Below are 1,153,433 nucleotides of genomic sequence, written 5' to 3'. Positions count from 1 at the left end.
GGCTATCAATACCACATACACTCACTTTCAGTGTCTGCACATTCCGACATGCTCCACCTGACAGGATGAACTCCCTGTACTCCAGGTCTAAGGCCAAGTCCCTCTCATTGCTAGATCCTCTCTCCTACTCAAAGTAATCCTTTCTCTCCCAAGTCATTTTCTTCACACATCAATCATTCCCACCACTATACAATATGCTGTTATTCTTCCCATCTTAAAATCCTTCTCTTGAACAGCTTTTCTCACCAACTACTGCCATGATTCTCTGCTCCCATTCACAGCAAATCTAGAGTTATCTGTACTCATTGACTTAATACCTCTTCTCCCAATTTCTTTCTGTAAACCTAGTTCAATTGGGCTTTAAGCCCCACCACACCACAGAAGTTATCTCACTAAATAAATCTGGTGGTCAGTTCTCAGTCTGTCCTCATCTTAAGTGACATTGGGAATGACACAGTTGCACAAATTCTCCTGTCTATTTTGTACCTACCATTTATGCTTCTTATTCCCTGTACTTCCCCCCCATCATCCCTAGTCCTCTACATTGATAACCTTCCATGTGATCTCTATTTCTGTGAATATGTTCCTGTTATAGTTTATACTTGGTTTGTTTTTGTAGGTTTGGCCATTGATTATTATGAGTTTGTTGTCATTTTACTGTTTGTATTTTTTATCTTCTTTTTCTTAGATAAGTCCCTTTAACATTTCACATAATAAGGGATTAGTGATGATGAACTCCTTTAATTTGACCATATCTGGAAATCATTTTATCTGTCCTTCCATTCTAAAAGATAGCTTTTCTGGATAGAGTAATCTTGGATGTAGGTCATTAACTTTCATAATTTGGAATACTTCTTTCTAGCCCCTTCTTGGCTGTAAAGTTTCTTTTGAGAAATCAGCTAGTAGTCTTATGGCAACTCCTTTGTAGGTAACTGTCTCCTTTTCTCTTGCTGCTTTTAAGAATCTCTTCTCTTTCATCTTGGGTAATGTAATTATGATGTTTCTAAATGTGTGCGTCATTGGGTCCAACTCTTTTGGTACTCTTTGAGCTTCCTGGGCTTTCTTGAAGTCTATTTCCTTTGACAAATTTTCCCTCATTATTTTTCAAATTAGTTTTTAATTTCTTCCTCTTCCTCTTCTCCTTTTGGCACTCCAATGATTCAAATGTTGGAATGTTTAAAGTTGTCCCAGACGTTCCTAACCCTCTCCTCATTTTTCTGAATTCTTGTTTCTTCATTCTGTTCTGGTTGAATATTTATTTATTTTTTCCTTCTGTCTCAAACCATTCATTTGAATCCTGATTTCCTTCCCTTCACTGTTGGTTCCCTGTACATTTTCCTTTATTTCACTTTTCATGGCCTTCACTTTTTCCTGTATTTTGTGACTGACTACACTCAACTCTCAACCAGTCCTGTAAGCAGCCCAATTTTACCAGTGTTTTGAACTGTGCATCTGGTAGATTGACTATCTCTTCATCACTTAGTTGTATTTTTCCCCGGAGCTTTGATCTGTTGTTTCATTTGGGCCATTTTTTTTTTTTTTTGGTCTGAGCACACTGGATACTAGTAAGGGGAGGAGACTTAGGTATTCACCAGGGCAGAGCAAACCATACCACTTCACTGTGTTGCTGTATGTGGGGAAGGGGTCCAAGAAGGAACAATGTCACTTGCTCAGCTCTTCACCAGCTTTAGTCACTTCTTTCAGTAACCACAAGCAAATTGGGCCCTTCTGGTTCTGATTCCCAGGTGGGTGGGTTTGTATACATTCTAGGACCCTGTGTATCTCTCCAACAAACTCTCGTGTGAGGCTGGGAGTTTCTCCTGCCACCTCAACTGCTGAAGGTTTTTTCAGTTAGAGGTTTTGAGGCTTTATTTTTCTGCACTGGAACCCTGAGTTGCACAGTCTGTCCAACCCTCCCCTCCCTTGCCCTATTGTTCTTTCTGGTTTACCCACATGCAAATGTGGGACCACCCAGTCTGCCAGCCTCCACATCACCTGGTCTGTAGCCACTGCCTTGCCACTAGTCCTCTCCACCTGGACTGACCATCTCTGCCCCTCCTACTGAAACATTCAGGTCTGCCTGAATGTTTCTTCTTTAACTCTTTGGTCATCAGACTTCCATACAGTTTGATTTTCTAACAGTTTTGGTTATTTTTTGTTTGTAAATTTGTTGTCCTTTTGGTTGTGTGAGGAGGCAAAGTGTATGATGATTCTTTTTTCTGATTCCACCGCTTTTCCCCAGCTTTCTATGTTACCATGTCCTGGGTGGTACCCTTGGTCCTATTATCTTTTCTCTGTATACTCATATTACTTCACCCATCTATATAACTCTCAGCCCATTCCTCTACTCTTAGGCCTCATATATGCAACTGTAAAACTTCTGAAGACGTCCACTAGGCCATCTAATAGATACCTCAAACTTAACATAATCAAGCTAAACTCCTGATCTTACCTCACAAAATCTGCTCCATTGGCAGCCTTCTCCATCTCAGGTGATAGCATCTCCATAATTCCAGTTGCTTAAGCCAAAATGCTTGTAGACTGCCTGGTTTCTCTCTGTCTTTCACACCCCACATAAAACCCACAAGCACATCCTGTAGCTCTACTACTATGATGTAGCTAGAATCTATTACTACTTCCAGCCACCTTCACTCCCTACCACTTAATTAGAACTCTTATCTACTTCAGAGATCTCCCAACAGATCTCTTTGCTTTTACTCTTATCCTCTAAAATATCTGTATTCAGCACTAAAACAATTCCCTAGAAACTTACCACTCTGCTCAAAACCCTGAGTAACTGCAAAGGTACTTAGTGTGTCTAAAAGGTACTACCTAATCTGTGCTCTCCATCACCTCTGTGCCCTCATCTTCTTTCTCTCAACTCACTCTGCTTCAACTATTCTGGCCTCCTTCTTGGTCAGTTCTCATATTCTCCAGACACACTTCCTCTTAGGGATTTTTGTATAGATTGTTTCTCCTGTAGTATATTTCTCCCTGTAGGTATCCCCATGTATTTCTCTACATATACCTTCACCTCACTTAAGTCTTTGCCCAAACTGGAATATTTTTAATAAGGCCTGCCTCGAAAATATAGATATCAACACTTTACCCCACCAGCATCCATTTTTCCTTTTTCCCTGTTTTATTCTGTAGCATTTATCACCTTTCAATTTACCACATAATAATGTACTTATTTATTATATTGTATATTTGAATTACACTCTGCTTACTAGAATTTAGAATCTTTGAGAGCATCTCTGAGTACATTTTGTTCTGTTATGTATCACATGTGCCTAAAACAGTTTGTCATATAACAAGCACTTGATGAATTTTGCTGAGTTAATGAATATGAATGTGTTGAAGAACTGAAAGATATGGGTTTAAAATGAGACAATGTCTATGGAAAGAAGAGATATAAGATATTAAGAAGGTAAAATTAAAAGAGCTCTTTGATTGAATTCAGGGGTATGAGGAAGGAGTAAATGATGATGGGAATTTAAAAGAAATGAGAATTTAATTTGGTAACTGGATATGAGACACCAAGGTAGAGGGGACTATTTCAAGGTTTTTTCTTTCTTAATTGAAATAGAGTGCACATACAATACAACTGACTCTTTTGAAGCATACAATTCAGTAGATTTTAGTATATTTACAAAATTGTGTAGGCATTACAACTACCTAATTCCAGAACATTTTATTTGTTGCACTAGGGAACCACATGCCCATTGGCAGTCATTCCCCATTCTTTCTTACTTGGGGCCCCAGACAACAACTAATACACCTTCTGTCTTTATGAATTTCATTGCTGTGGATAGTTAATATAAATGGAATCATGTAGCCTTTGTGTCTGGATTCTTTTACTTAGCATAGTGTTTTCAAAGTTTATCTGTACTATAGTATATATCAGTATTTCATTAGTTTTTATGGCTGAATAATATCCCATTGACTGGATATAACATATTTTTGTTTATCCATTTATCAGCTGATGCACATTTAGGTTATTTCCACTTTTTGACTACTACAAAAAATGCTGCTATGACCGTTTGTGTACAAGTTTTTATGTAAGTATATGTTTTCAATTATCTTAGGTATATATAACTGGAAACAGCATTGTTGGGTCATAGGATATCTGTATGTGTGACTTTTTAAGAATGTCAGTTGATTTTAAGTAGAGTGATCATATGTCTTGGTTTGCCAAGGGGAATTCCAGTCTATATCTGTTATCACAATGAAGTTACAAATAGTGCCCCCTTATCAGGACATGAAATTATTTGATCTCTGTAGTTGTTTCTGGAGCTGAAGATGAAAATCAGCATTGTAGACAACAATTAGAAGCTGCAGGCAAATTGCATGGCAGAAGATAGTCATCCAAACATTCCATAAAATGTGAAGAGATGGGGTAGCAAAAATATATGACATTTGAACATTTTAAAGTTAAAGGAAGAACAGGAGCCTATAAAGGTGTTGCAGTGGATCTCTAGAGTGTTTGGGAGGAAAGCCATGGAGCACTGTTATCTCAAACTCAGGGGGGAAGAAGTACCAGCAAGGGAAAGGGGACAACAGTATCCATGGCTGCAAAGAGATTTAAACAAGTAAGGCTTGGGACTTGTCAATGAGATAGCATTAGTGACTCTGGCAAGAGCAACTTTGGCAAAATTGTAGGAGAAGTCCCAGGCAACAGTAAACAGAGTAAGCATGAGGGCTGGAAAAAGGAGCTGTGGAGATAATTCAGTGTGGGTGTCTTTTTCAAGAAGCATGGTTGTGAAGAGGAGAGGTATTATTGGTTAATAGGAAGGAAGGTGTATGTTTTGATTTGGGTTATTGTGTTCAGGTTTTTTTTTCTTTTTCTTTCTTTTTTTTGAAGATCTAAAGGATTTAAATAGGTTCAGAGAAGTGGTTGAAAATGACAAGGAGAGAAAGGAGATAACCAGAGAAGTGTGTCTGCTTAAGCTAGGCAGGCAGGTAACAGGCAGGAGGGCCAAGGTGGGTAAAGCAGTTTAGATGAGACAGGAAACCCCTTCTACCCTGAAGTGTGGATTGTGACAAAGGCAGGGGCTTTAGGGTTAGTCTGGGGAGTGTTAAGAACATAGTGAGTAGAGGGAGATTAACAATTGAGGAAACTGTTTACTGTGTGTAAGGCAGAGCGAGTCTTGAGGGAAATAGTGAAGGAATGAGAAACAAAAGGCTGATGAGGAAAGTTTTAGCTTATTTATAGCATCAGGAGCCCAACAGAGGTTGAAGGTTCTGAATTAATAGCACTCAGAGCATCTTCCAATAGCAGACTGAGAGAGACAGAGAGAAACTACAGCTGAGCTGGTACAGAGCTGGATTTCTGCAAGTTGGGCAGTTCATATGTTAAGGAGAAAAGGAGATAGAAAGAGCTGGAATGATTGAATGTGAGTCACACTATGTGTGTTGAACAGGAAATAATTATTTTAAAGTTTGCAAAGTTTTTTTTTCCCCCCAGTCAGTTGAACTTCAGCATATTAAGAGAAGGCAAAAAAGTAAAACATAAGAAAGGCACAACAGAGAGCCCAGTGTCTTTCTTGTGCAGGTTGTTCAATTTTACTGATCTCGGAATAAATAAATAAAAAGCATTTTTAGATGTTTCCCTAACACTGAACTATGAATAGTTATAAGACGTCATAAATATCAATTTATGTTGCAATCTGCTCACAGAGGAAAGGGAACTTTTGCTGCAATAAAATTAAATTGACCAAACATTGATATCTAGCAGAATTTTTTGTTTATTTATGCTGTATGGCTGAGGTTTCAGATTTTTATTTACTCTTCACTATAAGTATTTTATTTTTATGATCGATACAGTTGCACTCATCACTAGCTTCACATGGCCAGTTAGATTGAACAGTATTTTCCATTTGCCTTTCATTGTTAAACTTTTGATGGTTAATTTTAATAACCTATACCAGGTATGAACAGTTTTTGATACTTATGATTTATATGGTGTGTCAGTTTTCTGAAACTGTTTCTGAGTTCTTCATACCAATATCAAAAGACAGTATGATAAAGAAAAAAACTGGTATTCCAAAAATGAGGTTATGCCTGAACTTTCCTAAAATGTTAATTAAAATAAAAGTGTTTTTTTTTTCAAAAGTTAGTTCAGCCCCGCCACCCAGCAGATGAATGGAATAACTGAAGGAACTAAATAAAGCCTTTTTGTTATCAGTCATAAAATAAACACATTTCACATCATGATCTTGTTCTAGTTGAAGCTATGCTCTTTCCCACCTCTTTGTCCATACGAATCCCACTTATTCTAAGCAATTGGTCATTTTCAGTTCTGCTTTTCTGAGGGCCTTTCAATAGGATGTACAGATTCATATTATTTCTGATCTATTCTATGCTATTCTGTGCTATTGTTTACACAGATCTGTAAGATCTGATCCCAGAATTCTTTTTTAACTTTTTTTATATTTATTTTTTAATATATTTTATTGATTATGCTATTACAGTTGTCCCATTTCCCCCCTTTTATGCCCCTGCATCCTCGCACCAGCATTCCCCCTCTTAGTTCACTCCAAACTCAAAGGGTAAAATGTTAATTCCATGTGTCAGACTGGGCCACAGGGAACCCCAGTATTTGGTCAAATATTATTATTCTGAGTATGTTTGTGAGGGTGTTTGTGGATGAGATTGATATTTGACTCTCCTGAGTCTCCAGTTGTTGACTGCACATCTTGGGACTTCTCAGCCTTAAAATTACATGAGCCAATTTCTTGTTGTGTATGTGTGTATACATTTATCCTATTTGTTGTTTCTCCAAAGAACTCTAATACACTGCGTATCTCATTAAGCTCTTTGCTGTCTTAGGCCCTCCTATAGGGTTCTCTATGCTGGGAAGTTCCTTTCTCCAGATCTGTCCATGGCCACCACTTTCTCATCATTTGAGTCTCTGGTCAAGTGTTACCTTTTCCTGGAACTGAGACTATTATGCTAAGTGAAATAAACCAGTCGGTGGAAGACAAATACTGTATGATCTCACATATAGAAGGAATCCAATGAACAAAATAAACTAATGAGCAAAAGAGGACCAGAGGCATAGAATCATAGAACAGACTGGCAGCGGTAGGAGGGCAGTAGAGAGGTGGGGACTGTTTGCAAGAAGGTGAAAAGATTAGTCAAAGAACATATATGAAGGACCCGTAGACAGTTACCCATTACCCACTGTCCATGGTCAATGGTGTAGAGATTGACTATGGAAGTGAAAGGGTGGACTTGGCAGAGGTGGACAAAGGGGAAAAATTGGGACAATGGTAAAAATATAAACAATAAAACATGAAAAATAATTTATTACTGTGTGATTTTTGACTATTTTTGAGTTTAATTTTTTCAGTTGATCATGTTGTGTAAGCAAATTATAGATTAATGGCTCCTATGATTTATCATGAGTATTTCAAATACTTTCCCAATGTGCCTTTTGTCTTTAAATTGGTATATGACACAGACGTTTTCACTTCTATGTCAAGTTTATTGATAATTCTTCTGGATGTGATTTCTTCTATTGCTTTTATCCATAGATTTTTTTTATTTTTAGTTCAGTTAATTATTGCTATTCTTTTCCCCCTGGTATTCATAGGATTTTATTATTTACCTTAAATCCTAATCCACCTGGAAATTTTTTGTTTGTTGGGCATACAGTGGGGATTTTTTTTTGTTGGACAACCCCTTGTCTAACCAAGCATTATTGTTCATTCATGCTATCAGCCTCCATATTCTAAATGCTCCATAGGCAAGTATTTGTCAATGGGCTGTTGACTTTGTTCTGGTCTGATTTATTGGTTAAGTAGTAAACTGACACTCTTGAATTATTTATCATTATATTTTTATGACAAGCAAAATGAGTTTCTCATTATTACTCTTTTTTTTAAAATATAACATTGGCTATCATTACTTGTTTATTTACTCAGATGAAATCTAGACTATTTAAGTTATAACAATTCAAACTTAACTTATGATTTTTGTTGAAATTACATTAAATACACAAGTTAAGTTTGGTTGAATTTTATATTTTTTCAATTTTAGTCTTACATAACAGAGTTAAGAATCTGTGTTCTCCATTTATTTCAAGATTTAGTTTAGGCTCTTCAGTAAATATTTCTAGTTTTCTTTACAAATATTTTGATGTTTCCAAGCTAGGTTTTCATAGTGTAGTGGTTATCACGTTCGCCTAACAAATATTTTGATATTTCCATTAAAGTTGTAACTAAATATTGTATATTTAATTTCAGTTTTTGTTTAGATAGCATAGATATTATTATACTCTTTCCAAGGCAGTAAATATTGCTCATGTGTTTTTTCAGTTTATCTCATATTCGGAGAAGAGTTGAGGGGAAACAAATAATTTAGGAAGTGAGTAGAAGAAAATATGCAAGAGACAGGAGACAGCATGCAGGTAAGAAGCCATCTCCAAACAGATACAGAGTTTATAAACCCTCATGTTGTTTATTTTGGTTCCCATTATATATGACTTTATACTTTTAGACAGTCATACCTTTGATATACACAAGAGTTTTTATAAAAATTCACATTATTGTTATTATCCAAGAGTAGTTCATTATATATTTTAGTAGATAAATGAGCAAAGATAAGAGTTGCTAATGGTTGTGCAATATCAGAGCAGAAATAATGCAGGTATGTTAGAGAAGAGGCTCACGCCAATCCTGATGAATATTATCTCTCTCCTAACCATAGTTGAGAGGTAGTTTGTATCCAAAACCAACCAGCCAGAAAAATAATTGTCAAAAATACAAACTAGAACACCAAAGTGAGAAATATAGTAATTAGTCTCTGAGTAAAAATGTTGAACAGAGGCCATAACCATTAAAACATGGAAGGCTAGGTCCACTTCAAGACACATCATCATTAAAATGGCAAAATTCCAAGACAAAGAGAGAATCTTAAAGGCAGCAAGGGAGAAAAAAGAAATAGCATACGAGGGAGCCCCAATAAGTTTAGCCACTGACTTCTCAATGGAAACACTCCAAGCAAGAAGAGAATGGCAAGAAATATTCCAAGTAATGAGAACCAGAGGCCTACAACCAAGGCTACTTTAACCAGCAAGGCTCTCAATCAAGATAGAAGGGCAAATAAAGAGCTTCCAAGACAAAAGAAGTCTAAAAGAATTTGCTGCCACCAAGCCAGCTCTACAAGAAATACTAAAAGGTCTGCTTTAAGGAAAGGAAGGAAAAGAGACAGACAGAGAGGAACACAGGTACAAAAATGGCAATGAATAAGTACCTATCAATAATAACCTTAAATGTAAATGGATTAAATGCTCCAATCAAAAGACACAGAATAGCTCAATGGATAAGAAAGCATGACCCACACATATGCTGCCTACAAGAGACCCACCTCAGGACAAAAGACCATCACAGACTAAAAGTGAAAGGCTGGAAACAAATTTTCCAAGCAAATGGACAAGAAAAAAAAAGCTGGGGTAGCAATTCTATTATCAGACAATATAGACTTCAAAAAAAGAGCCATAAAGAGTGACCCAGAAGGTCACTTCATAATACTCAAGGGAAGAATCCACAAGAAGACATTAGCAACATAAATATATATGCACCCAATATAGGAGCACCAAAATATATAAGGAAAATCTTAGAGGAATTCAAGAAAGATATAGACAGCAACACAATTATAGTGGGGGATTTTAACACCCCACTATCAAAAATGGACAGATCTTCCAAACAAAATATCAACAAAGACATTGCAGCATTAAACAACACCCTTGATGAAATGGACCTAACTGATATATACAGAGCTCTTCACCCCAAAGAAGCTAAATACACATTCCTTTCAAGTGCACATGGAACATTCTCAAAGATAGACCACATGATAGGGCACAAAACAAGCCTCAACAAATTCAAGAAAATTGAAATCATACCAAGCATCTTTTCTGACCACAAGGGACTGAAACTGGAAACCAACCCCAAAGGAAAAAACCCAAAACACCCAAAATCATGGAGACTGAATGGTATGCTATTAAACAATGAATGGGTCAAGAATGAAATTAGGGAAGAAATCAAAAAGTTTCTGGAAACAAATGAAAATGATCTCACAACAACCATAAACTTATGGGACACAGTGAAGGCAGTCCTGAGAGGGAAGTTTATAGCAATACAGGCCTACCTAAAGAAGATAGAAACATTTCAAACAAACAACCTAACCAGATGCCTGCAAGAACTCGAGGAACAACAACAAAAACAGCCCAAAGCAAGTAGAAGGAAGGAAATAACTAAGATCAGAGCAGAACTAAATGACATAGAGACTAAAAGTACAATTCTAAGGATCAATGAATCCAGGAGTTTGTTCTTTGAAAAGATAAACAAAAGAGACAAGCCTTCAAGTAGGCTCATCAAGAAAAGAAGGGAACGGACACAAATAAACACAATCAGAAATGAAAGAGGAGAGATTACAACTGATATCACAGAAATAGAAAGGATTGTAAGAAATTACTATGAAGTACTGTATGCCAAGAAATTTGAGAACCTAGGGGAAATGGACACATTTCTAGAAAAATATAATCTCCCAAAATTCAATGAAAAAGAAGTAGAAAACCTGAGTAGACCAATAACACCAAAAGAAATTAAAGCAGTAATCAAAAAACTCCCATCACACAAAAGCCCCGGACCAGATGGGTTCACAGGAGAATTCTACAAATCATTTAAGGAAGAGCTAACCCCCATTCTTCACAGACTATTCCAAAAAATCCAAAAGGATGAAAAACTCCCAAACTCCTTTTATGAAGCCAGCATCATCCTAATTCCAAAACCAGATAGAGACAAAACAAAGAAAGAAAACTTCAGGCCAATATCACTGATGAACATAGACGCTAAAATCCTCAACAAAAAAATATTGACAAATCGCATCCAACAATATATCCAAAAGATTATACACCATGACCAAGTGGGATTCATCCCAGGAATGCAAGGATGGTTCAACATTCGCAAATCAGTAAATATAATTCATCACATAAACAAAAGCAAAGACAAAAACCACATGATCATATCAATAGATGCAGAAAAAGCTTTTGATAAGGTAGAGCACCCATTTATGATAAAAACACTCAGCAAAGTGGGAATAGAGGGAGCATTCCTCAATATAATAAAGGCCATTTATGAGAGACCTACAGCCAATATCATACTCAATGGGCAAAAACTAAAAGCTTTTCCACTAAGATCAGGAACAAGACAAGGATGTCCACTTTCACCACTTCTATTCAATATAGTTTTGGAAGTTTTGGCCACAGCGATCAGGCAGGAAAAGGAAATAAAAGGCATCCAAATAGGAAAGGAGGAAGCAAAACTGTCACTGTTTGTAGATGACATGATAGCATACCTGGAAAATCCTATAGACTCTACCCAAAAACTGCTCGAACTAATTAATGAATTTGGCAAAACAGCAGGATACAAAGTCAATATCCAGGAATCAAAGGCATTTTTGTATACTAACAATGAATCAGCAGAAGCAGAAATCAAGGAAAAAAATCCCATTCTGTATAGCAAAAAGAAAAATAAAATATCTGGGAATAAACCTAACCAAGGAGGTAAAAGACCTGTATGCAAAAAACTATACAGCACTGAAGAAAGAAATCAGGGAAGACATAAACAAATGGAAACATATATCTTGTTCATGGATTGGAAGAATTAACATGATCAAAATGTCCATACTAACCAAAGCAATTTACAGGTTCAATGCAATACCTATTAAAGTACCAATGGCATATTTCATAGACATCGAACAAACACTTCAAAAATTTATATGGAATCATAAACGAGTCCGAATAGCAGCTGCTCTTTTGAGAAAGAAGAACAAAGTAGGAGGGATCACAATACCTGATATCAAACTGTGTTACAAGGCCACTGTAATCAAAACAGCCTGGTACTGGCATAAAAACAGGCACATAGACCAATGGAACAGAACAGAGAGCCCAGAAATCAACCAAACCCTCTACAGTCAATTAATATTCGACAAAGGGGGCAGTAACATAAAATGGAGTAAAGATAGCCTCTTCAACAAATGGTATTGGGAGAACTGGACAGCTATGTGCAAAAAAAAAAATGAAACTTGAGCACAAACTTACACCATACACCAAAATAAATTCAAGGTGGGTAAAAGACTTAAATATAAGCCGTGACACCATTAAAGTCCTAGAGGAGAACATTGGCAGGAAAATCTCAGATATTTCATGCAGCAACTTCTTTACTGATATGTCTCCTAGAGCAAGGAATGTAAAGGAAAGAATAAACAAATGGGATCTCATCAGAATAAAAAGCTTCTGCATGGCTAAAGAAAACAGTATTAAATTAGAAAGACAACCAACTGTATGGGAAAACATATTTGCCAATGATACCTCAGACAAAGGTTTAATCTCCAAAATATACAAAGAACTTACACGACTCCACTCTAGGAAGACATCTAACCCAATTAAAAAATGGGAAAAGGACTTGAACAGACACTTCTCCGAAGAGGACATACAGAATATCCAGAGACACATGAAGAGATGCTCAATATCGTTAGCTATCAGAGAGATGCAAATTAAAACCACAATGAGATACCACTTTACACCAGTCAGGATGGCTATCATAAACAAAGCAACAAACAACAAATGTTGGAGAGGTTGTGGGGAAAAGGGGTCCTTAGTTCACTGTCGGTGGGATTGCAGACTGGTACAACCATTATGGAAAACAGTATGGAATTTTCTCAGAAAAATAAAAATTGACCTGCCTTTTGACCCAGCAATTCCACTGCTAGGATTATATCACAAGAATCCTAAAACATCAATTTCAAAGAACCTATGCACCACAATGTTCATAGCAGCACAATTTACAATAGCCAAGGGTTGGAAGCAACCTAGGTGCCCTTCGGTAAATGAATGGATCAAAAAATTGTGGTACATATACACAATGGAATTCTATGCAGCAGAGAGACAGAAGGAGCTACTACCCTTTGCAACAACATGGATGGAACTGGAAAGCATTATTCAGAGTGAAGTAGGCCAGGCATTGAAAGACAAATACCATATGATCTCACCTTTGACAGGAAGCTAAACAACAAAACAAACAAGCAAACAGAATAAAAACAAAGACACTGAAATAGAGAACAAGTGGGCAGTGACCAGAGGGGAGAGGGAAGAAAATTTAAGGGGAAAAATGGGGAGGGATTTTGAGGAACAAGTATGAAAGACACAGGGATGAGGACTGGGGGGTGGGGAATGGGAGGGAGGTGGGGAGACGGGGCAGGGGGCCTGGGATGGGAGAAATAGACAAAAAACTGTACTTGAAAAATAACTAAATAAAATTTTAAAAAAACATGGAAGGCTCAAATCAAGATAGTAAGGCAATTTCAGAAGAATCCAATGAACAGTGAAAGGACAACAAAGTCACAAGTATCAACAACCAAACCTAAAATAACAACAACAAAAAACCTAAACAAATAACTAGAACAGGAATACAGTCATAGAAATGAAGATTACAGGGAGGATTTTTAGCAGAGTGGGAGAGAGGGGAGAATGGGGAAAAAGTTACAGGAAATAAGAGCGTAAATGGTAGGTACAAAATAGATAGGGGAAGGTTAAGAATAGTATGGGAAATGGAGAACCAAAGAAATTATATTGTATGACCCATGGACATGAACTAAGGAGGGTGCAGAATGCTGGTGCGAGCAGGGTGCAGGGCAGAGAGGGGTAAAGGGGGGAAAATGGGATGACTGTAATAACATAATCAATAAAATATACTTAAAAAAAGGGAAAAAATCTCCCAGAAGTGCACAAAGAAGAAGAAGAGGGGGAAGGAGAGGAGGAGGAGGAGGAGAAGAAGAAGAATCTAAGATAGAGAAAGCAGGTGATAAGGTGGTATAAATGTTTATGCTCCAGTCAGGTTAATTGACTGTAGAGACTTGGGTTTATTTGGGGGCTCTCTGTTTTGTTTCATTTGTCTAAATGCCTGTTTTTATGTCGGTACCAGGCTGTTTTGTTTACAGTGGCCTTGTAATACAGTTTGGTATTAGGTATTGTGATCCCTCCTTCTTTCTCAAAATTGCAGCTGCTATTTGGTATCGTTTATGGTTTCATATACATTTTTGAAGTGTTTGTTCTATGTCTGCGAAGTATGTCATTGGTACTTTAACAGGTATTGCATTGAATCTGTAAATTGCTTTGGGTAGTATATGACAAAGGGGGCAGCAACACAAAATGGACTAAAAATAGCCTCTTCAACAAATGGTGTTGAAGAGGGAGAACTGGAAGCTATGTGCAAAATCACAAAACTCAAGCACCAACTTACACCATACACAAAAATAAATTCAAGGTGGATAAAAGACTTAAATATAAGTTGTGACACCATTCAAGTCTTAGAGGAGAACATTGGCAGGAAAATCTCAGATATTTCACACAGCAACATTTTTACTGATATGTCCCCTAGGGCAAGGGACATAAAGGAAAGAGTAAACAAATGGGATCTCATCAAAATAAAGAAGCTTCTGCATGGCTAAAGAAAACAGTATGAAGAGAAAAAGAAACCAACTGTATGGGAAAACATATTTGCCAATGATACCTCAGGCAAAGGTTTAATCTTCAAAATATACAAAGAACTTACACGAATCCACTCTAAGAAGACAAGCAACTCAATTAAAAAGTGGACAAGGGACTTGAACAGACATTTCCCCAAGGAGGACATATAGAAGATTTAGAGACACGTGAAAAGATCGCTAGCTATCAGAGAGATGCAAATTAAAACCACAATGAGATACCACTTTAGACTGGTCAGAATGGCTATCATAAAGCAACAAACAACAGGTGTTGGAGAGGTTGTGGGGAAAAGGGGACTCTAATTCATTGTTAGTGGGATTGCAGACTGGTACAACCTCTGTGGAAAACAGTATGGAATTTTCTCAGAAAACTAAAAATTAATATGCCTTTTGACCCAGCAATTCCACTGCTAGGATTATATACTAAGAACTCTAAAGCACCAATCCAAAAGAACCTATGCACCCCAATGTTCATAGCAGCACAATTTACAATAGCCAAGTGCTGGAAGCAACCAACCTAGTTGCCCATCAGTAAATGAATGGATCCAAAAACTATGGTACATATACACAATGGAATTCTATGCAGCAGAATGAAAGAAGAAGCTCCTACCCTTTGCAACAGCATGGATGGAACTGGAAAGCATTATGCTGAGTGAAATAAGCCAGGTGTTGAAAGACAAATACCATATGATCTCACCTTTAACAGGAAGCTAAACAACAAAACAAACAAGCAAGCAGAATAAAAACAGACACTGAAATAGAGAACAGATGGACAGTCACCAGAGGTGTGAGGGGAGGAAATTTCAGGGGAAAAGGGGAAGGATTCATAGGAACAAGTATAAAGGACACATGGACAAAAACTAACTGGGGTGGAAATGGGAGGGAGGTGGGGAGCACTTAGGGGGGTGGGCTGGGATGGGAGTAAAAGATAGAAAACTGTACTTGAACAACAATTAAATTAAAAAAAATTTTAAATGTTTATGCTTCAGTCAGGTTAAAAAAAAAGGAAAGAAAAAAAGTACTATATTGATAATAACACCATTTCCAGAAAGAAGAACAGTACTTAGGTATTTGAAATCTTTAATAAAAATAGTATGATTTTTAGTTTTCCAAATCTTGGCTCAAAAGGTAGTCTTGGCTACCCAAGTCACCTTATTTCTTTCAACATCCTAAATATGTTTAAAGCAGAGCAAGGTGCTTACCATGGACTATTAGTGAGTATCACAAAAACACTGGAACTCAAGTCAGAAGAACAAAGAGGATAAAGTAGCCAAAAATGGAGTTGAGAACAGTGTGCCAACCTTACTTCCTGTAGCTTACAAGTTTTCCAATGTTGGTTGAATGAAATGAGGGATTAGAGATTCTGAAAATCTGCCTTGTTACCATATGATATTCTATAAATACCACTTCACATTCAAATTGTATGTCGTAGTCTAAAAAGTGTTTCCAAAACCACAAAAAGATGATCTCCTAGATCTTCCTCAGAATTTGAGGACTAGTCTGGGAAATTATAAATAACTCAGTTTTGTAAGCCATGAATACAAATCTGTGAGAAATGTTAGGACTTATCAAAGTAACAAAGCTAGTGAGGTGCAGAGATCCTGAATGCAGTCCTGACAGCCCATCTAATTCCCTCTCCACAGCCTGTCTCCATTTTTGCTGCTCTTTCAGGGCTTGTTCTCAAACTTCGCTACACCTTGAAATTATCTGGAAAGCATTTAGGAATGCTGACATCTGGTATTCCTACCAGTTAAATTTGAATTTAAGTGGTATGACATGGAGCCTAGACTTTGGGACTTCTGAAAGCACTGAGATTTTTCTAATAGAGTAAATCTTGAGAGCTACTGCCACCAGACCCATGAATTAACACTCTACTGCCAAGTGCTTTATTCAAAAAGGTAGCTGTACTTTATAAAATGTGTCATAATTTACAATAATTTAGTCCAGATCATATGATGCTTCATTAACTCACAAATGTAGGTAAGGATCGTTGTCTCCATTTTATAGATGAGACCAATGTAGCCTCGAACAGTGAATTGCCTAAGGTCACAGGGCTAGTACTTGAAAAAGCTTATATTTGAGCTAGTAGGTTCAGTTTACAACCCATGTAGTTTCTACCAAATTGCTGTGAGTCCAGAGCTCCTAACAGCAATATCGCAACCAGTGAAATCCTTCCCAGCTATTGCCCAAAGAGTGTAAGTAGGAAGTGAGCCAGTAACCTTTACTTCAGCTTGTCTTTCAGGAATGGCACTGCAGCTAATTCTGGGTTGCTGAGTTCACTCTTACTGTTTTAATTCGGTCTAGAACAACTACTGAAGTTGTTAGTTCAGACTAAATCTCAGAAGCCACCTTCACAATAGACAGCAACAAATCAAAAACCCAAACCAATAAATAGTGCCTGAGATCTAATTTTCCATGGATTGAAGGAGAGAAATTTGACCAATTTGCAGATGAACAAGTCAGACAAGTTTTCCTCAGGAGGCAGAAGGTGATTAACTACAGATAAATATCTTTCTTTATTCTGTGCCTTGTCCCACATATGATTTGATATGGCTAACTAGAAAAGTGCACATCTAATCCTATTAACCAAGCATTGTTCAAGATGGCCCCAGCACTTCCTGAGAAATTTCCTCAAGAGACTTTGTTTTTGTGAAATGACGTACTTTCCTTTCTGTAGTGGATTCAGTATTTCTCAATACATTTCAAAGTATAAATAGCAAACCAGTTCTGCAAATGCCCATCTGGTTGCCTAATCTCCTTTTTTTTGAACAGAGAAAAAAAACTGCCTTTGACTTGAGAGAAAACATGGAATAGAATGGAGGCTTCATTCTAGATATGATCACATTAACTCATTAAACCATACACCAAAGTCATTTCATCACAAGGAAGGTCCCTGCCCATAATCCAATACCTTTCCCAGACCCCTCCAGCCTGATATTCTCTGTTATAACTTAGATCTCTTCCTTCAAAACATTTATAAAACTGTCTCTCATTAGGATGTAATACCAAGGGAACAAGTAACTATGTTTGAGCCATGGTTGGATCTATGCTTCTCCAATACTTCTCATAGTTTCTGAAACTCAATATAGGTTAAATTATTAAATGGAATGGACTGTTATGGGGTGTTCATAACTATGTTCCAGAAAAGCTGTCCTGCTTTTCCATTATAAGCCAGAGAAATGTTCTTCTCCCTTCTTTTTATTCCTCACTTTGCACAGCAGGAAGAATGTGTTTCATGTCAGACAATTCTGGATACATGGGCAGCCACCAGGGATGCATGCAGCAGTGGGAAATACAAAGCCGCTCTTTCTATCTTAAGAATGAGGAGAGAGGTTTTCTCTTGTGAAACTTTATCAGGCTGGGAGGCAAAAATTAGAATGATTATTCCTGTTTTTTTTTATTTTAATGTAAGAAACTTGGTTTCCTAAGAAGCAAAATGTGCAAAAAGTTGTGGAAAGAGCACTAGATTTGTTGTAATAAAATCCTTAAAATAGCAGAGCTGGAACTATTTTAGAGGCCAACACAGCCAATGATTTTCCCCTCATTGTATATTAGAATCCCCAGCAGAGACAGAACTGTGTCTGGATGCCAGGGCCCCACTTCCAGGATTTAAGATTCAATTGGTCTCTGTGGTATTTTGTCATTACATTTATCCTCAAAGTTCCTGGGTGATTTACCTGTGCAGCCAGGTTTGAGAATGATAAATATGAACCAAAGGTGTAAGATACACCTGCCACTTTGTTTGGCTGCTTATCATCTGAACCCAGGCCTTGTGCTTAGGGAATTCCCAGCCTCATGAGTTGGGGTACACTTTAAATTATTCTTTGCATGCAAGATGAAATCATTATTGCTGTTACTGTCAGCATGAGGTCTTAAATCAGTCGGTGAGTTTGCTTCCTAGGTATAAATGAACTAAACTAGCATATTCAATAGGGAAAAAAAGCTGGTTCTTGTCACAGGACAATGTATAGTCTTATGCCATAGGTATGTGATTAAATTCTGAGATGATACTGAAAACTTGGATAATCTTTACACTTCAGGGCCTATAGTCTTTCAATGATGAACTTGTTTCTAGTGTATTATTTATAGAGAGATCTAGCAGCAATAAAATTGATAAAGGAAATTATCCCTTATATTTTCATTTACATCAACTTGTGTATTTATAATTTCATACAACTATCAATCAAAGAACAAATTTTATGAAGCACCTGCAAAGGATAAGACCATATGACTCTGTGGTTATGTAAAGATGCCTTGGCATGGGTGTTAGAGCTCTGATTATTGGCCTGAAGTGTTTGGATGCTGCTCAGTAATGAAGGTGCCACTGGTAGCACTGGAGAAGGTTCATAGGATATCAGCAGTGTCTTTTATAAGAAGTAAAGATTAATTGAATATTAACAGTATAGAATTAGAAGGGTGAAATATAATAAAAATTCCCTTTCAAAAGGGTAAATTGAGAGAATGACATTTCCATAGAAAAGATAGATCCAGCTGGGTGTTTTAGATGAATATTTTGAAAATGTACAAGTCTTCAAATATGGTCAGAATGAAAAGAGGAACAAAGAGTACAGGATATTACAGACTTGTATCCACTTTTAACAACCACTGCCACCTGGTGGCTTGTGACCCTGTTTCCACTGAAGAAAGAAAACCCTGTTAATTCTTTTTTTTAGTTTATTTTTTATTGCTGTTCAAGTACAGTTGTCTCCATTTTCCCACCACCACCCCTCCCACCCCAGCCATAACCACTTCCCACATTCGATTCCATCCCCCCTTGGCTCTGTCCATGTGTCTTTCATACATGTTCTTGAAGACCCTCCCCCCACTTCCCCGCTTATCCCCTCACACCTCCCCTCCAGAATAAGCCAGGTGGTGAAAGACAAATACCATATGACCTCACCTATAAGTGGAACCTAATCAACAAAACAAATAAGCAAATAAAACTAGAGACATTGGGAAAAAAACTGACCCTGTTGATTCTTGATTCTGCAGGCTTAATCAGGGTTGAAAGCAAAATAGAACAAACACTGATGTGGTATACCAGAAATCTGTTTTTGAAGCACAGAAGTTAAGAAACATATAACATTGTGCAACATCATAACATGTCTAGTTCATAAATATCCTCTAGCAATAACTATATATACTTTAATGAATTCTCATGAAACTCACAGCCAAAGCTGGAATCCAGCAAGATTTCTGCTAGCAGTAAGTATGGGTTAAAACTGCACATCTCATCCCATGTATTTGAATTACCTTTTCCACTTCTTTTTGCTTCAATAAGCCTCATCTCTCTCTTGAATTACTGAGTAATACAAGACATAGGAAACACAGTAGTTAAGGAACAAGGAAGTAATAGGCAGGCAGGCAGTGAGAAAGCCCATGAAAATGAGCACCCCAAACATTCCAAGGAATAAGCTGGCAGTTGTATATTTCTGAAGTAACATCATGATATAGGTGAAAAGCTGATGCTGATCCTTGTTCTGAGAGGGCCACCATTCCATCTCCCATAACTTCTAATCATATCCCATGAACAACAGCATAAACATCGGGTCATTTTAAGATTTCTCGATACCTTTCTTAATGCCTCTTGTTGCTTAGAAATTCCACTTGAACACTTCTTTCAGAAACTCCTCCTTCGAAAGTTCCTCATACTGAAAGGCTTCCAAAACTCTCCCCAAAGACATTTCCTTTTGTGCCACCACAAATCCCATTTTGTTTTCATTTTACTATATTCTAATCAATTCCTCATTATACTCTCATCAGAACAATGTGCATTGTTATTTGTCTAAATATAGATCAGTGTCACTGTACGTTGGCCTTCTTTGGATCAGATACTTTGTCTCTCAATTCTGTATTCAAGATATCCTTTTGATTGACAGCTGCTATATAATTCCTCTCTCTTGCTTCCCAGGAAGATAATTCTGTGAAGAAGTTAGTAAGCATGTGCTAGACCTAGATACCAGGTTCTACTAGGGTTAGGTAATAAAAAGAGATTTTATGTAATGTAAACATCTGCATGCTTGCAACACCCATGGACCTTGAGCTTCTAAATGGTTTTTTAGGGCCCTCCTAACTTAGGATGTATGGGTAGAGTTTGCCAACAAGTAGGTTTTAACATGCAGGTTGATCAAAAGTTTAGCTTTCTTACCAAGGATTCCTTTAGTGACAATATGTAGACCTAGTTTCTGTGGTTCTTCCATTTTTCTAGAAAGGACTCCTTCACTCTTACTCAGAGGTATGTCTCCCAACTGCCAGTCAGTGCTCTGGAGGCAAGGCAAGAGAGGATGTCCAGGAAACTTAAGGTTAAATATGCAGAACACAGAGGAAACAGAGGTCATCCGAGGAAAAGAAGGAAGATTAAAAAGTAAAATAATACTATTACTAACAATACCAAATAGATTAAAGAAGGTGTTATATCCATAGGACTAGGGTGTTACAAGAAAAGCAATAAAAAAATACAACAGCTAAGATAAATACAATAGAAAGCTTAAGAGATAAAATTAAGGGTAGCTGCTCAAAATAGACTAAAAAGGAAAAAAAGTGGGAAAAGGAAGCAAAAGAAGAACCAGATAAATAACATGATGGAGAAGATCTGATGGAAGGGGGCCATGAGCCATGGAATTCAGGCAGTCTCCAGAAACTGGAAAAGACAGGAAAATGGATTCTCCCCTCAATCCTCCAGAAAGGAAGGCAGCCCAGTGAGATGCATTTTGCACTTCTGGACTCCAGAACGAAAACATCATTAATCCATGTTGTTTTAAATCCCTATATCGGAGTGACCTGGGTGGCCCCACCCTGGTGAACACCTAAGGCTCCACTCCTCATACATAACAGGCACGAACAGATCAAAACATGGCTCAAGAACAACTCAGAGCCCCAGAGCCGATAAATCTAAGCGATGAAGAAATAGCCAAACTTTCAGATGCACAGTTCAAAACACTGGTGATCAGGATGCTCACAGAACTGGTTGATTTTAGTCACAAATTAGAGGAACATATGAAGGCTAAACTAATTGAAATGAATGGAAATGCACAGGAAACCAATAGTAATGAAAAGGAAACTAGGACTCAAATCAAAGGAGTAGACCAGAAGGAGGAAAAAAAAATGACCAAACAGAAAAGGATGAAGAAACAAGAATTCAAAAAAAAGAAGAGAGGCTTAGAAACCTTCAGGACATCTTTAAACATTCCAACATCCGAATTATAGGGGTACCAGAGGGGAAGAGAAACAGCCACCAGTGGAAAACTTATTTGAACAAATAATAAAGGAGAATTTCCCCAATCTGGCAGAGGAAATAGACTTCCAGGAAGTCCAGGAAGCTCAAAGAGTCCCAAAGAAGTTGGACCCAAGGAGGAACACACCAAGGCACATCATCATTACATTAGCCAAGATTAAAATGAAGGAGAGAATCCTAGAAGCAGCAAGAGCTAAGGGGACAGTCACCTACAAAGGAGTTCCCATCAGACTGTCAGTGGATTTCTCAAAAGAGACCTTGCAGGCAAGAAGGGGCTGGAAAGAAGTATTCCAAGTCATGAAATCCAAAGACCTACATCCAAGATTGATCTATCCAGTAAAGCTTTCATTTAGAATGGAAAGACAGATAAAGTGCTTCTCAGATAAGATCAAATTCAAGGAGTTCATCATTACCAAGCCCTTATTATATGAAATGTTAAAGGGACTTACCTAAGAAAAAGAAGATAAAAAAGATGAACAGTGAAAGGACAGCAAACTCAGTTATTAAGAACCACACCTAAAACAAAAGCAAACTAAGAGGACAGCTAGATCAGGAGCAGAACCATAGAAATGAAGATCACATGGAGGGTTAGCAACAGGGGAGTGGGAGAAGGAGAAGGGGGGAGAAGGTACAGAAAATAAGTAGCATAGACAGTAGGTAGAAAATAGATAGGGGGAGTGCAAGAATAGTAGGGGAAATACAGAATCTAAAGAACTTGAGACATGTGGTTATAAACTAAAGGGGAGAAGGGGGAGTGGGTGTGCAGGGTGGAGAGGAATGAAGGGGGGAAATAGAACAACTGTAATGGCATAATCAATAAAATATATTTAAAAAATAAATCCCTGTATTGTAGCAGTTTGTTAAATCAGGAATAGAAAACTAAAAAGGCCACATCACATTAATTATTTACTCTTTTTTTTTTGTCATTGCAGGGTATTTACTGTAGTCCTGGTATACTTGTCCCAAATCCCTGATCCACAGGAATCTGCCTTTCCTACAATACATGGTCTCTGTTTTGCTAGAACACCCAGCTGCCTCTATTCACCATAATTGGAATAGTTTTAACTCCTTGTTGGCTTTGAGCCCCAGGCTGCAGAGCATCACTGAATTAATTTAGACTCTAGCTGTCCTCACTCACACCCACTCCTAGCCCCTGCTGAAGGCAGCATTGACAAGGACACTAAACCTCCTGAGATTCTTCAGTGTCATCACATGGACAAAGAGGGTTTCATGTTATGTCTTCTTTTCCCTCTTCAGAGCTCAAATGCACTTCTGTGGCAATTTTCAACACAGATGAATCTTAGTTTTTGATCAAACTCTCCATGCACAGTTTTTAAACAAAAATGCCATCACTTTCCCAGCTCATCTCCAACTAAACCCTTGATGCCAGTCAGAAAAAATCATCCCTCTGGGGCCAGATCTTGCCAATACACAAATAGCTATTAAGTGAGGGTGTTCGTTTAGAGGTGCAAAGGAACTCAACACTGCTTAAAATGGATCCTTAGTCAGAGATCTAAGGGGAAAAGAGTAAGAGGGTCTATCAAGAACATAAATCACAAGTGAGAGAGCCCAAAGCTGACTACAGAGTGTAGAGGGCTGTTAGTTTTGGGGGAAACACAAGGAGGAATGGGAGATACACTGCAGAGGCAGCATTCTTCAAGAGGTCAAGCTCATTTGAGTTATGAATCTAAATCATATGAGTAACTAACTGACTTGATTGAAATCTGCCCCAACTAACCCTTTCCCTTGGACCTAAGACTAAAATCTAATTCTACTCAGCATGAAAGGAGGCCTGGTGGCATTTAATATCCACAATTTCTCTCTGATCTCTTTTACAGAGTACTTGGAGTAGTGCCTGCAAATAAATGTAAAGAAAAAAAAAAACAAAACACAAAACTCGTAACCAGGATTTGGTATCAGGTGGGAAAACCTCTTTTGAAGAGACAAACACATTTTCAGGAATAAAGAACAGACTTTCCTGTTCCCTATGACTCTCCAAGTTTGTTTTCATTAAAATGGGTATTTCCAAGGCTTTGTGCAGGGCTCGCATGTCCATGAAAGAACTGCCTCACCTGTAACAAAGCTATAATTGTCTTCTCCTGCTCCTGAACTCAGCACTTGGCTGTTCGTGATTAACGGTGAACCTCAGGAGCATAGCATTTCCAAACTGTGTGCTCCTAAACAATATTTCAGTGAACACAGTGTCACCTACATTGGTATTGCTGCTCCATGCTGTTAAGAACTTCAAATTACAATTCTATTCATTTCCTTTGGCACATCTATATAGAACTTGTAATGCAATAAGCCATTTTATTAGCTTTGTTGAGGACAAAGATATAAGATAGAGTCAATGCCTTAAGGCAGCTAGGGTGATACCCAGAGACAATGTAGAGTGTGTGGCCATTGGAGTTAAGAATACAAACCCCAAACTGCTCTCCTCTACACTAAGCCTTCTATTTTTACTATGAATAAATTTAATAATTTTAGTTGCCAAATAGCAGATTCAAGAAATATTTGGGCAATACTATTGGATCCTGTGGTTGGATGGTTAACCCTCATAATAACCTTATAAGAAAAATGATATACTTTCCATTTATATATAACCTGCATTTCCCAAGTTTTAATGATACTGTCATAAAAAGTTCTAATAATTGGCTCTATACCATATTTTACTTGCTTTTGCCAAAACTCACCAGTGAAATGTTAACAGTGGATGTGGCATTAGACCTCAGTTCTCGAGTTTATTTAAGAAAGACTTGAAACCAAGAACTAATATAAGGTGTTTATTTAGTAAGTCACAGAGGTAGAAGAAATGAGCCAGCTGGGCTGTGTGGACTCTGGAAACAAGTTACAGAGGTAGAAGAAGGGCCCTTGGAACTTAGGAGAAAGAAAGCAAAGGTATGCACCTGAGAAATAAGGTGAGGTGTGTTCCAGAGAGAGCGAGAGATAGTGCACACTGTGTCCCTTGTCTTAAGGGTTTTCATCTGTTGTTTAAAGGAAGAAATTTAGAGTAAGTCTCAGGGGAGAATCTCAATAGAATATTCATTAGCTTTCTAGTTGTGTCATTTTTAGCACCATGATCTCTACTTAGTGGTCATCGCTGAGGTAGGGGGTCATTAGTCATTGCAACTGATCCTGACATCAGCCATGGCATAACCTCATCTCATTTTGCTGGTTTTCTGGGCCTGGAGCTGAAACACAACTGAGGCCTAAATGTTATCTTTAGTTTGACCAAAACTCTGTCTCTGAGGTCAACAGACCTGAGGCTTTGTTCCCCAGATTACTTGATGTGGGTCAGATCTCATCATCCTGAGGGCTTACTACTTAAGGAAGTGATTGTGCAAGGGCTTGTATGATAGTCTTATGAGGCTATTCTCTGCCCCCACCACTTGTTCGTCTTCTAAAGGAGTCTAAACCACATGACTAGTAACAAACCAGGGAAGGAAGGGTTGCCCTGGGAGTGAGGTTCTAGCCTAGAATATTTATTGTCCCAGTTTTGCCCACTTCTAGGCACACAGGACTTTCCACCCTAGTGACATTCTGCACCTGGCCTATCATTCCTCCTCTGCTCATGCCTGTCTAACTGCCTACTCTATAAGAAGGACTTCCAGGAGTCTAGTATTTCTAGACTAACAAATCATCTAGTCTAACAAATGGAATCAATATGGTCCACTAATAGTGGGCTCACATCACTGGCCTAGCAAAGCCTACACTATAGTTGGGATTCCCTACTCTGCAAAGATGAGAAAATGTGGGCTCTGTGAACCACTGAGTTACTAAGAGCACCAACACATAAAAGGCAGATCTAGATTTTAGTTTACACTCTGACTTCAAGTACAGTGTCTTCTCTCTGTTAGATCTAATCAATCTCTCGTCTAAATATAAAAATTATCATGTTATCCCACTTGTGTATGTAACTACATACTTTCACAGTTATACAGACTATTTTCCTCTAGCAGATAAGCTGGAAATGCAAAAATTGAGTGCCAGTCTTGAAAAGAAGATCCAGGCAGAGAAGTCAGGGCCTGAAAAATGCCTTGTGGGAACAGAGAACAGCACAGTGAACCACAGGGACTCAGTATGCAGGCCTGAGGAGGGGACAGTGCCAAGCACAGGCCTCACTATCCATCTGGGCTGAGCAGAGTTCAGATGATATATCATGTACTTAATATCTGTAACCTCTAGTAATTAGACCACAGACTTAATCACTCTGCAGATGTCCATGTACATATTAATCTATTGCCTTTTCTATGCTAAGCACATATACTACTGTTTGGTGACTTTTGTCTACTTATAGTCTAATCAAGAAGCCCTTGAGGTCCTTTGGCACATTGTTTCTTGCTTCCTGTACTCTCTACTACCTTGCTTATAAGTTATGATCAATAGATTCTGTTGTCTGAAATTCCAAAGGAAATGGAATTCCAACCATTATTAACCAAATGGATCTTTCCAAAATTGAGCCAGTACCCTTCCTCAAGATGCAAATACCATGTACCTTATTACAAGGATTAACTCTACAGTCACTGATGTAGTAACTTTAGGCTTCTCTTTCCCCTCTTTGGACATCAGGGAACTGCACTTTATTTTTTTATGTGTTTCAGGATTAAGGAAGCCAAACCCTTAACTTAATGCAGAGAGTGCTCATCTACTACAGCTAAAATATCTCTTCTTGGAAGGCTGTGACTTCAGAAAGGTCAGCACTTGCCCTTTTCTAAAGCAGTGAATATTTCATCTCCCTTACTCAAGACGAGTATTGAGTCACATATTATTCCTGCCTGATGCTCGGTCTGTTCACTCATAGCTCCTTTTTCCTCTCATTTTCAAGGAGTGCTTCAGATTGCACAGGAATCCTAACTGTACCATCCATTTTACTCTTGACATTTCTATGAGATTCAAGTACCCAAGGAGAATTCTGTTTCTCTGTGTTTACTAACTGAATTGGTGTGGACAGAAGGGCATACCACATACCATTTGCAGGAACGTTTCTTATGATCAGTAATTTTAAAGCAATACACCTCCTCAGGCTCTTAAATATGTCATCCCAGGAGCTGCTGCTCCCTTTTCACATCTCCTTCATCATCCATGTGTCAGATATGCCTTAGGCCTGCTGGCATCTGCTGTTTGCCAGTGGGGTCCTCTCTGCCCCCAACTCCCTGGTAAAGCCTTCTGAGGAATGAACTATGGAAAACACAGGAGCCCATAGGGAATACAGTTCAAATTTTTTTTGTTCCCAGCTTAGCAAAAATAGATAGTCAAGTAACTGATGGTTAAGTTATTGTGGGCTCTGTTTATAAGCATAGTGTATAAAAATTAAGAACAACTCTTCTGCCCCTGTGGTTTCTAAAGTGCTTTGGACAGCTCAAACTGGTGAATTGTTTTTAATTATAGATTTTAGACAGAGAGAGGAACAGAGAAGGCTATAGAGAGAGAAACATCGATTTGTTGTTCCACTTATTTATGCGTTCATTTGTTGCTTCTTGTATATACCACACATAACCGGGGATGAAACCAGCAACCTTGGCATATCGGGATGATGCTCTAATAAACTTTGATACCTGGCCAGTGTCTAACCAGTGAATTTTTGAGAGATAACTGTGAACTTGACATTTTATATAATTCTTATGATATTTTAATGGATAAGACAGGGACAAGCCAAGGACATAGACTTATTGGGGGACAAAAACGTAACAAGAGCACATTATGGTTAGAACAATGGGAATGATGGTAGTGCTGTTTACCAACAGGGTAGAGAAGAGAGTCACTTAATACAGCCTAAGAGAATATGGTAATAGGAGACCAAGAAAGTCTCTGGAGAGAGGAGGCACCTAATTGAGGATTAAAGATTGAATAGTTAGGATCTTTTAAAAAGGGAGGAGATTGGTATAAAGGAGAAAAAAAGAGTTCTTAATTCGGTTGTCCTCTAGCTCCCATGTATTTTTAGCACATCCTAGGAAATTTGTAACTCCTTCAGAATTCATTACACCTGGCAAATTCTGTGGGACTCTGCTCCTTATAATTTCTATGCATTTGCTTAATTAAGACACTGTGATAGACTGGGCAGACATTTCCTGGCAATTAATAATCAGTTGGAGGAGCTTAAGTCTTGAAGCAAAGCTGTGAAAATATGCACTTATATTTATATAAAAAGTAGTCAAATTGTTCCCTTTTCATGTCTTGATCAGCCAGAAGTTGAAAAGGCACATTGTTGTAGTTGACAAGGGGCATTTACAGTTTTGGTTCTTTTCCTAATCATTAAAAGCCATCTACAAATAAACAGGAAGAGAGAAGCACACACTTTGAGGTTGCTGGTTTCTCTTTTGCATTAGGTATTTAGAATTCAATTTAATTTTGGAGAATTTTCCTAACAGTAACAGCTAGTTAAACTGGAATTAGTTACTTAGAGAGATATGTGATGCAATCATTTCAAAGTCCTTTACAAACATCTTTATTTACTCAAGACAGGTTTGGCAGTTTTGCCTAGAGATGGTGGTACAGGCAAAATGAGTCTAGTAATCGTCTTATGAAACATTTTCAATTGCCCTGGCCAAGTAGCTCAGTTGGATGGAGTGTCATCCCAATGTGCTGAAATTGTGGGTTTAATACATGGTCACGGCACATACACAAATAGGCCAATGAATGTATAATTGAGTGGAACAACAAACCGATATTTCTCTCTCTCCTTCTTTCACTCTAAAAAGAAATACATTTTAAAAATTAAATGTTTTGGATTCATCAAGTGAGATTGTGATAGTTGAATTGTGCACAGAGATGGCCATATAGTATGGATTATTTAACTATGCTGAATTAATAGATTTCAGGCTTTGTACCAAGTGTTACCCATCTGTGACTATCATGAGACTTTGCTTTAGAAATACTTTTTCATTTAATATCTCATATGGATGGACTGATTTATTTCCTTAAACCCCATTCCACCATTTGGACTGAACCAGGAGACAGAAGTCTTAGAGGAAGTTAGAAATAAGGAAGACAATCTCTTCAGACAAGAGGGAAAAGTAAAAAACAAAACAAAACAGAAAACTTACCCCTTAAAAAAACAATAAATTTAATAAAAATGAAAAAAACCCTACCTCTTTCTGCCATGAGAGATCATGGAAGAAGGAAAAAGATACGAGTGAACTAAAGGTTATTATTCCCACTACCCCACCTAGGACCAGAGATATAGGTATGGGGTAGCCTACAAATATCAAAAGAGTATTTTATTTTCCAGGTCAGACTGTGAGGGGACTGCAGGACCCTAAGACAGTCCATACTGAAACAGAAGTTAGGTCCAATATGTCACCGAAGCAGTTTTACAGGGGAGACTGAAGGATAGGTTAGGATGCATGAGCCCAAGATATAGGTTTTGGCTCCTCATTCCCTGTACTTGGTATGACAGGAAACCAAAAGTTATTATGATCCCCAGAGGGAATGTGGAAGTGTTGAGAAAGGAGTGCACAAACTTTTCAGAGCCTTGGAGTAAGAATGAATAAAGTGAGAGTAGAACAGGAGAACACATGAATGCCTGGAACTATAGACTACAGAGATGGGTGCTAAACTTGTACTCACTCCAAAACAGGCAGAACTAGTTGTAGCTCAGCAATTATCAGTATACAAAGAGGTAGACCAACCTGTCCATAGTGGGGCATGGAGGGCATCAGGGAACCCTGCATGATTGGAGCCTTCTCTCCCCTCTACTGCAAGGACAGAGTAAACTCCCTCAGATGCCTGGCAACATCCCAGGGAAGATAAAGAGAAGGGGATAGAGTCTGAAAGTCTGAGCAGCATCTAAAATGGACTGTGTTACCTAAATGACTTTCAATTGGTGGACCAGACCACACAATTCCTTCACTATCAACTGAGTGAGAGTTTATAAAGATTAGACCAGCTAAACACTGAGAACACTGAGAAGCTACACTTTTTCACCTGTATTTGACTATGACATGATTATATGTATTTGCAACCATATTTGCATATGTGTTTTCTTGTTAAATTCCCTGAACAGCACTGTAAGTTGGTATCATTATTTTTCAAATGATGAAACACTCAGAAAGGTTAAATAACTTACCCATAGCTTCATAGCTACAAGTGTAATGTAAATTAGAGGTAGATTAGTCTGAAACCAAAAGCCATGATCTTTTGTGTTACCCCAGACATAACACATAATTTCCTTTTTCCCCCTTGAATGTGAAAACACATTCTTTTTGTGTTTTAAATAAAAAAATATATATAATAGATGGTGGGGATTCAATGTTCCTGTTTTCTTCGTGGACTATTACTGGGACCTGAGAGAAGGTATGAAAGGATAAGAATTGCCTTCTAGTAGATCTGAAGGTCACCTGGTATATCTGGGTGATGAGTGCAGGCAGTGCCCCCACAAATGACGGGGTTAAAGGCTGAATGGTACATCTTTAAAGTGATTTGTTGGAGAAGTGAAGAAACACAGAAATACGGATTGCTCAAGATGTCGCAAGCAGCATGTCATGTTAGTTTAATTAGGAGAGGAGAGGATGGAGCTGAACAATTCAATGCAACAGACATTATTAACCTCCTCCTACATACGTGGCACACTGTGATAATAAGATGATGCACTGATCATAACAGGGTATAATAGGATATACTTGCAAACCAGTGTATTGAATCTGCTTCTCACCCCCCATTATTAAAACAGCTTATTTCTTGTTCTAATTTTTGTAAAACTGAAGGAAAAATCTGTACCTGTGCAAGGGAGAGATAGCAGAGAACTCCCAGGAAGGATTGAGTCACCTAATAAATTTGCAGCCTCGTTTCACCTTGTCACAATCTTGCTCTTTATACTGCAGTATCTGTGGCCTCTATCACACATTATGCTTCTCTTATTTTCTTTATACTCTTCTTATTCAGTTCAGCTGTGTTTGTTGGCTCTTATGCAACCTACACAAGAGGAATTCTTGCACTCTTCTGGCTCAAACATAAATTGAAAAACAGCAAATTTGGCAGTGGCCCACTGGGCACATTTTAGTGCACTCATATGTCAAGGAACAAAGAGGCCAACCCATGTTTACTGACAACATAAAGACAAAAGCACTCCAGGGTTATGGAAAAGAATTACTTTGAAAAGATTGTGTGGAAAACAACAAATGGGAATGGAATTTTATTGTTTTCAGGGAAAAAAACAAATTGAAAATTTATTATTACCCAAGGACATTTTGTTTTTCATTCCTTTTAGAGAGAGATGAAGAGAGAGAGAAAAAAAAAGAGAGAAACATCTAAGTGGGAGCAGAACATAGATAGGTTGCCTTCTCATACACATCCCAACTGGGGATCGAACTTTGGTCCCGGTGGTAACAGAACCTGCAACCTGGGTATGTGCCTTCACTGGGAATTGAACTGGTGACCTTTTCAGTCTATGGGATGACTCTCCAACCAACTAAGCCACATGCGCTAAGGGAAAAATTAAAAATTTTAGACTATTACACCAGATTGCTGGGGTAAAAATTTGCCTTCCTTTGTGCCTTTTAGAGAAGAACAAAAAATACTGAGTTTAATTCTACTAGGAGAACTAATTGGGAGGGAAAGTATGTTCCCAGGAATTTTTCACAAAGGGATGAATGGCACACTCAGCTCAGCCTGCCTCTAGGCTAGACCAGCTTGCTTCCTTGGCTGGCAGGTCAGAATGATCACCTCATCTCAGTGGCTCTGGGAGATCCTCCACACACTTGACCAAATGATATCTTATGTTGACACTGGCACCCTGAAAGGACCCCAGTGGCCCAGAGTAGTTGCACTGGGGCTTTGGTTCTAGGCAGATAAACCTGTCCAAACCATAGAATGCTTAAGGCTTGCATGGAATAGCTTGGAAAGATAGTAGAGAGGGAGAATGGAAGAGATATCTGTGTTTTGCCACTGCTCTTTTCCTAGGGTCTTATTCTCATTCTTTTTCTATCCATTCCCATGATGACAAGAAACATGAAGCACACACAGCTACTTCTCTTGTATACACAAAGATACTTTACACAAATCTGGTGACTCTGCATGAGCAATATGAGGGTTTCAAGACTTTTCAGATTAAAAGTGGATGAAGCTGTTCACTCACTGCACATACTTCCTGAGACTGATGATATACATTGGCTTTTCGCTCATTCTCTAGATCTAAAACATAAGCTGTATATTGCCTTACACCCCCCCTCATTATATGGACACATAGCCCAGGCATTTCCTGAGTCACATAACTCCATAGGCAAGAGCAAGTGGGGGAATTGTGGGAAAAGAACTTGAAAGTAACATGAGATAGAGAACACTCTGGAAGATCTAGAAAAGCTAAGAAAAGGTACACTTTTTCTTTTCTGTTCTTTTTTCTTTTACCATGTCTAGGAGCACAAACATCTATAATAATGGTTGGATAGTTATTCACTGAACCCATTTCTTTTACCCTGGGCACACTCCAGATAATGTTTCCCAATCTCCCCTGCAGTTATGTGACACATGCCTGCAACCAGCCAGTGGGACAGGAGCACAAGTGATGCCTGTTTTTGGCTCTTTACCCTCCTATGCAAAATCCTCTTTCTCTACCCTGTTGCTTCTGGATGTTAACACTCAGGGGAACACTGGAAGCTTTGCAGAGAAGATAGTTGGATCTTCTTCCAGGCTGGATCTCTGAAAGACTGTGTGTGTCATTGTCATGGACTGAATTGTGCCCCACCCAAAGTTTATATTTTGAAGACTTAACCTCCAATGTAACTATATTTAGACATAGGATCTTTAAGGAAGTAATTAAGGATAAATGAAGTTGTGAGTGTGGTGCTGTAGTTCAATAGGACTGGTGTTCTTATAAGAAGAGAAGGGGACCCTAGAGCTCGCTCTTTCTCTCTTTGTACTAGCACAGAGAAAAGGCCATGTGAGACACAGCATGAAAGCAGTCATCTGTAAACCAGAGAGGCCACACCAAAAACCAATCTCTTGGACACCTTGATCTAGGACCCCCAGCCTCCAGAACTGTGAGCAAATCACAATCTGTTATTTAGGCCACTACTCTGTGGTGTTTTGTTATGGTAGCTGGAGATGACAAGTGCACACATAGATGCTACTGTCAACCCCACTCCTGCTGTGGATTGGATCTTACATGATAAAAAATAAAATCTCTTTTTTTGTTAAGCTATTGAGATTTTAGGTTTTATCTCTTACAATAGCTAGTGTCTACTTTTCTAATGCAAAGATGCAATGTCCAAAGCAGAGCTAATCAAGTTTGTAATAACACTTTTCTCAAAAAGTATAGGCTAGACTTTATGCAAATTTTGCTTCAGTGCAAATGATTCCTTAGAGTCAGCTTCACAGATTATTTTTGAAAATAAATTTTAAAAAAGCTATCACCTCTTTATTCATTTATTATTGTTTTGTTTATAGTGTATAACAGGATGATTTAATGTATATACACACTGTGAAATAATGAACATGATCAAGTTAATTAACACATCCACCACCTCACACAGTTACCATTTGTCTTTTTTGTGATGAATACACTTGAGACCTGCTCTCCAAGCAAATTTTGAGTACATCACACAGTAATGTTAATGATAGACACCATCATGCTGGACATTTGATCCCCAGAAACTTTCACCTTATAAGTGAAGGATATTTGTTCAAAATCTCTCCATATCCACCCACCATCGATCGATAACCACCATTTGACTCTCTGGTTTTATGAGCTTGACTTTTTTAGATTCCTTATATAAGTGAGATCATACAGTATTTGTCTTTTTGTGTCTGGCTTATTTCACTTAGCATAAAGTCTTCTGGATTCATTCATGTTGCCACAAATGACAGGATTTCCTTCTTTCTTAAGGCTGAATCGAATTCCATTGTAAGTATATATCATATTTTGCCATATACAATGTGTTCCCCTGTGTAACACACTTCCACATTTTTGGCCCAAACTTTCAGGAAAAAATCTTTTGTTTTAATTTTTAAAAATATTTTATTTATTTATATTTAGAGGGGGAGGGAAGGAGAGAGGGAGAGAAACATCAATGTATGGTTGCCTCTCATGTGTCCCCAACTAGGAACTGGCCTGCAACCCAGGCATGTGACCCGACTGGGAATAGAACCACAATCCTCTGGTTCACAGGCCTGCACTCAATCCACTGAGCTACACCAGCCAGGGCTTTAGTTTCATTTTTAACTCAATTATTTATTTATACTTAGATACTTGGTTTTTGTATTAGAAATAAATTTTAGCATGTATTTTTGAACATATTATTTTACAAAAAAATTTATGTAACAAATAATTATAAAACACAAGAATAGATACAAGGCAGGTAATTCAGGTACTACTTATGTATAATGCTCATCCTTATTTTTCCCTCAACTAAGATTCTGTTATATGTATGCATGTATTTATGTATATGTCATTATATGTATGTATACACACATATACATATACAATTTTCTTTATCCATTCAGTTGTCAACAAACTAAAGTCGTGTCCATTCTTGGCTATTGTAGGTAATGCTGCAGTAAACATAGGAGTGCAGCTATCACTTCAAGAGACTGATTTCATTTCCTTTGGATATATACCTAGAGTTGACATTGCTGGATCTCATGGCAGTTTTTTTTCTTACCTTACTGAAAAATAACTCAAATGAAGGAAATCATATGCATTAGTCACTCCCAGGTGCTGCACTAAAAATGTATGTCCAGAAGTCTTTAACTTTGAGAAGAGTTATAAAAGCTGTGCCTCTTTTTCTTCTTTCTTACTTCATTCTATTTCCTAGGGTCAATCCATTTGTCAAAACTAAGAACAGAAGAACAGCATAAGAACAGAAGAACAGCATAAGAAAATCACTTTCTATCATCCTACCAACTATATAAATGAATTAAATAATTATTAAGTTTTAGTCAGCCAATGTACTATCTGAACTTAGATTATAAACCACTGTTTCATAATGCCAGGCAAAAAAAAAGGTACTCAGTAACTGGTTTTGTTTGTTTGTTTGTTTGTTTGTTTATTCAATAGATACATGGTGTGTGCCCTTCTTGAGCTCAAGAAGGGGAGTGATCAAACAAACAGGTTAATATTTTGCATGGCCCTGAGGCTAGGCAATAATGGGTTGAGTTCCTAATTCTGCCATTTCCTAACTGTGAGACGCTGATCAATTCACTTAACCTCCTTGATCTTCATTTTTCTTCTGTGTAAAAATGATGATCTTCATAATATACAACTTCTCTAAAATGAAGTTTAAGAGACTGCATGCCTTCTAGTAACAGTCCAAGCATTTGTCCCAGGGCCTCAATTCAAGTAGCTGATGGTTTATCTATGAGGTTCCAAGGTGTAATTCTAGAGATAGAAATTCTTAAAAATAGCTGTCTGGAAAGGTAGATCCAAAACTGGTCTCCCAAAGGGAACCTGCAGAATCTTTCTCTCTCAGTCTACATTTGGCTTTATAGAGTGATGAGGTATCAAGGCGAAATCCTATAAAACTGAAGGCTGTTTGTACCTATATTATCATTTTATTCAGAACCTAAAGGAAATGACTAATGATATTTACATTTAGAAATTGCTTCAGTATAATTTTTATTAATTATTAAATTAGTATTTGAATAATTTATCTAAGTTCTGCATATAAAAGAAGCAAAGGGCTATCCTTGTTGTACAGCCAGACAGTTGATGATGAGGTAGCTTTCAGAGGAATCTCGTAGAATACAAGGTCCCAACTAAATTACCAAAAATTCAGTTGGAATGTTGTATTTGCTTTTGTTAGAAGGCTGATTTCCCACTTATGAAGTTTATATTCAATACAGTGTTAATATACAGAATTCACCAAACTATCTCTCTATGGAATCGGCATCCTACTTAAGTCGATACCCTGTACTATGCTAAATATACCCTCCCCCCCCACATTAGTTTCCACAGGCTTCTGTAACAAAGTAGAAAAACTCCAGGTGGCTTAAAACAACAAAACTTTGTTCTCTCATAGTTGTGGTTAGAAGTTCAAAATGAAGGTGTTGGCAGGGCCACACTTCCTCCAGGGGCTCTGGGGGAGAATTCCTCCTTGCCTCAGTTTCTGGTGGTTCCATGGCAACATAACTCCAGTCTTTGCCTGCATCTTCACATGGCCTTCTTTCCTGTATCTCTGTGCCTTTTCCTTGTTTTATAAGGACACCTATCATTGGATCTATGGTCCGCTCTAAATCCAGGATGATTGCATCTCAAGATCCTTTTGTATGTCCTAGTTACATCTGCAAAGACTATTTTCAAATAAGATCACATTCTGATGTTCATGTTACACACAAAGTTTGAAGGACATGATTCAACCCGCTATAACTCCTTTCTTCTTAACTAATTTCTATTTAGGATTAAGGATGCCTACAGTTTATTTAGCAACAATAACATTAATTGTGAATTACTGAGTTTCTCATTAGAAAAGGAAATATGGCCATTAACAGCTGACAGAAAGTGTAGTTCAATAAAAATCCTACCTCATTCCCCATGTTAGGGAGAAAAAAATGAGACATGGAGACAGGAAATATACTTTGTGGGTCCATTTTTCTATTCCTTCTATATGTTTCAATCTCTACTTTGAGCTTTGTTCATATCTTATATTTAAACTTTAGTTTAAATGAATGCTTTATTGCTTTCAGTTTACTATTATTTTTTAGCCCCACTGATTTGTGTGGATGTATGTATAATTTTATATTTTTCTGAAGAGGAAAAATATTAAAATTTTAAAAGTTAGGTCAACAAAATGACTCCATTAAATGTCTCTATATATACAGGCACAGAGCTAATGAATAAGAATGATGAAGAATAAAGGTTGTTCCTGCTTTCAAGAGCTCAAAGTCTACAAAAGAGCCTATAAACTTGCAGCAAAACAAATAAACACAGACTGTGGAGAAAGTTTTGCTCTACAAGGTCTTTCCTTTTCACCAGTTGTGAAAGATCTGGGGGTAATTGGAATTTAGTAAAAGAAAATAAATGCAAGAGAATCATTGCTGCTGCACCTGAGAGCCACCATGACTGCCTGGCAGCACGGGAGACAAGGGTCCCCTTTCACAGTAGACTCTGGACACAAAGAGCCTTGTCTGACCTTTGCTCCCTAAACTGCCCTCAACATATACCATATGATCTCACCTTTAACAGGAAGCTAAACAACAAAACAGACAAGCAAGCAGAAAAAAAAAAAGACACTGAAATAGAGAACAAGGGGACAGAGACCAGAGGGGAGAAGGAAGGGAAGTTAAGGGGAAAAGGGGGGAGGGATTTGGAGGAACAAATAGGAAGGACACAGGGACGAGAACTAAGGGGGGTGGAAATGGGAGGGAGGTGGGGAGCAAGGGGCGGGGGAGGCTGGGATGGGAGAAATAGACAAAAAACTGTACTTGAAAAATAACTTAATAAAATTAATTTTAAAAAAATAAATAAATAAATTTCATCCCCTTATGAATCTGCACTTTTGGAGAGAAGTCTCCTCAGCTTAAGGGTATCTCTATGTAAAAGAAATGAGATTCTTCATAACTTTACACATATTCTTTTCTTTTTGTCACCTCATCATTAGAGCTTCTGGTTTTTTTTTGGTTGTTTTTACAATAATGCTGATATTTTCTTTTTTAAAAGATTTTATTTATTTATCTTCAGAGGGGAAGGGAAGGAGAGAGGGAGAGAAATATCAGTGTATGGTTGCCTCTTGTGCATCCCCTGCTGGGAACTGGCCTGCAACCCAGGCTTGTGCCCTGACTGGAAATTGAACCTTGATCCTCTGATTTGCAGGCCCACATTCAATCCACTGAGCTACACCAGCCAGCGCAGAGCTTCTGTTTTTCTTGGCCCTTCAGAATCAGTGTTTTGCCAGCATGCAGATGCCTCATGGTGTTGGGTTCTTCCCACAAACCACACCGATCATGTCTCCTGTGTGTTGGATATTCTGTGATTCTCCACATAAATGGACACTGCCGAACAGAGAGCTGCTTTGTCTATCCAAAGGACTTAGCTTGTTCAGTTTTAATTTTTGCTTTGCTATGTTAGAGCCCCATGTGTCAAATCTCAGATGCATCAGAGGAATTGTCTTTCCTACCTATGCCTTTAATTGCAATTTATTCCTGTTATTATTTTACAGTCAACTTCTTAAGCTTCTTAATTTTATGATGTACTTTTGTACATCATTTGGAGAAAGAGACAGTGTATCATAGAAATGAAGTGAGAAGGGAACTAACTTTAGCACTCTAGATCAAGTTTGTTTATAGTTAGGCCTTTGTTTGTTCACCTTCCAAACTCTATATGGTTTTGGTCCCAGGATCCCTGGACAACATGTTGTTATGCACTTACATAGATGAATTATACTTCAGTGAATCTGATGCTAGAGCAAGTTCTATGTTAAAGAATTAAAATATGATAGCTGCGGACCACTGAGGGTGCCTCTCATGACCCTTGTTCCTGTTACTGACCTTCCTCAGGAGATAAAATTTCATTGAGACCAATTTTCTACTAGACCTCTATTTTCATCCACATACACAAAAAACAGGGCCAATAATTTTATTCTCTTATGCATTAACTAGAAATTCACTGTAAGAATAGTACAAGGAGAGGGGCTGAACATAAAACTGCAAAACTTATCCTTTGGATGGACTTATGAAGGGCCTATTTCCTCACAGACGTGATAGACTGAGTATGCAAATTATCAAAGAACACTGGATTCACCTACCAACGTGAGTGGTAGGTGGGGAGGGAAATTCTGTTTTATTCCCTTTTGCTCTTTACCATACACCCACTTTGACTGTAGGAGCCAAAATCTATGTCTGCCTGGTCCATAATGTTTAGTAGAGGATAGTCAGACAAGACAAATGACAATGGGATATTTCTTCTAGCTAGAGTTTATGTATCTGTCAAAAGGAGAGAAATTGTTACTTCAGGATCCAGACTTTGAAGGTAGACAAACTAGAGTTTCATTTTTAATCCTAACCTCTCTAAATTGTGTGATATTCAGCAAATTTCTGAAAATGATGGAGATTTGGTTCTGTCAGCTATAAAGTAGGAATAATCATTTTGCCAGCAAGTACCAGGTTCCTGCTGGGAACAGTTGGCATCTAAAAAGAGTAACTACTTAAAACTCAACAATAAGAAAACAAACGACCTGATTAAACAATACTTGAAAGATCTTAACAGACAAGCCAACAAAGAAGATATGCAGATAGCAAACAAGCATATGAAAAGTTGCTCTGCATCATGTGTCAGGAGGGAAATGCAAATTAAAACAAAAAGATAACCACTACACACCTATTAGAATGGCCAAAACCTGGAACACTGACAACATCAAAAAGACTAAGTTTTGCTGGTGAAAATGTGGAGCAACAGAAACTCTTATACATTTCTGGTGGGAATACAAAACGGTAAAGCCACGTTGGAAGACAATTTGGTGGTTTCTTACAAAAACTAAACATATTCTTACCAAACAATACAGCAATGGCATTTTTTGGTATTTTCCCAAATTAGTTTAAAACATTTGTCCACATGAAACCCTGCACAAGGATGTTCATAGCAGCCCCTTCATAACTGTTAAAACTTGGAAGCAACCAAGATGTCTTTCAGTAGGTAAATGAATAACAATATTATGGCATATCCAGTAAAATATTATTCACTGCTAATAATGAGCAATCAAGTTATGAGAAGACATGGAGGAAACTTAACTGCATATTACTAAGTGAATGAAGCCAATATTAATAGTCTACATAATATATGATTCCAACTATATGACATTCTGGAAAAGGTAAAACTATGGAGATATTCTAAAAGATCAGCAGTAGCCAGGGGCAGGGGGTGGAGGGAAGGGTGGATAGGCAGGGGACAGTGGACGTTAGGGCAGTGAAACTACTCTGCATGATACTATAATGATGGTTCTCTTTTCCTTTTCTTTCAACTTGCATTACAAACTGTGGTAAAGAATGCACTTGTTTTTGTTCTCAGTGTCTAAAGAATGATGATCAAGTTATTTTCTAGTTAAATATAGACTTCAGTGATTAACTATTTAAGACAAGGTTATTTTGTCTAATAGTAAAGTTCCTTTAAAATATGGCCATAATTTATGGGCATGAAATGACACAATATAAAAATTGTGAAGGTAAATTATAATCCAGTCACATTCGATGACTAGCTTTTCTTCATCACTGTGCACTTTCCTGTCCTTGTTGATATTACACCCTTTTCCAGCTTCCCATCTTCTTTCCTCTCTGTTTTTACTAAAATCTTACCTTCATATTCACAAGCACTATTCCTTTAAGAAATTTATAGTGGTTTTCCTAAACTTCACTTTATCTTTTCATTGTTAAACCATTATATTACTCTCAAGGCTCTTAACAAACTGAATCTTATATTTTAGATGCTAAAATTACTGTCTTTCATAATGGATTATGAGTTCTTTAAGGACAAAGAATATTGCTACAACTTTGTATTCTTCAGAGAAGATTTGAATGACCCCTTATATATAGCAGGCACTTGATAAGTGTATGTTGTAATAGATGGACACCTGGAACAGTATCAGAAACATAAATTTCATTATTTTCTCTATCACATTCGGGTGACTTACAAAATAACACTGCTCAGCTCTTTCATCTACACAATGAGATAAGATGAATTCAGTGGTCCCTCCTGGCCCTTTATTAATTCCATAATTTCATTTAGAAGACAGAGGATTAAATTTGTAAGTGGCAATTTTATAATTCTGTCCTATAATTTCTATTTGGGGAAAACTAAAGTTCCATGATGTTACTACTGCTGATTTCTCAAGAGCTTCCATGGGGCTAAAATTCACCCACACCTTAGAAAGAAATGGAAATGCTTCACAATCCTCACTGCACTTTCTTTTTTATGCCTTTACCTTGGTAATCACCCATTTTACACCTAAGAACCCCTCATTTTATAAACACTTTCAAAGCATAGCAAGAAATAAAAAGTTATAACATATTACATTCTATAAAGACAAATATAACTCCTAATGCATACACCAAGAATTAATTACATAAATGCTAGCATGTCAATTATTACAGTAAAATATTTATTTATATAATACATGTGATATGATGGGTGCTATTGGAGTGGCTTTGGCATTTTTATTACAATTTATTTTATGAAAGTAGATAAAAAATGAAATGTCTGCTGTAAGCTGTCACATAAAAATAGATAAATACAAAAGCAAGCATAAGAATATTCAGCAGGGATTTTGAGCCTGAACAATCAACTTTCAGGCAAATCTTATGTGGTTCATAATTTTAGCCCTTTATTATGCAAAGCTTCCAATTCAATTTTCCAATGCAAAGAAATGTTTGGCTTGATTATCAAGTTATATTTACTGTTCTGGGGATCTACTAAAGATGCACTGTCTTGAAAGGGCCTGTTCAAATTACCTCTGAGCACACTTTTAGATCCTCAGTGGTAAGCAAAAGTTGGCAGAGTAAAGTGTATTGTTCTTAACTACCATAAGCATGTGAGACTGTAGAAAAACTCAAGCAAATGATGATTCATTTGCAGAGCCAGACAAATGATTTCCAAATCAACACATTCAAAGAAAGTTGCTGACTCTACTCAAATCGCCACATGTTGCCACTTTTTTTCACGTGTCTTGGTAGAAAAATCTCTAATAGAACATCTCTCACCCATTTGAACAAAGTATTATTTTGAATCCCTATCTGCAGAAAAATAAGCATCTCAGGAGACCCATTGACAAACTCGAAGGTGAGAGGTTGAAGTGCCAAGTTCGAGAAGTTGAGACAGCACTAAATTATGGATCTGTATTCCCCCTCTACCTCCTCCTTCTTTTTCTCCTTCATCCTCTTTCTTCTCCCTCCCTCTCTCTCTCTCTCTTTCTCTTTCTGTTGAGAGAGTTGTTTGTATTTGCTAAATTAAATCCCCCTCTCCCTCTCTTGTTCTCTGTGTAATGTACTCTGTTCAGGCTGTTGTTTCCATCTCTTCACCAAAACAGTTGTTAGTCAACATCACCAATGACCTCCAACCTATAGAAGCCTATGTTTCCATCTCAGTCCTTATCTAGTTTGATACAGCAGCATGAAACCTAACTAATTACTCCCTATTTCTTGCTCTTCTTGTCTTCCAGGAGTTTGCACTCCTAGTTTTCATTCCCTCACTAGCTCCTCTTTTTCAAGGTCCTTTGCTGATCTCTCTTCTTCTTTCCTACAAATTACCTTGACACTCATCTTAACCTGTACTACCTATACTCACTGCCTTCATGAGTTCATACAGTGTTGTGATGATTCTGTAATGTGTAACTTTAGTGTAGACCTCTCCACTTAGATACAGAATCAGAGATCCAGTTGTCTACTCTCAGTCTTCACTTGGATATTCAGTTATCTCAAACTCAGCATGTCTAAAACCAGACTCGTGATACTCCCATCACCCTTACCAAGCCTGATTCTGTGTAGACTATCCCAACTTGGTTTGTGGTAACATCATCCTTCTAGTCAGGACTGGAACTAGAACAAAATAAGAGAATCTCTTAGGCATACAATGTAAGACATTCTCGCACATAATTCAAGAGCCGACCATGATTTTGCATGACCCTGAGAATGAGTGCCTCTTTAAATGTTGTGCCTTCAGCACCTCATTTACCTCACCCTGTCCCACCCTGCTTCCCATTTCTGAAGCCAGAAACCTCAGCATTATCATTTATACCTCTGTTTCTCTCACTTCCATCTCCAACCTATGAGGAAATCCTATTGGCTTCACCTTTGCAAAGAGAAAGTAGTCCTGAGGCTGCTCTTCAGGGGAAAGTCTCCTTGAGGGATTTGCAGTGGATGGATTTAAGAAGTCTTGTAGCAGCCGCCAGAAGAAATAGCTGGCCCAAAGCATGTGCAATGGAGTAGTGTGTCCTGGTTGCTATGGCCTTGGGCCTTGTAGCTGTTGGATTTGGGCCCCAGGTTCTTGCACCAGAAGCCTACATTGCTGCCCCTGAGTCCTTCAGCATTCCTGAAAGTCTATATGGATTTGTAGCCCTTGTATATGCAGTTTGCTCCCCTCGTCTGGCCTCTGCAGTCCCTACCATGTACAGACTTTGGGCCAAAACCTGCCCACCAGACCTCTGGGGCAAGTAAGTGGGTGGGTGGGGGAAGTGTCCATGACTATTGGAGTTGGCACGATAGGTGTGTGAGCTGGACTCCTTATTTGTAAGATTGGGCCGAGGGGCTTCTAGCGCCAGAGTAACCCAGGTGTTTCTTATTTCAAGACTCCCTTGCCACTATGGAGATCCTTAGAGATCACGCTTCCTCTGGAATACTGGTTGAGTCTTCAGTGATTCAGTCCTGAATCTGCCATTCCCAAGGCCACCCCTGATGCTCAATGCATCCTAGCCCATCCTTTCCCTGTTCTCCAGCAAGACCCACACTTACTCCTGCCACACACCTGAAGTCGTGTAGAGCACCCTTCAGGCTCCAGCTGTGCCAATTTGCTTTCCTGAGAAACCCAACCAGACCAGACCCTGAACAGAGCTCAAGGCTTTTCCCCCCTTCCAAAATACAATTATTTTTGGTATGTTTCCTTCCAGGCATTTTTAAGATTTGTTTCTCCTTCCCCTTGAAATTAGGCCTATGTGACTAATTCTAGGCAATAGATTATAGCTGGATACGTTTGCTATTTCTAATTTGCACATTTGTCAGTTGAAGTGCTTTAGAAACTTCTTCCCCTACTTCCACCACTGGATATGCTTTAGATGGTAGAACTTTCATCAGCCTGAGCCCTAAAATAAGGATAATACAGAATAAATCCCTCACAGGTATGTATTGGCCATGTAGTATAGAAATAAAGTTTGGTGTTCAAAACCACTGATATTTCAGAATTTGTTACCATAGCATGGTATAACCTGTCTAGATTAATATGACCAGATTACCTCTAGCTTGAAAGCAAGATGGTTAAATAACAAATTGTATATAATAGAATAAATAATTAAAAATAATATCTAAACTTGTGAAATATTCTAATTTTGAGAAACATGCTTTCAACTACTTAGAGGGAACACAAATATGCATACACACACACACATGTGCGTACATACCTGATATGTCTACAAGGCTTCATTCCAGAAAAAGCAAATAGTCTTTGCTGTGGATTTGATTAGATAATTCCAGTGATGTTTATCATTACACATCTACATGGTATGAGCTTTATCATGCTGTGCCTTCCTGGTCACCATTATCAGTACTTAGCCATTGGCCACGCATTGATCTTTAGGGATAAGGCAGAATGAAGATTAGTGAGTATAAAATGGGAGTATGGAAGTATTTGGTCCAATTATTAAAGAAATAGTTACTGATGTCAAAAACAAATGCATAATTTTTTAAAAGATTTTATTTATTTTTAGAGAGAGGGGAAGGGAGGGAGAAAAAGAGGGAGAGAAGCATCAGTGTGTGGTTGCCTCTCACATGCCCCACACTGGGGACCTGGTCTGCAATCCAGTCACGCACCCCGACTTGGAATCAAACCAGCTGCCCCTTGGTTCACAGGCCCATTCTCAGTCCACTGAGCCATACCAACCAAGGCAAAAAGGCATAATAAAAAAATTTAAATATTATGCTTTTACTAAAGAGAAGAAGTGCAAAGTCTGAGGTTATTTCACAAAGGAGGGTGGATGCGTTGTTTTGAGGGCATTTCCCCCCTGCACCTAGCAGTGACATACAGGTGTACCTCAAAGATTTTATGGGTTTCATCCCAGACCACTGAAATAAAGCAAGTAGTCATTTTTTTTTTTTTGCTGGCAAAGGGTGTTGCCTTCAATTTTTATAAAAAATAAAACATTTGTGAGGTGCAATAAAATGAGTCATGCTTGTGTTTAGATACAAGTAAAAGCAACTGCATAAAGCTTGATTACTGTTCTCTGTGTTAAGCAGGTTAGAGACTGAGGGCAGAAACATCATCTGCTCTGCACATGCACTTGATGCGTTCAAAGCACAGGCCCATCTGTCCAGGTGCCTTAATTACACTCTCCCATATTCAAAACAAATGATTTTCCAGACAAATCATGAGTATCATCTCCTCTCTAGAGCTATCCTGATTCTTTCTAGCAAAATTAGTTGCCCAGTTATCTTTATCTGCTAATGATATTAGATACATAATTATAGCACACACCAGGCTGTCTACTTTATTCACATGTCTATCCCTGACCAAACTGTAAGCTTTTTCAAGGGCAAAAACTTCATCTTTATTATTTGTGTCTCTTTCAAGGCCATTTCTTGGTTCCCACTGATAATATGGGGAAAGTTGAGGGTAAAAGGAAAGAGGAATGATTAAAGGGAAAATAGAAAAAAAGAAAGCAAATAAGCAAGGCTACAAAGAAGGAAGGAAAGGAATCTGCACTTGTAGGCCTTTGGTCATAGGTCTCCATGGATCAACACAGGCTTCAGCACAAGCAGAACAGGACAAGTGAGAGAGGCTTTCTTTGAATCAGGGCTGCCACAGTCCTCACACCGAACAATGCAGTAAATAGTGGATTATTTCTACGATATTCTGCCTCTTCTCACCAGCCACCCTAGTTCAATGTGTGAGACTGTTGCCTGTTATGTCAGTGACTTCAGAGCCAATAAAAGCTAAGTCAATAAATTATATAATTTGTAATATAATAAATTTTATAGTTCAATGGGATAGATTAGTTTGATAGGTTATTCTAGTTTTATATAGTTTACCCTTTAGCAATGTGGGGGTTATGGTTGCTGAGTCACCATGTAGTTGAAAATCTGCATATAACTTTTGACTCCCCAAAAACTTTAGTAATAGCCTACTGTTGACAGGAAGACTTACTAATAATATGAACAGTAAATTAACACATATTTTTATGTTATATGTATTGCATATTCTGTTATTACAATAAAATATGCTAAAGAACAGAAAATTGTAAGGAAGAGAAAATGCATTTTACAGTACTTTACATATTTATTGAAAAAACTTGCATATGAGAAAACCCATGTAATTTAAACTTATGTTATTCAAGGGTCAACTATATAAGGAACTCAACCACTTTATACCAGATGATAAGTTGATTGATATATTCCATCAATGGATGCATAAGAGAGGCTCCCTTAAGGTGGAGTACAGCATGTTGCTAGGCTCCAGGAGTGCCTCAAGCTTCTGTGTGATTAGCCAGCATGTCTGTGCTGTACTTCTTTGGTCAGTTAGTTCCTCAATTTCTAAAGAACAGTGATGTTTTTGAGAAAAAAATTAAAAAGCTAAGTATTTTACATTTTGTGCTCCTGCTCATTAAAATCTTTGTGGACATCATCAATAAATCAACAAACAACAAGTGCTGGCAAGGTTGTAGAGAAAAGGGAACCCTAGTGCACTGTTGGTGGGAATGCAGACTGGTGTAGCCCCTGTACAAAACGGTATGGAATTTCCTCAAAAAATTAAAGATGGAACTGTCTTTTGGTCCAATGGTCCCACTGCTGGAACTATACCCTGAGAATCCTGAAACACCAATTTAAAAGAACCTATGCACCCCAATGTTTATAGCAGCCAACTGTTGGAAATAGCCTGAGTGCCCCTCAGTAAGTGAGTGGATAAAAATGCCACAGTACATTTACACAATGGAATAATACACAGCAAAAAGACAGAAGGAACTCCTACCTTTTGTGAAAGCATAGATGGAACTGGAGAATATTATGCTAGGTGAAATAAGCCAGGTAGAGAAAGACAAATACCATATGATCTCACCTATAGATGGAACCTAATCAACCAAACAAACAAATAAGCAAAAATAGACTCAGAGACTTAGAAATAAAGAACAAAATGACAATGACCAGAGAGAAGGAGGGAGGGGGATGATGGGGAAAAGAAGTAAAAGGGGCAAGCAAAGGAACACAAACACAGGACTCATGGGCATGGACAATGATGAGGGGATTGACTATGGGAGTTGGGGGAATGGGGTAGAGGTGAGGAAAGGGGAAAAAGTTTGGACAACTGTAACTGAACAACAATAAATGAGAAAATAAAATAAAAGATACTGCCTAGAAAAAAGGCCTTTGTGGACTTAAAGGACTGAAACTCTTAAGTTTAAAATATATTACAAAAACAAAGACACTGAAATAGAGAACAAGGGGACAGTGACCAGAGGGGAGAGGGAAGGGAATTTAAGGGGAAAAAAGGGGAGGGATTTGGAGGAACAAATAGGAAGGACACAGGGATGAGAACTAAGGGAGGTGGAAATGGGAGGGAAGTGAGGAGCACAGGGTGGGGGGGGTTGGGATGGGAGAAATAGACAAAAAATTGTACTTGAAAAATAACTAAATAAAAAATTTTAAAAATATTACAAAAAGGAAAAGGTTGGAATCTTGTGAGTTATTAAATTGAGAGTTGATTATGATTTTAATGTTTACATTCTTTGATTCAATAATATTATTTTCAAAACATTTATGCTACAGAATCACTAAATTGTCCACAAAGGGGTAAAAATATGTGGCAAAATAATTTGTAGCATTGTGAAATTCAAAACAATGCAAATGTTTTTAAAGTATATTTAATTGATAATGGCATTACAGTTGTTCCTTTTTTTAAAAGATTTTTATTTATTTATTTTTATAGAGAAAGAAGGGAGGAAGAACAAGAGGGACGGAAACATCAATGTATGATTGCTTCTCACGTGGCCCCCATGGAGACCTGGCCTGCAACCCAGGCATGAGCCCTGACTGGGAATCTAATTGGCGACTCCTTAGTTCACAGCCCACACTCAATCCACTGAGCTACACCATCCAGAGCTATAGTTGTTCCATTTTTTTCTCCTTTTTATCCTCCTCCACCCTGCACCACAGCTGTTGCCAGCATTCTCCCCCCTTAGTTCATGTCCATGAGTCATACATCTAAGTCCTTTGGCTTCTCCATTTCCTATACTGTTCTTAACCTTCCCACCCCATTTATTTTGTGTCCACCAATTATATTTCTTATTTCATGTGCCCTTTTCCCCATTCTCCCATCTCTCTCTCCCCACTGGTAACCATCCGTATCATCTCTATTTCTCTGATTCTGTTTCTGTTTTTGTTGTTTGCTTAGTGTATATTTGTTTTTGTTCTTTTTATTAAGGTTCACTTGTTCACAGTTGTGTTTGCTGTAATTTTACTGTTCATAGTTTTAATCTTTTTTCTTAGATAAGTCCTTTTAACATTTCATATAATAAGGGCTTGGTGATGATGAATTCCTTGAACTTGACCTTATCTGGGAAGCACTTTACCTGCCCTTCCATTCTAAATGAGAGCTTTGCTGGATAGAGTAATCTTGGATGTAGGTCCTTACTCTCCATGACTTTGAATACATCTTCCAGCCCCTTCTTGCCTGCAAGGTTTCTTTGGAGAACTTGGCTGATAGTCTTATGGGAACTTCTTTGTAGGTAACTGTCTCCTTTTCTCTTGTGGCTTTTAAGATTCTCTCCTTATCTTTAATTTTGATGTAATTTAATTATGATGTGTCTTGGTGTGTTTCTTCTTGGATCCAACTTCTTTGGGACTCTCTGAGCTTCCTGGATTTGAACATCAAGTTCCTTCACTAGACTGAGGAAATTCTCCTTTGTTATATTTGTTCAAATAAGTTTTCAATTTCTTGCTCTTCCATTTCCTCCTCTGGTACCCCTATGATTTGGATGTTGGAACATTTAAAATTGTCCCAGAGGTTCCTAAGCCTCTCCCCATTTTTTTTGAATTCTTGTTTCTTCATTCTATTCTGGTTGAATGTTTATTTCTTTCTTCTGTTCCAAATTATTGATCTGAGTTCTGGTTTCCTTCCCTTTGCTGTTGGTTCCCTGTATATACATAAAACTATATTTAATGGAGAGTATATAGCAGGTTTAAAAAAGGATTATTTTAAATAAACAAAAATAAAAGAGATTCTATGATCTATATTCAGTGAAAAAAGTTTCAGGACCATATGCATATATCATTCTATTTTACAAAACAAATAAGAATAAAATCAAAAGCAGTGTTCACACACACACATACGCTAGTACACTTTTGTGAATTAAAGGTGTCACTTATTGATGTTTACACCTGAATTGTCAGCATGATTCAGGAGTGTCTAGAGGAAACCAGGATATATACCCTACCTTAATATATTAGAGATATATTAAAGTTTATTTTAACAGTAAACCTGCACTACTTTATAATAATAAAACTTAATTTTCCATACTTAAAAGAAGTGTTTTCCAAGAAGAACATTGAGTTAATCTTATAGTTAGGTCTCAAATCTGGTACCCGAAGTTGTCTTAGAAGTAGCTCCCTTTGTTCCAATACCCTTAGGTTAATCTGTCTTCTTTAGAACATGCTCACAGTATTTTAAATTTATGTTTCACCAGGACATTCTTTTTTCCCATTCTCTTATTGTCAGAACACATTGTTAATCATACCTGACAATCTGACCATTGCAAAGATCCTAAGCTTGTCAATTTCATCTTTTATCACCCACGTATCCATAGCAACAGACTTATGGTACTATATAGTCTTTATTTTTTATTCTTTGAGGCTTTCCAAAGATAAATTTTAGTGTCTATTTAGATAGATAATGGGTGACCACTGTATTTTCTTGGTTACATTGCTAATGAGGCCAAGGTAAAGGCCTTTACTGAATATCTACATCATCTTGGTGATCAGTCCTATTTTTATTATAAGTTGCAAGGCACATTCATATGGCAGTCTTTCAATGAAGCTATTGGTCACAAAGACTGGAAAAGAAAGGGCAATGATAGGGATTAATACAAAACCATTTCTCTAACAAAACACATAATTTAAGACATATGCATTATGAAAGTTGGACCAGGGATATTATCTTCATATTAAAGGCTAACATATATTTATTAAGGACAGAAATGTAAAGAAAAGAAATAACTGGATGATATAATTGTTTCATATTTATTATTAGAAATATTATGTGAAATGCAGAGAAGAACAACTGAGTGGATTAAAATATGTCATACAAGATAAGGAATATGAAAAATTTAAAACTTAATTTTTTCCATTAATTTTATACTTTTTTACACCAAATTCCACACTTAATTGAGTGAATATTTTGGCAAGGATATGGACTCAGAGAGACATTCTTGCTGCCATTGTTTCAATCTGTGATACAGGTAGTGTGGGGTTTGCATGCTGTACTGGTCACACACTCTCTCTTTCAACAAACATCCACTGAACAGGAAATCAGACTTCTGGCACTGGGCTATATTTCAAAAGGAGTCAAAGGTTGTGAAGTTTGCTTTTAAGTTTAAAAATAATAAAAGTTGTATATAAAAATGCATCGTGATAATCAAACATATAAGATAATATCATTGTAAAATTTGATCCAAAAATCATCAGCTTAAGTTTTTTTCTATTCTGAAGTTAGAATATGTTTAACAGCTAATGATCAGGAAAATGACAGAGTAGAAAGGACCAGAAATTGGTCTCTTCATGCAGAAAATTGTACTGGTATTGATAGGATCTGTCTAATGTAACTTTTTGAACTCTAGAGTCTATTGAAGTCTTACAACAAACATGGAATACTTCAATAGTAAATTGCAGCTAATTATGGTCAATTTTAGCTCTTAATACAGTAGTATCTATCCATCTCCATGCACAGCCATGTAGCAGCCAGTGGTAAACAATATTCTTGAAGCAGCTTTCCCATAGCTGGTAGGAGCAACTGTAAACCAAAAGGACCCTTTTCTCCAAAAATCATGGATCAACACTATGATCACTGATTGTGGCATTTGATCTCATAGACAAAGAGGCAAGCACCTGTTGTTTTGATATGTACTGCATTGTTGCAAGTCTCTTCCTCTCCCAGTGAATTGACTTCCAGGTCATTTAAAGGACTAATACCCTAGTCTCACTTCATTTTTCTATGTTTTCTCCTTTTGTGAGCCACATATTAATCACTAGGTTATTCAGAAACAACTTTTATACTGGGAATGCTAGGAAGTGACCATGCATATCCAAGAAAAGGCTCAGAAAAGGAAATACTTTAGAGCCCAGATTGGTCCTCAGCCAGAGACAACCTACAAAAGTAGAGAAACAAAGAACAATAACAATAAAAAAAGGGCAGACATTGGAAGGGGGAAATATGATGTCCCAAGCTACCACAGTATTAGATTCAAACAGTCAGTTTTCAACAGAAAAAAAAATCACTAAGCACACAAAGAAATAGACAAATATGGTCCATTCCATGGGGAAAAAGTAAATAAAAACTGTCCCTGAATAAAGACCTCATGGCAGATACTAGACCAAGACTTTAAAACAGTGTCTTAAAAATATTGAAAGATCTAAAGGAACATGTAGAGAAAAAATGTAAGAACAAAATGGAAATATCAGTGTCTTAAAAATACTGAAAGTTCTAAAGGAACATGTGGAGGAAAAGTGTAAGAACAAAATGGAAATATCAGTTAAGAGATAGAAAATCTAAAAAGAGCCCCCCCCAAAAGACTAAAAAGAACAATAACTGAAATGATAAATTCACTATAACAGGTCCTTGAATAACACTTTGTTCAACATCATTTTGTTATAACATTAATGAGATGCCATAGGGACTTAACTCTTGTTTTGTTATATGGCATTATAGTTAAAGTTGCAATACCTACCTACAACATTGAGGACTTGATACAGAGGGAGACAAAGTCAGATTTGAGCAGACAAAAAGAAAGGATCAGTGAATTTGAAGATAGGGCTATGGAAATTTCTGAGTCTGAGGAACAGAAGGAAAAAAGATTGAAGTGAAAGTTCTAGGGGACCTGTGGAACAATGTCAAACAGACCAACATATACATTGTCGAATTGGGTTGAAGAGAAGAAGAGCAAGAGAAAGAAAAGAGAGAATATTTGAAGAAAGAATGGTTGAAAACTTCCCAAATTTGATGAAAATCATGAATATAAACATAAAAAAAAACTTGAAGAATTCCAAGTAAGATGAACTCAAAGATATACATACTGAAACATTATGATCAAGCTTTGGAAAGACAAAGAACAAATCTTGAAAGCAAGATAACAGAAGCAAATCATCACATACAAGGAATCCTCAATAAGATTGAAGCAAATTTCTTATCAGAAACTTTGGAGGCCAGAAGGTAGTGAGGTAGTATAGTCAAAGTGCTAAAATGAAAAGTCTGTCAACCAGGAACCCTATATTTTTAAAAACTCTTTAAAAGCAAAGGAGGAAGTAAGACAAAACACATAAACAAAATTTGAGGGAGTTTATTGCCACTAGACTCAAGATTCTCCCTGCAAGAAACACTCAAGTCATTTCTGCAGAGTGAAATGGGATGATACTAGACTGTAACTCACAGCTCTATGAAGAAATAAAGATCTTGATAAAGGTAAAATAAAGAATTGAATAAAGCTAGTATTGTGATTGGACATTAACTTATGACTGGACTTTTTTATTTTTTGCAAGATTTAAGAAACTGGTACATTAAAAAACAATTATTAGTCTAAAAAGTGGTATTAGTATGACTTTGGTTTGTAACCCCAATTTTGCTTTGTACCTAATTTAAGAGATTTATGAATTCAAAAGAATTATTGGTTTATGTTTGTGGACACACAATGTATAAAGATGTAATTTGGGGGGCATCAACAATCAAAAGGATTAAGAAGAGTGATAAAAAAAACAGAATTTTTTGTTACTGAAGTTAAATTGGTATAAATTCAAATTAAATTGTTATTACATTCAGATATTAAATATAATTTCTTGGTAACCACAAATGTAACTATAGAATATATACAAAAATAAATGAGAATAGAAGTTAAATATTTCACTATAAAAATAAACTAAGTATGAAAGAAAAGAATAATGTAGGAAATGAAGGACAAAAAGCTATAGGGCAGAGAGATAGCAAATAAAAATGACATAAGAAGTTCTCCTTTATTAATAATGACTTTAAATGTAATTGGATTAAACTCTGCAATTGAAAGGGATTGAAAGAATGAATAAAAATACATTGTCTAATTATATGCTGTATGCGAGAGTCCCTTTAGATCTAGAGACACAAGTAGACTGAAAACAAAAGGTTGGAAAAAGACAATCCATGACTAGTAACCAAAAGAGAACAGGCATACCTATACTAATAGCAGACAAAATGGACTTAAAATTGAAAAGATTACAAGAGACAAAGAAACACATTATAATTAATAAAATATTAAACAGAGAAAGAAGATATACAACTATAAACAGTTACATATTAATGATAGATCACCAAAATATATGAAGCAAAAACTGACAGAATTGAAAAAAAGAAATGGGTCTGTAATAATAGCCCACTAGCAATAATGGATACTTCAGTACCCTATTCACAATAATGGTAGGGCAATCAGACATTATATCCACATAGGACTTAAGCAACACCCTGCTAGATCTAACAGAACACTCTACCCAACAACAGCATGAACGTTTTTCTCTAGTGCGTGTGGGACAAATTCTAGGAAAGACTGTATGGTAGGCTACAAATTAAGTCTCAGTAGATTTTAAAAGAGTAGTATTATACAAAGTATTTTCTCTAATTGCCAGAATAAAGCTAGAAATAAACAACAGAAAAAAACTAAAATGTTTATAAAATTGTAGAAAGTAAACAACATAGCCTTAAACAACAAATGGATTAAAGAAGAAATTATAATGACAATCAGAAAATGCTATGGACAAGTGAAAATGAAAATACAACATACTAAAACCTTTGGGATGTGAAAAATATTGTGCTAAAGAGAAAAATTATGGCTATAAATGTTTATATCATAAAACAAGAAAGATCTCAAATAAACAATCTAATTTCACAACTTACAAAACTAGAAAAAGGTGAACAAACTAAACCCAAAGTGAACAGAAAAAGGATAAAGATTAGAGAAAAGAGGATGCCGGGAAGATGGTAATGTAGTGGGACGGAGCTGATTCTAGCTCCTGTACTCATGGGTGAAAATCCTGGCAAATCTATAGAGAAACAGCACAATAAACCATTGGCTACCAAGCATTTATGAAATAAAAAGACCAGAGATTGTGACCAACACTGAAACACCAGACAGCGGCAGAGTCAGCTACTGGAGCTTGGACACACGCGGCCCCTGTGCTGCCGCCATAGCAACAGGCCTGGGAGCCAGGGAGACAGGTACGGAAGCTGGGACACTCCAAACCCCTGTGACAGTCCTGGGAGACAGAGGAATCAGCTACGGAGCTGGGATATTCTCAGCCCCTGTGCCGTTGCCATAGAGAGGGGCCTGGGCACCAAGGAGTCAGCTACCGGAGCCAGACACTCCAAACCCCTGAGATGGGCCTGGGCATCAGAGGAGTTAGCCACAGGAGGCGGGACATTCTTGGCCCCTGAGCCGCTACTGTAGTAACAGGCCTGGGCACTGAAGGAGTCAGCTACTAGAGCTGCTCGAGGACCAGTGTGAGAGTAGGTGGAGATGGAGAACATCAAGAAACTTGAAGGAGTCTGCACCACTGAACTTCACAGGTATCATACCACAGAAGTTCACACCATAAACCCAGGGTGTCAGAACAGATAAATTTTAGAAATTGAGACTATCAAGAAGAGTCTCAAATAATGGGAAGACAAAGAAACAATCCCCAAATAAAAGAAAAAGCAGAAACTTCAGAAAGAATGTTAGATGAAATAGAGGCTAATCAACTATCAGATAGTGAATTCAAAGCACTGGTTATTATGAAGTTCAAAGAGCTCACAATGAGCTATCAGAAACTACAGGGGAACTACAATCATCTCTCTGCAAACTACATCAACATGAAAAAGGAAATAGAAAATATCAGCAAGAGACAAGAGGAAATGAAGAATACAATTTCCAAATTGAAGAACACAGTAGAAAGTTTCAAAAGTAGGATAGATAAAGCAGAGGATAGGATTAGTGAGTTGGAGGACAAGGTAGAAAGCATCTCACAGAAAGAGCAAGAAAATGAAAAGAGGCTTAGAAAGAATGAAGAGGGATTAAGAGAAATGCAAGACAATATGAAATGTAATAATATCCGAATAATAGGGATACCAGAAGGAGAAGAAAAAGAACAAGCGATAGAAAACGTATTTGAATGAGTAATGAGAGAAAATTTCTCTAATTTGATGAGAGAAAAAGTCACACAAATCCAGGAATCACAGAGTCCCAATCAAGAGGAACCCAAGGAGGCCCACTTCAAGACACATCATCGAAATGGCAAAATTCCAAGACAAAGAGAGAATCTTAAAGGGAGAGACATGAAGTAACATACAAGGGAGCCCCAATAAGGTTAGCTACTGACTTCTAAATGGAAACACTCCAAGCAAGAAGAGAATGGCAAGAAATATATTCCAAGCAATGAGAACCAGAGGCCTACAACCAAGGCTACTTTAACCAGCAAGGCTCTCAATCAAGATAGAAGGACAAATAAAGAGCTTCCAAGACAAAAGAAGTCTAAAAAAATTTGCTGCCACCAAGCCAGCTCTACAAGAAATACTAAAAGGACTGCTTTAAAGGAAGGAAGGAAGGAAAAGAGGGAGACAGAGAGGAACACAGGTACAAAAATGGCAATGAATAAGTACCTATCAATAATAACCTTAAACGTAAATGGATTAAATGCTCCAATCAAAAGATACAGAATAGCTCAAAGGATAAGAAAGCATGACCCACACATATGCTGCCTACAAGAGACCCACCTCAGGACAAAAGACCATCACAGACTAAAAGTAAAAGGCTGGAAACAAATTTTCCAAGCAAACGGACAAGAAAAAAACTGGGGTAGCAATTCTCATATCGGGCAAAATAGACTTCAAAAAAAAAGGCCATAAAGAGAGATCCAGAAGGTCACTTCATTATACTCAAGGGAAGAATCCACCAAGAAGACATTAACATTGTAAACATATATGCACCAAACATAGGGGCACCCAAATATATAAAGAAACTCTTAGAGGACTTCAAGAAAGATATTGAAAGCAACACAATTATAGTAGGGGATTTTAACACCCCACTATCAAAAATGGACAAATCTTCCAAACAAAATATCAACAAAGATATTGTGGCATTAAACAGCACCCTAGATGAAATGGACTTAACTGATATATATATATATATATATATATAGAGCCCTTCATCCCTAAGAAGCCAAATACACATTCTTTTCAAATGCACATGGAACATTTTCAAAGATAGACCACATGATAGGACACAAAACGAGCCTCAGAAAATTCAAGAAAATTGAAATCATACCAAGCATCTTCTCTGACCACAAGGGACTGAAATTGAAAACCAACCCCAAAGGAAAAAAACCCAAAGCACCCAAAATCATAGAGACTGAATGGTATGCTATTAAACAACGAATGGGTCAAGAATGAAATTAGGGAAAAAATAAGAACGTTTCTGGAAATAAAGAAAATTATCTCACAACAACCCAAAACTTATGGGACACAGCGAAGACAATCCTGAGAGGGAAGTTTATAGCAATACAGGCCTACCTAAAGAAGATAGAAACATTTCAAACAAACAACCTAACCCTGTGCCTGCAAGAACTCGAGGAACAACAACAAAGACAGCCCAGAGCAAGCAGAAGGAAGGAAATAACCAAGATTAGAGCAGAACTTAATGACATAGAGACTAAAAGCACAATTCTAAGGATCAATGAATCCAGGAGTTGGTTCTTTGAGAAGATAAACAAAATAGACAAGCCTTTAAGTAGGCTCATCAAGAAAAGAAGAGAGAGGACACAAATAAACACAATCAGAAATGAAAGAGGAGAAATTACAACTGATACCACAGAAATAGAAGGGATTGTAAGAAAGTACCATGAAGTACTGTATGCCAAGAAATTTGAGAACATAGGGGAAATGGACACATTTCTAGAAAAATACAATCTTCCAAAACTCAGTGAAAAAGAAGCAGAAAATCTAAATACACCAATAATAGCAAAAGAAATTGAAGCAGTAATCAAAAAATTCCCATCACACAAAAGCCCTGGACCAGATGGTTTCACAGAATTCTACAAAGCATTTAAGGAAGAGCTAACCCCTATTCTCTACAGATTATTCCAAAAAATCCAGAAGGATGGAAATCTCCCAAATTCTTTTTATGAAGCCAGCATCATCTTAATTCCAAAACCAGATAGAGACACAACAAAGAAAGAAAACTTCAGGCCAATATCACTGATGAACATAGACACTAAAATCCTCAACAAAATATTGGCAAATCGCATCCAACAATATATCAAAAAGATCATACACCAAGACCAAGTGGGATTAATCCCAGGTATGCAAGGATGGTTCAATATTCGCAAATCAGTAAATGTAATACATCACATAAACAAAAGCAAAGACAAAAACTACATGATCATATCAATAGATGCAGAAAAAGCTTTTGATAAGGTACAGCACCCATTTATGATAAAAACACTCAGCAAAGTGGGAATACAGGGAGCATTTCTCAATATAATAAAGGCCATATATGACAGACCTACAGCAAATATCATACTCAATGGGAAAAAATTAAAAGCTTTTCCACTAAGATCAGGAACAAGACAAGGATGTCCACTTTCACCACTTCTATTCAATATACTTTTGGAATTTTTAGCCACAGCAATCAGGCAAGAAAAGGAAATAAAAGGCATCCAAATAGGAAAGGAGGAAGCAAAACTGTCACTGTTTGTAGATGACATGATAGTGTACATGGAAAATCCTATAGACTCTAACCAAAAACTGCTCGAACTAATTAATGAATTTGGCAAAACAGCTGGTTACAAAGTCAATATCTGGAAATCAAAGGCATTTTTGTATACCAACAGTGAATCAGCAGAAGCAGAAATTAAGGAAAAAATCCCATTTGATATAGCAAAAACAAAAATAAAATATCTGGGAATAAACCTAACTAAGGAGGTAAAAAACCTGTATGCAGAGAACTACACAGCCCTGAAGAAAGAAATCAGGGAAGACACAAACAAATGAAAACATATACCTTGTTCATGGATTGGAAGAATTAACATCATCAAAATGTCCATACTACCCAAAGCAATATAAACATTCAATGCAATACCTATTAAAGTACCAATGGCATATTTTACAGACATAGAACAAACACTTCAAAAATTTATATGGAACCATAAATGACCCCTAATAGCAGCTGCTCTTTTGAGAAAGAAGAACAAAGTAGGAGGGATCACAATACCTGATATCAAACTGTGTTACAAGGCCACTGTAATCAAAACAGCCTGGTACTGGCATAAAAACAGGCACATAGACCAATGGAACAGAACAGAGAGCCCAGAAATCAACCCAACTCTCTACAGTCAATTAATATTTGACAAAGGGGGCAGTAACATAAAATGGAGTAAAGATAGCCTCTTCAACAAATGTTGCTGGGAGAACTGAACAGCTATGTGCAAAAAAATGAAACTTGAGCAGCAACTTATACCATATACCAAAATAAATTCAAGATGGATAAAAGACTTAAATATAAGCTGTGACACCATTAAAGTCCTAGAGGAGAACATTGGCAAGAAAATCTCAGATATTTCACGCAGCAACTTTTTTTACTGATATGTCCCTAGAGCAAGAAATATAAAGGAAAGAATAAACAAATGGGATCTCATCAAAATAAAAAGCTTCTGCATGGCTAAAGAAAGCAGTATTAAATTAGCAGGAGAGCCAACTGTATGGGAAAACATATTTGCCAATGATACCTCAGACAAAGGTTTAATCTCCAAAATATACAAAGAACTTACACGACTCCACTCTAAGAAGACACCCAACCCAATTAAAAAATGGGAAAAGGACTTGAACAGACACTTCTCCAAGGAGGACATACAGAACATCCAGAGACACATGAAGAGATGCTCAATATTGTTAGCTATCAGAGAGATGCAAATTAAAACCACAATGAGATACCAGTTTACACCAGTCAGAGTGGCTATCATAAACAAAGCAACCAACAACAAATGTTGGAAAGGTTGTGGGGAAAAGGGATCCTTAGTTCACTGTTGGTGGGATTGCAGACTGGTACAACCATTATGGAAAACAGTATGGAATTTTCTCAGAAAAATAAAAATCAACCTGCCTTTTGACCCAACAATTCCACTGCTGGGATTATATCCTAAGAATCCTAAAACATCATTATCAAAGAACCTATGCACCCCAATGTTCATAGCAGCACAATTTACAATAGCCAAGAGTTGGAATCAACCTAGGTGCCCATCGGTAAATGAATGGATAAAAAAATTGTGGTACATATACACAATGGAATTCTATGCAGCAGAGAGAAAGAAGGAGCTACTGTCCTTTTCAACAACATGGATGGAACTGGAAAGCATTATGCTGAGTGAAATAGGCCAGGTGTTGAAAGACAAATACCATATGATCTCATCTTTAATAGGAAGCTAAACAACAAAACAAACGAGCAAGCAGAAAAAAAAAAACAAAGACACTGAAATAGAGAAGAAGGGGACAGTGACCAGAGGGGAGAGGGAAGGGAAGTTAAGGGGAAAAAGGAGGAGGGATTTGGAGGAAGGAATAGGAAGGACACAGGGACGAGAACTAAGGGGGGTGGAAATGGGAGGGAGGTGGGGAGCAAGGGGCGGGGGAGGCTGAGATGGGAGAAATATACAAAAAAAACTGTACTTGAAAAATAACTAAATAAAATTTAAAAAATAAAAAAATAAAATGAAAAAAAGATTAGAGAAGAGATAAATAACAGTGAAACACAGAGAAAATTAGTGAAACCAAAAGTTGGTTCTTCAAAAACAATTAACAAAATTGATTTAGCTATATAGACTAATAAAAATGGCTCAAATTAACTAAAACACAAAATAAAATGGAAGACATTACTACTGATTCTACAGAAATCAAAATAATTTTAAGAGTATTATGAATAATTATACACTAATAAATTAGATAGCCTGGTGATTTTCAACCTTTTTTCTCTCTAGGCATACATAAACTAATTATTAAAATTCAACAAAATATATTCTATATTTTGCCAATATAACAAAAATAGGTACAAATTTTGATTCATTGCACTAAACTGCTATTGTTGTGTTTGCTATTGTAATTTTTTAAATTTGGAAATCTAAGGGAATGAGGTCATTGTAGCAGGACAGTTGAAAAAATTGCTGGGATAATTTAGATGAAAAAGGCAAAACATTAAGTACTAAAGCAGGAAGAAAAAAATTGTTAATAGATCTATAATCAGTAAAAGCTAATCAGTAATCAAACATCTCCCCTGAAAGAAAGCTGTATACCAGTTGACTTCACTGGTGAATTCTACCCTAAAAAGCTAATACCAAGCCTTCTCAAACATTTCCAAAAAACTGAAGAGGAAGAAATACTTCTTAACTCATTGTATGAGTTCAGTAACACCCTAAAACCAAAGTCAGACAAAGACAATACAAGAAAGGAAAGTTACAGATCTAAATTCAGCAGAATATTAAAGGGATTATATGCCAAGACCAGGTGAAATTATTCCTGAACACAAGATAGTTCAACATTTGAAAGTCAAAGTAATATAACACCTTGGGCCCTCCCCCCCAAATTGAAAACAATGCAATACTCTTTCATGATAAAAACACCCCCAAACTAGGAATAGAAGAAAGTTACCTTAATATAATAAAAGCTCCATATGAAAAACTCCAGTGAACATTATTCATAGTCAGTGGTGAAGACTGAAAACTTTCCCTCAAAGATCCAGAACAATGTAAGGATGTCGGCATTCAATACTTCTATTTGACATAGTAATGGAAGTTCTAGCCAGAGCAATTAGATAATAAAAAGAAATAAAAGCACCCAAACACTACAAAAATTGTTAGAACTAATAAGTGAATTAAATAAAATGGGAGGATACTGTCAATACACAAAATCATTGCATTTCTATATATTAACAATGAACAATAGGAAAGGGAACAATACATATAGTTTAACTAACAAAAGCACCAAAAAGAATAAAGTATGTAGGAATTAACCAAGGAGGTAAGAAACTTGTGCAATGAAAACTAAAAACATTGTTGAATAAAATTAAAGAAGATATAGGTATACAAAAGCACAACATGTTCATAGATTGGTAGACTTAATACTGTTAAAATGTCAATACTACCCAAAAGCAATCTACAGTTTTAATGTAAATCCCATCAAAACCCCAAATGACATTTATAGAAATGGAAAATTCATCCTGAAATTTATGTGAACTAGTATGAATGATGAATAGCCAAAATAGTTTGCAAAAAAAACCCCAAAACTGGAAGATTTATACAGCTGATTTCAAACTTACCACAAAGTTTCATTAATTAAAATAGTGTGGCACTGTCACAAACTCAGACATATAGATTAATGGAATAGAATATAGATCCCAGAAATAATTGCTTATGTGTATGATCAAATGATTTTTGACAAGAGTGTAAAAATCATTCAAGTGGAAAGGTCAGTCTTTTCAATAAACCAGGCAGAAAAAATGGATAACCACGATGAAAAGAACCTTTATGTAACACCATATAAAAAATTATGTCAAAATAGATAGAAGAATTTAATGTAAGACCTAAAGCAATAAAATCCTTAGATGAAAAAAATAGCAAAAATGATTTATAATATTGGATTTGGTGATGATTTGTTGGATATGAAGCTATAGGCACAATTAACAAAAGAAAAAAGCTAATTGGACTTAAAAATTTTTAATTTTGTTTATCAAAATACACTATTTAGAGTAAAAAAGCAACTCACACAATAAGAGGAAATATTTGCAGTGAGGATTAGTATCCATAATATATAGAAAACTACTAAAATACAGCAACAAAAATAACCTGATTCAAAAATGGACACAGAATTTGAATAGAATATTTCTCCAATCAAAATAAACAAATGGCCAGTAAGCACACAAACAAAAAAGATGCTCAACATCATTAATAACAAAAGAAATGCAAATCAAGACTATAATGAGATTATACCCATTAGGATAACTACTATCAAAAAACAGTCAGTGAGATGCTTTGATGAGAATATGGAGAAATTGGAACCTTTGTGCACAATAGATAAGAATGTAAAATAATATGGTTACTCTGGAAAACAGTATACCAGTTCCTCAAATAATTAAGAATTACCATGTGATCCAACAGTTCTACTTCTGGGTATATAATACCCCCCCAAAGTTGAAAACAGGTTATTAAGGAGGTATTTGTGCACACATGTTTATAGCAGCATTATTCACAATACAGGAAATGTGGAAGAAACCTAACTCTCCATTGCTTATCCCTGAATGGATAAGCAAAATATGATTATAGATACATAAATAAAATATTATATATAAACATATATTGTATTTACATATATAACATATGTATATATTATATATAACATATACTATGTGTGTATACATATACACACGATGAAATGTTAATCAGCCTTAAGAAAAGAAGGAAATTCTTCAATATATATTAAGGACCTTATGCTAAGTGAAATAAGCCAATTAGAAAAAAAGATAAATACTGTTTGATTCCACTTAGAGAAGTCAAAATCATAGAGATAAAAAGTAGAATGGTGATTGCTCAGACTAGGTTTTGGAATAATGGGCGCTTGTTTAGTGGGTTCAGAGTTTCAGTTTAAGAAAAATGAGAAAGTTATAGAGATAGATGGTGGTGATGTTTGCAAAACATTATGAATGTGTTTAATACTACTGAACTGTACATTTCATTAAAAAAATTTTTTAAATGGGATTTCTGGCCAAGGTGGAGGAGGCATGGGTAGACACCCTTTGTCTCCTTGCACAGCCAAAAGAACAACAATAAATTTAAAAACTAAAAAAAAAAAAAAACCAATCCCAGAACTGACAGAAAATCTAACTATATAGAAGTCTCACAACCAAGGAGTAAAAGAAGAAACATGTATCCAGATTAGTAGGAGGAGCAGAGAGATGTGCAGCGGGTGGAAAGGACTGGCAGCAAGGCCATGGCAGGCAAAGCGTGTGGACCCACATTTGCATGCAGATAAACTAGAAGGAACAACTGGGGAGCAAGACAAACCAGGCAACCCAGGTTTCCAGTGCAGGGAAATAAAGCCTTAAAACCTCTGACTGAAAAAATCTGTGATGGTTGAGGCAGTGAGAGAAATTCCTAGCCTCACAGGAGAGTTTGTTGGAGAGACTCACAGGGTCCTACAAGTTACACAAAACCACACAGCCAAAAATTAGCACCAGAAGGGTGCAATTTGCTTGTAGGTAGTGGCAGAAGTGACTGAAAGTGAGCAGAGAGCTGAACAAGTGTCATTGTTCCCTCTTGGAACCCTCCCTCACATATAGCACCACAACACAGCAATGTGGGTTGCCCTATCCTGGCAAATACCTGAGGCTCTGCCCTTCTAATTAGGGGCCCCTACCCCCTAATACATAACTGGCATGCCAAGACAAAAATGGCTCAAATGAAAGAACAGATCAAAACTCCAGAAAAAAATACAACTAAGCAATGAAGAGATAGCCAACCTATCAGATGCACAGTTCAAAACACTGGTAAACAGGATGCTCACAGAATTGGTTGAATATGGTCACAAAATAGAGGAAAAGGTGAAGGCTATGAAAAGTGAAATAAAGAAAAATTTACAAGGAACCAATAGTGATGGGGAGGAAACCAATTAATGCTTTAGATGAGAAGGAAGAAATAAACAGTCAACCAGAACAGAATGAAGAAACAAGAATTCAAAAAAAATGAGGAGAGGCTTAGGAACCTCTGGGACAACTTTAAACATTACAACATCCAAATCATAGGGGTGCCAGAGGAGAAGAGGAAGAGCAAGAAACTGACAATCTATTTGAAAAAACAATGAAGGACAATTTCCCCAATCTGGTAAAGGAAATAGGCTTCCAGGAAGTTCAGAGAGTCCCAATGGTGTTTGACCCAAGGAGGAACACATCGAGGCACATAATAATTACATTAGCCAAGATTAAAGAAGAGAGAATCTTAAAAGCATCAAGAGAAAAGGAGAGAGTTCCTACAAAGGGTTCCTATAAGACTGTCAGATGATTTCTTAAAAGAAACCTTGCAGGCAAGAAGGGTCTGGAAAGAAATATTCCAAGTCATGAAAGGCAAGGACCTACATCCAAGATTACTTTATCTAGCAAAGCTTTCATTTAGAATGGAAGGTCAACTGCTGAAGGATCTCCTACCCTTTGCCACAGCATGGATTGGAACTGGAAAGCATTATGCTGAGTAAAATAAGCCAGGCATTGAAAGACAAATACCATATGATCTCACCTTTAACAGGAAGCTAAACAACAAAACAAACAAGCAAGCAAAATAAAAACAATGACACTGAAATAGAGAACAGGGGGACAGTGATCAGAGGGGAGAGGGGAGGAAATTTCAGGGGGAAAGGGGGAAGGATTTACAGGAACTAGTATAAAGGACACATGGACAACAAGTAAGGGGGTGGAAATGGGAGGGAGATGGGGAGCACGGGGGGGTGGGCTAGGATGGGAGTAAAAGATAGAAAACTATACTTGAAAAATAATTAAATTAAAAAAAAAAAGTCCCCTTGATAACCACACACACACAAAAAGAATGGAAGGTCAGGTAAAGTTCTTCCCAGATAAGGCCAAGTTAAAGGAATTCATCATCACCAAGCCCTTATTACATAAAATGTTAAAGGGACTTATCTAAGAAAAATATAAAAAATATGAACAGTGAAATGATGATAAACTCACAGCTATCAACAACCAAACCTAAAATAAAAAATAAAAATAACAAAAACTAAGCAAACTAGAACAGGAACCAAGTCATAGAAATGGAGATCACGTGGAGGGTTATCAGTGAGGGAGGGGAAAGGGGAAAGGTATAGGGAATAAGTAGAATAAATGTTAGGTAGAATATAGACTGGGGGTGGTTAAGAATTATATAGGAAATTGAGAAGCCCAAGAACTTAAATGGATGTGAACTAAAAGTGGGGGGATGTGGGTCAGAGGGGGTGTGCAGAGTAGAGGGGAATCAAGGGGGGAAAGTGGGACAACTGTAATAGCATAATCAATTAAATATATTTTAAAAATTTAATGCTAAATTTTGTTATATGTATTTTAGCATAATAAAAATTGAAATAAAGGCACTAATGGACAACATCGTTTTATGTTTCAGTGGACAAACAGCATCTTTTAATAAGTAAATATTTTGTATATATCTAAGTTTTCTTCATTATTTTCAAAACATTTATTTTAATTTTGATGAAAATATCTCCAAAATGTTTAATAATTTATCTTTGAACAGGAGAATTTGCATATAACTAAGGATCATCACTGGAAATCATCAGCATTGGATCCATGCTTTTAATATGTGATCCTCATTGGGTTTTTGAGGTATAATACCTGTCCCTGAATCAAAGGACCCCAAACTGCTTTATAGTTGTTGATTTTGCTACCAATACTGTTTCCTTCTTCATTCCATTTTATATCTGAGTGCATCAAATTCTAAATTTTTATTACCAACTGTAACATCAGAAGAATCAAATGTTACCAAGATAAGTAATCATCAAAGAAAGAGTAAATGATAAGTTTTTGCCAGAGGGTGGATGGATAAACTTACTGTATAGATGGCCAGAGTTCTCAATCTCCAGCAGGCCTCAGTATCATCTGGAGGGCTTTCTGCATCGGTGGGACCTGAGAAATCACATTTCTAACAATTTCTCAGCTCATATTGCTGGTCTACGAACTGCAAAATGAGAACTTCTATGGCAGAGCAAAGTGGGATAGGAATAGTTTAAAATATCAGTAAGACTGGCGTTTTAGGAAATGTTGGAAATATCTAGACATCTACAAGTAGAAAAACAGTAATGTTTCCTTTTCCCACTACATATTGAACATTACACTTATGGAGCTTGTAATGCAAAGATGAAGAGTTGCTGAAAAAAAAATCCAGGAGTATAATTTATAATGTGATAGATTAGAGTTATATGTGAGTTCACTAAGAGATTTTCAGAAGATATATTACATCCACCATCCAAATACATAAACCAATACCATATATATAAACATGATCTCCAAAATGCATCTCATGTTGCTTCTGTAATAGGCTGGCCTGGAAAAACCAGTGGCTTGCCCCTGTGTGGCATTCCTAATGTCTCTACATTCTAATTGGTTGCCACTAAAGTGCTTTGCGAACAGATTTTGTTCTCAGTGCACAACACTGAAAAGAAAACCACTTTGCAAATCCAGTGATTTCATGGACCACTAGGCTCTCTATATTCTCTATTACCCAGTTTATCTTTTGTTCATTTAATGCATTGCAAACAACATTGAATTCGTTTGTTGGACAATTAGGTAAGATATTAAACTAAGGATGTACATATAAATATGTCAAATAATTATTTTAAGAATACATCTCTAAGGAGTAACTGGAGAACACACTTTGTGAAGGCCTTTTCTCCTGTTCTCTAATAGTTCAACATATCCCAAGTTTTATAAATAATACACCTTTTTCTAAAGTGTAAGCAGCAACATAATTTTCTATAATGAATGTTTAAAAATTCATTTCCAAGGAAATCTGCCCTTGTAAACATCCTGGAATATGTCAGGAAATTACACTGGTATTTGTTAGAATGAACATCCCAAATCAAATTCACTATTGCAAATATTAGCCCAGGCCTGGTTTCTAGTCTCTCTAAGTCCCTTTCTTCCTGAGCTGTGGCAATCGAATGACCTCCTGCAGTTTCGCAATGCCTCAACATTCAGCGCTAATCTTGAAATGTTGCTGGGGACTTTTATATGGCTACATGTCTGGAAGTTGTGGTTTAACCCTGTTTCCTTTGGTTCTGCTTTAATGTCCTACTGTAGTTCTGATAAATGGACCTCAGTGTGTTCCAAGCTTTAGCTTGATCCCTCTTCCTGAGCTCCTATTTAGCTATCTGCCATTTCCCCTCTCTCAAAGTGTGCCCAGTCCCAGAACATGGCCATTAGCTTGGACCCTTCTCTGTAATGACAGATACCCTTCATCCCAATTAGCTGCCCTTCCTGTGATTATCTCATATTCTACCCATCTGTTGGGATAGGCCAACATTTCATTTTAACTCTTTGTTGGCATCTATTTTCCTAGAGTATAACTTGCTATCATCATTGTGTTGGACATGCTGCTCTGGTCTCTATTCACATTTGTGATGGGATTCACTCACCCAGAGCCTATTCAGTGATTGAGTACTTTTCCAAATCCCAGCCCTTTCTCACCTGAGCTGTATGATAATACATTATGTAACTGGACTTACCTGGTTTGTTCATTTGGAAAACGCTGGATACCTGGAGGTATACTGGCCACTGGGGAGATGGACATGAACAAGACAAAGTTTCTCTTCAAGAAACTCACTCTGGATGACAGAAAAAAAAACCCAATTGAAATATAATTTTTTAACAGTAGGTTCTCATCACAGGTCAGACAGTTGTACTTCCATAAACAATCATTTTACTAACATTTGCTCAAAACCTACTGTATGCCAGGCATTTTATTAATACACTGGGACTGGATCTAGAGGTTCCCTCTGGAAATTGGGAGTGAAATCCAGACATTCACCTTGGCCGGGAGCCTCCAGGCCTCAGACCTCCCAGACACAAATGGTATGACTTCCAGCCAAAAAGTAAAAATAAAAATAAAAAAAGTTGGAGACCTTTATAATAGATTGACTTTGAACCTGGGTCATGCCCCCTCAATCTCCAGATGATCTACCTTTAACCCTGATTACTATAGAATGGGGTCGGGGAGGTGTAAGTTCAGTCACTTTGTTGTCAAATCTGCTTTCTTTCTAGAACCTGTGAATCAAGTATCAGCCTGTTTCCTTTCACCCTCTTCATTAGCCAGAGTTGGATATCTTTCAAAGCGTTTCAAATTAACTGTATGCTTGTTGGAACAGGTAGAAAGGACCCTGAGGTAATTGTACTGTAACTTTCAGAAGTCAGCATTCATCCCTGAGTAGCAAAGTTGCCTTAATTTTCTGTTTCTGGTGGAAATGACCATCAAGATGTCCCTAATACCTCCTAACCCACTGACAAACGAGCAGTCACTGGAACTCCCTGAGTGAACAGCAACTGCCCGAGGACAGCCAAAGCTCTCTTGGGGCTGAGTGGTTAAGGCTGCCCATGGCCTTCTGACGGTGGAGTGCTGTCTGGCCCCCAGACAGACAGGGCGAGGATTCCTCAGGACAACCAGGGAAGTACATGCCGGACTGCCCTGGTGCCTGCTCTAACTCCAGAACTAGTAGACATTTGCCAAGCCCTTTGGTTTCTGTACCCCAATTCTAAAGCAGGCCTGGCCCACTGGGGGATAATTCTGAAACAAACCTGCAAATAACTTCCCTACTCATCCATGTTTTTGAAGTTTTTTGAGGATTCTGAAGAGAAGAGAGAAGTGTTTGGCTTAGAGCGGGCAGGAAAGCCAAGGTGAGGGAAGGACTCGGGGGCGGGGCCACGAGAGTAGGGCACCCCAGAGACTTGCAGCAGCTAGGACTAAAGCTATGACCCCAGACACAAGCAGCCATCCTAAGTGCTAATTTCAGTTGTGCTTTTGAGATCATGGAAATACAAAATCAGTTACTTAACTTCTTTGACATCAGTATACTCATCTACAAAACATACGCATTCTACCTCACAGCATTCTTCCCCGAGTCTAATAAGAAAAATCATGTTAAAGTATAAGAATATCTTAAGGAGTTATGTATTGTTAGGGTAGATGGTAGGTTATCTCTTTCCCACTTGCTTATTTCCTAAGAAGCTTTTATAAACTTTCAGTTATTTTTCTATCCTCTCTTATTTATGAGCATGCATGTCTTATTTAAGGTTTAAAATGTCATTTTAAACTTAATATGGTATTTCAAAATTCTAACTGTATCCCTTATTTTTTCACAATATTTTTGCTGGAAAAATTGTTCTTAAAATAACAAAAAAAGAACTGTTCATAAAATTGCAATATGATCAAGGCCAACCAGAAATAAATGCTCACGGGCCACCAGGACAAGTGTGTCCTGCAATATGGATGACTTCCCAGCATATCATAATAGTACCTTAAAGCTGTTATAAATTGTTCCATAAACTTATATTTAGAGACCTTTAAAAATGCAGATTATTGGCCTGAGAAACCATCGTGTCTCCAAAGGAACATTGGCAGGCTGTCGTGCAAGCCTGCATTCGAGCTATTTGCCCATTATGATCTTAGTGAGTTCTTGACCAGATGGACTTGAACAGCTGCCACCCATGCCCGGGAAGTCCCTTTACTTGAGAAGGCAAAACAGCTCATTTGTTTGTGATGCCTTACTGAAAGGACACAAGGGCGATTTTCTACGTTGTGAATTACTTCTATCAGAGCAACATTTTCCCTGAAACACCATAGCTCTTTGTACTATTTAGAAACAAACAAAAAATATGCACAAACATTTTTTCAGGAGTCTTATATAATTTGTACCCAGAAGGGACAAGTTCCTTTCCAGATTAAGTTTTTAAAAATGTTCTTTTGTTGCCATTATGTTCAAGCTGACATGGAAGGTTATAACTGAAAGAACCCCCTCTGAAATAACAATGACTTACATTTGTGTAGCATTTCATACTTTTCAAAGTGCTTTCAGACACATTATTTCAACTGATCCTCAAAACAATTCAAGGAGGCAGGGAAAGCAGCTGCTTTTATTCATTGCTTTATAGATAAAGAAATATATTTGCTACACAAATACTATCTGATTATCTACTAACTCCATTGTGTTATACAAAAGGTATTATAGAGGAACAAATAACAAGTATTCCTAAAACAGGAATCTATTTTGTAGATAAGACATAAAACCACAAAGCTAGATGATACAAAAAATGTACAATATAGTTTAAAAGATGACCAAAGGCTAAAGACAATACATGGTTAAAATATTAGAGGTACTTACAAGGTATTAGAGGTACTTACGAGGTACCTGAGCTAACCGTGTTCCCGAGGATTCAGGGGCACTTTTCAAAGCAGATGGCACCTGGAACCCACATGCCTGGAAGGAGCCCTAGAATTTGTGGAATCTGTGAGATTATTTACTCCTCAGTGTCACAATCTTGTGTTCCCATAACCTTAGAATATAAAAGATTTTGACATTCACCTAATTTATCCTGATACTCAGTGCTGGAACTATTTCTATGACACCCTGGACAAAAATGTTGGAACAGCTTCAGTTTTTAGGAAATTCTATCTTGTATAAAGTTGCAGTCTCTATCTCTATAATTCCACCCCTTGCTGACTAGAGCAACACAACAATAATCTATTTTCTTTTTATGTGGAAAGCCTTTAATATCTCTGTAGACAACTATCACATCCATCTTTAATCTTTCTTTTCATTTAACCTTTTAACTACTCTAAGTACTGACATTATTATTATACTGCTGGACCCCTGTTTTATTTGTAGAAATTATCTGTAACTCTTGCCATCCAAGACTGATAGTGTTGTAGGTATACAGAGTTAAAGAAGAGTCTTACTTCCTGGGCTCTAAATACTTTAGAGTTCAATTCAGTTTCAGCATGTAAGGAAAATACTTCTAGGATGAACATTTGTCTCATGTAATAATAACTAGTAACTATCATGTAAAAGCTGCTTAGTTGATATGCCTGGGATCATTTATGAATGCTTTCCTAAGGAACAAAGCGTACTTCCATTGCATTGCTTTATTCCCTTTGAAAGTTTTTCTATTCTTATTTCTCCATGGTCTATGCAAAGCCACCCAAATGATGCCTGCTTAAGGAATTAAATCCATAGCTCCAATACAACAATGATCTTTTGTATTTTATTTCTCATGTTTAACTGGGAAAATAAAAATTAATGGCTCACATAAATTAACAAGCCAATACTGACCTCTGGTGTATAGTAAAGAAATTGCTTACTGGATTAACCAATGGATGGTTGGGAAAAGTTTTGTTTGAATGTAAAAACATTCAAAGCAAAGAAGTTTTTTGAATTATAATTACAAATGTAGGAATTGTGGAATGTAAAACTAATGAACTGAATAGAGAATTTCTGTATGCTAGTCCCTTGTGGTATATAGGTAAGTAAAGAGGAAAAGAGAACTATCGACACTAGAGCACCCCATTAAATGATGATTTGTACCCAGTTTGGTCAGCTTTGACACCACTCTGAACACTGTGAGTTAGATGATCTACCCTTCTACTCTTGACTCCATGTGAACTGGATTTTTTCCAAAGGCCTGTTGTGAATTTGTCTTAGTTTCCTCCTGAGATGCCTGCTATGTCCCAAAATGCCTCCCCACTTAACTTCAGACACAAAGTCCTAAAGTCATCATATTTTCTCTTTTTTCATTTTCCTGGAAATTTCCAAAGCTATACTATATGCTGGGATATACTTACTTTATAACTTAAAAGCCTAACATTTGTTAGGTGGTTCTTACTAAGATCACTCATTTTCCTTTCTGTTTCCAGTATGTCCTTCCCTTGCACTCCGTGCTCAAGCCAAATTACCTCTCTCCCTCTCCCGACTTGGCCCCCACTGGGAGGGGCCTCTGTGGAGTGCACATCCAGGGCTGCAAGCTGAGTTTGTTACCCTGCAGGCAGAGGGATCAGCCTCGCAGTTTCAGGCCTCACCTGCTACCAGCAACTCTTGCTGACCTACCCTCTCCTGTATCAGTGCTCACAGGATCTTAGAAACTCACTTGTTGAGGAATGTCACTGGCCAGCAGCCAATGGACCCAGGTTCTAGTTTAATCCTGGCACTGCCACTGACTTGCTAGGAGACCTTCTTCAACTCAGTTCAGCTCTTGGACTGCAGGTTTCTATTTCCTAATCTGTAAAGGGGGTGATAGGACTAAGTGATAACCAACATCATTTGTGGTGCTGTCATCTATGATTCTTAAATCTGGACCCAGGAAGCTGCCCTGGAACCCTGGGTTCTTCACTGCCCACAATGCTCCCTCAATTCTTTTGTCCGCCCGGCCTCCAGTTCATTTAGGTGTTTCTATTATGTTCTTTTTTTAAAAATATATTTTATTGATTATGCCATTACAGCTGTCCCACTCCTCCCCTTCATTTCCCCTCCACCCTGCATACCCTCTCCCACCCACATTCCTCCCCTTTAGTTCAACTAAAAGTGAAGCATGGAGTTGAAGCCACAGTAGAGTGAGAAGGGTGACTACAAAGGGGTAGCGGTGTAGAATGTCAGAGTCTTGTATGGGGTGTGACGATGAGAAAGTAGAAGTTTAGTAATGGCTATACAACCAATGCTGAGAGTTTGTTGTGAATTAATAGGAGAGATCTGTTTTGTAAGAACTATAACCCCAAATATTATAGCTATCAGGCAACTTACTCTCAAATGAATCAAGAAAAAAATGTCTCTGTATTGTACTTACAATATTTCTCTAAGTTTGAAATTATTTCAAAACTTAATTTTTTTAAATTTAAAAGGTGGAAGTGGATAAAAAACTTCAACCATACCAATAAGGGAAAGAATGTGGAGAAACTGGAACATTAATTCATTGCTGTTAAGAGTATAAATGAGTACACTATTTTGAAACTTTAGTTGTCTCTTCTAAAAACGTATATGTACTTTCTAAACAACCAAATTCATTCTACAATATCCAGAAAGTATCCATCCATGTACTGTGAAAAATAGAGATAGTTACTGAAGAAGATACAAGAAAGACTGTCATAGGACAATGACTCCTCAGTCTCTTTCAGGGTAGGCACACTGGGACTTCATACAGTTCTCCAGCATGTCTTCCTCTGTTCAAAACACTTTACAAAATCCTTTGTGGAATTGCCATCCTGCCCCTATTGTATTTCCTTGAATATCATTGACACTTTGAAATCTCTTCCCTTTCTTAGGTGGTTTTAGTTTTGGGAAAAGCCAGAAGTCACAGGGTGCCAAATTGGGCTGTAGAGGGACTGAGTCACTTTGGTGATTTGATGTTTCACCAAAAAAACTCTGCATGAGACATGATGCATGAGCAGGTCATTGTCATGATGAAGTTGCCAGTCATGGATTGCCCATATGTGTGGCCTTCTGAATCAACTGAATAGTTTCCATGGAGCAATGTTCAATCTTAAAGCAAAATTTGATGTAGATAGGCTGCTCTACTTGCTCAGTCATTTTGAATGCAAAGGCACCTATGTCCCCGACTGACTAGTACAGGGAAGTCATCATTGTTCATGCATGTGCCTTTCAGGCCCCTCTCCTGGGCTGCCAGTTTACATCAGTGTCTCATAGACCATTCTCATTATATTAACAATGGCTGGACTTTAAACATTTTTAATTTTATTTATTTATTTTTTACAGAGAGGGGAAGGGAAGGAGAAAGAGAGGGAGAGAAATATCAATGTGTGGTTGCCTCTTGCATGCCCCATGCTGGAGAACTGGCTCACAAGCCAGTCAAGTGCCTTGACTGGGAATTGAGCCCACGACCCTTTGGTTCACAGTCCAGCTCTCAACCCACTGACCCACATCAGCCAGGATTGGCTGGACTGTTTTAAGACAGTCCTTGTTATATACAAGCAAACTTTGCTTATAAAGCAAAGTTTACAAAGTTTGAATATTTGAGAGAAACCACTAGAATATATTCATATAAGGCATTTCTTTAAATGCAATGAATATGGTACACCAAGTGAAAGATAGTGAAGGCAGGCACTGCAGATATGAACGACATCCCATGTGCAAGCTCCAGAGGTCTTTCCTTACTCACACACACAGGCTATATGTTGTCTCCAGCTTGAGCCGCCTGAAATTTGTTTTAGGAATCGTGCATTAAGGCACAGGTGGCAAACACAAGGCCTGCGGGCTGAATCTGGACTTCCACCTTGTTTTATCTGGCCTGGCAGTTTGTTTCTACCCAGAGGCAATGCCAAGCTCTTGTTTAACTGTTAAGCAGTAGTTACATTTATACAGTCCCAAAATTACATTTAGCCCTTTAAAGGCAACCATGAGGCTTATGTGGCCCTTGCGAAAATGAGTTTGACACCCCTGCTTTAAGGAGAGTTCAAAGAGAAATCCAAAGCATTTCCGCCAAGATGGAGGCGTAGGTTGAAGCACTGCACCTTCCCGCACCTTCCCACACAACCAAGTTTAAATATAACAAAGTTTTAGCAACAAAAAATGCAGCCAAAACACAGAAAATTGAACTATACAGAAGTCTGACAACAATGAACACTTCAGCCAAACCAGTAAGAGGGGCGGAGCCAGTAGCAGAGTGGGGTTGGGCATGAAAGATCCACCGAACCAACCAGGGTGCATGACCCAGGTGCACCAGCAGCCGTGGGCGGATCCCAGGTGTGGAGAAGTGGGCGGACCCACTGAGGGTGTTAGGTGTTGGACCCATTGAGAGCTCAAGGCGGTGAACCCACTGAGGGCTGATCCAGGTCACACATACGAGCGCAGATAAACCAGTGAAGGAGCTAGCAGTGAGATGGACTGCGCAGGCCCCAGTGGCAGGAAGTGGCAGAGGGAACCACCATTGTCCCTCTCTGACCATGCCCCCACATACAGCGTCACAAACCAGCAACCTGGGTGGCCCCACCCTGGTGAACACCTAAGGCTCCGCTCCTCAGCTCCTCATATGTAACAGGCACCAACAGATCAAAACATGGCTCAAGAACAACTCAGAGCCCCAGAGCCAATAAATCTAAGTGAACAAGAAATTGCCAAACTTTCAGATGCACAGTTCAAAACACTGGTGATCAGGATACTCACAGAACTGGCTGATTTTAGTCACAAATTAGAGGAACATATGAAGGCTAAACTAATTGAAATGAAGGGACATACACAGGAAACCAATAGTAATGGAAAGGAAACTGGGACTCAAATCAAAGTAGTGGACCAGAAAGAGGAAAAAAATGACCAAACAGAAAAGGATGAAGAAACAAGAATTCAAAAAAAGGAGGAGAGGTTTAGGAACCTTCAGGACATCTTTAAACGTTCCAACATTTGAATTATAGGGGTACCAGAAGGGGAAGAGGAACAGCCACCAGTGGAAAAATTATTTGAACAAATAATAAAAGAGAACTTCCCCATTCTGGCAGAGGAAATAGACTTCTGGGAAATCCAGGAAGCTCAGAGAGTCCCAAAGAAGCTGGACCCAAGAAGGAACACACCAAGACACATCATCATTACATTAGCCAAGATTAAAATGAAGGAGAGAATCCTAGAAGCAGCAAGAGCTAAGGGGACATTCACCTACAAAGGAGTTCCCATCAGACTATCAGCTGATTTCTCAAAAGACACCTTACAGGCAAGAAGGGGCTGGAAAGAAGTATTCCTAGTCATGAAATCCAAAGACCTACAACCAAGATTGCTCTACCCAGCAAAGTTTTCATTTAGAATGGAAGGACAGATAAAGTGCTTCTCAGATAAGATCAAATTCAAGGAGTTCATCATCACGAAGCCCTTAATATATGAAATGTTAAAGGGACTTACCTAAGAAAAAGAAGATAAAAAAGATGAACAGTGAAAGGACAGCAAACTCACAGTTAGTAACAACCACACCTAAAACAAAAGCAAACTAAGAGGACAGCTAGATCAGGAGCAGAAACATAGAAATGAAGATCACATGAAGGGTTAGCAACAGGGGAGTGGGAGAAGAAGAAGGGGGGAGAAGGTACAGAAAATAAGTAGCATAGATGGTACGTAGAAAATAGATAAGGGGGAGGGCAAGAATAGTAGGGGAAATACAGAATCTAAAGAACTTGAGACAGGTGGTCATAAACTAAAGGGGGAAATGGTGGGGGAGGGGGTGTATAGGATTGGGGGGGAATGAAGGGGGAAATAGAACAACTGTAATGGCATAATTATAAAATATATTAAAAATAATAGAAAATAAAAGGAAAAAAGATTATTAAAAAAAAGAAATCCGCAGCAAGCGTTTTGTATCGACTTAACCATGCATTTAAGCTAGACTGTCAAACCAATTGCAAACCATTGGTAAAAGAAAAACAAACAAAAATCCCTAGGTTTCAGGTCACCAGGTCATATTTCTTGTCCTTAAATTTTATGTTAGACATCTACTATTTTGGCCAAGAGTTACAATTTAGATTGTAACCAGGTTTTCCCAGAGATTGTCTGGCTTCAAATCCATACATATTATCATTTAAAAAAAGAATGAGACTATTTAAAGCATAAGATTCATTATAAGCAAAAATGGAAAAGAATACAAATATTCATCAGGAGGAGAAAAGAAACTGTCATCTATTTGCACATGGAATACTATGGAATAATGAATACATATGCATTACTGCTTTGTTTTTTTTAAACTTTTTTATTGATTATGCCATTACATTTGTTCTATTCCCCCTCTCCATTCCCCTCCACCCTGCACACCCCTCCCCCACCATTTCCGCCTTTAGTTCATGAACACGTCTCAAATTCTTTAGATTCTTTATTTCCCCTACTATTCTTACCCTCCCCCCTATCTATTTTCTATCTACTGTCTATGCTACTTATTTTCTGTACCTTCTCCCCTCTCCTCCTCCTCCCACTCTCCTGTTGCTAACCCTTCATGTGATCTTCATTTCTATGGTTCCGCTCCTGATCTAGCTGTCCTCTTAGTTTGCTTTTGTTTTAGGTGTGGTTGTTACTAACTGTGAGTTTGCTGTCCTTTCACTGTTCATCTTTTTATCTTCTTTTTCTTAGGTAAGTCCCTTTAACATTTCATATAATAAGGGCTTGGTGATGATGAACTCCTTGAATTTGATCTTATCTGAGAAGCACTTTATCTGTCCTTCCATTCTAAATGAAAACTTTGCTGGGTAGAGCAATCTTGGTTGTAGGTCTTTGGTTTTCATGACTTGGAATACCTCTTTCCAGCCCCTTCTTGCCTGTAAGGTGTCTTTTGAGAAATCAGCTGACAGTCTGATGGGAACTCCTTTGTAGGTGACTGTCCCCTTAGCTCTTGCTGCTTCTAGGATTCTCTCCTTCATTTTAATCTTGGCTAATGTAATGATGATGTGTCTTGGTGTGTTCCTTCTTGGGTCCAACTTCTTTGGGACTCTCTGAGCTTCCTGGATTTCCTGGAAGTCTATTTCCTCTGCCAGAATGGGGAAGTTCTCTTTTATTATTTGTTCAAATAAGGTTTCCACTTGTGACTCTTCCCCTTCTGGTACCCCTATAATTCAAATGTTGGAACGTTTAAAGATGTCCTGGAGGTTCCTAAGCTTCTCATTTTTCTGAATTCTTATTTCTTCATTCTTTTCTGTTTGATCATTTTTTTCTTCCTTCTGGTCCACTCCCTTGATTTGAGTCCCAATCTCCTTTCCATTACTATTGGTTTCCTTTGTATTACCATTCATTTCAATTAGTTTAGCTTCCATATGTTTCTCTAATTTGTGACTAAAATCAACCAGTTCTGTAAGGATTCTGATAACCAGTGTTTCGAACTGTGCATCTGAAAGACTGGCTATTTCTTCATCACTTAGATCGATCGGTTCTGGGGCTCTGAGTTGTCTTAGAGCCATTTTTGGTCTATTCTTCGTGCCATTAAGTAAACGGAGCGAAGCCTTAGTTGTTTGCCAGGACGGGGCGACCCAGGTCGCTGGTTTGTGACGCTGTGTGTGGGGGCGTGGTCAGAGAGGGAGCAATGGCGGTCCTCTCTGCTAGCCCAGTCTGTCCAGTCACACCACTCGCCCCGGGCCTGTTTATCCGATCGGAATTGTGCGAGCCTGCTGCCCCGTGCAGGCTCCCCTCCTCACTGGTTTATCCCCACGCAGATGCGCAACCTACCGCAAACAGCCCACCGCGCCTCTTCCCTATGTGCTCCAGTAGCTAGCCCGCGACCTGCGCCTTCGGCTGCTTGCGCACCACCGGTTCGGGGATTTTTTTCTTGCCAACCTGCTCCGCTGCTGGCTTTGCTCCTCTTACCGGTTTAGCTGAGCATTTTGTTGTCTTCGGACTCCGTATTGTCGGTTTTCTGTGTGGCTTGGTTGTGTTTATTGTTGTTAAAAATAGTTGTTCTTAGATTTGGTTGTGCACAGAGGCAAGGTGGTTCCACCTACACCTCCATCTTGGCGGAAGTCCTCCTGCATTACTGCTTTGTGAAACAGCATACATGTATATTACAAATAATGTACTTAGTGAAGATATCTGATGGAAAAAATAGGTATTGATAATTCTATTTACATGTAGTTCATTATTCAGGCAAACCAATCTTTGTTTGAGAAACCACGATAACAGTCGCCTTTCAAAAAGAGGAAAGGAGTAATTGATAGTGAACATGAAACAGATAAGACTTGTTTTGATAGATGATTAAATGCCTGTGTTTACTTTGAAAAAATTCATCAAGCTTAAACTTTGTCCTTATTTGTACATATTTGATATTTAAATAAAAGTACTTTTCTTTTAAAAAATATTTGAATTGATTAAGCTGTTACAGTTTTCCCATTTCCCCCTTTATTTCTCTCCCCACTGCACACCCCCTCCCACCCACATTCACCCCCTCCTTAGTTCATGTCCATGGGTAGTACATATAAGTTCTTTGGTTTCTACATCTCATACACTATTAACCTCCCCCTGTCTATTTTCTACCTTCCATTTATGCTGCTTATTCCCTGTACATTTTCCCCCACTCCCCCCTTCCTTTTCCTGCTGATAAACCTCCATGTGATCCCCATTTCTGTAATTCTGTCCCTGTTCTACTGGTTTGCTTAGTTTGTTTTCATTTTTGTTTTGTTTTTGTTTTTGTTTTAGGTTCAGTTGTTGATAGTAGTGAGTTTATTGTTACCTTACTGTTCATATTTTGGATTTTCTTTTTTTCTTAGATAAGTCCTTTTAACATTTCATATAATAAGGGCTTGATGAAGATGAATTCCTTTAATAGACTTTATCTGGGAAGCACTTAATCTGCTCTTCCATCCTAAATCATAGCTTTGCTGGATAGAGTAATCTTAGATGTATGTCCTTGCACTTCATGACTTGGAGCACTTTTTTCTAGCCCCTTCTTGCCTGTAAGGTTTCTTTTTAGAAATTAGCTGATAGTTTTATGGGAACTCCTTTGTAGGTAACTCTCTCCTTTTCTCTTGCTGACTTTAAGATTCTCTCCTAATCTTTAATCTTATGATAATATGCATTGATGTGTGCTTCCTTGGGTCCAACTTCTTTGAGACTCTCCCAGTTTCCTGGACTTCCCAGAAGTCTGTTTCCTTTGTTAAGTCAGGGAAGTTCTCCATTACAAGAAATTAAAATATGTTTTCAGTTGTTTGCTCCTCCTCTTCTCCTTCTGGCACCCCTATGATTTGGAACGTTTAAAGTTACCCTGGAGGTTTCCGAGTCTCTCCTCATTTTTTGGAATTCTTGTTTCTTCATTCTGTTCTGGTTGATTGTTTATTTCTTCCTTGTGATCTAAATTGTTGATCTGAGTTTGGATTTCCTTCCCTTCACTGTCGATTTCCTGTATATTTTCCTTTATTTCACTCTTCATAGCCTTCACCTTTTCCTCTATTTTGTGACCATACTCAACCATTTATGTGAGCATCCTGATTACCAGTGTTTTGAACTGTGCGTCTGATAGATTGGCTATCTCTTCATCACTTAGTTGTATTTCGTTTAGAGCTTTAATCTGTCCTTTCATCTGGGCAATTTTTTCGTCTGTGCTCACCTGTTATATAGTAAGGGGTAGAGCCTCAGATACTTGCCAGGGTGGGACAACCCACGTGGCTGTATTGTGGCACTATGCGGGGGTGAACATCCGAAAGGGAACAATGCCATTTGTTCGGCTCTCTGCCAGCTTTCAGTCACTTTAGCCATGACCCACAAGCAAATTGGGCCCTTCTGGTGCTGATTCCTGGGTGGGTGGATTTGTGTACATTCTAGGACCCCGTGGGTCTCTCCAATGAATTCTCCTGTGAGGTTGGGAATTTCTCCCACCACCACAACCCCCACAGATTTTTTCAATCAGAGGTTTTGAGGCTTTATTTTCCTGTACTGGAACCCTGGGTTGCTTGGTCTGCCTCACCCCCCAGTTGATCCTCCCAGTTTATCCACACACAAATGTGGGACTGCCTGATCTGCCAGCCACCACTTCGCCTGGTTTGCCAGCTTCCACCTTGCCCACCCCAGTCCTCTGGCTGCTGCCTTGCTGCAAGTCCTGTCTGCTCAGCTGCTCATCTCCATCCCCCTACTGGTCTGGATGAATGTTTCTTCTTTAACATCTTGTTTGTTGGACTTCCATACAGTTTGATTTGCTGTCATTCTGGTTTTGTTTTTTTTTTTAATTTATTGTTGTCCTTCTTTTGGTTGTGCAAGGAGGCACAGTGTATCTACATACATCTCCATCTTGGCCGGAAGTCCTTAGTACTTTTATTTCTTTAAGTATATTTTGTGATTATGCTATTATAGTTGTTCAGGTCTTTCCCCCTCTGTCCCCTGCTACACAACACTCCCTGCTTCCTCAGGCAATTACCACACCATTGTTCACATTAATGGGTCATGCATGTATGTTCTTTGGCTACTGTATTTCCTATGCTGTACTTTACATTCTGTGACTATTCTGTAACTACCAATTTGTACTTCTTAATCTCTTCACCTTTTTCACCTATTCCCCTGACCTCCCTTTTCATCTGACAACCATCAGAAAATTCTGTGTCTATGATTCTCTCTCTGTTCTGTTTATTTTTTGTTTCTTTTTAGATTCAAGTGTTAATATGTATTTATTGCTAGTTTATTGTTCACATTTTTATCATCTTCTTAATGAAAACCCTTTAACATTTCATATAATATTGTTTTGCTGATGATGAACCTGTTTATGATTTTGTTTTGTTTTTGGTTTGGAAAGCTCTTTACCTAGCCTTTGATTTTAAATGATAGATTTCCTGAGTAGAGTAATCTTGGTTGTGGGTCCTTGCTTCTCATCACTTTGAACATTTCTTGCCAGTTTCTTCTAGCCTGAAGAGTTTCTTTTGAGAATCAGCTAACAGTCTTATGAGAGCTCCCTTGTAGGTAAAACTAACTGCTATTCTCTTGATGCTTTTAAGCATCTCTATTTGTCTTCAGTCTTTGGCATATTAATTACAGTGTGTCTTGGTGTGGGCATCTTTGGATTCATCTCTGTCTGTGGCATGTCTATTTCCTTCACCAAATTAGGAAAGGTTTCTGTTATTATTTTTTCAAATACATTTCCAATGTCTTGCTTTTTCTTTTTCTCCTTTTGGCACCCTAATGATAAGAATGTTGGAATGCTTGAAGTTGTCCTAGAGACTGTTTAGACTATTCTCATTAGCTTGGATTCTTTTTTCTTTTTGCTGTTCTGATTGGTTGTTTTTTGCTTTCTTATATTCCAAATCAATTGATTTGATTCTTGGCTTTATGAACTCTACTGTTGAACTCCTGAAAATTTTCTTCATTTTAATTAGTGTATCCTTCATTTCTGACTGGATTTTTTAATGCTATTCAGATGCTAAGCTCCTTGGGCATCCTTGAAACCTGTATTTTGAATTCTACACCTAGTAAGTTGCTTGTCTCCAATATGTTTAGCTTTTTATACCTGGAGTTTTGTTCTGTTCTTTCACTTGGGCAATATTTATTTGCCTACCTGATTTGTCAGACATCCTGTGTTTATTTCTATGTATTGCACAGAGCTACTGTGTCTCCCAGGCTTGGGAGAGTGGCCAATTGCACAGCCTCCCCTATTACCCATGCTGGGCATTAAGGTATATCCACCATGTGGACTGTGTACACCCTCCTGTTGTAGTGAGCCTTGATTGCTCTTGGAAGTCCAAGGCCAGCCATTTACTATGTTTTCTCCAGAGTTACACAGCATAAGCTACAAAGTGATCTGTAGATGGCTGTTACTTGTGCTGGTTTGAAGGTGTCCAGGTGGGTCAAGCTGTGAACCAAGGCTGGCTGCTGCTAGTGCCAGGCCAGGGGCAACTTACAGCAAGAGGTACAGTGCTCACTGAAGACAGATGATGCTTGTTTGAGAGAATTTAGAAAAATCTGAAGCATGGATCAAGGCAAGCCGTTGTATAGAAAAGCCACTGGAAAAAGCTTAGACCAAAAATTTGGATGGGGCAGAGCATCAGGGAATCACCAGGGTGAGGCAAACTGTGTGAGCTAGGTTGATGGAGTCTTGGATATGGTGTCTGCCTTCTTGCTCTGTGGTTCTATGTGAAAAAGCTCAGAAAAGGACCCATGACCTTTGTCAGCACTTCTCTCTGAGACAAAGCTGACCCCAGCTTCTGCCCTGATACCAGATGATTCAGTTCCTTCCCATATGTCTCTGATGCCTTTCAATCTGCTGTCCCCATGTTGGAGTTCAGAGGGAGTGAGTTCAAGTAACTCTAGGTGTGGGCCCTTTAAGAGGAATTATCTGAGACTCCAGCAATTTGTCTTCCACAGGGCCAATCCCCACTAGTTTTCATAGCCAGATATTGTGGAGAACGTGGTGTGGAGCTAGGATCTCTAGCTCCTCAGATATTCCTCCTGACTTTTGTCTGGCTTGTGTGAGTATAGTACCAGTGTGTTGTACACCTTCACCCCTCCTACCTGTCTTGATGTGGTTTCTTCTTTAATTCTGAAGTTATAGGACTTCCATCAGCTCAATTTCTGATATTTCTGAATGATGGTTCTATAGCTTAGTTGTAATTTTAATGTGGTTGTGCAAGGAAGTAAGCCCTATTTAACTGTGCCACTATCTTGAATGGAAGTCCTCCAATAAAAGTACTTTAAGAACATTTTAAATAGTGCACACACACCACATGGGTGTGCACATGCAATACAAATTTTCAAAAGCTATTTGTGCTTTTAGGATGTTTTAAAAATAATTTATAGTTCTTTTTCTATCATTTCTTTAAGTGTTTATTTCTCCTTATTTTCTCTTTATATCCCTTGGTGACTTATTTAGGTGGATATTATAATTTATGCATTTAATTTCCTTATTATTTAGTTTTTCTTGACATTTATCATCTTTTTATGTATTTTAAAATTCATTTTGGAGTAGTTCACTGAGGTTAATCCTCTAGATTGTGAATTAACTACAAAGGCATAATACACTCATTCATAGAATACTAGGCAGCTATTTTTTTTTAATGAGACTGATATTTTGTCCTATAGTATACAGGTGCTATAATGTACGGGAATTTTTTTTGCTCTTTTAAATGAAAAACAATACAATTTACATAGTATGATACTTTAATTAAAAATATCTCTGCATGTGTATGGTCTGTGTTTCTTGGACATTGCTAGAAACATACTATATTAATTGGGAACATGGGGTTATAGGTAACAGGTGAATCATTAACTCATCAATAGTGGCTTAAGCAACATATATGTATACACACACACACAAGACATCAGAAAATGACAGCTATCTGATTTTCTGCAGCAGTTCAAGTGTCATTAAACACACAGCTTTTCTCTAGCTTTCTTCTCTGCTGTCCCTAGCGTGTTTGATATTCATCCTGTATAAATCTTCAAGTTCAAGATTACTACCACAACTCTAATAATTATTTCTTTAAACAATAAAGCCAAAGAAATTAAAAAAACACCTCTTTTTGCTGCCTCTCTTTTTTATCAGAGATCAAAACCCTCTCATAAGCTCCCTCCACAGCATACTTTCTAATATGTATGATTAGCTACAAAAGGATCATATTTTATCCCTAAATCAATGGCAAGCAAAGAAGAACTAAATCGACATTTGTATTAATCAGCTTTTATTAGAATTCTGTAGCTGAAAAAACACAGTGATATGTTAACACATATACTTTTATTATTTCTGGCTTATGCATCTGTGGATTAGTAATAACAGTTCTACCTCAGACCAGTGTGAGGCTCAGGTGTATTTTATGAGTTCCTCATTCCTGGAAGGTTGAAGGACAGAGGCTATATGATTTTCATAATTTAGGAAAGGAGTGCAAGAGGAGAAGCAGAAACACATGATGCTTCTTAACAGTTCTGTTTAAAATAGTCACTCTCCATTTTGCCCACACTCCATTGGTAAACCAATCATATAGCCTAGCCTAAGTTTATGAGACAGGGAAACATTTTCTTCCTTATTCAAGCAGGCAAGGGTGGTGAGGGAACAAAAAATTATAAAAAAATAATATAATTTCTCACATTTATGGCTTAGACCAATCTTGATCCATCCCCTTGAATTAGAAGAGGAGTCCATGTTTTGTGAACTTATTGCTACATGCACAAAATATGATTATAAACTAAGGAAATAAGGGGTAGAGACAATCAACATTATCAAGGTTCACATCAACATCATAACAAGTACAGCAGAGCCACAGAAGAGAGAGTGGGATAGGCAAGGACTATGGTGATGCAAAAATAAAATAGTTCTGTGTTGATTTAATATTTTTTTCACTTTTTGAATTTTATTTATGTATTTTTAGAGAGGGGGAAGGAAAGGAGAGGAACATCAATGTGTGGTCTCCTCTCATGTGCCTCCTGCTGGGGACCTGGACCACAACCCAGGTGTGTGCCCTGACTGGTAATTGAATTGGTGACCCTTTATTTCACAAATCAGCACTCAATCCACTGAGCCACACTAGCCAGGGCTTGGTTTCTTACTATTTAAGCAAATTAATTAGAAACCTCCTCTAACTGAGAAAATGTACCCAGTTGGAAAGGCAACTCAAATATTGATGAAAATAGCACTGATTTACTTAATGACTAAGCATTTTAATTCAATAATTTGCAAAGAGACTCTACCTTCCAGAAACCATTCTGCCATATTTCAAAAAGGCTGAAATTCATGTATTGATATGTAAAGTATTAACTTTACAATATGTTCAACAACTCCCTGGCACCTTGGATGAATACATTCCAATGGCCTTACCTGAAGGACAGCAATATTTATACTGTATTAATTGTGCCCCATCCACTGGCACAAACTGTTCATTTATGTCACTGTTATGGGTAAGTGATGCAGGAGGAGAAACACAGCTAATTTGTGAAATTGGACAATACATTAAATCTGTCTTGGTATTTAAGCCACCATAAGTACCATGCTTAATTGGGTTTATGAAATGAGATCTTGTTCAGGGCAAGGATCAGTATGGAAGAGAAGCTATAATGAATGCTAAATTAAATGCCTAAGTCAAAGCTGAACTGTTACATGCACAAGTCAGTGACTTCAGAACTATGACTTCCAAGTGAATCAAAAATTGACCTCTGTGTGTGATATCAAATGGTATTAATTTTTAAAGCCTAATCTGACTTCTTTCCAATTATATGCCCCAAAACCATAACTGGAAGAGCTCTCTCTCTCTCTCTCTCTCTCTCTGTGTGTGTGTTTGCAGTTCCTAACGGTTTTTTCCCTGTAGTACTAAGTTAATAGATGGCTTTAAAGGTAAAATTATGAGAAATGAAAGAGTTTATATAATTATTAATATCTGGGTCTTAGGATCTTTAAATTATGGCATGTATAAACTAAATATACAAAATCCACCTTTCCTGGTTTTGTGGAACTTCTAGATGTGGAAATAAAATCCACATTGCATGTGGGAGTGCCCTACCAGGCACAGTTTTCAGAAAGGGAATTCAAAGGACTATTTTGATTTGTAGACCAGACTGTATGTGCCAGGAATATAAGAATAAATTAGGTGCTTTCTCAGAGAATTGCCTCTTCTAAATAAACAAAGCCTTTTGCACTGACCCAGGAATATCAGTTGCAGCTGAAAGACTAATTATACCAATATTATAATGGACACATTTACAACAATACAAAAGAATATAGTTTTCCTGTCTTCAAAGTTAGATGCCATTTAAATGAAATCATATTTATTTATCTAGATTGCCTTTAATGTTTTCTTTTGAACTTCTAAGGGAACTGAACGAATTTTTAAAGAGGCAGTTTGATAATCCATTATTTTTATTTTTTTAAATATACGTAAAAACTCCTCTACAAATGAATTCAAAAACCAAAATTCTCCCTTGCTAATTTGATTTGAAAGGAAATTAGAACAAATATTTATGAGCAGAATGCTTTCAATTAATATCTAATTAAGTGTGCAAATGTAGAATATAACTCAATATGCAATTAGATGACTGACCATACCAGAAATCTAATTTCACACTTAAGTTGCCAACCACACCCCTGTCTTGGGCTATTGACCCACATCACTTGTGACTACAAGGTTGGACATTACCTCCAGAGGAAGCAATTCTGTACACTTGTGTTATTGCAGTGATTCTATAATCAACTGATAGTGTCTGCCTTTAGATAGTAGTCAGATGCAACATGAATAAAGAAGCTTCCTTCTTGCCTTCCTTCTTATTTTCCAGCAAGCATCTTATTTGATTTTAAGTAAGTGATGAAAATCTTAGTAACTCGTGAAAGACCTCTTTTATTCCTTTGTACTTAGTAACTCTTTTCTATTCAGTAACTCTTTAAAAGAAAGTTAATAATCAAAATATTAAATGTAAAAAAGTACTGAACTTTGAATATTTTAGAAATTATTTGGTATTATGTTTTAAGTGGTCTTTAAGTTCTAGATACAAATGTCTGGAATCTGGACTTTGCTGTTGGTGTTTACATGTCCTTTGGAACATCCTAGAGACAATGAATTTTATTGCCCTAAGAGTAAGAAGGGGGGTGATTAGCAAGGTTTATAACTGATATATGAAATCTATCTGGAAAAAAAGGCCAGTCGTTAATAATATAACAAGAATGGTTTTTGTGACATTGATATAACCTGGCAGCCAAGGGGCATAGACCATAATGCACATTCATGAACAATGATGGCTTCACTGTACTTGTCAGTGGAGGTGGTAGATGCCATTGAGTGAGCATGTGTACTGTATGGCTGTTGCATTCAAAATGACTGAGTGAGTAGAGCAATGAGTCTGCATCAAATTTTGCATTAAGCCTGAACATTCCTCTGCAGAAACTGTTCTGAGGATTCAGGAGGCTTTCTGGGATAATGCAGTGAGTGCAAACACGAATAAAAGTGTGGCACAAACACTTCAAAGAAAGTCAATAATCTGTTGAATATGATCCATGTTCTAGAAGGGCTGCAACAAGCAGAACACCTGAGAATGTTTGAACGTGTATGGACTGTAATCATCAAAGATCAGTGACTGAGAGTGTGAGTACTAGAAGTTGATCTGGGGATTCCAAAAACTACTGTGTCTGAGAATTTGACTCAGGATCTTGACATAAAATATGTCCTGGCAAAATTCATTCCGTGGCTTCCACTACCACAGCAGAAGAAAAATTGTGCTACAGTTGCTAATGACTTGATTCAAACCCCTACTAATGAACCAGGTTTCCTCAAGAAGGTCAAAATCAGAGATGAATTGAAAGGCTATGGCTATGATCCAGAAATGAAGGCCCAGTCATCTTAATGGAAGTTGCCTGATTCTCCAGCCCAGAGAAGGTGTGGCAAAAGTGCAGCGAATTTCCAGCAAGATCAAGACCAGGTTAACTGTGTTTTTTTATTGGGAACGTATTGTCCAGGCCAAAAAATTAATAAGGAGTACTACCTCAATGTTCTTCACTGGTTGAGAGATGCAATATGAGGAAAATGGATGCAACTATGGGCAACTGGTGATTGGCAGGTTCATCACCACAACATGCCCATTCATGCATCACATCTTAAGTGGAGATTTTTAGTGAAAGAACAAATCACCAAGGTGACTTATATCACCTAAATTCTATATTTGGTGCCCTCAGACTTCAGGCTTTTGTAGAAACTAACATCACCTTTGAAAGGGAAGAGATTTCAGACTATCAATAAGATTCAGGGAATGACAACGGAACAGCTGATGGCAATTCCAACAAAGGATTTTGCAAAGTGTTTGAACAGTAGAAGAGAAACCAGGAAAACTGTGTGAGGTCCCAAAGTGTCTACTCTGAAGGGGACTGAGGCATCACTGTCCTCTGTACAATGTTTGTTGTATCTTGTATCTTTTTCAATAAATGTCTCTCTTTGCCATAATATCTGGATGGATACTTTCTGGACAGATCTCATATATCAGTGTTGATCTAAAATTTGAGTAGATTTCCAACACATACTTAAAATAATTTACATTCCAAGAATTGGCTAGAGTCAGTATATACCCTCCAAATCATATATTGTCTTAAGTTTCTGAAATTTGAAAATTTGTGAACTGTAAAAAAGTGGGCCATTGGGGAAGGAGAAGAGTTAACAAAAGTGAGAGTGTTTGTTGAATGTATACCATGTGCCAGGCAGTGTGCTAGAAATTCTATTATAGTTTGTCTGTGTGTTTCAGTTACTAACATTTCATCTCTCAACTCCATACATTCATATCTTTTTCTATGGTGCTGTGTCTGGAAATCTGCAAGCTCTTTCCCAAAGGTGGCATACTTTTTCCACAGAGCATCATGGGAATGTCTTGGAGCAAAGATACCTCTCTAGCCTGAATATAGCCATTAGTATTTCAGGTCATTAATTAGATGTTTTCCTCTTCCAATAACTTTTGAAAATGCAAATGTTCATCAGCGAGGACATCAGTCACCTTTTGGATCACTGAATTATCACAGATTGTCAGATATTTTTCTTCAACAATAGTGGTTACTTTGTCACAAAGGCAGAATAGAGATCTTGGGGTGATAGGAAAAAAACAGGTGTAGAAAAAAGATTGACAGCATGAGAGCTTATTGATCTTTTAGTTGTGTATTATTTTGACCCTAGGGATATTGAGAAATGACTCAGTTTCCCTTTTTTTGTGGTTCTTCAATCTAATTGTAATCTGACCTCTGGGGGCTGAATATAAGAAGAACACTAAAAAATGGGCAAAGATACCCTATGTTAACAATTATTAACTAGAAAACCTCAAACAGTGGTTCTCAACCCTAGCTAATACCTAGGTCCTGTGCCCAGAGATTTAAAAAAGAAAATCCTGAGATGATTCTGACATTCTAGTGAAGATGGAGAGTCACTGCTCCAAAGAGTGAATCAAATGAACATTTACCATGTGCCAACAGGATTTATGATTTAGGAAGACCTAGCACAAAGAGAAAAGGAGAAAAGTTCAGTAATCTCCAACTTTGCCAGTCAGCATCCCATTTTATGTCCATGCTTTTCCTTACTTCCAACCCCATCTTTGCCCCAAGCCACATGTGCTTCCTGCTGTTTCAGGAAGCTATCAGTTAAGTGACAATTCCATTGCATATCTAAATATGTAATAGATATTAGAAAATAAGACCTATCAGAAAGCCCTATTTTTAGTGAGCAGGTGAAGAGGAGCATGTTTTGCTAGAGAACTCTGTGAGTGATGCAAAAATTCCCCAGAAATTGCTCACTTTTTCAATAGTTGGTTTTCTGTGATGTAAACTGAAATATGAATAAAGGACAAAAAGTTAAAGACTTTTCTTAGGAGCCGAGTACCAGCTTGTAGAAGGCAACCAGGAAAGTCTGCAAGTCTCCAGGAGAAGGAGTGAGGGTGGGAGGCGGGGAGGGTGGGACAAGGGAAAGTGGTGGCAGGAAAATGGAGATATTTGTACTTGAACAATAATAAAAATAAATATATTGTGATTCTTTTTGAAGATTCAGTTTCTTTGATGGACCTAAAATCTCTGCACCTTTTGTGGCTTTTTCCCACTTTCTACCTACAATTGTTGGGTTAGCTTGAGTTTAACTATAGCTTGAGGGGAAGGTTTAGAAGAATCAGACTAATGTGCATTTACTGAGACACTGCCCTGGAACCAAACCCCAGGTAAATGCTTGGGGTTTGGTTACAAATTCCCAGCTGATGCTCTTATTCTATCTGAAGACCACACTTTAAGGACCACTGCCCCTAGGGCTGAAAAAAGAAATCAGACATCAGCAATTGTCCTTAATCATCTTCTTACAGAGATCTATTAGAAATATAGTTTGTCACATATATGACAAAGTAAGGATACTTTCAGGTAACATATTATTCAAATAAAATATAGTGCAATGCATTCTAGAAGTCCTGAGATATATGTCTGGTTAAATACTAGTGTGGTAGAAGAGGTTAGAGATGACAAATATAATACAAAGACCTTGGGCTACAGAGGTAGAGGAGGCCTGTGGAACTGAGTTTATTAAAGAACATACAACAGTGAAGAAATTTACTGAATATTTGGGCCTGAACAGCAAAGCTATGGGATTTTTAAAAATTGAATTTATTGGGGTGCCATTGGTTAATAAAATTATGTAGGCTTCAAGTGTATAATTCTGTGATACATTCATTGTCTGTATGTTGTATTGTGTGTTCACCACCCAAAGACAAGCTTCTTTTGTCACCATTTAACCTCCTTTACCCTATTCTATCTCTTCCAGCCTCTTTCCCCCTGGCCCTTCCTTCCTTCCTTCCTTCCTTCCTTCCTTCCTTCCTTCCTTCCTTCCTTCCTTCCTTCCTTCCTTCCTTCCTTCCTTCCTTCCTTCCTTCCTTCCTTTCTTTCTTTCTTTCTTTTCTTTCTTCTAATCCCTTCACCTTTTTTACCTATCCTCCCCAACAGCTGTCAATCTGTTCTCTGTATCTATGAGTCTGTTTCTATTTATTTTTTTTATTTTGTCCATTAGAGTTTTAAATGCTATAAACCCTGGCATTTAAAAGAAACCGTGGACAGCCATGGTTCTTATGCTAATTAAGCACCTAAGACTCACCTTTCAGATAGGGCTGAGGTCTGTGCAGGAGATCTGTAAACTAGTTCCCTTGTTTGGTGATGAGTCTTCAATTCTGATATGTGGAATCGCTCAAAGTTTCTAGTGGTTCATCAACTTCTGCTGGTAAAGCAGAAGTTCTAGGACACATTGTAATAAAACATGGCAACTAATTTTTTTGTCTTTTGGGAAAGTGCATCTGTAAGTGAAAATTTTTCTTTTTACAGAAAAGAATAACTGGCAGGACCATCCAGAGACGTGTCTCAAAAGCATTGCTGGATAGGGGTTGGCCAGAGGTGTTAGTGACAGAAAAAGTATCCCTGAAGTTGAAGATGGCAGAACACTTGGAGAATTTTTGAGCAGATTAGGTTGGCTTCAGGGAAGGAACCACATGGTCTAACAGGAGAAATAAAGACATTTATGCATCTGTGCAGCATTTAATAGGTGTGACCATAAGGGAGCAAATATAATTCCTCCAAAATGACAATTATATTCCCTGTGGGTTGTGGCCTTCATTGTAGATACCTGAAATGTAAAATGTTTAGAATTATGTTCAAAATATATATATATATTTATTTTTGACACTATTATGTCTCCTTTCCCCACCATTCCCCCCTCCCCTCACCTGTCTACCCCAACCATCAATGCATTATTGTCTGTATCTATGGGCTATGCATATATGCATATATGTTTTTTGGTTTATCATTTCCAGTCCCCCCCACTGCCCTTTTCTCTGAAAGCTATCCGTCTATTCCAGGTATTCTTGCCTCTGGTTCTATTTCATTCATCAGTTTCTTTTGTTCATTAGATTGCACATATGAGTGAGATAATATGGTATGTATCTTTCTCTGACTGGCTTATTTTACTTAGCATAACTTTTGAGACACCTAAGAAACTATAACTTTTACTTTGCTACATGTGTGTGGGTGCACACACATATTAAGAGTCAGAAAATTTTCCCAGCTATATTCATATAACCATATACTGCATTTTTCCCAATCTTAATCTCTATGACTACATTAGTCTCTTACTCTATATGACTTTGTCTGCTTTCAGATGGCATATATAGTCTCAAATGATCATTGAAGAGATTCAGAAAATCTCTGATAGGCTCTGAGGAAAATTATTTGAAAATATCAACAAGTGTAATACTAGTAACAGCAACAGCATCATCATGGCAAACTTTGGAGAGGCAACATTTATTTAAATTCTGGTGTGTTTGATAAAGAAAACAAACCTTAATAAAGAAATTTCAAGCCTGTATATTTACATCACTGTAAAATATTTATAGGTGTTCATAAATGAGAAGAAATTAGACCCAAAGCATGCATGGGCATCCAATATGGATACACTATGTAATCAAGGTCAGTATAACTTCTCAGACCATTCTGCTGGGTTAGCCAATATACAAAAGCCAATTTACCACAGAGATTTTTTAATTTAGCAGAATTAATTTTTATATTAATTAAACAGCCTAAGATTTTTTTCTTTCATTTGAAAACTCAGAGAGAAAATCTATTTGTATAAATAAAAAAATAAAAGGCAAAATAACCATTTTTTTCTTTTAGTCATAGTGAAGCTAGGATTTTCTAATGGATTCTACACTCACAGAGATCTCCACGTCCTGATGCTTCAGGTTATGGTAAGGGTACCACGAAAGGCGCTGCATATGGATGATGGTTTTAGGCTCCCTTTAACTTTCATTGTGTGCCCAACAGTTCGGGTAAAAACAGATGGAAGTGGGGAGAATTTCTAAGCAACTGATTTGAACAAGGTGCTGTTCAAGGTACAGTTTTGTGGGCCTGAGAAGGATAATGGAGAAAGGGAAGAATTTAGGTGATTGTCAGAGAAAAATAAAGAAGAGAAGCTATGTCTGGATTCCCTGTCCTGTGTCACTAATCTATCCCTGTCTTATACAAATACAATAAGAAATTAATTATAATATTTTAATAACTGTTTAATCATCATGGTCTTTTTCTTGGCTATTTTCTGGTAATGGTAATCATCTTTAATATAAATTTAAAAATCAGTTTCTCCAATTAAAAAAGAGTTATTGAGTTTCTGGTTGGAATTCCATTAAATTTATATATTAATTCAGGAGAATGAACAATGCCCTGAAATTAAACTTTCCCCTCAAAGAGTGTGTTCCTTTCAGATTTCATTTTACACACTTCAATCAACTTTATAATTTTCTTCATATAGATCAGTGATTCTTAAATTCAGTGCCTCACTGGAATAAGTTACAAGCTTTAAAAATGCTAGTGCATAGAGTTCATAACTGGAAATTCTGACTTGTTTTGTCTGAGGACATCAGAATAATTTAAAGATCCTCAAGTAATTTTAATATAAAGCTAAGGTTGAGAATTACACATATGTATATTGTGCCATTCACGATAAATTTATTCTTAAGTATTTTATGCTTTTTTGGACCCTTTTCCAATAATATATTCTTAATCACCTTTCCCATCTCAAATGGGGTGTAGTCCATTTGGGTTTTTCACTTCTTAATTTGGCCATGTGTGCTTTGTTAGGAACTCATTCATTACTTACTCTAGGCAGAAATACATATTCCTGAATGTATTTCTGCCTAGAGTAAATTTCTGAGTTTTCAAATGTATTTCTATAGAGTTCTAAATTATCTTTTATTATTATTGTTATTATTATTATCATCATCATCATTTTGCATTTGAATCTCCTTATGTAATTTTTTTTAGGTTTTCTTCATTCTCTTTAGCAATTATATTTTATGGGTACATATGATGGTTGTTACACCTGATCTTCCTTCCTATTGCTGCTGACCCTACTTTTCTTAGTCCTCTCATTGGAACACATTTCTAATTATTGGAAAAATACAGATGGTGCAAAGGCAGCTTTGTCCCTAAGAGGCCCCCACAGACACACCTGGAGGAAGCCTCTTGGCTCTTTCTATTCTTAATACTCTATTTACTGCGAGTGCACAAAATCCACTGCTTACCATTTGACTTTTTCAATTTTGTGGGTGGGAATCAGGAAATCCAGTCCCCTATAGGAGAACTGTGTTGCCATTCTCCCAGATATGGACTCAGATCTTTGAAAGCCAAGCTCTCCCCTAGAAAAGTCAACTTCTTGTCAATGTTCATCCCTGGGCTCAATAGTATTCTCTTATTCTTTGGTCTCTTGAACCAAAAAACACAAAAGGAGAAATGCCCACATCTGTGCTGTCACTTGAAGACTTTATAGAGGCTCAGGTGGCCCAATCCCTTCCTGCTGGGGTGAAGAGGAAGCTAGTTGTATTTAGGAGGCAATATTCCCTACAATGGTAGAACAAGAGATCACTTAGTTTCATTGAATCTCTGAACTTTCCTGCATTTGGTATACACTCAACGTCACCCTCCCCTTGTCCAAACTCGTATCACAAAGATATTTTCCTAAATGTATAGATGCGTCTAGTTGTCTTCATACACTTATTTGGCTAGTATTGGATAAGAAGAGAAGAAAAAATTATGCTTGAGAAGTATATATTAGAAAAAATACACCTTAATGGGCATAGAATGGGTACACATAAAATCTATTGTATATTAACTGTAAATATACTGCATAAAATTTGTTCCTTTAAAAACTTCCTTTCATTGTTGATAGAAATAAATTTCCCATGCCAAGCAGAGTGTCTCATAGTTATTCTTATTATTGAAGAGACATCATAAGGTTAATTGGGGAGCTCATATAAATAACCATTTTATTGACTTAAACTTATTTTGGTAGTTATAATCTATAATAATAGAAGGTGAAACAGTCATATGTAAATTATGTTTTTGGTGGTTGCATGAATTTCTGATCTTGTATTAGATTTCCCAGGTCAACTAAAAACAAAACCCAAGGTAAAAAATGGGGGCAGGGAGTAGAAGCATAATATTCTCCTAATTTTATTCTAATATTTCAGCTTTAGCTATAGACAAGAGGATTTCTGCATCTCTTCCAGCTCAAGGAATATGAAGAAAACTAATCTGGTCTCATTCTATCTTCACATTGAATAGTCTTCTATTTTGTGAGACTTGATTTTTATGCCTGAAAGACACTGGATCATGTTACTAGTGGAAAAGGTATCTAGGTCCCCCAGAAGAAAACAGGCTTCTCTTAGTTTTTTTTTAAATCTAGTTTCTTTACCTTTACTCTGTCTGGACCAAGACACAGCATGCACTTACACTTATGGCCCCATACTGCCTGCAATTAGGGGGGAAATTCCAATGTTTTGCAACTTTTCTGCCTGAGTTTTGATGGGCAAGTAATATCAGCTGTGCCTCCCACAGTCACTTGTTTTTAGTCTTATGTCTCATTTTGACCTCATTTTCCAGAAGTATTTCCAAGTAAGCTGTGACAGAAAAGCCTATCTGATGGGAATTTTTAGATCTCTACTGATGCCACTAATACGCTAGATCTTCATATGGAAACTCAAGTTCGTTTTCCACATATAACCATGTGAAGGAAAGGATAGGTGGCTCAATGCCATTCCCAGTTTCAACAATTTGCGGAATTACCTCCATTGTTAAACTGGCTAATGACTAACTTTTTAATAGAGCTATTTTTCCAATTACATTTAACACTAATTATTGTCTTTACATATAGATAAGCTTAGACTTCATGCTTTAAACTCAGTGGTAACAATTTCTAAAATTTTATACTGTCTCCATGGCTGAAGTCATCTACAAAAAACCCCTGAATTTTCAAAGATCACAAAGGGCACTAATTCCATTCAGGACAGCTCAACCCTCATGACCTTAGCTTCCAAAGCCCCTGCCTTCTAATATCATCACACTGGACATGAGGACTCAACATATAAATTTTGGGGAAACACACACATTCAGTCCATAGCAACAGTTAACACTATTGATGTTCTCATAGATATCCTGAATCCCCTCTGCTCTTTCTGTGAACCTCTACCAGTGCTTTGTACTTTGCTTCAGAGAGCCGCACCTGAGATTCTCTTTGGGGACCTCTGCAGAGAGCAGGGGGAGCTAGAGAGATGAGGTCCCTCTTTGGAGCTCATCTCTCCAAGCACCAGTCCTGCAGTGGCTGACATTCAGTCTCAAGCATCTGAAAATCCAGCCCTCTGGCCTCCACTTGGAAGAGGCCAGAGCTGGATTTTGGATGAAATCACAATCTTACTTGTCTTCTCTCTTTCCTATCCTGCTCTCTCACTCCTTCCCTGTTTTCCTCTGATCTCGCTCTCTTAGTAAAGTACTTCTACCTGAAGCCTTACCTCAAGGTCTTCTTGAGGAGAACCTGACCTTAGACAACATGTATCAAAGGGCCTTACAATAAAATAGAAGAATAACTTTTATAATAAGAATATGAGCAGAGCCCATCATGGCAAAGACTGTACAGATTACTTCTTAAACCAACAGTAGCTCAGAGCTCTTTAATGATTTCTCAGAAATATTTGGGAATAATTAGAGATGGGAAATAACTCTCATGAGACTTGAAACAAAAATCAGTGAAAGTGGACTTATTACAATGATTCCATTTCCACTTACAGGTTGCTGAGGTCTAAGGAAATGAGAACTTCATGTTAAGTGGATAACCTGACACTGGCTCAGCATGGTGTCATGGTTAAGAAATGCTCAGCATTTCTTCCTTCCTTCCTCAGTGAAGGAAGGCAGCAACTGGTTCTACATCTAAATTTGGAATGCAACACCAGAAATCTGGTATATGTAAGTTTGGAATGCAGTGCCAGAAGGTATTTCCTTCACAGGTTTTCCACAGAAGCTCAAATATATTTGTAGGAATTTACTGAATTAAAGATCGAGTTTTGTCTAGGAATAGGCAATGGAGAATAGAAAAGATAGATCTGGAAAGAGCCAGAGGTGGAAGAAGACTTCTGCAGTCTTGCAAAAAGTCAACTAAAATGTTATAAGTGATTACATTATTAACAGAAGAAATAGAGATAAATTTGTGTTTAATTTGCTGTAATTGTCTTTATTCTCTAAATGTCCACAATTACATATATTAATTTTATAATCTAAAAAGTGAATTACATTTTGATTACTTTATCACTTTTTACTTATATTTAGAAATAAAATTTAAATTTCCATTATTAGGGAATTGTTAGTAATTATGAACATTTATATAAGGACATTTGTGCAATCATTAAAATAATGTTTACAAAGTGTTTTAGATGAGATTGAAAGATATGAGGTAAATAACAAAGACAAGATTTAAAACTATATACTATTTGATGTCCTCTGCAGTAATGTGTATAGAAAATATACTGAAAAAAATTACATTGCACTAAGAATTAATTTTCACTAGATTATTAGGTTATAAAATTTTCTTATTTTTTAAATTTTCCAAACATTCTGTACTGAATATTTACAATCATATGAGAGTCAACTTAGTAAAATTTGGAGCTATGTGCTTAGATAGTTCTAGGTCTGAAATGCTAACAACCTGAGGTGGTACTTCTTCACAGGTCTGAGAGTAATCAGTTCTATCTAAAACATTTGAACTAATTTATGCCCTTAAATGGATTCCATTTTTCTCTGCTACACTTCCCCATTTTCCTCTAAGCATCTGTCTTACTTTGAATGCCTGCCACTGCTTTGTCTCAGGAAAGCTTAAATTTATTTCCAGCAGATTCCCTCACATTCACATGACAAATACACATCTGCTTGTGTGTGTTTCTTTTTTCTCACATCTCACTGAGAGTGTGCTTGCATTTTTCTGATGATTTATGGAAAAGTAAATATAGTTTTCAGTGCTATTCACCCCATGTAAATTTCTAATGATCCCAAATGTGAGGGTGTGTATGACAACGATGCCTTGGTAAAAAGCCAGCTGCTCTTTTCATTTGAGCAATAGTTTGATATTATTCAACTCACTAAGTGAGTTTGTTTGTTTCAGCAGCTGTTGACTTTATCTGCCTCTCAATGGATGGAAAAAAAGAGAAAAAAGGAAATGCTTCCCTCTATATGCCTTGCCTGGCTACCTTTGGCAGGGCTCTTTACTAGGTGGCAGACTTATCTATCTATTATTACAATCTGGAACATTTGGAGCTAGAAAGGTCTAATAGATTATAACTTTCAAGCATCCTCTTTGTGAAGTAATTTTACATTGCATACATTATGGTAAGTATAATTAACCACTTTTGTCAGGTAAGAAAATTGAGGCTCAAGTTCATTAAGTAGCTCAACTATGGTCACAAATATTATGGAGTGAGAATTTGAGCCACTCATTTTCTTCTCTCACAGAACTGTGAGGTCCAGTAAACTTATTCAACTTAAGGTCTGATAACAGATGTGGGCCATAAAACAAATCTCTTGCAAGGCTTGAAGACTGTACAATTGGTTACAGTCTCAGCAAAGTTGCTACTGCACTCTAGCAAGAGGATGTAGGCCTAGAGGATTCAGGATGTAGACCTAGAACCTGGACCACAGGATCCCTTCAGCAGGCCTAGAGGATTCAGGGATCCTGTGGTCCAAGTTCTCAAGGGTATCTATTGATGTGATCTGATTCCAAGTCTCAAGGTTTCATTCTTCCTTATCAAAGCCATGACTGCTGCCTAGGACACTTGCTTAGACTGCAAACTCAGCTTCTCTTTAGGCCCACAGCTCTCATAGTTGGTCCTGGGACTGGACTTCAGCATGGTCCATCTCTGGCAGTAGACTGTCTGTTTAAAGTCTGTGAAGGGATTCCCAGACTTTCTGACCATTCCTGAAGTTGACCAACCTGAACCTGTCATTGTGTTTGCAGCCTATTTTGGAACCCATCCAGTCTTTGTAATTACCATTCATTCTCTCTGTACCTCTCAAAATCCAAAGTAAACTGCACAATCTAGAATATCCCCTTCTGTCAGTTTCCTACGGCTGCCATTATGAAGTACCACAAACCTGATGGTTTAGAACACCAGAAATTTACTGTCTCACAGTTCTGGAGGCCAGAAGTTTAAAACCAAGGTCTCAGCAGGGCTGCTTCTGAGAGCTGTGAGGGAGAATCTCTTCTCTGCCTCTCACAGCTTCTGGGAGCTTCAGGTGTTCTTTGTCCTCCCTTCCCTTTTTCTCCTGTATGTGTGTCTGTCTGTGTCCAAACTTCTCCTTTTCATAAGGACATCAGTTATATTGCACTAGGGCCCACCCTAATGACCACCTCTTAACTCAATCTTCATAAAGATCCTATTTCCAAATAAGATCACATTTACAGGTCCTGAGGTTAGGGCTTCAACCTATCTTTGGGGGACACATTTCAACCCATTAAATCATTTTAATTGACCACAGGTAAAAGCTTAGGGATTGCAATACTCTAACATGCCGGGGGCTCTCAAGGCCCCACAACCACCTGTTGTAATAAGGTCTTTTTTTTTTGCCATTCAGCTGGTGACATAACTCTGGACCTGCATCCATAGAATCTGGTTTCATGAGCCACCCCTGCACTCTTGGTACCAAATACATTATGTAGGCTTCCTGGGAGCAGGTCCTGAAACACAGCTTCATGAGCAAGGGGTTTCCTAAGGGCCAGGAGAAGCACGTAAAGGAGGAGAATGTAGAGCAATTTTAGACAACTCCTCAGGCTTAGCCTGACTCTTGGGAGGCTTTAGACTATACATTATTAGGTTGGCCACAAAGCTCATTTGGTTTTTCTGTCAGATGGCTCTAGAAGCACTTAGCTGTCTTCATTCAAAAATAATTTTATTAGATTGTATGTTAACAGCTGTCATATCAGCATGCATTAAAAATTATCAAATTTGTGAATTTTTGTATAGCCATTTTAATAGTGGTGATAGAAGAAAATATACATTTGTGGCATAGTATGCTTTGTTATTTCAAGAAAGATAAAAATGCAACTGAAATACAAAAAGATATTTGTGCAGTGTACAGAGAGGATGCTGTGACTGATGGAACATGTCAAATATGGTTTGCTAAGTTTTGTGCTGGAGATTTCTTGTTGGACGATGCTCCACAGTCAGGTGGACCAGTTGAAGTTGATAGAGATCAAATCGAGACATTAATTGAGGACAATCAATGTTATACCACACAGGAGATAGCTGACATACTCAAAATATCCAAATCAATAAAGTTATAAGTGAAAATGAAAAACGTGTCTTCTATTTTACAGAAAAAAACTGATATGAAGTTTTTGTCCAACCCAATTGATCAGATTTTGCCCCACTTTGAGGCAAAGGAACCAGGCTCTCAGACTCTTACAATAGTCCGTCTAGATTACATGCTGTCTCAGAGAGACATAGGCTATCTCCTTGTGGGGTTGAACTGGCTGTTGCCAGCCCTTTGAAGTGGCTACAGGTGATGCAAGACATGTGGAATAGAGCACAGAAACTAAAGACCATGCACATATATAGCTGGTGAAGAGGACTAGAGTGGATGGGGATGGGGAGAGCAGGGGCAGAGTTGACTGCACACTTCTTCCTGCTTGTGTGTGAAACTTACTGCAGCTTCCACACATGAATGTTATAGGTAAAACAAGGTTACTTTGGAACGCTGAAGGGAGGACCAGGAATGCCTAATGCTAGGACACAGCCTGTCCTGGGAGCAGGGTGTCATGGTATATGAGGGGAGGTGCCTGGTGGAGGTCATTCTCAGATTGGTGGCAGCTACAAAGGCAAGTCGGAGGTAGCTCTACTGTGGCCTGGGGAATGGCAGGAACCAATGCTTCAGGGTCCACACAAGAGAGCAGCAGCCTTTGGTCCTGGCTGATACCTTGTTTAAGAGATTCCTCTAGAAACTTCCAGAGACAAAAACAAGATAAGCAACTGTGGAGTGGTACTGAAAGTCTTGTGGTAATAAGTCTGTGTGTACAGCCAGATGAGTTAATGCTTATTATTTTAACATGTCACGCTTCTTTATTTTAATGCTGGACAGGTATAGCCATTTTTGTGAAGGACAAAATTATTTTATTTTCTCCACAATGGTGCAGAAAATGCACAGAATTAATTAGGAAGACCTAGTGGAGGGAAAGTAATATGAAGAAATAGATTAAGCTGAAAATAATAATTAAAATAAATCAGAGAGGGGAAGAAAGAATATAGAATTTACTTGAAGGCAGGTAGATTAGAGATATACGAGGAAAAAGATGGCATAAATGCTGCCTTTGAAGTGGGAAGTATGCAGGAAGGGAAAAAAGAACTGTCAAAATGCACCCTGCCAAAGACCTCGGTACTCCCTCAAAAAGAGGTCTTGGGAGTATACATTAAATATATTTGAGGAAACTGAGGTTCCAAGGGATTAATTGATTTTTCTCAAAATTACACTTCTGAGGATTTTGCAGCTAAAAAAAAAGTGAAAAAAAACCTAATAGAAATTATAACTGAGAAACAGGTGAAACTCTTTTTTTCCTAAAAGAATATTCTATGGCTAATTCTACGTGTAGGTTCTTATAACCATAACTCCAAATTGTGCTCAACAGTGACTCACTACCACATTTGCATTCTTATAAGAAAGGCTTGTAAATTAAGTTTCTTAATATGATTTCTCTGATATATTTGGCCAACATTAGCACACAATTGCCAAGTAAGTTGCTTAGGCAAATTAGCATTAATTTTGCTACATCTGAGTAAATGTCTCTCCCTTAGCTGACTTTTCTATATTTGCTGTATTTGTTGGAATGTGTCTTATGTTTTGTAGCACTTTCATCACTTGTATCCTGCTAGGACAGATTTGTGACCACTGGTAGGAAGCTTTTTCCAGAGAAACATTCAGATATGAAGCAGCTGGCTTCTGGGCTGGTAACTTCCAGACTTGGGTTTGGGATTGCTCCAAGCTGCTGAATAAAATTTGTAATTTTTTTTACATGTATGAAGTTAACATCCTCAGAGTCAAATCTAATATGCTCCAAATATAATGCTCAAACCACAGAAAACAGAGCCAGCTAGGTCAAGACTGTGCTTGACCTTCTAGTGCTATTTATGGAGCTCACTGGAAATCTTGTCTCACTGGACGAGGATGCCCTCTCATGGCCAATTATTCCACTAATTCAGTAACAATGAAGGTCACAGGCTTTGCAGAAACTGCAGATCAGGCCAAAAGTAGTAACCCTTTCACTATCTCTTCACATTCCAATTGCTAGAGCGGCTAACCTTACACTTGAACTTAAGGAAGATTGTGGTGTTCTTGCTGCTTTATCCTCACCTTTTTTCGTTGCTTTTTCGAGAGAAAGAAGGCTGATGCCTTCTATACACACCCAGACCAGGAATCATGGGCATTCGGACTGGAAATCGAACCTGGAATCTTAGGCCCTGGGAGCCTTCGCCCTGACCAGGAATCGAACCCACAACTTTTGGTTATGGGATGATGCTCTAACTAAGCCACATGAGCCAGGGCTGATTGTGTTTTTTGTAAAAGTGTTTCTATTTGAGGAATAGTTTTCATTCTATTTTGACAAAGTAGCACTGGAAAAAGACTTAGAAATTCTTGCCTTGAAACGTTATCCAAAATATTGCTTCTAAAGCTGACCATTGCTCTCCTGTGAGCACGACCTTCACTTCGTGACAAGGGGGACACTGAAGCTCCTGCTCTGTAAGAGCCAAGCTTGGCTCATCTTTTAATGCGAGCTCTTCCTTCTCAGAGTGGATTTTAAAGTATAAATGTTGATCAAATCATAACCACTTCTCCAAGTTTCACTCCCCTGTGTGCTGTTTCTAAACAAGAGAAGTTATTTTATAATTTATTCATATTTCAAGGTGTTAGAATATAGAAAAAATTAAACCACCACAATCTCACCTCCCACAGGCCTATATTTTAATGTACCATATGTTCTTTTATTCCTTTTACATGCATATATGTATATGCCTATAATACATTGAAATTTTATGATTGTATATAATACATGCTGTATAGTATATAATTATATATACCATAAATTGTTTCACTATTTGTAGGTTTTTTGATAACAGATCAATTATTACTCAAGAGAATTATATTCAGAGAATATACTATAACTATTAAAAGCTTAATAACAAAAATCTGGACTAAAGTGGATCTGGCATGTGCTCACATCCAGTTTCTTTCTCCTGGAAGCAAATGAGGTTAATAAAATGTAACTTGTTTACCATTGTTTCTGTGACCCTACAATGAGGAAGGAGAGAATTTTACACCTGAAAAACCCGAGACTTCGCTGGCTCATGTAGAATATTGTCACAGCGTTCATGCTGCCTGGACCTCTCCAGGGCGCTCTCCTCCTGTTTGCCTGGTGGAACCTGATGCACATACACTGATGCCCTGGTGAAGCTAACTGTCTTTACTCAAATCCCACTGTGGTTTTGCTTGTAGCTAGCCAGCCATGTCTATAATTCACACAATGGATATGAAGGTCTATTCTGGCCAACTAGGCAGCGTCTGGCAATTTGGGAGCCACAGGACAGTCCAAGTCTCTGAAATCACTCTACGCACTGGGGGCAGTCCCCTCCTCAGAGCTGGCTGGTTCTTTAGGGGAGCCCCACAAAGCACAAGGCAGGGCTGTTCTGTATCTATTCTCTCTTCAAGTCAGCGATGGCAGTACCATACACACATCTTTCCAGGGCAGTATGTAAGTGTGATGGAATGTTGGCATCGGTCACAAAGATAAAGATAGATCACCTTGAACAAAGGGGGTTTGGACTTCCAATGAGCAGCAAAAATTATAGGAATTTCCCACTACTTGGCACCCTGACTGTCAGCTGGGGATGGGGAGTCTGTACTTAAGAACTGGGGAGCTTGAGGGCTTCTGTTTCCAGACTCACTGCTTCCAGAGAGGAGTTTGCTGCCTTCACATGGCCTCGGCCCTCTGCCAGGTCCTTGATGACGTGTCCCAGGAGGCAGAAACTTGAGCAGAGTGCAGAGAAGCTGGGTAGATGATTGGGGTAGATTGCTTCTTATATTTCATTCTAATCTACATTATTACTCAGCTCAAGTCACTGTCTTTATATATAGAGATACATATATGTGTGTGTGTGTGTATATAAATACACACACTCACATATATAATTTTTAACTGAAAAGAAAAATTTTTCCTCTTTTTATTTTTGTACCTGCAATTATCATGAACAATCTGGTTGCTATTTGTTAGTCACCTTTGGATTACCTTAAATCTACTCACATGTTGTTGTCATTGTTCCACATTTGGCAGGCATACACCAATGTATGTTGTTCTGAAATATGCTGTGGGTATTTAATGTCAGATACTGTTATTGTGTTTCTTCTCAGCTTTGGTCCATAGCATGAGACCTCTTCCCAAAGCACGTGTAAAAATGATCATTTTCAGTGTGGCCCAAAGTGTTATCTTCCCTTCTTTTCATTCCTGGAGAAAATTCTATTTTATCCTCCCTCAAGAATATTGTAATTACTGTGGATGAAAGAAAGACTAAATGATGCTAAATTTGCCGAGTGCAAATTCCTTAAAATTTCACAGGTAAAGTTGCCACAAAAACATCTTCTTCAAATGGTTTTCACCACTGCTTTAGTGAAAGAATTAACTGAAGACTTGCTGTCTGATATGAAATTATACTATTCTCAGAACATCTTTTCTTCTGTGGTAAAAATTTATAACCCTTAGGTCCCAATTGGTTTTCCTATCTGTTATCCCTAAGATATTTTTAAGCTAATAAGAATTTCCTTACCTGGTCCCATTTTCCTATTAAGATCTTTAATTGTTCTCATTTACTGGAACAAGTTTAAAAGTTGAACGCACGTGAGGGAAACATTAAGGAACTACCACACACTCATCATTGTATTATAACCAAACACTCACTTTTTTAGCACTTACCAATCGCCAAGCATTGTACTAGGTGCATTACATTCCTTCCTCATTTATTCCTCGTAACAGTCTATGCGCTAAGAATGATGAGATTTTGCTGGTGGGGAAAATCAGATTTAGAAAGCTTATTTATTTTTCCAATATCACTGTCCTGAATGTGGTGACCTCTGAGAATTCGGTTCTGGCTGCCTTCACACCCTGAGAGCTTCATCATCCCCCTCACTGCCTCAACGCATTCCCTGTCAACCTGGGGACAACGTACTGGACTCACGGTCGCCTTCTCTTTGTGGCTGTGTGGCCTTCGGTTTGTCTTCCATATTTATGCCGAACCACTCTGGACTGCCTTGCTTTCCGAATACTGACAGTCCTCCAACTCCACATTTTCTCCAGATAATTCCACCCAATGTCATAGCTTTAACTATTAACCAAATGCTGATGGTTCTCTAATTAACAATCAAGCCGTGGCTTCTCCTCAAATTCCAGCTTTAGAGTCGTAACTGCAAAATTAGTACCTTCACTAGGATGTCTCATAGACACCTAGATGTTATGTCCAGACAGAAAAATTAATTTCTCCTAGTCACAAATCTGATGTTTCCCCTCACTTCCAATGTTAGTAGAAATATCTCAGATCACCCAGTTGCTTAGGCCCCAAATTTAGGAGTCAGCCTAGATTCACTATTTCTCACATCCAGTTCATTAGTCAAGTCTGTAGTCTCTTTTCCATAATAAACCCTAAATTGAGTTCTAATGTTTTGTGTAGCTACCAAGCCAGACTACATTTCCATTATCTCACTCCCAAATGACAAGGATAACTTCCGACTTGTCTCTTCACCTCCATTATTATTTCTTTTCCACCCCAATACGAGGCTATTCTCTGAACAGAAGCCACACTTATTTTTCTGAAAACATCAGGTCATATTGTTTTCTGCTCAGATTTTTTTTAGTTTCAAAGATTTTTTTATTTACTTTTAGAGAGAGGGGAAGGGAGGGAAAAAGAGAAGGAGATAAACTTTGACAAGTGAGAGTAACATCGAGGCAACTGGGGACCCAGCCCGCAACCCAAGCATGTGCCCTCAATGGGGAATTAAACCCGTGAACCTTGGGTTTTCAGGCCAGTGCTCAATCCACTGAGCAACAGCAGCCAGTGATTTCTGCTCAGATTTTACAATGGACTTTCATCATGTGAATAACAAATCCAGAGTCTTCGCCAGGATCCACCATGCACCAGGTAGTCCAGGTCCTGGTTATCTTTTGGATTTACCGCATACCACTTTTCCTTCACTCTCTCACATTTGCACTACTTTTCTTGCTGTCTATTGGACTCGCCTAGCTCTGGCAGCCTTTCGGCTTCTGATTGGCTATTTTCTGTTCCCCCAGGTGTTGGTATCTGTCTTTTGTCATTTCTTTCACCTGTGAGCCCTCTCTCTATGATGCTCTCCCACCACACACTCATCAGTCACTCTCACTTCAACCAGATTTTATTTTTTCCTGATAGCCCCTACTACAACCTAACCCCATAACATATATTTTTTTCTGAACTTATTTACTCTCAGTTTTCCTTGTGATAATGGAAAATCCACAGGGGTAGAGATTTGGCCTCCTTCATTCATCCTTCTATCCCAAATGTTTTAAAGTGTGTTTGGCGTAGAGTAAGTATTTTTAAAAAATGGCAAATAAAAGTATTTAAAAATGTTTCCCTAAGTTAAGCTTTTATGTCTTCTAATCTTGAATAATGCCGAGTGCAACTGTCTTTTCTTTAAGATTTGCCAGAAATGCAGGTTGTTCCATCCTGTTAGAAAATATGCTTATAGCTGGGGAAGTATGGCAGGGCATGGGAGGCTGGAGCTGACCATGGCCTCAGTCTATGCTTCGAACATCAGTGTACCAGCCACGTGGGGAGGCCCCCTACCCTTCACACTGCCACCTCCGATTACACTGCCCACATTTTTCTTCTACATCCTTATGTCCTACTTCATGAAATATATTTCTTTTACAGCTTAGTTTTTTTCTCTTCTTTCTTCCTGTTGAATGCTTATTTATACCTCAAAATTCAGTTAAACTCTACCCTTACCAGGACTCATGTTGTAATATTTTCTTATTTTCAAATATATGGCTGCTTATTTGCAAATTTCCTATGAGATTTATTATATCATTGTAATTTGTTTATTGAATTCTCTGGACTTGATGGGGTATAAGCAAATAGTAGCTGCTTGTTTTATCTACTAACTTCCACATTCTCCTTCTTTCATCTTTTTTCCACACCTGGAGGTTAGGAAAACTGTTCACAGGGTCTAGTGTTAAATGTAGTCTTCCCTGACCCACTAAATCTCCCAGGTGGGTACCTGAGAGAAACAGTTGTACAATTATGTTCACAGCAGTTTTATTCATAAAAGTCAGGTCCTGGAAACAACACGTTCACCCACAGCGCGATAGATTAAAAAAGGGTGACACATTTACACAATTAAAGTCTACACAACAGAAAAAATGCAGCACCGCTATAACATCCCAGGTGACAGCCATAGACCTGATAGTGAGCCAAAGAAGGTTAAACACAAAGGATTTCACACTGTATAATTCCACTTATGTAAAGTTCAAGAAGAGTTAACCATCTAAGTGAAAGAGGCCAGGAGAGTAGTTACTACTCAGAAGCTCTGCCAGATGATTACATATATAGAGAGAGACATAAAAAGTTATCTAGCCATACACTCAGAGTTGTATACTTGATGTGAAAAATTTCTTCAAAAGAAAATAATAAAAGCCACTCTAGGCTAGTATGAGAATACATTTCCAACTCTCTGTTCCTGCCCCCCAACCCCAGGCTTGACCCAATGTTCCTCAGACTTGAAGACGGGTAGAAAGAGGCACCTGAAGTTTTCTTCTCTCTTTCTTTTACGTCATCCTCACCCACTCGCTTGTTGACCACTTGAAGGTCAGGCCCAGGAGTGAGGAGGATTTGCAGAAAAATCCAAGTATTTCTTGGTTGGGGCTTGTGTGATAGACATAGCAGTCCTGCCTCTTTATCATTGGGATGAGTAGGCATAGTGGCTGGGACCTTGGAAATTAAAACAAGACACATTCACAGGAGAGGAGAAAACAGGGTTTGTGCTCGCAGAGTGAACACAGGAGAGGGAGACACGGGGATAAGTAAGTCCAGGGGGTGGTCAGAGCTTGGGTTTATATACCTAACTCAGTAGATGATGGGGAAAAGGAGAAAGGCCACTTATGGGAAAACAATGACCTTTGGGGGGGATAAAAGGCTTTCAGGAGAAAACAGAGGAAATAAAATTTGTGATAGTGTTTGTCTATGTAGGAGCCAGTGGTCTTTCCATCTCCTGCAGGGCCATAAAACTCCTCTGGAGAAGGAGTTAGGAGTAGGTTTCATTCGTGCGCTCCCTTCTAGCAGTAGGTCTGTCCTAACGAGGAGTTTATGGCTGTCCTGTTTCCCAAAGCCACTGTTTTAGTCAGGTAATAGGAGCTCCAAGAAAACTTTTCAATTTTTATCTTTTTTTGCATCTGCTGAATCTCAAATTTCTTCAGCTTAAAATGACCTTTTTTAACAAAGTGGGATATTTTGAGGTGTCATGTTCTGATCTGCTGTTGCCTATTCTTTTGGGATGGCCTGCTGTGGAGGTCACCTCTCACTGCACCTTTTCTTAGCAGGAGCAGAGCGCCCCCTAGTGGACACTGAGAGGCACCTCACCCTGGCAGGGCAACCCCTCTGGCATTAGGTTCTTCAGGGTGACTCTATATTTCTGCTACCTCCCATGAAATGAACTTCTCTCACATGCAAACTTTTGCCACTCCGTTTGTCTTTCTAAACTCTGGAATTACAGACTGCTCCTATTATGTGGTTCTCTTTGCTCTGCAATGCAAAATACTTCAGCCAGCTTCCCCCAGGGAGGTTTTCTGACTGTATCTGGTTACTATCCCTCAGACTCCAGGGGTTTCTGTCAGGCTCTGTTAGCTGGTGTTCGGGTGAAGCTTTCACTGGTCTTGAGGTCGGGGGAGGTAGTTTGATGGGAGGGAAAAGAGTGCAATTTGCTAACAATTCTCATCAAGGAAACCTCATCAATCTCCTCTCCTCAGTCTTCTGGCCTCCTCTTTATAGACACTCTTATTTGGGGGTACACAATGAGCTAAGGTTTGCAGAACCGGCTTGGGGACCACCTACCAGGGAAGCCTATTAGATGCTCTGACCTCTTCACCTTTCACCCGTTGTCCTTACTGTTGAATCCTAGGAAAATAGCACAGACCATTGAAAAATGCACTTAATATTTGTTATAAAATATATTTTGATCTATTTATTTTAGGCATAACTACTTTCCCCCTATATTATCCACAGATTAAAAATATAAAGTGTATTTCTTTGTATCCAAAGTGTCTACCTCTTGTCTGATAAGCCTGACTCTTAACCAAGATTGCTAGTAAAAAAATGCATGAGAGTTATATTCATTTAGGACCAACGTGCTAGTCCTCTAAATTTATTATACTTTATTTTTTTTTTTTTTTTTTTTTTTTCTTGAGTTTCTTTGGTTTTTTCTTGTCTCTTTTTTTTTTTTTTTTTTTTGTTCTGGGCAAAGCATCTTTTTTTTCCGTTTTCATAATGGTTGTCACATTCATAAAAGTGCACTCTGAGTACCTTTGACTCTGTAAGGATATGCTACAATTGCTAATAAAACAGAAATCTCAGTGACTTAAACACAAAAGGCTTACATTTCACAGGATCTACACATCCACTGTAGACTGGCAAGGGAGTTTTTCCTTGCCATCACAGTGATGAGGGGTTCCAGGCTGATGGAAGTTTTATTTCTACAAGATTCTATGACCATAGACATAGGAAAAAAGGGGGGGAATGTGAACCACATACTGGTTTTTCAAGATTCTGCTCAGAAAACTCATGCTAATTCCCCTCACATTTCACTGACCAAAACAAGTTGCTGGGTGAAGACAGATGTCAACGAGATGGAGAAGTCTAATCCTCTCTCAGAGAAAGGCAATGAAGATCTGTGAACAATAAATACTTCAAGTTAGCACACAAGGGTACTTCACAAACCAGAGTTAACCATGATCTATATGGATTATATGTGACTCTGGTCCTTCTGTTATAAAAGATGATTGTATTTCATATCTATGGATTGCTATATTCCAGTCACTGCTTCAAACATTTAAATACCGTATAAAAATTAATCATTATAATAGGCCTATGAATTTAGTACTACTATTATCAGAATTTTAAAATGAGGAAATAGAATTTCCAACCAGTTAGGTAACTTTCCCAAAACCACACAGCTAGAGGAAGAGTGAGTCACTCTCAACAAGTCTAGTCACAGAGACTTCAACCTTAATCGTTACCTATCCGTCTGAAACAAACCACATAATTTCCACATGTAATTTGATATGTATCTGGACACACATTAGATGTACATAAATGTATGAAGTGTATGCTTCTTTTACATTTAGAACATTATAAAATGTAGCAATACCTTTCCTGGAATTCTGTCTTCATTTGGACCCCACTTGTCTGAGTACTGTGGACGTGGTGCATGTACTTCCAATCTTATTTGGCACATTTTCATAGCAAAGGTATCCATAAGCATGAATTGTTTTGTGTTTTGTGTTTACATAAATGACAACATATTTGCCATTGCTTCATATACTAAATATTATGTTTTTGAACTATATCCTTAGTTCATACATACAGAGCAGTTCATTTGTTTTAAATTCACTTGACTTACTTTCTAGTCACATGTTATAGTTACTGGATCATATACTTGATTTCTCAAAGGTAAAAAAATCATTTTTTCATTTTGCTTTAAAATTTCTTTCCTCTAAAAAAGTTAGGGTGTATATACATATACTCTGTGCTTTCATTTTGTTTAAATTGTTGCAAATTGTGTGTTAAAATTATTCCTTAAGAATTCCTTTTGCTTTTCATATTGCAATACTATGCTATAATATGCATAAATGTTTATAAAAATACAAATATTCATAATAAGGCCTTTTATCCAATTTAATTATTTGGGCATTAAGTTCTTTCTCATTCACTCTTTTTTTGGTGCATATCTGTTCCCATTCCTTCTTCCGGCCTATAAAAGCAGGCCAAGTTATAAGAATAATGCTTTATGAGAATATGTGAAGCCAAAAGAGTTGTATGGATGTGAGTAGCCGCTTTTTTTCCACTACAAGCAAAGCTACAATGTTACAATGAGAGTTTATTATGAAGGAATTGAATAAGGGGAGTTCATTAGGAGACTGCATACTTAAATGGTATTCTTTTAAGAGAGATAATAATACATCCACCTTTATATTGAACAACTCGAAAAAAGGGAAGCCCTGTAATATTTATAGCTTGAAGTTCTCTTTCTTTTTTATTACCCCTTTGTATTTAATTTTCTCATATCACGTTAAAAATTTGAGTCTTATAAATAACATACTCTAAGTCTCCGACCCAACACAAAATGGATTCTTGTGGCGTCAACTGCAGACCTCTGTCCCCTGTGTCTGAGGATGGACCACTGAAACTACTAGGCTGGAGTTCCAGCTCCCACTGGCTGCAAAATATGACAGACCTCATTGCCTGCTTCATTTGGAACACCTACATTTTTTTAAAATAAAGACTTTTCAAAATAATTATGACTTCGTAATTTTTCGAAGACAGACTATCCCTACACAAAGTCTCTTACTTTGAATGCACAAGAGCATTATGTTTCTGGTAATAACACGGTTTCTGTCAGATTGTCTGAATCTTCATTTAAACACTTGGGTCGCAGAAGATAAGAGGATGGAAATATTTAGATTATAATAATGTGAGGTCAGATGACAAATTCATTTTTTGTGATTAGTAGAGAATGAGACTTGGTTGGGGGAAGCATCACGGCGTTGTACTGAAGCTGTCCTCTCCGCACTGGTTGTTAGGCACCGAACTACCTGCATCGTGGCCTGTCTTCTGTAAGATCAGGGCTGGCAGTGGCTGGCACCCCTCCCCCATTCCAAGCACACCTACATACCCACACCCAAACACAGAGCGCTGCATCCCACAGTCAGGGCACGCTGGAAGTGCCCACCCTGGCTGGCATTGTGTGCCAGCACTGGAAGGCTCCTCTCAGGAGGACTGGAAAGATTAATGTTTACATCTCGTCTATTGTCCTTGTCACCGAGCCCCTACCTTCCGAACTTGGCAGCATTAGCTTCTGCTGGGTTTTATACCTACCTAACTTTGACTTTCTCCGTGGTGTCTTAACTGTTGGTTAGCTTCCCTCATTCTGATCTCACTTATTACATTTTCCAGAGTCCACAGAATTTCTGGCATGTAGCTGGCACTCATCCTCTATTTCTAATGTGGTATAATTAGGTCCTTATGATTTGGGGGTAGTTGAAAGGATCGTGGGGAGAGTAGTTAAGTGTGCAAGACCAGTTTTCCCTGCTACGCTGAAATACATCACTTCATTAATTTAGATGTTTAATAGCCATGTTAACCTTTTCATGAATATTTCTATATAATAGTTAGAGGCCTATTGGACTAAGGAAAAATAGACCTGTTTATAAGTTGCTGTATGACCTTACAAAAGCTACTTAGTCAATCTTAGCTGCATGCTTCTTTTCTGAAATATGAGATGAAAAAAGTTGATTTCTAAAGTTCCTCTCACCTCTCTTACTTCATGACTCTGGTTTTTAACAGTGCACTTCACTGAAGCATTTCACCAGGACTGCATTTTTGCAGGTTGACTTTATGTGTTAACCCTCACGTTTATATAGAAATTTATTCCTAAATGAAAAGAAAGTGTCATGCCCTCCAAAATTTGAGCAGACTTCAACAATAAAAAGCAACCTTTGTGTGCCCACTTTGCTTATCTATCACATGGTAATTGTTCATTTACAGTCTTTTACGCTGTAGAAATTTTAAGGACCACTTCTCCTGGATGTTCCTGATGAAAAAATGTTATGCTCCATTACTCAGCACTTAGAACTAATGGCTGTTAGTTTAGATTGTTGTCAGCCAGCTCTCACTTTTATCTCCAGAACACTTGTGATGGCAAAGGGCACTTTTTGAGATCTTTTGAAAGATCAGGGTCAGGAAATGTCAGGTTCATAAAATCCTTGTTTCCTGACAATTTTCCAACAAAATACTTAGTGGCAATTCCAGCTGATAGGAAGGGAAATGCTTGTTGTGAAGCACTATCTCACTAAAGAAATAGCAAACAAGACTACTGCCCATAAAAGGGGGTAGTACTTGTTCTCCTAACAGTCAAGTTCACTCCTGGCTTCGTGCCACGATAAGTCACACATAATGTTCAGGTGCAGAAAATGTTCTTTTACATTGATATACAAGATCAATTATAGGAACTAAATTGACCAAATAATTTTTTCAAGCATCTTAATTATCTTATGTTTAAAGTAGTTTTTAAGACTGTGGTTTGAGATAGCACTGACTACTGGCAAGGACCATCAGTGTTACCTGAACAGCCTCCTGACCAGTCTTTACCCATCAGATGGTAAATCCTTCTGATATAGCATGACCAGTGGGTGCCTGGCCCTGGTTGACCATGTCTCACTTCAAAGAAATCTCTATTATTGACCTAGACATTTCCATTTTTGAGCTAGATTTTTTAAAGTTAGGTTTACTCATTTCTTCTTGGTTCTACCAATTGGTCCTGATTTTTGACTTATACCCTCATCCCCAAACTTATCCCCTTATTTTTCATTCCTATATCTGCATGGAGAAAGGAATGGTTTTCCTCTTTCATTTGTGCATGAAATCATCTAAGTCAATTAATGTGTATATATATATATATATATATATATATGCATAAACATGCACATGCACACACACGTTATATATATATATATATATATATATATATATATATATATATATATACGTGTGTGTGCATGTGCATGTTTGCATATTTCATACTCATCTCCATGCCACACACTAGGTCAGATTACTGATCAAAGGAAAAATTGTGGCAGCCCTTGGAGAATTTACTGGCTAGGAGAAACATGGACTAATGAACTGTTCATTTCATTATATGGTCAGTGTTTTAAATCTTTGTATGCAAATTTTGGGAAGTAACTTTGCATCTAATAATCTTATATGTATTTGACCCTCTCCATCCCCCCAAATTAGTAACTTCAACAATATATTACATTTGTGTGGTACTTGAAATATTGCATTGTATCTGTAGTACTCAATAAATAATAATTACAAACTTTGTTTCTAACAATTGAGAGTGTCATTCCAATAGTAGTTTAATGTGTATTGTTATTTTGACTTTATTTATAAGTCTGAGGAGACTGAGAGTCATCTAAGTGACTCATTCAAAGTCAGAACAACTGAGTTGATATAACACCTGGTTCTCCAACTCTGAAGTTTCTGCTGAGTATCAGCCATGGGAAAAAAGCCTTTACTTTTTCATAAGTAAGAGGCATTCTTCACTTTTGAATCCATCCTATAAAATGTTAGTAAACAGCACAAATGGCAAGCAGCCCCAACAGTAAAATGGACATATAGAAAGGATTTGTATACATGAGTCTTTTAAGAAAAGTGGTTTTAACTCGTGTTCAAATAATAGTGATACGGTGATTAGAAACACAGCATTGAGATTTTAGATCTAAATAATTTTAAATATTTTATAAGAAACAAAGACATTTCATTAAATAGCCCTGAGAGAAGTATTGAGGTCATCTACATCTACTATTCCAGTGGACTTCAATCTTCAATGACTCAGTTAAGCTACTATAAATAAACTGCAAAGATAGCTATAAAATAAACCCCTCCAAATCACAAAGTTTTGGACTTCATACCTCTCAGAATTTTCTCTCGAATGATATCTAATAAATATCATCATCGTAAACATTGTTAATCAATGTCAGAAGAAGCAGGGCTGAGTCACTTGTCCCTGAGACATTCTACTGTGCACCGCTCTTCAACAATTTCTTTCTGTTAGTGCATACATGTGACCAAGAAGATGTTTAAAAAAGATATATAGCTTTACAAGCTGTTTTTCTGCTATGGAAACATTTAAGCCTCAATAATAAAGAAATTTAAGTTTTTCCTTCTTAGACAGAAATTATCAATACAGACAGAATTTATATTTAATTGTAACCCTGAATCATTATTTCTAGTTAATTTCAATTTACAAAACATATTAAACACACACATTAAATGAGCACATAAAATGAGCGAAGTTCAAGATTTACGACCTATGTTTTCTACTAAGATTTTTATGGTTTCAAGTCTTTTATTCCATTTTGAATTTATCCTTGTGTGAGGCATAAGAAGGTGGTATAATTTCATTTCTCTGCATGTATTTGTCTAATTTTCCCAACATCATTTATTGAATAAACTATCTTTAGCCCATTGTATGTGCTTGCTTCCTCTGTCAAATATTAATTGACTCTAAAGGTGTGGGTTTATTTCTGGGCTCTCTATTCTCTTCCATTGATCTATGTGTCTGTTTTTATGCCAGTGCCATGCTATTCTGATTACTATGGCCTTATAGTATAGTTTATATTAGGTAGCATGATTCCTCCTAGTTTGTTGTTTTTTCCTCAGGATCACTGTTGCTATCTGAGGCCTTTTGTGGCTCCATATAATTTTTTGAAATATTTGTTTTAGTTCTACAAAACACAACATTTTACCTTGATAAGAATTGCATTGAGTTTCTATAGATTGCTATAGAATCTATGGGTAGTATGGATTTTTTAAAATGTTTTATTTATTTATTTATTTTTAGAGAGAGGGGAAGGGAAGGAGAAAGAGTGGGAGAGAAACACCAATGTGTGGTTACCTTTCATGTGTCTTCTACTGGAGACCTGGCCTGCAACCCAGGCATGTGCCCTGACTGGGAACTGAACCGGCGACCCTTTGCTTCACAGGCCCATGCTCAATCCACTGAGCTACACCATCTAGGGTGGATATTTTGATGATGTAAATTCTTCCTATCCATGAACATGGTATGTGTTTCCATTTATTTGTATCTTCTTCAATTTCTTTCTTCAGTATCTTATTATTTTCTGAGTACAAGTCTTTTGCATCCTTGGTTAGATTTATTTCTAGGTATTTTATTCTTTTTGAAGCAGTTGTGGGTGGGATTGTTTTCTTAATTTCCCTTTTTGATAGTTCACTATTGGCATATAAAAATACAACTGATTTCTGGATATTAATCTTGTATCCTGCTACTTTGCTGAATTCATCAGTTCTAGTAGTTTCTTGGTGGGACCTTTAGGGTTCTTTATGTACTGTAACATGTCATCTACAAATAAAAACAGATTTACATCTTCCTTTTCAATGTGGATGTCTTTTATTTCTTATTCATGTCTAATTGCTATGGCTAGGACTTCTAGTAATATGTTGAATAATAGAGGTGAAAGTGGACATCCCTGTCTTGTTCCTGATCTTAAGGGTAACATTTGTAGTTTTTGCCCATTGAGTATGATGCTGTCAGTGAGTTTGTCATATATCACCTTTATTATGGTTATGTATGTTCCCTCTATTACTACTGGGCAGAGAGATTTTATCATAAATGGGTGCTAGATTTTATCAAATGCCTTTTCTGCCTCTATTGATATGATCATGTGGTTTTTATCCTTCATTTTGTTCATGTGGTGAATCACATTTATTAATTTGCAAATGTCATACCAATCTTGCATTCCTGGAATAAATCCCAATTCATCATGGTAGATAATCTTTTTGATGTATTACTGTATTTGGTTTGCTACCATTTTGTTGAGGATTTTAGCATCTATGTTCATCAGTGATATTGCCTCTTAATATTTATTTCTATGTATTAGGTAGATCTGCAAGGAGTCAGGTGCAGACCTATGTTGGATGCTGCCTGTGACCAGCCCTGAGCAACCTTTTTGGAGCTCTCAGCAATCCACAGCTTTTGTCTCCCTCTGCTGGGCCTGTTTGTGTGCAGAAAGAACCAGGCTGTACACCAACACCAGCTTTTACCAACACTGGGCCCAGGGGAGGGTCAGCTAATGCCTCAGAGTTCCCAGATAACTGCCTCTACCTGGAGATTTTCCTTTACTCTTAAACACTGAAATTGCCTCCAGTTGTATTCCTTTGCAGGGCTTAAGATCAACAGGGTGGGGTCAGAGGGATTCCTGTGGGTAGGGCTACTGCTTCCACCCAGGATGATGCCACATGGAGGGGAATGCTCTGCCTGAGAAAGATGGCTTCTGCAGTACGGGAATGATTCAGCACAGGGATCCTGGTGGCTGACCCTTCAGCTTTCTCCCCACAGCCACCAACTCCAGATTCTCCTCATGTGTCCCTAGTGTGCTCTGTCCAGGGAAACTGACCCCAAATGAAATTCTGTGCATTGGCCCTTTAAGAATCTCTGTGTGTCTCTAGCCATCTTTTCCCAGCAGACAGAAACACCATTGCTTTTCGCAAATAGGTATTTGAGTTTCTTTCTTGGTTCTGGTGCTACAGGCTGGGGAGCCTAGCTTGGGGTTTAGACTCCATGCTTCTCAGAGGGAACCCCCCGGGCCACTGAAATATCCCTCCAGGACTTCAGCTGCCGTCTGCAGGAACCAGCTGCCCTTGCGCAGCTCTGCACTCCCTACCAAGCTGTATTGTGGTGAAGTGGTGTCTTCCGTAAGTCCTTGATTATAAAGCTTCTCTCCAGCTAGTGTTTAGTTGGTTTTTTTAAGGTGATTTTTACATAACTAAGTCATAATTCCAGTTTCATCCTGGGAGGGGGTGAGTGTGGATTCCACCTACTCTGCCGACATCTGGAATTCTAACCATGCTGTTTTTCATCATGGCTGTAGTAGTTTACATTCCCATCAGCAGTGAATGAGGGTTCCTTTTTTCTCCACAATCTCCCCAACACTTGTTATTACCTGTCTTGTAATCTTGTAATCTTGTAATGATAATAATCATTCTAACAGGCATGAGATAGTATCTCATTGTAGATTTGATTAACATTTTCCTAATAGCCAGTGATGTTGACATTTTATCATATATCAGTTGGCCATTTGTATGTCTTCTTCAGAGAAGTGTCTATTCTGGCTCTCTGCCCATGCATTAATTGGATTGTTTGGTGTTGAGTTGTATGAATTCTTTATGTATTTTGGATATTAACACATGTCAGAGTTGCTGTTTGCAAATATCTTCTCTCATTATGTTGGTTCCTTTTTTGTTGTTGTTGTTGTGCAGAAGCTTTTTAGTTCGATATAGTCCCATTCATTTAGTTTTGCTTTTATTTCCCTTGCCTTTGGGGTCAAATCCATAAAAACTTCTCTATAATCAAGGTCAAATTTAGTATCTATGATTTCTTCTAGGTAACTTAGTATTCAGATCTTATATTTAAGTCTTTGATCCACTTTGAACCATTGCACTCTGTTGTTTTGTTTTTCCATAGCACTTATTACTAACTATATATTTTACATATTTACCCTACTTAGTGTTTTCTCTCACACCAGAAAATAAGTTTGATTAAGACAGATATTCTATCTGCTCCATATCTGCCTCCCCCACTCCTGGTACAGTGTCTGTTGCATTGTAAGGATCCCATAAATCCATGTTACAGAAGCCAGTGTATGGATATTACCACTGGGTTCAGGGAGAACTTTCTCATTGACCAATATATTAATGTGTGCTAGAACTCTGATTCTACTTAAATTGTTGATGATAAAATAGACTTATTCATTTATTGTCATTGTGGCATAACATTAACCAAGTTAAATTCATTGTTTGGTACCTTCCTGTGCTCAACACCATTAATTGACCATTTTGAATACAGATTTGCTTTCCTTATGGAGGGCATTGAAGTTTCTATTGGAATTCCCACCATTTCAGAATGACAAATTTCTTCTTTTTTTGTTCAGTGTGGATAGCCAATCTATGCAGGGAGGAAGACAATGAATGAATTTATGTGGATCCAGATATTCTGAGAAAATTGTGCAATACACAACTCATCAGAAATGTGAAATACAGTATAGAGAAAAGTAAAAATTCTCCTTTGTTATGTCTTAAATTTAAAGTGTTCATCTTAACATGTAATACTAGATTTAATGTTCATGTGCTTAACTTATCAAAGCCCTCAACAACTGTTACCTCATATTATTTTTGTAACTTGTGTACCACTAAGTGCGTACCTGTACTCCTTTGTCATACCACTGACTGTGGGCCTGTCTCCTCCAGGGGCTCTAGTGCCTTAAAGGGAGGGATTATTTCTTCATTTTCATGCCATGAAATTAAATATCCATATATATTTTTTAAAGTCATAAAATACATACTTTAGATTTAAGACAGATGATAGATAGATAGATAGATAGATAGATAGATAGATAGATAGATAGATGATAGATAATATCTACAGAGTAGTTAGTAACTGATTACTTCTTGGACTTGGAATTCGTGGATCAATTCTTTCTTTGCAGTTCTAGAAACCAAAAGAGGCCTACTTTCTGATTCTATTCTGTTTTATACAAACTTGACAGTAAGATGGATAAACCTATTCAATTAAAAATTATTGATGCAGAGGTTGTACAAGTCATGGTCCATTCCAGTTCACCAATCACAAGATCTTACTGAAGATCTAAAAGGTCTTAGCACAATATTAAGTAATTAGAATATGTTTTTGATGTTACACATTTTCTACGCCTTCAAGGAATATACAGTTTTTTAATTCTTTGACAAATGGACCACTCTGCCCTGAATCAGAGGCCTACCTGTCAATGCAAAAATTTACACCTTTGTGTAGAAAGGCTTTTATACCTTTTGCTTGGTTTAATATTGCTTCATAGTACTAAAATTCAATTCATTCTGCTAATATACCTAGTGTTAACTCCTTTGCCTTGAGGATTTTATAAAAATGCTAGTTTAAATTATTGCCACATAGAGACACAAGCACGTTAAGATGTGGATTTTTCCAACCCAAATTTTGTTATTAAAATTCCATGAAGTCTCTTCAAAAGCCTACCAGTCATCTTAAACACTGTTCACTGCTGTGAGCTTCTTAGGAAGAAAGCCAATGGGACATTGCTGAATTTTTCCTGAGGCATGCCATTGAAAAAATTATGAAGACATGTACAAGCAAGGTCATTCAAGGGCAAATCTATTCTTATTTTCAACATTTGTTTCAATAACCACAGACTGCTCCATAGGTCATATCACTGATTGGAGATTTTATCCTCCCTGCCGTATGTACTTGGTAGGCTGCCACCAACTAAATTTGTATCATAATGAAGACCAAGGGTTTATTTAAGATCCATGTAATAGCCTCCTCTTAAAAACATGTGGGAAGGTTTTTAAAGAAATGGTCATATCTTTGAGTCCTCATTTCAGATTACTGACCAGATGTGCTTGATTCCACAAGCTAATGAAACACCACGGTTGCTTGCTATTTCCCTGCCTGACTTCATTTTCCTTGACCCTCCCTCCCTCCATTCTTTTCCACCTCCACATATAATTAAGGGTAGAGGTAATTGTGTTATACACAGATTTGTGTTATGGGTTGTGGCATGTTAACATGAGTTTTAATGTTTAGAGGTTTCAAATTAATACTTGATTTCACTACAAATAGTTTTTCTTAAACCTTTTAGTTCATGTAACACTTTTTAATTTATAGTACTTAAATACAAATGAGAGCAATCTCTTTTATTTTATTTAAAAATGAATGATTGATTAACTCAAGCAGATGATGTCCCCTAACCAGTGGTTCCCACTTAGAAAGTACATTCTCTTAAGCATATTAAATTGAATTTATAAATTTAATATATTTTATTTTTAAAACATAAAAAATATTAATCTAATAAGTAAATTGATTAAAGTTGAGAACTGAGTTCCCATAAATATTTCAATTCATTTCTCAAACTTAATCATAATTTCTCATAGCTGAATACCACAAAACTAATGAAATAATTTTGAACATGATATGTACTTTAAATATATACAAATTATTCTAAATTTAATGTAAAATATTAATGCTCTGGGTTTCATTATTACATATATACATCCTTATCTGCCTGCCCAGAGCTCCTGAAATTTCCCAAAGAACTAATTTCATTTAAGTCTTCTTCATAACATCTTAGTAGGCTGACAAACACTGGAGTCTGAGAAAAGTGCTTATTAGTTTCAGCTTGAGATGGGGACATGAATTCTACTGAGATGACTTTACTAAAGTCTTTCTTATAGTCACTAGGTCAGCAGGTAAAGGTCCCTGCCTTTCACCTGGAATTTGGTTTTGCATTCTCTGCCCTTAGGCAATTTTCCGAATCTCCTTTATGTTTTTGTAATGTTAGTTGACAAAACATTGCCCCCATCCACAAGTTCTTGAATTTTCTATCATCTGTCTCAGTAGCAATAGCTCTGTTATTTAGTGATGTCCTATTGACTTTGGCAGCCCTTTTACACTTTTCTGGTTTTCAGTTGCCCACAAATGTGTAGACTGACTACTTTACTGAATAACTATTTAAAGCATAATTTTTTGAAAGTAAAGAAGTCATATTATCTATTTGATACAGATAATTCCAAAATATATTCATTCACTTAGTATTTTGCTTCATCATGATTCATTTGGACACTGACTGGCAGCTACTCCTGTGCTTCCAAATTTTTCTAATCATAAATTGTAGACATCAGTAAATCATTGTTTTGAGATCTCTAAATGGAGAATTTTATATAAGGGCTAGAAAATCCCACTATCACATATACATTTAAGATGCCTCCAATTTGAGGAGTTAACTCCAATCAGAGTTAACTGCAATGTCACAAAAGCAGTTAATTATTTCCTAATGGATTATGTTAAATATTGTTACATATATCAGGTGTATAGGTTCAAAGTCATACTAGCTGCATGTTTGTATGTGACTAATGTTAAGTCGTAATGTCTAAGCCAACCGTTTGGTTTTAGAATGTGTTCTGTAAGGGTGTGTGATATTTGATACATGCAACCTAGGCTGTAGTTTTTTTGACTGTGACTTTTGCAGTGTTAAAAAGAGTCTGTTTGTATTTCTCAGATGAGCCACAACCTCCACAGGGTAATGGAACATATAACTTTGCTAACATCCTAGAGCTAAGTCACTGGATATAGTCACATTATTGTTCCTGCAAAGAACAGAGAGATTGATGTTCTAAGACCTCTCATTATCTTCCCTGGAAGTAAAAAAATGCAATTAATTCCAGGGAAGATAACATATTGTTTGGGGCATAATAAATATGGTGGTACACACTTCATATACAGATACATATCAAGAAATTCCACCAAGTAAGATTTTAAGGCAAAGAGTCATAAGTCATATGTACTTCTTTTATGTAGGTTTGTAAGAGACCAAAAATTTGGAAATACTTGGCTTAAAAACAGTGAAGCTATAGTTCCTTAGACCTAAATGCTTTCCATGATAAGTAAAAAGATAACAGTAGACATCAGGTGACATTTAGGTTTATCCTGAGTGTTTCTAAAGACAATGCGGAAATTAATAAATCTTGATTCATTTGTGTGTTGCCATTAAGGATACTGTTGAAAAAAATAGAACCAGAAAATAAGAATATCCCATAGAAGCCTATCTACAGTTTGTGACTAATTTTGTAAAAAAAAAATCTTTTCATTGATTACAATAAGGCAGCTTAAACAAAGAAAAAATATGCAATTCTGAAAGATAAATTTATCATCTAAGACAATGTTGGCTAATGTTATTGTGAAAATTAACCAACCAGCTAGATCTAGACAGCTGGCGAAGGCAGCAGTCATGTTACCCATTGTTAACCATTAAGGCTTAAAATAACTCTGAAATCTTTGAACAACAGTACATATGGGATATCTTCCTTTTCAGAGGCATATACAATGCTAACATAATTAAAAACAAACACCTCACAAAAGTTAATCTGTTTGTGGTTTCAGAGAGTGAGAGATATGTATAACTTAAAAATGAACAAGATAACAGTTATTGTTTGTGCAAAAATATAAACTTCAATTTAGAAAATGCCTTTAAAAATATGTATTAAACAAGTAAATATGTTTATTTTTAAAAAAAATACAGGAAAAGGGCAAGTTGCTTAATTCCACTGCACAGAAAGAATTCTTGTGTAGTGTTTGGTGTAGATCTCTACAAGCTTTCTTTTTTCCTATGGAGGGAAAGGAAGTGGATATTGTCAAGTGACAGGTTCCACAGCAGTTGCAGAATTGGAGAGAATGAGAGAAGAGGGAAAATTGATTGTTGTAGCATAGTTGTGAAGGATGAATTTAATAAACTTTAATATTCTTTGATACCCATAGATTTTATATTTGTTTTAATTAATTTGACCTTTGGACATATTTCTCTAAATTCAAATCCATTCAGAATTTATATTTCATGTAACCTCTAGATTTATCTAGGTTACAGTCATATCTTAATTTTATTCCACAACAACATATTGTGAAAACATTTCTTTGTCAATACATATATTTTTACAATATCTTATAGCTGACTTTTATAAACATTTTATTAACTAAACTCTTAAAATATAGATATAATTTTCTTCTTTATCCTCTTATATGATGTGTTAGATAAATGTATTTAAAATTAATGCCTAATAGTAGAAACAGATGAATTTTGTAGATTTTATGTTTTTTTTTAGGATTAATGCCTAATAGTAGACATATAGGAGTTAAGGATATTAGACTAATTCCACCCATCTGCCCCTTCCCTCTCCCAAGTGACCATTAAAATGATTATAGATAAATTTTGAAAAGCATAAACCCTAACACTGAGATTAAATAAAAAGAATCATTGGTGGACCTATAGTTTCAATAAATGCTGGAATACAGATAGCATAATGGATAATACGAAAAGAGAGAAAGTAAGCAAGAATAAGATATAATGCAGGAAGGAGCATATCTGACAGGCAGGTCTCAGAAATACTTGGTTTTCAGTTAGCATATCAGAGATCCATCAGAAAGAAGACACAAAGGAGGGGATTGATTAAAAGTCTACTGAGTTTTTTCTCTGTATCTCCTTCCCACACACTAGTAATGCAGCATTCACTTCCATGAAAAATCTGCAGAGCTCTTTCCTAAAGAAATAAAATTTTCTACTTGGGAATTATGAGTATCAGGATGAGTGTTGGCACTATTCTCTTGCTGGCATGTACATTACATGTATATTACGCACAGCTTAGAGTCATATCTCTGTCCTTTTAGGCTAGAGTGAAGCCTGAAATTTATGCACATACAGCCTTTCTGGTTTTCCTTCACTAGGTGGAAAACCTCTCAGTCAACAGAACTCACAGATACAAAAGAAGAGGAAACCACAGCAACTTCCTAGGAAAATCAACCAGAAGCGAAGATAACTCTCTATATGAAGTTTACTAAAATATAATAAACAACACACTTTTAAGTTTAAAATCCACTACTAACCTTCTCTCCATCTCTTTTGTAAGTCTAGACAATCAATAAAACAAAAAGATAAGGCCCTGATTGTTAGTGTTTGCCAATTTCTGTGGTATAAATGCTCCCATCACTGGGAATTTTGAACTATCAGTGTACAGTATTTGAACACAGAGTCTGGAAGAGATTCACAGAAGTTTACCCTTATATACTATTTATAGTATAGAAATATTAAATATAAGTAATCTCAAGAGTATCAATAATAAATATTTTTTTAAAAAAGGAAAAAACTTTACCTTTTCAAACAGCATGGATGAATGGACTAAAGAACATTATGCCAAGTGAAATAGGCCAGTCAGAGAACAGCAAATACCATATGATTTCACTTACATGTGGAATCTAATGAATAAACTGAACTAACAAGCAACAAAGAGATAGATTCATAGATAGACAGTGGGATGAGAGCTATTGGAGGGGGGGCATTTAGGGGTGGAGGATGGAGCAAAAAGGAAAAGGGAGTCATAGACATGGACACCAGTGTGGTGACTGCAGAGGGGGAGGAGTATAAGAGGGTTACTGGTAATGGGAAAAGGTACAGTAAAATTTTTAAATAGAAAGAAAGAAAATCATCAAGAAAGCAGAATAAAAACAAAGACACTGAAATAGAGAACAAGGGGACAGTGACCAGAGGGGAGAGGGGAGGGAATTTAAGGGGGAAAAAGGGGGGGGGATTTGGAGGAACAAGTATGAAGAACACAAGGACGAGAACTAAGGGGGGTGGAAATGGGAAGGAGGTGGGGAGCACGGGGCGGGGTGGGCTGGGATGGGAGAAATAGAAAACTGTACTTGAAAAATAACTAAATAAAAAAAAAGCAAAACTAAGGTAAAATAATTAAGAAATGATGAGCATTTAATACCTAGCTTTGTTTTTAATACATTTCACTTAAATTTAAATTTATCTATTTGTTTTAAATATAGTTCACGTAAATGTATTTAATTTAATGTTTAATAGCAATCATGTTTAAAACCAGCTCACAAAATTACCAACAATTTAACAGTTGGCTTTGGTGAGGAATTGCAAGCCAAATCCCACACACACCACTGCATCTCAAGGACTTTGTTCCCACTGATACCTCTTCCAGGATTGTTCTTCTCCCATTATTTTTAATACATTGTTTAACTTCCACTTCTTAATAAGATCTATTCTGATCATACTATTTAATAGTGCAGTTTGACCCCACCCCCTTCTTTGGATGCTCTGTGCTACTTACTGTAGCGCACGAATTTTTCCTATGTAATTTCTCACCTCAAATATACTATATTATTTATTGATAGATTCACTCTTTTATACCATCTAAAACATAAGCTTAATGGGGCAGGAATCTTTGTCCATATTTTCGGTATTGTAGCCAGTGATATAAAACGAAGATTCCACTTATAGTTTCAACTCCTATTACTTATTTAGTGACTGTTTAAAAATCCCAAACACTCCCTTTGCCACTTTCATCAATCTTCCTGTCTGTCCTTAATTCTGCTTGTCAGTGTGCATTGTCTTTTCTGTCCAAACAAGTAGTTAAAATTTTAAAATTCAAGCAAATCATTTTTTACAAACTCGATTGAGCAAAAACATGGATTATTTGAGTACATTCAAATAACTGTTCTTGAAGAGATTATATGTCACACGGCTCTCTGAGTATGTCAATACAATCTATGCTTCATAGATAACAGTTAATATTAATACAATCGTAATATATAACTATAGTCTGATTTATTACCCAAATGAGAGGCAATTGATTATTCTTATGTACAGAATTACTCTCATCAAAGTTCCTTATCACTTAACTAGATATGTTCAGAGCTTATGAATATGCATTGATAATTCAACCAGGTTCTGAGTTTAAATTAGAGCTAATATATTCATGAACTAAAACCTTATAGTGTGAGTAGAAGAGGTGTGTGAGTTCTATCTTCTGATTATTAAGAAGATTGTTTTATTCATAACTGTTAATTCTTACCTATTTACCATACAGCTTAATGAGCTTTAGTCAGAAAGAAACAATTGATTTAAAAACAACTTTAAATATCTTTGAAGATTAAAAATTTGTGTGAATTCCTTATGTTTTTCTATACACAGGATTTGCTATCAGCAAATATAGAAGATTTTACTTCTTTTCGGTCTGGACGCATTTTCTTTCTTTTCTTTTTTTGTCTATAACAAATAATACAATGTTAAGTAGAAATGGCATGAAGGACATCTTATAATGTTTCCAATCTTAGAAGAAAGCTTTCAGTCTTTCACTATTAAATATGATTATGGATGTAGGGTTCTCATAAGTGCCCTGTGTCAGATCGAATGCATTTTCTTCTATTGCTAGGTTGTTGAGTTATTTTTTATTATTATTATGAAAGATAGTTGGATTTTTGTCCCATGCTTTACAGTATCTGTTGAAATGATCATGTCCTTTTTTTCTCTGATCCTATTAATATATTAAATTAATTTTCACAGCTCTGCATATATTTTGCATATTTAGAACAAACTCCACTTGGTCAGAGTGTGTAATTCTTTTTGTATATTAATAGGCTTATTTGTTAGTATTTTGTGGAGGATTTTTTGTCTTTATTCATAAGAGCTATTGGTCTTTTTTCCCCTTTGTACTGTCTTTGTGTTATAAATGTAGTGGTGACCTCATAAAAATATTACATCTTTTTTTATATTATTCGGAAGTGTTTGTAAAGCATTCTTCTTTAAACATTTAATTCTTCAAATATTTGGTAGAATTCACCAATGAAGTCATTGGGTCCTTCCCTTGTGAAAAGTTTTTTTTTTAATTTATTTAATTATTGTTCACGTAGTTTTCTGTCTTTTACTCCCATCCCCAGCCCACCCCCGTAAGTGCTCCCCACCTCCCTCCCATTTCCACCCCTGTTAGTTTTTGTCCATGTGTCCTTTATACTTGTTCCTATGAATCCTTTCCCTTTTCCCCTGAAATTCCCTCCCCTCGCCCCTCTGTTCACTGTCCACTTGTTCTCTATTTCGGTGTCTTTGGTTATATTTGGCTTGCTTATTTGTTTTGTTGTTTAGCTTCCTGTTAAAGGTGAGATCATATGGTATTTGTCTTTCATTGCCTAGCTTATTTCACTCAGCATAATGCTTTCCAGTTCCATCCATGCTTTTGCAAATGGTAGGAGCTCCTTCTCTCTTTCTGCTGCATAGAATTCCATTGTGTAAATGTACCATGTTTTTTTGATCCATTCATTTACTGATGGGTACCTAGGTTGCTTCCAACTCTTGGCTATTGTAAATTGTGCTGCTATGAACATTGGGGTGCATAGGTTCTTTTGGATTGGTGTTTCAGGGTTCTTAGTATATAATCCTAGCAGTGGAATTGCTGGGTCAAAAGGCAGGTCCATTTTTAGTTTTCTTAGAAAATTCCATACTGCTTTCCATAGTGGTTGTACCAGTCTGCCATCCCACCAACAGTGAACTAGGGTCCCCTTTTCCCCACAACCTCTCCAACATTTGTTGTTTGTTGCTTTGTTTATGGTGGCCACTCTGACTGGTGTAAAGTGGTATCTCATTGTGGTTTTAATTTACATATTTCTGATGGCTAGCAATACTGAGCATCTTTTCATGTGTCTCTGGATCCTCTGTATGTCCTCCTTGGAGAAGTACCTGTTCAAGTCCTTTGCCCACTTTTTAATTGGGTTACTTGTCTTCTTAGAGTGGAGCTTTGTAAGTTCTTTGTATATTTAGGGGATTAAACCCTTGTTTGAGGTATCATTGGCAAATATGTTTTTCCATACAGTTGGTTGTCTTTTTAATTTAATACTGTTTTCTTTAGCCATGCAGAAGCATTTGTTTATTCTTTCCTTTATATTCCTTGCTATAGGGGACATATTAGTAAAAATGTTGCTGCATAAAATATCTGAGATTTTCCTGCCAATGTTCTCCTCTAGGACTTTAATGGTGTCATGGCTTATATTTAAGTCTTTTATCCACCTTGAATTTATTTTGGTGTATGGTGTAAGTCTATGCTCAAGTTTCATTTTTTTTGCATGTAGCTGTCCAGTTCTCCCAACACCATTTGTTGAAGAGGCTATTTTTACTTCATTTTATGTTACTGCTCCCTTTGTCGAATATTAATTGCCTGTAGAGACTTGAGTTTATTTCTGGGCTCTCTGTTCTGTTCCATTAGTCTATGTGCCTGTTTTTATGCCAGTACCAGGCTGTTTTGATTAAAGTGGCCTTGTAATACAGTTTGATATCAGGTATTGTGATCTCTCCTGCTTTGTTCTTCTTTCTCAAAATTGCAGCGGCTATTCAGGGTCACTTATGGTTCCATATAAATTCTTGAAGTGACTGTTCTATGTCTGTGAAATATGCCTTTGGTACTTTAATAGGTATTGCATTGAATCTGTAAATTGCTTTGGGTTGTATGGACATTTTGATAATGTTAATTCTTCCAATCCATGAACAAGGTATATGTTTCCATTTGTTTGTGTCTTCCCTGATTTCTTTCTTCAGTGCTGTGTAGTTTTCTGCATACAGGTCTTTTACCTCCTTGGTTAGGTTTATTCCCAGATATTTTATTTTTGTTTTTGCTACATCAAATGGGATTTTTTTCTTTATTTCTCTTTCTGCTGTTTCATTGTTAGTGTACAAAAATGCCTTTGATTTCTGGATATTGACTTTGTATCCTGCTGTTTTGCCAAATTCATTTATTAGGTTCAGCAGTTCTTGGGTAGAGTCTATAGGATTTTCCATGTACACTATCATGTCATCTGCAAACAATGAGAGTTTTATTTTCTTCTTTCCAATTTTGATGCCTTTTATTTCCTTTTCTTGTCTGATTGCTATGGCTAAAACTTCCAATACTATATTTAATAGAAGTGGTAAAAGTGGACAACCTTGTCTCGTTCCTGATTAGTGGAAAAGATTTTAGTTTTTGCCCGTTGAGTATGATGTTGGCTGTAGGTCCCTCATATATGACCTTTATTATTTTGAGAAATGCTCCCTCTATTTCCACTTTGCTGAGTGTTTTTATCATAAATGGGTGCTGTACCTTATCAAAAGATTTTTTTCACATCTATTGATATAATTGTGTGATTTTTGTCTTTGCTTTTGTTTACGTGATGTATTACATTTATTGATTTGTGAATATTGAACCATCCTTGCATCCCTGGGATGAATCCCACTTGGTCATGGTGTACGATCTTTTTAATGTATTGTCAGATGAGGTTTGCCAATATTTTCATGAGGATTTATGTGCCTGTGTTCATGAGCGATATTAGCCTGAAGTTTTTCTCTTTGTTGTGTCTTTATCTGGTTTTGGGATTAGGATGATGCTGGCTTCATAAAAAGAGTTTGGGAGTCTTCCATCATTCTGAATTTTTTGGAATAGTCTGTGAAGAATAAGGGTTAGCTCTTCCTTAAATGTTTTGTAGAATTCTCCTGTGAAACCATCCAGTTTAGGGCATTTGTGTGTTGGGAGATTTTCTATTACTGCTTTAATTTTGTCTGCTGTTATTGGTCTTTTTAGGCTTTCTGCTTCTTCTTTATTGAGTTTTGGAAAATTATATTTTTCTAGAAATGTGTCCATTTCCCCTAGGTTTTCAAATTTCTTGGCATAGAGCTCTTCATAGTAATTTCTTACAATCCCTTCTATTTCTGTGGTATCAGTTGTAATCTTTCCTCTTTCATTTCTGATTGCGTTTATTTGGATCTTCTCTTTTCTTTTCTTTTCTTGATGACCCTACTTAAAGGCGTGTCTATTTTGCTTATCTTTAAAAAAACAGCTCCTGTATTTATTGATTCTTAGAATTGTGCTTTTAGTCTCTATGTCATTTAATTCTGCTCTGATCTTGGTTATTTCCATCCTTCTACTTGCTCTGGCTGTCTTTGTTGTTGTTCCTCAAGTTCTTGTAGGCATAGAGTTAGGTAGTTTGTTTGAAATGTTTCTATCTTTTTAATGTATATCTGTATTGCTATGAAGTTCCCTCTCATGACTGCCTTTGCTGTGTCCCACAAGTTTTGGGTTGTTGTGAGTTCATTTTCATTTGTTTCCAAAAACTTTTCTTCCCCAATTTCATTCTTGACACTTTTGTTGTTTAATAGCATGCTATTCAATATCCATGATTTTGAGTGTTTAGGGTTTTTTTTCTTTGGGGTTGGTTTCTAGTTTCAGTCCCTTGTGGTTGGAGAAAATGCTTGGTATGATATCAATTTTCTTGAATTTGTGAAAGCTTGTTTTATGTCCTATCATGTGGTCTATCTTTGAAAATGTTCCATGCACATTTGAAAAGAATGTGTATTAGCTTCTTTGGTGTGAAGGGATATATATATATATATACACACACACACACACATATATATATATATATATATATATATATATATATATATATATATATAATCACTTAAGTCTATATTTCACTTAGGGCATTGTTCAATGCCACAATACCTTTGTTGATATTTAGTATGGAAGACCTGTCCATTTTTGACAGTTGGGTGTTAATAATTGTGTTGCTGTCAATATTTTTCTTGAAGTCCTCTAAGAGTTTCTTTATGTTTGGGTGCTCCTATGTTGGGTGCATATATATTTACAATGTTTACATCTTCTTGGTGGATTCTTCCTTTGAGTATTATGAAGTGACCTTCTGGGTCTCTCTTTATGGCCCTTTTTCTAAAGTGTATTTAGTGTGATATGAGTATTGCTACCTTGGCTTTTTTTCCCTGTTCGTTTTCTTGGAAAATTTGTTTCAAGCCCTTCACTTTTAGTGTGTGTGGGTCTTTTGTCCTGAGGTGGGTCTCTTGTAGGCAGCATATGTGTGGGTCATGCTTTCTTATCCATTCAGCTATTCTATGTCTTTTGATTAGAGCATTTAATCCATTTATGTTTAAGGTTATTATTGATAGGTACTTATTCATTGCCTTTTTTGTACCTGTGTTCCTCTCTCTTTACCTTCCTTTCTCTCTCTTTACCTTCCTTTCCTTAAAGCAATCCTTTTAGTATTTCTTGTAGAGCTGGTTTGGTGAAGGCATATTCTTTTAGACTTCTTTTTTTCTGGGAAGCTCTTTATTTGGCCTTCTATCTTGACTGAGAGGCTTGCTGGGTAAAGTAGCCTTGGTTGCAGGCCTCTGGTTCTCATTGCGTGGCATATTTCTTGCCATTCTCTTCTTGCTTGGAGTGCTTCCATTGAGAAGTCAGCAGCTAACCTTATTGGGGCTCCCTTATATGTTACTTCCTTTTTCTCCCTTACTACTTTTAAGATTCTTTTTGTCTTGAAATTTTGCCATTTTAAAGATGATGTATCTTGAAGTAGGTCTCTTGATTGGGACTCTCTGTGATTCCTAGATTTGTGTGGCTTTTTCTCTCATCAAATTAGGAAAGTTTTCCCTTGTTACTTTTTCAAATAGGTTTTCTGTCCCTGTTCTTCTTCTTTTCCTTCTGGTATCACTATTATTTGATTGTTATTATGTTTCATATTGTCCTACATTTCTCTTAATCCCTCTTCATTCTTTCTGAACCTGTTTTCCTTTTCTTGCTTCTTGGTGTTTTTTTTTTTCTATCTTGTCCTCCAGCTCACCGATCCAATTTTCTGCTTCATCTATCCTGCTTTTGATTTCTTCTACAGTGTTCTTCAGGTCAGAAATTGTATTCTTCATTTCCTCTTGGCCCTTGCTGATAGTTTCTATTTCCTTTTTCATGTTGATATAGTTTTTAGTAAGTTCATTGTAGTTCCCCTGTTGTTTTTGGTAGCTCATTTATGAGCTCTTTGAACTTCCAGATAACCAGTGCTTTGAATTCAATATCTGATAGTTGACTTGCCTCTATTTCATCTAACATTCTTTTTGAGGCTTCCTCCTTTCCTTTCATTTGGGGATTGTTTTTTTTTTCCCATTGTTTGTGAGGCTCTTCTTGTTAGATTCAATTCAGCTTCTTAAATTGATTTGTTCTGGCTTCTTGGGTTTATTATGTAGTTTTCTGTGGTATAATACCTGTGAATTTTGGTGGTGTAGTTTCCTTGATCTCCCAAGCTCACTTTTCTTGGGCTGTTGTTTAAGTTGGCTCTGTGTTTGTCTTTGGTTTTTGTTTGATTTTGGGTTTTTCTTTTATGGGTCCTTCCCACCAGCTGGTTAACTGATGGTCCCTCTGTCCACCACCTGTTTTAATTTGTTTTACTGATGAGGGCAGGTTGTGTTGAAGCTAGTTCTTCCATGTCTACAAGGTATTGAGGGTTCTCTTTCGCTCTTGTTCACTTGCTCTTGATTGTACTGGGCAGGTTTCTCCACTATTTATTTGTATTTTCAGATAGGTCTTGGATTGAGATTTGTGTGGTTTCTACTCCCTCCTTCACCTTCTTCTGTTGTTATCTGTTGGTTGTTCCTTTGTTGTTGGGTTTCCTCTTCCAGTGGGCATGCTGGTGTTCTCCACTTCCACCTACTCCTTTTTTTTTTTGTGATCAGTTGAAGGTGGAGGCAAATGGTTTATGACAGCAGAAGAGTATTCTATAATATTTACAGCCACAGCTGGTAGAGAAGAAATAGGAAGACTTTAGGCTATGTACCGTGTTAACTGTGATCTTCAATCCAACTAGCCATTTTTAAGAAAGAATGGACAGAAAATAAGACTCTTCTTGGGGAGGGAAGGCTTGTGAGTTTGACCTAAAAAGCAGTGAGGTTGTGGGAGGTCAGATTCTGAGGTAAGGTGAGAGCAAAGGATAATAAATAGGTGTAGTGTGTGAGCAAATAGAGTTAACCACTACAGTAATAGGGTTCAGGAAACTGTGATTTGTGCTAAGATTTGGGAGATGTGTTGTGAAGTATTTACAGTTGTATAGAACAGCTATTATTTACAATAATATTAGAGCAACAATCATATGACAGACTCTATGTGATCTGGGTAACATGAATAGGGGGTATCGAACTTTGAATAGTGTGCTAGAGGAACACAAGTGACATGAAGTATAGAAAATTAGCAATACACTGTGAGGGAGAGAACAGGGGAAACCTGTCAAATGATACAATATAACCTGCCAAGGCAAAGAAACCTATAAAGAAAGAAGAGGAATACAAAGATATTATTAAAATATAAAAGAAGTGAGAATAATGAAAAATAATAGTATAGGTATGCAGCAACTTGTGGCTTCTCTGCTGTAGCAAAGTGAAATTTGTCTCTGTCTCTACATTTGGAATGCCCCCTCTTTGGGTCCAACTCTGGTCTTTTCACAGTTCCAAGTTCTTTGTGTCATTTATGGGTAAAAGAAAAAAAAAGGCAGGAGAAGGGAGGAAAAAGCAATAAGTTTGGAAAGAAAGGAAGAAGGAATAAAACAGGAAAGAAGAAAAGAGAGGGAAAATGGTATTGAAGATAAAACAAAATAAAATTTAAAAGATAAAGATTACTTAAAAAAAACACCTCTTGTTGGTTTAAAACTGGCCACACCACTTTTTCTGGTCTCGATGGCTGCAGCAGGCTGAGGGGCAATTGCTGTGGTATTTCTGTGAGCACTCTCCCAAGAGCTAACCTGTCACCTCTCCCCAGTGCCCCACAAAGGGGATCTAGGTCCTCCTCAGAGCACTCTTTACCCTGAGGGTCCTCACTGTGGGCTGGGGTGAGGGGGAGCGGGCTGGCCAGGCTGCCTGGGTCCTGCAGGTTCCAGCGCGGACCCTTCCCAGTTCTGTGGGGGGAGTCTAGGCCTTCTGCCCAACCTCGGGATCGCTGCCAGGCTGGGTGGGGAGCAGGCCAAGCACTGTCATAGGAGAATCCTTTAGTTTACTTTCCAGAAAAATTTCTCCTTAAGAAAGCCTTCTGCTCAGCACAGCCCAATGCCCCAGCCAGACCAATGACTTCCGGAGTCAGAGCCTGCGCTTACGAGTTGCCACTGTGCCTCTCAATTCTCCTGAGCTGATGACCACAGACTCCACAGGTCATCATTGCCCTTTGTTCTTATCACCCTCTCTGCAACCTCAAGCAAAAAGGTCTCTCCTCAGTGTTGGCCAACCTTGCTTGACCAGGGAGGGAGGGACCTGATGACCCGGCTCTCTCCCAAGGACCCTGCGGCAGGCCCAGGGCTCCCAAAGAGTCTGCAGTAGACCCGCCAGCCACAGGTCATGGGCCGAGACTGTTGCTGCTCCTGTCTCCACTCTGGTCCCTGAGACCCCACTGCCCTGCAGCTGTGTCCTTACTGTCTGGATTTTAGTGTCCGCTACAATTTCTGGTCTTTTATTTTCACATATGCTGGGGAACTGTTGGCTGTTTGTACTGTTCCTCCCTAGATCAGCCAGGATTTTCTCCCAGGTGTGTGTGTGGCGGGGGTGGGGGGGGGGTGTGGGGGGGTGGAATCCTCTCAGTCCTACTCCTGCACCAACTTCCCCTCTCCTCAAAAGTTTTTGATTAGAAATTTAAACTCTACTTGTTTTAGGTCTGTTGAGGCTTTCTCTTGTTTCTGGAGTCAGTCTTAGTAGGTTGCATCTTTTTAGGAATTCATACCCTTCATCGAAGTTATCTAATTTGTTGATATGCAAGTGTTCATACTGTTTACTTACAATTCTTTTTATTTCTGTATGACTGGCAAATAGTGGTTCCTCTTTCATTCTGGAGTTTAGTAATTTGAACTTTCTCCTTTATTAACCTTGGTCAGTCTAGCTAAAAGGTTTGTAAATTTTGTTTATGTTTGTAAAGAACCAATATTTGGCTTTATTGATATTCTGTACTGATTTAGTTTTCTGTTTTCTCTACATGCTAGCCTTTTCATGTCCTGCTTCCTTTTAGTCAGTTTGCTCTTTGTCTCTTCACTTTCTTAAATAAAAGGTTATTGGCTTGTAACTTTTTTGTCTTTAATGATGTGTTTATGACATAAATTTTTCTCTGAGCACTGCTTTGACCACATCTCATTTGATATGTTGCATCTTCATTTTCATTCATTTTGAAATATTGTCTTTTTAAATTTTTTTCATTTATTCGTTATGAAATATTTTCATTCATTTTTTAATTATTTATTCTTTTTTTTTGACTCAATTACTTAGCAGTATGTTGTGAATTTACCAAATATTCTTCTTTTATTCCTTTCTAATTTTGTTACATTTTGGTCAGAGGGCACACTTTGTACTATTTCAATTTTATTAAATTTATTGATACTTGCTTTAGATCAATATAGGATCTATTCTGGAGAATGATGCACATAAATTTGAGAAGAATGTATATTGTGCTGTTGTTTGATGAAGTGTCCTACAGATGTCTTATTCCTAGCTAGATAATAGTGGTGGTCAATTTAATTTCCTTTTGGATCTTCTCTGCCGACTTGTTCTATCTATTATAAAAAGTGAAATATTGAAGTTTCTATTCTATTTATTTATTTATTTTATAACTGTTCAAGTACAGTTGTCTGCACTTTCCCCTCAGCACTCCCCCCACCCCAGCCATCCCCACTCCCTCCCCTGATCCCACCCTCCTTGGTTTTGTCCATGTGTCCTTCATAGTTGTTCCTAAAAACTGTTCCCCCCTGCTATCCCCTCCCACCTCCCCTCTGGTTACTGTCAGATTGTTCTTAATTTCAATGTCTCTGGTTATATTTTGCTTGCTTGTTTGTTTGGTTGATTCTCCAACTATTATTGTTAAATTGGCTATTCTTTCAAATATATTCACTATTTTTCTTCATATAATTTAGGGCTCTTTTGTCAAACTCATATATACTTATAATTGTTATGTCTTACTGAATTTTTCCTTTTATCTTTATAAAATATCCTTCTTGCCCTGGCCAGTGTGGGTTAGTTGGTTGGGCATTCACCTCTAACCAAAAGATTGTAGGTTAAATTCCTGGTCAAGGAACATACTTAGGTTGTGGGTTTGATTCCTGGTCTGGGCACATATGATCCTGGGTTGGGGTGCTTTCAAAAGGAAAACAATTGATTTTTCTCTCTCATATTGATGTTTCTTTATCTCCCTTCCTCTCTCCCTAAAAGAAATGAAAAAAAAATCCTTCAGGTGAGGATTAAAAAATTAAAATAAAATAAATAAAAAATAAAATATCCTTTTTTGTGTTTAATAATTTTGCCTTAAAATCGATTTTGTCTGATCTTAGTATAGCACTATAGCTATCTTTTATTTACTGTTTGCATGGTATATCTTTTTTCTTTCAAACTGCTTATATTTTTTAATATAAAGTGTGCCTCTTATAGATAATGTAGAGTTGTATCAGATTTTTCTATCCATATCAATGTTTTTTTAAATATTTTATTTATTTTTAGACAGAGGAGAGGGGATGGAGAAAGAGTGGGACAGAAACTTCAACGTGCGGTTGCCTCTCATGTGTACCTTAATGGTAACCTGGCCTGAAACCCAGGCATGTGCCCTGACTGGGAATCGAACCAGCAACTGTTTTCTTCACAGGCCCTTGCTCAATCCGCTGAGCTACACCGGCCAGGCCTCAATATGTGGGGTTTTTTTCCGCATTTTTTTTTTTTAATATATTTTATTGATTATGCCATTACAGTTGTTCTATTTCCCCTCCTCCCTGCACACCCCCTCCCCCACCATTCCCCCCTTTAGTTTAGTTCCCACGTGTCTCAAGTTCTTTAGATTCTATATTTCCCATACTATTCTTGCCCCCCCTATCTATTTTCTACCTACCATCTATGCTACTTATTTTCTGTACCTTCTCCCCCCTTCTCCTTCTCCCACTCCCCTGTTGCTAACTCTCCATGTGATCTTCATTTCTATGTTTCTGCTCCTGATCTAGCTGTCCTCTTAGTTTGCTTTTGTTTTAGGTGTGGTTGTTAATAACTGTGAGTTTGCTGTACTTTCACTGTTCATCTTTTTAATCTTCTTTTTCTTAGGTAAGTCCCTTTAACATTTCATATAATAAGGGCTTGGTTATGATGAACTCCTTGAATTTGATCTTATCTGAGAAGCACTTTATCTGCCCTTCCATTCTAAATGAAAGCTTTGTTGGATAGATCAATCTTGGATGTAGGTCTTTGGATTTCATGAGTTGGAATACTTCTTTCCAGCCCCTTCTTGCCTGTAAGGTCTCTTTTGAAAAATCTGCTGACAGTCTGATGGGAACTCCTTTGTAGGTGACTGTCCCCTTAGCTCTTTCTGCTTCTAGGATTCTCTCCTTCATTTTAATCTTGGCTAATGTAATGATGACGTGTCTTGGTGTGTTCCTTCTTGGGTCCAACTTCTTTGGGACTCTCTGAGCTTCCTGGATTTCCTGGAAGTCTATTTCCTCTGCCAGAATGGGGAAAAGTTCTCTTTTATTATTTGTTCAAATAAGGTTTCCACTTGTGACTCTTCCCCTTCTGGTACTCCTATAATTCGAATGTTGGAACGTTTAAAGATGTCCTGGAGGTTCCTAAGCTTCTCCTCATTTTTCTGAATTCTTATTTCTTCATTCTTTTCTGTTTGGTCATTTTTTTCTTCTTTCTGGTCCACTCCTTTCATTCGAGTCCCAGTTTCCTTTTCATTACTATTGGTTTCCTGTGCACTTCCATTCATTCCAATTAGTTTAGCCTTCATGTGTTCCTCTAATTTGTGACTAAAATCAACCAGTTCTGTGAGCATCCTGATCACCAGTGTTTTGAACTGTGCATCTGAAAGTTTGCCTATTTCTTCATCACTTAGATTTATTGGCTCTGGGGCTCTGAGTTGTTCTTGAGCCACGTTTTGATCCGTTCATGCCTATTATGCATGAGGAGCTGAGGAGCGGAGCCTTAGGTGTTCGCCAAGGCGGGGCCACCCAGGTGGCTGGTTTGTGACGCTGTATGTGGGGGCAAGGTCAGAGAGGGACAATGGCGGTACCCTTTGCCTCTTCCCGCCACTGGGGCCTGCACAGCCTGTCTCACCGCTCGCTCCTTCACCAGTTTATCTGTGCATGAATGTGTGACCATGGTCAGCCCTCAGTGGGTCTGCCCGCTACTCCACACCTGGGATCTGACCATGGCTGCCGGCACGACTGGGTCATGTGCCTGGGTCAGTCCGGTCTGGTCTGATGGATCTTTCCTTCCTGGCCCCACTCTGCTGCTGGCTCTGCCCCTCTTACTGGTTTGGCTGAAGGGGTCGTTGTTGTCAGACTTCCATTATTTCAATTTTCTGTGGTTTGGCTGTGTTTTTGTTGCTAAAACTTTGTTGTTTATAAACTTGGTTGTGTGAGGAGGCACAGTGCTTCCACCTATGCCTCAATCTTGGCAGAAATCAACCTCGATATGTGTTTTAATTGGAGTATTTAATTAACATACAATGTAACTCATAATGTAAGATTTACATTTAGTCAATTTTGTATGTTTTCTCTAGGTTTAATGTCTTTCATTTCCTCCATTACTTCTTTATTATGTATTAAATAGACATGTTCTAGAGTACTATTTTAATTCTCTTGATATTTATTTATATATATATGTGTATATAAATACATATATTGTTTATTTTCATAAGAGTGACACTGGGAATTATAATTGATACTTTAATTTGTAACCATCTATTTTGAATTAAAAACTACTGAGTTTCAATAGGATACAACAGTTTTGCCCTTCTATGGCTTCCTACTCTCCCCCATCTTTGTGTTGTTACTGTCACACGATTTACATCTTTATGGATTGTCTACCCATCAATGCAGATTTATAATAAGCACTTTATGCAGTTGCCTTTTAAATAAAATAGAAAAGTGTTACAAAGAAAAAATATAACTATCTTTATATTTATTTATACAGTTAAGTTCACTAGTGCTCTATTTTTATGAGGCTCCATTTACTGCTAATATTCTTTGATGTGAGCCTAAAGAAATTCCTTTTGTATTTCTTATTGCTAGGTTTGCTGATGACAAACTTTTTTAGGTTTTATTTATTTGGGAAAGTCTTATTTTTTTTCTCCATTTTAAAGGATAATTTCACTGGGCATAAATTTTTTGATTGACAGTTTTTTTTCTCTCAGTACTTTGAATATGTCATGCCACTGCCTTCTATCTCCCCTTTGTTTTTGATGAGAAATTAGTTGTTTATGTTATTGAAGATCTGTTGTATAAGATGTGTTGATTCTTTCTTGCTGATTTCCACATCCCCTGTATTAGTTTTTGACAGTTTTTAATATGTCTAGATGTAGATCTCATTTATCCTACTTGGCATTTGTTAACCTTGTTTGAGATGTAAATTCACCTAATTTGGAAAATTTTCAGCCATTAGGTCATTAAATATTCTTTCTGTCCTTTCTCTCAACTCCTTTTTGTAGTTTCATTATGCACATACTGGTGTTCTGGGTTGCACCCTAAGGTCTCTGAGTCTCTGTGTATTTACTCCATTTATTTTTATTCTTGTCTTCATACTGAACAGTCTTAACTGACCTATCTCAATTTGAGTTTAGTTTGCTCTTTGTCTATTTACTTTCTTAAATAAAATATTGGTTTGCATTCTTTCTTCTGCCTGCCAGATCTGTTATTGAGACCCTCTAGGGAATTATTCGTTTTAGTTGTACTTTTCTTTTTCCATTTTTTATCCCTTTAAAATTTTTTACTGTTGTGCAATTACATTCGTCTCCATTCTCCCTTAGTTGTACTTTTCAACTCCAGAATTTCTATTTTGTTCCCTTTCACAGTTTTTACCTATAGATATTCTCTATTTGTTGTGACATTGTTCTCATACTTCCTTTTATTCTTTAGATATGATTTTCTTTATTTCTTTGAACATATTTAAATCAATTGATTTAAAATAGTTGTCTATTATGTCACATGTCTGGATTCCTCAGAAATAGTTTCTATTTGTTGATTTCCCCCTATTTTTGGGTATCAGTGTCTTGTTTCTTTGCATGTCTCATAACCCTTTTTTTTATAGTGAACATTTTAAATAGTATAATTTGGCTGGTCTGGAAATCAGATTCTCTCCCCTCTCCAGGGTTTAATGTTGTTGCTTTTTGTTTGGGGTGTTACTTGTTTAGTCACTTTTCTGAATCCATACTGTGAAGTATGTACTATTTGTTGTTTATGGCACTTAAGTCCCTGCTCTTTTAGCTTAGTTGTTGGCTAATGATTGGGTAGAGATTTTCTTAAATATCTGGAATCGATATGTCTCACAACCTTTGAAAAGTGATTTTGTGTATGTGTTCAGTCATGCCTTTAACACCAAGACAAGGAATTCATAACTCTACTTTAATACTTGTACAAAACCTCAAGTTCATTCAGAAGTGAGAGGCTAGGGCCTTCTCCTGTCTTTCCTGAGCAGGTGCACAGCACTGGGCATGAGCATGTTTTTTCCAAATTTCTAAGAATATATCAGAGCTTTTTAAAGACCCTGTAGACTTCTTATTCTCCAGCTTTGCATTTATAGCTTTAAAGTTAGCCTCTTATTTCCATTACTTCATACAGTTTAAAGTTAAATAATCATCTTTTAATGCTTTCAACAAATACCTTTTGCAAAGAGGCTGTTCATGTTGGGTGAGGTATGAGTCAGGTAAGCCTTGTGAGTGTTGTCTTCCAGAACCACCAGAATGAAATAATGACAATTCTCTTGGAAAAGGGCTTTCAAGTAGCTTCAACCCACTCTGTCCTTCTAGCAATTGCCAGGCTTTTATTTTCCACTGTGATTTCAGTCTGTTTGTTTTCTACATTATAGCAAATCTGGAATTGGTGGGATGGGATTGAAATAGAGCAGGTAAAAAAGCATAAAGCACTATTTTTTTTTGACATTCTGCCATTTTTCTTTAACAAATACTTTAATTAGCTTCACCTTAGTTACTTTTCAGAGTTGTGAAAAAAATTGATCCTGGTGATCTTTGACAGTTTTCTCATTAAGATTATAGAAATAAAAATATTTGGAGGTTGCTACTCTACCATTTTTATTGACACTACCCCTAACTTTTTTCCTTTTTAGTTTTCTTATTTTTAATTTTATTTTTATTAAAATATAATTGAAATTTCATAGTATGAGTTTTAGATGTACAACATAGTTATTAAACATTTATTTATCTTATGATGTAATCACCATGATAAATCTAGTAAAATCTTTTAAATGTAATTAGTAATGGTCTGTCCACTACAGTAATAAATACTTTTATAATAGTCAACTGTATAAGCTTCACAAAATGAAGGATCAAATTTTTATTATGAAATAGGAGGAATGTCATAATAATATATGTCCTATGACTGGATTTTTCTAGCAAAAGTCATTGCAGCAATAGTAATTTTCTGAGGCATTTGGGAAGGAATCAGCTTGTCCTGGGTGATCTCATGGCACAGACAAGAGCAGCCAGCCCAAGAGTTTATATACCCCAGTAAAAAGAGGCTTTTTAAGCAAAGGCTCCAGAGCAGTTCTGAGACTAACACACAGCAATTGGATTTGGAAAAGAGCAGAGGTGATGTTTGCTAAAGGAAAATCATGCTTAGATAAAAAGCCAATAGTCATACACCAGAGCTTTTAGACTGATCTGTCAACACAGCTTTACCCACTTTGGAAAGGTCATATTAAAGTAGGAAGGCGAAACTGTAACTATTACAAAGGATTCTAATTCTGGAATGTCCTGAGGGGCTGGTCCTGTATTTGAGATAACAGATAAATTTGGTAATTTTCTTTTATACTCCTATGAAAAACACAAGGATGCTCAAAAGGGTAATTCTACATTGTAATAATTTTTCAAATCCTATATTTGAGAAGTCTAGTTTAGGATTAAATTCAGAATTCACCTATGCATTCTATCATTACAGTATATTTTAACCATCTAGTTATTGTTTTAATATGGATGTAATGTGAAAGTAAGGTAAAAATGATTGGTATGCTTTATTGTTTCAAAAGATTCCAAAATGATGCAATTTGACCAATATTTAATAGAAAATTCCTTGAAAATCAATCTAAATTTACCAGTAGAAAATATCAAGCATGTATTTTATTTTATTATGAAGTATACATATAGAAAAATCTACACGGCATATGTAAATTCTAACAAATAATTACTTATGCCGTATCTTGCATAAGATACGGCATAAGATATTTTAAACTAGATATCTTATCTTGCATAAGATATTTTATCTTGCAATAAAATATTGGGTTGACCAAAATATTGGGTTGGGTTCATTTGGGTCTTTTTCTGTAAGATGATTCTAATAGTGATACAGGGTGCGGCCGGGGCGGGGTGGCAAAAAAAGATTTGGAATGGTGTCCAGAATTCAAAGTGTATAGGAATATTGGAGAGACATATGAGATGTCCTCACCACCCCCCCAGGGGGAAGGGATGAATGGAGCAGGGCCGTTGAGAGCTGTTTTGCATAGCAACAGTTTTGCAGCTAACCTCTGGAATGATTATTTAACATATCTATAACCTTTAACTGGTTTCATAGATATGTTAAATGTCTGTGGCCAAGTTTTGAGCCAGGGAGAAGGGAGTGGCTCGGGACTCAGGATGGAACTAGAGGCTGTGCCCCTGAGTGGGAGCACCTGTGTGAGAGCTTGGAAAAGATGGGCTCCAGGACATGAAGGGATAACTGACCAGGTGAAAGGGGAAAACCATGCTTTGCCAGAATGGAGATCCCTGCAGCCAGGTGAAGAAGAAAAACAATGCGCTTTTGGTGGAGTGTGAACCCCTGCAGCTTTGGTAGAAGAGGCCCACGCGGCTTTGGGGTGCCCCCTTTGGCCACGGGGCCTGAAAAGCAACAGAGACTTTGACTGGAACTGGGTACAAAGGACTCTTGCCAGTGGACCATGAGAGGGTACCACAGTACTTTGGATTAACTAGAGATCCTGCCTGACATAGCTGATGGTGCCAGCGGGTGACGAGCACAGCTGAAACCCAGACGTGTGCTCTTTTCCTGATTTATAGTACCTGGAGTTGGGACAGTGGGAGAAGGGAGCGCTGTGTGGGTGTAGGTGTATACCCTAAAGGACTTTGATATTTTAGTGGAGGCGTTAGGCCTGAATAGCATTAAATAAACATTTTGTTTCCTTTTCACAAATCTCTGGCATTGAGAGATGTCTTTCCAATTGGTGGTGGACAGAAGAGCCCAGTAGATATTAGTATACGGTCCTTGGGAGGGGCCCCCTGTTGTGTAGCAGTTTTTGGCATCCCTAGGTGAGCCAAATACTGCCCCCCCTCCCTTGGACCTGTTGTTTTGGTAACAATAGCATTAAGTTGCTATTTAATTTCATTTGAAACAATTTTGTTAGATTGTATTGTGATAGCTGTCATATCAGCATGCATTAAAAAAGCTTATCAAAATTGGTGAATTTTTGTGCAGCCATTTCAATATTGAAAATGGAAGAAAATACATAACATTTCTGGCATATTTTTGTTGAGGCGACCACTTTCGAGAGGTCCCCTCGGTGCCACAGACACGCGTGAGTGAATAAATATGGCCGAGACATGCTGGATCTGTTTGGGGATGGAGGAGTAGGCTGTGGCCAGTTTCTCTGGGGAGAAAGAGGCCAGCAGCAGCCAGTTTCTCTGAGGAGAAAAAGGCCTCGAGCGCCTTTCTCCATAGCCTTTTATTGGGTTGTAATACACAGGAATACAGGGCAGCAAGGATCAAATGGTAGATAACATTGCAAAGAGGTCTGAGGGCTTACTGTGAGTCAGAGTTGCAGAAACTTTGGGAGACATACTCATTTCCTCTCGGACCCTTATCATATGAATGAAAGCACTCTTAGCAGAGCAGATTTCACAGGTTAATCAGCAAGTCTTTGTGATGCCAGATTTTCCCCCAGGGCACACTGGCCAGGCAAGGAGCTGCACCTCTTCCCAACAGGTATTCAGGCTTAAGGGAATTAGAGCCAGGAAGTGCTTCTCTCAGAGTACGTGGGGACTCAGGCTTTGACAAAGCTGGGGGGCGAGAGTCCATTGCTCTCTGTTGCAGCCCCCGAGTCCTTCCACGAAGGCCTCCCAGGTGATCAAGTCTGACTTAGGTTGCCCCCTGCTGTGAGGGGTCTTACCCGTCATTGACTTCCGACCAAGCTCTGGGGGCAGGGAGAGATACTGTGGCAGTATTTGCTAGCAGAGACAGGCTTTGTCTCCTGTGACTGGCATTCCAGAGGTCATCTCTCACCCTTAGCTACAAGGGGTAGAGTTACAATTCCTAAAACGAGGCAGAGCGGTCTACAACATATTTTGCTTTATTATTTCAAGAAAGTTAAAACTAGAACTGAAGTGAAAAAAATTGTGCAGTGTATGGAGAAGGTGTGACTGATGTGACTGATGCTGTGACTGATTAAACATGTCAAAAGTGGTTTGTGAAGTTTCATGCTGGAGATTTCTCACTGGACAATGCTCCACCATTGCATAGACCAATTGAAGTTGATAGCAAACAAATGAAGACTTTAATGGAGGACAATAAACATTTTACCACATGGGAGGTAGCTGACATACTCAAATATCCAAATCAATAAAGTTATTAGTAAAAATGAAAAATGTGTCTTTTATTTTATAGAAAAAAACCATATGGACTTTTTGGTCAACGCAATACAATTATTACAACTGTGGTGATGCTGCTTCTGCTAAATATGCAAATCATATCAAACTGATGAGTGGGAGTCTTTCAAGCAACTTTTAAAGTAGCCATTTTGTTTTGTAATACAAACTAAGATATCCAGACTTACCTAACATTTTTCCTGTTTTGGGTGTAAAATAAGCCAATAGTTCTGATTGTTCTTAGTAAGAATACACATAAATACCATGTAAGGGTGCTAGTTGTGTCTGCTGCCACTTGGTGTGCGGTTTCTCCCTGGAATGAATGGTTCATGAACTGAGCTACAAGTAGCACCACCCACACACATATACATTTTTAAAACTCAGTTCACTCTGATATTTTCAAATCAATTTTAACATTGTTTGTATCTTTTTTATTCACCGAATGATTTTATTTCTAATAGTATTAACAAATTTGCTTGTTTGCTTTATTCTATAACACAGGATATTCAAATATTCAAATATTTTTAATATTACATATATTACTATTAGCAATAACACTATTACAGTCTTGCACTGCATATTGATGTTTTGGTCAGTGTTAGACCAAATGTATTGTGGTGGTCCCCAAGAAATAATGGAGCTGAAAAATCTGTCATCTGCTGTCATTGCATAATGTCACACAGCACAGTGCTATTCAAGTATTTCTGGTGATGCAGGTATGGAAAAACACACTGTGCTACCAGTTGTATAAAGGTGTACCATATACAGTTATGCATAGTGCATAATACTTGATAATAACAAATGATTATTACTGGTTAATGTATTTGCTGTACAGCAGGTCCTTAAATAACATATAATTTTCTGATTTCATTGATAAGATGCATAGGAACTTAATTTTTGCTTATATCAATTAGCCTATATGGTAAAATTGGTATCATTATACATTGTTTACTTAAAGTCACGGAATTTAGGAATAATGTTAAGTGAGCACTTACTGTATTATTCTTTTCATCACTATTTTAGAGTGTACTCTTTCTACATATAAAAAATTTTTCTCTGCATGGCCTCCAAGGAATAAGTGCCCCCTGGAGCACCTACCCCAGCAAGAGGAAGAGAAGCCCTCAGCTGCTGGGGAGTCTGTGCCCCAAGTGAATCCTCCAACACACCGAGAACATCCTGACCTCCACAATCTCCATCCCAGACGCCTTGAAGAAATGGGGATGCTTAGTGAGCGCTGTCTTGTCACATACCATCAATAAAGTTCACTGGACCCAGCCAAAAATAAAAAATGGTTTCTATAAAACAGTAAGCTGTTACACCGGCAGCAAGATCATACATCCTCGTATTTATCGAGTCTGTTGATTGCATCATTTTCTCTTGCACGTGACTTAGTCTTGTGTTGTTTTGTACAGTAACATGTTTGAAAGGTTTGGAGCCTAGGAGTAATTAAAGCTATGTCACATAGTATGGACGTATAGTAGGCTATACAATCAAGGTTTGTGTAAGTGCACTCTATTAGGTTCACATAGCAACAAAATCTCCAAACCACACATTTCCTGGGGTATATCCCCTACATTAAACACATGTGACTGTAAATGAACTTTCAAATTTCTTCGCAATTTTTTTTTCCAGATTTTCACTTTCATTTGCTGTATTGTGAACTCTCTTCTCCCACTTTTTTAGAAAAATAAACATTTAATATTAGAACCGTTTTATATTATGAAAAAATTACAAAGATAGCACAGAGTTCCCATGTCCCCCAAACCTAAACTTTCTTAATAACATTTACATTGTTATGACACATTTGTTCCAACTAATATATTAACTAAAGCCTGTAGTATTTTTTCTGACTTCCTTAGTCTTTCACCTGTTGTAAAAATGAAATTGGAGTGTAGTGTTTATTTATTTACTTATTTGTGTGTAATCTTTATCAGGTTTAGATATGAGAATTTGGAATAATTTAAGCAGCTTTGTTATGATTTTGACTATGAAGCTTTCATAGAATTCAATAAAATCTTTAGGACCTGGTGCTTTTTCAGCAGGACTTCTTTGTTATTAGTTTGCCTAAAACTTTTAGGGAATTACACTCATTTGATTTTTATCTCTATTAAGGTCAGTTTTAGAAATTTACATTTTTACAAAATTATTTGATAAATCTAGATTCAGTTATTTGCATAGAGTTAGGCAAAATAGAATACTATAATTCTTCAAAGTTGTTTATTTCAGTGGTTATTTACCTTGCCACTATTTATTTTATGACTTTACACTGTTAGCCAGTTTTTAAAATCTCTTTTGCTTATTTAAAAACTAGACTATTTATCAATTATTTCTCTGTTTTATTATTTTCTGTTTTCTTTTTTATTATTATTTTTATTTTTTTATTATTATTTTTTAATATTAAATTTTATTTAGTTACTTTTCAAGTACATTTTTTTTATCTATTTATTCTTTATTGGTTATTTCCTTTTGTTCAGAATAGAATTTTGTTGTTTTTTAAAAATTTTTAGGAGACTGACTTCATTTGTTATTTTTATTGACATAGGTATTTAAGACTTTTTCTTACATAATTGCTTTAATTATATCTCATATGTAGTATTTCATTACTTTAGGAATTCTAAAATTTGATTGGCTTGATTTTTCACCCAAATATTGTTTTATATGCAGTTACTAAAATTCCAGTAAGTCCATTCCTCTTTGTTACTTGCTTTATATTGTGCTGAAATCAGACAATGTCAATTTGTTATGCCCACTTGTAAAAAATTGGGTTTAATTTACTCCTAGTAAATGGTCAATATTCATGGCCATTCTATTTCTTCTCACATATCCAATACTGTCTGTATAGTCATGTTTGATACAGTAATATAACTGATCATTATTATATCCTCTTTTATGTCAGACCTCTTATCTGTGATTTTTTTATCTAGTTTAATACTTGCTGACCTGAATTATTGTTTTCAGATATCAAAATCCGAGCCCCTATTTATCACTGTTTGCATGTACTAATATACTTGCCTATCTCTTATTTTATACCCTTCTGAACCACTTTTGTTTAGGTTTAACTCTTATATAACATAGAGTTGGAACTTGTTTTTTGAGCCATCTGAAATTATTTTCTATTAATAGAAGTTAGAGGTTAGACCCAGTTATACTTACTTGACTGATATTTTGGTCTCAGCTCTATGATTTAAAAAAATAATATTAATTCCCTTTTTTTTCTCTCTATGTACTCTTTTCTGACTTTACCTCCATTCAGATAGCTGTATGAATATATATCTTTGGGCACATAGGATAGACTATGCATTTTTTGTTTTAGTTGTATTTTTATATAATTTCTTTAGTTTTCTTTTTTATTAGGACTTTTACTAGTTTGTCAGAATTAAGTATATTTGACTTTCCCATACTATACGTATATGGCATTCAAAGACTTTACTGTTCTCTTTTTCTCTCACATTCCAGTTTTAAGAGTTATGCTTTTTTTCTTTTTATTAAAGTTATTGGGGTGGCATTGGTTAATAAGATTATATAATTTTCAAGTATACATTTCTAAAATACTGGGTGTTCATATTGCATTTGGTGCTCATCACCCAAAATAAAATAACCCCCATCACCATGTATTTGACACCCATTACCCTTTACTACTCTCCCTGCCCCCTCTCCATCATGTTGTTGTCTGTGTCTATGAGTTTTTGTATGTTTGTTTATTTGTTGCTTTCAGTTTTATATTCCACATATGAGTGAAATCATGTAGTGGTTAACTGTGGTGGACTTCTGCCCGCAGAGCCTGCCTGTTGTGACTGAAAGAGAACAAATGCACGGGAAACAGCAATCCTGTGGAGAAAAAGGGAACCGCATGGCTACTCTTTCAAGGGGAGAGCGCCCCAACCCTTGCCTAGACAGGCTTTTATTGTTTTTCTTGGGTTTTACATCAAAGAAGGATTTATTATCTATTATATAGAATATTATTGTCTACATTTTAGGTACAATCAAGGGAATGAAAATAACATGCAGAGGGGAATGACAATGAACTGATTAGCTCTGTCTTTGGGAAAGTTTATACAGGTTTTGGATATTACCTTGAAGATAGACAACACACATTTGTTGTTTTAGACCAGGATGAGGGAGTTTTAGCAAGAGTAAGCCATAACAGTCTGTAAGTATTTTCTAGGCCTGATTCCTACAGGCAAACTCAGTTTGAAGGTCTGGCTCCTGCCCACCACTTTGCCGCTATAGGTTTTCCATACAGAGCTGAGTCACATTTGCCAGAAAAAAACAAACCGTTCTCCTATAGTTCACTTTTTCTGTTTGACTTACTTCCCTTAGCATAATATTCTCAAGTTTCATCTATGTTGTTGCAAATGGAAGAATTTCATCTTTTTTTATGGCTGAGTTGGAATCCGTTGTATGGACATACCACATCTTTATTCGATTATCTGTCAAATGACACTTCAGTTGTTTCCCTGACTTGGCCACCATGAATAATGCTGCAGTGAACACAGGGGTGCATATATCTGTATGAATAAACAGTTTCCACTTTGGGGGGGTAGATGCCCAGAAGAGATATTGCTGCATCATATGGTAACTCTATTCTTAAATTTTGGAGGAAACGCCATGCTGTTTTCCATGGTGGCTAGGCCAGTTTACATTCCCAGCAGCAGTGACTGAGGATTCCTTTTTCTCACAGTCTCCCTAGCACTTGTTGTTAACTGTCTTGTTGATAAGAGCCAATATCTCAGGTGTGAGATGTTATCTCACTGCAGTTTCAATTTTTATTTCCCTAATAGCTAGTGAGGTTGAGCATCTTTTTATATGTCTGTTAACCACTTGTATGTCTTCTGGGGAGAAGTGTTTGTTACAGGTCCTTTGCCCATGATTTAACTGGATTGTTGGTTTGTGTTGAGTTGTATGAGTTCTTTATATATTTTGGATATTAACCCCTGTTGGAGCTGTTGTTTGCAAATATCTTCTCCCTTTGGTTGGTTGCCTTTTTGTTTTGTCCATAGTTTCTTTTGCCGTGTAGAAGCTTTTTAGCTTGATATAGTCCCATTCATTTATTTTTGCCTTTACTTCCCTTGCCTTTGGGGTCAAATTCACAAAGTCTTCTGTAAGACCAATATCCATAAGTTTACTATTTATGTTTTCTTCGATGTAATTTATTGTTTCAGGTCTTACATTTAGGTATTTGATCCATTTTCAGTTAATTTTTTGCATATGGGGATGAACAGCAGTTCAGTTTAATTCTTTTGCATGTAGCTTTCCAATTTTTCCAGCACCATTTATAACAGGTTTCTTTTCTCTGTTGTATGTTTTTGGATTCTTCATTGAAAATTATGTGTTGTTTCTCTTTTTTTGTACAAGAATATAACATTTGCATTTCTCCTCTATCTTTACCCACTTTTGAGTTAGATATAAAATTAAATATTTGGTGCCTTTTACCAATGACTTGTCAGTTTCTTCAATCATCTTTTAAATGAAAAATCTTTATCTACTAGTAACTTTCATAAAAAGAATGCCTGAGAGAATATTCACATATTCTTAAGGATTTGTAACTATTTTAGTCCTATATCCTGACACCGCAAAGAGAATTGAACTGAGTATAAAATCTTTAGATGGTAATTTTTATTTAGTTTTTTTTAAATAGTTCTCCATTGTAGTATTTTTTTCATGGTTTTATGATCAGCCTAATTTCAACATAGTTTTTTACTATTTATTTTTGAGTATGCTTTTTTTCTGAAGCCCACAGAATTTTTGTTTATCTTAAAAGTCCAATAACTGAACTAGGAAATGTCCAGGAGTTGATAATTCGGGTTTTCTATCAGGAATGTTTTCTTGAATTATGGTCTTTAAATGTTGGTTCTCTATTTTGTTTTTCTTTTTCATAGACTCCGATTATACATATGATAAAATCTTCTTTGACCCTTTATCACTCTTACTGAACCATTATAATTTTTAAAATTTATTTTGGTTTTATTTTCTTTGCTATTTTTATTCCTATTATCTATAGCACTCCTATTGAACTTCCAGTTGTACTTATTTCCCTTGAGCTTCTTGTAACCTTTTTTTCCTGAGATTACCTTGTTTATTTATTTATCTACTTATTTATTCTAGTCTCAGCTCTTATTTCACATATTTTCTGATTCTGGTTCTGACTTTTCAAATTTATGATTTGTGGCATTTTCACTTGTTCTATGGGTTGTTACAAATGGTCATATCGTGGGACCCTCTCTTTAATTGCTTCCTACATTTTTTTGTCATTTAATCAAGGGAAACCCTTTTCCATGTTTCCTGCCCTATTTCTCAAGACCCAGAAGCAGCTTTCCCCAGGCTGTCTCCTTTAATCCTTCACATACTCCCACTATTTTTCTTCCCATTTTACTCCCCAGTAGTCAGTGCTCTGATATGCCAAGATTAAGTCCCATCCTCAGGTTTATCTTTTCACTGAATTTCTTTCCTTATGAGGGTCAATCCTAACTGATGTACCTCTATTCTTCTATGTGAACCCTATGCATCACTTGTCTTCTGTGCAAGTAACACCTGACTTGCCACAAATGCATGCAATTCTGCATCCAACTCTGATGGCCTCTCCTTTGTTCACCCACTTAGAGATAACTTGAAATTCTAGCATTCTCTCTCTTCTAGCTATTTGTAATTATGCACTCTAGGATATTTTATTTGTTATTTATAGTTAGCCTGTATGATATTTTTGATGGTATATGGGTAAGACTTGAAATTAGGGGGCCATTTTTTTTCAGAATCCTTCTTCATGAGAAGGTTCTAAGTTAATGAGAATATTTAGTTTAGTTATTCTGTTTACTATATTAAATTGTGAATTGGTGATTAACTTGAGTTAATACTATGATAATGATGATGATAACAAGAAAATAGAGACTTATTTTTAAACTTTACACAGTGCTTTAAGGCATTTTTTTCAATTCTTTCTGTTCATATTTTTAAGTAGGTATTTAAAAAGGCTGAGAGCTAATGCTATAATCATGATTCTCAAACTTCAGATAAAGTCAGTAGAATCAATGATATACTCTATGATCTAACTTAATATGGTCCATTAGGTGTGTTAAACAGCACATTACAGCTTGTCAGAGAAAATTTAAAAAGAAGAAAAAGTAAGCCATGATAGCCAGGGAAAAATTCTAACTTTTTAACAATTTTTTGATGTTGTAATTGAATTGCCATTTCATCTAATTTCAATACACTTGGTTGAATAGATAATTTATCATGTTTTTGACTCTTCTCAGTTTCTCCCTCACTACTATTTTACAAGATGTTGACATCTAGAAATATTGGTGAGTGCATCTTTAATTATTACTCCAAAGTTATCATGGCATTTATGTGGTTAAGATGTAATTCAACTGCCTTTTCAACAAAAATCATGTATCTCAGATTTAAGAAATATAGGTTAAGAGTGGATGTCATCAATTAAAACATCCTGCCATCTCCTGTGAAGACAGGTACATCCAGTAAAAGAGATCAGCTTATTTCTCTCTGTCACTACATGGACATGCACTATTTATTTTAAATATTTTGTCTGAGGGGAGTTAGTAATCCAAAACTTCGAGGCATATAATACATATCAAAGGGAATTATATTTAAAATATGCATTCAAATTTTCTCTGAAACCTATGCAAAGTATTAGATGTCAGCCATATCTCAGTTCAGTGAGGCATAATTAGTTTGCATCCATTGATACTTGGATATAAAGAATATTGTATTTGGTCTCTATTTCAAAAAATAAAAATTGAAGGAATCCAGTTAGAGTTTTCTCACCTTTTACAATTAATGTTTAAAGTCTAAAAGGTATCTGGATGTACAGAGAATTATAAGGAAAGAATTTACTAAATTGAAATCTATTCCTGAGAAAGCTACTGACTGTTGACCAAGGTTGTATTTTCTTCACCCCTGGCTAATTGCAACATGATTGGGAAAGTTGTTCCTCTGTGTTTCTTTATTCAACCCAGTGGTTTTAACCAGAAAAGTATATTACAATTACCTATGAAGGTTTAAAGAATATATATGGAAAATCAGAAAAAGTTTGGAAAGCAATATCACTATCAGAATACAAATCATGCAGGCCCTGGAACCTAGTAGTTATATTTCTATAAATTTGCATGACAGATATACATGCAGAAGCACACAAGTATATTTGTAGGAAAGTATCTAGAAACTAAAAATGAAATAGTTATTAATAAAAGATTGGTTGAATGCGTGATGGTATAAATATATTAAGAAATGCACTGTTAGTGGGAATGCAGACTGATGCAGCCACTGTAGAAAATAGTGTGGAACTCCCTTAAAAAACTAAAGGTAGAATTGCTTTTTGATCCAGCAATCCCACTGCTGGGATTATACCCTAAGAATCCTGAAACACCAGTTCAAAAGACCTGTGCATCCAAATGTTCATAGCAGGGCAATTTGCAATAGCCACATGCTGAAAACAGCCTAAATGTTCATCAGTAAATGAGTGGATCAAACACACTGAAATTTACATTTACACACTGAAATACTACACAGAAGAAAGAAAGAATAAATTCCTTCCCTTTGGGACAGCATGGATGGAACTGGAGAGCATTATGGTAAATGAAATAAGCCAGGTGGTGAAAGACAAACACTGTATGATCTCATCTATAAGTGGAACCTAATCAACAAAACAAACAAGTGAGAGACATGGAAATAAAGAAAAAACTGACAATAACCAGAGGGGAGGGAGGAGGGAGATAAGATGGGAAATAAGGGGAAGGGTTGTCAGTGAACATGTTCAAAGGACTCATGGACAAAGACAACAGGGAGGGGAGGATTGAAAGTGGGAGGTGGGGGTGGATAGGGTAGGGGAGAGCAATGCTGGGAAAATGGGGACAACTGTAATTGAACAAAAAGAAAAAGAAAAAAAGAAATACAATGAAGCTTTCAGTAAGGAGAAAGAACAATGTAAAATATGTTTTCAATTTGTTTTGTGATAAAACAAGTTGCAAATCAACATACATGCTATAATGCCATTTATGTAAATATTTATGTATGTAAATATATGCATACGTATGTATGAACACACATATAATTACAATATATGGAGTATACATATTAAATAGTAGCAGAATAGGAAGATGAGTTCAGAAGATTTATTTTGTATCTCATATGTTATACTACTATAAAATGAAGACATATACTACTCTCTAATATCAATAACAATATTTAATGCAAAAGCTTGAACTCAACACCCAGAGGTTCTATTCTGGTTCAACAACCTGCGGTAGAGCCCAAGTGCTTCTACAGTTTTGGAAATCCACAGCTGATTTTTATGCATACTACCCTTATTTTCTGAACACCAACTACTTGATGGCAACCCCACTAGCACTCTCTGTCAGAAACAGACATAACACGCACACATGAAGCTCACAGTCTGAAGAAGTACATTATTCAATATATTTTCAGTAACAAATCTACCCCAAAATGTTTATGATTTACAACACTAAGAAGCTACAACCATCTGTAGGTCAGCTCTGGGACCCAGGTTGAAGGAGCAACAGCTATCTAGGATCTACTGTTCTCATGACAGATGTCAGAAGTCTAAGTGAAAACAGGCAGATACAGACAATATCTCAAAGCACCTGCTCTGTTTCACCCAGATTAAAAACCAAAGTTTCCTCTAACAAGACCCTACATAATTTGTTCACCAGGTATGTTACTATCTGTGTATCTCCCCTCTACTCCTTCTGCTATGTTTATTCTGGCTATTCTTCAAGAACTCCAGACATGTCCATTCCTGCAGCTCTGAAGTTGCTATTTCTTCTACTTGAGGTAATCACTCATTATCTGCAAAGGTAATTCACATTGAGAGAATATTTTATTCTCTGTTATTTAACATTAACTGTTGTATACCTATTTAAAGTTGCTTAGAATATTTGAATTTATAATAGAATGGACACTTTTTAAAAAAGGATTTTATTTATTTATTTATTTATTTATTTATTTATTTATTTATTTATTTATTTATTTATAGAGAGAGAGGGGACAGGAAAAAGAAAGAGAGGAAGAGAAACATCAATAAGTGATTGCTTCTTGCATGCCCCCTACTGGGGACTTGGCCCACAACCTAGGCATGTGCCCTAACTGGGAATCAAGCCAGCAACCCTTTGGTTCTCAGGCTGGTACTAAATCCACTGATCCACACCTGCCAGGGCTAGAATGGGTGCTTTTCAAAACTTAATCAACAAGATGAAATAATTTTCAAAATTTCATTTACTCAAATCCAAGGAAAATTACATTCACATAGTATTGTCCTGACCAATATTTAGTATTCCTGAAGAGTAGTTATTGGTTTATTCTACAAACATCATTTGAATTTCAAAACTAGCAAAGTCTTGCTGCCCAAAAAACAAAAACAAAAAAACTCTTGTCAAGTACAACTACGGCTTACATATTATCTTCTTCATTACAGGGAATAATGGGACAGCTGAAAATTGTTTCAGCTTCATGATAAAGGAGGAAGAATCACTTTATGGTTTTCAATTATACTAGATAAAACAGACATGTGAATTCTTTCTGAAATATTCTACATTTTGTAGAGCCTTTGCTTACATCTTGTAAACACATTTCCATTATAGTTGAATACTTAAGTGCACCTCATTTTGCATATTATTTCCCATGATATTTACATTACAATAGCAAAGAAGATACAACCAGAATAGCTTGGCGATGTCCCAGATATCAGTTAATTTTAACAGCACAGGTACTTTATTGGTGGTAGCCATTCTGGCAGGTGTGTAGTCTAGCTCATTGTGGTTTTAATTATCATCTCTGTGATGATTATGACATCGAACATCTTTTCATATGTCTGTTGGCCACCTGAATGTCCACTTTGGAGAAGTCTCTTCTCACAGCCTTTGCCCAGATTGGATTGTTTGTCTTACTCGTGTTGATCTGTATAGATTTTTATACATTTTGGAAATTGAACCCTTATAAGATGTATCATTGGCAAATATATTCTTGCGTACAGTGGGTTTTCTTTTCATTTTTTTGATGGCTTCACTAGCCGTGCAGAAGCTTTTAATTTTAAAAAAAATATTTTATTGTTTATGCTATTACAGTTGCCCCAATTTTCCCCCTTTGCCACCTCCCTTTTCCACAGTCAATCCCCACATTGGTGTCTATGTCCATGAGTCTTTCATACATGTTCTTTGATTAATCCCTTCACCTTCTTTTCAATTTGATATACTTCCATTAGTTTATTTTTTCCTTTGTTTCCCATGCTCCAGGAAATAATTGGCAAAAATATTGCTACACAAGATATCAGAAATTTTACTACCTATGTTTTCTTCTAGTATTTTTATGGTTTTGCAATGTATATTTAAGTCTTTTATCCATTTTGAGTTTATTCTTGTGTATGGTATAAGTTGGTGGACTAGTTTCATCTTTTGCCTGTACCTATCCAATTTTCCAAACACCATTTATTGAAGAAACTGTCTTTACGCCATGGTCAACAAAAAGCAAGTGTTGGTGAGTATTTGAAGAAAAGAGAATCCTAGTGCACTGTTGGTGGGAATGTAGACTGGTGCAGCCACTGTGAAAAACAGTATGGAATTTCCTGAAAAAAATTAAAAATATAACTGCCTTTTGACCCAGTGATCCCACTTCTGGGAACATATCCTAAGAATCCTGACACACCAGTTCAAAACAATATATACACCCCTGTGTCCATAGCAGCGCTATTTACAATAGCCAAGATCTAGAAACTGCCTAAGTAGCCATCAGTAGATGAGTAGATAAAAAAGCTGTGGTACATTTATACAATGGAATACTACACAGTAGAAAAAAAAAAGAAACTCTTACCTTTTGCTGTATCATGGATGGACCTGGAGACTATTATGCCAAGTGAATTAAGCCAGTCAGTAAAAGACAAGTACAATATGATCTCACTTATATGTGGAACCTAATGAACAAAATAGAAACAGAAACACAGTTACATGGAACAGACTGACAGCTGTTGGAGGAGAGGTGGAGGGGCACTGGAAGAAAGAAGGTGAGGGGATTAGCCAAAGAACATATATGCATACCCATGTACATGGGTGATGGTATGATGATGGCCTGAGGGTGGGTAGTAGGATGGGAAAAGGGGAAAAAAGTGGGGATAACTATAATGGTATAAACAATAAAAAAAACTTAAAAAAGGCACTGATACCTTAAAATTAAATAGGTAATAGCATCGGTCATTGATTATCCCCTCAACCCTTTTCATCCTATTCCTGCATCACTTGCCCTTTGGATATGGCTTGTCAGGGAGGGGGAGAAATCCCTCCCTCTGTGCTTCTTTAGTTCTTATGACTAGACTAACAATAAAATAAAATTGACATAAGACTTGATTAACAGGAGAAACCCAACTTAATACATGTGCATGGAAGAATCACAATATGATGCTTAGATTAGACAATGAAACTCAAAGAAATGAAGCTCAAACTCAACACTTTTAATACTTTTTAGACAAAAAAAAACCCCAATAAATTTGTTGGAAATTGACAGGACAAAGAAGGTTAGTGCTCATTAGAAAAACATCTAAGCAAAGCCTGGGCTTAGGTAGTAAATTAGCAAATGCATTACAAGCTTTACTACATAGGTTTTTTTTTTACCATGGGAGTAATAACTCTTGTGAGAAGGTTGTCACTTAGCCCTCAGGAGCAGGGAGGGCAACTATCGTGGAGATTTATGCCCTGATTTTAGGGAGACAGAGGAGAGTCAGAGAGCTCCTCCAGAGAAGAGCTCCTGCTGCTTCTCAAGCGATTTATCGTGCTTTTAAATAATCAGTCTGCCATTGTGAAATATCTTGGGGCATCCTGTCCTGGGCCATGAGAAGCCAAAAGAGGGCACTGGCAAAAGTCCACAGGTAGAAGTGAAACCGGAAAAGCCAGTGTTTATGCTGCCTGTCACCTACCAGAACCAATAAGCAGAGACAGGTAGTGAATCTTTTGGGGCACTTTATTCAGATGGCCGGTGATCTGAGAAGACAGCAGGTTAAGTACCCACAGACCATCTTAAATTCCATTATAAACCAACCCTTTTTATAAGGAGAAAGAAAGTGTAGGTATGGGGGTAGGAATTCAGGGGAGAAGTTAATCAGATGAAAGCTACAGCATTCATTTGCTGTCCTGGGTGGTGGGCATCTCTCTCTGGAGTACAGTGTCTTGGGTACATCTTGATTGCTTGCACTCCTCCTGAACACAAAGGTGGAGGAACTGTTTATGGTCTAGTGGAGTCAGGGTGGATCATACCTTCAGTTCCTGAAACAATAGCTTTTAGGGACTTCCGCCAAAATAGAGGCATAGGTGGAAGCACTGCACCTTCTCACACAACTAAGTTTAAAAACAACAAAGTTTTAGCAATAAAAATGCAGCCAAACCACCGAAAATTGAACTACACAAAAGTCTGACAACAACGAACACTTCAGCTAAACAGCTAAGGGGGCAGAGCCAGCAGCAGAGTGGGGTTGAGAAGGAAAGATCCACTGGACCGACCTGTGTGAGCGACCAAGGTGCTCCAGCAGCTGTGGGCGGACCCAGGTGTGGAGAAGCGGGCGGACCCACTGAGGACTGATCACGGTCACACATTCTCGTGCAGATAAACTAGTGAAGTAGCTAGCAGTGACACGGACCATGCAGGCCCCAGCGGCAGGAAGCGGCAGAGGGAACCGCCATTGTCCCTCTCTGACCCTGCCCCCACATACAGCGTCACAAACCAGTGACCTGGGTGGCCCCTCTCTGACCACGCCCCCACATACAGGATCACAAACCAGAGACCTGGGTGGCCCCGCCCTGGTGAACACCTAAGGCTCTGCTCCTCATACATTAACAGACACAAACAGATCAAAACATGTCTCAAGAACAACTCAGAGCCCCAGAGCCAATAAATCTAAGCAATGAAGAAATAGGCAAACTTTCAGATGCACAGTTCAAAACACTGGTGATCAGGATGCTCACAGAACTGGTTGATTTTAGTCACATATTAGAAGAACATATGAAGGCTAAACTAATTGGAATGAATGGAAATACACAGGAAACCAATAGTAATGGGAAGGAAACTGGGATTCAAATCAAAGGAGTGGACCAGAAGGAAGAAAAAATGACCAAACAGAAAAGGATGAAGAAACAAGAATTCAGAAAAATGAAGAGAGGCTTAGAAACCTTCAGGACATCTTTAAACGTTCCAATATCCTAATTATAGGGGTACCAGAAGGGGAAGAGGAACAGCCACCAGTGGAAAAATTATTTGAACAACTAATAAAGGAGAACTTCCCCAATCTGCCAAAGGCAATAGACTTCCAGGAAATCCAGGAAGCTCAGAGAGTCCCAAAGAAGTTGGACCCAAGAAGGAACACACCAAGGCACATCATAATTATATTAGCCAAGATTAAAATGAAGGAGAGAATCCTATAAGCAGCAAGAGCTAAGGGGACAGTCACCTACAAAGGAGTTCCCATCAGACTGTCAGCGGATTTCTCAAAAGAGACCTTACAGGCAAGAAGGGGCTGGAAAGAAGTATTCCAAGTCATGAAATCCAAAGATCTACATCCAAGATTGCTCTATCCAGCAAAGCTTTCATTTAGAATGGAAGGGCAGATAAAGTGCTTCTCAGATAAGATCAGATTCAAGGAGTTCATCATCACCAAGCCCTTATTATATGAAATGTTAAAGGGACTTACCTAAGAAAAAGAAGATAAAAAAGATGAACTAAGAAGACAGCTAGATCAGGGACAGAACCATAGAAATGAAGATCACATGGAGGGTTAGCAATAGGGGAGTGGGAGAAGAAGTGGGGAGAAGGTACAGAAAATAAGTAGCATAGATGGTAGGTAGAAAATAGATAGGGGGAGGGCAAAATAGTATGGGAAATATAGAATCTAAAGAACTTGAGACACCTGGTCATAAACTAAAGGGGGGGAATGGTGTGGGAGGGGGCATGCAGAGTGGAGGGGAATTAAGGGAGGAAATAAAACAACTGTAATGGCATAATTAAAAAATATATTTAAAAAACAATAGCTTTTACATGCATTAATTACTAAGCTTATTAGCTATTACCTTAACTAAAATTTTCCAACTCTTGAGTCCCTCATCAGAAGGAGAAAAGTTCTGCCTCCTCAGGGTGCCTCTCACAGTTCAGGGATAGCTGCTCTCTTCCTCCCACGACCAAAGCTCCTGGGCGAACCCTCTCTTACAGCTGCTTCACAAATTCTGGCACTGCTTATCCTTTCCTTTCAGGCCTTAAAGTGGTATTTGCTCCATACCATTGTAGTTGTATTCCTCTGTGCCTCACCTTTTCTTGTGACCTCCTTAACTTGGCCTGCAGCTTTCTAAGTGGTCCCCACATTAAACTCTCACAATGATCCTGCACACTATATATCTTGTTTTCTCTCTAGTGAGTCTCTTGACTCACACAGTCATTACCATGCCCTGCATCCTACAGAAGATGTAAAATAAAATTATAAATGAGAATAAGTTATCATTTTCCAACTAGAAGTCTCTTTTAAATCATACAAATGAGATTAAATTAACCTCACCTCTATTTCATGGACACTTGTCCCCCGTGTTCTTCTAAAACCTGGGCTGACCTCGGTCTTGCTAATCCTCCTTTTCAGTCTAGGTCCCCAACACTTTGTCCCCCCAAAGCCGATGGAACCTGATGTCCATTGAGAGAAACCATGTGTCTTACCTGCTTGCTTTTCTTTTTTTTGCATATTTGGATGATAGCTTTTCAAAAAATTATTTTGTACAGGTAAAAGATTTTTGCTATGGTTATTTAAAAAATGTAGGCTCCCTTTCTCATGACATGAGTAATACATGAATATATTATTATTTCACAATAATATGAAAATGTTATTTCAAGAGTAGAATGTACTAAACCTTCCTGTTACCTTCCAATCTTACTTTAGTCTCCAAAAACAACTGCTCGTGGACAATCATCTAATATGCATATTATTTTTGTTTTTAACATCAATAGAATCATATTTATAATTATGTGACATGTATGCTACATTTATGATATATCTCATATATATATGTTATATAAAGGCATCTGTCGTTTTATTGCTATGTGTCATACATTATCATATAAAAGGCATAATCTCCATACATAGTTTATTTACAGATGCCTTTGGTCTCTCTCCACATCTGTACATGTTAGTACAATTTGTAAGTGCTGCATAACACTCCACAGAATTAACATATTTCATACTACACAAACATGGTGATAATAATCAACTGTCTCATACATATTCAATTGAACACTTTCTTTGGGGTAGTTCTAGGTAAGTAGGTTTCTGAGTCAAAAATTATGTTCTTTAAAAATTCTTGATAGATAACTATCAAAGTGCCACACCCATTTAGCAGTCGTGCCCGATTACCCCTCACCCGGAGACCACACTGATCCACTTTCTGTCCTTGTAGATTTTCCTCTACCAGATAATAGAAGCACACATTTAGCACAGTACTTTTAAGGTTCATCTGTTGTAGCCTGTGTCAATATTTCATCCTTTTTTACTGCCAAATAATATTCTATTTTGTTGATATACCGCCTATTTATTTATTGGTTGGTTGGTGAAAATTTTAGTAGTTTTAACTTTTTGACTGTTTTAAATAGTGCTCCTATGACCATCCATATATGAGTTTTTATCTAGACACATGTTTACACTTCTTATGAGTTTATAGCAGGGAACTTGCTGGATAACATGGTAACTCATGTTTTGAAGGACTAAGAGCTATGCCAAGAATAATCAACAATAAATTTGGCTTTACTTGTGTTGGTGGCATTTATGTCACCAATAGATATTAAGTCTATAAGGTAGGTAAAGTTTTATAAAGATCATAATAAGTATTTTGTCTGTAAAGTTAATCAAGAGCTATTATAATTTGCTCAAAACATCAATGGACTAGTCCAAAAATATTCATAGAAACTATAAAGAGAAAACTGAAAAAATAAAATCTATGTTTTGGTCCAGGTAAAATGATTCTTAGAAATATTTAGAGCTTAAATTTCAAAGCATTATAGATGTTAAAAATCATCATTGCAAATATCTTTATTTTACACTGAGGAAATAAAGTAATTATTGTTCATATATGATAGAATTAGGGAAAAAGTTGGGTTTTATATTACTAACCCCATTTGTTATTGTGAGGACCATAAGATTTTATGTTGTATACCTGTTTTGCTTTTAGGGGGTTGTCGGCTCAAAATTAATATGTATCTCTTTGGTGGAAAATAGATGTTTTGGGAGTACACAAAGTCTTTTCAAGAAAGACTTACCTCTTTGGTATTGGATAAAGTGCTATTATGTACATACAATAGACGACCTTTTGATAACAATAAACTGATCTTTGATTTTTATGTAGAAATTTTAGTTTATGGCTATGTTAAAATTCATCTTCAATATAATAGAGTTTCTATATATTAATTAGTATGATAAATACTTTTAAATATTTAACTTATTTTTTAACAAGTTATGCTGCAAAAATATAGTTTGTTCATATTTGCAGTAGAAACCAAATAAATGCTCAGAGTGGGAAATGACTTATTTACATTCAAATGATAAGCAGCTGCAATTTCAACTCCTGTCTCCTAATTCCACATTTAGATTTTAATATCACAGCAACAAAGATAGGAAGATATAACGAAAATTTACTTTATAGATTAATTACCGGTAACGAGTGACTTTCAGTGAACTGTGAATGCTTCACAAGCATGTTATTTAAACCTACTGTACCTCCATAGGTTGCCTGGGGAGATTTCTGGTGTGGTGAGTCCTGTAAGACGTGGTGCCTCTAGGAGGTACTGGCTAGGGTCTTCTAACGATACTTCCTAGGGCTTTCCAGAGAGCTCCTAGGGTTGTTTCCTTTCATCATCACCTTCTCTGAGGGCTGTGAACACTCCTAGGTATGTAATTTATGATTTAAAAAATGCTTTAAATGAAAACTATGACCTCCATTGCTGTGTCATAACTAGTCATTCAATGATTTTCTTTAAAGTTACTAACAATTAATATTTAAAATTTCATGTTGAAAGCCCTCAGGCCTCTAACCTTCATCTAAAATATGTTTTTTTAAATAAACGCTATCAACAAAAGGCATTAAAAGTGATGACTTCTAAGTTCTATAATTCTAGTTTTATAAATTCGCTATCTTCTGGATATTTTAATTATATTTTTATTTCCTATTCTTTTGTATTAACTACTTTCTTTGGTTGTCCTTCCTCCCTTCCTACCTCCCTTCCCTCTTTCCTTCCATGTTTCTTTCTTTCCTTTGTATTTCATATTTATTTTTTCTTTTGTATTTATAATGTCAACTTTTCTTGCATGCCTACAGATTCTTGGTTTTCTATTCATATTTAAGGAGAAGGCAGTGAAAAGTTGATAGGGCTTTGGCTTACATAAATGGGGATTGTCAATTTGTAGGACTAACTAAGGGAGAACTAGATAAACCATCTCATTAGGGAAATTTTATTTTATTTTTCAGAGGTGCACATCTTTTTATTTATTTATTTTAATTATTTTTTAAAATATATTTTATTGATTATGCCATTACTGTTGTTCTATTTCCCCCCTTCATTCCCCTCCACCCTGCACACCCCTCCCCCACCATTCCCCCCTTTAGTTTATGACCATGTGTCTCAAGTTCTTTAGACACTATATTTTCCATACTATTCTTGCCCTCCCCCTATCTATTTTCTATCTACCGTCTATGCTACTTATTTTCTGTACCTTCTCCCCCCTTCTCCTTCTCCCACTCCCCTGTTGCTAACCCTCCATGTGATCTTCATTTCTATGTTTCTGCTCCTGGTCTAGCTGTCCTCTTAGTTTGCTTTTGTTTTAGGTGTGGTTGTTAATAACTGTGAGTTTGCTGTCCTTTCAATGTTCATCTTTTTTATCTTCTTTTTCTTAGGTAAGTCCCTTTAACATTTCATATAATAAAGGCTTGGTGATGATAAACTCCTTGAATCTGATCTTATCTGAGAAGCACTTTATCTGCCCTTCCATTCTAAATGAAAGCTTTGCTGGATAGAGCAATCTTGGATGTAAGTCTTTGGATTTCATGACTTGGAATACTTCTTTCTAGCCCCTTCTTGCCTGTAAGGTCTCTTTTGAGAAATCCGCTGACAGTCTGATGGGAACTCCTTTGTAGGTGACTGTCCCCTTATCTCTTGCTGCTTCTAGGATTCTCTCCTTCATTTTAATCTTGGCTAAAGTAATTATGATGTGCCTTGGTGTGTTCCTTCTTGAGTCCAGCTTCTTTGGGACTCTCTGAGCTTCCTGGATTTCCTGGAAGTCTATTGCCTTTGGCAGATTGGGGAAGTTCTCCTTTATAAGTTGTTCAAATAATTTTTCCACTGGTGGCTGTTCCTCTTCCCCTTCTGGTACCCCTATAATTCAGATGTTAGAGCATTTAAAGATGTCCTGAAGGTTTCTAAGCCTCTCTTCAATTTTTTGAATTCTTGTTTCTTCATCCTTTTCTGTTTGGTCATTTTTTCCCTCTTTCTGGTCCACTCCTTTGATTTGAGTCCCAGTTTCCTTCCCATTACTATTGGTTTTCTGTGCATTTCCGTTTATTTCAATTAGTTTAGCTAGTTTAGCTAAAGGAGCTAGTTTAGCTCCTTCATATGTTTGTGACTAAAATCAACCAGTTCTGTGAGCATCCTGATCACCAGTGTTTTGAACTGTGCATCTGAAAGTTTGGCTATTTCTTCATCACTTAGATTTATTGGCTCTGGGGCTCTGAGTTAGGGAAATTTTAAATAATTGCAGTTGGATATCTTTGAGGCAGGGCATCAGTGCCCACAGTGGTTGAGCTATTTCACAAAATGGTATGTTTTAGTTACCGCTGTGTATTCCGACCTTTGACAAAAGAGAAGATAAACATGTAATCAAGCCACCAGTTAGGAATACATCATTTAACACCTATTAACATCATTTTGGGAATTGCTAGACTCAATAGATACAATGACACAATGACTCAGACTTTGGTCTGAATGAGCATACTGTTTTGTCATTAAACCCAAACTTATTTTATTACTGGAAAATAGCCTGTTACGTGGTTTTTACTCATTCTCTTAGTGGTAGTATTGCTCTCTTTGTATCCCATCTTTGCACACCAGAAGCTGCCCTTGGATACGCATCTTTCTGCTGAGATTCAGTTTAGTATTTATTCAGCGTCTGCCCCTCATTTCCATTTATCCTAGAGCTGCCCTTTGCCTGGACTTCTAAAAGCTCTTTTAACACATAAATCATATTCGTTATTAATGTGTCCACACTTAAAGAAAGATAGCATATGTGCTCTAGAGCCAGATAGAACCAGATTCAAATTCTGACTTTGTCACTTACAATCTGAAAGAAGTACAGAACTTACCCTCTCTAACCTGCTGTTTCCTCTTCTACAAAGTTGACACAATCATATTTCTTACCATAAAGGATTCTGAGAAAGGTTACATGAGATTAAAAAGGTAAAACACTTCAACCAGCGTTGACACATAGTGAGTAACTGAAGTGTTATCTATCATTATTTTTTATTTTATTGTCTGTCAATTTTTAAATATTATATTTGGTCAGCCAAAAAGTTTGTGTGTTTTTTCTGTTAAAGACACATTTTTCATCTTCACCAATACGTATATTGATTTGGATATTTTGAGTATGTTGGCTATGTCTCTTGTGGTATAGCATTGATTATTCTCAATTAATGTCTCAATTTGATTGCTATCAACTTCAACTGGTCTTCTCAACCATGGAGCATTGTTCAGCAAAAAATCTACAGCACAAAACTTCACAAACCACTGTTCATATGTTTGATCAGTCACAGCACCTTCTCCATACACTACATAAATCTTTTAATTTCCATTTCAGTTGCATTTCCATCATTCTTGAAATAATATAGCATAATATGCCAAAAATGTTGCTTATTTTCTTCCATCTTCAATATTAAAATGACTATACAAAATTCACCAATTTTAAGGGTTTTTAAAAACTGCATGTAAATATGACAGTTGTCACAATACAACCTAACAACATGATTTTGAATGACGTTAAAGACAATTAAGTGCTACTAGAGCCATCTTACAGGGGAAAAAAAAGAACTATTTGGCCAACCCAATATTAAGCCAACATTGTCAACACATAAAATATATATTATAGTTATTTCTTTCAATTATGTTATCTTTTGCATAGCAAAGCACTTCTAGACTCTTAATGACAATTAACCGCTTCCAGCTTTCTGTTGCATTTTTAACCACTTTCAATCCACACCTCACTTATAATCTAAAAATCAAAGATTTCTATAATATCTTTTTGCATGGAAATCTCATACTGAGAAACCTTGATTTTTCTCCAAGTTACCTAGATAATACAGATGAGATGCCTTAGCTGATATTGAAGGTACTATCCTGACTCATCTCTATTTACTTTTGATTTTCCATCCATGCTCCATTATTTCTGTTCATTTCAGCAAAATTCATCTGCTTATTAACTGCAAGTATACCATTATATATATCTGTTCTCATTCTTTTTCTGATGAAATAATCTAAATGTTTCCTTGAATTCCCAATTCCAGTTTTCATCCCAACCTGAAGTGTGAAATTTTATGTTTTTTTTACATTTATACCTGTTACATAGTACTTTTATTAACCTTTTTTACAAATATGACAAATATCTAAACTTAAAATCAGGTACCAGATATAGTTCACCATTATCAGTATGCAAATAGTAAATAAGGAGAAAAGAACTATTTGTAATAGAGTGTTTATAAAAATTCACTCCTATGATACAGACATTCCAGTTGGCAAAATCTAGAGTGAAGAACAGCCCAAAATTCAGAAAGTGTTATGCATACAGATGTTCATAATATTTGTTTACAATTGTAAAAATCTCAAAATCACCTAAATGTCCCAGTACAATGAGGTCATTAAAAACATTATAGCACATTCACTGGTGAAGAAGCACATACTATTAAAAATTAGGTTATAATCTGCCTGAAAAACATACAGAAATACTTCTTGCATTCCTTACCATTTATCAAGCACTTACTCTATGCCAGAATTGGGTTAAGAGGTTATGCAAATCCATTAATTTCATTCTATATATATATCACCTGATGAAGTTTCTATTCCTGCAGTTTTCTGTTAATCTATTTACAGCAAGGTTCAGCTCCCATGTCATTGCCAAAGTAGGTGACCTGTAGTTATATATTCTGTTGTTATGGGTTCTAGCTTTCTCTAAGGGCAATCTCCCATTTTCAGAGCAAGTGATCTTCATAATGGCTAGAAACTAATACAGCATGGGCAGTGACCAGTCAGAACAATGCCACAGCCACTAGGAGTGAACACCTGCATAGCTAAACAATAAGAACAATAAGACCATAGCTGTGCATAGTGGGTGAATGCCTGCCCTGGCAACTGGGGATTAAAAAGTTATTTGTGTTAATCTATCCTCTTTCAGTCACACTTTACAAGCTGACTCAGAACTATTAGTCTTAAGAATCAACTTGTACTTGCATGAATGGCTGAGCAAAGTTTAGACACTCCTTGAACGCACTAAAAGCAGTTTCTCACAAAATCCCAATAACCAAGATAAGTAGGGCTTCCAACAAGTTACATTGGGAAATCTGTGCAGAGTTCTTAATGAAGTGGCACAGATAATTACGGACTTCTAATTAACTACATAATTGCTTTGAATTAGTAAATATCTCAGCTTGGATAGCTTTTACTCAGTTTTGTGGTTGACAAAATGCATTCTCTTCAACTTTCTTGCTATTATTCTTTCAGTGTAATTTAACAATCTCTTTGTACTGGTGACCTTTTCTAAGAGTCATTCAATTATTGTTAATCCTTAGCTCTTGTTTTTAATCATCAAAAAAATAATGACTAGCAGCAATAAGCACCTTAGCCTAGAACTGGGTCCCTGTAAGTTATTGAACACTGAGTCATGTGATGTGGAGCCTAATTTAGCCTCTGTCTCACATAGATGAGAAACCGTGCCAGGCATCTATTACCAGTAAAAGGAAAGTGTTAGTTAACATTTTATGGTACATTTTTGGTTTTGCTACATGTTAATTCATTTCTTCTCATCATCACCTCCTCATTATAGGAGACAGAAGAACATTGTAAAAGGACCATTGAGTTCCACCTTTAATTCAAGATAATGAAGGGAAAAGCATTAAGAATTTACTTCAAAACAATCATTTTTATTTACTGGACTTATTCACAGAAGCTTGACATAAAGACCCATCGATCTCTTTCTGTTGGTTGTAGAAATAAATAATAATGGAGTAGAAACAAAATTTTAATTCAACGTATTGACAGAAACTAAGAAATTTTGTCATGAGTAACACATGCCGTGTGATCTAAATCATCACATAGTTCTGTCTTGATCTTATGGGTGGAGAAAACATTCCACTGTCTCCCGTTTTCTCCCACTAGTTACTGTCAACAATTACTGCATCCATTTGCTTATCTACTCTTTTATTGTTTTATTTAACAAACTTTTATTTATCTTCTGGGTGATCAAATTTAGAACAAAGGGGAAAGGAGAATCCGTGACCCATTACAAATGCTCTTGATGAAAATCTATCTGATGAACAGTCCAAAATTGAACCCTTTCTGGGTCTCTGTCTGCAACCTAAATGGGAGGGTAAGGAGGTGAACAAAGTTGCAAAGGGGGCAAAGATAAACTGTGTCTGAGGAGACTGGTCAGTTGAATAAAAATTAGGAGTCAGGTAAGTATGTTTAAGACTTTTGTTAACATACATGTGGCTGCTGTGTTCTCATCTGACACAGGGAAAATCAAAGAGGTTAGAGATACCAGGGGACCACCAGCCCTCCTCTCTACTCTCTGTGAGTGTGGACCAGTCCTTTGATTTCTTCAGGCCTCAGTTTACCAGTGATTAATTCTACCCCCCCCTTACAGTGTGGTTAATAAATGATGCATATATATTTCTTAGTAGAGTGCTTACCATTAGATAGTATGTACATATAGCCAAGCAGTCCAATCTAAGTTCTGAATTGAACTAGTTGCATCCTTACGAAAGTTAAATTATACACAATTTTAGTTTTCAAAAAGTTCCCAATGAAGCAGAGAGGAACAAAATATGGTGAGTTCTTGGGCAAACGCTTTCCAGTATGACTCTGACATTTCCCACTAACTCCCGGGCTCCACTCAAACGTGGTGTTGTTACCTCCACGTGGACTGAGCTGTCTTGTTACACTGGCCTTGGCACTTACAGTGAGCTGAGGACAGAAGACTCCTTGAATATAAAGCTCCATGAATTTCTCTGAGGAAGTAGTTTGGCACACTTCCAGCCATGCCATAGAGCATTCTTTCCAAAGAATAATTTCCCACAATCTGTAATTGGCCCTGTGGCCCAATCCATGACACCTCCCCACCAAGCCAGTCTCAGCTTTAGCTGTGTAAACTCAGAGGGTGGCTGGGTTTGTCCAGGTGCCTCCAATGTCTCCATGCTAAAGTCCCTGGGGAGTGATGAAAGCCTAAGTGTGTGCAAACTCGACAGCTGTGGTCATGATGCAGATTCTAGCTTCTCCAGTCCTCATGTGATCCTCCATCTCCCGGGGTCTATAGAGATGCCATCAGGAGCGGAGCTGTAGCCACATCCAAAATGTAGTGACCCTTCTCAGTGCTGCACCTACATGGGAGGGTTGGCAGAAACCCAGGAAAGACTGGTTGTGCCCAAATCTTCCCTGTTGGTTCCAGGCATGTCTAATCAGCCTCTCCCTCCTCCACGTCTAACAGACCTGGGGGAAGTATCCTGTTGTCTGATCTTGCTGGGAACCAGCGAGACCATAGGGTAAAGTACAACGCAGAGCTTTGATGTCTTTTCTATGTTTTTAATGTACAAAATTGCATTTAATACTTAACAGTTTCTATATTTAAGGAATTCATCCATTATAGCCATAAAAGAGTACCACAAATCAGAATTTTTTACAAACATTGCAGAAAATACATTCTCAATGAACATGTTCCTAAATAATTTGTTATTGGAGCAAGATTTAGGCCTGCCTAAAAGCATACTTTTTATCATAACTTTTTTTATATATAATTTTATTTAGTTATTTTTCAAGTACAGTTTTTTGTTTATTTCTTTCATCCCAGCCCCACCCCCGCCCTGTGCTCCCACCTCCCTCCCATTTCCACTCCCCTTAGTTCTCGTCCCTGTGTCCTTCATATTTGTTCCTCCAAATCCCTCCCCCCTTTTCCCCCTTAAATTCCCTTCCCTCTTCCCTCTGGTCACTGTCCCCTTGTCCTCTATTTCAGTGTCTGTTTTTATTCTGCTTGCTTGTTTATTTTGTTGTTTAGCTTCCTGTTAAAGGTGAGATCATATGGTATTTGTCTTTCAATGCCTGGCCTATTTCACTCAGCATAATGCTTTCCAGTTCGATCCAAGCTGTTGCAAAGGGTAGGAGCTCCTTCTTTCTCTCTGCAGCATAGAATTCCATTGTGTATATGTACCACAATTTTTTGATCGATTTTTTATCATAACTTAAGTACGTTTTTTATGGGTAGCTCATAACCAATAAACTTTTGTCATTCATTATTTCAGAACTCCCACTTAAGAATAAATTTTAGTACTCTAAAAAGTTTTTTAAAACGTTTTAATTTCATTGCAAAACATTTCTTCTTAGAGTTAAAATAGGTTTCAGTATAACTTGATGGTATATATATATGTGCGTGTGTGTGTATATGTATATACATACGTATGTTAGCAATACACACACATGCACACCTGTGACATTATTGCCCTCAATTAGCTTTAGGAAACAAGTTAGAATGACTGTCTTTTTACGTATACTTTAATGCAATGTGTAAACAGTCACTTAGGCATTGACATATAGGTATGCATGTTTCAGAATATGGAAAAAAAGCAAAGGATAAAGGAAACCTATTTTTTCTTTCCTGTGTTGTCTTCAAACGCACCTACAGCTAAGGGTGTCTGACCAAGCAAATTCTGTCTGTACCAAAGGCACAGTGGGGGCCTTCCCTACCCATTTCAGAAGAGGATCATCACAGTAAGTCATGTTTGTGCCTCTAATTTCACATGTGAGATTTTGTCTCATCCACAGGACATTAGCTTGGCAAGGACAGACACTGTCCTGTCCTTGCCCCCACATCCAAGGCAGTTTTCAGTCAGATGTGTAATTAACCTCCCTTTAAAGATTGAATGGAAAAATTCTCTTTCTCAGAACTTGTTTCTTTGGATAATCTGAGGTCCTCATAGACTCGTGTGCTCTGCTAAGTGTTCTGTGGACACTTTTATTTCAGCTTTAGAATGGTAACTATGAGGAAGGTATTATGCCCGTTTTAAGAGTGAAGAAACTGAGCTTAGAAATGTTAAGTAATATACTCAAGCCTTCACTAAGGATGAATCTGGAATTTAAAGGTAAATTGGTCTGAATCTACACTCTTATCTATTAAGTGTGACTAGCAAAGTGAAGGTAGAATCTCACAGGATTGTGTCCTCATGCATGCTCACAAGGCTTCTTGCAGTTTGCAAAGGTGGGGGGAGGAGGAGAGGAAAAGGAGTGAACAGGGGCTGGCTGTGCCTGTGCCACCACGACCCAGCATGTACCTCTCCAGTCCAGGCCTCCCTTCTCTGGGATGCTGAGGGAACAGAATAATGTCCCCCCACCAGATGTGCATGCCTTAATCCTTAGAACTTTCAATACATGACATTATGTGGCAAAGGGGGTACCAAAGTAGCAGATGGGCCCTGGCTGGTGTGGCTCAGTGGACTGAGTGCCAGCCAGTAAACCAAAAGGTCACTGATTCAATTCCCTGCCATGGTACATGCCTGGGTTGCAGGCCAGGTCCCTGGTCGGGGGCACATGACAGGCAACCACATACTGATGTTTCTCTCCCTCTTTTTTCCCTCTTTTCCACTCTCTCTAAAAATAAATAAATAAAATATTTAAAAAATAAAGTAGCAGATGGGATTAAGGTTACTAATTAACTGCCTTTAAAATGCAGATATTGGATAGTACCCTAGTTTATCACAGTGGGTGCACTGTTATCACAAGTTTCCTTTAAAGTAGAAAGGGAGATAAACAAGGGAGAACCAGAGCAATGGCAGTACTGGTAGGCCTGGGACCAGCATTGCTGGTTTTAACAGTAGGAGAGGAGGCCCAAGACTGCAGGCAGTCTCTAGAAGCTGGAATAGGGTAGAAAGTGGATTCTTCCCTGGAGCAGCCAGAAGGAACGCAGAACTGTTGACATCTTGGTTTTAGCCTATCAAGACCCATTAAAGATTTCCAATTTCCACAAACAGTAAGGCAATAAATTGTGGGGGCGACTTCTTTCGAGAGTCCCCCCAGTACCACAAACACGAGTGAATGAATAAATATATGGCTGAGACAAGACGAGATTTGTTTGGGGAGGAGGAGTGGGCTGTGGCCAGTTTCTCTGAGGAAAAAAAGGCCCCAAGCGCCTTTCTCCATAGCCTTTTATTGGGTTGTAATACACAGGAATACAGGGCAGCAAGGATCAAACAGTAGATAACATTACAAAGAAATCTGAGTCAGTGTCTGTCAGGAAGAGAGTTGCAGAAACTTTGGGAGACAAACTCATTTCCTCTCAGACCCTTATCATATGAATGAAAGCACTCTTAGCAGAGCAGATTTCACAGGTTTATCAGCAAGTCTTTGTGATGCCAGATTTTCCCCCAGGACACACTCTAACAAGGCAAGGAGCTACACCTCTCCCCAACAGGTATTCAGGCTTAAGAGGATTAGAGCCAGGAAGCAGCTTCTCCCAGAGAACAAGGGGACTCGGGTTTTGACAAAGCTGGGGGGTGGGGGGGGGCGAGAGTCCACAGCTCTTTGTTGCAGCCCTCCCCCCCCACGGAGTCCTTCCATGAAGGCCTCCTAAGTGATCAAGTCCGGCTTAGGTTGCCCCCTGCTGTGAGGGGTCTTACCTGTCATTGACTTCCAATCAAGCTTTGGGGGCTGGGAGAGGAATTGAGGCAGCATTTGCTACCAGAGACAAGCTTTGTCTCCTGTGGCTGGCATTCCAGAGGTCGTCTCTCGCCCTTAGCCTCAAGGGGTAGAGATACAATTCCTAAAATCAGGGAGAGAGATCTACAACAATAAATGTGTTTTTTAAGGCACTGAATTTGTGGTACTTTTAAGGCACTAAATTTGTGGTAATTTGTTACAGCACCAATAGGAGACTGATACTAATAGGTGCTGTAGAAGCTTCAGAACGTGTATTTTATACTGGGGGGATTCAAAGCTGTTCCTTCCCTCCCCATGTTTACACAGAGCTATTCAGCGTTGAATTACTAAGGTGTACTAAGGTGCGGCCTCTCTCTGGCTGTCAGCTCACACTCCTGTGCCCTGGGTTTAGTACCAGAATCACCTCTGCCATGAACTTAACGTAGAAGATATCTTTGATGGGACAGAAGTTTTAGATATGAATGATTAAAAGCAAACCCATTAGTAATTTTTGTCTGAATTTCTCCCTAAAATTTTTGTCAAATTAGACACTGCCAATGGGGCACAGTGTCACTAGGGGGAGTTAGGAGAGCACGTTTGTACTTGTGCTTTTAACTACTGCACATCTGTAGTCACAGTTCAAGTGCTCAAGGTGGTCTAGGTCTTCAACTTCTCTGCTACACACAAGATGACCAGGTGGGGTATACATGTGTGGGACAGGCACACAGAAGGATTATAAATGAGTATATGTTGGCAGGAACAAAAAGTTGATATGGGTTTTGATAAGCTTACTGTTTTAAAAGAAAATTTTAATGCCAATTAATTACCAATACCCCAAATTTTGATTCCAGAAATGTTACCTGATGCTATCAGTTATCTTTCCACTAGATGGCAGTATTGTGTAAGCTAAAAGAAAATCAGGCTCGTCTGCCCAGGGCTTGTCTTACTGCGGGTAAAAGGATGTTTGGTTGCTACTTAAAGAGAAGAGGAAAATCAACTACGTCAAAACAATCAACTTAGAGGGGTAGGGATATTTAAGACTGATTCTAGGGCAATGGAGTCCTAGAAAGAGCATGGACTTTGCGGTCTCGGCGCCTATAATTCCCAACTGTGAGTTACTGCCAAATTGTTTACCATCTTAGAGCCTCAATTTCCACCTTTGTACAATGCATGTATTAATATCTTTTCACAGAGCTATTATAAAAATAAAATAAAGTAATAGAGATTAAAGTCCTAGGACATATGGCCAATCAACGTTTAACAGTTCGTTCTGTCCTGCTCGTGGGGAAAATATAAAGTCTATTTAAAATTTTACACCTTAAGCTCATATAATCTCTAGGTATGACTGTGGTAAAAAAGAAGGGCCTTGAAAAGTAGGGAGAAATTCTTCATTATTTGCCCCACTTTTTTGGGGCTAACACTTTCCAAAAAGAAATGTCATCACCCTCACTATGCCCTCAAAAGCAGGTGCTCCCTTTCCTGTGGTTCCTTTACAGCTGAAGTCAATCTGCTGGGAGTTCTGCAGTGCTAGACAGCCATTCACAGCCTTGACGGAGGCAGGAGACCCCGTGAGACTCCAGTGCTCAGCATTTCTTGCTTCCTACACCTGCAGCAGGCTGGCCTGTATTGTGTGGCTACAGAAGGATGTTGCCCAGGGGCGGAATTTGATGATGTAGTGAGTTGAAAGGTGACCCCCCAAAGATAGGTCCACCTGCAACCTGTGACTATGACCTTATTCAGAAATAGGGTCTTCATAAGTATTCTGAGATGAATCATTCTGGATTATCCAAGTGGGCTCCAAATTCAATGACAAGAGTCCTTAGAAGGACAGAGGGAGATCTGAGTCAGGAGCAGAAGGCCATGTGGGATGGAGGCAGAGAAGGAGCTGATGCGGCCACAAACCGAGGAACACCCAGAGTCGCCATGAGCTGGGAGAGGAGGGTGTGGATTTCTCAGAGTTGTTGGAGGCAGTGTGGTTCTGTCAACACGTCGACTGCAGACCCTGGTCTTCACAATCGTAAGAGAAAATAAATTTCTGCTGTCGCAAGCCACCAAGATTCCGGTAATTTTGTTACTACAACCCAGTGGAACTAGTGCAGATTTATATCAAGAAAATTTCTGTCCTCAAATATATTTCTAGCATTGCTAAAAATTTCGTTATTAGCAAATTTATTTATGTGGTTTAAATTATAGCCTCTTAAAATTAAATGCATAAGGTCCTTGGGAAAGGTAATATATTTCAGAGAATTAATTTTTCAAATCATGTCTTCTGAATGCATGGCTTGGATTTGTAGAAAAGCACTGGGTATGTATTTGGAAGGAAGTAATTCTAAAGCTGTGAAGCGATTTAGCTTTAAAAGACTAGCTTGACTGACTTGCAAAGTAAAGTGTCTTGTGTTTGGGCTGGTTATTCCTCATTATTTCAATGATCCTCAAGGAAAAAAGCTATGATTTGGAGAAATCTCAAGCAATACTGCCATCAAAGAGGATGCCACTCGACTAATTTGCCAGGAGGTAAGGTGTCTGGGAGGCCAGTGAAACCTCCCCTAAACTAGCACCTTCCCCTCTCACACCATGATGCAGGCACCTAGAGTCCTAGAAGTCCGTGCCCAAATAGCCTAAGCCATTTTCCAAGGCTATGCAGCCTTCTCTTCCAGGTCTAACCTCCCTAGTGCAGATCACACTAACAGTCAGTGTGCACACACCTGTGCTCGGGGTGGTTCATGTAAGAGGCCTTTCTCAGCACACAATGGAGCAAGAAGTGGAGAGAAGAGGCTCCCTGGGGCCCAGGACACATCTCTTTTGGCACCACATTTGGGCAAGAGTTTTGAAAATACTAAATTCAAATATGGCCTTCCTGGTCTTTATCAAGATATATTTGTCAAGTTAGAAGGATCAAACATATTTTATTAAACAGTTAGCTTGATACAAAAATTAAATATTTAGATGAATGAACATGGACCTGCATTTATACCCTTTCCCTGTGCCCAGCAGAAGCTGGGGGGTGGCTCTGAGCCTGAGACACACAGCACTTTAGTAGCACTTTTTACGGACTACAACAGCAGTCCATAAAAGGTAGAGCATAAAAACAGAACCACAGTGCGGAAGTGCTAAGGGAGGAAAAACAGGGAAGGGAATTGGTAGTAAAACCTAAGAACTGCATCATCAAACGTGTAGATGGTTACGTGGTGGAAAGCAAACACAGGCTGCACCAGTTCTTAGCTGTTTGACTTTAGAAAAGATACTTAAAGTCTTTGAACACCAATTTCTTCAAATATAAATTTGAAATGAATAAACCTATGCCAGAGAGTTACAATGAGAATTCAGAAAGGAGTAAACGGAAGTCATTGCTTTGAGTGAGGGTATGTGTTGTCCTGTGATGGCCACTGACAATTTCATGATACGGAGGCTTAAAAACAGGGTGCAACTCAGCATGGGGTGTATAGCACTGGAATGTACACCTTACTCAAAACATCAAGTGTCTCAGGAGAAGAGTCAAAACTGTTACCCAAAACTGAGTTTTGCATGGACATTTTCCTATGTATGGTGAGGGTGAGCTGCCTGAGAGAACACTGAGAAGACAATGACTTATCAGCCAGCCCATTCTGAGCCCAGAGTCATAAATGTGAGTCTGAAATGGGATTTTCATGTGGATTAGCTCAGATCAGATATTTCTCTGATGTGATACAGAGGGAGAGCTATTATTATTTTTTAATAATAGGGTTCTTTCTAATTCATGAGAAAGGTAGATTATTAAAAATAAAACTATATGTAGCCTATTAAAAGGCAATTTGAGAATAATTATGTATAGTAAAATGAAAGTTATCAATAGCACACTCTAAAACTTCATTCTCTCTTTACTGATATCTGGTGGGTCCCCAGTCACCTGGGAATGCTGATGGGAATGGCTTTTGTTTTGGTTCTGCTCAGAGTCCCTTACTCCTTTCTCTTCCCAGAATTTAATTTTCTTTGTAGGCTGCATCTCCCTGGGTCCTTCCCATGTGGCTGGAATGAAGGCTTCCTTGTATCATGATCTTTACTGTAATTGCAGAAATTTTTCCTTTCTACAGCCATAGCCACTAAAAGATTCAGGTTTTAAGTCACAAAGTCTTTACCAGGTCTTCCTAAGGGGGAACCTTTCCTCCACTAGAGTCTGCAAAGTGCTTGCTGTGGATTATTCAATGTCCAGGGAGGAATGGCCTCTCTTTCTGCTCTCCTGGGTCAGCACCCACATTCTGTCTTGGCCTTGTGGTACTTGCTCTGTCTACCCACTTGATTCCATGTTGTTCTTAAAGCAGTGGCAATGAGTTGCATATTAAGATTCATTGGAATTTTTTCTTTCTGTATTTAAAAAGAAACTTTTCAATTTGATCATCACCATTAAGCAGAAACATAAATGCCATTTTATTTCTTGTGTAACACCATTAAACATCCCTCTTGGCTGCAGCCATTTAAATTTTATGATTTTTACTATTTCTTACCCAGTAGTCATTTGGCTGCTGAAGCACCCAGAACAGGGTGAGAAAAGGAGCAGAGAATAGCTGATATTATGTCACTAGGCAAGAATGCTATAGCTTAGTGGTAACTGACAACTTCTGTTTAAAATTTTACACACCATCCAGTAAGATTTTTCTTAGGAGCTTCTCAATAGCTTGATGAAAGTGGAAAGCTGAAAGATGTAGCTAATATACTACAAGTCAGAACCAGGGGTCAGTAATATCTTTACACAGAAATGATGAGCAAAAACCAACAATGTTAAGCCCAGAATGAATAAATGCAAACTTCTGCACTGACACTGGAGAACGTGCCCATTTGGTGCAGTATGAGAGATGTGTCTCAGCAGGGGGTGCTTGCCACAGGCTCGGTCTTCACAGCAGCATTAGAGGCGGATGGGGCCTTCAACACACTTCATCTCTGGCCTTTACTGTCCTGTCTAGCTTCAAATGTGATGACGTTTTCTCCCAACTCACTCCCTTCACACAGGTAATAGCAGAGTTAGATGTTAGCTCAATGTAAGAAAGGATTTCCTAACAGAGCTGTCCAAAAATAGAATGGACTATCTCCAGAAGCAGCCAGTCCCCCCAGCAATAACAGGGGCTCCAGCTGAGGCTTAATAACCTTTTGTAGGGTAATTGGAAAGGGGATTGAAACAGTGTAACTAAGAAAATTGACTTTGGAATAGAAAAATGTTCAAAGGCTCTCTCTAAATAGAGGCATTATTTTGGGCAGAACAGTGGTTTCTGGAGCCCGGTGGCCTGGTTTCCAATGTGGATCTGCCAGTGACTAGCTGTGTGACCTTGGCTTGTCTTCAAAGCTCTCCTGGCCTGAACTGTCTCCTCCATAAAAGTGGTAACAATAGAACCTTTCTTACAAACACCATCTTCAGCACTGTGTGAGGATTAAGCAAATAAACATATGTAAAACTCTTAGAACAATACCTGGCATATAGTAAGCATTTATAAATGTTAATAATAATATATTTAACTCCTCAAACTTACGTTTTCTCTTTGGGAGACTAAAGATAGTATTTACGTCTTAAATTTCCTTTGAAAAGGAAATGAAGTATGGTTAACATAATGTTTAACACATTAAACAGTTATGATTATTAGTGACAAGATGTTTTGTAGTATATAATATCTAACACTTCTTAAACCTGAGGTTCTTTGATTACATAACTCTTCAATGGCCAGAACTCTGAGGAATTTCCCCAGAATGTTCTGTGGCGGTAGATGCCTATAACTTGTATATGGTAACAAAACTTTTCATTAGTCCATCCAGTTTGATACATTGATGATAAAGTAGGGGTGGGGGATGTGGGAGAAACAAATAAAACAAAAACTTGAAGATAGTAATCCTCATTCCCAATATTCCATAAAGCAACCTAAGGACAATTGGGTACCAAAATGGAGATAACAAAGAACACTGCACTGGAATCATATCCTTTCTGATAAGCAATATATTTGTTAGTCCTCATTATCATTTTAATTGGGTTTTGAAAATGTGCATTTTCCAGGTTGAAGAATGGAAATTGATTTCAAAATCCCTGAACAATTTTTCAAGTATATTCTAAAATCTCTGAACTCCTCTCCGGTCCAATCACCCGGAGTGAACTGTCGGTATCAAGATGCATGAGGGTTGTGTTTCTCCATGACTGTGATTTTTAATGTGTTTCTTGACACTGTGAATTGAAAGCCCATTTTTAACTTTTTTTATCCTGGTACTAAAATGTTAGAACCAAGACACCTATTCTCAAACTTTCAATGCTCCTATGAATTGGAATTGGGCTCTCCCTTCGGCTGCTTTTATTTTTACTTTCTAATTCATTTATGCCTCTGTGTAACAGACACTAACTTGTCTGCATGCAATGTGTCTTCACAAAGACATACAGGGAGAATAAGGTCTCACCCCGGATTTTTAGGGTAATATATTGTAGTTGGGGTGGGGGAAGGAGAAGGAAGTTAGAAATAAGTCTACAAAATAGTTCATTATTAGCACAAATAGTTGGCAGTTTACAAAGTGGACCCAACAGTACTCTGTGGTTAAGAGATGGCTCTGGACGGATGTGGGGGAGTTATTCCTAAATGGTGTTGCCCCCGCTCATGAGCAAATGCTGGCTCCTGACATCTACGCTCTGTGACGATGGCAGAATAACCTCACTGAGCCTCTGCTTCCTCATCTATAGAATGTGTGTAATGCTGCCTGCCTCCTCCCTTGCTGGCTGTGAGAACCAAGGGCAGTGAGTGTATCGATGATGTCTGCCATACAAAAACAATGAATAACTGTGAGCTCGTTATCTTTATCTTGGCGTATGATGGAGCTAGGGTTCAAAAGAATAAATAGAATGCAGAGGCACAGACAAGGACTTGAATCTGAATATGTATGACACCCTGAGAGGAAGAGGAGGACCAAGAAAAGTTCCATGGTGACAGCAGTTAGTGGATGGCCCAGAAGGAAGGGTCAAACTAGTTGTATTTTTTTTATACAAGCAGGAGTGGATCTATTTTTTAAGAATTGAAACATATAATTGGGTATTTCCATTAGAGTTTTCATACAACATTAGCTACAAAATGAGTGTTTATTTCAAGTGAGGAAATAATTACAACACATTAAAATTTTTTAAGGCTGACAGATTCCAAAAACATTACAAAATTTAGGAAAACAGTACCATGTGATTGGGAACCAAGAGGGATAGATGCCCAGTGAACTGAGCAAAAATGTCTTCTCAACTAAAATTACTGTTATGCAGATCCAAAGTCAAGGCAGCAAGATGTGGCAGCCCTAACTGATTTGGGCTAAACATCACACTTTTGCCGAGTTTACAATAGCACATCACGACACAGATGTGATGCTGGCTTTGCTGTTGGTGAGTGGCCTTCAGTGTTAACCTTTGTTTTTGTGGCAAATCTCCCTTCATATAAAGGCAATGGGAAAACCACTGAGGTTACGTCACTGAAACTCTTGCTTTGGGAAGATGAACTGGGTGTTGTCATAGTGGGAAAAGCAATGGAACGTGGTGAGCCCAACATCAAAAAAGCGAGACATCAGAGAGGGTATCAACACATTAAGTGACTGACAATGACAGAGAGGGGGATTCCAAAGTGACAGAAACACTGACCTCATGACACTAAGAATATACAGGGTGGGGCAAATGTAGGTTTATAGTTATTCATATGGAAAGTGATACAACAGTTAACAAAAATATAAGAATAAATTACGTGTTTTACATACTCACAACTGTAACACTACTTTTGCCCAACCCTGTATACAGTAGAAGCTTTAACAAGGAAACAGCTGCTGTCTGTAAGTCTGTTTATTTCACACTAGCCATGGACATCAGAAGGTAAATGCATCAAGTGGTCTGAAAGAAAGTGTCCCTTGCAGCCTGACAGACCACATCAAACACAGAAATAGAATTAATAGTTGCTCTGGGATTCATGGTGCTTAGGAATCAGGAAAAGACTGGGTCCGTCCTATAGCAGCACTGTCACCTGGGTCCAGGGGTTCCCAACTTAACCTAGACCCTCACAGCATATAGAGGGTAAATTGTCCTTGGTTATTCTGGGAGCCCTCTGCAAGTCCCCAGTGGGATCTGTAGGATTGTTGGATGAACCACATTACCTAAAACTCTCCTTAAATCTAATCCTGAATCCCAATCCCAGCCATGATGGAGGAATGGAAGCAGATACACGGCAAGTGAGAGGGTATTTGTCTGTGATGCCTGTGCCCAGCTGGCCCATGCAGGAGTCATATTCTATCTTTAGTCAGCAAGTGGACTTGATCCACCATCCTCCTGGACACTAACTAACTGGGGGAATGATTCCAGCTACTTGGCAGCAAACTTACTTTCTTATTTGATCATCTCATTCACTAACAGGCAAGGATTGTCATTCAGTTCATAGATGACCCAATAGACTCCAAGGGTCTATTGCTATTTTTGCAAGGCTACATGGCTATGAAGCAAGTACCAAGCCTATAATAGTTATTATAGTTATAGGTCATAGTTATAGTAATAGTAATAGTTATAGGTAACATAGTATTTTGGTATAATAGTTTAACCATGTTAACTCATTTAATCATCACCCCAACCCTATAAGGTACTGCTGTTTTTACCATCTGCAGTTCACGGGTGAGGCAAGCGAGGCACATTGAGGTAGCTGGTCTGAGGTGACAAATTTGAGCAAAGGCAATTAAGTTCTAGAAGCTAGGATACTTACCATGTGCTATTCCAACTCCAAAATTTCAAACTATGACTTCTGACTCCACCCACAGTCATCCTCCTTGAGCTACGCCACCATCCCAGCCTTCGCTCACAGCCAGATCTTGTTCACATACAGAGGACAGATCTTTTCCAATGGCAATAGAAGTAAGAAGAGGAAGAGGCACACTGGGGTAAGGGGACCAGACCAACACTGGAAATTCAAAGCGGAGAGCTGTGATTGTCCCTGAGGAACAGAAGCCTTTAGGGACTTGTCCTAGGAATGTAGCGTTGAGAGTTAGCAGCAGGAGGTAATAGAGCTGTGAGATAGGCTCTACTTGTGTATAATTAAGTGATTAAAATAATGATAGCTTTGAGTCATTGAGCACTTTATAATTTCCAAAACACTTTTACATATACTATTACATTTAATCACCTGTAATATTTTTAAATTTAAGCATACTTAACCTGTTGCATGTCACAAAAATGTTTATGCTAGAGATAAAAGAGCAAGATGATATAGGAAGGCGAGCAACCTGGAATTTGTTGAATTCATGCTGTGTATTTAGAAATGTATGAGATGTGTATGATGTTATCTTATTTAATCCAAAAACAAATTTTTAGAGTAAATCACATCCTAACCCTAAAGATAGGGAAATGTCACACAGCTCACCCATCTTCAAGCCAACTTCTCCCAGCTCTAATGATGGAGCTTGTTTTCCTAGGCAACACTGCAACATACCCTTTTTGCAAAGTCTTCCCACATGTACGAGGCTCTGGTCTGTCATCCAGTAGATGACATTGCCCAAATATATATTTTTAGCTTTCATGCATTATAGTATTCCATTAATAAGTTCTGTTCTGGATGCATCACTCACACATCCATACAAAATAAATGGGAAGGAGATTACAACATCTGCATCAACACATCTCCCCACAACCACCAAACTCCTCCCGCTCTGAGCCAGCTCACCTGGCCTCAGCTATCCTGCACAGGAATAGCCTTTACCCCCACACACGCTGCTACTTCTCATACACTAAGACTTGCTGAAGGGTGGATTTTCTCTGCTTCTCTATTTTTCTTGTATCCTTTACTGTGGTCTAGCAGGAAGTCATCTGCTTTAATGCTGATACCTGCTGTGACCAAGCCTGACTGTTGACCCATTTGGCTGAGAGATTTTGGGGTCAGGAAGGCCATTTAAACAAGCATGACATTATACTAGATACTGACATAAAAAGCCCACCATGCCATGTGAACAAATGTGTTTGCTGGATCGAGTCTTCCAGAAGTGGGCTCCGGGCTACATGTTCAGAGTTACTTTCCAAGCATCTAGCATGAGGGGTCCCAGTTAGGAGCAGCATGGTTTGTGGTGAATATTGTGTTGAGATCCTCCCCTGTTCTTTGTTTACCTTTTAATTTTGAACCATGTTTTCTAAAACGTTTGAGACTCGGGTTCTCCACGTATAAAACTGAAGAATATCACTTTCCTCAGTGTTATTACATGAATTATTGAATGTGAAATATTTGTTACCTATGGAATACTCAAGGGGGCTACTGCCACTGTTAATAAATATTTTTATCACTAAGAGTTATAAGAATATGGTTTTTGAAGATTTATGAACCTTTTCAAAATGTTACTGTACTTGCTTAGGGAGCTAAGTGTGATACAGACCAATGGTTCCCAAACTTTGCTGTCTATGAGAAGCACCCAAGGAGCTTTTCAAAATTCGATGACAGTACTGTCCTAGTTTAATCAGAATATCTGGGTGTGGGAACTAGGCATCCGTAGTTTTCAAAGATCCCCAAGTGATTGCAGTCTGCAGCCAAGTTTGCTGACCACTGAGACAGGGTTGCTTTCCGTTGTTCTTACACCTGTTTCAAAGACTACACTCTGCACACTCGCCTTTGGCGACCCACCCAGGAGGGGCAGTGACTCCCGCTTCACTGCTGTGGTCTGCCTTCCTCTGCTTGATACATGCACTTCACCCTTGGAAGCTTGCTGAGCCTTCTTCAGTAAAACGGTAAAAGCAGAAGAATGTGGGCTATTAAGCAGGGAAGTTAGAGAGTCCCCAAATTCAGAAAAATAGGGGCTGAAGGATTTAGGCCTCTGGCGCTCCAGGATGATAAGGGCAGTTATTCAAATCCTAAGCAGTCCCTCTCTGGAACCAGAGCCGTTTCAATTATGCAGGATCTCCTCAGGATAATTCACTTCCACTCCTGCTCCTGCTAATGTGCTAAAATGGATTTCAACGAAAGCTTACAATGCCCCTTCTCAAAGGACTTCATGAACAGGAGAGATTAAAGGTGCCAAGAGGGTATTCTTATGAAGACTCTGCGAGATAGAGCTGGGTGCCAGTTAAAGGTAAGGACAGATTTTAATCAGCAGCACCTATGCCAATAAAGAGTCCAGTGTGAACTGACTCAGCTTTAGTTTATGACTGGGTATTTAAAAGGAGGATGAGGGCATGAGTAGGCAAGGGTGAGCAGGGGCTCAGAGTCAGGGAAGTGAAAAACTGCAAGTAGTTGGAAAAAGATTGGTCCATATGAAATTCATCTGAGTTTGCTAACTGGATTTTCAAAGTTCAGCTCCTCCCCCCACCCCCCACACAGACATGGGGATGCAGGGGCGCTGTTTTTAGGGGGTCACTAGAGCAAACAACAAATTCTTTAGGCAGCCTTGAGTTTTCTCAGGCTGGCACTTTAAGGGAAGCTAGGGTCATCCTGGGGATGTGGTCTTATTAAGGTGTTAGAACCATGTTAGTGTTGGTCAAGTCTTTTTAAAATCTTTTTATTCAAGTCTTTACAGGCCTAGTTGAGGACTAGTGGAGAAGAGGGCTCAGCAAAGCCTGGCTAGCTACCTTTTGGTCAAGGGGAGAGTCTCCAACAAGACAGAGGATTGGGGAACCTTGTTCACAGTCTTTCCTTTCCCCTGGTGTCAGCAGGTGACTTTCTGCCATTTGGTAGGATTGAGGCTAAATTCACATCTCTGCAGCTTGTGCTGTGTGGCCCTCAGCAAAGCAAGTAGCACAGGCCCGACTCATAATGAAAGCATTGACATCGGGACCTCCTCTTGTTGACCACTGACTCAGACCCCTTGTTCTTCAGTGTCCTCTCTTCTCCCTCTTATCAAATATGTGGTTCTACTTGGCCTCTCTGCTAGTTAAAGAAACCCTCACAGAAGTGGTAGTCGTGGCCTTCAGGGCCTCAGAAGATTCTGCTGCCCTGAGGCTGAGGAAGCTGCAGTGCTGCCATAACAGCATGAGTCATCCAGCCCTTCTGGACTCCAATTTCACGGAAGGGTTTTGTTTTGTTTGTGCTGATAATGAAGAACACTGAGTCAGATTATCCTCCAAACCACTACTACACAGACAGATAGGAAAAGCTGTCAGTCATTTCGCAGGCTGCAGCCTGGTCAGTGCAGGTACCATTCTCCTGAAACTGGCATGACGGGGAAGCGTGTTTGTGCTTAGATTAGACTCACTGACTCAGCTGGTGATGTGGTAGCTCCACTGCTCACCAGCTGAGTGACTTTGGACATTGCTTCTCTGTGTATCTGCTTCTAATCTATAAATGGGATTAATACACTTGTGATAATTATATAATTAAGATGTTGAAAGCACTTAAAACAGTTCCTGATATACAATGAGAACTTTTCAGTATTTGACATTGTTATCTCAGTTTCCTACCATCTTCCACTCTCGTCCACCTCTGGCAGCAACTTCTACTGCCTATTATGAATTTTTGTTGAAACATCCTTCCTTATTTTCTGTGACTCAGACCCACTTCTATCTTCTGATTTCACTCCTCTCCATATTCTTGTTTCTTTTTATTTCTCACTATCCACTCAAGTTAGGCTATCCCAGTATTTTGTTCATGGTAATCTTTCTCTTGATCTTTATGTGTTTCCTTAAAACAATTTGCATTTTTCCTGCAGTGCCTTCTCCCACGACAAGATAGATGACTCAGTACCTCACCTCCTGCCTTCAGAGGAAATCTGGCCTTTTGGTTGGAACCTGTGTGTTGATTCAGCGGTTGGTCAGCTTTCATGTCAGACAGACTCTGTTTGGGTTCGGCTGGATGAATGATATAATTAGTAAATCACTCAATTTCTCTAAGTCTTAGTTTTTACCCCTGTAAAATGTAGATAATAATAACAGTTTCTACTTCACAGAATAATTATAAGCATTAAATGAATATTTTATATCAAATACATGGAAGAGTGCCTGACACATAAAATGTGTTCTAGCTAAGTATTTTGACTTCTCAAATCCAATGTACTGAAAACTCCGATTAATGCCAACTTCCCACAAAAGCCAGCTCCTGTTCTATATTTCTTATTCCCGTTGATGGTACTATCATGTTCTTAGTCGCTTGTTTCTGTGAGTTAAGTTATCCTTGGCTCTTTTCTCTCCTTCACTCCACATCTCATGAGTCAGCACATTCTGTTGACATTATTTATTCAGGTTCTTGCTAACATCTGTCTTCCCTTCCACCATTTTTGTTGTCACAGCTCTGCGTCTTTTTCAGTTTAACAGAGTAGTTTGCTGAATAATCCCTTTGGTTTTGGAGCTTCACTACTATATTGCTACTAGCAAAATGATGGTCACAGACGATGATCACAGAATAGGGTGTGTGTATATGTGTGTATTTAAAAATTCAACATTGAATACCCTCACTTTTTCTAGTATGTCACAAGTCTGTCATTTCCTTTGCTTTTTATTCTGTTTGACACCTGAAGCTATTAAAAATTATTATCTATAACCTCTGTTAACCCTGTTAATGCCAGTCCTTTGATAGCATAATGGGAAGAATTGCCCCAAAGTGCCTCTAGAAGCTAACTGGCTCATGGGACCTCCATCAGAATTAAATTCTGAAGTCGCCTCTTCCTTCCACAGACAATAGTGCAACATCTTATGGATCCCAAGGTCTCTAAATTCTGGCTCTCTGCCTTTCCCAGATGCTTCCTATCCATAGCTTGAACCCCACATAGTCAGATAGCTCGGCTGGTTAGAGCATCTTCCTGATACACCAAAGTTGCTGGTTTGATCCCCTGTCAGGTGCATACAAGAAGCAACCAGTGAATGCATAAATAAATGGAAAAACAAATCGATGTTTCTCTCTCATTAAAAAATTAAGTAGTTTGCACTCCAAATTCAGACTCATGTGACTAAGAAATATGTACATTCATTCACTGTGATGCATAATTTTAATTAATGTGTAACTTGGCTGGCCAATGGGTGCCCAGATTAAACATTATTTCTGGGTATGTCCCCATGGGTATCTCCTGATGAGGTTAGCATTTGAATCCTGCACTCAAATCTTGTAAAGCAGACTGTGTGATACCCATGCACATTGGGGAGGGCAATGTGCTGAGGACCTAAATAGAGCACAAAGAAAGAGAAATGAATCCAACTCTCTTTGCTTCCTTCTTACCTGCCTGAGTCTTCTCCTGCCCTTGGACTGTGGGTTATACCGTCAGCTCCTCTAGTTCACAGGTCTTCAGGCCTGGACTGGAACTATGCCACCAGCCTCCCTGGGCCTCCAGCCAGCAGATGATAGACCATGAGACCTCTCAGCCTCCATAAGTACATGAGCTAATTTTTAATGATAAATCTCTCCATATATGTGTATATTATTGGTTCTGTTTCTCTGGCCAACATATTTTCCATACTTTCCTTGTAAAAAGCAAAAGGAGAAGTGGACAGTCAACTATGGCTTAGGTACTTGTCAACCTGGGCAATTTGCCTTGAGAGCAACACACTTCTCTGTGGAATGATAGAGAAATCAGGGCTCCCATGACTTCTTTTTCCCTTGCTTACCTTTGATCTAGGTAAACCTGCCTAATAAAGCCAGGTCTCTAATTCACACCATATGAAGTAGTCAACTTTGTACCTTACTTACCCTGGTGTGTTACAGATGGGGACTCAGAAGTTACCTTACTAAAACAGCTTGTCAGCCTGACCTGTAAAGCTCTTTATAGCCCCATGACCGATTTTCCTTTCCAGATTTTTCTTCCATTAGCCCTTCCAGTTGATCTTTATGTACCCTGAGGGACTCACCCTTTTAAATTTACTACCTTGTGGTTGCTGCCTCTACCCTTTGTTACTTTTCATCTCACCCCTACCTCCTCCTGTGGAAACCCTCCTCATCTTCCACCACCTATTTAAAGTCTCCTTCTCTAGGAAAGCTTCCTTTGCAATTTAGATGACTTTTCTTCCCCTTGATGTTCTTTTCAGACCATCTTTATGTCACATAACTCATACAGCATTGGATTGCAAATATTTGGACACACTTTTTTTAATCTGCTCTCCTTCAGAAATAAAATTATTACTCATCAATGTATGCCCCATAGTTAGCACACCCAGATCTGCTTGAACTATTCAGTAAATGTGTGGTAAGCTAAGACTTCCGTGACATGACGTACGTGAAGAAAAAGATGAAATGTTTGTGGCTTTTAAAACTAACACACAGTATTTTGTTTTTGTTTTTTTACTTTAAAGGCTCACAAAGCCAATCACTTATTGAATGCAAACTATAATTACCACCTTTCCCTGCCATTCTGACTCACTGGAGATATGTTTTCCAAGTTTTTTAGTTTTTGAAATGAGTTTTTTTGGTTGTTGTCTTTTGTTTAGCTACACGTAGTGAATAGCCCCGATAGTTTCATTTGATTGTGTATGGGCCGTGGAACCTCGTTTCCTAGGCAGCCCTCTTATCAATAAACCAGCTGTTTTCTGTATGTGGAACACACACCTACTTTAGTGTTTTACAGTCTCTTATGTTCAAATATATTTCAAAAATGAGGGAATAGTCGAGATGAAGTCTGAATGATAAAATGTCTTTCACCTTATGTAAAACAGGGCTTTATCAACAGAGTGTAAAACTTCTGGATATAATGTCAAACAATCTAGGTGCTTGACACAAGCCATACATCCTCCAAGTATTTGCCTTTTGCCTTTTTCTCCCATAAAATATTTGGTATTTTTTCAAATAAATGATTTAATCTGTGATTTATAAACTGATGTTTGTCTAGCCTAAAATAAGGATGAAAGGAAAGCAAAGCTGTCTGTATCCATATTCTAACAGCTGTTTTTATTGACCAGATTAAGTTGACATAAAGTGACTAAAAATTTACCTTTCAATCAAGAGTAACAGAAACCGACTTTACCTTGTATGGACTGAATGTCTGTGCTCCCCTCAAATTCATATGTTTCAGCCCTTAATGCTCAATGTGAGGTAATGGCAGGTGGAGCCTTTGGGAGATAATTAGGTTTAAATGAGGTCACCGATTTCAAGCTTCCACGATGCAATTAGTGTCCTTATAAAAAAAAAAAAAACAATGGCCAGAGCTATCTCCATCTTGCTTTCTACCACACAAAGACACAGCAAAAAGGCAGCAGCCTTCTGCAAGCCAGAAAGAGTGGCCTCACCAACAACCGAATCTGTCAGCAGTTGACCTTGCACATTCCATCCTCCCGAGCTGTAAGAAATGAATGTCTGTTGTTTAATCCCCCCAGTCTATGGTATTTTTGTTATAGCAGTCCAACCTGATTAAGACATCCTCCTGATTAAAACAATTAAAAAACAAGACAAAATATGCAAAGCAATAGTTTTCATGTATTAAACAACAGTAATCAATGTGTATAACAGTGATTCTTCAGACAAAGGAAACAAACAAGATGAACCCCATGATTGTCCCTACTAACTACAATTTTGAAGTAACACTGTAAGGAGAGCACCCATAAAGAGAGCCTGGTAATCTATCTGAATTGTGGAGAACAATTGGGATTTTAGGAAACCAAGGAAATTAGAATTTGTGGGGCAGAATACAAGAGACAACAGAGCTTCACAAAGAGAGAGTTCCAAAGATTTTCAGGGAGTTCTGCTTTCAGCCTTTAGCAGAGTACTGATCAGTGCACATAAACAAACTACCAAAACCTAGCAAAGAACCATAAAAAAGAGGCAAGAAGAATAATGCAAAGAGCTCATACCAGGCCAAGAACAGTTTGTATTTCCATCAGCCAAAGTGGAAATATCTCCTAATATATGTGCACAAAATGGTCAAAAGGATACTACCTGATAAGTGGGATAAATTAGCTTCCAAATAAAGGCTGCTCTATCCAAAACCAACAAATTTTAAATTTACCGTATTTTTCAGACCATAAGATACACCTAGGTTTCAGATGAAAAAAATAGAAAGAAATTTTTGAAGCAAAAAATGTGGTCATATATTTACTAACATAAATGACATAATATTTCACTGATATAAACGTAAATAGAACTCAACAGCAGCATTAACAACCATTATTCCTCCTGAGTGCGGGGTGGGGGGCAGTGTGTCTTACAGTCTGAAAAATATGGTAATCCTCTAAAAGATAAACCAAGTGATTTAACTGCATCTCAGAACAAAGTTCCAAAATAGTTAATGGAATTAAAAACAAACAAACAAACAAATGCCAGCACCCACCAACACAGAATTTACAATATCGGGCACACACTGATAGTGTCACATATACCCTAACTCACTGGGGAAGGCAGGAGCTGTTTTTTGAATGAATGGGGAGAATGTTGTGTGAGCTGTCCTTTTCTAACATTTTATTTAGTGAGGAGGATACAGTAGGAGAGCACTAAACCAGCTTAACCCACCTTCACTGTCTCTCACAGTCTGTGAGCATCAATGTTTTAGCCTTGATTTGATATTGAAAAACACTAATATTTATATCTGTTTCACTGTCTCTGAAAAAGTCAGAAGGGAAAATATATGTATTTATAATCAGTGGTTGGATTTTGGTGAAAGGCAGGGACACAGAATAAACCACTGTTTCTGTCCCCAATAAAATACACTTAATTTTTTTCCCTTTAAATAGGATTTTTCTGAATTGTAAAATGCAAACAAATAAGATCTACTATTTATTGTGTTATTTCCTCATTTTAAAAAACAATAAAATGCAAACAACTCACAATGTTTAATATCCATTTTAAGCCATTCATGCAGATGATTTGGAGACAAACACATCCAGAGTTGGTTCTACCATTTATTATTCCTATAACTGCGCAATTTCAACTACCTGAGCCCCTATGTATACATTAACAAAATGGAGATAGCAACACCTCCTAGGATTGTTGTACATATTAAATTAGGTCACGAAAATAAAGAATTTCTGTCACTCAGCTCTTGGTACTAGTAAGTGATCAATAAATATTACCCCTCTTTTCTTCCCTTCCTATAATATTATTGCCTAAATATCTTAGTATAAGGTAGAATTTCAATCTAGTAATGATCAGATTCATGCCTTTACTCAGAGTTTGGAAAAATAAATTTGTTTTCTTCCTGATCAAAATGGCAGGCTGAGACACATACATTTAAAAATATCTTTGAAATTATTCTATACAGGTACAAATGAAATAACTTATTCTTAGCACCACAAATGGGAAGAATACCTCTGTGAATCAGATATTTTGGGAAAGTGGATGAGACATTAACATATGAGGCAGGATACGGGAAAAAGGCCAAAAGAGGCCACATAAGAACTAGGAGCTATGCCTCCTGACAGAACCCTGGAAAGATTTCAGGCTCAGAATCATTAGGCAGAAAAGCAAAAAGGTTGTGGGATAATAATCTGAATGATTCATTTTGAACTGTCCGTATAAAAGCATAGTCAATTGACTCTTTCGATTCAAACACACCTTTATACACCAAAAATCAGAAAGCAGTGGAGTTTGCCTCCCGAACTAAAAGCTGAAAATTGTTTCCCAGAGATTTTGAAAGAACTCTCCATGTAAGACTGGATTCCTAAAAAGAGTATGCATACTTAAGAGTTACGCACTTCTCTCTCAGTAGAGGGGAAGACAGTTTGCTTGCATACACCCACCTGTGCAGCATGAAAGAAAACTGACAGCCAGCTTGTCCTGCCCAGTCTCCCAGGACTTGTGGTCGGCCCTTCAATTTTAGGGAGGGGTTTTTGTCTGCTTGTTTCCTGTTTGGTGGTAAGAACCAGATTCTCAGAAGAAGCTCAGACCAACTATCCACTCATTTGTGGTCGTCTACCTCATTAGTTACTAATAAATATAGTAGAAAATAAAAGACAACTAGGCATTTTAGGAAAACAAATGGCCTGATATAGGAGTGCCAAAATGACAAGTAGAGCAGGATAGTATGGGGTATGAGTTTCCTCCCCCCTTTTAAAAAATCCTCCATGGAGGACTTTTTAAATTTTCATTCCTTTAAAGGGAGTGGAGGGGAGAAAGGAAGGGAGAGAGAGAGACATCGAAGCAAAAGAGAATTATTGATTGGTTGCCTCCAGCACAAGCCTACACCAGGACTGGACCTGCACCCCAGGTATGTGCCCTGACTATGAATTGAATCCAAAACCTTTCAGTTATGGGAAAATGCTCCCACCAAATGAGCCTCACTGGCTGAGGCTGAATTTCCTTCTCTTTTTTAGGTGTAAAGTTCATGGATCAAAAATATTGGCCCAGGTATTTACATTTTTTGGTAAAGTATTTAGAAGAACTAAATAGTATTTAAAAATACTATTTAAATAGTATTTAAAATAATATGTCTCAAAATTTAGAATAAAGGGAAATACTTAGGACACGGTAGAATAAATGAACTGAATTTTTACTCTTCCATAGCTGAATGAAAGAGAACTATCCTAAGTTGATAAATCAAGCAATGGAGTCATATCCATATTATTAAAACACTTTTAATCACCAGATATCTGAACACATAAGTAGTTAAAAGTGGTTACTTGTGGGATAACTAGGAATGGCAGTTACAATAAATTTTGTCTTTTTCATTGAATTTTTTACCATTATGTATATATGTGTACATATTATTTTTATAAGTTTTGATCAAAGTATAGCAAATGTGTTGCAATTTAGATAATTTAAAGTCAAAGTTCTTAAAAGTTATCATAATATTTACATGGCAAAATTATCTGAGGAATAAATGAGATACTGAAATGGCAAATGATTAGCACATAGTAAATATATATACACAAAATTATATTGAATGTACTTATTTTCTCAGTTTATATGTCTTAACCTAGTTTTTTTGTTCCATTATGCAATTTGTTTTTTATGTTTTATTTTTTTTATTGTTGTTCAAGTACACTTGTCTCCACTTTCTCCCCACCACTCCCACCCACCCCAGCTATCCCCACCCCCGATCCTTGATCCTACCCTCCTTTGGTTTTGTCCATGTGTCCTTTATACATGTTCCTAAAAGCTCTTCCCCCTTTTTCCCACATTGTCTCCTCCCATCTCCCCTCTGGTTATTGTCAATTTGTTCTTAATTTCAATGTCTCTGTTTATATTTTGCTTGCTTATTTTGTTGATAAGGTTCCACTTATAGGTGAGATCATATGATATTTGTCTTTCACTGCCTGGCTTATTTCACTCAGCATAATGCTCTCCAGAACCATCCATGTTGTTGCAAAGGGTAGGAGCTCCTTCTTCCTTTCTGATGTATAGTTTTCCATTGTGTAAATGTACCATAGTTTTTTGATCCATTCATTTACTGATGGGCACTTAGGTTGCTGGTAACACTTGGCTATTGTAAACTGTACTGCTATGAACATTGGGGTGCATAGGTTCTTTTGGATTGGTGTCTCAGGATTCTTAGGGTATAATCCCAGCAGTGGAATTGCTGGGCCAGAAGGCAGTTTAATTTTTAGTTTTCTGAGGAAATTCTAAACTGTTTTCCACAGTGGCTGCACAAGTCTGCATTCCCACCAACAGTACACTAGGATTCCCTTTTCTACATCAACCTAGTTTTTTGATAGCCTTACCTGCTTATTACAATACAATTTACTTCCTCACAGGCCCTGGAGGAAATTATACTGCTTTTGAATATCATGTCTATAGTCATTTTTTGAAGCAATCAACAAGCTGATGTCCCATTTAACTAGAATATTCTTTTTATCAAATATTTTTATATGGTACTTAACCATGTGATAATATTTGGAGAACCTATCATGCACCAGGCATCATTCTAGGGACTAGAGATGGTGCCCATTTACCCAGACCAGCTACCAAGGGCCTGCTGCCTTCGACGTGCTTATAGGCCATTAGGCAGGAGGCAATATCAGGACATTGCGGTCATTTTGAGGACGAAAATAAATTAAGACATTTTAACAATGCAAGAAAAGATTTTCAAAGCCAGCCAAGTAGAGTCTGAGAGGTGTCCCAGAGTATGTGATGTCTGAGTTGCTCTTGAATGGCTAGAAGTTGGTGGTCAAAATAGAGTGAAGAATGGGGTGCAGGTTTCTAGGCCAAGGAGTACCACGTGCGAGTCATGGAGACAAAAAACGAGGTGCGGTTGTAGGGTAAAATTAAGTAGTGTGTGTGCCTCATTTACAAGCTTTATGTGAGACACTGGCTGAGGATTCAGCCAGAGACAGAATTAGTGCAATCTGGGAAGAGTTTATTCTGGAATATTGTTCTGGAGCTGTTGGTTCTTGAAATAGTAACTAGATCTTATGAACCAGAGTAATCACTCCCTACTCAAGCCTTTCAATTCAGAGTCTTATTCAGGTTGTCTTCCACTCATTCAAAATGTCGTATATTTGTTTTTTCCTCAGTAAGACTCTATGTTCCAGGAGAGAGAGACTGTGGGTTCTTTGTTCTTCCATAGATGTTAGCACATTCTTGGTACACAGTGGTACTAAATATATACTTGTTGCATTAAAATGTTTAAGTATATATATATATTAGATAAAATATAATAAATATTTAAATCTAATTCTTAGAATCTCAGCTAAATGGATAAACACAGTATCATTGTAGGTGTATTTATTTCTTCCATATGAAATTGTGCACATCTGATTTTAGCATATTTTCTTTTTGAGGTCACTGAGATTGAATGAGAAATGTAAATGAAATGCTATACTACTCTCTCAATTTATGTTTATAATCAAGACTTCCTCAAAGTTTAAAATGGAAATGTTTTCTTTCATTAGAACATACCTACATATTTAAGAGTAACATTCAAGAATAAAATGAATGTTAAAAATAGCATTTTTTTTCTTGTCAGTCCAAACTAACAAAGCATCATGGCATTTTCAGCAAAGTCTAGATTCTCATTTTCAAATGAGGTCTTGATTTATCCTCTAAATTCTGTGCTATGTATCAGCCAGACACCTCATTAGAACCTGGGTTTATTAAAGTTGAGGAAATAGCAACTCCTAGCCTTGCTTCTGAAGTGTGCACTATCTATAACAAAGCCAACAAATACAACTGGAATAGCTATACAGTGAAACAATAACTAATTAGTGAGATTCATTATAATGAAATAAAAGAAGCTAGAAAATACAACATGAACACTATAAGGACAGAATATTTTGTATATAATCACATAGGAACTCTGAGAAAATGTCATACTAGTTTTAAATAATGTAAAGCATTGAGTTTCCCATAAGAGAAAAAAATAAATAATCTTTATCACTTTTTATTTAATTAACTCTTTTTATGCTATGGTAAACTAAACCATTGGTTATTTCATTATGCAACATCATCTCCCTCTGTGTCCTCCTTTCTCCTGTGTAGACTGTATGTGTCACACATAATAAGTGTTCAGTTAATGTTGCTTGTTATCGTTTCTTGAGACAAAAGATGGGAAATACATGGCAGGATAAATTCTGTTTTAAGTTTTTAAAGTTTACCTCTCTGTTGCCACATTATTTATTCTTCTCAGGGCTACTTTGCATCCACATCTCTTACCTTTTCAAGTACCACATCATGATCATGTGGTTTTGTAAGTTGAATTACACTAAGCCCCTGATTATCCCCACTACAAACAGTTTCCTTCTCACTTTTCTTTGAAGTCACATAACTAGGCATTCCTTGCAGTTATAAATCTTTGAATCTCAACCAGACTGCCATTTCTGCATTTTTCTACTCAAGTCTCTCCCATTTTCTTTAATCCTCCAACACCTACCTCTGTGGGACTCACAGTAGAAAATCTGTCTGGTCTTCTATAGCTTGGAGTAAACAGATGCTAAAAGAAGCAAAGTATTTCAACTTTTTGTTGTGAAAAACCTCAAATCTTCTTGCTCCTAAACACATTCATTCTGCCTAACCTCCTGTCAAGATGAAATCAAAGGAGATTGGCCTCTCCTCCAGTCTAAGGCCAATCTTCCTGGTACTCCTGATACAGGGTGCAGCCAAGAGGGGGCCCCCAAAAGGGATTTGGAATGGGGTCCAGAACTCAAGGTGTCTAGGAAATATTGGAGAGACACATAAGATGTCCTCCCCCCTCCCCACCACAGGTGTGAGTTGGGGGAAGGCACACATGGAGCAGGAACATGCAGGGCTGTTTTGTACAGCCACAGCCTTGTAGCTAATCTATGGCATGGACATTTAACATATATATCTATAGCCTTTGGCAGGTCACTTGGATACGTTAAATAGCTGTGGCCATGCTTGGAGCCAGGGTGGGTGGAAGTCACTTCCCTCCAAGATGTAACTGGGGTGCAGGTCCCCCGAGTTACAGCCCCTGTATGGAAGCTTGGAGAAGATTGGCTCCATGACATGGGGCCATACCTGCCCAGACTCATGATGACAGCCCAGTAAACTTGGAATAATATAGGCATGCTGGCAGGTGTAACTGATTGTAGGAGGAGTCAGAAATGGGGATACAGAGGAAGATGGGTGTGGGGATTTAAACCCAGACACAGCAGCCATTGAGAGAGAGCCACATGCTTTTGGCAGAGTGCAGACCCCCTGTTGGCTTTTCCAGGAAAAGAGATCCACGTAGTTTGGCCAGAGTGCAGACCCCCACAGCTCTAGTGGAGGAAAGAAGAGACTTTGCCTGGAAAATGGGTACAAAGAACTCTTGCCAGTAGACCATGAGAAGGTGCCACATGACTTTGGATTAATGAGAGATCCTGCCTGGAGGGCAACGCACCTGATAGTGGCAGGAACCTGGATCCTGAACCTCTGCTTTGTTTCCTGATTTATGGTGCCCTGAATTAGGGCAGGGGGAGAAGGAAGCACTGTGAGCCTATATGGGTATCCTAAAGGACTTTGATATTTTAATGAAGATGTTAGGTCCTACTTTATAAGTCTGTATAGCACTAAATAAACTTTTCCTTTCTTTTTCACAAATCTCTGGCATTGAGAGAAGTTTTTCAATTGGCAACAGACAGTCGAGCTCAATAGGGGGTCCTGATGGTATTAGTATACTGTCCTTGGGGGGACCCCTGCTTGTTCTGTAACACTCCGATGCTGTCTCAAAATTCAGATTCTTATGATTACCTTCTTCCTGTTTCTTCAACCTTTCTCTACCGACTTGCACGTACTAGCTTTTCAATACTGTATACTCCAGACTTCCCTTTTTAAAAACCAACAAAAACTCCTACTTTTGTTTTTAGCTACTACATTCTCTTCTTAAGTTTTCTGGTTGTTTTAGTTCTTTAAACTTTGTTTATGCTTTGACCCATGGTAAACTCGCTTACCCTGTCCCATGTGTTTCTCCTACTTTAGGATGTCACCAATAACTTTGTCATACAATTTAATCAGACTCCTCAGTTCTCTTTAGCTTTAATCCTCACAAACAGCATGTTATACTTTGACACATTTCAGAAAACGAATGAAAAGCAGGTCTGACTGCTTTTCCTTTGAAAGGCTTCCTTGTAAGTTTGGCCCTCGGGAGGCACCTGGGAACTTGGATTTCAGGGTTCCTACTATTCCAGAACTAATAACAGGTTTCCTATTACTAAACTGCCTGTGCAAACAACAGGGTTTATGCTTAATTTAACTCTTGCTTCCTTCAGTGAGTCTGGAATTTTGACACATGCCAGACAGAAGTTGCCTATATGACCAGCTCCCCTACCCCACTCCACCCCCTATAAAAACTGCCCACTGAGTCTCTCATGAGCTTCCCTAATTGGCAACATTTTACTTATGTTGTCACAACTTGCTGCTGGAGGGATTGAGTGTGTCTTGTGTGGTTCCCCCTAGGAGAGGACACTTGAAATTTGTGCCTAGTTCCCTTTTCTCTTTGCTGATTTTGTCGTGTATGCTCTCACTATAACCAATCATAGCCGTGAGTACAGCTAAATCCTGAATCTCACTAGTCTTTCTAGACAATCATGGAACCTAGGGATGGTCTTGGGGACTCTAACACAGACTCCCACTCCTTTTTAAAAGCTCTTTCCACCTCTGGCCACACATTTTCCTGGTTTTCTTCCTGCCTTTCTCTCCGTAATTTATTTTTTAGATGCCCTTTTCTCTCTCTGTCCATGAAATGTTAATGTACAATGGGTTTTTTCTCTTGGTGATATTTCATACATTACGGCATCTCCAGTGACAGTTTTTCCTGCTAAACATTTCTTGACACTAGCCAGCATTATTTGCTCCAAGGCACAATTATGATCCTAATACTTGTGCGTTTCCATTTTTTTGTTTTATTTTTTATATTGATTTTAATTGTTGTTCAAGTACAGTTTTCTGCTTTTTACCCCTATCCCTGCCCACCCCGCGGCCCTCCCCACCTTCCTCCCATTCCCAGCCCCCCTTGTTTTTGTCCATGTGTCCTTCATACTTGTTCCTACAAATGCTTTCCCTTTTCCCCTGAAATTTCCTCCCTTCTCCCCTCCAGTCACTGTCAGCCAGTTCTCAATTTCAGTGTCTTTGGTTGTATTTTGCTTGTTTGTTTGTTTTGTTTATTAGATTCCTGTTAAAGGTGTCCATTTCTGTTCTTGATCTATAATCTCATTATGAATTGAATTGTGTTACCCAACAGTTTATAGGTCGACGTCCTAATCTCCAATGTGACTTGACTGCATTTGGAGATAGGACTTTATGGAGATATCTAAGGGTAAATGAAGTCATAAGGGTGGAGCTCTACATCCAATGAGACTAATGTCCTTGTAAGACGGGAGACACCATACCTCTCTGTCTGTCTGTCTGCCTGTCTCTCTGCATATTCACAAGGAAGGGTCATGTGAGGACACAGTGAGAAGATGATCATCTCCAAGCCAGAAAGGAGGAGAAGGTGTTAATCCTGCTGACACCTTGATCTTAGACACCTGGCCTTCAGAAATGTGAAAAAACAGATATCTGTTTAAGCACCCTAGTCTGTAGCATATTATTATGGCAGCCGAAGCTGACTATTGCAAATCTATTCTCCATACAGCAATTGGAATAATCCTTAAAAATCTAAAGCATAGAAATGTAACATTAGGACATGTTATTTTCTGCTTAAACTTTTAATGGTTTAAGTTATTCAAATGTAATCCAAACTCCTTACTATTGCCTACAAAGTTATGAATAATAAACCTTCAACTTCACTTTGGATTGTTCTCCCTTTCCTTTGATGACCCAACTTCTGGGCCATCTTTAATTTTCTGCAGTGTCTCAAGATATTTTCTTCCCGGGCCTTTACACATACTGTTCCTTTGCCTGAAATCTTAATCCATTTTTCACATGGCTTCCTTCTCCTTCTTCATTTGTCACCATGAATTACACTTCCTTGGAAAAATCTCTACATGACTGAATGTGGCTGTGCTAGTTAGTGTCTGTTATTCTCTGTGACTGTAAGAAGATTGTTTTCTTCACTGTATTGATAAGCTGTATTACATGTTTGTTTCTTCATTTTTTTATTGTCCACTCTTTCAACTTCTGTATAAATTCACAAAGATAGCAACCATGTGTACTTTATTCTCTAATATAAAGGTAATCCCTGCTATAGTGTTTGCCAAATAATAAGCACTTAATAAATACCTGTTAAACAAGCATAGGCATGGATAGATGTATGCATGGGTGATTAGGTTGATAGCTATCATAAAGAAAGTTCCAACACCAAATCTAAATTCATAATTTATAAGACACTCCACGAGCTGACTCCTTGTGGGTAATGGGCACCTGAGCAAAAATAACCTTATTATGAGAATAATAATTTGATCCTAGAGACATAAACTGAGTCGATACATCTCTTTTAGTAACTACTTATGCTATTTACTGTGCTAGCTCCATCTGTCCCTAGTCTGTCCTCACTGCACCATTATGTTCAAACCATGATGGACATATTGTATTTCCTTCAGGGGCCAACGCTCCCTTTCTTTTGCCTTATTCTGTTCTTGCAGCCCCAAATACTCTCTGCAGACACTTTTATTTGGCTAATCCTATTTGTTTCTGTGATCTGGGTTAAACATCAATTTGGAAAGGAAGGCCTTCTCTGCCCCTAGATTAGTCAGGCCTCCTGCTGTAACTTCCCCTAGCTGCCTGAAATTCTCCAACATAACTCTCTCCTTACAATTTCATTATTACTTGTCTTGACTGTTTTCCTTCCCATTAGACTGGCAGTTCAGTGGCATTGCATGATGCACTGTGTACCACTGGATCTCTGGGAGCTAGCACAGTGTTGAGCTAGCTGTGGGATTACACTGGTAATCTCTAAATCAGCAAAGTCTGATTCCAGTTACAGGGCGTTCTGCCTCAACCATCCATCCGCTCACTGGTGGTTGTAAATATGAAGACTCTACTTATCTAATTAACTTCAGAACTGAAAGACTTAAATTGTGCCTTAGAATTGTGTCACAATGTTTTCAGACAGTACCAGGCTACCTGACTTTTTAACCTTCATTCAATCCCTCCTTAAATCAATGGTTCTCCTTAAGAGGCCATGATTCTCTAATGACCAAGAGGTTTACCAATGCTTAAGTGAGCCCGAAACAAAATAATCTCAATTATGCTAAGTGTCTTTAATTTCTCAGCTCTTTATATAGGATTTAAATATGCTAAGTGTTTTCTTGAGAAAGCAGGCTTCTGCAGGCTCTGGAATTTTGTGAATGATTTCAGTGTTAAATCAGATGGGTTGTTATCCTTGTCCAAGGACAAACATTCTACTAGTAAACCAAAAGTGTTTGGGGGCTGGCTGATGGATAGCACCATTCAGGAGTGTGAGCTTAGAGGCAGAGACCTTAGTTACTGGGCCCTAGTGGGCTAGGTCCACCCTCAAGACATTAGCTGTTTCATTGGGTGATCTGTGTGAGTTGGCCAAGTTCCATACATGAAAAGACTGTTTCCTGTCCTATAATATGTATCCTTGTCTTTGACACTGACACACATTCCTCACACTTCATGGCAGCTTTACCTTCTTCTACTTACTTGTCTTCCACCTATCTCACCTGTCCTTCAAGGTCCTGTTTTGACATAGAAACTGGAATACACTCTAGCAATTCTTTGTTCTTCATTTCCTAGCTAAAGTCACTCTTCTAATCCTTTTATTAAACCTCCTAATTTCATGTGTGGTTGAGTCATTTTTGTACTCTGACTAGCAGATGATTTATCAGCTCACCTTATTTATCTTTATAATAGATCAAATGATGCAAGGAAGAGTAATGCAGCCTGAAGCAGCTTGAACAAACAATAAAATTGGGAGCACTTATTGGCTTAGGAAACTATAAAGAGTATTTGGACTTGAGGTAAGAGCTGTAAAAACAAAGGACTCACCTTATAGACAAATACTAGGATTGAAATCCCATTAATGTTTTTTTTTATCCTCACTTTGAGGATAAAAAAAAAATTTTTCTGTAGATAGATAGAAGACACTTTCCTATGGTTCCAGATTCCAGTTTATTAACCCGAGTGCAAAGTTAGCTTCATTCTCTTAGTATTGGCATATCAAAAAAATGAAAATAAAATAAATAAAAAACTAAATGTCAACAAAAACACTAGTATCTACCTCTTGGATCAATCACTTATTCAGTGAGAAGGGATATAATAATCGGCCAGACTTGGGACATGTGCCCATTCCTACATCCTGAGGAAAGTAGACGATTAAGGGTGGATGGGTTAGGAATACGATCAGGGCATGATCTTCCTACCCCTGCCCCTCATTTGTTTTTTACACAATAACCTCAATTTGGATCTAATCCTTTTATCCACTCCTATACTGAATTTGTTTTTTTTTAATGGTTTTAAACAGGAAGTATAAACATATTGCATTGGTAACATATATTTTTCAAAGACACTTAGAAATATAGGATTGAAAAGAACTTCAATTTTTCATTCACTATAGAAATATGTGTTGCCTTTTCTCTGCACCTTGGAATTCACTTCCATAAAAGGGAAACTGATACAATTTTTGGCCCCTATGTAAATCAACACCCCTAAGGGTGTTGAATTTTGCCCTAAAATATTGAGAGGGTGCCTTTCCTTCGAGTGCTCTTAACTCTTTGGTTAATCCATAACCAAAAGAGTTAAGACTAAGAGAAAAGATTTGCTGTTGTTTGACACATGAGCCACAGTTAATTATGCAACTTCTTTCCTGCATAAGTAACTGGGCTTAGGGCAGGAACATGAGGCTTCACTGTCCAGTGAGCAATCATTCTCAAACCAGAAATCCAGATCTGCTTTTCAAAGGGAATCAACCCAATCATTTATTTACTCATTCATTTATTCACTGAATAAATATTACTTAAACATGCCAAGTACTGTTATACTTTGGGAAAATCAATAAACTAATGTCCTTAGATCTAGAGCACTTTTTAATCAAGGGGAAGAAATAGGTATATAAATTTTCATTCTAATTTAATGTTTACAGTACTGTTAGGAGATGTATGAATAGAATATTATAATAGCACAGAAGAATTCCCTGTAGGTGCCTAGAGGGACCAGAATACTCCAGTTATCTATCTCCTGGAAGATTGCAGAAAGAGTAAGTGAAGGACTATTTAGAACTATTAGCTCAAAACTAAATCTTGAAATAAATAAGGCAAGATTTTCTTTAGTTTGAAAGAGTCCAATAATAATGTATCCTGATATCTAATGATTAGGATGACTGTTAAATGTATATTCAAGCTGAGAAAGTTTTGCAGGTCAAAGAAGGCTCTTTTCAAAATTACTCAAAGACAGCAAACTTGTCTTGGGATATCTTTCCTCAGATGTTGACTTGGAGACAAGAATTTGAAAACAAGTCATATTTGTGGGGAAGTTATCCTAGAGAGCAGCAGTGGGTGAGTGAAGAACTAGTACAAGAATGTGAGAGAAGCCAATAATAGACATGAGTCAAGCCGGTTACCGCTGTAGTCAACTGGAGTTCAATCTCACTGAGAAACTCTGAAAATCAGTCAATACTGCAGAGTTATCACCTAAGCAGAAAGGAAGCTGAGCTCTCTCCCATTGTCTGAGGCCCTCTCCCAGAGGCATAAAAAATTACACACTTCTTACCTGTCTCTCTTATGAGTCAAGAAAAAGCCCTTATACAGTCTCAAGCAATTGCACTGGGAAAACTTAGACATGAACTTGAATGTGACCACAAAGTAGAAACCAATAGCCTCTGCTATAAGGTATTAACTAAGACTATCATGACAAACAGACATATCATGTCCCTGCAGATTAGGTGTATGTGTTTTTCCATCTCTCCTTGAGCTGACTGTGAATCTGAAGAGTACAAAACAATTAAATTTTAGGGAAGCAAATAAGATTTCCATTATTAGACTTCTGCTAAGATCTTCTTCTAATATCTTGCTTATACAATTCCACAATTACATAAAAGCTCACTAAATTGCTCTATTCCTTCATTCAATTACATTTCCTCCATCTGTACTTGCTTGTGAAATCTCTCTTAATTACCAAGCACACATTTAATTAAGCACCTTTTTAGTCACTTAGCATGAAGTTGTTGAAGTTGTAAGAATGAGAGTCAGTCATGTGAGACGAATAGCAAAAAGCATAATAGACCCTCCTGTTTGGAACTAGGGTAATAAAATGAATGTCTAGCACATCAAATATTCTGAGGAACAAGTTCTACTTTATTGTTTTGCAAAATGGCTTTTGAGTCATCATTAATACTCTCAGTAATTAATGAATACCAGATGGAATATGAAACAGGGCCACATCCATCAAGAAGTGTTTTCTCAGAGTTAAATGAGACGGCTTGAAAAGTTTTCAGCTCCTTTAGTTTTAGTTCAAGAAACATTTTGAACACACTTTGGAGGAAACCTGGATGCATGCCTTGATCTTTCTGATACCTAAATATGAAATACAGCACCTTCTTTCCACTCATCTATTTTTATACAGTATTCTGTGATCTGACCTCAAAGGTTTTTGAGCAATTTTCCTGCTTCCCCACTAGGTAGAAAGAAGAATTTTGAAAATCTAAACAATGGGTAGAGAGAGGAAGAAAGCGATCCATGTCATGCCATGTGGGTATGTCACGAAATGAATGAGTTAGCAGTTACTCCATGAGTCTCTGCTTGGGAGGCAGGGTGTATATTAATAGATCAAGCATATCATCAGTAATTAGTACTCTAAATAGTAATATAAACAGAGGTTCTGAGGTTTTCTAAGGCTCTGAAGGACAGGGAGTCAGAGTCAAGACCTAAGGGACTTCCATATGCAGGAAGATGATTAAAGATCAGGTATTGTCAGATAGGTGATGTAATGATTGTGTTCTGTGATATAAGAATGGAAAGATTATTTGTTCTTTAGATTTTTCTATAACTTTCCTTGTAACAGAAACTTGGGAGTTCTCAAATGGAATGGAATAACTCTGTTGCGAACTGTCCTGCCTGGTTTCAGAAGCTGTAATCCCCCATGGCTAGGGCTGAGTAAAAAGATCTTGGGACCATAAGCTACTTACAAGACAAAGCTTATCTTCCTTCTGTGGGTGCTGCCTCTGCCCCTTTTTATTTCACCCTGCTCGGCCCCAGGCAAGTGACTGATCAGTCAATGACAGGTAAGATTTCTCAAGGCAGGGATGACCTAAGACAGGCACAGTCATGAATGGGCCCTCAGAGAAGCCCTTGGGGGCTATAGAAAAAGGGGGTAATGGACCCTTGCCCCTTGGTTTTGACATAGCCTGAGTCCTCATTCTGTCTGCTAGAAGTCTCCTAATCTTTTGGCTGCCTTACTTCCCCTCGCTTGACTTAAGCCTGAAACAATGCTGGAGGGCAATGTAGCCCTGGGCAGGAATGGTGGTTCCCCAGGATCATCAAGCCTAAGAAAGAATACAAAATCTCCTGTGAAACTTGCTTTGCTAAGAATGCCCTCAATTTTCTGATAAGGGTCCAAGCATGAAACAATTTTATTTCCCAAAATTTTATATCCCTTTAGCTAACTGACCCTGACTCAGAATAAGCTGTCATAGTTCTTTGTATGTTATCTATTGTTTGATCATTACTGCCTCACAATGACTAATGAGCTTTACCTATATACCCTGTATTTCTGTGCAAATTGATCCCAATAAAAGCCCATTGAAGAAAAGGCTCCTGGCCCTTCTCCTTTGAGAGATCAGCTACCTTTCCTCCCCAAGCAGGTCATGTGTTGGTGGACTTATTCTCATCCACGGCAGATGGAAGGGCTCTGCAGGTGGAGCCCCCCACATAACTCCTTAGTATAGCAATGAAAATTTTATTGGTAAAGTAGTTTCTGAAGTAGCTAGTGGAAAAGAGATGAAGGTCAGTCAGAGGTCATGGTCAGAGATGTAAAAGGGAGGATGGGCTATAATATAGGGAAGATCTCCTTGGAATTAAATAACACATAAATGTATATGAATACCTCAGTTGATTAAACTCCAGGTCTTGAGTTTGATTCTTACCCAAACCAGTTAGAAATAGCCATTTTACAAGTAGAAATGAGCCAGTTTCTACTATTTGAAACTGATGACATATTGAGCCCTTGTCTTAGTTGACCTTATTATGTTCACTTCAAATCTGTGATCCTGGTCATGTAGTTCCCATTAACTGGATCACTATTACCCATTACCTTTGCCCTTTAATTCATCTACCTGTTGGGTCTACCTACAGTAAACCTAAGTCTGGCCTTCTCTAGCGAGGTTTTCTTTACCTAACTCATGACTAAAATATAGTCTGTTCTATAATGCTATTATTTCACATGCATAGCTTTATATTTCCAACTAGACTATAGGTTCCTCCAGTCATGACTGTTACTTATACTTCCATATACCCATAACACTGAACACTAACATGGATTCATGGACTGTTTGAGCAAGAATAGAGATTCAATTTAAAATCCACGGTTTAAGGATGAGGTAACTGAGACTCAAAAAAAGAAAAGACCTCGTCCAATGCCTTTTAAGTGTTAATTACAATGTCAAAAAGGGAATATAAAATTTCTGACCCAAGTCTAATGTTTTGCTATTATATCAGAGAGCCTGCAAGATCTGATGGGCAATGAGACACATTTAATTACTTTAAAGTCCTAGAAATTACTGTGGGTATTCTCCAAAAGACAAGGATCAGACCCACCGGTTTTTTGTGTGTGTTGGGGGGGAGACGAGCCCTTTAAAAGTTTGAAAATTGAAGTGTTTTCTTCCAAAGAACATTTAACCTGTTTTGGTTTGAGCAGAGAGCTTTGGTTTTTCTCATCATTGTCTCTGCACTTTGGTTCTGTCTAATAATCAACAAGAAGAAGGGTTAATGTTATTTCAAGTAAATCAGTTCATCTAACTTGAGACCATCTTTTTGCCTTTCCTATAAGTTAGGAAGTCTATAGATTTGGTAACAAGTGCCAAGTGAAAAAGTTCTAGCTATGACTTGAGACTTCATCAAAAACCTGCCTGTCCCTTCTAGCTATAGATCACTCATCATTTTCCCAGCAGCATAGGAACTTTCTTCCAAAGAAAAAGGAACAAACACACTGTAAGAGAAGAAAGAGAAATGTGAGACAAAAACATGAAATGACACAAAACACCAGTGAAGACTCCCTTTTGCAAAGTCTGCAGACACAGGTGTGAGCTGCTGAAAATACACAACACCTGGACTTCTTAAAATCTGACAGCAAAGATTAACTTGAAGGAGTCTTATAGGGACAGTACACCTTAAGCATAGGGATAGAAGCTGCTTGAAAGTAGCAACAGTGGGGCTTGCATGAGTGCTGTGAAATTAACAGTCAGCATATATTTTTCTTGAATTCTGAACAAATAGCAGAGCATTAATCTTGGGAAAGCTTGACCAGGTAATTCTAGACTCAGAAACTTGAAGTGCTTCTAGTCAATTTCTTGATTTTAGAATTTGTTTTGGACTACTTTTCCTTTCTGCTGGTCTAGGAAGTTGTCAATCCTGCCTTAAATCACTCTCTCACTTTTGTCTTTTCAAATGCATTCACAGAGTTGGGTTTCTGAAACTTTAAAAATTAACTCACATAGGAAAGAAAACACTAAGTAAAAATTACATATTTTAAAAATTATAAAATTGAGATTATACTTGACAACTAAAAGAAGTGGGAAAACAATTTATGTTTCTATCTCTCTCTAAAAACCACTCCATAATTTTCTTCCTATTATGATGAACCAAAATAATTCCCAGAACCAAAGATAAAAAATTCATGTCCTATATGGTGCTGATTCATAAAATAATTTATTACTGAAATATATTTATGAGTATATGCCCATTTAGCATTGACTTAAACACAGTTCATTACAAGTTAAAACTGATTTATTTTTCCAAGCCTTGAATGTCATTAAACATTTAAAGTTAATGTGAGTTAATGTTTCAATTCAAGGCCAGGAGTAGGGTGAAGTGAGCGAGGGTCCTAGAAGCTGACACTGCACTTGCATGACTCTCTGGTGAGTGCTTTCTTAAATTTACACCTGAGGAGTTTCACTGGCCTTGTTTTACTTCAAGCCCTAGTTGCAAATGGTGCCCTACACTCTTCTCCAATAATTGATCTGCCGTATTTTCTTGAACTGACTATCGTGGTGTTGTCTGCCTTGATATAGCCTCTCTCATCATCTCTTTGTGTTCCACTTAACAGTTTAGACCTATAAGTGTCTGATTAAATGTATGCAAAGAATAGGAATGAAAAAAGACACAAAAGAAAATGTCATATTAAAAATTAAAATGCCAACTATATCATGAATAAAAGAAATGGAGGGAACCATACTGAAATAACAGAAAGGAGTTGCTATTGGAGGAAGTGTTCCAAATTATGAATTGTGGTATAAATTTTTCTGCCTCGGAAAATGGAGCAACCATGATTTGAAGTGTAGCTGAAGCAAAAAATATACTGTGTGTGGTAGCATATTCTAACTTCAGGAGATGTGAAGTAAACAGAAGAAAAATGGCCGGTTTATGGAACTGACAACCATCTTGTCAGAGACTAACCTATAAAAACTTAATAAACCTATGATTCAACTATGTCTAGAGCTCAACATTTTGTGAGTATCTACCTTGTTCTATCACAGTTTATCTCCAATTCTCACGATCACCTGTTTTACAGATAAAGTTACAGAGTGATTAGGGAGATTGCTGGCGCCCATCTAGCTAGCAACTGTCAGAACCTGCAGTGTTACATGATTGTGAGATGTAAAAACAAAGTAATTTCTATAATTTAAAAAGCCACAATTATGTGATAATCCATTACTATATGCTGTGATTAGCCCTATGACTTGGGCAATATTTAAGCATGTCACCCTCAATCCAGGTCACTAGACTCTATTGTGTGTATTCTCGCTGGATTTCTCAGTAGAATACACTATACTACACTACACAGACACGCCCATAGACACACAAACACTTGCACACAGATTCAAACAAAACACATTTTCTCATCTTAGTGTGCAGAATTAAAGATCAGCTCGCTCCTTTTAAGTTATACACTTGGAAATAATTAGGTTCCTAATTGTGTCACAACCCTTTGAGCCCAGAGAGGTTCACTTGGGATTTAGGCAGATGGAGGAAAATGCACCCAGCTCTGGGAAGGCTTGACATACCTTTATCCTAAGGTGGGGTGATCCACACACCCTGCAAGCCACGTGTTGCACAGTGGGAAGCCCCCAATCCCTCATATGCTGAAAGTACACAAAGATGGCAGGGTGCCAAAACATTGTATATAACGCAGTGTGACTCTGTGCATGTGGACCCACTCAAGGCTATGGAAATAGGGTTTATCAGACCCTGTCTCAAGGCTGTGGGAACATTGCTGATCTCAGTTGCCCAGACATCTGAGTGAGGGAGCCTGACTGATGCCATTCACCCTACACCATCTTCAAGTTTATCTAGAATAATGTTACAAATGCAAGTACACCAAGCAATTTTACAAAGGCTATAATTCTAATAAATATAATCTTTATTTTTTTAAATATAATCTTTATTTTTAAACTTAATATTCTCATTCAAATCTTTACATTATTTGTTACACTATAAAAATATATTGCTTTTCTTAAAGTTTTCCAGCCAAAACATTCTTAACTATAAGTTCACTTCTCAGTTTATTTATTTGGAAGCTCTTTTTTTCTGTTTTTATTTTTTTATTGTTGGTCAATTATAGTTGTTCTCATTTTAATCCCATTACTCTTCCCTGCCCTATCCACCCCCCATCTCCCAAATTCAGCCCTCCCCCCATTTGTCTTTGTCCATGTGTCCTTTATACACGTTCCTTGATTTGACTCTTCCCCTTCTTTCCCCCGTTATCACCCTCTTCCCTCCCCTCTGGTCACTGTCACTTTGTTTTCTATTTCCATATCTCTGGTTCTGTTTTGCTCACTTATTTGTTTTGTTGATTAGGTTCCACTTATAGGTGAGACTATATGGTGCTTTTCTTTCACTGCCTAGCTTATTTCATTCAGCATAATGCTCTCCAGATCCATCCATGCTACAGTGAAGGGTAGGAGCTCCCTTCTTTCTGCTGCATAGTAGTCCATAATGTAAATGCACCACAGTTTTTTTTTTATCCACTCATTTACTGATGGGACCTTGGGCTGTTTCCAACACTTGGATATTGTAAGTAACACTGCCATGGACATTGTGGTGCATAGATTCTTTTGAATTGGTGTTTCAGGGATCTCAGGGTATAATCTCAGCAATGGAATTGTTGTGTCAAAAGATAGTTCCAATTTTAGTTTTCTGAGGAAATTTCATAGGGCTTTCCACAGTGGCTGCACCAGTCTGCATTCTCACCAACAGTGTGCTAGCGTTCCCTTTTCTCCACAACCTCGCCAGCATGTTTTGTTTGTTGATTTGTGATGGCCATTCTGACTGCTGTGAGTTGTAGCTCATTGTGGTTTTTATTTGCATTTCTCTGATGGCTAGTGATGCTGAGCATCCTTTCATAGGTCTATGAGCCCTCTGTCCTCCTTGGAGAAGTGTCTGTTCAGGTCATTTTACTATCTTTTTTTTTTAGATTTTATTCATTTATTTTTAGAGGGGAAGGGGAGAAGAGAAACATCAATGTTTGGTTGCTTCTGGTGCATCCCCTGCTGGGAACTGGCCCCTGGTGGGAACTGGCCTGAAACCTAGGCATGTGCCCTGACTGGGAATCAAACTGCGATCATCTGCTTCGAAGGCCTGCACTCAATCTACTGAGCTACACCAGCCAGGGCCATTTTCCCATTTTTTAAATGGATTATTTGTCTTCCTGGTGTGGAGTCATGTGACTTCATTATATATTTTGGAGATCAAACCCTTGTCTGAGATATCATTGGCAAATATATTTTCCCATATGATTGGTTCCCTTTTAATTTTGCTAATGTTTTCTTTAGCCATGAAGAAGCTTTCCTTTTTATTTTAATTAATTAATTATTTATTTATCTTTAGAGGGGAAGGGGAGGAGAGAGGGAGAGAAATATCAATGTATGGTTGCCCCTCGTGCATCCCTGATGGGAACTGGCTTGCAACCCAGGCATGTGCCCTGACTGGGAATCAAACCTTGATCATTTGGTTCTCAGGCCTGCGCTCAATCCACTGAGCTACACCAGCCAGAGCAAGAAACTTTCTTTTTGATGAAGTTCCATTTGTTTATTCTTTCCTTTGTGTCCCTTGCTCTAGGGGACATATCAGTGAAAATATTGCTGTGTGGGATATCCAAAATTTTCCTGCTTATTTTTTCCTCTAGGAGTTTTATAGTGTCACGACTTATATTTAAGTCTTTTATCCATCTTGAGTTTATTTTTGTGTATGGTGTAAGTTGGTGCTCAAGTTTTACTTTTTTGTATATAGCTGTCCAGATGGGAGCAACAGCACTTGTTGAAGAGGTTATTTTTACTCCATTTTATGCTTCTGTCCCCTTTGTCAAATATTAATTGGCCACAGAGGCTTCGGTCTATTTCTGGGCTCTTCATTCCGTTTCATTGATCTGTGTGTGTGTTCCTATACTAGGACAAGACTCTTTTAATTACAGTGGCATTTTAATACAGTTTGATATCAGTTATTGTGATTCCTCCTACTTTGTTTTTCTTTCTCAAAATTACTGCAGCTATTTGGGGTCATTTATGGCTTCATATAAATTTGAGATATGTTTGTTCTATATCTAGAAAACATGCCTGGCATTTTAATAAGAATTGTGTTGAATCTATAAATTGCTTTGGGTAGTATGGATATTCTGATGTTACTTCTTCCAATCCATGATACAGTATATGCTTATATTTATTTGTGTCTTCCTTAATTTCTTTCTTGACTGTTGTGCAGTTTTCTGAATACAGGTCTTTTACCACCTTCATTAAGTTTATTTCCAGGTACTTTATTTTTCTTGTTGCTATATCAAATTTTTTCCTGATTTCTGTTTCTGGTATTTTGTTGTTGGTGTACAAAAATGCCTTTGATTTCTGAGTGCTGACTTTGTATCCAGCTGTTTTGCCAAATTCACTTATTAGGTCAAGTAGTTTTTTGGTGAAGTTTGTCAGTTTTTTTATGTACACTAGTATGTAATCTGCAAACAGTGACAGTTTAACTTTCTCCTTTCAAATTTAGATGTCTTTTATTTCTTTTTCTTGTCTGATTGCTATGTCTAGAACTTACCATACTGTGTTGAATAGAAGGGGTGAAAGCAGACACCCTTGTCTTGTTCCCAATCTTAGCAGTAAAGTTTTTAGGTTTTGCCTGTTGAGTGTGATGTTGGCTGTAGGCTTTTCATATATGGCCTTTATTTAGTTGAGGTATGCTCCCTCTACTCCTATTTTGCTGAGGTTTTTTTAAAATCATAAATGGGTGCTGTACCTTATCAAATGCCTTTTCCACATCTGTCAATATTATAAGGTGATTTTGTTTTTCATTTTGATTATGTGATGTATTACGTTTATTGATTTCTGAACATTGTACCATCTTTGTCTTCCTGGGATGAATCCCACTTATATTGGCCTGTAGTTTTCTCTCTTTGTTGTGTCTTTATCTGATTTTGAGATTAGAATAATGCTGGCCTCATAAAAAAGTTTGGCAGTCTTCCCTCTTCTTGAATTTTTTGGAATAGTCTCAGAAAAATAAGGGTTAGCTCTTCCTTAAATGTTTTGTAAAATACTTCTGTGAAGCTGTCCACTCTAGGGCTTTTGTGTGCCAGGAGTTTTTTAATGAATGCTTCAATTTCACTAGCTGTTATAGGCCTGTACAGGCTTCCTGCTTCTCCTTCATTCAGTTTTGGAAGATTACATGTTTCTAGAAATTAGAAATTTAACCCAGGTTTTCAAATTCCTTGGCATAGTGTTGTTTGTAGCAATTTCATTCAATCCTTTAGTAATTTCTGTGGTATTAGTTGTAATTTCTCCTCTTTCATTTCTGATATTATTTATTTGGGCCCTCCCTCTTTTTTCTTTGATGAGTGTGGTTAAAGGTTTGTTGATTTTGTTTATCTTTTGAAAGAACCAGCTCCTGAATTTATTGATCCCTTGAATTGTTCTTTTAGTCTCTATGTCATTTAATTCTGCTCTGCTCTTGGTTATTTGTTTCTTTCTACTCACTCTGGGCTTTGTTTGTTGTTGGTCCTCCATTGCTTATAGGGTTAGGTTGTTTATTTGAAATGTTTCTATCTTTTTTTTTTTTTTTTTTTTTTTTTACATAGGCCTGTATTGCTATGAACTTCACTTGCAGGACAGCCTTTGTTGTGTCTCATAGGTTTTGGTCTGTTGTATGATCACTTTCATTTGTTTTTAGAAACTTTTCAATTTTTTTAATTGATCTCACTATTAACCCATTCATTGTTTAATAGCATGCTGTCCAGTCTCCATGAATGTGAATGTTTTCAATTTTTTTCCTTCAGGTTGGTGTCTAGTTTCAGGCCATTGTTGTCTGAGAAAATGCTTGATATGATTTCAACTTTCTTGAATTTGTTGAGGCTTGTTTTGTGTCCTATCATGTGGTCTATCTTTGAAAATATTCCATGTGCATTTAAAAAGAGTTTGTGTTTTGCTTCTTTGGAATGAAAGGTTAGGTATCTATAAGTTAAGTCAATTTGATCTGACGTGTCATTCAGTGCCACAATGTCCTTGTTGATATTTTGTTTGGAAGATCTATTCATTGTTGACAGTGTGGTGTTAAAATTCCCTAGTATAAATGTGCTGCTGTCTATATCTTTCTTGAAGTCCTCCAAGATTTTCCTCATGTATTTGGGTGTTCCTATATTGGGTGTACATAGGTTTACAATATTTGTGTCTTCATGATGGATTTTTCCCTTTAATGTTATGAACTGTCCTTCTGTGTTCCTTTTTATGGCCTTTGTTTTATCTGATATAAGTATTGCTACCCTGGCTTTTTTTCATGTCCATTTGTTGAAATGTTCTTTCCAACCATTTACTTTCAATCTGCGTAGGTCTTCTGTTCTGTGGTGGGTCTGTCACAGGCAGCACAGGGTCATGTTTTTCTATTCAGCTACCCTATGTCTTTTGATTGGAGCCTTTAATAATTTACATTTAAAGTTATTATCCATAGGTAGCTATTCATTGCCATTTTTCCCCTCTGTACCTGTGTTCCTCTCTCTCCCTCTTTTTCTTCATCTTCTTAAAGCAGTCCCTTTAGCATATCTTGCAGTGCTGGTTTGATGGTGGTGCATTCTTTTAGCTTTCTTTTTTCTGAAAACTCCATATTTTGCTTTCCATTTTAAATGAGAATGTTGCCAGGTAGAATTGTCTTGGTTGCAGGCTTTTGCTTTCATCACTTGGAATATTTCTTGCCAATTCCTTTTGACTTGGAGTGTTTCTTTTGAGAAATCAGCTGCTAGCCTTATCAGAATGCCCTTGTATGCTACTTCCCATTTCTCCCTTGCTGCCTTTAAGATTCCCTCTTTGTCTTTGAATTTTGCCATTTTAATGATGATATGTCTTATAGTGGGCCTCTTTAGGTTTATCTTGATAGGGATCCTCTGTGCATTCTGGACTTGAATGACATTTTTTCTCAGCATTAAGGGAAGTTTTCCATCATTACTTTTCCAGACAGGTTTACTATCCCTTGCTCCTCTTCTTCTCCTGTGGCATCCTTGTTATATGGATATTATTATATTTCATGTTGCCCTGAAGTTCTCTTAACCCCTCTTTGTTTTGTTTTTTTAGTCTTTTTTTTCTTTTCTTGCTCTTTCTGGGAGTTTTGTTCTACCTTATCCTCCAGCTCTGTTTCACTTAGCCTGCTTTTGATTCCTTCTACTGTGCTCTTCAGTTCAGAAATTGTATTCTTCATTTTCTCCTGACTTGTTGATAGTTTCTATATTCCATTTTATGCTAATATAGTTCTCTGTAAGTCTCTTTCATCTTCCCTGTAGTTTTTGGTAATTCTCACTAAGCTCATTGAGCTTCCTTATAACCAGAGATTCCTTATTGTTTGGAACTCAATATCAATATCTGATCAAACTATCAATATCTGATAGTTTACTTGCCTCTATCCCATTTAGCACTCTGTGAGAATTCCTCCTTTCCTTCTGATTGGGGATTGTTTCTTTGCCTTCCCATTTTTTGGGAAACTCTTCTTGTTTGTGTCTGCTTCTTAAATTGTTCTGTTTTGACTCCCTGTCTTTGTGGTGTGAACTTCTATAGTAAGACACCTGTGTGATTCACTGGTGTAGTCTCCTGAACTTGATTCTTTGGGGACACCCTTTATGCAGTTTATGTTGACTTTCTGGATGTAATTGGGTTTTGATTTTTCTTTGATGGGTCCTTCCCTCCAGTTGGTTGACTGAGGGTCACTCTACCCACCATGTCTGTATGCTGTCAGCAGGTATTTTCAGAACAAAGCCACAAAGCCCAGGAAATAAGCCCACACCTGTAGAAATAATTCCTCCCCACAATCCCACTACTAACACCAAATGAACCATATTAATAAGGTTGTAAAGAGATTAAGACTATTATAAAAAAGGAGAGCAAATATGAGAGGACCTACTGAAAGAAAAATAATTTTGAGAGGGTAGAAGGAGGAGCACTAATAAGAGTAGGGAACCAGAGCAATGTGAGAGGAAGTAAAATTTATACCATAAATAAAAAAGGGAATGAAACAGGTGGAATGGAGTAAGAAGGGAAGCATATAGTGTTAGGTTTAAATATAAATTAAAAAAATAAAGTGAGAGAAAGAAAAATGGAAAAAGGTAAATAAATAATTTTAAAAATAGGAACCAAATTGAAGAGAAAGCTCCAACAGCATTATCAACAACAAATGAGCTAAAATTAATATAGGTGGGGTGGAAATGAGAGTTGAGGGAAGAAAGAAAGGAAAGCTTAAGAGATTTCTAGAGGAAAGTGAGGTGATTTTGAAATGATAGAGGAAGAGGAAATGCTAAGAATGAGGAATGAAAACCAGGCTAAAATGGGGAACAGTTAAAATTTCAGACAGGGAAAAAAATTTAAAGGGCAAGATGAAAGACAGGAAAAAAGAAAGAAACAGGCTAAGACAGGGCACAATTAAATTTGAGATGTTAAAAAAGAGTAGGAGGGGAACAGTAAAATTTGAGATACAAAATACAAAATTAGTGAAGATCTAGATATAAAATTTGAAAAAGGCAACAACAACTGCCCTGTCCACAACCAATGAACAAAGATTGCTAACAGTGGAGAGAAGATGCAGGTATTTTAAGAGCAGGAAAAAGAATGTGTGATGACCATCGACAAGAACATTGTTTTCGAGAGGCTGGACAGGGGAGAAATAGTAAAAATGCAGAATGAAAACAAGTTGTAGCAACAGAGAAGACAAAATTTAAAACAAAATAATAAGAGGAAAGAAGGAGGTAAAATGGGATAGACAATAAAGAAGTTAAAAATAAAAGGGAGAGGCAAAATATGTGAACTGAAATAAACTACAGTATAAAATCTAGTGACTCAATATGCACAAATTTGAAGGATAAGAAATGAATGTTAAAAAACTATGCAGGACAGAAAATATCACAAATCATGGAGAAGACCATGATGGATTTTATCTCAGTAGCATCTAGTATTTACCACTGTTTTTTTTTTTTTTCTTTCTGGGTCCACATCTGGTGATATCAGATGGTGCCCCAGTCAGACCTTGGGCAGCCTGTTGGAGATAATCAGGGATCCACTGTCTGTGGCTGACTCCTTCAGTTGTTAGTCTAGTTACTTTGCAATCAGCAGTCAGGCTTAAGCACCACAGAGTTGGGGCAGGGTCCTCCTGGGTTCAGGGCTATTGTTTCCCCTCAGGTTGCTGCTTCTTATAGAGAAGTGGACTGCCAGAGCACAAAGGCTGTTGCAGTATGGAGTTGACCCAGCACCAGGATCCTAGCAGGTACTCTGTCAGTTCTCTCCCCAGTGCCTCTGTACTCATTCTCTCCTTAATTGTCCCTAGTCCATCCACTATGCCCCCAACACCTTTGCAGGAGCGCAGGGTAACTGGCTGCAAGTGACAATTTATGCATCGGTCCTTTAAATGGCTCTTTGTGTCCCCAGCAGTCAGTCTCTAGAAGAGAGGAACCCTGCTGCTTTTCACAGTTGGATACTATCTGTGTACATTTTGGTCTCTAGTACTCTAGGCTGGGTATCCTAGCTTAGGGTTTGGAACCCATTTTTAAGGGGAATCCATCCGCCCACTTAAACATCCCTCTGGACCTTACCTGCTTGCTGCCTGTGGGCACACAGCCAGCCCTCTCATGTCTCCACCACACTCCTTACCAGTCATGTCATGCTAAAGCAGATTCTTCTGTCTGTCCAGGGTTATAAGGCCTCTCTACCACTATTGTTCAGTTGTTTTATTCCAGGTGATTTCTCCACAATTTAGTTGTTATTCCAGATCAGTCATGGGAGGAGGTTAGCGTGACTGCCACTCACTCCCCCAGCACTGTGGCTATCTTCTATTGGGAAGTTCTTTATATTTTTTTTGTTTCAATTCTTTCTTTTCTTTTTTATTTAATTATTTTTCAACTACAGTATTCTGTCTTTTACTCCCATCCCAGCCCACCCCCCGCCCATTTCTACCCCCCTTAGTTGTTGTCCATGTGTCCTTTATACTAGTTCCTGTAAATCCTTCCCACTTTTCCCCTGAAATTCCCTCCCCCTTCCCCTTTGGTCACTGTCCCCCTGTTCTCTATTTCAGTGTCATTGTTTTTATTTTGCTTGCTTGTTTGTTTTGTTGTTTAGCTTCCTGTTAAAGGTGAGATCATATGGTATTTGTCTTTCACCACCTGGCTTATTTCACTCAGCATAATGCTTTCCAGTTTTATCCAGGCTGTTGCAAAGGGTAGGAGCTCCTTCTTTCTTTCTGCTGCATAGAATTCCATTGTGTATATGTACCATAGTTTTTTGATCCATTCATTTACTGACGGGCACCTAGGTTGCTTCCAGATCTTGGCTATTGTAAATTGTGCTGCTATGAACATTGGGGTGCATAGGTTCTTTTGGACTGGTTTTTCAGGGTTCCTAGGATATAGTCCCAGCAATGGAATTGCTGGGTCATAAGGCAGGTCAATTTTTATTTTTCTGAGAAAATTCCATACTGTTTTCCATAATGGTTGTACTAGTCTACATTCTCACCAACAGTGAACTAGGGGCCCCTTTTCCCCACAACCTCTCCAACATTTGTTGTTTGTTGCTTTGTTTATGGTGGCCACTCTGACTGGTGTAAAGTGATATCTCATTGTGGTTTTAATTTGCATCTCTCTGATAGCTAGCGATATTGAGCAACTTTTCATGTGTCTCTGGATCCTCTGTATGTCCTCCTTGGAGATGACATGATAGTGTACATGAAAAAACCTATAGACTCTACTCAAAAACTGCTCAAACTAATAAATGAATTTGGTAAAACAGCAGGTTACAAAATCAATATTCAGAAATCAAAGGCATTTTTATATACTAACAATAAGTCAGCAGAAGCAGAAATCAAGAAAAAAATACCATTTGTATAGCAAAAACAAAAATAAAATATCTGGGAATAAACCTAACCAAGGAGGTAAAAGACCTGTATGCAGAAAACCACACAACACGGAAGAAAGAAATCAAGGAAGACACAAACAAATGGAAACATATACCATGTTTATGGATTGGAAGAATTAACATCATCAAAATGTCCATACTACCCAAAGTAATTTACAGATTCAATGCAATACCTATTAAAGTACCAATGGCATATTTCACAGACATAGAACAAACACTTCAAAAATGTATATGGAACCATAAATGAGCCCGAATAGCAGCTGCTATTTTGAGAAAGAAGAACAAAGTAGGAAGAATCATAATACCTGATATCAAATTGTATTACAAGGCCACTGTAATCAAAACAGCATGGTACTGGCATAAAAACAGACACATAGACCAATGGAACAGAACAGAGAGCCCAGAAATAAACCCAACTCTCTACAGTCAATTAATATTCGACAAAGGGGACAGTAACATCAAATGGACTAAAAAGAGCCTCTTCAACAAATGGTGTTGGGAGAACTGGACAGCTACGTGCAAAAAAAAGAAACTTGAGCACAGACTTACACCATACACCAAAATAAATTCAAGGTGGATAAAAGACTTAAATGTAAGCCATGACACCATTAAAGTCCTAGAGGAGAACATCGGCAAGAAAATCTGCCGATTTTTCACCCAGCAACTTTTTTACTGATATGTCCCCTAGGGCAAGGAATAAAAAGGAAAGAATAAACAAATGGGATCTCATCAAAATAAAAAGCTTCTGCATGGCTAAAGAAAATAGTATTAAAATAAAAAGACAACCAACTGTATGGGAAAACATAATTGCCAATGACACCTCAGACAAGGGTTTAATCTCCAAAATATGCAAAGAATTTACACGATTCCACTCTAAGACAATTAACTCAATTAAAAAATGGGAAGTTCTTAATCATGGTTTTTGGTATATAAAGTAAATGCTTTTCACAATAATCATTAATTCTTGAAGGATTTTATTTGGCAGTATCATTTTTTTCCTTAGATATAGAATTTCCCAGTGAAAGCTTCTGGGCCTGGTACTTTCTTTTTGAAGGTTTATTAATTATTGATTCACTTTCTTTGCACATGACTACTCAAGATCATCTATTTCTCCTTGTGTGAGTTTTGGTAGGTTGTACCTTTGAAGGAATTGGCCCATTTCATCATAAGTATCAAATTCATGGGTATAGACTTTTAATAATATTTCTTTATTTTTCTTTCAATGTTAATGAGATTAATAGTAATTGTCCTTTCTTTTCTGACAGTAGTAACTTATGTCTTCTCTCCTTAGCTAACCTGGCTAGAGGTTAATCAATTTACAATTTTTTTTAAACCAACTTTTGGTTTTGTTGATTTTCTCTATTAATTTTCTGTTATCAATTTTGTTGATTTCTGGTCCATTTTTTACCATTTCTTATCTTCTGTTTTGCTTCAGGTTTGTACTGTACTTTTTTCTCTAACTTCTTCAGGTAGAAGCTTAGATTATTAATTTTAGATCTTTCCTCTTTGCTAACATGTTCATTCAATGCAATAAATTTCTTCTAAGCATTGCTTTTCTTGCAGCTTACAAATTTTGATAATTTTCATCTGAGATATTTTAAAATATTTTCATAATACTTTTTCTTTCAATGAAAGAAAAAATATGTCACATGCCATTTTACAATATGTTGTTTAATCTTTAAATATTTTGGTATTTACAGCTCTCTTGTTAAATTTCTAGTTTAATTTCACTGTGGTCTGAGAACATAATTTATATGATTTATATATTTTTAAACTTGTTTAGATCTGATTTATGACCCAAAATGTGGTCTATTTTGGTGAATATTCCACATGAGCTTGAGAAGAATGTATATTATGCTATAATTGGGCGAAGTATTCTTTAAATTCCAGTTATAAATAATTAATTGATGATACTGTTCATTTTAACACCATCCTCACTGAGTTTCTGCCAGCTCAATCTGTCAAACTACTGATAGAAGGATGTCTTCCTCTTATGACACCAGCCACTCTGCTTCAGCATGACCTCATCTGAACTGAGGCCATCTGCAATGATCCTATATCCATAGAAGATCATATTCTCAGGATATAGGATGAGGACCTCAACATAGCTTTCTCTTTTGAATAGGGATTGGAGATTACAAATCAACCCACAATAGCATCATTCGTAAGCCATCCCCATCTAGTGGGTGGTAGGCCATGGAGCCTGGTGTTTAAAAGCAGAGGCCAAGCCCCAGAGAGGGCAGTTTCAAATCCCAGCCTTCTTATGGCTATAAAAACCTGGGCTGGCACCCAAACTCTTCCTCTGCCAAAGTGGAGGTAAACATGAGTACCAACCAGGTCATTACGAAAACAAAACAACCTGTAAAGTGCCCAGCATGGTGCATGGTGCCGGGTCCATAGGTGTTTAAATGAACTGTATCAAGCAGCCAAGTAGAGATGAGTGAATGATCAGCTGTCGGATAAAAACTCCACTGTACCATGAAGACACATCTGTTGAGTCAGCAGGCATAGCAATGACCGCCCAAACGCCCTGCAATCAAAAGGGTGACTTTGAAATCTACCATCTCATCAAAGGAACTATTTTCCTTTGATCCCTTTTCCCTTCCATGGAAAAAGTTACACTTCAAGGCCAAGTGGACCGTAGGTCAAGAGCCCCACCTGCCTGTTGAGGAGTGTGGACCTTGCAGAGTGAATGTGCAGAGGCTCTGAAAGCTCTTTGGTAGAGGAACAGAGGAGCAAGACTAGAGGCCGACCCAATGGTAACTGCAGTGATCACTGCAGTGAACCCTGTAAGAGGTGGCTGCAGTGGCTCTGACCTGTGGTGGTGGTAGTAGGGTGAGATTCAGCAAGTGACATTGGCAGGACTTGCCTAGTCCTAGATGCCCCGAGGGGCCAGCTGCTCTGTTGTGAGAGGAAAGCACCAGCCTGGGATTTGTGTCACGTAATCAGCTCTGGCACAGCTCTCTGCCTCCACAACAGACCCCCAACAAGAATATGGCTCTGTCTGTAGGCCAGTGAGTCCCCCATTCATCCTGGTAGCAGATACACGGTAGGACAATGTTTCGTGATGAATGCCTCTGACTTCTGGCTGATGGCAGAAGGAAGGAGATTCCAGCAGCACAGTGACAATCCCAGTCCTCGTAGGAGGATACGGGGCATCGTATCACTATCTGTTTGGATATTTTCCTTTGTCACCAAGCAGCCAGTGCCTGTGGTTGAGATGATGTCTTTATTCACTGCCCAGGGAGATACACACTTGAATCCTTAAACTCAGGTGTGATAAGCCCATGGCTTCTTCATTTTTTCCATGGTTAAATTTTTGTTTTGGGGACACTTAGTCTTGATTAACTCAGAAGTCTTGTCCTCTTTCCCCAGGAACACACAAGTGTGGCAGGTGGGGCTTTGTAGGGTGTGAGGGGGGGCGGTCAGACCCAGGCCTCAGGAGCTTCTTTGGTCCACTCCAATCAACATCTGACACCCCTGAGAAACCCTTTGGTCCAGGGCTTGGGCCATCAGCTCCACAGGCTGTGCTAACCCATCCACAGTCTTCTCTGCTTGGATACTGACCTGCTTCCTCCCCCCTCACAAACCCAGGGATCATTCTATGTTTCCTGATGTAGAGCCCAACCCTCCCTCCCCCAAACCCTAGGGCTGACTGGATGAGGTCTCTCATGGTTTTCCACCACCACCAGGTATGCAGAGGTCAGCCTGGAGCTCCCACACCAGGCTGAACCACTGGGATCTCTGGGGAGCTCAGCACACAGCCTCCACCTGGGCAGGGGGAGCAGTCTGGCCCTTCTGGCTTTCTGGTGGCCATGTAGTGCCTGGGGCTCTGTCACCCCCTTCCTATGGCTCCCTCACTTTGGGATTATGAGAGGTGGGCGCAGGGCCCCTTCTCAATGACCCACCAGTGTCTTGGAATGTCTGCAAGGGAGCCATTACAATGATAACACATAGAGGGGAGGGCAGGACAGTGAGGAGCTCGTGGAGTAATGGATGGGGCTCCAGGGCCCTGAGGGGCTGGGATGGAGCACTGGAGCCAGTGTAGGCGGTGGCATCAGAAGTAACATGTGAGGCAGGAAATGTGACAGGACAGCTGTCATAGGTGGCTTGATGGGGTTCAGGCTTTCTGGGGCATTTTCCTGGGGACATAGTAGCACCAAGAGAAGACAAGGAGTTGCCAGATTTGTGAGGTGAGTCCACTAAGACTCCAGACCCCCAGATTCTTTAGCCCCAGCTGTCAGGCTCATTGAAGTCCTAGGAAAATTTATTCAGTCACATGTGGGAGGGTGTGGGTTTGCTCCTTTCCATTTCCAGTGCTGGGGAATTTCCACCATTGTCCTGGGAAGTCTCCTCAGTTCCTTCCTGAGATCCAGAGAGCAGGGAACGTTACTGCCTGAGTGACAAGTGACCACACAGAGGGATTTCCTCCTGGACTGTGGTCACTGGTCCTTCCTCTGGGCTGGGGCAGGGAGCCAGGAGTACAGGGGTGGGCTTAAGGCTTGTGCCTGGCTCACTGTGCCCTAGCACACAGCCCTGGGAGGACTCAGCTCCCCAGGCTCTTGCTTCTGGAGCAACACTGGCTGCCCCTGTTGCCCTGGCCCCCCTCAGCCAGGGATGCCCAGAAACAAACTGGACTGTCCTTGTTCATTCCAGGGGATTCCTGAGCCCAGACGTCTTCCAGGCACCCAAGCTCAGGGACCAGCTGAGCCCCTTGACCCTCCCATGGAGGAGCTACTGGAAGAGGGTGGATGTGCCCTGGAAGGAGGGGCCACTCCAGAGCACCAGCCAGCCCCGCTCTCAGGCAGCCTCCCCAGGCAGCAAGTGGCCAGGATGCAGCCCCAGCCCAGTGACTGAGGCTGTAGGAAGGACGTGCTCTGGCTCTGGGCCAGGCACTGCCTCCCACAGTCTCCATCAAGACCTTGGTTTGCTTATCCCTACAGTGGGCCCTTCAGGTCACTCTCTCTAGAATTCTCTGCTCCTGAGGTCACAAAGACACACTCTGAGGGAGCAGAGGTAGACAACTGAGATTCTAGAACCCCACGCCTGGGTCAGACTCTCATTCTCTGCATTGGCAGCGATGAAGAAGAAACGTGTCTCTTTTGTTCCTGTTCCCAGACCATGCTCTCGAACTCCTTGTTCCTCTGCCTCTTCCCTCGAACCTGTTTCCCTCTCCCCCTGCCCTCCGCAGGCCCCCGCTTCTGGGCTTTGGCCTGTCCCTCCCTCTGCCCCCGCGCCTGACCAAACCAATGTCCCATATCTCATCATTGGGCCTGCTCCCCTCCTGCCAGCCCGAAAGGCCATCAGCCTCTGCGGGTCCTCTTGTGTCCCTTTTACCCCCTGCCCTGTCAAAGCCCCTTCCTCTGCTTCCCTCTCTCATGCCCATGTGGTCTCCAACACTGCTAGTCAGTGTCCTCTCCTCCAGAATCCCCCTCCTGGTCCTTTTCTGACCTCTGGCCCCCTGGGCAAAGGGGTCACAGGCCTTTCCCCAACCCCCGCCTCGTCACCACTTCCCTCCATCTACCCTCCCTTGGGCCATCCGGCAAACTTCCCCAGGGGCCAGGAGTCCCAGCCACAGGAGACTGCTCAAAGATTCAGGTGTCAGACACCTGCTGTGCTCAGGGAACGGAATACGGTGGGAATTGGCCACAGGTAATCCTGGTGAGACCCCCAGAAACCCAGAAAGCCCTTCTCCCCCCACCATCTCCGCAGTGAGTTCTCAGGCATGTGGGTGTCTAGCCCATGTCACTGGGTGGGTGCCCCTTCTGGGAATTGGTGGAGGAACGATGGTGCCCTGTGCCTGGTGTATACCCCACTTCCCAAACCAGCCTCCCTGGGATAGAGTGACTAGGTTCCCTCTGGCAGAACAAGGACTGTCTGGGCTGGGGGTGGGGGGAGGGGACCGTGGCAGTGGGAAGAGAGGTGAAACCCTGCTGTAAAGTATTGGGGCCTAGAGGCTGGGGGAGGTCGGGAACCCGACTGGGGCAAAGTACCCTGTTCACTGTGGTCCTGGACACTCAGAGGGCAGTTGCTGAGCTCTGCAGTTGAGCCGGCCCTCAGCTTCACTGGGTCAGGACCATGTTCCTGCAGCCTCCCTGAGGTCTGCCATAGGCCTCTGGGAGATGTGGGAGAATGTTGCTCCTGGAGGTGAAGGCTGTCTCCCAAGGCCCCTCTGAGACCCTTCGGGACCTCACTTCCCACACCATCCTTCTCCCCCTTCCCTGCAGGGCCCAGGACAGCCAGGGCTACTCCCATTTCCCTTCTCTGACACCAGCAAAAAGAACCCTGACTGGCCAGAACTTGAGGAACCCACATTCCAACTCTTCTGTGGACCCAGCTGATCTAAGCAGCTTGAGAGTGGATGGCCAAAAATTGGCAGGTTTCCCCCGTGGCTCTAGGAAGGTGAGTCTGGGTAGTGCTCACTGAATGTGGGGAGAGGGATCCCTAGAAACTCTGAAACCACACAGGCTGCCTGCCCCTCAAAGGGGACCTACCCTGGGCTGCCTGTCCTGACCACAGCTTACTGTGCTCAGGGTCCAGAATGATGCTCTTTTTTGGCCTCTGTAGCCTCCTCAGTTTTGATCACCACGTTTGGGCCGGGTGAGGTCAGGCACTGAAGACACACCCTGTGACTGGCACCCCTTCACCAGGAAGCACAGTGTTTGCAGGCCAGGGAAGCCGGACTCCTCCTGCCCATGGCCTCCAGTTTGCAAAAGATCATCAGGTGAATGCGGCCTGCCAGGACCTCAACCTTGAGCTCTGCTTTCTAATGCCAAGAGCAGATGGGGAGCCAGGCAGAGCTTGAGGACCTGCTCCAAAGGACTGACTCTTTCTCAGCAGTTAGACCCTTCCTCCATCTGTCCATTTTCTGGGGGTATAGGTCCCACTGGGAGTGGAGCCTCTACAAAGCACTGGTTTACATACAGGCCAAAAGCCAGGCAAGAACCTGCTGCTGGAGGCTCCAGTAACCCCAGGCTCAGGACAGCAGGATTTGAGGGTGGGAGGACTGGCTGGCTCTGGGGTTGCCCCCCAGCAGCAGTCCAGGTGCTGTGGAGTCAGGGGAAGAGTCATGGCCTGATCCTCCTCCCAGAAGAATGATCACTTCTCCTACTCCTGCACCTGATCCCCAAATTCCTTCTGTCCATTGTCTCTCTCAACACACACACAGCAGTCCTCCAAATCACATGTGGGTCACCTTGGTCCACATGAGACCACATACTGCTTTGCATATCTGGTCCCTCTGCATTCTTGATGAGGTAAATGGGCACTTTTGGGGTTGTGCTACTGCCAAAGACCCACAGATACTTGTGCTTTGGGGTCAACAAGCCCTTCAGTCTCCTGCTGTCTCCAGTGAAGGAGACACTGGAGCCTGTGGAGCTAGCAGTACGAGGTCCAGACTCCTGCAGCCTGGGGGAGGGAGCCAGGCACCCTTTCAGGACCACAGAGGTAGAGAGCTTCTATGAACATATCCCAGACCACACCCACCTTTTTGGGTTTGGAAATTCCTGGGAAATATCTGGGGCTCCAAATAGCTTCACCCCTTAATCCCTTGTTTTTGGTTCATAACCTGAGGTTCCCCCAGACACCAGTATCTCAGACAGGATGGACCAAGGACAGAGGTGTGTCATATCTACACAAAAAACCCATGACCCAGCTCCTTGGGTTATGTGCCAGGAGCCTTGTCCCCTAGAGCTCCTCAGCCCCCAACCCAGGGCAAAGGAAAGATGGGGTTCTTAGAGGCTCATCCCAGGTTCCAGGGCTCCCAGGCAATTGGGAAACTTGGGGAAGAAGCTTGTGGGGAGGGGTCATAGTTGCTAGTCCCCTCGCTCTCCATTTGCAAACTTGCCCTCTCAAGAGATGCATCTGACCTCCAACTGGGGAGGTGGGAGCCACTTTCCTTTCCAAGTGCTACTTAGGGACAACGTTTTATGAGCTCTGAAGATCCACCAGACCCTTCTGCCAACAATAGAAGCTGTTTACCTGCGACCCATAAGAGGTGCCGCTGGAGTCAAAGTTCCCAAGAACACGTGATCAGAATTGGAGGCTTTATTTCTCACCCAGAAGGATGTCCTGCAATTTCCTGAGGGAAATGAAAGGGAGGCAAAGTCATGAGACCTCAGGGAGAGCTCCAGGCTGCCCCAGGGCCAAGGAAGAAGGGCAGCGCTGTGAGGGCCCAGAGCCCCCTGGAGCCCTTCTGCTAGGGGACTTCCATGTTGCCCAGAGCTGGTAGGATGGAGCCTAAAGAGGGCCAAGGATCTCCCCTGACTCTCCTCTTCACCCAGGCTCCCAGCACCAGTCAGCCTGCCCTTGTCTTTCCTCCAAATGGTAGAAAATAGTTGTTAAAACCATTTCACAGAAGCACGGATAGAAGCCCAGGGTATGTGGGACTGACTCAATCATTTTTGGTAACCTGGTTACAGAAAGATAATTTTGATTGTTGTTATTAATGTGTTTTATAATGAATAAACAGTGTCAAATGCTCTTTTGTAAAGATAATTGATTCCATCTGAAGCCCATCCTGACAGCTTCACTTCCTCAAGCAGCAGCTCAGAAGGCCCTGGCCTGAGCTTCTACACAACCCACCCGACCATCAGTATGAGGATGACAAACCAAACTTTAGAGCACTCACACATCTGGTGATCCTTGGTGCATTTTCCCTATTCTGTGTGGTGAACCAACATCATCTGTGCTGCATAGTTTACAGATCTTGAGAAATTAGCATTAATGTTGTTCTAGATGAGGCCTCTGTCATGTGCTTGTTCTTCCTGAATCAGCCAGGGCAAGATTTTTTTCAGTGGCTTACATTTTTATCTCAAATCCATGAAACAGATAGTTGCTAATTATTATATACTATATAATATTTTTAAAGATTTTATTTATTTATCTTTAGAGAGGAAGGGAAGGAGAGAAATATCAATGTATGGTTGCCTCTCATGCGTCCCCTGCTGGGAACTGGCCTGCAACCCAGGCATGTGCCCTGACTGGGATATATACTATATTTTTATGCAATGTTAAATCATAAGGCCCAAACTAAAACAAGGGCCATCTTATTCAGGAGAACCAATTTAAACTTTGTTAAATTTGTGTTTAATTTGTTAACACGTGTTTACAATGTGTGGATAAATTTAGGAGACTAGGGAGACCAAAGGAAGACTAGGGCACCATTTTTTGGCAAGGCGATCCAGCTCAGTGTGGACTCAAGAGTCGCCACTTCTGATCCTTTACATGGAAGCTAAGAGGAACCATCATAAATATGGTCTCCTTGCCACATAGCCTCCAGCCAGACCACCAATAAGCCCCTGAGTTCGCCAACACCTATTTTCTGTGTTTGATTACAACAACCTTAATGTGTTGGAAGTGGGCAAAGCCCACTTTTGGTCAAAAGCCTGAGATATCCCGTCATTTGTTCTGATGTCGCCATTTGGTCTCATGAGACCACCTAAGGCTTCCATTCTCCTGTAAGTCAGGTGAGCCTGTGTTTCTTCACAGCAAAGTTGGTGATCCAGGGACTCACAGGTGTGGGAGAGGAATCCTGGTGTTCACTAAGCATGAGGTGAGCTGAATATTTGCAAAATGAATGAGCAAACAAACAAAAAACCTCAAAGAAGCTGACTTTTCCAGCATATGGCCCACTCACTCACAATGTACATGGGAGTACAGAAAAAACAAAGGTGATATTAACTTGGGGGAGGGGTGTGAAATACTTAAGACAGGTGACCTTTAAGACTTTTTAATGTTCAGTATATGTGTGGTGAAGGTGACCTGGCCCAGACCTGGGACATCCAGGCCCCCTGAGAAAATCACATCAGTGGGGGAATCACCCTCCCTGGACCAGCCCCACAAGGGAAAATTTTCAGCCAGCACCTGTTGTCTAGGGTCTTAGTGGCACAGAGACCAAACCTTGGGGCTGGGGACCCCAGTGTCAGAGCCTGAGACCCGTGAGGGTAAGAATGACCACTCCCTGTACATGGAAGACACTCAGAGGAATGCCATTTTCCATGATGGCCAAGAAGCGAATCAAGATTCTCCATCCCTCTGCTTTAAGCTTCTCACAAATTCCCAGAAAAACCAAGGCACCAACCAAGGAGTTTATGCACAGAGGTCCAAGATAATTTTCCTTACTGCTGGTGGATGATTTTAGTTATGGTTAGTTTTCAGGCTTGGCAGCCAAGCACAGGTCAATAGCATTCACTCAGTAATGTAGGTTTACTCTCATGTTAGCTTCACACCATGTAAAGCACCACCAAAGTTTGGTAGTGGAGGACTTCCACCTAGTGCATCAGGGGAGGCTGAACAGATGAGGGGGAATTTGGAGGGACCTCCCTTAAAGGATGGATGGCACTGAGATGGAGGAGGACGGGGCAGGGAGGTGAAGGTGTGCCCCACAGGCACCTGTGGGCGGCTGAGCCTGGAAACCAAAGGTGAGTGTCCCAGAACAGAATGGACTTCTGGGATGAAGCTGTAAATCTGAAGTGTATCCAAAACTTTATGTCAAAAGTCCACTGGCCAAATTTTTTTTTAAAGATTTTATTTATTTATCTTTAGAGGGGAAGGGAAGGAGAGAGGGAGAGAAACATCAATGTATGGTTGCCTTTTGTGCGTCCCCTGCTGGGAACTGACCTGCAGGGAACCAGCCTGCAACCCAGGCATTTGCCCTGACTGGGAATCGAACCGCAATTGTCTGGTTCGCAGGCCCGCGCTCAATCCACTGAGCTACACCAGCCAGGGCTCACTGGCCAAATTTTAAAAGTCAGGTTTTGGAAGAGATTATTATTTCTTGGTCCTCTTAATTGTGTGATTTCTTCCATGCTCACTCTGCTGAACATTTGCCAGACTAAGTTTTCCACTGAGGACAATGGATGTTTTTCTCTGAGGTAGGGGCAGAATGTTTTGGGGACACTGGGGCTACCCAAGACCATCACATTTACCCCTACCTCTCCAAAGTGTCCCAGTTTGGACAATGCATTATAACTATCATTCTAATTATCATGGCTTATTATTTATTTTTATAATTGTAGTAAAATTTACTATTTTAACCAGATATACAGTTTGGTGACATTAAATATATCCTCACTGTTGTGCCACCATCACTACCATCCATCTCCAGAACTCTCTCCATCTTGCAAGACTGAACCTCTGTGCTCACTGGGTATCAATGCCCTACCCAACCGCCAGCTCCTGGCAACCCCCACTCTACTCCCTGTCTCCCTCTGCTCTAGGTCTCTCATGTGTCTGTGATCAGTCACACAGCCTTTGTCTTTTTCTTACTGACCTTTTTCATTTAGCATAACATTTTTCAGATTCATATTATAGCACATGCCAGTTTCCTTCCTGTTTAAGGCAGGGTAATATTTTACTGTGTATGTGTATAAATTCCATGTTGTTTATCCATCCACCTGTAGATGGACACTCAGTTGTTCCCAGCTGTTGTGAACACGTGTTGTGTCTCTGCTTTCAATTCCTTTCAGTCCAGGAAGTGGAATTGCTGGGTCATGTGGTCATTCTCTCTTTAATTCTTTGAGGAACTTCCATACTGTCTCTGTAAGTGGCCACCCCATTTCACATTCCCATCAGAAGAGAATAAGAGTTCCAATCTCTCCACATGCTCTCCAGTACCTGCTTTAAAAAATAATAATAGTCATTTTCATGCATGTGAAGTGGAATCTCACTGTGGTTTTGACTGCATTTCCCTAATGAGTATGACGTTGAACATCTTTTCAGGTGCTTAATGTCCATCTGTATCTCTTTGGAGAAATGTTTATTCAAGTACATTGCTTGTTTTTTAATCAGAATGTTTATTTATTTTGTTTTTAGTTTTTGTTTTAGGAGTCCTGTATGTATTCTGGATACTAATCTCATGAAATATGTCATGGATTTTGTTTTACATTATTCTACAACTTTTGTTTCTTTTAAAATTTAGAGATATATAGAGTCCCCCAGTTGGGTTTTCACTTAAATAACTCCATCTGCATGATTGAATTGTATCACTAAAAATTAGATACTGCCTATCTTTCAGCCTCCCAAGGCCGGGGAGGTTCACTCTCTGGGGTTTGGGCAGATGGGAGAAAATTCATGGAGCCATGGGAGGGCATCCACGCACACCACGGGCCACGTGTCATGCAGCAGGAATCACCATGTCCCTTATATATTAAGTGCACACAAAGCCAGCAGGGTGTCAAAACACTGTGTAACAAAGTGTGATTCTGTGCATGACGGTCCACTCAAGGCTACAGGAATAGGTTTATTGGACCTTGTCTGAAGGCTGTGGGAACACTGCTGGTCTTAGTTGTCCAGACGTCTGGGTAAGAGAGCCTGACTGACTCTGTTTACCCTACACCTATAAACTTTTAGGAAAGCAAATGTCTCAGTTGAACTAGAAATTAAAGCAATGTTACATGTGTTCAAGAAGATAAAGTTTATCATAGCTTTATGAATCTTACTTATCAATAAGAGATTTTTATTTGCATTTTCTGTTCATGTATTTGGAGAGGAGCTGCTATATCTTGTGCTTACAGGAAGTGAAAAATAATAATTCTCTCTTTCGTAAAGACAGAAAACATGTGTCTGACCCCATAGTGATGAAGAGGTTTATTTTCTAAGGTGCTTCTTTCTGATTTGGGGGATAAATTTGAATGACTCCACCTGTTCTCATATGTCATTATTTGTGTTAGAAAGCTCAGTGTGCATGTGGGGGGTGGGACTGATATTTGTTAAACATCTTATATGTGACCAACCTTCTGTTTAGCACTTTATGTCATTTTTTCATTGTGTACTCACAAAGTTTGATGATTCTCTATATTTTTTGGAACTCTTCTGGTTAGAGGTGACAAAAATCCAACTTAAAATGGCTTAACCCAAAAAGTGGTTTATTAAACAGCCCCATCCTACCACAAATACAGCACTTGGGTAGCTGCAGGTACAGGTGAAGCGAGAGGCTCAGACACTATCATCAGGATACAACACTACTCTCCAGCTCTGAGGTCTACATGGTGTTGCTCTGGCTAAGTTCTCCAACAGCCTCTCAAATACTATCAGCAGCTCTAGTCTTATATCTGTTCTCATTAGCCTGTTAGAAAGTAAATTCACCTCTCAGAGTTACTTCACTGCATTCTAGGATTGGGTTCAACTAGATCACTGTGAGTCACATGACCAGCTTTGAGCTAGAAATAGTGACAAGAAAAATTTGGTGCTTGACTGCCCACATCTGCATTCTATTTCCTGTTTAGTACTGTGTCCAGAGAAACTCTATCTGAAACACATGGGCTTACTTTTGGGGAAAGGTGGTTTCCTGGGTAAAAATCAGGACTTATCAGAGAATGGGATGGGGGCAGACTGGGGTGGGGTGGAGTGGGTGGGAGGATAAGCATCAAGTAGCTGGATAAAATAGAGGATTCTTATTTAAATTTTACTTTCACATAGTTAATGAATTTTTTTTACTATAAGTATGTCCAAACTATTGCATAAATTTTAGTACAAATATGTCCCATGCAATATTTGGAATATATTTGCATCAAGAAATTATTCATTATTGAGATTCAAATTTAAGTGGGTGTCCTCTATTTTTTATTTGCTAAGTCTGGCAACCTTAATAAACAGAAACAGCAAAGGTTCATTATAGAGGTCCTATTATTTACATTTTTTACATGAGACTATCTTAGTTCAGAAAGCCTGCATATCAAGTTTAATTGTATAGATTAAATATGTTGACAAGATATAAACCCATGTCTATTTGATTTAAAAAACCCTATTTACTCTACTTTCAATCTTCCTCATTTCATGCCTCTTAAAATAAAATGTTCCAAGTGTTCACTGGAAATAAAGACCTAACCATGGCTTTCAACTTAATAGTGCTCAGCTGGCATAAATCAACATGACCTCCTGACTCGTCAACACTAACCTCAGCAGGATCAGCAAACAGTTGCAGCTACTAGTAATTTGAATACTTCAACTTAGTCAATTTTCTTTAAAATATAGATTTTCCCACCAGTGTCCTTCTTAATTCACCTGGCTAATTGAGACCAATATTCAAAAGTGTACAGAAAGACAATCTGGGAAGGGATGCAGAGAGTAACTCCATCACACACAGTTTACCAATAAAGAAATACAAGTGTGGTTTGGTAGTGCCTTGCAACAGAGTGTTTATTTGTTTGTTTGTTTGTTTATTTCTCTATCTATCTATTTATTTATTATTTTAATTGTTGGTCAAGTACAGTTTTCTGCCTTTTACTCTCATCCCAGCCAACCCCGCTAAGTGCTCCCCACCTCCCTCCCATTTCCACCCCTGTTAGTTTTTGTCCATATGTCCTTTATACTTGTTCCTATGAATCCTTCCCCTTTTCTTCTGAAAATCCCTCACCTCTCCCCTCTGGTCACTGTCCACCTGTTCTCTATTTCACTGTCTTTGGTTATATTTTGCTTGCTTGTTTGTTTTGTTGTTTAGCTTCCTGTTAAAGGTGACATCATATGGTATTTGTCTTTCACTGACTAGCTTATTTCACTCAGCATAATGCTTTCCAATTCCATCCATGCTGTTGCAAAGGGTAGGAGCTCCTTCTTTCTTTCTACTGCATAGAATTCCATTGTGTAAATGTACCATAGTTTTTTGCAGTAGCTTTTTAAAATTTATTTATTTTTATTGATTATGCCATTACAGTTGTTCTATTCCCCCCTTCACTCCCCTCCACCCTACCCCCTCATCCCCACCATTACCCCCCCTTTAGTTTATGACCATGTGTCTCAAGTTCTTTAGGTTCTGTATTTCCCATACTATTCTTGCCTCCCATCTATTTTCTATCTATTGTCTATGCTACTTATTTTCTGTACCTTCTCCCCCCTTCTCCTCCTCCCACTCCCCTGTTGCTAACCCTCCATGAGATCTTTATTTCTATGTTTCCGCTCCTGATCTAGCTGTCCTTTTAGTTTGCTTTTGTTTTAGGTGTGGTTGTTAATAACTGTGAGTTTGCTGTCATTTCACTGTTCATGTTTTTTCTAACTTCTTTTTCTTAAATAAGTCCCTTTAGCATTTCATATACTAAGGGCTTGATGATGATGAACTCCTTGAATTTGATCTTATCTGAGAAGCACTTTATCTGTCCTTCCATTCTACATGAAAGTTTTGCTGGATAGAGCAATCTTGGTTGTAGGTCTTTGGATTTCATGATTTGGAATATCTCTTTCCAGCCCCTTCTTGCCTGTAAGGTCTCTTTTGAGAAATCTGCTGACAGTCTGATGGGGACTCCTTTGTAGGTAACTGTCTGTTTAGCTATTGCTGCTTCTAGGATTCTCTCCTTCATTTTAATCTTGGCTAATATAATGATGATGTGCCTTGGTGTGTTTCTTCTTGGGTCCAACTTCTTTGGGACTCTCTGAGCTTCCTGGATTTCCTGGAAGTCTATTTCCTTTGCCAGATTGGGGAAATTCTCATTTATTATTTGTTCAAATAAGTTTTCCACTGGTGGCTGTTCCTTTCCCCCTCCTGGTATCCCTATAATTCGGATGTTGGAACGTTTGAGGATGTCCTGGAGGTTCCTAAGACTCTCCTCATTTCTTTGAATTCTTGCTTCTTCACTCTTTTCTGTTTGGCCATTATTTTGCTTTCTTCTGGTCCACTCCATTGATTTGAGACCCAGTTTCCTCTTCATCACTATTGATTTCCTGTGTAATTCCATTCATTTCAATTAGTTTCACCTTCATATGTATATCTAATTTGTGGCTATAATCAATCAGTTCTGTGAGGACCCTGATCACCAGTGTTTTAAACTGTGCATCTGAGAGTTGTGCTATTTCTTCATTGCTTAGATTTATAGGCTCTGGGGCTTTGAAATCTTCTTGAGCCATTTTTGTTCTGTTCATGCCCGTTAAGTACCAGGAGGGGAGCCTTGGACTCCCAGGTCGCTGGGTTGTGATGCTGTATGTGGGGGCGTCATCAGAGCAGGGAAATGGCGACCTCCTCTGCTGTTTCTTGCCGCTTGGTGAGGAGCAGAGCCTCAGGTGGTTCACCAGGGCAGGGCCACTTAGGTCGCTGGGTTATGACGCTGTATGTGGAGGTGGGGTCAGAGCGGGAAAATGGTGGGGCCCTCTGCTGCCGCTCGTCACTGGGGCCTGCTGGGTTCCGTCCAATTGCCCACTCCCTCGCTTGTCTATCCATGCACGGATGCAAGACCACAGTCAACCCGCAGCCCTGCTCCCTTGTTGTTTCCCCGAGGTTGCTCGCTGATGTGCCCACCAGGTCCAACCCTGCTCCTGGATTCCGCACGCCTGAGTCCGTCTGACCGAGTTTTCCTGTGCAACCTGGCTCCTCCAGCTGCTGGTTTCGCCCCTCTTACCGGTCAGGCTGAAGAATTTGTTGTTATCAGACTTCCGAAAAGTTCAATTTTCTGTGTTCTGGCTGTGTTTTCTGTTGCTAATATTTAGTTGTCTCTAAACTTGGTTGGGTTGTGTGAGGAAGCACGGCATGCCTCCATCTTGGCGGAACTAAATGTACCATAGTTTTTTGATCCATTCATTTACTGATGGGTACCTAGGTTGCTTCCAGCACTTGGCTATTGTAAATTGTGCTGCTATGAACATTGAGGTGCATAGATTCTTTTGGATTGGTATTTCAGGGTTCTTAGGATATAATCCTAGCAGTGGAGTTGCTGGGTCAAAAGGCAGGTCCATTTTTAGTTTTCTTAGAAAATTCCATACTGCTTTCCATAGTGTTGTACCAATCTGCAATCCCACCAACAGTGAACTAGGGTCCCCTTTTCCCCACAACCTCTCCAACATTTGTTGTTTGTTGCTTTGTTTATGATAGCCATTCTGACTGGTGTAAAGTGGTATCTCACTGTGGTTTTAATTTGCATCTCTGTGATAGCTAGTGATACTGAACATCTTTTCATGTGTCTCTGGATCCTCTGTATGTCCTCCTTGGAGAAGTGTCTGTTCAAGTACTTTGCCCATTTTTTTAATTGGGTTGCTTGTCTTTTTGGAGTGGAGTCATGTGAGTTCTTTATATATTTTGGAGATTAAACCCTTGTCTGAGGTATCATTGGCAAATGCGTTTTCCCATACAGTTGGTTGTCTTTTTATTTTAATACTGTTTTCTTTAGCTATGCAGAAGCTTTTTATTTTGATGAAATCCCATTTGCTCATTTTTTTTCTTTATGTTCCTTTCTCTAGGGGACATATGAGTGAAAATGTTGCTGCATGAAATATCTGGGATTTTCCTGCCTATGTTCTTCTCTAGGACTTTAATGGTGTCATGGTTTATACTTAAGTCTTTTATACACCTTGAATTTATTTTGGTGTATGGTGTAAGTTGGTACTCCAGTGATGCACACCCTGGCATGTGGGGTCTGAGACATTGTGGTTGGGAGAGAAACATTCACACGAACTACTGAGTCCTGTGGAGGAAAAGGGACAGCATGGCTTTTCCTCTCCAGGGGAGCAAAAGCCATGGCCCTTGCTGTGACTAGCCTTTATTGGGTTCCTCAGCATATTACATGATGGTCCTCATTTACTATGCACAGGTTGTTTTAGGTGGTTACCTTTTACAGGAAACAAAGGAGCCAATGCTGCTAATCACATTACAGGGATATTTGCAGATGAAAAGGGGAAAGTAGTTGAACCAGTTACACTCCATACTGAGGTGTTATATCATAGATTTTAGGAAGGTATAGTAAGCACTTGCTATCTCAATTCAGGGTGAGGGAGTTCTAGCATAAGGAAGACTTGAAGCCCTGGCTGGTGTAGCTCAGTGGATTGAGCCCAGGCCTGCGAACAAGACAATCGCTGTTCAATTCCCAGTCAGGGCACATGCCTGGGTTGCAGGCTGGTTCCCTGCAGGCCAGTTCCCAGCAGGGGACGCATGAAAGGCAACGATACATTGATGTTTCTCTCCCTCTCTCCTTCCCTTCCCCTATAAACATAAATAAATAAAATCTTTAAAAAAAAACAGGGAGACTTGAAGTGGTCTAGGCACATTGCAGGCCTTATTCCCCATGGAAGAACATATTCTTGGTCATGGGTCCCATGCATCTCTGAGTGGTAGCTGGGCCCACGCCATGCAGAATGGGCTCCTACACTCCAGTTTTGTTTTGTTTTTTTAGGTGACTCTCCAGTTCTCCCAACACCATTTGTTGAGAGGCTATTTTTACTTCATTTTATGTCGCTGCCCCCTTTGCCAAATATTAATTGACCATAAAGACTTGGGTTTATTTCTGGGCTCTCTGTTCTATTCCATCAGTCTATGTGCCTCTTCTTATGCCAGTACCAGGCTGTTTTGATTACAGCCACCTTGTAATATAGTTTGGGATCAGATATTGTGATCCCTCCTACTTTGCTCTTCTTTCTCAAAATTGCAGCAGCTATTCGGAGTCATTTATTGTTTTGTATAAATTTTTAAAGTGTTTGTTCTATGTCTGTGAAATATGCCATTGGTGTTTTAATAGGTGTTGCACTGAATTTGTAAATTGCTTTGGGTAGTATGGATATTTTGATGATGTTAATTTTTCCAATTTATGAACATGGTATATGTTTCCATTTGTTTGTGTCTTCCCTGATTTCTTTCTTCAGTGTTGTGTAGTTTCTGAGTACAGGCCTTTTACCTCCTTGGTTAGATTTATTCCTAGGTATTTTACTTTTCTTGTTGCTATATCAAATGGGATTTTTTTTCTTTATTTCTGCTTCTGCTGTTTTATTGTTGACAAATAAAAATGCCTTTGATTTCTGGATATTGACTTTGTATCCCACTGTTTTGCCAAATTCATTTAGTAGGTCTATCAGTTTTTTTTTGCAGCATCTATTGGATTTTCTATGTACACTATCATGTCATCTGCAAACAATAACAGTTTTGGTTCCTCCTTTCTGATTTGGATGCCTTTTATTTTCTTTTCTTGTCTGATCACTGTGGCTAAAACTTCCACTACTATGTGGAATAGAAGTGGTGAAAGTGGACAACCTTGTCTTGTTCCTGATCTTAGTGGAAAAGATTTTAGTTTTCGCCCATTGAGTATGATGTTGGTTGTAGGTCTCTCTTGTATGGCCTTTATTATGTTGAGGAATGCTCCGTCTATTCCCACTTTGCTGAGTGTTTTTATCATAAATGGGTGCTGTACCTTATCAAATGCTTTTAACGCATCTATTAATATGATCATGTGATTTTTGTCTTTGCTTTCATTTATGTGATGTATTACATTTATTGATTTGAGAATATTGTACCTTCCATGCATCCCTGGGGTGAATTCCACTTGGTCATGGCATATCATTTTTTTAATGTATTGTTGGATGCGGTTTACCAATATTTTGTTGAGGATTTTGGCATCTATGTTCATCGGCAATATTGGCCTGAAGTTTTCTTTCTTTGTTGTGTCCTTATCTGGTTTTGGAATTAGGATGATACTGGCTTCATAAAAAGAGTTTAGGAGTCTTTCATCACTTTGGATTTTTTGGAATAGTCTGTGAAGGATAGGGGTTAACTGCTCTTTAAATGTTTTGTAGAATTCTCCTGTGAAACCATCCAGTCCAGGGCTTTTGTGTGTTGGGAGTTTTTTGATTACTGCTTCAATTTCATCTGCTGTTATTGGTCTGTTCAGGTTTTCTGCTTCTTCTTCATTGAGTTTTGGGAGATTATATTTTTTCTAGAAATTTGCGCATTTCACCTAGGTTTTCAAATTTCTTGGCATATGGTTTTTCATAGTAATTTCTTACAATCCTTTGTATTTCTGTGGTATCCATTGTAATCTCTCCTCTTTCATTTGTGATTGTGTTTATTTGGATCCTCTCTCTTTTTTTCTTGATGAGCCTGCTTAAAAGCATGTTGATTTTGTTTATATTTTCAAAGAACCAACTTCTGGATTCATTGATCCTTAGAATTGTGCTTTTAGTCTCTATGTCATTTAATTCTGCTATGGGCTTGGTTATTGCTTTCCTTCTGCTTGCTCTGGGCTATCTTTGTTGTTATTCCTCCAGTTCTTGTAGGCATAGGGTTAGGTTGTTTATTTGAAATGTTTCTATCCCTTTTAATGTAGGCCTGTATTGCTATGAACATCCCTCTCAATACTGCCATTGCTGTGTCCCATAAATTTTGGGTTGCTGTGAGTTCATTTTCATTTGTTCCCAGAAACTTTTTGATTTTTTCCCTAATTTCATTCTTGACCCATTCATTGTTTAATAGCATGCTATTCAATCTTCATGATTTTGAGTGTTTTGGGTTTTTTCCCTTGGGGTTGGTTTTTAGTTTCAGTCCCTTGTGGTTTAACAAAATACTTAATATGACATCAATTTTCTTGAATTTCTTGAGGCTTGTTTTGTGTCCTATCATGTGGTCTATCTTTGAAAATATTCCACGTGCATGTGAAAAGAATGTGTATTTAGCTTCTTTGAGATGAAGGGTTCTCTATATATCAGTTAAGTCCATTTCATCTAGGGCATTGTTCAATGCCACAATATCTTTGTTGATATTTTGTTTGGAAGATCTGTCCATTTTTGACAGTGGGGTGTTAAAATCCCCTACTATACCTAACTGTGTTGCTGTCAATATCTTTCCTGAAGTCTTCCAAGAGTTTCTTTATATATTTGGGTGCTCCTATGTTTGGTGCATATATATTTACAATGTTTATATCTTCTTGGTGGATTTTTCCCTTGAGTTTTATAAAGTGACCTTCTGGGTCTCTTTTTATGGCCCTTTGTTGAAGTCTATTTTGTCTGATGTGAGCATTGCTACCCCAGCTTTTATTTTCCCTCTCCATTTTCTTGAAAAATTTGTTTCAAGCCCTTTACTTTTAGTGTGTGTAGGTCTTTTGTCCTGAGGTGGGTCTCTTGTAGACAGCATATGTATGGGTCATGCTTTTTTATCCATTCACCAATTCTTTTCTTTAAAAAATATATTTTATTGATTATGCCATTATGGTTGTTCTATTCCCCCCCTTCATTCCCCTGCACCCTGCACACCCCTCTCCCACTATTCCCCCCTTTAGTTCATGACCACATGTCTCAAGTTCTTTAGATTCTATATTTCCTATATTTTCTTGCCCTCCCCCTATCTATTTTCTACCTACTATCTATGCTACTTATTTTCTGTACCTTCTCCCCCTTCTCCTTCTCCCACTTCCCTGTTGCTAACTCTCCATGTGATCTTCATTTATATGGTTCACTCCTGGTCTAGCTGTCCTCTTAGTTTGCTTTTGTTCTAGGTGTGGTTGTTAATAACTGTGAGTTTGCTATTATTTCACTATTTATATGTTTTATCTTCTTTTTCTTAGATAAGTTCCTTTAGCATTTTATATAATAAGGGCTTGGTGATGATGAACTCCTTGAATTTGATCTTATCTGAGAAGCACTTTATCTGTCCTTCCATTCTACATGAAAGTTTTGCTGGATAGAGCAATCTTGGATGTAGGTCTTTGGATTTCATGATTTGGAATATCTCTTTCCAGCCCCTTCTTGCCTGTAAGGTCTCTTTTGAGAAATCAGCTGACAGTCTGATAGGCACTCCTTTGTAGGTGACTGTCCCCTTAACTCTTGTTTGTTCTAGGATTCTCTCCTTCATTTTAATCTTGGCTAATGTAATGATGATGTGCCTTGGTATGTTCCTCCTTGGGTCCAACTTCTTTGGGACTGTCTGAGCTTCTTGGATTTCCTGGAAGTCCATTTCCTTTGCCAGATTGGGGTAGTTCTCCTTTATTATTTGTTCAAATAAGTTTTCCACTTGTTGCTGTTCCTCTTAGCCTTCTGGTACCCCTATAATTTGGATGTTAGAATGTTTAAAGATGTCTTGGAAGTTTCTAAGCCTCTCCTCATTATTTTGAATTCTTGTTTCTTTATATTTTTCTGTTTGGTCGTTTTTTTCTTCCTTCTGGTTCACTCCCTTGATTTGAGTCCCAGTTTCCTTTCCATCACTATTGGTTTCCTTCATTTCAATTAGTTTAGCCTTTATATGTTCCTCTAATTTGTGACTAAAATCAACCAGTTCTGTTAGCCTACTGATCATTAGTGTTTTGAACTGTGTATCTGAAAGTTTATCTCTTTCTTGTTTGCTTAGAATTATTGGCTCTGGGGCTTTGAGCTGTTGTTGAGCCATGTTTTGGTCTGTTTGTGCCTATTATATATGAGGAGCGGAGCCTTAGGTGTTCACCAGGGTGGGGCCACCCAGGTCACTGGGTTGTGATGTTGTATGTGGGGGCAGGATCAAAGGGGGGCAATAGCAGTCTCCTTTGCTGCTTCCCACTGCTGGGGCCTGTGTGGTCAGTCTCATTCCTGGCTTCTTCACCTGGTTTATATGCATGCGCAAATGTGTGACCAAGATCAGCCTGTTGCTTTGCGCCCTCAGTGGGTCCGCCAGCTGGTACTCCACACCTGGGATCTGCCCACAGCTGCCTGGGTGCCTGGGTGGCACACCTGGGTCGGTCAGGTGGATATTTCCTGCCTGACCCTTCTCTGCTGCCATTCAGCAATTCTATGTCTTTTGATTGAAGCATTTAATCCATTTACGTTTAAGGTTATTATTGATAGGTACTTTTTCATGATCATTTTTGTACCTGTATTCCTCTATCTCTCTCTCTTTTCCTTCCTTTCCTTCGAGCAGTTCCTTTAGCATGTCTTGCAGAGCTGGTTTGGTGAAGGTGTATACTTTTAGACTTCTTTTGTCTGGAAAGGTCCTTATTTGGCTTTCTTTCTTGATTTTACCCAGTCTTGCTGGGTAAAGTAGCCTTGGTTGTAGTCCTTTGGTTCTCATTACTTGGAATGTTTCTTGCCATTCTCTTCTGGCTTTGAGGGTTTTCATTGAGAAGTCAATTGCTCACCTTATTGGGGCTCCCTTGTATGTAATGCCCTGTTTCTCCCTTGCTGCCTTTAAGATTCATTCTTTGTCTTAGAATTTGGCATTTTAATGATGATGTTTCTTGAAGTGGGCCTCTTTGGGTTCCTCTTGACTGGGACCCTCTGTATTTCCTGAATTTGTGTGACTTTTTCTCTCATAAAATTAGGGAAGTTCTCAGCTCTGGCTGGTGTAGCTCAGTGGATTGAGTGCGGGCCTGCAAACCACTTGATCGTGGTTTGATTCCCACTTGGGGCACATGCCTGTGTTGCAGGCCAGTTCCCGGCAGGGGATTCACGAGAGGCAACCATACATTGATATTTCTCTCCTTCTCTCCTTCCCTTCCTCTCTAAAAATAAATAAATAAAATCTAATTTAAAAAATTAGTGAAGTTTCCCATCAGTACTTTTTCAAATAGGTTTTCTATCCCTTGGACTTCTTCTTCTGGCATCCCTATTATACAAAGATTATTATGTTTCATATTGTCCTACATTTCTCTTAATCCCTCTTGATTCTTTCTGTGCCTGTTTTCCTTTTCTTGCTTCTTCTGGGTGTTTTTTTCCTACCTTGTCCTTCAGCTCACCTATCCAATCTTCTGCTTCATTGATCCTGGTTTTGTTTCCTTCTACTGTGTTTTTAAGTTTAAAAATTGTATTCTTCTTTTCCTCTTGGCCCTTGTTGATAGTTTCTATTTCTTTTTTCATGTTGACATAGTTTGCAGTGAGTTCATTATCGTTTCCCTGTAGTTTCTGGTAATGCAATGTGAGCTCATTGAGCTTCCTGATAACTATTGCTTTGAACTCAATATCTGGTTGTTGCCTCTAGTTCATTTAGCATTCCTTCTGAAGATTCCTCCTTTCCTTTCTTTGGGGATTATTTCTTTGTCTTCCCATTGTTTGTGAGACTCTTCTTGTTAACTTCAGCTTCTTAAATTGATCTGTTTTGACTCCCTGAGTTTATGGTGTGAACTTCCGTGATAGAATACCTGTAAGATTCAGTGGTTCAGTCTCCTTGATCTCCTGAGCTCACTGGTCTTGGGCTGTAGTTTAAGTTGGCTCTATGTTCGTCTGTGGGTTTGGGTTGTTGTTGAGTCTTTCTTTGGTGGATCCTTCCGACCAGCTGGCTAACTGAAGGTCACTCTGTCCACCACCTCTTGTATTTTGTTGTGCTGGTCTGGGCAGATTGTATTGAAGCTGGTTCTTCTGTGTGTACAATGTTTTGAGAATTTCTCTTGCTCTTGTTCAGATGTTTGTTCTGGGTAATTTCTCCGTTTAGTTGTATTTCCAGATAGGTCGTGGATTGAGATTAGTGTGGCTTCCATTCCCTTCTTCACCTTCTTCTGTTGTTATCTGTTGGTGGTTCATTGTTGGGTTTCCTCTTTCAGTGAGTATCCTAGTGTTCACAGCTTCCACCTACTCTTTTTTTGTGATCAATTGGAGGGGGGAGGCAAAATGGTTTAAGACAGCAAGAGAGTATTCTATGTTATTTACAGTAGCAGCTGGTAGAGAAGAGATAGGAGATCATTTGTCTAGGTATAGTGTTAACCGTAATATTCCAACCAACTAGCCACTTTTTAGAAAAGATGAAAAGAAGATAAAGACTCTTGTTAGGGAGGGATGAATTTTGAGTTGGATCCAGAAGGCAGTGAGATTGTGGGAGGTCAGATTCTGAGGTAAGGTGAGAGTAGAAGATAGTAAATAGATATAGTGTGTGAAAAAATAGAGTTAACCACTACAGTAATAGAGTTCAGGAAACTGTGAAGTGGGCTAAGATCTGGGAGAGTGTTGTGTAGTATTTACAGTCATATGGAACAGCTATTATTTACAATAATATTAGGGCAACAATGATATGACAGAATCTATGTGATCTGGATAACAAGAGTAGGAAGTATAGGACCTTGAATAGTGTGCTAATGGAACACAAGTGAACACAGTAAATTAGCAATACACTGTGAAAGAGAGCAGGGGAAACTTGTCAGACAATACAATTCAACCAGCCATGCAAAGAAGGTTAAACAGAAGGAAGAGGAATACAAAAATATTATTCAAATAAAAGATGTGAGAATAATGAAAAAATAATAATACAAATATGCAATAACTTGCAGGTTCTCTGTAATAGCAAAATGAAATTTGTCTTATTGTCTGAGCTGTTATGACGCTCCCTCTTTGGTTCATCTCTGGTTTTTTCACAGTTCCAGGTTTTGTGTTTTTTTTTGTCTCACTTGTGGGTATTTAAAAAAAAGGAGGAGGGAAGGAAGAAGAGATAAAATGGGAAAGAAAGGGAGACAGAATAAAACAAGAGAGAAGGAAAGAGGGGAAAAAGGAATTGATAGATAAAAAATAATAAAAATAAAAAACTAAAGAATTACTTAAACAAACAAACAAAAAAGCCTCTTGCTGGTTTCAAGCTGGCTGAACTGTTTTTCCCAGTCTTCCTGGCTGCAGCAGGCTGAGAGGTGATTGGTTTTGCTTTTCTCCCTTCCTGATCCACAATCAGTCAGCCTCAGGAGCAGTCTCCCCAAAGGTAGCAGGTCACATCTTCCCGCTGGCTTTGGTGTGGGATCCAGACCTTCTGCAGAGAGCACTTTCCTTGGGGTTACGGGTGTGGGCTCAGGTCCTTCCTTGGAGCGCATTCTCTCCAGGTTGACAGGGTGCACGCTCGTCCAGATCTCCTTTGGTCTCTCACTTTTATGTGTGCACCCTTCTCAGGGCTACAGGAGTGCATGGAGGGCCTTGTACGCCACTTGGGAGCACTGCCCACTGGGTGGGTAGGAGGTCAGAGTGGCTGCTGCAGGAGAATTCCCCAGTGTCTCTTTTTTCACTTTTTCTTTTTGAGAAATTCCTCCTGCTCAAGCCTGCTGCTCCATACAGTGGCCTGGCCTCTCACATGCCCAATTCTCCAGCCAGACCAGTGACTATTAAAGTCAGGCCCTTTCACAGCCCAATTCTCAACTCTCCCCAGCCAGTGTCCACAGACTCCATGTGTGCTCACAGCTCCTGTGTGTTTGCCACTTAGTCCTTATTCTCTTCTCTGCAACTGCAAGCAACCAGGTCTCTCCCAGTGCTGCTCAAACCTTGTTTGTCTGGGGAGAGAGCAGTTGACCCAGCTCTCTCCCAAGAACCCTGTAGCAAGAACCTGGGGCTGCAGCTGCCCTGGTCCCATGCTGGTCCCTGGGCCCTATTGTCCTGAAGTACTCTCCTTACCATCTGGTTTTTCAATGTCCGCTACAATTTTTGGTCTCCTATCTTCATATATGCTGGGGTACTGTTGGCTGTTTGCTGTTTCTCTGCAAACCAGCCAGGTTTTTCTCCCATGTGCAGGGGGAAGTGGAATCCAGTCCCTGCTACCTCACCACCATCTATCTCCTCCCATGTAGTCATTCTGAACCAGAGCGTTTGTAGGAGAACCGACAGCTTGGGCTCACTGGAAGGAGCAGGAAGTTAAAAACCTAGCAGAAGATTTAAAGAGAACAAAATTCTTGTTACATTGGCTTTAAGTACATAAAGCAAACAGCAGTTTTAGACTTAGTGCTATTACACTTTTTTTTAATCTGCTTTGCTGTCATTTCAAAAAAAAATGTGACTGGCTCCATTTCATTTCTTGTTACAGTGTATTTGTAATTTACCACCTCACAAAAATTAATATCTTAAGGATAACTGGACCTTCTCTTTCAATTACCAACCTTCTCACTCTGATTACAAAATTCCCTCTACAGACAAAGTACAAAGAATTAAGAGCATAGATAACAAAAGAGCCAAGAGCATTCCTGCTTACCTGAGTTTATCAGCTCATTACAATGGATTAGCCCCAATCACTCACAGACAGATGGTTTTGAAGAAATCAAAACAAACAGTCCATTCAGACAAAATAAGATGAAATAATAAAATCAATAGCTGGATTTAGTTATTGGGTCATTCTGTTCAGTCCAACCCTGTTGCCTGAATAATCCAACACAACCAAAATGATATACCTAGTAACCATGACAACACTTATTTAACACTTCCAATGATGAAGACTATAAATACTCATATTAGCTTATTTAAAATTTATGACAATCACACCAGGTAGATTTTATCTTCACATTTTGCATTTTAGAAGACTATGGTTGCAAGATAAGTAATTGAGCTTATTCAGTGACATAACTGGATTTTAGCACAAATCTATTCTGTTTCAAAATCCATGCCATTAGCCACTGCATCATACTTGCCTCTGTAGGCTGCAAAACTAACATAAAACCAAGGTTCGAAAACAACTTTAAAAATTTTGAAAGCATATTTATTTGCACATTGGCAACTCATTAAAATAACTGAAGCAGATGACCTCTAAGATTTCTTTCAGGAAAATAATCACCTAGGGCCTAACACCTCCTCAGGATACCAGTCAAAGTCTTAGTTGCAATCTGGTGCCCATGGCTGCTCTTGGGGCCCAACCTAGGATTTCCTTTCCTGATCAGCTCCTGAAGGTCCCTGCCAAATTCCCCTGGCCTGGAATGTGCATTGCAGCTCTCATGTGGAGAATCTCGTGTGGCTCTTTGTGGCTAGGATCCCTGGGAAGAGGAGGTAAGACACTTCAACAAACACCACATCCTGGGCCCTGGATTTTCAGTTGCTGCTCCTCTCTGAAACATCCCTCTTTATTTCTAGTCATGATGATCCAGCAACCAGCCAATTTAAATAAACTACTATTTTTCAAGATATGATAATTAAGGAACTATCCAGACATATTTTTTGTGGTAAAAGCTATATAAGGGATGGTATTCATTTTTCTTGATGCCCCACAATTCCCAGTGTGTGAATAGCAGTACCACTTAGCTGGTCAGTCCACCCATCTTAATGGGTTCATCAGGTACCCAATTACCTATGGCTGTGGGATTTAGGGGTTGTTTGAGTGAAAAACAATCAAATGAAATGAGCCATCTGACTGAGGACTCGTCACGTTTAACTCCAGGACTGATCAGCTTTGTGCTCAGTGCTACCACTCAGATTAGCTGTGTAAGCATTTTCATAAGGACGATAAGGAGATATCTCCCAGAGGGTTGAATCTAATATTTAACCCAGTGGGATGAATCTAATACTTGGAATCTCTAGTTCCAAGTGATGAATTCAGAAAATTACATAAGGAGAAACACAGTTTTTCATACTTCAAATAATACTTTATACGTTGATGTCATTTTATGTATATACAAAGCCAACCTTGGCCTCGTGGACCTTGGATGAAGGAACTGAGTCCATGGACCCCTTTTATAATATTGACTGCTGCTAAAGCAAAGGATTTTGGTAGAAAAAGCCATTTAATATCTTCAAGACTGCTTATTAAGTTGTAGATACTTTCTAGAATCTTGTTCAGATTGCTATGCTTTTGTGATTCTATAAACTCTAGTCAAAGTGCAATCTCTGTACTGGGAAGCATATGAGTACTTACTGGTCTTAATCAGTCCCAGCTGCTGCACCAGACTACGATGGCTGGAAGGGTGAGGCCCAATTCCTGGTTTGTAGAAGGCTGCCGTCTTCTCCTGAACATCTCGAGGGGGGCCAGGATGGGAATTTTGTGCCTCTTCTTTTTTGGAACATATTGCTCCTATCATGAGGGCTTTAATTATCTCCTGAAGGCCTTACTTCCAAATGCCTTCACATTGCATATTAGGCCTTAATTTTTTCTGGGTGGGGGGGCACAAACATTAAGTCTATAACAGTATTTTTTTGTCTCAACATCACTATCATTATATTCATTAAAAGTATTAAAGAAAAGTTTTTAAGTGTCTGCTTATGTTCCTCCACCAGCAAGAATTCCACAGAGAGGGAGCTCTCCTGGGTAATTCTTAAACAGACAATGGTAATACATGCTCTAACCTTTCAAACAACTCTTCTGGCTAAGCATTATTAATTCCTCTTTGCAGGTAAAAAAAATAAAGCTTAGTGAAATTTATAACTTATGTGAGGTTAAAAAAAAACTGGTTAGTTAAGGCAGCAAGATCTCACTCCAAACAATCAGATTCCCCTTCTGTTCATTGGCATGAACAGAAAACTAGCCTTCTTTCTGTATTATAGCTAATTGGAGTAAACTGGACAGAGAAATGCAAGGGATGAAGACATATTGTGGCAATCCTCCAGTGAAATATAGCAGAATCTTAGGGATTGATTGCCATGCAGCCAGACCTAGTTTCAAATTCTGTTCCTGCATCATTAGCTTTGTGATGTAGGTTATCTATCATATGTTTCAGATATTTAGACATCTGGGTCCTTGCTGACCCTGAAGAGACTGTCTTTCCCAGGTTTAGCCAATTCCTAGAGATAGTAAAGGACTCACCTAAGAGTGTATGTTTCTTCTGCAAACCAACCAATCCAGAACCTATATGTGGGGGCAACTTTCCTTGCAAGTCCCCCTGTGTGCCATGGATGAGAGTAAATATGACTGAGACATGATGCGATCTGCCTGGGGAGGAGAGGTGGCCAGTTTCTCAGGGGAAACAAAGGCCAGGAGCAGCCAGGTTCTCTGAGGGGAAAAAAGGCCTCGAGCCCCTTCCTCCAGGGGCTTTTATTGGGTTGTAATACATAGAAATACAGGGCAGCAAGGATCAAACATTAGATAGTCTGAGTCTGAGTTCCTCAGGAAGAGAGTTTTGGAGTTTCCTGCTCAAACTCTTTATTTATTTATTTTTTAAATTTTTTTATTGATTATGCTGTTACAGTTGTTCTATTCCCCCCTTCATTCCCCTCCACCCTACCCCCCGTCCCCACCATTACCCCCCTTTAGTTTATGACCATGTGTCTCATTTCCTTTAGAGTCTATATTTCCCATGCTATTCTTGCCCCCCCATCTATTTTCTATCTACTGTCTATGCTACTTATTTTCTGTACCTTCTCCCCCCTTCTCCTCCTCCCACTCCCCTGTTGCTAACCCTCCTTGAGATCTTCATTTCTATGTTTCCACTCCTGATCTAGCTGTCCTTTTAGTTTGCTTTCGTTTTAGGTGTGGTTGTTAATAACTGTGAGTTTGTTGTCCTTTCACTGTTCATGTTTCTTTAACTTCTTTTTCTTAGATAAGTCCCTTAACAAATGAATGAAAGCACTCTTAGCAGAGCAGATTTCACAGGTTTATCAGAAAGTCTTTGTGATGCCAGATTTTTCCCTGGGACACACTCTGGCAAGGCAAGGAACTGCACCCCTACCCACCAGGTATTCAGGCTTAAGGGGATTAGAGCCAGGAAGCACTTCTCCCAGAGTACACGGGGACTCTGGCTATGTCAAAGCTGGGGGGAGAGAGTCCATTGCTCTTTATTGCAGCCCCTGGAGTCCTTCCATGATGGCCTCCCAAGTGGTCGTGTCTGGCCTAGGTTGACCCCCGCTATGAGGGGTCTTACCCATCAAGGTCTTCCAACCATGTTTTGGGGGCAGGGAGGAAACTGAGGAAGCATTTGCTACCAGAGATGAGCTTTGTCTCCTGTGGCTCGTATTCCATAGAGGTCACTCGTTCATCCTTAGCCACAGGGGTAGAGTTACAATTCCTAGAACCAGGCAGAGCGGTCCACAACACCCATATCCTTAACAACCTTCTGTATAGGATGCTTACACACCAGGCCATGCTCCTTCTGCCCTAATTACCCAGGTCCAGGTGCCAGATAAGTAGGGGTAGACCCTAGAACCACCTGAAATTGTTCTAACTAGCCAATGCTATACCTCCCTACCATGTTTCATGGTAAGGAAACATGTTCCCTCCCCTGGAAGCCACAATAAAACCTCTTGCCCACATTTTCTTTCCTCCTCATCTGCTTGATCAACTCTTCCATGTGTGGCCTTGTGTGATGCTGAGTGGTGTGATGTATCTCCTCTTGGGAACTGTGAGCAACAAACTCTCTTTTCAATTGTAGTCATCTCCTGATCTGTTAGTTTCACCATAATTGAATAATAAAATCTACATTTTAAAACACATTGGGAAATTGATTTAACTTCTCTGAGCCTAATTTTCTTTTCTATAAAATTGCTGATCATAAGTTTCAACATGAGAAAATGCATGAAATGCACAGCATAGGGCCAGGATTGTGGTTAAAATGCAACAACTGATAATATTGTTGATCTCCCTCATCAGATAATTATTATCACACAGTGTGCTTCTGGAAAACACAGGCCAAATCTGATTCACCTCAGCATCTCTGGTGGCTGGCAGAGGGTAGGCATTCAACAAAACGCTTGTTGAATTTCAAGTGTTAGGGCATTTATGTTTCCGAGTTTTCTATGACTGATGTGAAAAAGCTACTTGAGTGAACCTGCCTTTATCATCAGGGTGCTTTAAATTATCAACACCTGTGCAGGATGACTGAGCAAAACCTGCATTTCTTGCATATATGTAATTTAACCTATTTATTTTCTAGGTGATTATGTGAACATAATAAGCATTTACATACAAAAAATAAACAAGTCTTCCATGTGATGCTTCCTCAATCCTGCCTTCTAAACTTTTAAGAATTTGAAGCTTGGGATTCATTCTTTGGCGGAAAAAATACATTTTCTTTTAAAAATGAAATAAATGCTCTTTCCTCATAACACAGTATCTGTTGGGTACAAATTATTGCCACATTAAGTGGAAACAGCATGCATCCTTTATAAAGAAGAATTTAAAATTACTCTTTATTTTTTTATTCTAATTGTGTATTCCAGAGGCATATTATAGCACAGAACCCTGGGGGGTGAAACAGAGCCATTCTCATGAAGCTTTGGACTCAGATGACAATTAGTGAGGAATGAGATGATCTAAGTTTCTGTCCCATGTGTGCAGGCTCTGATCTACCTCCAACACGATTTCTCTGTGTGTGCTGGGGAAATGTTACTCTGTGCACCAAGCAGAAAGGGTTGTTATTAAGAGCAGATGCTGTCATGTCTAGGCAATATTTTCTCAAACTAAAATTCTCTCTCGTAATTCCAAAGTTTGTAGTAACTGTGAGGGAACAGAAGGAATATAAGAGAGAAGAAATGTGGTTCTGTAAGAATTTCTACCACGAGCACTGCTTCTGACTGACAAACGTGTCCCATGGTAATGGCCGAATGCCCAGGGATGGCCGCCTCACCTCAGTTTTGCCTCTCTCACCCTCTCTGTGTTGATGTAGAACAGTTTAAGAACGAACTTCAGTTTTCCACTTCCAGGTCATAGTCTTCATTTTTTCTCCCCCTTGGTAGTTTGTTTTTTCATTTGCATTGCAAAATCTATCTATCAAGAAAATTTGGACCAATATCAAGAACACATGCCTTCTTAATAATTTGTGTTTTTATGTGCTTACAAACTCATAGCTGTTACTTGGCTAAAATTGCTTGGCCTGAAAAAACATAATCCGTAATATTTAAATCCTCATTGATTGTGTGCTTGTGCCAAATTCATTGCACTCATTATCTATAATTCTTTTTTTTTAAGATTTATTTATCTATAGAGGGGAAGGGAAGGAGAGAGGGAAAGAGGGAGAGAAATATCAATGTATGGTTGCCTCTCATGTGCTCCCCACTGGGAACTGGACCACAACCCAGGCATGTGACCTGACTGGAAATCAAACCGCAATCCCTTGGTTTGAAGGCCCGAGTTCAATCCACTGAGCCTCACCAGCCAGGGCCACTATCTATAATTGTTACAAAAAATTATCTAGGCTATACTCTGGTTTCTCTTCAGATTGTATAAACCTTTCACCTTTTACAAAAATTCTCTAGGCTAGACATGTGACTGGAAATAGGACCAGCCTGAAGCTGGTCTGCCTCAGGCCTGCTGGTCATGTGTGGGTTCTTGACTTTGTGCAGGAAAGATTTCGCAATACAAGTCCAGGTGATTTTGAGAGTGCGCTTATTAAAGCTGGAGGCAGTGAAACAAGGAAGGGCCTAGAATGGAAGTAACAGGAGAGAGCCCAGGCAGGGTTACTTTGGCTCCCTAGACATGTTCTGGGAAAGAAGTGAGCCAAGGCAGAGCTGCTGTCCGCTTACTGGAGAGTCAGAGAAAATGGGGCCTTAAAGACAGGGGTCAGCCTGGGATGAGCTGCCACTGCCCATTGTTCCCCTAGTTGCAAGGCTTGTGGAGACCCTTAGAGTTTAAGAGAAAGAAAATTCAACTTGAATGGGTGTGGGCAAAGGGGGGCTTGTGCTGGCTTCTGTGACTTGAGGGGTTTTATCTGCTTTCCAAAGGTGGGGATTTTAGGCAAAGTTTTAGGGGAGATCTCAATAGGTAATTAGTTTTTCCAGATGTGCCCTTCAGGGTCATGATATCCATTGATTGGTCAATGCCAGGGCATTGTCACAGCAGCTGCTTCTGGCATCCCCTGGCTGGTTTTGCTATTTTTCTGAGCCTAGTGCTAAAACAGCTGAGGCCTAGAAGGTCAGGGGAAGGTCTTAACTGAATGACCAGCAATATACCAGAGGAGGAAAGCCAACCCTGGGGTAAAGTCCAGCACCAGTTTTGCCTGTTGCTAGGCACCTGTGGCTTTCTGCCCTGATTGACCTTCTATACCTGGCTATAAATTGCTTGACCAGTTTGTTCAGCTCTCTGTCTCAGTTTCTCTGTTCCACTTGCCAGGGGATGTTCTTATCTTCTTACTGTCCTGCCTCAGACATACTCATTTCACAAATGTGGAAGGTTAAATCTGGCGGCAACATCATTCAGATATAAGTAGTGGCATAGGGACTCTACAGTCCATGTATTCTTCTCCTTCCTCTTGTGTTTCACATTGCTATTCATTTTCAGTGAATTGCCAGAGTTTTAAAAAGCATTTATTTAATTTTATATTATAGACATGCACACTATTTCTATTCTTTATCATATTAAAAAACAAAGGGTAGATTTTTCTGGTTGAGTCACATTTGTCTGTTTTCACAGCATTTCTGAGCACAGATGTTCTTTTAGTCCTTGTTCGAAACTGGATGTCTGATTTTATGCTTTTTCCCTTTCCTGTGAAAGCATTTCCGGTGAGGAGTCCCAGGCACCACCAGACCCCCTCCTGATGTCAAGTTCCCCAAAGCTGAGCTAGGATGGCAGATGTTACTGATTTCCTGACAATTGGGATTAGGGGGCTTTTGCATGAGGCGTTGAATTTAGAATTGAGCATTCTTTTATTCATCAAGCACTACTGGGCTATTGATAATACTTGGGGCCCAGGCTTTTAATCAGTGGATGTTTGGATGTTTGTTCTGTCTTGCTAAGGTGATTTCTTCAGCTTAGCATATAAAACAGTAAGAATTATCAAACAGAAAGTTGCTTCAATGCCAGCAAAACAAGCACTGGGATACAAGCTAAATTCAAAAAGTTTAATAATGAGCATTACCCACTAAGGAATCATCAGGGGGATAAACTGGAATTTGGAGGAGAGAAAGGTCCACCCTTCAGGAACCACAAATTAAAGGGCAGCCAGCCTCTAGGGGAGCTCCCTTTATCAACACCTCACATTAACCAACCACAGTTGTGGCTGTATTCTTAGAGCAGATGATTATTATTTTTTCCCCAGACTTATCATAAACAGTTAATGTTGAGGAATTGGAAACCTCAGAACTAATGTCCTTCTGGGGACTCTGCTGTTTAGTTGTGACAGCGGACTCTGCCATGCTGTACACACCTTTCAGATTAACATGAGGGTTTTACTTGTTCAGGACTTGGCTCCCGTTATTGTTCTGATATTTCTGTTGCTATTGGAAACATTAACAACATTTTGTTGTATTGGGAAACATTTTTAAAAAGATTGGTGTGGGAAAGAGAAAACGGAAATGCAGCAGACTGCAGAAGAGGAGGGGCAGTTTGTGCAATGCAGCTTTTCTAGGGTTAGAACTGTGATAGGCAGTTAGACAGACGTGAGCAGACCAAGAGGATGGGCCAGGTACAGAAGGTCATGGGGTGGAAAGCCCCAGGTGCCTAGCAACAGGAAAAGCTGGGAAAACAAGGACGTAGTCCCCAGGGTAAACTTTCCTCCCCTAGTGTATCACTGGTCATTTAGTTTGGACCCCCTGACCTTTTCTCTTTAGAGATAACATCTAGGCCTCAGTTTTATTTCAGCTCCAGGCCCAGAAAAGCAGCAAAACCAGATGGACGATGCCATGGCAGATATCAGGACCAACTGCAGTGACTAATGACCCCCTACCCTGCTGCTCACCAGTCAGTAGAGACCATGGCCCTGAAAGGACATACTTGGAAAGCTGATAGATATTCTATTGAGATTCTCCCCCTGGGACTTCTAAAATCTCCACCCTTAAAAGCCCTAAAGACAGAGAATGCAGCTCACTCTTTCCCTCCTGGGAATAGCCCTGCACTTTTCCCCACCTCTCTTCCCCCAGGTGTATTACCATTACCTTCCTCTCTCCTAAACTCCAAAGGCCCTTCTTGTGCCTCTATAACTTGTTTCCTGAACCCATTTCTTCTACAGCTCACTTCTCCTACCTCTGTGACTTTCCAAGTAAACTTGCTCTTATAGTTTGAGTCTTGGCTCTGAACTCCTTCCTAGCCAGAACTCAAGTACTGAGGTTGCTAAACTGAGATCCAGTCTGACCTCACCTGTCTAACACCTGGTGCTGCTGTTCTCATGGCCACCAACAGAATAGAGGGAAGCCAAAGTTACCCAGGCACATCTCTTGTTGGATATGAGTGATATCAAAATGCCATAAACATAGAATATCTCTTTATTTCATTCTTTGATTTTATTTATTAATTTTATAATTTTTTCTTATATAGATCTATATAGATCTTATACATATTTTGTTAGATTTGTGTCTAAGTATTTCACTTTTGAGAGAGCTGTAAATGGTATTGTGTCTTTAATTTCAGATTCCAATTATTCATTGTTGGTTGGTAGGAAAACAATTGACTTTTGTGTATTATCTTTGTATCTTGCAATATTGGTGTAATATCTTATTGGTTCTGGAAGTGTTTGGTCAGTTCTTTCAGATTTTCTCCTTAAACGGTTATGACATCCATGAATAAGGACAGTTACTTTTTTCTTTTTCAATCTGTTTGTCTTATTTTCTTTCCTTGTCTTATTGTACTTGTCTATCACTTCCAGGACAATATTGAAAGGATTGGTGAGAAAGGACATCCTTGTCTTACTCCTGTCCTTAATGGGGACACTTTTAGTTTATCACCATTAATTATGATGTTAGCCATAGATTTTTGAAGATGTTCTTTATCAAATTGGTGAAGTTCCCATTTATTCCAAGTTTGCTGAGAGTTTTTATCATTAATGAGTGTGGAATGCTTTTTCTTCATCTATTGAATTGATATGCAATGTTATTATTAATTGACCTCCATATATTGTATATTTTGTAGTTAATATGTTGATAGCTAATCTGCCTCTGACTGATTTTCTCTTTCTGTCTCATGGTTAGGCTAAGCAAATTAACTTGAGCTAATGTGAAGTTGGACTTCTGTAAAAACTGCCTATTTCCAGTTACTTTTAAGTATGTAGCTCTCAGGGCCTTCTAGTGTGTGGCCCATTGGAACTGACTGCAACTAGAAATCTGGAATATTTACCAAGACTCTTTTTCCATGATGTTTCCTGATATCTAATATTTGTTCATTGCTGTGGAATAGGCCAAATCCCTTTTAAATATTTCTACTTTGGCCCAGATTCTCAGTCTCTGTGCCATAACTTTCAATTAGCAATGTCTGAAGTGGAAACATGGCACAAATATAGGCCTCACCTCTTTGGAATTTCTTTTACTCTATGCCTGGGATGTCAATCTCATTTTCACCAGGGGCCACATCAGCCTCATGGTTGCCTTCAAAGGGCCAAATGTAATTTCAACTCCTTATCAGTTAAGGAGTAGTTACATTTATACAGTCCTAAAGTTATTTTGGCCCTTTGAAGGCAGCCACGAGGCTGATGTGGCCCCCACTGAAAATGAGTTTGATACCCCTGCTCTATGCTTCTAGCTCTACACTCAAGTTTTTGCTTTATTTCCAGTGAATTTAAATTTAATATATATTTAATAATATATCTATTCATTCGTTTATTAATCATGATATTGTAGTTGTCCCAATTTTTTCTCCCCTTTATCCCCCTCTACCCTGCAGCTCCCCTATCCTCCAGCAATTCCCCCTAGTTCATGTCCATGGGTTGTATATATAAGTTTTTTTGCCTTCTTTGTTTCCTGTACTCTTAGCCTCCCCCTATCTATTTTATGCCTACCAATCATGCTTCTTATTTGCTGTACCTTTCTCCCCATTTTCCCCATCCCCACTGATAACCCTCCACATGATCTTCATTTCTGTGATTCTCTTCCTGTTCTAGTTGTTGGCTTTATTTTTGTTTTTGTTTTTTAGAATTGATGTTGATAGTTGTGAATTTATTGTCATTTTACTGTTTATAGTTTTTGATCTTATATTTCTTAGGTAAATCCTTTTAACACTTCATGTAATAAGGGCTTGGTAATGGTGAACTCCTTTAACTTTACCTTATCTGGACAAATAATGGAGGAAAACTTTCCTGATCTGGCAAAGGAAAACATTTCCAGGAAGTCCCGAGTGTCCCAAAGAAATTGGAGCCAAGGAGGAATACATCAAGGCACATCATCATTAAGTTACCCAATATTAAAGATAAGGAGAGAATCTTAAAAGCAGCAAGAAGAAAGGAGAGACCTACCTACAAAAGAGTGTCCATAAAACTATTAGCTGATTTCTCCTTTTTCTTGTTATTTATTGAAGGAGGGTTGATCTCAATTGTTTGTCCACCAATGACAGAAGGGGAATCTTTGTTTTCTTTGCTCTTGAATCACATTTTAGCTGGGTCACTTTTTGGGGGACTTTGTTTTTTCCTCAGAACTCTGAGGTCATTACCTGCCAGAGACTGCTTTGTGTGGTTTCAGAGATAGCAGCCCCAGGAGAGCAGGCTCTGAAAGGGGCTAATAAGTCTCCCTGGAAAACCAGGTAAAAACGTAGGTGGCAAGCATGACTCAACTCTGACACTGAGGGTTGCTATGGAAATCAGGCCCGAAATGTATATTTTATCCTTTGATGCTTGTTCTGCTTTGTTTTCTATAACCCTGGTGACTACAAACTGGATGTTTAAGTTCAAGGCATAAGGAGTAAACTCCTCATCTCATAAAACACATCTTAAAGAACCTCTGGCACCAGCATGACTAACGGACCCTGACCTGTGACAAATCTGTATCCTTTCCAATATTGTCTATAGATAATACCTGTATTTGTGTGACTATAGCCTCTTTGACATTGACTGATGAACTATGAATGCATGCTGCATACACCTACACATACCATTCCCCATAAAAGCCATGTGGGAGAAGGACTTGGGGTGTTCTTCATTAGAGGGTATTGCCACCCCCTTTCTGCCAGAACAGCAAGACTGTCTGGGATAACTTATTTCTCATCTGTGGCGGATGGGAGGATTCTGTGGGCTGGAGTTCCTTCCACAACCGCCGTTGTGTCTGACATTGAATAATGCTTAGAGAGCTGTCGATCTCATCTTGACAATGATTTAAGTCTTCCACCTTAAAAATAAACTTTATCTGTTCCTGACCTCTTACAGAGGTATGAGGTAAACTGGGGTATGTTTTCATAAAAACCTTTTAGGATAAAGTTTTTTTAAAAAGAACACCCAGAGATTCTACTTCTGGGAATTTATCTGGAGAAACCTGAAATACTAATTCTGAAAAACATAAGCAGCCCTATGTTCACTGAAGCATTATTTACAGTCACCAAGATATGGAAGCAGCCCAAGTGTCCATCAGTAGATGAGTGGATAAAACAACTATGGGACATTTACACAACAGAATACTTCTTAGCCATAAAAAAGAAGAAAATTTTACCCTTCGTGACAACTGGTTGGACCTGGAGAACATTATGCTAAATGAAATAAGCCAGTCAGAGAAAGACAATAGCATATGACTTCATTCACATATGGAATCTAATGAGCAAACTGAACTAACAAGCAAAATAGAAACAGACTTGTAGAGAGAGAGCAGGCTGGCAGCTCTGGTAGGGGTGGGGGCTTACAGGTGGAGAGGTTTAGCTGAAAAGAGAAAGGACTCATGGACATGGATGCCAGTGTGGAGATTGCAGTGGGGAGGGAGTTGAGGGGTGATAAATGGTAATGGAAAAAATGCAATAAAAAGTTAAAATGAATAAATATGGTAAAATGAAAACACCTTTATTATCATAGGTTAGAAAAATAGCCTTTAAATGTACGTGTATGGTAAATAGTGATCTTTTGATAAGAAAATTTATTTTTTGTAATATTTGGAAATTAGAAATTTTCTTGTGTTGTATTTTAAATGTTTCCTTTTTAAATTTTTATTTTTAGTGTTTTCTACCCATTAACATTTTGGTGTATTGTCTGTTGAATTTTTCTTTTACCTTTTTTTTGGGTATTTACTGTGTTTATATCATGTTTTTATCTATCAGTAATTTGAAAAACAGAAATGTTTATTCTAGTATTTTCTCTTTTTAACTTACTTAATTCCATAATAATTTTTTTTGGTTTCTAGGTAACATTGTAGTTCCCTTTTTATATACACTTTTGTAATTTAATACATTGTTTTTGATTTCTTGCTGCCATAAGATTTTATAATATGAAACAATTGATAGAATTTACTTCTAATTCTTGAATTATAGTTTCATCTATCTTTGGCTTTTCTGCTTGTTTCATGCACAGTGCATTTGTTAAGGTAATGCTGGTTGTCATAATAATTTTTAATTTATAATGTTTCCTAAGTGAAAGAAGTTTATCTCATATATAGATGTTCCTGAGAGTGGCAGCTCTCTGCCAAGTTTATTTTCCAAGAATCCAGGCTCTATCTTGAGGCTCTACCATTTTATTTTTCTTAAATTTGTTTTGCATAATTAATTATATATAGTTGTTCAAGTACAGTTGTCTCCATTTTCATCCCAGCATGCCCCCCCACCCCACTCATCTGTGCCTCCCACTCACAAACCCACCCCTTTTGGCTTTGTCCATGTGTCCTTTATACTTGTTCTTTGATGGTCCTTCCCCTATTATCCCCCATTATCCCTCTCCCCCTTCCTCTCTAGTTACTGTCAATTTGCTCTTTATTTCAGTGTCTCTGGTTGTATTTTGCTTGCTTGTTTGTTTTGTTGATTAGGTTCCATTTATAGGTGAGATCATATGGTATTTCTCTTTCACCACCTGGGTTACTTCACTTAGCATAATGCTTTCCAGTTCCATTCATGCTGTAGTGAAGGGTAGGGGCTCCTTCTTTCTTTCTGCTGCATAGTATTCCATCGTGCAAATGTACCACAGTTTTTTTGATCCATTCATTTACTGATGGGCACTTATTTTGCTTCCAGCACTTGGCTATTGTAAATTGTGCTGCTATGAATGTTAGCATGCACTGTACTCTGTAACACAATGGATAGTACATTGGACTTCTACCATTTTTAACACATAGCTTTCAAAGTCAAAAGATTTGTCTGTATCAAGCTAGTAAAAGGCAAACAACCATATTGTATTTTATGTGGAATGTGGATTTTTTTAAAGGGCCATTTCTTTCTTCCTTTTCTCCCTGTTCTTCCTTTCCTATTACATCCTCCATTTCCTCCCTCCCTCCCTTCCTTTCTCCCTTCCTCCCTCTCTCCTTTCCTTCCTTCCTTTTTTTCCTTCCTTCCTTCCTTCCTTTGTTCCTTCCTTCCCTCCTATTGGCCTAATTGCTAATATGGCTTTCTTTTCTATTTTGTTTCTTTTTGGGAGTCTCAATGTACACAATTCTATTTGACATGATAAATTTTGGTTAACTTTAAGACTCTCTCCCCAGAAGTGTATTTTTGCTTTTTTTTTGTTGTTGTTCTTTTTTACCATGAGCTGCAGTGAGAACTGGATACTTTGTATTAACTCAATTTTTCTACAGCCTGGGGATTGGCAAAGAAATAGATAAAATTCAGCTGAGTTGATGTGTTTTCTTAGTTAGAATAGTTCAAATCTATTTTCTCTCCTGAGACTTTTATAATGGGGATAATGAAGTAACAGCATTTATTCCTCCTTGCGGTGGCTAAGGTGAGCTTATTACAACATTTCAATAGGAACGGATCAGAGGTGTCACAGGTGGGCACAGGTAACCAGGTTATTGGTGATCAGGACAAAGAATTGAACCAAACACCTAGGGTTTACAGCAGAGAACCTGGAAGCAGACCAACTCCAAGCACAGATTGACCTCTTGAGCTGAAGGGCTTCTATTCTTATAGGGTGGATCATTCCTGGCTACTTTTGGTGGGCTTTTACTGTGCATGTACAAGTAATTGTATTACTTTAAAGCTACTCTTCATGTGGTCCCCTATGATTTTCCCTGATTGGCCAGCAGGGAAGAGGGTCCCATAATGTTACTGAATGGATCCCCCTTCTCCTGGGGTCCCTCTGTACTAGGTTTACCTTGCCCAACACCAGAGAATTATAGCTCTCCATGTTAGAGATTGGTGAAAAGGAGAGGAATTATTTACTCAAGTTATACAGACTTAAGAGTAATGACTCAATGTCTTCATTAAAATCCCAAAGTCCCTTAAAACACCCACAAACACACACAGTCCTTCCTTCCCTCTTTGCCCAGTCTGGGGTACTGTATCTCAGGAAAAGGAATAGAAAGTCCATGGCTCAGGTAGCCCTTGTTCTTCCCAGTAATCCATGCTTGGTTGGTAGGCTTCCCTCAGTTCCCGGCACCACCAGCTGTGGCACCAGGATCTCCAGGTCTTAATCCAAACCCAAGTGGCACCTTCTCATGGCCCACCAGCAAGAGTCCTTTCACCCCTTTCCTTCCTACAGTGTCTCTGATGCATTTCTTCGAAACTGCTAAGAAAAAGCTCTGCATTTTACTTTCCAGCTTCCTAAGCTTTGTGGCAAAGGAAGACCCAAACCTGCATGGTTCTCCCCTACCAAAGCCATGTGGCAATTCTCTGCTAAAGCTGTATGACAATTCTTATCATGGCTGCTGTGCCTGGGTTTAAATCCCAGCACTAATCTTTCTCTGAAGCCCCATTTCTAACTCCTCCGACAATCAGCTACACTTGTCAGCACTACCGTATTTTCCAGTTTTTTACTATGGGCCGCCATAGTAAGTCCAAGCAGGCATGGCCCCATGGCATGGAGCCAATCATCTCCAAGCTCTTATGCAGGCTCTATAAGCAGGGGGAGTTGCCTGCCAGTTACCTATTGGGTGGAAGTCACTCCCATCCCCCTGGCTCAAAGCCTGGCCACAGCTATTTAATATATCTATGAAACCAGTTAAAGGTTATAGATGTGTTAAATGACTGTTCTAGAGGTTATCTGCAAAACTGTTGCTATGCAAAACAACTCAATGGCCCTGGTCCATGTGTCCCATCCCCTAGCTCAGACTTGTGGAAATGAGGACATCCCATATTTTTATTATTTCCTGGACACTCTGAGTTCTGGACCCAACTATAAATCCTTCTTTGGGGGGCCCCCTGGCTGCACACTCTTACAGAGGAATTAGTTTTCCCAGGGTCATTGCACTTAATCAGCTGGGGAAGGGTGGAAGGCACTACTCCCTTGGCAACACATATTAAACTCTAGCTCATATTTTTGTCTGCATTAGATAGCTCTCGAGCCCTTACATCTCTCCGAGAAGGTCAGTTCCCTGCTTCATCTTTTTTCAGTTTCCTGTTATAGGCATTTATAGTATTTTATCACAACCCAGAATTAAAGTGTTCTCAATTATTCAAGTTATTCTGTTATTATATAGTCACATGAAGCAAAATAAGCATTACCTTATGTTCCCCAAATAAACAGGGCAGCAGATAATAAGTTCCTGAAGATAACAAGCTACCTTATTTAAAAAAATAAATGAATAAATGATGAACTTACATCCCTAAAATAGAAAAAGTGATTTCTAAACTGTATACCCTCTAGTTGGATATTTTAGTTATTTCTTTTGGTCAAAGTCATGTACAAAACTCAGGTTTTCCTTAATGAAAATATTGCTTTGAATTAACTGAATCAAACCCTAAGTTAAGTGAGAATTTATTACCTCAAAATCCTCCTTTTGGCAAGCAAATCATATTTAAAGATAAGACATTTATAGCCTAATTCAATTTATTAATAAAGGCAGCTATCATGTTCTCAGATAGAAAAAGAATTATGTAAACAATGCTACTTCTTGATCACATGAGATGATTAAGCTTAAAAATGCTTTAGTAGTTGTAATGGACAGTGAAAACTTTGATAAAATATCCTAATAAAGCCTTCAGCCCTACAATTTCAGATACAGTCTTTATACTCTTCAACATTTTATCCCCATATCTAATACAGTCTCTTGACCAAAGAGCAAAAAAATGAAATGATAAATACGACCACTTTCCTGAAAAAAAAGGGGGATAATGTGGTAGATGTTCAAGTTTAGTCAATTCCCAAAACACCACTTCCAAATAGAAGTCCATATGTAAAGGACACTATACAAACTACTATTTTTTCCAATGAAACTTGAAGTTTTTGAGTTTTCTTAATAAATTCAGGCCATTTAAAAATCCCCCAAAATATGCATCACATTGAAATTCTACGAAGTTCTAAGCAGCGACATTCTTTTTTTTTCCTTAGCTCAGCTGCTAATTACTGTAAAATTTTGACAAGTAGTTCACACATTCCAAATTCTGTGTTCTGCTCCTCACAGACTCCCCAGACCCTTTAATCATCTCGGCGCTGGCAGCTGTGTCAGCACGGAACACAGGAGCACAGCACAGCCAATGAGGCGCTGCCCGGTGCTGCTTTCTTTCAAGCCTAGAGTGGCAGGCAGGATACAAAGCATAAGCTTGGATGTCTTTTTTCAAACACCTATTGAAGTTTAATGAAAGGGGAAGGTTTTCATTTAGCTGAAGAATCAGAGAAACAAAAAAAGTTTGAGACACTTTACTTTCAGAGGAGTCAGGAAATAGCAACTTTGAAATGAAAGGGTGTTTAGGGTTTTGAATACATGGTCAGATATCAAATCTCTACAAAAATTTGTGTAAGATTACCAAGAGGGAGAACAATATGGTGCTTTTTATTTCTCAGCACTTCATAGTTTATTCATGCAATATTTATAATTTTGTGAATATTTTTATTCATCTTCAGTGAGCTAATCATGTAAGAAATTGTCCAATCATTCATTCCTTCATTCAGCAAACTAGTGTAGAATCACTTTACTAGATACAGGCTGGATATCAGGAAAAAGTACAGAGTTTGATGCCTACTTCATTCTATACAGTAAAATAAATCATACTAAAATATTTATGTAGCATTGCTTAAAAAAACATACAAAATACTCAGCTTAAATGTTTATACCTTGCATTTTGAATTGTGGGAGCAGATCAAAATAGCTAAGTAGAAAATAGATTTCAAGTTTTTCCAGGTTTTCCAGAGGCAGGCTGGCAGAAGGAAGGTGGAGTGTGTAAATTGTGTTTGCATTCTGGCTCTGCTTCTTTCACCTGGGCAAACTTGGCCAAAATTTCACTCCACATATTTCACTTTCATCATCCTGAAATATGAACAGTAATAATGCTTATGTGGTTCTTGTAAGGATTACATCAAGTTAAATAAAATACACAAAGAATTTAGTGCATTGCCTATCTCATTAAAAGTGGTATGTAAGTGGAAGCTATTACTACTTAAGATATGTCATTTAAATGTTTGGTAAAAGTCAGCCATGAAGCCATCTGTTCTTGGCTTTTCCTTGGTAGTTTTTTCATTACTAATTGAACCTGGTTTTTTAATTGTTAATTGAATCTAGTTACTTATTATAGATTTACTTATACTGTCTATTATTTCTTGCATGAGTTTTGGGGGCTTGTCGTTTTTTAGAAGATGTGTACATTTCATCTTAGTTATTTAATATATTAATATACAACTCTTCTTTGTATCCTTTTATAATCATTTCTGATTCTGTAAGATCAGTCATGTCTCCTCATTCGTTTCTAATTCTAGTAATCTGAGTCCTCTATTCCCTACCCCAATTCCCCTCCTTGGTCAATCTAGCTAGAGGTTTGTGAATTTTGTTGATCTTTTCACAGAGCTGGTGTTGGTTTTATCAATTTTCTATATTATTTTGTTGTCTACTTCATTAATAAATACTCTAATCTTTATTATTTACTTCTTTCTGCTTGGTTTTGGTTTAGACTTCTCCTTATTTCTAAGTTGCTAAAGTGGAGGGTTAAGTTACTGAGATGTATCTTATTTTTTAAACATGATTTCTCTCTTAAGAACTGATTTAGTTGCCTCCCATAAGTGTCACTATGTTGTATCTTCATTTTCATTAGTCTCTGTTGGGAACCGGTCTGCCTGGTTTCAGGAGTTGTAACTGCCCCCCATGGCTAAGGTTGAGTGAGCGACCTCCAGACTGTGAGACACTAAGGGGATGGAGCTTATCTCTGGCAGCAGCACTGCTTCTTCTTCATCCCCTGCCCCCAACACTTGGTCGGTTAGTCAGAGACCGGTATGTATACACACATGTATGTAAACTAAACATAAAGAGGGGGATACAAGGTTATATTTATGTTTAAGTATCATGCTCAATTATTATTAAGTATCAAGTTCAATCACTAAAGATATGCATTAAAATTTATAGAGATATTTTTATGAATATAAAAGCTGAACACGTAAGTGATATGAAGGTAGGACAAAAACCCAGAAAGCAGAGATATTAACAACACAGTTACTGGAATATGAGTGTATTTAATGTTTGAAATAACCCCTGGAATTGGCAGAAACAAAAGGATTTCTGACATCCTGAGCTACACCAGTGCTCAGGAACATTCCCAGAGCTTCCAGCAGTATGAGTGAGCTCCAGACTCTCAATCCCTACAGGCTTCTGTTACAAGTTCCATATTCCCTGAATTTAAACTCGAATGGGCCCATCTTGGATCAGGATCCTAAGTGGGTTAACTGACTATGGCTGTGAAGGCAGGATGGTGATGTTTAACTCACCTGAACAGATGGCACTCACTCCAGTGTAGTTCTCAGAGAAGGAAAAATAGATGTGAGCTGGGAAGACACACCAAGATGTGCCAATTAAATGAGATGTCTTATTTACATTTATTTTCATCTTTTACACTCAGAGCATTTGTTATTTATTTTGCTGAAATTATCGTCTTGCATGTATCAGAGAAAGACTGTCTGGATTTATCTAGTCCCAGGAAGTCGTTTCTCTTCAGTTGCTCTAAAGGTGATCACTGTTTTTCTTTTTTAAACACTTATTTGAAGAGCCCTCCAGATCCGTTAAATAAGAAAGTACAGTGATCACTCACCTATCGCAGGAGGTACATTCCAGAGACCCCCATGATAGGTGAAAATCCACGAAGTAGTGGCGTTATATTTATTTTATTATTTATATATTTTAAGGCTTTATAAACCCTTCCCATACTCCTATAAACCTTTCCCACTCTCTTATAAACACTTTATATACTCTTAAACACTTTCTACACTCTTAAACCTACGTAATTTTAACAACATACAAAATTCTATATGGTACTCACCAGTGAAGTATACAGTTGTCCCTCGCTATATCGCGGTTAACTTATTGAGACTTCACTGTATTGTGGGTTACCGGCAATACAGTGAAGCCGCAATAAGTGAATCGTGTTTTAGCGAGGGACGACTGTAAACTAAAAGTGAGGGTTTTCACACTGTCTATTAATTAGTCTTCTAGCATTAAACCAATAACCAGTTCTATGCTTATATTCAATAAACCTGGGTAAGCTTCCCATAATCATTAAATAGGTTATGTGAGATTACCTTTTTAAAAAGTTACATATATGGCAATTGATTGATTTTTCTCTCAATTACCTGGATTTATTCAAAGAAATTGTTGAGTTTGTATTTATTTGCCAATAATTTTATAACATTAAACCAAGGGTTTATAAATTAGGAATAAAATAAGCTCAAACCTTGGTTCTGGTTCTTTAACAATTAGATAATTGTCTTAATTTCCTTAACCACTTTAAATCTCATTTGAGTCATATATGCTAGGAAAATAAGGTTTCCTATGATTTGTTTATATAAAATATATTTTTAAATGTATTTTTCAGTTAAAGTTGACAGTTTCAGGCATACAGCATCATGATTAGACATTAATATACCTTATGAAGTACTCACCCCAATAATTCTAGTATCCATCTGACATCACACATAGTTATTACAATATTATTTTAAAAAATATTTTATTTATTTGTTTTTAGAGAGAGTGGAAGGGAAGGAGAAAGAGAGGGAGAGAAACATCAATGTGTGGTTGCCTCTCATGTGTCCCCTACTGGGGACCTGGCCTGCAACCCAGGCACGTGCCCTGACTGGGAACTGAAACAGCAACCCTTTGCATCACAAGCCCGTGCTCAATCCACTGAGCTACACCAGCCAGGGCTATTAAAATATTATTGACTGTATTCTCTATACTATAGTTAATATCCTCTTGACTACTATTGTAAGTATCAATCTGTGCTTTTTTTTTAACTTTCTATAAGTTAATTTGAACTGAACTGGCACCATGTGCCAGTGAGCAAGATCTCAAATACTCCCTCAATTTGCACTTCTTAAATCCCTTTCAACTTTTCCTTCCATTCCCTCCAACCCCCCTCTCATCTGGCAACCATCAATTTTCTCTCTGTATCACTAAATTTGTTTGTTTAGTTTGTTCATTTATTTTGTTTCTAAGATTCCACATATAGCCCTGGCTGGTGTGGCTCAGTGGAATGAGTACTGGCCTTCCAACCCAAGGGTAGTGGGTTCAATTCCCAGTCAGGGCTCATGTGCCTGGGTTGCAGGCCAGGTCCCCAGTAGGGGGCATGTGAGAGGCAACAACACATTGATGTTTCTCTCTTCTTTCTCCCTCCCTTCCCCTCTTTCTAAGATTAAATAAATAAAATCTTTTAAAAAAAGATTTCACATGTAAGTGAAATCATACAGTATTTGTCTTTCTCTGTCTGACTTATTTCACTTGGCATAATGCACTTTAGGTCCATCCATGTTGTCCCAAATGGCAAGATTTTATTATTTTTTATGGTTAGGTATTATTTCTCAGCCACAATTTTTATTATGTTCATCTATATCAAACTAGGTTACTTCCATATCTTGATTATAGAATGCTGAAATAAAACACAGGGGTGCATATATATCCTTTGAATTAGTGTTTGCATTTTCCTTATAAATATGGAAAAATACATATTTTCCAGATAAATATACAGAAGTGAAATTGCTGCAGCATCAGGTAGTTCTATTTTTTTAATCTTTTGAGAAACCTCAATGCTGTTTTTTATAGTGGCTGCACCAAGCTGCAATCCCATCAACAGTGCAGGAGTGTTCCCCTTTCTCCATGTCATCTGCAACACTTATTTGTTGACTTCAAGAAGATAACCATTCTGACAGGCATGAAGTTTGTTTATATATGTGTATGTGTGTGTATCTATCTATCTATCTATCTATCTATCTATCTATCTACAATGTTTTGATTTACATTTCTCAGATAATTAATGATGTTGACCATGTTTTTGTATGGCTATTGGCCATCTGTATGCTGTCTTTGGAGAAATTTCTATTCAGGTCCTCTGCTAGTTTTTAAATCAGATTTTGGGAGGGTTCTAAATTGTATTAGTTCCTTATGTATTTTGAATATGAATGCTTTTTAGAACCCTTTATATTATTGGCTAATATATTTCAAATATATTCAGTAGATTGTCTGTTTTTGTTTTTTGTTTTGGGGTGTGGTTTTTTTTTTGATGATTCCCTTCACCGTTCAGAAATATTTCAATTGATACAGTCCCATTTGTTTATATTTTTTATTCTGTTTCTTTTGTCTGAGGATGTATTTCCCAAAAAATCTTGCTAAGAGTGATGTCAAAGGGTTTAATGCTTATGTTTTATTATGGGAGTTTAATGGTTTCATGTCTTGCGCTTAAGTCTCTATTTTGAGTTTGTTGTATATAGTGTGAACGAGTTTTATTTTTTGCATGTGTCTTTTCAGTTTTCCCAAAACATTTATTGAGGAAAATACCTTAACCCCATTGTATATTCTTGCCTCATTTATCATAGATTGTTTGACTATGTGGTTGTCAGCCTATTTTTGGGGTCACTACTCTTTTGCAATGATCTATGTGTCTGCTTTTATGCTAGTACCATGCTGTTTTAATTGCTATAGGTTAGTAGTATAATTGGATATTAGATAGTGTGGTACCTTCAACTCTCTTTTTCTTAAGATTTTTTAGGCTATTCAAAGTATATTGTGCTTCCACATACATTTAGGACTAGTTTTTCCAGTTCTGTGAAAGTGTTTTGATATTTTGATGGGGATTACATTAAACCTGTAGATTGATTTTGGTAGTATACACATTTTAATAACATTAATTCTTCCTGAAATAAGTATAGTATATACTTCCATTTAATTTTATATTTTTATTTTCTTTCTTCAATGTCTTTTTTCCAAGTGAGGGTCTCTTACCTCCTTAATTAAATTTATTTCTAGGTTTGTTTTGTTTTGTTTTGTTTTGAATCAATTTTAGATGAGATTTTTTGCAGTATTTTTTCTTGACTAATTGTAGACGGAATTTTTTTTTTAAGATTTTATTTATTTATCTTTAGAGGGGAAGGGAAGGAGAGAGGGAGGGAAACATCAATGTATGGCTGCCTCTAGTGCGTCCCCTGCTGGGAACTGGCTTGCAGGGAACTGGCCTGCAACCCAGGCATGTGCCCTGACTGGGAATCGAACTGCGATTGTCTGGTTTGCAGGCCCTCGCTCAATTCACTGAGCTACACCAGCCAGGGCTGTAGACGGAATTTTTTTAAAAATTCTTTTTCTCATAGTTCATTATTGGTATATAGAAATAAATCTGTTTCTGAATACTAATTGTGTATACTGCTACATTTCTAAATTTATTTGAGTTCTAACTTTTTTTGTTGTTTACATCTTTAGTATTTTGTATATATAGTATCTTGTCATCTGAGAATAAGAACAGTTTTTCTATTTCATTTTCTATCTGAATGCTTTTTTCCTTTTTCTTGTCTAATTTCTGTGGATAGGATGTGCAATACTATATTGAATAGATGCGAAAGTGGAAGTGGATATCCTTGTCCTATTGCTGATTTTAAGGAAGACACTTTTAGCTTTTCACTGTTGAGTACAGTGGACACTGTGGGTTAGTCATGTGTGGCCTTTATTACGTTGATGTATGTTTTGTCTATCCTCACTTTACTTAGTTTTTATCATAAATGGATGCTGGATTTTAATAAATGTTTTTCCTGAGTCCGTTGACACAATCATATGATTTAGGTGACATATCACATGAATTAGTTTGCAGGTATTGAATCAATCTTTTATTCCAGGATAAAATTTCACTTAATGTTGGTGTATGATATTATCAATGTACTGCTGAATTGGACTGCTAATATTCTGTTGAATATTTTTGCATCTGTGTTCATCAGGGGCTTTTTGTGTGTGTTATGTGTTTTGGTACCAGTGTAAATGCTGAATTCATGAAATGATTTTGGGAGCTTCCCTTTCTCTTCAGTGTTTTGGAATAGTTTGAAAAGGATAGGTATTAATTGTTGAATGTTTGGTAAAATTTCCTCATGAAGCCATCTGATCTAGAAAATTTGTTTGTTGGGAGTTTTTTAAATACTTATTCAATTTTGTTAGCCTCCATGTGTTTGTGTGTTTTTCAGTTTTCTTGTATTGATTTCGAGTATCATATCATTGTGATTAGAGAAAATGCTTGATATGATTTTAATTTTCTAAAATTGCTGAGACTTGTTGTGTCTTAACATTTTTTTTTACCTAGAAAATGTTTCATTGTGTACTTGAAAAGAATGTATATTCTACTACCTTTGTGTGAATTGTACTGAGAATATCAATCAAATATATTTGGCCTAATGTGTCATTTAAGGTCACTGTTTCTAGTTGACTTTCTGTTCGGATGACCTACCCTTAATCATAACTGGGTGTTAAAGTTCCATTACATTTGTGTCTTACTGTGAGTCTCTCTGTCTGTCAATATTTGCTAGATATTTGGATGCTCTTACATTGGGTATACATATAAGTGTTTATAAGAGTTATAGTGTCTTGTTGAATTGACACTTTATCACTAAGAAATGCCCTTGTTGTTTCTTCTTACAGCTTTTATTTTAAAGTCTCTTTTGTTTGATAATAAGTATTGCTACCCCAGCTTTCTTAAATTTCCATTTGCAAGAAATATCTTTTTTCATCCCTTTACTTTCGTAATGTGTGTGTGTCTTTTAATTTCAAATGGGTGTCCTGTTGGCATCATATGTGTGGGCCTTGCATTTTTATCTGTTTAGCCACCCTATGTCTATTAATTGGAGCATTTAATCCATTTACACATAAGGATGTAGTTATTGCCATATTAACAATTGTTTTCTGGTTGTTTTTGTAGTTCTTATGTATTTCTTATTTTCTTGATCTTTTCTCTTGTGTATCCATGATTTTCTTTAGTGTTTTTCTTGCACTCCTTTCTTTTTATATTTGTTTATCTCTTACAGATTTTTGGTTTGTTGTTACCATGTGCCTTATATATTCCAAGCTATGTTTATAGCAGTCTATTTCAAGTTGATGGTCACTTTAGTTTGAACATATTCTAAAATCACTACATTCTTTTCTCACCCCTCCACATTTATGTTTTTTCACTACTTTTTACTTTTAAGTATGTGTTTGTGTTCACCCATTAATTTATCATTGTACTTATATACAATCTTCCTACTTTTGCCTTTTAACCTTTGTACTAGCTTTATATTTGTGTAGCCCATGCCTTAACTACGTTTGCCTATGTTAGTAAGGTTTGTTTTTTTTCTTATTCCTATGTTTTATCTTTATAAAGAAGTCCCTTTAACATTTCTAGTAATACTGGTGTAGTGGTAATGAACTATTTTAGTGGGGGTTTTTTTGGTCTGGGAAATGCTCTCTCTTTCTATTCTAAATGATAGCCATATGGGTTGGAGCAATCTTGTTTGTAGATATTGACTTCCATCACTTTAACTTTTTGTTTCAATCCCTTTGGGCCTACAAAATTTTTGTTGAGAAATGTGCTGACAGTCTTGTGGGAGCTCCCATGTATGTAACTGACTGCTTTTCTTTGCTACTTTTAAGAGTATCTATTTATCTTTAACCTTTGGCATTTCATTTATTTTAAAATTTGATTTAATTTGATTAATTCATTTAAAATTTTTTCTCTTGTTTTTTATTTACAGTTAATACTCAATATTATTTTGTATTAGTTTTAGGGATATAGTATAGTGGGTAGGCAATCATACACTTTACAAATTGTTCCCCACAATATTTCAAGTACCTACCCGGCACCATACATAGTTATTAAACATTATTGACTATATTCCCTATATTCTACTTTACATCCCCATGACCACTTTGCAACTACCAATTTGTACTTCTTAATCCTTTCACCTGTTTTACTCAGTTCCCCAATGCCCCTCCCCTGTGACTATCAAGTCTGTTTTCTATAACTATGTGTCAGTTTCTATTTTGTTTGTTTTTATGTTCTTTAGATTCTATATATAAGTAAAATCATATGATTTGTCTTTCTCTCACTGACTTATTTTATTTGCCATAATACTCTTTAGATCATCCATGCTGTCACAAATGGTAAGATTTTATTCTTTCTTCTGACTAAGATTCTATTGTATATATGTACCACATCTTTTTTATCCATTAGTCTATTGGTGGGCACTCGGGTTGCTTCCATATCTTGGCTATTGCAAATAATGATTCAATGAACAGTGAATGTATTCTTTCAAATTTGATTATGATGTATCTTGAAGTGGACCTCTTTGGGTCCATTTTTTTGGGGGGGGACTCTGCACTTTCTGTATTATATGTCTATTCTCTCTACTGGGTTAGGGAAGTTTTCAGTCATTTTCTTCTTAAACTAGGTTTTTAATACCTTGCTCTCTTTTTTTTTCTGCTAACCCTATTATGTTGGTTCATTTGATATTACCCAAGACATCCCTTTGAACTATACTCATTAAAAATATTTTCTCTTTATGTTCTGATTGGGTGTTTTCTGCTACTTTGTCTTCCAGATTTCTGTTAAGTCCTTTGCTATATCTAATCTGTTGTTGGTTTCTTCTAATTAATACTTATTTTCTATTATTATATTTTTATTTCTTACTGTTTCTTTCTTATGATTTATATATCCTTTTCTATGTTTTCTCCTTGTTGAATTATTATGGACTTCATCCATTATTCCATAAGTTCACTGAGTGAACCAGTGTTTTGAACACTTTCTCTGGTAGATTAGTTGTCTCCATTTTGTTCAGTTTTTTTTTTTCCTGGAGTTTTGTTTCATTCTTTCTTTATGGACATTTTTCTCTGTCTTCTCATTTTTTATGAATCCCTGTATTTAATTCTATGTATTAGGTAGAATTTGATCTTGATTGAGTGTTATTATGTACAAGGTGTCCTGTGGGGCCCACTGATGCAGCCTCCCTGGTCACCTAGGGTGGATGTTCCAACAGTGTCCCTCTATGGGTTTTGTGCCCTCCTGTTATAATTGAGCCTTGATTACTGTTGGTAAATCTGTAGGTAGAGTTGTCCCTCAGGATGACTGGCTCTGACTAAGATGGACAAGTTGTTGTCCTGGGGCTGACCCCACAGAGTGATAATCACTTAAGTCAGTCTCTGGTGCCAGCCAAATTTGGCCTGCAGGTATGTTGTTTGTGGAACTGGTTATGTGGTACTCTGGTGTGGTCTAAAGCCAGCCATGAGGTGTGTTGATTTTAGAGCCTCTTGGATGGGGCTCAAGTTGAGCTGCCAAGTTAAGCTGCCAGTTGTGCCAGTGTTAGACATCTTGACTGGAGCTGTAAAGTAATCTGCAGTTGGTTACCTCTTGCACTGGGTTTGAAGGCACTTGGGAGAGGCTACACTGCAAATCAAGGTTGGCTCCTACTTGTGTTGAGTTTGAGACCCATTGGTGATCACCATGACATAAGATAAGGATTGTTGCCACTTTGCTGGCCTTGTAGATTCTTAGTTTAAGTTATGTTCCAGGTTAAGACTAGCCATCGATTACACCAGGCTTGCAGTTACCTTATAGGAATTACAATGCAAGTTGAGATTGGTCACCACTTGTGTTGGTCTTGGGGCAACTTAGCAACAGCTAGAAAGCATGTTGATACTGGTTGCTGCTTGTTTGGGGTTCATGGGCCTTTGAAAGATTTAGGGGAAAGTATGCATTGGAAGGGTCTGGGTCACAGGAAATCACCAGGATTGAGTGCATGGTGCTAGCCTGGTTAATGGAGACTCAGAGTTGGTGCCCATGAAATACTGGATGAGTGAGAGAAGAATTCAAGAAAGATACAATGGTGTCTGCCAGTGCTCCATCCCCAGAGAGTGGGTCTGACCCATACCCGTCCAGCCTTCTCCATGAAGTTAGGTACTTAGTTCCTCCCTCATATGTCCTTGGTGCTTCTAGAGCTGTTGTGCCTATGCTGGAGCTCCGAGTGTGAGTGAATTTTTAGATTGAGCTAGTTTGTGTGCAGGTCCTTTGAAACCTGTAGCACCTCAGTCTCTAGAAGCCCTTTTCTTTGTTGAACTCAATCCTTGCTGTTTTTCACAGCCAGATGTCATGGGGACTCCTCTTCCTTGCAGTGAAGTCCTAGGTTGAGGAGAAAGGTATGGTGCTAGGACCCCTCATTCCTCAATGGTGACCTCTGCAGCTGAGATTTTTCATTGCCAACCCATGGTTTTGGGATCTTATTTGTGTCTCTGTATCTCCTACCAATCTCTACATCCTTAGTTATAGGAATCCTGATCAGCTAGTATTCAGGTGGTTATTAATGATGGTTTTTCTATTTAGTTTATAATTTTTAAGTAGTCTCAGAAAAGGCCAGTGTAGAGTTTACTTACTCTGCCATCTTGACCAGAAGTATGAGGCATATTGATAATAAAAACACTAGGTATAATATCACACATAGTGGTTGCTTCATAAATGGTTTCTAATCTTATAAGGAGTTTTTACTATAAGGTATGAGAACAAACAAAGAGAGGAGTGCTGACACATTGCTAAACATGATGGATTTTCACTGAATCTTTGCCTAAGAAGAGGGAAGGGGAGATGAATAGAGAGACAATGTATTGGGTAATGGTAGAAAACACCACAAAGGCAAGGATAGAAAATCTTGCAAAAAACAAAAGAACAAGAGGGAAATCTTAAATAGCTATGTTCAGAAGTCATATGTATCTATAAATGTATGGAATCTGTGGTGTGTTCTATTTAACAATGTGTTCTTTGTTAATTTTACCCACCTTTATGGTAATAGATAACCTTTTATATTGTGCTTCTATTGTCCCTATGTCAGACATCTCTGATCAAATTTGGCTGCAGTATAAACCTTTTACATCTCAGTGACTTCAGCAGAATTCGTTTTTGTTGTGTTGCATGTCCATCATGGAGTAAATGCAATTTATCTTTATTCTGGGACACAGGACGAAGGAACACCCTTATTCGGAATGTTTCCAGTCCCATGGCAGAAGAAAAAGGAAATAGTGAAAGAAAGACACTATGGCTCTAAAAGTTTCTACTCATCAGTGGCACACATAATTTCTGCTCATAATTTATTGGCCAAAACTAGTTATGCTTAAGACTGAAACTAATAAAGTAGAGTGCATAATCTTCACACAAGAAAGGGTAGAGGTTATTTTGTATCATAATGTAACATAGGCTCTATCCTTTCTTCATTTTGAAAAAAAATCTTATGGATTAAATAAGTACTAAAATATTACTAAGAAAATAAATGCATATTTTACTCTGATTTTAATTAGTGGTACATCCCAGTATTTTTTTATCGTCAAGTATAATGTAAACAAATTAAGAGCTCTCTCAAGTTTCTAGCTTACACATCCAGATATGTAAAGGGTTGAATGTTGCCATTATTATGCTATCAAAATATTATCTTTAGCTTACATGGATTCATGTATTACCAATATTTGAATAACTATTGAAACCGAATTCTTAGGAGAATTTCTAAAGTCTAAAATATGTAAGAATTAGGTAAAGAATTAACTTTTAAAGGCAACTGAGAGAAGTAGGTTTGTCAGCTTGGCAAGATCACTGCTGACATCTACTGGATGGAAAATTAAGTCAAAATGAATTAGCTTAGAGAGCTGTTCTGATTGACATGTGTTACATTCAGAAAGAGTTTGCAGAACTGCCTATTAATTTTTTTGGCCACCCAATTATACTTGGAAATAATTGTTTTATGGTGTTATGATGACAGCTATGGCAGACTATTTAATAGTAACATTTTATTGAAAAATTTGACTAATCCCTCTGTCAGTATATATTAAGCATCTACCACATGCCAAGTGTTGTGACATGATAGGAAATGAAATCTTACAGCTTCCAATATTAAGGTTATTTATTGTACCCAAAACTATATTAACTGCTTATATGTAAGTTTCACCTTATCTTATTGTCAAGAATTCTGAAGGTTCTGGTATTTTTTGCTTTTCTTGTAATCTAACAAGTTAGCCTGCCAATTACACTGATGTTGGTAGATTACCTGAGACTCCTTCAGTCAGAAAAGGAATGTTTATTACGCAGAGTAATGGCATGAGCTAGGGTAGCTAGAGTAGTTGCGTGTTTTCACAGAGTGCCTCCAAGTCCCAGTTCCCACACAGCTTTGTGAAGAGGAACAGAAAGCCCCTACACATGCTGTTGGTTGTGTTAGAGAAGAGGACCACTGTGGCTAGAACCCCGATATTTTATAACAAGCAATAAACATGGTCTTTGCTCCACAGGGAAATATTATCTTCATTGTATTTGACAGTAGGAATATTTGTCTTTTGCTCTGGAGGGAAACACTATCTCTGTGTTCCAAGGCTGTTCTTCTCTATACAAATATCCTTAAAATGATAGTAAAAAAATAAAGGAAAGTAACTACTTTCCTTACAGTGATAAACAAAACACAAGAATATCAATCCCTAGAAAATTATATCCCAATAGTATCTGCCCTACACTGCTACTCTGTCTTGACATCTGGTGAATTTCACCATGAGTATGCCACTCAGTTGGCCACTCTCATTAATCTGAACTACATGGGCTGGGACTAGGTCCCTCAATTGGTTTCATATATTATTTATAAGACCACCATCACTAGGACTCTAAGCAGCAGGAGAACAAGCTGCAGTATTGACCATTCGCTCCAGCTGGACCCAACTGGCTGAATAAATTCCATAAATATCAGTGTCTACCATAGACATCATACTATTTTCTTTTGAAATTTCTGCATTGACCTTTGTACTTGGTCCAAAACTTCAATCCAGGTACAACTAGATGTATCAATGATCATACAAACTCTGTCCTATACCATAGGGAGAAGTCTAGGACAATTTTATCATGTGTTACAACTGTAGCCATTGAGCTGTGGCTGATCTGAATACATTCCAGAACTGAGGAAATATTATTGATCATGTCAGGGAAGTTAGGGGATAATTTCATACCACCTTTTCTGATTGGATGGCTCCCATTGTAGGAGTGACTACCCATAGTGTATACATAAATAACAAGTCATTATTATCTCTCCAGGAATCTCTTCTGAATAACTTTGTGTGAACAAAGTTACTGGGGAGGTTTCCACAGTCATAGGATGGCTACATGAGCCTAGTGGTCATGTTTTCTTAAATACTTTAAAGATCCTACATTGGTCAGGGCCATAGGCTGACAAGGCTTTCTAACATACTCTCCTGCCTGGCCACTGGACCTTAGGGTCCCCAGTTCAGTTGAAACAATTGAGTGAAATCTTTTTTGGGGGGAACTGCTTCAGGGAAGTCTGTCCAACCTGTTCTGTTTGTTTACACCAGCAGTTGGGCAGAATTAGCCTCCCCCATGAGGCTGAGCAAGGACTATAAGAATGGGGCTACGGAAGACACCCAAATGTGTTAACAATGTTCTATCTGGGAGGTGCAGGAGATGCTTTTTCCAGTACAGTTCTCAGCATGGTTAAGAGTGATGATTATATCATTGATAAAGGGTAGGGGATGGTACACCAAATAGTCAGTTTAATTTAAAGAACTTACATCATTTTTTTAGAGCAAAATAAGAATATTTTCCTTTGAGAAAAGGGTTTTAGGGGTGATTCTGAAAAACGAAGATGATTAATCTACCTCCTTCTCTCCATCCTTTCTGATGTCTGAGATGTTCCTCTCCCTGGTGCCAGGATGTTGTTCTCTCTGCTGCCACAAATACAATGCACCTCTTTTCAGTATCAGTAACTTTGCCTTTTTTTTTTGCCATCACTCCCTATTCACACCTAGATTTTTTTTTTTTACAAAAAGATCATACCTTTTACAAAAGGTATGAGAAAAAAACACATTTTTATAAATCTTATAGAAGTATGTTAAGTTCCCCAATTTGGCTTGGATAGGTCACTATACAGGGACTCAGTCAACAGTACAGTCATTCAGAAGAAAATAAAGATTTCCCCCCAAGTGATAGTTGTCAGGTTTAATGTAAAGCCAAGACAGCTGTCCCAGGCAGCTTGGCTGTGTTCTTAAATATGTGCAATCCATTTGACAAAGTGAGGCTTGACGGGCCTTCCACGCCTTGTTAATTAATGAATCTAGACTGATCCACACAAAAATGGAAATATCGGCCTGGAGATTCATGAAGCCTCCATGAGTCCAGAGTTCAGTATCAACAGGAACCCAAGAGCAAGCCAATAATTGCTTTTCCACAGAGGGAGTGTTCCTGGTAGCCATGTAAAGGAGGCAGCAAGTCCAAACCAGAGGGGTGCCTTCAAATGGAGGCTTCTCTCTTTGCAAGGGGATCTAATCTGCAAAACCATGAGTCACAGAGATTTTTAGTTTAAAGAGTCATTAGAGAAATCCAAGCAAGATGAACACAATAAAAATCATACCTAGGCACAACGTAGCCAATCTACTGAAATCATGAGATTAAATAGAAAGTTTTTAAGGCAGTAAGAGAAAAAAGTTATATGTAGGTTAATAACAATAAGATACTAGACAACTTCTTGTCAGAAACAATAATGGTCTGAAGAAAATGGAATGGCTTTTTAAAATTACTAAAAGGAAACATTCTATATCTAGAAAAACTATCCTTCAAAAAAGGGTATCCTTCACATTTTTAGGTGAAGAAAAAAGTGGAGAGTTCATCTCAAGCATCTTGCATTGCAAGAAATGCTAAAGAAAATCCTTCATTCTGATGGAAGATGATAGCAGATGATAACTTTTCTCCACATGGCCAGAAGCAAAGATCACTGGAAATGGTAATATAGAACACTAAATATAATTTTTCTCAATATTTTATAACTGACATATATTTAAAGCAAAATTTTAATACTATAACACATGTGTGTAATGTATGTAAATATGAATATATGCCAGTAGCACAAAAGGCAATGTGGTAAATGGAAACATTCTATTATTGCAAAGTGTTCATTATCACCAAGCCCTTATTACATGAAATGTTAAAGGGACTTATCTAAGAAAAAGAAGTTAAAGAAACATGAACAGTGAAAGGACAACAAACTCACAGTTATTAACAACCACACCTAAAAGAAAAGCAAACTAAAAGGACAGCTAGATCAGGAGTGGAAACATAGAAAAGAAGATCTCAAGGAGGGTTAGCAACAGGGGAGTGGGAGGAGGAGATGGGGGGAGAAGGTACAGAAAATAAGTAGCATAGACAGTAGATAGAAATTTTATGGGGGGGGCAAGAATAGCATGGGAAATATAGAATCTAAAGGACATGAGACACATGGTCATAAACTAAAGGGGGGGTAATGGTGGGGATGGGGGGTAAGGTGGAGGGGAATGAAGGAGGGAATAGAACAACTGTAACAGCATAATCAATAAAAAATTTTTTTAAAAGTGTCTATAATTTAAACAAATAAATAATTTTCACTAGAATATGAGAATTTCCAATTTATATTGGGATCCCTAGAACAAACACCAAAGAAAATAATGCAAGGAAGTACAAAAAAAGCCAAACAAAAAAACCAAACAAGGAATCAAAATAGAATTGTAAAAATATTTGTTTAACCTAAAAGCAGAACTGAACGAGGGAACAGAGTAACAAAACAAAACAAAACAAACAAACAAAAAAACCCAGATGAACCAAATATAAAACAAATACCAAATGCAGATTTAATATATATTAATATAAAAAGACCATAAACTCCAATTAAAAGGCAGATTATCAGACTGTATAAAAAAGTAAGGCTCAATTACTTCTCATGGAGATGTGTTTTTAACATAAAGTTAGAGTAATTTGGTACTTAATATTCTCTTCAAAACCAGACATGCTATCTTAGGTGACTAACTTTAAGCCTTGAATTAGCCTGTAAATATTTACAGATAAAAAGTGTAGAGACTGAGTGATGTCATACTGGAATTTATTGTTGCTATTATTACTTTTATTATTATCACAATAGTGCAGTTTTAATTCCTAAAAAAAAGTGAAAATCTGAAAGACATTTTAAAAGGAGAAAAAGATGGAGTTGGTAACAAATTGGATAGGAAATGGGATGAAAGTGTAAAAAATGACTTAGAACTTATTATAGAGCATTTTGAAATTAACATTCTACTGAGCAACCCATTTTTGTTGATTCAGTGGTTGTCATTAAGGACACAAATATAATTTTGTGTTTGATTTCCTTTTTTTTCCCAGTTGGCCTCAGTTAGTGACAAATGAGTTCCAGATTGGGGGAAGAGTCTTAAATTGTGAGAAATGGCAGAACTCAAGAAATTCATGAGAGAAGAGTAATTGAGTTTCTAACTAATTTTCTCCATAAAGTTATTTTTTTTAGCTAAATTTCCCCTTCTGGCACTATCAAAATGTTCAGCTATTTTTTTCTCCTTCTTAATCTTACTAGTTCTTACATGTGATGTTATATGTAATAGAAAAGCTTCTCTTGCTGAGGGAGTACAACTACAGATACATAATTAAGTTATAGTGCAAAGAACCCAGTGTCTCTGCCATCTCAACTCAATATACAGAAATAGGCAGGTTACCACATTATGAGAATCCAGAGTAAATTCCACACACATTCAACTTGCATCTCCAAATTATGAATAAATGATACCTAAATTAAAGCTGCTTTGTTTTTTCCATGAAACAAAATGTTCATCTTTAAAATCACTCTAGAAATCTGCCTGGAGGGTTGGATTGATTGGAGAGCAGGTTGTGTTCATTACCATCATTTTTTGTTTTGTTCTTTGTTTGTTTTAGCCAAGTCTCATGGGAATGTTTTCTGAACATATTTCCTTTTAATGTCTATGATACTCCTATGTCTAGATTAGCTTTATAAGCTCACAGCAGAACAAGAATTAGCCTCAGGGGGATAACATCCCTGAAAAAAGACATTAATAATCCAAATAAATTCCAACTGTCCTAAGGAGATAAGATATGAAGAAATGTATAGAAGGCTGACTATAGATTGAAAAAGAGACATCAAATACATAAGAGACTATTCTAGGAATGAAACTACCTACTGTTCTCCATTTGAATACACACCATTTTAGACAGTGTAGTGATTTACTAGGGCAAACACTGCAAGGTTGCTTAGAGTTACTGTATTTTTTGAAAGTACATATTCATAAGTCTCAAAACTACGTTGCATTATGGAGTTAGTTGAGAAAGCATCATGTAAAGTAATTCTACAATTATCTTTTTTTTTTTCCTAACCCCAAGGAGATGGTCTAGGCTAAAGCAAAGGGACTTCATGTTCACTGCTAAATATAAAGTATTTTGGAAAGCAACTTTGTTTCCAGAGAGTTAAAAAGCACAGTCTTGAATAAAATATGTATTTTGAATAGTTACTGATTCTGTTTCTCAGGCTGTATAGTTCTTCATTTGAGTAGAGTCTTCGGGAATCATTAAGACTATATTCTGTGCATGTAGCTGCTTACCTGTTTAATTCATTCAAGGTACCAGAATCTTGACTCTAACTTTATTAGATGGTTTTCATTCATCCCATAAGAAAACATTAAAAGATCTTTGCTTAGGGAATATGTCAGATGACAAAAGGAGGGCAGTAAGAGCTATATAACATTTTAGTTAAACACATATTATAATGAACTTTAATTCAGTGGCTTTTGATGTCTATTTTTGATTCTGATGACCACAAAGATGATAAAAAATCATTCCTCCAGTGTGATAAGGTACTAGTTCTGATCTTCTCTGGGCTCTCTTTGGGTGTACTCTGATCTCTGTTGCGTTCTTTGGGTCCCAGTGACTTCCTTTGTTTCTACTTTTGCCTATGAGAGAGGGCCTTTATCAATTGCTTTCACAGAAAGTGTATTTTAATTCCACAGGTTCTGTTCAATGCTAGCTTCTTGTTTTCATATTATCAGAGAAGGGGGAAAGGAGTATTTGGATATGAGAACAATGAGGATCAGTTGTATTTGGGGTGTTGGAGAAAAGTATCAATTCCTTCAAAACTTAGTTTCTCATTCAATAAGGCAAAAAGATGAAGACGCTGTCCACTTAAAGATTTGAAGATGTAGGAAGTATATTTACCATTGAACAAAGAGCACATTGGTAAGGTTTGTTAGCAGAGTCATGTGAGAGCGGCCAGAGACATAAGAGTATGAGACAGAAGACAACTTGGGATACCAGGAAAGTTCCATATCTGGGGTTGTGTGGGCATGAACTCTCTCAGGCATCTGGAAAGCCTCAGCTATGCAAAAAGTTTTGTTATGATTGAGATTGTTTGCAGTTCTGAGAAAGCTCTATTCTTAGTGAGCATATCAGAAACTAAGTAAGTTGTATACCAGAGATAATATCAAATTAAAAGGAAACCTGAAGCTGTTGTGCTTAATTAAAGTTATAAACCCCATAAAAAATAAAAAGAAATGGCTGTGGACTCTTCAGGCCTCTCCCTGAGGTAGCGGCTTCACTCTGTCATCTGTCCCCTCTCTGGGAGATCCCTATCATCCCAGGTACCATTAAGATGGGGAGGCCATTTGAAAACCACTTCAATAGGAAAAGTAATTTTCTGCCCAGAGACTTTATAGAAAATGTTTTGCAGTCTAGTTAAGCTAATGTAATATGGTTGTTCTCAATTATGAAGTTCTATTTTGGTTGATCCTAGGAAGTCTCCAGGTAGTTGAGAACTATAGTTATCTCCCGTATAGTCTGTCTACCAGGTAGTAGGATACAAAGAAAACAAATTCTGCTATACACATCAAGGCTATTATCAAGCACAAAAATAAGCACAAAAATAATCATAGAACATGTTCAGTTATATTGATGTAATCCCAGCTCTCTGTCCATTTCATTGTTTCAACAGCATATTACCTGATCACTGGGGGAAAATGTGACATCATTCTACAGGTAGCATTGACTTCATGTTATAAGTCAGGGCAAATGTCAACATTTTCTGATAGGTGCTTGTGATGGTTAATTTTATGTATCAACTTCATTAGGGTGCTCAGATATTTTGTCGGTCATTATCCTGAGTGTTTTTGGTCAGTTTAACATTTACATCAATAGACTCAATTAAGCAGACTGCTCTCCCTAATGTGGGTGGGCCTCATTACATCAGTTGAAAACCAGACTAGAACAAAAAGGCTGACCTTTGCCCATATAAGAGGGAATTCCTTTTAACTGCCTCTGAGCAGAGACGTTGGTTTTATCCTGACTTCAGACACAAATTGAAATGTCAGTTCTTCTTGGGTCTCAGGCCTGCTGGCCTTCGGATGAGAACTTATAGCTCTGGCTCTCCTGGGTTTCCAGCTTGCTCCCTGCAGGTCTCAGAGCTTGTGGGGACTCTGTGGTTGCTTTAGCCAATTCCTCATAATAATTATATATTATAACCTTTTCTTGGTCCTGCTTTTCTGGAGAATTCTAATACAGTGGTAAAATACAGGTCTAATTTCAGAATCCTAAATTTAAGACAATTTGTAGGTACTGTAGAATCCTAAATTCAACCCAATTTGTAGGGTTGAAGGTACTGAGTTTCCCAATTTTTACTTTGCTTTTACAAAGGTGCTGGAGCAGGTCATGTTGCTGTGAACAGTAACTCCCCTCCGCACCTTCCTGACATGCCGTGCAGTTCGCTGATGAAAATACATTTTATTATCCAGTGTGCTAACTTCTAAGGATTCTGTTGATAGAAAATAAAGACAACTTAAGCCTTTGAACTGGAGGCTTACAGGACTACAGGCTGGTATATCCCCAGTAGAGGAACTCACTCCTGCCTCTAGATTATCGATTATGAAGAACGCATTCAGAAATAGCCTATACTGACATATTTTTAAATCAAGTACAGACAATAATATAGCAAAACACGCCACTTACTGCAGGTACATTAGCAGTAAAACCCTTTCTATGTAAGCCAGTAATCTCTCAACAGCAGGAACTTGAGGTCTGTTTCATTATTCTATGTCCTATATTATGGGGCTACCTGAGAAAGATGGCATTTTACATTTTGTATAAGACCAAAACTTCAGATTCAGGCTCTATTATCAACACTTGGAAGAGAATTTAGAAGCAGGTGTCTTTGGAACACCCCCTTACAGGCTTCTATTCAGAATCCCAGCTCACAAGCATTTCTGATGATACACATTGATCCCCAAAGTATAAATGCATTTTGTGACATTCCATGAAAGGAAATTACATGGCTCTTGGGTTCTTTTGAATATGTAAATTAACAGACACAAAACACATTCACCCCATATTATCCCAGCCTGTCAGCTGGATAGCTCTTTCTTGAAAATTATCCCAAGAACTAAACACTCGCCTTCATATTCATATTTATTCCTTTGGGTAAAAAATATATATAATTCTCAGGCTCTTTCATTGTTTAAAAAAGTACCACAGAGCACTGGACTGGTGTCCATTGCCTCATAAAACCCTTAGATATGGATATGATCATCTAGGGACTAAAATATCTTCCCTTTTGGTAATAGCCTTTATATTTTTTTGTTATTATCTATTGGCTGGAGAGAGAAAAAAATATTGATTTGTTGCTCCACTTATTTATACATTCATTGGTTGATTTTTGTACGTGCCCTGACTGGATTTTTATATGTGTCCCCACAACCTCAGCATGCAGGGACAACCAACTGAGCTGTGTGTCCAGGGCCTGGCCTTTGAATTCTAATATAGCCACTGAGGGTCCTCTTCCAATGTTGTCTCAGTTTAGCAATGCCATCAAAGCACATAGCTTGATTATTGCTAACCACTTGTTAACTGCGTTGGTCTTTAGCCTCCAATGTAGTGGTCAATTTAAATTCCAAATTTGGGAAAAATACTGCTTCCAGACAAAGGCCATATCCAAATGAAGCATCTCCCTTATCCATTTGGCATTCAACACAAGACAGCAACAAATTAAGGGCACTTTCCAGTCTAACCAGAGTGCTTGGGGGGATGCTGCCCCTGTGTCTTCCCCGACTCCCATGGGGCTCTCAGGAAGCTTCAGCTCTATTTTGAATTTAATGACAACTTAATCCTTAATCACAGCTCATTATTTGGACAAAAATTTGGGCCATTTCACCTGAATACAATCTGAAATGGAAGCATTGGGCACCTGGTTCCCAGGCTAAGTCAACTAATGAACAAAAATAGTTTTCATTCTTTTATAGCAGGCCAATTAGCTTAAAGCAAAGCAATCAGTTATTTGACTAAAATACCCTGTCATCTGATTAAATTTAGTGGCCTGTTTATGTAAAACAAGTAACCTAGAGATAAATTAACCCGGAATCCCTTCTAGTATATTGGAATCTATCAGTAATCTCTATGGCCTAATTGAATAGATTGCTGTAGCACTTTCTAGATTGGATGAGACAGCGTGAGAGGAAGCACAGTGGTTTTATGACTACTTTGCCCTTGCCCCCTCCTTCTTCAATCCAGAGTGACTTTGGAAGCACCCGTGGAGTCCAGAGAGACTACTACAGGCTGTGAATGCAAGACAATTTTGTTTTGGCAAGTTTGGGTTTTGCCCCTGGGGCCTGAATGCTTTAGAGGGTAGAGAGGAAAAGGACAACACCTAGAGACTCCTTTAGATGCATTTTCTGCCTCTAAATGCACCTAAAATGAGATTTCTGGGGAGGGGGGGGATGGTGACAACATTGGAAGTTTATGTGGGTAGCAGGAAAGAAATTAGAGGCAGAAGACAAAGAACACAATGACCTGGGGTGACTAGGCATCACTCCACTCACGTCCCCAAATGATGTGGCTGAAGTGGTTAGGAGAGATTAGACACAGACGAGAACAGCAGGGTGAAGTGCCTGCTGAATAATCAGATCAGTAGCTGCCTGTGCACTGTGATAAGAAAATGCAAATTCGACAGGGTTGAGAGGGGGAATAATGCACTGTGTCTTCAACTGACAAGTTCTGATTGTCCTGTAGGCCTGGAAAGGCTCAGCCTTCCAAGGGAAACACTTCTAAAAATACCAAGTGCAAACCTCAGGCCTCTCAGGCTGCTCACAAATCCATGCACCCTTTCAGTAGCGCTCATTTAGAGGAGCACTCACCCCTCGCAGCACTCCACTGGTGTTAAAGTGACTGAGGAGGAGCTGAACAAATGGGCATACAACAGGCTGAATTTCAAGGTCAGCATTTTGGAAGTCATAGTTAAGATGGAATTGTTTTTTTCTTAAAGCAGTATTGGTAACTGTTCAGAAGAGAATTCTGGAGTTATATCATGTAGTTTCACACTCTAACTCAGCCATCCACTCTGTGACCCCACATAACTTTATTTCTCTTCCCTGGTTTACTCACCTTATAAAATGAGGGGATAAAACTAATGTTTCTGAGAGTATAAAATGTATGGTAGGTATGTGGGGATCAGACTAGTGCTTGGCACAGCCTGATTCACTAACACATTTTTGTTATGATTTCTGTGGCTCCCATATTCTGGTTCGTGCCTCGGCTGTAAGGAAAGCCTTTAAAGTTCTGTGCTTTCTCTTGATGATGAGAACGTACATGGTGACATGGTCCTTTTCTTTCTGTGTGCCTTTTCAAATGGGGGATTTGGGTGGTGATTATAGGAAGATGACAGAGACCTCCGGGGAATGGTGGCACCCACAGAAATCTATTCACAGGAGACTGACGGGCTCCCACACAGGCAGGACTGGGGACTAGTGCTCTCTTTACCTTCTTTTACTTCCATATTTAACTGAGGCAACAAAGCTTCTTAATGTCCACTCCTGGCATTTTAATCACATACACGCAGCAAGTTTCAGGTGTCACAACAGGATAACTTGGTGGTGCTGTTCCCAGAAATTTGTTGGAAAATCCATTTTGAAGGAAAGAGGCCAAGTACCTCACACAACTAAACTGTTACAGGTATTGTGAGGGGTCAAAATCTTTCGCTAAATTAATGAAGTACCAGTCTTTCACCTACAACTTACGTCTCTCTGTCAGTTCATTTTACTTTCTTGCCCATTTTCCCTTCAGAATGCAGGGCTGTTGGAACTGAACTTCATTTCTTTTTGTTGAGGCACCTGCTTTATATTCATTCACTGGGAGGCATTTTTATGTCAGAAAAACCACATTTGCTGTCGTGAAATGACCCTAAGGTAATAAACCATGAATTATATTTAAAACCTGGAAAAGGACTTTGAAGTTATAAATAAGTTATAAAATAATTTGCAGGCACTGTTATTTCTCCACCAGATTTACCTAAAGAGGCTATTTTATGACAAGATGGATTTGTTACTTAAATCATTGTAAAGATGGCAAATGGCTAGCACAATTTTTATTTACTTTTAAATTTAAAAAAACCTGGAGGTATAAGGTGTGGAGAAAAGCTCTGATATCAAGTTAACTGAAGAACTAGAAAATAATTTTTAAATGAGCAAGCATTTTCATGGCTTCACATTATATTTCATGTAATTGTGAGAGGTGGGAAATTGGATTTAAATATGGCATATGGAATAAAATATTTAACCTTCATGTCTATGCACACATACTGACATTGCATATTAGTAAATATCTGCTGTGAAAATCATTGGGATCAAAGATGTACTAAGAGGGCTTTTTTTCCCCACAAGCAACAGGTGTTCTTATATTTTGTAATAAAACCTCTCTAAAGAACACTGATCAGTACATCTCATGTATGTGTATATACATGTGTATAAGTTTATATATGCATATATGTATGTATGTATAGATCTGTGTACCTACACATATATCCAGTTCATCAAACCCACTAATAATTTCATTTGCCTCCTCTGCATATTGTTTAAAATTTTAGTAACTCAGGTATTTGGGATGGTGATAGAGAGTAAATAACTGATTTTTCAGAGTTGTAATGATTCTTTTTAAATGCATAAAGTGGATGAATAGATTAAAGAAGAAATCGAGATGAAGAAAAGTTAAGAGAAGGAAAAAAGCAAAGGAAAAAGGTAGGATAAGAAGGGAGCTTCCAGGATGTTGAAGTAAAAGAATGGGAAATTAGGAAAAGAGACTGATCAAATCATTGTTATATACCTGAAACAAATATAATATAATGGGGTAGGTTAATTATACTTAAATAAAAAAAATGAAGAAAAAAGAAACTAATATGTCCCCTAGAGCAAGAAATATAAAGAAAAGAATAAACAAATGGGACTTCATTAGAATAAAAAGCTTAGGCATGGCTAATGAAAACATCAGCAAAATGAAAAGAGAACCAACCATATGGGAAGATACATTTGCCAGTGATACCTTGGACAAGGGTTTTATCTTCAAAATATATGAAGAACTCACATGACTCCACTCCAGAAAGACAAAAAATCCAATTTAAAACTGGAGAAAGGATTTGAACAGATATTTCTCCCAGAAGGACCCACAAAGGGCACAGAGACATACGAAAGGATACTCAGCATCACTAGCCATCAGAGAGATGCAAATTAAAACCACAATGAGATACTACTTCACACCAGTCAGAATGGCTATCATAAACAAAGCAACAAACAAGTGTGGAGAAAAGGGAACCCTGGTGCACTGTTGGTGGCAATGCAAACTGGTATAGCCACTGTTGAAAACAGTATGAAATTTCCTCAAAAAACTAGATGGAACTGCCTTTTGAGCCAGCAATTTCACTGCTGGGATTATACCCTAAGAACCCTGAAACACCAATTCAAAAGAGTCTATGTACCTCACAGTTCATAGCAGCACAATTTACAATGGCCAAGTGCTGAAAGCAACCTAACTGCCCATCAGTAAATGAGTGGATCAAAAAACTGTGGTACATTTACACAATGGAGTACTACACAACCAAAAGAAAGAAGGAGCTCCTACCCTTTGTGACAGCATGGATGGTTCTGAAGAGTATTATGCTTAGTGAAATAAGCCAGGCAATGAAAGACAAATACCACATAATCTCACCTATAAGTGGAACCTAATCAATAAAACAAAAAAAGTGAGCAAAATTGAACCAGAGACATGGAAATAGAGAACAAACTCACAGTGACCAGAGGGGAGGGAGGAGCAGGAAAACAGGGGAAAGAAAGGGGAGGGTTGTCAAGGAACATGTGTAAAGGATGCATGAACAAAGGCAAAGGGAGGGAGGATTGAGGATGGGAGGTGGGGGTGGGCGGGGTAGGCGAAAGTGGTGGTGAAAAAATAGAGACAACTGTACTTGAACAACATCAACAACAACAACAAAAAAAGGAAAGGACAAGGAGGTACAATCTCTCAATTATGCATGAGTAAGAGACTCAGAAATAGTTTTTTATTAGTATCTTCATTAATGGATGGGAGAAAAAGAAGAAAATAAAATGATGACAGCTTTTCTCACGATTGAAGAGAATGGGAAAATGAGATCTTGTCAACCCTCAACTAAACATACAGAAAATAGGCTCGAAAACAGTTTTTAAAAATGATCATCTTATATTCCACCTCCTAAAATATACATAATTTGCTTCCTTTTTAAAAAAATTTTAAAAGATTTTATTTATTTGTCTTTAGAGGAGAAGGGAAGGAGAGAAGGAGAGAAACATCAATGTATGGTTGCCTCTCATGCATCCCCCTCCGGGAACTGGCCTGCAACACAAGCATGTGCCCTGAGTAGGAATCGGACCACGATTCTTTGGTTCGCAGGCCTGCACTCAATCCACTGAGCTACACCAGCCAGGGCTACTTCCTTTTTATTTGTTTATATTTCCCTATAGTTAGGGGTTGAATTTTCTGCCTAACTTTATATAACTTAAAAGAAATTGGGAATTTATAGTCCACTCACACAATGAGAAGTCTGAGAACAGGTATTTGCAGGCATTAGCCCTGTTGCTAAAAGATCTCCAAGTCCAGGTGTCTGGGTTTCTCTTAGCTTTTCATTACTGGTCTTCAGATGGCCTCACCAGTGCCAGCTCTCATTCTCACACCAGGCAGAAAGAAAGGAGACAGCAAATGGTAAAAGGGCATGAACCTGCTGAGTCTACTCCCATTGAAGCAGCTTTTCAGGAAGCTCTGTCAATTGTATTTACATCTGCTTGACCGGGAGTGTATCACTTGGCCTTCACCTTTGGATGGAGGGACACCTTGATGCAGGGTTTGGTTCAGTTTGGTTTTTAAAGCTGAGCCATTTGCTGTTCACCGTGAAATTGGGATTCAGTAAAGAAAAAGAGAATGAATAGTATGTAGGCAGTTCCTTTTGAATTACATAAATTAAATACACTGAGGTTAATACAATGGATCTAACTGAACTTTTTCTTTGCTGATGATAAAAGTATTAAATTTTCCAGTAAATGCCTGTCTTAAAGTTATTCATTCTAACACATAACTGTTTACTAATGATGACATATTCTTTTTGTATACTCCAAATAATCACTAAGAAAAGTTGAAAAATGGACTTCAGTGAAAATAAACTTTTTCCATGAATAAAATCAGCTTAATATGAAAATACTTTAATTAGTGGTATGTATGTCCATAAACCTCTAGAAATACTTAGGAGTCATCTGTAAGCAAAATTCCTTATTTTTAAAAATAATCACAATAATGTTTGGCAGTTTATTAAGGTATATTATTATTATATAAATTAAGATTAGCATGGCTGCATAAGAGAAAATTAAAAATAACAGATAAGCACATAAAAAGTAGGTACTCCTACTTACCATTTTATAACAAAAGCTCTCTCCATAGAACACTGATCAGTATGTGCATGTGTTTATGCATATGTATGTGTATGTATATATATATGTGTATGCATACATATAGTGTGTGTATATCTCTATCTATACAGATATACACACACACACACACACATCTGATGACTTGACAAATTACTCAGCCACCTAACTTCTAGTTTTATGTTCAAATATCTTTACCACTGCATCTTTTCTATTTTCAAGTTCACTACATGGACAAAGATGGTTTCTGGGGTTTAAGCCATTTTCACTTTAATCAGGCAATAAGAAAGTAGAAGGAGAAAACAGTGAGGCTTGGGAATTAAGTTGACTCCCCTTAAGCAATTTTCCTGAAAGTCCCATACAACACTCCCACATATATCTTATGGGCAGTAATGTATTCACCCCACAACACTTTTTTGAAAGGAAGGCTGTAAAAAGTATTGGAAAGTTGATTATATTGTGACTCTAAATAAAGATTGAGTTCTGTTTTTATGGAAGAAATAGAGAGTGGATATTGGGCGGCAATTTGCAGTATCTGCCACAGTGAGTTAAAACCATTCTACTTCAGCAGTTATCAGGGTTCTTGACACACAGTCAATAAATAGCAAAGTGGCTACCCAGCTCAATTCATGATTACAAATCACAGCTTCATGGCACATAAAATACGACAATACCAATGAAGACAAATGGTTTGGATTGCTTATTGTAACATGTAGATCTTTTCAGCCTGTGCCCTTGTCTTGTGCTCATGTTCAGGCTAGGTTTAGCATTTGGTAAAATCCCTGCCCCAATCCTAATATCCAGCCTTGAAAGATTTGTTGAATAATGCAGATGACAGTGAAACTTTGCATGGGTGAAGAGGTGATCACTGCACATATAACAAAAAATGTCCCTACATGAAACTTTAAATCACTTGGTCTTTCTCCATGGGTTTCTCCCTCTGGTAGCCTCATCTCTCCTCTCTTCCAGCTTCTCCTTCAGAAGCTTCCCCTGCCTTCTGTTTGGGCAAAACTCTGAATCAAATTTGCAAAGCTTTCATCTCTCATCACAGTACCACCCTCAGTGTGCCCAGAAGTCATTCAGATGAAGACCACTTAGTGTCCCTTAATTAATCTCACCCATTGAACCTTGCCTATTATATGTTAAAGAGATATTAAATGTTCACTATTAAATCTAACAAGATTCTGGATTCTTAGTAGAATACAAATGCATACGAGGCATTCTCATGGAGCTCCAGAAGGTTGAGCTCTATTAGAATGTAGTATGTAAACTCCATGAGATTAGACTTGTTCTGCTTGTTTACTAGTGAGTGCTATGACCATCAGCACACAAAGTCACTGGCAAGTCTCACCTTTATTTCTGTTAGGGCCCAACATACTTTTTTCTCTGCAGCTAAGTATTCTCTCCTTTGTGGCTTCTTTCAACAAATGCCATTCTGGAGTCTTTTGTTCTCATTTTTTCTGATTTCTGTTAATGATCATTAGAAATATAAATTTTTCTAATTTATTTCTGCTAAGTAGCAGAAAGTGTGCTCCCCATTACTAGAAATAACTAACATTATCTTACCTTTCTGTGAAGCAAGGATAGTACTAGTGTATTTATGGGTATTATTTCTTTCCATCCTCTAAACAATTCTATGAGCTAAGTATCTTAAGCAGGAGGTAACTAAAGTATTTGGAGAAGAAAGGGGCCTAGAATACTCTGATAGAAAGTTTGTAGTATTTTCACTTATTCAGGTAAAATAAAGCCATACATTATGTTTCATAATTTATTAGATTACTTTTTTCTATTTTGACAATTTTATTATAGTTTTAATGGTTAAAATACTTCCTACCCAGCAATCCCTGGCCTGCCTCTGAGAGATTGAGAGCAAGGTCCCTGGCCCTGTTCTTTGGCCACCCATACCTTACTTAGGATAATTAACATACTTGTGAATTGTAGGTGAAGGAACTGAAGCTTAGAGACATGAAATAATTTGCCTAAGGTTAGGTAACTTGTAGCAGGACAGGGATTTAAAGTAAGAACTGATCTATTATGAAGTTCATTTTCCTAGTTATTATGCTACTGAGTCTTTTAGGTTCTTAATATTACTAGAGGCTTTCCCATAAATAAAGAATAAAAACTCTTTTGGATCAAACCATGAATGACCAAATTATTCATTAAAAAGAGTGTGCTGGTAAATGTTTTAGAACTAATCTTGCTCTCTCTCTCCCTCTCTCTCTCTTTCTCTCTCTCTCTCTCTCTCTCTCTCACACACACACACACACACACACACCACAAGAAACAGCTCTAACTTTTACCTTTTGTAGATTTCTGTGATATAAATATTCCCTCCATTGCTTATGTCAAGCAACCAATGTGACAGAATTGAAAGAGGAGCTGAGAAAAGACGTGAGCAAAAGGCTCTCTTAGCCAGAACGAGTCAGCACATCACTATGATAATTAGTAACAATATCAGAGCTCTGCATTAACAATTAATTAGATAATCTACCAATCTATGTACTAAGTAAGGCAGTATGCTTTGTGAGGCAGACAGATTTTTCAGCCAGGTCAATCAGAATTGAATCCTGGCCATACTGCTAAATAGCTGTATGACTATGTGATTGTGGACGACCTATAATCTCTGAGCCTCAGTTGCCTTATCTCTTACATAGAGATAACATCACCTATTGAAAGAGATTAGCTGGATATTTAATGTAAAAACATGGAAACAGCCTGGAACAGGGTGTTAAGTGTATTTAGTTCCCTACATAGTATCACATTTATTTTCATTCATGTCAAGCATTTATTAACTAATGAACATAAAAGAACAATTTTATTGGTTTTGTAAAGTATATTTTTTGTTTCCTGAATTACAAAAAGCCATTTTATTTTACCTTTTATTTTCCAAATTTTCAAAGAGATTTTAGTATAAGAAATACTTTCATTTCCTTTACCATCACTATTACAGGTAACATATCAACAAGCAAACTCACACAAACTAGTGACTATTACCTTGGTCTCAGTATTAGGGAGACAATAGGGGGTGGCAGGGTCTGCTCCATTTAAATACAGCAGCAATTACAGAGCTTCTGTCAGTTCCTAAGAGACAACATTCAGTCTCAGTATTGCCAGATCATTCCATTTTCCTGAATCTGTTTGTGAAACTTCCTAATTTTTATTTATTTTCATTTTATAACTGGAAGTTTGTACCTTTTCACTACTTTCAACCATTTTGCCCACTCATCATCCCACATTTCTGGCAATTTGTTTTCTGTATCTATGAGTTTGTTGTTTGATGGTTTTAGATTCCACATTTAAGTAAGATCACATGGTATTTTTTTGTTTGACTTATTTTATTTAGCATTATACCCCTGAAGTTCATCCATGTTGTTGCAAATGTTAGGATTTCCTTCATTATATAGGCAAATTTTATATACACACACATATATATAAATATAAATATATATATACATATATATATAATCACATTTTATTTATCCATTGATGCATAGTTAGCTTAACTTGATTACATGTCTTGGCTATTATAAATGATGCTGCATTGAACATGGTGCATATAACTTTTTGAGTTAGTGTTTTAGTTTTCTTCAGATAAATACCTAAAGTGGAATTGCTACATCATGTGGTAGTTGTAATGTTATTTTTTGAAAAACTTCCATCCATAATGTTTTCCATAGTGGCTGCACCAATTTATATTCCCATCAACAGTGAACAAGGGTTCTTTTTTTTTCTACACACTTCCCAATGCTTATGTCTCAAACGTTTTTATAATAGCTATTCTAACAGATGTGAGGTTATATCTTCCTTGTGACTTTTAAATTTGTTTTCTTTTATAACTACTGATGTTGAGCACCTATCATATATCTGCTGGCCATCTGTGTGCCCTTTTTTTGAAAAGTGTTTGTTCAGATCCTCTGCCCAATTTTTAATTAGATTGTGTTTTTTTCTATTGGGTGTATGAGTTATTTATATATTTTGGATATTAACCCTGTATCAGATATAATTTACAAATATTTTTTTCCATTTTTGTAGGTTGTCTTTTCATTTTGTTAATGGTTTCCTTTGCTGTCCAGAAGCTTTTCAGTTTGATGTAGACCTACTTGTTCATTTTTGCTTTTACTGCTAGTGCTTTTAGTATTAAATCAAAAAATCAGCACCAAGAATAATGTAAAGGAGCTTGCATATTTTATTCTAGAAGTTTTATGGTTTCAGGTTTCACCTTCAAGTTTTCCAATCATTTTGACTGATTTTTGTATATGGTTCAGTTCTATTCTAATATTAAAATATCTTCTTTTAAAATACTATAAAACCACTGCTGGATCTGTTACCAGTTTGCAACTTCTGAATTAATAGGTGAGGTGGTCTTTGGTAGCAGAAAATATGGGGAGAGGAGTCTGAACAAGGTATAGAGGCAGGAATGATGAAGACAGGAGCACGCCTCAAGCAGAGTAGGGAGCGAGTCTGCCACTGTTGCAGAGAAGCACTCTGCAGTTGCTTGGATCAGTACCATTGGGAGTAATTAAGCTTGGATCAGTACCATTGGGAGTAATTAAGCATGGTCTAAAATTCTAAGAAATGATGTTTTCCCATGCAAAATGCACACTTTTAAATTATGCAGTGACATAATCAATCTGAGAGTAGTGGAAGATAAATCTGAGAACGAGAAGACGTGCATGAAAGTGTCTGGAGAGCCTTGGTTTGCACCTGGCTCACCACTTTGTAAGTCTGTTATTATGGAGAAGATGTTTCATCTCTCTAGGTCTCATGATAAATACTGTGGGAGGGTTTAATAAATTACTGATTATAAAGTGTTTAGGAAGTACATAGTAGTACATAGGAAATATTTAAAACAATGTTAAATATGATTATGTGTTTAAATAAAGGAAATAAATGGCAGAAACATTGTTTAAAGAGGTCTCTATAAAATGCAGGTGCAAATTTTTCAATGGAAGATTCAAAGGCATCTGATGGCCTTCAAAAGAGAAGAAAAGGGAAGTGTAAAAGTAAAGACTAAGATTTTTCTTTAACTTGGCTAATAAGAAAAATATCCTACCTTAACAAAAATAAGGAATTGTAAAATGAGGAATCTTGTTATCAGGGAAATATGAATTCAACTTTAAAATATTAGTAGAATTGAGATAAAAATGAAATGAAATGTGCTGTCAGCAGTTGAATATGTAGGACAAGAGGTAGACTGCAATTTAAATACAGCACCTTTACTGAATGGTGAATGATGTGCAACACCTCATGATTAATGCTATAGAGGACAAATTGTGAAACAATCCAGGCCCTTCATTAAACAACATTCAGTTCAGTTAACATGGAAAACCAGAATAAAGACACAAATACCAGGTAAACACTGAAAAAAAATGCTGGCAATTTGTAGTCTTGGATGCTTATAGGAGAGAAGATCGAGAATTGGGTTAGTTTGGCTGCAGTATGGAGATTCTTTGGTTGTACACATTGTTGAACCAGAAAGAGTAGTTAGGGGCCATTAGAGAGGGTCTTACTGTCAGGATGAGGACTTTTATGCATAAGGTGAAGAGTGTGTACTGAGCATTTTGGCAGTGCAGTAGTACAAGGGATCTCTGCTTTTGACATATATGTATATCAAAATATATCTATGTATATCAAAATATATCTATGTATATATATGTATTTCAATATATATGATTGAAGAGATGAAGGAAAATAACTACACGCAGTACAATTTGTATGATTTACACTGACTTTGAAGCTGGTGAGCCTCAAGGAGGAGAATAGAAGTGCCTTTAAAAGAAGCAGCTAAGTTGCACAAAACAGCTGGTGCCCGGGAAAACATCTATAATTCAGGAAAGAGACTGGGTTTTAAATTGCAAATTTGACAAACACCTAGAAATTATTGTTGGAACCAGAAAGTAAATGGGATTGTCAAAGGAACAAATTCACAAGAAAGATTCTGTGTTAGAGCCTTGGGTGATACCTACATGGAAAGAATGTGAGGAAGAAAAACTTTAGTAAAAAAAACAGAGAAAAAAGTAGAGAAGACCTAAGGCTATCTGCATCCTGTCCTGGAAAACAATGACACAGAATGCTGGGCAGCAGAGAGCCAAAGTCAGGATTGGGAATGGGTTTGGGGGCCTCCTTTGCTCTTCTCCTTCAAAGAAAGCCAGGTCTGTGGAAAAGGATGTGTGCCCACTGAGCTTGGTTCCACAGTGTAGGGGGCAGAATAGAAACAGCCAGAAGAAATTCAGAAGTCCAGAGTATTCCAAATTACAACTGAACATGCAGTTGATTTTTTTAGAAATTTATCTACATGATATATGCTTATATAACTTGTTTAGATGTTTCAAAACGAGCTTACTTTTTTACAGAAATGTCTGGCTTTACGTAGGCATATCTTGATAATGCAACTCCATTGCACTAAGAAAACCATTCTGTAGTTCAAGATGTATTAGCCTTGGCACTACTGACATTTAGGACTGGATATTTTGTTGTGCAGGACTGTCCTACGACTTGTAGGATGTTTAGTGGTATCCCTAGCCTCTATCCACTACATGCCAGTAGCATTTTTCAACAGGACAAAAATGTTTTTAGGTATCAAGTAGCCATTGGAAGACAATATTTCCCCCTTCCCAGGCACTGGGAACCACTACTAAAGTTCAATATTAGCCAGAGTAAGGTTTTTTCCTCTCTCTTTTTCTTTTCTTCCTGCAAGGAGAAAGAAAGCATGTCTATGTAATGAAGTTGTTGGAGTGATGAAATTATAGTTATGAGATTTGTAATATAAAGGAATGACGTAAATAAATACACATAGATTCACAGAGAGAAATAGAAAGTTATGTTTTTCAAGTATCTAATGAGTAGAAAAGGCTGAAGTTATAAAACCAAAAAATAAATTAAGCATTGTGTCTAAAAAGATATGCCAGAGGATGGTATTCTCATTTAGTGGCAAATACAATTAAACAGACATTTAGTTTGAAGCAAATAAAGTCCTCCATATATCGGGTGGCATCTTTACACTGATATAAATTGCAGTGAGAAGCAATTTGTATAAATCACTATTATTCCAGAGAGAGAAATATGTAGACCAAGCAAATCTAATGTGACAGATGTTATAAATGTCATCATTTTAGTTTTTCATTTCAATTCCAGCAGTTTATAGACTTCCTCCACTGATTATATTAAAAAGAGGATTAGAGTTTTTTTCTATCAGAAAAGACAACAGCCTTGTCACAAAGCAAATTTGTTCACCCAGGGTAAGCTTCTTTACCTTCCTGAGGATAAAATGGGCTCCATAATATAGTTTCAAAACAAAATACCTTGGATTAGGAACAGACTTAGAATCTATCTGAAATCACAGATTAAGAAAAAACAAAAACAATGTCATTGGTATGTAAACAGTTTTATACAAGTCTATGCAAAATAATGACTTTCATATTTTTTCATATCACTACATATTGAAATGCATAATACACAGTACAGGGCCATATAAATGGTTCAAAAGGTCTGAATTCTCATAAACAGAGACCACAAGAGCAGTCTTTCTGCAGAAGCTGGCAAATACCTTTAATTCCTTTAAAACAATGAATGATGTAGAGCAAGCAAAACTTATCTGTCTGTGTATGTATGTCTGTAAGGATATTTCATGAGAAATAGTATTTCCACTTAAAAGCTAGGTCTTTCCTAAAATAATATACTACTATCTATTGGAGATGAGTTGATTATGCAATCTTAATGTCAAAATACAAACTTTATTTTGAGATCCATTTCAGAATCATAAGTTGAATACTTATCATTCAACATACATAAATATGTATGTAAATACATACTAATTTTATGTATGAGATCTCTTATATACACATGTATAAACACAAATTAAAGATTACTCTTTGAAAGGGCAGACACCCATGAAATGGGTGTTCTGGACTTTACTAAATGCTGTGGCCTAAATTCTCCCCTGGTTCATATGTTGATGCTGTGACTGTATTTAGTGATAAAACCCACAAGGAGGTAGTGAAGTTTAAATGAGGACATAAGGACAAGGCTCTAAATTAATATGACTAGTGTCCTTAATCAAGGAAGAGACGTGTGGGATGCATGTGCTCAGAGAACAGGCCGTGTGAAGACACATTGAGCAGATGGCCACCTGTAAGCCAAGCAGAAAAGCCTTAGAAAAAACCGTATTTGTCACTACCTTGGTCTTAAGACTTCCAGCCTCCAGAACTGTGAGAAAATAAATTTGTTTTTATGCCACTTAGTTTGTGATTATGACAGCCTGAGCAGATAAATACACAGAGGAGGTTGTCTATGCCCGAATTTATCCAAACCTGATCGCTATCACTGCTACCATCTCTTAAACGTATAAGAACATAGAGAATTTGAAAGATTCTGCCTTTGTAAATACCTCCAAAATTCCCTAGGAATACATATGTTTCTATCCACAAATGAGAATTTGGTAAGATTTGCTGTTCTTTACTCGAAGAATAATAATGCATATGGGCTTGTCATAAAAGGACTCTATAAACCATTGGTTTTAATTACTTGCCTTAAAAAGTTAGGCTACTGCTGTCTTGCTCATTGTTCCACCAGGACAGTCTTAGAAAATCTGAAGGGCTACTATCTTGAAGGACTAGCCTGGAATATTCATTGCTGCTATCAGATTCCAGATGTCATTTCTACCGAAAGGAATAGTGTTGTTACCGAAACCTCAGTGTTAGTTTCTGAGAACAGATCTAAAAGCAGCATGGACAAAGTGCCTGCCAATATGGAGTTAGTGATCCAGTGAGAGAAACAGAAGTTAATTACCATATTTTTCAGACTATAAGACACACATTTCTCCACTGCAAATTTGGGAGGAATAATGGTTGTTAATGCTGCTGTTGAGTTCTGTTTACATTTACGTTGGTGAAATATTATGTTATTTATGTTTTAAATATATTACCACATTTTTTGTTTCAAAATTTATTTCTATTTCCCTCCTCTAAAACCTAGGTGCATCTTATGGTCTGAAAAAGTATGCTATCTTGTGATTAAAACTAGAGAATTTTGGCTTCCAGACAAGATGTCAGTGTAGGCAGGCATGGCTTGCCTCTTCGCATAACCACATCAAAATGAAAACTAGAAAATAGAACCACCACCACTCAGAAACATCAGAAATTGAGTTGAATGGAAGTCTGACAACTACAGAATTAAAGAAACCACATCCATCCAGACTGGTAGAGAGGTGTGGACCTGGAACAGGCTGGCCCCACACTCACATAGGTAAACATTTGGGAGGGAATCGCTGGAGCAAGGAGTCCCAGACCCACACCAGGCCCCCCAGCCCAGGTTTCCAGCACTAGGGAGATAAGCCCCCACAACTTCTGGCTGAGAAAACCAGCAGGGACTAAGTTGGTGGATGAGGCTGCTGGAGGTCTAAGTAGTTCCTCTTAAAAAATCCACACATGGATTTATCAAATGAGACTCACTCTGAGCTCCAGCACCAGGGTAGCAGCTTGAAGGATACCAGCAGTATACAGGGAGATAATGAAATGTCTGTCAGGGTGAGCAGAAACCATTGTCCCTCTGCTGAGCCCTTCCCTTACAGAGCCAGTAGGCTGGTGCCAGATTTGAGACACTCTATCAACCTAGTTAACACTGTGTGACCCACCTTGGAGATCCAAAGAGGCTCTACTCCACACAAATTATGGGCCCATACAAGCTTCTTTTTCATAAGAATGGCTAGTTGTAACTCTTAAAAATGATCAAACAGCCCTGGCTGGTGTAGTTCTGTGGAATGAGTGCGGACCTGTGAACCAAAGGATCGCAGTTCGATTCCCAGTCGGGGCACATGCCTGGGCTGCAGGCCAGTTCCCAGTGGGGGACACATGAGAGGCAACCATACCTTGATATTTCTCTCCCTCTCACCTTCCCTTACAAAGATAAAGCAATAAAATCTTTAAAAAAAATAAAAAATAAAAATGATCAAACAAACAGCCGGCTTCAGTGAGCCCTAGTGGCAACCAGATTAAACTCACAGCTTGGCTTCACCTGGGATCTCCAAGTCCAGCACAAGCAGCAGCCATCTCAGATTGCTTTACAGTTCAGACAGGGTGCCTCAGGCAAAACACAAGCTGGGGCTGACCTTGGCCTATACTGCTTGGAAACCCCATGGCCAACCCACCCAGTGGGCAGCTGCAGACCATGTCAGAGCACCACCATCCTGCCCCTGCACAACCGATCCTCCATGGAGGGTGGAGGTTTATGACCAGTGGTCATAACCAGTCCTTGCAGCTGACCGGCCTAGATAAATCACTCCCATTTATCTGCCAACAGCAACCAAGGCTCAACTACAAGAGGAGAGTATACTCAGCCCATACAAAGGGCTCACCTCCAGTACCCAGCTTTGGTGACAGAGAAGGCTGTGTTCTGTAGGGATAGGACACCTACTACATTAGGCCAAACTACCAAGACGCAGAGTCAAGGCAGCCCTACCTAATAAACAGAAAACAAAACAGGGAGGTTGTCAATATGAGAAAACAAAGAAACGTGGCCCAAATGAAAAAAAAATAATAAAAACAAAAATTTCAGAAAAACAGCTAAACAAAATGGAGATAAGCAATCTATCAGATGCAGAGTTCAACACACTGGTTATAAGGATGCTCAAGGAATTTAGTAAGGACCTCAGCAGCATAAAAAGACTCGGTAAGAAATGAAGGATATACTAATTGAAATAAAGAACACTTTACCGGGAAACAACAGTAGAATGGATGAAGCTGAGAATCAAATCAATGATTTGGAACATGAGCAACCAAAAAATCCACACAGAATAACAAGAAGAAAAAACAAAAAAAATGAAGATAATATAAACAACCTCTGGTACTAATTTAAGAGGTCCAACATTCACCTCTGAGGGGTACCAGAAGAAGCGAAAAAGCAAGAAATTGGAAATCTATCTGAAAAAGATAGTGAAAGAAAACTTCCCCAATTTGGTAAAGAAAGTAGACCTGCAAGTCCAGGAAATGCAGAGGTGCCCAATTGTGATGGATACAAAGAAGCCCACTCCAAGACCAAAGATTAAAGGTAAAGAGAGACTCTTAAAAGCAAGAGAAAAGAAGTAAGTTACCAGAAGATTGCCAGATGGGAGTGGGGAGAGGGAGAATAGGTGAAAAGTTGAGGGGGTGAAGAAGTAGAAATAGGTAGTTACAGAATAGCTAAGGCGATGTAAAGTACAGTATATGGATTGGAGTAGCCAAAGAACGTACACACATGACTCATGGGCATGAACAATGATGAGGGGATTGCCTGAGGGAGTGGAGGCTGCTGGTTGGCTGAAGGCAAAGAGGAGAAATCAGGATAACTGTAATAGCATAAGCTTTAAAGTATAAATAAAAATAAGTAATAAATTAAATGGAAGATTTTTTTATATATCTGAAGTATCTAACCTAATCCTGGAGGTTGGAGAAAGTTTCTCTGAAGAAGCCACTTTAAGGCTGAGGCAAGAATGAGTATAAGTCAACTACTTGAAGAGCTAACCAATGAAGAACATTTGAGAGAACCCGAGAAAGCACAGAGGTGAAGGAACCCAGACAACAGAATGCCTATATGGCTATACTGAGTATGCACAGCGGGGCTACATAGGCAAGTGGGAGAAAAGGATGGTAAGAATACAGGCTAAGGGAAGACATGAGAAAACCTGATACAACATGATGTTTTCAAACCGCATTTTGTATCTGACAGAAAGAAAAAAGAAAAATCTACTTTGTAATGCTTCCAGGTGATTAATTTTATTACAGCAAATAATTATAAAACTAATTACCTCGAAGTGATAATTTAATGTGTATTGGCAGTAATTGAGTGGTCAAGTGAGATTAATTAAATCATATGAGAATATTTCTTTGGAGCTTGTGCGGAACCTGCCTGTATTGGATCTCTTGCATGAAATGTACGTCTGTGGGAACCCATTCAGTTGTTTGAAATGGAGCTAGAAAGTGTGTTCAAAAATATGTTAAACTGACTCCTGAGAAAAGTCTTCACTTGCACAGGAGAGAATTGGATTGTCTCTTAGTTTGTTGCAGCCCCAGAGGTCAGCTGCCTGAAGAATTGCCACTCCTGAAGCAAACTCTGCCAAACCAGAGCTGCCCTGAGTTTGAGAGTTGATATTGCTGGGACCAGAACTGCACGTTCCTAACACATGCTGTACCTCTAGGGCAGGGGTATCAAACTTATTTTCACCGAGGGCCACATCAGCCTCACGGTTGCCTTCAAAGGGCTGGAATAATTTTAGGACTGTATAAATGTAACTAGTCCTTAACTTTTAAGGAGTTGAAATTAAATGTGGCCCTTTGAAAGCAACCATGAGGCTGAATTGGCCCCCAGTGAAAATGAGTTTGACACCCCTGCTCTAGGAGAATGGTAAGAGTGTGTGTTCTCTCTGCTTGCTTAGTCTTAGCTGTAAGAATTAAAACTATGCCCTGGCCAGGTGTCTCAGTTGATTGGAGCATCATCCCACACACCAACAGTTTGTAGGTTTGATTCCAGGTCAGGGCAAATACCTAGGTTGGGGGTTTGTTCCCTGGATGTTGCATATATGGGAGACAACTGAAGAATGTCTCTCTCTCCACCCCCCTTTCTCTCCCTCTCGCCATCTCTCCCCTTCTCTCTGTCTAAAATTAATATACATATTCTAAAAAATTATATCTTTGATGACAGGTCCACTAATAAGTATATCCCCAGTTTACATTATTATTACAGAAAGATTCCTGCTTACTTTTCAAATAATTTTGAGTCGAAGTGACTTTTCAAAGTGTTAAACAGCTGGTACTTCAGCCACAATCTATTATAACCCAGCCTGATAATTTCAGCAACTGAGTCTTCAATGTAAATTGGTCGACATTGCTTTTAGCCTATAATTTATATCTAAGGTGCTTATTATCGTCTAACCCAGAGTTACTGAAATTGTTTAAGATAGAAAAGAGATACCTTTCAAAAGGAAAACTGTGCATTTAGGTATGGCTTTCAAAATATCCACCAAGTAATCACTGGATTCATAAAAAAAAATAATTGGTGAAATGAGAGTTTATTTGTTTTAAGTATGTATCATGGTTGAGCTACTTGGTAGTTCCTATAGTAAAGATTTAAACATTGTAGGTAAAAGTTTTGGTTTGCCCCAACTTTATTCTCACTTATTTCCCTCTTAACTCTGCACTAAACTTTAAATAAATAAATAAATAAAGTGGCTCCTGGGCCATGTGCATTGCGCAGTCTTCAACAGTTGATTAGCAAGCACTGACTGTAAAACGTGTGCTAGGGGCTGACTGGGTGTCAGGGGTAAGAAGAAGCTGAATAAGAAACACTTTTGTCTCTAAGGGAGATATTACTTAATGGAAGAGAGAGAAAGACAGCTCAGTAAATTTAATTCCAACTATGAGCTGACAGGTGCTAAAAGTAAAGAATGAGGAGTGACATTAGACTAAGACTTTAGTGCTAGTTGGTGAAAAAAAAAGAACAATTTTTAGAACAATTTTTAATAAAGTTAAATATACTGAAAAAATTAAAAAGTAGATTAAGTATATATAATAATATCAAACAGTAATTTTATTATAAAATATTTGCCCCCAAAGAAAGAATACTAAAATATTCATAAAAGAGATAAAAACAGTGCATTTATCTTTTCAAATTAATGTTTCAGATTTATTCATACACAGGTCCAGCAAAAATAATGCCCCTTTTTCATTATAAAATATTTTCTCACTTATATGTGGACTTTATTTATTTATTTATTTATTATTTTTTTTTATTTTATAACTTTTTTTTGTTTTTTTTTTATTTTTTTTTTTTTTTGTTCAGTTATTTTTTTTTATTTTTTTTTAATAAAATTTATATCCTTAATTTCTTTTTTTCTTGGGGTGTTTTTTTTTTTTTTTTTGTGTTTTTTTTTTGGGTTGGCCATTTTATGATGTTGAGCATTTATTCATATGTCTATTGGCCATCTGTATGTCCTCTTTGGAGGTGTGTTTATTCAGGATCTCTGCATTTTTAAATTAAATTGTTTGTTTTTGTCGAGGTGAGTTATATGAATTCTCAATAAATTTTGGATATTAACCCCTCATCAGATGCATCATTAAAGAATATCTTCTCACTTTTAGTAGGTTGTCTTTATGTTGTGTTGATTGTTTTCCTTGTTGTGCAAAAAACTTAGTTTGAGGCAATCTCTTTTTTTCTGTTTGATTGTTTGTTTGTTTCACCTCCTTGAGGAGTGAAAAAGTCCAGCCATTGCTAATATAATGAGAACAGTTTTTGCAGCACCGATGTAACCTGGCAGCCAAGTAGAGTGGACTGGAATGCACATGCATGAACAATAATGACTTCACTGTACTAGTCAGTGGGGGCAGTAGATGCTGCTGAGTGGCACGTGTACTCTGTGGCCATCATATTCAAAATGACTGAGCAAGTAAAGCAACAAATCTGCATCAGATTTTGCATTAAGCTTGAACATTCTTCCATGGAAACTCTCTGAGTGATTCAGAAGGCTTTTGGGGACAATGTGATGAGTGCAGCATAAATAAAAGTGTGGTGCAAATGTTTCAAAGATGATCAAGAATCTGTTCAAAATGATCCATCCATATTCTGGAAGGCCTGCATTAAGCAGAACATCTGAGTGTTGAACATGTATGGGCTGCAATCAACAAAGATCAGTGACTGACAGCACAAAAACTAAAAGCTGATCTGGGGGGTTCCAAAAACTTCTGTGTCTGAGATCCTCACACAGGATCTTGGAATGAAACATGTCATGGCAAAATTTGTTCCATGTCTTCTGCTACCAGAGCAAAAGAAACATCATACTGCAGTTGCTAACAACTTGATTCAGACTGCTACCAGTGAACCATGTTTCTTCGATTAGGCCATAACTGGGGATGAATAGTAGATCTACAGCTATGACCTAGAAGCAAAGGCCGAGTGTCCCAAACGAAGTGGCCTGGTTCCCTATGCCCGCAGAGGTTGAAGCAAAGTTGCAGCAAGATCAAGACTGTGTTAATTGCGTTTTTTGATTGGGAAGGTGTTGTCCATCATGAGTTGGACAAATAGTTGGTAAGAATACTACCTCGATGTTTTCCATTGGTTGAGAGATGCAATACAATGAAACCGGCTGCTGCTCTGGGTAACTGGTGATTGGCAGCTTCATCAGGACAAAGCATCCGCTTATACATTGTGTTTCCTATAGTTTTTGGACAAAACATCAAATCACTCAGGTGACTCAGACTCCCCACACTCCAGATTTGGCACCCTGCAGCTTCTGGCTGTTCCCAGAAATAAAACCACCTCTGAAAGAGAAGAGATTTCAGACTGTCAATGATATTCAAGAAAATATGCCTGGGCAGCTGATGGAGATTCCAACAAAGGATTTTGCAGAGTGTTTTGAACAGTGGAAGAGATGCTGGGGGAATTCTGTGGTGTCCCACAGTTCCTGCTTTGAACGGGGCTGAGTTTTCATTGTCCTATGTACAATGTTTCTTGTATCTTATATCTTCAATAACTATCTCTATTTTTCATATTACATGGTGGATACCTTCTGGGCAGACACCATATATCAGAAAAAATCTAGCTAAGAGAAATGTCAGAGATTTTAATGCCTATGTCTTCCTCTCAGAATTTAATGGTTTTGAATGTTATATTTAAGTCTTTAATCCCTATTGAGTTTATTCTTGTATATAATATAAAAAGGCATTATTTACAATAGTCAAGATATGGAAGCAACCCAAGTGCCCATCAATAGCTGAGTAGATTAAAAAATTGTGGCACAATATACAATATACAATATACAATTAGTCATAAAAAGGATAAAACCAGCCCTGGCTGGTGTAGCTCAGTGGATTGAGCGTGGGCCTGCGAACCACAGGATCGCAGTTTGATTCCCAGTCACGGCACATGCCTGGGTTGCAGGCCGGTTCCCTGCAGGCCGGTTCCCAGCAGGGGACGCACAAAAGGCAACCATACATTGATGTTTCTCTCCCTCTCTCCTTCCCTCCCCCCTTCCCCTCTAGAGATAAATAAATAATAAAATATTTTTTAAAAAAAGGATAAAACCTCATGTTTTGTGACAGCATGGGTAAATCTGGAGGATATTATGCTAAGTGAAATAAGTCAGACAGAAAAAGACAAATACACTGTTTCACTTCAATGTGGACTCTAAGGAGCAAAATAAACAACCAAAGAAAACAGAAACAGACTCATAGATGTGGAGAACAAACTGATGGTTGCCAGAAGTGAGGAGAGTTGGATCTGGGTAAAAAATTTGAAGAGATTAAGCAATACAAAATGATAATTACAAACCAGTTATGGTATTATAATGTGCAACATAAGGAATATAGTCAATAATACTGTAATAACTGTGTATGGTGCCAGATGGGTGTTTAAATTATTGGGGAGGTCACCTTGTAAGTTATATAATTGCGTAATCATGATGCTGTAGACCTGAGACTAATATAAAATAATATTGAATGTCAATGGTAATAGAAAATAATATAAATAATTTTAAAAAAGAAAAGAGTGAAGTCCTATGTATATCCATTAGCTATTGAAGTAAACTTATATTGAGTGTTTCATATCAGATGTGGCTGAATGAAAATAAATTCTCATTGGAATTAGTAAATAAGTGTTTCAATGATAAAAAGTAAACTAATTCCATCATGAAACATTTATATATACATAAACATTTATACATAAATATATGACACATGCACTTAAATAGTATGAAAAAATAGATTTTTTTGTATTAGCTAGTTGAGTTTTTTCAATTACTTTATTGTTGTTTAATTAGTTGTCTGCATTTTCTCCCCGCCCCTCCCCCACACCCCCTCTAAACCCACATCCACCCTTGCTTCCACCCTCCCCCTTGGTTTTGTCCATGTGTCCTTTATAGTAGTTCCTGAAAACCCTTTTCTCCACTGTCCATTCCCTCTTCCCCTTTGGCTATTGTTACATTGTTCTTGAATTCAATGACTCTGGCTTGCTTTTTTGCTTGCTTTTTTCTTTTGTTGATTATGTTGCAATTACTGGTGAGATTATATGGTGTTTGATCTCACCACCTGGCTTATTTCGCTTAGTATAATGCTCTCCAGTTCCATCCATGTTGTTGTAAAGGCTAGAATCTCATTCTTTCTCTCTGCTGCATAGAATTTCATTGTGTAAATGTACCATAGTTTCTTGATCCACTCATTTCCTGATGGGCACTTAGGTTGCTTGTAGCACTTGGCTATTGTAAACTGTGCTGCTATGAAAATTGGAGTGCATAGGTTCTTTTGGATTGGTGTTTCAGGGCTCTTAGGATATAATCCCACCAGTGGAACAGCTGGGTCAAAAGGCAGTTCCATTGTTAGTTTTCTGAGGAAATTCCATACTCTTTTCCACAGGGTTGCTCCAATCTCCATTCACACCAACAGTGCACTAGGGTTCTCTTTTCTCCACATCCTTCCCAACACTTGTTTGTTGATTTGTTTATGTTAGCCATTCTGACTGGCGTGGGTTGGTATCTCACTGTGGTTTTAATTTACATATCTCTGATACACAAAAATAAATTCAAGGTGGGTAAAAGACTAAAATATATATTGTAGCACCATAAAAGTCCTGGAGAAAAACATTGGCAGGAAAATCTCAGACATTCCATGCAGCAATATTTTCATGGATATGTCTCCTAAAGCAAGGGACATAAAGGAAAGAATAAGCAAATGGGACCTTATCAGATTAAAAAGCTTCTGCATGGCTAAAGAAAATAGCAGTAAAATGAAAAGAGAACCAACTACTTGGGAAAACATATTTCCTAATGATACCTTGGACAAGGGTTTGAACTCCAAAATATATAAAAAACTCACATGACTCCACTCCAGAAAGACAAAAAAAATAATAATAATTTGTGGGGGGCTCCACCCGAAGACCCACCCCCCCAGCCTCCACAGATGAGAATAAGTCTACCAAGACATGATCTGCTTAGGGAGGAAATGTGGCCCATTTCTCAAAGGAGAGGGCCAAGAGCCTTTTCCTCAATGGGCTTTTATTGGGTTTGTTTTGCACAGGAATACAGGTAAAGCTCATTAATCATTGTCAGGCAGTAAGGATCAAACAATAGATAACATACAAAGAACTCTGATGGCCTATTTTGAGTCAGGGTCACATAGATAAAGAGCCATAAAATTTTGAGGAACAAACTCACTTCTTGCTTGGACTCTCATCAATTAATTGAGAGCATTCTAAACAAAGCAGGTTTCACAGGATTTTACATATTCTTTCTTAGGTCTGACCACCCTAAGGAACCCACCCATTCAAGCACAGGGTGGCACCCACCACTAGAATTGTTTCAGGTTTAAGGCATTGTTTCAGGCCTAAGTCAGGCAGGGGAAGTAAGGCAGCCAAGAGATTAGGAGACTTCTCACAGACAGAATGAGGACTCAGGCTATGTCAAAGCCGAAGGGTGAGGGTCCATCACCCCCTTTTGCTGTAGCCCCCCAAGTCCTTCACCATGATCATGCCTGTCTTAGGTTGTTCCCTGCTTGGGGAATCTTGCCCATCATTGGCTAACCAATCAAGCATTGGGGGCCAGGCAGGATGAAGTAAAAGGAGCAGAAGGGGCACTCCAGCCAGGGAGATAAGCTTTGTCTCCTTAGTGGCTTGTGGTCTGAAGGTCTCTCACTCAGCCTTAGCCATGGAGGGGTTACAACTTCTGAAACCAGGCAGGGTGGTTCCCAACACCAATTAAAAAATGGGCAAAAGACTTGAACAAGACACTTCTTCAAGGAGGAAGTATAGTCCTTTGGTTCACAGGCCCACGCTCAATCCACTGAGCTACATCAGCCAGGGGTAATTATTGAAGATATTTTTTCACACTATATTACATAGTCATCTTTGATATAAATCAAGTGACTATATATGTAATGAGTCTTTTTCTGCATTCTCTCTTTTATTTCTCTGATTTATTAATCTGTCAACAACATCACATGGCCTTAATTGGTATAGCTTTATAATGAATTTTGATATCTGCTAATAAAATTTTTCCAACTTTGTGTTTCTTCTACAGATTGGTCTTGTTTATTCTTGACCCATTGCAGTCTCATACATATTTAAAAACCAGCTTATAAAATTATACACACACATCATATTCTGAAATTTTCTTTAATTCATAGATAAATTTAGAGGTAACTGTCATCTTACACTTCTGAATATTGTAATTTATAAAGCTCCATTTAATTAGCCAGGCCACTTCTGACTTCTCTCCAAAAAGTTTTATCATTTTTCTGTGTGTATTTCTTATACAATTTTTAGTTCCTTTGATTTTTTTTATTATTCTTTTTAAAAAATATTACAGCAGTTTCTTTTAAAGATTCTATTTATTTATTTTTAGAGAGAGGGTATGGGAGGGAGAAAGGAAGAGAGAGAAACATCAATGTGTGGTTGCCTGTCACGTGCCCCCTATTGGCCTACAACCCAGGCATGTGCCCTGACTGGGAATCAAACAGGCGACCCTTTGCTACAGGCTGGCACTCAATCCACTGAACCACACCAACCATGACTGATTTTTTTGTCATTCTTGATACTAATATAAGTGGTTTAATTTTTTTAAATATTTTATTTCTTTATTTTTAGAGAAAGGGGAAGGGAAGGAGAAAGAGTGGGAGAGATACATCAATGTGTGGTTGCCTCTCAATGTATCCCCTATTGGGGACCTGGCCTGCAACCCAGGCATGTGCCCTGACTGGGAATTGAACCAGTGACCCTTTGCTTCACAGGCCCATGCTCAATCCACTGAGCTACACCAGCCAGGGCTAATGGTTTAATTTTTAAGAAAACAAGAGTTTAGAATTTAATCTGTTATTAGATAGGAATATATACTTATTTACATATTGACTTGGAGTCTAGAGACTTTGTTACATTCATTTTTTAAATGCTATTTTAATAATTTAAATTTTCTGTAAACACACTGATGTTATATTTAAAATATGACAATCCTTTCAAACCATATGCATTACTTTTCTTGCATTTGTTATAGGGAAGACTTTTCATGATGTACAATGTTGCATGCAGGTGGTGATTGTGGAGGACATCTTTATTTTGTTTTTAAACTCTTGAGGTAAACCAAATATTTTACTATTAAGTAGGATTTTTCTTATATGTGTATTTTTATATTGCTTTTAAGTTGAGTTGGAATTTACAAACAGTGAAGTACACAAATATTAAGTGTTCTGCATAATCAATGGTTACATATGTACATACTTTGGGAACCACCAGTGGATCAAAATATGTGCAGGATATTCCAACTATCTCAGAAGCATAATATGTACCCTACTCCCACTTCTACCAGTGCCTCTCGCTTAGTGGTTAAACCCAATTGGAGTTAAATGGGTAAGGAAGCTCATTGATAAAATTCATAAATTATTTTCTGGAGGATAAAGCATGGTAGGAAAATGGGAAGATTAAATAAATTTGCAGGGGTAAAAGATAAATATTCAGTCTTTTTCCTCCTCAGAATTAACTTTTGCCTTTTGTTCTGTTGAAAAACATTAGTCCCCATGCCAAGTCCCACCAGCTACTATATTATTCTAAAATTATATTAATTCATGACCCAGCTGGTATAGCTCAGTGGATTGAGCACTGGCCTGTGAATCAAAAGGTCACTGGTTCAATTCACAGACAGGGCTGATGCCTGGGTTGCTGGCCAGGTCCTTGGTTGGGGGGTGCATGAAAGACAACTGATCAATGTTTGTCTCGCACATCAGTGTTTTTTTCTCCCTCCCTTCCCCTCTCTCTAAAAATAAATAAATGAAATCTAAAAAAATAATAAAATAAAATTATATCAATTCAGTTGTATGTTCCCCCTGAAATATAAAATACTGTTTTTTTTCTCTTAGTATAAGACAGCAGTAAAAAAAATGGGAGAAAAATTAATTAACATAAATTATGTATATTGAAGTTTTGATATCTGTTAAATTATAGGTGGTCAAAGAAGAAAATTAATAGCTGTGTTTTTTTATTTAATTTTTTTCATTTAATTATTGTTCAAGTACAGTTTTCTGTCTCTTACTCCCATCCCAGTCCATCCGACCCAGTGCTTCCCACCTCCCTTCCATTTCCACCCCTATTAGTTTTTGTCCATGTGTCCTTCTTCCTGTTAACATTAGGAAAAAACATAAGCCTTAAAACTTACATAGTTTTTAAAGTCACCAAATGGCTACAGAAACAAAAAAGTCTAAATAAAATAATTTAGGGATGGGTGGGATGGAGGAAAGTGGAGGCAGGGAAATGGAGATAACTGTACTTAAACAACAATAAAAAAATAATTTTAGGGAAATATTAGCCCTTCAGAGATGAACAGAGACTGGTAACATTCTTTGTTTCTTAATGCAGTTGCTTATTCTAAAGAAATAACTGGGTTGAAAAATAAGACCATTTTAAGGAGAGGGACCTTAAGAAGAAAAGAAGAGATCAACTGAGAGTGTTGCCCCTGCAAATTGGCTGTCATGGATGTTGGCAAATTCTCCACATAAGGAAGTTGGGTGACTTTAAAACTGAAGGCTGACTGGACGATGAAGAGAAGTTGCTTAATTTTTCTTTGGTTAAACTTTGAAGCCCTACTGGAGGGTGGGGCCTATCACACTGTGGAGAACCAAAGCACAAATCACTGTTTAAAATGAAGAATAAGCCCCTAATTACATAACAAAGAATGTATTATCCACTTGAGTTTCTACTGCTATTTTATTACAGTACAAGAAATCTAGAAGACTTGCAAAGTACCAGGAAAATGTGACCCATAATAAATTATAAGTTAAAAAGTCAAAAGAAGCAGAACCATCGATAACGCAAATGCAGAAATTAGTAGGCTAAAAATAAGTATTATAAATAAGAGATTTTGAGGAAAACTAACTCACTGGATGAAACTAAAAAACTGAAATTCTATAGCTAAATAATATAATATTTGAAGTAAATAACTCATTTGATTGGCTGAAAAACAGACTAGACACAGAAGCAAAAAATATTAACTTCTAAAAGAGTCATTTGAAATCCCAACTCATAGAGAATGAATTACTTCTCCCCTCACTTCTTTGTTCTACTTGGGCCCTTAATTGATTGGATGATGCGCACCTACACTGGTGAGGGTAAATCCCTTTACCCAGTCTGCTGAGTCAAATGCTAACCACTGCCAGGAACATCCTGACATACACACCTCAAAATGACGTTTTGCCAATTATGTAGGTCTGCTTTAGTCTAGTCAAGTTGACACATAAAATTAATTATCACAACAAATATTGTGGTAGAAATTGTATATCCATATGAAGAAAAAGTTTACAAAATTAACTACCATTGACACCTCCCTACCATACTCCTTACACCAAAAGTAATGCAAAATAAACATGAATGTCAAAGATAATATTTTTAAAGCTTCTTACATTAAACAGAGAATTCTTCTGGAGTAGGGAAATATTTGTTAACTAGGATAGATAAGGCACTACCATAAAAAATTAAAAACGAGACTTAAAATTAAAATCTTCTACACACCAAAAATGTAAAGGCAAGGAAATAAAAACACAAACCACAGACACAGAGTGTATTCATTAAACATATATCCAGCAAAGAATTTATATCCAGAATATATTTATTTATTTAAATTTTTAAAAGATTTTATTTATTTATCTTTAGATGGGAAGGGAAGGAGAGAGGGAGAAAAATATCAATGTGTGGTTGCCTCTCGTGGGTCTCCTGCTGTGAACTGGCCTGCAACCTAGGTATGTGCCCTGACTGGGAGTTGAACTGTGATCCTTTGGTTCACAGGCCCATGCTCAATCCACTGAGTTACTCCAGCCAGGGCTCCAGAACATATTTTAAAAACCTACAAATCAATGATAGATGGCAACTTTATTTCTGTGTGGTCAATAAGCATGCAAAAAGGTTCTCAAGGCCATGACAACACAAACTACATCCAAAATGGGATTTTAAAATTAAAAACAAATACTTAATACATATACCAGATCAGTGAAAAACTCCAACAATTCATGAGGATGTAGAGCATCTGAAACTTATGTATTGAGAGTCTAAAATTGTACAACCACTTTGGAAAATTGCTAGTTTCTAATAAAGTTAACCTTGCTTTCATTATATAAATCAGCACTTTTCCATATAAGATTATGCATGATTTGTATAAGAATAGTTATTAAGATTTAATTTATGAAAACACCTCATGAGAAACAACTGACATTTTAACTAATAATAGATTAGATAAAGAGTCTGAGGGCCCCAAGACCTCCAAGCCCACTAATCTTGAGCTGCAATGAATATATGCAACTTTGTGGGTTCATTGGCAAAATCTTAAGAGGAATCTATTCTACTCTGAATGTGTGTGTCCCACCAAAATTCAAATATTGAAACCTAATCTCCAGTGTGAGGGACTTGGAGGTGGGGGCTTTGGAGATTGATTAGATCATGAGGGTGGAGCCCACATGAAAGGAATTAGTGTCCCTTGTAAAAGAGTGCTCTCCTGTCCTGTAATGTTGAGGTTAAAGTGAAAAGACAGCTGTCTAGGATGTGGGCTCTAACCAGATCCAGTATCTACTAGTGCCTTTATCTTGGACTCCCCAGAACTCTTAAGTTCTTACACTTCCCCAAACCGTAAGAAGTAAATTTCAGTTGCTTATAAGTTATGTGGTCTGTGGTATTGTGTTCTAGCAGCCAGAACAGACTAAGCCATGCTCTTACACTTTGATTTTAGAACTTGTTCATGGGGAAGAACATTACTAGTTAAAGACAACTTAAAGGGGTTTACTGCATCCTTCACTAATGCTCCTGACCTTGAAAATGTCAATCTCCTAAATGTTGCCATCCATAAATACTTACAATGTTCAATCCAGCCAGCTTCTTACTGGTTATGGGAACATGTGGTAAGAATGCTAAATTTAGTGAGCTTATTTTCATACTTCATGTGTCATAAAATGTGTCTTCTAGTTCAAGGTGACTTTGTGTGGAATACCTGACAAATTATAATATTTTCTGTTAACCCATTAATGGAGGTGCTAGAAGAGGTATGGCAAAGCAATCTGACCCCAGAATATATTTCTGTCTCTGTGAGATCAACTTGTTTCCTCTGTGATGAAGGGTCCAATGTAAACAATCAGCCATCTGGTAGCTAGTTGGTTTCCTTGGAAATTGGTTTCTCTTATCAGCAGGGTTTGTTGTCAATAATGATATGTAGTTAAGCTTAGGTGAAAGAAAGAAAGGGCTACTGAGCTATGTATAACTTCCACAAATATCATCAGGGCCTCATTGTATCTGAGCCCACTGAGAAAATACCAAAGTGCCTGGGGAAAGATGCAGACCGACATCCAATAATCCATCTTGTGCATCGTATTATTGAGAGTACCCTGGTATCCTCTAGTGAGCATTTTTGTAGAACATAAATATCATTATATTCTGTGTCGGGATATTCATCAACTTAAATCACTCTCGAGTCTTGTCACCAGTATCCCAATTTCATTCTTTTTAAGTCCTTAACTTACCAGCCAGCATAAAGAATCACCTGTGAATCGGTGTCAGTCTTTATCGTGAGTCATCTCTATCTCACGTAAGGTGAACAACCAACCCACTGGGAAGATACCCCATAACCACTGTCTTTTTCTCCATTTCTTCCTGGTTATAAAATACTGGGCCTATTCATTCATAATCCAGATTTTTTATTTCTCCTTTTGCATTAATTGGTCTTATAGCACTTTCAGTGATGCTGTACGTAGGATGAAGAAGAGGCAGTGAAGCAGCAAGAGTAGGCACTGAAATTGGAACCACTTTGTGTCTTTTCCACATGCATTCTGGACCTGCTAGTGCTGGATTGCCTGTTATTTCCACTTTGAATTACAGTGGCCACTGAAAATGTTCCAATTTTATGATTTGGCAAATTATATAACAAGTGCATAACAGGAAATTTAGATTGCAGAGATACCGGCTGCCCCGTAGTCACACATTCAGTTTTCCCTCGTGCCCACTAGCAAGCCAGGAGCTGTGTTTCAAGTGGAGTATAGTTGTCAGATGAAAAGAGCAAAGGTTGTGTGACCCCTCCCCAAAGTCCTCAGAGTCTGCATTGTGCTGCTGCAATGGGGGAGGGGGGGTTAGATGTTTCATTCGGTTTCTCTCCAGCACATGTATGTCCCAAACAGTGTGTCTGTGGGCCATACATCCCAAGGGACAGGGTAGCTTGCACTGAAGCCTCTACTTGCTGCAGTCATTTTGCTTCAAGGTCCCAGTAGAAATCAGGGGGCTTCCAGTTAACCCAGCAAACACCATGAAACAACATGCCTGAATAAATTATAGTTACCCCTACACCTAGGATATCATCTCTACTGGGTCCCTTCAGTGGGGAGCAGGGCAAAGAATAGCAGTTCCTTTTTTACTTCATAAAAGATATCCCAACATGCTACAAATTGGTGGGTTCAGAAACACTGACATGGCAGACCCCTGAATGTGTGTGAGTCTTTATTGCTCACCTCTTGGTTCATGTGTTACTTCCCACCTTTAGATATAATAAGGACAATGTTATCAATATGATGAACCAGCGTAATTTTTTTTACACTACCAGGAAAATCAAGGTCCCTTTGGAATACATTATGGACAGAGAGCAGAAAGCTTAATATAGTCTGTTGACAAGATCATAATCGTATACTATTGTTCCTAATATGTTAAGAAAAATGACTTCTAATTTTGCTCATAGAAAAAATTAAAAACAATGAAGTTAATATTTGTATACTAGGTGCCAAGGGCTGTGTTGTTTTGCTCCAGAAATGTAGCTATCATTGACACCACTATCTAAGTTTGTGCTGATGTATACTGGAAGACAACTGCGTTTTGCACTGTTCACACAAGAGGAAAGGAAATGAAATGCCCTCATTCTACAAATTAGAAGGTCATATTTTGAGAACCATTGATCTTGAATGCCCCACTGGTTGCCTGAATCAATTGGCTAGGGTTTTCAAATTATAATCTTCAGACTAAGAAATCCCTATCACTTAGAAACTTAGATATACAAATAGGTCTCCAGAAGTAACCTATTAAGGCAGCACTTTGGGGGTGGTGCTCAGCAACCTGTGTTTTAACAAGTCATCCTGGTGATGCTGGTATATGATATGGTTTGTAAAGCACTGTTCTCTTTACTTACTATACCTGTCTCAAGTCTGAATTCTTGGGTAGAATACATCACGATAGGATATGTGTGAGTTTTCTCTGGACTCATTCTGAGGTGGATTGAAATAAGTGGTTTATCCATCATCTGACTTCTGTAAGTCCTCTCTTTGACTTGTGAAATATAAGTCATGTTTTCAGTACCTAGGCATTAGTAGTAGTGAATAGCCAGTACCAAATTACATCCAGAAGCTCTGCATGTTTCCATTTTTGTAGTTCACAAAGATGATGGGAAATGGCCACAGGTAGTTTTGGGGAGGTATTGAGGCATGATTTACACTATACTGCATGGTTACATTGTATTGTTTCATTCTTTATGAAGAGACACTAGATCCATGAACTAGCTTAGTTAGGTCTTAGTATTGTATGACTACTATGGGGAGCCAGATCTTTGGCACCAGACTGAGGAATTTTTTTCCTGTATATAAAACAGTGCCTTAATAAACTTTCAATCTATTTCATTTCTAGGGAACTTATAATCAATTAGCAATCACCAAAGATCCCTATGGGTCAAAATACTGTAATTATCACCCTATCCCTGTGAATAATTGTCACAATTGTGCTGAATTTTAGTTGCTGTTTTTAAGCACAACAACCAGATCTTTTCTGTGTAGGGTGTTATAGTTTTTATTATAAATAGGGAACCCAGTTCCACTGCTGAATCCTCCACCATTATCTCTGACCTACAGAAGTCAACCAACACAGAACTTACCATGGAAGCTGGCATGCTCTTAAGAATGCATTTCTCTTTTAAATTTTTTCTTTGTTTTATTGAGGTATAATTGACTTACAGCACTGGTTGATTTTAAGTTGTACAGCAAAACGACTTACATATATTACAAAATGATTACCACAATAAGTTTAGTTAACATACATCTCATGCATCTCAAATAAAACAGTATTTTATGTGATTAGAACTTTTGGGGTTTATTATCTTATCAACTTTCTATAGGGAACCTATCCATGTTGGATGGCAAATGGAGCCCAGCCCTATCAGAAAACCTACAGGCGTGAATTGGCACACAGGAAGCAAAACCCATGGATTGGTTTTCCCGTGGGGAATCAGGCCTGCATTATACCTAGGCTGCTTTGAGGCTTGCTTTGCTAAAACTCCCTCACCCTGAATTGTGGTGGCAAATGCTTACTGCATATTTCTAAAGTAACTTCCTAAAATCTGTGCTAAATCCCCCAATAATGGAGTGTAACCAGTTCAACCACTTTTCCCCTTGATCTGTAACATCCTTCTCTTTGCAGTAATTAGCAACATTCTTTCTTTTGTTATCTGTAAAAAGTAATCACCTACAGTGAACCTGTGCATAGTAAATGAGGACCATCCCTGATGTAATGTACCGAGAAAAGCAATAAAAGCCTGTTCACGCAGCGGTCGGGGCTTTCTCTCTCACAGAGCAGCCGTGACATCCCTTTCTCCACAGGACTCCTGCAGTCTGTGTGAATTTGTTCGTCACAGCCACAACATGCAGACCCATTGGGCCAGAGTCCGTATCAGTTTTCAAATCTATTATACAGTAGTATTAACTAGACTCTTCATGTTGTACTAACCTTATAACCGAAAGTTTGTACCTTTGCCTGTCTTCATCCAATTCTCCTACTCCTTATTGTAGTTAACCACAAATATGATCTTTTCCTATGAGTTTGGTGGTTTTGTTGTTTGTTTAAGATTCCACATATAAGAGAGATTATATAATATTATTTTTCCTTTGTCTTATTTTACTTAGTATAATGCTCTCAAGATCCATCCATGTTGTTGCACATGGCAAGAATTTCTTCTTTTAGGTACTTAATAATATCCTATTGTGTGTCTGTTTTTATCTATACACCAAAATATTTTATCCATTCATCTGGTGATGGACATATGTCTTAGATTATAAATAATACTGCTATGAACATTGGGGTACAGATATCTCTTTTTTTTCAGTTTAACATCTATTTTGTATAGCTATGTCTGCCTTTTTGGTTGCCATATATTTTTTCTACTCTTCTTCACATGTGTTTTTTTTCTTAATTTTATTCTCGTTTATTCTGTTACAGTCGTCCCAGTTTTTTCCACTTTGCCCTCCTTCGTCCCATCCCATCCCCTGCTCCCACAGTTCATCCCCACCCTGCTGTCCATGTCTGTAGGTCATTCATGCACATTCCTTGACTACTCCCTTCTTCTTTCAACCATTCCTCCTCATCTTCTTTTCTCTGGCACCTGTCAGTCTGTTCCATGTTTCCATGTCCCTGATTCTGTTTTGCTCACTAGTTTCTCTTGTTCATTAGATGCTTCTTATAGGTGAGATCATATGGTATTTGTCTTTTAACAACTGGCTTATTTCACTTATCATAATGCTCTCCAGTACCATTCATGCTATTGCAAAGGGTGGGGATTTCTTCTGCTTTCTGCTGCATAGTATTCCACTGCATACATGAACCACAGTTTTTTAATCCCTTCACCTAGTGATGGGCACTTAGGTTGTTTTGAATACTTGGCTATTGTAAATTATGCTGCTATAAACATCAGGGTTCATACGTTCTTTTGAACTGGTGTTTTGGGATCCTTAGGGTATTTTCTCAGCAGTGGAATTGCTAGGCTATACGATAGTTTCATTTTTTTATTTTTTGAGGAAAAAATAAAACAGTGAGGAAATTCCACACTGTTTTCCACAGTGGCTGCACCAATCTGCACACCCACCACCAGTGCACTAGGGTTACTTTTCTCCACACCCTTGCCACCACTTGTTGTTTGTTGATTTGTTTATGATGGCCATTCTGACTGGTGTAAAGTTGCATTTCACTGTGATTTTAATTTGCATCTCTCTGATGGCTAGTGATGATGAGCATCCTTCCATAGGTCTATGAGTCCTCTGCATATCCTCCTTGGAGAAGTGTCTGTCCAGGTTCTTTGTCCATTTTTTTCTTTTTTCTTTTTAAATACATTTTACTGATTATGCTACTATGGTTGTCCCATTTCCCCCCTTTATTCCCCTCTTCCCTGCACATCCTCTAGCACCCACATTCCCTGCCTTTAGTTCATGTCCATGGGGCATAAATATAAGTTCTTTGGCTTCTATATTTTCTATACTATTCTTAATCTCCTCCTGTCTATTTTCTACCTACAATTTATGCTACTTATTCTATGTACCTTTTTCCCCTCACCCCCTTCCACTCCCCTGATGATAATCCTCCGTGTGATCTCCATTTCTTCCTCCTTGGGTCCAAGTTCTTTGGGACTCTCTGGGCTTTATGGACTTCCTAGAAGTTTATTTCCTTTGCCAAATTGGGCAAATTCTTTTTCATTATTTTTTTAAAATAAATTTTCAATTTCTTGCTCTTCCTCTTCTCCTTCTGGCACCCTTGTGATTTGGATCTTGGAACATTTAAAGATGGGAGTTCCTAAGCCTTTCCTCATTTTTTTGAATTTTTGTTTCTTCATTCTGTTCTGGTTTAATGTTTATTCCTTCCTTTTGCTCCAAACCATTGATTTGAATCTCAGTTTCCATCCCATCACTGTTGGTTCTCTGTTCATTTTCCTTTATTTCAATTTTCATAGCCTTGACTTTTTACTCTATTTTGCGACCATATTCAACCAATTCTGTGGGCATCCTGATTACTAGTGTTTTGAACTATTCATCTGATAGGTTGGCTATCTTTTCCTTGCTTAGTTATATATATTTTTTGAGCTTTAATATATTCTTTCATTTGTGACATTTTTTGTCTCGGTGCACCTGTTACATAGTAAAGGGTGGAGCCTTACATGTTCACTAGGTCAGGGCAATCTACATTGTTGTGTTGTGACACTGTCTGTGGGAGAGGGGTCTGAGAGGGAACAATGCCACTTGCTCTACTCTCTGCTGGTTTTCAGTCACTTCCCCTGATACCCACAATCAAATTGGGCCCTTCTGGTGCTGATTCCTGGGTGGGTGGGTTTGTGTACATTCTAGGACCCTGTGGGTCTCTCCAACAAACTCTCCTGTGAGTCTTGGAGTTTCTCCCACTGCCACCTCAAACCTCACAGGTATTTTTAGTGAGATGGTTTGAGGCCTCTTTTCCCAAACTGTAACCCTGAGTTGCATGGTCTTTCTCTTTCCCCAGTTGTTCCTCCCAGTTTATCTGCACATGAATGTGGGACTGCCCAATCCACAAGATACTGCCTTCCTTGCCTTGGGTCCTCTCTACCCTGGCTGCTCAACCTACAGGTCTGGATGAATGCTTCTTCTTTAACTCCCTGGTTGTCAGACTTCCATACAGTTTGATTTTCTGTCAGTTCTGGTTGTTTTTTATTTTTAAATTAGTTATTGTCCTTCTTTTGGTTGTACAAGGAGGCACAGTGTGTCTACCTATGCCTCCATCTTGTCCAGAAGTTCCTTTGCCCATTTTTAAATTGTATTGTTTGTTTTCCTGATGCTGAGTCATGTGAGTTTTTTATATATTTTGGAGATCAAACCCTTGTCCAATGTATCATTGGAAAATATGTTCTTCCATACAATCAGTTCCATTTTCATTTTGATGATCACTTATTTAGCTATGCAGAAGATTTTTAATTTGCTGTAGTCCAATTCGTTTATTTTTTCTTTATTTCCCTTGCCGTAGGAAGTATATCATCAAAAATATTGCTATGTGTGATATCTGGAATTTTACTGCCTATATTCCCTCTAGGACTTTTATGGTACCATGACTTATATTTAAGTATTTTTTAAAAATCAGTTTTGAGTTTATTCTGGTATATGGTATAAATTGGTGGTCTAGTTTCTTTTTTTTTTTTTTTTGCATGTACCATTCTAGTTCTCCCAATGACATTTATTAAAGAGGCTATTTTCACTCCATTGTATGTTCATGCCCTTTGTCAAATATTAATTGACCAAAGAGATGTGGGTTTATTCCTGGGCTCTCTATTCTGTTCCATTGTTCTATGTGTCTGTTTTTATGTCAGGCTTTCTTTTTTATGATAGTGGTCTTCTAGTATAGTTTGATATCAGGTATTGTGATCCCTCCAACTTTGTCCTTCTGTCTCAGAATTGTGTGGTTATTTGGGGTCATTTTTGCTTCTATATAGATTTTTGAAGTATTTGTTCTAGACCTTTGAAATATACCATTAATATTTTAATAGGCATGGTGTTGAATCTATAGGTTTGCTTTGGGTATTACAGGCATTGTAAAGATGTTGATTCTTCCAAACCATGGACAGATCATATGCTTCCATTTATTTGTATCTTCCTCAATTTCTTTCTTCAGTATTCTAGATTTTTCTGAGTACAAGTCTTTTACCTCATTGGTTAAGTTTATTCCTAGATACTTAATTTTTTTTGTTACCATCATAAAGAAAATCCTTTTTCTTAGTTTCTGTTTCTGATGGTTGGTCGTCAGTGTACAAAAATGCCATTGATTTCTGAATATTGACTTTGTATCTTGCTACTTCACTGAATTCGCTTATTAGGTCAAGAGGTTTTTTGGTGGAGCCTATAAGGTTTTCCATGTAGACTATTATGTCTTCTGTAAATAATGACAGTTTTACTTCCTCATTTCCAATTTGGATGCCATTTATTTCTTCTCTCTTGTCTAATCACTGTCACTAGAACTTCCAGGAATATGTTGAATAAGAATGGTGAGAGCTGACAACATTGTCTTGTGCCTAACTTTAAGGGAAATTCTTTTAGTTTTTGCCCGTTGAGTATATATAATGTTGGCAGTAGGTTTTTCATATATGACCTTCATTATGTTGAGTTGTACTTCCTCTATTCCCACTTTGCTGAGCATTTTTTTATCATAAATGGGTGCTAGATTTTATCAAATGCTTTTTCTGGATCTATTGATATGACCATGTGACTTTTGTCTTTCATTTTGCTTCTGTGATATATCACATTTATTGGCTTGCAAATATTCTACCATCCTTGCATTCCTGGAAGAATAAATTCCACTTGAACATAGTACATGATCTTTCTAATGTATCAATGTACCCAGTTTGATAGTATGTTGTTGAGGATTTTTGCATTTATGTTCATCAGCGATGTTGGTCTGTAATTTTCTTTCTTTGTTGTGTCTTTACCTCATTTTAGGATTATAATTATACTAGACTTTTAAAAAGAGTTTGGGAATCTTCCCTCTTAAATTTCTGGAAGAGTTTGTAAAGGATCAGTGTTAGTTCTCTGAATGTTTGGTAAAATTAGCCTGTGAAGCCATGTGGTCCAGGACTTTTTTATGTCAGTAGTTTTTTGTTTACTGTTTCAATTTTACTAGTTGTTATCCATCTATTCAGGTTTTCTCCTTCTTCCCAATTCAGTTTCAGAAAATTGTATGTTTCTAGAAATTTAACCATTTTCCCCAGATTGTATGATTTCTTCACATATAGTTAGTTGTTTCTAGTAATTTCTTATAATTTTTTTGTATTTCTGTGGTGTCAGTTATTACCTCTCCATTTTCATTTCTTATTTTATTTATTCAGGTTCTCTCTCTCTCTCTCTCATCTGGTTAACAGTTTCTCAATTTTGTTTATCTTTTCAAACAACCAACTCCTGGATTCACTGATCATTTGAATTTTTTTAGTCTCTTTGCCACTTAATTATGCTCTGATCTTGATTATTTCTTTCCTTCTGTTGCTCTGGCCTTTGTTTGTTGTTATTCTTCTAGCTCTTTCAGAAATAGGTTTCGGTTGTTTATTTGAGATTTTTCTATCTTTTTAGGTAGGCCTGTATTGCTAGGAAGTTCCCTCTCAGGACTGCCTTCCCTGTGTCCCATAGATTTGGGGTTGTTATGTTTTTTCATTTGTTTCCAGATACTTGATTTCTTTCTTTATCTCATTGTTAACCCATTCATTATTTAATAACCTGCTATTCAGCTTCCATAAGTTTGAATATTTTTGAGTTTTCTCTTGAGGTTGACTTCTAGTTTCAAGCTATTTTGATCTAAGTAGGTGCTTGATATGATTTCAATTTTCTTGAATATTTTAAAGCTTGTTTTAGTCTTGCCATGTGGTCTATCTTTGAGAGTGATCCACATGCATTTGAGAGTAATGTGTGTTTTGCTTCTTTGTGCTGAAATGTTCTATAAATGTCAGTTAAGTCCATTTGATATAGAATATTGTTCAAGCTGCAAGATTTTTGTTGATTTTTTATTTGGAAGATCTATCCATTGTTAACAGCAGGATGTTAAAATTTCCTACAATGACTGTATTTCTGTCTATCTCCTTCTTAAAGTTCTTCAAGATTTTCTTTGTATATTTAGGTGTACCTATATTGGGTGCATACATGTTTACTAGTGTTATATCATCTTGTTGGATCTCTCCCTTAAGTATTACGAAGTAACCTTCTTTGTCTCTTGTTATTGCCTTTGTTTTGAAGTTTATTTTGTCTGATATAAGTATTGGTACTCCAGCTTTCTTTTTTTATGTCTATTTGTGTGGAATATTTCTTCCCATTCCATCACTTTTAGTCTGTGTATATCTTTAGTTCTGAGGTGGGTCTCTTGTAAAAAACATGATCCAGCATATATGTGAGTCATGTTTTCTTATCCATTCAGCTATCCTGTGTCTTGTGATTGGAGCATTTTATCCATTTATAATTAAGGTTATTATTGATAGGTACTTATTCATTGCCATTTTTTCTTTGTACCTGTGTTCCTCTTTCTCTCTCTCCATATATATATATATATATTTTTTAATCAACTGGTCCTACAAGCCTACAGAAAACAAGTAGTGATGGTAGTTGATCCCGAGGAAAGATTGGATCTACTGTGATGCAATTTTCTAAAGTTTTTGTGTAGGAAAATGGCTAATTTCCCTAAAAAAGGTAAGAGGTGCACTTTTGTTGGCAAAGAAATTCCAGGGGTGTTTGGTGATTTAAAGTTTACAAGATTATTTCTGTGTCCTCAAATGCCAAGTCCCATTTTTTATGGCCCCACTACTTCCAGACCATTGGCCTTATTTTAGTGTTAGATACATGCACAAATTACAATCAAGCCTTGGATTTAAGTCTCACCCATAACTGTCCTAAGAACCCAACTGCCATACAAATAGTTTGCACCCATGTTCTGAGTTGTTATTCAGGGCCTTTAATTTTTCTTTTGCTGGTTTATGCTTTCTTGCATTATTACAATCACTTTTGTCATCATGCGAATGACATGCCACAGTAATCTCCCAATGTCTTGCTCTGGTTCACTCTGTAAGATTTTACCACCAGTGTTAGTCTGGTTAATTGTGAATCTAGTGAATGCCATCAATACAGGGCAAGAAAGTAACTTGTGCTCTCCATAAAAATTGAGCAATGCAATGCTAGAGTCCCATTTCCTGAGGTAACTCTGGTACAAATTACTTTATCACTCTGGGTTTAAGCAGGAAAGAAGTGGCCTACTTAAACAATTGATTTGAGTTTAATAAAAGTATTTTTAAATAAATGAGCAGGATTAAGTGGAATTTACAGCCATAGCCCAGTATCCCTCTCATGCCAAAGGGGCAAAGGAAGAGACATAGAGGGAGTAGGTACTAGAAGCCAGGAAGACAACCTCTAATTGTACAAGAGAGAAACTTGACAGAAGATCTAGCCTTTATTAGAGGAATGTAATCAATTTATGGCAATTCAGAGGGAGGCAGTTGGTTGAACAAATACTCTGTATGTTCTGATTGCCTGCCACTACCTCTCATTGGATGATGCCCACCAGAATTCAGAGTTCAAGGGAACCCATCAAAGTAGTCTATAAATTCAGTCTTTAAGAGTTGGTGAAGAGTCAAGAGTGGGTCTGGGGAAGAAAAAATGTAAACATATAGCACATATCCCATTTAAGTTTTCTTTATTGCCCCTAATAAAATGTCATCCTACAGAAAAGTTATATACATCCTTTCTTGAGTTTACTCACTGTGATTTTTTTTGGAGGGGGGTATTATTTCAAGTGACATTTTTATTGCATTTCTAACTATTTGTTTTTGGTATAAAGAATTGCACTGGATATCAATATTTTAATTTTCTACCTGACTAACTTACTAAACTGTCTTATTAATTTTAATAGTTTATAAATGCTTTTGCAGTATTTATTGAGACAACTTTTCACCTGTAAATAATTTGTTTTTTTCATCTTTCACAATCTTTATAAATGCTGCCTCCCCACCCCACACCTTTTTGTTTGTTTTTGTTTTTCACTGCCTTTTTTATCAGGTCTTTGTTCAAAGTAAATTTTCCAACATAATTTGGTCTTTATGAAATAAACAGATATAAGTTTATTCGACAGGTTTCTTTCCTTCTTAATGGGTTTCTTTTCTGCTGACTTCTTTTCAGCAGCTGGATTCTTGGTGGCTGTTGTCTATACTCCAACCAAAGGCTTATTCTTTTCTTCTCTGCAACGGACTTCCTGCCTGGACCCCCATTCTCACTTGATTTGGTTTCACCTGATGCTGATTTGGTTTCTCACCTTGATTTGGTTTCACCACGATGCTGTTGCTTTATCCACCTGAAGTTTGGACTATTGATCTGGCAAAAATGGCATTACAGCCTATGGTCTTTTCATTATGTTCAGCTTCAACATGATTTCAGCATTTTCAGGGAATTCTTTTTTAGAACTCTGCAGTTAATCTTGTTGCATGGTGGTTGAAGGGCTCTTTACATCTCTGGTCTTTTCCAAATTCTGCTAAGGTCTGAACTGAGCACCTTGTGCATGGAGAAATTGCAGCTACTATGAGAGAGACAGTTTTATGCCAAGTGCCATAAAAATCATCTAACTGACAAAGGGCACTTCTAGTCCAAGTGCAGTAATGTCCCACATGCCCACTAGGAGTAAGTTTCAAAATGTTCAATTTGCCACACTTGTCTTCATCATAGAAGATGCTGGGTCCCTTGCACTGGACATAATGACAGCTTCTTGTTTGGCCTTTGCCAACCAACTCTCATTTGCTGAAAGGCAGTAACCTTTTTATTACATCAGGCCTTACATTTCTAAAAAAGCTAGACAGTTTTCTTAATCTTTTCATGCTTTTCAACTTTATCTTTAACCACAAAAGGAAGTTCAGGAACTTCCTCTATACAATGACCTTTAGATATAATCTACCATGGTAAGGCCAAGGCACCCAGGGCAGAGAAGATACCATATGCTTCCATGTAGTGTTCACTCCATGGGGCCAACAGTGCCAGGTTTTGGTTGGCGAAAACATGTGGCCACCACAACACATATTTCCAAAAACACCTTGTCGAGAACATGAGTACCCACCATCTCAAACTCTGGGAATTTAAACTCCAGCTCTATCAGTACCCCAGGACTCAGCACTGATTTGCTGACACACTTATTCACTGATGGCATAGGGCTCTTGTTTAACCCAAGCTGGTGAACTGTTGTGAGCAAAGTTCACAATAGCTAGTCAAATCGGAGCCCTGAACATAACAGGCAAAATGACCTTTTTGTCAGATGACCCTATTTTGGTATATGAGTTAATGAGCACCCACCATCATAGGGAGAGGAGAAGGCCCACCTCCTCTCAAACATGAGGTGCCAATAGGAAATGCTATCCCCATCTTATTGAGCTGGGTAAACTTTCTAAATATATGACATTATAAACAAATGGTGATATCAGGATCCCCTGGTTTATATTTTTGTTAAACATAAGTATTTTAAAATTTTGTTACTGTTTATTAAGAATTCTTTACGTTTTTAAAATATTTTCAGGTTTTTCAGTTATCCATTAAGGCATAATAACTTACTTTAAAAATTTGTGACTCAAAACAACAGCAAACATATATTATCTATAGATAAAGAATGTGAGAGCAGTGTCGGTATGATTCTGGCTTGGGATCTCTCATGAAGTTATAGACAAATGTCATCCAGGGATGCAGTAAGTTGTAGTGATCTCAAGGACTGGAGTGGAAATACCAGCTTCCAAAATTGCTAATACATAAGGTTTGCAAGTTGGTCCTTTGTGGGTGGAGGCTTCAGATCCTTTCTTCATAGACTTACCTTTCAGATTTCTTGAGTGTCCTCATGACGTAGTAGCTGACTTCCCTTAGAATGAGCAACCCAAGAGACTGTAAGGAAGATACTAAAATATTTCTATTACAGCATTAAAGATCACAAGCTGTTATTTCCACATTATCTTATTGGGTTCACAGATCAGCCCAATACTGTGTGGGAGGGAGTTACATAAGTGCATGAATACCAGGAGGTAAGGAACATTGGGGGACATTTGGGAGGCTAACTACTACTATCAAGTTAGTATTTTTCTTCTAGTTCTTAAATTAAGATTTTTTGTTATGAATTGTTCTATCAAATTATCTTTCAGTATTTATTGAGATGATTAAGACAGTTTCTTGCTTCATTACTTTGGCTTATCATTAGATAATCAATCTTATATTCTTTGATGTATCTCCAAATAGTTATAATATATTTTGCTAGATAAAATCTGTTAATATATTCTTTGGAATAACACTTACTAAATTGACTAATGGTTTTCATAACCCATGCCATCTTTTATTGTTTTGGTATCAATGGTATGCTAACATTGGTGCGGAAAGTTTTGTCTCTTCTAACACTTCTGTATAAATGTTCGTGATCACTATTTGGAATTACTTTTGGAATGTTTGCCATAACTTACTAACAGAACTACTGTGTTAGTTCTTTCTTCTATAGGAATATATTTAATTATCAATTGGATATCTTAAATATTAAAAAATCTGTCCAGGTGTTCCATTTCTTTTTGAGTTTTATTTTTTTCTGGAAGTTTTATGTAATATGTAAATTTTATTTTTGGGAAGTTGATCATATTATTTCTATTATTTTTCATGCACTATACCATGCAATCTGTCCACTTTTTAATTCTATATATTCTTTATTTGTAACTCTTTTTCTGTTAATCAGCCTTTCCAGAAGATTCTCTTATTTGTAGTAACTTTAAAAAAACCAACCAAAGTGAACTAACAAGCAACCTAGAGACCAACTCAAAGAGAGCAAAATGACAGCTAAGCAGGAGGCAGGTTAGAGAGAGTAGAGTGATCAAGCAAAAAAGAAAAAGGACTCATGGACATGGACTAGAATGTGGTGATTGCAGGGAAAAGAGATGTAAGGGAGTTAAATTGTAATGAAAAAATACACTAAAAATTTGAAAAAATAAACCCCAAACTTTTACACTGTTTGTACCCTAATTTATTTTCTTTCAAAAATTTTCAAATGTATATGCCATTTTGTCTTGTAATTTATATTTACAATTGTGATCATACATGTTTTTTCTATGCATGGCAACACACATATTTGTCAGAAAACTTGGGTGCTGGTTGTGGAAGAACAAGCAAGGTCATCCTGGTCTGAGGGAGGGTGAGCTTGTAGGCAATTGAACCCATAATGCTGGATGGCTATTTGGGGACAGGGACAACCATAGAACCAGAATGAACAATAATCCCAAAAAATCTCTCAAAATTTGGGAACTGGATACAAACACTAGATGAAGGATAAGTGAGCTAGTGAGCATGTTCTGCAATGACTGCTCAAAGCCCAGAGGCTTTTTGACAAACTGTGTATATGGGATAATCATTGCTCGCTATGTGTATTGGACTGACATAAAAGGGTAGCCACTTTAGGACACAGCAGGTTTTATCTCTTGAGATGCAAGCCTGTGGTTTACTAGTGACCAGGAGAGTAAAAGAGTCTGAAGATAATTTTCAGTTCAAACGAAAAACAAAACAAAACCTAATCCTTTGTGCTAATGTAAACCCATCAACCATGGGATGGTGATAGTTATGAAGAAAATCTGTCAAATGAAGTGATTATGAGGTCTCGGTGAACATCAGCATGACAATATTTGATGAAAACCACATTTCTATTGCATCAAAACATCCAAATTTATTTTAAAAGCATGATTTTCTTTAACTTTTAAATATATTATTAGTACATGTCACTTTACAACATGTAGCAACATGCCTTGTGCTTCTGACTTGTGCTTCTGAATTCAGTATGACTGAATGACTTCCTTTAAATACATACAGTAATGTGGCCTTGTTCACTAGCTCCCTGGAACGGTGTGCTTTAATTAACATATGCATTACACAAATATCTACTCATCTTAGTTTTCTGTAAAAAGAGGATTAAAATTTGTTCTACCTAAGAAGCAAGATCAACACATTTAGAGGCTCGGTGCAGATTTTAACATTTCAGAGGTTCAATTGTCATAACTGGTTTAACTAACAATGCTATAATGTACATTTCAGAATACTGCCAGAAAGGAAAACCAATTTTGTGTTTGAACTGAATTCAAATAACTCGAGCACAGTATATCTGTACTACACATATTCCTGCTAAGGATTTCTACAAATTCGTTGCAAAGTCTTAAACTTGCTTGAAAAGAAGCATGGGGTTTTTCAGTTTTCTTAAGCTCAATTTTTTTTTCTTATAGATTTATGGAAAAAGTTTGTATCCTTAAAAGTGACTAATGTAGATGCGCTATTTTTTAGTTTCTGTCTAGGTGTAATTTTTAAAACTTTAAACTTTAATTACAAGTTTACTCAGTTTACTCATTTTTGGAGGAAGACATGGACTAAATGAATTGGTTCTGGTGTATAATACCCACGGTCAGATTAATCAATGGAAACATTCACTTAGACAACTTTGGGAAAATGGCAACCCCCATTGTGCAATGGAGCACCATGGAGCTGGGTCATCCCTGCCTTGAAGCCTCCAGGAGGACTGTGAATATTTCTTATCTTTTGTTCTCAAGGGAACAGGAAGGAGAACTTGAAACTTTTCACTAGCTCATCTCTTTCTCTCCCCTTCCCTCCTTAAACTTCCCCCATTAATGGTACCTTTTCCATTTGTCTGGAGGTGATTAGCCTCATTGGCTTGTCCCACCCCGTTGTTCTATCCAAGGGAAGATACCATACAGAGCCATTGTTTATCTCATTTTGTTACAGATGAAAGAATCTGAACAGTAATTCTTAGGATTCCTTCATGGCAGCCTCATGTCCATGCTTGACATCAGGAACAAATCTGTAGGAAGATCTTCATTTACTTTATGATAACCAGCCATTCTAAATATTAGAAGACAAGATTGCAGGTCAGAGCCTATCTGTTGGTGAAAGATTAATTTGTTAAGTAGTTGTAGGCATAATCTAGTGAATTCATTACAATTTACTGATGAAATAATCATCTTTTAAAGAACCTGACCTCATTTGTGAATAGATAATAATAATTCATTTCTTGCCCAAGTGAGTTGCAAAATATTAACTCTTGAGTGGTTTCAGATCTATTCTTGTTAGTTTTAAATTTTGGTTCCTCAAAGAAATGCTTACAAATACACACAGCACATGCACACACATACATGTGCATATATATGTCCACACACATATACACAGTCTCATACAATTTTACCATAAGAAACACAACTTTCATTAGTTGCTTTTTATGGCAGTGGCTTTGGATCCTTTCAACTAATGATGCAATAACCAGAACTAAAGCTTTCTCTCCTTTTTTTACTTTCATTTTTTCCATTTCTTTGTAACTTTTCCCCACCTCCTCTCTGCTAATCCAGTTGTATGTTCCCTGTTTACCATTTTGTAATATATGAATATGGTTACGTTAGATAGGTGTTAATGAGAGGTGTTTTGATAAAAGGTCAGGTTATAGAAGACTTGGTGGGGAATCCTGATCACTCTATTTTAAAGAAATGCTCTGTAAAATAATATCTGTACGGAATACATTTACTGGAGGTGAGTGGCTATACACACACAGAAAGCCCTTTGACTGCTCCCCTTGTACTTTCAAACATGGAGCAAATCAATAGTGTTTGATACAGAGGTATTTGGAGATTTGAGAAACAAATTAAAGCTGCATGTTTAGGAACAAAAACAACAAAAAAATGAGGCTCACATGGTTATTTAGCCCTGAAATGGCAAGCCTGCAGAAAAAGACATGGAGACCTGAAACCCCACGGTGGTTGTGGTCCTTCTGAAACACAGACATAATTTGCTGTGTATCAAAGGTCTCTTTTGGATTACATTCACCAGTTATTACATTTACAAGGAAAGTACAGCGAAATGCAGCATCTGTCAAATGTGATATGAACTATTAGTGTGAAGTAGTTTCTATTTCAACATTAGATTGCACTATTTTGTGATGAAGTCACAGTGTTTAAAGCTGAGTTTTCATTGATTGTTGTGAACAAAATGAATGATGAATAAACATCAACATGGAATAGGAAATGGGGGCAGAAGCATGTCATGTGAACCCAAGGTGGAAGAAGGTCTGAGAGCACAACTCCACTTAACATGCTATTGTGGTTATTTAAAATTAAAATAATTTATATGTATTATTTTAATGTTGCTAAGTTAAGCATAAATTATTAAGTTGTTTGATTTGAACTACTTCTTAAATGGAAGGGTTAGGTACTTTTTCTGACTAGTGAGCACCATGAAAAAACGACTTAGACACTAAGGGTCCTACAAACCAAGAGTCTTGAAACCTCTCAATTACATAATTCTGTTGTTTCACCGTTTGTTTTAATCTGTTGATTTTTCTTTGAGAATAATCAAGAAAGACCAATGACACTGTAGGAAAGTTTTTTTGTTTTGTTTTGTTTTTTAATATGGGGTATGTGTGTATATATAATTCCTACACAGTGGCTAAGTATTTCCAGGTCCCCAGTCTTTAACCACCAATGCACTGAGTCAGGGGTTGTTTATATGACCTATCTGAGTACCATGGTGTAGTTTCCATAATTCCCACTTCTGGTGTGAGATTGATGAGGTTGTTCCATGGTGGACATGGGAAAAAAAGCCCTTTCGTATGAAGAATTCTAGTAATTTGGCCCAATGAAAGGGTGTATAAATAAACTTTTCATACTATTTGATGAAGGAATTGATACATCTGACTTTAGGATTATTGATTCTTGGACCAATCCAACAATGTGAAAATTACTCCACAGAATGTGAAAATTATCTAAATCTCTGAGGCAGCAATGCCAGACCAATTAGCAGTAATCTGGCCCTCTACCTGTCAAAGGTCTTCATTATTCAGTGTGTAGCCCAAATTCCAATTTTTTCCTGAGCCTTTGGTTAATCCCCCAAATGATGTTTGTCTAGTCTCCCCCTGCACTGATTATACCAGTGTTCCTTACTGTTTATACATGCTTCTCCTAGTTTACAACTTCATTAGAAAAAGAGATATAGTCAAGAAACCATGGTCAAATTGTCTCAAGGAGACTCATAATTTTAGCCATATCCACAGCGAAATGACTTTTCTTCTCTTTTGGAAAACAATGATTAACAAATTATGATTGTCCATTGCAGGTCTACTTAACCTTATCACACTCATTTAAAATGACAATAATTCTATAACATCTGGATAAACGAATGAGGCCTTAATTAAATAATCCCAAAGAGTAGAAGAAAATTGATATTTCAGTGCACCCATAACCTACTGACACACCAGTGTACTCTAGTGTACAGATTGGTAAACTGAGTCTTGGGTCTTATGCTACTTTGGTTGCTATAATATCTCACATATATATTGCTCAAAAGATAACATAAGCATTATAGCAAATGTAATATCTAAATCTCACAAAATTTCCATAAAGTCTCTCTGATTTAAAATCATTGAGCTTGCCAGTTAATGTTATTGGAGAAGTGTGCAGCTCTTGCTGGTAAACACATCTTTTCCTGGGCTTCTGCCCCCAGAGGAACATTTGAGGTGGAGTCAGTGAAGACTGTTGTTCTGAGATTCCATCATCATAATTATTTCTCAGTCATGAAGTATTCTGAGGCCCACTGCACTAAGGCCCACAGCACAGACCGGGTAAGGAACACAGATGAATGGGTCTAGTTGGTCCAGGGCAAGGAGTGTAAGTCACTCAACAACGCTGGCCTGCCTCATGTCATGCCACTCCACTGTTTAAAAACCCACTGTGGCCACACATAAACTTAGAATAAAATCCAAATTCCTCACCACACTTTCTGTAGTTGTATGCTGTGTATTTCTTATTTCTTTACCCTTATTCAATTATTCTACAAATATTGTGTACCTACCATATTACAAAAATTTTAGAGACATACATGAACAAAATTAAGATCCTTGCCCTCATGGTGTTATTGACTTTATTCAAGAGATAATGGACAATAGCAATAAAATAAAGTTGTATAATAAAATTGTTTTAGAGATAATAAGAATATAAAAACAAAGTTGGGAAAGTTGAAAAAGTTGAGAGTAGCAACAGGAATCAAGCCAGACACTTTTTTTGTGTGTAAAGGGTCAGGTATTATTTTAGGCTTTGCAGGCCAAGGTTCTCCCTAGCAGCTGTTCACCCTTGCCCTTGTAGCATGAAGGTAGACATAGGTGCAAGTTAATGATTGGATGTGTCTGCATTCCAGTAAAACTCCATAAAAACATGCAGTTGGTCTATTTGGCCAATGAAATGTAATTTGAAGATTCCTGGATTACAGTATTAAGTGATCACTGGGGAATGCTTGATTGAGAAGGTAGAATTTGAGTAACATTACCTTCTGTCCTATTGCCCTGCATAGTTTTAATAACATGTATCGCCATATTAACATGTTTTATGTGTGTGTTTGTAGGCAAGCTTTTTTCCCCCCTCTCTCTCCCTGTAAGTATAAAATGCCATGGGGGCAGTGAGCTGATCTTATGTTGTTCATCAGCTAGTATAGTGTCCAGAACATAGTAGATATTCAATGAATACTTGTTAAATGAGCCCTGGCTGGGATAGCTCAGTGGATTGAGCGCAGGCTTGTGAACCAAAGGATTGTGTTCGATTCCCAGTCAGGGCACATGCCTGGGTTGCAGGCCAGTTCCCAGCAGGGGACCCACGAGAGGCAATCATACATTGATATTTCTCTCCTTCTCTCCTTCCCTTCCCCTCTAAAGATAAATAAATAAAATCTTTAAAAAAATACTTGTTAAATAAGAGTGAATGTTGTTCCTAAAGAGGGCATTTAATATTCAGTTTTAGCAAATTATTATCATAAAAGGTTGAGGCATTTGTTATCATATTTTCTATGTTTCAAGCAAAGCTAGATATCCAAATTATTGTGTAAAATATCTCAATTTTATTTTATTAAAAAATACCATTTTTAAAAATAAAGACAGGAAGGAGAGGGAGAGAGAAATATCAGTGTGTTGTCCCACTTATTTATGCATCCATTGCTTGATTCTTGTATATGCCCTGACCAGGGATCAAATCCATGTGACTGCAACTAATTTAAAATTATAAAAATCTTTGGATGTCAAACTAAATATTTTTGTAAGCTAGTTCTGGAACTTTGGCTACATACATATACCCTCATGGGGGAAAGCAACTGGTATTGTATGTAGTCTCTTTTCTACACTGTGCAGTGTAAGAGGTGATGTGGGCAACTTCTCAGGGTCAGTGGTTGGTAGCAACATCAGGTCGCACTCACTCCTTAGGACTTCCTACCCATAGTCTCTGACTGCAAGAACTACCCATGCTGAGAATGTGTTTACTGTCAAAGCAATAAGCTCTCCTAAGAAAGAGAGTTCCCAGAGTTCATGCATACAACTAGAATCTCTATCACCCTATGGAAAATCCTTTTTCACTTGCATCACATCTGTCTACTTGGCTTGCTCTAAAGGAGTGGAAGTCCCAAATATTTGGATCTATGTGCTATAATTTTCAAGTAAGGTAAAAGTCAGAGCAAATTGTATTTCATTGAATCAAAAGTATACCTCCTAGCACTGTGCCTTGCCCATGGTGGATGTTTAGTACATAGGTATTGTTAGAATGAATTAACGAAATCTGTATTAATTGTTATATTTGAAAAATATGTATTAATTGGAATAAAAATACTTTGAATATTTCAGAATTATTGTACTCAAGCCATAGATTTTGAAAATTTAATGTATAAACACCAGTTCAATACCTGGATAATTGTTGAATGCATAATAAATGAAAAACTTGAAAGAGCTAAGGGTAACAGCTGAATATGCTAGGTAATACTAATTGTAGATAATATTTATTGTAGTTTTGATATGTGATTAATACTAATTATCTTACACATATTATTATTATTTGGAATAAGGTATTTATTGCTAACACAGTATATATGAAAAGTCAGTCGTATGATCTATACAGTTGAAAAACCACAACAGGTGATTACTGTGCACTGACTTTAAGATGTATTAGCATGTTTCTCAGTACTGGAATTACTTATTTCAGATCATTTTCAAAATAACAGAAAAGATAAACAGATAAACACCTGATACTCTAACCTATGAGATAAAGGCAAAGGATTGAATACAGAGTTTTTAAAATTTATGATATGGTTCAGATCAGATTTGGAAAGAGCAAGAATGATCTATATTTGTATTACCTTTAAGGGTCAGAATTATCACAGATACCTAAAAACATATGTATAATATCGAAGGTTTTTTTTTTTTAATCACATTTTCAGTCTTCTGCCCTAAGCTCAAACCAGAACAATTAGTTCATTCTGATGTACATGCCAGACGTGTGCCCAAGGTCCTTTCTTGGTGACCTGGGTTTGGGCATGGGGAGAGCCAAAGGTGGTACCCACCACCCTCCCTAGTCTCTGATGGCAATTGCAGTCAGGCTTCTAGATGCATGTTTAATTAGAAGTCTGCCCCTCAGGCTATGGCTCTGAAGATGTTAGTAAGCTTCTTTCATAGAAAAACTGGGTGTTTCTCTCTTGCCTCTGAGCTGTACCATGGAGGGGTGGGCAGCTGTCATGAGTCCCTTTACACCCTTTAGGCACCATTTCTCGTTTGCTACTGCCTAGCGGTTCTTCTGATACAAGACCCTTTGGCTTGCAAAGCTAGTGTTTGGGGGTGTCATCTTTCAGGTGCAGGTCTTAAAATTTGGGTTGCCAGGTACTGGGTTCAGACCCTCTGCTCCTCAAAGAATCACAGGGTATTGTAAGTTTCCTTCCAATTATGGACCGCTCTGCTGAGAGTGAGGTTCATGGTGAGATTGTGTCTCAGCCTTTTTATCTGTTTTGATGTATATTTTTCCTCATTTGCCTGATATGTAAGAGTTTCTCAGCTAGTTGTTGAGTTTCTTTTATACAGAATTGTCTCATATATAGCCATATATTTGGTATGTCTGCAGGAGAAGGTTAATTCAGATTCTCATGCTTCGCCATCTTAAACTGGAACTCCATCTTACATCATTATCTTCCTTAAGAGGAAATAATTTTATTATCTTTGTCTTGTGGGTCAGACAACAGAGGGACAACTATTTTGCAATTCTTGTAGGGTATCACACAGATGGTAAAGGGCACAGTCAGGCTTTAATCTCCAAAGCAGGATCTCTTGGACTACTATAAACAGTATTGAAAATTTAGCTAAAGTAAACTAATAAAAAGATATCTAGAGTTGTTTCCTCAACCACACTATTGACAGAAATTATCTTTTCATTTACTCTTTTGATTTAAACATTTAAGTGGTAAACGGTTAGTGAAAGCCATATTATTAATACAAACATCCTATATCTGACTCATTGTATCACATTGCTAACATTTCCATTTTCTGAGGCCTCTCAGGTCATTACATACCTGCATTTGCCTTATTACTGTTGTTTGTTCTAATACTGACTGAGCTTTAAATATTCCTTAAAAGCTACTCTGTGTAATTGTGGTTGACCCTATTTCACAATATACAAAATGGTGTTGAGAGTGTGGGGTAAGATTCCTTTTACCTGTCAGTGAGTTCAACTCTCAATCTCTAAAACCATGACACAGGGAAACTGTTATTAAAACTGTTTTTGTCAAAGTAAGGCTACTTCAGAAGTGAATAAGCACACAACAGTTATCTTCTCAGTCTCTTGAGTACTTTATTTGTTAGAAATACAAGTCAATACCACAAGATGGCACCTTCTTACTTTCAACATCTACAATTACAAACAATTATCTTCATAAAATGGTCTCAGGTTTTTAATGTGTTTTAGATATTATTGAAACCTTATAAAAGCAAGACTTGCTATAAACAGGATTGGCATTTGATGTGTATTAAATGAGGTCAGATAATTAAATTCAAAAGAAGAATTTATAAATTTTTGGATAAGAAATTGAAATTACAAAGGCAGAGTTGGTCATCATTAAACTGAATTACAACTGTGTGATTAATACTATAACTACATTGCTAATTTTCTGTGAGAATGTAGTTTTAATAATTAAATAATCTACCTCATTCTCCAGTATAACCACCTACTTCATTTTTACACCCCAACATTCAGTACACATTTCAGTTAGAAACCACTAGCTTTCATCTACTCCATCAATTACGCACACTCCTTTTTTTCAACAAATGCAACCCATGAAGTGCCATCATCCCCTAGCTACAAAAAAAATACAACATTTAAAGGTTAAAAACTCAGAGAATTTCTGAAATGGCAACCCATTCTCTCTGTGTTCATGAAAATAGTCAATCCAATTTGAAAGTCTTTGAAGTTATGTAAACTCTAGAAAACTCAGTGTTGAAGTATGGAAAGGATAAAGGCTTGCACTAATATAGTGCGTAACAGCGCAGTGTCAGACTCGCATTTACAGTAAGTGCCTTGCTCGGACTTTCCTCTGGATTGTCATCATGCTGCTGAAGATGCAGTTTACTCAAGTCTGTGGGAATTCCATCATGTGTTCTTCCTCCCGTTTTCAAACAGGAAGAGAAGGGTTTTCAGTTCCCTTAGGAAAATAAAAAAAAAATAAACACACCCACAAACAACTCGAACTCAAAGTGGCAGACCAAATAATCCTTGACTCCATGTCCAAATGAAGTTGAGGCAATATTACTTTTGCAATATTTGTATTCTGCCTAATATATCACACTGTGAGATTCCTCAAAAAACTGAGAAGTCTGAGAGCTACAAAAGAGAAAGCAGTTAAGGCAGTTGTTGTCTACATTTGGATTTCTTTTTCAGGTTACATATCTAAGTCTCCATCATAGGCTAAGGTCAGAGGCTTCTGTTGGGGAGGTGTGCTTTGATGTTGTTTTGGCTTCTTGCTGCAAAGGGAAAAAAAAAGAACTTCTGAAATAAAGTTCATAAAGCTTTGTTTCACCTGCCAAAGACAATTGTGAGGTTTAGAAATTCAAGTGGATAATGCACTTTTGGTTTTCTTACTTATATACTTTGATGTTGTTTTTAGGAGAAGCTTTAGTGCTTTCAAAGTCTTCAAAATGGTTTAGTGGAAACGAGGAACATAGTAGAGGTCTACTTTTCTTTCTTGTTCTTATTTATACTCAGTATGTGAACATCGGCTGATCACTGATTCCTATGCTGCCGCAACCTTCACATCAAAGATGTCTGCCATCATAAACTGCTAGAGTAGCCAGACTCTGGTGTCTTACCCTGACCTTGTTTTTAAGTAAATGGAACAGAAGTTCTGAGTTTTTAAATGAACTTCTGCTCTGGCCTGAAATCTGATATTTAGCAGCCAAGTCTCTAGAGTTTGTCAGGAAAATTAAACCGAGTCAGCACCGTGCAAGGCTATTCTCACCTGGTCGGTTTTACCTGAGGGCAACAACTCTGCCAGGTGTGTGGCGGCTGCTATTCCTTCTTGTGGAGAGAGAAGCTGAAATGGAGTACCATCGCCACTTCACACAGTGATGCCCCAGGTCTGGGTCAAAACCATCTCCCTTAACACTTTTTGACTCTTAGTGGGGGTGACTATCAATTTATGTTCATGAATATTTACGGTCTGAACTATGCCTCACCCTGCCCCACATGCTGATACCCACCCCCCTGTCTTGGCTTTAACCTGCCTCTAGAGCCCAGCTCTGTCTCGGGTTATCCTCACTAGCAGGGAGCCATCTCACTCCCTGTCTCCAAATTTCTATACTATTTAGTTTACAGTAATATCTATTATTAATTAGATGCCCAGTAAGTGCCAAGCTCTCTGATGGACATTTTACATAAATTATCTCAATACATCTCAGAACATGCCTGAGATGGAAGAATCAGAATTGTTGCTACTTGACAGAGAAGACACTGAGGGAGAGGCAGGGCCTGGATTCTAAGCAAGTGTAACACCCAAACTCATGTGTTTAACCTCTTCAGTACATTCTCTCTCTACACATGCCATTCCTTACACGCTTGGTAGAAACAACTTATCTATATGAATGAATTTTTATACTCTGAGGAAATGTAAATTAAAAACAACATTTTAATGTGTACCATTCAGTGATGTTTAGTACATTCACCATGCTGTGTAACCATCTCCCCTACCTAGTCCGGAAACATTTTCATCACCTCAGAGGAGACTCTGTGCCTGTGAGCAGTCTCCTCCCACCCACCCTGCCGCCCCAGCCTGGCCAGACACCGCGCACCAACTTTCTGCCTCTATGTGTTTGTTTATCATGGATGTTTCACATGTTTCACATAGATGGAATTCTACTGTATGTGAATTTTATGTCTGACTTCTCTCATTTAATATTTAAAATGGAGAATTTTATGATATATGAACTTCACCACAATTTAAAAAATGCTTAATGAAATTAAAATGGTTGTAGAGAGACTGTCCTACCTAGTTTAAAATGCTCAAGTTCTAATTTAAGGGAAAAAAACATTTTCTTTTAGGTTTGATGTATAAAGCGAATTATAGGAGCTAAAGAGAGAAATTAAAATGATTAAAAATAAACTCTGAAAAGGAGCCACAGATCCCGTCAACGCCCCCACCTGGCAGCTGGCCTGCGACAGGTGCTCAAAGGCCTTAGGCGGCAAGCAACCTCCAGCTGGGAAGTGGAAAGGCAGAAACAATTTCCCGGGTCCAATTGCTTCCCGGGTCTTTTCCACTTCTCCAAAGGTCCAAAGGGCACTTGTTATATAGTTAGATAACTAACACTCATCTTAACTACACACACACACTTTAGTCATGTTAAGGAGTCAGGCTTTAGTATGAAGAATGGACCCAGATTAAAGTGGGTTCTTGAGGATTCTAATCTGAAATACTTAAAGATACTAAGAAAACACACAAATAAGAGTTTAAGACAACTTGGAAGTGAAAATTTGTATGTCTACCCCGGTGGTGCTGGTAGCAGTGATATTGGGGGCTCTCTTAAGGTCAAAAGCACCTGGAGGTCCACTGAAATGACAGTAAGGGTCCTCCCCTCTCTCACCTGTATTTTTCCAAGGCTGGGGAAGAGAAAGGTAAGAAATGCTGGGTTGGCCAAAAAGTCAGTTTATTTTTTTTCGTAAAATAAAAGACACATTTTTCATTTTCAACAATAACTTTATTGATTTGGATATTTTGAATATGCTGGCTAACTCCCCCATGGTATAACACTGATTGTTTTAAATAAATGTCCTGATCTGATCACTATCAACTTCAGCTGGTCTACCTGACCATGGAGCATTGTCCAGTGAGAAATCTCCAGCACAAAACTTCAAACCCCTTTTGACATGTTCTATCAGTCACAACATCTTCTCCATATGGTGCACTATTTTTTTTTGCATTTTTTACTGGTTTTGAAATAATAAAGCATAATATGACAAAAATGTTGCTTATTTTCTTCTGTCTTCAATATTAAAATGGCCACACAAAAATTCACCAATTTTGATACTTTTTAAAAATGTACACTGATATGACAGCTGTCACAATGAAGTCTAACAAAACTGTTTCGAATGAAGTTCAAGACAGCTTAGTGCTACTAGAGCCATCTTACAGAAAAAAACAAAAGGGACTTATTGGCCAAATCAATGTAAGTGCTTTCAAAGAGTTTTTGTCAATCCACTCTCAGTTGGCATTCGCTAAATATAATTAGGCAAAGTGAAGTGGGATTGTTGAGTTCTAAGGGGTGGGGAGGAGGGATAGAGATGGTCCGATCTTTACAGAGAGAACATTTCCTTGGAGACAGCTAATAAGGTCCAGACACTGTGATCTGGGTCTGGAAAATTCTACTCAAAACATTTCAGATATTTTTACAGAACTTTTCACATATGGAATTATAAACAGTATGGAATAAAAAAGAAAGAGGGTTCCCAATTATAAGCCTTGGATTTTTGTGGGCTATGGGGTCTATTGGGGATCATTGTGCTGAAGATCTCACTTTATGATGATTTTTTTCATATTGTGTAACCCTTCAACTGACAGATACTAAAAGCATAATTATGAACGCATGAGATCTGAGATTATTGAGTTTATAGGTTCTCAAATGTTGGCAAACATTGAATAAGGTGGTACTTTGTGGGGGAACTGTGGCTTTACAAAGCTTCTGCTCTGGTAAAAAGCAGCTGAGAGGGAAAGCTGAGTGACAGGGCCGTCCTCTGCAAAGCCCTAAGCAGGAGGCCTTTCGGTTTTTCAATTACAATGGACATGCTATATTTTGTCAGTTTCAGTTATACAACACAGTGATTAGGTGTCTATGTAACTTACAAATTAATCACCCCAATAACTCTAGTACCCATCTGAAACCATGCATGTTTATTACAACATTATTGACTATATTCCCTGTGCTGTATTTTATATCCTTGTGACCATTTTTATAACTGCCAATTTGTACTTCCTAATTCCTTCACCTTTACCACCCACCACCCAGCCCCTCTCCCATCTGGCACCCTTCAATTTATTCTATGTATCTGTGACTTTTTTCTGTTTTATTTATTTTATTGTTCAATTACAGTTTTCTCCATTTTTCCTCCATTACTCTCTCCTGCCCTACCCACCCCCCACCTCCCACATTCAATCCCACCACGTGCTTTGTCTTTGTTCCTGGGTCCTTTATACATGTTCTTTAACTTGACCCTTCCCCTTCTTTCCTCATTGCCCGGTCCCCCTGCCCCTGGTCACTGTAAATTTGCTCTGTTTTATTTGTATGTTCATTTTGCTTTTTAGATACCACTTATAAGTAAAATATGATATTTGTCTTTCTGTGTCTGGCATATTTTACTTACCATATTACCCTCCAGGTCTATCCATGTTGTTGCAAATGGCAAGATTTTATTCTTTTTTTATGGCCAAGTAATATTACATTACATATATGCACCACATAATCTTTATTCATATATTGGCTATTGTAAATAATGCTGCAATGAATATAGGGGTGCATATATCTTCTTGGATCAGTGTTTTAAATTTCTTCAAGTAAATACCCCCAAGTAAAACTGCTGGATATGGCAGATCTATTTTTAATTTTTTGAGGAGACTTCATGCTGTTTTCCATACTGGCTGAACAGATTTTCAACCAGTGTTCAAGGTTATTCTTTTTCCACATTCTTGCCAAAACTTGTTGTTTATGGATTTAGTGATGCTAACTATTCTAACAGGTGCAAAGACATATGTTATTTTGGTTTTAATTTTTATTCCTCTGGTGATTGGTTATGTTGAGTAGCATTTCATATGTCTTTTGGAAATCTGTATGTCCTCTTTGGAGAAATGTTTATTCAGGTCCTCTGCACATCTTTTTATCAGATTAGTTTTTTCTACATGTGAAGTTGTATGAGATTATTACACATTTTATATGTTAACCACCTTATCTGATATATTGTTGGTGAATATGTTCCTCCATGTAGTAGGTTGTCTTTTTGATTTGTTGATTGTTTCTTTCAGTGTGCAAAAACTTTTTGTTAGGTGTAGTACTATTTGTTTATTTTTTTTCTTTGTGTCCCTGGCCTGTGGAAACATATATGAGATAATATTACTAAAGGTTATATCAAAGAGTTTACTGCTTGTATTTTCTTACAAGAGTTTTTGGGCCCAAAAGTTTTATGGTTTTGGGTCTTACATTTAAGTCTTTAATTCACTTTATTATATATGTGTAAGAAATTGGTAGCTTCATTTTTTGCATATATCTGTCCAGTTTTCCCAACACCATTCATTGAAAAGAATATCTTACTCTTTTTATATTCTTGTCTCCTTCGTCATAGATCGGTTGACCATACAGGTGTGGGTTAATTTGGGGGCTCTCTATTCTATTCCATTGGTGTGTGTATCTGTGTGATCTATGCCAGTACCATGTTTTGATTATTATAGCTTTGGTAAAGCGTTTTATAACAGGAAGAATGATATCTTCAACTTTGCCCTTTTACAATTGCCTTGGCTGTTTGATTTTTTTGTGGTTCCATGGAAGTGTTAGGATTATTCGTGCTAGTTTTGAGAAAAGTATCATTGTTATTTTGTTAGGGGTTGTACTTAATCTGTAGATTGCTTTGGGCAATATAGACATTTTAATGATGTTAATTATTCTTATCCATGAGAATTTGTATGTGCTCCTATTTAATTGTATCTTCTTGAATTTCTTTCTCTAATGTATATACTTCTGCAAGTAAATGTCTCTTACTTCTTTTATTAAATTTATTCCTAGATATATTATTCTTTTTGATGCTATTGTGAATGAGATTATTTTCTCAATTTTTCCTTCTGATAGTTCATATTTGGTGTATAAAAATGCAAACTATTTCTGAATATTAATTTTGTATCATGAAACTACTGAATTGCTTTATTAGTTCTAAATAGTTTTCAGTGGAATCCTGAAGGTTGTCTCTATATATTGTCTTGTCATCTGCAAATAATTACAGTTTTACTTTTTCATTCCAATTTATAAGCCTTTTACTTCTTTTTCTTGTCTCTTTGTGGTGACTAGGCTTCTATTACTATGTTGATTTAAGAATGCTGTGAGTTGGCATCCTTGTCTTCTTCCTGATCTTAGAGAACAAACTTTCATGTTTCCTCTTGTATATAATGTTAGCTATCGTTTTGGTATACATGGTCTTTATTATGTTGAGTTTTTTCTTCTATCCCCAATGTGCTGAGAATTTTTATCATAAATGTATGATGAATTTTATCATTTTTTTCCTGAGTCAAGTGATATAATCATATCATTATCCTTCATTTTGTTTATGCAGCATATTATGTTAATTGATTTGTGGATATTGAACCAAACTTGCATCCCAGGAATAATCCCAGTTGATCATGGTGTGTGATGTTGTTTTTATTGATGAATTTGGTTTGCTAATATTTTAATGGGGAATTTTGCATTTATTCATCAAAGACAAATGCTTATAATTTTCTCTTTTTTTGGTGATGTCTTTGTCTGGTTTAGGATTCAGGTAATGCTGGACTCATACAATAATCTTGGAAGCCTTCCTTCCACTTGAATTGTTTGGAATAGTTTAAGAAGTTTAGGTGTTAATTCTTCAATGTTTGGTATAATGCACCTGTGGAGCTATCTTGTCCAAGACTTCGTTGGTAGTTTTTTTTTATTGATTCAATTTTGTTAGTTGTCAGTTGTTCAGATTTTCTATTTCTTCCTGATTCAGCCTTGAAAGGTTGTATGTTCTTAGTAATATATGTGTTTCTTCCAGGTTGTCCAATCTGTTGGCTTATTATTGTTCATAGTATTTTCTCATAGTCATTGTATTTCTTGTTACCTCTGCTCTTTCATTTATGATGTTAGTTACTTGGACTCTTTTTTTCTTGATGGGTTTATTGATTAAAATTTTTTTTCACTCAGTTCTTGGTTTCATTTATCTTTTAAATTGTTTTTTAGACTCTATTTTGTTTATTTCTACTCTGATCTTTATTATTTTCTTCAACTATTCACTTTGGATTGATTTGTTCTTCTTTTTTGTTGTTGTTGTAGTTCCTTTAGGTGTTCATTTAGATTGTATATATTTAAAATTTTTCTTGTTTTTCTGAATTTCCATCTTAAAATCATTTTGGCTATGTCCTATAGATTTTGGGCCCTTGTGTTTTCATTTTCATTTGTCATAAAGCATTTTTTTATTTCTTCCTTGATCTCATGTTAACTCATTCACTGTTTAGTAGTATCTTATCTAGCCTCCATGTGTTGTTGTGTTTTTTAGTTTGTCTTTTCATTGATTTCCAGTTTGATACCACTATTATCAAAAAGTTTAAATCTATTGTGAATTCTTTTGTGGCTAAACATGTGGTCTATTCTATAAAACGTTCTATATGCACTTCAAAAAAGTGTATATCCTGCTGCTTTGTGGTGAAATGTCCTAAAATGTTAATTAAGACTCTCTGGTCCAAAGTTTCATGTAAAGCCACTGTTTTCTTGTTTATTTTCTGTCAGAATGGTCAAGGCATTGCTATCAATGAAGTGTTAAAATCCATTACTATTAGTTTATTACTGTTGATCTCTTTATCTATGTCAGTATTTGCTTTATATATTTAGGTGCATAGATGTTTACAAGAGTTACATCTTCTTGATGGACTGATCCTTTATTATTATAACATGTCTTTTTTTCATCATCGAAAGAAGCTGTTGACATGTCAGTGGGTGGGACTGATCCTCATGCTGACTAGCTGTGAGGAATGGGCATGACTACAGTAAACATGCTGTTGGTATGAGGTGACCCCATGGAGATGGATTTACTTTAGCAGAGTTCTAGTGCTTGGCGAGTCCATACTTGGATGTTTCATTTGTGGAGTTGGTTGCATGGTACTCTGGGTATAATCTGAAGCTGGACATTGGGTATGTTGATTCTGTGCTCTCTTAAGAGGGGCTCTGGTGCAAACCAAGATCAGCCATGGCATGTGTCCAGCCTGGGGCCATGTGGTAGGAGCTAAAAAGTGATCTGTGGTTGATTGCCACCTTTGCAGGGTTTGGAGGTCCCTGGGAGATGCTATACTGTGAAGCTAAGCAGGCTGCCAGTAGTGCTATAATTGGGTCTGCTTCCCTAGAGGTACAGTGCATGCCAAGGCCAGATGTAGTTTGTTTGGGGTTTGTGGACCTTTGAGATATTTTAGGAAAGTCAATAGCATAAGCTGAGATAGTCTGCTTGTGTGAAAAAGTCTCTGAAATAGGTTCAGACCAGCCTAGATGTGGCTTCTTTATATTCTTAGTTACAAGACTTCTGTTGAGCTAATTTTGAGATGATTCTCATTGATGGTGGTTCTATAATTTAGTTCTGATTTTTGATGTGCTCATGGGGTGGTGGGACCCAAAATTCCCAAGAGACTTGTGTTTAGAGGCCTCTGCTTTCTTTTCTTTCTCCCTTACTGATATTCATTATTCCCTCAAAATAAATTTTATCTTTATACATATTTCACCTCAATTTTGGTATCAGAAAAGACATGATCACAGTAAATCAAGACCCACAAATGCTGGGCACATAGGCTCCCTACTAGTCATTCTCTAATACATCATGCAACTCTGGCTATGAGAGATCATTGAGGGACAGATTATAAAGTGACCTCTTCCACAATCATTTGCATCTTAGCAAAGTATAAACCCATTCAGCCAGAAAAGTGAGTTCATTATGAACTGACAGGCAAGCTGCTAGCTCTTAGCAATGTTGGATTCAAGCCACAAGAACTCATCACCAGGCCAGTGGAGATTAAATAAGTTGATGAAAGCCAGAAACTGTCTTTTGTTTAGGTAGTTATTCCTCAGGGCTGACCCTCTGGAAGTGGGGCCACCACTCTCAAACTTCAGCAGAATAAGTGCCCATTTATTGAGCTGTGCTGAGCAAGGTAGAATGGATGTCATTATCTGGAGTAACTTCTAGGCATTATGTCTAGATTAACTACAAGCTCACCTAGTGGTTATCCCCATTAATTGCCTCATGGATCTTTATTGCCAGAGAAGCTGTAACATCAGCAATATTTCAAAATGTTCAAACAGTAATAGCAGAGGTACAGAACAGTATCTGAGTGAAGAAGTTTTTAAGAAGACTATTTTTCTATATTTTCTGAAAAGCATTTCCAAATTTTATTATAAATTATTTTCATCTAAAGTGCATACCTGAGACTTGGCACATTATAGCAGTTGTCTTGTCTTAAGCCTTTTATTTGGGAGAGAAAATATAAAATCTCCCAAACTATCCTTGTGTAACTCTTTTGCAAGCTACTTAATAGAAGTATATGCTGTGAGAATATCTATTTAGATTCTTTAGGAAGCTCATAAGCAACTCAAAGTTATATACCACGTGTTTTGATGTCAGTTACACCTCTTCCTAGGTCTGTAGTTTAATTTACATGAAAAAATAAGGAGCCCCTAAAAAATTTGGAAACAGTAGACACTGCATTCTGTCTAAAGGAGTTTGGAAATTACAAAAATGGAAATAAACTATGGAGACTAGAAGACCAGTGGAAAGAGCACATGCTCTGGGGTTAGGAAGACCTGAAGTAGATGTTACCAGGCTGATGACTTTAGGTGTATTATTTACCTTTTCTGTGGATCACTTACCCTCTATTTAAAGTAAGGATGAGAAAAGCAACAACACATTAGTTTGTCATGAGGACTGAATAAAGCAATCCAATAAAGTTTTTTTTGTTTGAAATGTACATATTAAACATTTTTCCTGACCCTTGTCTCTAAAAATAATGAATAGTACATTATGTTTTACTTATGCTCTCATTTATTCACTTGTTCATTATACATTTATCAGATATGTCAGTAAAATATAGCCATATACCTCTTGCCCTCCTTTCCATAAAGTTCTTGGGGTTTGATAGAGGGGGAGTATGCTTATACAAATAGCTGCAATACCAATATGGAGTAAATGACACAGGACAGGAGGCATGGAGAAGTTATTCCAGATTGTGTGATAAGGAAATGTTGACATTTGAGTTTTACTGGGAAGAAATGGTGGAATGCCAGAAGCTGTGATGAAAAACTCATTCTAGATGAATGGGATATGAGGAAAAACCATGGAAGTGGAAGCCTCTTTGTAAAATTAGAAGGTCCATCCTAAGTGCTCTAAATAAAGTTACTTCTCTCCCCAAAATTATCCTGCACAAAGACATTGTAGCCTTACATTCAACCCCTGTAAATCTTTGTATTATGAAGAGCTACCTTTACAATGCATAAAGTTGTATTTTTTAATGGATAGAAATAAATATGATAAGCTTGAAAAACCGAATGTATAGAATGGGAGACTACAATAATGAGTAAGCAACAGATCTGAAAGATAGGTGCGAACTTTGAATAAAACTGTTATAAAATTAGATAATTTTTAATAAAAATGGAATCATACATAGTAGAGGACTATTGATGGGAAGGTCTAACTAAACAAATTGGTTAAATATTAGAGGATAAAATTGACTATTGAATATTTTATCAAAAGAAGGTAAAGTTTATTCATAAAGTAATATTTTTGTATTTTTAAATTTTCTTCAATGATAAAATGAGGACTTAAATATATCTGGGACTATCCAACCCACCGGGCATAGGCTAATGGTAGAAGCTGGAGTTGAAAGCATTGTTTGGGCTCAGACTGTGGAAGACTTTAGTTGACTAGTTGGGCAGGCAAAACACGACTTCCATTTTGCTGTCAATGGGGAGTCTCGGTTGGTGTCTGAGTTGGGAGAGGCTGGTCACCTTGCTAAGGTTAAGGAAAACTAACCTGGCTGCAGACTGGAGAAGGGAGCATTTGTAACGAGTCCAAATATGGAGACATTGTGTTACTTCCCAAAGAGAGCTCCACCAATAACACTAGGCACTGAGGCTAAACAAAAATAGATATGAGAAGTAATGTACAAAAATATTTATGTAACTTGGTCACTGAAAAGTGAGGAAAATTGTATTGATTTTTAATATTAGACAGCTCTAGAAAATTATTTGTTATCAGAATTCAGTGTTGTACCTGATTAATCCTCAGAGCTTACAGTCAGGGAAGCAGGGCCTCAGTAAATACTTGTAATTGAAGGAATGATTAAGGTTAACACTGTTTTAAGTTGTAAGGAATGGAGAAACATAAAAAGGCAAAGTTTATAAGCACTATTGATACTAAATGTTAATTTTAGATCACTTAAATATTCAAGGAATGTGGGAGCCATAGAGTCTGGAATTAGGGATGTGGCTATTAACAAATGGAATGCATTCCAGCTTTTAAAGACCAATGATTGTCTGATTATCCTAATGTATGAGACCATTGTTTGAAGAGCAGTTTCTCATCTGTCAGACTTCATGTCCTTTGTTGCAATTTAAAACTCGCCTCTTTTCCTAATCTTTTCTGGTGGTGGATGCTTCCTATCCCTCTGAACTTCATGTAAGGCTTTCAACCTCCCATTTTTTTTTTCAGTAAAATAGAATCTAGGCAATTTAGATATTAAAAATGGTTAAATCATTTGACTAAAGCATGAGTGACTAACTTAAGGTGTTACTTTTTACTACAACCCTGTTGAAGGTGAAATAGGTGAATAGTAATTCAATTTCTAGAGATTCAATTTCAGTCACTATAGGTGGTAGAAAAAACATTAAAGTCATCTTATTTGCTTCACTAACTTTTGCTGACCAAGAGCAAAGGTTTAAGAACCTATATAGCTTTGGAAACCAAATTTAAGGCTGGATTTAAATTGAGATTAAAACTTGGGTGAACTTTTTAAGGGAGAAAAAAGTAAAGTAACACTGTGAGAATAAAAAAATCCTTTGAAAATTCTGCTTAGGAAGTTAATAAAATATTCTCGGCATACTTGAAAACATTCAAATGTATTTACTTTTGTCTAGTTTCAACAGAAGCTCATCAACTAAAAATATATTCTGTATTAAACCTAATCATCCTTTTCTGAGAATACTAAATTTTCAGGAACTAATCACTTACAAAATGGAGTCCTTGGAATTGACAATCAAATTTTTGTGAATAGCTGGTTAATGTAGATAACCACTCGGATCTATAATTACAATGTACCAACAGGTTGTTTGAAACAACCTAACTGGTAAAAAGAGAAAAATTTAAGAAAAAACTTAAGAGCTAGAATTACCTAAAGTAATGGCTGTCAGTTTTGGCTGCACATTAAAATTAGTTGGGGCACTATTAGACACCTAGACAACGTGGCCACACATAAGATCCATAGAATCAGAAATGCCTGGGGCTGGGACCCAGGTATCAGTCCTCTGTAGGTGCCAAATGGCTGCCTGTAGAAACGACTGCCAAGCTGAAAAGTAGTCATATAAGTCAAGGCTAAAATAGAAAAGTCCTAACCCATGATTGGTCTCATGTACCTTCTGATGTTACCTGAAAATTAAGTAAAAGAATGTTACTTCAAATGAGGATAATAAAGATAGTGATCTCTCATTCTAACTAATCAATAATTTTGCCTTTTATTTGGGGGTTCAAGTGTCCCGTTATAATGGTCAATGGTCCTGACTCCTTTCAGTATAACATGATATGCCTCAAAAATATGGAATACAAACTAATAATCAGTACTTACCAAACAAGGTAGGAAGTAAATATTAGGAAAATCATGATAAGAAAACCACCACCTGAAACACCATAAACCCAAATTTTTACTCGGCCATCTGTTTAAAATAGAGATAAAACAATAAGCTTAGCATAGAACATCTTTATTTTTCATCTGAATTCTGAGTCTTGCATAAGTCATAAACAGAAATACCCAATTTTGACAATTATCAAATGTAAAATGTTAGTCTCTGAAAAATTTCACAGTGCTAACCAACACCGACAATCATTACTTCGTAAAATCTAACTGGCAAGCTCTTTTGAATTTATTTTCATGTGTATATTTTCTTGTACATGTTACACAAAAGTATTATAAAACAACTTGACCACATAAATAGAACAAGAAAATAAATTATTATTAGGAAACAATTCTGCATGCAAAAAAAATTACTGTGACCATTTTTGGTGACTTTGCTTCCTGAATGATGTTGAGTGATCAAAAACCTCATGACCAAATAGACTCATCTATTTACCAAATTACTACAAAATTATAACTATATGTGTACAAATATATTTTATTTGGTATTTGCCAGAATTAAAGAAAAATAGATTAACCAAGTAGTCTGATCAATTTTGTGACTTCTATATAAAGTCTAACTTGAGTGTATACATGTTTTTCTATATATGGTAGATATTGACTTGTTTCTGAAACTAGCATCTTTTGCTCTATTGCTCTAATTTATATGAGCATATAGTTAACTAAACATAGAATTGTACTGCAAGAAACTGTATTCCTTTCTGAAAGATATACACACCCAGAAGGTTCATTATACTCTATGGATATAATTAACTGCAGGTCTAAGGCACAGATATTAGTATCTTATTCTAAATGTTTCTGTAGGGTGGAAAATAATTACAATCTGTCGTAAACAATAATTCCTTGGAATAAGGATGTAATTACATTCAGTTATATAATGACCATTTATAATAGTTTTTGCTTACAAGACACTTTCAAGCCTCAATCAGGTTTTAGAGTGAGGTTTCAGTGTAGTAACGATAACTTTCTGTGGTCAAAAATCTTTTCACAAAGCTCTGATTCTGACCTCATTCAGACACTAATGATGAAATCCCCCAGTCTGACTCTTTTACACTGATAATTTCAAAAAGGCTCCCCTGAGTGAGTGAACGTGTGCTGTTATTCTTATTACAACACGAGAGAGCTGAAGTATTGGAAGAATCCAGTGCTTTTAAATCCCCAATGGACAGGTATGTGGTCCATGACCTTTAATTATGTTACTTAAACAAAAAGAATTAATATAACTTTTTATAATAACATAATGGATAGGGCGAAATTTCAACTGTGAAAAAAGATACATGGTGAAAAATAAGTTGTCCTTATTTTTCAGTCCCTGACCTAAGGGCCATCAGTTACTGGTCTCCCTGTGAACATTTCCCAGTTGTTTCCACAAACACAAGCATGAGTTTGTACACACCAATGCACACACAGTTTTTAAAAGACATGAATGATGCATATCATTCCCTTGGATTTGGACTTATTTTCACTTAAAATATATGTTAGAAATATTTTCATTCTAACTCATAAGTCTATTTTATTTTTAATATATCTGTGACATATATTACGTAATTGTATCACTTTGTTTTTCATTGTCTTATTTATACACATTGATGTTGTTTCCACTTGTTTGTGATACAACAAGTGATCATGGAATGAAGAGCATTTATATGCTTATTTTAGTATGTGTGTATATGCTGGTATGATGAATGGCTGGGACAGAAATTTTAGGTCACAGTGCTTGATAGGTCACTGTGTATTGCATAGAGGTTGATTGAATTTACATTCTCATCATGAAAACAGTACAAGTTATACCCTTTACCCAGATTAAATATATGGGGTCCAGCAGAAGGAACACCTGTTTGAGTGTGGTTGGTAGGGTAATAATATGGGTGGAATAATTTATAGTTTTAATTTGAGTATTTCACCTAAAATGTCATATGGTCTGCTTGAGTGTGATAGTATTGTGTTACAGAATCATATGCTAATAATTTTATAATAAAATATTCTGTAATAAAAAAGGGGCATCATTTGTGCCAGACCCTGTATATTATATATATGCTTATATATATATACACACAATAGTTTTATATATGAATATATATTAATGTACATATTATTCATGCTTTAATGAGACCCCCACATGGTTAAGGATATCACTTGTGGACTCGAAGACTCATCTCCCTGGAACCTCACCCCAATTCTCTTCTGAAATATGGCCTAAAAGCAATAGGGGAGCCTGGCTACATGTTATATCATGTACTTTTTAGAGTTAAATAAACTGATTAACTCAGTCACAACATGGATGCGATGTTTTTAAACATCTGTGGCATGCCCAGACACATGGGGGAATCAAAAGTGAGTTAAGATATTGTAGTCATCCTTCAAAATTGGTGATCTAGGGGATCTTTGGTCTGGGCTCTGGTTTTTGCTTAACTTAATCATATCGTCATGCCATTTTTGGTCCAGCAAAGGCCTAGGATCTGGAAGAAAAGTTCCCAGGGTATATTTTGCTTGAGTTTTGTCTCTAACTTCCCTCCCCCTGCCCCCTCATTCATGCCACTTTGCTCAGCCATGAGTAGCATTTTGTCCCTTAGAAAAGAATATGTGATAGGCAGAGCATCTTGCTATCACTTTCTGCCTGTTTTCAAGGTGGGAAGCAGAGACCAGTGCTATTTCAGGGCCTTCATGACCTGCCTTTCAAAGCTTGCTGTCGCTTACTAGTAGTGTGGCTTTCCTAAAATTAATTTGCCCAGGCAGTTTCAGACTCCTAATCTCTAAAATGAGAATAATAGCATCTCCTTAGGTTGCAAGAACATAATGAGAAGATTCATGCAATATAGCCAGCAAAGAACCATGGGGTATACAAAAATAGTAAATGTTCACTCCTGCCCTTAATAACCACAAATCCCTGAACCCTGCAGGCCTGACACCGTGCTTACACTCATGGCAGTCCTGCAAGGTAGGTGCCTCTAGACTGATCTCACAGATGAGGAAGCAGGCCCAGAGAGGTGAAGAAATTATACTCAGTCACAAGACAGGCACATTCTGAGCCATGATGTTCACAAGGTCTGTCTGCCTTTGAGACTGATGCTCTCTGCCTTTTCACCTGTGTTTCTCAAACCAGACAGGGTCACTGGGCATTTCCTTAGCTATCTGCATGTTCCTGAGAATCTGTTCCAATTTCTTATTTTAACTTAATTACATACATATTTACAGTTGTAAAAACATACGCTGTTGCAGAGATCATTTACAATTAAAAGGTATTTTTAAAGGTTACTATTTTGATTACTTCAGTGTCTCTTAGACAGGGGTTGACAGACTTATCCTAAAGAATCCATGAAAAATTTTACATTTAAAAAGGGTCACATTGCCTCTTCCTTTGTTCTTTTTCCTTCCAGTCCTCCATTCTTTCAGTCACACACATTGGGCTCCAGGTGAACCCTAACCCCCCATATGAAAATTTACATTTCTTAGCACATGACTGACACATACCTGGATCAAGGGGTTGAAGAGACCATCCTTTAAACATATCATGAATTTTTGAATTCACAGCTCTGTTTTTCCCAGCAAGGTTTTTCACATGAGCTTTTCTGTCCTCTGAGCCCGGTACTTTCATGCAGTAATCCAGAAAACCATTTGATCTCATTATCTCTGTGTAGCCCTTCTCACAACCACAGATTCCACCCTACAGTGTAAAAAATATTTTTGTGGTTACACATTGAATTGTGTAGATGACCAACTTATTGGAATCACTTAATATCTGCATATGACATGACAATTTGGGATTTTTTAGCAACAGACTTGCCAAAAAGATGACAATTCAGTTATTTCATCTTTCTGAATTCTAAGGTTAATTGGTCAATAGATCATCAGCTTTTTCTAGTGGTTTACCATTCTTATATCTTCCAAATATGAAATTACAATTTGTCAATAGAGGGTAGTAACTACATGCTTTTTTCCATCATAGAGATGTTTAAGGCATTTAGTCAAATTACCCTCAACTTTTCCCATTAGCTGTTCCAGATTCCCGTCCACTCACTCCAATCTATCCTCGGCAGTGAAAAGCAAAGCAATGGAATTGTGTACATATCTTCTTTGAGATATGTGCTCTTTGAGTTCTGTTGCCTCCTCAGCTGCCGAATGCCTCTCTCGCCTGCTACCATCAATCAATAGCTGGTCTGAACTACCTCCTTGCTTGTAGGCTAGGTTCTGCACTCTAAGAGGGCAGCCCAAGGGGAGAAAAAAATAAAACTTCATCAAAGGCACATGTGTATTAGAAGAAACCTGCTTGAGGAACATGACACAACTCTTTTAAAAATTATATATGCATTGCAGATTATGAGTGCCATTGATTAGAATACATTGCCCATTTTGCATTATTTCCTGAGCATTTGGTAGCTAGGAGGTACGGGAGAATAGGGAAAAGGATTTCTGCTCTAAAAATTTATGTGTGCGTGTATGTATATACAGATACAATTTTTATGCATAGGCATTTATTTAACTTAAATTGAACTACACACCAAGGAACATTTATGCACAAGCCATTAACACAGACAACAATATAAGAACTGGCTCGGGGTAAAGGGAGAGTGAGGCTGGGAGGAGGCGGGGAAAGGGAGGAAAGTGGGAACAACTGTAACAGCATAAACCATAAAAATTAAATTAAAGCAAAAAAAAACCCTTACACTACAGTATTTATAATTAATTTTGCTAAATAATATTTAGCGATTTGGAGGAATAAATAGGAAGGACACAGGGATGAGAACTAAGGGGGGTGGAAATGGGAGGGAGGTGGGGAGCAAGGGGCGGGGGAGGCTGGGATGGGAAAAATAGACAAAAAACTGTACTTGAAAAATAACTAAATAAAATTAATTAAAAAGTAATATTTAGCAAATATGGACATGTATTGAACATTATAATAACTTTCTAAATAATTTAGGTAGATGAAAGGCTAAGAATTAAAAAATAAATCAGTAGAGAATATTTATTGATAACTAGAGCTAATACAAATGAGATATCTGAAAAACATATTTGCCTATGGACAGATTTATAGAAACAAGACTGCTTGCCGTAACAGGTCCCTGCCAAAACATTCTGAATACGTGCGATTACTCCTACAGGTGCCTCTAGATGGTACCATGGGCACATGGAACTGCTGCCCGACTCTCACCCACTGGAAACCGTCCTACAGCATACGCAGAACACAGCAATTAAAATACTTAAAGAAGTCTCCAGCACACAACTCACCTGTGTACAGTAGGAGAAAGGTTTTCTGCAGGCTGGGTTACACTGGCGAATGGCAGCCGGACGCGCCTGAGGGGAGCAGCCTCCTACAAAGGAAATCCCACCATCATTCACAGATTTTTCTATGATAAATATTAAAAACATTTTTCCCTTTCTGGCATGGGCCACTTTGTAACAGTTATTATTTTTGTTTATGAATCCATTGGCTGACATGTGGCCCAGTCTTATTTTATTGATTATTTCAGGATACATTGAGATGGGAGGCTCTGTGAACAGAAGCTATTTATAGTAGATTTTTTATACCTGCTCACTGGCAGTGTGGTTCTATCATGTGGCTATGCTTGAGGGGACAGTCTTTACTGCCAGCATCAGTAAAAGAATTGGTGAAATCTCAATTTAAGTTCAGGAGCATAAAATACGTCTGCTTGAGACTTATTCTACATGTATTTTTCTCCAGTTCTGGAATACCCCAACTAGACACTAGGTCAATTCCCAATAACCAAATGCTCAAAGAAGGACACTAATCAATTTATGGGTCCAGAATATCAAACACTTTGGTAACATTTTAAAATATTTCAATCAGGATACAGGCACATACATGTACATACACACACCCCCTCTGCTGCCACACGTATTGTTAAGAGCAAGAGAACAGGTTCCAGGAGGAGCGGTCATACAGCTGACACAGTACTTGGCACAGAACTCATTAAATGCTTTTGACTAGGGGAATGGAATAATCCATGTAACCTGCATTATTTCTGTAACCTGAAAATCACTTACGTAGTAGTTTTGCCCTCCTACATTCTGAGTACTAAGCAGAGAACTTGCATACTATTCAAGGGCCGTATTTAAACTTTATTTATAATATTGGTTGCATTTATACTGTAACCTTTGCCTTACCAGAATCACCAACCAGTTATAGTTTGATTTTATAGCTATCAAAAAGCTTTGGGCTATGTTTATCAAATCTATACTTTTCCTAAGAATGAAGCAGCTAAATCCCCAGTTACTTGGAAAATAACCCACACAAATTAAAAAAAAACACACACTTCAGACTTAGCACTTTGGTGTGAAATTATTAATTTTGGGCATAAGTAGCAATAACCACAGTTCTGTTGCTACCAGTTGTGTTCAGAGGGGTTTTTTTTCACTTATTAAAGCAGCAATGTCCAAAGTGCAGTGCGTGGACCCCTGCAGGAGGGGATCTTGTGAGGACCAAGAAGAAAATATTTGAATTTACACAGCTTATACAGCATTTTTGTTTACACTTTAGAAATGAAATTAAGCTCTAAGAGTGCTCAGCAACCCGAGCTCCCACATCAGGTGTCCACACCTACTCTGTGTGTGACGTGCCCTGTGCAGAGAACTCTGGGAGAGAGCAGCCCACGCCCTTCATCCCCGATACAGTATGGCAGTGTATCTGTGGTGCTTTCCATGTTCCTAGTCCAGCTGATTCACAAAAGTTTTAATAATAACTTATAAAATGTATAGGTAGCGTAAAATAAATTATTGTATGAGTAAACTATGGATTAAAGGGAATACCAATAATGCAAAAACAAATATACAAGGAAAAGGCAGAACTGACAATTTTATACCTATAGAAGAACAGAAATTCTCCCTACAAGAAGTTGTCAGTCTAGTACTAAGTAACAACAATGGCAATTTAATTACCTCTGATAAGAAGGCATAAAAATGCCCTTTAAATAATTAAGGCTGCTCGTACATCAAATCTTATCCCTTGTCAGGAATGAGGAACCCTCCCCTCAGTCTACATGTCTATATTAAATAATAATCATGGTTGTCACTGTCTCTAAAAACTAAGCTTGCAGCGAATGAATATAAGCATCTATAATGTGCAGCAAGGTTTTTGCTGCATTAACAAATATAATGTATTAAATTGTTATATATCCTAATAAAACCTTTTAATTTTAATGTCTGTATGTTTCATAACATATAAGCATATAATGTGATATATAAACACATATGTTGAAATAAGCCCTCAAATACTTATTAATAAGAAAGTACAGGATTTAAAATTTTAGAGACCATTGTTCTAAGCTAGCATCTGTCTTTTTCAGTCTATTTTCCCAATCATGATTTTTAAGATAATTTAATTGTGTTTCAGCCTATTTCTTTAACTTATCTGGTATATTACGGGTCTTCATACAGAATTGTTTGCTTTCTGAGATGCAAAAGTCTAATGAATATTTGACAAGAAGATCATCTAAGGTCATCTGTCCAGTCTTTCCATTCTTATAATTTGTAAGCTAATTCTCCTCGCAAACAGTAACACTCAAAAAATGTTTGGGAAGTACCCGCGTGAACCTTAGGCAGAAATACCTGTGACATTAATGCCATCTGAACGTTGGCACCATACAGTCCGTTCATTATTGTTCCAAAGACTTGCTTTCCATGTGTAGTGATAACATTTGCCTCCTGCAAGCAAATGAGATAACAGCAGCGCTATTATACCTGACATGAAAAAAGAATAAGCTTAATCAATCAAACCTGAGAATTGAAAAGTGCTCTTGGTACCTGTACAAGGACGTGTCTCTAGAACCTGCTGGGGGCAGCTGTCTTGGTTTTCAAAAGACTGAATTATAAATGTCCTTGACCTCGATTGGCGGCCCATTGCCTCGAAGCTTCTTCCATCAATGCAGGTTAGTTCGCATGAGCTCCACTCTGACCATTCCGTTAAATGGCAGTCTCCTGGGTGATTGTGTGGTACAAAGCAGGGGAAATAACACGGAAGCTGGCACTTGACAACATTTACATGAACAGGTTCACAGTGACATTGGCGGTGGTGGCAGCACAGTGATGGGGTGGGTTCAGGTACCACGCACTGTACCCTGACCAATTTTCCAATTAGAAAGTACTAAAACTGATTAATTACTTTATGATTCAATATAGGTTAGGAAGAGAGTGCCAAAACTAGACTGGCATTACGTTGCTTCAAATCATAGTCATATTTAGAGAACAGTATGTGTCTGCTAGTGATAATAAACATTTTTAAAAAATGTAAAGATTTTTTACATTTAATTAAGTAATTAAGTTTTCAAGTAATTAAGTTTTCAAGAGGCAGCATAATGTAAAATTGATGTCCAGAGAGACAATATAATGAGAATAAGTTGGTCATTGAAGTAAATAACTTTGAGCTTAAAGAATGTTGAATTTAATAAATGAAATATACACACAAACTTCTGTGTATATATGTACATATGTATGTATATGTGTTTATATACATGCACATGCATTTTACATGCTATACTATAAAGATATATTAAGCCACCTTAAACTTATGCCATATACTATACTTCAATTAAAATAAACTCATACATTTTATGTAACTATTAATGACCTTCACAATTACATAGAACATGACCATTTGACATAGTACTTTCATGAACAGACAGCCTTACTTGTCTCAACCATTGCACTCCCCAGAGGTTCATCCATTCATGGATTCAGTCAACATTGTTTGAGTGTTAGCCAATGTGCTAGGTGCTGTCAGGAATTATTAACACGGTTTTCTATGCCCCGGGTAAAGCACCAGAGAAGTGAGAGACAGGATTCTAACTTAGGTCTCAAATTTCCACATCCAGTGTTTTGTTTTCCTCGGGCCTACACGGCCTCCATTGAAGCTATGTGTGCATTCCAAAGTTATAACCACGATGAAAAATGAGTTAAAGTTAGTTAAAAAGTTCCATTTTGATGAGATAGAGGTTCAAAACAGGATAAATAGATAAGTAAGTGAGAAAATAAGTTCACCATCAAAGGCACTCCCAATTGTTTCAAACTGCCTACCTGGGCAAGGCACAGAACAGAGCTGCTTCAGGATGGCACCCTGAAGGGGCATTTCTTTACATTGTGTGTCGTCCACGTGTACAGCAGAAGCCGAGACTGAACCGTTGTGGACCACACAGGAAAGGCTGCGGGTCTGGACCCCTTCCCCACAGTCTCCACCCTGTGAGAGGAAAGGATACTGTCAGAATTACCCAAGCAATTCGTATCTTAGAGCTTTGGCTCCCACTACCTTTTGTTTAAAAAAAAAAAAAGGCAAACCCTCCTAGTTGTATATCTCAGCAGGTTCCTCCTCTTGGGAGTTCTCTTTCAACTGTTAACAATAAAGTATCACTAAGCAATTCTTCAAGGGCTAATAGAGAAGCTGAAGAAAAATGCAAGTTTATGCCGTGAAATTTCTGTTCTCAGAATATGACCATTCATTTTGGAACTCAGCCAGAATTGACTGAAAAAGAAAAAACAATACATAATTTGTCTAGGTGTATGTGATAAAATGGCCTAAACTATAATCGCTCTCCCTAAAGAACATGCACAGCCGCAGGGCATACGTTTTCTTTTTACTTTGCTTGTTTTCCCCCGTAGGGAGCTCAGCACTTTCTCATACGGATTAGGCTGGGGTTTCCAGTGCAATACTGATTTTCTCTATTGCCATGAGTTGATTTCCCAGCATGCGTTTTGTGATGAATAATGTTCTTTGAAGATATTTACAAATACAACTCAGATTATTCTTGGCAATTAGGAAAAAAAATGTACAATATCTCCCAGAAACAAAGGCTTAGAAAGGCCCTTACTGGTTACTTGGCCTAAGTATTTGCCTGATATAAGGTTTCCTACTCTACATTTTGGCCAGATATTCATGAAATGAGTGTTCTTTCTTCAGTTTTAGTCAGGTGTTCATACTTCAAAAAGAAGTCCATTGGCTGTTTTGATAATTTAAGATGATAGCTCTCTTTTTGCACAAATACCTTAAAAAACAGAGCCTCAGGCAGGCTTTTCTGATGGGGAGGTAAACTCCCTCCTTGCAAGACTGAGGGTAAAAGAAAAGAGTCAGGAACAGAAGGAAAGCGGGTATAAGGGAGTGTGACTAAGCTGGCCTCGACTTCAAAGTTAACACAGTTGCTTTCTTGATCACCTAACATCTTTCAGACAGGCCATGTGGTGTCCCTGTGCCTCAGTAGCATCCACGAGGGGCCGAGGCAGGAAGGGAGAGGCATTTAAGTGCCATCTCCTCCTTGGATCCACTTCTCATTGATCAACCATCATCCTAGGGAGTATTAACTGCTCTGTACTTCCAAGGTATGCTACTCAGTTTTTATTAAGTCTGGAATTTGGTGGAAGAGCTAGAGCTTTTCTGACGACTGCTGGTATGGTTGAAGGGGGAGGGTGAGAAGGAGAGGAAGAGAGGAGGAAAGAAGAACTGTGCAAGCCTTGGCATCTCTTCCTGCAGCCAGGAGTGCTACGTGTTATAACCCACCAATCCGTTCTTAGGTATCAGCGTGGTAACTGTGCTCTGCTCTGGGACACTGGATTTCACCTCCTTAATCCTCTCCACCACTGGACTCAGAAACTGCATTGCCTTGGCCTTGGAGCTACTGTGGCTCTTGCAGTGGCAGGAGTAAAAAAGTTTCAGGTGGTCTGCTGAAGCAGTTGGGGACAGTTTTCCGAGACATAGAAAGGTGATCGGGGCTGATGGGCCTGATGGGCACCGGCCAGGTCAAGGCACAGCAGCAGCATATACTTTGTGTCACGGGCAGCTGGTAGACGGACCACTGGAGGGGCAGGGTGGTACACAATGGCTGCTGAGAAAAACTGTTTATGCGAAGAAGTCAGGATTCAAAGGCACATTGGAAAAAGAAAAGGTGCAACTTGGAGGAGGTCCAAATTGTAGGAACTTAAAGCCTCCAGAATCCGAGTAGGCACAGAAACTAGGACCATCATTTTCTCTTCTAAAGATGTTTTAACAAGAATTATAATTCATTTATCCAAGATGGCAATCGCCACACTTGATTTATCAATACCCCATAATTACTCTAATCATTTTTACAGCTCTAGTGAAACTGGCAAAAAAAATTCACCTTAACTTTAAGTCTAAGTACTTTTATTTTGAAGATAAGTGGAGGTTTAAATTCAGTTTATTGTAGGTTCATTCAAAGCAAATGCTGCAGTAAATGTTTACTCCATGAAGAAGCAAATAACTGGTGTAAGTTAAACTTCATGTTAGGGGAGGATTTTCTCTTAGAACTTATTATTCTATGTACTGGATCTATGCATTATCTGGTGTGTGTACTTTGCTGTAGTATCAGACTTCATGTACTCGGAGAGAAGAGTCTGAAGACCTAGCAGCATGTATGAAATTTGAAAACACTGCCATCTGGAACCTCAGAAACAGAACACGTAATTGACTTGAGTTTTGTTTGACATTCCAGGGGATGGGGTGTAAGGAAATAGTAGGAAACAAGTCTACATCAGGGGTCACTTTAAAAACCAAGACAAACTATAATATACTCGTAGTCTGTATCCATATGCAACCTTAATCTCTCATAGCAGCCACATATGAAGAGGAATTAGCATCCGAATGATAATGTCACTCACAAAGCAAACATTTGCTCACTCTCATTCCCAAGACTTTATACACTTGGGTCTGAAAACAGAATCTGGCTTTTTAGAGCAAGATTGTCAACACAGAGGATTCTCTCAGTAACTCTCCACTGTCAAGATCATTAATGGACTTTTTGCACACTCTTAATTGGCATTGCCAGATGTGGATAGGCAGATGGTGCTAATAATCATAATTATAGTTTTAAATAAACTATAATAGCCATTACAATTTATAAGCTCTTCTTTTTTGCCAGGTACTATGCCAAGCATTGTAGAGGACAGAGGGGAGGGAGGAAAGGGGGGAAAACCAGGAAGGGTCTGGTCAAGGAACAGGTGTAATGAGGCATGGACATGGACAACAGGGTGGAGATTGACTGTGGGAGTGGGGGATGGGCCAGGCAGGGGAGAGCAATGGTGGAAAATGGGGACAATTGTAATAGAACAACAATAAAAAAAAGAAAGAATTGTCTACTACCTACCAAAAATCTTCAGTAAAATTTGTACTATGCTACACCCATTACATAGGACTTAAAAAGAGGTTTGGAGAGTAGAAACTTTGCAAAAATTGCAGAGCTAGGAACCGGCACACAATTGATTAAAATTAGGCCTGCTAAACTCCAAGAGTCTGAACTCCTAAAATAGATCAACCAACGTATGTGTGGACACATGCTATCTGCTGAGGAACTTGGAAAGAAAGAGGGGGAAAAAAGTAAAGACTGATGATAAACAGTTCCCTTTGCTCATCTCTTTCCCTGTAAGATAAGGGCAGACTTGAAATTTCAACAGTGCTCTGTGAAAGCTTCTCTTACTATGGTTTGTTACTTGTTGACGGCAGTCAGCCACTTCAATATCATCAACACCCTCAGCAAATGAGCAGGTTATATGCCTGCATTTGGTGAGTTAGGATATGATGGGACAAGAAGAAGCAGAAGTGCAGTTGTGAGAGAAATGTTTTTCCCTTGCGTGCAAAGGTTCACATGTATTTTTATCAGTAATTCTAAAACCTCAACTTACATATGAATCGCAGAAAAGACAACTCACTAAAAAGATACTGTGTTTTCTGTCTAAGAAAGGGTTCACATAGGCTTTGGAAAAGCAGAAATGCAATTTGAACTCAGGAAAGTCGCCATCAAATATCATGATTCCCTTTCTTTTTTGCCCCTGGTTTTCTTTGTGTTACCTTCTTTTTTCTTTCTTGCTTCTGAATGACTGGCTTTATCTACAAGGTGGGATAATGTGGTAGCTAAAAGTTCCTGAATACGGTACCTTTGAACAGCTTTAATTCCATTCCAAATTCTTAGGGAAGAACTGAATGTGTCAGTTAGTGGGAATAACCTCATCTGGAATTCTGAGGAGCTCTGAAGTTTCTGCATACTTCTGCTCTTATGGTCTCTAGGCCTCCAGGTCTGGCTATTGCTAGCAGATGCTATAACCCCAGATTTCTCACCACACTGCTACAGAGAATGTTCTCAACCCACCACCCTTGCCCCTGTGGTTCTGTCAAAATCTCAATAGGTAACAACAAAATGAAACATCACATTTGGCATTTCCCCATCATGTTCCTGTGGGACAAGATGGCAGATTTGTCTATTTAAAAAAAAAAGTAGGAAAGGCTCCTGAATCCAAGAAGACAGAATGGAAAGTAGGAAGAACTAGTAAGGCATTGTAACAGCTGCTTGCCTGCTAAGACCCGGAGCACAGAGTGTGTCAGCCCCCCTCCCTCCCTTGTTCTTCCCTCCTCCCACCTTTCTCCCTAAATTTCTTTTTCCTCCCTTCCCCTGCAATGGGTTGCTGAGTTCTTTGAGCTTATTTTCTCTACTCTGTCAACCTTCATTGCAATTATAAGAAGAAATATTCCTTTCATTTTCTTACTTGTGATTCCAAAGCCTTGTTTAGAAACTGCTAAAGGTTTAGGAAAGATTTTAGACTAGTAGACAAAAAATTTACATTTAAAGCCATTAGGTTAGTATTGAATTACTTACCCTGGTTACATTATTTTCTGTACAAAGGAGACTGAACAAATGTACTGCACATCTTTGTTCCTCTGGGATTTATCACAGTCCATGAGCATTTAACTCCCGCCAGACAAAAATGCTGCATGACAATGTCATCTGACAGGAGCACCAAACATCTTCATAAGGATGCTCTGCAGATTTCTTAATACACAGTCAAAATTATTGTGACCTAATTATAATCAGCTTTGGATTATGAACCAAAGGGTAAACTAGTAAAGTAAGAAAACAGGAAAAAAAAAATCAACGTGCATTTTCTTCTATAGGAAGCCAGGGAGAAAATGCAGTGTAGGATCTTTGCTGACCCAGCAAAAATTCTGGGTATGTGATATATTATGATGTTTCTAGGCATTTATATTTCAGGCCAATAAAAAAGTAATCATTGAGGAAATTATAGGAACCTTGGTTTATATAATAATGTTAAAATATAACTTTCATACGCTTTCGGTTGCCCATATGCAAGACTGTGTTTAAGCCTCAAGGTGCCTCTTTAAGAAATACAGCCTACAGCAAGCTGTGCATTTCCCTAGCATCAGGGCTTTGCCTAATTAAAAAATATTTTGATATTTCCAACAAGCCAGGAAAATAACAGAATTCTTGAGGATGCCAAGGAGATTGACAGTCCCTCTGACCCCACTTATTACAACCAGTGCCTAATGAGTGGCTATGTATTTTCCTAGCAGTATAACTCTGCTTGAGGTTAAATCATTTTATCGCATTTCCCGCTCTACTCTATTGCATAAATATACATGGTGCCAGGCCCCTGCTGCTGTGAAATTTGTTACCTCAGCACATAGGTTTGACTGGACAAGTGCTTTGGACACATGGACGAGCATTTCTCTAAGCGTCACTACATGACCTACCTCCAATTTACATGCAGACCAGCTGCTGAGGACCCAGCTGTAGCACGGGGTCACCGGGCAGGTTTTCTGCTGAGTAAGCTCCGGGGGGCATGGCCGTCCTTCCCCTTGGGCCGGCAGCATGATAAATCGAGTCCGTCTCATTCGACCTAAAATGTTAAGAAAGATGTCAGCTTTTGGCTTAGAAAGGGAATTAAAGGACAAAATGTTGCCTTACATATCCAAGTCTTCAATAAAATACACTGAACTTTGTCACATGCAGCTTTCGACTTTCCTGCGATCTTAACTGAGGTTCCTGCAGAGACAGGTTATCTAAGGTCTGCAAGATGTTTAGGATCGAAAATTCTGTCTTCCACTTCTTCAGTGTTCCTAAGTTCAAGCCATGTGTTGTTGCCTAATAAACTGATTCTGTAAACATTAGCAGAATATTAATTCATTCAGCAAATATGTATTTGTTAAGCTGTAGTATCACCCAGGCATCCTGCTATGTCCTATAGACACAGCAATGGAATTGCGAGGTGTATCTTCAGCTATCACAGAACTTATATTTTAGGACAGGATTACAAATATTAAAAATGGAGACAGTTGCATCTTCTTTATCTGTTAGGCTATACTTTAGCAAAGATGTTAAAAATGACACACAATCCAAAATGCCCTAAACAATCCCTTAGGAAGGTTCTGCTCCAAGGTCCCAATAGGTTTTCTCAATTATTTCAACATGGCTAATATTCCTAGAGTTAAAAAATTTTTTTCACTGAACACAAGATAAAGTTGTTGCCTTATGGGAAGGAGCTATGATGTTTATAAAACACGTTCAAATTCTGGTATCCCATAATGAAATGAAATTGGTTAATAAGAATAACTGAGGAAAGAGCAGGGCTCCAATGTCAACTCATACCCATACTAGAAGCAGTAGGTCATAAACTTATTAAGTAGAATCGTGGGTGGAATTTAAGTGTCTATGTTTCTCTCTCTTGATATCTCCCTCAGTCACTCTTTACTCTTCTTTTACTGCTAAGGTACTGTGTGCCTATAGTTTCCTTACTACTTATCAATGGATTATAATGTCCTCCCATTGTTGTTATAGATTAATTACAAAATTGCATTTGTGATGAAATATTCAAGGAAAAAACAAGGGTCCTATTAGAGAATGTTACAGGGATGCATCCTATTCTGGGTTGGAATCAGAAAACATTTCCTTGAGCAGCTGAACTTTAAGCAGAAATAGTAAGTGGTGTAGCTGGGCATAATATACAGAGTGTGTCCCCTGCAGAAGAAAGAACATGTGAAGAGGTCATGAGATGAAAAGAAGTAGAACATGTTTGAGGACCTGACGGAAGGCCAACATGTGTGGAACAGAGATAGTCAAGGAAAGAGTAGGTTGAGACAATGTTGGTAAAGCTATTAAAAGTGGAGTCTTATAGTCAATTCCAAAGATTCTGCATTTATATCTTAAGAACTGGAAAGCTAGTAATGACTTCACTTCTATGTAGAATTCAGGCCCTGGGTAGGAGCAATTCTCAGATGCTCTCACGTTTAGAGACAAGCAAGGGTGACTCACACTTTCAGTGCACTAGATATCTTACTGGCCACCAGAATATTATCATAGACTTGGTGGTAAACTAATGCTCTCTGAGAAGACCCTTGAAGAAAACCAGGAAGTTCTAACCACTGAATTCTAAATTCCTTGAAGTTTGGGTTTCTATCCCTAAAGTGGTGTTTCATATATTTTAAGCACTAATTAAATATTTGTTTAATTCATTATTCATAAGTTATCTACATGATATTATCTGGTATCAGATAATGTGCAATAATTTAATAATACCAGTACAATTATTAAGCAGGTACCACACACTAGGCAATATTTATAACAATCCTAGAGGAAAATTCTATTATATTCCCTATAGATGAGGGAACTGAGGCACAGAGAGTTTAAGTCACTTTTTTAAGGTAAAAAACTCCTAAGGTGCAGAATAGAATTCAAACTCTGAAATCTGTGATCCAGCAGAAGCTATATTAGTCAGGATGCTGGGTACATACAGTCAAGATAGCAAGGATAATACCAAAAAGGTATAAAGAAAACTGTGGGTGATGGTAAAATGTTGTCAGAGATAACATGGGTTTGGTGAAGAATAGGATCCACCCATTCTGCATCCTTGAGTGTTTGGACAGGTGTTCTCCCCAGCATCGGTCAGATCAAATCATAGGGTCGGACATCACCTCGTCCATACAAACACATTTGGCCTAAGATTTTATGTTAATTCTTGTGTATATACTCTTCAGTACTGTATCTTTATGTTTAGTCACTTGACATATCTATTATCTTAATGTCATTATAATTGCATTTTGTTCTAAAATCTGTTTTTGTAAGAATGATGACAATTCAGTATTGTCTTTATCATAACTATAGAAGCTGTATTTTATTATAATCAAATAACTCCAAGCTTGTTCTTGACTTGATGGCACATGGATAACCATTATTTTAGAAATATTTTATTTATTTCCAATAATGTGATAGATATCCTCTCCTGGACATAGGGGTGCAGGGAATCTACCTAATGTATGCAACAGGAAAAAAACCAATGCTATTACTTTTTGAAATGATGTAGTATTGAAACCATTCACTGAAAGCATAGTCATATGATTTCTCTACCTTTTGCTATCCAATCACAAAGATTTTCAAACAATACCATTTACTACAGCAATATATTTTTAAAACCAAAAGGCCCATAACAACCCTAAATTTTTAAGTATATTGTTATATTTAACTGCCTAATATTAAAGTTCAGTTAAGAAGCATAATTGCTAAGCATAAAATAGACAGGGGGAGGTTAAGAATAGTATGGGAAATGGAGAAGCCAAAGAACTTATATGTATGACCCATGGACATGAACTAAGGGGGGGATGCTGGAGGGTGAGTGATGCAGGTCAGAGTGGGGATAAGGGGGAGAAAAAGTTTGGACAACTGTAATAGCATAATCAATAAAATATACTTAAAAGTTTAAAAAATTCCTAATAAAGGCACAAGAATCTAAAGGGTAACTCCCAGCCCTGGTATTTTTGTGGGGTACTCAACATCCATGTGTGTTTTTCTTTTTAAGTCAGGGATATTTGGTTGTATAAATTAAACAATCAGGCAAAGTACTCCTCAAATTAGATACTCTTTCTCAAGTCCTGAAGTTTTAAATATAAAATGTAGCTACATGGAATATGGATGGTATAATAAGGAGGCCTACCATTTCCAATGATAGTCGTCTGATATTACTTGGGTTTCTAAACATCGGACTGGATGGAAAAGCCAACCAAACTGTATCTCAGCAATGACTGTTCTAAAAGGGACCCCCAGTGGCAGGAGCATGACAGAACTGTTTCAGTGATAGTAAACTTGCATGTGATAGGGGAAACAATGGTGGTTACTGTAAAAAAAGATATTGAAAATTATGATATAATATAGAATATTTAAAAAAAGATAATTTAAAAGTAATTGATGTGTAGTGAATAGAAACCTGGGCTTTGCATTAAAATTCCTTAACTGTAAACAGTTCTCTCAAATTAACAGCAAGTAGCAGTGAGCACAGAAAGCATTTTAACTCCTCTGAGCATAAATTTGCTCTTCTATAAAATAAAATTAAGTATACAATAGTCCTTATTAACTGAGGAAAATCATGCTGGGGAAAAACCCACTTAAAAAGTGGGTTTTAAAAAGTGAATCTATTTTAAATGGAAATTAAATTATTTGAAATAAATAATAAAGTGTCTAAATAGGACATTTTCTGGAACTAAAGAGTATGCAGTGGGTTTATTTGCTCTAATATCAACTACCATGCAGATTATAACAGCGACTATACACTCATTATTAGGATGAAGAAGAAATCAGCTACTGGTATTTCTTACACCATTTTATGATTATCCTATAAAACATCCATCGTTTCATGACTAGCTTGACCAGTTTGATGATACCATCTTTGGCCTTTGAGCCACTTTTCATCTGTTTTCTCAGAAGCCCCCATCAGTGGCTGGTGTACAGATCTCTCTATTTTGTACTCCATTTGCAGTTCGAGATTGGCCAACAAATGCCCTGATGCAGTGATGGCACATGTGTGTCAGTGGAGGATTGCCTGTTGACTGGGGATGGCTTTATAATGGGTGAGGTCATTGGTGAATAATTTGACATTTTGAGGGGTTTTGCTTCCTATAGGGACTCACAGTTATGGTGACTCGGGAAGAATGCCGAGATGTTGTGGACTCCTCACACTTATCTCTCACTGACTGAATACGTAAAACATACATAAACCACCTGATAGGCTATCTAAAATATAGTGGGTACTTGTTAAAATTTGTAACATTTTAAATAATTTCTTTTAATAAGTACTATTTCGTATCAATTCCTAAAACAAGCCTATAAGGGGTACATCAAATGTGCTACCTGTATTCACACTAAACTATGAAATCCATAAACATTCAGCCTGTCCCCAACCCACTGAACCCCGCACACCCCCATCTGGACCACTTTAGTCCTCAAAGTAAGTGTGGAGGTTGCCGCCGTACATATCCTCATGTTTCCAGTCTGGTGGTGGGAGATCTTCTTAGAAATTGTCTGAACTTGTTTGGGCTTATGATTTTCAATAAAAGCATAATATATGGGTCTAGGAATTCTATTTGGAACCTGAATTCAGTAATAGATATAGACAATCTGTTTAATGAGCAATACCAATGAGATGTAGAAGCAGAAATTGACTCTATTCATCTGCTCCTCAGGCTATAAAAGAGAGAAAACACTTTCTACAAAATATGTTTCCATTTAGTAAAAACCCAAATTATGATAGGGTAAGTTTGCTAGCAATTCTCTCTGAGCCTTTTTCTCTCCTTGGGAAATATTTGAAACTCATTATAATCAAAAGTGGTATTAGGCCTACTCTTAAATTCACAATAATTACAATACTTATAAAGGAGGAAAAAAGGCTGCCTGGTAAGTCCTCCAATTACAGACACAGGCAGTGAAGCATGCTAGTGTAAAACGCACACACATACACCACTCAGAATTCAAAGAGAGCAGAAGTTTAAGCCTGCACGTAAGTGTAAAGCATATTGGCCCAGGTCACGTTCCTATTGCACCGTGGTCAGCCTTAACTCTGAGGCCTTGGGGACAACAGGGATGTGGAAATTTTAAGTGATAAAAATCCCCTGAAAACTTGCGAAGAACTTGTCAGTCTATACATTCATAAAAGGAAATTGACTCAAATGACATGGTTTTCTGTTCTGTCCGTAGTTTTGGCAGATCTGAGTAGCCAGTAGCCATGCACCTTTACAGCGCCGTGTTTTAAACAATGGTTCTTCTGTGGCCCTGACACATGATCAACTGAGTTAACTGAAGATGATGGTTTTGATAGCTCTGGACAACTTGAATATGGCCCAGGCAAACAATGTAAACTATGTACATAGAAGAGAATGGGAAAGGGAATTCATCAGTAATGAAGCAAAGAAGAAAATACCTATTTAACCTTACGTAGTTCATTAAATAAACTATCTGAGCAGTTTACATGAATGTGCCTATAAACTCCCATGCACCGTGGACAGAAATACAATAACAATAGATGAATTGACTTGGAGTTTACAGCATGTTATTTGAATAGTATTATTACTGGTTTGCTTTAAACCTAGGCATTATTTCTTTTGAATACGAGTTAAATTTTTAAGGCATGGTTACAACTTCAGTCCTTTGAAGGCAACTGGGAGGCTGATGTGATCCTGGCAAAAATGAGTTTGACACCCCTGGCCAGCACCTCCCCTGTAAAATATGCCTATACTTCATAGTACTCTTGTAAAAAATTACTAAAATACTAAAATTCCATAAAATCCTAGCATTTATAATTGTGCCTTTGACGAACAGATATTAAAAAGTAGTTATTCTAATATTTTATAATTTTACAGATTAAAAAACCAATGCAAGCAAGTTTGCCAAGACCAGCCCAAAGTCCTACAACTTGCCATTGTAGAAGCCTGCTCTAAAACACAGATATTCCAGTTTTTAATCTATTCTTTCTTTTCCTGTTCTACCATTTAGCTTCTTGATCTTTTGTCATAGGAGCTAATTCATTGGTATGGTAAATAAGTGTGAACTGTTATAAATATGGGACTGTGCCTGACCAAGAACACCACACTGGCCACATTTTATAAAGACACTAAAAGCAAAGATGACTGGCTTGCCTTTGAAATCTAAAAGAGAAAAAGAAAGCTGAGAAATTTCAAAGTTGTGATGCTTTGTAGTTAATACTAGATTATTTTTTCATTATGAGCTACAATTGACAAAAATTATATGCCACCTTGGAATCACAAAATGCAGTCTGGATTACATAGTGTAGAAAAATATTATAAACTCATGTACATTGAACTAAAAATATGAAACAAGAGAAAATCATGGCCTTGGATTAAGAACATTCTTATAATGTTATTGGCTAAATAAGTATAAATAATTCATGCTATGCTAAATTTAGGGAGTCCTACATTCTGCTGAACTGATGAAAATTCAACAGATGGAGAATATGACTAATCCAAATATTAAGCTCTTCTATTACAAGCTTTGATCTTTGAAATCTATCTAAAATGCCCTAGTGGAAGCTTAGAATCAGGTTCTTTCTAAGGTAAAATAAATTGGATTCAAACTGTTCTGACCTTGAAATCTTTAACACAATTAGAAAGTATATATGCCAAGCATCAGGTGTACACTAAAGAGGCAATCCAGATGCCTGGAAAGTAAGGAGGAACTCATTTCAAAACTCCCCCTCAGATCAATGTAGTTCCTTGGATTTGAAAGTGAAGTGCTGCTCCTAGGGAAGCATATTCAGAATATCCTGCATACCAGGTTCTCCCCGACAACCTACTGAATTCATAATCAGAGACAATCAAACAACCATGTGAGCTTTTGCCTCTGATATAGAAGTCAGGTGAGACTGCAGGTGCTAAAGTCAGACTCCTATGCGCCTTGCTTCCCCATTTTAATGTGTCTCAATAAACTCTGCCTCCACTTGTGGTCCCTTCCCCATTGCCCCAAACAGGTAGAAAAAAGACAGTGGCTGGTGCAAAAGGACAGCTATTGGCAGACTGTCTTAGGAGAGAAAAGCTGCAGATTTTTTTTACCTTAAATGATTGCATTACTTTCTCTTTTTCATCACTTTTTATTGTTATTCTATTAAAGTTGTCTCAATTTTGCCCTCTTTGCCCTCTTCTGCCCATCCTACCCTCTGATCCGCAGTCAATCCCTACACCATTGTCTATGTCTGTGGGCCACTCATACATGTTCTCTGTCTAGTCCCTTCCCCTTCTTTCCACCATTATCCCCCTCACCACTCCCCTCTGATTGCTGTCAGAATGTTCCATGTTTCTTTGCCTCTCGTCCCATTGTGCTCATTAGTTTTTTGTTCATTCGGTTCCTCTTACAGGTGAGATCATGTGGTATTTGTCTTTTACTGCCTTGCTAATTTCACTTAGCATAATATTCTCCAGTTCTATCCATGCTGCCATGAAGGGTAAGAGCTCCTTCTTTCTTTGTTTCTGCTGTGTAGTATTCCATTGTGTAAATGTACCATAGGTTTTTTAATGCATTTATTTACTGACAGGCACTTCAGCTGTATCCAGCACTTGGCTATTGTAAATTGTGCTGCTATGAACATTGGGGTGCATAGTTCTTTTGAACTGGTGATTCGGGATTCTTAGGGTATATTCCCAGTAGTGAAATCAATGAATCAAAAAGCAGTTCCATTTTTGGTTTTTTGAGGAAATTCCATACTGTTTTCCACAGTGGCTGCACCAGTCTGCATTCCCACCAACAGTGCACTAGGGTTCTTTTTCTGCCACATCCTCACCAGCATCTGTTTGTTAATTTATTTATGATGGCCATTCTGACGGGTGTGAGGTAATATCTTATTGTGATTTTAATTTGCATTTTTCTGATGGTTTGTGATCTTGAGCATCTTTTCATACAGTTATGGGCCATCTGTATGTCCTCCTTGGAGAAATGTCTATTCAGGTTTTTTGCCCTCTTTTTAAAATTGGATTGTTTTTTTCCTGGTGTGGAGTAATATGAGTTCCTTATATTTTTGGAGATCAAACTCTCATCCAGTGATCCAATGCATCACTGGCAAATATCTTCTCTCATACAGCTGATTCCATTTTCATTTTGATGATAGTTTCCTTAGCCATGAAGAGGCTTTTTAGTTTGATGTGGTCCCATTTATTTATTTTTCCCCTTTATTTCTTCACAGTACTTTCCAATCTCTTCAGCTCCACATTTTGGTCTCTTTTAAGAAACAACTTTATCTGTGCTATGCATCTCTGCTTTTGAGTATCGCCTGTTTGTTTTCTTGGGTTGTGCAGTATGAGGAATAAGGAAACATTCCTCTCTGCCAAGGGTTGGCGAGCAGAGGAGAGCTGCTGTAAAACTGGCACTGAAGGGCTGGAGGGGGGTTAGTTTGGGGACTGGTGAGGAATAATATACACGTGATATTCTACACAAGCTGTCTTAGCAAAGTCCTGAGGGTAGATGCTTAAAATTTCAAAGGCCATGTGTCCTATTCTTTTTAGTACTGTGCTATTCTTTTTAATATTGAAGTTGGACACTAATATAACTAGAAAAAGTCATTTTTATATTTTTGCTTATAGGTTCTAACATAGAACCTTGAATGCAACAGATAGTCAAAAATGTAGCTAGTAAAGAAGACAACAGTTATAAGAGCTATTGACCTTGTCATTCAATTTTGACATAAACATCACCTCTTCAGCAGCCTTTCTTCCCCCATCCCTCACTTCCCTGCAGGATACTTGTTATTCTCCATCACGTGACGTATTTTTGTGTCAGCATCTGTTAGTTTTGTGTTTATGTCCTTGTTGATTTCCTATCTCTCTGTCTTGTCATCATCTAATTTTCCTGTGGAATATTAAATTTATGAAGTGAGGGACTTAGTTCCACACATAGTACCCTCAGTTCCCGGCACTCAGGAAGCATCCAATGAGTATTTGCATGAATACATTTCTTCTACAGGTCTTCCTTCAAGAATAGAATCAAAATAGCAGGTCATTACATCATTTATATTCCATAGTACCACTCTTGAAAATGAAAGAGGACAGACACAATTAGATGCCTGGATAATAGGTGTCAATTTTATAAATCTTGTTGAATAAATTAAGGAAAAAACCAGGAGCATATATACATTGAAAGCAGATCACTGAAAGGTTTGTCAGATATCAGGATTAAGGAATATTTTCTAAAAGGGATTATTGTTTTACAATTTAGGAGATCAAGACATCAAGGGTCAAGAAAGGATTCCCAAGAAATTAGCTGGAAGTGATTTAAAACTAGTGTTTTATCTATGTGCCATGGATACTATTTAGATAATTTCCAAGTGTTTTATATAACTTAGTTTCTCCAAGTACCATATTTTGCCTTGTATAATGCACACTTTTTGCCCAAAGTTTTGAGGGAAAAATAAGGATGTACATTATATATGTGGAGTACTAATTCTGTATCTATATAAATGTTTTTAATTCTTTTATTTATGCTTATGCATTAATAGTATAACTCCAGAAAGCAATAATGATATCTGTATGCAAAATAATACCCTGGAATACAATAATCTGTTTTGTTGAACTTAGATCAAATTGTAACAAAAGCAGTTTCAGCCAATGATTCAATGAAATGCAACAAAGAGTGACTTATTGTTATCCACAGGGTAGGACAAATGATGCCGATTGTCATCCACTTGATAAGATAGGTGATGCTGACTTTATTACCACAGGGTGAGCAGCATGACATTTCTCTCTGTACACTTTAGGCAAGAGAAATTTTTGGAAAATCCCTTGGAAAATGTCGAAATGATTTTCATACACTGCAATCTTTAAGCTAAAACTTAATAAATATGCTACAAAGCATGGCAATGGAGCTACTGAGAGACTCTTTTGACCTCCTCCTCCCTCAGAGAGTGTCAGCAGATTGTGGAGGCAATGGTAATAAAAGCTGGTTCAGATGCCAAGACAGAAGGTAATGCAAGGGAAACCCCATAGTGGCTGGAGGTGGAGCAGAAGGTGAAGACCTGTATTCTGGAGCAGCCACAAGCTGGGATCTCTGTTTCAGCCAAGATGATACAAGAAGGTGAAAGGACTGCATGAAAAAAAAAGCATTGATGCTTTCTCAGGGGCACCTAAATGGTGCTTTATCTTTATGAAGAGAAGGTTTCAGTATGAGGCCACAAATGAAACTCACCCCAAAACTTCCATAGCCTATGAGAATCACGTTTTGGAATTTCATTCTTATGTTACCAATCTTCGAAAGACTTAGTATAACTTTGAGCTGTCCCAAATTGCCAATGTGGATGAGGTCCCTTTCACATTTGATGTGCCATCCAACAGAACTTTGGACACCAAAGGAGCAAATACCATGGCTGTTAAAATGAGTGGTCGTGAGAACCACACATTTCTCTTTTCTAGCCTGTTGTGCAGATGGGACAAAGCTACCACCTATGACCATCTTTAAAAGAAAAACATTTTCAAAAGAAAAGATTCCAGGTGGAGTTATTGTCCATGTGCATGAAAAAGGATGGAGAAAAACCTGGTTTCACAAAGTCTGGTCACAAAGGCCTAGAGGATTACTTAAAAAAACAGTTTTCTTCTTGATCACTTCAAAGCCCATGTTACACAAAGTGCAAAAGCATCGCAGAGGACTTGCTCTGATACTTGGAGGGCTAACCAGCCAACTGCAACCTCTTGATGTGTCAGTAAACAAGCCCTTTAAGGCCCTAATGGAGAAAGAGTGGATGTTGTGGAGGCAGCCAGCTGGTAATGATTTAACACTTACAGGCAGGGTGAAGAAAGCATCCATCACCCAGGTTTTTGATTGGATCCTAAGATTGTAGAAGCATGTCAAGAAGGAAGTAGTTGTGAAATTGTTTAAAAAATGCAGCATCAGCAATGCTGTGGATGCAAATGAGGATGATGAAATTTACCAGGGTGAGGAAAGTGACTTCAGAAAACACCAGTAATGTAGAAATTGAAGAAGATGGTACTTCTGATATTGATAAAGAGTTCTTGGCTTCCTATAATGCATAGATATCATAAATTCATTACTGGAACATAAAATTCCTTGTACTTTGTATTTGTTCTTGTGTTTTGTAGTTATTTGTTACATAAAATTTCTTGTACCATACAATCTTCAAAAGTAAATGTTCAAATTTCTTCACAACACAAAAAACAAATATCTAAATATAAATTAAAAATTCAATTAAAAATTAAAATGAAAGATTTTTTTCCTGAAATTTTGGGCCAAAAATGTGGATGTTCAACATTCATGGCAAAAGTCAGCAGTTAACATTCCTTCCCTCTTTCCACTATACATTAGTTTACACAATGACTTTCCCTAGGAAATTTTTGTTTCATTGTTTATTTTTGTTTATTATTCAAAGAATTAGAAAAGGTGAATTGAAGTTCAAAGTAATTGCCTAGAATTTTCCAATAGTGGGATCCAGATTTGGAAGGTGTTTTCTTTTTTTTCTCTACGAGACAAGCAAGGTCTCATGAGTCCATATCACTAATAGAACTCTTTGAAAAATTAAAGTGATATTTTAATATTAAACTTACAATTTGGGGTCTAATTTTTCAAGGTGATTTGTTAGCATAACATGGCAATCTGTAATGTTTCACTGACTTAGCACAATGGCAAAATTAGGACTCCCATGGAAATAATAACAGACATCTTGTTTCTTTGCACTGAACAGATTCTTAGGTAGTAACATCTAAAACTGATGTATTTATTTAGGGAGAGAGGGAAAGAGCCACTGGCAGGGGCTGGCTGCCTTTGAGCTTGTGAGCCAGTTGGCAAGTTCTTTCCTGTTCGGGCTTTCCCCTACAGTCAGAACCACTTGTGCACTGACAAATATTAACAGAAATGTTTCCAATGTGCCAGGCACTGTGCTTCATGGGAACTAGAGGAATTCACTCATGAAGAAACCAAACAGTGGGTTTGCTTCCTTAGGTAGACAACCATTAAAGTGTAATTCGTGCATGATAAAAGTAGTAAGAGGCAGTAGTAGGGGTGATGGTAAGATGTTCCACAGAGGGAAAGGTGCCAGGGTGCAAAGCAGAACCCACTCAAGGATGTGATTGAAATGTACAATAGTGGAGCTCAAAACACCAACTGGACAGAGGAAGGTGATAGGGATAGAGGGGCAGGCATGGGTGAGATCCCGCAGGTCCTTGGGGATGATGCTGACAATACAGGATGTTGTCTTTCTCTACTTTTCCATTCTATTTTTTAGCACTCTGGAATCACACATACCAGCAGAAGCCCATGCGGACAAGACTGTAGAGATTATTGCCACAGGATAAGCAGGGCATGTCACCACTGGACAAAAGAGGAACATGTCATGCTGTTGGAAGACATCACTAATGTGAATAACACCTCTCAATTGTATGAGTCTTTAGTGAACTCATCAACATACACATTACCGATTTATTTCTCTACTTACTATTTTCTCCAACTAGAATGTAGGCTCCGTGGAAATAGGTAAATTATCTTATTCCTCTACTGCTGCAACCCAGCACACTGAACTATAACTGACACATAGGTATATCCTTAATGGATAAATGAATTGATGGATGACTGAAGCCGACAGGAAAACAACCATTCAGATTTGCATTTAAAAAATTTCACTTAGGCTATGAATGTAGCATATGGATTTTTAGTGAGGTAACACAGTAAGATGAAAGTGGGAGATGAGGGTGACTGAGTTTATGGGATAATCTTTAAAAGATCCTAGAGTTTCTGACAACCTTTTTGACTGGTGGGTAGGAAGATGATGATGGGAATTAACATACACTAAATTAACATATTCTGGGCACTTTCATATGCTTTACATCATTTAATTCTCAAACCAAAAATGGGGCCTCTAATATGTGCATGAATTCTATTTTATAGATGAAGAAGCTGAGACAAAAACTTAACTGGCTTAAGCAGCTGCAATATGAACCTAGATTGCCCAGTTTTAAGGTGGATGTCCAACTGGAAACTATGTCATGTTGCCAATCAGAAAACTTGAGGAACTACATAGGTCAGTCTCTGAAATCTTGGTCTTAAAACTTACCATTTAGTTTTCTGAGGTTCTTTGCAGGCTCTAAATTATGCAGGAAATTATATATTTTTAATAGACATTGTGATTCCAACATTTTTATTTTGAGTAATGCTCTGTGTGGAAATAGTTTTCAACTTCCTTGGCCACATTTAGCTAATTCATATTCTGGCTACTGTTTTTAGCCCTGCCCTTTCCAGGATCTTTGGTTGAGTTCATGAAAGAGCCCCTTTTCCATGCCGTATTCTGCCTCAGTTTTTCAGATGATCCCAACTAAGGCAGAGAAATCATCAAAGACCCCAGCACACTCGTTTGTGAGCAGCTCAGAAAGGAGCCGACATTCCAGTCCAGTGTGCCAGTCACAGGACTTTCAGATACCCACTTTCAAATATCTTTGAGCACTGGATCCAGGCCTGGGCATCCCCCTTTCCCACCCCAATCCCATGATTCCTCCAACTTGTTGTTCACATTCCCTTCTTCTCCCCTGCTTAGTGCCTAGTTATATAACAAGATTTCTCTTTAGGTCCAAATTTCTGACATTTACTTGACATAAATTATATCTCTCTTTCAGGGCTAGAATTCTATTCTATCCCAAACCACAGTCCATGCATGACTGTTATCCTCTTGTTGACTCTCATGCGTGGGCACATGTTTTAATCCCCACTTGAGCCACTAGTGGCTGGAGTGCTATTTATGCTTCTTTTGGTGTGGCTTCTGGGTATCAAATGCCTTCTGCATTTCTTGCCAATGTGGAAACTTCATTTCCTACCCTACCATCTTAGGTGGAGCTGGGAATGTGGGACTGACTTTTGCCTAGTAGAATATAGATGGGAAGGTTGTATGTCACTTCCAACCTGGTCCATAGAAACCTCCACAGAACCAGGTGGATATAACCCTCCAGAAAACCTTGGTTATTTTGAAGTGGTAAAGCCTCTACAATCAGTATCTTTGACTAATTTCTGTGGCATAAACTATTCTATCTTTCTTGTGAGGGAAAAATCAATCTCTGGTCTATGAAGTTAAGCCACTTTGATTTGGGCTTTTACCTGACCCACAAGCCAGAGATGCTTACATAAAACCTACTTCTTCTAAAAACGACAGAGGCTGATATTTTTATAATTGGTTGAGCTTATGACCTTTTGAATAAATACTGCCCCACATAGCCATGAGCTCCTCTGGCAGTGGCCACTGTTCCCAGGCCAGGTCTTCAACCCCTGCCTCATCATAAGGACTGATATGAGGCCAGCCCACTCTCTTCTCCCCCCGTGTCAGCCTCATGTTGCCTTCAGCTGGCCACCATGCCTATGCCCATTTGCCAACTACAGCATACTGAAAGATATTTAAATCTAAATTGTTTAGTGGGAAAAAAACATAGGAATCCAAGTACCTCCATGGCCACAAGTCTGTGAGCACTCTGTCCAAGCCGTCCACCCGGAGAGCTGACAGTCCACCACACACTCCACTAGGCAGTGAGTGCTCATCCTCTGGGGCTTCTCCAAGTTATGCTGCAGACAGAAATAAAATAGATTTTGCTGGAGAAGTCCTATCAACAGCAAATCAAAACATTATCCATTTATGCAAAAAACTGCCCTTTATTCTATGATGATAATCTTTTTACATTTTTGTGGGGAAAAATACCCTTTCTTATATAAATTGTTGACAATCACAGAAAATGTATGTCCTTACTTCACAAAATCAAAACTTGTCAGCTAAAATTTCTTTTTATAAACATTAGGATAGACCTGCAGTTATGGTACAGGGAAGGCAGGTGGTTACATGACAAAGAGACCTGTCCTGTCTGTCCTTGATCTGGCAGTGAACCAGAAGGAGGGCCCAGCACTAAATTCAAGCACGTTGTTGTTCTTCTGGGTGAGCCAGTAGTACATAGAGGGCTCAAAACCAACAACTAGCTAGGCTGAAACATAAATAAAATAAGAGCAAAACCAAAATCAATAACCAATCTAAAGTTTATTTAAAAGAGCAATTATGTAAAAAAAAATGATCATGGGCTTAATCACAGGAAAAGCTGATGATACAGTTTATTTTCCTCTTGTTCTCTCTGAAACCTGAATCGAGGTAAAATCTATACATTTTTAAACAACCAAAGTAGAAGAGGTCTTAGTAAAAGAACAAATCACCTAAGAAACAAAAAAAAATGGAAAATTATGCTTTAAGAATTACACACTGAGTGCTTCTTTAGAAAACCTTTGATGGTCAACACATGTTAAATGTTAGAAATGTCATACCAAAATGAAATTAAGGATTATAGTATAATTATTTGACAAGTGAGCAAAATGGCAATTACCATATGGGATCTACCATCCATATAAGATATATGGATGTTCGAGTTAGGTTAATATTTGGGACTACTTTAAACTAACATTTAAAAAAATAATTGTTAGACATATGGTATTTAGAAAGTAGAGAAACTCGTTTTTCTACTAATCAAAATTCTTTATCTTTTTGTGTCAAAATAAAAGATTTATTAGACAAAATAAATGTAAGTTTTTTTCAATTATTTAAGTTGTTGTAGACTGCTGATTTATTTTTCTTGTAGTTGACAACTTCTTGAGAGGCAGATATAATTAAATAAAATGCTAACATAAATCACTGACTCTTGGTCGACAGGACTCAGAATTTCACCAGATGGGACATCCAATTTCAGATGGTCTGGTCTTAGAGTTGGTGTTGCTCTGCAGCTACACTTTTGCTTTAGAGAGCATGTTGCCGGGACACTACTTAACATGGTTAAATCAGGACAGATGAGGAAACTTTTGTATTGACTTCAGTTTCCACTCATGGACTCCACCTGTATTAGGAGAAATGGGACAACTTTCATTTTGCTAATTTGTTTAAAAAAGTTTCTGTGGTGATCTGATTTAACTGGCCCCATATTTTCAATTTATTCCAAGATTGTTTAGTGATTCTTATACTGTGACAGCATATGGTCATATTTATTTCTATTAAATTTCCCCCTTGGTGCTTTCACTTGTACATTGGGAAGGTAATGCCAACTTTTTTGGAACAGTTCTTAAGCAAACTCCATATAATTTGTCAGAGGAAAAGCAAGGGCAAAAATTTCCAAACCTGCTAATTTGAAACTAGGTAGGGAGGCATTTTAACTTAGTTTGAGAAGAAAAATACAACTGCACTGATTATCTAGCAATCCAATACTAAGAAAATTAGCAGACTATTCTAAAAGCAAGTGTCAGCATTTTTGTTATATGCAAGGGACAGTGTTTATCACATATGGAAATGAATCTCCTGCCCAACATAAAGAATCGTATCTACATATCAGAGCCACCTGATGTCAATAGTTTGTTGGCCAGCTAATACATATAAATGAGTTATTAAAATCATAAAAATATATATTATTTATTTATTATTGACTTTTTAGAGGGAGAGAAAGTGAGGGGAGAGAGAGAAAGAGACATCGATTTGTTGTTCCACTTGTTTATGCATTTATTGGCTGACTCCTATATGTGCCCTGACCCAGGAAAGAACCCACAAAGTTGGAGTATGAGGACCATGCTCTAAACAAAGGAGCCACCCAGCCAGGGCAAAAAATATATATTTTAATGAACACATTTCCCCAGTGCAAAATGGCCTTTCTTGATCATTGTGATTAAGTTCAAACTAGTGAGATATTACTGTATTTTACTAGTACCAATTTCTCTAACTGAAGCTAAGCTGTGATAAGAAATCAATCTGCCATCTATATCAAGCATCCTGGAAGTTACACACCAATATTAATGAAAACAAAGCCTATTTGTGAAATACAAATATAAACAAGTTACCTGCTCACATTGGTCCATGCTGACTGGCTTGCCGTCACTGCGCACGCAGCTCAGAAGGCGGGTCCTGACACCTTGCCCACATGTCGCATTTTCACTTAGCTGGCATGTGCTCCACTCTACAGGCAAAGAACCACCAAACTGAGTTTCAAAATCATGGCCATGAGCCCTGGCCAGTGTACTCAGTGGATTGAGTGTGGGCCATGAACCAAAGTGTCACCAGCCTGATTTCCATTCAGGGCACATGTCTGGGTTGCAGGCCAGGTCCCTGGTGGAGGCCATGTGAGAGGCAACCACACACTGATGTTTCCCTCACTTCCACTTTCTCTAAAAAGGAGTAAATAGAATCTTTTTTAAAAGCATGGCCATGAGGGCAACCTTTGGTATCTCCATTGGCAGAGAAGAATAGTATGCACATAATCCTAAAACCCCTTTCAGCTGGCTTCAGAAACATCATGCAAGTCTCTCAAAGAAAAACAATCAAATTCATAACAATGAGTCACCTACGTAAGTTTGCTTTCTTGAGGTAAAAAGTCAAATATTTGTTAGAAACCATCTCACAGTTGGCTGGGAAGGAAAGGAAAGGCACTAACCAGGAAAAGAAGTTTAGAATCATCTAGTTGCTGAGGATAATAGAGAAAATAACCCAGAAATGAAGCTAGTCGTTGATGTAAACTTGAAAATGTTTTCAAGGAATAAATATAATCATAAAAACAATTTGGTACATTTGGTACAGTGAAACCAAGAGAGGTACCCCAAAAGGAAAGAGTTTAACATATTCAGAACTATATGGTCTGTCCCCAAAACTCTACATTTAAAAAATTATTCTCTCATCAAAAAAGGTTTTATAGATCTGGATACTTGTATTACAAAGTAGACAACTGAGAGTTCAACTAAAATCCCCCATAATTAACCTGCCTCTTAAAAAATTTCTATTGTTGGTGTGGATAAAAAGGACGATCTTGATCCTATGCAAAGGGAGCCTTTTAAAGGAGCTTTTCTGTATTTGGTAGATGATTTGAGAGTTTAAAAACATAGCAAACTCTTCATATAATAAAATCAGTGTTTTAAAGACATGCTTTTTCACTAAAGCAAATTTAATTGTATTTCTGAAAAATTACTTTGAAAACCAAGTATCTGAAGCACCTTTAACTAAAGAAAAAGAACGAGAACATGAGGCCATCTTTCACCTGTAAAGACAACCGTACTGCGCCACGGAACATTCTACAAGGTTTTCTACATGAGAAATCTCAGCGGTGCCACTGGGATTTCAGTGGGGAATTTGTTTCAGAAAACAAGATTGCTTTGCACTGCAGGCACATGGCAGTTTGGTCGTCAGTATTGAATTCAATGCTGAGACTGAACACGGTTCCACATTTTGTAGCATTTTGTAGACCTGCTACTGTGGGAAATGGTGGGTAGCAGATCAGTGTAACTAAACAGTTTTGGTATTGTGCATTGAGCTCTGTGGCTCCCAGGAAAAATCTTAGTGGCTTAATAACAATGCTGTTAGGATTCCCCATGCCTCTCAAACATTCCTGTCCAGATGGCAGGCCTATCTTTCACCCTCACTGACATCCACAGAGCAAGTACATCACAAGCTTGAGTTTCTTGAAATAATAGAGGCCATGAAATAGCTAAATTCCATGACAGGATGAATATACTCTTTTCTAAGTGGTAAATTACCTCCTGATATTTTTATTGTGTCTGTTTATCATAGCTTAATTCAACTTTATTCTGAACTGTTGACAAATTTTTCTAAGCATCTTTGAATTCAGAGATTCCAGGTGGTGTTGCTGACTCTCTAGGCCAAGAGTGGGTATTTCTTGCTGTAAAGGAACACTGGAAATATCAAACTCTCAGCCTGTCCTGCAACACATTTGTACATTCTATTGTTGTTCCTTAATCTGGAGAATGAAAATACATATGAATATTCTCCCATTAGTCAACATTAAGGGAAAATGGCATGGCTGTGGATTTCATCTATACCTGTCAGATTGTACTGGAACTGGAAGCAATTTTCATTGAGGAGGCAAGGCCGCACCTGGGAGTCTTCAGCACACGTCGTCCTGGAGCTCAGTGAGGGCCTCAGCAGATGGCGGGTTCTTCTCTGCATTGTGTGGGGGTCACATGACTATGGAAACCACAGAGCAGGCAGAGTCAGGGAAGATCCAGAGTTAGCTGATAAATTATGATTATCTGTACACATGTAGGGACATGTGCAATAACTACAGGAAAGAGACTATTGAAAACATTAGACATAATATTTAGGACATAAAACCATTACATGATGCAATGTAAATAATTTTTGGTATTGTTGCCTGACAACTCTGTTTTCCGTGTTGCAGTGAAGTCTACATTTTAATCTCCGTGTACAATTAGGTACATAGAGCCTATTTCATCAAATAAAATGTACTCTGTACTCCCAAATAGGCTGCCCCTTAGCAAGCGAATGATGCATTTTCAGTGGTTAAATAAATGAACAAAGGAAGACACCATCCCAGCGCCCTTGGATAGTCTAGCCCAATAGAAAGAACCACACAGAACATTTTAATGAGAACATTGTTTTTAAAATCCTAGAACAGAGAGATACACATTGAACTGTGAAATCAATATTGCTAACAGACCAGAACTTTCCACTTATTTGGGAGGCCCTCTGAGTCACCGATGATGAGCCAGCACATGCCATGGCTTTTTCAGCAAAATAAATGTACAAATGTGAACTTCAGAGATCTCCTGTAAATACCACTTTTCCCATGGGTCCACATGTTCTCTCATAGCTTCGATGCATGTAATACCCTCAAGCCAAGTAAACCTGCCTGTCACATCTTCTCCAACTGCTTTCTCCACAGTGGACCTCAAGCCTCCCTGACTGGAATAATCTCCTTTCAGCTCTCCTATATCCTATCTTTCCCCTCCCTCATAACACTAATGGGGCTTTCATTACTGCAAGTCTTTCTTTTAATAATTACAAATTTTTCTGTTCTTTACTGAGCAACATTCCACCCATGATGAGGATTACTCCATGCAACATGCTTCTAAACAAATAGACATACACATACATTTATATGTTATACCTGCCTTTATAATATTATTATTATTTATTACCCTGACTTCTTTGTGTCTTTATAAACTGTTTGGATCATGGTTTCTACTTGCATATCACTCCCTAATATCTTGGTATATATTTTACACAGTGGTTTTTAAAAAAATAACATTAAGTATGGTCCACAACAACACAATCCTAGATCCAGAAGTCTAAAGAGGTACAGAGATGCTCAAGCCACAGGAGAAATAAAAATTTCTGAATTAAAGTCACCAAATCATTGTTTCCATATTTGGGATGTTCTATTTATTTTTATATTTCTTTTACCTTCTCAGATATTACAGCAAGAGTATAACCTATAAACAGAATCTTCACTGTTAATCACAGTGATAATGTTTGGATGCACTAAACTGTGCAGAACTACGCCAAAAACTTTTTCTAATTTGAAGTGTCTGGAGCCATTGAAAGACCTTTACTATTCGTGTAACTTTATAGTTGAATAACCTGTCAATACTTATAATTCTATATTTTAATTGTATTGAATGATCAAGAAGGGCAATCAAAACCAGATAATTATGCTTAATTATCTGCAAATTAATCCCATGCTAAATGCTTACCAATAGTTTCTTATTAGTTCACTAAAGAATTTGTTTGTCTGCATGAGAAGGAAATGAAAAAAAAACATGAAATTATCTTGGTAGATATTCCTGATTACTTCTTTTCTACATTATAAAAAATTAACATCTGGACCAAGTGAATATGCATAAGGATTTAACTACCAGTTTAGCCTAAGGCATCAAATAAAGCAAAAGAGAAAATGACAAACACACGCACATATATACAAATAAAATTACTAGGTAACCTTGAACAATTCACTTATATACTCTGTACCTTATTCCTTTATCTAAATCTAGGTGAGAAAGGGGTATATTTTGATAAGATTTGAGGATTTCCTCACAGTCTATCAGTCTCTAGTTTCTAAGAATGGTGGATATGGTTTTAAAATATCTTCTTAAACATAACCTGTCATTCATAACCATGTGATGTTGATAATCATCTTTTAGAAATTAACATATTGAAAACTGACAGTGCAGTTAACTCTCCCACTAACACTTTTTCCATAGAAAGAGGCAAACAGGGGAGCATGAAGGACTAAAACCTACAAACATCTTAGGCAATATTTTCACATTCTACCTTATAAACATTGTCCTAGCATTGTTTACAAGTGATAGATGGGCTATTCTTTCTCATAGGGACATAGGTGTAGGGCTAAGAAAAAAAAGAATAAGGAAGGAGGCTTACATCTTTATTGGACAAAGACTCCTCAAATATAAACTTGGATCTCGTTTCCTGGAGTATTTATATAAAGATGTGTTGTCAGTTTTATAAATAAAAAAGTGAGAAAGCAACGTGTGGATCTCTAACCCAAAGTCAATTCTGGGCCAGTTCTATTATAAAAAAAAAATCAATGTTATATAGCTCAACTTTATTTGCTAGGAAAGCAGATGACCATTAAGTACCAATTATAATACTCCCCACTTCTCTGTGACTTTTATTTCTATGGTTTTAGGTGCCCAAAGCCAACCATAGTCCAAAAATGTTCTATAGAAAATTCCAGAAATAATTCATAAGGTTTAAATTGTTCGCTGTTATGAGTAGTATGATGAAATTTCACACCAGCTCACCTGGGATGTAAACCATCCCTTTGTCTGGTGTAGCTGCACTGTGAATGCTCCCCTGTACCTGAGGGAATAGAATTATTTCTCTAATTCTCACACATTTTTAATAAAATCTAGATAACAGTTCCAAGAAAAACAGAACTTATCATTAAATTAATAAGCATATCAATAAATCAATTTTATTTACCCATATAAATAACAGATAATTTAGGTGTTTTAAATAAATACAAAAAGAACATAACATTTGATATTTTTCTCATCAACACTGAACTATTAACAATCACAGTTTAATAAAATCTGGCATAATTTGAGTACTTGTGAATTTAAGTCACTCTGCAAATTTCTTGTCTGAAGATGAGCATGATTCCAAGGCTTGTCCTTGTCAGCTCTCATTACTTTTTGAAACCCAACGCCTTTATTCTCTTACAAGGTTTATCTGCTGATTCTGAGATGGTTTCCCCCTCATTTAGTCAATTAGCCTTCCTGCCAGTAGCTCTGCTCTTTCTCTCTCTATGTTTCATAAGGAAACAATGAATATATGCTATGAACTTGAGTTTTCTTATTTGGAAAAATGGGCTAAAAAGATTCACAAAGTTTAAATCAAATTAAACCCTCATTCTCAAAGTCTGATAAAGGTTAAGAAAACCTCTAGGGGAGAAAAATCTGAGACTGAAGAACTGTTAGTCATGTCTCTCATATTTAAAACTTTCTCAGAGATTCTAAAGGGATCGTTACAGAAGTGAAAAAACTTCTTTTTTGCATATTGCAGTACAACAGGAGAGCAACATCAAAAATATACACAGAGTATGTTCTTAAAATTAAGTAAAATGTTATCTCCACAAACCTCAAACTGAGAACAGGTATGACCAATGACTGAAGCTACAGGACCTCTGTGATGTAGAATCCAATAAGAGAAAGAGAAAGGTTAAAAAATAGACATCTGCATACCCCAAAACAACAAAATGAAAAATTAAACCTGAGAGTCATGAGATTTTAATACTCTCAAAGCAGGTGACTAACATTTCCATGGAGATGTGTTGGGAGCTAATGCAGTCTGGGTCCCATGAGCTCTCAATATGAAAAGCCAAAGCCCCCTCCCAGGAAGTTTCCCTGCAAGAGAAACTGGCAGGAAGAGTTTCCAGAATCAGTAAAACAAGGACACTAGTAAGGAAGGAAAAGGAAGGGGCATTAAACAAAGTGGGGAGGAAAAAGGAATCCCTTAAAATCTCATAAGATAAGCTGATGTATTTTTGAGCTCACACAGATAGACAGTGCACCATGGACATTGGGAAAGAAAGCAGGAAAAAACAATTCTCAACTACACCTCCTTCTAAAAGTTCACAAAAATTTGAATTTGTAGGAAAGCAAGCAAAGAAAAGGATTAAGTTCAAACCCCACAAAACAGTATCATGAAGAAAAAAGAACAAATGTCAGATAATAACCCCATAGATAGAAAAGTGCAGCAAAGGCATGTATGAAAATTACTATTTCAAAATGAACTAACAGTTGCTTAGGAAATAAAATAAGATGTGAAAGAAAAACAAATAAAAATAAAAAAACCACCCAAAACTCAAGTGATAGGACTCAGTAAACAAAAATTAAAAAATCATTTTGAGAAATACATATAAAACTAGGCAAAACAATAATAAAAACGCAACAAATATGCTTCAAATAGTGAAATGCAAAAAGAAAATTAGAAATTAATAAAATTATTTTAAAAGAATTTGAGAAAAATGATGAAGAGAAAGGTGGGGCAAAACAGATGCCACATGCACATAAGATTTTATAAAAAAGAAAACCTAGGAGAACAGAACAACACAAAAAGTTTGAAGAAAAAATTTTAAAACACTTCAAACTATTATTTAAAGGGTACATTGGAATCACTAATACTGAGCTATATCCTAGTAAAATTATTAAGCTTTAAAGAAAGACCTACAACCTAGATTACTCTACCCAGCAAAGCTATCATTTAAAATGGAAGGGCAGATAAAGTACTTCCCAGATGAGGTAAAGCTAAAGGAGTCCATCTTCACCAAGCCCTTATATGAAATGTTAAAGGGACTTATCTAAGAACAAAAGAAGATCAAAATTATGAACAGCAAAATGACAACAAACTCACATCAACAACTGAACCTTAAAAAAAAACAAAGCAAACAATTAGAACAGAAACAGAATCACAGAGATGGAGATCACATGGAGGGTTATTAGCGGGGAGTGGGATAGGGGAGAATGGGGGAAAAGGTCCGGGGAATAAGAAGCATAATTGGTAGGTACAAAATAGACAGGGGGGTTAAGAATAGTATAGGAAATGGAGAAGCCAAAGAACTTATATGCACGATCCATGGACATGAACTAAGGGGGTTATTGCTGAAGGGAATGGGGGTACCAAATAGAGGAGGGCAAAGGGGAAAAATGCAACAACTGTAATAGCATAATCAATAAAAATACTTAATAAAAAACAAGAAAAAATATTCTTTGAATATCTAGGCAAGAATATGAAAAGGCTTATAAAGACAAAAATTCAGATTATCATTAGACTTTTTGACAGGAAAATCTCATGTCAGAAAAAATTGCAGAGCCATAATAAGAAATGCACGAAGGAAGAGTAAGAGAACCAATTATGGCCTAACATTTAATATTTAGCAAAGCTGACTGTCAATGAAATGATCATAGATAAACTGTTCAAAAATGCGAGAACTCAGGGGATATGATTTCCAAGAAACGTTCTTAGGAATTTACTGGAAACTGAGTTTTACACATCGAATATGGCAGGAAAGTTGTCGATGTAAAGGTATGTGGAAAGCCAAGCTTACGCGCAGAACTTATATAAAGGCTGTATGGTATTTGTATTTTTCTTTCATGGACAGGTTTAATTCACTTGGCACAATATTCTCCAGTTTCATCCATGCTGTTGCAAAAGGTAGAAGTTCCTATGTGATCTCACTTATAAAAGGAACCTAATGAACAAAATAAACTAACAAGCAAAGCAGAATCAGTGACATAGAAGCGTGGAACAGGATGATAGTGGCCAGAGGAAAGGAGGGAGAGGGATAATGATAGAAAGAAGGGGAGGGGACTAGTCAAAAACATGTATGAATGACCCACAGACATAGACAATGGCGTGGGGATTGACTGTGGGAGTGGACTGTGGGCTGGGCAGAGGAGGGCAAAGAGGGAAAAGCAGGACAGCTGTAACGGAATAACAATAAATAAATAATTAAAATGAATAAATTAAATTAAAAAGGATGTATAACCTGAAGATATAGATAAAACGCAAATGTAAAAGAATGAGGAGGGCCTATGTAAAAACTGTAACATTTCTAAGTACTTATGTTAGTGGTAGTATAGGGATTGTTATTCTGAGAAGGTTTTTTGTCTCATGTGGAAAAAAGCAAATATATAATCATGATATATTTTTTTTGTCTCTACTGTCCTTGGCAAAGTTGATTCTCAGGGTAGAAAAAAGGAGATATCAATGTATCAATAAGATAAAACTTATATGAACTATTATAGTTCATCTTTATAAACTCACCAAATATTTCACCTTCAAAATAAGAAAAATAATAGTAGTATATATTTCGAAGCCCTGCCCACTGAAGTGGCCTAGAAACAGAGGGACGCAGCAGGTGTGGGCATCCCCAGGGTTCTTCCTGTGGCATTAAAGAGGCAGAGATTTTTAGAGAAACAAGAGAAATGCACAAGAGGAGCCTGGCGCACCTCGGCCTATCAGACAGCAAGGGTGCTAACGAGGACCACCAGTCCTTATTCAAATGTTTGTCAGACAAATGTCTGGGCATTAATATAAGTGATAACTGAAACAGATGAAAACATCAACTTTATTTAGATCTGTGATTCTATAACTCTACAAACATAGTCACATGCAGTGAAGGATGCTAAGAAAACAACTCATTTTGAAAACTGGTAAATGAAGGGCAAATACACATTTTTCATGGTGTCTTTCTACATAAAATGGATCAATAGTTAATTAAATAGCAGTTAGGGTAAAATTTATCTTTATAAAAGTATTTCCACAGGTGAGGAAGGATGATAGAATATAGGTGTTCCAATTTTTTCATATTTCCTAAATGGTAAAAAGGTCTAGGAATTGAACACCAATAATACCTAAACTCACAAAAAGAGATAACCAGATATGACCTTCTGAAAAAGAGCACACATTCTATCAAGGAGTTTTGCCCTGAATCTGATTGCACCTCTATGACTCCCAATTTACAGGAAATTCAAGGACAGAGGGCCATATTAAGCCTCACTACTGGGGATGCATTTACTAGATAAACTGGGTAATTCTATAGAAAAGATGGCTTGTTTTCCTTACCAATGAATCATTATTGAGAAAAAAAGAAAAATGAGAGAATAAACTAGATAAAAACATATCTAAAGTCATTCTAAAACCCAGCATAACTAAGCTATAATGTCCAGCCACCCAGATTATATTTCTAAAGGAAAAGATCACAGATGTCAGTACAGAATTTGCTTCTGGGGGTATTAGGAAGAAACAAACGGTGAAGCTTTTTGCCTGTAACTGCCAAGTTTCTGCCTTCTACCTGGGTGGCTGTTTGATGACTAAACTGAATATTTGTTTTGTGTGGTTTTCCATGTTTGTGTTAAAGTCAATATTTTAAAAAGTTAAAAAAATTCTCTTATAATCCTTGGTTTCTTTTCATTATAGGATTTGATAGTCTCCCTTCAGCAGACTTTTCCTAAGTGTGTTGTTTTCTACAGTGTGGTAATAGATCCCAACAGAGAAAAAGGGCATGCATTTAGAAAACATTGAAATAAATAGTGCTTAGCAAGGGTTTTTTTAACAATAGATCTTTACTATATTTGGCAGAGGCTTCTATTAAGTCATCGAAATTTATTCTCTCTTTCTTCCTGTGCATAGAAGTGAACCACATTTCCCTGCCTTCCTTGCAGTCGGTGTAACCGTGCAACTGTGGTTTGATGAATGAGAGGAAAGTGAGAGACTGTGTGTGACAATCCTCTACTGACCCTAAAGCCTCCCACACGCCTCCCCCATTCTCTTCACCCTCTCTAGGAAGCTGGAACAGTGACAGCAGGAATGACTTTTGCTGCCAAGTTGAAGATGGCAGACCCTGCACACCCTGCAGTAGTCTGATCCCAGAATGACTGCATGAAATGGACAGTGTCCTTTCTCCATTGAAGACTGCTTTGTGGGAAACAAAATCATATTCCATTTGAACCATACACTTTTGGATTATATGTTTTTATAAATTATCTAGAATTACTTATGACTCTCTTAAAGTCTCGCTTTTTAAGTATCAGTTTAGCATTTCATATGAAACATTTGGGAAATATGGACTTACAGGTTTAAAGACATAAATGAACATGAGCTTCCTGGTAAATGATAAATTGTTAAATTATTATCTGTGTGAATCAATTCCTACCTTTGAAAACTCTTGTAGTAAGGTTTCCATATACTTTAAACAAATACTCTTTGAGAACGCATTAAATGCAAGGCACTGTGCCAATGAATAAAACATCATTCAGGGAGGATTTTCTTTATACTTCAGATGTTAAGCGATCATACCTTGTCTGCAAAAATACTTACAATTACAATTTAAAAGAACATGTTAAGGATTTAAAAGGAAATATAATTATTTCATCAGTCCTTTACAACAGCATTGCTGACCTTGCCTGTGAGGAAGTTAAGTTTAATTAACTAACTGTGTGTGTTGGAAGGTAAGGGGGCAGGTAAATGAGACTGGTGTTAGTCATCCAAAGATGTGCCCATCGGTGAATGACTGTATCAGAAAAAATGTGGTACATTTACACAATGGAATACTATGCAGCACAGAGAAAGAAGGAGCTCCCCCCTTTCACGACAGCACAGATAGAACTTGAGAACATTATGCTGAGTGAAATAAACCAGGTAGTGAAAGACAAATACCACATGATCTCACCTATAAGAGGAACCTAATCAACAAAACAAAAAAGCAAGCAAAATATAACCAGAGACATTGAAATAAAAAATAAACTGGTAATAACCAGAAGGAAGGGGGGAGGATAATGGGGAAAATGGGGAAGGGTCATCAAGGGACATGCTAAAGGACACATGGGCAAAGCCAAAGGGGGGCAGGATTGAGTGAATAGGAGGTGGGGATGGCTGGGGTGGGGGGTAGCGGTAGGGGGAAAAGGGAGACAACTGTACTTGAACAACAATTAAAAAATATTTTAAAAAACACAAAGAAGTGTTTTTTTCAAAAGTTAAGTTGTGATATATTAGTGGGTTGTGAATACTATATTATTAACTAATAATTTTGCAATGCTTATTATGTTCTGGTCACCGTTTTATGTTCTTTAAATTAATTCATTTCATCAACATAACAGCCTAATGAGGTAGACATATTATCTTCCCCATTTTACAGATGACACAGAAAGGTTAAGTAATTTCATTAAGATCACACAGCTAGAAAAGGGAAGAGCCACAATTCCAATCCCATCTTATAGAGTACAAGTTCTCAGCTATGCTTCTTAGTTTTCCATTTTGTGAGCCCAAAACAGTACATTTAAAACTGAGAGAGCATAGCATAGAAAATGTCTATCATATACTCAGAATGAAAATATTTTTTGAAATGGTTACTTCTAAATACATACACACACATATATGTAAGTAAATCATGAATATGCCCATTTGTTATATAAAATGTGTATTTCCTACTGGGTCTTATGGTCAAAAACATTGAAAAGCCACCAATCTAATAAAAATCCTTATTAAAAGAATTATTTCATTAAATTGACTGTCATGATCATTATTGCAAGACTATGTTTTTATTATTTGGGTTTGTTTTTTATTTTTCAAGTATGAACTGTAACTTTTTTAAATGGGTGGGTGTTCATTCTTTCTAGAATATTTCTCTCTAGAAACATAAAAACTATTTGTGTCTTTAAATACCAGGATTAATTTCAGGACAGAATACTTATTAAATTAAGTTTTTACCTAAAAAGCTCCTGTTTATTTTTATTTTTAATATATTTTAAATATAATCCCATAAAAATTAATTTATTAAGCACATCCCTTCCCATAGGAAATGGGTATGGATGTAGGTTATTGCCTGTATCCTGTCTAGATAAATTGGAACTAGCCAGAGGGGAGACCAACATGGGGTGCTTGCATAAAATTTTCATGTATTGCAAGAGCAATTACATTGAGAACATTCCGTTCCACGGCATTCTTTATGACAGAATAGGAAGTGGAGTCAAAATGCAAATATAGTAACTCACACTTTAGGCATGGGGTAATAAACATTCACCGTGGCCATATATTGGAAGGTAGTAGAAGGTACAGTACCAAGTGGGGCACTCCAGCAGTAAGACACAAGAAGCACTTCAGTGTCCATGTTCTAACTCCTCTTATCTAATGATCTAGGCATTCTTTTGACTTTAGCTAAACTCTTCTGTAGGTACACCATGGTTCAAGTGTGGTTCCAGGTGAACATCATGTGGAAATGTGTTAAAAATGTAAATCATTGTGCCATATCCCACACTCAATGAATCAAAAACTCTGGGGGAAACCTCACAGCTCCTAGGCTGGGGTTAAGCAACCTATACTTTAATGAGCCCTCCAGGTAATTCTAATGTACTGTCTAGTTTTATAACCCTGTCCTCAAACCTCTGCTTCCACTTTACATGTGCAACAACACGCTCCTCATTTCCTACCCCCAGCATCCTCCTCCAGTCTTTCCTGCCTCTGCTAGTGACAACTCCAGCACCCTCTCCCCAGAGCTGAGGTCAAAACCTTTGAAATCATCTTTGACTTCTTTGGTTTTTCTCACATACCCCAATAAAGTCCTTTCAGCTCTAACTTCAAAACCAAAACATATGATCTATCTACTTCTCCCCATTTGCACCGCTCCTACGCTCCTCAAAGGCACTATTACATTTCACTTTGATTATAACAATAGCCTCATAACTGATTCTATTCTTCTTGTTCTACAGATGACATTGAACTCTAGGGCCAGAATTAACCTGTTCAAATAATGCAATTTAGATCCCTTAACTCCTCTCTTCCATGCCCTTCAATGGTTTCCCAACTTAGTGAGAAAATCAAGTCCAATTCTATTGCTTACAAAGTCCTACACAATCTGGCCCTGCATTACCTCTGAATCTCATGACCTTCTATTTTCCTGTTTGCACACTGCTGCATTTACCACTCGGGCCTCCTCGGTGTTCTTGGAGAACTCCAAGCATCCCCTCATCTCAAGGCTTTTCTCACTGTTCCTTCTGTCTACAATGTTCTTCTTCCAGGACCTGCATGACTTGCTCCCTTACTTCCTTCAGTCACTGCTCTCCTAGTCAAGAGGCCTTCTGTGACTATGCTGTATAAATATCAGTGACTCCTTCATGTCACTTATTATCCCTGTATATATTTTCTCACTATCAGTTATCACTATCAGACATTCTATTATATATTAAATTAATGCTTTGTGAAGTGTCTGTTTTAAATTATACATCTTCCCACTATGAGAGTTAAGCTCCATGAGAGCTAGGACTTGGGCTCATTGATTGTTGATGCTTCCAGGACCTGAAATAGGCTCAGACATATAAGAGACACTTTGATATATAGATTTCAACAGACAGTCTATTAGTGAGTGATATGCATTGCCAGGGCACTCTGGCTTTCTCATTGGCTCAAATAGGGAAAGCAATTATCACTTAGCATTTCTAGGACTTTGGGGTAGCTAATGAATTTAAATGAGCATAATAAATCTAAGTACTCTGAGTTTCTGGGAGTTTGGGAATCTACAAATACAGTGAAATTTTATTATTAATGTATTTTTCATAGGTAAAAAGATAGCATACGACAAAGTAATATTAGTATGACATCATAAAAAACCTGATCCAAAATTAAAACTGTGCAAACTAAATGTGACTGATAAATGAGAAAGGCCAGAGGTTGGATTTCTGAGCACAACAGTGATGGGGTTTGTTTCTTCCTACTTATTACCCTAGATTTGAAGCATCCAACAAGTATGTATGAAAGAACAGGCTCTTAGAGCATCTGCTTATCTTTGGGGAATTTAAATGGATAATAACAATGGGAATTGAAATCATATTCTGGATGTTATCCTATATCCCAAATAATAGCAACAGGCAACATTTTAGAGTATGAGCACATACCTAGTACTGTAATGAACATTCCACAGCAATTATCTCAGAAAGCCCTTTTTCCTTAATCTAACCTCCCAATAATCTAGGTGTAGTTTTAACATTTTGATATTACAGATGATAAAATTGAAGCTTAAAGAATATAACAACTTTACAGTAGGTGGTCAAGCAAGAATTTGAATCTGGGAGCCCTGATGTGCTTCTCAGTATCTTCAAATGTAGTGATACTTGCAGAGTATTTTGCTGTAGGGACAGTGGGTAAAACAATACATCACAGAGCTATATTGTGACTGTGGCTTTTATGGCTATATTGTGACTGTGGCTATTTATTGTAACCTGAAAAGCACTTAGTATGGACAGTGGTAATTAGAGATGGAAAAGGAGAGACCAGATGTAAGGAACCATGGCTTATTAACTAACCAAAAAGCAAGATATATCAGACCGAAGAAGGAGAGTCAGCCAGGGATAGAACAGTGAATAAGGCTTGCTGCCTGCCTTTGAGGAGCCCACCGATGCTCCCAGTCTAGGGTCCGGCTTGTCAGATTTAGGGAGTTAATTGGAAGCAGGAGTGCCAGGCACATGTCTCAGTATAATGGGACTGACAAGGGCAGGGGCAGAAGCTATGATATCATCAAAATGATATAATGTTCCTCGTAAGACTTTGCTGGACGATGGCTAAGAGGAAGTTAGGATGACACATAAATGTCAGGAGATTGTGGCTTCGCTAAAATGTTTGGATGGAGATTTTATAACAGGCACAGACGTACCTACATAGGCATTCTGGCTGGTATTTTGTAACACTAAGAAATTGTGAAGGTATGTATTTACAAATTAATCACAGGGCTTGGAACAGTTGAGTAATATGTGGTATATCCAATAAGAGAATCTGAGGTTGTCAGTTCTTGATATTATTGTTGGGGATTGGGAAAGAAGAAAAGACCCAAGTAGAGGCCAAAATACTGACCTTTCTTCCTCAGAAATGTCAGAGTCATGCAAGAGAAATAGACTGAAGAGACTAAAGAGATATGATCGTTAAGTGCAATATGGTCTGGATCCCATAATCAAAGGAATATGAATGCTACATAAGGCATTATTGGGGCCACTGGAAACATGGGAATATAGCCTATACACTACCTAATAAGTATTGTATCACTGTTATATTTCCTAAATTTGTTAACTGTGCTGTGATTATGTTAGAAAATACCCCTGAACTTAGGACATGCATATGCAATTATCAATATTAAGGGTAAAAAGGTGTGATGCCTTCAAAATATGCTGAAATGGTTCAGAAATGATAATAGCATGTGTAAATATACACACAAATACCATTCTTCACATGTATGTGCATGAGACTGTGTAGAGGGCTGGACCAAGGTTATGTGGCAGACTTAAAAACTCTGCATGTACATTTTCAGTAAGTTCAAAATACTTTGAAATAAATTTTCTTCAATAAGAGAGAACTATAAATGGCCCTGGCATACCAATATTCAGGAGACAGCAATAAATGACTGAAATGAAACATGCATTAGTAACTACATGCTACTCAGATTCTTTGTGTGGCAACTCCTGTTTGAATTGAGGGCACACTCTTCTTAAAAATTAAATGTATTGGGGTGACATCGGTTACTAAAAATTACATAGGTTTCAAGTGTACGTTTCTATGATACATCATCTATATTGCATTGGGTGCCCACCACCCAACATCGAATCTTCCATCACCATACATTTGACCAACTTTACCCTTTACTGCCCCCACCCGGCCCCCTTCCCTCTGGCCACCACCTTACTGCTCTCTGTGTCCAGGCATTTTTGTCTGTTTATTTTTCTTGTATGTTCATTTATTGCTTTTAGTTTTATATCCCACATATGAGTGAAATCATGGATCTTAACTTTTCTGTCTGATTTATTTCACTAAGCACACTCTTAATATCAATCTTTCTCTCTTTCTCTTTCTCCTTCCCTTTCTTCTGCATCTTTTCTTTTTCATGTGATGCTTACTTTCTCTCCTCAATCTAATCCCCAACCCTGTAAGGACCAAATGACAGTGAAGCCAAAATAAGCAATAAGTGGCACTGGAGCTCCTGCCAGAGCTGGGCCCAGAATGCTGTTTGTAATGAAATCCCAGGACAAAAGTCCTGGTCTCTGCCTGCAGGGCAGGAGTGCAGGGCCCCTCTTTAGACCCAAGAAAACTAAAAGGGGGTCATTTCTGTGATGTTCTTGTTTGACTGTTTGTGCCTGTCTGTATTCCCTGTCCTCACCATAAACCAAAGAAAAGTGTCAAACTGCATCTAGGATGTCTGTAGGCTCTCGCTTTTCTTTTGCCTTTCCCTTCCCACCAGAGATGTTTGGGCCCCTTTTCTCTCAGAAGAATTGCACCCTTGGTTAGCCAAAGTGTCCTGATCTGCTAGAAGAAGAATTGTTATTAAGGACTATGCCCAGGGCTAGAAACACAGAGAGAGACTGTGATCTAGGTTTATTCTTCCTATTCACACCATTGTTCCAGGCTCTCATTCTTAATATTTTCTTTCTTCTTTTTAACTCCCCCCCTTCCTCATTATGCTCCTACTCTCACCTAACTAACCCTTACTCATCTCGGAGGTTTCCATGTAAATAATCTCTCTCTGGAAAATTTACCGATCCTCCAAGGGATTAGAAAATGTGTCAAGATATGCTCTCATGACACCCTGTGCTTTTTCTCTTTTAACATCTTCTGCTCTGTTGAAATTGATTAGGAATTTTACATTTCTTTCATAAAATTAGGTAGGTTTCTTTGGGACAAGGAATTTTCATTGTTATGGCCCCAGTGTCTAAGATAGCATTTGTCACATAGCAAGCACTTAATACTTGTTGAATAGAAAATATTTATGACTTACTTCTGCTGAATGATTCACACATGTCAATCCCTGGCTGCTGTAACTTCTGAGTTGTGCACTATTTTCCAATTTTCCTGAATTACTGAGGTTAAATAACCTGCCCCAAGAGCCAGAGAGGAAAGAGAGTGCAGCACATTTGGATTATTTCTACAGCTCAAACTTACTCCCTACAATTGTTTACTCAGCATTGCTATGGATCTAACACTTGCCTATCAGCATGACAATCAGCATCTAGAAACAAGATACACAACCTAACTACATCTTATCTGAGGGACTTCTGAAATAGAAAAAATCATACAGGGGATGGAAATATGATCTCCAGAAAATCTATAATTATAAACTAATTTAAAAAAACACCCATACTATTAGTATCTGCAGTTTCAGAATTATCATTTTTCTATTAGTACCAAATAATCAATGCAGTATTTAAAATTTTTAAAAATCCCACAGATAAATATCAAGAACTAGAGAATCCTAGTGGGATATAATGAATCTAATATAGTGAAACACATTACATATTTATTTAAGAAACAATAGTTCATGGAAAATTATTCAGAGATATTTTTCAAAGTAATATGTGTAGTGTAACCTAGATGGAAAGGAGGTTGAGACTTGGAGAGAAACACATAGATTTACGAAAGCTGAAATGCATACAAAAGCCAGCAAGAGATCTCTCTGTCCATTACAGCTCATCAGACATGCCGTTTTGTGGAGTTTCCATGGCGATCAATACTGTCATGTGCAATGGGCATCGATACATTTCCACACAACCAACCTGTGGGATGGAAATGATGCAAAGAAGGACTTGTAGGATAACCTTTAGGTACTGTAAACACATTTAAAATTCAAAGTGAATATCTGGCCTTTTCTTTTTGGTCATGAAACATACAGTTGGGATGGAACAGAAATCACAAGTAAAATAGGATACAGATCACAAACCTGAGTTCAAAACTACTAATGTGTAGTAGTTTGATACTGAAGTTTGAATAACAGCTATCATTGACAGTAAAGGCATCTCACATAACTCAAAGGAATTGTCATTTCAAAAAAATTAAAATTTATATTTCTCTATTGTAAAAAGTTGAAATAATCATGTATTTCATAATTCTTGAAGACAACTCTGTACCTTCTTTCACAGAGCTATAAGCAGTGAGAACTACTTACTGTAAGTGAATTTGGGTTCACACCCTGTTGTTTTAAAATTTTCAGTGTTACAAATTTTTTATGCATTTGTAGTCCTCAGTAAAAAAATCACATTGGATATGTCAAAAAGCAATTATTCATTTTTATAGATCAATAAACTGAGTTTCAAAGAGTGTCAGCAACCTATCAAAGTCATACAGCATAAGAACAGAAACCAGACTCTCAATATCCCCTTTCTGCTACCTTCTTAGATGCCAAACACTGCATGAAGTGCTGTTTTTATACCTGCTTTATGAATAATGTTTTACTAATACTAATTCAATAGCAAGAAGAATCATTTTATTACTATAACAGTAGCTAATTAATTAGTCTCCATTTCCCATTCTAAATTACATAGTTGACTGAAATCTTTTAAATATACTAGGCAGTGATTTGGATATTCCTATATCAAAATTATCCTATAAGAGAAGTTAGAGATTTCAAGAATCTATTTTAGCACATTGTGATTATGAAAGGGGCATTGGCAGAAATCTATTTCCCTAAGGAACTAAAGTCATTGCTTTTAGAAATAAAAGTCATTTTTCCATGTCTGTTTCTTCACTCATAGATTTGCCTTACACCATTCACAATTAAATGAAGACAATGAAATGAGATCAATTTGAGATTACTTTGAAAAACAATGAACTTTCTACAAGTACAAAGTGGTGTTGTCCAACTGTGGGGCTCTCAGGGGAAGAGGAAGAGTTCATGCTGTGCCACCAGAGAGCAGTTCATCAAAGTGTCCTCTAAATGAAAACCTAGAGTCCTCCACTTTCAGCTCATCATCAATTACCCAAAGGTTGGTGCCATTAAATCCAGTGCCACCAGAAACAAATTGAAAATTGGTGGAGCACAAAATAGATGACAGTCAGACCCTGGGATGTGAGTCAGTGAGCGTGAGGAGGGCTGCAGGCATGTGCGGCACAAACAGAACCCCCCACTGCAAGGATTCTCCACTGGCCGCTGACAAGGACTCAGAAGTAAAGAATATATGTCAAAGAGAATTGGGAGTGTATTCCATTAAGAAGCATGGCGTGTTCCCTTAGCCTGGAGGCCCAACAGCAGCAGACAGAGGCAAAGGAAAGCAGTAGGTTCATGTGGGAGGTAGTAGCCACTGTAAGTTCAGAAAGAAACACAGTTAACAGAGGCAAGGGAAGATGAATTCTACTAAACAGACATGATGACTTTTCATTAGAATAACCTTCCACAGTTATGAACAAATAAGTTGAACTGTAAGAATATGGTTGCCATCTTTTGAATTAGGCACAATTTCAAATTTGAAACTTCCAACCTCAGGTAGTATGAGTCTGATTAGTTCTTTTACTTCTACATCCTTTACTTTCCCTCCTAATAAAAAGGGGCTGATAATGCTATATGAATATTAAATGATAGAATACATACACAATGCCTAGCATAGAGAAACACTGTTTGTTCAGTTTTTTATTGACTTTTACTGAAAAGAAAGGTTCCAAGGATACACTGAAACCAACAGTGTACACTGTTTCCGAAAGTGAATGCCCACTTTGCTTTCTGATGGATCCTGAATTCTGATGAAACTGATAGAGTCAGGAGTGGACAAAATGTGTCTGCTATGATTCCTATCTATTTGTGTGGTGGTGGGGGAAGGGAGAGAGAAGGAGTCAGAGAGAGAGCAGAAGAAGGAAAAAGAAAAAAGAGAACACAAAGGAGGCCTAAAAACATTGGAAAATAGTCACTTCTGGCCACAAGGCTGCAGGGAATTCTGAGTCTTCCAGGAAGGACACATTTGTAGGGAAAGGGCAGTGAGGAGCCAATTATGAGCAGTGAAAATTACTCCATACGCTTCTTGTGGATTTTTTCTTACTATATATTAAAGTCCCTAGTTTCTATTAAATAGCAAAGCTTTATAAAAGCATTCAAAATGAATTTCTTTGAGCTAGATGTTTATCGATATCATATGAGAAGAGAGGAAAAACCAGAAAAATCTCTAAGGTTTTCTTTAGAGTGTTGTAAATCATTGAATTATGAGTTACATAGATATTTACAAGCTTGGCCTAGATAGAGTATAGTAATCTATAAATGCTGTTCAAGTGATTTATGGTGCAACTGTTCTAACACATTAACAACAGCAGGAAATGCATTTAATTTATTCGCAAGGAGGCACATTTACATTATTCACAACAAGCCATTTATGGGGAAATGTGCAACCCTTAAACCAAAGTGAATGTATCTCTAGTGGGCTTTGAACAGTTATAACTGCCTAATGAATGCTCATATCCTAACTCACTGTACAGGCCAGTGTAGATGTTCTCCAGCTACCCCGTGAGCACTTCGTCAATTAGTGAACAGTCCTGACACACATGGCAGCATCTGTAGACTGAACTTGTCTGGGTCCTGAATGGTCAAGAACCTGCGTTACTTCCTGAAATTCTGCAAGGGCATGAAATAGAAAATCATCTATCATTCCTGATCTCATAGTTCAGATTTGTCAGATGTGGCAGAATGATAATTTAAGGTTCTGAGAATCCCTTAGAATTTTTGGCTACTGTCTGGAAAATGAACCATTGCTTTAATTTGCACTCATCTTGCATCAAGAATGAAAATAGTTCTGGGCTTCTCTGGCTTCTTTATTAAAAAATACACTTGGATGCAGCTTGGAGACTGAGGTGAAGAAGAAAGAGACAGGTAGGGAGGGGGAGTGAGAGAGTGAGGGAGCAAGAGATGTAAGGACAGGGAGTCCCACACTAAATTATCAGCTGTTTTCATATGTTCTATCATTTAGTTTTCTGAAGAGCCCCTTGAGGTACAGTTACCTAAATAACTACGATATATATGTGAAAAGTGAGGACTGTTCCTCTAGACACCATTACACTTCTAATAGTCAATCTTTTACCAACAGTGTAGCCACATTTTAAACCGTAACTGCTGAAAATGTGTGCTCTTTGCAGGTCTTAGCTTAGAAAACTCAGTAAACAGAATATTGCTGTTTTACAAATTTAGACAGCTAAGTTTTATAAAATGAAATTATGGTATGTATTTGAAACATAATACCTTTCACTGATTTTGGGTATTGTGTTCTTGACGACGCCTCTAGTTTCTCTAACTATATGCTCTCTGTCTCTTGGCCATTGGTCCAGTCACTCCCAGGGCCTAGGCAACGTAAATGAACTAGAAGCCTGATAACCTTGTTGCAGTGATACGATACCTATGAACAACCACCATCTTTCATAAGACAGTATGTCCTCTCTTTTGCACACTTGACCTTCTCAGATTAGTAAATAACTTTGACAGCAAGCTCATACACCTGATGCATTTAAAATACACACTAAAAAACCATTTGCATGCAGTGAAAGGCCACAACCTGAAGCCTGATAGATGTTGGAGAGTTTCATGGTTAAAACTGGTTGAAAGCCAGGGAATCATAACTCAGTGTTACAGGTTTTTGATAATATAGGCAGAGTTCCATTATTCTAAATGCCATTACGATAGACTGTATCGCCCAGCACGGTGTATTTCTATGTACCACTCAGCTGTCCACGGCCTCAGTCGTTTGCTGTATTAGTTACCATGAGGATCTATTGCAAGAAGTTGCTCAACAAAAATGTCAGCCCATTCCTTTCAAACTAAGGGTTGTTCTCAATGAGAGCAAAGTGTAAGAGTCCAATTTAGTAACAAAGTAATTCTTACTCCTAGTTCTCTAGAAAGGGAAAAGTCCGAGTAGGAAAAAACAGAGAAAAGGGCAAAGAGCTTTATAAAAATGAAAGTGCCACATTTTACTTTATTTAAAAAGTTTTACCTCAAAATGTTTTACTAACTCTTTATAGAAAAACGAATGAGTTAGTTTTGGTGACTGACTAGACCATGACTAACTGTTGTCCTCTAGGAATAACTACTTAGCTTTGTATCTCATCTACAGTATGGACATGATTAGTTCTGTCCCAAAGCCTTCATTGTGCAAGAATAATTGATATTTCTCTCACTTTAAATTTCCTCAGCACTCATCAACACATTCTAAAGAGCCTAGTTTTAATCCGCTTTGATATTTTGTCTGGTGACTGTATGAGTGTGAACATGTAGAATGACCAGGGGGAAAATACATATATATCACTGTGTAATAAATGTTATCCTGTCTATATAGTTCCCACATCATTTAACTTTTTTGAAGTTATGCTGAGATTTATTCTTAAATCACCCCTAACAAAAAACTACTTCCAATGTAGTAATTTCTACATTCTAATACAATTTAATAACATTTCAAAACCGCACACCACATAACCTCATACCCATGATTTTGGAACCTGGGCTTCCAGGTGTGCTACTTTCAAAATGTTCTTTTTATGTGAAATACCACACAATAGCTTAAGTATTGTGAAACTAATGAGCAGAAGTCACTGTACCCTTATATTCTATTGTATCTGTGTCAATCAATGCCCTCTCTAGCATCTCTGACACTTATATAGAGTCATACTGTTTTATTATCTCATTTCAACCTTTGCAAAGAATGCAAAATTTATAGTAACAGGAAAGTAAATATACTTATTAATCCACTGACACTAGATCATAGACAATATCACACAGTACTACCCATTTTGAAGTAGAAGAAAGAAGAGAGGTAGCAGGAAGAGGAAGAGAAGGAAGAAGGGAGAGGAGATGGGGGCGAGAGGCAGGGGAAGGAGAGGGCAAAGGGGGGGGGAAACGAGGGGAAGAAAAGAACAAGAGGAAAGACGAGGAATAAAACAAGGAAAACTAAAGAAACTACACATGTGAGGAACTCAGCACAACCCTCACTCTAACTCAGTTTGTGTGCACTTTGAAGAATTTGAAGTCAATTTATTTTATTTTGATGTAAGATAAAAGATAAGCTGAAACACACCTAGAACTGTTTGATACTGCATCAGTGTGATTTTTTCTCAATAATTTTATTTAGTTATTTTTCAAGTACAGTTTTTGCCTGTTTCTCCCATCCCAGCCCCCTCCCACCCCGTGCTCCCCACCTCCCTCTCATTTCCACCCTCTGGTCACTGTCCCCTTGTTCTCTATTTCAGTGTCTTTGTTTTTATTCTGCTTGCTTGTTTGTTTTGTTGTTTAGCTTCCTGTTAAAGGTGAGAGCAGTGTGTTTATTGGGATAAGATTTTGGTGTGAGGAGCTTCATCTGCATGTTTGAGAAATCAGAAAATGATGCTTGAACACACAGCTAAATGAAGTGCGTTTAAAGGAATATCTTTAATGAAAGCTTTTAGGAGTGTGCAGTTTTCAAAACACATATTAATTCTATATGCTGGCAATTCAACAATAGTTCCTTAATCAGCCATTGAAGATCTTAATTCTCTGCCCCTATTTAAACGCATCCCTGCAGTTTGTTAATAGCCACATTGCACTCCAGCTAAGACAGTTCCTGCCCATGGCTGAGGATGCCGTATCCTCCATCCTGCTCACGCTGTCTGTCTCTGTTGGTGAGTTTCCATGCACTCTCTATGCCTGCAAGCCGTGTGACTTCACTAGCTTTCTTGAGCAACCTCTCAGGTTTGTAACTGTCTCATTCTCTTCTGATCTTACAATAATATTGAAAGGATAAAATGTTTTCATATTGTTTTCTTTTTTGTCATTTACTTGTATAAATATTTGTTTTTCTTTACCAATTTGCTGGTTTTTAAGGGTTAGAACAATGTAATATATATCTTCAAAAGTACCAGGCAAAGAATAAACTCTGTAAAGCTTATACTCAATATTTGATAGCTTGAATTAAATATTAAATAACCATCTACTATAACATTCACCTAAAGATGTTCGTAATAAACAACATTACTTTTTAAAGGTTTGTGTAATTAATAAGTCATTCATGATAGATCTGTAATTATATCGATTTTTTCATTACCACATATGGAAATGCATATATACAAGGTCTGTCTGGAAAAAGTCCAGCCACTGTTAATATAATGAGAATGGTTTGTGTGATATCAGTGCAACCTGGCAGCCAAGGAGAGGGGACTGGAATTCACCTGGGTAAACAATGATGACTTTACTGTACTACTCAGTTGGGGATGGTAGGTGCCATTGAGTGAGCATGTGTACTGTGTCGCTGTTACATTCAAAATGAGCAAGTAGGGCAATGAATATGCATCGAATTTTGCATTAAGCTTGAACATTCCTCTGTGGAAACTGTATGATTCAGAAGACCGCAGCTATGGGCAGCTGGTGATTGGCAGCTTCATCAAAACAACATGCCTGCACATGTATCACGTCTCATGCAAAGGTTTTTGGTGCAACATCAAATCATCCAAGTGACTCAACCCCCATAGACCAGATTTGTCATCCTGAGACTTCTGACTTTTCCCAAAATTAAAATCACCTTTGAAAGGGAACAGATTTCAGACCATCGGTGAGGTTCGGGAAAATACAAGGGGGCAATTGGGAGAACTGTGGGAGGTCCCAAGGTGCCTACTCTGAAGGGGACTGAGGTGTCATTGTTCTATGTACAATGTTTCCTATATCTTGTATCTTCTTCAATAAATGTCTCTTTTTCATATCACATGGATGCATAATTTCTGGACTGATCCTGTACAGATCCTGTATATATGGAGGTGGGGTAAGTAGGTTTACAGTTGTTTGTATAGAAAAATAAATAAGTAAAATAAGGATAAACTCTGTGTTTTGAGTATTCACAACTGTATACCTATTAGTACTAACCCCTATATATATTTCTTTTTAAATCAGTTTCCTTCCAAAGGATAATCAACAAAAACATGTTAATTAGCCTACCTATAAAAGATAGTTCATTCCGTTTTAAAGTAAAAGTTAACTACTTCCAAAACCAAGCCAACATAATACATTTTTATTGTTGTTCAAGTACAGTTGTGCACATTTTCCCTCTACCATTGTCCTCCACCCCACCCACCCTCACCTCCCACCCTTAATCCCATTCCTCTTTGGCTTTGTCCATGGGTCCTTTATACATATTCCTTGACAACCCTTCTTCTTCTTTTCCCCATAATCCCTTCCCCTTCCTCCTCTCTGGTTATGGTCAGTTGTTGTGTATTTCAGTATTTCTTGTTCTGTTTTGCTCGCTTGTTTTGTTGATTAGGTTCCACTTAACAGTGAGATAATGTGGTATTTGTCCCTCACCACCTGGCTTATTTCTCTTAGCATAATGTTCTCCAGTTCCATCCATTCTGTTGCGAAGGGTAGGAGCTCTTTCTTTCTTTTTGCTGCATAGTATTCCATTGTATAAATTTACCCATTTTTTTATCCACTCATTTATTAATGCGCATTTAGATTTTAATTAAATTTTTCTAGATTAATATTTGAAAAAGTTTAAATTAAATAGCAATTGATGTAAAAGTTGCAAAAAGAAGGCAACAAAAATGTTAGGAATCAAGACTTTTTAAAAATATTATGCCACTGCCATCACCCCTTTGAGAAAGTATTTATTTTTTGAATGTTGGGATGTGACAGCTTTTGGCCCCTTAGTTGGCTGTACAGCATAAATAAGCTAGAAATCATGAAAAGACTTAAGGAACCCACCACAACAAGGTTCTCACATTAATCCCCAGAGATGATACGGTAGAGAAGGGAGACAACTTGAATAGACTGACAAAATAAGCACATATGCCACTTTTATATTTTCTTATAAGTAAGTATTGTCATTTTAGACCTGACAATGGAGTACAGGCAAAGCACCAAAGAGGAGAATTTGAATTTTGGAGGCAATCATGTACACTGAAGTGGTAAAATATCCTAAGGAAAGGAATTCATCTTACAAAGACTGGAAATACTGGATTCTTTACAAATAAAGAGTGCTTTTAGCACTAGTGAATTTAGCATAGTAATGACATACATGATTAATGTTTAAAAATTAATGAATATTTGGTCCTGGCTGGTTTGGCTCAGTGGATTGAGTGCTGGACTGTGAACCAAAGGGTTGCCGGTTTGATTCCCAGTCAGGGCACATGCCTGGGTTGCTGGGCAGGACTCCACTAGGGGTCACTAGGGAGGCAACCACACATTGATGTTTCTCTCCTTCTCTTCCTCCCTCCTTTCTCCTCTCTAAAAGTAAATAAATAATATATTAAAAGATTAGTGAATATTTGAACAGTAACAATCAATATTGGGAAAGCGAAGATAGCAATTTCATTTATACGTATTAACATAAAGAACAGAAAAATGGAGACAATTATACTTGAACAGCAATAAAAAAAGAAAAAAAACAGAATTAATGGATTAATAAATACAAGACTTCTCTACTGAAAACTATAAAGCAATCCAAAAAGAAATTTTAAAATACTTGAAAAATGAAAAGCAATATCACGTTCATGGATTGGAAGGCTATTATTAAGATATCCATCTTCTCAAAATTGATCTATAAATTGCATGCTATATCAAACAAAAATACAGCAGGAATGTTTGCAGAAATTGCCAGTTCAATTCTAAAATTTATGTGGAAAAGCAAAAGACACAGGACATTCTGACAATCTTGAAAAAATTAAAAAATTGGCAGATTTATATTTTCACTCTAAATCCATAGCAGTTAAGACAGTGTGATATTGGTGTGTAGATAGAAAAATAGATCAGTGGAATAGAATAGACAGCCTAGAAATAGCAACCTATGTCTGTTCATTTGATGATATACAAAGGCAAAAATGTAATTCAGTAGCAGGAAAAGAAGGTCTCTTAAGCAAATGAAGCTCAAGAAAGTGGCCATCTGTATGGGGGTGTGGAATACTCAGCCTATAGTATACTGTTGGTGCACCATTCAGATTCTTTGGATATTTTTACTAGCTCTGAACATCCTTTTCTCTGCTTCTGCATGCTTTGTTGCAATTGACTTGTACCTGAGACTTTCGCATGATTTCCCTTGGACACTCATCCTGTCTTCCTGAACCCCTAAGGAAAATTATAAGTGCCTACAATATTTAATCCCCACTTATAAAAAGGTAGCCTATAGCTGGTGAGGAATTGGTAACAGTAGATATGATCCTAGTTCCTTTGCTAAAGAAGGGACATTTCTGTGGTATAATTATGTTTTACAGCATAAGGTCAGGCTGAGTTGGGGACTTCATTTCAAGTGGCACCCTTATTTGGTTCTTTCCTATTAAATTGTTCTTCCCCACTACCGTACACTGACACTGAATTATTTTCCATCTCCAGCTTTGAAAGAACTTAACTTAAAACATTCTAAAAGCATGTGGCACATGTAAATTTTTGAGATGGATTACACATCTAAGTGTGAAAACTAAACTGGGCTAGGAAAAGATTTCTTACAGGAACAAATAGATATTAACCATGAAATAAAACAATAAATAGATGTCACCAAAACTAGAATCCTCTGCTAGAACAAAACAACACACTGTAATGAAGTTTAAAAAAGATAAGCTAGTGATTGGAAGAAAGTGTTCACAGTGCAAATATCTGACAAAGAAACTAACATCCAGAATATATTTTAAAAAATTTTAAAAGCAAAATAAAAATAGGAGAGTGACACCAGTAAGATGGTAGAATAGGTGGTCCTTAAGTTCAGCCTCCCTCACAGAAAGGCCCATAGCAACTATCAACAGACCAGATGGCTTTGTGAAAATCCCGGAACCTGGCAGTGAGGCTGATGTCACCTCTCACTTTGGTCCACAAAATCCAAGAAAACTACATTAGAAGGGTAAAAAGAATGGTTTTACTTTGACTATGCCCACCCCCAGGATGGCACAGTACTGCACCCAGAGGGGTCCCCTGAGCCTGGTTTCTACAGTGGGGAAAGAAAAGCCCAAGACTGGCATCCAGCTTCTCCAGGGTTACAGATGCTTTCCAGAGGCCTACTCAGGTTTCACCTCATGAGGATGGCTTGGGGGAATCAGGGAACAAGACTATTGTAAACCAGCTGAGGACAGACAAGGGGGCGGCACTCACAGTAACAAGTGTGTGAGCTTGGTAGACCACGTTTCTGCTGCCAGTGGCACCTGAGCTGATAAGCCAACCAGCAGTCTGCCCATTTCCGTAGGGCAGCTGGTGGCCCCATCTACCCAGGGAACTTAGTCAGTAATTCTGCCCAGTCCCAGTTTGGATCCTGAGCCAATAAGCCATGAAGGCCATGGGGCCCATTTTACAAACCCAAACCTCGAGTGAGGGTAAGGCAAGTCAGCAGCCCTGCCCAACTGCTCAGATTGCAGCTCTACCTGACCAGGAATCCTTGAGAGAGACTCTGATTGTCCACAGAGCCCATGCAATGGCTAGCCTGGGCAACAGACCATGACAGCAGTTCTGTATAATAATTGAGCCTTATCTCCAGCCTTATCTGACCTAGGACCCAAACCACAGACCATAGGGAGCTATGGGGCCATCTGATAGCCCTGCACAGACAGAGAACCCAGCCAGTAGCCTTGACCCAAATGCAGAGCATAACCTCTGGCCTTGCCTGACCATGGAGCCTGACAGTGGCCATGAAGCCCAGCCTATATTACCACCCCGCTGTGAAACTCAGCATACAGCCCCACCTGGCAGCAGAATCCATCCTACAACTCTGCTCAATTGCTGACCATAACTTGTAGCCTTATTCAGGCAAAAACACCTGCCAGCAATCCTTCCCAACCATGAATTCCAACAAGTTGCACTGCCTTTTTGTGAAACACAGCCTGTAACTCTGTCCAACCAGATGTCCACTTGAATCTGGAAATCAGCCAGCAGCCCCTCAAATTCAGAGCATGGGCAATGGCCCTTCTTATCTAGAGACCAAGACTGTAAGCCTCACCTCCTCAGACATTATCAGCTGACCCATTCATACCCCAAACCAAACTGACTGCTGGAGGTTTACCCCTCCCTTAGAAGGGAACTTCTAAGGGCTGAAAGAGAAGGCAATGATACCAATATAAGGATATTAAGAATATGGTCAATAACTGATTCTGAAGAAATGGAGATTTATGAACTGTCTGAAAAATATTCAGCATGATCTTCTTAAAAATTTCAGTAAATACACAGATAGACAACTAAAAAATTGGTAAACAATGCATAAATAAAATTAGAAGTTCAACAGAAAAAAATAGAAGTCATCCAAACAAACACAGAAGTCTGAGAATTAAATAATGCAATTGAACTAAAAAATTTAACAGACAACTTCAACAGAAGACTCCACAAATCAGAGGAAGAATCAGTGAACTCATAAACAAGTTATCTGAAACTAACCAGTTAGAGGAACAAAATGAAAAAACAGTAAATGAGTGAGGAATGTCGATAGTGCTTATGAGACATCAAAGAAACAACATATAGCCGTATTAACAATGTTCCAGTCAATGATGGGCCGCATACACAGCAGTGGTCCCCTAAGATAGTAGAGCTGAAAAGTTTCTATCACCTAGTGACATCGTAGCCTTTGTAACGGAGTAATGCAACACATTACTCACGTGTTTGTGGTGGTGCCTGTGTAAACAAACCTACTGTGCTGCCAGTCTTATAAAAGCACAGTGCATACAAATATGTATGGTACATAATACTTGACAGTGATAGTAAACAAATATGTTTTGGTTGATGTACTTACTATACTATGCTTATTATTGTTATTTTAACGTGTATCTTTTCAGCTTGTAAAAACAGTTTGCTGTAAAGCAGTGTGCCCTGTTATGTAGGTAGCAGCCTCATACATCTCCTGTTTACTAGGTCTGTCAGTTGCATTATTTTCTCTTGTGCTTGATTTAATATTAGTGGGTTTTTTTGTTTTGTTTTGGTTTTTTGTACATACTCCACAGGCTTGTAGCCTAGAAGCAATAGACTGCAGCCCAGGGGTTGAGTGGGCTATAACTTCCAGGTTTGTGTAAGCATGTGGTGTTTCCACAATCACTCATGATACATTTTTTTCAGAATAGAACCCCATTGTTAAGTGGCAAATGGAGGCAGACAAAGGGACAGAAAGTTTACTTAAAAAATAATGGCTGAAAACTTCTCAACTATAGGAAGATAAATGAATATTTAGATTCATAATGCTCAAATATCTGCAATAGATTGAACCTGGAAAAAGTTACACCAAGACATAAATTGTCAAAAGCCAAAGACAAAAAGAATTTCAAAAGCACAATGCAAACATACATAAAAACGCATGAATACATAAACCAGTAAAAGTAAATATACAATCAAATTTAGATAGTCCAGTATCGTAGTAGTAGTTTGTAAATCATTTTCAGCTCTAGTTTAAAAGTTAAAATAAAAGGTATCAAAGTGACTATAATGACAACAATTTGCATTTGAATACACTACATTTTAAAATGTAAATTGCAAGAGCAATAACTTAAAATGTGAAGGAGGAAAAATATAGAGCTTTTACATATTATCAAAGTCAAGATGTTACCAGCTTAAAATAAGATATTATCCCTAAAAAGTATTTTGTGTATTGATAATTCCCATGGTAACTACAAGAGAACTATGTGTAGTGAATTTATAAAAGATTGAGGTAAAGCCCTGGCCAGTGCGGCTCAGATGGCCGGAGTGTCATCCTGTCAACCAAAGGTAGTGGGTTCAATTCCCAGTGGGGGCACATGCTTGGGTTGCTGGTTCAGGCCCTGGTCAGGGTGCATGCCATGCAAGAGGCAACTGATCGATGCTTCTCTCTCACATCAGTGTTTCCCTCCTATCAATGTTTTTTCCTCCTTTCCCCTCTCTAAAATCAATAAGCCATCCTGGGGCAAGGATTAAAACAAAAGATTAAGATGAAGGATCCAAAGAATACCAGTACTAAAATTTATCAATCACAAAGAAGAACAACAGCAGAAGAGGAAGAAACAGAGGAACTACAAAATATCAGAACACAATGAACAAAATGGCAACAGTAAGACCTTATTTATCAATAATTATTTTAAATATATATGAAATGTCTGAATGGATAAAAAAGGTATAATGACATATTGCCTAGGAAAGAGTCACTTTTGTTCTAAGGACACATGAGTTGAAAATGAAAGGAGGGGAAAAGACATTCCATGCAAATAGAAACTAGAACAGAACAATACTGGATATACTTATATCAGACAAAACAGACTTTAAGGTAAAAGTCACAAGAGATTAAAAGTTCATCAATATATTAATAGATAAAGAAAATATAAGAATTGTAAATTTTTGCACACCCACCACTGGAGCAACTAGATATATAAAACAAATACCTACAGAAAGAAAGAAAAGAAAGAAAGAGAGAAAGAGAAAGAAAAAAAGAAAGAAAGAAAGAAAGAAAGAAAGAAAGAAAGAAAGAAAGAAAGAAAGAAAGAAAGAAAGAGAAAGAAATATAAAGCAATTTAATAGTAAGGAGCTTTAATACCCTACTATCAAAAAATGGATAGATCATCCAGACAGAAAATCAATACAGATACAGTGAATTTGAACAATACTATAGACAAAATAGACCTAACAGACTGATAAAGAATATTCCATACAGCAGTAGTCGAATACACATTCTTCTCAAGGCCACACAGAAAATTCTCCAAGATAGCTCATATATTATGTTAGTCCGCAAAACAAGTTCTAAAAATATTCAAGAAAATGGAAATTATAATTAACTATCTTTTCCAAACATAAGGTATAAAACTGAATACTAATAAAAAGGAAGAAAATAGACAGATATGCAGGAACAAAACAGCATGCCCCTGAATGAATGGGTCAAGAAGAAATCAAGAGAAAAATAAAAAAAAATATCTTGAGACAAAAATGGAAACAACATAGCAAACTTTATGAGATTCAACAAAAGTAGTTCATAGCTCTAAAAGTCTATATTAAGAAAAAAATCTCAAAGACATAACCCAACATAAATAATACAGATTAGGGCATAAATAAATAAAATAGAGTATTTAAAAATATCTACAAAACAATGATCTGGCTATTAAAAAGATTTAAAAAATTTAAAACCTTTAGCTAGACTCATCAAGGAAAAAAGAGAGGGGACTGAAATATATTATAAATAAAGGGGAAGACATTACAACTGATAATAGAGATATTGATAGAAAAAATCACAAAGGACTGTTAGGAACAATTACATGCCAACAAACTGGACACTTAAAAAAGAATGGAATCCTGGCCAGTAGCTCAGTTGGTTGTAGAGTTATCCCTTACACTGAAAGGTTGTGAGTTCTATTCCCAGTCGGGGGAAATACTAAAGTTCCAGGTTCAGTCCCTGGTTGGGGTGTGTACAGGGGCCAACCAATCAATATTTTTCTCTCTCTCCCCAATCCCCTACCCTTGATCCCTCACTCTTTCTCTCTCTAAAATCAATAAATACCCTTGGATAAAGATTAAAAAAATGGATAAATTCCTAGGAATACAAAATGTAACAAGACTGAATTCAAGAATAAATTGAAAATCAGGAAGACCAAGAATGAGTAAGAAGATTGAAAGACCAATCAGAAACTTTCCAACACACAAACCCCCGAACCAGATGGTCTCACTTGTAAATCCTGCTATTTAAAACAATGACAAATGCTCCTTAAAGTCTTACAAAGAAAATAAAAGAGGAGGGAATACTTCTAAATATTTTATAAGGCCAACATTATTACTCTGATAATAAAACAGAGTACAATAAAAAAAATCAACAAATTTAAAAGGGAACCTATGGAATAGAAGAAAATATTGTTGAACTATATATGATGAAAAATTTATACAAATGCACATACTCAATAATAAAAAAGATAAAATAATCCAATTAAAAATGGGTCAGAGACTTAAGTAGACATTTTCCAGTGATGACATACAAATGACCAACAGGTACATAAAAAGATACTCAACATCTCTAATCATTAGGGAAATGTAAATCAAACTGACAATGAGGTATCACTTCACACCTGTTACAATGACTATCATCAAAAAGACGAGATTCCTCTCATAGGTGAGATCATATGGTATATTTCTTTCTGCTGCATAGTATACAATTATGTAAATGTATCAGTTTTTTTGATCCACTCATCTACTGATGGGCACTTAGGCTGTTACCAGCATTTCTATTGCAAATAAAGCTGCTGTGAACATAGGGGTGCATAAGTTCTTTTGAACACATAATTCAGGATTCTTAGGCTATATTCCCAAATACCATATGATCTTACCTATAAAAGGAATCTAATGTACAAAACAAGCTAATGAATAAAATAGAACCACAGGCATGGAAATGTGGAACAGACTGCCAGGGGCCAGAGAAGAGAGAGAATAAGAATAATGATGCCAGAAGGGGAATGGTATAGTTAAAAAACATGCATAAATGAGCCATGGACAACAGTATGGGGATGGACTGTAGGAGATGGGCTGGGATAGGCTGAGGGGGAGTAGGGGGGTAAATTTAGGACAACTGTAGTAGAATAACAATAAAAAATCTTAAAAAAAAGAAGAGATAACTAATGTTGGTAAGGATGTGGAAGAACACATTTTGTACTGTTGGTGGCTATGTAAATCAGTACAGCCATTGTGAAAAACAGTATGCAGATATCTGAAAATGTTAAAACTAGTACTACTATAAGAGTTAGCAAGCCCACATCATGCAACATTATTCACTATAGCCAAGACATGGAAACAGCCTAAGTGTCAGATATACATCAGATACACACATGTACAAGTACAGTGAAATATTATTCAGCCATATAAAAGAAGAAAATCCTGTCATTTGCAACAACAGGAAGAAACCTTGGGGCATTATGCTGAGTGAAATTAGATAGAAAAAGACAAATACTGTATGATCTCACTTATATGTGGAATCTAAAAATGTTTAATTCATAAAACCAGATTAGAATACTGGTTTATTAGCTGGGGATGGGGAAAATAGGAAGATGTTGGACAAAGAGTGCAAACTTTCTTTTTTTTTTTTTTTGCAAACTTTCAATTATAAGGTGAATAATTTCTCAGGATCTAATGTACAGTATGGTAACCACAGCTAACAATACTGTATTGAATACTTGAAATTTGCTAAGAGAAGATAAAAATCAAGCTTAGGAAAAGTGTATATATTTTTTCAAATTAGTGTTTTACATTTCTTTCTATAATGGGTCTAGCACAAATAGCATCCCTTTTTTATTACAATAGCTTTTATTACACAATCATAAGCATGTGATTCTGTAACATAACTATATCACACTCAAGCACACCATCTACTATTTTAGATGAAATGTTCAAATTAAAACTATAAATTATTACACCCATATTATTACCCTACCAACCACACTTGAGCAGGCCTTACTTTTGTTGAACCCTGTATATCAAATTATCACATTGTATACCTTTAAACCTATACAGTGATATTTGTCAGTCACTTCTCAGTAAATTTGGGGAAAAAAGGAATACCCCTCCAAAAAAATTTCATTGGGAAAAAAAACAGGTAAAACACTTAAACAGGCACTTTACAAAAAAAAACGTCTAAATGGCCCAGTGCATATAAAAAAATATTTGACATTAATAGTCATCAGGAAAATGTAAATTAAAATCACAATGGGATATTATTACTGAACCAATGGAATAACTAAATTTTTTTTTAAAAACCTTGAAAAGGCTAAATCCGAATGAGGAAGTATTAGAATTGGAATTGTCCAACATTGCTGTGGAAATTGTATAAAATGGTTTCTTAACTTTGAAAGTTATTACAGTGTTTCTCATAATAAATCTATATCTGTCCTGTGACACAGTTCTTCCATTCCCAAATATGTGCTCAAAGAAATGAACACATTGAATCTATAGCTTGCTTTGCATAGTATGGCTATTTTAATGATGTTACTTCTTCCTATCCATGAACACGGTATATACTTCCACTTATTTGTATCTTAATTTCTTTCTTCAGTGTCGTATACTTTTCTCAGTCCAGGTCTTTTACATGCTAGGTTAGATTTATTCCTTTAGTATTTTATGGCTTTTGGAGATGCAGATGTAAATGGGATTGTTTTCTTAGTTTCCCTTTCTGCTAGTTCATTACTGGTGTATAGAAATGCAACTGACTTCTGGATATTTATTTTGTTTCCTGCTACCTTCCTGAATTTACTTATCAGTTCTAATAGTTTTTTGGTGGAATCTTTAGGGTTCTCTCTCTTGTCATCTGCAGATAATGACAGTTTTACTTCTTCCTTTCCAATTCAGATGCCTTTATTTTTCTTTCTTATCTGGTTGCTGTGGCTAGGATTTCCAGTACTGTGTTAAATAAGAGAAGTGAAAGCACACATCTCTGTCTTGCTCCCAATGTTAAGGAAAATGCCTGTAGTTTTGCCCATTGGTTAGAGTGTTGGCTATGGGTTTGCCATTATGGCCTTTATTGTATTTAGGTATATTCCCTCTAATCCCATTTTGCTGAGAGGTTTTTTTTTTTATCATAAATGGGTGGTAAAGCATTTTACCAAATGCTTTTTCTGCATCTACTGATATCATGTAGTCTGTATCCTTCATTTTGTCTTTGTGGTATATCACATTTATTGACTTTCAGATATTTTATCAAACTTGCATCCCCAGAATAAATTCCACTTGATCGTGGTGTATGATTTTTTAATGTATTGCTAGATTCAACACAATTTCTATGAAGATACCAGTGGCATATGTCACAGAACTATAACAAACATTCCAAAAATTTATATAGAATTGACAAAGACCCTAAATGGCAACAGCAACCTTGAGAAAGGGTGACAAAGTTGGAGAAATGATGTTACGCGATATCAAACTATACTACAAGGCCAGCATGGTGCTGGCACAAAAGCAAACATGTAGATCCATGGAACAGGGTAGAGAGCCTGAAATAAACCCACACATATTAACTATGGTCAATTAATATTTGACAAAAGTGGTAAAAAACATATAATGGGCTAAAGATAGGCTATTAATAAATGGTGTTGGGAAAACTGTACAGATACAGGAAAATAATAAAACCAGACTGCCTTCTTATACATGAATAAACTCAAATAGATAAAAGACTTAAATCGTAGACTCAAAACCATAAAAATCCTCAAAAAAAAAGAGGTAGTAAAATCTTGAACATTTCTTGTAGCAATAATTTTTCTGGAGACTGTAGATAGTGGCAAGTTATGAGGGAGAAGATTCCACTTCCCCCTCCTTACACACAAGGGAAAAACCTAGCTCATCTATGGAGGAACAGAGCAAATAACCAACAGCACCCCAGCATATATGAAAATAAGAGACAAAAAACTGTAGAGGACATTGAAAAACCAGATGGTAAGGAGAGTGCTTCAGGACAATAAGGTCCCTGGGTCCAGGGCTGGGGACCAGGGTGGCTGCAGCACTAGGCTGGTGCCCACAGTATCTGTCTCAGGGTTCTTAGGAGAGAGCTTGGTCAATGGCTCCCTCCCTTGCCAAACAAGGATTGAGCAGCACCAGAAGAGACCTAGTTGCTTACAGTCTCAGAGAGGGGAATAAGGACTAAGTGGTAAACACACAGGGGCTGTGAGCACCCACAGAGCCTATGGATACTGGCTGGGCAGAGCTGAGTGTTGGGTGGTGATGTGCCCTGATCCAGATATTACCTAGTCTGGTTGGAGAATTGGGCAGTGCAAGAAGCCAGGCCTCTGTATGGAGCAGCAGGCTTGAGCAGGAGGAATTTCTCAAAAAGGAAAAGTGAAAAAAGAGACACTTAGCTGATATTTGGGGAATTCTCCTGCAGCAGCCACTCATGCCTGCTTCCCAGCCATCTGCACAGCACTCCCAAGATGGTGTAGAAGTCCCTGTGCACACACCCATAGCCCTGGGAAGAGTGTGAACCAGAACCTGAGGGACCTGAGGCAGCCTGGACAAGCGCACATGCCCACAACCCTGGGAGAGTGCCCTCTGCAGAAGGCCTGGCACCCACACACCCAAAGCCTGGGGGAGAGGCACTGGGCACTCACACTCCTGTAGGGAGAGTTGTGTGCCAGAACCTGTTGAACCTAACGAACCAGAGGCTATGGTAAACTGGACTGGAGACTGACTGAGTGTGGATCTGGAAGGGAGAAGAGCTAAACCTATCACCCCTCAGCCTGCTGCAGCCAGGAAGACCAGCAAAACTGGTTTGGTCAGTTTGATTCCAGCAAGAGACTTTTTGTTTTTTAAAGTAATTATTTAATTTTTTTATTTTTATTATTTTTTATTTTTCAACTTTTTCCTATCTTTCCTTCTTTCTTGTTTTATTCTTTTTTCCTTTCTTTCTCATTTATCTATTCTTCCTTCACTTCTCCTTTTTTTTTTAAACTACCACAAGTCAGACAAAAAAATCCCAGAACTGTGAAAAGACTAGAGCTGGACCAGAAGAGGAGTCATCCGAACAGCTGAGACAGTAAGACAAATTTCGCTTTGCTACTACAGAGAACCTGCAAGTTATTGCATATTTGTATTATTATTTTTTCATTATTCTTACATTTTTTATTTTATTAGTATTTTTGTATTCCTCTTCTTTCTGTTTAACTTTCTTTGCTTGGCTAGTTAAATTGTATTGTTTGACTGGTTTCCCTTGTTCTGTCTTTCATACTGTATTGTTAATTTACTGTCCTTCACTTCACTTGTGTTCCATTAGCACACTACTCAAGGTCTTATACTTCCTATTCTTATCCAGATCACATAGATTCTGTCATATGATTGTTGCTCCATTACTATTGTAAATAATAGCTGTTTCATAAAATTGTAAACACTACACAGCGCCCCTCCCAGATCTTAGCCCATGTCACAGTTTCCTGAACTCTATTACTGTTGTAGTTAACTCTATTAACGCACACATTACACCTATTTTTCTATCCTTTACTCTCACTTGACCTCAGAATCTGATCTCCCACAAGCTTGTTGCTTTCTAGAACCACCTCACAATCCTTCCCTCCCAAACAAGAGTTTTATCTTCTCTCCACCTTTTCTAAAAAGTGGCTAGTTGGGTGGAATATCATGGTTAACACTATACATAGCCAAAGAAAGGATCTCCCATCTTTTATCTATGGGCTGATACTATAAATATCATAGAATACACTCTTGCTGTCTTAAACAATTTTGCCTTCCCCCTCCAACTGATCACAAAAATAGAGTAGGTGGAAGCTGTGAACACCAGGATACCCACTGGAAGAGGAAACCCAACAACAAAGAAACCACCAACAGATAACAACAGAAGAAGGTGAAGTAGGGAATGGAAGCCACACTAACCTCAATCCAGGACCTATCTGGAAATACAACTAAATAGCCCAGAAATTACCCAGAACAAACAACTGAACAAGAGCAAGAGAGAATCCTCAAAACCTTCTACATACAGAAGAACCAGCTTCAATACAATGCGCCCACACCAGCACAACAAAATTCGAGAGGTGGTAGACAGAGTGACCCTCAGTTAACCAGGTGATGGGAAGGACCCACCAAAGAAAGACCCAACAACAATCAAAACCCAAAGACAAACACAGAGTCAACTGAAACTACAGCCCAAGACCAGTGAGCTTGGGAGATCAAGGAGACTGTACCACTGATTCTCACAGGTACTGTACAACAGAAGTTTACACAATAAACCCAAGAAGTCCAAACACATCAATTTAAGAAGCTGAAGCTAACAAAAAGAGTATCACAAACAATGGGAAGACAAAGAAACAATCCCCAAATGAAAGAAAAGGAGGAAGCCTCAAAAAGACTGCTACATGAAATAGACGCACTCAACTATCAGATATTGAGTTCAAAGAAATGGTTATCAGGAAGTTCAGTGAGCTCACAGTGAATTACCAGGAGCTACAGGGAAACAACAATGAACTCACTGCAAACTATGTCAACATGAAAAAGGAAATAGAAACTATCAACAAGGGTCAAGAGGATATGATGAATACCATTTCTGAACTGAAGAACACAGTAAAAGGAATCAAAAGCAGGCTCAGTGGAGCAGAATATCAGATCAGTAAGCTGGAGGACAAGGTAGAAAGAAACACCCAGAAAGAACAAGGAAAAGGGGCTCAGAAAGAATGACGAGGGATTAAGGGAAATGCAGGACAATATGAAACATAATAATATCCATATAATAGAGATAACAGAAGGACAAAAAGAAGAGCAGAGATGGAAAACCTATTTGAAAAAGTAATGATGAGAAATTTTCCTAATTTGATGAGACAAAAAAGTCACACAAATTTAGGAAACACAGACAATCCCAATCAAGAGGAACACAAAGAGGTCTGCTTTAAGACACATCATAACTAAAATGGCAAAATTCCAAGACAAACAGAGAATTTTAAAGGCAGCAAGGGAGAAACAGGACATAACATACAAGGAAGCTCTGATAAGGGTAGCTGCTGACTTCTCAATAGAAATGCTCCAAGCAAGAAGAGAATGGCAAGAAATACTCCAAGTAATGAGAACCAGAGGCCTGCAACCAAGGCTATTTTACCCAGCAAGGCTCTCAATCAAGATAGAAGGCCAAATAAGGGGTTTCCCAGACAAAAGAAGTCTAAAAGAATACAACTCCACCAAACCAGCTCTGCAAGACATGCTATAGAATCTGCTTTAAGGAAAGGAAGAAAAAGAGAGAGAGAGAAACACAGGCACAAAAACGGCAATGAATAAGTACCTATCAATAATAACCTTAAATGTAAATGGATTAAATGCTTCAATAAAAGACATAGAATAAGCTTAATGAATAAGAAAGCATGACCCACACACATGCTGCCTACAAGAGACCCACCTCAGGACAAAAGACCATCACAGACTAAAAGTGAAAGGCTGGAAACAAATTTTCCAAGCAAATGGACAGGAAAAAAAAAGCTGAGGTAGCAATACTCATATCAGACAAAATAGACTTCAAAAAAAGGGCCATAAAGAGAGACCCAGAAGGTCACTTCATAATACTCAAGGGAAGAGTCCACCAAGAAGACATTAACATTGTAAATATATATGTACCTAACATAGGAGCACCCATATATATAAAGAAAATCTTAGAAGAATTCAAGAAAGATATAGACAGCAACACAATTATAGTAGGGGATTTTAACACCCCACTATCAAAAATGGACAGATCTTCCAAACAAAATATCAACAAAGATATTGTGGCATTAAACAACACCCTAGATGAAATGGACTTAATTGATATATATATAGAGCCCTTCGTCCCAAAGAAGCTAAATATACATTCTTTTCAAATGCGCATGGAACATTTTCAAAGATAGACCACATGATAGGACACAAAACAAATCTCAACCAATACAAGAAAATTGAAATCATATCAAGCATTTTCTCTGGCCACAAGGGACTGAAACTAGAAACTAACCCCAAGGGAAAAAACCCAAAACAATCAAAATCATGGAGGTTCAATAGCATGCTATTAAACAATGAATGGGTCAAGAATAGAATTAGAGAAGAAATTGAAAAGTTTCTGGAAACACACAAAAATGAACTCACAACAACCCCAAACTTATGGGACACGGTGAAGGCGGTCCTGAGAGGGAAGGTCATAGCAATACAGGCCTACCTAAAGAAGATAGAAACATTTCAAACAAACAACCTAACCCTACACCTGCAAGAACTTGAGGAATAACAACAAAGACAGCCCAGAGCAAGTAGAAGGAAGGAAATAACCAAGATCAGGGCAGACTTAAATGACATAGGGACTAAAAGCAAAATTCTAAGGATCAATGAATCCAGGAGTTGATTCTTTGAAAAGATAAACAAAATCAACAAGCCTTTAAGCAGGCTCATCAAGACAAAAAGAAAGAGGACCCAAATAAATACAATCAGAAATGAAAGAGGAGAGATTATAACTGATACCACAGAAATATGAAGTACTATAAGAAATTACTGCAAAGAACTATATGCCAAGACATTTGAAAACCTAGGTGAAATAAATTTCTAGAAAAACATAATCTTCCAAAACTTAATGAAGAAGAAGCAGAAAGCCTGAACAGACCAATAACAGCAGACAAAATTAAAGCAGTAATCAAAAATCTCCCAACACACAAAAGCCCTGGACTGGATGGCTTCACAGGAGAATTCTACAAAACATTTAAGGAAGAGCTAACCCCTATTCTTTATAGATTATTCCAAATAACTTAAAATAATGGAAGACTCCGAAACTCTTTTTGTGAAGCCAGCATCATCCTAATCCCAAAAACAGATAAAGACAAAACAAAGAAAGAAAAATTCAGGCCAATATTGCTGATGAACACAGACAGAAAAATCCTCAAGAAAACATTGGCAAATTGCATCCAACATTACATTAAAAGATCATACACCATGACCAAGTAGGATTCATCCCAGGGATGCATGGACAGTTCAATATTCACAGATCAGTAAATGTAATACCTCACACAAATAAAAGCAAAGACAAAAATCACATGATCATATCAATAGATATATAAAAAGCTTCTGATAAGGTACAGCACTCATTTATGATAAAAATACTCAGCAAAGTGAAAATAGAGTGAACATTCCTCAACATAGTAAATGCCATATATGAGAGACCTATAGCCAACATCATACTCAATAGGCAAAAACTAAAATCTTTTCCACTAAGATCAGAAACAAAAAAAGGGTGTCTGTTTTCACCACTCTTAATCAACATGTACTGGAAATTACCACTTCTATTCAACATAGTAGTGGAAGTTTTAGCCACAGTGATCAGACAAGAAAGGGAAATAAAAGGCATCCAAATCAGAAAGGAGGAAACAAAACTCTCATTGTTTGCAGTTGACATGATAGTGTACACAGAAAATCCTATACAGTCATCCCTCACCTATCTTGGGAGTTACATCCCAGAGACCCTTGAGTTAGGTGAAAATCCGCGAAGTAGTGGCATTATATTTATTTTATTATTTATACATATTTTAAGGCTTTATAAACCCTTCCCACATTCCTATAAACCTTCCCACTTTATTAACCATTACCACACTCTAATAAACACTTCATATGCTCTTAAACACTTTCTACACTCTTAAACCTTTGTAATTTTAACAACATATAAAATTCTATATGGATACTCACCAGTGAAGTGTACAGTCATCCCTCACTATATTGCGGTTCACTTATTGCAACTTCACTATATAGAGGGAACCCACAATATAGCAAGGAATGACTGTATACTCCACCAAAAAACTGCTCGAACTAATAAATGAATTTGGCAAAACAGCAGATACAAAGTCAATATCTAGAAATCAAAGGCATTTTTGCATACCAACAATGAAACAGCAGAAGCAGAAATCAAGACAAAAATTCCATTTGATATAGCAACAAGAAAAATAAAATACCTAGGAATAAACCTAACCTAGGAGTTAAAAGACCTCTACTCAAAAAACTACACAACACTGAAGAAAGAAATCAAGGAAGACACAAGCAAATGGAAACATATACCATGTTCATGGATTGGAATAATTAACATCATCAAAATGTCCATACTACTGAAAGCAATTTACAGATTCAATGCAATACCTATTAAAGTACCAATGGCATATTTCACAGACATAGAACAAACACTTCAAAAATTTATATGGAACAATAAATGACACTGAATAGCTGCTACAATTTTTAGGAAAAAAAAAGGAAAGTAGGAGGGATCACAATACCTGATACCAAACTGTATTACAAAGTCACTGTAATCAAAACAAACTGATACTGTGCACCCCAATGTTCATAGCAGCACAATTTACAATAGCCAAGAGTTGGAAGCAACCTAGGTGCCAATCAGTAAATGAATGGATCAAAAAATTATGGTACATATACACAATGGAATTTTATGCAGCACAAAGAAAGAAGGAGCTCCTACCCTTGCAACAGCATGGATGGAAATGGAAAACATTATGCTGAGTGAAATAAGGCAGGCATTGAAAGACGAATACCATATGATCTCATCTTTAACAGGAAGCTAAACAACAAAGGAAACAAGCAAGCAAAATATAAGCAAAGACACTGAAACAGAGAACAGGTAAACAGTAACCAGAGGGTTGAGGGGAGGGAATTTCAGGGGAAAAAGGGGAAGAATTTACAGGAACTAGTATAAAGGACAATGGTCCTTTTCACCACTCTTAATAAACATATACTGAAAACAGTATATGTTGAAGTGTTTGTTTATGTCTGTGAAATATGCCATTGGTCCTTTAATAGGTATTGAATTGAATCTGTAAATTGATTTGGGTAGTATGGACATTTTGATGATGTTAATTCTTTCAATCCATGAACATGGTATATGTTCCCATTTGTTTATGTCTTCCTTGATTTCTTTCTTCAGTGTTGTGTAGTTTTCCGAGTACATGGACAACAACTAAGGGGGGTGGAAATAGGAGGGACGTGGGGAGCACTGCAGGGGCGGGCTGGGATGGGAGTAAAAGACAGAAAACTGTACTTGAACAACAATTAAAAAAAAAAACTAGCCTGGTACTGGCATAAAAAATAGACAGACAGATGAATGGAACAGAACGGAGAGCCCAGAAATAAACCCAACTCTCTATGGTCAATTAATATTTGACAAAGGGGCAGCAACATAAAATAGAAAAAAATAGCCTCTTCAACAAATGGTGTTGGGAGAACTGGACTGCTACTTAAAAAAAATGAAATTTGAGGACCAACTTACACCATACACTAAAATAAATTAAAGGTGGATAAAAGACTTAAATATAAGCCACAACACCTTTAAAGTCCTAGAGGAGAACACAGGCAGGAAAATCTCAGATATTTCATGAAGCAGTATTTTCTCTCATATGTCCCCTAGAGCAGGAGACATAAGAAAAGAATAAACAAATGGGATCTCCTCAAAATAAAAAGCTTCTGCATGACTAAAGAAAACAGTATTAAGATAAAAAGAGAATCAACCATATGGGAAAACATATTTGACAATGATACCTCAGACAAGGGTTTAATCTTCAAAATATATAAATAACTTACACAACTCCACTCTAAGAAGACAAGCAACCCAATTAAAAAATGAGCAAAGGACTTTAACAGACACTTCTCCAAGGAGGACATACAGAGGATCCAGAGATATATAAAAAGATGCTCAGTATCACTAGCTATCACAGAGATGCAAATTAAAACCACAGTGAGATACCATTTCACATCAGTCAGAATGGCCATCATAAACAAAGCAACAAACAACAAGTGTTGGAGAGGTTATGGGAAAAAGGGAATCCTAGTGCACTGTTGGTGGGATTGCAGACTTCTTCAATAATGGTACAACCATTATGGAAAACAGTGTGGAATTTTCTAAGAAAACAAAAAATGGATCTGCCTTTTGACCCACTGCTGGGATTATATCCTAAGAACCCTGAAACACCAATCCAAAAGAACCTATTCACTCCAATGTTCATAAAAGCATGATTTATAATAGCCAAGTGCTGGAAGCAACTAGGTGCCCATTAGTAAATGAATGGATCAAAAACTATGGTACATTTACACAATGGAATACTATGCAGCAGAAAGAAAGAAGGAGCTCCTACTCTTTGCAACAGCATGGATGAAACTAGTAAGCATTATGCTGAGTGAAATAAGGCAGGTGTTGAAAGACAAATACCATACAATCTCACCTTTAACAGGAACCTAATAAACAAAACAAACAAAGAAGCAAAATATAACTGAGGACACTGAAATAAAGAACAGGTGGACAGTGACCACAGGGGAGAGAGAAGGAATTTCAAGGGGAAGGAGGGAAGGGTTTGAAGGAACAAGTATAAAGGATGCATGGACAATAACAAGTGAGGGTGGAAATGGGAAGGAGGTTGGGAGGACTGGGGGGTGGGCTGAGATGGAGGTAAAGCAGAAAACTATATTGGAACTATTAAAATAAAATAATAATAACATTTTTTATGTATCTCCTCAGGCAAGGGAAACAAAAGAAAAAAATAAACAAATGGTACTGCATCAAACTTAAAAGTTTTTTCACAGCAAATGAAACCATCAATATAATAAAAAGACAACCCATTGAATGGGAGGACATAATTACCAATGATACATCTGATAAGGGGTTAATATCCAAAGTGTATAAAGGACTTATACAACTAACCACCAAAAAACCCAACACAACCCAATTTAAAAAAAAATGGGCAAAGAACCTTAATGAACACTTTTCCAAAGAGGACATACAGATGGCCAATAGACATATAAAAAAATGTTCAATGTCACTAATCATCAGAGCAATACAAATTAAAACCACAATGAAATATCACCTTACACTTGCCTCAATAGCTATCATCAATAAATGCACAAAAATTGAGGGTAAGGATGTAAAGAAAAGGGAACCCTCATGCACTGGTGGCAGGAGGGCAGATTGGTGCAACCACTGTGGAAAGCAGTGGCTTTTCAATTCTCAAAAATGAAAAATGGAACTGCCTTATGATCCAGTGATTCTACTTCTGGAGTATATCTAAAGAATCCTGAAACATTAATTCAAAAGTTTATATGCATTCCTATTTCATTGCAGTGTTATTTACAATAGCCAAGCTTTGGAAGGAGTTCAAATGTCCATCAGTAGATGAGTGGTTAAAAAGCCTGTACACATTTACACAATAAACTACAACTCAGCCATAAAAAAGAAGGAAATCTTACTGTTTGCAACAGCATGGATACACATGAAGAGCATTATGCTAAGTGAAATAAACCAGTTAGGGAAATACAAGTATCATATGATTCATTCATATGTGGAATCTAATGAATGAATTAGGAAAAAAACAGAAACACACCTGTAGAGAACAGATTGACAGCTGTTAGAGTATAGGAGGCTTGTGGAGCTGGGTGAAAAAGGTGAAGAAATTAAGAACAAAAACTCATAGACACAAACAACACTATGGTGATTACCAGAGGGAAAGCGGGGGGGGGGCAGAGGTAGAAGATGGTACAGGGGGAACAAATGATGATGGAAGGAGACTTTACTTTGGGTGATAAACACAAAATATACAGATGATGTCTTACAGAATTATACATCTTAGACCTATATAATTTTATTAGCCAATGTCACCCCAATAAGTTTAATAAAAAGAAAAAATGAGTGCAAATATTGAAAAAATAACTCACAGAGTGGTCAGAGTAGTTATACTCATAAGAGAACTAAAGTAGAAGTGACCCAAATGTTCACTAACAAGAGAATACATAAATAAATGATGCTATATTTACACAACCAAACATGTGGCAACCAAAATGAACAAATGAATAACCTCAACAATTGTCATAAATCTCAAAAATACTATATTGAGCAAAATCAGCTAGACAAAAAAGAATATATACTGTGACTCCATTAATGTAAAGTATGGGGTAATATTAAGCTAATGAGGTCAGACACAAAAGGGTACATGAAGTTCAAGGCAGGCAAAACTAATAGATAAGATAGATGTAAGTGTAGTGGCTGACTTAGAGAACTATCTATAAACTAAAAAATAGTACTAAGGTGCCTGTAAGGTGCTGGAACTGACCTATATTTTTATTTGCTTGGTGGTTAATCAGGTATATGAAAAGTAAACAAGCTGTACCTTTTAGATTTGTACACTTTAAGGTATGAAGTGTACACCTCATCAGAAGACTATTAGAATGTCCTAGAATTGGAATGGGAAAATGCACATATAATACTCTAAGCCATCCTTCAGTGGATAATAGAAAAATTCAGTAAGAATAGAGATATATGCAGTAATACAAGATAATGAAAGGTGGTGTAGAAATAATGATTATGGTCTTAGAATACATAAAAGCACTGGAACTTGAAATTTTGTCATTATGAAGTAAACAGAAACTCATGGTATCATTCCAAATTGCTAGAGGTGATATTTTCCAATTACAATACAGCAAATAAAGAGCATCATATTTTTTTCTTTTTAAAAATAATTTAGCATTTTTACTTTTTAAGATTTTATTTATTTACTTTTAGAGAGAGGGAAAGGGTAGGAGAAAGAGAGGGAGAGAAATAAACAATGATGTATGGATGCCTCTCGCATGCCCCCTACTAGGGAGCTGGCCTGCAACCCTGCTATGTGCCCTGACTGGGAATTAACCAGCAACCCCCTGGTTCACAGGATGGCACTTTTTGCACTGAGCCACACCAGCTAGGGCAAGAGTACTATATTCTTAATGGCAACAAATGGTTTAATAGAAGAAGAGAAAAAGATGAATATTTTCTATGTGGAAATATACAGATTATGTATGATTGTGTAAGATATAGAGAAGCTGGGAAAAGGTAATCCTCTGGGTCTATAATTTCAGATTATATTGAAAAAGCTGTGAAGTTTGGGGGAGAAATAAAACAAGCTAAATATCCCTGATATACACTATTCATAATTTAATGTTTTGTTCAGAAGTTTATAATAGAAAATTACATGCTCAAGACTTTCTAACAAAAATTACATATAATTAATTGTAATATTAAACTACTCAAATACATAGAAAAATACAAGGCACAGTCCATCAAGCCACTGGAAACAATAGGAACTTTAAGGATCTTTTTTGTAAAAAGTGTGCATACAGATATCAATGATAAAAATTAAAATAAATTTTAAACACCCCTATGAAAAGCCAAAAACATTAATGCGTATGTGTAAAACAGGTCTTTTTAAAAGACAATAATATAAGTGGAAGAAAATAATGAGAGAAGATAAAGACACGTGAAAACAAAAGTAAAGCAGAAGGATCTATGGAAGACAAAATAGAATAAAGTGACAAAGTTCTAAAGAAAGAAATATCAATGGAAAATTATTGAAGCAAATATTTACAAAGCTGATTGTGCTAAATAACATATCAAACTATAGAAATAAAACAAAATTTTAAAGGCGAGGAGAATTTGGCAGAAATACAATCATAATAGCATACTCTAGCAGACCAGTCAGACTATAATTTTTCAAGTTGGCTAATGACAAATATGGACAAAAGAATATTGAAAAATATAATAAATAGAACCAAAACTTTCTATATCTATAACATGAATTCTAAGGAAGGAAATAACTCATTTTCAATCATAGTGGGACATTAGGAAATATCGATCGTACACCATTCTCTTAGCTAACCTTAATAGATTTTTAAAAGCAAACAGAACATAAATAAAAAAATTGAATAATTAGGAAACACTTTGAAATGTAAAAATGTAAAGGTACTTTGTATAACAACTATTTAGGACACAAGGATGTTTGAAATTTGGTGGGCTTTTCAGTCAGCAATGAAAATAAGAATACTTCATATTAAATTTAAGGTCAGAGCCAAATCCTTCGTATTGCAGCTGGTTTTGCCCTGTCCAAGTTCAATTTCAGATAAATGCTATAATATTCTTGATAATAATATCCTTGAGTGTTTTCATTATTACAACAGAGAGTAAAGATATTTAAAAATGTTATTATTCTAGTTGGAAAAACATATACCTTAAAAGGAAATGAATATTGGTTAAGTGCAAGAACCTACAATGACAAATTAGAATATTAAAACTAGACTAGAATTGATCATAAAATAAAACTTTGAAAGTAAAATCTCTAACATAAACTTCTGACAACCTGAACCAAAATAAAGAAAACAAATAAACAAAAGGTAAATGAAAGCAGATACAATAATCAATACAGAAAGTCTCTAAGAGAATTGTTAGAAAATATCAAAGAAAAATGTTTCCACAATTAACTCAGGAGAAAACCTAAATGGACTAATAATCTTGGGAAATTGATGATGTGACTAAAGGTTCCCTACTAAAAGGCTATGTTCAAACAGTTTCACAGATAAATTCTTTCAAGAATCACATTTTTTCTTAAATAGGCAAACCTTTATAAAACAGAAAGAAAAAAAACAAGCAACGTTTGTTTATAGCATGTGATAACCTGCCTTCACTTATAATGGTAGTACATAAAAAGAAAATTATAAGTCAGTCTCTATATATATACACATATATATATATATATATGTATGTATATATATACACATACAACTATGATGATAATGCACTAAAATGCTTAACTACATAATATATATATTAATTCAACAACAAAAAACAACCAGTGCTACAATATAACACACATAAAAATAAAATACACATAAATAATTGGATTGTGTTTCCTGGAAAAGCAAAGATGCCTAATAAAAAACTTTCAAAATATCATGAGTCCAGTGATTTATACACACACTTACACATGCATTCACAAAGTGACTATAATATATGCCAAGTATTTATTTTAAAAAATCAATGGCCATGCCTGATAAAACCTCATCCATGTATAGAAATAAGCATGTGACTAAAACAGTCAGGGATACTAGGCAAGTTTTGGTGCCTATTGTGCACAAATTCCCATTCCAGCTGGACTCATACTGCCCACAGTTCTAGCTCAGAAAACAGTCATCAGGTTGATAGTTTGATTGCTGTGTCTTGGCCAAAAAGTCTTTATCTGGTAGCTTAGCCAGTAGTCTACCAGTACCCACTACTTCTGTAAGGGAATATTTTGAGTACTGCTCAGGGGAAAAGGAATGGCAGAAGCCCTGCTCAGACATGCAAAGTAAAGCACTACCTCCTGCCAGGTAGGTACTGACAGCAAAGAGAAAAATCAAGAGGACCACAGAAGAGAGATGTGGACTCAACAGACAACAATTTCACTTTAATTTCCTATAATTATTTAAATTACAAGTGACAGTTTTGTGGTCTTAGTTTTGGTTTTTAATTCTTGAAGCTCAAAGACAATATTATAAATTACCTGTCTCAATATAACTGTCACAAAAACTGTGAAATACTTGTCACTGTGAAACTCAAGAATATGACAAAGATGCCCATAACCAGTAGTATACGAGTCGGTCATGGTTGTTGTTAGCTCTGCTCAGCTAAAAAAGATCTGAGAAAAAAAATAATCCTATACACTCATGTCAGAATAGAGATGTTCGTTGACTGAGATGATATATTATGGCTCTTAAAATATCAAGAGAACAGATCCAGAACATGAAAGAACAAATATGAGTCCAGTGAAGTAAGTACATGGAAAAAAGTAAAGGAAACCCAACACTCCACCTCCCTCTGTGTCAGCAATAACATTTTAAGTAGTGCCATTTACAGTATTAATGCCTAAGTATAAACTTAACACAAAATGCATAAAGGAGGCCACAAAATTTAACAGACATACATAAAAAGGGTTGCATTTTTAAAAAATGAAGTACATGAATTAAGATTTTAGTAAGCTACAGGCTGGACACCAACATTTTATATACGTGACTCTCTGCAGCTTTCTATATGCTTAAAATGCTTCATAGTCTAAAAAGGAAAGGAAACTATGAACATTTCATGAGGATTCCCTCTTCTATAAAAAACAGTAAGGAAGTTCCTCAGAAAATCAGAAATAGAACTACCATATGGCCCAGTAATTTCATGTCTGGATGTCTATCTGAAGAAAATGAAAACACTAGTTCAAAGAGCTATGTGCATTGCTGTGCTCATTGCAGCATTTACAATAGCAAAGATATGGAAGAAATCTAGTTGTCTATCAATAGATAAATGGATAATGAAGATTTGGTACATATACACAATGAAATATTACTCACTCATAAATAAAGTAAAATCTTGCTATTTGCAACAACATGTGTGGAACTAGAGGTAATCATGCTATGTAAAATAAGTAAGAGAAAGACAGATACCTTATGATCTCACTTATATGTAAAATCTAAAAAAATAAAACAAATGAATAAACAAAACAAAACAGAAACATACACATGGAAATAAAGAACTGATGGTTGCCAGAGGGGAAGGGATAGGAGAAAGAGTGAAAGAGGTGAAGGAAGTAACAGGTACAAATTTCCAGTTATAAAATAAACAAGTTGCAGGGATGTAATGTACAGAATAAAGAATATAGTCAATAATTTTGTAATAACCTTGTACAGTGTCAGAAAAAACATACGGTATTTATAAATTGGTAGAAGGAGGTCAAAATCTTTTCAAATTAAATATTGATTAAAAAGTTAATGAATTTCCAAATATTTTTTCTTTCAAAGTTTAACACAAATGTTAGGTGTTTAATAGCAATATAAGATATGTAAATACCCTCAAAATGAAAAATAAATATAAATGAAAGATATATTTGCTGAAATGCTGAAAATATATGTTTAAGGTATATGAATTAAAGTAGACTAAATAAAAATCAAATACCAGTTTAAGACAGAAGTGTCAAAATGTCACAAACACACACACATAACTGTGTGTGTGTGTGAAAAAAACATAATTACAGATATATGAGATTAAATTACTTAAAACAGGATTTTGTATATGCATTTGAATAAACTTTTTAAAATTTAGCAAAATTGCCATATCCATGCATTATGTAAATTACTACATTTTACTCAAAAATGAGGTTTCAAAAGAACAATTGCAGGAGAAATTAAAAAAATTGTCAAAAATATACCATTGAAAAATATTCTTGCTACAGATGTGTTTAAAATTTCAGAGAACTAATTACTATATTCTAAGAAATTGGTTCAGAAAAAAAAAGTAGAAACCTTTCAAATGAATTTATCCAAATAAGCATAATATTAAATCCAATATAGTACGATGGGAGGGCTGAGGTGGGGGTAAGAGCCATCCTGAACCAATTAGAATAATGGACTAAATTCTTAAGTTACAAAATGCTGCTTTTTATTGACTTTATTGGGTTGCATAATAACAAACCTATACAGGTTTCAGGTTTTGTATGCCGCTTAAGACTCTATTATGACTTCCTGCCAACATAGAGGCATAGCTAGACACACTGTGCCTCCTTGCACAAACAAAAGAAGGACAACAACAAATTTAAATACAAAAAACAACCAGAACTGACAGAAAATCAAACTGTATCTAAGTCTGACAACCAAGGAGTTAAAGAAAAAACATCCATCCAGATCAGTAGGAGGGGCAGAAATGGGCAGCCAGGTGGAGAAGACTTGTGGCAAGACAGTGGCTGGTGGACCCAGCAAGGTGGCAAATTGTGGACTGCGTGATCCCACGTTCTTGTGCAGATGAACTGGGAGGAACAACTGCAAAGTGAGTTAGACCACGCAACCCAGGGAAATAAAACCTCAAACCTCTGATTAAAACATGTGTGGGGGTTGAGGCAGCAGTGGGAGAAACTCCCAGCTTCATAGGAGAGTTTGTTGGAGAGGTCCAAATGGTCCTAGAACATATACAAACCCACCCACCTGGGAATCAGCACCAGAAGGGCCCAATTTGACTGTGGGTAGCAGGGGAAGAGACTGAAAACTGAGAGAGTGGAACAAGCAGCATTGTTCCCTCTTGGACCCTTCCCCCACATACAGCATCACAACTCAGTGACATGAGCTGCCCCACCCTGGTAAACACCTAAGGCTCCCCTGCTTACTACATAACAGGCACACCAAGACAAAAAAAATGAAAGAACAGGTCAAAGCTTCAGAAAAAATACAAGAAAGTGACAAAGAGATAACTAAACAATCAGATGCACAGTTCAAAACACTGATAATCAGGATGCTCACAGAATTGGTTGAATATAGTCACAAATTGGAGGAAAAAATGAAGGCTATGCTAAGTGAAATAGAGGAAAATGTACAGGGAACTAACAGTGATGGGAAGGAAACGGGGACTCAAATCAATGGTGTGGACCAGAAGGGAGAAAGAAACATTCAACTGGAACACAATGAAGAAACAAGAATTTCAAAAAAAATGAGGAGAGGCTTAGGAACCTCCAGGACATCTTTAAATGTTCTAACATCCGAATCATAGGGGTGCTGGAAGGAGAAGAGAAAAAGCAAGAAATTGAAAACTTATTTCAACAAATAATGAAGGAGAATTTGCCCAATCTGGCAAAGGAAATAGACTTCTAGGAAATCCAGGAAGCCCAGAGAGTCCCAAAGAAGTTGGACCCAGTGAGGAAGACACCAAGGCACATCATAATTATAGTACCAAAGATTAAAGATAAGGAGAGAATCTTAAAAGCAGTAAGAGAAAAGGAGACAGTTGCCTACAAAGGAGTGCCCATAACACTATCAGCTGATTTCTCAAAAGAAATCTTACAGGCAAGAAGGGGTTGGAAAGAAGTATTCTAAGTCATGAAAGGCAAGGACCTACATCCAAGATTACTCTATCCAGCAAAGCTTTCATTTAGAATAGAAGGGCAGATAAAGTGCTTCCCAGATAAGGTCAAGTTAAAGGAGTTCATCATCACCAAGCCCTTAGTATATGAAATGTTAAAGGGACTTATCTAAGGAAAAATGATAAAAATATGAACAGTAAAACGACAACAAACAGTTATTAACAATTAATCCTAAAAAACATAGACACACTAAGCAAACAACTAGAACAGAAACAAAAACACAGAAATGGAGATCATATGGAGAGTCATCATCAGGGGAGTTAAAAGGGGAGAAAGGGGGAAAAGGTACAGAGAATAAGTAGCATAAATGGTAGGTAGAAAATAGGAGTATGTTAAGAAGAGTATAAGAAAGTAGAAGCCAAAGAACTTATATGTATGACACATGGGCATGAACTAAAAGGGGGGGATGCAGGTGGGGGGGGTATGTTCAGGGCAGAGGGGAACAAAAGGGGGAAAATGGGACAACTGTAATAGCATAATCAATAAAATACATTTCAAAAATGTCTAATTGTTGTGGTGTACAAATGTCAACTGTCATTTAAAGTTGAAAATAAAATATAAAAAGTATTAAAAAATAAAATAATCATAGACTATAACCAAATATTTCACTTTAAGAATGAATGCACATTTCAAAATTACAAGGTCTATTTTAAAACTGTAATACATGTAAAGGACAAATTCTAAAAATCATATCAGAACAAAGCATTTGATAACACTGAGTAGTCATTAATTCCACTGCTGGGATTATACCCAAAGAATCTTAAAACACCAATTCAAAAGAACCTATGCACCCAAATGTTCATAGCAGCACAATTTACAATAGCCAAGTGTTGAAAGCAACCTAAGTGTCCTTCAGTAAATGAATGGATCAAAAAACTATGGTACATTTACACTATGGAATACTATGTAGCAGAAAGAAAGAAGGAACTCCTATTCTTTGCTACACTACAGATGGATCTGGAGAGCCTTATGCTAAGTGAAACAAGCCAGGTGGTGAAAGGCCTATAAGTGGGACCTAATCAACAAAACGAACATGCAAGCAAAATATAACCAGAGACATTGAAATAAAGAACAAACTGATAGTAACCAGAAGGGATGTGGGAGGGGATAATGGAGGCAGGGGAGGGTTGTCAAGGAACATTGATAAAGGACACATGGACCAAGCCAAAGGTGGGTAGGATGGAGGGTGGGAGGCAGAGATGGCTGGTGTGGAGGGAAGTGGTAGGAGGAAAATGGAGACAACTGTACTTGAACAACAATTTAAAAAAAGAGAGAAAAACCCTATGTATATACAGATAGGGTTTTATCTGTATATAATATAGTAATATAATATAATATAATATAATATAATTAGTACATTATATTATATTATTATAAGGGTTTTATCTGTAAAATATAATATAATTTTATATTATATTATAGTTGCATGTATGTTAAAAGAAATTTAGAGAAAATTCTTATATCTGAGAAATGCAGATACTATTTGAAGTGGCTCAAACACAATATTATTAACATCAGGAAAAGTCTGACATACAGGTCTTTTACCTCCTTAGTTAGGTTTATTCCCAGATAGTCCTAGAGGAGAACATTGGCAGGAAAATCTCAGATATTTCATGCAGTAACATTTTTACTGATATATCCATAAAGGGAAGAATAAACAAATGGGATCTCATCAAAATAAAAAGTTTCTGTGTGGATAAAGAAAACAGTATTAAATTAAAAAGACAACCAACTGTATGGGAAAACATATTTGCCAATGATACCTCAGACAAAGGTTTAATCTCCAAAATATACAAAGAACTTTACATGACCCCACTCTAGGAAGACAACCAATCCAATTAAAAAATGGGAAAAGGACTTGAACAGACACTTTCCCAAGGAGGACATACAGAGGATCCAGAGATACATGAAGAAATGCTCAATATCGCTAGCTATCAGAGAGATGCAAATTAAAACCAAAATGAGATACCACTTTACACCAGTCAGAATAGCTATCATAAACAAAGCAACCAACAACAAATGTTGGAGAGGTTGTGGGGAAAAGGGGACCTTAGTTCACTGTTGGTGGGATTGCAGACTGGTACAACCATTATGGAAAACAGTATGGAATTTTCTTAGAAAACTAAAAATCGACCTGCCTTTTGACCCAGCAATTCCACTGCTAGGATTATATCCTAAGAACCCCAAAACATCCATTTCAAAGAACCTATGCACCACAATGTTCATAGCAGCACAATTTACAATAGCCAAGAGCTGGAAGCAACCTAGGTTCCTGTCAGTAAATGAATGGATCAAAAAGTTGTGGTACATATACACAATGGAATTCTATGCAGCAGAGAGAAAGAAGGAACTACTACCCTTTGCAACAACATGGATGGAACTGGAAAGCATTATGCTGAGTGAAATAGGCCAGGAGTTGAAAGACAAATACCATATGATCTTACCTTTAACAGGAAGCTAAACAACAAAACAGACAATCAAGCAAAATAAAAACAAATACACCGAAATAGAGAACAGGGAGACAGAGACCAGAGGGGAGAGGGGAGGGAATTTAAGGGGAAAAAATGGGAGGGATTTAGAGGAACAAGTATAAAGGACACAGGGACAATAACTAAGGGGGGTGGAAATGGGAGGGAGGTGGGGTGCATGGGGGAGGGGTGGGCTGGGATGGAGAAATAAACAGAAAACTCTACTTGAAAAATAACTAAATAAAAATTTTTAAAAAAGAAAGAAAAGACTGACATAATTTTAATTTTGTTTTTAGTATTATTTAGAAAGTCCTTATAAATATGTCCAGGATAAATAACATAAGAATGATACAATCATTACTTGTATATTGTATGGTTGTTATATACATTATATGATTATACGATGAGAAAAATCCTTAGAATGTCAACTAACTAAAAAGTCCCAGTAGAATTAATGACCTTATTTAGAAAAACATGATGGATATGAGGTGTATATAAAACCTAATAGTGTAATTAGACACTATAATTAACCAGTTAGTTAGAAATATTCACTAAAAAAAACCACATTAGTACTAGTGATGAAAAATTTAATTGGATGCAACAAGTATATAAAGAAAATTCTCATGAACAAATGAAAAATACCTAGAATATAAACACAAAAACAGTCAGTAGAGAAATATTCATTTGGAATTTAATTGAAAAGCCTATCTTATACTACATACAAAATTAAATAACAGATTAATTAAATATCTTTATATATTTTTAAGCAACTAAAATATTGGAAATGCAGTTTTAAAACAATAGATTTGTGAAATATTTAAGCAAGAAAGAAACTTAGATTCATAACAATGAAATACTTTTCTGTGGTATAATATACCATAAATTGTGTTAAGATTAAATTAAGATTTTAGTTAAAGATGGCAGGTTTTAGAGAATTCCTTCCAGAATTACTACTAAAATGATATTAAAGAGATTAAAGTAAGAGTAAGTGAATTTGTTTTTAAAGGTGTACATATGATTATATGCTAATGATATTGAGTACAAAAGTAACGATATTGAGGAAAGTGACAAATTGATGTGAAAAAGTTGCCTTAGCTGACCTGAGAGTACTGAATTCCAGACCAGTGGTGGGTAAATTGATACCTGATTTGTTCTGTCAAGCTTCAAATACTAGGAATGTGAGCAGCAAGAACATCTGAACAAGAAGCTGGAATTAGGCTCACAACTAGAGCGCACACTGAAAGGGAGTGTTTGAACTTGTTAGACCCCCAAACAGTCTCTGCCCACTGGCACAGCCAGGTGTCTGCCTTCTACAACTCTAGATAAAAACATTTTTTTTTCACTGTGGACACTAGGCACAATTGACCACGGAGCTACCATTTTGAAAATAAAAGAATTAAAGTGAAAGACTGTCTATATAATATACATTGCGACCTCTAGCATTTGCTTCCGCTTTTGTTCTTAGAATATTGTCAACCAGGTTTATATGATCCAGATAATAGTTTCTGAGGACTATAACCACATACAGAATAATTTTAGCCACTACTTCTTTAACTATTTTTCTGTCCATTCTTCATGCTCCTGAAAGGACTCCAAATATATTGAGTAGTTATTTTACATTACTTATTAATGTTCCACAGATCACTTAGTCTATTTATTTCCCTTTGGTCTTTTTTTCTTTATTTGCCTTAGTGTAATTTCTATTATGATGTCTTAAAGTTCACTCATCTTTTATGTTGCACAGTGTAACATTTTATTACTCCCATTTGGTACATTTTTTTTTAATGTCAGACATTGTATTTTAGATCTCTAAAATGTATATAATTCTTTTCAATATCTTCTATTTTACTCATTATGTTCTTCTTTTCCTTTAAATTTCAGAGCATACTTAAAATATTTATGACAGCTGCTTTTTAAATTTTTATTTAGAGAGAGACAGGGAGAGAAAAACACAGACTGGTTGTTCCACTTATTTACGTACCCATTGGTTGCCTCCTGTGTGTGCCCTAATCAGGGATTAAACCAGAACCTCTGGCATATCAGGATAAAGATCAAACAAACTGAGCCACCGGGTCAGGGTCTATCATAACTGTTTTTAAGTTCCTTATCTTCTATTTCTGCTTGTATTGACTGGTCTTCCTCCTGCTTATGGGTCACAATTTGTTGCCTTTTTAGATGTGTAGTAGTAATTAGGTATCAGATACATATAGAAAACTACACATGTAAGAGGAATGCAGCTCCAGGACTCTTCAAACTGTGAAAACACCTATGTCACCTGACCAGAGCTTAAGAGACAAAATATTACCAGCACTACCTAAGTCCCCAAAATGACTTCTAGTCACCACTCCTAGACACTGTGAGTGCTACATTTATTAAATTTGTGTGTGTCTTCCATTGAAATGTGTTGACATTTATTTTGGCAGACACAAAGGTTATTTGTGGATCAGGTGTTGGACACCACCATGCCTGGTTTCCAAAGCTGTAACCCCCCCATGACTAAGGTTGGGTAAAAAGACCTTGGGACCATAAGGCACTAAGGAGACAAAGCTTAGCTTCCAGGCAGGGGTGCTGCCTCTGCCACTTTTTACTTCGCCCTTCTAGGCCTTAGGTGGTTAACTGGTTAGCCACTGATGGATAAGACTCCTTAAGGAAGGGACGACCGAAGACTGCACAGTCACATGAAGGGGCCATCAGGGAAGGTCTTAGGGGACAATAGAAAAGGGGTGATGAACCTTCACGCCTTGGCTTTGACATAGCCTGAGTCCTCATTCTATCTATAAGAAGTCTCCTAATCTCTTGGCTGTTCACATCCCCCACCTGACTTAACTCTAAAACAACATCAGAGATGGGTGCAGCCCTGTGCTAGAAAGGGTGGTTCCCCAGGGCAATCAGGCCTAAAAAAGAATGCATAAAATCCTGTGAAACCTGCTTTGCTAAGAATGCCCTCAATTTAAATGATAAGGGTCCAAGCATAAAATGAGTTTGTCTCCCAAAGTTTTATCGTCTTTTAGCTATATGACCCTGACTCAGAATAAGCCCTTATAGTTCTTTGAATGTTGTCTATTGTTTGACCACTACTGCCTGGCAATAACTGATGAGCTTTACATAGACACCCTGTATTCCTATGCAAATTAAACCCAATAAAAGCCCATTGATGAACAGGTTCAAGGCCCTTCTCCTCTGGCCACCTTTCCTTCCCAAGCAGATCATGTCTTTGTAAACTTATTCTCATCTGTGACAGCTGGTGGTGGGGGGAAGCCCTGTAGGCAGAGCAAGCCCCACAATCAAGTTGACTTTTCTAAGGTCTGTCTTTAAATTTCACTAGGGAAATTCTAGGGTAGAATTTACTCCAGGGCCACCAAAGGCACAACCTTTTTGGTCATTATCAACTGGCCTGAGGGCTTGAAAAAGTATCTCTGTGTTGGCTGAACAGAACTGAAATGTCTCCAAGGCCTGTGTGAGCTTTGGAATATTTACACCTGGCAGCAACCCAGAGGTCATTCTTTGCCTCTACTTCTAGAGTTTCACCCCATACATGTATAAATTAGAATTTAGGCAAGAACTCAAAGAAGCCCTTATTTTAATATCGAGATTTTTTTCTGTGCCTAGCTAACCCTCTCCAGCATTTTGCCCTTCATACTTCAGCTTCCTCTATTTCTCAGATTTCTAATCTCTGGCTCCTCACTATGCTTCTGTTATGATCCCATTCCCAGCACCATCACCCAGAAAGTATCTCCATCCTGGAAAGGTGATTGTTAAGGCTCACCCCACTTGGTTTTTCTTCCCTCAGGATCATAGTTCCATGCTACATGTTATCCAATGTCTGTCTGAAAACTGTTGTTTATATTTTGCTCTTTTTTTAGTTGTCTACAATAGGAGTATAAATCAGAACAATCCAAATAAATCCAATGATATTCCATTATTGCTTGAAGTGAAAGTTCTCTACCCTCTCCAATCCTCAATGGACCAGCCTTGCAATTGTGCTGGCTTAATTGTTAGTGAGTTTATTAATTTTGAACTTTGTATAAACCCTGTTTTTAATTTTTTGAAAATTAAGCTCCCATAAGGTATAAAATGTATTGTGGTCATGTTTTGCTATAGCTGTGATTAGTCACTATCTCTTAAGAAGATATATAGAAGTATTCATAATAAAATGACAAAGTATGGAGTATACTTTACAGTCATTTATAGGAGAACAAATAAAAGTTGGGGAAGAAGAAATAAGTAAAATTGTCATATGCAGATAATCGTGGAAGTTGGTGATCAGTGTTGAGTGGGTTGATTAATTTATGGGGCTCATTATACCATTTTTTGAGAGAATTCCTACTATACAATAGAGATGGAGATAGGTAGAGAGAGAGGGAAAAGAGAGAAAGGAACCGAGATAGATTGAGAACAATAGAACCCTATTTTATAATTCAAATTGGTGATAGTGAGATTTGAATAAGTCACACTGTAGAAGAAAGAATAATAACACTGAATTTAAAAAACTGCAACAGCCCAAAGATTGCTTTCATCTGATTGTCATTTGCTGCTATGATGCATGAAATGAGGCACCCTTCCTGCAGGGCCTGATGTGGTTCTGGAAATATTAATGGTTCTAACTGACATTAAACCTTGCTGCACACAGGGTACCAAATATATCCCACAAGTCCTTAAGTAATGAATTATGGGCTTCTGGCAAAACCCCTTGTCAACTTAGCAGAAGCAACCAGAATTTTCAGTGCAAAATGCAAAAAAAAAAAATTTAATTGTTTTCCTCTGGCTTTTAGTTGTGAGCCAAATAAAAGGGCTAGGCAGCTGGAGGGTTATGACCATTAGATAGACATGCCTTCCAGAGACACATGCAGGTTGTCATCTGCATGTTCCAGACTGTGATGACAGGTTGATGAAGAGCTTGAAGCTGAGTGCTAGCAGTAAACATTGGGGTAATTTGCTTCCCTGGAAATAGAACTTCCCTGGAAATAGGACAGTGTTAAGGTGAGGAATCTTCTGAGTTATCAGTGATTGAATGTCATTGTTGATGGCATTTATCCAAAATAACACTGGAACGCCATGAAAAAAAAAGTATATTTTTCTTAATCTCAACTGCTTAATTCTGGAGCACATGTCAGAAAACTGGGGGGCATTTCTCCTTCTCTTTTAAAGAAGTGTCATTACTTGCAGGAGTAATGGCAGCGTGTACCTACTGATATGTACCCGAATTGGCTTTCAGTAGAGTGTCCTGGACTCAAAAAAAGTTGGAGAAAAGTATGAAAATAAGGTGTTTTTTTGAAGCACAATATTAAGTCTATGATAGAATTCAGATTTGATTATACTGAAGCCTTATGTAGTCTTCCTTTGTGATCCTTCTTCAAAGGTTGTCTCACTGATAATTCAAAGATCTGAGTCACTGACCATAAGGTTGCACTGAACCACTGTGTATTGAATCCCCATTTGCTGCAGTGAAAGGGAAAGCCAGGCTAGGGTTCCAGCCATCCTTTGATGCATTCGGCTTGAAGGGAATCAGAGTTCAAATTCGTTTGGTAAACGTGAGTCATCTTTCTGGAAAATGATTCTACAAGCTTGCTTCCCAAAAGTATATATAGTTTAGAAATTCCTCTCTGAAATCCTTCTTGCTTTTTTCCATCAATATTATCGATTAAGAAATTCCTTAGTTAAACCTCCAAGGAAAGTCATAAATAGGAAATCTGTATTACTTAGTGGAAATTTTCTATAGGGATTGGTGGCATAAATAAAGAGAACCATATATTTGTTCAGATATGTCAGGGGCTGAACAGTATCTGAATTCAGAAATTTATCAACCTCTCTTGAAAAATGTACAATTTTATAAATTTCTATTAGTGTAATGTTCAAGCATGAATAATAAAGACAAAAATTGAAAAAATTAGGTAAATGAGGAATACAAGTAACATAATAAACTACCATATGCACATGCTTGCACTTGCACACATGTGTATATACTCATATACACATGTATATTTATATACATAACAAGAATATTGCAAGGATTTTCATATGTATAATTTTATAAGTTTCCTTTTACATTAAAACATTTTAGAAAAATAAGCATATTAGAGTAAAAAAAGAAATTTTGCATACAAGGTGAGGCAAACGTGGGTTTACAGTTTTTTGTATGGAAAATAATACAATAATTAATAAACGATAATACAAGAATAAACTGTTTCATAGACTAACAACTATAAACCTACTTTGGCCACACCCTGTATAGACTACCTGGGCTTAAATAGTCACTGTGCCTTTTACTAGCACAGAAAACATCAGGTAACTAACCTCTCTGAGAATCAATTTATTCATCTATACATACATTGGGGGAGTAGTGGTATCTATTCAACGGTGGCATTGAGCAGATTAAATGCAATAATAAATGTAAATGCTAAATATGTTGTCTGGCACATGAAAATCATTTGTAAATATAAGTTAAATTTCCACATGATATTGTAATTAAAGTGAGATTGAGAACAAAAGCATGACTTAAATGTAATAACCAAGATGCCTGTGATCCAAAGAGTGTTCCCCAGAGTACCTGAATCAGCATCACCTGGAAACTTGTTAGAAATGTCAGTTCACGGGCCCTACTGCAGAGCTACTGAAGTGCAGCCTCCGGGATGGGGCAGAGGAGCTGCGTGTTAACACACATCTAGATGATTCTTATGGGTGCCAGTGTGAAAATCATGGCCCTAGAAGTTAGAAAATAATCCAAAGTATATATATTATCAGCAAAGTGTATATATATAGTATCACTACTCTGCTAGTGAATGCTGTGTGCATTAACAAACACTGCCACTCAGCTGCTGAGCGCTTTCCGATTCCCGTCCCTCATGTTTTCACGAGGACACGGAGGGCTGTGAGCTCCTCGGTGCTAGTGAGGCTCTGTCACATGTTTGGCCTCAGAGTACAGGACATGCACTGGGAATCAAAGAAATGACTTCAATTAATTGGCTTTGCTAAATTTCTTTAAAATAACTGAAAAATCTACTTACTTCATGATAGTTAAAAACATATTAAGATATTTTATATTAAATATAGCTTCTATAGCAAAATTGAAGTATAAATTGCAGAGCATTTTGTGAATATATAAGAGAAATATAAATATGTTTTTGTATCAGAAAATTTTACTTTTTTCTTTGAGTTAAAAAAAATTTTATTTATTGATTTTTAGAAAGAGAGGAAGGGGGTTGGTAGGAGAGGGGAAAAAGAGAGACATTGATTTGTTGTTCTATTTATTTATGCATTCATTGGTTGATTCTTGTATGTGCCCTGACTGGGGATCAAACCCTCAACCTTGGCATATTAGGGTGATGCTCTAACCAACTGAGCTACTCAGCCATGCCAAGTTTATTTTTTGGGTTTTTTTGTTTGTTTATGTTTTTGGCTTTAAAAACTGCCCTAGGAAGAAAAAGAAGGAGGAAAAGAATGTGGTGAATTTTGTTCCATTAACATATGTCACACTGCAGACTCTCAAAGGAGAATTTGGTAAAATAATGGCTGATATTATCCTGTGATTCAACACAGGGTATAGAGAACAATTATACAATAACTGGCTTTTTTCTCCAAAAATGCACATTAACATGCTGATCAAACTTCAGGCACAGCTATCCAGCTGGCTGAGTCTGCCATTATCATGATCATGATCATCATCAAGTGCTATTCAAGCGTCTCTGAGATTGGCGTGTTATGCTAAGAAGTTGCAGTATATTAAAGCCATGCAGTATATCTAGAGATGGGGAAATTTATAAATTGTAAGCACTAATTAGCACTTTCTTCCATTTTAAGGTTTTTATTTATACCAAAGAACAGCATGATGTTTTTGGAAGGACAAGACCCAGGGCCATTGTGGTCAGACAGACGTGAGTGTCTACCTAGTGTCTACCTTCACAGCACGGTGCTGTTACAACACTGCAGCACAGTGTCAGCTACCTAAGCTGTGCTCAGTGAGAGTTATCATTGCTGTTATCATAGCTACTGTTGCTGCTATATGATGATGATGATGATGATGGTGATGATGATGATGTAATTTAGAAGGTACATAAGCAGTTGAAAGACAACCCTCTCAACTTCATGGTAAGAAACAAGTAACTGTCACCTTCCAGACACATAAAAAGAATGTTAAAATATTCTATCTCTAATTTATAAACACTCCAAAAATAGAGTAACTATGTTTAGAAAAGCAAATCTTAAAGAAAATTGTCTTTCAGAAACCCAAAGAAGAAAGCACAGGATGCCAGTCATCACAAAACTGGGTCAAGTGCCTTCTACCACAAACTCAGTAGTCAGGTACTTTGACCTAAGAGGTCAACATTTTCATTGCAAAGTGATCACAGCTTTATAAATTCTTGTGTGAGAAAATTAGAAAAGAAGTGAGAGAGGTCATGACCTCTACACTTAATTAAACTTTTCAGTTGCTAATTCTTCTGCAAATTGATTAATAAAGAGTATATGCTGCCACACTTTCTAAAGTGTTAGTATATGTACTCAGTCATGTGATAATCACACAGATCATTATAACTTGCTAAAATTATCTTGCTTTATTCTTAAAATAAGTATTGCATCTCAAAGAGAAATACTGAGTCTAACTCTACTTAATTCTTCCAAAATAAGTGAATCAAGGATGAAAGAGCAAGTGTTCTGGCTTCATCAAATAGAATAATGTTCATTTCCAGCTCCATCATTTAAACACTGTGGAGCCTTGTGTAAGTTACTTAGCCGTCCTGAGAATCAGTTTCTTCATTTGTACAATGGGACTGGTAACAGTACGTACTTAACAGGACTGGAGCAAGGACTAAAGGAAGTAATTCTTACTTTAAAGAAAGTGTTCAGTAAATGTTAATATTCATTGTATTCAACTTACACACAAAATAACTTAGTCATAGGACATACACCCTATTCTTACAAATTATCCTTTATTGATACCTCTGTATCTTAATATTACATTGTTGTATTCCCAGCAACTCTATAAATGAAAAATAGCACTAACAAAGCCACTCTCTTTCAGGAATATAACTAAAGAAATGTGAAAGATAAGATTGTAAAAATTAATAAAAAATCAGTGATTAAAAGAGCAAATATAGAACATTCATTGATTATAAACATGTTTTCTATTTTCATATAAAGGTTTTATACATTCTTTCCACAAATAGTATCACCATTAAATTAAAAATATCTTAATTTTTTCCTTTCTAATGTTTGGACCTATATAATATATTCCTTATCCTCATTTTATTTTTTAGTTCTTTAAGCAGAAATATAAGACTAAAACATCAAAATTTACCTCCTGAAAATATTAAGGTGCATCACCCTACTTGAAGAACACTTATTTTTGTATATTTGGTTATGCTTTTATTTTTCCTTAAGAAGAAAAATGAGGGCAAATACTTAAGACTTCAAAAAAAAAAAGACTTTTTGTGAGCTTTGGAAAAACATGACCAGAGAACACCTCATCTTTGGGAACACAGCAAAAGACAAAAACAGTTCATCACTAACAGAAGCTGAATTACACAGCCGAGTTCAGCTACTAAGGGAAAATTGATTCTGCCACAATAAAAATGGAACAGAACCAAGACACTACAATCAGCATCATTTGGGTACTTAAGAGACCCCTGTGCCAATGGGAGTGCATTCGAATCCTAGTGCCATCATTACAAGCTTATTTTCCTTGTCCAGTTCCCATGATAAAGGCCTAAAAAGAAGCGCTGACATTTTAAATTGCTCAGTCTCCATAGCTGAATTTCATTTTCTGTTCTTTTTTTTTTCCTTAGGTAAAAACATTTTCCCCTATTACTAGAAGAATGCTTCTGAGAACAGCACTGTGAATGTCTAGAGAACAATGGTGAAGGCAGCACCAGAGGACTAGGGTATTGACAAGGGGAGAGAAATTACCTGCGGGCATTTGCTCCAAGGTCCCCATTCGGACATGACGCATTCATTGGGACACAGAAGAGCGCAGGGTTGGGTTTCTGGGGGCATTTCATCCCGGCTGCAGAGGCTTTTATCCACTGCTCCACCTTCACTATCTGCAGTGTTCACACATCTGTAAGGCAAGACCATGAAGTAATTTGATCACTTAAAACAATAGAGAATACATTTAAAATAGTTAAGATGTATCACCATTACTTACTCTTCAAACATAAACATAAGGCCAGTAGAAAAATGAGGAAAATACTCCAGTCGGCCTTTATTGAGTGATAATTCTGTGCAGAACCTTTCATTTATTAGAGCAAGAAATCGCAATGGGGACTAGAGACACTATTGTCCTTGAACAACTCTCAATCTACAGAGACCTCTAATATATTTGCTCAGGTCTACCTAGAGTGAATTTTGTTTTTATTGTAGCAGATTTTGAAGGCTCTCCTTCTCCGAGTGAATCTATCATTTTGAAATAGCTAGAGCCTCCATGGTTCCATGACTCTCTCAGACCTTTCCTAGACTTCCATTTCATATCATATCGTATAAACCTGCCTAATCTTTATAAACCTGTCATCGCATCTAAGGTGATGACAAAGTAAAGTAAAAATTAGTCGAATATGTTCTTTGTTAGGTATTTTCTGCAAATCAGTAAGGAGTTTTGATATCATAAACCAAAGGGCAATGAGCAAGCATTTTCATGCAGCAGCTGGGCACATGGTGTAGACACATGCATTGTAGTTGTTTGGATTACCCAGTGTTGGGCTTTGAGACAAGTGCTGGTGAAGGTGAGATAAATGATCATGCCATTGGTTCCATCAAATAAAAACCAAAGTTTTATACCACTATATACCCCGTCTACCCACCAGAATGATGTAAACACAAACATGAAAAATATCAAGGGTTGGCAAGAATGTGGAGCAATTGTAATTCTTCTTACTCTGCTGGTTGGAACACAAAATCCTTGTAAAACTAGTTAGCAGTATGTACTAAAACTAAACAGATACAAACTGCGTGTCCTGACAGTCCCACTTCTATATTCACCTGCAAAAGGAAGGCGGACAGACCCGCACTGCAAAAACTGACTGAAAATGTTCTCAGTGCCACTACACATAACCGACCAAACTAGATTACATGCTATAAAGTGGTGAGAATGCACGTGAAGTCCTGTTACAGAAGACAGCATGGGGAAGCCTTACACATATAATGTTGAACAAAAGAAACTAGACACGGAAGACCATAGACTTTATAATTCCATCTATATAAAATTAAGAAGTAGAAAATGCTCATTTGTGGCCTCAGAAGTCACAATAGTAATTACCCCTGAGGGAATGGTTACTGAGGGGCTTAGGTTGTCCTGGCAATATTCTGTTTCTTGATCTCAGGGCTGTTACACAGGTGTGTTTATATTGTGAAAATTCACCAAGCTGCAGCTCTATGATGTGAGCATTTCTCTGCCTTTATATAGTACATACCAATTAGAAGGTGATTTTAAAATTATTTTCTGAAAAATGTTTAATAAACACTTGCTATATATAAGCCTCTTTTACTAGGTGTTGGGATCCAAAGTTATCATTTGTTAATAATAATTCATTTAGTTACTGTATCTGAGGGCTTATTATGCATCTAATATTTGCGTGGATGCTGGGGCACAGAACTGAAAAAATGATGAGCAATATATTTATTGTTACAAATATTTTCTTCTGGTGACAATGAGCAGAGTAAAGGTGAAGATGACAGAGGTGATGAGATAAACAGTGACAGTTCCTGGCCTGGCTATTTCAGACACAGTGCCACAGCCAAGGAGCAAGCATTTTATGAGAGGTGTGAAGCAGAACTTTAGGTACTTCCCAAATCATGCTGTGTTGGAATGAATTATCCTGTACGTTAAGAGTTTCTTTTTTATATATATTAAGAACTGTTTAAAATTCAGGAAAATTGTAAAGCATATCACCCAGCACAAAATAAAATAAACTTCATTAGGTGATAAGTAATGGGAAAGTATTGTATAAAGGAGGCTAGCAGAGAATGGCAGACAGGGAGAAGACATAAGTACATAATGCCTTCTAATACAGGGAGGCATGACATAGAGTTATCTATGGACTTTAATTTCCGATGTGGCAATAGTCAATAGTGGAACGAGAAACCACGAGATGCCTTATTTGTCTTTCCCTAGACAAACTTAAGAGCTGTAAATTGCTTTTCTTCTCACCTGTGTACCCTCAGCTGATGTCCTTTTATTATTTCACTGAGAAAGAAAAGGGAAGACTTTTGGTCAATGGTGTCCAGCTGAACTTACGCATTAGTCTTTGTTTACTTTCAATATGCAGCAAACACAATATTAAAAGAATTTGTTACACACACACTCACACACACACACCAAGTGGAAGGAAATGTCATTCCCCTGCAAAGATGAAGAACAAGGGAGAAAACAAATGCGATAAAATAAAAATGGATGGCTTCCTGGTAACTCTCACACTAAGAACTCTGTCTGAACAGTAAGTCTGCAAGGCAAAACAAAGAAAGTAACTCCATTTACACCACAGAACACATGGATTATTTGGGATTTTTGGCACTAAGTACCTCTGGAAATCTGACTAAAAGTGAGGCTGAAAAACTGGAGAATTTATTGAAAGTATGTTGAAGAACCTAGGCCCTCGGATCCCCTCCTCCAATCCTCACAGCTAAGGGAGGGCACCACTCTACTTCTGCAGGGAATTGAAATTTTATCAGCTAGAAAGGGTCATAAAAAGGGCCTCATATTGAAAACAAGGATTTAAGTTAAAGTTAACATACTGAGAATATCACCACAAATGCAGTTCTTAAACAATGCAAATTTATTACCTTATGATTCTGTAGTATAGAAATCTAACATGGTTCTCACTAGGTGAACTCAGTGCGTGGCAGAGCTACATTCCTTTCTGGATGCTCTGGAGGAGAATATATTTCTTTACCATCTTTTAGGTTAGTAAAAGGAATAATATCCTTTTACCTTTTTAAAAAGACTACATGAGTAGTATTTTGAGTACTGCAACCAACCTATTGGGCCAGCTTGTTATTCACTTTGTTATAACAAGACAAGAAAGTACCTGCTCTGGACACTTCTTCCCTGGAATTTTCTTTCTATGAATCTAAACATTCATCCAGTCTCTCCTCAAGTATTTTGCTGATCAGCCTCCCTTAAATAGTATTCTTTATTTCTCTGACCCAAATTTATATTTTCTGTGGCATTTCATAACAAATACTTTCTAATATATTTATGTGTATTATTTCTCTGCTACTATACTGTAAGTTCTTTGAGGTCAGGAACTATCTGTTCATTTTTTAATCCCCATTTCCTACGACAATGCCTGATAATAGAAGACAAATATTTTTTAAATTAATAATGATAGTCATAGATGAACCATGAAGATGTCCTCCAGCTTATAGGGTTTAAGAAAGAGAACAGATAAACTGTTTTGTTCATTAAAACAGCATGCTAGTAAAGTCAATAATGGTTTAGAATCCAAGATGCTTGAAGAATCTGCTTCACGTTTAAATGTGATCATAAACATAAGTCACATAACACAGTGAGTCTGTGTGAGGTAGCTAGGAATGTCTTAACAAAATGCCCCAGACTGGCTGGCCTAAATAAGAGGAATTTATTTTCTCACAGCTGTAGAAGTTAGAAGCCTGAGATCAAGGTGTTGGCAGAATCAATGTTTTTTTTTTTCCTGAGCCCTTTCTGCTTGCCTGTGGATGTCCCTCTTCTCCCTGTGCCTACACAAGGTCTTTTCCTCTGGGTGTGTCTGTTGTAGTTGTTCTAAGGAACATGGCCACATAGTCAAAATTTTCTAGTGTATGAAGAATGATGGCCATGAGTCAGGGAAGGGATACCAGCCAGCTCCATGCAGTTGGCATTCCCACTGAAGTCATTTTCAGGAAAGAGTAAGGATTGTGGCTTCCTTGCAGAGGACATCCTGCTACACCCATGGCAGTTCAGGGCATATGTGCTCCACAGATACTTAAAGATGAGCAAAAGCCAGAGTATATTGTGTGAAAATCATGGTGTACTTGGATAAACAACACTTGCGTTTTTACAGAAATGTGTAAGTTCTACTACCCCATTCCCCGGCCATCTCTATTTATTTGCACACACCTGATTTCCCTAGATTGCGTTCCTCCTCCACAGCGCAGGGACTTCAGCTCGTTGTGGACTCTGCATGGAGACCAGTGTTCTACTGCCCAGGAGTATTGATTGCACTCACTGTAACATGGGACTGCCTCGTGCACCTGTGCAGAACAGGAACGGAAAGAAATTACGTTAAACTATCCAAGTTACAAAAAAATTGCCTTTTTGTAATGACTGCTGAACATAACCTGAGAACACCACTGTGGTCGAACCATCTAAATTACATCCCCAAAAAGCAAGATATATTTGGCTTCTCTGAAATTACTGACTTGCCTAAAAGAAACATACAGGGGAAATCAACTAAAATATGATGGTATGCCTTCGCAAAAGGGAACAAAGGACAGTCATTTCCTATCAACAAAAAAAGGAATTTCATGATTACTTCATTTCCTCAAAGAGCTCACACATTAGATGGTTCAGCTCTCAGTGAGAGGGTATACTGAATTCTTGGATGTACTTTAAGATGTCATTTGCAACAAATGCATGTAAGAAAATTTTATCCTAGAACATAAGAGTTTTTTAGAATGTATAAGAAAAGTGGTATTTTTGCAATAAAAAATTATTTTTATGTCCCTAATGATCAATGCTAACAAGCAATTATTTAGCCTTCTGGGCAGTGTAGCTTTATATGAATTTAGCTATTTGTAGGATATTTTCTGAGCATAGCTAAAACATACAGACACACCACACTCAACAAATACTGTCTGTTAGAGGCTATGCACGATTAGTGACTGAATATTTACAATTTTATGGTAAATACAATCAATGAATGCCATAAATGAATTCTTAGGTTAATTCCTATGTGTTTGATTGTGATGAAATTGTATCCCAATGGGTAGTCAATTGAATTTGTCTGCCTCACTGAGGTTGAATTTAAAATGTATTAGTCCTCAATATAAAGCACAGTGTTCTCCCTCAGTAAGGGGGGAAAAACAAAACCGTTCCATTGTGTTATGTTACTCTAGACCAAAAAGATGGCTCTAGTTTAGCATGCTGATCAAGAGTGGTTGACCCTATTACCAAAATACTTAATTAATGCCTTTCTTCATAAATAAGAATTTAAGTGTGGTTCCTTTCCACCCCTTGCTTTTCTAATTTCATAAAATTGTAAATTATGACTAGGTAGTGCTATCCAAAGACAACCATTGCTTCTAGGTTGATACTAAATGCAAGGGAAAGCACTATGTAATGGAATAACCAGAAAACAAGATTGGGGCACTTTCAGCATGCTAGATGGAAATCAAATGAGAAAAGATTATTTGTGAGAATGCATCTTTGGAATTACGAATAATGTTGGAATTTGGTTCTCACATAGAGTGCACAAGGATAAGGGAAACCACAAAGTGAAAAATATGTGAGTGCAAAATGAAAGGAGATGGAAAATAGAAGTGAAATGGGTGTAGGGAATTAAGTAATAAAAGAATCACGTTTCATGCTGTGAATGCTGACAGAAATGAAATGAAAGGGTCAGAAGCAGTGTCTGAATTAGAATAACTTGTAAGAGAGAAAAGTGCTCAGAAACGCTGATGGGATACTAGAGGTTAGAAAAAAAAACAGTAAAAAATGAAAAGGCATGACCCCAACCACACAGACAGCAGGAAACTGAGCTCATAACAGCTGAAGGGTTAGCTGACTCATCTGTACCATGGAGATGAAGCTTTCACTAAATTCACAGGTTTGTTCTATAAACTCTTCAAAAGAAAGGCTATGGGTTTGCATATCAGATACAAGAAAGTCCGACAGCCTACTTTGCATAAACAGGGGATAGAAAAAAATTGATTAAAACATATTTTTTCCACACCTCATGATGAATCAGTCTGTAGGCAAATGGATGGGATATCCTCCCTGAAATGGACTCATTTTTCTAAAGTCATTAATACTAAGCAGAGTTTATGTTTCTGCCTGTCCTCCCATATAAAGTTCCAAGGTCAAAGAGAAAATGAAAAATGGTTTCATTGTATGTACTTCTTATATAAACACTTGAACACTTGGTGATACATTGATTTACTGTTTTGTTTTTACTTTTTATGTTCCAGAGATCTCCACCTGTGGCAGAATATCTAACCTCAATGACAAGATACTGAAAGAGAGGGAGCAGGTTTATGTAGGAAGATGTTGACCCACCTTCTTGATAATGGTGTGAAAATAGTACCCCTTAAAGAAGATTCTCTAGTCCCATGGATTTACTTGATCCCTGCTCCCCATGTGCACCTGCCCGATGTGTAGCTAAATTACAACAACAGGACGCACATGTACAGGGCTTGGATGGTGGTGGCGGTGGTAACAGCCACACTTTGGGTTGCTAGGGGAGCAAACACCTTTGATAGAGTCATTGCTTTGATTTCTCTATATGTTTCCTATTCTCTTAAACTAATTCAGCCCTTTTTCACCTTTATCTTAATATCATATATTTCTCCTTTCCCTTAAGTAATACTGAGAAAATATGCTCAGAGAACTACAACTTGCACTTTCAACACCTAAATACACTTCTGGTCAGCATATTTAACCAGAAGTCAGAACTGGACTATTAGTGCTTATTTATGACTATTTCAAACAAACAAACTTGTGAGCAGGTAGGGATGAATTTTCCGTGATATCTGCATTTCAACAGACATCTGGCCAAAATGGAGGCATAGGTAGACATGCTGTGCCTCCTCACACAATCAAAAGAAAAACAACAACAATTTAAAAACAAAATACAACCAGAACTGACAGAAAATCGAACTGTACAGAAGTCCGACATCTAAGGAGTTAAAGAAGACACACTCTTCTAGATCAGTAGGAGGGGCGGAGTCAGGCAGCCAGGGTGAGAGGACTCTGGCAAGGCATTGAATGGCAGACCCAATGAGGCAGGGAATTGTGGAAAGGGGCACAGCATGCAAGGCTGCAGCTGGCCTGCATCTGCTATTTGCACATAACCTTCATCTGCCATGTGCATCTGGACCGGACAGTTCCACATTCGTGCACAGACAAACCAGGCAAAACTGGGGAGTGGGGCGAACTGCATAACCCAGGGTCCCAGTGCAGGGAAATAAAGCCACAAACTACTGACTGAAAACACCTGTGGAGGTTGAGGCAGCAGCAGGAGAAACTCCCAGACTCACAGGAGAGTTCATTAGAGAGACCCACAGGGTCCTAGAATGTACACAGATCCACCCACCCGGGAATCAACACCAGAAGGGCCCAATTTGCTTGTGAGAAGTGGGGGAAGTGACTGAAATCTGCCAGAGTAGAGCAAGTGCTATTGTTCACTCGTGGACCCTTTCCCTACATACAGCATCATAACTGAGTGATGTGGGTTACCCTGCCTGGGTGAATACCTAAGGCTCCACCCTTCACTATATAACAGGCATGTTAAGACACAAAAAATGGCCCAAATGAAAGAACAGATCAAAGCTCCAGAAAAAATACAATTAAGCGATAAAGAGGTAGCCAACCTATCAGATGCATAGTTCAAAACACTGGTAATCAGGATGCTCAAAAGATTGGTTGAATTTGGTCACAAATTACATGAAAAAATGAAGGTTATGCTACGTGAAATAAAATAAAATGCACAGGGAACCAATAGTGATGAGAAGGAAACTGGAACTCAGATCAACAGTGTGGACCAGAAGGAAGAAAGAAACATCCAATAAGAAAAGAAAGAAGAAACAAGAATTCAAAAAAATGATGAGAGGCTTAGGAACCTCCAGGACATCTTTAAACATTCCAACATCTGAATTATAGGGGTACCAGAAAGAGAAGAGGAAGAGCAACAAATGGAAGTTATTTGAATGAATAATAAAGGAAAACTTTCCCAATCTGACAAAGGAAATAGACTTCTAGGAAGTCCAGGAAGCTCAGAGAGTCCCAAAGAAGTTGGACCTAAGGAGGAATATACCAAGTCACATCATAATTACATTACCCAAGATTAAAATGAAGGACAGAATTCTAGAAGCAGCAAGAGAAAAAGAGGCAGTTACCTACAAAACAGTTCCCATAAGACTGTCAGCTGATTTCTCAAGAGAGACCTTACAGGCAGGAAGGGGCTGGAAAGAAATACTCCAAGTCATGAAAGGCAAGGACCTACATCCAAGATTACTCTATCCAGCAAAGCTATCATTTAGAATGGAAGGGCAGATATAGTGCTTCCCAGATAAGGTCAAGTTAAAGGAGTTCATCATCACCAAGCCCTTATTATATGAAATGTTAAAGGGACTTATCTAAGGAAAAAAGATCAAAACTGTGAACAGTAAAATGACAGCAAACACACAGTTATTAACAACCACACCTAAAACAAAAACAAAAGCAAATTAAGAAAACAACTAGAACAGGAACAGAACCACAGAAATGCAGAACACATTGAGGGTTATCAACAGGGGAGTGGGAGGAGGAGGGAAGGGGAAAAGTACAGAGAATAAGTAGCACAGATGGTAGGTAGAAAATAAACAGGTGGCATGTAAGAATAGTATAGGAAATGTGGAAGCCAAAGAACTTATGTGTATATAACACATGGACATGAACTAAAGTGGGGGGATGTGGATGGCAGGGGGTGTGCAAGATGGAAGGGATTGAAGGGGGGAAATGGGACACTGTAATAGCATAACCAATAAAATATATTTTAAAAAGAAATGGTAAAAAATAAAGACATAGAGAGGAGGATAGTGCTCAATAAGTATCTGCTGAATTAAAACTAATTTTTGAATATGTCCAGGTAGCTAAATGGCTCTTAGTTAATTTGCTAGAGAAAACAGGCCCACTAAATGCAACACATAAGAGGAGTTGTAGAAAGCTCAAAGGCCAATAAGAAGGAATACAAATGAAAGCCTTTGCTTTCCATTATGGGGCTCTGGTGAAGAACTGCAATCACTAAGTCATCAAAAGCACTGCTTGATGAGTTTGTTATAAGAACAAAAGGCTGTCCCTTAATAGCTGTAAAACTTGTCTCCTTAGTCCTTTTCCTTCAGACAAGGAATCCTACCTAGAGGATCAAAAACACCCAGAAGATGAAAAAGGAAGTAGGTATTCAAGAATAAAAATTAACTACCAAGATTATGTGCCCAATTTCTTCTCCTTTAAGTTCTCCCTATTTCATATTGCTATTTAGTTGGTGCTCATCATAGTTTTACATTAGTAATGTGTTAAAACTTGGACTTTATCAGGGCATCATATGGAAATGATCTAAAGGAGAGAAATGAGCCATGGGAAAGTTAAATGAAAATTATTTTTTAATGGCACAAATAGGGAAGAAAATAACAGAGCTTAATAGGGCCATCCAAGCTAAAAAATGTCAGCTGAAGAGTCTAAATCCTCTGAGAGAGGTAACATTACATTCTCCTAGTAATGAATGCTATTTATTACTTCTTCATTGGGGAGTTATGTTTTTATAATTTTGCTAGTTCTGAAGTCATATCATAAACAAATTCATTGAGTCAACCTTTCAATATTTATTAAATAAGCCACTGCTTGTCATAATTGATTACTTGAATTTAGTACTGTTTTCTAATACCACTCTCCAATTACAGACTAACTCTCCTGAAAAAATTAAAAATTGGAATCTAATGGGCATCAGTGGGTGTCATTATTACATATAAGAATTTTAGAGTTTAAGGGTTTATATAAAGCAAACAATTCAACAACCACAATAAAAACAAAGTCAAATAGCCCTGATTAATATGGTTCAGTTGGTTGGGTGTTGTCCCACAAAGTTGAAGGTTTCAGGTTGGATTCCTGGTCAGGTCACATATCTGGGATGGAAGTTCAGGACAAATATAAGAGGCAGTCAATTGTTGTTTCTTTCCTTCTCTTTCTCCCTACCTTTCTCTCTCTCTAAAAATAAATATAATCTTTTTTTAACTTTTTTTATTGATTATGCCATTACATGTGCTCTATTCCCCCCTCCATTCCCCTCCACCCTGCATACCCCTCCCCCACCATTTCCCCCTTTAGTTCATGAACACGTGTCTCAAATTCTTTAGATTCTGTATTTCCCCTGCTATTCTTACCCTCCCCCCTATCTATTTTCTATCTACTGTCTATGCTACTTATTTTCGGTACCTTCTCCCCCCTTCCCCTCCTCCCACTCCCCTGTTGCTAACCCTCCATGAGATCTTCATTTCTATGGTTCTGCTCCTGATCTAGCTGTCCTCTTAGTTTGCTTTTGTTTTAGGTGTGGTTCTTACTAACTGTGAGTTTGCTGTCCTTTCACTGTTCATCTTTTTTATCTTCTTTTTCTTAGGTAAGTCCCTTTACCATTTCATATAATAAGGGCTTGGTGATGATGAACTCCTTGAATTTGGTCTTATCTGAGAAGCACTTTATCTGTCCTTCCATTCTAAATGAAAGTTTTGCTGGGTAGGGCAATCTTGGTTGTAGATCTTTGGTTTTCATGACTTGGAATACCTCTTTCCAGCCCCTTCTTGCCTGTAAGGTCTCTTTTGAGAAATCAGCTGACAGTCTGATGGGAACTCCTTTGTAGGTGACTGTCCCCTTAGCTCTTGCTGCCTCTAGGATTCTCTCCTTCATTTTAACCTTGGCTAATGTAATTATGATGTGCCTTGGTGTGTTCCTTCTTGGGTCCAACTTCTTTGGGACTCTCTGAGCTTCCTGGATTTCTTGGAAGTCTATTTCCTTTGCCATCTTGGGGAAATTCTCCTTTATTATTTGTTCAAATAAGTTTTCCACTGGTGGCTGTTCCTTTCCCCCCTTCTGGTACCCCCTATAATTCGGATGTTGGAACGTTTAAAGATGTCCTGGAGGTTCCTAAGCTTCTCCTCATTTTTCTGAATTCTTATTTCTTCATTCCTTTCTGTTTGATCATTTTTTTCTTCCTTCTGGTTCACTCCCTTGATTTGAGTCCCAATTTTCTTTCCATTACTATTGGTATTCTTTGTATCACCATTCATTTCAATTAGTTTAGCTTCCATATGTTTCTCTAATTTGTGACTAAAATCCACCAGTTCTGTAAGGATCCTGATAACCAGTGTTTTGAACTGTGCATCTGAAAGACTGGCTATTTCTTCATCACTTAGGTCTATCGGTTCTGGGGCTCTGAGTTGTCCTAGAGCCATTTTTGGTCTATTCGTGCTGTTAAGTGAGCGGAGCGAAGCCTTAGTTGTTTACCAGGACGGGGAGACCCAGGTCGCTGGTTTGTGACGCTGTGTGTGGGGGCGGGGTCAGAGAGGGAGCAATGGCGGTCCCCTCCGCTAGCCCAGCGCTTCCAGTCACTCCGCACGCCTGGGGTTTATCCGATCGGAATTGTGCGAGCCTGCTGCCCCGCACCGGCTTCCCTTCTGACTGGCTTCTCCGCATGTAAATGCGCGCGACCGACTGACCGACCGCCGCGCCTCTTCCCTGTGCGCTCCGGCAGCCAGCTGGCTCGCGATCAGCGCCCTCGGTTGCCGCCTGCGCACACCGCACACCGCCCTGGGAATTTTTTCTTGCTAACCTGCTCCGCTGCTGGCCTCACTCCTCCTACCGGTCCAGCTGCGTATCTAGTTGTCCTTTGGACTCCGTATTGTCGATTTTTCGTGTGGCTTGGTTGTGACTGCTGTTAAAAATAGTTGTTCTTAGATTTGGTTGTGCACAGAGGCAAGGTGGTTCCTCCACCTACGTCTCCATCTTGGCGGAAGTCCAATAAATATAATCTTTAAAAATTTAAATAAAGGAAAATTCATGGTCTCAAATTTTCTATAGCAATAACCTTTTGCTCCAATGAAGCTGTCCATTAAGGCCAAGGTAGAAAGCTTCAAGATTGAGACCTACATGCTGGGCACTGTGGCTACTTTGTCCAACTTGAAATTGGTTCAAAGGCCCATCTGGGACCATAGTTAGAGGTTGTTCCATTGGAATGTGAAAGGAATTGGTCTCTGGGAGTGGCGAGATTAAGGAAACATTAAGGATTCTCCATTCCTTCAAATGTTATCAGCCCTTAACATAAGATGTACAAACTTGCCTCTGATCAGGTCTGGGGTTCTCATTCCTTATCCATGCTTCCCCTCTTTCCTCTCCAGGTCTCCTGCCTTCCCTCCTGAAGGATCTTCTAAGCTACACTCTCTCTCAACTTACCAAATTCACTCTTCTTCTTATTCAACCAGCAACTAAGTTTTATTCTCCTCCACTAGGACTTGTCTGATTGACTAGGAAGTATCACTTTTACACAATTATGCATTAAACTTTTGCTTCCATTGTTATTAATTATACATTTAAACATGTTTTTCACAGTGTAACATATGCAATTGAACCAATGTGCTCGGCAATGTGCCCATCAACAGTTCCTAGTCACCACAGTAATGTGTAAAAGGTTACAGTTTAGACAACACACTCTATGTCTTAGGTCTCAATTATCACAATCATTTCAACTACACAAAACCAGTGTGATCTCTATTTACAGGTAAAAATAACTAACATTTGAAGAAGCTAAGTTAGTCAATCATTGCTAGTACTCAAAATGAGATTGAGAAACCTAATCCTGTGATACTGTGCACAGGCTTCCTGTTTAACTTTTTCAGGCACAACACCATGCTCTGAGAGTCAACAGCTGTTCAGCAATAATGTTAATATTTATGAGTTCCTGGGAAAGGAAAACCAAGAACAGAATTTTTAAAGATATCTATGTAGTGGATGATGCCTGTAACTTTGTATAGGAGAAATATTGCATAAGCAATGCATTCCTTGTCTTTGAGTATAGAGTCTCCTTTCACAATTTTAAAAATCCAAACAGTGTATTTGGAAACTAAATCCCATGTTTAAAGAAAGAGCAGGACTATGAATTTTAGATGGCTGCAATCCTCTGTGTGAAGGTGGTGGGTTAAAAACTAACCACAAGGGTTTTTACTTTGGTGTCTGTGGGAAAACTATCATGCTAGTCATTGTGTGCTATGGGTTTGCTCAAATGTACAACATTTGAGGTGATGGTTTTTCTGGAGATCTTGGAGTCTAGTGATTCATACTCAAGGGTGTGGATAACTGAGTTTTAGCCCAGCTGCTCAAGCCAGAGGCCCTCTGGCTGCCCTCCTTTTCCTGGGCATTTTTGCCCACTAGCTTCTTTAGCACAGCAACTGAAAAGGCTTCCTCAGAATGCTCGGAGCTGATTATCATGGCTGCTTCGTGAAATTCACCATTGGTTTTATTTATTTATTTTTAAACTGTTCTCAATATTTTAACATATTTTATTCATTAATAAATATTTTTACACGATTGATCTCATTCTTCAGAGAAAAAAAACTTAAACCTATTATATTTTCCACTTGCCAGTGCCCCAAAATAGCACAGAGAACCTCCATCAGAACAGAAGCAGGTTCATCTCAACTTCCAGGGTGTGGTTATCTGTCAGGATTCTAACCTCATCGCCCTACATATCTAGATTTTGAGTGTTGTCCTTTGCCACCATGTCTTTTGTTCCTATTCTCCTGAGGGAAGCCTGCTTGCATGCTCCCTTACATTCACTGCCAACTCCAAACAATCTCCAAGTGCCACTCCCACCTCATAAACTTCACCCTGCCACCTACCACCAAATCAAATATGTATTATGTGTTTTCTTCTCAATTTTGACATTGAAAATTAAAAGTAAACCTAATAATAATGAATCAGTTTTAGCTGTACAATTTATTAACAAGTAAAATCTTGAACATTATTATTATTTTGGAAAAATAAGCGTGGTAGGGATGCCCCATCTCCTAAAAACTTCAGTTTCCGAGCTAGATGTGCACACCCCGAGAACTAGAGCATCAGTGAAGGGGGCCTTCAATACACTCCCATCTCAAGCCTTGTCTGTGGTCTTAATGAGTAATATAATCTCAGACATGTTGGTACTACCACTTATAAGCTGAATTTAGGCAATGTTATGATTAATGAGGTTTTAATGTCATTTAAAAGTACTGCTGAATTTGAAAATACTCATTAGAATGTTTGTCAACATAGGCTAAGAACATAAAGCCCTCATACCAAAAACTCAGGGAACCACTGCTTTTACATGTGAAGAAGAGAAGAAATGGACTAACTGCTTTTTAGCCCATTTCTGTTTATGTTTGGACTAAACAGTAATGTTTATATTTTGTTTATGTTTTGATAAAAATTACATTGTACAGAGTAGCTATTTTTCTAAAACTGAATATTGAAGAATTATTTTTGCTGAGAAGTTCTAAGCTCCAGATCCACTACCTTTTATTTTCTAATGATCTACACCACTAACCCTCCTCCCTCTGGCCTAAATATCACTGATGATTTTTTAAGCACAGAGTCTTCAAAATCAAGACCAATATCCATACACAGGTAAACTATCTCTGTCACCCACATAGTCCTATTTTCCCTCCCCATGGTAGGAGAGGGGGGTGGGTGCAGAGACTGAATAAGACCACAAGCAATGCATGTACTTCCTCTCCCTCCCCCATGTTTCCTGCCTTCTTGAAGGAGGTCACACACAGCCCATGCCCTATAGAAGGTGTTTACCGCAGGGGAGCCCCAAAGCCCTCATCTAAAAGGGCATGGTTAAAGCTCTATTATCTGTGCTGAGGTACTTTAGATTACTTATAAGGGCAAATAAGTAAAAATACCCTAGCTAAAGCATAGTATTATATTACTCCCTAGAGCAGATTTAAATTTCTTATTGTGTGCTATTTAAACAATTAGGAAACTAAACCATGGTCTTAAAATGCACTGCACAGTAAGAGACTCTCAGGAAAAAAATCAAGGTTGTGCAGATCCTTTAAGTGCACGGTGGTCTACAGTAAAGCTCTAACACACAAGCCTGATCAGACTCTCTCTCTCTGTGCCTGGTATGAATCACAGAACTGAGTGAACATACTGGCACAGGCAAGTTGGGGCAAGTTGAACTGCACAGCCCACTCTGCTCCACAGAACGGTGTAAACAATCATAACAAAATAGAATGAGAGGAGGAAAATCTCTCCAAAATCTGCACTGCCTTCTCCAGTACCCTGGGAGATGCCACCCACTACCTGGCTGTGTAATGGCAAGACATCAGATGGAGTTTTAGAGATTGCTCACAGCATCTCACAGCATGCCATGGACTGCTGTCATGGTGGTCCTTTGGATTTTCACACAACAAAATGCAATTATCAGTAAAGCTGAAGTAAAAAAAAAGCCAACACTATGCCAGCTATGCTTGATACTTCCAGAAAACTATGGCAGAACAGAGACCATAGTTCCTTAGAAAAGAGGTTATAGATAAGCTTTGAGGACACTATGCTAAGTGAAAAAAGCTACTCGCAGAAGTAAAAATACTGCAGGAGCCCACTTCTATGAGGCATCTCAAACAGTCAAACGTATTGAAACAAAGAATAGTTGTCAGTAACAGAGGTAAAAAAATAACAAGATGCTAATCAATGAGTGCAAAACTTTAGTTATGCAAAATGAGTACGTTCTGAGGTCTACTGAACAACACTGTACCTATGGATAAGAATACTGTATATTATATATACACTAAAGCCTGTTAAGTGTTTTTACTACAATTAATTTTTTTAAACTAAAAAGAGGTATGTGTCTCAGGAGGAACTGGACGGTACCCCAGTTGATGGAGTGGTGGGAAGGACTTCTGCCCTGACCACCTGAAAGAAGGTGTGTAGGAGCCTGGTGAAAATAATAGAGTGATAAGCAGAGACTGGATACCAGAAAATGACCACCAGAAATTGGGTAAGAAAGAAAAACTTTCCCTGTTGCAATAAAAAGAGTGTGAAATGAAGACTACTCTGCTTCCTGGCAGGTAACAAACATTTTATAAATTATAGGCATAAGGTGGTGGTAAAGCAGAGTTTAACAGATCCTGGTTCTCAGAAACAGATGTCTGAAAGGTGAGTAAATTGGAAAGGCCTATGTCTGGTAATGTCTGGGGTTTATTAATAAATGAAGGAGAAAGGGGTTTAAGCCCAAGGCTTGCAACTCATTAGCTAAAGTGTCAACAGAAGTGGAAGCTTTGGGGCAAACCCTTCCTTTCCTTATTGGCCTTTGCTGAGAGAGATCTTATGTAGCTCTACCTCTCCCCAAACATCACTGCCACTTTTTGGAAACATTTAAGATTAGTATATTCTAGAATCTGGGCACACATTAAAACTTCCTCTTTCTACCAACAGATTTATGAAGAAAAAGACAAGACATCAGCTTCCCAAGTGCCCTGATTCCAGGGAGGTTTCCTAATGAGCACATCAGCAGAAACCCTTGTGTTTTCCAAGAAAATTTCTTTGTAACGTATTTACCATCTTCTTCCATCTGATGTTGGCTTAATTGGGGAAAACTGGATGCTGAGTGTGACCTGAAAAGCATTCTGGACTTTGGAAGGTTTGCCCAGAGTTTAGCAATATTCTCAGTAGGCAAGCACAAAACTGGCTTCCAGGACCACATCCAAGAGGAGAGCTCTGTAATTGGTAAGAAATTCCTTTTCTGCATTTGTTATTATGCAAGGAGAGCTCTGGGTCCACCATGCCACAGTCTCTCTCTCTCTCTTCTTAAAAATTTTATTTATTTTTAGAGAAAGGAAAGGGAGGGACAAAGAGAGAGAAAGACATCAATGTGAGAGTTGAAACCAAACTTTGATTGGTTGTTTCTCATACACACCCAGACCAAGTATAGAACTTGCAACCCGGGCATGTGCCCTGACCAGGAATCAAACTAAGGACATTTTGCTTTGCAGGTTGATGCCCAAGCAACTGAGCCATACAAGTCAGGGCATGCCACAGTCTCTTAATCATTGCCACAGACAAACGTTTCCTACTCTGAAGTGCATTAGAGTTCTCACGGATCATTTATTCCACAGTAACAGAGAGTTAAAGAGAACAGAACAAGAGCCATAAAAAATGGCCATTATTTTGCCTAGTGAGACCAATATTTAAAAAAAAAAAGGAGAAACATAAGAATTGGAGTCTACAAACTCCATTTATAATTTGGTTAATTTTTGATTGATCTTATTGTAGCAAGTAGGAGGACAGGAGAAGATCACTGTTATTTTTCCACCCAAGAAGAAAAAACATAATTATTAATTCCTTATAATTTGGAGCAAAAGAGAAAGATTAAATTTACTACTATAAAATATCCCTAAAGAAACTATTTGTACACAGATGTTATGTGTTATACACACACAGTGATCTTGTTCTTCTGCAGATAAATGTTTGAGAAAGCAACCCTTAGGCCGCAGTGTGTTTGCTTCCCTGTGTGAGAACACAAGGCTAGGCACAGTGAAAAATGGCTTTTCAAAACACAAACTCTACTGAGAGTTATCCCATGACAAACCTGATGTACTGGGGCTAAGTTAAAATGAATCACAGAGCCACAAGTGATGTTTCATAACCAAGGATGGCACAGCCTAACCTTTGCAGAAATGAAAGGCAAGATTGATTGGATAAATGCCCTGACTGGTGTATCTCAGTGGGTTGGGCATCATCCTGTAAATCAGAGGGTCACAGTTCAACTCCCCGGCCAGATCCCCAGTTTGGATGTGAAGGAGGCAACCAATTGATGTTTCTCTTCTTCTCTTTGTCCCTCCATTCCCCTCACTCTAAAAATAAGTAAATAAAAACTTTTAAAAATGATTAATTGGATAATGGAATCCCTGCCATTCATGATGTACATGGTAGTAAATTATGATCTTGGCACTGATTCCCACCATAATTTAATCAGATGGGGACACTTATTAGGGGCTATTTGAAAGCTGTTGCATTATGTAATAAAAAAGTATTTTGTGGAACCACTCTTCCTCTGGGGCAGACAATGAAGAGAGACAGGGCTGATACAGACCTTTTTGGCTCCTTACAAAATGAAAACAGAAGATGATTATGGAAGGAAAATGATAGTTTAAAGCAGATCTATACCTGGCCTGCATTTTAGAAAACCATATTTTGACCAAAGGAAAGATAGCTGATGGTAAGGTAGAAGTCATGTCTAACATGAACAAGTATTACTATATATGACATAAATAATAAAATGATCCCTGGGTACTTGCAACATGGGTTATTTGAAAAACCTGACAATGAAGATATTAAAGTGTGTTACAGAATGATTGATTAACTCATTTACACACAGTTGACATGTTTCTACAAACTTGGCCTCAATAAAAAAGTTAAAATGTAAATATATGTGTACATGTGCAACCAACTGCATTTCTGAAGTATTTATTATTTAAGACTAAGAATTCCAGCAATCATATTTTCTGCAAACAGCCTTCCTCTGTGCCCAAACAAACAAAAAACCACAACAATAAAAACACAAATACTTTATACACCATGTCCCTGGTTTACACTCTGCACTCAATAGATGTATATGGGCTTAAATAATAAACGAATGACTGCAGAAATATTTTCTGCACATGCTTCCTGAAAAGCAGATCTAGTCCAAACCATAATGCTAGTATCACTGAAAGCTAAAAATTTTGATTTCTCCGTAATTAATTTTACTGGGATTTTAGTATTAGGTATTAATAATTCAAATCCAATTGCTTGTAACTATACTCTGGCCCTAGTATGTGAAAGTGGCTATACAAATAAATTCATGGAGTCTTCATGATATTTCTTAGATTTATGCAAATGCAAAATCCTCTCATTGCTGAATTCATCTCTGATATATCTGAATATAGATGGCAGTAGTACCCAATTTCCCCATCACAATTAGGGACATCTTGAATTGATGAAGAAAAATACAAGCTTCAAAAACATTCCCCTTTTCTTTCCTTGAAGACCTATAGTAGTCAAGATGGTCAGCACTCATCATGTTGAGTAAAGGTAGATCCTGTGGGCATAAAAGAGCCAGGCTCACCTGGACAATTGAATCTCTCAGAAGGTGGGAACCACACCTCTCATGTTGCACATCTCTTATGTTGTACACCACCTCTGGCATGTGCTGGGTTCCTCTGCATGAATGAATGCATGTTGAACTTAACTGAACTGTAGGAAGTACAGGATTTATGGTTCCAGATCTGAGCTTATATCTTACTTGGTGAGGGTTGGGGGTCTGTTAAAAGATTCCTCCTTAGCAGGATCAGCACCCCTTAGGTGGACGAAGTAGTATCTATAGAGCAATTTAAGAGATGGGTACCATTAAGTACTCTACTTGTATTGAATTTCTGCCCTCCATTATTGGATTCCTTGGTTGGACCCACTAAATTGATATGGTGGTCCTCTATAGGAGTGGCTTCATTTTAAGTGATTGGTGAAGTGATCCTTTACACCGTGTAAGAGATCACCTGTGCTGCAGTAGGCAGAGAGGTATGAAGGAAGCTGTGAGAAAGGAGTTTTGGCTCAGGTTGTGTCATTAGTTTCCTGGCAGCTAAGTTAAGGGGCTCTTAGGGTCTTGCTTTTCTCTTTATAACCTGACATTAATACTTATTTTCAAAAGAAGTATAGCATGGTATGTGGGTTTTAGAACTTTGAAAGAGTTTACTACAATAAGTAATTTTTATTTTGAGTAAGATTGGCACTGAAGCATGGAGTTTGAAGGTTTTGGAGCTGGAAGTAAAATATATATGATCATCTATTTCAATGGCATCATTTTCATCAAAATTATACTTGTAGTCCCATGTAAATTAACATAATAAACTTGGAATACTTGCTAACATTGCACCCGAACCTGGGAGACATGACAGATTGAAAAAGACAGACAAATGCCTTGAGAGTTTTATGTGCTTTTTCATCTTCCACAGCACCTACCCCATTATTGAGAAAAAGAGACCTGCAATCAGTATCAGCTAAGCCAGCAGAACAACCCAAGTCACTCCAAAAATTGCCCTATCATTTCTGATAAAGATCCAAAAGAGTGTTTACAAATTCTGTAGTCACATCAATTTTTGATGTTTCTCTTGAGCATGAAATGATTCCCCCTAAAAAGAAAAAGTCTTTAATTTTACAGCTTAGGCATATGAAGTGCCCTATGCTGCAAGACTTAATTAAAAGCCACTATTAATCTAGGGATAATTTGCTACATACAAGGTAGAGTATAAGACATTGCTAAGGAATAAAAAGAAAAGAGTATGAAAATCATAAAAATTATACAGTATTAGAGAGAAGCGTAATCTGACAACAGTTGGAGATCTTTTGACAGTTGGAGCTTTTAACAGCAGCAGCAATACATCTTGCACTTGCTCATTTACACTTGCATTAATGCATCAGACATTTACTAAGCTCTGCTATATAAGACTCACAATCTCCTTAGATGCTAGATAAATAAAGATGACATGAATCCTTTCCTCTTGTGGAGATGTTGACAAACTATGATCCATAGATCAAATTTGGCCTGCTGCCTATTTCTTTCTTGTTTAAAAACATGGGATATAATTTACATATCATTAAGTTCATTCTTGAAAATATACAATTCAGTGTTTTTTTAACATGTTTGCTAAGTTGTGCAACCATCACAACTGTTTCTAATTTATGGTATATTCACCATCCCCTCAAAAAATATCCTTTAGCAGTCACCACCCATTCTCTCCTTCCCCTGGCCCCTGGCAATCAAACACTAAAGCACACTCTTCCCCTATAGATTTTCCTTTTCTAGACACTTAATATAAACTGAATCATACAATACCTGGCCTTTGAGTCTCGTCACTTTACTTAGCATAATATTTTCAAAGTTTGCCCATGCTTTGAAATAGCATAAATAAGTACTTGATTATTATTTATGGTTGAGTAGCATTCAATTGTTTGATACCATATTTGTTTATCCATTCTTCAAGCTGCTGGACATTTAGGTTGTTTTCATCTTTTGGCTCATGAATAAGGCTGCTATGCACATTTCTATATAAGTTTTTCTATGAATATATATATATATTATATATATATATATGGAGAGAGAGAGAGAAAGAGAGAGACTATCATATGTGCTACTATATGGCCTATCATGGAAAATGTTCCATGAGTGATTGAGAAGAATGCATGTTCTGCTCTTCTTGGGTAGAGTGTCTTATACTTATTTAGTTACCTTTACCTTTACTGGTAATCTTTATATCTTTATCTGTATTTGAATTATAGTCTCATTCCTTTCATTTGAGTGGAAAAGACTTCCTTTCGTATTTTGTGTCGGGTCAGCAATGATTTCTTTCAGTTTTGATGTAATTGTTTTTTAATTATATTTTATTTATAATGCAGTCACAGTTGTCCCAATTTTACCACCCTCCACCCAGCACCTCCATTCCTCAGGCAATCCCCACACCATTGTTCATGTCCGTGGGTCATACAAATAAGTTTTATGGCTGCTCCATTTTCTAGAATGGACTTTACACCCTCATGGCTCTTCTTTGACTACCAATTTATACTTAATCCTCTCACCTGTTCACCCATTTCCCCATACTCCCCTCCCATCTGGCCACCATTAAGTGCTCTTCATATTCATGATCCTATTTCTGTTCTTGTTTGCGTAGTTTTTTAGATTCAATTGTTGATAAATATATACTTACTACCATTTTATCGTTCATAGTTTTGATCTTGTTTTTCTTTAATAGAACCTTTTAACATTTCATATAACAGTGGTTTGGTGATGATGAACTCCTTTAGTTTTTTTCTTGTCTGGGAAGATATTTATCTGCCCTTCAATTCTAAATGATAGCTTTGCTGGATAGAGATTCTTGGCTGTAGGTCCATGCTTTAAATGAGTTTCAATATTCTTGCCAATGTCTTCCAGCCTGCAAAGTTTCTTTTGAGAAATCAGCTTACAGTCTTATGGGAACTCCTCTGTAGGTAACCAACTGCTTTTCTCTTGCTGCTTTTATGATTCTCTCTTTATCTTTAACCTTTGGCATTTTAATTGTGATGTGTCTTGGAGTGGGCCTTTTTGTATGCATCTTGTTTGGGACTCTGTATGCCTCCTGGGCTTACATGTCTATTTCCTTCACCAAATTAGAGTTTTCTTTCATAATTTTTTCAAATAGATTTCCAATTTTTTTGATGTTTCTCTTTTCCTTCTGGCACCACTCTGATGTGAATGTAGGAACACTTGAAGTTCCAGAGGCTCCTTACACTATCCTTGTTTTTCTGGATTCTTTTTTCTTCTTTTGTTTTGTGTGGTTGTTTTTTGCTTCTTTATCTTCCAATTCATTGACTTGATTCTCAGCTGCATCCACTCTACTATTGTTTCCCTGTAAATTGTTCTGTATTTCAATTAGTATATCCTTCACTTCTGACTGGATCTTTTTTTATGCTGTTTAGGTCCTCACTAATTTTCTTGACCATCCTTATAACCAATGTTTTCAGCTCTTTCTCTGATAGATTGCTCATCTCCATTTTGTTTAAATTTTTTCTAGAGTTTTGATCTGTTCTTTGGGCCATGCCATGTTTCTGTGTCTCCTCATTTTGGTAGTTTCCCTGTGTTTGTTTCTTTTATCCAGTGGAGCCGCTTTGACTCTATGTCTTGGTAGTGTGTGGCCTAATATAGTAGGTGTCCTGTAGGGTACAGTGGCACAGCCTTTCCTATCACCAAAGCTGGATACTTGAGGTGTGCCCTTTGTGTGGGCTGAACACACCCTCCTCCTGAGCTTGAGCTTTGATTGCTGTTGACAGGTCCATAGGAGAGATTTCCCCAGACCAGTCAGCTGCCAGGAGGCTGTGACCACTAGCCACCAACCTCCTTGGAGGATCAGATGTGCAGGGGAAGGGTGGTTGTGCTCCAGTGTAGACTGTAGCTATCTCTGTGTGCATAGGCTCTGGGGCTTCCTAGGTGGTGCAGACCAAAGTCAGCCCCCACCTCTGTTCTGCCCAGGGCCACCCTGCATGGGCTACAAAGCAATCTGCAGATGACTGCTACTTGTGCTGGGCTTGGAAGTTCCCAGGTGAAGCCAAGCTGTGAATCTAGGCTATCTGCTGCTAGAGCCAGACCTGGGGCTACTTAGAAAGAGGTATGAGGGCTCGGGGCTTACTGAGGCCAGTTGTTACTTGTTTGATAAAATTTAGGAAGTTGTGAAGTATGAGCCAAGACAAGCCATTCATATAAACAAGCCACTGTTAACACCTTGGTTGGGTCCATAAGTTGGGTAGAGCAGAGCCTCAGGGGATTCCCTGTATAGTGCAAACAGTGTTAGCCAGATTGATGGAGTCTCAGATATGGAAACTACCTGCCAGCATAACTTTGTTGGGGGAAGGTTCAGAAAAGGAACAATAGCTACTTCCTGCCTTTCTTTCTGGGGAAAAGTTGTCTACCAGCCCTCGCCTTGATGCCAAACACTTCAGAGCCTCCCTGTGTGCTCCTGGTGCCTTTCAAGCTGCTACTCCAGTGCTAGAGGCCAACAGGAGTGAGTCCACACAAGTCCGTGTGGGGGTTCTTTAAGAGGAACTGCTTGTGACTCCAGAAGTTTCTTCCACCAACTCAACTCCCTGCTGTTTTTTACAGCCAGAAGTTATGAGGGCTTATCTTCCTGACACTGGTATGCTGGGCTGGGGAGTCTGGTATGCGGCTGGGACTCCTTGCTCCTGAGATATCCCTCCACCACACATGGGTGTGGAACTAGCCCATTCTTTTACTCTGCCCCCTCCTACCAATCTGGATGGAAGGGGTTTCCTTAATTCCATAGTTGTTGGACTTCCATTCAACTCGATTTCTGATGGTCCTGACTGATGGCTGATCTACAGTTTAGTTGTAATTTTGATGTGAGGTGGTGAGGCATGTTTTCCTATGACTCCATCTTGACTGGAAGTCCTTAGTTTAGTTTATTTGGGAGTTTCTTAATTTCTCCTTACTTTTTGAAGAATGCTTTTCTCTGGATGTGGAATTCTTGGTTCAGTCCTCTTTTTCAGCACTTTAATTTTTTAAGAGGTTTTATTTATTTTTAGAGAGAGAGTGGAAGGGAGGGAGAAAAGAGAGAAACATCAAACAGTTGCATCTCGCATGCCCCCAACAGGTGACCTGGCCTGCAGTGCAGGCACATGTCCTAAATGGGAATTGAACTGGCAACATTTCAGTTTATGGGATGACACCTAACCCACTGAGCCACACCATCAGGGTCTCCTTTCCAGCACTTTGAATATGTCTCCCCACTGCCTTCTGTCATCAAAGGTAACAGATAGGCTATTAATACTGATGTTGATCATTTGTAAATTATCATATAAATTTTTTCTGTTTTGCTGTTTTCAAGATTTTTTTGTGTTGGACTTTGAGAGTTTTTATTATAGTGTGTCTAGGTATAGATCTTTTTGAGTTTACGCTATATGAAAATTGCTGTGCTCTTGAATGTGTAATGTGTCTTTATTAACAGAATTTAGAAAGTTTTGATCCTTATTTCTTCAAAATTATTTCTTCCTCTTTTCATGTTTTCTCTTTTTCTGGGACTCCCAGATTTCTGAAGCTCTGTTTATTTTTTTTTCCATTCTTTTCATTTTTTATCTTTCTGTTCCTCAGACTGGATAATCTGATTCTTTTTTCTTTTGCCTGCCCAAACCAACTGATTAGAACCTCTAGTGAAGTTTTTATTTCAGTTTTTATACTTTTTAACTCTAGAATACCTATTTGATTCTTCATTATAATTTCTACCTTTTTATTGATATTATCTATTTTATTTGGCATCATTTTTCTATCTTCCTTTAGTTCTTTGAACTTATTTAAAATGGGTTACTCAAAATCTTTGCTTCATAAGTGTAACATCTCAACTTCCTCAAAAAAATTTCTATTGATTGCTTCCTGTGTGTGAACCATATTTTCTTTTTTCTTTGCATATCTTTTTCTGTAGAAAAATAACATCTAAAATAATATAATATGGCAGCTCTGGAAACCAGCTTATTTCCCTCCTTTAGCATATGTAGTCATTGTTATTTGTTATTACTCTTGTTGCTTTGTTTAGTGGCTTTTTGAACCAATGCTGTGAAGCGTATGTTTTTTGCCTTGTCTAACAATGTCTTTAATGATCTGAGAGAGATTCTCTTTAATGCCTAGCACCAATGAGTCTCCTAGTCTTTATGAGAGGTTGTATGTGTTTTCTGTGGTTCACATTCAACATTCAGACTGGCAATGTTTTGTCTTCACTTTCTGCTTGCACAGAGACTTGGGTCTGAGGTGAGAGGGTCTTTAAAGTGCCCTCCTAAGTATGTGCACAGCACTATGTACATGAATAGCCTCTCCAGTCCCAATAATATGTCAGAGATTTTCCAAAACCGCTATGGACATCTCACCTGCTTAGCTTTTCCTTTTAAACTGTTTGTCATCCTGTTGTTTGTTTCCATTGTTAGTGGATATCTCAAATAGCCACAAGTTAAAAACAATTGTCTCTATTTGGAACTAATAATCTGTTCCTACTGGGCCAATTCTGATTCTGGTCAAACAAAGACAGACTTATAAGTCAGGTCTTCTGGGGAGCCATCAGACAGTCAGATAATGACAATTCTTTTAAAAAAATAGGACTTTGAAGAAGCTTCAACATTGTTCAGCACTCTCTAATGGCTATCAGAATGAATATTTTTTTTTACTAGGACTTTGGGCAGTGTCTTTCAAGACTACTGCAGAGCTGGAATTGGGGTCAGAGAAATAGAAATAAGACAAGTTAAAATGCAATAAATCTTACTGTTCTAAGATTCAGCCCTTGTTGCTTAAATACATGCTCCCCCCATTGCTGTGGTCTTTGATTAACACACAGTTATTAGAAATCTGTTTTGAATTTTTCTGCCAGTGTTTTTGCTGCTTTGATGCAGAGAGGATTTGGGATGTCCTTTTTCTACTATTTTTACTGACATTGCCCATTTTTTAAAATCAAGTTTTATTAAGTCTCAGCCACACTCATTTATATATGGATTGTCTGTAGCTTCTTTTGCACCACCAGGGAAAGAGCTGAGAGGCTGTCAGAAAAATTTTTTGCCTACATATTTATATTTGCTTAGCCTTTCTCTTCATTCTATAGTCCATTTTACATATGAGACCATAACCTACATTAAACTCTATTTTTTTTAGTTTTTGTGTTTTATATTGTATGAGCAAGTTGTAGAGAAAAATCTTAAATGGGATATTTTTTGTTGTAAAGTTAAATAAAAATAAAGTATACTAATGAATAAGATAAAGGATTGATTATTCAGAAAGAAGTATGTAATGTACTAGGAGAAAAAATGCCCTCCATCTTCAATGTAATATAAGAATAAGACTCTTAGCCCTGGCTGGTGTAGCTCGGTGGATAGAGCGTGGGCCTGAGAACCAGAGGATCGCGGTTTGATTCCCAGTCCGTGCACATGCCTGGGTTGCAGACTGCTTCCCTGCAGGCCACTTTCCAGCAGGGGATGCTCAAAAGGCAATCACACATTGATGTTTCTCTCTCTCCCTCCTTCCCCTCTATAAATAAATAAATAAATAAATAAATAAATAAATAAATAAATAAATAAATAAATAAAATCTTTAAAAAAAGAATAAGACTCTTTGTGTTAAAGTTAAGTCCACCAAGTTGCAGCTATCATGCTGTGTGGTATGTACCCTTCTCAGCAGAAAGTCATTGTTCTTACTGCAATAAAAGGGTTTCTTTAGTACTCTAAAAATTGATCTTGACAGTTACTATTATAATCTTGAGAGTTAAATATGGGAATATGAAATGAACATTTACTTTTAGCAAATGTGTCCTCTCTATATAAGTTATTTATATCTGCCCAGAGCATGAAATAAGAGACAAACCTGAGAAGATCATGTTATGATTTTTTATATCATATGACCAGAAAAAGCCAACTTGAGCAGAGGTATGATACCACATAATTCTTTGGATTTGAAACTCTGCTACCTGACCCCCATTCAAAAGAAGTCTAGATAGGTCAGGAGTTGTATATAATATCGTCCCTCCCTCCCAACTCAGGGGATCCAAACTACCTGGGCTTTATTTTTTCTTTTTTTTTTTTCAGTCCTTGTAAAACCCTGCACATAATAAAATCTGATGGTCCTGTGACTGACAAACTCACTTTAGCTGAGCTTAGCTTCTGGCCCCTAAGATACCATCAATATCATTCTAGCCTGCTATTCAGGGAGCCTCTGAAAAAACATTGCTTATGCTTTTATTCATTATATGGCCAACAATATTTCAAACAAAAATTTGGCTGGTCAGAAATAGCAAGTGAATATATAAAGCCATAAAACTAAAGAACTGAGGTTTATGTGAGACATTGATGTAATCTTAAAGAAAGATTAATGCCTTTAAAAAATAAAAACAGAGATTGAGAAAACTGGATATTCTGAGTGCTATTTGATAAGAATTTGGTGACTCTAGAATAAGTATCTTAATAGGAAGCTGTGTATAGAATTCTCACTACTAAGTTTGGACCTACAAAGATCATGCACAATCCACTAATACACTCTGAAAGTAGAGAGCAGATTTAATATCAAAACACTTCAGAGCCTGGAACATTCTGAAATCTCAGAGTATTGTTGTTTTTTTTTTATGTCATAAAATAAGTCAGGCATGGCAAATTTAAACAGATATAAACAATTTTCTGGGTTTCTGAAATAGTCATTTTGCTGATGTTAAGGAATTCATTCTATAGCAACATCTAAGAAACTGACTGTCCTCTGTGACTATTTTTTTTATCTTCCACGTGTGAACAATGTTTTGATCGGGATTTACAAAGAGAAAAAAAGCCGACTTGTGAAGAAAAACATCAAAGCTTCTTTTCACTAAATGAAAACAGTAAAGATCAAAACAGATTGCAACACCAACCTGAGCCTTTGTAGAAGTCCATGTTGGCAGTGCATGACAAGCAGAAGGGAAAGAAAATTATATATTCATTAGTTGAGTTGCTATCATAATGCAAAAATGAAAAAAAGTTGAAATCCTTTCACTTTTTGCCTATTCAAAATTAATGGCTTACATTTCTGCTAGAATTGGAATGTTTCCCTCCCCATTCTCAAGGAAAAGACCCCCTCTAAGTAGATATCAAAAACATTACTCTGTGGGAATAAAGACCAAACTTGTGAATCTAAGAAAGTGGAGCAGATTTTATCTGGCTGTCCTCTGGCTATGAGAGCAAATTCTTAAAACCAAGACTTAAGGAAGTGCAATAAATCTCTGAAGCTTAACTCAAATTCCCTAAAAAGTATCACAGTCATAGCTTATCAATCTTGGTGCAAAAAAGACACTAGATTTATTATTTTTTGAGGAATACAGAGCATAAAAACCAGGCGAACTCATAAAATGTGGATTCCATGACTCTTGTTCTACTGCCCAATCCCACCTGCACCTATATATCTTCTTCACTCCTTAACTTTACCACAATTTTCATTTTGAACTTATTTGACTCATTATCTAATTACTATCATCTCTATAACTAGACTGTGCTTTCTGAAGGCAGGGCAGCCTAATTTTTTGTCATTATTGTTCAACATCGTATTCTCAATACTTATCCATTGTCTGGCATAGACTGAATACTTAAAAAATATTTGTAAAAAGATGAAAGGATGAATTCAGTTCCAAGGCAATATACATTACAAGTATTTAGGTACATGTGAAAATCCAAATCCAAATGCCATTTCAATTTGAATTAAAGTTTTACTCTTTTATGTAACAGATCAGAAATTTTAACTTGCAGAATAATAGTTCCAAAAAAGCTAGGCTGGGTAGGTCATTAAATATCCATATGTCTGATGTCTTGGGACTTCTAATCACATTTAGAATCATCCCATCATCATCACCACAATTAATAAATAGTGGTTGCACGCAACCAGGAGTTACTGAGCCCACAGGGTTTTACAAACGTGGCAGGTAGCCAGACTTACTACCACTGTTTCAAAAATATAACTAAAATCAATACATTTTCCAGCTCAAATTATATAGATGAATCAAAAGAAGAATGTCTTTGGCTTTAGTCACAAGTACAAAAACATTAAAAGGGCTTAGTGATAAGAAAGCTGGGGAGATGCCTAACATTAGAAACATGTCTATTTTGTGTCAGTGCTGTATCTTATTAACTTAGAGTTAAGTGATCAATGAACAATGAATGGTTTTCACATACTTATTTTATTACACATTAATATTAAATCTACAAAAATGATTCATTCTCAGATTTCATATTACTATCAAACCTTGAAGATTACTGTCCATGGATTAGAATTTAGATCAATGAACAGAGAAATGAGAGTATGCCGCTTGTTTCACCCTGTTCTTGTACAGACATTCTATGTTTTCTGGCTTGTCTAGAGCTTAGAGTTCATAGGATTCTAGGAGTGCAGCTCCATGGTTCAAGAGCTGCTAAAACTATTTAATCTCAGTTCCTTGCACTACTCCAGGAAGTATGTACAAGTGTGTCTAAAAAATAAAAGCATTGTTAATATTAAAGGCCAGGAATTCTTTCAATAAATATAATGGATACTTTTTCATATGAATGGTTAAATATACTTCTATAGGGCAGTAAATAAAAGCAATCAAAAGAACCTCTTTGCTATTCCTCAACTTGCTGAATAAGTTTTTCAAAGCATTAATAAGCTTATTAGATATGGAAATATGACTATATTTTAACAAACTAGGTTGTTTTTCTGAAATTATATACGTTGCTTTTGCCTTCTGTTTTTACATTCTTGGTGTTACAACTAATCTCTTGTTAAAATATATAAATTTTAGATAACATTAATCTTTTATTGTTCTACCTCAGAATTCTTCCAGATATTTCAACCACTTTTACCTCTATATGCAGCTGCCATCTTTCTTTATGGCTGTAGTGAAAGTGCATTTGGCTATGTCAATTTTAAAATGCTGCTATTGTGTCAGCTTCAATGCATCTAAACAAAAACTGCTTGATTTCCCCACCAGGCCAACTCCATTTCAACATGTCTAAATACCATTTTTTTTTCTATTAAGCTCAGTTTAGGTCTTTCTCTTACTCTTAGCTTTTCTGATTTTGTGCTTCCACATTCCCTCGAATTCTGAGGCACAACCAACAGTACCACAGATTTGGCTTTTAAGCCTCAGTTCTAGCACCCTAGATGGAATAGGAGTCTGTTTTGATCTATAGCATATGAGGTCTGTCTGGAAAAGACCAATCATTGTTAATATAACAAGAATAGTTTGAACATATTGACATAACCTGGGAGCTAAGGAGAGTGGACTAGAGTGCGTACATGTGAACAACGAGGACTTCACTGAACTAGTCTGTGGGAACAGTAGATGCGGTTGAGTGAGCATGTGTGCTGTGGGGCCCTTACATTCATAATTACTGAACTAGTAGAGCAATGAATATGCATTAAAATTTGCATTAAGCTTGGACATTCCTCTTCAGACACTTTTCAGATGATTCGGGAGTGGGCACATTGTTGTGATGAAGCTATACAACAATGTGCCCACTCCTGCATCACGTCTTGTGCAGAGTTTTGGGTGAAACATCAAATCACTCAGGTGACTCAGCTGCTCTACAGCCAAGATTTGGTACCCTGTGACTTCTGGCTTTTCCCCAAACTAAAATTACCTTTGAAAGGCAAAAGATTTCAGACTGTTGATGAAATGTAGGAAAATGTGACAGGGCATCTGATGATAATTGGGAGAACTATGCGAGGTCCTAAGGTCCTGCTTTGAAGGGGACTGAGGCATCAATGTCCTATGCACAATGTTTCTTGTATCTTGTATCTCCTTCAATAAATGTCTCTGTTTTTCATGTTACATGGCTGGATACTTTCTAGACTGACTTTGTATACATCAGACAAGCTCAGACCAATTCACTTGACCATTCAAAACACTACAGAGCTCCTATCACACTGGGAAGCACATCCATGGTTCTCTTGGCCATGACCCACTGAGTTCTAGGTGACCTTGCCTGCCTATTTCTCTACTTGTCCAAATCTCTACTTGTAGTCCTTCCACTCCAGCTACATGGCCTTTATGCTGTTCCTTAGACACAGAAGTGATGCCCGTGTCTGGGTCTGTTCCCTTTAGCTATAATACTCTCCAGGCTACCATAGCTTCCCTTTTCACTTCATTCTTGACTGTACCCTGATGTCACCACCTCAAAGAAATCTTCTCTGATCATTCTATCCTCCTACCCTTGTTAATTTTCTTCACACTTCCCATCACAATTCACAACTATTCATGTATAAGTTTATCTCTTTGTAATCTATTTCTCATTAGAATACCATATGAGCTTCATTAGAGCAGAGCTCTGAGTGTTTGATTCTTAGATTTACCCTAGTTTATGGCACATAGGAGTCACTAAAATATTGCCTATTCACGGGTAATTACTTTCTATGTGTTAGGCACCTGGTAAAACGTGGTAAGCATGGGCTGAGAGTATTGATGACTACAGAATAAGAAAACTTGGTAAAAAGACACTTTGAAGCTATAGTATATTACATAGAGTCAATTGTGGTTATTCCACTTGAAGACATAGGGATAGGTGGTAGAATTCCATTTTCATGCAGTTTATTTATTCATAACCTGAAATATCAATTACAGCTATGGTAATTAAGGTAGCTTTCTTGAAGATATGAACATCTTTCCTTCTTTTTCCCATATGTGTTCTAGCACAGACCTTCTGTGCATTTCCACAAATAATGAATTTTCAGTCAGATTATCAGGTAGTAATGAGGAAATTAGGAAGGAGGAAGAAGAATGACATGGGGTCCATTGTTCTTAACAGAAAAGCAGCTCCAAATAATTTTGATTAACTGCCTCTGGTCGTACAGCTATTTCACAGCAGATGACCGGATGTTACCTGGCGCAGAAGGTAAGGACCCTGGGAACAGATCCCCCTACTCGTGCCCATGTTTTGGTAGTCATGTCCTCCGTGGGAAAGCATGCGTGGTCGGCACCACCACTGCCCACAAATCAATATGTAACCCCCATTCCTAACACCATACGAAACCTCATCCCACCACATGAGTTATGTAGTCCTCAGAACAAGGCGCCTGTGTCTCACTTGCCAACCTCAGCAAGGCCCATTCTCTCCCTGGAGCACATACAAATAAATCCCGCTTGCATACTACTTGACTTGCTGATCTGTAATTCTTCACTGCATTGGCAGTAAATACAACAATATATATTTTTGACAACAAGATGTATTAACATGAATGGAAAGAAATGAGGTAGACTTATACAGGGTGGGGCAAAGTAGGTTTGCAGGTGTTTGTATGGAAAATAATACAATAATGAATAAATAATAATTCAAAAATAAACTCTTTGTTTTCTGCACTCATAGCTGTAAACCTACTTTTGACCCACCTTATATAAATAATTAATGCTTACTGAGGCAAATATAAATCCATAATATTAACTATAGGTAAAAATGAACAGAATTATTATCACGTTTTATATATTAAACATTTTCCTAGTATTACTGTACTTAAAACTTTTAATATAATCAAATACCATAAGGTTATATAAAGTGTTCAAGAATATTTGAAATCCTCCTTAGAAATAAAATTGGATAAGAACAGGGATTTTTATAAATAAATGATTAAGGAAGATTCAATACACAAAAGCACATTTTAATCCTAGGAGGATAAATTAATTGAATGTTTATTTATTTATGAATTTTTGTTCAGTTACAGTTGTCCCACCTTTTTTCCCATTGTGTCACTACTTTAACATGGCATCACATGGCAGAATGTTATTATATTTTTATATGAAAATTACATGACATGCTCATAACCAATATGCTTTTCAGCTTATTTTAGAACCTAAGAGATGCCAGTGACATATTTTTATGCACAGATCTATGTGTATGTTTCCACAAATCTTAAACTTTGAGGGGAAAAGAAATCATCTGATAGCCTACATTTTTAATACGCAGTACATAAGATGTTTCTATAAGCTATGTATTTATTTTGTATTTGGTACAAAAATAAATACATAGTGGTAAGAATGAATTAGGTATTATATATACTTTGTAATTACAGAAAGATGTAAAAGTTGTTTGATACAAATACAACTCAAACATGCACCTATATTTTGCTGGCTCCTCAAAGACCAAATGAGAAGAAAAATTGCCCAGGAATCTCATCAATGATGTTTTCCAAAGAGTTCAACTTCTAGTTGGTCATAAAGTATTATTTTCATACTCACAATGACACAAAAGGGATTGCTATATACTATTTAATAGCCACCAATGACTTCTCAAGATAGATGTACTGCTATTAGAACCCTGGTTCTCATTAATCCTCTGAAATCTTCCAAAAATAGGTAAGAAGACAGAAAAGTAAATGATTCTATTTTATGGTATGGAATCTAAAATAGAGGAATAAAGCTGAATCAAAGGCAAAAGGGGAAATGGAAGGATTGGGAAAATAATCAGTGTTTCAAATTATACAAAGTCAAAGTGGGAACAAAATAAAGTCCTTTCCTAATATTGTATGTGTATTTGTGTGTGAGCATGTACATGCATTGTTACATGGGCACATGGGTGATATGTGCATAGGTACAATTATTTTATGTTTTTTAGATATTTCAATAAATGGGAGTGACATTGGAGAGAGGGTCCTAAAATTTGAGTCAGCAAATCAAGTGTTTAGTTAAAGTTTTCCTTATGCTCTATCTAATAAGAAGATCAAACAGGCAGTCAAACAAACATCATCATTAGAGGCAAACTGCTGGTTAGGAGAGTCCCTTCATCTTGTGCAGCTTGCTGAAATCTCAATGGCCTAGAAAGCTCAGTGGCAGCCCAGGCTTCGAGCATCCATGCATGCTGTGACTGCATTAAGGAAAGTATAATCATCTATCTGGGGAATCATTACTTTTTTCTTGTGCAGAGGGCTATTTACATAACATTTATAATGCAATGTTTTGCGCATCACTAGAGTAGGTCCCCAAACAATTCCTTTGTTTAAATAAAAAAATTTAAAACAAATATGCCAATACTGTAAAGTAGTAACTAAGAAAAACTAATGCTCTGGCCATTTTGCTTAACTTCTCACTATATATTGAAATAACAAAAAATATTTTTTAGGTAGGGTGTTGAGATAAAGGATGAGTAATCAATTGAGTTAGCAGATCAAGGTAAATCTGAAAGTTATAAAATAACATGACAAAGAAGGTGTTTTTTATGTAAACAGAGAGAAGAGATAGATTTAACTAGTGTCAGAACAAATGGCTTTACTCTGCGTTCTACTTGTTTATTATGGAATAAGGTTCTGGACAATCCTGATGTGAAGAATCAGAACTTTTCTAATACAAAAGTCGGAAATAATGACTCTTCTGAATAAATTAAGTTAACAATAGGGAGTCATTTACACTTCAAAGCAATTTGGTGAGTTAAATAAAACAAGTATATTTTGTCTCTTCCATTCAATATTTTAAAGCTACATTGCTAATAAAATAAGCTATTTCGTTATATGTACCTGTAGCATTATGTATTTAATTTTGATTTATTATTTGTCATCAGAATCATTTATCCTAAGGACTGTGATTTTATCTTTATAGTCAATAAATAGCTACTTGATAGTTTTTTCATAGTTCTCGGTTATTGTAAAACTTCTAAATTACTATTAAAAATTATCAGTGAGATCATAAAATCCTACAGATAGCATAGTCAGACTAAGAAAGGCAAAGACACAAGGAGAAAGCTAACTATACTCTGCATATTGAAACAAACTCTGAGGGACATAAACAACATATTTTGTCTCTATTCCCTCACCAAACAGTTTTAATTGTTTATAGCAACTCATTTAATTTCTAGCACTCTCTAATAACATTACCTCAGAGATGTTCATTTTCCCTCAAGGGTTGTGATCTCATCAAATTAAATCTAAACTATATGTGTTTTGTAGAAGTCTTATAAGTTACAAAACACAGAAACAGAATAATCTAAAATAATTCTTCTGTAAATCTAAAAGTTTTACCTTTTCTATATCTAGTTGTAGTTTCTTCAGTGATTAGCTGCATCAAAGATCTAGAATTTCTCTTTTGGGAGTCAAGTCAGTAATGGTTTTATGTGTTTAGAAAAATATTCTCTATTTGCATTTAATATGCAGAGAAACCAGCAAAATGTATTATGACTCAGATGCTTCAGAACTGATGTTTCTCTCTCACATCAGTGTTTCTCTCCTTCTCCTTCTCTCTCCCTTTCTCTGTCTCTTAAAAAAAAATTGGTAAACTCTAGCCAGTGTAGCTCAGTTGGTTGGGCATCCTCCTGCAAACTGAAAGGTTGCAGGTTCTATTGTATTCCTGGTCAGGGCACACACCTGGGTTGGGAGTCCAATCCCCATTTGGGGCATGTACCAAAGGCAGCCAATCCATGTTTGCCTCTCACATTGATGTTTTTTCTGCCCCTCCTTTTCCTTCCCTTCCTGTCTCTCTAAAATGGAAAACATACAAATAAAAATAAAAGATGGTTCTAATGATATCCCAAGATGGAAGTTCAAAATGATCTTACAGTAACTAACTGCATGGCTTGTTCAAGCATTCACCAAACAGTTGTTAAACGCCTACTGTATTCTCAATATTATTCAAAGCAATTGAATAAATTGCTAAATTTTCTTTAAAAATTTAGCAATTTCAACTTGGTAAATCAGAGGCTCTAACTCACTTCTTTTAAGATTCAACTGTAAAAATGCAATGAAATGAGCTCTTCTTTCCAAATACACCTTGCTATGTCAAAAGAGACACTCTCTCGGTTTATTTTATAGGAGTCTAACAATCTCTACTTGGCTGTGAGTCCTGGAATTGGGCTCATTTCTCTGCCCACAGTACTACTTGATATTCTGTGAGCAGAATTTCACAACTCACCCAAAGTCTCCAAGTTGCTCAAGCAAGATACTTTCTCTACTAAGAATTTAAAATGATACCGAATTAAGCATAAGACACTAGGTAGTGGTATAAAACACATGCGCATTAAGGAGAAATAGTCACAAACATTCTTAAGTTTACTTGTAGCCCTTGCAATTAACTGCAGGTGTAGAAAATTGCATGCAAATACATCTGCAGCTGAAATTAGCTCACTGCTGGTGTAACTGGTCAGGTGAACCCTCCCAAGGGAGGCCTTAGTTAATTATAACAATTATTAGGTAATTACAGGTATAATGATATAACTTTCCATGTAATGTTATTTGCTTAAAAATTGAATATAGAAAATAAGATATGTACATAAATTTCATAAAATTTTCACTAAGTGAGACTGCTTCTGGATTTGAAGTGCTTAAGAACTGAATTTCACAGGAACATTTCTTAGCCTGGGTGCTTGCCTCCGCACTAATGGTTGTTTCCTTGAAACATACCCACACCATACTTGTTCAAACGAAGCGATGTGGCAAGGGCATCTGTGTTCGATGTTTTCTTGGGTTCAGTATTAAGTCTAAATGCCATCATTAACTTTAGAAAACATTTTACTTTGATAATACTGTCTGACTGATCTTTGCAGCACAACAGTGTAAATATCGTACAGTCAAGAGCTGTTTTCAGAAGAAAGTGGGGTGAACAACTCACACGGTCAGGCCTTCCTGCTGGGGGACAGAATGTACACCCCTAGTAAAATAAGTTTGCTCATTGTGATTTTGTTTTATTTTCTGGATGTACAGACAATGAGTTTGCAATCTACAAAACCATCATTTAAAAAAAAAGAAATTCAGGCTACAAAAATGTTTTGTACTGAGAGAAAATCTATCCCAAATATGGCATGTTTGGATATTTAAGAGCTGATGAATCTGGCTGATTATTTCAAAATCCAAGGATCCTCGGTGCCTGCATGCTTCAGTGTCCTGACCCCAATAACTAAGCTCTTGCCACCGAGCCCTGTCTCATGGCCTCTCTTGTTCTCTCATATGCGTTAGTCTCTTTTGTGCTTTACAGAAGCCTGCTTGTTCTTTCCAGGGGTCCTGGAGTCCTGCTTCTGCATCCTGGCCCCTAAGACCACACCTGTAAATAGTGATCACTAGAACCCTCCTTTATGTGGCCCCTTCGGATTCCTAGTTTTGCCTGCAGCATTGCAACCCATCTTCCTGTCTTGGTAAATAAGAGGAAAGGACCTGCATAATCATCCAGACAAGACCAATGACCAAGTCGACTTAAAGCTCTATGTTGTCACTATAAGGGTCATCAGGCAATTCCAGGAAGTATCAATCATAGCGCAGTTTAGTCCCATTTCAGTTGTGCTCCGGGGACACCATTTGCAGGGACTACACTGTGAATGGTGCACCTGTCCAGTGAAAAATACGGTGAGTTCCGGCAGATCAGTTTAACAAGTCAAGCAATATCCTCACACACATTTCACAGACGGTTTAAGAGATCATACTGCAGCATCTTAGAAAAGAAAGACTGCAAATCTGTGAAATGCTCAACTTTTAAAAATTGTGTAATTAAACATATTTGTAAAACATTGTATTATGTATACAGATAAATGCATATATATGCGTATGTGTACATATCCCCTTTCATAATGAATATTTAAATATCAGAGTTCTGAAACTTCCCATAAGTAGGCTTAAATTTGTTAAAATTAATGATTTCAAACTTAGTTTAACATGAAATCATTTGGGAAGAGAATATCTGAAAGTAACCTGTACAATATCCTTGGAACCTGCTTGGAGGAAACATTGCTCAAACGTTGCATATGTATACATGGCTCGCTCATGTTGGGCCCCTAGAACTTCTCCACCTAATAGTCGAGGACTGACTATTGGGAAGGGTGGGAGGATGGACACGTGCTATAGTCAACCTCAACAGCATTAGCAGGATGCTGATGTTTCTCTACACATCTGCACAGCGTTTAAACTCTCATTCCCCCAGGAGTACTGCAGGGCACGCTGTGCAACTAACAGTGTTTTTCAATTAACTGTCGATATTTAGAGGGGGTAGTTGAAAAAAAGATTTTAAGGCTCCTTTCTACTTCATTTTTACCACACACTACTTAAATGACATGCTCTTTCCCTTTTAATGTCAACTGAATCATCGTGCACTTGTCACTGGAATTTCAAATGCATGGCAGGCTCTCCTCTGAGCACTGCCGTGTATGATAATGAGATGGCCGCACTGAGGCCTAGGCATGTCTATCCTCACCCCTTCTCTCAACCACAGCAAGAAAGTAAAAGTGGTATCTGCAGGGCAATTTAATTCTTCTGATGATGATTTAAAAATATATCCCTCCCCAAGAGCTTAAACATTAATTTGAATTTCTCAAGTTTCCTATGGCATCTAAGAACAGCTACACTGTGGAGGTCTTTTTGTTGCTGTTTTCAGGATTCTAAATTCCTTAAAATATCCAGACTTCCTCAATGTTCTGTATGTATTACATTTACCTGTCAAATGCTTGTTTATTCTTCTTGAAGGCTCAGCTCTTAATTTTACTTCCTCTACAAGCTACCCAACCACATGAAGCACAATAAAAGTATTCAGCCTTTTGAGTCAACCATTATTCAATCTTTTGGACAACAATTATTCCCTCAGCACCTGCAGGCCTTATGTTATTAAATAAATTTTAGATGAAAGAGCTATTTCCTCAATTGCATTGAAAATCCCCACTTGCATGTATGTCATTGTATTCTTAATGCTTGTCACAGTGAGTCATTCATTCCTTCGTTTGTTCAACAGACCTCATCAGAGTACCTCATTAAATAATAATAACCATGTCTGGATTTCTCAGAGTCCAGAGGAGGAAGGGAGGAAAAGAGGCAGGGGACAGTCATGTAAAACAAATAACTCATTAATCTGAAAGTGTTTCAGAAAGAAAACGACTAACTCTTCCTTTAAATGTGGGAGAATCTTAGATTTAACTTAACCTCTATCACTGGAGGTAAGTAGGAATTTACTAAAATGTGAAGGGAAACATTTTCAGGTAAAAATAATTGCTTCTATGAAATTTTAATGACTAAAGATAATTATATGCTTAAGGAATGCCCAGAACTTCTGGTGTGGCTGGCACTTAGAGGGTGGAGGGCCGGCCCAGGGGCAGGGAGAAGAGCCTGCAATGAGGCAGACCATCGGGTACTTTGTGTGTCACTCCCAAGGGCGTGGTCTGTACCCAGCGGCCCAGTCACACACTTCAGCACATACTGCAGAAACACCTAAGTATCCTGATGACGGAGGTCTACAGTGCAGTCCAGGAATGTGTATTTGTAACATGCGGTGCCTCTGATGCTTCATGACCTCAAGTGAAACTGTGAGGAACACCATGTGTACGCAGTGAAAACCTATGGTGGTGGTTATTAAATAAGCAGCGTGGGGCTGGATTGAACTGGGGAGTTGAATCCTCCTCTGCCAGAGGTTTAGCACCAACTCAGGCAAAGGGTATCAGTGACGATAAACAGCTTCATCTAGTTACTTAGTTGCCACTATTATTGCATAAAACAAGATTGTGACTGAATGATCTATAAGTACACTTAGATGCAAAGCACTGTAAGTAAAGACGCTGCACTGTAACTAATGACACTGAAAACTATTCTGTTTCATTTGCAGTATTCCAGCAGATATCACTCTTCTCTTGTTATACCACATATTATCCCAATTAAGTCTCATAAAAATATCATGAGGTAGTCATTCCTATTTCGGGCAGAGAAGGAGACGAGGGCTCAGAGAGCTGAAATGACATGCTGAGTGTCACACCCTGCACACATGATGCGGTGTGGATTACAACCTGATTCCTTATTCTACATCACTCTGCCCATGTGAATAACTGCAAAGGAACTTCCAAAGTACGCAATGCATACAGCAGACATCAACTCTGTGAACAACAAAGTTGAACATGAACATGATATTATTGAAGGTTAAAAATATGGGTTTCTGATTAGCTTGTGTCAGGATTATTCTTAGTGCAAATGGCAAATACAAGCCCAAATGTTTAAAGCAAAATGAAAATTTATTGATTCTTATGGCTGAAATGTCCTCTAGGTATCACTTGATTCTGGGAACTAAAAATATGACCCTGGAAATCAATTTCTTCCTCTCTGTCTCTTTGTTATCTCCAAGTTTAGATCCACTGGTCCTGGCAAAATAGACTCCTCCAGAATTCCAGTCCCATATCCTCCAAAGTCCAAGTCTAATGAAACAGCACATTTCCCCCCCGGCAATCTCTGTTAAGATCATTTGCAGTTGTTACTGGGTCACATGTCTATTCTTGTGTCAACCTCTGTAGTCAGAGCTACTCAATCCTGTGATTCTCCATGTCAGAGTCAAATGTTTATCTGGGTATTCAGCATAGAGCCAGCATCACCCAAACATCACAGACTAGTGGGGAAAAAGTAGTTCTTCAAAGTAAAATTCGATTAATATTATCAAAAAGTGGGTTTCAACTTGGAGCCATCACCATCAGCAAATATACACAGGGTTTAGCTAAAGAAAACAGCAGAATAACTGTGCATAGCTTTACGTTATTATGACAGACTAAGCCTGGTGCTGGGGGGTTCTGGAAATATAGGGGAACATTTGTAAAGTATGCGATTGCTTAACCACTATGCTGGACACCTGAACTAATCTAAGATAGCACTGAATGAAAAAACGATGTTACTTAAAAAAATAATTCATTATGACAAAATAAATTCAGCTCATGGATTAATTAAACAAACATTTATTTTAAGAGGGAGTGTGTTTTAGGTGGTTCTATACACACATGCACACGCACACACTGCACGCACACACACACCACACACGCACTGGTTCCACAAGACTGCTTTGTGAATATGGGTCAAATCCATTCAAATAAGATTGTTCTGTAAACAGCTGACTGAATTCTGCTATTTTGCTTTCAAAATAACCCACAGTTCAAATTCAAGCCCTTAAAAACAAACTTTAAACATTTGTGTGCTCATATAGCCACAATAATTCTTTAGCCAAGGTACATTGGTTGGTTCTTTTAATTATTTAATCAATACTTCCTTTCAGCAGTTCCTACCTTTTTATTCCCTTTCTAAAATCACTCATTTCTCTAAACAAAGTGGAAGGGTTTTCTGATCTATCTCTTTAATGATTTCTTTCAGAGAGGAGAGGCAGTAAAAAATTCCTGGGATTCTTCCCCTTTGGTGATATTTTATGTTATTTTGAGTGCATGTGTTTGCTCATTTTCAGTCTTCTGATGGCTCAAACCAGAGTTCAGGCCTCTGAGACACCTGTCCTCTATGCTCCCATCATCCCTTTATCACAGTGTGTCACAACTATTAAGTATTAATACCATGATAAATTTAATTAGTTACACACAAATGAATCAATTAAACTAAAAAAATCAGTTTCTCCTTCCATAAATGAAAACTCATTGATGTCTTGGTTTCAGCAGAGACTTGCAAATAATAATTATCGGTTGAGTGAATGAACATCTTATAAGCAGTCAGGTATGTGATAACTTAATAGCTCATATTTTCAAAATGGTGACTTTGCTCCGCCCTCCTGGATGAAATGGTTAGGAAGGGAACATACCCAGTAGGCAGGTGTTCTATTCCTGCCGGGCAGAGGCTGGAAGGGGCATGCCTGTGCCCCGCTCCTCCTCCCAGCACTAAGTGTACTGACACTGTGGGAAGAAGGGGGAAGGGAGGCAGAGAAAGGCCTCCAGGATGTCAGGGTGGGAGGGGCCGGCTATGGGCAAATGCTGGAGCTGCAGTGTCAGAGCTGGGAAAGGAAGACCCAGACACCAGAGATACTTACAGACGAAGGAGGAAGCGGCTGGCTGGAGCACCAACTGTAACAGAGGGTGGGTGAAGTTGGCTTTTATGTGACTCCTATATAGAGATGTATGGCACTAATAAGAGCTAGGAACAGAGGGAGTAATCTGGCTACTCAGACATTTACTTATCCAGACCCTCCCACTCATTAAATCCTTATAAATGTGTGAGCTCACCAGGAGCTCTTTGCTCACCAGCTTTTTCTCCCCATTAGTTGCTGTACTTTCCGACTATAATGTTTTCATTTGTAAGCATGCTACATTATGAAATTTTGGTATTGATGATATTTAAACAAATTAAATTCTACTACTATGTTTACGAAGTGTGGCCCACATCGATCAATACAACAAATTACAAATGCAAAACACTACTCAAGCTGCATAATGACAGCATATTTTAAAATTCATCCATGTGGCACTTAGGAGTTTCAAGGGAAGAGAAGAAGAATTATACATGCCTGGGAAGTGGATAAATAAGAATAAGTAATTGCTTCTTGGAAAAGGGCTTGCTTAATGAACAGTGTGCCCAAAAGATATGCTAATAAGCTGCCCACCAAAGTGAGGAAAAATTCATGCTACCAAGAAGGTGGAAGTTCCCACCTCCTAGTCTATTATCTGGGTAGCGGTTCTCTTTTGTGATGTTAAGAGTCAGAATAAACGGAGATTTCTGGATCAGTGAGAGAAAGAGCTAGAAATTGTGGGAGGTCTGTGTCTTTTATTTCCTGTGTAGCAGTCCATGCTCAGACAGCATCCGTCGCAAGCACGCTGCTCCTGTGAACGTAACAGTTGTGTGTGGTCCAGCAACTCTCCGTCCTCTGAACTGAACAACAGATATTAATGGCATACTGCCTGAGTGCCAGGTGTATGGGGAAAGCAGATCAAACTCAAGTCAACTAACACAAAAAGACAAGCCAACAACAACCCCACAAAACATGAAGCAGCAACTCTTCTTATCTTCCGTATGGTTGCTGACATGTATGAAAGAGAGAGTGAGCAGCAAATCACTGGAGTGCCGTCCACAGTTCAAGTTTTAGACCAGTGATGGTATTCAAAATATTTAACAACCTGTGTGACTGTGTGACATATTAAAAAATATATGTCTGGTCTATCCTTAGTTCTTGAGATAAACAAGGACAGCCACCATCTATTTAAAATTGTAGGTGTTTCTTTTCTGGACTGTGTGGGAAAGTGATGAGGCACCAAACGCCCCAAAATAGTGTGGACTCAAAAGTGGTAGTGAGCAGGAAAGAAAGAAAAATAAACAGAGAGCTCTGACAAGCATGAGTCCCACACTCTGCCAGCCCAGCAGGAATTTCCCGTGGCCCCACTGGCCCGCGTCAGGGGTGGCAAGGAGGTAGTTCCACATGCACTGGAAAAGATCTCTTAGACTAACTGCAAAGCTGCTTATTGAATATCTTTAGTGTCTCAAGGAATTCTTTTAAAGAGGCTTTCATGCCAAATATTTTGACACTTTGACAGGCTACAAAACTCCAAGCAGCAGGACTTTCAGTTGTTGCTGTTGTTCATATTTCCATGCAGTAAACACATATGTAGTTTTACTTAGTAGACTACAAATAGAGTTGGATGAAATCCAGAAATTGATTAGTGTATCTTAATGGGAAAAAATAAAAAAAAAACTAACCTTGACATGAAATTAAATCCCCTCAGTGTATTTTTTTTAACTAAGAGGCATGTGTTGAGAACTTACGTGTTCAGAATATGCTAGAGCAGTCATTTTCAAGCTCACATTTAGAATCATAAAATTTAAAAAAAATGATGGTGCCTGAGTCCCATCCCACAGCTTAAGAGTATACCCCAAGGTCTGCAAGTAGAGACTATAAGAACTCAGTCCCAAACAGTAAAACAGCATAATGGAAAAACCGGGACCAGTTTAGAGCCATCATGATGAACTCAGTGGAGCTAGATGTATAATTGACTGAACACATTGGGTTCTGTGAGCATGGAAAAGGAATGGAAGGAAGAATGGCTACAGGGCAGGCAGTCACTGGGCAGGCAGCTAACTGTGTCAGCCACCTACTCCCAGTATCTCAAGTCATTCCTAGGAATTCTCGGAGTGAAATGGAAAGCTTACCAGAGCATAGTTTAAAAACGATAGCATTTATTCTATCAATTCTTTTGGTACCCTTCCTATTCTGTGTGAGCACAGGAAAGTAATTGATGATGGCTCCAGAAAATGTGGGATTGGATTCAACAATTGCTAAGCTTCTCCCTGCCCCTTAAAGCCAATAATCCAAGACTCTAAGGGGAATTTCAAAGGTGAGAAGAAACAGCTTTCTGGCCTTGAAAATATGATAATTTTATGGGGACATATCATGGGCACATAGCAAACACTTGAAAATATTACCATCAAATGAAACTGATGTGGCAAAAATTGAACTTTGCATGAATGATAAAGGAGGCTATTAAAATAGTGACCACCACCTATAACCAGAACACTGAACATAAGTATAGTCCAATTCTACATATGCAGATCTAAACTGATATTTATACCATTTCATCAGCCTAAGGAAAATACATTATTCTTTGCCGCTGTTTTGGACTGTGGCATTTACAATGTGAAACACTAATCCTCTAGCACATTCATTCGAGATACACATCAGTTTACTAGCCACCATGTGGAACATACACTACCGTGTGTGAGGAGTGTGTAAAGATGAACAAGATGTCATCAGACAGATCAGCGACTAGTTTGAATGCAATCACCCAGCACAAATGGTAGTAACAGACAGAGCCTTAAATACTGAAATGGTCTGTCTGGAGTGAGTATACGTTGTGTCACAACGTACAATTATAATTGTTCTGTTCTGCTCTTTTGAGAGATTTCTAGTCAAAACGGGCTTTGTTCTCATTCAAGTAGCAGGTGTTTTTGCTACAAAACTTTGTCTCATGAAGCTGGTTTATAACAACGTCAAAGAAATAATATGACGAGGTGGAAAGTCCAGAGCAAAAGGAGATGTACCGTAACTCAGGTTTCTAACTGCTAAGGAATTCCACCATTGCCCTTCCTTATTCTTTTCTCTCCATTGATCTAAAAAGAGGGGGGCAGTTGATATTGCTTTCTTTCCCTCCCCAGCAATTCATTCAACAAACATCCATCAATCACTTCCTATGTGGAAATAAATATGCTAAACTCAGAGGAAAAAGGTAAGTGCACAAGGCAGTTACAACTCTGTGGAATTTCTGGGTTGTTATCACTCTGTTTTTTAAAATGAACAAATTGAGACACATTAATTTACTTAGTCACACTACAGAAGAAATAAGTACAAAGTTAGAAATTAAGCTTAGGTCTTTTACCCTGAGGGGCTGTTTAGATGGGGCACCCATAGGGGTGGCTTTGTTATTATACCAAGAGAGGTTTATCTGAGCTGGTCCAAACCTCAGAGGAAGCTAGCCCAGTCCATATGGCCCTCAGGCTGAATGCAGAAGAAAGGGAAGTTTGCCTCCCTTAGGGAGGCTGTTCCAGTTCATGAAGTGCAGGGCCAAGCAGGACTCATGGGTTTGCCTTCATGACCCCCAGGGAAAAAGACCTGAGCACTGAGCATCTTGTGCATGAACATAACCCAGAGCCCTGAGTGAGGTTACCTCACAGCTCAGGGCCCATGCCAGTGGAACCTGGCCTGCTGGGTGGATGTCCTATGGCTGACAGGACCTCTAATGCTCTGCTGTGTGACCCAGTGACCGTATGCAAAGGAGCGCTTCTTCTCTAAAGGGAGCCAGATTGTCAGAGAAGTTTCAAAAGCCAGGCAGATGCTAGAATCCCCTCTGCTCTTCCTGATCTATCACAAGCAGCCTTGCCAGATGGCATGTCCACGTCTTATAAGCATACTATGATCACAGAAAACAAACAGGCTAACACACCAACAACTCTACCCCCGCCAGTGTCAGTACCACTCTGCCAGTAAGACAGACATTAATGGGCAAGGGAAGAAGTCCGAATAAAGGAAAAGAGGCCTGGGCTGAGTGCGACTGTGCCTTCTCCTAGGCTCCTTTTCCTTAGTCAAGCTTGTGTTGCATTTTGCACGGCCTATTATAATTATCCATGGAGTAACTTCTCTGTCCAATAGAGTTCAAGCTTCTTAGAGACAATGATGGTATCACTGAGTTTCATGGTCATAGTTTATACATGGCACATGGCTGGCACAGAGTGACAGCTCAACAAATAATACCTGCTGTGCTGTTTTTATGGATGATGCTGGAATGAACACCTACTAGAACACCTATTAAATAAGGACTGTGAGGTTTACATAACAGGAGGCCCTGAGATCCCAGCAACAGCTCCTGCTCATGCAGGAATTCATATAAATCACATGTCGTCACGTGGCCAATGCCCAAATGGCTGTTCGCCTCTATAGCAATGTTCTCCTCTGCCAGCTGAATTGCCAGCAGCAGAGAAAATAACCCCGAGCCCAGCCCCAGGCCAGAGAAATCACTAGAAATAAAAGGAGGGCTAAAATTTCACTTCTGTCTGACCACAGAGTTCACCCACAATAGTTCATGAAACTTTATTTTCAAACAATTTGAAAATGGTAAAAAAAGTCCAAGTGCTGATAATTTCTAAGAACTAACTATAATTTATCTAGTAACTTATGTTATCAAATGTAATTCTGTATAAATTTCATAGTATTATAAAAGCACTATAATTGTGATTTAATATGAAGCATTGCCATGTCTGTCAGTTTCCTAGTGCCCCAAAATTCTATGGCCCAAAATTACTATGCCCCAAAAATTCTGAACATAAAAATATCTTATAGCAAAGAATAGCATGTAAATGGACTGGGAAAATGAAATCAGCTAATACATGACCTGAGCAATCTTACAAATGCTCCTGCTGCGACAGTGGTACTAAGACCATAGACATAGCTGCAACAGTGGTACTAAGACCACAGACATAAAATGTATCTAGTATTTCTCTTATCGTTTAATGCTCTTAATGAAAAGTTGAAAATTCGTTTTAGTTCTAGATTCAGCTACCCTTACATAAGCAAAGTAACTAGTCCTAATTGTACCTAATGTATTCCTTTGTTTTGGGGGGAAACATTTTAAAAGATTTTATTTATTTATTTGTAGAGAAAGGGGTCGGAGAGAGAAATAGAGAAACATCAATGTGTGGTCGCCTCTCACGTGCCCCCAACTGCACACCTGGCCGGTGACCCAGGCATGTGCCCTCTTGGGGAATCAAACTGGCAACCCTTTGGTTCACAGGTCAGTGCTCAATCCACTGAACCGCACCAGCCAGGGCATCCTTTGTTAAATAAGGATATGTCGCACATTAATGGTGATTATTGTGTATGTATGGAGTTATTATCCAAGTCTCTAGCAGATTGTTAGCTTTCATGATAATTAGATTCTATTAGTTTAGAAGTCATCACCATCAGCAGCATGATCAGCCTTTCATCCTGTGATGGAACCTCACAGTGAAGCTGGATAAGACCTCACGAGACTTAACTAACTCAAACTCTCTCTTTTTTCCTCCCTCGATGACATAGTCTATTAACTAATGTATTATCAAAGTCGCCCAACCAATTAGAGAGAAAAATGAAAAAAAAAAAAAAAGAGTGTATCCTAACTCCAAGTCTAGCACTTTTTCACCCAAATATTAAATAATATAAAAAATGTTTTTAGGTTACTAAGGGCATTGGAACAGGGGCTATTTACCCCTTAGCACGTCTCTTGCCAAGTTCTTGGGACAATGCGTCCCACACCTCAGGACGCCCTGTCAGAAAGGAAGTGATGACAGCACTGAAAACTTCTGATATTCTTTTCCTGACATTAACTCATTCTCAGAGATATATGTTTCCTTTAAAAAGTCATAGTGACAAAACAAAGTGTGTTTTAAAAAATATTTTCATTATTTATGAACAGTTTCTAAGAAGACATTTCTAAGTAGATTTGAAGAACATTATAAGAAGTTCTGAATGTATAAAAACAGACTCCTACCTAATGACAGATGCTTTATTTTTTGTTTCCTTTTATTGTGTTATTAAGTTTCAGCACCAAACTTGTCCTTCTATATTTACCTTCAAACTGCTGGGGTGAGAATCCTGCAAACAATAGCTCCCAAACTTCCCTGCTAGCAAGTCTTTGGTTATATTCTGTCACTTAGAAGTACTTATGCCAAAATGGAAATCAGTAAAAAGATATTCTACTTCTGCTCACCCTCCCTTAGGGGCAGCAACAGCGGCCTAGTGCACGGATTATGCCATAAAGATGCTGAAGCAAAAAGAATCTTGTTTTAGATGGGCAGCAGCCCCAGTTCTACTATAGAAGCATTTTAGAAGCAGCAATTAGCAGTTCCATCAAACACAGAGACGGCAGCTCCTAACTCACCCCCACTGACCAGGATGTGGTTTCAGTGGCACTGAGTGAGCTGTTCCAGCAGCCACCGTGGCAAGACTGCTCTCAGGGGCAATCAGCCCAGAGAGGGTAGCACCTTCCTGACATCTGCATAATCCCTTCCCCTTTATCTTCTCCAGTTCTTGTAATACTTTTGTGAACTTTCCTACCAAAAATCCCTCCTCTGACTTAAATACCTGACTGGTGTTGATTTTCCTACTGCACAAGGATTGATAGATACATTTTACAATGACCATTACATCCATGTTACAGATGAGGAGAATGATATTTAGAAAAGTTAAGTGACATGCTCGGGACAATTGGTTATCAAATAACTAGACTGGGACCTCTAGTTCTGTTGGGCTCAAATAACCCAATTCCTGAAAGTTAAAAACTATCTATGTAAGCAGGTTATGAACTTTTTAATGTATTTTAAGTTTGAAACAATGCAAGGTACATTTATAAAACTGGGGAAAATAGAAGAAATAAACATTGACTTTTAAGTCTCCAAATGAACTGAACAGCACTCCGATCATTCCCCATGGACTTTAGAGGATGAGACAAATAATGCAACATACATCACACATATTGTCATATATATATATCAGCAGTTAGGAGAGGGTATATTTTCAGGCATTCATCAATTTTCAGTTGATGTCCTATTGGAAAATACTGTCAACAATGAAAAGAGACAGACAGGCACAGAAAGGGGGATAAGAAGATATATATGTGTGTGTGTGTGTGTGTGTGTGTGTGTGTGTGTGTGTGGTGAGGCATAGAGATAAAAAGCAAATCAATTACCACTTTGAGATAAAAAATTATATTTTATAAAGATAAATGGAATCATACAGTCACACTCTGTGTCTGACACAACTGGTGCCCCTTTCACATGCCTCTGGATAACACTCTGGAGCAGGCTTTGCTCAGACAGGCCTCCCCCTTTCACTGCTGCCTCATCGGAAACCTCGCTCCTTGTCTGGACCACCCTGAGTAAGTGTCAGGTTCCAGAGCAGCCCTCATCTTGTATCCTCTAGCTTTGCCTCAGCTTTGCCTATGACATTCATAGGACAAGATTTTTGTTACATTTACTATGTGACTATACACTTTAAATTTATTAAAAGTTTGAAATCAATGTACAAAATACATTTATGCCTGGCATACAATTTTGGATCATAGATTTTTAACTATACCTTTTTAGAGGGTATTATCTTTGCTTTTTTGTTCCATTGGTCAAACTTTGATATTCATGCAAAGCTGAATCCTACACTCTCCATTTCCCCCACCTCCAATTAAAACATCAGTCCTACAGGAGTCATCAATTTTTCAACAATTCACTTTATTATGCCCTTTCAGAGGGATGAAGCAGCAAAACTTCCTATCTCCCCAAAATTCTTGACCTAAAAAAATTATGCAGAATTGCAATGTAACTTATTGCTATTATAACTTGACTGGATGAGTGTACTAAGTATAAGGAGTTATAGAAATAAATAGTATTGCTTAAAAACTATGACAAATAAACCCCAATAGCTTGAAGAAACTTGAATTCTTTTTTTTTAAACTTGAATTCTTTAATGTGGACAAGAGTGAGGAAGACACTGGAAACTATTAGGGACTGTACACCATCCTGAGGTTTTCAGTGGTGCTGCTTAGACATTTATAACTTTTTAAAACTGTAAGTCAGCAAATATCAGAAGATGAGTAACAGTTCTTGAAAAGTTTTGATACTATCTTAGATTTGCCTTTGTAATGATATAAAATAAGAGACTGTATGAAGTCTGTCTGGGAAAAGTCCAATTGTTAATGTAATGAGAATGGTTTGCCACAACATCAGCGTAATCTGGCAGCCAAGGAAAGTGGACTGGAATGCATATGAACAATGACAACTACACTGCACTAGTCAGTGGGGGCAGTAGACACTACTGAGTGAGCATATGTACTGTGTGGCCGTCACATTCAAAATGACTGAGCAAGTAGAACAGTGAATCCAAATCAAATTTTGTGTTAAGCTTCAACATTCCTCTGTAGAAACGATTCGAGTGATTCAGAAGGCCACAGCTCTGGGCACCTGGTGATTGGCAACTTCATCACAACAGTGCGCCATCTCGTGTATCCCATCTTGTGCAGAGATTTTTGGCAAAACATCAGGCAACACAAAACATTATCCAAGCCCAGATTTGATACCCTGTGACTTCTGGCTTATTTCAAAACTAAAATCACATTTGAAAGGGAAGAGATTCCAGACTGTCAATGACATACAGGAAAATACCACAGGGGAGCTGATGGTGACTGGAAGAACTGTTTGAGGTCCCAAGGTGCCTACTTTGAAGGGGACTGAAGCATCACAGTCTTATGTATAATGGTCCTTGTATCTTGTATCTCTTCCAATAAATGTCTCTATTTTTCATATTACATGGCTGGATACCTTCTGAAAAGTCCTTGTATATAATGATGACTATTCCAAACTGTTTGAATTTGACTCCTGGCTCCATAATTTAATAGCTGGGTGATTTTAGGCAAGTCATTTATATTGCTTATTATTAGTTTACTCATTTAGATGAGGAAAACAATATTCCTTGTAGGAGTTCTGTGGAAACAAAATAAATTACTACATGTAAAGGATTTACAATTATGCCTGCACTAAATTAATCTTTATATACATGATATCTTTTATCATAGGGATTTCCAGGTGTTTTAAAACCTCTGTAACACTCATTGAAAGTAAAGAAACTTATGTAATACATGCCATTCCATGCATGATTTATGAAAATACTTAAAATACAGTGAAAGAATTTTACTTCTAATAATGCCTCCATGAGAGAGCTGGCTGATTATACTCTGCAGACAAGTTTGAAATTGGTCAAAATTATTTAAAATTATCATTTAATGACATTGAAAACCTACCAGAGGAGATAATAAGTTGAGAATTGTTTATTTGTGATATACTGATAGTTCACCCATAAGAAAAGCAATTCTGTGGCCATCTTGCTGGACACTTTCCTCCACTCAGGTGGCAAAATCCCTTAGCTTTACAAATTGGCATTTGCAGACTCAGCTCAAAGCAGATGGCAAAGTAGTTATGTAGAAACACTGAAATAATAAATTCTCTGTATATCACTAGCTTAGTTTTGAATTACACGCGTAGGTAGGAACACCAGGGATTGAGATGAAAGTTGGAAGTCGTGAAGGACTGAAGATTTGCCATCCCTTTGCATCCATTTTTCAACCAACACACAGCTCAGGTGACATTAGATGGACCCTTACTGGACTGGGGTGTATGAGTGAAACCTTGCACATATTGCTGGCCAACCATGGGACTCTGCAAAGGCACCAGGCTATCAGATGCTGACCAGGCACAGCATCTACTGCACACTGCAGACAGGCAAATTTTTCAGTTGAAGTCCAAGAATTCCATTGCCTGTTAAAATGGCCCAACAACCATCAGAAAAAATAAAACTGACATAAAAATAAAACTGACATATTTCATCCAAATTATCCAATTTCTCACAGAAAAATAAATTATTAGACATGCAAAGAAACAGCAAAGTCATCAGTGCACAGGGGTAGAACAGTGGATAGAAATGGACCCAGAATAAATCTAGCAGATAAACTACAAAGTATCTATTATAAGTATGCTCAAATGTAAGGACAATATATTCAAAGGAAAATATATTCTAAGAATTTAGATGTATGGAAATAATGAGCAAACATATGAACTTGAGGATAAATACTTAACACAAAGAACAGAGAGAAAAATGTTTATGAGAACAAATGGAGTTTCTGAGATCTGTAATGTGCTATCAAGCATTACAACACTCAACAGTCTCGGGAGATGATTAGAGAGGGAGGGAAGGAAAATATTTTAACAAATAATTAACAAACATTAACTCCACGCCCAAGAAGTTGAAGAAACCCCACCTGCATAGACACAAATGAGACTGCACATAGACATACGACAGTCTACAGCTGAGAGCCAAAACTAAAGAGAAAATCTTGAAAGCAACAAGAAAAAATGACAAATCATGTAAAAAAAAAAGCTGCATAATTAATGGCAGAATTCCCTCCAGAAACAGTGGAACCCAGAGACATTGGAATGCCTTTGAACCCTTGACAGAGAAAATAACAACAAAGAACCCTATATCCAGAAAAATAATTCTTCAAAATGAAGGTGAAATGAAAACTTTTCCAACATAAAGAAAACCAGAAAGAATGTGTTGCTAGAAGAACTGTGCTATAAACCACGCTAAAAGAAGTCCTTTAGGCTGAAGAAATATGACAGAAAATGGTAAGTTAGCTGCACTGGAAGAATTGAAGAGCACCAGAAATCATAAATACAAGGTAAATATATAAAATACACACACAAACACACATTTTTCTCTTAACCTCTTTAAGACTTAAAGTTGTGTAAAGCAGAATTTAAAATATTGTATTTGTGGGTTTGTAATGCATCGAGATGTAATATACTTGGCAGTAATATAAAAAGGATGGCAGAACAGAGCTATATTTGTGCAATTTTTCTGTATTTTATCAGAAGTCAGTGTTAATTTATCTTATAATACATTAAAGTTAATATTAAGTCCCAGAGAACTCACTTTAGAAATAGTAAAGGGATATAGGTAAAAAGTTAATCGAGAGAGTGAAATGGCTACTAAAATATACAAAAGAAGACAGAAAGGAAAATAAGAATAAAAATAAATGAGAGAATTAGCAATTGTGTAGCCAAATACCATATCTAAATCCAACCATATCAATTATTATATTAAATGTGAATTTACTAAATAGATGAAACAGTAAAGATTTTCAGACTGGACAAGAAACAAACTCCAACTATATAATGCCTACCGCAAACAATTTAAAATCAAAGACATAAATAGGTTGAACAATAAAAAGATGGAAAAAGTTAAAGGAACCAACCAATAAATAAAAGCAGGCTTGAATTGATGAACTAATTTCAGACAAATAGGCTTTGACAGAAGAAATATTTAATTATAGAACACATCATAAGCTAAAACAATGATAGAGTGGGAGCACCTAACCACAGGACTGACTGCAAACGGACATGAGGGAAATTTTGAGAATAATGGAAATGTTCTACAACTAGACTTCGGAAGTAGCCAAACTCCTACTGTATACTTAGGATGGCTGAATTTTATTGCACATAAATTAAGCTACACAAAATAAAATTTTAAAAAATAAGCATGCAGAGAAAGAAAGATGCCGTTTCACTATTCAGGGCCATCACAGGGTACCGGGCCCTGGGCAAATAAATATGTGTGTAGCTGTCTCTGTCTATATGAGTAATTTGAGTCCTCTAAACACAGCAGCAGCACTTGTGGACAGCCTTCTCTCATGTGATCCTGAACAAAAGTACTGCTCTGCTTGCCGAGAATGATTCACTTGCTAAGTTGCCTTTTGGGAACCAGGACCTGGTTATGGTTTCCCAGGAGAGTTAAACCATGGGCCTTCTTAGCTAACCCAACATGGAACAGATTGTCCGAGATCACCCTGAGATGCCAAATGAGACAGGCTCCCGTGGAGACCCAGGTCCCAGTCCAGCTCAGGACCCCACCCAGAAGACACTGCTGATCCTGGACGATTCTAGGCACAGAGTACCTTCTATCAAGGATGGTGTTCCAATGCCTATACATTCAGTTGAACTAATTCACTTTACAAAATGATTTCTTTCAAACAACTGAAATCTAAATACAGTTCAACTCATCAGTTTTCAAATAATGCTTTAGGTCCTGCTTAGGGTATCTAATTATCATTTAACAAATACAGTGATTATTGTGTGCCAGTCACTATTTTAATTGATTAGTAAATATTAACTTATTTCATTAACATAAAAAAATCTCACGAAATGGAAGTCATTACCTTTTTTTTTAAGATGAGAAAAGTGATGCACATAAAAGTTAAATAACCTGTTCGTGTTTACACAGCCACCAGTGGTAACAGGACTCAACCGCAGGGGGCCTGCTTCAACAATGCATGCTCTTCCTCGTTATGTTATATGACTTAGTCTTGGGCTGCAGAAAATGTATTGATTGGAGTAATGCTTTTAGACCAAACCATCTTTCTAAAAAGTCTATTTCATGCAGCACAGGGGAAAAAAAGGAGGAAGGAAAAAGAGAGAGAGGAAGGGAAGAAAATAGACTTGAATATAGCAATAATAATTCAGGTTTGAAATTAATTTCCTATTTGAAGGGAGTTATTATAACTTTTTAAGAAGTTTTATTCCTTATTACTTATTTCAGGCCCTTATTAAAGTCACAAGGGACAAAGACGGGATCTATGACTTTGTGGAGTTTAAGCCAACTTTCTAATATGGACAACCATGCTAGTAACAGAGAGTTTCTGACTCCGAGCCTCTCTGACGTTACTCCATCAAACCTCACTCCAGAATTTTCAAATCACTGAACTCCAAAGTCAAGGGAATTTGTTGCCGAGAGGGAGAGACACTGGACCTTCCGGTATGATTTATATTCTGTAAATCCCAAACCCATAATGTGTGATTGCGGTTTGACCTCCCTGGGGCTGGCAATTCGAGGACTTTGTGTGGGAGGTAGCTCTATTTTCAGGGGTTTGGAGAGACGCCTGAAGGTAGGATTGTTACTTTGTGGCACAGGAGTGAAACCCATTTGTAATTTCCTTCCCATTGCTAGCTGTCATTGTCAAATGATGGTTGACAAACAGGCCAGATTTTGGATGAATGAGAACACTCTAGTCCTGGAGGGTTATCTATTTTTCTTTCAAGGATGTAATTATGAATTGTTCCACCCTTCCAAACATCTGCAAGCACCTGGAGCGGGCCAGCTGAGTTTGTATTGTTATACTAAAGTAAACACGACTTTCTTCTGAAAACATCAGTTACATGATTGTTATTTCTTGCAAGCCTCTGGAGACGAGTGTGTCTGCTGAGTGAAAGGCTACCAATTCACCTCTCTTTAAATTTTCTGTGCAGGGCTCCTTTCTGATTCATATGTTTTTACTATTAGCTGCCTCCCGAGCCCAGGAGCCAGGCAGTCTTGCAGTAGGTTTCCAGGACATTCCCAGACAACAAGGGCTTAAAATTCATCACCACTGAATCAGGTTTTCATTAAGAGGTCACCACCAAGCCTGACAGAACACTGTAAGAGAAAGGTTTCTGGAGAGAAAGCTGTCTTCTCTGAAGCTTTTTGTGTGGTAAATGCTAATGGGTGAGTCTGTTTGCGGGCTTTCTTGACCACCCCCCTGAGTATTTGTCTAAGACTTTCCACATCCCTTTGCTCTCCACAGAGCAATGTGTTAGAGAAGAGCAGAGACAGTTGAAGCCAGAAGACTCAGTCTTCTCATAGCAATAAAAGGGGGATTTTAATGAGCCGATACTAGTTTAGAATAAGGATTTAAATGTTTTCATTCAGCAATACTCAAAAAATATATGAGTAGGGAAGAAAATGCTTATCTGACTACAAAATTGTTTTCCCAAGGGCATAATAATTCTTTAGAGTAAGTCCCTTCAGGTGTGAGTGATAATGGGTATGACAAATAGGCACCCAAGGACATTTTGTGCCCATAAGTCACTTCTGAAACAAAGCCCTGGCTGCATTAACCATGGTTCTGGTTTCTATAAATTTGAGAATTCATTCACATCTGCCTGACACGCATATGCCAGCCATTCCTTGTTTTGGACAGCCTGATAACATGCTCAAGCCACTCAGCCTGCCTCCTTCACCTGACCTGGCCTCTCCTCGGGAGGAATTCCTTCTGGAGCTCTGAATTGCAAATACAAACCTATCGATCCAGAGCCCACAATCCCAGCCACCTCCTTTATGGGGCTGTCGTACTCCAGAGCACTGTTCTCTTGCCCTAATCACCCAGGGCCAGGAAATAGACAATGAGAGACAGACCCCATGCCCCAGAGCCTGCTGAAATGATTCCAACTAGCCAGTCCCAAGCCTGCTTACCCTGCCTCACTTGTTCCTTCCTGCAGATATCACAATAAAGACTCTTGTCACAGCCCCCCTCTCCCTCCTGCCCACCTTAGCACTTTCCAGGGTGGCCCTGGGTGCTGTGGTGTACCCCTGCACTTGGCATTTGTGAGTAACAAGCTGTCTTTTCAATGGCGGTCATCTCTTGATCTTTTGGCCTTACTTTACCTCCAATTTTCTATTAATCTATTGCATGGTTACAATACCTCATATTCATACCTGATCCCAGAAATCTGTCCACATGTTATTGGGGTATCATGGATGATCATGTGACACAGGGCAGCCCTCTTCAGACTGGACAACAGCCTGTGAGTTGGTCTGGTACAACAGTTTTATGGAACTGGACTTCCCTGACTGCAAGCGAACAGAGGAGTAAAGAATCCCTAATGTAGGCTGAGAGATAATAACTGAATGCTCTCTTCCTCTGCAGCAGCATAACATGTGGTCCTCAGGCCAGGGGCGTAAGCTGCTCCTGGGATCTGGTCAGAGCTGCAGATTCTCAGGTCCCTGTGAAGACTTACTGAATCATAACCTGCATTTTAACAAAAATCTGTGATTTGCGTGCTTACTAAAGTCTGCAAAGGACCACTTGTGGTGGTCCTAAGAATGAATCTCTCAGCACTGCACACTGCTGAACTCTGAAATCCTTCCAGGTGTTTGCACCAAGGCCAACCTTCCCATGGGCTGATCCCAGCCTGGCAGTGGTTGCAGTAGGGGTACCAAGCCAGCCCAGTCTCAGGAAATGTGGGACTCCCCCAACTGGTCATTTTGGCTCCAGGACTCTCACACCTTGCTGAAATTCCTTTAACACTGCTTTCCGAGCTGTCTGCACTGGCCGCCCTTCCTTCTCTCCTTTGCCCAGGATCAGACCTGCACTGTTGTCCAATGGCTCTCCCGGCACCACTGCATTTTCCCTCACAAGCACACAAAACGGAACCTGGCTGAGGTGCAGTTGCGTCCTGCCCCACCAGCAGAGCAGCAGTCACATACGGCCCTTCCTAAAGTTCTGATCCCAGACTGGACATCAGATGGATGTGGGACCCTGGATGGCTGTGTGGAAAAGACAAAATGGACAGTGTACCAGATCTGTAGTGAGGATCTAATGTTTGTTTGACTCAATCATATTTGTATTATAGCAATGGCCATCTTAGGTTAAGAGAGTAACAAGTATCTGCATTTAAAGGACAGGTGCTGGGATCATTGCTATTATTTGAAGCAAACTCATGAAGAAAAATGCTCAACCTACAATTATTAGAAGAGAAGGAAATAATCTAACACCAAGTCTGGATTCTGATCTTTCAGCAGCGTAATAAGAGTTGAAGGAGAATGGGTAGGCCTTTTGGGGGTGTCCAACCTTTCGGGCCCCGTGGGCCACACCAGAAGAAGAAGAGTTGTCTTGGGCCACACGTTATATACACAAACACTCAGGGAAACTGATGAGCAGAAAAAGAAAAAGGTTTTAAGTACATTTACGATTCTGTGTGAAGCTGTGTTAATAGCCACCCTGGGCCGCCTGTGGCCCATGGGCTGTGGGTTGGACACCCACCCCTGACCGAGATAATAACGACTACTATCTTCTAAAAAATACCCAGAAAAATTTTTTTCCAATTACATTGTATTCCATGTATGAGCATATATACTTTGCTTGAATTTCTTCAGTGCCTTAAGAAAGTCCATTCAACTCATTCTGAAAAGAAACATTATAAACCATGACCCAAGGAGTTAGAAATATTGCACAGGGCTGAGATTGACCACGAGTGGTCTTCAAAGTAAGAGGAATTTGCAGGTGAGGTAGGTTCAGCACCATAAAGGTGGCGATCACTGCACTGGGAGAATCATCCACACAGTCTCATTTTCTCTTTTCTGAACTCTGGAAATAGGTGCTATGTCCACTTAAGAGGGAAGGAAACCAGGGTTCCCAGAGGTTATGTAACTAGAGTGAAAACTATCCATCTAGAAAGTAAGAAATTTGAGCCCTGGCCACTGTGGCCCAGTTGGTTGGAGCATCGTCCCACACACCACAAGGTTGTGGGTTCTATCCTTAGTCAGGGCACATACAATCCCCAGTCTGGATGCCTACAAGGGGACAGCAACCAATCTCAATCTCTCTCTCTCAGCCTTCCCCTCTCCATATAAAACAATGGGAAAAAATGTCCTCAGGTGAGGATTAAAAAAAATTGAAGAAAAAGAAAGTAACATGGAATTTGAAAGCAGGTCCATCCTATATGAAGCTCAGTTCTATTTGTATTACTTTCTAGTTATATCGCTTAATATTCTTACCATAAGAAAGACATAAAGTTATAAAAGAATAGTATCTTCATGTGCAGCAATGTAGAATTTTCAAAATACATTCCCATGTCTCCGTCTGCTGACACGTGCTTCTCAGTGCTGAGTGTGGTGACAAGTTTGAAATGAGGAATAGCTCTGATTTTCAGCCGTACTCCGGGGGCTGAGACGGGAGTGGGGGTGATTGGAAAAGAGCATGGGGAGACCTTTTGGGGAGAAACGTTTCGTATGTTGATTGGCGTGGTAGAAATGTACTGTGTTTTGACTGGAATGACAGTTACACAAGTGTACACGTTCGTCACACTCCATGGAAGGGTACACTTAGAAACACATACCATATACAAATTAAATCTCAGTAAAGTTGATTTTATGAGTAAAAAAGTGTTTCAGGGTTATAGCAGTGGTATGGTCACAGATTATATCTTCTCTTTAGGTACATAATATTCTGCAAATAGAAATAATAAAATAAAGTTTTTGCTTAAACATACACATTTCCCTACTTCTTTGGAAACATTTCTTACTGTTTACAGTACATTATTATGCCATATATATGTGACATATACACAAACCTACGCACATTATATATGTACATAATGAAATAATGATTCCCATCCTATAAAATTACACATTGAAGAGACGCTTCCCAATAATATTATGTTCCACCAACAGAGACATTTTGCATGATTTTCTACAGTACCCTGAGAATATAAATTCATCAGCCACGACCCATGGAGGCAGAGGTGTCAGTGGGGCTGAGACTGACAAGGAGCCTTCCAGGTAAGGGCAACCTGACTACGAGGGATGTCAGCACTGGACTCATCAAAGTGAAGACTGTCCCAGAAACTAAAAAGGCCAATTAATTTAAATGTATCTAGCTGACACTTACTGCAGTCATAGTAAAAAATTTAGCTCCCCTGAATTAGCTGGTTTCACCACATTTCAGTCTTAATCTGCAAGAAAATTAGTTGAAACAGAAGCATTTACTTAGTGCCAAGGGTCAAGTATAGTAAGAGCTACATTGTGTTCATTTTGCCCTCAGGATTTCATTAATAGAATCAATGTCCTTCAAATTGTTGAACTTGTTTCTCTCCTTTCTTTTTTCTGTCTCAGTGGTTATCTTACTGTCTCCTTGTCTCTCTCTCTATACATGTATATATGCTCATGAACATAGGTACACACATAGATAAATGTATGTATGTATCTATTATTAAGGATTTACATTGAACAGTTTGCCTTACTGACATAGAGAACCGCTAAAGTGCAAAATCATTATAATAGAAGAACATTAAAGTTAGAGGAATAGTAACTACAAGAATCCTGTCCCCCATGCATAGAATGTGAGTTCATTATTATTGGTTTTATTATCTAATATATTCTCATTATACTAAAATATTTCACTATGCATCATTCATTGGTTTATGAGTTTCTTGTAGTATTTGGGCTTAGGATAAGCACTAAGAGCAACAAGTCAACACTTTTAGGCTCTGCATTGATCATCAGTGACCATTTAATCCTTTCCTGTTTAAATTACTCAATTCATTAGCCACCACAGCTGCCAAAGAAAGCATTTCAGGTTGCATTCAGGGGAAGCTCAACATTCTTCACTGAGGGGATGTCCTGCTTAGATTTCTATAACTACCCTCACAATTAGCTACTAAATTTAACTTACCTCTGCTCTTATGTGCTTCAGAGATATTAATTTCCTTGCTAACCCACAATTTGAGGGGTAAATCATAGGCAATTTTCTCAAGAAAATCTTGAATTAAATGCAAATTACTTGAGTGATTCTTATAAGTACAATCATATTGGTAATTTATCAACTACCTTTTCCACTGAGTCTGGGGTGGGGAAGGTGTGACTCTAAGTTCAATTCTACTTTAAGGCAAGTTTCCCATCTTTGAAGCCATCTAAACAGGTATTACAAAACAGGCGGTGCACCAAGGAGTGTCCCCCATCAGCCAAGATGATAGCAGGGCAAGGCTCTTACACTGAGCGTGTGAAAAGCTAGCAAGATCATTGGATAGAGAAAAAGTCCCCCTGCCCTGCTCTGATACCGGATTGGGGGTGGACCCAGGGGAAGGCAGGTACATATGCTATACAAGTCAAAATGGTGCAGGGAGAGGTGCTAGACCAAAGAGGCCCGTCAGTTTAGTTTAGGGAAAAAAAGGATTGGTTGGGAGGTGGACCTACCTAAAGCATTTGACATTTGGAAAGTTGATTGTTAATTTTCAGAAGGTACCTCACCAGTGTCACCCCCAAGTTAATGTGGTGCCTGAGGAACAAAGAGACATGTGCTCCCTTTCTCATGACCTGTACAACTCACATGGTGCACTCACCTCTTCTCTCCATGTGGCTGCTGAGGCCACGTGGCCCCTGCCTCCAGGAGGGTCTCTCTCTCATACCCACCTGGTGATGAACTCCCCGTGCACTCATATGGCCCTGGGCTGTGCAGGTTCCGCACGCAGGCCCCTGGACAGATCCTGAAATGAACAGCAGCCAGGAACAAGCTAAGCCACCTGGATGGGAACTGAGACTGCTTTGCAGCTGCCCTCAGGCTCCGAAGGACCGTACTTTAAAATGAAGCAGAAACTCTGGATACTGGTTTTAGTCTTGGCCTTGCTGAGGACCTGGTCGAACTTTTTCCAAGGCAGAAAGGAAGATGGTATTTTTGACAGGAGCTCACCATTTTCTCATGCTGCGCAGCACCTGAATAAAACCTATTTCCTTTGGCACTGGCATCTACCTCATGAGTTTGGCTGTTGTGGTGGAGGGTAGCTGAACCTCGATTTTTGTTCAGTTATAGTATCAAGTAATATGAGTAAAGTGAAATAATGTGAGAAAAAGATTTGATTTCACAATATGCCATAGAATAAAACCCAATCAAAAACTTTTTACAATTACATATTTTCACTTCTTTAATAAAATACCTTTACTAAGTTTATTGTTTTCTTTTAAAAGGCGGGCTATAGAATAACTTGATGTACTGAGGTGACTCTAATTTAGGAATGAATTCATTCAGCATTCCACCCCTACCAGCCTCGTGCTTATTGCAGGTAAGTAAGCGCTTTGTGGGAAGTACTCCCCTATTCTATTCAGCGTGGTCATTTCTCCCACCTCTTTGTGGAATCTCCTCTCCTCAATCCATGGGTACCCTTCAATGTTGATTAAAGAGACATGTTCCTTTGTATTGGCTTATCCAATTTCAAAAGGATAGATGTAGTAAGTTCTTAGTTCTGGGATTGTAGGAAATGGTGCTAAGCAAAGCAATATGCTTCCCTTATAGAACTCACCTTTTGAAGTAAATCTCACAATTCGGGGTGATTCTAAATGTTAAGAGTCACTCCCAAACAGTTTATTCAGTCCCTGTGTGGGCCACTACAGTGTTTAATCATACAAATGTAACAAAACTGGACAATATTCCTGGTTTTTCCCTTTATAACACATAAAGCCACAAAACCTGGAAGGTACTAAGCCTCCAGTCACAATGCGTACATTCAACAATCCTTTCTCGGACGACTATTGTGTTCTAGGCTCCAGGCCAGGCTGTGACAAGGCACCAAGCAATGGACCTCCTGGATGTATAACATGCACTTTTCATGCATGCTAAAATGCTCAGAAATGTCTGGTATATTTTATCAACACGTGCATAAACAAAATAGTACGTTTAACAAGGGCTTCCTGCATGTCGGGTTCTATATTAGGAAACGTGCACAGATTTTGTTTAGTCCTCAGAGAAACCCCCAGGAACACATATCAGTATGCCCCTTTCATACATGTCAAAAGCAGCCTCAGAGAGACTAAGTGGCTCTCTTCACTGGTTGTAAGAGAGAGAACCACAAGGCAAACATAGGTGTGCCTGACTGACCACCGGCCTTCTGATGGTGCCTCATTTGCTGTGTTGGTCTGGAAACTCTGGGCCCTGGATAAAGAAGTAACTGTGGATCATATTAAACCGAAATGAGAACTTGGTCACGAGCCTGAACTTGTATATCCACAATATCTAGATCTTTGCTCTTGAGTCGGAATAATGTGTTTGAATTATCCACATAATTGCCCTAATTTTATTTCCCATGACAGATCTAAACATAGAGTCAAAGTTTACACTTGGCTTATGTTAGATTGTCACATTATCCCATCTTAGCACTGACAGGTTTTGTTATTCAACATTTAATTTGTTATTCAATTTTTTACTCTGAGATTTCAAAATAGGGATTTAATTAGGTCAGTATAACACTAGTGACAAGTGATGGTTTTTCAAGGAAAGGGTGTGTTTAATTGGAAATGACGGTTTTTCTGAACTTCATGTTTAAACAATGGGTAGCTGTCTGTCTCTGTTAATTCTTTCTGTATATTATCAAGGATTAGACACCACTACAACCCTTTATTATTCTATTTTTCTTCATAAGCTGCATTCCTTTGACTTAAAATATGTTATGCTCATCTTCCCTCCACTAGGATTTATATTGTTTTCATATTCTCTTCATTGATTACAGATCATGCAGTATTACCCAATCTCTCGCAATGCTTTCTCTTCTCTAAGAAGTTCTGATAGTCTTCAAGTTGTTCGGCGGGGGGGGGGGGGGGAGGCTATACCTACTCACTTTCTTGTCACTCAGCACAGACACCACATGGTATTTCTGGTCCATCCTCTCACTCTCCAGCTCATGTTCCCTATTGCTGGTGTGCTCTGTTCGCAAAGCCACACGAAAGAGCTTTGGTATTTTCATGGCTCATGGAGCCCGGGGAGAGCACTGATAAATGTTGATAGGTATTGGTGAGAAGGTAAGCAATTCAATACTTGTTAGATGTGGATGACACCTGAACCATATGAAAACACTTCAGTGCTGACAGGCTGGTTGTCTTTCTGAAAGACAACCTTTCTAAAACGCTGAAAGATCTTTAGTAGAAGATGAGATGTGTCTTCTAGAGCAAAATTGGAAGTAGATACAAAATTAGAGGCATAAGTTGCAAAGATAAAGGAACATTGGAATGAGACAATTTTATTGTTTATGGAAGCATTGGATATAACATATCTGTGCTTTAGCCAGATTGAAAATATCCATATTCTTTTTTCTGCAAGCACCAAGATATATTCAAATCTTTTCAAAATTGTGCAGGTTGGACAAGTGCTTGCAATCTCCATTTTGCTTTATATTTTCAATGAATAATTCAGACTAGAAGAGCAACTGGACACCAGAATGGAATATACTGAAGAAGCAACTGTCTCGGGACCTCACTATTACATACACATAATTATTACTATGACACCAATCACTGAAATTCCATAATTGTGATTCATCTGCTCATAGCAGACCTCCACATTTACCCATCTTCTGGAAGAAGCTCCCAGATGACCCCAAGTTTCCTGGGAGTTCTGGACAAGTGTCCACAGAAGCTTGCGAGCCAGGCTCTCAATCACAGTGAGAGGCTCCAGGACCTTCTTGCCCGTGTTTTGCACCTAGGATGCCACTGAGATAGCCTCAGTACTGCCTCTGTAGTGGTCATGGTAACAGTGCCTATGCTCATGCCAGGTGTGGCGCCTGCGTTGATCCTGCAGAGGCCAAACATGCACTCCTGGCAGAAGTGGGAGCACATCCCCTCTCCCCAGTGTGGTGCAGCCCACTCTCATCTGGGCTCTGAGACTCTCTTGCTCTCTCTCAGAGTTTCACAAAGGCCACCATCAATGTCATTTCTTTACATATAATACTCATTCCTCTCCCCTCCTACAATGAGTCCAAGTGGCCAACTCCTACCTTTTCTTTGTTCTCCTTTGTCTCTAACAGAATGAAGGATTTCTATAGGTGACTCAAAGATGACCTGCAATTAAGAGCTCCCCTCCCCACTTCTACTTCTCTTCAATAATAAAATACATGGTCCTGACTGGATGGTTCAGTTAGCTGAAGCGTCATCCCATACACCAAAGACTGTGGGTTTGATTCCCAGTCAGGGCACATGCCTAGGTTGCAGGTTTGATCCTTGATCAGGGTGTGTACATGCAGTAACTGATTGACATTTCTCTCTTTCCCTTCCTCTCTCTCAATAATCAATAAAACATATCCTTGGGTGAGGATTAAAAATAATAATAAAAATAAAGTAAGATATCCCATCCAATAGATCTAAAGAAGGATCCCAGGCCAGTGAACTCTGTAAACTCTGCAACTTAGTTTGGGATTGGTGGGCCATCTTGTCCTAGATTACTCAACTTGAAAAGACGTATGGGAAGCCCTGACACCATGCTTTCATTGAAGGGTAAAAAACTGACCTAAGGGCCATACTCAGTGTTTCAGAGCTCCGTGGTTATGAAATCAGTTTAAATTGTCTAAATCATAAGACAATTTCTCCATGTAAAATAGGACTCCACCATCTCTTCACAGAGATGTGAAATACTGAACTCAAGAGTCTTAAATCACCTTTTTATTCCCTGTGTTTAATGCGATACTGTGGCAGACAGGAAGTAGGGGCTCAAAATTTACGTCCTTCATGAGGTCAAAGAGAGGGCATTTTAATCTCTAGATTAATTTCATTTCACATTTATCTGAAAATACTTTTTAAAACCCTAAGAAATCACAAGATATATTAGTTATCATACCAAGTTTTTACATGTGGTTAAACTCTTCATGCCTTACATAATTCAAATTACGACGGAAGTGAAGGCAGTATTCTATGCTACGATGAGTCCTTCCTGTCCTGGATTGCCAGGGGAATAAATTACCATCAAATCTTAGTTCTCAATAGGAAGGTTATATTTTGTTTCACCCTGGTAGAAAAGTATCCCTTTGAGATTTTTGAGACTCAAAAGAAAACCAGCTCTCCATGAAAACCTGTATTACTTTACTCTCTGAACACTGCATATGTGCAACCTGAGACACAGAAGCCAGAGAAGGAGTCGTGAAACCATTCATCAGCCTTTCCTGCCATTTAATATGCCTTTATTCCAGGAGGGTAATTTTAGTGAGGAGTCTCTGGAAGTTAGAATAATTATCCTGACATTAGGGATTTTTTTTTAAGGAGTGAGCAATTTTTCTTCATATGCTAGAGGACATTCTTTATTTAGGAGATTAATTTTTTTGCTCTGTTTAATCACAGAGAGTTTGTGTGCAACCGGTGTATTTGGACATGGATCCAGCCTCAAAACAAGGCTAAAATTACCTGCTTAATTATATGGAGTTCAAGGGAAATCTACATCATTCACCAACAAGTTGAAAAAAATATCATATGATTTTACCTATATGGGGAATCTAAAAAACAAAAGTAAAAAACATAACAGGAACAAACTCAGATACAATGGTAAGTTGATGGTTGCCAGATGGGAGGAGTTGGGAAGGGCTGGGTGAAAAGGGTAGAGAGATTAAGAAGTAAAAATTGCCATTAAAGTCATGAAGAGGTAAAGTTCAGCATAGAGCATATAGTCAATAATATTGTGATAACTATGTATGATGTCAGGCCTATCAGAATAATCACTTTGTAAATTATATAACTATGTAATCATTATGTAGTACACCTGAAACTAATTTAATATTGTATATCAACTGTATTTTTAAAATAAAAATATTTAAAAAATCAAATCCCCATTAAAAGTTTTTATGAGCCCTGGCTGGTATAGCTCAGTGGATTGAGTGCAGGCCTGTAAACCAAAGGATCATGGTTCGATTCCCAGTCAGGGCACATGCCTGGGTTGCAGACCAGTTCTCAGCAGGGGACGCATGAGAGGCAACCATACATTGATGTTTCTCTACCTCTCTCCATTCCTTCCCCTCTAAAGATAAATAAATAAAAATCTTTTTAAAAAAGTTTTTATGAGCTATGACTCTTTTGCCAGAAATTACTTGATAGAAAAACTAGTTTCATTACCAGCTACTGTACTACTGCTCCAGCTGGTGTGGCTAAGTTGATTTGGTGGCACCCCACAAAGAAAAAAGTTGCTGGCTCATTCTCAGTCAGGACACATGCCGGAGTTGTGGGTTCAATCCCCAGTCAGGGTGCATGTGGGAGGCAACCAAACCATGTTTCTCTCTCACATGGATGTTTCTCTCCCTTTCTTCCTCCCTCCCCCTTGCTCTAAAACTAAATAAATAAAAGCTTTAAGAAATGTTATTGTACTACCAATATTCAGAAACAGACTTTTACTTTAACAAGTATAAAAAGGCTTGAAGTGTGTATGTGTGCGTGTGTGTGTGTGTGTATCACAGAGAGAGAGAGAGAGGAAGAGCAAATGCATGTAGTATGTGTAGAATTTCACTTGTAAGAACTCTAACAAAGGGACCAATAATCTTTCTGGAAGTCTGTACCTGCATTATAGTTTAGGCAAGGGTTGGCCTACATGAGCATTTCTTAATCTTATTCTATGTTTTAAAGATTTTACTTATTTATTTTTAGAGAATGGGGAAGGAAGGGAGAAAGGGAGGGAGAGAAACATCAATGTGTGGTTGCCTCTAATGCACCCCCTGCTGGGGACCTGGCCTGCAACCCAGGCATGTGCCCTGGCTGGGAATCAAACCAGCAACACTCTGCTTTGCACTCCAGCAGTCGATCCACTGGACCATGCCGGCCAGGGCTTAACCTTATTTTAGATAATAAATCTTTGGAGAACCTAATTACAATTATGGCTGTTTTCTGCAGAAAAAGAAAAGACTGGAAATACAGTCACATAGAATTTTTCCTACAAATTCAGGTGACTCACTAACCAGAATACATGGATGATATGATTGGGATTCCTAAGAATAAACTCTGGGCATGTTAATTGCCAAATCCCTAAGGCTACATACATTGTAGGCACTCAAATATTATAGCTTAAATAAAAAACTATCTTTATAAAAATTTGATGAGAAATCATGATTGTACGAATAGAAATTAAATCCATTTTTAAACTGCTCTTATTCACAGTGTATTTACAACATAATGATCACTTTAGAACTCTTCTGATTATAATATTTTATCTTATAAATAAGTAAATCCGAGATTTATGCTGTCAAAAAAGATCAAATATCGCCTATGGTCTTTTAAATGTGCAGTGAAGGAGAAAAGTTATTGATGTAATGGTAGTTATAACAAAAAATAATTTCAAGAGCTAGTTGCATGAGAGAAATCTGCACATAATAAAAGCTAGAGTATAAAAAAATTACAAAAAAAAACCCCGCAAAGATGTGGAAAATGGACCTATAGGTGTGAGGGTACACAATTGTGACGAAGTCCTGGTAAATCTAGATTTAAGTTTACTTTTCAAATGTGGGAGGAGATAAATATAGATTATCTGGCATTGAAAGAGTATTGATGTGGTTATCAGGAGCCAGGTTCTTGTCCACATCTATCATTCTTTGGCTGCACAAGGAGAGCTCAAGTAAGCGGCCTAAGAGCATTGGGCCTGGAATCTATCCTACTTGCAAATTGAGGAAGCTCATTAACTGAGCTTGAAAGTTTTGGCAATATTAAGAAAAATGACTTTGATTTCTACTTCCCAAATTTCAAAGACTCAAACTATATTTCACCAATTCCAAATTTTTCTTTCCCAAAATTTTGTGCATTTGATTTTGAGGCCATAATATTTTTTTAAAGTGTAAAACAATTAAAGTACAAATAAGTCTAAATTGAAATGATATTCACTAAAATAAAAACTAGATTGTTTTAAATATAAAAAGTAAAGTAAAAAATAAAATTTGCAAATGTATGAAGTAAGCTTGCAAGGGGGTAAGTTTTGTAAAAAATGTAGTATTTAAAAGTTGACAGGCATATATTTGTCCAAGTATAAATATCAAAGACATATTTAGAACGATGATTTCCCTGCTAAGAACCTTACCTATAGTCTCTTTTAGTTATATAACCAACCCGCTCTTCAGAAGCTATGAGGTCAGGGGGCATTTGGAGAGGTTGGTAGGTAGTTGGGTTCTGAGGACCCCGTAGGCAGGCTCCTGAACCCATCACTGGGTGGTTGATGAGGACTGAGTTTCAGATCTCTTAAATTACTAATTTATTCTAGAGTCTGTCCCAAGGTAGCCCTTGGGGCATTGAATTTTTTACCCTGTCGGTGTGGAAGAGAACATTTTTTAAAAGCTGAGGAAGTAAATAAACCTGAAGGTAAACCTTCCTGGATTTTGGAATCATTGTGAGTGAAAGATTAAAAGGAGTAAAATTAAATTTCCTGCCAACACCAACAGGGAAAAGTGTTCAAGTGGGAAAAGTGGCTGTAACAGCTGGGGATCAGAAGGCAGCAACTTGGAAGGAGAAGAAAGATGGCAAGGGAGAGGGCCTGTGGTCTTGCTGCCTGGCTACGGGAAGTATTACATCTGCCCTTTTTTCATGGGTTTTAATTTGAAATGGTATACCCATTGAAAATTGTATGCATTTTCCTCATGTACTACTGAATAGAAAAGATGACTAATTTGCTGAATTAATATTTTGAGTACACAGTACTTAGCACTGCCATATATAGAAAAACAAAAAAAATAATAAACCCAGTACACTGTGGGAAGTGATAAGTGATAACGTGCACCTAAGTGTGCACAAAATGCAAAGCAGCCCTCTGTGCTTTGGGAGGAGATGGTGATGGGGTGGCAGTGTTGGAGAGGATGTGAAGCACACATGAAGCTACAAAGTAGAGAACAGAGAAATGGACTGAGTGGACAGGATGTGGATTAAAGGAAGTCCATTGTTTGTGGAAAAGAAAGGAGGTTTGAATGAAATTCTAAATGACTGGCAAAAGATTGTTCACAGAGGCATAGCACCAGACCATAATGGCCATGGTTACAGAGATAGGGTGGCGAAACCCTCTCTTGAATTTACAAATGGTAGCTAAAACATGATGGTAAAAACAAAGTATAGCTTAAGAAGTTAAAAGGAGATACAAAATAACGAAAATATTCAAGAAGAGTAAGGATATATAGCAGGCACAGATGGTCAAGAGCTGTTTAATAAATGCTCCCTAGAAAAATGAGATTACCATCTCGCTTTTGCCTGCTAACTTAGGTCCTTAAAAGGGGCAGAAAAATGAGAAAGATTGTATTTTCTGTCCATGTATTAAATGATCACAGGTTCATTTTTTTTATTAGTGTACAGCATAAAACCACAATATATAAGATCTCAACTAAGTAATATCCTCATTCTTTTCAGTACTTAACTCCCAGAAATAGGGACATATTAAAAATGGCAACAAGCACCAATTTATTTTGTAAAGAGTAGATGTTAAGGGATATTTCATAGTTGATACAATCCTCTCTCCTATACCTTATGCGTCTCCATCTACTGTACTCACACACAAAGTAAAGATATGAAGGAAATATCCCGATCATCAGGGAATATGCCATTCAGGATATTATGCTCTAGTTAATAAGGCCATGATTATGATTAATAATTTTTAATGTAATCACAACAACAAAGATTAAATCAGTAACTTTATGTTAACCACAGCTTTAAAATTTAATAATGAATGCCCTCTCTTTATGCATCTTGGTTAATCAAGAGGCAGGAAGATTGATTTCTCTTGGGAAAATATGCTATTGTTCAATTTATTTACTAGTAAATATTTATATTCAAAACTTCATGCATCAAATTTAATTACTAAGCAGACAATTCCATATTAAAAAGGGTAAAGTTTTATGGAATGTGAGGATTTGAGCTGAAGTTTTAATATTATTATTTCCCAAAGGATGCAAAGGGTACAGCACCCAGTGGTAGGTATGTTTCCCTGAGTGGTGGTAAGACTCTTCTTAAACTATGTTCTGATCAAAATGAAAAAGAAAATACAAAAAAGAAAAAAATGAGGCAGGAGCAGGGAATAACACATTTCCATTATGTTACTGTCGTCTGCCCTTTTGATCTCAGCCTTCAAAGTTGTCCACATTTTGCCTCACATCTGTGTGGCTTTGCTTCTCTCTGCTCCACAAACCAAAGGTAAAATTAGACTCGTGGGCTGACATTTACCACCAGCCATTCTTTTATTTAAAGATGATAATAGATTTTCCTTATGGTGGAAGCAGTAAGACGTGAGTGCCCTCACGTATGTCGCTGTTAAAGGGTGAGAAGTGGCGATCGCAGGGGAGCAGGAGGAAGCAGCTCCTGCAACAGCAGAGGACAGGCAGAGCTGCACCATGCTTTGTGAGCTTTGGAACGTTCTGTGATTCTAATACAGTTCATCTCTTTCTGACTTTAACCTGTATCCTTGCAGCCAATAGATTGTAGTAAGACCCATCTACAAGCTATGAGCTAAAGCAATTGTTAAAACTACAAAGCAAAGGCCTCAGTAAATTTGGCTACTAAATTTGTATAGATCTCTTTCCAAGAAAGCAAGGAAGATTTGAGGAATCCTATGGATAAAACATGAAAACAACAGAGAACTGCTGTTCAAAAATATCTTCCTTAGCTCTTTGCCAGAACGCTCGAAAGTACACCATTTCTAAGTGCTAATTCCTTATTATCTTTTAACTGCTATTTTATGTTAGACATTATGCTTGAAGCTTGAAATACACTAATTTAGTCATCAAAGGTAGCCATTGTTAAACCCTTTTAGAGAGGAGAAAACAGCAATACATGGTCACAATGACTACTAAGATTTATTTCTGAATCTCAAGCTCTTTCTGTTAAGACCATTGACCTCTTACCTCCTCTTCACTTAGCTTGAATAAGAAATTCTTTTTTGCAAGGCAAACCATCCTGAGTACATAAAAATACTGTGCCTATCAGCCACTTATTCACTTATACCTTAGTGTGATTTATTTCAATTCAGATCATTTCTTCCGCAGAGTATGTTTGGACGATGCTAGAGAAGGGATGAGGTAGTTGCTGACATAAATTAGAAAGAGATGTAAAAGGCCCCTAGCAGGCACATGAACACCATGAACATTTAGTGGATAGGGACACTGAACCTGGAAAATAGGTATAAGATGAAAAGAAAAGGCCTTTTTCAAAAGCTAGGATGCATCGCTCAGTTGGTTAGAGCGTTGCCCCTATACACCAAGGTTGCAGGTTTGATTCCTAGTCAGAGCACATACAAAATCAACTAATGAATGCATAAATAAGTGGAAAAATGAACTTCTCTCTTTCTCTCTCTCACCAATAATTTTTAAGATGGATAACTGTAGCTGAATAAAAATAAATTAATCATTTGCTATTAGCCAGTTCTGCTTAACTAGATTTAGAATCTGTTCTGCAAGTTGGCAAATGAAGTCTCATTTCCTTTCTGTTGCAATACTAAGTATATATTTGTGCCCTAAAGTAGCAAAAAAGGAATTCAGGGTTAAATGTAAAACTGTAAAGGATGGATACGGTTCACAATAGAGCTAATCAAAAAATTGCTCTTGTCTTCCTCATTGAAATGCAAAGATCAGCTTACACCAGGACCACATTAGAAGTAGTACTTTTCATAAAAATTTTAAAAAGAGAGAGAAAAAAACTGCTTTAGATTTTGCAAAGACCAAACAGCACTGATTGCTTAATAAAATCAGGTAATCATCCTGACATGTAGAACACTGGAAAAATCTAGAAATTAATGGAGTAATATGCTAATATAGTACAAACCACTTAATTCATTTTCTTGAAAGGGTTTTCCCAACTTGTCATTCCTAAATGGTTTACCTTTCTTTCAAGTGACATTGAAAGCAGAGGAGGCAAAATCTTTTAGAAAGGAACCAGAACAGAATTTCAACCAGGGAAGCACCAAACAGGTCTTGGCTCAAGTTTGCGGCCAACATAGTAAGTCGGCTTTCAGCATCCGGCAGTGAAAATGCCTGTCAACAGCTAAGCTTTTCAGTCAATAATGCATCCAAACTTTTTATCCACATAATGGCAAAATAACAGTCCATTTAGTTAAACTTACTGAGAATAGAGGAGTAAAATGCAGTAGTTAAATACATTGCATGGTATCATGTGAACAGAACTGACTTGACTTTATATATTTCCTTTAGTTCCTAGCTGTTACATAAACCCAAATTAATGAAGTCAGAAATAATAATAGTTCTATCAAAAAAGTTGGCTACACCTATAATTCCTGATAGTATTTTCTAGTAGCTAATTAAGAAAAAAGGTGAATCTGTTTTCTCTTTCCTTCTCTTCATTCCTCCTTCTTTGCTGGCTTTAAATCTAGTTAAGAGGGAAAAAGATCACTATTTCTTGTGTGTGCATGCATGGGCCAGATGTGTGTGCATGTGCGTGTTTCCTTCAGGGCCAAGCTGAAAGGCTTCCTCGTGGCTGAGTTACAGGTGCTAGCTTTATTGCACATGCTTATTACACACACAATAAGTACTCAGACTGAAAACTGCTTATGTGCTGGTGAATCCGTCCTTGGAATAATCTGGAACAGTGTGTCTCTAACTTAGAAATACAAGAATATATACAAACTCCACTCCTATGTTCACTGAAGCATTATTTATAATAGCCATTATGTAGAAACAACTTAAATGTCCATCGACAGATAAGTGAATAAAGAAAATATGATGTACATATACAATTTTTTATGTGGAATATTACTTAGCCTTAAAAACGAGGGAATCCCACTATATGCAACAATATGGGTGTGCCTTGAGAACAGTATGCTAAGTGAAATAACCCAGTCACAGGAAGACAAGCACTGCCTGATTCCACTTGTATAAAGTTCCACAGTAAAATTCACAGAAGCAAGAGCACAATGATCATTGCCAGGGACTTGGGGGAGGGAGAAATGGTGAGTTGCTATCCCACAGGTGTAAAGTTTCGGCAGCACAAGTTTTAAAGTCATGCTGTACAATCCTCTGCCTTCATTTAACACTACCTTATTGTGCACTTAAAATTTCATTAAGAGAGATCTCATGTTCTGTTCTTATCACACTGGGAAAAAATAGGGAGCCAACTGAGTAATTCTGTGAACCATCATTAGTCTATGGATCTCAGATCAAATTTAAGACAAACCATTTAAGTACTTTTTATTAGTGTGACCAGAAACATAAATGTAAAAAAAAGTTTCAAATATACCCTTTGAACCATATAAAGGGTTTATTTGAATAATTCAAAATGCACTTAAATTTATTTTTTTTTACAAAAAGTATCATTGTAATGAAAACAGTCATAAGCACAGGACTGCATAGATCTTTGACACAGCTGCAGGGCTATCTGGACTGTGTCCATTTTCCCTGGGGCATCAGACCACAGATGGGTAAACTTTCCTGTGGAGGGTTAGCATACTTATCACTTTCTCAACTACCGTGCTGTTAGAATTTCCTGAGTGACAAAAAAAATAAGTTAAACTAAATTTAAAAAGCTCCAGCACCCTATTAAAACCTTAAAATGTATTTTAAAAAGTATAATCTTGCAATCTTGTATATCTAAACTTCTTGAATTTTTAAACTGCGAATTGTCACAAACTTAAAACATAATTAAACTTACACTTTGAATTTTAGACAGTCTTGCAAAATGAAAGGTTTTGTAAGTCATCATCTTTACTGTTCATGGCCCATGGTAACCTGCCCTTATTTGTTACTTTAATGGATATCTTTTTAATGTTTGTGGCTGACTGCTAAGGGCAGAAAATACACGTTTTTAGTTGTACTCACTTTACTACTATTGATAACATCATTATCCATATTAGCTTGGTGATTACTCTGATCTTATGTTCCGTTCAATCAATTTGCATTTCTCCTTGGTGAAACTCAAATTACCATTGATTTTTCTGATGGATTTTTACTAATGTTCTAGACATTAAGTTCTACTGTTTTACCTATTGTTCTAGAGTTATTCTTTGTAATACCACACAGAAAAAATAACAAGAGAATGTTGCTCCAGGGACTTCAAAACCACATGTTGCAGATCAAATGATGCAGCAATGGACAAGGAGACGACAGTAAAGAAAGAGGAGATTTTCTTTTCAAACTACGAATGGCTTAAGATACGGTCAGTGGTTTCAGGCTGGCAAAATGCCATACGTCCAATGCCATACTGAAAATGTATTTATGATATGCGTATATTTGTATTTGTGGGTACATGTGTACACATCAGAAATAATTCTGGGTTCCCATTCAGGATTTCCTTTTTTTCTCCACAGCCCCAGTAAGGTACAGCCAATGCACACTAACACCTTCACGTGACTGATGGACATGCAGTGTTTGACAGTTGCATGTTGTAAGTTTGACAGGTGCATACCAACCCATGATGCCGTCCATCATCATGGTCTAGTCAATAAACATGCATGTATATCACCTTCAAAAGTTTCCTGTCAGCCCCTTTTTAGAGGTATGAACCCTTAAGATGAGAATCTTCCTTTTTAACTAATTTTTAACTGCACGACACTGTACTGTTAACAAAATTTTACGTGCGAAACACTGTATTGTATTGTATATAGGCACTGTCTCAGGATTTCCTGTCTTTTTAAACCGTTTAAATCACAATTAACCTGGATCACACCACCTACAGAGTGACTCAACAGTGATTTTAAAGCTTCCTTAAGAATTCCCTAAGAAATTTACATACAATTTTGCCTCAGTGAATGCCATTTTTAAAACAAAAACAAAACAACTTATGGTCACTGAGACTAAGTCAAACCTAATGAACTATATTCTACTTCTTATGGGTTTGAGTGGGTTGACATTTGCTTGAGAAAAAGAGATACATGAGACCAAATCTATGTCTTTTCTGTTTGTAGTATTATGAGCCACCTAGAAAAAATGTAAAGTTCCTCCTTGGATCAAATATTAACAAGTATAGAAAATTATGTTGCCATGAATGGAATTTCAACTTTATCCCTAAAATCAGAGAACTGAGGGCAGCCAGAATAAATGCTGTTCTGGGAATCCCGTGAAGTTCATTCTAGTCCTGGATTTGCCCATCATGCCAGGAAAATCATAGTACATATCTGTGGCTCATGCTGCAAGAAGGTGGAATTTTGTCATGGACAAACTTATTTCCTCCTTAGCATGTGGCCATTGCAAATTCAGTCCTAGTCCACCCAGTTCTAGCGATTTGCAACTTTCCTCTCACGCAGTGCACACGTGGCAGGGCATGTCTTAGCTTACCCATCTCAGGTTTGTGATTCTGAATAACATGTTACATTTGTGTACATGTACACACATGAAATAAAGGGAAAGAGAATGAGAAAATTAATGTGACATGGCAGTCCCACACAGACAGAGCCACTTTCTCAATAGTTTTCAGAGGGCATCATCTCTGCCACAGTTATCTGTTGTGACAATCAGTATTCCTCTCCAAGAGTAACATTTGCGACACTAGCACTTCTACCTCCAACCTCATTATTAATCAGTGAAAATACCATATTTTATAATGTAAGCAGTTGAAAAAATAATGGGTAGGTCTAATCTTAAATGAAGCCATACCCCCAAATCTATTCCTATATCAATGTTTTGGAATTCAAAGTGCTTTTTCTGATAGAAGATGTACGTACAAATAAACATACACATCATATGTGTGTGTGTGTATCTGTATACACACACAGGGTGGGGCAAAAGTAGGTTTATAGTCATGAGTACACAAAACACAGTGTTTATTCTTGAATTATCAATTATTGTATTATTTTTCATATAAACAACTGTAGACCTACTTTTGCTCCACCTTGTATATATGTATACGTCCAAAATACATATTAGGTATATACAAACATTTACCTATTACCATATGTGTGTTTACACACGTGAAAATATCTAGTTAATGAGTATTTCATAACATTCTTTAAGTATAAGAAGTTCCGGTTTTATTATAAAAGTTAATGTCAGTTGAAATATTTCACCTTTTTATTCCACCTCAGTATTGAGCATTGTGCTCTGAATCAAATCTAAATGTCCAATTACTGACTGGACATCTGCAGCTAAGGACCTTAAGGAACCACAGACTAAGCACATCTGGCTCTAATCATCACATCCCGCACCCAAGATGTGTCTGTCCATTAATGTCGTTAGCATCTTTCCAGCCATCCAAGCTTGAAAGAAGGTTCTTCCTTAGTGCTCTCAGTCTCATGTTTCAGTCCATGAACATGTCCTGTGAATTCCATCCCTGAAATGATTCCTAAGGCTGTAAGCAGGACTCCTGGACAACTCACTGTTCCCTGCCTCCACCAGTGGCTGTGGGCCCCGGTGCTTTCACCTGCCTGGAGGCCCTTCTTCTGTTTTCCATTTGTTAAAATCCTCTAACAGGCTCAGCTTAGTTGTTACTTCTATGAAACCTTCTCTAGCTTCATCAGCTACAATAAATTGTTTTTCCCATAGTGCTTTTGAAACTCCGCCTATTAAAAAAAATAGACAATAACTACAATTCAGTGAAGTAAGTGCTGTGTGGAAGTCTCTTCAGGTGAGAGTTAGATTGTGTTCTCTTCTGAGTGTACTGCTCCTGGCATAGTGCTCAGCATAGCTGGTGACCATATATACTTTCCTTTGGGATTAGGGAATTCTGCTCCCTTGTGAACCAGGTCCTTAGAGGCATGCATAGCTAAGACTCTGGAGACAAGATCTCTTGGGTTTTAGTCCTAAATCCATGACTTCCCAGCTGTGCAACTAGGATAATTATTTAAACCTTCCTGAAGGTCACTTTGCTTGGCAATAAAAAAAGGCATGGCAGTAGTACCTTCCACATAGGATCAATCCAAGACTAAAAGAGGTAGTACAGGTAAAGCATTCTGCTTATTAGTTTGAGCTTTTAATGTTATTACTCCCTAAGAAGGAGAGCCACCAGAACATCAGAACCAATACAACTGGGCTCAGCTGAGAGCTAAGGGGTGAGGAGCTATAGGTCTTGAGGTATCGGGTTGGGGATATTTCTCAGTCCCCAGAGGGATGAAACCTACTCTGATAGCTTTACCCATGACTTTAGTCATGTAGTAACTTCCCACTCTTTCTCTTCTATCAAGCTGTTTGGCAGAACCAGAGCACCTTGCAATGTTTTTATGGTCCAGGAACCTGAAATACAATTCATCTATATTTCAGAAAACCTAGGTTATAGTAGGCATAAAGATCTCTTACATCCTTTCTTTCCCCTCATTCTTTCCACTTCTTGTTTTGGAATAAGGTGAGAAACTGGAACACAGTCAATGTGGAAAGGGTAGTTCTGAGATGTACAAGGGAAAAAAGGAAAGTCCTAAATGGAAGTTGAAAAGGGGAATAGTTATCTTTAGAAGGCTAAAGAGCCTTTCAGCAGGGAAAGCCATTTCCAGATGGTCAGTAATAACTACAAATGCAAGTAGGCACACTTAAGCCCAGGCCTATCTCTACTAGTACTCCTCAAACTTTGTCCCATGTATCTCCTGTGATTATTCAATGGGGTTTTTGTGATTAAATATTTTTAGGAAATATAACATAGTCACCTGAAAATTTATACTCCATAGTAAAAGCTTTATAAGTAAAAAAGTAAATAAGAAATTTATTTTAGCTCAATCCTGTATTTCTGAAAATTATCTTTGATAAACACAAGAATTTCTACAATTACCTCTACCCTTAGAGCACAATGAACTTGTGGGTGAATATGTAGAATGCACTTGAAATAATGGTCTATGCTAACAAGTAGTCAACAGTTTTGTATGCAAAATAAACCATGTGGCTAAGCTCTTATAGAATGCTATTTCCATCATCCCAAAGGAACCACACTGTAGGGGACTGGTTTGTCTTGGCCTGGCAAATGTGACTCAGCTCTGTATGGAAAACCTACAGATGCGAAGTGGTAGGCAGGAGCCTGACCTTCAAACCGAGTTTTCCTGTGGGAATCAGGCCTACAAAATGTATACTATTATGGCTTGCTCTTGCTAAAACTCCCTCACCCTGGTCTAAAGCAACAAATGTATATTGCTTATCCTCAAGGTAACTTCCAAAGCCTGTGTGAGCTCTCCCAAGGACAGAGCTAATCAGCTCATTGCCATCCCCCTCTGCATGTTATTTTTATTTCCTTGATTGTACCTAGAATGTAGACAATAATGTTCTATGTGATAGATAATAAATCTTTCTTTGATGTAAGACCCCAGGAAAACAATAAAAGCCTGTCTAGGCAAGGGTCGGGGCGCTCCCCTCTTGAGGGAGTGGCCGAGGCACCATAGGCACTCTCGCCTTGAGAGAGTAGTCGTGCCTGTTCCCTTCTTCCACACAGGGTTGTTGTCGATTCTCATCATAAACCACAACAGGCAGACTCTGCTGGACAGGGTCTGCAACACCACACTATCGATATCCTTTTGCTTTTATCTACTGGTGTTCAGTTGCAGTTGTCCTGCCTTTTTCCCTGTTGCTCACAACACCTACCCTGTCCCCCCACCTCCAACTTCCAGAGACAATCCCCCTCATTGTCTGTGCCCATGAATTCTCTATTTGTGTTCCTTTGCTTACCCCTTTGCCCTCCCCACTGGTCGCTGTCAGTTTGTTCTTTATTTTAATATCTCTGGTTCTATTTTGTTCATCGGTTTGTTTTGTTGATTAAGTTCCACTTATAACTGAGATCACATGGTATCTTTTGCTGCGTGGCTTATGTCACTTAGCATAATGGTCTCCTGCATGACTTCCATGCTGTCATGAAGGGTAAGAGTTCCATCTTTCTTTCTGCCGTGTAGTATTCCATTGTGTCATTTTATGTCCAGATATTAAGTAAAAAATTGCTCCTATTGAGGGGGCTTCAGGGTTAGCAAATGGCGGCCCATAAACCAAATTCAGTCGACGGTTTGTGTGACCCAGACATGGTAATTTACTTATTTATTGTCTATAACTGCCTTTGCCATACAGCATCAGAGCTGAGCAGTCCTGACCGGGATCATGCAGCCTGAGAAAATTGAAATACTTAGTAAGAACCTTGCTGACTCTGATTTCTAAATTAAATTTAGATGACATCTTTCTAAATATAATCTTAGAGAATGTGTTATCCATATTAATTCAATGTGCAAAATATTTAGTTAATAACCTTGTCAAATATCAGGATAAGAACTTAAAACTGTCACAGATCTAAAACTAAAGCACCAAAAATTAGTATTTCTGTATGACCTGTATAAATTATGACATCTTTTAAAAAAAGCCTCAGTGTTTTGAAAGGTAACTAAGAATTGTTTGCACAATACTTCTGGGAGATAACTTTCTTTTTTCAAAATTAAAACTTATTTTCTAATCTTTACAAAGTTATCTCTGTAAAAATATAGATATTTCCCATTGTCTTTGACATGGTTAAAATTTTAATCTTGTCGATTTATTAATGTACTTAAATTAGTCTCTTCTCAACGGTAATGAAAAATTCTAAGTAATAATTAATTAGAAAGTTCTCAAGAATTGCAATTTAGCTTAATTTAGCTTCATCAAAAGTGAAAGTTCTGGTCTTTTCTTGTGACAGACCTTCAGAGTAATTGCTCACTATGTAGAACACTCTACATGTAAATTTAATAAAATAATCTAATACTTAGAGCTACTTTTTTATTGAATTGCAGCATTTGATGAGACCTACATGAGTACTATAGTAAAGTTCTTATGCTAATATTTTAAGTTAGCATAAGGGACTGTTAATCAAAATGAGTCTGAAAATGTGATACAATGACATGGGCACAAAGTTTTTCTAAATATTAGGGTGATAACTATGATTTGAAATATCCTGAGCATTTCTTCGTAGAATCACTAATGCTAGTCTATTATTATATTTTTGCTCCAACTATTAAAAAGCATTCCAAAAGAATTTAAAAGGGATAGGTCTAAGCCTTCAACATGGAATGTATGTATAAATACACATGTGTAAGACTCCAATATGACTATCAGAAATACACATGGAGAGTAGGTGACATCGCTGAAGCACACTGAGGACTCTGGTCTTTGTGAAAAGTTTGTTTCTTAGGGTCAATTAAAAAGAGAACTTAAAAGACTTACACTTGGACAGAATTATAAAGAGCTAAGAGAAAAAGTGAGTAGAAATTGAATATGAACCCTTAGAATTGTTTATTAACAGTAGTACAGCTATCATTTCTCGAGTATTAATGTAGCCATAGACTGTGGAACATGATTTTTGTGTGTTATTTTCTCACATGCCAATTCAATATCATCACCACTGGTGACAAAAATGTTGGTATTCTGTGATTTTAATCTTGCCAATAATCAAACAGTAATTAAATAACTATACATCTGTGTCCTAAGACACTGATGGAGAGTCTCATCAGTTAGACAAAAAGATGGACCACGAAAGTTCAATCATGTTAAAAATGTTAAAACCTTGCTTGTTGCCTAAGGTGTCTGTCTAGGATATGGAGCTATGAACTAATACACAGCTTGAAGGGGTAAACAAAAAACAAAAAACAAAAAAAAACCCACTTCCTGTGAGATATCTGCCATTCCCAGCCTTCCTGGTCAAGTTCATTTAACTGTGGGTCTCTCTCTTGGAAGTGGGGAAAAGAGGGTGCCATGGTAAAGCTAGGAAAAGTGGAGAAAAGACAGACTTAAGGGCATAGACTTTGCCAAGTAAACCCTGAAACCATTCCATTTCCTTCTTCCAAGTCTGATGGCTTACCTGAGACCTGGAATAAATAGGAGAGAATCCTGGGGGAAGACTGATTAATGGCACACAAAATAAGTTTTAGAAAAACATTAAAGTTTCCAAGAAATGGTAGATTGAGGATTAACTTAACAGCAGTATTTACAGAGAGGAACTACAAATAGCACAGTAAAAATACATACTAACCTAGTGAACTTAAAGTTCAGTGGGAAGGATTTTGATTATGAATGAAAATAGCCATCTGAAAGTGAGGAGCAGTTAAGACTTTAATGTTTTGGCTAAATGGGTTAAGGAGCACTCTTTCCAAAAAAACCTCTGAAGTCATTTTATAATGGGATTATTATGACTAAGTAAGAAATCTAACAGAAAGATGCAGTTTCATCTCTTTCTTCTTCACCCTCTCCCACCCCCTTTCCTGAGGTCCTACACTCATCCTTCCATTTCTGAGGTAATGGTTTTCAAAGTATGGTTTCTGAACATCTAAATCCTGGGCACACATGAGATCTGTAGATTAAAACTATTTTCATAATAATAATAATAATAATAATACAGCTGTTTCTGGCCTTACAAAACACACAGCATTTGTAATGACAATATAAAAGCGATAGTGGGTGAAACCACTGTACCCGAAATGAAAGGCAACGCACATCGTTGTACAGGAGTCCCTGTACTCTTCACCACTGGCACTGCACCGCACATTTTATACTGTGCTGCATGGCTAAGTCTGAAGTGGGCATAGAGACTTCTACTACACACTAAAATTTGGTGGTTCTCGCCATAAAAGGCACCTGTGAGGATGACTTGTCATGCCAGTTTCTTTGTTTATGGGACAGCATTTTACTTAAAAGACCATCTTGAAGACAAACTATGTAACCATGCACATAGGCTTCAATATTTAGCAGATAATTTATCAAAAAAATTAAGTGAGCCTATCACTTAAAACAAGTAAAACATCTAACAGTTTTTGTTTACAATGATAATATTCAAATGTACAGAAAAATTAAAATAAAAAGAAGAAAAACCTTGCATTTGCCACCATAAGCTTAAGAGTATCCTAATACTTAAAGATTATCCTAATAAGGTCAGAAGCAGTATCCATAAGTATGAATTTTTGATACTGTATATTGAAAGGTCAACTTTAGGCATAATTCAGTCACCATATGTGTCCAAATGATCACTGCATGAAATTACAAAATAACACATGAATTAACAATGGATTCAAACTGCCAGATAGATAGCCCAGAGGATTTTAATGTGATGGAATATAAAAAGTGGATTAAAATTTCAGATTGCACACTGCAACTAAACTTTGTAAACCTATCTCCTATCTACTGGCTGTGACTGTAAATATCATAAAATACTCTTTTGCTGTCATAAACCATTTTGCCTCCCCCTCCAAATGATAACACACACATGCAAAAAGGAGTAGGTAGAGACAGAGAACATCAAGATACCTGAAGAAGTCTGCACCACTGAAATTCTAGGTATTATACCACAGAAGTTCACACCATAAACCCAGGGAGTCAGAACAGATCAATTTTAGAAGCTGAGGCTAAAAAGAAGAGTCTCAAATAATGGGAAGATAAAGAAACAATACTGAAGTGAAAGAAGGAGCTTCAGAAAGAATGTTAGATGAAATAGAGGCTATCAACTATCAGATATCAACTATCAGATATAGAATTCAAAGCACTGGTTATCACGAAGTTCAAAGAGCTCACAATGAGCTACCAGAAACTACAGTGGAGCTACAACAATCTCACCGCAAAATATATCAACATGAAAAAGGAAATAGAAATTATCAACAAGGGACAAGAGGAAATGAAGAATACAATTTCCAAATTAAAGAACACAATAGAAAGTTTCAAAAGTAGAACTGATGAGGCGGATGATAGGATTAGTGAGTTGAAGGACAAAGTAGAAAACATCTCACAGAAAGAGCAAGAAAATGAAAAGAGGCTCAGAAAGAATGAAGAGGGATTAAGAGAAATGCAAGACAATATGAAACGTAATAATATCCGAATAATAGGAATACCAGAAGGAGAAGAAGAACAAGGGATAGAAAACCTATTTGAAAGGTAATGAGAAAATATTTCCCTAATTTGATGAGAGAAAAAGTCACAAACATCCAGGAATCACAGAGAGTCCCAATCAAGAGGAACCCAAAGAGGACCACTTCAAGACACATCATCATTAAAATGGCAAAATTCCAAGACAAAGAGAGAATCTTAAAAACAGCAAGGGAGAAAAAGGAAGTAACATGCAAGGGAGCCTCAATAAGGTTAACTACTGACTTCTCAATGGAAACACTCCAAGCAAGAAGAGAATGGCAAGAAATATTCCAAGTATTGAGAACCAGAGGCTTCCAACCAAGGCTACTTTACCCAGCAAGGCTTTCAATCAAGATAGAAGGCCAAATAAAGAGCTTCCAAGACAAAAAAAAGTCTAAAAGAATATGCTTCCACCAAACCAGTCCTACAAGAAATACTAAAAGGACTGCTTTAAGGAAAGGAAGAAAAAGAGGGAGACAGAGAGGAACACAGGCACAAAAATGGCAATGAATAAGTACCTATCAATAATAACCTTAAACGTAAATGGACTAAATGTTCCAATCAAAAGACACAGAATAGCTCAATGGATAAGAAAGTATGGCCCTCACACATGCTGCCTACAAGAGACCCACCTCAGGACAAAAGACCATCACAGACTAAAAGTGAAAGGCTGAAAACAAATTTTCCAAGCAAACGGACAAGAAAAAAGAGCTGGGGTAGCAATTCTCATATCAGACAAAATACACTTCAAAAAAGGGCCATAAAGAGAGACCCAGAAGGTCACTTCAAAATACTCAAGGGAAGAATCCACCAAGAAGACATTAACATCGTAAACATATATGCACCAAACATAGGAGCACCCAAATATATAAGGAAAATCTTAGAGGACTTCAAGAAAGATATTGACAGCAACACAATTATAGTAGGGGATTTTAACACTCCACTGTCAAAAATGGACAGATCTTCCAAACAAAATATCATCAAAGATATTGTGGCATTAAACAGCACCCTAGATGAAATGGACTAACTAATATATATAGAACCCTTCATCCCAAAGAAGCTAAATACACATTCTTTTCAAATGCACATGGAACATTTTCAAAGATAGACCACATGATAGGACACAAAACAAGCCTCAACAAATTCAAGAAAATTGAAATCATACCAAGCATCTTTTCTGACCACAAGGGACTGAAACTGGAAACCAACCCCAAAGGAAAAAACCCAAAGCACCCCAAATCATGGAGACTGAATGGTATGCTATTAAACAACAAATGGGTCATGAATGAAATTAGGGAAGAAGTCAAAACGTTTCTGGAAACAAATGAAAACGAACTCACAACAACCCAAAACTTATGGGACACAATTAAGGCAGTCCTGAGAAGGAAGTTTATAGCAATACAGGCCTACCTTAAGGAGATAGAAACATTTCAAACAAACAACCTAACCCTACACCTGCAAGAACTTGAGGAACAACAACAAAGAAAGCCTAGAGCAAGCAGAAGGAAGGAAATAACCAAGATCAGAGCAGAACTAAATGACATAGAGACTAAAAGCACAATTCTAAGGATCAGTGAATCCAGGAGTTGGTTCTTTGAAAAGATAAAAATAATAGACAAGCCTTTAAGTAGGCGCATCAAAAAAAGAAGAGAGAGGGCACAAATAAACACAATCAGAAATGAAAAAGGAGAGATTACAACTGATACCACAGAAATAGAAGGGATTGTAAGAAATTACTATGAAGAACTGTATGCCAAGACATTTGAAAACCTAGGGGAAATGGACACATTTCTAGAAAAATACAATCTTCCAAAACTCAATGAAAAAGAAGCAGAAAATCTAAACACACCAATAACAGCAAATGAAATTGAAACAGTACTTAAAAAACTCCCATCAAACAAAAGCCCTGGACCAGATGGTTTCACAGGAGAATTCTACAAAGCATTTAAGGAAGAGCTAACCCCTATTCTTCACAGACTATTCGAAAAAATCCAAGAGGATGGAAAACTACCAAACTCTTTTTGTGAAGCCAGCATCATCCTAATTCCAAAACCAGATAGAGACACAACAAAGAATGAAAACTTCAGGCCAATACCGCTGATGAACATAGACACTAAAATCCTCAACAAAATATTGGCAAATCGCATCCAACAATATATCAAATAGATCATACACCATGACCAAGTAGGATTCATCCGAGGGATGCAAGAATGGTTCAATATTCGCAAATCAGTAAATGTAATACATCACATAAACAAAAGCAAAGACAAAAACCACATAATCATATCAATAGACACGGAAAAAGCTTTTGATAAGGTACAACACCTATTTATGATAAAAACACTCAGCAAAGTGGGAATACAGGGAGCATTCCTCAATATAATAAAGGCCATATATGAGAGACCTACAGCCAACATCATACTCAGTGGGCAAAAACTACAATCTTTTCCACTAAGATCAGAAACAAGACAAGGATGTCCACTTTCACCACTTCTATTCAATATAGTTTTGGAAGTTTTAGCCATAGCGATCAGGCAAGAAAAGGAAATAAAAGGCATCCAAATAGGAAAGGAGGAAACAAAACTGTCACTGTTTGCAGATGACATGATAGTATACATGGAAAATCCTGTAGACTCTACCAAAAAACTACTCGAACTTATTAATTTGGCAAAACAGCAGGATACAAAGTCAATATCCAGAAATCAGAGGCATTTTTGTATACCAACAATGAATCAGCAGAAGCAGAAATCAAGGAAAAAATTCCATTTGATATAGCAAAAACAAAAATAAAATATCTGGGAATAAACCTAACTAAAGAGGTAAAAGACCTGTATGAAGAAAATTACACAGCGCTGAAGAAAGAAATCAAGGAAGATACAAACAAATGGAAACATACCTTGTTCATGGATTGGAAGAATTAACATCATCAAAATGTCCATACTACACAAAGCAATTTACAGATTCAATGCAATACCTATTAAAGTACCAATGGCATATTTCACAGACATAGAACATACACTTCAAAAATTTATATGGAACCATAAACAACCCTGAATAGAAGCTTCACTTTTGAGAAAGAAGAACAAAGTAGGAGGGATCACAATACCTGATATCAAACTGTATTACAAGGCCACTGTAATCAAAACAGCCTGGTACTGGCATAAAAACAGGTACATAGACCAATGGAACAGAACAGAGAGCCCAGAAATCAACCCAACTCTCTACAGTCAATTAATATTTGACAAAGGGGGCAGTAACATAAAATGGAGTAAATATAGCCTTTTTAAAAAATGGTGTTGGGAGAACTGGACAGCTACAATGCAAAAAAATGAAACTTGAGCACCAACTTACACCATACACCAAAATAAATTCAAGGTGGATAAAAGACTTAAATATAAGCCTTGAAACCATTAAAGTCCTAGAGGAGAACATTGGCAGGAAAATCTCAGATATTTCACGCAGCAACATTTTTACTGATGTGTCCACTAGAGCAAGGAACATAAAGGGAAGAATAAACAAATGGGATCTCATCAAAATAAAAAGTTTCTGCATGGCTAAAGAAAACAGTATTAAAATAAAAAGAGATCCAACTGTATGGGAAAACATATTTGCCAATGATACATCAGACAAGGGTTTAATCTCCAAAATATACAAAGAATTTACACAACTCCACTCTGAGAAGACAAGCAACCAAATTAAAAAGTGGGCAAAGGACTTGAACAGACGTTTCTCCAAGGAAGACATACAGAGAATCCAGAGACACATGAAGAGATGCTCAACATCACTAGCTATCAGAGAGATGCAAATTAAAACCACAATGAGACACCACTTTACACCAGTCAGAATGGCCATCATAAACAAAGCAACAAACAACAAGTGTTAGAGAGGTTGTGGGGAAAAGGGGACCCTAATCCATTGTTGGTGGGATTGCAGACTGGTACAACCACTATGGAAAACAGTATGGAATTTTCTCAGAAAACTAAAAATGGACCTGCCTTTTGACCCAGCAATTCCACTGCTAGGATTATATCCTAAGAACCCCAAAACATCAGTTTCAAAGAATCTATGTAGCACAATGTCCATAGCAGCACACTTTACAATAGTCAAGAGTTGGAAGCAACCTAAGTGCCTGTCAGTAAATGAATGGTTCAAAAAATTGTGGTACATATACACAATGGAATTCTATGCAGCAGAGAGAAAGAAGGAGCTCCTACCCTTGTGCTGAGTGAAATAAGCTAGGTAGTGAAAGACAAATACCATATGATCTCACATTTAACAGGAAGCTAAACAACAAACAAACAAGCAAGCAAAATAAAAACAAAGACACTGAAATAGAGAACAAGGGGACAGTGACCAGAGGGGAGAGGGGAGGGAATTTAAGGGGAAAAAATGAGAGGGAGTTGGGGTACATGGGGAAGGGTTGGGGTGGGCTGAGAGAAATAGACAGAAAACTGTACTTGAAAAATATCTAAACAAAAAAAATAAAACTATAACTTGCCAAATTTTGTTATAGTTTCAAAGACTGTCCAAGGTTCTCTAAGAAGAACTACTTTCCTGCCAGATAGCACATGTAAGGCTGGAGCTTCTCAGTACGCCCATTGAAACAGCCCATTGTGGAAGGCTGAGTGCAGCAGCATATATGAGAGAACTCAGCTGTTGTCTATAATTCCAGATATCAGAAAATGTTAAAAATGTAAAATGATGCCATTTTAAAAACTATTTTTGTTTGGAATATGGCATTATTATTTGTAATAGTATTATTAATGTTAGCATAAAGGATTAAATTGAATTGTATACTTTAAAAAATGAATAAATCCCTTCTCAGTTCCTCACTTTAAATTGTACAGTAAATGTAGACATAACCCCCACTAAAAAAAAGCTCTTTGGGATCCTTATTAACTTTTAAGAGTGTAAAGGACCCAGAATACTTGATAATCACTTTTTTTAGGGCACTTTTCCTAAAGGACTTTTAGCTGAAACTCTCCTAAATTTCTATGTCAACTGAAATAATTTAATAAGTGTTCCACAAATCTCACAATCTGGCATTAAGACAAGCAATGAATATTCATGAGCACCTACTAAACAAGTCACAAAAAAATGGACAGGAGGAAGATGACTAGACCAAGTATCTCAAACTTAAACAGACCTATAGATTCTAAGCATGTGACATATATAAGTAAAATAATACCTAAGAATTAAGGCCTTTCTACTTTTTTGAAACTCTTCACATTATTTTTCTATCATTCATATTGTCATTTTTGACAGAGACCCAAATTCTAAGAATAATGCTTTAATCTTAAAGCTACGGTAGAAAGTTACAGTACAAGTCTCAATATTTGTTGACAGTACCACCTTTCAGTTTTCCCACCCTCCACCCCCACCCCAGTCCCTGTACAGAGAAATGCTCTCTGGTTCTTCTCTATACAAACCTCTTTTCTGTGGGAAAATAACTTGTGGAGTGAAGGGGGCATGCCCGATAAGCAGCCTGTCTCTCTGCGTCCTTCTAGAGTATATTAGACCACTTTCTACAAACTCTGGACCCTAGAATTCCCCGCCAAAAAGAGTGTGAGCTGTTCTCATGACTCATGAGATCCTCTTCCCTAGATCCATCCTCCTGAGAGGTAGGACTGCACCTCTCACCTCACATGAGTAACCTAACCCTAAAGAGTGGGCATGGCGTAGCTGCAGTGGACAGAGTTTGTACAAGTAGACTAAACATTTTCTATAATACAGTAGTCTGTTGCTTTAACTTAAATATTTAATTGTTGAAACATATGAAATCCAGGCATTTATTTGTACTCTCTCACAGTTCACAAATATTAAGGGATGAGCCTGGCTACTGAACTTGGGATGGGAGTAGGGGAAGACTGTGGGAGAGGGAAGGAAGATGGACTTTGTGCTGGTATTATCAGATTCACCAGAAACTTGTCAGACATTCTGATAATAGAATGCACATTTTAATGCAAAAATTTCAATTTTAATCATCTTGACAACTAATCAAAAAATTAACCCCTGGTAGCAAACACTGAACAGTCCAAATAATGCATCCTGCAGTCTAGAGCTTGCCACAGACCACCAGGTTATAATATCTGGACTTTAAAATAGTGTGTAATATAGCGGTGTTTCCAAAGCCCTCCTCCCAGAATCCCTAGTAGCATTGTTACGGTAGGCAATTAGTAGTCATCAACAAAAGAAAGGGTGCAAACAGAAACCAGCTCGATTAAGTAGGAAGAGACTGCTTTTTGCAGTCATCCTGGCAGAGTCCTGCTGATTAACAGGGAGAGAGGAAAACAGTGCAGGGGGGAGTCCTTTTGCCAAGCACATATGCGATAGAACCGAAATGAAGCAGAACTATGAGGCATGCACAGTAGGAGGCAAAAGTGGCAACTGTAAAGGTGGCACAGACTACCCTGGGAAAAAGACCAGCTAGGAGAGGGGCACAAAACCCTAGAAAATCTAGGAAAGAGAGTGGATGAGGGGAGGACACTAGCACATCCCCAGGAAAGTCAAGCAAGAAGCTGGATAGTCTGGAATATAGTCTGCCCATTCCCAAACCCAAGAAAATATAATTAAAGCTCAGCGAAGGCCGGCCTCTGGGTGACAGCCACAGGCCGGAGCACAGTGTTGATCTCAGCCCAGGTGCCACAGAGCCTTGCCAGCAGATGGGAAAATCAGGTGGGAAAATAAGGCACAAAGAATTTAAGTAACTTATCCAAAGTCACACAACTAAAAATGTTGATACCAGTCAGGAGCAGAGACAGCTGGACTATTGCAGCGTGGGTGCCGGTGGTGATGGCATTAGAACTCTGTGCCCTGACCCTGCTGGGCCTTACAGGCATGGGAGCGGGCCTACAGCCCAGAAGCTATACTTCTTCTGCAGCAAGATGGAGTTGAACCACCTTGTCATGGATGAGACACCAGGTGTGGTGTATCTGAGGGCAGATCAATAATGTTGACCAGCTGCTGCTGCTGGGCCCGTCAGAGAAGCACCTCCTGGAGTGCAGCAGGTTTTTTGAGGGGTGCTAACAAATCTCACCACTATTGCTCAAATCCTTTTTGCGAGTGTTTCTGAAATGCTTTTCCCAAGACGCAGCAAGAACCTATTTCCAGGCAAGTTTTTCTCCGGTAACAGCATCATGATTAATAATGATGTTAATAATAATGCTTGTTACTTATAGAATGCCTAAAACACACCAGGCATTATATTAGGCCCACTGAACACATTATCTCAATAGCATTCATGCTTTCAAATGTGTTTTGCATCTATGGGAGAGATCTGAAGCTCAACCATCAATTTCCACTTAGCCAGCCCCTTTATGTTATTCTTATCAAAAAATCTATTTATACTTTTGCTTGATGACTTGACTGTAGCAGGTATAAAGTGTGTACATGTAGATTAGGACAATTTACCTGGTCTGTGGAGGAATTAAAGCTTAGTACAAGCTGTAATTAACTGAGTTAATCAGCTTTCCATATTGATTCCAAGGCTGTAATTCAGTAACAGGTTCTGGGCAAGTGAAACTTGAACCCTTCTGAGTAATACAGGGATTGGGCAGGAAACTCTTCTGCTTCTGTACCAATAAAGTATCATCTCTCGCTTATGACTTCTTTTATAGACTTTCTATAAGGCATTTAAATGGTATTCTAGATGGGCTATAAAGTAGTTAATCACAATAAATTAAAATTTGCACTCAGTACTAAAATGTAAATTAATTGTATGTTTTCTCCCCAATTGAATCTTTTTAAACATCTGGTATATATATCTGGTATATATATATATTTTAGTGCTTCATTCACTCAATGGTGATCATTTTAGCAAGTTGTTAAAACTACTTTTCACTTTCTCATAGCAATCCAAGGGATGCAGCTAATGTGTCAGCATTGAAGCATCTCTTACATACTCATTAGAGGCACAACCAGTCTTCATCAGTTCATCATAAAGTAAAATAGAGCAGAACGTTATCATCTGCCCATTGACAAGCAGACAATGAAACAACTGGCCTCACTGTGAAAAAAGTTTCAAGTTTTCAAGAGTCAAGGGCATCAAACACAGACAATTAATCTTTTCACTGCCATGTTTTATACTTTTGAATATCAATTTCACCAGCTGTGGTCTTTTCTTCTGTAACATCTTCTAGTGTAGAAAAGATGTACAGTGATTTTATTTAAGTGCAGTTATGCTTTTTTAAATGACTAAAGCCAACAGAATTATGAGGAATTCATGACTTACAAATGATATAAATTTTATAATGATTAAAAATGACCATAACTTGCTTTTAATTAAGTAATGAGCCAGGGCAGATTTTCAGTAGTTTTGAAAAATGAGCATTTCAAATGGCAGGAAATAATTCGTGCAAAGAGGATCATATATCGAGTACATAATGCTCATATTTCATTTTTACATTCTAAAGCACTTTCTACTCAGTTTCTCTCAGTTCCTTAACCATCCTTATTTAGCCTTAAATAGTTAATTGACCAATTGTTTCTCCACAGTTGCTCAATATTTTTTTTAGTTATCTTTATGGTTTGGTTTCTTACAATTCAGAGGATGTGGGTGTGTGGCAAGTAGAATCCAGATAGTCTATGTAGGTTTATATTTATATCGCAATTTGTGCCATTTTTATGGATATTATTCCTGAAATTTATTGAATTTTTTTGTTTGTTTCAGCTTCATATAGACATGGCTTCAGTCACTACATGTAGAAAAGGTACCATTTTAAATAAGTGAACAAATATACAGAGTTAGCATTTCAGTTTTCATCAAAAAGAGAAGAATGAATCACACTGATACAGCAATATGACTGAATCAAACTTCCCCCTCTTCCTCTAGATGCTAGGGCTTAATTGTGCTTATCTAGTTGATAGTTCCAAGTTTTTTCTTTCTTTCCTTTTTTTAACTGTTGTTCAGGTACACTCGTATCCATTTTCTGCCACGTCATTCCCCCACCCCACCCACTCCCACCTCAATCCTATCCACCTTTGGCTTTGTCCTTGTGTCCTTTATACATGTTCCTTGATGACCTTTCCCTTCTTTCTCCCGTTACCCCACTACCCCCTCCTTTCTGGTTACTGTCAGTTTGTTCTTTATTTCAATGTTTCTGGTTCTATTTTGCTCCCTTGTTTGTTTTGTTAATTAGGTTCCACTCATAGGAGAGATCATATGGTATTTATCCCTCACTGCCTGGCTTCTTTCACTTAACATAATGCTTTCCAGTTCCATCCATGCTGTAATGAAGGGTAGGAGTTCCTTCTTTCTTTCTGCTACATAGTATTCCATTGTGTAAATGTACCATAGTTTTTTGATCCACTCATTTACTGATGGGCATTTAAGCTGCGATCAGCACTTGGCTATTGTGAATTGTGTTGCTATGAACATTGGGGTGCATAGGTTCTTTTGGATTGGTGTTTCAGGGTTCTTAGGGTATAATCCCAGAAGTGGAATTTCCAGGTCAAAAGGCAGTTCCACCTTTAGTTTTCCGAGGAAATTCCATACTGTTTTCCACAGTGGTTGCACCAGTCTGCATTCCCACCAATGGTGTATCAGGGTTCCCTTTTCCCCACAAACTCATCAGCACTTGTTGTTTGTTGATTAAAGCAGTAAATGTAAGGCTAAAGTGCAATATGAACATAACATACCTTAAATACAAATGATCACTATAACAAAAAATACCATGGACTGGTTGTATTATAAATATCAGAGTTACTTCTCTCAGTTCTGGGGACTGATATGTTCAAAATCAAGGTGACGGCAGATTCTGTACCTGGTGAAACCCCATTTGCTGGTTCAGAGACAGCATCTTTTCTTGGTGTCCTCCCTTGGTAGGCAGCTCTCTAGGGTCTCTTTTATAAAGGTACTAATCCCATGAGAGCTTCATCCTCATGTCCTCATCATAAGCCAAAAGCCCCACCTTTAAATAAAGTCACGATTGGGAATTAGAACCAACATATGAATGTTCGATGCACACAAACATTCAGTCTATAGCACTCCAGGTATTCTCGAAGGACTCAAAATTTATTCAGAGCAAACAATGGAACACTTTCACCATGTCAGAAACTCTACCCACACATAAAAATCCATTTACCTCTAAAACATTTTCTTTCTTTTTTTTTAATTGTTAGGGCACATGAACTTTGAATGTCATGGGGATGATGAGCAGCCTTTGGAAGAACTGTGATGGCAACAGAAGACAAGATATCTATCTACCTTCTACCAGCCTCAAGTCTCAGGATGACACGGGACAAATACATACCAAACAGAGCATTAGCAATTAACTACATGAGCACATAGATATTAAACCAAGCCCTAAGTGTCTGCTGTCTTATTGCTCTGCATTTTCTAAGATTCCACACTTACCTATTCTGAATGTATCATCCCCTAGGGGCTTTTTGAATATTCTAAAGCAACTCTATATCTAAATTTAAATATATAAATCTCCTTAAAGAAACAATTTTCACTGGCATTTCTTTCCCATAAATATGGGATCTTATTTCATTTTTATACCTAATGATATTCAGCTGTACTTCTCCTAGCTCTCTACTTGCATTATAAAATGGTGTCGCAACAACACTAAACAGTATGTAGAGGGTTTAGTTTAACTGAATCATTCTGGAAGACTCCAAAGGAAATATGAGATGTGTGTTTCCTCATTAGTGTTGCTATGAAGCCTCCCCAATATGTGCATAATTCTACTGTGCCTTTAAATTATTGACAAAAAACTTAAGAAAGGTTTGCAAAAGCTACATAGAGCAGGGAAAATAGAAGGCAGATGTGGTGTATGAATGTATTGCTTCTTTCATTTGAAGCCTGCTTACCATATGGAATGAGGTAGTGGAAGGTTGGTTCCGCCAAATAATTTGCAAAATAGAATGATAACCTCCTAATGAAAAAGAAATGTCATAGAAGAGCTCTAGTCTAGACAAGTCACAACCTCAGAAGGAAAGTATCTGGTCATCTTTCTTAACATGAAGAGACTTTCTGATATTCGATTAAAAACATGGCTTACCTTTTCTATCTCAACATGAGGCTCACAATATTACATAAAACTAATATTTTTTTTCGAATTATGCTTTTATCAAATTAAATGTCAAAAAGAGAGTAAAATGAAGAATATATAGCAGATATTTTGGTTCACTCCTCGACAAGCACTCGGCCCCAGATGCTCAGTCTAGGAAAGAGCTCCCCACCTGTTACATCAGCATTCCCAAGTGCAATCTGCACACCAGCAGCTTTAGTACCATCTGGGAACTTAGTAAGGTTGCTGTCTCTATCCACATTCCCCTGATCTACTATGTCAGCCTCTGCATTTTGGCAAGAGCTGGAACATGACTCATACGCATACTGGAGTTTAAGAAGCTGCCCTACTATGCCTGTGTCTCACAAGTAGATTTCGGATGTGCCTGCGACATGGAAATTACTATCTCACACAGCCTAGGGTCTCAGACCATTTGCTCCTGCCAAAATCAGGTTTGAATGCACACCTCAATGTGCCAGAGAAATACAGCTTTCTATATGTGTCATGGAGTTTAACAAATAAAAGTTTGGGAAGTACTTGTTTGAGCTAATCTAGTTCATTCCATGACTCCCTCTAAAGCAGGGGTGTTAAACTCATTTTCACCGGGGGCCACATCAGCCTCCAAGTTGCCTTCAAAGAGCTGAGTATAATGTTAGGACTGAATAAATGTAACTACTCCTTAACTAGGGGGCAAGGAGCTTCACATTGCCACCAGGTAGAAACAAGGTGCTGGGCCTGATAAAACAAGGTGGAGGGCCGGATTTGACCCATGGGCCTGTGTTTGCCACCTGTGTTTTAGAGATTAGTTTAGTAAGGACACCTGATCCTACATCAGCCAATGAGATGTGAGGTGAAGTCTTTTAGACAACCAGGGAGGCTCTGGGACAGTTTTATTGTTTCTAGGATTGTCAAAGGATGGGTACTCCTATTCTTTTGGCCATTGCTCCACCAGGAGGCCACACCTGAAACCTCTGCTGACAGTCACCCTGCTAACACCCTGGTGATGGTGCCAATGCTAAAGATGACAACACAGAAAAGACTGAAAAAAAACATGTCTTTCCTGATATTTCTGAGCCACAGAAGCCACCAGTCCCAGAGCCCGTATTACCACAGGATTGCTTGTTATAGCAGGTAATATATTTCCTTCTTGTTTCAGCCAATTTTGGTGGAGGTTTCTGTTAGCTGTAAATCATTCTAATATAGAAGAGGAACAGGTAATTTTGCTGTGTTCAAAGTGGTTTCATGTATTTTTAAAAACCGTAATGCAGTTCTGCTGCCATGAGCATCTAGAGTGTTACCATCTACACTTTCAGCCTGTGCAAGCACTCACTCGAGTCTCCAGGAATGCAAGTTCCCAGTGGAAACTCCTTGAGCAGTGATTGAAATGGGCTTCATCCATATCTCCTCCTGGCACATCATTATTCTCAGTGTTTTTGCTGAAAGAATGGAAGAATGAATAAATAATGGCACAGGTGCCCAAAATTAAAGTGCCCTTCCAACACATTTACAGTTACCATGAATCCATTTTATTTCTACATCTTCTTTTTAAAAGCTACCAGAGTTCATTAATAAATTATTGCTGCTACAAGTTCCTGTCCACATCATATACTTTTAGAATTTTACCCACCACATTGCATTTCTATAGGGTCTCCCTTCACAGTCCTTAATCATACAGCATGAGGATATACATGTGATGTTTGTTGAATAATGCAACATAAAATACATTTACTGCCATATCATGCCACCCCAAAGCATGGGTTCATCGGATACCTTATATTTTCACTTTCTACATATTCAGGGGCATTTACACAGCTACCAGCTAAGTTACCTCATGGCCCAGGAAAAGACTGTTGCTGGAGGCCATGTGTTTAGTTAAATCATCCTCTGTGAGAGGTCACCTGCTCACAGCAAATGCCATTTGCCCTTAATCGTGCAGAGAGACTCACTGTCAGAAGGAAATGTTGCAGGATGAGGTCAGCATACCCCTTACCTGTTCTAGGAGTATAATGAACATGCAGGGCACATCCGTGTCACTGACGTTTCTTACTTCACCTGTGTTCATTTGGATGCAAGAGGTGTTCAAAGAGGAGAAGAGTGACACTGCCCTGAGAGGTGGGGCCCCTGCTCCAGTCAGTAATTAGGTGTCACACTGCCTCCCTGAGCCGCAGCTGCCTCATTTACAAGATGATGGTGTTGCATTCGATGGCAGGCCAGTACATTTTTATCGGCAAAAGTGGGCTTCTGACTGTGACACAGACAGCACAGACAACACACCCCCCTCAGTAAGCATAAGCAATCGAGCAACTTCAGTGCCTCCATGTACTTTCAACCACATGGGGATAATACCAGCAGCAAATTTTCACTATGCACTGGCCATATTTCAACTGCCAGTGTCTGTATCTCTGGGCCTGTGAGCTTCCTTTTGGAACAGAGGACAACTGCCTGTGCTTAACCCACAATACGTAGATTAACATTTCTCCCAACAAGAAACCCCTAGAAATTTCCCCATGAATATCTCAGCTTCCTGGCCCTGCAAGACCAATGAATCTTGAGCATGTGTTTTGTACAGTCTCCCAGATCTCCCCACAAGCGTCAGCCCTGCGAACCACTATGAGGCATTTTTTATTGTTTTTTTTTTCCTTTTCTGTAGCACTTCTTGTTCACTTCACTTCCCTAATAGATGGTCCCTGCACCTGATAAATACAATTTTTGTTCTCGGATCCCTATCTCAGGCTCTGCTTCCAGGAGAATCCAACCTGAGACAACACCATTGTTAGCCTTCAAGGTGCTCATCAGGAACTGGAGAGTGTAAGTGTTTTGAGAGTGGCAAAGAGAGACAGCCAAAAATTGAAACCGAAAATAAATGAGAAAATCATAGTAGAAAAATGAGATCCAATAAAGGTAAAAGAGAGGAGTGGGTTAGGAAGAGAGAAAATATAGTATTCAGTAGGTAATCAGGACACATTTGTAAGTTAAAAATATATAAATACAGTATACATTACCACATCCTTTTAAATGAACACAATGTAAAGTTTAGAATCAATAATAACTTTCATTCAGTTGCGTCCCCTGCTCTGAAAAAAGAGCAGTGCAACAGCAATCTTACTGCTTGCCATTCTGGCTAATGACACATGGTCCCTGCTGGCTCCTATTTCAAAGACAGTGAGTGGATTGGCAGGTCAGCTCATTTCAAACTCCTAATATGGGTACTCTACTCAGATTAATTTACCTTCAGGTCTAAGGGTGATAAGATCATGCCTACTAGGGTAGAAGATGGCTTAGTACAACACTTCTGCTGTTTGGAACATTCTTTGGAAGCAGACTTTGCAACTGGTTTTATACCGACATTCAGCACAGTGTCCCTTACCTTGTTATCTAGGACAAAGAGATTTCTCTTCAAGGAAAAAAGCAACAACTTCAATCTACCTTGGATAGTTTATACTCACATTACACTGAAACATGGTTTTAATCCAAAGTAGAGGGAATTTAATAAGTAGCTTCCAGAGAAAGGGCATTAAAATAAATCCAAATATCTAATTGCATTAAAGAAAGTTTGGTGAATTATAAACTGAAAGGAATTTTTGTAAAAGACACCAAATTGGACACCAAACAACTGATGTATGTGATCATCCTGAAGATGTGAAATTACAATTCTTTATGAGAGCCTGTACAGAGGCTGCTAAGGATAAAGAAACAGAGATGGGGCACCTCCCTCCTGGCTCAGCAGTAGCTTCCCTGGACTAAAGGCCTTGCTGACTCTGAGCTCAGAGAAATGTGGTTGGGACCAGGTCACGAAATTTCTTATAAATTGCATTGTGTGGGTTGCACTTTATCCCAAAGGTAAGAAGAGACCCATGAGAGACATTAAGTATGAACAGATTTTTGATTTAGAAAGTTCACTGAGACTTCCATGTGAGGAATAGAGTAAGGGGAGGAGAGGAGATTAGAAACAGAGGTGGTGGTGATTATGATGGTTGTTTAGGACAGAGGCGAGCAAAGTCCAGCAGGAAGGTTGCACTCTTACCTGTTCTCTCTGGGAACAGAGATAAGGCTTATGAGTCAGCAGCAGTCACTGCTATGTGCTATGTGGTATACGAGAAGTGCTGAGGCAAAGATCTAATGCATCCACAGGGCTTTCACACCTCTTCTCTTGCCATCATTATCTACATTTATACATTATCTGTGTATAGGAAGACCTGTGATAACTTACAAGTTAAAATGAAGTGCCAATCATCTAATCAAGTTGCATATATGCCTATCCTATGAGCTAGAAATTCTAGTCTTAGGTATATACCCAACAGAAACACACGCCTCTGAGCACCAAAGAAATGTTCAAGAAGGTCATAGCTGTGTCATTTGTAATAGCCCAAACTGGAAAAAAAAACAAATATCCATCCATCAACTATATACATTGATAAAACATGGCATGTACAACAAGATAATGGAAAATAAACATGGACATTACATAAAGCAATAAAAATGAACAACATATTGCTACATATCACAACATGGATAAGTCTCACAAAAATGCTGAGGAATAAAAAGCAGACACAAAAAAGTACAAAGTACAAAATCAATTTATGTAAAGTTTCCTATATGCTACAATGAATTCATAGTGTTGGAAGTCTGAAAACTAGTCCTACATGGCGAGAGGAAGTGGCAGTGAAGGAGGTAGAGTGCAAAGGAGCCTCTGAGATACTGACAACGGACAGTCTGCCCTCCACACCCACAGGTGTTGCATTCGTGGCTCCAATGAACCAACAGAATCAAAAACATCCAGGAAAATAGTTCTGTTGTTGCTGACACGTACTACGTAGTTAGACCTAGGATGGCTGCACCTGTACTGAACTTGTATAGATTTTTCTTGTCATTATTCTCTAAAAAATACAGCATAACAACTATTTGCATAGCATTTACATTGTATTAAGTATTATAAGTAATCTAGAACTTATTTAAAGTATATGAAAGAATATAGAAAGGTGATATGCAAATACTATGCAATTTTCTATAAGGGATTTGATTATCCACAAGCTTTGCTGTCCCAGGAAAGTCTTGGAACCATTCCCCTATGGATACTGAGAAATGGATACTGTACTATTTTTTGATGGGCTGGTAATTGAATGGGAAGGTTTATTTTGTGAAAATTCATAGAGCTCTACTTACAATGATTTGTCTATCTTTTTATTATGCTCCTTAATAAAAAAAAACATTTATATAAAGATCCAAAGAATCACAAATTCATAGAAAATTAGTTATAAGTATATAAAACATTATATTCCTTTTTGCCACTAGAAAAAAATCTACAATGCTGAACAAGTTGTTTAGAAATAAAATAAAATAGAATTCCCAGAGAGGAAGCAGTGACAGTAGCTTTTCTTATGCCTCTATGCCAAGTTATTACAACTAAATTATACGTCTTTGAATGTTTCAGTAGAGTGCTCACTTTGGCGGCACATGTACTAAAATTGGAACTGTAGGTAAGATTAGCATGGCCCCTGTGCAAGGACGACACACAAATCTGTGAAGCATTCCACATTTAAAAAAAGAAAATGTTTTAGTAGAGAAATGTAGAAAGAGAAGCAATCTGCATAACTTTCCATATTTGTCAGACTATAAGACGTACCTTTCTTCCCCAGATTAGGGAGGAATAATAGTTGTTAATGCTGCTGTTGAGTTCTATTTGCATTTATACTGGTGAAATATTATGTTATTTATGTTATGAAATATTTTACCACATTTTTTGCTTCAAAAAAATTTTCCCTATTTTCCTTCTCTAAAACCTAGATGCATCCTATGGTCCAAAAAATATGGTAGTTCTAAAAGGCAATATGGTATAGGTGAAAGCAAACTGAATTGGAAACAAATTATGTGTCAGAGACCAAGGGAAAATAACCCTGCCTACTGTGTATCAAGCACTTATTATATGCTAAGTAATGAGGTAGGAAATGTATATTAATTTTATTTTATATCCATACAATAATCTTATGAGGTTGTTGCCATTGTTATACCCATTTGACAGGTTATAAAACAGGCTCAGGAAGGTTAAATAATTTCCTCATGTTCCCACAGATAGTAGATGGCAGGGCAGCATTTGACCTCAGACCAGACTGACTCTTAACCCTTTATATTCATCAGTAGGTGAAGCTGAGCCAGTAGGAACATCCCTGTACACCTTAGACTCTTCCTCTGTGAAATGGGAGTCTGGCCAGATTTGCCTTTGAGTGGCAAACTGTGGTTGTGTCCGTTGTTTAGATTGGAAAGGGAAGGCTAAGTCAACTGAACAGAAAACCTTTTCCAGACCTAAACTCAGAAGAAATGGCAGCCTCAGTGCCAAGAATCTTCATTCTGGTAGCATTCATCACTCGCCTAATCAGAAGAACCAGCAAAAACAACCTCTTTTAACAAATACGCATTCCTGGATCCCCTGGAAATATACTGATCATAGTCTGCAAAGCAGGAACCTGGGAAAACTGTTATTATTGACTTTCCCCCAACTGACAGTGATTTTTCTATTCTTATGATCAATAAAGGGTTTGAAAAAAATAAACCATGGATTTCAAAAAATTTAGGCAAGCTTCTCAGAGAGAATTTCTATCTTGATTCAAGCCATGTAGAAAATATAAATCATTATTTAACAAATGCTTTTCTGCACAGGTCTATCGCCGGATGTAGTCAGGATCTAGGTTATTTGCTTTCTGGTGATTTAACATTTAAAAAAAAGGAAAATCTAAAGGGTAAAAATTTGCATCTGGTAGATAAATCTGTCCTGGGAATCTAATGTGTAGCAGAGTGATTATAGTCAATGATACCTTATTATAAACTTCGAAGGGGCTGAAAGGCAGATTGTAATTGTTTCTACCACAAAAAGGAAATGATGTCACGTGACCTGAGAGATGTGTTAGAAAATGCTAAGGTGATAATCACATCATAATATATAAACATATCGAACCAACATACTGTACATCTTAAACTTACAAAATGTTACAATATTGTTAATTAGCTCAGTTATAAAACAGAATTAGCATGTCTTTTAGAGTCTTTTAAATACATCTTAAACAAGATATTTTTTTAAAGAAGATGCTATACTCCAGCCAGTTCACCATTTATCTTTCAACAACAATGTTTAATATAACTAAATGCTTGTGGTTGAAGTCAGATACATATTCTTTCAAGGAACTAAAGAAGGAGGAACATTTCCATTCTGTATTGAAAGTTTAAATGACAGGATGATTTAGCAAATATATGAAAAGTAGGTTCTGCCAATATTTTTTCTTGAGAATTTCTACTTGAAGTACTTGATTAAGAGGACAATTTTTCAAAATTGCAAACACAAATGATGTGATTTTTCTGCTAAAGCTGATGTTATCTAATGTACTATTTCAGGAGTTCAAGAGTTCAGTTCCTAAGACTAATATTAAATTTGGGAGCACTTTGAGAGAATCCCAAAGACAAAATGTGGAAAAGTGTGCCTGCTTCACAATTATACAGCTATCTCCAGCCCAGTCAATCCTGAAAACCATACTTAGAAATAGCATTTGTGACATTTGCCAAGCCAGTCTAGTATAGAACATTCTAGAAGGGCATAGAATATCTTGAATAACAATTAAAAGTAAGTTTCAATGCATACAGAGTAGCAATACCTTGTATTTAAAAACAATGAAATGCACAACAGAATGGACAACAGGTATAGGAAAATTGCATCTTATGAATAATTTTGGCAGCTCTCAAGAAACATGATTAAAATTTCAAAAGATTTTAACAAGCCTGAGGGATATTCTTTTGAAATGATCAAGATCAGAGGATGTGTGAACACAAATGTGTGGAAGAGGAATCTCTTAAGAAGGAAAACAATATTTTTCTTAGAGGTGGTAATAGAACAACAACAAAAAAGAAAAATCGCCTCTCCTCTGAGCTCTACTCAGCTCAATTAGTACAATGTCACAAGTTGAGAGCAGCAGGCTTGAGTTGGCAGACAGGCAGAAAAGACACAAATGGAAGAACACTAGCCCTCAGGAACCACTTCATGCCACCTCTGAGTCAGGGGCTAGTATGCTGGGGCCTCGGGATAAAATTACTATGTTGGTAAATGGTAAAATGTTTTAGGAGTATGTGCCCCATTACATTATCTTAAGTAAGAATAAATCACTCTGCATCCCTTCATTCTATGACGTGATATTTCATACTTAAAGAAAAGGCAGAACAACAAACCCTTACCCCTACCCATGCAAGAACAGGACACCTGAATGTACTTAATCATGGATAAGCTTGGGCTGCCTTCCATGTTAATGCTCAAGAAGACTTCTTGCTCCATTACAGTCTGGGGCTCCTGCCAAGTACTAACTCCAAAGCGATCAGGTCTGTGCCAGGAATGATTTGGATTAGGTTAGTGTAAATGTGAGTCTGCCTAGTTGAAAAGAGGACACCAAAATTGGTTAAATCGAATTAAACCTTAAGCGTTGCCATATTTTCCTGGGTAAATACACATTCAAGCAGAATGACAGTTATCCTATTTCTATATCCTAACATGCTGCTAATAATAATGAAGCAGTACTAAAATGGGTAAAAACTTTCTCTATAATAGACACCTTTTCTCATCCAGAACCCTCCTTCTACGAAAGAAATGCTCATGCTAAAATATACCAGAATGTATTTGAGGGGAAAAAAAGATATTCTTTAAAACATTATTACCCTGCTCTGAAAAATATATGCAATGAAAAATAAAATGCAGCATATTCATCATTTCCAAATTTAGGCCACTCTTCTCCGGGGAGAAGACACACCTTTAAAATAGCAATTGTTTCTAGAGTTCACACATATTTAATTTGTATCCTTTCAGTCCGTTGCAAGCAGAATAAAAAGCCTTTTAAAAGTGCATTTATATAGATAGCATGCAGTTTTAAAAGTACAGTTAACAACTCTCAGTCTAAGATTTTTATTCACACTCTGTGAAAACAAGATTTGCAACATATAAATACAACATAATGTTTTGGAACTGGCTTGTCTTTCATTGTGTGAAGGACTCATAAAGGGAAATGATAAGTCCAATGAAACTTTAATGTCCCCATATTTAATCTTCTATTAAGCAGAACTCCAAAAGAAAAAAAATCACAAAAATATATAGTACAAGTGCACTTAAATCCACCCAACATATTACAGACTGTAACAAATTAAAATGTATTATGTCTTTTACTATGCACAGTAGTGTCAAAGGCATCAGCCAACTGATCTGATATTCCATTCAACTATTTAGAAGTTTGCCACTTAGATAAGAGCTCTGGGTAAACTGCACGTTGGAGCTATTTAGCATCACAAATATACTTAGCAGAAAGCTACTCAAGTATTGCTGTCATTTTGGCACTTCTAGAGAAAGAGCTATCACATTGATAGGTTTTGGTTTAAAAGGGAGGCTTTTTATGAGATATCGTAAATATTGATTTCACTCACAGATTCACAACAGTTTATGAGCTGTGCGTACCTTACATAATACCAACCTTTCTGTTTATATCACTGAGTTAGATTTCAATGGGAATCCAAGCAGCCAGGATTTTTCCGTCAAGTCTTGAAAGATTTGGGGCAATAATAATTTGGAGGTTCTTATTTCTTTCCTCTAAAAGAGCTTATGTTTTTGAGAATTCAAATAAAAAATCACAGCCTTAGAGACCAGAGTTCTAATATATTTTGTCTTTCTATGAAACCATCTACCCACAAATCCAGAGAGAAGGCTTCTTTCCAAGTAAAGCATCCAATGAAGAGGCTTGAATGCCTTATAAAAGGAGGAAGACAGCCCTTACCCTAAAAAAAAACCTACAGAAAAATAAAGAGAATGAATAGGCATATGCAGATATACTAACATTTACATAGGCGTATGCATAATAGGCAATACATACACGTGAGATAGTTTAATATTTGTTTATAAACAGCATGTTCGGCTCTATCTAAAATATACTGAATTTTCCTCATGCACAGATACTGAAGATATATGCCTCTTTTACTCATTAATTTGTTTATATATATTTTAAGGTCTTTATTGGGTGAATGGATGATAGAGTATTACTATGGTTCCAAGAATAGGAAAATATATCTGAATGTAAAGACCAATTGGAAAGGAGACAAATATCCTAAAGTCAGAAGTAAAATTGAACTTTACCAAAGAGCCTCAAGTGGGTGCACCTCTAACTAGACCATATTTCCAGCTTAGGAAAACAAAGAGCAGTCTCTCCTAAAGAAGAATCACCATTAATAAGAGCAGCTCGGGGATATTTCCTAAATAATGAAAATTCCTGACAGCCCCATTTATTTTCAAATGAATTAAAAATGTGGATAACTTTAATAGAGTTCTGTATAAACATAACACACAAGTTTCTCCCATGTGAAAGAGCAGCTATTCAACGGAGTCACCACAGATAGCTTCCCACAAACACACTAATAGGTGTGTATGTACCTGCTTTAGAAAAAATTGCTAAGGAGGGTTTCTTTTAAATCTAGGACATTTCACACTAGTATTTTCCCATGCCATTCACAGACTTACAAGTGCGAGGGAGTGCTTCTTACCTATTGCTGTGATCATAAAACATAAAGTATGGACTGGGGTGAAGTTTTTGATTCAAGTTTAATTAAGCCATATACATGCTAGATATCTGAAACCTCCTTTCATTAGAACACAGGCCATACTAAATTCAATTCCTGGGTCATTAAATCTCAGGATTCATTTCTGAGCATCACAACGAACAAATGTCTTTAGAATGCTATACTGCCTCTCTTGAATTTAAAAGAAACATCTGCAGACCAACCCCCCTGAACTTAATTTTAACTTATGCAATTTATCTAAATTATTGTCGAACTTGGGGTTTTTCATTTCTATTACTTCCTAAGGTTATGAACTTTATATGTCGGTGACATGTTTAGAACAAGTTTCTTTTAAGTCAAAACAGGCTTACAAGTACATTTCTCTTTTTCATACTTTCAAATTTGATAGGCACGTTTCTCTGCACTTGACTTTGCATACTGAAAATAGTGTCTTAAAGTCTATGCTCGAATAAAGTTCTTTTATTCCTTTGATAATTTCCTAGTTCATAAAATTAACGTATCAAAATTAGTATTTAATACCAACCAGTGTTATACTTAGCTTTCATTGATGCTTTTGAAAAAGATATAAGAATTCCATACATTATTTATAGCTATAAATTCTTAGTAGTTATTTTCCCATTTTAAAAGCCTAGAAAATCCCTATGGGAGGGTCAAATATTTTTCACACTGAGTATTTACCTGAAAGCCTTCTGACCAAAAACCTGTATTATTCCTTTCTCTGTCCTGAAGTAAGACTAATCTGAGAAAGATTATCTCTGCTGTGATTAACTCCCTCCTATTTTCATTAATCAAATCTCTTCATTAATCTTCATTAATGCTCCCTTCATCAAACTTCTATACTTATGGAGCTTTTTTGCAAACTTTATGTTGATTTTATGATCCTTTGCCTTATCTCCCCCAATAGGTTTACATCTGCTTTGAGGGGAAAACTGGATCTTTATTTTACCATGTATCTTTAAAATAAAAGACACATCACACTGGCCTGCCTTAGAACTTAAGCATTTTTAAGCAATAAGTTTTTGTTTTCAATGAGCTATGTGCCATTTGTCAAAACATAGGGAAGAATAGGTAGAGATGTTGGTTTTAAACTGACAAATGATACCTAAACCCAAAGAGAACTAGATATGCTATTTGAACTAAATAAAAACAGCTGCATGAATGTGTCTCCCATTAAATAACCCATACAGAAAGTCTAATCAAAATGGAGTTAAGGAGACAGAAATGGATATATTAGAATTAGTAACAGAAGCCTATGTAACTATTCTATTAAAGTAGTTTTGGAGAATAAAGACTCCCCATACCCATAGAAGACACACTGCACCTCTCTAAGAATAAAGAACTCTTTTTTAGAATAAAGGATTTAAACTATCATCATCTTGTTCCCCACTTATTCAACTAGGTTAAAATATATATATATACACAGATACATACCTTAGTCTAATTACCAGGATGCAATTGTGGGAGAAAATTTAGTTCTTTATTACAATTCTTAACTAAATCTTAGAGGCTCTTTTGTATGGATAAAGTCAGCTGAAATACTCAAATCAACTGTGATTGCTTAGGCTGGCACTTTAACTAGACATCTGGATGGAAGGGTATCTTTCAGGGTTCCATTTATGAAAACAGCTTTGACTCTTTGGGAAACAGGTAGAGAAATAGTTCAGGAGAGACATGAAGAGCTATGGAAACACTGGCAAGACTGAAAACCCCCCAGAAAATTAGAATAATGACTTCGGTGAAAGAAAAATAGAAAACCATTTTTGGAGTATATGATGAGACCAGTAATTAATTATATTGATGAATATAAGTAATTGACATTCCCCAAACATTAGTTTCTATGTTCAAGTGTGTGTGTGTACATGGACATCACTTTTATAGTATTATCAATAATCAGATTACACTTCAAGAGTATTTAAAACCAATTGGATCAATTTCTGTAAACATTATTACTGCTGATAATACCAAGTTGAACTCAACATTACATAGGAGTGGCCAAGACCACTCCTGCTAACTGTATTATGTTAATTTCTGCTCACTGAACTCCTCTCCTGAATTTGTGAGAACTCTTCATGAGCTGCTTGTAACAAGATAATGGCTTCAATTTTAACAGAAAATAAATAATAAAGGAGGCATTTTTTTTAGCTTTTCATTTGCTGCTTCATGCACTTTACCTGATTCTTGAGATCCAGTTTGGGACATGGTCGACCTCCATTGTAGGGTTTTTCTTTTAGCCATTTGGATCTAATTCTCACTCCAATCCCACAAGATGAACTGCAAGACCCCCAGCTGGACCAATCACTTAACTTGCAATCAAATGGGCAGGGGATGACACATTCTTCTTGAATATAACCTGAAAAAGAGAAGTGGAAGAGAAGGGAAAGAAAAGTCTGATCAACAAGTAATGATCAAATTCACTTGGGGCTCAGAGCGCTCAACAATCCTGCCACGGGGGCTCCAGGAGTTTTCTGCTCAAATAAACAGACACAAGTTCTCAGAGACAGATACACATGATTACATCTGCAATCCAAATTTGTGTCTCTATTTATTTCATAGACAATTCTGGGATGGAACAAGCAGGGAAAATTGCACAGTTAGCTCTGCTTTCTGATAAGAAGAAATAAAGCAGTTCAGGGCTAATGATACCATCTGCCCTCACCAGGGACTGTGCCCCACCATTCCTATAATTCAGTCTGGAGACAGGGAGTATAAAAGAGTCAAGTTTTCTTAGTGTCTGTGATCTTCAAGGCTTTCACTACGAAAGCTCTTGATTCTCAGTTCTAGGTACTGTGACTTGGAGTGGAGTGGGGAGAAGGACACAGAGCACATCACCAATTAGCAAGAATGGGACATCACTGAAAGAAGAAAACAGAGGCATAGTGAAAGGCAGTCTAATGAGATATTGGACTGGAATCAAGAGATTAGGGTTGAAATACAGATTCATTGTTCTGACTTTACTCGGTCCTCTGCTCAGCTCTGGCTACAATCTTTCTCTAGACAATCTCACTATTTAACTAACACCTCAAATGATCACTATCAAATATACATTTCCAATTCTGATCCCTCCACTGAGTTCTAGACCACCTACTCGTCCACTCTAACTGGATGCCCAGTTACCCCCAAATTCGACATGTCTGAAACTAAGGCCATCAATTTCCTCCTAAAACAGTCTCATTCTCTTATATTAGTCATTTTCATTAACTGCAACATATTTGATTGCTATACACTATAATATATACATGCCTGTATGCTCTCTTCCCCTTGGATTTGTACAGAAGCTGCGACTATAACAGGTTGGCACACCCATGATTAAGTTGTGGTGTGCAGCAAAGGGCAGGGGAGCTCACAGATATAGTTCATATGTCAAATTAGTTGAAGGGAGGTTATCTTGAGGGGACCTGATAATCAGGGGAAAAGCCTTAAAATAGTGATGAGGCCCTTTTTGTGGAGAAAGATTCTGCTGCTGGCCTTGAAAAAGCAAGAACTGCTGTGCTATGACATGCCTCTGGAATGCCCCATAGCAGGGGACGGAGGGCATCCTCTGAGACCTACAGGTGGTCTCTGGCTATCAGCCTGCAGGAAAACAGAGCCTCAGCCCTAGAAGTGCATGAGGATGAATTCTGCCAGTAATTCCAAAGGAGCTTGGAAGGGAAGCTTTCTTCAATCCAGCCTCTGCTGAGACCTTAGTCCACACATTGATTGCAGCCTGGTGGGAGCATTAAGTGAAACAGAGAATCTCAAGAAGCCCAGCCTGCACTCCTGATCCTTGGGAACTGAGATAATGAGTGTGTGAGCAAGGTCTGTGGTAATTGGTGATGGAGCAACTGAAAACTAACAGATTATCCAAAATAAAAAATCTCTCAGTCATTTTAGAGCTTTCTCCATTATGTTACACAAATAAATTAACAGGTGTAATAGGTTCTTAGGTTAAATATGTGCCCTACTCTACAATTCTTTTGTCAGTCTCTGGTTCCAGATATTTACTGTTTCTGGCCTGGAATACTGCAATATTCTCTTTACTAGTCTCCCTTCTTCCTAATCATTCTCTTTTAATATTGCTCAGTCACTCTGAAGAAAAAGTTACTCTTCTAAAACTATACCAACTATAATGAAGAAATAAATTTTAAAGGAAAGATAAAAATACATGATTTATGCTACTTCTTTTAAAGTCTTTGCTGATGCTTCATTGCCTTGAAAATAAGGTGCCACCTATTTTGCAAAAACTGTAAGATTCTTCCCCAAAAGCTCTAAGCAAGGGTTTTCATCTTGACTGTAAATATACTCCCACTGCTCAGGATACACTACAGACCAATTTGACCAGAATCTCAGAAGATGGATCTAGGCATCAGTAGTGTTCAAAGATCCCCAGGGAAGTCTAATGTGCAGTCTAGGCTGAGAACCACATCCCTAACTTGTTTGTCCCTGCCCTTCCCTCTCTCCTTTCGTGAAATCTGGCCAAATAGACTACCCCACCTTCCCCAGCAAAAGGGATGCCTTTCATCATGCAAAGCTTCTCTTTCTCTAGCCAGTTCAGCCTTCCTGGTTCATTACTCCAACCACTCTCCGGACAATATAATTGACCACTCAGCCCCATTGTCCCTCTGCCATGCCAGTCTGGCATAACATCAGACCTAGATCATCCAGCTGTTTCCTACTCTGAGCTTAACACTGAACTACCAAGCAGAGATGAAAATAAAATGCTACTACGCACTGGTGGCCACATTATGTAGTCTCTTCCTTCAACAAAATTCTCATACTGCCTGGTGATTCTTCTTCATTTTCTTCTCAATTCTATTTCACCTTACAGCTTTTTCAAACCTTCTTCACGTGCCTTCATACTTATAAGAACTCACCTCTTCTCCACACCCCAAATTGAAAGAAATGAACAATAGCTTCTTTAATTTAATTTCCTATAATTGTATCTGTATACAGCCCCATTTTTTTTTATCATCTCTCTTCATATCACAACAGGGAATGGCAGCCACCTTTCTATTAAAGGCACATTGCACCACTTGATTCCTTCCTGGGCATTTTCAGGACCTCGTTTCCTTTATCTTCCCCTCCCCCTGTATTATATGGGAAATATAATTTTACACTTCTATTTCCCTTAGATTAATATTAGAGTGACTTTACACTTTCCAAATAACTCACTGACAAGAGAAAGTACAGCGAGCATCTAAGAATCATCAAGAAGGATCCTCCTGGGGTTGAAAAAACACTGCTCTGCTTCAAGCTGTTAAAAGACTAATTCTGCATTGTTTAATATAATTGTAATTCTATGGAACATTGATTAATATTTCAGTATTGTGTACATAACAAAGATAAATATAGGATTAAATAGAGTCTACAGGCATTACTTAATTTTACAGAGGAACTGAGTCTCAAAATAATTCCATTTGCTACTGAAAGAAAAGAGCAGTCCTAGTAATTAAGTGGAATTAGCTCTCATGGCATGCGTACTTCAAACATGAAATTCCAGGACACCTCATATAAATAACTTTTAAATATCTGAGTAACTATATAAATTCTATATTGAAGCATATTTTGAATTAGATGTATTTTAATTCAGTGAGATTCTATTTTTACCTATATTTCTATATTGAAGTATTTTAATTAGAGAACCTCTAAAGCACTGTTTTATTTTTTTTCTCTTGATAAGAAATAAACCCAGAGGATCTCCATGAAAGTCAAGGTCATAAATTAAATGAGCATAAAATAGTGTTGAATTCAACAGGACTAAGCAACACTGACATTTATTTTCCAGGAAAGTTATATTTATGCTAGAGTATACCCCAAAGGAAAGCCTACAGTGGAAACTACTGATAACTGTATATTCTTATCCCTATCTCGTAATTGAAAGGATTAGTTTTACCCACATACTTAATGCTTACAATTTTTGGCAACAGAATATGATCAAATGTGGCTACATACAAGGTTAACCTACAAATTGAGAATTCAAATTCCTGACTATGGGAACTTCAGTAATGTTCTCAAAACTCATTTACATAAAATATATCTCAGAACAGCTTCTTTGGCAACATTCATAAATCTAAATTCAATTGCTATAAAAGAAGCAGATTTTCTACAAAAAATACGCTATGATGAATATGCAGAACACATTGCTTGGACCATCGTATTATTTAACCCGGGTGTTTTCTTGTTCTATTTTAGTTATATTTATGCATATGAAGTTAGGTGTAAATTACTTATTACAGAATTATCAATAAAGCATACATCCAACATTGTGATTTTATAGAATACACATAGTAGATACTCAAAAAAGTATCTATTGCTATTATGAATAAAGGTGAAGTAAAGAAGATCTAAGATTAGTGTCCCTACATTGTAACTGGAGGACTTTATTTAACAACATACCCATGCAGGCTGAAGCCCAGAGGTCTGGAATGACTTTTCCATCTATGTTGCTAACCCTCCAAATATGGCTCTTTAGGTCAGTGTAATGGACATAGGTAAAAACACAGCTCTATGTACAAGGCAAGGTTACTGATAATATTCCCAGAATATTACCTCCTGTGCATTTTTCTCCCTCCATCCTTCAAGTACAAACACATGTTCCCCTCTATAACAGCTTGTTTTGAAGCAGTAGAAAGAAGAAAATATTGATAGTAATTAATAGTCTGAAAAAATAACCTAGATTAATTTTACTTTTATTTTCCACTGTGTAAAGTAATGGTAAACATCCTACAATACATTGAATGCTCTATTTATTGATGCTTTGCTAGTATACTGAAAGCACACTACCAAAAATAAGATAGGTAAAAGATGAATAAAATACTAATTGTCTCTTCCCCACTTCAAAGTGATAATCTGGAAGAAACTTGTAAGTTAATATAATATAATATAATAAATATAATAAATATAATAAATATAATAAATATAATATAATATAATATAATATAATATAATATAATATAATATATAATATAATAAATGTTTTCATTTCTCAATGCTTAAAGATTACTCTTTTAATTCATACATTTTAGTACTACTGTTTATGGAGTAATGCATCATACTAAAAAGTATCTGATGACTTAAATCAGGGTAGTTTATACATTTGTTTAGAAGAGGTGGAGGATATGGGGGCAGATGTTTCTGAGATGGTTGCAAGAAAGACAATATCAGAAATTAGAGCAGTACTTTGCCATCATGTTCAAGGGAAGACAGACAGTATCAGACATTTATTTAAAATCTCAATATGTTCATTGGAAATGTGGGTCCTTAATAAGGTCCCCAGCTTGCTTTGGTGACTTCATATTTTGGGCTAGGACCACTACGCATGAGTAGCAGTTACAGTCTCTCATGGGTGGTTTCAACCTTGTTTAGGCTTCTTTGAAGCCTGAGAGGAGTTAGGAAAGCACCTAACTTTTCATTATCTCTTCTTTTTAAAATTTTGAGTTCTTAAATATTTTGAAAATACCATTTACTAGTAGAAAACTATCTTTACTGCATATATAAAACCTTCCCAGCATAGACTCTCTGATGTTAAATGGGATATGGTACTACAAATAAAAAAGTATCTTATTTGGACCTAAAACCTAATCAGTCACCTGAAATACCACTGATTTAGAACTTATACAAAATTCAAATAATTATATTGACAAAAAATATTTGCCTGTATTCCCTAAGACTCAAATATATTCTGCAGCATAATGATTTATTAAATTTTATTACATTTACCAGAAAAAATCATCTAAGTGTAAACCACTTTCATTAATAACAAAAAATGTAATTTACTGTTGCATTTTATTTTAGATGTAGATTCAAGGTCATCTAGGTCAATAACTTCATTTTATAGTCTGGTCAGGAATAGAAAGGGAACTCGAACCTAGACTTGACTATAATTACCAAGCTCACTATCAAGTAGGAAAAAAGTCGTTATTATGGCCCTAGAATGTTCTCTTTACTGCTGGAGTGACCAAGTAGAAAATCAGCCCCTGCTCTTAATGAAATTCATGCCTTCTTAATGAAAAAAAAAAGTATATAATCAACTACTTAAATTATATAATACAGGGTTCATATACAAATTTTTATGACAATTGGAGGTAATATATAAATGGATTCTGGCTTCAATTTTCTAAGTAATTCATGTGAAAATATTTACTGACATACCCTGTGGTAAAAACAGGTGTTTGACTAATTGCTTGACCTGGTTCACTTGCTATAACCAAATTTATCACTGTAAATGTAATCAGTCAACCAAATTACATAAAGAAGTGATCTTTTAAATTGAATTGTCCAGGCAATTTCATCAAGATGGTATCTACAGTTGTCCATATAGACAGTTTCAGCATTCACAATCTAGTGCCAGGTTTTCCCAGGCAGACAAGAAACATGTTTTTTTTCTCTTAGAAGCTAATGAGGATATTAGCGACAAATGGAACACTATGCACGGAACAATCTGAACTGTATGTACTAAGTGGTTTCTATCATGGCTGCAAATAAATGATGTTAAAATTAAAGTGACTGAGTGCTTTAACCACATAATACACTTGCCATCTGAAACATTACAAAGATATATAGATTGTTGGCAAGCCAATATTACCAAGCAATTCTTAGGGCCGTATAAGAGCCTGAATGAAGTCCTCTCATTACATCTCCCTGCCCAGAGAAAATATTTAATTATACTGAACATTATCTATATTACCTTTTATACTTCAGAAAGCTGATCTCAGAGCATGACTTATATTTGTCAGTGCTATTCCCCAAATATTTTAGGTTTTTGTCCTTGACACGTAGTATAATTGTACTTCCTGTCTCTTGAAATTAAGTATGATCTTATAATTTGCTTTAACCAATGAAATGTGAGCAGAAGTGAATGTGTTAACTTCTAATTTGCCACACTCTTTCTTTCCCGATGCCCAGGAACTAGGAATGGTCCAGATAGTAGCTGCTCCATCAGCCAGAGTCCTGGAGTGAAACAGATCTCCCAGCCAACCCACTGCTGATGAGGATGGACATGGAGACCGAGTGCTCTTAGTGGCCCTCAACCACTAAGACTCTGCATTGCCTGTTATTGAGTGTATTTGGTACTATACCATAACCTACCTATTGCAGAGTTCATGGATTGATGTTGGCATAGTAAAGTATATCTTCAGAAGATGAAATAAAATGCCCCATGAAATATTTAGAATAGCTTGAGAATCTTTATGTAATGCTTTGAAAAAATAAGATCGAGCTGTGTCAGCAGTTAGCACAGTCTGAACAGCAACTGAACCCTCAAATTAGTATGTGACTTTGCAAAACTTGATGAGCATATGGATATATTTCAAAAAATTTATAATTTATTACTTTATAAAGTACTGGCAATATGGATTATAAATCAAGGTCTAACCTTATGTGCTCTGGAATTAAATTTTAAATTTCAATAATTCAGATTCTTCTGAATTATTGTGAAAATAAAAAATGTAATAATACTTGCCTTTTTATCTCCTTTCAATACAGTAAAAACAAAATATAATTAGAAGTTTATGGACATTTTCATATATAATGATATACTAATATTTTCCCACTACTAAAAGCTATATAACAAGGTAAAAATGTTTTTTCCTTATCCCAATTTTAGTGCTGGTGATTGATAGAGAGTATGATTCTATAAAAATGCTTTAGCAGAAAAAATTATATAGTAATAATTACCAAATTTGGGTGCCACTTTGCATTCTAGATCATTTCCATGTAGATTAAAGACTGAAATAACTTTGACAAAATGAGAGTTTCTTTACTGGATTAGTAAAGCAATTATTGTTTGAATCCATCTCTGTCTTTCCCAGTTTGCTGCTGCCACCAGCCAAAATCAGATACTCATTATCTCTCACCTGGCTCATTTTAATGGTTCCTTAACTGGACTCCAGGACCCCAATCTGTTCTAGCCCATTCCATGGCTGATCAACTGTTATATTAATATCCCCAAAATTACAACTCTAATATCATGGTCTAACTTAAAATAAATAAGCTCTGAAGCATAGCAGAACTCCCCCCCCCAAAAAAAAAAGGTATGTAGATGGCAATCTAGGCAGGAGAGACACCACACATTAAATTAAGAAGACGAGAATGAACCTAAAATGTTCACAAGTCAATAGAGAAATCTGCATACGATTTGAGGTTGAGGAGAAGTATAAAATTGGCTAGGTGAGGTGAAGCCACATGGGATGTCATGCTGGAGGGCTTAGAAAACTGACTGAGAATTCTGATGCTAATTGAGGTGTGCCATTGACTGGTAGAAAAGACAGCATGAGAACAAGTCACCTTCTTAGGAGATAATTGAAAAACTTAGAAGTGACTAATGGCTTGGTTTTAGGCTTAAAGACCACTAAGTGTGAAGTTTTGCATATATACATAAATATATGTGTTATGTATAAATACATACACTTATATATACATATTATAAATATATATTTTATATACTGCAATTATATATTGTTAAAAATAATAAAACATAATGCTATGAATTATAATTAACTAGCTGTGATATATGCACATGACTAATATACTGCCCAAAAGGAAACTACTATCATCAGAATGACTAGTGAACTAGCTCTTCAAGTAGCAGGGGAGATAGGGACTGGTCGAAAGGGAAAGGGATTGTCAAAGAACATATATACATGACCCATGAACATGGACAGTGGTGTGGGGATCGACTGTGGGGGTGAGGAGTGGGCTGTGTAGAGGGGGGCCAAGGGGAAAATGGTGGGACAATGGTAATAGTGTAAACAACAAAACGTTTTAATAATAAATAGCAACTTCATCTGCCAACTGTTGAGGCAGGTTTAATGTAACTAATTCTAAAAATGAGCAATAGCCAATTTATAAGTCAATAGGTGCTTCTAAGCATCCCATGAGATTCTGAAATATATAAGCTTAGAACAAGTGCCTTTGTCCTTTTCACTGCATCTCAGAGGTCCTAAAGGAAGCTTGACCTGCACCCAGATATTATATCGGGCCAGCATATTGGATGTATTTATTGTCTACCTGCATATTTATGTTCATGTTTATTTATACAGGGTGGGGAAAAGTAGCTTTACAGCTGTTCATATGAAAAATAACACAATAGTTAAAAAATAATAAAATAATAAACTGTTCCACATACTCGCAAGAGAAAATCTACTTTCGACATACCTTTTATATTTATTTTGAGGCCCAGAGCTCCATGGGGGAGCTCTTTGGGGATTTCATATGAAAATAAACATTTCTCACTTCTCTTGAAAATATGGAGGATCTGGGAATGCCTGGGTCCTCATTTGAGCATGGCATCAATTGTGTAGTGGGGCTTCTTTAGATGAAATGCTCCTTTGCAGTGCTTTACTGTCCCTTAGAGTAATGGTCTAAATGTCTAAAGTAAAGATTTCTCCTCCAACTAAAGCAATGCACAAATATAACTCATATTCCCAATATAAAAACAGACAGGGGTGTGCTGCTTGTGTTGCAAGGAAAGACAGAAGATACAGAGAACCTGCTGGCCAGGGCTCACCCTGCTCATCACATGAAAGGATCAACGAGAAGTCTAGCTAGTAGCCTCCACTTGGAAGATGCCCATGCAAGACAGAATCCCGAGAGCTTTAGCTTCATTAAGTGGATTGTGTTCTACTGCCATAAGTACCCTCCATATTACTAATGCCAGCATTTAAATAAAACCCCTAATGGTGGCAGGCAATAAGAGACATCAAAAATATCTGGAACAAATGGCTTCCTAGAACGAGGTGGATGAAAGCATCCTGCATTCAGAGCCAACCTCCTCCAAACTCTGTAGCACAGAATGAAGCTCATAAACTGATTTGGTTGCATGGGACACACTTCAGAGATGAAACTTTATTTTTTTATTTGCTGGACTGTTGGGTCATCCCAACAAAGATTTGTATTCATGAACAATAAAACAAGCTATTATTATAAATTCTAAATTATGGATTACATGATGAAAAAAATTTACCTTCAAAAGTTTGCTTTTGCCAAAGAACTACATCTTTCATTGAGCTAATGCAGAAATCAATGTACTGGAATGAATTCACAGTCCATTAACTCCTTCCAAGTTACTGTAAAAACCTCTGAAATATTGCCAAGGTGTAAAATTAAATATGACTCCCAGGCTTGATTTATACTGTGTGCTGGTAATGGTGAATTTGTTTCATTTATCAATAAATTTCTTTCCTAATGGATTGTGCATCCGTTAATCCAGAGACTTACACTTAGGCTTCTCTTGTCTTCTGTAGCCAAACAGGTAGGTATCTTAGATTTTATTTGTGGGTATTTAATCATATGCCTGCTAAAGGGACAAAAATTGCAGGAAGGATGAGATACTTATTTTCCTCAAGAAAATTGGAAGCCAGCAATCTGCTAATTACACTAATAGCATCAAGGAACAGTGGATATGGATAATTTCAATTCACAAAAAAAGAGAGAACCTTTTCAATCAGGAAAAAGACTCAAGAGCAAACAGAAATATCCCTTGAAAAGGGGAACAAAAAAAGGAGGGGAGAGTTTATTAGTGTCCTAGGGCTATCATAACACATTGCCATAAACTCAGTGATTTCCAATGATGAAAATTTATTTCCTCATTGTTCTGGGGGCCAGGAGTCTGAATTAAGGTGTTAGTGGGGCTCTGCTCCCTCTGAAGTCTATAGGAGAAAACCCTACCTTGGTCTTCTAGTTTCTGGTGGCTCCTGGCTTCCTCGGCTTGTGGCAGCGTAAGGCCAATTTCTGTCTTTTGTTTACACATGCCTCTGTATCTCAACTATCCCTCTCCTTTCCCTTAGAGACACACCTGTCATAGGATTTAGAGCCCACTCTAAATGCAGGATGATCTCATCTCGAGTTCCTTAACTTCATTATGTCTGCAAATATCTTATTTGCAAATAAGGTCACATCCAGATATAGTGGGTGTCAGGACTCAAAGATATCTTTTGGGGGAACATAATTCAATCCATTAATGAGAGACATGAAAACTATGATAAGGAAGCCAGTATAACAAGTGGATGAGAATCTGGACTTTGATGTTAAGCTGACCTAGGCCTACATCTCACCTCAAGATCTGCCTAAATCCTTTAAGTTTTCATTTTATTATCTATAACAAAGACTGGCAAACTGTGACCTGCAGATCAATTCCAGCCTCTGTCTGTTTTTGTAAACAGTTTTGTTGGAATAGAGCCATACCCATTTAGTTTAGCATTGGCTAAAGCCATGCTAAACTAAACCTAAACCTAAACCCATTTAGTTTGGGTGGCTTTTACAATGCAAGAGCAGAGATGACATTGTGGAAGACACAGTATGACCCAGAAAGTTTAAAATATTTACTATTTGGACTTTTACATAAGACATTTGCAAACTCTGATTTATAAGGAAGGGACGATAGTAGTACTGACTGTGTAAAACTATTAAGGAGGATAAAATGAGAGCACTGAGCAGTGCTGAGCACACAGCAATCACTCAGTAAGTCCACTGCTGGTGTTAAAGAAGCTTGGTGCTCCGGTGGCTGATAGCAGTACTTAGAAACACAGAAGGTCTAAGTTTGAAGTCAGCCAGAACCCTTATTACAATGGTATTATAAGTTTGTGCCTATCTTTGAACATGTTCAAGCCTCGTTATGTTTGTCTGCAAAATGGAGATAATTATTACACTTCAAATATTTTTTTGTAGGTTACAGGGTCTGGAACAAAGAGTTAGCCATTGTTGCTACTATTATTATCCTCCAAAAGAAAAGGTATAACATCATCTTCAGTGAATCAGATGGGGATGACAGGTATGAAGACGCTCCCAGATTGAGAAATCCCATAAAGGAGACAATCCTTTCTTCTCCTTTCTTGAAGATTCTTGAGTCTTTTCAAGAATGCTACTTTCTCTATTGTTTAGAATGGGAAGGGCAGATAAAGTAAAGTTAAAGGAGTTCATCATTACCAAGTCCTTATTATGTAAAATGTTAAAGGGACTTATCTAAGAAATAGAAGATCAAAATCTACAAACAGTAAAATGACAACAAACTAATAACTATCAACAACTGAATCTAAAAAACAAAAACTAAGCAAACTAAAACATGAACAGAACCAGAGAAATGGAGATCACATACAGGGTTAACAGTGGGGAGGGGGAGAGGGAAGGTACAGGGAACAAGAAGCATAATTGGTTGGCATAAAATAGACAGGCTGAGGTGAAGAATATTATAGGAAACAGAATCCAAAGAACTTATGTGTATAATCCATGGACATGAACTAAGAGGGAGGAATGTTGGAGGGCAGGGGAGAGGTACAGGGTGGAGGGGGGATAAGGGGAGAAAAAAATGGGAAAACTGTAATAGCATAATCAATAAATATATACTAAAAAAAGAAAGAGAATGCTGCTTTCTCCTCTAGGCCCAAACTTGTGTGGCATGCAGGGATGGGCAGAGCACTCTTGTGAATTTTTGTCTATTTGCTCATCAAACACATAGAGCAAGTAATGATATGTAGCAATTAATAGTCCCATGCCAATTTGAGCAAGCATATATCAAATAGTAAATAAAATGTACCTTGGAAGGTACTAAAGATGAAAATTAGGTCAAAAGACCTTAAAAATATACTTACATTAAAATTAGTATATCCCCCCACCTCACACCCCTAACCAATAATGTCCCTCCTTCCATATTCCTTATCCCGATCCTATGTTAAAGTCTACGCTCTTTGACATTGTTTACTGGGTCTTCCATAATCTATTGCATCCACATCTCTCCATTGTATTAGGGTACGTGAAATTCTGCAACTTCATAATGCTCAACGTGTGGCAACAATTTCACAAATTGTGGATACAATTAGGAACTATTCAGGACATCTTCCCTTGTTTTACTTCATGTCTACACAACCATTTTAGCCTTAAAAGGATCTCTTTATAATCCTCATCAGTTTAGGAAGTTGAGGCTGTAGCTGTGTATATTTTATTTTATTTTTAGTTTTTATCCTTACCCAAGGATATCTTTTCATTGTTTTGAGAGAGAGAGAGGGAGAGATTGGTTGCCTTCTCATATACAGCCTGACCAAGGAGCAAACCTGCAACCTGGTATATGCCCTGACCAGGAATTGAACTTGCAACCTTCCAGTCTAAAGGACAACACTTCAACCAACTGGGCTACACTGACTAGGGTTATAGCTGTGTGTATTTAAAGTACAGCTTTGATACAGGAAAGTAATAAATTATTCCATCTGGAGTTAAAATGTACCATATTCATCCTTCCCATGTCCCAAGGATGACTCAGAAAAAGTGATGAAATAAAAATCTGCAAGTCTTATTATTCAAGAGAATTGATATAGTGCCAAGTAAGCTATTTTAGAATGTGCATTTTTTTGTTTTGGAGCTATTGGAAATGATCAGGTGAAATCAATTCATATCTAGATTATTCCAAATTCAGAGATAAAAATATACAGACCACAAAGCCAACAATTTGGCTCTGGCTTTAAATTTACATTGAAACTCAGAATCTGAGGGCTTTTAACAGTACAATTCTATGCGTAGAGATATAGAAAATGTAAGTAAAAAGGGGAAAGTGTTGGAAGGAAATCTTCTCACCGTTTAAAGGCTATCGATTGTTAATACCTTGGTATATTTCCCATTTTTTGGTTAATAACCTTATTCCTAGTGTTTGTTTTTTGTTAAACTATACTGAAACTACACTACCAGGTACCTACTGATCATGCTGCTGCATACAATGCCATTATTGGACTATTGACAATATCCTTAGTTGACTGGCCAAGATTTGAATGAAGCCTGCATAATTTATCACTATTGAAAAAGAAGTGTAAAATGCTAAATATAGGTAAAAGATGGAATACTTCGCAGTTGCCCCCGAAACTAGTCTAAGTGCAGAAGAACAGAAGTAGTTAATCTGTTAAGTGACACACTCTGGAACCCAATTAAAGGGATGAGGAAACAAAGTCTGTCATTTCCCATTGGTAAAGCTTATGCAAGCTCCTTAACTTCTCTGTTACTTTTACATAACAGGGGAATGAAAATAATGTGCAACTAATCCTGTTGGCAGCAGAATAACATGAGTTACTAGAGAGAGGCAGAGTGTTTAGAGAATAGTATAACATATTGTAAATAATCAATGTTAGCTATCATTATTTATCACAAAAAAATTAAAAATGGAATTACTTTATGATCCAGCAGCCCTACCCCAGGTTATAACCAAAGGAAATGAAAACACTATGTCCATGATATACCTGCACTCTCACTGCAGCCTTGTTTACAATACAGGCACGTGTATGCACCTGTACACATGTGCTGGACTATTACTCAGCCTTAAGAAAGAAGGAAATCTCACCTTCTGCAACAACCTGTATGAACTCAAAGGACATTATGCTAAGTAAGGTAAGCCAGACACATAGAGAAAAACACTGCATGATTTCACTTACATGTGAGATCTAAAATAGTTGAACTCTTCGAAGCACATGGTAGAATGGTGGTTGCCAGAGGTTGGGGTTGGAGAAAATGGGAAGATGTTGGCATAAAGGGTACAGAATTTCAGTTGTACAAGATGAATAAGCTCTGGAGATCTATAGTACAGCATAAAGCCTACAATACCATATTATATACTTAAAATTATTAAGAAGGTAATCTGAATTGTTCTTAACACACACAAACACACGAAGTGCTAACATCATGAGGTGATGGATATGTTAAGTAGCTTGATTGTGGTTATTACTTTATAGTGCACATGTATATCAAATCATCAAGTTGCACACTTACATATATATGACTTTTACTTGCCAATGATACTGCAATAAAAGTGAAGAAACAAAAAATATTATTTTAAAGCACAATCAAAATAACTATGTATTTATACTTTTGGCATACATATGTTTTATATGAACAGATGCAAAGATTGGAAGGTTTTAAATTAAATAAGAGGAAAGTTAATAGGATTGGGGATACAGAGTAAAAGGGAAACTATGAAACTGAATTAAAAATAAAAGAAGGATGTGCAAGTACTGAAGATGAGAGCATGCAAAAACTCAGTTAGATCTTCTCTGCAGGAATTTTAAATGTCAGGCAAAGAGAAAGTGGTACAGACCAGGAAGAAGGGAAAGGCTAGGCTGTTAAGCAAAACTTGAGACCGAAAGACTCGGTCTCAAGAACAGCAAAATCACACCGCGGGCGCCAGCAACACAGGGCAGGGCCAGGAGCCATGACGCATTTCCTCCTGAGAGGAAGAAGGCTCTCTGCTTTCTTAGCTTCCCGTGTTCCACGCAATGGAACCTAGTACCAAGGTTACTTCAGTTTATCATCATTCTTGGAAATTAAATATAGCCTAGTAATATATCAGTTTGATCAGGCACTCAATAGAGAAAAATTTCAAAGGAATTTTGTTCAACTTGAGACATAAAATACAAAAGCTCAGAAAACAATTACTATGACCTTTCAGATAACTCTTGTTATTTCTCTCCTGCTCAAAGACTGCAATGGACATTTGGTGGAGCAACAATGAGAAAAACAGTATATTTAATGTATTTGGCATGATAATCCACCCTCCCAATCCTTTGTATCATTTTAAGAATTTGAAAAACATTAAATATTTCAATGTGATACCACATCAAGGCTGGTCTGTGGGTCCCGACATTCTATCCCTATTAAACAGATGTTGTAAAATAACATAACCAAAGCCCTCCCAGAATGCCTAATACATAGCATACACTCAAAAGCCAATATTTTGTCCCTTACCTTCTTCAAGCATAACTCCATTATCCAAGAAAACCCATTATCCAAAATTCATGAAATAAATTAATGGTTGCTGACATTGATGGTATAGGAAGGAATATAACTGATGGCAAATCTAGAAAGTACTTCCTGGGACTTAGACTTACACATGAGGTTAAGGGACTTGGGGTAAATATAGGTGATATTGTGGTATTAGTTTTTTTTCTCTCTAGAAGTCTTTGAGAAAGAAGAGAAAGAAGGGGATAGAGAATAAAGTGTTTACAGTGTAGACAGTAATGAAAAATAAAATTAAGTTTTTCAGGTTGTGAATTATAACAGACCTATAGGTAAACAATTAAGTTCTAGTAGGAGAAATAACAAGAAACCTGTTTTTGCAGATGATGTAAACTGTAGGTCTTGAAGCCAAACCTGAAGAAAAGGGAGGAAACATGTACAGGAAAAAATATAAAACTGAAAACACGACTAGAATCAAAAGTAGACGAGGCCCAAGTTCTTGTAAGGAGAAAGTAATTGAACAGAAATTGAAGAATAGTCATTATAACCGCTGTTATCTGTAGACTAACATACGGAATATGGAAAATAAACAGTAAAGCAAGACTGAGGTCAAATTAGTGTAGGAAATATATTCTGCAGTTACATCCCCACATGGCCCTGTCTGCCTACTGAACAGAATCACTCACCTCAAAGGAACTGTCTGCTGTTAAAGGGCTCACTCTTTGGGTGCTATGTAACTTGGCTTGGGTTTCAAGGCATTGAGACCTTACCTTTGCCCAGGAGGGAGAGGGCTGGCCCTAGCCAGAGGGGAAGCCCTAATAGGAGGTTATCACAAAGCTATGGCAGTGCCCAATTCTGACAAAATAATCCATGGACATACTATTAAAAGCCTTGTGAATATTTTAATATAGAAGAAGTGGGTAAAAAGTATCAAAATGAGATTATTGAGATCAATTCCAGAAAAAGTGATATAATTTATTTCTCCTGCATTTACTAGACTGGTAGAGAAGAGAAGAGGATGCTATGGGTGAAAAATTAATCTGGCAAAAACTCTCTTCTCATATCCATATAAACAATTATAGGGACCAAGATGTATTTTTATAGTTACCCAAACAAAGTTGATTAATGAATCAGTATGTCTCCATGTAGCTGAATGGTGAGGGGGGAATACTTGGTCTTTTTCATTCAACATTTTGATTAAGGACTTAAGATAAAGACACAGATGGCATGCTCATCAAATTTTGGGATGATGTAAAGCTGAGAGTTATCGCTAATACGTTATATGTCAGAATCAAGATTTAGAGTGTTTAAAAAGCTAGAATAATGAGCTGTAACTCATTATTATATGAAAGATAATACAGAGAAAAATACAGTTCTACAATATGGTACCCAAAAGGCAACTGGACGTCTATACTCAGACTGGGAAATAACAAAATTTTATAGCTGTTCCTAAAAAAAAAAAAAGCCTTCAGGATTTTTTTTTAATTGACCAATCTAAGAGAGTGAAAGAAAGGAAGCAAGAGGAAAGAGGAAAACAGTAAAGGGACAGGGAGGGGGAGGCAGAGAGAGAGATATTTGTTGTTCCACTTACTAATGCATTTATTGGTTTATTCTTGTATGTGCCCACTGGAAATCAAACTCACAACCTTGGCATATCAGGACAATACTCTAACCAACAGGGCTACCTCGCAGGATTTTTTTAAACTACAAAATGACAATGCATTAAGAGCTACTATAAAAATTATGCATATTGTTTATTTTAATGTAAATTTTTTTGACCAAGAAGTATTTGAGATGGTTTATAAGACAAAACCTATACAAAAGTAATATTAACATGGTCTCAAGAAAGTGGGAGAATATAATATTGAGAATATTGTACTTCTATTTATTCAAGAGACATCATTTCAGTACCCACTCTGGCTGAAGATATGTTCCTTCCCTATTATACGCCTACTCAGCCTTCACTTTTTAGATCCCTAGAGTGAGTGGCCTGCTCTGATTTTCTAATCTGAGGGACCCCCCCCCCTTGTTATTCATTCACAGTGCCCTGATCCTTCTTATCATAGCACTTAAGAAAATTTATACAATATTATATATTCTACATATATAATGTATTAAGATCTCTCCCACCTATTACACTCCAAGCTCCAAGTTCAAGGATCCCATATGTTTTGTCTGACACTACATACTCAAGGTGTGTCATAGTGCTTGGCACATAGGTAGGTGTTTAATAAATATATCCTGAATTCATGAACATGAGCTAATAATTAGAGGCTAATAATTTGGAAGAGGAGAAAAAACCTACAAAGAGATAAAGTCTAATATAAATCATGCTCTGCATAGAAGTCTGACTGCATTTCTGTGAAAATGTACAACCAACTAGGTTGATGGAAAAATCAGAAAAAAAGTGCTCTTTGAAATACTGAAGAAACTGTCTTGCTTAAACCCTCAAAAGATTAGTAGAAAAGTACAGCTTAAAGAGAAAAAGAGACAGTGACTGAGAGAAGAATGTAGGCAAAGGAATGGAGCTGTGCAAGAACAGAAGGTGCATAGGGAAGAGAGGGAAGAAGTGCAGTATGGTTGCAGCACAGGAGACAGGAAAGTGACATTGGGGCATCATGTTTCTTGTGCTACCATTTAAGTGCTTATTGTCAAATGGAAACGTATGGGAGAAAAGAGAGCACAATAAGGAAGGGACTAGAAATTACATATGAGTCAGCCTGTAATACACTCTGGATATTTAGCCAAATTCATAAATGTAGAGGCACTACATATATTTTCAGAGTTTTGAAATGCTTTTAAGAAAACAATATTTTAGATTTGTTTTTAATTTGTTATACATTATAGTCTGTCCAGGAAATATCCAATCAGGTAATATGAAAAATAGAGACCTTTATTGAAGAAGATACAAGATCCAAGAAACATGGTACATAGGACAATGATGCCTCAGTCCCCTTCAAAGTAGGCACCTTGGGACTTCACACAGTTCTCCCAATCATCATCAACTTCTCTATCATATTTTCCTGATTCTCATGGATGGCCTTAACTTTCTTCCCTTTCAAAGGTGACATTAGTTTTTTGAAAAAATAGAAGTCTCAGGGTGTCAAATCTGGGCTGTAGGGGGGCTGAGTCACCTGGGTGATTTGATGTTTTGCCAAAAAACTCTGCACAAGATGTGATGCTTGAGCAGGCATGATGTTTTGATGAAGCTGTCAATCACCAGTTGCTCATAGTTGCAGCCTTCTGAATCATGCTCACTCAATGGTGTCTACTGCCCCTACAGAATAGTAGAGTGAAGTCACGGTTGTTCATGCATGCTCATTCCAGACCTCTCTCATTGACTGCCAGGTTACAATAATGTAGCACAGACCATTCTTGCTTTATTAACAATGGCTGGATTTTTTTTTTTGTGGACAGACATTGTATATGGAATCACTTCAAAATGGAGCCACAGGATTGCCTTGCATGTCTTCTGCCTCAAATTTCTAGAACAAGGGCGTCAAACTCATTTTCACGAGGGACCACATCAGTCCCGTGGTTGCCTACAAAGGGCTGAATGTAATTTTAGAACTGTATAACTGTAACTATTCCTTAACAGTTAAATGAGAGCTTGGTGCTGCCCCTGGATAGAAACACGGTGCCAGGCCAGATAAAACAAGGTGGAGGACCAGGTTCGGGTCTTATGTTTGCCACTTGTGCTGCAGAATGTTAACATACAGCAAAATGACCTTTTAACTGGGCCTAAAGCAACCTTGTTTTCCAAAGAATTATTTGCAAGGATAACAAAAAAGGAAGTATTAGGATTACAGAACTCATGGCAACTGGACTAAAAACGAAAAACCTTGTTCAGTATTAGCATCACTACTTAGCATACCTACAAATACCCTTTACCACGTCTCCTAACTGGAACACTAGGCTTCTGCCTGAGTCAGTGCTTCCTGAGTAGCTCTCTCTCTCTCTTTTTTTGTCAAGTAAATGATTGTTGCCTCTCACTTTGGCCATTTATTTTCAGGTTAACAAATGGAATAAGGTTAATTTGGAACCAATGGATAGAGGGAGCTACATTTAGACTTAAACTAAAGATCTTCCCAAGTTTAGAGCTGTCCAACTGACTTGCAGCAATGAACTTCCAGTCATCGAGGAGTCTGTAAGCACACAGTGGGGGGATGGCACTTCTACCACCATTTCAAATAAAAATATTTCCTCTCTTCCAAATGTCAACATCATTCACATCACCTACTTTGCCGCCTATAATCTATTCCAAAATCTGTGTTCCAAATATCTAATTATAAAATTTTTTCTTCTGACTTAAATATTGTCAATTGTTTTTTTACATCTCTGATAATCGCTCCACTCAGTCCACTCTGAAGCTGCTCCTCCCCTTGCCAGTGTCTCCATCCATCCCTGACCCAGCTTTCATTGATTCTCGAGTCCACCCTGTTTCTCCACAGCTTGTCAGTGTTATTGCTCCTCTCAAATTTTTGTTCCATCCCCCTCCCCATGGTCTCAGTCTATTTTCACTCTCACAGGGGTCTCTACAACTCGACCCTTATTGCTTTCTCTATTTTTAATTTTTCTTTTATCCAATATATCATCAACCCTGAAGCCAGAATTATCTTTCTAAAACAAACATTGACTCTTAGTACAACAGCCTTGGTTAATAGCTCTTCTTTTTAAAGCACCAGCTCAGGATTTGAAGAATCAGAGGGAAAGGAAAAGGAGTCAGTTGGGACAGGGGCTCCTGGGTTTCTCATAACCTCAGGCAACTTTACCTATGGGTGGCACATGCAGAATACTCACCCCTGATGAGTATTATCTAGAAAACATTATTAGGTAAATGTGTCACCAGAGGGGAAGGATGAGAACTGTCCTGAAGCACAGTGACAGAGGAATGGCCCTTTTGCCTCTAAGCATTTGCAGATATTCGCAGAGAACAGGAAATTTCAAAATTTAAAATGTCAAATTTTGTCTCAGTAGATAGCTTATGTCCTGTAAATATAAGGTTATGCTTCATTCTATGTTGATAGATATAGAAGTAATTTTATCCTAAAATTAATTGTAGTTGACAACAAAGCTCTGTTAGATGAGTCCCTTAAAAAATAAAAAAATAAGTTCAAATGTTACTCCTGCCTTAAAAAGTGCCTTGGATAGTTAAAATCTTTCTAGCATATGAGTTCCTACATAAGTTAACTCCAAATGACATTTCTAAACCTTGTCTTTTACTGCCTACTTATACCTTGGTCACACTGAGACAGGCTGTGGGCCAGGACAAGTGGAAGAGGGCAACTGAGACAGATAGTTGAACAAAATAGTCAAGCAATTTACAGCCACATATAGGAGGTCATCCCAGTAGAGCACAGGTGGCAAACACAAGGCCCGTGGGCCAAATCCGGCCCTCCACCTTGTTTTATCCAGCCCGGCACCTTGTTTCTACCTGGCAGCAGCACGGAGCACTAGCTTAACTGTTAAGGAGTAGTTACATTTATATAGTCTTAAAATTACAGTTGGCCTTTTGTAGGCAACATCAAGGCTGATATGGCCCCCAGTTAACATGAATTTGACAGCCCTATGATAGAGGTAACATTTAAGTGTTGGTTGTATTTCAGGTCCAGAAAAAGAGCAAAGTCAGGGGGGCTACACCAGCACCAGCTGCAATCATTAATGAACCCTTGCCCTCTCATCGAGAGCATCATGTTCACAACATAGCCTCTCCTGTAAGCCAGCCTTCAGGTCCCACTCATACCCTCTGACCCAGGCTTTAAGAACCGAAAGTGTCAAGCCATCTGTATGACCACCAGTTCTACAGGTAACACTGGCACTGAGAAATAACAGGGAGCCAACACAGGTGATTTGTGCTATTAACTTGGACTTTATTAATGCAGGTTCATTCAACTTTTATTAATGCAGAATTAATCCAAATCTATACTAACCTAATCATGATACTAATCACTCAGAAACAATCAGTACTGACATTACACGAGAGAATTGGAGGATAACAAACCTAAGTCCCAGAGTCTCAGTCTGTGGGTCCAGGAGACAGCGTGGTGAGCAAAGAAGCTGTCAGCATTTTGCAAGGAAGAATGTCCAGAGCCAGGTGGGCAGCAGGGCAGACAAAGTCCAGAAGGGCAAGCCTCTGGTGGCTAATGCCAAGGGAGATCAGAGTGGCATGGAGCAGCAGTCTGGTGTGTGGAGCTCGGCTGTCTCTGCAGTCATCTGGAGCCTGCCTGTTATACACTGAGAGTGGTGTACTCCGCCCTTCTGGGTCTCTTCATAAGTGCCTTAGCACCCCTGATGGCAAGTGGGGAATTTGTCCAGGAACCTATTGATGGGTGGTCCCACTCTGCACATACTGCTACTCCGACCACGTGTACAGATATCTTGGGTGTGTCTCCTTGTCCAGATGTCTCGTGTGACATAGGTAGCTTCCACCTTGAACCAAAGCGTCATTGTTGACAGGCAGCCATCTTTGTTACACGAGTGACTCCACTTCATTTTATACTTTATGCTATCTTGACCAGGCCAATGCCATTTTATTGCTCCTGCTCTCCACACCTGGCACTAACCAATCCATCAGTGGAGACCATGACCCTGAAAGAGCACACCTGGAAACTGAGGACTATCCCACTAAAACCCACCCCCAAATTCCCACCTGTAAGATAAAGATAAAAGCTCAAGACAAAAGATAGTCCTCATCATTCCCTTCCCCCTCTTCTTCCCTAATGTCTTCCCCCACAGGTATGCATCTCCTAAACTCTAAGGGATCCCAAGATTTGCAATCAGGAGCAATGGGCAGTGGCAGTTTGTTTCAGACTAACCCCCAAATCTATTCTTGAGTCTACTTTTCTATGACTCCCCAGTGAGTTAAGGCAGCCCAGCCTAGGCTCCCCCTCCTGCTTCTTCTTCCCTAAGCCCTTCCTTATTTTACTGTCCCCAGTTTTAATAAATATACCCCCATAGTCAGCTGGACTTGTGTTGTGAAATCTTTTCCTACACAAAGTCAAGAACCCACACACTATCAGCTGGCCCTGGGCAGACCCACTGTGGGCCAGGCTGCATATCTGGGAACGACTCTGCACTAGTCATCTTTACTGAAACACCACACGCCCTTTGCTTTTTCAAGAGCCAGGTCAAATACCCTCTCTCTTCTGAGTACTGTGTTAGTCCATCCCACAATTAGTTCATCGTTGTCTTCCCAGCATACTTTGTTCATATTTCTCTTATATGTTCCACATTTAATTAAATTTACATATTCACAAATCTATTCCTAACATAAAACATACTAAAAAATTCCTCTAAATAAGTCAAAATCCCCAATGCCAATAATTTAGATATGTCTGTGTGTATGTGTATGTGTATCTGTATGGTCCCTCCTCATATATATATATATGTTCTCATAAGAACATATTTATTGTTCTATGAGAACAATAAATTGTTCTCAAAAAACAAAATTTACTTATAAAAAACTGTGTATTTACTCTTACATGTTTAAACTTCAGTCACTTTCAAAGTGCTGTCCATTTGATGCAGTATCCTATCAAGACTTTTGCCCACTGCTCAAAACAGTTTTTGAACTCATCAATTTTGATGCCTTTTAAGTGCTCATGTTATTCTTTGTTTAACCTCTTCCACGTCTGCAAAATGTTTTCCTTTGGGGACTTTTTTCATCCAGGGAAACAAAAAAAAGTCACTTGGGGGAGACTGGATGAATAGAAAAGGTGGGGCACACAGGTCATGATGGTTTGGGTCAAAAACTGAACTCTCAGTGCATTGTGGGCAGATGCACTCATAAATACCACATCGTAAAATTGGCCAACACACTGAAAGAGTCTTTAAAAAAATCACTGAAGCCGAACACAGCCTCTCACAATGATGCCAGCTGGTACACTGATGTACATGGGTTCCTAGAACACTCACCTAGCAGGGGAAGTCTATACTACAAGGGGCCCATTCCCCAACAGAGAATTCCATTTTTGTGGGGGTAACCTTTGTATGTGTGAAAACATGCATAGACATGTTACACATATTTTGCTCTAAATTATTCTTCTGAATTATTATAAATTATAAAATTTTAATTCGATCTCAAAACTTATTTTTAAAATTTTTAACTTTTAAAACATGAGTTTTATACAATTTATGCATTTAAAGTCAATAGAATAGAGGGTGGGAGGTAGGAGTGGGTGTGTGTGGGGGAAATGGCAGGAAAATGAAGACAAATGTACTCAAACCACAATTAAAAAATAAAGTTAATAATTAAATGCTTTTTAGTATATTCATAGAGTTATTCAACCATTACCACAATTAATTTTGGAATAGCACTGTGTCCTTCCCAAATTCAGATATTGAAGCCCTAACCCTGACCATGATAGTGTTTGGAGATAGTGCCTTTGCGAGGTAATTCAGTTTAGATGAGGAAGTGAGGGTAGGGACTTTATGAAGAAATCAGTGCCCTTTATAAGAACAGACACCAAAGAGCTCGTTCTCTCTCTGCCATGTGAGGACAAGGCAAGAATGTGGCCATCTGCAAGGTGGGAAGAAAGCCAAGCTCTCAGAATCAAATGATAATGGCATGTGGATCTCAGATTCCAGCCTCCAGAACTGTGAAAAAAAATACATTTCTTTTGCTGAAGCCACCGCAGTTATGATATTCTGTATGGCACTCTGAGCTGATTGATATAGAATCCCTCCCTGTTCCCTTTCTCTCTCAGGCCCAGGAAAACACCACCTGCTCTCTATCTCTATAAGTTTTGACTGGTTTGAACATTTCATGTAAATAGTATTATACACTATGTCATCTTTAGTGACTGACTTATTTCACTTACCATAATAATGTCAAGATTCATCTATGTTATAGTAGGTATCAACACATCATTCTTTTAATTGTCCAATGGTTTTCATTATGTGATATACTACATTTTATATATCCATTTATCAGTTAATAGAAATACAGTTTTCCCACTTTATAACTTTCATGAGTAATGCTGCTAAATATTTCTGTATGTTTTATGTAAGCGTGTTTTAATTTCCCTTGGGCATATATCCCATTTCTGTTGGATCATATAGTAACTATATGTTTATCTTTTTAAGGAACTGCCAAATAGTTTTTCAAAGCAGCTGTACCTTTCACAGTCCTACCAGCTGTGTATAAGGGTTCCAATTTCTTCACATCCTTATCAACACTTATCTTTTGTCTTTTTTATTGTAGCCATTCTAGTGGGTTTGAAATTATACCTCACAAAGATTTCATTTGTATTTCCCTAGTGACTAATGATGTTGAGCAGCTTTTCGCGTAGTTTTTAGGCACTTGTATATCTTCTTTGGAGAAATATATATTTAAATCCTGTACTCATTTTTCAACCAGGTTATTTGCCTTTTTATTGTTGACTTATAAGATATCTTTATATATTATCAATATAAGTCTCTCTTATCAGATATATATCATTTACAAATATTTTTCCTTTTGTAGGTTGCCTGTATACATTTTTCATAATATCCATTGCAATATATAAGTTTTTAATTTTCATGAAGTCCAACATATCTCTCTGGGTTTTTGTTGTTGCTAGTACTTTTGGTGTTGTTCCTAAATGACTTTGCCAAAATCACAAATACTTACAGCTGTTTTCTTCTAGGAATTTTATATAGTTTTGCCTATTACACTTAGGTGTATCATCCACTTAATTTTTGTGGATGGTATCAGCAAGGGGTCAAGGATCCTTTTTGTGGAGATATTCAGTTGTTCCAGTGTTGTGGACTGCTCTGCCTGGTTTTAGAAATTGTAACTCTCTATCCCCTGTGGCTAAGGATGAATGAGTGACCTCTGGAATGTGAGCAGCAGGAGACAAAGCTTGTCTCTGGTAGCAAACGCTGCCTCAGTTTTCTCCCTGCTCCCAAAGCTTGGTCGGAAGTCAATGATGGGTAAGACCCCTCACAGAGGAGGGGCAACCTAGGCCAGACACAACCACTTGGGAGGCCATCATACAACAAAGAGGGAGCAATAGATTCTCACTGCCCGCCCCCCCGCCCCGGGGCTTTGACAAAGCCTGAATCCCCATGTTCTCTGAGAGAAGCACTTCCTGGCCCTAATCCCCTTAAGCCTAAATACCTGTTGGCAAGGGATGCAGCTCCTTGCCTTGCTAGAGCATGTCCTGGGGAAAATCTGGCATCCCAAAGACTTCCTGATAAACCTGTGAAATCTGCTCTGCTAAGAGTGCTTTCATTCATATGTTAAGGGTTCGAGCAGGAAATCCTAAAACTCTGTTCCTGACAGACTCTGACTCATAGTAAGCCCTCAGATTTCTTTGAAATGTTATCTACTGTTTGATCCTTGCTGCCCTGTATTCCTGTGTATTACAACCCAATAAAAGTCCTTGGGGGAAGGGGCTCAAGGCCTTTTTCCCCTGAGAAACTGGCCACTGCTCAAGACCTTTTTCCTCTGGGAAACTGGTCACTTCTCCCCAAGCAGATCAGATCATGTCTCAGTCATGTTTACTCTCATCCGTGGCACATGGGGGGACTTGGGAGGAAAGTTGCCCCCACATTCCAGTATCATTTGTTGAAGAGGCTTATTCTTTCCCCATTAAACAGTCTTGGCACACTCCTTAAGAATCAGTTGAGCATAAATGCAAGGATTTATTCATGGACTCCCAACTGCGTTTCACTTATCTATATGCCTATCCATATATTAGTACTACACCGTCTAGAATGCTGTAGCTTTGTAGCAAGTTTTGAAATCGGGAAGTGTGAGTTCTCCAACTTTTTTTATTTCTTTCAAGACTGTTTAATTGTTCTTGGCCTCTTGCATTTCCATGTGAAATTTAGGATAAAGTTTGTCCATTTCTATTTAAAAAAAAGGAAGCTGAGATTTTTTGATTGGGATTGTATTGAACCTGTAGGTCAGTTTGAGGAGTATTGACATTTTAGCACTATTAAGTCTTCTGGCCTATAAACATGGTACATCTCTCCATTTACTTAGGTCTTCTTTAACTTCTTTCAACAGTGTTTTTAATTTTTAGAATATACACACATACACACATATAGTTTGATTAAATTTATCCTTAAATATTTTGTTCTTTTTTACGCTATTATCAATGAAACTTTAAAAAAAATTATTTTCTGATTGGTCATTGTTAGTCAATGGAACTACAACTGATTTGGTAAATTGATCATTTACTTTTCCAATTAATGGTATATTGAATTTGTACCCTGCAAACCTGATAAATTTATTTATTAGCTCTAATAGTTTTATAGGGAAAGTTTTTAGAATTTCCTATTTGCAATATCAGGTTACCTGTCAATAGGTACAGTTTTACTTCTTCCTTTATAATCTAGATGCTTTTTATTCTTTATCTGTCTAATTGCCTTGTCAAGAACTTCTATTAGAGTGCTGAGTAGAAGTCAAAACTGGACATCCTTGTTTTATCCCCGATCTTAGGGAATTGAACTATGTTTTTACAGCAATGTAGGCAGTTATTTGGCACTTCTTCATAAAATATCTGCTGGTTTACATTGAAAATACTTTTATTATTTGATTCATTTAAAAGCATCTGTTTAGAAGTTCTGTTTACTTTCTAAGATAAGACATGCTGCTTCTTATTTCAAGTAGGTTAAAAAAAGGTGTACGTGAATTTAATCACGGGCCCTTAATTTCTCCCTGGGAAGGATCACAACACACACGACCTGTTTCAGAAAAGCCCTGAAGTACCAAACACAAAGATACAAGGTTTTAATTCACTAGTAATGCTTTCTATCATTGTCCACTTCCAATTACCAACTGAGAAACCTCGACCCTATACCTGGACATGATTCTGGATAAGAAATATAGGTATATGAAATTGTTTGATGCCCTGAAATTTTTGTCTCATTATAATTCAAAAAACTAAAGTACCGTCTGACTCAGAGAGTGGAGATAATCCCTAACTGGAAGTACTTAAAAACATTAGTATATTACACTGTAAATATCTCCAATGAGTACTGATTTATCTTTCTACACTGTTATATAGGAATGATGTGGACAAAATCCAATAGTTACATGAATGTTTGTTAAAAGAATAAATGAATTATAAACAAATGAACCAGTATTCCCAGTGCATTCCTTTATTAGGTGAGTTCTTAGACTGCGTGCTTCCAACATTGTCAAATGCAACAGCAGAACTCTCTCTTCAGATGAAGTCTTATCAGTAAGCCTTTGTTTCTAGGAATCACTTAATAGGTCAAAATTAGAAAACGGGACATAAGAAATCAACAACATAAAATGAATACATGATCTAGAGACAAATGCAAACAATAATAGTTCTACAGATCATGTTCAAGGAAATAACTAAAAGCAACTTTTGCTTTCTTCATTATATTTTAGCCAATGTCATTTGCCTAATAGTTTGCAGAATTGTATCGATCCTCACATAAAGACCCCTGTGTAGGGACCACACACAGAAATAAAATAACACTATATGAATGCTTCTAACATTTGAAAGAAGTTTTCCATTTTTTTTTCATTTGCACATCTTTAAAGTTTAGCTCAAAAATGTAACAAATTAACACATTGTGGTAGGCTGAAAAATAGCACCCAAAGATATCTTGGTCCTACCTTTTTAATCTGTGAATGTTACCATAATCTCAAAAGAGACTTTGTAGTAAAAATATTGAGATGGGAAGATTATCCTGAAAGATCTGAAAATAAAGAAATGACATGGAAGGTGGTCATGATGCACTAAGGCAAGATGCTGTGCAATGGGGAGTGGCCCTGAGCCCAGGAATGCAGCTCTAGAGAATGGAAAAATTTAGGAAAGAGATCTGCCCATCCCACCCCCAGAGACTTTGAAGGTAGCAGGGCTCTGACTATCCCTTGATTTTGAGCCAGTGAAACTGACTTTGGATTTCTGACCTCTAGAACTGTGATAGAAAAAAAAATCACGTTTTAATCCACCAAGTATGCAGTTTGTTACAGCAGTCGTAGGGAATTAATATACATGTGCATACTGAAATTCCTTATACATAAGCAAGGATTTATATTCTGTGGTTTGTTATAAAGTATTGCATATGTATGATAAGATTACACTTTTCCAGGTGTTTGTCATGGTTGAATTGTGAAGTAGACACAGCTCCTTCCTAAGAAGCGCTAGGACTGGGGAATTTCTATCTTGATAACAGGCATGAAGCAGCTATGCTCAGTTCATAACAGGTTCTAATGGCTGGGGAAGGACGGACTGGCAAGACTGCCTGTGATTTCCCAGAGGAGGTAATATTTCTCATGTAAGTCCAGAAAGGTTATTACGTGTGAACTAGAAAATCAGGCTGCAAGGAGAAAAAAATGAAAGTCATAGCAGAAGTAAAGTGAATAGGTACAGAAGGCAAAAGCCCCATGAGAATGAATGATACACACTGAGACATGCAAAATTAGAAGATGACTGGAGTTCAGCACGGAAAAGAAGAAAGATGGAAAGATGAAATGTTATGGGTCAAAAAAGGATAACGTCATGAAGGGCCGGTAGTCCCTGCTAGGGGGTCTGGATAATCGCTTGACATTGAAAGTTTAAACTTCTGTGAGCCATAACCAGATTTGCCTTTTGGAAAGATTCCTGTTATTGAAATAGGAGAAATAGATGGCAGAAAGTGAGGACCGCTGATGGACAATGCCGCAGTGAATATCAGGAAATGGGAGAGAAATCTGAACTGAAAAGAGAGCCAGAGATGAAAAAACATGGAGAGAAGAGAGAAATAGCTCTAAAGTATAAATATTATAGCAATTTGTATAGCAACACTCACGTTTTGAAAGAAAGCAAAAGAAGCAAAATATCAACATTAAAAAAAACAGAAACATATTCTTCATATTGTCAAGGTTAAATTTCCTTGCCGCAGAGTAGGCACTATTAATACCTCCTCAAGTGCTGTGATGTGGAGACTTTTATAATGTCTCAAGAAACATAAATGTGTGGCAAGGGCATCCGACCTTTTGGTGTCTCTGGGCCACATAAGCAGAAGAGTTGTCTTGGACCACACATTAAATATAAAAACACTAATGAAAGCCAATGAACAAAAAAAAAACTGGTTTTAAGTAAATTTATGATTTTGTGTTGGGCCACATTCATAGCCATCCTAGGCCTCATGCAGCCCACAGGCCAAGAGTTGAACACTCCTGGTAGACGATTTAGGAAACTGGTCATGGCAGAAATTGCAAATGAGTACTTTTTCTTTTCTATAAGGGAGAGTAAAATATAATTACTCAATCTCTTCTCTGTGATAGATTTATGATGCCAGCTCAGAAGAGGTAACATAAATCTCTCAATAATTTAAAATTTAACTCATTCACAGGAAATATAAAGAATTTAAATGTATTAAGATTCAGTTAACCTATTTTCCAGTGACTGCAAATAAGTGAAATGATAATTCTTTAAGTTGCAATGAGATTATGTTAGTTAGTTATTTAGCTTTGTCTGCTATCTATACCTCCATATATATGATAACAAACTAATTGCTGCAATAGAGTCAAGCTGCTAGTGCTAAATTATTTCTGGATGAAATATTAATGAAGATAATTAACTGCCTATCAAATCCATCATATTTCATCTAGAATCAAATAGAAAACAGATTGTATTTTCACTTTATAGTTTGATGAATTGAAGTTTATTTACGGTTATCACTGAATCACTTGGAATATAATTTTTCTGCATTTTTCATTCTTTCAAAAACATTCCTGAGAGAGGGGGGATTTCCGCCAAGATGGAGGCATAGGTGGAGACACCGTGCTTTCTCACACAACCAAATTTAGAGACAATAAAATATCAGCAATGGAAAACACAGCCAAAATACAGAAAATTGAACTTTTCAGAAGTCTGATAACAAATTCTTCAGCCTGACTGGTAAGAGGGGTGAAGCCAGCAGCTGGTGGAGCGGGGTTGCACAGGAAAACTTGGTCAGACGGACTCAGGCACTTGGATCCCAGGCCTGGGGTTGCAATGGGATGACCCAATGAGCAACCCAGTGAGTGATGGGCAGACCCAGCAAGGGCGCAGGGCAGCAGGTTGACTGTGGTCACACATTTGTGAGTAGATAGACCAGCGAAGGAGTGAGCAACGAGACAGGATCGAGCAGGATCGAGCAGGCCCCAGTGGCAGGAGGCAGCAGAGAGGGCCACTCTTTCCCTGCTCTGACCCTGCCCCCACATACAATATCACAACTCAGCGACCTGGGCAGCCCCACCCTGGTGAACACCTAAGGCTCCACTCCTCATACTTAATGGGTGCGAACAGACCAAAAATGGCTCAAGAAGATCTAAAAGCTCAATAGCCCATAACTCTAAGCAATGAAGAAATAGCAAAACTTTCAGATGCACAGTTCAAAATACTGGTGATCAGGATGCTCACAGAACTAGTTGATTTTACTCACAAATTAGAAGAACATATGAAGGCTAAATTAATTGAAATAAAGGGAATTGCACAGGAAACCAATAGTGATGAAAAGGAAACTGAGGCTCAAATCAAGGGAGTGAACCAGAAGGAAGGAAAAAATGATGGGAAATATGAAGAAACAAGAATACAAAAAAATGAGGAAAGGCTTAGGAACCTCCAGAACATCTTTAAACGCTCCAACATCTGAATTATAGGGGTACCAGAAGGGGGAAAGAAACAGCCACCAATGGAAAACGTATTTGAACAAATAATAAAGGAGAACTTCCCCAATCTGGCAAAGGAAATAGACTTCTAGGAAATCCAGGAAGCTCAGAGAGTCCCAAAGAAGTTGGACCCAAGAAGAAACACACCAAGGTACATCATAATTACATTAGCCAAGATTAAAATGAAGGAGAGAATCCTAGAAGCAGCCAGAGCTAAGGGGACAGCCACCTACAAAGGAGTTCCCATCAGACTGTCAGTGGATTTCTCAAAAGAGACCTTACAGGCAAGAAGGGGCAGGAAAGAGGTATTCCAACTCATGAAATTCAAAGACCTACAACCAAGATTACTCTATCCAGCAAAACTTTCATTTAGAATGGAAGGACAGATAAACTGCTTCTCAGATAAGATCAAATTCAAGGAGTTCATCATCACCAAGCCCTTATTATAGGAAATGTTAAAGGGACTTATCTAAGAAAAAGAAGATAAAAAAGATGAAAAGTGAAAGGACAGCAAACTCATAGTTATTAACAACCACACGTAAAACAAAAGCAAACTAAAAGGACAGCTAGATCAGGAGCAGAAACATAGAAATGAAGATCTCATGGAGGGTTAGCAACAAGGGAGTGGGAGGAGAAGGGGGGAGAAGGTACAGAAAATAAGTAGCATAGATGGTAGGTAGAAAATAGATAGGAGGAGGGCAAAAATAGTATGGAAAATATAGAATCTAAAGAACTTGAGATACATGGTCATAAACTAAGAGGGGGGAATGGTGGGGACGGGGGTGTGCAGGGTGGAGGGGACTGAAGGGGGGAATAGAACAACTGTAATGGCATAATCAATAAAATCAAATAAAATTAAAAAATAATTCCTTATTGGGAACTGCCCTGCCTGGTTTCAGAAGCTGTAACCCTCCATGGCTAAAGCTGAGTGAGCGACCTTCAAACCATAAGCCACTACGGATACAAAGCTTATCTTCCTAGGGGCTCTGCCCCCTTTTTCTTCACTCTGCTTGGCCCCAGGTAGATGACTGGTTAGCCAATAATGGGTAAAATTCCTTAAAGGAGGGGTGACCTAAGATAGGCACAGTTGAGAAGAGACCCCTAGGGAATGACTTGGGGGGCTATAGGAAAGGGACTTGAGAAGGGACTTGGTGGACCCTTGCCCTTCAGCTTTGACATAACTTGAGTCCTCATTCTATCTGCAAAACATCTCCTAATTTCTTGGTTGCTTTACTTTCCCTGCCTGACTTAAGCCTGAAACAATGACAGAGGGTGGTTCAGCCCTGTGCTGGAAAGGGCAGATTGCCTAGGGTGATCAGGCCTAAGAAAGAATGCATTAAATCCTTTGAAACCTGCTCTGCCAGTACTCTCAATTTAAATGATAAGGGTCCAAGCACAAATAAGTTTGTTTCCCCAAAGTTTTATGGCCCTTTAGCTATCTGACCCTGATTCAGAATAAGAACTCTCCTAGTTCTTTGAATATTATCTATTGTTTGATCATTACTGCCTGATAATGACTGTTGAGCTTTACGTATATGCCCTGTATTGCTATGCAAATTAAACCCAATAAAAGCTTATTGAGGAACAGGCTCCTGGCCCTTCTCCTTTGAGAGGCCAGCCAGCTTTCCTCCCCAAGCAGATCAGGCCTTGGTAGACTTATTCTCATCTGTGGCAGCCTGGGATGAGGGGGTACTCTGTGGGTGGAGCCGACCCCCACAATTTCTTGTCCACTTGTAGCAATGTGATTTCATTTCCTCTAATCCCAAACTGTATATCAATCACAAAACAGAATTACATATTCTCTCAAGTTTTTCTGACCATGTATTGCACAGCTGACTTGTCTATGGATCTGCATTCTTATACATAGCTATTTTACCCAAAGAGCTGTTTAAAAACAAATTTTCCATCTAATGATTACACTTAAATCAGATCCAGACTCTTCTCCTTTGTCCCATAAGATTCTGCCTATTTCTTCAGCCTCACTTCAAAAACTCTCTCCTTACTCCCTACATTCAAACCACTGGGCTTCCTCTGTTATTTTGGCCAGAATTTCTTTCCTGCCATACAACCTCTGGACATGCTTGTCCCACAAACTAAAATTACCTTGAATGTACTTTTCACAGTTGCCTGATTTCTTCTTACTCTTCACATCTCAAATTGTTACTTTAGTGAAGATTTCCCTAAAATCTAAGATTTTCTATTCATAGCATCTTTCATAGAGCTAATCAAGGCTTTAAATTCCTTTTTTAAAATCTTTTTTCTATCCTCCACTAGACAATAAGCTGAATAATTTTGATTCATCCCTAACTTTATATCCAAATCATAAAAGAGGACCAGGTTCTATATATAGCAGATATTGACTATACAGGTTTTTATCAAATAAATGAATAAATAAACAAATATATAGGTAACATCAGAATCATGGTAGAGTAAGGCATTTCTCTCTCCTCTTCCTTTTTCTTAACAACTAATTAGACATCCATTGCTTAACAGAAACATCTCTAGAATTACAATGAGAAACCTGGATTTTTCTAGTTCACTTGTGCTTCTGAAAATTAAAACAAAGAGATCTGGTGGAGTCTTCAAATGCAAGGGAGTTGGTGAACTGGCTCCATCCCACTTGCTGCAATCAAGAAAGCAAGAACCTGGAGAATGCAAGACTAGGAAGATGCCCAGGGGCAAGGGAATTTTTAAAAGTTCATCCTGACTAAGGGGAAATTCCAGAATTCCACTGGAGTGGAACAGAAAGGCCTTTGGATGCAGAACAGAGGGAAGAAGTTGCCAAGATGACTTCCTGTCCCCAGGATGACAAGGCGAGAGGCTAGGCTTTGGCACTTGCAGTGGTTACCTTTCTGACAGAGGAGGTAGAGAGCAGTGACGTTTCTCATGGAGGAGGTGGTGACCACAAGGCAAAAATCTAGAATATATTCACAAAATATAAAAAAGAGAAAGACAGCATACCACCATGAAAAACCACAAATTTACAAAAGCAGGTAGAAACCAAAGAAATGTAAAACAATAGAGATAAAAAAAAACCAACTAGAAGCAAAAAAATAAGATGGCAGTAACAAGTTATCTTATCACTAATCGCTCTAAATGTAAATAGATTGAATTCAACAATCAAGTGAAGATTGGCTGGCTGGATTAAAAAAATTTGAAAAAACAAACAAACAAACAAAATGAGAAGACCTAACTATATGCCTATATGCTGCCTATAGGAAACTAATTTCATCTGTAAAGACATACACAGTCTCCAAGTAAAGAGATGGAAGAAGATACTCCCTGCAGGTAGAAACCAAAAGATTATGGGCATAACTATACTTACCAGAAATAGTAGACTTCAAGTCAAAAATATAGCAATGGGTAAAGAAGTCATCATATAATGATAAAGGAGTTAATACATCAAGAAAATAAAATAAACATAAATATATATATAAATACATCTGTGTTTATATAACATTTAAATAGATATAATTTTACTTATATAAAATATAAATATAAATATATATATGTTTTGGGGGTATATATATATATATATATATATACACCCAATATAAGAACATCTAAATATATTAAGCAAATCTAACAGATTGAAGGGAGAAATAAAGACACGATAATACTAAAGGACTTTAACACCCTACTCTCAGCTATGGATAGATCACTCAAACAGAAAATCAACAAGGAAATATTAGAACTAAACCAAATGGGTTTGACATACATAGTATATTCTACCCAACAGTAATAAACAGACATTCTTTTCAACTACACATAAAATATTATCCAGGATAGATCCTGATAGGACATAAAACAAATCTTAGCAAATTTAGGAAGATTAAAATTATATCAACTAGCTTTTCTGACCACAATGGTATGAAACCAGAAATCAAGAAAAAGCTGAAAAGTCTAAACAACATGCTTCTTAACAATGAATGAGCCTAAGGAGAAGTCGAAAGGAAAGTAAAAGTTATCTGAAAGCAAATAGAAATAGAAAGATGGCATATCGAATCCTATGGAATAATGCAAAAGCAGTTCTGAGAGGAAAGTTTATAGTGTTGAGTTGCTATAATAATAAATTAGAAAGATTTTAAATAAACAACCTAAATGTAAACCTCAAACAACTAAAGAAAGAAGGAGAAAAGTGAGCTCAAAGTTAGCAGAAGGAGGAAAATAATAAGAGTAGAAATTAATGAAATAAAGTCAAAATAAAAAACAATAAAAAGATCAAAGAAACTAAGAGCTGGCATTTCAAAAAAAATTAAAAATAACAAACCTTTAGTTACACTAAGGGAAAAAAGGGAGAAGACTCAAATAATTGAGAAATGAGATAAGAGACATTACAACTGATACCACTAGAATATACAGGATCATAAGAGACTACTATGAATAACTATATGCCAGTAACTCAGATAGCCTAAAAGAAATGAATACATTTCTAGAAATATACAACCTACCAACATTGAATCTAGAAGAAATAGAAAATCTGAAGAATAGCCCAATAATGAATAAAGAAATTTAATCAGCAATCAAAAAACATAGCAGTGGGGGGGGGATACCAGGACCAGATGGCTTCACCGGTGAATTCTAGCAAGCATTTAAAGAAGAATCTGCATCAATCCTACCCAAAATCTTACAAAATAATTGAAGATGTGGAAACACTTTCAAACTCATTCTACAAGGCCACTGTTACTTTGATACCAAAGCCAGATATGGAAACTATAAGAAAAAAAAACATATAGACCAATACCACTGTAACTATAGATGCAAATATTCTCAATAAAATATTAGCAGTCCAAATTGGACACATTCAAAGGATTAAACACCATGACCAAGTGGGATTTATTCCAGGAATAGAAGGATGGTTCAGGACACAATATTCAATAAGTGTCATAAATTCTACTGATAGAATTAATTATATGTCTTATCTTATGCCCGCCTGTACCAGACTGCTTTGATTATGGTGACATTGTAATGTAATTTGATATCAGGTAATGTGATCCTTCCTACTTTGTTCTTCTTTCTTAAAATTGCTGAGATTATTCAGGGTCATTTATGGTTCCATATAAATTTTTGAAATATCTGTTCTGTATCTGTGAAATATGTCATTGGTATTTTAATAGAGATTGTGTTGAATCTATAAATTGCTTTGGGTATTATGGACATTTGGTGATGTTAATTCTTCCCATCCATGAAGACTGTACATGCTTCCATTTATTTGTGTCTTCCTTCATTTCTTTCTTCAGTGTTGTGTAGTTTTCAGAGAATAGACACATAGATCGACGGAACAGAATAGAGATCTCAGATATGTATCCATGTCTCTATCATCAATTAATATTCAACAAAGGGGGAAAAGCAAAAAATGGAGTAAAAATAACCTCTTCAACAAATGGTGTTGGGAAATCTAGACAGCTATCTGCAAAAAAATGAAACTTGACCACCAATTTACACCATACACAAAAATAAGCCCAAGATGGATAAAAGACTTATAAATATAAGTTGCAACATTGCAAAACATAGGCAGGAAAATTTCAGATATTTCATGCAGCAATATTTTCATTGATATGTGACCTAGAGCAAGGGACAGAAAGGAAAGAATAAACACATGGGACTTCATCAAAATAAAAAGCTTCTACATGGCTAAAGAAGACATCGACAAAATGAAAACAGAATTAACCATACGGGAAAAAATATTTGCAAATGATACCTCACACAAAGGTTTGATCTTCAAAATGTATGATGACTCCACACCAGGAAGACAAAAAATCCAATAAAAAATGGGCAAATGGTCTCAATAGACACTTCTCCAAGGACATTCAGAGGGCCCAGAGATGTATGAAAACATGCTCAGCATCACTAGTCATCAGAGAGATGCAAATTAAAATCATAATGAGATACCACTTCACACCAGTCAGAATGGCCATCATAACCAAATCAACAAACAACAAGTGCTGGTGAGGTTGTGGAGAAAAGGGAACCCTAGTGCACTGTTGGTGGAAATGCAGGCCAGTACAGCCACTTTGAAAAACAGTATAGAATTTTCTCAAAATTCCTTTGCTGGAACTATACCCCAAGAATCCTAAAACATCAATTCAAAATAACCTATGTACCCCAATGTTCATAGCACAATTTACAATAGCCAAGTGCTGGAAGCAACCTAAGTGCCCATCAGTAAATGAGGAGATCAAAAAACTATGGTACATTTACACAATGGAATACCATGCAGCAGAAAGGAAGAAGGAACTTCTGCCCTTTGTAACAGCTTGAATGGAACTGAAAAGCATTAGATTAAGTGAAATAAGCCAGTTGGTGAAAGACAAATACCATATGATCTCACCTATAAGTGGAACCTAATGAACAAAATGAACAAGCAAGCAAAATACAACCAGAAACAATGAAATAAAGAACAAACCGATAGTATCCCCCAACCGATGATAGGGGGATAAGCAGGGAGCGTTGTCAAGTAACATTTATAAGGGACATGTGGACAAAGCCAAAGGGGGTAGAATTGACAGTGGGAGGTGGGGATGAGTGGGGTGAAAGGGAGTGGTGGGGGGAAATGGAGACAACTGTACTTGAACAACAATTAAAATAAGGAAAAAATAGTTATAAAAGCGAATGATTATCACAGTGAATTGAGAAAAAGCATTTGACAAATTAAACACCCTTTCTTGTTAAAAACCAAACAAAAAACACTCTCAACAATGGGTATAAAGGGAACATACTTCAACATAATACAGTTTACCTATTATAAACCCATAGCTAACATTAAACTCAATCGTAAAAGATTGAAAGCTTTTCCCCTAAGATCAGGAACAAGACAAAGTTGCTCACTCTCACCACTTTTATTTAATATAATATTGGAAGTCTTAGATAGAGCAATTAGCCAAAACAAAGAAGTAAAAGATATCCAACTAGGAAAAGATGAAATAAAATTGTCACTATTTGCAAATGATATGATTTCATATATAGAAAATCCCAAAGACTGAAAGAAAAGAACTATTGTAACAAATAAAAAAATTAGTAAAGTTGTGGTATATAAAATGTACTTATAAAAAAGAGTCACATTTTTATACACTAGTAATGGGACATTTAAAAATAAAGAAAAAATGACCCCACTCACAATAGCATCGAAAATAATAAAACACTTAGGAATATATTTAACCAAGGAAGTGAAAAATCTGTACAATGAAAACTACAAGATTTTGTTGAAGGAAACTGAAGAAGACATAAACAAATGGGAAGACATCCCTGTTCATGGGTTGGGGTAATTGATACAGTTAAAATGTCCCCAGCACCCAAAGCCATTTATATATTCAATAAAAGCCCTACCAAAATTTCAATGGCATTCTTCAAAGAAAAATTTCTAAAATTTGTGTGGAGTCGCAATCCTAAAAAATAACAGAACAGGAGGTATCCTACTTCCTGATTTAAAACTATACTACAAAGCTATAGTAATCAAAACAGTATAGTACTAGCATAACAATAAACACATATATCAATAGAATAAATTACAGAACTCAGAATCAAATCCCCATATATTCAGTCAACTAGTATTCAACAAGGGAGCCAAGAACCCCTAATGGGGAAATGAGAGTCTTTCCCATAAGTGTATTGGGAAATCTGAACATACACACACAGAACAATGAAGAGGACTCCTGTTTTACACAACTCAAAATTAAATTGAAATGGATCAGAGGCTTAAACCTATGACTTAATTTTATAAAACTTCTAGAAGAAAGTATAGAGAAGAAGTCCCTTGACATTGGTGTTGGCAATGATTGTTCTGATTATGATACTAAAATACAAACAAAAAAAAAGCAAAAGAAAAGGTACTACATCAAATCTAAAAGCTTTTGCACAGCAAAACAAACAACTAACAAAATGAAAAGGCAACTTACATAATGAGAGAAAAATTTTGCATGCCAAATATTGAATAAGGAGTTACTATCCAAAATATATAAAGAATGCATACAACTCAACAATAACAACAACAACAAACCCCAAACAATCAAATTAAGCAATAGGCAGAGGAATTACATAATCTTTTTCAAAGAAAACATCTGAATGGTGAATAGGTATGTGAAAAGATGCCCAGCATCACTAATCATCTGGAAATGCAAATCAAAACTACAATGAGATATTACCTCATGCCTGTCAGAATGGGTAACATCAAGAGGAGGATAACAAGTACAGGTGAAAATGTGAGGAAAAGGAAACTCTTGTACCCCGTTGGTGAGACGTACATTGGAAAACAATATGAAAATTCCTCAAAAAGTTAAAAATAGAACTACCATATAATCTAGCAATTCTACTCTGGGTATACATATGCAAAGGAAATGAGAGCAGAACATGAGATATAGGTATATACATATATATTACCATGTTTATTAAAGCAATATTTATAAGATCAAGATATAAAAACAACCTAAGTGCTCATCAGCAGATGAATGGATAAAGATGAGGTATATATACACAATGGAATATTATTCACCCATAAGAAATACATCCTGCCATTTGTGAAATATTCATGGACCTGAGTACATACATGCTAAGTAAGATAAGTCAGACACAAAAAGGCGAATGCTACATTTTATCACTTATATGTGGAATATAAAGAAGCCAAACTTATAAAAACAGAGAATAAAATGGTAGAGTGATAAAGGGGGTTGGCTGATACACAGAAGTTGTTTAAGGGTAAAACCTTGAAACAGATAAACAAATACTAAGTCCTAGAGACTTAATGCCCACACAGTAAAGTATACACAGTCAGCAATGTGATGATATAATCCAACTTGCTACAAGACTAGAATTCCTTTCATAAAATGGGTCCGCCACTTGCTTGTGATGTGTTTATGTTTCCAAAAGTCAAATCACTGAAAACGATTGCATAGACTAACCTAGGAAGCAGAGCAATGATGGCACCAATTTTTAAAAAATCATTAAACTTTAAATTGTATTCATGTAATGACACAGATATATCTTAAATAAAGACAAGCTAATATATACATTGGCAATAAAGACAAACTTGTATGTTAGAACTAAATTCAATTTGCCTTTTCTGGTACTATTGAGACAGCTTGTTTGGAATATAAGATATTGATGACAGAGACCAAAGATCAATCATTTTTCCCAGAGTTTGTTATTCAAACACAAATTCTTTCTGTATCCCCTGTAAAATTTCTAAGCTGCTTAGTCTCTTTAAAAAGGAAAACTGCAGTAACCCCTCTCCCCAGATAGAACAGGAAATTTGTAACTCTGTCGTAATCATAGTCTCAGCCTCCTCCATCAATGTTTACTCCAACTTCATTCTTTTCTCCATTCACCCATACTTATCAAATTCTCGTAGTTAAAAAAAAAGTCTTCTACCTAATTAACATCTTGCAAACTCTCCCAGCTGGCCTAATTTCTTTTTTTTCAATTTTATTCTACTATATGAGGGAACTTATACATTGTATTATAAAACATTTAAAAATTAATTTTCATTGGCATTTTGTAAACTCACTTATTAGAGACTAAAGGCCTAATCATATATAACATAAATGTGAAGAGCACCAACGAACACCATTTGTATTGAACTTTTGCTTTCTCAGTGAACTACAGCAACTGTGCTCCCCGCCAGCAAACAAGCAGCCAGGGAAGTACAGAGTGAGGCAAGGAGAGTATCCAAAACACATTCCAGATAATCATGAGATGTGGATATGTGCATTTTGTATGTCAGTAATCTATGAGAGACAGTGTGTAATACTGACAAAGGAAAACTGAAACAATTCTTAAATAATAACTTTACTAATTCTAGACCTCAGACAAGCCCCATGGGTTATACGTCAATGTTCTCATCTATTCCTCCTCATCCGCCTCCTTACCAGAGCTGCTGCAGTGGGAGGGGTCCACGGGCCTTCCGTTTTTATCAGAGCAGGCTATTGCTCGAAAGCGCATGCCCTTTCCACACTGTCTGCCATCTCCTTGCACTTGCAGTCCTCGCAGAGGTTCCCTTCTGCTTTCAGGAAGAATGCAATCTGACCAGTTTCCATAAGGCTGAGATAGAAATACATCACAAGGACACAGTTCTGTTTCCACCAGAGGGTACAGGTCAGGTTCCTGGCATTTCTCCTTCTTCCTGCTTTTTCCTGTTCCAACAAGAAATATTGATGCATTAATTTCATATCCACTGTTTTGTTAAAAGTCACTCACATTATTATATTTAAAAGCTCTTAGAATATTAAGTTTTCAAGTAAAGCATTTCTTATTTTCATTTCTTTGTGCATAGAATTAAATCCTAGGTTAATGAAAGCAACTCCCAGCGTAACTTAAATTCAAATAAACTTGACAAAAGTGTTTTTACGCTGGAGATTGGTACAGAATACTTAGGAAATGTTTGCTATAGTGGCTCAACAGCCAGAAGACTCTTGTTTCTTTATTATATTCCCAATAATTTGTTGATAAAAACAGATTGATTACCATGTCACCATTTTCCTTGAAACTAATGGCTGCCAGGGAAACTGACAAAATGGTGTGAATACTGACTCCTTCTCCTTTTTCTTAAGTGACTTTTAAAAACAGAGATTATTTATTCAAGAAGTGTGGCTGAGGGTCAGTTGGGTGTGACAGACAAAGTGGAACTTATATTGGTTTCCATCATCTGGCAGCTCACACACTGACAGAAACAATAGACTGGGATAAAATGCTCAACTCATACTGGATAATTTAACCTGAGAAAAAGCAATGGCTTCTCTCCTGAGAAACCTTTTATAACTTAGGCATTCTAGAATGTGACTTTACCTTACCAAGGACTTTATGGACTTTTTTGTTGTAATCCCAACTTTCAATAATGTCAATGCAGACTCATTTTTTCACAGCTCTGAGTACTTGATAATCGTGTTTAATGGATTCCAAGTCTGACTGTAATTTGATTCAACTTTTCTGTTAACACACTTCTAGATTCCTACAAGTTTTCCCAGATGTAGTCATTCCACTTCTTGTCTCATTAGTGGATCATTAGCTAGTAATGATCATTTATTAAAAGTAGGCATTTTTACTGATGTCCAGTTTTTGTGGCTCTTTTAGAAATAGTGGGTACAAGCTGATGCACAAACTACTTTCTCCTTGTTAGAAAGTTTGCATTATACACAATAGTTCTACACTTATTACCTGATGATTGGCTCTATGGCCTTCCCTGATGCTTATGGCCATAGTAAACCAGGATTCCTACAGGTCCTGAAATAATCTTGCAGAAGGTTCAAACACATGATTGTCCCTCTGGGGGCATATATTCACTTGCCTCTCCCTTTAGGGCCACTTACTGAGAATATACTTGAAAAACACATCTGTATTATGATTGTGGGAATTTACTGATCGAAAGATACATCATTGGGCAGTGATTGGCTTCTTCCTCTTAGCATTTCATTTACCCAGTCTCTGGTGTTTTCCAAATGTCCATAAAGTACTACTATCTCATCTCTTCTATTTCTACTGTCTTCTCAACACACTTAACCCTGGATTCTGAGTCTACATATGGCTTGGAACTACTTACTCCTGCCACAGTAATGAAATAAAGCCCTGAGATATCTTTTATTATTTTTTTCAGACTTGGTTGTTCAGTGATAGTTCAGAGTACGACTTCATCATCATTGAAAAAATTCTTTCCAAGTTCCATCACACCTCACCTGTCCGTCCCTCTCTTCTGCTTCACACACCACTATCCCTCTAGGCAGTCTTTGTTTGTGTCTGAATTTTCCTCCCTCTGTAGCTCCCTTAACTAATGGGCTTCCTAGAGTCACTGCCCTAGATTTTCTTCTCTTCTGATCCTAAATCTTTCCCACCCAAAGAGTTTAAATAGTCATCTAGAACTTTTAAATCCCTCATTGTTATCTTCAGCTCCCATTTCTTGCTCAAGATTCTCAGCCACAAACTAAACATCTACACCTGAAGAACCAATCAAATACAACCTGGCAAAATTGACACTCATCCTCTTAATATCACCGTCTATCTTTCTCCTTGTGTATTTTCCAATTCTATCAATGTGACCAAGTCAAAAACTGGAATGTCATAATTGAATCATCTGTTGTACTACCTATATCTGTTTAATGGCAAAAACCTATCATTCCAAATACCAATATATCTCTTGAGTCTGTTCATTGTTTCCATTCTGACCAATACCACCCAAATTTAACTCACCTTCAAATTACCAGCTTCAATTACTACAGTGGCTTCTTCCAAAATCTTATTGCCACTTCTATCTCATTTCCACAATGCAGTCAGGACCAGCTTACAAAGATTGAAATCTATCACATTACTCATCTTCTTTAACACTCTAGTGACCTATCACAATTCATGGGATGAAATCTGGATTCCTTACCATAGTTATCAAGGATCCATAGGATCTGAGCCTATAAGTACCTGCCTCCTGCCTGTACTGAACCACTCAGCCTCTGCCATATGTGGATGAAAAGGGTGCAGTGGTAAATCATAAATCCCTAACTAGGCAGGTCATGGTGGGTAGTCATGCCCCATGCCTTTTGCTTCCTTAGTGAAAGGTTTATAAGCAGGCCCCATTCATTGTTCTTGTGACTCTAGGTTAACACACTTTTGAAATGACAGAAGAAATGTCCCTCAAAGGAGTAACCACCCTTAAGGAACCACACAATCTTCCAATCCAATACCTGCCTTACTTTTCTCCACCTTCATATTATCTTCTTTAATTTATTTTTTTAAAGATTTTATTTATTTTTAGGGTGGGAGGAGAAAAAGAGGAAGAGAAACATCAATGTGTGGTTGCCTCTTGCATGCCCCCCACTGGGGACCTAGCCCACAACCCAGGCACGTACCCTGATTGGAAATCGAACCCTTTGGTTCACAGGCTGGCAGTCAATCCATTGAGCCACACCAGCCAGGGAAAACTTTGCTTAATTTCAAATGCAAAAAAGAAACTGCCAAACTGTTATTCTCTGAAGCATTTTATATCTTGCTCCCTGGCATACGTTGTCAGCTTTGGCTCAAATAAACTCTTAAAAAAATTAAATCATTTTTTCTTTTTCTTTTTAAAAAATTTATTTAATTGTTGTTCAAGTACAGGTTTTTGTCTTTTACTCCATTTTTTATTTTTCAATTACAGTTGACATAAAATATCATATTTTGGGTGTAATTTATACAAATTTTCTACAGGTTTGGACATTTTTACTGCAATATATTATAAGTGGGTAATATTAAACATTTTTCAGTTCCTAAAACTTTGGCTCCTGGCCTTTGCATGCCCTACTCCAGACATTTTCACCAGTTCTACCCTCTCTCCAATGCTACTTAACGCCTACATGTCCTTTAGGTCCAAACTAGATTGCTCCCTCAAAAAAGCCACATTGAGCACACTCTTCACCTCTGGTCTAGTTGAGTGTTCTTCTCATATAGTTTGTATAGGCAAAATAATGGCTCTCCAAGGGTGTTCACATCATCATCCCTGAACCAGTAAGCATGCTCCCTTAGATGACAAAATAAACTTTGTAGATGTGACTAAGATCATAGACTTTGAGATGAGATTATTCTGTATTATTTGGGTGGGTCTCATTTAATCACATGGTCTTAAAAATCAGAGGACTTTCTCGATTGAGTATAAAGTCAGAAGAAATATGACTACAAAATAATGGTCATAGAAATGCAGTGTTACTAGAGTTCAAGATGTAGAGCCATGAACCAAGGAATGAGAGCAGCCTATAGAAGCTGGGAAAGGAAAAGAAACAGAATTCCCCCTAGAGCCTCCAGAAAGGAATTCTGTCTTGCTAATGTCTTGTTTCCAGCCCCAGGAAGCCCATATGTGACTTCAGACCCACAGACTGATAAGATAATAAATTTGTGTTGTTTTAAGTCAACAAATTTGTGGTAATTTTTTACAGCAGCAATAAGAAACCAAGACAGCACCCTTTATAATAGCTATTGGAACAGGTTACTGTACTGTGTTGTACTACATTGGTCCTACTCAGGTGCTATACTGAATAGGTGCTACACTAGTACAAATCTCTATCTCCCCTTTAGATTGTAAACTCTAAGTTAGGATTATGTCTATATAATTCCAAAAGCCTATCATGCATAAGTGGTAAACAAAAAATTTTCATGAAACAATTGAAAGAAAATTTTCAAAAGGGAGAATAAAGGAGGGTGAAGGTAAAAAGAGAGAGTAAATGAGATAAAGAGAGACAAAGACAAGGAAGAAAGAAAATGTTCATGTGCAAAGCAACCAAAAGTTATTGGCAGAACAAATATTCTATACCATATACAGTGTCTCTATATTAATGTTATCTTTCTTAATTATACGGTGTCACTGTCTGAAAGATTTGAACAAGTTAGTTAATACAGGTATGGTTCTCACAATGAGAAACAAATGCTCACTGATCCTTTATTTTGCTTATCTTCTAGTCAAAATCAGCATTAACATCTGAATTCAAATGAGATGAATTTGTTTTTTTTTATATCTTAAACAGATTTATTGAGATATAATTGACAAACTATAAAATATAATTAATTATTAATACCATATGATCTCACCTTTGACAAATGAGATGAATTTGAAAAACAAATCAATCCCTACTACAATTCTAAAGACATTTTTTTCTCTTTAAGAGGGAAATCTGTGCTCAATCCCACAAAAACACAGAACTATCAGTAAGTACTAAATATGTGTGTATTTGTTATCCAGTTTATGTATGTGTATACACACACACACACTCACCTGGCATATATTTTATGTAATCAATTTTTCCATCATTATATAACAACTTTTTAAATTACCATTCAGTCTAAAACCTGTGATGATCTAGTTTAGATACAATGCACAAAACACCCAAATATTCAAGTCTCCTGTTAAAAATGGTCAAAAGATTAGAATGATGCTGGTTTCATAAGAAGAGTTTGGGAGTCTTCCATCTTCTTGAATTTTTTGGAATAATCGGTGGAGGATGGGGGTTAGCTCTCCCTTAAACGCTTTGTAGAATTCTCCTGTGAAACCATCTGATCCAGGGCTTTTGTTTGTCGGAAGCTTTTTGATTACTGCTTCAATTTCATCAGCTGTTATTGGTCTGTTCAGGTTTTCTGCTTCTTCTTCATTGAGTTTTGGAAGATTATATTTTTTTGGAATTTATCCATTTCACCTAGGCTTTCAAATTTCTTTGCATAGAGTTCTTTGTAGTAATTTATTACAATCCTTTGTCCTTTGTATTTCTGTGGTGTCAGTTGTAATCTCTCCTCTTTCATTCTGATTGTGTTTATTTGGGTCCTCTCTCTTTTTTTCTTGATGAGCCTGCTTAGAGGCTTGTCAATTTTGTTTATCTTTTCAAAGAAGCAGATCTTGGATTCATTGATCTTACAAATGTGCTTTTAGTCTCTATGTCATTTAGTTCTGCTCTGATCTTGGTTATTTCCTTTCTTCTACTTACTCTGGGCCGTCTCTGTTGTTGTTCCTCAAGTTCTTGTAGACATAGGGTTAGGTTGTTTGTTTGACTTTTTTTTTTTTTTTTGGTAGACCTGTATTGCTATGAACTTCCCTCTCAGGACTGCCTTCCTGTGTCCCATACATTTTGGATTGTTGTAAGTTCATTTTTGCTTGTTTCCAGGAAATTTTTGTTTCTTCCCTAATCTCATTCTTGACCCATTCATTGTTTAATAGCATGCTATTCAATCTTTATGAGTTTGAGTAAATAAACAAATGGGACCTCATCAAAATAAAAAGCTTCTGCATGACCAAAGAAAACAACATCAAAATGTTTTCCCAAGTATATGGGAAAACATATTTGCCAATGATACCTTGGACAAGGGTTTGATCTCCAAAATATATAAAGAACTCACGCAACTCTACTCCAGGAAGACACAAAACCTAATTAAAAAATGGGCAAGACTTGAATAGACACTTCTCCAAGCAGGACATACAGAGGGCCCAGAGACATATGAAAAGATGCTCAGCATCTGACATGGACACCAGCCTGCAGTATTCGTGATGTCATGGATGAGATACAAGATAAATTCACATGGCGTACCGAGTCCTGTGGAGGAAAAGGAACAGCACGGCTACTCCCTCAAGGGGGTAGCACCTTAGAGTGGCCTAGCCACTCTCTCAAAAAGAGAGTGCCCAGACCCTTGCCTTGACAGAGTTTTATTGGGTTCATTTTGCACAAGAATATAGGTAAAGCTCATTAGTCACTATCAGGCAGTAAGAATCAAACAGTACATAGTATACAAAGAACTAGGAGGGCCTATTCTGAGTTAGGGTCTATTAGCTAAAGGGCTACAAAACTTTGGGAAACAAACTCATTTTCTCCTTGGACCCTTATCATTTAATTGAGAGCATTCTTAGAAAAGCAGGTTTCATAGGATTTTATATTTTCTTTCTTAGGCCTGATCACCCAGGGAGCCCACCCTTCCCAGCACAGGGCTGTGCCACCCTCTGTCATTGTTTCAGGCTTAAGTCAGGCACAGGAAGTAAGGCAGCCAAGAGATTAGGAGACTTCTCGCAGACAGAATTAGGACTCAGGCTTTGTCAAAGCCGAGGGGTGAGGGTCTATCACCCCCTTTTGCTGTGGCCCCTCAAGTCCTTTCCTGGGACCTCCATGTGATCGTGCCTGTCTTAGGTTGTTCCCCCCTTGGGGAATCTTACCTGTCATTGGCTAACCGATCAATGGTTGGGGGCCAGTTATGGGTGATGTAAAAGGAACAGAAGCTGTGCTCCTACCAGGGAGATAAGCTTTGTCCCCTTAGTGACTTATGGTCTGAAAGTCTCTCATTCAGCCTTATCCATGGGGGTGTTACAGCTTCTAAAACTAGGCAGGGCAGTTCCCAATAAGCATCACTAGTTATCAGAATGATGCAAATTAAAACCACAATGAGATACCACCTCATACTGGTCAGAATAGCTATCATAAACAAATCAACAAACAAGTGTTGGAGAGGATGTGGAGAAAAGGGAATCCTAGTACACTCTTGGTGGGGATGCAGACTGTGCAGCCACTGTGGAAAACAGTATGGACTTTCCTCAGAAAAATAAAAATGGAACTGCCTTTTGACCCAGAAATTCTGCTGCTGGGATTATATCCTAAGAGCCCTGAAACACCAATCCAAAAGAATCTATACACCCCAATGTTCATAGCAGCACAATTTACAATAGCTAAGTGCTGGAAGCAACCAGCCTAGGTGCTCATCAGTAAATGAATGGATCCAAAAACTATGGTACATATACACAATGGAATTCTATGCAGCAGAATGAAAGAAGGAGCTCCTACCCTTTGCAACAGCATGGAGAGAAATGGAGAGCATTATACTAAGGGAAATAAGCCAGGTGGTGAGGGAAAAATACCATATGATCTCACCTTAAACAGGAACATAACTCGACAAAAGAAACAAATCAAACAAAATATAACCAGAGACATTGAAATTAAGAACAATCTAACAATAGCCAAAGGGAATGGGGGAGGGGACAGTGGAGAGAAGGGTTCTCATGAGCTACTGTAAAGGACACATGAACAAAACCAAGGGGGAGGGTGGAAGCAAGGGAGGGAGGTGGGTTTGGCTGGGGTGAGGGGGAGTGGGGGGAGAGAAGATGCAGACAGCTGTAATTGAACAATAATAAAGTAATTTTAAAATAATAAATAAATAAATAAATAAAATGGTCAAAAATAAAAATAAACACCCTAGATGGTCCCCTATTTTAATGGAGTGGCTTTTATGTATGTGTTTGTGCTCTCCACATGTGTTTGTTTAGTTAAAGAGTCACACTGTGTTATCATCTAAGTTGTCACTCATGTCAAGGGTTGCTTATTAAGATTACTACCAAATTACATGAAATAAAGTAAAATGTACACATGACATCCCAATAAAAATAAGTCTTCAAAAGTTGAAAATTTTAATGCACTATCTTTTTTCAACAATTACATTAAATAATTTATTTGATTGGTATTTTTTGCACAACTCATATATTTCATTAAATTTACCAGTTGTTTTTGTGTAAATTAGAAATTAAGACACACAAAAAGTCAATCAGCCAGCTGAAAGCATAACAGTTAATAATTTAGAAAAGAAATTCAAGTAATTCTTAAGATAGAAATTTTAGAAAAAGTGTTCAACAATTCTTCAATTATTCACATAAAAAGTATATTTTGAAAAAAATAAATTTATTAAAGCTTTGATAATTCATAACAAACTATGCTAGTTACAAAATTTAAAAAATCCTAGGGTTTTCAATATTTTTCTTTCTGAATTTGCAAGTATAAATATCATTAGTTAAATTTAATACAAAGAAAAACTGGCCAGTAATTAAAACATTTTTTCCCCTCTACAGGAGAGTCTCATGCATCTTTTTAAAGACATAAAGTAACTAGGATAATGGCTTCTGAAACATTATGTATGGAAATGCAAACCAATTTTCCCTAAAGTTACCACTGAATTTGAAATTATTCCTGCCATACACATTGTATGCCTTTATGCTGTTTTATATTAGAAACATAAACAATGTTGCATAAAATTATATATGCAAAGATTTTTATAGAAGAAAGAATGCAATGTACAGCATATTTTATTTGATGTTTCTATATGGGATTATAAGTTTCCTGTACACTTATGACTGGGCTCCTGATTTGTATTCAGAAATACTGTAAAAGGCTCTCACCCATTCAGTAAACCTATTAGAATGAGTTCAATTTAAAATAATCTAATAAGCAATGCATTCAAACAAAGAGGTCTTGAAAACAAGGGAATTAGCACTTGAACTGCTGGTAAGAATGAATGGTCCTTATGCTGAGTTCTTCAATGTCAACACCAATTTTATTATCTCAGTGATTATTTTAGCATTTTCCCCTGTGGTTCTCCATTCACTGAATTAAGTTTTCTATATATGCAAATACATGTACAGTTAAGAGAAGTTCTGACATATTTGCCTAGACAAGTAGTAAAATATATTACTGAATTAAGTATTTGTGTATTAAGGCAAAAAAAATGCTCCTGGACCTTTATTAAACTAGTAATTGCTTTAATCTCCATTAAATTTCATGGATGCAAACAGAAGCAGCAATTAATAATATATCACAAAAGCAGAATCTATGTATGTAACTTGATGTTTACCTCACACTACTAAAATTTTTAAATGCTAAATTGCTCTTAAGGAAATGGCAAAATACAATGATATTAGTTAAATTACCTTTGATGTTCTTTACAAATCAAAAGTTGCTTTCAACTTTGTTGAAATCCTGGCATGACAGACACCACAGACTTAGCCATTAACTACTCCGGCGAGTTGGTATATATATTGTCATTTATGACCACAGGGCATGTCAAAAGTAGGTATACAGTTGTTTGTATGGAAAACATATAATAATAATACAAGAATAAACTGTTTTGTGTACTCAACTGTAAACCTACTTTTCTCCCACCCTATACAAAAATTATAAAGCTGTACAGAGAAGAACTTCATAGCTACAGAGTGGTTCTATCCATCTTTCACTCATTTCACAAATATTAGTTGAATACAAAGGATGTGCTAAGCATAGACACAGAGGATATAATGGCAGGGAGGGGTGGGGAGACGTGGAGATCTGATACAATCGCCTTTCTTTCTAGAGCTTACACTGGTCCTTGGTTAGTCCAGGAGTGCATCTCTGGTCTGAAGCTATGACATGAAAAGCACACCTCACCTGTGAGCTGTCGCCGTCTGCTTCGGGTTGCTTCGCAATTTGTGGAGCAGGGTGTAAACTTGGTCCAAGCAGTGAATGTGCAGTCGTCTCGACATGGGACAGTGCATTCTTGCACCAGGGGAGGCATGTTACTTGTCCCCTTGAGGCATTCAGTTATTTCTGCTGATTGGTTATCATTAGAGATGCATGAGACAACTAAAAAAAATACAAATGTATTATTTTGTTATTTTCATTAGATAAGCCTGGTGATGGTTCTTTGACAAAAATAGCAGAATCCCCTGATGCTTGAAAATTTAGTTGTCACTGTGATTTCAAAAGGTGCTCAGCATAGCTAGCCATAGTTCTCTCTGAAAATTAAATGTTTATTGTTGCCAGCGGAGGTATTTGAGGATTTCATTGGTCACCTCATTAATTCAAACCCTGCATTGACAGCACCCAAAATAATTTTCAGTAATTTATTATATGTGTCCTGCTTGTCAGCATCTGATCTCTAGGGGTGGTAGAAACCTAGGTAAGAGATCCTATAATGGTGAGTAGTATGAAGACAAAATGAAAAATACCACAGAAACATAACCTGAACGCTTCCTAGATTTTCTTGTTGGTTTGCTTGTTTAACTGTCGCTTATGGAAATGGTCCTGTCTCAGTTCACAGTCAACATTTTAAAAACAATTTTTATTGTCAACCAGGAAACTTTTTTCTTATTAAAATTTCAGGAGTAGTTAACAATTTTAACTTTTTATTTAAGTACAGGCATTATCTATTCAGATCATTCCCACCACAGGTATCCTACCAATTTTAGAAAACTCTCCAAAGTTTCTTTCACACACTTTTTTCAACCAGAATGCCTCTAGTCACACCATTAAATAAGTAAAACATTTATAAAATTTTATTTTTGTTTGATTTTTGCATCATTGATTTAATTATGAATGATGTATTTGTGCATCTTTTATTCACCCTGGTTAATTATGGACTCTCTCCAAAGATATATCTTTATATTCTCTAGACCAACATTTCTTAATCTTGACATTACTCACCTGAGGACTTTAAAAAATTACCTTTAGAGAAAGAGAGAGAAGGAAACATCCATGCCAGAGAGAAGCATCAGTTGGTTGCCTCTGGTGCACACCTGGACCAGGGATTGTAAGCATCCATGCCCAGACTGGGATCAAACCTGCATGCTAGGCATGTGTCCTGACTGGGAATTGAACCCGCAACTCTCTGATTATGGGACAATGCTCCAACCAACTGAGCCACACCAGCCATGATGGCACTATTAATATTTTAGATTGAGTAATTTTTATGTGGGTACATGAGTGTTTCCTGTGCACTGTAGACTATTTGGCAGTATCTCAGGCCTCTACTAATTAGATACCAGTAGTACACATACCCTTCCCGTTGTGAAAACCAAACATTATTGTAGACATTGCCAAACACTGCCCCCAGTTGAAAACCATTCTTCTTTTTTTTTTGGTATGTGATTAATATTTAATATTTAAGAGTAAAAACAGGGTAAAATAGCTTGAGACACATAAATTCAGTAAAATCCTCTTAAAGATTTTATATATTTCTTCCACAGAAAAATTTATGTTTTGCCACATTTATATTAACTTTTTGAAAACCATTCTTCTATATGAATCCCTAACCATAGACATCTAGGAGAATACAGAACTTCCATGGCATGACTTCAGACACACCGTATCAGCAACCCTGGGGGAGAACCCCAGGGCTATCTTGTCTGTAAGGGCCCCAGCTGCCCCAGGGTCACCACCACCCACATTTGGCATGGTGACTTTGGACATGGTATGTGTTAATGGATATTTGCTGAGTTCATCATTGTAAAGAAACCATAGTGTAGGATCATTTTTTATTAGAGCTCATTAAAATTTACCAAGTTACAAGGATAAATAGGTCACAGCTTAGGATCAACATTGTTAGAATTCTTTGTATAAGCTTCTGCAATATAGGGCTAGTGTACATAGGGAAGGGGTTCCTTTAAGTTGTCAGTTCTTCTTATATTCTGAATTTTTTTCTTTATTGTTAGCACAAAAAAAAGAAAAGTGAATCTGAATAAAATTTTTTAAAAACTGGTGAAAGCCAAACTTATCTAAAGTTTTAGGATCAAGGAATTAGCTAAAGTGACAATGATGCACACACAATAATTCCCAGTTTGTACATCTGCACTGTGGCAGGTGGGACTACTCATTCAACTTGAACAGTTCTGTTTTTAACCACCTCTGGGAATGAAATTCATCACACATAAAGCCAACATCAGCTGTATTTTTATTGGAAATATATAAATATTTTTATTGGAAATATTTTATTGGGAATATATGATTAGGAATATTGAAAATTTTATTGGAAAATTTAATTGGGGATATTTAATATTTATTGAGAACATTTAATATTTCCAATAAAATATAGTAAGATACTTTCCTAAGTAGGGTACAAACAAGTGTTAATTGAATTGCATGTTTAGATAAATAATTTAGATTCAATTTGGGGGCTTTTCATCAGGCCAAGCCAATTGTTTTTTTCCCAAAATGGCATTGCACTGAAAACAACATGAAGAATTTTAAATACTGCCAAAAAGTGCTAGTGTGTGACATTTAAACATCTCTTTTTGTATATAAATGAGAATTTTTCAATAATGATAAATTATTTACAATACTCAAAAGAAAGTCTAGAAACTAAATGCCTAAAATTTGAATACTATGATAAATAAACTTTAAATGATATTTTGAAGTTCTACAAACTATTTAAAGTAATATACATTGGATTTTTGAATGTCTATATCAAAGTATTTTGCAATAATAGAGGAAAGCATAAGAGATTTAGAAAGAGTAACTTTAGCATATGTTGGAATTAAAAGACATCATTGTCAATTGGCATAAATCCAAACACAAATCTAAACACTTGAGATTTATGTGAGCCAAGACTTGTTACTTACATTTTTTTATGTTTTAGTCTCCTCATTTTTGAAATGAGTATAATAAGAACACCTATAACAAAGAATTGCAAGAATTCTAAACAGCGTCTCATACATACTAAGGGCTCAGTAAGTGCTGTCAATTGTTATTATCCTTTACATTTGTTTTTACATTTGTTTTAAATCAATGAAGTCATAGTTCTCCTATCAAGTACATATATAAACACACTCACTCTCCATGCCTCATTTCTTTCTTGGCCATCCTCAAAATCTGAAGGATAAAGATAATGAGAAAACTGCAGTTGAACTTTCACCTTATCCTGGCACTACACTGAGAATCATTATTGATCAACCAATATATCAGATAAGTCTTTAACACATTCACAGAGCTATGCAGAGCAAATCAGATCCATCACTCTCGTACAAACCAATGTATTAAACTAGTCTAATGGAGACACTAGAAGAGGTCCCTAAGCGCCACATAATGCACTCAGAATGGTAGCATGAAGTTAGCAACACCCACATTAACCTGAAGACCGCCACTCTGTGTGACTACTGATGATCAAGCAACCCAAGGGTGAGCGGCACTTGACACACTACACAGATCACACAATCAGCAGTGAAGTCTAGGCATTAAGCTTTTCAGATTTCTTCAAGATTCTGATTTCTTTTCAAGTGTGAAAGGAGTAACTAACAAAACAAAAAAACAAAGTCACACATATAGAACAGTTATCAGAGGAGAAAGTGGGTGGGCAATGTGAAGCACATAAAAGGGTCAAGCTGATGCTAACAGCAGAAAACTAGACTTCCGGTGGTGAGCACACGATAGAGTATACCGATATCAAACTATCATCTTGTATACCTGCTTATAATATAATGTTATTAACCAATGTCACCCCAATAAATTTAATTAAAAGTCACTAAATTACTAGAAACAAAAAATCAACAAGTCAAATAAAGCAATATTCTTCTTGGAAGTGTCCTAGTATAAAAACAGTCATTTAATTTATAAATATTTGATGAATGACTAGATATTGAACCTTACTAAAGGGTAGAAAAACACTGAAGAAATTGCAAGCAGAGAAGTCTGCAGAATTGGAAAACCAGCAAAGAAAACAAATACGTGTACAAAGAAAATGAAAACTGAAGACAGAGAAAATAAGGATAAGTGGTAGCCAGAGGTACAACCCAAAGCAGAGGCCTGTTCCACAGGGCAACTATAGCCAAAGATATTTTAAAAATATTAATCACTTTTCATGTACAATATAGTGCTGTAATTAATATTAAAGGTATACAGACTCCTTAATACAGACATCCTCTTTAGTAGAGTATGCCGATCAAATTTTAGGCCTTGGTTAAATGAAACTAATGGCGACTCTCAATTTTTTTACTATTACCTTGGGCAAATTATGTAAACTCTTTTAAGACTCAACTTACTGGAATCCACATGATGGGGATGATAATAATACCTACATCATATAATAAATCCATGCTGATGAAGCGCTAGGAATAGAACTGAACACTTAGTATATCAGTACATATGCCTTGAGAGTTATATATCATTATTAAGAAAGTTACTAGAAATAAAATGTAAGAAAAATGTATTAAAAAAGAATCCATCACCACTTGTCTTGATTCTTGATTGAGGAATAAGTTTCCAAATCCCACCAAACTCTCTTGACCCTATAGAAGTGTGACTGGAGTCTAATCAGAATTATAATGCCAAAGTCAGTGGCTTCTTCCATGGACACCCTTCCCAAGGATATTGTAATTCCAAATAATGCTCTGTGCATTCTGCTCGGTGTCAACAACAATTAGGCTACAATACAAGCTTGCAGTTCCAGGAAAAGTCAGAAACTGAAATCTAAGGCCTGTAGGGAGTTCTTCCCAGAAGTAACAAGATCAAAATTCTTAACAAAGCTTAACAAAGAGCCTAATGAAAGGAAAGTGAACGTTTGTACAAGAGCGCTGGCCAATTTTACACTTTACACCTCACTTCCTGAGGTGGTCATATCCGGCAGAAAGAGGCACCATGCCCCTCTGTGCTAATGCTGACTTCACAAGGATTTTAACCTCTGGGTAATATTTAGGGGCATCTGTCAAAGCTTTCTGAACATTAGAACCATTTGGGTTTCACTACTGAAGAGTAGTAAGCACAAATCAGAAGACATAGTTTATAATCTGGGATCAGGAATGAATCTTGTTAAGGACATGTTCTCTTCCTCCATGATGGTCTAGTCTAGGCACTAGACTTTGTTTATATACACAGATCTTTATTGCCTGCACCTTTGCCCTAATAGACTTTACAGAACTCAATCTCTTCATCTGTCCACCCACTTACTTGGTCATAAAATACATATGTAAAGAACCATGACCAATGATAAAAGCAATGTGTGTGTACATACATCCATGTACATATAAATAATCAGCTTCCAGAAGACTACTAGAGTAGTGGCAGTGATGGGCAGGTAGACAGATATAGAACACATTGCTGTTTCCCCTATAGTGATAACCAGTGGGGAAAATGTGGCACAGAAGAAACAAGTAGGCACTTTAGCCTTGAATGGAAAGGACGTGTAACATGCAGGCAGGAAAAATAAGCCATTAGAGAGAATTTATCTCAGACATCTGGTATTTAGTTGAACTCCAAGTCCTGGGCCTTTTGGATCATAGCAAACCACTTGCAGACTACAGTCTAGAGAAAAGGTCTCTTCGGGTGCTTTTAAGTATTTAACAAACTGTAAGGTACTGGTGGGAAAAGTCTTTCCACTAGGAAAGAGAGAGGGAATTGCTACTGACCCTTCTTGTCATATATTTCTACCTGAACTGAATTGTTTAAGGGAATTGACTCTTCAATGCTGAATTATATTTTATTTATTAACCTTGAAATAGTCATCTTTTCTGGAGGGAAATTGTGCTCCCAGGTAAAGTTAGTTCAAGTAGTTCCAAAACAATCTCATTACTGTGCACTGTTTGAAATGTCGCTGTATTAAGTGCTGGGCAGAAAGCTTGTAGGGCAGCTGCCTGGGACAGTTGGGTGTTCTTGTTAAGGATGGTGGTGAAACAGGGGGTTGAGCCGGGCCACTCAGACAGGCGCTCTCAGACAAGAGCAGTCACCTGGTAAGTGGGTATGGTAGGGTCACAGAGAGCCCTCCAAAACCTTGGTGAAGCCTGAGGTCGATTTTCCTATTCATAGTGTCTAGTAATGCGTTTCATTCGGAGAATTGCACTCAGCTACGTCATCTTTCTCTGAATTACTAGACACACTGAGTGCTGAGAAAGAATTACCAGAAAGGGGAAAAGAGTTACTAATTGCTTTTCCCCATTATCTGAATTTCAATTTTAGCAGCATGGGAAAAAAATACCCTGACACAAAATGTACAATTATCTGAGAATTTAATAAAAAAAAACAAAGCAAATACTTGTATAAATTTTCAGATTACCAACTATAACTACATGGCTAGTCTTTCCACCCCCTGTCATGTCTGTGTGGCGACAGTCAGACACGCCACGATATGTCTGCCACCTTCTCGCTTATGACATGAAGACAGTGGGTGTTGCTGGCCTTATCCTAAGAAACTATAATTTCTCCCTGGAAAGACTAAATAAGCGATGGGGCCTGCTGTTTCAGATGTGCCTATACTCATCACCTTCACCAAGGACACCAAATTACTGTTCCTAAATTGCTCCTGACCAGAGTTCAACTCTAACAGTTGACAAGAAAGAGAAGGAAGAATTCCTTTCAAGAGGTCATGATCTCCAGGAAATGGGGGTGACATGCTAGAAAGACAGAAGGGCTGTTGAACAGCAAAGCTTGCTGTCCTGAGATTGTGAACTGTTTCAGTTCAGGTACAGAGCTCAGTTTGTACGCACGACAAGGAGTGGGGTGGGGGGGCAGCAACAGCTGGCCTCAGCCAACATTCAGACATTATGTTCTAAAGTCAGGCCCTAGTGACATACAGAGGGAAAACAAAAATGTAACTTCATTGCTGTCACTGTCCTGCAAGAGCGCAATGCTGGGGCCTCAGGCACGGGCAGTCAGAAGAGCCATCTGAGGAGACACGGGAAGATGAGTAGCATGTGCCCAGCGAAGATGACATGAGCCAGCCAGGGGCTGAGCACACCACATGCTATGTAGAGAAACAAGCAATGTGGCTGGCCGGCCACATTCCTGCCCTTAGTGTGTGCACATGTAGGACTCTTCAATTCCCCTTTGCTTAGACTTGCAGTGCTTACAGTGACATGTTCCGTATCTGTGTAGTGAGGTTACTAACTTAATGACACTATGCCAGGTTGCTCCTAATATGTGTGGGCTCTAGTGTTAGAACACGAGAGGTCACAATTTACTCTAAAGAGTTAAGTTCTAACTGAAATTAACAAATGTGTAATATGTGCTTCTCCTACCTTCACATGCATATCTTCATAATGTCTCGGAGAGCCAGTTTTCAATGTAAATTCTGGATGTCTTGGAGTTTCAGGCTGGAATGTGGCAGCACAAGGACAGTGGGCCCAGCCCTGGGTCCCTTGTCAAAGATGTATTCCACCCTCTGAGGGACCTTCTTGCACACTGCAGTCAATCCCCAAAGCTCCATTCCCACACCGGTCCCACACCCATACCCTCTGGGCCTGGGGTACATACACACAGGCACTGCAGGCTTTCCTCAGAGGTCATGCGCAGAGAAGAGACGCCTGCATGCAGCGGAGCAGGGGCGCAGGAGAGGGAGCATGGGCTCCGGTGGGACTCCTCACCGTGGGAAGGGGCAGAGCTGGACGGAGGCCAGAGAAGGGCCCTCCAAGGCACAGAGACCAGGCAGCCCATCTCTTATTCAGTCTAAGGGCAGAATTGTACTCCACTCCAATTATTTCATTAAAGACTCACATACTCATCCTTAACAGCTCCCTTCCTATAGACAATCAGGAAAAGGACAAATGCCAATTAACGGTGTTGGCCTAATCTCAGTGTTGGCCACGGTAATTAGTTCACTGCCTATTTAAAAAATATATATATATATTATGTATGTGTATTACATATATAAAATGTATATATTTTAAATACACATATTTAAAAACACACATATAAAATCTATTTAAATACATATATATGTTTTAAAAATATATGCATTATATATAGTACATATATAATATATATATATATATTAAATAGGAGGTAAACTAATTAAAGAAACCATAGTGTAGGATCATTTAAACAGGAAGTAAAAAATATATATATATATATACATTTACTTCATATATATATATATATATTAGGTAAACACACAGTCTCTCTGTTTCATTCACTTCCCCTTTTCCTCTCCAGAATGGCATCTGGGTGTCTTTGGCTGCCAGCAAGGGTCTTGGATCTGCATAATGGTGCTTCTGAAGCTCTCTGGGTTTCTGCCAAGATCTGAGAAGAGTGGCCCTTATGCACTTGGTGACTGCTTGCCCTGCTGACTGACATTCACTGTTCTGGTCTCATCTCAGACTAAAAAGCTCACGACAATTCCCTCTCAGCCCGGTCAGGGGCCATAGTCCTCTAGCTGATGAGGTCTCGCCCTACCTTGGTGTGTGGAACTCACAGCTGGGGCTCTGTGATCCGAGTCCTTAGAGATCCGGGGTAGGCACACCTGTCAGACAGCATCAAGCACCACACCTGCCCCGGGGCAGGGGAGAAAGAACTTCTAGAGTCCCTATGACACAGGAAACTCAGAGAGCATCTAAGCAGGCATTAAGACACTCCTTCTGAACTGGGGCCCCTATAAATCATCTCTTTTCAGAGTTCCAAACAAGATATGGAGCAGAAACCCCTCAGCTTTTTTCGTTTTCCTCGAACGCTCCATGTCTGGAACATCAGCCCTGAGTCAGGGGAAAGCACGACACACGTTCCTTCTGCTCTGCCTCCCACCTTTCTTTTCCTTCCCATCGCCCTGGCAAGCAGAGCAGACTCCCCCCCTCCCCCCACACACTTCTTTCTGTATGAAAGACTTTCCCTGCATTATATCCATCTCCTACCGGAAGTGGCATTTATCCCTGTCTCTTCCTGATGCTACAATGACGGAATGCAGAGAGGAATTCTGATTGGGTTAAAGATATAAATTGGGAGGAATTTTTAAAGTATTAAAAATATAAAGCCTGTCATGCACATACTTCACCAGTAGGTGCAGAGGTTCAGTAGTGCTGAGGCAGTTGCTGGCTTGTGTGCTTATTATGTGTCTCCTAGAAGTGACAGGCACACATTACGCTGCCACTAAATACAGCTGATGGATTCCTTCAAGCCCACCATGGAGTGGCAGGAAGGCGTAGGTGGTGTTAGGTGCTGAAGGACTTGCAGGCTCTGCTAGATAACTCTGTGTTAGTCCCTCGTTAAGGGCATATCTCAGTGTACTGTGCTCCACTTTATTGTACTTCACAGAATTGTTTTCTAACAAATCGAAAGCAAGACCCTCCACCAGCACAAAGATTACGAATCCTTTCATTGCAGTGGTCTGTAACAAAACCTGCACTATCTCTGAGGTACGCCTTTACTGGGACGCCCCATGAGATTTTCTTTAGTGCCAGTCTATTTTGGGGGTATTATTGTTTTCTTGTTGCCACTGTAACAAATGACCCCAAATTTAGCAGCTTAAGACAACAAAAATTTGCTTTCTCACAATTTTGGGGGTGAGAAGTCCAAAATTGGTTTCACCGAGCTATAATGGTGTCAGCAGGGCTGGCTCCCTCTGATGGGCAGAGTCAGGTACCTTCTTCTTTTCAGCTTCCAGAGGCTACCTGCATCCTTTTCACCAAGCACCGTCTCCAGCTTCAAGGCCAAGAGTGTAGTCCTGCCTCACCCCTGTCTCTCCATCCCTCTGCTCTCGTCACCACAAGGCCTTCCTTTTGTAAGTGCTGTTGTGATTACATTGGACCCACCTGGAAAACCTTCCCACCTCATGATACTTAATCATAGCAGCAAAGTCCCTTTTTTCCATGCAAGGTAAGGTTTTGCCAATTAGAAATCGGGCATTTTGCGGGGGCTGTTATTGAGCCTACAAGACAGATATTTCTTCCTAGCTCTGAGGCATTGCCTCGTCCACTAGAATAACATCCGCGCTGGCTTCACCTTCCCCCGTGATGGGATAAAGGCAGATCTGACACAAATTTACCATGGCTTCCCTATTCCCTATGCTCACAACAGGTATGTCTTGCTTTGTTTAGTTCATTTTCAATTACCCTGCCTCAGCCACCAGGTTCCCTTTAGAACTGTTCTCCACACGCCCTGTTGGGGTGTCTTTAGAAAAAACAGTCTTGGTGGACTTATTTCCTATTTAAGAGCAAGCATAATTAAGAATGTACATCTACACTAAACAAAAGTGCATTCCAATAACAAATACCAGTATTTGGGTCAGTCTGAGCCATATAAAGTGTGGCCACTTTCTTCCTTCCAACTATCATGCTTCAATTTTTTTTTAAGATTTCATTTATTTATTTTTAGAAAGAGGGGGAGGAAGGGAGAAAGAAAGGGAGAGAAACATCAATGTGTGGTTGCCTCTTGCATGCACACTACTAAGGACCTGGCCCACAACCCAGTCACGTGCCCTGACCAGGATTCGAACCGGCAACCCTTTGCTTCGCAGTCTAGCACTCAATCCACTGAGCCACACTAGCCAGGACTCGTTTTTTTCATTCATAAATGACTAAAGGGAAAACCTCAGTTCTGACTATAAACTGAAATATCTTCAATACCCAGAGAAATATTGGACTTGGGAAGGACAGAAGAACAGGTAGAAGTAATAGAAAGTTCTATGCCTTGGAAAAGAAGGCTAACGCCATGTCTTCTTTCACAGCAAGCACGTTTTGTTGATGCTACTACAGGGACATGCTCTGAACTGTCCAGCTTGAGTAAAGGCAGCTCTGAGCCGCTCCCATATTCCACCCCATGCTCCAGAGCCAAGAGCCGGCAGGATCAGGATGCACATGAATATAGGCACTGGATGCTGTGTGGGACAGTCTCCCTCTCTTGTCTATGCCTAGTTACTCTGGTGGCAGAGGAGAGGGAAGGACTGTTCTAACTCTCTCCCTAAGTGGCCAGCATTTGTGTGGGGAGGGCCAGGAACCCTGGTAAAATGAGAACAGAAAAGGTGGCCCCCTAGCACCGGTAGTTTCCAGGCATGGAGACTGAAATCACCCCTGCCTCACTAAGCCCACTTTTCCATTTAAAGACCCAGGCCTTTTCCCTCTGGACTTGAATCACCTCAGCTGAACCAAACAACCACTCCATATACTCTGCCTCGGTGAATATCCTAGCAATTCTGTTTCTGTGATCATTGTAAGTAACAGAGGAGACATTTTTCCTTGTTATTATCAAAACAACTCTATTTAGAAGTAAAAGCAAGTTCTTTCCATATGCCAAGTGCTCTCATTTTCTCCTTCATATTTTCTCTCCATGTGTAGAGCACGATGTTTGGAGCATAGTATTCAGAAGTCGCATTCTTCAAAACTAGCATTTGAATAAAGTGTGTAATTATTATATGCTGACTGACATATATGCAACTTTTGAGTGGAGCAGCATGAGTTGTGGAAATTGAATTAAACAATAAACCTGAAATTGCTTGTTAGGGTGCTTTAATTGACTCCTAAGTACCATATGTAAAGCTGCGTGGCTGCAGGAGCCCAATTATAAGCTTGCTTATGGAGAGATGCAACTCATTTTGCATGTTGGAAATATATTCTCTACTTATTGTTGCCCTCCCAGAAAAAATTCAAATAAGAAATACTCCATAAGCTAATAAAGTATATTTAGTCCTTAGGTCAACTTGAAGCACTTTATTTAGGCTCTAATACAAGATTGGAAAATGCATAGTTAAAAATTCCTTTTGCTTTATTCTAAGGTATTTGTTAAGGCCTGGAGCTCTCTGTGTTTGCAGCCAACCAGAGAGACATACTCAGGCAGGACTTTTGTTTTCAGGGAATCTGCCCCTCTAACTTAAAAATATTGACAAGAATGAACATTTCTGGGGGAAAAAAGAGAACAAAATAAAATGACAAAGAATTCATAAATAAAAGCTCACCCCCCAAAATAGCTAATACACGTGAGGGTCACATAAGGGGAAAGCAGGGAAATCTTAAACTCCGGTTGCTGATCGTTGTGGCAAATTCTAGAAAGGGATGCTTGAGATTGTGGTCAAGTTACACAGCCATGGTTGGGAGAAAGGTGGTCAGCATCAGCTATCAGCCTTGGAGGTGGGTGATGAAAATGAAAAACACAGGAGATCCCAGTAGACTTATTAAACTCAAAATATCGGGAGGTCCCATACAAATAGAGTGAGCAGCTTCAAAAACTGAGTGTAGAAAAAGCATTCATTGGAAATCCTAAATCCAAGGAAGAAAAGCATTAAATTGTCCTTCTATAGGACACAATGCAGCCTGATAATGATGTTTGCATGAATGCCAGTGGTCCCGGAGTAGCTTCATATTCCGAATGACCTCCATAGCCACAATGAAACTATCCAAAATAAAATGTAAGTACAAAGAGTAGTTTGCTTGTTAAGAAACCTGCAACACAAGTATCTTAGTTCCCAACCTCTCCCTTCCCTAAACTACACATTTATATGTGTGTGTGTGTGTGTGTGTATACACACATACACTTTGAATAGAGGGAACATGCTATGTAAACACAGTTTTAAAAGTTTTAGCCACTTCTTCTGTATAGATGCCTCTCTGAATCCTTTCTCCTATAGAAAAATATTAAAACCTACATTAAAGAAAAACCATTATAAATGCATATAAAGCACCATATTTAGCAATGCATTTGATAGCAATCACTTTAAATTGTCATGACATGGGCCTGGCCAGGTAGCTCTGTTGCTTAGAGCATCTATCCCAATATGGCAAGGTTGTGGGTTCAATTCACAATCAGGGCACATACAAGGATCAACTAGTGAGTGCATAAACAAGTGGAACAATAAATCAATGTTTCTCTCTCTCAGCAATAAAAATAAATGTGATGATAGTGAATATGAAGGAGTTAGCATGGCAACCAAACTTCTTATACATCCCTGATTTTACAATAGCTAGATTAACTGCATTTAATTTAGTTGACTTTTTTCATTAAAAATAATTCAATAGAGAAAGACAGCTAATGATATAGCATTTCTTTTGGGGGTGATTAAATAGTCTGGAGTTAAAGTGATCGTTTCACAACACTGAATGTATTAAAAACTAAATTTTACACTTTTAAGAGTGAAATTTTATCTCAACAAAGCTTCTATAAAAATTTTGAGTCTCAAACAAATAAATGTACTTTTAGAAAAGAGCTCAGGATTCATGTCACAAAGTCATGTCAAACAGATGCTGCATTTCCAGAAATCCTAGGAATCATAAGCATTTAGCAGCCAGCAAAGAAATTATTCCTCCAAAAGCTATGCTCAAAACCACTTACATTAACTTTTATAAACTAGAGTGTGACCATAAATAATGAATTAATAAGACTTTATGTTAGTGCAGTTCTTTCAACATGCTTCTTATCTGAAAAGTTTTATATTTTTTCCTGCATTAAGAAAAAAAAGATACCTTCCTAGACTTTCTGTGGTGCCATATTTACTCAGTTAGAATTCTGCAGAATGCTATTTGGAGGATACAGTCAGAGGAACTATGAAACATAACAGTAATATAAGACAATTTCTGCCTAAGAGGGCTCATAATTTACATGGAATATTCAACTTCCAGCATGTGGGGAAAAACACTAAATATATCAATGTGTATGAACTGCCTAGACTTAAATGTATACACAGCGCATAAGCATTGCATGGTGATTAGAATTAATTTCTCACCATGTTATAAAAATCTGTCAGGTAAGAAATCATCTAACTCCCTTACAAATGTGTGCTCTTTTTCTTTCCTTCTTTCTCTATCATGGCCTTATTAGAGGTGTAAACTAATGATGAGATGCTTTCTAATATTTCCAAGCCATCTTTTTTCGCAGGCACTAAAAAGACATCTGATCATTTTCCTTCAGTAATATTTCCTCCATCTAAATTCGGTGTCTTATGCCTAATTAAGCTGTCAGTTCAAATAGTATAAAAGTTTCTTGACATTCCTTTTTTATATTTGGAAAAATAATTTCTACGCACTTGATCCTACAGAATATTGCTTATAACTACGCAATATACTAGAAGCTCTGATTCTTCTCCAGCACCTATTTTACGTGTGCAAGGGAAATGTATATTTGACACATGGGAGAGAAGGAATATGCTAATCTACACACTGCCTGTAGAAGCTGATTTATTTTATTTTTAAAGGAATGTGGCAGTAGTTACATAAGTTTCACCTGTATCTCTGCAAACAGCTGCTGTGTAACCAACATCCAAATCCGGAGAAGAGATGGGCTGGACATTTTGTAACAGTTTCTCTGAATTTCACAGATGGATGATTCTTCAGTTACCTGCCACGCTACACATAAAGGCATAGCAACGAGCTGGGCCAACTTGCTATGGCAAGTAATTATAGATCTTTAAAAATGTACCCACTTTTGGAGCACAAGAGATAAGAGTCTTAAAAGCCTGTGTAAAACAGAGATTTCACCTATTATCTGCCATTAAATAAGCTACCTCTGTAACAACTGCTGTATCATTTATTAGGAAGCTAAACTTTATGACATATAATCATTCCAATAACAGTCACTAAGTAACAAATGAGACGTGAAACTCAAATTTCAAAATAATTTGTTGCTCTCTATTGAAAAACAACTGCAAAGACCCAGGATATTAATTATCTCGTTGCTACAGAGAAATGATATCAGTATAACATGTACATTTATTCCCCTCCTTCTCCAAAATATACTACATTTTCTTGTGCATCTATCTGCTTAAAACATCTTCTAAGGAACTCTTTTGTTTTCTACAAATTATTTCTTTCTTTGTAGCTCACTATGAGTACTCACTTTATATTTACAGGGAACTATAATCACCAGTACTATAATAAATTGTCCATTATGTACAAAGTTGATGCCATGTCAAGAATGGTACCAGCTTTGCCATCTTGTTTTCATTTTGTTGGGTCTCCTCTTCCAAAAACTCTGCAAAGCTACTGCTGAAATTATGTTTATCCATCCACATTTCCTCTCTGGTCCCTCAGGAGACTGTACATTTGCTGCATCCTGTATTAAAAACAAATGCATTGCAGTTTAATTCTGTTTTAGAATCTCAAACTTAATAAAGCTTTATAATGAAAGCATGAGTAGTGGTGGATTCAGAGGGTCATATTGTAGTTCTCATGCATGACATATATATTCAACTGTCATACAACTTAGTTTCTCTCACAGCAGAAAGCCTGCTATTGATAGGCTTTCTCTCAGAATAAGATTTATTTTTCAATGTAAACAGCCAATGTTGTGGTTACATAAAACTGAATTTGTTTAAAGTCATACATATTTCAAAATCAAATGACTTTAATTTTTTATGTGTAATTTTTTACCCGCTAAAATTAGCTGAATCAAGAGTAAAACTGATTTCCAATGTTTTATCAGTTGAGTTCAGTCAGGAACTTATTCCTTTTTCACTTCTAAGCACTGAGAAAGAATTAATCTTAATGTGACTAACAATATTCAATACATACATATTGAGTTAGGTAACGGCCACCTGCAGGATTCAAATTACCAAGGCGAATTGAGGCCTGTAACTAGATCTTCTTATGATACATTCTTTTACACACTTGCTTGAAGTCTTTTTCACACCACTTAAGTGAAACTTGTTCTTTAACCGGAATTCCATGCTACTGACCAAGACCCGTGCACGCTCTGTGCAGGCCACCTGGCCAGTTGGGGAAATGGGTGTAGCATTTGCCTTTCCTGCAATAGCTGTTTGACCTCCTGGGTGAGGCTCATTGAAACTTAAGTAGATTTATATGCAAAATGAAGGTGTCTGACCAGGATGACCTGCATTCCTTCCAGCTCCAGTACTTTCTGATCACATTAAGGGTTCAGGCATGTGCAAAGCAATCTCATGAGTCTTGTTCATTCTTCTATCAAAAATCTGCAAGATTACTATAGTATTACTAAGTATAGAAGTATACTAGTATATTAATTAACTAATATACAAGTATTCTAATTAAAAATTAGTATAAGTATTTATGCCTAATTGTTTTTACTTCACTTGCTGTCCTGTTAACTACACAAAACATGCTAACACATGACAAAAAAACACTCTACAAATTTGTTTAAAAAAATTCCATACTTCACTTGGCAAGGCATTTTACATAACAAATATGTATTAGTTAAACTTCCAAGTAAAGATTGCAGAGTAGATGCTTGAATATACTTCTACTTCTTTCTAAAACCTCATCAAAACTTTGTTAAACATTAAAAGCATGGAAAAGAACAGAATGGTGTCATGATTTTTGAAGCTGTGAGGATTGAACAGATCAAAAAAATTAAATTCTAAGGTAAAATCAGCAAAAGCCAAGGGTTAATCTCTCATCACAGAACCTCTGTGGGTGGGGTTGAATGGCAGAAATGGAGGTGTTTAAAAGAAGCCCAGAGTGTGTTTACAAGTCAGTCAGACCCCTGCTTGCTCCCTCTCATGATCTGGTCTCTCTGTCAAACCCCTCACTTTCTTCCCTAACTCAGTTTCTAGAAGACTGACAATCAAGTTTTCTCCTTCCAAGCAGAAAGTTTCAAAGTCTTTTTTGGGAAATCCAACTATGTTGACGTGAAAAGTTTCCCACTGAACAACAGCCCAGCTAGATCACCCTGCTCTCAAGCACAAGCAGCCAAATTCCTATAACTCAATGTTGTCACTTCTAAATTGAAATAGAAATTCAAGGATTACAAGATACATGAGGAAAATTTCTGACATAAAAGACAATTACCAGTACAAACCATGAGACAGAAACCAAGTGGGAAATCAGTGAACTATTGCAAGGGACGGAAACCTTTGAGAATCAAGCAACTATCATTAAAGTCATTTTGAACCGTGAAGCTGGAAGTGAATACTCTGAAAAAATATTGAGCAATAAACATCTTTTACAGATTAAAACAAAATAGCAGAAATTAAAAGAAAGTCAAAAGAGTATGAGATTTCAAAATAGAGTAAAATGACAAACAAATAAAAACTAGTAGGAAAAAAAAGACCTAAAAAACCTGCCCAGGGGTGTAATATATAGATTTTTGGGGTTCTAGAGCTAGAGACAAAAAACACAGGGGAGAAAATGATTTAAAAATTATTCAAGAAATTTCAAGAATATACATTTCCAAATTTAAAAGGAATACTGAATGTCTATTAAAATCAATAATATACATCATTATAAAGGTACCTCTTAGTGAAATTTTAGAACATTATGGACAAAGATCTCAAAAGCTTCTAATTTCTTGTTCCTACTGATTCCTACAGGGAGAACATTTGCAAAATTCTGAAGAAAAATTGTTTCCAACTGAAAATTTTATAGCTTCCCTAATTATCATTCAAGTGTGATAACACAATAAAGGCATTTTCAGACATTAATGACTACAAAAAATTTAGTTCCACATCCTTTCTCAGGAAACTACAGAAGGATGAACTTCTCTAAAAGAAGATAGTAAAGTAAGAAAGAGCAGAGGACAGAAGGAGGAGAGAAGATGATGTTAAAGAGAGACCCAGGGTGATAAACTTTCACTGAATATGGAGACTGAGTCCAGATTGAGAAAGCCAGAAATACCCATGAGAGTTATTCTGAAATATAAAACTGATAAAGTTGATCACCGAGAGAAAACATTTAGTCAATCAATGCAAAAAAATTAGTGCTGAGAAGATGAAAATAAAGGAAAAAAACTAGAAAATTAACAATGCCAAGGACAATAAAATGTTGCACAAAAAAAAGAAACTATCATAATTTACTACACATGCTAAACCTTTTAAAACATTTATGTTATTCTTTAACTGGATTGTTTGTTTTCCTGATGGTCAGCTGTATGAGTTCTTTGTGTATTTTGGAGACCAAACCGTTGTTCATTGTGTCATTGGCAAATACGTTCTCCCACATGGTCAATTCCCTTTTCATTTTGATGGTGATTTCTTTAGCTGTGCAGAAGCTTTTTAACTTGATGTATACATGGATGGAACTTAAGAATATTATGGTAAGTGAAGTAAGCCAGTTGGTGAAAGACCAAAACCATATGATCTCACTTATAAGAGGACTCTAATGAACAAAATAAATTGACCAACAAAATAGCACATGGAAACATGGAACAGACTGAGCGTGACCAGAGGGGAGGTGGTAGGGGTGTACTGATGGGAGAAAAGGGAAGGGACTAGCTAAAGAACATGTATGAAAGACCCACGGACATGCACAACAGTGTGGAAATTGACTGTGGGAGTGGGGCGTGGGGTGGGCAGAGGACGGCGAAGGGGAAAAATCAGGAATAACTGTAATATAATATAATAAAAAATCTTTAAAATAACAAATAACATGAAATTAACCATAATTTTAAAATACTGCTTCTCTAAGACATTTACATTATTTATTGTAATTTTGCTTATTAACTTAATTATAAGCACTGAATATACTGATGTAATAAAATTACATCAGTAATAATTATAAAATTATAATTATTAACTTAATTATAAGCACTGAATATACTGATGTAATAAAATTACACCAATAACACTATGGGGAAATGGGGATTGTACTACATAGAGAGGGCAGGGTGAGAGGAAAGCCAAATCCTTGTTTATTCATAGTGGAAAAGCAGTAGGTAATGCTTAACTTTGAATATATAAGAAATGACAGGCAAAATACATTTTCTGGAGATGTGGTTTTAAAAAACAACACAATCAGCTATACTAACTGAAAGTAGTTGACTCTGGGGGGGGGCAAATACAGACCAACATTACAAAACTACTTTAATTTTTCATTTTTGTAGTAGAACTATTTGACCTTTTGAATTATAGGCATATATATATTTGTTTAAAATAAAAAATTTAATGAGTGAATAAATAAAACATATTAAATCTAACATCTTTAAAGTACTTTCATAAGAATATAAAATAGTGTATAAAGCCATATACCTAAAACAATGGATTATTTATCACTAACACATTTTTTATAGGTCAAGTCTTTCTAAATTTTCTTTTTAGTCAATAAAATAAATAGGAGCATAAATTATATTTCAGTCCTCTAAATATTCCACCTATTTATTTCTTATTTTTCTCAACCAAAACAAAAAAAGAGGTCATTTTTTCTTTTGATTTTATGAAGATAACAGAATATTATTAAGTTATTAACAGAAGGTAGACCATTTATTAATGGTGTACTCTGTGCTAGGTGCTCTATTAAGCATTGTGAAGTGAAAAAACCACACATACTCAAACAGAAGCCCAGTCCTTCGCTTCTGACAGCTAAAGTTCTTGGTTGGAAAAGAAATAGGTTAAATGGGTGACATAATTTATTTTTAACCTCCAAAGAAGAGAAACTAGAATAAGACACACACGCACACACAAAAAAACCCTCTGTTGGTGGCAGGGGTCAAAATGCTAAGGATGAAATGCTGTGATTATTAGCTCATGATGAGAGATGAACCAGCAGGAGCACCCTGGCCTGCAAAAGGGGTGATTGTTACTGGGCTGTGTGGGGAGGCAGAGGTTGCGGGTTACTTAGAAGTTCATGGTTCATTTTTCTTACTTAAAACTATTTTTTCCCTTCCAGGACATTCACCTCCTTAAAATTACAGATTTATACACAAAACAATCTGATTTTATTTCTACATTCCTATTTCTCCATTAACAGAAGAGTAGAATCAGTTTCATTATTCCTTTGATTTTACAAGTCACCAACAGTAGAGAGTAGACAGGAATTCTGGTATTGAGGGCATCTCCACTCCTCCAAGCTCCTGCTTGTTAAACAAATAGTTTCAGAAATCAATTTGAGAGACTGCCTAGGATAATGAACAAGCCTGAGCCGGAAGTAATCTCATTTTATTCTAACCAAAACAAACACAATGACTATTAAGTACCTACTTCCTTCCATAGGGTATGCAACCTTGTAGAGGAAAAGGATGCAAATGTGCAATAGTGTCTATGGTTGCTTCAGAACAAAACAAAACAAATGACAGACAAAAGAATATTTTTAAAAAACACCAACCAGAAAAAAGGTAGTGGGCAAGTTCAAATCAAAACATCCAAGAACACAGATATTGGCTGGTGTATGAAAACAGTAAAATATTCTAAAAATCCTTGTATTTAATACATTTAAATACTACTGCTAACAATCATGTCTTTCGTTAGTCTGTTTACGTGAGAAAGTTGAACCAGTCTAAAAAAACACAGATGACTCATCAATCTCTCAAAATCAAACTGAGTTTGAGAAATTCCAAGCAGAGTTCTAAAAGTCTGTTTTACTTAATATGACTGAGGATTCTGAAAATCACATGGTATCAGTCTTTTTGTGGTCGGGATTTCAAATGCAAGTAACACAATTCACACATTTTCTAGGCAGGTAGAAACTGAGAATTAATGAATCAGGATAAAGCCATAACCTACTCCCTAGGGTGAATATAAAAGTTTAGTTTCCTTTTAAGATACTTTCCATGAGTTGGAAACTCAGATACATTTGTAATTTATGTATGTTATGTATGTATGTATGTATTATTTTTCAACTACAATTTACCTTCAACATTATTTCATACTAATTTCAGGCATACAGCCCAGATGCCAATCACATACATCACAAAGTGTCCCCGCCCCATACCTCCAGCAGCCACCTAACATGTAGTCATCACAACACTATTCACTATACTCCCCATTCTAAGCCCCACATCCCCATGACTATTTTGTAGCGACCAGCTTGTACCTGTTCATCCCTTCACCTCTTCTACCCAGCCCTCCAGCTTCCCTCCCCTCTGGCAACCACCGGTCAGCCCTACGTCTGTGAGTCTGTTTTTTAACAAGGAAACGTGCTGGTTCTGTACTCTTCAATTCTGTTGTCTAAATTAGTACAGTTAAAATGTGTCTGGAAAGTAATCTAGACATTTGAATATAACATCATTGATAAAATGAATTTGTGTTGAAATCAACCGAATAAAATGTTAACCTTTTTACAATTAAATGTAAGCTAGCTGAAGAATCCAGAATTAATTTAGCTAATACCTACTATTGATAACAAGAGAAACAAAAATTGCTAGTTAGATAAATACCTGAATTACTATTTTGTACTTTTTTAAGAGGGAAAAAAAAAAGAAAAATCACTTTGTCTTTTGGTAGGAAATCTTAGAATAAAATTGTGTAATTCTTTTCTAATCTGGAGATTTCGGTTAACTTCTAGATATTTTCTTTTATATATCCTAAATCCATTTCTATTTAATTTTGGAAGATAGTTCCTTTTTTCATTAATAAAGACAAAAAACAGTGAGCTCATCTTCTCTACATAATCTCCAGATATATGAAAGCTTTTACTATTTCTCAGGCATCCACTACCAAAGGAAAATGTCTCTGAGTTCTTTAGAACCATTAACTACATAGCTAACCCTTTCCAAGATTTTCAGGTAAACCACTGAATAGGCTATGTTATGGACTGAACATATTTGCCACCCCCCAAATTCATGTTTTGATGCCCTAACCCCTAATTTGATGGTGCTTGGAAATGAGGCCTTTGGGAAGTAATTAGGGTTAGACTAGCTTATGCTGCTAGGACCCTCGCAATGGGATTAGCAGCATTAGCAGATGAAGAGAAAGAGAAATATCTGTCTCTCCACCTGCACGCCCCCAGGAAAGACCATCACAATAAGGAGGCGATCTTCAAGCCAAAAAGAAAGTCTTCACCAGAACTAACTAATCCTCTGACGCCTTAATCTTGGACTTCTAGTCTCCGAAACTGTAAGAAAATAAATTCTGTTGTTAAGCTCTCCAGTCCCTGGTATTATGTTGTAACAGCCTGAGCTAACTAATATAGGTGATGTTTATTACAGAATTATAAAGCTCAAAATGTGCTCAGAGATGACTAATTCTGAGGCTTAAAAACTGGTGGCATTTTGAATGAGCTTGTGGTTTGCTTTGTCAGTGTTCACACAATAAAAAATACTTTAAAAAATACTTTAGAGGTGATAACTGTAATTTTACACAAGCCCCATTGATACCAGTGTGGTGTCCAGAGTACAACAGGCAATGCCAGCAGCTGCAGGGGCAGATTCACGGTGCCCCATTAACCGAGCTAGCAGTGTGTGAGGACTGATTCAGCCCCCAGGCAAAGATGCAGAAGGAGGAGGCCTTATACAAAGTCTGCATGAGACTGGGAAGGGTGACTGACAGAGGCAAAAGCCCTACACTCTTCTGGTTCCTGATGAAGAGGAAACCATAGGACACAGAGGTGTGCGTACCTAAAGGTTAATGTGGTGGCAGAGGGAGGTGCAGACCTCTCAGTCTAGCCTGGGAAAAGGGTGGGATTGGCTGGGGAGCTGAACCCTTTTAGAGTGCACTGAAGCTTGGGCAGGAAGATTTGAACAGAGGGAGGGCAGAGACTCACCTCTTCCCATCTTCTAGGATCCATGGCCAGTGGTAGGAGCCTCTGCACAGCCAGCCTCAGTGATCAGCAGCGGTCCAGGGCCCCCGGTGTGTGATGTGGCCATGGCATGGAAATGGCGGTGCTGGCCTTACACACGGACTCCCGGAAGCCTGGAGCGGGAGAGCAGTCCACCTAGCAGCTTTGGGCTCCCAGGGACAGATCAGGATAGAGAGGGATTTCTGGGCAGGGTTTTGGGTCTGTCTTTTTTTTGAGTTTTCTTTGTTTTGTGGGAGAGAGAAGCCTATAACAGGGGAGTCTCCCATCCTCCCAAATTGTGAAACATCTTAATAAAGACCTTTTTCTTTCCCTACCAACCTTTGTCTTACGCCTGTGTTTGTTGACAGGATGCCAAACCCAACTTTTGTTCAGTAAATACTATCATTGTTAACTGCATTGCTCCTGCCCCCCAGAACATATTTGCACAGCTTCATGCCTATGACTGGTTTCTGCCAACCTTCTCCTTTTATCCTCACCAGATGACACCTGTTCTTTTCACTGCTTTTAGAAAGAGAGGAAGGGAGGAAAGGAGGGAAAGAGAGAGAGAGAAACATGATCTGTGAGTGAAACATTGATTGGTTGTCTTCTGTATACACCCCCTACTGGGGATCTGTTGTGGACCACTCTGCCCGGTTTCAGGAATTGTAACCCTAGCACCCACCCCCCAAGGATGAGCGAGTGACCTGTAGAATGTGAGCCACAAGAGACAAAGCTTGTCTCTGGTAGCAAATGCTGCCTCAGTGTCCTCTCCCTGCCCCCAAAGCTTGGTCAGAAGTCAATGATGAGTAAGACGCCCCACAGCGGGGGCAGAGGGGACAACCTAAGCCAGACTTGATCACTTGGGAGGCCTTCATGGAAGGACTTGGGGGGCTGCAACAAAGAGCAATGGCCTCTCACCCCCCGGCTTTGACATAGCCCGAGTCCCCATGTTCTCTGGGAGAAGCGCTTCCTGGCTCTAATTCCCTTAAACCTGAATACCTGTTGGGGAGAGGTGCAGCTCCTTGCCTTGCTAGAGCATGTCCTGGGGGAGAATCTGGCATCACAAAGACTTCCTGATAAACCTGTGAAATCTGCTCTGCTAAGAGTGCTTTCATTCACATGATAAGGGTTTGAGCAGGAAACCCTAAAACTCTGTTCCTGACAGACTCTGACTCTGCCTCATACTAAGCCCTCAGATTTCTTTGAAATGTTATCTACTGTTTCTTGCCGCCCTGTATTCCTGTGTATTACAACCCAATAAAAGCCCCTCCAGGAAGGGGCTCAAGGCCTCTGTTTCCTCTGAGAAACTGGCCACCTGTCCTCCTCAAGCAGATCATGTCTTGTCTTGTTTACTTTCATCTGTGGCAGACGGGGGGACTTGTGGGAAAGTGGCCCCCACAGGGATCAAACCCACAACCTAGGTATGGGCCCTGTGCCACGACCAGGAGTGTAACCTGCAACCTTGTGGTAGATGGGGCGGCACTTCAACCAGCTGGGCCACACTGGCAAAGGCGTAAGCCTTCTCCTTTTAAACAGGAGAAAACTAAAGTTCAGAGATATAAAGTGACTTGCCCAAGCTAAGTAGTTAAATGAAAAACTAATTAAAAGTAATTAAAATGAAAAACAGGTTTAGAATCCGGATCTCTTGACACTGCATCAGGTTTTCTACTACTCAGCCTGCCTAAGGGATGTGTCAGTTAACTGTATCTCCAGGACAGGAGACTAACAAATAATTCGGCTTCCCTGACACACAGAAAATGAGGAAGCTACCGAGCAAAAAGGAAAAGAAAGTGGTCATTAATTTTTCATTTTATCTATTCATCTACCCAGATGATTTAATTCTGAAAAAGTAAATTGTAACTGAAGATGAAATATCCCTTTGCATGTAAAGAGGCAAAAAAATTCTAATGCTATATTTCTTGGAGTAGTTTTTTAAAATACTGAGTTCAGAAAGAATTTAAAGAGTTTTGGGTGGTGAAATATGATAACAGAAATCATAGCAAAGGAAATAACAGAAAAAAGAAAAAAGTTATAAAAATTTTCTAATTCAATATTAGAAAATATAATATACTCATTATAAAAAGGAGTATATCAATCAACATAGCTATATTTTAATCTAATTGCATTTAATATATATGCTTACATGAAACATTAGTGCAATTAATATCTCTCAAGTTTTCCTTTCTGTCATCTATATGCTTCATCTACTTCTGATATTTTTTGTTCTCAAACATGCTGAGATATACAATCAGTAAAAGAAAAATAGGACTAAACCTAGGCAAATGATTATACCTTTCTTGCAAATCTTGCAAAGATCTGAAAATGGCAAATAATCGAAGAATCATTACCTAGATAACAGGCCTTTGTGCTCCTCTAAATAAATGTATTTATCAGTAAACATAAAGTATAAAATTTGTATGATGTGAAAATTCACCAAGAAATTTCAATAGATATTTATTTATTTTTATCCTTCCCAAACCTCTGGGCAACAGGTGAGGCAGGGAATTGTCTCCATCTCACAAAGGAGGACACTGAAGTTCACAGATGCTAAACCTCATGTCCATCAGAGCTAGTCACAACCCCAACTCTGCTACAGTCATTCTATTCAATCCTTCACACTGCAGGAGGTAATGTTTCTGAGGACACTGTTACATTCATTTACAAAGTCCACAGACTTCAGATGTACTTGTTTGGCAAGTTCATTGTTAGCAAGCTTAAGAAAATGTAGCAGTTACTCAGTTAGTGTAGCCCTATAAGACATATTTTTAAGCCCACTTTTATCCACATTACTGGATTCTATATTAAGATTCTTACATTACATGTGACTTACTTATTCATTGATTTATTCATTATTTCAATAAAAATATTTTGAACACCAACTGCCCTGGGAGCGTCTGCATTTGTGAACGTGGGGTAGGAAAGCTGTGAGAAAGGTGGAAAGATGAGTACGGAACAAACCTCACCTTCCAGACAGGACCTTCCAGGAGAGCAGGAGAGAGATGTCATACACACATCTCGAAGAACACCTGGGCATGACTTGTGTTTCTAGAAGTTTATGGTGCCCAGGAGGGGACTGAATGTTCTAGCAAGTGTTGAAGGTTACAACAGCCCACAGGGTATCACGTTCCTTTAAAATGCAGGTCTGGAGTAACTCCAGGTCAGTTAAAGGCCAGAGGCCTGTCTGCAGCAGCCTGCTGCCCCCCTTCAACCAGAGCCTACCCTGAAACTACCCACCCTGATCCCGGTGGTCTTCCTTAATGGTGACACAGCTTAAACTTCTGCACAATCCCTCTTGATATCACCCCCTTTTCTTCTGCTCTAATGGCTTGGTACTGACTCCCTTTTGCTTTAATTTAACTCTCAGACCATTTTTAGATAAAGCCATGTTTTCTTTCCTGATGCTAAGCTCCACCAGGACTTTCTTTCGTGAAGCCTATCAAAGTCCAGATGGTCCTCTCACCATGTGTTGCTCACACCGCCTCTGGACTGAGTGGTGGCAGCGATGCTCCCAGAGGCAGCTCCTTCTCAGGACCATGAAAGGAATTTTTGCCTGATAATATGGTGGAGGGAGACATCCCATAGAGAGGGAATGGCAAGGCTAATTAGGTCTTCTCAAACTAAAAGGTAAGGTTGGAGGGAAGTGAGAATATAAAAGTAAGAACAGAATATTGGAGAAAGCCTTGGATGCCCTATTAGAGGTTTTGGTCTCCATTAGGTAACGGAATCTGTAGAATATGTTTTGTTTGATTTCAGCAAAGGAAAATGTGTTTTAGGATATCTAATGAATGGCTGTAGTAAAAGCCTATGAAAACAGCTTCAGACACTCAGAGAACCCCAAGATCCACACATTTACAACCAAGACACTAATATAAATGATTTATGAAGGCTGACAACCAGGTTGTGAAACCTGGGAAAGTAAAGCTACTAAAACCCAGCTGAAACAGTCACCCACTGAATATGTATTTAGTAGTAAGCTCCTTCTCAGTGTGGGAGGCTGTTTGGCACTGAGGAGATCCAAAGTATAAGGTATGGCTTCTGCTCTCAGTGGGTCTGTGAGCAGCTCCGGATTGCTCACGCTTCCCTTGAACCTCCATAGGGTGGCAGGTGGCACCAGAGTAGAGTGCAGAAGGTCACTGAAGCTGCAGGTAGGTTATCCGCTCATCTGAGAGCTATTCTCCAGAATGCATCCCCCGACCTGTGATGTTACCTTTGAAACATCAGTAACAGGCCTGCTATTGTTTAAGATGCTTTGTCGAATTAATTTGATATATTCATATCCAGTATGAAATACACATTTTTATAGTTGTAGTAAGTTTACAGCTAAATCATCTACTGTCTAAATCAGCCCTTTAATTATGACCACAGATGCTCTCACAGATGCCATTACCCGAGACTGAAAGGTCAGCTCCACTTTGGATCATTTTATAAAACAAGAGAAAGATGTTTTCTTTAGAGCCTTGGCTGGTAATTAATAAATGTGTCTTTTCAGAGCGCATGTCTATGAGAAAATTTCAGTGGAAATCTCAGAATTCCTTTTGTGGGGGGGAACCTAACTAAAGGGTCTTCGACCCTATGAGAGAGTGTTGCTTTACTATTCTCAGATATTTGAAGGAGGCAGTGGCTCAGAATCAGTGCCCGAGGGTGCAGATGCTCACTTAAGCAGAGAGGAGAAAAAAAATGAAAAGAAAAAGTCAGCATGAAACAAAGGATAGTGTCAGGGAAAAGATAAAAGAGAATAAATAGAAAACATATTTTGCTCTGAAATGTGAGTAAGTGGTAAGATTAAAATGCACACTTAGAAGGGGACTATTAGAAACACAGGGTAAAGCCTCACTCTCCATTTGAAATGTTCTCAGAGGTTAAGAATTAGCAGCAGAGTGAAATATCTGTGCAGCCCTTCCCAGACCATTATTACATGGATGATCACAGTTTTATTACTACTATTTGTCCCATCCTACGACATTGCTGACCAATGTCTGGACATTTGGGGTGGAAGATTAGGGAGTGGGGGTCGAGGTATTGGGCATTCCTTTACTCCTCAAAAGAGAGACGAGTTAGATTGTCCATCTCCTCCAAGTATTTTTTTCAAACAGCAACTCTTTCCAGTGGTCTCATGTGACGTGTGCCCAGATGGCATCCAAACTGGCAAACTAGTGACGAGGGAAGAGAGAGCGCTGACCGCACTAAACAACTACGAAGACATCAAGGGCCCAACAGTTTGCTACACAGCTTAAAACTCATTGTCTAATAAAACAAGCCTATTACAGTCTTTGGTGTGTAGGTAAAGAATCTAAAGCTCAGAAAAGCCCCTGGTGTTTCCTTAAGTAAAACTAGTAAGTGGAGGTGCCAAATTTACACCTGCAACAGTGGCGACTGAACTTCACAATACGTGGTCTCGCTGCAGTGTACTTTGCGACCTCCTGATAAGGAAACAGGAAGATCGAAGCATAAGTACATCTGAAGTTGTTTAATTGTAAAGTAAGCTTTAAAAAAATCTCTTTATATGTTTTCCTTAATGTTGACTTTCCTTAATACTCAGCAGAACTTTTCCTGGGTATTTACTGAATGTTTCCTTTAGTAAATTTTACACATATAATGTCAATAATAGGTTTGATCAGTGTTACTAGAAAATACACTCCCTATTAACACATAATGCATTTTAAAGCCAAGTATAGCAATATGTGATACCAAAGCGCAAGTGTGTGTGAGAGGTGTTTGCAAGTCCTTTAGCTTGAACAGTGGGGCTGCAACACTTATCTGCTGCTACACACAAACTACCTAAGACAAAGATTTTTTAAAAATCATGGGTCACTTGGGCAATTTTTCCTCTGTTTTTCTCCCAGGCTTGCTCATGGCATTGCATTCAGCTTCAAGGTCGGTTAGAGGCTGGGCTGAGTGGCCACAGAGGGGATAGCTGGGCTTCCTTTCCATGTGGCATTGTAGTCTCCATATGTGCAAGGCTTTGTCAAATGATGGCAGCAGCCATCCAAGAGGGCAAGTGCCAGTGAATAAGCACTTGTCCAATCTATGTTTGTGTCATTCTTACTAATGCCCCATTGGCCAAACTGAGTCACTCAGGCAAGCACGGAATCAATGTTAGAAGGGATTACCCCAGAGGATATACATACTAGGCCCTGAGATTTATTAGCACCTATTAAAATAACACTCCCAAGGAGGACTTTTTGTATTTAAAAATATCTTTCCTTTGAAGTACTTGTGGGCAGCCTCGTTATTCAGGCTTCTAATATAATCAGGTGCTTGGTTTTTGAGATTTTAAGGGGAAAAGATACCTTAATCTTTAAAGTCAATTCCCTTATGTTCATTGCAGCTTTATTTATGGTGGCCAAGACATGGAAACAACCAATTGCCCTTCCATGGATGGTTGGATAAAGAAGATATGGTACACATACACTAGGGAGTACCACTCAGCCATATGAAAGGATGAAATATGTACTGTCATTTCTATCAGCATGGATGGGTCTTGAGAATATCACGCTAAGCAAAATAAGTCAGAAAGAAACAGTCAAAAACCATATAATTTGAATCATACAGGATATGAAACTGAAAGCAACAAATGAAGAAACAAGAAAAACAAACAAAAAAACTCATTAATACAGACAATGGTATAGTGGTTACCAAGGGAAGGGTGGATTGGGGAGTAGTGAAGGGTAAAAGGGGTCAACTTTATGGTGACAGAAGGAGATTTGGTATCGGGTGCTGAACACACAATGCAATATACAGATGGTATACTACAGAATTATACATTTGAAAACTATATAATTTTATTAACCAATTTTACCCTAATACATTTAATTAAAAATAAAGTCAATTCCTAAAGAAAAGCTCCTGAGTTGGTAGCACATGAAATCAGTGAGGAATCAAGGTACAAGACCAGGTTACCTGAGAAGTGCATATGTGTGGAAAATAAAAGTCCTGAGTCTGAAAATATGCAAACTTGGTTAACACATCACAGTGTACCCTTGCATGACTGTTTGCATACTAAGAACCCTGGTGGCCCAGTGGTTCTCAGTGAGGATTAACACTATAGAACCATCACGGCAGACTAACCTCAACCATAACTCCCTGCATCACTGAGAAGCCATGCTTGCAGTGGACTTCAAAGATGTCCACTTTCTCCTGGCTGACTGTGTGTGACAACTGCCATGTCTGTGATTTTCAGCAAACAACAAGATGAGGCAGATGGTCAAAAAACTCATAGCATTAGCTGAATTGCACAAAGTGCTTACGATATATCCCATGTCTTATTCCACACACTCTGTAGTTGGATTCTATTATTATTCCTATTTTATAGAGAAGAAAATAGAGGGCGGGGGAGTTGATTAACTTTCAAAACCCAAACAGCTGTCATCTGGCAGAGCCAGGCCTCAAAGCCAGGCAATCTCACTCCAGACCCTGGTTTCTCAGTTACTACTCATGCCACCATCATAGGAGGTCAGTAATTTAAAAAATTAATGGTGTGATTATCTTTATAAGCCTTTGGAAAGTTTGTGCTGATTCTGATTTTAAAATCATTCATAAACTGGGAATTGTCTATTAGCACATTCTAATCTTAACTGGGTTTCTGGGAGTGTTTTAGATCCCTGTGTCTATGCAAAGATATATTTATTTCTCATTAGTAAACAGATTTCTTTAAACTTTTCCTTCTCATTTTAAGATACTTTTAGAAGGCTATATAAGTGTTACAATATTTATTTATAAGAGAAATCCTCAATTCTTAGTAAAATAGTCCCACTTAGGATTGGGTATCTATTACCTTATAAAATGATTATCAGTCGCATGATATTGCTTATTGTGCAACACAACTTTAACGGGCCATTTTGATTTTCTGGACTTAAGGGTGTTTAAATGACCATCCACATTTCAATGTTAGAGTTGATGGCCCTGGTTTATTTTTATCGCTTTGAATCCAGAAAATATAGAATCCACCATAAGAATGTGAGGCACTTACAAAACTTTAAGGCTTGTGGCTCTTTTTTTAAAAAAGTATAAATATGCGAGGTCTGAAATTCATTCACTATTATGTCTTTCACACACAACCATAACTTGAATTATTTCAAATAAATGTATTAAAGAAACAGTGGTTGCTTACTGAATTTTTTTCATTTGGTTGTTGACTCTGCTATTTCCTTGTTAAACTGCCACAGTCCCTTACTATTCTTTTTTTTCTTCCAGTTTTGCTGAGAAATAATTGACATATATCACTTAATTTACATATGGTATAATTTACATATGTTGTGAAATAATTACTACAATAGGTTCAGCTAACATCCGTCTTCTCATAGAGATATACTAAAAAGAAAGGAAAGAAAAAATGTTCTTCTTGTGATGAGAACTCTCTGAATTTACTCTCTTAACAACTTCACAGAATATAGCAGTATTAGCTGTAGTCATGTACAGTGCACCCCTACTATTTATTCATCAAATAACTGAATCATGTATCTTTTGTCATCTTCTTCCAATTACCCCTCCCCCAGATTCTTCCTCTGGTAACTAAAAATCTAATCTTCAATGAAGGGTTTTTTTGGTTAAACACGTAAGTGAAATTATACAGTATTTGTCATCTGTCTCACTTATTTCATTTAGTGAAACCCCACAAGATCCATCCAAGCTATTGAAAATGGTCAGATTTCCTCATTTTTATGGCTCAGTAATATTCCATTGTGTGTGCGTGCATCACAGCTTCTGTATTTGTGCATGCATTGATGGATGTTTTCATGTCTTGGCTATTATAAATAATGCTGCTATAGGAGTATAGATACCTTTTTGAACTAATGTGGTTTTTTTTTTTTTATAAGTACACAGAAGTGAAATTGCTGGCTTGTATGATAGTTCCATTTTTAATTTTTTCCACAACCTCCATAGTGGCGGGACCAATGTACATTCCCCCCAATGAGCACAAGTGTCCTCTTTTCTTCATGTCATCACTAACGTTTGTTGTTTGCTGTCTTTTGGATAACAGTCACTCTGACAGCTGTGAGTGTAGTTTCTTATAAAACCTGCCCTCACATATGGCTCAGCAGTCGCCATTCTAAGAGGTGTAAGGTGATATCTCATTGTGGTTTTAATTTGCATTTTCCCAGTAGGTAGTGATGCTGAGCATCTTTTCATACACCTCTGGCGTTTTGTACACCTATTTGAAGAAATATCTATTCAAGGTCTTTGCCTATTTTTTAATTGTTATTTGTGTGGGGGTGGGGCTTATGTTAATAAAATATTTTTTTTGGTATTTTATTTATTATGCTATTACAGTTGTCCTGATTTTCCTGCCTTTTTCCACCTTCATTCAGCCTGCTTCCCCTCTCTCAGGCAATCCTCACATCATTGTTGGTGTCCATGAGTCCTGCGTGTATGTTCTTTGACTAATCCTTTTATCTTCTTTCATCTGGTTCCCCCCTGAATTCTTTTTTAAAATCATTTTTATTTTAATCCTCACCCAATGATATATTTATTGATTTGAGAGACAGAGGAAGGAAGAGTGAGAAAGGAAGGAAGAAAGAGGGAGAGGATTAAAGAAAGAGAGAGAACATTGATATGAGAGAAAGATCAATTGGTTGCCTGCCTACCATATGTGTTCAGACTGGGAATCGAACCTGCAACCTAGGTATGTGCCCTGACCAGGAATAGAACCCATAACCTTCTGGTGTAGAGGACAACGCTCCAACCAATTAAGCCACCTGGCCAGGGCTGCTATTGAATTCTTTACATATTTTGGATATTAACCCATTATCAGATTCATGGTTTGCAAATATTTTTTTCCTGCTTCACAGATTAACTTTTCACATTTTTGATGATTTCTTTTTTGCTCCACAGAAGCTTTTTATTTTAATGTAGTCGTACCTGTTTATACTGGATTTCGTTGCCTGTACTTTAGGTATCACATTAAAAAATTAATTTCCAAGACCCATGTTAAGCAGCTTTATTCCTATGTTTTCTTACAGGATTTTCATTGTTTTATGTCTCACATTTAAGTCTTTAATTCATATTTTAAATTGTTGTTCAGTTACAGTTCTCCACCTTTTTCTCCATTGCTCTCCTTTGCCCCTCATTTTCAGTAAATTTCTGTGAGTGGTGTAAGAAAGGTGTTCGGTTTCATTATTTTACATGTGAATATCCAATTATCCCAGCACTATTGAAAAGATTGTCCTCTCTTCTTTGAGTATTCTTAGATCCCTTGTCAAATATTAGTTTACTGTATATGCTTGGCTTTATTTCTGGGCTTTTGAATCTTGTTCCATTGGTCTATTTGTTTGTTTTCATGCCATATCATGCTGTTTTTATGACTGTGGCTTTAAAATGTAGCTTTAAATTGAAGTGTGGTGCTTCCTGTTTTGTTCCTCTTTCACAGGAATTTCTTTGGCTATTCAGGGTCTTTTCTGGTTCCATATAAAGTTTAGAAGTATTTTTTCTACTTCTGTAAAAAAAAAAACAACATTGGACTTTTGAGAGGGGTTGCATTAAGTCTACAGATGGCTTTTGGTAGTGTTGACATTTTAACAATATTAATTATTTCAACCCATGAGCACAAGATATTTTCCCATTTATTTGTGTCTTCTTCAACTTCTCATAGTTTTCAGAGTAGAGATATTTTACTTCCTTAAATGTATTCATAAGTATTTCATTTTTTGATGCTGTTATAAATAAGATAGATTTCTTTTCTTTTTTTTTCCAGAAAATTGGTTGTCAGTGTATAGAAACACATCTAATTTTCACATGTTCATTTTAGATCTTGCAAATTTAATAAATTCATCAATTATATCCAACGGTTTTTGTTTTAGTCTTTAGAATTATCTGTATATAAAATCAAATAATCTGCAAACAGACAAGTTTACTTCTTCCTTTCCAATTCTGATAACTTTTATGCATTTTTCTTGTTTAATTGCTCTAGCCAGGATTTCAAGTACTATACTGCCTAGGAGTCATGACAGTGGAACCCTTGTATTGCTCCTGATCTTAAAGAAAAAGCTTTCAATCTTTTAACATTGAGTACATCATAACTGTGGGCTGGTTATATATAGTCTTTATTATGGTGAGGTATGTTTTCCTATATCTAATTTGTTGGGTTTTTATTATAAATGGATTTTGAACTTTGCCAAATACTTTTTCTCCACCTACTGAGACATTATATGCTTTATTTTGTTTTATTGATATTATGTAGCAGATTGATCGATATTGTTATGCTTGTATCCAAGGGATACATCTCATTTGATCATGTTGAATGATCCTTTTAATGTGCTGCTGAATTTGGTTTGCTAGTATTTTGCTGAGTATTTGTTTTGCAGCTATATTCATCAGGGACATTGGCTTGTAGTATTCCTTTCTAGTGGAGTCCTTTTTGGTTTTGGTATCAGGATAATGCTGGTCTCATGAAATGAGTATGAAAATCTTTCCTCTTCATTTTTTGGGAAGATTTTGAGAAGGATTGCTATTAATTTTTCTTCAAACAATTGATAAAATTCAGCAGTACAGTCATCTGGACCTGCACTTTTCTTTGTAGGGGTTTTTGATTATTGATTCAATTCCCTTATTCTAATTGGTCCATCTAGATTTTCTATAGCTTCCAATTCAGTCTTGGTAAGTAGTATATTTCTAAAAATATTTCCATTTCTTCTAGATTGTCTAGGTTTTGTGTGTGTGTGTGTGAATTGTTTATAGTAGCCTCTTATAATTATTCAATTTTCTGTAGTATCCTTTGTAAAGTTTCCTTTTTCATTTATACTTTGATGCTATCAGTCCTTTACCTTTTTCCTTGGGTAGTCTGGCTATGGGTTTGTCTATTTTGTTTATCTTTTCAAAGAACCACTCTTGGTTTGGTTAATCTTTTTTTATCATTTTTCTGTTCTCTGTTTCATTCATGTCTGCTCTAATATTTCCCATTTTCTTTCTTCTGCTACCTGTGGGCTTAATTTGTTCTTATTTATCTATTTCCTTAAGATGTGAAGTTAGATTATTTATTCGGAATCTTCCTTGCTTCTTACTGTAAGTTTTTATTCCTATAAACCTCCCTCTTAGAATAGCCTTTGCTGCATACCTCAGGTTCTGGTATGTTGTGTTTCTTCCTCTTTTTCTTTTTCTTTTTTTGTCTCAAGAAACTTTCTTACTTCCCATTTAATTCTTTTTGGTCCATTGGTTGTTCAGGCTGTTCTTTTTATTTAACAGTTTCCAATCTCTTATAACATCTGCTGAAAGCTTTACTATTAATTTTAGGCAAGATAAAAATGCATTCAAAATACTCCCTTTTGATTAGATGATCAAGGCACAGAAAAATATGGCTGTTTATATACCCAGAGGGACCTGAAATTTGAACTTTATTCGAAATAGGATTGAGTTTATGAGCTGTTTTTGAACAAAAATAGTCCCATTTTAATTCTAAATTTCATAACTACAAAATGCAATATTACCATAGATTTTATAATATGAAATATAGCCATAAAGGGAATTATTAAATGACTGTCACAAGTCATGATAAAACCTGTAGGCAAAACTCTTAACTTGTGTCTATTTCCTATTGCCAGTTGTATCCTATTTTATTTAAAAGGAAAAATTATAAAATTATTTTTCTAGACATCTACAACAGAAAGAAACTAAATGTAATAATATGTTTTTATATCACTTACCAGAGGGTTTGAATGCATGAGTATTAAAGTAAAATTCATTCAGTGGTAAAACTATGAATATGATTATAAGTTATTGGCCCTTACCAACATTCTACCTATAGGGAATTTAATCTGTTTACTTTCCTCTTAGAAGAGGGACTAATAGCCCTAATTAGTTGATTTGGACATTGTTCTTAAAACCAAAAGGTCACTGATTAGATTTTTGGTCAGGTCATATGCCTGGGTTGCGGGCCAGGTCCCTGGATGGGGGCATGTGAGAGATGATGGATTGATGTTTCTCTCTTTCTCCCTCTCCCCCCTATCTAAAAACAGATAAATAAAATCTTTTTTAAGAAGCAGATTAAAGTAGAGGGAAATTTAAAAGGTAAAGTGCTATGCATTACACACTTACCGGAATTAAGATGTCAAGAGTAAAGAGATCTTTTCTGACTGCAATAATTATATCCATGCATTTAATATCTGAGATCTATGAGGCCGTGGGAATACGAAAGCAAATAGATGCTACCATAGCCTTTGAGAAGCTCATAATCTCAGAGGAAAGACAAATATATAAAGAAATAACTATAATAACAATGTAATAAAATCTTTCAGTAGAGATGTGCAGTTGTCTGGAAGCAGAGGGGAGAGAAGTACTAGTTCTGCCTCCAGGGCCAGCTGCTGTTACAAACAGAATTAGTGGAGACAAAAGAAGAGTAGCAGACATCAGACCTAGTTGGGAGACTGGAAAAGCAGACCATATGGCTGTAAAATTGCCTTTCTCTAATGAAAAGTGACACAGAGACTGATTTGAAAATATTGTATTTTTCTTTTGTAGCTATGGCCTACTAGTTTTTCAAAAATATACCTCTTTTTCAACTACAGATGGTATCCCCTAAATTATGTAAAATAAGGATTCAGTTTGAAGGAAAGTTTCTATGTGGTTGAAGCTTCTATTATACCTGGCAGAAGTAGGTATACGATTCCTATGTATTTATTTATAAGCTTTTATCTATAAAAATGAAAAAAGGATAAATCTAGGTGAATTTGCACTGCTAATGTATCTAAAAGAAATCCAGCCATGAAAATTAACTACCTAATTTAGAATGGGCTCTAGGAGATCTAGAAGAATGATTTTTTTTAGGCAAATCCATGCCATCATCCAGGATAGGATACAGAGTCTACTCCTGCTTAGAAGACATTGCAACTTGCAAGGAACAGGACCATGGTGTGGTCAGACCAGTGAAGGCTACACAGGAAGCTGGGGTACAAGGACTACTGCACATAGCCGTACACCTGGCCTCTGGGAGAAATGGAACAAAGGTTCATCATCACTAAGAGGCTGACAGCAGCAGGAATGGTCTGACAGTACCACCAGCCATGGACACATCTTCCTAAACTCTCAGATGAGGTTGTCTGTTTCCCCCTAAGTTAGCATTCCACCAAACTCGTTGCTCATATTCTTTCTATTTTTCTTACTATCCACATTTCCACTTACTCCTGGTTTCTTTCTAGCACTGCCTTTCTGTCTTTCCAACAATGAGAAACTTACTAGGCAATTAGTCATCTCAGTTGGGTAGAAATCCAGAACTAGACCAATTAATAATAGAGCTCCATTTGTTTTTGGCTCACTCAACATTTTCACTCTATTCTAGGGGACACAAACTCTAGGTGATATTTACAGACATTATTCTACCATCAAAAAAAGTTAAGGAAAATGCATAGCAATGCTATCTATTAGAAACTCACAATACATATTTATATTAGGGAGGCTCTAAAATGTTCAAGTGAAAAAAAACTCTGTTTAGCTCTGATTAGACATTACAGATATTTTTTTTAAATGTAAGTCTTTATTTTTTTTCTGAACACTTTTACTCCTCAGAACATTTTAAAACATTTCCACAAGAGCTTAATCTTAACTGTAGTTTGGGAAACACAGTTCTACTTGTGCTTAGCTGGAGTGAGGATAGTGGTCCACGAGTTGTGGGAAGAGTGTCAAGGACTCATAATGCATTTCAACGATTTACATGTCAAGGGACCACTGATGGACTCTTGCCTCAGGTTGGATGCAATCATGGAAGGAATCTTGTAAGCCCCTCTAGGTAAACCCCACAAATCACGAGACAAAAACTTTAAAAACAGGACTGGATACAGTCTCTACAAGATTCAACCCATGAGCCAGCTTAAGTTCCTGAAGGTTCAGCAAAACCAAACTGTTCTTGAGTAAGAAGGAAAACAACTTTTTGGCCCTTTTTAAAAAGAAGTAAACTCAAGCAGGTGGACTTTCGGAAGCAATCATGGTTCATCCGTGCAAACCGTTTCCCCAATGACTTCCATTTGCCATATGCAGGCAGATGAGAAAAGTAAAGGAGAGCTAAATCTCTATTGTGTCTCTACTATTAGTACTTGGAACTCAGTCTTTCCTTTATAATTATGTGAAGTGGGTCTCTTTTATTTCCTCTCCTTTCTTTGTCCTTTTTTAGGTAAAGTGTTGCTATAGGGATAGAATAAATAATGTAACAACTTAATGCTTTCTGCATTTAAGCAACATTAAAAATATTAATGTTATTAAAAGGCCATCCTTAAATAAAACTTGAATTTGACAACATGCTTTTTCATTTCCTAGTTCTCATAGCTACATCTCGTGTTACAAAAGTACCATACCGTCAACCTTCCACGTTTTATTTCTTTACTAAACTCTATCAAAACTCGCCCACCTGGTGCCTCCTTCTATCCAAACTCTGTTTGCTCTTTAGTTGAAAATCATCCATAGTAGAAATGTCTGTTAAATTGGTAACTTACGCTGCTAATGCACAGACAGTTGGAAAGTCTTTAATTTTGCCAATAAATAGGTTGAAGTTTTAGAGGCCAGAACTTGGTTGAAATCTCAGAAATATTGTAGTGTCCTGCTGAAAATACAGTACTTCAGTGGATGGTGATAAAAACAAGTATCAAATGTATGATTTTAAAGTCCATTGTTAAGCACATCTTGCTAATTCCTTATATAAGTTATTAAATGATACCTAAAACTCATACCATGTTCTGTCACTTGAACTTTATATTTTTTAAGATTTTATTTATTTTTAGAGAGAGGGGAAGGGAGGGAGAAAGAGAGGGAGAGAAACATCAATGTGCGGTTGTCTCTCAGGCACCCCCTCCTGGGGACCTAGCCCATAACCCAGGCTTGCGCCCTGACTGGGAATTGAACCAGTGACCCTTTGGTTCACAGGCCAGCACTCAATCTATTAAGCTACATCAGTCAGGGGTGTCACTTGATCTTTAAATGTTGGAGTGCCTCAGGGCTAAGCCTTAAGCTTTTATCTCTTCCTACTTGACATTCTCCCTCTCTCTTACACTAGCATTATTGATCTAATCCCAGTAATTTGATTCTCAATGGCGATATCAAAGATCACTGGGCTTGAACCTGCAACTCAGATTTGTCCATTTAGCTCTAGTTGTCTACTAGATATCTCTCCTAGGCTTTTTTTTCAGACTTTTCAAATTTAATATGCCCAAAGTTCTATTAATGCTCTTCTCTGCATCCTATTCCACTCTTGTGCCTGACTCACTAGTGGCATCACCATCTCTGCTGTCTACTCAAGCCAGAAACCTGAGTCCTATCCTGGATAGCCTCTCTTGTTTACTCCCATATCCAGCTAATCTTAGGTATTCTATTTTTAACTATCTCTTCAGCACGTGCTTTTCTTTCTATCTCCACTGACATCTTGATAATCAAAGCTATTAATGTATCTTCATTAAAATACCAAAACAGCCTCTTACTTGATTTCCCTTAATCCAGTCTCCCTCCTCTCCTCACCCTAGTCATTCTCCACTGCTGCCCAAGTAATCTTTGAATATATATAAATCTAATCATGCCACTCCTTAACCCAACACTCTGCAAAGGTTCTGTTGCTTTCCTCATAGAGTTTCAGTACATTAGTACGGCTTACATGCTCCTTTGTGATTCCGCCTTCCCTCCACTGATATAGCTTTTCTGTAACCCACTCTCTAACTCTCTCCATTGCTAGCTATACTTTAGTTATAATATTTCATTTTCAATTATTTCAATGCACTGAACAACTTCCTTACATTCAGAAATAGCCTTGCCAATTTGGAAATGGTCTACCTCCTTGTTATCCAGTCTTGGCTTATATATTTATTTAGGAAAACTTTCCAGGATTCCTCAAATTTATTGCATTCACTCATTTATTCTGAAAGTTTCCTTTGTAAGACTTACTGAATAATAATTGACTATTTTTATAAATATTTATTTAATACATTATCACCAATTAAGTTAAAAGATCAACAAGGGTAGCATTGCATACACCTTGTTCTCCATACTATCCCTAGTACCTTGGCACATAACAGGTCATCAAACAGTACTTCTTTTTAAAATAAATTAATGAGAAACAACTAATATTCAAGTAACATTTTCTGTTATGTGTGTGTTCCACAGTAAAAGTATGAGAAACTCAGCATAGAAAATTATAATGAACAATCAGCGTATCTTTATGAGTATCTGGGATTTAGTAGATAAGATAGATACCTTAAAAAGACATTTATCCCTCTTAATCTCTTGTAGTTCTTTTGATGTTATAACTCTATATATTAAAGTTCTCATTGGCTAACCATTATGCAAGATTATGATAAAATACAGGCTCATTTTAGAATGACAGAATAGAAATTTGAAATAACTATCACAAATAACTTACCTGAGTATCCAAGAGTCAAAGAAAAATGGTCTCAGTAAAATGTTGAGCCCAGCAGGTAATAGCAATAGCCTACTTTGAAACTATAACTGGAAGCAGAGTTTGTAATAACTATAAATGGGTCAGACAGTTCTGCCTTCCTGGCACAAGTTTTTAAGGTAATTGAAAGGTTCATGAAATAAAGATAGACTTTCTAAAATATAAATCTATAGCTATCACCTGGCACATTACTTAACAAATTTCTAAGGATTTTTATGAACTTAGCACATGCAAGGCCTGAGTCTTATAAACCCCATTGGGGTATCATGCCCCAGCTGGGTTTAATCAGCTTAAATGAAATGCAATCAGCACCACAAATTAATAATATTCCTTTTCATAATTATTTTGTCCCATAAAGATGTGACAATCTGGAGAAAGAGGATGTTAAAAATCACAGATAATGTCTCCATAGGGAACATGATTTAATTTGACTAGAAGATTCTGATGGTTGCTTACACACAATTTCCCAAAGTAAAAAACTTGAATGGATGCTTCTGAAGCCATTTTCCATCTTGATCATACAGTGAAACAAAGGGTTTTGCTAAAGGACCAAATGCATCATCTTCCTTATCAAAATTTATTCTAGTCTGTGGAAATACATACACACAGAGGCACGCACACACCCACACACACATTCACTGTCAGAAAAATCACCACTGTAGGTGGCCAGAGACCATCTCTGGTAATATTTCATCTATGGTAATATTTCATTATTACTTTATAATATTGATCTTTTAACACTTTCAGATTTTATTATCACATTTTAAAACCCCAACTAAGTAAAAAACAGTATCTTGTAGCCAGCAGCATGTTATCCATATTCACAAATTACTAAAGTTTCAAGAAAATAGCAATGGAAAATGCAGCACTTAGATTCCAATGTCTTAACTTTGTGCTTAAGTTATACTTTGGAATTTGAAAGCTTTTTCTTTAAGATTAGAAAAAAACAAAAAACAAGAATACCCATTCTACACTTTTATTCAACATAGTTTTTGGAAGGCCTAGCCAGAGCAATCAGACAGTAAAACAAAATACCAGGTATCCAAATCAGAAAGGAAATAAAACTGTCCCTGTTTGTGGATACATGATTTTACATGTAGAAAACCATATGGATCCACAAAAAAAACTGTAGAATTAATAAACAAAGTCAGTAGTGTTTCAGGATACAAAATCAATATATTTTTTAAAATTGGTACATTCATTTACACTAAAAACAAATTATCAGAAAAATAAAATAAGAAAACAATCTTATTTATGATGACACCAAAAAGAATAAAGTACCTAGGAATAAATTTAACCTAGGAAGTGAAAGACGTGTACACTGAAAATGACAGGGCCTATGAAAAACATTTAAAAAGGAACAAGTAAATGGACATATACTCCATGCTCATGCATTGAAAGGGTTAATATTGTTAAAATGTCCATGGTACCCAGAGCAATTTACAGATTCAATGCAGTTTCTATAAAAATTCCAATAGTATTTTTTACAAAAATAGAACAAACAATTCTCACTTGTATAAAACCACAAAAAACCCTGACTAGCGAAAGCAATCTTGATAAAAAACAAACCTGAAAGTACCACACTCCCTGATTTCAAACTATATTACAAAACTATATGAATCAAAAAGCATAGTACTGGCATACAAACAGCCAGACACAGATCAATAAAATAGACAGAGGGGAGAGGGAAGGGAATTTAAGGGGAAAAATGGGGAGGGATTTTGAGGAACAAGTATGAAAGACACAGGGATGAGGACTGGGGCGGGGATGGGAGGGAGGTGGGGAGACGGGGCGGGAGGGCTGGGATCGGAGAAATAGACAAAAAATGTACTTGAAAAATAATTAAATAAAAACAAAAAAAATAAAATAGACTAGAGAACCCAGAAATAAACCCATACATATATACTCAATTAATTTATGACAAAGGAGGCAAGAATCTATAATGGGAAAAAATAGTCTTTTCAGTACAGGGCATTTAAAAAAACTGGACAGCCATATGCAAAAGAATGAAACTAGACTATTATTTACACAATACAAAAATTTATCTCGAAAATAAATTAAAGGCCTGGACATAAGACCTGAAACCATAAAACTCTTAGAAGAAAACATGGACAGTAAGCTCCATGACATTAGCCATGGCAATGATAATTCAGGTCTGACTCCAAAAGCCAACACAATGAAAGCAAAACTAAACAAGTGAAATTACTTCAAAGCAAAGGAAACCATCAAAAGGAAAAGATAACCTATTTAATGGGGGGAAATAGTTCCAAATAACATATTCGATAAGGACTAATATGTAAATATATAAAAAACATATAACTCAATAACAAAAAGAAAAAAAAACAGACAGTCTTAAAAATGGGCAGAAGATGTGAATAGATTTGTTTTTCAAATAAAACATACTGTTAGCCAATGGGCACATGAAAAAGTACTCAACTAAATATAGATCAAAAGCACAATAAGATAACACCTCACACCAGTTAGAATGGTTGTTATCATAAAAACAAATAAGTGTTGGGATAGATATGGAGGGAAAAAAAAACCCTTGCACACTATTGTGAAAAAGTGTAAATTGGTGCAGCCACTATGGAAAACAGTATGAAGGTCCCTGTAAATAGAACTACCACATGATCCAGAGATTCCAATTCTGGATATTTATTTTAGGAAGAGAAAACAGCAATTTTAAAAGGTAAATACATTATTTTGTGCACCATGGCATTATTTGAAGTAGCTATGATATGGAATCAACCTAAATGTCCATCAGTGGATGGACTGACAAAGAAAATGTGATGCGTATATATGGTAGACTACTACACCATTAAAAAATAAAATCTTGCCATGTGCAACAACACAGATGGCCCTGGAGGGTTACACTAAGAGTAACAAGTCAAAAGAGGAAGACAAATGGTGTGTGATTTACTTACATACGGAATGTAAAAGACAAACTAAAGGAACAAACAAAACAAAACATAACAAGCTGGTGGTTGTCACTGGGGAGGGGGATTAAGTGATACACGAAATTGGTGATGGAGTTAAGAGGTACAAACTTCCAGTTATAAAATAAATAAGTCATGGGAATGCGGTGTACAGCATAGTAACTGTAGTTAATGATATTGTATGTGTAACTGAAACTTGATAGGAGAGTAAATTTTTAAAATTTTCATCACAAAAAAGTAACTCTATATGGTGGCAATGGTAACCACACTTATTGTGGTGATCATTTCTCAGAGGACACAAATATTGAATTGTTATGTTGTATAACTGAAACTAATATAATGTTATAGGTCAATTATACCTCAATTTAAAATAAAGTAAACTTTTGTACTTTCTCAGCTCCCAAAACTCAATAGGTAAAGAAAACAGAGCTGTTGGGAATAGGATAATGAACTGTTCCATACAGCTCGTGAAATACTACCACTGTTTCAGATAGGCACTTTGATTTAACGTGCATTGGCAGACAACTTGAAAATTATGGCTGAGCCCTCATGTGATTCACAGACTCACCACAAAACTTGAATTACTCATTTGTTTATTTTATAAAGTACAGACTGGAGCAACATAAGGACATTTCTAGCAACTCCATGGAGACATAATCTGTAACTGTTTAAAATGATAAAAGTCTAACAAAATACATTGAACACTGTTGTCAAGGACATATGATTAACAGCAGCAAGAAAATAAAAAAAGTAGAGAACGCACAAGAAAAACATGAGTCTGAACATCGGGCCCTAAAGTTATGGATCCTGTCAGTAGGCATTCAGTGGCAAACAATTGCTTTTCAGTTACTAAATCATGTATGGCTTTTCACACCACCTTGTATAACCTGCATCTAGATGGTCTACCATTGACATTTTAATCCTATCTTTGGTTGAGTTTCTACTGAAAGTGGGTATCCAGGAAATTCTGCACTTTGTTTTTCACAATATCTTTCTTCACATGAGAGCTTTTAAGATGGATCAAATGCCTCCATACAGACTTTTCCACATTGTTGAATTAATACAAATAAAATGATTAATGGTCCAATTTAAGTGCAGCTACTGTGAAACTGACCTAGATTTTCTCTAGTAATGTTATGTTTTTTTAAAATAAAGCCCCTACAATGCAACAACAAAAAGAACAAATAACTAGATTAAAAATGAACAAAGAACTTGAATAGAAATTTGTCTTAAGATTTTCAAATGGCCAAAAATGTTCAATGTCGCTAGGGCTCATGGAAACACAAATCAAAACCAGAAAGAGATAACATCCTATAACCATTAGGATGGCCACTATAAAAAAATACCCAACAAACAAACCAACAAACAAAAACTAGAAAATTACAAATGTTGGTAAGAAATCAGGATACTTGTGCACTGTTTGTGGGAATGCAAAATACTGCAGCTGCCATGGGTTTTTTTTTTTTTTTTTTTTTTCAGAAAATTCAATATGATCTAGCAATTCCAACTGTGGATATATGTCTAAAATGATTGAAAACAGGATCTCAAAGTGATACTTGCATGCCTATGTTCCATACGGCAATATCATTTACAATAACCAAGATGTCAAAATAACCTAAATGTCCACCAACAAATGAATGGATAAACAAAATGCAGTGTATATACATGATGGAATATAAGAAAATCCAGTCTCATGCCAGAACATAGTAAATCTTGAGGAAATGATGCTAGGTGAAATGAGTCAGTCATTAAAAGACAAAAACTTTGGGATTCCACTTATGTGATATATCTAAAATAGTCAAACTCTTCAAAACAGAAGGTAGAACAGTGGTTGCCAAGAGCTGAGGGGAAGGGAGAGAGGGTCTTGTTTTCATATAGCATTTCAGATTGGCAAGATGACAGTGTCTAGAGATCTGTTGCACAACGAGGTATACGCAGTTAACAGTTCTATGTGATACACTGAAAATGGTTTAAATAGTTAATTTATGTTCTTTACCACAATAAAAAAGGTCCTCAAAAGAAAGATAAAGAGTGTAAAGAAAGACTTGAGAAGCAGCTGATGGTACTCTCACCCTACACAGCAATGAGAGACTAGTTCTGCATCTACGCCCCCACCACATCAAGAAACCCAGGACACCTCACCAAGGTGGAGGGGTGCAGGTGCTTACTAAATTAAAATATATATGTGTGTATACATATATACACATATACGTACACACTATGTGTAGTTTAGATTTTTATAGTTTCTTACTCTGTCATTTATTTATTTATTTATTTAGTATCTGCTGAATTGCTCACATTGGAATAATTTCTTTCCTAATCTCATAAACTTTCTGTTGCATCCACATGTCCTCCCCTTCCTCCAGTTAACTGTTCTCTAGGCCTGAGGTGCTGCTGTTCTTTATCTGCTTTTCTTTAATTACTCTTCCTGCTCACAGTTACTATTTCTTAGATCCCATATCCATTTTCTCTCTCCTATTCCTTTTTTTCCCTTTTTCTCACTCTCTCTTTAAAATTTTCGGTCTTATTTTAATTGAGGATATCTTTAAGTAACTTTGATTCTTAAATCACATTATTTTTCTAAATTGTTTTTCTTCTTTCTGTGGTGTATCTTTCAATTATTTTAGAAAGGTTGATATGTAAAAAGTATTATATATTTCTGTATGTCTGGTTTAAGTTTTCTTTTTTTCCTCATACATGGGTAGAATAGTGTGGGTTTGGCGTAAAATTCTAGGTGGCAAGTTATTTTCCCTTAGCTCTCTGAAGGTCCTGTTCCAGTTTCTCTGTGTAGGCAGAATGTTTAAGCAGAAAAGCAGTATCCAAATCTGCCTTATTTCCAGTGTGCCTCCTCAATTAACTCCCTTTCACAGTAGTTTTTCATTCATTGAGTTTTTTCTTCCTTGCTTTGATGATGGTGGCTCTCCTTAAATGTTTGTTGAATAATTATTATTTGTATTTGTTTATAGTTGAGATTTTCTATTAGACTAATTGATGTATCAGTATATACTACATGTCTGAGGGTGGCAGTTGGGAAGGCCAGAGGGTTACTTCTGTGGCTTGTATTTAATACCTGTTTTCAAAAGGAGCGGGTAGAGGGCTGAATATGTAATCACAGAAAACCTGAAGTCAGTCCATGAACAGGGTACTCCCTATTCCATTTGGGTATCACCAGCCTGTCTTTTCCATTTAAGTTACCAAATGTCAGGCTCCTTCATAACATTTACCACATCACTGCTGCTTGACTCAGGTTGGTATAGGGAGATACACAGGGAAAACCTGTTTCTGTTCTATAAATGGTAACTAACTACCCACACTTTCATTTGTCCTTACATCATCCTCATGCTCTTTCTGCTTCTTCTATCAACTTCTTGGAGACATGGTACACACTTGCTTTTGCAACGGTTACTTCCAATGTAATAGAGAAATATGACTCTTTCCATCTTGTGATGTTCCCTGCTCATGAAGGAAACTCCACTGGCTGTAACACTCCTGGATTCTCTCTTCCTTGTCCCTCCCCTGGAGAGCAGGAAGTTGACTGGGGTATTTGCAATAATGTAGACATACAAAATCTAGCACCTTGCTTTTTTTTCTTATTCCAATATGGGTGTCCCTGCAGAAATCAAAAAATTTCCTCACTCATCCATATAATGGATGTTACAGAGTAGGGACCACAATACCAAATATGGGAAGGCCTGTCTCAGTCTGGTGTTGAAATGACTAGCCGGTAAGTCTGTTTCAATCTCATATTCTGGAACTCACTTGTCCCCGGAATAAAGCGCATTTTCCAATATCGGCTTATGTAATTACCATAAAAATATTTAGTTTCCTGTGTTTTAACACATTATCTTTTTCTCAGTTTAGTCAGAACTCAAAGAGGCATAAGGAAGACAGGCCATCTCAAAACCAAATATGTGTAGTTAAGACCACTGTTTCTTTAGGGAACCTATTCTCTGGCAGTGGTGAATGCAGTCCAGCCCCTGGATTCTGCAAACCTGAGGGGAGCAAGTTGGCACACAGGGACCAAGCCCCACAGGTCGGTTCTCCCATGGGGAATCAGGCCTGCATTGTACCTAGGCTGCTTTGAGGCTTTCTTTTTGCTAAAACTCCCTTAACTTGAATTGAGGCAGCAAATGTTTACTGCATATCTTTAAAGTAACTTCCTAAAATCTACGCTAAACCTCCCAAGTATGGAGTGTAACCAGTTCAACCATTTTCCCCCTTGCATTTGCAAATATCCTTTTTCTTTGAAGTAATTAGTAACATCCTCTACTTCATTTTCTGTAAAATGTAACTATCTAAAGTGAACCTGTGCATAGTAAATGAAGACCATCCTTGATGGAATGTGCCCAGAAAAGCAATAAAAGCCTGTCCAGGCAGGGGTCGGGACCCTCTCTCACTCAGAGAGTGGTCAAGCTGTCCTTTTTCCTCCACAGGACTTCTGCGGTCTGTGTGAATTTGTTCATTGCAGTCACAACTCACAGACCCCTCTGGCCAGGGTCCACATGATGTTTCCATCACCTAGCTAAACCTTTATGTTAGCAATTTCTGGTCCACCAAGGACCTTTGTAAAAGAATGAAGTTATGTACTAATTAAATTATCTTTTGTATCTTTTTTATTTTTATTCTAATTTTTTTACTTTATATTTTTATTGATTATGCTAATACATTTGTCCCAATTTCCCCCCTTTGCCCCTCCCTACTTAGTATCCTGCACTCCCTGAGGCCATTCCTACACCATTGTTCATGTCCATGGGTCATGTGTGTAACTTCTTTGGCTGCTCCATTTCCTATATTGTACTTTACATATTTTCCTATATTCTGTAACTACTTATTGGTACTTCTTAATCCCCTCACCTCCCCACCAATTCCCCAACACCTGCCTCTCACCTGGCAACCATCAAAACACTCACCATATCCGTGATTCTGTCTCTGTTCTTGTTTGCTTAGTTTGTGTTTTAGATTCAACTGTTGATGGATATGTATTTATTGCCATTTTACTATTCATAGTTTTGTTGTTCTTTTTCTTAGATAAGTTCCTTTAACATTTCATATAATAATGGTTTGGTGATGATGAACTCCTTTAGTTTTTTTCTTGTCTGGGAAGCTCTTTATCTGTCCTTACATTCTAAATGATAGCTTTGCTGGGTAGAGCAAACTTGGCTGTATGTTCCTGCTTTTCATGACTTTGAATATGTCTTGCCAATCCTTACTAGCCTGCAAAGTTTCTTTCGAGAAATCAGCTAACAGTCTTATGGGGACACCCCGGTAGGTAATTAACTATTTTTCTCTCACTGCATTTAAGATTCTCTCTTTATCTTTATTTAACCTTTGACATTTTAATTATGATGTATTTTGGAGTGGGCCTCTGCTTTCATCTTGTTTGGGACTCTCTGTGCTTCTGGGGCTTGCATGTCTATTTCCTTCAACAAATTAGGAAAGTTTTCTTTTGTTATTTTTTTCAAATAAATTTTCAATATCCTGTCTTTCTCTTCTCTTTTTGGCACCCCCATGATGCAAATGTTGGAATTCTTTAAGTTGTCCCACAGGCTTTTTACAGTTTTCTCATTTTTTTTGGATTCTTTTTTCTTCTTGTTCTGATTATTGTTTTTTTACTTTCTCATCTTCCAAATCATTGATGATGTGATTCTCAGCTTTACCCTCTCTACTGTTGTTTCCCTGTAAATTGTTCTTTATTTTAATTAGCGTATCCTTAATTTCTGACTGGGTCTTTTTTATGCTGTTGAAGTCCTCACTTAGTTCCTTGAGCACCCTTATAACCAGTGTTTTGAACTCTGCATCTGATAGATTGCTTATCTCCATTTTATTTAGTTATTTTCCTGAAGTTTTGATCTGTTCTTTCATTTGGGCCATATTTCTTTGTCTCCTCATTTGGACAGCCTCTCTGTGTTTATTTCTATGTGTTAGGTAGAGCTTCTTGGACTCTGTGTCTTGGTAGCATGGCCTAATGTAGCAGATGTCCTGTAAGGTCTGATGGCACAGCCTCTCCTATTAGCCAAGCTCTATACCCAAGGTGTGGGCTGAGTACACTCTCCTCTTGTAGTTGAGCCTTTACTGCTGTTGGTAGATCAGTGGGAAGGATTTACTCAAGCCAATAAGCTACAAGGACTGGCTGTGACCATTGACTACCAATACCTGTCCTATGAGCAGGATTAGCTGTTCAGGGGCAGGGTGATGTGATATGATGTGGTCTGTATTGTCCACTGGGTGTGCAAGCTCTGGGATCCTCCATGTGGTACAGGCCAAGGTCAGACCCAACCTGTGTTCTTCCTGGGGCCACCCTGCATTAGCTATAAAGCAGTCTGAGATATCTACTACTTGTGCTGGGCTTGAAGATTCCCTGGAGAAGCCAAACTGTGAATCTACACTGGATCCGGCTAGTGTCAGGTTTGGGGCCATTAGCAAGAGGTATAGGGCTGTGGGTTCACTGAGACTGGTTGTTGCTTGTTTAATAGGATTTAGGGAGTTGTGAAGCATGAGCCAAAACCAGCCATTCACATGGAAAAGCCCAGTTAACAGTTTGAGTGTGGCCCATAATTGGGTGGGATGGAGTTTCAGGAAATCTTGAGGGTGGGGCCAATCATGTTAGCCAGGTTGATGGAGTCTCAGATATGACACCAACCTGCCAGTTCTGCAGCTCTGTGGGGGAAGGGATGAGAATAGGACATTTGCCTTGGCCCACCTCTCTGTCTGAGAGAAAACTGCCCCCCACTCTTGCCTTGATGCCAGACACTTTAGCTCCTCCCCATATGCCACTGGTGCCTTTCAAGCTGCCATCCCAGTGCTGGAGCTCAGAGAGAGTGAATCTGAGTGAGTCTGTGTAGGCTCTTTAAGGGGATCTGCTTGAGATTTTAAAAATTTCTTTCACTAACTCAATCCCCACTGTTTTTTGTAGTCAGAAGTTATGAGTAAGTCTCTTCCTGGCACTGGAACATTGGGCTGAGGGGGCTAGTGTGGGACTGGGACTCCTTGGACCTGAGATATCCCTCCCAAATTTTTATGGCTACGTGTGGATGTGGGAGAGCAGCCATTTCCACTTCCTTGCTTCTTTTACCAGTCTGGGTGGATGTGGTTTATTTAATTCTGTAGTTGTCAGACTTCCATTCAACTCAATTTCTGACATTTCTGAGTGATGGTTGTTCTGTAGTTTAGTTGTAATTTTGATGCAGTTGTGTGAGGAGGCTAGCTAACCGTGTTTCCCTATGCTGCCATCTTTACCAGAAGTTTCTTTTATATCATTTCTAAAAATTATCTTTGGGAGTTATATACTATAGTATATGCCCAGCCTAACTAAGAAACATACTACTCTTACCTGTATTCAAAGAAAGAAAGAAATAGTCTAGTCCAGAGGTTCATAACTAAGGGTAAGAGTGCTCCTCCAGGTAGAGTTAAAAATGAGAAGCACTGTGGTTGTTGCAATGACTGTAGCCTTTAGTGTCTAGAGACAGAAAAGCTAAACAACATGCACTGCACTCTTTGATGTGCACAACAAAGAGTCACCCTGTGCAGATTACTGACAGTGCAAGGCTTAGAAACACAGCTCGGCCAAACGCTATGACTAACTAGATAATTCTCTCCTGAATTCCTTTTAAACCATTTACATCTCTTGCATATGAGTATTAAGATAGATTTTATCTAAAACTTGAAAGTTTTAAGCAAAGTCTAGATTACCTTCAATTATACAATATGGAGAATATTTCTTTGATTTGTATATATTTGATTAAAGGAAAGTTCTGGATGTAAGAGCACAGTTCGAGATAAAATGTCTGGCCTCGGCTGGTGTAGCTAGTGGGTTGGGCACCATGCTGTGAACCAAAAGGTTGCTGGTTTGACTCCTAGTCAGGGTACATGCTTGGGTTATGGGCCAGATCCTTAGTTGGGCAATCATGAGAAGTAGCTGATCGATGTTTTCTAGAACATTGATGTTTATCTCCTTCTCTCCCACCTCTCTCTAAAAATAAATCAATAAAATTTTTTTTTAAAAGAGAAAACATCTATAACAAAGGAAGTGGTTTAAACTTGTATTGGAGATATATATATGTGTGTGCGTGTAGATAGATAGATAGATAGATAGATAGATAGATATAGTTATAAACTATTGACAATATCTTCTCTATAATGGGTATCTCTAATAAGTTTCTGTACCAAAACAATCCCATGATATACTTTTTAGAACATCATTCTAGAAAAAAGAAAACCAGGGTATTAGAGGATTCGGCAAATCATAAAATATCAACTGGTTAGTAACTGGAGAAAAGGGGATAAAATCTCAGGTCCACTTGATATTAAGTAAAAAGTAAAGCCCATTCTGTCCCTGAAGTCAATGCTGCCTCTCTGCATTGTTGAATCAGGGTAAGGAGAGAGCTAACAAGAGAAATATGGGCAGAGTCACATCTTGATAATCACTCGGCTCAGAGCACTTTCCTTTATTACTCTCATAGAGAACCCAGTTTATTAACAATAGCTGAGTTTAAAATTTCCAAAAACTTCAAGCCACATGTGAAGAGCCTTTCCTTCTTTTTCTTTTTTTTAAATTCCATTTAGAAATTAGGACAACCACTAATTCCCAATCCATACCTTTACACCACTATGCTTTTCTGTCTGCTTCATTTCCCATATTCTCAAATATGGAAAGGAAGATTCTCTCTTGATATTTTTATTTTTTCTTTACTCATAGCACTCAGTAGAGCACTAAAGAGCTTATGCTCCTCTGCTCTTGTCTAGTTATTTTTGTGTCTACCACAAATACACCTGCTCCAGTGATTCTTGCGTACTCAGGATGCTCACCGTCTGACAGAAACAGTTGTGCTTATTTGAGCAGATGGACTGCATTTCTAATGGCACAGGACTCTGACTGATGACACCGTTCTTGGGAAAGAAGTACTGGAGGTCAGTTCTGAATTTGTCTTTGAAGGTATTTATTCAGGAAAAAATTGTTTGTCCTTTGCCAATTTTTAAAAGAAAGTTCAGACAGGTACTTACATCACAGAGAAATAGATAAGTTTCTTGAGAGTGGAGACTGTGTATATTATATATGCTACCTTGAGACTACATACATGTAGTTAGTCACAGAATCATGGAAAAGATAACTGTCTGATGCCAACAGTCTTTAGTAAAGTCTTTAATAACCAATTTGCCTCCAGAGACATGAATTTTATAACATTTTCTATACTTCTTCCCTTCCATTTCCAACAATCAGCACATAATTTCATGATTTCAGTACAGAGGCTTTGTAATTAAAGAATAAGGTTTCGGCGTGTCAGATTCAAAACCTTATCTAGTATTTAGTACCACATTCTAAGTAGAATTTTGGTTTCAATGAAGTAACATTGACTACCATGTTAAATCAATATTTAACATGTTAATTAAAAACACATGAAAAAAGGACTATGGACATGGACAACAGTGGGGTGATTGTGGGGTGAAGAGGGTATAAGAAGACTAGATGAAAACAGAAAAATACAATAAAAATAAAAAAATAAAAGCATGGGATTTTTGGGTTTTCCTTGCATTTAGCTCATATTACTTTATAATTTATAAGCACTGTCAGCATAAAGAACATTTTTAAGTTTTATGTATTTCGAAGTGGCATTAAAATTCAACTCCTCTAACACCAGGTGTGGATGGCAGCTTGTCTCCAAGACGCCATCACTACTTTCTCCTCTTCCTTGTGTGCTGCCAACCCCCACTGAGCGTCAGCCGGCCCTCCCACTCCTCAGCCTCACAAGCCCTGGCCTGTAACTGCTTTGATCAGTCGAATTTGGCAGAAATAATGATGTATAACTTCTGAAGCTAGGTCGCCAGGAGCCTTGTAGCTTCCCCTTGGGTCACTTGAAAGACTTGCTCTGGGAGAAGCCGCTTACCATGGAAAGTGTCCAACTACTTTGAGAGTGCAACAATGTGACCAGCCATGTGGAGGGACTAGACAGAAAAGTACATTCTTGACTGGCCCCTCCTGTTCCTTCTGTTCTCGGCTGGGCTTCAAGTAACCAAGCCTTTAGCAGTTTCCGTAGCTGTTTTTTTTTTTGTGGTTTGTTTTTTATTGTCTGTAAATGCTTTTGTTTGTTTTGTTAAAGGGGTGGTGTTTTTGTTGTGCCTTTGTCTTTTGGGTTAAAACAAACTTTTTGGACTTTGTTTAAAATTTTTGTTTTTTTTTTTAAATTTTTTCCCCTCCCCTTTTTTTTTTTTTTTTTTTTTTTTTTTTTTTTTTTTTTTTTATTTTTGTTTTTTTTTAACTAAAACTGTCTGAGGGATCTCAAGTGAAAAACAGCCATCTCAGATGGCCAATCCCCAGGAGCTTGAGAACTAATAATATAATTGTATTTGAAGGCACTAGTTTTTTAGTTTATTACATAGTATTAAATAACCAGACGTGCATCCATTAGAATGCATTTTTTCTTCTTTAAAAAATGTTAAAACATGAAGCCAATCTTAATGAGCTCCCAATGGCTAAATTGGGAACAACTAGAGCTATACAATAATGATAGTAGTGGATTATAATTCATTGGATATAATAACTATCCATGGGTCCATATTGTTATAAACAATTAAATAAATAAATAGATGAAGGAGATGAAATAATCCTGTTCATAGTATTCACATGAATATTATATTTATTGTATTTATTGTCATAAGAATGACAGAACTAGAAAATCACCACTCAACAAATATTACATTTATAAATTTTGCTGATGGGAGTTACTGATAGCTTCTCAAATTAACAAACAAAAGAGTGATGGTAAACAGGATATTTGGATAGTCTCAAAGTAACTTTCCACAAAAATATTTATTAATTACAAGAGAAAAATAGCTGCTTCACAGCAGAGAAACCTGCCAGACAGCACATCAACAAAGTGATCAGAATCAAGCTGTAATAAGACATCTCAATGTTGCATAACTTCTGAATTGACACATTCTTTTGCCAAAAATATATAACCCCAATCTAAAGAAGAGAAAAATGTCAGACAAGCCCAACCTGAGAAACATGATATAAAATAAATGACAAGTGATCACAATTGTCAGGGTCATGAAAGAGAAAGATGGAAATGCTGTCCCAGATTGAGGAAAATGAAGGATGTATGAAAACTAACCACAGTACGCCGTCATGGATGGACCCTTAGACAGGTAAATCAAAACAAAATGAAAATAATAATCCATGAGATAATGGTGCAATTTGAATAATGTCTGAAGAGTATTAATAGTATTATGTCAATTATGCTTTCCTGGTTTAGGTGATAATTGTTTTATTATTTTCATACAAGATGTTAACAACAGGGAAAACTGGCATGCAAATAATCAGTGCATTATTCTAAAATTTGTAGGTCAAAAACAATCTTAAATAGAAAGTAAATATAAAACATTAAAAATTTTGGTGTGACTACACAGATGCTTCATTTTATGAAACAAACTAGATGGTTATTTTTAAAGGCGTAAAAGTGGGAAATTTTTTTATATGTTAGACTTCAGTGAACAGTTCCCTAAAAAGTTGATCTGTAGCTCAAGTTTGACAAAAATAGTTGTGCGATCTGTCTAAACACAGGCTTTAGAACTGAGTTGCCTATCCTGTGGTCTATCTGATTGCAGCCCTTCATGTTCTCAGCACAAAGAACCATGAAAAGATATGTCGTTACTGCAATTGATCACACTGACAGTTTTACACATGTTTTGATTTTGTAACCCATTTTGGAGGTGGAGATGGAAGGGAAGGAGTTCCCCAGTACTATCTCTGTGAAGTATTTTCTGATGCACAGTGTAGATCCTTGCCTGTCACATAGACATTGCAGAATCCGGCCCCATTAAATCAAGAGGCGAACGAATGAAAACTAAACTTATGTATGTTGAAGTCGAGCAAAACAGATGCCATCCTTTAATTCCAGCACAGCTTCCAAAAACAGTAAAGTAAAAGTAGAAGAGAAGGTAGCTTGCTTATGAGCTTTTTCTGCTTTAGTTCTTTCTAAATCTTTATTTATTTAATGCATATATCTATGTTACAGTAGACTGTCATGTCTGATATCAGTATATATTTTATTTATTTTTTAATTTACTTATTTAATTGTTGTTCAAGTACAGTTTTCTGTCTTTTACTCCCATCCCAGCCCACCCCCCCCGTGCTCCCCACCTCCCTCCCATTTCCACCCCCCGTAGTCGTTGTCCATGTGTTTTTTATACTAGTTCCTGTAAATCCTTCCCCTTTTCCCCTGAAATTCCTTCTCCTCTCCCCTCTGGTCCCTGTCAGCCTGTGCTATACTTTGGTGTATTTGGTTATATTTTGCTTGCTTGTTTTGTTGTTTAGGTTCCTGTTAAAGGTGAGATCATATGGTATTTGTCTTTAGTTCTTTATGTCGCAGCCTTGACAGGTAGTTACATTTTCTTAACATCAGATACAAGTGTTAAACTATAAATAGGCCCCAAATATTTAAACTGGCCTTGAATATTTTTGATGATCTAATCCTCATGATCAACTGATCCTGATTCTTCAGTATTGATCATTGAGAACTTTCTTCTACTGTCTCAAGAAAACAACACTTGTACTTCATTTATATTTCTCGCATTAGTAAGCATATGTATTCTTTGAAAATTAAGGTTACTGCGTGATATTCATTAATGGGTTACTAACGCAATATATCTCCACCACAATGAAGCTATAAGAAAATATATAAAGACATAAATCAGTAGAAATAAATTACTACAAACTAAAGAAGAAAAGAAAAGTAAACATTTCAAATTTACAAGAAACTGATGCTGATTTATTTAGAGGTTGTAAACATGGGCTATTAGCTTTGGCAAGTAAATTCAATGTGAACAAGGGAAAACTCTCCCCAAGAGAGGGGGATAAAAGAAAGGTTAAGGTAAAAGAAATGAGAATTGATGTACCAGTTGCTAATCTGATCCTTCATGGAAGTAGCAGAAGGACAAAGGTCAAACAGTGCTTACACTGCACATGGACACAGTCCTTCCTTGGCCCCCTATTACTAATGGTCAGTGCTTGAGTTACCTCATCCGTGAGTGCTCAGAAAGTCCCAACACTAGGCAATTCTAGGCTTGAATAGGATTAAGGGGTAATTTCTAATTTATGAATGCTTGTATTCTAAAAGTTCATTATATTAAAATTAACTCAATTTGAACCTCCAATTAACTATTTTATTCTCCCCTAGAAATAAAATGGTCCTGAGAGAATATTATAGAGATCTACTTAACCCAATTCTAATTATATATCTTCTATAACAAAATCTATATGAAAAAAATGGGCTCAGAAATAACCTTGCAATGCCAGGAGCATAGGCCTTTATCAGATATCCTGCTGGGTTAGTCACTGGTGCTGCCCTGATGAGGCAGGAGAAGAGGGGACTGGAGGAGTGGGGGTGAATGAAAGCATTTGTTAGAGGCATAGTGGAAAGTTAATATTGATTTGAAGGGTTAAGGAGAATTTTGCACAAACAATTGGAAGGGGGTGGGTAACAGAAGGAATGAAGGTTCTTGAAAGTAGAATCAAGGTGTGAAGAAAAAAAATAGGCAGAGTTTACCCACCCCTCCCATCAATTCCTTCTCTCTCCCTATGTACCCTCTAACTCCTGTGTAGATGATGATGGGGCAAGCAGAGGAGAGAAGAAAAGAAGAATGATGGAACAAAATGTAACAAATATGCTTTTCACTTTCTTTCCTTTGTTTCTGGGAACCAGTATTGATCTAGAAAATGGATGGTATATAATAAGCCTCAGAAAACCATAGCCTATGGGTCAAATTTTGGGCTGCTGCTTGTTTGTAACTTATGTTTGATTGGGTGACAGATACATCCATACGTTAAGGCATTGTCTATATTTGCTTTTGTGCTGAATGGCAACATTGATCAGTTATGCCCAAACAAAAGCAAAAATATCTACTATTTGGAGCTTTACAGAAAAAAATTTGCTGACTCCTAGTATAGAACCATACTGGAGTTTAGTATGAATTTTAAGTAAGTCCTATCAAGGGAGAGAGTTTTTCCATCTGAGCCTGTCTTTTCTTCCTCACCCCAACATCACTATGCATGTCCTTCTACAGGTGGAAGGACTTGTAGAAGGGGACGGAGTAAAGAGAAAGTACCTGGGAAATCAGAAGGGAATGGATTATCTTTAGCTACCCAAGGAAAGCTACCCTTCCTACAAAAGCTCAGCTAAAGACTCATTGGGACTCTCTTTCTAGTTGTCTTATGCCATCAAATTTTAAGTTTTGTCCACTTCCTGGCTCTCTTTTTCATCCATATGGGAATTTCATTTCCTCAACTTGGTAATAGCTTTTTTGGGTACAGGGACTACATGACTTGTATGTCCTTCATAGTGTCTGTCTGACACGGTCTAGAAACAGGCTGACTAACATACTAAGGGGTGATTGGTTGAGGGATTCAGCACAGAAACTATTCATGCAGATGCACTCTGCGAAAAGAGAATTTAGATTTTATATACTGAGGTGAGCATCCCTGAAATTCTGAGAATGTACTGATATCTCTTGCAATTCTTCTCTAAATTTTCCTTAATTTCAAAAAGGTACAACTGCAAAATAAATGCATTATTATTAAAGGTATTTGTTTATTAGGAAATTGCATTGTGCGAAGGCTGACATTGCATCATTGTTTTATCTTTTAATATTGACAGTCCACTGAATGCTTGTTATGCCACCACATATAATGTCCCAAGTGCTGAAATGCTGAAGAGGAAATGGTGTGGAGACACCCCAATGATGAAACAGAGCCAGCTAAAAAAGAGCCACATAGCAAACACAGTAGAGAGAACTCAAAATTTCATAGCACAGACAATGGGGAAAAGTGGACAACCTCCAAAATTTTATAGTGTAGGCAACTAAAGAAATGAGAGCCAAAAATAATGTTCAACTCTTGATCTCTCATGGCTCTCAAGATCTTTCATAAAATACTGAACAACAAAAAAAATTGGATTTTTACCATTATACTAACTGTTCACTTAGCTAGCCTGCCATAAGTTGCCCTTAAGGGAAATTAGAATGTTGATTAATGTAATACTACTAGAGCACTAAATAAGATCATAATGGCATAACATTCCTGACAGTAATTTTATTGAGACATTATGTAATCTTTATGTGTCACATTATTAGCTGTTTTGAAACCTGAATCTATGAATCATTACACAACCAGACCAAGGTTACACAAATAAAGACCTAGGAGGACAAAAACGGAATTCGAGTCTCCCTGATGCCAAAAACAGATCTCACGTCTACTATCCTCTACTTTTCCTTGCATGAATATTTATTTATTCATATATGCATAAAGTAGTCCCTAAGCATTATATGACATACAGGAAAATTATAAGTAGACACAACTGACATGAGTTATCCTGGAGGTTATAATCTGGTTTTACCACATCATTCATTAAAGAGCAGATATTAATCAACTAATCACACAATTTCATAAATCAAAGTTGTGATACATGCTATACCATAAGACAGGGCAGAGAAGTTTCTCCTACTGAGGCGAGTATTCCAGGAAGATGGGAGAGGCCTGTAAGAGGCTGGAGGTTGAAGAGAGCAATGTCTGTTGCTGGAACTGAGAAAAGACAGGTGTGGCTGCAGCATGGAGTCTGAGGGAGGAAAGGGCCTTCCAGCCTGCAAAGGAGCACTGACATTCAGGACTTTGTCAACCATGTTAATGGTTGTGTTTTTGCCCTAATAGTGAAGGAATATCACCAAGGGTTTTAGACAAGTAAATTATTTTTAAAATTTTATTATATTTTTTCTATTACCATTTATCCTCTTCCATCTCCACCCACCCCACTCTTCCCATAATCCTCACACTGTTGTACTTGAATGGTATTTAAAACATTACCTAGTCTGCAGAATAGACAATGGGTTGAAATGCTAATCTGAGCTAGAATAGTGGTGGCGGGAATGAAGAGCTCTTAGAAGGCCGACGTGAAATTTGGTGATGGGCTGAAGATGAACAGGGAGAGATGCCAAGGATGCCTATTAAACTCCTTGCATGCATTAACCTACCCCTCTGCTTCAACAACTATTTCCTCTACCATGCAGACCCTGCCAATATTTCTCTGAGCAACCTATGGTGAGTTGATGCATATAGCTTCTTTAGTTCTTGGATACACATAACTACATGGCTACCTAACTCATTTCGTTGCTCACTAAAACTTTCTGCATCAAGAGGATTTGGGAAGGTATGGTGAACTAGTCAGGCATCACTAGACAGTAGCCTTCTAATACTCCCTTCAAGAGAAAAAAATGTAGTTGCTACTGGCATATTGCTATGGGTAACTGTTGCTAGTATTCTGCTGTGTATTCTAGATTCAGATCTTAGGCTGAGAACAAAAGGATTTTTTCTGTGTGTGTATCACACTGAAAGAAAAATAATGGGATAATTAATTTATGATTTAAATGTTTTATATGAAATTCCAGACGTGTTGTCCATGAAATTCAATACAATTCACTTTAGAGTAAGAATAACAACCAGTCTGTTGCTACTGAAAACTGGCTACTCTATTTGTTCATAAACTGCTTTCTGTCCAAATTTAGTAAAGAAACTCTTATGTGATATAATAAATTCAATGAAAAAACATAGCAATTTTTTAAACTTATTTTTAAATGTTTTTTAATCTAATTGATTAGATAGATTTATCTACATTTTTCTAAGAATAAGATGTCAAATGTTATAGATCTATGCTGTGCTTTTAAAAGGGAAACAGTGAGCCCTGGCTGGTGTAGCTCAGTGGATTGAGCGCGGGCCTGCGAACCAGACAATCGCGGTTCGATTCCCAGTCAGGGCACATACTGGGGTTGCAGGCCGGTTCCCTGCAGGCCAGCTCCCAGCAGAGGATGCATGAAAGGCAACCATACATTGATGTTTCTCTCCCTCTCTCCTTCCCTTCCCCTCTAAAGATAAATAAATAAAATCTTTAAAAGGGAAACAGTGAAATGCCAATTATTTGTAAATACCTAATTAGAAAGCAAAAATCCCCATATAAATAAGGTAAAGACATTGCAAGAGTTATGTTATTCTTTGCCTCAGGGGTGCCTTGAAAATTCATCCAGCTGAGATAAACATCAACCTGGACTTCCTGCTTTTTGAAATGTCAATGTACCTTTCACGAAAACCCCCCTGAAAAACAACCTGGAAATTCCAAAGGCCAACCTGTAGAATTTGACAGCTTTTATTTTATAATGATAAGCAATGTTGTTTAGCCATTGTGCTATAAAGAAATAGATATGTAGGACTGGAAATTATAGTTAATTTCATTCTCTAACAATTCTGAATTGTTTCTTGAAAACATCGTTTTACTACATCTAGCTTTACCCATTTCAAAGTTGGGACTTACTTATAACTACCTACTATAAATACTGCCTCACTTCTATGTCTTGCTCTATTATGATAAGATTGCAATAAATATTTAATGATAGAGAAAGGAACAGAGATGAGGGGAGAAGTACAAATGGAGGAAAGGACTGTGAAAAGAGAATAAGGCAGGGGAAAAGAAGAGTTGGAGGAAAGGGGGTAGAGGACCAGAATAGAAAATAAAGACAAGGAGAAAACAGTATATGGAAGTAAAAGGAGAAGGACATCATTGGAAAAGTTGCAGTCAGAAATTGGGCTAACTAATCATGGTAAGACTCTACTGAATTACTACTACTTGGTATATTATAAGTAAACAACAACAATAATAACAACACTATAATAAATTACTTCTAATATTAACAGTAAGAAATCGAAAACAACTAACCAAACCCTGAATGCATGGGGTGGTTGTCATGGGCCAATGCTTTTGGGCGAGATCAATAAGGAGGTACACTGTGGTCAGCAGATGTCACTGAAAGTCTCAGGTTTGACAGTGACTTGGCTTTCCAGACCTGCAGCTGGCCAGATTGTTCCAGCCCTCTCTGATGAATGTCTGCTCCTAAGAGCAGGAACTTCAGTAAGAAAGTATGCAAATGCTACAGGAAATACACTCAGCTTTCATCTAGAAGTGACAAATAACTTGCTAGCCACCATGGGAAGGAAGGATGACTTAGTCCAGTAGAAATAAAACCATTACATGTGTGAATAAATGTGTTTTCCAGGAAAGAATCAACAAGCTTAAATGTTCTAACACTGACCCACAGAGGGATTTTTATGCATTTATTTTTTCTATACTTAAACACTTATCACAAAACACATTTAAGCATGCTTGCTGTATGAAACTACATTCTATTTTTTACTCCTAAAAAGTTATATGTTTACAAAGAAAAAGGACACATATAGCCATACAAGTTAACAGACAGACAAACATTATTTTTTAAGTGCCTGCTTCAAGGGGGGTGCATTGTTCTGACAACCTTATATTGATTTGTGCTGGTTTGCTTGCCATTTGGTAAAGATTCAAGTCGTTTTTACTTGTGTATATCCAATTTCATCAGCTATTTTGTTTCCAAAGATAGTTCATTCCAGTGTCTGCTATTTATTTTGATCTCACCAAGCAGCTCTCCATCTGGTAGACCTGAAATCAATGCTGTGGACTGGCAATTTTTCTTACTAAGAAGGACAGTATGAGACTACTGGCAGGCATGATTTTGGTGAATTTTATGATTAAAAAAAACAGAGCCACTGTTCCCTGTGTCAACTATTCAGCCTATCACTTTTAGGAATGTAAAGGGCCTTGTATAAGCTACTATGAAGTTTCTTTACTTAAGATTACATTGAGCATCAATTACATGCCAGGCAAAGATATAGGGATGTTCACATATTGTTATAATGACATTTTTCTCTACATAATTTATTCACTCTTCCCTTTCCTGAGGAAACCTAATTTTCCTTTGGGTATCTATCCCTTTCCACATCAGATCATGTAGATCCATAGAAGTTAAGCCCCTCACCTCTGCCAAAGATAGGCTTGAATACTCTAAAGGTAATACAACTTGAAATACTGGTTGAATTAAGGATGCAAACTTAAGCAAATCAGTTCTTGATAGTCCTGTATAACAAGAATAGCTCTGGAATGGGGTTATGACCCAATCCAAGATACATAAAAGGCTTCCAAGGGCTTTTAGGAAAAAATTTCCCTCACCCTTAAGAAATCACTGGGAAGCTACTTCTCTTCAATTTTGCATGTCATGGAAAAATAAGGATACTGAGTCTGGAATCGGATCTCTGTGGAGAAGCCAGTGAACCAAGGAGGCAGAGATCAGTCAATACAATCAGGAAAATGAGGCAAACACAAAGTCTTGACTTCTGGGTTGTAAGTCGATTTGGGTAGAGTTTTAAATTACTTGCATCAAAATATTCCCTCCAAATATATTTATGTCATTTTATTTATTCCTGTCAAATAAAAGAGATGGTTATTCTTTGCATTTTACAGGTACTAAACTCAACTAACATGTATTGAGTGACAGACATGGTACTGTTTTTGTTTTGTTATCTGTTTTTTGTTGTTTCATTTAACTCTCAAACAGTTGTCTGATGTGTGTCCCATCATTTTAAAGATCATGACACTGATGAAGGACACATAATTTTACCACAAGTAACAAATACATTTTTTATGTATGTATGTATGTATGTATACATAAAAAATGTATTTGTTACTTGTGGTAAAATTATGTGTCCTTCATCAGTTAGCAACAGGGGAGTGGGGGAAGGAGAAGGGGGGAGAAGGTACAGAAAATAAGTAGCATAGATGGCAGATAGAAAATAGACAGGGGAAGGGTAAGAATAGTAGGGGAAATACAGAATCTAAAGAACTTGAGACATGTGTTCATGAATTAAAGGGGGGATGGTGGGGGAGGGGTGTGCAGGGTGGAGGGAAATGGAGGGGGGAATAGAACAAATGTAATGGCATAATCAATTAAAAAAAGACAAAAAATGCAGGTCTGGCAAGCTCCCTTATCAGGTTGCCTTCTGCAATATCACTTTTTGGGCACAGATATTTTTAACCTGCTTTCATTGTTCTTTCTCTTTTCCATGGGATTCAAAATGGGAAATTAAAAAAAGCTCTGGGTGAACAGCAAGCCAAAGTAGAGGTTAAGGGATTACTTTCACTTGAGTTTGGAGCCTTTCTTTGCCTGGCTCAGTCTGTCATCAGCTTAAAAAAAAAGACAAAAGAGGGTGTGAGGATGCATGCTCAAATTTGGAGAGACAATTTCTTATTAACTTAAATCTGCCTGTCTGGTAACTTTTTTTTGCAACAAAATTTTGAATAGATGCATCACTTAATGCCAATACCTATGGCAAAAAACCACAGGCTAGATTAGAAATAAAACCACTGAATTTGAGAAAACCTGTAATAATTTATCATGGAAACTGAACAACCAATTGAATACAGTTAACTATAAAATGGATTTGCTGACCTCTATCCACAAGGAGAAGGCATGTATTGATCAAGTTGACTTAATGTCTGAGGCCTTTTCCCTCCTGGAAGAAAGCTTCTTGGAAAAGGGTCAGTAAGATGGAGCTTGGATTTTGTTCTCTCATTTTAATTTGTCTTTTTGGTCTTTTCTTTCAACCAGTCCCCTCCTGTTTTTATGCCTTTGATTTGATTAGTTTTTCTTTTCTTGGTTTATACAAAAAAACTTTTTTAAGTTTTATTTTTCTACAGACTGCATATTTTTCTTAAATTGTTTATTGTTATAGAATCATATAAATATGTAGCAATCCCTCCAACAGGTATGTCTGCTAGTAATCATGTCACTTATATACCTTTAAACTCTAATCATTTTCAGGGTATGAAATATGGAAGCTATTTTTTGTCATTGTTATTTCACAAGGTGTCTAGTAAAATTTAAAGTAATAAATGAATGGGTTCTAAAATATTCAGTAATTTCTCAATGAGTGGAATAGACATGATGAATTTTATTAATTACTTGCTGACATCATTTTTCCCCTTAGGAATATTAATTCAAGATTATTGATATAATCATGGACTCATAATTCATTAAGGAAGAGATTTAATATCATTAGTTTATTTTTTATCCATGAATTGAACAAACATTTATTGAATACCAACTATGTGTTCAACTACACAAGGCTCCAGAGCTGTATATGTTAAAGGAGTTGATGCCTGCCTTAGGGTGTTTGGGACACAGAGAGGCTATTCAAAACTGCAAAATAGTGTGATAAGTGAAAGGAAAATAGTACTATGTGTTAACTTCCCAGTGTCACCTCTCAGCTTTAACTCTAAAACATGTTATAGCCCTAGCAGTTTAGATAACAGGGGAAAAGATGATCTACTTCTCAAATGGTGATCTATATCTCTTTTGTGGCTGGCTACTCACTGCCATGAGCCTCAGAGAATGATGCATTTTCCTATTTAAAATTCACTTTCAAAATTATTATAACCCAAGGAAAACATGAAAATAAATGAAAGGTATTACTGCTGACAATAATGCAATATTTTGCTTTGCTAAAACATGAACATTTATTCTTGTCAAATAGAATCTCATTCATCTTAAATTTTTTTAATATAAAGTGATGAATATTCCTCTGTAAAATCTATGGAATTAATATCTTTCAAAATTACCAATTCACCACAGTTTATTTCGAGTTTGGCTTGGAAACAATTTGTCATTTGATTTCTAGTCAAGTTCATTCACATAAGCAAGAGACTAAACACTCACCTAGTCATTACCACTTAATGAAAATAGCTCCCTTCACTCCCTCAATAGCTGATAAGTGTCAAAGAAGAGATTCAAGCCTAGAGCTGTGTGCAGCCAAAATTCTCTCCTTAAGGCCACAAACTACCTTCCAACATAGTCAGGGAAGAGTAAATACTTTCATTCATACTTTTGATTAAAAATGAGAAAGTTACATATGATATTTCAGTGGGGAGTAGGTGAGTGCTATGAGGTTACCTTGCCAGAAGTTAAGGAGGAAGAATTTTATGGGAGTCCAAGAGAACACTCTGAACACTAAGCTTCTGGTGAAAGACATCAGGGTCCACGGCAGCTAGAAGGCCAAGCTGTCGCTTCCCTGTGCGTGGGCTGAATGGTGTTTCTATGATGCCACCTCTGCCTTCATTTTCCTGTTTATGCCAGTCTAATCTTTTTGTCTACTATGCTGGGGTTTGTTTTTTTTTTGCTCCCTTATTTTGTAGATTATTTTAAAACTCACGGTTTCTATTCACTCATAGTTTTTTCTCATGCAGAATTTCTGATTGAGCATAATCCATCATGGCCTCTTTGAGTTTCTACTAAATTATATGTGTAACTATGTGTTGACTGGCCTGGGCCAGAGAGCTTGTCCAGAAGTTAGAAATATGGAGCCAAATTGCAACAAGTGTGGTTGGGTAAGGGCTGCTCTTTTCACTAGGAGGTTTCCTTTATAAAAGGTGTGTATGAGTGTCAGTATTCTTGATGTGTTTATGATAGAGATAATGAAATATCTTCTCCTCCATGTCTCTCACACCAACTAAAACTAGGTTTCAGTACCTGCAGGACAACAAGGAAAGGCTCTGTAACAAACAGAAATGCTCCAAGTCTAAACATCAGAATGAATGAGATGGTAGAGAATACTCTTGGGCTTTTCTTGTATCTTACCTAAATTTATCATGACCATTCCTATGGTTATGATGAGTAAGCAATGTCTGATCAAATCTCAGTGCCAGGTAAAAATATGCTTTTGTCTCAGCTCTAGTTAAAGATTTGTCAACTAACATTTGTGAAGTGAAGAAGAACAGAGTTAAGAATATCCACTCTGGAGTGAGACTGCATGAATCCTGGTTATATACTTTCTTGAGGAATAAGCTTAGCAAAGTTCATTTCTCTAAGACTTAGTTTCCTCACACATAAAAAGGGTACATGTATAGTACCCCCTTATAGGATTTCTTCAGTACTAAAGACAATAATCCTTATAGTTAGAACATAGCTGAAAAGTTACTTTCATTAACTGTTATTGGTACTATATTCCAGGCTACTTGCTATGTGCTCTACTCTTCTAATTGCATTTTAATCATCACAACATCTTCACTGGGAAAGTGTTATTACACATCTTTGACAAAGAAGGTGGTATATCTGGGACTGAAATTAAACTTTTCACAGAAACTTCCAGCCCAGTAATAGGCAACTTTATATTCTACTTAAAATCCACATGTGGTTTAACTTATCTCAGATCAGGGTGGAAAAGGGAACTGAGTTTTTGGACTAGCAAATAACTTTTTAAAATTTCAAAATTATATAACCACAGCAGTATTAACACTTGACAACCTTAATGCTCTGCAACCTTAAAACCCTGCTTAATTTAACATATGAAAAGTAATGGCAGTGCATAGACAGCCACAATGCAGAGTCTTGGAGTGCATAAAAAGCATCTGCTTCCCTATAATGCCTCAATGAATCATTATGACAAACAGAAATAAAGCCAATGCATCTCACTGTATAGCTGATGCTGCTTTTCTGCTCATAAGGCACAGAAGTTAATTATTATGAACAGATGTGCTTAGATTGGACAAGAATTTATACTCCATGAAATTCAGCACGAACTAAAACAACACAATATGGTTGGTATATTTGTACTTCTTGGTGATTGTGAAAAAGACACACTGCTCACCATCCCAGAGTGTTGATTTGAGTGCCCTGAGTGCTTTATTTTCTTATTGCCAACCACTTCTCATGCATTTTTCTCCGAAAGAATCCACTTTACACATTGCCACACCTCCTCACTCACTCCCACAGTGACTGTGATTAGTTGGCTGGGCTGGTGATGTGCCAAACAAATGAAGCCAGGATTATGGATATCTTCCTGATGTGGGGAAATTCATTTTATTTGGCATCATTTTAAGGCTTTCTCACTCTTTCTGGAGTACACAACCAGAAAATAATAAATATGTTAATTCATTAATAGAAATACAACATTTCTTCCATATAATAACTCCAAATACAATAGTATGATCTCCACATAAAAAGCATAAGGCATGTAAAACCAATCAATTATTAATTACTTAATTAGTTCAAAAGACACCAAAGTATATAAAGAAATCATACTATTAAATGTCAAAAATATCAGACAATCTGTTTAAAAATGGACAGAGAATCTCAATAGGTATTTTTTCAGAGAAGACATTAAGATGGCCAACAAGTACATGAAAAGATTTTCATATCACTAATCTTCAGGAAATGCAAACCAAAACCACAATAACATACCAAGTTACACCTATTAGAACTGCTTTATAAAAAAAGATAAGAGATAGTAAATTCTGACAAGGGTATAGAAAAAATGAACCCCTGTGCACTATTGGGTAATTGTAAATTAATGCAGCCACTATGCAAATCAGTAGAAGACTTCAAAAAATTAAAAATAGAACTACCATATGATCCAGCAATTCCACTTTTTGGTACTTATCCAAAGGAGACAAAACCACTAACTAAAAGTGATATGTGTACCTTCATAGTAACTGCAGGATTATTTACAATAGGCAAGCTATACAAACAACCTAAGTGTCCACTGATGGGTGAGTGGACAAAAGAACACACATGCATGGATACACATAAAACAGAGTAGTATGCAGTCTAAAAAATGAGATCTTGACATGTGAGACAACACTGATGGTACAAAAGGGCATTATGCTGAGTGAAATACGTCAGACACAGCAAGACAAATACTGTAAGGCCTCACTTTTACGTGTGATCTAAAACAGAGCAAAAATAAAACAAACAAGAAAACACAATAAAGAAAAAAACAAGCTTACAGATAAAGGGAAGAGGTTCTTGGTTGCCAGAGGTGAAGGTGAGGGATGGGAGAAATGGGTGAAGGAGTTCAAAAGTACAAATTTCTATTTATAAAATAAGCAAATCTGGTGTTATAATGTACATAAGAGTGACAACTATCGTTAATAACATTGCATTGCATATTTGAAAGTTGCTAAGGAAATAAATCTTAAAAGTTCCCATCACAAAAAAATAAAATGCTGTAACTATGCATGGAAACACGTTAGTCAGACTTATTGTGATGATCATTTTGCAATATATACAAATACTGAATTATGTTGTGCACCTGAAACTAATATAATTTTGTATGTCAATTACAACTCAGTAAAAAATTACTTTATTTACTTAAACATGTTATTTATTGATTTTAGAAAGAGAGAGAAACATTGATTGCTGTTCTGCTTATTTATGCATTCAGTGGTTGTTTCTTGAATGTGCCCTGACTAGGGATTGAACCAGCAACCTTGGCTCATTGGGACAATGCTCTAACCAACTGAGCTACCCAGCCAGGTAAAAAGATAACTACTTTAGATTTACTATGTTCAATAAATGTGTGATTCACTATTTAGGTCTAGATTACTCGAAGGTGGATGAGAAACTTTAGCTGCTTTACAGTGTATAGAATTTAGCTTCTAAGGGAAATAGTCCTCTAAATTACAGCATATTAAGTATAAAGATGAAAATAAATGCATAGAGAAAATAATCAACATGTAAAATTCTATGAAGTGGGAGATAAATGTAGGTTGATTTCTCTGTTAAGACCTTATATAACTAACCTCATTTAATCTCACAGATACTCTATGATATTGGTATCATTACTATCATTTCAAGATGAGCAGTGTGAGGTTTAAAGAACCTCAAGGTTTGTCTAAGGCACAGGCAAGCTCAGAGTCATAGAGTCCAGATGAATTCCCAGAAGTGTTTTGCTGCATTTCTCGGGCAATCTAGTAAAAGGGTGGAAAAATCCTATCTTAAAAGCTGAGAAGGCTTCATAGAAAACGTGCAATCTGATTAGGGCTCTGAGGATAAGTAGGATTTTATCAGGCAAAGAAGGAAAATCACATTCAAGGTGATGTGACAGGTGGCCCAAGCCAGGAGCAAAGAGAAATTAATAAATTTGTAATAATTTGGACATGCTTATTCCATTTATCATTGTGGGCAATTGTATAGTCTGTCCAGAAAAAGTCCAGCCACTGTTAATATAACACGAATGGTTTGTGCACCATCGATATAATCTGGCAGTCAAGGTGAGTGGACTGGAATGCACATTTGTGAACAATGATGGTTTCACTGTACTAGTCAGTGGGGGGTGATAGATGCTGTTGAGTGAGCATATGTACTCTGTGGCCATCACATTCAAAATGACTGAGAAAGTACAGCAATGAATCTACATCAAATTTTGCACTAAGCTTAAACATTCCTCTGCAGAATCTATTCAGATGATTCAGAAGGCTTTCAGGGATGATGCAATGAGCACAACACAAACAAAAGTGTGGCACAAATGCTAGAAAGATGGTTCAGAATCTGTTGGAAGTGATCCACATTCTGGAAGGCCTTCAACAAACAGAACACCTGAGAATGTTGAACGTGTATGGGCTGCAATCAACAAAGGTCGGTGACTAACACTGTGTGAACTAGAAGCTGATCTGGGGATTCTGAAATTGCTGTATCTGAAATTTTGATGCAGAATCTTGGCATGAAACATGTCATGACAAGATTTGTTCCACAGCTTCTGCTACCAGAGCAGAAGGAACATCATACTGCAGTTGCTAATGATGTAATTCAAACCGCTACCAGTGGACCATATTTCCTCAAGAAGGCCATAACCAGAGATGAATGATGGGTCTACAGCTATGATCTGAAAATGAAGGCCCAGTCATCCCAATGGAAGTCAGCTGGGTCTCCATGCCCCAAAAAGGTGCAGCAAAGTCACAACAATATCAAGACCATGTTAACTGTGCTTTTTGATTGGGGAGGTGTTGTTCATGGTAGTAGTCCCTTCCAGACCACACAGTTAATAAGGAGTACTTCCTCAATATTCTTCATTGGTTGAGAGATGCAATTTGACAAAAATGGCAGCAACATTGGTTAACTGGTGATTGGCAGCTTCATCACGACAATGCACCCACTCATGTATCATGTCTTGTGCAGAGAGTTTTGGCAAAACATCAAATCAACCAGGTGAATCAGCCCCCCTACAGCCCAGATTTGTGGCCCTGTGACTTCTAGTTTTTCCCAAAACTAAAATCACCTTTGAAAAGGAAAATTTCAGACCATCAATGAGATTCAGGAAAATTTGGCAGGGCAGCTGATGCCAATTCCAACAAAGGATTTTCCAGAGTGTTTTGAGCAGTGGAAGAGATGCTGGAAGAACTGTGTGAGGTCCCAAGGTGCCTACTTTGAAGGGGACTGAGTCATCATTGTCCTATATACAAGATTTCTTGTCTTTTTTCAATAAATGTCTCTATTTTTAATAGTGCATGGCTTGATAGTTTCTGGACAGACCTATACACACACGTATCTATATACAACTCGTTCTTGACACAAAGTTAGAACTGCAACACAAGTCCACATATAATTTATTTCTACATGGTTCAAATACAGAGATTAACTCAAAATTAATCAGGCTTTATGAAGGACAAATTCTACAACTGATGCTATTTTCTTAATCAAAGACTATAAATCTTATTCAAGGTATATAATTTTAAAATAGTAATTCTTTATAATAAACTTGGGCAATTTTTTTAGAGAAAGAAGACAATTTTTTGTCAGTATAAATATAATAAAATAAGCTAAAATATTAAAAATTGTTGTTCTATTTAAAAAATGGGAAGGAAGGGGAGGGAGATAGAGAGGGCTGGAATGGTGGAGAGAGGTGGGAGGAGAGGAAGAAAACTGTACTTGAACAACACTAAAAAATGTTAAAAAGTTAAAAAATGGGAAGGGGCAAGCAAAGGAACATGAACAGAGGACTGATGGGCATGGACAATGGGGGGACTGACTGTGGGAGTGTGGGTGCAATGCAGTAGGGGTGAGCAATGGAAAAAAAAGCAGGACAAGTGTAACTGAATAACAGTAAATTTAAAAATAAATAAAATAAATACATTAATATATTTAGAAAACTAATTCTGGAATCCTAACTGGGCTATAATGCACTATAATTATGGTATTATATATGTGTATATATAATGTACATATTCTGTATAATTATGATCACTTGTATGATATCATATGCAAAATATTGGTATTATGATACAAATTTAGACACAGATGCGGCTTTGAACATCAGCCTCAGGTGAGAGTCCCACCTTTAGCTGTTATCATGCAGCCATGTTCATTACCACGTGTGGAGGGGAGGCAGCAGCCTGAAGACCACACTGGAGGCAAGAAACATGTTCCACAGAGAGCAGCTGATAACCACCCATTCTCCTAAGCTTTGAACAAGAGCAATGTGAACACGTGCTTTGGGTAGAAGAAACGTCAGACTAGCAGCTCTCTCTGTAGATATTAGTAAGAGCCCTGAAGGTAGATTTGAACATTATGGTAAAGATCACATGCAGTAAGGCCCAGAAGCCATCACAACATGCCCAAGACACAGAAGAGCACTGAACAGGACATTTCCAAAGCCAAACGTGTGGCACATTAACAGTACCTCCACGAGGAGCAGCTGGCTGTCAGGAACCACACACTATCTGTCCTCACAGAAGTAACAAAGTTTTTCCTTCCCTTTATATATTTACTTATTTTTGCCTTCAAAAAGGCCCACGTTTAAGAATGCACTATGTTCTTTGTGGAATTATAAAGAGTACAGAGACACCTTGTAGGATGTATTACACTCTAACGAAGAGTTTCGGGTCAGAAACTGTAAGACAGATAGGCAACTTCCATGAAAAAAGTCTGCTAATGAGTCTTATTTCTAGATAGGCTGTATATTACACTTTTGAAATATTTGGTGCAATTCAATCTTTACAACATCCTTTGAGAGAATAAACTGTGGGGCAGGGAGTAAAGAAAGTTAAAATCAAGATTACTAAGCTATTAGGTCTAGAAACAAAATTCAATCTCAGGTAATTAGATTCCAAATCTTATGTCGTTTCTGCCAGAAAGGCATCATCTTGTAGGGCTGTGATTTTCCAATGTTATTGCTGTCCAATGTATACTCCCCTGTATCCTTGGCTGTGAGCAGCCTGCTTTTTCCCCAGAGAGAAACGAGCTTCTCCTTCATGCTCAGTAGTTATATTTGGGAGAGGATGGACTCCATCTGGGTCTTGTGGGGGTGGGCCAAACTGAAGGCTGGCCAATGAGAGTAATGGTGACTGGTTCAGGAACACAGCTCCAAATCAGGGCTTTAAACCTAAATTTGCTGTTCCCTTTGGAAAGGAAATGCTCTCATTGCTTCGTAGTTAAGCCTGGACTGGAGAAGTGTGCTTCCTCATGGTTGGGGACAGGCAGAGAATGGGGCCAGTACATAGAGAAACAGAGCCAGGCAGAAAGGTCAAGCTCTGATGACATAATTTCTGTCCCCAAATTCAGTTACACTTGATGCAAGATCTAGGCTCTAGAGGTTTCAACTCTGTGAGACAATGTTTCTTCTTTGTAATTATCCTAGTTATATACTTTCTACTATAGTAATGAAAACAGTCTTGACTAATAAAGTTAGTTTACTGAAGATAAAAATGTGATACAATTACTAGGGTGTAATTAATATCAATTAATTAGGACTCATTGGGGAATAGCTACAATGTAACTAACCCACAACCAATACTTTTTAGAGTCCAAGTGTTGTGAGTTAGTGAAACTGTTTTACTCTGAGCACATTTGGGAATTGTCCCCCTCTGGTTATGTTTGTAGATACACTATAAAAGGGTTTGATTAGAATGTTCTAGAGTCCTTATTTTTTTTGACCTAGCATCACTCAGTCCTCTAAACTAAGTAGATTAGTTACTGTATTTCATAAAGTGTCTCTGTAAGTAGGTAATTGCAGAACATGCAAGGTCTCTCAAAAACAGTCTAGCCATTGTTAATGTAATGAGAATAGTTTCTATGACATTGATGTAACCTGAGAGCCAAAGAGAGTGGACTGGAATGTGCATGTGTGAACAATGACAACTTCACTGTGCTAGTCAGTGGGGGTGGTACACACCCATTGAGTGAGCATGTGTACTGTGTGGTCATCATATTCAGAATGATTGAGCAAGGAGAGCAATGAATCTGCATCAGATTTTTGTTAAGTGTGAACATTCCTCTGTAGAAACTATTTGGATGATTTGAAGGCCACAGCTATGGGCAAGTCATGATTGGCAGCACACACCCACTCAAGCATTGCATCTCCTGCAGTTTTTTTGGCAAAACATCAAATCAACAAGGTGACTCAGCCCCCTTATAACTCAGATTTGGTGCCCTGTGACTTCTGGCTTTTCCCAAAACTAAAATCACTTTTGAAAGGGAAGAGATTTCAAACAGTCAATGATTCAGGAAAATACAACAACTGGGAGAACTGAGTGATGTCCCAGTGTGCCTACTTTGAAGGGGACTGAGGCATCATTGTCTTATGTACAATGTTTCTTGTATCTTGAATATTATTCAATAATGTACTTTTTATATTACATGGGTGGATACTTCTGGACTGACTTCATATAGTCATACGATATCATCAGAAAGCTTTATGTGTAATATGCTTATTATGCAATTATCAGTAATCACTAACTGAACATCTTGCACACATAAAGAATACTCTGGTATATAAAGGGGCTTGAAATGACTGTTCACAGGTGTTTAAAAAAATAAAAATAGATCCCAGAAAACTACTATGTAGACCAGTGTCATTTTACTGATAAAAATAGTACCTGATTAATATTCTACAAAGAGACAAGAAAAAATCAAGACATAAAAAAATTAGTGTAAATATTACCTGGGACAAATTGTCACCTGCATTCTGTGATCAGTGGAACACTGTTAATAAGAATTACATTTATAAGTGATTTCAGCTTATACTTTAAATTCTACAGACATTTTCCCTTATGGTTTTACTTTTTTATTCCTGAAATAAGGATTATGTCAGAACCACCAAGTCAGAGAATTAAAAAGCCTTAATGATCCACTGGGGGTAATAAAATTTATATAATGTTAACAATACTCAATAATCATAGATTCCACTCTTACTGGCTCACTTTCTCTGCCTATCCTTTTCCCTACCCAAGTTAAAGAATATATTAATCTAATCACTGTTTCCCCCAGCAATTATTTAGATGACTAATTTTGGTGAATCTAAATTTTTTCAATAGTTTGGGAAATAGTACATAAAAAATTGGAAGGGATACATTTACCAGGGAAACTGCTGGAACAAATTCTTAATAAGTTTCTTTTTGGCTAATGTCAGAGGTTATTTTTAGCATGAAATGAGGACTGTGTCTTTCTGTTAAGATAAATCACTTAACCTTTATCATGTTTTAAGGATTCATTCAGAGTTACCATTTGTGGTAATCTTCTCTTCCACTCATGTAGCCCTTGCAAAAGCTATCATTTTAACACATTTGTGATGATATATACCTCTTTGCCATAATAACCAATATATTTCCATCAGATTTATCCTGCTGAAGCAATATGTTTACCCAAGTAACAAATCTGAGATGATATCCAAAACTATGGAATGCATACAATACCAAGTCTTAAAAGTCAAAATAAAAATTTAATCAAGGATTCGAAAATTCACATGGAAGAATATATAAAATTCTGAAAATAAGTGTACGATGGGAACAATTTGGCCCATATTTTAAAACATATTATAACACTGGGGATATTATAACAGTGAAATTACTAGTGAATGAATAAACAGAGCAAAGAAAGAAAATAGGTGTAAAATTTTGATAAATAACTTGGAAACAAGACATTCAATCTCTACCTCAGTCTTTCCCCCCAATATATTTTAATGCAACACAATTAAACTTAAAATTAATGTAACTGATAAAGGGTACATAGGTACATATTTTTGTAATCTTGGGTCAGCGGAACTTTTCTAATTTAATACCAAATCTAGAAACCAAAAAGTATAAGTTGATAGATATGTCACCAAAAAACATTTTAAAATTATGTTATCAATCCCGGAACACTGTCCAATAATTTTTATAAACACATAAAATGTTCTAAACAAAGTTAAAAGTCAAATAGAAATTGGGAACAAAATTGAAAAATATGTAACCAATAAAGGCTTACTATTCGAGATATCAAAAAAAAAAAAAACCCTTTCAAATTATAGGGAAGGACAAAAAGGCAAACACCCAGGATAAAAATAGACAAAGAACTTTAAGAGGCAATGTATATAAAGACATAAAATTGGCTAAGAAATAATAGCAATAAAAAATACGACTACAAAAATAAATCATCACTTACATATGACAAATTGTAGTAGTCTTGAGTAGACCTAGCATTAGATAAAGGAAGAGTGAGCACTGTCCTGTGCTGTTGTTGAGAGAATAAAATGATCAAGTGTTTCTAGAAGCCAACCTGGAAATATTTACTAAACTTTCTAAAGATACATTATCTCTGATTCAGCAATTCCACTTCTAGAAGTAAATTACAAAATTAAAAGTGGACATAGTTATAGTTCAGTGCTCTTTCTAATAGAAAAACACCTTCACACTAGGTCAGTAATAAATTGGTTACTACAAAAATGGAGCATTCATATAGTCATTAGCTTAGCATCCATAATAAAAGAACTCAGAAATATCTATGAGGAACTATTAGGAAGTAAAAAAGCAGGTATGTCTCTATGTATGTGTATATAAAAATGTTTTGAAAGGTTGCTCACTAAAATATAAATAGTGGTTTCCTTAGTCTCGTGAAATTTCAGGTGATTTCTATATATTATTTTTCACAGAATTCTGTGTAGTGGTGAGATTTAAAAATACATAACATTTTTACAATCATAACAAAAACACTGCATTTCAGACACAGGAAAATGATATAAATATATAAAACAAACAAAAGAAAGAAGTTGCCTGTCTGATGATACCTGTAACTCGATAACTCTGTGTTAATGTGTGTTAATGGACAATTTAGAGCTAGGATGCATCAACTATTCTTAATGATTCTGAATGAAATCTAAAATAGTTCTTTTTAAATGTGGTATGTTAGATATAATTGTACTCCATCTCTTATAAAGCTCCCGAATGACTAAAAAGTACAGAATTGCTTCTGCCAGATCCTTCCCTATTCATAGATGAAAGACACCTAAGCAGAAAATAAGCTGGATTGGAAGCTGATCAGAAAGTTCTGTCAGTAAAATGAATGATCATACCATGTTTAAAAGTGACTGCTCCCTTACTCCTGGTGATCTTTTCTGCTTGGAGTTCAAATAGGGTAGAGCCACCTCCACCACAGCTGGTGTTGTGGCTTGAGATTATGAGCATGAATGCCAGTGTGTGCAACACTCTATGGGTAGGTGGGGGGAACAAAGAGGGATTAATTTAATGCCTGGAGGACAGGATAATGGAAAGTTTCCATTCTTTATGGTGCATCACATATATTTATCACATGAGACAACCAGGATAGAATGATAATAAGCTTATATTGCATGATAGAAAATGGTTGCCTTATTTGCAACTATTCTCAGAATTCTTACCTTTTACTGGCAGGAGGTGGCAGCTTCTTTTGTGAGTGTGTAAGACTTCTATCACCAGAGAGTCCCCAGAGAGGGACATCCCTACTGGTCAGATTTTGGAGTCCTCCGACTGACAAAAGCACTCAAGTCAAGAATGATAAGCCCTAAAATACATGCTCATCCAAAAGGTTATCCTGATAAAAATATAATTTATTCTGTGCAATGGAAGTCCAGTTTATGCCTAGCAGCCTCCAAACAGCACAGAACAATAAAACAATCTTCAGTGGTATATGGCCGTTGCTTTTTTTACCTCTCATTAAAATATCTGTATGGTGTCCTAGAAGTGGAGGCCTCATAGCATTTTCACAAACACATTTCACATTCGTCATTTGACATTTCTATTCCCACATTCCCGTAAATAATGCTGCAATCTATGTGGGGCATTCTTATGGCTTTTCTAATGCGTGTGTCTTCAGAAGGTAAATAAACACCGCATTTCGATTCTGCATGAAGTCAACATTGATACTGATTCAGGGCTTCCTCTTATTTCTGGTCTGCCAAAATATGTTCCTAGAAAGTTTAGTGTCTCTTTGGGGTTTTTTTCCTGTTTTTTGTCCTAATGCTCCCTCTTCTAGTGGAGGATCTGGAAATGACCTTGACTGGAAATCAACCTGTAGGAGGAGAGCTGGGAACACCATCATCAATGGTTTTAGTGAGGCAAAGGTCAACCTGAGCTCTTCAATGAAGGGTTCATGTGTGTTGTGAAGCCTGAAAGAGCTGCCAGTCCAAAATAATCTTTCCCTTTCAGAGAATGGATATATCTATTTTTTAAAGCCACTGCTGACACCCTTGTTTCAAATGAGTCTTTCAACCGAAATATATAAATGAACATCCAAGAATCTCAAGACAAATAAGAAAAACCAACAGTTTAATAAAGGTCAAGATGAACAGAAATAATGAAGATTACAAAAAAGAATTTGAAGTGTTCCTGTCCTCAAAAAGTATTTATTTATTTAATATACTTTTTATTTTATTGATTATGCCATTACATTTGTTCTATTAGTAGGGGAAATGTAGAATCTAAAGAACTTGAGACATGTGTTCACTAACTAAAGGGGGGGAATGGTGGGGGAGAGCTGTCCTCAAAAATGTAAGAGGACATTGAATCACCTTTAAAAAAGGTTGTTACTTGAAAATATTAAGTTTATCTATCTATCTCATTAATTACTTAATCAATCAATTCATTCATGTCTTCCTTACATGTTTTGAAAAAGGGACAATAAGAAAATAAGAATAAATTATTACAATTTTAAAAAATAACATAACAGGTACTGACAAATACTCAGTAAAAAAATAAAATAGACATGCTTCAAACCCTATCAGCAGTCTGGATAATAAAACAAAAATTAGGGGAAAAGGGGATAGACAGTAAGAGATATAAGTAAATTATAGAAGCTAAATATAGACGATATATATAGTTTAAAGCTATCACAGAAAAGAAAATAGAAAGAAAATAACCATAGAAAGAATAAAATACTTCTTCACTAAATAAAATCATGAAATGTTGTCCCACTAAGTATAGAGGAAAAAAACTGAAACAACAAAACAATGGCATCTTACTTTCACAGTAAACTATGCAGATGGGGTTGAGAATGCAGATGATGGTGATAATAAACACACTGGTTAATTATTGTTAAATTTTAGAAGTTCACATTAAAAAAATATTGAAGGTTTGGAAAAAAAAAGTTCACAGAAGTAGACTACCAAAAACATCTGAAAAATCAAGGTTTTATAACATTCCAAGTTGTACAGTTGCCCAGAAACTTGGTTACATTTCTCAGAATTTCCTTATTTGTATGTTCAGAGTAGAGTGGGCCACAAGAAAGATTCTTCTGGATTTGGAAGGAGGGAAAGAAGCAATGGCCATTTCGTAGTTCATAGACATTGTTATTGGTCTACTGGCTTGCTTCCTTGGCTTGAAACAGCAGCTAAGCCAACGTTTTCTCTACCTTCCCCTGGACCCTCCTTTAGCTTCTCTGACTCCTGAGCCAGATTGTGTGTGTAACTCTGGCAAAGAACCCACCTTCTGCAGATTATCCCCATTACCAAGGTCACAGGCAGACCTGAGTTTCAGACCTTGTGAGGTTCCAACCAGTGCTTGTGGTTTCCAGTCTACGCCTGATGGCTTTTTCTTGCATGCCTCCCTTATAGATTTTAAGCTTCAGCACCAGATGAGAATAGCCTTACAGAAAGTGCCAAACTGGTTTCCACACCTATATAAGCCAACTGCCTTAACAAATTCATAGTTGCTACAGATGCTGCATTCCTGTTTGATACTGAACTGAAACAGTGAGTGCCTGATTAGCATAATATTTCTGACCTGAAACTTGGGGTGGAGGGGATGGAATTATTTCAAAGCCAGAATGCTACACCCAATCAAACTGCCATTTTAGTTTGAGAGTATAGGAGACCATTCTGTGTGGCGTTGGCCCAGACAGGACCCACACCCACAGATAGGTTCTCCTGTGGGGAATCAGGCCTGAATTGTACCTAGAATGCTATGAAACTTGCTTTTGCTAAAACTCCCTCACCCTGAATTGAAGTAGAAAACATTTACTGCAAAGTAACTTCCTAAAATCCATGCTAAACCTTCCAAGGTTGAGTGTAACTGGTTCAACAACTTTTCCCTTTTCATTTGCAAATATCCTTCTTCTGTGATGTGATTAGTGGCATCAGGCTCCTTTGTTTTCAGTGAAAGGTAACCACCTAAAATGAAACTGTGTGTAGTAAATGAGGATCATCGTGTAATGTGCCCAGAAAAGAAACAAAGGTCTGTCACTGCCAGGGCCACAGCTTTTTCTCCCCTTGAGAGAAAAAACACGCTGTCTCTTTTCCTCCACAGGACTCGGTAGTCCGTGTGAATGTCTTATGCCTCATCCACAACATGGCACGCTCCAGCTCGTGGGGTTCACATCAGGGAGAAAAATAAAATTATTTTTTAACACACAAGAGCTCAGAAAATTTAACGCCTCAGGACTTCCAAAAAATAAGTTAAGAAAAATTAAATCAAATTCAGGAAATAAGAGTATTTATTCAGGAAATAAAAGAATGAAACTTGTGTTCAAAGCTAGTTTTATAACCATGTAGCTGTCGAGAAAGCCCCACAAACATGTCTTCAAGAAGACACTATTCAACTAAAAGCAGATGCTCAAAATCTAGAAGTATATTATGGTACACAGTTGCTAAGAAAAACAAACATTTAAAAAAATAAACAAAAAGGAAACTCTAGGAAAAGGAAAATAACAGAGAGAGCCATGGTTCATACATGAAAAGAGCTAAATGTGATATGAACTTGAAGCAATTAACAGGGTATATTATAATTTTCCAGAAAAGTCACGGCAGACCTATACAAGTGAAGAAATTACAGAGGGATAAAGGGGTTTACTGAGAATATGAAATCATGTGATTTATATTTTTTAATTTAATTTATAATAGGCATTAACTATAATATTTATTCCTAATGCATTTTTCTTAAAAGAATCATTTGGAAATTATGGCAAATTTGCCTTTTGATCAATATTTCCCAATTATTATTTTAAAATCTAGATTTATGTCTGAAAACATATTTTTGTTCTTAAAATGACTGTAACCTAAATAAGGCGAGGCCTTTGCCTGCATTGAAATTATTGCATCCTCACTCCCTAAAATAACACCTAGCACAGTGTCAGTGATTGATAGATCTTTCTTAAATTAGTTAATTAATGTTAAAAATTACAAAGATTTCATTTGCTGTCTGGGCATCAGTGGTACACTCTCATTTTTAGAATACAATTGACCGGCAATTATTAATGCAAATAATCTTATGGCCATTAAGCAACACAATTACAGTTACAATAATAACTCTATTTTCTTCATGTTTCTATGAAATATGTTTAAATTTAGATTAATTTTTGAGAACCAAATCATTGTTTCTTAAACTAAAATAAGACATTTGAGTTACAGCAAATCTCTGATGTCCATTTCTGTTCCTTTTTTGTGTTATATTCATATAATATAAAACAACAGTTTTAAATAAAAATAATAGCTTTTTCTTCTGGGAAGTGAGTTTAGAAAAAAAGTATTTTCCATATGACAGAACTTTTCCTTATTTTCTAACTTTATAATTAATGTGTATAAGTTTTTATGATCAGAGGAAAATTATATGCACCGTTTTGGTTTTTTTTTTGCCATAACACACACTCACGTTTTTGTGCACATTATTCATGGCAAAATACAGTAGCTTACAAATGAACGAAGAATATGTCCAAATTATTATGTGTAAATATATTTGTCTCATTAATATTTTTAAAAATTGCAATTGTTCGCCCTGCCGAGTGGCTTGGCTGGTTGGAGCATCAGTCCATATACCAAAAGGTTGCAGGTTTGACTCCAGGTCAAGGCACATACCCATAGGTTCGTGCTTGATCCCCCCAGTCAGGGCACGTAAGGGAGGCAACAAATCTCTACCTCTCTCTCCCAAATCAATAAAAACATATCCTCAAGTGAGTATTTATAAAATCTGCAATGGTTATAGCACAGTATGAACCTATATTTTAAGAGTGCCTCTCTGTGTACCTATGTGGATATTTGCACATGATTTTCTAGAGATATTCATATCAAGGTACTTTTAAATTCATTTGAGAAGTGAGATTTTGTTTGGATGAATGAGAGATTAAAGAATGAATTTATACTGTACTTTTTTCTTCTCTTTTTTTAGACAGTCTTAATTTAATTTTTTAATACATAAAAGATTAAAAAACATAAAACATATCACTTTTGCCTTCAAGAACATCCTTCCAGCAATTTTTCTTTCTCCATCATGAGTTTCTCTTTCTATTGAACCATTCCCTTATTGTTTTTCCAATATTAGAAACAAATAAAATAAATGAACAAACAAAAATTATCAGTTTCCTGACTCTCCACTGCACCTACTATCCCACTCTTTAGATCAAAAGTTGTTACAAGATTTATTTTATTTTTTGCTAGGCGTTGTCTCATTCCTCTTGAGCCCACCGCAACAGTGCTCTTGCAATCCTTCCTTACCACCTCATATAACTAACTGTTCTTATCAAGATCGACAATGACCTCTAAATCATTATATCTTATGGACAAATCCCCAATCCACCTTATTTACACTTTTACCAACATTTAGCACAGTCAGTCCCTCCCCGTGGTTGAAATATTCCCCACTCTTGTCCAAGGCTCCAGACACTCTTTTGGCTTTCCTCTTACAGCTGCTCTCTTTTCCTGTCTCCTTTTCTGGTCCCTCCTCATTTCCCCAATCTGTTAGGTATAGAACCCAGTTCTTCACTCTTCTCTAGCTACTTGGAATCTCTTGGTAATCTCATATAGTCTCATGGTTTAAATGTCAATTATGTGCTCAAGATTCACAAAGCTTTATTTCTAGTCTCTATCCTAAGATAACCTGCCTGTCAAATCATTTATCCAATCCTTTTACAAATCCCAATAACCCTGCTCTCAAAACCTACTCAAAATATGACCATTTTGCATCTCTAATGGCAGCATCTTGGTTGAAGTCACCATCATCATTCCCTTGTATGGTTCTAGTAACATCCTAATTGAACACAAACTTAGATTTTTCCACTTACAACCTACTATCATAACAGTTTTCTGCATAAAGCCTTCAATGGCTTCCCACTCAACTCAGAATAAAAATCAGAAGTTTTTAAGAGTCTCTTCACCTTTCTGACCTTCTACTCCCTTTTCTCCCCCTGGATTTTCTGCTCAAGTTCCACTATCTTTTCCTGCCCCTTGAATGCAACAAGCTCTCTACCATTTCAGGACTTTTGCTTTTCCCAGATATGAGCATCATTCACTCCCTTCCCTCACCTCCAAATCTTTACTCAAATGCCATTTTCTTAGCAAAAGCTTCTCTGATCGACATATTAAGAAAATGAACCATTTTCTTTACAAATTCTTGCATTCCCTATCCCTCTTTCCTGATTTATATTTCATTTTATTAATAACACATTTCTCTTTACCAAAATATAAATACCCAGACGTTATAGATTTTTATTCTGTTTATTACTATATTACAGTATATAGAACTTGCCCTTATGATATGGTTTGAGTCTATGAACTATTTGTTTAATTACAAATAAACAACTGAATGGTTTAACAATGATGCTTGAAAAAGCCGTAAGTATGTACTAAAACCTGGGGTCCAGAGCTAGTCACCTGTGTGTCAGGAAGAAAAAGCAAGAGCAGCAATTCAAAAGGAGGCTGGAGCAGTTGGCTTAGCCCATAATACACATTAATGAGATAGCTGTGGTTCTGTGCTGTGTACAATAATTTCCTTAGAGCCCATAAGAGGGAAATATTTTCAATATATATTCATTGATTTTAGAGAGACAGATAGGGGTAAGATAGAAACATTGATGTGTGAGAGAAACATCAATTGGCTGACCCCCGTATGCACCCTGACTGGGAATTGAACCAACAACACAGGTATGTGCACTGCCTGGGAATCTGACAGGTGGCCTTTTGGTGCGTGGGATGATCTTAAACCAACTGAGACACACCGGTCAGGGCTGGGAGGGAGGTTTTTATGTTGTTTTATGAAATATAAAAAAGATCATAAGCCCCAATTATAAGAAGCCTTTAATTCTTTTTGTCTTAAGAACTGCAATAAATGGTAATGGAAAGAGACATGATTTGGGTGGTAATCATGAATTACAACATAAAGATTATGTATTGTAGAATTGTATACCTGAAACATATGTAATTTTCTGAACCAACATCACCTCAATAAATTCAATAAAAAAGAACTTCACACCTAGCACAACCACATATATTTCATTCTCCACATCCACAAAGGTGGATTTTAAACCTGAATGTTTTTCCTGCATGGCCCCTGCTGCCTCTGTCCTCACTGGCCAGCCTTGTTCTCCACTCTCCTGATTCCCTGCAAGAGCTCTTTCAGTTGTTCTTCCCATACACATTGGTTCCACTATCTCTTACTTTTCCAGTATTCAATATCAAATGAACCCATGGTCACAAGCATGAATGTTTTATTGTGGCTGCTTTCACTTTTCCTTTTTTCAGCATGTGCCTTCTTTATACAGTACTGCTATCCTCTCATGAATTCTTTATAAATTTCTCATCTCTAGATTTTCAGACTATTAATTACATGTTGGGGACAACTTATTCCCTATATCCTACATATAATTATTACCAAATTTTGAAAGTTTCATTTTTCATGTGCAAATATCCTAATGAACAATTATACCTGGTAGATCAAGTTGTATCCCTAAGAAAGTAGGTAAAACAAAGATAACATACCACACAATTATCATTTGAAGAAAGTAAGGAAGGAAGGCTTCTAAATTTACATAACACTTTATATATTACAAAATAATTTGCCCAGTTTAAGTTCTTCATTATAACTGATTAAATGATATTGGTATACTCAGCATGGGTATTTTATTTGGAACAAGTTAACTTATTTTTCTTTCTTTGATTTAGAAACTTGCAGAGGGCATGTCTGAGTAGAAATAAGAAGCAATTAAAATAGCATTAAGTTTATAAATGCTAAGTATAATGAGATTCCCATTTGATTTCCCTTAGCACATAAAATGTAGAAGAAGAATCCCATATATGAAACAGAATTTTGCAAAATCATAACCAACCTTTATCTACTCCTATTCATTCAATAAAGTAGATAACATATTTTTAATCAAGCACATAATAGTGAGGCACAGCAATGTCCCTGTAAGGAATACTGTTCAATATTTTATTGCCCAATTGAGATGTAAATGTTCCACATAATACATGTTTATGGTTATAATAAATTTTTAAAAAATGTAACAAACATATAGAAAAAGAAAATTTAAAAATCACATCTATCATTCACTTGAGCCAAATCAATTTCTCGTACTGAATAAAGATACAGAAACAACTATTTATAGTTAAACATATATAATATTTATGTTTAATAGTCAGTTAAGAACATTAAGCCAACATGTTTAAATGTTTTTTAAAAGTGTGATAAGAGTATGTTGCTGTTTTCACTAAAAGTTTCCCCAAGTCTTTCTGTATTTTATTTTAATATTTTATTTATTTATCTTTTAGAGGGGAAGGGAAGGAGAGAGGGAGAGAAACATCAATGTGTGGTTGCCTTTCGTGCGTCCCCTGCTGGGAACTGGCCTGCAGGGAACTGGTCTGCAACCCAGGTATGTGCCCTGACTGGGAATCGAACCTCCATTGTCTGGTTCGCAGGCCCGCGCTCAATCCACTGAGCTACACCAGCCAGGGCTCTGTATTTTAATAAAGCAGTTGATAGTTGCACTAAAATGTTATTTTACAACATTTTCCTCTGAAATTTCTGAATCTAAAAAACCTAAATGAAAACTTTTAATACTACAAAATAAAATCAATAGCTTTTACAGTTCATCATATATTTATACATGTTTAAGACTCCAGCAAATTACTTTAGAAACATTGTTCTGGAACACTGCCATACTACAGAAGCAAGGCACTTTGGGTTAAGTCCAAGAGAGTGAAAGGAGAAAATGATGTATAACACCAACTTCAAGGGATATGATGCCATGATGGAACTTGGCTTTAAATATTAAAATTGCCATATTTATGGAATCACCTTCTGGTGATCAATTTACTTCCTTTTAGATATCTGAGTATTTCTTATCTGCTATTTGTGGCTTTAAAAATATTCTCAAATCTGACCAAGCTGAACTTAGTATGCTTACTTATAAAGTATGTATAAAAAGCTAGGGAAAGGATAATAGGACAGTGAGGTTATCCGACTAGCTATTTTGTGAGATCCCCTCTGACCTGAAAAAGAAAACAAGAATTTTAGAGAGAGAGGAAGGGGGACAGAGAAAGAGAGAGAGACATATACGTGGAGGAGAACAATCTGTCAGTTGCCTTCCCATATGTTCCCTTACAGGGGATCGAACCTGCAGTCTAGATACATGCCCTAACCAGGAGTCAAACTCCTCAATCTTTTGGTGTATTGGGAAAACACTCCAATCAACCAAGCCACCTGGCCAGGGTGAAGAAGATGTTACTTGATTTGTTTGTTTTTGTTTTTCTTTTTTTTTTAAGATTTTATTTATTTATCTTTAGAGGGGAAGGGAAGGAGAGAGGGAGAGAAACATCAATGTATGGTTGCCTTTCATGCGTCCTCTGCTGGGAACTGGCCTGCAGGGAACCGGCCTGCAACCCCAGTATGTGCCCTGACTGGGAATCAAACCGCGATTGTCTGGTTCGCGGGCCCGCGCTCAATCCACTGAGCTACACCAGCCAGGGCTTTGTTTTTTGTTTTTCTTTTTAAGTTGAGGAACAACTGAGTGTCCTAGAATGGCCAATCAATGCACAAGGAAGCCACACCATCTGTGAATTCTTAGTTACTGCAGCTTGCCTCTATGGACTAACTAGTTGTGATGGTTAATTCTGTGTGTCAACTACTGGGCTATGAGCTGCCCAAATATTTCGTGAAACATTATTGTGAGTGGGTATGTGATGGTGTTTCAGGATGAGGTGAGTATTTGTACTGAGAGAATAAAGCAGATTGCCCTTCCCAGTGTGGGTAGGTCTCACTCAATCATTGAAAGCATAAAAGCCTGAAAAACAAAAAGACTGAATAAATGGGAACTTCTCTTGCATGTCTCTTTGAACTAGGATATTTTTTCTTTCCGGCTTTTCCTGGATCTCAAGCCAGCCGACAGAACTTAAATCATCAGCTCTCCTGAATCTCCAGTTTTTGGGTGGCAAATCTCAGCACCTGTCAGCCTCTGTAATCATGCATGTTAATTCATGCCCTGGCTGGTGTAGCTCAGTGGATTGAGTGCAGGCCTGTGAACCACAGAATCACAGTTCAATTCCCAGTTAAGGCACATGCCTGGGTTGCAGGCCAGTTCCCAGCCGGGGACTCATGAGAGGCAACCATACATTGATATTTCTCTCCTTCTCTCCTTCCCTTCCTCACTAAAAAGAAATAATAATAAATAAATAAAATCCTTTAAAAAATCATGTGTGTTAATTCCTTATGACAGTTCTCTTTACACATATGTTATATATTATATGCTATATGTCCTATGTCATATAGGACATATATATTGTATACTATACATATATATATATGATTTTTTACCCTCGGAGAACCCTGATTTAGACAGCACCCAAAGTAAGGTGGGAGAAGCTTATTCTGTACCTGACTCTGTGCACTTACTGCCTTCTATTATGATAGTAAGAGAGCAGTTTATATGACCCTGTATGTGCAAAGTCAAAACTTGTCATTTAGAATCAAATATAGTGTTAAGGTAATCAATCATTACCAAGTATGAACTGCACAAAATGATTAAAAATTATATCTGGCATCATAAGTTTAGAATTCCTGGAGGCTACATTGCTTTCAATTGCAGAATCTGCAAAATAGAATTAATGTCTTCTACAGAATACTTGCCTACCTTCAAGAGTCCCATGAATGGAGTCTTAGTACCTCAAATGTTAGCCCCTCACATTGTGGGCTGTCTGTAGTTTGTAGGAAGTTCTGTGTTAGTTGGGTAGCATACTGAGTCACTGTAACCAAGAAAGTAATACCAAATGATTTTTAAAAAATAAATGAAAAAAAACCCTTTAATTTTAATGAGTCAAGCTGAAGATTCCTAGCAAAAATTGTAGTTAAACATAGTATAAATGACTTAAAAACTTTGCAAACAACAGAAAATTATTTCCTTCATTGTCTAAGAGCTCGTGGCTCAATAGAGGATGTTTAGGAAAAAAATTTGATATGAGATATGTGAAAAAATGTCAGTTTTAAGCAAAATGGATTTTTTTTCTCCAAAAGAATCTTGATTCACTTACAATAGGAAGATAATGTATTTGACTTCTGATGTCTGGAAAAACATGCTGTACTAGGACTTACTAACAGTCATAAAACACGTTTTATAAAAAAATTCAAAGAAAGAAGTCAATCCTTGGTGAGAAAAACAGGTCAAGTGATGGAGGACACAGATTTACGAAGCCTAATCTAGGTTGGCAACAGAAGATGAAATATCTGGGCACATCTGATATTAATGAAAACAACTTAATCACCATGAATGCCAGCATTTAAAGAAATATAAACCAGGATATTCCACTAACAATAAAGACTTTCTCATTTTAGTAGGGCAAAATGTACTGCTTAAGACAGATATGATTTCCTCTGTCTATTTGGCATTTTTGTAGTTTGAGGGACAGGGACATGATACGTAGGAAAGGTCAAAATTTCCAAGAAAATCTTATAAAGGCAACAGGTGCAAAGAAAATAAATAAGTATATATAAATGTATTTTATAGAAAAAGACAAAGAATAGTACTAATACAGTGCTACTTACAGATTAAGGTAAAATACAAAAATAAATATGTATTTAATTGACAAGTTGTATTGTTTATTTAGTTATTTCTTTAAAATTTGTTATTGTAATATTGTTGGATGTGTTAGCATTTTGATTGAAAAAGATACTCCTGTTTTTCTATAGTAACTCCAATAAGAAAATGTGAAGAAAATGGAAATAATTACAAGCTTATCTAATAAATAATGACTGAGACATGTGAGCAAGTAGCAGTGATAGTGAAGGAAAGGAAGGAGAAATAAAGGAAACATGAAAGTAGTAATTATTTGATGTGGCTATATGTATATGTATGAGGTGAATATTTGAAACTTAATAAGAAAAAGTAAAAATGTCAGCATTCATTAGAATTTTATGACCACAAGACAAGATAAGCAATGCCATTGATTTTCTACGTATCTATTGGATGCCTATAATGTGCCAAATAGTATGCATAGGGTTTACAAAGATGAATAAAACATAATTTCAGCTCACCAATAGAAGAGAGATAAATAAACCAACAATATAACCAGCACTGAAAGGAAGAGTCTGAAAGAAGGGTTTCCTGGGAGAAGATAATCTCCTATTCAGAAGACACAGTAAAGAGTTTAAGCAAAGAGAGAGGACAGCACATCTGGGGAAAATAAATTGCATTGGTGGATTAGGTATTGGAGAGACAGGGCACGTGAGGTAAGAAATGAAAGTAGGGACCAGACCTTGAATAGCCCTATATTTCATGGTTTAGATGTAAAAAGGGATGTATTAAAATGTTAAACAGATAGTGAAATGTGAAATATTAATTCTAGAATAATCATTTAGAAATGTCATGCATAGATTTGGAGAATATTATAGTCCAGAGTCGGGGGTGAGGACCTGAGCTACACTGGCAGTAGTAAAAAGAGAGAAGAAAGTAGATTCGGGGAAGATGGTATAGGATCTTATGCTTAACAAGATATGATTAATTAGCATTAGGAATGCTCCAGAATAATTTCACAGTTATGCCACTTTTTGAATGTGGAATGTAGGAATAAAAAGCTGGGAATATTGATATGTGTGTGTGTGTGTGTGTGTGTGTGTGTATACACATATCAGTTAGGAATTTAAAACTGCAATCAGAAGAACTAATACTGATTAACTTGAGAGAGAAACAGAAAGAGAAGATGTGAGGTATTTCCAAAAATAGAAAAAAGAGACTGTATTAATTTCACATCTCAAAAGAAAAAAAATAAACTAGGGCCATTCCTAAATTGGAATAGCAAAAAAATTCTATTGAAAGCACCACTACTGGTTCACTCAACTTAATATTCAAAACTTTTTATGACAAGAAAATTATGTCATTTATACCTTGGCAAGGAGAAGACATACAATCTGAGTCATAGTTTCACTAAGAAATAAGAAAATTCACTTGCTGTTGGAGATATGGAGTGCTAATGTACAAATTTAGCCTGTAAGATAAAATAAATGGAAAGGGTAAGCCAAAGAACATCTCTTCATAACCCACAGACATAGAGAACAGTGTGGTGATGGACTCAGGGCAGTGATGGGGAGGCCTGGGTGGAGATGGATGAAGGGGAAAAATTGGGGACCGATGTAAACAACAAAAATAAAGATAAAATGAATGAAGAACAAGCCATCCTATACACAGAAAAGGCCAGTACAGACTGAGTTCATGGTGAAGTCGTGTTCCACAGAAGTTAGAACTAGCTAAAACGTAATCCCTGCTGGAAGTTAGGAAAAGGTAGGGGGTCTTTATGTCCAACAAATATTGGTAGTTAGCACTAGAAATGGAAAATCTAATATGGAAACATATTAGTTGATAAAAAATTTTTGGAGACAAAGTTATTCTTCTGGTAATATAAGAAAAAATAAATAATAAATGCAAACTGTGTTAACAGTAGATTAGATTGTTACAATAATACCACTATAAATTAAACTTAACAGACTGTGAAATATAAACACAGGAAAATAGCTCTTTAGGGGAAGTATAATTATATCATTCCCTTCAAAAACCCAGACGTTTAAGGGAAGTTGCTGATCAGGTGGCACAGTTCTCAAATTTTTAGTCAGCATGAGTGTTTCAGAATTAAATTACAAGTCTGGAGTTTTGCAGCTGTGGCATTACCGCCCTCCATCCAACTGTAAACTCGGAAGCAGTCCAGAACCGCATGTTGAGGAAAATTCTTTAAAAAAGCCTTTAATGTAAATTCAGCTTATGATGCATTTGTAACTAATCTATAGCTATACACTCAGCCAATCAGCTTATGCTACCAACAATAAGCACAAATTGTAAGACATGTAATTTCTACGGGAAGCATTCTGGTTAGTTCTTTAAATGAAAATTTCAATTTTAATTAAAAAATTTTAATTTTTAAATTAGACCTATTTAATCATGCAAAAGTAAAGCTAGCACTACACATCTGATTCCAGAAGTAGGATTTTTTTAGTTTGGCACTATTGACATGCCAGAACCACACCAGCTGTAGCTTCTGGTCCCCAGCAATGTCTCCAGATGTTGCCAAGTGTTCTCTGTGGGGAAGGGGCAAATTCACCACTGGTGGGAAACTACTGCTCTAGAGGAAGTGAAGCATTGCCTTTGCCCCCACTGCTATAGGTAAGGGACTAATATCTCCCACTTTCACATAAGTTGATGAGGAAGTATCTGATAATTACAGAAGTTTAACTCATGATCTTGACATCAGAGAATCAGGTTGTATGGTATTTTATCGTCACCGCATATCTTACACTATAAAAATACTTTTGAGGCAATTTGCAAAATATACACACTATAAAGTTGATACGGACCACTCTCTAGGATATTAAACTCTCATAGTCAAAGTTCTATTTTCTATTACTTAATTCAAACATAAATATTTTCTAATAGTAATATTTAATATTATAAGTTCTGTTATTTGCTTCACATAATAAAATTATATATGCACTATACAGACTTTGATTCATCATATTTTGTCCAAAGTCCTGAATTTCCTATTCTGGTACAGAGCATAATAATTAGTGAGCAAATATTTATTGAGCAACTGTAATGTTTATAATTTAGGACTATTTGGGGCATTGGAGATACAGAGATGAATAAGGTACAGTCTGTATTTTGGGAGCTAGAACATATATATATACACACAGATACATACACACAAATATGGCATTTAAGATATAATATGATTACAAAAGATAAAGTGTGAGTAAGTAGGGAGTATAGACTGAGAAGTCCCCACCCACAACTGTAATGATGGAGTTGAGGTAATATCTGAGATGGGGCTAGGAGGAGATACAGAATCTAAGTGGAGGAAGATAAAAGATTTCCAGACTGAAGGAGAACTTTATATTGATGAGTGTTTTGTGTATGATCATAGTTCCTGGGTGACAGCTACTTGGTGGGGCCTCTGGGAGACAGCACTGGGAGAAGAGAAACAGAGCAAGAGCTCAGGAGGACAGCAATGCCTTAGAGTGACGAAAGGTCAGTCACTGCAGATTCTTTAGTAGGTGACTCTGCACAGATAGCTCTGGCCTCAGAACTTAAGGATGGACTTTTAAGAAATGTGCCTGTGCCATGAACAGCTGGGAGGTTATTAAAAAACCCAGAGACTGTGAAGGCTTTCTGCAGACAGAACTTACAGGATTTAATGGTCAACTCTCTCTATTAACAGATGGGTGCAGATGCAACTATCTGAGATGCAGAACTCAGGATGAAAAATTCAGCTTCTAGAGTGTAAAAGTGTGTTCATTTGTGGAAACAATAAATGTGAACTATCAGTGTACAAGGTCTGTCCAGAAAGTATTCAGCCATGCACTTACTCCAATACTTCTATTTTGTATTCATGTTTGCAAAGCATGTTCTTATTTTCGTATTTTGAACTCTGAGCTATAATGGTATTTCTTTCATTCTCTGACAAATATTCAGTAAACTACCCACTCAATATCTGTTTCCTCTTAATCCATGGTCTCAAAACTGTGTGTGAGCATGTATGTGTATATATGTGTGTGCACATATATATATACACACATATAAATATAAATATATATTATATAATATATATATATATTTACCTACAATTACTTTGTTAAGACTGGACTAAATATTCAGCTCTGTCCACTCAATTGCCAAATCTTTTCTTCCATCTTTATTTACACACTTATTTCTTTTTTAAAAAATATTTTATTTATTTATTTTTTAGAGAGAGGGGAAGGGAAGGAGAAAGAGTGGGAGAGAAACATCAGTGTGTGGTTGTCTCTCATGTGTCCCCTACTGGGGACCTGGCCTGCAACCCAGACATGTGCCCTGACTGGGAATCGAACCAGTGACCCTTTGCTTCACAAGCCCTTGCTCAATCCACTGAGTCTCACCAGCCAGGGCTACACACTTATTTCTAAAACACTAGCAATACCACATACATACTCTCTCAATTTATTTTTATCACACTAGATAGGTCTTAGATCTCTATTCTCTCTCTGCTTTCTCCTAAAAAAATCTGACATCACATACAACCTTTAACAGATGATTCCAAAATATGATTTCTAGATATGATTATTCTCACATACTCAAATACTGCATCTAACTCTATCTCCATTTTTATGTGTTATTTATATCAGTTATTTATTATTTTTGTATTAATATTGTCCATTCTCGCTGGTCTAAAACTACTAAATTCTTCCAATTCATCACTATCCTTTGTTCTGTATATAAATTTGACAATTAATTCCTACTGATTTTTTTCTCAAAATGCCTCTTATATATATTGCTTCTAATTTATTCCCAAAGTCTGGAACAGGCTTTTAAGCCCTTTGTGGTATAATTTACAAAACCTTCATGAACCCAAAGTTTCTTACCTCTGGTTCCTACTTTCAATAATTCCCTAAGAGGTTGATTATTTTAGATACCTATTGAGTTTAACCGAGTCTAACAGGCTTACAATTGTCATTCTTCATGCATCTTCATTAAAACACTGTATTTTATCACACCATGTGAATCTGTCATAACATGGTTGACCTCAGCTGGCAACCTTCCTTTGCAGCTTTTGTGTCTCTGAAGTCTGAATAGTAGTGAAAAGAGTTGGAGAGTTTAGAGCCTCAAAAGAGGTAGGGGCTCCTCCTCCTCTTGCGGCTACTAAAAAGAGTGTTGGCATTTCTGATTTTTTGGGGGGGGTTTCCTAAATGAAAATAAAATGTATAAACGTTACCTCCTTCTGCTAAAATCCTAAATTGGCTCCTGGGCTACAAAGAAATGTGTATCTTGACCTTTGTAACCTAAGAGCTAAGGGAAGCCAAGAAATTCACATGATTTGAAGAGACTATATTCTGACACTGGACAAGAGAAAAATAATCCTATTACATTGATACACTTTGTGGTAGACTTTGAAATGCATATTAACATTCCCAAAGGGGAGATAGTTCTATAAGGAGGAGCCGGCAGTCAGAAGGGAAACTTACCGCTCTCTGTCAAATAACTGCATTCCTCAAAAACAGAATATTTCTCACTGCTCACTACCCACCCTCAACCCCCACACGATTTTGTCAGGGAAATATCAGCTGAGGGGTGTGACTGGGGTGGAGGGGGACTGAAGAATTGCTTTGTGCTTTTCATTAGAGCTTATTGAATTAAAAGTGAAGAGGCTGGTTCAAGACTACATCTCTAAATCTGCACTTAGTTACATTATGTTATTAAAGCATTACACCTTAGGTCACCCACCTCCTTTAATATTTATTTAGAATTTATTTCCAAATTTAAAAAAATATTTATACTCTACCTGCAGCAACCATGAAAACCACAAAGCTAATCCTACCCCAATATGTGCAAAGGAAATTAAAAATGCCTCCCAGAATCATTATTCTCTTACATTAAAATGCAATCTTGGCTACCAGTCACACATTTTCTGCCTCAAACTGATACCTATGATATCATAGAACCTATTCTTCTGTTAAAATCTGAGGCTATTTTAATTTGGAGAGTTGTGTGGAGAGAAGCTATTCCTGTGACGTGACCTGTGAGTTAGATCCAGGCCAGAACAGAGATGGCTTCCTGTAAATCCCCTCAGAGACTGTCTAATCAACCCTCCCCTCGGCCCAAGAGTGCGGGTTCCTGGGATAGTCCACTGCCCTGCCCAGGGCAAGCATTAGGGCATTTTTCCCTTAACTGTGGCAGGTCACACACCAGTACCCTTGTCCATCCTTCCCTGTTCTCTACATATACTTTTTAGTGCCTGCCAGGTAGTTTGAAACATATACACATAGTCTCACTGCTGCCTAAAATTTGCCTGGTGTGTAAGTCCCCTGAACAAGCCTGATGGGGTTGTTCAGGAGACTAAAGTCTCTAGGCCCCAGGAAATTTTCTCAATGGGTTTTCCTACACTGTCAATTGAATTTTTACATTCTAACTAGATCTTTCATTTTCATGCTTAAAAAATATATTTAGAAGAGAGGTTTGTAAAGTTTCTTAAAAATATTTAGAATCAATCATTTGGTATGAGGAACTAATTATTAAGGTATATTAATAAGAAAGAGTATGTCCTTTAATTGATTTTTCTAGTCAGAAGAAGTTAGAAAGGCCCCCAAGAATGATCTTTATACAAAGAATATTCTGGTTTGATCAGCAAGGTTATTAAAAACAGTACCACAAAAGTTCTTGAAAATAGTGTTGTACATTGTCTAGATTAGAAACCCTACAGTGTTGATTTGGGATCATAAGTGGTATCACGGCCTCCCTTGAATGGATGGGAAATACACCCATGAGTATTTTTGCTCATTTAAGAAACAGTAACATCTGTGGAAGGAATTCCTGGGGTACAAATAATTGCTCCCCATTATCAACCAGAAGTGCCCCTGGTTCACAGGTAATGAAACTCATGTTTGTTCAAGTCTTGAAGTACAAAGAAACCCACTTTCCTCCCCAGCAAATACTTTCCCTCTCTCTCCCACATCTAGAGTAAAACAAAAATAGAAAAGACTTTCTCTGTCTTTCACTACTTTTGATACAGAGAGATCTGATCATATCCTTGGGGGAGAGTAGGGAGGGGGCATAAGAGGACAGTGCCTGAGATAGTGGTAAATAGTCTTGGATGGGACTGGCCGAGAACCTGAATGCCTCCAGAGTGCATGGAATTATGGGTGGGGAGATTTAAACAGGAGGAAGGCAGGACTGGCTTACTTTCTCTTCTTCACGGATGCCTAGATGATCATGCCATAGCACTCGTTTTTCCCAAAGGAGGGTCTTTTAAATGGAAGAAGAAAACACCAGGCACAGCCTAGGACTGGTCTGACCTGGCAGAGGGAAGCAGGGTCATTTCTTTTTGGGTGTTCTGGAGGGGACAGGCTCTGGGCCACAAGTCTGAGACTCTTCCAAAGCTGTGTAGCTTCTGTAACTTACATTATTTTAGTTTGTAAACCAACCAGTATAGAAATAAGATAATTAAAAACCGACAGGGGGAATGATTGAAGAACTCAGGAGTTAAAGATTTGAGCCTAAAGCGATAGGCTTAAGTGATTAAAACTGAAACTCAAACATTAAAAATATTTCTTCCTTAGTGGATAGGCTTAAGTGCTAATGCATATGGAAAGTTGTTATTCCAAAATTGTGTAGCTTTTGAATAAAGACTCCTTTCCTTTTTCGCCAAACCTCTGCCTCCAGAATTTGGCCTGCAGGGTGGCAGCAGGCAGCAGGATCCCACTTGCTGCTTGGTAAAACTCTAAGTCATACTTAAAAAACTGTATATTTGCTTTCTTCTCTGAATCTAATGAAATGACTTCCCATTGTGATGTACGTCAATGAACAGCACAGAGACCAAATATTTTCAACTTACGAGGTTAAATGACAAAAAAAATCTCTCCATCTAGAGAATTAAAAACTTCAACCACATGGAGAGATGTTTTCTTCCTCTATCAAAATGCAAGGGTACTTGGCATCAGAAAGAAGAGCATGACTAGCTAGTTGACTGTCTTGACATTTTATTGACAGGTTATAATAACTTATTTATTTCAAAAGGAGTGTTTTTCCAGCATTTCTGTGTGTTTCCCAGATAAAAGTCGGCTGATGAGCTGATGATGAGTTAGCAACTTTATCTATAACTATCTCCCCACAAAATCAACACAATTAGAAAAGAACAATTTTTGATCACACAATTTGAGTAGTCAGATTTACTTATGAAATGTACTCACTTGTCTCTGTTTTATACAGATACATAGTTATTTACATAGTTTGTATAATCTTAGAAAAACTATAAACATTAAGTTTTAAAGATTCAATTGCATATAAAAGCCTTAGAAAATTAAATTGTATATAGGATGCAAAAAAATCACACTTTGCTAAAATGGCAGATACATACTTCATACAAATTTTCATTTTTATTATTTTTTTATTAATCTTACTTAGTTATTTTTCAAGTACAGTTTTTTGTCTATTTCTCCCACCCCAGCCTCCCCCGCCCCTTGCTCCCCACCTCCCTCCCATTTCCTCCCCCCCCCTTAGTTCTCGTCCCTGTGTCCTTCCTATTTGTTCCTCCAAATATGTTTAAATATCATTATTCCTTCACTATTAAGAACTTTAGGCTACTCTCTTTCTAAACTTCTATCTACCATTTAAAAAAATTAACTTTATTGGGGTGACATTGGTTTTAAGATTATATAGGTTACAACTGTAGATATCTATAACACATGATCTATGTATTACACTGTGTCACCACCACCAAACATCAAATCATCTTCCATCACCATATAATTGGTTCCCTTTACTCTTCACTACCCTCCCACCTGCCTTCCCTCTGCTAAACTGCTGTATGTGTCTATGTTTCAGTTTTATATCCCACACATGAGTGACATCAAATGATTCTAGCCTTTTTTTTTACTTATTTCACTTAGCATAATATCCTCAAGGTCCAGCTATGTTATTGTAAATGTCAGTATTTCATCTTTTCTTAGGTTTGAGTGGTATTCCATAGTGTATATGTACCACACCCTCTTTATCCAATCCTTTATCAAAGAACACTTTGGCTGTTCCCTGACTTGGCCACCACGAACAGCGCTGCAATGAACATAGAGCTGCGTATATCTTTGTGAGTAAATGTTTTCAAGGTTTTTCAGGTAGAGACCCAGTAGAGGGACTGCTGTGTATATGCACGGTAACTCTATTTTTAATTTTTTAACAAACCACCATTCTGTTTTCCACAGTGGCTATTACACCAGTTTAGATTCCCAAGAGGCAGTGAATGGGAGTTTCTTTTTCTCTAGATCCTCTCCAACACTTGTTATTACATGTTTTGTTGATAATAGCCATTCTAACAGGTGCAGTTTTGATGTGCATTTCCCTAAGAACTAGTGAAGTTGAATGTCTTTTCACGTATCCATTGGCTGTTTCAATGTCTCCTTTGGAGAAGCGTGTGTTCAGCTTGTCTGTCCAGTTTTTAACTGTATTGTTTGTTTGCTGGGTGTTGAGTTGTATGATTTCTTTATATATTTGGGGTATTAACCTCTTGTCAGAGCTACTATTTGCAAATATCATCTCCCATTTGGTTTGTTGCTTTTTGATTCACGGGACGTTTCTTTTACTGTACGGAAGCTTTTTAGTTTGATACATTCCCATTCTTTTTTTTCCCCTTTACTTCCATTGCCTTTTGGGTCAAATTGATAAAATTTTTTTAAGATGAACTACTTATGTTGTTTTCTATGTAATTTATTATTTCAAATCTTATATTTAGACCTTTGATCAATTTTGAATTGATTTTTGTACTAGGGGCATCTATAGTCTAGTTTCATTCTTTTGCATATGGCTTTCCAATTTTCCCAGCACCATTTACTGAACAGGCTTTCTTTTCTTCATTGTGTATTTTTGGTTTCTAATCAAAGAATATTTGTCATTATACATGTAGTTTTATTTTTGGGCTCTTAATTCTGCTCCATTGGTCAATGCGTTTTTTTGTTCTGCCAGCATCATGGTGTTTTGATTATCATTGCTCTGCAGTATAATTTGAAGTCAGGTAGTGTGATGCCTCTGCCTTTTTTTTTCTTTCTCAAGATTGCTTTGGGTATTTAGAGTCTTTTGTGGCTCCATACAAATTGGATACATTTCTGTTCTATTTCTTTAAAAAATGTCATTAAAATTTTGATGGAGATTGAATTAAAAGTATATATTGCTTTGGACAATATGAACATTTTAAATATGTTGTTCTTCCAATTCATGAACACAGAGCATTTCTCCATTTCATTGTCTTTTTCGATCTCTTTTTTTATTGTTGACACTATTAGAAATGTCTCCTGTTGCCTGCCCTTGACCACCTACACCAAGTCTCCACCCTCCTCCCCAGGTCTTCATCCCACTATTGTCTATATTTGTGGGCTATGCATATATGTTTTTGGTTAATCTTTTCATGTTCTTTGGTCCAGCCCTCACTTCCTACCTCCCCTCTGAGATCTGTCAGTCTGTTCTATGTATCTATGCCTCTGATCCTATTTTATTCATCAGTTTATTTTGATCATTAGATTCCACTCTCTTTTAATGATGCTTTCTAGTTTTCAGTATATAGGTCCTTTAAATATTTCGTAAAGTGTATTCTTAGGTATTTCATTCTTTTTGTTGCAATTGTAAAAAAAATGTTCGTTCTTTCATTTCTTTTTCTGAAGTTTCATTGTTAGTATATAAGAAAGTAGTGAACTATTATAAATTGATTTTGTTATCTGCAAATTTAATGTGTTTGTTTATAGTTTCTAATAGTTTTTAGTGGACTCTTTAGCATTTTGTATATACAGAATAATTATCTGCAAAAAGTGACACTTTTCCTTCATCATTTCCATATTGGATACCTTTTAGTTATTTCTCTTGTCTGATTGCTCTGGCTAGGACTTCTAGAATGTGTTAAATAAGAGTGATGAGAATGACATCCTTGTCTTATTATTAATTATAGAGAAAGTATATTTCAGTTTTTCACCATTGATATTAGTCAATATCATACCATTGAGTACTCAATGTATGATACTCAATGGTATGATATTGACTAAAGGTTTGTTGCATATGCCCTTTATTACTTTGAGGTATTTTCCTTCTATACTCATTTTACTGAATGTTTTAATCAGAAATGGATGCTGCATCTTATTAAATTTTTTCTGCATTACTGATATGATTTTATACTTCATTTGTTAATGTGAATTACATTGATTGATTTTCATATGTTGAACCACCTTTGTGCCCTTGAATAAACCCTATTTGAAACTGATGTATTACTTTTTAAATGTATTGTATTCACTTTGCTAGTATTTTGTTTAATTTTTGCATCTGCAGTCATCAGAGATGCTACTCTGTAGTTTTTGTGTACAGTGATCCCCTCACCTATTGTGGGAGTTATGTTCCAGAGACCCCAGCAATAGGTGAAAATCTGTGAAAAAGCAACATAAGGGATAGTATTTATCCCTCCTAGTGTGTATATATATATATATATATATATATATATACTTTATAAACCCTCCCCAAACTCCTATAAACCTTTCCCATTCTTTTAGTAACCTTTCCCACACTTTTATAAACACTTCATATGCTCTTAAAAACTTTCTACACTCTTAAACCCATGTAATTTTAACAATATATGAAATTCTATATGTGTACTCACCAGTAAAGTATACAGTCATATATGTATGTTATTCTTGCTAGATTTTGGAATGAGGGTTATGTTGGTCTCATAAAATGTGTTCAGCTTTTTTAATTTTGGGAAAGAGTTTGAGAAGGGTAGATATCAAATCTGCTTTTAATGTTTGGTTGAACTCACTAATGAAGCCAAATGGTCCTGCACTTTTTTTTTTTTTTTGAGGGGGGAGGGTTTGATTGTTGTTTCCTTCTGTGGTTTGGTCTATTTAGATTTTCCAATTTTTCAGTCTAGGAAGGTTATATACTTCTACAAACATATATATTTCTTCTAGCTTATTGAATTTGGTGACATACACTCTTTCATAGTATTCTAGTACAGTGGTCCCAAACTTTTTGGCACCAGGGACTCATTTTTTGGAAGACGGGGGTGGTGCAGGATAGGAGTCAGAGTTCAGGTTAGATTTGCTTGCTCATCCTCTGTGGATGGATGGGGGCCATGGGGACAGGAGGCAGAGCTCAGGTGAGCCTCTCTCACTTCCTAACAGGCCATAGGCCAGTAACAGTACCTGTCCTTGGCCCAGGGGTTGGGGGTCCCTATTCTAGTATCATCCAGGGCATACCAGTGATGCCTATGGTAATTTCTCTTTCACTTCTAATTTTGTTTATACAAAGCTTTTCTCTTTTTTTTGCTAAGGGAGTCTAGCCAGGAGTCTGTCAATTTTATTCATCTTATTAAAGAATCAGCTCTTTTTTATATTAACTTTTAATAGTTCATTATTCTTGTGTTTTCCATTACTGTTTATTCCCCATACCCTCTTCTACCTCTGCCTACCTCCTCCCCCTACAATCACCACAGTATTGTCCACATCCATGAGTTCTTTTTTTTTGCTAGATATTTCCATCTCCCCAACTCCCTCACAGAGACTTTAGCCTGCTCTCTATCTATGAGGCTTTCTCTATTTTGTTTGTTAGTTCAGTTTGTTCAATACCACATATGGGTGAAATTATATGGTACTTGTCTTTCTTTAACTGGCCATTTTATTTAGCATAATGTTCTTCAGATCCACCCAAGATGTTGCAAAGGGCAAATTTTTTTTCATAGCTGAGTAGTATTCCATTGTGTAAATGTACCATAGCTGTTCACCCACTCATCTATTAATGAACACTTGGTCTGTTTCCATATCTTGTAAATAACACTGCAGTGACCATAGTGGTGCAAACAGTCTTTCAAATTAGTGTTTCAGGTTCTTTTGGATTAATTTCCAGAAGTGGAATTGCTGAGTCATAAGGCAGTTCCATTTGTAACTTCTTGAGGTGCCTCCATACTGCTTTCCACAGTGACTGCACCAATCTGTATTCCCACTAATAGTGCAAAAGTGTTCCCCTTTCTTTACACTTGTTGTTTGTTGATTAATTGATGATGGCCATTCTGACAGTTTTGAGGAGATATCTCATTGTGGTTTTAATTTGTATTTCTCTGATAATTAGTGACATTAAGGATCTTTTCATCTGTCTATTGGCCATCTTTATGTTCTCTTTGAAGAAGTGTCTATTTAGGCCCTTTACCCATTTTTTAATTGGATTTCTTTTTGGTGTTCAGTTTTAAAAGCTCTTTATAAGTTTTGGATATCAGCTCCTTATCAGATATATTGGCAAATATATTCTCCCATTCAGTGGGTTGTCTTTTCCTTTTGTTAATGGTTCCTTTGCTGTGCAAATACATTTTAGTTTTAATTAGTCCCATTGGTTTCTTTTAATTATTTGCAGTCTTTTTGCTCTCTATTTTATTCAGTTCTGCTCTAATTTTTGTTATTTCATTTTGTGCTTGGGTTGCTTTTGTTCTTTCTTTTTTTTCCTAGTTATTTAAAATGTAGTGTTATGTTGCTTCCTTGGGATTTCTCTTGTTTCTTAAGATAGGTCTGTAATGCTATAATCACATGGTTGGTATGATTTCAAGCTTCTTTAATTTGTGGAAGCTAGTTTTGTGACCCAACATGTGGTTTATCCTTGAAACTGTTCCATGTGCACTGGAGAAGAAAGTAGAATCTGATATTGTGGAATGAAATGCTCTGTAAATGTCAATTGTGTCCATTTGCTCTACTGTGTCATTTAAGGCCAATATTTCTTTTTTGATTTTTTTTTTTGGTTTGGATTATCTATCTGAAGCTGTAAATGGAGTATTTACATCTCCTAGTATGATTGTGTTTTGTCAGTTTTTCCATTTAGTTCTGTTAGTAGTTGTTTCATACATTCTGGTGATCCCTGATTGGGTACATACATACTGAGAAGTGTTATTTCTTCTCTATGTAAGGTCCTCCTTATCATTACAAAATGTGAATCTTTGTCCTTTGTTACCTTTCTAATTTTGAAATCTATTTTCTCATGTATAAATATGGTTACACCTGCTTTTCTGTAGATGCCATTTGCTTAGATAATCATTTCCCATTCTTTAACTTTGTTTTTGCAGCATAAAAATATCTGCTGAAGGAAGCATATCATTGCTATTTGGTTTTTGATCAAATCTGCTACTATGTGCTTTCTTATTGATGAATTCATTTTATTTACAGTGTGGGTGATTATTGATGTGTGAGGATATCCTATAGCCATTTTATTTTTTGTTTTCTGATAGCTCTGTGCCTCCATTGCTTCTTTTCCTTTGTGCCTCTGTCTATGGTTTTTGTTTGGCGGTATTCCATAGTTGTTTACTCCTTTTCAAAGCTATGTTTCTCAGTATTTGTGTGTGTGTGTGTGTGTGTGTGTGTGATTACCATTAGGTTTATGAAAAGAGAGTTTAATATATATAGTAGCCCTTTTTCCTTTGAATTCATCTGATCTCCATCCTCCTTTGCAAATTCAGACCTTTATTACCTTCCCTTTTATGTTTTTGCTGTCAGAAATTATTCCTGTTATGCTATAAGTTTGTTGGTGACCTTAAGCATAGTGTTGTGACCTTTTGTTCTTTGTTTCAGGTACAATAACCCCTTTGAGTGTTTCCTGGAATAGCAGTCTTCTGGTGATAAATTCCCTCCGCTTCTGTATGTCTGGAAAAGTATTTATTTCTCCTTCATAGCTAAAGGACATCATTGCTGGATATATTATGGTTATATGATAAGTTCTCTCTTTCTTTAGTTTGAATATTTTGTTCCATTCTCTTCTATGTTACAGAGTTTCTTCTGAGTTTTCCTTTATAGGTTACATGCTTCTTTCCCTAGCTACCTTGAGAATTTTTATTTATTAATTTTTGACATTTTAATACAATGTGCCTTGGTGAAAGCCTTTTTTGATTGAAGTAATTGGGTGTTCTCTCTGCTTCTTGGATTGAAGGATATAGTTCTTTCCTTAAGTTTAGGAAGTTCTCATTAACTATTTGTTTGAACAGACTCTCCATTCTTGTCTCATTCTCTTCTTCTGTTATGCCTATTATTCTTCAGCTACTCTTTCTGATGGAGACAAAGAGTTCTCATAGAGTACTTTCATTTTTTGTGATCAAGCCTCTCTTCTTTTTTTGTATTATTTGCATTATTTCTATATTTCTATCTTTGATATCGCTAATTCTTTCTTTCATCTGTTTGGCTCTATTTTGTATGCCCCGTAATTCATTTCTGACTTCTTTTATTGAGTTCATCTCCAGAATTTCTGGAGAGACTTGGTTCTTTTTATTTTTAATGGATTTGAGAGAGAGAGAGAAGGAGAAAAGAGATAGATGGGGAAGATGGAGATTAAAGTTCCAATGTCTTTGGTCAAGTACTCATTTTGTTTGTTGATTTGTTTTCTGAGCTTATTAAATTGCCATTCTTTTTTTTTTTTTTTTTTTGCATATTGTTGAGTTTTTCTCAGAGCTGCAATTTTGAATAGACCATCATTTAAGTCACTTATTTCCAGGTCTTTAGGTTTGTTTTCTGGAGATTTTTCATTTTCTTTCTGAGTTGCCTTTTTTCTTGGTTATTTGTGGTATTTGATGGATTTCTTCTCTGTTTGGGAATTTATGTATGAGTGTCACCTCTCTAGTAGATCAATAAGAAGTCTTTATTGTTTTCCAGTAGGTAGTGTTGAATTACAAGTTTTTTAGCTCTCTTGCACTTTTCTGGCTTTTCAGATCTCCATAGGATTGTGGAAATGGCCTGTGATTCCTTGGAAGGTGGGTGTTTCCCCTGTGACCTGGTCATCCCAGTCCCAAGGGACCAGTCTCGCAAGGTAACGGGGTGGGTGATGTGTCTCCAAATCCTTGAAATCCCAGTGCTCTCCCCTGTAGCCACAAGCCACTGACAAAGTATCCAAGATACATGGGTGTGGGGTGAACTGGGGAACCCAGCTGCCTCTTTTGTTGCCTTGCCCTCCTGGCAATGGCTACCAGTGAAATGCTGAGGCATGTCCCTGGTACTTCCACCCAAACGTGGGTCAAAGAGTGTGCTTTGCCATTCAGGGAAAAAGTGATTCTGTGGTACCAGTTCTCATATTTGCAGATAACGTGTTCTGTAATCTGACAAGAAGGACAAAGGGAGGTGAGCTCTGGGAGGTTAGGATTGGCCAGGCCCCATGGCTTTGTTTCTCTGTCAAGACTGCCAATTGCCAGCATATGGCCACATCTCTGTGCTACATCCCTGCCCAGGTTCCTAGGCTCAGCTGCAGCTCATACTGCCCACTTTGGGCTGAGCCCCACCATGAGCTCCCAGCTTAGGAGCTGTGTCCCTGGCTCATCTCAGCTTTTCTTCATTCTCACTTCCATGGTTCATTCCCACTTGCCCACATTTAAATGTTATAATATGCAGATCTTTCAGACATGTTTGTGCATGGAACAGAAAATTCTTTGTGGAATTACAAGTGTTGAAATTATTAAAAGTTCAAGGAGAGAAACCAAAGGGATCTCTTCGGATGCCATTCCTCAATGTCACTCCTGCCTACCAATTTCTAATTATCTTCTTTTATAAAAATAAAGTAATCCATATAAATTTTTGAAGTGTTTGTTCTATGCCTGTGAAATATGCCATTGGTACTTTAATAGGTATTGCATTGGGAGAACTGGAAAGCTACATGCAAAAAAATGAAACTTGAGCACAAACTTACACCATACACCAAAATAAATTCAAAGTGGATAAAAGACTTAAATATAAGCTGTGACACTATTAAAGTTCTAGAGGAAAACATCAGCAAGAAAATCTCAGATATTTCACACAGCAACATTTTTACTGATATGTCCCCTAGAGCAAGGAATATAAAGAAAAGAATAAACGAATGGGATCTCATCAAAATAAAAAGCTTCTGCATGGCTAAGGAAAACAGTATTAAATTAAAAAGACAACCAACTGTATGGGAAAATATATTTGCCAATGATACCTCAGACTAACGTTTAATCTCCAAAATATACAAAGAACTTACACGGCTCCACTCTAAGAAGACAAACAACCCAATTAAAAAATGGGAAAAGGACTTGAACAGACACTTCTCCAAGGAGGGCATACAGAATATTCAGAGACACATGAAGAGATGCTCAATATCCTTAGCTATCAGAGAGATGCAAATTAAAACCACAATGAGATACCATTTTACACCAGTCAGGATGGCTATCATAAATAAAGCAATGAACAACAAATGTTGAAGAGGTTGTGGAGAAAAGGGGTCCTTAGTTCACTGTTGGTGGGATTGTAGACTGGTACAGCCATTATGGAAAACAGTATGGAATTTTCTCAGAAAAATAAAAATTGACCTGCCTTTTGACCCAGCAATTCCACTGCTAGGATTATATCCTAAGAATCCTAAAACATCAATTTCAAAGAACCTATGCTCCACAATGTTCATAGCAGCACAATTTACAATAGCCAAGAGTTGGAAACAACCTAGGTGCCCATCAGTAAATGAATGGATCAAAAAATTGTGGTACATATACACAATGGAATTCTATGCAGCAGAGAGAAAGAAGGAGCTCCTACCCTTTGCAACAACATGGATGGAACTGGAAAGCATTATGCTGAGTGAAATAGGCCAGGAGTTGAAAGACAAATACCATATGATCTCACCTTTAACAGGAAGCTAAACAACAAAATGAACAAGCAAGCAGAATAAAAACAAAGACACGGAAATAGAGAACAAGGAGACAGTGACCAGAGGGGAGAGGGGAGGTAATTTAAGGGGGAAGGGGGGAAGGGTGGGGGAGGGGGGAGCGCGGGACGGGGGGTGGGCTTGGATGGGAGAAATACACAAAAAAACTGTACTTGAAAAATAACTAAATAAAAAAAATAATAAAGTAATCCAGAACTTATTTTGAAGTGGGTTATTTTGCCCAATCTTTTCCTGGAAAAGCACCTTCATTTTAAAGAGATTCTTTGATTGTCATGAAAAAGGAACCGATTTCATAAAAATTATTGTGTAAGAAGGCTATGCTTTTCATGGTGACAAAAAGAAATTAAGGAAGAACAAAAATATTTGACAGACATTAGAGATTTGACTGCTTTGGTCCACATAAACAGTGTTCAGTGAAAATGAACCAAAAAATAATGCAGGTATTTCACAGAAGTCAAGGCTACCTTAGACAGAACAGCTTTGATATATAATACCTACTCTGTTCGATTATATTGCTTTAGGTGTCGAATCTCTATGATTCAATAGTGTATGCTTACAAGCTTATGAATGGTAAGAAAATAATATCCAAAAGAAGAATACTGGCAAGTTCATTACGTCAGTTTTCAAGAGGTAACAATGAGCAGCAAAACAGGAATTAGACATATCGCTCCATAGACAAAACCATGCACTTCCTGGAGTGCCAGCATCTTCACTTTTTCTGTCTTTAAAACTTACGATTTGCCCTATTATGGTCAGTTTCATCAAAGTATGTTAGAATATTTAAGTTTCTTCCTCTCATACTTTCATTTGCCATAAAAAATTGAGCTACTATCCTTCTTTATTCAGATGAAGCACAAGAAGCTGGGCACAGAGTGAACCTCTGTCCCTGAATTAGGGGACAGCTCGAACTGTGGAACCCAAAATGCCCATCTCTGTTGAGATGGTATAGACATTTAGCTACAGCTATAATCCCACCTGCCCTTGTATTTTCTTTTTCCTTCCTTTTTTTTATTAGAAGTATATTGCATAAGTACTTTCTTACAATAAATAAATTAACCAGGTCAGAGGTATAAACACAATAATGTAAAACAAGGACTACTTCTATTTTTGGCAGTATAAATGTCTTAGATATCATAAAAGACCTTTCTAATGAACAAAAATATAATTAAAAAAATACTTACCTTCTGAATGCATTGCTGGGCTAGCCCCCCAAAAAGTAGCCGATAAAGCACAAGGTAGAAGCTTGAGAGGGCAGGTAAACAGGAAAGACCATTTTCATCCTGAGGGCATTTCTCAGGCCGTGGAGCCCAAAGTTTCTACTTCCCTGGCTTCAGGGCCTGTTATGGAGAATCTCATAAACATCTCCATACCAGAAGTGATGACCTCAAAAGCTGGCCCTGAGATTAAGGGTGAAGGTGAACTAAGGATAAATTCATCAAGAAAAAGGTCTTGGCAAGGCCAATTGCATGTATAACACTTAACACTGAATGGTGGCGGGGGGGTTTCCTTGTGAGAATTTGTGAGCACAAGCTGGCCTTTTCAAGACTTTATGGTATGAATGCATGCCCTGTGGTCTGGATGCATGAATTTGTGATTCAAAACATCTTGAAAGATAAATTTAGAGTGCTTGCAGACTGATAGGGATTCCATGGGACTAAGGAGTGTAAAAGCCGACAGGCTCATGTGTTAAAGCAGCTGAAATGAAGGCATTGAGGGTCTCCTGATCTTTATTCAGACTTCCTGTTGGTGCTTCCGATTTGAGTTCAGCCCCTCATTTCCATTCCCTCTGCTTGTTGTCCGAAGTGTACAATACACCTGGTTTTACATCCCCAGAGAATAAACCTCCAGGGTCCTACAAGAACAGAAGGAACCTGACCGTGCATAGTTACAGAGCCGAAAATGAAAGGGCAGAATGCTTACTGATCAGACTTTTAAAAGCCCCCTGTTTTTTCTCCCACCTCCCCAACACACACACACACACACACACACACACACACACACACACACACACACTTGCATGTTTCCTTTTACAGTACAGAGTGCTTTTATGGAGGTGTCCAGGCCAGATTGCTTTGTTTCCCTTCGGGCCCACACCTTCACCCTTGCTAACTGTTCTGTGAAGTACTTTACCACATCTCCATTCACATTCTACATTATATGTTTTCACCGAAGTTGCAGATGAATCCTAATATACTTGAAGGTGAATTTATTTTTGTGTGCTTCTTGTTCTCTGGAGATATTTTATAAAGAAGATCTCATGGGAGAGTAACTTTGTATTACTATTTCATGTTTGCCTAGCTGGTTTTGAAGTAATTTTAGAGAAAAGATGGTAGTATAAATGTCTTTGTTCCACTATTTTAAAATTGGAGAGTCATCCTACTACCTTAAAAGAGCGACCCTGGCTGGGTTGGAATATTGTCCCACACTCCAGAAGATTACCAGTTCAGTCTCTGGTTGGGGCGCGTACGGGAGGCAACCAATTCATACTTCTCTCTCGCACTAATGCCTTTCTCTCTCTCTCTTCCCTGTAACCATTCCTGTCTCTCTAAAATCAATAAAAATATCCTCAGGAGAGGATTTAAAATAATAATAATAACAATAATAGTGCAAATTTTTCTACAACTAAACACTGGGAATTCTCTGACATTGGAATTTATTTTGGGGGAAAATTCAAGTAGGTCACTTGCCTAAAGGACTATCAGGACTTAAATTGAAATCCAAAGTGGAATTCTTTCAAGACAGATGAAATAATTTGCCATTTAGTCAATAAGACTCTCCCTAATTTAGAAGCAGTGTCTCTGAAGAACTTCCTAAATGTTTTTATTATAAAAACCAACCATTCTGATACTCTAGTATTATAGAATATCAAACCCAGGTCACAATATGTAGTTGTGCACCTTACGAAGGTGCCATTTAAAAAATATTCATGTAGATATTGCTAATCTAGATATTTTATAACAATTTCCTATCAGAAAGTAGGTAAAGGTATTGTAACAACAAGATCACATTACTACAACAAATTTCTGACAGGGAAGTAAATTATTTTTAGGGAGCCGTCCCTTATAATTTACACAAAGTAATTGAGTGTACAGCCTCATCACAGTCCAACAACCTTGCCAATCTGTAAATTTTCTGATGGGGGCATAATTTGCAAAGTGTAACTGTTATGAACTGAATTGTATCCCCCCAAAGTCATGTTGAAGCCGTAGCCCCAAATCTTCCTGTATTTGAAGGCAACAAAGACCACCAGAAGCAGTCTGCTTTTAGCTGGAAAATCCAGCAATACACATTCACTGTCTTATTTCAGGGCATAGCAATTCCCAGCCTTGTTTTATAATTTAGTTTGTGGTTATCTTGACTAGTCTTTTCCTTCCATAAGATATCACACTTGTCCATTAGGTTAATGATGCCATGCTGACTGGAACTAGTAAGCAACAGTAACAACTAATGTAGACATTCTGATAAGATGTTTCCTGTCAGTGGGTGGGAAACATATTTGAAAAAACTCAGGGGCCTTCTACCTTAGTGAAATTTCTACACGTTCAGAGTCATGGAACATGTTGAGATACGTCTTCTAAAGTGAAGGGCAAGTTGTTGCATCTGGCCCTCCTACAAAAAAATAGACCCAACACCTAGAGTGTCTCTTTGGATTTTGGAGACAACATGCCCTTCGTGTGTGTGTTATTCCAGCCAATTAACCAAGTGACTAGAAAAACTACTAGCTTTGAGTGGCACCCAGTTAGAAAAGGCTCCCAAACAAGTTGAGGCTGCTATGCACACTGCTCTGACTTTTGGGCCATGTGATCTGCAGAATTAAAACCACCGAAGTGTTAGTGGCAGACAGGGATGCTTTTGGGAGCCTTCGGCAGGCTGCTATAAGTGATTACAGTGCAGCTCCTTAGGATTTTAAAGAAAAGACCCACCATCCTCTGTAGATAACTACTATTCTTTTGAAAAATGGCACTTGGCTTGTTACGATTACTTTATACTAGAGACTAAAGGCTTAACCATGGGCCACCAACTTATCATGCAACCCAAGCTGGCCCTCATGAATTGGGTGTTATCTGACCCACCAAGTTATGAGGTAGGGTGTATATGGTAGTACTCCATCATTAAACAAATGGATATAGATAGATAGATGATAGATAGATAGATAGATAGATAGATAGATAGATATGGATATGGATCTAGGTATAGATATATGGATGAGTGGGCCCAAGCAGGGCCTAAAGGCACAAGTTAGTTACATAAAGAAGTGGGCACATGGCCGTGGTCTCTACTCCTGCCACACTACCTTCTCTCTCCCAGCCTGCACATAAGGCCTCATGGGAAGTTCCCTATAATCAGCTGATAGAAGAAAAGACTTGGGCCTGGTTCACAGATGATTCTGCATGATATGTAGGTACAACCCCAAAATGCACAGCCGCAGCACTATACCCCTCTCTGAGATATCCCTGAAAGACAAGGGTGAAGGGAATCTTCCCACTGGATAGAACTTAAAGCATTGCCCCTGGTTGTTCATTTTGCTTGGAATGAGAAATGGCCAGATGTGTCATTATATATAGACTTATAGACTGTGGTCAATCAATTTTCTGGAGGGTCAAGGTCTTGAATAGAATATGATTATAAAATTGATGGCAAGAAAATTTAGGAAGAAGTATGCAGGTAGACCTCTCTGTGTGGGCAAAAGGTGGGAACATATTTATATCCCATGTAAATGTTCACCAAAGGGTGACTTCAGCAAAGGGTTTTAACAATCATGTGGATAGGACTATATATTAGATGGGTACCAGTGAGCCCCTTTCTCCAGCTATACCTGCCATCACCCAATGGGCTCATGAACAAAGTAGCCATAATGGTGGGAATGGAGGTTATACTCTTAGATGGAGTCAGCAACATGGACTTCCACTCACCAAGGCCTCACTGGCGATGTTCCCCACTGAACATCCAATTTGGCAGCAGCAGGGACAAACACTGAAATCCCAGTCTGACGCCATCCCAGTGAGCAGCCAGCTAACCAGATGGCAGGTTGATCACACAGGACCATTCCCATCATACAAGGAGGAGCATTTTGTTCTTACTAGAATAGATACTTATTCTGGATATGAATTTGCCTTCCCTATGTGCACTGCTTCTGCCAAAACTACCATTCGCGGACTTTCAGAATTACTTGTCTATAGTTACGGTATTCTATACAGCATTGCTTCTGACCAAGCAAGCAACTTACTTCATAGCAAATTAAATGTTACAAAGGGCCCATGGAATTTACTGCTTTCACCATATTAGATAGTATCCTGAAGCAGCTGGCTTGATATAATGGATAAAAGGTCTTTTTAAGACTCAGTTACAACACCAACTAGGTGGCAATACCAGGCAGAGCACGGATGAGGTTTTCCAGGAGACTACAGATGCTCTGATTCAGCATCCAATAATGTTTCTCCCATAGCTATCAAAGGATAGCAATGGAAGAATTAGGAAAGACCATTTGAGCAAATATGTGTCATTAGAGACCAAGGCTAAAATCCTCCTCACCCTCATAATCCAAAGTTATTTTGTATGGATGCAAAAGTTGGCCAGTGAAGAAGGCTGATAGGAAAAAAAAGATGAATTTGAAATATGGTATTGTAAGAGAGCTCTACAGATACCCTGGACCACCACATTGATAAACAAGTGGGTCCTGGAGCAAATTAAGCCTGAATCATCGCTGGAGGCAAAAAATGACAAAACCGAAGCTGTCATACTTGGGGCACAGTGTGAGAATGCAGGTTTCTTTGGAAAAGACGATAATACTGGGGAAAACAGAATGTGGCAGGAAGAAAGGAAGACCAATTATGAGATGAACTGACTTCATAAAAGAAGCCATAAGCATGTGTCCATAGGAGCTGAACAGGACTGTTGAGGACAGGACATTGCGGATGTAGAGTCACTGGGAGTTGGATGAGCTGACTCAGTGGTACATTTTAACAAACACATAACTCACTTTTACCCCTAGTGACCCACTGGTAAAATTTTTGCTTTTGGTCCTTTTGATCTTGTGCTCTGCCGGCCTATAAGTCTTGCTTCCAAAGAGGAATGAATGCTTCCCCTAGAAAACACATCAGTGATGACATTGAACTGGAATTTCAGACTGCTACCTGGCCATGCTGAGCTCTTCATGCCTCCAAATCAACAAAAGAGATATTTACTGTGCTGTCTGGGATGATCAATCCTGACTAATACAATAACCTATGAAACAGGTAGAGAAACTTAATTCTAAGGATGACATTTAGGAGAATTAGGAAACCATTGTAATGCAGCTGGTCCCACAAGGTCTGTTTTCACTACACACATCCCTTGACTGACAAAATGCTAAGATTTTCAGAGTAAAGTATTTCTTATCAAACCTCATATTACTAGCACCTGGATTATAAATGAAACACAAAAGTGAGCTCTCTGAGTCTCTGAGTGCTTTTCAGAGATTTCCGTAAGACACACCTAGACATTGGTGATAAAGACACTACTACACAGATCCAGAAACCTATTCACAATGTCTTCTAGAAAGTTTAATAGTTCCTTTCTGCATGTATTATATATAGAATATATGGCAACTATATATATATATATATATATATATATATATATATATATATATATATATATATTCCTATAACACTAAGGTTTAAGTCTTGATTATTAAGATTAGTCAATCAATTAATTGTTATCCTTTCATTCATTCAACATATATTTAATTAGTAACTAATTAGTACAATGTATACTATTGGGTCTAATCTTGACATACCCTTCATTCCTTGGCTAATATCCAACATGCATTTGGAAGCAGCACTGGGATGCTGACGACTGAGAACAGCTGTTCACTTATATTGCATCAATCCTTAGATGCCTTAGCCGATTATCATTAAAAGATGGTCTGATATCAGCATTAACTGATGCCAGACTTCAATTCAAACACTAACAAATAAGCCAATTTAATAATTTTACAACTTATTCCAATATAGATATAATCAATAGTTTGTAAGAGTAACATAATTTTAAGCTTCATTCTAAAGAGTAAAACTTTAAAAATCCTCTTACCTCTTGTTTGCACCCCTTTTCCACAGGCCTCAGTGCTGCTCATGATTCCCTGCCTGACGGACTCTGGCACTAGGACACAGGGGCTCCATTTCTGTGGCTTCCACCTGTGATGACATAGAAGGAGCTAGAAATTTCACCTGACCAACATACAAAAGACATACTTGCCATGGACAAGTTTGAAATCCCAAAACACAGGATTTCAATAAAAATGGATTTGAAAGCGATGTCATAACAAGTAGTCCTGCCACGCACTTGAGATAATAATCCACTCTGCCCTAGATTCATGGTTAATGCCATAATGTCATTTTTTAAAATGTGGACATTTTGCACATAAACCTTAGTTCATATAGCAAAGTGGCAATAAAAAGCATTAGAAGCACAGATCAAATCTAGAGGGCTTAGGTCTTTATGAACTTAAAATTGTTAGGGAAAAAAAGAGGCAATTCTTCTATCCCATTAAGGCATTAGAGAATTAAGTTTTGAATATCTGAAAGTTCCAGGTGAAAACCTTCATACTTGATCTTCCACTTCAATTTTTTGAAAACGTGTTTCTCAGGACTTCAAAGTAACTCAAAACAACTCAATAGGTTGTGGAGTAAAAGGCAGGTGAGGGAGACATGGGTACCTATTTGTGTGATAGTTCATTCCAAGGAAGAAGAACTGATCTGCCTCTGATGAAGTACCAATATTTCTACTCTTCTAGGGAAACAGTTTCCAAGGATGCCTGCTGTCTTTCCTTGGTTCTTCCCTTCTCAGGTCAACAAAACTGTCTATCTTTACAACCCACACGACAGACTGTTGACTTGTGTCCTTAAGCCAGAACGTTCCGCAAAACCCAAACCTAAGTGAAACCACAGATTCTGCTCCTTTGCTTAGTATATTTTATATTTTTTCACATAAACCCATACTCCAATTAAAGATGCTACTTCAAAGAATAAAACAGAGGCATGAAATAAAATATCGTTGTCTGGTTTTGCAAGATAAAAAAGTTCTAGAGATTTATTGTACAAATATGTGCATATACTGTAATGTACACTTTAAAATGGTTAAGACAGTCATAGAGCAGACTTACTTTGCTCAGAAAAAGTCACTTTAAAGAACCCTCTTAGTTATGTGAACTTGACATAGTGCACAGCACAGCTGGCCATTTGTGTCAGCACCCACAACCTCTGCTCATGCCCCTGGATCAAGTGAGTGTCTGGAACAACTGCAGGTAAGTGAGGCAGAGATGGTCTTAAGGGAGGGATACAGACCATCCTGCAAAATCAGGAACAGTACATTAAAATATAAAAGCAAAACAAATATCATTGACCTCATTCAAATGGCCTCCTTATTGGGAAGAATTGCAGAGAAATCAGGAAAGAGCTAACAAGAAAAAGCTCTCACTTTTAAATAAATCACCTACTGATTTTAAGAGTTGTAAATTTAGTGTGTATATGCATAGACTCAATTAGTATAATTCCAAAACACAGAAACTTAAATGGTAAGAGGTTTTAGTCTGCCTTGTCAACTAAAATATGTCATTCATTCAGATCTCTTAAATTTACATGGGTTTTCTAAACCAAAATGAGAGCAAGGAATTCAGTCCAGTCTAGTGTTCTGCATACACTGAAATGGAAGGAAGGAATTTTCAAGACTCTCCTGCTAGACTCACGGGAGAGATAAGCCTGAGCCCTCCCAGGTTAAGTGGCACGTCTGAGACTGCACATGTCCGAGCAGGCCAGTTTCAGCCCTGCACCCCTGGGTGCCCAGCAGCAGGCCCCAATGCCATTTCATTAAGGATGCATGCCCTTGCTGTCTCCCCTTTTGCTTACTAACCTAACATGTTGGAAAATGCACAAACTTGCAGAAATATTTCTGTGAACATTTTGACCCTGTTTTAATTTGGTGAATGCGTGTGAACATGTCACCTCAATGAAGTCAAAAAGAAGAATCACAAGAAAATAATAAAGGTCCTCATTAACTTGCTTCCCTAACATACCAATGAGGAATAAAGGAAAAACTAAGTTGGAAGCATATTACTCAAAATTCAAGGATGTTTTACTAAGAACCAGAGAATCAGGCTGAAAACTTGGAGATGTATTAAACGACACACATCGGGATAAAAGACAGTGATTCACTCCATACACAGTGCAACAGATTTCTAGGGAAAGTGGTGGGAGCCGATGAGGGAACCAGCTCAGACACAAGTGCCCAAATGAAGTGCAGCAAGAGTCAGGAGAGCCCATGACAGAGAGGAAGAGCCCACTAGTGGTTCCTAGGATTTTCTCTGATTATAATAGCCCTAGGTTCATAAAAATATGTACTAATATATGATTTAGCTAATTTTTTCAATTGGCTACTATCTCCATGAGATCTTCAGCTGGGCTCAGAAGTTTCAATATTTATATACAGGGCACAGAAGGATAGATATGGACAGTGTTTTGACAACACCCCTGTGGTGGACGAGAAACAACTAGCAGTCTGGTCATGTTCCCAGGGTGTTGCCTGCATTCTCCCCACCGGTCACCATGCAGAAACAATGGGAGTAAAGGGATGATAAAATGGGGACTAACTTGGATTTCTTCAATGACACCCTAAACTTTATCTAATGTAAGGAGTCTTCTTAAAAGAAGAAAAAGTAACTTGTATTTTTATGAATAAATTAGCCCTTGAATTTCACAGCTTTAAGCTATAGCTTCTCAAATAATTTATGGAGACACTAAGCATTTTTGCTAAAGGCATTTTTAAGTGCGCTGATAACTATGTTTTTTTTAGGACCAGGATACTTCTTTACAAATTAGTAAAACCCCAAAACAGTGAATTTCATCCAGGTGTCCTTTAAAGCAGTGTTTAAGCCCAAATGTTGAAAGAGTGGAAATTTATGACTAGAAACACAAACCTCAGGTATTGTTTTTTATAAATAACCACTAACTTGACAAGAAAAATATATAGGTAACATTTTTAGTTTAAAATTTACTCATTTTCTTAAAAAAATCCATAGGTTAAACCTTTTTTTTTTCTAACTGGATGTTTTCTTAAAATGTATATATAGTTAAAATTAAGAACTAAAAACATTCTTGAAAATTTTGAATTAAAACCCTTAGTAAATAAGTACAAACTTATTGATAGTTCTTGATAAATGGCTGTAGGATGAGAATAATGGGACGAGGGAGGTTACCTTTGAGAGCTTGCTCAGATGTGTGTGTGTTTCAGGTGAAGAGCCCTCACCCTGACTCTCAGTCATGATCCTAAAAACTGATCTCCTGAGTGACAGAACTCCAGAGCTCACTTACAATCAAAATATGTTTCTTTTTTCCTACAAATTAGACTTTCATTTTCCTTACTTACAATCACAATCTATTCCAGACAGGAAGGGAACACATAGTGGTATCTGAAGATAAACAACATTACCTCATCTTATCTCTCACTAAACAACCATATACTGTGTGAAAGAAGATAAGTCATAATTTGCCCTGCAGTTTAACGATTATTCAAAAAGGCAACTCATTACCGATATACAGGGCACAGTGGGACGTCTTCACACTCTCGCTCTTCAAATAAAGTATCTGGGCATTCTTGACCTCCATTAGCTGCTTCCTGATTGATAATCCTGTATCGAGACTGTTTGACTGTGGCATTTCCTGGAGTAAAGAAAATATAAAATTATAGGGACCTTTTATGTGGTTGCAGAGAAAAACCCAGAGTTAGATAGCAACTGAAAAGAAAAAAAAAAGAAACAAAGAGCTGGAGTAAGAACTTGTGGAAAGGCCGCCTGGGAAATGAGAATAACAAGCAAAACCAGGGGTTAATACTCAATCCTACTTCTAGAGATAGACACTTTACACTTAAAATTATAGTTTCAAATATATGTGTTCTAATATGCTAAGGCTGTTTCCCACTGTCTTATTACGTTTGAAATAATCTGAACCCATATTGCCTCAGGCATAAGAGTTACATGGTATAATCTGAGAAGCCACAGAAACCCTCTTTCCTCTCAGAACAAGAGCTCAGGGCCCTGGCATTTTACTAGTAGCGAGGCACCGTCTCAGGTGAGGCATTTCCCTCTTTAGGCTACTATGTACAAATGCAAACACTCATAAAAAGTACTACATTAGTAACATATTTATGGATATTAGTTTATTAGATTTCCTACTCCCTATAACCTGAGACAATGGGTATGTAATTAAAATTTAGGAGGAGGCACTAAAATTGTGACAGAATATTGTCTATTTCATGGTTTTGCTAAGCAGAGGTATTAATAGGCATCTCAATAAAAGGGCAGCTGATGCTCACTTTCATGTATTGCAGCATTCATTTTATAACTTTAGATCCCTTCTGAATCAACAACAGCAACAAAAAATTAATTATAGTTATTATCAACTGTTTCAATTACTATGTGCAACATATTACATCAGCTATGAAGAAACCAACTCATCATCTTGCAGTTAAACAGAAAGAGACTGGACCGATAGTTACACAAGTAGTTCTGAGTAATTGTAGAGCAAGAAGAGTCAGACTGGGGTGTAGCATCAGGAAAATTCAGAATAGAGCTTAGACATTCGTGTCTCTGGAAAGCAAGGACAGCTCAGCAGGTGGCAGAATCTATTCTGGGACTTGCAGACTGAATTTAATAATGCTGAACCCACTTCAAGCCAAAGAGACAGTCTGAGAAAAGGCACTGAGATGTACGGGGCATGGGATTTACAGAGAAAGACATAGAGGTGCATTCAGAAGGCTGGTATGTGTGTGTGGCTTGTGTGTGTGCACAGGAGGGCGCTTATAAAAATGGAGAGGTGAGAGCATGGGGGGGCTGGGATGGGAAAAACAGGCAAAAAACTGTACTTGAAAAATAACTAAATAAAATTATTGAGAAAAATAAATAAATAAAATTAAAAAAAAATGGAGAGGTGGTGAGTATAGGAGAAGATGGAATAATGTGTATGTTTGGGGCAGATAATGGACCTAACCATGTTAAGAAGAAAAGTTTTAGAAATCTAATAATCTAGGTGGAGTGAAACAAAAGGAAACTAAAAGGAGGCTTTATTAAATTGTTTATTCATGTGGTTTTTAAAAAATCATTCTTACAAAAAGACATAGTGGGAAGCAACTGACCTACCACTCATTTCTTGTGTTCCTCCCAAACACTGTGAACTGTTTCTGTATTTAGTTCTTTTGTGGTTACCTCCAAATCTATAAAGAACATGCGTATGGCATTACTTTTTGATTTATGAACTTGAGACAATATCTATTGACCTTCTGTGATACAACTGATGAGAATTTATTTTGCAACATCTTTCAATTTTTTATAATTATATTGCTATTTCTATATGTCTACTGGTTATTTAAAGGCTTTATATAACCCATTTTTTTTCAACCCCCTTGCTTTCTCCTGTCTTCCAACCAACTAGCCACCAATGTTCTTTTTTTACTAATTTTTTATTTTTTTAATTTTATTTATTCATTTTTTTAGAGAGAGAGGAAGAGAAGGAGAGAAATATCAATGTGAGGTTGCTTCTCCCATACCCTGTACAGGGGACCTGGCCCACAACCCAGGCATGTGCCCAGACTGGGAATCAAACTGGTGACCCTTTGGTTCACAGCCCATGCTCAATCCACTGAGCTACACCAGCCAGGGCACCACTGATGTTCTAAAAAGTCTTCTGAGTACATAGATGGCTTCTTCTTCTTCTGTCAACCATATTCCTGTTAAGTTAGGTTGTGGCTTCCTGTGATATCACCAGCTTCTCTGCTGTTCAGTTTTTGTTCATTAAGTCTTCCACACATAAATTTAGATCTCTTAAAGATCCCCTCCTTTGTTTTAGACAAGGAATTCGGGCTTTTAAAATTATTTTCTATTATTTTAATGAAATTAAGGGGGAAAAGGTAATCAACACATTTCATGATCTCAAACTGTATGTCAAGGGCATGTATGGAATCTTTTCCACCTGTCCATCTTTGGTTACCCTTATCTAACCTGCTCTGTAACAAGGAGGCTGCCCGTAGAAGGAGTGGATCATTAGTCTGCTTATCCATTGGCTTCTGGTTAGGTTTGGGCAATGGGGAATGAGACACGGAGTGGAAAGAGAATGATGGTAAAAGGAGAGAGAGAAATCAGATAGTTTACTCCACCAGATTGCTTCCTCTAGATCACCACAGGTCGGCTCCCCTCCCTGTCAAAAGCCACAGTTCCTGCGGAGAGGAACCCTCCTTCCACTACTTCCTCTGAGGTGCGCTAACTGCTCTATCAGCGCTCAGGCTCCAGGCTAGCACTAGTCCAGGTTCTGTAATTTCGCATTCATCAAGTCCATTGTTTTGCAAATTATTCATTTAATTTGATCTGGTGGCTCTATTTGAATGAGCCACCTTTTCCCTGATAGCTAATGCTTATATAGTCAAACGACATACACAACTAGTACATGACAGAGAGGAATGCTATAATTGGTTCCTTTTGGAATGCAGTTAAGGCCCTGTAAGAAGTATAGAGAAAGGACACTAAAAGGAAAAATAAAGTGTTCATTTCAGTGCTTATGCATAATAACATTAGCACTGTCTTCATTTGGGCAGGGGCACTTGTAAATAATCACGCCTTTAGGAAAATGTCTGGCCCCACTCAGTCAATTCCAATGGCATCGTACTCACTCCAAAAATCAGTGTCTACCTTTAGGATGCACACATGGGCAGGGTTGGCAGTGGGTTGGTGTGTGTGTCTGGCCCTACTCTCAGTCAATTCCAATGACATCGTACTCACTCCAAAAATCAGTGTCTACCTTTAGGATGCACACATGGGCAGTGTGGGTGGGTTGGTGTTGAGTGTGTTCTGTCCAAGTGTTACCAAAGGAGACAAACAAATGAAGAGGCCACCTTTACTTCCATTTGAGAGAGAGCACAACCGGTGCCTCCTCCTTCACATAGGATCCACACACACACACCATACACGCAAACACACGCACAGTACACACTCACACACAGGTATTCTGCTCCATGGTGTAATTCCAGGTCAACTATTTCAAACTTTGAGAAAACTAGTTGCACTGATTTTCATACCCTACAGATGCGAAGGTGAAGACCGAGAAGGTTGTGAAGGTGAAAGGTTGAAGTGGCTTTGCAGGTAGAATGCATTTGTATTACATATATATGTGCGATGTAGGGGAAGTTTCCAAGTATTGCAACTTTAACCTACATCAGATCCACTTCTGGGCATTTGGCACATGATATCTCCTTTTATTATTACAATGTTTTATGAGGTTATTATTATTATTATTATCACTATGCCAATTTTATAAATAAGAAAACAGAAAGAGATAAATAATTTGCCCAAAGCCACCTGACTAGAATTAAAACTGCACCTAAACAGACATCAAAACCCCGGTTTCTTTTTTTTTTTTTTTTTTTTTCATAAAAGAGACTTCATAGTAAGATAAAGATAAAGAGAGAGCAGTACAGGGAGGAGCCCACATAGCAGGTCCTCTGTTATTCCCAAAGGATACCTCTTCCTTTTTAATGAATTCTTCAAAAGCACCCCATTGGCTGAAGGCTTTAGTGTCAATAAAAACACAGTTTGTGGGGCTTAGTGACTGATGCTTCCAACCTCATTAGCCCTATAAAAAATTGCAATAAATTAAAGTGCCTGTTTGCAAATATAAACTACTGCTCAAGCATGATTATGGCTCATAAACAACTGGTCTAAATTCAATTTTAATTTATGCATATTTTATCATTACTAAGTCATCAGGCATAATTAAGTTACTATAGTCAAAAGAAATGACATTTAGAAAAGATGCCAATTTAAAGATCAAGAACTATATTTACTAGGAAATACATGAGTGGGCTCCAAAGATGCAGGGATATGCATAGACTCACTGTGGAGGTCTATACCCATCTTTCCAAAGAGAAGGCAGGAAAGGCGGAGAAAGTTGGTATGTAAAAAGGATTTCTGGGTGATTCATGGCCAGGTGAGCTGGGGCCCATCACCCAGAATTGAGGAATCATGAGTGTTGAGCACTGGTGCCAGGTTATTCAACAATGATCTGCAGTAAAGAATAATCCCCTATGTTTCCAACTGATCTGGAATGTGAGGGGGGAGCAGGAGAACATGGTGGAGCAGGTGAGCATCAGCACGGCTCACAGGGGAACCAGGGTTGGATATGAACACCGGGGAGGGATCCTACAAGCAAGTGGATGTGCAAAGTAGAAGCAGGATGAACATGTATCAGCAATGCCTGGCAGCTGTTTCAACACCAATCTTCAGAACTCTGATGGCAGATTTTTAAAAAAATATGAACTCTCTATCTTTCCTTTGTTTCTCAAATATTTCCACTACTAATAGGTCTAATAAATCTTAATAATTCATTTGGTTTCATGGCACCAATAACCTTTAAGGCTTATTTGCCTCATTAGGCTTGGTTCTCACCTGGTGCTCTGTCCCTTCTCCCCACTTACACTTATAAGTTACCATTAAACAGAAAAAAAATGGAAATCTGCTGATTATTCACCTCACTGATCTTGAAGTAAAAAGGTGGCACCAATGTTATTTAAGATCACATCATAAAAACAACCACAGATGAAATACTTTCTGGGGTTGCCTCACAACACTACCACTTATTGGATTCAGGTAATTCCTTTGGTTTTGCTAAGCCTCAGTTTTCTTGGCTGTGAAACAGGTCAAATAAAAGTTTCTATTTCACAGGGCTGCTGGGAGAATTAAATGAGTTACTGTATGTAAAGCATGTACAAAGTGTCTGCTCTAGGCACTGTTCTCTAGCATGATATGAGTTCAGGAGTGAAGGTAAAAAGAAAGATTTAAAAAATAGTAGAAGGAAAGCTTCAACAGTTGAAGTTGTTTCTAATCAAAAGAAAAATATGATAAACTACTCTTCCATTCAGTGCTGTGTCTCATCCATGTCCTGAGCATCTAGGAGACCATGAATGACTTAAAATCATTCCATGCCTCTAGTAAATTAAGCTACAATTGCCAGACAGTTGGTAGCAACCATCTTCTCATATCATTGGAGAGGAAGGTGATCAAACATCTCGTTTGCTAAGGGAAGGCAAAGTTAATGTCTATTATGCTGGCTTAGATATTAATAGCTCATTCGCTTCTTTCAGAAGTGCCTTAGTTTGTATGAAAAATTATATGAACCATCAGAAAAAGACCACCACACAATGTGAACGTAAGAAATACACACATTTTGTTTTTCACTGCGGTATGGGGTTACATTTCCAATGCATAGAAAAGGAGGACTACACTGCCGTTCCCTAATGTATCTATGCAATCTGATTACTGGACCTTTTTATTTCTTGACACAGAACTCTGCTTGAGATCGTGGTTCATTCATCTGAAGAAGAGTGCTGTGTGCCCCAAGCACACTAGCTCATGAATCATTAAATAAAAAATTCAAGGGAAAGAGAGTATAGGTTTTACCTCAAAATAATCAGTTGGAGCTACTTTATGTATTGCTACGATAGAAACATCACAAATAGATACTATGTAACAAGAAAGAACCCGTGTTTTCTCAAAGTGGAGCATGAATATGAGGAGCAAACAACTTTTGCTTGGCAACAATTCTAAATGGTCATTAAGAAGTCTGTTTCAAAGCCAATTCTACAGACAGTGATCACAGTGTAATGTGAGGCAGCCTGGGTTTCAACGTTAAATACCCTCAAAGTATATTATCTCTACTCACGAATTATGTCCAAGAGAATAACACCTCTAGTTTATTCAGAACCATTATTGAGATTCAGAATTGATTTTCTTTATAGAAAAGGTACAAATCTAGGCTCACCACCAGCACAACTATCTCCCACTTAAATTTGGAAAAACAGATACTGTGACCCTGAGTTCTCAGAGGGAAATACCTACCATATACAGTGTTGTCATTGTTGATGAATATTTATCAGGTGTCTGCTACTTGTAGGAGATGCACCTAGGTGCTGTGTGTTATCCTGAAACATACACACATGCATCATTAAGTTTCCCAGTGAAGCAGAAGTGAAACTTGATGGATGGATAATAATATGGTTCTCCATAGTTTTATGAGCACTCAGAAATGATAATATAAACTTTGTATGTATTATCCAAAGGCCATCAATCCAGTATGCTCGCTCTTTGTTCAAGGAGAAATGAAGGGCTTAAGTCGTGAAAAACACAATGCCCTAGAAGAACAATGAGTGGGAAGTTTTCATATACTTCCTTCCTATCTGTCTTGATGTCCTATATAGAGAGCAGATGTATCAAGAGCGATCTTCTCCCCCAGAGCCCCTGCCCAGCCTAGCTCCAAGTACTTCAACATTAATACTGAGCCTGTATGAAATTAAACACAACTGAAAAGCTTTTCTGCTAAACTTTCCAGGAATGCTGAAAATAGGCTCCAGGACATCCATATACTTCCTTCATTTTGAAATGTTGCCTGAAGAAATGTATTCTATATTCTTAAATTTTCATAATCATCATTCACTTTGCAACAGAGGCCAAATTCAATGGCTCTGGCAACAGACAAGACCTCCAGGGCTCTGATTTCTAATCCCAGCTCATTACAGAATTGCTTTATGACCTTGGGCAATGCACTTAACCTTTCAGAGCTTCAATTTTCTTGCTTGTCCTCTGTGGGTAATTCTGTGAAGCCAACTCACAGGACAGCTGTTAAGAAAGTCCAATTAAATGGGATTTAAAGCATTTTCCAAGAGTAATACATATATAACGAACCACTTAACTTAAAATTCTTTATATGTAAGCCCTTAACATAGATTTCAGAAGGCAAAACTCATGCTTACATCTGCATGCACTATCTAGGACGGCAGTCCAGGCAAATAAACATGTTCTCTCGGTGGCAGGCACCACGCACTGCCTGAAGCCTATGCAATAGTTCTGATTTCTAGGACGGTCTCCAATAGCCTCTACTTCCTGTCCTCACCACAACCACTGCTGCTCTTAAAACACCTCCGGTTTGGAGAGCTAACCACATCAGTGAGAGCCTTTGAGTCTGGCCCTTTCTCTCTCTAAATATCACAACTGAAGTCATCTTCATTCAGATCTACTGGACCTGTGAGGATCTTAACCCTAGCTGCACAGGAAAATCACAAGGGAGGCTTTTATAGACAACCCAACCCAAACCATTTAAGGCAGAATCTCTGGTGGGTGAAGCCCAAGCATCAGTATGTTTTAAAAATCTCCAGGGCAGAGGACCACTGATTTAGCATATTTAAAGCCAGAATTTCATACTCATCCAATATGCTAAACAGGACAGAGACAATGCAGCATGGTTAACCAAACAACGGAAAACAAATGAGCACTAGCTAAATCATTACTGCTCTCAACATATTTATAAAATGCAAACTGCCCTGTAGCTAAATACATCATAATGGGTATAATTGAAAATGTGTACTATAAACGTGGAGGGTTAACAACACGATTTATAAAAACAAGCAGCACTCGTTTTTTTCTTCTTGCCAATGTGTGTAAAATAACAGGCATTTATCTTCCCCCCACGCTGACCCCTTTTCATTTTAGCAGATGAAATGTCTAGTGGCTGCCTGCTACAGGGCTCCCTAATGGGTTGCACTCCATCACCATTGATACCGAAAACAGTATAACACCATATTGCATTGTATATAAACAGGTTTTTGAGGGCACAGATGCCATCCAGGATACAAGCTCAAGATGTTACCATCATTATTAGGCATGGATACTGAACTATACAAGGTCTGTCCAGAAGATATCCAGACAAGTAATGTGAAAAATAGAGACATTTATTGAAGAAAATACAAGAGATGAGAAACACTGTGTATAGTACAATGATGCCTCAGTCCCCCTCAAAGTAGGCACCTTGAGACCTCATATGGTTCTTTCAATCCCTATCAGCTGTCCCATTGTATTTTTCAAATCACATCGGAAGTCTGAAATCTCTTCCCTTTCAAAAGTGATTTAATTTGGGGAAAAATCAGAAGCTGCAGGGCATCAAATGTGGGCTGTAAAGGGGCTGAGTCACCTGGGTGATCTGATGTTTTGCAGAAAAAAAACTCTGCAGGAGATGTGATGCATGAGTGGATGCATTGTCCTGATGAAGCTGCCAATCACCAGTTGCCCAGAGCCACAGCCTTCTGAATCATCCAAATACTCTCCATGGAGCAGTGTTCAACCTTAACACAGAACCCTATGCAGATTCATCGTTCTACTTACTCAGTCATTTTGAATGTGACAGCCACACAGAACACATGCTCACTCAACAGCACCTACCACCCTCACTGACTAGTACATGGAAGTCATCATTGTTCACACATCTGTATTCCAGTTCACTCTCTTTTGCTGCCAGGTTACATTGATGTGCAAACTGTTCTTATTACATTAACAATCATTGGACTTTTTTCCAGACAGAAGAATTCTTTTAAATAATCCATGTTGTATAACATATTAATGCTTTATATTCTCATGAGCATTAAAAGATGCTATTCATGTCTAGCAGTAAGCTGACAGCTAGAGGACTGGAGGGCTTCCAGGTCAAGCTTACATGCCATAGAACAAAGAGGGCACAAGTCAGAAAAGCACAGTTAGCAACTTCATGTCCTCAGAGCCTCTGTTCTTACAAGATGTCACTTGGCCATTAGCTGTACGGAGATTGCCATGTTCTAAGTGCTCTACCACTCACTATGGCTGAACCACACACATCCTGATTTCTGCATCTTTTTGCAATGTTCCTTCCAGGATGTGTCTACATGTAAAAACTAGTCTACCTAAACGTAAGGTACAAGGAACCATTCAGGCATTGATAACACACGATGCTAAAGTTTTTGTTTGAGGGACAGTGGTAATACAAATTAAAGGAAAGTAACTTTGTGTAGGCAAACCAATTACAATAAAGCTTTTTTACTTTTAACTATAAATTTTATCACAATGTAGACAAAAACTCTTAGTTATTCCTTTTATCCATGAAGCACATGTTATTACTTGTCTTGCTGTCTTCACTATTTTGCAGCATCAACATAAAGTCACTGGCTTTTGAAATTTTTTAATGACTTAGCATTGATAAAATAACATGACTTTTTAGAATCAGTGATTCTGGAATACCAACTCTATGAACTTGGAAAAATTACTTGTCTCCTGTGCTTCAAAAGGAAATAAGTAGAAAGCCTCATCTGAGCCTTTGAAAAAATAATTAGCGTATAATAGCAATATAAAGCAGTTAGTTCAAGTTTTGGCATCTGATAAGCATGTACAATTGCTAGCTGGTAGACAGGTTAGTGGAGAGGATTGCTCAAGTGTATTTTCTCTCCCTTTTCATCTAGATAACCTCAGAGACTGAACAGAGACCAACTCTGTCCAGAAGTCTTTCCTCCCCACCCTCTGACAAGTTGCCCTCTTTTCATGCTTCCCTGACTCTACAAAGGTCTGGGTTGCATCCTGTTCTCTTCTGGACTCTCTCTGCCTCCAAACAGTAAGCAATTATAAGATTTAGTTTAGACAAACCCTAGCAGGCAGTGATAACTGACTTTTGAATAAATGAAGAAGATACATGAGTGAAAGTTATGATCAGATATATAGCCTTCAATAATTCCCTTTTTTCTTGAATGATAATTTGGAGACATTAGTTTATGCCAATGAGACAGGAAACCCTATCGGCACAGAGAAACTAGAATGCTGGAGAAATTTGTTTTTAATATAATTTGAAATGTTTATATTTTTAATTTTAGAAATTTTCAAACATATAAAATGAACTCAATGTATCCGACCATCATCATCAATAGTTTTATGGCAAGTCTGTTTCCTCTATACCCCTGCTCACTCACACTCACACAGATCATTTCAAAGCCCACTTAGCTATCATATCCTTTTACCTGTAAATATACATATTTCATGATAGATTTATAAAATATAGAGGCTCATTTAAAACATAGCCATAGGAACACTATCAAACCTTGACACATTAAAAACAATTGCCCTAAAATACTTATAATTACCCACTGCTATTGGGTTACAATGTGGATCCTGACTGCTAATTGGGTTACAGTTGGTTGCTATGCCCTATAGTCTCCTCTCCCATTTGTTTTTGTTTCCTTTGCAATTCACTTTTAAAGGCTTTCAACATATATTTTAAATGCATGGCAAAAAGAACTAGAAAATTAAGGGAAATTTTTGGAGCCCTAGCCTTTGGGAAAATTGCTCTATTGTTGGTAGTGAAGCCTGGCTTTTAACAGATACGGTAAATCAGGAAAGAAGAGACAAAGTCTGCAACTAGAGTAGAGAGCGAGGCTCGGTCAGAGGTACCAACCACACACACAGAGCCTTTGGTGTGTAAACTATAAAACAAATCCCGCCCCACTGAGAGTGGGAGTGCTCCCTGGCTGGGCTTTCACGTTAGAAGGAACAGCAAAGTCACCCAGAGATTTCCCACATGACTGCCTCAGTCAATGTATGTGTGGAGCTACAATTCCCACTACTCTACTCGGAAGATGAAACGCAGGACCTAGCTGTTTACAAGGTGTTCTCTAAAGAGAATAATGAAACCCTCTGAGGAAGAGATATTGTTCTAGAAACTGAGAAGATAGTACAACAAAAGAAAAAAAATTATTCCTGTCCCTGTGGACTTTACATTCTAGTGAAAGGATAAAGACAATTTAAAAAAATAAGTTTAACGCTGGCTGGGTAGCTCAGTTTGTTAAAAGCTCCTTCCGGATATACTGAGGTTGTGGGCTCAATCTCCCGCCAGGGCACATACAAGAGGCAACCAATAAATGCATAAATAAGTAGACCAACAAATCAGCCCCCCCCCCAAATCAACAAATAAAAATAAATAAATAAATAAATTTTAAATATTTAATGTTTCCTTTGACAATTAAATTTTGTGCCAAAAATGCAGACTAAAACATTGGAGAGTGAGTGAGCATGTGCATGTATGTGGTGGAGGATGTGAGACTTGTCCCTTTAAACTTCCAAAGCCTCCATGACAAGGAACATGTATGAAGGACTCAAGATAATAGACAACAGGGTGGGGTTGGCTGAGGGGGGGTTCTGAGCAGGGGAGCAACAGCGGAAAAATTGGGACAACTGTAATTAAACAATAATAAAAAAGAAATAAGCTATAACCATGCAGAAAAATGAAAGATAGAAAGATGTTTTATACTGAGTATGAGAAATAGAATAAAAAAGACATCTCAATGGAAAAAAAAAGCCTAAATGAGAACGAAATATTTGAGTAGAAACATAAAGAAGATTGGTGGGTCATCTGCATAATATCTGGGAGAAGAGAAGTCTAGACAGAGCAAATAGTATGTGCAAAGTCCCAGAGTCAAATTCCAGACAGAGCAAGTAAGACAATGGCTGGATCACTGGTTACATTGGGGTACAGAGGGAAGACAGAGAAGGAGGTCAGTATCTCTACATAGAAAAAAATTGGATTCATATCAAATATCACACAAAAGTATTAATATCATAAACTTTTTTGAAGAGAAAGATAATGCAATATCATTACGTTTTTTAGCATAGGAAAATATGTAAAACACAGAAAATAAAAATATGTAAATAACTGACAAATTTAACTACATTAAAATTAAGCATTTTTGCTCATCAAATGACAACCTCACTGTGAATGGTAATCTTTATACTACATGGAACCAAGGAGAGTTTACTCCTCAGAACATAATCATCAAAACAGAAATTAAAAAAAAAAAACAAACCCTACCCAACCACTTGCCATGTGTCATTCATTTGCCAAGTGTTTTACATGAATCAACTCATTTCATCCTCATTACACTCCTATTCTTGTTGCTCCCATTTTGCGGGTCAGAGAATGGAAGTACAGGGAAGTTTCCTACCTTTCCCAAGGTGCCAGGGGGATAGAGAGGCCATGAAACCAAGCAGTCTGAGTCCAGAGCATGTGTTCCCACCCAGCTGCTTGTCATTCTACCTCGCCTTGCTGAGAATCCCTCTCATCCTTGGATGTTCTCAGCCCATTATGAGAATTATGATGTAAAAATCAGGATCAGTGTATTAGTGCACATGGCAAATGTTCCCAGGAATTTAAAAAAAAATCAAATTAATGAGGATCCTGAGCCGTAGAGAAAGCCCATAAGGACAGGGACCATGGCCCTGGGCATATGGTCTGTGCTGACTCACAGGGCCCCAGGCTCAATGAGGCTCTTGGTTTAATGGTCTGCTGCAGTCCTATCTTCATAATTTTTGAGCAAGTCACTTTACACTTTCATTTCATGCTGAACCCTGCAAGTTATGTAGCTGGCCCCAGTAAGAAGAGATAGTCCTGTGGGAAAAGAGTGAAATCCTCTTGGTCTTTGGGACTTTGTTTCTTCTTGGAAGCACACATTCATGAAGGTGAGATAGGAGGGTTTTCTCTGCCCTGGAGTTCTGACAGCTGCTTACTAATTTTGTTTCTCTCTTAGCACTTAAATCTTTTCATCAGGAGAGAGGGTTTGCATAATCATTGAGTTACATGAACTCCACAGGATGGGTGAAGAGCCCAATGTACACCTACATATCAGGTCATGTAAACACGTTACTAAGCAATGTTGAGTTATAGTAATTTATATGCTTATCTATGATTCAGATTTTTTATTTAAAAAATTCTCCTCACTCCTTGCCCAGATAATTGAATGGCCTCATAATTTTCCCACTGATTTCTAATGCTGCCTAATCTCATTCTTTTCTGTACTGTTTTTTAAACACAAATCTGATTTTATCACAGCCATACTTAAAATTTAAATTGTCTATAAGAATTCCAGACCATGTCCAAACTTCTTAGAATAGCATAAATAAGCCGGCTCCTGCATATATCTCTACTTCTTATCACTTCCTCATAATGCATTGTGCATCCCAAATGTCACAGGCTTCCTGTCTATAATTCATTTAATTAAAATGTACTCTCACACTGCCACGCCTCTCCACTCACATGTCTATACTCCTGTAAGATACTTCCACCCCACGTTTAACTGGAAACTCCGGATATACCAAATCTTATCTCCCTTGACCACTTAGCTAGGGCAAGACCCCCTCACTGTTTAGCTGCACAATACCCTGTGCTCATTCTCTATAAAAATGTATTTATATACTTGATTTCCCTGTTAAAAAGCCCTATGATTTAAGTAAACTTATCTTGTTCACCTTAATGTTATTAGAAGTTTGCATAAAACTTAGTGTATAATGAGCCCTAAAAAAGGATTTATTGAGTTAATGATTCATTCATCTATTACGATTCATTCAATAAATATTTATGCACTTATTTTGTGGCAGCCACTATTCAGTGTGTTTGAGCAATGCACAGCACAGAGAGCTTATTTAGAGAATGATACCCACTATGAGGAAAAAGCACAGGGTAATGAGTGAGGAAGACAGTGGGAAGTAGAGGGATTCCTAATGAGGTTGGCAGAGAAAGACTGAGGCATGACATTTGAACTGAAAACAAAGTGTTGATAAAAAGGCACCAGGCCAAAGGCTGTGAGAAGAGCATTTTAAGGGGAAGGAGCAGCAAGTGCAAGGCTGAACATGATGGTCTAAAAGGAGGCCATTGCTAGAGGAAGATAAAGGAAGCAGTGGAAGGTAGGGTGTGAACTCACAAAGTTGCAAAGCAACAGACTGAGGGTGAATCCCTCTTGATTATTCCTTCACATTCGGGGTTATCTGCTTGCACAGCCCTCATTGTCCTGGGACTCACAACCTCCCTCACTTGTTTTTCCTTTGGAAAGAATGAACGGCATTTAACTCATGGCTTTGGGAGAAGGAAGTGAACATATACGGCCCCTCCTTCCTTCTCCTTTTCTTTCTTTGGGGTATATCCCCTCAGGGAATACACATCGTCTGATCTTTTCACAGGCATACTAACTAATTCAAGTTTTTAGGTAAACATCATGATCTGTGACCAGGTGGTTAAACATGTCTAATTCTGCGGCTCAGAATCAGCTGGCATTTTGACCTCTTTCTGCTATGACTAACTTTCAATTGTTTCTGAATTTGTGTTGGGGAATAGGTGTATGGGATTTCATCAACATGCAAGATGATATGTGAGTGTGTTTGTCACTTAACTTAAAGTTCCTTATTTTCTTTATTAAAATAAAAATTTATAGCTTGATCTTGAGTACGCTTGCATCTTACAACTTATGAAACAGAAGACAAGGAGGGACTTAACACATATTGAGCCCCTATTGCTGAGTTGGCTCCCATGTGGAGGATAAGTAAACCCTGGGGAGTAAGTTGTCTCAAGAATGCTGTCATAGCTATATTGAAGAGGAAAAGGGCAGTCTCAGAGAGATTAACTAAATGTAAACATCAGGAGTCCATTACAGATATGTTAGATTCTATAGATCTAGCTCTTCTACCACACATGAACAAATTAATGTCTGTTCAAAACAGAATATATTTAAGTGGTATACTGAATTCAACCAAAGATCAGTTCAAAAAGTGTTGTGTCATTCAGAAATGGGAGAGAATATTGCTGGCCCAAGTAAGAAATGAGCATATTTCCCACAGAAATTTTTAGTGCAGTCTACCCCTACTTTGGTTATCATTCATAAGGACTTTTAAAGACAGAACATTTTGAGCATAAGGACAAATTAAATATAACTGGGAAAGATCTCAAATGGCAGAGAATCTGTCATTCCTAGAATACCGATTTTGGAATATTTCATTCCATATCATTGAAAACATGCTATTCCACAGATATTCTGTCTGAACCATTTCCATGTAGTGACTTAATTTTGAAGAAACTTCCAGAAATAAGTAGTGAGGGCAGGCAGGGGCCTGGGTGAAAAGGGGCAAAGGGGAAGAAAATAGGGAACATCTATAATAATGTCAACAATAAAGTCAAATGAATAAATAAGTAGGAGATTAGCAGAACACCAGTGATAAATTTTCTGAGGAAATACTCAAAAGTTGCTTGTCTTAACCTGTGGAATCTACTCCATTTTGAGCATGAATTTGCTAGCTTATTTATTTGTTACATAAATTATGTGTTGTTTTTGAAAACCTGAAGTTCCAGTTTGACATATTAAGATTCCAACATTTACCTCTACTTCTAACTCTAGCTACTCTAGGCTTTGTTATAACACAAATTAAACAGTTTATAAATCTACCATCATACTAGCAAATCTAGCAAGTCAAAAAACCTGCTAAAGTCACATCTAATTTAGAATCATATTAAAATGCAACCAAAGTCAGGGAAGCGAAAAATAATGTATTCTTTTTAATACTAGAAAAGTATTTAATAAAGTAACACCCTGCTAAATCAAAACTAATTTATTCTAGTTCTTCATAGGAAGTACACAGAAAGCCTGAAAATAAACTTCTAATTAGAATAAGAGTCTTGGTTTCTGAAAGGCAACTCATTTACCTCTGTAAGCAAATAAGGATTATATTAAGTTGCACTGTATTGTCTGCAGAGAATTCTACAAATATGAGAAAGAAACCAGCCAGAAGTAAGAACATTTTGAAAATTAAGAACATTCACATCCACAGAAACACAGGTTTTTGCCACTAAGGCTAACAATAAATCATTATAAATATCCATGTGAGCCACAGGATTTATTTATGGTAATGTAACTTGGCTGTTGAATAAAGAAGATTAATAGTGCTTTAAAGGAACTATTACATGCAAACTAGGAAGACATAAGAGTGGATTTCAGGTGTAAAGGACAGAAATTCATGCATTAAATCAACATTTGTTGATTTTGTTTCCTTTTTTGCTTATTTGATTTTGCTTGATATGTTAGTTTATTTTATAAGACAACACTGTTTATGATAGAGTATTCCAAGGAATGATAGCCTAGGTATTTTAATAAGAATTCCAGTACACAGAAACAACATATTTTGTTTGTATAAAGTAAAACATCTAGTCCAGATCATGCTCAGGTTGAGTCTTTTCTCTTTCCTCCAAGTTTGTTTCTACATGAAGATGTTTTTCTTCTGAATTTATATTTCCTGGAGTTTCATTTCTTTTTCTATATTTCCACCTTATCTACAACAGCTCTTTTCTTAAACTGAAGTTCTCAAGTGGCTTTTGCATTGGAAATAAGGAGGTAGGCTTCAACCCTCACCTGCCTATCAGTCAGTCTTTAGGGGAACCAGTGGAAGCATAAGGGAGGAAATTAGTCATACTTGAATTCTTCTCCAAACAGCTGAGCTTAGATGTTTTAGAGGTCAGTCTCAGTGGTGAACAACCACTCTGAGGGGAATGCTCCCATACTCAGTTCATGCTGCCTTTCTACACAATGCCCCCTGTCCCTTCTCTATGGATCTTGATGTTAAGGGACCTATTCTGAACGCTGCTGGGTGACTGAGAGACCTGGCACAAGCTGGGCCATCAGACTCCCTTCTCACTTGGTGAGTTGAATAAACAGCCCCAAAGGAAGTTTCTGTCAGTGTTGGGTGCTTGACTTAAACAATTCTGCAGAGCAGGGACTGGGACAGTGATTCTTGAGTTCTCTATCTGCTAGTTCTGAGCGTGCGGAGATTCAGAGCCAGCCCCTTCGAAGGCAGAGGACACCATCCGTGCACTTACAAGCAGAGGCAGGGGCAGAGGGTGGTTACACTGGCTCTGAGAGTGAAAAGGAGGATGCTCAGTTGCTGTTTGTACTTCTAGTTCCCATACCACCCAAGTGAATTTTGTTGTTGTTGTTATTTTTGGACACCTATAAGAATTCCTGTTCTGCCCTGACCCTGATTGGTGTGGCTCAGTGGATTGGGTGTCATCCTGCAAAGTGAAAAGTTGCGTGTTCAGTTCTCAGTCAGGGCTCATGCCTGGGTTGTGGGCCTTGCCCCTTGTTGGGGTGCATGTGAAAGACAACCAACCTATTGATAAGTCTCTCTCACATTCTTGTTACTCTCTCTCTTTCTCCTTCTTTCTCCCCTCTCTAAAAATAAATAATTAAAAAAACTCCTGTTATAACTTCTCAACAAGTTTATTTTTAGCTAATTGAATAGATTCAATTACATAAATTGAATTAGAACAATATAGTAGATGCAAGTTACACATTTCTTAAAGAATTCATTGGTTCATGGTTAAATCAAATGTTTCTGTAGTCCAGTGGTTCTCAAACTTTAATGTATCTTAGAATTACTAAAACAATTTAAAAATGCAGATTTTGAGGCACCAGTCATAACTTCAAAATCCGAATCTCTTAGGATTTTAGCAAATGTCCCAGGGAATTCTGAGCTGTAAGCTATGGGCCACACTTGCAAAAAACCTTTCAATCTAGGCCACTGAAAGACTGCACATGACCATAATTTTCCATTTTTTAAAGATTTTATTTATTTATCTTTAGAGTGGAAGGGAAAAAGAGAGGGAGAGAAATATCAGTGTATGGTTGCCTCTCATACATTTCCTGCTTGGAACTGGCCTGCAACCCAGGCAAATGCCCTGACTAGGAATCGAACTGTGATACTCTGGTTTGTAGGCCCACGCTCAATCCACTGAGCTACATCAACCAGGGCTAATTTTGCATTTTAACATTACACCCTTGGATGAGATATCATTTCATAATTACTAAAATGGCCACCACCATTAAATCAACAAACAACAAGTGCTGACAAAGATGTGGAAGAAAGGGAAAACCCTAGTGCGCACTGTTGATGGGAATACAGACTGGTGCAGCCTCTATGGAAAACAGTATGGAGTTTCCTCAAAAAATTAAAAAATGGAACTTCCTTTTGACCCAGCAATCCAATTTCTGGGAATATATCCTAAGAATCCCAAAGCACCAATTCAATAGAATATACACACCTCTATGTTAACAGCAAAATTATTTATAATAGCCAAGAGCTGGAAACAGCCTCAGTGCCCATCAGTAGATGAGTGGATAAGAAAAGCTGTGGCACATTTACACAATGGAATACTACACAGTAGTAAAAAAAGATGGAACTCTTAACTTTTTACAACAGCATGGATGGACCTGGAGACTATTATGCTAAGTGAAATAAACTAGTCAGTGAAAGACAAATACTGCATGATCTCACTTATATAGGGAATCTAATGAACAAAATAAGCTAATGAGCAAAAGAGAATTAGCAGCATAGAAACATGGAACAGAGTGGCAACTGTCAGAGAGGAAGATGGAGGAGAGAAGGGGGGATGAAAGAAGGTGAAGGAATTGGCCAAAGAACATACATGCAACAGTGTGGGCACTGCCTGAGGGGGTAGCAGCTGGGTGGAGGGGGGCAAAGGAGACAACTGTAATAGCATAAGCAATAAAATATAAATTAAAAAATTATTGTTAAGTGTTCCCAAATCAACACTAGGGCTTTGCCAATTCACACTCACTTAATTAAATGTTTCCCATTGCAATGAGGGAAAAATCATTATTTTTGTTATAATTTGCATTTTCCTGATCACAGTGAAAGAGAAGTTCTTGGTCACTTATATATTGACTATTGGTATTTTCTGATGTTTCAATTGCCTTTTTAAATGATCAGACCATCAGTTTCTTCTGAGTTGCTTTTTTCTTTCTGGATTTTCATGAGTCATTTTCTATTGAGGGAACAAATCTTTTTTTTTTTTTTATTTAGTTTGCATGGATGAAACTGGAAAGCATTATGCTAAGTGAAATAAGGCAGGCAGTGAAAGACAAATACTATGTGATCTCACCTTTAACAGAAACCTAATCAACAAAACAACCAAACAAGCAAAAAATAAACAAAGACACTGAAATTGAGAACAGGCTGACAGTGACCAGAGGAGAAAGAGGAGGGAACTTCAGGGGAAAGGTGAAGGGTTTGCAGGAATAAGTATAAAGGACACATGGACAATAACAGGGGGAGAATGGAAACAGGAGAGGGGTGAGGACCACTGGAGGGGTGTGGGCTGGGGTGCTGGGGAAAGGCAGAAAACTATACTTGAACAACAATTAAAATAAATAAATTTAAAAATTATAAGCTTGGGTTTCTTAAAAAAACAAAAATGAAACCCCTTTCCCATTTCCTACAGATATATTCCTCAGTCAGAGTCCTCTTGAAATGTGAAGTTCTAGTAAGAAATGCCTTTTAGAAATTAGTGATCAAAAATAAAAAAAAAAAGAGAAAAAGAAATTAGTGATCAAATAGCCTTTGCTTCCCATGAGATGCTCATAAGCGTTCATTAAAATAATGATAAACTGACTTCATTAAAAGTAATAAACAAATGAATGGATAGAGTATAGTAATAAATAAAAGAGATAAAACACGCTTCCCTTTTAACCACGTTTGCCAGGGAACCAGAACAAATCTGACTCTAACGCCCACATATTCTATTTCCAGCATCATCACAGGTGTTCTTGTGATAAGCCACACAAATCATTTATGAAAGAAATTGACCTGCAAAGGCAGATCAATATTTTTTCAGCAATTTGTTACATTTACTTGAGCATGTAGGTTTTAACTGGCATCTATTTATTTGACACATATTACTGAATTCTGTTCTGTATTATGTTTATTACTAGGCACTTTGGGGGATGAAAATGGAAAAGGTCCCAGGCCTCAAGGACTTAACATTCCATCTAAAAAGAAACAAAATACATTTACCATTAGCTAAAATGCAAGCTAGTCATACAGGGTTCTGGGACTCCAGAATGAGGAACAGTTATTTCCAGCAGGAGAATCAGGATAAATTCTGTGGAGAAGGAAAGGCTTTATATCCAGTAAAATGGGCAAACAGTAGGGATGGAGAGAAAGACATAAACAGAGGGTCATTCTGATTTTCCTCACTACCTCCCCATATAGTACCTTGAGCTTCTTCAAGCACACACCACATTTTGTAGCTGTGCATTCATTTGGGTAATTATGTACTCGATTGCCCTATCTTCCTCCTCTAGATTATACTCTCCATAATGAAGGGATATGTGTTTCAGTGGCCACTCTATAATGTACCCACAGGACTTAACAAAATTCCTGGAATACAGCAAATGTGTACTCCTGAATGAGTAGTCAAGAATCTAGGATTCCATAAGGCTTGGCCACTTATTAGTTCTGCAATCTTGAGCCTTATATCAAAGCCTCTATATCCTCATATGTAGCAGGGGGTTGTAGTAATTACTTTTGTATAGAGTTGAGATAAGAAATAGGATAATGAATAGATGCAGAATAAGTTACAGCTATTACTAATTTGGTAGAAAGGGGCAGTGAGATGAAGCGAAGCCCTGTTGAAGTTATAGCCTGTTACTGAAAAGAGTCAGAACTTGTCCAGCTTGCTTTTCTGTAGGACTATACAGGTTCACCAGGTAGGCAATACGGTGAGTTCAATTGAAACCAGGTATCTTGACCTGGTCTTTGCCTCCACTGGAGCAGGTGACCAGGAGTGCTTCCCTCGAAGATCCTCATTTACAGAGCAGGACTAATGGGAGGGCTGTTTGTTCGTCACCAAACCGCCCGGCCAGTCAATGAGATGCACCCCTGAAAGCAACGTGTAACATATCTGTAACCTGCAGAGCCTGTGTCACAGGTCTGAGAGCACCAGTCTTCAAATCCTGCTTTTAAATTTTACTTATTTATTTCTAAATTATAGTTCACAAGCAATATTTTATTAGTTTCAGGAACACAACCTAGCCACTCAACATTCGTATACCCTGCAAAGTGAAAACTTCAATAAACCTAGAAACCATCTGCCACTGTACAAAGTTATTACAATATATTGACTACATTCCCTTGCTGTACCAGGCTTCAGATTTTTGAATCGGTAATAAACCAACAAGATGATCTGTGCTTACGAATATGAGAAGTAACTTGTTGTGGGATGAAACAGGCAGGCTCGGAGTCAGAGAAATCTGGATCCAGCCCTGGCTTTGCCTCCGACGTGGTGGGTGAGTTTAGATCAATGACCCCATCTTCCTGAGCGGGGGGTGGGGGGTTCCTCACCTGTTAGTCATAAACAATTAGACCCACACCCTGGGGCCATCATAGGAAGTAAAGAGCCCCAGCTGGTGATACTGTGAACTCCAGGTCTTTGTAAATGTATATCAATCTCTGGCCCAGAAGGAAGAGGAAGTAGAGAATAGGAGTAAGTGTGTGGGCTGAGAAGGCTTCTCTATCAGCTACTACTTGCACTAACATTTACTGTGAAGAAGAAGTGTAGGTAACAGCGACCAAGAGTCCTGACCTCTGAGCAGCAGTTCTTATCAGTGGTGTTTTTCCACATCTGGATGTGGTCAAAAGGCTGTAAAAAATGTTTTTTTTTGTTTTGTTTTTTTGCCTAATCAAATTTAAGCAGAAGGGGGAGAAACATGGGAGGAAAAACTTAAATGACAGAATTTTATCTCTCTCTTTTTCCCCATGAATTAAGAAAAGGGTCTTTATGAATTTTATTAGCAGAATGCCTCCATTGGGCAGGAGTATGACTAAAAAGTGTCATATCTAAAAGTCCAAGTGCTTGTCACTCCTCCTGCTAAATTTTCAGGAATATTTATTGAGTGCTACTAGAACTGTATAGGGATCCGTAGGCTTAGGAAGCATGTCACCCCCAGTGCAGCTGATAAAATCAAAGGCACTGACACCTTGTATAATGGAGTTTATGCTTGGGCCATACACGAGGTCTGTCCAGAAAGTATCCATCCACATTTTTTACACTATGAAAAAGGCATATTTTTTATAGTAAGAAAAATACTAGGGGAGGATGGTTACCTGCCACCTATGGGTGTTGGACCAGCTTGTCCCACATCTCCACCCCTCCTATCAGTCTCCTTGTGGCTTCTGCATATGCTTACCTCCATGACTTCTGTTCAGCTGGACTTTAGGTGCTCTCAGTAATAGTTGTTTATAGTTTAGTTGTCATTTTGATGTGGTCGTGGGAGGATTAAAGTACTCTATTTACCTATGCCACCATCTTGACCAGAACTCCTGAGAGATTTAATATTGCAAAATTTCCTTAAACGCAGAGATTCTGACTAACATGGCTGAGGTGAATACCCAACATCTACATATTGAAAAAAGCCCCACAGAGCTGAGAGCCTCTAAATTTACAAACTGTTGCTATTATTAAGCAAACAACATTGGGTACCTCAGGCAGTTATTTGCTTCATAGGATAAAGGAAGAATGAGAAAAACTAATTTAAAAAGTACCAAAGAATGGATGGTTAATGGTTCTTGATTAGGTGCCTAATTTATTGCTGGGACTTAAAAACTACAGCGGCTACAACAGGACCACAACTTGATAAATATCTGCTTTGCTAAGAAGCATGTGGCACTACCATTAATCATTCCAAAAGAATTTCAGATAAAGAAGAATAAGAAGCCAGAAAGTATAGCTAGCTACTAGCAAGAGAGTATTCATGGCTTGAATACTTTTCAGTTGTAAGGGTTTAGCTCATGAATCCAGCAAAGACAAAATAAAACCTGATACAAGTCATCCAGTGCTAAGATACCAATCACTCCTGGTGCATTCTACCGCCTGGAATTACCTGGGTTTTCTGAGAGTTTTGGAATAGATTTCCTTTGGAATTCACATAAACTATTAAATCATAATGTCTTGGTGTATTTAAGGGGTCTCCAGGTGATTCTATTATGCAGAAAATTTGGAGACCCTGAGAATAAACTCTTCTCAACATTGATGACCCAACCTAAAACCACAGCTATTAAAAAAGAGAGAGGAAGCTCATCCATCCTCATTAGTTGAGGGTGCCACCTGCTCAGGCCTGTTCCTCTTCTGATGTCTCATTTTAGGTTAAAACACTTTTTTTAACTTCATACCCTACCACACCTATGTCCCCACCTGCTGTCCTGTCCCTGGTCCGCGATTCTTACTTTACAACTTAGACTATTCATTGCGTTGCTCAAAACTTTCTAATAACCCTCACCCCCCCCCCACACACACACTAAATTACATGCAGGTATCACCTGGGAGCTTGTCAAAACATATAATTTCATGGTCTGTCTAGGTCAACTGACAGACTATATTTTAATAAGACCCTCGAGGGACTTGTATAATCAGTTAAGTTTGGTAAGTACTGCTTTGGAACACTATTTCCCAAAGGAGCTTTTGAAAGACACTCTTTAAGGACAGAGAATCCACTGCCTAGATTCAAAAGCACACCTGTCTCTCTCTTCACAGGACATCTATCCATTCAAAAAAAATATTTACTGAGTGACAACTACACCCCATATTATGCTGGGGTTAGAGAATCCAGCAGCAAAAACAACAAAATTTGTCCCTGAATTCGTAGTCTTACAATCAGCAAGGGCAATGTTAACAAGGAAAGAACAACAAGGGAGCATCATGAAGGAAACGTGTGGGATGCTCTAGTTAGTGAAGTGGATGTGGGCATGGTCTAATGCAGTTTTGGAGATGAGAGCAGCGCTCCTGAGGAAAGGCTGTTATAGCAGGTCCTCACGCACAGCAGGTGAAAAGGCTTGGAAGAACTAGAGAAATGCTTGCCCTGTGCCTACTCTATGCAAGGCATTTTTCTAACTGCTTCCCTCATATTTAGGTGCTTTACAGATGAAGAAACTAAGGCAGAGAAAGATTGTATAATGTACTGACCGGCACAGAGCAAACTTTGGAATTCAACTCTGCCAATCTGGCTATATCATCTATATTCTTAGCCAGCACACTTACAACATTTGAGCTCCAAAGAACATAAAGCATTCAAGAAGCTGAAGAAACACACCATATATCCAGATTTCAAGCAGTTTTTGCTCATGTATCTATGGTCCTTTTCTTTCCTCATAAGTGGGGAATGCATTACCATTTAGCAGCAGCTTCCTATGACTCAAACTTTTAAGAAATACCCCATATTTATTAAATCAAAATTTCTGGCCATGGAATTGAAAATATGCATTTTAATAATGCTTCTAAGCAATTCAGAGGCAATCAATTGAGAACCATAGGTTTTGAGGTACCATTTTCTCCAATAATCTCCTCCTCCTCATAGGCTCCCCAGTCCCCAAACAACCCATGGTTACTTAATAATATACAGAGGTGGGCAAAAGTAGGTTTACAGTTGTTCATATGGAAAAATATATAATAGAGTAAATAATAATACAAGAATGAACTCTGTTTTTTGTACTCACAACTGTAAACCTCCTTTTGCCCATCCTTGTACTGGTCCCAAGATATAACTAAACATGAGGATAGGTGGAATTAAAGTGGAAAGCTAGAAGAAATCTGAAAATCGAGTCTTTGCTACACCAGGTCCCTTTGGTGCCAGACTGAAAAGTAGTATCGAGACTTGAAAAATTGGAGGCAAAAGAGACCACAGAGGCTCGGAACTATTTTTGTTTCACTGCCAACATTTAAATAACTAAGTGAGCTTCTGGGAAATGGAGTAAAATGTCAAATTGCTGGAAGAGCAGTTATTTCACATTCTCCATCATTAGCCAGTGCTAGCAGAAGACTCTCAGGCAGCACAGGGAATTTTCTTGAATGTAAATACATGCACTAGCAGTAGCTGAAGAAATCTCTGGCCGCGAGGGTGCACTGGCTCAGCAAAACTAATGCACCTCCTGAGTGTCTAGGGACCTGGGCAGCTCCACCAGCAACCTCTGGCTGCCAGCAGGGTATTCTTTGCAATGCAGTCTTTTCCTTCTTATAACCACTTAACAAACGAGTTATGGTAATCTTTCATGGGGAAGAAACTAAAAGAAGTAGCTGAACCTCAATAAAATCCCATCATCACAGATTGTTTCTTTGTGAATTTTTCTAGTATTTATCTTTAAGAGTTGGAATGTTTTTCAGGTTCATTATTATTAAAATTATTCCAAAAGTCAGTTTTGTAGATGTTACCTTTCAAATGGTTCAAAATATAGACTATAGCTTTTCTGTCTCACTCTGTCTGAAAAAATGGCATTCCCTTGACCACTCTGAAGAAACCCTGTTCATTCAGTTCACTTCCTTCCAAACTTCATTCACAAAAATAAGTCCTGGGGAATTTGTAGAGGAGATTGTTGTTTCCACCTCTTAAAATGTCAGATAAATATTTCACTGTATTTTCAAAGCTTTTTTTTGCATTTACTATATTTATTTATGATTCTATCCATAAGCAAAGCTCATTGGATGCTACTTTATTAATGCTGTGACAAAGAATCATTAAGAAGATGAAGTCGCACGTTATAAACACTTTGTGCAGGTGCCCGGCTGCTGCAGACTCAGACACTGATGATGATAATATTCAACAGCTGTCACTACCTTTTTGCCAATCACTGAGAGGTGGCCTGAAATGGCAGTCAGAAAAATATATCAATGTTGGCCATTTTGTCATGTCGCTCCCATGAAAATAGGTGACAATCAAAGTACTTTTGGAGGATCCCACATTCACACATTCATAGGCCTGGAATTTTGCAAAGAAACATGTTAGTGACCTCAGTATCTGTGGCGGATTCTGTCTTTGCAGACCTGCAGAGCAACACATCCTTCCCCCTTCCTCCGGGAGATTACTGCAGCGATAGCGAGGGCCAGGCCTTGCTTGGGAGGAGCTGATGAGCAAGAGAAAGCCTTGGATGTGTGCCTGAGGCCCAGTTTCCTCCTACTCTGTGCACTAAGGTTAATACTCTTTCCATCCTTCCTTTTCTTGAATGGGCCTCTTTTCTTACTATGACAGTAGTAAGATCTACAGAATTAAAACTAAGGTGTGAGACTAAGGAAGAGGAACTAAACTATTAACTCCTGGACTTAGGCTTAAATGGAGCTTCGGGGCTAGGAAGTATTCTGTCTCTGTGTGGACTAGCTCATCAAGGAACTGTCATAATCATGGGAGGATATACCTGTTCTAAGAAAGAGGGTCTTTTACCAAGTGCTCCTGTGTGTTTAGTAGGACTTAGTATTAAATTTCCTGGATCATAGCCTGGTAAATACACCCAGTGTATAAAGCACAGCCATTAAGAGTAAAGAAATGCAAATCTTGTACTGCCAATTTTGGTATCTGTTCGACACTTGCAAAACTATTGTCCACAGGTTTATAGTTATCAGTGACATAAGTGTTGCGCTTCAAGCCCTATATTCCAATGAAAATACCTGGTCAGGCTCCACATATACAGGAGCAATAAAGAAATCATGATGGTGATGATGGTTTATAAGGAACCACACGTAGGTGGTTCAAAATGCTACAACAGGATTAACAGAAGATGAGTCCTCCTGCAGTGCATGCCAGTGGAATTAGTGCACAGAGCACCTGACTACGTTTTCCCTGCCTAGTTCTAATGATCCGGATATCCTAGACTTCATTTACAAATGTTACAAACCTGGTCCCCAGGGTAACTTGCCAATGAAAAAGCAGGGGGCTCACATTCCAGTCTCTCACTTATGTAGCAGTTGGGAAAACAATGAGGTGGCTAGGAAATGAAGCACTAAGAAAATAGCGTCCACCTACCTGATTGGCACAGCCTCGGGCAGGGCGTCCATTCGCTGAAAGCAGTCACAATACAGTCTTTTTTGCATGGGAGGAGACAAGGGCGAGTTGTTTCCGGCCTAGTAGAATCTGGACATCTGTCAATGTGAAGAGATCACATCAGTGCCTGCTGGGGAAACTGCTTTACCATAGAACTGTAGGATTTCAGAACACAAAACATCACCTTGTTTTTTTCTCGTTAACTAGAGGAGGTAAGACAGACCCAGGAAGGTGCAGATACCTGCCCAAGGGCTCACAGCCAGAGGCGGAGCAGAAGAAGACTTCAGTCCCCTAGTCCCAGACACCAAAATTCTTTTCCCTAGACCAGGAAAAGAACAATCCCTGAAACTAACTAAACACAATGTCAAGAAAGTGTCTCCTCAACAGCATTAGTTCAAACAGCATCTTTTTTTTTCAGAATGAGTATATATGTTTTGAAAAGTGTTTTATGCAAGGTAATGTATTAAATCTGTGATATCCTTCAAAAGGGTGAGGAAAATATTACACAGCATATGGATACATTGATTGGGAAAGAAAAATCACTGAAGACCACTTAACTATATTACACATCTTTGATTATTAACAGAATTTTACAATAGTTAAATAATTGTCAGGTGTCTCTTTAAAACATGCAAGCACAGAGATTGTCCAAATTTCAAATACTAAGAAAAAATAAGAGATGATAATATTTGGGGGAGAAGAAGAAAAACAGGTCATCTACGAAGAGGGAAGAATCTGACTGATATTAGACCCCATCGATTTATGCAGTTATGAAAACTAAAACATTCTCTTAGCTTTAAATCTTTGTAAACAATACACAGACAAAACATGGATACTGAATAGGGCTGTGGAACAGAATGCACTTATCATTCTTGCCACCATAAGGTGAAGACACAGTGGGCAAAGGACTGAGGGTCTTAGGGGAAGAAAATAAAGTGGAGGCTTGGATGCCCTCATGTAACAAGGCAGGGGGTCAGAAAGCCAATCTACACATAAAAAATAAGAAACAAAGTCAACATTGTGGGGAACCAGGGAGGAATTAATGTAAATGAGCTGGGTTTCTTGCTTTCATAAGAGGAATCAATAAATGCACAGTTTCAATTGAGATGGATATATAAATGATATGTGAAAAATATATCATGTAGCATTAGGAGCTAAACCTCAGAAGGGAGGACAGACAACAATATGTAATCAGGCTGGTTTGTATTTGTATAAAGACACGATAGATAGAGAAGAAACTAATAAAGAGGGAGCCAAAGGCAAAGCAGGAGGCAAGGAAGGGGCTCATGAGAACAGGGATAGGTTAAGGCTTGTTGTTGTTACTTCATCTCTCTTTGTACAGTGTTAATATGTGTGAACCATGTGAAGGCTTACCCAGTCAGCAAAGCAGATGGGGGAAGCAAACCACAGCAACTGTGAAGAAGTACTTGTATTTGGGATGTGGGATACTAAGCAGAGTAGGAGAAGGTTGGTGGCCGGTTGCTTCCCATCATCAGTTTTTTTTTTCATCAGCAACAACAAAAAATTATTTTAGTTCTACTGTGGAACACAACATACTTTGATGAAAATTGAAAATAAATATACACTCACAGAAAAAGATTTGCTCAATTAATTACTAGTGACATTATTATTAATCATACTTAATACATACAAAACCTATCAATAGTTCAATTCAATGAACATAGAAATACAAAGAAAAAAGAGTGTTCTTAAAGTGTCTTTATGAGGAGATAGTATTATTTAAATAAGCAATGCTGTTAAGGAAAATTTATGCCAGACTTCAGCAGAAATAGCAAAAAACACTAAAATCATTCCCAAGTTCTTTATTCACACTCTGATATCCACTAAAATTAAATTGATCTGCTACTGCTGGAAATGAACGTACAACCCAAGCCAACTTTCTGTGTACACTGCCTCATGCATTCACAGCAGAGCTTAGAAATACTTGTGGGGCTAGCTTCATACTTTCCAGAGAGGGTGGCTAACCTGCAGGGTCTTTGTTCACTTCAGTTAGGAGAGGGTGTTAGTTTTTCTAGAGAACTAACATTGTCTACTTTATTTACACTTTGTCAGTATCACTCACAACAAATACTCACTGAGCCCAATGTCAACTCTCCACAGTATGGTTCATCCCCCTTTTCTCTGTGTTCTTCCACCAAGTCCATAAGTAATGGCATCATCCCTTCAGTGGCAAAGGTCAAGTTCAGGTTACAGTGCTTTTATAGAGGCCACACATCGAGGGCTCCCCTGGAATGTGATTTCTGGTCTCATAGGAGCCAACTATTCCCTTGTAGGTAAAACTGTCTTTTTTTGTTCATTTCTTCTTCCAAGAAGGGCAGCATTTTCTTCATGTATTCAACTTTCTCTTCCTTTCTATTTACATGTTGTCTACCACTTCAAGGATTGGCACAGTTCCAATATTCATAAATGTCCCCTTAGTCTTTAAAAATATTCTCTTTGACCATCAGCAACTTATGTGTCCTCCGCTTCTAAAACTATAAGGTTTTATTGTCACTGACTGAAAAAAAAGACTTTTAACATCTTTTGTGCTGCTGGTTTTGTGTGTGTGTGCAAATGTGCACAGGTGTGCATGAAAAATACATACGCTAACCTTGAATGCTTTCATGGTAGAATTCTATCTTATACCGTAACTTAGAAATGCCATATATCTGTGCATTGTAAATATCAGACAGTGAATGGTTGAATACTACTCTCTGCTACTGGAGCCTAAAAACAAATAAATCCCTAGGGATATTCGACAAACTTATCCAACTATTTCCAAAATGAAATTGAAGACTTAAAATGCAAGGGAACATGGATTCACTTTTTAGTTAGTAAACAAAGTATGGCCCCTGGTCTTTTGTCATAACTTATACTTCCAACTTTTATGTAATGAACAATCTGATCCCAGATTGGCAGGGCTCTTGATAAAAGGATGAAAGCATTTCATTTGAACACATATTATTTTCCTGGACTTACACTACAGTATTCTACAATGACTGTCTCTTGGTCACCGTGTAGGCTAAATTCACTTATAAACACTACTGAATTGCATTAAATTGAGTTACAAAGACCTGTCATTTTCCAGTTTCTCTACATAATCAAGATGCAGACAAGAAGAAATGAAATACTGCCATTTGTGACAACATAGATGAACCTTGAGAATACTATGTTAAGCAAAATAGGTCAGTCAGAAGAAAGCTAAGAACCATATTTCACTCCTATGTGGAATATAAAACTGAAACTTGTAGACACACACAACAATGTGGTGGTTACCGGGGGAAGGGGCAGGGGTGTGGTTAGCAGAGGTCAAGGAAGGGCCAAATATTTGGTGACAGAAAGTGATTTGACTTTGGATGGTGGGCACACAATGCAATATATAAATCATGTATCATAGAAAGATACATGTGAAACCTATATGATCCTATTAACCAATGTCGCCCCAATAAATTTAACTTAAAAAAGACCTGGCATTTCTCAGTGTGTCTCCATAATCAGGATGCAGACACAGTGCTCCATCTTCCCCAGCAGTCCTCCTACCAGGAACCAACTTTCCACCTTGTTCAGCGAAGGGGGAAACCTGGCAACTTTTGAAACAGTAAATGTTTAACTGGAGCTTCATATTTCTATATCTCACAAAATGCCAAGTGTTTATACATTAAAGACAGAAAACGCCTTATCAGGGTCTTTGGAAGGCTTCGAGTTGTGTGTTTTTAATCTTTATTATTATTTTTCTACAATGCAGCTGGAAAAGAAGTACTGAATGGTGAGACAAACCAAACAAAGCCCCCAAAATACACCAACAAGCTCTCACAATCTGTTTCAGTTGTGCCCTAGCTAGTTCTAATTTTCTGATATGATCAGTTCTATTACTCATACAATGGGAACATGCTCACCTACACAATTGCATGGAAAACAAACACCAGCCCAGAGCAAGAACTCGTAAGGAGTTCTGTGCATCCCGGTGCAATGAGTTTCGAGATAAAACACATTAGGTTAGCCCATCCATCCCATGGAGACGTGTTTCTTTCATTCCACCTGAAGGCCACTCTTTTTTAGGATATTTTCTTCCCCTTTCCTTTTTTGATTGCTCCACCCCCACAGCAAGGATTTGACAAATGGCTGTGGATCTTTTTCCACTGCAATGGCTTTCACTTGAAAAAGAATAAAAATACACAGGCTTTGAAAGGGCAGAGAAAAGAATATTCTTTACTGCTGGTAATCTCACTATCTCACAATGTGCTTCACTGGACAGTAGTTATTATTTTCTTAGCTCAATTAATCTCATTAACCTCAAGAATTTTAATTAACTTGACTAAAGTCAATGGAGGCTCCTTGTGTTTAGTAGAATTGTTTGGAGATGTACAGTGAGAATTAAAATTAGGTTAAGTCTCCAGCCTCATTAACAGTGCAAAAAGTGATTAGTAATATCTGTGTGTGTGTTAAGGAAAACATCTGCACAATTCACTTTCCTGTGTTGAAAAACTGAGCAAACCTGGAGGTTATTCATCATAAAAATAATAGTTTAGTCCCACTTATGTAAACTTTCAAAGAAATGCATATTCATTTGTGAATTATGCTTTTAACTCTAAACTTTTGCTCTTGTGATTTGGGGGTCATAAAATATTATTAAGGTAACAGGGAGTAAGCTGATATGCTCAAACTTTAATAAAAAGATTGTCATTCAAAGTAATTATGAGGATGAAGGAGAAAAAAGAGAACTATTTGAACATATAATCTAACTTTTTATGTCCAACTCGCCTTTAAATTGGGATGATAATTTACTTGATAGGTGTAGATCTCAATTCCAATGCCCCTTTGTGCTAAGAAATAAACAAACTGCATTCCTATCAAGTGGATTTTTCTTCTGATTCAGAACTAAGGATTTTTTCCCAAAGGTAGAAGATCAGACTTCAAGTATGCTAAATTTTCTCGTCACTATAAACAATATAGTTGCATATCATGCAAGGTGTACTCCTGTACCTAGGACCTATTTATTTTTATTTATATATTAGAGCTAATATTTCATGCATCTGTTTTAAGCAGTTGAACATTTACATCATAAAAATAACATTATCAAGGCTGAAATCCTTTCCAAGATAAAAAGTTCTTTTACATGATACCTTTTTAAGCCATTTAGAATTTTGCCATAACCCCAGGAATTAGGTGATATGAAAACATTAATGTACATGTTTGGTTATAACTCCCACTGGCTCCATCAGTCCACATGGTGTTATGAATTCCAGGCAAGTTAAACCACACAACTGCATAATTTGATGTTCCATAAAACATCACAAGCAATGTAGCATTGGATGCTAAACAGAAATAACATTTTTTGAGTTAATAAGAGCAGAAGGTCATGTGCATGATCTGTTATTCATTAGTCTTCATGGCAACCCTCTTTGCCAAAATTTATTATGGTAGATATAATATATTTTTGAAGCAAAGAATAAATATCTACTCTGTTTTCTGTAATTCATGTCCAATTCTTGGTAAATGCTATTACTTTCCTACACATAGGTCAAATTAATCCATACAGTCTAAAATGTTTATGAAACACTAAATTTCTGCCAGACACTGTGCTAAAGTCTAGGGTTCTTACAATGTAGAACATCCCATCCTAGCCCTTTGGAAGCCACTATTAGAAGGAAAGGCAGGTGAGGTCTTCCTGACTGTGCTTTACTTCAAGTCATAGTTATCTCCATTTACATTTGCAGAGCCAGCTGCCCATCAGATGCTCCAACACCAGCAGCATCTGGCCAGTCTGCACTATTTCCGTCATCAGCACTTCATTTCCCTTAACTGAGCTTCTGTGACTTTCCTTACACACAGTTAAGTGTGGTTTCCATGGCAGTGTGGCTCAGGCCCAGAGCCCGTCATCACAGTGCCCCAAGATGAAATTAATCAGGTGTCTGCGTTGCCCATGGCAGCAATACAAATTGGCTTGAATTAGGCAGAAGAGCAAATGTATTGCCTAGGTTGCCAGGAAAGGCAGAGGTATAATTAGGGGGGACGCAACCAAGGACTCGATGCTGCCAGGATTGGTTCTGCTTCAATTTCTGCTTCTTTCTGAGCATCAGCTTTATTTTGCCTCCAGCATTTGCCACTAGGCCTAACAATGGCTATGACAACTCTCAATCCATATACTTAGGGAAACCAGTACAGAAAAAAGATAGGGTTTCATTTTCCCATCTTGAAAATTCCTGGGAACATCTCTAAATTGCCTAGTTGGCACCAGCCCATCCTGGTGACCCACCACTCCTGTGGCTGGGTGGATTGTTTCACCACAAAGAAGGGACTAGTTCAAAAACGGCCACATGGAAATCTCTATGGATGGAAAAGATTCCCAGTCTCTGTACACTGCATAGGCCCCTTACATTTTTTTCCCCACAAGTCTTCCCAAATGGACTTGAGGAATTGAGTTATGCCTCCTCACACCCCCACAGCTGAGCTCTCCCCTCAATTGCTGCTTTTCCTCCATCACTTGCAATTATTTCTGATCCTTTTTGATATCTGAGTCTCCATGTCAAAAATATCCTATTTCTTTCTTTTTGTTTAAATTACGTCTTCATGTGCATAGTGTGCGTGAGACTATAAACCTGGCCAAGTGCATAAATTTGTCTATTTGAAATGGCTGTATGGATTTATTGCTCACCGCAGAAAAGATAATGGGACTTAGAAAAGAATACAACACACCCCTATATTTTCTTTTTTTTATCCTCATCCAAGTACATGTTTATTGATTTTAAAGAGAGGGGAAGGGAGAAGAAAGAGAAGGAGAGAAACATTGAATAGTTGCCTTTTGTATGGACCCTGATCAGGGACCACACTCACAACCCAGGCATGTGCCCTGACTAGGAATCAAACCCTCAGTCTTTGGGTTTGTGTGACACCAACCAAGGGAGCCACACTGGCCTGGACACAACTCTATATTTCCAAAGTTCATAAACTACCTTCATTTGGACCTAGTCTTCATGTAACTAAGAAAGAGTGAAAAATACTGAGATCGACTCTAGAAAATTTAATTACCCAAATAGATTCCATATTTGTGGGTCTTATTTACAGTTTATATATTAACTAAAGTACATATTATAACTTAGTGAAGTGTTTACTTCTGTTAGGATATATTTTTTAATTTTAAGAGTCAAACAAACGAAAAATATATTACTCTAGCACAAACCGAGACATATTCAGTGCTTGAAAAATGCTTTTGAACACCCGCAGACCCAGAGTGAGGGAACCCAGATCTATAAACCCACCCCTCAGCCTGCTACAGACAGCAAGAACAGAAAAACTGGTTTGGCCAGTTTGAAACCAGCAAGAGGTTGTTTTCTTTTTTGGGTTTTTTTTTGTATGTTTTTATTGTTTGTTTGTTTGATTGGATGGTTTTTTAAAGTAATTTTTTTACTTTTAAATTTTTATTATTTTTATTTCTCAATTCCTTTTGCTTCTCTTTCCTTCTTTCTTGTTTTATTCCTTCTTTCTTTCCAATTTCATCTCTTCTTCCTTCCTTAGTCTGCTTTTTAAAAAAAATACCCACAAATGAGACAAAAACACTCAGAACTGTGAAAAGACCAGAGTTGGACCCAAAGAGGGGGCATCCCAACAGCTGAGACAGAGAGACACATTTCACTTTGCTATTAGAGAGAACCTGCAAGATATTGCACATTTGTATTATTATTTTTTCATTACTCTTACATCTTTTATTTGAATAATATTTTTGTATTCCTCTTCTTTCTGTTTAGTCTTCTCTGCATGTCTGGTTATATTGTATCATTTGACAGGTTTCCCCTGTCCTCCCATTCATAGTGTATTGGTAATTTACTGTCCTTCACTTCACCTGTGCTCCATTAGCACACAAATGAAGGTCCGATTCCTGGTATCTAGATCTCATAGATTCTGTCATATGATTGTTGCTCTAATATTATTGTAAATAATAGCTGTTGCATACTGTTGTAAATATTATACAACACCCCTTCCAGGTCTTAGCCCACCTCGCGGTTTCCTGAACTCTATTACCAGAGTGGTTATCTCTATTCTCTTAAAAACTACACCTATTTACTATCTTTTATTCTCACCTTACCTCATAATCTGACTTTCTGCAACCTCATTGCTTTCTAGATCCAACTCACAATCCTTCTCTCCCCAACAAGAGTCTGATCTTTTTCCATCCTTTATAAAAAGTGGCTAGTTGGGTGGAATATCATGGTTAACACTATACATAGCCAAAGGATCTCCTATATCTTCCTTACCAGCTGCTACAGTAAGTAGAATAGAATACTCTCTTGCTGTCTTAAACCATTTTGCCTTCCCCCTCCAACTGATCACAAAAAAAAGCAGGTGGAAGTGGGGGTACCACAAGGAGGTATCCTGGGGGTACACCAGGATACCCCAAGGAGACTGCACCACTGAATTTCACAGGTATTCTACCACAGAAGTTCACACCATAAACCCAGGGAGTCATAACAGACCAATTTAAGAAGCAGAAGCTAACAAGAAGAATCTCACAAACAATGGGAAAACAAAGAAACAATCCCCAAATGAAAGGAAAGGAGAAAACCTCAGAATGAATGCTAAATAAAATAGAGGCAATTCAACTATCAGATATTGAATTCAAAGCAATGGTTATCAGGAAGCTCTATGAGCTTACAGCAAATTACCAGAAACTATAGGGAAACTACAATAAACTCACTGCAAACAATATCAACATGAAAAAGAAAATAGAAACTATCAACAAGGGCCAAGAGGAAATGAAGAATACAATGTCTGAACTGAAGAACACAGTAGAAGGAATCAACAGCAGGATAGATGAAGCAGAAGATCGGATCAGCAGGCTTGAGGACAATGTAGAAAAAAAAATCACCCAGAAAGAGCAAGAAAAAAAAGAGGCACAGAAAGAATGAAGAGGGATTAAGAGAAATACAAGACAATATGAAACATAATAGTATCTGAATAATGGGGATACCAGAAGGAGAAGAAGAAGAGAAAGGGATAGAAAATCTATTTGAAAAAGTAATGATGGAAAATTTCCCTAATTTGATGAGAGAAAATGTCACACAAATACAGGAAACACAGAGAATCCCAATCAAGAGGAACCCAAAAAGGCCCACTTCAAGACACATCATCATTAAAATGGTAAAATTCCAAGACAAAGAGAGAATCGTCAAGGCAGCAAGGGAGAAAAAAGGGGATAACATACAAGGGAGCCCCGATAAGGTTAGCACTGACTTCTCAATGGAAACTCTCCAAGTCAGAAGAGAATGGCAAAAAATATTCCAAGTAATGAGAACCAGAGGCCTACAACCAAGGCTACTTTACCCAGCAAGGCTCTGGATCAAGACAGAAAGCCAAATAAGGAGTTTCCCAGACAAAAGAAGTCTAAAAGAATACACCTCCACCAAACCAGCTCTGCAAGAAATGTGAAAGAAACTGCTTTAAGAAAAGGAAGGGAAAGAGAGAGAGAGACAAACTTAGGTACAAAAAGGACAATGAATAAGTACCTATCAATAATAACCTTAAATGTAAATGGATTAAATGCTCCAATCAAAAGACACAGAATAGCTGAATAGATAAGAAAGTATGGCCCACACATATGCTGCCTACAGGAGACCCACCTCAGGACAAAAGACCTAAACAGACTGAAAGTGAAGGGCTGGAAACAAATTTTCCAAGCAAATGGACAGGGAAAAAAAGTTGAGGTAGCAATACTCACATCAGACAAAATAGACTTCAAAAAAGGGGCCATAAATACAGACCCAGAAGGTCACTTCATAATACTCAAGGGAAGAACCCATCAAGAAGACATAAACATCATAAATATATATGCATCTAATATAGGAGCACCCAAATATAGGAAGAAAATCTTGGAGGACTTCAAGAAAGATATTGACAGCAACACAGTTATAGTAGGGGATTTTAACACCCCACTGTCACAATGGACAGATCTTCCAAACAAAATATCAACAAAGATATTGTGGCATTGAACAATGCCCTAGATGGAATGGATTTAACTGATATATATAGAGAGAGAGAGCCCTTCATCCCAAAGAAGCTAAATATACATTCTTTTTAAATGCACACGGAATATTTTCAAAATTAGACCACGTGAGAGGACACAAAATGAGGCTCAACAAATTCAATAGAATTGAAATTATCCTGAGCATTTTCTCTGACCACAAGGGACTGAAACGGAAAACAAAACCCAAAGAAAAAACCCAAAGCACCCAAAATCATGGAGATTGAATGGCATGCTATTAAACAACGAATGAATGGGTCAAGAATGAAATTAGGGAAGAAATCAAAAAGTTTCTGGAAACAAATGAAAATGAACTCACAACAACTTAAAATTTATGGGACACAGCAAAGGCAGTCCTGAGAGGGAAGTTCATAGCAATACAGGCATACCAAAAATAGAAACATTTCAAACAAAAAACCTAACCCTACACCCACAAGAACTCGAGGAACAATAACAAAGACAGCCCAGAGCAAGTAGAAGGAAGGAAATAACCAAGATCAGAGTGGAATTAAGTGACATACAGACAAAAAACACAATTCTAAGAATCAATGAATCCAGGAGCTGGTTTTTGGAAAAAATAAACAAAATCGACAAGCCTTTAAGCAGGCTCATTAAGAAAAAAAAAGACAAAGGAACCAAATAAACACAATCACAAATAAAAGAGGAGAGACTACAACTGACAGCACAGAAATACAGAGAATTGTAAGAAACTACTATGAAGAACTGTATGCCAGGAAATTTGAAAACCTAGGGGAAATGGAACAAATTTCTAGAAATATATAATCTTCCAAAACTCAATGAAGAAGAAGCAAAAAGCCTGAACAGACCAATAACAGCAGAAGAAATCGAAACAGTAATCAAAAAACTTTCAACACACAAAAGCCCTGGACCAGATGGTTTTACAGGAGAATTCTACAAACATTAAGGAGGAGCTAACCCCTATCCTTCACAGACTATTCCAAAAAATTTTAAATGATGTAAGACTCCCAAACTCCTTTTATGAAGCCAGCATCATCCTAATTCCAAAACCAGATACAGAAACAACAAAGAAAGAAAACTCCAGCCAATATCACTGATGAACATAGACACTGAAATTCTCAACAAAATATTGGCAAACCACATCCAACAATACATTAAAAAGATCATACACCATGCCCAAGCGGGATTCATCCCAGGGATGCTTCAACCATCCCAGGGTGGTTCAACATTTGCAAGTCAGTAAATGTAATACACCACATAAACAAAAGCAAAGACAAAAAACACATGATCATATCAATAGATGTGGAAAAAGTGTTTGATAATGTACAGCACCCATTTATAATAAAAACACTCAGCAAATGGGAATAGGAGCATTCCTCAACATAATAAAGGCCATATATGAGAGACCTACAGCCAGCACCATACTCAATGGGAAAAAACTAAAAGCTTTTCCACTTAGATCAGGAACAAGACGAGGTTCTCCACTTTCACCACTTCTATTCAATATAGTATTGGAAGTCCCAGCCACAGTGATCAAACAGGAAAAGGAAATAAAAGGCATCCAAATTGGAAAGGAAGAAACAAATCTGTCATTGTTTGCAGATAACATGATAGTGTACATAGAAAGTCCTATAAACTTCACCCAAAAACTACTCAACCCAATAAACAAATTTGGCAAAACAGCAGGATACAAAGTCAATATCCAGAAATCAAAGGCATTTTGTACACCAACAATGAAACAGCAGAAGCATAAATCAAGACAAAAATCCCATTCCATATAGTAAAAAGAAAAATAAAATACCTAGGAATAAACCTAACCAAAGAGGTAAAAGACCTGTATGCAGAAAACTACACAACACTGAAGAAAGAAATCAAGGAAGACACAAACAAATGGAAAAGTATACTGTGCTCATGGATCAGAAGAATTAAAATCATCAAAATGTCCATACTACCCAAAGCAATTTACAGATTCAATGCAATACCTATTAAAAGACCAATGGCATGTTTCACAGACAGAACAAATGCTTCAAAAATTTATATGGAACCATAAATGACCCCGAATAGCTGCTGCAATTTTCAGGAAGAAAAGCAAAGTAGGATGGGTCACAATACCTGATACCAAACTGTATTATTACAAGGCCACTGTAATCAAAACAGCCTGGTACTGGCATAAAAACAGGTACATAGACCAATGGAACAGAACAGAGAGCCCAGAAATCAACCCAACTCTTTACAGTCAATTAATATTTGACAAAGGGGGCAGTAACAGAAAATGGAGTAAAAATAACCTCTTCAACAAATGGTATTGGGAGAACTGGACAGCTACATGCAACAAAATGAAACTCTAAAACCAACTTACACCATACACTAAAATAAATTCAAAGTGGATAAAAGATTTATATATAAACCATGACACCATTAAAATCCTAGAGGAGAACATTGGCAGGAAAATCTCAGTTCAAGCAGCAACATTTTTACTGATATGTCCCCTAGAGCAAGCAACATAAAGGAAAGAATAAACAAATGGGATCTCATTAAAATTAAAACCTCTGCATGTCTAAAGAAAACAGTATTAAAATAAAAAGACAAGCAACTGTATGGGAAAACATATTTGACAATGATACCTCAGACAAAGGGTTAATCTCCAAAACATACAAAGAACTCACATGACTCCACTCTAAGAAGACAAGCAACCCAATTAAAAAATGGGCAAAGAACTTGAACAAACAGTTTGAGGAGGACATATGGAGGATCCAGAGACACATGAAAAGATGCTCAATATCACTAGCTATCAGAGAGATGCAAATTAAAACCACAATGAGATGCCACTTTACACTGGTCAGAATGGCCATCATAAACAAAGCAACAAACAAGTGTGGGAGAGGTTGTGGAGAAAAGGGAACCCTAGTGCACTGTTGGTGGGATTGCAGACTGGTATAACCACCATGGAAAACAGCATGGAATTTTCTCAGAAAACTAAAAATAGATTTGGCTTTGGACTGGGCAATTCCACTGCTGGGATTATACCCTGAGAACCCTGAAACACCAATCCAAAATATGCACCCCAATGTTCACAGCAGCACAATTTACAATAGCCAAGTGCTGGAAGCAACCTAGGTGCTCATTAGTAAATGAATGGATCAAAAAACTACGGTACATTTATACAATGGAATTCTATGCAGCAGAAAGAAGGAAGGAGCTCCTACCCTTTGCAACAGCATGGATGGAACTGGAAAGCATTATGCTGAGTGAAATAAGCCAGGTGTTGAAAGACAAACACCATATGATCTCACCTTTAACAGGAAGCTAAACAACAAAACAAACAAGCAAGCAAAATATTACCAAAGACACCGAAATAGAGAAGAGGCTGACAGTGTCCAGAGGGTAGAGGGGAAGGAATTTCAGGGGAAAAGGGGAAGGGTTTACAGGAACAAGTATAAAAGACACATGGACAAAAATGGGAGGGAGTGGGAAGGGCTGGGAGGGTGGGCTGGGATGGGAGTAAAAGACAGAAAACTGTACTTGAATAATAATTAAAATTAAAAAATAAAATAAAATAATAAACAAAAATAAATAAACTTTAAAAATGCTTTTGACTAAAATTACTTCACTTCACAAAAATCCCATTCACTTTTGCTAAATTATTGATAATACCTTTTGGTCATCACTTGTCCCACATGACTCTTGACACAAAAGACTTTCCGCGTCTGAATGCCTACACCACATGTAGCTTCTCCATTCCATCCAATTGTTGCATTAAGGGCAGTAACCGACATGTCTTCTGAACAGGGACCCCAAGGCGATGTCTCCCAATAGAGTTGCATACAGGTATGGTCATTGCATGTGCGGTATTCTTGGAGGGCCTGACTGGGGGGGCATGGTTTTCCACCTGCAAAAAGCAAAATAAAAAAGAATACATAGATGTTGTTACTTTTATTAACGTGTTGCTGTTGTTATTACTATTCTTATGTTTGTTGTTTTGGCTGTTTTTGCAGTCTAGAAAAACAGCCTTTTTTGGCACAGATGCCCAAAGGCCTGGGCCACTGTACCCTTTCTCCCAGTTTAAGGCCATGAGTCTTTCACCTTGAATAACAATCTAAGAACAATACGTTGTGCCATTCTCTACATAAAGGGAGTAGCACATGTCAATCATATTTTTAAAAAATGACTGATTCAGCTGCCCACCTCTGAGTCATGTATCTCTGAGATATAACTCCAACATTTTTTTAATTTAATATTACTAGGCCTACATAAATGAGCAGTTAGATAAAATAGCCCATGAATTCAAATGGCTATTAGATCAAACACACACACATTGCCTCTGTATGGTCTCTCCTTCCAAAGAGAGTGTTATTTTTTATTAGAGTAACATTTTAAAACACCCACCCTCCAACAAGCAGTGCGTTTTACTGCAATTTGAGAAAACCAGAAGTCTCTGATGAAGTTTGGCAAGGGAAAGCCCACCCTCAAATTCTAAAACGATATCTGACTACGTGTTATCCCCTGGATGGGAGACCAGACAGATGTGAATCCTCACATTCTTGGGTGAGTCAGACAATCTAAGTTCATTATAGTCTTTTCTTTCATATTTTTATATCCATGTAAAAACTGGTATTTGTCTAAGGTATTGATTTTTTCCTATTCTTCCACACTATAATGTTTTATTCAGTGGGACAAATGCTCAAGAAGATTTGTGACTTTGGTTTTGTTATTCTTGTTATTTTTCCCCATTAAATTCTATAGACTTTTTCCTCCTTCCAAAAATATAAAAGACAACAAGGAGAAGCAACTACATTTTAAGAATATAAAAATCTTCATTTGTCTTGACCCTGGCCCCTTTTCTTGGGATCACAGAACGGAAACTTATTTAAAAGGGAGCTCCTTGCAGCCTGTGGCCTTACTGCCTTGCTGTTCAACCAAGCTGTAGGCACAGCCAAGGGAGGGCCTGAGAGAAACAATGCATGTTTTCTGGAGACAGAGCCCACTGCTATAAATGATAGGAACAGCTCTTCCTCTCATTTTTTCTGATGTCATCACTTACATTCTCATTGCACGTTTCGGCTTTTGAAAGCCATTTTTGCAAGCTTCATTCTTCCCCTCTCACTACATGACAGCATGACATATCAGAAAATCGGGGCACAGGGATCAGGTAGCTTGCTGACATCACCAGCAGTTCCCAGGTAAGAAACCATGTCTCTTAAGTCCTAATTTGGAACTCTTCTTACCAGACATTTTCCAATTATGTTCCCAACTTCATGAGCTATCTGAAACTGGATGTCAACCAATCAAATTTTGTTTTCTTCTCTAAAAAAGTATAATGAAAAATAACACAGAATAGACTAAAACAATTCTTGTTAACACCGGAAACCAGCAGAGATACACTTGAAGATTAAAGAGAAAAGACACATTGCAAGGAAAGGCAAGCTTTCCTTTGGATTCATGGAATGGAGATATCACCTCTGTGAGGCCTCTTCCACCACATTACCTTCACAATTGCCTGTTGGAAAACAATAATTGGGCAACCAATTTCATTAGAAACTTTACTCCTGCTTACCTTCTCCGGCCAGTGCCAGGATAGTCCTTGACCTGGTCTGTTTCCCATCTGAGTTTTTATTTGAACAAGACTGGGAGCAGGATGACCACTCTGTCCACTCGCTTATCACACAATCCATCCTGCAGGGAATTTCACAAGCTATCCATTCCGGAGGAGAAGATGCTGGGCAGAGATTCCCTGATACATCTTCTCCTGTAATCAACCAGATCAAGACAGAAGCTGGTTAACACACAAGTGAGGCCAGTCCAAGGAATATTGAGGTTCATCGCCTCCTCTATTACTTCAGTTTAGCTTAGAAGACTTCACCTGGTGTCTAAACCAATAAAGAGCAAAATATGATGGTTTCTTTGACCATTCATAATAGTTGTGCCAAGAAAAACTGCCAGGAGATCATTTGGCATTTAAAAAGGTAGATATCACAGGAAAACTGGCACTTGTCATCCTTCACAGGCACAAAATGGGCTTCTTCCAGCAACAATTTAGCCACAGATGGCTGGAGACAGACACGACAGAGGCATTATTGACAACCACATGTAGCAAGTACATGTTTTTCTATAAAACGGGGGTCAGAATAGTCAGTTGGCCTGAAAAAGCATAATTTATGCTGAGCATTCTATTCTACCCTATAAAAATAATTTCATCAATCTAATTTTCTGATATGTGCCTTTGCCTCCAAATACATAACTTAAGCAAAATTATTACACCATTATTTTTATTCTATTTGTTCATAGTGGAAAATTATCCAAAACCATAGTGAAAATGGATCCGTGGCCAAATGATATAATGTGTTCAAACAAAAGTTGACAATCAGTCCAAAATTCTTCCTAATGCATTTACTATTACCCATTTAAATGAGCTAATGAGTTACTTTATATATATATAAATATAGTGAACAAATATACATGTATATATTTACAACATTTATATTTATATACTTATCATATAAATATATATGTTTTGGAGTGAGAAAGTTTTAAATGTATTCCCAGCTCAGGCTTGTGTGAGGCCTAACACTCAATTCACAGGTGTTAAGACTAAGGAGTTCATATCTAAGTTACTATTCCATATCAAGAATGATTACCATGTTTTTTTAAAAATATTTTATTTATTTATCTTTGGAAGGAGAGAGGGAGAGAAACATCTATGTATGGTTGCCTTTTGTGCATCCCCTGCTGGGAACTGGCCTGCAGGGAACTGGTCTGCAACCCAGGCATGTGCCCTGACTGGGAATCGAACCACGATTGTCTGGTTCGCAGGCCCGCACTCAATCCACTGAGCTACACCAGCCAGGGCTGATTACCATGTTTTTTAAAAAACCCTTCCTTTAGGTTATTTCGCCCCTAGTAAAGAATTAATATTCTTCTTTAGAGGTAATAATTCACCTTCTCCTATTCTCCCCACCCCCCTTCACAATCATGCCATAAAAACAGAAGACACAAACAATAGTCATAGCATTTACAGTTTGAAAGTATAACATAAAGTATGGAGGGGCAGCTCTAGGAGAGAGGCTGTTTGTGTGACTTTGTGCCTGTGAAATGCTCCTGTCACAATCTGACATAAAAAGAACTGCAAAGGGGATTAATATTTATACAGTGTCTCCCTTGTGCTAGGCACTGTCATTGCAGGAAACTCCTGAGGCAGGTGTGAGCCTTCCCCTTTTACAGACAAGGAGTCAGTGGCTCTGGAAAGGAAACATGGTCAGGGCCACACAGGCCTGAGCTAGGAATACATTTAAAACTTTCTCACTCCAAAACTTCTGCTCCTCCCTTTGACCACGCTGCATCTAATTTCAGGGAGATGGATGTTCCCTTTCCGAGGAAGTGAACACAACAACGTGACCATAAGCAAGACTCTGCCTGGAGAAGAGTGCCCTGCTGGTATCTACATCCATATTTGTAAATGAGGCCAGACTCACTGCCCTTGAGGTGCAAATAAAATTTTTCAAGCATATTATGAGAAGTAATAGATAGTCTAGCGGATAATCAAGCTGAAAGACCAGTTCCAATCATTCTCTTTTTAGCCTCAATCTATTTTCAGGTTGAATCCACATTGTATGTTCTCTACACACACACACACACACACACAACAGCTAATGGGCAGCGCTTTTCCAGGTACAGGGGGAGGCAGGCCAAATAAAACACCCAAATTACATCTAATAAAAATTTAATTACTGTGTTTGTGATTATTATTAGCAACATTTGTATACAAAACACTTTAAAACAGTGTCTTGCAAAGAACACTTTGAGGAATAAAAGATAAAAATGAGAAGGGCCGAGAGGTACTAGGTTAAATTATTCAAATGGTCTAATTACAAAAGAACTTTTCTGAGTTTTGAAAATGCCAATGTACAGTGTAAATTTCCTAGGGTGGAAATGGTATGCAGGTTTTTCAACCTTATTTGACCAATGCCATCCTTTTTTGAGGAGCATCCATCCATTCCAGAAATAATATTTTTATGAATATGTTTTGAGAAAACTCTGCCTTCAAGAGTCACACGATTATCAACTATTTGAGGAGCACAGAGCACGCCCATGGCATATGATGGTGTATAAGTGAAAATAACTGTTATTTATCCCACTAGAACTCATAGCTAGTAACAGAAATGAGCTATAAACACGTGAGACTAGAACCATCTCCAAAAGTAAATGCCAAGCTACAAATGTGTGTTTCGAGCAGGAAACACTACAGCGATTCAGGGAAGAGGTGGGCCTCTGCGGGGTTAGAATGACAGCAGAAGGCTTTCAACATGGAGATAGAGAAAGGCTGAGGATTGGTGGCAATCACAGTGGGTATTTCAGGCATCAAAGTGTCAACAAAGGTATAATGGTAGAAAAATGCAAGGTATTTGGAAGACAGTTAATGCTGAAGCTGCATAAAAAAAAGAATGTCCGTGTTGGAAGATTTATTGCATATCCAATTCTGAATGACTTAGACTGACACAAATTCTTTTATATTTCTTCCTTCTTTAAACTCAGCTGCTGAGGTTTCCCATGACCCAAATTTAACATCCTCCCTAGTCATCATTTAACACCCTTGGTATTCACTTTGGGTGCCCCAATGTCTTTTAACCCTAAGCTTTCATATAAACTGATAAGCACATTTTTGGTGAACCTAATGTCAATCCTCCACCAACATTTTGACACCTTGTTTATGCAGACTAATTTACAAATGAGAGCAAAAAGAAGAGCTTCTCCTTGAGGGAGCCATACTAATAGTCGCAAGCACCCTCCAAAATATGTGTTTGAGCTATTTTATATAAAAAGAAAGTTGTGCAATGGGACCTCATCACCAGGTGCCCTCATATGACACACTTAGGTATCCGAAGAGGAATCTTAGCACCACCTTCCCCCTGAGTATATCATTTAACATCTTTGAACCTTAGGTATTTCATCTGATAATGAAATGATGTTTACCTTTCAGGGATACAATAAAGATTATAAATCATTTATGCAACATACATAGCAAGATATCCCACACATAGAGTACTCTCAATATACAGGAACCTCAAAAATGTCCTTTGCAAAGATGTATACCACAAAAACCCAATGGCCTTATTTATCTGAAAAATCTAGACATTTATGCCATAGCTATGGAAAGCACTTGCTTTACCATTCATACATATATGTACAAATAACTACCAACAGCTTCACGGGCTGCTTCACACAAAATATAAAAACTATTTATAATTTTTCATATTATTTTATTTACATGGTCAGCTAGTCTAAATGATTTATGAGCCAAAAATAAAGCACTTGTGTCTGAGTAACCTCACCTGCCCATCTACTGTGGTATAATTATCTTCCCATTTCACAGAGAGAACCCACCTCAGAAAAGGAGCATTCATTCTCCTGTTTTCATTTTCTTAGATGGATCAATGAGACCAATGGAAATCTCAAGCAAGCATGGAAAATAAAGTAGGACATGGCATGGAAATACAGCCACTAACAGTCATTTTCACTGGCAGTGATCATCTAATATCATAATAAAATAGAATATATTTAAGAGGAAAATTGAATTCATCTTACAAGAAAACTATAAAATTACTCCCAGCCCTCCTGAGTTTCTCAGGATCAATAAAGACAAATTCTACATTCTCTCCTCATGGAGGAGACTTATTTAAACTAGTTGTGATTCCAAGAATATGGGATATGGTGCTGCTTCAACCTTGTCACTCAGTAATATTTTTAAATAATTGAATATGCTGAATCCACACTACACAAAATGAACCATTTGAGAGTAAACACTAATGGCATTTAGTCAGTCACGGTGTTGGGCAACTACCGCCTCTATATAGCTTCAAAACATTTTCATCGCTCTAGAGCAAAATCCTTTATCTATGACACACTTTCTCCCCACTACCCACTCTCCTCACTCCTTAGCAGCCAATTTATGTTCTCTGTTTATGGAATAAATCATTCTGAATATTTCATGTCAATGGAATCATATAATTTGTGATGTTTTGTGATGACTTCTTTTTCTAAGCATAATATATTAGAGATTCATCTATGTTATAGCATATATCACTACTTTATTCCATTTTATGACAAAATAATATTCCATTATAGGTACATACCACAATTTTTTATCCATTCATCTGCTGATGGACATCTTTTAGCTGTTGTAAATTATGCTGCTATGAGCACATTTATACAGGTACATGTTTGAGAACCTATTTTCATTTTGTTCTGGTATGTATCTAGGAGTGAAATTCTATATCATATCCATCGCTAATTTTTGTTTATTGGTTTGTGATTCTGGAAACTGGCACAGTGGCCAGATGACCAGCTCTGTGCTATAGTTTACATTCTTATTCTCATGCCTGACCATTCCTGGAAAAAAGCAAAAGCACTTAGATGAGAGGAAGATTCTCGAGCATATCAACATACTTAAGACTCCCTAACATTTTTTCCAGTTCAAATGCATATGCTACAATAAGTTTAAATGCCTAATGACAAACATTCTACAGCTAGTGGTCAAGCAATTGTGTAAATTTAACATGAATACAGCTCTCATAGTTCGGGCTTGCTACATCAAGCTAATGTTTAAATCATGCAAATGCTATATACTATATTCTGTGGTATTTGTTATTTTGTGACTTCTAAAAAACTAGAATTTAATATTGTGAACTACTATCTTTTATAACAATAGAACAAACAACTATGATTCTTAGTTGTCTGACCTAGACCACAGGTGTCCAAAATTTAAAAAAAGATGCAGACAAAAAAGAGAAACCCAGATAGCCACAAATCTACAGTATGATTTGAAAAATATACCAACATTTTGTCATTGTACAAACTTCAAATTACCATATTCTTCCAAAAATAATGCACTCTTGGTATTATATGAGTGTTTCCCTCTGTAGACTATTAAACCACCTATGAAAATAATGAAAGTTATTGAAAATACTCTACCTGTCATAAACTTTTATGTTCTATTTAAATCTCAGAAAAGAATGCCAATAATCATTGATCAAACGCTTACTGACAGCTGAGTAAGACTTCACCAGACAGTACGTAGCAAATTTACTAGAATTCATATGTACTTAATTCCACTTTTAAATTTTAAATGTTATCTCCTTACAGATAAATAGCCTATAGCCACTTCTGGACTGAGACTCTAATCATCTAAGAAAATGTTTACATTGCAAACCAATATAATATGAAGCAAAGCTAAGGGTTAGACAGAAGCTATCTATGTGCAACAATGCAATGCCACCATTGTAATGAATACTTCTGCTTGCTAATTTCAATATATATATATATATATATATATATATATATGATGCTTATCTGGTTATGTAGTTTACACATATAAGAAAACAAATAAAGAAACCTAATGTTAAGTAATCATATTCATAATAACAAAAAATCCAACTGCCCTAAATTAACACCAATATCTTGTATTTGGGTAAGACTGGGATATATCACACTACATGTAGTGATTTAATGAATATCTATGTTACTATTATGGGGAGGTTAAAAAAACCTTGCTCAAAGTTATGTAGCTAGTAAGAGTCTGAGCTGGAACTGGAAAAGCTATCTGTTAGACATCAGAGCTATATTCTCTCCATTATGCTGTATTGCCTCCTGGTTCAAATCTCACATGTATCATTCCCATTACATTACTCTTAGCTGATGGCAAACCATAAAGAAGGGATATTTTACAAGTGTCAGTTTCTTGGTAAATTTAGTATTAAAAAAGGTAAGTGAAATGGAGTGGCCACCTTGATTATTTGGGAAATGTGTCATGGAATGGGGCAGAAAGGACAATATCTTTCAAAAATAGAATAGATATGCAGGTGAAACAGAGCTCAGAATAGAGATATGGAAGAATAAGGCAGGGTTCAAGGACAAATAGAGGAACATAGGGACATTCAGCAGCAATAGTACAATATATGATTAAATAATGTAATAATCAGGCAAAGATGCTCACAAAGGGAAATGCAATAAAACTTTAATCACTGATTACAAATAGAGAAAATGTAAAGCCAATACTAAAATGAACATGAAGGAAAACTCAAAACAAATGTTAAAAAGACAATAGTAGGTAGCAAATAATAATAGCTAAAACAGGAAAACAATCTTTCCAAATTAAACATGTTTACAGAGGCCAGCCATTAGCTGAAATTTAATCTACATGGCTTTTGAGCTATTGTTTCAAAAGCCTGTATAACTGAGTGGCTGTATCGAGGCCCTCAGCACGCAGTGCTATAATAACAGCAGCTAACACTTGGTCACACAGAATCTACCCAGGACACCATTATAATATCTAGACCTGACTCCAAACTAGTCCCCATTTCCTGGGGCAGCCTATACTTCCACATCTCACACCAGGACATACAGGGATTTCAGGATCACCACCATGTCGTAAGCAGGGCTGGGGAGAGCAGGTTGGGAGGGTGGGTACCTGTGAGCTCAGGCACCTTCTATGACTATACACAGCATGTCACTGTCTCACTACTGATGCCTGTCCCTTTATGTTGGGGCACTACCCTGAAGTCCCAAACAGGGGAATGAGGCACTGGCCTTTCTGCTTTGCTTTCTTTTTAATCTATCTAAATGTCCATAGTTTTCATTTCTTCAGCACAACATTTTATCTGCAGAATGAGAGGGAGGCAGGGACCCTAATTCATGCACGTCTTTTCCATAGCCTCACTAGGCACTACCTTTCTGACCCAGGAAACTGGCCAATGCAGGATCCTGGATTATGTGAAAACTGCATCCTGAGTGCTTTTCCTCCCATTTTGATATCTGAAGAGAGCTTTTATCCCATATGCCTGCCTCTTGCATGTGGTTAAAACTAGTTTTTAGGATTATTTTGTTAATTAAGCTTCAAGAATCCATTTTCAAGCACTGACTTCCTCTGTCTGTTTGCATTCAAGGAATAATCCTAACTCTTTTGGACACAGTGGATAGCTCAGAAATCAACAAGAGAGCAGGGGCCCTGTCTAAGAAGGCACAGGTGCACACACTAAAGAAAAAACACCACACTGACATATCTCAAAACACAATCTGAAGACATTTTATTAGTGTAGAAACTCTGTTTCTCCTGAGAATTTTATAGAGAAAGTATAATTTTAAAAAGATGAACCCAGAATGACAATAATGGAACAAAAGACCTCTGTAACAGGATATGCTTCTTCAGAATGAATACTCTGGAAGAAATAAACAATGCATTATAAACAGAATATTTGATGAGGAATTGGTGTAACATCTGGATTGGTGTTCTGACTTTAACACCTAAATATCAGGAAAATGAAAAGGGAACCAACCATATAGGCCAATATATTTGCAAATGGTACCTCAGACAAGGGTTTGATCTCCAAAATACATAATACATAAAGAACTCCCACAACTCCACTCAAGGAAGACAAACAACCCAATTTAAAAAAAAATGGGCAAAAGGACCTGAATAGACACTTCTCCAAGAAAGACACAGAGAGGGCCCAGAGACATATGAAAGGATGCTCAGCATCACTAGCCATCAGAGAGATGCAAATTAAAACCACAGAGAGATACCACTTCACATTGGTGAGAATGGTCATCATAAACAAAGCAACACATGCTGGCAAGATTGTAGAGAAAGGGGAACCCTTGTATACCGCTGGTAGGAATGCAGACTGGTATAGCTACTCTGAATAACAGTATAGAATTTCTTTAAAAAACTAAAATTGGAACTGCCTTTTGACCTGGCAATTCCACTGCTGGGATTATACCCTAAGAACCCCAAAACATCAATTCAAAAGAACCTATGCACCCAATGTTCATAGCAGCACAATTTACTATAGCCAAGTGTTAGAAGCAATATAAGCGCCCATCAGTAAATGATTGGATAAAAAAACTATGGTACATTTACGCAATGGAATACTATGCAGCAGAAAGAAAGAAGGAGCTCCTACTCATCACAACAGCATGGATGGATCTGGAGAGCATTTTGCTAAGTGAAATAAGCCAGGCAGTGAAAGACAAATACCATGTGATATCACCTATGAGTTGAACCTAATCAACAAAACAAACAAGCAAGCAAAATAGAACCAGAGACATTGAAATAAAGAACAAACTGACAGTAACCAGAGGGGATATGGGAGGGGATAATGGGGAGAAAAGGAGGAAGGGTCATCATGCTCCTACATGTGTAAAGGACACAAGGATAAAGCCAAGGGGGGTAGGAGCAAGAGTGGGAAGTTGGAATGGCTGTGGTGGAGGGGAATGGTTGGAAGGAAATGGAGACAGCTGTACTTGAACAACAATAAAAAAGAGAGAGAGAAATTTTTTTAAGTAACAAGCCACATCATAAAGAGAGAGAAAATAAAATGGTCACCCACCCAGAAAATTTAGGGGGAAAAAAGATTTATATAACTGTCTTAAAGAAAATGAACTTCAAGGAAAAGCATCGGCATGTCCTTGGGGTCAGCAGAGGACAGGGAGAGGGTAAAAAACAGCATGACTGTGATTACCAGTATCTGTGCAGTAGAGTACGGGCCTCAGGGTTAGTGCAATGGTCTTAGTTGTGAGCTTAGAAAGACTGAATGAGTCAAAAGGCAAGAGCCTACTTCATTGACCCTCATTGCAGAAGCTTGCAGAAGATGGCCAGAAAAAGAAGCAAACGTTTGTGGGGAAAGACAGCATGTGGAACAGGTGGTGCACATCCATCCATCAAGTTTTGACATTAGTTCCAAAGTCTGGAGACTCAATTCCAGCCTTCATGGAGCTGTTACTGTACTGATCAATTGGTACACACTGGACAAGGCTTCATGGGGAACCGAGACAGACCTGGACGCAAAGTATGTCCAAGAGGATGCCACAGTCTAGAAAAGGATATAGGATACACTAAGCCATTTGCCACAGGACAAAATAACCATTCACAAAAATAACTGCCTGCTACACTCTGACAATCTTAAGAGCAGGAAAGTATTTTCTACATCTTTTTATGGCCTGCAAGACAGTGACCTGATTACAGTAGGTGCTTATGGATGGATGGTGTTTGAATAACCCAAGGAAGAATCTCATTCTATAACATGGAGCTGCATGAAAAAGCAGAGAAGACAGAAAGAAACCCATTTTGCCTGGGGATAATGGGAAGGCTTGGAACTGGTTGACAGTTCCAAAATAAACATGCCCAAGTTAAAAAAGAAAAGAAAAAAACCTACTAAAATGTGACCTGGCAAAATTGTTAAGCCTAAGGCTTCAGAGGTCCAAATAAGTGAATAAAGGGTCACTACTCTCACCCCTGATTATATCACTGGGTCTCCTGATGAGTCAAAGAGGCTAATGTAAAATAATAATACTTCAGAAATTGCAAAGCACCATCTATATATAATGTGGCTTTTTACTGCTGGTGAAAAATGGAGTGAAGGACATTCCAAATTTAAAAAAATGATTTGTGTAAAAAATACCAGTTCTATTCTCATCTCATTTGTCTTAGCTTGAAAAATAAAAGAGGAATTGAAATTATTATAGAGGCAGAAATAATATTACTCATTTCATCTATCTATCTACCTGTATCTATCTAGCTAGCCAGCTAGCTATTCAGAAAATGATTTGAACCAACTTCAACATGTATAAAAAGTACTTTAAGTTGTCTAGAAGTTTGCAAATATTGGGAAATCAATATTTAAAGTTAAACTGGATAAATCGATAGAGCAAAGTGATAGTACATCAGTAAAGAATGCTCATTTCTCTCTGTAATTAACCTTCAGAAATACATTGCAATGCCTATAAGTGGGAAATATATCTTAATTTATCTAACTACTTACTATAATTGTGCAATTAAGATGTTTTCAATTTCTCTGTGATAAATAATATTGCAAAAAACAGTCTTGACCATATTGTTCCCTAAGATCACATTTCTAGAAATGGAGAGACAAAGTCAAGGGATTCAAGGGATGTGAACTTCATTAAAGTTATTGCACAAAAATGTTGCCAATTGTTTTTATTATTATTTATTATTTTTACTATTTGCCAACTTTTTAAATTTACACACAATAAAATCCACTCTTTGTGTTGTAAAGTTCTATGGCTTTTAGCAAATGCATTGAGTCTTGTTTCTACTACCAGAATTATAGCACAGAACAGTTCTGTCACCATAAAAAATTTCCTTGTACTGCTCCTTTGGAGTTGGCCTTTTCCCCTCAATCTTAATGCAGAGAAACCACTGATCTCTTTTTTGTCTCTACAGTTTTTGTTTTTTTACCCCTCAGTATGTCATAAAAATGAAATTACACAGCACATAGCCTTTGTAGAAAAGGGCATTTGAGGTGCATCCATGTTGGTGCATGCATCAGAAAATTATTTTTTTTTGCAGCTGAGTAAAATTCCATCGTATGGATGTAGCACATTTTGATTATCCATTCTGCTGCTAAAGAACATTAAGATGTTTCCACATTTTCATAATTATCAATAAAATCATTGGTGAATGTAAGTTTTTACTTATTTTGGGTACATAATTAGGAAGGTTATTGCTGGGTCATGTATGTGTAGTTTTTATAAAAAACTGCTATCATACCTGTCTGAATGATTATTATCAAAAAGATGACAAAGAGGACTTCCGCCAAGATGGAGGCATAGGTGGAAGCACTACACCTTCTCGCACAACCAAGTTTAAAAACAACAACATTTTAGCAACAAAAACACAGCCAAACCACAGAAAATTGAACTACACAGAAGTCTGACAACAACGAACCCTTCAGCCAAACCGGTAAGAGGGGCAAAGCCAGCAGCAGAGCAGGGTTGGGCAGGAAAGATCCACTGAACCGACCCAGGCATGCTACTCAGGTGTGCCAGCAGCCGTGGGTGGATCCCAGGTGCAGAGAAGCGGGTGGACCCACTGAGGGTGGACTGTGGTCACACATTCTCATACAGATACACTGGTGAAGGAGCCAGCAGTGGTGAGACAGACAGCGCAGGCCACAGCAGCAGAAAGCGGCAGAAAGAGCCACCATTGTCCCTCTCTGACCCTGCCCCCACATACAGTGTCACAAACCAGTGACCTGGGTGGCCCCGCCCTGGTGAACAACTAAGGCTCCACTCCTCATACCTAACAAGGCATGAACAGATCAAAACATGGCTCAAGAACAACTCAGAGCCCCAGAGCCAATAAATCTAAGTGATGAAGAAATAGCAAAACTTTCAGATGCACAGTTCAAAACACTGGTGATCAGGATCCTCATAGAACTGGTTGATTTTAGTCACAAATTAGAGGAACATATGGGAGCTAAACTAATTGAAATGAAGGGAAATACACAGGAAACCAATAGTGATGGAAAGGAAACTGGAACTCAAATCAAAGGAGTGAACCAGAAGGAGGAAAAAAATGACCAAACAGAAAAGGATGAAGAAACAAGAATTCAAAAAAATGAGGAGAGGCTTAGGAACCTTCAGGACATCTTTAAATGTTCCAACATCTGAATTATAGGGGTACCAGAAGGGGAAGAGGAACAGCCACGAGTGGAAAACTTATTTGAACAAATAATAAAGGAGAACTTCCTCATTCTGGCAAAGGCAATAGACTTCCAGGAAATCCAGGAAGCTCAGAGAGTCCTAAAGAAGTTGGACCCAAGAAGGAACACACCAAGGCACATCATCATTACATTAGCCAAGATTAAAATGAAGGAGAGAATCCTAGAAGCAACAAGAGATAAGGGGACAGTCACCTACAAAGGAGTTCCCATCAGACTGTCAGCGGATTTCTCAAAAGAGGCCTCACAGACAAGAAGGGGCTGGAAAGAAATATTCCAAGTCATGAAATCCAAAGACCTACATCCAAGATTGCTCTATCCAGCAAAGCTTTCATTTAGAATGGAAGGGCAGATAAAGTGCTTCTCAGAGAAGATCAAATTCAAGGAGTTCATCATCACCAAGCCCTTATTATATGAAATGTTAAAGGGACTTACCTAAGAAAAAGAAGATAAAAAAGATGAACAGTGAAAGGACAGCAAACTCACAGTTATTAACAACCACACCTAAAACAAAAGCAAACTAAGAGGACAGCTAGATCAGGAGCAGAAACATAGAAATGGAGATCACATGGAGGGTTAGCAACAGGGGAGTGGGAGAAGGAGAAGGGGGGAGAAGGTACAGAAAATAAGTAGCATAGATGGTAGGCAGAAAATATGGGGGAGGGCAAGAATAGTAGGAAAAATACAGAATCTAAAGAACTTGAGACACATGGTCATAAACTAAAGGGGGGGAATGGTGGGGAAGGGGTGTGCAGATTGGTGGGGAATGAAGGGGGAAATAGAACAACTGTAATGGCATAATTAATAAAATATATTTTTAAAAAGATGACAAATAACAAGTATTGATATGGATATGGAGAAAAAGGAACCCTTGTGCAGTGCTGGTGGGAATGTAAATTGTCATAGCCACTATGGAGGTTGTGCAAAAAATTAAAAATAGAGCTAAGCCTTGGTGAAGTACCCCAGTTGGTTAGAGCATTGTCCTGCATCAGGGTTGCTGGTTGGATCCCTGGTCAGGTCACATACAAAAAGCAAGCAATGAATACACAAACAAATGGAATAACAAATCAACTTCTCTCTCTTTCTCTCTCTTCTCTCTCTGCCCCCCTTCCCTCTCTCTTTCTAAAAATAAAAAGAGAACTATCACACAATCAAAATTCTAATTCTGGATATTTATCCACAGAAAAAATATTAATTTGAAAATATATATACACAACTATGTTCATTTCAGCACTATTTTCAATAGCCAAGATACACACACACACACACACACACACACACACACAGGAATACTACTTGACTACAAAAGAGAAATATTGCCATTTGGGACAACTTGGAAGGACCTAGAAGGTGTTATGCTAAGTGAAATAAATCAAAGGCAAATACCATATGATTTCACTCATGTAAAATCTTAAAAAAGCAAATCAGGGCAGATTCACAGACACAGTGAATGAAATGATGGTTGCCAATGGAGAAGAGGGTGGTGGGAGGGGCAAAATCAGATTAGGGAATTAAGAGGTAAAAATGTCTAGTTATAAAGGAAAAAGTCAAGGGAATATAATGCACAGCATAAGAAATGCAGTCAATGATACTGTAAAAACTTTTTATGGTGAAACATCATTACCTGACATCACAATGATCACGTTGTACAGTATATAAACATCAAATTACTATGTTGCACACTTGAAACTCAAATTATATTGGATGTCAACTATATTTCAAATAAATTCCCATCATAAAAAAATTAAAAACTGCCAAACTATTTTCCAAGGATGTCACCGTATCATTTTCCATTCTCTTTGACAATATATGGGAGTTCTCATTGCTCTGCTTCTTTATCTGCACTTAGTATGATCACTTCTTTCTGTTTATACAGTTCTTATGATTGTTATAGAGGTACAGTGGTATTACACTGTAATTTTCACACATATTTTTCTAAACCTTGAGGATACTGAACAAATCCCTCCATGTGCTCATTTGCCATCTCTGTATCATCACTGGTGAAGAGCCTTTTCAACTTTGCATTGCTGTTTTATTGGTTTGTGTTATAGAGAGAATGCTTATGTCCCTCTGAAATCCATTTATCACAGTCCCAAGGCCCAGTGAGATGGTGTTTGGCAGTGGGGTCTGTGGCAGGTGACGAGGGCTAGGTCAGGTAATGAGAGCGGGGTCTCATGATGAGATGGGTGTGCTTAAGGGAGGAGGGGGAGCACAAAGTGAAAAGGTGGTTACCTACAAACCAAGAAGCAGGCCCTCTGCAGACTCAAATGGGCAGGTACCTTGACCTCGGACCAGCAGAACTGTGAGAAATGAATGTCTGTTGTTTAACTATCCAGTCTATGGTATATTTTTATAGTAGCTGCTCATTATACAGATTGTTTATTTTCATACTGCTGAGTTAGGAGTGTTCTTTATATATTCTGCATACCAATTCTTTGTTAGACTTGTGATATGCAAATATATACTCAAAGTCTGTGCTTTCACTTTACATTTTCTTACATGTATCCTTTGCAAGAGTTTTTCATTTTTAATTAAAATTTTAATTTAAATCTAATTGGTCAACCTTTCTTTTATGGCTTGTGCTCCAGTGCCATATCCAGATACACTTTCAGTCATTGTATATGGATATTTGTGTATTGTCTGCTTCAAACAAAAATGAGTTGAAACTTACATATTAGGATCTAAAATTTCATAATTTTGGATATAGTGACTTCTCCAACCAATGCATCCTAGTGTTTAAAAGGAATACAACTCTTTCAAATATTAAAGTAAAGCATACCTTGTCTGTGGCAAATATGAATGTGTCAACTGAGAATCAAGCACTATGAAATACTGATAATATGTGTAATGCAGTGGAAATTGGCTTCTGGCTAACATGACACTTATGTAACATCCATGTAGTATAATGCATAATCTCTGAAAATGATGTTCTGTCCTTTACAAAGCTTCATCAAACATCTGGCACAATGTCTAGTGCATAGTAGGTTTCAAATTGTGAATGAAAAAACAAATGAGATATAAAGAGAAAGACTTTTAGTCTGTTTAAAGTGTAAACTCTTTCTTATGTTTCTGCACTATGCACCGCAACCCTACTACTGATATACACCTATGATGAATACATATGGAGATGTCAGGCAGTAATCGGGAAACAGGTCAGGTTTCTAACCCCAACATTACCTGACAGGCAGTATGGTGTAATGGACTGTGGAGGTAGACTGCCTAGGTTCAAATCCTATATCTGACACTTATTTACTAATACTTCAGTGTCTGCATCTGTACAATGACTTCCATTTCACAGGGGACTGTAATGATAATAGTACCTTTCCCATAGCACTCCTATTCTGCTACATTATTGTAAAAATACAATCTGTTGGTATATACAAAGTCCTAAGATGGAAGCCTGCACCACAACAGTTAATATAAGTTATTGTGATACAATTGTGATGGAATCATCTTGGAAGCTGTAGACACTGGCAACTATTTTCAATCTAACAAATGCTTAAGCTCAGGACTCTGGGAAGATTGTACTTGAATAAAGTACAATGAAGTGAAGACAAGCTTACCTTTTTGAGTTGGTCCATTCCTCTTTTCTGTCTAAATCATGTGCCCACTGATACAGAAATTATGATACTACCAGCTCTCCCCTTCAGACCCTGCACAATTTCAGAATTATGAAGAATATGTAAAGTTCACCAAAATCTTCTAAAACTTTTCATTCTGGGGAAGAATTCTACAAAAGCAGAATATTTTAAAGCAGCCAACATCCCTGATTGTGTAATTCTCAGAGGACAATCATAATGTTTTCCTTTAAAAAGCACTGCCAATGCCTTTTTTCCACACTTGATGCCCTGGCGATTAAACTGTTCATATTCAATTTTGCAGAACATGGCAGGGTCTGATGACTACTTTTGTACCATATTAAGTATAATAAAACACCAAACCATAAAACTATTGTATATTGAAGGTTTACAGTGTTAAACTCATGGAGAATAATATTACATTATTTTCTAATTGAAACGTTGCAAACTAATTAAGACACTAAAGTAATAATTGTACACTGCTCTTCCAATTTGTTTCACAAATTTATTTCATGTACAGCATTACAGTAATATTGAGGACACCTCAGAGGACACATTGGCTAACACTGCCAATATTTCATTATTTATCAGAATGAGATCCAAAGAACAAACAGCTCTTAAAATTTTAGTTCAGTCTTTCATAAAACCAGACAGATGAAAAAAATTTTGCAAGTAGAAATTAAGTAGCTAATGATTATAAAAGCAAAACGGTAAAATAATAAACACTAAAGTTCTCATTCGAGTCAAGCTGATGTTAGCTAAAAAGTTGCACATGTATAAAAATGTTTTTACCTAGATTAAAGTTGGATAGGATAAGGTCCAAGAATAGGCAGATGTCTGCTATTATTACTTGATCCACTACCCATCACTATCATTGTCTTAAGACTGTTACCAATGTCTTCTAGCAATTATATGAATTCTCAAGGAGAATACACCTGATCTCTATTTGTCTGTCTGTCTTCCTCAAACTGATTTTCTAGTTATAATAATTCAATCTAGAACTGCCATTTTTCGGCCTATCTTAAGTTTTAAAACAATCAATAAATGAAAAGTAAAGTTTGAAGTCAAGTAAAATATATGCTGAGATATTTCAAACTACAAAGGATAAAAACTTGAGGAAACATTTCAAAAATCCAGACTTCACTTTATAACACTGCCAGAGTCTCCTTAATGCTTCATAAGAGTAATTGGGATATTTGATTAAGGCTCTATGTTCAGAATAATAAAAGATGAATACAAATACTGAAATTGATGTACTCCTTTTACTTCTGTGCTGAGACCAAAAAGAAACATGTTCTTATTTCATGAAATAAATATTATTTTATTGAATGTCTTTTTCACTTAAGAGGTCAAATATTTAATTACATTATTAATAATTATGTTGGCATTTATTGCCTGCAGGGCATGGTTTCCTTGGAAACGATTTAAGAACATTATATATTTATAATCATTTATCTTATTCTAACTGGCACACTGGTTAGAATAATAATTTTCTAATTCTTCTAGGCAATGGAACTAGTGGTTATTGGGTTATTTGTACATAGGAATTTTTTCTGAGATATTATAAATGCAGAAAAACATCTACTCAATAAATTTAAAGTTGTATAATGCCTTATATCTTTAACACATCATATCGCTTTCTTGGCCACAGAAAATGACATGTCTTGTGTATTTCTGAACTTCCAGTGCCCAGAACGGTATGTCACTCACAGCAAGTATTCAATAAATGGTCAGTGAACTAAAGTAAATATAACTGAGCTGAACAGATGTTCTAAAGCCAGAGACATTTCTGGCATTCATAGGGATAGCAGAAACTGAGGAAATTTTAAAGTACTTAAGAATGCACCAACATTACCCTGACTGGGTGGCTCAGTTAGTTGGTCAATGTCACACAAATGAAAAGGTCGCAGGTTCGATCTCAGTCAGGGTACATGTCTGGGTTGCAGGTAGAGTCCCCACTCAGGGCGTGTAAAAAAGGTGACCAATTGATGTTTCTCTCTCACAGTTCCTCTCCCTCTTTCCCTCCCTTTCTTCCCTTCTCTCTAAAAAATAATAAATAAAAATTTTAAAAAATACCAATATCAGTCAGTATATCTGATCAAGGTCTACTACCATGAGTAAAAACATGGTTTAGAAGCAGAAAGACCTGGGTGTGAATTTCAGCCTGTCTTTAATAGTTGTGTGTCACTGGGTAAGTTATTTCAGTTCTCTACATACTGACTTCCTCATCTAAATAAGGGAATACTGATTCCTACCATTGTACCACAGGAATTAGGAATAACATTAAACTAATTAATAAGCACTCAATATGTGTTGGTGATAATGATAAGGACAACATATGTCTACCAACCTTTATTAATGCCTTTAGATTTTGCATAAGTTCATTAGAGATATTAGATAGTCAAATCTATGAAAGACTATTCTAGCACAGGAAAGTTGTAGGGAAGAATGTAAGACGAGAGGACATATCAAAAGGTATTTAGAGCTTTGCAAGGCACCATCTGATTTGTCAGTTTTCTTGATTTGTCGGTCAGTTTCTATTTTGTTTGCAGTAGCATACTAATAGTATGTTAATCAATTAGTGTATATTTCCTCAGGGTAAAATGCTAAGAAACGATGCTGAGTGGCAAGAGGAATACCTCAAAAAATAAGAATTTTGGTGGAGGCACAAATATGTTCCCCCCCAAAAAAAAAAAAAGAATTTTGCTGCACGGACTCTCATTTAGGTAATCAAGAAGAGTGAAATTGCAAAGAGAGTAGATAGAATTAAAAAAAAAAGAAGACACAGGAGGACATTTGCTCTGAGGCAGTCAGGGGAAGGTAGCCCAAAGAGTGCCATTAGAGCATCCTTTGAAATGCAACACTGTCACTGGCAGCCTGACCATCTGATATATCACTCTGCTTACCCACCTGGCCTCATGTGACTTTCTAGTTTAGTTTGTGGAGATCAGCCAAGGTCCAGGAAGCCATATTTTTTCCCTGTGAAATTTCACATGCTATGAAGGCTTAATCACCAACCCATTCTGTGTATCAAGCCAAAGCCGAGCTGACTGACCAGATCTTTGGTGAGCATGCCAACCTCACCCTTGGACATCAGGGTGTCATGCGGCAATTTTGTCCAACTTGGAAGTAACTGTATATTGTTTACCACCAGATAGTGACAGGTTTTTATAATAATTTTGTATATGTGAAATTTCAGTAACATGAAAGGTAAACCTATTCTGCTTTCTTCATATATTGTTTTACCTAACATCGTAAGACTGCAAAAAATAATTTTGACACACTCTTCCAAACTGAGGTATTGAAATGGAAAAAGTGTACATGGGGAAATTGGCCTCAAAATACAAAAAGTCCCAGAGTTAGAGAAAGCAATATTGTTTCTCTAACTTAAAAAATATTCTAAGATTCTCTTCATTTTATTCAGTTATTATAATAGATGTAAATATCCTGATAACTGGTTTTGGCAGAAGATTTTATACTAATGTGTGCAAAGGAATAAGTATATAAACAGAAATATATTAAAATTTTCAATGTTAATCTACATTTTAATACACAAATACAGAATGCATGGAATTCCTAAAATATATATAAACATGATTACATTACCATTTCTAATTTATTTCCCCCTTAACAAATTTCTCTTTTTAATTCTTATTTATTTTGGCTTTTATTCAATTGAGTACTCAGCCAGAAAATACAATAAAGCTTTGCTAATTTTATAAAATATTGAAACACTGACATTGCAAATAGAATTTCACTATCTTTAAGTACTTCTGCACTTATCTCATAGTTTAATCTAAAAACCTAGTTAAGAAATGCATAGTTTCTTAGACCCCAAATCTGATAAATTACTTTCAGCATCTTAGAGAAGAAATACTCAAATAAAATTGAGAAATAACATTTATACTAGCTCAAAAGCAGTTAAAGAGCTAAGTCACAAAGATAGAGAGATTAAAAAGACAACTGCCCATGTCCTGTGGCTCACTTTGTTACAGTGTTGTCCTGTGCATAAACCAAAAAAGCACAGGTTCAATCCCCAGTCAGGGCACATACCTAGACTGTGGTTCAATTCCTGCTAGGGGAGCATGTGGGAGGCAACCTATCAATGCCTGTTTGTCTGCCTGTCTCTCTCTGTCTAAAAATCACTAAATATATCCTGAGGTGATGACTTAAAAAAATAAGAAGGTAACAATCATAGTCAATGTTTTGACATAATCTTTCCAAAGTAATTATGCTTCTTGCTCTCTTGCAAGGCTTGCCTTTGAGTTGAAATCTTGCAAGAGAATAAAGACTACGTCAAGGTGCTTATCTTTATTAGGTCAACATTTTAAAACTTACTGTACTATCCTCACTTCCTAATTAATAGATCTTCAGCCACTGAGGCCTCATGGAGCCCTCCAGGCCAGCATCCTCCTCCCTACATTGCAGAAGGCAACTCCTCATCCCAAGTGACTCCTCTCTCCATAGGGACTAGACTATCAGTTTTCAGAATTCATACAACCCGCCTCAGAACCCACAGGTCTTGTGAAAAAGGATCGATGTAGTTTCTGTTAAAATGTCTGCAACTCTGTTTATCTTCTATCAAAGACATGAATTCTATGAGTCGCATTTACTGCATAACAGGCTAAAGGTATTTATTAGAGTTTATATCCTTTTTTTTTAATCCTCACTTGAGGACATGCTCATTGATTTCAAAGAGAGGGGAAGAGAAGGAGAGAGTCAGAAAAACATCAGCTTGAGAGAGAAACATTGGTGTGTCACCTCTCACTCACTCCCTGACTGGGGACCAAACCCGTGACTTTGGTATGTGCCCTGATCAGGAATCAAACCCACAACCTTTCTGTCTATAGTATAATGCTCTAACCAACAGAGCCACACTGGCAAGGGCTAGAGTTTATATTCTTATTTTAATAGATTCATTTGTATTTTTTCCATGGCCCTTGATATCAGTAAACTTATATTCTAAACATAGTGAAGGTGGTAAACAGAAGGAAAGTCCATGAAAAAGCATATAATCAGGCACAGTAACAATATTAAATGCATGCTATTCCCCATCCCTCCAAAAAAACAACATAAATGGGAAAAACATATACACTGCCATTAACACATAAAATCTATGGGATAAGGTTATTAGCCAGAATCAGAGCTTTCAACTTATTAGTTTATTATTTTTCCTGCCAACGTGAAACATGCTAACATGCAAATTCTATCTCAGAATAAAATATATTATTTTTTATTTTAATTGTGTTTCTGCATCACTTGTTTATTAAGACATGCTTTGATGAGAAGTGTAGCAAATAAAACTGGCTGTCTTTGGTTTAACATTGGTCTTTGGCATAACTTTTTTTATTTGGAAAGGATAAGATGAGAATTTTGTGTATACATTTAGAAGTTAACTTTGCAGGCTAGAAGGGACTGGCAAGAAGTATTCAAAGTGATGAAAAGCAAGAACCTACAACGTAGACTACTCTATCCAGTGAAGCTATTACTTAGAATGAAGGGCAGATAAAGTGCGTCCCAGACAAGGTAAAGCTCAAAGAGTTCATCATCATCAAGCCATTATTACCTGAAATGTTTAAGGGACTTTTTAAAGAAAAAGATCAAAACTATGAACATTAAAATGGCCATAAATTCACAACTATCAACAACTGAATCTAAAAAATAACTAAACAAACAAGCAGAACAGAAACAGTATCATAGATATAGAGATCACTTGGAGGGAGAAGGGGAAGAATGGGAAAAAAGGTATAGGGATTCAGAAGTATAAATTGGTAGGTACAAAATAGACCTGGGGATGTTAGAAGAGTATGGGACTAATGGAGTAGCCAAAGAACTTAAATGCATGACCCATGCACATGAACTAAGGGGGAGGATTGCTGGAGGGAATGGGGAGGAAAGGGAGAAAATTGGAACAACTGTAGTAGCATAATCAATAAAGTATATTTTTAAAAAGTAAAAAGGCAATCTTATTTCATTTTGAATAGCATTGCTTTAATTATATAGAGCCTAAATAAAAAGTGACCCTAGACATTAAAACCATGAAAAGAACCTCAATTAATGGTTCAATACATTAAAATCCACCCTAATGCAATAAGTGGATTCTATAAATTTCAACTGCATAAAGTATATCATATACTGCATTATTTTACAGCTGTGGGAATGACTGCAACCCACGTGAGTCAGCTGGGTGCCCTTGGATCTGGCTCTGTGAGCAGCTCTGCCTGCCATTGGTCATCACCCAGTGGCTGCTGTCTCCTTTGGTTTAAATGAGGATGAGGATGATTCTAGGTCCTAAGCCTGGCTGCCATTTCCAGGATCAAGATCAAGATTTCAAAAGGAGTTTTTGGTATTGCTTCTGTCAGTCCATCTGACTGAGAGAACAGTGGAGATGAGGAAATCAATGCTGTGCTTCTTTACTTAAATTTTTAATATTGGTAGATAATGATATATTATGTAAAATTACATGTAATTATCTGCTATTATATCTGTTGTATCATACTATGAAGTATATTATAGTATAATATAAACTGTACTATATTACATGCTATATATAATCTAATATTAATGTTGCAATCTAAAAATTGTTTATTATCTTACATATCACCTTTATATTACTACAGTAGCCTAATAACAGTAACTAATACAAATATATTTTATATGTGAGTATATAACTATCTATTTAGTGTACTATATAATGATCTGCTACTTTAGTCAAGTGGAGAGAGAGTTGGTGATATGTAGCACCTGATATAATGAAGAAGTGTCAGATATATATCTTACAATGAATATCTAGCTCATTGAAATATAAAGTTTTAAATTAGTTCACAATTTTGACAGAACCTATGTGCTCTGTCAAAGAAAAACCAGATGTGAATAGTATTTAAATTTGTAAAAAAAAAAAAAAGATTGAATAAAGCACTCTTGCAATAAGGGAAAGGAGACTCAGTTATAGAACTGATCCCAGTTATGAATACAAGTAAAAGAAGGGTTTTACAGCCAAAGAGCAGACTGATGAATTGGTGGATGGAAAACTGTAAAAAGTTTAGTGTAATTCTTACTAAACTGACCTGACAGAACTCTTGCTGAAGGCAGGCAGGATGACCACATATCATTTGGCAGGTGATGCAGGATGAAGAATTTGGTCACATTTGGTGGGGATCAGACATCAAGGGTGAGTATTCTCTCTAAACTGACTTAGCCAAATTCTTCTCAAAAGTAGACTTCACAGGCATTAAGACTGAAGCTCTAAGCGGGGCCTAGTCACACAGAAGGCTCCAAGGAGCCTGACTAAAGTTTGGCCAAAGAAAGAACCTTTTTCAGCTTCTAATATGCTAATATACCTTAGTATATTTGAAATCACCTCAGTGACTCCTTCAAATTCAGGCTTCCACAGATACTACATATTTGATAAGATTCCCCTATAACATTTTTTAGCATATATATATTAGCGTATGGAGCTTAGAACAATTTCTGCTTAAGCAGGTGCCATATGAGTTGAACTACGTTCTTAAACCTTTACTTAGCTATCAACTATCAAGAAGAATATTCTAGCCCTTAATTTGAATTCCAAGTCATAATTTTATATCATTTTTTGTCCTTTCTCAGGGCTTCTCTTTATAGCATCTAAGTTTTGTCTCTGAAGCTGTCCTCAATACTTGAGGCATCTTTTTACTTATTAAACATATTCACTTCCCATACCAAAAATGCTTTATGTTCATGACTGACTATAGATGGCCTTTAATTAATTTCCAAACTAAAAGCAGAGGCAAAACTGATATTCTTTGTGTCATAAAGAAAATGTTAACTTAGAGATGAATCCCTACCTTGACACATTCAGTGTTACCATGGAAGACAATACATTCCACTTCAAAAGCCATTCTTCTCAAGTCAGACTGTGTTTTAATTTGTTTTAAAATCATGCTACATACTATTTCACTTGGACATATTTTCAATTATCCAGTTTGACAAAAACCTTGACAGATCAAATTAGACCTTGAAACATTTTCAAGTATTCTCAGATCTTGCCAAATATTGGTAAAGAGTATTCTTGTGAAGTCTTTTCATAAATTGTACAAGAATAGCTGATTCTACTATTTAAGTGGCTCTAAAATTGTGAAGACATACCTTTGAGAATAAAACTTTAAAAACACCCACATATTTCAAAATAAATTCAGCAAAGCCTACTGATAAAAAATTTTTAAATGTGATATCTTCCAAAAACAAGCAAAAGGTGTAAACTGACCAGAATCAAGGGGGAGTGAATCCTAGAGTGACATTTTAACAAAAAATGTAATTTTTGAAAAAAATTTAAGTAAATATTGACAAAATTGTTGACTTTTCAAGAAACCTGTTATAAAACATCCATACAAATACAATCGTGGTTTTATATTTGTGTGATTTTTAACTTGTAAGGTAGTGTTACAAATCCTCTTTCTTTGGAGAGTAGCTCCAAGTTGACAGAACCTGTTCCTATTTTTCTCACCATGGGATACTCACTGCTAACACTAAACTAACGCAGAATATGCCCTCAGCAAAAATCTGTTGAATGGTTGCATATAGGTATAACAAAAAGGTTGGTATTTCCCAGTTTTATTGAGGCATAATTGACATATGACATTGTATACAATCTGATGATTTGATTACATGTATATACTGAAAAATGATAACCACAATAAGGTTAGTTAACAAATATTTTACTTCATATAATTATTTATTTTGTTAAGATTTTATTTATGTATTTTTAGAGAAAGGGGAAGGGAAGGAGAAAGAGAGAGAAACATCATGTGTGGTTGCCTCTTGCATGCCCCTTACTGGGGACCTGGCCTGCAATCCTGGCATATGCCTTGACTGATAATCAAACTGGCAACCCTTTGCTTCACAGGCCCATGCTCAGTCCACTGAGCTACAGCAGTCAGGGCTACTTACTTTTGTTGTTGTTATTATTATTATTGTTGTTATTGTTATTATGGTGGTGGTGGTGGTAGAAACATTTAAGATCTACTTTCTTAGAAACCTTCAAGTACAAAATAGAGTATTGTTAGCTACACTCACCATGCTGTATGCTAGGTCCCCAGAACTTATTCATCACATAACTGAAAGTTTGCATCTTTTGACCTATATACTTATCTCCCCCAGGCTCCCGCCCTGACAACCACCAATCTACTCTGTTATTATGAGTTTGGCTTTTGAGAATCCACATATAAGTGAAAAAATTCAGTATTTATCTTTCTCTGTCTTATTTCATTTAGCATAACCCCCTCAAAGTCCATCCATGCTATTACAAATGACAGGATTTCCTCCTCTTTTATGGTTGAATAATATTCCCTTGTATGTATACACAACATGTTCTTTCAGCTTGCTCCCATGTCCTATTTAAGAATAATGTTACAATGAACATGAGGGTGCAGGTACCTCTTTGAGATTGTTATTTCTTTCTAATATATCCCCAATAGTGGGATTGCTGGATCTTATGGTAGTTCTATTTTTAATTTTTTGAGAAAACTTCACATTTTCCCCATAGTGGCTGTACAGTTCACATTTCCACCACCAGTGCACAGGGCACCCTTTCACATCCTCGCCAACACTGATAACCATTCTAACAGGTGTGAGGTGCCACCTCATCATAGTTTCCATTTATATTTCTGTGGTGATTAGCAATACTGATGATCTTTCTAAGATCTGATGGCCATTTTTATGGGTTTTGTGGGGGGTGGAAATGCGTATTCAAGTTATTTGTTAATTTTTTAATTGGATTATTTGAGGAGGATGTAGGCAACTGAGTTGTATGAGTTCCTTGTATATTTTGGATAATAGCCACTTACCAGATACATGGTTTGCAAATATTTTCTCCTATTCCATAGGTAGCCTTTTTTGTTTTGTTGATTGTTTCTTCTGTTATACAGAAGGGTTTTTTTTTTTTTAGTTTGATGTTGTCCCCCTAGTTAATTTTTGCTTTTATTGCTTGTGCTTTTGGTGTGAAATCCAAAAATCCTTGCCAAGACCAATGTCAAAGACATTTTAATTTTTTTTCTAGGAGTTTTACAGTTTGGGAACTTAAACACTTAAATCCTTGATCTACTTTAAGTTAACTTTTATGAGTGGTATAAGACAAGGGTCCAATTTCATTCTTTTACATATAAATATCCAGTTTCTCCCACACCATTTATTGAGGAGACTACTCTTTCAACATTGAATCTTGCATACTGTCACAAAGGGTTAAATTTCATTTTTTATGGTCCAGTAGTACTCCATCGTATAAATGTCCCACTGCTGTTGTATCCACTCATCTACTGACAGACCCTTGGGCTCATTCCAAATCTTGGTCATTGTAAACAATAATGCAATGTATATAGGACTGCTTATGTTCTTTCAAGTGAAGTGTTTTGGATTCCTTAGGGTCCAAAACACTAATTAGTGTTTTGTCCCAGTGATTCCATTTCTGGGAATATATTCCCAAAAGCGGGATCACTAGGACAAAAGGTATATCCATTTTTAATTTCTTGGGGTATCCCCAGACTGCTCTACACAGAGGCTGCACCAGTCTGCATTTTCACCAACAGTGCAAAAAGGTTCCCTTTCTCCACAACCACACCAGTACTTGTTTGTGGAATTATTGATATGGCCATTATGACAGGTATGAGATGATATCTCATTGTAGTTTTAATTTGTATTTCTCTGATGACAAGTGATTTTGAGCATCTTTTCATATGTCTCCTGGCCATCTTATGTCATCTTTGGAGAAGTGTCTATTCAGGTCCTTTGCCATTTTTAATTGCATTGTTTGTTTGTGTTTTTTCATGTTGAGTTTTATCAGTTCATTATAAATTTTGGATATTAACCCTTTACTAGATATATCAGTGAATATATTCTCCCATTCTGTGGGTTCTGTTTTTATTTTGTTGATGCATTCCTTTTCTGTGCAGAAACTTCCTAGTTTGATGTAATTCCGTTTGTTATTTTTTTCTTTTGTTTCTTTAGCCTGGGGAGATATAGCCCATAAAATATTGCTATGAGCAATGTCCAATATTTTACTGTCCATGTTTTCCTCTATAATTTTTATAGGTTTAGGTCTAACATTTAGGTTTTTGATCCATTTTAAATTTATTCTTATATGTGTTTAAGAAGGTGGTCTAGTTTCATTTTTCTGCACATATTTGCCCAATTTTCCCAACATCATTTATTGAATAAACTACCTTCAGCCCACTGTATGTGATTGCTTTCTCTGTTGAATATTAATTGACTATGAAGGTGTGGGTTTATTTCTGGGCTCTCTATTCTGTTCCATTCATCTGTGTCTGTTTTTATACCAGTGCCCTGCTGTTTTGGTTACTATCACCTTATAGTTTGATATTAGGTAGCATGATTCCACCAACTGTGTTCTTTCTCAGGACCACTGTTGCTCTGTGAGGTCTTCTGTGGTTCCATTTAAATTTTTGGAATACTTGTTCTAGTCTTGCGAAGTATGTCACTGGAACCTTGGTAGGAATCGCACTGAATGTGTAGATTGCTTTGAGTAGTATGGACATTTTAATGATATTAATTCTTCCTACCCATGAACCAGAATTTTTTTCACTTATCTTCTTCACTTTCTTTCTTCAGTATCTTATAATTTTTTGAGAACAGGTCTTTTACATTCTTGGTTAGGTTTATTCATAGATATTTTATTCTTTTTGAAGCAATTGTGAATGAGATTGTTTTCTTAATTTTATTTCTGTTAGTTCACTAGTGGCATATAAAATGAAATAGATTTCTGGGTATTAATTTTGTATCCTGCTACTTTGCTGAATTCATTGATCAGTTCTAATAGTTTTTTGACGAGATCTTTGGGATTCTCTCTGTACAGTAGCATGTCATCTGCAAATAAAGAGAGTTTTACTTTTTCCTTTTCAATTTGGATACTTTTTATTTTTTCTTCCTGTCTGATTGTTTTGGCTAGGACTTCCAGTACCATGTCGAATCAGAGAGGTGAAAGCAGACAGCCCTGTCTTGTTCCCAATCTTAAGCGGAACACTTGTACTTTTCGCCCACTGAGTATGATGCTGGCAGTGGGTGTGTCATATGTGGCCTTTGTTATGTTTAGGTGTGTTCCCTCTAATCCTGCTTTGCTGAGAGTTTTTATCATAAATGGGTGCTTTCTCTGCATCTATTGCTATTATCATGTGTTTTTCCCCTTCATTTTGTTTATGTGGTGAATCACATTTATTGATTTACAAATGTTGTACCAGCCTTGCATTCCTGGAATACATCCCACTTGATCATGGTGTGTGAACTTTCTGAGGCCTTGCTGTATCCGGTATTTTGTGGGGGATTTTGGCATCTATGTTCATTAGGGATATTGATCTATAATTTTCTTTCTTTGTAATGTCTTTATCTGGTTTTGGAATCAGGATAATGCTGGCCTCGTAAAATGAGTTTGAGAGTCTACCCTCATGTTGAATTTTCTGAAATAGTTTGAGAAATAGAGGTATTAGTTCTTCTTTGAGTGTTTGGTAAAATTCACCTGTGGAGTCATCCAGTCCATGGCTTTTATTTTTCTTAACACTTTATCAAGCCATTTTCTACCTTATGAATTATATAAACCTCATCATACATATTAGTAGAGCTATTAAAACCCTTATTTTGACAAGGAATCTATGGCACAAGAAGATTAATTGGGTTGCTTCAAGTCATTTAACAAATGGTAGAGCCACACATCAAATAGATCTTTCTACTAACGTCCTTTATAAAATCAATTCTAAAAGTTCATTTATATAATTAAGGTGCACATTATAATATTAAAGTAGATGAATTAAAATGAAATGTACATAATATGTATATATACTTATCAAATGGTTTAATGTTTGGGAATTTGATCACATAAAACCCTGGCTTCATTGAGAAAATCTTGAGTTTAAGACATGGAAAGCACAACTATGACATATTCCCATCTGCATGTGTGTGTTTTGAGTGTAAGGCTGGCAGAGTTGGTGAGAAGTAACAGAGGGGCAATCTAACAGTTTTAAATGAGTTGTGTCCCATTAGTCAATGTCAAATTTTATGAACAAAACCATAAAACAGCTGAATCATAAAAACACCAGTATCTACATCTCTTTATGCAAATTTTACCTTCTCAGCTGTGGTGAAAAACACTTGAGGTCACTTGACACCTTTAAAACATTAAGTGCCTGGGAAGTACCTTGCTGTAAAAGAACTCCAGGGGAAAAAAAGCAAAAAAAAATAGCAAAGGAAGAATAGCTTTGTTCCTGCAAATAATAGAATCTCAGACTAAAAGAAACAATTATAATAGAAATAAATTCACCTTTTTCCCAAATGAATTATTCTTTCAGAATAAATAAAAATAGATAAGGAATTAAAAACCCAGATGACATCTAAAAAGCCTGATGCACTTAAAGGGCTAAATTCTATCTTCTGAAATAACTTTTTTAAATTTTGAATATATTTTATTCATTATGCCATTACAGTTGTTCTATTCCTCCCCCTTCATTCCCCTCTACCCTGCACCCTGCCCCCACCAATCCCCCCTTTAGTTTATGACCATGTGTCTCAAGTTTTTTAGATTCTATATTTCCCATACTATTCTTGCCCTCCCCCTATCTATTTTCTACCTACCATCTATGCTACTTATTTTCTGTACCTTCTCCCCCCTTCTCCTTCTCCCACTCCCCTGTTGCTAACCCTCCATGTGATCTACATTTCTGTGGTTCTGCTCCTGATCTAGCTGTCCTTTTAGTTTGCTTTTGTTTTAGGTGTGGTTCTTAATAACTGTAAGTTTGCTGTCCTTTCACTGTTCATCTTTTTTATCTTCTTTTTCTTAGGTAAGTCCCTTTAACATTTCATATAATAAGGGCTTGGTGATGATGAACTTGAATTTGATCTTATCTGAGAAGCACTTTATCTGTCCTTCCATTCTAAATGAAAACTTTGCTGGATAGAGCAATCTTGGTTGTAGGTCTTTGGATTTCATGACTTGGAACACCTCTTTCCAGCCTCTTCTTGCCTATAAGGTCTCTTTTGAGAAATCCACTGACAGTCTGATGGGAACTCCTTTGTAGATGAATGTCCCCTTATCTCTTGTTGCTTCTAGGATTCTCTCCTTCATTTTAATCTTGGCTAATATAATGATGATGTGCCTTGGTGTGTTCCTTCTTGGGTCCAACTTCTTTAGGACTCTCTGAGCTTCCTGGATTTCCTAAAAGTCTAGTGCCTTTGCCAGATTGGGGAAGTTTTCCTTTATTATTTGTCAAATAAGTTTTCCACTGGTGGCTGTTCCTCTTCCCCTTATGGTACCCCTATAATTTGGATGTTGGAGCATTTAAAGATGTCCTGGAGGTTCCTAAGCCTCTCCTTCTTTTTTTGAATTCTTGTTTCTTCATTCTTTTCTGTTTGGTCATTTTTTCCCCTCCTTCTGGTCAACTCCTTTGATTTGAGTCCCAGTTTCCCTTCCATCACTATTGGTTTCCTGTGCATTTCCATTCATTTCAATTAGTTTAGCCTTCAAATGTTCCTCTAATTTGTGACTAAAATCAACTAGTTTTGTGAGCATCCTGATCACCAGTGTTTTGAACTGTGCATCTGAAAGTTTGGCTATTTCTTCATCACTTAGATTTATTGGCTCTGGGGCTCTGAGTTGTTCTTGAGCCATGTTTTGATCTGTTCATGCCTGTTAGGTATGAGGAGTGGAGCCTTAAGTGTTCACCAGGGCGGGGAGACCCAGGTCACTGGTTTGTGACACTGTATGTGGGGGTGGGGTCAAAGAGGGGCAATAAGCGGTCCCCTCTGCTGCTTCCTGCCACTGGGGCCTGCACAGTCTGTCTCACTGCTCGCTCCTTCACAGGTTTATCTGCGTGTGAATGTGTGACCATGGTCAGCCCTCAGTGAGTCCACCGCCTTGTGCCCTCAGTGAGTCCACCCACTACTCTACACCTGAGATCTGCCCACAGCTGCTGGTGTGCCTGGGTTGAACATGCCTGGGTCGGTTCGGTGGATCTTTCCTGCCCAGCCCTGCTCTGCTGCTGGCTCTGCCCCTCTTAATGGTTTGGCTGAAGGGTTCGTTGTTGTCAGACTTCCATTAGTTCAATTTTCTGTGGTTTGTCTATGTTTTTGTTGCTAAAACTTTGTTGTTTTTAAACTTGGTTGTGCGAGAAGATGCAGTGCTTCCACCTATACTTCCATCTTGGTGGAAGTCCCTGAAATAACTTTTTAAAAACTTTAACTAGAAATAATCTCATTAAATGGCATAATACAAAAGTGAACCTAAAAGTTGTAAAAGAGAAATAATAAACTCTTTCAGAAAAAAAAGTAATGCTTCTTCGTATAATCTTTGATACTCCTCTCATTTCTACTTAAATTCTGTTTAAATATATTACTATACATCATACCAAGCCAGCCTAGTAATTTTCTATCAATTCTCCCACTCAAAGTTTATAATGATTTGACAATGACTTATAGGTAATTTAAAAAGATATTTATGCCTGAATGCTTTCAATGTTTGAACTTGAAAAGAAAAGAAAGAAAATAGATGCTCCTACATGACTGTCAGAGCAAATATTAACATTTCAAACCAGCTTCAACAGGTGATATTATTTTCTAATTTTTAATTAAATTTATAATGGTGACATTGATTATTAAGGTTATATAGGATTCAAGTATATATTTTTATGATACATAATCTGTATATTACATTATGTGTCCACCGTCCAATCAAATCATCTTCTGTCATTGTGTTAGCCCCCCCCTTTGCCCTTTACTACCCCACCACTATCCGCCCTGTGGTAACTACCATACTGTTGTCTGTGTCTATGAATTTCAGTTTTATTTATATATTTTAATACAACATTTGTTTTTATTTTAAGATTTTATTTGTTTATTTTTAGAGAGAAGGGTAGGGAGAGAGAAAGAGATGGAGAGATACATCAGTGTGTAGTTGCTTTTCATGCGCCCCCTACTGGGGACCTGTCCTGCAACCCCAAGCATGTGCACTAATTGGGAATTGAAATGGTGACTCTTTGGTTTGCAGGCCAGTGCTCAGTCTCCTGAGCCACACCAACTAGGGCATAGTTTCAGTTTTATATACTGGCCTGCAGTGTATGAGTGAAATTATATAGTTCTTAGCTTGTTCTGTCTGACTTATTTCACTTAGCATAATATTCTTGAGATCCATCCAGGTTGTTAGAAATGGTAATATTTCATCTTTTCTTACGGCTGAGTAATATTTCTTAATATATATGTACCACATCTTACTTAACCAAACTTCTATCAAAGGACACTTTGGGCATTTCCATGTCTTATCCACCACAAATAAATTTGTAATGAACTATATATCTTTGTATATATCTTTGCAAATAAATATTTTCAACTTTTGGGGGGTAGATAAACAGAAGAGAGAGTTCTGGGACATATGGTATGTACCTCTGTTCTTAATTTTTTTAATGAAACACCAGGCTATTTTATACTTTATATTCCTACCAGTAGTGAATGAGGTTTCCTTTTTCTCCACAACCTCTCCAATAATTGTTTTTATATTTGTTTTATTGATAATAACCATGATAACACATATGAGGAGGTATCTCCTTACAGTTTTGATTTGCATTTTCCTAATAGCTAGTAAAGTTGAACATCTTCTCATATAACTGTTGACTATTTGTGTGTCTTGTTGGTAAAGCTGTCCAAGTCCCATGCTCATTTTTTAAAAATATTTTATCATCGTTCAATTATAGTTGTTTGAATTTACCCACCACCACTCCCTCCTCCACCCCAACCATCCTCACCTCCCCTGCTTCCACTCCTCCTTGGTTTTGCATGTGTCCTTTATAGTTGTTCCTGAAAACCCTTCCCCCATTATCCCCTCCCATCTCCCCTCTGGTTACTGTTAGTTTATTCTTTATTTCAATGTCTCTGGTTCTATTTTGCTTGCTTGTTTGTTTTGTTGATCAGATTCAAGTTATAGGTGAGATCATATGGTATTTGTCCTTCACTGACTGCCTTATCTCACTTAGCATAATGCTCTCCAGTTCCATCCATGCTGTCGAAAAGGGCAGGAGCTCCTTATTTTTTTGTGCTGTGTAGTATTCCATTGTGTAAATGTACCATAGTTTTTTTACCCATTCATTTACTGATGTGTATTTAGGTTGCTTCCAGCACTTGGCTATTGTAAATTGTGCTGCTATGAACATTGGGGTGCATAGGTTCTTTCAGATTGGTGTTTCAAAGTTCTTAGGATATAATTACAGCAGTGGAATTGCCAGGTCAAAAGGCAGATCCATTTTTAGTTTTCTGAAAAAATTTCATACTGTGTTCCACAGTGGTTGTATCAGTCTGCAATCCCACCAACAGTGCACTAAGGCTCTCTTTTCTCCACATCCTCTCCAACACTTGTTGTTTGTTGATTTATTTTTGATGGCTATTCTCACCAGTGTGAAGTGGTATCTCACTGGTGAGAATTGGATTGATTGTTCTGTGTTGAACTGTATGAATTCTTTATATATTTTGGATATTAACTCCTCATTGGAGTATGTGTATAATATCATCTCCCATTTAGTTGGTTGGCAAAAATGTTTTGTTGGCAGTTTATTTTCCTATGCAGAAACTTGTTTAGTTTTACGTAGTACCATTCATTTAAATTTGCCTTTACTTCCTTGTCTTTGGGGTCAAATTCATTATATCTACAAGACCAAGGTCTACTAGTTTGGTACCTATGTTTCCTTCTATGCAATTTATTGTTTCAGATCTTATATTTAGGTCTTTGACCCATTTTGGATTAATTTTTGTACATGGAAAAACTATAGCTTTAGTTTCTTTCTTTTGCATGAATATTTCCAATTTCCCCAGCACCATTTATTGAAGAGGGTTTCTTTTCTCCACTGTGTGTTTTGGCTACTTTGTCAAAAATTATTTGTACATATACATGTGTTTTATTTTCTGGGCTCTCAATTCTCTTTCATTGGTCTCTGTGTTTGTTTTTCTGCTGTTTTTATTATTATTGCTCTGTCGTATAATTTAAAATCAGGTAGTGTGATGCCTCTGACTTCATTTTTCTCTCAGATTTCTTTGCCTATTCAAGGTGTTTTGTGATTCCACACAAATCTGATTATTTTTGTTCAATTTCTTTAGAAAATGACATTGAAATTTTGATGGTGATTGTATTAAATATGTATATCGTTTTGGGTAATATGGACATTTTATGTATCTTGATTCATCAAATCTATGAACACAAAATATCTTCTCATTTCATTATATGTTTTTCAATCTCTTTTAATAAATGCTTTCTAGTTTTTAGTATATAGATCCTTCACATCCTTTGTTAAATTTATTCCTTGGTATTTTGTTGTTGTTGTTGCAATTGCAAAATAATTTTTTTTCATTTATTTTTCTGACGTTTCATTGGTAGTATGTAGAAAACCAGTAGATTTTTGTACATTGTTTTGTAATCTGTAACTTCATTGTATTTCTTTGTTTCTACGAGGTTTTTTTTTGGTGAAGTCTCTAAGGTTTTCTGTACACAGAATCATGTAATCTGCAAAGAGTGACACTTTTACTTCTTTCTTCCCAATTTATATTTCTTTCATTTCTTTCTCTTGCATGATTGTTCTGTCTAGGACTTCAAAAACTATGCTGAATAAGAGTGATAAGAGTGGGCATTCTTGACTTGTTCCTGATTTTAGAGAAAAAGCTTTCAGTTTTCATTGAGTATGGCATTAGCTGTGGTTTTTGTCATATATGACCAATATTATATTGAGGTACTTTCCTTTTATACTTATTTTATTAGGCATTTTAATCATATATGGATGTTATAGCTTCTCAAATACTTTTCTGCATCTATTGATAAGATCACATGATTTTTATCCTTTGTTTTGTAAATGTGGTACATTATTATACATTGATTGATTTGTATATTTTGAACAATCTTTGTGCCTCTGGAAAGAGTTCTACTTGATTGTGATGCATTATTTTTTAATGTGTTGTTGTATTTGATTTGTTAATGTTTTATTTAGGATTACAAATGCAATATTTTGTTTTGCATCTGTATTCATCAGATATGTTGGTCTGTAATTGTGTGTGTGTGTGTGTGTGTGTGTGATCCTTGCCAGATTTTGGTTTCAGAGTTATGTTGGCCTCATAAATTGGGCTATGAAACACTGCCTGTTCTTCAATTTTTTGGAAGAGTTTGAATGTTTGGTAGAATTCACTAGTGGAACCATCCGGTCCTTTATTTTTATTTTTTGATGGCTGTTTCAATATCTACACTGTTGATCATTCTATTTAGATTTTCCAGTCTTCATGATTCAGTCTAGAAAGGTTACATATTTCTAGAAACTGAGCAATTTTTCTAAGTTATTTGATTTGATGGCATATACTCTTTCATAGAATTCAAGCATGCTCCTTTGTATGTCTGTGATGTCTGTGGTTACTTTTCCTCTTTTATTTTTGATTTTGTTTATATGTGTCTTTTCTCCTTTTTTCCATAGTGAGTCTAGCTAGACATTTTAATTCTATTAATCTTCTCAAAGCTTTTCAAAGAACCAGCTTTTTGTTGTATTAATTTTTGTAGTTTTTTAATCTCTATATCATTCAATTCTGCTCTATTTTTTATTATTTACACTCTCCTACTGATTTGGGGTTGCTTTTGTTCTTCTTTTTCTAGTTTTTTAAAATGCAATGTTGGTTTATTTTCTAGGGATTTCTCTTGTTTCTTGAGATAAGCCTATAATGATAATAACTTCCCTCTTATTACTGTTTTCTCTGCATCCAAGAAGTTGTTATATGTCATATTGTCATTTTTGTTTGTCTCTCTATAACTTTTGATCTCACCTTTTATAACTTCTATCACCCAATTATTTTTTAGTACTATGTTGTTTAATCTTCACATATTAGTGGGTTTCTTTACTTCATCTTTGCAGTTCATTTCTAATTTCAAAGCATTATGGTCAGAGAGTATGCTTGGTATGATTTCGGTCTTCTTGAACCTGTTGAGATTAGTTCTTTGCCCTGTGTATACAACAAAGTCTGTCTGGGAAAAGTCTAGCCAGGGTTCATATAATGAGAATCATTTGTGCAACATCGATGTAACCTGGCAGCCAAGGAGAATGGACTGCAATGTGCATGTGTGAACAATGATGACTTCACTCTACTAGTCAGTGGGGGTGGTAGACACCATTGAGCATGTGTACTGTGTGGCTGTCACATTCAAAATAACTGAGTAGAGCAAGGAGTGTGCATCAAATTTTATGTTAAGCTTGAACATTCCTCCATGGAAACTATTTGGATGATTCCATTTGGGGATGATGCTATGAGTACAGCACAACTAAATGTGTGTCACAAATGTTTGAAAGATGCTCAAGAATCTGTTGAAAGTGATACACATTCTGGAAGGCCTGCACCAAGCAGAACACCTGAGAGTACTGACTATGTATGGGCCACCTCTGGCTTTTCCCAAAACTAAAATCACCTATGAAAGCAAAGAGATTTCAGACCATTGATGAGGTTTAGGAAAATGTGACAGGGTAGCTGATGGCAACTCCAACAAAGGATTTTGCAGTGTTTTGGACAGTGGAAGAGATGATGGAAGAACTGTGTGAGGTCCCAAGGTACCTATTTTGAAGGTGACTGAGGCATCATTGTCTTGTGTATATTTTTTGTATCTTCTACCTTCTTCATTAATGTCTCTTTTTCATATTACATAGGTGGATACTTTATGGACAAACCTTGATATGGTGAATTAGTGAGATTGCTCCACCTGCACTGGAGAAGAACGTATAAGCTGATGTTCTGTAAATGTCAGTCATGCCTATTTGATCTAATGTGTCACTTAAGGCAGACTTTTCTTTGTAGATTTTTGGCTTGGATGATACACCTAGAGCTGTTAATGGAGTATTAACGTCACCAACCATGACTGTGTTTTTGTCTGTTTCTCCCTTCAAGTAGTGTTAGTTGTTGCTTTATATATTTAGTGCTCCCAGACTGTATGCATATATACTGAGAAGTGTTATATCTTAGTGATGTAGCATTCCCTTTATTATTATGAAATGTACACCTTTGCCTCTTTCTACATTTGTTATTTCCAAATCTATTTTGTCAGATGTAAGTGTGGCTACACCTGCTTTTCTGTGGATGCTATTGCTTGAAGAATCATTTTCCACCCTTTAACTTTGAGTTTAACTTTGTTTTTGTGGCTTAGATATGTCTCCTGAAGGCAGCATATTTGGGTTTTATTTTTTTGATCCAATCCGTTACTTTGTGGTTCTTTATTGGTGAATTCAGTCCATTTACATTTAGGGTAATTAATGATGTGTGAGAGAGGATTTTCTATATCATTTTATCTTCTATTTTCTTGTAGCTCTGTGGGCCCACTGGTCCATTTCCTTGTGTGTCTGTCTGTGGTTTTTGCTTCCTGGTATTATATACTTGCTACCTCTGTTTCCTCTTCTGTTAAGCCTTGTGTCTCGGTTCTTGGTTTTGTGTGTGTAATTATCATTAGATGTATGAAAATGAAAGTTTCACATTACAGTAGCTCTTTTTCTTTTGAATGCATCCGACCTCCATCCTTTTTTGAAAATTCAGGCCTTTACCATCTCCCTTTTAAGTTTTTCTTGTCAAAAATATACACTCCATGCCCTTACGTTTGTTTTCTAGACTTTTTTTTTTCATTTTCTTTCTGACCTGCCTCACTCTCTTGGTTATTCATGGTATTTGATGGATTCCTTTTCTGTCTAGGCATGCATGTGTGCTTGGCACTTCTTCAGCCGATCCATACAGAGTCACACTACTGTTTTCTAGCAGATGACACTGAACCACAAGTTGTTTAGCTCTCTGGCACTTCTCTGGCTTTTCAGATATGTGTGGCGTGTTGTTTCCTGGATAAGTGGTCTCCACCCCTGTGATCTGTGCTCCCAGGTCCCAGGGAACAAATCCCACAGAAAAATGTGGTGGCCCATTGGGCTCCAAATCCATGAAATCTCAGTGTTTTCCTCTGCAGACACATGCTGCTATCAGAGGAGCAACAGGTGTGGGGGTTGGGCGGGCTGGGGAAAACCAGCCACATTCTTTGTTGTATTGCCCTCATGCTAATGGTGACCTTGGACCTATTTGGGACCCTTGCTGTGCCCTGACCCAGGACCAGTTACAGAGTACCTCCAGAAAAAAAAAGTGATTCTGTAGTACCACTTCTCAGGTTTTAAGATAATGTCCTCCACAACCCGACACCAAGGGCGAAGGGAGGTAAGCTCTGGGAGGTTATGGGGCAGCCTGGCCCCAAGGCTTTGTTTCTCTCCACCAGCCACAACCTGATTCTCTCCCTCCCGGGCTGAGCCTTCCATGAGCTCCCAGCTGTAGGGCTGTGTCCCTGGTTTGTCTCAGCTCTTCTCCCTTCTCACTGTCCCCATTCACCCCCACTACCCCACCTTTACATGTTTTAATGCATGAATCTCTTGCATTAAGAGATTGAGCGGTAAACCCCTTGTTGAGTCATAGATGTTCAGATTGTTGGAATCAAGGGGCAAGATTATGGGACCAAGGGGCAAGATCAAGGGGCTAGATTATGGAGATCTCTCATGCTGCCATTCCCCTCATGTCATGTTCAATGAGTGATTTCAAATAAATTCATATATTTAACATTATTTTACAGAGTACTCCTTTTTTCTATACCAGTATATATTTGCATCTATTAGGCAAATTTTTCCAACTACATGTGGCTGAGGTTTTTAATATTGTATGTTTACATGCTTGTGCATGATCTACTTATATTTACTTATTACTCAGTGGTAATAGCTACTTAAATGTCAAAAAGGGAAAGCTTGGCCCTGGCTGGTGTAGCTCAGTGGATTGAGCACAGGCCTGCGAACCAGACAATCGCAGTTCGATTCCCAGTCAGGGCACATGCCTGGGTTGCAGGCCAGTTCCCAGCAGGGGATGCATGAAAGGCAACCATACATTGATGTTTCTCTCCCTCTCTCCTTCCCCTCCCCTCTAAAGATAAATAAATATTTTAAAAAAAAGGGAAAGCTTGATTGATTATGAAGAACTTAGATGAACAGCATCATTGAAAAGAAAAACTGAAAGCATGCTGTTTTAGTTTGCTTATGTTGTAATAACAAAATATCACAAACTGGGTGGCCTTAAACAATAGAAATTTGTTTTCTCATAGTTCCAGTGGCTCAAAGTCCAAGGTCAAAGTGTCAGCAGATTTGACTTTTTCTGAAGGCCTCGTTCCTTGGCTCTAGGAAGTCCACCTTTCACTGTGTCTTCACATGGTCTTTCCTCTATATGTCGCCCCCCTCAGTGCCATTCTGTGTGCTCAAATCTCTTTTTAGGAGGACACTAGTCCACTGGAGTAGAGTTTGCTCCAAAGGCATCATTTTAACTAACTGCCTTTTTAAAGGCCCTGTCTCCAACAGTCACATTCTAAAGAGTTGAGAGTTACAACTTCAACATATGAAGCACATACCAAGTTATTGCCACTGTAGCATTTCTTAAATGTAGATAACACTTTGTAACTTGCTTTCTGTCTCCAATGGTTAGAGTTTCAGGTAAATTAAATAATTGTTTGCACATTACTATAGTGATAAACCATTAGCATCTACCTTAAGTTGTTAAATTTCAATGTGAAACAAATGAGTTTATACATCTTGCCAGCTTTTTAAAACAACTAATAGGTATTACATTAATTACATTATTTCCAGGTAAGCAATGGAACTATGACTTGTGTTTGACCACAAATCTGATACATTGAGGAGTCTGGTGACAGTCACACACATAAGGTCTAAGCTCAGTTTATTCATTCATCTACCTGGTTTTGATCCATTTATTTATAATGGAAGACCACATCCTGTGCAGGAGTTATGGGTTCAAGGAGAATGAAAGCGTGCTTCCCACTCTCAGGAGTGTCAGACCCTAGTGGAGGCAGCCATTGTAAGCAAAGACCTATTTGACTGGTGCTATAGGGGTTTCAAAACAGCAATGAGGGACAGATGAGGATAAAGGAGACAGAGATCAGAAAAGCCTTCACAGAAGAGATGGCAAAGGGGTTGAGGTTTGAGAACAGAAAATCACTGAATTCCAGGAGAAAAGTACATGGTTCTAGGTTCCTATTCTTGTGTTCTGGCCCCATATTCCACTTCTTAGTGGACCTACTACCCCCACAACTGTCTACAGATAATTCAACTCAATACCATCTCCTAGCATTGCTCCTGAAGCCATGCCATGTACCCATCCTTACAGTGCACTCCATGTGCCTCTTTTTCCTCTCTCCACCTGTTTTGATGCTGCATGGTTTGTCAACATGCTTTTCTTCCTGCAAATCATTTGCCTTGTGCTCTGGTGGCCAAAAGTTGAAGATCAAAGCAGCAGCTACAGATCTGTCACCACCATTGTTTCGCACACGTTCATTCTATAGCTCCTGTTTAACTGGTGGCTTTTGACGTGTCCTCTCTATGACAGAGTGGCTCGATGGGAAAGTGAGGCAGTTTAATGAGCCAGGCTCTGAACCAAAAATACCTGGATTGGAGCTATAACATTGCCGATTTCAAAGTTTTGGAACTTACGCAAGTAATTCAAATTTACTGAGCCTCAATTTCCTCATATGTAATAAATAAGATGTAGATAATAAACTCTACCTGGTTGTTAACATATGAAGGCACCAGAACATACTAAGTGCCCCTGACTAGTAGATACATTCACTGTCACATCCTGCCTCCTCTCCTCCTTCCTCCATTCTGCCCTAAATTACCTATTTAAATATCTATTCCTGTCTAACATTACAGTCATCTGGGGATTTTAAAATAAAGTGATGGTACAGCTCAGTACAAATTCAATTAAATCAGTATGTATGGGATGTGGTGGACTATATATTTTTAAACTTAACCAGGTAATTTTTAAAAATATATGTTTATTGATTTTATAAGAGAGAGAGAAATGGATGTGAGAGAGAAACAGTAATCGGCCACCCCCACAGGTGCCTCCAGCAGAGACTGGACCCGCAACACAGACGTATGCCCCAAACTGGGAATCAAACCTGCAACCTTTTGGTATATGAGATGATGCTCTGACCAAATGAGCCACACAGCCAGGATCAGGTAATTTTAACGTGTAGTCCGGGCTGAGAACCTGTGAGTGGCAACTGCCTACCTACGATATAATGTTTGAGGTTTAAACACCTTCATTTACATTGATCACTTTCCCTCATTAATTGAAGTATTAAACATAAAACCCATTTTCCCATTTAGGTTGTCCTGGTACTCAATGCCCTTAGACACCTCTCATAACCACACGTAACGGCCTCCCCCCCACCCCAGGCAGTGCCCAGAATTAAGTGGAGTGCAGTCGTGTGACGGCTACACTGAGCCATCAGCGGCTGCTTAAAAATCAGCCACTAAAACGTCAAGTGTCCTGCTTTCAAAAGCACCCTCCATACGTCCCCCTTTAAAAATTAGAAGGGAATATGAAAAACATTCAGATAAAAATGCAAAAGGAGAATCTCTGCTGAAAATATAAACTACTTTCTTTCTCAGAAGAGGCACAGATTGGTATTGTCAATTTACTTGAGTAATACGAGGAAATAAGTTAGTGCATGCTATGAATTTGGAGAACTAAGCTGACAACAGTTTACTGCTGACTTTATTCTTAACCCGATGATACATAACGTATTCAAAGAGCAGGCAGGGCCTGAATTAATGTATACAACTATGAAATAAATGCACAGCAGCTGTACAATCACCACCCTGGGATTTTTTTTTTAGATTTTTTTAAGAGTTTATTTATTTTTCTTTAGAGGGGAAGGGAAGGAGAGAGGGAGAGAAACATCAATGTATGGTTGCCTTTTGTGCATCCCCTGCTGGGAACTGGCCTGCAGGGAACCAGCCTGCAACCCAGGCATGTGCCCTGACTGGGAATCGAACCACGATTGTCTGGTTCAAAGGCCCGTGCTCAATCCACTGAGCTACACCAGCCAGGGCTATTACCCTGGGATTTAAGATGCATGTGTTAAAAGTGAAAATATTTAAATGCAAAGGTCTAGCCTACATGTTAATTCATTAGTTAACAAATAAAATTAGATATTATTTTTCATCCTACCATTGAGAACCAGTAAAATATACCTTTTTACAATTCTAATTAACTTTATTTACTCCCTTACATTCAACTTAATGCCAGAAAATAGAGAATAATTATTATTTTCCTATCCAGGAAAGGACAAATAAAAAAAATAGCTTTATTTCAGGCATTTGAAATATCAGTGAAGAAGATAAAAAGGGTTGGGGTTTTTTGTTTGTTTGTTTTATTCACTGCTTAGTAACTTCAGACGAGGGAATAACTTATCTAAGAATTAGGAACAGGCCCTGGTTGCTGTGGCTCAGTGGATTGACTGCTGGCCTGAGAAGCAATGCATCACTGGTTCAACTCCCAGTCAGGGCACATGCCTGGGTCGCAGGCCAGGTCCCCAGTAGTGGGCACGCAAGGGGCAACCACACATTAATGTTTCACTCTCTTTCTCCCTTCCCCTTTCTCTAAAAATAAATAAATAAAATATTTTTTAAAAGGAATTAGGAAGTTATTTATCTTTCTAGAGAAGAAAGTAAATTTTAAATAAAGTGGGGAGAATTCCAATTTTTTAAAGAAATGCAAGTTTATGTCAAACTTCTGCTTTTGGCTATAATGGAATGCTTAATACACACCAGTAATCCTACTAAGGACAAACTAAGAAAATATAACAAATATAACACTATCTGTATATATGTGTGTATGTATGTATGTATCTATCTACCTATCCATCACCATAGGTGAACTGTTGAGTCAAATAGAAATCTGGAGGACAAGATTCCACAAAGATGGAATTGCAACAACTTGACTAAATTCAGCAATCTCTCTGTCTTCAGAGCATTTTTCCAGTCGAAGTATGAACCTGGGCCAAATTCATGGGCCATAAACCTAAGAAACCCTATGGAACCTCTATTAGTTTCCTGGAGTTGTTGTAACAAATTACTATAAACTGGGTGCTTAAACCAACAGAAACTTATTCTCTCACATGTCTGAAGACACGAAGCCCCAAATCAAAGTGTCAGCAGGGTTGTACTCTCTACAGAAGCTCCAGGGGAGAATCTGTTCCCTCCCTCTTCCAGCTACTGCTAGTATTCAGCACTCCCCACTGTGTGGTCACCCTCTAAACTTGGCTATCAAGGAAATGCAAATTAAATTGCAAATGAGACACTGCTGCTTTCCCATCTGCGTGCCTAAAAGTGGAAGATGACCAAAAACAGTCCCACAACTGACAAGGGCGTGTAGAACCTGGGGTGGCCACCCACTGAGCCTGGGGTCTGAAAAGGAATGGCCACATTGTAGAACTGTGCAGCAACTGAACACATGCACACCCTATGACAGAATTCTGCACTGAGGCTTAAATGAGACATATACATACATAGAAATGACCACCAAAATAGAACAGTAGATAAACCTATTAGAGTCAAACAATGGATTGTTATTTGGTCATAAGAAAATGAACTACACGAATATTTAACACTAATATTCAACATGCATGAATTCTAGAAACATAATGTCGAGGAAAAATAGTTTATTTCTATATATAGCTCAAAACAGACTATGATGCAATAAGTCAAAATCAGAATGGCCTTGGATAGCATGTGTAACTAGGATGAGGCACAGGAAGAGATTCTGGGGCTTAAGAATGTCCTACTTCTTAGTGTGGGTACTGTCTTCATGTGTGACTATACTTTTAAAATTTATCCAGAGAACATTTTGATTTATACTGATCTCTATATGTGGATTTGACTTTATAAAATTTTTACTTTAAAAATAAGCATGAAAAGTATTTGAGATCTTGCTCCTGGGTATATGTGCTCATTTTGGCTCAAACAAACTTTTATAAAAAAATTTAAAATAATAACAATAAAGCAAATAAGCAAGCAAAATATAACCAAAGACACTGAAATACAGAACAAGCTGACAGGGACCAGAGGGGAGAGGGGAAAGAATTTCAGGGGAAAAGGGGAAGGATTCACAGGAACAAGTATAAAGGACACATGGACAAAAACTAAGGTTGGGGGGGAAATGGGAGGGAGGTGGGGAGCACTGGGGGGTGGGCTGGGATGGGAGTAAAAGACAGAAAACTGTACTTGAACAATAATTAAATTAAAAAATAAAATAAAATAAACAAGATTAACTCATTAAAAATATCAGTTCCTGATAAATCAAGAAACATGCAGAGAGAATTCTAAAACAACTTGAACACTGAATTTAAAGTACTTATGTAAATTGAATGTAATATCACAATAAAATAGATTCAGATGGAGATTTAAATAAAAACTGATGACTTAGTTCTCTAACTCAATAAGCACTTATAGAGCATTCATATCACACCCAGACAGAGTGGGAATGGCTGAGGTATATAAAAATATGCAAGGAGAAAAAAGGCCCTTCCACACACTTGAATAATTTAGTGCCATCACAAAGAAAAAATCCATATGTCTGAACTATCTAAGGTGGAGTACAGTGGTAAAGATGTAAGAATTTGAGTAAAGGGAAAATCATTAAAGACTAAAAAATATTCAAGTTTCTAAGGTCCTTGAAGAGTTAGAAGGACATAATTATGTAAAGATTCTGCAATAGTCTAGTCAGATTCCGAGGCTATTTCTTTGCAAATCTCTGCTGTGCCTCCAGAAATATTTGGCCACCAGCACTGTTTTCTCATTAATAATTTCAGTCACCACCTGTTCTTTAGAAAAGATTTTGTAGTAACTTCATATTTTCTCATTTTTTCCTATTAAAACTTACTTCCAAGTAAAGTTTGAAAGTGTAATGTAAGATTCTCATATTTGTACATTTCCCTTAGTTAAGCAGAAAATAAAAAAATTTTTAAAAAATATGAGACAGGGAAATAAATCACCCTCGCTTATCAAAAGCAAAAATGTAATATGTTCTATTTATTCTGAAAATTATTTTGGGCATAGTCATCACAGGATGATATTCTTTCCACTACATGAAATGAGTGTCGGAATTAGCCTTTGCTGTTTTTTCAGGATGGTCATTGCTAGAACCAAGTATCTGAGATCCTTGAGAATCACCTAAAAGGAACTAGCTAACATGTCTACATTTCAATACATCACCAATGTAAACATGTTTATATGTACATATAAAGTATTTCTAAAATATGTGAATTATGTTGTTAGTTTCTGGAACTGGGTGAGGGTGAGTGGGGAAGGAGCTTTGAGAAGGGGGAGTTTTATTTTTATTTTTATTTTTTTAATTAAATTATTTGTTACTTTTCATCATTTTTTTTCCATCCTTGTGTCTTTTTTCTTTCGTTCTTTTACTTTATATAAATCTCTCCTTTTAAGTATGTATGTATTCTTAGATTATAAACAACTAGGCATATCATATTCTCTTTCAATAAGAAAAAGTGAAAAAACCGTGATAAAAGTACTGTTCTTAAACCATGCTCGCCATTGCCATTGAAGAGTTGCATGTAGAAGGTTACGTACTATAACTCACCAGAAGACTGGGAGGGCACAGGCATTGTTTATCCAGTTACACTGTAGACCACCCAGGGCTGTGCTGGGGATACTGTGTAACTCAGTCTTGCCCCCTAGTGGTAAAGTGAGGAACCTAAAACTCATCCATTTGTTTTCTTAAATACAAAAGTAACCTTTTAATAGTTTCTTAAATAGACACCAAATAAAGAAAAAAATTCAAGCACAGTATAACAATAACAATGGCAAATTCCTATAACTCCTCATTGGGCACCTCTGTCCCCAGAGTCCCCTTGGGCCCTGAAGCTGCTTCCCATTTCATTCCCTCCTCCCTTCCACTCTTATCTTTGCATACATAGCTGCGGTCGGCCACATACATATTTCATACATATTTATTTTTAATGAATGTATTGGGGTGATACAGGTTAATAAAATTATATAGGCTTCCGGTATACAGTTCTGTAATACACTGTCTGTGTATTGTATTGAGTGTGCATCACCCCAAGTCAAGTCTCCTTCCATCACCATTTACCCTTTCTCAACCTCCTTTCACCTCTCCCCTGCCCTTTCCGTCTGGTAATGTCCATACTGTGGTCTGTGTCCGGGTGTTTTTCTCATTGTAAATCTCACATTGATAATGCAAATCCAGGACATTCAAACTCTTCTGCTCAGAGGTCTTAGAAGAAACTATGGCAATATTCCTCTAAAGGTATCCTAATATGCAAATAATAAGGGTAAAAAGCTATGGGCAAGGTAATTTAAATTAGTAGTGTAGGAAATAAAACCAAATGTGCTTTCCAAAGCTTTTTCATGTGTAACTGCTCAACTGCCCATATATCTTAGAGAAAAGGTCTATGTGGAGGATACAACTACTTAATGAGAATCTGTAGAAATCAGGGGTTAATCAGGACATGTGTTTCCTTTTTTTTCACTTTTTAAAATATTTTATTGATTATGCCATTACCGTTGTCCCATTCCCCCCTTCATTCCCCTCCACTCTGCACACCCTTCCCCCACCATTCCCTCCCTTTAGTTTATGACCACGTGTCTCAAGTTCTTTGGATTCTATATTTCCCACACTATTCTTACCATCCCCCCATCTATTTTCTACCTACCGTCTATGCTACTTATTTTCTGTACCTTCTCCCCCCTTCTCCTCCTCCTCCCACTCGTTCCCTTTTATACATATAGAGATTCTACCTCCAGCATTTTTCTAAACACAGTTTTACCACACAAAGAGCATGTATACAATGAAGGGGAAGAGGGTCATCTTGTCATCACTCAGATGGTTGAAAAGTAGCACCTGAAACCCTGACCCTCTTTTCCTCAGAATGTTAAGTGGTGGAAGTTGCAGCCAAACTGTCTTGCACGTGAAGCTACTAAAATCTTGGGAGGAACTGTGGGGGAAAGGTGAACTGTTTTCCATTTACTCTCAGTAGGCAGGTTTTCGTTAAACATGCCATTCCTCTCTCAGGGTCCTGATCAGAGGTGTACGGACAATAATAGTGCAGGTTACACCATGAAATATTGTAAAGAGAAAATACTCCTTCTCTTATCCTCCCTTTGAAGTTGGGGGAGAGGGTCAGGCATTGGACAAAGAAAACCCAGAAGAAAGAAAACAAATGAGGACAACAGAGATTCACTCATCCCATTGATTTCTCATCCCATAACACCTCTGAAGAATTTCTGACTGTATACATGCATTACTATTTTTGCTTTACTTTTTGTCCCTTTAGGGGAAAAAAAGAATAAGTAATGAAAAGTAGGAACTGAATAATTAAAAAGCAAGGGAAGTGGAAAGATGGATATAAACAGAGACATGAAGGACGTGCTTGCTTCCCCTTGGAAATAAAAACTGAACTCACCCACCCTCCCCCCACACCCACACCATGCAGGTGCACACACGCGTGCACCAATGGTGCTGAACAGGAAATGGCATGCAAGTCCTATGACTGATACAGAATTCAACTGCTATCAATGACCACGTGACTTGGGCATTTATTACGCTGAAGGGAATCATGCATTTTCAGGCACTAACTCCCTGAACAAATGCCGATGCCCTGACGTGATGAAGTGAGGATGCTGAGGCTGCTTCACAGTTGTTCCTAAGCACCCAGAACCCAAGAATAAAGATTCCTCCTGCTGCTTCTACTTAGAGAATCTCTGAACTGGCAACTGTATTTCACGTGTCCCCTATTCACCTTCATAAAACTGATGACTCACTCTGACATCTCCTACGCAAACCTTCAATAGGTCAGCACTTCATAATGCCCAAATTTCTCTCTATGTAATACGATGTCTGTATTTCGCTTGCTTCATGGGTTTTACCTGACATGTATTTTAGTTATTTCATCTTTATTTCAATTTACTTTTTAAATTTGTATATGATCTCATGCTGTTATAGTCTGTCTCCTGAAATTACATGTTAAAACCTAAACCCCAATGTGACGGTATTTCAAAGTAAAGCCTTTGGGAGGTGATTAGGTCATGAAGTTATAAGCCTCACAAATGGAGCTAGTGCCCTGATAAGAGTCCCCAGAGTCCCCTTGTCCCTTCTGTCATGGGAAGACACAGCAAGCAGATGGCTATCTATGAACTAGGAAGCTGGCCCTCACCAGACCCTGAAAGTTCCAGAGCTTTGACCTTGGACTTACAAGACTTTTTACAGTATTCCATTAATGGCAGCCTGAATGGATTTATGGAATTACATAAAAGTTACAAGCATGAAGCAAAATATTCCTACCTATCATTCAGCGAAATTGCATGGATGACATATTTCCTTACACACTAAACTCACTAAACTGAATATTCTTTCTCTCTTCTCCTTCTCCCTCTCTTTCTCTCCAATTCCCTCCCTCTCTCCCTCCCTCCTCCAACCTCTTCCACCCTCTCTCTCTGCTGGGTTTCATAAACAATGTAAGAATATCATCATGTAATTTCTAGACATTTTCAGATTTTTCTAGTTACACCAACAGTGCAAACCATGGTTTTGCATTCACTTTTCATAACCTTTTCTACCTTAACCCAAAAGTGTTCTTCAGTCTTTCTGTGTAATTCATAACTGACATTTTTGAGGTTGTCTTATAGAATGTCCCCACTTTGGGTTTTTCCATAATCTCGGTGGATATTTCCCCGTGAGCAGATCCGGGGTAAATGCCCACGACGGGCAGAAACAGCACAGAGATGTCTCTGAGCCCTCGTCAGGACATCCCAACAACAGGGGCACGCGGTCCATCAGCCTCGTCACCGCTGACGCGTCACGTTTAAAGTGGGGTCTGCTAGCTCTTTTCCTCTGTAAAGTTACCCTTTGTTATAAAAATGTATCTTGTGGACTTGTATTTTCAGGTTATGTAAATATCCTGTTCCTCCTAAAACTTTCATACACGAGTTTCAACATCCATGGATGGTTGTTGCCTGACTAAATTAGTGTTACGATGGTTGCAAACGGTGATTTTCTAACTTCATTGTTCTCTGCAGACTTCCTGGTTAGCTTTCTCCTGCAAAAAAGTTTTCCCTTCTCCCCATTTATTTAGTTGTTCATTCTTTCTTTCATTCACTAACTTATTTTTACCAAAGCAGATTTATACTTAATTTTTAAATATAACTTATTTGAAGTTATAATTATCCACAATTTGGACAAAAGGAACCCCATCAAAGTGGCTCTTGCATTCTTTTCCTATATAATTTACCATTCTTCATTTTCTTACTTTTTTAGCACAAAATAATGTTCCTGCCTCATCTTATTCTTTTCTTAACCTAGTCCTGGAATCAGCTATTTTCCTGAGAAGCCCGGGGTAATTTAGTGGATTAGGACATTTAGAAATCAAGGTGTGAGCTCTAGAAGTGTTCACTAGCACGGACATATCACCACTTCTAGACTCTCTCAGGAAAGAGCCTGAACCCGACATACACACATGCACACATGCATATTTATACAGATACCCACGTACACATCTACACACACACTCACTTACATGCCTAGTGTTGCTTTTATCTGTTTGTAAGTATTTTTTTTAATTTAGTCTAGTTTTAGATTTACAGAAAGGTTGTGAATATCGTATAGAGAGTTCCCATACATTCCCCACCTTGGAGATGATTAGAAAGTGTAAAACTAAAGGCAAAAGAAACTATACTCAGGCAACTCCAGGTTATACAATTGTTTCCCACCAAAGGGACATAGGGTAACAATTTTGAAACCACTGTGCATTTATACAGGACTTGAACAGTTAAATAAATAGAAGGTGGATGATGAGAGCCAGACTTCTCACTGTGAGAGTGGAAAGTTACAAACAAGGAAGGGGTGGAGGGAGCCTGGAGTGACCCATGTGGTAATAATTTACAGTTGGAGACATCAGTATAAACTCAGGGTTTCCTTAACGTAGATACAGATGAATAATGCATAGAAATATTTGTAGATATGTGTATCTACATAGATTACTATATACATGTATATTTCCTACTTCTGTTCATTCATTTCAAATACGGTTTCATTCATTTACTTCCATTTGCTTTTGCCTTTACTTCTCCCTTTCCTTTGTGCACTTGATTTCTTTTCTACTCTTTTTATTTCTGAATATGTGACACGTTAGCAAGATTTTAAAAATCAAGTCTGTATAAAAGGTATATTCACAAAAGGGTCACTCCCTGCAAATACCATTCCTAATTCCTTCTATCCTTTCTGCTCAATTCCTACTCACACACCGTGGGTAACCAATCCTAATTTCTGGGTTTTCTTTCTGTGTTTCTGATACAAAAGGTAGCATAATATAGTAACATGTTTGCACTATATTTAACAATATTTCCTTGAAATCTGTCTACATCCGTTCATGAAATATTCCTCATTCTTTTTTTTTACAGCTCCATATCACTGTAATATGTAGACGTATCATAGTTTATTCACTCCTTTCCACTCAATGCCTCTACTCTGCATGGTCATTAATTAAGATTGCTGCCAGTATTCTGCAATCACAAATAATGCCACAAAGACTAACCTTGTACGTATATCTTTTTATACCGTGGGAGACACACTTTCTGGATAAATGCCTATAAGTGAGAATGCCAAGTGAAAATAGAGATGCATATATAATTGCAAAAGGTGTTTACAAATTTCACTTCTTCAGGGTCACACCAATTTTTACTGCAGTAAGCAGTATGCAGGGGCGCCTGTTTCCCCACAGTTTCACCATCAGAGTGTGTGGTTAAAATTGTTAACTTATGCCAATTCAACAGGTGATAAGTAATATCTTAGTGCAATTTTGATTCGTACCATCATTAAAAAAGAATAATTTTTATGTCTGAAGTTCATTATATATGTAAATTGTCTGTTCATGCTATTTTCAAAATTTACATTTGTTTTCTTATTTTTATAGTAAGAAGTATTTATATAGTAGGAGTGTTAGCCTTTAGCTATTATAGACAAGTAATTCAAGAAATAACACTTGAATCAGAAGGAAAGCTTTAGAATACCACAAACTACTTGGTAAACCTCTATATAAATAAATTTGAAAATGAATATCCAAATGAAATGAATAATTTCTTAGAGAAATACAGTTTACCAATATTGACCTCATTAAAAATGGAAAATGTCCATGTCTTGGCTATTGTAAATAATGCTGCAATGAACAAAGGGGTACATGTATCTTCATGAATAAGTGTTTTCAAATTTCTGAGGCATATGTCCCAGAAGAGGGATTGCTCAGCCATACGGTGGCTGTATCCTTCACTTTGTAGGCACTTCACACTGTTTTCCACAGAGGCTGCACCAACTTGCATCCCACTAGCACTGTACAAGGTTGCTCTTCTCCTCAGCCTCCGCAACACTTGTTATTTCTTGTCTTATTGATAATTGCCATTCTAACAAGTGGGAGGTGGTATCTCATTGGGGTCTGGATTTGCATTTCCCTTAAAATTAGAGAATTTGAGCATCCTTTCACAAATCTGTTGGGCATTTGTATGTCTCCTTGGGAAAATTGTCTGTTCAGGTTCTCTGCCCATTTTTTAATTGGATTTTGTTGTTATTGTGTTGTTGAGTTGTATGCATTCTTCATATATTTTGGATATTGGTGTCATCAACTGATAATTGAATGCAAATGATAAGATACATAGATATAATGGAACACCACTCAGCCACAAAATTGATGAAATATTGCCACTTGCATCAATACAGATAGATCTTGAGAGTACTATGCTAAGTGAAATAAGTCGGATGGAAAAGAACAAGAACCATATGACTTTACACATATGTAGAACATAAAACAGAAAGCAATAAAAAAAACAAGCAAAACAGAAAAAACAACCAAAACTTACAGACACAGATACAATATGGTGCTTCAGGGCAGGGTGGGTTGGGGAGGAGGAAGGGGCCAAAGGGGCCAAGTGTATGGTGACAAAAGGAGACTAGCACACAATGCAATGTACAGATGATGCATCTTATCAATGTACACCTGAAACTTATTGATGCTACTAACCAATGCTAACCCCATAAATTTAAAAAATAGAAAACTTAAACAGGCAAATTTTCCTAGAATAAATACTGAAAGTGATCATCAAATTATAGTACACCAGGCCCATGTGGTTCCATAGCTAAAGTCTTTCAACCTTCAAAGAGCAGAGAACACCCACACTCTATAAATTGTTACACAACACAAAATTAAAAACTAAACCTAATAAAGAATAAAACAATGCAGAATGATGATCAATATCGCTAATCATCAGAGAGATGCAAATTAAAACTACAATGAAATACCCCATCGCACCTGTTAGAATGACTATCATCAAGAAATCAACGAAGAGCAAGTGCCAGAGAGGATGTGGAGAAAAGGGAACCCTACCGCCCTGTTGGTGGGAATGCAGACTGCTGCAGCCACTGTGGTAAACAGGGTGGCATTTCCTCAAAAAATAAAAAATGGAATTGCCCTTTGACCCAGTGATTCCATTTCTGGGAATATATCCTAACAATCCTAAAACACCAATCAGAAAGAATATATGCACCCCTATGTTTATAGCAGCATTATTTACAATTACCAAGACCTGGAAACAGCCCAACTGTCCATCAGCAGATGAGTGGATAAAAAAGCTGTGGTACATTTACACAATGAAATACTATGTAGCCATAAAAATAAAGGAAATCTTAACTTTGTGACAACAGGGATAAACCTAGAGATTATTTTGCAAAGTGAAATAGGCCAGTCAGAGAAAGAAAAATACAAATGATCTCACACAAAAAAATCTAATGAACAAAATAAGCTAACCAAAAATATATAACCAGAGGCACGGACACATGAAACAGATTTACAGCTGCCAGAGGGGAGGGGAGGGTGTGGGACCAGATGAAAGAAGGTGAAGTGATTAGTCAAAGAACAGGTGTGAATGACCCATGGGCATGGACAATAGTATAGGGATACAGACAAGTGTGAGGGCCAAAGGGAAGGGATAGATGGAGGCAGGCCTGGGGGAAGGAGGAAATGGCGACATCTATACTAGTGTCAACAACAAAAGTAAAGGGAAAAATAAAATAATATAGACTATAAAACATGTCTATATGTTAATACAAACATTCTAAATAAAATATGAGTGAACAGAATAGATGCCAAACTAATGATACACCATGACCAAATGGGACTTATCCAAGGAAAGGTTGGTTCAACATGAGATAATTCATTTACATAATACATTATTCGACAAAATTTTACATGCATTCCCAATAAAAAATTTGCCCTAACTGGTATGGCTCAGTGGGTTGGTTGTCATCCCACAAATTGAAAGGTCACCAGTTCAATTCCAGGTCAGGGCACGTGCCTGGGTTGCAGCCTAAGTCCCTGGTTGAGGACATGTGAGAGGCAAGCGGTCAACGTTTCTCCCACACATTGGTGTTTCTCTCCCTCTCTTCCTCCCTCATGTCCCCTCTCTCTAAAAAAAATTAAATTTTTAAAAACACAAGAAAATAGAAAGTGATGGATACACTCTTGAAATATATTTACCTTAGCCCTAAAGCTGGTATCTGTCTTAATGTGAAGACAGTAACAATCTCCACTAAGATCAGGAAAAAGCAACATTTCCCACTGTATCTACCACTATTCATCATGTAATACCCAATGCATTTAACAAGGTAAGTTAATTTTTAATAAACTTGATAAAATTAATGAGTTAATTTTTAATAAGAATTTAATTAAAAGAAGCAAAAAATATTTATGTGTGGATGACATAATTTTGAGCTTGAAAAACCCTGGAGAATAATGGTACAATTAACCTGAAAGTAAAAGGATTCAATAAAGTTTCAAGCTATAAAATTAACATAAATTAACAGTCATCAATTACACACCTAATAATTAATTAGAAGACAATAAGAGGAAAAAAATTTATAATAGTAACAAAAGTATGAAAATGTCTAGGAATAATTTTACCAAGAAATGTACAAAACCTATGTAAGGGAAATATTAAAATACTCCTGAAAGACACAAATGTTGATCTGAGCATAGACTGACTTGACAGAAAGATTCAACATAATAAAGATGGAGGTTCTCCCTAAATCAATTTATAAGGTTAATGCAATCCAAATAAAAATACTAACATACTTCTTTCTCCCCAGGTGCCTTATCTTTCCAGGTCTGCCTGCTCAGATCAGGCATGCACTTTCAAATTTCTTCCCAGGAGTAAAAGCTCTGAACTGAAGTGCATTTTTAAACATTTTCACACACAGGGTGATTTTGTTTCCCTTTCCCATGGTGGCTTTATGTCGATTTTAGGTCTGCTGATACTTCCCATTTTCTCTTTCCTACAGTGCCCGCCCCTCACCCCTCAGGTACCCTTGCACTCCCTGAAGGCAGGGAGCACTGGGGACAGCTCACTGGATTTAGTGTTCACTTTTCTACTTAATGCAGCTGGAAGCTCACTTGTCTGCTTGCTATTTATGCTGATGATGTGGGTTTTGTGCAGCTTTATTTGCTATGATTATTATTTTGTATCATGTTTTGGAGGAGAAGATGGAAATATCAATTTTACACAGCCTGCATTGCCTTGGCTATTTCATCTTTACAGAACCCTGTGAAGGTGGGACTTTAAACCATTTTCCAGATGAGAAAGCTAAAGACAGAAAATTCACACTCACATTTAATGTCAAATAACTGAAGAGGTCAGGACCAAAAAAAAGTACAGAATCATAAGTATTTCTAGGATCCACATGTTTATTTCTGTGATTGGCCATTCAGGTTTAAGAAAGGATTAAGGTTTCAAGGCAAGCAGGTCAAAAGTTTTGTATCTATCGCCTATCCCATGGCTTCTAGTGCTCATATCCAAGTTTGTACAACTGACGGTCCTTAAACAACAACTGCTTTTTTAATTTTTTAAAATTGTTATTCTACTAGAGTTGTCCCAATTTTTCCCCTTTGCCCTCCGCCCACCGACCCCTCCTCCCACAGTCAATCCCACACTAACAGTGTGATCCATGTCCTTGGGTCATTCATACATGTTCTTTGACTAGTCCCTACCCCCTCTTTCTACCATTATCACTCTCTCTCCTCCCTTCTGGTAACTGTCAGTCTGTTCTATGTTTCAATGCCTCTGTTTCTATTTTGGTCATTAGTTTGTTTGTTTCATTAGAGTCCTCTTATAGGTGAGATGATATAATATTTGCCTTTCACTAACTGGCTTATTTTCACTTAGCATAATACTCCCCAGTTCCATTCCTTATATGAGTTTCTTCTTTCTTTCTGCTGCATAGTGTTGTACTATGTAAATCTACCACAGTTTTTTGATCCACTCATTTACTGATGAGCACTTAGGCTGTTTCCAGCACTTGGCTACTGTGAATAGCACTGCTATGGACATAGGGGTGCAAACGTTCTTTTGAGTTGGTGTTTCAGGGTTCTTGGGGTATAATCCCAGTAGTGGAATTGTTGGGTCAAAAGGGAATCCCAGTTTTAGTTTTTTGAGGAAATTGCATACTGTTTTCTACAGTGCCTGCACCAATGTTCATTCCCACCAAGAGTGTACTAGGGTTCCCTTTTCTCCACATCCTCGCCAGCACTTGTGGTTAAACAACAACTTCTTGATTCTATGGGAATCTGCTCTCTTTACAGAAAGTCCAATGATGAGTTTATCATCAAGGCATCAACAAGGTGGGGCACAGTACTGCCTAGAGTATTTGCAGCCATTCTTTCAAAATCTAGATCTCCTACCTTAAGATGCTTTCTTAGCAATCAGATTTTTTCTGTCACTTCTTGTTTCCATCTTCACAGCCATCTCAAAAACAAGTTAACATCACTCATGTACAGCCCAGCTTACACACACACATGAATGTCTGTGGGTGTGTACACACACACTCTTTACCACTAGTGTAGCATAGGTAATCATCTGGATCATGGTGAGGTCAGGTAAATCAAGGGGTGGATACATGTAGGACCATTTACTAACCCATACTAAACTCTTTAAATATTTCTACAACTATTACATACCCTATGAATATCAGCCATGCAAACACACATACACATACTCATATATACATACACACACACTTACACACACATTTTGCTTTCTAGGCTATGGAAAAAAATGCAACAAGATCAGACTTCAGCCTTGGCTGATGTGGCTCAGTGGATTGAGCGCCAACCTGTTAACCAGAGGGTTGCCAGTTCAATCCACAGAGAGGGCACATGCCTGGGTTGCAGGCTAGATCCCCAGGGAGGGGGAGTTCAAGAGGCAACCACACATTAATGTTTCTCTCCCTCTCTTTCTTTCTTCCATCCCCTTATTCTAAAAGTAAATAAATAAAATATTAAAGAAAAAGATGAGACATCAAGACAACATGTTCAATAACTTGGCTTAATGTAAAAATTTCATTCAGCATTTTCTATGGCTCCACATCCTTGTCCCAGGTTTTCCAAAGGTAAAGGTGAACCAGGAAATACTGATTTTCCTTGTAAGGTACAATAGTTTTCTTTTTATATATCGATTTAATTAATAACACTTACTAGGTTCAAAATATATATTACATAAATAAAAGCACGCAGTTATAGCAAGAGAAAAGAAAGCTGGTGTTCACGTGACGGCAGCGGAGGGAGTAGGACAACTGAAAAGAATAAATGATAAAATATTTTTAAAAGAAAAAATATTAAAAAGGCTGAGAAATGAACCCTGAGCCATGAAGCCCACTGCAATGTATTTAACTGCTTTGTGTTTCGGAGCAGGCACAGCAAGTCTGCCTGATTTTTTAACATAAAAATACGGCATTTTCCTGTGAAGAAAATAAATAAAATAAAATAGTGAAGTAGAGAGTAGGATGGTAGTTGCCAAGGGCTGGGAGGAGGGGCAAATGGGGAGTTTAATGGGTATAGAGTTTCAGTTTTACAAGATGGTTAAGTTCTAAAAAAAAATAATTTTTTTCAAAGCACAGATATTTCTTATTCATGTGGCAACTGGAAACTCTCACTATTCTGGAAAAAATGCTCATTTCCTTTCTGCTTCTAAGCTTTGCTTTAGCAGTTCTGACCACTTAGAATTTTTCTCTCTACCCCATATTTCTCTTCTCTAGTATACAAACCACACCAATGCTCTCAGTCTTATTTTAAATACCACCTTATCCTGAAAACTTTCTACCCACCATCACCCTGGCCAGAAAAGGCATTTGTGAGTGATCACCAACAGCACTATAGTTTTCCCTTATGAGATTTTCCTTGTCTGAAGCATTTCTGAGTGAATCTCATTCACCCCTATACTATCGAACATTTAGAGTATATTTTATGTGTCTTCTCATATCCTATAATACATGTACATGCCCTTACCATCTTTTGTTGAAAAAACTTATGCTGTGTAATATAGCATATTATTTATGCTATACCAGTGATCAAATTGGAATAAACTTAGAGTTGCAGGTTCTTCCCCCAAATTCATCTTCTTTCCCACTCTATAGTTATCTCTCCACTCCCAGTAATACTGTAAGAGGGAAAGACGCCGCAACACATGTGGTAACAGTCACAATTCCTGTTCTAACAAAGTCATCCTAAGGAAAGCATAAAGATTTGGTTATATACATATTTGTCTCAGCAGTATTTGTAATAGCCAGAGAGAGAAAGACAGAGAGAGATCCTACATATTCAATAATAGATGGTCCCTTCAATAAATCATGGTGCATTTGTCCTATGATATACAATGAAGCCATTAAAAATGACTGAAAAACATGGCAATGACACATAAAGAGCTCATTATTCAGTATACACACTCTAATCCATTACTACAAATCTAGTTCTATGTAAGACTATTTGCTGCAATGGTGGGATATTTGGGGGAACCCAACTAAATGAGGGACCAGAAAAGGCCTTTTGGAGACAACACCTAACACGAGATGAGTGACAGAGCGATGGAGTGACAGCGAAGGGAGTGTGGTATAGAGCATGCTCCAGGTAGACAGGATGGTGTGACTAAAGGTCCAGAGGCAAGAAAAAGCATATGCTTGGAAGACTCCCCAAGTAGTTTTACTAAAACATTATACTTGGACACCTGGTAGGAAAAGCAGCAGAACTGGAACAAGCACCAGCTTCCTTTCTGTACCAGACTGGCTCAGAGGAGACAGGCCACACCTCATCCCAGTCTAATCCCCGTACTCAGTTCCCATCTGAGCCTTGAGGATGCAGCCAAAGGAACAATGGAAATACAATAGTTAAAAAATTCCTATAAACTTCAGAAAATAAATTATATATGGACCATGAAAGAAACGCACTGACATCTTATAATTATAAACTAATATGGAGAGGATGGAATTGAGAAAAAAATCACAAATCCTGCCCTTACTGGACAGTAGTGTTTGGTTGAATAAATACTTGCCGGGGTAGCAATATTTTTGTTTTTTAAATTTGTTGCTATTCTCAGGAAAAGTGGCACCACCTGCAGAAATTAACACTGGCACTTCTGCAGGCTGAGCAAACCCTCATTAAGAGAGGGCTCTCCTGGTCCCCAAGACCTTCTTCTGTAAGGGCCATGACACACTGCAGTGAGCAGCCTGGCTTGCAGGATCCTGTTAGCAGCATACGGCTGTGAAACTGCAGCATCTCTCAGCCCTGGCTTAGCTCACACTGGGTGCTCTGCTCCAAGGAGACATATGGAACTCTGCTGCCAGCTAAGCCCACCAGGCTGTCTGTGGGCAGCTACATCCCAGGGTACATGTTCCCCATTTACTTCCCACATGAAGAAAAATGGGAACTTCCCTGAAAGCCCTAGAAAAAAAACCCTGCCCTTGTCGGAAATGTAGTTCCCTGACACTGGGAACTGCAAAACATTTCCTCTATGAATTACAGTGGTAGACATGCCTACATGGCTTAACCAGCCCTGTGGAATCCTGTCCAGTCTTCAGCACAAAAGCCGTCATTCTGACTTACGAAAGCCCAGGAAAGGATGACCAGAAAAACCAAGCAGTTCAAAAGCCAAGGCCACAAACAACCAAGGATATTTTGCTAAGTATCATGAAAGTCAATGGGTTCAGAAAAAGAGCAAACTCCCTTGCTACAGGCGGGGTGACAGAATCTCTGTCACCTTAGCGATCCCACACTCCCAGCCCTCATCAGAGACAGCTTGGAGTAGATCCTGGGATGTTGATTCTACATCATTAACTGCCAAAACTGAGACAATGTACTCCAGGTCTCCAAGCAATTTGAACACAGAAAAACTTAAACTGGAATGAAAACAATTGACATGAACTATATAATATACTAAGTTCCCAGTATGTCCCCAGTTCTGAGTAATACATGATATATACACTGTCTCATATAACCCGGAAGCCTGCAGAGTTTATAAAATCATATCCGTGCTATTGATTATGGGAAATACTGAGGAGACAATTAGGGAAGACATTCCCCTGTCAGTCAAACCTAGAACAAGGTCTTAGTCATCTGGGCCTTCCCAGCCCTAATTATGGGCTACATCCTTCTTGTCCGTCAACAATTTTTCTGGAAACCTGGATTGGCCTTCCACACATAGATGACCTTATGCAAGCTGCAAGTTGCTGGACGTATTTATGAGCTAAACTAATGATGTAATACCTTCTATGCTTGAAACTCTGATTTCATTTGAGCTTTATACGTTAGGCATGGCACACAATTTAGAACCATTAAGACAATTTCTATTTTCAAGGAGCATATGTTATATGAAAGAATCTAAAATTAAACATATAGTAGAGCAGTTCAGTGTAAAGCTACATAGCAATAACTGCATATGAAATAGGAGAGCAGAGGAGGGGAAAGTCGGTTGGGGCAGCGCAGTCACAGAAGCCTCCACCTGAACACAGAACAGAGTACCATGGCAAGTAGAGGAAGGGAGTCAGATGACCAGAAGACCTCAGTCAAGAATCCTGAGGCTTGTGTGAATGGAGCACACTTGAACCTGGGCTCTAGAGAGTGCACGGCCTGGATCATGCGGGCCTCATGGCCTCCTACCTGGTGAACCTATAGGCACAATGAGAAAGAGCATGGCCTATAGTGGACACCATGTTGGGTGTGCACAGCACAGGGCTTCTGCTGGGACTATGTTACCAAGCCTGTTTATACAAAGTTGTTTCAATTTTTCTTTCTTTTTTTAAAGCTATTTATTATTCTTTTTATTTTTTATTTTTTTCTCAATAATTTTATTTAGTTATTTTTCAAGTAGTTTTTTGCCTGTTTCTCCCATCCCAGCCCCCCCACCCATGCTCCCCACCTCCCTCCAATTTCCACCCCCCCGTGTCCTTCATATTTGTTCCTCCAAATCCCTCCCCTTTTTCCCCCTTAAATTCTCTTCCCTCTCCCCTCTGGTCACTGTCCCCTTGTTCTCTATTTCAGTGTCTTAGTTTTTATTTTTCTTATCATTTCTCTCATAGGTTCTTAGCAACACACATGAAAATCCTTTGCTGGGGAGGAACCAGGTTCCATGCCGAGAATTTCTGGAAAGCTCATTCTGGTGCAAAGAGCCTGCCCCAGGTTTCACATAGCTAGTTGTGACTCTGCCTAATATAGTGGCATGGGGAGAAGGGAGAACTGAAGGTGGCATGAAAAAAGGTCAAGGAGGAAAGTGGGATGAGAATTAGCTGCCAAAAGACAGAATGAGTTGCCAAGAAATGGTGGCTAATGCAGTGGGGTTGGGGTTGGGGTTGGGAGAAAAACAATGTGTCTAAACAAGGGCACTTCTGAGATTGGAAAGGGGATTTGTGATTATGGAAGGACCATAGCAACAGACTGGGTTTCACTGAGTAACCAGGAGAAATTATCACTCTATGTAAAACCCTTCTTCTATCTTTCCTATGAAAATTTCAACACAATATATACTGCTCAAAAATGCCTAGGTATGACTAGTATCTTTGGGGGAGGGGAGTTCAGGTCTCATTCATATTACCCCACCATAGAAAACAGAAGCATAGAAAACAGAGGTTGCTTCCTAGGACAAGCAGAGAATTGAGTCACACTTGGTCAACCCTGACAATGAGATGACAGCAATCACCAAAATGTTATCCCTGGGAATACAACTGGTCACTATGCATGTTATAAATAAAGTGCTCAATACTAATGCAATTTTAGGAAACTTCCAAGGAAAACCACTCAAAGGTGTTCTTGGAGCTCTTTATATGGCAATGCGCTTTATGGCTTTCCAAAGGAGAAAGAACATATGCAGTATTGTCCGCTTTTATTTAAACCAGGAATCTTTTTTTTCCAGTTACTCATTAGGACACCCTTGAACTAATGTCCCACAGTACAGGATTTGGAACATGCTCTGTTATAAAAGGATGAGTTCCATTTCCAGATATAATATCTACCCACAATGCTCCAACTCATAAAGTCAGAAACACCAAGGTAGGCCTGCTTTGAGAAATAGACTATCCATTTGCTGATAAATGAAGTAGTAGAAAGCAGACTTGGCAAGCTATAAGGTGACTGGATTCTAATCTCAGTTCTACCTCTCTTTGAAAAATCAATCCCCTTTGAATCTTAATATAATGGCAGGGTTGCATTCAATGCCTAAGAATCTTCCAGCTCATACATCTTATGAGCTCTATGGTGCCATTAGGTAAGGCCAGCATTCCTTTCATCCATCAAACAAATAGGAGCCCCTACCACATGCCAGGCACTGTGCTAAGTTGCAAGGATACATAAGTGAGCAATGGGACCTATCTTTCAGTGTCTAGAGCTGCTATCTTTATCCCCTGGGGGTTTCACAGAGAAAATAAATAAAGTGTTTGTTTGTTTGTTTGCTTGCTTGCTTATTTGTTTCAAGTTTGGCATAAAAGTCCTAGATATTGAATTTATGCATTGTTAGGAAATAGTACAGATAGAGGGTACAGTGGAAAGGAAATTAAAAATAATTAAAATGGATTACCCAAAATGAGAAACAGTGAGCTATAGACAGAACCACACAACAAAGGAAATTGGGGCAGCTGTGCACTGTAAACAGCATAAGATATTATCTCATACAAAACAAACAATAACCTACTTGTTTCACCACAGCACAGCCACCTCTCACGGGATTCTTGGGCTTTGTCTGGGGGAGGGATGGATAAGAGCCGTGGTTGCTACTCCAGTATCCACTTCAGGACTCCCAAATCTTGGACTTCTAGCATCTTAAAAGCCAAGGGATCTGGAATATGTCTGCCTAAGCTGCGCACTGGTCTGTCACATTTATTCAAGGTTATTAACACCCTTTTAGGACAGAACTTCAGCCAAAGTCACATAGAATTTGAAGCACTTCCTGCCCTCTAAACTGTAGGAAGGCACTGCTGCTCTTGAGCTCTGTGTAAAACTGACACATGAGGTATATTTGTTGGGTCATTGTGTAGGGCACAGGACTCTCCTGAGGAATGGACCCGATGTTTCTTCCTGACATGCACCCACTCCCTGGTTCACACACTCACCATCCTTCTTAGCCTTTGAGAAGCCACACCCCATTCCCTAACCCCTGCCTTTCTCTTCACAAGTGCTTTCTAAGAATAATATTTACCCAATATCAAAGATTCGGAAATTAACTACATTTTACAGTCACAATTATAACCTCAAATGTCCTCTGTTAGTGAGTGAATTGGAAGACGGCACAGGGTAACACGGCCTAAACTCTCTTTTTCCCATCTCTTAAGCTGCCCAGCTTTTTTAAACCAACTTTTTAAAAGGGCATCTGGGATAAAACTTTGTGGCCAGCCCTGTGGCTAGAACGTCCCCAAGACTTTCTTTTTAAGTAGTGTTCAATGTGTTTATTTCATTATGAGGAGCTTCTACTTTTCTGGGTAGGTGTTTGCCCATTCTGGGGCTCCTTTTTGAGAATGCCTGAACAGGTCATCAAGCACTATTTCTGCTGTCCATTGTAATGCATGAGTCAATGGGAAAATGATAAAATAAAATAAAACAAAACTTAAAGCTAAAAGTTGTTCACCTGGACTATAAATAAGTACATGTAGGTCGAAACAGAGTAAAGAATTCCTCCCAATAATTTCATTTTGGGTGAATGATGTAACCTCATATCCCCAATGTTGCTCATCATCTCCAAACATATTTCAAATTAGTTTTAGCCCATTTATGTCTTATGAATGGATTTCTAGTACAGTGGACATTCTATTATTCTGCCTTACTCTGGCTTCCTGACTCCCTTTCCACCTCTTCCCCAAGATATCAGTCTAGAAAACCAGAGTTTTAGATGTAACTGGATAGTTAGAGATATAAATATAGATAGAGATATAGATAGATGTAGGTAAAGATATAGATAACAGTATCAGTAAAGATACAGATACATAATGCTATAAACTATACAATCCAGGCATAAATGGATATGTTGATGTGTATTTTAATCAATTACATATACATAATTTAATAACGACTGTCTCAACTCTGTTCCATATAGAATCCCAGGATTCAGTAGCTAAGATGTTGTGATTATCCTGGTTCAGGAGTAAGAAGACAGCACGAGCATTTGCCTTGTGACCACAGGCGAGCCAGGTAAACATCTCACCTTCAATCTCCTCTACCATAAAATGAGGATAAGCGACTAATTCCTGACTGCCATGCAGGGTTGTCGTGAGGAGTAAAATAAAATAATGTAGGTAAAAGTGTGTTCGAAAGTGTCAAGTAGTATAGAAATAGAAGATGTCATTATCTTTAATCAAAAGCATCAAAGAACACATGCATTTTTTCATCCTTATTGCACACCATAAACAAATCTGAATTCTAAAAATGAAATCAGCCCAAAGTAAAATGGTAGGAATGACAATGAGTCATTTTTCACAACAAAGAAATTGATTTTCCATAGATGTTCTTTCCTGTTGCATATAAAGGCCTATATTCATCAATGCCTATGTCCCCTGTTTTGACATTAGGTATAATTATGGCTGATCACATAGTCGATTGGTTCACATTACTATCAGAGCCTGAGGTCACTAAGTTTTCTCCCTATTACTATAGGGATATGCCAGGATTTATAATAAATTGTGCTGTTTCCAAAGCATTTTCTTTATTTATTTAAAAATAAAAGTATTTTCAAGAACATGATCTAAGCTTGAATGTCAGGATTTGCATTCAATTTCTCATTCAAAAGTTCTAAATCTTTTATGATCATCATTTTTAAGCAATGCTTTCAAACATCTAGATGGACAGAAGATTAACAGACATTCTACTTTTACGGATCAGATCAAATTCTAGAGAAATAAAAATTGCTTCTAGGTCCTCCATTAAGCTTTTGTGTTATTTCACTTAACCCTCAAAACTAACTACATTGTACCGATGTTACAATAATTTTTGGTTCTTTATAATTAAACAATGGTTATGTGAGAGATTAACAATAGGGGAAGTGGTGAAGGCTCTGAGGGAATTCTTTGCACTGTTTGTACAACTCTTCAATTTTTCTGTAAGTCCAAAATTAGTTTAAAATTCAAAGTAAAAACTAAAATAAAAATCTTACAAAATAGCATCATATTCCCATGAGTCTGGACACTAAGCCTTTTTTTTTTTTTGGCAGCAGTAACAACATGACAGGATCTGCCCTGGGAACTTGACATAGATCAAATGAAAACCCATATCAGCCCTATGATGTCAGTAGTATTCTACCAGTAATTTCCATTTCACATAAGAAAACTGAGATGCCACAGCAACTGGTTAACTTGTTACAGGTCACACATCTAGCAAGTGGGGAAACGAGGCTGATACCCAGTATATAAGATGATATTCAAATGGCAAGGAAGAAAAGCAGAAACTAAGCATGGGAACATGAAATGAGTCCAGCAGGAGGCAAATACAGCTGTTTGAAAAACAGTACAATTATCTGACTGCATTCAACAAAAGCCAACCATATGACCAGGAGAAGCATGCTTGACCTTGGACCAGCCAGTGTTTCTCCTAAGGATCCTCACACAGGATGCTGATATGAACAATTTAAAGAATTCACTTTCATACCTTTTGAGGAAATGACAATGTTTCATGAGGAAGGGACATAATGGCACATGATAGGCAGCTAATGTCATGGCAATAAACAATTCTGTAAAAATAATTTTGTGGTTGTCAATCGTATGCACTCCAGGCACACAGTTGACCTCTTCCTTGACTTAATTCAGGGAAAGATTTCAGAATATCAGGACTAATATTATTTCTCTCAGATGCACTTGTGTAAATATTGGATGGAAATAATTTTAAGAGTGTGTTCCTGCCAAATTCCTGAACTACATACAGGGTTCTTCTTATTGCAATAAACACACTCCCATAAGTCTTACTATTCCTCTATAGAGGAAGTCACACTTCTCTCACTTCATCTCAAACCTCCTAGAACACCTTATAAAGTGAGAAACCTAATTTATCAGTCAGAAAGCTGCCTGGCCCTTCTGGATAAGGACATTTCCTATTTACCTGAAATCTAAAATTTTAACTTGTGGCATGCTCTTATTTTGCAGTTTGCTTTTAATTGCAATGCATTCAAAGTATGCTGCAAATGTCCTTGCATTAATTTGTATTAATCACCTAAAATAAATCAACTAATTAAAATTAATTATAGAATTAAACATAACCTTTTCTTAATAACTGAAAATACTCTGGGCTTCTCCTTGCCAGCAGCTTTCCATGGGGAGAAATTCAGCCTGTGTTTTCCTCTGGGGAGAAGTGTTCCTGGGGGTGACTGGAAATATGTGGGGCCATTTGGGGCTGACAAAATTATTATGCACACAAATTATGTATTATAGGGAGGACCAGAGATGCTAACACCCTCAAATGAAGTAAAATCAGGAACAGCACAGAGCTGTCCTACCCAAAACAGCAACAGAGGATTCACAGAGTCACCTTCTCTTACCGAATGATGTGCAGGTGCCCACTATAGTGACCTGAGAGGAGGTTCCCAGCCTCTGTGTAAATATGTTCAGTGACATTGGGCTCCTGATTCTAGTCACCTTTGTCAGCTAACATGTGTTCACATACTAAGCCAAGATTGGTCATCTTTTAATTTCTACCTATTTACCTTCTAGAATGATATATCACAGGGAAATTGCATCTTCTTCTCAATGAATCTCTGAGTATATTTTAATAAAACCTGATGTAATATGAACCACCTTTGTGTATGGAATTTTCTTGCTTTTTACCAATCCCTCTCAACCATCATGATAGGATGTTACTGTTCTGTCTTTGCAGTTCTGTCTTTATATTTTTTCTTGTAGAAATGCCTCCACCATGAAGGAATAAAAAGCTGCTTGTCCCTAAATAGCTGTCTCCCACCTTCTGCTTGTGTGGTTTCACATTATCTCCTTTTTCAGAGAATCTGCTTCTCTCTCTACTCCCAGTTCAGTCTGATAAATACACCCCATGCTGTTTAGCTGTCTGAATAAAATCGAGATAAGAACTAAAGTTGGCAGGGAAAAGCAGATAACTAAGTACAATATATCTAACTCAAATATGCTTTGCACCAGAAGGAAACATGTATGCGCTTTATGTTTCCATTGTCCCTGGCAATCTTTCTCTTGCTGTCAGCTCTCACCAAGGGAAGGGGAAAGAGAGGTAAAGCTCTTTCTTAGTGTGCCGTTAGAAATGGGTTTCGCTGTTGGACCTACATCAGGTAAGTTGGCAGGGACTGCCTTTAGTGTAGCAATAAAAGCAAATCTCAGACCAAGTCTCACTTAAGAAAAAAATAACATCTTAACTAATGACTGTCACTACCTGTGTCAGGGACATGTCTTGTGTCCCTGACATAACTTACTAGTTAAATGACTCTGGGCTGTCAACATCTCTGGTCTATAATGTCCTCATCAGTAAACTTGGATTAATAATTTCCAATTATTTCCGATTATTTCCGATTGGGCTGTTGGGCAAATCAGTCGAAATAACTCTTTAAAGTTCCATAAATATTTATTGAGTATGTCCTAATATAGTAGATGCTCTGGCAATATCATACCAGGAATAAAATGATAAATGATTCAAAGTCCCTGCCCTTGAGAACTTAAGAATCAAATAGGAAAAAGAGACAAGTGAGCAGATTAATTTCAGTATAACATAGTAATGACATTGATAACTGAATCACAAAGTGTTATGAGAACACAGAAGACAGGCACTCTATTAGGATGATTTCTGCAGCAGCTGATATAAACTGTAACTATAAGATTTTATGACTATAAGAGTTTTATGACTAAAACTCTGACTAGGATTTCTACTATAAGGAAATCTATTGTTTTACATAACATCCAGGGCTCAGACTGTTAATTTGGTGGCTCAACCAATGTCTTCCAGGACCCAGAGTGTCTTCACATCTCTGCCCTGCACTGCACAGCAATGTCATCATTCCAAAGCAACATAACCTGCAGACCGTACGATGGATCATGGCAGCAGCTGAAACAAATCCCTTCCTTGCTCATGTACTTCCTCTCACATCTTGTTGGCCAGAAGAGATCGAACCTGACACATTTCTGAACCAATCATCTGTAGAAGAATTTGGATAATCATGATCAACTCTGATAATCTGAGGTGGTTGGTAACTATGACATTCATTTAAGATTCTAGACCACCTTAACAGAGACAGAGTTAGAGTAGAGGGATATTTCTCTGAAGGACATCATTCCAAGATTTTAAAGGATGAGTAAGAATCAGCCAAGGAAGAAGAGGAAGAAGAGCATCTCAGGGGAGCACCATGAACATGACTGTGGGGGCAAATCACCACAGAGGTAGCAATGAGGAGGAAGAGCCCTTACTGCGAGCTGTGGGCCCCCTTGAGGCTTGCTGGTGACTGAACAGTCACCTACCTATACAGTAAGAGAAGTATCAAGGTCTTAAGTTATCTCTAAGTTAACTTTTAACACATTTTTCCTTTAGTTCATATTTCCTTAAAATAAAATGCATTATTTTTCTCCATAGATTTTTTATTTCTACTTCTTAGATATCATCTTCATGGAAAATCATATAATTCTTTGGGTACCGCAGATACTGGACTCAGTGCACATGAAACAAACTACATAGAATGTTCACACAGGCACATACAGGATGTCTATGTAGAGGGAAACGTGGAGAGATGTTATGTCAGGAGATACCAGCTAAAGGCCATGTCAAACAGCCAAATACCACGTTAAAATGAATTTCAGAATGAGGGAAAAAAAATTATATCCCTGTGACTAATGCTACAACGAATCCCTGTTAGTAACACTAGTAGAATACACAATGGAACAGGGAAACTCAGAGCATGTCCAAGAGAAAAGTTGAAAATAATGACAAAGGTGATAATTTCACATTAACTCCCACTGAAACGTTGGATTGACCATTTAACCATATAAGCTACAGTTTGATGTATGAGTACAACCTATGATTCATTTTGCTTTTTGAATCATATGAAATGAGAACAGAAAATAGACAGCCCAGTGAGAATTTCCAAAGACATGGAAAAAAAAAAACAGCTTTGCTAGAATAGACATAGTCCTCCTTCTGCCCTGAACTGCTTCTCAAAGTATGGCCCCTGGCTGGACCAGCCTCATAAGCATCACTTAGGAACTTGCTAGGAACCCTTAGGGAGCAATTTCCTCTAAGCAATTTCTAAATATTGAAAGATGAAAAAATCAGACTATACTTGTTCTGATTGTGAAATACTGTGGGGCAATGACATCAATAGAGAGTCATTTGTCTAGGAACCTCTGGCAAAAGAGAGAAAAGGCAAAAGCTGTCTTGTGATGTCTAGGTATGTAACTGAGTAAAATGAGGAAGTAATTCAAAATACAATATCTCCTTATTGACAGACAACATACAATAAATATATTTGAAACCATACTGCAGTTCCTCTCCCTTGAGCATTTAAATTGATTCACAAGTTTACATCTACTCCCCAACTTCCTTTCAAATATAAATGGGGAAACTCTGATTAGGACAAGTCTCTATTTTTCTTCTTTGGATTCTTTCATTGCCAAATGTTATTAAAGTTTCACCTTTAATTTCACTGCAAGACATCTAAATGAAAGGGAATGAGGAACTTGGCTACAGGAACTCTCAAATTTAATCTGCTTTGTGGTCTGATTCCTGTATCATGAATAGCAGCCTGATCTTATTGGCACTTTCAACTGCAAAGTCAGGTTTATTTCAAAATTTAATACAATGTATGTGTCATCACCACACTTCCTTTGGTAAGAACATTGACACCAAACTGCTACCAGCTGGTGGTCTGAAAAAGAGAGCTTGCTGAAAACGAAAATTCTCTCTTCTAACCCTAAATAACTCATCTCACATAATATGTGTCTTCAGTTTCTGTAAAAGCATACTATTGCTTTCCATTATTTGATCTTTTAGTAATCCATCTGGGTAACAATAAAGAAATAAAAGAAATTTATGCACCATTTGCTTCTGGAAAAACAGTAATATATTTTATAGATTTCAAGAATAACTTCCCCAGCAGGAAACAAGAAACAACAACAGATTAGAGTCAATATCACATGTATTCTAAGTGTAAGACATGCCTTTCACTGTTCTACCCTACTTCTATCATACACAAACATTAAAATTTTGCCCACGGTCCTCCTGCCCTGAACTGTGTTTCTCAAAGTATGAACCCTGGCCAGACCAGCCTCATAAACATAACTTAGGAACTTGCTAGAAATAGAAATTCTTGAGCCTATCACAGACCTACTGAATCAGAAGGTCTGGAATGGGGGCCAAGAATATGCATTTCTATCATCCCTGTGGGAGATTCTGATGCACACTGTAGTTTAGAACCACTGATTTAGAACAACAACAACAAACAAAAAACCACAGAGCAATGTGATCCCCAAACACTTAAAATTCAATTTTCTCAAAAAAATAATTTCCTTAACTTTCAAAAAAAAGTTAATCTCTTATTCTTATTAAGAAACATCCAATACTCTCTGGAATCTACTACAAAATGAAAATATGTATAAACTAGTCCTCTTCTGAGAGTCATAAACTGACTCAATTGTTAGAAAACAAGACTCAAGGGGATGGTATAAATTACTGACATTGCCTAACTGGGGGAAAAATGAGTTCAATACTATTTTTATGTTTTCAAAGGGAGCATAGAAGCACATACTGAAGCCCTTAAGGTATTACCAAATAATTGATAAATAGGGAGAGTGGTTCAAAATAGTGAATAAGCTCTCATGAGAGACTGTAGCATTTCCTCCTTGGAAAGAGATTCTTTAAATATATTCATCAATATAGTATGATTGAATTGGATCCTACATCTCCTGGATATAGGAGTAGGTTTGCTAAATACTTTGAAGCATTCTTCTCATAGTTTGAGCTGCACCATAATCAAACTCTGTGACAAAGATTCTTGGACTAGTATTTACCGGATAGTAAAGCCAAGTGAGGGTGTGAGACAGGAAGGGGAAGGAGGCTGATAAAGGATGTGTGATTTAATAACTCTGCATGTTAGTAAGCAGAGCTTAATTTCACCAGGGACTCTGGGAAACAGTCATGTGTACACCTCAAGGGTATGCTATCTGAGGAGCACAGGCCTGGTGTTTTTACACCAGCTCTCAATCATTAGTTGAAGGCTACTCTCTGGGATGGTCGATTCTCTTGCACTTTTGACTGAATATGTGGGCACAGAAGGTTGCAATGGCCAGAGACATTCCTCAGACAAAGAGATGAAGGTGGTGTCATTGGAATTTCAGGCTGACATGCACATAAATATCAAATGGTCAAGGGGATCTGGGCAGAAAATAATAGTATGTGATAGTCTGATTATTCCAAAAGCCCTTTGTTGAGTTTGCATTGCAAATATAAAATGCATGCCCATGTTTATTCTCCTCTCTCTTAATCCCTCTGAACACTTGGTGATATGGTTCTAAGATTCCTAAACGTTATGCAAAGGTAAATGTGAGTTTTTCCTTAATTAAAAAAAAAGCAAAACATTGATTGTATAAGAAAATGATACTTTCTTTTTAAAAAATATGCCAATAACTATCATCCCTTCCAAAATGCATATCTTAATAAACTGCATGCTTATTTCAACTGAGATGACATTGCTGAAAACTTTTATAAAATTATTATTTGAAATTTATTTTAGAGGCTTTGTTTTCTCTGTGATGGCTCTACTTTTGTAGTGTCTCTTTAATAGTCGATTCACTGCAAAAAGATACTTTTGTGGCAAAGAAATACTTGACAAATAATCTGTTCTTCATTCTTTGTAAATATAAAAAAATATTGTGCTGAAATAACAGTTCAAAGTCTTGTAAGAAAAAAGTATATGTGTACAGAGAAGTAAAGCAGTACTTGCTGATGAAGACAAGATACGGCATGATCAAAGGGTTTAGAAACTATGACTTAATCTCAAGGAGGGTTAGCAACAAGGGAGTGGGAGGAGGAGAAGGGGGGAGAAGGTACAGAAAATAAGTAGCATAGATGGCAGATAGAAAATAGATGTGGGGCAAGAATAGTATGGGAAATGTAGAATCTAAAGAACTTGAGACACATGGTCATAAACTAAAGGGGTAGGTAATGGTGGGGACGGGGGGTAGGGTGGAGGGGAATGAAGGGGGGAATAGAACAACTATAAGGGCATAATCGATAAAAAAATAAAATTAAATTAAAAAAAGAAACTATGACTTAAAAACACAAAAGAGGTTCTATTTAAAATTCTTGTGAATCAAAAAATGATTCAACAGATAACTTATCTGAATGGAGTTTGACCTTATTCACCTAAGTGAGTCAAAGGAGATTTCTCAGGATTTAAAGATATAAGACAGGGAATCCACAATGGTAGTGGAGTACGTGAGTACTACACTCACCTCCTCCTGGGACCAAGCTCAAATAACAACTAAAATATAGAGTAATCATCATGAATAACCAATAGAAGACTAGCTGAAAAATAGCCTTACAACCAAAGACTTACAGAAGAAGCCACATTAGCACTGGTAGGAAAGGTAGAGACACAAAGAGGGTTGGCCATGCTTGCACAGGCAACTAATAAGATGCTGGAGGCATAAGTTGGCTGTAACTGTTCCCCCTGGGAAGCATGGGGTCTCAACGTCAAGCCAGAATCCCCAACCCATAGCACAATAGCCAGGAATATGCATCCCTACTATATCTGGCTGTGGAAATCAGCAAGGATGTTGTCCACCAGGAAGAAACACCAGGGAGGATGGTAAGAAAATATTACAAGTAATTATATGCCAACAAATTGACAATGTAGGTGAAATGAATAAACAACTATCCTCCAAAATTGAATCAGGAAGAATCAGAAATCTAAATAGACTGATTACAACTAATGAAATTGAAATAGTAATCAAAACACTGCCAATAAACAAAAGTCCTAAAGCAGAGGGCTTCACAGGTGAATTTTACCACATATTCTGAGAAGAACTAACACCTATTCTTCTCAAACTATTTCAAAAATTTCTAGAGGAGGGAATTCTCCCAACCTCATTTAATGAGACCAGCATTATCCTAATTCCAAAACCAGATAAGACATTCCCAATGAACATAGATGCTAAAATCCCCCCAAAATATTAGCAAGCTGGATCCAGCAATATATTAAAAAGATCATATACCATGATCAAGTAGAATTTATTTGGGAGGTGCAAGGTTGGTACAATATCCACACATCAATAAATAGAATACACCACATAAAACTGAAAAATAAAAATTATATATTCATATCAATAGATGCAGAAAAAGCATTTGTTAAATCCAGAACCCATTTATAATAAAAAACTCAGCAAAGTGGAACTACAGGGAACATATGAGTACATCAATGTAATGAAGGCCAAATATGAAGGACTTCCTCCAAGATGGAGGCATAGGTGGAAACACCTTGCATCCAAGCACAACCAAATCTAAAAACAATAAAGTTTTAACAACAATAAACGCAACCAAACCACACACAAAATCGACAATACGGAGTCCAAAAACAACGAAATGCTCAGCTAAACTGGTAAGAGGGGTAAAGCCAAGCAGGTTGGTCAAAAAGATCCCCAAGGGAGGTGGAGTGCAGGCAGCCAAAGGCGTGGATCCCAGGTGCAGGCTAGCTACGGGCGGACACAGGGAAGAGGCACAACAACTGGCTGTCTGCGGTCGGTCATGCATTTGCGTACAGATAAACCAGTGAAGAGGCGAGCATTGAGATTGCACAGCGCAGGGCGGTGGGCTCGCACATTTCTGCTCGGATACACAGGTGGGGGCAAGCAGTGGGACGAACTGGGCAAGCGGAGAGGACCGCCATTGCTCCCTCTCTGACCCCACCCCCACATACAGTGTCACAAACCAGCGACCTGGGTGGCCCCGCCCTGGTAAACAACTAAGGCTCCGTTCCTCATACGTAACAGGCACAAACAGATAAAAACATGGCTCAAGAACAACTCAGAGCCCCAGAGCCAATAAATCTAAGCAATGAAGAAATAGCCAAACTTTCAGATGCACAGTTCAAAACACTGGTGATCAGGATGCTCACAGAACTGGTTGATTTTAGTCACAAATTAGAGGAACATATGAAGGCTACACTAATTGAAATGAATGGTAATGCACAGGAAACCAATAGTAATGGAAAGGAAACTGGGATGCAGATCAAGGGAGTAGACCAAAAGGAAGGAAAAAATGACCAAACAGAAAAATAGGAAGAAACAAGAATTCAAAAAAATGAGGAGAGGCTTAGGAACCTCCAGGACATCTTTAAACATTCCAACATCCAAATTATAGGGGTACCAGAAGGGGAAGAGGAACAGTCACAAGTGGAAACCATATTTGAACAAATAAGAAAAGAGAACTTCTCTGTTCTGGCAAAGGAAATAGACTTCCAGGAAATCCAGGAAGCTCAGAGAGTCCTAAAGAAGTTGGACCCAAGAAGGAACACACCAAGGCACATCATCATTATATTAGCCAAGATTAAAATGAAGGAGAGAATCCTAGAAGCAGCAAGAGATACGGGGACAGTCACCTACAAAGGAGTTCCCATCAGACTGTCAGCTGATTTCTCAAAAGAGACCTTACAGGCAAGAAGGGGCTGGAAAGAGGTATTCCAAGTCATGAAAACCAAAGACCTACAACCAAGATTGCTCTATCCAGCAAAGCTTTAATTTAGAATGGAAGGACAGATAAAGTGCTTCTCAGATAAGACCAAATTCAAGGACTTCATCACCACCAAGCATATAATAAGATATGAAATGTTAAAGGGACTTACCTAAGAAAAAGAAGATAAAAACGATGAACAGTGAAAGGACAGCAAACTCACAGTTATCAACAACCACACCTAAAACAAAAGCAAATTAAGAGGACAGCTAGATCAGGAGTGAACCATAGAAATGAAGATCACGTGGAAGATTAGCAACAGGGGAGTGGGAGAAGGAGAAGGTACAGAAAATAAGTGGCATAGACAGTAGATAGAAAATAGATAGGGAGAGGGTAAGAATAGTAGGGGAAATATAGAATCTAAAGAACTTGAGACACGTGTTTATGAACTAAAGGGGGGCAATGGTGGGGGAGGGGTGTGCAGGGTGTAGGGGAACGGAGGGGGGGAATAGAACAAATGTAATGGCATAATCAATTAAAATAAAAGAATGAAAAAAAAAGGCCAAATATGACAAATCCCCAACCAACATCATACCCAATGGGTAAAACATAAAAGTGTTTCTCTTGATATCGGGAAAATACAGGGGTGTCCTCTTTCACCTCTCTTATTCAACACAGTACTGGAAGCCCTAGCCACACTGATCAGAAAGGAAGAAGAAATAAAAGGCATCCAAATTGGCAAAGAAGAAGTAAAACTGACATTATTTGCAGATGTCATGACTGTATATAAAGAATCCCAAAGATTTCATCATGAAGTACTAGAACTGATAAATAAATTTAGTAAAGTAGTAAGATAAAAATAAATACACATGTCCCAGCTAGTGTGGTTCAGTGGATTGAGTGGTGGTCTATGAACCAAAGGGCCACTGGTTCAATTCCCAGTCAGGGCACATGCCTGGGTTGCAAGCCTGGTCCCTGGTTGAGGACATGCAGGAGTCAACCACATCTTGATATTTCTCTCCCCCTCTTTTTCCCATCCTTCCCCTCTTCAAAAATAAATAAATAAATAAACAAAAATCAATTCCATTTTAATACGCAAATGATGAACTATCGGAAAGGGAAAACAAGAAAACACCCTCAATTTACAATTTCACCAAAAAATTACCTAGAAATATGTTTCACCAAAGATGTAAAAGACTTGTACTTGGGAAATTAAAAAACACTGAAGAAAGAAATTGCAGAGGATACAAATAAGAAGTACATACCAAGTTCCTGGATAAAGAGAATTAACACTATTAAAATGTCCGTACTACCCAAAGCAATTTATAGGCACAATACAATTCTTATCAAGATACCAATGGCGCCCTGGCTGGTGTGGCTCAGTGGATTGAGCGCGGGCCTGCGAACCACACAATCATGGTTCGATTCCCAGTCAGGGCACATGCCTGGATTGCAGACCAGTTCCCTGCAGGCCAGTTCCCAGCAGGGGACACATGAAAGGCAACCATACATTGATGTTTCTCTCCCTCTCTCCTTCCCTTCCCCTCTAAAGATAAATAAATAAAATATTTTTTTAAGAAAGATACCAATGGCACATCTCACAAAATTAGAAAAAATACTTCAAAAATTTATACAGAACCACAAAAGACCTAGAACAGCCACAGCTATCCTTGAGGAAGAAGAAAAACAAGTTGGGGGAATTATGCTACCTGATATAAACAATACTCTGAGACCATAGGAAACAAAATAATGTGGAACTGGCATAAAGACAAATATACAGATTAATGTAACAGAATAAAGAGCCAGAAATAAGCACATATTTTTATAGTCAATTAATATTTGACAAAGGAGGCAAAAAGGTAAAGATAGTCTATCCAACAAGGTGTTCCAGAAAAACTGGGCTGATGACAATCAAAAGAAAAATGAACTCGACCACCTTCTTACACAGTACACAACAGGAAACTCAAAATGCTGGGAGACTTAAATGTTAAACCCCAAACCATAAAAATCCTGAATGAAAACATAAGCAGTAAAATTTTAGACATTTCTTGCAGTGTTTTTTTTTTTGATGTATCAACTTGAGCAAGGAAGCAAAGGAAACATAAACAAATGGGACTGCATTAAACAAAAAAGTTTTTAGACAGAAAAGGAAATCATCAACAAGATGAAAAGACAACCTACTGAATAGCAGAACATATCTGTCAATGATACATCTAATAAGGGCTTAATAGCCAAAATTTATCGGGTTGGTCAAAAAGTTTGTTTGTTTGTTTGTTTTTCAGAAACTGGCTCTAGTAGGGTTTATTTATTTTTAATGTTATTCAAAACAATTTTATTACATTGTATTATGACAGTTGTCTTATTAGTGTGGATTTATAAAACATCAAAATTGGTGAATTTTTGTGTAGCCATTTTAATGTTGAAGAAGAAAATATGCAACATTTTTGGCATATTATGCTTTATTGTTTCAAGAAAGGTAAACATACAACTAAACTAAAAAAAAAATTCCTTAGCTGGTGTGGCTCCGTGGATTGAGTGCCCTCCTGTGAACCAGAGGGATGCTGGTTCAATTCCCAGTCAAGGCACATGCCTGGGGTGCAGGCCAGGTCCCCAGTGAGGGGTGCGTAAGAAACAACTGCACACTGATGTTTCTCTCCCTCTCTCCCTCCCTTCCCCTCTCTCTAAAAATACATAAATAAAAGATTTGTACAGCATATGGGGAAGGTGCTGTGACTTATTGAACATGTTAAAAGTGGTTTGTGAAGTTTCATGCTGGAGGTTTTTCTTGCCAGACAATGCTCCAGTCAGGTAGACCAGTTGAAATTGATAGCGATCAAATCAAGAACCATTACTGTTTTACCACATAGGAAATAGCCAACATAATTAAATTACCTAATTCAACAAAGTTATTGGTGAAAATGAAAAATGTGTCTTTTATTTTATGGAAAAAAACATACAGACTTGTTGGCCAACCCAATATAAAGAACTTATAAAACTCAACATCAAGAAAAAAAGAAAAATTAAAAATGAGCAAAAGACCTGAACAGACACTTCTCTGAAGAGAACACACAGATGGCTGATAGACGCATGAAAGGATGCTCAACATCACTAACTGTCGAGAAAAAAATGCAGATAAAACCACAAATCACCTCACATGTATCAGAATAGCTATTAACAATAAATCAACAAACAATGAGTTGGTGAGGATGCGCAGAAAAGGGGACCCTCATGCACTGTTGGTGGGAAGGCAGCTTGGTGCTGCCACTGGAAAGCAGTATGGAGTTACCTCAAAAAATTAAAAATAAAACTGCCTTATGACCCAGCAATTCTACTTCTGGGAATATATCTAAAGAAACGTGAAACACTAATTTGAAAGCATATATACACCCCTGTGTTCACTGCAGCATTCATTACAATAGTCAAGATTTGGAAGCAGCTCACATAACTATCAGTGGATGAGTGGATCAAAAAGTGGTGGTACATTTATACAATGGAATACTACTAGTTTGTTAAGAAAGAAGGAACTACATTTTGTGAGAGCATGGATGGACCTGGAGAATATTATGCTCACTGAAATAAGCCAAATACTATATAAATAAGACAAATACTATATAATTTCACTTATATGTGGAATCTAATGAACACAATAAACTAACAAACAAAATAGAAACAGCCTCATAGACAGCAGACTGACAGCTGGCAGAGGGAAAGGGGCTTAGAGGGGTGGGTGAAACAGGTAAAGGAATTGAGGACAGAAACTTCATAGACACAGACAGCAGTATGGTGCTTACCAGAGGGAAAGCGGGTGGGGGCAGGTAGAAGAGGAGAAAGTGGGAATGAATGATGATTGAAGGAGTCTTGACCTGGGGTGGTGAACACATAATACAATAAACAGATGATATATTACAGAATTATACACCTAAAACCTATATAATTTTTTAAACAACAATGCCTTAATAAATTCAAAAAATGTTTTAAGTTAAAAATGAGATAAAAAACAGACAAAATGAAAACCCACTAATAATAGGTGTATCATGTTAATCAAAATTTTCATCTAACTTGGGCAATTATTCTAGCATGCATTTCACCAGTAAAATTATTATTTAAAAGGTTCTTATTGTATTAAAGCTTATAAGCACGTGTCATTTTAGTCAAGATTTAAAGGTCAAATTTTTAGACTGTTCAAGGTGAATGAAGCAAGGCTATTACCCATAGAAAATTGCCTCTGAAATAAAAGCTATGTCACCTTAATGACAAGAAGTCATTCCTCATGCTTTCTGTGCGAATAAGAGAACTATTTGCACTGGGAAAGGTCTGATGCAATTGTGAGAAATAAGAAACATATGCAAGGGGGCATTGCAGCCACACATAACTCAGGTCCATGAACCTGTTAACATGTGAACGTTCTTTTTGGTGTGTACTCTTCCCTGGGATGTGTATTTGTTTTGTACAAGTGCAGACTTTATATTTGATTACTTCTAAATAAAGTATTTGGTTAAATATGCAAACACTTGTTTTTTCAAGACAGCCTATTTAGCAAATTAGGGAGCAAAGCATGTGCTGAGTATCAGGGTTTGATGGCTCCAGCAGGCAGTCTGGTGTTCATCTAATAACCATGTTCTATTACCCACTTTGCATTAATGAAAGATGACAAGTAGTGGTCACTTGTCAACCACTGGAATGCCATCCTCTGCCCACAGCATTATGAGGGTTCTCCCAATCTGCTCTGGGAAGATGCACCCATAGTAATGATAAGAAGTTGTACACAGGTGAGAAATAAAAACGGATCCACCAAACTACTGGAAACAAGATTTCAAATCAGAGTATTCCTTCATGTAATCTATTTTACAATTTTCTCCCTGAAAATAAATATCACTGACTAACAAACTGTTTGCCATGATCACAACCTGGGTAAGAAATAGAAACTTCATTGAGAGCAATTGGACAATGTCACTAATAAATCCAAGTAGCAAATGGGTCAAGTGTATCTACAGAGATTAACTGTAGAGATCCTTATATGGTAGTTGGGTCTTAGGTAGTCCAAAGCAGATCACATTCTTTAACTAACCCACAAGTCTTAGGAATATCAGTTATTTCCTGGCTTCTATGTGACAGATTGTGATTTCTGAAATTTTCAAGTTAATAGTCTGAATGACTTTCTGTGAAGGAAAATATGTCTTCCTAGTGGCACAAGTAATGCCCCCCCCCCAACAGTAACAAACGTCCTACAGAATCTTGATCACAGCTATGTAGGAATCTCTTTGCTCCACAGTGTGAATGGGATATAGATGTCTTGAGAGGATGTTGGATATTCTTTTGGTATACGGGACACCTGGAGTGACTCAATATACACAAGCCTGAAGATAAGGGACAACGCAAGTTACTTTGCAGATGATAACAAGTCTCAAGTCTGACTAGATCTAACATTTCCTTTGGTCTTATCCATTTATTAGCTATGAATAATTCTGAAAGAAAGTTTTTGAAATAATTAAACTCAGAGTGATGGAAACTACCACATCGCTTCTATGGTTATAAGGAAAATAACCATAGAAGACTTACTAAATGTATATATTAACCCCTTTTTCTCTCCAAGCATTTAAATGTGTATCAACAGTTCTGTCAAGTCCTGTAGCTATGGGAAGACTACAATAATATGTGCAGAGTCAGAAAGGAACACTTCGTTGCAATCCTCCTATCATCAATCATCCCGAATCTCACAGAAGCTGAATGGTGGAAAGTACAACCAGACCATATTTTCAGTTTCTCACTGGACAAAAGATTGCTTCAGCTATCAGGAGGCCAGCATGTTCTCATAACCATGACCATGGCTGTTGCCTTAAAAATGATGAAGGAGTCATTCATGTATTTAAAAATCACAAAGACATCATGAAACTGATATAATCTAGCAGTGATTCCTATTTCTCTTCATAGAAACTGAGAGTGAGATCAACACTGAAAATTAGTCATTTCATAGGAAACAGCAATAAAAGTCTAGAACTGCTATAAAATGGTAAAGTCAATACCTCTGTCAAAAGGGTCCTGTACCCTATTTCGAAATGTGGGTGGGTGTATTGGGGTGGGGAGTTCCTCACACAACACCAAGTAATTCTCCAACACCAGCTGATTGTCTTACCATTCAACTCAACTCAACACTGGCTACCTGAAGATAGCATCAGATTTTGCAGGTAAAATGTTCAGTCTCATAAGACCACTTCCACCTCAGATACCAATCACAAGCCCAAATTGTTACCAGTGCTTCTCACCAAGTAACTACAAATCAGAAGTTCCTAAGATCCCTTCCTTGGGTTCTGCTAATTTTCTAGAGAAGCTCACAGAACTCAGGAAGCCTGTTTTACTCACTAGGTTGCTGGTTTGTTATGACGGGATACCCAGGAACAGCCAGATGAAAGAGGTGTGTAAGGGCAAGGTCTAGGGAAGGGTGTGCAAATGTGTTCACCAACCAGGAAGCTCTCTAAACCCCATCTTTTGGGTTGTCACAGAGTTTTTATTACATAGGTATGACTAATTAAATATTGGCCACTGGTAACTGACCGAACCTCCATCCCCACCCCTTCCAAAGGGGTTGAAAGTTCCAACCTCTCTTTGTGGTTGGCTCCTCTAGCAACCAGCCCCCATTCTTAGGTGTTTTCCAACAGTCAACCCAGTACTGAAAACCCAGTTGTGGTGGAAAGGTGCTTATTATGAATTAGAAGACATTCATTTCATCTTTAGGAAAACAATTGCAGGAACTGAGGACAAGAGACCAAATTTAATGACAAAAGATGTTTCTATTGCTCTTATTACTCAGGAATTTCCAAGGACTTTAGGAGTTCTGTTCCAGAAACTGGTACAAAGACTGAATATGTATCACTAATTTTAAATCTGAGTATCACATTCTACAATATTGCAGGAGACACAATATGAAATGTGAAAGAAGTCCCAATCATTATGGACATTAAATACCATGAAAAGCCTTTAATACCTGCTATGAAATGACAAAGCATGACAGTCACTTGTTATTGTGTCTCAACCAAACAAATGATCTTTGTGTTTTCACAGCTGGAGGTTGGGAGAAAAAAGTATGGTTTTTCTAAACCTCATTATTATTTTCATTTATAAAAGAGTGTTTTTTGTACTATTCTCTCATGACAGAGAACAGTAATAAATATGCATTACAAGTAAAATATGCTTATAGCTTATTTTGAATGGTTATGTGTCAGGCATTTCACTAGTTACTTTTGTATAACTAATTTAACTTTCACATTCTGAGCATGAGTAACAGGTTTTGTTACCCCCACTTTTCAGGTGAGTTAAAGGATACCTCCACAGTTAAACAGTTTCCCCCAAATCATCTAGCAGATGAATAGATTTAAAATTTCAACCTGTCTGACTCTAGAGCCTCAGTTTTAAGCCCAGGTTATAAATCTGTATATTACTCTTCTTGAATTCAAGTGAAGGCACTAGAAAAGTGATCTGATTTGCCTCTGTTAACCAACTGCACACATTTACAATTCAAAAGTTATTTGGTAAAATTAGAAGCCACCCCTGTTTTAACTATTTGGTAAAAAAGGACTGAGCTAATATAACTTGTTGTTTACCTCTATTTAATTAAACACCTGATTTCAGAAATTATCAATCACATAACTTGATAAAATGTGTACTTATCTAATTACATCAGTGATAAAACAAAAAGAAGAAAGGGAGGATGGAGGGAGAGAAGGAGGAAAGAAAAAGGAGGAAGGAAAAAAGAAAGTAAAGGACAAAAGGAAAGGAAATGAGGGAAGGAAAGGAGAGAAGGCAGGGAAGGCGGGAGGGAGGGAAGGAGTGGGGGGAGAGAGAGAGAGAGAGAGAGGAGAAGGGGGTAGCCATAGCAAGAAAGGAAACAAGGAAACGCATTGCTGAATGTCAAGCCTGCAAAGATGTTAATAACCATTCTAAATCCACTCTGTAAAGTCATTCTGTTCCATGGCTTACTTCACTCCACAAGCCAAAACATCTTACTCCACACACCAAGGGCACTGTAAATGGCACTTTGCATGGCAGAGCTGATTAATAGATGTACTTGTTATTATTCCAAGAGACTGAATTTCTTTAACTGTAGGATAAAGGGTTTTTTTAATGTCACTTTTCTCATTTCCATGTGACTTACATATTTCTTAAATCACATTTCATTTCAAATAACTATTGCACCAGAAGCTTGTTGATGAAGGAAAGACACCATTGTCAATAGTTTCGTAAATCTTGACAACATATATTTAAAAATGGTTCTTTAGAAATGTTAGTATTATGTCTAGAACTGATTCTAGTCTAATGTTATATAAGTGAAAATATGTAGTTTAGTGTTTCTTTCAGGAGTGGTAGACCTAAAATCTTTACGAAGTAGTATTTTTAATAATATATAAAAACATTTTACATATCAGTCTCAGAAAAAACAAATAAAACTTGTTTTGTGGTGGTTAAGTTGAGGACTATCCAGACAATTTCTGTATTCTATACTTTGACAAATTAAAACCTTCAGAGAAATCTCCAGGCTCACTGTACTGTAGTGAGGCAGAATCAAATAGTCTTTTTTTGTCATGGAGTATGTGAGCCCATAGTAAGTCAGGGCAGCATACTCTGCAGTAATGTGACACTTGAATTAAACATATTCAAGAACAGAAAAGACTGTTTCTCCCCCTCGGGAAAATGACTAGAGACTGGTAATGTCTCACTTGTAAGATAGCACTTAGAAAATACTTATGCTTTCTTGCATCTTACCTCTGTCATTCTGGCAGACAGCCTTTAGGATGCGCCGTCCCAAGCCACATTTTCCATGATCGGGGATACAGATGCCTTCAGATGTCAGCCATCGGTAACACACTGGATCCTCACAGGGAACAGATTCAACCACATGAGGGCATTGTCCTGCAGGTCCTGTGGATTCCATGAGGACACGGCGCTGTCTCATTCTAAATCCTAGAAGAGAAAGAACAAGAGTTTCATAGGTTTCCATCATTACCTAACAAAAGCAAAGAGCAGCAGCTAGCAAAGAGATGAAACTTTTATTTGAACACCTATACTCTAAAACATGTAGTATTTTGATGTGTTTTCCTTTGTGGGAAATGAGAAGGATAAGAAGAGCAAAGGAAAGAAGTAACTGGCAAAAAGTAGAGCAGAAAATCTGTCTATGAAAGATTATAGCCTAGAAGTTGAAAAGGTCAGACATAATCAAAAGAAATAAGTAGCATGTGTCCAACGGTATCCATAAACAAGTAAAAATAAGTGAATACTCACAGAAATAGCTTAAGCACAGATAAATCTACATTTTCTTTCCTCTGTAGTTTCTGACATTCTTGTTACTCTGTGTTAAGTCAAAATACATCTACAGCTGGGCATAACCCTGATTCCTGAGCATTTACAGTCCCATGCCCTGAGAGTTTCAGGTCAGCCTGCGCTGTGAGGACGGTACCTCTTTGGCCCTGCACTCCCCATCCTGGCTACGCATGAGCCCCTGGGCTGTTAGTTAGTTTTTACAGTACTGTGAATCCAGGGCACAAAGTTCCCCTATAATTAAGATATAAATGAAACTTATGTGCTACAAGCCTACAGAATCAAAAACTCAATCTTACAGGAGTCAAGAAGAAAATGGGTAAACCATGAGACCGCAGGGAGTGGTGGGGTCTGTGCGGACATGGCGGATGTGTCTTGACCTAAAACGGTTGACTCTTCCCCAGCTTCCACTGACTGTTGAGGAAACATGAACTCTCTTTTGTCAAATCTTCTATTAGTCTAAGACTTTGCCAGAAATCCAAGTTATATTTTGTCTTTATATGAAACCTATTTTCAAATGAAACAAACTCATAAATAATTTTTTAAGTGAGCTAAAGAAAAGTGACTGAGAATTAGATCAGTCCCTTTAGTCTGAGCTTTATATCTGTAGCCCTCAGGACGTATGGCTGATAAGGCTATGCCTACCTTCCATGGATCTCATATGTTATGTCCCATTCTTTTTTTTTTATTGTTGTTCAAGTAGAGTCATCTCCATTTTCACCCCACCCCACTTATCCCCACCTCCCACCCTCAAACCTACCCCCTTTGGTTTTGTCCATGTGTCCTTTATACATGTTCCTTGATGACCCTTCCCCTGTTATCTCTCTCCCCGCTCCCCCTGGTAACTGTCAGTTTGTTCTTTAATTCAAGTCTGGTTGTATTTTGCTTGCTTGTTTGTTTTGCTGATTAGGTCCTACTTATAGGTGAGATCATATGGTATTTCTCTTTCACTACCTAGCTTATTTCACTTATCATAATACTCTCCAGGTCCATCCATGTTCCATTCTTTAATATACCAAATTCAACCAACTAATTCAATTCTTGTAATTCCTTTTAAAATAAAACCAGTCTTCTTGCACGGTAACATTTTAAGAAATTATTGTTTATTTATTCCTTGCAGTAAGTAAAAAAATATAAGAGTCTTTTGATAGGAGGATGGCATGAAAACACTGGATTTTCAGAATGTGTGTTAGATACCCTAGCATCCTTTCAGCAAGAGGACAAGTTGGAAAGCACAAGGGGTAATGAAGCCGGGTCCATCTCTCCCACAGTTTTGCCAGGGCCATCCATGCCTATTATCCCACCAATAGTAATGAAATGAAAAGGTTGCAAAGTTTAAGGTGCCATTGGCAGAAGACTGGCTCCTCTTCAGACAGCACAGCCAAGGAGACTAGAACAAATTGACATGGTCTCAGGCCACAAGAGGGAGCCAAGCTTCCTTAGAATATTGCAGGGCTGGGCAAGTATTTTAAACAGTAGTAACTGCTGGAGTTGGGTTTTCTTGGTCTAGGGTTAATCCAAGACCTCCGTTTAAAAGAGACTCTTAGATTCTCACCTTAAGGATCAGCCACTTGTAGGAAGGCATCATTTGGCCATCAGAGATGACATTCTTACAACACTGAATATATTAGGAGTGGTTAAACCAAAAGATGGCTTCTGCCTGCTTCCTACCTCCAAGTCTAGATTATTAATTGGTCAAAATAAAGCCCAGATAAGAGCTCAGCTCCCTTCCTGGGCCACTGTGAGTAGAGATGCCTGAACAGGTGGGGCTCTAAACTGCACTAAACATCACCTATACTGGCCTACAATGGCCTCTATGATTCCCACACACTTGGGATGACCTCTATCCTCACACATAACGCCACTTATCTCTTATCTAAGTTTGTGCTCATTCAGCTTGTATCTTTGAGTAGGACCCAACATGGTCTCCACGATTTGTGCTGTTCGACAACTGGCTCAGAGACTGAGCAGTCTTTACTGAGGGACTCTGGGAGTCCTCTGCTTGCACCTTAATGCCACTGAGGCGTGTGTGCAGTTTTCCTCTATGAATCAAGTTGCATCTACCTCACCACATTTCTATAGATTAAAGGTCCTCAGATAATAAATTCTCTCAGTCTTTCATTTGTGCTGCCCTTGTCCTGGCTCTAACTAGGATCAAATCATAGCACAAGCTCAGCATAAAACAAAACCCTTGGATTCTCTTGTTAGCATTTAACTTTAATCACACATCAGTGTTCAGCCTGCAATAGAAACCAGGCTTCCCCTGGGTGCTTCTGTTCTGAAAGACACACAACTGCCAACCCCACAGTGGCTGAGGCCAGCCAACCGCTTACCTTCATTTACTAAATTTCATATTAATCAGATAATATCATTCCATAAACATTAACTGCTGTATGTAGATCACTATAATGTACTGTGGGAAGCCACAAGAGAAACAGAAACCATAAATCTAATCTTCATAGGGAATACAGTTCAACAAGAAGGAAAGGCCCGCATTAATTAAGCATCTATTCTATACCAAGACTGTGAAAGCCACTTTACTTATATTACCCCAAATTAATAAATCATCAAAACTATTTCATCAGTTACTATTCTCATTTTATACTTTTAAAAACTAAGGCTAGAAGATGTTTTATTGCCTATCCAAAGCCTCATTACTGATACAATGGATCTGAATGAAATTCAGCTGAGATCTTTCTGAGTCATCATCTCCTCACAAGTAAGGATTCAAGTCAGCTCTTGTGCATGAGATGCCCTAACCCCACTTCATGCAGTGGATCTGCCAGGATCCTTGGATCATCTCCCCACACCGAAGGGGTACAGATTAGGAATTCCAGGCCCTGGGTAGCAAGAAGGAGTTGAATGATGACTTTCTGACCACAGATTCAGTTCACCTTAATGGGGCTAAAACTTGTAGGTCTTAATTTTTCTATGAACCTAAGGATTTAGTGTATAGTCTAGTAGTATAGTGTTTATTCTACTGGAGGTAATTAGAAAAAGATTGAATAGAGAATTGGGGAAAAAGGGAGAACAATAAGTATGAGAAGGGTCAGTATTTTTTAACTGAAGCCACGAACAAATTACAGAAGGCTTCGGTGGGTATATCCAGGTCTGAGCACTGTAGTTCTCATGTGCTAGTGACCCAAAGTGTTGACGTAACCTCCAAGAAGCTATCCACAGCCAATGCTGTGTCTCTACACTAACTGCTTTGGGACAGACTGGAAGTAAGACCAAAGATGGCAGAAGTTCATTTTGCCTTAACCATTTCATTTGTCCTTACCTCTGTCGGCCTTGGACATTTTGACAACGTCTGAGTCAAAGAAGTTGAGCAGATAAAATCTTTCGTTCCAACCCTAGAAATCAAACCACCATCCCTGCAGGGGTAGCATTTTATAGCACCATTACTGATTTATCCTCTGTTGTGAAAACACAAAATAAGAAGGCATGTTGATGGGGTGAGCATGAGAACTCAATTCTTAGAACAAGAAGCTGGTATGGCCCCAACACACCAGACACAAAATAAAAGGAAAAAGAAAAATACTTTCTCTCACTATATGTATTATCTGTGACAAAGCAAAATGATTTTATATATTTCTCATTAAAGGTGGATTTATCTAGTCAACGAGGATAGAAAATGGAAATTCTCCCTATTAGTATTATATAAGATCTAAAACATGTATTTCTTACTTTAGTGTATCTACTTTGATTTGTTTGAGAGCATAAAAGATTGTCTTTGTAAAGATAGTCATGGCTTCTCAGTTTCAAAATGCATTTTCCTATGGAGACATTTAGGACTTCAGGGACTGCAATTGGGCAGCAGCATATAATTCCTGACGTCCTACCACAGAAGAAATTATCTCCTGTGACACTATATCAGAAGGTCTCTATATTGGTTCCTCTTCTCCAAGATCAACTACTGTGGGCAAGATGGCCTTTTGAAAATATGTCTGAAAGGGACAAGAATGCATGTCTATACATCAAAAGTAATTTTTTAAAAATCCATTGCACCTCTAAGTAGCATTCATCCATCAGCAATTTTTTCAAGTTATTTCTCGTTTATGTATCTCTAATTATAACTCTTTGGCAATGCATCAAAGATAAAGCAATGAATGATAAAACCTGATCCAATTTAAATCCCTCTGAAAGGTGCTGTAGCCTCACTTGACAAGTACCAACCTGCAGAGTACCGTTCTTATCCACCTGTCAGCAACCCGATAGAAGGTGTGAAGTGTGTGTACATGTCTGACTTTCTAATGTCCTTAGAATGGCTGACAGACACAATCTTTGTTCCTTATTGAACGGTGTCTGCCTAAGAATAACAGCCATCTAAAGATAATATGTGTAGTAACCAATTTCTTCTATTAAGTAATAAAATATTTAATGCTTTCTTATTCTTTCCTATTATTTTTTAAATGTGAACAAAAGGAACGTACTAAAGTTGTAACACAATATCTGAGAAAAAGATGAAAGGAGGGAAAAAATAATCATCTCCAGCTTTCCACATTTATGTTCTTATTGTTGTTAGCTTGTTTTTTTCCTCAAATCCGATACCCCAGAGATAGAGATCCAGATATGGATATGAATATATATAGATAGATATAGATATAGATAGATATATAGATGTAGACATAGACATAGATTAGACACACATATAAAATCTAGGAAAGTATGAATATGCTAGATTTCTGCTAGTAGATCCACTGCATTTCTTCAGGGTAGAGAACTCAAATGGGAAGCTAAACAATTCGGATTTTGTCCAGAGTTCTGCGATGTTTAATGCATCAGCCTGTGCACTCCAGCCTCTGAGGAATTCTAAAGCACATTTAGTCTGTGCCAGTCAGTGACTCTGGTAGAATCCGTGGTAGCACCATGAGATTGAGAGGATCTCAGACTTCATGCTCACAAGTCAGTAGAAATAACAGGAAGATTACTTACTGGCATCATAACATGCTTGGACTCCTGGTAGGCACAGAATCATTTTCCTAGAGGAAAAAACTCCATTTTTTATTCTCCCCAAAAGGGATTACAGGCAGGTGGTCCTGGCAGGTTTTAGCAAGACATTAAAAATCAAAATTCTCTCTGCTTTAGGGGAGAATTTATAAAATAACAAACTCCCAGACCTGAATAATAATCGTTGTACTTATGCTCGCTCCTATCTGCAGTTACTTAGTGCCTAAAGCAGGTCATTTAACCTCAGTATGGGCCTTTTAAAATGGAGTCTAATTCTTATTGATCCCAGCCTGCCCTAAACTCTGCAGGAGGTTGTGGTGACACTTGGGTGAGAAGTTCTACTGTTTCTACCCTTTCTTTTGGAAAATTTGTGGATTGGGGTACAAAATGCACATCCCAGGTAGTTGGTGCTGTCAAACTACACTTGGCAAACCCTCCTTTCTCACACATTGCAATCTGCTTTCCCTCTCCCTCCAAAGGCAATGCACTAGTGCAAAGAGGCGTCCCAGATCCCACACCTTACCTCCTACATCAGCTCAATGACTGGCTGTCAAGGCTAATTGTTCCCACTGGCCAATGTTGTGCACATGGGCAGTGGGCTTCTCTGCTACCCTCAGGTATAATCCTGTGTTTAGTTTCAAAATTTTTGAGGCTTATAGAAAAAATCTCTAAGGAAGCCTAGTGTTTGAGGAAGGCTCTACTGAGGAGACAGAATTTCATGTCCTTATTGCTAGTGTGGCTGTTATTAAATCACTATTGCACAAATTGCTTTACTTCTCTATACTTTTGTTTTGGCATCTTAGGAAGTGTCACATTCTTGCTGAGCCTATATGCTAATGCAAATGTGGGCAGTAGATTAGTGTCCTAGGGTTTTTAAAACAAAGTACTGCAAACTGGAGGCTAGAAACCCAAACTCAAGGTGTCAGTAGGGCCACAGTGCCTCTGAATGTTCTAGGGAGGGACTGCTTCCGGCCTCTCCTAGCTTTGGGTGGTTCTCAGCAATCATTGCACTGCCCGGCTTGCAGAGGCATCACTGCTATGCCTGCCTCTGCCTTTGCAGGGCCTTTCCTATGTCTTTTGTGTCTCTGTATCTCCACATGGCACACTCTCTTGTGAGTTTTTCTGTGTCCAAAGGACATCAGTCATTGGATTAGGGACTATCCTAACTATATATGACATAATTTTGACTTGATTACATCTGTGAAACCCTATTTCCATATAAGGTCACATTCACATGTACTTGGCATTGAACACATCTTTTGGGGGGATACAATTCAACCTACAGCACGTGATGTCTAGTAAATAATGGAGCAGGCCCTATTTACAAGAGTTGGCTTCTACCACAGGGGAATGGGGGCCAATGAGGAAACAGATTGGTCAGAATGTTGTGTTTCCCGGCTGAGTTCCATGAAGCTGTCCTGAGTTACGTGGAAAAGGAAGACTAAAATAAAAGTTAAAAGAGTACTTTTTCACAAAAGGTTTTGTGAAGTTTTAGGCTCCAGTGACAAAAATTATAGCACAGGGTTAGGAAAAAAACAAAAACGATTGCCTGAATTTCTGTAGAGACTCCATGACCCAGAACAAAGGGGACAAGCATTCAATAAATGTCTCTTAAGTCTGACCGAAGAATTGCTTCTACATTCTTGTAGTATCAGCACCTCATATGTCCTCGAGGGAATTGCTTATCTCCTACTTTCAGTCTGTAAGGCTTAAATGGAGCTATCCGTTTGGTGGAAGGGGCCACTCCAGCCCCCCAGCTGCCCATCAGAGCAATTGGGTCATAGGTTAGCACGTGACACATACTAGCCAATGAGATTCAGTGCCAGGACTCTTCCTGGAGCTATTAGAAAAGACTTTTTTTTTTTTTTTTACTTTATTTACTATTTAAAAAGGAAATCATTTTTGGACAGAATTTTAAGATCTACTCTCAGCAACTTTCAAGTATAAAATATAGAGCTGTTAACTGTAGTCACATGGTATACATTTGATTCTCAGAATGTATCCATCTTATAACTGGATGTTTGCATCCTCTGATCAACAACTCTCCCTATTTCCCAACCCCCCCCAACTACTGGCAGCCACTATTTCACTCTTGGTTTCCATGAATTCAGTTTTTTTTAAGACTCCACATACAAGTGAGATCAAACAGTATTTGTCTTTCTCTGACATTTCACTTTGCATAATGATCTCAAGGTTCATCCACATTATCACAATGGCAGGATTTTCTTTTTGTGGCTAACACTCATTTGTGTATGTATGTGTATGTATATATTTATGTGGTATATATAGATATGTATCACATTTTATTTAACCATTTATCTTTTGAAAGACACTTAGATTGTTCTATGTCTTGAGTGTTGTGAAGAATGCTGTAATGAATATGAGGGAGGTACAGAGAGAGTGGGTCTTAGAAAATTTCTTACCATAAACACACACACACACAAAAGATAACGAGGTGAGGTGATGGGTATGTTAACTGACCTTGTTGTAGTAATCATTTGGCAATATACATGCATATCAAATAATTATGCTGTATACCTTAAAATTATATGATGTTATATGTCAATTATATTTAATAATTGACCATTAAAATCATAATATGCCATCCTTTATAAGATACTATGTTGATTTTATTACAGTGTTTTGAGGAAAAAATACCTTTGTACAAAATGAACTTATTGATTTTTATGGCACAATTAGATCTAGAAACCTATAGAATATGAAAAAATGTGTCAAGTGAAAAACTTAGGCTCATTCTCCAATTTGCAGTTTAGACCATGCTGGTGTTATCTCATGGCTGAAAGTTTAAATGAAGTGGAGAGACGTTTCTACTAAAATCATAAATGGAGTTTTATGTTACTTAAATGTAATTATTAGGATAATATAGTGTTGTCTAATTTTTTTAATCCTCATCCAAGGATATATTTATGGAATTTAGAACAAGAGGAAGGGAAGGCAGGAGAGACATACAGATAGAGAGAGAGAGAGACCTTGATGGGAGAGAGAGAGACATCACTGTGTTTCTCAGTTGGTTGCCTCCTCTGTCCATCCACCCTGACAAAGGATTGAACCCACAATCTACGTATGTGCCCTGACCTCGGATCAAACCTAGATATTTTGTTGTATGGGACAATGCTCCAACCAAATTAGCCCAAAAGGGCTATGTCTAATTTTAGATCAAATGTCAATTGGATAAAATAATGTTTGAAAGTTATGTTGCCTTCAGAAAAACAGGAAACAATTAATTGATCACTAAGGTGATTTAGAACAATATCTAATACTAGATCCTTGTGCACATGTGGACCATAAGACCATGGACTGTGGGTCTTAGTATTAATGAGAAATTACTGGTACCCATAAACTGGCAAGGCTTAGGGAATGTTATGGGTACATGTCAAATAAGAAAGCGGCACTAGCCCCCAACCCCCCTGGTTCCATTGAGATCCGGATTTCTATTGTTTGGTAACAAAATCAAACTTAGGTGCTTCTTCTTGCTTTTGATTCAATACATACCCTCCTCTCCTGCCTTAGAATAAGAGTTAAAATAAAGGGAAAAGCCCAGGGACATAATGTGTGAACATGAGCATGAATATAATGTTCATTTCTGCATTGCGGGGACTGTTGAAATATGGGGTTTTGAATGGACCCAAATTTCGGCTGAAAGCACCAGCTTTGGAACATCTAACACTTTTTCATGTTTTCCTTCTTTGCATGTGATCACTAAAATTAGTACTTAAGAAATGCAAGCCCTGGCTGGTGTAGCTCAGTGGATTGAGCACAGGCCTGTGAACCAGACAATCGCGGTTTGATTCCCAGTCAGGGCACATGCCTGGGTTGCAGACCAGTTCCCTGCAGGCCAGTTCCCAGCAGGGGACGCACAAAAGGCAACCATACATTGATGTTTCTCACCCTCTCTCCTTCCCTTCCCCTCTAAAGATAAATAAATAAAATATTTTAAATTAAAAAAAAAAAAGAAAAAAAGAAATGCAACCTAGCTTCGGAAACGTCCTTGGTTCTTAATAAAGGGAATAAGGTGGAACATCAATACTTGTTAATTTGTTCCAAAACTCAAGACAAGTGCCAAAAGTGACAAGTACATAGCAATGAAGAATTTTCTTTTGCAGGGTAGGATCATGATTCATACTAGTTCCAGCAAGTGCAACAAGTCTTAAGCAAGGGCCAAGAGCTGAAACATTTTCTTTCTCATCAAAATGCCATGAGTACAGGGTTTGATAAGCTCTGAAGCTGTCGAATACTGAGGTACGACTGTATTTCTCCTTAGCACTGCCATTTAACAGGACATAATATTAATGCAAACTGAAGAGCCAACGAAAGAAAAGTCAAAATGTCACCAGAAATGAACTGCTGAAGATGAAGATGTGTACTTTTAACAGCAAATAAAAGAAAACAAGATTACAGAGGCCTACAAAATTAAGCACATAAAGTGTTAAGATTTCACTTTAAGGCTGAGGACATCTGAAAGTAAACAACATACATAAATGCCCCATATGAAAATATAAAGCATAACATCAAATTCAGCATGTGGAAATCTGAAAACAGATATGTAAAACATTTGTTTCCTGATGTGTTTATAGAAATCATGTCTAATTTCCTTGGCATACCATTCCATATATAAAATATTGTTACACCATTTTTTTTGAGTAATAATCACTTCACTAGCTATGACCCTGCTTGGAAGGTCAACCAAGGTCAGAGTCTGTGTTCATGGAAATGTCCCCATTGGCCTCTGTAATAACTGAATGCTGTCAGGCTCAAGCTGGTAATCTAAATTTTACAAACATTGTCTTAAACAGGTTTAATCCGCTACTTAGCTACTAGGATGTGTGTGTGTGTGTGTGTGTGTGTGTGTGTGTGTGTGTGTGTGTGTGTACACAATGGAAATGAATGAAGCACACACAAACAGACCACTCACCTTTTCTCCCCTGGGGATCGTGGCAGTTTTCCTGGATACACGGACCCCAGGCTGACCAGGAAGACACTATACAGTCTGTAGAGCAGGGGATATTGCAGAGCTGAGAGGCTGCAGGGGCAGGTCCCAAACATAATGTCTTTTCCACAGGTCTAAAGACTAAAGGACAGAAGAGGAAAAAAAATAATGGACCACATCACATTCTCTGGGTATCCCTAGAACTGCCCCCATCTTTGTGAAAAGGTATACAGGAACAAAATATGAAGCACTCTCTAATGCTCACTGCTGAGCTACACATTAGCAGCAATAGGGTGAGAAAAGGCAGTAAAAAAGAACATGCACTTAAGTTTCCTGCTTCACAGAGTATTCCCTGGGAATCAAGAGAGGCCTAAAAATATAGATATAAATTATCTAGAGTTATGACTAAAAAAATTAAATGGCTTTGTGAAGTTACAAGATGAATCCTTTTCGACTATATTAATGACTGGATCACTTGAAAAAAATCAAAACTGAACCCCTGAGATAGGGTGTTTAGCATAACCAATCTACTGCTGTTACTCCCGAGTGGTGCAGCTTGCAAAGACACAGAAGAAAAGTGGTTCTTAAAATAAGAAGAATAATCAGGATCTATGATTGCAGAATTAGCCCCCGAAAGTCAGCTTTATTAGTAAGGCTACCCAGAGACACAAGGAGTGTCTGAGGCGCCACAGGAACCGCTAATCCAGGAGCCTCTGAGCTCTCTCTCCCTGGTGCGCCCCTGCCCCCAGAGAACCCCCAGAACTGGGTCCCTTCAGGACGCAGAAACCACCTGGGCATCAGTGGCCTTCACCAAGTGCTCTCCGTTTGCAGACCCATCTGGGCACCAAAAGCACACAGGGGAAGAAAAAGATGAGAGGATGCTTCTCGCAGAGTTTAAAACATAAAAGTAACTAGGATAGTGATACCTAAAAAATAACACAAGAAACAACAAATGCATACATACTTACACTTGCACAGAATGATCCCACATTAAGGAGGTTTGGGAGCAATTCAGAGTTTAGTAAGAGCAAATGGTTTAAGTTCAGAAGGTTTCATCTTACAAACTGGCTTACACTATTGTCTAAATATGCCTTGTGTTATTTCCATCCAGGGAAGCAGATTAGAATCGCTTCAAAGGCAGAGACTGGTATGAGAGGATGGGTGGTGAATCATGACATCCACTTTGCTCCCTCACACTTTTCGTGACACGTGGATTAAATCAGGTAAAGTTGGCACTGAATCACTGCTGTAACCAGCAGAACTCTGAACATAATCCAAAACGATAGCAAAATAATTTTTAAATACTGTCATAAACAGGGAGAAAAAGGGTTTCCAGTGAACAATGGACCAGCCTGAGGTGATTATGGAGGGTGAATGAGAAAAGTAAAAGGTTGCAAAGAAGAATGTTTTGTTTGAAATGAATTCTTTTACAGTTAAACAAAAGAATTTGACCTGACCTAAATAAAAGGCAGGGACAAAGCAAGAGTGCAAATGTAAATGTCAAAGGTCACAAGCCCATGGAGGAGACAGGTAAAGGTAAATAGAACAGGTATTGGGTGAATGTGAAAGGAAGAGTGAAGAGAGCTGATGGTCAAGCAGGGACAGTGCTGGTGATGGTAACAGTGGATAGGGAGGCTGGAGGGACCGGGACTGGGGATGAACACGTAACACTGACGGACTGTGGGTAAAGAAGAACCCATAAGATGGAGGGAGGCGCTTGTGATTTCTTTCCCAGGAGTGGGCAAGAGAAGACACACGAGACAGCCATTCACTGAGTAAATTATGCATTCACTCCAAAACCACTGAGTGGCCGCTCTCAGTCAGACTCTTCTGAATGGTGTCTGCTTTCAAGGAGCTCTAAGTCAAGAAGAATAAGTCAAGTATCTTACTTAACAAAATTGATGGAAGGAGATGCTTCAGAGCACGCTGCATAGCCACAGGTCTTAAGGCACAAGTATGTGTGTATCTGGACCCATGCTAATTAAAATGTGTTCTCACAAACTCAAACTTTAGCTCTAAAAACCAAACCTGGATAATGATGGATAGAACTAGGACATGTAAACTGATTAATCTCCTCATTTAATAAACATTTATAGTGCCTGCCAGGCACCAGTTACAAATATCAATTCATTTAACCTACATAACTTCCCTCTGAAGTTATATATATATATATATATATATATATATATATATATATATATATTTTTTATATATTATATATATTATATATATATTATTATTTCTAGCTTAAAAATGAGGAAACCATGACAGAAATATTTGCTTTCTTTTCCACAATTCCAGTTACTGAGCAGAGGGGCTGGGATTTGAATCCAGGGGTCTGTCTCTTAACCACGGCACTAAGTGGTGTCTTCACTGATCAATCAACCTGCATTGAAAAGTGCCTCCCATTTGTTAACATTGTGTTAGCTGCTGAAGCCAGAATAGTGAGTAAAACAGACAAGGTCCCTGCCTCATGGGGCCCATATGCCAGTGCGAGTTGACAGTAATCATACATGAGTCCATGTGGTCCAAGATCCAGACTGGTGAGCTGTTATGGCTGCTTCCCTGCCCCCTGCCATGGCTCTCTCCCTGCAGCACCAGCCCGACAGAGCTCAAGTCTCTGAGGATCAGTGCTGAGAGGACACCCAAACATCTCAGCAACAACACCCAGAAGACAATTGCTGCTACGACTCTGTACCAGAGTCCAAACTAGTCAATGATTGTCTATGTCAGTTAGGCTCCTGGTTGGCAGTGCAATTGAAGAGACTGGGAAACTTGTCCTGAAGCTCTTTGTTCAGATATGCTAATATGGCTCATCTGTTGTGGACTGCTCTGCCTGGTTTCAGGAATTGTAACCCTAACCCACTCCATCCCCCCATGGCTAAGGCTGTGAGTGACCTGAGGAATGTGAGCCACAGGAGACAAAGCTTGTCTCTAGTATCAAACGCTGCCTCAGTTCCCTCTCCCCGACCCCAAAGCTTGGTTGGAAGTCAATTATGGGTAAGTCTCCTCACAGCGGGGAGCAACCTAAGCCAGACTTGACCACTGGGAGGCCTTCATGGAAGGACTGGGGGCGGGGAGTCGCAACAAAGAGTGAGCAATAGACCCTTGCCCTCCCCCGCCCCTCCCCCCCCATGTGACAAGGCCCGAGTCCCCACTTCTTCTGGGAGAAGCTCTCCCTGGCTCTAATCCCCTGAAACCTGAATACCTGTTGGGGAGAGGTGCAGCTCCTTGCCTTGCTAGATCCTGTCCCAGGGAAAAATCTGGCATCACAAAGAATTCCTGAAAAACCTGTGAAATCTGCTCTGCTAAGAGTGCTTTCATTCATATAAGGGTCTGAGCAGGAAATGAGTATGTCTCCCAAAATTTTTGTGAAACTCCCTTCCTGACAAACACGGACTGAGACTAAGCCCTCAGATTTCTTTGAAATGTTATGTACTGTTTGATCCTTGCCGCCCTGTATTCCTGTGTATTACAACCCAATAAAAGGCTTTGGAGGAAGGGGCTCAATGCATTTTTCCCCTGAGAAACTGGCCACCTCTCCTCCTCAAGCAGATCACATCTTGTCTTGTTTACTTTCATCCATGGTGGACAGGGGGGGCATGCAGGAAAAGTTGCCCCCACACTTTTTTGTAGGGCTGTTGAGGGTTATTGGGAATTGTGGGGTTACGTTCCCTGCAGTCCCCTCTGATAAATACTTAACTGCCCATCAGTTGACTACTAGACATTAGGGCTAATGTTACCACTAAGATTTGAGAGTAGGAGAGAGGGACACAGGGAGGGACTTCCCTGGGGACTACTCAGTGACATAATGGAAGCCCAGGGATGGGACTGAGGTCATTTGTCAGAGCTCTTATGCCTCTCCAGCACCTGCTGCTCTGACAGACAGTAGCTCTTTACCCATATCAGTAAATTCTTCCAGTCCCAGGCCACAGGTCTAAGATGCATCATTTAGGCATTGAATCAATGCACTTGGGTCAGCCTATCTCCATCTCAGGCCCCCTGGGCTACATTTGTTCTACATATAAATCATGAGTAAGTCACAAAATACTTAGCAGCTTCAGACCACTTAGATAGTCATCTCCCCAAGAAGAGTGAACACAGGATATTACTGCGACTATTGACTGAGAACTAGAAGGGAGCCTTTGACCTAATTAATTTAGTTCAATTCAACAGTTTTACTGAAAATCTAAGCTCCAAAGATATTAGGTGCTTTTCCCAAATCCACTCAGTAAATCCAGAGCAAGGGAAGCCCTAAGTTTTTGATTTGTCTCCACCTGGTCCTCTTAATTTTCTTTTCATGGAATGAAGGCATCAGATGAGACATAGGAGGTCTTTTATACCAAGAAGATTTTGTTTTTGAATCTCAGTGACCACAACTAGAGGCAGCCAGTGCCAAGACAGGTCTAACGTATCCACCTGGGAAGGCTGTGGGCTCCATTTAACTCTTTAAACAAAATCTGAATCCTTCTTTCTCCTCCTTCACTGATATTTCAAAACTCCTCCCAAACTCTTCCCAAACTCTTCCCAGACATTCTCTTCCTCACTAAACAAGAGGTGGTAAGACCGAAATTTGCTTCACTTCAAATGACCATTTTCTAGTTTTATTGGGAGCTGTTCATGCTGTAGTAAGATTGTTTTGGGGTGGCTGGGGTGGGGACCGTGACCTGGGCCACCGGTGAGTGGGCGGTCTGTGTATTTTACTTTTTTTGGAAGTTCATTTATTCCTGGCCAAACTCCAGCCACAAGGTCTATAGGGGAAAAAATGCTGCTTTTCTATTCACCTGCACTCCTTTCTCTGAATCTGTGAACTGAAATGACTTTAATTCTATTTACTAATTCTGTCTTCTCTAATGCAGGGAAGTTTTGCTCTAATCAGTGACCTATTCAGTGAAGGGCTATGCTTGTCCCTTGTCCCACTTTTTCCAGTTGCCTTTTAAATGTTGCCTTGAGGCCTCTCGTGTTAACCAACTGCCTGACTAGATCAGCAATTACCCAGGATCTTATAGGCTACTTAGCCTTTGGATGCAGCAGTGTTAGGCCCTCTGGAGACCTCTCAGAGCCATGAAGTGTTGAAAAGTCAAAATGACAGATAACTAGGATACACTGGCATCGTTCCATAGCAGTAGCTTTCTAAATGCTAGAGAATATATTACAGCATTAAAAGCAATTGTACATATGCAATAGTCATTAAATTTTGTGTATTTCAGTACTCAACCTGTAATTTTTTATTTGTAATAAGAAATTATCACATTGACCTACCTTACAAGAAATGTGGAAGTCTGCTACTAACAATTGCAAAGGTGCTCTAAATAATGAATTACTCCATACACAGAATGGTAATTAATAAGAGGGAAAAATATGTTGGGTAGATGATATGCCAAATGTTTAAAAAATTATTCTTAATTCTAGAAATGTACAAAGTTCATGATTTGCTTTAATCACTAGGTAATTTCAGATGAGCATGCTAATTCAATCAAAATGAATCGTAATTAAGAAGAAAAATGCCTGTTGTGATTATTACCATGTGACTGCCACTGCAAAGAAAAATTAGTCCCTTCACTTTTTATTTTTGAAACTAAATCAAGTTCTAATTCAAACTAATGTGAATTAATACAGAAATAAGTTGGCAAAGATTCAATAAGAGTGTATTACTCCCCACCCTTACTGATGCCATTTTGTTAGATTTAAACTTCAAAGCTTTTTAACTCCTTGAAAGAAATTAAACTGAAACTGCATCAAAATATTTAATTTATTATAATTAGTAACCTGGCATTGCTCTCTAGTTTATTTAAAAAATGAGTTACACTTGCTTAAAGTAAAAAGGGCTATCATAGAAGTCATTGGCATTTTCTTATTTTTAATATATCTGTTATTGAATGAAAAGTCTTTAGTGTTTCAAAATTCAGAAAGTGTTTGAGGTAATTAGTCCATAATGGAGTTCACCTTCTCCTCCAGAATGGAAAAAAGGTATCTTGAAGATGGTCAAGGAATTAGTTCCAAGACAGTATTTTCAAGGAGATATTTTCCTAGTATTTTAAAGGAGATGAAAAGAAAACAAAGCTGTTTCTATTTCCTGAGAACTCATAAAACCTGGATTATCTGCTAGCTTTCTGTTGGGGTAGGAAGTACACCCACGAACAACGCATTCCATTTTCAGCTGATTTTACATAACAGATCTGATCTCCAGAGTGACATCAACCTGCACAAAGAAGTCAGACAAAGAATTGTGGTTATTTCAATTTTCCAAACCACATGCAGGCACTGAAAAACACAAGGGGATATTCCCACTCAGAACTCAGGAGCCCCACATTCCACGGGCTCTCAAAGAAATGACAAAAATAGGAACAGTCATTGCTAGGATTTAATTCAAAACTAATGGAAGAGACTACTTATGCAAAAATGCTGCTTTCTAAATGATTTTTGAGAAACAATATTGCCTCTGACATATTCATTTAGTGAGTACACTGACTTGGCGGAAATTCAATCCGCCTCACTGCTAAAATAAATAGTCCTCTTCTGCAGACTGAAGGAGTCAAGTGGTTGAAGGGGAAAGATAAATAATATTACAATTTTAAACAGAAAGCTATTTTCCTTCAAGAAGCTTCATGTATTATTTCAATTCCCTTTTGCCACTGGGATTTGGAAAACAATGTATCATTCTTTTAACTTAGTGGATAGAATAAAAACAAATCTGTCTTCCAGCACTTATAGGCAGCTTAAAGAACTAAATCACATCTCATCCGATTATACCTAATAAAGCTTAATTTAGCCATATTGTAACTCTCCTGACAAAGTACTGTGCAAAACAATTTGGCAGGAGGATGGGTGTGTATCTACAGTAAATTAAATATCTAAAAATTATTCCTGCCATTACAAATGATTATGTGAAATTTGGCCACATGTTGAAAAGTTTTCCAAATTTCATTCATTTCACATAGCCAATTAGAAAATGTCTGTCAGCTTGTGATTTTTTCAGTGTTGCTGAGTAACATGGAAAACAATATTCAGACTAAAAATGAAGACAAAAGATATAAAGTATGTGTACAATTTTAGAACGTAATTAGAACTAAGCCTATCAGTTACACAATTCAGGGAGGAATACAGTACTTTTCAGACCTAAATTTATATGTTTCTATCATCAGATATCATCTCCTCTGTTCCAATTTTGAGAATTTTTTTATTATTTGCCATACTTCTAGCTAAAAGCTAGTATGGGAGTCTGGAAAGGATGGAAAGAACAAGAACTGACCTAAATGGCATCTTTTAGACCTTATAGATTTAAAAATACCATCAGTGATGAGAGAGAATGGAAAGAAGACAAGTGAACGATGGGGAAGTAAGTGGTCAGGCAAGGGGACAAGTGAGAAAGCAAAGAGGCAAGTGAGATCAAGTTCTCTCCCGAGATGTCAGCAACAGGATATGCCACGTCAAGAGATGCAAGTATCAAAAGGGTTTTACTGCAAGAGTCTTCATAGCAGCACTCTGCAACCTACAATTCACTTTCCCACCCAAACAATGACAAGAGCTTAATAAGAGGATGGCTGCAAGTGCCTGTTCCACTGACTCATGTTAGTAATAACAGCTGATGCATACTGACAGCCTACTTGGTTCTAGGCACTGTGCTAAGCACTTAAATACAGTTTCCCATTTATTCATTACAATCACTCCCAGGTAAGGACAATTACTGTTCCCATTTTAGAGATTAAATAACTGAGGATGAATTACTTGACTTAAACAACAAAGCTGGTAAGTGATAAACAGTGAGCCAGGGCTCTTAAAAGCCCCTATCATTTAACGCTACATTATACTATGATGTTGGATTTGTAATAAATTATAATAGAAAAATCTGCTGTAACAGTAATAATTTATCAGAAAAATGTGCTCTGGCTGATGTGGCTCAGTGGACTGAGCATCGATCAGTTTGTGAACCCACAGGACAGCAGTTCAATTCCCAACACATGCCTGGGTTGTGGGCCAGGTCCTCAGCTGAGGGCACGTGCAAGAAGGAACTAGTCGATGTTCCTCTCCCTCACTTTCTTTCTTCCACCCCTTCTCTCTAAAAATAAATAAAACCTTTTCTGAAAAATAAAAATAAATGAGTGAATGTTGAATCCACTTCCAATTTTTTTTCAAGTGAGATCATATTGAAAAAAAAAACTTAAAAAATATCAGCAGTAAAGGCCAAACAGCAGTAAAGGCCAAACCACAGTAAAGGCAAGTGTTAAAGGAGAATGAGGAGGGAGATTTGTAATTTTGATGTGATTCTGAAAGGTATTTACGATTGTTATTTAAGGTGTGAGGGAGTAGATGAAATTACATTATAGCCCTGGCCAGGTGGCTCAGTTGGTTAGAGCATCATCTCATACACCAAAAGGTTGTGGGCTCGCTCTCCAGTTAGGAAACAAAGGCAAACAATGGATGTTTCTCTTACATCGATGTCTGTCTGTCTGTCTGTCTCTCTCAAGTTAATAAACATATCCTTAAGTGAGGATTAAAAACAAAGACAGAAACAAATTAGATTATAATGATTACTTTCATCTCAAATTTAGGTTTAGGGCCATTCCTGATGAATTACAATGAGCACCCCTCCCGCTTTTAAGATTTTCTTAAGAGGAAGGGATTTTGCCGAAGAAACCATTTGGACAGCTCTGAAACTGGGCGAAGAAGACAAGTGTATGCAAAGCTCACCTTGCACTGGGTACACATAGTATTACAAGCACAGTTCTGTCTCTAAACCAACCCTATCCAACCCATCACCTGAAATAGGACAGAAGTTACTGAGCAATGTTCCTAGGTCCACTGGACAAGAAGGGGAAAGAAGAAGGAGGTTAAAAATACAAAAAGACATGACGGAGATAAGGACTTCTCAGATCAGAAAAGGGAATGGGAAGATCTGGCAAGACAGGTAAGAAGAAGGTGACAGAACACAGAGCCAGGACTTCAGACCTCAATTCTGGTCACAAGATGCCCTGTTGGTTCATCAGAACAAAGCCAGCCAGACCTTTATCCGTGTGGATTTAGAAGGTGGGTCTCTGAACCTGAAAATAAACTGAATGAGCAGTTTTTAAAATGTTAGCAAGAATGGAAAATCCATATTCTTTTAGGTGACATAGTCCTCTAAGAACAACATGGTTCGACCAAAAGCTTTAAGTTCTTTCTAAAGAAACAAAAACCAAATGGGAAACTCTTAAAAGAGTTTACTTCTTAATCCTGGTCACCTTTCTTTCACCCATCTCCCCAAGCCCCTTCTATCTAGAAACCACAAATTTGTTCTCTGTATCATGAGTCTGTTTCTGTTTTGTTTGTTCATGTATTTTTTTAAGATTCCACATATAAGTGAAATCATAAAGTACCTGTCTTTCTCTGTCTGACTTATTTCACTGAGAATGACACCCTGTAAGTTACAAGGGCCACAGGGAGGTAAGGTAGAGCACAGGGGAAGACAGTCAATTATATTGTAATAAGTATGTATGATATCAGATGGGTACTGCACTTACCGAGATGATCACTTCATACAGTATATAAATGTCGAACGACTAAGTTTACACCCAAAATTAATATAATACCATATGCCAACTCTAACTGAAAAATAGAATTTTTAAAGTGCTGTGATTATTTTAAAGGGTCAAGAAAGAACTATTTGTAAATATGCACACCGTCCTGTTTTTAGAAAGACAACCAAAGGCCTCACTCTACTTAATATCCTTGTTAGCATATGCTGTTGACACTTTAAATTGCAAATCACTTTAAATTAAATAGGTTAGTTCAACTGCAAAGGAAGGCTCATGGGATTCACCAGGTCCCTGTGCAGTGATAGGGACAGGACACTGCATAGTAATTTTAAATGCAGAATAGTTGTTTCTATGAGGAAATGCACTATGAATTTTCAGACGTAAAACAAAAAATTACAAATGGAACCTCTGCGTTGGAAACTGGATGAAATCTCCCTCCTCGAAGACCTATCCATATATGACAAGTGAAGGCTAACATTATAAATTAGTAAGTAGCTTCTAACCTGGACTCACCAGTGGGATCTCACACAGACTCAACTCAGAAGCACTGTGTCAGAATTGGGGAGGGGTTAGCAGAGAGTTCATGGATTTATATCTTCAAAAATCTTTATAAATTACAGGTTGGGGACTAAATCCTATGAATAATTTATGAAGCAAGATTTAGAAAACCCAACTGGAAAATACTATTATTAAAAATCCACTAAACTGAGATCCTACCACTACCGGTGTGAATTGGGCAAATCTCTTGGCAACTGAGCTTCTGTACAATAAATAAGCCACCCAGTGTTTCTCACTTTTGCTACATTATCTCCCCCTTAAGGAGTCTCTGTAAGCACTTTTTCCCTAATTGTCCCTCACTTCCCCATGACATTTTTACACCACAAATATACTGTGCATATATTCTATGTGGATAAAAAGTATAAGATTTTGTCACCCGAGAACCAGTTTGGTCCCTTTGGGGACAGTTATCACCCCCATTGGGAATGCCAGGCTAGAACCCATAGTGAGCTTACATTGTGTGCTCTCAAGCAATTTGCAAGTATATTGTGATCTCATTAGCAAAATAATTCTATGACATAAATACCAATGTAACTTAGTACCTTAGTAACTTAGTACCTAAAGTTTCCAATGAGAGATGATTTTAAAACTCTGTCCAACTTTTTAAATTAGTAAATGGCAGAGACAGGACTTGAACTCAGCCAGTATAAGTTTGGTTTTCCCTCTTCATTACCATCTCAGGCCCTGAAATTCTTAGATTTATTGTACATTTCCACAGCTGTAAACTGGAACCTATCTTTCTAACGGTTCAGAGCTTTCTAAACCTCTGTTCACTTGAAGTTGTGTATATTTTCATAACAATAATCAGGGGGTAATACATTAGCCACTAAGATGCTACTTTCTGGTAGAATTCTGAGGTATGTAAAGAATAGGAACAATTTAAACTAGCTGATAAGTTGTACAATTTTATAAATTTAGTTTTTCTTAAGTAGCTGTCATGTTATTAAAAAGCCATTTGAGAAGTTATATACTCTAATTTTTCATAATTATATACATCAGAGCAAATAGGTTATATATCTGACAATGACATATATTTTAAAATATTATAATCATCTTCTATGAACTCTTCCTTTAAGTGAAAAAACAGCAAAAATAATAAGATGATAACAATTATTTAATTTTAAGATGTTCTTTTATAATTTTGCATTAAAAGCAACACAGATGTGTTTATAGGTTATTAAATGCAAATAAACATTAAGCCTGAAAGTGTTATTACCTATTTTAAAAGGTAGTTGAATCAAATTTTTCAATGTAAAAAGTAGATTTTTATAACATAAAAAATATAGCTGCAATAATTGTTTTATTTTTGAAACATTTATATATTTGGACTGAGGTGCTCTAACAAATACTGTTTTGCTCAATCCAATGAAACTCAAAGACAAGATATGTTCATTATTATAATTATTTCTTGGCAGAAAAAAACCCTGAATGAATAGTAGTTATGTTTGTTCAGATAATTTTCAGACCTCTGGCAACTCAAGATCTTAAAATAGAGAACATGGCCCAAAGGTCAGGGAGGCTTCGGGATTTCCTCTGGGGGTCACAGATAACGAGGGACCACCTCCCCTGAGGACCACCAGTGTTACCTTCCAGAACCATCTTGCCTCCAGCCTGGCCCTAACACCACCGTTCTTGCTCTCTGACATATTTTTTACACTGAAACAGAAACACAACCACATCTTGCAGGCCACCAGGTAATAACTAGTTTGTTCTCTTTACTTAACATTAATAATCAACTAATTATATGAGACACCTTTCATCTAGAGTTATTTTTATATTATTATATTATAATTATCAATAGCAAATATACGTTGCTACATTTTTAGAGAAAAGAAACCCCTCAATCCTTTTTGAGTTGACTTGTGTGTCTGAATAAGTTTTATGACTCAAAATTAGACAGATCCTAAGGAAAGTGGAAGCCTACTTGGAATAACCTGTCCCCTCAGAAATATGCTCCATCACTGAATCTTGGAACAGAAGAGATATTAATGATATCTTTTACAATATCCTGTTTGTAAGAATGAGAAAATCAAGGCCTAATGTGGTTATATGACTTGCCCCAAATCAACATAGAGTTAGTTTAAAAAAACTCATCAGGAATTCTCTGTCCTGATATTCATTTCACTCATTTATGCTACCACTAGTTGAAAAAAAATTTTTTAAATGCTTTATGAATCCTATCATTCCCTTATCACACCTATACTTCACATTCATTGAGGGCATATTTTATTTTTTGGAAGACAATGTTCTTTGCTATGAAATGGGCATTTTTTCTTTTTAATTAGGTTGCAAAAACCACTCTTGTTAGGATTAAACCATATATTTCTACCCTAGAAGTATATAATTTATATATGTATATACATATATACATATATGTATACATGTACAAAACATATGTATACACATTTTTAGTTAGTGAAGGGCCTATTGCCAAGAAAAAAAAGTCAAAACTTTTTTCCAATAAGCAATTTGAAGGAAACATTCTACATAAGATTAAAAATGTATAGCTATTTAAACAATGACATAAATTGAGTTAAACTCTCATTGTGATACAAATTCTCCAGAACAGGCATTCTATCCTTCTGCTTGTCATTTTAACTCCGGCTTCTCTGATACTGAGTAGTGGATAGTAAACATTCAGCACATTTTGAACAAATGCATAAATAAATTAATGTGGTAATGTGAGTTTCAATTCTAACACAGATATTAAATAAAAAAGGAGCTAGGTAGCAAATATTTGATAAACTTTGGAAAGAGCATGAGGATAACTGAAGAATGCTGATATGCAGGTCCTGCTGAAGAGTCACCTTGCCAATGGCCCAACTAGAGCTGACATCTGGACAGGTTCCCCTGGCCACATTCCAGCCTCTGGTTTGTGCACAAGAGGAAATCCCTCTCTAATACCCCTCCTCAGAGGGAGACGCTTTTTTAAATTTACACCAAGATGCAGTTTATGATGCCTACCTGCAGAGCCAGGTCAGTTTAAAAAGTGCCCCTTGATAGTGAAGGCATCTTTATGGTTAAATTATGGTGAATTGTTTTATGGTTGAAAACTTTGAAAAACAGGAACTTCATCAGAGATGTTTTTTAAAAAGCTAAATTCAAAAGTAAAAAAAAAAGATACAGGTGACTGATCGAGAAAAGAAATATGATCTTATACCAATGAAAACAGAGCAGACAGAGAACTAATCAGTAAGAGACTCAGGGTCTGAGATTAACCAGGATAGTTTCTTAGAAATAAGTGAGACACAATGAGAAATGACTAGTGGAACTAACAGCCTGGTTAATAGAGGCATGCGTTAAAGGTCAAAACATTATTTTTTTTTTGTTTATATTCCAAAGTCCCAAAATTTAAATAGAATCAGTGCAGTATGGTCCATATTAGGCTACTGACTTTGCTAACTTCTTAGCAATAAGAAGTGTAATTTTAAAGGGAAAGAATAAATTCTTCACAAAAGGAAATATTCTGGAAGCAGAAAGTACCTACTTAGCACAAATCACTGTCAAATAAGACATGCTAACTGAGCTGAAATTGCAGTATAATAGAACTACTAAATCTTTCTTCCCACCCGACTCCACCAATTGCCTCCTCAAGGCAAAGCAGATCGTTAACTCCCAGCTCTTTCTCTGGGCAATGCTACGAAGTCCCAGAAAAGAGACCACATAATCTTATGTTTGGGCAGCCCTATAATTTGATCAGGAATTAGATTCACACATAAAAATAAGGGGCTATTATAAAACAAGTCTTACTTAGGTTTCCATGTACCTAGCACCAATCCTACATGAGATTGGTATCTTCAGAAAAATCAGCACCCAGGTGAGGGATTCTATTTTTTTAATTATTATAAAATAAAATTGTATTTTAAATAAATTACATTATAAAATGAATGTACGAAAATCCAAATAATAATAATTCAAAATACTCCTGTTTCTGTTATGTTCATGGTACTAAAAATTTAACCCAGTAGCATATTAAAACATTAAAAGTATGAAACAGCAAGATATTTTTTCCTAAAAATGTGAAAATGTTTCAATATCAGGGTACCTATTATTGTATGAGTAGATTAAGGAAGGAAACTCAAAAACCTCATCTCAGGAAGTACATATACATGCACATAACTGCGTGTGTACATATACATATGTGTGTATATATAATGATAGATAATATAACTTCCACAATTATAGTTAATCAAAAACTCAATTTCCAAAACAAATAAAGAAAAAACTTTCTTACTTCATAAATGCCAGCTACATAAATCATAACCAAATCATTTAGAAATGACAATTTTAAAACATTTGGTCAGAAATAAGGCAAGAATATCAGCTAACATGTTATAACCTAGTATTGTACCTGATTTTCTAACCAATGCAATAAAATTTAAAAAGACATAAAAGTTATAAATGTTAAATGAGAAAGAAAAACATTAGATATTATTATTGCTTGGGTAATTTAAGAATATCAAATAAAAACTGTAAGAATTTATATAATAATATAATAAACAAAGTTTTAACAATTGTCCTGAATTTCTGTGTGTTACTTATGCTTATTTTGTATTGTTACCAAATACATTCAGTAACATTTCTTTCTCCAGTCAAAAAATATTATTGGTATATTGTTTATTGAAGTATATGGAATGTCATATGTAAAAACAATGTTTGTTGGAATTTTTTGGTCACACTTTAAACAAACTATCTATGTCTTGATCAATATTAAAAACATAAGTTCAGTGAATCCACTACCCAGTGCTTAGCAGACACGAATGGTGATAAACAGCAGGAAACATAAGTCTGAGACTGCAACTGGTGCCAAGGGCGGGGCGGTGGGAGTGGCCTGCCCCAGGGGAGGAGGGTTTCATCACTGACATTGCTAATAACTGCGGGTCCTGCAGGTAACTGGGTGATACCTTTTTCTCATTTTTTATTTTGAAGTAATTATAAAGTCATAGAAAGGTACTAAAAGAAGTGTGGTAAGGGGCAGGTCCTGGGTACTTTTCATCAAATTCCTTCCATGGTAACTTCTTGCATACTAGAATTCAATATCAAAACCAGGAAATGGACCTTGGTAATATACACAGAGCTTATTCAAATTTCATCAGTTTTACATGCATTCCTTTATACGTGTGTGTTTGTAGAGTTCTATGAAATTTTTTCACATGTATAGATTTATGTGATCAGAAGCATAATCAAGGCACAGAACCATTACATCTGCACAAGGAACTCTTTGGCTAACCCTTCATAGTCACACTCACCCCCCTGCATCACTAACTAACCTGACAACCACTAATCTGTTCTCTCTGTATTTTTTCCAGTTGGTCTTCTTACAGCTTATACATTCTGTGCAAGACAACATCCCCTGCTTACTGCCTGACACAGGCTTACCACTTGCAATGCTCTGCCCTTGGTTCACCACTGGGCATGATTATGATCAGAGAAATCAGGCAGCTCATCTCACTGGACTAAATCCCAAATGCTTGCATAGGCCAGCTGGCCTCTGCTTCTTCATCTGGCCCTGGTCCAGGCTATTTCCTGGACTCAGCCCCCACCTGCCTTCCCTGCCTCACACTCCTCAGTGTGAGAACCTTGGCTGCATCAGGGAACAGTCTAAGCTCATTGTTGCCCTAGGACTTCACACTTTTTCAATCAGTATAACAGATCCTTTCATTACATACTTAGTTTTTTTTTAATATTTTATTTATTTATTTTCAGAGAGAGGGGAAGGGAAGGAGAAAGAGAGAGAGAGAAACATCAATGAGTGGTTGCCTCTCACGTGTCCCCCACTGGGAACTGGCCTGCAACCCAGGCATGTGTGCTGACTGGGAATCGAACTATGATCCCCTGCTTCACAGGCCCACGCTCAATCCACTGAGCCACACCAGCCAGGGCCATACTTAGTTTTTTTGAGATAAAAATTATCACCCAAAGAATTTCACAGAAGTTGTTAGGAGAATGGAGATGACTAAGCACAATCTGGTTAACATTACTTGACAATGAATCTGTGCACATACTCTGCTGACCCTTAGTCAACAGCAACATGTCTATATTGTAGAGACTGCATATTAACACAGCAGTCAAGACTAAGTGAAAAATCGCAGAGTGTACTTCAAGCTGAAAGTAAATGGCAAGAAAAAAGGAACAACATAGAGCTGCAAAATGGTATAAATGGAGGATAGGATGTTGAATAATAGGACAGAAAAAACAACAGTGGAGGATGTGCTCAGCAATGCCCAAGAGTAAATCTAAAATAATACAATACTACTACTGAATGAAATGAACTAGAAATATAATAGAAGGATTTAAGTAGGATATTGTAAATAACTATGATTTTCTGGGCATTGAACTAGAGCATATAATAACCTTAAAAAGAAGGAGGAAGGAAAATAATTGAAATTTGTAAAACCTTCAGAATACAGTAGATTTGCATAAATTTTCATATTAAATATCACAGCTATGGTCACCTGCTTGGCAATCAATGCATCTACACATATGGTGGGTAACTCAGGGGAGTCGTCAGGGGAAAAAAAGATGGAGGAAGAGAAGTAACATTTGGGGAAAATGATAAGCCCAGCCCATCTGCTGAAAGAACATGGACATTATTATTCTAGACTGAAAATCTATCACAGTCCTTCCCCAATGGGTAAAAAATACCAACTTTACAAAAGAAGATATACGGCAAGCCCATAAAAAAGATTTGACATCTTCAGTCAAAACGAGGGAAATGCAAATTAAAACCATAATGATTTACTACAATACACCCAGAAAAATGGTCAAAAGTAGGCTAAAAAAACACAAATGTTGGTAAGGATATTATCAAATATCCAGAACCTTGTATTTAGACACAGCCAGCAGGTGTGTAAAATAGCACAATCTACCTGGCAAAAAAATTTGGAGATTTTATTAAATAAAACTATACCCAGAATTCTATACCAAGTATTTACACAAGATAAATGAAAGCATTTGTTCACAAACGCTTCATACAAGAATGTTCATGGTAGCTTTATAAATAGTAGTGAAAAAAGTCCTGATGTCAATCAATGGGAGAATGGATAAAGAGACACAGAGCTGAGCTAGTCTTGCACCTCAGACTTCAGAAATGCAAGTTCCAAAAAGGTCTTAAAAAGGAATGTATTTTAAGGTGTAGGCTCCCAAAAAAGGATCATGACTCCCAGATTGCAAGAACTCCAATGAAGGTTCAATGAAGTTCTGAGGAGGTTCATAGGGCTGCACAGGGATCTCTCAACGAGCACACATTTTAGACCTGCACAAATTTAGAAAGAAGGAAACAGCCAATAGAAAATATAGCGGCATTAGTGTGGCATTAGAATAATGTTGTCAAAAATAATGCTTGAAACAAATTGGACCTGAAAAGTGCTAAAGGAACCAAAAGAGTGGAAGGGGTACTTTAAATATTTTAAAGTAATAAAAATAGGAATAATAACTGGATAAATTTCCATCTCAGGAAAACAGAATAATAACACTAAAGAGTAAAAGTGGCAACGAGAGTTTAAGAGGTAACATTTACTGAGTATTTTCTAAGTGAGAGGTCCTAAGCAAAGCATTTTATATTTACTATTTTATATGATGCTTATAATAGGCCTGTGAGTCCGGTGCTATTATTAGCCTTATTTTTAGGCTTAGAAGTAAGTACCTGAGGTTCATAGTGGGTCCGTGACTTTGTCCAGATCACACAGCTATCAGGGAACAACAGGCCAGAGCCCGCACTCTTAGGCACCATGCAGTAATTTATTTTTCAAACTTGCCTTGTTGCTGTTATTACCAAAATCTCTGTCCACATATAAAAAGGGTAAAAAAGACTGGGTTAAGAGGGGATCAAAACTCTCAAGTAGGCAGCGATCATGTTGCCTTTCACAATAAAACCAGCCACCTGTTCCAGGTAAGTTTCAACTGAGAATAGATGAGGAAATATATATAGTAGTACCCCCCATCTACAATTGAAAATATTAAATAACAAGTTCCAGAAATAAATAATTCATGTTTTCAATTGTGTGCCATTCTGCGTAGCATGATGAAATCTCCAGCCAACACGCTCCTTCCTGCCCTGAACCTGAATCACCCCTTCACCCAGCGCATGCACCTTGTGTATGCTCCCCACCCCTAAGTTACTTAGTAGCCCTCTCATTCAAGGTTGCACAGTCTGTTCAGTAACCCTTGTCATGGTCTAACTCCACGTCACAATGCCAGCAGTATGCCTCTCACTGTCTCTCATCACACAGGCATTGATTGCATCGTCTCACATCATCAGGGGGAAGAAGTACATCAGGGGGAGTACAATACAATAAGACGTTTTGAGAGAGAGAGAAACCACATTCACTTAATTTTTATTACAGTATATTGTTATAATTTTTCTATTTTATTATTAGTTATTGTTGTTAAGCTCTTACTGTGCCTGATTTCTAAGTTAAGCTTTTATTGCATAGGAAATTTATTGTATAGGAAACATATTGTATGTATGTATAGGAAAAAACATAGTATATACAGGCTTCAGTACTATCTGTAGTTTCAGGCACGCACTACAGTGCTTGGGACATACTCCCCTTGCATAAGGATGGTTCCTATAGGCCCAATGCCTCCACCACTGTTGAGATGGGAAGGAAGGGCCTGCAGCTGTGCTGTTTCCATTTGGTATACTAAAAATCATCAAGTCTTCCCCCAACATGACCATTCCCTGTTTCCTGGGAATGAGTTTGAGGATTCTCCCAGAATGCTAATTTACCTACTACTATAATCATCCTCAGGACCAATGGTCTAACTGACCCAGACACCTGTCACCTTGGCCTGCCACTGCAAGCATGTGAACCAGATCCCCCGTGATTGCCCTCCAACCATAATTTCGAAAGGCACTATTAATTGGAAGCTACTATTACTAAGCTACAGAAGTTAGTTGACTGTACCAAAGGCTTGATGATATCCTAAGTAAACTGCACACACCCCATAAGAGGAAATTTGAAACTCGGCCTTAGAGTTTAGTGGCCACATCCCTCCAGAAAGAATCTTCTAGTCTGCCTTTCCTGGCCGGCCCTGTGGTTCCCATTCTAAGAGGACATGCTTCCCTCAGGAGGCTGTCTGCCCTGGGGCCAAGGTTGAGAACGTGGGTCACACTTTCTAAATTCAAATCCTGGCCCTGCCATTGTGACTTTAGACCAAAATCTTGCTTTCTTCATCTGTCTAATGGAGATAATAATGTTGCTTAAGGTGTGGAGGTAACTATAAGGATTTTATGAGATGATTCATCTAAAGCATTTATATGGCACTGACATCTTATAGTGGTGTCATGAACATAGTAAACATAAAAAAACATTAGTTTTCCCTGCTGTTTGCAGGTTCTGAGAGATCCAAGTATCAAGATTCAGAGCCGCACTATCCAGCACGGCAGCCGGGAGCCACGTGGCCACGCAGAACTGCTGAGCACTTGAAACGTGGCTCACCCAATGGGACACATGCTGTAGGTATAAAATACATACGAATATGAACAAATTTTAAGTCGTACAAAAAACATTTTAAAATAGCTTCATTATTTTTATAATGACTGCATATTGAAATAGTAATGTTTGGGATATGTTACATAATATATATTTTTGAAAAATTAATTTTACCTATTTCTTTTAACTTTTTTTCTTTTTGCATTTTGAATGCAGTGACTAGAAAGTTTAAAGTTACCCACGTGACTTTCACATTTCAACTGACAGTTAAAAGTGTGGTCCATGGAGCAACAGCATAGGCATCCCCTGGGAGTTTATTAGAAAGGCAGGACCGCACTCCGCCCAGACCTATGAATCACAGTCTGCATTTTAACGGATCCCCAGGAAATATGCACGCTTATTAAAATCTGGGAAGTATTATTCTGGAGAAAAAAACTGGTTCCCACATTGTCACACGGCAGAAAGGGGAATCCCTGTTACTTTATTAGCTCTAGCAGTTCAGGTCGGACTCCAAATAACCAGAAAATCCATTAAAATCTCACCCACCCATCCAAGAAACCCTGTCCCTGCAGGCTGTTTTAAAATAATTTGGGGCCTCACTACATGAATAATTTGGACATGGAAGTATAGGGAGAAAATGAGCCAAATTTGGACAGTTGTTCCAAAAAGGAAAGAGGGTAGATTCCACTGTGTATTGAGTATGACAAAAGTACCAGGCAAAAAGTCAAAGGCTTGCTTTTAATAGGCCGTGACCCCAGAAAAGAAAGCATACTTCATTAAGAAGTGCTTAGAATTCATTAAGCATCCTTTACAATGAAAGACTACAAAGAATGACCCATGAGTGAAAGTTCAAGACTGGGGGCGTTTGGTATAGAAGAGAAAAATGTAGATAGCATAGCATGGCTGTTTTTAATTTTTTAAAGGTTTTATATAAAAAATAGAATACTTTTATGTAGCTCCTAAGTGCAGAACTGGGAGTAAATAATGGAAATGAATGAATAAGCAATGCAATATAAGAGAAATCTATATAACAGTTGGACCTTTGTAGAGCAATGAATTAGTTATCACTAGCATGCAATCTAAAACTACACCCGGGGACACTTCAAAAGGAAATCACTATGTCTGAGAATGGTTTGCACTAATCCACCCCTTTTTATTTGCAAACACTATCTCAGCTAGTGAAGCTATCAGGAATGGTCACAATACTGCTAAAGATATGCTTCTAGTCTTAGCTTTCATCTGCATAAAGAAGAGACTGAACAGGTTAGCTCTGAGCCAAGAGACAGTCACTTAATACTGGGCAGTTAAAAAATGTATTGCCACTATGTTATATGGATGCCCATAAGAAAGTTTCCTTATCTTACCAAGAGAGAAGGTCTAGTGCATTACTCTCCAAATAAAAGGAAACATTCCCAAAGACAAACATGTACATGGCTTCTTTATATTAAAAAAAAAAAAAGAGGTAGGGATGCTGGTGATGAAGGAAATTAAAATGGAAGCACAGTACAACCCTTTGCGCAAGCGAGGTTGACTACATATACTGTTAAAACATGTTAAGGAATTAGCCAAGCAATATGTGTCTTTTAAGAGACTGTGCCATCCAGGTCCTTTAAATCAATCTCACCTGCCTATATAACCAAAGTTATTTATGAGCCCTCACCTCTTGCCAGTTCCATCCCCCAATCCTTGATCTCTCCTTCCCAAGATCTCCAGTGCAACCCCATCCCATGTTGGCTCCCTCCTTGAGTTTTTTCCTCTACAAAGGATAAAAGAGAAACCAGGAGAAAGTCATAATAAATTGAACATCACAGTTCCAAGAAGAGAGTAAGCAGATTGGTACCTGGTATACATTCACCGTGTCTTTTAAGCTTTAAGTCCCCTTTCAAGCTGTTTAAAAACTGAAGAAAAAAAAAAGACAAATACCATATGATCTCACCTTTAAGTGGAATCTAGTCAACAAAACAAATATGCAAGCAAAACATAACCAGAGACATTGAAATTAAGAACAAACTGACAGTAACCAGATGGAAGGTGGGAAGGGATAATGGGGGGAAGGGCGGAAGGGCTTTCAGGAACAACCATAAACAACACATGGGCAAAACCAAGGAGGGATGAGATCAGGGGATGTTGGGAACCTTACACCTGGCTTCTAGCTAAAAACATTGCATTGATTACAGGAACCTGTGCGTTCCACAAAGCCAATCGGCTACAGGCACATGAGGTGTGCATGCGCTCCCCAAGCCAATCGGCTACAGGCACATGAGGTGTCCACGAGTACCAGTTGCACCCAAGTAATCAATAAGCGGGCCCTTCTTTGTCTCAAGCTAGCCAATAGCAAGCAACCTAATCTCCTTCCTCCCCCCCCCCCATATATATATATATATATATACCCAGTTCGGAAAAATAAAGTTTGCAGCTTGATCAGAATCTTTTGTCTTGCTGCCATTCTTCGCGCCTCTTGTCTCCCCAACTCATTTGTTCTAGGTAGGTGGTCGAGCCCCAGTTGATTGCTCCGCGGGCCGGAGCAAGGGGAGGGAGGTGGAGATGGGGGAAAATGCAGACAACTGTACTTGAACAACAATAAAAAAAAGTCATCATCATCATCTTTGTCTTTATAACAGGATCTTTGATAGTATTATTACAGTAAGTTTTCTGCGGCATCATAAAGGGATGCTATGTGGCCTATATCCAATATAAGAATAACCAGAAAACAGAAATCCATAAAATCATAGCTAAGAAGCAAGTACAGTGAGTAACTCATGAAAAGCTTCGATGCTAAAGGTACCACCTACTCATTTAGTCATAATATCTAAAGTTTTTTTGAGGGGAAACGAGTTCTTTAGGAGCTCTGTGATCCCTGGGCCTGCTTTCCAGCCCCTGGGACTTGAATTGTTGCTGACTTTACTGAGGAAGAAATTATGAGAAGAGTGAGTAAATAGTGTGGTAAAACTATAAGTGTAAGTAGAGATGATGCATATTTGATAACCACATTAGCTTTTATCCCAGAGTAATGGATGGAAAACTAAATGAGGTCTTACAAGTCTAACCCAGGGGCCTAAGGGTGTGCAACTGACCAGCTCTGAGAAGCAGGCAGGTTTCAGGTGTTGCAGGTCTCAATTCACATATTTTAGTGTAAAAATATTGAATTGTGTCAATCTTTCCCAATCTTCTTATTTGTAAAAATCACCTTTTTATTATTTTAAATACAAATTTTGAGGGCCATAGCAGATATGCTAAAACAGAATCTTTTGGTGAGGAGTCCAGGGAAAAATATATTTAACAATACCATAGATGATTTGTATCACCAGATTTGTTGAAAATTGCTACTTCAATGATATCTACATTTCCTCAGTCCCAAAACTGAATTTTTTTAAAAAACTCGCTTCAAATAATAGGGTATTATGAGCCTAAACAGATTAATAAAGTACAATTAAATCAACAAATAATTAGTTTATTTTAATAAAATTAGTCTTAAAAATGAAAGATATCATTTCAAGTTTTAACCAGTCTAAAGAATACTAAATGAATCTAATCAATTTGACAGTATATCCTAACAAAACAAAAATGCAGGTTTAGAATTTTGGGAAAATAATATACTTGTAGTGTCTCCAATTGATTCTGTTTCAGTGAAAGAACAGATTACCCACAACAGCAGCAAAAAAAGACATTAAATATAAACAAATTTTATTAAGAATATAACTAATTTTTATATTTATATTTCCTCCTAGTAGTTAATAAACCTATGAGATAAGAACAAATATATTCTATTTCCTTTCTTTATGAAAGGATAAACTGAAGCCTAAATCTGGTAACATATCTACCCAATTTAAGTATTATTTTCAGTTATAAAGAGAAAATTTTAAAATCTGTTTACTTAGTACCAGTTAAGTATTTCTTTCTGCATATTTTCATGTTATCAAAAAGTAATCACTATTATCTCTACTTTATGTATATTTTTAAATCCCCACAATAATTTTTTTTAATGTTTGTTACCTTGAGATTAACAGGATGCAATTTATAAATAAATACCCTTCATTGTCTAGAGTAGAATCTCCAGAATATTAGCTCTACCAAACAACAGTTTGGGCAAAATCATTTTAAATTTCATTTCTCAAAAAATTCTACAGGAGAAGCTGATCTGTTACATATTTATTTCTTTATCTTTAATAGATTCTTCTCATGGTCTGTTGGATAAAACTACACATCAACAGCCCCATACCTCTTCAATATCTATTTAATTCAGGGAGATGAAACACATTTTACAAGAACAGTGCAGATGCTGCAATTTCTAATAGAGATAATTTTCTAAGTAAAAGCATTTGTTGCTCCTGTTTTTGTTTTTGTTTTTTTTTTTGGCATGGTGGGGGGTGCTATAATAATTTCCTTCTCTGAATTTACACCACAAGGTGGGATATCAAAATATGAAGTTGCTTTTAGGCAATCAATGATGTTCAAAAACATAAGTACTTTATTTTTTTATACTGTATAGATACTATTTTCTGATTGTAATTGGAAAACCAGCAGTTCACTCACTATACTCATAAACAGTTATTTTAGTTACCTTTTTTAATGAAGAGGGACAAATTAACCAATGTGTGTGTGTGTGTGTGTGTACACATGGAGGTGGCTATTGTTGTTGTGGGACAATTTCTCCATAGAGCTGTCATATTTCTGAATGATGTGTGACCCAAGATGCTGGTAGATTTTGTTCCACACTTTCTCCTCAAGGATGTTTATATAGCAAACAGCCTTGCAAAAGAATGTCCCCCCAAGTGGAAAAGGTTATGCCTGTTTGCATCCAGCCTCCTTATAAGAGAACAGAGTTTCTAAATCTCAGTGTCTCTCTCCTGGCACACAACTCACTGTGTGTGCAGGCATCACATGGCACCTGTGTGTTGTACTGTGGCAACTCTGGCTCAAGAAACTAGTACAAATGGTGATATTCTGGCTGGCATTTCTGTGAATAACAAACTGACCTTTATCTCTGACCAAGGGTCTAATGTCTTCTGCCAGTATCTGTAAAAGAGTTGCAGTCTAATGTGCTATATCTGAGACCTTTCATAGCTCTCAATATGTTTGAATGACAATCACTCACATTTGAGTCTACAAGAAGCTCTTCCTCCAATGACTCTGCCCAATTCTTTTAGAATTGTTTGCCCTTCAACTCTGCTTCTGTGCTAAGAAATCCTGGACAGTAATTTTATTACCAGTCATTTCAATTAAGTAACTAAACAGCCCTGGTAAATTCTCTGCAAACATCAAAACTTTTATTATATGTTCTATTATGTCATTCCAAAGTCCTCACATCTATATTTTATTTGTCAAAGTGTTGCAATAGCATGCTTAAGTTGTGGTCTGTAGACTTCTTCCATTAAAATCAACTGGGGTACTTTCAATGGAATGATGATGTACCCAATTCCCAAATTGTGAGGGAGGTACCAAAATTATTAACAGTAGAGTCTGAGAGCATTCATAGAAAACTTATAGTAGACTTCTGGCTAAGATGGAGGCATAGGTAGACACACTGTGCCTCCTCATACAACCAAAAGAAGGATAACAACAAATTAAAAAACAAAAAACAAGCTGAACTGATAGAAAAGTGAACTATATGGAAGTCCGACAAACAAGGCATTAAAGAAGAAACATTCATCCAGACCGGTAGGAGGGGCAGAGGTGGGCAGCAGGGCAGAGAGGACTCTTGGAAAGTTGGAAGATGGCAAACTAGGCAAGAGGGCAACTGGTGGACCTGGTAGTTCTACATTTGCATGCAGATAAACTGGGAGGAACAACTAGAGAATGAGACAGGCCACATAACTCAAAGTTCCAGATGGGGGATATAAAGCCTCAAAACCTCTGACTAAAAAAATCTGTGGGGGTTGTAGCAGCAGTAGGAACTCCCAGCCTCACAGGTGAGTTCATTGCAGAAACCCACAGGGTCCTAAAACATATACAAACCTGCCCACCTGGGAATCAGCACCAGAAAAGCCCATTTTGTTTGTGGGTAGTGAAGGAAGTAAATGAAAGTCGGCAGAGAGCTGAACAAGCAGCACTGTTCCCTCTCTGACACCTCTCCCACCTGCAGTGCAAGAACACAATGATGTGCATTGCCCTGCTCTCGTGAACACCTAGTGCTCCGCCCCTTACTAGTAACAGGCACGTGGAAACCAACAAACAAAAAAAAAGGTCCAAGTGCAAAAATGTGCAAAAACTGATCAAAGCTCCAGAAAAAATACAACTAAGTGATGAAGAAATAGCCAAACTATCAGATGCACAGTTCAAAACACTGGTAATCAGGATGCTCACAGAATTGGTTGAGTATGGTTGCAAAACAGAGGAAAAAGTGAAGGCTATGAAAAGTGAAATAAAGGAAATATACAGGGAACCAATAGTGATGGAAAGGAAACCAGGACTCAAATCAACAGTTTGGAGCAGAAGGAAGAAATAAACATTCAGCCAGAACAGAATGAAGAAACAAGAATTCAAAAAAATAAGGAGAGGCTGAGGAACCTCCTGGACAACTTTAAACCCCCCCAACATCTGAATCATAGTGGTGCCAGAAGGAGAAAAGGAAGAGCAAGAAAGTGAAAACTCATTTGAAAGTATAATGAAGGAGAACTTCCCCAATCTGACAAAGGAAATAGACTTTCAGGAAGTCTAGGAAGCTCAGAGAGTCCCAAAGCAGTTGAACCCAAGGAAGCAATATACCAAGGCACATCATAATTACATTAGCCAAGATTAAAGGAGAGAATCTTAAAAGCAACAAGGGAAAAGGAGAGAGTTATGTACAAAGGATTTCCCATAAGATTACCAGCTGATTTCTCAAAAGAAATCTTGTGGGCAAGAAGGGGCTGGAAAGTAGTATTTCAAGTCATGAAAGGCAAGGACCTCCAGCCAAGATTACTCTATCCTGCAAAGCTTTCATTTAGAATGGAAAGGCAGATAAAGTGCTTCTCAGATAAGGTCAAGTTCAAGGAGTTCATCATCATCAAACTCTTATTCTATGAAATGTTAAAGGGACTTGCCTAAGAAAGAGAAGATGATAAAAAATATGAATAGTAAAGTGACAAACAATATCAACAACTGGACATTATTTAAAAAACCTAACCAAACAACTAGAATAAGAACAGAATCACAGAAATGGCGATCACATGGAGGATTATCAATGATAAGGTAGCGGGGAGAATGGGGGAAAAGGTGCAGGAAATAAGAATAAGTGGTAGGTATAAAATAGACAGAGGAGATTAAAAATACTATAGGAAATGTAGAAGCCAAAGAATTTATATGCATAACCTATGAACATGACCTAAGTGGTGGGAGGAGGGGACATGGGTGGGAGAGGGGGTGGAGGGGAATAAAGGGAGGAAATGGAACAACTGTGATAGCATAATAAATAAAATACATAGTTAAAAATTAAAAATAAGTTTAAAAAAATAAAGTGAGCTTATAGATTAGGTCCTGTTCTCACTGACTAACTAATCTCCAACAGATATTAACCAGTACAAACCTTAAGTGGTAACCCCCTGTACAAATGCCTCACCAGATAGGGAAGTTAAGTGTCCCGGCCAGTGCCTGGGCCATGCCCTACTGACTATTAAATATCTTTAACTCTACCCCTTCTCAGAGAGAACAGACCACATAACTTTTTACTGAAAGAAACTCTGCGGTAAGATCATATTTCAACTTGTTCTTTTAACAAATGAGAAAACCGAAGTATTTGTATTTTTATAGTAACTTTAAAAAGTACATACTCTTTGTCTCTTCTAGGTTATTGTATTTGTTTAATCTGGCATTTGAAAAAAATTTTTTACACACCTACAATATTCATCATATTAGACCAACATAATTTGTTTTATGTTTCTCTCTCCAAATTGGCTTTGACTTCCTTATATTAAAGGTTCATTCCTCTAGTCTGATGGTACTTGATACAGTGTCAAGTCTGCATAAGGGCCTCAATAAATAGGGGAGTGCTCCAAAAAGCAAAGCCATTAGTGTGTAAAAAGATAAAATAAAACACCACCTTATACTTACTGAGTACTTACTGTATAACAGCAACTGTGCTCTGTTTTTTCTCCTTTAAATACAAATTGTCTCTTTACTCCTGACAATCAGTACTGATTACCTCCATTTCACCAATAAAAAAACTGGAGGCTCACAGAGGCTCTGTGCCTTGACCAACCTCACATGGTCAGGGAATGAGGGAGCTGGTACTCAAAAGTGGCAATCACCACTTCAGAGCCTAATTTCTTAACTGCTAAGCTAACTAAGCCTCTGCACCCCTGCACTTCACAGCGCATAATCCAGGTATTCATAAGAACTATCCTCATTTAATTTTAATACTCCAAGTATTTATTTATTTCTCAGATAGAAGAGAAGGGGTTTCAGTAGGCAAAATAATAACCACACAAACACATCTAAGTCTTAACCCCCTACTATCTGTGAATATGTTAGGTTACATGACAAAAGGAAGTTAAGGTTGTGTAGAACTGAGATTGCTCATTAACTGCCTTTGAGATAAGATTACCTGTCTTATCCAGGTAGGCCTAACTTATTCACAAGGGTGCTTTTGTGGACAAAGGAGTCATGAGAATCATAGTCAGAAAGAACTTTGAAGAAGTTATGTTGCTGATTTGGAAGACAGATTTAGGAGTCATGAGCCAAGAAGTGCAGGCAGCTTCTTGAAGTTGGAAAAAGCAAGGAAAGATTCCCCCCCTAGAGCCTCCAGGAGGAACACAGCCTTGCTAATGCCTTGATTTTAGCCCAGTGAGAAACATTTTGGACATCTGACCTCCAAAACTGTGAGGTAATATATTTGCATTGTTTGAAGTCATTAAAGTTGTGGTAACTTGTTACAGCAGAAATAGAATTTGATATAAGGGTCCAAAGCACACTACTTCCTTTCCAAAGTGTACAGTTATTGCTAACAAATGGCTGCCTAGCAGAACTTGTATTTTCCAAGGACCCCTAATCTTCCTATCCTCATTCCTTTACACCGAGACTGACATACACTGGCTAGTCTCTGTAGTGGACTGTGGAAGTGAGTCAGTTCAGAGTCAAGACATTTTGGCTCTGGGTCCCTGATTCTCATATTCTGTGCTGCCCCAGTGATGTGATGCTAGCTCTGGCCACAAGAGGGAAACTCAAGGACAGAAAGGTCAACTAAATTGACTGAGGCCATACAGTATGGCTGAAATAGAATAAAAGGGACAGTGGAGTAAGTTGAATCTCGGGAGGTAGGCAAGTGCCAGATCATGCATGGCTCTGAGAGTGATATAAAAAAGTTTTTAATTCAGAGGAAGCCTTTGAAGTCATTTCCTATGAGAATGATAAGCTCAGGTAAGCTTTCCCATGAGGTTGCTTTGGAAGGAGTTTGGAGAAGAAAAGCAATAAGATCTAATTATTATTAAGTGCTTTCTGTATAAGGCTCTGATTTAACTCTTGTGTGTGTGTGTGTCTATTTATTTAATCTTACAGCCCTTCTATGAGCTAGGAATTCTCATTATCTCCATTTTACAGATGAGAAAGGATTAATAAACTTGCCCAAAGTTACACAGCTTGTAAGTTACAGAGTAAGAATTTGAATAAAGGGAAAAATAAAAAATTGCATGGTGAGGAACAGGAAATATAGAAGAGGAAAATGAGGTTGAGAATTAAAAAGAGAAGAAAATAAACTAGGAAAAGCAGAGCCCATGTGCTGAGCCACATGAAACATGCCCTGCTCTATTTAGGAGTAAGAGCAGGAGGAAAATCAGTAAGAAACCCATGATAGGAGTTCACATGGGAAATAATGCTAGAACAGAAGATGGATGGAAGTAAACAGAATAAACACATAGAATAAGTAGAATGAACAGAATTTGGTGATAGATTAAATGTGGGCCAAGAACTAAATGACAGTAAAACATTAAGGACGTAGCCCAGGTTTCTAGCATGAATGAGCACTGGGCTGGGAGAGGAACAAATTCCTGAACCGTAGAGCCCTGGAGAGGAACCTGAAATGGGGCTGGGCAGGAAAATACAGAGTCCAATGTTGGAAACACTGAACTTAAAATGTTATGGGTGCCCTGGCCAGGTAGCTCAGTTGATTAGAGTCATCCCCTTACGCAAAGGTTGTGGGTTTGATGCCTGGTCATGGCATATACAAGAATTAACCAGTGAATACATAAATAAATGGAACAACACATTGATGTTTCTTTCTCTCTCTCTCTCCTCTCTCCCTAAAATCACTAATAACATTTTTTAAAGTAAAATGCTATAGATTATTCAAATAGATGTAGCTATTTACAATTCTGAGCTCCAAGCCTAGAAAAAATTGGGATTACTTGGGTATGTTTTATCAAGAGTCAGATACAACTGAAGCCTTAGGAAAACAGATCTTAAAATAATAAAATAATCTACAATGATATATTCTACATGGAGACATATAGCACCGTAGTATTAGCATCACAATTCAGCTCATTTTCTAGGTTTTCTCTTGATGTGGGAATTGATTCTCCTCCCCTTGATGCTGAGAAAATGGCCAAAAGACATGGGAGTAATTGAATCATTCTTAAGCACATATAGGTCTTACTGAGTCTTCTCTCTGAGAAAGAAATTGATAAGAAATTCAAACTACAGAATGGAGGAAAATGGTAAATACTAGAATGAGTTGGTAAGTAACTTGCAAAACTTTCATGCAAAAAGATTTGGACAATACACAGATGTTACTTTTATGTCTTACTTGCCAGGGCATTTACATATTCAAAGAGACTGGAAAAATAGATTTGGAAGGAATAAGTCTGCTTCAGAAATTATGCCAAGAAGAACCTCATTACCTTTTGGCTTGGTGCTCCAGAAAAATCTAATCCAGATGACAAAATGAAGTTTAGTGAGATACCCAACTAAACACAGTAAATGCCTAGTCTTGGCACGCTTTTCCAAATGTAATCTTCTAGTCTGGAAAGGAGAACTTAACTGTCCATTAATGAAGTGCAGGTGGATGTGGGCAATTGAAATCAAGAGAAAAGTCATCCCAAAGTGAAAAGGAAAGCCTAAAACTGACAGGCAAGACTATGTGGGAGATTGCATTCATTAGTTCAAGAAATACCTATTGAGCTTGTACTCTCTTGTGCCAGGGAATGTGCTAATTGCAGGGAAATCTACCACAGTTCCTGACTGTTCTTGCTCCAGATTTATGCCAGATTTTTTTTTAAAGAAGAAAAGGAAGACAAAGGGAAAAAATTTAAGAATTGAATAGTGAGGAAGAGGAAAAACGAGGCTGAGAATAAAAAGAGAAGAAAAATAAACTAGGAAAAGCTCATACTAGGTCTCATGTAAACTATTATAATAAATTCTGAAAAATAGTGTCTCTCGTTTTTTAGTTTTGACACACATTCATTGAGTTTTACTATAGCTGATGTATCCTAGAAAGCAGACCCTGCAATGAGAATCGACGTGTTAATACTTTATTTGGAAGTCACTCAGTACCGTTAGGGAGAAAACAGCAGGAGTAAAGTAAGGATGTGAGGCTCTGCACTGTGTTATTGTGCTGACTAAACTTTTCACATTAAACCATAAAGACGTAGAGCTGATTTGTGTCTTTGGAACATGTATTTCTCTGGAAGGGCTGCAAGAATATACTGCCATAACATTCAGGTGCACTGGGAAGAGCCTAGCTCTCTCCTAAATCTTATTTCCCATTGGTGAAATTTTGGTCCTCAAGAAGCTGAGTCTCCTGCACTTCCAGGTTCTGTTTGCAAGGCTGCGACATCCAACTCCTCAGCTGCTACTCAAGAAGCTAGATCCCATGCATCATAAAACATTGTTTTATCCAAGTCCAAAAGTGGACTGGTAGGTGCATGCCTGCAGAGAATCAACCAGGAGAAAGAAAAAAGGTGGTAAAAGAAATAGAGAAGGGCAAAGCCTTGAATTCAATACAAGCACCTTTTGTGTGCTAGATACCATGCTAATTGCTGGGGAAAGGATGGTGAACAACAGAGATGTGGTCCCTGAGCTCTTAGGGGGTACCCAGTATCCCGGTTAACAGGGCAAACAAACAAGGAATTACAATGGAGTGAAATAATGTGCTTCAATGGCTGAGCCAAAGAGATCCTATGTTGTCACCTGGGTTCCCAGAAGGAACAGTTTCTAAGTAGGGTATCAGTTGTCAAGGTGATAGGTCTGAGTCAAGGATTAAGTATGTCAGGGTGTGGGAAAATGATGGAGATCTTGGGATAGTGATCAATGGTCAGACAGAGACTGGCTCCCAAGGCCTAGAGTATGAAAGAAAATGTTCAGTCTTGTTGTAGCTCACTGTTGGACAGGGATGGAGAGCAGAATAATTCAGTCCCACCATCTAATGATCTGGCCATCAGCAGGCCCAAGATCATGGAGTTCTCCCTCTGCCCTAAATCCACAGCACTTACCTTTGTCCACCCCCACTCAGGTCCAGGGTGTTGACTGATTTCACCCTAATCATGGTCTAGGACTTTCCACCTCTGTGTCTTTACCCATGTCCTTAGAACACTTATCTAAGCCACGCCCTTTCTTTAGGCTCACATAAAAGTGTTTTCCTTCATAAACCAATCCAATGTCCCCCACAATTCACTGTTGAATCTCTCTCCAAAATCCCCATTTTCTCTTAACTCATGTCCATACTCATTGTATGACTGTTTCATAACCCTTCGAAGATTGTTAAAGAAATAAAAAGTAACATTGATAGAAGTAAATAGTTTTAAACCATTTGTGGTTTTCATTATGTCTTCTCTGGAGAACAAAAGAAGGATATATTTCACTCTGGAGATTATTAAAAAATCAACTACCTAGTGTCATAGGCCAAGAACACTGGGCAAAGACATCATTTTAACCCAAACTTGTCGCCTTAGTCCAGTGACCCTCCTTCTTTTTCCCTCCCCTGCATTCCTCTCCAGTCTTTTCCCATGGACCATGTCCACCCCTCTAGGATCCCCGTATCTCCTATTTCATCTGATTCCACTCCAGGTCCTCTGGACCACCGGGCCTTGGCGTGCTTGTATCCAGATAGCAGATCACTTTGCTCTGGTCAACAGTAAAACATTTCTTTCTTTGTGCTACCCCAAAAGCAAAACAATTCAACAAAACTGAACATTGTCACTGTCTCATTTGAGAAGGTTATTATTTTGAAATCCATAAGCATGTGCAATTTGCCATTTGTAGGCCAGGCACTGATACTTAAAAACACAAAGAGAAGGACCACAAGCCTGGTTATTAAGGCCTTTACTGCTTAATGGCTGACAAAGATAAATACACCAATGGCTAGAAACCAGCAAAAAGTGATGTGCTGTTGCAGGGGTGTGGACTTAGTGCAGTAGGATTAGGAAAGCTCAGATATTACTGGTAAAACCACTGGAAAAATTTCAAGCACATCTAATTCTTACTTTTTTTTTGACAATCTTGCTCCCTTGATGCCATATGCTTTAGTTTCCGTACCACACAGTCTTAAATCATTAATTCAGTTACGTTAGTTTTTAATAAATATAAAATGTAATGGACAAGAAATGTGTTCTTTCTCTCTAACAGATAAAATTAAGCAGGACTCACATGTTATCTAAAAGGCCCATTTCTTCACAAGCAATCCCTCCGCCAGGAGTAACCTTTACTCCATGCAAAACTTTCTCCTGAAATATCCTGCCTCTATATTTTCTCCCCAGAGGTGTTCTTTCCTGCTTTCATGTCAATCATGCGAATTACACCTTGAGCTAAATAAATTAAGAAAAATTTAATGTCAAGAACAGCCTGATAATTTAATGAATGCTTAGAGTAGGAACTCTTCAATATTTCTGCTAAGCACAGTAACTCAATAAACACTTGCTATAGTACACTAAGACAAGTTTGTTACACTTGATTAAAAAATCACTACACTGAAATACAAATGCAATAAAATGAAACCAGTAGAATCCAATCTTCATTTTAAACTCCTAGTGACCTAATTGGCCCTAAGGATTTAATGTTCTTTTTCTACACTTTTCTCAGCTTTCCCACTTTTGGAACTTTGGAGAGATTATCTGACATATGTGAACATATATATTGAGTATATTTCCAAGATGGAAAGTTTACAGGCCAGTGCCCTTCTGTTTCATGGTCTCAAGTGAAATGCCATCAAATTTCCTGCTGTTAATTAGCAAAGATTATTTCATCCAGTTATCTCCCAGTTAGCATAAAGCAAGAGAAAATGCCTGTATAACCCCCCTTTAAACCTCCTCATTTCTCGGTAAGGGTTAACACTAAGGGAAGTTCTAAGTGCATTATTTCCCTGACACTTTATTCTCACATCCAAATGAGCTTATTGACTTTAAAACCAATTTATAAAGATAGGTAAAGGACATTTCTAGACCCTCAAATGATGGTGAAATATCTCCTTCGATTGCCCCTTAAGAAATCTGTTAGTCTGTTCATAATGTAAATTATTCTATTTCATATCTAAAAACTTCTTGGATACTCAGGTAAATTTTCAAATAGGACATGACCACTCAGGAGAATTTTCTTAGCACACTGACACTTCTACATTTTTAGATACAGCTAAGAATATGAGATGTCTCCTTAAAAGCCTATAGTGAAAGCAAAAGAAAAAAAGACTGAAATAGGTACCCGTAGTCTCAAAAATAGTCTTGGCCTGACCAGTGTGGCTTAGTTGGTCAGGCATCATCCCACAAAGTGAAAGTTTAATTTCCTTGTCAGGGTACATGCCCAGGTTACAGGTTAAATCCCCAGTTGAGGTGTGTGCAAGAGGTAACTGATAGATGTTCCTCTCTCATATCAATGTTTCTCTCCTCTCTCCCTCCCTTCCCCTCCCTCTAAAAATAAATTCTTAAAAATAAATAAATAGGTAAATAAGTAAGTAGGTAAATAAAGAAAGAGAGAAGGAGTCTTAACTCCAGAACAGCCCAAAGGCCTGGTTTTCCAGTGTCAGTGTAGCTCCCTTATTCCCCGCGGTCTCCTCGCACCAGGGCACATGCTACCCCTGAGTATAAACATCTCCATTCTTTTCCTTATGTCCTCCCCACCCCACTTACAACATTCTTTCCTGTTGATCCTCCAAACTCTCATTAAGCATCACCTCCTTTATGAGGACCTCACTCAGACATCATTATAACATGGCTTTAACCATAATATACATAAACCTACTTTTGCCCCACCCTGTATGTATATGTGTGTATATATATGTATAATGCATGGTATATAAATAAAATATATATGTAGCACATATAAAATATATGTGTATTATATAAAATGTAATATATATGTAATGATCACATTATTAATGTGATATTTTTATATGTATGTCTGTACACACATACATAATGTATTGTGTATAGACACAGTAGCCTAATTGTTAGTTCAACTGTCACTCTAATTAAGAGATTATAAGTTAATGAGGGGTAACTTGCTAATAACAGTGTCTAGTACATGGCCTAAAACATAGCTAGTACATAAATTATATTTGACAAATGAATATTGATAGCCATACACCTTTCACTTACCTCACTAATATATTTAAAACCAATTTAAAAAACTAGAAGACTGAAACATTTATGTGGCTTATCAAAGTTCCATAGAGGTTAGTATAAAATCTAGAACCAAAACACATCAAGTCTTCGTACACTAGCTAGACTGAAAATATATAAGGCCTTCCTGTACCGCTCAACATTCCAGGACATTCCCTTATCTGATCATGCACTTTCTTAATGCCAACTCTGGGCCCAGCATGAGAAAGACTTAGGACTTTCAAGAACTACTGCATATTACCGCAGTGCAGGGGTGAACTAATGTATTCAACAATTCCAAGCTAAAGTATATTCTGTTTTTAAAATAGCTTTGTCCATTTGACATCAAATAATGAATCTGAAATATGAAAACAAAAGAGCAAACAGGTAGTGTTCTGCTTAATTAAAACCACACCAATACCTTTTCCCAATTTTTTATTTAGTTTTTGTAGGGTTTGGGTTTTATTTTTCTTCACCTAATGAATACATTCTATCTTTATGCTGTTTCACTTTATATTTATTGATATCCCAATCTCTAGGCAATATTGTTATAAATAGAATGATTTGTCCCAGTATTTATTTATTAGATTTAAAAAGTGTGTTTCTTGTTTCAATATTTATCATCTGAGAAATCACCCTTGAATGCACCCTTAGTAGCTTTAATTTCATTTGAGAAAAGGGCAGAAAGGAAAATGGTCTCACCAAATCCAAGCTTCTAGATTTGCTTGGATTGAATTTTGCTTCTAAACATCGCTCTTGCTGGTGCTTCTGAATTATAAAATAGAAACACAATTTTCTCTACAACAATAAATTGTAAACAAAATAATAAATACTCCTTTATATAATTATCCCTGATTCTATTGGCTTGGCTACTATTAGTGGTAGTATTTCTCATATTGATTGTTACAGCACTGTTTTTGACTGCAGCTAAAACATCATATGAACACCGAACAACAGAAGCAGGCAAATATGCCATAACTGTTATTATACTCTTCCTACAAACACCATGAACTGTGGTCAAATGGAGATGGGGACATCAGAATGACTACATCGCCATAAAACAAAGTTAAGCTGCAGCATCCAGCCCCGGCAAGAGACTTGGAGGCCCCAGGGAGAGAATTAGCATTCTTCACCCAACCCTGTTCTGGCATCTGGAAATTCTACTGCATTCTATTGCATATAGATACATAGAAATAAATCTTTTCTTCTCTCCAACCCTCCAAGATTATGGATTTCTGTACAATCAGGTTCTTAGAAAGAAGTGGTACAACTAACTCAGTGCATGGTGAGATTTTGTAGGGAAGAAAAGTCAAGCAACTCCACTCCAGAGAATGAACAGACCATCCTGGAGTCTAAGGAGAAATTAACATTTCAGGAAAGACAGCTGTGACTGACAAAAGAGTTCCCAAAATTGATGCTGTTAAAATTGTTCCTCCCTTCAAAATCTAATTTAATAATAAAAAAGATGTTCACAAAAATTGAAATGCAAAATTGCCATCAATTTTGGCCTTCTTCCTGCATTAGCAGGAAAGGTTAGAAATATTTACATTCTGTCACTTTAATTGAGCAAACACACTTATTGGTCCCTAACAATGACAATTCAATTATTCTCTTGCATTTAACTTGAGCCAGAAGAAATTCTCTTGTTGCCATACTTGTCAAGGTATATCTATAACAGTAGGAAAAGCAAATACTTGTAAGAAAGGAAAGTAATGGCTGAACAATCTTTCTGATTCACTTTCATATAAGAGCAAAATTTTAAAAAGCCTTTATTAATATCTACAAAGGTAAATTGCAGGCTATTCCACGCTTTTGATGCAATTGTGGCTGTGCTGTATTTTCCAATGCAAAATAGTTTGATTCATTGTATTCAACTTTGTACAAGAGTAAATGGTCTTGGTATATACACCGATGCATTTCCATCTTGTCCCCACATCTAAGACACCCCCACCCCCACCAAGAACTAGGCTACCAGGCACAGGGCTTTCTAAGTACTTTTTATTTTCATGTGTCCCCACATACTAATCTGGAAGTGTGACTTGGCCTAAGACTTTTCCCCTCTCCTTTCAATGCCTGAAGCAGATTGCAGCAGGGTTTAAAGGGCTGCTAACTCTGTATTTAACCCCCCTCCACAATTTAACCTCCTCGCCAGCCTGTGATCCCAACTCTAGAACACCAGTTTTTCATCTTCCTAATTTCAATCTTCCTGCCCAATATGTTTCCATTAAGAAAGCTGGAAAGATTAAGGTTACAGAAACTTTAGAAATAGGTGACCCATAAGTAAACCTATTTTTACTGAACAAACTTCAGGATGATGAAAATGTCAAGACTAAAAGTTGAAGCTGAAAATAGATAGGTCATGAATTCTCATTTATGTGCTGACCCCTGAATATCCTAAAACTGTAGACAACAGTAAAAGGGGAGAAGGAGAGGGTGGAATAGAAAAATCACCAAGGTCTGAAAAAATAAGCTGAAGCTTTTTACCTAAAATCTGTTCTTCCAAATTCAGAGGAGTAAGCATAATCATGTTTTGTTCTGGGATGGGATGTATATAAATTGCGATGTTTCCAAAGTGACATTAAAATTTAACTGTCATTTTAAAATAGCTCTAGCCCTAAAACATGGCAGCAAGTTCAATTGTTGAAGCAAATGCTTAAGGAGTCTGTAAAAATTATTGCTCTGTGAGTTACAGGTGCATCATCCAAGGCTATGGTGCCAGATGCCCCTGGGACAATGAAAGGCCGTGTCAAAAAAAAGGCAATTGATTGAAAAGCGGTACAGGATGAAACAGATACATTTACATAGCCAGTAAGCTCACATCTTACCTCCCTAACTAAATTCCACAGGAGAAAATTTATGTGTACACCTAATGAAACATCCCCACCTCGATCACTTCTACAGAGGGAACTGCTGTGTTCTCCAGTGTGGCTGGAACAGGTCACACCTTCTTCTAGACTAGAAGCATCACTGTCTACTCTTTATTTTCAGTCAGTTGACTGAGATAAATCTGGGCCAGTTTTCAGCTTCTGTATGTTATCACTGTCCCAACCTCTGAAACAAATGGACTAGTGCTAAGGTCGCTCCTGCCCAGGAGAAAGCCTACCCTGGAGGAAATAGTTTCTCCTCCTTCTTTCCATAAGGCTGAAATAATCAATTATGCAATAAATTGACATTGACTTTGACATTTAAAAGTTATACATTTTTAGAAATTCCCAAATTCCCTAATTCACGCATATAAAAAGCACTATTGGGGGGAAAACAACAACACTGTTTCTCATTCATTGCTAATTGAATCACTCCAGCCTCTGAGAGTGTAGTATTCATTTGTGCCACATATCTTAGGTATATTTTCTCATTTCATTTTCACAATGATCCTTTGAGGTTGATGTTTTCATTATTACTACTCTTTTTAACTATTTCCAATTATAGCAAGTAGCAGAATTTCAAAATGATTGCCAAATAGTCAACAAAACAAATATTAAATTTGTGAATGCTGAGGGTCCATTGTATCCAGAAGAATATGAGGACATAGGGTTGGAGTTGACTTCCCATTCAGTCAGTAGCGCCATCTGTCCTCACAACTGTCTGCCTACCTTCCTTGGCCCTCGGTGCTGTGGACGCTGGTGTGCTCTGGGCACAGTACACCTCCCGGGTCTGGATGCCACCTCCGCAAACGGGTTCCATCACATGCCAGTGGGGGTCCTGCTGCTCCAGGAGGAGAGAGACTTGGCATCCTTTCCACTCAGAAGTCTTCCAGGAATACCTGTTTGGTTTGGTTTATTTAAAAGAAGAAGAAGAAGTAAGAAAAATAGAAAATTCCAGAGGAAACTTAAGCCATGACACCAAGTGTACATAATAATCTCTCTAAGAACAAATCTTTGCCTGTGGATAAAGAAGTCTACTAGCTTTGGATACCAAATCCCTTTTACTTCCTAGAAAAAAATCACAATGCGGCCTAATAGGATAAGAGGAGTTAAAGAAGGAAATACGGATAACAGTAGATTTTTCTTAGTTTTGAACCTGCAAGAGAGAAAGAATTAAAAGGAGTTAGAAACCAAATGAGCCTAATTCATAGGAGCTGAACTTGTAACAGGGATTCATTTCAAAAAATTCTACATAACTTTGTGTAAAATCTGACCTTTTTAAATATGTAGGATACAGTCTGAATGTGTGAAATTGGGAATATATTAATTTAAATTAATTGAAATGACCTCTAACATTTTAATTACCTTGGTAAAGGAAAATATTTCTATGTTTGACCCCCTGGGGAGAAAAGTGTACGTATTAAAAATGAGTTAATAAAGTACTCTGTATTTCATTGATGGGTACTTTTTTTTACATATGCAGACATGCTGTTATTTAAATTGACTTAGCAATATGTCCTCCTGGCTTATAAGTGGTCAAGATACATACTGACGGACGCGGACACACATACCAACAAGGACTGAAAACACAGTGGAGCTTGCACACTGCTGGCAAAAGTCAACACTACTACAACAGCACTACACTCACACCTGAAGAATTACTTCAGACAGAATTTCCTTTTGTGGGTCACTGTAACAGGTGGACTCCCTTCCCTGGGAAAGTGAGGTGGGGTGGAGAAGCCCTGAAGATGGCACCTGGGTGCATCGCCCTGGCAACCAGGAAGTCGCACACAGGACGCAGCCAAAAGAGGCACTTACTTAGGCTGGTGCCTGGGGAGACACTTGGACGGGAGGGACATACCCTCCCGTCAGCTTCCACTGTACGGGGGATTCTGGGGGCAGTTTTAAAAGGCAGAACCTATAGAAAATGCACATTTTTGCTCCCCTATACCCTGACTGGTGGATTCACAGCTGGAGTCTGAGGTTCCTGAGCCAACAGCCCTTGCTGGAAGTATTCCCGGGCCCCTGGCCTAGTTTTCCAGGTCCTGCCTGGCCAGGAGCACAGCAGGCTCTGGTAAGAATTCAAAGCCCTGGCTGGTGTAGCTCAGTGGATTGAGCACGGGCCTGCGAACCAAAAGATGGTGGTTCGATTCCCTGTCAGGGCACATGCCTGGGTTGCAGGCCAGTTCCCCGCAGGGGACTCACAAGAGGCAACCATACATTGATATTTCTCTCCTTCTCTCTTTCCCTTCCCTTCTAAAGATAAATAAATAAAATTTAAAAAAAAAAGAATTCAGGGGAGAGGCTCAGCCCACAGGGAGCATGGGAGCATGGCTGACCGGCAAGCTGTGCATACCTTCTCCATACTGGAAGCGCGTGGCTGCCATCTGCCTGCGGCCAATGCTAGTGGAGGCCCTTAGCGCACAGCCCAAGCATGGAGGTGAGAGGTGGGCCCCAGCGCCCAAGCCCCTCCCCCAGCACTCGGGCCCTGACCAGGAAGAAGTACTGCAGGGGCTGATAGGCTGCTAAGAAGAGTCGAGCAAGGAGGCTTGGACTGGCTGGTTCCAGGAGACCGTGCAGCAAGGCGGCAAACCACGTGCCCCTCCCACATGCACCTCCCCCCCCACCCCCGGACACAAAGCAGCAGGGAGCCACTGCAGCAGTCACCCACCAGCTGCCCATGCACTCCTCCAGCAAGGGGGCACCCTATCAAGAAGCCTGCTGTGCATATTTTAAGTTTAAAAAAAAATCCTTTTGCCTTTCCACCGGACTCTCTCTCTGCATTTTTTGCCTGTGTGTGGCGAGCAGTAGGGCCCCACTGGTCGGTCATTCAGGTAGGTTACTACGGCATATTCCTCCTCGAGCCCACAGTATTAACGTCACATAAACACCAACAGAGTCATTAACTTCTGAAACTGTAAACAAAACCTAAGGACATTTTCATATCTGCTGTTCCACTTCAGATTTTAGGTAAAAATTCTCAGCTCTGTAACTGTTTAAAAGAAAACAAAGAGCAATAAATAAAAATAAGCATGTGCCACCAAGACTATGGCCTTATAGAAACTAGAGTAAAATTGAAATCAAGTAACATGTCAAAGTCAGAAGACAAATCTCTAAGAAACCTAATAGTGATCAAACCCCTCATAACAAATGTCATCATTTTAAAAGTCTTGAAAGCTGGAAATCATTTGTCTTGTAGCAAGAAAAGCCCACTGTAGCAAAAAATTGAATAATCTTTTGGGATTTGTTGTAACACAGTTGTTCACCCTCTGCTCACTATTTCACCTTCACTCACACGGTTTTTCAAGGTTGGAAATGAGTGGGCTTGGCAAGAGATTGGACTGCAGAATTCAGGTCATGCTTATGCTGATGAATATAGACAATAATATGTTTCTAATTCCTGGGCATGAGGGACTGAGGGAAGTTTCATTCTTCACAGAGGCCCTCCTTCTCCAGAGGTGAAGCTCCTAAGCCCTTTCACCTCGCTCAAAATTGTTTTCTTACTCATATTCTCTAAATCACTGAAGCACAAGGCTAGTTCCTCTTGTCTCAGCATCTTAGGGTACTGGTGACTGCATTCCAGGTCTAGATACAATAAGGTAGAGCTGTGCTGGAGCAGATGGTTACTAAGTCTTCATTTCAACCCTCTTCCTACAAAGCTTTCCTACAAAAGTGGGGCTCTGGCTGTTAAGGAGGAGGTGAGATACAGCAGCTGATTCCAAGGCTCCAAGGAAAATAAGATATGTAAAAAGAGGGTAGGGTGGTGTAAGAAACAAGCATGCTTTAGAGTGAAACTGACCTGGGCCTTGCTACTTACTAGTTATGTGACTTCGGCCAGGTTCTGTTTTCTCACCCATAAAATGGGGTAATAATACAAATGTTGAACCTGGCATGTGATAAATACTCAATGACTATGCATTTCTTCATATGTCCTCCTACACGTGGCTTTTGTACCCTTGCTGCCACAGAAAACCCACAGATGTATACACACACAATTCACATTTTGTTTTTTAGGATTTCATTGATTTTATCAAAAGTCCTAATATTAGGGATTCGAGAATGCCATTGTCTAACTTCCAGCAGCAGCAAAGAGCGTAAGAGAAACAAAGTTTAGAATTAGAGAAATTCATAGTTACTTGTTTGCTTGTTTGAAAGGAATAGCCCATTCTGTAGGAATTGCTTTTTCAATTAATTTACCACAACCCTATAAGTTAGCAATGGAGAAATTTTGGAAGTCATTATAGAGAAAAATGAAAAGGAAAGTTTAATGACTTTGGTTTTATATAAGGTAACAAAAACCCTGTTGGTAGCTCATTAAGCAAAGACACGGAAATCCCATTCATTGCCAAACAACAAATTCTCTAAAGAAACAGAAGACAATTATCACTACTGCTCAGAATAGTTTACACCTCAGAGAAAGCACCAGCCCAGCAGGTGACACAGAAGGAAGCCCACCAGCAAAGGACTTCTACATTTCTTTTTTAAATGAGCATTTCCCAGAGCCTTTTCTCATCCTTTTATCTTTATTTTTTCAAAAGTACTATTTATGTTTAGTCACAAATCACCCAGCAGCCATGAAAACTGATCATCCTGAACTCCACCAACCTGGGAAAGTGTCTCTGGGATCTGACAGAATAAGAAATCAAAGGAGCTCACTCAGCTAAATGTCACTGGCTTCTGCTTTAGCAGCTCTTATGGTGATAGTCCTCCAGCCTCCAAGCAACTTGGCTTCTGACGGCCTGGGACACTATCTCTAATGGCTAAGTCCCTGTTACACACCTGGTCTGTTACACCCTCTCTCTCCCAGCTCAGATGTCTTTCAACTCACCTCCCATTTGTCCTTCTGCTTAGGAGGGAAATGTGCAGATTCTCAAACGCCACAGTCCTACCTGCTGTGCATGAGCAACACCTTGAAATCCATTGCAAAAATGCCTCAAGTAGAGTAGATGGCCGTGGAAGGAAAGAAATCAGACATTCCTCACAGCCACTTACCACTGTGACTACATAGGACCTGTCTGCTTTTGTCAAAGGGTCCAGGTGAACAAGATGGACAAGCCATTAATGGATTTGGGCTACTAGGGTATCATAACATGCCCCCTAAGTAATAACAAGCAATACTTTCTACATGCTTTTTTTGTATCAGACAGTAAGTACACTTACAAATTTAGGTGCATTCTTTCATATAAGCCTCAAAAACCCTATGAGGAAAATGGCCCTTCCCCTTTTACAAATGGGAGAATTGGCATAAAGGATAAGTAATTCTTCCAAGATCACGTAAATAAGTGAAAGGACAGGATTCAAAATCAGGCTTATCTGATTCTAAAGCATGTCTACTTAATGAAATTACAGTCTGGTAGATTGAAATAGTGAATGGCAAACCAGTGAGACTTTATCAAAGGATATAGAAAAAATTCAGCTATCAGCCTAGTTATTATGAGGACAAGCAAATGTTGATCTTGGTATGAGGAAGAGTGTTCTAGAATGAGGCAAAAAATGAAAAAAGCAAAACACAAAGCAAATCCTCTATTGGTGAAACAGATACCGTCAGTGACAACTGACCTACAACATTTTGCAATGCCAAATAATTTTTCTTTCAGTTCAAACATGGTACCATTTAAGAATACATTATAGCCAATCATTCTATAATTAAGAGCACTGTGGTCACATAGAGTGAAATTTTAGTGCCATCAGGAAATATTTTAAGTTAATAGCATAAACAAAATATAAAGGAACAAGTAAAGGAATCTATAATTATAAAAGTTGGCATTGCTACTAAAGTTATAGCCAACAACTTTTTGAAGAAAAAATGCCTTTTTAAGGCCCTGCAGTCCAGTTCCCCTCATTTCTCCCTGGTGCTTCTGAATCTCAGGTAAACCTGCCATTATCCACTCACATGAAAACAACTCCAGAGTCCCCACTGCCAGTGAGACCATACAGTCAGCCACTTTGGAACCCCAAGTCTCTGAAAGGGGGAATGCTGATAACTCAAATACTGAATGTACCAGTGAAATAATTCATACAAGGGCACTTTTGTTATTATAAATATACGTATGATAGACTGAAGGCAGGAAGTCGGTAAAAGTCAGGATTCATGAGAAAAGAAATAAGCTTGCCCAAATAGTAATTGAATCTCTCAACTCGAGCATGTGTTAAATCATCTCTTCTTTCACCAAGTAATTCTTGAGTGCTAAGTATGTGCCAGACACAATTTCAGAAAACAGAAATGCATAGCAATGAGCAAAACAAAGTCCCTGACCTTGGAGAGGTTACCTTTTGCAAGGGCAGACAGAGAGAAAGGCATCAGTACATAGCAGCATAGCGTCAGATAATGCAGGGAAGAGAGATGAAGTAAGCTATTTCAGTGCCATGACCAGGGAAGTTCTCAGAATCCTGTATAAAATGTTGGAGTGAGTATAAGAATAAGTGAGCAGGTAGAGTATTCTAGGCAGGTAGAAGAGCTTGTTCAAAATCCCAGGAAGAGACAGTGCTTGGCATTTTCTTGGAAAGCACTGAAACGAGTGTGTTTAGGACAGACAAGTCAAGATAGAGAAGGGGGAGGATCATAGAAAATGAGGGATAGTCAAGAGCCAGGCTACAGAGCACCTTGTAGGCAGAGTAAGAACGTCATTACTCCAAATACACTAGGAAATTATTAGGAAGTCTTGAGGAGAACAGTAACATGATGATGCAACTTCAGTTTTAAAGGACCAGTCTGGATACTGAGTGACTAGACTCTGGAGAGGTGAAGGAGGGGACAAGTTTGGAGGCCTCTGCAGGTTCAGAAAAGTTGATAGTGGCTTCAACTGAGGCAGTGATAACCAATGGGTGGGAAGTGAGTAGGTTCTGGATAGATCTTGATGGTGCAGACGACCTTCTAATGAACTAGGTGTGAATGGGAGAGAAAGAAAGAAAACTGTCTTTGTTCTCAGTATTAGTAGCACAATTTCTTTGTACTAAATTCTTAGGTAAAACAACTCAGGAATGGGGACAAAAACCAGAACACCAGAGCAACCATGTATTAGGACTCTGAAATTCAGTTTTTCTTCATTTTCCTCCTTAGAATATGCTTTCTGAATATTTTTCATGTCTAAACCTAAACCCAATTTCATGATACATTCCCCATAATTTTAGTCTACTCTTAGAAAATGGTTAATAAATTTACATAATACTTTAACAGTGAATATTAAAAGTTACCCTTCTAAGGAGTAATATATAGCTTGAAAAAAGAACCCAACATTACATGAAAAAAGGAATTTTTGAATGGTGGAATGGTGGAAGTACATATTACCATTGAGAGCTAAGAGACAATTTCTGGATTAGAAAAGCCCGCTTCTGCAGGGTACCCAGCTTGCCTTCCTGAAGGTGCTGCTGTGTAAGCCAAGGAATCCTATAATCAAACTATCCTGGGAGTGGGGAGAGAAGAATAAGTAAGAAATTTATTAGTTGCTGTGAAGTAATGAGAAGCGACATTCTAAATTAGCAAAGTCAAAATTAGAAAAGTAGTCACATTTAGTGACTATTTTTGAAAGACCCCATCCTACTAATGTGACATAAAGTAATTTTAACAGCAATCGGACAGCAGAACCATTTGAGTTTTATAGCAACTCTGCCCTTTAGAATGCACACTTTGTTACTTTCATAAGGCTTAGAGCTGCTTAAAAAATGTGATTTTCTTTGTCTTGTAAAGGCTTAGACTTCAAGCAAAGTGACATGGAGTAGAATCTTAAGTGACTTAATGATGAGAGATTGAAAGAATAATTGCATTAGTTAATGGTCATGTTTTGACTAAGCACATATAGATTTGCAAACACTTGGATTTGAATGCTGGTACAAAGATTTCAAATTAAATGTGTGTATGTTAAAAATTAGTTACTGCAGCATGACTAATTTATGATAATGTCTGTTGTCCTTTTAAAGCTGTAAATGCATTTAGAAAGAATTAACTTGTCATTTTCTTTTTCTTTTTTCTTTTTTTGCTGAACAGACAACTAAAATAAAGGGAACCAATCAAGCCTTATACACTTTATGCTCTAGTAATTTTTTATTGAATAGAGTGGGACTATTGATTATGGAAAGCCACTCTGAAGTACAAAGCTCTTTGCTGTTCAGCAGCTGGTTTTGCTAGCCAGACTCCACAGATGCATTATTAATAGAGTTCTATCGCTATGCACAGCACTTAGCAGTATGTTAACTTTCTTACCCTAACAGAGGAACAAATCTTGCGTCCAGGAGGACTTAGAGTGGAACAGTGGGGACTCAGGAAACAATACGCACCAGTAAAAGATGGACTCAATAAAAAGGCATCAGTTTCCTTCTGTTGAAACAATTTATACAAACTTTGAAACAAACTACAGTGACTTGGTTTCTTTTCTAAAACAGGTTCTCCTAAAGGTCCCAGTTCATGACCCCTTTATTCCTGAAGTGCTGTAGGAAAGCTGTTTAGTTAATAAAAAGTTCCTAAAGAATTCATTTGACAGACATTTATTGAGTCCCTGTTCTGTGCATCATGTTGGGTGCTGCGGTAAATGGAAGAAGATGTAGAAGACGTGGTAGGGGCTGCACATGCCAATTTGTTCTGCAAGGCGAATGTTTCCAAATTCAGACCTGAATTAATTCCTCATTTTTTTGTGAGCTACTCTTATAACTAATGACAACAGCAATTTTTCTGGGCTGGCAAACCAGATATATAGTAAGCAGAAGCAAGGAAGTCATTGGGGACTACATCACCTCAAGTTTGGTGTATCCACCACTTCCCTGAGTAAGTGCCCTTATTTGATCTCCTTGGTGATGCCAACTTCACCTGTTCCTTATAAGAAATTTAAGAAATTACTTTAAACCCTCCATGCATACATTATATAATAAGTATAGGCACAGAATAAAGCAGCTTGTGCTTAATATCATTCTAGAACTGGCCAACATTTGAGCATTCATTATTCATTCATCCACACATTGTTTACTGGGCATTTACTATGAGCCAGGTACAATATTTTCATGGGTGCTATCTATTCCAAAGTAGAAAAAATATAAAAACAAACCAAAAAAGTCATAACTATATATATGGGATAATGTATGTAAACATCACTAAAACTCTTAGAGGACATAGTTACCATACTCAATAATGGTCTCATTTTTAAAGAGTATATTTTACCAGATTGTTAAGATCAATAAAGTAAGCGAACACAAGCATAACATGTTCAGTTTCCCATCCAGGGTTTCAGGTCCCCAGAGAGATGGAAGGAGAAGTAGGCTGGTCACTTAATTCCCTTGTGTTACAAGGGAATCAAGTGGGCTGCAGCTGACTGTCTCTTGGCATGAGTCTGCACAGATTAACTTTTGTGAAGAATCTCCAGATTACCCAAAATAAGCATAAATTCATATATACCAGTGTCAAGGAGGGGTGGATTATAAGAGTTTATCTACTCAGTGCCAGACCCAACTATTGAAACAATGTCTTACAAACTGGCTTTTCTGTGTGGTAACACCACACAGTGTGGGGCACAGTGTCTGTGTAACACCATCAGCCATGCAGCTTCTCCCTAGAGATCTGTTAGGAGGTTCACTTCACACTGGTCACCGCCATCTCTCACTAGTGCTGTCTTATATTCTGTTTCACACTCTACATGGCCGTGTACCAGGAAGAAAAACCAGTTTTGCATGAAAGCTGCTGCCTCCTGGTGAGGTGGTAGAAGGTTCTGGTAGGTCTTCTGAGCTTCCACTTTCAAGAAAGATGCCTGCAGCTGATGTTTTGCAATATTCGTGTGTGTTATTATGTCTTCAGTCAGACCAGGCTTAAACACAGGGGATCTGGAGACAGACACCTGCCAGCCTCTGGCCATGGCTAAGCTCTGTGACATTAGCATTTACAACATGCTAGCCCCTGTGTCCTCTGTTTTTCTCATGCTATCTAGTAAACAGGGCCACCTTACCGTTTATGGTCTTCGAATGTGTTTCACCCTCCTCTTAGTTGCATCAGGATCTAATACGTAGGTATTGAGCAGAACATAGGAAAGGACCCAAGTGCCAAGGTAACTTTTCATGCAAAGTTTTCAAGCCAGGAAAACCTTAATACCCAAGGTCTTAAAGGTCAGTAAGAGATAAACACACCAGGACAAAAGGTGACAAGTGACATGTAAATTTACTACTCTCTCATTTCTATCCCCACCCCATAATATACAATATTAAGTGCTTAATGTTATTTTGGAGGGAGCCATAAAATTACAAGTAGGTTATGTAATGATGTAGGAAGGGGTTTCTTTGCTATAATACTTGTAAGTCTTGGTCAAAAAACCAAACTCGTGAAACAAGCTTAAGGCTATACACAAAGTAACTCCTGATAGCACTACAATTCCCCAAATTAGCATAGCATAGACTAGACTGCCTTCTTTCAAGTTAAATTACTTGCCCCAAGGCAGCTTCCAAAGTGTTTCATTCTCAGGGGGTGCTTCTGGAATGAGTTCCTCTTGGTCACAATTCCTTGTATGAAATGATGCCTTAGGGACTGGTATTCATAGTGTTTTGAGATAAAATGCAGGTCTGCGGAGCCCAGAGTATCACTAAAGCTGTGCAAAAGAAGAATTTTTTGAGCAATATTCTTATACGGGTACTGGAACCCTTTACAGTACTACCCTCTTCTTGGAAGAATATTCTTCTCCTACTTGCCATAATAGCAAATTTCCTCATTTCCTGCAAGCTGTCTGCCCCCAAAGGCTGCCTATTCAAATGAGGCTTCTCTAGTGAGCCTGTTTAATGCTGTGCCCTGAGCTGACCCCTCTCACAGCATCCCACAAACCCCAACCTTCAATTTGCTCTTATGTTTAACTTTTTCCACAGCTCATACAAAAATGTCTATAGTTTGTTTAATTTATTATATTGACTTGGTGTATTTTCACTAAAATTTAAGTCCTGTGAAGAAGTGGGACCTTTAGTTTGTTCTCAGGGGTGTTCCAAACACTTACCACAGTGCGTGGCACACAGTGAGAACACACTGCGTATTCCATATTCACTGAACTGATAAGCGTGCCTCACGGCAAAGATGGTAGAGGGGTAAAAGCCCAACTACATCCCAACAGAGTTTTAAAGACACTATGACAAGTCACAGAAATGTGCATTTTTCCTGCTGGGGAGAAATGTGGTGAATAAAACTGCTTGATGCACATGAATTCTGGGAAAGGAAAAATGAGTATTTGTTGGGAGCCGCCCTGCCTGGTTTCAGGGGCTGTAAACCCCCCATGGTGAAGGCTGAGTGAGCGATCTTCAGACTGTGAGCCACTAAGGAGACAAAGCTTATCTCCCTGGCAGGAGCGCTGCTTCTGCTTCATCCATCTCTGGCCCCCAATGCTTGGTCGGTTAGTCAATGACAGGTATGACCTCTCAGAGGGGGGACAACCTAAGCCAGACACAATCTCTTGGGCAGTCTTCAAGGAAGGACTCGGGGGGGGCTGCAATAAAGAGGGAGTGATGGACCCTCACCCCCCAGCTATTCTGACATAGCCCGAGTCCTCATGTCCTCTGGGAGAAGTGCTTCCTGCTCTAATCCACTTAAGCCTAAAAACCTATGACGGAAAAAGAAAAAAAAAAATAAAAAAAAGAAAAAAACCTATGACGGGGAGGGCGGTGCAGTCCTCTGCCAGGCTGGAGAGGGTTCTGCAGTGATCAGGCATAAGAAAGAATTCATAAAGTGCTGTGAAGCCTGCTTTGCTAAGAGTGCTTTCATTCATGTAATAAGGGTCTGAGCAGAAAATGAGTATGTGTCCCAAAGTTTTTGCAACCCCCTTTCCTGACAGACACTGACTCAGATTTCTTTGAAATGTTATCCATTGTTTGATCCCTGCTGCCTGACATTGATTGATGAGCTTTACCTGTATTCCTGTGTATTACAACCCAATAAAAGCTGTTGAGGAAGGAGCTCTTAATCCTTCTCCTTTGAGACACTGACCACCTCTCCTCCCCAAGCAGATTATGTCTTCATAGTTTTATTTTCATCCATGGCGGATGGGGGGACATGCGCACAAAGTTTCCCCCACAGGCATTTTTGTTCCCTAACAGCTTTTTGTTTCCATTTCCCTTGTTTACAATGAATTTTAATCACAAATGTCAAACTAGAAACAAAAGTTAGTAGACAGCTTTTATGCTTTCCTGCAGTAGAGGCCACAGCTCAGACTGCAGACAAATAAGAATGTCAGCCGATATTAATTTTGTTGTGGTTATTTATGCATTCCCCTTTTTACCACCAAGTGCAATCATTAATTAACACATCATTCTCCCTCGGAAATACTGACTGATATACAGTGAATTTTCCAAGGCTCTTATTTCCTGCAAATGTACTATTTGAAGAAGTGTTTTAAAATATTTAGCTCAGTAACATCATCAAATAACAGAACTTAGAGGGCCAGGTTCATTAATAATAAATGTTTCAGCCTCTATTTTCAGATGTTAAGGTACAATAAAATGAAGGTCAATATAGAAATTCATCTTGAGTACATCTTAAAACATCATCATTCCCAGTCTGGGGGGAAATGATACATATGAATACATATGCATGTTTATATGTCCCACATCTTGGTGAGCCCTCACTGGGAATATTATGGCAGTCACTGCGGCTGAGTGGGAAAAACCTGACTATGGAGCCAAACCAGCTTCAATTTTAATTTGAACAATATCAATTTATGTATCTTTCACTCTCAAAACTTCTACTCTGGATGATCAACTCTATGTTATTCTGAATAATCTCTGTAAAATCTCTGATAAAGTTATTGGCCATCTGTAGGTCCTCAACAAAAGTAGTCAGTACTTAACAAATATAGATGCTAGTCAACTTTCTCAGTATATTGGGAAGGCACCACTCTCACTTCCAAGAGAACTGTAACAGTTATTAACAAAAAAAAAACATGGAGTGATATCTATAAGTCAACAAACTGTTCAAAATATCTGGAAGACATCACTGGCCATTCTGTGAAAGAAATGAAGAAAAACGGCACAGATACCAAGGTCAACATTAAACCCAGATTCTATTCCTGGCAGTTTACCCTTGAGAACCTTTCTGAATTATGCCTCCATAGGAAAAAATTTTCAAATTACTCAAAAAAAAAGATTATACCCCATAGAATTACTACAGTATGGCTTATAAGGAAAGGAGAGCTCTTTTCTGAAGGAAGTAAGCACACCAGCAAATAGCAACAATGAAGGTCGCCATTCTTGTGTGCCTCCTATGCGTTGAGCACCAGGACTGACGTTTTACATAGCCAGTGTGGTGCTTTCAACCTTCAGTACAGGCAGCATAATTAGACACATTTTACTGAAGACTCAAATGCCTTAGAGAAATTATGCAACTTGTCCGAGGACACACAGCTAATAAGTGATGGGGATTCAATTTTAATCTGGGTCTATCCCAGTTCAAGAGCATCAGAGATCCTGAGTTTTATGCTGTTTCCAATTCTATGCTTTGCTGCCAAACTGGTGTTTTGAAAGACTGGACACCTGGCTGGTGTAGCTCGGTGGATTGAGCACAGGCCTGCGAACCACACAATCTCGGTTCGATTCCCAGTCAGGGTACATGCCTGGGTTGCAGGCCAGTTCCCAGCGGGGGATGCATGAGAGGCAACTGTACATTGATATTTCTCTCCTTCTCTCCTTCCCTTTCTCTCTAAAGATAAATAAAATCTAATAAATAAATAAATAAATAAATAAATAAATAAATAGAACAGATTATCTAAAAAAAAAAGACTAGACAAATACTCAACACAAAGAAGGAAAATTCTGTGAGGCAATATCTTCATCTCTCAAGGATCATGAACTGCAGCTACCATCTCTGCTTTTAAGGTAAGAAATAATGAGAATCTAAGGGGTCATCTTAGCAAAAACAAAGAGCAATCAGTGTGTAAAGAATATGCTGAACCTACACCGATACCAATGGTGAGAGAGCGGAAGTAAACCGCTAAGACTCCAACAAGAGAAACTTGCTCCTCTATCTACCCCCAGCAACCAACACACACAGCACCGCAGGTTAAGAGCACCTATCAAGCTTGTAACCCGGTACTTTTCCCATATCCTCAGATGCTTTATTTCTACAAGAAGGTATTTTTTGCCTCATCTTATTTTTAGCTGGGAAAATTATTCTCAAATCTTAGAAACTATAAAAAACTATAGGGATAGGTCTATCTAAAATAGCTGAAGATTTAACAAATATGGTTCAGGGCAGCTGTCCAGCAGGAGTTACTATAGATCCACCCCAAACAGACTTCTGAACAACAGCTCTCCATGCCTGTTTTCATTAATAGACCAGCCCATTATGCACCAACAGTGCAAAGGAAAATATGCTGGAGGTCTTGCCCAAGGGCTATTAGCCAGAAAACATATAATGAATATCAAGATATTAAAATATAGCTACTAATCTACAGTAACCTTTTGTTCAACGTTCTCTGGATCCTGAGAGGTTGTGGAATAGAAATGGCACAGGGTGGCTGGCAGATCTGCATGAACTAAATAAGAAAAGGGGTCTTCTCACTCATCAGCCATGTAACCGCAAGGATTATTCAACTCTTCAGCAGCAATATCCTCACTCACAAAATGAAGGTACTATGAATAGCTTCTTAGTTTGTTAGAAGTATTGGGTACCACATGTCAGGTAATGATAACTAACAGTTATTGAGCATTTATTATGTGCCAGGTGATTAGTAGATGTATAAACTAGACACTAGAATTTAGTCACTTGCCAAAATTCACATAATTAGAAAGTCACAGGAATAGGATTGGAGCCCAGAGAATCAATACCAAAGCCCGTGCTCTTAATGTGTTGCGCTACACTGCCCAGTATGGAACTATGTACTGAGTACAGACTCAACAAGTATGAGTCACAACTACTGTTGTGATTGTTAACACCCCCACGCCACATAAAGTGAGGCTATGAGGAAAACTGAATACTTACACTGCAGAATGCACAGTACCTGGGACATGGCGGCAGAAGTCCTCCTTCGACAATACAAGCCTGTTTCTCAAGAAGTTCGGGGCACTCCTTTCCACCTCCAATAGCAATGTGTTTCACATTCCGAGTCCGGCTCCTAAATCCTGGTGAGAGACTCCCTGAACGACATGTCTTGGAGCAGGGACTCCAGGAGGACCACTCGGCAGTCTCACAGTCTTTCGGCATGATGCAGGACTGGACAGTCAAAGGGAAGGAGTCTTTCATGCAAAGGCTAAAGGAACACAAGCAGAAACCAGTTGGCCACAGATTAAACTGGTGCAAGCAACATTATGAAGTGTCCATAATTTTTTAAATGAAGTCTAGTTTAAGTGTTCAAATTTGTGGATTTAAAAAATCTTAGAGACATCATGATGAAATATTGAAGAATGTGCATTTTAAAAATGTATGATCTATTTCATTTGAAATGGTGAACTTATTTCACTTTAGCAAGGCACATATGTAAGGTGACTACACCTTTTACTTATAATGGTGGTTCTGCTAGAGTGCTTTCACCTACAATACAGACTACGGTTACAATTTATTGACTGGTTCCCAGGTGTCACACAATCTTGCAGTTCACAGACTCTTTCCACAATCTCATGAGTTCACATATTATTATGTCCATTTATAGGTGAGAAAACTTTGGCTCAGGAAGGCTAAATCATTGGTCTAAGGTCAAACAAAGGCAAATGTAAGCTTTGGAGTATTGATCTATCCATTCTTTTAAAACTACACTATTAATTTTTTAATGGACTATTATATTTCCTTATACTTTTAGGCTCAGAGCAACAATTTCCTCATCTGTAAAATTTGAGTGTTATCAAATATTAGCAATCTAATTGGCAAATATATAAAGAAATAAAAATAAAACAATGTGATAATGTGATGAACTCAAAATATAAGCATTTATAATGAATGACAAGGACAAATACTGATGAGACAATGATGGACCAACCACCTGGAAAGGCAGGGGTGCAGGCTGGATCTTTTAAGAGAGGACATCTGAGCCACATTTTTAAAGATTAATAAGAGTTTCTCAGGTGCAGAAAGAAGATTAAGTTTAAAAAAAACCCCAGCATATTCAAATACATGATATAACACTTTGTGGGGATGGGAACCAGTATGCTAGAGCTAGAAATACCTAACTGTTAAATTTTCAGAAATTCTGGAAGCCAAATGAACTCATGTGAAGTCACTTAAAATTGTCATGGAGGGAGTATTTATACTACAGGTATTAGTAGATGCTACAAATCAAGCCCCTGACAAATGACCCTCAGAGAATGGTGCTTAAACATTTGCAGTCATACCACTGGGAGAAAGTAAAAGCCAATCTGAGAACAGTCATACATTTTTCAAATTAGGAAACATAAAGTACAAAAAGGAAAGTGAATAGATATTAGGTATGTGGGTTCTTCAAAAGTATGTTTAGAAAGGTTTCTTATGAGACTTCTGGCCAAGATGGATGAATACACAGAAATGCTTTGCTACCCGCCACAACCAAAAAAGGAACAATAATGAATTTAAAAAGAAAAACAACAACAAAATAGCCAGAACTGCCAGAAAACTGAACAGTAGGAGAGACTGACAAGATAATCAAGGAGTTAAAGAAGAAACCTTCATCCAGGCTGATAAGAGGGGCAGCAATGGGCCACAGAGGAGGAGAGGACATGCAGCAAGGAAGTGGCTGGCAGACCAGGTGGGCTCACATTTGCAAGTGGATAAGCCAGGAGAAACAACTGGGGAGTGAGACAGACCATGCAATCTAAGGTTCCAGCATGGGAAAAGAAAGCCTCAAAACCTCTGGCTGTAAAAATCTATGAGTGTCGTGGTGGTGGGAGAAACTCAGAGAGTTTCACAAGAGAGTCTCACAGGAGAGTTTGTTGGAGAGACCCACAGAATTCTAGAAGGTATACATGCCCACCCACCTGGGAACGAAGGCCAAATTTGTTTGTGGGTAGTGGAAGAAGTGACTGAAAGCCAGCAAAGAGCCAAGCAAGGGGGATTGTTGCCTCTCTGACTCCTCCCCCACACACGGCACCACGACGAGCAATATGGGTTGCCTGGCCCTGATGAATACCTAAGATTCCACCCCTTATTATGTAACAGGACTACTGAGATGAGGAATTATGGCTCAAATGAAAGAACAAATCAAAACCCCAGAAAAAGAACTAAGTAACAAGGAGGTAGCCAACCTAGCAGATGAATAGTTCAAACAAAACGCTGGTAATCAAGATGCTCACAGAAATGATTGAGTATGAATAAAAAACAGAGGAAGACAAGAAGGCTATACAAAGTGAAATAAAGAAAATTATACAAGGTACCAACAGTGAAGGGAAAAAAACCAGAACTCAAATCAACAATTTGGAAGAGAAATAAACATTCAACCACAACAGAATGAGGAAATAAGAATTCAAAAAAATGAGGAGAGGCTTAGGGATCTCTGGGACAACTTTAAACCTTCCAACATCTCCCCACCCTCCAAAAAATAGGCATGCCAGAAAGAGAAAAGGAAGAGCAAGAAATCGAAAAATCATTTAAAAAAATAATGAAGGAAAACTTCCTCAATCTGGCAAAGGAAATCCACTTCCAGGAAGTCCAAGAAGCTCAGAGTCCTGTAGAAGTTGGAACCAAGAAGCAACACAGCAAGGCACATCATAATTACATTACCCAAGATTAAATATAAGAAGAGAATCTTAAAAGCAACAAGAGAAAAGGAGACAGTCACCTACAAAGGAGTTCCCATCAAGACTATCAGCTGATTTCTCAAAAGAAACCTTGCAGGCAAGAAGGGGCTGGAAAGAAGTGTTCCAAGTCATGAAAGGCAAGGACCATCACCCAAGATTACTCTATCCAGCAAAGCTATCCTTTAGAATGGAAGGGCAGATAAAGTGCTTCCCAGATAAGGTCAAAGGAGTCCATCATAACCAAGTCCTTATTACATGAACTGTTAGAGAGACTTATCTAATAAAAATAAGATGATCAAACTATGAACAGTAAAATGACAACAGACTTACTACTATCAACAACTGAACCTAAAAAAATGCAAAAAAGCAAACTAAGCAAACAAGTAGAACAGGAACAGAATCACAGAAATGGAGATTGCATGGAGGGTTATCAGCAGGGAGGGGATGAGGAAGAATGGGGGAAAAGGTACAGGTAATAAGTAGCATTAATGGTGGGTACAAAATAGACAGGGGGAGGTTAAGAACAGTATAGGAAATGGAGAAGCCAAAGAACTTATATGCATGATCCATAGACATAAACTAAGGGGGGAATGCTAATGGGAAGTGGGATACAGGGTGGAGGAGGATAAAGGGGAGAAAAAAATGGGACAACTGTGATAGCATAATCAATTAAAAATAAAAAGCATCTTCTTTTCAAGCCCAAGAAATTCATATCTAATTGAATATTCAATAATTTTAAGTGGTGGAAATTCAGTGAAAGACTCATAGCAAGATAATATTCCAAATATTGATTGGTGTTCTTTCTTTTTGTTATTTTCTTAGTGTCAGCCTCGACATTATTCAATCAAAAGTAAAAGGTATCTTTTACTTTTGGGAAGAAGAGGATAATTTAGCAGGAATGGAAAGTCAAAGAAAGAGTCAATGTTAAAATACTGACTGTCAAAAACTGGGCCTGAGATATTTTATGGAATAATGGGCTTTGGTAATGGTTCCTCTCTACATGTCTACAAAAGGAGTGAAGTATTAATATGATTCCAAGTTTCTGATTTGGGAAAATATGCACATAAGGGAGCGATCGACAGAGGGATGGATTATAGAAGATAGTTTGAAGGAGGAAAACAAAACATATGTGACCATATTGGTAAGTGAATCATAGTGAGACTTCCATATTGATATCGTTCAGGAAACCATGGGTAGTTAGAGTGTCTTCCAAAAACTACAATGATATAAGGTAAACCTTTAGTCTAATACTTTATTTTGAAATCTATTCAGATCACATTATTTCCTCCCAAATGAAAAAGGCAATGTATACCTAATTACCATTAATCATTCCCATGTGACATACTGGGGGTTTGGAATCAAGACACACTGGGAAGAACCTCTTTTGAAAATAAATGGCCCACCTAAAACAAATGTGCAATCACTGTACAATGTGCAGGTGGTGTTAATCAACAAAAAGTTTATAAGTTTTTTTACTTTTCAGAAAATGTTAGTGACTGAGCTGTGTCCCCTTCCCAAATTATATGTTGAAGTACTAACCTCTAGTACCTCAGATGTGTTTGTATATGGAGTTGTTAAAGAGGTAATTAAGTTAAAAGAAGGTCTCTAGAGTGGGTCCTAATTCAATATGACTGGTGTCCTTATATGAAGACTAGGATACAGACACAGAGAGGAAAGAGTATGTGAAGACATAAAGTGAAGACCACCTTCTACAAACCCGGGAAAGAGGCCCAGAAGAAACCAACCTTGTCGATACCTGATCTTGGACTTTCCAGCCTCAGAATTGTGAGAAAAGCAATTTTTGTTGTTTAAGCATTCAGTCTGTGGTGATTTGTTAAGGCAGCCCCAACAAGCTCATACAGAAATTTAATAAAGTGTTTCATTGTGTGTATATTTTAGAATGAGTCTTAATTTCCAACATGGACTTTCTTCTTCCTTTTATGAAGAAGGTCCCACATTATGCAATTCTCTCTCTACAGTTAAAGTGTAGACAGAGAATTTCCCATTTACCAGTTTTCATTATCTGTTGTTCATCCTCCTTGAACTGACTTATGCTATTAAACAAGTAGAATGGATAATAAGACACCAAGAGTACAGGCACTTGCATGGAGCTGCAGGGCCCATGTGTTCTTTTGCTTTTCTAAAGGAAAGCAATTCTTGAAATCAGAAAGTGTATATAGAGGGGGTAAGAATGTGGAAGCCAAGTAAATAGAAGCTGAGCCCTCTTGCTCATTCCCCCAGCATAGATTTTCAGCTGATCTTCTAACAAGTGACCTGAACAATCAATGGAATCCTAGCTGATGTGAATTTTTGTAGTCAAGAAGTACAGAGGACGCTTTGCACTGTCTTGTAAGAGATTTTATAAGTTGAAGGAGACATACCCTGAGCAAGGTGCCTGCAGCAGAGGAGAGAACATAGGGAACCCACAACCTTAATCTGGAGAGACTTGGGAGGATATACAAAGTCTGGAAGACTCAAGCTGCACACGCACACAGAACAGATTGTCCATAACTGCAGCATCAACAGGAAGAGTTCAAAAGAGAAATTCGGTCTCCTAAAACTGCCAGAGGCACTGGTAGGCTGTGGACAACCCCGACTGAGAAAGATGTTTTGCCTTTAGGGGAAGTGGAGTGCACAAAGAGGCAGGCAGTGGCTCAGAGCTGCAGTGTGGGTGCCACAGAAGGCCTTTTTAAAAGAGGGCAGTGGAGGTTGGCTGTGCAGGGGACCACATGCATGCATGCAGATGCCTTGGCAGCAAAGAGGCCATATTTAAAGTGCAGTTCATGCCCAGTGAATCATGCTGGCCAGGAAGAGTGAAAGGCTGCAAGGTGAAGGGATTGCAGGGCCCCATCTACCATGGCTGGTGAGCAGAGGGCTGTACTAATAATGGAGGGTTTGAGTCCGAGCCTCCTGTAAGAGCACTGAGTTAGGAGCTGGACAAGCAAAAGCTCAGTGAGATTCTTTGCAGCCAGGCAGGGCCACTCACACCTCAAAAACAAACTCCTGGGAAGGGGAACGTGTGCCCATCCCCTACCTATAGGATTTGCAAACTCTACAGAACAGTAAAGCCAAACTCCAGAATCGCCTGGAGGGCCCATATCCACAGAGGAAAGAAAGAGAATCTCCAAAGAAGTCCTTTATGAACTTTTATCAGATACTACGCTGTCTCCTCCTCCGGCCATATTCCAACAGCAGAGCAGAGAGATTAGAAATTAGTGCAGCAAGAGGTATTCAGGGCCACACCCAGCCTCAGCTCTCACACAGAGCTGCCATCAGCACCAAGCAGGAAAGAGCTTATCCTTTTACATAGATTGGCCCCTCACATGAAACAGACAGCTAATTCATCTGAAACTACATATTGTTGTAAATAATCTGGGACAGGCCAATACATGTGATGTGAAGTGGGAGAATACACCCACATTCTTTCCCGAAGACTGAACAGTGTCTCTTGGGGGGTGGCCCAGGAACCCCACCCTCCTGATCACATGAGGGGCCACCTCTAGAGGCAGGTGGAGGTGTGACATACAGTGCTATAGGATGTTAGAGGAACCACCCATAGGCCTTGTGCTGATAAAAAGTCAGCAGGGCAGAACAGTGAGAACCAGCCAAGCTTGAAGGAGACAATCAAAGACCGTGGATTGCATGCAGCCTTGAACAAGGTGTCTAAAGCTAGACTGGGTCACCAGCTGACGTCAGGGGCAGATCCTGATGGAGAAGACAGTAGGCAAACAAACACTAGACTCTGTGCTAAGATGAAATCTACCTTGCTCTTTTTCATTGTTTATGCTATTTTTCTCCTGCATAGCTTTTTAACATAGTTTCTTTGTTTTCAATTTTGTTTCTATTACTTCACTATTTTTTATTTTTTTTGTTTTATCTACAGTATTATTTTTCATTTTTATTTTAGTTTTCATTCACTTTACTCTTCCCTTCTCTTACTCTATTTTGCCTTCATTCTTCTCTTTCTTCTTTTTGGTTTAATTTTTCCCTTTTTACCTGTTTCCTTTATTTTTATTCCTCACTCTTACTATTTCTCTTCTGTCTAATCTCTCAAAACCATCTTTCTTTCCATTATTCATCTCACATTGTTTTCTCTTTCATATAATATCCTTATTGTAATTCCACCTTTATTAATATTTGCTCAGTTGTGATTGATATTGGGGTCATGTTGCATTTCTTCAAATATATCCCTGGTGGTTCACTATTTTCTCCTTATTTTAAATCTCATATTTTACTGTTCACCTGTCCTACTCTATTCCACCTTCCTCCTACCCTGTCTTATTTTCATTTTAAATATTATTTTCTCTCTTTTTTAGACTAGTTTCTAACCCTTACACTTATTTCTCCTCCCTCTATCCTCTCAAAATCATTTTACTTTCCTTTAGACGTCACACAATCTTTTTTATTTTTATTTTATTATTATTTCCTTTCCATCTTTATTAATCTTTGCTCACTTATTGTGGATATCGCTGCTGTGGTTATTTTTCTTCAATTTGGTCCCTACATTTTCATTATTTTTTCCCCAAACCTCATATTTTACCCTTCCCCTTTTTATTCCATTTTGCCCTATGCCCTCCCTATTTTATGTTCATGTATACTTTATTTTCCCCTTTTCTTCACTTGGTTTCTATTCCCTGCTCACAGTATTTCTGCTCCCTTAACCTTTAAAAATCGCTTTTCTTTCCATGAGTCACCTCACATTCTTTTTATATTTCATATAATATTCTTATTCTCTTTCAAAAATTTTACTAATGTTAACTCATTTGTTGTTGATATCATGGTAGTTGTTGGGGGTATTTTTGCTGGTGTGGGTTTTGTAAGGAAAGTATAGGCAAATGTCTATGATGACCATAGATGCTGAAATACAAACAAATATTGGCAATCCAGATCCAGCAATACATTAAAAAGATCATACACAGGGGATAAAGTCCCCTGCGGGAATTTATCACAGGGATGAAAGGATGGTAGAGTTTTGCAAAACAATAAATGTAATACACCATATAAGTAAAATGAAGGACAAAAACCACCTGATCATATCAATAGATGCTGAAAAAGGATTTTATAAAATCCAGCATCCATTTATGATAAAAACTCTCAGGGTAGTGGGAAGAGAGGGAGCATACCTCAACAAAATAAAGACCACATATGAGAAACCTACAGCCAACATCACACTCAATGGAGAAAAACAAAAAGCATTTCCCTTAAGATCAGGAAGAAGACAAGAGTGTCTGTTTCAACCATTCTTATTCAACATATACTGGAAGTCCTAGCCACAGCATCCAAATTCAGAAGGAGGAAGTAAAACTGTCATTATTTTCAGACAACTTGATAGTATACATAGAAAACTCTTTATTCTCCACCAAAAACCTACTTGACCTAATAAGTGAATTTGGCAAAGTAGCAGGATACAAAGTCAACATTCAGAAAAGACATTTTTGTACACCAACAATTAAATATCAGAAACAGAAACTAGAGGAAAAAATCCCATGTACTACAGCAGCAAGAAAAATAAAGTGTCTAGGAATAAATTTAACCAAGGAGGTAAAAGACTTATACTCGGAAAACTATAGAACACTGAAGAAAGAAATGGAGGAAGAAACAAATAACTGAAAGCATATTATCTGTTCATGGATTGTAAGAATTAACATTGCCAAAGTGTCCACACCTCCCAAAGCAATCTATAGATTCAACACACTTTCTACTAAAATACCAGTGGTATATTTCACTGAGGTAGAAAAATATTACAAAAATTTATATGGAACCAATATAGATCCCAAATAGACTCTGCAATCTTGAAAAAGAAGAATAAAGTTGGAATGATTGCAATACCTAATATAAAACTATACTACAAGGTCACTGTAATCAAAGCAGCCTGGTACTGGTATAAGAACAGACACATACATCAATGGCTGTAGAATAGAGAGTCCAGAAATAAACCCATATCTTTATGGTCAATTAATATGTGACAAAGAGGACATGAGCATACAATGGAGTAAAAATAGTCTCTTCAATAAATGGTGTTGGGATAACTGCACTGGTACATACAAAAAAATGAAACCAGACCACCAACTTCCACCATATGCCAGAATAAACTCAAAATGGATAGAAGACTTAAATATAAGTTGTGACACCATAAACTATAAAACTGTGTTTTCCTACAGGAAAGCATAGGTAGAAAAATTTCAGATATCCCAGGCAGCAATATTTTTGCTGATATATCTCCTAGGGCAAAAAAAAATATAAACCAATGGGACCACATCAAATTAAAAAGCTCCTACATGACTAAGGAAATGACCATCAAAATGAAAAGGGAACTGACTGAATGGGAGAACATATTTGCCAATAATACATTGGACAAGGGTTAATTCTCCAAAATATGTCAAGTATTCAAATGACTCAAAACCAGGAAGAAAAAATTCCAGTTAAAAAGTGGGCAAAGCCCCTGAATAGACATTTCTCCAAGGAGAACATATGGAGGACCCATACACATATGAAAAGATGCTTAACAACACTAGCCATCAGAGAGATGCAAATGAAAACCACAATGAGATAATATCTCACACTTCTCAGAATGGCCATCAATAAATCAACAAACAAGTGCTAGGGAGGATGTGGAGAAAAGGGAACTCTAGTGCACAGTTGGTGGGAATGCAGACTGGGGCAACCAGTGTGGAAAACAGTAGGGAATTTCCTCAAAAAAATAAAAATAGAATCACCTTTTGGACCAAAAATTCCACTGCTGGAAATATACCCTAAGAATCCCAGAACTCCGATTCAAAAGACCTTATGCACCTCTATCTTCATAGCAGCGCTATTTACAATAGTCAAGTGGTGGAAACAGCCTAAGTACCCATGAGTAGATGAGGAGATCAAAAAAACTTGTACATCTACACAATGGAATACTACACTACACGGCAGGAAAAAAAGAAGGAATTCCTAACTTTGCAACAGCATAGATGGAAGTGGAGACTATTATGCTAAGTGAAATAAGTGAGTTGGTGGAAGACAAATACCATATGATCTCACAAGAGGAATCTAATGAACAAAATAAACTAATGAGCAAAACAGAACCAGAGACATTGAAGCACGGAACAGGCTGACATCACCAGAGGGGAGAAGGGAGGAGGATAATGGTAGGAAAGAAGGGGAAGGGACTAGTTAAGAAACAGGTATGAATGACCCATGGACATTGACCATGATGTGGGGATTGCCTGTGGGGGCAGGAGGTGGGTTTAGTAAAGGAGGGCAAGGAGGGAAAAATGAAGACAACTGTAATAGAGTAACAATAAAAAAGTATATATCCATTGATTACATATTTACTTATTTTTAATGTTATTGTGTCTTTGTGTTTTTGAAAAGATCTCCTAGTTCTTGGAATTCAAAAGAATATATTTATTCTTGATTACACATTTACTTATTTTTAATGTTATTTTCACTAATCAGCCCCCTTGCTTAAAAAAGTAATCATAAAAGGTACCACACAGGGCCTCGGTCTAACTTGATCTGTGAGATTCCATTTTACTAGAATTGTGAATCAGAAATATCTGGGACCTGAATTATTTATCACGATGCATTGGCATGACCTTAGTCTCTTGGCTGCTTAGTTTCATTCCTATAGGAAAAAAAAATGATAATAAAATGTGATCTGTTCACAAGCCAGAGTTGTGGTGACCTTTACTGTAAGTAGAAATACCTTGTAAACTAAAGTCCATAACAAAGTTTCTTGTCTACAGACAGAAATGGGGACTAGTGCTTTCAGGGAGGTGGTGTGCCTTTTTAATAAAACAGACATGTATTATTGATTTGTCTTTTTAAAAAGAAGATGCTATGGTAATTACACATCCTTGACATTTACAGAGTATGTTGTCATTTATAAATTACTTCGCAAGTATTCAACTGTAAAGGAAATCTTTGAAACAAAAAATTACTCTAGTAATTTTTACTTCCTCTGTCTTTACATACAAAATAAGGACAGAAACCTTTCATCAGAAACTTTTCACTGGAAAAGTGCCCTCACTTCATTAAGACTTCAATTACTATTTTAAAATAATATTAAATATCTCAAACATTCAGAAGAGAGTAATATAATAAATACTCCCCCTTTTTATAGCAAAGGCCAATATATGCTTCAGGTTTCATTAAATAAATTAAAATTTACAAATTTAGGTAAAATTTCCTCTGTTCTCTGCAACCCCAATTCTCTTTTTTTCCATACACAGCCACTCTCCTAAAAATAATGTGCATTATTCTCTACTATGTTTGTTTTCTCTCTTTTTTTATCCTTACCCAAGGACATTTTTTCATTGCATTTGGTGTGGGGAGAAGGGAGACAAGAAGGGAGAGAGAAGCATCAGCATGAGACAGAAGCAGTCGCCTCCTGTACCTGCCGGGACCAGGGATGGAACCCACAACCCAAGCATGTGCTCTGTCTGGAAATCAGACACAAAAATTTGGTTTAACTAAATATGTGTATGTTTATAAATAGCATGCAGCATTCTTGCTTTGAATGTTTTAAAAATCCTTGCTTAAAATACATTACTCTGGAAATTATAGTCCTCATTTGATATTATGACTTCTAGATCTATCCATGTTGATAAATTCAGATAATACTCATTCACTCTTATCAGTGAGTCATATTCCAAATGCATATGCATTCACTTTCCAGTGCACCTTTTGCTTAAAGGTGCTTAATTTCTTGCAATTCCACAGGATTATGTATGGAACCGCCTTTTACATGTATCTATTTGTTACACATGTGAGAGATTTTCCATAGTATATTACTCTGGAGTTGGGCCATAAATATTCATGTTATCAAATGTGTTAGACATTGTGAAAATTCTCCTTTCCTACATGTTCAAAACTATTAGTATTATTAGACTTATTTTTCCAAATTGTAGAGAAATGCATTTGGTTTTTCAGATTACCACTGACCTTTATAATCTTCTCATATCTTTAGTAATACCCAAATTTTCTATTCTATGAATTGACTCATCCTACAGTTTGTCCATTATGGTTGGCTGAATAATGGCCCCCAGAAGATGTCCATACTCCAATCCCTAGAAGCTGTGAATATGTTAACTTTCATGCCAAAAGAAATTTTGCAGATGTGATTGTTAAGGATTTTCAAAGGAAGAGATTACCATTAATTATACAGGTGGGCCCAGTGCAATGACAAGTGTCACTGTATGAAGAATGCAAAAGAGCCAGAGATGGAGAAAGATATGTGATAACAGTATTACAGGTTGGGTTAATACAAGGCCATAAGCCAGGGAATGTGGGCAGCCTCTGCAAACTGGAAAATGCAATAAAAACTCCAAATAATCATCATCATCATCATCATCATCATCATCCCTTTCAAGATGTCTTAACTTTCAGGCTTCTGACCTCCAGAACTGTAAGAGAATACATGTGTATTAAGCCTGAGTTTTTTTGTGAGTTGTTACTTAATCAATGCAAAACTAATATATTCATATTTCTAGTGGGCTGTCTTTCTTCCTATTGAGTTTAGGAAGTACACTCACACACATATATAGATAATGATGATAAATATATACACATACATTTCCCCTTCATGTTTAACCTATATAATTATCTTTTTTCCTCCAAGGTCGGTGTTTTTTAAAAATTTCTTGAAAATTATCTTTGAGCTTTTTATTAATTTTAGCATACATTGCAGTCACATTTTTAATGTGTAGGATTTCTTTCTTATTTCCACCCTGACTGGTATGGCTCAGTGGATTGAGTGCTGGCCTGCGAACCAAAGTGTCACTGATTCAATTCCCAGTTAGGGCACATGCCTGGGTTGGGGGCCAGGTATCCAGCAGGGGGTGTGTGAGAGGCAACCACACATTTGATTTCTCTCTCTTCCTCCCTCCCTTTCCCACTGTCTAAATATATATCAATTAAAAAAAGAAATTTTTTTATTTCCTATTTATTTCTTTTTAATCATATCCTGTTTTTATTTCATGAATGGAATATATCATTTTATGTCTTCGACAATATAAATTATACTTTTAAAAAAAACTTTAGGGAGACTTTGCTCTTCCAGATTTGGAAGAGGTACCACAAGCACAGATTGGAAACTCTTTGAATACAGGTGTGTTTCATCAGATAGTAAACATTACTGTTGACTGATTATGCACAACTCAGACATTTTATTTGGGACCCTCAAATGTTGTTTTCCATCAGTCTTTATCTTTTTCTCATCTTTTTTTTTTTTCAAAATAGGAGTCCCCCTATCTCTTGTGGCAAAGTTCTAGAACTGGCTGTTCGCTTTAAGAAAGCTGATTAGAAAAAGGGAGCTGTCAGGGCATTCTCACAAACTATGTATAGACCTTTATGTTACCTGCATTTGCATAGAATGATATTTTGCACTTACACTATGGTCTGTAGGAAAAGGAATAATTTTAGGCACATTAAACACATTTTTCCTCAGAGTTATTTACCATGTATAATTCTTAAGCCTTCCAAGAATCTTAGTTAGAATAGAATGAACTATAATGTGGTAACAAATAACCCTGAAATCTCAATGGTTTAACAAAGTGTTCATTTCCTGTTGCATACAGGCTGATGCAGGTAATTCAGCTCTCCTAGAAGGAAGGCATTTGTCTAAAGACTTAAGGATCCAGTCTGTATCCGTCTTACATATTTACCATCTAGAATATGTGGCTCCCAAGTTTACCTTTAGAAAAGAAAGGTAGAGTAGGTGGATGGGCCAAAGTGAATGATGGTTCCAGATGGGTTGCCTTTTTCCGCCACCAGTCAAACTAAGGAAATAACTTAAAAAAATAAGAATAATGACCTGAAGAATGCTTTATAAAGTGACATGTTACAACTGCCCATATTTCATTGTTCAGATCTCAGTCAAATGCCTCCAATATAACTGCAAAGGAGACAGGGAGAGACCTTTCTCTGTGCTATGGAAGAGGCAAAGTTTGATACACCATAGCTTTGCATCTGCTCCAGCTGTGCCATGTAAACTGGTTTGCTTCTTGCAGATCTTCTGGCTCTAAGGGGTCTGCCAGCTTTTCCCCTTTGCCCAGGGAATTACCACTCATCCATCTGTTTTCCACCTCCAAAAGTCTGTTGACATTTCTTTTTAGCTCTTATAGCCTTGCCTATTATTTTTGTATTTCAGAATTTATGCTTTTTTATTATTTATTTTATTTAAGTGGGGTTTCAGAATGTAGCAGCAATAAATAGTTATGTTCATTTTACCCTATTTAACCAGAAACTGGAAAAGTTATTCAACAACAACAACAACAAAATCTTTGCTCAAGTCACCTAATGACCAATGTCTAAATAAAAAAATTCCTAAAGAGCTAAATCTACTCGACAGATGAAAAAATACTAGTTATATTAATTTAAAATGTATGAGTAAAGTATTAATTTCTGAAAGTTTCATTTCTATTCACCTTAATCTAAGTTATGTAATATTTGTTTATAGAATTTAATACTTCCAAAATATGCTTTACGGTTAAAAAGTTTTCTTTAGAAGAAGAAGTATAACTAAAATTACTTTAGAAACCTTAAGAAAACAGTGGGCCATTCAAAACCACAATTACTCCAATTATTAGCAAAGCACTACTATCTTTATGGTAGTAGCTTACACAAATTATAGCATACTAACAAGGGAATAGTTGCTTCAGGAGTTTACAAATTCTAATTTAAAGAATGACTGTAATATAATATCATGAAAATAACACCAGGGAATAAAATTTGAATGGAGAAATGAAGAGAAATAAACCAAAACTGAGATAGGTTTTAAAAAAATAGATTTGGGAAATTAAATAAAAATATATGCTATTTATTTTCATGATTTTGATTCTAAACTAGTAGCATTTTTCTGCTAACAGTCACACTAGTAGGAATAGTTTCAAAAAGAAGAATAACCTAAAAGAAGAAAACATGTACACACCAGAGTGTGTATGAAATACTCGACTGCTTTAAAAACTCAGCTACACAATGACCTGCCTTCTACACTATAAGATTCAGCAAGTATAGACATTTGAATAAACAGAAGTTTTTTTAAGTTGATTGGAAGAGAATTTTGTAATATAATAAAGTAATTTAAAATTACAAAGAGGGAGTAAGATGGAGCTGATGCTAGCTCCTGTACTCGTGGGTGAAAATCCTGGCAGATCTATAGAGAAACAGCACAATAAACCATCGGTTACCCAGCATTTATGAAATTAAAAGACCAGAGATTGTGACCGACGCTGAAACACCAGACGGTGGCAGAGTCAGCTACTGGAGCTGGGTCTCACGCGGCCCCAGTGCTGCTGCCAGAGCAACAGGCCTGGGAGCTGGGGAGTCAGGTACGGGAGCCGGACACTCCAAGCCCCTGTGACGGTCCTGGGAGACAGAGGAGTCAGGAACCGGAGCGGGGACATTCTCGGGCCCTGTGCCAATGCCATAGCTACCGGTCTGGGCAATGGAAGGGTCAGTTGCAGGAGCTGGGACACCAAAGGCCCCTGTACCTCCGCCATAGAGACAGGCCTGGGCCCTGAGGAGCCAGCTACGGGGAGCCAGACATTCTCAGCTCGTGTGCCGCTGCCAGAGCGACGGGACTGGCCTCCGGGGAGTCAGGAAGCCGGGACGCTCCAAACCCCTGTGATGGCCGTGGGCAGCAGAGGAGCCAGCTGCAGGAGCCAGGACGTCCTCAGCCCCTGTGCTGCTGCTATAGCGACTGGACTGGATGCCGGGGAGTCAGGTACGGAAGCCGGGACTCTCCAAACTCCTGTGACGCAGCAGAGGAGCCAGCTACGGGAGCCGGGGACATTCTCAGCTTCTGTGCCACTGCCATAGTGATGGGACTGGACACTGGGGAATCAAGTACGGGAGTTGGGACATTCTAAGCCTCTGTGCCACTGCCGTAGAGACAGGTCTAGATGCCGGGGAGTCAGGTACTGAAACCGGTACACTCCAAACACCTGTGACGGCCCTGGGCGGCAGAGGAGCCAGATACGGGAGCCAGGACATTCCCAGCCTCTGTGCCGCTGCCGTAGTAACGGGCCTGGGTGCTTGAGGAGGTGGCTACTAGAGCCGGGACATTCAGCAGTGGTAGGCGACCAATGCAGGGACCAGCGCGAGGACCAGCATGAGTGGTGAGTGTAGGTGGAGACGAAGAACATCAAGAAACTTCAAGGAGTCTACACCACTGAACTTCACAAGGATCATACCACAGAATTTTACACCATAAAACCAGGGTTTCAGAACAGATCAATTTTGGAAGCAGAGACTAACAAGAAGAGTCTCAAACAATGGGAAGACAAAGAAACAATCCCCAAATGAAAGAAAAAGCAGAAACTTCAGAAAGAATGTTAGATGAAATAGAGGCTGATCAACTATCAGAGAGTGAATTCAAAGCACTGGTTATTACGAAGTTCAAAGAGCTCACAGTGAACTACCAGAAACTACAGGGGAACTACAATTATCTCTCTGCAAACTACAGCAATATGAAAAAGGAAATGGAAACTATCAGCAAGAGACAAGAGGAAATGAATAATACAATTTCCGAATTGAAGAACACAGTAGAAAGTTTCAAAAGTAGGATAGATGAAGCGGAGGATAAGATTAGTGAGTTGGAGGACAAGGTAGAAAGCATCTCACAGAAAGAGCAAGAAAATGAAGAGACTCAGAAAGAATGAAGAGAGATTAAGAGAAATGCAAGACAATTTGAAACGTAATAATATCTGAATAATAGGAATACCAGAAGGAGAAGAAGAACAAGGGATAGGAAACGTATTTGAACGAGTAATGAGAGAAAATTTCCCTAATTTGATAAGAGAAAAAGTCTCACAAATCCAGGAATCACAGAGAGTCCCAATCAAGAGGAACCCAAGGAGGCCCACTTCAAGACACATCATCATCAAAATGGCAAAATTCCAAGACAAAGAGAGAATCTTAAAGGCAGCAAGGGAGAAAAAAGAAATAATATACAAGGGAGCCCCAATAAGGTTAGCTACTGACTTCTCAATGGAAACACTTCAAGCAAGAAGAGAATGGCAAGAAATATTTCAAGTAATGAGAACCAGAGGCCTACAACCAAGGCTACTTTACTCAGCAAGGCTCTCAATCAAGATAGATGGCCAAATAAAGAGCTTCCAAGCCAAAAGAAGCCTAAAAGAATACACCTCCACCAAACCAGCTCTACAAGAAATACTAAAAGGACTGCTTTAAGGGAAGGAAGGAAAAGAGGGAGACAGAGAGGAACACAGGTACAAAAATGGCAATGAATAAGTACCTATCAATAATAATCTTAAACGTAAATGGATTAAATGCTCCAATCAAAAGACACAGAATAGCTCAATGGATAAGAAAGCATGACCCACACATATGCCGCCTACAAGAGACCCACCTCAGGACAAAAGACCATCACAGACTAAAAGTGAAAGGCTGGAAACAAGTTTTCCAAGCAAACGGACAAGAAAAAAAAGCTGGAGTAGCAATTCTCATATTGGACAAAACAGACTTCAAAAAAAAGCCATAAAGAGAGACCCAGAAGGTCACTTCATTATACTCAAGGGAAGAATCCACCAAGAAGACATTACTATTGTAAACATATATGCACCAAACATAGGGGCACCCAAATATATCAAGAAATTCTTACAGGACTTCAAGAAAGATATTGACAGCAACACAGTTATAGTAGGGGATTTTAACACCCCACTATCAAAAATGGACAGATCTTCCAAACAAATTATCAACAAAGATATTGTGTCATTAAACAACACCCTAGATGAAATGGACTTAACTGATATATAGAGAGCCCTTCATCCCAAAGAAGCTAAATACACATTCTCTTCAAATGCACATGGAACATTTTCAAAGATAGACCACATGATAGGACACAAAACGAGCCTCAACAAATTCAAGAAAATTGAAATCATACCAAGCATCTTCTCTGACCACGAGGGACTGAAATTACAAACCAACCCCAAAGAAAAAAACCCAAAGCACCCAAAATCATGGAGACTGAATGGTATGCTACTAAACAACGAATGGGTCAAGAATGAAATTAGGAAAGAAATCAAAATGTTTCTGGAAACAAATGAAAATGAACTCACAACAACCTAACACTTCTGGGACACAGTGAAGGCAGTCCTGAGAGGGAAGTTTATAGCAATACAGGCCTACCTAAAGAAGATAGAAACATTTCAAACAAACAACCTAACCCTACACCTGCAAGAACTTGAAGAACAACAACAAAGAAAGCCCAGAGCAAGCAGAAGGAAGGAAATAACCAAGATCAGAGCAGAATTAAATGACATAGAAACTAAAAGCACAATTTTAAGGATCAATGAATCCAGGAGTTGGTTCTTTGAGAAGATAAATAAAATAGACAAGCCTTTAAGTAGGCTCATCAAGAAAAGAAGAGAGAGGACACAAGTAAACACAATCAGAAATGAAAGAGGAGAGATTACAACTGATACCACAGAAATAGAAGGGATTGTAAGAAATTACTATGAAGAACTGTATGCCAAGAAATTTGAAAACCTAGGGGAAATGGACACATTTCTAGAAAAATACAATCTTCCAAAACTCAGTGAAAAAGAAGCAGAAAATCTAAATACACCAGTAACAGCAAAAGAAATTGAAGCAGTAATCAAAAAACTCCCATCACACAAAAGCCCAGGACCAGATGGATTCACAGGAGAATTCTACAAAGCATTTAAGGAAGAGCTAACCCCCATTCTCCACAGACTATTCCAAAAAATCCAGAAGGATGGAAAACTCCCTAACTCCTTTTATGAAGCCAGCATCATCCTAATTCCAAAACCAGATAGAGACACAACAAAGAAAGAAAACTTCAGGCCAATATCACTGATGAACATAGATGCTAAAATCCTCAACAAAATATTGGCAAATCGCATCCAACAATATATCAAAAAGATCATACACCATGACCAAGTGGGATTCATCCCAGGGATGCAAGGATGATTCAATATTCGCAAATCAGTAAATGTAATACATCACATAAACAAAAGCAAAGACAAAAATCACATGATCATATCAATAGATGGGGAAAAAGCTTTCGATAAGGTACAACACCCATTTATGATAAAAAAAACACTCAGCAAAGTGGGAATACAGGGAGCATTTCTCAAAATAATAAAGGCCATATATGAGAGACCTACAGCCAATATCATACTTAATGGGAAAAAACTAAAAGCTTTTCCACTAAGATCAGGAACAAGACAAGGTTGTCCACTTTCACCACTTCTATTCAATATAGTATTGGAAGTTTTAGCCACAGCGATCAGGCAAGAAAAGGAAATAAAAGGCATCCAAATAGGAAAGGAGGAAGCAAAACTGTCACTGTTTGCAGATGACATGACAGTGTACATGGAAAATCCTATAGACTCTACCCAAAAACTGCTCGAACTAATTAATGAATTTGGCAAAACAGCTGGTTACAAAGTCAATATCCAGAAATCAAAGGCATTTTTGTATATCAACAGTGAATCAGCAGAAGCAGGAATCAAGAAAAAAATCTCATTTGATATAGCAAAAAGAAAAATAAAATATCTGGGAATAAACCTAACTAAGGAGGTAAAAAACCTGTATGCAGAAAACTACACAGCCCCGAAGAACGAAATCAAGAAAGACACAAACAAATGGAAACATATACCTTGTTCATGGATTGGAAGAATTAACATCATCAAAATGTCCATACTACCCAAAGCAATATACAGATTCAATGCAATACCTATTAAAGTACTAATGGCATATTTCACAGACATAGAACAAACACTTCGAAAATTTATATGGAACCATAAATGAGCCCGAATAGCAGCTGCTCTTTTGAGAAAGAAGAACAAAGTAGAGGGGATCACAATACCTGATATCAAATTGTATTACAAGGCCACTATAATCAAAACAGCCTGGTACTGGCATAAAAACATGCACATAGACCAATGGAACAGAACAGAGAGCCCAGAAATCAACCCAACTCTCTACAGTCAATTAATATTCGACAAAGGGGGCAGTAACATAAAATGGAGTAAAGATAGCCTCTTCAACAAATGGTGTTGGGAGAACTGGACAGCTACGTGCAAAAAAATGAAACTTGAGCACAGACTTACGCCATACACCAGAATAAATTCAAGGTGGATAAAAGACTTAAATGTAAGTCATAACACCATTAAAGTCCTAGAGGAGAACATTGGCAAGAAAATCTCAGATATTTCACGCAGCAACTTTTTTACTGATATGTCCTCTAGAGCAAGGAATGTAAAGGAAAGAATAAACAAATGGGATCTCATCAAAATAAAAAGCTTCTGCGTGGCTAAAGAAAACAGTATTAAATTAGCAAGACAACCAACTGTATGGGAAAACATATTTGCCAATGATACCTCAGACAAAGTTTTAATCTCCAAAATGTACAAAGAACTTACACGACTCCACTCTAAGAAGACAAATAACCCAATTAAAAAATGGGAAAAGGACTTGAACAAACACTTCTCCAAGGAGGACATACAGAACATTCAGAGACACATGAAGAGATGCTCAATATCGTTAGCTATCAGAGAGATGCAAATTAAAACCACAATGAGATACCACTTTACACCAGTCAGGATGGCTATCATAAACAAAGCAACAAACAACAAATGCTGGAGAGGTTGTGGGGAAAAGGGGTCCTTAGTTCACTGTTGGTGGGATTGTAGACTGGTACAACCATTATGGAAAACAGTATGGAATTTTCTCAGAAAAATAAAAATCGACCTGCCTTTTTGGGTGACCCAGCAATTCCACTGAAAAAAAAAAAAAAAATAAAAAAATGGGGGGGGTGAAGGGTGTTGTTTTGTCTGGGATTATATCCTAAGAATCCTAAAACATCAATTTCAAAAAACCTATGCACCCCAATGTTCATAGCAGCACAATTTACAATAGCCAAGAGTTGGAAGCAACCTAGGTGCCCAGCAGTAAATGAATGCAGCAAAAAATTGTGGTACATATACACAATGGAATTCTATGCTGCAGAGAGAAGGAGCTCCTACCCTTTGCAACAACATGGATGGAACTGGAAAGCATTATGCTGAGTGAAATAGGCCAGGTGCTGAAAGACAAATACCATATGATCTCACCTTTAACAGGAAGCTAAACAACAAAACAAACAAGCAAGCAGGAAAAAAAAAAAACAAAGACACTGAAATAGAGAACAAGGGGATAGTGACCAGAGGGGAGAAGGAAGGGAAGTTAAGGGGGAAAAAGGGGGAGGGATTTGGAGGAACAAATAGGAAGGACACAGGGATGAGAACTAAGGGGGGTGGAAATGGGAGGGAGGTGGGGAGCAAGGGGCGGGGGAGGCTGGGATGGGAGAAATAGACAAAAAACTGTACTTGAAAACTGTAACTAAATAAAATTAATTTAAAAAAATAAAAATAAAATTACACAGAAAGATATTAAAATTTACTGAGAAATTTTAGCTAGAAGATTATGAGTTTTATTTTCTTTATTACCTCCTTAATGAGCCAAAATAATGTGATGTAATTTATGGCTTATTTGACAAAAAATAATGTTTATGTTAGGTTAAAATTTATACCAATTGAGGGACACTACTTGAGCTGTATAACATTTTTTTCTATAATTATCAATAAAATAAAACTGAGCTGTTAAAATACCTCTTAACTTCTTATATTGATTTATACCATTTTAAACTTATTAACAGTTGGTAAGTCTAATATCATGCATTAAAGCCAAAATAGCAATATAAAATTGTGTTTTGCATATCCTGTCTAGCTACTTCTGTAGGACAGAGATAATTCTACAAATATGAGGCAAGCACACATCTACTGAGATTTAAATTCTTGAGAAGGAATACCCTTGAGAGTGATTATACTAAAACAAAATAAATATTTTTAGTATTGTAATCATTTCTTGCTATTAGAAAACATTATTTTACAGAGATGTGAAATGCAAGTCACAGAATAAAATCGATTTTATATTGTCCAAATTTATTAGAGTACTAAGAATGACACATAGCTGCATACTTGTGTATGAGTGCGTGTAAATGACTGGACATGAAAGCAATGTCAACAACCATCTAACACTCTTAGCCACTACGCTCTTCTACTGAGAAGTGCACCCCCCAAAAGTTACACAATTTTGTAAAAACACACAGCAAAAATACAGACTGGCCAAGGCTACAATTAAATTCCTCTGTCATTCAGCCCTGGCTGGTGTAGCTCAGTGGATTGAGCATGGGCCTGTGAACCAGACAATTGTGGTTTGATTCCCCTTCAGGGCACATTCCTGGGTTGCAGGCCAGTTCCCTGCAGGCCAATTCCCAGCAGGGGACGCAGGAAAGGCAACCATACATTGATGTTTCTCTCCCTCTCTCCTTCCCTTTTCCTCTAAAAGATAAATAAATAAAATCTTTAAAAATAATAATAAATTCCTCTGTCATTCAGACCAAAATTATGTTACAGTTGATCCATGTGACAGTTCTTCTCAGCACAGGCTCAAATTTATAAGATCTGAAAGTTGCATAGAGGAAGCAAAGCCTGTCTTGCAAAGCTTGTCTTGATTTCCAGGTTTGGAAAACAATGGCAGTTGCCTAACTCTGAATTTCTGCTACCAATACTAGCCCCCCAAAATATTGATGATAAGAGCAAATAATACCACACTGGTGACAGAAAACATAAACACCCACACACACACACACACACACACCCACACACACACCCCTAAGTAAAAAAAAAAATTCTAACAGTTTACCTATTGACCACCGACAGATGCAACTTACTGGGTGTGGGAAACAGGGAAGGGGCATCCTAAGTGAGTCCATAAAAAAGACTACAGAGATGTAAAAGACATCAATAAAACACAGACAAATCACTTCCAGAAAAGAGCGTTCACTAATAACTTCAAAATGCAGAATGTTGATCAGACCTTGGTAATTCACAGCACAGATATAGAGATGAGAGAGCCTTGAAGGTGTGCAGGACCAGAAGCGGCCGTTTTGGAGAACATTTCTTTGGAGAGTAATTATACACAAAAACAATGACTAGTAGTATTTAGAAATGAGGCAGTGAAAAAAGAGAATAAAATAGTACAGTGAAATTAAGGATCCTGCAGAAACAAAGGTGAAACAAGACTTACCAATCTTTCCCCACCACCACTACCAGCGGTAACACAGATCAATGAAACCTCACCAAAGACAACAGAACTGACAGAAGAGGAAGTTTTTGAAACAGGAACTGTTGAAGAAATGAATAGCAACAGAAATAAAGCAGACTACAGTCATTCAAAACTACAAAAAAAATCAGAAAATGTAAAAGATTTTCTACTGGTAAGAAATCTCCTCCAAACAACCAGGAACAAAGAAGAAAAGTACTGTAATACAACACACAAAACTGCAATAAGAATCCTCAAATAAAATCTACCTTGAATCAGAAATACAAAAACTAAGACCACAATAGAAAAAAAAATGAGGAAATAAAATGAGAATTGATTGAACTCAGAAAGAAAATAGAAGAAAACATTATTTCAAAAATGAGTACTAAATTATAAAATGCCTAAAGAACAAATTCAAATAAAGATATAATATAGGCCATTGAGGAAAAGTATGTGGAAAAAAACAACAAGTAAAAAGAAGAGATAAAGATGTAAAATGAGTCAGAGAAAGTAAATTAAATGGTCCAACATACACATATTTGATGTTCTGCAGGGTGGGGGATACTAATATACTGGAACAAAACAACATTTATCATATAATCCTCAAAATAACTTTCCCAAAGTGAAAGAACTGAATAAATACATTGAAAGGACACACCAGGTAGCACAAAAATCTGACTCGAAACAATCAACTCCAAGACACATACTAGTAAAACTGTTAGACTTTAAAGACAATAATATTCAGGCAAAAACATGAAATAAGTTCCAAATACCAGAAAAACTAACTGGCAAAAGACTTTTCAAAAACAACATAGAAATCAAAGCTACAGTGGAGGAGCAATTTTCAAAAAAAGTAAGAAGAAAATGTGAACTGAGAATATTATATCCTGCTAAGCAGCTCTTCAAACAGTTTAATCTGCCACATTCAGGAAAAAAAACAGCAAATTGTGACTTTTCCATAGGAATTCGACAAAACCTGAGTTTTATCTGACCAAAGGCAATTTGTAAAGCTTTTGTAAAAAATTTTAGCATTTAATATATATTAACTGTAAATCTCAGACTACAGTGAGAATGGAGTCATGGTAGAAGAATAACATATAAACATTATATGTTCTGACAAGTAGAAATAATTCAGCTAGAAGATAAAGAGATATGAGATAGAAAAAATGAGAAGGTGGAATAAAATTATAGGTCACAAGTGGGAATCATTTAAAAGTGATACAACACAGTAATAGATTAGATTAGAAACATAATGTAGAATATACCTCCTTCTTAAGCGAACATAGAACATTCATAGATTTATCATAGATTATAACACATAGAAAATACAGGTTCTATAAAGTACAAATATTGTAAACAGCAATCTGTTTACAGAGCAATCAAACTAAAAATTAAAAATAAAATAAATAAAACAGACTTCAAGCCAAGATGAAGGCATGTGTAGACATGCTTTGCCTCCTTGTACAACTAAAAGAAGGACAATAACAAATTTAAAAGCAAAAACAACCAGAACTGACAGAAAATCAAACTGTATGGCAGTCCAAAAACCAAGGAGTTAAAGAAGAAACATTCATCCAGATTGGTAGAAGCGGAGACAGACAACCAGGGCGGAGAGAACTCCACCCTGCAAGGTGGTGGCTGGAAGGCAGGGTGAGGCAGCAGCTGGCAGAGCAGACAATCCCACATTCAAGTGTGGATAAACCAGGAGAAACAGCTGGGGAGCAAGACAGACCACAAAAACCAGGGTTCCATTGGGGGGAGATAAAGCCTCAAATCCCCTTAGTGAAAAAACCTGTGGGGGTTTAGGTGGCAGGAGAAACTGCCAGTCTCACAGGAGAATTCATTGGAGAGACCAACAGAATCCTAGAATGTACATAAACCCACCCACCTGTGAATCAGCACCAGAGGGGCCCAACTTGCTTGTGGTTAGTGGCGGAAGTGACTGAAAGCTAACAGAGAGCGGAACGAGTAGCATTGTTCCCTCTCAGACCCCTTCCCAACCTACAGCACCACAACACAGCAACATGGGTTGCCCTGCCCTGGTGAATACCTAAGGCTCTGCTCCTTACTACGTACCAGGAACACCCAGACAAAGAAAAAAAAAAGGCCCAAGTGAAAGAACAGATCTAAACTAAAAAAAAAAAAAAATACAACTAAGCAACAAAGAGATAGCCAACCTATCAGATGAACAGTTGAACAATCTGTAATCAGGATGCTCATGGAGTTGGTTGAGTATAATCACCACTAGAGGAAAAAGTGAAGGCTCTGAAAAGTGAAATAAAGGAAAATGTACAGGGAACCAACAGGGATGGGAAGGAAACCAGGACTCAAATCAACAATTTGGACCAGAAGAAAGAAATAAACATTCAACCAGGACAAAATGAAGAAACAAGAATTCAAAAAAATGAGGAGAGGCTTAGGATCCTCCAGGACAACTTTAAACATTCCAACATCTGAATCACAGGGGTGCCAGAAGGAGAAAAGGAAGAGCAAGAAAGTGAAAAATCATGTGAAAAATAATGAAGAAGAATTCCCTGATCTGACAAAGAAAATAGACTTCCAGGAAGTCCAGGAAGCTCAGAGAGTCCCAAAGAAGTTGGACCCAAGGAAGCAACAAAACAAGGTACATCAGAATTATGTTACCTAAGATTAAAGATAATGAGAGAATCTTAAAAGCAGTAAGAGAAAAGAAGACAGTTACCTACAAAGGATTTCCCATAAGACTATCAGCTGATTTCTCAAAAGAAATCTTTCAGGCAGGAAGGGGCCAGAAAGAAGTATTCCAAGTCATGAAAGGCAAGGACTTCCATCCAAGATTACTCTATCCAGCAAAGCTATCATTTAGAATGGAAGGGCAGATAAATTGCTTCCCAGATAAGGTCAAATGAATTCATCATCACCAAGCCCTTATTCTATGAAATGTTAAAGGGACTTACCTAAGAAAGAGAAAAACTATCAAAACTATGAACAGTAAAATGACAACAAACTCACAACTATCAACAACTGAATATTAAAAAACAAAAACAAACTAAGCAAACAAGTAGAACAGGAACAGAATCACAGAAATGGAGATCATATTGAGGATTATCAGCAGGGAAAGAGATGGAGGGGTTGGGAGAAAAAGTACAGGTAATAAGTAGCATAAATGGTAGGTATCAAATAGACAGGGGGAGGTTAAGAACAGTATAGGAAATGGAGAAGCCAAAGAACTTATATGTATGACCCATGGAGGTGAACCAAGGGGTGTTGGGATGTTGGTGGAAAGGGGTGTACAGGGTGGAGGATAATAAAGGGCAGACAATTGAACAACTGTAATAGCATAGTCAATAAAATATATTATAAAATAAAAATAAAATCTAAAAAATAAAACATAAAAGAAACAAAAACAAAACAAAATGTCTTCCTTAACAAGAAATTATAAAGTCTTATATCAAACAAGTCTTGGGTTAAAGGGAAAATGCAAAAAAGAATTAATAGAATTTAAAAAATAAAATGATAATAAAAATGACTACATGTTAAGAATCTATTAACATGTTCAAAACAGTAATCAGATAAAAACTGAAAACCCTAAACCTTTATGTCAGTGCAAATAAAGATAAATTAATTACAGACTAGCCCAAATAATCTACATATTCCAGCAGCATTTTTCAAAGAAACAACCCTAATATTTGTATGAAACCACAAAGGACCCCAAACAACCAAAGGAATGTTGAGAAAGAAGAACAGAGCTAGAGTCATCATACTGCTTGATTTCATTCTATACTACAAAGCTATACTAAACAAAACAGTATGGTGATGGATATAAACATACACATGGATTAAAGCAACAGAATAAAGAGCCCAGAAATAAGTCCATGCATATTTCATTAATTCATTTACGAATCTCATTTATGAGATCTAAGAACTCGTAATGGGAAAAGGACAGCCTCTTCAGTAAGTGGTGTTAGGAAAACTGAACAGTCACATACAATAGAATGAGACTGGACCACTGTTTTATATACTACACAAAAATCTACTCAGAATGAAGTGATGATTTGAATGTAAGACCTTGAACTATAAAAATCCTAAAAGAAAGCACAATCTATAAACTTCTTGGCATAGTTCTTTTTTTGTATGTAAAATCAAATTTATTAATATGCATTAGGGTTTTCCAAAGATCAGTACAATCAATTGGCTAATTTATTTTGCAAGTTAAAAGTGATTAGGCATAGTTCTTGATAATAAGTTTTTTGATTTGACAGCAAAAGCAAAGAAAACAAAAGTAAAAGTAAACAAGTAGAATTACATCAAACTTATTTGTAGAAAAGCAAATAATCAACAAAATAAAAGCAGATTATCAAAAGGGAGAAAATATTGTCAAATCATATATTCAATGAGTTCAATAAGGGTTTAATATCCAAAATATGAAAAAAAACTCATGAACTCAATAGCAAAAACTAAACATTCATTTGGGCAACAGGTACATGAAAAGATGCTCAATGTCACTAATCATCAGGGAAATACAAATCAAAATCACAATGAGATACCACCTCATACCTATTTGAATGGCTATTATCAAAAAGACAAGAAACAAGAAGTGTTGGAGAGGATATGGAGAAAATGGATCCCTAATGCCGTATTGGTAGGAATGTAAAATGGTACAGCCACTATGGAAAACAGTATGGAGTTTCCTCAAAAAAAATTAAAATTAGAACAATCACATGATCCACCAATTCTAATTTTGGATATTTGTTCAAAGAAAAGGAAAACACTAATTAAAAAACATACGAGGTCTCTCTATAAAATGTCCAACCATTGTGAATATAATGAGAATGGTTTGTGTGACATCTATGTAACCTGGCAGCCAAGGAGATGGACTGGAATGCATATGCATGAACAATAAGGATTCCACTATATCAGTCAGTGGGGGCAGAAGAGCACCATGGAGTAAGCATGTGTTTTGTGTGACCATCACATTCAAAATGACTGAGCTAGTAGAGCAAGAAATCTGCATAAAATTGTGCATTAAGCTTTTACCTTCCTCCATGTAAACTATTCAGATGAATGTGCCTGTTCATGCATCAGGTCTCATGTAGAATTTTTTGGTGAATCATTAAACCCAGGTGACTCAACCCACCTACACTCCAGATTTGGTACCCTGTGACTTCTGGCTTTTCCCAAAACTGAAATTGCCTTTGAAAGGGAAGAAGCTTCAGACCATCAACGAGAGTGAGAAAAATAAAATTCAACAGCTGATGGTGATTTGGAGAACTGTGTGAGGTCCCAAGGTGCCTACTTCGAAGGGGACTGAGGTATCATTGTCCTATATACAATGTTTCTTGTGTCTTGTATCTTCAATAAAGGTCCTATTTTTTCATAATAAATGGCTGGATACCTTCTGGATAAACATCGTATATGTATACCCATGCTCATTGTAGCATTATCTATAATAGCAAAGCCATGGAAACAACCTGTGTCCACTTAAAATAAATGGATGAATAAATGTGATATATATACAATTAGCATATACAAAAACACAATAGAAGTTGACAAAGATTCAAGACAATTTTTGCATAACAAAAATCTTCCTAAGCAGAGTAAAAAAAACACAAATTGCCAACTGAGATATTACATGAGAAGATGCATGAGAGATACAGGGCTAATACCTCTAACTACAACGATTTAAAAATGAGAGAAGAGACAGAACTTCCTTCAGGAATACAGGCAAACAACATAAACAGACAATCCATCAACTGCTCTGTAACTATGGACCCTAAGTATATGGATAAGTGTTCAAATTCATACATATAATATAATGGGAATTAAAACTATTATGGTACCATTTCTCATATTTGGTTGGCAAAAAATTCAAAAGCTGGCAGAACACTCTTAGTAAGGTTTTGTATGGCAATGCAATATTGCATCACTCTCATGAAGGAGAATTTAGCAATATCTAAAAAAATTTGTATGCATTATTCTTTAATGAGCAATCATATCTCCCAGAATTTATCCTGAAGATACAACTGCAACAACATGCAAATTATGAGCAAAAGGTTATTCACCACAGAATTATTTGCAATTGAAAAATGGTGGAAACTACCCATATGTTCAAGCAGGAGTTTGTTTAAATCAGCTGTGGCATACACGTTCAGTGACATACTCTGCAAATGTGCAAAAGGAGAGAGGAAGATCTTGAATAACTGATACAGAGTACTTTCTAGGAAGCAATATTAAGTAAAAAATGCTAAAGAGATTATGTTACTATGTTACCCTTCATGAAAGAAAAAAAGTTAAAATGAGAAAATGTAAAAAAAAACATAGAAGATAAACTGAAAAATAAAAACAGTTTATTATCTCCAAGGGGCAGGCAGAAGACATAAAATGAGGGTACTTAGGAGGGTGTAACACTTCTTTAAATCTGACTTTTTGTATAATATTGAATTCTAGAAACATACTATTGTTTAATATGTTTTTTTAAAAATTCATGATAAGAAAAGGAAACTAAAATCTAAAGCTGAAAAAGGTGGGGAAAAAAGAAAAAAATGCTCCATTCCTAACAATACAACAAAAACAACAAAATATTCTCTAAGCTTTTTTTATTTGTGGCCTGCATTTTTTGTTTTTGTAGAGATAGGAATAGAAAATTTCTTTCCATTTGTACTTTGGTAACAAAGTAACAATAATATTTGAGTTTTAGCAAGGATGTTTCTTTTATAGAGTGAAAATTTATTAGCCTTCAGGAACTTCCTTCAGGGTAAATCATTCTAGTGGCCTGAGAATTCAAGGTATGTTTCACTTGTATCAAATGATCACAGGTCTTAAAAGACTGCCAATGCCAAATGTTCCCTTATGTTAAAATGAGAGTAAAATCCATAAAATTCATCTGAATTTTATTCACGCAGACAATAAATTGAATGTCTTTTATACTCGTACAAACTGACAGACTGCCCAGTCTACAGACCAGATTTTATAATTCAGATCTACTTATACTTTAAAAAAACATGGTGAAAAAACTGAATATAGAAGGCTACTTCATTTTATTATTTTAATGTATTATAAAAATGCAATAATGACAAAACTGATATCTCAGAAAGAATGATGTATAGGCTGTAGAAAAACTACTTAATTTTTTAAGATTTTATTTTTTTTTTTAGAGAAAAGAAGGAAGAGAGAAAGAGAGGGAAACATCAATGTGTGGTTGCCTCTTGCACGCCCCTCACCAGGGACCTGGCCTGCAACCCAGGCATGTGCCCTGACTAGGAATCGAACCAGAGACCCTTTGATTTGAAGGGCAGCACTCAATCCACTGAGCCACACCAGCCAGGACTAAAAAAGCTACTTTAAAATGTAATAATAGGATCTCAAAGAAACTCCTGTTAAAAATAAAAGAGAAAAAATAGGATACGCAATGAGACAATTAAAAACAAAAGATCTTTAAATCCAATAGACAAATCAATGATTAGGGACCAGAATGGCACCAAGAATAATACAACTGCCTACTACATTGTAAATATAACTTAAAGGGGAAATTGCTTGAGGTGATTATCAAAAGTTACAGTAATCAACGGGACAGCAAGTAAAGGGCATTAATTCAAGCACTGTGGTGTCCTAGATTGATAACATGACTTCCCAGGAAGGCACCAGGAGGAGCTTTCATTATGGAAGTAAAGGCAGGGTGCTCCTATTATAAATGAAATGATAAGCAGCCATTGCTATAATCAAAAAAGAGAAAACAAAATGCTACTTGTCCCCACAGTCTCACAGAGTACACCGAAAGGAAACTGATCTAATGATAGATACAAGCACAGAGCAAAAGGAATCCACACTTGAGAGTAGGGTATTGTTTGATGATTAAGAGAAACTTCAAGTTCATCCTACTAGTCAAAAGACACACAAAAATAACAATGTTTTTCAGAATGCATCAGATCCACATTCACAAAGTGTGCTTTGCAAAGATAGATGTAGCCCTTTTAGCAAAAACCTTGACTGACTATGCCCACATAGTTCATCAGGTTGGACAGAAACGAAATGACTGTGTAAACAACATGGCCTCATAGGTGTCAAGAGCAATACTTTTGTCTGTTTACTTCAGTGAAAGATAAATAGAAATGTTCCTATTGAACACCACATTCTCCTAGTAACCTAGTCATTTCATGATAGTATGTAATTTCATAATGCTTTGATGACTAAATGAAATGAATAGTATAGATTTTATGACAACAATGTAAGAAAAAAATAGTTGTTTGGGTTCAATATGCTGCCTAGAACTCAAGAAAACATGGTGACTTTTGGCTTTCATTTCAGCTTGAAAGTTGTTGCTGCAGTTCTCAAAAAAAAAAAAAAAAAGCCCAAGCTGAAAATTAACAACTTTTTTTAGATCTCTCAGAAAATATTAATCACAGGGCAGATGCCTGCCCTCACAATTGGAGGGACGAACAGATGGATGCAGAGAATCACAAGTGACTTGGAGGAGCAGCCGGGAGAAGAAAGTGCCGCAGGAACTAGTACCAGCATAAGGAACGTTAAACTGTGGTTGACAGATTGGTGGTAGACAAGCATTTTAGTTAAAACTCTGGGTAGGAGGGTCCTAGTACATATCCCATATTTATCGAGTATCATCTCACAGGTTTACTACACAAGGAAGAGAAAAACCTCTACATGCTTCTAGCAGGAAAGGAGGAAATTGGACATTTTGAAATGTACCTGGAGAATTATTCTTAAAAAGGCCTGCACTCCAACTATTTTACCAAAACCTAATCAACTGGGACTTTACCACAGTGTAAGTGATCTGGCAAAAGGAAAAATACCCAATTCTAGCCCCCTCTAGATTTTATGTATTATGTAAGGGGGGAGGGAGGACTAAAAAGTATGTGTGAAGGCCATATCCCAGTGCACATGTTCAATAAAAGATTAAGACCTAATCACAGGACTATAAAACACTTCCCCTCTCCTTAAAACTTAGCATATTGTCAATAAGGCTTCTGTATAATAACAGGGAATTGCAACAGAAAGAGCTGCATGTCCCAGGCCTCATTTAGGAAGAATTTCCTAAGGAAACCCAAACACAATAAGGAAGAAAAAATAAAGAAAAAAGAAGAATATCAGAGAAATATTTAATATTTTAGCCTTAACACCATGGCTACAGCAAATGTAGCCTAACCCTAGCCAGATATACACCTCACACCAAAAAGCCTATCTATCTCAGTTAAAGAACGCAATCTGAAAAGACAGAGCAAGCATCAAATTCAGACTAAGATATAGCAGAAACTTTGGTATTATCATACTAGAAAAAATTTTAAAGGTATGATTAATATGCTAAAAGCTCTAATGTAAAAATAGACACTGTGCAACCAAAGATGGGTATTATGAGTAGAGAGATCTATGAAAGAATCAAGAAGAAATAATAGAAATCAAAACACTGAAACATAAATAAAAAATGTCCTTTGATAGGCTAATAAATAAACTGGAAATAGCCAAGGGACGAAATCACTGAGCATAAAAACAAATGTCAATAGAAACTTCCAAAACTAAAATGTCAAGGGAAAAAATTAAAAAGATGTAACAGAATACCCAAGAAGTACAGGACAATTACAAATGATGTAACATGTAATGGGATTACCAGAAGAAAAGAGAGAAAAAAATAGAGAAAGTGTTTGAAATAATTGTAAGTAGGAATTTTCCAAAGTTCATAACAAAAACCCAAGCCCCAGATCAAGAAAGCTCAGGGAACACCAAGCACAGGGAAAAATTGCATAGCATAACATAACATAAAATAAAATAAAATAAAATAAAATTTAAAAACTATACCTGGGTATAGGATATTCAAACTGCACTAAATAAAAGACTAAAAGAAAAATCTTAAAAGAAGCTAGGGTAAAGAATGAGCGGTGGGAAAACACCTTATACATAGAGGACAAAGGATAAGAATTACATCAGATTTTTTTTCAGAAACCATTCAAGCAAACAGAAAGTAGAGTGTTGAATTAAAGAAAAAAAAAAACCAAACTGGAATTCCAGTGATATTATCTTTTAAAGATTTTTTAAATTAAAATTATATTTTAAGTGTAAAGAAATAATGATTTTCTCAAAAAAAAAAAAAAAAGGAATTTGCCTTGCAAGAAATATTGAGAAGGTCTTCAAAGAAAATAAAATAATACATGTAGGTCAGAAACTTAGATCTACATAAATAGAGAAGGCCTATTGGAGAATAAATGAAGTTAAAATAAAGTATTTTATTTTTACTCATAATTGATCTAATAAATAATAATTTGTTCCAAATTTTAATAACAGTGTATTCAGTGACTTCTGATTTTGGGTTAGTGAAACTAATACCACAGTGTTACAAGTTTTGGGAACAAAGGACAAGGACTATTCTGCTATAAGGCACTTGTGCTGTGTATGGAGTTCTACAGTGTTACTAGAAAGTGGGTTTGGACTACTTGTAAATTTACACTGTAAACTCCAAGGCACCATTGAAAAAGGTTTAAAAAAGTATAAATGATATGCTAAAAGAGTAGGTAAAATGATATAAAATGTTTAAAATTAAAAAGATGAACACCAGAAGTCAATAATGAAACAAAGAATAAAAGCAGTGAATTGGCAAACAACAGTAAATGTGGAAGATATTAATCCAATTATATTGATAATCATTTCAAATATCAATGACATAAATATATCAACTAAGGGACTGAGAGTGTCAGAGTAAACAAACAAGATCCAATTTTATGTTACATGCAAGATTCTCTCACTAAATACAAAGACACACAGATCAAAAAATAAAGGGATAGAAAAAGATAGACCATGGGAACAGTAAACAAAAGACAGCAGGAGTAGTTATACTAATTCCAGACAAAGCAGATTTCAGAGCAAGAAAAATTATCGGGCATAAAAAGGGGTATTATGTAACAATAAAATGGTCAATTCTACAAAAAGACATAGAAATCCTTGAATGTGTATATTCCTAACAACAGATAGAACTGCAAGTAGGAACTCATGATTCCACTATCATAGCTGGAAACTTCAACATTCCTCTATTGGTAATGGGCAGGTCCAACAGGCAGATAATCAGTAAGGACATAGCTGAACTACACAGCACAATTAATCAACTGGATGTAATTGACATTTATAGAATACTTCACCCAACAAAGAAGAATGCACATTCTCTCAAGCTTACACAGAACATTCGCCAAGGCAGACCACAATTTGGGGCTATAAATCACTCCTTAACAAATCTAAAAGAATTGGAATCAAACAAAGTATGCTCCCAGGGCACAATGGAATTACACTACAAATAAATAACACAAAGATGGCTGAAGAACATCCAAAATACTTGAAATTTAAACAACACACTTTAAAATAATACATAGACCAGAGAAAACATATACAAAATTACACAATATTTTGAACTAAACCAAAATTAAAATTTGTGGTATGAAATAATAGCAGTGCTAAGAGGAAAATGTGTGGCATTCAATTTTCATATTAAAAAGGAATATACATCTAAAATGAACCTAAACTTCCTTTAGGAAACTAGAAAAAGAGCAGCAAATTAAATTCAAAGTAGGCAGATTTAAATAACAAAAATTAGAGCTGAAATGTGTAAAATTGAAAATAAATAAATTTTAAAAATAAATGAAATCAAAAGCTGGTTCTTTGAGAATTTCAATAAAATTGATGAATAGGTTAACTAAGTAAAAAAGGAGAAAGAAGATACAAAGTATTAACATCAGTAATGAAAGAGGAGTCATCATTAATGATCCATCAGACACTAGAGGATAATAAAGTAATATTATAAACAAGCCTATGCCCACAAATTTGATAACTTAGGTGAATGAATCAACTCTTTAAATGACACACTATGCTAAAACTCACAAAAGGAGCGATCTATGATCTGTATAAATCTATATTTATTAAATAAATTAAATTATTAATTAATAACATGTCAAAACATCCCTGTTAAGTTCCACCAAACAGTCAAGAAAAAGAAACCCAATTCTCTACAACCTATTTCAGAAAATAAAAGTAGAGGACATACTTCCCAATTTATTCCATGAAGCCAGAATTACTCTAACACCAAAACTGAACAAAGACATTACAAGAAAGGAAAATTAAGAATGATATGTCTCATGAACATGTATGCAAAAGTTATCAACAAAATACTAGCAAATAATATTCAACAGTATATGTTTAAAAGTACATCTCACCCTGGAAGGCTAGCTCAGTTTGTTAGAGCATCATCCCAATATGACAAGGTTGTATGTCTGATCCACATTAGGACACATACAAGAATTAACCAATTAATGCATAAATAAGTGAATCAACAAATCGGTCTTTCTTTCTCTCTTGGCCCACTCACTAAAATCAATAAGTAAAAATTATATAATATGCCCTGGCTGGTGTAGCTCAGTGAATTGAGCATGGGCTAAATTGAGCATGAACTAAAGGATCACCAGATTGATTCCCAGTCAGGGCACACACCTGGGTTGCAGGCCAGGTCCCCTGTAGCAGGCATGCAAGAGGCAACCACACATTATCATTTCTCTCCTTCTTTCTCCTTTCCTTCCCCTTTCTCTAAAAATAAATAAAATCTTTAAGTATATATATATAATATATCTCAAGCAAGAGTGATCTATTCCAGGTATGCAAAGCTTGTTCAACATTTGAAAATCAATTAATACAATCTATCATATCAATAGATTAAAGAAAAAAATCATGGCCTGGACAGGTGACTCAGTTGGTTGGAGCATTACTCCCAAAGGTTGCAGGTTTGATTACTGGTCAGGGCACTTCCCTAGGTTGGAGGTTGAATCCTGGGTTGAGGATTATATAGGAGGCAACCAATAAATGTTTCTGTCTCACATCAGTGTTTCTCTCTCTCTCTTACTCCCTCTGTCTCTCCCCCGCTGCCCCCTTCCTCCCTCTTTCTCTCTAAAATCAATAAACATATCCTAGGGTATCCTCAGGTGAGATTTTTTTAAATCATATAATCCTACCTAAACATACACAAAAAAGCATTTGACAAAAACTAACACCTATTCATGATAACAATTATCAGCAAACTAGGAATAGAGAGTGACTTCTTCAACTGGATAGAGAATATCTATAAAAATCTACAGTTAACATCACATTTAATGGTGTGAAAACAGATGCTTTCCTGTTAAGATTAGGAATAGGCACTCCTACTTTATATCAGAATGGAAGTCCTAGATAATGCAATAAGATAAGAAAATGAAATAAAAGGCATAGAGATTGAAAAGGAAGAAATGAAATGGTTTCTATATGATATAGTTGTCTACACAGGTAATCCCAAAGAATCAGCAATAATAACCACAACAATGAAAAAAACCTCCTAAAACTAATAAGTAATTATAACAAGACTGCAAGATACAGGATTAATATACAAAAGTTAACCTTTATCTTATTTTTCATAAAAGCAATGAAAACATAGAATTTGAAATTAAAAACACAATACATTTATATTAGCACCAAAAGTACATGAAACATTTAAGAATTAATCTAACAAAATATGAACAAGATCTATATGAAAAAAGTATAAAACTCTGATGGAAAAAATCAAAGAAACTTCAAATAAATAAAAAGAGCTAGTTCACGTACATAAATAGGAAGATTCTTATCAATATGTTAGTTCTCTCCAAATTGATCTATACAATACAAGAACATTATTTTGTGGATATGGACAAAATGATTCTGAAGTTTATATGAAAAGACTTAAGACCCAGAACAGTCAACAGAATGCTAAAAAAATTTAGAGTACTGACACTACCAACGTCAAGACTTCTGGTACAGCTTTAGTATTTAACACAGTGTGTGACTGGCAAGGAATATATAAATGAATCAATGCGATAAAGGTAGTCCTGAAATACATCCATACAAATAGAGTCAACTTATCTTTCACAAAGGAGCAAGGAACTTTAGTAGAGAAAAGATTGTCTTTTTTAACGAATGGTGATTTAAAAAATGGGGAATCAAGAACTTTTTCCTTTCAGAAAAATTCACTCAAAGTAGATCATAAACCTAAATGTAAAATATAAAACTTTTAGAAAATAAAATAAGAAAAAATATAACTGATGTTGTTTGGGGTGATTTTTTTTATATTTAACGCCAAAGAATGATCCATCAGAAGTATTGATAAACTGGACTTCGTTAAACTAAAAAACTTATTTGTAAAAGATATTGTTAAAAGAATAAGAAGATAGGTCACAAATTGGAAGATATTTTCAAAACCCATACCTGATAAGGGCTGGTATTCAAACTATACAAACAAAACAAAACAAAACAAAAACCTCTTAAAACTCAACAGTAAGAAAAAAAATTCTACATCTCAATAAATAGACAGATCTAAAGAGACACCTCACCAAAAGATCTGGCATCTTTTCAGATTCCAAATAAGCATACAAAAAGATAGTAAACGCCATATACTAAGGAATTGCACACTAAAACAACAGGATACCATTACATATCTATTAAAATGGCTAAAAGCCAAATCATTAAGAACACTAAATCTGGTCAGATGTGAAGCAGTTGAAATTCTCATTCATTGCTGCTGGGGATGAAAAATTATGCAGCCACACTGAAAGATATTTTGGCAATTTGCTACGAACTAAACATGTTCTTACTATAATACTATCCACAAATTGTGCTTATTGGTATTCATCCAAATGCACTGAAAACATGTGTTCACATAAAAATTTGCACATGAATGTTTATAGCAGCATTATATGTAATTACCAAAACTTGGAAGCAACCAAGATGCCCTGGAATAGGTGAATGGATAAAAAACTATGGTACGTCCGGACAATGGGATACGCAGTAACGAAAAGAACTGAGCTATCAAGCCCTAAACAGACGTGGAGGAACCTCACATGGGTATTGGTAAATGAAGGAAGCTAAACAGAAAATGCCATATACTGCACCAATCCAATTCCATGACATTGTAGAAAAGGGAAAACTATGGAAACAATAAACGATCATTGGTTAACCGAGCTGCAGGAAGAAGAAGAGGAAGATTAATAGATGGAGCAGAGGAGATTTTTAGGGCAGTGAAGCTATTCTGCATGATATAGCTACGATGGATGCATATCACTATACATTTGTACAAATCCATAGAATGTATAACACAACAGTGAACTCTCAAGTACCGTGGCCTACAACGTGTCGATACCGGTTCCTCCACTGTAACATATACTACACCAGTGCAAGGTATGTGTGTGAAAATGTGTAGTGTGGAGGGAAGTGATGGGAAGGAAGTATATTTTCCACTCACTTTTCCTGTAAATATAGAACTGCTCTAAAAATGGTCTATTAATATTTGTAAAAGAACATAATATAAACTAGTAAATTAAAAATGAAAACATCCTATGTGATAATCTAATGTGGAATATAAAGAAAACAATGTTTTTACAGAATTCCACATCCATATTCAAACAATAATCACCTAAATCATTTGCTTAACCTTGTAGGCTTCATAATCGGGCAATAAAAAAGGCAGAAAATCACTCTTTGATGGACTTGCAAACTATATATGGCATAAATCAGAATGAAGTTCAAAGATAAAATATCCTCACTTGTGAAGTCAATTGAAGAAAACAACCATCACACTACTTCATTCCTGAAGTGCAGGGGTAGCCATTTGAGGCCCTGCCAGCCAGCTGTGGACCCAGAGAAAACAGTAACTGATGGCAATAATTAATTCTAAAGATGAGTGAGTGTTTCATCGTTTGGTAATTTAAATACTATTGAAAGGCGTCTTAATTTGGGAGAAACTTGGCAGTATACCAGTACTTCCATTTAAGACTTTCTGGGGGAATATGAAACAAACATTACTTTCAACATAGTTCTCTGGGCTTATGTCATGATGCATTCATTATACTACAATTTAAAATAAAACAATTACAAATAATTTTGAAACCTAAACTATTGCTTTGAAAAGTTTTTGTTTATTCCTCCTATAGGTTGTAATTCTAATTCTTGCTGTTCGGGTTACTATTTTATCAAGTCAATGCCAAAGAAAGTAGTCTTGGATTAACTATTGATATTATTCAATATCACTACTATAAAAAATCTACATCTCAAATACTTAAAAAGTTCTTAATCATGAAAACAAAACTAAACAAGACAAAATAAGTTTAAGAAACATAAATATTATGAAAAGTAATAAGTGCTAATTTAAATAATTCGTATCACACATTGAGAGTGAACTTGAATATTATCATATCTTTGTTACTATGTAACAAAAGATTTTTGTCTTAACTAGTTGATATTTGATAAAATGTGGAAACATGACATGCAATATAGTTGCACTATCAGTTATGCAGGAATTCAGAGCATTGTGTGGTCTATACTCTATAATTTTTATAATTGATATAGAGGACTCCTCAAATAAAACTTCTCAAATCTCAGACTCTAAACCTAATTATAGTTTTTCTTTTGTAGAAAATCAGAAAGAAATGTTATAAAATTATACTGTACAATATTTAGGTGAGTCAAAGGCAGAAGCACTGAAGGCCTCCTACCTTAACATAGCATTTTTTCCATCACTTCTGGTACACCAAACCTGGCGAGTTTGGTAACCTATCTCTATGTCCCAGGGCTTGGCATGGTGATGTGGCTTGTAACTTTGGTGTCTAAAGGCTGGCTCCTTTGAATCAGTGCTAACATCCACAACAATTCTTCCACTGAGGTTAATGTCCTTAAGATGAGGCAGTCTACATTTACTCCACGGTCCAACTTTAAGGCTAAAAGTATATTCCTCTTCCCCAAGAGGACAGGAGGTGGGAGTATCACAGATTCTTGACTCAGTCAGATTGGGACACTGAGAACCTCCATAGAGAGGCGGAGCAATGGCCACACGAATTCTGTGCTGCGGCTGCTTCCCACACCCACTGCTACATTTGGACCATTGTGAGAACTCGGACACAACACAGTCCCGGGGGCAAGGAACGAGGCAAGCTTGTTCTGTGGGGGGTTGAGGAGCAAAGTGTTCACATATTTCATTTAAAACCAAGGTTCTGTTCAACTTCTGAACACAGCGCACAGTTCGGTGCTGCAGTCCATGCTGAGCCGTCACACACTCTGCAGGGCGAGGCTTGGCTTGGCCTAGGGCTGAGGGAACCAGCACACAGTGGTGCCAGTCAGACGTCTCCCAGTGGAAGAGGTCGCTGTGCCAGTCACAGACTCGGAAGCAGCTTCTTTCCTTTGGAGGCCTACTGTTCTCATCACAGTTAGAGAGGTGACTTGTCCAACCTTCAAAGTGAAAGCACCACAGTGTGCGAGCCTGGATTCCCCCAGGCCCACAGTCTCCTGTACACCTTCCCCAGGGACCTACGGGCAGAAACACAAGGTGTCAGTTACTCAGACATCCCATGCCACCATCCGCACAAACACAGGACAATCCGCATACTTTCCAACATAGGAAATGTTGAATTATGAATTTTGGTGGACAATATAATTTAATGGTTAAGAATGTGGACTCTCCATCAGTTGGCCTTCATGTACTCTCTTACCAGCATTGTAAACTTGGATGAATTACTTCAAATTCTCAGCCTTAGGTTCCTTAAGTACACAGGGAAAAGATAATAAAAATCATTGACATATAGAGCTGTTCTGGGATCAATGATCTAATGTGGTGCCAAACAGATAATACACGCTCAATGATGGGAATCACTGTAATTATTATGTCCCAAAGCCTATATATCTAACTCAAAATTAATACTTTCTAGTTAGGCAGTGCTTCATCTAAAAGAAAGCCCTAAATCCAGATTTTAATAAAGTAGGATTTATCAGGTTTTCAGTGTTTCTGCCCATACCCTGAAGAGCTCAGAAGAGAAATGTATTATTAAAAAATAACTGGTCATAGTATCCTAAATATATTTTCATTTTCTAAATAGTTGTCCTAATTTTGGTTTTTGTTTGCACAGTAAAGTGCATAAAAAAAGAAAAATCTAATTGGGGGATAAAAATAAGGTAATAAAAGAAGAATTAGCACTGAATTGCTTATGGATACCCTGCTCTTATAATCTTTGAATATACCCACTTGGATTTCTGATAGGCATTGACTCCTGGAAAAGCTTCCAATAGTACTTTGTAACATGCCAAATCTTTAAATTAATTAGTTTTTATGGGAAAATGTCCAAGAAATGGACAAATGTAAGACCTGTAAATCGATATTTCTCACATTTTTTTCTATCTATTCTATAGACATACCAGCTGGCTTGTCCAGAAGGCTGGTCACATATGTTTTTATAAGGACTTCAAATAATCTCCTTTTGTGTCAACAGAAAAAGAAAAGATTTATTCCTTTCGCTTTACTTAAATATGCAATATGAACCTGAAAAAATGTTCATCGGCTGAACCATGTAACTTTTGCCCCTGTACTAACATTGTGATAATCATAAAAAAATTCACAGCCTGAGAAACATTTTAATTTTTCTTTAATTTCACTTACACAAGTGAAAGGAAGAAAATAGAGTCTTTCTTTCCCCAAATCTGATCAAACACCCAAAATGCCACTTAATTACTTCACAGAATATATTTTCAAGCACATCGATTACATTTCTAGGAACAGTAAGTACATTTGTATACAGTCACAGGCATTTAGAAAGAGACACAAGCAGCACCAGAGAAATGGGTATTTGCAGTGGGGCCACATGCCACAGTGGGTATCTCCCACTCTAGCAGAACAATGCTTTGGGGCTTCTAACATACTAGTCATCCCCATTCTTCCTCAGAGCCCTGTTCTGGATATGTAAACTTGGCATTGTTGGTACTACCATGCATAGCTATAGTTCCAGTGATTTGTTACTTTGTGGGAGAGATTAACCTAGAAAACACTGTCTACCTTTAGTACCTCACTATTAGAGACTCCTCTTGCTAAAATGGACTGAGGAGTTTCATTGGAAACCTTTTCTCACTGAATGCCCCTGGGTTTGTCAGATGCTTTCCCAGGCACATTGTCCAGTGTTGTCCGTGGCCTAGGAAATGCACCCAGGGAAGTGGTGCCCTCAGCACAAACTGATTTAATCAACTGCTCTCAAGTCTCAGGATATCCTGCGAGATTACCCACAGTTTTCCACTTTGTATATGGAGGTGTTCATTGTTACATGAAAAGTATTTTCAGGATTAATATGCACAAATGTGCTAGAGCAGTTTCAACGTAAGTATACTATCCCTTAACTTACCCCTCAGGTCAGACTACATATGCAAATTTTATTATTACAAAAAAAATCAGTTACTCAGTAAAGGAATATTTATTTCAACCAAAAAAAGAACCATATGATTGCAGCAAACTTTTAAAACCAAAGGCACCTTTTTGGTAAAGCATTGGGCTTTAAAATAATGGCTGTCAGTTTATCTCTATTTGTTTAGGTAACAAATACACAATTTTCTCATTACAATATTTTGTGCAGATTAGAGAATTTAAAACCAGAAAAGTTGAATCATTTCTAACTAATCTTGAAAAAACTTAACATTAAATTTAATTCACATAGAACACTTTACAAAGTGATCCCTATCATTACTTTTAGATTATTTAATTAACATATTTCTTATTATTAAATATTGTTTTCTTATAATTTCTGTACCTATTTTTAAAATAGTGATGGCAGCTTTTTTGTTATTTAAAATCATTAGTATTTTAAGCAGCATAAATGACTCTTCTTTGCTCAGCTTTCACACCCTTCATCTACACAGGATTTTACCAAACAGGACAATGTTTCCTAGATCAAGGGAACACAAAAAGTAACTTTGAAGAAATAATTACTGCCACTTATTGAGGTGGCTGTTAAATCATTCACAGTTGGAAACTGGTCATGGTGAGAGGATTTATACCACACTACAAATCAAGGCAAATCAAGGTTGTTTTTTGTTTTTGAGTTTAAGAGAGCTGGTTTATATTACACCACTAGTGATCTGCCAAGTACCTTCCTTTCTGTTCCCTACAGCAGTCCCGCGAGGTGAGGCTAGTGAATGCATTTTATCACCTGGGAAAAATGAACCTCAGAAAAGTTACAAAGCACTTGCAAGGGTACAGCGCTACTCGGCCAACTAGAAAGGGACTGCAGGCCTGTGTGACTCCTGGTGTGAGCTCTCACCCTGCATTTGAAGAGTCCCTTCCAGGGTGTGCATTGGTATGTGTGATGCTAAAATCACAAGGCAGATTTGTTGGTAGCTGAGCGCTCTTCTCTTCTATCTGTTAGTGAACATTCTTTTGAATATGAGTGGAACAAATAATCATGGCAGTATGTGAGCAATGATTTCACCTCTTGCCCCTGAAAATATAGGACAGTAACTCTTATAAGATAAGATACATGCATATTTATAAACATTAGTCAGTAATATTTAGGAAGGCACAGTCAAGGAATAAAAGTTTCTCCTTATGTTAAAGGAGACAAATAAAAACATGTAAATGATAAGCAAATGTAAAGTGAATTGCATTTGCTTAAAATAAATGAAAAACAAATTGCAAGTAAGACATATGAGATGGAAACAAGATCTCTCAGCAATTGACCTATAGCAATTTTTATTTTTCATGAATAGAGAGAAAATGTGTTGCATGATTTATTCAGTTACATTTGGCAATGAACTTTTAACACACGCAATAGTGAAAATCATACAGCCCTGAGGGATTTTGGCATTTTAAAAAAATATACATATTGAAGTGAAATGTGACCCGCAGTTTAAGGCATCTTACATCCTTTGTCCAAGTTCATAAACAAAAGAACATATTAAAATTGTGATCAGTTGCATGAAGAAAAAGAATATCACCTTTAAATTTATTGTATACATAAAATATATTATACTCAGAATTAAACTAAATAGTTTAAAGACAAATATAACAAACTTCTCTTTTTAAACATCATTTTATATTTTTTAACTGAAAACAAGTCTCAAGTAATACAAATACACCAAAATTTAGAACAATTAAAGAATTAAAAGTTTAACTGCAAACATAATCTGGTTCTGAACTACAACTCATATTGTGTTATATTTACAGAAAATGTTTTAATGGTGTATCAGGAGTAGCAGTTCTGTACTTGTTTAACTGGACCAACATTACATAGACGATATGCCCCTGCAACTTACTACACTTTCTGTGAGATAAACAGTTACCCTAGAAAAAAATGCCCTGTATTTAAAGTCATGTCAGTTTCAATTAACATGTTAAAATTCTTGTGTAGATGTAAATTATTTGGACTGGAAGGGTAGCGTGGATGAACTCTCAGGTCACATTCACATTTAAGACTGTAATTTTTTTCCTGCCCCTGATTTTGCAGAAGGTGCAATGATCTGAATGCTCTAATGTAATATTCCTCTAGAAACCGAAAAATGCTGGTGAATTGTATTCTCTTAATTAAGTTTTCCTTAGCTGGATTAGTTTCGATGTAAGTATCACCCTATCTAAATCATCACATTTAAGATGGCCTGCTGAATGCCTGAATGTTAGGTGTGGCATTCACTAGGAGGTCTGGGGAGGGAGGGAAGGATTCCAGAGGAGAGAGACACTAAAGCTTTTGCACAGTAGGAGGCAGCAACCTGGACTGAATACCATTTAAGGAATAGGAAGAGATGTTTGTTTTATTATTCATTTTTAATCACAGCTTTTATTATCCTCACATTACTTTGCTTTTAACTTGAACAAAGGTGTTGAGGAATGACGTACATGCCAATGCAGAGCATTACCATCTTAAACAAATTATTTGTAGGTCATCTCTACATCAAAGCATTCATAAAACTCAGAATCACAAAATGCAAGATCGAACAGCATTCGCTTACCTGTAGTGTGCCTCAGCTCCAAGAAATACCTTGAACTTTATGTAGTAACTTTTTAAAATGCTTTCATATCAACCATGAAATAAAGTAATATCTCCATTTACATAGTGCACAATTATCTAAGGAATGGCATTCCTTAGAAATCACACTTTCTAAAATATATCGAATAACCCAAGAAATGAAAAAAGTGTTGTCTGAGTATTCACTCATTAAAATAACAATGATTAACTACCTGCTATTTGAAAAGTAGTGTATTAGACTCTGGCGATATATAAATGAATGAGACAAGCCCTGTCTAGCATGGCTCAGCAGACTGAGCACCAGCCTGGAAACCAAAGGGTCACTGGTCCCAGTCTAGGGCACATGCCTGGGTTGTGGGACAGGTCCCTGGTTGGGAGCATGTGAGAGGCAACAAGCTGATGCATCTCTCACACATCAATGTTTCTCTCCCCCTTTTTCTCCCTCCCTTCCCATATCTCTAAAAATAAATAAATAACTAATCTTAAAAAAAACATGAATGAGACATTAAATACTTTTCAAAATCAGTGTACTACATGTCATGCCAATTTGCTCATGAAGAGGACATTTGGTCCCTCCTGCAGGCCCACCTATACTTACCATAAACACAGGGTTAACCATGTCAATCCTTTGACTTCCTAGAGCCCATTAGCTCTAAAGCAGTAAACCTGGAGTTGGGAGAGGACACCACCCACAGAAGTGGGAAGAATTTATAGTTTCCAAGACTACATTTCTAAATCTATCATGATAATTAATCACCTTCCTTCGCAGATGACGCACAAAGCCACTCCATACTCTCTAAACTCGCAGAGAAAACCTGTTCATTAGTAACGGCCATTAGTGAGTTATGCATCAGATATCAATAGAACTACAACATAGGAAATGCAACAACATTTTAAAAAATCATTAAATGAGAAGGAATTTAAGCTTTAATGCATTTCATTAGAAAATTTCATTGCACTTTTTACAGAAACCAAAAATATCCTTTTTTTAATAGTAAAACTATTTTCAAAACATGCATTTGTGATCTGAAGGATATGTGTATTAAAATATTCCAATAATTACCTTCAGAAAAATTTAACTGTTGCTGTAGTTAATAGCTTTCAAATATAACTTCCTTTTCATTTACATCCGAAGACAGTCTGTGATTCCATGAGAGAACACCACTGAGCATTTGGACTGAATATTTAAACTCCGAAGGAAGCACAAGCTTTGCTGCTAACATCCCAGGCTCTATCCACATGATTGTGTTTTTGTCTGACACTTAACAGCATGTTCTAAGTCCATTTCATCTTTGTGGACAGATGCCTCTAACTGAAAAGCAAAGTGCCTCTGTTACTTATCACTTATGACTACAAATTGTTAGCTGCCAGTGGCTAGAACATACATTAAAAGTAGTTTGACAGCAAAGCAGACTGGAAATATATATATATGAATGACTCATCAGTTAATGCAAACACCGCAGACAGAAAACTACCCTTTAAAAACTGTTTATCAATATTTTTTATTTCAGTTCCACTTGCTAAAATTTCTAAAGCCTAAAAGAGACTCTCATCTCCTATACAGGGTCCAGCAGAAGTAACGCCTGCTTGAGTGTAGTGGGTAGAGTGTAATAATTTATAGTTTTAATTTGAACATTTCACCTAAAACCTCATATAATGTGCTTGAGTGTAATATTGTTATGTTACAGAATTACATGCTTATGACTTTGCAATAAAAGATTTTGTAATGAAAAAGCGACATTATTTGTGCCAAACCCTGCACTGCACTGCATTCTGACCCGAAGTAGATCTTTTTAGATCACTAAACCCTATGACCTGCTAACTGCCTAGAATGTGGTAATGAAAAGCGAATGTTATAGCCCACAGTGTTTGGAGGAGGAAATAGAGCCCAAACAAATTCAATTACTTGCCCAAGGTCACATAGTCATTTTGAGCAGAAATGGGACCAACAATTCCATCTCAGACACCCAATCCAGTGATTGTAACAGCTCTGAGACAAGGGAAGAATAAGGACTTTAAATGGTTGTAATCTGAGGTGTGCAGGAAGGAAGGGAGAAAAAACAACAAAAAGTGGAAATTACATAACACACAAAAATACAAGCAATAAACTGCCTGTTAATACTGAGATTTTTCAGTCTCCTGGGTTAGCACCTGAGGCTGATGGCTGCTATCAGGTATCCTTCACAATCGATCCCATGAAATGGGGTCCCTCCTGCCTTTGCCCACTTGAGGACATGACTGAGCTCCTGTTCAAGAACATCTAGCAAGTTTCAGGGGTTTAGCACACACAAGAAGCCTCAGGCACCAATTAGAAATTACGTGTCCCTAGAAAAACTATAGCAATATTAGTAACAGCTGCCAGTTTTCTGAATACCTACTGTCTTCCCAAGACCATACATGTATTATTGATACTGCTCTGCTTTGCTGCATGAGACTGTTCAAAGTATGAAGTCAAAGAACCTGGTCAGGGTAAACAGCTCAGAAGCCCTGAGACTGCAAGTCTCCACAATTCATTGACTTCAAACCTTTTCCACAATGACTGCTGTTTAACTGTTTTTAACAGCAATATCTCTTAAGCAAATGAAGCCTTGCAAAGCCCGCAGGTAAAATATATTTGGAAGTGTTTCTGTTCTAAGTGCAGCTGGTGTGAGGACCCAGAGCCCAGCCCCTCCTCTCCCACCTAAAGCTCTTTGTCCCAGCTCAACTGCCTGGCTCGAGTGGTGGCCCTGGAATTCCTGTGGCTCTGATACCTGTCAACTGATATTTATGGTGTGTTCTCATCCCATAAATGGTGCTCCACTCAACATTGACTTTACTTACAATAAACGCTTCAGTTAAGCCCTCTCAGTTCCCTGGAGAAATGGATGAAAATCATTTACTCAGCCGTTTTGTATCAGTTAAGTGGAAAAGGCAAGGAAGATTAAGTCAGAAACAGAGTAAAACCGAGTCCCTCACCATGTTCTTCTGAAGGACTTTCTCCCCTAGCTTATTGGCTATTTAGGCAGTGAACACACTTCAGGAGGCCCAGAAATCTGTTTTCTTTATCCTACACAGAAAGCATGCTGTAACAGATGCTTGGGAGGTGCTTCTTAAACAGTATCCCGAGCCCAGAAGATAATAAAGTGCTAATTCCACAGTGAATAATCAGTACACACTGGACTTGATAATGGAGGCCTTGTGTATTGTTGATCAGAGGTTCCCCACAAAGGCAACGATGTTGGGATATGCACACAAGCTTTGCAAACACATAAAGCAAAAGGGCTGGATGGCATCCGTTTTGTTTGCTACTGATGCAACTCAAAAACTAATTTTTCCTAGGACAAAATTACTCTAGGACACACTTGAGATAATAGTTTTTATTAGCTTTAATTGTCTAGTGGCCACATGGAGTGTATCTGCTTCTCAGCACACCTCTCCAGTACTGGACATTCATGACGGGCAGGGACAGAGAATAAAACATGAGCTGTATTTTGGTGCACAGAACATTTAGTCCATCTACTTTCTTTTTCAAAGAAATAATTATTCTTGTGTTGAAACAGTAATTTTAAAACTATTTATGACACTACTCTTATTCTGAAAAGTATTTCCCAGTTATTGTATTTGAAAAAAATATTTGAGAAACAGCAGTACCATGGCTGAATCACAATATTTTTTCTATGTAGAAACAACTAGAAATGCCTATTTGTTCTCTATATATATATATCTTTTTTTTTAGATTTTATTTATTTGTCTTTAGAGGGGAAGGGAAGGAGAGAGGGAAAGAAATATCAATGTATGGTTGCCTCTTGTGTATCCCATGCTGGGAACTGGCCTGCAACCCAGGCATGTGCCCTGACTGGGAATCAAACCATGATCCTTTGGTTCGCAGGCCCGCATTCAATCCACTGAGCTACACCAGCCAGGGCTGTTCTATATATTCTAGTGAGCATCCTGAAGACTCTATTTACAAACATCAAATCCAATTGCCCCCATCAGCTTTACCTCCCAGACACAATCCAGCCTGCCTGTGCTGCTTCATCCCCACTGTCACCACCCTCGTCCCAACCACCACCTTTTCTCTTAAGAAGGAGAGGAGAAGCCTCTTGTCTGGGCTCCCAGAGTCTCCTGCCCCACCCCACTTTACCCATGCCATCAATTCTTCCTCTATATTGTAGACACATATCTTTGAATAATGCAAATTTGTGCACGTTACTTTGGGTGCAGTGTGACGTCTATTTGTCATTTCCATACTTAAATCTCATTTGCAGCTTCCCATTCCTGTCAGAATGAAGGATAACAAAACTGTTAACATGACATACCAGTGACTATCTTATCTGGTCCCATTCTACCCAATTAGCTTCTGATCTCCTGGGCCACCCACATTCACTCACTGCTCTCCAGTGACATTAGCCCTCTTTTGGTTCCTCCAATGCTCCAAGCTACCTCTCATACCTGGGCAGCAACATGTATTGTCACTTAAGCTGCCAAATCCCATGCTTCACCCCCTAGAGCTCAATTCCTACTCACTCTTCAAATCATAAGTCACTTGCTGAGGGAACTCTTCCCAATGCTTTGATAGTACCTTACTCTTTTATGAAGCATCCATCATGCTTACAATTACAAAGCCAACTGTACAACCCATGGTTTAGTATTTGTCCCTCCTACCTGATTCTAAACTGCATGATGGCAGAAACACATGAGACCAGTTCACCAGTCTACTTCTGGTGCCACAATACCACGCATTACTGAAGCTGAACCACAGAGCATTGTAGGAGGCAGATTCATGTCTGAATACATGTAGGAGTGACGTCACCCCTGGAAACTCATCACACCAATAGGTTGATATTTTTGCCCCAAAGAAAGATGAAAACAAAACAAAACAAAAAAAAACTCTCCTCTGTGATTTCTAGCTTATGCTTAAAAGAAGAAACCTCAAACATAACGCCCAATAGAATTCTTAAATACTGGTTTTCCCAAATCCATCTGTAATGCCATTATTCTTTCTTGCAACTTTTGCCCCTTCTTACCAGGCTCCATAAATTCCATGCATTCCGGTGTGGAGTGCCCAATGTTCTTTGGGTTAGCATGTTAATGTTCTGAAATACTCACATCTATAGAAATACCTTTGACCTTAGAGCTCTAATCTGGATGCCCCAATTGGTAAAGCAATTTAACTCAATCAGATGCTATTATTTTTTCTAATAAAAAGGAAGGATTCAAATAAATAACAGTTAAATATCAGATCCTATCATCCCAGCCTCCGAGTCACAAACTGAAAAAATGATGGGAGATGGAATTATCACAATAGTCCCAGGTTCATTATAATACCATCAACAGCACTGGGGCAGACACTGTGCTCAATATTTTATAATGACTGTCACACAGTCCTCAAAGCAGCCTTGCAATTTTAAGAACTTCCAGGAGCCTTAAGCCTCTTCAATATTTTTGGGAAAATTGGCAGAATGTATAAAAATAGTGTGAATGTGGATTCTTTAGCTTGTTGACATGATTACATTTTTAGACACCCAGGAAAACAGCTAAAAAGGGAGGGGCCTGAAAGATGTGTGTTAAGGCTGTTAACTGGGACCACTCTTCACCTCAGGAGGAAGCACCAGAAATGGAGAGAAGTGAGCAACAGCGAGAAATCTGCCAGAATGCAGGCTCCTCTAGAACCCTCAGGATTCTGCAGAAAATGTCATAATGCTCACAGCCTAGCAGTGCCTCGAGTGGCATTATTTTCTGAAGGATGGAGTTTGAGTCAGAAACCCAGTTACCCACCTATGTGTAGGGTTGGAAGAATGGGAGAAACATGTTTAAGAAATATGTCTTATTTACAGAATCGCAGAGATTTATCTGAAGAAAGTGATGGGAAGACATTTTTTTAAATGAATGCAGCCCAACAAGCCTCTGATTTCTGTGTTTCCAGAAGTCTAATATATTAAGATGGTTCTGTTGGATGTTTCTGAGAAAGGGCCCTCTTCCCCAGGCATAAACCTTACAGCTCACAACAAAAGCCTCCTCTCTGGCACCTCTCCTGCCTAGAACAAAACTTATGAGAACAGACAGGGGAGAGGGGAGAAGGAAGGGGTTGATGGAGAGGGAGAGCATATATCTTCCTTGGTCAGAAAGAAAACAGCAGCCTGGGCTGACCAAGCAGAGGGGCCAAGGCCACTGAGCCCTCCAACACATCCAATGGCTCAGCACTGTGGGAAAGCAGCTTGAAGAAGGCCCAGGAATGCCCAGAAGTTCTAGAGACTCACCAGCCAGCCTATCAGGAGTAAGGGTTGTCTACATGGTGACCAGGCTGAACCAAAAACTCAAGGATGGCCTCCCAGAGAAAGAAATGAGGTAAAAAAAAAAAAAAGAGCTCTAATGGTAAAAAAAAGGAGCTCAATAAATAATGAAACTAAGATAAATATGAATAAAAATTTATATTTCTAATACACCAAATGTTTTTTAGTTGAGATAATACACCCAACAATAATAGTCACTACTACCTATGATAATTAAAAGGAATCAGAGAAGCAGTAATAAATATATCCCTCATCAGCCCAAGTGCTCACAGCCCCACAGGACAGTCACGCTCTATGCTCAATAGCACATGAATCTACCCTCATCACCCTTTTTCTAGCTGAGTGAACACATGGCAGTGGCCTGCAGCCCATGTCAACTCTTTTAGCCTCACCATTGCCCTCCCCACCCCCTCCCACCACCCTGAGTAATTGCAGTTTCACAGAGTGCTTCATAGGAATACAACTTACAGTGGAAAGAAATTGAGTAAATGTCATTTGGGCTATGAGAGAAGTTTACATTTACATAATGAAAATAATTATTATAAGTTACCACTTAATAGACTTAGTACTACTACAAATGATTAGCAAAATATACTAAATTTTAACAGTTCCTGGGGACAAGAAAGTACCATGCTGCCTCTCTGCCTTTCCTAGTATCATCACTATCCAACTGGAACTGAAGACAACACAGCATCATTTGGGAATTTTCCAAATGCGTCCAGTGGAATAACAGCATCCACTGAGATGAGTAGGCAGGGAGGAGCTGTGCTATTAGTTAACTCTGAGAATAATGCAGAGTTAAAATTTAAAGTTCTCTTTTTTTCACAACTTCCCAAGGCTTTTAATACACATTTTGAACCCCTAAGAATTTATCCCTAGTGTGCAAAAGTCTACAGACTTCTTTCTTTCTGTCACTCTTTATTAGAAGAAAAACAACAAAAGAAATATTTTATATGTGTGATGCTTTACTCTTATTAGATGAGGTAGTTAGTCATATTTTTATCTTAATTTTTATAGATAACATAAAATGAAACATTTTTATAATTTTAATTTTGGGGTCTACATCATAAGTTGAGGTTAAAATGTAACTTCTAATCCAAAGCCTATACTTATATCCCTTTCTGGTTATAAACACTCAAGCATACAAAGCAATGAAGACATCAGAAAGTGTCTCAGCTTTTCCACCAGTTCACAAAGAATGGGATGGATACAAAACCCACAGCAGAGATCCACATGTGTGTTAGGTGTTAGCTGAGTGCGTTCAAACATCTAAGACAGGAGATCAAAGTCCAAAGACAAGACTTAAAGTTGAAAAGGCATGAGCCAAGTCAGAGCAATCATTAGACATGTCACCAATTTAAAGCAGAGTGGAAAAGGGCCCATGTCCTCTAACCTGAGATTCTTCTGTATTTCACACAGCAATTTCTGTTGTGCTGGGTTTTACTTCAGGATACGACAAGATGTCGTCTACTGGACATACATTAGTGGACTATAGTTATGAAACCATCATTTCAAGTGCAGAACACTGCTCTGTTAACTCTGGATGCCATGCCAGGAATAGTACCTGACTCTGAAATCCTGCAATAACACACAATGAACAGAACTGATTCATATATATTTATAGAATTCTATTAACTTTATATTATTATTAAATGAAATATATGCTATATATAATACTAGTATTACATATATTTAAGCCAATTTTATTTTTATACATTATATACATATTTAGCTATATCAATATATAATAGGATAACATATTACATATTATATGAAGTCTGTCCAGAAAATGTCCAGCCACTGCTAATATAATGAGAATGATTTGTGTGACATCAATGTAACTTGGCAGCCAAGGAGAGTGGCCTGGAATGTGCATGCATGAATAATGATGACTTCACTGTACTAGTCAGTGGGGGTGGTAGACATTGTCGAGTGTTGCATTCAAATGACTGAGTGAGTAGAGCAACAAATCTGCATCAAATTTTGCATTAGGCTTGAACATTGCTTCACAGAAACTGTTTGGATGATTCAGAAGAATGCAGCTATGGGCAACTGGTGATTGGCAGCTTCATCATAACAATGCGCCTGACCATCCATCACATTTTGTGCAGAGTTTTTTGGTGAAACATCCCATTACCCAGGTGACTCAATGCCCTTAAACCCAGATTTGGTGCCCTGTGACTTCTGGCTTTTCCCAAAACTAAAATTACCTTTGAAAGGGAAGAGATTTCAGAATGTCTATGAGATTCAGGAAAATATGACAGGGCAGCTGAAGGTAATTGGGAGAACTGTGTGAGGTCCCAGGGTACCTACTTTGAAGGGGACCGAGGCATCATTATCCCACGTTTCTTATATTTTCTCCAATAAATGTCTATTTTTCATATTGCATGGCTGGATACCATCTGGACAGACCTCGTATATGTGTACAAGTGTGTGTGTTTCTGCATATATATTTCCTGTTGATTCTCTTAACCTCTTAGTGTTACTATTTCATTAGCACAGCTCAATACCCACCTCTAACATATATTGCCTCTATAACAGAAAGTACTGCTTATCTGCACTTCCCATCCTATTCCACCCTCAGTACCCTCAAGGAGACTCCCTTATATGCTACATGTTCCCTTTAGTTAAAATACCATGCTTCTGAATATAAAAATCAGTGCACTGATATCCAAAATATAAGGAACTTTAACTCTTTCTCCACACAGAGACCACACAGATAAAACAAGGAAAAGTATTTCTGAATCATCCACAAAAGGATTAATTTGCATTCACTGTCATTTTATATCCTTGTCTGTTATATCCTTGTCCTATAGAAAGCAATAGTTAATTCATGGTCAAGATATAGAAATTTATTGTGGACCATAACATTCTACTCACTGGGTACTAACTAACTGTAAAATGTCATTACAAGTCTTTGTCCCCCTTGTGATTTCAGATAATTATTCTGGGCACATTCTAATTCCTACTTTGATAAAACATATTATCAAAAGCCTATACCACTTTGGAGTATGGTGGTCTCCCATTATCAGCATGACCCCCAGCGGATGCCTGAAACTGCAGATAGTACCAAGCCCTATATATACATAGTTGTTTTTTTTATTTATACATAATACCTATGATAAAGTTTGATTTATAAATTAAGCACAGCAATATATTAACAATAACTAATAATAAAATAGAACAATTATAATACACTGTAATAAAATGTATATGAATGTGGCTTCTCTCTCTCATTTTATTATACTGTACAATTAAGGAATCGCCTTATGGCTACTCTTTGGCATATCTGAATTGCCAGCATCACTACTCTTGTGATTTGGGACCATAATTAAATAAAATGAGAGTGGCTTGAGCACAGGCTCTGTGATAACATAACAGTGGATCTGCTGACCACAAAGACTGTCAAGTGACAAACAGGCTGGGAGCCTAAACAGTGTGGAGGCGCCAGACAAAAGGATGAGCCATGGCCCTGGCAGGGACTGAGCAGGACTCATGAGATTTCATTACATACTCTGAATGGTGTGTAATTTAAATCTTATCAATCATTGCTTTCTGGAATTTTGCACTTAATCTTTTTGGACGACGGTTGACCATGGGTAACTGAAACCATAAAACACGAAACTGTGGATAGGAAGGGACTACTGTAATTGAAGTGTGTGAGTAGGCTTCCTAACGTATAGTAAGACTTAAGGTTTTTCTTCACTCTGCTCACAATAGATATAGTCTTGTCATTAATTCCTTTCCTTTTTTCCAATTGACCATATAAACCACGGAATATGTTGGACAACTCCTCTATTGCATCCCAGAGAAGAGATAACACCACCTCTTCATTCACTCAGGGGAAGACAAGGTTCTAAATTAGCTTTCATATTCAGTCCTGGGGGAGTGATACCATAGCTCCTGCCTGCCTTTCCTTCGGAACATATGTAAAAGCAATATTCAGTCTTTGGAGTGCTTACTGAAAAGAGTCCCTTTTGGGGTTAAAACCACTATTCCTCTTTTAATTGCTTCTTTTCATGATAAGTGCCATAAGTAATGGAGGCAGAACATCACTAACAGTGTTGCCAGACCTTTGCTCTTCTATGGAGGTGACTGCAGATATGAACAGTTTGTCATTGGCCTGGAAGTGTGGTCAGAATTGAGAGTAAGAAGGAACAGTGGGGCAATACCAGCCAAGTACAACACCTTCTCTGATCATCTGGGCATGTAAATAAACACATACAGTGGGCTGGGCTGCTCAAGTATCTCACAAAGTAACCTTAAATGCTTATGTCTATTTATCCTTGCAAATATTTAAAGCAAAGAGTCAGTGATAGTAACTACCTTAAGCTAGGAGAAAGCAGGTTTGTAGGGAGTGCTTTGTCGTTACATGGGCTTTAGTCCAAATCTTAATTTTGCCCTTTAGCTCCCTGTCATCAAGGGCAGCACTTTTTGCCTTGATCTTTAATCATTTTTAGCTGTAGCCTTATAAAAAGAAAGATGATGTATATAAAGCTCTTGACATAGTTCTCGGCGCACAGTAAACTCTGAATGAATAACAAGTCCACGTGGGAGGTGTTGTCTGTTACCAAGCTTTTGATCTACACAAGTGTTGATCTCAAGTTCGGCATTTGACATTGGGGCAGACAAGTGTTTGTTGTAGAGGGCTGTCCTGTGCGTTGTAGGGGGTTTGGAGGCATCTTTGGCCTCTACCCATTAATGGCAGTAGCATCCCTCCACCCTCAGTGTGACAATCAAAAAATGTCTCCAGACATTGTCAAATGTCCCCAAGGAAATTGTTACAGCTGAAAACCACTGATCTACACTATATTACTGAATTCCAACAAAATTCCTGAGAGGTAGGCAACATGTTCACTCTACAAAGAAGCCACATTATCTGTTCAAAATCCCAGAAATAATGAGGGGAAGACCCAGTACAGTAACATAAGAGCCTGAATTCTGCCCTTGCATTCCACATTTTTTAAATGTGTACTTTAAAAAAGGATAATAAAAGTGCCCGTCATGTCTATCCACCTTCTAAGTTTAGCTTCTGGCTGCCCAAAGTAATATTTACATGATTGTGTGTTTCACCTTTTATGCACTTATTTAATAAACACATTTTGAAACTGAACCCTCCCCATACATTTCAGGTATACTTCTTTAACACTGACTTAACTGTTTTCATCCTCTGCTATAGAAACAGCCTGGAGTTTGAAATCTGACAGCCTGGATTTGAACTGTGGCTCCTCCACTCTCTGACTACATGACTCTGGGCATTTAACCACTTAATTTCATCTTTCCATCTTACAGAAAAGTAGACCAAATTTTTGTTGACCTCACAATTGTGCCGACAGCCAGCTCTCCAGTGCAGCCTGCTATAAAGAGCAGAGGTACGAGGTATTGGGTTGGCCAAAAAGGTCGTTTAGTTTTTCCCACAAGATGGCTCTAGTAGCACTTAGTTGTCTTTAACTTCATTAGAAACAATTGTTAGATTGCACTGTGACAGCTGTTATGTCAGTGTGCATTTTATAAAAACATCAAAATTGATTAATTTGGGGGTAGCTATTTTAACGTTGAAGATGAAAGAAAATATGCAACAATTTTGGCATATTATGCTTTATTATTTCAAGAAAGGTAAAAACACAACTGAAAATCAAAAACATAAAAGATTTGTGCAGTGTATGGAGAGAGTTCTGTGACTGATTGAACATGTCAAAGGTGGTCTGTGAAGTTTCATGCTGGAGATTTCTTGCTGGACGATGCTCCACATCAGAGTTAAGTGGACCAGTTGAAGTTGATCGCAATCAAACTGAGACATTAACTGAGAACAATGAACATTATACCATGGAGGAGATAGCTGACATACTCAAAATATCCAAATCAATAAATTTATTGGTGAAAAATTTTTAAAATGTGTCTTTAATTTTATGGAAAAAAATGTGGACTTTTTGGCCAACAACTACAAAATAACAGTTGTGGAGGGTAAGCCTGCCCTCAACTTTTTTCTACCATGCAGAGGCAATATGATTCTTTCCCCCTATTAAATACACTCTGTCTACTCACGTGCTCAAAAAATTAATCTTACCTTCCCCACAGAAACACAAAATCATCCAACTTCCTCAAAAAAATGGGTGCAGGTTCATCATGTCCCAACTTTCCCATCTAGTCTTAACTAAGACTGTGGACATGGGCCCAGCAACGACACTTGTTGGTAGAAAGGACAGTGGTGGCTACTTTCCCAGAAAAGGCTTCAGTGTCGTCTGCAGTACAAATTGTCCATGAGAGGGCAACAGGCCCTGCTGCCCAGTACTGACAAGTGAGCCCTTTCCATCATATGTGTTTGAACATGGCCATTCACCTTTCAACTTTTTTCTGTAATAACTTTGAATGAGGTTTTAAGGAGATGCTTTAAAATCTCATAGAAAAAATATCAAATATTTTCATCACCTTCCACCACTCCTAGAACTTCAAAAATCATGAAACATTCTGAGAAAGGATATTTTTAAGGATACAGGGCCCCTTAAATTCCAAACTGAGTAGTAACTATATGACCATTTTGAGACCAAATGCAGAGTGAAATGAAAAACTGTGGGTGAAAGTTCAATGTTGTGTTTAAATTTTACATGGTTAAATAATTTCTAAACTCATTGATTCTCCAAAAAGAAAGATAACAAAATATTTTTGTTTGTTACGCATTAAATAAGAGAAATATCTTAATACATTCATAAGAACATTTGGAATTATCCTCACAGGTAATATGACCAAAATTGATTTCACTTTATCCATGACCCCTGATTTCAAACATCCACCTTAATATTCCTAAAGCTTTTTAATTTTTTAAATAATTTTTATGAGATTTTATTTATTTATCTTTAGAGGGGAAGAGAAGGAGGGAGAGAAACATTAATGTATGGTTGCCTTTCGTGTGTCCCCTGCTGGGAACTGGCCTACAGGGAACTGGCCTGCAGGGAACCGGTCTGCAACCCAAGCATGTGCCCGGACTAGGAATTGAACCATGCTTGTCTGGTTCACAGGCCCAAGCTCAATCCACTGAGCTACACCAGCCAGGGCTAAAGCTTTTTTAAAAATGTCCTTTGGATTCTCTTTTCCATATGCACTATAAGATATGCAGCTAATACAAACTATCTTATTTATACCATCCTATCACACAACTGGGAACATGTGAGAAAAAAATGATCCTAAGATGCAAACTCATTAGTGCAAAAAAGAACTATAGCCAGATAAATGCCTGTCTGTCTCATTAAGGGAGGAAGAGAGGAGGAGGAAAAAGCAAAACTGTAACCCCCACACACACAAGGTGAAGATTTATTAGGAAATAAAAATAAGCCCTTCTATCAGATACAGAAGTGTGAAAAATAAAAATAGCAAACAGTATACACATGGAAAAATAAACAGGATTCATAAATAGAAATACAGTATTCATATTATACCCATGAGCTTTGCTTTCTCATAAAGCTCATTAGCCTAAGTAAAAGAATACAGTGTCCATTTATATTTAGATAATTTAGACTTAGATTTAAATAAGGACAAAATATTCAGAGTTGAAATAGTACCCACATTTATAAAACATTCAATTCAGTATTAAGTACTGTAAATAGAATCCCCTAGGAAATGAGGACTTAGCTAAAATAAAGTTAATATGAAAGAATGAGAAGTTACTCCAAACAAAGTATAAAGGCTTTAAAATCACTGATTCAGAAAAATTATTCACTTAGAAAACCAGATGCTTCACAGAAAGCAGAGTATTTTTATAACTATACTTTATACTCAGAGAAGGAGGAGAAAAGAGGAGTAATGTCAACAAATTCTGAAGAATTCATAACAAATGGTCTTGACCTCACTCAAATAGAAGAGAAGCAGAGAAAGGTTCAGCCCAGCCACTATGGAGCCCAGTAGGGATGAGGAACTGTCCCTCTAAGCCTGCTGCCTGGAGTTATGCTATGCAAATATTTAAAGGTTACTGTGTATCTGTGATAGAGATACCCTTTCAGTGACATTCTCCTGTTCTGCTAAATCCCTCTGAGAAAGGAATACACACACCATTCTCATTTAATACTTGCCAAATAGTGTTTCTCTATAGTCACTATATAGCAGTTGGAGGTCTCTGAAATTAACCCCATTTAAGCAAAAGTCTACTTGTGACAAATATGTCTTTTTATGCTTTTGAAAATCACATTTAGAAAGCTGTTCCTCCAAAGATATCTAAGTGAATAATCACTCTTTGTCAACACTGGTAATGATAACCTATTTCTATCATTTATAGTTAGTTCCTCAAAAGTTCGATAGTGTGAATAGGAAAAATAAGTATTTCTTTGAAAAAATGTAATTAATTATATTTGCCATGTTGGCAACAAAAAATAAAGATGTAACAAAAAGATTAAGTGTGCTGCACTTCTGCCAAGATGGAGGCGTAGGTGGAAACGCTTTGCCTTCTCGCACAACCAAGGTTAAAAACAACAAAGTTTTAGCAACAAAAACGCAGCCAAAACCACAGAAAATTGAACTTCACGGAAGTCTGACAACAACGAACCCTTCAGCCAAACCGGTAAGAAGGGGCAGAGCCAACAGATGAGACGGATAAGGCAGAAAAGACTCACTGGATGGACTGGGCGCGTGACCCAGGCATGCTGGCAGCTGTGAGCAGATCCCAGGTGTGGAGTAGCAGTGGGCAGACCCACTGAGGGTGCAGAACTGCGGACCCACTGAGGGCTGACTGTGGTCACACATGCGCACGCAGATAAACCGTAAACTGGTAAAGGAGCAAGCAGTGAGATGGACCGCACAGGGCCCAGTGGCAAGAAGCGGCAGAGGGGACTGCCATTGTCCCTCTCTGACCCCGCCCCCACATACAGCATCACAAACCAGCGACCTGGGCAGCCCCGCCATGGTGAACACCTAAGGTTCTGCTTCTCATACTTAATGAGAGTAAACAGACCAAAAATGGCTCAAGAAGATCTCAAAGCCCCAGAGCCCATAAATCTTAAGTGATGAAGAAATAGCAAAACTTTCAGACGCACAGTTCAAAATACTGATGATCAGGATGCTCACAGAACTGGTTGATTTTAGTCACAAATTAGAGGAACATATGAAGGTTAAACTAATTGAAATGAATGGAAATGCACAGGAAACCAATAGTAATGGAAAGGAAACTGGGACTCAAATCAAAGGAGTGAACCAGAAGGAAGAAAAAAAATGCCAAACAGAAAAGGATGAAGAAATAAGAATTCAAAAAAATGAGGAGAGGCTAAGGAACTACCAGGACATCTTTAAACATTCCAACATCCGAATTATAGGGGTACCAGAAGGGGAAGAGGAACAGCCACCAGTGCAAAACTTATTTGAACAAATAATAAAGGAGAACTTCCTCAATCTGGCAAAGGAAATAGACTTCCAGGAAATCCAGGAAGCTCAGAGAGCCCCAAAGAAGTTGGACCCAAGAAGAAACACACCAAGGCACATCATAATTATATTAGCCAAGATTAAAATGAAGGAGAGAATCCTAGAAGCAGCAAAAGATAAGGGGGCAGTCACCTACAAAGAAGTGCTCATCAAACTGTCAGTGGATTTCTCAAAAGAGACCTTACAGGCAAGAAGGGGCAGTAAAGTATTCCAAGTCATGAAATCCAAAGACCTACATCCAAAATTGCTCTATCCAGCAAAGCTTTCATTTAGAATGGAAGGGCAGATAAAGTGCTTCTCAGAGAAGATCAAGTTCAAGGAGTTCATCATCACCAAGCCCTTATTATATGAAATGTTAAAGGGACTTATCTAAGAAAAAGAAGATAAAAAAAGATGAACAGTGAAAGGACAGCAAACTCACAGTTATTAACAACTGTACCTAAAACAAAAGCAAACTAAAAGGACAGCTAGATAATGAGCAAACCATAGAAATGAAGATCATGTGGAGGGTTAGCAACAGGGGAGTGGGAGAAGGAGAAGGGGGGAGAAGGTACAGAAAATAAGTAGCATAGATGGTAGGTAGAATACAGGGGAGAGGGCAAGAATAGTAGGAGAAATATAGAATCTAAAGAACTTGAGACACATGGTCATAAACTAAAGGGGAGGTGGGGGGGGAGGGGATGTGCAGGGTGGAGGGGAATGAAGGGGGGAAATAGAACAACCGTAATGGCATAATCAATAAAATATATTTTTAAAAAAGATTAAGTGTGCTGACATCTCATTAAAATATGAGCAAATCTTTGTGAACATTTTGGCTTTTAAGCCATATATATCACGAAACAATTATTTTTTATTTTTTGGCTTAGCTACAGAAATTTATTTCTCACGGTTTTAGAGGCTGGAAATCCAAGATGAAGGAGCTGGCAGATTTAGTGTCTAGTGAGAGCCCACTTTCTGGGTCATAGATGGCTGTCTTCTCATTGTATCCACACATGGTGGGAGAGCAAGGGGAACTACCAGTTCTCTCAAAGGAGCACTAATCCTGTTCACCAGGGCCCCACCCACAGAACCTAATCACCACCCAAAGGTCCCACCTTCTGATACCATGAAAGATTACTTTTCAAGAAAAGAAATAATAAGGGAGTCTGTTGAACATTTTGAAGTGAGTAGCATTTCATGTGAATTACTCAAAATGACTAAAAATTTCAGGATTTGTGATAATGTATAAAAACACTTGCAATTCCACATGAAAAACTTTGACTCATTTAACCACTTTCTTGAAAGCACATAGGCATTTGTTTTAACTGTTTGCACATTTTGAATATATGGAAGCACATTTAATGTACTTTAGACTACTGCTGATATAGTGGATAGTATATCATCAAACTACAGCTGCAGCAATTCTAAGGTCAAAGCTATTGCTTTTGGATTTGATACATTTTGTACATGATTTATAGATTAATTTTATGAAAAATACATAAGCTATATGTCCAAGAAAACATTTTATGGTATTATAACAATAAAACATTATAGTTATGCAATGCCTTTCATCTAGGCCTATCAAAGCCCTTTCCTGACATTAGTTAATCTTTGTGATACCCCTCAGAGGCAAAGAAGCATTAACCTACACTACCTTTTTCTTTTTTTAGAACACAGAAAGCATTGGGGATTTTCACAAGTCTATTTAGGTTTAGAAATACTAAAAATCACCCATGCATTTAGTCATTCATTCTACCTAGCTAGAGCCATAGCCCTTGTGCTAAGAACTGAGGATAGACTGGTGCGAAAAACAGGAGCACCATCACTGTACTCCCTGTTGGAATTTATTTTGAAATATATAAAATGCTTTCACTTATGGGAAATAAAATAATGTAGTAACATTTCTCTTATCTATGACCTCACCCTAATAATCTGGAAACATAGCTCTCTGCAATATTTCCTAGCAGCAAAAAGCAATGCTTCCAAGTTGTAAAAATGCATCACCAACAGGAGAGCTCCTCATGCCATAAAACTTAACTAAGAATTACTTTAACTTATTGCTAACAGGCATTGAAAAACTGGTTTCTAATCAAGTGAGTCAAAGTACAATTTGAAAAAGAGGGATATAGTTAAATGGCTGTAACAAGCAGGTACAGCAACAGACAATATAACACAGAAAGCCTAATGATGACAAAAGACACATACACTCCAAAATGCAAAGAGCAGAACTCAGAATTCACCGTAATCTGAGGCCAATTAGCATCAGGGGCTTAGAGTCCCAGACCCCATCCATTCTTGATGTTGTTGTAGTAGATTGTTTGCAAAAAAGAGCCCCCTGTTTTCAACCCTCTCTGTATCCGTACCCTTTGCAGTATGACTTTGCAGCAATTCCATCAAAATGCAGAGTTTTCTTGTCCAGCTCCTGAAACTGGGCCAACCTAATGACTTACTTAGCCAAAAAAATGCAGTGGACTGTGCCAGGTCTCAGGAAGGCTGTGTATCCCTGCTTCCTGTGTACCCTACCCCTGCCAGGTGAACTGCCTGGGCTAGCCAGCTGAAGGATGAGACACAACATACAGCAGGAATGAATCACACCAGTTTCGAGCATCTTTCATCACCCAATTTCCAGCAGACTCTCTGACTGACTAGAAATGCAAGAACAAGTCCAGCCCAGATCAGCTAGGTCCAGCCCAAGTAAGCAAAATCACCTAGATGACCTGTACTGTATATATGGATGCATGTACAATAATAAAATTATATTGGTTTAGTCCACTGGCTTTAAAGTGTTTTACCAAGTAATAAAAACTGTTATAACTATATTTTAGCAAATATTAGCTGTTCCAAAATGATAAACTTGAATCATCACAAAAAAAATAACAAATTCTACTCTGTATCTCCTATTCAATAAAGCTGAGACACATTGACATGTTTTAGTGGCATTTTCATCTGAACCAACCTTTAAAAAACACATAAAAGAGACACTCCAAGCAAACGGCATCTAGAGAAAATCAGGTGTAGCCATACTTACACTAAATATATTTCAAGACAAAAAGATAACAAGATATAAAGATAAACATTTTATAATGATAAAAGGGCAAATTCATCAAGAAGTCATAAACTTATTAATATATATGCACCCAACCTAATATATAAGGTTGGGTGCATATATATTAAAGGAGCAACAAAATATATAAGGCAATTACACACAGACCTAAAGTGAGAAACTGACAAAAAAATACAATTATAATAGGAAACTTGAATACCCCACTTGCAGCAATAGATAGGTCATGCAGACAGAATGCCAATAAGCAAATGTCAATCTTAAGTGACACATTAGAGCAAATGGATTTATTGACATTTATACAACTTTCCATCCCAAAATGATAGAATATATGCTCTTCACAAGTGTACATGGAACATTATATCAAGGACAGACCATATGTTGGGACACAAAACTAGCCCCCAAATAAAAGAAGGTTAAAATTATACTGCGAATATTTTCTGACAACAAAACTATGAAACTGAAAACCAATTACAAGAAGAAGTCCAGATAAATGATAAATATGTAGAAATTTAAAAAAGTCAATAAACAACTATTGGTTCAAAGCATAAATAAAATAAGAAAACATGATATATAGAGATAATCAAAATAAAAATATGACATACCAAATTTTAGAGATGCAGCGAAAGTGGTGCTATGAGAAAAGGTTATAGTATTACAGGCTTACCTCATGAGACAAGAAAAACATCAAATAAACAATCTATATTTAAACCTTAAAGAACTAGGAAGAGAAGAACAAATGAAGACCAAAGTCATCAGAAGGAAAGAAATAACAAAAGTAGCAACAGAAACAAATGAAATAGACAACAAAAAGACAATATAAAAATTAAATTAAAAAAGACCCGATTCTTTGAAAAGATAAACAAAATAGCAAACCTCTACCTACACTTCATAAGGAAAAAAGAAGACTCAAATTAAATCAAAAATAAAAGAAAAATTACAACAGATGCCCCAGAAATACAAAGGATTGTACAAGAATATTATGAAAGACTATCCCCTACCAAATTGGACAACCTAGAAGAAATAGAAAATTTTTAAAAGCATCCAACCTTCCCAGACTGAATCATGAAAATTAGAGGGCCAAAGTAGACCAATCACTAGTAAAAATATTTTTTATCCTTAAAATTCACTTTATTAATCTGGACATTTACAAACATAAAGTATGCTATGCTGAAATTAAGGATTCGCTAGAGTTTTCTGATAATTATACTTTCCCTTTATCCAGCATTGAAGATGGTTTCCCTGATCTATGTTTCTGCGATGCAACTGGGTGTGATACATCGAATTCCCTTTTTAGCAAGAGTCACAGAATCATAGGCTTTAAGGTACATAGGCTTTTGATACTTAGCTCTCCTTCAGAGTAAGGCTGTCATTCTATAAGCAAAATAAGTCATTCAACAAAATAATCACGTATTATAGCAATCAATGACCCAACATTTAAGCAAAAAGGCCTGAAATTTCCTTTTGAAGATGTAGTTTTGCTTTAACTATCACATACTTTACAAACAGCTGTTCTTCCAAAATGAGAGTGGTGAGAGCCATGCTTCTGAACAGCATGCGTAACACCATGCTCTGGATTCCATGAGGAAACAGACCTGCTCCTTTTAACCCATCCCCATACCCTTCCAGTTGCCCAGTTCTGTGGCTAGAGCAGTTACACAAACCTAAATACGAAAGATTAGATTTGACTATGGGTCATGGGCACACAATGCGATATACAGATCATGTACCTAGAAATGTACACTCAAACCCTATATTACGCTATTAACCAGTGTCCCCCAATAAATTTAAACAAAAGTCAGATGTGCTGAAAAGTGGATGAGACACAACTATCTTCTTAATGCCAAATTCTTATTTGCCAAAGGTACAAATTGGTATAAAACTCAGACATCTCGTCTTTGTTTATTAAAGGATTCCTAAGAAAATTAGCTCCCTATAACATGGATGGAGATTTTTCATGTAGCTGAAAAAGCCTCTGGGTAGTCCCATACATGATAGAGAGAGACCTCAGGTAGATTTATGGAAACCTAACATTTCATTCTGAGTAGAAGTGAAGCCAAAAGTGAAATATTGTTTCCTTTGAGCCAAAGTGTTATTCCTCCCAACCCCCACCCTGAAAAGTCTCAAAATGCACTCAGAACTCTTTTTAAAAAGTGGTCAAGGGACTCTATTTCTAGAATAGCTAAATCAACCAGCTTCGCTGATCAATTTCTACAGCCAATGGATAACAAGTTAGATAGGGAAAAGTACAAAGTACAGCCCAGGTACTTGTTTTTTGTTTTTTTAAACTCAGTGCCCACGGAGAGGGCCTTTATTAAAAAAAAGAACAGTGCTGTAACTCCATGGATAATTTCCTGATTGCAGCATTTCTACCCATACAGTGCCCCAACCAGAAGAACCAGTGAGAGCTTTAATAGCCTCGGGTATGAGTGCAGCAAACTGGCAAAGAACACACATCATTTGGAGGTTTCCTTCCTGCATTCCCAGGACTTGTTTAATTTTATGACTTTTGATAATATTTGTTCAGCTTGTTGTTGTTGAAGTTCCTGTGTTTCAAGATGGCAAATGGCAACTTTTTAAATTAGAGTTTAAGACTGCACTAAGACATTTGGAAAATCGTTCATGATTCCCAGTCTGAGTCCCTGTCCAAACTCATTTCACCTGATGACTGACAATTAAACTCTGAAATGGACTAAAGTGCTTTCTTAGTTCTCTTCTTGCTCTATTCCCAGAGCAAAGCTGGTTGAGCATCTCTACGATGCAGTTTCTGACAGCCTCTTCCCTCTCACATCCTGGAGATGAGATCAGTTCGTGAAAAGTACTGAGACACGCAGTTCTCAGGCTCCTGGGTAGCAGCATACATCTCAGCCACTATGTGTGATGTCAGTACAATGGAAAATGACTCGGGGCAGTACTGTGGAAATGGCCAGATTTTAATAAATTTCCACATATTCACCCAGTTGAAAAAACCTGTCTTGACTCCAGATGTTTTCTCCCCTTCTCCCTGATCATTGCTATTTGGGTTTTTATCTGTGACTTCTGTTTTTATAAGGGCCTCGTATAAGTCCTGGGCTCTGGCAATTTCTTTCTGTGAATCAAAATGGACTTTTTGCCTGCTTAGCAGGAGAACAATTAAATTAAAATCATTAATTCACTCATTTAGTTTTCTGATGTTTTCTTTAAACTGCTCACAAACTTGGTTCCACTGTTTCTGTTCAGTTGCTGTCCTGGGGTTCCCAAGTTTTTTCCCTGGATGCTAAAATCACCTCTCTGAGCTGATCAATAGTATACTTTATTTCCTTTTGCATCAGGATCCATTCTGATTGGTATCTATTATCTATCAATATTCTGTTTAGGTTGTGAGTCATGGAATCAATGTATGAATAGCTAGAAAACTTTTTTAGAGGCTTTCCTTTCCCAGTGAGATGATCAAAGTCTCCTGTTGCCATTGATTCCTGAATGAGACCCTCCACCAAATGCTCTATTGCTTGAGTTATCTTTTGTTCTTTACTTTTCCTTACATCTTTAACTATCAGCCAAATCCTGGCTGTATAGTTTCTGCTTTTGATATTCCATCACTTACTAAATTGCCTAAATTGCTTCTCCCATTGACTTGGGGATCCAAAACCAACACCTTTAAAACTTAAATAATCCCAGTGTTGGGGTATTTCATATTTGAATTTCTCCTCTTCTTCGTCTGCTTCTTCAGCTTTATTTTTTCTGACATTTGTTTGTTCCATCACGTGGGAAAGCACCTTCCTATAAGCTTTTTCGATCTTTATAAGCATTGCAGAGTCAGCAGTAAAGGAGCCACCGTCTGGATGGTACTGCTTGGCAAGCTTATGAAAAGACTCCCTGACATCATCTGCAGAGCATCCTTCATCTAGATTCAGCAGCCTATAATATTCTCTCATCTTCTTTTTTAATTTATGAGTTGACATCATCCCATTTCTCATGACTCCAAGATATGGAAGCATGTTCATTCAATTAGGAACTGCTGCATTTGCCAGACGAGAACTTAAGATCTGAACCACCATCATGCACAAAGGGTTCCCTGATGTACCGAGTTCTTCCTACCAATGATCTTCACAGACTCCGGAAAGGGGCTCCAGAGGCCACCCCCATCCGTGCCTCTGCGCATGCGTATGAGGTTCGCCCTTCATTCTCTGGTCTCCACTGTGACTGCTGTGAGTGTCCCTGTCAGACTAGACTGTGTGCCCTTTCCCAGGAGGGGACTGGAGAGGCCACAGATGGCAGAACCATACCTAATCAGGACAGGTGTCCTACCTCACTGCGGAGCCCAAGAATCTCAGAAGGAACTGTACCTAAGAGGACACAGGCAGGACATTTCAGGAGGCAAAGTCCCGCCCAGGGGCAACCCATTCCCCTGAGTGTCAGGTGGCCACTCAGTTGGGACTAGGAAAAATATTAAAACAGTAATCAAAAATGTCCCGAAAAATAAAGTGTAGGACCAGGTGACTTCATTGCTAAGTGTTACCAAACATTCAAAGAAGATGTAATAACTATCCTCAACCTCTTCTTCCAAAAGAAAAAAAAAGGAAAGCAAATGTTTCATAACTCATTTTACAAAGTCAACATTACCCTGAACAAAAAACCATTAAGGACATAAGAAAAAAAGAATATTAAAGACCAATATGTATGATGAACATAGGCACAAAAATCCTAGAAAAAATACTAGATATCAAATACAACAATATATTAAAAAGGTCATACACCACGAGTAGGGTTCATTCCGGAAATGCAAGGATGGTACACCATCAACAATAAACCGTGATACACCACATTAACAAAAAAAGGTAGAATCAACTCAGTAGATTCCTAAAAAGGATTTTACAAGATGCAACATCCTCTTTTATATAAAAAAAACCACAATAAAATGTGTAGAGAAGGAAAGTATCTCAACAAAATAAAAGCCACATAAGACAAACCCATGCTAACATTATATTTAACATTGAAAAACTAAAATCTTTTCCTCTAAGATCAGGAACAAGGCAAAGATACCCACTCTTGCCACTGTTACTCAACATAGTACTGGAAGTCCTAGCCAGAGCAATTAGGTTAGAAAAAAAAATAAAGGCCATTTAAATGGGAAAGGAAGAAGTAAAACTGTTACTATTTGCAGATGACATCATTCTGTACAGAGAAAAACCTAAAGACTCCACCAAAGAATACTATTATAAACAATAAATGAATATAGCAAAGTTATAGGATACAAAATCAATATAAAAATTTGTTGAATTTCTACATACTAATAAAATATCAGAGAAGTGAATAAAACAATCTCACTTACAATCACAGTAAAACTAATAAAATAATAAGAATAAAAATCCCAGTGGCATTTCTCACAGAAACAGAACAAAAAAATCCTCAAACCTGTATAAAACCACAAAAAAACCCTCAAATAGCCAACACAATCGTAAGAATATAAAATACATAAAGAAAAATATTCAAACCTATAAAAACTCCAACTATCTAGTGTGTTTTATTCCCAAGGGTGCCCTACATTCTTAATTGTGCTAGACATGAAAATAAGAATTAAAAAAGATGACAAATTACATGAATTTTATGCTTTGTAAATGATCTGTTAGATGGCTTCAGTATACATTTAAAATATAATCCAATTTTGAAAAAATTTACCTGTCAAGCAATTTTTCAGAAACATACAGAGCACTTCAGGTCTATTATTATCTCCAACCCAGAGAAAATTCTGTGACAAGTCATGTGAAAAGCTAATTTTACTACATGTGCTAATACCTTCTAAGATAGTCAAGAGGTTGTAAGTATCTGCTGGAAATGCCTTTTCGTTGCGCAGAGAAGACCTGGAATATTATGAGGTAAGTCACCAGCTGGGAACCACTCATTCCCTCACAGACTGAAAAAACGAAATGTGAGCAGTTATTATGTGGTTGGTACAGTGTCGGGCACTAGTATAAACCCAGATGACTAAAACAGGGCTTCTATTCTTGAGGAAATGTAATCTGTTTAGTGAGACCAACAAATCCAAGTCAAATTAAAGTGCCAACAAAAGATCTAAAGTCAAATATCAACACACAATGTCAGTACTTTTTCAATTTCATGCCCTAACTTATCAGAGTGCTCTTGGAACGCTGCAGAAAAAGGTTTCCGAAACCTTTCCAAGCTCACTAAAAAGCATGCATTGGTTGGTCAGTGATATAATATATGGGTAAGAGACTGTGATGTGGTAGCATGGGTAATTTTAAAGCAAATATGCTTAACAAATAAACATATTTTACTATTCTTGTTTGTGAGTACATGAAGTGAGGTTCTACTCTGATTGTGATTAGGCATTGTGCTAATCACTGGTATATACTGGTAAGTTACCTATCCCTACCCTCATGGAAATTACAGACTAGTTTCATCCCTCTGGTACTGCCTCTGAGACAAAGTGTGACAAAATGCTAGGGCTCCAGTCAAAATGAGAGACTGCCGGGACTACCTTCAATAGAGAATTGGTAAAGGTATGTCAATATTTTTTGCTACTTTAAATTCACTCTAGTTTGTCATGGGATGCAGGTAGTAGGGGCATAAATATTAAAAGATAATAATAGTGATGACAACAACTACAACCTAGTGACTATTGAGCTCTTTGTGCCAAGTGCTTAAAATACGTTATTGCTAAATCTTCACAATGATCATACCCCTGTGGAAAGCTGGAACCTAGCAAGGTTAGAGCTGCATTTCAAGACCCCGTAGCTCCTGAAATGTAGAGCTGAATCTATAGCCACAACTTTGTGACTCACAGCCCAGACTGTTCATGAGTAGGCAGGGCTCTTTTGACTAGTATCTGAAAATATTCTGGATAAACCTAATCCAATACTTCATGTCACTAGTGATGAAGAGCCACAACATTGTGCTCCATGGAACACTTGTCTCCTGAGAAGCTGTATATAAATAGGAGAACATAATTAAATAACTCTACAAAATTTTTTAAAAGAAAGAAAAAAGTCAACATAAAACGTTTTTAGAATAAAAAAATGTAAACTTAGCACTACTTGAAAAAATAACAATATACCTCCTCCCTTGCACATTAGCAATGCACATTAGCATATTAAAGGCTCTAAGAAATCCAAAATAAATAATTTCAATACTGACTAGAATTTTGAAGAACCTCATTCGAAGAGGGGGAATCTAAAGAGATAATAAATATTGGAAGATTCTACTTTTGCAGTCACAGGTAGCCAAGAAAAATTAATTCCTCAACTTTTCTCTCTGAGCTATTTTCAGGAGATGTAGACTTTGCCATATTTTGACAAGTATTAATATGTTTGCATACTGTTGAGTGTATTGAAAATAGAATGTTAAGTCCCAGTGAATTTTAAAACACTGAAAACAACAATGATCTAAGTGTATAACAATGAGGTTTGGGATTCATCCACTAGATGGAATATCCTTTAGTCATTAAAACAATGCTTATAAAGAAACTGAAATATGTTGCTAATATTACTCTTGCTTATGAAGAAATTGAAAAATGATTCTAATATTATTTTAAGCAATAAAACAGAAAAATATTTTATTAGCTTACTTCAATTACATAAAATTTACACAAAAATAAGAATAAAATAAGCTAAAATATTAATTGATTTTTTTCTGGTTGATGGAATATGATAAATGTATATATAATCTGTATATTTTCTATATTTTTCTAAAGCAAAATGTCAATTGCAGGCCATCAGAAAGAACGAAAGTTTTGTTGACCTGACTAGCTCCTACTTATTTTCCAGATCTGAGCTTACATACATTTTCTTCTGGGAAACATCTGGGACCCCATAACTCAAGTAGATGCCTTTCTTGAGAGTATGGCATAGGATGCTGTACTCTTTCTGATTCTGGCAGTTAACCTGGCATTCCATTATCTCATTCATTGGTATAGCTAGTAGACTATCACCCCTCTCTATCTAGCTCATCACTGTACTCTCAGTGCCTACCACAATGATAGGAACATGGTAGGCATGAAATAAAAGTTTAGTAAGTAACTGGAAGTTTGGATGTTTTCTCACTTCCTGAGTGTGCTGCATAAAGTGTGCCAAAAATAATGCAATATCATTCTAAAACAATAATGAAATTTCCCTCTTACATGTTAAGTCAGCTGATTTTTGATGACTTGTCAATAATTTGAATTTCCCATAAAATATTATTTCCTCTACGTCCATTGTAAAGGATAACAGGGATCCCCACCATTTATTATGCAATTTTATAAGCATGACTATCTCAGTACTATAAGGTTACACGTGCTCCTTATTTGAGGTTTTTGATTTGATTTAGGTTGGAATATAATCCTCTAAATTTACAAATCCAAAACAGTGAATTGTTTTAACATCAAACTCCCATATAGGTCCAAAATGATCATCTTAATAATGAAATGTGTTTTTAATTTCAGAAATAAAATTTTATTTAACTGTCCTCAAAATTTTATGATATGGTGTATTTGTGTAGATATGTACATACATAATAATAGGAATAATAGGAATAAGATTAGCTAACATTCACTGAATGTTATGATGACTATGATGACTACCTTCACTATGTGCTGAAACAATGTTAAATGCTATAAATATATTGTGCCATTTGAACTCTCTAATGTAGATAATATGATTTTACTTTAGGATGGGGAAACCAAAGCAATTACCTTGGGTTTACAATAAATGCCAGAGTAAGAATTATGAACCCCAGACTCCAATTTATTAATAATATTGTCATTTCTTCTACAAATATTCATTGAGTGACTACTCTAATCAAGACATTGCTCTGTGTCATGGATCTCTACCAATGAACAAACAGGAAGTCCCTGGCTCCTAGACCTTACATTTTAATCAAGATACAACATAGAGAGAAATGTAAACACATGCATGTGGTAAAGATGGCTGAAAGTCCACCAAAATATGTATTCCCTCTTTCATAGAAGGTATTCGTCACTGGGAAACAGCTGCTCAGCCAGGATTAAATTTATCAACCCCCTGCCCCTTGCATATAAATGTGTCTATGAATGTTAAAGAGATCTGTGTTCTTTTTAAGCAAAAGCTTCAAGGAATCAGCTATGGGGTACAATTCCCACTTCACTTTGTCCTTCTGTAACCTAAATGGAGATGATAATAAACTCCTAAGGACTAGAGGAGCCTTCCTATGGAAGTTGCCTGAGTCCCCAAATCACTATGTGGAGGAAAGACATCTGCTACCCAGGAAGATGTTCCCTGGACTACTCTGCAAGTAATAGGTAATCATCTACAGGTCAAGCCAATATATTGTTAGGTCTGTTATCTAACACTATCCTAAACAATATAGACCACAGTACCATTATTTGGGGGCTGCTATGAAAATAATCTAAATATACAGCATTAACTTAATGGCCAAGAGTGAGTAGCACGGAACAGGTATTGCAAGCTAGAAATATCAAGACGTACATTATACAGTTACAAAATATTTGAGGACACTGTTGCCCACAACAACTGGGAGGACTGACCAAGTACCTACTTAGGCTATAGATCCAAGGAGCTTAACTTTTGAGTATTAGTTTGTGTCAGGCTACAGTTACTGTTTTTTCCAATGTACTGTAAGAAACTAATCAGCTCAGGGTAAAAATGACTGGTTAGCAAACCGAAACTAAGAGACTTGCTGAGATGGAGAGACAAATGATAAATTACCATAAATACCAAGAGATGAGAATAAAAATGAAGGCAAGTGCATATTAAAATGATAATTAAAAAAAAATAGACTCAGCTGGAAACAAAAATAAGATTATAGGTATTACTTTCCCACTCACACATATTGTTTCAGGTGACCACCACAGGGCTGAGGGTGAGAAAATGGGTTTCAGGAAGCAAAAAGGATGTACAGCAGGACTTCAAATGACGGCATTTCTTTCAATATTGTTTTATTATGGTGCTGCTGAGATACGGAAGGAACTTAACTTTTTTTATATCAATGAAGCCAAAATTGTTTTCCTTATATGTCATTTTGCTGCATTTCCTAGAACCTATCAACGATGATAACTGAGGACTTACTATATAGGGAAAAACAATGGACACACAACATTGATTGGAAGCAAATAGATCAAAACACTAATAAATTTTGAGGAAAATTTATTGCCAAACAAACCATGAGCCTGGCCATTAAAAAATCTTGCACTCTCAAATCCTTAAAGCAAGCCTTGGTCTCCCAAAGAGAACTTCATGAGCAGGAAGCAAGTTGCCCAAACTGACCAGCCTCAAGGAAGACATGCAGATGCCAACCCTCACTGCAGATGTGGCAATAGAATAAACTGAGAAAGAAAGAGCGTCTAACAAAGCAAATCAAGAACCACGAAGAACAATGAAGAAGGGAATTCCCCTCAAATGCATTCTAGATTCTAACTAGGAAAATCCTTCACTGGAAAAGCAGACTCTTCATAAACCCTGTCCCAAATATTTGGTCACTGGTCTGGACTCTTGACTTTATGTGTTTCCTAACTTCAATGTCAAATTTCCATTTGAATTCCCTTTTTTGAATGGGAACTGTGTTATGCCTATGTTGTCCCTTCTGTACCGTTTTATTTAGGGGTAGGAAAATGGTAGCTCATCTTTCAATTAAGTCATCAGAACACAAGGAACCACCATCTGGTCCTGATGAAAAGGACCGAGAATTACTCAGAGACTGGAATTTGAGAGGAATGCAGGATCTAAAATGAGACTTTGGGCTGTCTAGCTTGGGAAGACATGAGTGTATGCTCTATGTGGAAAAAAAAAGCTAGCTACTCACAGAAATTTGTGTCTAGAGAAGCAAATGTGGCTGAATGTCTAATTTTCCACAAAATCTATTTCTCTCCTTCCAGAGTATGTTATTGTTGGTAATTAACATCTTGACACTTAGGAACTCTATGCCCATTCCCTCCACCTCCTGGCAGGTGGATGAGGCCATGTAACCGGTTACCGACAAAACAATCTGAACAGAAGTAATAAGTGCCAATTCTGGTCCAGAGATTTTAAGAAGTGAGCATGCTTCTTAGTGACATATTTACTGTCTAGAGAATAGAAGAATCACACAGTGAAAGACATCTGGGACCCTAAATCCATGCACAGAGGATAGTTGTCTGCAAACAGAATTTACCCTGGACTATACCATAAGCAATAAATGTATTTCTCTAGCAGTAAAACTATAATACAATTTTGGGATCTATTTATAACTACCACTTACCTACCCTAAATAATTCATATCCACACATAAGACTGCAAATTGTGAAGTTTAGGGAGAAAATAAAGCAAGGTGATGGATACATTTATTCCAATTAGCAGGGGTGACTAATCGAGATAGGAATCAGAAGGTCTTTCTCAAGAGGTTACATTTGAGTTGAGAAAGGTATAGTCTGTCAAAATCTGTGGGACAAGCATTTAAGACAAAAATTATATTATGTAAAACTCATATTATGTATAACTCTATATTAAGTCATAAACCAAATTTATGTTTTTAAGAAAGAGGAAAAAGGCCAGTGTGGAAGAAACATAGAGAGAAAAGGGAGAGAGGCAAAGATTGCTGATTTGTGGGTCTCATTGGCTTGGTGAAAGACTGGACGGATTTAAGTTTAAAAGGAAACTGTTGAGAAGTTTTAAGAAGTTCATTCTTGTGGCAGCATGGAGAATGACTTAGGTAGGGAAGATGAAAGAATATAACCTGGGTTATATATTAAATATCAACCTTCAGTATAGGTATGCTAATGTGTTTCTTGCTTTCAGGTTGCTCCTTTTACGAGAGAGAAGATGTTTTAGAGGGACCCAATAAGTGTATCACACACCCCATTTCCTCCTAAATTTAAAATTGACTAGGAAACAAATATATGAATTGACTGTACAGAGATCTAAATATCACTTTTATAAATGGTGATTCTGATTAAAAAATATAAATATACAGATCACGTATCATAGAATTATACACTTGAAACCTATTTACTTTTATTAACCAATGTTACACCAATAAATTTAATTTTAAAAAAGGAACATAAATTTAGATCCTCAACTAAGTGGCCCTCTCAAACACTAAGTCTTACCTCTTTCCCTATCATAGGCAGCTCTGAACAAAAGCAAGCCTACACTGTAGTGAGGTCCCTAAAAACATCACAAAGAGCATGTGACAATACATGCTTGCTTAGAAATGAGCCCAGCAGGGCCTCAGACACATGCCTAGATTCTTCTCCCACATCCCGAGCAGTTAAGTCTGTCCCAGTCTCCTGAGAAAAGAGTGAGACAATGACCATGAGTCCAGGAATGTTACCTCACATAGGAATATAAGGAAAAGGAAAGAGTTTCTCTCTTAAAACAAATATGACTACATGAATGTTACAGACACCTGGAAAGCATCTATGCAGACCCAACGAGGAGAAAAGGAGAGACTTTTCAATGCATAGATGCCACTGCAAAGACTAGTGGACATGTAGTCAGTGGCCTTTACCTTCACTAAACCCAGCTCTTGGAACCCAGCAAAGGATTGAAGCAAAATTGAAATTTTACCTTATTTAAGATAGTAAAAGAAGAAAGAATAAATAAAAGGAAGAAAAAAATGTTTTGTTCCTTAGATGGTTTTAGGGTGAAATGCAGTCTTCCTATTTCCAATCTCCTATTATATGGGTGGCTCATACCCAGAGGGAAAAACTGTCACATTTCCTCCAGCTATAAAGATTCAGCTCACATTCCAGCACGGCCATCATACCTGGCGTGCTACCGATGATTTACTGACAGAACTGATAGCTACATCTGAGCAGTCTGGTACTTGGGCCTTATATCTCATTCTAACTTCACTATCTTCCCAGAGGGATTAAATACTAAACTGCTAAGAGTCCACATGAAGGAAGGAAATGTGCTGTACAAAATACAGTTGTTGGCCACCAGCAGGTTAGCTCCTTACTTCCCTTTAATTTTAGGTTTAGGTGGAATAAAAAGGTGTTTTCTCTCAGATCTTTTCTCCTCCCTTCCGGGGTCTGCTCTGCATTGTAAAAACTACATTTCCCAGGTTCTCTTCCTGATGGAGGCTCACCCACTGTGCCTCACTAGCACAGACTGGATGGGCAGAAAGCAGGGGAAACCTTGGCAACTACTCACCAATGTCTAGATTAGTGAGAGCCATTCCCTTTGCAATTCCAGCCGCTGAATGGCAGCCCCCAGTCTGGCATTGGCTCCCCACAGATGAACTCTGAGAACACCCACCTCCGACCCATTGTCCTCCAAATCTAGGGGTGGCAGCATTTTTCAGTAGTTGCTAATTTCTGAAATGGTGCACCACCCCCTGTTCAGCTTCTCAGCTCTTTCATCCAATACCATGTTAAATTCCCTCTGTTGAAATATTGAAAATGGTTTATTTTCTATTGACAAGAGCATATGTGACACAGCCAATGTATGTGACTTCTTTGCCATTCATTTGTTTATATTCTCCAAACCAGGAATAGACAGACTATGGCCCCTTGGCTCCTGTCTGTTGTTATAAATAAAGTTTTATTGGAACACAGCCATGCTTACCCATTTAAGTATTAGCTATAATTGGTTTTATGCTACAACAGCAGAGTTGTGCAGTTGCAAATTCAAAAAGATAACCTTTAAGAACCACAAAGTCTAAAATATTTACTAGCTGGCCTTTTGCAGAATATGTTTGCTGACTCCTGCAATAAATAAAGGTTCTCCATCTAGAGGCTTAGGTGAGCTATGCGATTGTTACAGTCTGGACCAGCACTGTCAAACAGAAATATTATAAACCACAACATAATTTTAAATTTTCTAGTAGCCAGATTTAAAAAAGGAACAGGTTGAAATTAATTTTGTAAATATATTTTATTTAAGCCAATGTATCCTATAATTCTTTCAACGTGTTACTGATACTAAAAAAATAAATAAATAACTGTTGAGATATTTTACATTTTTTGTACTAAGTCTTCAAAATCCACTGAGTACTTTATACCTAGAGCACATTTTATTTTGGGTGCTAAATTTTCATTACAAATACTTGATTTCTATGTAGATTTCATAAAACTTACAGTTGAAAAAGTACATCCCCGTTACATACCTCTCAGAATAAAAAAGAAAAAACAGTGGCAACACTAAATGCTGGCAAAGATGCAGAGAAACTGGCTCACTCATAAGCTCTGGTAGAAATGCAAATTGCTACAGCCACACTGAAAATAAGTTACCAGTTTCTTATAAACCTAAACATGTAACTACCACATGACTTCCACCCTTAGGCATTTACCCCAGTTAAATAAAAGACTTTTGTTTACAGAAAATGCTGTACACCAATGTTTACTGCACCTTTTTTCAGAATGGCCCCACACTGGAAAAACTACAGTTGTCCCTCAGCAGATCAATGGTTATAAAAACTGTGCTACATTTGTTATAGGAAAATGAAGCAACCAGACACCGAGGGATTCTGGAGTATGAGGTTTATTAACGTGCACGGGCCCAGAGAAGTCAGTCTCCAAATTCTGAGCCCTGAACAAAGGATTCTTGGGGTTTATATAGCCTACGGGGGTCTTCCTGTCTACGTAGCAAAGCAAAGCTTGATACAGAAGTGGAATGCGGTAATTAGTTCTATCTATGGGGCAGAAGCAGAGTACAAAGGCTAAATGTGAGAATTAGTTCTATCAGCGGGGGTGCTAGTCCCAGTCCTTGTGACTATCCTGCTGTTTGCTTTTCCCAGACGGCCTTATCACTCTCCCAGGGCACCTCGGGTTTGGGTGAACAAAGGTCTTCCAAAGCTTCCCACATCACATTCACACTTTAGAACATTACTTAGCAATAAAAAAATAAACATGCAACCTTGTGGATAAATCTCAAATAAATCATGAAAAAAAGCCCAGACTCAGAAACATGCCTACTATATGATTCCACTTATACAGCATTCTTGGAATGACAAAATTACAGAAATGGAGAACAGATTAGTGGTTGCCTGGGTCAGGGATGAGAGCAACTGTGCAGCGATGTGGGTGTGACTGTAAAAATATAAAAGGGCACAATGAGGAATCTTTGTAGTGATGAAAGTGCTATGAATCTATATCAATGTCAAAATCCTAGTTGTGATGATGTGCTATCATTTTGAAAAATGTTATCATTGTAGAAACTGGGTAAAAAATATACAGGATCTCTGTGCTATTTCTTACAACTGCATTTAAATTTACAAAAAAAAGTTTAATTTTAATAAAAGTAAATTCATACAAGCAAGTTTTGCCAATAACTGAAAGTTTTCTAATAACTGAATGAAATATCAGTTTTTAATTTTTTTAAATCAATCAAATTTTTAAAAGAACATATAGCCCTGGCTGGTATGGCTCAGTGGATTGGGTGCCAGCCTGTGAACCAAAGGGTCATGAGTTCAATTCCCAGGCCGAACACATTCCTGGGCTGCAGGCCAGATTCCCAGTTGGGGGTATGCAAGAGGCAACCACACATTAATGTTTCTGTTCCTCTCTGTCTCCCTCCCTCCTCTTCTCTTTAGAAATAAATACATAAAATCTTCAAAAACATAAGGACTTCTGGCCAAGATAGAGGCGTAGGTATAGACACACAGTGCCTCCTCACACAACCAAAAGAAGAACAACAAATTTAAAAACAAAAAACAACCAGAACTGACAGGAAATTGAACTGTATGGAGGTCCGACAACCAAGGAGTTGAAGATGACACACTCATCCAGACCAGTAGGAGGGATGGAGATGGGCACACAGGGAGGACTCACAGCAAGTCCTCCCTGTGTGGGGGTTGGCGGACCCAACGTTGGATTGTGGAGTGAGGTGCACAAAGCTGCAGCTGGCCTGCAAGGCTACAGTGGCAGCTGGTGGAGTGGGCCACCCCACATTTGCAGATAAACCAGGAGCAAGACAGACCTCGCAACCCGGAGCTACAGTGCAGGGAAATAAAGCTTCAAACCACCAATTGAAAACACCTGTGAGGTTAAGGTGCCAGCAGAGACTCCCAGCTTCACAGGAGAGTTTGCTGGAAAGACCCACAGGGTCCTAGAATGTACACAAACCTACCCACATGGGAGTCAGCACCAGAAGGGCCCAATTTGCTCGTGGGAAGAGGGGAGGTGACTGAAAGCCAGCAGAGAGTGGAGCAAGCACCATTGTTCCCTCTTGGACCCCTTCCCCACATACAGTGTAGTAAGTTACCCCTCCCGGGTGAATACCTAAGACTCTGCCCCTCACTACATAATGGGCACATAACAGTCAAGACAAAAAAAAATGGCCCCAATGAGAGAACAGATCAAAGCTCCAGAAAAAATACAACTAACTGATGAAGAGATAGCCAACCTGTCAGATGCACAGTTTAAAACACTGGTAATCAGGATGCTCACAGAATTGGTTGAATGTGGTCACAAATTAGATGGAAAAATGAAGGCTATACTAAGTGAAATGAAGGAAAATGTACAGGGAACAACAGTGATGGGAAGGAAACTGGGACTCACATCAACACTGTGTACCGGAAGGAAGAAGGTAACAACCAACCAGAAAAGAATAAAGACACAAGAATTCAAAAAAATGAGGAGAGGCTTAAGAACCTCCAGAACATCTTTAAACATTCCAACAACTAAATTATAGGGGTACCAGAAGGAAAAGAGGAACAGCAACAAGTGGAAAACTTATTTGAACAAATAATAGAGGTGAACTTCCCCAATCTGACAAAGAAAATAGACTTCCAGGAAGCTCCGAGAGTCCCAAAGAAGTTGGACCCAAGGAGGAACACACCAAGACACATCATAATTACATTACCCAAGATTCAAAAGAAGGAGAGAATCCTGGAAGCACCAAGAGAAAAGGAGACAGTGACCTACAAAGGAGTTCCCATAAGACTATCAGCTGATTTCTCAAAAGAGACCTAACAGGCAAGAAGGGGCTGGAAAGAAGTATTCAAAGTCATGAGAGGCAAGAAGGACCTACATCCAAGATTGCTCTATCCAGCAAAGCTTTCATTTAGAATGAAAGGGCAGAAAAAGTGCTTCTCAGATGAAGATCAAGATAAAGGAGCTCATCATCACCAAGCCCTTTTTATATGAAGTGTTAAAGGAATTTATCTAAGAAAAAGAAGATAAAAATATGAACAGTAAAATGACAGCAAACTCACAATTATTATCAATCACACTTAAAACAAAAACAAAAGCAAACTAAGCAAACAACTAGAACAGATCACATGGAGGGTTATCAACAGGGGAGTGGTACAGGGTGAGAGGGGGCAAGGTACAGAGAATAAGTAGCATAGATAGTAGGTACAAAATAGACAGGGGGAGGGTAAAAAAATTTGAAGCCAAAGAACTTACATGTACAACCCATGGACATGAACTAAAGGAGGGGAATGTTGGTGAGAGAGGGTTTTCAAGGGGGAGGGGAGTGAAGGGGGGAAAATGGGACAACTATAATAGCATAATCTATAAAATATGTTTAAAAATAAATAAATAAAATGAGCATATATGCATAACCCATAAACATGGATGATGGTGTGAGGATTGCCTAAGGGGTGGGGGACTGGGTGAAAGGGGGCAAAAGGGGAAAAATTGGGACAACTGTAATAGCATAAACAACAAAATGTAATTAAAAACAAAAAATGTTTAAATAAAAATTAATCAAATTTGTAAAAGTTTAAAAATTTAATTCTTAGTCGCCCTTGCCACATTTCAAGTGTTCAATATCCACATTTAGGTAATAGCTAATGCATTCACAGACTGATCCTAGCCCCTGTTTGGGGGCTAGAATGGCTACAATATAGCCAAATTTAAAGCATTAGATTTAAAAAATAACCATACAATACTACATACTTCATACAAGGAAATACACATTACTCTGAAAACTCTGCAGTTCCAAAAAAGGTAACAAATCCTTCATGGTATTCAAAACTAACCAATAGTGACAAACTGCTTCTAGAGATGCATTGTTCTTTAGACAGTACCTCAGCCAGCTAACGAGATGCTGTCTCCAAGATAAGATGTACATTTCCTCTTTAAACTCCCTTATTTAAAAAGAAGATGAATAAAATAAATAAAAGTGAATTGTTTTAGATTACAGCTTTTCCCACCAACCCCTATATCTTCATGAACAATGGCATTTAGTATGATGAGTGGTGATGGCAATATTCACAACAGAGAAGTTGATGTTCTGCTCAGAAGGCTCCTCTCTTTGACAAGCTGACAAATGAAACTGGAAAATGAAATAAAATTGGGACTCTCCCAGGCACCAGTTGCCCACTGTGAAGAAGGGCCATGGAAGACAGGTGGCGATAGTCTCTGTTAATGGAACACTGCAGAGCAGTGCGCTGGGTCCAACAGTTCAGTCCCCCTTGGAGACCAATGTGGTGAGGTTCCCCATGAAATAACGGCTGGGGACAGGGGTGGTTGGCACAGTTTAACTTCCAGTACTACTTACATGTGTGTTCCCATTGGTGGGGACTTGGGTAAAGTATGCTCTTGTTGAATGGACAGCAATGGGATCACATGAGGAAAAAAATAGGCGGACACAGTTTTCTAAAGGGATGCTGTGAGTTAGCAGTTCTGGAAATGGCCAGCCTCTCAGTCCAGCACTGAAGGCCCTCCGCCAGGTGGGCCTTTGTGTCTGCTGGTTTCATGTGCCTCCACCCCTCACTCACACTGACTGGTCTGCTGGCTTCTTTCAGAACAGCGCCTGAATTCATCTGTAACTTTGCTTAGACCATACCCTCTGCCTACAGTGACACCTGTCCCATCTCCTTTAAATAGGGTCTTATTCCTCCTTTCAAGTCCAGGTAAAACCTCATCCCCTGGAAATCCAACCCACTTGTAAATGACCTTGACTTCTGCAGGATTCCCAGAACTATTAATAATAACACCTGCCACTTACTGGGAGATTGTATGTCCCCAGGTCAATGACTGTCATTTTCATGTTCTCCAACTCCATCCTCACAAACCTACTGAACATAAATTATTATCCCCACTTTACAGACAATTGATAATGAGAACTATTAAGTCTCTAGCCTAAGCTCACATAGCAGGTAACAATCAGAACCAGTATTCAAACTAAATATTTATTTTCTGTCTCTAAAACCTGTGCTTTTATCCATGTAACACTCCATTAACTGAGGACACAATCACTTAATCAAACCACATTTACAGAGCATCTGATAGATGGCCAGGACTGAGCTAAACTCTGAGGATACAATAAATAATCGATTAAAAGCATTCACAATACGATCACATCAGTACACTTGATAAGACATGCATGAAGAATTAGAAGGCATCACAGAAATATGGCATGGTGGATTTGCAAGATGTATGCAAGTTCACCGGGTGAAAAGTCCACCAGCTGGTTAAAGGCATGGCATGGGGACGGGAGGATTCAGGATGATATATTCCAGACAGAGGAAATGCATGTGTAAAGGCAAAGGATTATAAAAGTCCACAGGGTTGAAAATAGTTCAGCAGCATGCTAGAAACGTGGTCAAGGACAGCTTGTAAGGGCTTGCCTTATCACATGTAGGAGACGGAGGTTATTCTCTGGGTAATTGAGAGCCACAAAAGGGTTTTAAGCATAAGATGATCATATCGCATAGGCACCTCTTTCACTGATTTACCAAGTATATACTGAGTACCAAACATTCTTTTCCAATTGGAGACATAAATGAGTTGTCAACTGAATGCAGGAGAGAACCAAATAGACTGACAAGTACAGAAAAACAGGGTAACTCCTGAACAGAAGTGTGTGTAGAGTGATATGCAGCACAGAGGACAGGGCACTGGTTGGAATGTCAGGATGTGGCAAATGTCAGAAACAGTTCCCTACAGGAGATGTCACACTGTGGGTGGCTGCAGAATGGACTGGGAGGTGTTAGAAGGGTAATGAATTGAGGGAATTAAAACTATAATGCAAACATATTTTGGAATTACTTCGTAGAATGCTTAAAATATTTAGTGATTTACTGGAATGGATGTGGAAATAAGGAAGAAGAGAAGGAAGAATAGGGGCTGTGACTAAAATCTTTAGCCCATTGTGTTTATGAGATGGCAAAGTTTGGGGAACAGACAAATCAGTATGTTTGCAGAGAAAACAGTCTGCGGTCAGTTCTGTGCACAACATGAAAAAACTGCTGGTAATTCACAAACAGGACGTAAAAGACTAAATATTAGAAATGGGATAATAGAATGCCAGAAAATAGTATCATTTTTAAAATTTTTTAATCCTCACCAAGTATATGTTTTTATTGGGTTTTAGACAGAAAGGAAGGGGGAGAAAGAGAAATATCAATGTGAGAAACATCGATCTGTTGCCTCCCCTACTCTCTCCATCTAGGGAACAAACCCACAACCTAGGCATGTTTCCTGACTGGAAATTGTACTCTCAGCCTTTTGGTGCACTAGACAATGCTCCAACCAACTAATCCACCAAAAAAGATGATGTTTTTTAATATTAATTATCATGTGACTTGTCAATATTAGTAAATATTGAGCCATATGTCACTTATCAACATAGCACGTTTGAGCTTACTAAAATAATAGATCCTATTTTGTTTGGTTTTTTTTTTTTTTGGTCTCCATAGGTGTCTTCCACAATGCAAACTGAATTTCCTGCAAATATGGAAACTGCACTTATAAAAATACACAGTAAAGTTTTTAAGACACTGTATTTTGTTTGATGACAGCATCATTCTGAAAGCATAAATGCCTGCTTGTGACTCTTTGGTTTTCCCCCAATTTTTCAATGTTTATAGTGCAGCTATGAAAACTTTCCGAGTGTAAGTCTTCAGTACTTCACTGTGCTCTATGAGGTTTCTTTGGTTTCATCTGCTATTATTTTTTGAGACCTTATTGCCATAGAATAAATTATTGTTTTAAAATGTTAAAGTTTTTCTTCTGCCTATATGGAAATACAAAAAGAAGCAAGTATATTTTTATCTTATTTTACAATATCTTCCAATTTTTTAAAAAGTTTTCTGAAGTTTAAAGTTTTGTCTGTGTTTCTTTCAACATTTTAATCTGAAATAAAATAAAATGTATTTACAGTGACTGTTCATTATATTTAAGGAAAAATGGTTGGTATTTAAAAGAGCAAGAACTGAATATTCACTTTCTCTGCTCACAGTAACATTAATCTACCTCTAAAGATGCCGGACAATATCAAAGACAAGAGTTCTTGGCCGCAGAAAGTGAAGAGTCTACTCCAAAGAATGTTAAAATGCAAATAAGACAAAAATTGTCCTCTCAGCCTCATAGATATTAATTTGTCTTATTGTATATTATACAACAGAACCTTTGAAAATATATTTATAATGGTTCAAGTTAAGGCACAGCATTAATTGTGAACCCAAATGCTCAGCATTTAAAGAAAAAAAACTGGATATTCATTTTCGATGACACCTTCAAAAGTTAAAAGTAATTTTGTACAACTTTCAAACTAGAAATAAAAAAGCCATGGAAACATCCTATGGGCTAAGACATCACACTTCATTAACTGGAGACAGGCCCGCAGTACCTGGGGACTACTGGCAGCTGTACAGCTGGCAGAGCACAAGGGATGTCCTGACAATCAAGAGTTTGAGAATCAAGAATCTCAAACTTTGATTAATGCAGAGGCTGATAGGAAAACACCATCGCTTTCCGATGTAACAGCTTTACATCAACTCTTAAATATACTCTAATTAGTAAAGGAAACCATAGACAATGAACTAATGGAAACACGGAAAATAATATCTCACCTAACAGAGAGTATTAACAAGGAGACAGAAACTAAAAAAAGGAATCTATCCTTCAGATGAACCCAACTTGACAGTCTGTTTCACACATTAACATTTGCCGTTCCCGACCCTATATTGTCCCTCTGATATTGAGCAGATGACATTAGGCCCGAAGGATGACTTGAAGGGCAGGTCATCAAAACTATACTTCCAGGTTCTGTCACCTTTCCACATCACACAAACCAGCTGTTCACCCATGCGCACCTGTCTCCTCCCCTTTTCCCCTCCTCCTGGCTACAGGTGGCAGTCCCTTGCCTCCTGTTCTCTCAAAGGTATGTGTCTCTCTTCCAATTTCTTCCCCAAATTGGTTCTATCCCTACTAATAATTAAGTTATGCTTATAACGAGAGAGAGAGAGAGATCACAGAACCACTTCTTTCAGTTCTAGTTTCACCTCAAGTTAATACTCCACTTTATTTTTGGTTTTGTTTTCATTCTGGTTAAGAACAGATACATACTACAAGGTGCTCATCCAGAATGATCATGTGCATAAAGTTATAAAAATCAAAAATAATTTTGCAACTTATTTGAGGAAAAAACCTGACCTAATTTGGTAGTAAGTTCCAATGAAAACTGATACTTGAAGCAAATGGTCTTATATTTTGCTGAGGAAATATCATCATGAGTACAGTGTATGGGGAGGCTATAAAACAAAGTGGGTGAGCATGGTATTTCATATTTAAAACAACTATATTTTTAAAAGCATCTGGCCCCAAGTACTTTGGGTAAAAGATTATAAACCTATACTATCTTTCTATCAATTTTAATATTTAGGAGCAATCATAAAAGTATTTACACTATATTTTTGATTAATGCAAATGTTGATATGAAACACCAATGGTTTCTGACTTAAGTTTGCCTACAGGACTGTGGTCTAATTCATGCTACAAAACTACATTAAGGTGCATTAACATGTCTAGACAGTCTTCATGTGGCATTTAATATTCTCAGAGAGTGTATCCTGATCTAAGTTTAGAGAATTGTCTTAATGAAATAAACCTTGATAATTCCCCTGAGAATCAAACAACAGACATAAATTGAAAATAACTACAGCCTTTCTCGATGCCAGAAGCCTGCCTTGCAGAGCAGTTTTCACAGAAAGGTGTGTGCAAGGGTTGTGGGTTTCACACTCAGATGTCAATGCTTGCCCAGCCTACCACACACAGGCACTGTCATTTCTACCCAGGTCACAAACTGAAGCTTTCTAAAAGATGTCACTGGAGAGAGATGGTGACAGTTAACATTTATCAAAAATAATTTCCTGGAGTCTACTGGATGCTCTATTCTTATATACCCTGAAACTCTCATATTTATTACTATTCCTTTACTTTAGAAAATGAAAGTACATTTTTATTATTAGTAGGTTAGGAAAGCTTTCAGAGGATCTTCTTTATCTCATTATTCATCCAACAACCCCCCCATCAGCCTTTGGAAGGGAACAAATAGCGGAGGTGAGACGGCTGGCTCGGCGGGCAGGCTGGCTGGGCTGGAATGCTTCTCTGTGACTTGACTGAACCTCTCGGAGCTTTTGTTCCCTCATATTTGAGATCATTACAAAGGGTTCTTGTGAGAATCCCAGGTAAAGCATTTAGCACAGTGCCTGACACATAGTGAGCATTCAACAAATGGATATGACCATTCCATTTGAACATTCACACTCCTTTGTTATATAAATTTAATTGTTTCGTTTTGTCATTCATTGATGCACTAGATGAAAGAAACACAAATGTGTCCATGTCTCTTTATCTCCTGGGAGGTTTTCATGATTAAAACCCTCCCTGCTCTCAAGAAATGCAGAGCTAATTTTTGTGTGGCACTAGTTCAGATTTTAAAATTTATAGGACATCAAAGCCTACTTTTAAAAGAAAAACAGAGTGATGGTGTTTAGGGAAGAGATAAAGAAACTTAGAGAAGCAGGAGGCAAAGAGGAGTTTCCTGAGATTAGAAAAGGACTCTTTAATGAAGGAATAATGGTACAGGAATAATTCTGAAGCAACAAGGACTTAGCTCCTGTAACACTGACTGCACCCTTCAAGGAACTGAATGTGGTATGTCATGGGAGAATAAAATTCATGTGGAATTTCATATCAGATATGGCATGTCAGGGGAGGTGGGTTCAGAAGGCCTTGAGGTATCGAGCCTCACCAACGTTTTCCATCCCATCCATGGCACCCAAACACCAGGAACCTGCAGAGACAAGGGATGTCTCAGCAGTAAACTCTGTGCACACACAAGTGATTGTTGCAGACCCTGTCCAGCAGAGTCTGCCTGTTGTGGTTGATGATGAGAATCAATGCACAGGTGACAACAACCCTGTGTGGAAGAAGGGAACAGGCACGACTACTCTCTCAAGGGGAGAGTGCCTATGGTGCCTGGGCCACTCCCTCAAGAGGGGAGCGCCCCGACCCTTGCCTAGACAGGCTTTTATTGTTTTCCTGGGGTCTTACATCAGAGAAAGATTTATTATCTATCACACAGAACATTACTGTCTACATTCTAGGTACAATCAAGGAAATAAAAATAGCATGCAGAGGGGGATGGCAATGAGCTCACTAGCTCTGTCCTTGGGAGAGCTCACATGGGTTTTAGAAGTTACCTTGAGGATGGACAAATACACATTTGTTGCTTTAGACCAGAGTGAGGGAGTTTTAGCAAGAGCAAGCCATAACAGTCTGTAAGTATTTTCTAGGTCTGATTCCCACGGGAAAACTCGGTTTGAAGGTCTGGCTCCTGCCCACCACTTCACTTCTGTAGGTTTTCCATACGGAGCTGAGTCACATTTGCCAGGCCAAGACAAACCAGTCCCCTACAGGTGATTACTAGAAAAGCTCCAATATTCTGACTCAACCACGGGGAGGGAGGAGTCCCCAAGTCTAACCAAGTTGAATGTCCTGAACATCCATCAGAGTAATTCAAAGTAAAACATTGATTATGTTGATTTATAACAATAAATAAAGACCGCCAGGTACTTAGATACCTCGTACTTAACTAGAGACTGACATTCTCTACTTCAGGTATCACTTGTATAACTCTGTGTTCCTATCAGTGATAGACTCTGGGTATACAACAGTCACTGCTCCCTGAAACTTCATCCTTTAATGAGGGAGAAATATACATTTAAATACATGGTAGTGTTATGATGCAGGAAGTATAAAATAAAAGTGGGTTCTAGGAAGCAGAACCAAGCCTCAGAGTCAAGGAAGGCCTCCATGAGGAGATGTGAGGAGATGTGAGGAGGAGTTAGTAGGAGAACAGCATCTTCAAAGCTTCAGGGACATGAAGAGAGACCATGATGTAGTAAAGGAAATAAAAGATGTCTAGTTGGACTGGAGAACAAGAAGGAAGGGAAGGATGGATGGCTTAAGTGAGGTTTGAGGAAGCAGAGGACTGATCATGCAGAACCAATTACTCTGAATGACTCTGATGAATGAGGCAGTTCACAGTTGACTCAGGGCAGCCCTTGTAGTCATATCTATGAAGACCAGGTAAAGACTCTAAGGGAGCAGAAGAGGAAGAGGCCAATGCTGAGTAGCCTGGATGGGGAGCTGCAAAGGGGAGACCAGAGAAGCTTGGAGCAAAGCATGAAAGAACCAGATGTGGTGTCAAAGCACATGTACTCCTGTGATGTGAGTGTGCAACTTATCATTAAATTAATGAAGACATTAAATGGAAATTAAAGAAATATAATCCACCTCTTCCTTACTGGATATAGGATATTTTTATGGACTAAACTGTATGCCTCCAAATTCATAAGGCCATAACTCTCAATGTAATGGTATTAAGAAGTGGAGCCTTTGGGAGGTAATTAGAGGTAGATGATGTCATAGGGTACAATCTTTGTGATGGGATTAGTCCACTTTGACAAAAAAACCAAACTGTGCTGTCTCAGTCTCTCTCCCTCTCTCTCCTCCCACCATGCCTACCACCTCCCATCCCCAACCATGTGAGAGTATAGCCAGAAGGCAGTCATCTTCTAGCCAGGAAAAGGGCCCTCACCAGTACCTGAACAAACCTGCTGGCGCCCTGATCTCAGACTTACCAGCCTCCAGAACTATGAGAAAGAAATACCTGTTGTTTAAGCCACCCAGACTCTGAGTATGTTTTATAGCAGCCTGAGCTGACTAAGGCATTTACATTTTTTATAGACTAAATAAAAGTGCTCCAGGGCTGACAATACTTGAAAACTCTAAGCTGAGGGGATGCCTTTAAGCAAGTAGGTATGGCTTAAGTAGTTGTGGGAAAGCAGCAGGGAGAACTGTTGATCCTGTCCTGCAGGTGAGGAAATATGTCTTAAGCAGTGGCCCCAGCTTCATGCATGTTCAGCAGCACAAGGAAAGGGACAAGCTCACACAAGTGATAGAAACCACGGGCAAGCAAATAATTGCAGAGACATCAGAAGACCGACCACAGGGCTTGAGTATTGGTGTGGACGTGTCCTAGCTGCACTGCTCTGGATGAGTTATAGGTTTTATTGAACTTCACTTTTCTCACTAAGAAAACAGGACATAATTTCCTTCAAGGCTCTGTTGCTGGCAGAGACACAGTCAGCCGGTACAAGCAAAAGAAGTTGACTTTGTTCTAAGGATGAAAATGATGACATGGAACCTGATTATAGGATGAGCAGTCATGTCTCCAGGGAAGGGAAATAAAAACTAGAATGCATGTAGAAAGCCATAACTCTCACAGTGGCTATGATTCCCTACCTCTGCTCTATGTTTTCCTTACATCCTCTGCTTTCTCTAAATGAGCATGATGGATTGTCCTCTTCAGGATGACCAGGGTAACATTTAGTTATCAGCAGGGACTAATTCCTTTCTCTGAATTTCAATACCTAATTCCTAGGAGAGCACCTGGGTGGCCCAACTCTGCCCTAGAGGCATCAAGTCACATACAGGAGCCTGTCCCTTAAAGCTCCCTTTGAGGGAGGTGGGGAGTAGGGCTGGAAAGAGTCTTCAGGAGTGCACTAGAGAATGACTTTAACCCTGGGTAGAGGGGGTATAATTCCCCAAAAATTGTCTATAGGAAACTCTCACAAAAGGTTGTGTTTAGGATTCATCGAATTGCTATGGATAGAATAGCTAGCACATAAAATAATCAATTTGTTATTACCTAGCTGCTTACTGTACCCTCATGAAGAACTTAGTAAATATTCATTTCATGCAGGGTTTTCATGACTGATGAAAATGAATTATTTGAATGGATATAGCATTTGATCTGTGAATTCTTCAGCATGTTGGCATTTTTTAGGTAAGTGTATACCCTAGGAAGTCTGTATCCAGTTATTATATTTAGAAATAATACGATTCCCTTTATAATTTAAAACAATGTATTTATAGAAGTATGAGATAGGCCCATGTTTCAGAAATCCCTATACAGCCTGTTAAATGTGCAAATGAAAGCAGCAGAAGGATGACTGTCAAGTATAACTTAAGTGGAGTAAACACTGGGAGACTGCAGACACCCCCATGCAATGTTAGAAACCTATAGTTATACACTTATCAAATGTCATTGAAAAGACCTTGAATTTGGTTCTTCAATGTTCAGTCATTACCTAATGCCACATATGTACTGAATTTCCTAAACAATTGGATATACTCTGGATAACAAGCTGTATTCAGGCAGAGAAATATTGAATATTCAAACTCTTCTTCCAGTGAGACCTATTAACCTTCCCTTTCATAGTGAAACAAAACCAACTGCTAGAGAGACACCTGTTTGACTTACCTGAATGGATGCCCCTTTCCATACATCCTCCTTAAAGGACCTTGTTACCAAAATGATCAAGTACACAGTGGTCTTAATTTTATGTAATCATCTTTTGCACATAAAGCTAATACTTAGGTGAGCTTTGTTGCTGAATTGGAAGACCATTGTTTAAACTGCCCTGACCCTGCATCTCTAGATCAACCTAGATTGATATCTTTCAGAAAAGACTAATTCTATAAACTCAGTTCCCCCAGTTATCAGTTACTGAAGCTCCATGGCACTTATTACACTTGAATTATACCCTGAGTTTACTTTAAAAATGAGTTTCAAAAGTGATTGATTATTATAAAAACTATACCATCTGTTTTATCTACCACTTCCATTGGTTAAGAATGCTTTTTTTTTTTTTTTTTTTGCTCTGGCTGGTGTAGCTCAGTGGATTGAGCACAGGCCTGTGAAGCAAAGGGTCGCTGGTTCAGTTCCCAGTCAGGGCACATGCCTTGGTTGCAGGCTAGGTCCCCAGTGGGGGACACGTGAGAGGCACCCACACCTTGATGTTTCTCTTTCACTCTTTATCCTTCCCATCCCCTCTCTCTAAAAATAAATAAATAAAATATTTTTTTAAAAAAAGAATGAAGTTTTTGGTAAAATTTTGTGAATAAAATTGTTTATGCTCAAATAAACCCGTTACTTAATGAGTGGCCTTTCTCCAAGTATTTATTGTTTTAATCCTCATCTTATGACATGCCCATGAACAGGAGAAGGGAGGGAGCAAAAGGGGGAGAGAAATATGGACATGATAGAGAAACATCAGTCAGTTGCCTCTCACACACATCGCAACCCTTCAGTTTACAGACAACACTTTTACCAACTGAGCCACATGGGCCAGGAATCCAAGTATTTTTTAGATGCTCTATAATTTGCAAAGGTGATCAAGATATGGTCTCTTCTTTTAAAGAATGTGTAATGTAGTTGACATAAATATATATAAACCTTTCAATCAAAAACAGTGGGCTCAGTAATGGATGAAAATGGCAGTGATGAAACAGAAAAGACTTGGAATGTGAATTCTGAAGTAGAAAAGGCTATATTGCATAGAGGACGCTTTATGCAGTACAGGAAGTTGTACTTACATGGGACTTAAATGATGGGTGGGGTTGAAGGAAGGAGCTCATGGTGCTACACCAGCAAACACAAGTGGGGAAGCAAAGGCATTTGTAGGAAACACTATGTGCAATAGTTGGAAAGACAGAGAAGGTTCCTATAAGTCAGCAGTTTTCAGCTGAGACTCAGTTTAACCCCCAATTATACTTTTTTAATTTAAATTTTACTTTTGAATTGCAGTTTACATTCAGTATTATTTTCTATTATAGTTTCAGATATACAACATAGTGGATGAACAATAACATACTTTAAAAAGTGTTCCCTCCTCTGATATTTCAAGTACCCACCTGACACCATACATAGTAACATCAATATTATTGGCTGCATTTTCTATGCTGTACTTTATGTCCCCATGCCTATTTTGTAACTGCCAATTAATCCCTTCACCTTTTTCACTTACTCTTCCAATTCTTCCCCCTTTGTCAATCATCAGTCTATTATTTGTATCTATGAGTCTGTTTCTATTTTGTTCTTTAGATTACACATGTAAATAAAATCATATGATATTTGACTTTGTCTGTCTGATTTATTTCTCTTAGCATAATACCCACTAGGTCCATCCATGCTGTCACAAACGGTAAGATTTCATTCTTTTTATGGCTGAGTAATTGTCCATTAAAGATATGTACCACAACATTCTTATACACTCGTCTATTGATAGGCACTTGGGTTACTTCTAAAACCTGACTATTATAAATAACACTTCAAATTAGCATTTTGGGTTTCTTTGGATACATACCAAGAAGTGGAAATACTGAGTAATAAAGCAGTTCTATTTTAATTTCCTGAGGTATCGCTATACTATTTTCCATAGCGGTTGCATCAGTCTGTATTCCCACCAGCAGTGCATGAGGGTTCACTTTTCTCCACATCCTCACAACTTGTTACTTGTTAATTTATTGATGAGAGCCATTCTGACAGGTGTGAGGTGATATTTCATTGTGGTTTTCATTTTCATTTCTCTGCTTCAAGGAACATTTTCAGTTGCTATAGCTGAAAAGGGAATGTTACTGGCATCTGTCTATAAGGCACAGGTCAGAGATGCTGCTAAATATCCTAGGATGTACAGAACAGTCCCCTGAAACAAAATTGCCCAACCCAAAATGTCAAAAGTGCCAAGGCTGAGAAACCCTACTATAAGAAGAACTTAAAAGGCACTTGAAGTAGCTCACTAAAGATGCCTTCTTTATACCAACAGAGAGAAGAAAAGGTGGGAGTTGCTTAGGAAACAACTTTAGAGGTAAGCCTCATTACAGAGGTCTTCACATGCAGACTGGCTACATTAAGGTCACAGGTTTGATTCACTGCATAATCAAAATCTCTATCTTATAGGGATAAGATGTACTGCAAGCCCCATTTCTTATTATTGGTCTCAAGGAGAACCAGGTAAAGGAATGTAAATAGTTCAATACCACTATGAGGATAATGAATCAAAGTACAAGTTCTACTAATGAATCAATAATAGCATCACCTCGATGATAAGGTTAATCATGATAATGATAAAAACTATGATGTTAATTACTTCCTGAGAAGGCTATCTTTGCACCCCCAATAAACAGCCCTCTCCATCACACTCACCTCACCTCACTATATTTTTTTCATAGCATACACCCATTTACGATCACCAGAAACTAGGAAGATAGGTAGATAGATGATAGATGGATAGATAGATAGATAGATAGATAGATAGATAATTAATGGATGTTTCAATTCTTATTGACTGCCTGGTCTACTGGCTTGCAAGCTCCCTGAAGGCAGGCATTTAAATCTACTCTCTGCTGTCTATATTTCTAGATCTAACAAGTGTTCCAACTGGGTTTTATAAAGTAGGTGCTCATTAAATATCTATTGAATGAATAAATGACAGTTACTAATATTTGTATACTGTATGCTATTACAAAGCACTTTCATTCCTTTACTTGAGGAATAACATGTATTGGCGCTGTGACTGAGAGAGACCTGAGCCTATCCCTTACATTTTTATAAGCCAGCAAGAGTAGCAAGCTATGGAAAATGTAATTATTAACACGTGTGATGAGTGTTCCAATACAGAATGTTGAGAGTCAGCCAGAAGAGCAGAGCAGAGACCCCTAACAATGGTGGGGGTAGATATAATTCTTCTTTTAATTTCATCAGTGAGAAAACAGCAGGTCAGAGAACTTAGCAGAATTGTCCTATGTCATGTAGTTGAAAGGTGAAAATAAGATTCTTGTAAATATATGCTGACTCCTCAGATAAGAAGATTAACAAAGTGTTACAATTCTGAAGTACATGCATAACTGAAGTAAGAACCCTATCTTCACTGTGCTGATACCTGGTTTCTTCCACCTCTGCTGATGTGGGGGTGTTTCTGAGTGGCTCTGTATCTGATTGCAATGTACTGTGCAACTCCTCAAATCAAAATGAGCTGAAGATGTCTACACAATGAGATGACCTGCTGTTAGCAGTTAGCATTACACAGTTGCAAGTCCTCAAGCAGAGGCATGGGGAGGATGGGGGGACCATGTGGAGGAGGTGGGCAGAGAAGAGACCGTCACCCAATTTACTTCAGAGTTACGTAAGAACATTGGGTTCGGGATAGCAGAGCTATTTTACCACTTTGACATGACTAAAGGACCCTCAAAATCAGTCAAAAAGAAAACAAATTGCTGAATTCACTGTTAAAGATGTTATGTTTCATGCAGCATTGATAAATGCACTTATTTAGTCAGAAAATATTTACTAAATGTCGATGATGTGCCAGATATTGAACTGGTCCTCATCTGGAGACTGGGGATGAGGTGAGGACCTGGAACCTAAAGGACAGAGGACAGATGAGGTGCTAAACAACGTACAATGCACAATATAGCCACCACAACATAGAATTATCTGGTTCAAAGTGTCAGTAGTGCCAAATTTGAGAAATCCCAGAGTAGACCTAAATATCAAAAGACAGAACCTCTGCCTTCAAGGACTCAAGGTCTGCACATAACGACAGCCCAACATCATCGGCTCCATAGAAGAAAATATGAAATGCCATAGGAGCACAGGAACACAGTGCCTATGGCCCCTCTTGAGAGAGTCACAGAGAAAAGCATGATTCTCCACCCTTGTTCTCTGATTATCAGCATCATTCCTATGTCATAATTAATCTTGGTTTTTAGTGCTGGTGCCAGATATCACGTCAAAGACTTAAGAAATTTACTCCCAATGATTTTTAACTTACTCTGTTCCTTTCTTTCTTCAGAAGGACAAAAATAAACCCACACAGCATTTTACGTATAGAGACTGTCAACCAATTTTTAGGTCAACCTTTAAAGGACAGATCAAGCTGAGTTTTCAAATAACATATTACGCTGTAGTTTATACATGGATTTGGAACAAAGGACTTAATTTAGAAATAAAAAACATGAAATGAGACCACTTTCACATTACTTAATCTTCATTGCTTAACAACAGGTACAATTAATAAACTATCACTACTTCCTTCGTAAATAATGATATTTTTATTATGACTCTCCTCATTTATGGGAAACAAAATATGCTACAAAGTGTGATGTCCATGCAAATAGAAAGGTTTCCATAATATAGGATCTTATAAAAAAATCAGAGTTCTATTTTATAACCTTAAATAAAAACACATACAAGCACACACATTTACCATAGAAATCAACCGCATCAAACAAAAGAGCATAATTCATATTCTGAGAGAACTTACTTCCATCTGGCTGACTAAAGAAATACACCAAGCATTTGGGGTTATTCATTAGGTCATAAATTCAGTTTTATTAACAACTAATGAAAACATTTTATAAGATAAAATGACATCTGAAGACACAATGTACCTTTGGGCTAAATGATTTTTTCATAGTTTCCCCTTAGTTCATTTCCTTCTTATTTTTAAATTTTTTTTCAAAACGGACTTCTTAAAATAATTTATTTCTACATGTTCAATTCTCTGTCTACCAAAAAATATTAAGATACACCTCTACCCACTCCTCTATCATTTCCTTTAATAAGACTTAACTCTGGAGAAATAGACATTTTGCAAATAGGAAAAGCACAAATCAAAATTTTGGTCAGAGCATATTTTCCTGATCCAGCCAAAACTAAAATACAATCTTTTTGTGATTATACAAGACTTATGCATACCTTTGTTAGTAACATGAATTTGATATAAAACTATTAAATCTTATTGCCTTAACATCATATAAAATGTATCTGGATATCTGAATCCTACAATAATTGTTGCTGAAACCAAGCCAAATAATACCAACCATGGTCAGAAAAGTATCCCACATGCCATTTTATATTGGATGATGGATATTTGTCTCCAAGATATTAAAAGAATTGATGACAACATCAATCGATCTGGAAGAGAAGTGATATTTAGGTGGTTCATAGTTAAATAAAAAGGTTTCTGGCCTAATTAATTCATGATATATAGTTATTTGTCCAAGTTTTTCATTGGCAATATGGTCTCTATAGAAACCATATTGGCAACAAAATCACTATTGGCATTTACCTTAATTTCTGCTTTGTTACGTTACCACCAACATGGCATAAGAGTGTCACTTTGCAATTTTTATCTCATAATGCTATATCTTTGTGATAATTAGCAGTCCAAGTTAATATTCCAAGTGTAGAATTCAAGGTCTGACCAGGTCAAAAATTTCAATGACCTTTCACTGATGCAAATTTTACATGCCATCTTCCATGAGCTTGTAGTCTTTTTGTGAGTTATTTATTCCCTGATATGGAAATATATTAAATTAGGTACTTGCAGTTTTTTCCAGAAAGCTCCTGCCTTCATTTCTCCATTATGTGGCCAACTGTCTCTATTGGATGTTAATGTGATTTAAATCCACAGGTAACTTTTAATTGCTGAAATACTTCATAGTATAATTTAAGCATTCCTATAATATTGGTATACATTTTAGTTGTCTATATTTTCTAGAATATAATTTAAGCTGCCTGCAATTTCTTCCCTTCAAGTGACAAATGTCTGATTTAACTATAACTTCATTCCCTGCTGCCGTTTTTACCACATGAATATTTACCCTCTTAGAACTCAGACAGCCTACACATTTATACTCAGGAATACCTGTCTGCATGCAAATTTTCACTAGGCATCATAGTGACATAAATTTTTTTTAAGTTGCACTAATAGATTTAAATGCAATACCTTCAAAACTAACAGAACACTATGATTAATTTGCTTGTCATTTACATAGCTAAGAAGAAAATGGTTTGTGCAATAGTGATTTGAGTAAAATTTATATTATTTGTACAAAATAATCTCTTTAAATTGTTTATATTCCAGTGTTTGAAAGCACTGTTCATATAGTTCATGACTGCTGGTTCAAAAATATTCAAATCTATGATAAGATAAAAACACATTTGTGCCTATAGAGCTATAGGGAACATTGAAGACTAGATGATCCAAAAACTGTAAAATGTAAAGTGGTCTACAAGTATGAAACAAGATGTACAATATTCAATTCATTTATATTTGATTAATCAGAATTAACCTGCATTGAGATAAGTTTAAGTATTAAGTTATGTCCTGCTTTCTAAAAGATTTGAGAGAGTTGGCTGTTTTCTTTTTCAGCACTGATGCTGGAGGTCGGGTGCTGAGTGCAGCAGGACCTCGTGGTTCAAAAAAGTAGAAGGAGGATTACAAGAGGCATTCTTCAGTTGCCTTTACACAAATCCCAGGCCATGTCACCAGCAAATATGCATGCTTCTCACAAACACCCCACATTTATTCCTTAGAACAGCTCAGGTGGAAATTCAGTTTGCACATTTTTGAAGTAGTTCTTACTACTTTAGTATTTAAAGGTGTGAAAATGGTTCTCTATTTAATACTATTAGCTCAGATCTTTCTCTTAATTTTAAAAAGATGGAAAGTTTATGATTTATTATAAATCTGTATGTATAGCATAAAATATATGTACACACATATCAAACTTCAAATGAGTTCTCTCCCCACTCTAGGGACACCCAAAACTATCTAATTTGATCAACACTTTATTAGATTTAATTATAAGGCAGAGACAAAAATAAAACCTGTAGAAGGTGGAACTTCAGTTAGTATTATAATGTGACTGTGCTATTTGAAATATATACAAAAGAATCTAGAAAAATAGCTTTTCTTCCTCTTCTCTGTATAATGAAAAGCCAAGATTGTGTGTTCATTCTTCTATAATAGAAGCCAAATTAATTGGTTAGCTTTAAATTCATGAAATTTGGAAACTGCAGAAGTATTTATGACATGGAGTAGCCAACTACAAAGGTATGCAAAAACTTCTATTAAGATACCTCATGTTCCTTCCACAGTAACGTCAGCACATGATTTCTGGTCTCCGAGCATTATAACACCTCACAACTTAACTGATGTGAAAAGTCACCAAAGTAAAAGGATGGGCAGTTTCACCGATAGCGAAGCAAAGCTACTGCCCTCAGGAAAAAAAAGACAGCAGATGATATTTTCTGTATATACTCTCCATTTCTTTTCCCTAGGGGATTCAAACATGAAACAACAGACATGCTTTGACAGGCTTCAGAATCTTTCACCTCCACCAACTGACTTACTCAGAAACATTTGTTGGCTCAAGAGGAAAATTATTGGTAAAATAAATTGGTTGAGTACTGAAATCACATTTTCTTTTAAAAAACCAAGAGGATGGCTTATTATTCTTGATTTTGCTCCTCCTCCCAATAAGAACAATGAACAACTTTTCAAGAATGAGATGCCACTGAGGATCTACCAGGGTGAGATTGAAGCACCCCCCTGAGCCCCAGAGGTGAAGAAAGACTGCATTAAAGGATAAGAGAAGTGGAACATAAAGGTTACCTGTACTGCCCCTCCCCCAGAACAACACAGCACCACAAGGAGAGGTTTCCACTGAGCCCCTGGTTTCTCTAGTGAGTAAGGAAAATCCAGGAGAAGCAACCAGCACCCTGGAATTGTGGGTAGCTTTGCAGGAGCCCTTACTCTGATCACACACTACTGGGATTGCAGGGGAATGTGCAAGGCCCAATCACTTGAAATCTGTGATGAAAAAATGTGAAGAGGCTTGCAATAACCAGCAAACTTGAACATGCAGTGCCCAAGTAGTGATCCCAACCAGTGGCTTTGTTCATCTGCAGAACTAAATTGGGGACACACTCTGCAGGGAACTAAGTGGGGTGCAGATCTGCCTGACTTGAATCCTCCAAGGAAGAGTTTTGCTGACCCTAAAGCCCTGTTTGGCCACACTCAGGCAAGGGATATGTGACTGCCTGACAGAGTGCTGCCCTCTGTGGAGAATGTCTTTTGGCTCCATTTGAATTCTTAGAAGTTGTGTAGGCCAGTGGCACTTGATAACTTGCAGAGCAAATCCAGAGGCTCTGTTCAGTCACGGAACTCAGGGTGCTGGTCAGCTTGAATCAAGACAACAAACAAAGATATGTACTGGCTTTGGAGATGCTTTTCCACCTACACCTCAGCAGGAAATCTAATTCATAGTCCTGGTCATTGCTGAATACAGCCTTCATTCTGCCCAACAGGCAAACCAGACCAGAGAATTCAGGAACCTGCACAGCCCATTTAACAGCCCCATATCCAGTGGCACTTGGACTGAGAGCAGAGCCATTGCTTTTCTCATCTGCAGAGCAACACAGTTGGCCTCACCTGACCAGAAAATTCAGTGCACACTCTGGCTTAATTTGGATCTCCAAACATTAAGCTGTATAGCCCTGGGTCCAACACTGATGTTCTACAAAAGCAGGAAAGCCAGTTCATAACTCCATTCACACCTTAATTTAATACCCAGTCCCAACCATCTAGTAAGCCTGACTGGAGAATCCAGGCAGCCTCAGAGCCCAACCTACAGCATCACTTGAGTAGGAAACCAAGCCAGCAGCCCTATCTAAATGTTCTCAGCCAGTGGTACACCCACCCCCATCTCCATCTTCAGAGTTTGAAGAGTTGCTTTGCCTCAAAACAGCAAATTATATAGGAGGCCTACCTGCCCAAGGACTTTAACAGAAGAAACATCCAGAAACCCAAGTTTGACAAAGCAAACTTGTAAAGTCTGGAAGCAAAGTCCAATTATTCAAATATGCAGATATCAATGTAAGGAAACAAGGACCATGAAAAATCAGGTAAATATGACACCATTAAAAGAAATGAATAAAGCTCCAATAAATGACCCTAAGAAAATAGAGATCTATGAACTGTGTGACAGATAATTCAGAATAATACTCTTAAGAAATTTTAGTGAACTCCAAAAAGCACAGATGGGCAACTAAATGACATTAAAAAACAACATATTGAAAAAAAGAAAGTCAACAAATAAATAGCAACCATCAAAAAATCCTAGAATCAAAGTGAACTAAAGAATTAAATACAGTTTCAAAGGTAGACTCAACCAAGTAGAACACAGAATCAGTGGCTGAAAATATAGAACTTGACTTACAGAGAGCAGAGGGCTAACAGCTGTCAAGAGTGGAAAGGCTAGAGGGTGGAAGAATTAAGCAAAAATGATAAAAAGAGAAATAACCCATGGAAATGAACAACAGGACAACAGCGTGGTGATTGCCAGGGAGAAGCAGAGTGGGTGCAGATAGAGGAGGGTATGGGATAAATGGTTATGCAAGGAGACTTGACTTGGGGTGGTGAGCACACAATACAGTATACAGATGATGTATTGTAGAATTGTGCACCTGAAACCTGTATACTTTTGTTAACCAGTGTCGCCCCAGTAAATTCAATAGAAAGGGGAAAGAAAAAAATTACCCAGTCAGAGGATCAAAAGAAAAAGAAGAGTTAAGAAAGCCTATAAGGGTTATGGGACATAATGAAAAGTAATGATATTTGCATTACGGGAATTCTGGGAAAAAAGAAAAAGTACATTTAATGCATTAGTGGCTGAAAATTTCCCACATGTGGGGGCGGAAATGGACATATATATCCATGAGGCCCAAAGGACTCCAAACAGTTTGAACTTGAATGGGACTCACTGAGAAATATTTAACTAAATTTTCAAGTCAAAGACAAAGGGACAGATTGACAAAAATAGGGGATTTTAACTCCCCATTTACATCAATGGATAATTCTTCCAAAACAAAAATCAACAAAAAGACAATGGCCTTAAATGACACACCAGCTCAAATGGCTTTAATTGATATCTTCAGAGCATTTCATCCCAAAGCAACAGAATGCGTATTTTTTCAAGAGCAGCAAGAGAACAGAGAGAAGTTACATACCAGGGAATTCCATAAGACTACTGGAAAACTTCTCAACAAAAAGTTTTTGGCCAGGAAAGAACAAGATGTCATATTTAAAATGTTAAACAAAAATAACTCACAGCCAAGAATTCTATACCCAGCAAAACTGTCCTTCAGAAATAAAAGAGGGAAACAGACTTCCTCCATAAAACAAGACCTGAAGAAGTTCCTTACCACCAGATCTGCCTTATAAGAAATGCGAAAGGAATTCTTTGAGTTAAAGGAAAAGAATGCTAACCAACATCATCAAAACATAAAAAGATACTATAAATGTCACTGGTAATGGTATATACATAGTTATATTAGATTCTGTAATATGGTAATAATGGTGCATAGTTTATTTACAACTCCAGCTAAAACTTTTTTAAGTAGAGTAAAAAGCAATAACTACAATAATTTGTTATTAGTTATATTATATGAAAAAACATTTAGATTGTGACAGCTATAAGCTAAAGTGTGAGAGGAGAATATAAAAGTATAAAGCTTATTAATTCTGTTGAAGTTATACTGTTATGAGTTTAAAATAGGGTATTATCATGTTAAGGTATTTTATCTAAGCCTCAGGGTAACCACAAGGGAAAATCCTGTGGTATTTACACAAAATATATGATAAAGAAGTCAAAACATACTAATACTGAGAGAAATCAAAATACACACACGCGAAAGAAAACAGGATGAGAGCAAGGATCAACAGAACTACAAAACAACCAGAACACAATTAATAAAATGAAAACAAGTTCTTACCTAGCAATACTTACTTTAAACAAAGCAAATTAAATTCTCTAAACAAAAGACAGAGGATGGCTGAAGAGGTTTTAAAAAAAAAAGAAGATAAGAAGATATGCTATCTACAAGAGACTCACTTTAGCCTAATGACACACAAAGTGAAAGTAGAGATGAAAAAAGACATCTCAAGGGAATGGTAAAAAAAAATAAAACACACACAAGTGGTAGTTATATTAGACAAAATAAAATAAAAACATGGTAGAAAGAAACAAAGAAGATCATCATATAATGATAAAGGGAAAAATATATCAAGAAATACAGCCCTGGCTGGTGTAGCTCAGTGGATTGAGCACAGAACTGCGAACTAAGGGATTGTGGTTCAATTCCCAGTCAGGGCACATGCAGGAGTTGCAGGCCAGTTCCCAGTGGGGAATGCACGAGAGGCAACCATACATTGATGTTTCTCTCCCTCTCTCCTTCCCTTCCCCTCTAAAGATAAATGAATAAAATCATTTAAAAAAGAAATATAATAACCACACATATGTATGTTCCCTACATTGAAACACCTACATATTTAAAGCAAAAACTAGCAGAGCTAAAATAAAAATAAACACTAACACAATAATAGATGGGGACTTAAATATCCCGTTCACAACAATGGGTAGATCACCCAGACAGAATCAATAATAAAACTGGGGATTTGAACAACATTTTGGACCAAGTAGATATAGCAGACACAAAATAGAACCTTCTATTCAACAGCAGCAGAATACACATTCTTTCAAGTGAACATGGAATATTTTCTAGAATAGACCATATATCGTGCTACAAAACAAGTCTTAGCAAATTGAAGAACACTGAAATCAAATCAAGTATCCTCTCTGACCATAGTGGCATAAAACTAGAAGTCAAAGAAAACAGGAAAATTTACAAACATATGAAAATTAAACAAAATTCTCCTGAACAATCAGTGGATACAAGAAAAATGAGGTGATATTAGACAGTTTGTTGAGACAAACAATGTTAGAACTCAGGAAACACAGGTTAGGAATATTAGGTTAGGAAACCCAACATAACCATACTTGTGGGATGCAACAAAAGCACTTTTAAATGGGACTTTCATAACAATAAATAACTTTATTAAGAATCAAGAAGATCCCAAATAAACAACCTAACTCAACACCTTAATGAATAACAAAGAACAAAGTGGAAGAAAGAAAATAATAATAAAGCTTAGAGTAGAAATTAAAAATAGAGAACAAAAAACAATAAAAAAATAGTCAAACTAGAATTTGGTTCTTTGAAATAATAAAATTGACAAACCTTTAGCTAGACTAACCAAGAAAAATAGGAAAAAAATCAACATAATTATAAATATAAAAGGAGAAAGTACAATGGATATGACATAAATCTGAAGGGCCATAAGAGACTACTATGAACAACTATATGCCAACAAACTTAGAAAAAAATTCTAAAAATTTAGAAACAACCTCCTTATCAAGACTGAATCAGGAAGAAAAAGAAAATCTAAATATATCAATTATAGTAAATATAATGAATAAGTAATCTAATCTCTCCCAGAAATAAGCTCAGGATGAGATGGCTTCACTGGTGAATTTTATTAAACATTTAAGGAAGAATTAACACCAATCCTTCTGAAACTCTTCCAAAAAACTGAAGAGGAGGGAACCCCCCAAAATTCATTTTATAAGGCCAGCATTGTCCTGACACCAACAATGCTACTAGAAAAGAAAACTACAGGCCAATGTCCCTGATAAATACAGATGTAAAAATTCTTCATAAAATATTAGCAAACCAACTTCAGGAACACATTAAAAAGATCATCTACCATTATCAAGTGGGATTTATCCCTGGGATGCAAGGATGGTTCAACATGACATGGGAAAATAATATAATGAAGGAAAAGCATGATATGATCATCTCAATTTATAGAGAAAAATCACTTGACAAAATTAACATTCAGTCATGTTAAAAACTCCTAACAAATTACACATAGAAGAAATATATCTCAACATAAAGGATAGTCTCTTCTCCCATTCTAGTCAACATAATACTAGAAGTCCTAGCTAGAGCATTCAGCAAGCAAAAGAAATCAAAGATATCAGAATTGGAAAAAAAAAAGTAAAACTATATTTTTGAACAGTATAATTTTACACAGGGAAAATCTTGAAGACTCAACAGTCAAAAAAAAAACCCAGATTCAATCAGAAAATTTGGTCAAATAGAATATAAAGTTAACATACAAAATCAGCAGCATTCTATACACTTACATCAAATTTTCTGTAAAAATAAAGAAAGAAATTGATCTCATTTATATTGCATCTGAAACAAAAAAATACTTTAAGGACTTCTGCCAAGATGGATGAGTAAGTGGAAACACCTTGCATCTGCGCACAACCAAATCTAAAAACAACAAAGTTTTAACAACAATAAACGCAACCAAACCACACAGAAAATCGACAATACAGAGTCCAAAAACAACGAAATGCTCAGCTGAACTGGTAAGAGGGGCAAAGCCAGCTGCGGAGCAGGTTGGCCAAAAAGATCCCTGAGGGAGGTGGTGCGCAGACAGCCGAAGGCACGAATCCCCGGTGCGGGCTAGCTATGGTCGGACACAGGGAAGAGGCGTGGCTGTCTGTCTGAGGTCGGTCGTGCATTTGCGTGCAGATAAACCAGTGAAGAGGCAAGCATTGAGACTGCACAGCCCAGGGTAGCAGGCTCACACATTTCCGCTCAGATAAATAGGCGGGGGCCAGCGGTGGAACAGACTGGGCAAGCAGAGTGGATCTCCATTGCTCCCTCTTTGACTCCGCCCCCACATACAGCAAATTAAGAGGACAGCTAGATCAGGAGTGAACCATAGAAATGAAGATCACGTGGAGGATTAGCAACAGGGGAGTGGGAGGAGGAGAAGGGGGGAGAAGGTAGCATAGACGGTAGGTAGAAAATAGGGGGAGGGTAAGAATAGTAGGGGAAATACAGAATCTAAAGAACTTGAGACACATGCTCATGAACTAAAGGGGGAGAATGGTGGGGGAGCGGTGTGAGGGGAGTGGAGGGGGGGAATAGAACAAATGTAATGGCATAATCAATAAAAAATGTTAAAAAATACTTAAAGGAAGTGGAGGATCACTATTCTAAAAACTGTAAGACACTGAACCCATAAATTCAATGTATTCCCTATTAAGAATACAATGGCATTTTTTCAGAAATATAAAAAATACATTCCTAAAACTTATATGGAACCAATAAAAGACCCTGAAATAGACCCCAAAAAAATGCCTTAGAAAGAAAAACAAAACAAGAGGCATCATACTTCAATTTCAAGCTATACTAAAACATTATAGTCATCAAAAGAGTATGATATTTGGTATTGTGATCCCTCCTACTTTGTTCTTTCTCAAAAGAGCAGCTGCTATTTGGGCTCCTTTATGGTTCCATATAAATTTTTGAAGTGTTTGTTCTATGTCTGTGAAATATGCCATTGGTACTTTAATAGGTATTGCATTGAATCCGTATATTGCTTTTGGTAGTATGGACATTTTGATGATGTTAATTCTTCCAATCTATGAAGAAGGTATATGTTTCCATTTGTTTGTGTCTTCCTTGATTTCTTTCTTCAGGGCTGTGTAGTTTTCTGCATACAGGTCTTTTACCTCCTTAGTTGGGTTTACTCCCAGATATTTTATTTTTCTTTTTGCTATATCGAATGGGATTTTTTCCTTGATTCCTGCTTCTGCTGATTCATTGTTGGTATACAAAAATGCCTTTGATTTCTGGATATTGACTTTGTAACCAACTGTTTTGCCAAATTCATTAATTAGTTCGAGCAGTTTTTGGGTAGAGTCTATAGGATTTTCCATATACACTATCATGTCATCTGCAAACAGTGACAGTTTTGCTTCTGTAATCAAAACAGCCTGGTACTGGCATAAAAACAGGCACATAGACCAATGGAACAGAACGGAGAGCCCAAAAATCAACCCAACTCTCTACAGTCAATTAATATTTGACAAAGGGGGCAGTAACATAAAATGGAGTAAAGATAGCCTCTTCAACAAATGGTGTTGGGAAAACTGGACAGCTACGTGCAAAAAATGAAACTTGAGCACAGACTTACACCATACACCATTCAAGGTGGATAAAAGACTTAAATGTAAGCCGTGACACCATTAAAGTCCTAGAGGAGAACATTGGCAGGAAAATCTCAGATATTTCACGCAGCAACTTTTTTACTGATATGTCCCCTAGAGTAAGGAATATAAAGGAAAGAATAAACAAATGGGATCTCATCAAAATAAAAAGCTTCTGTGTGGCTAAAGAAACTGTATGGGAAAACATATTTGCCAATGATACCTCAGACAAAGGTTTAATCTCCAAAATATACAAAGAACTTACAAGACTCCACTCTAGGAAGACATCCAACCCAATTAAAAAATGGGAAAGGGACTTGAACAGACACTTCTCCAAGGAGGACATACAGAACATTCAGAGACACATGAAGAGATGCTCAATATCCTTAGCTATCAGAGAGATGCAAATTAAAACCACAATGAGATACCACTTTACACCAGTCAGGATGGCTATCATAAACAAAGCAACAAACAACAAATGTTGGAGAGGGTGTGGGGAAAAGGGGTCCTTAGTCCACTGTTGGTGGGATTGCAGACTGGTACAACCATTATGGAAAACAGTATGGAATTTTCTCAGAAAAATAAAAATCTACCTGCCTTTTGACCCAGCAATTCCACTGCTGGGATTATATCCTAAGAATCCTAAAACATCAATTTCAAAAAACCTATGCACCCCAATGTTCATAGCAGCACAATTTACAATAGCCAACAGTTGGAAGCAACCTAGGTGCCCATCAGTAAATGAATGGAGCAAAAAATTGTGGTACATATACACAATGGAATTCTATGCTGCAGAGAGAAAGGGAGCTACTACCTTTTGCAACAACATGGATGGAATTGGAAAGCATTATGCTGAGTGAAATAGGCCAGGTGCTGAAAGACAAATACCATATGATCTCACCTTTAATAGGAAGCTAAACAACAAAACAAACCAGCAAGCAGAAAAAAAAAAACCCCAAAAAAACAAAGACACTGAAATAGAGAACAAGGGGATAGTGACCAGAGGGGAGAAGGAAGGGAAGTTAAGGGGAAAAAGGGGGAGGGATTTGGAAGAACAAATAGGAAGGACACAGGGAAGAGAGCTAAGAGGGGTGGAAATGGGAGGGAGGTGGGGAGCAAGGGGCGGGGGAGGCTGGGATGGGAAAAATAGACAAAAAACTGTACTTGAAAAATAACTAAATAAAATTAATTAAAAATTTTAAAAAAGAGTATGATATTGTCATAAAAATAAACAAATAGAGGAATGAAGCAGAACTGAGAGCTCAGAAAGAAACCCAGGTATATACAGTTGACTCACATTTGACAAGGGGACCTAGAATATTTAATGGAGAAAAGATTGCCTTATCAATAAATGGTTCTTGGCTAATTGGATATTAACATATAAAAGTGAAACTGTACTTATACCACTCACAAAAATTAACTCAAAAAGGATTAAAGACTTAAATGTAAGTCCTGAAACCATGAAAATCCTAGAATAAAACATACGAATAAAGCTCCTTGACATGGGTCTTACTAATGATTTTTTTAATTGTTGACACTATTACAGATGTCCCTCATTTCTTCCTCTTCATCCCCCTCTACCCAGCCCCTACCCCAGCCTTCACCACTTTGTTTTCTGTATCCATGGGCTATGCATACATCTACTTTGGCTACTTTCTTCCTGTCCCCCCAACACCTCCCCTCTGAGATCTGTCAGTCTGTCCATGTACCCTTGCCTCTGGTCACATTTTGTTCACCAGTTTATTTTGCTCACTAGATTCCATATTTAAGAGAGATCATACTGTATTTGTCTCTCTCTAATTGGTTTATTGTGGTTAGCATAGTAATCTCCAGGTCTGACCATGCTGTCACAAAGGGTAAGAGTTCTTTGTTTTTTACAGCATAGCCATATTCCATTGGGTAAATGCACCATGCTTTTCTTTTTTAATTTTAAAAGTTTTTAAAATTTTTTTATTTTATATTTTTATTGTTCATGCACAATTGTCTCCATTTTCCCACCACCATTTCCACCACCCCCCCACTCCTTTCACCTCCCACAGTCAATCCTTCCCTGCTTTGGCTTTGTCCATGGGTCCTTTATACACGTTCCTTGGTGACTCTTTCCCTTCTTCCCTCTGGTCACTGTCAGGTTGTTCTTTATTTCCATTGTCTCTGGTTCTGTTTTGCTTGCTTGTTTGTTTTGCTAAGTGAAGTAAGCCAGGAAGTGAAAGGCAAATACCATATCATCTCATTTGTAAGTGGAACCTAATCAATGCACCATGCTTTCTAATCCACTCTTAAACTGTTGGGCACTTGGGTTGTTTCCAGATCTTGGCTGTGGTAAATAACGCTGCTGTGAATGCAGGGCTGCATGTATTCTTTCTGATTGGTGTTTTGGGATTCTTAGGATTTATTCCAAGAAATGGGATCATTGGGTCTGACACCTAAAGCACAAGCAACAACATCAAAAATAAACAAGTGGGACTACATCAAACAAAAAAGCTTCTGAACAGCAACAGAAACCATCAGAAAAAAACTACAAAATGGGGCGGGTAGTTTTCAAACTGTATATCTAATGAGGTGTTAATATTCAAAATATATAAAGAACTTATAAAACTCAATAGCAAAAGGAAAAATTAAAATGGGTAAAAGACCTGAACAGACTTGCTTTCAAAGATACACAAAAGCCAACATAAAAAGATGCTCAACATCACTAGTCACTAGAGAAATGCAAATTAAAAACACAATGTGATATCTCCTCATGCCTGTTAGAATGGCCATCAAATATGTAATTTTCCCTGTGAAGTATCCTGTTCTTTTGTATTTCACTGACTTTTTAAAAATCTATGATAGGGAGCATATTGATAGACTTTAGTAATACCCACCAACCCCTCAGTAAGTAGCTGTTTACTTAAGAAAAATAATGTGATTTGCAGAATAAAAAACTAGAGTGGTTCTTTCAGAATAACGGGTATGCGAGAGAGAGGGAGTGCATGTGCACACTTCTAGTTTTACACAAAACCATCTTGAATTTTTATAATAATGACATATTTTTCTTTCAACTGATGAAAAAAGTAATTTGCTACAAAGTTAGCAATTAATGTTGGCTTTGTATCTTTTCACAATCAAAACACTAAAACAGAGCTGGAACTCTGCAACTGACTGCACTGCTTGCAAGAGGCAGCACTGAGGGGTGGGGAGGTAAAGGACATTTCTCTGGCATCGGTGGAAGAGGACAGACAGGTTAGGGTTTTGAGAGAGTTCATAAAATTTCTATGATCTTCTTAATAAAAATAAGCAGTCTAAGGCTTTGGAGATCCCTGGACCTGTATGTGCTGACTGTGCTTGAGCAGCTGCTCCCACCACAGGTTTCTGAACCATGAATCCTTCACTCCTTCTGACCACCGTTCACTTGGGAATTGCCTCAGCTGCACCAAAATCTGATCACAGTTTAGTTGCATAGTGGAACTGGTGGCAGGCAACACAGAAAACTAGATAATGAGAATGATGAAGCACAGAGGAGAACAATGTGGGAAAAGAATACCAAAATGAATCAACTGTAAAGTCAAGAATATAGCCAAGGGAAATATAACTTCACCATGGCAATGAATGCTTTTGGCGATATGACCAAAGAAGAATTCAAGCAGGTGTAGAATGCCCTTCAAAACCAGAAGGAAGGAAATAGGAAGTGTTCCAAGAACTTCCCTTTGCTGAGGTCCCAACATCTGTGAGTGGAAGAGAGAAAGGCTATGTAACTCTTGTGAAGGACTGTGGTCAGTGCGGTTCTTGCTGGGCTTTTAGTGCAACTGGTGCCCTTGAAGCACTCATATTCCAGAAAACTGGCAAACTGTTTCACTGGGTGACTAGAACCCGGTGGACTGTTCTCAGTCTCAATGCAGTGAGGGTTGCAACGGTGGCCTGAGAGATAATGCCCTCTAGTATGTTGAGGACAACACAAGCCTGGACGCGGATGAATCCCATCCATAGCATATAAGAGATTTATCCTGCAAAAACAAGTCAGAGTTCCGCTGCCAATGGCACTGGCTTCAGAGACATTCATAAGCAGGAGAGGTCCTTCATGAAAGCAGTGACAAGTGTGGTGTTCTGTTGATACACATGCAAGTTGTAGATCTCCCCAGTTTTATTTTAAAAAATCATTGATGATGAAGCAGAATGCAGCACTGAAAACCTAGATTGTGGAGTTCTGGTGGTTCGCTATGGCTTTGAAGTAGTGGAATGGAATAAGAATAAGTACAAGATTGTCGAGAAAAGCTGGGATACAGCTTGGAGCATGGATGGCTACATGAAAATGGCCAAAGACTGAAACAACCACTTTGGAATTGCCACCACAGCCAGCTATCCTACTGTGTGAGAGGATGGTGGTTAAGAGAGATGTGATTAAGAATAGAATATCCAGAGGTGAAATTTGTCTTATGACTGACCAGACCCATTGTGAGAGATAAAGCACTGGAATCACTGAGGATCTAAGCTGTAATTTGAATTGTGCGACATTTTACACTGGAAAAGGTTACTACTTCTTTATTGTGAAAACAGTTTTGTATGATTGACTTGCCTAATAACTTTCAAGTTTTGATGTCTTAAAAGGATGTGTAAAGTTTCATCTTTTAAAACTTAATTGAAAAGTAAAAAAAATGTAATGTAGCCTAGAAATTAAAATGCTATAAAGTCAGGTAAATGTCAGATTAGAATCTTAGTTCTGCCACATGCATTGTTTAATTACGGGCATATTACTGCACTGCTCTGTGACTCTTTTCCCTTGTCCATAGATGAAACTGATAATGTTCAATTCACCTGAGAATTAGCTATAATAACTGATGAGCTGATGAATGCACAGACAGGCCTCATACAGAGTGGGTTTATGGTAAGTAGATGCATATGAAGAATATTTCTAGGTGAAGAAGGTCATCTGAAGATGGTACTTCAAAGAAATTCATATGAACACCAGAGATTTTTCAGTCCTGCAAAGAAAGAGACCCTCTCATTTAATGATTTCGTATTTTCATGGCTGCTGTGCTAGGCCTTGAACATTGCTTCATATCTAATAGGAGATTCGTGGTCACTGACTTCAAGAATTTAAAGTCTTCTCTTATTATACCCCTATTACCTTTTTAGTGGATTCACTCTTCAAATTATGTTAAAGGCAAGAAACATAATAACCTGCTCCCCCCCTCTCCTCTAAGCACTTAATCAAGCCACTTCTCATTCCTGGAACTTCCTTAGCAAAACTTTCAACCTTCCTCTTTCAAGATTTTTCTGCAGAAGCACAACTCCAAGACAATCAGACTGTCTCAGAGTTTTGCATGCTAAGAATTTATGAAAAGCAACATATGGTCACTTCCATTCCAGTACACAGAAAATCAGCCTCTAGTTCAACTCTTCTCATTAGACAGATCAGCATATAGTTATTAACTGACTGACAAATCAATAAATAAAGAGATTTCCTAGTGAAAAATGTTAAACATTTGAAAAGTTCAACTGGATAAAAGGCTGAGTTGGTACATGAAGGTTAACTTATTCAGACACTGTATAAATAAAGTTCAATGACTTTTTAAAAATAATTGACACCCCTGCTATGGGTTCTTGCTTTCCATTCCTAAAAAGAGAGCCACTCTCTCTACCTTTTATTTTCCAACTGAAATCTAAATATGATATAAGAAGTATAAGAAAAATCTGAGCACAAAACTGCAAAGTTAACATAATGCAGACAAATGTAATTTTAAAAGTGATGGGAATGGAGGGAAAAGAATTAAAGCAAAAGAGAGGGGGGAAAAGAAGAAATAGGAGTAATGACATGGAATCATATATATAAATTAATGTAAAAAACAGAAAATAAAAAAGTGCTACAATGAGATGGACAGATGTGAACAGAATGAACCCTGTTGAGAATTCCATTAATGTTAGATGTCATGGAGAATGATGGGAGACAAAGAGTAAAAGCCAGAGACATGGTCCCTGTTTTCCAAGAACTTATTCATTAACTGAGGAGTGGAAGGGGCACATACATGAAGAAAGTGTTAAAAAAAGAAAACCTCCAAAGACCAAAGAGGAAATATATATGCTGAGATAGAGCAGGTAAAAGGAAAGGGCATGGACTTCAAAGTCTCCTGGGTCCTATTCTGATGCTGAAGGGGTCCCATAATCTTGTACAGCTCAGGTAACCCACTCTGAATCTCAGGTTTCTCATCTGTAATGTGTGGAGATTTTACTACCTGATCTCAAAGATACTTAGAGTGCTCTATGTTTCTAGTTCACAGAGGATGCATAGCTCATAACCTTGTTGTAAAACTTCTTGAAAGAAAATAATTCCAAGGAGGAACTTAAAGGAGGGGTGTGAATGGATAGTGACAGAGTGTTAAAGAGGAAATCCCAGACAAAGCAAAAATCCAAAGCTAGAAATGAGAGTCCTATGTGAAAGGCAAAGCTTGTAACTGCTGGGTTGAAATGTGGACTTGGAGGAAATAACAGTAATGAAATGGAAAAGAGAGTAGGGGCTTGGAGACCAACTGCTCAGTTTAAGACAGGGCAACGGCAAGCATGCATAGGAATGAAATAATCAAGATAGTATCTGAAGAATGAGCAAAATTATTTTTAAAGGCAAAATGAAACATTTTGATAAAGGCTAACAGAAATTGAAATGCAATTAAAAGTCAGAAAAGCAGAAAAATAGCTCTTGGGTTGGTACAGAGGGAAGTAAGGTAAGTAGGAGTGAGAAAATGAATGAGCAGCTGATTTAGAAAAAGTAGATTAAGTTTAGAATGTAAATAAAGAGTCAAAATTTAAGTATTGCTTCTGAATTGAAGCCTTCAGCACTGCATCGAGAAGGACATTTCGGGATCATTAACACAGCCGGGAGAGTTGGGATTCTGTCATGGCTTTTGCTGCCGAACTCAAAATATCTCTATGCAGGAGGAGTGTGGAAGGGGAAGTGAAATTATTGGGGAATTCTAGTGAAATATTTATTCCTCTTGAGGTTGAAAGCAATTAATTGGTCTAAAAGTGGACTTCCAGCAATACTAAATGCAATGCAATCCTAACAATAATTACCTGAGCTAAAATTTAGGGACTGTCTCATTTAGTGGTTTTTTAAAATATTTTATTTATTTACCTTTAGAGGGGAAGGGAAGGAGAGAGGGAGAGAAATATCAATGTGTGGTTCCCTCTCCTGCGTCCCCCGCTGGGAACTGGCCTGCAGCCCCTGCATGTGCCCTAACTGGGAATTGAACCGCAATCCTCTGGTTCACAGGCCCGCACTCAATCCACTGAGCTACGCCAGCCAGGGACTCATCCCATGTTTTAAAGGCACTGTATCATTTAGTGATTTCTATGGAAAGATGGGAAGAGATGTAGGTGGCCAGAAAGTATGATTCTATCCAGTTCATCCTTTCTTCATTTACATATGACAGCCAATCCTTCTAATAAGAAAGAGTGTTGAAGAGTCAGGCCCTGAAGACAAAAGAATACTCTTCCTGCCTTGTCACCAAACCAGAGAAGTACCTGTGGAAGTGTCATTGCCACCTCACACAGGAGATCCACGTGTATCTACAGCATTAAAAAGAAATTAGGGAAATGTCAAACTGAAAAGGACTGCAGCGCATGAAAGTTAAATGAGACAATATCATAGAACACATGCTCTTGAAACCTTCATGCTTTCATTTTTATTCTATAATGTAAATATAATATTACTGCTTGGAGGGTGGGTGAGGAACAGCTGAGGAGACTTGAGTCCTCATGAGGAGTAAAATAAGGAAACATCACTCATATTTATAATTAGCTAGATCATTTCTGTAACAACTATGGGAGACACCCTTTCAAAATGCAATGGCTTATTGTTAAGGTTTCTTTCCAGCAAAAAAAAAATAAAATAAAAACATCTGCAAAGGTATGCCTGGTAGTTCTCTAATTAATGATCAAAAATGCATTTACTTCAGCATAATTTCACATTTTCATGTAAAGTTTTATTTGATTGTAATTAGCATAGACTACAGAACTTAATTAGGACTAATCATTCCTTAATGCAATCAGAATCCCAGAAGAACAATATAAACAGGTTTTTATTAGTAGTAGTGATGCAAACTGTAAAATATAGAGCCAATTAACCTGTAGCAATGCTTCCAAAATATAAAATAAAAATAAATGATGAGTGCATTACCAAACAGCTTCGTGAGTACACTAAGAACATAATAACAGAGTTAATAATCAAACCCCACAGGATCAGTTTTCCTCCTTAGCTGCTAAAGATAGCAGTGGCAACTGTGATGTATGTTAAAATATGCTACCTCTTAATGACGATAAGCATTAAAAGACTTTCAAGACACTGCAGGTTCTATGATGTCAACACAGCTCTCCACTTAAATTCTGAGAGATAGGAAAGGCCATAATTTCTAGGTCACATAATGAAATTCTGTTTTAGTCACCTTATGTTTTAAAAAGTTAAATGTAGGGGAGAGAAGAGGGGAGGACTTAGTAAACATGTCTGCTTGGCAATTTTCAGAGCATAAGGACAACTGTTTTTCTCCTGTCCGTTTATATCCTAAGTTTGTGTATTTGCTCTTTCAGCCTCAGGAAAGGGTTTTTAACACCCCTGGAGGGAAACTGGTAGCCAATATCTGCAGTAAGACATTCCTGTTACAATTTATGAAAGGAAAGTAAATGTAATTTGTCTTAACATAGAACTCTCTAATAAAATTTCTCCGTTGAGTTGGAATTCACCCTAAAATATCTGAAATATTTTCCACAATTTGACTTGAAATTCCAACTGTTCTCTATTTCCAAACAGCACCAAAATGAGCACGTTAGCACCAGGCAGATTCTCTTGACTGAGCCTCAAATCAAAAGGTGAAAGCACGAACTGGTACACAACTTCTACCGCACCAAAATTACTTCCCAACCAGAATTTAGTGAGACATTAACAGGAAGGTGCAGTCTCTGAAGTATGTAATTTAAAGAGTATGCTCATGCTTCTTAAATATTGTTAGTCTCTCCTCACAATGTTGCAGATGCACAACAGCTTGCTGGTGAGACAGATGCCCAGATCATATGCTAGGAGAGCAGGGAGCAGACTTTTAGATTCGGTGAATTAACTAATTTCCTACCTGCTGCCACAGCTTTTCAGTATTTCTAGGGTGAGTTCGGCCAAGTTCATATTGAGACACAAAAAGGATAAATCAAAACTCCCATCATGCTTGAACAAATAACAAGATCTCTGGCTCAAATCAATTGTCCTCCACTTTTACCCAGAACCTTCCTAGATCTTTTTCTTTTTTTTTTCAGTCAACACACAAATTCAATATGCTCAGCTTTTTACTAACTATGACTTAACAGAGCTGATTAAAAGGATTCACTGGGAATTTTAAAGGACTTGTTTATTTGGGACAGTTGTACGGTCTCCATTTTAGTCACCTCCTTTGTGCTCAGAAGACTCTGTGCTCAGAGAGAGTGAGACCAAAGACATGGTTGCTGTCTTTACGAAACATCAGTTGTTTCCTGAGGAAACACTGAACACTCATAAAGCTACTGATAACTCCTGAGGCCAAATACAATTAGTCCCTAACTAAGGAATATAAAAAATGGACACTGAAAAGGTAACAGACAGGAGCATTTGGCTAACATTTCAACAAGGAGGGGAATCTTGAACAGGATCTTCACCCATGCCTAAGATTCAGATAAAAGGAAAGCAGGTGAGAGAGACAGACAAACAGAGAGAGGCAGGAGGGAGAGAGAGAGAAGAGAGAAATTATTATTTCAATGAGTGTAAAGTAGTAGTAATAAAAAAAATGAATGTCACTAATCACTGCTTTTACCCATCAACAAGTATGATTTTAAGCTTCTCAATGGAGTTGTTTATTTTTCTGCTTTTCGAAGGAGCTTTAGACTCAGAAATTGGGAATCTGAAACCTGAACTTTATATTCTCCTAAAAGGAACAACCACCAGCAGTATTTATGAGAGATCTAAATACTAAAAAAAAGAAAAAAAAAGCAGGTTTATACCCAATGCTAGAAAGTCATTCTCTATTCCACAGCTAGCAAATACTCTCTCACTCTCAAAAGGGTCTAAGTAACACAATATTCCACATAACTTGATATTGTAAAGTTTTATATTTGAAGTCTAATTCCTCAGCAAACTTGAAAAACCCTTCCAGGCTCTGACGTTGGGAATACCTTCCCACAGAAGGGACACAGATGTCCTTGGACATCTTACTCTGAGTCATGCATTAAATTTACATATGTTACAATCATATACATAAGAAATTATATCCAGCCCTGGCTGGTGTAGCTCAGTGGATTGAGTGCAGGCCTGCGAACAAGACAATTGCAGTTTGATTCCCAGTCAGGGCACATGCCTGGGTTGCAGACTGGTTCCCTGCAGGCCAGTTCCCAGCAGGGGACACACAAAAGGCAACCATACATTGATGTTTCTCTCCCTCTCTCCTTCCCTTCCCCTCTAAAGATAAATAAATAAAATCTTAAAAAAAAAAGAAATCATATCCCTATGCCATGAAAGCAAGGGGGACAAAACTACTTAAATTTGTGTCTTCATCTTTTTTTAAAATCTTGTTTTGTATTCTTTTCTAACATGATTAGTGAGGCACGGTGGCAAGAAGAAACAGAGGAGAGGCTCAGGAAAAAACTAAATCTGTTATACTCACAGGTCCTAGAGAGACAGAATTACTCACACCAAAAGCTGACCACATGAGAGAGGGGGTGGGTTCAAAGGAACAGATGAGAAGTAAAGAGAAGGACCATGGGTACTTTTATTAGGAGTTGGGGTGGGGTGAAAAAGAAAAAGTGCAAAGAGATTTCATTGGTACATTTGAATCTTATTTGGTTACAGTTAGGTGAGGGTAGGAAGGAGAACTTGCGGCAGAGGCCCATTTTATGCCTCCCACTGGCACACCTGGTCACCTGGGCAGGATGCTCACAGCCTGTTTATGAGGCTGTCAAGGCAGCAGGAAACTATGAAGCTCACAGTACAGATCTTTTTAGCCTCTGTTTATAAGATTATTTTAATGATATATTATAGGCTTTCAGGGGTTCTAATGCTTCCCCTTCGCAAAATGACATCTTAAGATGAGCAGAAAGCTGAAGTGATACCATGGCAATTAGGAGGAACCCCTGGTTTTTGTGTGGGTCACTCACTGGCTGGTGTCTTCTGCAAGTCTAGGTTATCTTGAGTACCTTGTGAAGTTGTCTGTTAAATTGTGAAAGGTGAATTCCTGGCATTTTTCTTAGTGCATCCAGGTCCCACCTCCTCCCTTGCTAATGCTGCTGCCAGGTCCTGCAGCTCTACCTCAGCTTAAGCTCTGTGCCCTGCACATTGTGTGGTACCAGGATTTGAGCAGCTTCCTCCTACATCCCTATAAATTCAGCAGGGAATAGCTCAGTCACTTCCAGGACATAAGCAATTGGTTAGGCAAGGAGCCATTGATGCAGGCCCTCTCTGTGACTAGGCACTTTTGTTTTCCTGTGACTGGAGGAAAGAAACGAGAACATAAGTATTAGATCACTCTCCTCTATATTGCTCTGTTCTCAGAAACTTGAGGACTTTATCAGAGACTTCTGGCAGTGCCTATGCACCTGCTTTGCTTTTTCCAAAATGGCTGGAGTAGAAAAGTGAGTAGATGAAGTTAATAAACCACATTGGTTTAATATTTTCAAAATATTATCCCCACTGAGTGTAGGATATGACAACATCCATGCAAAGTCAAGGATATAACTTGTATAAAATATTTTGTACTTTAATCTCCAAATAAACCTCTAAGGCATGTGGATTTTGCCTTATATTTGCAATCCAGTGTTGAAAGAATAAAGTAAACATCAATGAAACAATTTTGTAAGTAAGATTTTGACTAAAGAAAGAAGAGAAAAAGTAAGGTTAGAAGGAGATAAAAAAAGAATAAAGGGAGGAAGAAGAGAGGAGCAGCTTTCAACACCAGGAATGTTCTCAGATTGACACAGATTCAGCACATTCTATTTTACTCCTCAATTTTACAAAAACCCTTTATGTTTACTGTGAATAATTTGGTGGTACTTGAAAAAAATCCTGAATCCAAGCAGCTATCAGTTATGTAATTTGTTACCAACAACAACAACAACAACAAAAAACTAGCATTAAATACTACTATAGTATATAATGCTATAAAAATAGTGTTGTAGATATCCAAGCATAAGTATTTAAAAAATACTTTTCATCTCTACTTGTAAAATGCATTCTATAAAGATAACCCACTCTCCAATCACTCTGGTCTGCAAACGTTCAATCATAAATGTTTTTGATTCAGTCAAACATTAGACAAAGTATAATATTTCATTAATAAAGTACAAATCTCTCAATTATTTAAGTAAAAGCACAAATTTGTGTCTTTATCATTTCTAAATCATATGTTAAAAACACAGTCTGCCGTATTTCTTAATAATTTAAAATAATTGCCATGTCTCTTCCAGTTATGTACTAAACTGTGAAGTAATCTCTTCCAGTCCACTAGCCTGGTGCACAGACAGGTCAGCAGAAACAGAAATTAATTCTACCACAGCCTCGCTGCAGAGATGTCAACACACACAAGATGAACACATTAAAAAATTAGTGTAACTTCCATTAATTCTATTACATATTTAAATTGCATGTTCTTATTCAGAGATACAAAATGTCATGTGAAATGAAGGGGAAAGAAGAGTTCCTTGAAACCTTTAAGAGAAATATCAGTTAATGGATCAAGTAGTAAGGACTGAAAAACAATTCTAGTGTGGGACACACCACTATTGACTCTGACCTCAGTAACAACATGTACCCTGTCCTTGGTCGACCCATCTATAAATAATACTGACCACTAATGTGAAAAGCCCAGAGAAAAAAATGACTCAATATAGCATACAAAGTTCTACCTTCGACAAGTTTTTCTCAATTTCCTCTCTAAAATGAGGACAAAAAAGCAGTTAACAACCACTTTTCTTTTTTTTTTTTTAAGATTTTGATTATTTTTAGAAGAAAAAGGTAGGGAGAAAGAGAGAGAAAGAAACCTCAGTGTGTGGTTGCCTCTCACATGCCCCACACTGGGTACCTGGCCTGCAACCCAGGCAGATGCCCTGATTGGGAATTGAACTGGTGACCATTTGGATCGCAGGCCAGTGCTCAATCTACTGAGCCACACCAGCCAGGGCCCACTTTTCTTTCTTAATGAAATCTGCATGAGATTTTTGTCTTCTTAAGATGATGAAATTATGAGAATTCATTATGAGACAATCTATAATGTTACTTTCCCTAATAAGGGGGAAATGATGACTTCAATACTGATCCACATCTCATTTCCCCCAGAAATGTCCACTTAGATGTGGTTATTCTATTTCAAGAAACAGAAACATAGTTAGACTAGTTCAAATTAGAAACAGAAATTTATGGGAAAATTAAGAAAACAGAATAAAAATATGAGCAGAAAGAAGAGCTTGGTGTCTAAGAAGCAAGAGGTAAGGAAGTGTCATTTCTCCTGAAGTTCTGGGTTGGGTGAGATCCATCCTCCCCCTCTACTCCAGGTGCAAGCCTTCAGTTGATAATCTGTTGCTAGGGCAACATAATGCTCTAAAAATTTAGCTAACCTGTAAGAAAAACCCCAGGGGACAGACGAGCCATGGGAGTAATCCAGAGTTAGGCTAGCTAGCTCAGTCATCATGAAAAACACATACCCAAAATCAAGCAACATTCATCACCCTTTATTCCAAGTAGGAATGTCACACATAAATACACATTAATACCTATTTCCCTACTCTCCAAAAAATGTAGACAATACTTGCTTAGACAATACTTATGCATGGGGCTGTATGCATTCTGTATATGAGTTATGGTACTGATGTGTATTATTTCTATAATCTAGATCAAATTTTTTAAACTCTAGATCTTTGTATACATGTACATACAGGGGCATATTTTTCCTTCTTTAAAACAGTTCCTGACACCATACAAGATTGCTGTTGAGACTAAGAGACATAACAAAGGCAAAATACCTATCTTAGGACTCAGCACCCAGAAACTATCTATATAATGCTGTTTTTATTCTCCAGCTACAATCCAAAGTCCTTACAAACCTCTACAAACTCTCTTATAAAATAATCAGTTTAAACCCCTTACCTCATACCAAATCTATTTAATCATGGAGTTCCCTCTAAATCCACCAACTCACCAGGAAATACCTCTTGCAAAAAATATTTTCCAATAAAGGCAGGGAGTCAGTGATGCAGCATCTGAGTTGGCCCTAAATTAAGAACATAATTAAAATGGCAGAGAAAACAGTTAGCTTTGCTGTCTTCTCTACTCATCCTCTCAAAAAATACACTTAACTCATTGTTTTTGACATGTGTATATACATATATGTACATATATATATGTACATAAAATGCATATGTATATATTCATCCTGAACACAGCAGGTGATTTCCTACCCTCTCTCTCATGGGCATACACACATACACAGGCACACAACTCTCCCACTTATGGCAGTGAAATTCACCTGGTATTCATTCATCCGTGTCAGGTATCTCCAACGGAATTTGACTTATTTGGTTAACATGGTCAGGAAATGCATTCCATTTGGCCTAAATATATTTTGGGCACATGGTATTTTATATGTGTGTGATGAAACTTTAAATGAGTGTTAAATGAAACTTCTGACAATGTCACATGAACATCCATCTACACCTACAATGAAAAGTTTGGTTGATCACTAACACTGGGACTGCATCTCCACGTGACAACCCGTACACTGCAGACAGAGCTCAGGTTCTACCAGTCGCTGTTCTCTTCCCGACTGTGAGGCTAATTACTCCCCATTTGTCATATTACAGTAGCTTGCTTTCCATCCACTTTACCTTCATCACCCTATAGACATATCATGTTGGGCACTCTGAACTATGCTTTTGTACTCCTTTCCATGTCTTACTCAGATTTTAAATTCCAGTGAAGGAAGGAGCACACTGGCTTGACTTGCTTTTTATACTACCTAAAACTGTCGCATTCAAATGGAGATGTCTACGAACTGTGTGACAGTAATGTGACAGTGATACAAGCGCTGGATAATTTGTTCTCATATATAGCTGAAACATCTACAGCATCTTCTTTGTTGCAAAGGCCCCTCTGACAACCACTGATTATTCATGGTCTGCTTCTCCAGTTTATGAATCACTCAGGTAACTGTTTCTTTTCCTTTTGCCCAGTTTACCTGATTGCCTCTGTGTATCTCCTGCAGTCCAAGTGCGTGAGTAGAGGAATGAAGAAATCTCTTGATTAGACTATCAGTGAGGGAAAAGAAAGAATTAATGGCTCAAAAAAAGACCAAAGATTTTAGGATTTAACATTGTTCTCACTATTCAGTAATCTTCAGATAATCTAAAATGTGATACATGCATTACAGTAGCACTGCCAATGGTGCATACACCGTCCAAGGACCATTTTGTGTGCTGGTATCGAGCTGACTTCCTGTCACCAATACCCCACCTTTGTTCCTAAAAAAAGAGAAAGGTGAGTTGTCCAGGAAGGGGCTACTGCATGGCAGACCCAAAGCCACAAGGAGTTAACATCACCAGGGGCAGAGCAGTCTTCAACAAGTGTCTTGAGACTTAGTATACAACTGTCTCAGCTCCTCATACCTCAGATATATGTTTGCATTATTTCCCACAGTCTGCCCTCTGGGTCAAGGTCCGGGCACCCACTGTAGTGCTATGAACTTAATGGTTCACCTTTATTAGCTACATCCCACTTCCTGCATCACTACCCTACACCCTATGGGTTTTTCCAGCACTTCCCAAGCAAACTTCTTTCACTCAGGCCTGATCTTCAGATGTGCTTCAGGGATATCCCACAATTCAATGATGGGAGTATACAATTATGTATGTATATATGTATGTTGGAAATGGCTAGATTGCTAAAAAACAAGCAATTAAATTGGTTCCTATGTTTTTCACAGAACCAAAATTATACTTTAAGATGGAAACTCCTTCAGATCAGTTATAGTTTTCAGTCAGTAAAAGTTTTGCCAGAAAATGAATTTTACATACATTACTTTAGTCACTTAAGATAGGTCTTGGTAACTTGAGAAGAAAGATTATTGTGAAACAAGGGCAGTTCCATCAAGCTTTTTAGCTTGGTTGATCTAAAATGTTTTTTATTGCTATATCAATCAACTAAATGATTATTTCCAAGTCTGAAATAAAATTATATATTGGTGTGTTGGGCAAGAGGGACAATAAGCATAAAATTTTAATTGGTTTTCATGAACACAGCATTGTAGATTATGTGACTGCTGAAGGGAACTCTATAATTACCATGATGGTACAGTGACTAATGGAGAAGGCAGGTGCCAGGTAACAAATCCTGTTTTAGGGCCAGACAAGCTTCCAAAAATTGTGAAAACCAAACAGTTGTGGTTTGGCATTCAAAGTTTATGGACCCGAGTTCCAAAATAGTCTTGACAAATTTATTTGGCCTTGGAGCAGTGATGAGAAAATTACAGAATTTAAAGGAAAGAAGTGAGGCAGAAGAAAAATTAATGGGATGAAAGAACTGATGATGAGGATAGAAGGCAAAAACTAAAGCTAAGTGGAATTCTTAATTCTTGCTGCCTTGTAAATGAGCAGCAAACAAAAGGGCTTACAAACAGAGTGATATACTGCACCCGGTTTACTCAACTCTCCAGCCACTCAGAGATCACTGGCAATCATTCAGCTTCCATTTGTTTTTTTGCTACTCTGGGGCCAAGATGATATAAGTACAGAAGTCACTAGCATTGCACAGCCACATGTGTTAGTGACTGCCAACAACAAAAAAGTAAAATCAAGACAGACTTTTTTTGCAAATATATCATTTAACCAACCCATTTTTCCCAAGATCATAGTTGACCTTCACATTTTAATCTTTTTCCTCATAGCATAGATGTTTATCATTCATGGGACCAAAACATTTTACTTATCCCTGTTACAGCAGTTATTTTAAAATCCTTTTCTATGTGTACTTTCTGACTCAATGATAAGTGGTTTGAGATTTGGGATCCCATTTTGTTCAACTGTTGCATTGCCAGAACCTAGCAGTGCATTTGGTACATAATAACTGCTCAAAAAAAATCTCTTAAATTAAAATGCTAAATTATATTCCTAGAATTTTCTGATGAGGTAAAAAGTACAGCCTTCCTATCGAATGTTATATTTTGTTCAAGCTCCTTATATTTAACATATAGGCATCTTTTTAACAATTGTGGGGGTTATCCAACTGCCATCTCTGTTACCAGAGATGATATGAGGGTTTCAATGTCTCTCCCACAAATGATCCTCCTAATTTACCTGCTGATTTGTGTTACAGAATCACCTCATCTGTCATGTTATGCATTGTTTCACTTGTGAATATCTGACTTTTAAGGGAATTCTAATTTGCGAAAACACTCAATGCTCAGAAGAAATGCCATTTTCTGGGTACTCTGGCGTATCCTAATCAGTTAGTCTATCTCCAACATGGTATTAGAAGAAGAAGAAAACACTGCAAATATTTCCCTGCTTTCTCAATTTAGTGCATCTAATGTGGAAAGCCGTTGTGAACTCGTCCATCGTTACAGCAAATGTCCTATAAAATAAGGCCGTTATTTCCCATGTTTTGCAAAGCACCTCCATCACTAGCAATTAGCATCAATGACAGTGCTACTCACCCTATGACATGGGGCAGCCCATCTGCTGACTGTCCTATAATGCCCTCAGACAGTCTCAGGTTCATTTGCTCCCTGCCTGGCATTCTCCCCCACAGTTCTGTCCATCTGCTAACTTCATCGCTCTGACCTTTTAAAGTCCTGTGGATTTACAGACTCGCTGCCACTCTTGTTCAGGCATCTTGATCTCCGTGGACTGACACAATGAATGATCTCCTCCTCCAACTCATCCTACTAGCTCAGGCCTCTTTGTTCATTGACCAATCCACCTAACCCCTACATCGGAGAATACTAATATGTGTACATTTTATGAGGACATAAACAGGCTGGACATTAGTGGAAGGAACAATTGATAAGAAATCTAAATTCTATTATTGGTTCTGTCATTAAGTAGATGTATAAACTCAGAAAAGACCCTGATTTCCCTCTTGACCTAAGCTGCCTCAATTCTAAAATGAGGGGACTGTACTATATATTACCTCTGAAAACATTTTTAACTTCGATGATCACCTAACTTAAAGTCATCCCCACTTTAAGTAAGCCAGTTCCATGAGGACGTGGCTTAGAAAGAGTAAATAAATAACAAGATATGTCATTAATAGGATAGATGCACAAAGAATGAAGAGAGAAAGCATCACCTTAAATAACAATATGTGTGAAACCACCAGAAGGCACTTATGACCCTCATACAGCCACTGTCATTCTCATTTCCAAAGGGCCGCCCTAGCTTCCTCCAGTGACTCTTCGCTTCCATTTTATACACAGCACTTAGAATTATCTAGATTGAATGTAAATCAGGTCATATCACAACCTCTCTCCTCCATAGCTTCCTACTGCACTTAAGAATAAATTCAAACCGCCCTTCCATGGGCCCCAGCCTCTCTGACCTCATCTCGAATCACTCTCTCCCTTCTTGAACTGTAGCCACACTGGTGTTGCTTTGGTCTTTCAGACACTCTAAGCTCATGCCCACCTTCTTCTGGCAATCGCTACACTGTCTGCTTGGACCGGTCGTCTAGAAAATCCTCACATGGCTGGTCCCCTGTGTGACTGCAGTCTCAGCTGAAACGTCCATATCCTCACAGGGGCTTTTGCCTGATCATCTTATTTATAGTAACCCCATCATCCAGCATGACCCATCATTCCTACTCCAACACCCTGTTTTGATTTCTTTCTATTATTGACCTCTGCCTGAATATACTTTGTTTATTTTTTATCATTTCTCTCCTACAACTCAAATTAAACTTTTGAGGACCAAAACATTGTTTTTCTTATTCACACCTATGTCTCTATCACCTAGATTCTAGAACAAATGCTCAAAAAAAAAACAACAAATTCTGGTCAAATGGATAAATAAGAAAAGAGACAGTTATCAGGGTACTTAAGCCTGCTTGGAGATTTTAAATGATAGATTTGATTTTGAATTGGAGGAGCAATTCATTTACATTTTGAATAAAAAAACAAAGAATATGGGACTCTTGCTTCCAAATCTGCCAAGAGAGCTGAGAAACATTTTTTAAACATAGTTTGAGCTTCTTTAATTCATTCTCTGGCAAGAGCATGACCTCAAATGATCTTACTTGGAAAGACTGGCCACCACTGATGTGTGGGTAAAAATTCACATGCCCAACATTGGAAAACCATGAAAGACTCCTCAAGGTTATAAACAAGTTTCTCTGGAAAATGCCAGTATTTTCAGGTGGTGAGAACAAAGTTTTCCTGCCTGCAGCCATGCCAAGCACAGCCTTGGCTGGAAGCTCCTCACATGTGGAAGCAGTTTACTCACACATCAGTGGAGGCCAATCTTCCCAAGATCACCTGGGGTCACACTCTGGCCAGAGAGTCTCAAACTACCTTTAAATAAGTTTCTCATCTGTCCCTGGCCAATCTGGAAGCAAGTTCACATTTGGTATTGTTTCTTCCACTGCCCAAGGCCACTCTCTTACATGAGAGGTAAAACCCAAAAGACTTACAAAATTCAGACTGTCGTACCTGGGCTTGTATTTCACATCCCTACTCACTTCTGAAGCCAGAGACACCAAAATCCAACTTAAGAACTTCCTGGTCCAACTTGCGTTCCTTAAAATAATGCCTTTGGCAAATCTGTAGTAACCTAAAGGACATTGTGGCTACCTGGGACTGGAAGTGGGAAAGGGAATTAACAACAAAAGGGCACCAGGGATCTCACCGGGGTGGTGTGCATGTCCTATAACTGGGTTTTGTGATGGTTGAACAACTCAGTCAATTTACTGAAATTTATTAAATTGAATACTTAAAATGGGTGAATTTTATGCAATGTAAATTATATCTCAATAAAGTTGTGTTGCTTTTATAAAAAAATGAAGTCTTTGAATTTAATCAGATGAATACCCCTGGTTTTGGGTTTCAAGGTGATAACATTTCTACTCCATATAAAAATAAATTTTCTTTTTTTTCTCACCTTAGCCTAAGGATCTGAGAAAGTCTCCACTTGCTAGTATTGCCAGAAGTTCCCAGAAAAGGTAGTTTTCACTCCAAAAAGAATGGCATTTCCTTTAAAATCCTTTCTGGCATACAGAAAGTGACTAGATGTAAAATCTTTGACACATATCCTATTTTTGAGTAAATACAAAAGGATGTGATTACTAAGTTATATGAAATGTTAACAGACTAATCCAAACCATGTTAGAATGACACCAGTGTGGAACTAAAGTCAGAAGCCTGTGTCATGTGGTACAAAGGCTGGTGGGAATGACAGGCTTCCATGCCTTTGACGGCCACCCCCTTACTTCTCTGATGTTTTCATGTCCCACAGCCAGCTCATCCTTACCTTCGGTCATTATTCCTCACCTTTAACCCATCGTCCCCTGCCTGACACCTTGTCTGTGTTGTTCCTATTCCATTTATTCCTTTTGATTCACTTTTCACCCTACTTTCCACATTTTTTAAAGTGTTCCTTTCATCAAGGCACTAAATAAATGAAGAGCCCGAGTGGTTCCCCCCCATGAAACTGCTATAGGCATAGCATATACCTCCTCAAGGAGGACATAGCAACCTTTGATTCAGCAGCAGTCGTGGTCGTTGTCGCCCCCGCTAAACAACTTGGCTGAATCCAAAGGAGGGCTCTTTTTTATTTGCTCTCTAGAATATATTCTGAATGCCAGATGGTGCATATTGAAATGTTGCTTGAACCACTGTGAATCTAAATGTTCTCACCTGAGAAACAGAGGTATAGATAAGCACCTTTCTGTGCGGCTGACAGCTGGGCAGATGACACCATGGTGCTCTCACAAGGTAGGTGCTAAACTTAGGAGGCCCAAATCACTGATACTCAATATTTTTGCTGCCACCAACATCTCTGGACTCTAGGATGTCACCAAGTTACTCTCCAAACCCACTAGACAAATATTTATTGTGTCAAAACAGCACGGGCCCTGTTTCTAAAATTATAAGCTGTCAGAGTCACAGCTTCTTACCAGCAGGAGCTGACAAAGTGACAGAAATAAACTTTCTGGAATGATGGTTTACAAAGGTATATCTGCTTCTATTGAGAGTAATGATTATCCATCTACCCTGTGATTTATATTTTCTGATAATTTACACTAATTATCTGATAAAGTTACACTAATCTGATCTGAAAAATCAGGGCAACCCCTGCGTTGGTTGGCACTTCCTTAGGAAGCCCAAGAGAAGCATGCCAACTCCCTCTAGATTGAGAAGCCTGTCCCACATACCTGTTCACTTCACATCCATTGGAGCTAGCCTGCTGGATCCTACCTCTTCTCAGGGTCACCAGTCCTAGTCCCATACTGGCCACTCCTTGAGATACTAAGTTCTCGTGGCACCACTTCTTCCCTTCGTTAGTCCTAGAAGTGACAGCCTCTTCCTACAGTCACCAATTTCTGGGTTATCTCTTTGACCACTTGATACTCTGTTTCCCAATATGTATATTAAATTCATTCTGATTTAAGTGCTTACAGGATTTTATATTTCTTGAATGGAGACTGATTGATATACTATGTAATGTATTTTAAAAGAACAATTATTTATTTAATATATAAGGCAAAGTAAGACACTAAGTCTGGTTCAAATTCATATTTGCCAGAAGACATGTGTGTGTTTGGAAAAATTACATATCCTCTAAGCCTCTTCCCACTCATATAAATTAAATATAATAGTAATATCTATTTAAATTATTATTATTATTATTATTATTTTAAAAGAAATAATAGAGGTCATTCCTTCAACATAGTTTCTGGCACATGATACACACTTAGTAGATGTTGACGTTGTTATTATCATTATTACCATTCATAAAATGCAACATTCTACCCAGTGTTATTAGGTGCTTGTGCATATTTTTAAGATATACCTAAATAAAAACATATAATAATCAGTTTTTTACTCTAAAACTAGGATACCAATCTGTATAAATCCTTATACAAAACATCATAGAAAGAGAATAGACTATGTTAATTCTTTTATATCTTAAAGATATCAACTATAAAATCTCCATTCAAAATGAACTTCAGTATCTTGAGTTGCCAAAAGAATAAATTTTACCTAAAAAAGCAATGTTTACCCTTATACATAGATCTCAATACAAACTGTAATGAATTGGGAGTTTTAACAAAAGTAAAATAGCACATTTTGAGGCAAACTACATAAAAACATTTTGATTTATAAGAATACCAAAATACTATAAACACAACAATATACAATGCGAAGAGCAAATAACTATTAATGGCAGGATGAAAATAAATGTCATTAAGCTCTTAAAAAACCAAAATGAAAAATAAAGCATAATCTGAATCATCATCACTTATTTCCATTTAGTCTTTCACTAAAGTATAAAAAATTATTTAAATACATGATTATACAAATCATTATCTCATGATACTTTAGTTTTAAAATATTGTTTCCCTAGCCAATGCAAGTCATTGAGAATAAAATATCTGCTTTATCAAAACTCCACATATTATCTTATACTGAACACCAGAGTTCAAAAACATTACCCTAAATATTAAAACTCAACAGTGTTACTTTAATGAAGTTAATTGTGTAAAACACCAAATGCAAGAATGTACTAACAAAACCACACTTTGAAACAGATGGGTAATTACAACAGCTTGCTACAGATGGCATAGCAGTACAATGTATTTGCAGTTTGGTTTGATAAAAAAAGTAAATTGAAAACACTTTTCTACTGGTACAATAATAGAATGAATACTGTGGAAGACTTGGAAATTCATTTTCACAAATAATTTTTGTAAATAATGTATTTTGCTTGTCCTGTAATGATAAATTATTTTCAAAAACCCCCATTATAAGAAAAAAGCTCAGTATAAAGAAAAACAAAGATATTTAGTCTTTAAATTTAATCTATTTGCCACGATGGAATGTAAAAGTAGAACCGGTTTCCCACACTGAAAAGTGGGGACCATTAGGGAATATGAAGAACTGAAAATGTGAGGGTTATAATAATGCACAAGATATTCATTACACATTTGAAAGGGGACCAAGTTAAGGAAGCACATTATTCACAATGGCCAGTACGGATTGAACATCTTCTCCTCTAGAATAATAAGACTGGTCACAATATAGAGGAAGAAAAGAAGAAACAATACTCTCCAATTTTAATCCTCGTGCTTCCTTATAATCCTTATCTTGAAGCAGGCAGGTGGGAATAAGAGCATGACAGGGAAGGCAAGACTGGAGATGACAGAAGATATGAAGAGAGTAATCAGTGTAAGAAATTATGTAATCTTCGTTCAATTTATACCACAGACATATCAAATGTTTTAAAATCATGGTGGGGGGGGCAGGCTTGGCAGGGAGAATAATCTCCCTGAACTCAGCGATTCTCATTTGTCAGTATTCACTAGATCACTGTTAGAATTAATCCATGTCTATGTAGCTGCCCTGCCCTCAAAAGAGTACAGTTTCAGTTGGTCTGGGGTACAGCTCAGGCACCGCAATGGAGAGTCCCTGCCCGTGATTATTAGGTGCCGCCGCAGCATTTGAAAACCTCCATTTAATCCTTATTTTCTCCCTAACAACTTGCCTCAAACCCAAGTCTATTTAATGTTTGTAAGTATGTCTCAAGTATTATAAACAAAGAATTACTATTCATAATTTGCAATAACAAATGTTTGCAACATCCTAAATGCATTTTGATATGGGATTGATTAAATGTTATAGAAAAACTAATGGAATGTTAAGCTGTTATTAAAATTATTATGTCAGGTCTAAAATTATGATAATAGGTCTTCATATTTAAACAATATTTTTATCAAATAACTATATCCACATTGTTTAAAATATCAAATAAAAATAAAAGATATAATACAGTGTGAAAGGAAACTTGTTTCTCCCCTTGCTGCCTGTTCCCCAGAGAAACTGTTTCATTATCTCCATTGATGATTACCATCAGATTTCTAAATAGTACACTTATATTTCTCTCTCAGAATTCATCACTGCTGGACATTGGTGGCAAGACTTCCAGGAAGTTACTGGGAAAGGTTTCCTAGGTCCTAAAAAGATGTTAGCAGAGATGATCCTCTTTCTGCTTCTGTCTTTATCATGACCGAATGGAATGCTGGAACTTGTGCACGTACCTTGCTAGCTGCCTGAGGAGAAAGTCAAACAGGAGGAAAATGGGAGAAGTAAACATCTAATGAGAAGTGAGCCCACGCCTGCAGGCACTGTGACAGTGGCTTTCCTGTCTCAAACCTCTTATGTGAGATAGTAAATTTAAATGTTGGTGAAGCCAAATCAAGGTAGCAATTTCTATTACAGTTGACTGTATCCTAACCAACAATTCTCAACTTGTTTTGAATCTACAGATGCTTGTTCAGGATACAAAATGATTGTATTTGCTTTTGCACACAATATTTAATGTTCTTAAATTTTAAAATCTGCCTCATTTTTAAACATTTTTACTTTGTTTTACTTTGCCTATGTTTCATCCTACACCATTTGAGACCGTCAAGGCAGCATTTCACATGGTAGAGCGTGTCTCGGGAGACCACCTCTGGGAGTGAGAGTACGTGTTATCAATGATTAAGCCAGAACCATAGGTATCAATCATGATTGTACTAAGAAAACAAAGACATACAATCTTTATAAATATACCTAATAATCTGTCAATGTGCATTTCAATTAAGGAGCTCCCTCCATGGGTTCTCCTTTCTGCAGCTACAAACTACATCGACTTTGTAGGCCTGCAAACCATAGTTCTGTAATTTCCATCACATACTTCCTGGGGATTCCCTTTGTCTTACTCCTTCTTGTTTTAGGCTTGCGTGTTTTTCTCTTTATTTTGGTAGAAAATATTTTCTAATAGTCTCTGAATTGGGGGTTTATTCCAATGTTTTATTAGAATACATCAGTAAATAGCTTCCTGAAAAAAAGTTAGTTTTTGAAATATATTAGTCTAAACATCTTTTTATTCAATATGTTATGAGACTTTAATGAATCATCTGGCTAGAATTTTAAAAGCTTTCATATATTACTTACAGCTTCTAATCTTCCAAGCCATAAATCTAATATAATTATATTCCAAGTTCTTGGTATACAACCTGGATTTCTTTCTCTTTTTCTCTTTGAAATATTTTACAATGTCCTTTTTATTTCTGATATTCTGCATTTCATTATTTGTACTTTGGAATAGATTTTTTGTGTTTTTTACCTTACGGGGCTAGACCTTGGTAAGATCCTTCAATCTAGTTCTTAATATATTTCAATACTGGAAAATTTCTTGTTATTTATTTCTTTATCACATTTTTTAAAGTTATGTATTTTTGAAATTATTACTAATCAAATGTCAGAATTCTAAAGCTGATTTTTAAATGTTTGTATATTTTCCTTTATTTTTTCTTATATATTTTTTCTTTTTCTTTTTAAAGCACTTTCACATTCTGACAGGTTTTTTTTAAGTACCCTAATATTATATCATGGATTCAATATTTTCTCCTGTTTCTCTTAATATTAAGTTTCTAAAATATTTTTCCAGCATTGCCTCTACTTCCTGAAGTTCCTTTGTAGATTTGTAGTTGTTTTGCTGTTCCAGTTTATGACGTTCATGTTGGAGACTTCCCTAAAATGCATGAGGACCCTTACATTACACATGAAACACTGGAAAGTTGATTGAAAGCTTATCAACTGGTGGCTTTCCTTATGGTGACTAGGTGGTGGCTTTTTATAGGGAAGCCAAAGTTCCCCAAATATTGCTACTTACAGGTCTCTTCTCTGATGTTATTCAGTTTTTATAAAGAAAATTTTTTTCTGTCCTCTTTGACATGTTCTAAGAACACAGTAGCAAATGAGGACTAGAGGTCTCCATTTATTCCTTCCTTTTACATTTTCACTATTTTCACAAAATATTTTTGCAAAAATTTATTCCTATATAGATAATTCTTATAAATTCATGTTATGAAAAAATAAAATGAATTAATGATGAACAAATTGGTTCAAAAAATAATTTGAGGTCCCACAACATGCAAAGCATTATAACTGATGCTCTCTGAAATTCAAAAATTATTAGGATTAAATATTTGCTCCAAAACAGATGACAACCTACTGGAGTCCCAAACTTTAAAACAAGATCTGTTTCGTGTTATTACAGAAAGGGAAGTTTGGAAATGGAGGCAGACTCTAACCAGGGCTAAGAGACAAGATGAAGTGGTATAGAGTAGAGCCAACATTTCTTACCAAAAGAACTTGGAAAGGTTCTGAAAATGAGCTACACTTTAGAAGACGTAAAGGAGTTCAGAAGGACAAAATTAGATAGAGAAAGAAATTAGAGATTTCAAAGAAAAATGTATCTAAAATTTTAGGGTAAAAATGCTGGGTTGTTTTCTCTGAGTTGAACACTCTTGGTATTTTTCTGTCCTGTCAGCTATGCCTCACTGTGTGCTGGGTAACATGCTGCACACTTCATAAACAAGTTAGCCAACCTGCTGTTTTAAAGATGAGTCTGGTTGCAAAGTGTGACATACATGGTAGGACACAGAAACCAATGGCAAACCCAAAAAGTTTAAAGGCTATTGCCTTCCATTTAAAAGCTGAAACAAAGGATCAAAGATGGAATGAAGACCTAAATATTACAAATTTCAAAAAATAATATAATATCTACATTAACACAGGGTAGGAAAGGATTTCCTAAACAAGATTCCAAATGTACTAACTATAAATTACTGATAATTTTTCTATGTTAAGATTAAGAACTTCTGTTTTTGATTATTTATAATTTTATTGTATTTTTCCATTATCATTTAGCCCCCTTACACTCCTCTCCCCTGAGCAATCACCACATTGTTGTTCATGTCGTGAGTCCTTTTTTCTTTTTGTTTGATTCTTCCCCATAGTGTCATTGTTATTGCTCTTTCTATGAGTTGTGTTATTTTGTTTTAGTTTTGGGTCTCTGAGTTCACTTAGCAAAATGTTCTCTAGCTCCATCCATACTGTTACAAAGGGTAAGATTTTCTTCTTTTTTATACCCAAGTAGTATTCCACTGTGTAAATGTCCCATTGCTGTCTTATCCACTCATATACTGATTGACACTTGGGCTGATTCATATCTTAGTGATTGTAAATAATGCTGTAGTGAACATAGGGGATGCTTATGTTCTTTCAAATTAGGGTTTTGGGTTTCTTTAGATATACTCCCAGAGGTGGGATTGCTGGGTAAAAGGCAGATTTATTTTTAATATTTTGAGGTATTCTCCATAGTGCTTTCCACAGTGGCTATACCAGTCTGCATCTCCACCAACAGTACAAAAGGGTTCCCCTTCTCCACATCCTCGCCAGCACTTGTTGTTTGTTGATTTATTGATGATAGCCATTCTAACAGGTGTAAGGTGATGTCTCATTGTGCTTTTAATTTGCATTTCTCTGATGATTAGTGACATTAAAAATCTTTTCATACGTCTACTGGCCATCCATATGTCCTCTTTGGAAAAGTGTCTACTCAGGTCCTTTGCTCATTTTTAATTAAATTGTTTGGTTTTATGGGTGCTGAGTTTTTTAAGTTCTTCATAGATTTAGTATATTAGTCCCTTATCAGATGTATTCATGAATATGTTCTCCCATTCCATGGGTTGTCCTTTTATTTTGCTGATTTGTTTTTTGCTATGGAAAGACATTTTAGTTTGATGTAGTCACATTTGTTTATTTTTTCTCTTGTTTCCTTGCGTGGGGTGATATATCCAATAAAATATTGCTAGAAACAATGTCCAAGATTTTACTGACTATGTTTTCTTCTATAACTTTTATGGCTTTGAAGCCAAATTTAAGTATTAATCCATGGTTAATTTATTCTTGTGAGTGATAAAGGAAGGTAATCCAGTTTCATTTTTTCTGCACTTGACTGTCCAATTTTCCCAACACCATTTATTGAATAAACTATCTTTAGCCCATTGTATGTACTTGCTTCCTTTCTCAAACATTAATTGGCTATAAAAGTGTGGATTTATTTCTGGGCTCTCCATTCTGCTTCATTGATCTTGGTGTGTTTTCATGCCAGTACCATACTGTTTTGATTATTACCCACTTTCACCTACATTATTCAATGTTGTACTGGATATGCTAGCCATAGCAATAAGACTAGAAGAAATAAAAGGCATCTAAATTAGGAAGGAAGAAGTAAAACTGTCTTTCTTTGCAGATGAGATGCTACCGTACATAGAGAACACAAAAGATTCCACCAAGAAACTACTAGAACTGATCAATGGATTCAGCAATGTAGCAGGATACAAAATTAATATCCATAAGTCAGTTGCATTTTATATGCCAATAATGAATTACCAAAAAAGCAGGATTAAGAACACAGTCCTATTCATAATTGTTCAAAAAGAATGAAATATCTGTACTTAGGAAATTGTAAGACACTGAAGAAAGAAATTGAAGATACAAATAAGTGGAAGCACACTCAGTGTTCATGGATAGGAGGAAGAATTAAAATCATTAAAATACCCATGTTGCCCAAAGCAATCTATAGATTCCATGTAATTCCTATCAACTTCCAATGATTTATTTCACAGAAGTAGAACAAACATTTCAAAAATTTATATGGAATCACAAAAGACCCTGCATAGCAACAGTGATCCTGAGAAAGAAGAACAAAGTTGGAGGAATCACACTACCTAATATCAAGAATTTCTGTATTAAAAGACACTACAAGGAAATGAAAACGAAGATATAGAAGGAATATAAATTACATTACATGTAATCAACAGAGGGCTTATCCCATGAACATATAAGAAACCCCTACGAACCGATAATTAGAATAACAGATGACAGCTAGTTGGGCAGCAGAGTTAGGGGGTGGAGAGATTGAGCAACAAAGAAAAAGGACTCGTGGACATCCCAGTGGTGATTTCTTGGGGGGGGGGGAGGTGTAAGGGGACAAAATGATGATGGAAAAAATATAATAAAGATTATCTTTTTTACAAAAATGAAGAGAAACCAAAATAAATAAATGAGCAAAAACACTTTAATAGATATTTAACAAAAAGGAAATCCAAATGGCTAATAAACATGAAAAGACCCTCAACTTCACCATTAATCACCAAAATGCAAATAAAAACTACAAATGCATATATTTGAACACATATAATCACATACAATAAACAAAAACTATCTTAATGTTAATAACACATATGATCAGGATATGAATAATATAGATAGCCATATCATGCTAAATCAACTATAAACTGATTTAGTCACTTTGAAAAAGTACTGGTCATTAACAGTTAATTCAATATATACACCCACAGCAAATCTACTCCAACATACAAATCCCACAGAAGGTCATGCTCATCTCTAGCATGAGACATTCCTAAAATGTTCAGAGCAATATTATTTGCAAGAATAAAAATGGAAACAATCCAACTGTCCACTTAGAATATAATAAAAAATTAATTGTCTAATATTCATTTAATAGAACACTATGCAGCAATAAAAACATACAGCAACATGGCACTATGAGGATGAATCTCAGGAAAAAACAAGTGTAGTAAAAAAAATTCACAGAAGACCCATATAGAGCATAATTTAATTTACATAAAGTCAGCATAAAGTTCAAAAGCCTATCAATGGTAACTCTAAAGAAAAGAAATGAAAACATAAACATAAGGAAAAGTGTTTTTGTCTGGTTGAGAAGGAGTAGATTGTGATAAAAATTAGGCACATGGGGGCACAAGGTAATACTCCATTTCTTGGCCTAGATTGTTGGATCATGGCTCACTTAACAATTATTCCTTAACCCTTCATTTGTAAATGTTTATCTCAAGGAATATCTACCAAAACTAAAATAATATATAAATAATTTGAAATATACAAACAAGAAAAAAGACTGATAAGATAATATCAACCAGAGGAATGAGGAATGGGTCATTGCGATGACCTAGGAAAAAGGACCTGAGGTCTTGGGCAATGGCAAAAGATGGGGAGAAACAGGGCTGAGGTATCATAGAAGTAGAATTAATAACATTTAGTGAAGACTGGACACAATAACAAAGAAAAATAGAGAAAACAATGCTGTCAAGATTGTATTCAGATAACTGATAGGATAAATACATCATTTAACAGGGAGAAGCAATAGAGGAAGGTAAGCAAGTTAGGCCAAGCACGGTGGGGCAGATTACAGGAACAGCTGGGACATTTTGAGTTTAACATCCCTTTGTGACATCCCCGTGACACCCAATAAGCTTAAAATATTGGTTTAGAATATAATCTCACTGTGATAAATTTATTTTAAACAGTCAACCAAGAAATGCTGTTTTGAGTACCTCCCATCTGTGAGGTACCATGCTGCACACTGTCGAGGCCACAATAAAGTGCAGGAAGCATTCTCTTCCCCAGGAAGCTTAAAATTTAGTCAAGGATACAGGACATGTATAAAGGGAAGGGCAACTATGTAAAGGCAAAGCTAAATTAATTCCAAAGATAGTAAGGGATGGAGAGCTTAGTAAAGAAGGGGAAAAGGGTGAAAGGGTAGGTAAGTAGATAGGTAGATATATGGATGGATGGATGTACCCATAGACAGATATACAGATAGGACATGGTAGGGAGAGAAAATCATTTATGACTAGTGATTACTTTTAATCTATGTTTTAGAACATGTACAGGACTTAAAAAGAAAAAAAAAGTCTTTCTAGACAGGGAAGTTGCTTCACAATATATTCAGAGGACACTGAACAGACCAATCTGCATAGAATTAGACCAGCTGTCTTTCAGCCCTTCGAGGCCAGGCAGGTTCACTCGGAATCTGGGCAGACAGAAGAAAATGTGTGGAGCTGTGGAAAGGCCTGCCATACCTTTGTTCAAGGGTGGGGCGATCCACCCACTCCACAAGCAGCATGTCGCACAGCGGAATCACCAAATCCCTTATGTGCTAAATGTACACAGAGCCAGCAAGGTGCCAAAACATTGTATAACACAGTGTGATTCTGTGCATGTGGACCCACTCAAGAATATGGGAACACCACTTATGTTAGTTGCCCAGACATCTGGGTGAGGGAGCCTGATTGACTCTGTTCACCCTATACCAGCAAATACAACAAGGAAATGGTTTGATGGAACCAGAATTTTTTCTCCTATTTTTGAATAGGAGATAAGAAACAAAAGGTAAAGAACATCACATATAAACCATGCCACTATGGTAGTCAAAACAAAAAGATATAAGACCTGAGTTAAAATATAGCAGTAAAAACAAAAAGAAAGAAACTGACTCATATAATCTTGTTTAGAAAGAATTTATATAAATTTTTTTTTAAATTTTATTTAGTTATTTTTCAAGTACAGTTTTTTGTCTATTTTTCCCATCCCAGCCTCCCCTGCCCCTTGCTCCCCACCTCCCTCCCATTTCCTCCCCCCCCCTTAGTTCTCGTCCCTGTGTCCTTCCTATTTGTTCCTCCAAATCCCTCCCCCTTTTTCCCCTTAACTTCCCTTCCTTCTCCCCCTCTGGTCACTATCCCCTTGTTCTCTATTTCAGTGTCTTTGTTTTTTGGTTTTTTTTTTCTGCTTACTTGTTTGTTTTGTTGTTTAGCTTCCTGTTAAAGGTGAGATCATATGGTATTTGTCTTTCAGCACCTGGCCTATTTCACTCAGCATAATGCTTTCCAGTTCCATCCATGTTGTTGCAAAGGGTAGTAGCTCCTTCTTTCTCTCTGCAGCATAGAATTTATATAAATTTTACTGGGGAGAAACTGTAAAGCTAAAGCCAGCTCTGAGGTTTGGTCTAGACAGAAAGATCCCTGAGATCACGGTGAGAAAGAAGGTAGTCAGGAGAGAAGATTTGGGAGAGGGACATGTGTCCAATTTTCAGCACTGGGAGGATAAGGAGACAAAAGCTGATTGATTAATCAAGTAAAAAAATCAAGCCCACCAAGTATATGGTCTTGATAAATTAGAGCACTTACTTAGGAAAAAGTGTTTGGCCAGCAGAGGAATGAAAACATATGCACAGAAAAGTGAGAGTTGAATCTAGAGAAGTGATAAATATCTCTAATGAATTTACCACGAAATCATGAATTGAGCACCAATGTGTGATGTACCATAATAAGAATATATAAAAAGAATTATAGAGAAAAAATTAAAGAAATTCACAAGTTAATGAGTGGGAAGAAAACAAACCATTAAAAAATTACTATGATAAGCACCTCTCAATTTCCCCTCCTCGTAGTCTCTGGAAGGCACAGGTGTAAAGTTTCAACTATGCAAGGTGAATAATTTCTATAACTTTCCTGCACAACCTTGTGACTACAGTTAATATTTTATTTACATTTAACTATGTTAAGAGTAAATCTCATATCATGTTCTTATCATAATAATATATATGTATATATGTGTATATGTATGCATATATATACACATATATGTGTCTGTGTATATACAGTTGACCTGTTGACATTAGGTTTAGATGCATCAACTTCCTAAGAATTTAAAATCCACATATAACTTTGGATTCCCCAAAACCTAACTCCACTGGTTGCCCCTTGGTTTCTGTTGGGGATTGATTTCAGGACCCCACTGGAAACCAAAATTTACAAATGTTCCAGTCCCCTGTAGTAAATGGCATAGACCAATGCATTCTGTTGGCCCTTCATATCCACAGAATCCCAACCACAGATCAAAGATAGTATGGTATTTATTGAAAAACATGCATGTATAAGTGGATCTTTGCAGTGTAAACCCATGTAGTTCAATGGTCAACTGCATTCCAATACAATGACAGACAAATAAAAACCAGAAGCAAAAAAGAAAACCAGATTATCTCAAATGAACAGTAAAAAAAACAAGTGGTTGGGACTTCCACCAAGATGGAGGCATAGGTGGAGATGCGGTGCTTTCTCCCATAACCAAGTTTAGAGACAACAAAATATTAGCAACAGAAAACATAGCCAGAACACAGAAAATTGAACTTTTCAGAAGTCTGATAACAACGAATTCTTCAGCCTGACCGGTAAGAGGGGCCAAGCCAGCAGCTGGAGGAGCAGGGTTGCACAGGAAAACTCGGTCAGACTGACTCAGGCGCACAGATCCCAGGTGTGGGGTTGCAACGGGTGGACCCAGTGAGCAACCGGCAGACCCAGTGAGGGTGCAGGGCGGCGGGCTGACTGTGGTTCGAATTCGTGCGCAGATAGACCAGCAAGGGAGTGGGCAGTGAGACAGGACCGAGCAGGACCCAGTGGCAAGAGGCAGCAGAGGGGGCCGCCATTTCCCCCCTCTGACTCCACCCCCACATACAGTGTCACAACCCAGCAACCTGGGCGGCCCCACCCTCCTGAACACCTAAGGTTCCACTTCTCATACTTAATGGCAGAACAGACCAAAAATGGCTCAAGAAGATCTCAAAGCCCCAGAGCCCATAACTCTAAGCAACAAAGAAATAGCAAAACTTTCAGATGCACAGTTCAAAACACAGGTGATCAGGATGCTCACAGAACTGGTTGATTTTAGTCACAAATTAGAGGAACAAATGAAGGTGAAACTGATTGAAATTAAGGGAATTGCACAGGAAACCAATAGTGATGAAAAGGAAACTAGGACTCAAATCAAGGGAGTGAACCAGAAGGAAGAAAAAATGGCCAAACAGGAAAATATGAAGAAACAAGAATTCGAAAAAATGAGGAGAGGCTTAGGAACCTCCAGGACATCTTTAAACATTCCAACATCCAAATTATAGGGGTACCAGAAGGGGAAGAGGAACAGCCACCAGTGCAAAACTTATTTGAACAAATAATAAAGGAGAATTTCCCCAATCTGGCAAAGGAAATAGACTTCCAGGAAATCCAGGAAGCTCAGAGAGTCCCAAAGAAGTTGGACCCAAGAAGGAACACACCAAGGCACATCATAATTATATTAGCCAAGATTCAAATGAAGGAGAGAATCCTAGAAGCAGCAAGAGATAAGGGGACAGTCACCTACAAAGGAGTTCACATCAGACTGTCAGTGGATTTCTCAAAAGAGACCTTACAGGAAAGAAGGGGCTGGAAAGAGGTATTCCAAGTCATGAAATCCAAAGACCTAAAACCAAGATTACTTTATCCAGCAAAACTTTCGCTTAGAATGGAAGGACAGATAAAGTGCTTCTCAGATAAGATCAAATTCAAGGAGTTCATCATCACCAAGCCCTTATCATATGAAATGTTAAAGGGACTTACTTAAGAAAAAAAAGATTAAAAAAAGATGAACAGTGAAAGGACAGCAAACTCACAGCAACCACACCTAAAACAAAAGCAAACTAAAAGGACAGCTAGATCAGGAGCAGAAATATAGAAAGGAAGATTTCATGGAGGGTTAGCAACAGGGGAGTGGGAGGAGGAGAAGGGGGGAAAAGGTACAGAAAATAAGTAGCACAGATGGTAGGTAGAAAATAGATAGGGGGGCAAGAATAGTATGGGAAATATAGAATCTAAAGAACTTGAGACACATGGTCATAAACTAAAGGGGGGTAATGGTGGGGGTGAGGGGGTGCAGGGTGGAGGGGAATGAAGGGGGGAATAGAACAACTGTAATGGCATAATCAATAAAATAAAAGAAAGCAAGTGCTTGAAGCAAGACTAGTAGAACCAATAAAACAGAGATGACGAGTTGAACAGAGAAAGGACTTCTGAAAGGCCATCGACAATTAAAAAGTCAATGGTGAACTTCATGAAAGCAGGTCCCTTAATGTGAAGTAGATAAAAGATGTGTTAGGAAAGGAGAGTTCTGCACTCATCTGCCCCTCTACCCAGAGCTTTTTCCTTGTGGCTGCTCCTTCATCTTCAGCTCTTTGCTCAAATGCTGTCTTCTTAGTAAGACCTTCCCTAATTCTCCTGTTTATACATGAGAGATCAAAAAATATGAGGACAGACAACTGACTATAGGATTTTGGAAGATGACCTTAGCAAGGGCAATTTCAAATGAGCAATGTGAAAAAATACCTGATTGAAGTAGGGAAAAGCATTAACAAGTAGCGATGAAGGAAAGCTAACAAGTATAAACAACCCTTCTAAGGAGGTTTGCTGTATAGAAACAAACTATAGAAATGATCCCTGAAAGTACAGTCTTGATTTGCTATAGAGAAGTGCAGTGGTAGTTGGGGAGGTATTTTTGTTTGGAGGATGAGAGATAACAGAGATATCCTTATTTGCATAAGGATAAGAATGTTCCAATAGAGAGGGGAAATGTTAATAAGTCAAAATAAGAGGAACAGTTAGTAAAGCTATGCACATGGTTGGAACTGGCCTGAGATAGAAGGAGAAATAATACCCCACTGCAAAAGGCAACAAGCTAACAGAGATGCGAGTTGACTGAAGATGAGGCAATTCTCTTCTGATTTCTTTCTTAGTAAAAGAAGAATTGGGTCTGCTAAAGATTTAAGAAAAGAAGACATGAAAGTTGTCTTGGGCATGAGGAAAACAAATTTACTGAGGACATGTGATAGAATTTCTAGGTACTACTGAGGTATAGGGAACCAATCTGCTTTGCATGGCAAAGCTAGCCCAGCCCTATGAGAAAATCAGCAGGCACGAGTCAGCACATAGGAGCCAAACCCACAGATTGGCTTTGTCCTGGGAAACCAGGCTGCTTTGAGGTTTGCTTTTGCTAAAACTCCCTCATCTTGAATTGAAGCAGAAATGTTTACTGCATATCTTTAAAGTAACTTCCTGAAGTCTGTGCTAATTCTCCTAAGGACAGAATATAACCAGACCAATCACTCATCGTTCCCTTGCATTTGCAACATTTTTCCTTGTTAATCTGTAAGTAGTCAGTAACATCCTTTCCTTTGTTATCTGCAAAAAGTAATCACCTAAAGCAAACCTGAGCATAATGAATGAGAACATTCTTTGATGTATGATATTAGAAAGCAATAAAAGCCTGTCCAGGCAAGGGTCAGGGTGCTCTCTTTCTCGGAGAGTGGCTGTGCTGTACCTTTTTCTCCACAGGACTTCTGTAGCCTGTGTGAATTCGTTTGTTGCATCCACAACATAGGACCCCGCTGGACAGAGACCACATCACTGAGGGCCTGTGGGAATTTTGTGATATGTAATTTTAAGTGCAAATATTCAGGAACAAAATTGTAGATTTTTTTCTAGCTATGTTCAGTTACAAGGGTACAACTGTAGAGTGGATAAAGAGCTAGACTTAACCACTCTGACTACCCATATTTTCTACCAATGATAACAGTGATATAAATGATAACATAGTGATATAGTTTTAACCCAAGTACATAGCAGTTCTTCATGTGGTCTAGTCTCACCATTCTAGCACATTAACATGTACATACATAAAGTGTAATAATATAAAAGGAATTATTTATTCACATCTCTCAAAGAACATGTGAGGAGATCTGATTCAAAACATACAAATGCCATTTCTTTTCTCACTCGCTAACTCTCTCACTCCGGGATACCCTTGAAACCTTCTACCACAATTTACTCACAGTTCTCCCAATCAAGAGCTCCTTGGAAGAAGGTTGATATGGGCTCTGCTTTTCCCTCTTAATTTCCTTTTTCTGTTGCCTTCATTCCCTTCTACTCTCTTGAGTAAATCATGAGCCTTTCCAACACAGATTGCCTGTCTTTTCTTCTTTTGTTCTCCCTTACTAATTGATCTCATCTGTGAAATAAATAGGAGAGGGGAGTGAAAGGGATAGTAGAGAGCATGCAGTGCCAAATAAGCCAGTCCAAAGTCTTCCACACAAAGTAGGGACAGGAAAGTGATGGTGAATATTAACAGATTCATCCTTGTCACATCATCTTAATCACAGAATTCTGAGCTCCCAAAAGCAGCAAACTATTGTCTCCATCTCTGGAATATAGTACTCAGAAATAGTAATGTAATTTATATTCTCCATTCTATTAGAACTTCTACTTTGATCCTTTGTTGAAACCAAAAACAAATGAAAAACAAAAACCCTATATTTCAAAATGAATGTTACAATCAAAATTAAATAATTAGCTTTTCTGTTCCTTCTTTCAAATCCTATGTATGTTTTATAACTGGCAAAAAAAAGTATCCCCACAAATTTGTTTCCTCAATAAAATAGATTAGTTATCTTTATTAAGTTATATTTCTCAGCAAAATATGTATTTTCAGTGGTGCTTTAACATCATGTTACTGAATTTTTTCTTTAAGCATCTTGTGAGTGTTTCTAAAGTCTTTGAATAGCTTTTGAAGCCCAGGCTTGCTCTGTGTCCTCCCTTTCTTCTATTCTGCCATCCTCAGAAATTGTTTTCTTAATGTTTTCAGTGGCCGCCCTGACACATAATACTTTGGAAGTACTGCTTCCTCCTTTACACTCAAAAATGCCTATGGGTAGAGTAGAAGCATCCCAACTCTGCTGCTTCCAAAGGCAAGGTTTTCTTCAACTTTTAGAATTTTCTGTTTGTTACTGTGGAGAAACAGGTAACAAACTTTAATAATACAAATAGTTATTTGTTTGCTGTGGCTGCTATAACACAATACCATAAACTTAGTGGAATAAAATAATACACATTTTATAATTCTCAAGGTCAGAAGTCTGCAAGGGGTCTCACTAGACTAAAATCAAGGTGCCAGAAGGGCTATGCTCCCTCTGGAGGCTCTAGAGAAGAATCCATATCCTTGATTTTGCAACTGCTAGAGACTGTCCCATGGCTCATGGCCCCCTTCCATATGCAAAGCCAGCAACAACATCCAGTCTTTCCCATGTGGCATCATGCTGACACTCACTCTGCCTCTGCCTCTGCCTCTCTTTCTAATGCATAGGATCCTAGTGATTAATTACATTGGGCCCATCCAGAAAAACCAGGATAACCTTCCCATCTCAGTTCAGCTGGTTAGCAACCTTAGTTCCACCTGCACCCTTAATTCCACTCTGCTGCGTAAAATAACACATTGTGAGATTCCAGGGATTAGGACATGGGCATCTTTTTACTGCAGGGGAGGGGAGGACATTATTATGACTTTAAGAGATACTAATATTACAAGATCTAGCAAATCTTTTTATTTTTATCTTTTAAAGATTTTATTTATTTATTTATTTATTTATTTATCTATTTTTAGAGAGGGGGAAGGGAGGGAGAAAGAGAGGGAGAGAAACATCAATGTGTGGTTGCCTCTCGTGTGCCTCTTACTGGGGATCTGGCGTGCAACACAGGCATGTGCCCTGACTGGGAATTGAACTGGTGACTCTTTGGTTCACAGGCCAGCACTCAATCCCCTGAGCCACACAAGCTAGGGCTAGCAAATCTTTTTAAATACTCTAGCTAATTTTCTTTAGTTCTCAATTCCTTTGCTAATATAGTAAGTAACTGAAAGTTGTATGAGGCTTCTGCACCTTTTCATTATTATAAAAGATGAAGCTAACCACATTTCACTCTTCCCAAACTACCCGCATGGACCCCCCTTCTCCATGATCATCTGTCTTCCTTAAATGTAAAGCTAAGCCAGCAATAAATCCAAAATAATGAGGGCTTCCTTGTTTCAGGTTGAACATGCATATTTGAAGACCTCCACAGTAAAGGGCATCAAATTCTTCAGCAATTATCCATTCCAGGCATTTCCGCTTAGCTTTACTATATACATTGAAGAATATATGCCTAAATATTAGTAATACCTGTAAGTTAATATGATCGCTTTCCACCAAAAGCAGAAATCTTAATTTTTACCTGAGTACTTTCTAAAACTTTCCTGGTCTCACATTTTTGAACATGTCATTGTTTTGTCTTATTTTGTTTTGTTTTGTTTGTTTTCCCCCCTGCAAGCCCACATGCCATCCACCATTCTTCTGTCTGTTGGACCATGAGTGACGATGGGAGCTCCAAAATTTCTCTATATAAGGAGATTCAAGATAGAAAAATTATTGAATGAAGAAGGCCTGATGTTAGTGGCTGTGTGCTAAAGCTGCTGTTTGAAAATGTCTAAGAAATGACATTGAAATTATCCATGTCAAAGACTGGAGTAAAGCTGAAAGAGCTCACAGAAAGGCTAAAGACATTCCCCATCCAAAGCAGTCCTGTTATTACCAGCGATGATGGACAAGGAACATAGAAACTGTACATTTGGAAGAGACTTCTAAGATCTTTCCCGTCTAGGCCCCAATCCATGGAATGTCCTCAACTGAGTGTCTGAGAGATGGCTCATCTAGCCTGCAATATCATTTTGAACAAACAGCCCAGAACTCTCTGACTCAACAGGGGTTAGCACTTCAGGTCTCAGTTCTGAATCTGGCTGATTTTCATGCCAAATCAAGTATGCCTTCCTCTGTTCTGGTGTCCTGGTCCTTTACCTAAACTTAACACCTGATTCCTGCCTCTGCAGTCCCTCCGAAGAGTTTCTCTTCCTTGCCAGTTCTCAATTCTAGATGGGGATAAATGCCAGAACTATTTTAACCAAATGAACACAAAAACGGCCCTGACTATCTCTGCAATATATTTATGGTGGTAATTGGGAGGGGCATGAACATCTCCCTCTACTTAGTCATGTATTTCATTTCTGGTCACCCAAATATCAGACTGAAACACATTTGGCTTTGGGGAAATAATGGCTTTAAGTAACTCAAAGTTAAACTCACCCTGCTAAAAATCAACAAGGAAACTCAAGACGATTTTTATGACCAAATAAAATGTGTTATTCTTAAAAGTTCATGAGATGATTGTTTTGACAACCAGCTAATTGTAAGAGGATGTGGAGTTTGTAGGCTTCAGAACCTGTGTTTAGGGGCAAAATGTAGCAGTAAGTTTAGACAATGAAAAGTGCTATGACGAGAAGAGGTAGGACGTCAGAGTCCAGTTTCAGTAATTCGCTTCTTCAAATGCTGCGAACTGGAATAAAAGGATGCTAAACTGCTTGTTCAGGAGCAGAAAGCCTCAGTTTACCTATTCAATTTCTACTTCCCTAGGCAATTACAAGAAGTCTGAGAAGAACGCAGGAAACCATTGTCATAATGGCTCAAGCAAATTAGTTGAAACTGTATTCTGTCAAAGTAGTCCCTGCTCCAGGACATGCTAATAATCCCCAGATAGTGTCTAATCTGAGGTTTCCTTGTAACTCTGAAGCTGGTACCACTTAAAACCAATTCCGCTTCTGAAAAGAATTTGCCAGAATCCAAGGCTGGAGGCAGACACACTGCCCCTCCTCTCCACCACCACCACCACCACTTCCACCAGTATTACCACAGTCTCTGATGGGACAGAAATCAACTCGGAGGAAATCCAGCCCACACTGGGGCAGTTCTGCCCATTACACTGCTTGGTCTTATCATAACCTAAAACCTGCTCCCCCCAAATCATGCCCAGTTTTTCTCTCCAATGCTGCTCAGGAAAAATTTGCTCATTCTTCCACATAAATATCACTCAAATATTTAAAGATAGCTATATTCACCCCAAGTCTTCATTCTTTCAAGGCAAACACCCCCAGTTCTCCAGGAATTATGACAGGTCCCTCTCACCCATGTTCTCTCCTTCCTCTGAGCCACTCCCTTCTGTCAATGCTCCTCAGGTGCAATGCCCCAAACACCCTGGTTCCTCAGATGTGGCTTGATTATTGTAGAAGGAAAGGTGACTATTGCCTCACAAAGTCAGGTGTTGCATCTGAATCAATGGGTCCAAATGAACCATCTTGGCCAGTACACCAGGTTGTTAAATTCTAATGTGCTTGCAATCAGCTACAACCACTAAATTATTTTCAACATGCTGCAGGTAAGTCACACATCTCCTTTATCCTGCTCTCTTGCAGTCTGCGGTTTATTTGAAGGATGCAAGTATAGATCATAATAGATATACTTAGAGCTACTTCTGCTTTTAGTTTTTAAAAAATTTGAGTCCCCAGGATGCATTTTGATAAATTACAAAGTATCTTTCTTCTTACCTCTTCGTTCATTACTTCTACATTTGAACTTGTTTCTGTGAAGTAAATGAAAATGAAAATATTAACCTGTTCTATTATACACATAAAATCACATAATTAATATGAAAAGTAGACTTGAAAAATCTTACCAGTGTATACCATTAGGAAAAAAATCAGAATTCAGCCTGGCTTGTGTGGCTCTGGATTGAGCACCAGACTGTGAACCAAAGCATAGCCAATTGATTCTTAGTGAGGGCACATGCCTGGGTTGGGGGCCCCCAGGCTCCCAGTAGGGGATGCATGAGAGGCAACCACATATTGATGTTTCTCTCCCTCTCTACCTCTCTTCCTCCCCCCCTCTCTAAAAATAAATCAATGAAATATTTAAAAAAAACAGAACTAAAGTTCATCTTGTTTACATATACATAACTATCTAGTTATTGGAGACCTTTACATATCCTGATTTATATAAGCCAGATATTAATCATCACTTTTAGCTTTGTGTCTAGTTAATAAAAATCCCCACTACTGGTTACCTTCAAGTTGCTAAGGAAAATACTGACCAGATTTAACTACTAACAGCCCTAATTTTTTAGCACCATTATAATCTTATCAGACCACCACCGCCTATGTGGACTCTTGTAGACTGAAATGTCGTTATGCAACATGTGACTAATTGGCCAGGTCAGGTAATGCGCTCCTTCAGGAACCAGGGAGGGAAGCCCTTCCTGAACATAATCTAAGACAGAGGGAATTTGAGCTACTCTCACCAGAGGAAGAGGCAATTGATGTTAGGTAGGCTCAAACCTTAAATGGCCAATCACTGCACAAGCCCAGTAAAACTCTCAAGGTACAATAACCATAGGAGAACACTTTGTCACATAAAAGAGAAAAGATAGGTCTGCTATGGGTCAGACCAACTGGCAAACTTGTAATGTTTCCAGGCACAAACAGCCAAGCAATCTCTCCCAGATTTGCAAAGTATGCGGCCACATTTTCCATTTCAGCCAGTGTTAAGATCTATTCTCACTCAGGGCCAAATTGGCATTGTATGCTGCTAAATAATTTATTTTGCTGACACTGAGTTAAAAACCAGTCATGACTGCTTTGCCAAGTACCTCTGAGATCAAAGGTTTAGTTCAGGATTCATGTGTCTGGCTTCCTTACATATTTAAAGCATTTAGGATAAATTTAATCATACTCCATGCTTAACCTACTAGTTAAATTTCTACTGCCTGTGAGTAGGAACCTTAATGTTTTTATGTTTAAAAAATGTAGCTTCTATATTCCTCTTTTCTATTGTCTGCAATGAATGAAATGCCCTTATTTACCCTGTTTCTACATTCACTTATTTTATATACAACATGCTGAGAAATTTCTATATCAACCTAAAATCTGATTTTAAAAAAACCTTACACCCAAAACCTTATTGATACCAAATTTTTTTAAAGGTAACTGCAACCACAAAGGAGTTCTGACAGCTGATTCTGTGACTGGATTTCCTGAGGTGGCATATCTGTTTCTCTCAGTTTCCTATTTAAGGAACATGAGAAGCTATTATTAACACATAGATAGAATTTATACAGAGCAGATTATGTTAGTCATATCAAATCCAATTCCTTTCTAGAGTGAGGCAAATTCAGCTAGGTGATTTTCTAAATTAAGTTATAACAATTTGATATTATAGACTGACACTCAGTTAAAGCTCTAGGCAAACAATAGCTCTCTAAATTTCCATTTATACATTAGCTCCATCAAGGAGACCCAATATATGTATTCCAGCACTCTGAAAATTACCTTGTTTTGAAACACGGGCAGAGTTCCCCCAAGCTGTGACTCAGTTCACCAGTGTGTGGTCCTTATTCCTATTTTATTAGTGTGACTGGTCTGCCCCTCACTCTCCATTATAAGTGCTAGGGTCCCTCTAATATGTCATCACAAATATGTGATCTAGAAGGATAATAAAAACTAAGAAAGCAAATTATAACCTATTGATAAAAAGCAAAATGGTTTAACTCTAGAGCCTATTGAAGACACATAGAAATTACTACAGAAAACCATACTGAAATGATCAGCCAAAACCAAAATATCCAGATATGGTAGGCTAAAACTCAAGAAACCACACATGCATTTTCTTCATAGTCTAGTAGAAGAGGCCAAAGGAACAACGTAAGACAAAGTAAAGGAAAGCTCTTATGTGATGTCTTAAAAACAAGGCAGAGACTCTAACTGGTCAATATGTCAAATGAAGAGGAAAATCACTATGAGATGAGATGACCAAAAAAGATTTGCAAAACACTTTTACCTTTTTTTCACCTGGCTACCCTTTCATGGATTTCTTCAGATCTCAGTTCAACCATCACCTCCTCAGGGAGCCTTCCAGACGCCCAAACCACATTAGCCCCGCTTCCATTAAACCCCTGTAGCAGCCCATTTTTCTCTTTTGAAGCACTTTCCACAATGAAGACTCCATAATGAATAACATAATGATTTTTAAACGTCTGATGATTATATAACAAACTCAGTGACTACAGAGATCACACCCATGTCCCCAACACCTAGTAGAGACAATAAATGATCCAATAAGTAAATTTTCAGTGAATAACTAAATAAACCATCTAACTCTCTCACTCTCTAAGATGTGACGCTAAAATAAAATCCTTGCCAGCACTTGCTGTTTGTTGATATCATCAGTAGATGATATCCGTTCTTACAGGTGTGAGGTGATATCTCATTATGGTTTTAATTTACATTTCTCTGATGATTAGTGACCTTGAACATCTTTTCACATGTCTATTGGCCACCTGTATGTTCCCTTTGGAGAAGTGTCTATTCAGGTCGTGGCCCATTTTTTAATTGGGTTGTTTGTTTTTTGAGTATTGAGTTTTAAAGTTCTTTATAAATGTTGGATATTAATCCCTTATGAGACGTATCTGTGAATATGTTCTCCCATTCAATGGATTGTCTTTTTATTTTGTTGACTTCCTTTGTTATGCAAAAACTTTTTTAGTTTTATGCAGTTTCATTTGTTTATTTTTTTCTTCTGTTTCCCTTACCTGAGGAGACATATCAGCTAAAATATTTCTGCTATAAGCAATGTCCAAGATTTTACTGTCTGTTTTCCTCCAGGATTTTTATGGTTTGGGGTTTAACATTTAAGTCTTTAATCCATTTTTATTTTATTTTTGTGTGTGGCATAAGATGGTGGTCTAGTTTCAGTTTTCTGCATGTATCCATCCCAATAAATTTTCCCAATGCCATTTATTGAATAAACTATCTTTAGCCCATTGTATGTGCTTGCTTCCTCTGTCTAATATTAATTGACTATAGAGGCATGGAATTATGTCTGTCTTCTCTATTCTGTTCCATTTATCTGTGTGTCTGTTTTTATGCCAGTACTGTGCTATTTTGGTTACTATGGCCTTATAGTATGATTTGATATTAGGTAGCATGATTCCTCCAACTTTGTACTTCTCAAGATTGCTATTGCTATTCTGGGCCTTTTGTGCTTCCATATAAATTTTTGAAATACTTGTTCTAATTCTGTGAAATACATCATTGGCATCTATTTGATAGACATTGCATTGAGCCTATAGATTGCTTTGGGTAGGAAGGACACTTTAATGATGTTAATTCTTCCTATCCATGAACACAGTATGTGCATCCACTTATTTGTAATTTGTCTTCAGTTTCTTTCTTAAGTGTCTTATAATTTTCCAAGTACATATCTTTCATGTCATTGTTTAGATTTATTCCCAGGTACTTTATTCTTTTTGAAGCAATTGTGAATGAGATTGCTTTCTTAATTTCCCTTTCTGATACTTTATTATTGGCATATAAAATGCAACTGATTTCTAGATATTTTGTATCCTACTACTTTGCTGAATTCATCGATCTAGTAGTTTCTTGGTAAAATCTTTGAAGTTCTCTATGTACTATATCACGTTATCTGCAAATACTTCTTTTCCAATTTGGATGCCTTTTTTTTCTTTTTCTCATCTGAAAGCTATGGCTAGAACTTCCAGTACTATGTTAAATAAGAGGGATAAAAACAGATATCCCTGTCTCGTTCCCAGTCTTAAGAAGAATGCTTGTAGTTTTTGCCATTGAGTATGATGCTGGCAGCGAGTTTGTCAAATACAGCCTTTATTACACATAAATAAAGTGGGTATAGGTATGACCCCCCTAGTCCCACTTTGCTGATAGTTTTTATCATAAATGGGTGCAGGATTTTATTAACTGCTTTTCTGCATCTATTGATATGATGATGTGGTTTTCCTCCTTCATTTTGTTCATGTGGTATGCCACATTTCTTGATTTCTGAATGTTGTACCAACCCTGGAACAAATTCCACTTGAACACGGTGTATGATCTTTTTGATGCATTACTGTATTTGGTTTTCTAATATTTTGTTGAGGATTTCAGGATCTGTGTTCATCAGAGATATCAATCAATATAGCCAATCAGCCTATAATTTTCTTTCCTTTTTTTTTGTAGTGTCTTTATCTGGATTTAAAATTAGAATAATGCTGGCCTCATCAAATGAGCTTGGGAATCTTCTTTCCTCTTGAATTTTTTGGAATAGTTTGAGGAGAGGTGTTAGTTCTTCTGAGAATGTTTGCTAAAATTCACCTACGAGGCCACCCAGTCAACGGCTTTTGTTTGTTTGGAGTTTTTTTTATTACCTCTTCAATTTCACTGGGTATAATGTGCCTATTTAGATTCTCTGATTCTTTGTAATTTAGTTTTGGAAGACTGTATGTTTCTATGAACTTATCCACATTGTCCTATTTGTACAAGGTGTTAGCATATAGTTGTTCATCATATCTTCTTGCAATCCCTTGTATATCCTTGGTGTCAGCTGTTATTTCTACTCTTTCACTTCAGGTTTTTATTTATTTGAATCCTCTCTCTTTTTTTCTTGGTGAGTCTGGTTAAAGGTTTGTCAGTCTTGTGTATCTTTTCAAAGACCAGCTCTTGGCTTCATGGATCGTTTATATTATTATTTTAGAGTCTATTTCATTTATTTCTGCTCTGATCTTCATTATTTCCTGACAAGGACGTGGAGAATGAGGAACCCTTTTGCACTGTTGGTGGGAAAGCAGATTATGCAACCATTGTAGAAAGCAGTGTGGGGTTACCTCAAAAAATTAAAAATGAAACTGCCTTATGACCAAATGATTCTACTTCTAGGAATTTATCCAAAGAAACCCAAAACATTAATTTAAAATAATATAAGCACCCCTATGTTCATTTATTGCATTATTTATAATCGCCAAGATATGGAAGCAGCCCACGTAGTTGAGTGGATAAAATAGCTATGATACATTTACACAATGGAATACTACTACTCAACCATAAAAAAGATGAAAATTTTACCCTTTGCAGAAGCGTGGATGGACTTGGAGAACATTATGCTAAGTGAGATAAGTCAGTCAGAGAAAGACAAATACCATATGTTGAATCTAATGAGCATACTGAACGAACAAGCAAAATAGAGACAGACTCATAGATAGGGAGCAGGCTGATAGCTCTGGTGCTGGGAGTGGGAGGGTAGGAGGAGGAGGGATTGAGCAAAAAGGAAAGGGCACTCACTGAACATGGATGACTGTGTGGTGACTGCAAAGGGAAGAGAGTATAAGTGGGATAAATGATAAAAGAAAAAATAAAATTTAAAAAAATGTTTAAAAAAACAAAAAGAAGCCAGAGAGATATCTGGGGTAGTCCATGGAGGAACCTGGGTTAGGGTGGGAAGAATGAGAAAGAAAACACTTGACAATCAAAAGTAATCATAATCATTTAAAAATAAATAAAAATGCCTATTATGGTACCTGGCAAGTTAAAAAAATAAAAACAAAATAAAATGCAAATCCTGGAGCTTGTCACTATTTAGATGACTCACTGAGGTTGTATTTCTGGCACTTTTGTCATTAAGTAAATTTTTATATCTCTTACATTTCAACTCTAGAAATGGAAGCAATTTTAAAATATCTCTCAGTACCTTAAAGAGAAAACAGTATAGAAACAAGATAATGTCCATGAGATTATCAGGGGAGGATAAAATACTATTTAAGGATTAGAAATTATTGGTGCTTTAGGAATATATACTTATTTGTAGATTTTGTGTTTGCAAGTTTCTTTGAATTGATGAGATTAATTGATGAGCAAAGTGATGTTTGGTTAATTCTCAAGGATGGTGGAGTGGCTCTGGGGGGGTCGTTTTTTCTTTCCACTTTACTGCTCCATTTAAACATGACCTGTGTGAACTCTTACTAATGACTTTCATACACTTCTACATAAGTGACATAATAATGAAATAATCATAGAAATAATCTCCACATGTATAAGTAAAGCTTAAGTATAAGGATATACAATTCTTTTTACTGTTTCTCTGTTTGAGCCCTGTATTACTTGAGTAGTAAACACTGAAGCCAAATGTGAAAAGAAGTTCCTGAGGCTGAAAATAGTTGTTGTTTAAAATAGCTTAATGGGTCCTTAGAAACCAATAATCAGATTAAGCAGCAGTATCTTTGAAGGAATTAGGTAGTTTATAAACCCAGTAAAGAAGTCAGTCTTTCCCATGAAATTAATCTAAGTAAATTTTCATTTCTACAGAGGGGCCATTCCTTTCTTCTCAAAGTACAAGTTCAAAATTATAGCACTTGCCAGGTGCTTCATTAGAGTGCCATCCTGATACACCAAGGTGACGAGTTCAATCCCTTGTCAGGACACATACCAGAGGCAACCAATGAATGCATCAATAAGTGGAACAAGAAGTTGATGTTTCTCTCCCTCTCTCATTCTCCCCCTGTCCTCTCTCTCTAAAATCAATAAATAATTTTTTAATTATCATTATAAAACTGTAAGTAAAAGATGCCAAACATGTTTATTTTATTGTTTTCTTTTTCTCTGCAAACATTTTCTTTCTTTTTGTAATATTCTGCCACTTTTTTATTGGATTAATACCACATAAAGCATTTTTCCATGTTGCCAACACAATAGTACATACTTATTTACACACCTTGGTCTTTAATTATTTTTCCTAAGGATGTCTCACTTTAACAAAATAGCACATGATTCATCTAAACTCATCTGGCTAAAGTTATAGGTTGCCATATACATTTACTTTAGAAGAACCCATATAAAATGGTAATTCTAAGTGGTTCATGAATTTTTTATCCCCACTAATAGCAAATCACAGACACACACAAGGGAGAAGGTAACCCACTCTATCAGTGTCTATAAGGCCATTCCTAGAAATTATAACTTGATAGGCTGTCCAAGGTCAAAGGTGAAGTGGACTCAAGGTTCTCCTATTTTATTCTAGAGAACATGGTCAAGAAAACAAAAAATAATACCTCTTTGTTAGCCATACTCAACATAAAATACATGAAAAATTTTAGGCTCTCTAAGAATGTCTTTACAAGTGCTGGTAAATCATGTATTTCACATAGTAACTCACAAAGAGTAAAAATATTAAAATGTTTTTGGGTCTCTTGGATGATTTATTGTCTTACTCAGATGGAGGAAAAAACCCTCCTAAGATTAGTCCTCTGCCACTGAACAAGCCTATACTTAAATCATCTCAGCTATTTCTAGGAAAGGAAATTCAATAACTTACACTAACAAGCAAACAATATTCATAGTCAAGAAAGTATTCTGCACAGACCATGTCTCTCAGTGCATTTATATTTTCATGAAACAGAAAGGGAAGCTACAGTACATCAATCATGTTTAAGTGCAGGACAAATCTCATTAAAACAATTGCCTTGACAAAAAATAATCTAATATCCAAAGTAACTTCCATATTATGACCTAGTGAAATATGTTTAGTTGAACTCAATTTCAATGAGTTCATTATACATATTTTTTTACTGGTCTCTCTATATTTTAAACATACCAGATATAAAAAATAATCTTAATGATGAGTTAACCACACAGTAATAGCTAAAAATAGCTGACTTATAATTCAGGTTTAAATTTGAACAGTTCTTTTTTTCTGGCCACTATGGAGCAATGATAATGTTGGTCACTATTCTAACAAAGATATTTGAATTCAGAAGCCCCACAAAACTATCAAACCATCCTCCCTAATAAAACACCATCTGTAGCTCTGGTAGTATCAGCAAAAGGTAAAGGAAAGAAACCAAGAGGGAAGTTGAAACAAGAAAATTTAATAACTATTGTCTCCTTTCATATTCATTCTGTCTAGTTTGTTCACTACAAAACCCACTACACATTACCTGTGTTTTCTCCCCAGTTGTAATGGCCAGAAATGAATTCTCACAGTATTTCTTTACCAAAAACAATAGACGCTTTGTTAGAGTTCACTATACATTAAAGTTGCATGTATTTTTAAGAAGATGTTATGCATTTTTAGAGAGAGGGGAATAAAGAGAGAAAGAGAAACATTGATGTGGGAGAGAAACATCTATTAGCTGCCCCTCTCACACCCTTAAGCAAGGACCTGGCCTGTAACCCAGGTATGTGCCCTGAGTGGGAACAACTCAGCAACCTTTGATTTGCAGGACAACACGCAATCCACTGAGCCACACCAGCCAGGGCTAAACTTACATTTTTCACCTAAATACATTTCTAGAGTACATTAATCAAAAAACTACTTAAATTGAGTGTGTGCTCATATGTGTGTGTGAGAGAGACATTAGTAAGAAAATGAGAAGGGTGGTTGGGAGAACATTTTGCGGTGTCTCTTTACCTTAAATTATCTCATGAACCTGTCTCCGAAAGGCCCACTCTCAACTGCATGCTTCATCCTCAGGGAGGCTGATTCTGAACAGTAACTGCTATGCTACACCCCCGTGACTTGTTTCTTTTATAACTGAAAGTTTGTGCCTTTTGACCTCCTTCGCCCATTTTGCCCAGGATTGTATACATTTTTTTTCACTAAAATTGTACGACTGAATGTACACAAATTAAATTCACACATGATGTGACTGCACTAGCATGTGCTTCTATAACAGATGAGAATATTTGCTCCTTCTTCTTCTATATTCAACCGTCCTGCAGCACCAGGCATTTCTGTCAAGTTGAACTGTGTTGATAAGAGGGTGCAATAAGGTCTTACAATTTCTTAAATGCTACAAATAATGTATCTCATCTGAATATCTTTTTAAATTATAAAACTAAATGATTTCTAAAACAGCAGACTCAGTGAATTTTAAGTTATATCTATCTTATCACCACATAGTTACTAAAATCAAGGTTTGTCAGGAATAGATTCCAGTGTTCAAGTTTTCTACTGTGCCAGGTCAAAACTTTCTCTTAAATAAAATATGAACCATATGTTACCTACATGTTTATTTGGTGTGAGGATTAAATGAGAAGAATGTCTCTACAGCTCTCGTCACTGTGAGGGACAAATAGCTTCATTTTCAGTGTGTGGCATATATGTGTGTCATATGCAAATACTGCTATACCTCAGTAAATTTTCCCGGAAATATTTTTCTTACTGAGATTTTCATAATATTTCTCTCTCAATTTTTTAGTACACTTATATATGACATATACATAAGAATATATATTTATATTACATATGATTATTTCTTAAAACATATATGCTTATATATGAGAATATGTGTGCATGTGTGTGTATATATATATACATATACATATATATATAAACTGGGAAAGTATATCATTGAAATTCTGGCAAGAAAAACATAACTTCAACTTAGTAAACTAGAGGGGGCTCCTAAGAGACAACAGCATTTGCATCATGAAGTATAAGACAGAAAAATCCTGGCATTCTGAACTGGAGCCTTGGGAAGAGCATTCCAGGGGAGGTGGCAGCTTGATCAAAGAAAGAGAACATGTGTTGGTACTTCCTTCAGTCAATAACAGGAAGTTAAGACTGTCTACTGGGAAAAAATAAGAATATAAGAGAACCACATTGGGTTGTATCTAGATTATAAGGGCCTTGGCTGCCAGGTTAAGGAATCTAGATTCTTCTAGAGACAATAGGGAAGTTTGTGAGCAGAGTCATGGCATGTGCAGCTTGCATTTCTAAGATAGTCAGTCTGGGGCATGCTGGGCAGTGATGATGGGTTTCATCAAGTATTCAGTTTACAAATGTTTCTTCCATTCCTATGTTACGACCCACACTATGCTACATTGAGTCATTAAAAATGAAAAAACAACCTCTTTCAAAGTTAGAAAGAGTAGGACTTGTGAACTGTGAAGATTTAGTTTACAAGGAAAAGGAAGGCATTCACATCAACTCAGGAGAGTTGATGCTGCCATCCACAGAAAAAGACAAGACTGTCGGCTGAGGGCAGAGGTGACAGCCTGTTCTGGACACAGCAGTGTGGTGTGCCTGCAGCATCCCCTGCAGACCAGCAGATACCTGTGCTGCACACTGCCACGTGGCAGGGAGAGACATTTGTGAGTGAGTTCAATCTAGGTGTCAAAGTTCCAAGGCAAAAAAATAACCAGGAAAATGTTTCAATTATTAAAGGCAGAGTCAAAATCAAATAAAAGGTGATCTATAAAAATCCCGCATGATCTACAAAAATTAATAGTTCATTCTGGTAGTTCAGTCTGATGCATACTTATAGGCATCTTAGAATTACTGACCCAAGTAGGAGTTGCCCTCTTTTGTTCCCAGATTAATGGCAGGGAAATGGCCCTGAGAAGGCAAAACAGATATGAGAGATATAAATCAAATAATCTTTAAGTTGGGTAATCTTTCATGGGGGTGGGCTATTATCACAAACCCTTAGATCTAAGCTATCTCTCCTCCAGGAAATCATATCTATAATAGAGTAAATTAAATGAAAACTCAATCCCTGGCCTAATTTTCTTTCTTATAAAAGGTAGTACTGTTATATCCAAGATATGGAAAACCTAAGTGGCCATCAGTAGATGAATGGATAAAGAAGATGTGGTAAACACACATACACACACACAGAATGACATACTACTAACCCCTAAAAAAGGAAATCTTGCCATTTGAGACAATATGGATGAAATCTGAAGGTATTATGTTAAGAGCAAGACAAATTCATTATGATTTCACTTATATTGGAATCTTAAAAAAAACAAAACAAAGGCATAGATACAGAGAACTGATTGGTGATTAACAGAGGGAGGGGCTTGGGGAATTGGCAAGTGGGTAAAGGGTGTCAATTGTATGGGGATGGAGAGCAAACAAAGACTTATTACAGTGATCAATTTGTACTGTATACAAGTACCAAATTATTACATTGTATACCTGAAATTAATATAATACTATGTATAATTTTACCTCAATAAAAAGGTAAAGGTGTTGTTTATGTAAACATTTTTAAACATTGTTTGTAAAAATAAAAAGGCATTTTTATGAAAGCATTTCAACAAATTTAGGAATCCATTTGAAATCTGATTCTTGGTTCCATAATATAATGGTTAGCACTCTGGACTCTGAAATCTGATTCCTTCCCTGTGGCTTAATTTTTTTTTTTAAGGTAAAAGGCAGATTTAATATACCCCATGTTAGGGAAAGAGAAATAGTCTCAATGATTCTTCAAATATCTTAATTAAGCAGATACGTCTAACCGGCAGTCATCGTGTTAGTGCCATCTCTCACCTCTCCATTTTTGCCTTTTAGTGTGGTAAGAGTTGAAATCACATCCATAAATAGAATACGACAATGCTTTAAATACTTCCCTTCGTAGAAAAGAAAAAGACTTTCTCTTAGTTGTACACATCATGAATATTAAGAATGTATCAAAAATAAACTATTTGAGGGTTAGCTTTGCAGACCCCACTTATACAGAAGAAAGGATTTCCTGACTAGGATCCAGGATAATAGTTGGACACAACATACGCTTACCTTTCTACACAAAAATAAAAGACTTTGGGTCACAATTGGGTACTTTAGGACCAGGTGCCAGTGGCAGGGTGGCGAGGGAAATCAAATAATCTAAATTCCCTTGCCTAGGGATCCCCTGTAATTGATGATGCATGTTTAACAGATGGCTGAACACTGTTCAGGGTACAATTTGTGTCTGTGAAACAAAATGAAGACAGCAAACTATTCAGAAGTGAGATGGTGATATGCAAATACAACACAGTAATAACAGTTATAGTAGAAACACAATATGCACATGATGGTTCAGAAAGGAAAAGATCATTGCCTTTGGTCAGAGAGAAAGGAAGGCTTCATGGAGGAGACAGAGGAGCTGAAGCTCATGGAATAGCTGGCAACTGGAAATATGTACATCACATTCACAATAAAAGGAAAGATCCATCTTGATGGGAATTCTATTAGACAATCACAGGGCATCAGATTATAAAGGTCAGTAGGCCACATGTAAGTGAATGGGACTCTTTACTCCAAGTAATGGGTGGGGGGGTAGAGAGTTAAAAATACCAATGGCATGATAACATATAGCATCTGTGTCTGGGGAAAAGTAATCCAATGTCTTCCATTCCAGAACTGATTGGAAAAGTATACGTCCTGAGAGTGAAGAACAATTTGGAGGCTGCTGTTAAGGTGGTGGCAGAAAGAATGCAAAGGTAATTTGAAGAAATTCTCCACATAGCATGGTGACTAAATGTGCTTAGGAGACAAGTGGAACTGAGCTAAAGCCAGCTTCAGAAATGCAGGCCAAGGTCATCGGACAAGTGATGCAGCCAATGAAAGGGATGGGACAATCATTTTTAATGGAATCTGCTTAAAAAGAAGACACTTGGGAAAGATGGCATGGAGTCTTGTTTTGCATGGCCAGGTAAGCCAGAGGCTAATATGAACTCAATGAATAGCAAAAGAGTTATGCACAATTCCTCCCACTGCCATCATCAAGTCACATGGATGTATCTTATTTCTATAGCAGTGCGGGTTGTATCATTTCCCCCTACCCCAATTATTTCTGTAGTGATGAAAGTCTGCCTGAGAACAATATTCCATTTTGGCAGTCAACCTGTTATGCCACACCAAGTCAGACTGATTTATTCATCAAAATACTCTATTACAGACATGGACACAATAGGGCCCACATCAATTCGGGTCCTCATCTTATTTTTCTTTTCAAAAGCTCTGTTCACACATTGCAGCATCAAATAATAATCTTTCCAGTCATGTACCATAGTACAAAAAAGGAAAAATATGCTTCATAAGAAGGTCTTACCTCTGCAACAATAAAAGCAGAGAAATTATCTTTGACTCCAAACTAAAGGGAAAGAACATTCATTTCAGATCCTACATATCACAAGTACCTGAATAAAAGCCAAACACAAGAAAAATATAGTGTATATTTATATACACTATATTTTTAAATATTTTATTGGAGAATGATGGGGAGGGGTCAATATTAAGACGTTAGTTTTAAGTTAAGGGAAAAACCCTCGGACTTGGCTTTCCCCACTGCAGGATAAACTCAAATTAAATTATGCCCTTTATCTCCCATCAGTCCCTCAGTCTCCAGGTTCTACATCTTCCTTTCTTCTCCCTCCTGCCTTAGCATTCTCCTTTCCACCCAACTGCTCTCAAAATCTCACACTCTGCTGTCTGGAAAGGATAGGACTTCATCCTCCCCTAGCATGGTTTCTCCAGGGTGGTCTCTGGCCCTCCCATATCAGCACCTCCTTCAGGGTAGGCCAAACACAGATTCCCAAACACAGCCCAGGTCACATTGAGTTGGACTTCTCACCCCTTCCTGCCCCTCATGCTCATCTGTGGGCTTCTTTCCCTCTCAAAGTATTATTTTATTTTGTCTTTATCCTAATCTAGCCTCTATAAAAAGCACATAGAAGCAGAGTATGTCCTGGTATAAACCCTACCCATGTAGGAGGCACCTTCCTAAGGCCATATGCTCAACTCTGGCAAATATTTTATTTACCCAATCACAGAATCAAGCAACTGATGCTGAATCTACTCAACTATTTCTTTAATAGTTAAACTTGAGATCTCTTCAATTGCAAGTAAGCCCATAGGTTTTTTTCTAGACAAGAGGTATCTACCATAGGTCCAAAAAGTAGAACTCTTTCATTGTAAGAAAGTGAAGATGACTTAAAGCCAAATTTAGGAAACTGTGTCAAGGTAATGAATTAGTAAGGATGATGACTAATTTCTGCTTTGAACTGAAAGAAAAAAATCAGTAAATATTTATTGAATATCAACTGTACACAAGACCCATTAAACACTCTGTAGGATATATGTGGGTCAAGCATTCTGTAATTAATTTGAGGAAAGAATGCCAAATAGAAACAATTAAATAAGATTTCAGTTTAAAAAATCAAAAGGTTTGACACAAGATTGTATAAAATATTCCCTAGCCAGGAGGCTCAGTTGGTTGGATCATTGTCCCATAAACCAAAGAGTGTGCAGGTTCAATTCCTGGTCAGGGCACATACCTACATTGCAGGTTCAATCCCTGACTGGTGCACATATGGGAGGCAATCAATCAACATTTCTCTCTCACATTGACGTTTTTTCCTCCCTCCTCTCTCTAAAATCAATAAATATATATCCTCAGGGGAGAATTTGAAAAATAAAATAAAATATGCCTGCTAATTGGAGCAATCCAAGGTCAAAGCAGACATAATTCATCCTGAGACATCAGCAAAGGTTACACTGAGGAGATGAGATCTGAACTAGGATTAATTGGGTCTGCACAGGGAGAACAGAAAAGACACAGGGTTAGTAAGATGAGGGAAGGAGCTGTGGGAGAAAAAGGCACAGGTAGCAAAGCAAAAAACAATGTACTAGAGAACTTGAGTAAACCAAAGTGGCTGGAGTAGAAATACTAATCAGAGAAACACAAGAGAAAGGCTCAAAAATATGAAAAGCGATCAAAAGTATATTTGGGGTTGCCTGTGGTTGGGGTGAGGAAGATAGTGACTGCTACTAGATATGGAAAATTCTCTGGGGTGACAAAAACTTTAAAATTAGAATATGGCTGCACAACTTTGTCAATATAATAAAAATCATCAAATTCAATTATTGATGAGTTAAATGGGTTAGTATCATGGTATGTAAATTCTATCTCAATAAAGCTGCTTTAAAAAGGAAGGGAAATGCAAATCAAAACTAATAAGATCTGCCCCACACCTGTTAGAATGGATGTTATCAAGATAAGTGTAACAAGAGTTGGAGAGGTTGTGGAGAAAAAGCTGGTGGGAATGTAGACTGGTACAGCCCCTGTGGAAAAACTGTGGAGGTTCCTCAAAAAATTAAGAACGGAGTTACCATATGACCCAGCAATGCCTCTTCTTAGTTATACCTGACAAACTTGAAAACATTTATTTGAAAAGATATATGCAACCCATCTGCATTGCAGCATTATTCCCAGTGTCCAAGACATAGAAATAAATTGAAATGTCCCTCAAGAGGTGATTCAGTAAAGATGCGGTGCATGTACACAATGGAATACCACTCGGACACAAGAAAAGATGAAACACTGCCATTTTCAACAGCATGGGTGGGGTCAACAGCATGGACACAATAGGGCCCACATCAGTTCAGGTCCTCATCTCATTTTTCTTTTCAAAAGTTCTGTTCACACATTGCAGCATCAAATAATAATCTTCCTAGTCATGTATCATAGTACAAAAAAGGAAAAGTGTGTTTCATAATGGAGTCTTAACTTGAGAATACGATGCTAAGTGAAATAAGTCATAGGGGAAAAGTCAAGAACTGTATGATTTCACTCATATGTGAGATATACACAAAGCATCTGATAAACAAGACAAATAAACAAAAATCCATAAACACAGGCAACAGTATGGTGGTTACCAGAGGAAAATGTGGGAGGTATTAAAGGGTAAAGTAGGTGATCAAATATTTGGTGACAGAAGGGGATTTAACTTTGTGTGTGCATTGCAGGTGTGCAATATGCAGGTGATGTATTATAGAATTGTACACTGGAAACCTATTTAATTTTATTAACCAATGTCACCCCAATAAATTTAATAAAAAAGAAGCAAAAACAAAGAGGGTAGATGGCCTTGATAATTATTATCACTAAAGGGTCTTCAAAATGACCTTTTTAATAATTATTCTAAAATCTAATAAGTATCTTCATATATACCAAAAATCTGACCATCATTGTCCCTTTACTCTTCCCCATGTTCTGACCTACTTCAAAGTATGGCAGACTTGCTTAGCATTCATCACAGATTTGGGAAGAGTAAATAATATTAGTCATATGTGATTTCTTCCTATTGGAGAATGACACGGAGTTTATAATGTATCTGAATCTCAGTGGACCACTGTCTATATGATCTCACTTATATGCAGAATCTAATGAACAAAATAAACTGATGAACAAAATAGGGCCAGAGGCATGAACACATGGAACAGACTGACAGATCTCAGAGGGGAGGGGATGGGAGGGACTAGAAGAGATTAGCCAAAAACAGGTCTGCGTATCTGCATAGCCCATGGACCCAGACGACAATGTGGTGAAGGCCATGGTAGAGGGCACCAAGTGGGGAGGGGATAGGAAATATCTATAACAATGTCAACAATAAAAAATAAAATTAAGAAAAACACTCATCCCTAAACCCATTTATTCTGTTGATACACAAATGAGTTAAAGTATATTCCATCTTGCTTTATCCCCTACACTGTAAAGAATAAAAATGACACAATAAAAACAGCTTAATTATGCTATTATTGGCATGTGCTAGACATTTCCTATAGACTTTTCTCATTAAATTCTCACCATAATACCATGATGCAGGTTTAATGACCTCCATCATATAAATGAAAAGACTGAGGATCAAAAAGATTTGTGATTTTCCCCACCACTAGAAGGTAATAAAATCAGTGTTTGTACAGGTCTACCTGACCCAGAGCCCATCAAAAAATGTTCCAAAGAGAGAAACCACACAGTGTGCCTAAGTACAAACATAGTCTGAAAAGGAAATTCTATTTGCCTTTTGAACCATGAGCCTATTCTCATGATCATATTCTGCTGAAATATTGTAGTTTTATCTTGGAAAACTGTAAACATCTTTTACATTCATCTTAATTTTAAGTTTTTTTAGTGCTTTTAAAATAACAAATTATATTCACTAGCTAAAGTTGTGATGTGGTTTAGAAATAAAAATGTAAATACAAATCAAGCATTTTTATAAAATGAACTAGTAGAAATTTTGAGATAGCCTAAGTGATTAAAAGTTAACGTGCACAAAGAGGAAAGGGGAATTGTGTGGGGAAATACCAAAGTGACTTAGGTATGCCTAATTTCTTTTTGCTATCCTACATTTATTTTTTGAAGTTAATGCTAACAATCTCTTGTTAAAAATGAATTTCCCCTAGTGCATATAGTGCTGCTCTCTATCTTCATCCACAGAACATGCTGAGATTCCTATATCTTGCCAAATAAAAACTCTGTGGATCTACAAATTGATCTGGCAATGATTTGTTTATGGGATGATGAAGCAGTGAAGTTATTCATGTTTAAGTGTAAAACAATGGAGGATATAAATTTATTTTTACTGGAAATGGGGGAACGTTCCACTGCTCTGCACAATCCATTAACTACTATTCCTAAACAAAGTCTTTATAATGTTGTGTTTCTCATTTTATGAATTTTTATAGCTAATGTGTTTTCAGCCAAAAATAATATCATGATTAGAAGAGAGTTCAATACAAACAAATATGTGGCAATGCAGTAAGTGCAGAAGTTCATGAGTTTCTCAGTGACTAGAAAACAATTATCGATCACCAATTTTTGGAAAACTTTAAAATCAAATGTCACCACAGAAAGTTTCCAGAAAAGAAAAGAAGAAAAACCTTAAGGGGAGTTAGGCAAAAGGTCTTTTCAAAGATTTTATTTATTTATTTTTAGAGAGGTGAAGAGATGGAGAAAGAAAAGGACAGAAACATGACAGAAAAGAACAGAAAGAAAAGGACAAACAACATTGATCAGTTGTTTTGCCTCTCTCATGTCCCCAACCAGGGACCTGACCAAGCCCAGTCTTGTGCCCTGACTGGGAACTGGCGACCTTTTGGTTCCCTGGCTGGCACTCAATCCACTGAGCCACGCCAGCCAGGGTGACAAAAGGTTTTAAAACAAATAAGATATGTTTTCTTACTTTGTATGCTAATTTGTGAATTTAATACCCCTTAATTTAATTAGACTAATATCTTTTGTGTGGACATGACTGGTAGATAAAGGCTACCTGATAAAGTCTCCGAATTTCTGAACTGATGTCTCTCCAAAGAGGGGGGGAATTATTGTACTTTTAGTTTAGGAGCCTCCATTAATAGCTCAACCTCAGTAACTATGGATTTGAAAAAGCGATATAGTTTCCCAATTGCTTCTTATTTACTTATCACTTTACATTAGAAGAAGAGATTAGAAACTGGTTAAATTTCAGTTAGGTTCAATACCAATTAGATTAATGCAATCAAGATTAGAATATTTAAAAAATTAATAAAAGAAAGGAGAAGCTTCATTTCTGTGATAAGGCTTAAGAATGGGGGAACAGGCAGCAGAGAGAAAGAGGGGGAGAAAAGAGTGATTATAGAAATGAGAATGATGTAACTAGAATCTATCAATAATAAAAATCTAGTTGGAGTCTTCTTAACCAATCAATAATTTTCTATGACAACTCCCTAGGTAGTAAACAGAGATATGAGATATGAACTTCTCTCTTATTATCTGAATGCAATCTATTGGCAAATATATTAAAAATACAATAAAATAGTCTAACGTTAAGCAAAAAGAAAAAATGGATAATCTATAAATTGAACAACTATCTCCCAGAGTAATGTCTGAAATAAAGATACTCCCTAAAAGAAACTAGATGTACAAACATCACATTTATCTTTTAACCTTTTTCAATGCAGTTAATGCTTTATCTACACCTCAGTCAGTCAGTTGTTCTCCATGCTTTTCTGGGATATTACCACCCCCTGGTGGCCAGAAGGGGAACTATTGATCCCTCTTGCTTCTTTACCACCTTTTTCTCCACCTCCAAGAATTCACATTTTATTTCTCACTGTTTCCATATCATCCTGCTTGAGTCATCCCAAGTCAAGTAATTCAAGTAATATCATCTTAAAAAGTCATCTTTCAAAATTATTTATATATCAAAGGATCAATTTTTTTCAATTACTATATTTCGTCCAACTTTTTGTAAATTTCTTTAAGACAATAATTCTCTCTCTTTCTTTAACCTTTTTGCCTCACTCTCTGAACTCTACAGGGATCAGATATAACTGTATTAAGAAAAAGAAAATTCACAAATATAATTTAAATAAATATCACTCAGTACTATCTACATTAAATGTAATTTTTAAATATGTTAGACCCAATAAATCTACATTAAATGTAATTGAAAATAATTTTAAAAGTTACTAAAATGTCATTTGAAATCTTTACAGCTGTTTCCCCACTTATTAAAACCTTTCAATTAAATATGCCTATATACTATCAGTCTTATACTTTAGAAGGTGGTCCTAGTTCATTCCCCAGCTTTTTGTTTTTGGCAACAACACTCTACTTTTTTTGTTATTAACATGAAATAGTTTATGGCCAGCGATTGATTAGATATTCTTTGTGGAACTCTCTCCTGAGGGAAAAGCACTCTGTGTTTTTGTACAACTAGGAATCCCATGGATGTAAAGAACAGAATGTTATCTTCCTACAGAACGGAGAGAAGATACCCTTGTCCAATTTACTGAAAATACACCCTCACAGCATAAAGGAAAGAACGGAAAGTGCAGTTAATAGAATTAGCATTTAGTCTGAACAGGACCCTCCACCACTGTGACAAAAGATAGTCTCATGAGGAGAAAAGGGTGATGATTTGGAACCAGACAAACTTAGGTGTCAATTCTCCATCTACCATGCATGTAACTATTTAACCTTGTCCACATTGCTAGGTTCTCTGGCAATACTTTCCTCATCTACAAATTGTGGCTCACTTTTACTCCAGAGTTGTTCTTATGAATCCTGTATGTATACATAAGACAAATACATATACACATGCGTATACACATACACTTATTCCTTTCAACTCCCTAGTTATTGATCTTATCACTATATCTTTCTGCGTGCTGGCTTGACTCAGCCTTGATCCAACAAGAGTGAGTGGCAGGCAGAACTGGTGGCATATCTTAATAGCATCAAGGGAATACAGGACTTTTCCTAACTAAAACAATCAGAAAAAATTCTGGAAAATTTATTAGCCCATACTAAGTTACATACTCATACCCAAATTATGCCAGTCTGGGAAATGTAGTACTTTAGTGAACCAGCTTGAGCAGGATTTGAGGTCACAAGGTCTCAGCCAAATGAGATTGGGTGAGCACCCTGAGAAGACACAGATGCTGGCCTATACATACACCACACTGGCACCTTGAATTCCTCATTTTTAGAATTAAGAACCTCTTACATTTTTCTAAGTCACTAGGCATTATTCACGCTCCTCGAATAAATCTATCAGCTTGGGGGACTATGGTAGCTTCTAGCTGGGTACCATTTCCAGATTCATCTTCTCACCACTCACTCTCCTTTCAGATTACTTCCAAGCTCAAGAACCAACAAAAATTTTGCCTAGCCAGTCAAAAAAAATCACACTTCTGTCATTTAGCCATAAAATCATTTTAATGCCTGGCCCTCCTTTATCCAGCCACTCTTATCAGCTACTGTTCCTCATATACACCACTCTTCGCTAGTACTTCCTTATTTCCTGTCGAGTCTCAACCATTCTCCCCCAGGCCTCTGATTATGCTAATCTCATTAGGAAAACAGGTCTACTTTTGCATTTCCAAATCCAATCAACCTTCAAAACCTGATGCTCCAATTTTGTCCTTATTTTTTCTATGCAGTTCATACTGATTCTGTCCTTCCTTGAATTCTTACAAGACAATAATAATAATAACCCAAGATAAATAATAATAACTTATTTCCTAATTACTTTTCCATCTCTCCATTTAGGTTATAAGTGCTTTAAGAGAACAGACAAATCTTAGAACTATCTTCCTCTAAGATATTTTCCTTAGATATATGTCCTCACAGTGCTTGGTATAATGGACACTGAGCAACGAAATACTTGATTGCCATGCCCTTTGCAAACAGGAAACTTCAATACTCTAAACGGTTAACCCTAGGATAAAAACAAACCAAACTGTTCTGTGATTAAACTCATCTATCTCATTTCTCTGGAGCTGTCATGAAAATGTTACGTTTCTAATTCAACATTTAAGTCCAGTTCTGCTACTGGATAAAGGTCATCTGTAGATGGTCATGTGACATAAGGGGAATCAGAAACAGGAAATTTGCACATGTTTACAATAATTTCTTAGCATGAGACTCTCCCATAGGGGAGACCTGGTGCTCTCGTTCATAAATAGGTCAGCAGTTTGCTCCCCTGGACACCAGCAACTGTCTTCTAAAAACATCTGAAAACCTTAACTCCTGAATTGTGAGTAGCCAATTCATCTTTACATCAAGCTGGTAAGAAAAGCCCATTTCTTCATGTCTTAACTAAACTGATGTCAGTCATTGCTATTTTTAAGAATGACAAAAAATCCCAACTTAATGCCAACTTAAAGTACCATTTTTTTTATTTTTAACTTTTATATTAACAAAATCTAAAACCTACTAAAAATTACATGACAAAACCTGACATGCGAAGCAAATAGGTCAGGCCGATAGCTATAGGACAAGATGTATGTACATTAGTACTATTGATCTCTTTATATAGAAAGCCTCAGAAATGGGCATTCATAGTAAAGGATATTCTATTCATAGGAAGGAATAAGAAAAGTGAACAAGTGCTGATTTAGAGAGATAAGTGTTTATTCAACATTAAATTGAATAAACTAAAGCAACCATCTGTTTTACAAACTTAAACAATTAATTGTTAGTAAATCTTCTGATGGGACACTATATTTTTGGCAGAGCATTAATTTATAAGAAACAACAAATGGGCAATCCAGCATATTTCATAAAGGATAACTACATTTCCCAGTGATCCATCTGGGTCCTTTTCATTTCAGTGCTTTAATTAAAACTCAATGGTATTATCAATCTGTTACATTTTTCATAGTGATGGTTATTACATTTACAGTACAGCAGGAGTACAAATTAAAGTGAGAAGATGATAAATCTCATCTCCAAATTTCATTTCTGTTTCTCTAGTAACTAACACTCTGGTAATATTTTTTAGCTCACTCATGTTTATAGAACAATTTCCATGATTTTTTTATAACTAAAATAAAGGGAAAACAAAAGAAGCATGATTTTTAATAGGTTTTTTTTTCCTTTTTGTATGCAGTATATTTATGACTCTTCTATCAACAGAATCTGTAGCTCTGTTTGAGTTGGGCTCCTTAGATCTTTAATAAATTTTTTTATGACTCTCTTTTTAAAAAAATGAGTATTTCGGTTTTTCCTGAATAAATCATTTTGTATTAGACATCCTTGAATTGAAATAAGAAGCATAGAATTCAATTATAAATTCTAGGGATTTAAATGTATGTGTAATACACGGTTAATTTCTGCATATAAATCATTATCAAAAAGAAGTGATTATCTGTTCATATTAAGTATGTCTCTTCAAACCCAAACCATTAAATAGACAGGGTCTGGCACAACTAACACCCCTTTTTTATCATAAAATCTTCTATTACAAAATCATAAGTATGTAATCCTATAACATAACAATATCACACTCAAGCACACCATATGATGTTTTAGATGCAATGTTCAAATTAAAAGTATGTTATTATACCCATATTATTACCTACCAACCACACTCAAGCAGCCTTACTTTTGCAGGACCCTGTATATTCTTCAGGGTATGCCAGGGATAGAGTTACATAATCTTGTTAACATATGATTATAAGTTGGTTTAAGATAACCAAACACAAAATGCAGTGGATTAGAGTTAGGAACTAACTTAAAAGTTGGAGACAAGGAGACCACTTAAAGACAATAGAATAGGCATGTATTAGAAAAGCAAAGAGATATATATAATAGGAACATTTAAGACAGAATTGAGAGGAAGGGACTTAGAGAGTAGTGGGTTAGGATAAGGAATTATCTGCTAATACAACAAGCATGGCTAAGATCTCACAGAAATTCCCCAAAAATGGGAAGTGGAAGAGACTAAACAGGTTCTCTGAGGGGCTGATGAGCACCAGTTTGGACCAGATGAGTTGGAGGTGACTATGCAGCATCCAGGGAGATCTAAAGGCCATAAACCTGTGTGGATTTCACAAGAAATTTGGAAGTATGTGTGTGTATCTGCCATGTACATACCCTGAATCCCACATAAATATTTGAAATGTAGAGGTGCTCTGAGTGCAAGGACTCGAGTAGAATGCCCACAAGGGGAAGAGAGCTGAAAGACAAGTGAAGGAAATGAACTTACCATGATGAAAAAAAAATTAATGACCAGAGATGTAAGAATAAAATGAGAAAAAGGTTTTCAAGAGAGGAAACAATCTCTACAAAGAATATACTGCAACCAAGTCAAATGCATCAGCTGTTTCCAGATCTTGGCTATTGTACATAGGCAGTAAAATCTCAGACATCTCTTTTAGCAATATTTTTGCCAATATATCTCCTTGGACAAGGGAAAAAAGGAAAAAATAAACAAATCGCACTACATCAAACTAAAAACCTTTTGCACAGTGAAAAGAAACCATCAAAAAAATAAAAAGGCAACATAGTGCACTGAAGAACATATTCACCGATGATAGATACATCAGATAAGAGGTTCATTTCCAAAACATATAAAAAATTTACACAACTCAACACCAAGAAGACAAACCACCCAATTATAAAATGGGGAAAGGATATGAACAGACAGTTCTCCAGAGAACTGCCAGATAGCCAATAGACATATGATAAGATGGTCAATGTTACTAATTATCAGGAAGATGCACATTAAAACTACAACAATATATCACATCACACCTGTCAGAATGGCTATCATTAATAGATCAACCAATGAGCGCTGGTGAAGACGTGGAGAAATAGGAACCCTAGTGCACTTTTGTTGGGAATGCAGACTGGTGCAGCCCCTATGGAAAACAGTATGAAGTTTCCTCACAAAATTGAAAGTGGAACTACTTTTTGATCCAACAATCCCACTTCTGGAACTATATCCCCCCAAAAATTGAAACACTAAATCAAAAAATATATATGCGCCCGTATGTTATTTACAATATCTTTGATGAATACTGATGCAAAATCCTCAACAAATTACTAGCAAACTTAATTCAACAGCCCATTAAAAGCATTGTACACCATGAGTGGTTTATAAGTGAAATGCATGGATTATTCAACACACAAAACTCAATGTATTAGAATAATATACCATATTAGCAAAATGACGCACAAAACACATGTAATCATCTCAAATGATGTGGAAAAAGCATTTGACAATTTCAACATTTTTCATGATAAAAACACCCAATCAACTAGTAATTTAAGAAAACTATCCCTACATAATAAAATCTATATATAAAAAGCCCACAGCTAACAACATGCTCAATGGCAAAAACTGATAGCTTTTCAGCCAAGATCAGAAACAAAGCAAAGGAACCCATACTCACCACTATAGTTCAACATAGTACTGGAAGTCCTAGCCAGAGAAATTGATAGATAGGTAGGTAGGTAGGTAGGTAGGTAGGTAGGTAGAAAGAAAGATGAAAGGAAGGAAGGAAGGAAGGAAGGAAGGAGGGAGGGAGGGAGGGAGGGAGGGAGGGAGGGAGGGAGGGAAGGAAAGAAATGCGTCCAAACTGGAAAGGAAGTAAAATTATCTCTGTTCACTGATGACATGATCTTATTTGTCAAAAACTCAAGATTCCATAGGAAATAAAGACAAACTGTTACAACAAATAAACAATTTCAGCAAAGTTACAGGATACAAAAGCAACACACAAAACTCATTTGTATTTCTATACACTAACAGTGATCAGTGAAAAGAAGAAATTAAGAAAATCCCATTAACTATAAGTTTCAAAAAGAACAAAGTACTTAGTAATATCTATAAATAAGAAGGTGAAATATCTGTACACTGAAAACTATAAAACATTGCTCAGAGAAGTCAAAAACAGTACAAATAAAGGTAAAGATATCCCATGCTCATGACTGGTAGACTTAGTAATGCTAGCATGTCCACACTACCAAAAGCAATCAATGCATTCAATGTGCTACTCCCTATCAAAATCCTAATGACATTTTTGCAGAAATATAGAAACCATCCTAAAATTCATATGGAATCAATCACAAGGGACCTCAAAGAGACAAAACAATCTTGAAAAAGAATAACAAATTTGGAGCCCTTACACTTCCTGACTTCAAAACATAATACAAAAACAAAACAAGGAAAAAAACAAAAAACAACCCAGTGATTATGACAGTATGAAACCGCTATATGGAACTGGTACGAAAACATATATATATACTGGAATAGAATAGAGTCCTCAGAAATGTATCTATAGAACCGAATGATTTTCACAACCATGCCAGGACTACACAGTGAGGAAAGAACAGTCTCTTCAATAAACAGTGTTGGGAAAATTCGATATCTACATGCAAAACATGAAGTCAGACCCTAATTTTTTTTACTATATACAAAAATTAAGATAAAACAGATTAAAGAGCTAAATGTAAGCACTAAAATGATAAAACTCCACCCCAAAAAACATAGGGGGAAATCTTCAGGACCTTGTATTTTATAATGATTTTTAAGATACGACATCAAAAGTATAGGCAATAAAGCAAAGACAGCCAAATAGGACTACATCAAACTTAAACATTTCTGTGCATCAAAGGAAACAGTAGAGTGAAAATGTAACCAAACTACAGAAAGACAGAAAGTTTTGCAAATCACATATCTGATAAGAAGTTAACTTCTACAAAATAACAACAAAATAAATAACTTGATGTGAAAAATGGACGAAGGACTTGAATAGAAAATTCTCCCAAAGAATATGGTCAATAAGCACGTGAAATGTTGCCCAATATCTCAAATCATAAGAGACATACAAATCAAAACTACAATAACAGTTCACACTCATTAGGATAGCCACTATCGGTTGAACAGAAAAATAATAGTTTTGGAAAAGATGCGGAGAAACTGAAACCCTTGTGCATTGTTGGTGAAAATGTAAAATGAAACAGCAGAATCTTGAAGAAATATCTACATATTCATGTTCAGCATGACATTATTTATAATAATGAAGGATTGGAAGCAGCCCAAATGACTCTCAGCAGATGAATGGATGAAGAAAATGTGCAATATACAAGCAATGGAATATTATGCAACCTTATAGAAAGAACTGCTGTCATACGCTACAACATGAATGAACCTTGAGGATATTTTACAAAGCAAAATAAGACAGTCCCAACAGGGTAAACAGTGTATAATTCCACTGATGTGAAATAACTAAGGCGGACAAAAATCATAGACACTGAAAGCATACAGGTGCCTGCTTGCCAGGAGCTGAAGGAAGGAGGTTGGAAATTAATGTTGCAGGGATGTCCAAACTTTTGGCATCTCTGGGCCACACTGGAAGAACAGTTGTCTTGGGCCATATATTAAATACATTGTGACATCTAATCACAAAAGAACTCATAATGTTTTAAGTAAATTTACGATTCTGTGTTGGGCCACATCCACAGCCGTCCTGGATTGAGTGCGGCCCATGTGTTGGGATGGATACCACTGGGAAGTCTCAGTGTTGCAAGAGGAAAAAGTTCAAGGATCTTTCGCATAACAATGTGAAAGTACTTAACATCACTAAATGGTACAATTAAATCTGGTGCAGAGGGCAAATTTTATAGTCTATGTTTTTTATCATGATTAAAAAAAAACACAAATCCAGAGCACATAAACTACATGAACATACAGAGGAATGGCAGTTGGGTAAAATAAAGTGACGTGCAAACAAGAGAGTTAAAAGTTTGGCTTTCCTCTTTTAATAGAAAGTTAGGTTATAGCTAGCTTGATGAAAAAATAGAGACTAGTCATGGAAAAGAGATATTACAGAGTTTTATTTAAGAAAAATATATAATTCTGTCAAGGTTCTCTGCTTTAAAAGTTAAGTGTATTAGCAAATAATACACTTAGCAAAGTTTACAGTCAAATAGGGCAAACAGAATGTGTGTTTCACACCAATGTTTGCAGCCCACTGAAGGAGCTGAAAACAGAAAATACAGAGATAAGGGAGCTCGTTACATTTTTTAGGTACAATTTCTGGTTTGATAGGTTGAAAGAGTATCAGCTAGAAATTGCAGCATGGCCAACTAAGTGGATGCTGTCCTCCAAAATAATGGAGCTTTGTTAGACACACTTTCCTTCTTCTTTCTACCACCTTCAAAAAGCTAGAAGTGGCAAGATTTCCAGCCTAGAGAAATTGATTAAGGGGAGGAGGAAGTTGGAAGGGTCTGGTGCCAGTAGGTTAAGGTGAGAAAGAAGAGCAGATAACATGACACATACAACATGACATGTTATAGTACTAAGTGGCATCAGTCCATTCTGGTGAGAGAATGGCTGCAGTGGATTTCCACAGTGGTCTAGGGACTCAAGTGGGAATTGAGATAAAGGTAATGCTAGACAGTCACCTTGGTCTTGATTGCTCATGTCCACCAGAGGTGAGGGCAGGTACCCAAGAACCAAGAGGCCGACCAATGAAAAAGAAGATTATTGCAGAGAAAATTGGAGCTTTTTATTCATTTGCTAATGTGTATAAAATCATACCTGTGGTTAGCTAGTAAATGCTAAGGAGAAAAGAACACTGAAAAGTACAAATGCAACCCCAGGCTCTCATTTCTCCAACCTATCGTTACAGCTTGGGAAGTTTCTAAGGACAAGAACCATCTGTGTGTGTAGGGAGTGCAGGGGACACATCAGCCTTTGATATTTCTCTCCCACTTTTCTTTCCTTCCCTCTTGAAATTTTTAGAACATCTGTGTGTGAAGTGATAACCAGTCAGACAGATAAGGAGCATATTATGGTCCTCACGAACTAGGGACAGGAGTAATTTGGCCCCCAAACAGAGGCTTTATGAATCCCATCATCTAATTCAGGGTCTAGCACAAGTAACACCCCTTTTTATTACAAAATATTTTATTACAAAAGCATGTAATTCTATATCATAACAATATCACACTCAAGCACACCACATGACATTTTAGGTGAAATGTTCAAATCAAAACTATAAATTATTACACCCATATCATAATCCTACCAACCACATTCAAGCAGGCATTAATTCTTCTGGACCCTGTAATTTTTTTCATTAACATGGTAATTAATTCTATAACTAAGAAAATGTTAGAAATCTTAAAAACTAGAAAATCAAGGAAATGCTGATTCGAAATTACCATCGAGCCTTTAAGATAGTACTGCCAAAGGTAAACATCTGGAACAAATTCCAAGACATTCTATGTTCTTTACAATCAAATTGTGCTTTCCACTTTTCTGAGGTTAGCACATCTTACCTGGCCTATGGCTTGACCTTATAAGAGAAATGAAATCCAGTATAACTGTTTATAGAAGTAGTTTGCACATAAGCAAAGTAAGCTACTTGCCTATGTGGTGTTGTTTACAGGTTTCCAGAATGAACAGTCCCCTGATTTTCGGTTTGGATAAGCCTGCCTGCCACAACTGTAGATTTAGTCCTTTGGATATGCTATTGCACATTTAGAATAAACCTATTGGGAGGTAAGCATTCCTATGAGAATCAACTTATAAACAGTCATGAACCTAATTCGATCTGGGTCCTCAGACTGAAGCAAGCCAGGACCCTAAACAGCAGACTGCTGCAAGGTTACAAGACATACAGAAAAGAAAGAGGTGGGGAACACTGTGAGGGTAATTACCTCCTTCCACACTGTGGGAAGCTAGTCCTAATTACCAGTAAATACTCAGGAATATATTCTGGCAAAAGAAAAATTGTACTCTGTGTATTACTGTTTTAGGCAACTATTTCTTTTTTCACGTGAATGACATCTTTAGTCAAGGGCTTCAAGGAAGTGAAAAGGACTAAAGCTATTGAACTGTCAATTATTTACTTCTGCTGTCAGAAATTGCATTGCATTTTTAAGAAATTCATCCCTTAGAATATTGTTTTGCTTGGGGGCTCAGGAAGCACTACTTTAAAGGACTAGTTCTAAAGCCACTTTGTAAAGGAGTTCTAAATTGAGTGAATAACAAGGAGGACCTGAGGTATAGAGGCCTCTATGAAGAGAGTGCCCAGTCAAGGCTAGCACTCCCCAGGTCCCCCTCTGTTAGAAGCACTTGTCTGCTTTATTTGCCCAGTTCAGAAGATCAATGTGGTGCGTACTAAGAAAAGGAAGGTATAAATGTGAAGAAACTAATGTCCTTTTTAACTCAATTGGTTGAGTCTAGATCTCTTTTTAAAAGGGGTAGCCAATATAATGGCACCACTGGAAAAATCACTAAAGAGTCCAGGTTCCCCAGTCTGATCCCCAAAACTCAAACTCAGAACCCCTATAACAGAGCAGAAACAAAGCCTGGACACTTTCTGTTGTCATCCTTCTTCCCTCCTAGGAGTATGATTTATAAACCTGTTAGCAATAGGTTTGTAACTATCAAATCTGTAACTTCAGGGGTGCTATCACTTGCCAGTCTCCCCCAAAGTCTTCATTACATGCATTCAGGGAAAACTGAGGACAGGCTCAAAGAACAGACAGGTCTCATGCAGACAAAGATGAGAATACACAGGATGTAGCAACTATATTTAGTGAGTGACTCAACCAGCAGAAAAGGGAGATGGATTTGGTTCCCCTTTTTTTCCTGGTTCCAACTTGCAGAAACCAGAGTGGGGAAATGAACATAAAAGAGACCTAGGTTGTTTTTTAAATTATTATTATTATTATTATTATTATTGTTATTGTTAGTTCTATTACAGTTGGTGGGAAATGATATAACAGAAAGGTTCTTCCAGTAGTCAGGGGACTTGGGTTCTGGTTTTAACCAGATGACCTTCAACTAGTCAATTTTGTTTTTAGACTCAGAGTTCATCACATACAAACTGAAGAGATTATACAAGAATAAGTTCTGTAGTCTATTTCACCTTCCAAAAAAGTCCGTGTTGAACATATTTATAATCAAGCTAAATTCACAAATGAAACCAATAAAACTTGAACTTTTCAGTATCAGTGGAAATTAATGGAGTTTACAGATTCATATGTCTATAGGCTACAACTACTAACACTATGTTAGAACTACATTATTGTTCAAAAAATTTTCTTCCATCTAATCCTAAGCCATTATATTTCAGTTAAAGGATGTTAAGCTTTTGGATATTTCACTTGAGACTTTATGCCAAGTAAAGAAATCACTCAAGATACATTTCAATTTTTTGACTAATGATGTCAGTTCACAAGGTCGACTATTTTTTTTGGAATATAAAGTGTTCTCCAGGGTGACAACAGATGGTGGGCCAACTTTTACTGATGGTTCAGATTACATAGACACTGCACCCTAAATAATTTATACAGTATGATCATACCAGGGCCTCATCTGTGGAAACAGACTGAACTGAAACCAAATATGTCCCAGTCTGTATACGAATCACTGCTCAATAGCAGAGACTCAGTGGAGAGTCCATTAGGCTAGCCAGAGTCTGCAGGTTCATGCTACTTAAGCACTGAGCAGATGCTCAGTTCTGGTTAAAATGCCTAGTTCTACCCCATCCCCAGCTGAGATCTCAATAAATGTAAACTGACTCACTGACTCAGCTAGACAAGAGCTGGTTTGAGGAGTCCATAGACAAAACTGAGCCTCAATCAGTCTTGTCCATCCCACTGATAAAACACAGGAACTATGCTATTTTCATAAGAAATATCTACAGACACTGTGATAAAGCAAATATACTTCATCCACTAACAGGAACTAGGATAATTAATAGAAACAAAGTGGAGAATAATATTACCACTATTTCAAACTGAACATTTCACATAAATTCAAACTTCATGCTTCCGAGTTTGACATTGGATAGTATCATCATTTTGAAAATCAAACCAAAGTCAACAATGTTCCTCATAAAAGTTAATTGATTATTTATACAAACTGCCTCCTGTATGAGACCAAATAAAACCAGTGTAAAATGTGAATGCTATTTTTCTAGATATAATAATGCTGTCTATATAATGTAGACTAGATAACTCTAATTATATATTTTATGGATAGGGGCCCTAAGGTCTCTTCAAAGAAGTGCAATGTCATTATGAAAGAAGCAAATTATTGATTCATGGCAAATAGTATTAGGACCCAGGTCCTTTTACACTACAAAGTATTAAGTGCTGTTTGCCTCCTTCATCCTTACTAGGAGTGTGTAGCAAAGCCAGAGGAAGTGGCAAAGCCATCTTCTCACAGCTGAACTATCTGGATCAAAAAGGAGGCAAGAAAAAGCTACAGAATCCAGAAAAACCTCACCAGCTAGAAGCTGCATTTCATGTCCAGCAAGAAGCAATGATGACAAAGCATATTCTAGATCACACACTTGTACTATAATAGAAGGCACTATGGAATGGTGGAAAGTGGGCAGGAGTCCCAGCAATCCAAGGTCAAAACTGAGCTGTTAGCCCTGGCTTGGTAGCTCAGTTGGTTAGAGTGTCATCCTAATACTCCAAGGTTGTTCCCTAGTCAGGGTGCATACAAGAAGCAACTAATGAATGCAAAAATAAGTGCAACAACAAATCTCTCTCTCTCTCTCTCACACACACACACACACATACACACACACACACTATCTCTCTTTAAAGTCAATAAGTAATTTTTTTCAAAAAAAATAAGCTTTGTTGCTTATGAGCTGTGTATTTGAATAAATTTCTAAACTCCCTTATGCCTGGCTCTTCTCATCTATAACACAGGGATAATGTGACTTCTCAGGGTAGTTGTAAAAAAATGAGAAAGTCTACTTAGCATGTTAGGCCCTCCATAAATATCAGCTTTCTCACCACACCTGCTGCATGCAGCCACCAAGTCCTTTCAAGGTCGTGAAGTTCAATCTGAACCAATAGAGCAAATATACCCATTGACTATCATAGGCAAGAATTAATACATGCTTTTCCCACCCAGTTCACTACAGGCCACAGCCAGTCAAAACAATTTCACATCTAGCAAGCCCATTGAAATTTGCTCTTCTAGCATTTTCTTTTTTTTGGGGGGGGGGGGCTGAGGGGGAACTTTGCGTTTTCCTCTAGCAAAGTTTAGAACAAAAAGAAAGAAATTAAATAATTATTGGGCAAAGTAAAATGGCTGTTATTCTCCTTTATACTTGAAGGTAAAAAGATGGCTGGTTATTTCTGCAATTATCTTAAAATATCCTTCAAGTGCACACACTTGAAAAAAAAGCTACAAACCTGGAAATGAACAGTCATGTTGGGCAGAAATTTTTCTGTGTTTAATACTAGATTTTTATTACAACCACTTTAAAAACATTAAGTACTCTTATTACATAAAGTATGAGTTTAGGACCCAGGTTGCGGATTTAAACTGGGTCTGAATCTTAGCTCTCCTACTGACTTTGCTGTGTGACCTTGGTTTGGATACTTAACCTCTATGTACTTCAGTCTCTAGATCTACAAAATGGAAATACTAATAGCATCAAGCTCCTAAAAATCCATGTGATAGAAAAGACACAATTCGTGCAAAGCAATTGGAATAGTGCCTGACTGTATTTAAAAAGTGGTAAAGCAATTATATTTCATTATTAGTGGGTTAATCTCACAAATCTTAGGTAGAAATATGGTAAACACTGGTTGTACTATTTAAAGTCTTAAGAGTCTGAACTAGTATTCCATAATAAAGTCACGGAAAAACCCTTTGATACTCATGTTATCTGCTGCTGTCACAGGATAAACAACATCTATCACCACATTCACACCTGAGATAGGACACAAAGCAATTATTGCCACATTTCTATCTGATACAGCGTACACAGCAATTTATGATAAAATTCTCTAACTCCGGACATCCTGATTATTTCTATGCTGTAAATAACTAACCATTTCATCAGGCTGTGGAAAAATGTTTTTCAAGTCCCTAACTCAGTTCAGAGAACAGTGTGGTCCCTAAATGAATGTTTCCTCAATATCTAAATGTCTTGAAAAAGATTGGTATTTTGCTCTATTGCTTAGATGTGGTTCCAGTTTACCTAAGATTCTGCCCTAAAGACAAAACCATCTTTTGTTTGGGCCATTTTATTACCCAAACAATCCAACTCCCATATGAGATAACCCAAAAGCTATATTTGTGTTTTCTTTTCAGCTAAGGTGCAATTACTTTTATCTTGTATTGTTCTAATATAAAATGATATCTTAAAACTTTCATTTTACTTATTTCTTTATCTTGTTTCAATGTTACTAAGAAGATAGCTTCAAATTACATGGCTGTATAGTACCTACCATTTATAGACCCTGAAAAGCAAAACTTTGCATAACTCATTTTTATCTTCGCAGCCCCATGATTATTATGACCTTTTCACAGCTGATAAAACTAAGTCAGAGAGAGCTTGACTAAATTGCCCAGGGTCCTATAGAAGAAATCCACACAACTAGAAGCACACATACCACTATGCTAAACTCTTTAATTCCTCCCATTCTTCTTTTCTCTCCCCTCTCCTCATGACTTTCACCATTTATATGTCCTTCTATCTATCTGTCCATTCCCTCATCTAGACATCAGCCAAACAGTAGAAAGGAAGAAAGGAGGAGTTAAAGCAAATCCTCGAAAAGAAATTTGGAATTTAATTAGCTCAAATGTATTATTAAATTTGGTGGCTGTAAAGTGCTCACTTGTAGTAGTACGCTCAGCATGGTATGCATTATTAAAGAGACAGTACTTTAAATATCTGTCAATTTTTCAAAATGTGAAGACAAGTTCTATTAGGGAAACCAAGATCAGAAGGGACATGTACAATCTTACAATACAGTAGCCATGTTACTAAATTATGAACACTGTATATATCAGGAAAGACATAATCAACAACTGTTCCTCCCAGAAAGACAAAATTTAGGTAGAAGTATGTCTAAACTATCTTTCCTCTCTTAATGAAACTGCTATTGATTTTTCATCCTAGTGAAGGGTTGCCTTGAAGCAATTTCTTTTAGCTGCAGGTTCTCACATTTAATTTGGATGTATGCTTAAGGGGAAGTTTATCAATAAAATCTCAGAGGGACACCAAAAGGTTTTTATTGGAAAGAATCAGTGAAAGCAATTTTATCAATTTTGTTAAACAGAATGACGATCAGAGAATTATTAATGAATGACATTTAAAGAGCAATTTCAATGTGAATATGGGTCATATCAACATAATAATCACTCTAAATGTTCTCAGTGGGTATGAACATTAAAGATTTCCATGAGCAGAACATAAATTAGCGGCCTTTGGAGGTAAGAGCAATATATGCCTTCACCAAAAACAGACACAAGTTGGTTGCTGACAAAAATTAGTATCTCCTCCAGTCTGTTTAGCATCATCCCTTACTATCTATTCATTACTGAACAAAGCATGAATTATGTATTATCACATTGGATCTTGTCCATCCAGCACCATAAAACCCAATTTATAAATAAATAAACTGAGGCAGAGAACTTAAAAATTTTCCCCAAATTATATAACTAGCAAATGGCAGAGCCAGCTTTCAACTCAGGTTTCTTTGTTTCCAGAACCCACATTACAACCCTTGAATTGTTTGTATATGTGAAGGACTTTGACTCTGCCCATAAATAAAGCTGTTAAATAAATGAATTTTTGTAACACTCATTGATGCTTCAGGAGCATTAATTTTTAGACTAATGAAGCTATGTCTGTACATCAATAACCACAAAACCCATGTGTATATCAGAAGATACTTTTTTAATCTTTATTATATTTTCCTTTACCATTTACTCCCCTTATACCTCCTCCCTTCAGCAATCACCACACTGTTGCACTTTTCCTTTTTCCTTTTTGCTCAATCCCTCCATCCCCTATTCCGCCCCCCTACTAGCTGTCTTCCTGCTCTCCACCTATGAGTCCATCCCCATTTTCCTCGTTACTTCAGTTTGTTCATTAGAGTCCACATAGGAGTGAAATCATATGGTATTTGTCTTTCTCTGACTGTTCATTTCACTTAGCATAATGTTCTCCAGATCCATCCATACTGTTGCAAAGGGTAAATTTTTCTTCTCTTTTTAAAACTAGAAAATATTCTTGAGGTTCACCTTATTTATTTTAGTTCTCAGTATATATTGGCATCATACAACCAACCCCACATGGAGATGACTAAGTCTCTGTCTGAATCAAGCCCCTTATCCCTAGAAGTGTGCCACATTCCAAAATGACATCACCAGGGACAGGACTAGTTCCAGAACTATCTAAACTTTGACCTTTCTCAGTCCTTCCTCTTTGAATTCTCTCTTCATTTTCTCTTGACTTACATCCTGCTAGACACCTCTTGTTCAACACTGTTTAGCCTATACTCAGTTTTAGATGTTTGTAGTTCAAGTTGTTTTCTTCCTCCTGGCAGAGTTTCTTCACAGACTGATACACTATTTGACTCCTCTTTCCCTAGAAACTGTTTCAGAAGTCCTAAAACCTAGGCCCTGCTTTTGAAAGTACTTTAAGCCAAGAGAGATACCTCCCCACATACCCCAGAAGGGCCTCTACCATCAATATGTACCTAGGAACTTGACCACCTTGTCTGCCTTCCAATAACAGCCCATCTATGTATGCTCTTCTCTGAGGGTTCTCAGCAAGTCGTCCCATTATGCCAGGAATTAGTGTTAACCCCCAAGAAACAATAATAATTAACCAAAAGCAGAACAAAACCATTTGCTATGACAGAAAAGAACTTAAATAGTTTGGCCATATTATAAATACTGATTTATTCATTTTAAACATGGTTGGAACATGGTCACAAGCCCTAAATTAATAATGCCCTCCACTTGTAATTTTGCAATATATGTTAGATACAACCTGAATAGTATTCAGGGTTTCTCAGATAAGTAGAAGCTCAAACTGGATTTTCCAAAGTCATGCATGTATTTTGTCATGCATTCATTCTTCTCTTCACTATATACTTATTGAGCTCAACACTGAGCAAGACTATAGAATCAAAATGGTGAGGGATATAAAGATGAGTGAGAAACAGTCATGCTCTCAAAGGGTTTTTACTTCACAAGTGTAAACAGTGAAGCACCAATCATTATCAGTGATGGAGAAAACAAAAAGTGTTCTTCTGTGTCCTTCCCTGTCCTTTTTCCTGCCTCATTACTCGCCCACTCCTCATCTTTCCAACCTCTCTCCAACCTTGCCCTCTTGTTGGCATCTAAACTACGAATTTGATTTCTGTTCTACTTGTTGGTGACACAAGCTAAAGGGACAATTCAGATGCATTTTCTAGGGAAGTCCCACTTTTCCTTAATGTGCCCCATCATTCTAATTTTACTTATTAAGTGACATTCCATTCTTACGTACTCAGAAAACATAATCTGCAATATCTGTGCCTCAAAATGTCTCACTTTTATCCTACATAGGAAACTAATTCACTCAGTCTTTGCAGATTGTTGATGTAACCAACACAATTAACTAAGGTGTGAGCCATTCATTCAAAACTCTGTTCTCTTTTATCTGTCTAAGCAGGTGTGTGGTCACATATGTGACCTAGATGGATGATCTACAGACTTAGGGCTCAGGGGGAGGTACTCTCCTCCAAATGAGATTCCAAGGTTCATGATGGACCCTCATCTGAGGCTCAGTGTTCCATTTTTTTAAAGCAGTTCTTTAGGAACACAAATTTACTATGAAGAATAGTCTAGTTCAAATTCCAGCTCTCTCACACACCTCATTGTGTGACACATTTCCCTCAGATGTAATATAAAGATAATAATCTCATAGGATATTTATGAAGATTCAATAAAATAAAGCATGTAAAAACAATCAGGATGTAATAACTTGTCAATAAACATTATTATTATTCCTGCTATTTTTTTCTAGCACATTTTGCTAGAGTTTTTATAAGACTTTTCTTATACATTATTAATTTTAGCATGACACAGTATTTTATATATCTCTCAGATTTTATTTTATTATTTTTTTATTCTTTTTATGTTATTTTTCAAGTACAGTTTTCTGTTTATTTCTCCCATCCCAGCCCACCCCATCCCATGATCCCCACCTCCCTCCCATTTCCACCCCTCTTAGTTATTGTCCATGTGTCCTTTATACTTGTTCCTCTAAATCCCTCCCATTTTCCCCCTTAAATTCCTTCCCCTCTCCCCTCTGGTTGCTGTCCCCTTGTTCTCTATTTCAGTGTCTTTGTTTTTATTTTGCTTGCTTATTTGTTTTGTTATTTAGCTTCTTGTTAAAGGTGAGATTATATGGTATTTGTCCCTCAACACCTGGCTTACTTCACTCAGCATAATGCTTTCCAGTTCCATCCATGTTGTTGCAAAGGGTAGTAGCTCCTTCTTTCTCTCTGCTGCATAGAATTCCATTGTGTATATGTACCACAATTTTTGGATCCATTCATTTACTGATGGGCATCTAGGTTGCTTCCAACTCTTGGCTATTGTAAATTGTGCTGCTATGAACATTGTGGTGCATAGGCTCTTTGAAATTGATATTTTAGGGTTCTTAGGATATAATCCTAGCAATTAAATTGCTGGGTCAAAAGGCAGGTCAATTTTTTTTTTTTGAGAAAATTCGATACTGTTTTCCATAATGGTTGTACCAGTCTGTAATCTCACCAACAGTGAACTAAAGTTCCCTTTTATATATCTCTCAGATTTTAAAATGAGCCTTAGAAACAAATACTGGTAATCACAGTCAACATTTCTCTACTCACCCCCCCAAAAAAAACTATTAAAAAAACATGAAGTCATTGAAATCAAACCTGTTGAATAAATTCCCTGAAAAAAAAAGGAAACTACATCATTCAATTTTGAGAACTTTAGGATATTAAATTTTGAGGCAAATATAAAAACTTACAATAAATATTTTTCAATCTGATACAGCCAGCCACCTATGCCAAATTTCCTCTACTATTGCTGTCATTGCTATGACCTAAAATACTGCACCACATGAGATGTCCTGCTGCTTAGTGTTGGTAACACCTATTTTTCAGCATGGGCAGAAAAACATAAGCAACTGAAATATTTGCAGGCCAATGAAATACAGTAGTTGCCTTTTCAAAAGAAGAAGAGACAATACTTCATTATTTGACAATATAATTATTAGTTGAGTTTCTCTGAAACAAAACAAAATAAAAATTTTAAGATTCTAAGATGTAGATTTTCATTACTGATAAAACAGTTCATGAAACTAAACTGTCTATTAATTTTAGGTATAAAATTATTAAGATAATAGTTTTAATTATTTAGATATTAATTAAAGTTATTTCATGGTTCTTATCATTGTACCATTTCCTTATTTGGTTTTGTATCTTTATTCTTGGTTATCAAACATCTTTTTGATGCAATCTAGGTAAATAAACAAGTGGACTGAAATATACCCACTTGTTCAGACTTGAAAATAAAAAGTTTACATTTTCCCTTAAAACTTTAAAAAATAATATTTTCTAACTTTGTAACTAACTGACTTAATGAATATGTTTTGAAGACTACTACTTAACTGTATGCCATACTTCCTTTTTGTCCATTTTTAATAAAAAATACATGGAAACCTTTTTTTATTTTATATCTAGAAAATTTCTGTACTGTTTTAATTTCACATATAAATTATACAGTATTTGTCTTTCTGTTTGACTTATTTCACTTAGCATAATGCCCATGTTGTCACAGATGGCAAGAACTTCTTCTTTAATATGGCCTAATAGCATTTCATTGTATGTATATGTACTATATTTTCTTTATCCATTCATTTGTCTATAGAACTTTACATGGTTTCTATGCCTTGGCTGTTGTAAATGATATTTCAATTAATGTGGAGGTGCAGATATTTCTTTGGAACAGTTATTTTTTCATTTCCTTTGGATATATACCCAGAAGTAAGATTGCTAGATCACACAATAGCATTATTTTTAATTTTTGGAGGAACCTCCATAGTTTCTGTAATGTTTTGTATGATGAGCTCTAAAATCTTGGGTTTCTTTTATGTGATCTTACCTATTCCTTTCCTCCCTAATAAATCCACCTTGTCTCCTAAGAAGCACCTCACAAATACAAGAAAACCAATATGTGCACTTTCTCCACCCATACACCTCACTTTCCCACTCCCCTGCTCATGTATGCATGTATGTACACACATATATACACACATACACACATATGACATATATACATACATATGTATATACAAGGTCTGTACAAAAAAGTCCAGCCATTGTTAATATAACAAGAATGGTTTGTGTGATATAAATGTAACCTGTCAGCCAAAGAGAGTGGACTGCAATGCACGTGTGTAGACAATGAGGACTTCACTGTACTAGTTAGTGAGAAGCAGTACATGTCATTTAGTGAGCATGTGTGCTGTGTAGCCATTGCATTCAAAATGACTAAACAAGTAGAGCAACAAATCTTCATCAAATTTTGCATTAAGCTTGAACATTCCCCCATGGAAACTATTCAGATGATTCAGCAGGCTGTATGTAGCTATGGGGAACTGGTAATTGGCAGCTTCCTCAGGACAATGTGCCCATTCATGCATCACATCTTGTACAGAATTTTTTGGAGAAATATCAAATCACCCAGGTGACTCAACCTTGTTACAGCCCAGATTTTGTGCCCTGTGACTTCTGGCTTTTACTAAAATCATCTTTGAAAAGGAAGAGATTTCAGATCATCAATGAAATTCAGGAAAATATGACAGGGCAGCTGATGGCAATTGGTAGAACTGTCTGAGGTCTCAAGGTGCCTACTTTGAAGGGGACTGAGGTGTCATTGTCCTATGTACAATGTTTTTTTGTATCTTGTATCTTCTTCAATAGCTGTCTCTTTTTCATATCACATGAATAGACATTATCTGGACAAACCTTGTACACACACATAAAATGCACATTTTTTTCTTTTTACCCAGTATTTGGAACACTCTTTGCAATACTAGGTATTTTAAAGTTAGGAAGCTGTCAGAGAGTACCTGCCTGCAACTGAATACTAAGAGTTCACCCCCAATTTCAGATTCCCCTGAAATTTTTTTCTAAACAAGGGAAATTGGATAAAAAAGAAAATAACTAATATTTTAAAGACCTCTATTAAGAATGGAAAGAAAATGAGAAAAGAGATCACAAAAAGTAGAACAAAAGAGGAAGGTGGAGGAAACACCATATTAAATGCACTACAATGTTGACACAAAATTCCACCACAATTAAGCAAAAACTTTAGTCTACACTTGCAAGGCTGTCCCAGGTGAGCAAAATGCCACAACTTGATTCTGCTGGTAGCTATGAGTATCTCCCACTGGTTTTCAACATTCAGAGCCATGTACATGCCTCACCACCCCAATGTAAGAGGCTCTGATATTAGCCCCAAATGATCTCTTCCATCTGGGTTTTACTGTTTTTCCTGTCTTTGTATGAGACTGCATGCTCTCTCAATTTCAGATTATCCATTATGATAATTTCTCTCATTGTTATGATTAAGTTGTCTCAAATTGGTAATGGTTGGCTTATCTGTCTACAACTATAAGTTATACAATATTGTATTAGACACCAGAACATTCTATTGAAGCTTAGAAAATAGTACAAGCACTATCATGATTAGAGAAGATGATTTTAATCCTAGCTTTAATTTAAGCCAATGAAATAATCTTTCTAATATATAAACAACAAAATTCTTGCTAAACACTTAATAGAGTGCCCACTAAACAGACTATCATAGCTCTTTTTCACTGTTCAAAGCAACATTTGCCACATAATCATTGTATTCTCATAATGCTTTTGATATATCTGTCAGCTTTTCTTCTTTCCATAATTATCTTTTTTTGTATTATATCACCAGCCAGGTGGTAAACTCCCCAGAGTGTATAGAAAAGGAAATAATTGTTGCATCTTCAGGGTTTAGAGTGTGCAAAGTTCCATGGTAAATGCCTCATAAGTATATGCCAGTCAATTGAAGGAATGGAACTGGAGCTAAACTAAGTAGGATAATGATAAGAGCACCCAACCACTTATCTGGAAAGCCTAATTTTCATTTCATCTCTACCACTGGTTTCTTGCATTATCTTAATAAAACTCACATACAACATTTGTAGGGTTGCTATGAAGATCACATTGGACAATTGTGAAGATGAAGGCTAAGGCATCAATCAAAGAGTCAATTCCCCTCCCACAGATTGATTTCTCAGTTGAAAAATGGGAGGCAGTATCAGCTCTAGCATTTTATGAGCCTGAGGAATCCCTAGGTCAACTATACCAAAGTTCTCAAAAAAAAAATCACATCAAATGGAATATACAGTTGTTAAAAAGAATTCTTTTCTCAACTCTCCCCAATTCCTTTTTTCAAATTATTTCGTTTATTCCAAAATTACCTCCTATTAAATCCCAGGGCCAATCGCTGATCACTGAAGGCTCCTGGAGGTTTCCAAGCCACTCAATGCTTGTCTCCAACTGGGATGCACCATTATTGCCTCGTACCAGCTGTCCTTCCCCTGAGTGTCCTGGCCAGGTCAGTGATGGCCTCTGCAACGGAGCCGAAAGCCTCATCCAGGTGCCAACTTGGTTTCTTATGCCAGCAGTTCAATATTAGCTCAATTTTATCTTCTATGATATATTTAACACATACCAGACACTGTACCAAATATGAAATTGGGTATGTTACCCAATTTTATATTTTAAAAAAGTCTCCTGGGGTAGACATTATTAACCCTATTTTACAGAATATTGTAGGGGCCATGATAAAGCTACATAAATATTTATCATGTGATGAGGCAAGGAATTTAGAGCTAGGAGAACACTAAGGCATGAAGAGGATGCACAACTTGCTCAAACCTACACTCTAGTAAGAAAAAGTTCAGACAAAAACCAGTTTCAACCATCTTCAAAATGTTTCTGTGCTGGACTAAACTGTAATGTTAGCCATTCTTGGCATTGATGTTAACATAAAGTTTCCTCCCATGTAAAAATGGTGAACTCTGTTCACCAGGTTCCAGGGTTGCCAATGCTGATCAGGTCCTTCTCCTGTACCTAATGATGGGAAAGAAATCTACTATATTTTTTCATCTACCCTTCCTCCTGAAAACTCTCATTTCAATTAATTGATTTAGCCTGCATTTTTAATGAACCCCTACTACTTAGAATATAAAAAGTGGAATATGTGCCTCTAAAGCTGGCCATCTGCTCCCTCATAGCCAGGCTGTGGTATTTCCCATCATCGGCCCTTATGGAAAAAGAGACTGGACTGAATCTGAAATGGCTCAGAGGACACATGTCCCAGTTCTGTCTCTATTACTCCAACCTGTCTTCCTGGCCCTCAGAGTCCTCATCTGTTTTTAAGAAGACTAAGTTTAATTATCACAATACCACTCCTAGCTCTAAAATTCTTTAAAAACATTGGTTTAAAGGCAGCAAGGGAGAAAAAAAATAACATACAAGGGAGCACCAATAAGGTTAGCTACTGAATTCTCAATAGAAACACTTCAAGCAAGAAGAGAATGGCAAGAAATATTCCAAGTAATGAGAACTAGAGGCCTACAACCAAGGCTACTTCACCAAGCAAGGCTCTCAGTCAAGATAGATGGCCAAATAAAGAGCTTCCAAGACAAAAGAAGCCTAAAAGAATATGCCTCCACCAAACCAGCTCTACAAGAAATACTAAAAGGACTGCTTTAAGGGAAGGAAGGATAAGAGGGAGACAGAGAGGAACACAGGTACAAAAATGGCAATGAATAAGTACCTATCAATAATAACCTTACATGTAAATGGATTAAATGCTCCAATCAAATGACACAGAATAGCTCAATGGATAAGAAAGCATGACCCACACATATGTTGCCTACAAGAGACCCACCTCAGGACAAAAGACCATCACAGACTAAAAGTGAAAGGCTGGAAACAAGTTTTCCAAGCAAATGGACAAAAAAAAAAGCTGGAGTAGCAATTCTCAGACAAAATAGACTTCAAAAAAAAGGCCATAAAGAGAGACCCAGAAGGTCACTTCATTATACTCAAGGGAAGAATCCACCAAGAAGACATTAACATTGTAAACACATATGCACCAAACATAGGGGCATCCAAATATATCAAGAAAATCTTAGAGGACTTCAAGAAAGATATTGACAGCAACAAAATTATAGTAGGGGATTTTAACACCCCACTATCAAAAATGGACAGATCTTCCAAACAAATTATCAACAAAGATATTGTGTCATTAAACAACACCCTAGATGAAATGGACTTAAATGATATATATAGAGCCCTTCATCCCAAAGAAGCTAAATACACATTCTTTTCAAATGCACATGGAACATTTTCAAAGATAGACCACATGATAGGACACAAAACGAGCCTGAAAAAATTCAAGAAAATTGAAATCATACCAAGCATCTTCTCTGACCACAAGGGACTGAAATTGGAAACCAACCCCAAAGAAAAAAACCCAAAGCACCCAAAATCATGGAGACTGAATGGTATGCTATTAAACAATGAATGGGTAAGAATGAAATTAGGGAAGAAATCAAAACGTTTCTGGAAACAAATGAAAATGATCTCACAACAACCCAAAACTTATGGGACACAGCAAAGGCAGTCCTGAGAGGGAAGTTTATAGCAATACAGGCCTACCTAAAGAAAATAGAAACATTTCAAACAAACAACCTAACCCTACGCCTGCAAAAACTCGAGGAACAACAACAAAGACAGCCCAGAGCAAGCAGAAGGAAGGAAATAACCAATATTAAAGCAGAATTAAATGGCATAGAAACTAAAAGCACAATTCTAAGGATCAATGAATCCAGGAGTTGGTTCTTTGAGAAGATAAACAAAATAGACAAGCCTTTAAGTAGGCTCATCATGAAAAGAAGAGAGAGGACACAAATAAACACAATCAGAAATGAAAGAGGAAAGATTACAAATGATACCACAGAAATAGAAGGGATTTTAAGAAATCACTATGAAGAACTGTATGCCAAGAAATTTGAAAACCTAGGGGAAATGGACACATTTCTAGAAAAATACAATCTTCCAAAACACAGTGAAAAAGAAGCAGAAAATCTCAAAGTCACCAATAACAGCAAAAGAAATTGAAGCAGTAATCAAAAAACTCCCATCACACAAAAGCCCTGGACCAGATAGTTTCACAGGAGAATTCTACAAAGCATTTAAGGAAGAGCTAACCCCTATTCTCCACAGACTATTCCAAAAAATCCAGAAGGATGGAAAACTACCAAATTCTTTTTATGAAGCCAGCATCATCCTAATTCCAAAACCAGATAGAGACACAACAAAGAAAGAAAACTTCAGGCCAATATCGCTGATGAACATAGACGCTAAAATCCTGAACAAAATATTGGCAAATCGCATCCAACAATATATCAAAAAGATCATACACCAAGACCAAGTGGGATTTATCCCAGGGATGCAAGGATGGTTCAATATTTGCAAATCAGTAAATGTAATACATCACATAAACAAAAGCAAGGACAAAAATCACATGATCATATCAACAGATGCAGAAAAAGCTTTCAATAAAGTACAACACCCATTTATGATAAAAACACTCAGCAAAGTGGGAATACAGGGAGCCTTCCTCAAAATAATAAAGGCCATATATGAGAGACCTGCAGCCAATATCATACTCAATGGGAAAAAATTAAAAGCTTTTCCACTAAGATCAGGAACAAGACAAGGATGTTCACTTTCACCACTTCTATTCAATATAGTATTGGAAGTTTTAGCCACAGTGATCAGGCAAGAAAAGGAAATAAAAGGCATCCAAATAGGAAAGGAGGAAGCAAAACTGTCACTGTTTGCAGATGACATGATAGTGTACATGGAAAATCCTGTGGACTCTACCCAAAAACTGCTCAAACTAATTAATGAATTTGGCAAAACAGCTGGTTACAAAGTCAATATCTGGAAATCAAAGGCATTTTTGTATACCAACAGTGAATCAGCAGAAGCAGGAATCAAGGAAAAAATCCCATTCGATATAGCAAAAAGTAAAATAAAATATCTAGGAATAAACCTAACTAAGGAGGTAAAAAACCTGTATGCAGAAAACTACACAGCCCTGAAGAAAGAAATCAAGGAAGACACAAACAAATGGACATATACCTTGTTCATGGATTGGAAGAATTAACATCATCAAAATGACCATACTACCCAAAGCAATATACAGATTCAATGCAATCCCTATTAAAGTACCAATGGCATATTTCACAGACATAGAACAAACACTTCGAAAATTTATATGGAACCATAAATGAGCCCGAATATCAGCTGCTCTTTTGAGAAAGAAGAACAAAGTAGGGGGGATCACAATGCCTGATATCAAACTGTATTACAAGGCCACTGTAATCAAAACAGCCTGGTACTGGCATAAAAACAGGCACATAGACCAATGGAACAGAACAGAGAGCCCAGAAATCAACCCAACTCTTACAGTCAATTAATATTCGACAAAGGGGGCAGTAACATAAAATGGAGTAAAGATAGCCTCTTCAACAAATGGTGTTGGGAGAACTGTACAGCTACGTGCAAAAAAAATGAAACTTGAGCACAGACTTACACCATACACCAAAATAAATTCAAGGTGGATAAAAGACTTAAATGTAAGTCGTGACACCATTAAAGTCCTAGAGGACAACATTGGCAAGAAAATCTCAGATATTCCACGCAGCAACATTTTTACTGATATGTCCCCTAGAGCAAGGAATATAAAGGAAAGAATAAACAAATGGGATCTCATCAAAATAAAAAGCTTCTGCATGGCTAAAGAAAACAGTATTAAATTAGCAAGACAACCAACTGTATGGGAAAACATATTTGCCAATGATACCTCAGACAAAGGTTTAATCACCAAAATATACAAAGAACTTACATGACTCCACTCTAAGAAGACACCCAACCCAATTAGAAAATGGGAAAAGGACTTGAACAAACACTTCTCCAAGGAGGACATACAGAACATTCAGAGACACATGAAGAAATGCTCAATATTGTTAGCTATCAGAGAGATGCAAATTAAAACCACAATGAGATACCACTTTACACCAGTCAGGATGGCTATCATAAACAAAGCAACAAACAACAAATGTTGGAGAGGTTGTGGGGAAAAGGGGTCCTTAGTCCACTGTTGGTGGGATTGCAGACTGGTACAACCATTATGGAAAACAGTATCAAATTTTCTCAGAAAAATAAAAATCGACCTGCCTTTTGACCCAGCAATTCCACTGCTAGGATTATATCCCAAGAATCCTAAAACATCAATATCAAAGAACCTATGCACCACAATGTTCATAGCAGCACAATTTACAATAGCCAAGAGTTGGAAGCAACCTAGGTGCCCATAAGTAAATGAATGGATCCAAAAATTGTGGTACATATACACAATGGAATTCTATGCAGCAGAGAGAAAGGAGCTACTACCTTTTGCAACAACATGGATGGAACTGGAAAGCATTATGCTGAGTGAAATAGGCCAGGTGCTGAAAGACAAATACCATATGATCTCACCTTTAACAGGAAGCTAAACAACAAAACAAACAAGCAAGCAGAGAGAAAAAAAAAAACAAAGACACTGAAATAGAGAACAAGGGGACAGTGACCAGAGGGGAGAAGGAAGGGAAGTTAAGGGGGAAAAGGGGGAGGGATTTGGAGGAACAAATAGGAAGGACACAGGGAGGAGAACTAAGGGGGGTGGAAATGGGAGGGAGGTAGGGAGCAAGGGGCGGGGGAGGCTGGGATGGGAAAAATAGACAAAAAACTGTACTTGAAAAATAACTAAATAAAATTAATTAAAAAATAAAAAAAATAAACTGTAGATATATGGTCATACATCATACAACATAGTCAAAATAGAAGTTACCTTTTTCCATTATTCAATGCAGAACTGCGCTAATTCTCAGGGAGTCATTTTGGAGACAACAAATCATAAATACCCAGTTTTGTTATTATTGTCTGTTTCTCTTCTGAGAACTCTGGTGACTGGAGCTGTGTACACATGCCACTGCAGGGGATGTACTGGGGCATATTGAAGTGAAAATGTATTAAAATGCTAAATTTATGTCAAAAAAAAACATTGGCTTAAACAACTTTTATAATGATCCAAACAATCATAGTAACATATGAAACTATGAAAGTAATAAATTGTACAATAGCTTCTCTACAGTGCCAGTACTGACACTGGTGTTCACATAATGGGGAACACACAGCCCTGGAAATAGGAGAAGGGTTTGAGCTGCACACGTATGACTGAAGGCTTTGCTCCCTTGTTATACATGGTGGCAGGAAGAAAGGCAAAGGCACATACGGCCAACACTGGCCCTCACTGGTGGGAGGCTGGATACTCCTATTGGCTTTAGGCATGCATGGGGTTCTGGGAGAGGACTTCTGAAATGGAGTGTGCCGGGAAGCAAAAAGGCAGTTGGTTCTTTTCCCTCTTCCAGGAGGGGGACATTATGACAATCACCAGCAGCCCTGCCAATGGTGGCCTATGTGAGCCTGTGAGCAAAGGCCTGGAGGCAGGGACTCAGAAAGATGCCTGAAACTGGACAGCGATTGGAGACTGGCTAGGCCACTTCCATTTGTGATACTTTGGGGTGGGAAAGAGGTTTCTGGTGCAACCTTGAACTGAGACGGCAAAGGGTGACAGGGTGATTTTTCTTTGGGTGTCTTAGAGGGAATGGGCCTTGAGGCAGAAACTTGCTGTTATTTTCAATGACCTTTGATGATAATAGTCAGCACTGTGAATAGTTTTTGTTCTTGTGTTATTTTCAGTTCTCATTACAACTGTGTGCTAGTAGTTGTAATGAGACTATTTTTGCTGTCATACTCTGACTTTTTCTTTTTCTTTACTTTTGTTCCCCAGATATTTTAGGCAGAAACTTGCTATTAAATAAAAAATTTCTTTCTTTTCCATTGAACTCCATCTTTGGAGATTTGCCTGGTAGGCAGCAAGCAGAAGAACCTCCTTGCCTAGTCTTTGGGTTCAGTAACATTCAGACTTCTATTTTAATCATCTTAAAACATGGTCTCTAACCATCCAGTAAATTCAGCACATCCCGCATTTGTCCTCTTCTCTATTTCCAAGCTCTAGATTCTTTAGCAGTCTCAGAATTTCCACTGTGAAACTTCAGTGAACTCATTTCAAATTAAGAGGCACCATTAACTTCAACCCTTTGACATTTAAAGAACAGATAAAATAAAATTGAATAGAGGGGAATGGGGAGGGGTATACTGATGGAGAAAAGGGGAAGAGACTAGACAAACTAGGAGACAGGATGGACAGAGGAGGGCAAAGGGGTAAAAATTGGGACAACTATAACAGAATAACAATAAAAATGATTAAAAATAAAATAAATTAGATAAACCTAAAAAAAGATCTAAAGGGAAGCACGTTACTTTTAGATCGGCATGTGGGTATCAGACATCAGCAGCACATACTCTACACCTGCTCACTAATCCATTCTGAACACTGTCTCAACGTACCTTCAAATTTGATTTTGAGCCTTGGGTTCTGTAATAATGAAATCATTCTCCTGCTCTGAAAGCTGGCTCATCTATTTCAAAATCAATCAAGGGCAAACAAATCAGAGATTCTAACAAAGATAAAATAAGATATGGTAAATCCTAAATTTAATGTATCACTGGCTTTAATATTGAATACAAACTGCTTTTCACAAAAAAACTTTTTTTTTAAGTATCCTTGATTTGTAAAAGTTCTGGTGAGAGCACAGTTTCTTTCTCGAGTGCTACAAACACAACTCCCTGAGGAATCTCATCTTGTCTAGATTCACCCATAATGGAAATGTCTTCCAAATATCAGAAAGACTTAAAGAGCTAGAGGGACTTCCCCGATAATTATTTAAAATTTAACCTACTTGCTGAAGAGTGTTTAAAAAGCACTTAAAATTCCTCTCAAACATCCCCTTTCCACTTATCTTGTACCCATCCTTTAACAACCTTATTGTCTATGTTATTTAATAATTAAGAAGCTCTTGGGCTTTCTCAGATAGCCTTCAGAGCTTTAAAAAGTGAGAACCACTAGGAAAAGGGTATATTTTAAAGACATCTGAAGTTTTGCATGAATATAAGTGAAAGGGAAATTTTTCCTGGTATTCTTTGAGCATGGCTCTTTGAGGGTGGTGGTCTATATGCTCCAAGTGGGGAATCAGGAAATGGCAGTTCACCTTCTTGAAACAGGAGCTGTGTGTTGCTCCACTTTGTAACTGTCACAGCACAGCACCTGTCACATGGAGCCAACCAAGGACCTTTTGATGCATGAATACAATCTTAACATTCAAGCCCAAAGGCAAGAAAAAGAACCTAAGATATTTCATACCGAAACTTTTCTCTATGAAAACAATCAGAAAATCCAAGGAATGAGAACACTCTCTGGATTTACAGAAGAACTAGGTAAAAGTTATGATGGTTTTCTAAACAGTGTCATGAATTTATATGGTTCTCTCACCTCTTGTCTTGATGTAGAGATTTTTTGTATATGGGATACTTTCAAAAAAGAGGATGTATGTATTTTGTTTATCTAGGGATACACATCTACACAATAATAGACTCAGAAACAAAACTCATTTAATTCAAGATCCACGTTAAAATCATGGCTGTGCATTTTTACCCTTCCTCCATTAAAATTTTAACCCAGAATTTTTTATGTTTTATTTTTCTCTTAAAAAAGTAAGTTTTCAGCTCTGGCTAATGTGGTTCAGTGGATTGAGTGTTGGCCTGTGAACCAAAGAGTTGTCAGTTCGATTCCCTGTCAAGGCACACACCTGGGTTGCAGCCAGATTCCCAGTAAGGGGCACATGAGAAAAAACTACACATCGATGTTTTTCTCCCTCCCTTTTCTCCATCCATTCCCCTCTCTCTAAAAGTAAATAAAAATTTTTTTAAACAGTAACTTTTCAATGACTTTTAAATTGCCAAAAGTATTTAGAAAGTTACAGAGTGTATGAAAATCAAAAAGAGTGGTACAGGAAAGATATATTTATAATAATGTGTCCTTGGAAATATGAAGTATCAAATAAATGTATGCTGATAAACATTATATAAACAGACCTTTTTGTTTTTATAAAATATAATAAAACGATTTTTTATGGTCACACTGATTTAATAGTCCCAATGTTTTCCACACTAAAATACAGAGAGATTGTTGTGCAGCGTGGATGTGTACTGTGTGTTCTAAATTAAACCCTAGTTCTGAGGCAGCCTTGCTTGTATTGATCAATAGCAACACACAACCTAAAGGCATCCTTAGGGTAAAGGATACAAAGGAACCTTTGTAATAGTCACACATAGCTTACAACAAAGACAGAGAAAGGCAGCAGGAACAGACACACTCACACACGTGCACTGCATTATGAGCAAGACCCAGTATTTTATAGATGAAGTGAAGAGAGATCCCACTGCTATAGAGATCCTATTCTAAACATCAATGGGACACCATGTAAGAGTACAACTCTCAGCAGCAAAGAACAATTCCTGGCTACAAAGATGTCAGATCTTCATTTAGAGCCTTGCGATTGGATTGTCTTTGAATACATGCCCTTTCAAGTGAAATTAATCAATCTCTCTATCATTCTCACTGAATCTGGGGCCATAATCATTACCCAATTGCTGAGAAAAAAATGAAACCACTAATCGCATGAGTAGTAGAGTTTAGTGTTCAGATCAGGAAAGTTTTATTAACTTCTAATTTGAAAAGTGATTTTTCATGACTAGCCATACAAGACCTGCTATGTGCAGGAAGCTGTACTACCAAGGCTGCCAGCAAAGTGTCTACCAGCATATTCTCAACATGTCAACAACTATAGAATTTACGCTTTATCTAGATTATTCAATGATTGAATTTTAATATCAATTTACAATACTCAACATGTAGTATTCTCTTAGGAAGATCAGAATCCATCTGATTCTCTGATCTTCCTATATAAATGCTAGGAAGTACCAAACATATAAGTGTTTACTTATTCTTAATCTTCAGATTTTCCTATCAGCAATTTTGGGAACCTCACTTAAAAACAACTGTAAAATAAACTTACTAAAATGCAATGAACAACATTTTCACTTACTTTTACTTTTTGAACTTTTCAAAACCTCCCACTATTTCCAGACAATAAATATAGCTATGCTTCACTGGAAACTATAGGCATGTTCTTATACAAAACCTATTTATGTTCATTAAAATACATTGTTCAATAGACTTACCTTATAATATTGGAATGTGTTCCCAGAAGAAAAATTACAGTGCCAAATTTCAGTTTTAAAATCACATTTAAGAATGCAATAAACACCTTTATGACATACAGTTGACTGATCAATAGTAGTTGAAATATGTAATACATGATATTGATAAATATTAAAACAAAAACAAGAAATTTAACTCCCACCAGGCTGGAATTACAGAGCACCAGACATAGGCTTTAGGATTGATCTTTGAACAGAGTTTTAAGAAACAGAATAACAATAGCTCTCAAACCAGGTACTCTCAACAATATAAACTAAAAGACATTGACCAGGTTCTGCTTTGGCTTAATAGTCTATTTATTTAACTAAGGGTATTTTTCTTAACATGGTTCATTGGTAATTTAAAGGAATTTTGTTCTATTGATTTGCGACAATAAGGTGCTCAGAGAGGCTGTCTGGCTAGGAGATAGCAGTGATCACTGAAAGGCTCAGTACCCAGGTACTATGTCCCAAGTGAGGTATAACACACTGCAAGCTTCTGTTAGGCGGCAAGTACTACAAGCAAATTTTACTTCTATAGTTAATATCCAGGAAGTCCAGAAAATTTTAAAAAGCTCCCTAGTGATATCTATCTATTTATTTATTTATTTATTTGTATTTTTTAATCCTCACCCAAAAGCATGCTTATTGATTTTAAAGAGAGGGGCAGGAAGGGAAAAGGAAGGAGAGAAACATCAATGGGTTGACTCTCAAATGAGCCCTGACTAGGGACAAATCCCAAATTTAGGCATGTGCCCTAACCGGAATCAAACCCACTACCTTGTGGTTAACGGGATGATGTGCCATCCAAGCGACACTAGCTAAGGCCCCCAAATTAGAAAATAGCTTAATCGCTGAATACTAAGCTTAACTGAATCTGGGGCCATAATCATTGGCAGGATACAAGATCTATATTAAATATCAGTGTAACTCTTTGTACTGTCAGTGAATAATCTTAAAATGAAATTAAGAGACTCCATTGAAAATGAATAACACTTATGAATAAATTTAACAAAGGTATGGACACTAAAAATTATAAAGTATTACTAGAGGAAACAAAAGAAATAGAGAGATACTCCATGTTCATGAATCAAATGACTCAATGTTGCTAAAATGGCATTCTTTCCAGATTGATCTAGAGCACAGTGGCAAACACAAGGCCCACAGGCCAAATCCAGCCCTGGCACCTTATTTCTCCCAGCGGCAGTGCTAAGCTCCTTGCCCCTAGTTAAGGAGTAGTTACATTTATACAGCCCTAAAATTATATTCAGCCCTTTGAAAAGGTAACCACAAAGCTGATGTGGCCCCTGGTGAAAATGAGTTTGACACCCCTGATCTAGAGAGTCATCATTATCTGTATCAAAATTCCAGCAGGCAATCTGACCCTAAAATGGAAATGCAAATGCAAAAAACTCAGAATGGTGAAAGCAATTTTTAAAAGAAAAAAAGTTAGAGGACTCTCACTTCCCAATTTTAAAATTTACTATAAAGTTAAGATAAGCCTTGGTTATCAAAATAGTATAGATTAGTTGAACAGAGCTCAAAATCCACAAATAAACTTTTATATTTAGGGTTAGTTGATTTCTGCAAACATGCCAGGGCAATTCAATGAGGAAAGTATAGTCTGTTCAACAAATGATGCTAATACAATTGGATATCCACATGCCAAAAAACCCCAAACAAACAAAACTCAGATCCTTACCCACGTTGTATAAAAAATAATTTAAAGTGATCACAGACCTAAATATAAGGACTAAATTATTTTTTTAATTTTTTTTAAAATACAGGAGAAAAATCTCTGAGTACTCAAATAAGGCAAAAATGTTTTAGCTATGGGACCAAAAGTACAACCCATAGATTCAAAAAATTCATAAACTGGACTTCAAAATTCAAAACCTTTACACTTTGCTCCACAGACACATTAAAAACTAAAAAGGCAAGCAACAGACTGGCAGAAAATATTTGCAAACCTCATATCAGATAAAAGACTTGCATCCCAAACATTTAAAGAACTCTTAAAACTCATTAACAAGAAGATAAACAATGCCAACTTAAAAATTCAGAAAGGTTTTAAATAGACATTTTGCCAAGAAATATACAAATGGCTAATAAATATTGTACGTGTGAAGACAACATCATCACTCATTAATGAAATGCAAATCAAAACCTCAGTGAGATACTGTTTCACGCCCACTAAAATGAACTGAACCAAAAATATAGGTAATAACATATTAGCAAGACTTTGGAGAAACAGGAACTCTCATATATTTCTTGTGGGAGTATAAAAGACATTGCTACTTTGGAAAATAATTTGCAGTTTCTAAAAAAGTTAAGCCTCTATTTGCCATACAATCCAGCAATTCCACCCCCAAGAAAAATGAAAATACATATCAGTATATGTCCATACCAAGACTTGCACATGTACATGCATAGCAGCATTATCCATAGCAGCCAACAAAGTGAAAACAAACCAAATGTTCATCAACTAGTGAATGGGTTAAAAAAAAATGCTGCATCAATAAAATAGAATATGCACTGCTCAGCAATATAAAGGAATGAAATATCAATATATGGCATAATATTAAAAATTTCAAAAGTGTATGTGAGTCATTGAAGCCAGTCACAAAAAGAAATTGCATTCTGTATGATTCCATTTACATAACATATCCAGAAAAGGCAAACCTATAGAGACTAGGACTGGATCAGTGGTTGCCTAAGGCTGGGGTGGAAACAAGATTAACTGTAAAGTTACATTGCAGTGATGGCTGCACAACTTGGAAAATGTAGTAAAATAATTGAAATTTATATATTTTTAAAATATATTTTATTGATTATGCTATTACAATTCTAACATCCCCCTTACACCCCGTTAGTCTCTTCCACTGTGCACACTCCTCCGGTCTGCATTTTCCCTACTTTAGTTCATTCCCATGGGTCATACCTGTAAGTTCTTTGGCTTCTACATTTCCTATACTATTCTTAACATCTCCCTATTTTCTACCTACCATTTATGCTACTTATTCCAGGCAACTTTTCCCTCTTTGTCCCCCATCTCCCACTGATAATACTTCATATGATCTCTATTTCTGTGATTCTGTTCCTGTTCTACTTGTTTGCTTAGTTTGTTTTATTTTTGTTTTTAGGTTTGGTTGTTGACAATTGTGTTTGTTGTCATTTTACTGTTTTTATTTTTGATCTTCTTTTTCTTAGATCTCTTTAGCATTTCATATAAGGGCTTAGTGATTATGAACTCCTTGAACTTGACCTTATCTGGGAAGCACCTTATCTGCCCTTCCATTCTAAAGGAAAGCTTTGCTGCATAGTGTAATCTGGGATTGAGGTCCTTGCCTTTCATGACTTTGAGTACTTCTTTCCAGTCCCTTCTTGCCTACAAGGTTTCTTTTGAGAAATCAGCTGATAGTCTTATGGCAACTCCTTTGTAAGTAACTGTCTCCTTTTCTCCTGCTGCTTTTAAGATTCTCTCCTTAGCTTTCATTTGCAGTAATGTGATATGATGTGCTTTGGTGTGCACTTCCCTGGGTGCAACTTCTTTGGGACTCTCTGAGCTTCCTGGACTTCCTGGAAGTCTATTTCCTTTGCCAGTTTGGGGATGTTCTCCTTCATTATTTTTTCAAATAATTTTTCAATTTCTTGCCCTTCCTGTTCTCCTCCTGGCACCCCTATGATTAGGATGTTGGAGCATTTCAAGTTGTCCCGTAGATTCCTAAGCCTCTCTTCATTTTTTTGAGTTCTTGTCTCTTCATTCTGTTCTGGTTGAATGCTTATTTCTTCCTTCTAGTCCACACTGTTGACTTGAGTGCCAGTTTCCTTCCCTTCATTGTTGGTTCACTCTATATTTTCCTTTATTTCACGTTTTATACCTTCACTTTTTCCTCTATTTTGCAACCATACTCAACCAATTCTGTGAGCATCCTGATTACCAGTGTTTTGAACTGTGCATCTAGTAGGTTTCCTATCTCTTCAACACTTAGTTGTATTTTTTCTGGAGCTTTGATCTGTTTGTTTTTGTTTTTGTTTTTTTTTTCATTTGGGCCATTTTTTTGTCTTGATGTGCCTGTTACATAGTGAGGGGCAGAGCCTTAGGTATCTGCCAGGGCGGGGCAACCCATTATGCTGCATTGTGGCACTGTCTGTGGGGGAGGGGTAAGAGAGGAAATGATGCCATTTGATCAGCTTTCTGATGGCTTTCAGTCACTTCTCCCACTACCCACAGTCAAATGAGGCCCTTCTGGTGCTGATTCCCAGGTGGGTGGGCTTGTGTACATTCTAGGTCCCTGTGGGTCTCTCCAACAAACTCTTCTGTGAGACTGGGAGTTTCTCTCACTGCCTCAACCCCCACAGGTTTTTCTGTCAGAGTTTTTGAGGTTTTATTTCCCCACACTGGAACCCTGGGTTGCAGGGTCTGTCTTGTTCCCCAGTTGTTCTTCCTGGTTTATACATTTATGTGGAAACTCCCAGTCTACCTGCCAGCACCTCTCCACCTGACTGCCAATCTCCACCCCTCCTACCAGTCTGGATGAATGTTTCTTCTTTAACTCCTTGGTTGTCAGACTTCCATATAGTTAGATTCTGTGTCAGTTCTGGTTGTTTTTAAGTTTGTTGTTGTCATTCTTCTGGTTGTGTGAGGAGGCACTGTGTGTCTACCTATGCCTTCATCTTGGCTGGAAATTGAAGTGCACATCTTAAATTAGTAAATTTTTGGTATACAAATTATACTTCAATAAAGTTGTTAAAATACTCTTTCATGCTAAAGATAACTAGTATTTTAACAGCATAGAATGCTCTAAATAGAAGCCTCCGCTCAACATAAAACATTTATCTGGATCATCAACCACCAAAATGATAACCCATTAACATAAAATCTGAGGAAATACAAAAAAAAGGTAGTAATATTTTTTTTCACAAGCCTGTGTATTGAGAACAGCAACATCATGTGCAGTTCTCCATTCAAAGTTTCAAAAGCAGAAAACCAAAGACTTTGACAAATGAAGATTCAAGCAGTGAAAGGGCACCAGCTAGTTGTGGTTACATCATTCAATACCTATGCTATTGTAACTCAGTTTCTTCCTTTGCATGATAAATTGCGATCCTTACCCTGCCCACAACATCTCAGATGTTGTGAGGACCATGAATGTCAAATAAAAGGAAAGATATTAGAATATAATAATTTTTGACCTATTGCCAAATATAAAGGTATCCTTTGCATCCTTGCTTTTCCTCATTTCAAGCTTTCCTTATTTCAAGCTGTCTGATGGATGAAGTCAAGCTTATGGACCCATCTAAGTACAAACTACTGCTTGGTCAAACAGTCCTCACATTGTTGGTTCTTAAGAACTCTTGGAGACTGCATTCTGCCTGGTAATTGTGTTGATAGAATCCCATAGCCTTTGCTTTGAAAACAATAACAGAGTTATATGAATGGAAATGTCAGGGGGAAGTACAATATTGGAGGCCCAATATTTGAAACAGCTAAGGTGCATGAGGATGCTACTAGAAATAAGCAATAAAAGAGAAAACTTCTTCTAAAAAATAAACTTTCAAGTGAAGAAAAATAATATCAAATGACCTTTCAAGATAAATGAAATTTATTATATTTGTATGTTTATATATCCCAACTAAATTGTATTCTACATGTCACAAGGTGGAAAGGCCTCATGTCTCTTAAAATAGCAGCTATTAAATAACAATAAAAAGTAGCATTAATTGAGTACTTAATTATTAAGAAGTTTGATCATGTTATATTTATTTGAAAACAGAAAATGTATTTGAGTATGTACTAGAGAATATGAATGATGTTCTACCCATATTTTCTTATTTATCCCCATTTTACTGATGAGAAAGCAAAGCCATAAAGTTGGGGTTACACCTAGCTTAGCTGAGCACCCAGACAGTTTGTGTAGGTCCTCTGATCAACACTCTGCCTGGTATGTAGTGTCAGCATCTTTATTGTTTATAGATTCTCTAAAAATACAGCTAAGTCATTCAACTTCAAATGGTTTTCTAAAAAAATTTAAAATGCATCCGCTTCTTGTCAATATAGTGTGTATGCTTAACAACAAAAATCTTTGAGCAGCTGCATTCAATTAAAAAATTATTAACCCTGAGGAAAAATAAACACCCATACACAAAAACCCATATCCATATGTTATTCTTACCATTTCTTATATTACTTTTGTAGTGAAGTGTATCCATGAATGAAATTCAATATTGGGTAATAAAACTACTTATTTCCACAATAGTTCATTATTTTTCTCTTTTGGGGCAAAAGTGATCAATGTAAGAGGGGAATAGCATTTCAGATTCTCTACATTAACCACAGTAACTTGAAAAAGAAACATAAAATGAGATGGCTAATTCATATTCAGGCTTTTGCTAAAAAGTTAAGCTTAAACAGTAAGTACATAGAATTGGCCTTAGTGAATGTAAGTGTTAAACATATACCTTTTGAACTATTTTTTCTAGTGAGTCTCAGACATTATTTATGGCACTGATATCTGTAATGCTGATGTCATTTATAGCTATAAAGTTTGAAGAACTTTGTTGAAATATCAAAATAATTACATGAATTGAGTTAATCAATAATTAACATACAAAAAAGGCTTATTTTTCTTTATTGGGTTCCAACCAAAATTGTGCTATATGGTTCCTAAGGTGATGATTGTAAAGATACTTATAAAGTAAGCTTTTCAGGTTATTTTATGACTTCACTGTACTGTCTTTTAGTCTTTAATTTTATTTCATTCCCACTTTGATAAGTCTAACCTGTCTTCATCTTTGACCTTTACATTTCTTACAGAGAATCTTATATTTTCCTAGTTAAGAATAATTCGAACTTAAGCTACATATCAAAATTCTGCCATAGAAGAAAAAGTTGACAGGAGATACTTCCAGGTAGTTACAAAAGAAATTCTCCATTGATGCCCTGATGGCTGGGGAGAAATCATTTCTATATCAATCACCAATCCATTACTCAGTCCAACCCCAATCTTACAGAGCCAATAAACACTTGAATTAGATTTTTTAAAATTTTAACTTAGGCAAAGGCCAGAGAGGAAAACAAACTGATAATGTACAAAGAGTTGAGATCAGAATAACTTCTTAGTAACAACACTGGAGGCTGGAACACAGAATTTCCTTCAAATTTCTGACGGAAACATGCCTTTTAACCTTGAACTCCACACACAAGCTATCAGTCAAGATGTGACAAGCACAGAGACCCTTTCAGATGTGAAAAATTACTTCCAACAGATCCTATTTTAGCAGTTCTGCAAGACAAGTTTAGCAGTATCAGGGAGCAAAGCAACAGGTTCAAGATAAGAAAACAAAGGAGGTTCCAAAGATGACGGGTGCAGTAGGCTGGACTCAATCTGGAGGACAAGGGCTCTAGAAAGAGCTTCCATGGAACACATGTGGTACAGTTTGGAATAGTGCATGAGTGGTTCAAAAAATTTTAAATGGGCATGTAGGCTCAAAGAAAGTGAAGCTAAAAAAACAAGAGGCATTTTTAAACAAATTTTTGTGTAAAGCAAAAAGCCAAAAAGATCCAGAAGCACTGTAACCTGCTTGGTTCAGCAGAGAAAAATAGCTATGTAGATATAATAAATACTGTTCAGCAATTTAAATATTTTGATGTAACTATTTTTGAAGACAGGCAGTAAAAAAGGAAAGTAGGTAGGGAGATGAGATAAATCCTCAACCAACATAACATAAAATCAATACAAAATATCCAACATTTATAAATCAATAAACATCAATAATGAATATATTACTTAGAAATATGGAGATGAACATGGGAATACACAGTAAAAAGAGTTGAAATTGGCTGCCTCTGTGGAATAAAATTCAAGGTGACATGCAACTATATCTCATTATAACAACTGGAGTAATAGTTGATTTTCTACCTTTGTGTATCTATTATTTTTTATTAAAATATTGTTCAACATCTTTCCCAGAGATAATTGGATATGGTACTGGAACCAAGCAGTAAGAATATAACAAGTGATTTATTTTTATAATTTACTGATTTATAAATTCACCTAGTTTTTATTCATTGTATATTACCCCTGAATATTTATGTCAAGTTCCAAAATAATGGGGACCATACTTTTTGTTGTTGTGGTTTTTTAAACATATTTTATTGAATATGCTATTACAGTTGTCAAATTTACTCCCTTTATTCTCCTCCAAACTGCACACCCCCTTCCACCTGCATTCCCCCCCCACCCACTTAGTTCATGTCCATGGGTCTTACATATGAGTTCTTTGGCTTCTACATTTCCTATATTATTAATCTTCCCCTGTCCATTTTCTAACTACAATTTATGCTACTTATTACCAGTACCTTTCCCCCCCTTCTCCCTGCTCCTCTTCCCAATGATAGCCCCCATGTGACCTCCATTTGTATGATTTTGTTCCTGTTCTACTTGTTTGCCTAGCTCATTTTTGTTTTTGTTTTGTTTTAGGTTTGGTTGTTGACAGTTGTGAGTTTGTTGTCATTTTACTGTTTTTATTTTTGATCTTCTTCTTTTTCTTAGATAAATCCCTTTAACATTTCATATAATAAGGGCTTAGTGATTATAAACTCCTTGAACTTGACCTTATCTGGGAAGCACCTTATCTGCCCTTCCATTCTAAATGAAAGCTTTGCTGCATAGTGTAATCTGGGATTGAGGTCCTTGCCTTTCATGACTTTGAGTTCTTCTTTCCAGTCCCTTCTTGCCTGCAAGGTTTCTTTTGAGAAATCAGCTGATAGTCTTATGGCAACTCCTTTGTAAGTAACTGTCTCCTTTTCTCCTGCTGCTTTTAAGATTCTCTCCTTAGCTTTCATTTGCAGTAATGTGATATGATGTGCTTTGGTGTGCACTTCCTTGGGTGCAACTTCCTTGGGACTCTCTGAGCTTCCTGGACTTCCTGGAAGTCTATTTCCTTTGCCAGTTTGGGGACGTTCTCCTTCATTATTTTTTCAAATAATTTTTCAATTTCTTGCCCTTCCTGTTCTCCTCCTGGCACCCCTATGATTAGGATGTTGGAGCATTTCAAGTTGTCTCATAGATTCCTAAGCCTCTCTTCATTTTTTTGAATTCTTGTCTCTTCATTCTGTTCTGGTTGAATGCTTATTTCTTCCTTCTAGTCCACACTGTTGATTTGAGTGCCAGTTTCCTTCCCTTCAATGTTGGTTCACTATATATTTTCCTTTATTTCGCATTTTATACCTTCACTTTTTCCTCTATTTTGCAACCATACTCAACCAATTCTGTGAGCATCCTGATTACCAGTGTTTTGAACTGTGCATCTAGTAGGTTGCCTATCTCTTCAACACTTAGTTGTATTTTTTCTGGAGCTTTGATCTGTTTGTTTTTGTTTTTTTTTTCATTTGGGCCATTTTTTTGTCTTGATGTGCCTGTTACATAGTGAGGGGCAGAGCCTTAGGTATCTGCCAGGGCGGGGCAACCCATTATGCTGCATTGTGGCACTGTCTGTGGGGGAGGGGTAAGAGAGGAAATAATGCCATTTGTTCGGTTCCCTGGCGGCTTTTGGTCACATCTCCCACTACCCACAGTCAAATGAGGCCCTTCTGGTGCTGATTCCCAGGTGGGTGGGTTTGTGTACATTCTAGGACCCTGTGGGTCTCTCCAACAAACTCTTCCAGGAGAGTTTCTCCAAACCCCTGGGAGTTTCCCTTGCTGCCTCAACCTCCACATGCCTTTTCAGTCAAAGGTTTTGAGGTTTTATTTCCCCACACTGGAACCCTGGGTTACAGGGTCTGTCATGTTCCCTAGTTTTTCCTCCCAGTTTATCTGCACATGTATGTAGCACTGCCAAGTCTGCCAGCTGCCTCCTTGCCAGCTCTGCCAGGCTGGCCATCTCCACCCCTCCTACTAGTCTGGATGAATGTTTCTTTAACTTCTTGGTTGTTGGACTTCCATAAAGTTTGATTCTCTGTCATTTCCAGTTCTTTTTGCTTGTTTGTTTTAAAATTTATTTTTGTCCTTTTTTTGGTTGTGCAAGGAGATGTAGTGCATCTGCCTACACCTCCATCTTGGCTGAAAGTCCCCATAATTTCTTTTTCTTCAGTCTTTTCACTTCTCATCCCTTCTGAAAACACATAAACACAAACACACAGAAATGGCCCAAGAGAAGAACGAACACACACACAAAAAAACCCACAGAGCTCCTCATTCTACCCATACTTAATCTACCCATACTTAATGGGGATATTTTATGCAACAGCTATTTATGTTCTAGGTAGTTAGAATTTATCAATAAATAAGATTGGCCAAGATCCTGTCCTTGGGGAGCCTATATATAATACTATTTAGGGGGGAAAAGAGAGTAATTTATTTTATATTATTCAGGTAATATAGATATCTTCTGACTTTATCAGGGGCATAATGAAATTAGTACTTATGGTCTGCAAGAAAAAAATTATAATTTTCAGCCATGAACCCTATGCTATATGCCTGTTTTTTAATATCACAGAAACAACACTATTGAGAGCTCATTATACATATGCCTCTAAGATAAATTAATATCCACAGAAATAATTAAAATAATTTTAATTTAATCAATTTCACAGAAGAAATATTTCATGGACTTCTAGCACATATTAAAAAATTAGTTCTCTACTAAGAACATTTTATTTTCTCCAAGATTCCTAAACTGAAAATACACATGTATTTTATAAATTGTTTCTCAAATTAGTTTCAACAATGAAAAAAACATGATTATGTAAGCTATAACTAAATATTAACTTATGTAAGCTCTTTTTTTCTTAATTTATGTCATTTCCACAGTCTCTTTTTCTTTCAAGAAGATTAATTCTAACTTATCCACTTAGTTCTTAGAACACAGGTCATTATACTGACCTTTTTTATTTACTGTGAAGGAGCTACTGAAATTAAAACTTTCTAAGAGTCTGTCATACAGAAAGTTTTAGACCTACAAAGTAAATGAGATTACTTATGACCATTTATTAATAAATTTTATATAGCTATCAAACTGATCCTTTTTTGTGTATCTAAGGAAGAAAAGTACACAAAAATTGTACTGCAAAAAAGCAAGAATATTTTAAACATCAAATTATTATATAATAATAACTAATAGCTCACATTTATTGAGTAGTCACTATACATTTGGTATTTCAATATGTTATTTTTCTTAATTTTCAGAACAGTCCTGTGAAGTATTTATTGTCCATACTTACAGATAGCTAAATAGAGCTCAGAGAGGTTAAATAACTGTCTTCTCTTTAGGAGACAGGATTTGAACATGGGTCTGCCTGTGTACAAGGCTCTAGGTCTCTCTAGTACACTAGAGTGATCTCTTAGGATGACTTCAGATAAAGGGACCTCTCACAAGCCCCAGCCAGGGAACCCACTTGGTTAGAGAATCATCCCAATACACCAAGCACCAAGGTTGTGGGTTCAATCCATGGTCAGGGCACATCGAGGACAACCAATGAATGCATAAACAAGTAAAACAACAAACAAACTCTCTTTCCCTTCTTCTCTCTCTATCAATAAATTAAAATGTCAAGAAAAAAGAACCTCTCACAAAGAGACAAATATATATATATATATATTTATTTATTTATTTCAGACCTAATTATGTATAGTAAAATTTGTTTTACAGTCTTTTTTATAAACTCACTTGCAAATGCAATTTGGAGTGATGAAAATGTTCTGGAACTAGATAATGGTGATGTTTCTCCCACACTGTGAAAATACTAAATGTCACTTGATTGTATACTTTAAAATGGTTATAATGGTAAAGTTTGTTATTTGTATTTTATCATGATAATTTTTTAAATGTCACTTGCCCCACAGGAAGTACATTGGAAACTTATCCCTACTTATACAGAATCTTACGTTTCAAGGCTACCACTTCATTTCTAAGGCCACACATTTAAATTCAATTTTTTAGTGACTTCCAGATATACATTTCTAGCAGAAACCTTTCTCCTGAATTCTGACCCATGTATCCGGCTAACTGGTCAACATCTACACATGAATTTCTAACAACCTCAAGACTTTAATACATTTAATACTAAGTTCCTAATACTCTCCACACCACTTTCTTCACAGTCGGTCCATATTACATTACGACAAGTCCACTGTTCTAGTGGCTCAGGGTAAAGCCTCAGTATCACCTCTGGAGATGCGCCCCCATCCAAACCGCAGTAAATCCTCATGGCTTTACCTTACATCAAGGTTTCTCAGTCTGACACTATTGGCTTTTTGGGACCTGGTAATTCTTTGTTGTGGGGTGCTGTCCTGTGCATAGGATGTTACCAGCATCCCTGGCTTCTACTCCCGGATTTCAGTAGCACACTCCAGTTTTGACCATCAAAAAATATCTCCAGATATCCCCAAGTGTCCTCCAACCCAGGGAAAAATATCCCCTGGTTGAAAACCAAGGCCTTAAATATACATCCAAAATTCAACCCCTTTTCACCACCTTCACTGCTATGACCTTGGTGCAGGTTATAACCACACTTCTTTATCCATGGTGGCCTCCTAATGGGTCTCCCCTTCCATCATTCTCAACTGACCACAATTCTGTTAGAATCTTACTAAAAGTCAGATCATGTCGCCACTCTCTCAAAACTCTCCAGTGCCTTTCTATCTCACCCAGAGTAAAAGCCAAAATTATATTTTGACCTGTGAGGACATACCTGATTTGGGGCCCATTCTTCTCTGGCTGAACGAACCTTCAGTCACAGTTGGTCCTCTCTCACGTCCTCAAACGTGCCACACATGCTCTTGCCTCAGGGGCTTCTGCCTTTGGTTCCCTCCAACTGGAATATTCTTCATCCTGATATCCCCATGACTGGCTCCCTCACTACCTTCAAGTCTCTACTCAAATTTACTTTTTCAGTGAGGCAACCTAGAGCCCACTTACTTAAAATCTCTATCTCTCACTTATCACTGTGTATTCCTCTTCCTTGCTTTCTCTTTCTTTCTGGGTACTTAATACCATCTAACATGAGCTCTACTGAGCTTCTTGATTGTGTTTATTACCCTGTTTATGAGGACCTGGGATGTCTGTTTTATCCTCAATTTATTTCATGGGCTTGTAACAGTACTCGGCACATTGTAAGGTCTCAGCAAGTATTAGTGGAATGAACAAACTTCTTAGAACCACTACTGAAAAATTTTTTAAGAGACCGTTAGTTACTGTCACTTCAGAAACCATGACCTGTTCATCTGTACAAACTATGCAGATGTGAACAGCTATATTTACGTAAAACAACAAACATCACTGCTTATGTGATATTCTTGCTGACATGATCTTTCTTTCTTGTCATGCATAACAGATTGCCTGACACTAAATACAGATCAAAGAATCTTATCACAATGATGACAGACATTCAACAACCTTACCAAATCAATGACCCTACAGCCTAAGGTTCTCAAGTCTCTCCCTGAGAACTGAAATCCTTAATAACACATACATCATTCTCTTAGTATTCACCAATCCACTGTTAATCCAAATCCAGGACTCACTTAGAAATGCCTCTTAAATTTGGATGAGGTTGATTAACATACAACCTATCGGCTCAGGGAGAAAAAAACAACAATATCAGCAAAGAGCTTAAGTGGTTGACACTACAGTCTAAAACAGAGAATGTGTTCTATGTTTATAAAATATATTTAACTGGGTCTCCATGGAAATCTGTTCAATTCCAGATTACATGGACCTGAATTGCTGGATTCAATAACACACTCCAAAAAACTCAGCAAATTTCAACTGCAGTACAGTTATTTTAAAAAATCCAAATGAAATATAATAAACTCATCCATACACAGATTCTAAGATGTTGGGGGAGCCTTTGAAGGTGATGACCCAGAACAACTCTAGGACATATGGATCTGCAAACTGATTTATCGCTTATCTTTAAAATAATGTTGCAGTTATGTCAGTATTGTTTATAATAGCAAAACGCTAAAAAAAACACAAAAATTGCAAGCAATAGGGAAGGAAAATAAAGCAACAGAATGCTGGATAAATTGCTGAATACAAATACAAAAAAATACCATGTAATCATTAAAAGATGAAATAGATCCACATGAACGAATAAGTAATAGTCACCAAAGCATTATTATATGATAAAAAGCAAACTGCAGAAAAGGATACAGAGCATGACTCTAATTGTATGAAACACAGTGTGTGTAGATATGCACATATCTGTAGGTATGAATTTGGAATTTCTACATCCACATTCCCCACCATTCTCTACCATGCCCCCTGCCCAGGAGGCTGTCTGTTTCGACACATCAATGAGCTCCCTTACAGTGTGGCTTCTGGTATGATTAAGCCAGTGGAAACCCTGGCAAGAGGTACCGAGTACAAGCGTTGTTCATTCCCCTGGCCCCCCGCCCTACTTTTACTACAAGCTGGTTATATCCCTCTAAAGGTCACAGTATTTGTCCAGCAACCTCTCCTTCAAGTTTTCTCCCCGAATTCTAGAAACCACGTCCTTTCTTTGCTTCTGGAGACCCAGAAATCACAAAGATTAATACTAGCCCATGGGCACGCCACAATTCTTTATAGCTGTTCTTCAAACCTGCTCAAACTTTCCCACTGTTGTACATAATGTTTATTAAAGTCTTCTCATTTACCTACTTTGCATATCCCATTTATTTTTGGCTAAACCCTAATTTATGATAATAGTAGTAATATTTGTGTGTGTGCTTTGTGTGATTTATATACAGAAGTTGGTCTGAACTTTTGTTTTTTTATTTTCTCAGGTACATAAAGGATGGAAAGAAGGCATACCAGGAAAAGTGACAGTGATGACATCAATCTTCATTTTGAATGATGCAATGTGTCTGATGGGAAATACTCTCACTCTGATGGTTAAGTCTGACCATCATCAAAGTAGTCATCCACCGTAGAGTATGAGAAAAAGTTTGTAACACCTTGTTCCACTGACCTACTTTTAGAAGAGCAGACTTACTTTTAAAATTTTGTTCAAAATAAGCCCATTTCCTTAAAACATCTCCTTTGTCAACTAATGGTAGTTGGCACCTATTCATTCCCAACAGGAATCCCAAATTTGGCGTACAGTCAGGTAGTAAACTTGATTCAATGCAAAACAGCTCAACAATGGTACAGGATGGCTGTAGAACAGCGTGGCTGTAGAACAGCTCCAGGGCCAGGCTCTGTGCTGCTCTGCTATTCATTGAGTTAGCCTGCTCCACTCCGTGAGGGTCTGCTTGGCTCTGCTCTCGTGAGACATTTTCGGTGTTTCAGCTCAGCCAGGGAGATGCAGTTTCTACTCTCTGGTAGCAAGGGAAAGTGAATTCACTAAGTCAGAGGAAAGCCGGCTTATGTGGACAGGAAACCTCAAACCTAGTCCATGACTGGTCCATCCTCATGCAAATTGAGGACTCCAAATCCTCACAATTTGATTAGTCCAAAGGGACTGTCCCCATAGGTCAGAACAGCCAACTCTGATTGGCCAGAGCTGCACAGTTCCATTTGGATGGGGAAAGCCTCAGTCCTATTGGTTCAAACAGGATTCCAGGAACTCCTTTATAAGGTCTGGCTCAGCTGGCAGAAACACGTTGCAGGAAGATAGTTCAGTGCAAAGATAGGCAGTTCAGTACAGAGGCAGCCGGCTCAGTGCAGCAGCAAGCAGTGCAGCATCAACTTCTCTCCATGAAGTGCAGTTTGCAAGAGAGGGCCCTGTGCAGAAATGGCTGCTAGGCTGTTTTATAAAATTTGAACTGAGTTAGCAACCAGAAGCCCTTCTTAGTAGGTGTCTTTTTGTCTCAGGGTTCATACCTTTGTGTTTCAGATTTGCTACTTTCCATTTCAACTGCACTTTTTTGAGAAATTTAGACAAGAGTACAGTCATACAAATGTGCTTATTAAATTTAATAAAATATTTAGTCATTTGTGATTAAAATAAAACAGCCTAATTTATAGAAATGCAATATTGACTTTTAGAACTATTTCCACAGCTTCCTAAAACTACCATGGTAAAAAATGGAAATTACTAATGTGATAACATAGCCCACAATTAAATTAACTTATAGTGGTTTTAATGCAATTTAATTTCCTCCAGACTGTATTTCTAATGGTGCTGGGTTTTTTACTTAATATACTTCAAAGCATAATTTACTTTCATTTTTGCAAAGTCATTTAAATATTATAAATATCTCCTTTATACATATTCTCATGATGACACAATACATTTAAAGTCTATTTAATTTACTGATGATGAGACTAAAATGAAAATTCTTTGAAGATCATACATCTTCTACAACATCACATTTTCCCATTTCAAGATATTAAGTATATAAGTTATCTGTATTTGCAAGAATGGACTGTTGAAACAGTAATAAATTTTTTAAATGATCTAATTGTAAAACTTTGAGAAAATTAAAACCTAGAGCAAAGAAAAACATCAGTGATACAAAGAGCCAAGATATCTGGGCTTCATAATTTAAGTTTATAAATTATTAGCCTTTGAAATTAAATTTAACAGATTTTTTTCCACAGCCAAATTAAGGACATATTTAGAGAAGGACGTCAGTTATATAAAAACTCAATTCAACTTATTAATATAGTTATGTAAAAAACACATTCAGGTGACTTTATAGTCACAACTAATGAGCCAAGTTTTTAGAATAATTTTTCATGCCCTCAAACCTAGATATACAGGTTTACTAGAAAGCATTCAATAATAAATAGTTAACTATCTTGTACCTTAAAACACCGGTGGCAAATACAAGGCCAGCAGGCAGAATCCAGCCCTCTACCTTGTTTTATCCAGCCTGGCACCTTGTTTCTACCCAGCGGCAGCACCTAGCTCTCGCTTAACTGTTCAGGAGTAGTTACATTTATACAGTCCTAAAATTACATTCAGTTCTTTGAAGGCAACCACGAGGCTGATGTGGCCCCCAGTGCAAATGAGTTTGACACCCCTGCCCTAAAAGAAAGGGATATATGAAACTGGTCCATATCATTCTTAGCAGGGGATATCAGCTAAATTCAGATGTCATTTTTGCTATAAGTGTGCTGCACAGTAGTGATATAGTTAACAAAGGAGAAGCAGATGTAACTATGGAAATCATATTTTTAATTGACAACAACATAAAAATTCAGAAGGATAACAAACACCACGGATGGAGACAACAATTGTGAAGTAATAAAAATCAAATATAAGTTTTATTGCAATGAGGAAGAATCTATTTTTCCTCTCTGGATATTTCCCACTACTCCACAAATAAGAACAGGCATGGAAAAAATATTCTTCTCATTAATGAGAATGGGAGAAAAGAATAGCCAGGACATCCCTACCTGGTTTCCAGATGAAATGATTATCCTTTTTGCCTTCCAAATGAGCTGCATGGAACAGCAAGAGAGAAAGGAATACAAACAGCTTCCTCATCTTCCTCCATACCCAGCAAGTGACAGCCAAATTGCCCTTTGAAAACATTCTTCAGATTTTCAGCCTCTTGACTTGCCTATTCCTTAAACAAAAAAGAAAATCAGATAAGTTTTTTCTGCACATAAATTATAAAAATTCACTTTGACTGCTGGAACTTTTATCATAATGGCATTGCAGATTTTCCATTATCATAAAGAGAGTACATATAATACAATTGCTGTGTTTTCAATCTTTATCCAAGGAAGACATCATCAATTCTTTATTATTCATCAATTCATCATCATTATTCCATTTACTATGATTTTTGGGAGGATTGGCAGATACCTGGTATGTTCCACCTTCTGCCCAGCCAAACTCCTTGAGGAGCTCATGATTCGAGGAGGAAGATACACATCACAACAAAGTCTAAAATAGGGTGAGGACTGATCTAACAGTAGCATTAAGAAAGTGAAATGGAAAAATTGACAAAGAGGCTATGAAAAGAGAGAAATCTCATAGAAAATATTTGAGAAGTGACTTAGGAAAATATAGGGCTTAAAGGTGCCAGGAAGGGCATTTCCTGCCAAACGAACAAGGTTCTGAAATGCATTTTGTGTTTGGAGACTGGCGAGTGGTCTGATGGCTGTTATGAAAAACACAAAAGGTGAGGGAGGAATGGATGGAGGTGGGCTTTAGAACACTGGCTAGGGAGCAAATTCTAAAGTGCCTTGAATGTTATGTGAGGGATATGGCTTCATTCTGCAAATAGCAATAAGAATTATAGGAGAGAAAATGACTTTTAAATAACTGATATCAGCATGCGTAGTGGATTGTCAGAGGATGATACCAGTGAACTTCAGGCCAGTTAGAGAACTAGTGAACTAATCTAGGCAAGTATTGATGAATCAGGAGAAATTTGAAAGGTAGTGCTGAGGCTGGATTAAACCAATTTGGATGGGATATGAGAGAGGGAAGATAAAAAACAACAGGATGACTGCACACTCAGATGACTGGACCCATGGGACCTCTTTACCAAAGATGAAAAGCAAGAAGGGGGAAAGTTTGAAAAGACACAAAAATCCCCTTCAGAAAATATTAAGTATGATGTGCATATAACATATCCAAGTAGAGTTTTCCAAATGATAACAAGAAAATTCTACCTGAGTTAGGAGATCTAAAATAACTTGCCATGATACAAGTATTAGAAAAAAAATACATCAAAAGACATAGGTAAAAAGAAATAAAATTATTGAACCATAAAACATCAAGGGTAGAATTTATTACCCCTCAGTGTTTAGCCACAGACATGCTAAAAGTGGGGTGACAGTGAGCTTCCTAGTGACCAACAAAAAAAAGTAGCTACTATAATAGCCATAATGTATGTAAGAGTAAATTATATATTCTTTTTTATTATTATTGTTTTAGAAGATCCATGACCCTGCTCAAAAGTGCTGATGGACTATACCCCAGAGTCCTCATAAATACAGATGATGTGCACTAGTAAAACAGAGAAGGGAAATCTGTATACAGTGGAGTCTCAGGGCACTTCTAGAATACTCCGAGGGTGCAGTGGCAAAGTACAAATCAGTAAAAATGAATCTACACGGACTCAAGCAATGAAGTTCAAGTATACTGCTCTCAGATGGCCTGCCTTGAGGCAGAGATGAAGGCAATACTTGGGAAAGCAACCAAAAGCTTTTTTTCACACTTCTTCATTGCATACCAGTATTAAGAAGCATAAAAGTGGAGTGCTCTAGTAGAAATAAAATAGGGCTCTTGTGCTTGACTCTTTGTCTGCAAGGGCCTGTTAGAATATTTCATGAAACCTTTGGGACACTACTGGACACAGTCCAAAAACCTCTGGCCTGGAGAATTGAACTGGCCACATTTCCTTGCAGCAAACATGCAAGAGTATGGTTTACCACAACTATGGTTTTACTGAAGGTTGGGCAACATGGATATTCATTATAGTTTATTCCAAGGCTATTGCTAGCTCATATGGTATTTTTGTATGAATCAGAAAAAGTAAAAACCTTTTAAAATTAGTATATTATTACACAACCTGAATTGTTCTGGCTATGAGATCTTGCCCAGAGCCCAATGGACAATAACCTCACCTGTATGTACACACAGAGCCAGTTCACTCCCCTTGCACACATGAAGACTTACAGACATGCATAAGACCACTGGGAAGCATACTCTGCATTCTCCCTCTTACTTTCTAGGTAAAGAAACAATCTCACATTCAGAGTTGGAGCTGTGAGGAGCTAGAAAAGTACCTTGGAGACACCTGGAGTGGTTTGAGAATAGAATGCAGCCACAGCACATGTGTTGACCGTTTAGTGCCTGCTCTGCTGAGTGTACAAGGCCATTGGGTCATTATGGATTTATGTAGGAAGGGGTTCTCCTTTCCACCTAGAAACTCTAGAATCTCAGTTCCCATGTAGGCTCTCTCATGCAAGTTAGCATCTGTGTACCATGTAACTTGTGCCCCCTTAGAGATCTTTGTATACACGCACACACCCTAGACTGTGGGTATCTTATGTTGCTGATGTCAAATCCACTTGCTTAAAGAAGCAACACAACAAATGCTTTAGAAATTACATCATGATATTTTCAAGTCTGCCTAAGTCTTTCATCTCAATGGATAGTAACTCCACTTCTGCCAAAAGGTGAACTGAAGCCAGGCCATTACTTTCCTCAGAAACCAACATAGGATTTTCTCCAGGCAGGTGCACACGTGCACACACATGCACACACCAGTAAATTAATTTAATATAGATTTGATCAAAGCCTTTAGTCTGGACATTTTTAGAAGACACCACTAAGGCAGCTGAAAAACTACAAATATCCCCATAAAACTGTATGACATCCTGGTGAATCCTATAAAACAAATTAGTTGAAAAATATACTCCTGGGAAAACAAATGAACTGGCCTTCTGTATAACGATGGCTTTAAGTCACTGCAATATTAGAGAATTTTTGGTAGAAGCGATGATTTATGTTTTAGGATAGTTGATTCTAAGCTATACTAAGTATTAATAGAGTAATAAGCTAGCAGAATCAGCTCTCTGTGAGGCCACTTCTTCTATCACAGAAAATTCCAGGGTATAGGAGATGACTCTGTCCATTCTTACTAGTGGGAGACATACATCAAACATTTATAAAAAAGGTACTCAAATCATTAAAATGTAAACTAAAAATAAGAAAGACCAAAAGCACATTTGCTATGTTCTACATAGCTATAAGTGGGAAGCCAAAAAGAGCTATAAAAGAATTAGGAATTCCAGTGAGACTTCACGTGAGCTGGAAGATTAGCCAAGAATTTATATATAAATGCTTTGAATTTTGCATCAATCTTTGGATTTTAACTGCAAAAAAATTACATTAAAAATACCTGAACATAGGCTGCTATGAATGCCAGTCTCCTCACAGGTTTCCTCACTGCCAGAGCCATGTACAGACTCTGCCAAGGGACCCAATGTCTTTATGGTTACTTTTCAGTTTACTTAAACAAGAACCATGACTCCACGGTAGATCCCTGGGTAGGTGCTTGGAAAGCTTGCCAGAGTCCTGTGGCCACCACACCTCTCTGCTATCAGTGACTGACATGGACAATGCTGGTAGAAACCCAACACCAATTTTAACAAAATTTTTAAAAAGACACCCTGAAATATGATCTTAGAGAATGAACAACAAAAACATCTTTCTTTGGGATGCTACAGTGATCCTATTCCAAAAAACACTCACATATTTTCAGTGTCTGTACTACTCATAACCCTATATTTCATTAACTCCTTTTCCCAATAAGCTTGAGAACAGAGGATGGGAAACCAGGCTTGAAGAAGCTTCCTCCATTCCCCATCCTGCATGGTTTACACACATAAGTAAAACGAGATCTCTGCTGACTTGATGAAAAGTACTGGATGGAAGCTGAACATATACTACCTCTCTTTCCTCCAAATTCCTGAAACTCAGTAAATTAGTCCTTGGAAGACACTGAGAATCATTCTTCCACCCATTACTTGAAAAGCCACACAAGACTTAACAACAAACAAAATGAGAGGAAACAAGAAACAATCAGATCCCTCTCCTTTGTATAACGCAAAAGTTAAAAATACTGTAATTTCGGTGAAAATGTATATTATGCAAGAAATATCTGCTATCTACAATGGCATGAATAATTTATATCATGAAGGTCACGGAGTTTCCAAATCAACTTATTTACCATATATCTTAGCATCTAAAATGTATTGCAAGGTTAGCTCTAAACAGATGAATACTAATAGAAATAAAAAATACAGTTTCTCCTCTTAGCCTCAGTTTTCTAATCATTTAAAGACCATCCACATTATGAAAAATATATCATTTTCCCTTAAATGTATTCTTATAGCTTTAGCCCTTGAATATTTAAAAAGCACAAAACTTAAAATAATAATATAAAATAAAATAAAAACAGTTCCAATTTGCTTTCAGCCTAATGGAATAGCAATAAGTGGGAGAAAAGCAAACTTGACCATCTCTATCCCCATAGTGCCACCTCATGGCAACTGTGCAGAGAAGATAGTTGAATGAAGATGGCTGAGTAATGGGCTGGGGTGAGGACACCCATCGTTCACACTGATTCAGCCGCTGGGATGAAGACTCCGAGTAGTTGCTAATGCAAGTGATTGTTAACTAAATAATTACTGGAGAAAGCACAGAAGCATTTACTTTTTCTCAGCTATCTGCCTAATTTCTGATTGTAATGTTGTACATTTAACTTCATCTTTCGTGATCTGTGAATATACAAAATATTAACCTACATAGTTCATTTAACTATAACCAAAGCCCCATTCAGCAGTTATTCCTATTTTCTCCCATTTTAGAGATGGGAAAACTAAGGCATGGAAGGTTAAATGGCAAGTCCAAGGTCACAGAGACAGTGAGTTGTTTGCAAGTCATTTAAATGGTTTTTTTTTCCTGAAATGGGAGAGATTAACATTGTAACCCATTATCGACACAAGAAATTTTCCCTAACTCTGAAGATGTAGATCCTTTATTACCTCATGTTTCTCAGAAGCTTTTGCAAGGCAATTTATAAATAATTTCACTTAATCCTCATATAATACTATGAGCAATTATTCCTATTTTTCAGATGTATAAGAGACTGATCATAAGAATGTTAAATAAGTATTCCAAGGTCTCCTCCACCAGAAAACATCAAAGCTAGATTACAAAACAGCCCTAATCTGTTTGCCGTATCACATGTGGTAACCCTGGCAGGTCACCTGGTCTCAGAGGCTCAGGGTCCTCAACTACAGCATGAGGAGGGCAATGATCCCATAACCCTTAGTGGGTAAGGATAGAATAAAATAATGGATGGAAAGTACTTAGATGACTGTCAGCCAGAGAATGAGCACTCACTAAAGGGTTACCATTGTTACTACTGCCATTATTCTCTCAAAATTCAGAAAACCTATTCTTCAACAATATTTAAGCAATGGTTTGAGTGCAAACCTCCCCTGAAGCAGAGGAATGAGACATGACTTTTTTTTTCCACTGCCCAACTTTGTAAACTAGTGCCTTATTTCAGAAGAGCTAAAAGCACTCTGTACCAAGAGCCCCATTAAAGATTCACACTGACCCTGTGAAGGAGAAAACAGGTATTATCATCTCTATTTTATGAGAGATGTACCTCTGGCCTCACAGTGACATGATGTCTAGTAACTTCCTCAAGCCTTTTAACCACCAACCCCTTCCTCCATGCACCTCACGCTGCTGAATCCTAAATTACATCAATTTAAGCACGAGATGCCTGCAAGCATACCATAAAAATACACAACCTTGTGGTTTGGGGTTACTGTATTAACACTTGCAATAGGTTTGCTTCTTGTCGTGAGGCCGCAGAAAATTTTGCACAGAGTCTGCACAAATGTTTGATATATCTCTGCACAAACTTTTGCTATAGGACACAAAAGACAGAAACAGAGCTTGAAAGAGGTTTGACAGTTTGACAAAACCTTTAAGACTACAGCTGCGGCAGACATTGCTTTCCTCTAGAACTACAACTTCTTCAGAATCTCTGCCTGCCCTGATTAAATATATAAATACCTATTTCACATAAATATGACATTTTCAGATTTCTTTGCCCCTGGACTGACCACATGACAGTTCCCGCCAATGATTTGTAGTGTGTCAAGTGTCAAGGGGATGAGGCTGGGGGAATGTCTTCCCTTCTCCAAATCAAATATAAAACCCCAAAGGAGAAAGTGTGAAAGTGTCATTCTTTGCCATTGCCTCCTTTCCCATTATCCCTGCCTGGAAAGCAGACAAACTGCCTGGAGGTACAGCAGCCACTTTGAGAGCATGAGGATGCTGAAGCAGGGATGGAGAAGAAGCCTGAGACTCCAGGGCATTACAGAGCTTCAGCAACTGCCCTATTGTCAACCTCTGAACTTTCTGCTTTGTGAGAAAAATTAATGTCTTGTTTTAAGACACTGTTCTGTGCTCTCTGTTACATGAGCTGAAAGCAGCTATCACTCCTTCAGTAACTGTGTCCCTAGACATAACTTTTGAGTGAGTGCCCCTCTACACAGCTTCTCCTATGATTCAAGCAGCACTCTGAAACTCTCTATACACCTGAGTGTGGATGTCCCTATTTCTAAGTAGGTGAGGTTTGTTTATTCCCTATATTTGCCTTATTCAAAGAGAAGTAACATGTCTGTTGTCATTTTTATAAGTGGCACTGCAGTGAAGAAAGGGTGCTGTCTCAAATCCCCAATGAAAACAAATCCATTTATACAGACCTAGCCTAAAATAAGAATAGATGTATGTAGCCATATCTATGCAGTCATCAAGACCTCCCTAGTTCTGAAGTTATGGATATACTGTTATAATTTTAGAACTACCTCACTATCACCTCATGGAAAGTCTTATTACCTCATGGAATCATGTCCTCATTACCCCTTAGCATTCCTGGTTGGTGCACAAATCTTCCACTCCCTCTTTCTTAATCACTTTTTTTTCACTTGAGACAAGATCACCAAGCTTTTCTCACTTTTTTACTTCTCACCAGCCACTTCTTCTCAGCCTCATTTTCAAGTATCTTCTCTCATTCTGACCTCTAAATTCAGCTCTCTGACTCTGCCCTCAGCCTCCTTTCCTCTCACGCTTTGCCCACTTCCCCAGTGGTTGTGTTTGGAGAGTTCCTTAGCTTTAAATACCATGCCTCATGATTCCCACTTCTCCATATCCTTTCTCAGATCTCTAGTCCTGGCTTGTTCCTGAACTTGTGCACCCAGGACATCTCCACATGGGTGTCTGATAGGTAACTCACATGTAGCATGCGTAACAGAGCTCATGGCTTCCCTGTGTAGCCTACAGCCCCCTTCTTCCCTCTGCGTCTCAGTCTCAATAATGGCACCACATTTTAACAGACCAAGAACCCAGGAGTTGTCCTGAAATCCTTGTTCTCACATCTGAAAACCATCCACAAGCAAACCTAGTTGGCAACACCTTCACAATCTGTGAGTATCAAGGCATTTCCCATGCATTTGGCCACTACCTTCCTACTGCAATCTATCATCATGTCTCCCCTGAGCTACTGCATCAGCCTAATTGGCTTTTCTGCTTTTGCTCATAGTTGTCTATTATGTATTCTTTATAGAAAAACCCAGAGTGACCTTTTCAAAAGAAAACTGCCCTTTCCTCCTTAAAAATCATCTCATGGCTTCCCATTACAGAATAAAATGTAAAGATTTTCCAGGTTGGGCTTCTGCTTCCTCTCCTTTTTTCTAGTCTCTGCTCACTCATCCGGCCTAGACACACTGGTCTTTCTCTTGTCCTTTAAGGATATACCTTCTCAAGGTCCTCGTACTACTTTTCTTTAGGTATGCACATGGCTTACTTCCTCACTTAATTATTCTCAAAGGCCTTCCCAGACCACAAGCTGTTCATCACAGCTGCAATCACTCTATCCTCTTAACATTTATCTGTTGTTCATTCTCAACACTTAGAAAAGATCAATACCTGACAATCTAGTATATGTTGGGTTATTTGTTTATTTTCATTTCCTCGAGTACAGTATTATTAGGCACACTTTACCTTGGTCACTGTTATATGCCAGTGCCTCATACATTGCCTAGAAATCAGTAGATATTCAATAAAAAATTACTAAATGAATAGATTATGAAATCTATACTTGTAGCTATTTTTACAGTTAAGTTTTCTTAATGTTGGACCATAAACTTGATCAAGTTTCTTTAGCATACAGTGAGAGACAGATGATTAGAAAAGCCCATATACCTGAAAAACTAGACTGCTTTGAAATACATTAAAAATGATGCAAAAAATTCTAGCATTTGGAACATATGTAAAATATTCAAACACATAGGTATGGGGTCTTATCCAACACGTAGAACTGAACTAAAAGTGCTGACTCTGTCTTTTAATGAATCATATTTCCATATTTTTAAAAGCTTTTTCATTTACTTTTTTATTTTATTTTTTCCAACCAGCCTTTGTTTGAAAAATTAAATTTATTGGGATGACTTGATTTATAAGATTATATAGGTTTCAAGTATAAATTTGCATAATACATGATGTGTATATTGCTGTGTACTCACCACCCAAAGTCAAATCAGCTTCTGTCACTATACATGTGGCTCCCCTTACCCTTCACTACTCCCATTCCCCTTCCCTCTGGTAACCACCATGCTGTTTTCTGTGTCTATGAGTTTTAGCTTTATATTCCACATATGAGTGAAATTATATGGTTCTTAGCTTTTTTCTGTCTGATTTACTTTGCTTAGCATAATATTCTCTAGACACATCTATACTGTCTGTCACAAATGGCAGTATTTCATCTTTTTCTTATGGCTGAGTAGTATTCCATTGTCTATATGTACTGCATCTTCTTTATCCAATCATCTTTCAAAGGACACTTTGGTTGTTTCCACATTTTGGCCACCATAAATGATGCTGCAATGAACATAGGGGTAGATATACCTTTGGGAATAAATGTTTTCAAGATTTTTCAGTAATACCCAGAAGAGGGATTGCTGGGTCATATGGCAACTTTATTTTTAATTTTTTGAGGAGCTTCCATACTGTTTTCCACAGTGACTGTACCAGTTTACATTCCCACCAGCAGTGAATGAGAGTTCCTTTTTCTCCACAACCTCTCCAGTACTTTTTATTTTTTATTTTGTTGATCACAGCTATTCTAATAGGTGTGAGGTAGTATCTCACTGTAGTTTTGATTTGCATTCCCCTAACAGCTATTGAAGTTGAACATACTTTCATATAACGTTGGACCATTTGTATGTCTTCTTGAAAGAGGTGTCTGTTCAGGTCCTCTGCCCATATTTTAATTGGATTTGTTAGTTTGGTGTTGAGTTGCATGAGTTTTTTATATATTTTTGATATTAACCTGTTGTCAGCGCTGTTGTTTGCAAATATCATCTCTCATTTGGTTGATGCTTCTTATTTTGTTGGCAGTTTATTTTGTTATGCAGAAATTTTCACTTTGGTATAGTCCTACTCATTTATTTTTGCCTTTACTTCCCTTGCCTTTGAGGTCAAATTCATAAAATCTTCTCTAAGGCTAAAGTCCATGAGTTTAGTACCTATGTTTTCTTCTGGGTATTTTTTTGTTTCATATCTTGTATTTAGATCTTTAATACATTTTGATTTTTGTAAATGGGGACAAACTGCAATCTAGTTTCATTCTTTTGCATGTGGCTTTCCAATTTTCCCAGCACCATTTACTAAAGAGGCTTTCTTTTCTTCATTGTGTGTTTTTGGCTCCTCCATCAAAAATTATTTGCCCATAGGCATGACTGGTGTGGCTTAGTTGTTTGAGCATCATCCCACAAAGCAAATCATGGCTGGTTTCATCCCTAGTTAGGGATGCTCTGTCATGTAATTTGAAGTCAGATAGTGTGATATCTCCAGGTTCATTCTTTTTTTTTCAGGATTACTTTGGCTCTTCTGGGTTTTTTGTGGTTCCATACAAATCAGATTTTTTTGTTTTATTTCTTTAAAAATATAACATTGGCATTCTTATGGAGGTTGCATTAAATCTATACATTGCTTTGGGTAGTATGGGCATTTTATTTGTGTTGTTTCTTCCAATCCATGAACATGGAATATCCATTTCATTGTGTCTTTTTCAATCTGTTTTAACAATGCTTGTATGTTTAGTATGTAGGTCCTTCACATCCTTTGTTAAGCTTATTCCTAAGTGTTGTATTCTTTTTGTTTCAAACCAAAAGGAATTACTTTTTTATTTCTTTTCTCTGAAATTTCATTGTTACTATATGGAATGTAGTGGGGTTTTGTACAAATGATTTTGTATCCTGCAAAATTACTGCATTTTTTTTATTGTTTCTAATAATTTTTGGTGGAGTCTTTATACAGGGTGGGACAAAAGTAAGTTTATAGTTGTTCCTGTTGAAAATAATTCATAAATAACAAAAGAATAAACACTGTGTTTTGAGTATTCACAACTGTAAACCTACTTTTGCCCCCTTTGTCTAGAATCATGTCATCTGCAGAAAGTGACACTTTTACTTTTTCATTCCCAATTTTGATGCCTTTTATTTCTTTTTCTTGCCTGTCTGCTCTGGCTAGAACTTCCAGAACTATGTTAAATAAGAGTGGTGACAGTGGATGTTCTTGTCTTGTGCCTGCTCTTAGAGGAAAAGCTTTTAGTTTTGCACCATTGAGTATGATATTAGCTGAGGGTTTGTTATATATGGCCTCTATTATGTTTAGGTACTTTCCTTCTAAACCCATTTTACTGAGTGTTTTACTCATAAATGATTTTGTATCTTATCAAATACTTTTTGCATCTATTGATAAGATCATATTTTTATCCTTTGTTTGGTTAATGTGGTGTATTACATCGATGAATTTGTCTATGTGGAACCATCTTTGTGCCTCTGGAATGAATCCCACTTGATCATGATGTAGTATTTTTTTAATGTATTGTTTTATTTGATTTGCTAGTATTTTGTTTAGGATTTTTGTGCCTATATTCATCAAATATATTGGTCTGTAGTTTTCTTTTTTGTGTGTTTTTCTTGCCAGATTTTATATCAAAATTTTGCTGGCCTCATAATATGTATTAGGAAGAATTGCCTCTTCTTCAATTTTTTGGGGAGACTTTGGGAAGAATAGAAGATATTAAATCTTCTTTGAATGCTTATGATAGAATTCGCTAGTAAAGCTACCTGGTCCTAGTCTTTCATTTACTTTTTTTAAAGCAGAAAATAGCTTCCAAACATAAAGTTTTTGACTCTTATGGAAAAAATTAAATTATTAAATAAAAAATTAAATTTATCTAAAAGGACTGTCTTCTAAAATGTATAATTTCCTATTTTTTATCCTAGGACTTTCCTTGCATTATTATTCAACAATTACTATTACTTCCAAATGCTAATATATTCAATAAGAGATGTTGTAAAGATCCTAATCTTTGTATTTAAAGCAAAAAGAAAATTGCTGATAAAACACAAATTTGTCATTTTAACTTTTTTAGCTTATAGTCAAATGGAAATTATTTAAATTAAGAGGAGCAACAGGTTATCTCTCAAACAACATTTAAGTTACTTTTTGCACAGGCCAATGATAAACTTTATAATGTTATAAGGTTGTTTTTTTTTTTTTTTGGTTTAAGTTTCTGAATTCCCTCTTCTGTGCTCAGTAAACTTAATTTAGTAGTTGTGAAACCCTGAAAGTCATTTTGGTGATGGCAAATAGCTGAAAATTTCCTGTTACTTTATAAATAAATTACTAACATACCATTCTATCATCCCCCAAAGAACAGAAGAACAGAAAAAGTTATATGTTTTCTATACTTTTAAATCCTCAAGTGAAGGACTATTTTTTTTACAAAGTAGGGAAAAACTAAAGTTAAATAGTTTAGTGGAAATAATATGAAAAAACATAAGGTAGTCACCAGAGGAAAAAAGTGAAATCTTTATAATCTGTTTGAAGGAGCTTAGGTTAATTATAAAAAGAAAATGCATTCAATTTAAAAGATTTGAATTTTAGAAAGTAATAAAGTCAGTAAAATTATTTCTATAGGTAAAAAATAAATTTTTTATTTAAAAAATAAAATAGGTACATTATATTAGTCTATAGTCCATTCTTCTTAAAAAGTTGTAGAAAAGAACTTGATAATCTCTTTTAACCAAATTTTACAAATGACTATTTATTTATAAAGTTATATATATGTAAATATATAACAAAATATATTTATATTTATATAAAGATATATATCTATCTATATAAAAATGAAGAGAAACAGTGATTTTTTGTAGGTTTACACATAACAGTTATTCTAAAAAGCTTTATAAGAATTTGGTATACCTAAAATGTGTGAACAAGATATCCCCTTCCCAAGCTACTGACCTTTGAAATTAAAAAATACTTAATTACTCATTAATATTTTCTGCAATGTAAGATTATAAATATTTAATGTCAACAGAGTTATCCAGATAAACTGTAAATATAGCTTTGTGTTCTCTTGATTAATTATGCCTCTACCATTGCAAAGGAACTTATTGAAAAATGTGTCTACAGTTGACATAAAAATAATAGCATATTTATAAGCCTATAAAAATTTCTAGCAATTTATTCCATTATCTTTTATAAGTTTTCATTTATTATGGTTTGGCATTGACCATAATAATTTGCTCATTAGATTCTAGAAATCTGAAAGAATTTACTTTAATCCTGTCTCATCTCATTCTTCCCAAAAGAGAACACTCCAAACTTAATTGAAATGCAAAAGATGTTTTTAGATCTTTTATTGCATAAGCCACAAGGAAATTTGAAAGAACACTCTTGACCAACATAAAACAGATATTATTTCTACTAAGCATCTCTAAGGGTTTTTCTTTCTTTTGTTTTCTTAGTGTTCTCTAGATGTTTTAAGTAAATCACCAAAGCCTGAAGGCACTTGTCTTGAAATATATATTTTATTTACCATTTTCCTACCTTAAAAATATGCAACACACTTACTTAATGTCATCTGTTTCTAATTTTACAGGAACAGGCAGAAATTGGTGATATCAAATGAAAAGTCACTCTTCATCTTCATACTGTCCCCATCAGTGTATATACATATGTGTATTAAAAAAGTTTCAAAATAATAAAATGATCAAAACACAAAACCAAATTTTTCAAAGAGTGATTTCTTTCAGAGAAATAAGACAAGTTCATTGGGCCCTCTGGCAATTTGCCACTGGAAATTTTACGTTAGAATTTTAATTACAAACTTAGGTAGGCGGATTATAATGAAAGCTATCTCTAGCAAGGGACCCCAAACAGATGCATCATGAATGCATTAAAGAAAACACCAGAGAGAGAACTTTCCATCAGCAGAAAGATTTTAATTAAATAGCAATGGGATGGATCCCTTCTGCAAAATGATATTGCTATTACCCATAGTTCTCTAAACCTATTTACTGTAGAATATATTATTTGAAACCATTCCACTCTATAAAGTATGTCTAAGCCTGTCAATTTCTGTTATGAGAGTAGAGAAAACTCTGGGTATGGAAGAAGAAAAAGGTCTACTGGTAAAGGATAGGAATGAAAAAACATTTCTATGTTTATGTGCTGTACGTGGTGACTCTATGCTGCATAAAACTCACAGACTTCAGAAGAAGACGAATGGGCCAACAGTGACCACTAAAGTGTCCACTGAATGTGAGCAGTGATCCACTTGGGACAGCCAAGAGGATGGCTGAGATTGGTGCTTAATAACGTCACAGGCCTGTACTTTTATTTTTGGCATTAATTTAATTATTTACTTAGGGCGTTTGGTTGTTAAATACATGCAGTTTCGAAAGACTCAATATACCACATAGAAAAATCCCAGTGATTTCTGAAGCTGAAGAAAGTGAAAATGAATTCCATAACCTACAAAAAAAAAGCTAGATATTCTGCTAAATAAAAAATCTTCAGAAATCTGGTATTAGGAATGAGTTTCCAACTACTGACACAATGGGATCTGATATGATGAAGAGGCATTCCTTAGAATGTTTACCTGGTTTAATGCAGGATGAGAAATGGAATGGAAAGGAATTATAAGAACTTCATTGCTAAGTATTTAGATTTACTCTGAAATATCTAGTGGCCACAAAGTAGTTGAAGACATAAAGAACTCCAGTAGGGGGCTGATTTAATGATTTCTAATCATTAATATGAAAGATGTTACCCCAAAACAGAGAACTTGTGATTTATACACAGAATAGAGGAAAAATACAGATAACTTCCAACTAGGTACTCCGTGGCCATCCTACACATGAGAAAAGTGAAAGTGAGTTTCTTGTGAGTTTCAATGAATATTTCATCCCTGGCCCTAACCCACCAAAGAAAGGTTAACTACATGAGGGGAAATGTGTTCCTTAACTTGATAGTGGTGGTCATTTCATAATATATGTGTATATCAAGTGATCATGTGTAGATTACACCTCAATAAAGCTAGGAAAAAATATTTCTACACAGAAAAATGCTGCTTTCTCACAGCATCACAATTTAAGAAAGTTTATAATTATGCTTGCCATTATAAAACCTTAAAATGCACACGGAGAGGAATCAACAATTTCCTATGGCCTCTGTACTGTCCAACCAAAAGTTTGTTCCTTGAATAGAGTCATGTTTTCTCTTTCTGTATTCCTGGCCTGCAGCCCAATATCTAGACCCAGTAGGGAGCATGGTTAATGTTGAATAAGTGAAAAAAATGAAAGAAGCAAATAGTTACAGCAGGGTATATTCTAGTTTAATAAAATCGTAATGAACAAAAAAGAATTGGCCTAGGAAAGCCATTAACTGCAAATACATACAAAAAGTTGATTCAAACTATGTTCCACCTGTCCCCCAAAGAAAGCAGTGCAAAATTCACCTCATATTTACCATTCACCCAATAAACATTACATCTTTGCTAACACACGCTTTCTGGACCTGCCAGTTCCACAGCTAGAGTGAGTACCAACAAGTACAATGTAGGAGGATCTTTAAAGGCCCAATGAGGGAAATTTTTTTGAGTGTAACAGTACATGAAAAATTAACTTCCAAATAGATATTTTAATGAAAGATTGTAAACATTAGTGATTAGATAAAGTTTTTGAAAAAAATAAATGATTCGTGTCCCCTTGATTAATGGTCTTGAACTGTCAGATGCCTTATAAGTTCTAGAAATAATTACTTATTTTTAGAATTAAGAGTGAGTTTCTAGAAGCTTTCAAAAAACCTGAGCCTTTAAAAATAATATGGCTTAGCATAGTAATTTTTATTAAAATTTAGAATATACCTTCCTTCAGATCTAATATTTGCTATAACAGAACTCTAGATATCAATAACAACATAGGCATGACCTCTGTCAGCTAGGAAAAGAGGTATAATGTTCAGAAAAATCTCAAAGTCAGGAAGAGATGTCTGTAGGAACAAAAGTTCTAGTGTGAGAATGATCAAAGAAATAGATCTCAGAAACTTCTTTAAATTGTTTAAACAAAAATGGTGCAACCCAAATGCACAAGTGCAAACACAAGATTTTTTTTGCTTATGAAGAACCAGATGAATGACAAGAATGAAACTAAAATACACATTTCCACAAATGTTTAAACAAGCAATATTCTTTCTGCCCCATTGGGAAAGACACTGGAAAAATGACAATCATACCCACTCCAAAGGAGTTCATAATATTTTGGAGAAACCAGAGGTAAAAATCATCATTCGGGTTTATTAAAACATACTCATATGGTATTGTAAATTAAGGAGACATAAAGAAACAAAATGTGTCACCTTGTGGGTTACTTGGATCACTTTGTTCTATAGCCACAGATGCATCTTAATCCTCCATCTGTTTTAGAAATGCAAGCCAGTTCAAGATGGCAGCATGGGGAAAACATGACTCACCTCCTCACACAACCACATCAAAATTACAACTAAAATATAGAACAACCATCACTCGGAACCATCAGAAATTGAGTTGAATGGAAGTCTGACAACTATGGAATTAAAGAAACCACAACCATCCAGCCTGGTAGGAGGGGCAGAGACATGGAATGAGTTGGTCCCACATCCATATGTGGCAGATAAAAATTCAGGAGAAACATCTAGGGAGTGAGGAGTCCCAGCCCCACACCAGATCTCTCATTCCAGGGTTCCAGTGCCAGGTACATAAGCCCCCATAGCTTCTGGATGCAAAAACCAGCAGGAATTGAGTAGGTGAAAGAAACTTCTGGAGTCCCAAGCAGTTTCTCTTAAAGAATGCATACACAGAATTAATCAGACTTGCTCCTTCTGAGGTCAGTCACCAAGGTAGCAGCTTGAAAAGTACCAGTGGCATACAGAGAGAAAGTGGATTATCTGGCATCAGAGTGAGAGCTGGGGGATAGCCTTCTCCCAGACAGAAAGGTGAGCCATTGTCCCTTTTCTGAACCCTCTGCCCACAGAGACACAGACCCAGAAACTGGTGCCATATCTGAGATTCAATCCACCTGGCTCACACTGTTTGCCTCACTCTAGAGATCTCCAAAGACTCCATCCCACACAACTTATGGGCCCACCCAAGCTACTCTTCTGTATGGATGGCTGGCATTGGCTCATGCTTCACACCTTCCTAAATCCTGTCAGATAAGCAGCAGCCAACTTCAGACAGCTCCCAGTCTCCCACACCTCTTGCTAAAGAGCCCCAGGCCAACATGAACAGCAACCAGCATAGTTTCACAGCTTGGCTTTGCCTAGGAATCTCCAAGCCCAGCACTGGTAGCAGCCATTTCTGATTGCTTTATAGTACAGGCAGGGTGAACCCAGGCAAAACACAGATAAAGGCTGACCTTGGTCTGTGCCACCTGTGAAACACCAGGGCTTGTGCACCCAGTGGACAACTACAGACCATGTAGGAGCACCACCAACAAGCCCCTGCACAGCTGATCTTCCATGGAGGGTGGAGGTTGGTGAACAGTGATTACGGCAAGTCCTTGAAGCTAACTGGCCTGAGTAAATCCTCCCATTGACCTGCCAACAGTAATCAAGGCTCAACTACAAGAAGAGAGTGACTCAGCCCAAATGAAGGGGCACCTTGAGTACCCAGCTTGGGTGACAGGGGAGACTGTGCCACTGGACTCTACAGGACACCTACTACATTAGGCCATTGCTACCAAGACAAGGAGCCATAGCAGCTCTACCTAATATATAAACAAACACAGGAAGGCTGCCAATATGAGAAAACAAAGAAATGTGGCCCAAATGAAAGAAAAGATCAAAACTCCTGAAAAAGAACTGGAGATAAGCCATCTATCCAATGTAGAGTTCAAAACTCTGGTTATAAGGATGCTCAAGGAACTTAGCATGGACCTCAACAGCATAAAAGACAGGCAGTTAGAAATTAAGGATACACTCATTAAAATAAAGAACACAAGAAAAGCAGGGACCTACAGCCAACATTATTCTACCCAGCAAAGATATCATTTAGAATTGAAGGGCAGATAAAGAATTTCCCAGATAAAAAAAATATCAAGGAGTACTTCATCACTAAACCATTGTTATATGAAATGTTAAAGAGACTTATTTAAGAGGAAAAAGGAAATCAAAACTCTCAATAGTAACATAGCAATAAATACATATCTATCAACAATTGGATCTAAAAAAAAACAAACAAAGCAGGACTTCCGCCAAGATGGAGGCATAGGTGGAAGCACTGTGCCTTCTCGCACAACCAAGTTTAAAGACAACAAAGTTTTAGCAACAAAAATTCAGCCAAACCACAGAAAACTGAACTACACAGAAGTCTGAAAACAATGAACCCTTCAGCCAAACCGGTAAGAGGGACAGAGCCAGCAACAGAGGGGGGTTGGGCAGGAAAGATCCACCGAACCAACCCGGGCACGCGACTCAGGTGCGCCAACAGCCATGGCCGGATCCCAGGTGTGAAGAAGCGGGCAGACCCATTGAGGGTGCAAGGCGTTGGACCCACTGAGGGCTGATCGCAATCACACATTCACACTCAGATAAAACAGTGAAGGAGCTAGCAGTGAGATAGACCGTGCAGGCCCCCAGCAGCAGGAAACAGCAGAGGTAACTGCCATTGTCCCTCTCTGACCCCACCCCCACATACAGCTTCACAAACCAGTGACCTGGGTGGCCCTACCCTGGTGAACATCTAAGGCACCTCTCCTCATACGTAACAGGCACAAATAGATCAAAACATGGCTCAAGAACAACTTAGAGCCCCAGAGCCAATAAATCTAAGTGATGAAGAAATAGCAAAACTTTCAGATGCACAGTTCAAAACACTGGTGATCGGGATCCTCACAGAACTGGTTGATTTTAGTCACAAATTAGAGGAACATATGAAGGCTAAACTAATTGAAATGAAAGGAAATGCACAGGAAACCAATAGTAATGAAAAGGAAACTGGGGCTCAAATCAAAGGACCAGAAAGAGGAAAAAAATGACCAAACAGAAAAATATGAAGACAAAAGAATTCAAAAAAATGAGGAGAGGTTTAGGAACCTCCAGGACATCTTTAAACGTTCCAACATCCAAATTATAGGGGTACCAGAAAGGGAAGAGGAACAGCCATGAGTGGAAAGCTTATTTGAACAAATAATAAAGGAGTACTTCCCCAATCTGGCAAAGGAAATATAGACTTCCAGGAAATCCAGGAAGCTCAGAGAGTCCCAAAGAAGTTGGACTCAAAGAGGAACACACCAAGGCACATCATAATTACATTAGCCAAGATTAAAATGAAGGAGAGAATCCTAGACGCAGCAAGAGATAAGGGGAGAGTCACCTACAAAGGAGTTCCCATCAGACCGTCAGCGGATTTCTCAAAAGAGACCTTCCAGGCAAGAAGGGGCTGGAAAGAAGTAGTCCAAGTCATGAAATCCAAAGACCTACATCCAAGATTGATCTATCCAGCAAAGCTGTCATTTAGAATGGAAGGGCAGATAAAGTGCTTCTCAGATAAGATCAAATTCAAGGAGTTCATCATCACCAAGCCCTTATTATATGAAATGTTAAAGGGACTTACCTAAGAAAAAGAAGATAAAAAAGATGAACCGTAAAAGGACAGCAAACTTACAGTTATTAACAACCACACCTAGAACAAAAGCAAACTAAGTGGACAGCTAGCTCAGGAGCAGAACCATAGAAATGAAGATCACATGGAGGGCTAGCAACAGGGGAGTGGGAGAAGGAGAAGGGGGGAGAAGGTACATAAAATAAGTAGCATAGATGGCAGGTAGAAAATAGATAGGGGGGAGGGCAAGAATAGTGTGGGAAATATAGAATCTAAATAACTTGAGATACGTGCTCATAAACTAAAGGGAGGAATGGTGGGGAAAGGGATGTGCAGGGTGGAGGGGAATGAAGGGGGGAAATAGAACAACTGTAATGGCATAATTAATAAAATATATATTTTAAAAATAAATAAATAAATAAAAATTAAAAAAGCAAACAAGAAGAACAGAGACAGAATCATGGAGAGATTTTGATGGCTGCCAGATCGGGGGAATGTGGGGGAATGGGTGAAGATGTCAGAGGATTAAGAAGTACAAATAGGTACTTAAAGAATGGCCATGGGGATGTAAAATACAGTACAGAAAATGGAGTACCAAAGAACCTATGCATGACCCATGGAAATGAACTATGGTGTGAGGATATCCTGAGGGAGTAGGGGTGCTGGGTGGAGGAGAGCAAAGGGGGAAAAACTGGGACAACTGTAATAGCATAATCAATAAAATATAACTTAAAAAAAGAAACGTATGCCATTCTCACAGGATGGGGTGTGAAATAAGCTTAGATAAGGGCAGCTGGAACAGTTCAACAAATCTTTGTCATTATTTTTAAAAGAATAGAATAATTCTTATAGTCTTATGAGAAGAACACCAGTTTTAATTGGTGATGTCAGCTTCCAGTGATATCATTCCTTTTTTCCCTCACTTCTTAAAAGACTAACTCTTAAAATAGTTTTAGGTTTACAAAACTGAGAGAAAGATACAGCGATTTCCATCTGCTCCTACACGTGCATGTCCCCCTCCCCATGTTATCAACATAACTCACCAGAATGGCACACTCTTTACAAAGCATAATCCTATATTAATACACCATAATCATCCAAAAAGTTAACCTCAGCATTCACTGTTGGTGTTGTAAATTCAATGTGTTTAGACAAATGTATAATAACACATATTTATCATTATAATACAGTGATGATATCAACTCTTAAATGACCATGTTATATTCCCTCATCAATTTCCAATACACACCACTGTTTTTCTAAACCTGCCCTTTCTCTTCTAGTAAAGCAACTCTTCTTGCACCTGTTCTAGCTCACAAGAATAAGAAAGGTGAATATTGAAATCAGTGTTGAAACATCTAAGAGAATAATGATAGCACAGACACAAACACTTAAAGGATCAAGGAATTAAAAGAACACTGGAAGAGCTCTTCATAACTCAGTTTCTCAAAACCCTTTGAGTATCTCCAATGACAGGCAATTAATTCAGTGCCCCCAAAAAGCAGCCTATTTCACTTTGGAATAGCTCCAGTTATTAGGATATGCATCTCAGCATGGATAATTGTTTTCCTTTCTTTATCTAAAGCCCTTGATCATAACACTTCCCTTGCAGTTATAGGTAAAGTATATCTCATGTGTCTGCCCTTGGACAAAACTCCAAGTTTACTATTTGCTAGGCTAAACATGCCCCACTCTTACAACCATTCCCCATTATTCATGGTTTCCCTCTTCCATCAATACAGCCTCTTTCTCAGGATGTTCTTCCAGAAAGTGCAAGGCAGTTCTCTGGTGAAGGGCATGACAGTCAGGACTTATTATTAATGTTAATTAGAAACATGGCAATGTTAATTAAGAACACAATAACCTAAGAATCTGCTATAAGGAAATGATTGATTAACTTTGTTATATCATCTCAATGGAGTACTGTGTAGCCATATTATACTATTATTAAGAGTATAAAAATAAAAAATACATATGATAGGTTAAAAAACTCAATATTATATTATATCTGATATAATAAAATTATAAGGAAGATTATAAGGGAAAATTTATGCATTACATTTTTTTGGAAAAATATACTAAGAATGTTAGTTGTATTGATGTATTAGAAACATCAGTTTAGAAGACATTTATTCTTGTCTTCTTCTGAAACTTTAAAAATTTTTAATTAGAATGTATAATTCAAACTACCTTTACTCTGCAGATTTTTCCAAGAAAACTCAAAGAACACACTGTGTGTAGTCAACATAAAATATGGCTCAACTTGGAGCACATATTGAGTGCTTAACAAGAATCTGCTGCCTCCTTGAAGAAGCTAACTCAGCCAAACCATTTCACTGCACTGTGTAGATTTGGGCAATTTGTCAGTGAAACGATGTTTTTCACAGAAAGGAAAATAATCTGCTGCAAAGGAAACTTTAATAAATACTTTTAAAAAGCACTGTTTCTCTGCATAGCCATTCTTCTCCAAGTAGCAAAGAGGGGACAGGTTTTCCCTACTCCTTTGTGCTCCACAAAGCTCATCTAACCACAGTTACTATCAACTTCTAATGAAAATGCCTGGAGCATGACAAAAAAAGTAGACCCTTGGGTTTCATGGTCCCTGTGAAAAATCTAGGCTTCTTGCAGGATAACTTTTATATCTTTCATCATGAAAATTAAAATAAATGTAAACAATTTGCCTCTTTCAAGTTTGATTTATTTTTTTAAAAGATTTTATTTATTTATTTTTAGAGAGGGGGAGGGGAGGGAGAAATAGAGGGAGAAAAACATCAATGTGTGGTTGCCTCTCATGGGGCCCCCAACTGGGGACCTGGCCTGCAACCCAGTCATATGCCCTGACTGAGAATTGAACTGGCGACCCTTTGCTTCACAGCCTGGTGCTCAATCCACAGAGCCATGCCAGCCAGGGCATCAAGTTTAATTCATTTTTATTGAAGCTGCTCATATGTTCAATAACGAAAGCTTAAAATTAACCATAGATCATGATGTCTACTCCTTCTGCTTTCTTTTTCCATTACTCATAGTTGTACCAGCCATAAGATCCTCTTCCTAGTCCCTGAAGCCAACTGAAATCCATTATCATATCTTTTTTCCAAGATTATCTGCCCCATTTGGCTGTGCATTCAGAACAGTGAGGCCAAATTCTATCACAATGGTAGTTACTGTCCAGCCAACTGCCAGCTTATTTCATTTAATATTATATGAATTTCTAGTGCAAAAGGATCTGAATATTCCCTTGATTGCTGTTAAAATCTGACCTAATTCCATGATGTTACGTCTCAGAAATATAGTGGAAAGAATCCCATGATTCTGCTCCTACTTTAATGCATTTCATATAAAGTATTGCCATCATGAATGGCAATAATTTAGTGAATACCAGAATGCAAAGACAAAGTATCATGCTAGGCTCAGGTGAAACTAAAAAGAATCAGACATGGTCCCTCCTTTTAGAATGCTTATCAACTACTTGAACTTACTGGACATATTATTCAGTACTTCACTAAACAAAGCAGCCTATGTAAGTGCCAATTTCTCACTACAGATCATGAGTTTCTAGAATGACTTCAAAGAGGACATTTTGAAAAATACATAGATTTTAGACAAGGTTGGAGCATGGGGTCACCCATGGAATTTCAGGGAGGCAATTGCATGATGTGAAGTGCTAAGAGTTAGGATAATGCTGTAAAAGTAGATTGGAACCACAGGGCAAATGGTCTGAAATGTAAAAGCCTCTGTTTTAACTCAGTAGGCAATGGTGCAGCGATCAAGTGTCTTCCAACAAGAGGCAATATAAAACTGTACTTCAGTGTATAACTAACTGGTATAGCATATAGGGCAGATTAAGAAAGATGAGCTCAGAGAAGAGTAGGGCAATAACTTTTATGTAGAGACCTGCTGTTGATAAAGTGACTACTGTGGAAATGAAAACAATGGAAAGACACCAAGAGAAATAATAATAAAAAGTGCACACAGAAGGAAAAAGGAGATGGTCATAACTAACAATGAGATTTCAAGCTGACAAAAAGTTGAAAGGCAAAGTTAGTTAAGAAAGTGATGACACTTTTGCTTTGTCACAAGTTTAATGTGATGATGTAACATCCAAGTAACAAAGTCTATTAGAAAGTGGAAGACATGAAATGGAGAGAGGTCAATACTAGATTTATGATTTGGAAAATCAGGTACATTAAGTTGGTAGTTAAGTCCATGAAAGTAGAAAATAGGGCAAGCTCTTCAAGTGAGAGACTTCAGTAATGAAAGATCAGGAGACTGAGGGTTAAGACTTATAGTCTGTCCATATTCAGGACAAAAAATATGTTCATGTTACCTCTTCTGAGTAATAAGCTCTTTTTGATGCCTCTAAAAATTTGTCTGCAACACTGAAGTCTAGCACAAGTGGCACCTCACCTGTTGCATCTTCTATAGCTCACCTGGGCAGAGTTACTACTCAATTTACTTACAAAGTAGGTTGTGCAATAATCATTTACATACCTCTCATTCATTAGACCCACAACTCCACATTGATAAACATTCTTCCTTATCAATTTTTATGTTCCAAGCATGATGCCTTAATGCTTAATGCTTTTTAAATATTTGAGGTCTAGCAAAGGTGAGGAAAAATAACCTGACAGGTAGGAGGGGAACTAAAATAGCAAAATTTTATGGAATAATAGTGATAATACCTGGATATTATTTAGATGATGTGATCTGGACACTGAGCTGATGCTAGAGATAGAATTGTGGGTGGGGGTTGCCTGAAAAGGGAATGAATGGGAAAGAAGGAATTCACTGGGTGACATAGGGAAGACTGTGAAAGCTAGCCTCCAAAATAGCCTTCAATGATTCTCACCTCTTTATATTCACACCTCATATAGTCCCCTCCCACACTGAATAGGAAACTGTGAAAGTGATGGAGTGTGACTTCCTAGACCAAGTCATAAAAGGCATTGCAGCTTTTGCCTTAGACTCTCTTGCTCATTCACCTGAAACACAAGGTACCATGTTATGAGGATACTCCAGCAAACTTACTGAGAGTGCACAGGGCACGGAACTGAGACCTCCTGTCTACGAGCAGCACTAAGGTGCCAGGTATTTAGGCAAGTCCCCTAAGAAGTGGATCCTGAGTCTCAGTCAAGCCTTCAAATGACTGCAACCTCATAAAAAACTCCAGGCCAGATTCCTGACTTATAGAGATTGTGTGAGATGATTAACGTTTATTCCTGTTTTAGGCTGTTAGAAATTTGGGGGTAATTTATTACATGCAATAAATGACTAACACACTGAGGTTCTTTCCATTTCTCCAGATCTATTCCCCAAAAATAAAAAGATAAAAAGGGTTAGCCAGTGATAATGACTCTTACTAAGTAGATATATGATCATTCTGACAGGTTAAAGACTGCAAAGTGGAGTGAACCTGACTCAGAACTTGAAGAACCAAATTTGAGTCCTCATTCTGTCACTGACTTACTCTGTTACTCAGAACCTCTATTTCCACGTGCAATGCAAAATGACAAAAATACCTAACACACAGGTTTATTGTAGAATTGTCTTAAATGATATAAAATTTCTTGAGGGCTTGTCATTATAGGATCTAGCACATTATTGATACTTCATAAATATGAACTGAATAAAAATCTAAAGACAACTCAAAAAGAACCCAGATTAAAAAGCTAATAAATAAGTGGGAAAAACCATTAGAGAAGGTAAACCACAAAAAAATGAGTCCTAAAGTTAGATTTCTGCCTCACACAATACATTTCTATATCAGGTTTTGCCTCCCACATATGGCAATAATAGGTCCATCTCACTTCTTCAGCAAATCCCTTCCATGTTACCCAAATGGCTAGGTTAGCCTTCAGGTACTTATCTGAATTCAAAGTAATGTAATTATCTCAATACATAGCTAGTGAATGCCTACTGTATACTAAGTACTGTTCAGAGTGATAAAAATATAGCAGTAAACAAAATAAAGTATATAAGAAGTGAGCTATCTGGACATCTGGGAAATACTGTCCCAAGAAGAAGGAACAGTAAGTGCCAAGTTCTTGGGCATGAAGGCCAATGAAGGAGTAAAGTGAACAAAAGGAGATATCAAGGAAACTATGCCAAAAAAAGGAACAGAATGAGTACAGGGCCCCTGTAGACCACTAACAAGACAAATAATTTTGTCTTTTACTGTAAATGAGATGGGAAGCCACTGGAGAGCTTTGAACAGAACAGTGACATCATATGACATAGTTTAGTCAGATCTCTCTAGCTACGGTGTTGAGAGTAGACTTTAAGAAAGAAAAATATAGAAACAGGGAGACTAGGCACTAGGCAATTATGAGCAAAGGTGGTAGGAATTGGTCAAGTTCTACCAATACTCTCAAGGCAGTGCCAACAAGCTTTGCTGATGGACTCTATGTAAGTAGAAGAGAACTGAGGATGACTCCAAGATTTTGGATATAAGCAAGTGAAAGAACAAATTGCAAAAAGCGTAAAGGGAGAGGCTCTGAGGTGAGAAGTGCTGATGTGAGTTAGGAGGGATATCAGGACTTCAGTTTCAGATAATAAGATTGAAGTGCTTATTATATATCCTAGTTGAAAGGACAAATAGGAAATTATATCTATGAATCTGTAGTTCAGGGAAAAGCCCTTAGCTGGTGATGTTTGGAAGGCATTAGCTATAAATATTGTGAGGTTAGATAAGGTCTTCAAGTTAATGTGAGTGAGGACAGAAGAGACCAAGGATTGATTGCTCCAAGTCCACCATGGACAATCATAGGCTCCTTCCACCCACATGTTTGTCTCTTCTGAGTCTTGCCTCATTCCACTCCATGGCCTCCAGAGACAGTGCCCTCCACAATTCAAATAAACCATGAACCAGCTTTTTCAATCCACTCTAATATTTAACTGAGTTCTACACCGAACTCTTCCAATTCCCATTTCTGAAGTGATTTATTGGTTTCTCTTGCTGCTCTCATCATCCACTAAGAAACAATGGGAGAACTAATTATCAGTTCCTGTTATCATTCCCACTACAGTTCAGTTAATGTGTTTGAATTCTGCCTTCCCTCCTTTCCTGAAAATTTTAGATCTGGGCTTTTCTTTTGTGGTCATACCACTTCTCTTAAAAAAGAATACTGCCCTGGCTGGTATGGCTCACTGGATTGAATGCCGGCCTGTGAACCAAATGGCCAATGGTTCAATTCCCAGTCAGGACATGTGCCTGGGTTGCAGGCTGGGTCCCTGGTGGGAGGTGCATGAGAGGAAACTACACACTGATGTTTCTCTCCCTCTCTTCCCCTCTCTCTAAAGTAAATAAATAAAATCTTTCAAAAAATACCAAGAAGTCATGATAGGTGTGGCTCGCTGGATTGTGAATTGTCCCACAAACCGAGAGGTCTCCAGTTCACTCCCAGTCAGGGCACATGCCTGGGTTTCAGGCCAGCTCCCCAGTTGGGGGCATGGGAGAGGCAGTTGATCGATGTTTCTCTTACACATCAATGCTTTTCTCCCTCTCCTTCTCCCTCCCTTCCCCTCTCTTTAAAAAGAAATAAATAAAAATTTTAAAGGACAATTCCAATAATCTTGTAGGATGGCTCTTTCCAACAAACATAAAGCATATCCTGTGGCTATGTGTGGTTGGCCATTCAGCCTTCCCTCTTGGATGCCAACAGCAGGTATGGGGTTTATATTCACATCCCTCCACCCTTCCGACCAATCTCTAGTAATATTATTCGGGGACTGCCACTCACCCCTCCTCTGAACTCATTTCTAGGAACTTTATCAACTACATTCTCAATGTAGTGTCTTCTCTGTTAGTTGCTATAGTCATCTGTAAGCATATCAGTACAATGTTTCTTAAACTTGGCCAATTTTGAATCCATATTTTAAATAAAATCCAATTATTTGAGTAGAAAATTTTAAAATTCTAGTTCAAATAACTTTTAAAATAGCTATATGCATAATGCTTATCTTCTTTCGAAAATAACTTGCAAATGCAGGAAGGTGTTATTTCACATAGGTCATGTTTTATCCTTTTGAAAACAATGAAATTACAGTTCATCAAGATTAAGTGACTTCTGTAAAGCCATGATTTATAGTTAGGACTTAAGACTCCTGTTTTAGAAACCTGTTAACACATCACAGTTAAAGAAATGACCAGTTGATTAATAACAGGTGTCAACTATGAGACTACTAATTTCAGAGGACATTAGTTCGTTGATGTGTTGTAGCTGAAACAATCTCACATTCTTTCCCATGCATATGAAAATAAAAGAATTGTCAGCCCAACCCCAGTTTCCAGGAAGGTCATAAGAATGCAGAGTTCAAATTGTATCTCTACTCCCATAATTTGTCCTTCCCTGCTGTTATTCCCATTATGCTTCAATTAACAGTGGAAGCTGGGAGCGATTTGATGAACATCTGTCGCATCCACCTGGAAATAATTCAATAAGGGCACAACACAGGAAGATATTATGGGACATCAGCCTAAATCTTTTTTCCATTTTCACACTGGGTGGCAAGAGGAATTCAAATAATGGGCAAGAAAAGAATACTTCCTCATCTGGAAATATTAGGTCAATTTCCCAGTGTAGCATTCCCATGCATATCTGAATGAAATATAAAAATAAGAACACAAAGAGATTGAACTTATGAAGCTACATGATCACAATGGCATCACTTTGAGATCATATAAACAATATACAGTGTTGGCAGAGGCTGCTGTCAAACAAAGCATAAGAATCCAAATAGTGTGCATTGTATAAAAGAACATATTTTTATATATTACCTAAGCACTTAACATGATGCTCAAGGTTGATCTTGAAATAAACAAAAAAGTGAAGGACCATTAGCCTTATATTGTTGGAATGAATAGACAGTGTAAATAGCAATTTAAGATAAATGTGGGATGAGCCACATTTCTGCATGTCAGACATTCCCGTCAGGTGTAGTGATCATTGGATAGAACTAGATTTCTTTTTAAAATAAAATCTCTCTTTCATTAATTATTGATTTCTTCAAACTAGGTATTTTCAATCCCCAAAATAAAAGATTCCAGAAATTTAGTAAAAATGTGCTACCCAAGCCTAAAAACCTGCTTCTTTAATAATCATTATGTTTAAACTTTTAATTAGCATACCTAAATATCAAATCTCTGTTTATTTAAATAGTTAATTATTTTCCCTCCAATGTTGTGCTTCAATGTTATGTTTTTAAGACAGTTGTCTGTAATGCTGCACCCATCCAGAGTAAAAAGTTAAGATACTAGGCTTAGGAATAAAGTCAACAGGACTACAAATATTTCAGAATACAAAAGAAGACAGCCAGTGAATACATATAATCGCCTTCAAGCAATATGATGGGTAGTAGATAGACAAAGAAGGCAAACTGCTATTCTCTGCAGATGCTAAAACAGCAAGAAATGAGCTTAAGCTGCAGATGCAGGAGACAAGATTTCGTTTTAGACAGAGGAAAGATAACATATCAATGTTTAACAATATATAAAGATTATTATAGAAGACATGGATCCATTTTCCTTTCAAATTATTATAAAACTGTTTGATTTTTATGTGAGATTTTATTGGAGTTGTCTCATACAAATTTAGCAACTGATTGTCTGATGGACCTCCCAATCGCTACTCCAGATACATTATGCCAGCAAATTTTACTAAGTATAGAAACATTTCATAGACATTGAACAATATAGATCCAACCACAAAATTAAACAACAGAGGGAAAAAAAAAGACATACAGGATGCCTAGAAGAACTTGGAAAAAGGACATCTGCTTTAACACTTTCAGGGTTAGGAAACAGAAACACAAGTTGCCGGGTCTTCTAGCCACTTACTGCTGTGTCTAGTAGAAATGTAAGCATGTGGCTGGCCATGGGAGCATCGGCCCAGTGGGATCAGAGCATTTCCACCCCACAGCCTCCGCACAGGGTGGACATACCACATGTCACATGGAGAGCCTGACTCTAGCAACTCAAAAACTGGTCATCTGTCTGTTGTTGAACTTTTAAACTCAGTCACATAATTCCATGAACTCACGTTTCCAAATTGGTGGCAAATTTAAAATCAATATAACCAATTTAAAATTTTATTTAATGCTTACACACTGAATAATTTTTCATGGAGGATGAGCTCTATTTCTTAAGGGGAAATAATGTTCCTCTTAAGAGCAATGATATCCAGTCATCCTAAAAGCAATGACATTCCAGCAGCAGTAAACATATTGAGTATTCTGATCTGGTCTTAAACTACCAACCTCCAGGAAAAATAGCTGTTTTCAGGATAGGTCAGAAAAAGTACAAGATGACAGGCTGAGCCTAGAATATCCTGTTACACCAGAAAGTAAGGAAGTACTTAAAGAATGAGGAGGATACATTAAAAGAACATACACTACCTTGAAGATCTACCAAAGGCTAATCCAGAACAATCTGAGCATCAACAAAACAAACAAACAAAATTAATAATCAGAGTACAGAATTACACCCTGTTGAATAAAACAGGAATCCAAGGCTCCTTGCTGATATAATTAAAATAAATGAATAAACAGATAAATGGGAAATCAGAGAAAATTATTTCTCACAGCAAAATACTAATTTACAAATGTGAAAAGTATGAAACTAGATAATCACCATTTACCAATCATGATAGTGGTATTTAATATGAGCATAAATATCAATGAATGCCAAACCTGATCAGTAGAAATTTGGCATAATATAGCAATATTTCCCCACAAAATGCTAAGGAAACTTGCAAAAGGGAAAATGTCATTTTTATGGGTAAGAAACATAGCTGATACCATCTTGACCAGGTAATCAAGGTTAGCATCAGTGGTTACCTGGCAGGCCAACACTGTGTGTCTCCTGATTTTACACACTAGAAACACACAGAATTATTTCTATGGTATTCTGTCTATACTTCATGGCCCAAGTTTGGTCATGGGGCAACTTGGACTCTCTCTGACTGTTCCTTCTTTTATATCTCTTCTGCCTTCATCTTCTGTTACATTACTCACTTTGAGCTGGACAAAGTTCTCTGCTTTCAAGGGTTCATGAGATTATATTGGGCCCCTTGGATAATCCACATCATTTCTTTATTTCAAGAATCATAACATTGATTAAATATACAAATAGAACATATCTACAGGGATTAGAGTGTGAGCATCTTTTGTGGGTTATTATTCTGCTACTGCAAAAAATGAAAAACCTATATTTGTTGCACATTGATTATTGGCCTCAACTCTTCATCTTTCTCCATGGCTATTATAACTTTTGTCATTGACTTTGGAATTCCTCCCATAAAGGCAGACTATAGCTCTCCACGCCTTGACTTTGGGTTCAGACAACATGAATTATGTACTTTGTTTAATACAAAAAGGAATAAGTGATTCAAGACTAAACTTAAGAAATTTTGAGTGTTTCTATTCATTCTCTCATTCCTCTAACAATCGCTATGAGAAGAGCATCTCTCTCTAGTACCTGGTTCAAGAAAGATAGAGACACGTGCGAAAACAACAACAAAAACCCCATCTCAGCTGAGCCCAGCCAAGATCAGCTGATTTCCAGCTGACCCACAGACAAAGAAGCAATAATGAGAGATAATCATCTTATGTCACTGAATTGAAAGATGATTTGGAAGAACAGTAGCTAACAATACAGTGAGATAAATGTTAGCCTACAGAGAGTAAAAGAAAAATTTAAATAATTAGAAAATATTATAATTCATCCAGAATCCGTTCAAAGACAAAAGAGAAATCAGCCACAAGGTGCAGTTAAGAGACCTAAAGCACAGAATGAAGAGCCATATAAAGACAACTGGCAGTACAGAAAAAAATAAAATAAAATGAATGATGAACAAGAATACTTACAGAGATAAATGAGAATTTGACATAATTTAGAGAAGACATGAATCCTCAGATTAAAAGAATACGTTGAGTATCTGGTAAGAAAATTAAAGATCAATTTATATCTGGACATATAAAAAAACTACAGACAACAAATAAAGAAAAAAGACTATGAATTGTCAAAATGAGAAGAGAAATGATCAATAAGGGAACAACTATTCTAACAGAGGTCTCATCAGCAACAAAGACAAAACAATGGAGCAATATCTTTAAATGGTTGAGAAAACAAATTTAAACCTCTAATTTTATAATTTTATAAATTACTACAGTTGACTGAGCTCAGTATTTAGTTTAAGACATTGACAAATGCTAGGGAAATTTAAAATTTTATTAAAGAGTATGCTCTAGAAGGAGGAAAACCGAAACTGAAGAGAATATGTAGGATATAAGAAGTAATAGCACAAAGCATGACGAAAATTAATTAGTAAATTTAAAATATAATTAAATATTAGCTACAACACAGTTTTTTGTGCTTAAAAATAGAGAAAACCATCCTTTACCCATTACTAAACAACATATGAAAAAATGTTCAACATCACTAATTAGTAAAATGAAAATTAAAACACATTAACATACCATTTTATATTCCCCAGACTGAAAAAGTTTTAAAAAGCTGATATTATAAAGTCTTACCACAAGGAATTCTCATCGACTGCTAGTGGGAGTGTTCACTGTTACAGCCCTTTTGGGAAACTGGCATTATCTAGGAAAGCCAGAGATGCATGTGCCCTTCATCCCTGCAATTCCACTTCTAAGTACCAGAAATTGCTTGCTTTACCTTTCTTTTAGGAATATTATAGATGTCTTTCAAATATACTCCAGGATAAAATATACAAAAGTGTCACTATGTCACTGTATTTAATAGCAAACTATGGAAACAAACTAAATAGCCATTCAGAAGAGAATGTGTAAATCGGCATTCGTGTTCTCACACAATACAGCATTATACAGTGTGAAAAATCAATGAACTGAAATTACATTTATCAACATAGCTAAATCTCAAAAAATATAAGGTGGAGCAAAAAAGCAAATTGCAGAATGATGCATAAAGTATGAACTATGTGAAGTTTAAAAACATCAAACAGTACAACATATTTTAATAAATGCACATATATGCAGTGATAGTATAAAATATATATTGGAATTATAAACACCAAATATAGGCTAGTGCTTAACTCAGCAGAAGAGTGACAGAGAATGAATTTGAAACAAAGAACATGAGAGGCTTCCAATGCTAAAAAAAGTTACAGTATTAAAAAAAACTTCTGGAGTAATACGGAAAATTATTACAATTTGATAAAACTGGCTGCTATACACACAAATGTTATTTGCTTTATCTTTATGTATTTCTCTAATATGCTATAACAAAAATATCTGAACATTTTTCTCTAAAGACCATTTGGCTCATTTCGACAGAAAATGAAAGGCAATCTGGGAGGGTACTTCAGTGCATTAGCCCTCCCAAGGGCGGACGCATTTGCAGGAGACAACTGGAGAGACCAAGGCTGCATTTACAGTGGATAAAACACTAATGGACAAATATCAGGCTGCCCAGCCACTGATGGTTTACTAGGGAGGCTGAATGGTGACAGGACTTCCTCACACTCAAAAATCTCTCCAGCAAGGCTTCCTGTTCTGCCCATGGGTAAGTCTGAAGACTGTTGTCTTCAAAAGAGTACATGTTTAGGAGCAAGAAAGACTTGAGTTCAAATACTGCTACTCAGATTACTTAAGTAGGTCCCTTATTTCTTGAACTTTCAGAATTTTCATCCTCAAAATGAGGTTAGCATTATTTAAGTTGCAGGGTATAGAGAGGAATACATGAAATCAAATATATACAATGTACACCATCTAGTAGGCACTCAACATGCTAAGTATCTTAACTTCCTTCAAGCAATATTGATGTACACAAAGACAAAATGCTTCAGAAACCAGATGTATCATTCGGAGAGGCAGGGAATGTGTTTTGTAATGAAGGAAATACAAGTCTTTACAACATCAAATACCAAATTGCACATGTGTTTCAGTAAGTTACCTGGCATTTCTCAGTATCAATCTCCTCATCTGGAAAATAGGAAAAAACATTTAACTTGCAGAGTTTTGGGGAGACTTGGAGACCCCAAACATTAAGGTGCTAGAAACAAAAAGTCAATTCAGCCATGTAGTAAACAGTAGCTGCTATTATTGTTTTATCGCTGTTCTTATTCTCTAAAAAGAGAAGAAGAAATTGGAATTTGTGATCAGAAAGTGAGAAATTAATTATGATGTTTAAAACCACTAAAACTGTTGTTCAATATAATATGTCTCTGCACAAGCTTTCAAGAGAATAAGAACATTTCATTCTCAACAAAGCTTTGTGTAACTAAATCCCCTACAGCTTTCTCAAAATGATTGGCAGACTTACTTTCTTGGCAAAA

General features: G+C 37.4%; 1 protein-coding gene, 1 non-coding gene and 3 pseudogenes across 2 annotated transcripts; 2 read left to right on the top strand and 3 right to left on the bottom strand.

The window, feature by feature from the left end:
- Positions 1-321,901: 321,901 nt before the first annotated feature.
- On the bottom strand, positions 321,902-324,163 carry LOC128627664 (60S ribosomal protein L4-like; annotated as a pseudogene).
- Positions 324,164-335,062: 10,899 nt separating this feature from the next.
- On the bottom strand, positions 335,063-1,120,166 carry THSD7B (thrombospondin type 1 domain containing 7B). Its single transcript, XM_053666773.1, has 27 exons — positions 1,120,028-1,120,166; positions 943,719-944,526; positions 904,386-904,634; positions 890,173-890,342; positions 851,561-851,716; positions 841,126-841,323; positions 758,970-759,161; positions 757,070-757,304; positions 743,404-743,519; positions 716,660-716,789; positions 713,167-713,270; positions 601,082-601,276; positions 591,287-591,550; positions 550,315-550,493; positions 448,058-448,191; positions 443,896-444,046; positions 380,710-380,854; positions 378,724-378,839; positions 376,314-376,431; positions 361,818-361,963; positions 356,348-356,507; positions 355,079-355,252; positions 354,884-354,979; positions 352,547-352,629; positions 350,792-350,984; positions 347,255-347,342; positions 335,063-335,144 (listed from the first exon to the last, which is right to left on the bottom strand). The coding sequence occupies exons 1-27, from the start codon at positions 1,120,164-1,120,166 to the stop codon at positions 335,063-335,065; spliced, it is 4,821 nt and encodes a 1,606-aa protein (XP_053522748.1).
- LOC119045527 (U6 spliceosomal RNA) lies at positions 542,992-543,096 on the top strand. Its single transcript, XR_005081803.2, has one exon. It is a non-coding gene; the product is annotated as a U6 spliceosomal RNA (small nuclear RNA).
- On the top strand, positions 1,013,801-1,014,793 carry LOC128627665 (procathepsin L-like; annotated as a pseudogene).
- LOC119058805 (uncharacterized) lies at positions 1,045,575-1,045,649 on the bottom strand (annotated as a pseudogene).
- Positions 1,120,167-1,153,433: the final 33,267 nt, after the last annotated feature.

The sequence above is a fragment of the Artibeus jamaicensis genome, unplaced genomic scaffold, assembly GCF_021234435.1.
Source record: "Artibeus jamaicensis isolate MK-2021 breed Jamaican fruit bat unplaced genomic scaffold, CSHL_Jam_final contig_1284, whole genome shotgun sequence".
Classification (NCBI taxonomy): Eukaryota; Metazoa; Chordata; class Mammalia; order Chiroptera; family Phyllostomidae; genus Artibeus; species Artibeus jamaicensis.
Note: the sequence above shows the minus strand (reverse complement) of the source record. Positions and strands in the feature narration are given on the sequence as shown.

What these genes read in the sequence shown, in the direction of transcription:
- THSD7B (XM_053666773.1), bottom strand. Translation starts at nt 1,120,166, where the DNA reads ATGTTTTCAAAGGGCAATTTGGCTGTCACTTGCTGGGTATGGAGGAAG. An exon ending in AGCACCGAGGGCCAAGGAAG is followed by an intron (nt 851,717 to 890,172) that starts GTAGGCAGACAG and finishes TCTGTCCTTTAG; the next exon opens with TCTTTAGACCTGTGGAAAAG. An exon ending in GTTCCAGTACAATCTGACAG is followed by an intron (nt 378,840 to 380,709) that starts GTATAGATGAAA and finishes CTTTGCCTGTAG; the next exon opens with AGTGGAGCACATGCCAGCTA.